This window comes from Schistocerca serialis, chromosome 1 (genome assembly GCF_023864345.2).
Source record: "Schistocerca serialis cubense isolate TAMUIC-IGC-003099 chromosome 1, iqSchSeri2.2, whole genome shotgun sequence".
NCBI lineage: Eukaryota > Metazoa > Arthropoda > Insecta > Orthoptera > Acrididae > Schistocerca > Schistocerca serialis.
The window spans coordinates 1,119,007,298-1,120,160,730 of NC_064638.1; the positions used below are offsets into that span (position 1 = coordinate 1,119,007,298).

At 43.6% G+C, this 1,153,433-nt stretch overlaps 1 protein-coding gene, 1 non-coding gene and 1 pseudogene across 3 annotated transcripts; 2 read left to right on the forward strand and 1 right to left on the reverse strand.

Moving 5' to 3' along the window:
• Positions 1 to 174,614: 174,614 nt before the first annotated feature.
• On the forward strand, positions 174,615 to 779,698 carry LOC126416730 (ras-related and estrogen-regulated growth inhibitor-like). Of its 2 annotated transcripts, XM_050084555.1 has the most exons (7): positions 174,615 to 174,893; positions 213,274 to 213,391; positions 501,732 to 501,788; positions 591,194 to 591,270; positions 621,582 to 621,620; positions 742,406 to 742,587; positions 775,753 to 779,698. In XM_050084555.1, the coding sequence occupies exons 2-7, from the start codon at positions 213,331 to 213,333 to the stop codon at positions 776,018 to 776,020; spliced, it is 684 nt and encodes a 227-aa protein (XP_049940512.1). In that variant the 5' UTR covers positions 174,615 to 174,893; positions 213,274 to 213,330; the 3' UTR covers positions 776,021 to 779,698. The 2 variants fall into 2 exon arrangements, with proteins under 2 accessions (XP_049940512.1, XP_049940521.1); XM_050084564.1 differs by lacking the exon at positions 621,582 to 621,620.
• Trnai-uau (transfer RNA isoleucine (anticodon UAU)) lies at positions 227,619 to 227,693 on the reverse strand. Its single transcript has one exon. It is a non-coding gene; the product is annotated as a tRNA-Ile (tRNA).
• Positions 779,699 to 892,045: 112,347 nt separating the features above from the next.
• Positions 892,046 to 892,228, forward strand: LOC126423766 (U2 spliceosomal RNA; annotated as a pseudogene).
• Positions 892,229 to 1,153,433: the final 261,205 nt, after the last annotated feature.

The following is a 1,153,433-nucleotide window of genomic DNA, read 5'->3' on the forward strand; positions in this document are numbered from 1 at the left end:
GAGCAATGGCCACAGTAGATGAGGTGTAGGTTGCCCAATCAGCTCCACAAAGAGACCATCGTGGCAGATGGTCAGGAGGTTGGGACTGAAGAAGAGAAACCAGGATAAGAAAGTGGTCACTACCACAGAGGTCGTCGTGGACCCTCCAACTGAGGTATAGAAGAAGACCTGGGCTACTAAGAGAGTATATGCCACGAGTCAAGCTAAAATATGTGGGAGCATCAGTGTTAAGGAGGCAAATGTCATGCTGTGCCAAGAGTGCCTCAAGTTCCTACCCTGGCCTTAGATCTGGGCCCCACCTCATAAAGGGTGGTGGGCATTAAAGTCCCTCAAAAGGAGGAATGGCGGGGGGAGCTGGGCGAACAAGGCAGCTAGGTCAGCAAGAGGGACAACCTCATCTGGGGGAAGGTAAAGGGAACAGATGGTAAGTTCCATTCCTGCCTGGATTCTAACAGCCACAGCCTTGAGAGCCGTGTGAAGTGGCACTGGGGCACTAGGAACAGTGGCAAGAACATAAACACAGACACCGCCAGACACCCTGTCGTATTCTACGCAGTTCTTATAGTAACCCCATAGGTACAGGTCACCTGCAGTGCCAGACAAGTGGCAGGGAAGCGGCACAAAAGCTGTTTCAACTCAGCAAGGTGGTGGCAAAAACCATGGCAATTCCATTGAAGGATAATGGTTTTCGACTGGGAAGACGTGAAAGAACCTGGGTGGGGGGGGGGGGGGGATAGGTCATGCCTTAGAAGTGCTCAGACTCCTTTTCTGTCTCTATGTCCTTTGCCTTTTGCTTTTTCTTCTTTTTGGTAGGGTCCCATTTGTCCTTCAGTTTATCAGGCTGGGTGGGCTTTTCTGACCCAGTCTCATGGACCGAGGAAGACCTGGAAGCCCTACGGCCCTCAGGTGGTGGCTGACATCTGGAGAGGCAGTAACCATGGAAGGGAGGGCACCAAGCGATCCCTTGCGTGCTAGGGGAGCCGGTGGCAGGCCTTCTTCAGCGCAGAGATGGGGACTGAAGCCCCGAAAGAAGGAGGGATTGTGACTCCCAGTGTTGAAAACAGGGGAGCAACAGAAGAGGGTATTCCCCCAACTACCAGGGGGGGTAGGAATAGATGGCCAGGCTGGAGGGCCCACAAAAAGTGGCTGAGCTTGGGGGCTCATCAACAGGGCTGCTGCAGCATATGGCGATGAAATGCGCACGGGGTGAAGTCGATCATACTTGCGTTTAGCCTCTGTGTAAGTGAGCCTGTCCAAGGTCTTATACTCCATAATCTTCCATTCTTTTTGATAAACCGCGCAGTCTGACGAGCAATGTGAATGTTTCTGTCCACAGTTACAAAAACAGGGGGCAGTGAACATGTAACATTGGGGTGGGAGGCACGTCCACAATCCCGACAGGTAGGGTTGGCATAACATCTTGATGACATATGCCCAAACCTCCAGCACTTAAAGCAGTGCATGGGAGGAGGGACATAAGGCTTATCATCACATCGATATATCATCACCTTGACCTTCTCAGGCATTGTGACACCCTCGAAAGCCAAGATGAAGGCGCTGGTGTCAACCCTACTATCTTTAGGTCCCCTGAAGACACATTGTACATAGAGGACACCGTGGCGTTCCAGATTTGCATGGAGCTCGTCGTCAGACTGCAACAACAGGTCACGATGAAAAATAAGTCCCTGAACCATATTGAGGCTCTTATGTGACGTAATGGAGACTGCAACATCGCTGAGCTTGTCACAAGCAAGCCATGCCAATGACTTTGCTGGGAATGCTGTCTGTATGAGGACTGCTCCAGACCTCATTTTAGACATGCCCTCAACTTCTCCAAACTTCTCCTCTAAATTTTCCACAAAAAACTGAGGCTTTGTGGTCAGAAATGAGTCCCCATCTGTTTGAGCAGAATAAATTTCACCAGGTAATTTAGACCGCCATTCCTCCGCTGGTGTGGGCAGGGAAGGGAACGATTGTGGGTCATACTGTAAAGCTTTGAACTTTCCTTTCTTAGAGACTCGTGCTTGAGCACTATTTGTATTTCTTTTCGCGGTGGTCCCCCGAGCAGCTATGGAAAGGAATGTCCACCCAGACTGAGCCCCACTTACCTGGGTAAGCCTAATACAATTGGGGGGGGGGGGGCGGTAGGTTCCCTAGAGGTCGCCTGCTAGCAACTGTTCTACCTCAACAGCCATGTGTGTCTTCGGCACGGAGCACACCTTTAGATTCAGATTTTTTTTATGGAGGTTCATACCGTCCTCGTGACCCATGCAGTTAAGCCAAGATCCCTGGGCTCTGTACCATACAACGTTCCACCATCGCGCCTTACTATGGCCGTTGAAGCACGCTCAGAGCTTATGGTATTGAGGATTGGTGGCACTTCCCCGCATCAGTGTGATAAATATACTCCATGACTAAATAAAATGTTTCAAAATAAATAGAGTACTCTCCTTCCTCGCCCCCCCCCCCCAGCAGCCCAGAACAGCCTGAATCATTTTCGCTCCATTTTCCCCTCCAGACAACCATCTCAGATTGTCACAGTACACTCTGGTGACAGTATTGTGTACTAGGTCAGATGCACTCTAGATCCTGTGGTGGAATCACTGTCTGCAAAATAGAGACTTATGTCCAGCACAAACAGAGTCCTTTTCCCGCCATTTTCCTCCTCCATCTTGGATTACATCATGAAACGGACGACAGCGCTCTCTGGTGGTGGTACTGTGTACTAGGTCAGTTGGACGCTTGATCTCATGGTGGGGACATTGCCTGTGAAATAAAAACTTATGTCCAGCGCAGGCAGAGTCATTTTCCCACCATTTCCTCCCACCATCTAGGATTGTGTCATGGAACAGACAACAGCACCCTCTGGTGGTGGTACTGTGTACTAGTTCAGTTGAGCTCTGACCTGGTGGCGAACACATTGGATTGCGTAGTGGTTCAAACTGTTTAAATAAAGACTGGTGCATGATTTTGATAGTTGATGATTAGCAAGCATGTTCTCAGAGTCTTTTAGTGGTTCGCATGTCTGTCTGCCGTGTGGCATGTCAGAGCATGGTTCTGCATCGCTGTGATAAATATACTCAATCCCTAACTAAATTGCTCAAAAAAAAGTAAAGTACACTTCTTCCTCTCTCCAACAGCCCAGTGCAGGCTGAGTCCTTTTCCCACTAATCCCTGGGAAGAGGTGGTGGTCGGGTGACTTAGGTTAGTGGAGGTAGCCCAAGTGTCCTTTCTTTCATGCCATTTTCTTAGTCAAGGTAGCTCAATTGACCTATCTTCCCACCAAAATTCAAACTTGGTGCCAGTTCCTAGGATGAGGTGGCAGTCAGGTGACAGGTTAGTGGAGGTAACCCAAGTGATCTTTCTTTCACACCATTTTCTTATATTACTAGAGGCTGCATTGTCATGATGGAATCTGAACTTCTCACCTGGGGGGGGGGGGGGATGTGGCAGGGGACAGGGCTCTTTCCCACCAGAGAGGTTAATTAATTGATTCATTAATAAGAGTGAGAGGGGGCTATTACGATAACTCAGACCTAAAAGTGTACCTGTAGCAGCGATGGGGGAGGGGGTTGTGGGATGGGGAGGGGGTGGGGGTGGACAATAGTTTAAGTGCCTGTCAATGAAAAGGAAATGGGGGTGACATGGAAAAGCACTTAACAGAACAATAGGTTAACTCAGACCTGAAACAGCACCTATAACAGCGAGGGGTGGGGAGTTTCCTGAGGGGGGGAGAGGAGTGGGAGGGGGTGGGGGAAAAATAGTTTAAGTGCAGTGACATGGAAAACCACTTAACAGAACAGTAGGTTAAGTACCTGTCAATGAAATAGAACAATAGGTTCGCCCCTGAGTGCATACATACCCCTGATGTAGGCAACCCACAAAATGGCTCAGTACCCCTATAGCCCCACTACTGTTGCGCATCATGCAGCCTATTGTGCATAGTTTGAGTCGTAACACGACGTCCAGTGGCTGTCAGGGTTCCTCCAAAGCCATTATCCGTAGATAGCGGTCATCCACTGAAGTAGTAGCCCTTGGGTGGCCTGAGCGAGGCATGTCATCGACAGTTACTGTCTCTCTGTATCTCCTCCATGTCCGAACAACATTGCTTTGGTTCACTCCGAGACGCCTGGGCACTTCCCTTGTTTAGAGGCCTTCCTGGTACATAGTAACAATGGAGACGCGACCGAACCGTGGTATTGACGGTCTAGGCATGTTTAAACTACAGACAAAACGAGCCATTTTCCTCCTTCCTGGTGGAATGACTGGAACTGATCGACTGTCAGAACCCTCCGTCTAATAGGCGCTGCTGATGCATGGTTGCTTACATATTTGGGCGGGTTTAGTGAAGTCTCTGAACTGTCAAAGGGACTGTGCCTGTGATACAATATCCATGGTCAACGTCTGTCTACAAGAATTTTGGGAACTGGGTTGATGCAATACTTTTTTTGATGTGTGTATATAGCTGAAATCCGGGTTCCCAGGATAGACCGGGTCAGGGTGTCGAAAGAGGCCCAAATCAGTTGCTGTTAGTTGCACAAACATACAAACTTCATTTTGCTAAAACACTTAATCACACATGCCCTTAAAAGAATTCAGAAACAATACGGCTGAACACCAAAACACAAATTATTAAAATTGTCTTAAGGAACACACACGGCTGAAGGCCTTAGTTACAAAATAGAGGAACTGAGGGCTTAATGCATGGATAACAAGAATTTCTGTAAGTAAATTTTAAAAGGTTTTAAACAAATGACCTTTCAACTTTTAATTTAAGACGCCGGAAGGCTTCGTCTTGAAATATTTCACATAAAGTTTGGCTGAAGGCCATATACTGAACATAGAACAACTCAGGGCTTAAGGCCTGGATAACAAAATTAAGATAGAGAGGAAAATTTTCAAATTTTCAAATGATTTTTCATACTCAAATTTAAGACAGCAGAAGGCCTTATCTAAAAATATTTCACATATGCTTTGGCTGAAGGCCATGTACTGAACATAGCACAACACAAGGCTTAAGGTCTGGATAAAAAAATTAAGATAGAGAGGAAAATTTTCAAATTATTTTTCAAATTTTAATTTAAGATGGCTGAAGGCCTTATCTTGAAATTTTTCACATTGGGTTTGGCTGAAGGCCAGGTAACTGGAACATTAACGGCCACAAGGCAGAAGGTACCGCTTGTGCACTTCACTAATAAGTTACAATCAGTTCAGTAGTTAAATACCATACAGGAAGACGGCTGCGAATTTTTGCCAACACCAGAATGCGAGAATGGCCCAGGAAGCAACAACCGGCAATGAGCGAACAGATGTCACATCAATTGGAGTTTTCATAACAGGTTAACTGATTACTCAACTCCAGAATCCAAGTTCGGTGGGCGACGAACTTTGCACCTCTCGCAGCTAGTGCCTGACAAATTCGACTGCTCATGCACGCCGCCAGCGCCCTGGCCTGACCAAGCGCCACGGAAACTTCCTCGCTGCTCTGTCCCAACGGACCGACTGCCATACACACCACCACACGGAAATATAGCGGTCAGACCAAAGATGGTGCAGCAGTACTACTATCGATAAGCGCTGGTGCTGCCACTGATGGAGGCAAGTCAGGTCATCATTACGGTAGTAACTCAGGGAGCGATAAGACGCCACTCGATTGTGAGAAAATGCCATAGAAGAAACGGCATCAACACGAGCCGGTCACGGCTCAATATCAACTGGCGATATTTTATTATTTGGGGTTTGTACCGTTCCATGAGTGCATGTACCGTGTGACCAAAAGTCAGTATAAATTTGAAAACTTAATAAACCACGGAATAATGTAGATAGACAGGTAAAAATTGACACACATGCTTGGAATGACATGGAGTTTTACTAGAACAAAAAAAAAAGAAGTATTGCTAGACGCGTGAAAGATCTCTTGCGCGCATCGTTTGGTGATGATCGTGTGCCCAGCCACCACTTTCGTCATGCTTGGCCTCCCAGGTCCCCAGACCTCAGTCGGTGCTATTATTGGCTTTGGGGTTACCTGAAGTCGCAAGTGTATCGTGATCGGCCGACATCTCTAGGGATGCTGAGAGAGAACATCCGACGCCAATGCCTCACCATAACTCCGGACATGCTTTACAGTGCTGTTCACAACATTATTCCTCGACTACAGCTACTGTTAAGGAATGATGGTGCACATATTGAGCATTTCCTGTAAAGAACATCATCTTTGCTTTGTCTTACTTTGTTATGCTAATTATTGCTATTCTGATCAGATGAAGCACCATCAGTCGCACATTTTTTGAACTTTCGTATTTTTTTAGTTCTAATAAAACCCCATGTCATTCCAAGCATGTGTCAATTTGATCCTCTCTACCTACATTATTCCGTGATTTATTCAGTTTTCAAATTTATACTGACTTTTTGATCATCGGTATAAATAGCATTTTGAGTATAGCAAGGAATCCGAACTTTAAAATGCTAAGTGTTGTGTACATAGTTCCGCGTAGTCAGCGCGTACACAACTTTCCCACTAGAGCGCGCCCCGCTAAGCAGAACAGCGCAGGGGCAGCGCTCGTCCGTCTCCGCTCTACGAGATGGCGCTGCCATAAAGACGGACCAAATTCCGTCCGCCGATCCGTGTATTAATATGTAACGCAGTCAATGAGATTGCTGCTAACGTAGACCCGTTTCTCCTCGCGGATCACACTCGCGCAGTGATACATGAACGCGCGAGGTATTATAACGAGTGTACAGACCTCCGATTAGTCAGTCTGCATTAGTCTGTACTCAAGTTTCAGTCTGCGCCTAGTAAGATTATCATATTCTTGTACATAGCCATGAAGAGAAATGTATAGACACTTTGTCAAGTATCAGAGATCTGTGAGAATAAGATTAACGTACCAAGACCAAAGGAACTTTAGATTGTCGATTGTAAATAGCATCCAGAACCAAGTTAAGTTATTTTTATGATTGTTATTATTTTAATAAATGTGTGTGAAAATTAATCAAGTTCTGTTTAAAGTTGGACACCGTCAATCTGCTACTCTAAGCGTGCAAGTGTCATTTCTATCGTCTGACCTAACGGCAGAAGATAAACACGCCACGATAAGACCACGAGACATATTGCTGACACTCGCCTACTTAGTTAGAGCGACAAATCTGATGGTGTGTATACCGAAGGTCTTACAGTACGCACACCACACTAAGTAAATTCGTTTCTCTTAAGTGTGAGACTAAAACCCACTACTTTTCCAATCAGCCTTGTATTCAGGACGCTGCTGAAAATATAGAGGATCCGCTAGGCGCCTAATTCCCGAGGCACGCCGGGGAACGGATGTGTTATTCGGGCTACGGGGTGTGTCGGGAGGCGTCGTGGGATTGATTGGCGACAACCGCAGGGTACGATCTGCATCCTGGTCTGTATAACGACGTGGCGAACGGTACCGGCAGGCGGTCGGCTGTCCCTGTTCCTGTTAAGTGGCCGGCGCAGCCGCGGAAGCCCGCCCCGCCTCGCAGCTATAGCCGGCCAGTAACTCATGCGGCGTCCCGCTACTCAGGTAGGCCAACAGGCGCCAATCAGCAAGCCGGGGCGGCGCCGTGGCCGACGGCTGTGGCTGACATTAATGTTGACCACCCCAAATAAATATTTGGCCAGCTCAGAAAAAAGTCTCAATCAAACGTTTTTCAACTGCCATGTGGACACCATCCAGCGTGATTACCTTTCTTGTAACTTAATTGTGAGTTACGAAGATACACATGAAACGTCCCCTTTGAACAATTATACATACGACTGTGCTTAACCTGACACACAATATTTTTAGCGCAACGCAATCTGACTTTCAAAACTCCCTACTAAAGAATGGCCCTGACTAACATTAAACTATACCTTTCACAAATCACTAAATCACTTACCTCACAATAATCTTCGTTTCTCCCACTACTGCAATACAGCAAGCGCCACTACTGCCAGCTAAATAAAAGATTCAAACTACTAAAGGCACTAACTACTGATAGGGATAGTTAGCAAATGAAAGATATTAATAGAGAGCAAACAATGTATTTACCTTGATATCATCACAAGTCATAATATATATATCAGTTCATGACAAATTGCAATGGTTTCGCCTTTTGACAAAGTTTACAAATAGACAAGACTCTTCGAATTCTTTTTTCCATATTGTTAAAATAACAAGTCGTTCGAAGAATCTTGTCTATTTGTAAACTTTGTCAAAAGGCGAAACCATCTACAGTATTTGCGAGATCGTGTCGTGTCATTTCGGCTTCCTGAGGCGAGCTATTGCCGACCGATCGATCGATAATGCTTCCCTCTTCACTAATTGTTTCACTGTCCACGCCATTGTTTGACGCCCGCTCCATTTCCCTGTGCACAGTTACCAAATTACTACTTTGAACATTAGTAAATTCATTACTCGGCGGCGCTGATAAGCTACGCTCGTCATCACTATTATTTCTCAGTTTAGTTTGGAGCCTAGTGTTACGTTTTTCACACGCCATTATTGTCACAGTATTTCACACGACAACACAGAAAAACACAATTTGAAGATCAAAAATAAGAGAACACATTAACATAGCACTGAAAATAATATCTAGTTAATTGCAAGCGCAGCTGCGAAATACTTGGTGCAAATCTACATGCATGCCACAACTGTTTTACTGTACAACAATGAAAGGCCACAACTACAAAGGAGATTCTCTCTACAATTACGCGCTAGCAGTAAACAACATCTACACTAATTACACAAACTACAAGAAAAAAATCAGAAGATTCCAGTGAGGTATCCTAGGCTAAGGGTCGACATATGAAACGTCCCCTTTGAACAATTATACATACGACTGTGCTTAACCTGACACACAATATTTTTAGCGCAACGCAATCTGACTTTCAAAACTCCCTACTAAAGAATGGCCCTGACTAACATTAAACTATACCTTTCACAAATCACTAAATCACTTACCTCACAATAATCTTCGTTTCTCCCACTACTGCAATACAGCAAGCGCCACTACTGCCAGCTAAATAAAAGATTCAAACTACTAAAGGCACTAACTACTGATAGGGATAGTTAGCAAATGAAAGATATTAATAGAGAGCAAACAATGTATTTACCTTGATATCATCACAAGTCATAATATATATATCAGTTCATGACAAATTGCAAACTCCGCCATCTCTCTCCCCACATCCACCACTGCTGGCGGCTCACCTCCAACTGCGCAACGCTACGCGCTGTTCACAGCCAGCTGCCGCTGCCCAACACTACAATGGCAGACAACAATGCAAACTAGCCACAGACTGCACACAGCACAGCCAGTGATTTTCATATTGAGCGCTACGTAACGTTGCCAATAAGAAAACATAAACAGCCTACTTACATAGAGAAAACATAAACAGCCTACTTACACACAGTAAGGATTGCGATTATCACCGAGACAACCGATTCTCGGTTATTTCGGTTATTCTCATCGCCAATTTAACCTGACCGTTAAAACTCATATCAATTACCAGGTTTCTGAAATTACCTGTTGTCGGTTTTTTATTCCTATTATTTCCTGTAATAAACGTAGAATTCGAACAAAGGATGAATATTCTGACTCATTCCTTTTCCAGAGTCAAAATACACTACTGGTCATTAAAATTGTTGCACCACGAAGATGACGTGCTACAGACGTGAAATTTAACCGACAGGAAGAAGAAGCTGTGATATGCAAATGATTAGCTTTTCAGAGCATTCACACAAGGTTGGTGCCGTTGGCGACATTTACAACGTGCTGACATGAGGAAAGTTTCCAACCGATTTCTCATACACAAACAGCAGTTGGTCGGCGTTGCGTGGTGAAATGTTGTGATGCCTCGTGTAAGGAGGAGAAACGCGTACCATCACGGTTCCGACTTCGATAAAGGTCGGATTGGAGCCTATCGCGATTGCGGTTTATCGTATCGCGACATTGCTGCTCGCGTTGGCCGAGATCCAATGACTGTTAGCAGAATATGGAAATGGTGGGTTCAGGAGGGTAATACGGACCGCCGTGCTGGATCCCAACGGCCTCGTATCACTAGCAGACGAGATGACCGGCATCTTATCCGCATGGCTGTAACAGATCGTGCAGCCACGTCTCGATCCCTGAATCAACAGATGGGGACGTTTGCAAAGCAACAACCATCTGCACGAACAGTACGACGACGTTTGAAGCAGCATGGACTATCAGCTCAGAGACCGTGGCTGCGGTTACCCTTGACGTTGCGTGACAGACAGGAGCGCCTGCGATGGTGTACTCAGCGACGAACCCGGGTGTACGAATGGTAAAACGTCATTTTTTCGGACGAATCCAGGTTCAGTTTACAGCATCATGATGGTCGCATCCGTGTTTCGCGACATCGCGGTGAACGCACATTGGAAGTGTGTATTTGTCATCGCCATACTGGCGTATCAGCCGGCGTGATGGTACGGGGTGCCATTGGTTACACGTCTCGGACACCTCTTGCTCGCATTGACGTCACTTTGAACCGTGGACGTTACATTTCAGATGTGTTACGACCCGTGGCTCAACCCTTCATTCGATCCCTGCGAAACGCTACATTTAAGCAGGATAATGCAAGACCGTATGTTGCAGATCCTGTACGTCCTTTCTGGATACAGAAAATGTTCCACTGCTGCCCTGGCCAGCATATTCTACAAATCTCTCACCAATTGAAAACGTCTGTTAAATGGTGGCCGAGCAACTGGCTCGTCACAATACGCCAGGCACTACTCTTGATGACCTGTGGTATCATATTGAAGCTGCATGGGCAGCTGTACCTGTACACGCCATCCAAGCTCTGTTTGACTCAATGCCCGGGAGTATCGAGGCCGTTATTACGGCCAGAGGTGGTTGTTTTGGGTACTGATTTCTCAGGATCTATGCACCCAATTCACGTGAAAATTGAATCTCATGTCAGTTCTAGTATAATATATTTGTAAAATGAATCCCCTCTTATCATCTGCATTTCTTCTTGGTATAGCAATTTTAATGGCCTGTAGTGTATTAAATTATATAGATACAGGGCGACAATTATTGAGCTATACGAAAAAAAAGTAAATTAGTTATAAACTACGGCGTGTACACACTTTATTCAACATGTAATCGTCACTATAGATATATGGATTTAGGTTATGACATGTCCGATATCCGAAATTCTGCGTGACTCACTGAAGTGTCAGAACATCTGTGCTGTCGATGATCTCCTAAATGGCTGTTTTCAGCTCGGCAAAGGTTTTGGGGTTGTTGCTGTACACCTTGTCTTTAATATAGCCCCACAGAAAGGACTCGCATGTGTTCAGATCCGGAGAATGTGGCGGCCAATCGAGGCCCATGCCAGTGTCCTCTAGGTGCCGCAGAACCAGAATGCGGTCCCAGAGTGCTCCTCCAGGACGTGAGACACTCTCCTGCTTCGATGGGATCAAGCTCCGTCGTGCATGAACCACGTCTTGTCGAAATCGGCACCACTTTGGATAATGGGGATGAAATTGTCTTCCAAAGCCTTCATGTACCGTTTGGTTGTGACTGTGCAATCAAGGAATTTGGCACCGATTTTTCTGTGACTGTACATTGGACACTACATAGTCACCCGTTGAGCGTGAAGAGACTTCTCGCTCTCGAAATGCGAGTTCTCAGTCTCCAAATGAGTCAATTTTGCTTACTGACGACATTTTCACGTGCAAATGGACAACAACAACAAGAAGCTTCCGTATGCGCATATTAATTCCCATTATGCCCGCGGCCAACAACGCAATTTGAACACCCTAATACAAACCGTTCAGAAGTTATGATGATTTTATTTCATATGGTTCAATATCTGTTACCCTGTACTTAAAATAGAACTTACTATGTCCTACGTTCGCTACTTTTCTCAAAAAGTGACACGTGGTTTAACACTACAGGAAAAAAAAAGAAAGACATACCGCCAATATTCTCCTGTTGATCCTAATTTTTTGAAACTGCTCAAAAATCATGTTGTAACTGAGAATCATACCACTTTTTTTGGACATTACAAATAGTCAGTGCTAAAGGGTGAAAACTAAAGATGAAGGACTCTTTTTCGTGTTAGTTTGTCAGTTTTAAAGTTCTAGAAGTAGACTAGGGCATGTTTTGTAGACACAGGCAGCATATCAACAACTATAGACTTTTATTGTAAACTATGAATGAATTATATGATGTCACGTTTCTTGTGGTTCCTACCGTTTTAATGTTTTAAAGCAGTTGGAGCATTGTACTTCACTTATACTGCACTTCGTGTAATATATCCAGACTTAGGACGGTGCCATTTTGTAACAGAAATAATATCCAACGACGACTACCATTATAGCGCAGATGGGTTAAGTAATGCACACTGCATTTACCTGCGTGAATGTCTAGTAGGCCATGCCATAGGGTAACAAGAAGATTATTGTATCAGAAACCAACGTCTTTGTTGCTGGTTTCTGTCGTAATTGACACTAAAAAAGCACTGATGGCTTTTCCCGTTTTAAATTGCAAAACAACATTTGAAAGCAATGGAACTTTTACGAATAAAAAGTACTCGTTGTGTAAAAAAGGTCTATTTAAAATCCAAAAAATTTAGCACTGATGCTATGGCTAACAAACATTTCGGTTTTTTACCCGGTTATTAATAAAACATAAAAAAATCTGAGAAAGTTGAAAAATTCAGCCAACCAGTGGCAAACCAAACGTTTATTTAGCCCTTGAACCAGGTTTCGATATTTATAATAATACCTCCTTGAAAAGGAGTGGGACCTAAAATGTGTATAAACGGTTAGAAACTATTTTTACATACATAACAAAATATTAATAATATGGCCCACTCTTTCTGAAGAAGATATTTTTATAAATATTGAAACCTAGGTCAAGGGCTAAACAGACCTCCGATTTGCAACTAGCTGACTGATATTTTCAGCCTTTCCAAATCTGTACAGTTGCTGAATCGCAGCGATGTTTAACATTTTGGTAAAAAAACCTGTTTAATCGAGGTAAACAAATACCAAAAAATACTGGTTATTCATAACTAAAATACCGGTATCGGTTTCAACTGGTCGGTTTTTCCGACCCCTAATACACAGGCTGAGAAGAAAAGTGAAGCGCACAGCAGTGGAGGTGGAAACGTAATGAAACTTATTGGGGGTTTCTGCCTGCTTAGCTGTGTGGTAACGCGCTCACCTCCCATGCAAGCGGGCCCGGGTTCGATTCCCGGCCAGGTTGGAGATTTTCTCTGCTTGGGGATTGAGTGTTGTGTTGTCCTCATCATCAGCGCTCAAATCTCCCAATGTGGTGTCGTCTGAAATAAGACTTGCACTTGGCCGCCGAACTTCCCCGGTTGGGACCTCTCGGCCAACGAAGCCATACGCTCATTTCCATTTTCATGGGGGTGGTAACGTGGTAGGTGATGGTACTGCAGCTATTACAGAATCTACTCAAATTTACAAAGAACTTACCAGTACGAGCCCACTTATGACATTGCACCCTCCACCCCCTCCCTCCTCCCTCCCTAACTCATCATGGCCTGGATGACAGCACTGATTCGGTGGGAAAAGATGCCCTAAGGCCGTTCTATTCTCTGCTGATGCACTCTTTTGTAATTGGCTCTTGATGTTCTGAATACTTGCGCTGGCAGAAGTTGAGCTCAGAACTGGCCCCACACACGTCCGTTCTGTCATGAACATATCTGGGTATCTTGCTGGCCAAGGGAGTATACTTCAGCACCACGCTGAAAGTTTATACAGACATGTGTATGTATAGACGAGCATTGTGCTGTTGAAAAATGGCACCACGATACTGTCACTGGAGAGACAACACAGGAGGATGGGGGATGCCCGTGACGCACCGTTCCCCATACCACTCTGCCTCTCCACAACAATGGAACTACAGGACGTTCACCATACTCGCTGGCAATGTTCTTCTGGGCTAGTGCAGAGCCACGATTCTTCGCTGAACTCCATGGGACGCCATTCAACAGTAGTCCAAGCTCCCCGGTCACGGCATCCTTCAAAACACAGGCGAGGCCCACGAGAAAAACAGGCCGTGACGTGTACATCACATCACGTGCCGCTGCAGGACTTACGGGTGCAGCAGTCGTCTCCGGAGGGGGGCGAGTGACTATTTCAGGAGAGTTTAATAATTATTGACTGCGTGTTTGAATGCACGAAAGTTTCAATAGCACACGACAAAATTAACACTTTAGTGGTTTCTTTTTCAATCAAACATTGATTTCTCATGGGCCCTATATGCAGTCAAGCTTTTACGAAGTGTGGCCGACAGACCAGCATATCTCATTGGCCCCGAAACCAGATGTGATACTAACTGCAGCATACCCATGATACTGTTATTCGCTACGTAGTTTGATACTGATTTCCAATCAATTGCTTGAGATGATACATATGTTGGAGTTCAGTTCTTGTTGACCATTGGAAGGCGCAGATTTCAGGCTGTTTGTGCACAGTACAGTGCTCCTCCTCTTCGGTGGTCAGGTGTCTTCGACGAATTTGCCTGACTCAACGTTCACATGCGGTCCAACATTGTGCCACTGTCGTATTCGAGTGCCTCACAAATATGGATATTGGACGGTTCGATCAGACTGCCAATTGGAGCCCCACAGAGAGGTCCCTCTAAAGCTGTGTCATGTCCTTATAACGCTGTCTCACACGAGTACGCTGCATCTTATTGACGGTGATTATTTAACATATTCTGCTATTCACGTCCCTTATATACACTACCTAGTCTGGTAAAAACACTAGACACGAGCAACACTAATGCGCTCTGGAGGCCATTCTACCTGTGAAAGAAAAGTATAGCTCTTATCACTTACATAACCACCGATGACATGTGCGTATAAAAAGTTACAATTCAATCCGACCACCATGTATTCTGGGTGCTTAATTTTTTATGTCAAGCACGGTGAGTTTTTGTGCAGGAGCAAAATAAGGACTTATTCAGCAAAAGTTTTCTAACTAGTATGATTGTCTTCACTGTAGCTCTGTGCATTACGAAAATATAAACAGTAGTACATCTGTTCCGAATGGTAACCAATGTTGTTTATCCGATTATTCACTCCCTCTCCTAGGGACGTTCAAAATCGTATCACAGTGTACCATTGTTATAAACATGACATCATTAATGAAGTAACACAGATCTGACACACACACAAACACACACACACACACACACACACACACACACACACACACACACAGGCATATGCATACAAATCCAGTACTGTACTATGAGAATGAGGCCACCTGCTCAGCAAAGATGTAGTGTACGAGAGAGTAGCGATCTAATTTTTTTTCCGCCTTATTTGCGAACGACAGGTTACCAAGTGCCACTTACAGTTCATCATCATTTGCTATTTGCTTGTTCTCTATTGTTAATGAAGTATCTCTTTCCTCAGTTCAATCCATCTTTTATAAAGTCTCATTTTCTTTGCCTCAGTTCATATCAAATAAGTTATCTTACTGCTTCTTCTTTCCTCCTGAAAAATGTTTCCCCCGTTTCTTATTTTACATTCTCTTACATATACATGTACAGGACTTCTCTGCACTTCACACTTAGATAATTGGCAGATGGTTCATAGAATTACTTTCAGATCATTTCTCAACCGTTCCACTCCTCGTTAGCATAAAGGGAAAATAAACACCCAAATCTTTCTGCGGGGGCTTGGGTTTCTCTAATTTGTACCATGGACATTTCTCCCTACATAGGTGGGAATCAATGAAGTATTTTCCTATTCGTAGAAGTCAGTGAGTGAAAATTCGTGAAAAAATTTCGTCACAACGAGAAACACCAATATTTTGATGATCGCCGCCGGTTGTCGCGTTGTCTCTCTATTCCGCGTAATGCCAAGCGAATTTGCCCTCGTCTCACTTTTTAATCCTATTTGGTAAGCATCTCATACTGCAGCAATACTTCAGAAGAGGACAAACAAGTGTAGGCGTAGATAGTTTCTTTACTAGATTTGTTGCGCCTTCTACATGTTCTGCCAAAAAGCGCATGCTTTGGTTTACCTTGCCAGCAACAATTTCTCTGTGACGATTCCAGTTCAAGTTCTTTGTAAATTGTAATCCCCATACATCTGACTGTGCATTGGTGAAGCAGAAACAGGTTTATTTGGTTCAGTCTACAGATGCATTTCGGCTTTGTCAAATTACTACCGGTTTAAGTTCCAAGCAGCTTCATCAGTCAATGCTTCGATCAAAATCATAAGGATGCACAGTTAAAATTTCCTTTGGGAAACATTCTTAATTTTCTTATTTATTGGTACGGTGCAGCTTTAAAATACACGTAGCATCTTACTCACGGCGCGCAGCCGTCAAATTCGCTTTGCAGATATGTAAGTAAAAAAAAAAAAAAAGTCCCTTGTCGTGTGCCGACCGTAGTACGTTTGCGCACTTGGAGACGGTGTGAGGAAGCGCGATGCGGCGCTGCCGAGAGGTTTCTCGTACAACATCGACAATGTTGGGGGTATAAGGACATAAAAAATGTGGCCAAAGGTCACCAACTAACAGAGTAATGCATAACACGCTATTCTGCTTGATACAAAAATACTGAATGACTAGGTTTATCTACTGTGACATCGGTACTCTATAGAGGGATGTATCGAGTATAAGAGGTCTACGAAGACATAACTACACTACTGGCAATTAAAACTGCTACACTAAGAAGAAATGCAGATGATAAACGGGTATTCATTGGACAAATATATTATACTAGAACTGACATGTGATTACATTTTCACACAATTTGGGTGCATAGATACTGAGAAATCAGTTCCCAGAACAACCACCTCCGGCCGTAATAACGACCTTGATACGCCTGGGCATTGAGTCAAACAGAGCTTGGATGGCGTGTACAGGTACAGCTGCCCATGCAGCTTCAACACGATACAACAGTTCATCAAGACTAGTGACTGGCGTATTGTGACGAGCCAGTTGCTCGGCCACCATTGACCAGACGTTTTCAATTGGTGAGAGATCTGGAGAACGTGCTGGCCAGGACAGCAACGAACATTTTTTGTTACCAGAAAGGCCTGTACGGGACCTGCAACATGCGGTCGTGCATTATCCTGCTGAAATGTAGGGTTTCTCAGGGATCGAATGAAAGGTGGAGCCACGGGTCGTAACATATCTGAAATGTAACGTCCACTGTTCAAAGTGACGTCAATGCGAACAAGAGGTGACCGAGACGTGTAACCAATGGCATCCCATACCATCACGCCGGCTGATACGCCAGTATGGCGATGACGAAAACACGCTTCCCATGTGCGTTCACCGCGACGTCGCCAAACACGGATGCGACCATCATGATGCTGTAAACAGAACCTGGATTCATCCGAAAAAATAACGTTTTCCCATTCGTGCACCCAGGTTCATCGTTGAGTACACCATCGTAGGCGCTCCTGTCTGTGATTCAGCGTCAAGGGTAACCGCAGCCATGGTCTCCGATTTCATAGTCCATGCTGCTGCAAACGTCGTCGAACTGTTCGTGCAGATGGTTGTTGTCTTGACAATGTCCCCATCTGTTGACTCAGGGATCGAGACGTGACTGCACAATCCGTTACAGCCATGCGGATAAGATGCCTGTCATCTCAACTTCTAGTGATACGAGGCCGTTGGAATCCAGCACGGTGTTCCGTATTACCCTCCTGAAACCACCGATTCCATATTCTGCTAACAGTCACTGGATCTCGACCAACGCGAGCAGAAATGTCGCGATTCGATAAATCACAATCGCGATAGGCTACAACCCGACATTTATCAAAGTCGGAAACTTGATGGTACGCATTTCTCCTCCTTACCCGAGGCATCACAACAACGTTTCACCAGGCAACGACGGTCAACTGCTGTTTGTGTATGAGAAATCGGTTGGAAACTTTCCTCATGTCAGCACGTTGTAGGTGTCGCCACCGGTGCCACACTTGTGTGAATGCTCTGAAAAGCTAATAATTTGCATGTCACAGCATCTTATTCCTGTAAGTTAAATTTCGCGTCTGTAGCATGTCATCTTCGTGGTGTAGGAATTTTATTGGCCAGTAGATTTGATGCTCTGACCTTAATGTATTACTGCAGTGGGGATTATTTAGTTCACCACGTTTTGTTAATTTTCGTCTTACGTTCCACGTTTTATGCCATGTCTTATGTTTTACACGTCCTTCAATAAATTCTATACATCGAGGGCCTGTTTGCAACTTCCGGCGGCAATGTTTCTATTTGCAGCAATTTGGCCCGTTCATGTTAAAATAATGACACATCTATGTGGATGGGCAAGAAGGCTCCACGGACTGCACGCCATGTGCAGCGAGCTACCTACATTTTCATGTTACACTTTATACCATACCTTAAATATCATATGGAGGAATGTTTCATAAATGATCCCTAATGAGTTTTTTAGAAGTGAGGTGTGAGAACTTGTTACCCGAACCGGCAGACATTTGATAAACCATAAGAGGATACAGACTATAGCAAATATATGTATGTTGGCCGCTATTACAATTGACAAGTGTTCCCACATCTTTGTAAGTATCGTAATTGTGTTCGCCAGAGACACTTCTTAACTTGTTGTCATCCACTCGTTGTAAACATTGAACAAAAGTATTATTTTCCTCATTGGTTCTGTCATTTTTCGATTTTTCGATGTATTACATTATTATTTCGTAATTTTTAACCGACTGTAATTCTTCCTTGCAGATTTCCTCTCTAATCCTCCTAGTTTATGTAGTTTATAATTCGTTTACGTAAATGTATTCTTGGTTTAATAGCGTACCGTAATGTTGATCCTACATTTATGTTTATGTTATACCTTGGTACATGTTTTCACATTTGGAAAAAAAACATTAATTTTCCAGAGTATTTTCTGTAATTAAAAAAACTGCTGCACATAGAAAGAAAATGCCATCATTTGAAATTGAAATAAGAAATTACATTAAATTTGTTCCATAAAATTTTATGGAACAATTTGTACGCAGGGAATATTTAAATCTCACATATTAAACTTCATAACTGGCCCGGCGAGAAGCAGAAGTCTGAAAAGGGTACCATGCTGCAAAACTCCCCCATTATAAGAGTATTAAAATGTTGTAAGAGGTCCATGATAAAGGAATTTATTGCTAGCGCACTCGAGCAGATGTAATTTCGATGGATTGCTCATGCGCTGCCTGCGATATGTAAGCTATAAGAGAATCTCAGACCAGAGAGCAGTGTTGTATGCAGTAGGAACTGTGTAGCAGTTGGAGTAAGTCAGGGGGGGCCCAAATGGCCTGCGCAGATCGGCGAATATTTCGTCGTTCTGCGGATGACGTCATCATAGCAGCACGTTGTGTCGAGGCGCCAAAAGAGCTGTTTTACCGGTGTTGTTGTTTTGCTTTAGTTTGTGGTGTTGTTGCGGTGCTTTGTAAAAGTGTTGCGTTAAAATGCCTGGGTGTGCTGTAACAGGGTGTCTGTCGTACAGCCGAAAGACAAAAGGCACGGATATAATTTATCATTCGTTCCCAAAAGACGTCAAAGTGCAGAAGGCCTGGATTATGAAGTGCCACCGAAAAGATCGCTTCAGTGTTGCGACGTCAACTGTTTGATCATTGCATTTCACATCCGATGATTATCTACGTGGCTTGCGAGCAGAACTTCTCAATCTACCGCCGAAGAAAACACTTAAATCAGACGCAGTGCCGAGTGTGAATATACCAGGAAGTGTTCCCAGTTTTAGTGGAAATTCAGGCCCTGATGACACAGCTTCTCCGAATAGGGCAGACAGGTTGCAGGCAAGAAAGACAATGAAAAATGCAATTGAGCACCTGGTTAGTGTGTCTCCGAAAAAAAGAAAAATAGACCAGTCAACAGCGACAGATGACTGTGACACTGATAGTAAACAGATCAGCGAACTCTGTAAACGTATAGAAGAATTAGAATACAGGAACCGCCGACTGACAGCTATGTGTGCAAATCTCAGGTGTAGTGAGAAGCGTTTGAAACTCAAAGTGAAAGCTTCTACATCTACATCTACATCTATACTCCGCGAGCCACCTTACGGTGTGTGGCGGAGGGTACTTATTGTACCACTATCTGATCCCCCCTTCCCTGTTCCATTCACGAATTGTGCGTGGAAAGAACGACTGCTTGTAAGTCTCCGTATTTGCTCTAATTTCTCGGATCTTTTCGTTGTGATCATTACGCGAGATATATGTGGGCGGTAGTAATATGTGGTGAGAAAATAAAATATCAACAAAAGTGTCAAAAGAAGCAAGTGCAGGAGAAAGTGACTCAAATATTAGGCAAATTGTTTTCAAAAACACAGATAAACTGCTTGTTGAGAGGAAACAAACGAGCAAAATGGCAAAGGGAAGATATTTGTAAAGCGGGGACACTTCGTGCTGTGTCTAGGAAGTGTTATTTGTTTTTAAGAAATCAGGTCGCTTTCCCACTCCCAGGACTGTCAACACTTAAGAGATGGACGTCACGCTCTTTCAGATGCTTTGCTGGTGTGCTGACAGACGTTTTGCAACTAATGAAAGCCCACTCATCTGTATTGACAAAAACTGAACTTGTGTGTGTGCTATCATTCGACGAATTGAATGTAGACCGCAACATTATTTATGATCCTGTTGAAGATCGTGTTGTAGGGCCACACAGTAACGTGCTATTTGTTATGGTACGTGGTTTGTTTTCTGGATGGAAGCAACCCATTTACTATGAATTTTGACACACAAATAACAGCTGATCGGTTAAACAGTATTATCTGCGCTGTGCAAGATGTTGGTTACGATGTTGTTCCGGTAGTGTGCGACCTTGGAACAAAAAATCGATCTGTGTGGAAAGATTTTAATGTGACAGATACAAATTCCTGCTTTTCCAATCCGCAGTATGAAAATACACGAATCTGGGTGTTTTCAGATGTTCTGCATTTGTTTAAATTAATGAGGAACCACTTTCTGGATGATGGACTAAAGCTTTCAAATGGAAAAATTGTTAATAAATCTATTGTAGAAAGACTGCTCGCATTAGATAGGAGTGAAATGAAGTTGTGTCCTAAACTGTCACAACTTCATCTCAGTGTCAAGGGGAGAGAGCGTCAAAGGGTTTATTTGGCAATGCAACTTTTTTCGAGTACCATAGCTAAAGCCATAAAGTACCTAATGCGTGAAGAAGAGGAAGCAGCAAATTTTTTCAGTTAGCAAACAACGCATTTGACATTCTGAATGCTCGGAGATACAATAAGAATGTGTTATCATGTGGTTATGGGATACATAAGGATGTTCGAGAAAGAATATTGAGAGAACTGTATACGTGTGCCGAAAAAATGCGCTTAGGCAATGAAAATCACTTGTTACCATTCCAGAAAGGCATTATGACAACTGTTCGATTATTATTTGGACTGTTTTGAGATCTTCAGCCACTACAAATAACATATATTTTAACTGCAAGATTGAACCAGGATGCACTGGAAAATTTTTTTTCACAGATCAGAGGAATTGGTCATTTCCATTTGAACCCTTCTCCAACAGAAGTAAAATATCGATTACGGCTGTTACTGCTGGGACACAATGCTCATGACATTCCTCTGTCAAGTGACACATCAGTAGAGGCAGATGAGTGTGACGGATTTTTGACGTCACATCTGTTCACAGGAATTTTGCCTGACATAAGCGAAGCACTACAAATGATAGATGGTGAAAAACAGCTACGAGATATTAATTTTCCTGTTCAACCTGCACCAGAAGAATCTGCTGTCAAAGAGGGATGTGACTGCTCTGCAGATTGATTCCGTTACCTGGCTGGCTACATTGCATATCGTGCAAAGAACTGTGACAAGACACTGGAAACGCCGTCTGCTGATATTTTAAGTCCTCCAACAAATGAAAATTATGGTTGGATTGAATTTCTATCTAGCGGTGGGCTTGCAGTTCCAACAGATGTGTGGCTACATAAGGTGTCTCAGTTTGAACTAATTTTTAATGAATTTAATGGATTGAATAGTATTTCCAAGAAAAAAAATATTGTGAAAACAATATGCACTGCTGTCCAAACTAAATATCCGGAATTTTCGTCACACGTTATAAAACTGTATGTCAGAACACGACTTTTCATTCGTATGCGGTTCCTTAATACGAAGCATAAAATGCAGAAAGCAGCAGCACAACAGAAGTGGAAATCAAGACAGTGGCACTCTTCTGCTGCTGCAAACATCTAAACAGGTAAATCAACTGTTTTAAATAATTTCCTGAGAACTTTTTGGTGTTATAAGTAGTTGCTTGTCCTTAGTAAGAGTCGCTTGCTGCGCTAGCCACTGCCTCGCTTTGCTCCTACAGTGACTTCACTGCGCCAGCCAATCACAGCCGATTTAGCTTCGGTCCAAACTTCCCTTTTAAATAATATTGGAGTAAGTAGTAGCTAGCAGTTTGGTGTATGAAGTTGGTTGGTCGGGGGGAGCAATGGCGGTGCCTGAGCGGTATAATATAAGGTAAAAGTAGCCTCGCGCATATGTACTATTGTTATATCCGGTCCCATGTAAATGTTTTAAAAAAATCTCTTAATAATAATCTTTCTCATAAAAAGTAACTTTTGACAATCATTCATTTCAATTTAAAGATTTTACTAATTTCTCCAATCCTTGGTCATCTCGATTATTGAAAAGAAAAATCAGTTCTTTCTTTTTATACATGACAAATCTATTGGCCAGCATTGCACTGGGCTGTGCCAGAAAAATTTATTATAAGAGCAGATATATATGCGTTATTCGGAGACTTCATTGAGGTAAGAATTTTCATTTTTTTATTCAGAATGACCCCCCATGAACCATGGACCTTGCCGTCAGTGGGGAGGCTTGTGTGCCTCAGCGATACAGATAGCCGTACCGTAGGTGCAACCACAATGGAGGGGTATCTGTTGAGAGGCGAGACAAACGTGTGGTTCCTGAAGAGGGGCAGCAGCCTTTCCAGTAGTTGCAGGGGCAACAGTCTGGATGATTGACTGATCTGTCCTTGTAACATTAACCAAAACGGCCTTGCTGTGCTGGTACTACGAACGGCTGAAAGCAAGGGGAAACTACAGCCGTAATTTTTCCCGAGGACATGCAACTTTACTGTATGATTAAATGATGATGGCGTCCTCTTGGGTAAAATATTCCGGTGGTAAAATAGTCCCCCATTCGGATCTCCAGGCGGGGACTACTCAAGGGGACGTTATTATCAGGAGAAAGAAAACTGGCGTTCTACGGATCGGAGCGTGGAATGTCAGATCCCTTAATAGGGCAGGTAGGTTAGAAAATTTAAAAAGGGAAATGGATAGGTTAAAGTTAGATACAGTGGGAATTAGTGAAGTTCGGTGGCAGGAGGAACAAGACTTTTGGTCAGGTGATTACAGGGTTATAAATACAAAATCAAATAGGGGTAATGCAGGAGTAGCTTTAATAATGAATAAAAAAATAGGAGTGCGGGTTCGCTACTACAAACAGCATAGTGAACGCATTATTGTGGCCAAGATAGACACTACGCCCATGCCTACTACAGTAGTACAAGTTTATATGCCAACTAGCTCTGCAGATGATGAAGAAATTGATGAAATGTATGACGAGATAAAAGAAATTATTCAGGTAGTGAAGGGAGACGAAAATTTAATAGTCATGGGTGACTGGAATTCGTCAGTAGGAAAAGGGACAGAAGGAAACATAGTAGGTGAATATGGATTGGGGGGAAGAAATGAAAGAGAAGGCCGCCTTGTAGAATTTTGCACAGAGGATAACACAATCATAGCTAACACTTGGTTCAAGAATCATAAAAGAAGGTTGTATACCTGGAAGAATCCTGGAGATACTAAAAGGTATCAGATAGATTATATAATGGTAATACAGAGATTTAGGAACCAGGTTTTAAATTGTAAGACATTTCCAGGGGCAGATGTGGATTCTGACCACAATCTATTGGTTATGAACTGCAGATTGAAACTGAAGAAACTGCAAAAATGTGGGAATTTAAGGAGATGGGACCTGGATAAACTGAAAGAACCAGAGGCTGTAGAGAGTTTCAGGGAGAGCATAAGGCAACAATTGACAGGAATGGGGAAAAGAAATACAGTAGAAGAAGAATGGGTAGCTCTGAGGGATGAAGTAGTGAAGGCAGCAGACGGTCAAGTAGGTAAAAAGACGAGGGCTAATAGAAATCCTTGGGTAACAGAAGATATATTGAATTTAATTGATGAAAAGAGAAAATATAAAAATGCAGTGAATGAAGCAGGCAAAAAGGAATACAAATGTCTCAAAAATGAGATAGACAGGAAGTGCAAAATGGCTAAGCAGGGATGGCTAGAGGACAAATGTAAGGATGTAGAGGCTTGTCTCACTAGGGGTAAGATAGATACTGCCTACAGGAAAATTAAATCACCTTTGGAGAGAAGAGAACCACTTGTATCGATATCAAGAGCTCAGATGGAAACCCAGTTCTAAGCAAAGAAGGGAAGGCAGAAAGGTGGAAGGAATATATAGAGGGTTTATACAAGGGCGATGTACTTGAGGACAATATTATGGAAATGGAAGAGGATGTAGACGAAGACGAAATGGGATATAAGATACTGCGTGAAGAGTTTGACAGAGCACTGAAAGACCTGAGTCGAAACAAGGCCCCGGGAGTAGACAACATTCCATTAGAACTACTGATGGCCTTGGGAGAGGCAGTCATGACAAAACTCTACCATTTGGTGAGCAAGATGTATGAGACAGGCGAAATACCCTCAGACTTCAAGAAGAATATAATAATTCCAATCCCAAAGAAAGCAGGTGTTGACAGATGTGAAAATTACCGAACTATCAGTTTAATAAGTCACAGCTGCAAAATACTAACGCGAATTCTTTACAGACGAATGGAAAAACCGATAGAAGCGGACCTCGGGGAAGATCAGTTTGGATTCCGTAGAAATGTTGGAACACGTGAGGCAATACTAACCTTACGACTTATCTTAGAAGAAAGATTAAGAAACGGCAAACCTACGTTTCTAGCATTTGTAGACTTAGAGAAAGCTTTTGACAATGTTAACTGGAATACTCTCTTTCAAATTCTGAAGGTGGCAGGGGTAAAATACAGAGAGCGAAAGGCTATTTACAATTTGTACATAAACCAGATGGCAGTTATAAGAGTCGAGGGGCATGAAAGGGAAGCAGTGGTTGGGAAAGGAGTGAGACAGGGTTGTAGCCTCTCCCCGACGTTATTCAATCTGTATATTGAGCAAGCAGTAAAGGAAACAAAAGAAAAATTCGGATTAGGTATTAAAATTCATGGAGAAGAAATAAAAACTTTTGAGGTTGACCGATGACATTGTAATTCTGTCAGAGACAGCAAAGGACTTGGAAGAGCAGTTGAACGGAATGGACAGTGTCTTGAAAGGAGGATATAAGATGAACATCAACGAAAGCAAAACGAGGATAATGGAATGTAGTCAAATTAAATCGGGTGATGCTGAGGGAATTAGATTAGGAAATGAGACACTTAAAGTAGTAAAGGAGTTTTGCTATTTAGGGAGTAAAGTAACTGATGATGGTCGAAGTAGAGAGGATGTAAAATGTAGACTCTCAATGGCAAGGAAATCGTTTCTGAAGAAGAGAAATTTGTTAACATCGAGTATAGATTTAAGTGTCAGGAAGTCGTTTCTGAAAGTATTTGTATGGAGTGTAGCCATGTATGGAAGTGCAACGGACGATAAATAGTTCAGACAAGAAGAGAATAGAAGCTTTCAAAATGTGGTGCTACGGAAGTATGCTGAAGATTAGATGGGTAGATCACATAACTAATGAGGATGTATTGAATAGAATTGAAGAGAAGAGGAATTTGTGGCACAACTTGGCTAGAAGAAGGGATCGGTTGGTAGGACATGTTCTGAGGCATCAAGGAATCACCAATTTAGTACTGGAGGGCAGCGTGGAGAGTAAAAATCGTAGAGGGAGACCAAGAGATGAATACACTAAGCAGATTCAGAAGGATGTAGGCTGCAGTAAGTACTGGGAGATGAAGAAGCTTCCACAGGATAGAGTAGCATGGAGAGCTGCATCAAACCAGTCTCAGGACTGAAGACCACAACAACAACATTCAGAATGATCTTTCAGGGCCATGACGCTGCACTGCTGACGTCCAAAATTCACCAGTTTAAATTCACAGTCATTATTGAAAAGTTATAAGTGAGCCACAATTTTTTATTGAGAGATTAGTCACATTTTATTATTGGTAGGTTACGCAATTTATCTGTTGGGCAGTTACACTGAATGTGAAGTATTTAATTATATTTTGTACTGTTGGGAGGTTTCGGAAATTTTACTGTTGGGAGGTTACACTAAATGTGAATATTATTCATATTATTTTTATTGTGGGGAGGTTACAATGTCTTGAAACCAGTAATGAATGTATTTAATGACATTGTGAATTAAAAGTTCTGACTGAGAACGAGTACCGATAATACTAGCTGTAGCACTACCACTGCTATAAACAACAATAACAAAATTATTATTACATTATATTTTATTGTGTAGTTGTTATTAGCGTTATTACAGTAATATCAGATACGAAATGTATTTGGAGGGGTACAAAAGTCATATTTTTTTCGTAACACATTCTGAGGGACAGAAATTAAGGCTTTACCACCTAAGGACTTCGGGAAATGAGTAGGTCTGGTTGAAAAGGAAGATAGTTTACTCGGCAGCAATGTGTTACTCCCGCTTTTTTACGCAGACTGTAATGTAGAGACACTCATCTCTCAAGACGGTAACAGCTGTGTTCGCTTTCTCATACACGCTGCTGATTTGATGACTACTGAGGCATCCTGCAGAGTCTCGACTGCTCCTCGGAATCACTCATCTTAATCCTAGAGAAAATGTCTGAAACTATTTGGAACACTGAGTGAAACGCATGAGTCAACTTCTCAACAGTTTGGTAGCTTTGTGGGATCCAAACCTCGGCCGGGGTGGCCAAGCGGTTCTAGGCGCTATAGTATGAAGCCGCGCGAACCGCTACGGTCGCAGGTTCGAATCCTGCCTCGGACATGGATGTGTGTGATGTCCTTACGTTAGTTAGGTTTAAGTAGTTCTAAGTTCTAGGGGACTGATGACCTCAGAACTTAAGTCCCATAGTGCTCAGAGCCACTCTTTTAGGATATAAACCTCAATGAGTGGCTTCAGTTGGGTGTGGCATACCTGACGAAACTCGCTGAACGTAGTCCATTATGTAGGCTTGAAGCGATATTGCACGGTGTTAGCGTGATGCCTCCTGTGTGTGACGTTAGTATTGTGTTCGACACGAAAAGTGACTGCCTTATGCCTGTGAGCATGCTGTCAAAGTATGCGGACCACGCTATTTACCTCCTGAGATACAACACTGGAGTGGAAAGCACTTTCTGTTCGCTGACTGTATTCTGTGCTCCGAGAGAGTGCTGTGGGTGAATCGGAGATGTTTTTGATAGCCTTCCTTCCCTCCCAGCTGGAGACGGACCGTGAGCGGCTCGCAATTGCCTCCGCAAAGGTGGGCGGACAGCTGAGTGGGATAAATATGCCGGTGAAAGTCCAAAGAGCGGAGCCGTCACCTCCTAGGCCAGGCTGACCGAGCTTCTTCCTGAAGGGGGCGCGACCCCGCTCCGGGGAAATGGGAGCCCACCCCGCAAGCCGCGGACAGAAAGCGCCTACTGCAGCTGCTGACAATGGACTGTGGAAACAGGGTTGGGAAATCGCGTTTCGTCCGGGAGGTGAAAGCTGATGCGCCCCAGTTATTTGCAGTAGAAGTCAACGTTCCTGCAGCTGAAATATAAAGTTTTTGAAGATATTCTGTCTCATTAGTTTAAATAAAAGGCGAATTTCGCTTCTCCGGTTCTCACTGAGTCACATCAAAGCAACTTTTGAATATTCCTTCCTTTGAGTGCCATACCACGCTTGATAGTACAGCGCAACGCGTAGAAGAGGAACTGAGCAAGGCCATATAGCATCCGCATGCTAGAATCACAAAGGTTGGTCTGATACAATCAGCATCCACTGCATTAGTTTTAAGCGGCTGCCAACACCATTAAGTGAATGCCAGGATGTCATCCTCTTAATACTGGCGTCAGTGCACTCTTCTGTCTCATTGTTCTCGTCAAAAGATGTCAGTGTCTCAGTAATGTCGCAGGAAAATCTTTCGAAATTTGTGGTAAGGTTTTATCGGACCAAACTGCTCAGGTCATCGGTCCCCAAGCTTGCGCAATACTTGATGAAACTCACTTACGCTAAGGCGATCAAATTCACGTCGTCCGATGAGACGACCGACTGAACGACCAACCAAGGTCGTCCCCACTCAATTCATGTGTGTCAGCAACGGACGGGTGAATCTTAGCTGTCCGGACCTCACTGCAGCTGCATCCCGACTCAACTCCATGTCCGTTCGGAACTCGGAGACACGGCGACCCGGCCACACTGGCTCGGACCCAACCGTACAGAGGGAACACTTGTCCATTGGCCACCCGACATCTCTGCTCAAGGAAGGAACAGACCCAAGTCCGGCAATATGACCAACTGACGAGGCCCAGAAACGGTCAAAAGACCAAATACACATCCCCGATGAGACGACCGACCGAACGACCAACCAGCGGTCCTTCCTGCTCCAGTCTCCTTCCGTCGGATACTGCATGTATGTCACCCGTGGTCGGAGAGTGCTGGTTGTCCGCACCTCATTGGCGCTCCGTCCCAACTGAAACCCCGACACACGACGTGCTGGAAATACTAGCGGTCGCTTCAAAGTTACTACGACAGAGCTCTTATCAATACGTGCTGCTGCTGCCACTCATGGGCAGGCAAGCCAGCAATTTAGTGACGCCAGTAAATCGAATAAGAAACGTGGCGATAGTTCCGTAAAGAGAATCTGTCAAGCAAGAAACGGCATGAGCACGAGCCGCGCACGTCTCAGACAACGCACACATCAGTGCCCAAGAGACGACTCGAACCTCCGACGGAGGGAGCCACGCGGACCGTGACAAGGCGCCCTAGACCGCGCGACTACACCGTGTGGCAGGAAAATCTTTCTTGCTTCTCATCGCAAGACTGGCTTCTGCTTGCAGCAGTTCTTGTAGCAACCGTTTCTTGCAATTCCAACAGTATATGAAGTTCTGTAGTAGAGGCCATTACGAGGAAGCATCTGACATCTCCAATGTGCCGAAGAGTTGAGAAATTTCTTTTGTCCACTTCCGTTATCCTATTGTCCTAGATTTTTATTTCATGAACGACGGAGAGAAAAATCGCCAGTGTGACGAAGATCGGCGTCATAGACATATTTCAACTCAATCCTGAACCTTCAAATATCAGCGAGAAAGCAAAAGTGTTATTCACGAAACAAAGGTGTCGAAACAGGTTATCTGACATGAGTTCAATGGTGGCTGGAGAGTTACACAGGTTTAATTACATGACTTTGAGCTCATAAAGGTGACTACGTATTATGAAAGCAGCGTTTTTCCAGGGAGCCTCAGCAGCCTCGGTTAGCCAACAGGCGGTCAGCATATTCATAGTGGCGAAGTACTTCACTCCCTTCAGACTGTCTAGGGCGAGATCAGTTCATACCAATATGCATAATTTCCTTTCGCAGATTATGCTAAGCCACCGATGACTGATGTAGATGCGTCAGATGCCATCACATTTCTTCCAAAGAAATGCTGGGTGAAGGAAAAGCACTCTTTTGCAGATATATCACGTCGTTTCGCAGCATCTGCTGCACTTTCGTATGAATTAAGCGTCGTTCACATGGAGACAACTTACAAGAGCGATAACGATGGAGCTGGCCGGTATGGCCGTGCGGTTCTAAGCGCGTCAGTTTAGAACCGCGTGACCGCTACGGTCGCAGGTTCGAATCCTGCCTCGGGCGTGGATGTGTGTGATGTCCTTACGTTAGTTAGGTTCAAGTAGTTCTAAGTTCTAGGGGACTGATGACCTCCGTAGTTAAGTCCCATAGTGCTCAGAGCCATTTGAACCAAGCTAACGGTGGAATGATCCCCAGTACGGATATTGTATTTCATTTGATACTGTTTGGTCTGCTATCCCTCCACCCGGGACCCAACATAAGGCACACAGAATTATCTGCTGCAGAAGATATGTCTATACAATAATGCTTTTTGACGATATACAGTGATCGATAAACCGGAAACAGACATCAGCAAAATCCATATAAATTTGAAACACCCAATTGATATGAGTATCAATTTTCTTGATCATAAAACCTTTAATAGTAATCACAAACCAGCGGGGCACACATTGTGTGCGCCAAACAATGATTTTTGACCATTCTGCGCAACACATCAGCATCGGGAAACTCCGCTCAGTTCGCGTGTTGAAGCGAAGAGGTTTCGTGTGGTTGTCGTCTGTTTTCTTGTTCTGTCGAGTTTATTCTTCCTCTTTGACTTTAACAATGGCGAACTGTGCTGTCGCTGTGTGGTTCAAATAGTTCAAATGGCTCTAAGCACTATGAGACTTAACATCTGAGGTCATCAGTCCCCTAGAACTTAAAACTACTTAAACCTAACTAACCTAAGGACATCACACAAATCCATGCCCGCCGCAGGATTCGAACCTGCGACCGTAGCAGTCGCGCGGTTCCGGACTGAGCGCCTAGAACCGCTAGACCACCGCGGCCTCTCGCTGTGTGTGAAAACTACAATCAGAAGACTAAAAGTAGTAGTGTTCCCTGTCTTAAGTTTCCCAAAGATCCTGAAAGATGTGTTCGTCGGGTTCAGCTCTGTATTCCAAATGATGGTTGGTTGGTTGATCTGGGGGAGTCGACCAAACAGCGATTTCATCGGTTCCATCGGAGTAGGGAAGGATGGGGAAGGACATCGGCAGTGCCTTTTCAAAGGAACCATCCCGGCTCTTGCCTGAAGCGATTTAGGGAAATCACGGGAAACCTAACTTAGGACGGACGGACGCGGGTTTGAACCGTCGTCCTTCCGACTGCAAGTCCAGCGTGCTAACGTCTGCACCACAGAAGTGATAGCATTAACATTAAAAATGCTACTGTCTGTAGCATACACTCTAAAGACGACGATTACTTACTGAGCCGTGGGGGAGTCGCTGGCGCCAGTGATTCTCTTATGTACTAGAGGCAGTAATCCCGTTCGAGCTGGCATGCGCGTTTTCTCTTTGGTTTTCTTCTTCTGGACGCTATTTAAGCGCGGAACTTCCGGCTATGGTTCGCTTGGTTTTCCGCTACGGGGCCCTAGTGGTCGTGCTTGCCCGTTGTTTAGGCATGTGTTATGTTCGCGAGTCTTGGAGTGACCGATACGGACGGAGGAACGATGGTTGCAGGCAGCGCTATGTTATGGTTTGAGGAGCGAGTCGGCAGCGAGCCGGTGGTGATGGCCTCTAATGCATTAGCAAGTGTGTATATTGTACTATATATGCCTACGAATACTATGCCTATGTATGCTATGTGTATTCTCGTCGTTTGCTCCTACTAACGGTGGGTATCAGCTACTTCTTTGAAGTTGTGCTTGTGATCAATCTGATGGTAATTTGTGTTCACAGCCGGTAACAGTGATTTCTTTGTCATTATCCCCGTCGTGGCGGGAATAAGGAGTTCACTCTTAGTTCCAGTATATGTTGAGTAGTGCTGCTAAGATTGTAAATCATTGCTCACTGATGGGAGCACAAAGCGTGTGTAGCGTGAAGGCTGCATGAGTCATTCTAGGACAGTTGGCAGGCCATTTTTAGTGTTGAGACAGTGTGCTTGTAACGTTACTTGGGTATCTTACGCTTTATTCTGTGGTCTCCGTTTGAATGGCCCGTGACTTTGGTGTCTTGTATTGTGGGTTTCTATGCTCTCGGTTGGGCAGGACGTTAACTTCTACAGGCTTATGCTTATTATTGGGGTCTGCCAGTAAGCGTGAAGAATTATGAGCCGTAAGAAGTGAATAGTTTTCCATGCTACTTGTTTGAGGTCTTGCATGTGTTAAGGTATATTAAATTTAAAGGTGGTGGGGGCATAACTCTGAATTAATAGGGTTTGTGTTGTGTCCTTGGGTTTGATTGCCTGTCCTTCGTTCTTTTTATGTTACAGTGTACTACGAGTGGCGGGCACATTCAGTTCCGGATTGAGCAATACAGGCGGCGGCGCCTTGATAGAAATATGGGGGGGGGGGGGGGGGCGGCGTTAGCTCGGTCAGCTACGTCTTGATGACGGTCGGCACTACTTGGCTGTATCCTGCCAGAGTCGCTGCTCGCCCCAGTAGTTGACAGAAGTTGTAATTATTAGGAGATTCGTCTTTTTAGTGTGTTCGGGCTGCGCCAATGTGCGTCCCGTGTTCCCAGTAATTTGGTCACTCATAAGTCACTATATTATTAGTGAATTCCGTTGTTCTATGATCTGATACCAGAAGTAGTAGATGAGTCTTGCTATTTGGGCATAGAAATAACTGATGATAGCAATGGCAAGTAAAGCAATGGCAATAAAAGCTTGTTGAAAACTTTCAAAACCTTTTCTTAAGAATTTATTTACTAGCGATTCATCAAGAACATTAACACATTTAATCACACTACGTGAGCGTGGAAGTAGTTGCCAGTGGGTAACTGATGAAAACAAAGTAAATTTCTTTCAACAAATGGAAATTTTATTCCTAAAAGCACTTTATTCTTTTTCTTTAAACAGATTTCAAAAAAATGGTTCAAATGGCTCTAAGCACTATGGGACTTAACATCTGAGGTCATCAGTCCCCTAGACTTAGAACCACTTAAAGCTAACTAACCTAAGGACATCACACACATCCATGCCCGAGGCAGGATTCGAACCTGCGACCGTCGCAGCAGCGCGGTTCCGGACTGAAGCGCCTAGAACCGCTCGGCCACAACGGCCGGCGAAACAAATTTACAATTATAATCAGAAAGCACCCTCTAAATATCAAGTTACAATTAATTCAGAGGCAGAAACAACCAACTTTGACAGTATGAGCTTTCGGGCTGAGAACCTTGCCGCTCCCTTTTGACACGGCCGTAGTCACGACCGCTCACAACAACCTCTGAAAGACTACACTGGTGCAAATCTGCAACACACCAGATTACTTTAAACTAAAAATTTTAACAACTCACACAAGCACATAAACTATGCACCCCAGAGGAAGGATGGAAATGGTACAAAACACTAACATTAAAAAATTAACTTGCCACCGAAGGTGCAAATTGATTTTTTAAAAACTAAAAAGCTCATATGGTGGCAGGGTGGCAACTTTATATACTAAAATGACCATTTACATATAAACCCATGAAATGCAGTCTTACATACAATATACAAACACGCTCATAATTACACATATACCGTCTCTCAAAATGACAGGCAAGATAAAAACATATTTCAGGAATTCGGCCGTTACACTTCAAGGAATAAATTCGTTAACACCGAATCCGACAAACATGACAGAGGCAGCTATTAACGTATGGCAGATTGACAGAGGGATTACAGAACAACCAGAACCGCAGATTGCTCTAACCCGCCCCTACTCCACAAGGGAAAAACGGACCACCCAATTCAGAAATAACCACCTTCCCGCGGGTGGGCAAACGGAGAAGAACTGTGGGACGACCCCAAAACAAAGCGGCTGGTCACCTCACCAAGAAAACAAGTAGAATTTAACAAGTAAATGGAACAACATATTTCCAATCCTTAACCTCTGATAAACTGCAATTTCTGGCGAAGACCTGGCGCACCCCAACGCTCTTCGAACCGTCCGCTGCCAGCCGCTTCAACGGGCGCAGGAAGGCGCGCAGATCTCCTGTCTCACGGCGTCGCAGCTCGCACCGGCAAGCCCGATGTCGTGGTTTGACTCCTGTTGCTCTCGTGTCGACCGCGAAGCCACTACCCCTTTCTATACATCGCGGGCCACTGGGCTTTAGAGTTTGATCCAAACGACAGACAGACACTAACTGCCGCACAAATGCGAACGAGAGACAGACCAGCAACTGGTGACGCGAGACTGACCCAGCCTCACTCCGACTGACCAACTGTCCGGATTCCGAGCTCATAGCGCCCCTTAAATGCACGTGAACAGGCAGCCTTTCCCCTTTCCCGCCAGAGGGAGGCATCAAAGCTCAGAGTGCCACAGTGGCGCCACTGCCAGAAACGGAGGGCGACTGCTTCACACAACGCGCTGCGGCGCGCTCTTCAAAATAGCAATTTTTACCACGGATCAACATCTAATGCAAATTAAAATGTTATGAAATCTTTTCTGAAGGCATTTGTAAGCAAGTGAAGCATAGAAAAGAAGCACTTCAGACAAGAAGAGTATAGATACTTTTGAAATGTGGAGCTACAGAAGATTGCTGAAGATGAGGTGGGTACATCGCGCAATGAAAAAATACCGAAAGGAATTGGAGAGAAAAGTAATTTGTGGCGCAACTTGATTAAAATAATGAATTGGTTGATAGGATACATTCTGAGACATCTAGGAACCAACAGCTTGGCACTGGAGGGAAGTTTTGGTGGTAAGAGTTGGAGAGACCAACAGATGAATGCAGTACGCATGTTCAAATGGATGTAGGTTTAGATATCCGGAGATGAAAAGGCTTGCACAGGATGGAATAGCAACGAAAGCTGCGTCAAACCAATCCTCAGACTGAACACCGCCACAAACTAAAGCCAAACTTGGATGCTGTCACATTATATTAAAATTCAAAATATATCTGATTGGTGTAAGAGGCCTGTAGCGTTAGGGACTGCTGTCCATACGTACTGAAGGATTTAAGAATAGAGCTTTGAAATGATTCGAGAGCATTACACGTAATTCATTTGCTCCACAACCACCGATGGAAATAATTCCTCTGACTGCTTCGTAATTCGTTTGTCAGCCGCGTTTTGCAAGCTGGTATAGGGTGGCGCTATGGACGGCCGGAGCGACCACGAGGCCAGAAAGACTGTCTGGCAAGCTCTGTTTGTCTCCCAGCGGCGGCTAGCGCAACAACAATGTTGTCTATGGACTCTGCAGTGGCGATGTCGAGTGTTGGCATGTCATTGTACGGTGATTCTCTTAATTATTCACAGGGCCCCGGGTTCGATTCCCGGCCGGGTTGGGGATTCTAGCTGCCCGGGGACTGGGTATTTGTGTTGTCCTCATCATCCTCATTCGTGACAGTGGCTAGATTGGACTTTGATAAAAATTGGATTGTGAAAAATGGGATTTGTACTGGTGCTGATGACCGTACAGTTGAGCGCCCCACAAACCAAACAAACACCTCTTGATTCTGTTGGAGGTGATCGCAATCCAGTAGCCCGGTGTCTGTAAAATATTTCACTTTTTTGTGATTCAGACGCCGCTATTTGTATAGCTGCGTTGTCCACCACAGAGAAGGTTCAGGTCTACGTAATTAGTCGTTGAGTGAAGTTGTCTGTTCCGAACGTTCGCTGGGGTGTCTGCGGACTAGGATACCAGTGTCGGAGATGTGGATAGGGATGTTTTAATTGCCGGGTTACTACTCGGCAACTGTACACCTCGTGTACGAGAAGATGAACACCACGTAACACTCGCCGAAATAAGGAGTTTTCTCTGCACCACTACGGTGTATTTCCAGTAAGAACCAATTAGGACTAAAAGGTTGATTATCAAAATATCCACGGGTGTGCTGCCGGTCTATAGTGTCCAACGGGTACAATATTTCGGCGATCATACATGTCGCCATCATCAGGTGAACTGACGGACTGAGTTCTTGTGAACGTGCCGGCACGGAGATCCGTACGCTATGGCTGCTCAGAGGGAACTGGGTTCGGTCGCGGCGGCGGCAGATTTAAATACCCTCCGCCCGCGGCGCGCTCCCTCCGCCGTCCGCGCCCCGCGCCACGGTCGCGCGGTGGAACAGATTGCGACGGCGTCTGAGATGACGTCGGTGTGATGGCTCTGTCCGCCGTGGTCGTCACAACTACATGTTTGCTCGATTTACTCTTGATTAACCCAATCGCTGGTTCCCAAGCCTTGCTAAGATTATAGCCACAGTCACGGTTTATGAGGTCGTCATTGGTGCGAATTTCGATGGCCTCTCTAACAACGCTGTCCCAGTATCTCGACGTCTGTCCTCGTGCGGTCATACTCCATGGCGTGATTTTCCGACAAACAATGTTCAGCGACCGCCGACTTGCTCGGATACATCAGTCGAGTGTGCCTCTGGTGTTCACGGCATTGATCCTCGACGGTACGCATCGTCTGACCAATATACGACTTTCCACATTGACACGGAATCTGGTACACGCCGGCCTTCCTCAAACCGAGGTCATCTTTGGCGCTCCCCACCAGTGCACGAGTTTTATTTGGAGGACAAAACACAGTTCCGACCCGATGTTTCTCCAGAATGCGGGCGATTTTCCCCGAGAGTGCGCCTGTGTATGGAATAAATGCAGTGCCTACCTCCTCCCTCGTGACTTCATTCATCTCAACAGGTTGTGCTGCAGTGGTTGGGCGGAGAGCACGTTGGGTACTCAGAGTGGCAGATTCAACGTGCTCTCCGGCCAGCCACTGTTGTTCACGCAGCTCCGTATATTCTGACATACCTAGTGATAATTCAGATAATGCTTAATCAGCATCAATATTGTCCCTTGCAGATAGGTAAACGATCTTATAATTATACTCCTGAGGAGATAAAAACCAGTGTGACAAGTGGGAGAGCAGTAGCTTGCATATCATAAGAGAGCTTGATAGTCACATTAGACAATAATTTTTTTCCGTAGAAGTAACAGCTAAATTTTTTGAATGCCCAAACTACAGCTAATGTTCCTAGCTCAGTAGCAGAGTATGTCTGTTCAAATTCAAATAAAGTGCAACTAACAAAACTTATGTCACATGTTTCATGCTTCACTTTTTCGTCATGAATCTGGATCAAACAAGCCCTAATACAGAAAATGATGCATCGGTAAATTGATCGAAATCCGTATCATGTCAGGATGATGCAAAATACTGGAATTTACGAAGGATTCTTTTAATGCATCATAGTCATTCTGGCAGTCACTCTATCAGATGCACAGTGCGTTTTTCTTTAAAGGACCCAACACGTCTGAACTATTGAAAAGCTGATCGCATACAAACCTACAAAAAAAAGCAAACATAAGCTCAAGAATGCCTTGTGTTGCAACTTAGCAGCTGTATACGGAATAATTAATGGTAATTGTCTTATCAGGATCAGGTGTGATCCCCCCAACAGACGTGACAATATGACCAATAACTTTAATCTTTTCCCTGAGAAATTTAGATTTTTGTAAATTAGCTGCTACTCCTGCCTTTGAAAATCTGTGTGGTGTCTTTTCTAATAACTGTATGTTATTTCTGTGTCTTGTTAGCTATAAGGATATCATCAACATACAGTGTGATTTGGTCAGTTAGTTCAGGTCTCAAAACATCGTGTCTAATGCAGTAATAAATATTCCTGAGCTTCCATTTAAGTCAAATGGCAGCATGCAGAATTGGTAGCTCCTACTGCTGAAAATAAGGCTGAGTATTTCTTGGATTCTTCTTTAATTTTACTATCCATTAAGAACTTTGTAAGTCGTTACTAGTTAAGAATTTAATCCCAGAACACTTCCGCACTATTGCTTTGCCAAAATCTCTGGATGAGTTCATACACGAACGATAATTTTGTTAATTGCCCTCTAATCTCTCTAATCTAGCACTAAACGAACATTGACTCCAGGTTTGGCACCAGCTAACGGTGGGCTACAATATGGTTGTGTAGATAGTTTAACTGTGTGTCACTCTAGTATATGCTTGATTTCATTACTAAATGCTGATTTCTTTGACCATGGTAGGGAGTGTGTATTGTAGAAATAATATCATGGGAGGCGGACATTCATATGATATTCATAAGCAATTATGACACCACATTGTTTACAAACACATGTAATTACTTCAACAATAATTTTTGTAATTCATCATGTTGTGATAAGTCAATAGTGATATACTCCTTTACTTTATTCATTATTCGAACGTCTACATCATCAAGTTGACTACATTGTGCAAACATGTCACATGTGAATGCAGTTTTTGTTTTAATTAACTTTTATTCCTTGGCAGTAGTTTTCGTGGTCTATGTTAGTCTTTACCATATCTACTGTAATTCTTTGCTTATTGACACGCAAATAGCATTTACCCATGAAAAAGTTTATTATAGTGTCCTTCTCATGTAAAATATCTGGGCCATAATGCATTCGACTTTTAGCCCGCTTGCGATTAACGAAGGGCATTGTATCACTCCTTTTTCTAATACTACCTCTAATTTCATCTGGATCTTGACATTTCGCTATCTAACTCCGATAGCTCACAGAATTCGACGGTTCTGGGCAGTGTATGTAGGTACCTTTCCAACCTATCAAACTGGTGGATAAAATACTGTACAATTTCCTTGTTTTGTTCATGACACTTAAAGTGATTGGGGTCAGTTCTTTCCTGATATTACTATATTCATTGTAACGAGCGTATCACAATTCTATTTTTTATGTTTGGGCCTAACCATCCCACAGTCAGTTAATGTATTGACTCCGCCAGTCTTCTTTAACAGCACATTCACGTACCTGTGATCCTGCATCTCATATCTATTGCTATTATCATATCCCTGAATCTGTCCGTCGCTCCTCGCGGGTGAATTTCACTGCTTGTTGTCGCTATTATTGTTCTGTTTATTGTGGTAATTTTGCCAGTGGCAATTTCTTCATCCATTATAACCTGGAGACTACTGATTGTCACTTTGCTTACTTTCATTGTTTCTCGGCGACTCACTATCTATTAGCTCCGAATTTCGCATGTTAGGTGGCCTTGTTGAACCGTATACTGTATATTGTCTCTTGCGGTGCGGTGCTGGTGCCACTGTGCCAGGGGTGGTGAAGATTTTGCTACACCATTATTGTGGTGATTATTCACTCTTTAATCCTCTTGTATAAGCTCAAGAGAATCAAAAACCGACTTAAAATAATCTAGATCAGATTCTGGGGCATGTACCATTTTATTTCGTACTTGCATGGGCGATATAGTCTTCAAAATTGTGAGATCGTCTCGATAAGAAGTCGGGTCGTCCCAGTACCTGGTCTCGTTAATATACTTCTCAAAGTATTGCCGGAGGCTGCCGTATTTACTATTAAAGGGCCCCAAGCTGAAAATCTCCTTCCCAAGTCTCTCTGGACTGAACTAGCCCAGTACTTTGTTAAGAATGCTCGCTCAAAGTGAGCTTAATGTTGGCAATTCTCAGGTGTTGCGGTGACCCAGAGGATACCTTCCTCTTGTATATAGCTTGTAGTATACCGTGTTTTCTGTTTGCCAGTCCATGATCTAGGAGAATATTTACAAACTATTTAATGAATACAAGAGGTTGTATATTTGTTTCTGGAATCTACGCTTGAAATAGGTTAAGTGTTTAAGTAAGTTTTCGTTCAGTAGGACAGATGACAATTTTGGTGTCGTCTCATACCCTCCAACTTATGGTCAGGTGACATATCACTGTGATTTTGCTGATTCCAGTACTCTTGTCTACAAGGCGCAGGACTAACATTTCCATCTGCTCTCATCATAGTAAGTGACGAACTATTTACATGTTGCTTGGCGTAGTTAAACCTCATTGCATTTCTTTGGCTTTGGATGTGACATTGTCTCTCTCGACTGTGAAAAATTCTCTATCTGCTGTGGTATTTAACTGCTTAATTTCAAAATTTGCAACCTCCCCTAAACTACTCCTTTGTGACAATAGCTCATTTACAGACTGCTGAACTGCACGTGACAGTTGAGAATCTAAACGTTCATTTACAAAATTTATCCTTGCTGGAACTCCACTCAGAATAATTTTTTCTAGGTTGCCTAGGTGGGCAGCTAATTGTAGTTTAACATTGGCTTGCTGTTTGGTAGTAAAATCTTCTACTTAACAATTTAATTTATGAGTAGACTCTTCAACTCAGACTCTTCCATTTTACCGAGAAAAATCTTTGTTTGCCTCTTTCAGCGAGGCTAATTCAACACTCATTTCCTTTTGTCTGACCAACATCTCGTTTAGTTACAGTGTCAAGTTTCCTACATAAATCACGATGGTATACTGTAATGTTAATTGTTATAAGTCCGTAGACAAATCAACTACTTGTGCAGAAATTTCGTTACGAAATCATCATGTTTTGCGGAAATTTTATCCAATAAATTAGCGGAAAATTCATCAAACTTGGATGACAAATAAGCAGACAATTTAAAAGAAATTTCTGTAGACATTTCACTGCGTAAGGAGGACATTTCATTTGTAGTATATTTTTCACTACGTAAGGTAGACACTTCACTACTTAAAATGGACCTTATTGTTATTAAAAGTGGATATTTCACATGATAGTTCAGTGGAAATTTCATTCATTTTCTGTAACAGTAGATATCGGTTACCATTGGAATCAGATTCTTGGATGGTGGTGAGGCTTTCCGTAGCATTAACAATAGAGTTAACCTTAGTATTGTCAGTTTCTTCTTCAGCTTATCATTCATTTTCGTTCACTGATGTCTTCGTATTGCCCACAACTATTTCATCAAATTCATTCTTGTAAGCAACGGTTTGATTACTATGTTGTGTTACTGGATCCTTATCAGTTGATTTTCCTATCCTTTCCTTAATAATGTAATATAATTAAACTTTACATACTTTAAATATAAGGTAGTTAAATGTAGTTATTCACTTAATTGTCAGCCTTACTGGGCAAGAATGTTCTTGCAATATAAGGTGGCCAGCATAAAACTGAAACATTGCCATGCCATTATGCGCTGCCATGATATAAATTCCTCCATACTGTACAATATATTACGTACTACGGTTAATTATTTGAAAATAAAATCTTCTATCGTGACGTTATAAGTAAATTATTGAATGAGTGCTAATTTCACTAACATGACCATATATATAAGATATTGTTATAAACAGTACTGTTCCTACCTGACATATTACACTGAGTGCAATACTTTTCCCTTTTCCTTGTATTCTGATTGTATTTATAACACCAATAAATTTTAATCATTTTCCTTTTTACTCCATATATATTGTATCCATCATCATATTTTTCCCACAGCATGGATTTATGACTTTTGCATAAAATAAAGACAAACGGGTTGCAATAATGCACTGGAATCACACCGCATACCATTTACACAAAAAATTTTCCTAGCACTGACATGTTCTGCGACGAGTGCTAGATGGTCTGCATAAGTTAAATTATCACAATTAATGATTGTTAGTTTGTTCACTATGTAATAAATTGAAAACGTTGTTTCAGGAATGAAAACGGCTGATGAAACATTTTTTTAAAGACTTGACATATTTGTTTGTACTCATTTCCCTACACAGCTGGATCTGCGTAGGTCCTTGTTGGCTTTTGTGTTGGAAGATTTGTGTCGAGGTGTAGAGTAGGGTGTTGGACAGCGGTAAGCCAGGTAATGTATGACCATGTAAAATAGCACTACAGTGAGAGGTACTGTATGGCAATAAATCTGTGGACTTTGTTTTAAAAACAAATAAGACTACAGGTTCTAAAATGAGTAAAGTAATGATTTGTGTACAAATATGTGGATTGCACGTAGTCTCCACATCACTAAGCTTACGCTTCACAGCGGAAAATTAAATCTGAAACAGAGATTACTGGCACACGAATGATCATCATATGGGATGGTAGATAAAAAACCACTAGCTTAATACTTGATAAAATTGGGATGATTATTAGCATAAGAACAAATAAATTTACGTCTTACATCAATGGATGCCAGCTACAGAAAAGCTGAAGATTAAGAAGGATTACTTCTCTCATCTGTTTAAGAAAATGACGAACGCAATTACATCAAGGATAACATATACCACTCTTACAAGAAAAATGTAAAAGACATTTTATAGAGTTTAGGACTTCACTGCTTTTTCAGCAACCGTACATTTTTCTGCAGGCAGTGACATTAAGATCGTTTCAACCGTTTCCATTTTTCTGCGAAAGCTTATTTCTTTTTGAATGCACGTTATATCTAATAGGAAGCGACCAAATGCATAGCATAGAGGTATCATGGACAAACCATCTTATATGTACTTGTGTAGGTGTATTCTGATCTACTTTGCGTTGCGCGTTGTAAATCCATTATTACCAATAAAAACTACCCTCTATCCATTCTTAAAAAAAGTATGTTGCATCATAAAATGTTTATTTAAGACAAGATCTTAGCCATGAGTCAGACGTAATTATATCGAATCTGCCTTCACGTCGGTGGTTGAGAAGATAGGTTTGGGAAATTTTCTATTCTTCTGTCCCATACAACTCACGTCTGTATAACTTTCGCATGAGTCCATAAAAGTCTATATCATGGAGCCAACTGTCAGCTTGTCAAGATGAGTGAAAGAGACGGATGTGGCGTTGCCGCAAGCGCAGTGTTAAGACAGATATCAGGACTGTCGTTTCAGCAGATCATTCAGTACCTAAATTTATCTTTAACATAACTCGTGGAACTTATACGATGGTGAATGGCAGGAAAAGAAACACAGGGAAACAAAAACGCTCTGGGTCGTTTTCGCTATATTAAATAGCACGTCCAAAACTTCCAATGTGTATAAATAGGAAAGTTTACAATCAGTGTGCGTTATTAGTTTTTACTTGCTGCAGTACGATGGGAACTTTCAATGATAAAACCACTCAGAAACTGAGGATAGCACAGCGTCCATCGTAGCGGATTCCTAGGATCAGAGCTCCGACAGGATCGTATGAAATAATTATGTTCATAATGAAAATGAAGTGAAAGTGTGTATGACAGGCATCCAGACAAATGGATGAGGGACAGATTGTACCTATAAAGAGAAGACTGCGTTGACGAACCAATGGGTGATGGACGGACTGCATTAAACATCTTATAGAGCCAACAATGTTCGCATCGTTCAAACGCCTAAAACACACTTAATCGAGAGGAGATCTTTACTCAGTAGTGTGCAAAGAATGGAAAAAGTGTGGAAATACACAAAAACACCATGTTACCGTGGCTAAAAAGTGTAGATGGCATTCAAAGGAGCTTCTAGTTCTCTCGGAATGGATGAATCCAGTTTCTGCGTGGTATTAAAGGGAGTTAGTCCATTATTACTGCAAAATAATGGGAAATTCGGGCGGTTATGATTAAGGTGAATAGAGATCATGTACCCTTCTCTGCTAAATATACTACAAAGGCTGGTCAACGTTATGGTCAGTGTGACGTTCCCTCTCCGCCACGTGCTGCTGGAGTCGAGACGTGATACGTGATGATGGATGTCTCAGTCGGTTAACGAGAGACTAGATCTGAGAAAGCTCTTAAGAAATCGTTCCTCGCGTGATGATTAAAGTTTGATTGCGAGTCCGCACAATTTCCTTATTAATGTGAACTGCGCACTCTGATTGTCTCTTATGGTTTGAAGTTGAATTATTATGTGCCCGGTTAACACTTTAGTGCAGTAATTGATTAATCTTCCCTCATGCGCATCGTCCACATCACGAAAAGTGAGGAAAAAGTTCAATTGCAGATCGTATTGGTCGTTGTTTGTTCGTTGCTAAGTAAAATTGTTGGCTCTATATGACTCGAGATCCACAGATACTCTTTAACAATGTCTTAATTATCTCGCGTCGTAATATTATGTATGTCCAAACCTTCCTTGTCACAACTAACAGTCCACGAATTTACTTCCAAGTTAAATAGTCACTGTTCATTAACTTTTGATGAGCAATTACCAAATATTCATAGAATGATGGAAGCGACACGTTGAATTTCCAGTTTTGACGAAGAATTTTACTGTTCCTTTTCGCTAAATACTTTATAAACATCATGCCACACGCACACACGGTTAATTGGCACTGTCAGTTCTGTTAGTTTCAAATATCGTGACAATTACGACAGCCTTAACCCTCAGCGTAATTGTATCTTCTTCATGCATTCATGTCAATGTCTCCTACTCGAGACAAAACGTGTATTATAGTCTTTTGAAACTTTGTCCATTCCTTTCTACAAGTTCACTTATATGAATGATGAGCCTAATATTGCCTACTTACGTTAATAAAGTCCAACAACTCGATATACACAGTCAGCATACTATCTCGGTTCAAGTCTCTAGTCTGAATACCAGTTCACAAAATCCGTGCGTCTACGTCACGCAACAACGACTCTTGAAAGTGAAACAATCTCGTCGCGCTCCGTTCGCTCAACTATGGCAAGAGCTGCTCTCGTATGACTTGATAGCACGATAGCTAACAAACGACTTACTTTTTCCGTGAATGAGTATTGTAGACGCATTGACTTTCTTCATTGCGTTTACAACTTTCTTCCACATAAAAGTTATCTCTGACCGACGTTTCTTTGGACTTCATGGTATTAATTAGCAATTATTACTTAGATGTTTGGCAAATAACTAAAGATGACCTTTCTTTCTTCTTCCTTTCTACCAAAACACACTCTGTAATGCTTAATGTTGGTGTTTATGAAGACTTTCTGGTGTTATATGATCGGCAAAGTTGTCGTACTTATCAGGATAACTTGTCCCTACTTTACATCATAATGGTCTTTCCTAATTGGATTTTGGGGTTCATTAGGGTGTTACACCAGGGCACGGACGACAATTCATCCTCTTTCTCACAAAAGCACTCCTGGACGATCTCAGACTCGATGGTGTGTGAAAAGGCGTCTGTGATTTGGCAATAAACATGGTACCGTGAGACGGTCCTTAGCAGCTAAAACGGTCACATAATCCTTGGCAGTATTACAGCTTTCCAGAGTGAACACGGTTCCTATGAGATACTATGATATGGTTGCCGAAATCATTACCTAACTCCCGGCACGTTACACTCTTGGGACGTTAACTGGGCCGGAAGTTGGACACAGTGTGAGACAAGACTCATCCTACCAAATTACATTGCAAAAAAAGTGGTTCAAATGACTCTGAGCACTATGGGACTTAACATCTGTGGTCATCAGTCCCCTATAACTTAGAACTACTTAAATCTAACTAACCTAAGGACATCACACACATCCATGCCCGAGGCAAGATTCGAACCTGCGATCGTAGCGGTCACGCGGTTCCAGACTGAAGCGCCTAGAACCGCACGCCCACACCGGCCGGCGGTTACATTGCACCATTACTTCATTGCCCAGGATTTATGGTTGCGACACCACGTTTTTCTGGTACGGGAACTTTCATCATTAGTGAGTGATTTTTGGAATTCAAACTCACACTGCAGTTCTCTGACTGTGGAGCTCCCTTCGTGTTGTTTTGGTGCTGACGGAGTTAGCGAGTATGACATTCAGTGCCGCAGTGACTTCCGCATCTGTCGTTCTATTATTTTTCAGTCACAACCCTTTTCAGTGACCATCTGCAACGATCGCGTAAGACACGCTTTTGTCCGCGTTATGATGTTTTTCCGCTTTCCCTGCTTGCATTAAAATCTTCGATACGGTGCCTCTAGAAACACCAAACACTTCCGCTGCCGTGGTTACGGGGGCACCCACTATGCGAGCACCAGCAATATCTCTACGTCTGGATTAGCTTAGCTCCAACATAATATACTCACAACTATACTGATCACTCTTCTGGCCACAACTGACACTTGCATAGGTGCCTGTCCTACTGAAATACAACTCCACAACCTATTGGCTAGGCCAGCATCTGCATTTATATTCAAACGCCCATTTCCTGTGCAATAAATGAAAAGCACCAGTTTGCTTTTGTTCAACAATATTACTTTTATTGTTAACCGGTTTTCGGCGTACTATGCCATCTTCAGACATTTACTGAGTATTATCACCAAAGAAGTTAAATGTTAGCAAGCAACATTGGAAGAGAAGTAACAAATCTATACTGAAGTAGAAAACATACAGCAAGTAACATCTTTGCAGTGAAAAAGTAAAAACTGAACAGTACATAAATAACAATGGAGTACACAGGAAAACCTTAAGCACAAAATAGGAATAGCATGCCTACATAATAGTTTCTATTAATAAACGAAACTAAGAAAATAAAATAAAATTAGTACTAGACAAGGCTGCATCAGGAGGTGTGAAACATGGAGAGTCATACACAACCAATTAAAGAGACAGTTATCAATGTAACTATAGAATACATAAAGAACTTAAGCAATATCAATAAGATAAACAGAAATAAATGTAGGAAAATGGTGGTGTTTGAGGGAACCTACAGTTTGAGAGCGTGGTGGTACTGCATTTTAACAGTAACATTATAATTAAAACAGTGGCTGTGTAACAGTTTTCATTACATAAATGAGCAAAGTAAAATATGAACAGTATTTGATGAGACTACAAGGGGTGTTAAACATGGACAGTAATACAAGTACCAGTTAAAAGAAAGCCTTAAATATTGAAACTACAGACTATGTGGAATACAAAGACAACTTCAACAAAACAAAACAACTTAATGAATACAGGAAAATGGGAATATGTTGGAAGAGAGAGTGTGGGAAGTAGTGAGCAACAAAGATGATTATATGAAGTTTAGGAGAGGGGAAGTGTTGAGCTGTGTCTGGTCATTTAGGATGAGATCTGGAGTGTGAGCAAGATGTTTGTTAATTTCCAGGGCTTCCAGCAGGTTGAGCTTATGGTCTTTGTTTGCTAGATGAAGTACATGGGACACTGGCTGGTAGTTGCGACCCTCACTCAGTACATGCTCAGCATATGCAGAGTCTGAATTCTGCAACCTCCAGCTGCGTTCATGTTCAGCCAGCCTAGTTGATATGTCTCTGCCTGACTGACCAATGTAAAATTTGTCACAATCAGAACAGATGATTTTGTATACCCCACTGTTGGCTAATAACTGGATCTTGTCTTTGCTATTTCCTGTGTGTTTTCACGTTATTGTCCAACCCGTTTGTATCGAATTGATGATGGTGATGATCTTGATGAGACAGTGATGAACGCAATAACGTAGCAACACCAAGAACCTTTCATCGACCACGTATTGTAGGTGATTTAAGGGGGACACTGTACATAAGGTCGTCTAGACGTTGTGCTGTGATGAATTTTCCATGCAAGATATTGCTCGCGTTGCCGCCTGCAACTTAAGACGACTGCGTAAGCGACGACACCACAAAAAGTCGTCGACCAAGGCAGAGCCGAGCGGTGACCCCTGGTCTCCGAGTAACAACTCTCTGAGCTGATAAGGCCCCACACGGCCAGTACCAGTGTTGTCCCCAAGATACCACTCGGGATAACCGGCAGCCTGTTGCCGCACCGCCGCCGCCCGCTGCAGAGGCAAACGCCGCTATCGTCGTATCGAAAGACTGCGACCCCCGCTTCCCCATGCCGTACTCTGTGCCATACTCGATCTTGGCGTACGTGTGGGACTCGTGCCACCATTAAAGTATGAGAACCGTTACAGTGGTAAACAAGTGTTTGTGTACCAGATAGTCGTCTACAGGAGCAAGAAAAATATTAGAAATAAGATTCCATGTACTGATAATTAGATCAAAGGGTGCTATCAGAATTATTCCACTTACTGCATCTACATATACATACATACTCCACAAGCCAACATGCCGAGCATGGCGGAGGATACCTTTTGCCACAGCTAGTGATCCGATGTTTGTTCCACGCGCAAATGCAGCGAGCGAAAAACTACTGTCCATCTGCTACGGTACGCACCCTAATTTCTCTTTCCTTATCTTCGTGAGCATTACGCGACATGTATGTTGGTCGCAGCAGGATCTCTCAGCAGTCTTTCTCAAATGTAGCCACTCTAAACTTTCTCAATAGTGTTTCGCCAGAGGCTTGTACTCTTCCCTCCAGGTATTCCTATTAGCCTTTCCGTAATTCTCGTGTCTTGATCGAACTTACCGGTAACATATCTAGAATCACGCCGTTGAACTGCTTCTACTCTACTGGTCATTAAAATTGCTACACCAAGAAAAAATGCAGATGTTAAACGGGTATTCATTGGAAAAATATATTATACTAGAACTGACATGTGATTACATTTTCACGCAATTTGGGTGCATAGATCCTGAGAAATCAGTACCCAGAACAACCACCTCTGGTCGTAATAACGCCTTGATACACCTGGGCGTTTAGTCAAACAGAGCGTGGGTCTACTGATGCAAGAAAAATATTAGAAATAAGATTCCATGTACTGATAATTAGATCAAAGCGTGTTATCAGAATTATCCACGCAGCTTCAACACGATACCACAGTTCATCAAGAGTACTGACTGGCGTATTCTGACGAGCCAGTTGCTGGGCCACCATTGACCAGACGTTTTCAATTGGTGAGAGATCTGGAGAATGTGGTGGCCAGAGCAGCAGTCGAACATTTTCTGTATCCAGAAAGGCCCGTACAGGACCTGCAACATGCGGTCGTGCATTATCCTGCTGAAATGCAAGGTTTCGCAGGGATCGAACGAAGGGTAGAGCCAGCCAATGGTCGTAACACAAATGTAACGTCCACTGTTCAGAGTGCCCTCAATGTGAACAAGAGGTGACCGAGACGTGTAACCAATGGCACCCCATACCATCACGCCGGGTGATACGCCAGTATGGCGATGACGAAAACACGCTTCCAATGTGCGTTCACCGCGATGTAGTCAAACACGGATGCGATCATCTTGATGCTGTAAACAGAACCTGGTTTCATCCGAAAAAATGACGTTTTGCCATTCGTGCATCCACGTTCGTCGTTGAGTACACCAGCGCAGGCGCTCCTATCTGTGATGCAGCATCAAGGGTAACCGCAGCCATGGTCTCCGAGGTGATAGTCCCTGCTGCTGCAAACGTTCGTGGAGATTGTTGTTGTCCTGCAAACGTCCCCATCTGTTGACTCAGCGATCGAGAAGTGGCTGAACCATCCGTTACAGCCATGCGGATAAGATGCCTGTCATCTCGACTGCTAGTGATACAAGGCTGTTGGGATCCAGCACGGCGTTCCGTATTACCCTCTTGAACCCACCGATTCCATATTCTGCTAATAGACATTGGATCTTGACCAGCCCGAGCAGCAATGTCGCGATACGACCTTTATCGAAGTCGGAAACGTGATGGTACGCATTTATCCTCCTTACACGAGGCATCACAACAACGTTTCACCAGGCAACGCCTGTCGACTGCTCTTTGTGTTTGAGAAATCGGTTGGAAACCTTTCTCATGTCAGCACGTTACAGGTGTCGCCACCAGCGCCAACCTTGTTCGAATGCTCTGAAAAGGTAATTATTTGCGTATCACAGCATCTTCTTCCTGTCGGTTAAATTTCGCGTCTGTATCACGTCATCTTCGTGGTGTAGCAATTTTAATGGCCAGTAGTGTACATCTTCCATTAACTCGCCTTTGTGGAGATCCCCAGCAGTTGAGCAACGTCGCACAACTGTTCTGTATGGAGTCTCCTTCGTATATGAGCTATACTGTCCGAGAATTCTCCCATTAAAACAAAGTCAGGTACTCGCTTTCTCTATATCCGACCTTACTTGATAGTTTAGAACATTATGCCTATGTAATTTGTAGACGCGTCTGTATCAAGCAGCACGCCACTAATACTACACTCACACATCGTACGATTATTTTTCGTGCACATCTACTTAAAATTTTTCCACGCGTAGAAGCTGCCATTCAACCCGTCAAATAGAAATTCTATCCATTTCATTCTGTATCCTCCTGCAATCACTCAAAGGTGATACTTTTCCGTACACTACAGCGTCATCAAAAAATAGTCGCAGGTCGCTGCTCACCCTAACCTCAGACCCTTCATGTGTATAGAAAATAGGATCGATTGTATCGTGCTTCGCTGGGACACTCCTGACGATACCCTCGTCTCTCATAAACACTCGCCGTCTATGACCACTCTATTGCCTAAGAAGTCTTCGTATGAGAATCATATGCTCGAACTTTAGTTTACAATAATGTCTCTGATCACTATGGGACTTAACTTCTGGGGTCGTCAATCCCCTAGAACTTAGAACTACTTAAACCTAATTAACCTACGGACATCACACACATCCATGCCCTAAGGAGGATTCGAACCTGCGACCGTAGCGGTCGCGCGATTCCAGACTGAAGCGCCTACAACCGCTCGGCCACTATCTGAGAAAGACGGAACACTTTATGAAAAATGAAATAATTCCATTCCCAAAGACTGCAGGCCCACACGAGTGTGAATATTAGCGAACTATCAGTCTGATAATTAATAGTTGCAAAGAAATGAAACGACTTATTTACAGGACTGGTAGATCTATCTCGGGGAAGATCAGTCTGAGTTTGTGTGATAATTTAAGACTGTGTGAGGCACTACTATCTACTTTACTTATCTTGGACCACAGACTGAATGTAACGAACGTTTATAGCATTTAAAGATTTCGTGAAAGCTTTTGACAATCTTGGCATGAATTCACTCTTAGAAACCCTGCAAATAGGAGGGAATTAAATACAGCGACAGAAAGGTAGAATAACAGCAAGTAGAAGTACTGAAGGACATGAAAGGGGGCCAGTGGTTGCGAAGGGAGTGAGACAGAGTTGTAGAAGAGCCCCCATGTCATTCAACCCGTGCACTGATACCTCTATAAGCTAAACTAAAGAGATATTTTGGGGGAGACTAGTCTCTAAATGTTACTAGAGTAACATTTCAAATATTCCAAAGCTGCTCTACTATTGGTGATGTGACTTTGAAACGAAAACGTGAGGGAACAACCACAGCTAGAACAATACCAAGCATATCTTGTGTACTGGCGGACAGAGACCGTCGAATATTGTGCGTTGTGCTCGTAAAAAGTCCCATGAAAGAAACGGAAGGGTTCAGTCGTGAGTTCCACATTGCTACCAAAAGATTGTGCATCAAGAGTTAAGAAGAATGGGTTACAATGACAGAGCAACTCCTCAGAAACCAAACATTTCTGTAGTCAGTGCTCAGCGACGCGTGTGGTGGCATAAATAGCAACGCCACTGGACTTTGGATGACTGGAAAGGAGTGACTTGGAGCGATGAATAACACTATACCCTGAGGAAATACGATGGAACGGTTTAGGTTTCGCGCATTCCTAGATAAACGTATCCACCACCGTGTGTAGTCACAACAGTGAAGTATGCAGAAGGTGGTGTTTTTCGGTTAAGGTGTGCTCCCTCTATTGTCCTCAAGAAAGCACTAAATTGGGAAGGATATGAGCACATGTTGCAGTATATCGTGCTGCATGCAGTACAGTAAAAGTTTGGAGACGCTGACTGTTTGTACCACCATAACAATGCACCCTGTCATACAGCTGTATCTATGAGGCAAACGTTTGTGGACAATAACTTTTCTGAAGTGAATTAGCCTGCCAAAGTCATGACCTGAATCCAGAGGAACACATTTGGCACGATATGCACTACTGGCCGTTAAAATTGCTACACCACGAAGATGACGTGCTACAGACGTGAAATTCAACCAACAGGAAGAAGATGCTGTGATATGCAAATTATTAGCTCTTAAGAGCATTCACAGAAGGTTGGCGCTGGTGGCGACACCTACAACGTGCTGACATGAGGAAGGTTTCCAAACGATTTCTCGTACACAAACAGCAGTTGACCTGCGTTGCCTGGTGAAACGTTGTTGTGATGCCTCGTGCATGCGTACCATCATGTTTCCCACTTTGATAAAGGTCGGATTGTAGCCTAACGCGATTGCGGTTTATCCTATCGCGACATTGCTGCTCGCGTTGTTCGAGATCCAATGACTGTTAGCAGAATATGGAATCGGTGGGTTCAGGAGGTTAATACGGAACGCCGTGCTGGATCCCAACGGCCTCGTATCACTACCACTCGAGATGACAGGCATCTTATCCTCATGCCTGTAACGGGTCGTGCAGCCACGTCTCGATCCCTGAGTCAACAGATGGGGACGTTTGCAAGACAACAATCATATGCACAAACTGTTCTGAGATGTTTGCAGCAGCATGGACTATCAGCTCGGAGACCATGGCTGTGGTTACCCTTGACGCTGTATCACAGACAGGAGCGCCTGAGATGGTGTACTCAGCGACGAACTTGGGTGCACGAATGGCAAGACGTCATTTTTTCGGGTGAATCCAGGTTCTGTTTACAGCATCATGATGGTCGCATCCGTGTTTGGCGACATCGCGGTGAACGCACATTGGAATCGTGTATTTGTCATCGCCATACTGGCGTATCACCCGGCGTCATGGTATGGGGTGCCATTGGTTACACGTCTCGGTCACCTCTTGTTCGCACTGACGCAATTTGAACACTGGACTTTACATTTTAGATGTGTTGCGATCCGTGGCTCTATCCTTCATTCGATTCCTGCGAAACCTTACATTTCAGCAAGATAATGCACTACCGCATGTTGCAGGTCCTGTACGGGCCTTTCTGGATACAGAAAATGTTCGACTGCTGCCCTGGCCAGCACATTCTCCAGATCTCTCACCAACTGAAACGTCTGGTCAATGGTGGCCGAGCAACTGGCTCGTCAGAATACGCCAGTCAGTACGCTTGATGAATTGTGGTATCGTGTTGAAGCTGCACTGGCAGCTGTACCTGTACACGCCATACAAGCTTTGTTTGACTCAATGCCCAGGCGTATGAAGGCCGTTATTACGGCCGGAGGTGGTTGTTCTGGGTACTGATTTCTCAGGATCTATGCACCCAAATTGCGTGAAAATTTAATCACATGTCAGTTCTAGTATAATATATCTGTCCAATGAACACCCGTTTATCATCTGCATTTCTTCTGGGTGTAGCAATTTTAATGGCCAGTAGTGTAGTAAGTCGACGTAACTCCAGACTTCAGCGACCTCTGGTTTTGGTCTCTAGGCAGAATGGGATGCTATTCCTCTGCGTTCAGACACTTCACGTAAAGTGTCCCCGCATTTAGCAAACTATCGTAAGAGTGAAGGATGGACATATTGATGTCCAAATACAGATTGACGCGTCCGCCCCTGTAGGAGAGCAGTCAGGGGGCCGACTATCCCGCGGAGGTCCCGGGTTTGAGTCCCAGTACCGCCAGGATTTTTCCTTCATAGTAGGAATGGAACAGACTGCACTCAACCTCATGATGCCAATTGGAGAGCTACTTGACTGAGCAGGTCACTAACACTGACAATGGCTGGGAAAACAGCGTGCTGACCCCAGGCCCCTTGGGGCATCCATCTACTTCACTGGCAAACGATGACAAGGCTGTCGGTCTGTACATGAGGCTCGCAGGGGCCTTTGGACGGAGTTTACTTTAATAGATGACTACGTACTTTTGATCAGATAGAGCATACAGCGTGAGTTGTGAAGCACGCAGAGTAAAAACACCTTTGACACTATAAACAGGTAAAGGGGTTACTATGGGCAAGTTACACAGAGTGAGCCAAATTAGCTTGTCCAAATGGTACAAATGGCTCTGAGCACTATGGGTCTTAACATCTGAGGTCATCAGTCCCCTAGAACTTAGAACTACTCAAACATAACTAACCTAAGGACATCACACACATCCTTGACCGAGACAGGATTCGAACTTGCGACCGTAGCGGTCACGCGGGTTCCAGACTGAAGCGCCTAGAACCGCTCGGCCACAAAGACCGGCATTAGCTTGTCGTTCCACATTTTGCAACAAGTACACTGATATTTTTAACATGATAGTTACCTACATGTTATGAGAAATATAAATAATTTGCAAGACCAGACATCGTCGAGTGAAGGAGATACAGCGATCTGTATTTTATATTAAAAATTTTAATAGTCATGATCACAAAACAAAATAAAATTACAGCTTGCTCATTGCAGGTTTCATATGACTAACAACTACCCCCAGATCATATTTATTAAAGAATCGATACCTATGTGCAGTGTTGGCCACAACACCACCGTTACTAACAAGGGAACCTCCCCATCGCACCCCCCTCAGATTTAGTTATAAGTTGGCACAGTGGATAGGCCTTGAAAAACTGAACACAGATCAATCGAGAAAACAGGAAGAAGTTGTGTGGAACTATGAAAAAAATAAGCAAAATATACAAACTGAGTAGTCCATGCGTAACGTAGGCAACATCAAGTTGAGCGTCTGCCCTGGAGCGCCGTGGTCCCGTGGTTAGCGTGAGCAGCTGCGGAACAGGAGCTCCTTGTTTCAAGTCTTCCCTCAACTGAAAATATTACTTTCTTTATTTTCGCAAAGTTATGATCTGTCCGTTCGTTCATTGACGTCTCTGTTCACTTTAATAAGTTTAGTGTCTGTGTTTTGCGAACGCACCGGAAAACCGTGCGATTAGTAGACGAAAGGACGTGCCTCTCCAATGGGAACCGAAAACATTTGATCGCAAGGTCATAGGTCAACCGATTCCTCCACAGGAAAACACGTCTGATATATTCTATACGACACTGGTGACGGCATGTGCTTCACATGACAGGAATATGTTGTCGACCCACCTAACTTGTACACTTAGCGAATGGGTAAAAATATTCTTCTACCTTGCCCGATTTCGGTTTTCTTGTGGATGTGATAATCACTCCCAAGAAAGTGATGAAAACATAACAGTTTGTCACATAAAGTGAAAATAAGAAATTAAACTTTTCACTCGTGGGAAGACTTGAACCTAGGACCTCCCGTTCCGTAGCTGCTCTCGCTAATCACGGGAGCACGGCGCTCCTTCACTCGCATTCTCCTTGATGTTGCCTATCTTCGCATGGACTACTCAGTTTGTATATTTTACTAATTTTTTTCATAGTTCCGGACAACTTCTTCCTGTTTTCTCGATTGATCTGTGTTCAGTTTTTCAGGGCCTACCCACTGTGCCAACTTATAACTAAATCTGAGGGGGGGTGCGATGGGGAGGTTCCCTTGTAAGCGTAACTCGGATCACGCTTACTAACGAGTGAGTACCTAGTACAGCGTTGGTTACAACTTCGTTACCAGGTGTAGCTTGTCACTAATGAACAGTTCTTCAAAGCATGGCTATTAACGTCTAAAACAATCAGAAAACTATCAACATTATTAAAGTTTTTGGAATATAAAAATTCAGAAAAATAAAAATCAGAAAACTATTGACATTATTAAAGTTTCTGGAATATAAAAATTTGTGGATTTATATAAATATTAATAATTGCACATAGTTACAGAGAAGCAGTGTATTTGATGAAAGAACAGAACAATGTCATTTCGAGCACATCGGAAATAAAGTGAAAGAAGTACAAATTAAATTATGTGACCAGACAATGTGTGGAAGAGTGGAGAATTCAGAGAAAAAGATAAGTTCAAGGCATACGAATTACAGAACTTAGCTCTGTTAATAAATTTCAGGAGTGTATTTCCTTACTCTTGCCACATTGTTGTGCGCACATTACTCCTCCATTTTAGTTTGGGTTCATTTTAATTGGATTTTAAATGTATTGTAAATGCCTGATTATTTTGTTTTATAGTATGTACAGCTTCTCTGTAACTATATGAATTCGTGGTGTCCCTCTTAAATTTACTTAATGGTCTCTGTAATTATTTGTAATTTGTTATACCTACATAAATCTGTAATTTATTTATAAATTTTAGCATAATATGTAGGTGATTTACGTGCTACAAATTTCGATTTAGCTGTAACAGAATTTGAATGTTCCATCTAATCATACATTTCTTCCGTAGACTTTGAACGATTTTAGATACCATGTAGATTAGATTAGATTAGATTAGATTTACTTTCATTCCAATTGATCCGTAGTGAGGAGGTCCTCCAGGATGTGGAACATGTCAGAAAAACAACAATACGTGACAAATATTTAAACTAAAACAAATAAGCTAATGTACCATTCCACAGGTCCCAAGTGGAATGATCGTCATTTTTTAATGAACACTAAGAGTCATTTTACAAATACTATTGCACTGAATTTAAAATAAAAAAGTTTTTTATTTATTTATAAGGTAAGAAACATGTAATACAACTACTGTAATACTTATTTACAATGAACACATTACTGCACTGAAATGGTGCAGAAGTTAGATTATACTTACACACACACACACACACACACACACACACACACAAATTTTCAGTGAACACATTACTGCACTGAAATTGTGCAGAAGTTATGTTGTACTTATATACAAATCAGTTGGTTTTCCTCAGAAATTCATCAATGGAGTAGAAGGAGTTGGCCACCAATAAATCCTTTAGGCTTCTCTTAAACTGAATTTCATTGGTTGTTAAGCTTTTTATGGCTGCTGGCAAGTTATTGAAAATGTGTGTTCCTGAATAATGCACACCTTTTTGTACAAGACTAAGTGACTTTAAATCCTTGTGAAGATTATTCTTATTTCTAGTATTGATTCCATGAATTGAGCTGTTGGTTTGAAAAAGTGATATATTTTTAATGACAAATTTCATTAAGGAATAAATATATTGGGAAGCTGTAGTTAGTATCCCTAGTTCCCTAAACAGGCTTCTGCAGGATGTTCTTGAGTTCACACCACATATAATTCTTACTGCACGTTTTTGTGCCCGGAAAACTTTAGCTTGGCTTGATGAATTACCCCAGAAAATAATCCCATATGACATTATGGAATGAAAGTAAGCATAGTATGCCAGCTTTTTCATTTTTATATCCCCTATGTCTGACAAAATTCGCATTGCAAACAGAGATTTGTTAAGACGCTTCAGCAGTTCTGTGGTGTGCTCCTCCCAGTTGAATTTATTATCAAGCTGTAATCCCAAGAATTTAACACCGTCCACTTCTTCTATCTTCTTGTCATCATATGTTAGACATATACTCTTGGGACACCCCTTACAAGTTCTGAACTGCATGTAGTGTGTTTTTTCAAAGTTTAGTGACAAAGAATTGGCTAGGAACCAGTGATTAATGTCTACAAATATTTTATTGGCTGATCTTTCTAAGACTACACTTGATTTGCTATTTATTGCAATGTTTGTATCATCAGCAAACAAAACAAACTTGGCATCTGGTAATGTTACTGATGAAAGGTCATTGATATACACAAGAAAAAGTAAGGGCCCCAAAATGGAACCTTGTGGGACCCCACATGTAATTAGTTCCCAGTTGGATGATGCCTGATAGCTTGATACATGTCTCTTTCCTAATAACACCCTTTGTTTCCTGCCAGAGATATAAGATTTGAACCATTTTGCAGCATTTCCTGTTACACTATAATATTCTAGTTTACTTAAAAGGATATTGTGATTTACACAGTCAAATGCCTTTGACAGATCACAAAATATACCAGTTGCCTGCAATTTTTTGTCTAATGAATTAAGTACATTTTCACTGTAAGTGTAGATAGCCTTCTCAATATCAGAACCTTTTAGAAATCCAAACTGTGACTTTGACAGTATGTTATTTGAGATAAGATGGTTATAAAGACGACTGTACATTACTTTTTCGAAAATTTTTGAGAATGCTGGCAACAGTGAAATTGGACGGAAATTTGATGCTATTTCTTTATCTCCCTTCTTAAACAGTGGCTTAACTTCAGCATATTTCAGCCATTCGGGAAATATTCCACTGATAAACGACTGGTTACACAGATAGCTTAATATGTTACTTAGCTCAGAATCACATTCTTTAATTAACTTTGTTGATATTTCATCATACCCACTAGATGTTTTTGATTTTAAAGATTTTATGATGGACATTATTTCTGTTGGGGTAGTGAGGGTCAAATTCATATTATGGAAGTTACTTGAAATGTCTGGTCTAAGGTAATCCATAGCAGCATCTACCGAACCTGACAACCCCATCTTTTCAGTAACAGTTATAAAATGTTTGTTAAAAAGTTCTGCAACACTATACACATCTGTCACCAATGCATCATTTACTCTTAATGCTATTTGTTCCTCTTCATGTCTGGTTCTACCGGTCTCCTCCTTCACTATATCCCATATTGTCTTTATTTTGTTATCTGATATGACTATCTTTTCCTTGTAATATATTTGCTTTGACATCCGTATTACAGTCTTTAATATTTTGCAGTATTTCTTATAATGTGCTATAGCATCAACATTGGAAATGTTTCGGATTGACAGATACAGTTTTCTTTTTGTTTTACAAGATACCCCTATTCCTCGAGTAATCCATGGCTTCTTTGTAGACTTTGCTCTAACCTTGGTAAGTTTTGGGGGAAAGCAGTGTTCATATAAGGTAAGCACTTTATTAGCAAAAATGTTATATTTTTCATTCATGCCATGAGCACTGTAAACATCAGTCCAGTGAATGTCTCTGAGGAGTGTCCTAAAATAATCAATTTTTGGCTTACTGATTACCCTCTTGAGCTCAGATTTAACAGATTTTATATCCTGTTCAGTATTAACATTTAACAGAAGGAACTGCATGTCATGGTCTGAGAGGCCGTTGACTATTGGTTTTGTAATATAATTTTGTTCATTTGACTTTTCTATAAAGATATTATCAATGGCTGTTTGTGAGCAAGTGGTTATCCTAGTGGGGAACTTTACTGTGGGAATTAAGTTGAATGATAGTGTTACTAACTCAAATAGGTTCTTATTGGGAGAGTCTTTAAGGAAATCTACATTGAAATCACCAGCAACCACTATTTCTTTGTTTTTGGTTGTTAAATGGGCCAGTACAGCTTCAAGGTGGTTTACAAACAGATTAAAGTTACCTGCAGGTGCTCGATATACACTTAATATTATGAAAGATTTTTTGTGAAAATCTAATTCTGTTGCACATGCTTCCATATGCTGTTCTAGGCAAAATTTATGAATGTCTATGTTCTTAAATTTATGACAGTTCCTGATGAATGTGGCAACTCCTCCTTTCTCCATTTCTGATCTACAATAGTGAGATGCTAACCTAAACCCTGTAACACTTAAAAGTTCTATACCAGTGGTCACATGATGTTCAGAGAGGCAGATTATGTCAGCTGGGTTTGAAGACTCTAATTCATCTATGCAGATAGTTAATTCATTAATTTTATTTCTCAGTCCTCGAATATTTTGATGCAATAAAGATAGCTGACATTTCACATTGACTGACTTAAAATTGGATGGAGTTAAAATATCTGCTGACAGTTGAAAATTCTTAACCAATGGCTGTTTATGTTGATGTAATAAGCTGGAATTATGTTTTTTGATTTCTTTCTCAAACTGAAGGTTTGTCTCAGTTCTAACCTCTCTTAAAATTTGTTTTCTTTCTGTCCTCCCTACCCTAAAAAAGGGTCTTTTCTGAATCCTATAACCACTGGTATTTTACCACTCATGACAGTGCCTCCCCCCTTTAACTTTCCTGCTATTTCCCCAGCCAATTTACCCTTCCCCTTCCTGTTGAGGTGAAGGCCATGCCTAGTATAATCCCACCTACTGACAGAATCAACATGAACCACACCAATGTGTGACCCCGCACCCGACATGAGCAGCCGTTCCAGCTCCAAATTAACTCTCTTGACAGAAGAGTTCAAATGAGGTCGGTCATGGCGCCCAAGAACAGATACAAACTCAACACTGGTATGCCTCGATGCTGATGCAATCTTCGCCAGGTCACACTCTATGCTGTACCCAGGATCTCTGTCAATACTGTTACCTGCCCCACCCACTATAACCACGGTGTCTTCCTTAGTGAAATCTTTGCAAAGTGATCCTAAATCCTCTGTCACCTGCTCCAGACCAGCACTAGGTTTAAAAAAATTGGTGACCTGGTATTCTGATCCTAGTTCATCCTGCAAGAGTTGGCCAACACCTCTTCCATGGGAACTACCTAACAACAACACTTTCTTTCTCTTTACTGATTTCCCTACATTCTTACTTTTCAATTTGCTGCTGAAAGTTTGTTGTGCCCTGTCTACACCTGTAACTGCTTGAGGCTCACCAGCTTCTAACTGAAGCAACAGGTCAAATCTATTTTCCACATTCACCATAAAGCTGTCAGACAAAGTTCTAGGCCTGTTCCTCCTGTTGCCTGTTGCCACTTCCCACCTCTCTTTACCCTTCTCCCTCCTTAACCTGTCAAGATCTCCCCTGGCCTTGTCTAACTCAGCCTGAAGGGCAGCAATTTTCCCCTCCTGTTCCAGTATCTTCCTATCTCTACTACAAATCCTACAAAACCACTGATGAGTCTCATTTACTTCCCCTATTCCCACGCCACTACAGTCACCCACATGGAAAAAACTACAGCACCCATCACACCAAAGCCCCGACCTAACAATTCTACGGCAAGTCAAGCACTTTTCACTCATGATAAACGTAATAATTTATTAAGAATAAGTTAGTTAAATTACAGATAAACACGAAAATATGGTTACACAAATTTGGCCTATACGCAACCGTGTGTAAACAAAAACAAAAGTGCAAAGTTTCTGAAACAACAAGTTAAACTTTACGCTACTTTCCGGAAATGCTAGTTAAATAATGAAGAGGTACGCTAAGTTAAATTGCTGGAGAGAGCAAGGAACAAGTAAACGAAATTCTATAGATTTGCTGCAGCAGAACGTAAACAGAAAATACGACTGTACGGTCTTTTCGCGTTTTCTGCTATATTACGTAATGAGAAATGAAACCTTTAATGGTACACTTAAACGGCACACTAATACACTTATTTACCACGTAATCAGTACTAATCTATGTGTTTTATAATCTAAAATAACTTATCTTTACGAGAACACCAAACCTCGCGCTAGTCGCTTGGCTGCAGGGCTGCCAATAATAACGATACAAAAACCGATAACAGTCCAACCAGCTGGTGTTCAAAACAGCCGTCTTCGCAACAGAATTTCAGAAGCTTTTCCCTCAACGTTTCTATATTCTTTCCAGGGTGCTGTATCCGAATTTTAAATTTTCTGTCTTGTAGGGTCGGCTCCACAACGAAAAACGCAAAAACCTCGAAGTAGATCAAATTTCCTACAAAACGCACTAGTGAGGTCTGAATTTCTAATGAACGTATTGGTGCTAGAGCGTGCTTGAATGAAGAGTTTTTTGGCCATTTTGCGAAAACGTCAGAAATGTCCATTCCCACCCACTACATCTCGAAAAATATGCATGTTATCGACAAGAAATCCCAACATCACGTGGAAGCACATTAAATTTCTAAAAGAGACATCGATAACATACTTTTTTTCAGAAGGAAGGCGGGAGCAAAGCGAAAATTACCTTTTGCGACCTACCAAAAGATGCCTTCCATCTGTATGTCTCCCATGGGCGCTATACTTTCAGTGTATTGCGCTTAAAAGACCTACTTTTGAATGAATTGAAGGGAAAGCATGTTTCATGAAAACATTAAGAAATTATATTTAGAACGATTAGGTACATGACACTTAACAGAAAGATCAATATGAAATCTTTATGTCGTAATGTACATGTGTCACGAAATTGGTGTTGTCACTACGAGTAGGCTCTCCATCTGGAAAAGAAATAAGGCATTTAGTACAAAACTGTTAAGGCTTTCGTGGCCACTTGTTGACAAACTGCCTATTGGCTTCTGTCTCGGGTTCTTCGGCCGACGTTCATCTAATGATTTTTCTGACGTTTCGCCAGCACGAGTGGCTGGCGTTGACAATGCCAGCCACTCGTGCTGGCGAAACGTCAGAAAAATCATTAGATGAAGGCCGGCCGAAGAACCCGAGACAGAAGCCAATAGGCAGTTTGTCAAGGCATTTAGTGCTAGAATATGAACACAAAAGACATATAAGTTTTATAGTGAACCTATGAAGTAGAAGAAATACCTGTGGTCATTAAGCCTCCACTCATTCTCAAAAGATGTCTACCGCAAAACAGTCAGACAAAGAAGCAGAGGATTTCTTAAGCTACGAATTTTCTCTGTATCCCCTAGCTTTGTCCGATGAGGGTGGAATCGGAAAGGCACAAAATCTACTTTCTAAAAAGTTTTCAACTCTCTTCCAGACACCACACTCTTAGGCAGCAGTGTGGCATTTGTGGTTGATGCTAGCTTCGTGTTGCACAGATCCGTATGGTTATCGCCACATTAACCATTTAATTACAATTTTTTAGTTGAACAGTCAACAAGTTACCATCGAGTCCTTTTTCCTAGGTCATCCATGGCAAGACCCTTCACCTGGGTCTTCTAGTGCCCAATAAACAATGCATGTACTACCAACAACCAAATGGAGACGAGTAAATTAACTGTACACATGACGTTGGTACTAATATTTCTTCATACATATACAAATTACTTGTCTTTTCCATTCATATTCTATGACTAAATACCTTTTTCCTTTTCCGGACGGAGAACCTACTCGTGATCTATTCCTAGGCTTGATACGCATTTCATGTTACATGTATATTACTCCATAAGGATTTCATATTTATCTTTATTTGCAATGTCATGTGCCTAATATATGTTAAATATAATTAAGCCGTGTGCGGCTCGTGTTCATCCCTTTTATTGTTTGACATCTTCTCTTATCGTACTTCCGCCTCGTTTTCTTATTCCATTTACTGGCGTCACTAACTTCCAGCCTTACCTGACCGTGAGTGGCAGCAGCAGCGCTTATCGATAAGTGCACTGCCAGTGAGGTGCGGACATCGATTGCTCGCCAGCTGCTGGCGCCACACATCAGTTGAAATCTGCTTTCGCAGGACAGAGCGGTTCGGGTTGTGGAAAGGAGCCAAGGTCAATTACAGTTAGTTATACAAGGACACACACAACTTTATTCCTCAAACCAATGCACAGTTATCTCTTAAAAACAGCAAAGATCAATTCCCGGCTGAGGGCCCAAGTAACTTCTCCAGAATAAGTTTAACAGATTACTTTTAAAACACCAGGATTTAGAGAAACGCCTGAAGGCCTTACTCAAGTGAAATTACAGTATCTTCTGAGCTAAAGGCCGAAGTAATATTTCAGATCAGCTAAGGAAATTCTTTAAAAACCAAGCATTTACATATTTGGACTAAAGGCGGTATTAACGAAAATTCAAATTAATTCTTCGGCCGAAAGCCCAATAAAAATTTCTCTTTTACATAATAAAAGAGAGGCATTAAAGATAAGCTTTTACACAGTACAACAGAAAAACATCTTAAGAAAACTTGAAGTACCTTGTGGGCTGAAGGCCCAAACAATTGCTCAAGAATAATTAAACAGCACTTTAAGATAAACATTTACAGGACATGACTGAAGGTTGTTTCAAGAATTCAAGATAATTAAAGAGAAACCTTACAGACAAGGATTTACATACTAATGCCACAGATTCTGAAACATACGCGGCTGAACGCCTAAATACAGAGCAATAAGAATTTTAAATGAAACACGGATGAAGGCCAAATTTAAAGTTGTTATGAAGCTCGGCTGAAGGCCATATACTAAATATAAAACAGACAATATTAATACACGGCTGAAGTTCTGGCACAGTACCTGGGACCAAATAAAATGACAATCACAAACAACAAACAGTGGAGCTCAGAAGGGTTCCAAGGGTCGGCCTGGGGAGGGAACCCTAACCACAGTTCAGGTGAGACATACAGCCAAGTGTAACACTACCCTACACACTCGCTGCTCTCTTTCAACTGACCCACTGACTACCGCAGTACGCAGACAGCATTCATCCGCTCAGTGGAAATCACAGTAAACACACGTAAACACACTTGCACTAGATCCTGAACAACGTGAAAGCAATCACTGTGGAACAACAAAGACGAATGAATTCGACACTCACAAGGGAACCTCCCCATCGCACCCCCCTCAGATTTAGTTATAAGTTGGCACAGTGGATAGGCCTTGATAAACTGAACACACATCAATTGAGAAAACAGGAAGAAGTTGTGTGGAACTGTGAAAAAATAAGCAAAATATACAAACTGAGTAGTCCATGGGCCACATAAGCAACATAATGGACAATGTGGTCTCGTGGTAGCGTGAGCAGCTGCAGAATGAGAAGTCCTTGGTTCAAGTCTTTCCTCGACTGAAAATTTTACTTTCTTTATTTTTGCATAGTTATTATCTGTCCGTTCGTTCATCGACATCTCTGTTCACTGTAATAAGTTTAGTGTCTGTGTTTTGCGACCGCATCGCAAAACCGTGCGATTGGTAGACGAAAGAACGTGCCTCTCCAATGGGAACCGAAAACATTTGATCGGAAGGTCATAGGTCAACCTATTCCTCCACAGGAAAACACATCTGATACATTCTATACGACACTGGTGACGGCATGTGCTCACATGACAGGAATATGTTGTCGACCCACCTAACTTGTACACTTGGCGAATGGGTAAAAAGATTCTTCTACCTTGCCCGATTTAGGTTTTCTTGTGGATGTGATAATCACTCCCAAAAAAGTGATGAAAACATAAGAGTTTGTCACATAAACTGAAAATAAAAAATTAAACTCTTCACTCGATGGAAGATTTGAACCAAGGACCTTTCGTTCCGCAGCTGCTCACGTTACCACAAGAATACGGCGCTCCTGGGTTCCCAGGCTCCTTAATGTTGCATATGTTTCCTTGAACTGCTCAGTTTGTATATTTTGCTTATTTTTTCACAGTTCCACACAACTTCTTCCTGTTTTCGCAATTGATCTGTGTTCAGTTTTTCAAGGCCTATCCACTGTGCCAACTTATAACTAAATCTGAAAGGGGTGCGATGGGGAGGTTCCCTTGTCAGAGAGTTTCCACAAGGGGTCGGCGACCAAATACACGTCGTCCGATGACACGACCGACCGAACGACCAACCCAGGTCGTTCCCACTGAAGTTACGTGTGTCGGCAACCGTCGGGCGAGTCTTGGCTGTCCGAAGCTGACTGCAGCTCCAACCCGACTATACTCGAAGTCCGTTCGGAATTCGGAGACACGGCGACCCGGGCACACTGACACGGACACAAAGATGCAGAGTTAACACTTGCCCCTTGGCCACGACATCTCTGCACAAGGAAGGAACCGACCCACGTCCGCCAAGGTGACCAACTGATGAGGCCCAGAAACGGACAAAAGACCAAATACACGTCACCCAATGAGACGACCAACCGAACGACCAACCAACGGTCGTTCCGCTCCAAACTGCTTCCGTCGGACAGTTCATGTGTGTCGCCAGCGGTCAGCGAGCACTGGCTGTCCGCACCTCACTGGCGCTCCGTCCTCGACTTAACGACTGTGCACTTATCTATAAGCGTTGCTACTGCCAATCACGGGCAGGTAAGGCAGGAAGTTAGTGACGCCATTATAAGGAATAAGAAAACGAGGCGACAGCACGGTAAGTGAAGAAGACAAACAAGAAACTGGATTAACACGAGCCGCGCACGGCTGAATAATTTGTTAATGTTATTACGCTTTCCCATCAATTCATTCAAAGGAACCTCTTTCAAGAAGCGTAATACACCTAAAGCACAGCGCCCATGAGAGATAGATAGGTGAAAGGCATCCTTTGGCTGTAGAGCGCAGAAGGCACTTTTCGTAATTTTCTCTCTGTGACCTTCACCTTTAAGAGAAAATTTAATATTACAGATTTCTCTTGTAGGAAATTTAATATACTTTCACGCGGTTATACGGGCTTTCTTTGATAACATGCATATTTTTCAAGGTGGCAGTGTATGGTTTTGATGTTTCCGCAGAAGGGACAAAAACTCTCTTCTCTTCAGCGCCTTCTAGCGCTGATACTGCTCGACAGAAATTAATTCCTGACTACTGAACTTTTCAGGACATTTTCTCTGCTTGAATTTTGTATGGAGTGGTCAAATTTAAAAAAAAAAAAAAAAGATTAGTTTCCGAGATTAAAGAGGGGTCCAAAAAAATGTATCCACTATTTAAAAGTCCATAACTTGCAAACTAATTGACGGAGTTGTCTCATTTTTGGTGAAAGTATAGCTTAAAGTCCAACTTCAAGATATCACTGTAGGTATTCGAAATGGTCACCATTAACATCCACATACAAGCGATCCCGCCGAACTGCAGCACGAACTACTGACTGCAACGTGTTCAGCTGGATATTTGCACGTGAATGTACGATGAATTCTCGAAGTTCATCCGATGTGCGCGGCTTTTGTCGATAAACGACGCCCTTTAGCGTTCCCCATAGGTAAAATGCAGAGGAGTTAGGTCTGGGGAATGTGGTGGATACTCCACAGCACCTGTACGACCTATCCATGTTCCTGGTAGAGTTTCGTCGGGATACGCCCTAACACGATTTTGGTAGTGGGCTGGGCACTATCTTGTTGAAAGTAAACTCTTCCGTCGCCATACAAGTCTCGGGTGGCAGTTAAAAAGGATGTCTGAAGCTTCTGAAGGTACACCTCACCGGTAACTGCGCCGTCAAAGAAGAATGGCCCAATCAAGCCCCGGTAAGACAACCCACACCACAAATTTACTCCTGGCGAATTCACGGCTTTGTCTACACTGACGTTCGGATTTTCGGTGGCTCAGTATATGCAATTGTGGCCATTTACTGTACCACTGAGTTTGAACTGTGCCTCATCAGACCACACAACATCTCTGCAAACTCTTCATCCTTGCGCACCATGGCCGGCCGGAATGGCCGAGCGGTTCTGGAACCGCGCGACCGCTACCGTCGCAGGTTCGAATCCTGCCTCGGGCATGGATGTGTGCGATGTCCTTAGTTTAGTTAGGTTTAATTAGTTCTAAGTTCTAAGGGACTGATGACCTCAGCAGATAAGTCCCATAGTGCTCAGAGCCACTTGCGCACCATGTTAGTAAACCACTCGCAGTACTCCATTCAACGATCTCGTTCATTGTGTGTAGCGGTCGTGGGATGTAGTAGTTCCACTTTGCTGTCTTCAAAATTCGCCGAACACTTGAGCGACTCACTCCAGTTTCACGGGCACAATGTCTCAAAGACTACTGTGGCGAGCGAGTGAATTGTTGTAACACACGACGGGAGTTAGCTGTACTTGTTACTGTTACAGGTTGTCCAGATCGCTGTTTGTGTACATCTTTAACAAAGGCTTCGGCTCCAAATTTGTCTCGAATGCGACGAATCGTTAAAACGTGTCGGTGGCTCTGTTTGATACTCATTTCGCCAATGCCGTTGAACCTAATTAATGTTTTCGTATTTAAAATACCACTTCAAAACTGACTTCCTTTCATCGAATGTAAGCCTTGCGCCAGCCATATTTACTCGACTAACTCGGTGCAACTAAGAACAAAAAATTGAGTATCGAGCGACTGTCATCTGACAAAACAAAACAACGCAATACAACGCTTGTATGGCGATTGGCGGAACTACAAACTATTACACTACCAAAGATGAGACAGCTCCGTCAATTAGTTTGCCAGTTATGGACATTTAAACAGTGGATACATTTTTTTTTTTTTTGTACCCATCAGTACGCGAAAAACTAAAAAAAAGGGTTAAAATTCTGAGGCTTTTGCATTTTTCGTTGTGAAGTCGAACTCTCAAAAGGCAGAAAACATGAAATTTTGATTCAGCCCTCCAAAAGACATACAGGACCGTTGAGCAAAGAGCTTACATAATTCCGTTACGGGAAAACTACGAACAGACTGGGCTATAACTCATCTCCATCGCAGAAATTTCTCACGACAGGCTACGACACAGGTGAGGCGTTGCCTAGTTTCTCTCGGGCGACCTCCTAGAATATGAGAATTCCTGGGCGGTCGTGATTTGCCACGAGCCGTGGGAAGCGGCGCCGCCGCTCACGGAGCGCACGCGGCCGGGCCGTAAAGCGGCTTAAACAACGGCGAGCGCCACCTGCCGGCGAGGCGGTGGCCCAGAATGCGACCCGCAGACCCCGCCCCCGCCACCGCCCCCGCCACTGCCATCGCTAGCGTCCGCCGGCCGCCCTTCATGTCGGTTGCCCAACGCCTGTGGCGCACCGTGCCCCAGCTCTCGTCACGGAATGAATGAAGCAACGGGTCGCGGTGTTCTGCAGACCTTTCATGTCGCTGCGAAGCCTAACTCGATTTATGACGGTCTAATTTACTACCGCTTTCAGGCTGTCGCCGAGGACAGAAATGCGAAGGCCACGCAGATAGGTTTGAAGTTCACTAGGTTCTGGATTGGTGCTAAACATACATGATTGTTGTAAGTTTGGATCATGTGCGACTATTAGATCCACTGCGAGATGCGACCGTGTCGCAGTTCTATGGTATTGAGGATGCGTGGGACCATTGCATAGAGAATGCAACACTACATCGTCAGAAATGAATATTTTTTTAATGAGATAAATAACTTGCATCTTACAGTAAAAGTGACAGCTGGTTTCTCAGGACGAGGCAGGATAAGATTACGATTGTGGATGGGGCCGTAATCAGTTACTCCCGGTTGCACAACAAATACGAAAAGTTTATTTAAGGAAATTAAAATTTTATAATCTCTTAAAAAAACACAATTGACTATATCACGGCTGAAGGCTTTATCATACAACAAAGTTCCACAATTTTAGATCCGAAGGCCACCAACAACAACCTGAAACAACAAACGACCGAAGGCCTGAACTAGAAGTCAGAGGAACAATTCCAAATAGAAACTATAAACATAAATACTTCGTTTTAAAACAAACTGTAAGACGGCTGACTTCCTTATAATAAAAGAAGTGAAATTATTGCTCGATTCAAGGCCACACACAACTTCAAATAACAAACAGCTGAAGGCCCGAATTAGAAGTCAGAAGAACAATTCCATTTAGCACACATTTCAACAAAGACTTTACTTTGAAAACAAGTCTGCTAAAAAAAGCCTTACTGTAACACCGCTGAAGCCCTTATCACCAAAGAAGTGAAATTATTGCTCAGCTGAATGCCACACCAACAATAATTAGGAAATTACAAATATCCTTAAAACAAACATCACAATCCAAGGAATCAGGACCAGCGGTTCTCAGCAAGTGTTCTATGGGTTGGCCTGGGAAGGAAACTCAAACATAAGGTGTGGTGAGACAGGCAGCCAAGAGTTGTACTCACGTAACAGGACGGCAACTCGAACTAGGGACAGCTTAAGCGCCGGTAGACCGACTAACCAATCCACCTAACGTCCGATCACCGGTACAACGATGGAATATTTTTAGGCAATGGCGAAAAGACAGACAGCACTACGTCTTCAGAAAACACCCAAGGCCGACAGAAACACTAGAACCAAGTTAGACCTCCCAAAAAAATATATGCACAGTACAATACAAGAAGCTGTCGAACTACACACCGTGTCGGACAGCATCAACACGACGACGAAAGGTACCTGCGGAAAAGTACGCTAACCTCCAGGACAGGTAACTGGGGCGTTAGCGGCTACAAGGCAGAAAATACGGCTGGTTGCACTTCACTAATAAGAACAATACTGAATTCAACGTGAATAACAAATAGAGAAAGACGGCTGCATTATTTCACCGCCTCGAAACACTTCACTCGTTGCCGCCAGGCTCAGCGGCCCTGGGAGCAACAACCCGCCGCCCAAAGGCGAGATCTCAGAATAGTCGAGGTTGCATTAGTGGTTAACTCTTCACTCAACTTAAACGTCCAGGGTATGGTGTGCAACGAAGTCGTCGTTCTCGCAGCTACCCCTCCTCGATCCGGCAGTGGCAGCACCCCGCCAAAGGCCCCTGCTTGCCTTCGCGCTGCACCGACATGCTGGCTGCTGCGCCCCAAACCGACCTGATGTCCCTTTCGCAACTGCCCATCCCATACAACGAGATCCGGAGATACTAGCAGTCGCTCCAAAGATAGTACCACAGTACTCGTATTGATAAGCGCTGCTGCTGCCACTCACGGGCAAGCAAGCCAGCAACTTAATGACGCCAGTAAATCGAATAAGAAACGAGATGCCATAACCGCAATGACAAGACGCCAAGCAATAAACGACATGGGCCGAGCAGCTCTAGGCGCTACAGTCTGGAACCGCGCGACCGCTAGGTCGCAGGTTCGAATCATGTCTCGGGCATGGATGTGTGTGATGTCCTTAGGTTAGGCAGGTTTAAGTACTTCTAAGTTCTAGGGGACAGATGACCTCAGAAGTAAAGTCGCATAGTGCTCAGAGCCAATAAAAGACATGAACACGAGCCGTGCACGGCTCAAAAAGCTTTTACGTTCACAATAAAAATTCAAAATAATAATAGTCCCACTCTCTCAAATATATCGCTCGGCAGTACAGAGAACGCAAAATAGAATTAGTCCTTGCCTTGAGTTAGGCAACTCAACTTACATCATCTGCAACCGGGTAGGAGGTGTAATTGGGTTACGTGTCTTAAGGTGCATGAAATATAAGGGGCAATCAAACAGTTTCCGTTTGAAGCCCGTACAGAATCGTTACGCCGATCAGGCAAAATATTCTTGAACATTGACACGAACATCCCGCCGCCGCACCGGGTAAAACACAGACTCCTGCTGCGAGAAGAGGTGCGTAACTGTCTGCTGCACAACCTCGTCAAACGGGAATCGTCGACCCTTCAAGGCCTCTTTAAGGGATTGAAGATGCTGTAAGTAGGCTGTTTAGGTTTTTTTATTGGTAACGCCACCTCTGTATGAAAATCACTGGCTGTGCTGTGTGCAGTCTGTGGCTGCTTTGCATTGTTGTAATACTCGCCATTGTAGTGTTAGGCAGCTGGCTGTGAACAGCGCGTAGCGTTGCGCAGTTGGAGGTGAGCCACCAGCAGTGGTGGATGTGGGGAGAGAGATGGCGGAGTAGTACTTTAAACCCAGAATGTATTTTCAAGTAAACCAAAATGTTGCATTAAAATCTCATTAGCAGTACTGGTAAATGTTCTAAGTATGTAAGCCTTATAGTCGTTCCATAATCGTGCAACTAACAAGCAAGAATGTACACACACAATAACACTGTGACGTCTGTTCACTATAACAATGCATTCGTCATTTCTGTTTCAATAAGTTCTCTTGGTTCTTGACTGGATATTTAACTTCAAACATTGTTGCATGTTAACAGATTCTAAGTCTGACAAGCATACTAGTAACGTAAAGTGAAAAGTTTTATGGCAATGACAAAGTTAAAAAGCAGATTATCTTTCAATAAACGGTTTTACATGTGAAATGTGGCGTAAACCTTTACTCTTCCTAGTACGCAGAGTTTCAACTTCAACGCAATTATCATGTGGTATACGTCGGATTCTGTAAGGTCCATTGTAAACTAGAAAGAATTTGTGAGTCAAGTGTTTCTTCTTATGTGACAATGAATGAGCTTTAATGAGAACTTTCTGACCAATATATAATTTCTTTGCATTTGCTTTAGTAGGCTGTTTAGGTTTTTTTATTGGTAACGCCACCTCTGTATGAAAATCACTGGCTGTGCTGTGTGCAGTCTGTGGCTGCTTTGCATTGTTGTAATACTCGCCATTGTAGTGTTAGGCAGCTGGCTGTGAACAGCGCGTAGCGTTGCGCAGTTGGAGGTGAGCCACCAGCAATGGTGGATGTGGGGAGAGAGATGGCGGAGTTTTGAAATTTGTCATGAACTGCTATATTTATATATGATGATATCAAGGTAAATGCATTGTTTGTTCTCTACTAATATCTTTCATTTGCTAACTATCTCTACCAGTAGTTAGTGCCTTCCATAGTTTGAATCTTTTATTTAGCTGAGTTTACAATGGACCTTACAGAATCCGACGTATACCACATGATAATTGCGTTGAAGTTGAAACTCTGCGCACTAGGAAGAGTAAAGGTTTACACCACATTTCACATGTAAAACCGTTTATTGAAAGATAATCTGCTTTTTAACTTTGTCATTGCCATAAAACTTTTCACTTTACATTACTAGTATGCTTGTCAGACTTAGAATCTGTTAACATGCAACAATGTTTGAAGTTAAATATCCAGTCAAGAACCAAGAGAACTTATTGAAACAGAAATGACGAATGCATTGTTATAGTGAACAGACGTCACAGTGTTATTGTGTGTGTACATTCTTGCTTGTTAGTTGCACGATTATGGAACGACTATAGGGCTTACATACTTAGAACATTTACCAGTACTGCTAATGAGATTTTAATGCAACATTTTGGTTTACTTGAAAATACATTCTGGGTTTAAAGTGGGGGCTATGTAAGTAGGCTGTTTAGGTTTTTTCATTGGTAACGCCACCTCTGTATGAAAATCACTGGCTGTGCTGTGTGCAGTCTGTGGCTGCTTTGCATTGTTGTAATACTCGCCATTGTAGTGTTAGGCAGCTGGCTGTGAACAGCGCGTAGCGTTGCGCAGTTGGAGGTGAGCCACCAGCAGTGGTGGATGTGGGGAGAGAGATGGCGGAGTTTTGAAATTTGTCATGAACTGCTATATTTATATATGATGATATCAAGGTAAATACATTGTTTGTTCTCTATTAATGTCTTTCATTTGCTAACTATCCCTATCAGTAGTTAGTGCCTTCAGTAGTTTGAATCTTTTATTTAGCTGGCAGTAGTGGCGCTCGCTGTATTGCAGTAGCTTGAGCAGCGAAGATTTTTGTGAGGTAAGTGATTTGTGAAAGGTATAGTTTAATGTTAGTCAGGGCCATTCTTTTGTAGGGAATTTTGAAAGTCAGATTGCGTTGCGCTAACAAAGTATTGTGTGTCAGTTTAAGCACAGTCATGTATAATTGTACAAAGGGGACGTTTCAATGCATGATAATCGGATGTGGAGAGACTCCATCAAACGGGAATAGTAGACCCTTCGAGGCCATTGTAAGGGACCAAATGGGTGTGATAATCGCATGCGGAGAGATCATGACTATAGGGCGGGTGCTGGAGTGGCTTCCGCTTTAGTTGTCCATAGTGAATGAGACAGGCCTCCCAGATAGACTGGCGTGCTGTGTCGAATCGCAACCAGCGCGGAACTTGGTACACTATTTCCAACGTTGGTTTCCGACAGACATGTTGTAACATATACCTTCTTCATTCTCCGATGAAAGTCTACCCGTGTTCGTCCTTCGGCAGCCAAGATAAGAATAACAGCACATTGTCCTGTTTGGAAGCATTTGGTAATAACGTCACTAGAGTTCACGTTTCCGCATTTACCACACGCAAATCGGAAAGGCGCGAATACCACACTAATTACTTGCCTACATATCGGCGCTTATATATCCGCATCGTAATCACACTAAGCATGCATGCTGCACCAACGCCCTCAAACAACTTTTTCATCTACGATTACATTTTGTTGGCCAGTTTTATTTTTCCAACTCTGTGCAGCTAAGACGTGAACAACCTGTGGTGTCACCGCCAGACACCACACTTGCTAGGTGGTAGCCTTTAAATCGGCCGCGGTCCGTTAGTATACGTCGGACCCGCGTGTCGTCACTATCAGTGATTGCAGACCGAGCGCCGCCACACGGCAGGTCTAGAAAGACTTCCTAGCACTCGCCCCAGTTGTACAACCGACTTTGCTAGCGATGGTTCACTGACAAAGTACGCTCTCATTTGCCGAGACGATAGTTAGCATAGCCTTCAGCTACGTCATTTGCTACGACCTAGCAAGGCGCCATTATCAGTTGCTATTGATATTGTAAAGAATGTAGAGGCAAGAGCTACGTTCAACATTAATGGATTAAAGTTAAGTATTCCACCATCTGCGTCCGTTTTTCTGAGTTCTGATTACCTTGTCCTGTTCCAGACCTCACGCCAGCCTGCGTGAGCTTAAACGCGTGCCTTTCGGCTTCCTCCAAACTCCGTGGGTTGGCTCCTGCCAATCCACAACACAACCATTTCCTTTTCGTTTTCTAACCATTTAAATAATACACTGAAGAGCCAAAGATAGTGGTACACCTGCCTAATATTGTGTAGGGCCCTCCCGAGCACGCAGAAGTGACGCATCACGAAGTGACATGGACTCGACTAATATCTGAAGTAGTGCTGGAAGGATCTGACACCGTGAATCCAGCAGAGCTGTCCATAAATCCGTAAGATTACGAGGGGTAGGAGATTTCTTCAGAAAAGCACGTTGCAAAGCATCCCAGATATCTCAATATTGTCCATGTCTGGGGAGTCTGATGGCCGGCGGAAGTGTTTAAACTCAGAGGGTTGTTCCTGGAACCACTCTGTAGCAATCCTGGACAAGTTGGGTGTCGTATTGTCCTTCTGGAATTGTCCAAAGTCCGTCGGGGTGCACAATGGACATGAATCGACGCAGTTGATCATAGAGGATGCTTACATACTTGTCACCTGTCATAGTCGTATCCAGATGTATCAGGGGTTTCATATCACACCAACTGCACTCGCCCCACACAATTACAGAGCCTCCACCAGCTTGAAAAATCCTCTGCTGACATGCAGCGCCCACGGATTCATGAGGTTATCTCCCTTACCCGTACACGTCCATCCGCTCGATACAATTTGAAATGAGACTCGTCCGACCAGGCAACGTGCTTTCAGTCATCAACAGTCAAATGTTGGTGTTGATGGGCCTAGGTGGGGCCAAAAGCTTTGTGTCGTGCCGCCATTAATGTTACACGTGTGGGCCTTCAGCTCCGAAAGCATATATCGATGATGTTTCGTTGAATGGTTTGCACGCTGACACTAGTTGATGGCTCAGCATTGAAATCTTCAGAAATTTTCTGTCACGTTGAACGACTCTCTTCAGTCGTCGTTGGTCCCGTACTTGCAGGATCTTCTTCCGGTCGCAGCGATGTCGGATATTTGATGTTTTACCGGATTCAAATGGTTCAAATGGCTCTGAGCACTATGGGACTTAACATCTATGGTCATCAGTCCCCTAGGACTTACAACTACTTAAACCTAACTAACTTAAGGACATCACACAACACCCAGCCATCACGAGGCAGAGAAAATCCCTGACCCCGCCGGGAATCGAACCCGGGAACCCGGGCGTGGGAAGCGAGAACGCTACCGCACGACCACGAGATGCGGGCTTTACCGGATTCCTAGTATTCACGGAACACTCGTGAAATGGTCAAACGGGAAAATCCCCACTTCATCGCTGCCTCGGAAAAGCTTTGTCCCATCGCTCGTGTGCCGACCGCAACACCACGCTCAAACTCACTTAAATCTTGATAACCTGCCAATTTAGCAGCAGTTATCGATCTAACTACTGCGCCAGGCACTTATTGTCTTATACAGGTGTTGCTGACCGCAGCGCCGTATTCTGCCTGTTCACACGTCTCTGTATAATACGCGTGCCCATACCAGTTTCTTTGGCGCTTCAGTGTAAAACGTTGTACCAATTACAGTCTTTTCATACATACCTCTATGAGTTTTCAAAATTTCAGAATTTACTCCCGTTTTCAAGTGCCACTCTGTACATTGGAATTGTATGTTATGTCCGTGAGTGTGTGATTCTGATTCTCTTGTCTTGCTGTCGTCGTCTTATCGTTTTACTGCAGTTGGAAAATGCAGAAATTCATACACGGGTTTACCCAATTTGTTTACTTTATATAAAAGTATAACACGGCAATAACATATTGCGTCAGTATTAGTCCACAAAGATTTTGGATACAGCCAGAGGTGTTCTGTATTGGTAGATTACATTTTTATTTACAATAAATTGTCAGTTATAAGTACTATTAGATTATGACTAATTTAACAATCATGATTACGGGTTATTTTTAGCCTATTTTGTACTCAGAGAAAAATAAGAAGGGATGAACATATTTAGGTATACACTATAATTAATATTATGTAGAAGAGAGTTATTTTAAGAAATTAATCGGTGTAGCTTCTCAATGAGAATTTTTTCACCTAACTTTTTCTGGTGTACAAAAATTTATAACTCCTCTATTAAATCCATTATATGTGATTTCTTAAAATGATGGAGCATCTTAAGTTCTTGTTGCAGGCTTTCGAGGAACATCGTTTATAATGAATTATAGATTTCATACATCACCGACTACACGTAACAGTGTCCACGGGAGTGAGAGTCGGTAGTTACAATAGCCATAGGACAAGACTTCTCCTTCCGATACAACAATATGAATACTTGTTTATTACATCATCGATGTAGTATGGTGCGCTTTTGTGTTGAGGTCACATCCTCTCGTGGAAAACAGGGAACTGTGGCAGCACATTTCAAATAAACACCAGAAGACACGCACCATTCAAATGCGATGACAGGAAATAGGATCCTATTAGTTCCACTACTAAACAGATAATATTTGCTAGTGATCTAAGAAGAGGGTGACGTATCAATTTTCATCGCTTCAGAGTGGCTATTACGTCAGTTTGTTACAGCTCATTCGTGAAAAACACGTAATATAGGAATTTCAACACTGTAATACTGTCCTACATAATCCACTGCCGCAACTGAGATCTGGGTTTTAAATCTTTTGGCTCCTTTAGTGGGATAAGTTGTTGGTCATGGTATCGCTGATACTCTGCAGATTATATTTGTCGAAGTTTACATATCACGGGCATTTGACAGGGGCTAATTGGTGAACTTTCTCTCACACTTAACAACACTATCTTCTCAGATTCTGATGTGCAAGCAATTCTTTGTCGAGAACCACTCTGAGGCTCGAATGACTGATTTTCTTGCAAGTTGCTAAACGCAAAGAAAGCTACAAACACGTGAATCAAATGAGTTCTTTAATGATATATCCGTAACAGCTGAAGTATTCATTCCGACCACTGTTGCATTGTTTAGGAATCTCTATCGTCTCGATACTTTTGCCCCTGAAAGTTTGCGACACTCTCTTTGAAGTATGTTTGGGCTATGGAGCTGAAACGGGAGCATTTCAGAGTGATAAAGTTTATTATTTTCAAGTGGCATCGATCAACTACATATGACACTCCTCTCTCTCTCTATGGATGTAGAATTTTACAGTCGCAAGTAATTCCGACATAAAAGATCATCCGAGAGATTAGCAGCAGATGCTACGAAACAAATAAATTTAACGTTTAGGGAATAACAGAGGAGGAGAGAAGCTACAGTTGTATTCCTATACTCTTCAGATTCGTCGGGACCCAGTCTTCATGTCGGGAACGCCTGACGTCAATGGATACTACTCAAGCTGCAGATCAGAGCTTTGAGTTGAAAATCATCTTAGAAGAAAGGCCATTGGACCTGGTGTTTCTCCATTAGGAAGTACATAAAACATGCGGAAGATCTAGCTCTGGAACAATGAAGCATAAGCATGCTACGTGACTGGAAAAGTTGTACAAAAGTATAAAAATTGTCGTAGAACAATGTAAAGCTTTATAAATCTGTCCCACTGAGGTCTGTGCGAAGAATTATGGAAAATATATTTTTATGATGACCAAACAGCTCCTCTACAGGAATCAACATTCTTAATACTGTTCTGAGAGTATCGACATAGTTTTTGTAGGCACCGTTCATACGAAACTGAACTTTCACTGTATGAGCTCAATTTCATTGTGTGTTTCTAGTGTTCTTAGAGCACCACTTTTCACTGTATAGAACACACCTGGGAGGTAACAACTCTAGGTAAATGTGGTTATTGACATAACAACCAGATCTGTTCATGAATGTGGCATCATTAGGAAATTTTAATGCACGTTGTGCGGAGTTGGGTTATTTGCCCTGAATATAAGCAACAGTCATCTCATGCTTGCAAGTAGACGAAAAATTCGAAAATCGTATGACTAAGTTTTCTTTAAGTATCCCATAAAAAGCCGGCCGGTGTGGAGGTGCGGTTCTAGGCGCTTCAGTCTGGAACCGCGTGACCGCTACGGTCGCAGGGTCGAATCCTGCCTCGGGCATGGATGTGTGTGATGTCCTTAGGTTAGTTAGGTTTAAGTAGTTCTAAGTTCTAGGGGACTGATGACCACAGATGTTAAGTTCCATAGTGCTCAGAGCCATTTGAACCATTTATCCCGTAAAACTAGGCACGGCAAAGGGAGAAACCAGACTCAGATGTTTGAGATGAATACAGGGAAGTGTAGACCATCCACAACATACGTTTTATGAAATCCTCATTCGAACGATTCTTGAATATTGTTCTGCTGTTTGGATCCCATGCCAAGATGGATTAATGGAAGAGGGAAGATAATGGACAGGTGGACACATGAGAATGGTTTGTATGGCCGAATAGAGCAGTCGTGCGAAACGTAATAAAGTAAATACTTGTTAATCAGGTAACAGCCGAGGTGAAAGTTTAACAGTGCCCTTTAAAGAGTGCACGGCTGTGGTACACTACATGAAGAAAATGATCGATATGCACAATAAGTTCAGAGAAGTCCTGAAATTTTTTCACACATGTTCGTTTAGTCAACATGAGGCAGTAGTCACTGACACAGTCAACAAATTAACAATTGGAGACGGTACACGAAGTGCGTGGGCCTCGTGGGGGACTTACAATAATCTACGAGGGCAGTTCAATAAGTAATGCACACATTTTTTTTCTGAAACAGGGGTTGTTTTATTCAGCATTGAAAAACACCAGGTTATTCCCCAATCTTTTAGCTACACAACACTATTTTTCAACGTAATCTCCATTCAATGCCTTACGCCACCTTGAAATGAGGGCCTGTATGCCTGCACGGTACCATTCCACTGGTCGATGTCGGAGCCAACGTCGTACTGCATCAATAACTTCTTCATCATCCGCGTAGTGCCTCCCACGGATTGCGTCCTTCATTGGGCCAAACATATGGAAATCCGACGGTGCGAGATCGGGGCTGTAGGGTGCATGAGGAAGAACAGTCCTCTGAAGTTTTGTGAGCTCCTCTCGGGTGCGAAGACTTGTGTGAGGTCTTGCGTTGTCATGAAGAAGGGGAAGTTCGTTCAGATTTTTGTGCCTACGAACACGCTGAAGTCGTTTCTTCAATTTCTGAAGAGTAGCACAATACACTTCAGAGTTGATCGTTTGAACATGGGGAAGGACATCGAACAGAATAACCCCTTCAGCGTCCCAGAAGACTGTAACCATGACTTTACCGGCTGAGGGTATGGCTTTAAACTTTTTCTTGGTAGGGGACTGGGTGTGGCGCCACTCCATTGATTGCCGTTTTGTTTCAGGTTCGAAGTGATGAACCCATGTTTCATCGCCTGTAACAATCTTTGACAAGAAATTGTCACCCTCAGCCACATGACGAGCAAGCAATTCCTCACAGATGGTTCTCCTTTGCTCTTTATGGTGTTCGGTTAGACAACGAGGGACCCAGCGGGAACAAACCTTTGAATATCCCAACTGGTGAAAAATTGTGACAGCACTACCAACAGAGATGTCAAGTTGAGCACTGAGTTGTTTGATGGTGAGCCGTCGATCATCTCGAACGAGTGTGTTCGCACGCTCCGCCATTGCAGGAGTCACAGCTGTGCACGGCCGGCCCGCACGCGGGAGATCAGACAGTCTTGCTTGACCTTGCAGCGATGATGACACACGCTTTTCCCAACGACTCACCGTGCTTTTGTCCACTGCCAGATCACCGTAGACATTCTGCAAGCGCCTATGAATATCTGAGATGCCCTGGTTTTCCGCCAAAAGAAACTCGATCACTGCCCGTTGTTTGCAACGCACATCCGTTACAGATGCCATTTTAACAGCTCCGTACAGCGCTGCCACCTGTCGGAAGTCAATGAAACTATACGAGACGAAGCGGGAATGTTTGAAAATATTCCACAAGAAATTTCCGGTTTTTTCAACCAAAATTGGCCGAGAAAAAAAAATGTGTTGCATTACTTATTGAACTGCCCTCGTACTTTACTAAATGTCTCAAAGTAGACACAAATTTTTCCAAACTTAAATTTCGCTTAATAGCAAAATAAGAGAAGCTGAACTTGATACCTAGTGATATCATCGGCAATCCTTCTCTCATACCTTCTGTTAACATAATTGAAAATATTCTCAGCTTTACATGTATCATTTTATTTCCAAAGGTTTACGGGATATCACTGAAACGAATGCTTCTCTTTTATAATTATTGGGAAAAGGTGATAATTTCTCGCCTGTTTCGCAGATTAAATCGACGGAGTTTTGTTTCTACAATGGCGTGAGTCAACCGTCGACTCAGCCGAATTATTTCGTTTGTACGACTGTTTAAAGCAGTCGTGTTCTCTGTGATTAGTTCAAACTGACCACTGGAAAATCTGAGCTGTTTTAAAGTTTTTTATTTGAGACTGTTTATCCCAATCCGAAATTCATTTGAAGTTGGAAATTTTTTTTTATATAAAGAAACTGCTCGTCAGTTCTCAGCAGTTCAGAAACATCGCGTTTGTAGTACTTCTTCTGTAGATAATGTAATTGGGAACTGCTGTCAAAGGTGCAGTCATGGAGAAAGGGCGCGGTATAATAGTGCGCGATCGACGACACATGTGTGTGAAGTGCTTTACCCCTTAAGCCTGTTAGGTGAAAGAGTGGGGAACATTTACGTAAAAAAAAAAAAAAGAAAAAAAGAAAAATGCGAGAAAGCTTGTGCAAAGCTTGGCAGCACGATCGCGTAAAATGTTAGAACTTATATCCCTGCAATGTCTAAAAAAAGTGCTGAACTGATTTTGTGCGTAGACTTTCTTTTAATTTTTACGGTGGATGAAACGTCAGTCGACGCATTTGCAACGAATTCAGTGCAGTGGTCATAGTCATGGTTCGAAGTGAATGACCATTTACCAAAGAGATGAAGTCCATTTCATCTGCCGGAAATATTATGGCTATCATTTTATAGTATAGAAAACTCACTTTTCTGACTGACTAAGGTAGAAAAGATAAAAAAGAAAAGAAACACATACATAACTAAAGTCTTCTGAACACAATAGAGGATAAAAGAGAAAATACGCTAGTAGACACCTAGTTTGAGAAAAAGGCTACATTAGTTTGCCGAAGACACGTATACAGAAAAATGACTTTGTTGTTTGGGGAAAATGGGGGATTTTGGGTACGACGTATTGGAACGTTCTTCCTGCTCACCAAGTGTGGCACCCACCATGATGAAAACAGATTTGTGATCTGAAGAGCTTGCAAAACGGAACTTGAGGAATGGATCTACTAATACGGAAAATGTTGTACAAAGTGCGTCGACCTAATAACAGCATAAATTACTTTTTAGAGAGATAAACACACTCTTTCACCAATTATCAGTAAAATTTTGAGTTTAACATAGTACAACTACCAACGCCGATGGAGAATTTAAGTGACGTTATTGCCAGTTTTCTTAAGATGGAAAGTCACTGCGCTAAATATCCTGTTGTGTCTATTAGCAAGCGAAGTTCTGTTTTGGCGTAAGATTTGGAAAATAAGAATGATAACTACCCGCAGAATTTTTAGCTATAGGCACTGTCAGATGAAGTCTTTTTTTAGTTAGGTACTGCTGTACCTGCATTACCCTAAAAAGGAGACGGCGTTTACATCAAAATATACTGTTATGACTGCTAATATTAATTGTTTACTGTTGCTTTTAAGTTATTTTATGGTCATCTTGTATTTCTATTCCTCTTTCTTCCTTAGTCGATCAGCCGTATTCATCATTTGTACTATTTTATTTTTCTCATTTTTAAAGCAAAATTTTGGCGACCATGGGCGTATAAATAGACTGATGTGCAGTGTTCCTCTCGAAGCCCTAGTTGCATTGGCCTTACCGTGACATTTTCTGGTTCGTGGCAGAATACTTGATATAATCGATACAACGATAGGCGAGCGAAGTAAACTGTAGCGAATGCTATGTCGTGAGGAGAGCTTATTGCTTCATTTTATAACAACACTTTCTGGCCTGAGTTGCAGCAATATTCTGAGAACATAAAATAAGCTAGCAAGATAGCCGAAGGAGGCTGGTAAGCAACGGTACCTGACCGTGATAGTAGTCACTGAGTGGTGTTAACTGTTAAGGTTTCAACTGCCTCTGAATGCCATGTCGTCTCAGATGAATGACACACTACAGGCAGCTACTTTTCAAGTTTAGAATACAGGCAAATTTTTTTAAGGAATAGTTTCCAAAATGGCGAAGTTCTGAGCTCCGTAGTAGTTCAGCAGCAATACTCGGTGCATTAACCATAGGTTAACGTTTGTACCATACACATCTCGTGCTCAGGTCAATTCAGTGTTAGTGTGTAACATGCTGATAAGGCTAATGCAGAACCGTAATTAACACAGACTGATTACAATTTCTGGTCCATTAAGAAAATTTTGTGAGCTAATGATGAATATACACTCCTGGAAATGGAAAAAAGAACACATTGACACCGGTGTGTCAGACCCACCATACTTGCTCCGGACACTGCGAGAGGGCTGTACAAGCAATGATCACACGCACGGCACAGCGGACACACCAGGAACCGCGGTGTTGGCCGTCGAATGGCGCTAGCTGCGCAGCATTTGTGCACCGCCGCCGTCAGTGTCAGCCAGTTTGCCGTGGCATACGGAGCTCCATCGCAGTCTTTAACACTGGTAGCATGCCACGACAGCGTGGACGTGAACCGTATGTGCAGTTGACGGACTTTGAGCGAGGGCGTATAGTGGGCATGCGGGAGGCCGGGTGGAGGTACCGCCGAATTGCTCAACACGTGGGGCGTGAGGTCTCCACAGTACATCGATGTTGTCGCCAGTGGTCGGCGGAAGGTGCACGTGCCCGTCGACCTGGGACCGGATCGCAGCGACGCACGGATGCATGCCAAGACCGTAGGATCCTACGCAGTGCCGTAGGGGACCGCACCGCCACTTCCCAGCAAATTAGGGACACTGTTGCTCCTGGGGTATCGGCGAGGACCACTCGCAACCGTCTCCATGAAGCTGGGCTGCGGTCCCGCACACCGTTAGGCCGTCTTCCGCTCACGCCCCAACATCGTGCAGCCCACCTCCAGTGGTGTCGCGACAGGCGTGAATGGAGGGACGAATGGAGACGTGTCGTCTTCAGCGATGAGAGTCGCTTCTGCCTTGGTGCCAATGATGGTCGTATGCGTGTTTGGCGCCGTGCAAGTGAGCGCCACAATCAGGACTGCATACGACCGAGGCACACAGGGCCAACACCCGGCATCATGGTGAGGGGAGCGATCTCCTACACTGGCCGTACACCACTGCTGATCGTCGAGGGGACACTGAATAGTGCACGGTACATCCAAACCGTCATCGAACCCCTCGTTCTACCATTCCTAGACCGGCAAGGGAACTTGCTGTTCCAACAGGACAATGCACGTCCGCATGTATCCCGTGCCACCCAACGTGCTCTAGAAGGTGTAAGTCAACTACCCTGGCCAGCAAGATCTCCGGATCTGTCCCCCATTGAGCATGTTTGGAACTGGATGAAGCGTCGTCTCACGCGGTCTGCACGTCCAGCACGAACGCTGGTCCAACTGAGGCGCCAGGTGGAAATGGCATGGCAAGCCGTTCCACAGGACTACATCCAGCATCTCTACGATCGTCTCCATGGGAGAATAGCACCCTGCATTGCTGCGAAAGGTGGATATACACTGTACTAGTGCCGACATTGTGCATGCTCTGTTGCCTGTGTCTATGTGCCTGTGGTTCTGTCAGTGTGATCATGTGATGTATCTGACCCCAGGAATGTGTCAATAAAGTTTCCCCTTCCTGGGACAATGAATTCACGGTGTTCTTATTTCAATTTCCAGGAGTGTAGATACACTAGCTTACCTCGTATGTGATACGAATATTCTTTTTATGTCTAGGTCTGCACCCGAAATATGTCTTGAAGTAAGTCATTTTACACCGTCAGGCTATTTTTCTTTTTGATAAAAACTCTATTTCCTTATCAGCGAGTACGTAAAGTTCGTCACCTAGAATATTATCGAGAGACAGCACGCGCAAAATATGTGCCACTTTCAGAGCGTTATAAGCAACACAGAACAGTGGAAATAACGACGTATCCACGGTAAGTATGAGAACGATTTAAAAAAATTTTGTGTGATGTAGTATGATAATACGTAGGATGATAATACGCAAGGAAATGAAGTCATCTAACAGCTGGTAATAAAATACAGTGTTTATATCCATTAGAAAGACTTACAACGTAAAATGACTTCTCTCAAGCAGAAAAGAAATCAGAGAGTAGGCTTTAGATTAATATAAAACTCTCTGGATGCATCCTTCTTAGCAGTGTGGCTTGCTCAAACTGTCATAAGAATTTTATTCAACTACACAGAATTTTTTTCATCTCAACAGAGATCTCTGAAGTTTTCACACTAGCCTTAGTGACTGTTATCATAACTGTGTAATACCACAGACTTTCAGCTGGTAGTCCCTGCATTGTAAACAGCTCTGAATCTTGTCCGGAGTACTTTTCTTGACGGCTGTAGTACTGTGTGTTTTCGTTTCTCGTTATCTTGTAAGCAGTGGAGGAGAGCTATAAACTGTATCGTTGAACATCTCCTTACCGCCTCGCCAGGTGGGTGGCTATGTTCACGCAGGTATAGTGCATAAAGCAGAATTTGCGACTAATGTGCGATCAGTCGGTTTATATAGGATGTCTAATAATTTTATGGTCAAATTATTTAGATCCCGAAGGATGCTAAAAATACTCGAAAACCAAAAATATTTGGCTTTAGTTCGATCAGGACCTGTTTAAGCACAAGCGACACAGGCCGCCTATCTGAGAGAGGCTCCAGATGCGCGAATGAGCATCCTGTATGAGGAATGAGTTTGTAAACTACTCATTCAAGACGACGTATCGCGAACAATGCTCTATTCCGACCACGGCTTCCCTACCTCGAAGTTTCGGATCCTCTACCATCTGGACAACTTTGAACATTAAGATCTGGAACACCCTCTATGCACATCACAGATCGTGTGGCCTTATGAGGAAGCTTCGTCGTGTAGGAAAATTAAACTCGTTCTCCTCGCCAGCACTGTGTTGTAGCGTTAACTTGTTGGTGAGGCCAAAAGTAAATATAATAGGCCAATGGAATAAAGTCCGCACTTCTTCCTAGTGGACAAAAGAGCAAGTGTGCAAAATAGTTAGAAGCAACTGGACGTAAACACCGCAGCCGAGACACATAATCAACTCTAATAATATTAACTAATATTTAACTAGAAAAGCGCAAATTTATCAAGTGACATATCAAGATCGAATATCTCTAAGAAAACAAATAATACCACAAGAAGTTGTTAAATCAGTTGACGACATTGCTATAAAACCTGTGGAGAATAAGCTTGAAGTTCCTTATTTACAGTACTTGACGAATCGTACAGAAGACCAAAGGAAATCTACAAGCAAAAAAAGAAATCGATCCACAGTGGGGTCTGTGAAATATGAAAGCAATTTTGTAACAGGTTCAGTCCTCCCATTGAATATGACATCCTTGGACAATAAACGATGACCTGTGAGGTACATCTTCAGATATGTGACTACTCTGCATTTCGCACTTACGTGCTGGCAAAGGATACATCGAAAACCTGGACACTATTTCTCTACCGTTCCTTTCTCGAATAGCACGCGCTTTAAGAACATGTAATTCTTTCTCCTTCTCTATATGGACGTCAGAAAAGTATTGTGCCATTCGGGGGAGAAAATTGCTGGCAATGAAACACTTAAATTCAGGCAACTTTGAAAATAGGCGTAACATAAGAATAACAATCAACAGAACATTATTGTTAGTTATAGTCCGAGCAGAAACCGTTTAAGCACAAACGACGCAAGCTACCGAGCTGAGAGAGACTCCGGATGCACCATGTCCGTAAGAGTTCTCTAAAGGACGTACCAGAATAAGTAGCGCCAGCTTGGCACACCAACGTGAGTGCGAGAAGGACATCGTTTGTGGCCTACCCAAAGGAGATACTCTGCATTCGTGTGGAAGGACATTGAAAAATCACTGGAAAAATTAATCTACCTTACCTAAGGGGTTTTTGAACTTTTGAACTTCCCACTATGAGTTTAGTACCTTGATCACTCCACAACCTCGTCCAGTCACTGTTGCCGGCCGGAGTGGCCGAGTGGTTCTAGGCGCTTCAGTCTGGAACCGCGCGATCGCTACGGTCGCAGGATCGAATCCTGCCTCGGGCATGGATGTGTGTGCCGTCCTTAGGTTAGTCAGGTTTAAGTAGTTCTAAGTTCTAGGGGACTGATGACTTCAGAAGTTAAGTCCCATAGTGCTCAGAGCCATTTGAACCAACCAGTCACTGTTCATATTGATTAACTGAACGTATAGCTAGCTCTTCACCATGCCTTTTGTGGTTTCTCAGAGAAAGTATGACACTATGACCCTTTATCGAGCTAATGTTGGCGTCACAGAGGGTCCTTTTTCTAGACTGGAGTGAGCGTCTCCGTTGTGCTATAAATCGCGCGACCTTCTTCTGATAGAGTTCACAGGAAGCGTTTGACTTCCAAACTGCTGTATAAATATCCATCAATTAGTAACAACATTGTCTCTTTGCGAGTATTAAATCACACAGCAGTGACAATCGGTTAATATCGCCCTCTTTTTCTCAACTGCTAAAAGCGGAAACTTCAGAATTCCATCTTCGAGATATTGACGAAATCATGTATTAATGTTCAGTATTGTTAAGAAGATGATAGTATGGAATAGTCCCATAATTTTCAGTCGCCATCACTATTCAATTCCGATAATGTAATATAACCAAACCATATCGTGAACTTTTCCACACCTTCACTTACAATTTATACTGATGTTACTTCGCAATAGACAAAAATTTCTTAACAAAAAATTAGTATAGGAGATCTAAGAGATTTTTCATTTAGACGCACTAAACCTTTCATGAAATGGGCCTCCAACCTAATTCAAATAGTGTAAAAGATAACTTCATTTTGTGATTACGACGTATACCTTGGCTTGACACCATAATGAAGTAGGTTCACTTGAAGATTGATGCTGTAGTTTCGTTTTTTAATAATGTTACGGTACCAACACTGGTGGTGAGCATATTGCAGTGCATCGGATATATATTTTTGCGGTGGATGCTAGTGATAAGTAAACATTAGTCAGAGTTTTATGTTTTTTACTGGAACCACAACATCAAAAGTGCAATAGGCGGATAGGTGGGGTAGGTGGAAAGGGTACACTGAAGGCCTCTACGAGCAGGAGGACTTGTCTGATGGCATGATGGAGGAAGAAACGGAAGTCGATGTGGAAGATATACCGGGTCCGGTATCCGAATTTAATAGAGTTTTTGGAGACTGGACGTAAAATGAGACTGAAGGGGTGAATGTCCTCCGGAATTTCTGAAATAATTGGAGGAAGTGGCAACTAAAGGACAGCTAAAATTGGCGTGTAGAATCCATGGAAATGTAGACTTATCATCCGACTTTTGGGAAAAGTCACCCACGAAATCCCAAACACAACAAGGGCAGATGAATGCCAGAACTAGCGCATGATCGGCTTCACGACTCTTCAAATAAATGACAAAAATAATATATAGAAGAATATCAATAAAATCTGAGTATCTGTTAGAAGACGATAAGGTGGATCAAGACATGTAAAAAGTGTTCAACGATTTAAAATATGTTCGAAATTCTGCGAAAAGTGTGAGTAAGCTATAGAGAAAGACGAGTAATACATATTATGTACAAGAACCAATACAGAAGACTCATAATCGAAGACCAAGAACGAAGTGCTCTGGTTAAACAGAGTATAAGACATGGATGCAGTCTTTCATCCCTACTGTACAATCTTTATATCGAAGAAGCAACGACAGAAATAAATGTTTAAGAGTGGAATTAAAAATTCAGTATGTAAGGAGATCAATGATGTAACTTGCCTTTGTAGTGCTATCGTCAGAGACAGTGAAGAAGAACTACAGGACATGTTGAACAGATTGAAGAGACTAGTGAGTAAAGAATATGAACTAAGAGTAAGTCGAAGAAAGACAAAAGCAGTAACGAGTAGCGAAAATGAGATCAGCGGTAAACCAAACATCAAAACAGGGGGCCACAAATTTGTCGAAGGTTGGAATACCGCTACCTCGAAAGCAAATTAGCACATGATAGATTTGCAAGGGGGACATAAAAAGCAGAATAGCGAGAGAAGTTTACTGGTATCAGAGTGCGGTCTTGATTTCAGGAAACAATTTCTGAGAATGTACGTTTGGAGCACAATATTTTGTGGTAGAGGATCGCTCACTGTTGGGAAACTGGAAATAAAGAGAATCGAAGCGTTTGCGATGTGGTGCTATAGAATGATGCTAAAAATTGGGTGGATTGCTAAAGAATGAGGAAATGCTCCAAAGAATCGGCGAGGAAGGAAACAAATTGGAAAAAATTAACTAGCCAGAAAGAGTAGCAGAATGATAGATCTGTTAAAACATCAGGAAATAACTTCCATGGCACCATTTTCGTCGGTAGGAACGAAAAAGTGTGTGTGTGTGTGTGTGTGTGTGTGGGGGGGGGGGGGGGGGAACAAAGACTAATAATTGAGAACGCTGTATTTAAGGCTGCTCTGATCTGAAGAGGTTGGCACAAGACTGGAATTCGTGGTGGGCCGCATCAAACCAGTGAGAAGACTGAAGAATCGAAAAAAAAATGAAATGTCAGTCGCCGTAAGTCATGAAACGAAACCGTGGAGCTCTAAAATGGATGAAATTAAGTCATCTGAGATAAGTACGTCTAAGATATTTGTGGATTTGGGGTGCTCGATCGTATGTCAGAGAACAAACACAGGTAGGTCTCAAAGTACGAAGGAAAGAGCGTGTATTCAGCTCTGTTAGCGGCTGCGGCGGCAGACCCGTCGGCTCTCTACTTCCCTATAGCCACAGTTGCGGAGCCCTTCCCTCGCCCTGTTACCTGCTCTCTGGCGTAAAGAAGGCTGCACACCTGCAGGTCGGTGGCAGCTTCCGAACAATGTGAGCGATTACTCACTCTGCTGCCGGGAGCCGGCGTATCTCCGGCGATAGGCGAGAGGACCGCCAGGTAACGAGGGTCGCGAACAAAGGCGTCCATTGTCGTTAATTGGCCGGGTAATTAGCACGGAGATGCCTGCAGTGATACTCTATCGCTGGCTGCGAGAGGGCCTGCCGGAACTCCAGTGGCGGGTGCAGACCTCTGCCGGCCGTGTTGCGGCTTATCGAACGTTGGAGCCGTCGACGTGAAACATTTCTCCTCAGCATGTGATGTAGTGCCGTGTTCCATTGAAGAGAGGACACCAAAAAGCCAGAGAAAACGTGAGGCTATATAGATTGTCAGTATCACAATTCCACACCCCTTCTCTCCGGCGTTTCATCTGAAACGTCCCCTTAGAAAGTATTAAAAATGACAGTGCTGGTAAACTTCAACGTTATTTGATACAAAGACAGCTGAGTAAAACTGAACGTACTCAGACAGTTCTCTCTTTACTTATTCTGATCATCACTAAACTGACACACAATATTTTTTCACCGCAACGCAATCTGACTTTCAATAACCCTCACAAAAGAATGGCCCCGACTAACAATAACCTATACCTTTCATGATTCACTTACCTCACAAAAATCTTCGTTACTCGAACTACTGCAATACAGCGAGCGCCAGTACTGCCAGATAAATAAAAGATTCTAACTACTGAAGGCACCAACTACTGATAGGCATAGTTAGCAAATGAAAGATTTTGATAGAGAACAAACAATGTATTTACCTTAATAATGTTCAAATGTCATCATATATATATTCATGACATCCATCTTTACAAATTTCCTTTTTCTGGTGAACACACGTCCAGATCGTCCTCTCAAAACTCTGACATCTCTCTTTCGACATCCACCACTGCTGGCGGCTCACCTCCAACTGCACAATGCTACGCCCTGTTCACATCCAAATGCCTATCCAAAGCTAACGTTCTAGCTGTGTGTGAAGAGCTATCACTCGTGAATGGCGACAATTCAACACATTGCGTAAAATGACCTTCATGACCACCATTCAGATTTGTCAAATAAAACATTAAAATTCTGAGCGTATTAAGACAGCCCTCTTTCTTGCGGTCATTTGGTGCCTCACCACTTAGAAAGAAAGTAATGATTGCCAAAAGCGAGCAGTAAGAATAATATGTGATGTTCACCCACAGACGTCATGTAGGTACCTCTTCAAAGAGTTTGGCATTTCAACTGTGCCGTCACAACACATATATTAGCTAATTATTTTCGTCATAAATAATCCAGCACAGTTTGAGAAGAACAAGGGACAAACATTTTTGATCATTTGCACAATAAAGTAAAATATCTTGCATGTAGCAAAGCAATTTTTAAATCTAACATTAAATAGTTTCTCCTGGACTACTCCTTGTATTCAGTGGACGAATTTATATTTAAAAACTTGTTGCCTGTAAAAAATAAATGAAAAAAATTAACCTTGTTGTCAAGCGTAGCTACGTGAGTGATACTAAAGAGTAATGTGTTCATCGGTGTTAAGATTGGTCATGTATACATATCCTGAAAACTGACTCTTACACATCATTTCAACAAAAGAGTCGTTCACATTATCTATGGAACAAGTAACTAACTAGTCAACAAATTGCATTATAAGTCTATTGAAGAAACACAGATTCTATCAAGTTATGGCTGTCGTTACTCTTGTATATGGTTCCGAATCATGGACAGTAACATAAACAGAAAAGTCAGGCATACAAGAAGCGAGATGAAGTTCATGAGATATGTAAGAGGCTGTAATAAAATGAGTAAAATACGGAGTGAAACATTTAGGTCAGATTAAACAATCTTATTAGTTAATGTCAAGATAGGAGAGAATAGAGTGAATGGAAGGATCATGTGGATAGAAAGACAGAAAACAGATTGCCAAGTAGATAATGAATTATCAGCTGACTGGTAAGAGAGATCAGGGTAGATCTCGTAAGAGACGGGTGGATAGGTGATAAAAGCCGGCACAGATGATTTCAACACCTAATCCTAGGAAAGAGATTAATGATGAAGTCTATTGGTTCCCTGATTATTGATAAAATATACATTGCAAACTTTCTGCAACACTGGTTTACAAAAAGAAACATGTATATAAATAAACATAAAAACTGAGTTGCCAGCTACCCTTTCACCTAAGACCTTCTGAATTTACACTACATGAAACATACTTAGATGGCTAAATCTTTCATTAATAGCCGATCTGAATAAATTTAAAAGTGCTACTAGTAACATTGAATATTGTAAAATCAGTAGGACTTGTAATAGGTACACCTAATGGATTTACCTACACTGCGTTTGCTTCATAATACCTTTTACTATGCGGAATTGTGTATTCTAGCTTATATTACTTACTTTCATAGTGGTTTGTTGCTTTTAATATTAAAACTTTTTGGTTTATAGACATGGCGCTCACATGCAATGAAGTTTAATTTTCCATTTTGTTTGAGTTCGTAGCACCTCAGACTTACATACAATTAATTCATTAAAAATTGACGTAAATAAAAATTATTAATATTAATGTATTTTGCGTCGTTTTTTTGCGTATGAAAACATTGTAAGAGACGATGCGATCGGTTTGGTAGCTTTGGAATTTATGTAGCGTTACTGGGTCGTGTGACATCAAATATTTACGTAGACAGCTCTCATTTCAGTGAGCTTTCTCGCCATAATACCCTTTTCGTTTCGCGCATGTGGATTTGACGTAGCTTCGCAGCAGGGATATCCACTATGTACTCAGTGTGTTTCGCGCCTCGTCCTAGCCAGCAGCCGTGTTTAAGCTCCGACTTTTGACACCAATCCATCAGACAAGCGCGCGTGTTCAAAAGGAGCGCTCCCGTGTTTTCAGCATCTGTTATGTTGCCATATGGAGCGAGTTCACAAACGGTTCAAATGGCTCTGAGCACTATGCGACTTAACTTCTGAGGTCATCAGTCGCCTAGAACTTAGAATTAATTAAACCTAACTAACCTAAGGACATCACACACATCCATTCCCGAGGCAGGATTCGAACCTGCGACCGTAGCGGTCACGCGGTTCCAGACTGAAGCGCCTTTAACCGCACGGCCACTTCGGCCGGCTGAGCGAGTTCACAAACTCTAATTGATTGCAGGGTCCTGTTCTGCCAAGCTGAGGAAGTTTCTGTGATGGGCACAAGTTAAAATTCGTCAAATCGGGACCAAAGACTATATTCACGAGTATTTTGAGAGTTCCGTCTCATTTCGACAAAATATAACGAATGATGAGGATGTAACAGAAACGATAGTTTTCAATAGGTCAAGTTAAATTTATAAATAGATTTGCTTAATATGGATTGATTAAATAACTATGAGGCTTGTGTGTAACTGATGACAGAATGAGATTAGGTGAGGACTCGAACCTGTTTCCTGCAGGAGAATTGGGAAGTTGGCACAACTTAAATTTTTTGCGAAGTAATTTATAGTAGCCTAGATTGGGCAAATAAAATATCTTTACGTGTTGTTCACTTTACAACCTGATGGAAAACTTTCGATTGCTCAGTTTGCTCTTGTCATTTCACGAACTACTTCTTCAAGCAGCTGTTAGGTTTACCTGACACATACGGGTGCAGACGTTCTCGACCAAACTAAAGTCCGAGGTGACATCCATAAAATTATAGGAGAATCGAATCCAGAAGAATGTCGCGTGTTGTTAGCACTCTGAACTCAAATTTGGGAGGAGCGGGAGTTCGACAAGGCCAATTTACTTAGTATCCTTGTCTTAACAGAGGCTGTACTTTGCCTCCAATGACCAAGTCGTCTATGGTACGTCAAATCCTAGTAATCCTCGCTTGAACTTAGAACCTAGGCATTCGATTTGTCTAAATACTCCACTGCAGATGTTTACTTTCGGTTCATTGGTTCTCCTAAGCATGTAAGTAGAGGACAACGTCTCTAATGCACAGCTAAGAGATGTTCTTCACCCATACATGTACTTCACTGTCTACCAGTAATGCACAATTCCGTCAGGATAATTCGTACATCATTTCGAGACGAAATTAATGTCTTCTATGCCTAAGACTGCGACAAATGTCAGCTAATCACCTACTCCCGAAATTCCTCCCGCCTGAACCTGATAATTTACGTACATAGTTCGGACGTCTGTTTTAAAAGTTTTAAGGATAGTAAAGATACATAGACTGCTGTTAAAAGTAATATTTTTTGACACATCTTTGGTATTCATATCGATAACGATGAAGTCGTGAGGCTTGTGAGATCCTCTTCCCTCACACTTTATAAATATTGGTTATTTTTTCCGTTTTTTGTTGAGTTCATTTATTCCTCTAGTTGCATGTATCGTGGTGTATCGGTAATCATCCGGCATAGTTAGTCTAGCAGTACCACTGGTTGAATACTATCTTTGCTTAGGATGTGATTGCAGTTTATGATTGTTCTTCACTCAGTACGCATGAGATAATACACAGCCAGACAAAAGGAAGTGTAGCAGCCCGGAAGCAGAAGAGATAACGAAATGAAACTTCACGGATTGAGAGGATGCCCATGTTATTTCAGTGATTACAAAATTGAGTCAAATTTACGAAGAACGTGGGCATAGGAACTTACTTATTGCACCCATCTGGCTCAAATGCAGGGAAGATGTCATAAAGCTGTGGCATAATCAAGCTGGTCCACAAATATTGTTCGCGGCCCTTGATTTTCTGGATGGAGGGTCTGGGACAAGTTGATGTCCGAGCTGGACGCACACGTGTTCTCTCGGGGACAGGTATGGGGAACATTCTGGCCACGAGAGTAGCTCACCACCTCACACTTTTTTCATATAGACATGTATCGTGTGTGTAAGAGCGTTGCCCTGTTGAAAAATGGCCTCACAATAGCGTCGCAAAAGAGTTAACACATTAGGTTGGTTCAAATGGCTCTGAGCACTATGGGACTTAACTGCTAAGGTCATCAGTCCCCTAGAACTTAGAACTACTTAAACCTAACTAACCTAAGGACATCACATACATCCATGCCCGAGACAGGATTCGAACCTGTGACCGTAGCGCCTAGAACCGCACGGCCACCGCGGCCGGCTTAACACATTAGGATTCAGGGTGTGCCTGAGGTACCGTTGTGACATCGGAGTTCCTTCAGTCACCACCAACGGTGACGTGGAGTCATACCCGATGGCTACCCACACGGTACCACCAGGAGTGACACGGCTGTTACTTCGCAAACGTCGGAAGAAAATGACCTCCTCCCAAGTCGTCGCCCTACTCGCCGACGACGCTGAACCGGGATAGTGCAGAACCGCGATTCATCGCTGACACTGTATGACGCTATACATTAGCAGTCTATCCTTCCGGTCATAGAATCATTCTCGTCGCAGCCCTTTGCTGTGGTGTGGCCTCTCTGTAACTATGTCTAGTGCTGATAATCTGTGGCACACGAGTACATGGCATCTCCCTGCCCTTCACAATTAACAACCAATATCTGTCGCTGTTCACTCCTCTTACGTACCATTACAGTCCTGGTAACAGCACTAAACACGAATAACATTAGTGGACTGTGGCGGCTATACCACACTGAAGAGCCAAAGAAACTGGTCTATCTATATCCGAATCCCGCTCCAGCTACTGCCAGGTCTGGGTGCTGATGAGTCCTCTCCATTTGGCACCGTCCTCCCACCACTTTTCTTCCTCCACTTGCTGCCAGGTCACACCTCTCCTTTCTACAGATATTCTCACTCCCATTTTCCACCGTGTTCTTGGGCGCCCTCTAGCCATCTTTAGTTCTGCCATAATTTTGGGGAGTCTCTGCCCATGCATCCTCTTAACATGCCCATACCATCTTAATCTCTTTCTTTCAATTTCTTCTCTCATACTTTCTTGTTTGAGGTCCTTCCTAATCTCTACATTCCTTACTCTGTCCATTCTTGTTTTTCCCTTAACTGCTCTGAGAAATTTCATTTCCCCTGCTTGCAGTCTGCTCCAGCCCCTTTCTGTCATTGTCCACGTTTCTCCACCGTAGGTGACAATAGGGATGTAATAATTCTTATACATAAGGAGTTTGGCTCTTTCTGAAACTTCATTATTCCAAATCAGGTGTTTTATTGTTTGGTAGAAATTGCCTCCCTTCTGTAACCTTGTATTACTTTCGTTAGTTATTCTTCCATCCCTAGATATTTCACTCCCTGAATAAGTGAAACTTTCTACCACTTTGAAGTGTTCTCCATTCTCTCTTCCAAATACCATTACTTCACTCTTATCTTTATTTATTTTTAATCCATACCCTTTCATTATTTCCTTCCACGCATCAAGCTGTAACTGTACATCTACCTCTTTATCACCCGATATTACCATATCATCTGCAAAAATCATCTTTTTGTCTTTTTCTTTTACTATATCTTTAACTGCCCTATTCATTCCCTCCATCACATCATTAAAAAGTGCAGGAGATAGAATACTTCCTTGCTTAAGTCCATGTCTTATTTCGAAGTATTCAGAGTTCCCCAATGGTGTTCTAATTCTACAATTGTGTCCTCTGTACATTGTCTTGATAACATTAATGTATCCATCTTCTATATCTATCTTCTTCATTTCTTCCCAGTGTCTTTCCCTGTCAACTGAGTCATATGCCTTTTCTATTTCTATAAAAACCATTGTCACCCTTTTGTTATACTCACAACTTTTTTCCATCAGTTGACGGATAGAAAATATCAGGTCGATCGTGCTTCTTCCTTTCCTAAACCCATGCTGTTCTTCACTCAGCTCCTTTTCTATCTTTTCTAGTAAAATTCTTTCAAAAATCTTGGCTGTATGACTCATAATGATTATTCCTCTGTAGTTTTTACAGTCTTTTATTGCCTTTCTTGAAGATGGGAACAATGTCTCCCGTTCTCCAGTCGTCAGGTATTGTACTATTCCTCCACACGCTTGATAGTACTCTATACAGCCACTGCATTCCCACTGGACCTGATGTTGTTATCATGTCCACTGATACTTCATCAGGTCCTGGGGCTTTCCCCCTATTCATCTTCTTCACAGCTTTTTCCATTTCTTCCCGTGTAATTTGTCCTAATTCTGCTTCCCAACTTCTCTCAATTTCTCCATTATTTGTAAACTGATACACATGTCTAATATCGTGTAGGGCCTCGGCGAGCAAACAAAAGTGCAGCAAGAAACGTGGCATGGACTCAATTACTGTCTGAAGCCGTGCTGGAAGGAACTGACACCATCAACCTTGCAGCGCTGTCCATAAATCCGTAAGCATACGAGGGGGTAGAGAGCTCATCTGAACAGCACGTTGCAAGGCATCCCATAGATGCTCAATAATGTTCATGTCTGGGGAGTTTGATTGCCAGTGGAAGTGTTTGAACTGAGAAGAGTGTTCCTCGAGCCATTCTGTAGCAATTTAGGACGTGTGGTGTGTCGCATTGTCTGTGCTGGAATTTCCCAAGTCCGTCTGAATGCACAATGGACATGACCTGTCAGAGTCATATCTAGAAATATCAGGGTTCCCATTTCACTCCAACTGCACACGCCCTACACCAATACAGAGCCTCCACCAGCTTGAACATTCCCCTCATGACATGCAGCGGCAACCGATTCATGAGGTTGTCTCCATACCCGTACACGTCCATCCGCTCGATACAATTTGAAACGAGACTCGGCAGACCAGGCAACATGTTTCCAGTTATCAGTCCAGTGTCGGTGTTGACGGGCCCAGGCGAAGCGTAAAACTTTGTGTCGCGCAGTCACCAAGGATACACGAGTGGGCCTTCGCCTCCGAAAGCCTATATCGACGATGTTTCCTTGAATGGATCGCACACTGACGTTTGTTGATGGCTCAGCATTGAAATCTGGAGCGATTTTCGGAAGGTTTTTTCTTCTGTCACGATGAGCGATTCTCTTCAGTCGTCGTTGGTCCCGATATTGCAGGATCTTTTTCCGGTCGGAGATTTGATGATATTCACTGCACACTCGTAAAACGGTCATCCCCACTTCATCGCTGCCTCGGAGATACTGTGTCCCATCGCTCGTGTGCCGACTATAATACCACGTAAGTCTTGATAACCTGCCATTGTACCAGCAGTAACCGATCTAACAACTGCACCAGACACTTGTTGTCTTATATGGGTGTTGCCGACCGCAGCGCCGTATTCTTCCTGTTTATATATCTCCGTATTTCAATAGGCGTGCCTGTATCAGTTTCCTTGGTGCTTCAGTGTATATATCACAGGGAACTTCAACTCAAATCGATTACATACCTTCCGATTACGTGTACGTGTATGAAGTTACATTGACATCTGTGCACGTCTTTTGGTTACTTCACTTTTTTGTGAGACATTGTAGCGGTACTGAGCCGTCTGTTGTCAACTGTTCAACTGCAGTCACGAATTTGCAGTCGACTGCAATGCGGGGGTGTCGACCTGTGTGTCATGACATATTGTGCCGCTAATTATTGATTCATATGATACGTCAGTATTAGGTTAATTAATCGCATTAGAAGATATGGACGATCTTAAGTTTCAGTGCGAAAATTTCATAGGAAGCTGTAGTATACATGCCTTATGAAGACATTACGGAATTACGGTTTTGGTACTCTTGTGACAAATGTATCTCTCATCTGTCAGTAACAGCCGTCATTGTCTCTATCGTCATTCCCTCCTCATTGAAACAATTTCAAAAACATTATAAAACTAAAATGAGATTATATTGGTCAATAAATGACATAATAAAGTGGAATAGGAGAAGAGGAATAATGTGACATGACCATTTCAACCATAGTGTATTACATATGGCGATCGTGACAGGAAAACTGCGAAAAATCTTCAGAGAATTGTCTGATACTTAACAGGAGCAGAGGATGGGTGTGAATTTAAATTGTCAGTGGCTCCTCACATCGTCATGTGAAAAATGTAGAATATATTTCAAAAAAAAAGTGAATTGTGAACTTTGGTTGCATGAAGCATGAACAGATTTAACATGTGTAATTTATGTGTGAAGCAAAACTGCTATAAATGTTGATGGATGTGGTTAACTGTAGTCTTACTCTTCGAAGGGACGGTACTGGTCAAGGACTTAGAGCAGGTAAATGACTTGCAGTTGGTAAAATTGGTAACAATAATGAACTTTCAGATTCAGCTGAGAAGGAAAATGTTAATTCAAATTCTAGAATTTTGAACCTAGAGGGTGAAAGATTATAATAACGTGATTTGCAGAATTTAAAACATTTGCAAGTGCATTAGATGAATGCAGGAATGCTTGAAATTAATGCAGACATGCATAGAATTACCGCAAATACGCACAGGATCGAAGCAAATATGAGCAATAGACACGAACACGCGAAAATTAAAGGAAAATACGAACGAATTAAAAGAGGAAACACGAGATTTATTCGCAGATTTGAAAAACGAGCCTTAGTATCGGCGAATACCGAGAAATGTTGGGGATGATTTTTGTTATTCTTTTTAAAGGTCAGTTCATCTAAAGTGCTTGCCTGCAATTGAATAATATATTTCTGAAACACTACAAGCCGACAGACAGCAAAGAAGGAACAGACGCAGTATTTCTGGTGGATATTGAAAGCAGACAGCCACAGTGAATCACTCTCCTTTTATTAATGCAATAAAGAGATGACAGTTATATTGGGAAAATTTAAATAATCCCTGTAATATCTGCTGTTGCAGTTGTCCTCTGGGATAAATTTAAAATAATATGCCAGACCACGTACTACAATCTTATTCGTCTGTTTTCAGGCAACAGAATCTGTAACGCGATTGCAATCGTCACGTAAGAGATCCTGCCTGTGGCACGTTAAGCGTGCTCTCAATACGAAGCAGACTGAACCCGACTAACGAAACCTGGCTCTTCTGGTTTATTTCTCTGCTGGTCATCTGCAGAATCTGCCCCGGTGTTATAATGCAGCGCACGTACCCTTGTCTCCGGAATTATCTTTCTTCTTTACGAGAACAGAGGAAGGGTGTTTAGAGCCATCGCACTGGAAAGGTGTTTAACGACAGATGATGTACTCAGATATCTGTTGCTCCCGTAGCTACCGTCCTGGAAATTTTTCCATTCTGAGGTTAACGTACGGAAAAAGATTCCCTAAAGCAACAGTATCATTATTACTGATACGTGGGGAGGAAGGTTAATCATTGCTAACGGTTTTATGGCGATATTCGGACACCTCACTGGTTGGGTTCTAGCGATATAGCTTCGCCGCATAAGTGAAACATACGTCTGAACAGTGTTTATATTAATATGTACGCATCAGTTCATCCTCTCGACAAGTTCAATAGAAACGCACAGCTTCAGATATTTCTTCTTAGAAGACAGAATGTTTTCGAAGTATTTACAGCCAACTGTATTACTGTTTCTAAAAATTAATAAATTCAGTCTTGTATCTACTTACCATAGTCCTATATTAATTTTTTCTTAACGAAATTTCCAGAGGTATGGTAAACATACTGAGGGCAAAATTTTGGAAAACTCTTTGTGTCTACAGATTTCTTTTCAGCATAAAAAGCAACACGCAGTAGTTCGAAATCGTCTCTCATTATATTTGGTATGTTATGATTCTTACCTTGTTATCATGAAAAAACACATCACCATCTTTCTTGTAATTACATTGTATAGCATAACAATTGTAAGAAAGTGAATCAGTTTCATGGTTCATCAGTTTCGTTGTAGCTCACATAGTTCATACTGGAGAAACAGAGGTTAACGGAAGGTGTTGTGACCATGTTGCAAAAACTGTCACCGTTTCCACCTGAAGGCGGCTGGGAGGAACTGAGGAACAATAAAATAAAAAAAAAAACATGAAGGTGCTATACGTAAATCAGAGTTATTTTCTAGCTATATCTCACGCAGTAATAATGTAACATATTACAGTATATCAAATACAAATAATACGAGATGCCGAGAGCGAATTTCCGGAAGTAGAAGTGATGCCGTATGCTGTATACAACGTTCCATCGTACTGATCTGCAGAATCTTTGAAGTATTGGTGGCTCCTTAGAAAGGTTACCTTCAAAACAACATTCTGTCACTAACACTGACGTATCTCATGTGGGTACTCAACAGATTACATAGTTTGTTATAGTACTCTTCGTGTTAATGGAATTCTAGAACAATTAACATTATTAATCACTGTGAGGCATCTTAGGAAACTGAGAGCGATCAAACTACACTCCTGGAAATTGAAATAAGAACACCGTGAACTCATTGTCCCAGGAAGGGGAAACTTTATTGACACATTTCTGGGGTCAGATACATCACATGATCACACTGACAGAACCACAGGCACATAGACACAGGCAACAGAGCATGCACAATGTCGGCACTAGTACAGTGTATATCCACCTTTCGCAGCAATGCAGGCTGCTATTCTCCCATGGAGACGATCATAGAGATGCTGGATGTAGTCCTGTGGAACGGCTTGCCATGCCATTTCTACCTGGCGCCTCAGTTGGACCAGCGTTCGTGCTGGACGTGCAGACCGCGTGAGATGACGCTTCATCCAGTCCCAAACATGCTCAATGGGGGACAGATCCGGAGATCTTGCTGGCCAGGGTAGTTGACTTACACCTTCTAGAGCACGTTGGGTGGCACGGAATACATGCGGACGTGCATTGTCCTCTTGGAACAGCAAGTTCCCTTGCCGGTGTAGGAATGGTAGAACGATGGGTTCGATGACGGTTTGGATGTACCGTGCACTATTCAGTGTCCCCTCGACGATCACCAGTGGTGTACGGCCAGTGTAGGAGATCGCTCCCCACACCATGATGCCGGGTGTTGGCCCTGTGTGCCTCGGTCGTATGCAGTCCTGATTGTGGCGCTCACCTGCACGGCGCCAAACACGCATACGACCATCATTGGCACCAAGGCAGAAGCGACTCTCATCGCTGAAGACGACACGTCTCCATTCGTCCCTCCATTCACGCCTGTCGCGACACCACTCGAGGCGGGCTGCACGATGTTGGGGGGTGAGCGGAAGACGGCCTAACGGTGTGCGGGACCGTAGCCCAGCTTCATGGAGACGGTTGCGAATGGTCCTCGCCGATACCCCAGGAGCAACAGCGTCCCTAATTTGCTGGGAAGTGGCGGTGCGGTCCCCTACGGCACTGCGTAGGATCCTACGGTCTTGGCGTGCATCCGTGCGTCGCTGCGGTGCGGTCCCAGGTCGACGGGCACGTGCACCTTCCGCCGACCACTGGCGACAACATCGATGTACTGTAGAGACCTCACGCCCCACGTGTTGAGCAATTCGGCGGTACGTCCACCCGGCCTCCCGCATGCCCACTATACGCCCTCGCTCAAAGTCCGTCAACTGCACATACGGTTCACGTCCACGCTGTCGCGGCATGCTACCAGTGTTAAAGACTGCGATGGAGCTCCGTATGCCACGGCAAACTGGCTGACACTGACGGCGGCGGTGCACAAATGCTGCGCAGCTAGCGCCATTCGACGGCCAACACCGCGGTTCCTGGTGTGTCCGCTGTGCCGTGCGTGTGATCATTGCTTGTACAGCCCTGTCGCAGTGTCCGGAGCAAGTATGGTGGGTCTGACACACCGGTGTCAATGTGTTCTTTTTTCCATTTCCAGAAGTGTATTTATTAGTGTTAATGAGTACTAAACATCTGCATCCATAAGCAAGATGTTTACGTAATTTGCTTTCTAATAATGCTGTTGCCTTTTTTTTCTCTTCGTTTTAGAATGTTTATAACGCTAGTCCTAAAAAGAGGACTACTGTAGTTAATGCAGTACTATCACATTTAACTCGCGTCTTTCAGTCCTGATAATAATATTTGTATAAATCCAACTATTCCTATTTTCCGCCAGGAGACAGGTAGTCTCGGTAGTTACACTAATACGTTTTACGTGCGCGATGTTTGCACGCTAGTTCCTTATTTACCGCCCAGATTAGAGACACCAGTTATGCATGACACGATTACAGAGACACCAGTTATGTACGACACCTTCCGACTGAATGACGATAGCTTTGAAAAGCTAAGCACCAATTACTGCACAATAGCTTTACCTGTGACGAGTAATCCCGTTCATATAATTAGGGGAGTATAAGCCGTGGAATTCTTCTCTCCATAGATCAGCCGCTACCCACTAGAGGAGATACCGTTCCAGTCGTTATTACGGGAGATGTTTCAAAATCTTGTGTCATTTGAGAAGTTATTAAGGAAGCTACGTCAAATATACTTGGCTGCATCAGATAAAGTTTCATTGCTTCCACCTCCAAACTGGTAATTTTCTCTGCCACACAATTCACCTCTTCTGTATGCAACCGGCCTGTCGTATTTTAGGAGCCTGCCTGTTGATTGTGGGGAGATACAGAGGATCGGCGTGGAGATAGGATGATATGTTGTACAACATTTTCCGATTTGTTTAGCCGCTTCGTTCTTATTGCTATTTGAAGTACCGGCCAGAATCGATGTTCAAGTACGTGACTGTTTATTTTGAAGAGGTAAGGTCCCTGCCATCAAACAATATGTACCGTTCGGAAAAATAACAGAGAAAATATGAAGCCTGAGAACAGCATTTTGGTTATCAGTGATCTCTGCTTCAGAGATACTGAACTAAATGACTGGTACTGCTGACGGGGTTTTGGAACCGAAAAATCTGCTTTAATGTTATTATGTGACGATGCTATGTTGTCAGTAGTTCATATATCACTATGACAGACCAGACAAAATTGTAAGTAGTGTGAGCATTTCTCCGAATCTGTAGCTAACTAGAATTTATGAGCACAGATATACATTTCCCGTTTACTCAACGACGAAACGATCGCCTGCAACCGAAATATAACAGTGTAATTGTATATAATTTACTGAAAGTAAAACTGTACGAACAGCCCATGACTCCACGTTTCACATGTTTCTCCAAATATTATGCCGGGTCACCTGCGAAACCAAAATATGTACATTCTTTTTGCTGTAGGTGAATGATAGAAAATACGTGTATTATTGATGTAATGACAAGATTATTGCACAGAAGAAGTTTTTGAAATAATTATCTAACCTGAGACATAGGAGCGTGATCCAGGAAGTAAAGAATCTGGTTCTTTAATTCCAGTCTAGGATTAAAAAAGTCGTCAGACTGTCGATTTTACCATAATGACCATATTCAAATCTGATTAAAACAGACGAAGTCTTACACTATCGTAATACGACTAAGCCGAAATGTCAGCGCCAATAGATATAAACAAAATTAGATTGCGATCATCTAAATGATATAACAATATAGAGTCAACTAGGCCACAATGCAGGGAAAAACATTATGTGAATAGCGCTACTGTTCACAGAAAGGCCACTCTGTCTTAATCATATTGGTATAATGCAAGGCCCCGTCTGTTTTAATTGGGCATGAAGGTGGTCATCATCGACCGAAATGTATAAATGTTCCAAATGGCTCTAAGCACTATGGGACTTAACATCTGAGGTCATCAGTCCCCAAGACTTAGAACTACATAAACCTAACTAACCTAAGGACATCACACAGATCCATGCGCGAGGCAAGATTCGAACCTGCAACCGTAGCAGCAGCGCGGTTCCGGAGTGAAACGCCTAGAGCCGATCGGCCACAGCAGTCGGCCGAAATCTATAGTATGATGACTTTTCTTTGTAATCATATACGAAAACCAGCTGAAAAATGCTCTTCTCAGAGCACAAAAGAAGGTGAATATTCTCCTCTTATAAAGACTCTGACAGAAATGTGGGAAACAGCTCCCGCAAACCTTATTCCGCCTCCCTGGCCAAAAATTTTGGCGTGCGAACATAACTCCGCTCTTTTAAAACAGAATATTCTAAATCCTTTTACCCAGTCTCTCTTTGTAGTTAATCTTTTGTAATCATTATCTCCCATTATCTCCCTCTCACTGGCGCTACCTTCATAATCAGCATCTCCCTGTCACTGTCACTATATATGTCTCTCTCCCACAGTGTCCTTTTCCTCCCACTGGCACTTCCTCCTTTCTTCTCTCTCGCACTATCACTGTCTTCATTCCTTTCTCTCACTCTTCCATATGATTATCTCGGCCCTGCCGTTTTCAATTCCCCTGTGTCCCACTATCATTGTCTCTGTCTCATCCTTTTTCTCTTCCATTACCACCGTCTGTTTCTTTCTGGCTTGCAGTTGGCTTTTTCTTCATCCAACAGTCTCCTGTCCAGACATGTCCTCAAGGCTGATTTTATCGCCGGCCGGAGTGGCCGAGCGGTTCTAGGCGCTACAGTCTGGAACCGCGCAACCGCTACGGTCGCAGGTTCGAATCCTGCCTCGGGCATGGATGTGTGTGACGTCTTTAGGTTAGTTAGGTTTAAGTAGTTCTACGTTCTAGGGATCTGATGACCTGAGAAGTTGAGTCCCATAGTGCTCAGAGCCATTTTGAACCTGATTTTATCAATGTTTTGACCCCTAGACGGGGAAACTTTTACATGTGGGTAAACGGGATGCAAGAACCGGCAATTTTTTCGTTTTAAAGTCCGCCGGTCTGAGGAGATTGGGTTACAAGCAACCCAAGCCAACTCATCTCTCTTTCTCATTTCCACCGTCTCATTTCTGATTTTCTCCCGCTGTTACTGTCTACATGCATCTCTCTTTCTCTCTCACTGCCGCTGTCCCTCTCTGACCATCATTGTCTCCTCTCCCTTTGGCTCCCACTGCTACTGTCTTCGTCTATGTCTCTTTCTCTTTCACTGCCACTTTCTCTCTCCTACCATTACTGATTTCTTTCACTTTGTCTCCCACGGGCACTGTCTCCTCTCTGTTCCATTGTCACTGTCTCTCTGATACTCTCTTTCAGCACAAAATAGGGCAAATATGTTGGCATGCAAAAATTTTTGGTGAGGAAAGTGGAACGAGATTTGAGGCAGCTGGTTCTCCACTTTTGTACCAGAGTCTTTTAAGGAGGAGTGTATTCGTGTTCGCTTTTTTGCGCTCTGACTGGAGCATTTTTCAGCTGTTTTCTCTCAATTACAGCAGGATGTGATGCTTGTTGTTGTTGTTGTGGTCTTCAATCCGAAACTTTTCATGCTGCTCTATCCTGTACAAGACTTTCTGTAACACCACATTTCAAAAGCTTCCATCCTCTTCTTGTCTAAACTATTTATCGTCCATGTTTCACTTCCATATATGGCTACACTCCATACAGATACTCTCAGAAAGGGCTTCCTGACACGTCTATACTCAGCGTTAGCAAATTTCTCATCTTCAGAAACGCTTTTTTTGCCATTGGCTCCCTACTTTGACCATTATCACTTATTTTCTACTTCAAGTGTCTCATTTCTTCATCTAATTTCCTTGTCATCATTCGATTTAATTCTATTACATTCCATTATCCTCATTTTGCTTATGTTGATGTTCATCTTATATTCTCCTTTCAAGATACTGTCCATTCCGTTCAGCTGCTGTTCCAGGTCCATTGCTGTCTCCGAAAGAATTACAATGTCGTCGGCAAACCTCAAAGTTTTTATTTCTTCTCCCTCGACTTAAATTCCTACTCCAAAGTTTTCCCTTTATTGCTTGCTCAGCATACAGATTGAATAACATCGGGGATAGGCTATAAACCTGTCTCACTCCCTTCTAAACCATTGCTTCCCTTTCGTGCCCCTAGGCTCTTATAACTGCCCTCTGGTTTCTTTACAAATTGTGAATAGCCTTTTGCTCAATGTATTTTACCATGCCACCTTTGGAATTTAAGAGAAAATATTCCAGTCAACATTGTCGAATGCTTTCTTCAAATCTGCAAATGCTACAAACGAAGGTTTGCCTACCCTATTTTCTATGAGAAGTCGTAGGTTCAGTAATGCCTCACGTGTTCCAACGTTTCTCCGGAATCCAAACTGATCTTCCCCGAGGTCGGCTTCTGCTTATACTAAAGGAATAACGTAGGTCAGTAGAGTTTGGCAGTTCATTTATTTACTTCGTCACACTTAGATACTATGACACACATAAACAACAAATAAATATGCATAATATAAAGTTAACACAAAATCGTCTCCCATCCAACACAAACAAACTTTGCATTGAATTACTTAAAAATGCATACGATTAGGCGACGCCTATAGTACACCAAGAAATGCGGCATTTGATTTGTAAGTACGAGAATTTATATGACAAAATAATTTCTTGTAAGGTGCTTACGCCACCAGGTGGCGTCACCGAATATTTTGCAGATCAGTGTGGCCTTTATAGACTTGAAGTGCCAATTATACAGAGATGGCACTTCATAAAGTTTTATTGGTGAAAAAATAGCGAATAAAATTAGTTTGTTGACCTTTCAACCCTTGCGATGACCCCAGAACCCTTTCTGTTTGTCCCCTACGTCAGTTAAGACAAAATTTGCATCTCTGATTAGATATTACGTCGATATTATATTCGCATAAGTTCGGAAAGATTGAACTTCAGGACTTCGGTAAAAGGTAATAACGTCGAAAAAAGTTTCAAGGTGCCCTAAGAAAGTCAGCTTAAGAACATACGGTTAAAAGTTCGTCGATTTTCCATCAATAGAAAATACGAAATTCTCAGGCACTAACCTTGAACAAATGTTTCCTTTATAAGCTGCTTAAATATAAGATGTCTAAGGCCTACCCTAGACCGCACTTAGTGGAAAAGAAACAACCGATTTGCTCAATTTGACTGGGCTCGAGGAAGCGTATAGTGTTTAAATTTTTACGCTTTATGGTAGGATAGCAACAGTATGGCCGTTCTTCCGATGGGTATACAAATGGTCGACAGGCCAAAACCTGTCCAAAACACTGGACCACTTACTTTTGTGAACAAAAGAACTCGAGATATGAGCCCCTGAGAAATGGCGTCTAAGCTTGCGGCTTTTTGGAACGGATTGGTACCGTCCACTGTCGCGAAAGAACCGATTTTCAGATGATCTTAAGTTTCGGTACTAAATTTAATAACATAGGTAACTGACAAAATTTTAGACGTTATTTAAGTCTACTATGACCCACGAAGTATTGTCTGTGCACTTATTAATTCTGAGTCATGTAAGTGAGTAAGTAAAGCACGTTGTCACTGTTGTCGTTCAGCAGCGAGAACGGAACGTTGTCCATTAACTGCATATGTAATTAATTACAAGTTCTGACATTTGGAAGTCTTATCCTGAGGAACGTTTGTTCAAAACCAGGAGTCCTTCATACGCTTCGGCAGCATAAAAGAATGTTACCAATAGCAATACCATTCCCTGCGCTGATGTTTGTCTACCACAGCGGTTCCCAGCCTGAAGTAATTACTCCATGATGGGTAAAATGAAACTCTCTGAGGCGTGAAAACGAAAGGTTTCAATTGTGTCTCGGTCACTAAACTTCAATAATTTAAAAAAAATTGTCATTTCCTAAGACTGGTATACTAAATACATAAGTCACCAATAATTACAGATTTATAACGCATGAGACTGTCTGTTGGATGTTACAGCTTTGAAAATTGTGTATGAATATCTTCCTCAAATAGTCCAACCACTTCACACAAACTATGCAAATTGCGTCTGTGAACATATTATTATTATCGTTCCTTTCTCAGACCTTAGGTCTGGTTCGGAATGAAAGTAACGCGGACCTTGATCAAGCGTCACTTCCTTTTAACTGTACGGTATATGTTACATTGCGTTTAGGAACTTTCGGGTAATTGAACATGTATCAATAATTTCGGATTTCTGAAGTTGTATATATAAGTTTGGATGTAGCTGTATTGCATTGATGTACTGGTGGATATTGCGTGGTATGACTCCTGTAGTTGAAAGTATAATTGGTATAATGTCAACTTTATCCTGATGCCACATGTCCTTGACTTCCTCAGCCAGTTGGATGTATTTTTCAATTTTTTCTCCTGTTTTCTTCTGTATATTTGCTGTATTGGGTATGGATATTTCAATTAGTTGTGTTAATTTCTTCTTTTTATTGGTGAATATGATGTCAGGTTTGTTATGTGGCGTTGTTTTATCTGTTATAATGGTTCTGTTCCAGTATAATTTGTATTCATCATTCTCCAGTACATTTTGTGGTGTATACTTGTATGTAGGAACGTGTTGTTTTAAAAGTTTATGTTGTAAGGCAAACTGTTGATGTATTATTTTTGCGACATTGTCATGTCTTCTGGGGTATTCTGTATTTGCTAGTATTGTACATCCACTTGTGATGTGATCTACTGTTTCTATTTGTTGTTTGCAAAGTCTGCATTTATCTGTTGTGGTATTGGGATCTTTAATAATATGCTTGCTGTAATATCTGGTGTTTATTGTTTGATCCTGTATTGCAATCATGAATCCTTCTGTCTCACTGTATATATTGCCTCTTCTTAGCCATGTGTTGGATGCGTCTTGATCGATGTGTGGCTGTGTTAGATGATACGGGTGCTTGCCATGTAGTGTTTTCTTTTTCCAATTTACTTTCTTTGTATCTGTTGATGTTATGTGATCTAAAGGGTTGTAGAGGTGGTTATGAAATTGTAGTGGTGTAGCCGATGTATTTATGTGGGTGATTGCTTTGTGTATTTTGCTAGTTTCTGCTCGTTCTAGAAAGAATTTTCTTAAATTGTCTACCTGTCCATAATGTAGGTTTTTTATGTCGATAAATCCCCTTCCTCCTTCCTTTCTGCTTAATGTGAATCTTTCTGTTGCTGAATGTATGTGATGTATTCTATATTTGTGGCATTGTGATCGTGTAAGTGTATTGAGTGCTTCTAGGTCTGTGTTACTCCATTTCACTACTCCAAATGAGTAGGTCAATATTGGTATAGCATAGGTATTTATAGCTTTTGTCTTGTTCCTTGCTGTCAATTCTGTTTTCAGTATTTTTGTTAGTCTTTATCTATATTTTTCTTTTAGCTCTTCCTTAATATTTCTATCATCTATTCCTATTTTTTGTCTGTATCCTAGATATTTATAGGCATCTGTTTTTTCCATCGCTTCTATGCAGTCGCTGTGGTTATCCAATATGTAATCTGCTTGTTTAGTGTGTTTTCCCTTGACTATGCTATTTTTCTTACATTTGTCTGTTCCAAAAGCCATATTTATATCATTGCTAAATACTTCTGTTATCTTTAGTAATTGGTTGAGTTGTTGATTTGTTGCTGCCAGTAGTTTTAGATCATCCATGTATAGCAAATGTGTGATTTTGTGTGGGTATGTTCCAGTAATATTGTATCCATAATTTGTATTATTTAGCATGTTGGATAGTGGGTTCAGAGCAAGACAGAACCAGAAAGGACTTAATGAGTCTCCTTGGTATATTCCACGCTTAATCTGTATTGGCTGTGATGTGATATTATTTGAATTTGTTTGGATATTAAGTGTGGTTTTCCAGTTTTTCATTACTATGTTTAGGAACTGTATCAATTTAGGATCTACTTTATATATTTCCAATATTTGTAGTAACCATGAGTGGGGTACACTATCAAAAGCTTTTTGGTAATCGATGTATGCGTAGTGTAGCGACCTTTGTTTAGTTTTAGCTTGATATGTCACCTCTGCATCTATTATCAGTTGCTCTTTACATCCTCGTGCTCCTTTGCAACAGCCTTTTTGTTCTTCATTTATAATTTTGTTCTGTGTTGTATGTGTCACTAGTTTCTGTTTAATGACTGAAGTTAATATTTTGTATATTGTTGGTAGGCATGTTATGGGGCGATATTTAGCTGGGTTCGCTGTGTCTGCTTGATCTTTAGGTTTCAGATAAGTTATTCCATGTGTAAGTGTATCAGGGAATGTGTATGGGTCTGCAATGTAACTGTTAAATAATTTAGTTAGATGTGAATGTGTTGAGGTGAACTTCTTTAACCAGAAATTTGCTATTTTATCATTTCCAGTGGCTTTCCAATTGTGAGTAGAATTAATTGCTTGGGTGACTTCATGTTGCAAATTTGTCACTTCAGGCATTTGTGGTATCATCTTGTATGTGTCTGTTTCTGCTTGTATCCACCGTGCATGCCTGTTATGTTGTACCGGGTTTGACCATATGTTGCTCCAGAAGTGTTCCATGTCTGTTATGTTTGGTGGATTGTTTATTTCAATGTGTGTGTTATCTATTGTCTGGTAAAATTTCTTTTGGTTTGTGTTGAATGTTTGGTTTTGTTTCCTTCTATTTTCACTTTTTTTGTATCTTCTGAGTCGTTTGGCGAATGCTTGTAATTTCTGCTTCTTTTCGTCTAATTGCTCTGTCGCTTCTTGTTGTGAGATTTTACCTAACCTTTTTCGTTTTTTTCCGAGATTTCATTTCTTATAAATTGTGTTAGCTGTCCGATGTCTTTTCTCAGTTTTTCTATTTTGATCTGTAGCCTGTGTTGCCATGCTGGTTTTGTGGGGTTCTTCTGTGTGTTGGTTGGTTCTGATCTCTGCCTAGTGTGTATATTTAGTTTAGTGAGTGCTCCTATATATACCAGTAGTTGTAACTCTTCCATAGTTGTGTTTTCATTTATTTTGTTGTGTATGATTGTGTTGATAGTTTTTATTGTTGTTTCGACTTGTGGGTTATTTGGTGGTCTATGCACAGTAACTAACAGTTCTTGATAAAACTTTACGTAGTTTTCGTGTTAGATTTCTTAGTGTTTTCTTGATCGTTTAGAACAGAAAGCGCCCTAAAACCGTATTTTGTTTGTTTCGCGACCGTTAGCCACTAGTTACTTGAATCAGCAGTTGTCTTGTGACAGCCAGAGCGAGAGCACCAGCAGCAGCGAGTACTGTTTGTATAAAGCGCTTTTGTACTTATTTGCTGCGCTTAGCTTTTAAATAGTTTTTCTGGGAAAACCTAGCGTAGTTTTCGCGTCTCGTATTTCAGTGAGTGTTTCTTGATTATCAGAGTAGCTCATCAGAAGATTATCTTGGGAATTTGTCACCGTATAGAGTAGGGTAAACATAGTCATGTGTAGGGACTGTGGTTGTTGTGAGCGGACGCAAGGAGAATTGGCCACTCTTCGGGGGCAGGTGGAGGCTTTGTCTGTTAGGCTCATCGAGCTCGAGGCGCAGGCGTCGGCTCGTAGTGGCGTTGGGGCAACTGTGGTGAGACCTATGCCTACTTCGGTGGCCTTGGAATCACATGGAACCCCTGATGTCGCTGCGTCTTCCGGCAGTGAGCATCTTACCGGTCAGCCATCACTCCAGGGTGAATGGCGGACAGTGTGGGCTCGCGCGTGCCTGGCCGAAAGGCGAAGGTGGGATCTGGCCGCGTGGCAGCTGCCTTACCCCTTTCCAACAGGTACGGGGTGCTTCCTAGTGGTGATGACATCGTTTCCGAGCCACCACAGGATGCCTCGCCTGTTGGGCCAGTGGCCGATTCTCCGGCAAGGTCCCGACAGAGGGCGGGCCTATTAGTTATAGGGAGCTCCAACGTTAGGCGGGTTATGGAGCCCCTTAGGAAAATAGCGGGTAGGTCGGGGAAGAATGCCAGTGTGCACTCGGTGTGCTTGCCGGGGGGTCTCGTCCGTAATGTGGAGGAGGCCCTTCCGGCAGCTATTGAACGCACTGGGTGTGACCGGCTGCAGATAGTAGCACATGTCGGAACGAATGACGCCTGCCGCTTGGGTTCTGAGGCCATCCTTGGTTCCTTCCAGCGGCTGGCTGATTTGGTGAAGACAACCAGCATCGCACGCGGAGTGCAAGCTGAGCTTAATATCTGCAGCATAGTGCCCAGAGTCGATCGCGGTTCTCTGGTTTGGAGCCGTGTGGAGGGTCTAAACCAGAGGCTCAGACGACTCTGCGACTATAATGGTTGCAAATTCATCGACCTCCGTTATTGGGTGGAGAACTGTAGGGCCCCCCTAGACAGGTCAGGCGTGCACTACACACCGGAAGCAGCTACTAGGGTAGCAGAGTACGTGTGGCGTGCACACGGGGGTTTTTTAGGTTAGAGGGACCCCCCCTTGGGCGAAACGGTAAAATACCTGACGGCTTACCAGAGAGGACATTGTCATCGTTGATAAAGAACGTCCGTCCTCAGAGACCAAAAACAGGAAAAGTTAACGTAATATTGGTAAACTGCAGGAGTATCCAGGGCAAGGTTCCTGAATTAGTATCTCTTATTGAAGGAAATAGTGCGCATATAGTATTAGGAACGGAAAGTTGGTTAAAACCGGAAGTGAACAGTAACGAAATCCTAGACACAGAATGGAATATATACCGCAAGGATAGGATAAACGCCAATGGTGGAGGAGTATTTATAGCAGTAAAGAATTCAATAATATCCAGTGAAGTTATTAGCGAATGCGAATGTGAAATAATCTGGGTTAAGTTAAGTATCAAAGGTGGGTCAGATATGATAGTCGGATGCTTCTATAGACCACCTGCATCAGCAACCGTAGTAGTTGAGCGCCTCAGAGAGAACCTGCAGAACGTCGTGAAGAAGTTTCGTGATCATACTATTGTAATAGGGGGAGACTTCAATCTACCAGGTGTAGAATGGGATAGTCACACAATCAGAACTGGAGCCAGGGACAGAGACTCTTGTGACATTATCCTGACTGCCTTGTCCGAGAATTACTTCGAGCAGATAGTTAGAGAACCAACTCGTGAAACTAACGTTTTAGACCTCATAGCAACAAATAGACCGGAACTTTTCGACTCCGTGAATGTAGAAGAGGGTATCAGTGATCATAAGTCAGTGGTTGCATCAATGACTACAAGTGTAATAAGAAATGCCAAGAAAGGAAGGAAAATATATTTGCTTAACAAGAGTGATAGGGCACAAATCGCAGAATATCTGAGTGACCACCATCAAACGTTCATTTCTGAGGAAGAGGATGTGGAACAAAAATGGAAAAAATTCGGAAACATCGTCCAGTACGCCTTAGATAAGTTCGTACCGACTAATGTCCAAAGCGAGGGGAAAGATCCACCGTGGTATAACAATCATGTACGAAAGGTACTACGGAAACAAAGAAAGCTTCATCATAGGTTTAAGAGTAGTCGAATCATAGCTGATAAGGAAAAGCTGAACGAAGCGAAAAAGAGCGTAAAGAGAGTAATGAGAGAAGCATTCAACGAATTCGAACATAAAACATTGGCAAACAATCTAAACAAGAACCCTAAAAAGTTTTGGTCATATGTAAAATCGGTAAGCGGATCTAAATCCCCTATTCAGTCACTCGTTGACCACGATGGCACAGAAACAGAGGACGACCAAAGAAAGGCAGAAATACTGAATTCAGTGTTCCGAAACTGTTTCACTGCGGAAAATCGTAACACGGTCCCTGACTTCAGCCGTCGCACGGACGCCAACATGGAAAATATTGAAATAAACGATATCGGAATTGAAAAACAACTGCTATCACTTAGTAGCGGAAAAGCATCCGGACCAGACGAGATACCCTTAAGATTCTACAGTGATTATGCTAAAGAACTTGCCCCCTTTCTATCAGCAATTTATCGTAGATCGCTGGAAGAACGTAAAGTACCTAGCGACTGGAAGAAAGCGCAGGTCGTTCCCATTTTCAAGAAGGGTCATAAATCAGATGCGAATAATTATAGGCCTATTTCGCTTACGTCAATCTGTTGTAGAATAATGGAACATGTTTTGTGTTCTCGTATTATGACGTTCTTAGATAATACAAATCTCCTTCATCATAACCAACATGGATTCCGCCTACAGAGATCATGTGAAACTCAGCTCGCCCTATTTGCCCAAGAAATTCACAGTGCCGTAGACACTGGCGAGCAGATTGATGCCGTATTCCTGGACTTCAGGAAGGCATTTGATACGGTTCCGCACTTACGTTTAGTGAAAAAAATACGAGCTTACGGAATATCGGACCAGGTTTGTGATTGAATTCAGGATTTCCTAGAAGAAAGAACACAACATGTCATTCTTAACGGTTCAAAATCTGCAGATGTAGAGGTAATTTCGGGAGTACCGCAGGGAAGCGTGATAGGACCTTTATTGTTTACAATATACATAAATGACTTAGTTGACAACATCGGTAGCTCCGTGAGGCTATTTGCAGATGACACGGTTGTCTACAAGAAAGTAGCAACATCAGAAGACTCGTACGTACTCCAGGAGGACCTGCAGAGGATTAATGCATGGTGCGACAGCTGGCAGCTTTCCCTAAACGTAGATAAATGTAATATAATGCGCATACATAGGGGCAGAAATCCATTCCAGTACGATTATGCCACAGGTGGTAAATCATTGGAAGCGGTAACGACCGTAAAATACTTAGGAGTTACTATCCGGAGCGATCTGAAGTGGAATGATCACATAAAACAAATAGTGGGAAAAGCAGGCGCCAGGTTGAGATTCATAGGAAGAATTCTAAGAAAATGTGACTCATCGACGAAAGAAGTAGCTTACAAAACGCTTGTTCGTCCGATTCTTGAGTATTGCTCATCAGTATGGGACCCTTACCAGGTTGGATTAATAGAAGAGATAGACATGATCCAGCGAAAAGCAGCGCGATTCGTCATGGGGACATTTAGTCAGCGCGAGAGCGTTACGGAGATGCTGAACAAGCTCCAGTGGCGGACACTTCAAGAAAGGCGTTACGCAATACGGAGAGGTTTATTATCGAAATTACGAGAGAGCACATTCCGGGAAGAGATGGGCAACATATTACTACCGCCCACATATATCTCGCGTAATGATCACAACGAAAAGATCCGAGAAATTAGAGCAAATACGGAGACTTACAAGCAGTCGTTCTTCCCACGCACAATTCGTGAATGGAACAGGGAAGGGGGGATCAGATAGTGGTACAATAAGTACCCTCCGCCACACACCGTAAGGTGGCTCGCGGAGTATAGATGTAGATGTAGATGTAGATGTATGCAAGAATGGTCTAATGTCTGTATTTGTGTCTTTGTATTCTATATATGTTAGCTGAAATTTTTCTTCTATATCTAATATCTGTGTCACTTTGTGTTCTATTTGTGCTTGTTCTGGTCGCTGCCTTAAGATTTCGTTTTCCTCTGATTGTTTAATTGGTGCGTGTTGTTCTTTGTTTGTTTGCTCTGGGATGTTTGAGTCCATTACTGTATTTTCTTCTTCTTCTGATTGCACATTATTTTGTTCCAGTATTTGTTGTACTTGTTGTTTGATGTTATCTAATTCTGACTGGGGTATCCTGTTATTTTTTATTATTACACGGATCTGATCAGCTAGTCGTTGTTCTGTTAAAAATTTTAATTCTGGGTATCTGGTAATAAATGTTGTGTATACTTGTGATCTGTATCCAGTTGTGTTGGTTCCTAGGTTTGTTGCTTGGTAATAACAGAACATGAGGTGTCGATTAACTTCATCTGACCATCTCATCCTCTGTCTTTGTTTTCCTTCTAGGGTGGTTGCAGGAAGCATATCCTGCAAAACACCTCTATTTGGATTTAAATCATTTTCCAGTTGGCTAGCAGTGTCGTTACCATTGTGGGCAGGCATAGGGTTCAAGCGTCGTCCCCGACCATGACGGCGCTTGTCCGAGGCTTCATTAGTTCTGTCCTGAACCAACTAATCACACTAAAAGGGGGGTTAGCCCTATTAGTGGATTGTTCTTTTCGTCGCCTTTTACGACTGGCAGAACATACCGGAGGCCTATTCTTTTCCCGGGCCTCCACAGGGATTATTATCGTTATTATTATTATTATTATTATTATTATTACTATTATTATTGGGAGTGGACAGATACATCTCAGCAGCCTAAGTCTGCCAGTTTCTGTCATTTCTGAAGCAGAGTCCGCAATCAAGCGGTTTACAAACAGTGAGAGTAGTGCACACAATTTGTTGTTGTTGTTGTTATGGTCTTCAGTCCTGAGACTGGTTTGATGCAGCTCTCCATGCTACCCTATCCTGTGCAAGTTTCTTCATCTCCCAGTACCTACTGCAACCTACATCCTTCTGAAGCTGCTTAGTGTATTCATCTCTTGGCCTCCCTCTACGACTTTTACCCTCCACGCTGCCCTCCAATGATAAATTTGTGATCCCTTGATGCCTCAGAACATGTCCTACCAACCGGTCCCTTCTTCTGGTCAAGTTGTGCCACAATCTCCTCTTCTCCCCAATTCTATTCAGTACCTCCTCATTAGTTATGTGGTCTACCCATCTAATCTTCAGCATTCTTCTGTAGCGTCACATTTCGAAAGCTTCTATTCTCTTCCTGTCCAAACTATTTATCGTCCATGTTTCACTTCCATACATGGCTACACTCCATACGAATACTTTCAGAAACGACTTCCTGACACTTAAATCTATACTCGATGTTAACAAATTTCTCTTCTTCAGAAACGCTTACCTTGCCATTTCCAGTCTACATCTTATATCTTCTCTACTTCGACCATCATCAGTTATTTTGCTCCCCAAATAGCAAAACTCCTTTACTACTTTAAGTGTCTCATTTCCTAATCTAATTCCCTCAGCATCACCCGACTTAATTCGACTACATTCCATTATCCTCGTTTTGCTTTTGTTGATGTTCATCTTATATCCTCATTTCAAGACACTGTCCATTCCGTTCAACTGCTCTTCCAAGTCCTTTGCTGTCTCTGACAAAATTACGTCATCGGCGAACCTCAAAGTTTTTATTTCTTCTCCATGGATTTTAATACCTACTCCGAACTTTTCTTTTGTTTCCTTTACTGCTTGCTCAATATACTTATTGAATAGCATCGGGGAGAGGCTAAAACCCTGTCTCACTCCCTTCCCAACCGCTGCTACCCTTTCATGCCCCTCGACTTTAATAACTGCCATCTGATTTCTGTACAAATTGTAAATAGTCTTTCGATCCCTGTATTTTACCCATGCCACCTTCAGAATTTGAAAGAGAGTATTCCAGTCAACATTGTTAAAAGCTTTCTCTAAGTCTACAAATGCTAGAAACGTAAGTTTGCCTTTCCTTAATCTTTCTTCTAAGATAAGTCGTAAGGTCAGTATTGCCTCACATGTTCCAATATTTCTATGGAATCCAAACTGATCTTCCCCGAGGTCGGCTTCTACCAGTTTTTCCATTCGTCTGTAAAGAATTCGTTTTAGTATCTTGCATCTATGACTTATTAAACTGATAGTTTGGTAATTTTCACATCTGTCAACGCCTGCTTTCTTTTGGATTGGAATTATTATATTCTTCTTGAAGTCTGAGGGTATTTCGCCTGTCTCATATATCTTGCTCACCAGATGGTAGAGTTTTGTCAGGACTGGCTCTCCCAAGGCCGTCAGTAGTTCCAATGGAATGTTGTCTACTCCCGCAGCCTTGTTTCGACTTAGCACACACAATTTAACTTGAATTATTTTTAATCGGGATGAGGATGTGGATGAAGCAACTGTCACCAGGGAAAGGAATGGTGCAGAGGAAGTATGATTTGTAAAAAGCGTCTACTCTCAATGTGTATAGTTAGCTTTCATTTCTGAGGAAGAGTTGTAGGTAGCACTTGCGATACACTGCGAATTGCTTCATCATTCCGAAACAAATGGTTGTCAGAAATGACCCTGAAGTCTTCGTCTGATGTGCTGTTCGACTTCCGTTGTGTTGCCCCTTGAATATCTCCTAATTAGTAATATTTTGGTCCCTTTATTTGGTGGGTAAGGCTATGCATAAGAACTCTTGCGTAATTTCACCTTACCTCTGGTTAAACTTTATCTCGATGTTTCAGTCCTGCTTGCTCATTGAAAAGACCTGTATCCTGAGTTTTTGATTTTGGCTACATATCCAAGTGTAACCATTTTGTGTACCTGTCGTAAAATTCAGTGATCAGACTTCAAAATGTTGGTGACGTCGAGTATACGCAATACCTTTTTATTTAGACAGGCCAAGTTTTTTAGTTCCAGATCTTTACAAGGACCTTGTATGAGATCTGTGAGCGATCAGTGCTGTTAGATAATGAAGGTGGCAGTAGGGGCTTGGAGTAAATTTAACTCTGTCTGTTTTCAGGTTTTTTTTTCCATGGCGGTGTAATACCATTCCGTTCGTACAACTTTTCATTTATTTTATGTGGATCAAGTTATGTGTACAGCTTTCCCATGAGCACTTTATGCACCCAATGTAGTCAGCGGTGTTTGAAAATCAGATATACATCTAACAGATCGTGGGAATATCTACTCCTACGTTGCCAATCAAGAAACCAGTGTACTACAAGTTCAAGCTGCTCGACATAGAAAGAAAAGGGAGTTTAGCTTGACTGAGGCGGAACTAAACAAATAAGTACCAGCTCCTTTAATCAGGGTAGTAGCAGCTCCACTAAACAGGGATAATGTATCTCCAGTGAAGATGAACAGCCAGAAACCCCTTAGAAGGCGAGAAGATGAGGAAAAACATAATATTATATTATCCATATTGGATCTCGTGAACTTCGCAGCCGTTAATGATAATTGGTGACTAACGAAAATACAGTTTAATGTCTTATTTTAGTGCCATAACCAGTTTCCGGCTAACAAGCCCATCGTCAGACAGCTAATATTTTCACTTACATAGTTTCTCTAAAGTCAGTATCGCCATTAGACTGTTGTTTATTTACAGTGTTACATTTACACTAACACAATCATATTTTAGTTTGAGAGTGCCATTATGCAGTGTTTTAAGTGTTATAAATTGCCTAAGATGGCATACTGTCGTATTAAAATACACAATTAGACACATTGTCTTTGAAGCCGAAACCATGATTGTGTAAGTGTAAATGTAACACTGTAAATAAACAACAGTCTAATGACGGTACTGACTTTAAAGAAATATATTATGACTGTACATTCTCAAATTAAGACCTACGTCTGATACTAGTAGACTTCTCTTGGCCAAGAAGGCCCTTTTTACCAGTACTAGTCGGATTTTTATGTTTACCTTGCTGGATAATTTTGCTGCAAAGGTAGCAGAATTACTTAACTTCATCCATCTCGTGTTCACCAATTCTGATGTTAAGTCTCTCCCTGTCTGCATTTCTACCGCAGTTCATTACTTTCGTCTCGTTCCGATTTAATCTTAACCCATATTCTGTACACATTACATTGTTCATTCCATTCAACACATCTTGTAATTGCTCTTCATTTTCACTGAGGATAACAGTGCCATATCAGCGGATCTTAACACTGATAGCCTTTCACCTTCAATTTTAATCCCACTATTGAAATATTCTTTTATTTCCTTCATTGGTTCGTCGACGTACAGACTGAACAGCAAGGGTATGGGACTACATCCCTATCTTGCACCCTTTTTATTCGGTGCACTTCGTACTTGGTCTTGTACGTACTGTATATTAGCGGACTTTCCCTAAAACATAATCCGCAGCTCGTCGTCGTGCGGTAGCGTTCTCGCTTCCCGCGCCCGGGTTCCCGGGTTCGATTCCCGGCGGGGTCAGGGATTTTCTCTGCCTCGTGATGACTGGGTGTTGTGTGATGTCTTTAGGTTAGTTAGGTTTAAGTAGTTCTAAGTTCTAGGGGACTGATGACCATAGATGTTAGGTCCTATAGTGCTCTGAGCCATTTTTTGACCCTACAACATACTCCATTTTTCTCAGGATTTCGAATACCTTGCACCATATTACACTGCCGAGCGCTTTTCTCAGGTCGACAAATCCTGCGAACATAGCTTTATTCTTCTACAGTCTTGCTTCCATTATCAACCCCAACGTCGGAGCTGCCTCCTCTGCGCCTTTACCTTTCCTAAAGCCAACCTGCTGATCATGTAACACATCCTCGATTTTCCTTTCTATTCTTTTTTCTGTTATTATTGTCAGCAACTTGAATGCATGAGCTGTTAACCTGATTGCGAGAAGATTCTCACATTTGTCGCCCCTTGCAGTCTTCGTAAATGTGTGGATGATGTTTTTCCGTCAGTCTTCAGATATACCGTCAGCCCCACACGTACTAAACATCAACGTGAATAATTGTTTTGTTGCCACTTCACCCAACGATTTTAGAAATTCGAATGGAATGTTATCTACGGATTCTGCTTTATTTAAGTCTTCCAAAACTCTTCCAAATTCTGGTTCTAGTACTGGATCCACTGTAGCTTCCCCATTGACACCTGTTTGTTCTATCAAAATCATCAGATAAATCCTTTCGATCATAGAGGCACTCTCTTTCAACCTATCCACTCTCTCCCCTGCGTTTAACAATGGAGCAATAAATTATGTTCACAAATTTTCTTTGTGATTCAGTCTATCTGTCAGTGAAAATTGTTTCAAAATCGCTACAGCGGTTTGTTTTGAGAGAAACTCATTGCCACGACATGTCACTACAAACGTCAGTTAGTGATGGAACAGCTAACAATACATCTAGTACACATAATTTTGTAATTATGTGCGTTACTATAATTGTGTACATAAACCTTCCTTGTAAATCAGTCTATGCGTGTGCTGTTAAGCTGTGGCACTTGCAGTATTCGGAATTGTGTGGGTGACGCTTTAGCGAAAGTTTTGTTATATATTGCCAGTTTCATGCATTCTACACGCCGCCACTACAATTGTTCCTGACATCAGCCTTCACATACATACCATACATACAGGTGAAAGCGGCGGAGGACTTTAGGGATGACAGGGATAAGTTGACATAAATTTTAGTTTTTGATTTTTCTATTTTCTCTTGTGCAGTACCGAGAGATTCTGGTGAATGCGGCGGATAGCTTAAGCTTTTACTACGAAATCATCTAGGACCGATTAATTAAGTACATGTTAGGTTACCCAAAAAAACGTTTCCTAAATGCTTGAAACTGTGCCAACTAACCACGGTTGCTGCATAGTTGGCACACCCCTAGGAATGAGTCGGTGTAACCTGATATGGACAGGGACAATTCGGCAGAAGACAGCAACTGTAGAAGAAAACCATTTCATTTTATTAACAGCTGGGGTAACTTCCTTTTCAAAGAATAAATCCTACAGAAACATAATCTTTGTAAAGAACTAACGCTTGAACAAAAATAAATTCGACTAATATTATAAATAACAGTATGACGTAAAACGTATGAACAAACAATAAATTCTACAAAAATAGGTTCTGCTTATTATTATAGCTACAGGGTGACAATTATTTAACTATATGAAATAAAATCGTCATAACGTCGGAACGTTCTGCGTTAGGACGTTCAAACTGCACGGTTGGCCGCCGGACATGATGGAGATTAGTATGCGCATGCATGGTTTCGTTTACCGAGGAAGCCCACTTTCATTTGGATGGGTTCCTCAATAAGCAAAACTGGCGCATTTGGGAGGCGTAGAATCCACATTTCGAGATCGAGAAGTCTCTTCACCCTCAACGGGTGACTGTGTAGTGCGCAACATCCAGTACCGGAATAATCAGTGCGATGTTCCTTGATGGCACGGTGACTAACGAAATGTACGTCAAGGTTTTAGAAGATGACTTAATCTCCAGTATCCAAAGTTACCCTGGTTTCGACAAGATGTGGTTCATGCAAGACGGAGTTAGACACCATCGACGCAGGAGAGTGATGTCCTTGAGGAGCACTTTGGGGACCGTGTTCTGGCTCTAGGGTACCCAGAGGCCACTGGCATGGGCATCGATTGACTGCCACATTCTTCGGATCTGAACACGTGCGACGCCTTTTTGTGCAGCTTTATTAAAGACAAGGTGTACAGCAATAACTCAAAAACCATTTCCAAGCTGAAAACAGCTATTCAAGAGGTCATCGACAGCATAGACGTTCCGACACTTCAGCGGCTCACGCAGGATTTCGCTATTCGTCTGCGCATCATCGCCAATAATGGCAGCCATATCTAACATGTCATAAACTATATCCGAACATCTGTACTGACGTTTCCATGTTGAATAAAATGTGTGCACGTCGTAGTTTGTAACAAATTTACGTTTTTCTTTTCATAAACTTCAATTATTGTCACCCTGTACATATTGTTATTCAGATATAAAGTTAATCAAATAGAAAATTGTAAACCAATGACGAATGTAGGAGATGAACATGTGAGTTCAATTTCGGAACTGTTTTACTTTGGTCGTGTCAAACTAGATCATCTCCGTCTGGCCATTTCCAATTTTTTTCCAGTTTTGTCTGTGATGGACAAGCGAACCTCGTTACTATCGGTTTCGACCCTCTTCCTGAGGTACTGGTGGGCATGTTACTTCACAGAAACATTGTCACAGCCGGCCGATGTGGCCGAGCGTTTCTAGGCGCTACAGTCTGGAACCGCGCGACCGCTACGGTCGCAGGCTCGAATCCAGCCTCCGGCATGGATGTGTGTGATGTCCTTAGGTTAGTTAGGTTTAAGTAGTTCTAAGTTCTAGGGGACTGATGACCTCAGATGTTAAGTCTCATAGTGCTCAGAGCCATTTGAACCATTTGAACCATTGTCATATACATGGTATTGAGTGTGGAGGCCGTTTGGATTGTAGGAGATCCGTTATTGTTTCTGTTAGATGTGCTCCGTTGGCACCTTTGAAAGATTTCCAGGGTTTGTAGAAATTGTCGAATGAGAACTCTCACCACCTTGTCAGTAGGGTGAGGTCGAAAGCACTTAAGCGTGGAGTTCTTCTGTCTCTGAACTATCATTAAGGAAGGGCTAGCTGTCCTCACTTTCGACATAGAAATTTTCTGATCGTCGTCATTAACACCCGTAGAAGAAAATTCTAATGGACACCCTCTGCGAATTGTTATCTTCTTCGACTTGTCAACCTTATTAACGATGTTGCCCTTCTTGACTGTACATGTAGTTTCTTCTTATTTGCCTTTTCACCTGCGGGTCTGTCTATAAGGGGTCTGCCCGTTAGGACAGCAGCAAACCTATTTCGGTCGCAATTGGGCTGCTGTCGTGGGCTGTGTGTGGAAAGAGCGAATTTCTTCTGGGGTGATATGCATTTATTCGTTTCTTACAGTAATTGTTTCTTTTTTAGTGAACAGTGATGGGGCTTTAGTTGGCATAGATGTGGGGCGCCGACCCCATACCTAACTATGGCAGCTAGCCCCACAGGGATATAAAAAATTAAATAGGTACCTCACAGTCCCAAATACAGAAGGAAAAGATCATGATACATGCAACCATAGTTAACTACTCTTTCGAGTATCACCACCAGTAGTGCCTCAATTTGATGTACAGGTTTACCAGGACTGAACAGCTTCCGACGAAGAAATTTACTCTTGAGCCAGAAAAACAATTAAACAAGGTTATTTCGTTCCTGGCGATTCCAAGCAAACTGAAGTTACGCTGAGTGCTGCACTTTCATATACACGCTCCACTAGGTCGATGACAGTGTTCTAGCTCTACGGCGAAGATACAGACACTATGTACCAACTATCCCCTTATGCTAACTAACCACATTTTCCCTATACATAATTTTCTTGTCACGAGGGCAACGCAAAACCTTTTTGAGCAGTTTATAAAAAACTGTAACGCAGTCGATGAAGCAAGAAGTGCGGATAGTCAACATTTCGTATTTAATTTAGTTACATTGCTGCTATGATAACTTGAGCGCTTGCGCAGTCTGCTGGCTGAGCCGCTTATAATCTTTGAGGTATATGTGCGCACGTCACCAGGCGTGCGTGAGGTGTTCCGTCTCGCGGACACAATACTGCCAATCAGAGGGGGCCGGGGTCGTCACAAATTAAGTCCCTCACAAAGCGGCGCCAACTCCCCCGCTGCTCGCCACCACCGATCAAAGCAGACAAGTTTAATTTTTAATTACGATCGCCGCATCGCCTGCGGCAACTCTCGCATGTAAATCACTCCCTCGGAGAATAATACTCCTAACACAACGTCGGTATCCCAAGTTGGCCCGTTAAGCGCTTAACTCTTGTTCGAGAAGAGGTGGCGTGCCTCGAATTCGTTGTGGTGATGTCGAGGAGGCCCCACCCCCACTCTCTTCTGAAAGTGATTCCAGTGCCGTGTTACCGGGGCCCTAGGAGGGACGCAAGAAGACCGAGCGAGTGGCGCAGTGGTAACACAGGCCTTGCCTCGAGGAGGATGGCGGTTCAAATTCGCGTACGGCCACCCGGATTCACAATTTGCGTGAGTTCCCTAAATAGCTTAAGGCAAATGTCTGGACGGTTCGAAGGGCACACATCCGATCTCCTCCCCTCCCTTACGTTACGCCTTTTATGAACTCGTCGTCGACTTCTTTCCAGTTCTCAAGGCGTTTAGTGTGCCAGGAAAAATCTTGTATGATAATGACAAATACACTCTGCCGTGGCGCGCACAGCCACACAAACGCAAAGGTCGGCTACCGCGGCAGATATACGCGGCGCCTGCAGTTTAGTGTTGGTGCGTTTCGCCAGCCGGCGCTAGAGGCGTTCCCGCTAAACATTCAATCACCCACGAACTACGCACGCGCACAAGCCTTTTTCCGGCGCGGATGGCCACACTATGATATCACCATCCACCAGTCAGGGATCGCCAACGGCCGCCAATCATCACTCCGGAATCAACGGAGCAAGACTGGAGCCGCCATGTTAAATAGCCGGAAGAAATGGAAACAGGCGTCTTTCGACCCGCCGCGGACTGCCGACCGGATGATACTTCGACGCAGCCGGAACGTCCAGGTGCCACGTCTTCGCTACGCCGGCCTTCGACTCCGGACGCTGCGCCCGTCTACTTCCTCGGCATCCGCTGGAAAGCATCGAGAGAAAATCCGACAAAGGAACGTAAATTCAGTTCAGTTGCTAATATTTCAATTCAATAAGGTGGCATATTCTTTGACTTGTTATAAAATTTTGGTAGGAGAAGAAGCTTTTTGTTTTCGAAGAAACTTTATCTTTTTGTAAAATTAAGCGGTGGCCTTGCTCCATCTAATAAAAAGTTTTATTCGCACATGGATGTTAATTTGTGGATATAACACACTCCTGACAAAAAATGTGAACCATCTGGGAGGGGCGGAGGAAACGAAATGAAATTTGATGGGTTTATGAGACGTGACGAATTTCTGTGACTACAATATCGATTTGCATTTGCAAATAACTTGGCAGTATGAGCCTATTGAGGATGTGTTACATTGACGATCAGTTTGGTTTTACGAAACGTAAGGCTCCAGAGGGGCCTTGTGGAAGCACACTTGACCTCTTAGCAACAAATATTCCTGAGTTAATCACGAGCATCAAAATGGATACCGGGATTAGTTAACACAAGATTGTCGTAGAGAGATTGAATATTGGAAGCCCCAAACCCTCCAAAAATAAACGAAACATATACCCACTCAAAAAGCAGATAAAAATTCACTTGGCGCCTTCCTGAGAGACAATCTCACTCCTTCCACATTAACAATATAAGTGTAGACCAGATGTGGTTTGAATTCAAAGAAATAGTATCAGCAGATATTGAGAGATATATACCAAATAAATTAACAAATGTCGGAGCTGATCTTCCTTGGTACACAAAACAGGTCAGAACACTGTTGCAGATACAATGAAACAAATATGCCAAATTCAAACAGACGCAAAATTTCGAACGTTGGCGGTCTTTTACAGAAGCTCGAAATTTAGCGCGGACGTCAATGTGTGATGCTTATAAGAGTTTCCACAACGAAAGTTTGTCTCGAAACCTGGAACAAAATCCAAAGAGATTCTGGTCGTATGTGAAGTATGCTAGCGGCAAGACACAATCAATGTCTTCTCTGCGCGATAGCAATGGAGATACTATCGAAAACAGAGCTGCCAAAGCAGAGATACTAAACACAGCCATCCGAAATGCCTTCACAAAGGAAGACGAACTAAATACTCCAAAATTCGAATCAACAACAGCTGAAAACATGAGTAACGTAGAAGTAAATATCCTAGGAGTAGTGAAGCTACTTAAACCACATAATAAAAGCAAGTCTTCTGGTCCAGACTGTATACCAATTAGGTTACTTTCAGAGTATGCTGATGTATTAGCTCCATACTTAACAATCATATACAACCGTTCGCTCGACGAAAGATGGGTACCGAAAGACTGTGGAAAGTTGCACAGATAACATCAATATTCAAGAACGGTGGTAGGAGTAATCCACTAAACTACAGCCCCATGTCATTAACATTGATACGCAGCAGGATTTTGAACATATACTGTGTTTGAACATTATGAATTACCTCGAAGAAAACGGTCTATTGACACACAGTCGTTCTTGTGAAACACAACTAGCTCTTTACTCGCATGAGGTGTTGAGTGCTGCCCGCAGCTCGTGGTCGTGCGGTAGCGTTCTCGCTTCCCACGCCCGGGTTCCCGGGTTCGATTCCCGGCGGGGTCAGGGATTTTCTCTGCCTCGTGATGGCTGGGTGTTGTGTGCTGTCCTTAGGTTAGTTAGGTTTAAGTAGTTGTAAGTTCTAGGGGACTGATGACCATAGATGTTAAGTCCCATAGTGCTCAGAGCCATTTGAACCATTTTTTTTTGTTGAGTGCTATTGACAAGGGATTTCAGATCGATTCCGTATTTATGGATTTCCGGAAGCCTTTTGACACTGTACCACACAAGCGGCTTGTAGTGAAATTGTGTGATTATGGAATATCGTCTCGGTCATGTGACGGGATGCGTGATTTCCTGTCAGAGAGGTAATCCATTGATCGTGACCGGGCCAAATATCTCACGAAATAAAAGTCAAACGGAAAAACTACAGAGAACGAAACTTGTCTAGCTTGAAGGAAGAAACCAGATGGCGCTATGGTTGGCCCGCTAGATGGCGCTGCCATAGGTCAAACGGATATCAACTGCGTTTTTTTAAAAATAGGAACCCCCATTTTTTATTACATATTCGTGTAGTACGTAAGGATGGATGGTGCTGTAATAGTCACAAACATATGGCTCACAATTTTAGACAAACAGTTGGTAACAGGTAGGTTTTTTAAATTAAAATACAGAACGTAGGTACATTTGAACATTTTATTTTGGTTGCTCCAATGTGATACATGTACCTCTGTGAACATATCATTTCTGAGAAAACATACTCTTACAGCGTGATTACCTGTAAATAACACATAATTGCAATAAATGCTCAAAATGATGTCCGTCAACCTCAATGCATTTGGCAATACGTGTAACGAAATTCCTCTCAACAGCGAGTAGTTCGCCTTCCGTAATGTTCGCACATGCATTGGCAATGCGCTGACGCATGTTGTCAGGCGTTGTCGGTGGATCACGATAGCAAATATCCTTCACAGAAAGAAATCTGGGGACTTCAGATCCGGTGAACGTGTGGGCCATGGTATGGTGCTTCGACGACCAATCCACCTGTCGTGAAATAGGCTATTCAATACCGCTTCAGCTGTATGCGAGCAATGCGCCGGACATCCATCATGTTGGAAGTACATCGTCATTCTGTCATGCAGTGAAACATCTTGTAGTAACATCGGTAGAACATTACGTAGGAAAACAGCATACATTGCACCATTTAGATTCCCATCGATAAAATGGGGGCCAATTATCCTTCCTCCCATAACGCCGCACCATACATTAACCCGTCAAGGTCGCTGACGTTCGACTTGTCTCAGCCATCGTGGATTTTCCGTTGCCCAGTAGTGCATATTATGGCGGTTTACGTTACTGCTGTTGGTGAATGATGCTTCGTCGCCAAATAGAACGCGTGCAAAAAATCTGTCATCGTCCCGTAATTTCTCTTGTGCCCAGTGGCAGAACTGTACACGACGTTCAAAGTCATCGCCATGCAATTCCTGGTGCATAGAAATATGGTACGGGTGCAATAAAAGTTGATATAGCTTTCTCAACACCGACGTTTTTGAGATTCCCGATTCTCGCCCAATTTGTCTGCTACTGATGTACGGATTAGCAGCGACAGCAGCTAAAACACCTACTTGGGCATCATCATTTGTTACAGGTCGTGGTTACGTTTCACATGTGGCTGAACACTTCCTGTTTCCTTAAATAAAGTAACTATCCGGTGAACGGTCCGGACACTTGGATGATGTCGTCCAGGATACTGATCAGCATACATAGTACACTCCCGTTGGGCATTTTGATCACAACAGCCATACATCGACACGATATCGACCGCAATTGGTAAACGGTCCATTTTAACACGGGTAATGTATCACGAAGCAAATACCGTCCGCACTGGCGGAATGTTACGTGATACCACGTACTTATATGTTTGTGACTATTACAGTGCCGTCTATCACAAAGCGAAAAAAGTGGTCCAACTAAAACATTCATATTTCTTTACGTACTACACGAATATGTAATAAAAATGGGGGTTCCTATTTTAAAAAACGCAGTTGATATCCGTTTGACCTATGGCAGCGGCATCTAGCGGCCAACCATAGCGCCATCCGGTTTCCCCCTTCAAGCTAGACGAGTTTCGTTCGTTGTAGATTTTTCGTTTGATACTTAATTCGTGAGATATTTGGCCCAGTCACTATCAATGGACCACCCTGTATAAACGATTTTGGAGACAATCTGAGCAGCCGTCTTAGTTGTTTGCAGATGACACTGTCGTTTATCGACTATTAAAGTAATGAGAAGATTAAAACAAATTGCAAGACGATTTAGGAAAGATATCTGTGTGGTTTATAAACCGTAAATTGACCCGAAATAACGAAAAGTGTGATGTCGTCCACATGCGTGCTAAAAGAATCCGTTAAACTTCTTTTACACGATAAATCGGTCAAATCCAAAGGCCGTAAATTCAACTAAATACTTCAGAATTACCAATACGAACATCTTAAATTGGAAGGTATGCATATAAAATGTTGTGGGGATGGCTAACCAAAGACTGCGTTTTATTGGCAGGACACTTAGAAAATGTAAAGAATCTACTAAGGAGACTGCCTGCACTACGCTTGTCCGTCCTCTTTTAGAACACACTGCTGCGCGGTGTGAGATCCTTACCAGATGCGACTGGAGGCGTACGTCGAAAAAGTTCAAAGAGGGGCAGCACGTTTTTATTGTCGCGGAAGAGGGGGGACAGTGCCACTGAAATGATACAGGATTTGGGGTGGACATCAGTAAAAGAAAGTTGTTTTTGGTTCGACGGAATCTTCGCACGAAATTCCAAACACCACCTTTCTCCTCCGAATGCAAAAATATTTTGTTGACACCGCCCTACATAGGTAGGAACTATTACCATGATAAAGTAAGGGAAATCAGAGCTCGTACGGAAAGATATAGGAGTTTGTTCTTTAAGCACGCTATACGAAATTGGAAAGACAGAGAATTGTGAAGGTATTTCGATGAACCCTCTGCCAGGCACTTCAATGTGATTTGCAGAGTATCCATACAGATACAGATGTAGAGGCAATACTGACGTTGCGGTTGATAATGGAAGCAAGACTAAAGAAAAATCAAGACACGTTCATAGGATTTGTCAACCTAGAAAAAACGTTCAACAATGTAAAGTGGAGCAAAATGTTCGAAATTCTGAGAAAGATGGGGATAAGCTACAGGAAGAGACGGGTAATAAACAATATGTACAAGAACTAAAGGGGAATAATAAGAGTGGACGGTCAAGTACGAAGCGTCCTGATTAAAAACGGTGTAAGACAGGGATGTTGTCTTTCGTCCCTAGTGTTCGACGAAGAAGCAATGAGGGAAATAAAAATAAAAAATAAATAAAAAAAACAACCGTCAGAGAGTGGAATTAAAATCCAGAGTGAAAGTATATCAATGATAAGATTTTCTGGAGACATTGATATCCTCAGTGAAAGTGAAGAAGAATTACAAGATGTGTTGAATGGAATGAACAGTTTAATGAGCACAGGATATGGATTGAGGGCAAATTGATGAAAGACGAAAGTAATGAAAAGTAGCAGAAATGAGAACAGCGAGAAACATAGCATTAAGACATAGTCTTGAAGTGGATGTTAAGGGATTCTGCTATCTAAGGCAGCAAAATAACCTATGACGGATGGAGCGAGGAGGACATCAAAAGCAGACTAGCACTGTCAAAAATGCCATTCCCGGCCAAGAGAAGTATCAAACATAGACCTTAATTTGAGGAAGAGATTTTCCAAAATATACTTTTGGAGCACAGCATTATATGGTAGTGAAACATGAAATGTGGGAGAACTGGAAAAGAAGAGAATCGACGCATTTGAGTTGTGGTGCTAAGACAAATGTTGAAAATTAGGTGGACTGATAAGGTAAGGAATGAGAAGGTTCTGCGGAGGATCGGAGAGGAAAGGAATATATGGAAAACAATGACATCTGGGACTGGCTTCCATGTCACCAGAAGTAACTGTAGAGGGCAGAAACTGTAGAGGAAGACAGAGATTGGAATACATCCAGCAGATAATTCAGGACGTAGGTTGCAAGGCTCTTCAGAGCACTGGATACTAGCACTGGGGCGGTGTTGACATCTGAGGTGGTCACACACATTGCCATCGGCGAAAGATATGGGAACCTAGTACACCATGGAGGTGCCTCAACAACACGCATAAAAACATGTCCCGAGTGTGGAAGAGCATTGTCCTGTCGAAATATGGCACCATGATTCTGTTAGAAGAGAGGTAACACTTGAGGACACAGGACGGCTGTTGTGCCACCAGAGTCACTGCCAGTTGAGACTACGAGTCATATCCGAAGGCTCTCCACACTATGACGCCAGGAGTGAGACCACTGTGCTTCTCCCAAACATGAGAAGAAAGGGACCTCGCCGACTCCCTCCCCCCCCCCCCCCCCGCCGCCCTCCCCGCCATCCCGTCCCCCTCACATAGGTCACCGCCATACTCATCGACTGTAGTTTTCTTTGGGAGCGCCGAACCGCGATTCGTTGCGGAATACAGTAGATGCTATTCACCAGCTGTCCGCGGTCATAGCACCGCTCCAAACGAAGCCCTGGGTGTTTGCGGTTTTAACGGCGGCCTACGTCTGGGACGTTATTACCCTAATCCGGCTGCTGCTAGTCTCCGACCAATGGTGCGGGATGATACGGAACGTCACAAGGAGTTGAAAGGTGGCTACACTGAGCCACAGCGCCAGAGATTGCGCCAAAGAGTTTTATTCCGTCGCCTCCACTGGCAGTGCTTGTCGAGAACTCGTAGTAGTCAGTGCTTGCTGAGATGTCGTAGTGAAAAGTTCTTGTCGAGAAGTCGTAGTGGACTGTGCTTGTCGAGATGTTGTAGTAGGGAGAGTTTGTTCCACGTTTTATGCACTTGTTTGATGGGCTAGACAGCAGATGTTGTTCTAATGGAGATATTGTAATGATTAGAGTGCTTTTCATCAATATATATGAAGGTAACAAAACTCGCTTTTCTTTCTCATTATTTCAGTGTCCTGAATAATGTGTCATTACAGGTACAGTCAACAAAGCATCTGGCTTGTGTTCTTGTATTAGAGTGTAATTCTGGTTTTCTTGCGCAATTATAGTATTTCTAATTTTTTTTTATCACTTCAGTATAAATGGTATTTAAAATTTCTTGTCTTATTGAAGAAGAACCGTGCCAGATGTGTACGTTGAATCACACTTCCACACACAGAACAATTACACTTATGTTTTGGTTTCGTAGGTTTTATAGTTGCTAGGGACTTAATTAATTAATTGTGTTAACGAAAATTTTCTTTCATTCTTTGTTGTTATTCTATGCAGTCAGATTGCGTACAAATACTAGTCAGGGCCAACCGGTTACGAGACTTCGTAATCGGACTTACAGCTACGAAAAATTTAAAAAGAATCTGCATTCATACTATATAATTATGCCCCCATGCAGAGTTCACTACTTATTCTCGGCCGGCCGGAGTGGCCGAGCGGTTCTAGGCGCTACAGTCTGGAAGCGCGCGACCGCTACGGTCGCAGGTTCGAATCCTGCCTCGGGCATGGATGTGTGTGATGTCCTTAGGTTAGTTAGGTTTAAGTAGTTCTAAGTTCTAGGGGACTGATGACCTCAGAGGTTAAGTCCCATAGTGCTCAGAGCCATTTGAACCATTTTGAACTTATTCTCGAATGGCACGCAGGGATTTGAAGGGGTTACGATATACTTGGTGCACAATAGGGCCATTCTCCTTTCTAGTTGTCATAAATGATCGATTGGAACCTTACGACGTGTATGCCTGCCGTGAAGTCCCCATGCACTCCCACACTGGGCCTCTGTAACATCCGAACTCTCCACAGATCTGCATAATGCACGATTCAACCAGCCGGTCAAAGGAACGCCCACAGTCATGTCCCTTTCAAACTCAGGCGAGTACGCAGCTTCCTTGAAACCTTCACAGTGATCGCTTGACATCTGAAGCTGTTCACGTCCCTTGTGTACCTCATTTTGAAATGGACTATTCCTCCCTCGGGCATGGGTGTATGTGTTTGTCCTTAGGATAATTTAGGTTAAGTAGTGTGTAAGCTTAGGGACTGATGACCTTAGCAGTTAAGTCCCATAAGATTTCACACATATTTTTGAAATGCGACTATTCTGCTTACCACAAGAGCGTCTTTATTACCCCCAATAGCTGCTGATAAAATTTCTTTTCTTTTAAAAGACAGTTTCCGTCCATAGACCATCATCGTGTTCCTGCTTATCAGTCCATGAAGATATAAAGATCATTATGAGATTAAACTCTCACAGTTCTGTTAACTGATGTAAATTTGAACGAAAATGCACACTTAGTAAAATGTCACACACTCACATGAAGACATTTACAACATCGTACTAGGCGTTATAAAATCATTTGCGTCAGGTAATAAAATCCAAGGATTCGTCATTGGAAGCAAAAATATGACATACAGAATAATGTAACAAAGCGTATCACAAAGAGAGAGAAACGTCGTATTTGAACAGAGTAACAAAGCATTTCATAAAAACAGAGGTACATCGCACTTGTACAGAATTACCTCTTGCTACGTGGTAATATCAATTACATCGTCAGACACAACATTTATTCATGCTACACCATCAGTTAGCTTCTGCGCTAGGAGCGGAGGCAGTCTACTCACTGCTGACTTCACAGCTTATCACTGTTTAACAGTTGAACCAAAGATGGTTCTAGAGGTCTGGATACATCAACAGTTCCAGTACGATTCCAGTGGCATTGCAGTCATAATGTACAACAATCTGTCCGGTGCATGCAACAGCAACACGAGAGTTACAAAAACAGCTGCAGTGACAGGAACAAAATGCATAAAAAGTCACGACTTAAACAAAACACACACACACATATATAGCTAATTACATAGAGGTGTATACAGGGTGCTACAAAAAGGTACGGCCAAACTTTCAGGAAACATTCCTCACGCACAAATAAAGAAAAGATGTTATGTGGACATATGTCCGGAAACGCTTAATTTCCATGCTAGAGCTCATTTTAGTTTCGTCAGCATGTACTGTACTTCTTCGATTCACCGGCAGTTGGCCCAATTGAAGGAAGGTAATGTTGACTTCGGCGCTTGTGTTGACATGCGACTCATTGCTCTACAGTACTATCATCAAGCACATCAGTACGTAGCATCAACAGGTTAGTGTTGCAGTCAGTGCAATGTTTACAAATGCGGAGTTGGCAGATGCCCATTTGATGTATGGATTAGCACGGGGCAATAGCCGTAGCGCGGTACATTTGTATCGAGACAGATTTCCAGAACGGAGGTGTCCCGACAGCAAGATGTTCGAAGCAATTGATCGGCGCGTTAGGGAGCACGGAACATTCCAGCCTATGACTCGCGACTGGGGAAGACCTAGAACGACGAGGACACCTGCAATGGACGAGGCAATTCTTCGTGCAGTTGACGATAACCCTAATGTCAGCGTCAGAGAAGTTGCTGCTGTACAAGGTAACGTTGACCACGTAACTGTATGGAGAGTGCTGCGGGAGAACCAGTTGTTTCCGTACAATGTACAGCGTGTGCAGGCACTATCAGCAGCTGATTGACCTCCACGGATACACTTCTACGAATGGTTCATCCAACAATGTGTCAATCCTCATTTCAGTGCAAATGTTCTCTTTACGGATGAGGCTTCATTCCAACGTGATCAAATTGTAAATTTTCACAATCAATATCTGTGGGCTGACGAGAATCCGCACGCAATTGTGCAATCACGTCATCAACACAGATTTTCTGTGAACGTTTGGGTAGGCATTGTTGGTGATGTCTTGATTGGGCCCCATGTTCTTCCACCTACGCTCAATGGAGAACGTTATCATGATTTCATACGGGATACTCTACCTGTGCTGCTAGAACATGTGCCTTTATAAGTACGACACAACATGTGGTTCATGCACGATGGAGCTCCTGCACATTTCAGTCGAAGTGTTCGTACGCTTCTCAACAACAGATTCGGTGACCGATGGATTGGTAGAGGCGAACCAATTCCATGGCCTCCGCGCTCTCCTGACCTCAGCCCTCTTGACTTTCATTTATGGGGGCATTTGAAAGCTCTTGTCTACGCAACCCCGGTACCAAATGTAGAGACTCTTCGTGCTCGTATTGTGGACGGCTGTGATACAATACGCCACTCTCCAGGGCTGCATCAGCGCATAAGGGATTCCATGCGACGGAAGGTGGATGCATGTACCCTCGCTAACGAAGGACATTTTGAACATTTCCTGTAACAAAGTGTTTGAAGTCACGATGGTACGTTCTGTTGCTGTGTGTTTCCATTCCATGATTAATGTGATTTGAAGAGAAGTAATAAAATGATCTCTAACATGGAAAGTAAGTGTTTCCGGACACATGTCCACATAACATATTTTCTTTCTTTGTGTTTGAGGAATGTTTCCAGAAAGTTTGGCCGTACCTTTTTGTAACACCCTGTATGTATACAAGGTGATTCATTGATAGAGGCCGGGCCAAATATCTCACGAAATATGCATCAAACGAAAAATCTACAAAGAACGAAACTCGTCTAGTTTGAAGGGGGAAACCAGATGGCGCTATGATTGGCCCGCTAGCTGGCGCTGACATAGGTCAAACGGATATCAACTGCGTTTTTTTAAAAATAGGATCCCCCATTTCGTTACATATTCGTGTAGTACGTAAAGAAATATGAATTGTTTAGTTGGACCACTTTTTTCGCTTTTTGATAGACGGCGCTGTAATAGTCACAAACGTATAAGTACGTAGTATCACGTAACATTCCGCCAGTGCCGATGGTATTTGCTTCGTTATACACTAACCGTATCAAAATGGACCGGTTACCAACTGCGGAAAAGGTCGATATCGTGTTGATGTACGACTGTTGTCATCAAAATGCCCAACGGGCGTGTGCTATGTATGCTGCTCAGTATCCTGTACGACATCATCCAAGTGTCTGGACCGTTCGCCGGATAGTTACGTTATTTAAGGAAACAGGAAGTGTTCAGTCACATGTCAAACGTCAATCATTACCTGCAACAAATGATGATGCCCAAGTAGGTGTTTTAGCTGCTGTCGCGGCTAATCCGCACATCAGTAGAGACAAATTTTGTGAGAATCGTGAATCTCAAAACCGTCGGTGTTGAGAATGCTACATCAACATCGATTGCACACGTACCATATTTCTATGCACCAGGAATTGCATAGCGACGACTTTGAACGTCGTGTACAGTTCTGCCACTGGGCACAAGAGAAATTACGGGACGATGACAGATTTTTTGCACGCGTTCTATTTAGCGACGAAGCGTCATTCACCAACAGCGGTAACGTAAGCTGTCATAATATGTACTATTGGGCAACGGAAAATGCACGATGGCTGCGACAAGTGGAAAATCACCGACCTTGGCGGGTTAATGTATGGCGCTGCATTGTGGAAGAATAATTGGCCCCCATTTTATCGAAGGCACTCTGAATGGTGCAATGTATGCTGATTTCCTACGTAATGTTCTAACGATGTTATTACAAGATGTTTCACTGTATGACAGAATGGCGATGTACTTCCAACATGATGGATGTCCGGCACATAGCTCGCGTGCTGTTGAGGCGGTATTGAAAAGCAAATTTCATGACAGGTGGACTGGTCGTCGAAGCACCATAACATGGCCCGCACGTTCACCCGATCTGACGTCCCCGGATTTCTTTCTGGGGGGGAAAAAATGTCTCTGAGCACTATGGGACTTAACTGCTGTGGTCATCAGTCCCCTAGAACTTAGAACTACTTAAACCTAACTAAGAACATCACACACATCCATGCCCGAGGCAGGATTCGAACCTGCGACCGTAGCAGTCGTACGGTTCCAGACTGTAGCGCCTAGAACCTCTCGGCCACTTCGGCCGGCACTGGGGGGAAAGATGAAGGATCCTGATCCACCGACAGCGCCTGACAACATGCGTCAGCGCACTGTGAATGCATGTGCGAACATTACGGAAGGCGAACTACTCGCAGGTGAGAGGATGTCGTCACACGCATTGCCAAATGCATTGAGGTTGACGGACATCGTTTCGAGCATTTATTGCATTAATGTGATATTTACAGGTAATCATGCTGTAACAGCATTCGTTATCAGAAATGATAAGTTCACAATGGTACATGTATCACACTGGAACGACCGAAATAAAATGTTCAACCGTACCTACGTTCTGTATTTTAATTTAAAAAACCTACCTGTTACCAACTGTTCGTCTAAAATTGACAGCCATATGTTTGTGACTATTACAGCGCCATCTATTGCAAAGCGAAAAAAGTGCTCCAACTAAAACATTCATATTTCTTTACGTATTACACGAATATGTAATAAAAAATGGGGGTTCCTATTTTAAAAAAACGCAGTTGATTTCCGTTGACCTATGGCAGCGCCATGTAACGGGCCAACCATAGCGCCATCTGGTTTCCCCCTTCAAGCAAGACAGGTTTAGTTCTTTGTAGTTTTTTCGTTTGACGCTTATTTCGCGAGATATTTGGCCCTGTCACGATCAATGGACCATCCTATATATTAGAAAAGGAAAGTTGCTACTCACGATATAGCAGAGATGCTAAGTCGCAGATAGGCGCAACAAAGAGCCCCTCACAATATCCAATATTGTTACATTTCATCCTGGATTTTCAACGCCTATGTGGGACTAGCTACAGCCGCATTCAACACATGCATTGCTTCCATCGCACAGTGGCTCTTCAGGGACATACACTAAGTGATCAAAAGTTTCAGACATTCCCAAAAACATAAGTTTTTCATATATTAGATGCATCGTGCTTCCACCTACTGCCAAGTAAACCATATCAAGGACCGCAGTAGTTCTTAGACATGAGAGAGCAGAATTGGGTGCACCGTGGAACTCACGGACTTTGAACGTGGTCAGGTGACTGGGTGTTGTGCCATACGTCTCTGCGCGCGATTTTCGCCCGGCCAAGCGGTTCTAGGCGCTCAGTCCGGAACCGCGCGACTACTACGGTCGCAGGTTCGAATCCTGCCTTGAGCCTGGATGTGTGTGTGATGTCCTTAGGTTAGTTAGGTTTAAGTAGTTCTAAGTTCTAGGGGACTGATGATCACAGGTGTTAAGTCCCATAGTGCTCAGAGCCATTTGAACCATTGTTTTGAGATTTCCGAAGTGACAGACATCCTTAGGTCCACTGTTTCCGGTGTGATAGTGAAATTGAAAGGTAAATGGACACGTACAGTGCAAAAGCGTACAGGTCGACCTCGTCTGTTGACTGACAGAGACCGCCGACAGTTGAAGAGGGTACTAATGTGTAATAGGCAGACATCTATCCAGACCAGCACATAGCAATTCCAAACTGCATCAGGATCCACTGCAAGTGCTGTGACAGTTAGGCGGGATGTGAGAAAACTAGGACTTCATGGTCGAGCGGCTGCTTATAAACCACACATCACGCCGGTAAATGCCAAACGACGCCTCTCTTGCTGTAAGAAACGTAAACATTGGACGATTGAACAGTGGAAAAACGTTGTGGCAAGTGACGAATCACGGTACACAATGTAGCGATCCGATGGCAGGGTGTGGGTATGACGAATGTCCGGTGAACGTCATCTGTCAGCATGTGTAGTGCCAACAGTAAAATTCGTAGGCCGTGGTGTTATGGCATGGTCGTGTTTTTCATGGATGGGTCTTGCATACTTTATTGTTTTGCGTGGCACTATCACAGCACATGGCTACACAGATGTCTTGCTACCCACTCTTGAAGAGCAATTCGGGGATGGCGATTGCATCTTCGAACACGATTGAGCACATGTTCGTAACGCACGGCCTGTGGCTTAATGGTTACACGACAATGACATCCCTGTAACGGACTGGTCTGCACAGAGTCCTGATCGGAATCCTATAGCACATCCTTGGGATGTTTTGGAAGGCCGACCTCGTGTCAGGCCTCAATGACCGACATCTGTACCTCTCCTCAGTGCAGCACTCCGTGAAGAATGGGCTGCCATTCCCCAAGAAACCTTCCAGCACCTGATTGAACGTATGCCTGCGAGAGTGGAAGCTGTCATCAAGGCTAAGGGTGGGCCAACACCATACTGAATTCCAGCGTTACCGATGGAGGGCACCACGAACCTGTAAGTCATTTTCAGCCAGGTGTCCGTGTACTTTTGATCACACAGTGTACCATACCTCAACTAAAAGTAGGTGGGGCAACAAGGAAGCGTAATTGTAAGAACGGATGCAACTTTTCTAATCATAGCATCACATTAAGGCAAAATGTATTTAATACTGAAGTTCATGCTGCTCTTGTATAGAAGAGATTGTCGAACAGATTCAATTAATACTTTTGAGATTTAGATGAACACGTGAATTAGTTGCCGCCAGCCGGAAAAGTAATTTTATAAATGTGCATCTAGTAATTTCAATCGTGTTTTATAATATGGCTCTATTTGTAATTTGAAGAGTTCCCGTTATTTTAAAAATATGAAAGAAAAACAAATGGAAGGTAACGTCCGTTAAACTAGCGCCACGTCTGGGCTGGCACTTTCATCTTTAAAATTGTTTAAGACAAGCTGACTACTAACGCCCCGATTCAGCATCGATTTTGTTCGTAGAGACTTCCAACGTTGTTTAAGAGAAGCTCTAAGTTTTGGCCAATAATCTTTTCTTAAAAACATAAACTTTTTAATTTGTTTATTTTGTAGTTAGATAAAGTATAACAAACGCATGTTGTTCTTATGTTCCTTTAAACTTAATCACAAATCTGATGATGCGAGTAATCAAAACGATGTTAAAAGTAAAGACGTAATTAAGCGATCAACATGGTTTACTTTACAAACTATTCAAAATGTTCGCGAACTCTTCCAGAAAATTTATTTCCTTAATTAACCTTTCGTGGACTACCGTGATCAACATCGAACTATTGATATTTCTAGCATTTCAAGATTGCTGGACTTATTGGACTTAAGGTGAAAATAAATAATAAGAATTAAAAACAAAGAAAAATCCACGTTTAGCGTACATATTCCACAGTTTCATTATTAGAAAAGGACAGCAAGCAGTCGCAAAATTTGTCATCCGTCGGAGCAGATCTAAATTTCGAGTAAGTAGTCATCATCGGTGGAGTTACTAATAGGTAAAATTAGTACCATTAAGCTGGACTGTAAATAATAATAAATTACATGGGCGTATTGTGACTAACAGAGAAATGTCAGTCACAAACATTCTCTTGAAACTGATTAGTGTTTATACTCCGACATATTGAGAGCAATGTCACCTTTTGGGCAACTCCATCGATGATCTACATGTATATCTACATCTACATTTATACTCCGCAAGCCACCCAACGGTGTGTGGCGGAGGGCACTTTACGTGCCACTGTCATTACCTCCCTTTCCTGTTCTAGTCGCGTATGGTTCGCGGGAAGAACGACTGCCGGAAAGCCTCCGTGCGCGCTCGAATCTCTCTAATTTTACATTCGTGATCACCTCGGGAGGTATAAGTAGGGGGAAGCAATATATTCGATACCTCATCCAGAAACGCACCCTCTCGAAACCTGGACAGCAAGCTTCACCGCGATGCAGAGCGCCTCTCTTGCAGAGTCTGCCACTTGAGTTTGCTAAACATCTCCGTAACGCTATCACGCTTACCAAATAGCCCTGTGACGAAACGCGCCGCTCTTGTTTGGATCTTCTCTATCTCCACTTTCAACCCCACCTGGTACGGATCCTACACTGATGAGCAATACTCAAGTATAGGTCGAACGAGTGTTTTGTAAGCCACCTCCTTTCTTGATGGACTACATTTTCTAAGGACTCTCCCAATGAATCTCAACCTGACATCCTCCTTACCAACAATTCATTTTATGTGATCACTCCACTTCAAATCGTTCCGTACGCATACTCCCAGATATTTTACAGAAGTAACTGCTATGCGTGTTTGTTCCGCTATCATATAATCATACAATAAAGGAGCCTTCTTTCTATGTATTCGGAATACATTACATTTGTTTATCTTAAGGGTCAGTTGCCAACTCCCTGCACCAAGTGCCTTCCTGCATTTCGCTGCAAGTTTTCTAATGCTGCAACTTCTCTGTATACTACAGCATCATCCGCGAAAAGCCGCATGGAACTTCCGACACTATCTACTAGGTCATTTATATATATTGTGAAAAGAAGTGGTCCCATAACACTCCCCTGTGGCACGCCAAAGGTTACTTTAACGTCTGTAGACGTCTCTCCATTGAGAACAACATGGTGTGTTCTGTTGGCTAAAAACTCTTCAATCCAGCCACACAGCTGGTCTGATATTCCGTAGGCTCTTACTTTGTATATCAGGCGACAGTGCGGAACTGTATCGAACGCCTTCCGGAAGTCAAGGAAAATGGCATCTACCTGGGAAGCCTGTATATAATATTTTCTGGGTCTCATTAAAAAATAAAGCGAGTTGGGTCTCACACGATCGCTGTTTCCGGAACCCATGTTGAGGTCTCACACGATCGCTGTTTCCGGAATCCATGTTGATTCCTACAGAGTAGATTCTAGGTTTCCAGAAATGACATGATACGCGAGCAGATTTCAAAGGGCACGGCCGACTTCCTTCCCCGTCCTTCCCTAATCCGATGAGACCGATGACCTCGCTGTCTGGTCTCCTTCCCCAAAAACAACAACCAACGCGAGCAGAAAACATGTTCTAAAATTCTACAACAGATCGATGTAAGAGATATAGGCCTATAGTTTTGCGCATCTGCTCCACGACCCTTCTTGAAAACTGAAACTACCTGTGCTCTCTTCCATTCATTTGGAACCTTCCGTTCCTCTAGAGACTTGCGGTACACGGCTGTTGGAAGAGGGGCAAGTTCCTTCGCGTACTCTGTGTACATTCGAATTGGTATCCCGTCAGGTCCAGTGGACTTTCTTCTGTTGAGTAATTTCAGTTGATTTTCTATTACTTGGACACTTATTTCCATGTCAGCCATTTTTTCGTTCGTGCGAGGATTTAGAGAAGGAACTGCAGTGCGGTCTTCCTCTGTGAAACAGCTTTGGAAAAAGGTGTTTAGTATTTCAGCTTTACGCGTGTCATCCTCTGTTTCAATGCCATTATCATCCCAGAGTGCCTGGATGTGCTGTTTCGATCCACTTACTGAATTAACGTAAGACCAGAACTTCCTAGGATCGACCATGAAGCAGTCGAAATCCAGATCTGCTCCAATTAACAACGAATCTTGCTACTGATTGCTTTCCTTTCTTTTCATAGTGAAATTCTCAACGGTCGCTGCCCACAAGGGCATGTAATGGATTCATGTTTAATCTAAATTCCACTGTTGTCCACTGGAAGCGTGCTTGATCCTGAATCTTGAGAATCGACCCGCATATTTGTAATTACCAGTGACAGCCGCAGTGTGATCTTGTACACAGTGCTAAAAAGGTTTTTTCTACGTATTTTGATTTTATACCTTGACTGCTGATGTACCTCTTTACTATAAATAATGGATTGAAAATGAACGTTGTGTTCGATACAAATTACCAATAAGCGTTAATGTAAACACGATTATGAAGAAACATTTAAATAGTGAAGACAATACTAGTTACTGATCCAGCAACTTTATGTAAGATTTTTGTAGAATAAGTTATTTAGTTTGCGTAACAGCCTCTCTTATCAATAGTATTCGGACACGTGTTGGTGGACATTAATACGGGGTGTTTCCACCCTATGCCATTCTGACGGCTTGAACTCTGCTGAGGACGCTTTCAGTGAGGCACTGAGGCGTTTGAATATCTGTGGAAAAACAGCAGAAAATTCTTCCTCAAGAGCAAATTCAGAGAAGGCAGTAAAGTTGGACGCTGGGGTCTGGAGCGAAGTCTGTCTCGAAGGCGTTCTGTTTTGTTCAGTTCGGGACTCTGAGCAAGTCAGTCTATTTCAGAAATATTATTGTCCACAAACTACTGCCTCACAGATGCTGCTTAATGACACGATGGAACCTCATATTGGTACAATCATCGTCTCCAAACAGTGCCTCTGCCATAATGTTGTAAAGTGTTCATATTCTTGTGCCGGAGGTGGTCAAATCCAAAAAATTACGATTTTTTTTTTGCTACCGAAAATTAATTGGGACATTCCTCTTTAATGTAAACTTTGAATTATTGTTCTACTCGCCCTAGAAGTGGAGTTATTACCATTTTCCCCCACGCCTGCAGAGGAAATGAGCGGCCGCTGAATGCATCTAACACCCTCTCGTGAATTCCTGGCGAACTGCTTGGGATTTTCTCGGCCTGTTACGCATACAGCGCCTTATGTTACGCATACAGCGAGTGTGCAAGGGTTGGCTACATTGTTTTCTGTGACAAATGAAGCGCTAAGAGGCTCAAACATACTTTGGGTTCAAGTAAGCTCAGTGATGGAAAGACAATAGGAGGGAGAGGTGGGCTTACTGATGAGGTGATTGAACGTCTACTGAGATACTATGGGTATGCTATAAGGCAAAATTCTAGTAATGTTAGTGACATGCGAAAAGCAGTGTGGGTATTGTTCCTTCATACTGCCTCTTCCAATGAATACCCTCAACACAGCCTGTGCCCGAAAGAGTCCTGGTGCAAATATAATGCAAAAAAGGACTATGATCACAAACATGGTTTGCCAGCAGCTGTGATAAATGCAATAAAACCAATTTTTCATGACTTAGCACAGCCAGAATTGTTACACAAATGTCTACACAGAAAGACGCAGAATCCTAGTGAGAGCGTAAACAATTTGATTTGGAAAGTGATTCCTAAAAGGGTGTTTGTAAGCATAAAAACACTGCACTTTGGCATTTATGATGCAATAGCAACCTACAACCAAGGGAACAATGTGAAGTGTGAAGTTCTGAAGGCGTGAGGATTTACAGCTGGGGTGAACACTGTACGAGCACTAAGAAATATTGACAGAGAAAGGATAAGAGGAGCAGAAAGAAGAGAAAGGCATATGAAGTATGATGGAACAACAGGCCAGAAAAGAAGACAGAAGAGGAAGCTTTTGGAGGACGAAGAAGAAGAGCCTGATAATCCATCCTATAGTGCAGGAATGTATTGAGAAACTTTGATAGCCATTTCCCGTAAACTAGAATTTTTCGAATATAAGGAACATTTTCTCAAAATCCACTCAAGCTAGAGAGATGAAATTTTTATACAGCACTCCTAGTGGTCAAATTTACATTGTAACACAGCCACTTGGCAATATGTTCAGTAGTTTCCTTTCAGTTTAATTATAAAGCAATTATTTGTAAAAAAATTTGGGTCATTAATAAAAAAAAATATTTAGAAGGAAACTAGAAAAGATACTCCAAAATCCCTCTGTCATAACTGCAATACTAAACCACTCCATATGTAAAAAAAAATTCAAATTTTTCTATTTGGTAGTTTATTCATAAATGTTCCTCAAACTTAGTGGTTTTAACATGGGCAGCATAGGCACCTCCGGCTCCCCTTAAGTGCAATAACGAGCGCATACACTAACCACGAAGTACAGTCCCATACCAAACCCCACTTCCCCTAATCTTCACTGTTGGCTCTACACGCAATGGCAGGTAAAGTTCTCCAGGTATTCTCCAGATCCAGACTCTTGTATTGGTTTGTTGCAGGGAATGGCGTGACTCGTCACATCAGATCATTCGTTTCCAATCATTCACTGTTCAGTGGTGTCGCTCTTTATACCATCTTAACAGTCGCTTTACACTGGCAACAGACAAATGCTCGACATTGTACTCTACACAATTGAGCTACCTACACACAGCACTGTACTAGATGGTCTGCCGGTAGCACTTTTGAACTCACGACTGTCTTCTTCCGTTGATTTCACGCGCATTTTTACATCGCCCTCCATAGTGACCGGTAGTCGCTCTCTGTCAGTAGATGAGATCTGCCTGGTTTGTGCCCAGCTGTTGATCGTTCAAAGTTACTAAGGTCTCCTGAAAGACCCAATCTGTTGTCACTGCTTGTTTACTGACAACATAGTACTCCTCACTTCCTTCAATACTAACCTGTCCACTTTACTCGACATCTCGTTGTCAGTTCTACGTTACATATGGGTTTCCGCATCCTTCGGATCAGATACCCAAGAAAAAAGTGGAGACGTGAATGAGGCCGTTTTGAGCTGCTGAGGCGAATGGTTGGTTAGTTGGTTGATTTGGGGGAGGGGACCAAACAGCGAGGTCATCCGTCCCGTAGGATTAGGAAAGGATGCGGAAGGAGATCGGCCGTGTCCTCGCAAAGTAACCTTACCAGCATCTGCCCGAAGCGGTTTAGGGAAATCACGGAAAACCTAAATCAGGTTGGACGGACGCGGGTTTGAAGCGTCCCGAATGCGAGTCAAGTGTTCTAACCACTGCGCCGTCTCGCTCGGTGAGGTGAATGGTGACCATATCGGATCAGACTGTAAAAGTCAGTGTCTTCTTCAAACGCTTCTTTAATAAAATTTACAGCAAATCTGAAAATTACACGCACTGTCTACAATTTTCAGATCTTATGATGGCTCGAAAACCGAAACGGTTATTAATTTTGATAAAGTATCATGTAATCAGAATGTTGATTTTTCTTATCATCTATAATGTTCAAATGTGTGTGAATCCCTAAGGGACCAAACCGTTGAGGTCATCGGTCCCTAGACTTACACACTACTTAAACTAACTTATGCTAAGAACAACACACACACCCTTGCCCGAGGGAGGACTCGAACCTCTGGCGGAAGGGGCCGCGCAATCTGTGAGATGGCTCCTCAAACCGCATGTCCACTCCGCGCGGCTTTATCATCTAAAATAGTTCACGGTCACAGTTTTAAAAATAAAAGTGAAACCCGCTGTCACTGGCGGACTGCCATATGAGACGAAACTAAATAACGTGGATACCTTGCGATCTCTTCGTCTGCAATAAATTTCATCTGAAACACTTTTTTCGCACTATGTATGTTTATCGATACAAATATTTAAGTGTGACGACCTGTATGCGCACGGAAACATTGAGTTACCTCATCATTGTCAAACCCTTGAAATTCCACATCGAGAAATGCGCGTATATAATCACGAAGTTACTTACCGTCGCTATACGTGACGCGGATCAGAAGAAATAAGAGTAATTTTCCGGGAACAATATTAACGAACAGCAGATTAATACATGGCAAACTCCCGAATATCCGGGTACGGATTACCGAGCTAGCAGACTATCAGTGCGTAGTTCGGCTATTTTTGAAAAAAGTAAATAACGGTGCATGAAGTTTTACGATATAATTTAGAACACAAATTTACGGTTTCTAAAACGCGGGTGACGAAAACATACGCGAGTGGCTGTATGGTGAAGCCTGTGAACCAGTATTTGGGTAGCTGAAAGATATGGATGTGGCGAACATCGTGTCTTCGCTAGAATAAAAGAACGAAGACGAGGTGATCGACGGATCTGTCAGCAAGGCGTTGAAGTGTGTTGATTTGTCATTAGAACTTGCAGGTCGAAATTTGTTTGGCTATGCCGATGTTTTGATTCTCAGGAAAATGGTAACTGTCGTCATGGAAAAGGCGAATGACAAACAGAAATAATAGAAAAAGAAATTGGGCGATTATTTCTCGAAAGTAAACTGAAAGCATGAAATAGAAAATACAGTCTATTGAAGTGTAACTTTGTAAATAAGCTGTCAGTTTCCGGATGGTAACGCATAAGCAATGTAGTGAAGTGTAGCAGTTTCCAATAAAACAAAAACCATGGGTATATTGGATTATCCGTGTTGTTCGGTTATCCGTGCAGCCCCCTGCCCGCGTTAACAAGGGTAAGCAGGATGTTGCTGTGTAAAGTAATTAAGCGTCAAAATGTATTCTTGATATCTGCTTATTTAAACAAGCACTGTGCTCTGTGGAATTCTACATGAACGTGGCAGTGCAGGTGGACCAAGTTACAACGGCTCAGAAAAAGGGTATGACTCCTCAGCGTGAGTGAAATGTGTCTTCTTTAGGTTCGAACGATTTTTAGGGCACAATTTCCTACAGTTCTACTTCCTTCGTGCACCATTTTTCACACATACGTTAAGTCAGTTTTTAAATTTCATTTTCCCACACTCTACTGCCTTAGGAAATTACAGGAGACGACCCAGAAAGGTATTTGTATGCACTGTAGGTTCCAGTGTTTATTAGGCATGGGAAGCAATAAAGAAATTTCCCACCCGGTCTTCATTCAAAAACAACAGGCCAACAAATATTGAGCTCTGTAACACAGGGGCTGAGGGCCTTTAACAGGTTCCCAAACAGCTCAGGCATAAAGAGAGGGAGGAGGCTCACGTATTTAAATATTTGCTGTAGCGGAGCAATTTACTCCGACGTCCGAAGCCAAATTTATAACGACGCAAGGAGCTGCGCCCAGTAGGGGGCGAGCTGCCGCAGGTGGTGTGGACAAATTTAATTTGAAAATTCTTTCTCGCCTTTCGTCAGTGGCGACTTCGAGAAAGCACTCAAGAAAACCGTTCCACATTGCGCCTGGTGGTCGGGTTTGTTGCTTGGTCTGTGACAAAGTTTAAAAATCACTGTGTGTCGTCTGACTAGGTGCAGAAATTGTGATCCACTGTTAACATTTGGGGCTAAGAAAGGCATTTGCTGATGAAGTATGTATATATATATTTACTAATCATTTCTCATTAGTATCTGCTGGCTTTGCACAACAGAGAGTCTGAAATTGTACAACCGTTATATTTGTCGCTGTATATAATACCGGAAAGTGAAAGTTTAATACATCTCTTTTTTGGATATTACAACGAAAATAGCGTGTCACATTTTATGAGGGAAAAGGAGACATGCAGAGCTTTTCGTTGCAGTATCGTAGAAGACAACAATGTCGCATTTAGTATGGGCCTTCTTTGTTTCTATTTGTGGAAACTCGGATGCATCGAACTTTAAAACTATTTCTTTTAGTCATCTAGATGTGTTTCGATTCTTGTAATCGTATGCGTCATCTTCTGTAGGCACTATCCGATTTTTCTTCTAAAATAGGTATTAAATTTGCTGTGCTCTCGAAGATTGTCTTTTTACCTAGCTAGTACGTCCACGGAAATCTTAATGTTCATTTTTGCAGATACGCTGACAGCTTGTCATCTCTAAGATAGCTCTGAAGTGTCTGCCTTCTTACCTTCAAATCAATTACGCTCTGCATTTCGATATATGTAAGACGTCTCTTACAGCATTGTATTTTCCTATTAGTATCACTACCATCATCATCTTCTTATCATCATCATTGGCAACAAAGTCGGTCATTTTGCGTCCATTGTTGGACAAAATCCTCCTCCTGACTTTTTCACACATTGCGATCTTCATCCAAAAGAGCATTTACTGTTCGCGTTTGATTTGTATCATTTTGTACCAGATTTTCATCTCGGTCTATAGGAACTGAACAAAAACTTTGTCTGAGAATGAATTTTTGTACTTCAGCGGAGTGTGCGCTGATTTGAAACTTGCTGGTAGATCCAAACTTCGTGCCGGACCAAGAGTCGAACCTTAGCTCTTTGCTTTTATCGGGAAAATGCAAGCAAGGCTCACGAACAGCTATGAGGACCATGGCCTTACTTCAGCTACTGTCTCTTTCCTGGAATCTAAACTTCACAAAAATTCTTCTGACGACGTTGCGAGACTAGCACTCCTAGAAGAAAGGATATAGTGAAGAAATGATTTAGCCACAGCGTAATACGGATGGTTTCCAAACGAAGTTTTATGGTACTCTACGTGGAGTACATCCTGATTTGATTTCCAAGTTCGAGCACTGGTGCGGCAAATATTTTAAATGTGCCAGGAAGTTTCTTGCTTCCTTTGTCACCCACTTGAATTGCTACGTGTCTCGTAAACATCAGTTTCATTTTCGTCACAATTATAACTACGTCTCTCCCTCCCAGATGTTTTCACAGCGATTTAGTGGTTTCTTGTATCTTCTTGTAAATCTCATCTCTCAGTACCACTTTCAGAAAGCCTTGGTTTTTGGAAGTTTTTCGCAACGATATTCCCTATCACAAGGTTGTAAGCCAAAGCGTTAATACACACAGAATTTTAGCTTTCCGTTTCAGACATGACGAACATTTCGTTTAGGAAACTCTACATAGTCGACGGCGAGCACTACGGGCAACTTTCTCCTTTTTTGTATTTTATCTGCGTCCATCCAAGCATTGCCTTAAAATATATCACACATCAACTTGTTGTACGATTTCATTGTTTATTTCTACAGCTATTTTTGTAATTTATAATTTATACATTGTTTCTTTTACTGTGGTTGATTTTCAGGCTTTAGTTTTTCTGACTTACCCCGGCTGGAACCAAAGAGAACAATGCCGTGAGAAACAGAAAGGTAGTTAAGGTATTTTCTACTTTCATTTTCCCAGTTTAAGACTGAAAAGTTCTTCTAGTACTACTGGGAATACTGAGTTGGTTTTAGTGATATATAATTTCTATGCCAGACTCCTGTTTCAGTTCTGAATTTCCCAATATCCAAGCGAAGTTTAAGAACGCTGCAACATCCTTAGGATGAAACAGTTCCTTATCTCTCAAATGAGGGAGAGTGTTGGACCTTGGAGATAGTGTACCTAGGAACACATGATATTTCCTTGTCGTTGTTATAATTTAGCAACCGGTTTCAGAATCACAAGGACTAAAACAAGGAAACAATGTCCAGCAAACATAGGCTCTAAAATGCGTGTCCGAGAAATTGCAAGCACTTGTTCATCTGCGTTACTGTGGAACACATCTTCTCTATTGAATAAGTGCTCATAGCTCTCAAAGTATGCATTTTAGAGCCATGTTTACTACGCAGTTTTCTTCTTCTTCTTCTTCTTCTTCTTTTTGCGTACCCTACAATCTTGACAACAACAGTACAAGTACATGTATTCCATTGTCAGAGGTATCAAAACGGTTTTCGCTTATAACTTTCGTTTCCGGTACAGAGATTCTACCTCAATTTGGTATGCTTATCTCCTCCATCATCCTAGAAAGTTTGTAATATCATCATGAAATCATCCTGTACATACTTACATTTGCAGGCGCCGGCTTATATAACTTTGGAGCTATGTACCGTCATTGAATGACTTTCCCGGACATGAGTTCCTGCGTAAAACTTGATTTACTTAGTCCCCTCTACAATCTCTACAAGTGTGTAGCATGAATTGTGAAACACCCTGTATAACGAGTGGACGATTTAGCCATACTTTGTCGGTCGTGTACCATGGCGTACCACTAAACAGGAGGAGGTCTTCTGCCATGGAAAATATTTGCAAATGAACCGATGTTCTTCGACGTCTTAACAATTTTACGTCTTAAAAAAGAAATATGTCTTTGTTTGCAATAGACGGTATTGAACATGTAACTGGTTTTTGATAGTATTCCTACATAAATTGATTTCACTGAGTCAGTATTGGTGCCTAGTTGAGTAACAATGGAACGGACAAGATTTTCTCGATTACAACACTTTTAAATTTCTATGCAATATTTATTTCTAGGACCAACAGGACGTTGTAACGTGGAAAATTTTTTCGCATGTGGAGAAACATTACTTTTTCAGACTAGTGAACGCTTTTTTTTGGGGGGGGGGGGGGGGGGGCGGGCATGAATCTTCTGACTGGTTTGATGCGGCCCGCCACGAGTTCCTCTCCTGTGCCAACCTCTTCATCTCAGAGTTGCACCTGCAACTTACGTCACCAATTATTTTCTGGACATATTCTAATCTCTGTCTTCCTCTAAAGTTTTTGCTCTCTGCAGCTCCCTCTACTAGCATGGAAGGCATTCCCTGATGTCTTAACAGATGTCCTATCATCCTGTCCCTTGTCCATGTCAGTGTTTTCCACATATTCCTTTTCTCTCCGATTCTACGCAGAATTACCTTATCAGTCCACCTAGTTCTCAGCATTCGTCTTTGGCACCATATCTCAAATGCTTCGATTCTCTTCTGTTCCGGTTTCCCCACAGTCCATGTTTCACTACCATACAATTCTGTGCTCCAAACTTATATTCACAGAAATTTCTTCCTCAAATTAAGGCCTACGTTTGATAGCAGGAGGCTTCTCTTGGCCAGGAATAACGTTTTTGCTAGCACTACTCGGCTTTTGATATCCTCCTTGCTCCGTCCGTCATTGGTTATTTTGCTGCCTTGATAGTAGAATTCCTTAACTTTATCGTGACCATCAATCCTGGTGTCCGGCTTCTCACAGTTCTCATTTTGTCTCTCTTCGATTTACTCTTAATTCTTATTCTGTACTCATTAGATTGTTCATTCTATTCAGTAGATCATGTGATTCTTCTTCACTTTCACTCAGGACAGCAATGGCATCCGCTAATCGTATCATGGATATCCTTTCACTTGAATTTTAATTCCACTCCTGAATCTTTCTTTTATTTCCAGCATTGCTTCTTCTATGTACAGATTGAATGGAAGGGCGAAAGACTACATCTCTGTCGTACACCCGTTTTAATCCGAGCACTTCTTTCTGGATCGTCCTCTGTTATTATTCATCTCGGTTCTTGTACATATTCTGTATTACACGTCTCTCCCTATAGCTTACCCCTATTTTTCTCAGAATTTCGAATATTTTACATCATTTTACATTGTCGACAAATCCTATGAAAGTATGTTGATTTCTATTTAATCTTGTTTCCATTATCAACCACAATGTCAGAATTGCCTCTCTGGTGCCGATGCTATCATTTATAAATGAAATAAGAAAATATTTTAAATTTCATTGGGCTGGCTCGAGGAGAAAGACTGAAATGTTCTCAGAGGTGCGACACTCGCCCCTACTGCTAATCCAGATTTTGTTGAAACTGAGTCAAAACCTGTCTCGTGAATGCGACACAAAGTTACACTCCCTTCTGAAGCCCTCTTGTCCGTTTCAAATCCAATGACTTTTCTGTGTGATTGGTGATAAATTTCGAAGTTATCTTGTCCATTATGGTGTGGAGGCTAGTAGATGAATGGAGTTTACCATCCTGCCAGTTTTCTTTCTTGTGCACAAAAATAATAAGTTCATTTCTTGGGTTCTGGGTGATAGTCTTCGTCCGCAGACACCATGTAAAGAATTTTCTAGGTTTTGCCTCGTTACGTTTCCCACTGAATATCATCCCTTGAAGCCTTCTCTTTTTTCATAGCTCGAATGTCTTTCTACACTTCATCTTGATATTACTTACAGACTGGTTCTCTTTTTTTTCAGTATTAACTCCCTGGTTTCTTAATTCATGTCTCGATATACACAACGACTAAAAAAATTTATAATGCCTGAGTGATTTTCTATTTGCTGCTATCTTAACTGATGAAATGTTATGGCTACTGACTTGCGCTGTATGTTGTACTACACAAATTCAGAAGTAAATACATTCTTGGATCTTCCTGGTAGATCAACGTTATGCGTCGGACCGAGTCTCGAACTCGGGATCTTCTTCTTCCGTGAGCAAGTGCTTTCCCGACTGAGCTAGCCAACCACGAGTCAGGCGCCGTCATCACTGCTTTGCTTCCGTCAGTACCTCATCTTCTACCTTGCAAACGCCACAGAAGTTCTCCTGCGAAACTTGAAAGACTAGCATTCCTAGATGAATGAATACACTCCTGGAAATGGAAAAAAGAACACATTGACACCGGTGTGTCAGACCCACCATACTTGCTCCGGACACTGCGAGAGGGCTGTACAAGCAATGATCACACGCACGGCACAGCGGACACACCAGGAACCGCGGTGTTGGCCGTCGAATGGCGCTAGCTGCGCAGCATTTGTGCACCGCCGCCGTCAGTGTCAGCCAGTTTGCCGTGGCATACGGAGCTCCATCGCAGTCTTTAACACTGGTAGCATGCCGCGACAGCGTGGACGTGAACCGTATGTGCAGTTGACGGACTTTGAGCGAGGGCGTATAGTGGGCATGCGGGAGGCCGGGTGGACGTACCGCCGAATTGCTCAACACGTGGGGCGTGAGGTCTCCACAGTACATCGATGTTGTCGCCAGTGGTAAGCGGAAGGTGCACGTGCCCGTCGACCTGGGACCGGACCGCAGCGACGCACGGATGCACGCCAAGACCGTAGGATCCTACGCAGTGCCGTAGGGGACCGCACCGCCACTTCCCAGCAAATTAGGGACACTGTTGCTCCTGGGGTATCGGCGAGGACCATTCGCAACCGTCTCCATGAAGCTGGGCTACGGTCCCGCACACCGTTAGGCCGTCTTCCGCTCACGCCCCAACATCGTGCAGCCCGCCTCCAGTGGTGTCGCGACAGGCGTGAATGGAGGGACGAATGGAGACGTGTCGTCTTCAGCGATGAGAGTCGCTTCTGCCTTGGTGACAATGATGGTCGTATGCGTGTTTGGCGCCGTGCAGGTGAGCGCCACAATCAGGACTGCATACGAACGAGGCACACAGGGCCAACACCCGGCATCATGGTGTGGGGAGCGATCTCCTACACTGGCCGTACACCACTGGTGATCGTCGAGGGGACACTGAATAGTGCACGGTACATCCAAACCGTCATCGAACCCATCGTTCTACCATTCCTAGACCGGCAAGGGATCTTGCTGTTCCAACAGGACAATGCACGTCCGCATGTATCCCGTGCCACCCAACGTGCTCTAGAAGGTGTAAGTCAACTACCCTGGCCAGCAAGATCTCCGGATCTGTCCCCCATTGAGCATGTTTGGGACTGGATGAAGCGTCGTCTCACGCGGTCTGCACGTCCAGCACGAACGCTGGTCCAACTGAGGCGCCAGGTGGAAATGGCATAGCAAGCCGTTCCACAGGACTACATCCAGCATCTCTACGATCGTCTCCATGGGAGAATAGCAGCCTGCATTGCTGCGAAAGGTGGATATACACTGTACTAGTGCCGACATTGTGCATGCTCTGTTGCCTGTGTCTATGTGCCTGAGGTTCTGTCAGTGTGATCATGTGATGTATCTGACCCCAGGAATGTGTCAATAAAGTTTCCCCTTTCTGGGACAATGAATTCATGGTGTTCTTATTTCAATTTCCAGGAGTGTATATAGTCCCGCAAGTTTCGCAAGAGAACTTCTGTGAAGTTTGGAAGGTAGGAGATGAGGTACTGGTGAAGGTCAAGCTGTGAAGGCGCGTCATCACTCGTGTTTGGCTAGCACAGTCGGTAGAGCACTTGATCGCAAAAGGCAGAGTTCGCGTTTCGGTCCCATATACAGTGTTAATCTGCGATAAAGTTTCGTATGAGCGCACAATCCACTGCACAATGAAAATTTCCTTCTGGAAACATCCTCCAAGCGGTGGCTAAGCCATGTCTCCGCAGTATCCTTTCTTACCGGAGTGCTAGCCTGGCGAGGTTCACAAGAGAATATTAATCTTTCGGTAAGTCTACTTGTATAATTCAATTTCTGCACAAGTACGGGTTCATATGGAGAATACAGGTCTTAGCGTTCATTTCCGTATTGTCAGATTCACTAAAAAAGTTTGGACATCATCTCACACTTCTTCTTGATGTCTTCTTAAAATGCCGAAAACTGCCGAAACGGGAAGGATGATTTGGGTTTTGCGTCCCGTCGACAAAGAGGTCAAGGCGGATATCGAGAACTGTTGTAAAACTCCTTCCTTCATTTCGCCAACATTACTTCAGTGTGCGACAGCGAATTCAAGACTGAAGAAATCGCTTAGCAGTGAATACAAATATATACGAAATTGAAAGCATCTCTTTATTTTAAATAACTTCTGCATCACTCCTCCAGACCTCAACTTCTTTCACGTACCTTAACCAGTATTTTAGAAAATAGGTCATTCTTATTACACAATGAATTCCTCATTGTTCACATAACAACGAACCCCAACGACCAAAACTTTGGATTTCCTTACCCAAGGTGCGGAGTTCAAATCTCTCGAAGCTTGCATCAAAAATGACAAGGTTGTTTCATTCTACCAGCAGCGTCCGGTGCGGGCTAGGACTGAACCCATTAAGCAAACAACTTCGAAATAAGACGATAATAAAATAAATTGATTCAAGTAAAACAGCTTCGTAATTTTTTCGTGTTGGAACTTTTTCTTTGTACAGCGATTAAGTACACTCATGATGTCCGTATGTGGCCTTTTATCTATGCAAATACAACGAACGTACGAAATATGAAAGCAGTTTATAGCGTCGCACTGTGCCGGATTTCGCCTCAGTTCACCTTTACACTACTTGTTGCGTAGTAGTCTGATTATTTATACAAATTAAGAAACTTTAAGGTACAGTGATAGTACATTTTATTGAATTTAGCTAGCTTCCTTACTCGTTCCTAACCGTAGACCGCAACACATCTAAAAGTACCCCACGGCGCTAATAACTGTATGAGTTGAACTAAAGTGGAAGGCAATTCTTTTCACATTTTTGCATTTGAGTATATGAAAGCGTGTGATAGCACTAAATCATTCAAGAGATCAGTAAACTTTATTAGGAATTTACCTGCTTTCAGACAGACCTGCTTTTGTAGGTGGTCAGCCTTCACCAAAACACTTTTTTTTTAATTACATGCTTTCGTTTCATAAAGAAACCATCTCAGTAACGTGCTTCTTTAAATTCGAACCTGGTAAATGTTAGTAGCTTTCACTATGTTTACAGCACTTTCACCGAACCTACCAGCCTATCAAAGTAAAACAAAGTTTCTTTTCCGTGAAATTGATTTTGTTACTGGGGCATTTATTGCAGACTGGGTATCAATTAAGTTGGGATCTGCGTATCATTTGCGACAGTTCAATCAGCAGTTAAACGGAGCCAGAAGTGTGCAGGTATGGTGCCCCACAAACTAAATGTTTCTTCCCTATTACAGTACCCGTTAGTATTTACCAAAAAATAAAACCATCCAGGCACGAGTAATTCAGTGTTCCTGACCTGTGCTCTGCACTAAATAGTTGACAAAATGACATACATTTCGCAATGCGCTTCAGGCTTTAGGCGTTATGTCCATCGTAGGCCCTTTTTGCGTACACAGATTTATCTTCCCACCCCAAATAAATTTTTGTCCCGAAGCGAAATGAAAGCTCTATAAAAAAATGTTTTTATCCGGCAGGAGGCACATCATCCAGCACGATTGCTTTTATTGTAACATTGTTCGCTATAAATTTACGAACAGCAATACTTCTTTTTTAAATAGCGCCTATACTTTTTATTCGGTAGTTCACCTCCACTGTACAAGCTACATTAAAAAACGTATTAGTGTACTATTCACGTACAAAAGAAGTTGTTACAAATGTGACACAAAACCGACTGACCGTCACGCAGTAGCGCGCAGAGCAGCTACCCGGGATAAAGTAACTCGTCCACTTGTTTTATATAACAGTAAACAAATGGAAACACAGGACAATGCACACCCGCTGTTCAGTCAACAGTCTTCACTTGATTTGTGTGAGAACAATTTACACTAACGAAGAGAAAATGGAAATGCTACTTTTCTTTGGAGAATTTTAATTAGGAGATAGTAACTGGATAAAATTTTCTTGTTTACTGTACGAGCAAATGTTTTACAGAGCTGTAGTATTTTACAGTAGTATTTGTACAGTAAAGGCAGTTCCGGATTAAAAACTGCATATTTTCGATGGTGTATATTGTACCGACACAAACCTTCACCTGAAGACGGTTCATGGAATGGATAGTGAGTATTTCCACGACGTTTACTGTCTACTCCGGCAAGTGGACAACCTATGCTACCACAGGTACCAGCGCCTTCTGGTAGTGCAGGGAAGTGAGAGTCAATTTTGTGTCATGTTTTTAATAACGCCATGATTTCGTGAATACTACAGGTTTCGAGAAGAGGAAGTGGATTACTGATTAAAAAATATAGGAAGTTATTTAGAAAAGGCGTACTACTATGTTTATCTTCGTAACGAACAAAGTTGCGAAAAAATCAATAATGTCGGTTAATTTCCACCCGGTAACTGAACAATTCTTCTTGATAAATTTCTTGCCGCGCGCTGTGGCCGCGCGGTTAGAGGCGCCATGCCACGGTTTGCGTTGCCCCTCACACCGTAGGTTCGAATCCTCCCTCGGGCATGGGTGTGTGTGTTGTCTTTAGCATAAGTTAGTTTAAGTATTGTGTAAGCCTAGGGACCGATGACCTCAACAATTTGGTCCCTTAGGAAATCACACATTTGATAGATTTCTTGTTTTGCTTGTGGACAGGAAGATATTCGGAGTGGCCACGATAAAAGTAACACTGTGTGTATTTTGCTCGTGTGCACTGTTGTGCCTTTGACACGGACACATATTCGGAAGGAAAGAGGTTCAATTCTCTATGGAGAGCCTTGATTTGGATTTATCATAATTTCCCTGAATCACTCAAGGCTACTCCAAGTTGGTTCCTTTTGAATAAAATCCAACGAAGTTTCGTTCTGCTATTTCCTGCAGTTCAAAATTTGCCCGCTTTCTACTTGGATTATGTTTTCACAGAAAGTCTTATGCGAATTAGTAGCAGTGTTATTTGTTTTTGATATACTGAATGAGCAACGGTGTTATAAAATAGCCGCAGACTTTCAAATCTATTGGTAAATTGGTAGTGACGTCCCTCTTCCTCCGTGCACCAAGTTATTGTATCAACCCGTCATCCCTTAGCGCACCTAGTTCTGGTCATCGACCAAGGGGGCCTGTGCAATTATCTCCGTAATTGTCTACTAACCCACGATTGTATTCCAGTCCTTCTTTACTATATCTGACTACACAGGAACTGCTGAGGTCTAATTTTAATGTTCCAATTCTGGTACAAAATCACCGGTTTCTCAGAATTACTCACTTGCGTCGGATAAACGAATTGTTAAGTACACGATTATTCTCTGTCCAAAAATAGCTCGAATCAATCCAAAGCTAAAATACAATGATAAGTTCTCACTCTCGTTGCACAACATGAAACAGTGAAAACTAACACACTAAATCGCTTGCAACAACATTTAAAACGCACGCCACTGTATTTTGCCATAAATTACACAGACAAGTGTCATTTCAAGTCGCTAACGGGCCTTTATAATGATTCAGTAGTGTCAGAAAAACAGACCTAGTCCATTAGGCGCGGAACAGATCAATAGCAACGCACGCAGATATTATTACAGAACAGTGTATCAAGTAATACATTTTTTGTAATAATTTTCTGCGGCGAGATTTCTTTGGGTAACATTCATTTTACCACACTTCCCGCAAACGTGACGTGGTATGTCGACCACATGATCAGCTATCGACTTCGTGATGAGGAAGAATTTGAATGTTAGTGCTCATCGATTCGCTTGCGCATCTTTCGAAAGGCGGCGCATATTCGGAAATAAAGAGACAAATATTTCTGCGAAGAAAGAATACGAATTTTATTGCACCTCATTTTAGTCGCAGCATTTAAATCAGTAGTCTTAGGTTTTCGCCTTACCACACACTCGGAAATCGCCACACATTCGTAAATAAACAGCGAAATATTTGTTACAAGAAATATTAAGAATGTTAATGCTCCTCGTTGCACTCGCAGCAATTTAAACTGTCTTCTTAGGTTGCTGTGTAACCACACACTCGGAAATCGCTGAATATTTCTTTCGTCCCTAGTTCTCAAATCAATCGGAGTGTAAATAACATCAAATATTACATTCATAACAAAGTTCCAGAATGTGTTAACAACGCTAACACGAAAGAAGTATTGACATGTGACGAAATGCGGACCCACATCTTCCGACTCCAAACCCCACGACGTTATCCAGTCTTACGATGTTTGTTTCCTGTCTTGGGTATCATATTTTGTCTTGAAGACTTGTATCGTTGATGCGTTATTAAGTGAAATTTCTTGATAATGGTGACGTGTTTGTAATTAATATCCAGTGCTCGTTACCTTGAAACGGCATATTACAAATTATAAAAGAAGCGTGATTCATGCTTAATTTGTAAATTATTGACGATAATAATCACTCATGAGAGGCGTTAACCAACGATAAAATTTTGTATGACACTTTATTATAGGAATAATTATAATAACTCATTCCAAGAATGTATGCTGGCCACTATGGCCCAGCGGTTCTAGGCGCTTCAGTCCGGAACCGCGCTGCTGCTACGGTTGCAGGTTCCAATCCTGCCTCAGGCATGGATGTGTGTGTGCGTCCTTAGGTTAGTTAGGTGTAAGTAGTTCTAATCTAGGGGACTGATGACCTTAGATGGTAAGTCCCACCTACACTTAACAGTTACACTTACTCACATTGCTTTCATATTTCACGACTGGAAAGTGCCTGCGGGCGGGGGATTGGGGGGGGGGGGGGGGGGAAGGGGGGGGAGGATAGGAAAATCTTTCTAATTAGATGACTGACTGCACCTGCCTTTCAGGGTCTCCCAGCCATTCATGCTATACGACTTTACTTTTTTAATAAACTGACACCCGTTATCTTACTCTAAAATTTTCACTGCAAACGACCAGTAAGCATTTAAAGATCCGTACACTACTTAAATTACATCTAAGCAACACATAATGTAATGAATATCTCAGCACACTAGACCAGAATCGCATTTTCCGTTTATCCCTCTATAACACAAAATTCACGCAATCATAATCAGTATGGCTTAAAATCTAAATATACACTCCTGGAAATTGAAATAAGAACACCGTGAATTCATTGTCCCAGGAAGGGGAAACTTTATTGACACATTCCTGGGGTCAGATACATCACATGATCACACTGACAGAACCACAGGCACATAGACACAGGCAACAGAGCATGCACAATGTCGGCACAAGTACAGGGTATATCCACCTTTCGCAACAATGCAGGCTGCTATTCTCCCATGGAGACGATCGTAGAGATGCTGGATGTAGTCCTGTGGAACGGCTTGCCATGCCATTTCCACCTGGCGCCTCAGTTGGACCAGCGTTCGTGCTGGACGTGCAGACCGCGTGAGACGACGCTTCATCCAGTCCCAAACATGCTCAATGGGGGACAGATCCGGAGATCTTGCTGGCCAGGGTAGTTGACTTACACCTTCTAGAGCACGTTGGGTGGCACTGGATACATGCGGACGTGCATTGTCCTGTTGGAACAGCAAGTTCCCTTGCCGGTCTAGGAATGGTAGAACGATGGGTTCGATGACGGTTTGGATGTACCTTGCACTATTCAGTGTCCCCTCGACGATCACCAGTGGTGTACGGCCAGTGTAGGAGATCGCTCCCCACACCATGATGCCGGGTGTTGGCCCTGTGTGCCTCGGTCGTATGCAGTCCTGATTGTGGCGCTCACCTGCACGGCGCCAAACACGCATACGATCATCATTGGCACCAAGGCAGAAGCGACTCTCATCGCTGAAGACGACACGTCTCCATTCGTCCCTCCATTAACGGCTGTCGCGACACCACTGGAGGCAGGCTGCACGAAGTTGGGGCGTGAGCGGAAGACGGCCTAACGGTGTGCGGGACCGTAGCCCAGCTTCATGGAGACGGTTGCGAATGGTCCTCGCCGATACCCCAGGAGCAACAGTGTCCCTAATTTGCTGGGAAGTGGCGGTGCGGTCCCCTACGGCACTGCGTAGGATCCTACGGTCTTGGCGTGCATCCGTGCGTCGCTGCGGTCCGGTCCCAGGTCGACGGGCACGTGCACCTTCCGCCGACCACTGGCGACAACATCGATGTACTGTGGAGACCTCACGCCCCACGTGTTGAGCAATTCGGCGGTACGTCCACCCGGCCTCCCGCATGCCCACTATACGCCCTCGCTCAAAGTCCGTCAACTGCACATACGGTTCACGTCCACGCTGTCGTGGCATGCTACCAGTGTTAAAGACTGCGATGGAGCTCCGTATGCCACGGCAAACTGGCTGACACTGACGGCGGCGGTGTACAAATGCTGCGCAGCTAGCGCCATTCGACGGCCAACACCGCGGTTCCTGGTGTGTCCGCTGTGCCGTGCGTGTGATCATTGCTTGTACAGCCCTCTCGCAGTGTCCGGAGCAAGTATGGTGGGTCTGACACACCGGTGTCAATGTGTTCTTTTTTCCATTTCCAGGAGTGTATATCCCAAAACAGGACACATTCTGAATTAGCTTTCGATAAAACTCAATCCATATTAGTACATCGTTTCTTAACTTCGCTACCAAAATTACTCTTCATTAACTTCGGTCCACGTGCTCGAAAATTGCTTTTCAGAAATCCTTACGTACACTGCCATCATCAAAGAAGTTGAGCCTGAAGCCACCAGTTAAAAAATAAACCATCAGATCTAAGCAGACCCACCAGCTCAAATTAGATATCCCTAAAAGACATGACGCTACCATCTAGCCGGAAAATTTACAGATTCTTCTACCACTGCTGACGCCGTATTCCAGATGTTTCAGGGATATCTTCTCAAGAGTAACGTTTTAACGACCCACGCTGTGGAACGATCTCTAACAGATATTTGCGAAAAATTAATGAATAACACTTGCCAAGAAAAGATTAGCCTTAACAGATTGCTGCCCTTACATTTTCTAAGAAAGATTAATTAGACGAGGTACATGTACATACGATTTTCATTCAGCTGATACACTATGTGATCAAAAGTATCCGGACACCTAGCTGAAAATGACGTACACGTTCGTGGCGCCGTCCATCGGTAATGCTGGAATTCAATATGGAGTTGGCCCACCCTTACCGTTGATGACAGCATCCAGTCTCTCAGGCATACGTTCAGTCAGGTGCTGGAAGATTTCTTGGTGAAAGGCAGCCCATTCTTCAGGGACTGCTGGACTAAGGACAGGTATCGATGTGGTCGGTGGGGCCTGGCACGAAGTCGGCGTTCCAAAGCATCCCAAAGGTGTTCTATAGGATTTAGGCCAGGACTCTGTGCAGGCCAGTCCATTACAGGGATGTTATTGTCGTGTAACCACTCCGCCACAAGGTGTGCATTATGAACAGGTGTTCGATCGTGTTGGGAGATGCAATCGCCATCCCCGATTTGCTCTTCAGAGTGGGTAGCAAGAAGGTGCTTAAAACATCAACGTAGCCCTGTGCTGTGATATTGCGGCGTCAAACTACAATGAGTGCAAGCCCCCTCCATGGAAAACACGACCACACCATAACACCACCGCCTCCGAATTTTACTGTTGGCACTACACACACTGGCAGATGACGTTCACCGGGCACTCGCCATATCCACACCCTGCCATCGGATCACCACATTGTGTACCGTGATTCGTCACTCCACACAACGTTTATCCACTTTTCAATAGTCCAATGATCACGCTCCTTACACCAAGCGAGGCGTCGTTTGTCATTTACCGGCGTAATGTTTGGCTTATGACGAGCCGCTCGAACAGGAAATATAAATTTTCTCACCTCCTGCCTAACTGTCGTAGTATTTGCAGTGGATGCTGAAGTGGTTAGGAATGCCTGTGTGATGGTCTGTATAGATGTCTGCCTATTACACATTACGATCCTCTTCAACTGTCGGCGGTCTCTGTCAGTCAACTGACGAGGTCGGCCTGTACGCTTTGTGCTATACGTGTCCCTTCACGTTTCCACTTCACTATCACATCGGAAACAGTTGACCTAGCGATGTTTAGAAGCATGGAAATCTCGAGTACAGACTTATGACACAAGTGACACCCAATCACCTGACCACGTTCGAAGTCCGTGAGTTCCACGAGCGCCCCATTCTGCTCTCTCACGATGTCTAATGACTACTGAGGTCGCTGATATGGAGTACCTGGCAGTAAGTGGCAGCATAATGCACCTAATATGAAAAACACATGTTTTTGTGGGTGTCCGGATACTTTTGATCACATAGCGTTGGACTGAAAGATGATAAGGCTATTTTCTCCGTGAAGATCTTATATACGACTGCGTGGTGTCTGTTCTTCCGGACATGTCCAAATGAACAGACACCACAAGTAATCCGCAGCTATAATGCATTGTACGTAAACTGATGGTGGAGGGGGGAGTATGGATAGGAAAGGGAAGAGATTATCTATGTCAGCTGCGTCGGGACATAACGCGGAATCAACGACGACGAGTGAAAATATGTGCCACACCGGAATTCGAACTCGGGATCTCCTGTTTACTAGGAAGATGCGTTAATCATTGCCCTCTCCGGGACACAGTGTTATCGCAACTGGTCGATCCCGGTAGGCCTCATGGCAGACCCACACTCCCACCGAGCGCCACCTATCTACATCTACATCAACATCCATACTCCGCAAGCCACCTGACGGTGTGTGGCGAAGGGTACCTTGAGTACCTCTATCGGTTCTCCCTTCTATTGCAGTCTCGTATTGTTCGTGGAAAGAAGAATTGTCGGTATGCTTCTGTGTGGGCTCTAATCTCTCTGATTTTATCCTCATGGTCTCTTCGCGAGATATACGTAGGAGAGAGCAATATACTGCTTGACTTTTCGGTGAAGGTATGTTCTCGAAACTTTAACAAAAGCCCGTACCGAGCTACTGAGCGTCTCTCCTGCAGAGTCTTCCACTGGAGTTTATCTATCATCTCCGTAACGCTTTCGCGATAACTAAATGATCCTGTAACGAAGCGCGCTGCTCTCCGTTGGATCTTCTCTATCTCTTCTATCAACCCTATCTGGTACTGCTGAGCAGTATTCAAGCAGTGGGCGAACAAGCGTACTGTAACCTACTTCCTTTGTTTTCGGATTGCATTTCCTTAGGATTCTTCCAATGAATCTCAGTCTGGCATCTGCTTTACCGACGATCAACTTTATATGATCATTCCATTTTAAATCACTGCTAATGCGTACTCCCAGATAATTTATGGAATTAACTGCTTCCAGTTGCTGAACTGCTATTTTGTAGCTAATTGGTAAGGGATCTATCTTTCTATGTATTCGCAGCACATTACACTTGTCTACATTGAGATTCAATTGCCATTCCCTGCACCCTGCGTCAATTCGCTGCAGATCCTCTTGCATTTCAGTACAATTTTCCATTGTTACAACTTCTCGATACACCACTGCATCATCTGCAAAAATCCTCAGTGAACTTCCGCGTCATCCACAAGGTCATTTATCCACCTATACACAGTCCCTGTCGTTTCCCTCCATGCGCGCTACTCTGCAATTCCCGAAGTAGGTCGGATATATTTGTGCATTAGCACTGAAGAAGGTGGACCCATTGCCCATCTAGGCAATGTCCGAAGGAACAGACACCACTCATTCATTTAGTTGGTTCATAATTCGTCTGATCAACGTTTCAACGTTGAGATTACTCATATGCTCACCCAAGAACACGCTGTGCTCACCCAGAAACATGCTAGGAAAACAGATGTTTCACCATATTTCGTCGTCCATTTGCAGTAATTCTATTCTGCTAAGAAAAGATTATGACGTTGGTGTTAGCTAAGCACTCTGAGTCTTTCACTCGTCACTTTTAGCTTCGACAAAACCTCTCGCCACGTCGTTATTCTGAGTTTGCTGGTGCGCTCGACCGCGCAGCTCCCAGTGACAGCGTCCACGTGCGCCCACCGCGGGCAAAAAGTTGTTTACAAGCAGCCAGACGCTGCTGAAAGCGGCGAAACGTTGCAAAAACGAGGCGCCGCGGAAAGAACGCCACAAAGGCCCGGCGGCCGATTACCACGCTTCGACGGCCGACTCGTGCCTCTAGTTCCACGCCAATCGCCGACGCCCATCAGCGGGCCGTACAATGGTCTCCGCTTTTCGTCCTTCCTCTCTCGCGAACTGCAATTGATTCCGTAGTAAAGAGACCAGACTGACACGGCAAAAATATTGCACTCCGTCTGGGGCACGGTTTCTCGGGAATCGGGTGATGCAGGAATACTTATTTTTGACTGCATTCAGTTATGCACAGGCGTTCGCTGACGTGGAAAGGGAAGTGAAACAGGAAAGTATGCCTTCCTGTTACAAGCCATTTTTAATAGTTCTGCTTTGAGAAGCAAGCTTATACGTCTGGCGACGTTATTAAGAAATTCATTGGTATACCAAATTATAAAATAAACCGCAAAAGAACCGTCGAAGATACATTATTAATTTCTATTTATTGATGACTAGTTTTGATCCCAAAGTTCTTTTTCAATCCAGCCACTAAGCTATGCAATACCATCCATTACGGGAGCCATATGCCTATTCATTTTAGTTAACTACATGTAAAGTAGTGCAGCGAACATCAAATGTTGAGATGCAATCCTAAGTCAACGCTGTTCAGTTTGTAGACGAGGACGCTATCCTTCGTTTGTGCTTTGTTACTCGACTTGGAGGTAGCTGACTCGAATCCTAGCAATGTGAGGAACCATCACCGCCATTACCTGGCGAAATAGAGGACAGTGTGTTGTGGGTTGGCAGGAGAGCCAACACCCTATTAGAGGAAGCCGAAAGGCACGCGTTTTGGCTCACGCAGGCTGGCGTGAGGTCTGGAACAGGACAGGGAAATTAGACTTTAGAAAAAACGGACGTAGCTGGTGGAATACTTAACTTTAATCCATAAATGGTGAACATCGCTCTTGACGATACGTGAATTACAAGACCAACAGCAACTGATAATGGCGCCTTGCTAGGTCGTAGCAAATGACGTAGCTGAAGGCTATGCTGACTATCGTCTCGGCAAATGAGAGCATATTTTGTCAGTGAACCATCGCTAGCAAAGTCGGTTGTACAACTGGGGCGAGTGCTAGGAAGTCTTTCTAGACCTGCCGTGTGGCGGCGCTCGGTCTGTAATCACTGATAGTGGCGACACGCGGGTCCGACGTATACTAACGGACCGCGGCCGATTTAAAGGCTACCACCTAACAAGTGTGGTGTCTGGCGGTGACACCACACAGTGTAAGTAGGCTGTTTAGGTTTTTATGTTGGTAACGCCATGCAGTGCTCTGTATGAAAAGCGCTGACTGCGCTGTGTGCAGTCTGTGGCTGGTTGGACTCATTGCTGGAGTATTTGCTATTGTAGTGTTGGGCAGTTGGATGTGAACAGCGCGTAGCGTTGGGCAGTTGGAGGTGAGCCGCCAGCAGTGGTGGATGTGGGGAGAGAGATGCCAGAGTTTTGAGCCGGCGATCTGGACGTGTGTCCGTCAGAAGAAAGAAATTTGTTTAATTGGATGTCACAACATTATATATATATTATGACTTTTGAACGCTATTTAGGTAAATACATTGTTTGTTGTCTATCAAAATCTCTCATTCGCTAATCATGCCTATCAGTAGTTAGTGCCTTCAGTAGTCTGAAGCCGGCCGGTGTGGCCGAGCGGTTCTAGGCGCTTCAGCCTGGAGCCGCGCGACCGTTACGGTCGCAGGTTCCAATCCTGCCTCGGGCATGGCTGTGTGTGATGTCCTTAGGTTAGTTAGGTTTAAGTAGTTCTAAGTTGTAGGGGACTGATGACCTCAGATGTTAAGTCCCATAGTGCTCAGAGCCAATTAAACCATTTGAACCAGTAGTTTGAATCTTTTATTTAGCTGGCAGTATTGGCGCTCGCTGTATTGCAGTAGTTCGAATAACGAAGATTTTTGTGATGTAAGTGATTCATGAAAGGTATAGGTTATTGCTAGTCAAGGCCATTCTTTTGTAGGGATTGTTGAAAGTCAGACTGCGTTGCGCTAAAAATATTGCGTGTGAGTTTAGTGAAGATCGGAATAAGTAAAGAGAAAACTGAGTACGTTGTGTTTTACTTAGTTGTTTCTGTATCAAATAACGTAGAAATTTACTAGCACAGTCTCTCATAATTTTGCAAAGGGGACGTTTCAACAGGTAGTGGCGTGAACATCCCAGTCACTAAAATTCGAGCTACTATTAATTTCGCGAGCTCTAAGAAGTCTCTCTAGTGTTTCTAAGGTGGGGAGTACGTGACTATGTTAATAGTCATCTGTCCTTCGGATGGGAACAAACTGCGCGTCACCCCCTGTTCCCTCAACTAACGTGCGGCCAAATCTACCTTAGAATGTACAAGATTGGACAAAAAGTGTGAGGACACCGCGAGAAATACATATGATAGCCAACGTGCAGGTTTCGCTGTTGCATTTGACCACGAGCGGCAGCTGTGCATGTCCTCAATACGTTAAGTGAACTTGAACTTGGACAAATTGGTGATGTTCCTATGGTGGGTGCTTCCGTAATCAAGACAGCCGAAGTGTCTGGTGTTCCGAAAGGCACTACTACATCGAATATTATACCACCTGCAGGGAAAGCAGAACATCACCGTTCGCTAAATCACAACGCTACCGAAAGTGTGTGTTGGTCACTGAAAAGCACTGTGACAAAAAATAAGGGGAAGACACTTGCAAATGTCACTGAAGAAATGAACGTCGCACTCGCGAATCCTGTCAATACGAAAACAACAGGAAGGGATCTCAACAAGTAGGGAATTGCAGAGCGAGATAAATTTCCGAAACCACAAATCTGTTATCCAAACGCCCGTACCAAGAAACGAGGTGCCGAACCCATGACAGACTACGGAGGAATGGAATAAAGTTGTTTCTTCGGATGAATCTTGTTTTCACTGTTTCGAACTTCTCGCCTAGTTCACGTCCCATGAGTGAAATATGATGGGGGTTCGGTGATGATCTTGGCAGCCATATCGTGGTATTCCATGTGCCCCACGGTTACTCTGAAAGTTCGCATTACTCGCAAGCATTATGTGATCACTTTTGCTATCAGATCCGTAACATAATAGAATTGTAAAATAAAAAAAAAAGGGTAGTCTTCCGTTACAAATCGTGGTCTTATTTCAATGTACGACGGATTTCCAGCCCCTAAGCTCATCTTCAGGTGTTTGAGCGTTCAACATCATTTTTCACATTGAGGTTGATACACGCCCCGTTTGGATTTAATAAATGGAATTACAAAATAGCAAATTTGGATATAAGTTTTTACAAAACTAATACAACTTTAATAGTACAACCATTGCACAACATATAATCACATCTGACATTTATAAAAATAACTGCTTTAAAAATGACATCTATGTACAGTAATAATGTAATATCTTTGTACCAACTTTGATATAACAACACGTCTCCATATGTTGAACGTAGTACCTTTCTATTTTAAAATTCTTTGACTTTCTCTGAATTGTGTTTACAAAAGTGCTATACGACTATATATATACAGCATATATAAACAGGTGAAGTACAATAGGAGTAGTTATATACTTGTATGTACACATCAAAAAATGTTTTTCCTAGAACACCTGACGATGGACGTTGACTGCGCATATTTTGTAACAGCCATAGTCCCTTTTGACTGTTCAGACACGTCGCTAAACCCGCCCAAAGATGTAAACAACCATGCATGAAGAGCACCTATTAACGGATGGGGTCCGACAGCCGATCAGTTCCAGTCATTCCACCAGGAAGGAGGTTCACGGCTCGTGTTGTCTGTAGTTCAACCATGCCTAGATGGTCAATACCGAGCTTCGATCGCGTCCGCATTGTTACTTTGTGCCAGGAAGGGCTCTCATCAAGGGAAGTGTACAGGCGCGTCGGAGTGAACCAAAGCGATTTTGTTCGGACATGGAGAAGATACAGAGAGACTGTCGATGACATGCCTCGCTCAGGCCGCCCAAGGGATGCTGCTGCAGTGGATGACCGCTACCTACGGATTATGGCTCGGAGGAACCCTGACAGCATGTTGAATAATGTTTTTCGTGCAGTCACAGGACGTCATGTTAGGACTCAAACTGTGTACAATAGGCTGCGTCATGCGCAACTTCATTCCCAGCGTTCATGGCGAGATCCATCTTTGCAACCACGACACCATGCAGTGCGGTACAGATGGGCCCAACAACATACCGAATGGACCGCTCAGGATTGGCATCACGTTTTCACCGATGAGTGCCGCATATGCCTTCAAGCAGACAATCGTCGGAGACGTGTTTGGAGGCAATTCAGTCAGGCTGAACGTCTTATACACACTGTCCAGTGAGTGCAGCAAGGTGGAGGTTCCCTGCTGTTTTGAGGTAACAATATTTGGGGCCGACGTAAGCCGCTGGTGATCGTGGAAGACGCCGTAACGGCTGTACGATACGTGAATGCCGTCCTCCGACCGATAGTGCAACCATATTGGCAGCATATTGGCGAGGCATTCTTCTTCATGGGCGAAAATTCACGCCCCCATCGTGCACATCTTGTGAATCACTTCTTTCAGGATAACGACATCGCTCGACTAGAGTGGCCAGCATGTTCTCCAGTCATGAACCCCATCGAAAATACCGGGGATAGACTGAAAAGAGATATTTATGGACGACGTGACCCACCAACCACTCTGAGGGATCTAACCCGAATCGCTGTTGAGGGGTGGGACAATCTGGACCAACAGTGCCTTGATGAAATTGTGGATAGCATGCCACGACGAAGTTGATAGCATGCCACGACGAATACAGGCACGCATCAATGCAAGAGGACGTGCTACTGGGTATTAGAGGTAACAGGTTCAGCAATCTGGACCACCACCTCTCAAGGTCTCGCTGTATCACCACAGGAAACAGAAAGTAATTTTTGATTGTTGCCTTAGTTTTCTAAAAGCCTATATTCGCAGTGTGCCACTTTGCAATTAGATATATATAATCGCCACAGGACGAGTATTAGCCTAAATTTCACAAATGATGATCAAACACCCGATAATGAACCACAAGGCTTGGAATACATCATGCACTGAAATAAAGCCGGCCGTAGTGGCCGTGCGGTTCTAGGCGCTCCAGTCTGGAACCGAGCGACCGCTACGGTCGCAGGTTCGAATCCTGCCTCGGGCATGGATGTGGGTGATGTCCTTAGGTTAGTTAGGTTTAATTAGTTCTAAGTTCTAGGCGACTGATGACCTCAGAAGTTAAGTCGCATAGTGCTCAGAGCCATTTTGAACTGAAATAAAATCACGATTTGTGACTGGGAGCGGTTTGTTTATTATTTTACGAAACTCGTACAGTCGCGGAAGCAGCATTGCTTCTGTGAATGAGGTTCTTTCCTGCATACGTTACATAATACTCGTTCAAAAATGGCTCTGAGCACTATGGGACTTAACATCTGAAGTCATCAGTCCCCTAGAACTTAGAACTACTTGAACCTAACTAACCTAAAGACAGCACACAACACCCAGTCATCACGAGGCAGAGAAAATCCCTGACCCCGCCGGGAATCGAACCCGGGAACCCGGGCGTGCATCAGATTAGGGAAGGATGGGGAAGGAAGTCAGCCATGCCCTTTCAAAGAAACCATTGCGGCATTTGCCTGAAGCGATTTAGGGAAATCCCGGAAAATCTTAATCAGGATGACCGGACGCGCGTTTGGACCGTCGTCCTCACAATTGCGAGCGTGCTATTCCCTACAATTCCCTGCTAATTAAGCTCCCTTAATGTTTTTATCGTTCAGCTGTGGTTTGCGAGTGCGACATTCGTTTCTGCAGTGACTTTTGCAGTTTCGTCCCCTTACTTTTCGTCACGGTGCTCTTCAGTGACCGCCTGCAGCGACCACTCAACACACACTTGCATTTTGCGAACGCTGTTTTTCTGCTTTCACTATAGTAGGTACAATTTTCGTCACAGTGCCTCTCGAAACACCAAAAAACTTCGGCTATCTTTATTACGGAAGCACACACCATACGAGCACCAATAATTTGTCCACGTTCTAATTCACTTACCTCCGACATACTGCACTCACAACTACAAATGGCTCTGAGCACTATGGGACTCAACTGCTGAGGTCATTAGTCCCCTAGAACTTAGAACTAGTTAAACCTAACTAACCTAAGGACATCACAAACATCCATGCCCGAGGCAGGATTCGAACCTGCGACCGTAGCGGTCTTGCGGTTCCAGACTGCAGCGCCTTTAACCGCACGGCCACTTCGGCCGGCCACTCACAACTACACAGAACACTGTTCCGACGACGACTGACACTTGTAACGTCTTGAGGACATGCACAGATGCCGTTCGTGGTCAAATGCAATGGCGGAACCTGCAGGCTTGGCTGTCATACACAAGGTTATCAAAAATATCCGGACATCTGCTTGAAAATGACTTACCATTTCGTGGCGCCCCCCATCGGTTATGCTGGAATTCAATATGGTGTTGGCCAACCCTTAGTCTTGATGACAGCTTCCACTCTCGCAGGCATTCGTTCAGTCAGGTGCTGGAAGGTTTCTTGGGGAATGGCAGCCCATTCTTCACGGGGTGCTGCACTGAGGACAGGTGTCGATGTCGGTCGGTGAGGCCTGGAACGAAATCGGCGTTCCAAAACACCCCAAAGGTGTTCTATAGGAATTAGGTCAGGACTCTGTGCAGGCCAGTTCATTACAGGGATGTTATTGTAGTGTAACCACTCTGCCACAGGCCGTGCATTATGAAAAGGTGGTCGATCCTGTCGAAAGATGCAATCGGCATCCCCAAATTGCTCTTCAGCAGTGGGTAACAAGGTGCTTAAAAAATCAATGTAGGCCTGTGCGTGATACTGCCACGCAAAACAACAAGGGGTGCATGCACCCTCCATGAAAAACACGACCACACCGTAACACCACCGCATCCGAACTCTACTGTTGGCACTACACACGCTGTGAGAAAACGTTCACCGGGCAATCGCCATATCCACACCCTGCTGCCATCGGATGGCCACATTATGTACCATGATTCGTCACTCCACACAACGTTTTTCCACTGTTCAATCGTCCAATGTTCCTTACACCAAGCGAGGCGTTGTTTGGCATTTACCGAAGTGATGTGTGACTTATGAGCAGCTGCTTGACCAAGAAATACAAGTTTTCTCACCTCCCGCCTTCATAGTACTTGCAGTGGATCCTGGTGCAGTTTGGAATTCCTGTGTGATGGTCTGGATAGATGTCTGCCTATTACACATTACGACCAACTGTTGACGGTCTCAGTCAGTCAACAGACGAGATCGGCCTGTACACTTTTCTGCTATACGTGTCCTTTCAAGTTTCCACTTCACTACCACATCGGAAACAGTGGACCTAGGGATGTTTAGGATTGTGGAAATCTCGCGTATAGACGTATGACACAAGTTACCCCAATCAGCTGACCACGTTCGAAGTCCGTCAGTTCCACTGACCCGGCGGGGTCAGGGATTTTCTCTGCCTCGTGATGGCTGGGTGTTGTGTGCTGTCCTTAGGTTAGTTAGGTTTAAGTAGTTCTAAGTTCTAGGGGACTGATGACCATAGATGTTAAGTCCCATAGTGCTCAGAGCCATTTTTAGTTCCACTGAGCGCCCCTTTCTGCTCTCTCACGATGTCTAATGACTACTGAGGGCGCTGATATGGAGTACCTGGCGGTAGGTGGCAGCACAATCCACCTAATATCAAAAACGTTTGTTTTTGGAGGTGTCCGGATACTTTCGATCTATAATGTATGTATTTCTCGCGGTGTTTTTGGTGTTTCCATATTTTTGCCCAAACTCGTATATTCTAGGTTAAATTTTGTCGCACGTTAGTTAGGGGGGAGGGGGTGATTGTTTCTATGCGAAGGATAGATCACTATCAACATAGTCACATACTCTCCATCTTAGAGATACTAGAGAGACTGCAAAGAGGTCTCGAAATTAACAGTAGCGCGAAGTTTAAAACCACACCAAAAAAAGCACTCCGTCTTCAGGCCACAAGTGGCCCATCGGGACCATCCGACCGCCGTGTCATTCTCAGGTGAGAATGCGGGTAGGAGGGGTGTGTGGTCAGCACACCGCTCTCCCGGTCGTTACGATGGTTTTCTTTGACCGGAGCCGCTACTATTCGGTCGAGTAGCTCCTCAATTGGCATCACGAGGCTGAGTGCACCCTGAAAAATGACAACAGCGCATGGCGGCCTGGATGGTCACCCATCCAAGTGCCGGCCACGTCCGACAGTGCTTAACTTCGGCGATCTCACGTAAACCGGTGTATCCACTGCAGAAAGGCAGTTGCCCAGCGCGAAGTTTAGTGTTTGGTAAATTCTTGGCACTATCTGTTCGATTTTTGGCCAAATAGTATCGGTGAGGGTTTCTCTTATTACCGGGATTCAAACAAGTTACGTTCAAGTCGAGCAACAACGCGCAAACGAGGATTAGCTTCCTCGTCAACTTTATCAGTAAACTCTTCCGGGCTAAGTTGCCGTGGTCGATCTGTAGAACTTCTTCTCCCTGACGTTTCGTTCTCAACTACGGAGAACATCTTCCGAGGTGAGTCGACCCAACATTTGGTGTCCGCTGTACTGTGTCTCACCACAGTTTCTCTTAATCTAGGTAAATGTAGAGTTCAGCAGTCCCTGAGATATAACATGTAACTTAGTCTTTGTTGCACTGTGATGAGTCAAAACTGCAGATGTATGTCCTATTACACCTGGGAGTAGCAGAGTGTGGTAATAAGGAATGGAACGATTACATGTGACGATTTATAAATGTAGGCAACATCTGACTCACATTTATCGTTACAGTACGTAGAAATCCAATTCCTTCAAAACGCCATAACCCGGAAGCAGAGATGAGTTAAGTTCCAATACCTGGAGAACTTTCCCAGCACACAGAATGCCAATTTTGGTTGGTTGGTAGGCTTCACATTCACTAAGGGACTACGAAAAATTAAGTAGAGACACATCCAGACAGAGGTGGAAGAAAATGGTGCGAAGTTTAGCGGTTGGGAAATTCATGCCAATAGCTGTCCTCCTAATAAAGTATTGTGATTCTACAAAGGCATTCCCAATGGCGTGAAATGAGTTGTTTGTAGTTCTTTGATATGCTTCGAACTGATGTCCTTTCACTCCCGTACCTATATCGTACTGCAACAAAAATTCAACCACACATTCACCACAATGTGAGGCCTATTCGCCTGGAAAACGTTTTCACAGTACAGAAGACGAGAGAAAATTAAACAGTGCTTATCTGAACGGCATAGAGAGCTGAAGAACGGCAAGAAGAAGTCCCCAGCTGCTGTGAAACGAGTCTGGTTTTGCATGGAGTCTGCAAAAAAGAGTAATATGACATGGATTTGTTTTTTACAAAAATTAGTTTCTGGTAGTTCTGAATGAACTGCAATGGCAGACACGTTCAGGATATGATGTCACCTGCCTTTATTGCAAGCTGAATAGCGGCATATCAGTTGTTTCCCTGTCACAGCCGACAATCATGACTCAGTTTTCAATTTTTTATTATGGTTGCTCTTATTTAGGATCGGGCATGAGAAGAATGTCTTTTTTTATTTTTTAATTTAAAGTCAGTGTTATCATTTATATACTATGATACGTTATTTCATTCCATACCGAACCGTACCATTTCTGCGAACAGACCGGGGCTGTACTACTACGAGACGCAACTCCTCTCGCTAAGCGTGTGCAACTCAGCCGATTCACATTCCATTATTGTTACTCAAAGATCTGCCGAAAATGACGTACCACTCACCAGGAATCAATCGAAAAGACAAAATTTAACATCATCATCATTTAAGACTGATTATGCCTTTCAGCGTTCAGTCTGGAGCATAGTCCCCCTAATAAAATTCCTCCATGTTCCCCTATTCAGTGCTAACATTGGTGCCTCTTCTGATGTTAAGCCTATTACTTCAAAATCATTCTTAACCGAATCCAGGTACCTTCTCCTTGGTCTACCCCGACTCCTCCTAGCCTCTAATGCTGAACCCATGAGTCTCTTGGGTAACCTTGCTTCTCCCATGCGTGTAACAAGACCACACCATCTAAGCCTGTTCGCCCTGACTGCTACATCTATAGAGTTCATTCCAAGTTTTTCTTTGATTTCCTCATTGTGGACACCCTCCTGCCATTGTTCCCATCTACTAGTACCTGCAATCATCCTAGCTACTTTCACATCTGTAACCTCAATCTTATTGATAAGGTAATCTGGATCCACCCAGCTTTCGCTCCCATGCAACAAAGTTGGTCGAAAGATTGAACGGTGCACAAATAACTTAGTCTTGGTGCTGACTTACTTCTTGCAGAAGAGAGTAGATCGTAGCTGAGCGCTCACTGCATTAGCTTTGCTACACCTCGCTTCCAGTTCTTTCACTATGTTCCATCCTGTGAGAATATGCATCCTAAGTACTTGAAACCGTCCACCTGTTCTAAATTTGTTCCTCCTATTTGGCACTCAATCCGTTTATATCTCTTTCCCACTGACATTACTTTCGATTTGGAGATGCTAATCTTCATATCATAGTCCTTACATTTCTGATCTAGCTCTGAAATATTACTTTGCAAACTTTCAGTCGAATCAGTCATCACAACTAAGTCATCGGCATATGCGTGACTGCTTATTTTGTGTTCACATATCTTAATCTCTCCCAGCCAGTCTATTGTTTTCAACATATGATCCATAAACAATATGAACAACAGTGGGGACAAAAAAATGGCTCTGAGCACTATGGGACTTAACAGCTGAGGTCATCAGTCCCCTAGAACTTAGAACTACTTAAACCTAACTAACCTAAGGACCCCACACACAGCCATGCCCGAGGCAGGATTCGAACCTGCGACCGTAGCGGTGGCGCGGTTCCAGACTGAAGCGCCTAGAACCGCTCCGCCACATCGGCCGGCACAGTGGGGACAGGTTGCAGCCTTGTCTTACCCCTGAAACTACTCTGAACCTTGAACTCAGTTTACCGTCAACTCTAACTGCTGCCTGACTATCTATGTAAAGAACATTTTTTTTTGTTTAAAAAAAAGGCCCACATAGAAAGAATCAGCAACCAGTTGCACGCAGGGTATTTCATTTTATTGTTGACGCTCACAAATAATACGATAGTTATAACCTTCTTATGAGGGGCACTAAGTCCCTGAAAGCTGTTAAGAAATTAAATTTCTTTTGAACAGCTGGTTACTGATAATTTCGGTATGAACAACTACAGCTGCTGAAGTTGAATAAAATACTACATCAACACTTCCACAAAAATGACGTCTGAAGAGAGTAGAACCTCAGGGCAACCCATGTAACAAGTTCTTCGCGTCTCTCGATAAAAAAACAACTTCCATGTGCTGTCGATTCCGAGATTGCGATGCGAACAAAACGTGATGGTAGCGAACATTGACACGTCCTGCTTGGAGCGTACCATGACGAGGACCTTACGCTTCAGCCCCGGCCAGCCTCGTAACTGTCGGGCGACGCTATCGCAGCCGTTGTTACGTACCTGTCAGAAGCCCGGAGGCCGGTTTGTGGCGCCTACCGGGCGCCAGGCCCTAGTTCAGCGCGCCGTCGCCAGATGGCGGTGCGGGCGCCGCGGCGGCAGGTAAGAAAACCCGCGGCGGCGTGCGGCGTGCTTCAGTGCTCCGTTGCTGGTCGTAGCGAGCAGATCGGGAAGAGCTCTGTTTGGAACACGTGCGCGCGCGGCGTCGTCTTGGCTCTCGTTGCGTACGACCAAAACAAACCTTTGAGTTTTTTGAACGCTAAGTCCCACGGTCTTACGTCCTCCTAAGTGCCTTTCCACGAAGGTACGCCATCCACTCCACCCCTCGGTAAACCATTATATCCTTAGGGCCGGTGCGCGGTAAAGAATATCTGAAAGCAAGAGACTGAGCAACAGCTGATCCACCCACGTGCTCCTGCAGCACTATTAATTTCGGTAAGTAAACTACATGCCGAGTTTCAAGCTTTTTGTCTATTATGCACATGTTCTCGTATGAAAGATGTTATTAGGAAGAAAATTCCACATTGTTTACATTTAGAGATCAGTGAGATTAATGAAGCCGTATTTTAAAATTATCACGTTCTATAAAATATTATTTTCATGCTGAATCAACTCTAAACGGCCTAGTTCTATGGCTCTGAGCTCACCCACTTTCGTAGAAATTTGTTGTTGAGAATACTATTAAGTATCCAATTTGTTTTGTCCGTAATTTCACCTTGCGGCAGAGGACATTACATCACTGCGCAGTGTGTATGGGAGAGTACTTCATGACTTTACAATTCTCCCCTTTTCTCTGTTCTACTCGCGAATGAAACGTAGAAAAACACACAACACACTCTCTTAACTTACGGCCCTTGTGAGAGATAAGCAACAGAAACAGATTCAGTCCATTTACGGTTTCTCTTCAACGTTGATTCTCAACGGTTTCGAAGTAATATCCCTGCACGTCTTCGTAACTCCCACGTATTGACTGAGACGGCTGGGTAATAACTCATTCAATCTATACACCCGATGTTACGAGACACACTTTGGTCATTTTGTGCATTCTCACCCAAATTACATATCTTTCTTATTTATTGTCAGGCGAACAACGTTTCCTCGAACATATAACGACACATCCTCTGATCAGACAGATATGCCTCCCACTTATTCAAATATCTGCATGACAGTTCACCACCTAACAGCTGACAGGCGTGGTACAGAAATGCTCATCTGGTGGTCCGCGTCTATTTTCTCCACAGCAGATTGGACCATACTCTTCCACTTTTTTTTCAGGAGCAAGCATTTCTTAGGAAATATAACACAAAGTGGGTGCTCCTAAGAAGATTTTAGCTGCGTGACCGTTTCGATCGTGCTGCAAAAACCGTCTTCAGGAGCACCCTTCTTTAATAAACCATTCACTTGAAGTGAGTACACCTGAGAAAGTAACTGCGTGGCCGAAACGTAGTACTGGAGAAAATATGAGGAACGATGCGACGTAACAGATGTTTTATTGACTGTGTTAGTAACAGCTCTGATGTAATACTTGATGTAGTTTTTTGCTCGCCACTTATCATTAAGAGATGTCGGACTGCGAAGTAATAGTACAGATCGTAGTGCTGCTGAAGGCAGACGTCAGCCGAGCACGGCAAACCCTGGACGCGGCCGATCCGTAGAGCGGCCGGTGCCCCGGCGCTCGCCGCTCGGTTACTGACCTACACAAGCCTCTTCCGCGGCTGCCAAACTCCCACTGGGAGCGCAACAGGTCGCGTGTTCGGCCGGTGCCGCGGGATAGCCTCAGATTCTTGCGCTCTGCTAACAGCAGCTGCCCCAGTTTTGTTTCACAACACTATCGTAGACAACGTAACTGTATGATTACAACTGTGTACAAAATAGCTAGCAATCTTTTATGAAACGTATAGTTTGTTTACGTACCTGTTTCTACTTAGTTGCTCATCGTCAGGTAGCACATTTTCCACTAGTCTTACAAGAACTTAGCTTATTTGCCTCGCTGTTTAGGGTCTACAGCATCCTTTTAGTCCCACAGTGTGTGAACAAGTGTATACACGCGCCTCAAGTGACATCTTAGTCCCTACGTTGTGAATATTCCTTTGCACTGTGGTCAGTCAGCCTGTAGGGAAGTGTAATTCCTCCAGCAACGCGAAAACTCGAATTAAAAAAGACTTCAGAAATATTCGGATGTGTGTCAGATTCTAATTTCGCCTGAATGACTAGGCACGGTTATTGTGGGTTGTTATGAGAATCATCCGCTTTTTCTTAGTCATTCTTTCGGTAGAATGTATGCTGTGAACCATTGATGCCCATCCTATTCTTACGTGTTACCCCTAATGCTCTAAATAATCTGTTCTAACTATAACTACTTTGACGTTTACTTTCCATTTCCCATATTCCACTGTCAGAGTAATTATCCCTCAATACGTTACCACAAGTCCCAAGAAACTGATTTCTATTTCTAGTAGCTATTTCATTGTAGATCCTTTCTTCGCTTGCTCTTTATAATACATCTTCCTTCCGCATTTCAGTGTTTGCTTAATATTGTTTCAATTTATTCGCCACCAGGCATAGCCCACACAGCCAGTCACCATGTATTTTATTCTAGTGTGCATGTAGTGTGTCTATGACGGTACATAATGTGTTGTAACACAGATAAATCTAGCATGGTAGAATTGAATTTAAGCGGTTGTTATATAAAAGTGTCATAGCCTCGTATGTTCATTATGATACATGTTAATTAACTGCTGTTTTCTGTAGCTGTACCCTTCTTCATGCTCCTCTTAAGTTTTGCAGGGGTCTGTATTTGGTTATATCATTTGCTTCTAATAATGTTTACACGTTTGTTGGGAGTTCGTTTCGTGACAACACCACATACATGATCTTACGCAGTCTTCGGGATCAATCGAATAAAATATGCTTGAGGTCTTTACTTGAGCCGAAATCATAGTGAATCAAGATACGAACTGGAAGAAATACTTGTGATTAAATTCGAGGTGCCATATCGTCACTTGGAAGTCTTATTTGAAATCGGTTTTGTAATACCAAACGTTTTCACAAGACGGGGAACCATGGCTGCTTGTTGTCTTCTCTTATTTTCAAATGACGAGCCTAGTTTGTCATTCGATTGATTCTTTACTACAATCGCTTAACACCACGCATGCAGCGCCCGCAAATTCTACTGTTACAGTTTTCTTAATGTGCACTGTTGACCTGTGAAGGGATCTTTCGCAAATCTATTGTTAGCAACCAAGCTAATACTCTCCATTGGAACAATGGATTCGAAGAAATCAGTGAAGTAAGTACACTAGTTTCGTTTACTGCTATGTTACTCACCTATAGCGACAACTGAGAGTGTGAACCAATGCCATTACGTTAATGAACTGATTACTTTGATATCAGTGTTTCCGTTGAAATTTACAGTCTCCATGTCCGTTCCCCCAAGTATCCCATTCTCGAATGCGCCGTGGCAGAACTTATGTATATAGTTTTTGAACGTAATACAGCGGACACACTAGTTCCACCGAATACTTGAGCTGTCCATGGAGGTATATTCCAATGGCATAAACTGTTAAGGTGATACGGATTATAATCCCTATTTTGGACCAATTTTCGATTCGCCTTGATCTGTTCAGCATATTTCTCTTACCAAAGCATTCGTACCATACCTGTATGTTTCTTATGGCTTTCTTTGAGCAATAATCTTGCGTGATTCCGGTTTGTAGATGGAACTTATTTTACTTTTCCTACTGCACGTTCTCCGCTGTGGATGTTCAAGGATGTTGCGCTGTTTCATTATTTTGCCCTTGTTTGTTTAAGCTACTATTCGAATACTACGTTATACATTCAGTCTGCTCAATTAGGATAAAACTCAGTATCCTGTGTGCTAGTTTTTAAATTTTGAATGTATGAGGTGCTTAACTTTGTGTGATGCAGTAAATAAATGTTTTCCTTCAAAAATCGGAATTCTGTTATTCAAATAAGTCATAGAAAATTAGGTGGTCGCTAAAGTTAATCCTTCGATTATAAAAAGTAAACTATCGTCTAGACTGATTTCAGACTTTAAATTTTCTAAGCCTCAAGCACTTACTTTTTCCTTAACACATAGTCTGTAATGCCTTTATCTGACTGCTGATCACCTTTTCCTCTACTACATAAAATGTAGATGATTTCTATTACACTGGAATGTGTTAAGACATTTCCGCAGAGGTCTATCATTTGGTCATTGAAATATTTATATAGATATTATCAAATTCTGAATAACACGCCAGTCTGTCAAATTAGCTGTTATCTTCCGTTATGCTTACGAGATTTAAGTTTCAGGGATGGCAGCTTTCTTTTATGAAGTTTCGGCTGTTTGTTTTTGCTTGACTGATACACTTTTAGTCTCTTAAAGCATGGTGGAACATCATACTTCATCAATTTTTTATAGTTCGGTAAATTTTGATTTAAGAAGGTACGTAGTAAGTGCGAGATAAAGTCTTCCAGAGGTAAGCTATAAAAGCCATGGATCATTATCATCGTAATAATTTTTTGATCAAGAAAACACAGTTGTTTGAGTCTGCGTGCATTAATAATTCTTCCACTGTTACATTAGTAGCCTCAACTGGGTCCATTGTAGGTTTTTATGTGTCCAGCCAGAGTGCTAGAATCGGTAATGAAAAAAAATCCTTGGAATTTAGTACGTGTGTCACGTAGTACAGTGAACGACTTTCTTAGTACGGCCGATGACGATGACTGTAATTAGTTATGTCTAAATAATAGGTCTGCTTGCACTTACTCTGTTGTTTTTGTAATGTTGGTGGACGATGAGCTGAAACCTTTCAACATAATTTTATTAACAAATGTAATAAATTTCCCTCTTATGGTGGAGGACACGTACTACCGTAGGTACTGCATCACTTGAGCACCTTAGTAACGAGAAGCTGTGCATTTAGGAGCAAAGCTTGAAAATTCAGCCGTTGTTCACGTGCGAAGTATCTACAGGAGTTCTGCGAGCCTTTCGCAAATTGAGACGGTCTTGTACCATTGTCTCCTTTGTCTGCCCATCGTTGTGGAAGACGAAGCACTAACTGGGTGACCTCATCCGCACTTCTGCGCTAAGAAGATGCCCGCGTCAAACGTTTGCTTCTCGTTTCACACTCGGGCCCTAGTTAAGTACGTTTCCAGACTCCCCTTTCGAAGGACACTGATTTAGGATCATTCGCCGGAAGATGGATTGATTTTTTTTCACTACTTAATGGAAGATGCTTATGCTGAGAATAAAGCATTTATGTGTTTTCCTAAAATAAATTACCTTATTAGACAGTCATGGCTCAACCTTTAGTTTAATTGGCATCGCAACCAAGATGGAACTTGGCATGAGTCACATACACAAAGCTTGTACCGATAAGTAAATCACGCCAGCTTCTAGGAAAACAAGGTGTCGCTGGCGAACTATAAATGTATTTACTTACTTAATTTATACTGAGTGACCAAACGTCACTGCCCCTCATTGAAATCGGCGGCAATCTAACCGGCAGTACATTGCAGATCACCCCATATGGCTTTACAGAGACGATGTGATGTTCGCTCAACAAATACAACTCATCGTCCTGTGCAGTGTTTTAGTGCTTGTGGAATCATTGTCTTTCTGATACTGAAGACCTGACCTAGACATTGCTGGCTCAGAAATCTGATTTCTTGTGTAATCTACGATAAGCTATGACCCATCTTGGATCCATTGTCATACCCGCCCGAAGTGCCTTAACTCGCTTAGTGCAGCTCTATAAAAGACAGCTCAGATGTCCCCGAGCGAGCGAGGTGGCGCACACTGGACTCGACGGTTCAAACCCGCGTCCGGCCATCCTGATTTAGGTTTTTCGTGAGTTCCCTAAATCGCTTCAGGCAAATGACGGGATGTTTCCTTTGAAAGGGCACGGCCGACTTCCTTCCCCATTCTTCCCCAAACCGATGGAACCGATGATCTCACTTCTTGGTCCCCTCCCCCATATCAACCAATCACGTCTTCGCTCGTATGACATGCTTCATCCAGTCGCAAGATGTGGGCATCGTACACGGCGCATATTCAAATGGAAGAACTTTTCCCATGACATTTGTCTACTCAGTTCATATCTGCTCTACATTACTGGTCTATTGGTTCACACGTTAACCTTCTTATCACAAGTTACCCACAAATACACTATGTGATCAAAAGTATCCGGACACTCCCAAAAACATAAGTTTGTCATATTAAGTGCACTGTGCTGCCACCTATTGCCAGGTACTCCTTATCAGCAACCTCAGTAGTCATTACACATCGTGAAAGAGCAGAATGGGCCGCTCCGTGGAACTCACGGACTTCGAACGTGGTCAGGTGATTGGGTGCCACTTGCGTCATGCTTCTGTACGCGAGGTTTCCACACTCCTAAACATCCCTAGGTCCATTGTTTCCGATGTTGTAGTGAAGTGGAAACGCGAAGCGACACGTAAGCAAAAAAGTCTACAGGCCGACCTCGTCTGTTGACTGACAGAGACCGCCGACAATAGATAAAAAAAATGTTTCAAATGGCTCTGAGCACTATGGGACTTAACATCTGAGGTCATCGGTCCCCTATAACTTAGAACTACTTAAACGCAACTAACCTAAGGACATCACACACATCGATGCCCGAGGTCGGATTCGAACCTGCGACCGTAGCAGAAGGGCGGTTCCTGACTGAAGCACCTAGAACCGCTCGGACACAGCGGCCGGCGACAATTAAAGAGGGTCGTAATCTGCAATAGGCAGACATCTATCCAGACCACCACACAGGATCCACTGCCAGTACTATGGCAGTTAGGCGGGAGGTGAGAAAACTTGGATTTCGTGTTCGAGCGGCTTCTCATAAGCCACACATCACGCCGAGAAATGCCAAACACGCCTCACTTGGTGTAAGGAGCTTAAATATTGGACTATTGAACAGTGGATAAACGTTGTGTGGACTGACGAAACATGGTACGCAATGTGGCGATCCGATGGCAGGGTGTGGGTATGACGAATGCCCGGTGAACGTCATCTGCCAGCGTGTGTAGAGCCAACAGTAAAATTCGGAGGCCGTGGTGTTATGGTGTAGTCGTTCTTTTCATGGAGGGGGCCTGCATCCCTTGTTGTTTTGTGTGGCACTATCACAGCACAGACCTACACTGATGTTTGAAGCACCGTCTTGCTTCCCACTGTTGAATTCGGAGATGGCGATTGCAATCTTCAACAAAATCGAGCACCTTTTCATAATGCACCGCCTGTGGCGGAGTGGTTACACGACAGTAACATCCCTGTAATGGACTGTCCTGCACAGAGTCCGCACCTGAATGCTTTAGAGCACGTTTTGGATGCTTTGGAACGCCGACTTCGTGCCAGGCTTTACCGACCGACATCAATACCTCTTCTCAGTGCAGATCCCCGTGAAGAATGGGCTGCCATTCCCCAAGAAACCTCCCAGCACCTAATTGAACGTATTCCTGCGAGAGTGGAGGCTGTCATCCAGGCTAAGTGTGGGCCGACACCGTATCGAATGCCAACATTACCGTTGGAGGGCACCACAAACTTTTAAGGCATTTTCAGCGAGGTGGCCAAATACTTTTGAACACCTAGTGTACCTTCACGTTACAACTAACGACATTTCATTGGAGTTACATTCCCGATCAGAAGACTAAGAGATACGTACCTGTCATGAGGTAGGGCTTTCGTTCTTCCCGTTGCCAGCTGCTTAGCGTGGTCTCCTTGGAACAACAAATGGTTGTAGAGCTCACATGCCTATCATAACTCACTGAAATTAGTCGTAAGAAGGCACTTACATCTCTCTCGATGTTGTCGCTGTTGTTTTCCTTACAAGTTTTGTCAAATGATGTGGATAACAATGCAAGTACCCAAAAGTCCGCTGAGTGTTCCTCAAACCAAACTATCAGTTCTGAAACGTTGGGATCGCTCATAGTTTAGGTGCAGGTACGGATTGCCTGCTTTAAACGGTGCAATCCATGCCACTTACAAGTGGCTATGGTAATGTAACTGCTGGTATTGAAGTGTGAGACACAGATGTGAGCTGTCTCCTCTATTGTTCACCCTATATATCGGAGAAGCAGTTGCGGAAATAAAAGAATCTCGTAGGAGTAAGATTGAAAGTTAACATGAAAGGATATCAGTGATACGATTCGCTAATGACAGTGCTATCCTCATTGAAAGTGAAGAAGACTTACAAGAGTTGTTGAACACAGTGAGAGGTCTGAGCACAGAACGTGGATGGGGAGTGAAGCAAGGAAAGAGGGGAATAATGAGCAGTACTCATGCTGGAATAATGATTAACTTAACATCAAAATTAGGGACCACGAAGTATCGAAGTGAAGGTGATGATGATGATGATGTTTGGATTTTGGGGCCCTCAACTGCGCGGTTACCAGCGCCAGTACAAATTCCAAATCTTTTCTCAGTCTAATCTTGGCACTTGCATGAATGATGATGAAATGCTGAGGACAACACAAACACGAATACATTCTGCTAACTTGTAAGAAATATTAAAGTTTGACAAAAGAAGTAGTGCAAATATAAGAAGTAAATTAGCACTGGGAAAGAGGGTATTCTTCTCTACAGGAAATCTTCTAGTGTCAAACGTAAGCCGTAATTTGAGGAAAATTTTTTTTTGAGAATATGTGTTTGGAATACAAGATTGTATGGAAGTGTATCATGAGTTGTGGGAGAACCGGTAAATAAGTGAATCGAAGAGTTCCAGATGTTCTGCTTGAGAAATATTTTGAAAATTAGCCGGACAGATACTATAAAGATTCAGAGTCAGTGAGGATATAATATGTGGGAAACTTTGACATGAAGAAGGGACAGGGTGATAGGATACCCAACAAATAATTGAGGACATTGGATTTAAGTGCTAGTCTGAGATGAAGAAGTTGTCAAAGGACTGGAAATCTTCGCGAGTCGCACCGAACCAGTCATAAAACTGAAGAATAGACACACAAAAAAAGAACCATGAGGCCATGTGCTGCCGACCGGCCGCCGCAACAGTATCATCCTCTGCCATATGGCATCATTAGGATGCAGTAATATTGGGAATGGAGTGGACACATCGGTCTGCCGGCCGTTTGTCAGTTCTGACGCCTCGGGCCACAACTTTGGTTCCAGTAGCTCCCCAATCGGCATCACGAAGCTGAATGCATCACATTCCAGTCGACTCACCAACGAAAAATCCCTGCCACGCATACCACCGTTCTCGGATGCTCTACATTGCGGACAGACGTGTTGACTGCTCGCTAAATAAAACTTACGCCCAAAAGGCTCCGGAAAATATTACGTTTTTTCGTGTAATCTTTACACGGTATTGCCTTAGAAGTGAGAGATACGCCGTTAATTTATACTGTGGCCCGATTTAGTATTAAGAAGCGCTTGTAACAATGTAAATATTTGTGGCGTGAGGAAAGACAGAAAGTGTTTAAGTGTACTGATATCTGGAGCCTTGTGAGAATTGTGGATGTGGGAATTCTGTATATCAAGACACGTAGGTGCAGAATTACCGATGAGACATGAGGTGTGGTAAGCATCCCCTTTACTAAAATTTTCTCAGGCTTCCAGCCGCGTCAGGTGGTTAAAATCTCCTGGGATTTTAACCACCTGACGGGTGGTTAAAATCTACTGGGATTTTAACCACCTGACGCGGCTGGAAGCTCGAGAAAAATTTTATTTATTCATATCGCCGCGAAACCATGCTTTCATATATCCCCTTTATTCCTCGTATGGAACAATGATCATAGAGGGTGAGTCACTAATGTACATCATGCCGAAATTTACTTTGAACTCAGTGATAACAGACGAAGATGGATATCGTTGCAACTTTTTCAGTGAATGAACTACGGACAGATATGTGGGACTCTAGGGGAACCCCGAGTACGCGGTTAGAACATTGATGAACATTGCATTCATCTGTACTTCGGAGAAGGTTAAATGAGACTGCAATGCCCATGGTCCTGTCTGTGGTCAACATCCCTTTGTGTCGACGAAGATTGTATCTGACTACCCACAGCACTGTCTCCAGGTCACGGTACAACGCACGGCCGCACCAGCTATTGTTCGACCTCGGCGACCACGACACGAAAGTGTTTGCAAGGACGCCTTGCCAAAAATGACGTCCCAATGCCAGCTAGTTCTTTTCTCTTTTTATGTATCCTCGACGGCACTGTTTACGCCTCTCGAGCTTTGCGTTTACTGTGTGACAGGAGCAGTCGCTATCGTATTATGCGAGTTAAGGCGGGAGAAGCGCTACACAGGCGAGCAGGCTCTTGTAGTGGCCTCTGCAGTTGTTTCCTTCATTGTCCGGCAGTGCGAAACGGGCTCGGAGTGTGTTATTTAGCGTCGGCGGGGTCACTGACCAGAGCGGCGCCGCGCTCGGCGGCGTGCGTGCGGGGTGCCGGAGCGGCCCGCCCCCGCGGATGACTAACCTCGCGGCAGACAAACAGCACGTGCGCGCCGCGCGGCCACTCACCTTGACCCAGCGCCGCCGCCGCCGCCTCCACTGCCTTCCAGCGCCTCGGTACGCCAGCGGCGACCTACAGTGCTCCACCCGCCGCTGCGCGGCACACTTGTCGCGAGTGCATTGGCGTTCACTTGTCTCTACACCGAACTCCAAGTAGTCCCAAACTCAGGGCGCAGATGCAGGAACCTTGCGTTATGAAGTGTCAACTGCGTATCTGTGCAATGTGAATAACTGTTTAGTGTTGTACAGTTTACTATTGGACTGTTTTGTCATGGATGAAGGAAAGGGAGAGCCCGAAACCCGGTGCCAGCACGTAGTCTACTTCTTCTTCGGTAGCACTACAGTCCTTGGTGAGCCGTGGCTTTTCCAGCTGTTTTTTCCAAACTTCTCGGTTTTTGTTGCAGCTCTTTTTCGCCCCCCGGATTCCATCACATCATCTAGGTCTCCATTTCCGTCTAGCAGCATGGATCATACCTTTTACCATTTTCGTTTCTATTCTGCTCTCCACCGTTCTCTTCACGTGTTCTAGCCGATTTGGTGTATTGTACTGTATCTCTTCCTTGTATTCATGATTGCAACTCGGTGTAGCGTATCCTCCACCCACCTTGGCCACAAATTTTACATAGCATTTTCCGCTGAAAGGTTTTTAAATCGTTTTGTCTTCTTCTCTCAGAGTCCATACTTCTGACCCATACGTGACAACCGGGCAAACTAGGGAGTTACATATCGGGAGCTTTGTTCTTCTTGTAACAATGCTACACTACTGGCCATTAAAATTGCCACACCAAGAAGAAAATGAGAAACGGGTAATCATTGGACTAATACATTATACTAGAACTGACATGTGATTACATTTTCACGCAATTTGGGTGCATAGATCCTGAGAAATCAGTACCCAGAACAACCACCTCTGGCTGTAACAACGGCTTTGATACGCCTGGGCATTGAGTCAAACAGAGCTTGGATGCCGTCTACAGGTACAGCTGCCCATGCAGCTTCAAGACGATACCACAGTTCATCAAGAGTCGACGAGACAGTTGCTCGGCCACCATTGACCAGACGTTTTCAGTTGGTGAGAGATCTGGAGAATGCGTTGGCCAGGGCAGCAGTCGAACATTTTCTGTAGCCAGAAAACATGCGGTTGTGCATTATCGTACTGAAATGTAGGGTTTCGTAGGGATCGAGTGAAGGGTAGAGCCACGGGTCGTAACACATCTGAAATGTAACGTCCACTGTTCAAAGTGCCGACAATGCGAACAAGAGGTGACTAAGACGTGTAACCAATGGCACGCCATACCATCACGCCGGGTAATATGCCAGTATGGCATTGACGAATACACGCTTCCAATGTGCGATCACCGCCATGTCGCCAAACACGGATGCGACCATCATGATGCTCTAAACGGAACCTGGATTCATCCGAAAAAATGACGTTTTGCCATTCGTGCACCCAGGTTCGTCGCTGAGTACACCATCGCAGGCGCTCCTGTCTGTGATGCAGCGTCAAGAGTAACCGCAGCCGTGGTCTTCGAGCTGACAGTCCATGCTGCTGCAAACGTCGTCGAATTGTTCGTGCAGATGGTTGTTGTCTTGAAAACGTCCCCATCTGTTGACTCAGGGATCGAGACGTGGCTGCACCATCTGTTACAGCCATGCTGGTAAGATGGCTGTCATCTTGACTGCTAGTGATACGAGGCCGTTGGGATCCAGCACGGCGTTCCGTATTACCCTCCTGAACCCACCGATTCCAATTTCTGCTAACAGTCGTTGGATCTCGACCAACGCGAGCAGCAATGTCGTGATATGATAAACCGCAATCGCGATGGCTACAATCCGACCTTTATCAAAGTCGGAAACGTGATGGTACGCATCTCTCCTCCTTACACGAGGCATCATAGCAACGTTTCACCAGGCAGCTCCAGTCAGCTGCTGATTGTGTATGAGAAATCGGTTAGCAACTTTCCTCATGTCAGCACGTTGTAGGTGTCGCCACCGGCGCCAACCTTGTGTGAATGCTGTGCAAAGCTAATCATTTGCATATCACAGCATCTCCTTCCTGTCGGTTAAATTTCGCGTCTGTAGCTCTTCATCTTCGTGGTGTAGCAATTGTAATGGCCAGTAGTTTATTTATAAAGATTTTACTGCTTGTATCGTTTCTCTTACAGCCTTTCCAGTTGTGTTGTTGTTTAACGTGAAGGCTCTCAACTAAAAGAGGACACTCCTATCACGTTTATATTTAGATAGATCGTGTGGTCTCTTCTGGCCTCAGTGTGTGACATCACCATACTCTGACGTGATTAATCATGGGATACCTCCTAATATCGCTTCCGACCCCCTTTTGTCCGGCATAGTGCAACACCTCTACTTGCCATGGACTCAACAGGTCGTTGGAAGTCCCCTGCAGAAATATATAGCCGTGCTGTCGCTATAGCCGTCCATAAATGCGAAGTGTTGCCGGTGCAGGATTTTGTACACATATTGAATTCTCGACGAAGTCGCATAAATCATAAATTTTTCGATGGGATTCACGTCAGGCGATCTGACATGAACACATAGAGAACACCGACAAAAAAAATGTTCAGTTGTGTGTGAAATCTTATGGGACTTAATTGCTAAGGTCATCAGTCCCTAAGCTTACACAATACTTAACCTAAATTATCCTAAGGACAAACACACACACTCATGCCCGAGGGAGGACTCGAACCTCCGCCGGAACCAGCCGCACAGTCCATGACTGCACCGCCTAAGACCGCGTGGCTAATACCGCGCAGGAACCATTGGTGGGCCACATCGAAAAAAGGTGACGACGAAAAAAAAGTGATATTTATTCTTGAAAATGATCTGAATTGTAATAGCTTTAGATGTACTGCTTGAAGCGATATATGAAAATATGTGCCGAACCGGAACCTTTTTGCGAGTGATCGCTTTGCCACTCAGCCTATCCGAGCACGCTCCCTGGAACGATCCAAACTTCCAAATGTCACACGGACAGCCGAAAGGGTAAGGTGACCGCACGCAGCAAGCGGGAAATCCCGGTTACAGTCCCGATACATCACAAATTTTCATACGTCAAAAAAATGGCTCTGAGCACTATGGGACAACTTCTGAGGTCATCAGTCCTCTAGACCTTAGAACTACTTAAACCTAACTAACCTAAGGACATCACAAACATCCATGCCCGAGGCAGGATTCGAACCTGCGGCTGTAGCGGTCGCGCGGTTGCAGACTGTAGCGCCTAGAACCGCTCGGCCATCCCGGCCGTCTTTCATACGTCACTTTTGGTAGTACATATATATACTATTGCAGTTGAGGTGAATTTCAGGAATAAATTTCGTTACTTGAGAACCGTAGTTCGTACACAAATATAAAAATAAGAAAAAGAAATATGCATCCTTTCGAAGTACAAGATAAATAGAAATGAAACAGGTCTAATTTGAAAGTGTTTGATATATGATACGGTATGGAAACTTTCCTACGGAATAGTATTACATTAATTCATCTGCTATATGTCCAGATACACCGACCTAGCCGATGTTCATCACACATAAAAGTTGCTCTTGGGTTCACGAAATTGCCACACGGTTATTCAACCAGTTCTTCAACTTTACCTTATGGAGAACACGCTTCTCCCTTGATTCGAAAGCCAATGTTCATCTACGTTTGGAACCTCTGACACATCGTACTGGGGACGCAGATCAATTTAAAATAACAGGACCATAAATTGTCTACTAATTTTGAGACAATAAATTGTAGAAAGTAGGTTAGATGAAAACACTGCCGAAGTGCCGAAAAAGATCTGCATAGGCGAACATTTTAAGAAATGCATGAAGTCTGTTGAAAATTTACTTGGGAAGTTTCATGAACTGGCATTCTGTAAAGAATCTAAAAATACTCTGTTGTTCCCAACAGAACAGTGAAAACTTCAGGCCATGAATAGTTTCCAAAGAGACATTCCTTGGTTCCTGCCAAACACAACGAAATGGTCGACTTCAATTTAATGACAGTTCCGCATAATCAAGTGGCAACCTGGTACTGATATTTTACAATGAACGAAATTATCAGTGATTCATTTCACGTGTGGGGCTCTAAGTGAAACGAATGAAATCAAATTTAGTTTACTGCTCAGAATCAATAAAATTTACTACTTCTCATTTACTCGCCCGATACCTTAACTCACATACAAAAGTGTCAAGAAAACTGAAGAAACTTCGTTCTCTGACATGAAAGATATTTCCCACAAGCACTTGGTACCAATGTCGTTGCCGGTCGGGGTGGCCTAGCGGTTCTAGGTGCTACAGTCTGGAACTGCGCGACCGCTACGATCGCAGGTTTGAATCCTGCCTCGGGCATAGATGTGTGTGATGTCCTTAGGTTAGTTAGGTTTAAGTAATCTAAGGTCTAGGTGACCTCAGAAGTCCCATAGAGCTCAGAACCATTTGAACCAATGTCGTTGAATAATAAGTGTGCATGGGTCAAGAAATGTATTCTGTTACTCAGAATACAATGACGTGTCCAACCCATGCAGCTTGCGCAATATTGTAAACAACCCAGCCACATGCATGTATAAATCAATAAGTTATAGGTCAATTTCAAACATTACAAGAGCTGCAGGTCCCAGCCAGTCAAAACAAAGCACATTTATAATAGGTTTGCGCGCCCGTCGTTTTATGATGGTTTGCGGATATCACTTCAGGAAGATATTTGTTTGCTACGTGAGAAATCAGAATCTGCAAAACATGGCTGAAGCATTGAATGAACCGAAGCACGTATATTTTGCAAATAATCACAAAAATTGTAGGCATGATACTGATGCAAACACCAGATTTATAAGTTGGTACTGTAGTGGCGACAAGTCTTCGTAATACAGTATTATGATGGAGCATTTTATTTTAAAAGTGAAAACAAGCACTACATTACTTTAGCAAGTACATCCTGACTGTACTTAACAGTCTTTTTGTAAAAGCTCCGCTCTGGCTGCCCCTCACATCGTTGCAGGGATCAAAGTTATTGTGCGCCGATCATGCCTTATGCTGGTGATTCGGTGTTGAAAATGATGCCTCCATTATGATATATCTGTTGCAGATCATAAGACTCGTATACTGTCGCAGTAGTCGTCGTGAGGTTGATATCGTGGGACTGAAGTTCCCGAGTGTTCACAATCTGAAATACGCATCGCTGGTTTATTTACGAAGTATATTCGGCTATAAAATGTCCTACCGACTTCGTGGCACCCGCAAAACATTTTCTGTTCAGTAACCGACAAGACAGCTTGGGGCTTATTTATAGGAATTGACAGTCCTCTAACAGTTCACATTTGCCTTGCACACACTTTGTTATACCAGTGACCGTTCATATTTGCATCCATAGCGTACACGAAAACTCAGTTCATCCACGCATGAAAGCAGAGCTCTAGACTGCATTAATCATTGTCTTCCTGCACTTCACATAGATTCAGTGCACACATTATGCTAAATGATTTATCCGTATCCCCACAAACTGAAGGCAGCATACCAGGCATGCCGTGACGTAGTCAGTCAGCTTTTTCTCCCAATCAGCGCCCTTCCATTATATACAATATTGTTCAGGCGATAGCACAGTCACCTGGCGAGGAATGACTGCTAGTCACGCCCATTCTCTGTCAAGTAGTATCAGTGAACGTGTGAAGAATGCGCGATTTGTCTGAGTTTGACCGAGGGCGGTAGTGATGGCCCAGAGACTCGACACGAGCATTTTCGGAAACACGACGAGTCGTCGGCTGTTCGAAAAGTGCTGTGGTGAGTGCCTTCAACACGTGGGAAACCAAGTGAAACCACATCCAGACGTCGTGGGATTGGGCGGCCTCCCCTCGTTAAAGATGTCGGACGTCGTAGGTTGGACAGGCTGGTAAAACAGTACAGGCGGCGACCTGTGGCGGAGCTGTGTCTGAACACATAGTTCACCAAACACTCCTAACGACCGGTCCCAACCGGCCGGAGTGGCCGTGCAGTTCTGGGCGCTACAGTCTGGAACCGAGCGATCGCTACGGTCGCAGGTTCGAATCCTGCCTCGGGCATGGATGTGTGTGATGTCCTTATTTTAGTTAGGTTTAATTAGTTCTAAGTTCTAGGCGACTGATGACCTCAGAAGTTAAGTCGCATAGTGCTCAGAGACATTTGAACCATTTTGATCGGTCCCAGCAGCCGACGACCTACGCATGTGTCAATGTGAACACCATAACATTGGCAACGATGACTGAAATGGGCACTTGACCATCGGCACTGGACGTTGGCGTAGTGGCACAGCGTTGCATGGTCTGATGAATCCCGGCACTTTCTTCTTCCAGTCGATGGGAGGATGCGAATCCGTCGTATTCCAGGGTGAACAGCTCCTAACAGCTCCTTTAGTGCGGGTCGGAGACAAACTGGCGGCGTCTCCATAATGCTCTCGGGAACATTAAGGGGGCATCCATGAGTCCAGCGGAGCTCGTACAGGGTACCATAACGGGCAATGAGTATAGTACACTAGTTGCAGGGCACGTACATCCCTTCGTGACGATCACGTTTCTCGGCGGCAGTGGCATTTTTCAGTCATATGATGCGCCATGTCCCAACGCCAGGAGTGTGATGGAGTGGTTAAAAAAAATGGTTCAAATGGCTCTGAGCACTATGGGACTCAACATCTGTGGTCATCAGTCCCCTATAACTTAGAACTACTTAAACCTAACTAACCTAAGGACACCACACACATCCATGACCGAGGCAGGATTCGAACCTGCGACCGTAGCGGTCACGCGGCTCCAGACTGAAGCGCCTAGAACCGCACGGCCGCACCGGCCGGCGATGGAGTGGTTCGAGGGACACAGTGGCGAGTTCCAGATGATGTGCTAGCCAGATATGAACGCAATCGAACACATCTGGGATGCGACTGAAAGCGGCGTCAGAGTTCATCGCTCGTCTCCCCGGAATTTACGGGAATTAGGTGACTTGTGAGTACGGATGTGATGTCAACTCCCTCCAGCGGCCTATCAAGGCCTCATTGCTTCCCTGCCACGACGCGTCGCCGCTGATAACCGTGCCAAAGGTGGACATACTGTCTATTAGGCAGGTGGTCATAACGTTCTGATAGCTCAGTGTACACTACCACTTGAATGTATTGACATACATTGACAAATACAAGTAGTAAAACAAAACACTAAATGAAAACATATGTAGCCTCCCTAGAGCTACATCTTCAGACGATGAAGCTTCTCGGAACGTTTTCCTCGAACGTACCGTATATTCCGGAACTGGGACTCCGCGACCACATATTCCCCAGTACGTTGTCCTCGACGGTGAAGGTTCACCAGAGACAGGCGTACCGTCAAGAGTGTAGCAGGGAAGTGTAATAGGACCGCTCTTATTCATTATATACACAAATGATCTGACGGACTGGGGAGTAGCAACCTGTGGCTGTTCGCTTACGACACTGTGGTGTACAGGAATGCGTCATCGTTGAGTGACTGTAGGGGGATACAAGATGACATATTCAATTTTCTAGTTGGTGTGAAGAATGGAAGATAACTCTATGCCTAGAAAGACGTAAGTCAATGCATATTGCTATAAAAACAATCCCACAATGTTGGAACACAGCCTTAGCCTTGACACTCTCACGTCGATTAAATCTCTAGGCATAACATTGCAAAGCAGTGTGAAATGGAAAGAGCACGAGACGAAGGTGATAACGAAGACGAATGGTCGTATTCCATTTATTAGGGGAAATTTAATAAAGTGTGGCTTTTCTGTTAAGGAGACCGTGTATTCAACATTAGTGCGACCTTTTCCCAACCATGACTAAGGGGAGACATCCAAGCAATTCAGAGGCGGGCTGCTATATTTGTAACCGTTAGATTATATCAACACCTGAATACTGCGAAAATGCTTCGTGAATTCAAGTAGGAATCCTTGGAGATAAGACGTTCTTTTTTAATAACACTGCTGAGAAATTTAGGGAATTAGCGTGTGAGGCCTACTGCAGATCGATTCTACTGCCACCAACATATATTTCAAGTGAGGACCACGAAGATAAGAGATATTGGGGCTCGAACGGAGACGTGTAGACAGTAGTTTTTCCCTCGCTCTGTTTGCGAGTGGAACAGGGAAGGAAATTACTCGAATGGTTCACATGGCTCTGAGCACTATGGGACTTAACGTCTGAGGTCATCAGTCCCCTAGAACTTAGAACTACTTAAACCTAACTAACCTAAGGACATCACACACATCCACGCCCGAGGCAGGATTCGAACTCGCGACCGTAACGGTCGCGCGGTTCCAGACTGAAGCGCCTAGAACCGCTCGGCCACTCCAGCCGGCGGAAATTACTCATACTGATACAAGGTACACTCCGCCATGCGCCATGTGGTGAGTTGCAGATTATGTATGGTGACATAGGTGTGTATTCTGAACTGGGAACAGTTTCGAGCATTGTCCATTTTCAAGAATATCTGTAGCAACAGACCTGGATATATCGTTCTTGTCTAGGCAGAAAACAATGAAATTCTACAATAGGCGGTCCAGATCTCATATGTAGGGAGTGAAACGTGAAAAAACCATTGCTATCATCCTCAATTCCAGAACTGATCAAAAATATACGTTAATATACAACATAATGAAAAGTGACTTTCCCCAATGGCAAAGTTCATGTATAGATCAGTGGTATCCGACAAGAACAGCAAAAGTCGTTTGTAAAGGATTCCCTCAGATCGAAAGATGCAAATCGAGTTTCTGTTCGTCGTGTACGCTTTTCACCGGAGCTGTAATGTACTAGATTGGACTTTCTAACAAGCAATAATTGAAAATTGTGAGTCGGTGTTTTTACTCTGACCCAGGCTGCTACGCACGTTTCTCATTCCTTTCCTCGCTGTTCGGTGTGGTCAGTCGGGGTTATTCTCTATCACACGCTTTCTGCAACACATTATGTCGAAAGCCCCTGCTGCGAAATTCTGCTGAGGCGAAAGTAGATGATATCCTCCCAAGTTCCGGCATCGCGTGTGTGCGCGCGCGAGCAGGAAGCCTGAATTTAATCACTGGGCAAATTACTAATCGCGAAGGCAAAATGACGAGTAGAGAACGGAGATGAATCTTTCTCATGCAAGCAATATGCGTTAATGGAGACTGAAGATAAAGCCAAACCTGTTCATTCAAAATAATATTGCCAGCATGCGGAGTATATTCCGTTAGTCAACGATGGTAACAATTTTCATCTTGACCCTTTCGGTAGCTGCTTAGGAGCAACTAATCGAGACCTCATCAAGTCTTTTGAAACAGAATCGATCTGTGTGTCAGTTTTACCAACTGGTGTGGGTTTGAGGACAACCAGGCGTCGGAAGAGTCGGTAGTATCCGCAGTCTTTGGAGTTTTCCCGACTAACGTTGTGTACTTCCGTATGCTGAATACTTGACAACACGGTGTATCTCTGTGCCATAACTGCAGAAGAATAGGCATGCTGCAATACTCCCTTTCAACCACGAAAACGCCAAGTGAACCGATCATTTGCCCTCAGTACAGTCAGACAGCGGTTCTGTTGGCCTGACTCAGATAACGCTGTAAAACTATTGATATACGCCATTGTGTCCGACAGTGATTCGAATTCCCGGCCAAGCTGCACCTGGCTAGTATATACAGTTATTCACAGCTCTGCATACAGCGTAAACCTAGAGTGAACATGGCGCGACCTCAGACGGAATCTGCGCTCTATGCGCGCGGTCACGTACCGCCACTTCCCGTTATCACGTGAAGCTATCAGACCGCTTCATTTGATACAGAGTTCGACTATTGCTTGTTTACGGTTTTCTCTCTGTCAATATTCAGTCTCGACAAGAGTTGTAAAATTACCGTACGGCACCATAGGTAAAAGATGACTACGGTTGTTTTGCTAGTAGCTTTTGTCAGTTAAGGTAGCACCCGCCTTTCCTGTACGTTGGGTGTGTTGCATACCTGCCGGGAGCTACCTCAAAACGATCACTTTCTGCGACCAGTGACTTACTAGATAGTCTTAAAAACCGGAGGCGGTGAAATATCTAGAAATTGAGTAAGGATATATAAATGACCAGGTAACCTACGGAACATTTTTGTTCTATATAGTTATCCTCTTGTCTGTTACTTAATAATTAATATTATTTTTTAGCAAAACTAAAACTTTCAATGTTTAATTCGGGTTTTGTTCGAAAATGGTTGATTTGTAACATGAAACAATGGGGTGTTGTAATAAAAATAAAGAAAACAATGCAAATTTATAGTATATCACAATAAAACGCAATTTTCTCACAAAAAGTCAAAATTAAAAAAAAACTATTAAGCAAAAGTATATCATACATCGCTTCAGTACTTTGTCAAACTTACATGAAACATGTTTCTGTTTTTCATAAAAAAATTGCACAATTATCAATAACAACAGGAAACACTTCCCTCTGACCACGATGGAGAACGTTCTACTGAGTACAAAATAACAACAGTAATTGTATATACTTTTTAATGATTGAACAGTCTACAGGTCATAGGTGGCGCGTAGGCGGTCGCGGAGACGCTGGCGTCGGCGTCAATAGTGGCATTGGTTTAGATCTGTCAGCGTGCTTAGCTGAGAGGCAATGTGCTTGCCTCCCATACAGTGGGCCCAGGTTCGATTCCCGGCCGGGTTGGAGATTTTCTCCGCTCGTGGACTGGGTGTTGTGTTGTCCTCATCATCATTTTATCTTCATCACCGGCACGCAAGTCGCCCAACGTGGCGTCGAACTTCCCCCGATAGGGCCTCCCGGGCAACAATGCCACAAGCTCATTTCATTTTTTGTGGATGTTCTGTTTGTCCTTTTTTTCTGAGGGTCTCCTTAATTATTCTTACGTTAGTGCTGGTTCCCAAGTCCTGTTAAGACTATAGCCGCAATCGCGTTTGATGAGATAATCCCTGGTATGAATTTCCGTGACGTCTCTAACGACGCCGTCCCAGTATTTGGAAGTCTGTGCCAATATCCTGGTACATTCGTAATCCATCGCGTGAGTCTCGGATAAACAGTGCTATGCGACCGCTGACTTGTTGGGCTACGTCAGTCAAGTGTGCCTCTGTTGTTCTCGGCAACGATCTTCAACGGTTCACACTGCCGAACTGAATTTATGACTGCGCGAAATCCTTTCAAAAGATCTGAAAATGCTTGCGTACAAGATTTAACTTACACAAGAGTTGAGGCCCGCAGATCTTGGAAAGAGACATCGATTTGCTCAGTGGGTCTTGGCTCGATAAGCGGAGAATGAGAACTTCACAAAACGAATAATTTTCTCAGATGAGGCGTACTTCCTCGTCAGTGGTAGCTGAGTGGTCAGCGCGACGGAATGTTATACCTAACGGCCCGGGTTCGATTCCCGGCTGGGTCGGAGACTTTCTCTGCTCCTTTCTTGTCCTTATCATCATCATTTCATGCCCATCGACACGGAAGTCGCCGAAGTGGCGTCAAGTCTAAAGACTTCAAATGGCTCTGAGCACTATGGGACTTAACTTCTGAGGTCATCAGTCCCCTAGAACTTAGAACTACTTAAACCTATTCTAGGCGCTCAGTCTGGAACCGCGCGGCTGCTGCGGTCGCAGGTTCGAATCCTGCCTCGGGCATGGATGTGTGTGGTGTCCCTAGGCGCCGGCCGGAGTGGCCGAGCGGTTCTAGGCACTTCAGTCTGGAATCGTGCGACCGCTACGGTCGCAGGTTCGAATCCTGCCTTGGGCATGGATGTGTGTGATGTCCTTACGTTAGTTAAGTTTAAGTAGTTCTAAGTTCTAGGGGACTGATGACCTCAGATGTTAAGTCCCATAGTGCTCAGAGCTATTTTTGTCCTTAGGCTAGTTAGGTTTAAGTTGTTCTAAGTTCTAGGGGACTGATGACCACAGATGTTAAGTCCCATAGTGCTCAGAGCCATTTTTGAACTTAAACCTAACTAACCTAAGGACATCACACACATCCATGCCCGAGGCAGGATTCGAACCTGAGACCGTAGCGGTCGCGAAACTCTAGACTGTAGCGCCTAGAACCGCTCGGCCACAACGGCCGGCGTCAACTCTAAAGACTTGCACCAGGCGAACGGTTTACCTGACGGGAGGCCCTAGCCACACGGCGTTTCCATTTTTACCTCAGTGGTACGTCAGTAAGCAGAACTACAGAAATTGGGGTAAAGAAAACCCGCGAGTGACTGTGGAAGATGATATGTACCCACAACGCACGACTAAGTGGTATGCGTTCTGGGCAGCAGGGGTGATCGTCCCGTACTTCCTTTAAAATGATGATGGTGCTGCCGCCACTGCTAACGGGGAAAGTTACCGAACGAGCTTTCTGACTGGTTTTTCCATCTTTTTGATGAAAATGACCATTTTTGGTTTCAACAAGATGGTGCGACGTGTCACACATCCCGTGAAACGATTACTCTGCTGAATGAATGGTTTCCTCAAAAAATTGTCTCTTTGCGTGGCCACCAGGTATGGCCTGCCAGATCATGCGATCTTACGCCTTGTGACTTTTTTTTTTTTAGGGTATTTGCGAAATCAGAAGTGTACATGAACAAAACAAAAACAGTACACCAACTGAAGGATGACATTAAAAGTTAATAGCGGCATCCCATCAGATGTTTGTGAAAGCGTCATAGAAAACTTCAATGAACGCATTGCTCGTTTCCGCGTGGCCTTGGGTGATCATATTGAGGATATAATTTTTCATACATAAATAGTAGAAGTTACTTAGTGCGTTTGTAAAGAAAAATTGCATTTTCAGTAAATTTCGTATCATCTACATCTACGTGGATACTCTACAAATCACATTTAAGTCCTTGGCCGAGGGTTCGTCGAACCACCTTCACAATTCTCTATTATTCCAATCTCATATAGTGCCCGGAAAGAATGAACACCTATATCTTTCCGTACGAGCTCTGATTTCCCTTATTTTATCGTGGTGATCGTTCCGCCCTACGTAGGTCGGTGGCAACAAAATATTTTCGCATTCGGAGGAGAAAGTTGGTGATTGGAATTTCGTGAGAAGATTCCGTCGCAACGAAAAACGCCTTTCTTTTAATGATTTCCAGCCCAAATCCTGTACCATTTCTGTGACACTCTCTTCCATATTTCGCGATAATACAAAACGTGCTGCCTTTCTTTGAACTTTTTCGATGTACTCCGTCAGTCCTACCTGGTAAGGATCCCACACCGCGCAGCAGTGCTCTAAAAGAGGACGGACAAGCGTAATGTAGGCAGTCTCCTTAGTGGGTGTGTTACATTTTCTAAGTGTCCTGCCAATAAGACGCAGTCTTTGGTTAGCCTTCCCCACAGAATTTTCTATGTGTTCTTTCCAATTTAAGTTGTTCGTAATTGTAATACCCAGGTATTTAGTCGAATTAACGGCTTTTAGATTAGACTGATTTATCGTGTAACCGAAGTTTAACGAGTTCCTTTTCGCACTTATGTGGATACCCTCACACTTTTCGTTTTTTAGGGTCAACTGCCACTTTTCGCACCATTCAGATATTTTTTCTAAATCGTTTTGCAGTTTGTTTTGATTTTCTGATGACGTTATTAGTCGATAAAGGACAGCGTGATCTGCAAACAACTGAAGACGGCTGCTCATATTGTCTCCCAAATCGATTATATAGATAAGGAAACAAAAGAAAAATTCGGAGTAGGTATTAAAATCCATGGAGAAGAAATAAAAACGTTGAGGTTAGCCGATGACATTGTAATTCTGTCAGAGACAGCAAAGGACTTGGAAGAGCAGTTGAACGGAATGGACAGTGTCTTGAAAGGAGGGTATAAGATGAACATCAACAAAAGCAAAACTAGGATAATGGAATGTAGTCGAATTAAGTCGGGTGATGCTGAGGGAACTAGATTAGGAAATGAGACACTTAAAGTAGTAAAGGAGTTTTGCTATTTAGGGAGTAAAATAACTGATGATGGTTGAAGTAGAGAAGATATAAAATGTAGACTGGCAATGGCTAGGAAAGCGTTTCTGAAGAAGATAAATTTGTTAAGATCGAGTACAGATTTAAGTTTCAAGAAGTCGTTTCTGAATGTATTTTTATGGACTGTAGCCATGTATGGAAGTGAAACGTGGACGATAAATAGTTTGGACAAGAAGAGAACAGAAGCTTTCGAAATGTGGTGCCACAGAAGAACGCTGAAGATTAGATGGGTAGATCACATCACTAATGAGGAGGTATTGAATAGAATTGGGGAGAAGAGGAGTTTGTGGCACAACTTGATAAGAAGAAGGGACCGGTTGGTAGGACATGTTCTGAGGCATCAAGGGATCACAAATTTAGCATTCGAGGGCAGCGTGGAGGGTAAAAATCGTAGAGGGAGACCAAGAGATGAATACAATAAGCGGATTCAGAAGTATTTAGGATGCAGTAAGTAGTGGGAGACGAAGAAGCTTGCACAGGATAGGGTAGCATGGAGAGCTGCATCAAACCAGTCTCAGGACTGAAGACCACAACAACAGATAAGGAACAGCGAAGCCTATGACACTACCTTGGGGAACGCCTGAAATCACTTCTGTTTTACTCGATGACTTTCCGTCAACTACTATCATCTATAACACTTTAATGTTCTTCCCTAGTTTCCAGAATCTCCGTAGTTATGGTCTCCCAATAATGTACCCGGTGTTTTATCCTGCATAGGAGTAAGTTTTAGGGAAGCTATACGTTTACCCGGAATGGTGTACGTGTGAAGCACTTCGGTGGGACGGAGTGCTGGTGTCCTCGGAGGGGGAGACGAGCGTGCGGCTGCTTGTTATTCCGGCCGCGCGCTGACAGCGATTGTCCTGGCGCCGTGTTCCGCTGGGCGAGGATGCTCGCGTGGCTGCTTTCGCCATCAGACAGCTGTTAGGCGCAGCCGGAGGAATCCGCTGGCTGCCTTACAGCCTCCTGAACAGCCGTCAGCTGGCCGACTGCGAGTGACGAGGCGCGCTTTTCCACAGCAGCACGCGGCGTGTGCTCGGACCGGCCTGTTGCCCGTCACAGCTAGTCTGACAACCCCATGGTCTGGGCCAGGGGTTCCCCAACATTTCCTCTGACGGAACACTTTGAGAATCCTTTCACTGCGATGGAAAACCTTGTTTATTTTGAAAATTATTAAAATTTTAAGAAACGATAAAAACTTGTTTTATTCAGTGATAACTTCAATTTCAAATCATAATTAGTAGCTCAGAAAAAAGCACTCCGTCTTCAGACCACGAGTGGCCTACCGGAGCCATCCGACCGCCGTGTCATCCTCAGTGGAGGATGTGGATAGAAGGGGCGTGGGGTCAGCACACAGCTCTCCCGGTCGTTGTGATGGTATTCTTCACCGAAGCCGCAACTATTCGGCCTAGTAGCTCCTCAACTGGCATCACGAGGCTGAGTGCACCCCGAAAAATGGCAACATCGCATGGCGGTTGGATGGTCAGCCATGATGATCTCACGGGAACCGACGTATCCACTGCGGCAAGGCCGTTGCCTTAGTAACTCAGAAACCATAATAAAATTTAAAAAAGTAATTAGTATCGTTGGAAAAAGCACCGTGTTATTAATAGTTTTTCCCGGAGCACTTACGTCTCGTGGAGCACCACTGTCCCGCCGAACACAGTTTGGGAAGCCCTGCTCTAGATAATACTTAAAACAGGACTGAGTTGGTTCTGACAGCTCCTTGTTCGAGACATCTGTGGGTTGACCTTAATAAATTCCTTAGTTTGTACAAGACGTTTATGGCAGAGTAAAATATTGGTTAGGAACTCAGAGTCTTGCTTTAGAGAATCAGTAGTCAAATGGCCGTCAAAAACCAAAATGAAGCATTTCTGCCAGTACCAACAAATACTGAGAAGATCTGAATTTGTCAGGAATCACATAAATTGAAAGTACGACAAGGTTCTGTTCTAGATCCGCCACTTTTCTCGATATGCAGTGTGTTTCAGAAATACTTTGGGGATACGCTCCTTACAGCGATACAAGAGAAAAGGTTCTTGTAAACGTATGTCCGAAAATCCCTTTTTTTTCGAGTTATTTACAATATAGAGAATGAAATTTTCACTCTGGAGCGGAGTGTGCGCTGATATGAAACATCCTAGCAGATGTAAACTGTGTGCCAGACCGAGAATCGAACTCGGGACCGTTGCCTTTCGCGGACAAATGCTCTATCATCTGAGCTACCGAAGCACTACTCACGCCCCGTCCTCACAGCTTTAATTCCGCCAGTACCCGGTTTCCTACCTTGCAAACTTCACAGAAGCTCTCCTGCGAACCTTGCAGAACTAGCACTTCAGGAAGAAAGGATATTGCGGACACACAGCCTGGGGGATGTTTCCAGAATGAAATTTTCACTCTGCAGGAAGTTTCATATCAGCGCACACTCCGCTATAGTAGCAGATATACTGTTATCATACAGATGTCTGCAGAGTTGAGGAGAGGAAAAGGTTCTGTGAAAACTTACTAGGATCCGAAGTTTCGAGGTCACGTATCTTTGAATGCCACTTGTCTGTCCTGTAGCTCTGTCTCATTCAGGCAGAGAACACAGAAGACGCAAGTGATAAATCCTACTCTAACTGACGAGTAGGGCTTTACTGAATATTAGAAGATAAAAGGCATCGTCCTGCTCTTTGAAACGGTTTCTGCTTCTTACCTATTATGGAATGGGCTGGTTTCAACACTGCTTCGTAGATATACGTATCACCTCATATGTGCCACTCTGAAAGTGACAAAGTTTTTCCTCTCTGGAAAGCTATGTAAGGTAATTACTTGCAGAACTTCAAGAAGAGTTGGATCAAGAAAACAATACTAAACTTACAAGGAATCGCACAGTCATATATTTTTTTGTAATATAAGCCGTGTTCTTATTTTCTGGACTTTATTAGAGAATGGAAGTTGGAAGAAACGGCACTAGAAATAACGATGTTAGCACTATTATCACAACGAGGTACCTAGCAGTACTGTTCCCTCGGTAAAATTCTCTTCAGACCCAGGGATCATTTCAATCGTCCTTTGAGAAGATGACGGGCAAGTTAAGTCATGCGAGTGTCAACGTTTCAATGTACCATTTGTTCCGCAGGGCATCTACAGGTTACCCTCTCATCAATCAATCTATCTGAGGTTACCTTCGGGCGCTGTAAACTAGTTGGACTGGGTCAACAACAGAAGTTGTGAAGACATCAACTGCGAAAGGTCTCGCCTTGTACTTAACTAGTGAAATGATGGATGACGTGACATTCAATCTCAAGGTAGCGTACTGAGATTTCTTCGTAAGTTTGACGGTCTCAAAGATAAGAAAACTAACTAAAAATTTTTTCGGGCAGGATTCCATCGCGCACCTTTATCATAAATTCATGAAATGATACATGAAGGAAGGAAACAAGATTAGGGTTCAATGTCCCGTCGACATCGAGGTCGCATTCGGGAGGATGACGGTTCGAGCCTGCGTCCGTCCATCGAGATTTACGTTTCCCAGGATTTCCCTAAATCGTTACAGGCAAATGCGGGGATGGATCCCTTGCAAAGACACGGCCGATTTCCTTCCCCATCCTTGATACAATCCAAGCTTCTGGTCCGTCTCTAATGACCTCTATGTCAACGGGACGCTAAACCCAATTTTCCTTCCTTGACATCGAGGTCATTACAAATGGAGCATAAGATCGGATTGTCGCACGGATGAGGAGGGAAATCGGCCATGTCTTTTTCAAAGAGATCATCGCGAAATTTGTCTTGGGTGATTTAGGGAAACCAGGGAAAACCAAACTTTGGATGGTTGGATTAGGATTTGAAACTGCGTGCTGCCGAGTTCTAAAGCAACTCTAATTTATAACGGTTATGCTTAGCGCCAACGGATAGTTACCGACCCTCTTAATCGCAGCCCCGAGATGCTTTGAGCGCTGCGATAAACTTCGGCTGCCACATTTATGGCATTTTTCAGAAGATGCAACAGCAAACAGTCTTCCCTCCAATTCTCATATGACAAAATGGTTCAAATGGCTCTGAGCACTATGGGACTTTATGTCTGAGGTCATCAGTCCCCTAGAACTTAGAACTACGTAAACCTAACTAACCTAAGGACATCACACACATCCTTGCCCGAGGCAGGATTCGAACCTGCGACCGTAGCGGTCACGCGGTTTCAGACTGTAACGCCTAGAAGCGCTCGGCCACTCCGGCCGGCCTCATATGACATAACAACAGCAATAATAATAATATACAGCAGACCAAACAGAATTTCAAGCAATCTATAGCAATAAAGAGACCGTCGTAACAATTTTGAAATGCAAAATGATATTGTGAAATTGAAATCATAGATGCAAAGAGCCAATAAATGGGAGAACTCTGAAAGGGCGGAATTTACAGTTTGATGCACTGTCTTAGCGCGATTGATTCTGAACTTTTGTGCGAAAGGGCCACAGTCATGTAGCTCAGTTACCCCCTTACAGTTAAACTATGTAAACCCTGTTGATACCTCATCGACAGTGTTGGTTAAACTGTGTCATAGCTGAATCATACGGAATTGATCTCTTATTTACTCTTAACTTGCGTCATTATGGACATAAAATTTCATGTTTTCCTTTTGTAGTACATTGTAACCTTTCGCTATACGTATAAATTTCCGTAAATACTAAGCCACTGAATTGCCCAGTCAACTGTGATCTGCAGCAAAAGTATTTCTTTATCTAATCTTTTATTTCCTTTCTCCAGGTTAGAAACTCCTAACGTATCACCTATCCGTGGTGGTACGTAAAATTGTCTGCCCTTCCTTACGTTTTACTTTATACGCAATTAGCTATGTAGTAAATGTAGAAATACTTTGGATTTTTTCTCCGCCTTTTATTGATTTTTTTGCTTTAGCAGCGCTCAGAAGCAATTAGTCTTGTTTTAGAATCTCTGAGCGAGTGTAATGCTTTCCATCTTCGAAAATATCATTATCGTGCAGCAAGCCTTTCTTCCTCTGAGTGGCCTAACGAAAGATTTTTTGTTATTTATTTGGTGTATGAGCTCATTTTTCGGGAAAATTCCATTCAGATTTATCAAAACGGTAATCGAAAGCCACGTATTTTCTCTGCACATTAATCTGACCCTCTGAAAGCGTAAAAAATACCAAATTTACCTTCTATGAGCTCTAAGGATACTCTGACATGCTGTTAGCAAGAGACATTTGGCAATCACAGTTAGCTTACGGAGATACAGTATGACTGCTTTCGTTGCTTGTATACCTAAATTGGATGGTAGCCAGGAATGCGGAAGAACTATGGGAGACAATCTCAGAAAGTATAAGGAACAAATAATGTCTTCGTTTCCATCATAAAGGCCGCTTCATATCATTCATACCATGCACTACAGTTTACGGTTCATTCAAATGGAAAACGCGCTGGCGGTATTGTTTCCCACAACCTTACTTCCTTCTCAACCTCTGGCAGCTCTGTCCTTACACGACATGCAACAGGCGAGGTACAACTGCACATTTCGCACGACATATTTGCACGACAAATCCTTCTCTTTGCTGGGAAAAGTGAGGTTTGCTACATGAAGTGTCATACGCACACTTCATGATGACATTCCAAGTCACCTCCCCCCCTCTGGCAGCGGATAGAAGCGTGACGCCCACTTGGATTCAACAGTAAAGGGTGCTGCAACTCGTGAATACAACAGTCTCTTGTGTGGAAACCACACAATTCCTGAAATATATACATTATAGGCGACTCTTCCCTTTTACTTTGTGGAATGTTCCCCTGTAAATTTGTCCCCATTGTTCAAACGTCACAGCCTGTTTCATTTACATCAGTATTCTGACTGGTTTGATTCGCAACGACACGATTTTTTCTCCTCTGTCATCCTATTCATCTCAGCGTAGGACTTAATCCAAAGTTCTAAATATTTGTTGCACAAGTATTTCAATCCCTGCTCCACGGTTTTCTCTAGGACCATGGAAGTGTTTTTCTGATAGATTAACACTGGTCTTATGATACAGGCACTTAAACTAACTAGCGAGAAAGTAACAGAAGGAATTGTTAATCAGGTTCTTCAAAAAAAAAAAAAAAAAAAAAAAAAAGGAGAAATATTGAATTGCTTCTCTCCGAAAATCTGAAAACTGACTGACTCATATTTTTGAGAAAACACTCAAACAGAAAACTAAATCGATTCATACCAACAACACAACTAGCGGTGAGCACTGATGTTCAGGGCGTGTGCATGTGACACTATACTTCGTATGAAGACATTTTAAATGACGTCTGAAGATTGGGTACGCCCAGAACGCGTCAAATACAATTTGTTGTACAAGCAGTGATCTGCACATTTCAAGCGACCCATTCAGCAGTAATGGAAGAAGTGCTCTTCATTTGTATTTTGCTCGCAGGCCGCATACGAGACTTTTTGTCGCAATTTATGTCCATGGCACAGCCTCGACCTCTTCTGGCCTCTGACTAGCTAAAATCAGAGGACAGAGTCTGGAAATCGGAATATAACATTTATTCCATATCGTTGTCCACCCAGTGTAGTTTCATATTTGTTGCTTCATCCACAGAAGTCAGTGGCTTCCTTGCCTGTTGCGACAGCTATTGTGAGCAAGCGTTGTGACAGCAGACCTGCCGTATCCTGGGGTGCGTCGGCGTCCAGCCGCGGCACGCAGTATGGACAACCGGGTCGCCGGTGACGTTGATAGCGGCGCGGCGACACATGGCCTCGCATGACAATGGGAATGCGGTGCGTTGCGTAGCGTGGAAAGCAATCGTTCGAGGAGCCACGCGCGCACGCATGTGACCCCGTGAAAACGATCAAATGTGAGGATGTTACACGTTATTACGGACCACAGTCCACAACCCACGTACCACCGCCAAAACCGAGCGAGCTGGCGCAGTGGACTCGCATTCGGGAGAAAGACGGTTCAGATTCGCGTCCGGCCATCCATATTTAGATTTTTCGTGATTTTCCCACATCGTTCCAAGCAAATGCCTCCATGGTTCCTGTTGTGTATACAGTTCCGCGTAGTCAGCGAATACACAACTTCCCCACTAGAGCGCGCCTCGCTAAGCACAACAGCGCAAGCGCGGCGCTCGTCCGTCTCCGCGCTACGAGATGGCGCTGCCTAGAGACGGACCAAATTCTGCTTCCGCCGATCCGCGTATTAATATGTAACGCAGCCAGTGAGATTGCTGCTAACGTAGAACCTTTTCTCCTCGCGGATCACACTCGCGCAGTGATATCTGAACGTGTGAGGTATTATAACGATTGTACAGACCTCCGATTAGTCAGTCTGCATTAGTCCGTACCAGTCTATAGTCAAGTTTCAGTCTGCGCCTAACAAGATTACCATATTCCTGTACATAGCCATGAAGATAAATGAATAGACACTTTGTCAAGTATCAGAGATATGTGAGAATAAGATTAACGTACCAAGACCAAAGGAACTTCAGATTGTCAATTGTAAGTAGCATCAAGAATCAAGTTAAGTAAGGTTTATGATTGTTATTATTTTAATAAATGTGTGTGAAAATTAATCAAGTTCTGTTTAAAGTTGGTCACCGTCAATCTGCTACTCTAAGCGTGCAAGTGGCATTTCTATCGTCTGACCTAACGGCAGAAGCTAAACACGCCACGATAAGACCACGAGACATATTGCTGACACTCGCCTACTTCGTTAGAGCGACAAGTCAAATAATCTGATGTTGCGTGTACCGAAGGTCTTACAGTACACACACCACAGTTCCTTTGAAAGCGCACGGTTGATTTCCTTCCCTATTCTTGGCACAATCCGAGCTTGTGCCACGTCTCTAATGACCTCGATGTTGACAGGACGTTAAATCCAATCTTCCTTCCTTCCTTCCTTCCCCACAAGTGCAAAATTAGCGGGAACGAAAGAAGCATGTCTGAAAATCTACTGAAGTTTTAGTAAAATTCGTCAGTGTGTGACAGCATCATATGTGAAAAAATTCCGACGTATTGGATTTTATTGCAGGCAGCCTTGACCAGTGCGACTATTTGTGGTTATTATAACTCGTTTATGTACATCCATTGTTTGAAAGCGTGTTGTGCGACAACAACCAGGGTGGAGGGATTGCAGATGCTTATTGCTGGAAATATTTAATGTTAAATTTTATTGTTTGCTATGGGAGAATCCGGCGGAAGGTTCTATCGTAACTTAGTGTCCCTTCCTTAGTGGCCGGCCGCGGTGGTCTCGCGGTTCTAGGCGCTCAGTCCGGAGCCGCACGACTGCTACGGTCGCAGGTTCGAATCCTGCCTCGGGCATGGATGTGTGTGATGTCCTTAGGTTAGTTAGGTTTAAGTAGTTCTAAGTTCTAGGGGACTGATGATCACAGATGTTAAGTCCCATAGTGCTCAGAGCCATTTGAACCATTTTTTAAACCTTCCTTAGTGGCCGTTATCACATACGACGCGGTCACAGGCCCTGCGGAATATTACTTGAAGGCCTCCTATGTACTGAGGTGCACAGGAAAACGACATTTTAAGAATGGTAATGATGAAATAAAGAGGTTAACCGAAGTCGTTACAGATGAGACAGCACACCTAAGACTGAGGTCAACTAACTCAAAAACCGCAGGGAAATGAGGCAGCGATAAAAAATGATGAACTAGTGGTGCTGAAGAAAAGTAAACAAAATGAGAAATTCACACGCACAAAAGCACGTAGGGAGGGAGAGGACAATGTATGTGAGTCTCCCCACAGAAACCGGGTTCGGTGTTATTTTGCACACTCTCTATAGAGTCCGAAAAGTGAGCACATCCAGTAGAGAAGCGAGAAGTCACCCCAAAAGTGTGATATCCAAGTGTGCTATTCTAGTTAACAGTGTACACACCTTATTACAAAAACCTATCAGGCATATCAATTTGTGATACGTACGGACACAGTACTTAGTGAAAACATTTGTTCTTAATACGCTCGCGAGGGGCCAGTTTCAAAGCTTTGATCACGATCAATCACATGTAATCAGCTACTAAATGTATCACACCCCACAAACAGAAAACACTTTAGTGTTAGTGCGGCAATGTGAACACACACGATAAGTAGCATTTACAATGACTTACATGTGTTTTTAAGTGACACAATCTTATCAAAGTCAAATAATTGGCATGATTTACTGTTTGAAATATTGCAAATCTTAATACCAAATTAATATCAAATTTGATGAGAGTATAAATATCATACTATGACTTCTAGCGTAACGTAATATGAAGAACAAAAGAAGTCAGAGGTGTCAAAACCCCATTAAAGAAAAGAAAAAGAGAACACACATTTACTGTTCACATGTTTGGTAATACAGCCTTCAACTTTTGGAGATAGCTATTTACAAAATGTTTATAACTGGAGATATCAGTGTAAAGTTATACTACACTCCTGGAAATTGAAATAAGAACACCGTGAATTCATTGTCCCAGGAAGGGGAAACTTTATTGACACATTCCTGGGGTCAGATACATCACATGATCACACTGACAGAACCACAGGCACATAGACACAGGCAACAGAGCATGCACAATGTCGGCACTAGTACAGTGTATATCCACCTTTCGCAGCAATGCAGGCTGCTATTCTCCCATGGAGACGATCGTAGAGATGCTGGATGTAGTCCTGTGGAACGGCTTGCCATGCCATTTCCACCTGGCGCCTCAGTTGGACCAGCGTTCGTGCTGGACGTGCAGACCGCGTGAGACGACGCTTCATCCAGTCCCAAACATGCTCAATGGGGGACAGATCCGGAGATCTTCCTGGCCAGGGTAGTTGACTTACACCTTCTAGAGCACGTTGGGTGGCACGGGATACATGCGGACGTGCATTGTCCTGTTGGAACAGCAAGTTCCCTTGCCGGTCTAGGAATGGTAGAACGATGGGTTCGATGACGGTTTGGATGTACCGTGCACTATTCAGTGTCCCCTCGACGATCACCAGTGGTGTACGGCCAGTGTAGGAGATCGCTCCCCACACCATGATGCCGGGTGTTGGCCCTGTGTGCCTCGGTCGTATGCAGTCCTGATTGTGGCGCTCACCTGCACGGCGCCAAACACGCATACGACCATCATTGGCACCAAGGCAGAAGCGACTCTCATCGCTGAAGACGACACGTCTCCATTCGTCCCTCCGTTCACGCCTGTCGCGACACCACTGGAGGCGGGCTGCACGATGTTGGGGCGTGAGCGGAAGACGGCCTAACGGTGTGCGGGACCGTAGCCCAGCTTCATGGAGACGGTTGCGAACGGTCCTCGCCGATACCCCAGGAGCAACAGTGTCCCTAATTTGCTGGGAAGTGGCGGTGCGGTCCCCTACGGCACTGCGTAGGATCCTACGGTCTTGGCGTGCATCCGTGCGTCGCTGCGGTCCGGTCCCAGGTCGACGGGCACGTGCACCTTCCGCCGACCACTGGCGACAACATCGATGTACTGTGGAGACCTCACGCCCCACGTGTTGAGCAATTCGGCGGTACGTCCACCCGGCCTCCCGCATGCCCACTATACGCCCTCGCTCAAAGTCCGTCAACTGCACATACGGTTCACGTCCACGTTGTCGCGGCATACTACCAGTGTTAAAGACTGCGATGGAGCTCCGTATGCCACGGCAAACTGGCTGACACTGACGGCGGCGGTGCACAAATGCTGCGCAGCTAGCGCCATTCGACGGCCAACACCGCGGTTCCTGGTGTGTCCGCTGTGCCGTGCGTGTGATCATTGCTTGTACAGCCCTCTCGCAGTGTCCGGAGCAAGTATGGTGGGTCTGACACACCGGTGTCAATGTGTTCTTTTTTCCATTTCCAGGAGTGTATATTACGTACCACACAGTAAAGTATCAAGGAACGCTGCAGTCAATAGTAGTGGATGTCACTGGTAGGTGTGTTTAATTTGCGGTTCTTTAACATCTTTATTATTTCCGTATGGCCACAAAATAATAACTTACATTTCATTTCTTTCTGTTATTTAGAATATCACAGATTGTCCGCTTCCATATTATTTTGCTATATTTAGAGCAAAAATATGTATGTTAACAGACTGTACATTATGTTTGAGTAGTGCAGGTTACTTGTAAGCCAATAATAATTTTCTGCCAATCAGATTCGATACAGAAAAATACTATTAAGAATCTCCAGATTTTAAGAGCAATTTAGTGCCGATTCAAACCCAATAAGGGTTTCGAAATTAATTACTTTTTGATTAAATATGATCCAGTTTTATCAGTCAGATATCCTGTTTTATCAGGCAGCACGCCACCGTTTCTCCTTTCGAGCACACTTTCCAGACGCCAAGGAACAACCATCGGCATAGATTCCCATGTCACCAGGCTAAGTTAGAATACTCCGGATGAAACTCTAGAATTCTATCGGGCGTGTTTTTTAGGTGTTAGACGTTACACGATGATCGGTTCAACAGATGATACTTGGATTCTATATGGAGGAGAAAATCTTATTATATTCCAAATAAACACAAATTCTATTTCCTTTTTTCTTGGTTCATTTATAACAACATGCAAGTGGCATCGCACTCCACTGTAGATTCACGAAATTAGCGTGAAAAATAACAGACTGCATAAAAACTTTTTATGCAGACCACTGCGACTAGTAACTTTTTAAAATATTTGTTTATTCCCATAAACTAGTTTTCGAGAGTTTCAGGATCATCTTCAGGGGGAGCGTAAGTTACCTTTTATTTCCGTAGTGTGATGTTGGATTGTGGCTTGCGGCTGTATGGGTAGTATTGTAGTTAGTATCCACCTGCCAACTTCCATTTTAATTGCGTATTGGCCATATAAAAGTACTCATTGTAATCATAATTTCACTATTATCCAGCATGTGCGGTGTAATTGATATACATCCCAGCAAATGTAATAGGAGCACTCAATAAAAGCCCGCTATCTTCCACGGAAACTGTAACGGGAAAACGTGGTGCCGAAGGCATAAAATCTGACATATGTAACTGCGGAACAAAGTCTAATTTCACATCGTTTCCACATTCTGACCGAGTTCACATCCCAATGGTGAGTATTCGTTTACGGTTTGCGCCGCCTTACCGTGGTATTCCATTGGCTCTAAAGGTACTCTCGAAGGACTCATTACTGCCAAGGACTACGTGACCAGGTTGGCTGATCCGGTCGATCCCATGGCACAGTGTTCGTATCCCAATAGTGATACTGTGTTCCAAGGGGACAGGACCCATTTTCACACAGCTCGCATCTTCTCAAACTGGCTTTTTGAGAATGAGGATAAATTTTTGTACCTCCCCTGGCCACAAAAGTCACCAGGTGTAAATATTAACTAGCCTTTGTGGTGTACTTTGGAGAGAAGGGTGCATTATTGTTACCCATCTCCACTATTGTAGAGGAAAACGATGTAAAATTTACTTGAAAACCGTAAGGGTTTGTATTTATTCATTCCAAGACAATTAGAAGCTGTTTCGAATTCCAACTGCCTACACCATATTACGCATCTTAATGTATTTCTAGTGTTTCCATATTTTTGTCCTCTCCTACAGCTCTGCGCTGTACCGACATGTTGTGAATCGAAGGTAAGTGAAGTCTCTGGGGTTGAACCGAACCATAACATTTACCTTTTTTATGTTTTATGCTTACGATATCTCTTCCCCTCTGGGAACTGACTTTTAATTGATTTAAGAAGTCAGTGCATGGTGACTGAATATCAAGGTAAGCTCCAGATATACATTGAAGAGCCAAAGAAACTGCTACACCTGCGTAATATCCCGAGACACGCAGAAGTGCCGCAACACGACGTGGCATGGACTCGACTAATGTCTGAAGTATTGCTGGAGCGAACTGACACCATGATCCCAGCAGAGCTGTCCATAAATCAGTAAGAGTAGGAGAGGCTGGAGATCTCTTCTGAACAGCACGTTGCAAGGCATCCCAGATATGCTCGATAATGTTCATGTCTGAGGAGTTTGGAGGTCAAGGAAATGTTTAAACTCAGGAGAGTGTTATTGAAGCCACTCTGTAGCAATTCTGAACGTGTGGGGTGTTGTATTGTCCTGCTGGAATTGGCGAAGTCCATCACAATGCACAATGGTCATGAGCAGATGGAGGTGATCAGACAGGCTGCTTACTTATGTGTCACCAGTCAGAGTCGTATCTAGACTGCAGGGTCCCATATCACTCCACCTGCACATGTCCCACACCGTTACAGAGCCTCCACTAGCTTGAACAGCCTCCTGTTGACATGCAGGGTCCATGAATTCATAAGGTTGTCTCCATAACCGTACACGTCCATCCGCTAGATACAATTTGAAGCGAGGCTCATCCTACCAGGCACCATGTTTCCCGACATCAACAGTCCAATGTCAGTGTTGACGGGCTCAGCGAGGAGTAAAGCTTTGTGTCGTGCAGTCATCAACGGCACACGAATGGTCCTTCGGCTCCGAAAGCCCGTATCGATGATATTTCGTTGAATGGTTCGCACGCTGACACTTTTTGATGGCATGGCAGCTAAATATGCAGGAATTTGCGGAAGTGTTGCACTTCTGTCACGTTGAACGATTCTCTTCAGTCGTAGTTGGTCCCATCCTTGCAGGTCTTTTTCCGGCCGTAGCGATGTCGGAGATTTGATGTTTTACTGGATTTCTGATATTCGCGATACACTCGTGAAATGGTTATACGGGAAAATCCCCACTTCATCGCTACCTCGGAGATGCTGTGTCCCATCGCTCGTGCGGCTACTATATCACCACGTTCAAACTCACTGAAATCCTGATAACCTACCATTGTAGCAGCAGTAACCGATCCAACAACTGCGCCAGACACTTGTCTTATACAGGCGTTGCCGACCGCAGCGTCGTATTCTGCCTGTTTAAATATCTCTGTATTTGAATAGGTATTCCTATACGAATTTCTTTGGCGCTTCAGTGTATTAGATTCCCACCTAGCCTACACTTTAGTCACACAGATGCCCACGTCGGATTTTGTTGAATGCAGATTAATATATTTATTCCTTCGACAGCAGTCCTTCGCAGACTATGTCGATAACAAATTTACTGCTTTGTTTTTCCAGTGCCTGCCCTTTGACAGAAATAATGAAAATATTCTCACTGTACAGTCTTAAAGAGTACATGACAGCCTTCGTGATTGCCACTGTTTGCGCTGTGTAGGAGGTTGTTGATTGTTCTCTTCGATCCCCTACACCAGGTTCCTTCGTCAGAGTTCACGGCCAGCCTGGGCAGGTGAAAGGTAAGGACCGAAGCAATTACATTACGACTAACAACGGCCGCATTGTGCTGCAACGCACCGCTGTTAGTCGAGACGCCTCATCCGGATAATCCTCCGTGCCGGAGAGGCGTTACCCTGTAGAGGCGGAGACGGGCCGTTGCATTAACATCAACGTGTGTGTGGTGTGTGCCGCAGGCGGTGCCCGTGTGGTGATGCGAGGAGGCTCTGGGTAACCGAGCGAGTCGGCGCGCCATGACCAACCTCAACCGCATCCGGGTCGTGGTGCTGGGCAGCGCGAGAGTCGGCAAGTCCGGTGAGTACTGCAGCCTGCCTAAACAGCATCACCTGCTCAGCGACGCCGTAAGCTCCTGCTCGAGTCCATTCTTCTCGCCTTACTTACCTCAACAATGTGGGCACAAAGTGTACTCTTTCTCTATTATACAAAATGCCCCATGTTTGAGAGTATCAAAATCTGTAACATAGATGGCCGTATCTTTTGACTGCTTTGACTTAAAAGCTTCAACTTTTTACAACGCCGAGGGACTGTACGTCTTTGTATGCGACATAAATTTCAACCTGACACGACTACCTTTTCCTGAGGAGGAGGATTATTAACAGTCAGACAGACAGACAGTCAGACAGAAGGACGGACAACAAAGAGGTCCTATAAGGGTTCCGTTTTACCGATTACGGCACGGAGCTCGAAAAACACAGGAAAAAATTCGCACTCTCTTAAATACTGGAAGGAAAGAAGATTGAGTTTAACGTCCCATTGACATCGACGTCGTCGGAGCACAAGCCCGCATTGTATGAAAGATGGGGAAGGAAATCAACAATGCCATTTCAAAGAAACCATCCCGGCCTTTGCCTGGAGCGATTTAGGGAAATCATGGAAACCTAAATCTGATGTGTATGTCCATCTTTTCATAGATGGTTGTGGGACTCTGCTGTTCGATCAGGATGTCAAATAAAACACCTTTCAGCCGTCAAGTGTCCAAACTTATTTTACACTTCTGGCCATTAAAACTGCTACACCAAGAAGAAATGCAGATGATAAACGGGTATTCCTTGGACAAATATATTATACTAGAACTGACATGGATTACAAAATGACTCTGAGCACTATGGGACTTAACTGCTGAGGTCATCAGTCCCCTAGAACTTAGAACTACTTAAACCTAACTAACCTAAGGACATCACACACATCCATGCCCGAGGCAGGATTCGAACCTGCGACCGTAGCGGTCACGCGGTTCCAAACTGAAGCGCTTAGAACCGCACGGCCACACCGGCCGGCTCATGTGATTACATTTTCGCGAAATTTGGGTACATAGATCCTGAGAAATCAGTAGCCAGGACAACCACCTGTGGTCGTAATAACGGCCTTGACACGCCTGGGCATTGAGTCGAACACAGCTTGGATGGCGTGTACAGGTACAGCTGCCCATGCAGCTTGAACGCGATACCACAGTTCATCAAGTGTACTGACTGGCGTATTGTGACGAGCCAGTTGCTCGGCCACCATTGACCAGACGTTTTCAGTGGGTGAGAGATCTGGAGAATGTGCTGGCCAGGGCAGCAGTCGTACATTTTCTGTATCCAGAAAGGCCCATACAGGACCTGCAACATGTGGTCGTGCATCATCCTGCTGAAATGTAGGGTTTCGCAGGAATCGAATGAAGGGTAGAGCCACGGGTCGTAACACATCTGAAATGTAACGTCCACTGTTCAAAGTGCCGTCAATGCGAACAAGAGGTGACCGAGACGTGTAACCGATGGCACCCCATACCATCACGCCGGGTGATACGCCAGTATGGCGATGACGAATACACGCTTGCAATGTGCGTTCACCGCGATGTCGCCAAACACGGATGCGACCATCATGATGCTCTAAACAGAACCTGGATTCATCCGAAAAAATAACGTTTTGTCATTCGTGCACCCAGGTCCGTCGTTGAGTACACCATCGTAGGCGCTCCTGTCTGTGATGCAGCGTTAAGGGTAACTGCAGCCACGATCTCCTAGCTCATAGTCCATGCTGCTGCAAACGTCGTCGAACTGTTCGTGCAGATGGTTGTTGTCTTGCAAACGTCCCCATCTGATGACTCAGGGATCGAGACGAGGCTGCACGATCCGTTGCAGCCATGCGGGTAAGTTGCCTGTCATCTGGACTGCTAATGATACGAGGCCGTTGGGATCCAGCACGGCGTTTAGTATTACCGTCCTGAACCCACCGATTCCATATTCTGCAAACAGTCATTGGATCCCGGCCAACCCGAGCAGCAATGTCGCGATACGATAAACCGCAATCGCGATAGGCTACAATCCGACCTTTAACAAAGTCGAAAAAGTGATGGTACGCATTTCTCCTCCTTACACGAGGCATCACAATGTTTCACCAGGCAACACCGGTCAACTGCTGTCTGTTTATGAGAAATCGGTTGGAAACTTTCCTCATGTCAGCACGTTGTAGGTATCGCCACCGGCGCCAACCTTGTGTGAACGCTCTGAAAAGCTAATCATTTGCATATCACAGCATGTTCTTCCTGTCGGTTAAATTTCGCGTGTGTAGCACGTAATCTTCGTGGTGTAGCAAATTTAATGGCCAGTAGTTTACTACTAGCAGTATTGCTGGGCCCTGTTTTGACCAAAACCGAGGTGGAATTTCCCAACACGTAGATCAGGGGCCTGAAGATGGCGCAGTAAATCACCGAAACTGGTAGCCAAATAAAATTAGTGTCGAAGCTAGACGGCCGAAAGGTGTTTCATTTGACATCCTCAATCTGGATGGGTTGAAACGTCGTCCTCCAGAGAGCGAGTCCAGTGTGCCAGCCGTGAGCTACCTCGGTCGGCGTCTTAAATATTACCGCGCATTTCAACTCAAATGTAATTTTCATACACCAAGTCAAATTTCACATATCCACGATCCTGACGGGGTACAAAGTGACGTAATTTGTCACGCGACGTAACCAGAATATGAGCTCAAAGTCAGAGTCAGTCGTTGTGAAATTCATAGCAGTAGTGGCATCAGGTATCCTGATCCGAACAGCGTGCGGTCGCTATTTAGACATGGACGTAATTCACGCTGGTAAACCGGCCGTATTCCCCCGACGTGGCAGGTGGGAGCACCGGAAGACGGCCAGGTCCCCGGGAGCGGCTGCCCCGGCAGGCGGTGTTGACAGTGGCGCGGGTAAACGCAGCGGTGTGTGTGCGTGGTGGGCGCTGGGCGGCTGGCTCTACCGGATGCTGGCCGGCCGGTAACAGGAGAGCGCGCGCCCGGCTCCGGTTACGCCGAGAACCGATACCCGCCGCGTCTCGCCGGGCCGTCCGCTCGCGGCTCGTCACCGCCTGCCACTGTGCCGACTGCCTTCCGCACACCGCTGCGCTGCGCGAAAAAGCGCCCTCCTCCCCACTCACTCTGCGGACCTCAGGGAGGTGTATAGGCGACATGTAGTACAAGGGGCCATTCTGTCGCTGTTGTTGTTAGCCAGAGGATTCAGACACAATGTTTTGCCCACCTTCCTAGCAACTCCGTCGAAGACAGAGGACGACGTACCAATCACCAGAAAAAAAATCTCCACTTTTAACGGCAGAGTCTGTCAGCTCTTACCAGGATCTTTGTGAGTGTTTTCTTGATCATGGCAATACCCACTCTGCGAGCGGAGAAAATCTCCAACCAGGCTGCGAATCGAACCCGGGCCGGCTTGGATGAGAGGCGAGCACGGTACCACTCAGCTAAGCTGGCGGACCATCGATGGCATTAAAACACTGCGATGAACTGCCACCACATTCTGAGAGCATACAGAAACGAGAAAAAGTTATTCACAGAGTGGACGTGCTGTAAGATCTACGCTGTCGTCGAGGCGATGTACTGGCGGAAGTAGACGTGTGAGGGCGGGTCGTGTGTCGTGCTTGGTTAGCTTAGATGGTAGAGGACTTCCCCACGAAGGGCAAAAGTCCCTAATTCTAGTCTCGGTCCGACACACAGTTTTAATCTGCCAGGAAGGTTCAACTTTGTTACACCTTGATACAGGAAAAAAAAACTTCGATGTACCTCGTATACTACATAATGACTGAGGATGGCAAAGAGAAGAAGTTCCACCACGCAAGTGCTAAGGATGTTTCAGGAAGTTTACTTTATTATTATTATTATTATTACCTTTCCATTGTTGTTGTTGTTGTTGTTGTTGTCTTCAGTCCAGAGACGGATTTGATGCAGCTCTCCATGCTACTCTATCCTGTGCAAACTTCTTCATTTCCCACTACCTACTGCAACCTACACCCTTCTGAATCAGCTTAGTGTACTCATCTCTTGGTCTCCCTCTACGATTTTTATCATCCACGCTGCCCTCCAATGCTAAACTTGTGATCCACTGATGCCTCAGAACATGTCCTACCAACCGGTTCCTCCTTCTAGTCAAGTTGTGCCACAAACTCATCTTCTCCCCAATTCTATTCAATACCTCCTCATTAGTTAAGTGATCTACCCATCTAATCTTCACCATTCTTCTGTAGCACCACATTTCGAAAGGTTCTATTCTCTTCTTGTCCAAACTATTTATCGTCCATGTTTCACTTCCGTACATGGCTACACTCCATACAAATACTTTCAGAAACGACTTCGTGTCACTTAAATCTATACTCGATGTTAACAAATTTCTCTTCTTCAGAAACGCTTTCCTTGCCATTGCCAGTCTACATTTTATATCCTCTCTACTTCGACCATCATCAGTTATTTTGTTCCCCAAATAGCAAAACTCAATCACTACTTTAAGTGTCTCATTATCTAATCTAATTCCCTCAGCATCACCCGATTTAATTAGACTACGTTCCATTATCTTCATTTTGCTTTTGTAGATGTTCATCTTATATCCTCGTTTCAAGACACTGTCCATTCCGTTCAACTGCTCTTCCAAGTCCTTTGCTGTCTCTGACAAAATTACAATGTCATCGGCGAACCTGAAAGTTTTCATTTCTTCTCCATGGATTTTAATACCTACTCCGAATTTTTCTTTAGTTTCCTTTACTGCTTGCTCAATATACAGATTGAATAACATCGGGGAGAGGCTACAACGCTGTCTCACTCCCTTCCCAACCACTGCTTCCCTTTCATGCCCCTCGACTCTTATAACTGCCGTCTGGTTTCTGTACAAATTGTAAATAGCCTTTCGCTCCCTGTATTTTACCCCTGCCACCTTTAGATTATCCACCCCCAAAGGTAGAGCTGGCTGTTCTAGTGCTGACTGATTGTGGAATCTTTCCAGCTAAATCGCAGGCGAGCTGAAAGTGGAATGGAGGAATTCCCAGCTGTGTGTATTTGGGAGAGGATTTGCAGTTCCGGAAGAGGGAAGGAAGATGTAACGTCTCATCGATGAAGAGGCCATTAGAGACGATCGTGTACCGGCCTTTCCGTTAAAGCCAAGGGAAACTCCTTGAAAATTTTGACTAGAAGCATCTACATCTACATCTACATTTATACTCCGCAAGGCACCCAACGGTGTGTGGCGGAGGGCACTTTATGTGCCACTGTCATTACCTCCCTTTCCTGTTCCAGTCGCGTATGGTTCGCGGGAAGAACGACTGTCTGAAAGCCTCCGTGCACGCTCTAGTCTCTCTAATTTTACATTCGTGATCTCCTCGGGAGGTATACGTAGGGGGAAGCAATATATTCGATACCTCATCCAGAAACGCACCCTCTCGAAACCTGGCGAGCAAGCTACACCGCGATGCAGAGCGAATCTCTTGCAGAGTCTGCCACTTGAGTTTATTAAACATCTCCGTAACGCTATCACTATTACCAAATAACCCTGTGACGAAACGCGCCGCTCTTCTTTGGATCATCTCTATCTCCTCCGTCAGACCGATCTGGTACGGATCCCACACTGATGAGCAATACTCAAGTATAGGTCGAACGAGTGTTTTGTAAGCCACCTCCTTTGTTGATGGACTACATTTTCTAAGCACTCTCCCAATGAATCTCAACCTGGTACCCGCCTTACCAACAATTAATTTTATATGATCATTCCACTTCAAATCGTTCCGCACGCATACTCCCAGATATTTTACAGAAGTAACTGCTACCAGTGTTTGTTCCGCTATCATATAATCATACAATAAAGGATCCTTCTTTCTATGTATTCGCAATACATTACATTTGTCTATGTTAAGGGTCAGCTGCCACTCCCTGCACCAATCCGCTGCTGATCTTCCTGCATTTCGCTACAATTTTCTAATGCTGCAACTTCTCTGTATACTACAGCATCATCCGCGAAAAGCCGCATGGGTTAGGGAACATCAATACTTTAATTTTTTTGCAGCATATCACAGATAGAACAGCTTCGTGTACGTTTAAGCGTCTTTTTATTTATTCGTGTACAATGTATAGTGTGTACAGATTTGCTCTACTATGCAGTGTTCATTGACCCCCTTGTGTGTTCTGATTATTATAAATCAATTTTCAATGTAAAAAATTAATTCGTGGATATAAAGCTAGTGTACATACACCAGTACCAATCTCCATGCAATAAATACTTGCGGAACAAGAAGCGAAAACCGACCCTATGAAGAAAAAGATTTGAACTAGACTTTCATTCCTTCTCAGCACAGCACACTGTAACTGCGTCAGGTAAGATATTCCCTTATTTTTCATCTGGGAAACTTCGTCAGACGAGTCGACGAGTTGACTCATATATTCAAAAATGTAATTATGACCTGCACGAAATTAGGAAACTTCACGAAAGTAGGAAGTGTTTTAAGATACGATATGTTATTCCTTTGTACGTGGGACAAGAAAATTTTCTTTCCGTTAGTAATTCATGGCGAGGGCAGACTGATCACACATTTTATGATCAAATCTTTGTAGATGACAGAAAAGCTAACACTTGCGTCATAACAAATATCCGACCCAAAAATTACGCAATCTCGCCAACCCTGTAATCTTTATTTTTACAGGCAGCAAAAATTTGCACGAAAAATAATGCAAAATGCTCCCGACTTGGTAAGGCTAACAGGATAATCGTTTCGAGGGAATATTCCATGAAAATACGTTATTTAAGTCTGCATCAGTTTACTAAAGCAGCTTTCACGGCAAAGACCAAATACGAGTTGTTCGCATCGTGGTTGATAGAAGAAATAACAATCTTTTTCTATTAAAACTCTGTGTTTTCGGGGATCGCTTCTGAAAAATCCTTGCGCCTGCAAGCCAGCAGCTTTCATCAGATGAGCTTGGAGTTCTAAGAATTTTTGTTTCAGATGCTTCTACGACAAATACCATCAGGAATTCCGTGCTTGTACAACAAGCGACGCAACGACAGGGAGCCAACCGGTTCTGTAATCTACTTTGTACCACACGAAATAGACATTTGAGGAAAGTTTGCTGTAATGACTGACTTATTAATGAATTTGCTGACGCAAAAATGGCTATTTTTAAGGGGGGTAGGACGTCAAACGGGCCGACTTGGAGCAGGAGAGGTACCACAAGACATCAATTTCCACTGTCTATACTTTTACAAATAAATTCATAAAACTTTGTCAGCATCACCAGGAAGGATTGAGAATTTACACTCATAGCAGTGGAAGTTCTAAAACATAACGAAGTAATTTTTTTTACGTGTGAAATTTCATCATTTTTTTCACTTACTAATGGCAGCATTTATTGCTGTAGGTGCACATTTCTTCATAAGTAAGAGAGATTCTTCGATGCATTTTGTACAGCATACAAACCATATTTAAAGGTGTTTGAAACTCTAGAATTTTCCAAATCTATTAAAAACTGTGGTAAAAATTGAGGTAATTAGCGATAAAATTTGTGTTTTTTTTTCTAAACATGAAGTTTAAAATATAACATTTCATTCGTTTTCTCATAAATTAAATAAATTCTAGAGTTTCATGCACCTGTGAGTATGGTATGTATGCTGCGCAAAATTCATCGAAGAATCTCTCTAACTTATGAAGAAAAGTGTACCTATAGCAACACATGCAGCCATTAGTAAGTGAAAAAATGATGAAATTTTGCAAGTAAAAAAAATTATTTTCTTTTGTTTTCGAACTTCTACTGCAATGAGTGTGAATCCTGAATCCTTCCTGGTGATGCTGACGAAGTTTTATGAATTTATTTGTAATAGTATAGACACTGGAAATTAAAATGTCCTTAGATGCCTCTCCTGCTCCAAGTCGGCCCGTTTGGCGTTCTACCCCCCTTAATAATTTTAATAATACAGGGTGATTCAAAAAGAATACCACAACTTTAAAAATGTGTATTTAATGAAAGAAACATAATATAACCTTCTGTTATACATCATTACAAAGAGTATTTAAAAAGGTTTTTTTTCACTCAAAAACAAGTTCAGATATGTTCAATATGGCCCCCTCCAGACACACGAGCAATATCAACCCGATACTCCAACTCGTTCCACACTCTCTGTAGCATATTAGGCGTAACAGTTGGGATAGCTGCTGTTATTTCTCGTTTCAAATCATCAATGGTGCCTGGGAGAGGTGGCCGAAACACCATATCCTTAACATACCCCCATAAGAAAAAATCGCAGGGGGTAAGATCAGGGCTTCTTGGAGGCCAGTGATGAAGTGCTCTGTCACGGGCTGCCTGGCGGCCGATCCATCGCCTCGGGTGGTTGACGTTCAGGTTTCATAACTAACCTTTTTCGTAGGACTCTCCATACAGTTGATTGTGGAATTTGCAGCTCTCTGCTAGCTCTGCGAGTCGATTTTCCTGGGCTGCGAACAAATGCTTGCTGGATGCGTACTACATTTTCATCACTCGTTCTCGGCCGTCCAGAACTTTTCCCTTTGCACAAACATCCATTCTCTGTAAACTGTTTATACCAACGTTTAATACACCATCTATCAGGAGGTTTAACACCATACTTCGTTCGAAATGCACGCTGAACAACTGTCGTCGATTCACTTCTGCCGTACTCAATAACACAAAAAGCTTTCTGTTGAGCGGTCGCCATCTTAGCATCAACTGACGCTGACGCCTAGTCAACAGCGCCTCAAGCGAACAAATGTACAACTAAACGAAACTTTATAGCTCCCTTAATTCGCCGACAGATAGTGCTTAGCTCTGCCTTTTGTCGTTGCAGAGTTTTAAATTCCTAAAGTTGTGGTATTGTTTTTGAATCACCCTGTATAATAATATTCTGTGGGATGAAATTTAAAAACGTGTGCCGGATTTGGACCTTTACGGCTGGCATGGTAGACGTGGACTTCGGCCGCTGCGCTACGCTCGCTCGCTTGGTTGTAACATGGATAGTGTTATAGTCATAGCAGCTACCCATAAGATTTCAATATCGATTTTCTCGGAATCGTTGCATGAAAAGTCAGCCATTGAAAAGGCCCCTCTGCAACATCCTTAAGACTCATCATAATCCGTGATTAACAGGTCAGATGCTTCCCTTGACGTCTCCGTCAATGTACTCACAACTACACAGAGCACTTTTCTGACCATGACTGACACTTAACCATCATATTGAGGACATCATCGTGGTCAAATAGGGAAGTGCAGCAAGCAGACTTAGCTACTATCAGCTTTTATGTTGAAACATAAGCATTTCTCGCAGTGTTTCCATACTTTTGTCCACACCGTGTCTCCTACGATACGACCTATCATAGCGCTGAATCGTCAGTCTACGCTGGGGAAGCTAGGCCAGCCGGGAAGTAGCGCAGAGGCGGAACTGAATGCACGGGAAGTGTCGGCGGCGACCACCGTCGTTCAGTGGGCACCTGGTGGGGGCAGCGGAAGGCGCATGCGTGTACACAGCACACGAGGGTGGAATAACCTCACGTAATGGGCCGGCACAGCGCCGCGCTGGGTCAGTGGACCACTGGCCGGGCGGAGAAAGCAAGCCCCAATGCGGGGATTACTGCACTGGCCCTCGCAGTCCGTGCCGATGGGTTGGTGCCGACACGCCTAAACAATGCCCACACCACCGTTCCGCGGCTGCAAATTGCCGGCCTCCGACGTCGAACCTTGCCCAAACTGTTATGATCGAAATTCCCAAATCACTGCGCCAAGCGCAGTATTTTGTTGTTTTGCATCTGAGTGCCAGAGCTCTCTCGCTCCGAGATTGAGCTGATCATCCGGCACCGGATGCGGCTGTACGGTCTGAAAACACGCTGGCCAGTTTCCAGTTTGGCGTGTCCCCGAGCGCTACGCGCTAGGTACAGCGGCAATTTCCTCTCGAAAGAAATACCGTTTAAAATGGTTATGTTAGGGTTTTAATATCCTGGCGCCATTAAGGTCATTGTAAGTGGCTGTTTTTTTGGGGATTATTAAGGCTAAGTGTAAGCACTTTGCTTCTTACCAAGTCATTAAGCGTTAACCCCTTTATCAGCAGTAGAAGTGGGATAACCACTCAGTTATAGCGAAGTAGCTCATTAGTTACACACTCAAGAGTTCATTTACACGGTACATAGCAATAACGCAAAACAGGTCTGGTTGAGGCTGTCATGTTACTTCCCACTGACATCTGAGGCCTTCTGCCTATTTACATATAATTATAGCATACAGCAAAAGACGTAAGTGTTGCAACAGCAATAATGCTGTTCTTTTACACTAAACATGTTTTGGGTTTCTAATCAAAATTCACCTGTTGTATAGATTCTGTCATAATATTCTCTGCGAATCATTGCAGGCACAGCTGAACTAATTTACGAAACTGTTGTGTTGGCACAAGAGCCAACACCGTGTTACTAGAGGAGGCCGAAATGCACGCGTTTTAGCTCACGCAGGCTGGCATGAGGAGGGAAGAACTATACTGACGTGAGGTCTGGAACATGACAAGGAATTAGAATTCAGAAAGCGGACGTAATTTGTTTGATACTTAACTTTAATCCACTAATGATGAACGTCGCTCTTGGCGGTACATGAGTCACAATAGTATCTGTTCAGAAGACATAGTAACTGAATATGTCGCCTTGCTAGGTCGTACCAAATGACGTAGCTGAAGGCTATGCTAAACTGTCGTCTCTGCAAATGAGAGCGTATGTAGACTGTGAACCATCGCTAGCAAAGTCGGCTGTACAACTGGGGCGAGTGCTAGGGAGTCTCTAGACTAGACCTGCCGTGTGGCGGCGCTGGGTCTGCAATCACTGATAGTGGCGACACGCGGGTCCGACATATACTAACGGACCACGGCCGATTTAAAGGCTACCACCTAGCAAGTGTAGTGTCTGGCGGTGACACCACAGAAACCATTACAAAATTTTTTGAAGGACATAATATTCGCCGTCGACTGTAGAAAATATTTATTTCACTACCGCAGTTTCAACCTTAAGGCCATTATTAAGTGATAATTTTGCTTCATAAGGTGTAAAACTTTAAATTCCTCCGACATATATACATGTCACTGCTTTCCTTTTCTTTTATTGTTATTTCATCTCATCGTTCCATATGGACGCGGAGGGGAAATTGGGAGGGTGGAGGGGAACGGGCGTAGTCAGCGGTACAATATTTCACTCTTCAGTCAACAGCATTTTTAAAACTTAACAAACATAAGAAAAACACATTAAGATTGTTTTTCTTTTTAAATTAGAAAAATCAAAGGCCAGCTGAAAAACGAAAATATATACATGTTAAAAACTCATGTCGGAATGGTTAATTCTTCTAAGAAAGGGCACTGAAGCACTGCAACTTAAAATCTGAAGGACCTGTACTGGGAGAGAAGTAATATACGGAAGGAGATAGCATGTTCCATGAGGTTGAGGGGTGTAGGTAGAAGAGATAGGGGTCTATCAAATTCTTGTGGGGTTTCCAGCTGGATCAAACTGTCATCTGACCACAATATTTCAGCGGTGCACATGACCGCCATCATCAGGTGAGAAAAGCTACGCTGCTCTCGCCGACAACTGATTGGAGTCTGTTAGGTAGGAAAACTATGAATTTGAAGATAGGTGTTGGGGTGGATAGTGCGTAGAGGGTAAGGAGGAGTTTGATAGGTGGGTAAGGTAGTGGTAAAAGAGAAAAGCGATGGAGATGAATGGAAAGGGGGAGAGGAGCGCTGATGTGGAGGTTGGGAAGAAGTAGAGGTGGTAGAAGGGACATATATCCAGGTGGATCTTATTATCTGGGAGAGGGAGTTTGTTGAAGTTGCTTTAGGACAGGATATGGATTGTGTGGAGGTGTAGACACAGTGGAACGTGTTTTAAAGGTACGGCGGACTACAGAGGTTGGTGATCAGAGGGGAGACAGTGGGGTTATTGCATTCTAGTTTGCGGATAGTATAGGAAATGCCGAAGTGTTCGAAATGGCTGAGGAGAGGCGGTAATATGATGAGACGGTAAACAGGTAGAGGTTCTGTATGCCGTTAAATGGTCTGCAGAGACTTCTAGAACTTTGGTAAAGCGGACTTGTCACTGACTGGTACGAGACTTTTCAATACATGAATTCAGCAAGACTAAACGAGCGCGAATCTCCGTACTTCGAGAAATGATGTTAATTACATGAACTATTATCTGTGTTAACATCCTTAACAAAAAACAGTGAAACAAATGTTCTTACACACTGTTTACACGTGAACACGCAGTTGTGAGAAAATACTGCTGCAGTTAGTGGTGAATGTGATGGGCTTTAAAAAATTCTACGTGACTGTGTACCCCAACCGTGAGCAGTTAATTACTAAATTGCGTGAACAGAAACAGAATCGTAATACGAATGGGTTATTAATTCTATTTATAAGACTATCTGAGTATCAAAATCATTCAGTTTTAGGAATATTTCCAGTCCTGAAATTGTGATAATAATCTACATATACGACATCTTTTGCTTATTAACTATGAGGATCACTGTCAGCTGTCCGACAAGTACAAGGGAAACAATGTACTTTAATGGAACATTCGCAAAATTGAAACAAATACGTACAGAAGCTCATTCTCCCGCTTATTCAGTGAGTGACAGGATTCATTTGAGCAGGTGTAGCAGTTAAAGATAAAGCCGTATGGTTCAAAATGGTTCAAATGGCTCTATGCACTATAGGACTTAACATCTGAGGTCATCAGTCCCCTAGAACTTAAAACAACTTAAACTTAACTAAGGACATCATTCAAACCCATGTCCGAGGCAGGATTCGAACCTGCGACCGTAGCAAAAAATGTTCAAATGTGTGTGAAATCTTATGGGACTTAACTGCTAAGGTCATCAGTCCCTAAGCTTACACACTACTTAACCTAAGTTATCCTAAGGACAAACACACACACCCATGCCCGAGGGAGGACTCGAACCTCCGCCGGGATCAGCTGCGCAGTCCATGACTGCAGCGCCTTAGACAGCTCGGCTAATCCCACGCGGCCGACCGTAGCAGCCGCGTGGTTCCGGACTGAAGCGCCTGGAACCGCTCGGTCACAGCGGCCGGCGCAGAAGTAAGGTAACCGTTATTTCTTGGACTACATATCTTTGGGTGAAAGGGGGGGGGGGGGGGGAGAGGGGGCAGTTGTTGTTTCCCTACAGGTGGCGTGAGCCATATTCAAATATGTATGTGGCCGTAGTGAGCAATGCTAAAACGTACGGTACACTTGGTCGAAACTGCACACGCCATTATTTGACGTTTAGCTTCGTGTAATCACATTTGTGGCCTTACCGCCACAGTGCTATACTAAATATGGGCCTATTGAAGGTGGTATGTTCTTGACTTCCTCCAACCATCAAACTCACTCAGGAGAAACTTCAGTTTAATATGAAATTCGAACCACGGTGCAGCTCGACAGTTTTCACATCAACAGCCCCACGAGACGTGAATGAAATAATGAGTGACAGATAAAAATCACTGGATTAGCCTAGAAATCGAACCACAGATGTTGTCATCTGTTGCCTAGTATTTAAAGCACTGAGACATCAACTAATTTTCAGCCTGTTCTATGATACCTAGTTCCGTATGCAAATGACGGATTCATTACACAGCTACATGTACCTGATGATGATCAACTTTCATCGAAACTAGTCATTCCACAAACATAAATGTGCTACTAAGAAGGCAAAATAAACGGTAAGGTTTAAGTATCAACGCAGATGCTGAATCTCTCACGACGAATATGTCGGCAATAGTGGAATTTAGCATTGTTTTTGTACCAAGCAGCAGTGAATTCTGCGTTCAAGGTCATTCCTCTCGCTTGCTCTTGAAGCGTTATGAAGCAATACCTGTGGGAAGTAGGCTAAAACGAGAGCGAATTCGAAATTTTGTAACATACAGCAGTCTTGATAGAAGCTGAAGGTGTCTTGAGTGAAAGATAATTACAATGTGAGTAAATAAAATGGAGTATCAGATATGGCATCCTACAAGTGAACTAACGCAACATTGTGTAACTCACTTGGTTTCTCTCTTGTACATAAACACTGACCGTTGTAAATATCGTGACCAAAGTCTTCTTTCTTATTACTTTTTTACTATATATGACGGTAGTATCCGTTCCCGAAAGAACGGTTACCATTAATGATCATGCAGCTTTGCTAGAATGAAATGATAATTAAATGGATACCCTCGCTGCAAACAGGCGTTTATATACTTCATTGGGGACATGTTGAAAATGTGTGCCCCGACCGGGACTCGAACCCGGGACCTCCTGCTTATATGGCAGACGCTCTATCCGTCTGAGCCACCGAGGGCAGAGAGGATACTGTGCCTGCAGGGACTTATCCCTTGCACGCTCCCCGTGACACCCACATTCCCAACATGTCCACACCACTACATTCGTAGTGCGCCTAATACATGTATATAAATGCCTGTTTGGAGCGAGGGTGTCCATTTAATTATCATTTCATTCTAGCAAAGCTGCATGGTCATTAATGGTAACTGTTCTTTCGGGAACAGATACTACCGTCATATATGCTTAAAATATGGTTTCCCTGCCATTGACTTTCTTGTGCGATTGCACACGGTATGCCCGAACTCGTACGGGACTTGGTAGATTAATCTGCCACGAGTAATGAGTATGATGGGCAGACATCTATTAGGCGCACCACGAATGTAGTGGTGTGGACATGTTGGGAATGTGGATCTCACGGGGAGCGTGCAAGGGATAAGTCCCTGCAGACGCACTATCCTCTGTGCCCTCGGTGGCTTAGATGGACAACCGCCACGGGTTAGCAGCCCTCTGTACTAAAAAACTGAGTTGTTCGATCAACAACGAACTTCAACGGATGTCTTACGACGTCCGCCCCGAGCAGATGCAACGAACGAAAGCGAACAAAATGAGATTAAAAAGAAAAAAAAGAGATGGATCGAGCGTCTGCCATTTAAGCAGGAGGTCCCGGGTTCGAGTCCCGGTCGGGGCACACATTTTCAACATATTCCCAGTGAAGTATATAAACGCCTGTTTGCAGCTCTTGTGTCCATTTAATTATCATTTTATTACTTTTTGATTGATGAAGTGAAAGGTGTTTCGCATTTGTTCTCCGAGGCAAGAGCATCGACAAGGACAGATACAGCGTCAGCGTCCTGTAACTACACAAATATTTCCCACGCCTCTTAGGCCTCGGGGATTTAGATGTAACGATGCTGACGGTATCATAAAATTTGTCATGTAAACTTGAATCAGTAAACCAGTTTTCCAAGGATAGATTCCTACGCTGAAATGTTGTGTAAACAGACACTCGCTACCCGTGTTTATTGTTGTTCGAGGTAATAATGAGCGCGCGTTAACGATATCGGGGTGTTGGGGAGCCTTGAGGAACAGGTTCCGGCGCGTCGCCCTCAGTCATTGGAAGTTGTCGGCCCGTGACAGCCACGTGTGGCCGCCACAGCTGCAGTCGCGTCACGAGACTAGCAAGGACGCGCATGCGCACGCTGCCGCTGTCTCACCGCGTGGGCGCGCCTCAGCCGCCTGCTGCTTCCTCGTTAACAGTGAGACTTACACCATATAAACACGTTAAATGAGTTCTATTAAATGTCCTTGGTACGCTTCTCCCGATAACACTCTATGAAAATCCGAGATTTCGACCAGTGTCAGCCTCTGTGTTGTGTTCATAGTTCCGCGTAGTCAGCGCGTACACAACTTTCCCACTAGAGCGCGCCCCGCTAAGCACAACAGCGCAGGCGCAGCGCTCGTCCGTCTCCGCACTACGAGATGGCGCTGCCATAGAGACGGACCAAATTCTGCTTCCGCCCATCCACGTATTAATATGTAATGCAGCCAATGAGATTGCTGCTAATGTAGAACCTTTCCTCCTCGCGGATCACACTAGCACAGTGCTACCTGAACGCTCGAGGTATTATAACGAGTGTACAGACCTCCGATTAGTCAGTGTGCCTTAGTCTGCATTTGTCTGCACCTGTCTGTACCAGTCTACATTAGTCTGTACCAGTCTATAGTCAAGTTTCAGTCTGCGCCTAATAAGATTATCATATTCCTGTACATAGCCATGAAGATAAATGAATAGACAGTTTGTCAAGTATCAGAGATATGTGAGAATAAGATTAACGTACCAAGACCAAAGGAACTTCAGATTGTCAATTGTAGGTAGCATCCAGAATCAAGTTAAGTAAGGTTTATGATTGTTATTATTTTAATAAATGTGTGTGAAAATTAATCAAGTTCTGTTTAAAGTTGGTCACCGTCAATCTGCAACTCTAAGTGTGCAAGTGGTATTTCTATCGTCTGACCTAACGGCAGAAGCTAAACACGCCACGATAAGACCACGAGACATATTGCTGACACTCGCCTACTTAGTTAGAGCGACAAGTCAAATAATCTGATGTTGTGTGTACCGAAGGTCTTACAGTATGCACACCACACTCTGGACAACAGCTCTTGTCGAAGAAATAAAGGAGAGACATCTCGCCAGTAGGTTTTTTTTTCGTTTTTTGAAAAATATGTAAAAATCAGCCAACCGGTTGCATAGGTTTTCTGTATACCTTGACCAGGTTTCGTCACCTCTAAGGTCAGAAGATAAGGTAATTACATGAAAAACATATCGTCAAAGATGTACAGTGATTTAAGAGCTGAGTTGCTCAAGTCATACATTAAAATATAAGACATAATGTTCATCAAAAACCAAACATTAAAACATACCACGCCGGTATTACTTATGTTTTAATGTTCGACTTTTTGAAGAACATTATGTCTTATATTTTAAAGTATGATTTGAGCAACTCAGCTCTTAAATCACTGTACATCTTAGACGATATGTTCTTCATGTAATTACCTTACCTTCTGATGAAGTCACCCTTAGAGGTGACGAAACCTGGTCAAGGTATATACACTATTGGCCATTAAAATTGCTACACCACGAAGATGACGTCCTACAGACGCGAAATTTAACCGACAGGAAGAAGATGCCGTGATATGCAAATGATTAGCTTTTCAGAGCATTCACACAAGGCTGGCGCCGGTGGCGACACCTACAACGTGCTGACACGAGGAAAGTTCCCAACCGATTTCTCATACACAAACAGCAGTTGACCGGCGTTGCCAGCTGAAACGTTGTTGTGATGCCTCGTGTAAGGAGGAGAAATGCGTACCATCATGTTTGCGACTTTGATAAAGGTCGGATTGTAGCCTATCACGATTGCGGTTTATCGTATTGCGACATTGCTACTCGCGCTGGTCGAGATCCAATGACAGTTAGCAGAATATGGAATCGGTGGGTTCGGGAGTGTAATACGGCACGCCGTGCTGCATCCCAACGTCCTAGTATCACTAGCAGTCAAGATGGTTACACGTCTCGGTCACCTCTTGTTGGCATTGACGGCACTTCAGTTACACTTAAGATGTGTTACGACCCATGGCTCTCCTCTTCATTCGATCCCTGCTAAACCCTACATTTCAGCAGGATAATGCAGGACCGCGTGTTGTAGGTCCTGTACGGGCCTTTCTGGATACAGAAAATGTTCGACTGCTGCCCTGGCCAACACATTCTCCAGATCTCTGACTAATTGCAATCTTCTGGTCAATGGTGGCCGAGCAGCTGGCTCGTCACAATACGCCAGTCAGTACTCTTGATGATCTGTGGTATCGTGTTGAAGTTGCATGAGCAGCTGTATGTGTATACCCCATCCAAGCTCTGTTTTACTCAATACCCAGGCGTATCAAGGCCGTTATTACGGCCAGAGATGGTTGTTCTGGGTACTGATATCTAAGGATGTATGCACCCAAATTACGTGAAAATGTAATATGTCAGTTCTAGTATAATATATTTGTCCAATGAATACGCGTTTATCATCTGCATTTCTTCTTGGTGTAGCAATTTTAATGTCCAGTAGTGTAGAAAACCTATGCAACCGGTTGGCTGATTTTTACATATTTTTCAAATTTGTGTATGCGGTTGCTGTAAACGTCAGCCATGTTCAAAGTTTTTTTTTTGTTATCTTTCCAAGGCGTTTGGGTGTGTAGGTCATGTTTTACTATTATAAAAACTCAAACCTTATGGATCTGGCAGCTTTACGCACCACAACTGGTTTGAATCATACTTAACAAACGGAGCGCAGAAAGCTGTGACGGAAAAGTAGAGAATTTTTGTGACTTGAGACAAATCGCAAAGGGTGTTCCACAGGTTTCAACTACAGGACCGCCTTATTTCTTAATAATGTGAATGACCTTCCATTTGACATTCAAGCAGAACTGGTACTTCTTGCAGACGATACTAGTGTCAGAATAAATCCCATTGGAGAGAAAGCCACAGGAAAGTTCCTTAATTATGTTTTTCAAATAATTATTAAGTTATTCTCTGGAAATGGTCTCTCCCTTAGTTTTGGAAAATCACACTATATTCAGTACCTAGCACCAAAGCTGACCATTTATTTATCTAACTAATTGTGGAGTGGAAATTAGAATACGTGTGAACAAGTTTAATAGAGAGACTAGATTCGCATTCAGTAATGCATAGAAGGGATAATACCGATATTGGCACATCAGTTTCATCTGTGTAATAAATTACTTCTGCCTCCTCCAAATGATTCTCGAGTGGTGAGGTGACTCGTGGAACGAAGCAACGGAAATCTGCTGAATTTGATGAATATTTAATTATTTATTTATCCTGGTCAAATTGGAGCCTTCAGTCTTTCTCTTAAAGTCTCTCTCTCTATATATATAAAATAGTATCAAACGAATTAAAATTGATTTGAAAAGTGTTATATGGAGGTTCTGGCCTAATCTGAGAGGGTTGGTACTTAATTAGTGGCAACTATTTATTCACAACCGTTACAAAAAGAGTTACACGTTTGTACCTGTTACTGTCCTTCAAAGTGGTCACCAGCGTTGTGTAGGACCCGTGCCAGCGATGCGAAAGGCGCAGTATAGCGATTAGCAGAGCCTGTTCTGTTCAAATGGTTCAAATGGCTCTGAGCACTATGGGACTCAACTGCTGTGGTCATCAGTCCCCTAGAACTTAGAACTACTTAAACCTAATTAACCTAAGGACATCACATACACCCATGCCCGAGGCAGGATTCGAACCTGCGACCGAAGCAACTGCGCGGCTCCGGACTAGAGCGCCTAGAACCGTACGGCCACCGCGGCCGGCAGCCTGTTCTGTTGTTGGTGCGAATGAAGCGGTCTAGAGTTATGGTGATTCTCGTGTACGACTGTGATGGTGTTATCCTAACGCATTGCGTTTCTCCACGGTAGACCGTCAATGCACAGTATTACTGTTCGTTTTCGAAGCATCACCTGCGACCAGCTTTGCGAAAGAAGCGGCGACACTTTCTGCGGAACCCACCCATCATTTTGCACGACAATGCGCGGGCGCATACAGCGCAAGCTGTGGCTGCTCTGTTCGGTCGATGGGACTGGGACGTACTGTACCATCCACCATACTCCACGGACTTAAGTCGTTGTGACTTTGAATTGATTCCGAAGTTGAAGGAACCACTTCGTTGCACTCGCTTCAGAACTGTTACAGAGATTCGACATGCAGTAGACTCCTTCATTCGCACCATCAACAGAACAGGCTCTGCTGACGGTATACTACGCCTTCCACATCGCTGGCAACGGGCTGTGCACAACGTTGGTGACTACTTTGAAGGACAGTAACAGGTGAAAAGATGTAACTCTTTTGTATCGGTTTTGAATAAATAGTTACCACTATTTGTCGTCCAATGCTCGTATTATGACCTTACTGCAGCATCTATCCACATATTCATCCCAAGTGATTCAAGGATGTCAGAGTGGGAAAAAAAGGTCACGATGAACGTTTGAGGATTTAATTAATGAAACTCCCGAGACCAATGCGACTACCGAATACGATGTTTAGGAATTTAATCACAGTGTGTTGCACCACATGCTTAGATTATCTTCAGAAACTTGTGATCAGTATCAAAATCAATAAAGATACTGAAAACAGTTCGGGTTTACATCTATATCTGTAATCCGCAAGTCACATTACGGTATGTGACGAAGTGTACATCGTGTACTACTGTCCCTTTCTCGTTTCCCTGTTCCAGTCGTTGCGAATAGTTCGCGGGAAGAGCGATTGCCGATACACCTCGGTGTCAAGTGTTGGATTAGATTATACCCGTACGGTTGCAGCCAAATTTCAAATTGGTTCAGATGGCTCTGAGCACTATGGGACTTAACTTCTGAGGTCATCAGTCCCCTAGAACTTAGAACTACTGAAACCTAAGGATATCACACACATCCATGCCCGAGGCAGGTTTCGAACCTGCGACCGTAGCGGTCACGCGGTTCCAGACTGTAGCGCCTAGAACCGCTCAGCCACCCCGGCCGGCGCAGCCAAATTTCAATGTGACAGATAATTTTGAAGCTTGCTCCTGGCTTAGTTCCACGTCAGTCGCATACCTTGCTTCGCTATCCACACATACGTGACTGACCAGCCGAACAGTAACGGAGAACGAGCTACTCGACAGGGAAACCTGAGAAGAGAAGGCGCGCTGAGTCACACTGTCAGTATCAAATAACTGTCTGATGTCACATCTGCGAGACGGCCAAAACTAAAAAATAAAAGTGTGGTACTTCTAATTCCTTCAAAAATATATGAAAAAAGAAAGAAGAAGACGTACGCCTGGTGAAACACTTGCGAGAAACAACGACAGCAGAAAAATCAACTGATAAATATAAAATTATAGCTGGCGAAATTTCACTTCTGCCATACTGCCCTTTATTGAACTCTGCCAGTTTCAGAGGCTTCATCAACCATTTTGAGACAATCTAATTAGAACAGTTGTAGACAAATGGCAACGTGAAATTGGAGTGTCTGGTTGACACCGGGATTGGCTTCATTGTTGATACTTATAAAACTGTTTTTCTCCGTGTAACAGATGTATTTCTAGCTTCTGTTAATCTCAACGTTCAACCTATTTGTAAAGGGCCTTGGTGAGCTGCTCAAATCTGCAGTTACCCTTCTGTGTACGGGTAAATATTCGGCCTCCTCAATTAGAGCACGGTTGTTGGTATACGCGTTAGTGAAGTTTATCGAAAAAAATCTTTGGGTGACACACTCAGTTATTTAGCAGTCTACCAAAGAATCTAAATAGAACAAGATCTTGCGCGTAGGCCTACTTTAGAACACACTTAACTGCTGTGTTGCAAATGCTGTTACGAAAATATTTTTGAAATAAAGATTAGAGTTAAGTTTCATTTGGTAGCGAGACCGTTAGATACGACTAGAGTTAATAGGGGATAGACAGTTTAAAGCTTCCTTTCGAAATCCTGTATCACCTATAACTACATTGTATGTGAAAAATTAGCGGCTAAAACCGACGCTAGACCATGATGAATAGCAATCTTCCCAGACATCCGTGTCTGTTGTCGAATCTCTTCCAAACATAACGTACTCCATTACGATACTGCAGAAATCCTCTAACGAATCATCCATCACACATGAAAGCTTATTTCCTCAAACAGTCGTCCGCGTGGTATTAAATGTTTTTCTAAAACCAAGAAACAACAATCGAAGTTTCCAGAATGAGATTTTCACTTTGCAGCGGAGTGTGCGCTGATATGAAACTTCCTGACAGATCAGAACTGTGTGCTGGACCGAGACTCGAACTCGGGACCTTTGCTTTTAGCGGGCAAGTGCTCTACCAACTGAGCTACCCAAGCACCACTCACGCCCCGTCCTCACAGCTCTACTTCTGCCAGTACCTCGTCTCCTACCCTCCAATCTTTACAGAAGCTCTTCTGCGAACCTTTCAACAATCGAAGTTGTTTTCTCCAACGTCTATTGGAACTATGAGAAGTTGGAATTGGATTAAACGTAATAGATACTTTAACAGGGCGTGCTGGCACCCACGGTGTTTTCTTCTCGCATTCTGTCAGAATATGTTCTGTCGCAAAATATGCGACAGATTCAGTAGATCAGTGTTACCGCTTTTACGAAACTTGCAGCTTTCCGTTAATTGTAGCAAGTTTGTGATAAACAGAAATCAATGAATTTATGTTATCAATAAACCTAACGAACATTTAATAATACAGTTGATTTTTAAGTTCGGTGTGTCGTTTTCACTGAAGTGCCAGTGAAGAGGTGGACATTCTCTTAAAAATGGGCCCTTTTCTTATTTTCTTTCATCTGGCACCAAAATCTCAATTTTGAATAATTTCCTAGTACAGGTCACGATGCATTTACGAATATTGAGTGTGATAACTGTTAACCACGAGAAATGCTGTTAGATGACACACGACATTCCGCCCAACTTCTAAGACTTTTTAATCATGGGATACAATCGTAAGGAATATTCGTTAGGTCACGGAGTCAGTCGTTCTGTGTGTTTCTATGCTTGCCATGTATGACAATAGCCAGAAGAAACAAGGTCGCAAATGAATAACATTCTTCCGCGTAAAAGCATTTGATGACTTACTGGCAAATGTCGACCGTTGTGGTTACTGAAGAGATTTCGGCTTTTCGTGTTAGTTGCATTAAGACGCAATTGTCTCTCTCAGAAATACACAGTAATGCTAGCTATCAGCTTTGAAGGTAGGTGCACTATAGGAGAAACTGAGACAGTTAATTTTAGCTGACCTCGATGAGCGGTAAATTGCGGCAAGACGTGTTACTTTCGGAAGTAGTCACTGGTTGTGATGATGGCTCATTAGAGTCGAAACCGGCCATCCACCGAACGAGGTAGCGCAGTGGCTAGCACACTGGACTCGCATTCGCGCTTTCAGGAGGACGATGGTTCCATTCTTCGTGCGGCCATCTACACCTAGCTCTTCCCTGGTTTCCTTAAATATCGGTATGATCCCTTTGTAAACGGCACTGCCGGATTTCCTTCTGCATCCTTTTGTAGCCCGAGCATGTGATCAGTGTCTAACTTTACTCTTCCTTTTCTTATTTGTCATAAATTAGCCAAATACTATCAACGTAGCTGTAAATAAAACAAGTATTTTTTCAAAATAGTTGGCGTTTTCCAATTTCACAATGCCAGATTTCATTTTTACATAGTTGTGAAAAATCATGTTGTACCATAATCAGCTACTATGAAAATCTTACTATCGCCATTAGTTTAAATTCAGGAACAAAAAGTTTCTCAAGTATAGTATCCGTTTTTATTACAGTATCTGTTTTTCAATTACATGACATTCTATGTTATTCTACATAATATAAAAAACACGAACTGACAACAGAACTCAGTACCTAAAATTAATGATGAGAAGATCTAACAAGCTAATAATAGAACAGTACAGTAATATAGTTTTGGAACATCGTAGAAAACACTTGCCGTCTCAGTGAATGGAATGGTAACGCCAGTGGCAACTTGTATAACCAGCAGCTAAATCTGTGGTCTTTGAAACTGAGTTGTAATTTTCCTTGCACTACATGTTTCAGAAGATAGCTTTCATATTCAAGTGTGTTTAGGTGAAATACTAGAAGTGCTTTTTAAGTAAGTACTGTTCTGAAATAAAAATAATACATGTAGACTTTTCTTAGCGATTTTATTTTACGTGAAAGTCTGTATTTTAATCTACATTTCTGCTTTGTCCCCACCTATATTTAGGCACTTATCGTATCGTACTACCACTTTAGAATACAGTCCTCGACACCTGAGAACAAGTTTCGATAATTGAAACGTTCTGTAACGATTACATAAAGCACACTTATTCACACTTGAGGAAACTCATCACGTAACATCAAAATCTTAAAGTGTGTGTTCTCTATTACTTTTCCGTCAAGTTTCTGCACCAAATAGTCAGTAATGACTGAGGGTCGTCCACTTGATTCCTTATCAGGCAGATTCGTACAACCATGTTTAAAAGCTCTCTCTCATTTCCATACCATCTCATCGCTCATAAGTGTCAAGAGGTGTTACAGAAAGTTTAAATTATCGATAGGTATGCTCAGGCGGAAGATTTCTGTGAAGACGGTATTCAAAACTGATTGCACGGTGCGATAAATGCCTTAATATTGGTGGGAATAATGCTGGTTGTTTCAGGAGTAACAATAAATATTGTATTGCAAAAAATGCAATATAACATGTATCCAGTTTTTATTGAGTACAGAGACACATCTGTTAGCATGTAACCCAAAGAAACTTAAAGCAAAGGCTAATGAGGGCATTGACAGCTGATTTTCAAAAATTCCAGCGTCAGCTTCAAAGCATTTTTGACTTCTCTTGACAACACCACTTGTAGATCTTCTGGGGTATTCTCTGCGTTCTTTTATGGGGCCTGCACTACTCATAGTGCGAACCATCAAATCATCTCTTGCGGTTACTATTCCACTTTCACGCATCCCCAAAGGCAAAAATCCAAATGGAAAGGTCCGGTATCTCGCTGTCCAAGAAGCGTGTCCATATCTAGTGATCCATCTTCCGGGAATTTTAGATTTAGATAATGTGTCACCTGATAAGCAGTATATGCAGGGGCCCCGTCATGCTGGATGAATATACGCATTTTTGTAGCCAAAGAAATCTCTTTTCATAATACTGGAAGCTCATTTTCAAGAAAGTGCAAATAACGGGGTGCTGGAAGACGATGCGGAATTACAACAGGCCCAATCAACTGATTGTTATTAAACCACACCACATATTTACAAAGAAACGCTCTTGAAAATATGTCTCCACAACGTAATGTTGGTTTTCTTCAGACCACTAATGTGAATTATGTGTGTTATTGATGCTGTCACGCGAGAAAGTGTCTTCATCAGTGGAGAGTAAAAATGGGATTACCTGTCTATTTTCAAGTTTCGAATGACAAATTTCCAATCATTTGTCTTCACCTCCTGTTCGAAGATGTTGAATGAGCTGTAAATTATAAGGATGGAATCCGTGCATACGTAGAGTCCGCCACATTCGTGTATGCAGAAATTCTACGAGTGCTTGATGAAAAACTACGTTCAACAGGCTGAATAATGTCTTCTACTTCATCCACACTCTGTTCCATTACAAGTTCAGATGCAATATGGCTGATGGGCACTGTACCAGCGTCGCGCAATGTATTGAACACACGAGTAAACACTCCTGAATCTGGTAGTCTGCGGTCAGGATATCGTATGCCGTATTTTTTACAAGTAGCAGCAGTGTTTCCATTACAAAACCCATGCAAAAATACCATATCGGCATACTCACCATGTGTAAATACTTGCGGCATGATTACTCCCTGCACTGCAGTAGACTTTGACCAACAAATCACAATAAAAACTTCAGTGCAGACTAAAGCGCATCTTCGCAGCCTGAACATCAGCATTCTGCTGCTGACATTCGATGAATACGCCAAAAGCAACCCATAGCAATCGTGTACCAACTCACGAAAATGCATTGAACTCAGCTGAATCTCTGCACTTAACAAAAATTTATAAGAAGATAGTAACTGTTCTCGAAAGAACAGATACCATTGAAGACCGTGCAGCTTCTCTAGAATAAATGATAATTAATTGAAACCCTCAGCTGCCGAGAGGTGTTGTTGACATACCTCAATGGGGATAGCTGAAAATGTGTGCCCCGAACGGGCCTCGAACCTGGAATCTCCTGTTTACTTGGCATACGCTCTATCCATCTTTTTTGTGCGTTTTGTTCGTTGTTGATCGTTGTGGTTGGTCGTTGCGGACGTCACACTTGATTGGTTCAAGTTCATTTTGTTGACGCTTCCACTCAATATTTTATTACAGAGGCCAATCAGCTCTCTGACCGAACGTGCTGAGCTACCGTGCCGGCATACATCTGAGCCACCGAGGACACAGATGAATAGCGCGACTGCAGGGACTTATCCCTTGCACGCTTCCCGTGAGACCTACATTCCCAACTCTCCACAATCTACATACGTAATGTTCCTAATAAATACTTTGCCCATCCACTCATTACTCGCACCCACTATGGTGATGATTACCGTAAGAGTTCGGGCAACCTGTGCGCATTCGCACATGTAAGCAGGAGATTCCAGTTTCGAATCCCGGTCAGGGCACACATTTTCAGCTGTCCCCATCGAGGTATGTCAACAACACCTATCAGCAGCTGAGCGTTTCAATTAATTATCATTTATTCTAGAGAAGCTGCACGGTCATCAATGGTATCTGTTCTTTCGAAAACAGCTACTATCTTCATATATACACTACTGGCCATTAAAATTGCTACACCAAGAAGAAATGCAGATGATAAACAGGTATTTATTTGAAAAATATTTTATACTTGAAATGACATGTGATTACAATTTCACGCAATTTGGGTGCATAGATCCTGAGAAATCAGTGGCCAGAACACCCACCTCTGGTCCTAATAACGACCCTGATACATCTGGGCATTGAGCCAAATAGAGCTTGGATGGAGTGTATAGGTACAGCTGCCCATGCAGCTTCAACACGATACCACAGATCACCCGGCGTAGTGACTGACGTATTGTGACGGGCCAGTTGCTCGGCCACCATCGACCAGACGTTTTCAGTTGGTGAGAGATCTGAAGAATGTGCTGGCCGGGCATCAATAGAATATTTTCTGTATACAGAAAAGCCCGTACAGGACCTGCAACATGCGGTCGTGTATTATCCTGCTGAAATGTAGGGTTTCGCAGTGGTCGAATGAAGGGTAGAGCCACGGGTCGTAACACATCTGAAATGTGACGTCCACTGTTCAAAGTGCCGTCAATGCGAACCAGAGGTGACCGAGACGTGTAACCAATGGCACCCCATACCATCACGCCGGGTGATACGCCAGTATGGCGATGACGAATAAACGCTTCCAATGTGCGTTCACTGCGATGTCACTAAACACGGATGAGACCATCATGATGGTGTAAACAGAACCTAGATTCATCCGAAAAAATGTTTTGCCAATGGTGCACCCAGGTTCGTCGTTAAGTACACCATCGCAGGCGCTCCTGCCTGTGATGCAGCGTCAAGGGTAACCACTGCCATGGTCTCCGAGCTGATGCTGCTGCAAACGTCGTCGAACTGTTCGTGCAGATGGTTGTTGTCTTGCAAACGTCCCCATCTGTTGAATCAGTGATCGAGACGTGGCTGCACGATCTGTTACAGCCATGGGGATAAGATACCTGTTAGTGATACGAGGCCGTTGGGATCCAGCACTGCGTTCCGTATTACTCTCCTGAACCCACCGATTCCATATTCTGCTAACAGGCATTGGATCTTGACCAACGAGAGCAGCAATGTCGCCATACGATAAACCGCAATCGTGATAGGCTGCAATCCGACCTTTATCAAAGTTGGAAACGTGATGGTACGCATTTCTCCTCCTGAAACGAGGCACCACAACAACGTCTCAGCAGGCAACGTCAGTCAACTGCTGTTTGTGTATTAGAAATCGGTCGGGAACTTTCCTCATCTCAGCGCGTTGTAGGTGTCGCCACCGGCGCCAACCTCGTGTGAATGCTCGGAAAAGCTAATCATTTGCATTTCACAGCATCTTGTTCCTGTCGGTTAAATTTCGCGTCTGTAGCTCGTCATCTTCGTGGTGTAGCAATTTTAATGGCCAGTACTGAAAATTGTTTGTGTAAATATTTCCCTGGTGCGTACGGGATATAGGAGAACGTAGCACGGGACGGCGGCTGCAAAGTGTGCTTCAGAGGAGTGAGGCTGCGGCGAGAAGAGGCCGTCGGCGTTACGCAAGGCGCCAGGGCCAATCCGCGGTGCGGGCAAGGCCGCAAGGTCGCGCCGCTGCTGCTGCTGCGGCTGCTCCCGCCACCGGAGAATGTGGAGCACGGCCGCTGCCCCGGCAGGCGATACGCTGGCCTGAACTGGCCTGGGCTGGGCGCAGGCGTCACACCGGCAGTGCCTCGCGCGGCTCCAGGGCGCAGTCCTGCGAAACCGCCCTAGTTCGTTATTGACCCCTAAATACAGCTCCTCATTTTTATTGTGCAACAGGTGCCTGACAATGAACATTATCCGACATCATTCAAGAAACTGGCCTGGCAAGTAATACACTACACTAAAATCGCTACACAACGAATATGACGTGCTACAGACGCGAAATTTAACCGACGGGAAGAAGATGCTGTGATATGCAAATGATTAGCATTTCAGAGCATTCACACAAGGTTGGCGCCGTTGGCGACACCTACAACGTGCTGCCATGAGGAAAGTTACCAACCAATTTCTCATACGCAAAACAGCAGTTGACCGGCGTTGCCTGGTGAAACGTTGCTGTGATGCCTCGTGTAAGGAGAAGAAATGCGTACCATCACGTTTCCGACTTTGTTAAAGGTCGGATTGTAGCCTATCGCGATTGCGGTTTATCGTATCGCGTCATTGCTGCTTGGATTGCTCGAGATCCGATTACTTAGCAGAATATGGAATTGGTGGGTTCAGGAGGGTAATACGGAACGCCATGGTGGATCCCAACGGTCTCGTATCACTGGCAGTCGAGATGACAGGCATCTTATCCGCATGGCTGTAAGCATCGTGCAGCCACGTCTCGATCCCTGAGTCAACAGATTGGGACGTTTGCAGGACAATATCCATCTGCTCTAACATGCAGCAACTTGGACTATCAGCTCGAAGACCATGGCTGCGGTTACCCTTGACGCTGCATCACAGACAGGAGCGCCTGCGATGGTGCACTCAACGACGAACCTGGGTGCACGAATGGCAAAACGTCATTTTTCGGATAAATCCACGTTCTGTGTATAGCAGCATGATGGTCGCATCCTTGTTTGGCGACATCGCGGTGAACGCACATTAGAAGCGTGTATTCGTCATCGTCATACTGGCGTATCACCCGGCGTGATGGTATGGGGTGCCATTGGTTGCACGTCTCGGTCACCTCTTGTTCGCATTGACGGCACTTTGAGCAGTGGACTTTACATTTCAGATGTTTCGGCCCGTGGCTCTACCCTTCATTCGATCCCTGCGAAACCCTACATTTCAGCAAGATAATGCACGATCGCATGTTGCAGGTCCTGTACGGGCTTTTCTTGATACAGAAAATGTTCGAGTGCTGCCCTGGCCACCACATTCTCCAGATCTCTCACCAATTGAAAACGTCTCGTTAATGGTGGCCGAGCAACTGGCTCGTCACAATATGCCACTCACTACTCTTGATGAACTGTGGTATCGTGTTGAAGCTGCATTGGCAGCTATACCTGTACACGCCACCCAAGCTCTGTTTGGCTCAATGCCCAGGCGTATCAAGGCCGTTATTACGGCCAGAGGTGGTTGTTGTGGGCACTTATTTCTCAGGATCTATGCACCCAAATTGCGTGAAAATGTAATCACATGTCAGTTCTAGTATAATATATTTGTCCAATGAATACCCGTTTATCATCTGCATTTCTTCTTGGCGTAGCAATTTTAATGGCCAGTAGTGTAGTTACGATAATCGTTGTCACGACATGGAAACAGTTTTCAGTCTTACAGCAGAGGGTATTAAAGACAACTGTTTACGACGTACCATAGTCAAGCAGGGGAAGTGTGGTGAACATACAACGGGGTGACTTCGACGCGCAAGTCACCGAAGTGGCGTCAAATCGAAAGACTTGCACCAGGCGAACGGTGTACCCGACGGGAGTGACAAAAATCATGAGACAACGGTATGATCATTTACAGATGGCCGTAGTATCACGTACACAAGGTTTAACCAAACGAAGCGATGGACTCAGGTTGTCAGCAAGGCACTATGAAAGATGGTGGTGGCTCCATTATGATGTGGGCTGAGTTACAAGAAAATTGGCTTTGTTCTCTGATCCAACTGAACCGATCGTTGACTGAAAATGCATATGTTCGGTTATGGTTCAAATGGCTCTGAGCACTATGCGACTTAACTTCTAAGGTCATCAGTCCCCTAGAACTTAGAACCACTCAAACCTAACTAACCTAAGGGCATCACACACATCCATGCCCGAGGCAGGATTCGAACCTGCGACCGTAGCGGTCGCTCGGCTTCAGACTGTAGCGCCTAGAACCGCACGGCCACTCCGGCCGGCTATGTTCCGGACTGAAGCGCCTGGAACCACTCGGCCGCAGCGACCGATTCAGCCATTCAACAATGGAATTTTTGTGGATGACGTGCGCCGTTTCATCGGGCCACAGTTGTTCGTGATTGATTTGATTTAAAGTCGACCCTTACAAGCACAGAAGTCACGTAGTAAGAAAGTCAGAAACAGGAAACGGTTTAAGTATTAATTTTATTTTGTTAAAATTCACAAAACTGTGAGGGAAAAGTACACGAACGCCAATTTTACAGTAGTTTTTAAGCGCACGATAGAGTCGGTGGCTTAGGAGGAAGTCGGTGGCATAGGACGAGGGGAGAATATTAAAAATCTCGCCGTGGACCCATGTGATGCTGCTTAGGTGGCTTTTGCAGGTCAATGTGGGGTGGCTTCCCCTCTTGATATACTACAGGTGTCTTATGTTGCTCGTCTTGAGTTTCCCTATAACTCTATGGTACGTTGTAAACAGTTTTCATAAATACACCACGAAAAAATAGATCTCAAAATATACGAAACTGAAAGATTGCAACACAGTTATCAAATAAACCGAGAGAACGTGAGGAAATTCAAAAGAGAACTTGAAAAGTAATCGGGAAAATTTAAGACCCGAACTATACTAATTGGGGACATACAAAGAGTGAATAAATAATTTGAAGAGTGTGCCAACATTTATTCGGATACGAAAAACAGAAGGCTAATATTATATGGGCTTATTAAAGGAATGAAAGCAACCAGATTAACTGGACAGATTTCACGAAATTCACAGTAAAGCGAAAATAGATCGAACCTGAGGAAGGGCATAAGCTGCTTCAGAAAGTGTACTTATTGATTTGTAGATTATTAGGGGAATTAAGAAAAAAATTTTTGCTGTGAGGAAAAACTATTTACTCTTTAGCTCTTGACCTTTATCATATTTGTGAAAATACTTTTGTTGGTTGACATGTGCTGTATGATAAGATTCAAAGTAATGATTATAATGCTTATAAAATTTTCAATATGTTTCATCCTTACTGCTACATTACTTATTATGTAATATACACGTTGTATGTAATCCTCCAGTGGTCACGGGTTCCTTACTCTGCAAAGGTTTAAAACACAACGTTCAAGCTCCACTGGACCAAAAGAACCAAGAAAAGCTCATCACTAGTGCCACACTGATCTCAACCATCGCCTTGAAGGAGCTAAATGACAGAATAGCAAGATATAATCTTAAGAGCCCTTGCCCTGTAGAGTTTGCTCACATACAATCACTCTTTCCACCCTCTCCCTCCCTCTCACTTTCTCTTTCTCTTCCTCCTCCTCTGCCTAAAACCTTTCACATCTATCTATGAATCCCAGCCAAAATTGTTATTTGTGTATAATTTTACCACTGTAGCCAATATGATTATTGTACTTGAAGTATGTAACACTTCACCTGATTGTATAAGTAAGTATGAAGTTTAAGCTATTTTAACTTGTCAAAATCGGATTTATGAACCACCTGAAGTATTTATACCAACGAAAGTATTCAACACCTTAAACAACATCTACAAATCCTTAAAAAATTTATTCTGTAATAATGTTGTTAGGACGTATATTTTTTGGACTTTATGACAATGTTTTCTCTTTTACTATACGATTCATGCATCCTATAAATTCCGACGCGATATTTGTTTACAAAATATGACAGTATATATGTGATGTGTTACGACTGTGAAAGGAACCTGTGAACACTGGAGGTAATTTATTTTACTTATTTTATGTTTAGCGTTAGATACACGTGTGATTTTTTGTCAAAAGAAACGCAAATCTATGTTCTGAAATAGTGTTTTCTTTCTCCATTAGACAGTGCTACAAGTTCCTCCAAAAAATCGTAACACAACACAAACACAAGTGTCATATTAACGAATGCAAATCCACCTGATGATTGAGGTTTAAACCTCTGATACGCGTCGTGGAGATAAATAAACAGTGACTGGTAACAGTAAACTTGTTGTTTCGTTTAAAGTCAATAACAGTCACGGTAGAGCCTAACCTAAAATGTTGGCATTTAACGAGGCAGTGTACTGAAGATGAACTAAGAAACGGAAACAAACAGATAGGGATTAATAATATTGACATTAGAAACTACCTAAACAATGCGGCGTGAAAACAAACAGAAACAGGAGAACATCTTACCAATGCACGCAAAGACTAGCTAATAGAGACTGCGATTATGATCGAAATTGTCAAACGACATGGAAAAGGAGAACTTGTTAGCTCAGTTTAAAAAATTACCACCGTAACAGGGAACAGTGCGAAGCATGTGCAGGAGACAGAGCAGGTGGAAACTAATTCAACTCTTTATCGTTCACGTGGCAAAGAAGGATCACGAGTATAAGCCGCTAGCAGTTTCTGCATCGTAAAGCAAGCAAATTACACCAACGCTTAATTAACTAGGCGATACCACCCCTCACTCGGCGTGGAACAGAGAAATGTCTAATTCTCTTTTAGTTTCACTTAATGTAACTTCGTTTATGGCCCGTGACGGTGACGGTAACATCTGCCGTGAGAATCTGTGGGAACCAGAGCCTGACGATCACGTCCCAGTTGCTTGGTCCGCTCCCCTTACGCACAGCAAGATATCCAAGCTGTTAGAGTAAAAGGAAACTTCACTAGCTTTCGCTCGCAGCCTCGTTAGATGTGCATGCCTGAAATTAGTCCTTTTTTTCCATGACTCGATTCGGCAACAATCAGTTAGTTCATCATCTGTCCATTTTGTTCTGCTATGAACATTTTCCTCTTTCTGAATGGATATGAGTTATCAGATGTATAGGATGTTGTAATTTACGTTAACAATAGATAAAGGTAGAAAGGACGGAAGATCGAAGTTTAGCCCGCCATTGACGAATACGTCCTTATAGATGGATTACAATCTCGGTTAGGATATTGATGTGGATGTATATCGGCCGTGTCCTATTGTGATATAATGTTTCTGAAACCTCCACTTTTTTCATAAATCAGGATTCGATTGCGACCATTCGATCTATTCCTAACTCTTTCAGAAGGAACGCTTTTGTCCATTGTAATAAGAGTTCGTTCAAATGATTCAAATGTCCCTGAGCACTATGGGACTTAACATCTGAGGTTATCAGTCCCCTAGAACTTAGAACTACTTAAACCTAACTAACCTAAGGACATTACACACATCCATGCCCGAGGCAGGATTCGGACCTGCGACCGTAGCGGTAGCGCAGTTCCAGACTGAAGCACCTAGAACCGCTCGGCCACAGCGTCCGGCAAGAGTTCGTTCTCATGTAACATAAAACAGTTTCAGCCACAACATAAAATTTCTAGAAATTATCCATCCCTTTCACATGGAACTTTTTGCTTGTATTTGCCTTATCAGCTTTTTTATTCGTGTGGTTCAAGTGTTCGTAACTGGTTCCTCTTTTCAAAATTATCCCCATTACCTACAAGAACTGAATGCCAGAAACACCTCTTACTCGCAGCATATAAAAACATAAAGGCTACCGTGAAATCCTGTAAAGCTTGATACGTGACCACTGTTCAACTTACTTTTCGACAGGTTCTTCGAAAATTAAATGCAATATCACAGTTGATGTACGTAGTGTAAATACCTCGATGCAGATAATTTGTTTCATTCACACGACATTAATACAAATGCATCGATAATTTACGAGGCACTTTCTGTTATAAAAATTCCAAGTCCCGAATTATAATCTAATATATGTATATTGTCCCAGAAGAAATAATCAATAATCAGGAATATGACAGGACCGACCATTAGAAGCAAACTGTCTGATAAACATAGGATCTAAAATGCATACCTTGATCTGTGAGCACTCACTCAGTACGAGAAGATAGCGAAGAAGAAAGAAGAACAAGTGCTCATAGTTCTCAAATTATGAATTTAGAGCCCGTGTTTACTAGAACTTCTTGCTTCGGGAAATTTTTGCTTCAATTCATAAAGTTGCTATGGACGCACTTCATGTGCTCTGTTGCCTCAGTGACAGGAAATTCAGCTGTGTGTGCTGTTCCAACAAGATAATGTATCACCACACCGGGGGTTATGTGTTCGCAAGGTCTTGCATGAAACCTTTCCGGACAGGTGAATAGGTAGTGACGGTCTACCGCCATTGCCACCACGTTCACCAGACATAACCGATCTTAGCCCCTTTCGTTAGGCTACTGTGCGGATAATGTGATCAGTTCACCAATTCCTGACGCGCAAAGTCTTACGTCATGAATACGTTATGCTGTAAAGGCGCTGACGAAAAAAATTTTATCAAAGGCATGGAGGGAAATAGAATATCGCCTAGACTCTCTAAGGGGAACAAACAGAGCTCATGGGAAAATACATCTATAAAAAAGACGTGAGTTAAGCTACAATTTGCAACAAACCGTATGGCAGTACCTATTTTAGTCCTAAGAAATAAATTTTTGTAATCAGGTAAAGACTTTGTGCTCATATTGTATTATAAACATGATTTACACGCACAGAGAATCGGTGATTTGTGAGGGTCTCTCAAAAGTGTCTTGATCCACTGGATCGTACGGACAGAAAATTGAAATTTTAGAAATATGTTTTTTATGAGACTCTTACTAATTCTGACTTCTACATCTACATCGATTCTCCACAAGTCACCTTACGGTGCGTGGCGCAAGGTATCCTGTACCACTATTAGTCAATACCTCCCCTGTTCCACTCGCAAATAAAGCGAGGAAAAATCGACTATCTATATGTCTTCGTATGAGCCCCAATTTCTTGAATCTTATCTCCGTGGTTCAAAAATGGCTCTGAGCACTATGGGACTTAACAGCTGTAGTCATCAGTCCCCTAGAACCTAGAACTACTTAAACCTAACTAACCTAAGGACATCACACACATCCATGCCCGAGGCAGGATTCGAACCTGCGACCGTAGCAGTCGCACAGTTCCGAACTGCGCGCCTAGAACCGCGAGACCACCGCCGCCGGCTCTCCGTGGTTCGCAATACACGATGCGAGAAAAGCGCAAGATGAGTTTCTCAAGAGCTACGCTTTCAAAAGCCACGATAATTCGTAGACGTAAGCTTCTCAGCCTTAAAGAAGTTTCTTATATTCGAGCTGAGAATACGTTCTAGGGTTCTGCAGCAAACGGAAGTTAGGGACGTTGGTCCGTAATTTTTCGGGTCCATTCATTTACCCACCTTATTTACTGGAGCCACTTATGCTTTTTTCCAGTCGCTTGGGACTTTGTGTTGGGCGAGAGATTCACGATAAATGCAAGCAAGGTAAGGGATCAATGCCGTACAGTATTCTTTGTAAAACGAAATTGGGATTTCATCCGGACGTGGTGATTTATTTGCATCCAAATCTTTCAATTATTTCTCTACTTATTACTATGTCGTCCATGCGGGAGTCTGCCCGATGGTCAAATGACGGTATGTTTGTACGATTCTCCTGTGTGAACGATTTCATGTACGTGAAATTTAAAACTTCGGCTTTCCTTTTGCTGTCTTCCAACTGCCACATCGGGTTGGTCGACAAGGGACTGAATGGAAACTTTATACCCGACCAAGACTTAAGGCTTGTTTGACGACATAGGAATGATGTCACAAGCTGTCGTAATAAAGTAACCACCTAAGCTGAAGAAGGGGAGCTGCGGACAGTTCTGTAGAGTGTTGAGCTAGTTACGTCAGTAGATCTCATTATTCGATCCAATTAAACACTATGATGACAACACTGACTACGCCATGTGGAAGTGTACAAAGATATCTTTTCTTCTGAACAATAATAAACACTGAAAGTTTTTGTTTGTAGTTTTTGAAATTAATATCACCTATGTGGATCTGCAACCCTGTACAAACCAGAGACTGCAAGATGAGGAAGTCCACAGAAATTGTGACTTTGAGAATCTGCTGACAGAACCTGTTCTTTTATGAACTAAGCAATGAGTATAAGTTGCTCTCAGTATTCAGTGCAGAATTCGTCTTAATCGATGCAGCAAACCCACAGAAGAACTTAATGATTGTGGCCGGACAGGAATTAAAATCTCACTCCTAAAGAACTCGAGATCTCTACGCTAATCACTGAGCCATCCCACGCGGTAAGATAGTAAAATCTGTGATAAGGAATACTGGCAAAACGTTCTGGCTTTCCTGGTGGAAAACGAACTATAACGTTTCGAGACAGTCACAAAAATTCGGTAAGAGAGATAAAGTATGCTGAATATATTTGCTTCTTAGGAGTAAAGAGTGAAATTTCGCGCACAGATATCTTCGGGCTTATGACTCAAAATCTGATATCCAGTTATATCTTGCACTGTAGAAGCCACGTCGTCATAGATACAATGAGTGTCTGTAAACATACGGTAAGGTGTGTCGTGGGAGTGATATCTGAAACATAGTGTATCAGAATAATTTTTGTTCTATCGACAAGTTGAGTGTGAAGAAAAACAGTCACTTCTCTTTGTTACCTAATATCTTTCATGTTATCATGGCCTCTTTGCAACGTTATATAGTTGACTAAAAATTATTTTTCATTTCGTCTTCCATGAATAAGAGATTATAGAATATCAAATCTTTACCGGATGCTGAACGACTTCCTTGCAGCGTCAGAGTTCATTGGCGGATCTTGCAGCTCATATTTCAAACTTCTCGACATCGTTACTGCCTTTTCGGTAATGATCTTACTGTTGAACAATATTTTTCAGAACTTCAGATGAGTTTTCCTTTGTAGATGAGTGCCACTACTCATAATCCACCCATTAAATCACAATTTGGCATCACTGCTATCACACTTTAATTTGAGATATCGTTTCGCGTTTCGCCTTTAACAGCAGATATTTTTGTAGTTAAATCTCCTGTATTAAAGGTATTTCGAGAAATATAGGTTTTCACCAGTTATCTCTTGCTTTGTTACAGTTACGGCCCAGATATCACCGAAAAAATTACTTAATAACTTAATGTTGTGACAAAGCGTACTGAAATCTTTCAATTTTTTGGTCAATAAGATTTTGCAAAGAGGTTAGTTAAAAACTTCTCACACATCCATTCTCAAACATTCTATTTTCCGTTGATCAGTTTTTGAGGAAGTGAACGCATTAGAAACCTATTCGGGATGATTACAAGATGTTATAGGACAATTAATTATTGTTTCCGCTCAGTAAAAATAATTATTTCTGTTTCCTAACGTTCTTATTGTTTCGTAATTTTCTATTATGAAACCCAGTTTTCCTCCTCCGGCATTTTGAACTCTTAGTGAAACGTAAGCCTGATAGAATTTTACGTTCTCGTCACAGTTTCTTTCTCTAAAGAATTAAATTAATTTCTACGTTTCATAGTATTAGTAAAGAACTAAACTTCGAATATCAATAATACGTTCTTCGAAAGGACTTAAATTTACTTGACTGTTACGATACAGCGAGGGATTACGCTTACATCGCTCAACTTCAATATAAACGCTTTACGAGAGTACTTGAATTAGGCTTTTAGTGCTCTAATAAAGATAAGACAAGCGCTCAGTGCAAATTTGCTAAAGGAGAGGTCCTAACCCGGAACCCAGTGGTTTTCCTGAAGGCGACAGGGAACGTGGGAGGTTTTGTGGGAACATTGTTTCACGCTGCAAGACATGTGAAGACATTATGTATAACATACAATTCAGAACCATTTTGATTCATATGTATTACAAAGAATTGTTATAGTGGTGTTATCTCATGACGTTTCACAATTTTCTCAACTAACTGCAATTAGTTTTTCCAGCATGTCGCTATCTGTCGATGGTTTAACGAAGATAATATTCTTTGAAAAAATTTACGTGTGTTTTTCTAGCCATTGTCTTTATTTCAATTTCTCGTTGAAAAAATAAGGTTTGCTTAGAAGGAATGCATTTCTGCGCTAAAGATATGCAGGAGTCGGAGATCGCATAGAGTTCGTGTTGCAGTGTTAATAATACATACACCAACAAGTAGTATCTGAGAAATCAGTCAATATGTAGAAGGAATTGCCCAGTATTAGGTCCTTCTATTACTAGCTGAACTTTTACGGTGTCTGGCAAATTATTTAAAACCATGTTCTTGAATAATGGACGCTTTTCTGGACTAAAATTTTCTCTCTTTGTGTAGATTTTTCTTAAGTGTTTAAATTCTTTCCTTACCCATACACGGTTTTTATGTTACTATTGAAGTATACTGACAGTAACGATACATTTAAAAGTCACATCCATGTCCTAGTTGGGTTCTCAATTCATGTCCTCGACATTTCGGTAAACACACTTTACCACATCAAACTACTACTTCAGTTGGCCCTGCCGCTAAATCGTTAAACTTTGCATCTCGTGCAAGTCGCTTCCTTTACCTATGACAACGTCTATCGAAATGTTTACATTAACGTGTCAGTATAAACCACTTCGCCAGGTAACACACGTGACGTATGCGGCTTAGACGTTTTGTATGTGTGGTTTTCCTAATTATACCAATCGACAGTGTTTACCAAATGGAAGAGAACAACAAAATTAACCGACGTTTGTAAATTAAACGGCTGGTTAACTGAATTGATTGAAATATTACGTTATACAGTTTTAAAATTGGATATTACCATGGGTTTTACATTTGCTATAAAATGGTAAGCGACTCATTAACATAAATCATTCAAGTTCGCTATTAAAATGATGTTCCATCTGCACAGCAAGCTCAGTCCTATAAGCTTCAAATAATTTTTCAGCTTGAAATTAAATAAAATTGTGCGAATAAAGGGTGATGTCTGGTAAGTGATCATCGGCGCTATAGCTCCAATTCCTTCACGTTTTTACTGCACGTAGAGAGTACGCCATTCTGACCGTAATGGAAGTGTTCCGCAGCAGATGGCTGTGAGAAGATACGTATATGGACAATCACGGAGAATTACAGTCACGATAAACGAAGAAGATGGAGGCAAGGAAAGGAAAATGCGGTACCGGTTCATGCCTTAACGCACAATTTCGGTTTCTCCTCACCTGTCATGCGAGGCTTTGTGCGCTGCCAGTATTCGTGGGCTACCAGTTCCGTATAATAGCGTCGTGAATGGAGCCGTAAATCTGTTTCAGACGTCTTCTATTCTCATCGGTGCTGCTCACTCTTCCCTCGTTCTACTACGTGTGACCCCATTCTTGCGTGCGTGGCTGACTGCGAGTGGGTGAGTCTGTAATAGTGTGTGTGTGTGTGTGTGTGTGTATGGGGGAGAGGGAGGGTAGAGGAGAGAGTGAGAGGGGGGGGGGCTAAAAAGAAGCATTGAACTGCAGCTATAGAACATTGTGTTACTGTAGTAGCCAAACTAAACGACAGTTCTGGAAAGGGCTACAACACTTTATATAAATTAAAAGTTCAAATGAAACCTCGGAATTGTATTAAATTGAAGGCTGAATAAGGTATTGAATCGAAGATTTAAAAAATCGATACCAACAAGCTTCTGCTGCACAGAGCAATGTAAACTGCAGAATAGTGATGCGTTAAAAAAAAAAAAATCCACGGTGTTATAAGTGGAATACAGGCAGACAATGGCTCGGCAGTAAAGTGATCGAGGCACTGGAAACAGCCACGGCAGGATGAAGCAGATTAAAAGTCCCAGAGTCACGGCGAATTCTTCGGTACTACCGGGAAATTTGGAGATGACCAACTCCACCGCAGAAAATGCGAAACGCGAACTGTTAAAATACGTTGCCGCACAGAACACAGAACAAACAGAAGGCGCACAAGACTTCTCTGTTTTAATTCACTGACGACTTGGTCGCAGGAAGAGCTTTCGTTCACAGCGTTAGAATAAATTAAATCTATTAAATCATAAAAACAGTGAACCAAGCTGGATAACCATTTGGTAATAGTATTTTTTGGGACCTCTGAAATGACTTACCCAACCAAGATGGGGAGGCTAAGCTTGGGTGGGCCCTGTGATGTTATTCGAGAAGAGTTGATTATCTACCATCCCAAGAGTCATCCATCTTATTATCACCATCATCATCGACAACAACACAGTTCTGGTACTACATTACACAAACTCAGCACACTCGGCAACACAAAAAGATGCAATTAAGGAGTCGAAGTGGTATTTATTAGAGGAGCTACCATCACACCATGAGCTCCCGAGCGAATATGAAAATGAAAAAGTGGATACCTCTCATTTATTTTTCTGTCTCATTTGCACGTTTTATAATTCGATCACATTTTTCTATAATTGTGGATCATCCTCAGATCCAAATAGTTGCGTCGGCAAGTCTTTTAACCGCATATCAGAGTACAGACGGCTTACTGACGCGACTTATTAGATAGAGATTAAAAGAATGTGCAACTGTGACGGAGAAATAAAGAAGTAATATCGGAGCAGTTGCTGAATCTCTCAAGACGATGATGTTGACTATAGTGGGAAAGAAAAACTTTATCGGGAATGGGATATATGAAGCCCGTAACTAACTAACTACAGCTTTGGCGTCATCGATGGTGGATGTGCATCGCCATTGAATTACCTGTACATTTACATTCCACATGTTTAGGATCATTGGTGAGAACCACCTAGGAAAAAAATCCAGAAGCCTCTGCGTAGTCTTGTTGTTTAAAATGAAGTTATTGATCGTGAAACTCTTAGCCAGTTAAAGCGTATCACACAATCAGTAATACACAAACGTCTTCGTGCAGATGAAGTATTTTTAAATAATACTAAAACAACGTGAAATAAATGCAGAATCATCTGAGAAAGTAGACTACAGGTTCGTAAGTATGTTACCAGGTGAGAATTTTTGTCGTCTTCTTAATTTGATGGCGTACGTTTCGTGTATTCTGTCTTCAATCAAGTCATTTGGTTTGGTCGAACTATGTGTTTATTATTAATTATTGATAAACCATTCTGCCCTCCCCCATCCTGCCTTAATTTTGTTCCTCTTTGCGCTATTTTTCTGGCACGTGGCGTATTGTTCTTCTTTGACAGTGTTGTGTATTTGACCCCCTTTTAATGCGTAGCTAATATCATAGCCAACAGTAGAATAGTAATTGATATTTTTTGGTTGTTCTATTTTTTGAAGCCCAGAACATCTGACTAGTCAAGATCAGTGATGACGACGAAGACGAGGAGCACAAATAGAAAAATAATTCAAAAGCGTCGTTTAATATGACAGAAAAGTATGTTCCGAGCGAGGTCTTAAGGGATTGGAAACACTACCGCGGTTCAATAGCCGTGTTAGAAGACCGCTTCGTAAACGAAGAGAGCTTCATCTCAGATTCAAGAGAAGTAAAAACCCTAGCTGACAAGCAAAAATTCAACGAAGTGTAAACGAGTAAGGCGAACAACGAGAGAAACATTCAATGACTTTGAAAGTAAAAATTTGTTAATGGATTTGAGCAAAAACGATAGCAGGTTTTGATGTTACGTAAAATCAAATCATCCTTTCATTTAGGGGCCAACTGGCAACGAAATGGATGATAACAGAGACTAAGGCCGAAATACTGAATTCAGCCTTTCGAAATTGTTTCGCCGTGGAAGATCGTAACACACTCCCTCCTTCTTCCACATTTCATCGTACGAACTTCGAAGTCGCAGCTATTGAGATAAACGATCGCAGAATAGAAAAGCAGCTACAATCACTTAGTAGTGGAAACACTTCAGGACCAGATGAGATAACTGTAAGATTCTACAAAGATTACGCGAAGGAACTTGTCCCCCTTCTAGCAACGGTTTATCGTTGCTGCAACGAACGGTACCTAACGACTCGGAAAAAGCGCAGTTCATTACCGTTTTCAAGAAGGGCCGTAAGACAGATGTACACAATAACAGACCTAGATCGTTGACGTTGTAGAATTACGGAATCTGTTTTATGACGTTTTTGGAGAACTAAAATCTCAGCCATAAAAATCTAAATGGAATCCGCAAACATAGATCCTGCGTGATTCAGCTCGCTCTGTTCCTCCATGAGATCCAAAGCGTAGTAGACGACTGTGCTCAGATTGAAGCCATCCTTCAACATCCCATACTGCCGTTCAGTGAAAAAAAAAATACAAGCTGATCGAGTATCGGACCAGATTTACGACTGGATTCAAGACTTCCTCGCAGACAGAACTCAACACGTCGCTGTTAACTGACAAAATCGACAGATGCGAAGATAATTTGAGTAGCTCAAGAAGGAGTATTAAGACCGTTGAAGTAGAAATCGCCTGATCTCCATTGAGACTGCTTGTAGATAGTGCCGTTGTCCATAACAAAGTAGCAACGTCAGAAGACAGTATCGGTTTGCTGAATGATATGCAGAAGATTAACGAATGGTGTCGGCTCCGGCAGCCAACCCCGAACGTAGATAAATTAACGTAGTACGCACACAACGGAAAAGAAATGCACTAGCGTTCAGCTACGCTATTGACGACAAACTGCTGGAAACAGTATCTACCGTAAAAATATCAAGCGACGTTACGTGGAACGACCACAAATAGCAAATAGTAGGAAAAGCAAACGCCGGGTTGAGATTCACAGGAAAAATCTTAAGGGAATGCAACTCATCCACTAAAGAAGTGACCTACAAGGCGCTTGTTCGACGTGTTCTTGAGTATCATTCATCAGTCTGGTGCCCTTATCAGATAGGACTGATGAAAGAGATACAATTAAGTTACATCACGGGATCGTTTCGTCGGGCCGAGTGCGTTACCGAGACGATTAACAAATCCATTGGCAGTCGTTACAAGAGAGGCGTTGTACATCACGGAGAGGTTTCATATTACAACTCCGAGTCAGAACTTTCCAGAAAGAGTCGGACAACATTTTACTTCCTGCGCCGTACATCCCGCGTAGTGAATTTGAAGAGAAAACTGCAGAAATTATAGCAGGTACAGAGAAACTTACCGTAAGTCATTATTCCCACGCGCCATTCGGGAATTCGTATTGGATATCAGTTTGTGGTATCAGAAGTACCCTCTGCCACACACCATTAGGTTGCTTGCGGGGTATAATGTCGATCCCGTATGAATGTGTCATCCATCACCTGCATTGTGAGGTGTCGGCTTGGGACGCAGTATTAGCTCCCATGGTGGTAGTAGGTGCGATCTCAGGGCGTCACTGAGCAGCAGCTTGCCAGCAGACACTGTGTGTTTGCGGCGTGGCCGCAGGGACGTAATTAGCGGTCACGAGCGCCGGCGAGTGCGCAATAAATCGCAAGTGGGTCGCCGGCCTCGTTGTGTGGTCGCGCCGGCGTTGGTCTCCACGACACGTCCCGCACTCAGCCAGCGCCGTGGGATACCTGCCGCAGCACAAATCAGCCGAGACGCCAACTCTCCTCGGTAACGTGCACTTCCTGTTCAGAACACGCCCCGGGGAAAGTTATGTACTGCTTCAGTCACCATCTGCATTTTCCCCCACCGAAGTAGAAATGGAGGAGTGCCCAAAACTAGCAGTTAATAATAACAGCCATGAGTATATATACACTACTGGCCATTAAAATTGCTACACCAAGAAGAAATGCAGATGATAAACGGGTATTCGTTGGACAAATATATTGAACTAGAACTAATACGTGATTACATTTTCACGCAATTTGGATGCATAGATCCTGAGAAATCAGTACCCAGAACAACCCCCTGTGGCCATAATAACGGCCTTGATACGCCTGGGCATTGATTGAAACAGAGCTTGGATGCCGTGCACAGGTACAGCTGCCCATTCAGCTTCAACACGATACCACAGTTCATCAAGAGTAGTGACTGGCGTATTGTGACGAGCCAGTCGCTCGCCCACCATTGACCAGACGCTTTCAGTTGGTGAGAGATCTGGAGAATGTGCTGACCAGAGCATCAGTCGAACATTTTCTATATCCAGAAAGGCCTGTACAGGGTAGAGGAGTGGTGCACGGGACAAACCCTGCCTCCCTCTCGAAGAGCTGCCATCCAACGTCGGCGTCCTTAGCTTACACGAAAGTAGAACTGAGATGACGGCTGTAACGATCGGTGATTTCTTTTGTTGTGGCGAGAATCGCATTCGAATCCCTTTATGCACCAGGAATAGTCTCTTCGCCCATTTCAAAATAAGGGAAAAAAAGAACAAGCAATCCGCAACATAAAGCGAATTGAAACACTCAAAGCTTTTTGTAGTGGTTACAGCGCAATTGCTTGCTGCGATTGGCAGAGGTAGTTCAGGCCCGACCTCTACCGGCATCTTACTCAATTATAGTTCAACACTGCCACGATATTGTGTCCTTGTAATAGCGTTTTACAGTCGGTGTTTATTAGATTTTTTTTTTGTTTCGAATGATCGTCCCTGTCACATTCCAGAATATTCATCGTACCTCCTGGCACACGCTGTATACACGGTGGTCCATTGATCGTGACCGGGCCAAATATCTCGCGAAATAAGCGTCGAACGAAAAAACTACAAGAACGAAACTTGTCTAGCTTGAAGGGGAAAACCAGATGGCGCTGTGGTTGGCGCGCTAGATGACGCTACCATAGGTCAAACGGATATCAAGTGCGTTTTTTAAATAGGAACCCCCATTTTTATTACATATTCGTGTAGTACATAAATATGAATGTTTCAGTTGGACCACTTTTTTCGCTTTGTGATACATGTCGCTGCAATAGTCACAAACAATGGCTCACAATTTTAGACGAACAGTTGGTAACAGGTAGGTTTTTGAAATTAAAGTACAGAACGTAGGTAAGCTTGAACATTTTATTTCGGTTGTTCCAGTGTGATACATGTACCTATATGAACTTATCATTCCTGAGAACGCTTGCTGTTACAGCCTGATTAGCTGTAAATACCACATTAATGCAATTAATGCTCAAAATGATGTCCGTCGACCTCAATGCATTTGGCAATACGTGTAACGACATTCCTCTCACTAGCGAGTAATTCACCTTCCGTTATGTTCGTACATGCATCGACAATGCGTTGTCGCAAGTTGTCGAGCGTTGTCGGTGGATGACGATAGCAAATATCCTTCAATTTTCTCCACAGAAATAAATCCGGGGACGTCAGATCCAATGAACGAACGAGCCATGGTATCGTGCTTCGACGACCACTCCACCTTTCATGAAATATGCTATTCAGTACTGCTTCAACCGCACCCGAGCTGTGTGCCGGACATCCATCATGTTGGAAGTACATCGCCATTCTGTCATGCAGTGAAACATCTTGTAGTAACAACGATAGAACATTACGTAGGAAATTAGCATACATTGCTCCATTTAGATAGCCATCGGTAAAATGGGGGCCAATTATCCTTCCTCCCATAATGCCGCACCATACATTAACCCGACAAGGTCGCTGATGTTCCACTTGTCGCAGCCATCGTGGATTTTCCGTTGCTCAATAGTGCATATATAGACGGTATACGTTACCGCTGTTGGTGAACGACGCTTCGTCGCTAAATAGAACGCGTGCAAAAAATCTGACATCGTCTGGTAAGTTCTCTTGTGCCCAGTAGCAAAACTGTACACGACGTTCAAAGTCATCGCCACGCAATTGCTTGTGGATAGAAATATCGTACGGGTGCAATCGATGTTGATAAAGCATTCTCAACACCGACGTTTTTGAGATTACCGATTCTCACGCAGTTTTTCTGCTACTGATGTGGGGATTAGCCGCGACAGCAGCAAAAACACCTACTTGGGTTCAAATGGCTCTGAGCACTACGGGACTTAACATCTGTGGTCATCAGTCCCCTAGAACTTAGAAATACTTGAACCTAACTAACCTAAGGACATCACACACTTCCATGCCCGAGGCAGGATTCGAACCTGCGACCGTAGCAGTCGCGGTTCCGGACTGAGCGCCTAGAACCGCTAGACCACCGCGGCCGGCACCTACTTGGGCATCATCATTTGTTGCAAGTCGTGGTTGACGTTTCACATGTGGCTGAGCACTTCCTGTTTCCTTAAATAATGTAACTAACCGGCAAACGGTCCGGAACTTGGGATGATGTCGTCCAGCATACCGGGCAGCATACATAGCACACGCCCATTGGGCATTTTGATCAAAATAGCCATACATCAACACGATATCGACCTTTTCCGCAATTGGTAAACGGTCCATTTTAAGACGGGTAATGTATCGCGAAGCAAATACCGTCCGCACTGGCGGAATGTTGAGTGATACCACGTACTTATACGTTTGCGACTATTACAGCGCTATCTGTCACAAAGCCAAAAAGAGGTCCAACCAAAATATTCATGTTTCTTTACGTACTACAGGAATATGTAATAATAATGGGGGTTCATATTTGAAGAAACGCAGTTGATATCCGTTTGACCCATGGCAGCGCCCTGTAGCAGGCCAACCATAGCGCCATCTGCTTTCCCCCTACAGGCTAGACGAGTTTCATTCTTTGTAGTTTTTTCGTTTGATGCTTATTTCGTGAGATATTTGGCCCATTCACTATCAATGGACCTCCCTGTAGATTAAGGACAGCATAGGGCCTATAGCACATCATTCAGAAGCCGCAGATGTATCTTTGGTTTCATTGGATGACTTTCTGTCTGTTACAATGAACTGCGACCTTTCTGACAGGAAATAACGAATCCATTCGCACAGCTGACATAGTACTACATAGCACACACTTTCATTGGAAGGTGCTTGTGAGGAGCGTGGCCAATAGCACTGCACTAATGTTCACCTACACAGTCCTCTAGAAATGGGGGTGGGGAACAGGAGGAGGAATCCTTGCATACAGTGAGGGGGAGGCCGTGTGGTGGGATGAGACGAATCCGGTCTAGACTAGGTGTCAGTATTTGTGGCGCCAGTGGCGGTGCCGTGTTGGCGCTATTAGGCTGCGTGATTCAGCAGTGGGGAGCACGGCCCCCGCGCCTCGTCAGGTACCCGGTGCCGCTGGCCTTGGCGACGCAGCCGACCCCGCTGCATGTAGGCCGGAAACATCGGCTCGCCACTGTCAATATCACGGGCACGCCGCGCCAGCCTTCGTGCAAGACGGTCCGGAACTAATGCGTCCACGTGTTACATCTAGAGTTACGGTACCCCCCAGCAGTGTGCATGTTTACCGTCCCCCCCCCCCCCCCCCTGTTGTCATCGGATATGGACAGACTGAATCCTGTAAGTCGCTCATTATCGACTCTGAAACCGCCTATGACTAAGTAGCGACTACGAGACACAATTCGTAACTACACCATCCCTCTAAGAGACACTTGTTGTTGTTGTTGTTGTTGTGGTCTTCTGTCCAGACACTGGTTTGATGCAGCTCTCCATGCTACTCTATTCTGTGCAAGCTTCTTCATCTCCCAGTACCTACTGCAACATACATCCTTCTGTACCTGTTAAGTGTATTCCTCTCTTGGTCTCCCTCTACGATTTTTACCCTCCACGCTGCCCTCCAATGCTAAACTTGTGATCCCTTGATGTCTCAGAACATGTCCTACCAACCGGTCCCTTCTTCTTGTCGAGTTGTGCCACAAATTCCTCTTCTCCCTAATTCTATTCAATACCTCCTCATTAGTTATGCACTCTACCCAACTAATCTTCAGCATTCTTCTGTAGCACCACATTTCGAAAGGTTCTATTCTCTTCTTGTCCAAACTATTTATCGTCCATGTTTCACTTCCATACATGGCTACACTCCATACGAATACTTTCAGAAACGACTTCCTCACACTTAAGTCTATACTTGATGTTAACAAATTTCTCTTCTTCAGAAACGCTTTCCCTGCCATTGCCAGTACACATTTTATATCTTACTTCGACGATCATCAGTTATTTTGCTCCCCAAATAGCAAAATTCCTTTACTACTTTAAGTGTCTCATTTCCTAATTCCCTCAGCATCACCCAACTTAATTCGACTACATTCCATTATCCTCGTTTTGCTTTTGTTGATGTTCATCTTATATCCTCGTTTCAAGACACTGTCCATTCCGTTCAACTGCTCTTCCAAGTCCTTTGCTGTCTCTCGTAGAATTACAATGTCATCGGCGAACCTCAAAGATTTTATTTCTTCTCCATGGATTTTAATACCTACTCCGAATTTTTCTTTTGTTTCCATTACTGCTTGTTCAACATACAGATTGAATAACATCGGGGAGAGGCTACAACTCTGTCTCACTCCCTTCCCAACCACTGCTTCCCTTTCAAGCACCTCGACTCTTATAACTGCCTTCTGGTTTCTGTACAAATCGTAAATAGCCTTTCGCTCCCTGTATTTTACCCCTGCCACCTTTAGAATTTGAAACAGAGTATTCCAGTCAACATTGTCAAAAGCAATCTCTAAGTCTACAAATGCTGGAAACGTAGGTTTGCCTTTCCTTAATCTTTCTTCTAAGATAATTCGTAAGGTTAGTATTGCCTCACGTGTTCCAATATTTCTACGGAATCCAAACTGATCTTCCCCGAGGTCGTCTTCTATCAGTTTTTCCATTCGTCTGTAAAGAATTCGTGTTAACGGACACTTGTATTGTCAAATTTAATATCAGTTAATATCTCAGATCTCTCTCTCCCTTGCCTAGCGTTTATGCTGTCGGAGGGGATTCACTGTTTTAATGATTTGGCTGGATCTTGGTCAGATGTTTGAGCGGAAACAAGACTTCCTAGAAATTAGGCAATGGATATATGTCCTAATTTTCACAGGCAAACGAAGTGTCTGAAATGCAGAATTGGTGTCAGAGTGAACCAGCGTGAGATCTAGGTTTAAATAAAATGAAAGGGCTAATTAAGAAAAACGAAACAAGCTGTTAAATGGAAAACTCAAAGATTTAACGAAGAGCTGCTGCTAGTTGTAGAAACTAAGTGTCAAAAAGTTCTTCGAGGCCTACGTATTTTGCGAATTAAAAGTTAAATTGCTGTACAAATTGTGGAATTCTTCTTTTCACGAACAAAAAGTAACTTAAATATCAAATGACAACCTAAACTGAAATTTCTGTTTTCTATTGATTTATATAGGCTACTCTTAATAACAGAATAACGATTGAAACTGTAATATACTATATTTCATTCTTTCTGAACAAAACTTGCACGTAAAAGAAATTTGAAAAATGGTGAAATCATTTGTGTGTAAGTAAATAATAAAGTAGATTAGAGAAATATTTGACCTGCCTCATTTGCTGTACATGATTTCCAGTATCATTCAAAGGCTCGTCAGAAATTTACATAGTCTGATTTATTTCTTACTTTTCTACAAATCATTTTCCCAAACATTTAACCATTCCTTTTATTATTATTATTGTTATTATCTAACCTTGTTGCCTCATCCCATTCCTGTCGTCACTGTGCCGGCCGCTGTGCCCGAGTGGTTCTAGGCGCTTTAGTCCGGAACCGCACTGCTGCTACGGTCGCAGGTTCTAACCCTGCCTCGGGCATGGATGTGTGTGATGTCCTTAGGTTAGTTAGGTTTAAGTAGTTCTAAGTCTCGGGGACTGATGAACTCAGATGTTAAGTCCCATAGTGCTTATAGCCATTTGAACCGTTTTGTCGTCACTGTCATCATTTAGCCTAAGGCAGCGATTTTAAGTGTTTGTGTTTCGTATGATCGCAGATGAAGATTGGTGACAAACCCAGAATTTACATAAACGAGCGTTTAAAACCGTCCTTAAACGGCTAACGCGACGTGTTCCAGACGAACGGTTCTTAGTCTGCCTTGCTGACTCTAGCCTGGTCTCTCTCATCTCCTTGTCTGGCAAGCTAGCGCGTTCCGCTTTAAGCTAAACGAGCGAGGCAAAGCTAATGCAGTCGATAAAGAAGTCAAATGATGCTGTTGACAGCGTATCCTCTTCACTAATTCATTCAGGTCTTTGACTTCTGCTGAGCTGAAATGAAATCAAGTTTCTGAACGCAACTTAGCAACTGCTGCTATTAACAAACTAGGAAATTTGACCATAGTTCGCTGGAGAGCCTCAGATAGGATTAAAATACGTGTTAGGCTAGCAAATTTTCTCTTTCCTTTTACTACACTGATATTCAGCATGCACATCTGTAACACAGCAAGAAAAAACATTCTGGTCATTCATTATGGGTAAACAACAACTGCCGAAATACCTAAACTTTTGTCTTGCGGTCTCATATCTAATAATTTTATCTGGAAGTAACTATTCCATCTTCATTAGTTCTGCTCCCTTTTCTAGTTGTTAGTAATTTAAGACCGAACTCCCACCATCAAGTGCTCATGATCATTGAAGACAGATAAGCTGGCGCACACATATCATCAAATGTAACATGTATGTATGTGCCAGCTAGTACGATGACAGTTTATCTGTCATTAACGCTCTTAAACACTTGACAGAAGGTTTCGGTCTGTAATCGAGTAGTGACCAAGGAAAGTAAAGAAATATTTTTGCTTTAGAAGAATGTTATATAGAAAAAAAAATCTCCACATGTTTACCAACCCATCAGCGCATCTAATAAGTAACGCATTTCCATAATTTTCTTAACTGGTTATTTATATGTCCACGCTCGTGGTCTCGAGGTAGCGCTCTCGCTTCCCGGGTTCGATTCCCTGTGGGGTCAGAGATTTTCACCTGCCCCGAGATGACTGGGTGTTGTTGTATCGTATTCATCATGATCAGTCATCCCCATTACGGTCGGAGGACGGACCTTGCCTAATACGGTGGCGCGGGTGGCGCGGGTCTCCCGTATTGTTCCCCTACGCTCTATCAAGAAGCGTGGGACTTCATTTCCATCTCCAGTCACTTACTTGAAAGCCGATTGTTGACGTAGGTGAACTAATGGTGTTGCATGACTATTTCGCTATCAGCATCAGTTCTGAACACTGGACAGACATTACAGTGTCCCTGAATAAATTGTATCTTGTATCAAGATTATGTAGTTTCCAATTGATACAGAATATATTCCCGTTATCATCCACAAACAGCGACACTGATTAGATGGTAACGCTATCTACTCAAAGCTGTATAAAGAGATAACGCTGTGTGGATCAGTTACTAACATGGAATAAATATTCTTTAGTATCTCTTTGCAGAGTAAAATATTTCAGCAAACATTTCCGCAAAAGCATAATGCCATATTAGGACTACGAAATTAGGTACGTATGGTATCCTAACAGTTTGGTATTTTTATATATTGAATGATGCACATCAAGATGAACCTTTATAACTATGATTTATCATGAATTACCGTGTATATTTCTGTGTGCTACATTAAACCATACCGTAAAACGAAATGTTAATTAGAAAACAAAAACCAACGTTTTAACGACTTCCAACAGCTCTATTCAGGGTGGAGTCGGCTTTTATGTTACAAGTCCCGTTTCATTTTCCAGCATGATGCGACCTAACAATTTGCAGATTTTCAAGTTTATGCAACGGCATGTCAGTTCTAAAATTTTTACATAATTATTCATCTAGTAAGAAAGGGAATTTGTCATGAGGCTTCGATATGATGAAATGCCATTTCTAGAAAATGTGAAGCAGTAGTATTTGTCTCGATTTGTGAATTTTGATATTCATGGAGACTGAAAAGTAAACTGTGAGTAACAGGGTGGGCCTATTGGCAAGAACACAGTTACGTTTGTTTTTACCTGTACATCTGAGGCAGCACCATTACCCTTTAACTTAATTCCTCTCAGATAAAATTTCGTGTTTTCTGTGCCGTGGTACTTAGCTCATATTTGTTCTAAATGCAGCATATTATTGTTGTACTGGATCTAATCGGAACCTTGTTTGACAGGTTATGCCTCTGTACTACGAGAAATCATCCAAAATACAAAAGTTGTGCCAAACCATAAAACGACTAATGACCCATCTAGCAAGATATGGAGCAACCCCACTGTGATATATATTGCATGCTTAATTTAATATAGATTTGTGGCTGAAGGGAACAGTCAGTCACAAAAGGGCTTATTTGTAAAATATGTTTGGAGATTGGTAAAACAGATGCGTTTCTGCTTCATGGCAGATGTTGATCGGATTCATCCAAGATCTAGAACAGAACTTAAAATTTTGCGATCATAAGTGAGTTATTCACAGTATAACACTTATGCATATTTTCTCTGGAATAAGGTTATTTATGGACCTGCTGACACTGAAGAACAGCGCTCGTAGTAACAGCAAACAATACCCGTTTCATAAATAGTTTAAAATCTTTTATTGATATTTCCTTGTTTGAAACCCAGTCTGTTACAGCTTCACTACAGGCATCTCTTAGCGTCTTTACACAGAAAGTTATGCAACAATGATGTCATTTTCACCGTGACTCTTGAACTTGTGTGATGATTTTTTTTTATTATATGGACAGTCGAATGTCTTAGTAAAAATTATTCATTATCACAACTGGATTAGTTTTCCTCAGATATAAAATCTTCTGGCGATGTTAACTGGAATATACGTTTTGAAACTCAGAGTAGCATGGATGATACGAGGGAAAAATCATTATCTACAACTTCTACAGAAAACAGACTGCAGTTAAGAGAATCGTAGGAAATCAAAAGCGAAGCAGTAGTTGAGAAGGGAATAAGACGAGGTTCTTGCCAGCCCCACACGTTATTAAAGCCTCACAATGAGCAAGTAGTAAAGGAAATTGGAGTGAGATGAGATTGTTGGCTGCCCCAGACGTTATTAAAGCCTTACACTGAGCAATACTAAAGGAAATCAGGGTGGAATGTAGAGAGAGAAAACAAAAACTTGCAGACTTTGTCGATGACACCGTAACTCTGACAGAGGGAGCAAAAGGCTTGGAAGTTCATTTAAACGGAATTGGTAGAAGCTTGAAAAGAGGTCATAAGGTGAGTATTAACAAAAGTGAAAGAAGAGTAATGGAAGATAGCCGAATTAAATTAGGCGATACTGCGGGAATTATATTAGAAAATGAATTGGTTAGCAAAGTAACTGACGATGGGCGAAGTAGATCGGATATAAAATGCACTTTGGTAGTAAAAACTACAGTATTTCTGAAAAAGAGAAATACAAATTTAAGCGTTCAGAAGTCTGTTCTGTAGGTATTTGTAGGTATGAGTTATCGCCGACGATTCACTTCCGTACAAGGTACACTCCAAAGAAGAAAAGAACAGAAACTTGTGAAATTTGTTGTTTCGAAAAATTGTGGAGATTCGATGGACAGATCGGGTAACTGATGTAGAGGTATCTCATAGAAATCAGCAGTAAAATTTATGACGAGACTAAAAGAAGGAATCGGCTGAACTGACACTTCCCCATTCATTGAGGAACTGTCATTTTGCTAAAGGGGGAATTGTGGTTGTTAAAATCTCTAGAGGGATACCAGGAGTTGAGTATTTTGGATGAAGGGGCTAGACTAGACAAGTATAGAGCTGCATTAAACCAGTTTACCGGCGAAAAATACAACAGCAAGCAGATCAAGCAGCTGCTAGAGTTGCTGAAGAAAGAACTGCAGTCCGACTACACGCTATCGACACGCCACCTGCTAAGTGTCCTGAAATAGTGACTGTCGTACCATAAAACACTCACCGGTGAGCCGTGTCCATTGTACGTGTCAGTCCAAGGTGGACAGAACGGCATTTCTGTGCGGCTCGGCGCTGAGTCAGCCGGTGGACGCGTCGGTCGGTGTGCGCAGGCAGACGGCACCTGCAGCCGCCAGCGGCACAGATAAGGCACGCCGCCTCCCATAAAGGCCTCCCAGACACCTGCCGCGGCGGTGGATCACCTCTCAGCGTGGTGCTAGATCGCTGCGTGCGCAACACCGGCAGAGGCTCCGCCTTCTGTGACAGTATAAGCAAATACTAAAGCCGTAAGATGTAATGTTTTTTCGAGCCCTTTAATGCTGCGTGAAAGTCGGCTGAAACAATTATAGTGCCCTCAACAGCTTTCGCTGAGTGCTTAAGTGCTTCTAATATGAGTTATCAGCAAATTTAAAAGCCCTTACCGGCCGCTGTGGCCGAGTGGTTCTAGTCGCTTCAGCCCGGAACCGCGCTGCTGCTACGGTTGCAAGTACGAATCCTGCCTTGGGCATGGATGTGTTCAAATGGTGTAAATGGCTCTGAGCACTATGGGATTTAACATCTGAGGTCATCAGTCCCCTAGAACGTAGAACTACTTAAACCTAACTAACCTAAGGACATCGCATACATGCATGCCCGAGGCAGGATTCTAACCTGCGACCGTAGCGGTCACGCGATTCCAGACTGAAGCGCCTAGAACCGCTCTGCCACAACGGCCGGCTCATGGATGTGTGTGATGTCCTTAGGTTTGTTAGGTTTAAGTACTTCTAAGCCTAGGAGACGGATGACCTCAGATGTTAAGTCCCATAGTGCTTAGAGCCTTTTTTAAAACCACTTCCGTGTGCAGCAAAGTGCACTGAATTGAAAGTTATTGTGATAATCGAGTCTTATGTAGCTGTCATCATACTGAAAAACTGTTTTGCGCAACATCAGAATAAGCGGTATCCTCAGCCATGGAGTTCACGGTGGTTTACAGAGTATGGCTGTATATGTAGCTGTAGCTATATCTTGCACCTGCCATATCATCATAATCACAACATAAGGTCTCACTTGTCTAATATCCTAGCTGTGCCTGTCGATAGAACAAAATCATGCGAAAAGCATCTCGTTTGCTGTTTTCTGCCTCTGGGCACAACTCAGTGCCCGGTCAAATTTATGAAAAAAAGCCGAAATCTTTTCTTTGGTCCACTACAATTAACAAGTACGGCTAGTTTCCTCTAGCAAACAGTGAAGAAAATAAGAAAATACCACAGTCTTCTCCCACTTACACTTTTATTTCTTTCCGTTTCTCCATTATTACACCACTGTCTTTCCCCTTACCTCCAGTGCGTGTGTTTCATCACGCTTCTCTTTGTCTCCTTTAGCCACATCCTTCTGTCAAGACCAATGCTGCCAAAGCCCAGCAGAAGGAACCACTCGCCCTCGTCACATTCTCTGTTTCAAATGGTTCAAATGGCTCTGAGCACTATGGGACTTAACTTTTGAGGCCATCAGTCCCCTAGAACTTAGAACTACTTAAACCTAAATTACCTAAGGACAGTATCACATCCATGCCCGAGGCAGGATTCGAACCTGCGACAGTAGCGGTCGCACGGTCCCAGACTGTAGCGCCTAGAACCGCACGGACACCCCTGCCGGCCATTCTCCGGCATGAGGATCCCCTTCACTGCCGATGCCCGAGCCCATCTGACAGTGGTCTAAATTTAGGTGCTGTGAGGCGGCATGTTAATCGTCCTGACACGCTGCCTCCGTTGCTAGCAGACGGCGGCGAAGCGGCTGATCTGGTCTTAAGTTTTGCCCGCAAAGGTGGTTTCTTTTCATCCCTGTAAGGTATGGCTGTTTGGCTTCATTGACCACCTGAGGGATTTGTGGGCATCACTGTCCTGCTCCCACATCCCTCTCCACTCTCCCCCCCTCCCCCTCCCCCCCTACCGGTGTCCCTTGTCGGCACTTGCTTGCTGGCCCAGCTTGGACTCTATCTACCCTTTTCATCTTCTCTATTCTTTTTGATTTCTTGGTGTTAATGCCTTGTCTTGGCTGATCACTTAACAACGCGTTTGCGCTGCTTTTTTCTGGGCCTTTATCGCTTTTTTATTGTGTTAGTTACACTTGAGCGTTCCAGTTTTCGCCTTTCGCTTCCTTCCTTCGACGGTCACATCTGGTTTGCCGCTTAATGGATGAGGGTGCTGATAACCTTGTAGTTTAGTCCCTTTCACTCCAAACCAACCAACCAACAATAGTATTCCTGAAATGTACTGGCCTTATCTGAATCCAGTAGACTAACTTTGCAATGATTTAGAATGTCGAATTCACTTCAGGCCCCAATGTGCACCATCACTACCTTCTCCTGTTAGTGCTTTTGAGGAAGAAAGGGCAACCATTCCTTCAGGGATCTTCTAACAAGTCACTGCAACAATCTCCAGCCCTCATAACGACGAAGGGTGGAATTATAGGTTTGCGGACACTTTTGATCACGTAGTCTAGATTTAAGAGGGTACTTGATGGCACTAATTATGCCAGGATGAATGAATTAATAGGGAAAAATGTTTGACAGGTACGAGACAGGCGCTGGTGGAAATAAGCTTTCGAGGTTGAGTCGTGAGTAGTGCTTATTTTTGTTAAATCAGTGAGAACACTGCCCACGAAAGGAAAAGTTCCCGGATCGAGTCTCAGTTCAGCACACAGTGTTAATCAAATGGTTCAAATGGCTCTGAGCACTATGGGACTTAACATCTCAGGTCATCAGTCCCCTAGAACTTAGCACTACTTAAACCTAACTAACCTAAGGACATCACACATATCCATGCACGAGGAAGGATTCGAACCTGCGACCGCAGCGGTCGCGCGGTTCCAGACTGAAGCGCCTAAAACCGCCCGGCCACCAGGGCCGGCTGTGTTAATCCACCAGATAATTTTCATAAAATAAATAAATAAATAAGTAAATAAAATTTCACGTATAAATTATATTCCAGTATCAAACAAACATCGTCTGATAATCTCAAACTGTCTATGCAGCCAGTGGCTTCATCTAACGGCAATAGACTACTCTAATGATGCTGAGAACTGACACATATGACTCATTATTCTGTATGAAAACTTCTATTTCTGACTTTATGATAATTCTGCTGTGATCAGAACGCGTCATTATAACTGAACAATAAGTAGCCACTTCGTTCTAGTTACCTATTCCGCAGTGGCATAAGTCTCCTCAAGTTTATGTCATGGTCGCAGGCCACCCGCGCAGCTTTGTCACACTTGAAGCGCATCTAGCAAAATTGGAGGCAGGACTTTTTAAAACTTAGCGTCGAAATTTCTCTATGACTTGACAGTCCGTTGGAAATACCTCGTGAGATTATTTGACGTGGCGCACCATAACTTGTCCTTCCGCGAGGTGCAGTGAGAATCGCCCTTCCAGCAGGTGATTGAGACATGTAGTGGCTGCCGCCGAGGATACGTCTGTGGAAGCCAACAGCGGAGGCAGCAGAGACCAGCTCGGCGAGGCGACAGGTGCCTGGAAAGGTGCGACCGCAGAACCAGTGGCAGTGGCGAGCGCGTGGGAGAGACCAGCCGCCCGTCTGGCCTTGTATGTCCACAGGGGGCGCGCCGCCACGCAGGCTCCGCTAAGAAAGTGTTGGACAGAAAGTTTCCTGTCACTAGCTGCGAGATGTAGTTAAAATGTCCTGCATCAATAAAAACGGAATGGATGTTGGTTCCTCAAACTAACTGTCGCTTCCAGTTCTACATTTAAAACTATACTCTGCAACACAACGTAATATTAGTTCATATAACGCTTAAAGTAGTAACGGAGTTTTGCTATTTGGGGAGCAAAATAACTAATGATGGTCGAAGTAGAGAGGATATAAAATGTAGCCTGGCAATGGCAAGGAAAGCGTTTCTGAAAGTATTTGTGTGGAGTGTAGCCATATATGGAAGTGAAACGTGGACGATAAATAGTTTAGACAAGAAGAGAATTGAAGGTTTCGAAATGTGGTGCTACAGAAGAATGCTGAAGATTATACTGGTAGATTACATACCTAATGAGGGGGGGTATTGAATAGAATTGGAGAGAAGAGAAATTTGTGGCACAACTTGACTAGAAGAAGTGATCGCTTGGTAGGACATGTTCTGAGGCATCAAGGGATCACCAATTTAGTATTGGAGGGCAGCGCGGAGGGTAAAAATCGTAGAGGCAGACCAAGAGATGAATACACTAAACAGATTCAGAAGGATGTAGATTGCAGTAGGTACTGGGAGATGAAAAAGCTTGCACAGGATAGAGTAGTATGGAGAGATGCATCAAACCAGTCTATGGACTGAAGACCACAACAACAACAACAACAACAAGTTGTTCTTTGTGCTTGGGTAGATAGTCTAGATGAATATATAAAATTTAGTCAATTTCCGTGAAAAACAGTTTTCATCTGATAAAAATTTTTACAATTACGTTTGACATGTCAAATACGTAAACAATAGGTCTCGTTCTACAGAAACAGTTGTGTGAATACGACAACCGAAAGATGACTAACCAATCATCACTCATGCCAGCGAGTGAGATAAGAAAGTGAATGATGTGAAAAGAAAAGAACGTAATCAGAGGAAAGACGGAGAGACAAAGGGTTAATGACTCTCGCAACGATAGTTTTTCCCCACCACGAGTTGCTCTCCTGTCAAACTCTGTCTTTCTTTACAGTTTTTATCCTCCACAGCTCCCTCTAGTACCATGGAAGTTATTCCGTGATTTCTTAAGGTATGTGCTCTCATCCTGTCCCTTCTTCTCAGTTTTTCCATATATTCCTTTCGTCACCGATTCTTTGAAGAAAATCATCTTTCCTTACCTTATGTCCACCTTATTTTCAATATTCTTCAGTAGCACCATATCTCAAATGTTTCGACTCTCTTCCGTTCCGGTTTTCCTATAGTCCATGTTTCACTACCATACAATGCAGTGTAGCAAACGTGCATTCTCAGAAATTTCTTCCTCAAACTGTGGCTTACATTTGATACCAGTTGACTTCCCTTGGCCAGGAATGCCCTTTCTGTCAGTGCTAGTATCCTTTTTATGTCCTGCTTGCCCTATCTCTTATGGATTATTTTTCTATTTAGGTAGCAGAGCCGGCCGGTTTGGCCGAGCGGTTGTAGGCGCTACAGTCTGGAACCGCGCGACTGCTACAGTCGCAGGTTCGAATCCTGCCTTGGGCATTGATGTGTGTGATGTCCTTAGGTTGGTTATGTTTAAGTAGTTCTAAATTCTAGGGGACTGATGACCGCAGAAGTTAAGTCTCATAGTGCTCAGAGCCATTTGAACCATTTAGGTAGCAGAGTTCCTTAATTTGGTAATCCGCAGTTCTGATGTTAAGTTTCTCGCTCTTCTCATTTCTGCTACTTCTCGTTACTTTCGTCTTATTTCGATTTACCTCAGTCCTCATTCTCTACTCGTTATACTATTCATTCCAGTCAACAGATCCTGTAATTCTTCTTCACTTTTACTAATTACAGCAATATCATCAGTAGCAAATCTTATCATTGATCGTCTTAACCGAATCTTCCGTCGGTTCTTGGTAGAACAACACTATAAAAAATGACAAGCACTAGTTTGCTTTTGTTCTACAGTATTACCTTTATTATGTTAACCGTTGTTCGGCTTACAAGGCCATCATCGGATATTTGCCGAGTATTGTCACCAAAGATGCTACAGTGTTTGTAAACAACACTGGATGAGAAGTTACGCATCTACATTGAAGCAGAAACATACAGTAAGTAACACTCAATGCAATGTAAAAAGTAAAATTTTTTTGCACAGTAAATAAATAAAAATAAAAGCGGAGTAGGAACAGCATGATTCCATAACAGTTTCTATTAGTAAACAAAACTAATAAAATAAAATAAAATTAGTACTTGACAAGGCTACTTCAAGAAGTATAAAACATGGAAAGTGATACACAAACCAATTAAAATAAGAAAGAAGTATCAATGTAACTACCGAGTGTATAAGGAACCTAAGCAATATCAATAAGATAAGCAGAAATGAATAAACTGACGAAAACGGAGGAGTATGAGGGAACATGCTGTAAATGCAATCTTTGAGAGTGTGGTGGTACTGCATTTTAAAAGGTAAAAATGACTGCACCAAGTTTCGCTCTCTCCCTTCTCTCATCACGTGCAGCACGAACATGACACTACTCTACTCACACACATACACACATACATTACAATCACCTACACTTAACAGACACACACAAGCAAACAGCTCTCATACTTCGCGAAGGAAAGATTCCTGCCGGTACGAAGGACAGGGAAAAACCTTTCCACTTAGGTGGCTGAACCTGCCCTTTGGGATCTCCCAGCCATTCATGCCATACGCCTTTACTTTACAGAACTAACGGCTAAGGATACTCGCAGATATGTAGCAAATAACTTGTGTGTAAAGTCGTGACAGCTGTTCCCACATGAGCGACGCTGCAGTTCAGCATTTCTCACGAGTGCAAGGAGATGGGTCAGCGTGCGTGGGCAGTCTGCAAACAGAACGAGGTGTGTCAGGCGAGGCGACCGGTTTTCGCTGCGGTTCGTTCCCAGGGCCAGGCAAAGTACGCCAGGTCACCCAGTTGCCGTACCCACCGACTGCTTAACGGGCACTGATATTTACTTCCAGCGCTCTCGTCGTTACTGCTGCATATTCATAACATCTTATAAGTGAGTAAAAGGCCAGAAGGTCAGACGTGCAAACGGAGGAGCGCTCATTACTGCAACTTCGGATGACAAACTGGCACTCGTAATTTCCTACATTTTCCAGTTCTGCATATGATACTAATGGCCTTCCACTTGTCGTGTACTCCCTCAGGATGTTGTGACACCAACAATTCCAGAGCTTAAAGGGGCCTGAGGGCAAGTCGAAAGGCAGGAATCTTGATTGAAAGCACTTAGCGACACAGAGTTTAAAGTCGTCACACATAAAATTTTATAGCGTTTAATTTAGTGAGTGTGTTGCATTTTATCCTTTGCTTTATGAAAGTGGCGTATTTTATGGAATTCGTAAGTTTTCAACAACAAATTTCTGAACCACGGCTGTTCTAGTCATATGACGCTGTCATTGTCGATGAAAATAAAGACACTTCCGTGTACAAAAGACAGTGAAACGAAAACGATAAAAATGAAAAAGTAGGTAAACAACTTATTATTTTAAAAGTGGTCGCCATACCTCTTAATACACTAATCCTACTGTGAAACAAGACGGTCAGTGCCTTCACGGAAAAATTTTTGCGGTTGCTTACGATACCATGATTGGAGTCAAACATGCACATCTTATTCCGAAGCAAATCAAAATAGTTCAAATCGCTCTGAGCACTATGCGACTTAACTTCTGAAGTCATCAGTCCCCTAGAACTTAGAACTACTTAAACCTAACCAACCTAAGGACATCACACACATCCATGCCCGAGGCAGGATTCGAACCTGCGACCGTAGCGGTCGTGCGTTTCCAGACTGTAGCACCTAGAACCGCTCGGCCACTCCGGCCAGCCCGAAGCAAATCGACGGTCATGAAAATCTTTCTTCAGGGCTAAAAAAATGCGGAAATCGAATTGGGAGAGATGGTGACTGTATGGACGTTGTGTAAGGGCTTACCAGGGAAGCTTCTGCTGCGTTTCGAGCACGTTTAAAAGTGTCTTTTGGCTGTCGTTCGATCTGCCACTAAGTAATGAACGAGTGCTGGAACTAGTTATTTCAATTGCAGGTTTAATCGAAGCACGGTCATGCAGTTTCATGGCTATTACTTCTAGATTTCCTACAATGGGTAACTCAAAGGTTGGTTTGAGTGCCGCATTAGCTTACTAGGCACTGGCCTATTAGATGCAATATACCATTGTCTTCCTCCGTTTGCTAAGCTGTTTTGCCCAGTCAGTTTTTCTTCGTGCATAAATCTGATTAATTTATTTGCAGAAATTTCATACTGAATATGATAAATTTGACGCGCAAATTCAAGATACAGATCGCTCTATTTCCAGTTAAAGTGGAGAGTGGTGTATGATAGCCTTTCCAAATCCGTTTTTTTTTTCCTAGAAAGATATTTCCGCAAATCTGGCAAGCATAGCAACAAGTAATTGTTAGTTATTTGCGGTCAGGGATTGTTCTGCGCCGGCCGATGTGGCCGAGCGGTTCTAGGCGCTTCAGCCCTGAACCGCACGACCGCTACGGTAGCAGGTTCGAATTCTGTCTCGGGCATGGATGTGTGTGACGTCCTTAGTTTGGTTAGGTTTAAGTAGTTCTAAGTTCTAGGGGGCTGATGACCTCCGACGTCAAGTCCCATAGTGCTCAGAGCCATTTGAACCATTTTTGACTGCTCTGCTGTAGAACTGTACCGGCTCTAGAACAGACAATCCATTTCGTGTCCGTGCCTTTAGCCTCCCTGAAACAAAGCTCAAGTAAAGTGTTCTCGACTTTCTTGTACTGTTACATTTAGTTACACTGTTTTGACAATAGCCTTTTCTTCACTAGTAAGCAACGATCAAAATATTATCTTGGTCTATTATAGCCAACTAATCAAATTTATCATGACAAGATAAAGGTTGCCGTACACATTACGACCAAAAGATACTTTTACATACACAATACGATGTTAGGCTTGAAATTCAAGCACTTGTAGTTGCGTACTGACAAAGTTAATTAGCAAGCTCAAAAGAAATTGCCATATAATTTTTTATGAACACGAGGGAGAAAGTGATTTATGCATGTTTCACATGGTAATAAACCAGAGTATTTCATTTGAAGACACAAACAAGAAGGACTTCGTTCCCACACAATTATGGTTTATTGGCGAGATGATATTGGCGAACTGTGAACAGGATAGAAACGATCTGAGCTTTCGTCGTCCTCGTTGCATTCCATCTTTTTAATGAACACACCAAATATAGTCAGTTATGAGAGTTTTCGCGCACATAGGGTGTGCTAGACAGCCGATAGTCTGCGAAAGGCACTCTGTTGTATCTCGCACGTGCGAATACTGAATCATACGCTTGTCATGATTCAGACATGAGCAGTCGTTTTTTTCGGAATAAAGTACGTCACACGTTCTTTGTTCCAGTTGTCTTACTGAACAGACGCTAATGTGTTTTATAGAGTCTCACAAAAGAGCTATTCTGAATATAATTTTCATTGTCTTACAAGGCGTTTGTACACGCACAACTGCACTAGTGCCGCATATTTCTGTCAGTAATTGCAAAGTTTTCTCAGAGATGGTCCTGTGCCACCAGAATAGCTTGACAACTATGGAAAAAGCAGCGAAGATGATTGCCACATCGGAGTGAGCGGAAGAGTGTTGGTAAACACGGGGAGAGTTCACACTGTCATGTGACCGGAATATTAACAGAAAGCGTTTCAGGTTAGTTACACAGCCGCGGGCGCCTCCCGAGTGGGTTAACGGACCAGCTCACTTGTGAATAGATTACCCTCTCTATTGACTCGCTAGCGACGCAACAGGAAACATACAACAGTGGCAGCGTCAAGTACCAATCGGTGTTACCCTGCAGAGGTGGTGCTCTCGCCCCATTTGTCAATGATATCCTAATATAGCTCTGCCGCAGGAGCACAGCTTTTGTTACCATTTCGAAGAACTGGATTGGCTTGTTATTTATACATCGGTCAGTAATACAGACTGCTTTAAAGAGACTGTTTGCATTTAACAATACTATATCTTCTACGTGAACGAAGATAGAAACTTGGGATGAACATCGGATTACAAAGTTTCTATTTTCAACTTAACCATCCCTTTTTATAAGTGTACTAGCTGAGTAACCAGCGTTGCCTGAATATGTTTTTCTTCCAATCTTCTGTTATTCATCACCTCCTTCCCCCTTTCTCTGTACATCTCCTCGTTTCCACCCCCTCTTCCGCCTTCTCCCCTGTCTTTATCACTTCGTTTTCATTTCTTTCTACCCTCTCCCCCCCCCCCCCCCCCCCCCGGTCTCTGTGTCTATCCATCTTCTATCCTTTCTCCGCCCATTTGCTCCTCTCTCAATCTCTTTGTCGTCCCTCCAAGTACAACTCCTTTTCCTCTTCCTCTCTTTGTCCATCTCGTCCACTTCAGCCCGTCTCTTACGCTAAACCAGGAATTCTATATATTTTACATTGCAGTGTGTTACGCTGCATTTCTAAATTAAAAATTACAGTTGTAGAGTTAAGGTAAAGTACACATGCACAGTCCCTGTTCGTACATGATAAGTACACCAATTGGTAGAAATTTCGGTAAGGTTGATTTTTAGTTATGAATGCTAATAGTAGCGGGTATAAAAGAAGGGCGTGAAGGAGGGAGGCAAAGAGGAACGTGATAACACACAGATAATGAATAAAAGGCAAGGAAGATGACGTGACTCATAGAGAAAGGAGCATAACTTGGAGAATATAAGAGCACTGGCTTTGCTGTTTTACACAGTGGAAGTTGGCTTTAAACGTTAAGTTTTTGGGGGGAGGGAAGAGTATGTTTAAACTTCTCCGTAAAAGCAGCAGGGCTTCCGGTTGTGCGCAGAATGCAGAACATTGTGTCCCAGAGGAAGACAGCAGCGACAGCCATTTTTTTTGGCTTGTTAACTGTTCGTCGATGACATTGTAATTCTGTCAGAGACAGCAAAGGACTTGGAAGAGCAGTTGAACGGAATGGACAGTGTCTTGAAAGGAGGATATAAGATGAACATCAACAAAAGCAAAACGAGGATAATGGAATGTAGTCGAATTAAATCGGGTGATGCTGAGGGAATTAGATTAGGAAATGAGGCACTTAAAGTAGTAAAGGAGTTTTGCTATTTGGAGACCAAAATAACTGATGATGGTCCAAGTAGAGAGGATATAAAATGTAGACTGGCAATGGCATGGAAAGCGTTTCTGAAGAAGAGAAATTTGTTCACATCGAGTATAGATTTAAGTGTCAGGAAGTCGTTTCTGAAAGTATTTGTATGGATTGTAGCCATGTATGGAAGTGAAACATGGACGATAAATAGTTTGTACAAGAAGAGAATAGAAGCTTTCGAAATGTGGTGCTGCAGAAGAATGCTGAAGATTAGATGGGTAGATCACATAACTAATGAGGAGGTATTGAATAGAATTAGGGAGAAGAGGAGTTTGTGGCACAACTTGACAAGAAGAAGGGACCGGTTGGTAGGACATGTTCTTACGCATCAGGGGTCACAGCATTGGAGGGCAGCGTGGAGGGTAAAAATCGTAGAGGGAGACGAAGATATGAATACACTAAGCAGATTCAGAAGGATGTAGGTTGCAGTAAGTACTGGGAGATGAAGAAGCTTGCACAGGATAGAGTAGCATGGAGAGTTGCATCAAACCAGTCTCAGGACTGAAGACTACAACCAACCAACGGGTACAGGTAGAATCCATGCAAATTATAAATACGTGTGTAAAAGTATTTCCTTATTTCCTCCTAAACCAATAGACCGATTTCAGACAAACTTGGTACATACATCATTTGCTGTCCGGAAAGAACCATTGTAAGAGTAAGAACCATCAATCTGTCGGAGGGGTGGTAGTTGCGATGATAAACCAGTGTAGCCGACGACGTGACGATAGACGTACTTTAGTTATCCAGTGTTGGAGAATGGGAGCACTTACACTTGTAACAAACATTACACATAATTTCAAAGCTTTACGAAACTTTTTCTCGCTATTGACCCCACAAAATGATGAAAGTAAAAAAGTTTGTCGCTTACTACATTTTGTTGTTCGGGCAGTAAAACTGCCACAGGAAGCAAGACGTTTTAATTTATTACATGATACATTTCGCAGACAGTATTCACACGTGCCACTGAATGTACCAGAAATACTGCATCGTTGTACGACATTTAGTTCATGAGATACGGCGTCGTAAACACTGAGCGCGCGAAAAACTACCGCAGCATGTAAGACGAAGTTTATTAGTTCATTACTACTATTCGCAACACGTTTTGCAGACAGTATCCACAATTGGCGGTGAATGTACCTAGAAATGTATACCATTTTATGAAACTTAGTTCAAGAGATGTAACGTCATAAACACTGAGATGCTTTACAAAAATTTATTACTTCGTTACTACTAACTCTATTAACATTTCGATTTACATGCAAAGTTATATCATTGCACAGAACATGGTTCAGGAGATACGACGTGATAAACTTTAAGCTGAATGAAAATAAAACTGCAGGGCGAAATTCGCTAGACGTTCAGGTGAAATATGTGTATAAATACACATGAAATATGTTTAATATATACGAACTATATTTCACATGTGCTTATGGGAGCAAAGGAACGGGCAGTAAGCTGGTCCTAAACCTCTGGAACGATTTCAACCAAATTTGGTGCACATTTTAGTTACAGTCTGGAAAGAGATACTTCAGGGCTAAGAACCACGGGGTAAGAACCACCAACCTCCTATTGCGGTGAGTGTAATAACGTGGACAAAGAAGGGAAGGTTGAGGAGATAGACACCAAGGGGGAGGAGGAGATGGAGGAGGAGGAGAAGTCAGACAGAGAAAGGAAAAATGGAAAGAAAGAGGGGAGCAGATGAACAGAGAAAGGAAAGAGGAGATGAAAAGAAAAAAACAGGGGAAGGAAGAGACAGGCAGAGAGATGGGGGAGAAGGAGATGAACAAAAAGAGGAGGGGCGGAGTTGGACATATGGAGGGGTAGGGGAAGATGGAGAGATAGTGGGAGATGGAGGAAGTGGACAGAGAGAGAAGGTGATGGAGATGGACAGAGAGTGGAAGGAATGAAGCCGGCCGGTGTGGCCGTGCGGTTAAAGGCGCTTCAGTCTGGAACCGCGTGACCGCTCCGGTCGCAGGTTCGAATCCTGATGACCTCAGCAGTTAAGTCCCATAGTGCTCAGAGCCATTTTTGAAGGAATGAAGCCGCGTGGAGTGGCTGCGAGGTTTGAGGCGCCATGTCACGCACTGCGCAGCCCTTCCCGCCGGAGGTTCGAGTCCTCCCTCGGGCATGGGTGTGTGTGTGTTGTTCTTAGCGTAAGTTAGTTTAAGTAGTGTGTAAGTCTAGGGACCGATGAGCTCAGCAGTTTGGTCCCTTAAGAATTTACCCACATTTGAACATTTGGAGGAATGAAGAGGAATGGGCACTGTTCGGTTCCTAAGCTCGTAACAGATAAATGAGAACTTGTGTTTTAGTCATGATGGCACGAAAGGTCTTCAATGTCTGATGCAGGGTAATGGGATGCCTACACACTGAGCAGCCAGTGAAGTAGACATACCGAGTGACATTGTCTGGCTGCAACCTCTATAGCTCGGCATATGAAGCGCTAAAGTAGTAATTATGTTCAAGTGTGTGAACGTTTTTCTGAATGTTTGTGTAGCGTGTATCTGAGGCGGAACGTCGGCACCAGCCCGGTATTCATGTAGTCGACTGTGGGAAAACGCCTAAAAACAACATCCCGGTTGGGCGGCCCACCAGCTCTCGTCGCTAATCCGCGAGGCGAATTCGACCCGGGCAGGCTCTCCTCCTCGAATCCCGGAAGCAGCTCGTTAACGCCCTCTGCGATCCGAATGGGTCAGAAAGCAAAACATCTTTTCCTGCTGGGTTATCGCCCCCTTGACGCACAATGAAAGAGTGAGCGAAATAGATGCGTCAGGGAGACCTCTACCGACTAACACATTGTGGGGGAACTTATAACCGACCCGAAGAAAAACTTTTGGTTCCAATGTCTACTGTAAATTCGCATCAAGTTTCTATCTCTCTTCATACAGAATTGTGATGTCGGGTGAAGTTTTTTGAATCACCCTGAATTATGTGGTTCTATTGACATATACTCTCTAACGTTACAGGTAAAGTGAAGAAAGAGAATTTCCTGGTCGATAGACTGGTGTCATTTCATGGGATCGTCAGCAAAGGCGACTTTGAAAAGAACGATGAGGTGAAAAGTAGTGAAGTATCGTCATCGTAGGTTTCAATGCCTTATCGTGCTCATCTAATAGTCAGGATATAATGAAACCTTTTATACTTCCCAAGCGTACAGTGTTCTTAACCGACCTGCTTCAAATGTCCATCTTACTATCCTGATATAGACTTCTATGGTTTTCCTGCACCACTTTAGACGTCTGTAGGAATTGTTTGCTCAATCCGATCATGGATTGCCTTTGCTGCCAGTTCTCCCCCCCCCCCCCATCCCCGAACTCCCCCCACCCGCCTCCCCAGCAAAGTTCGCACCACGCCTTTAGTGACATCGTGTGTACAAAAAGGGGGTTCATCTGCAGTCTTCGCTCATAACAAATTTTGAAAGTCTCACCGAAAGATAGAAAGTAGATGTTTGAAACACAAACATATTTACCGGGTGATCAAAAAAGTCAGTAAAAATTTGAAAACTTAATAAACCACGGGATAATGTAGATAGAGAGGTAAAAATTGACACACATGCTTGGAATGACATGAGGTTTTATTAGAACAACCCCATATTGCTAGACGCGTGAAAGATCTCTTGCGCGCGTCGTTTGGTGATGATCGTGTGCTCAGCCGCCACTTTCATCATGCTTGGCCTCCCGGGTCCCCAGACCTCAGTCCGTGCGATTATTGGCTTTGGGGTTACCTGAAGTCGCATGTGTATCGTGATCGACCGACATCTCTAGGGATGCTGAAAGACAACATCCGACGCCAATGCCTCACCAAAACTCCGGACATGCCTTACAGTGCCGTTCACAACATTATTCCTCGACTACAGCTATTGTTGAGGAATGATGATGTACATGTTGAGCATTTCGTGTAAAGAACATCATCTTTGCTTTGTCTTACTTTGTTATGCTAATTATTGCTATTCTGATCAGACGAAGCGCCATCTGATACTTTTTTGAACTTTTGTATTTTTTTGGTTCTAATAAAACCCCATGTCATTCCAAGCATGTGTGTCAATTTGTACCTCTCTATCTACATTATTCCGTGATTCATTCAGTTTTCAAATTTATACTGACTTTTTGATCACCCGGTATATAGTTCAGTCACGTCTGTAGCTTTGTGTCCAGCAGACCTAGAGAACATCAGTGGTGGCATCGAAATGTCCAAGAAAATTAGAGACCGAGATAATGGGAGCTCTAGCTCATCAGGAAACACAACGGCTTCGTTGAAGGAGCCCACCCCAGAATTCATTTAGAATTTAGGGAATCTTAAGATGCCGAACTGAAACAAATCCTGCCCTTTGTGAAACAGATTCCACAACCGTAGCCAGTGAGGTAAGTCTTTTCGTTGAGGCGGTGTTGGTCAGTAAGAAAGTCTGTTAGTCGAGTGTGACGTTACGTTAGTGGAGTGGCGACGCAGGCCGTCTGTAGGGGGCTCACGTGGCGCGTGACGGCCTAGGTGCGCCCCCGAATTGGTGGGCGCGCTGCGCTTCCAATGCCGGTTCCTTCCTGCCATTGTGTGCGCGGCGGCTGCCAGCTGTCTCTGCGAATTTAGAACAGAAGTCAGCGCACAGTGGAGCAGCACTGGGACGGCGCTCACAGTGGCCCAGTTGGCCGGTGTTTGGCTGTTCAGAACAATGGGGCGCCACAGCAGACAGCTCGGTTCACTCATTTAGTAATGATGAAGAGTAGACTGAAGAGAGTCCCCCCGAAGAATCAGTCTCGGAAGAAGTGGGGTACTGAAGTGCTGCGGAATGATGAGATGGGTTTGAAGTTCTCTGGTGCTATAGATATTTGTATAACGAATTTCATAAGCAGGTTGATCAGTTAAAGACGTATGGAAATCCATAAAAAATGTAAGCACTGAAGCTGGACAGACAAGGAGAGTAAGTGTGAAGAACCATTAAGTAACAGAAGAAGACGATAGAAGGACGTAGAATAATGTCCAGGAGGGAAAAAGGAATGCAGTAACATGAACCAAGGACCGCTCGGCTAACCGCGAGGTCTAACGCGCTGCTTCCCGAAAGGGAAGGCGTGCCGGTCCCCGACACGAATCCTCCCGGCGGGTTGATATCGAGTTCCGGTGTGCCAACCAGCCTGCCTGTAGATGTTTCCAGAATGAGATTTTCACTCTGCAGCAAAGTATGGGCTGATATGAAACTTCCTGGCAGATTAAAACTAAGTGCCGCACCGAGACTCGAACTCGGGACCTTTACCTTTCGCGGGCAAGTGCTCTACCGTTTGAGCTACCCAAGCACGACTCACGCCTCCTCCTCACAGCCCCCAGGCTGTGGCTAAGCCATGTCTCCGCAATATCCTTTCTTTCAAGAGTGCTAGTTCTGCAAGGTTCGCAGGAGAGCTTCTGTAAACTTTGGAAGGTAGGAGACGAGATACTGGCAGAAGTAAAGCTGTGTGGACGGGGCGTGAGTCGTGCTTGGGTAGCTCAGACGGTAGAGTACTTGCACGCGAAAGGCACATTTCCCGAGTTCGAGTCTCGGTCCGGCACATAGTTTTAATCTGCCAGGAAGTTTTAGCCTATGGATGGTTTTTAAAGTGGTGTTCCATCTGACTCCACGAATGCGGGCTGGTTCCCCTTATTCCGCCTCAGTTACACTACATCAGCGATTGCTGCGCAAACAATGTCTCTATGCACGCGTACACCATAATTACTCTACCTTGCAAACATCTGGGGTACACTCGTCCGGCATGAGTCGTTCCCGAGAGGGGGGGCGGGGGCAGGGCCGAACCGCAGAGTAACCCTATGTTCGGTGTGGGGCGGCGGTGAGGTGGGTGGACTGCTGTGACCCGTTTTGGGGTTGTGAACCACTGAGGGCTACGGCGGGACGAAGCCTCTCCGTAGTTTCTAGGTCGCCAGTTCGATAGACACACATACACACAAAACATGAACCAATCAGGAAATGAAAAATTGGGAAGAAATATAAAAATGAATGGTCGTCGGAAGGAGTGAATCAGCATACAGAAGAGTGAAAACAACCTTTTGTGAAATTAAAAACAAGAGCATCAGTATTAATAGAGAAATGGAATTCCACTTTAAATCTGAGAGGTGGCATGAGCCCCCTCTCATATTCCTGTCTTACGATTTTCCTCTCTAATTGCATGCAGCGAAAAGTCGCTATTCCTTCACACGCGGACTTCCCACGCAGCGTCTCTCGTCACCCGGGTGGTCCGGTGGCAGGCGGGCTCTGCTGATCTGGATAGGGTTAAGCCGACGGGTGTGAGGGAGTCGAGTGAATGCTTTCCAGACGCCGACATTGTCAAAAGACACGCCCACAGCGGCCTGAAGTAGCGGCTGGGCTAGAGGTTCCGTTACTTCGCAGAAACTTAGCGAAAACACTTTCTGGCGGGCTACCAGCGAGGCGTGGGAATGACTTGTGTACCCAGGTAGTTGTGGCGGGAAAATTCCAGCGCTTTCTGCAAAATAGTAACTGTGATTGGCTTGCTCAGGGCATAGCTCCGTGACGCAGCAAAATTAGCGCAGAAATTGGCGCCAAGAATCTCCATTGGTGAAATGGTAGTGCTCTGGCAATAGAGTGGAATTTTCCGCAGGTTTTCGAGTTGCTGATTGGAACGTTTAACCACGGCCACTCTCGTGGGGGCGGGAATGTTCTGTGTTCGGTTTGTACGGGTGCTCTTGTGAGTATTCGGCTCTCGCCTTTCGGACGGAGTAGGTTACAAAACTGAGCTCTCGCTGCTCTGGTCAGCCTGCTTCCGTTGGCTGTCTAATATACGTTTATTTAATTGTAACTGCTTGACGAAGTTGCTGAAGTTTCGACTTCAACGTAACTTTCCGAGTACAGCTGGCAATTGAGCGTTCTGCGTACAAGAGACCTATGTTGTCTGTCTTGAGCAGTTTTGGCTAAAGTTGACTGTATTGGAGTTACTGTGTGACTTCGCTTGATTCACTATACCGTCAGTGATTGTGTGGCGAGCCTTCTTCGTCTCACTCAGAGGCGCATTTGTATTGCTAGGAAGTCTTTAGTCCGTAACAACCAGACCAGGACAATTCGTTTCGGGCTATACTCGCGACATTATCATCACCACGACGGGACGTCGAAGCAACCAGCCATCGCTTCCAGTACGCCAGATCGTGTCCTTGCAGCTAAGAAGACAGCTTGGTAATGTACGTCCGCAGCAACGGCAAAGCAGGCATTTTTGCTAGGCGATAATCAGAGCTCAGCAGAGCGCGCCTGTTCGTCTTTTCTAATTTTGTTCTATCTTGAGTGTTCATTGTCTGAGTTCTCACTAATGTAGCAGCAATTAATGTTGGGTTAGCAGTGTGTCTCTCTTAAGATTGGAGTTGCTAGGAATTGGCTCCACATACCACTTCGTCATAAACGTTACAATCTAGTTGAGGGACAACTTCACCTTCACAGCGTTGATTTGAGTATCCAATTTGAGCCAATTTGATGTATTGTAAATGTTTCATGTGTTTTTGTTTATTATTTTGTGTTTAGTCTTAATAAATCATATTGTTATTTTGGACAGAACTTTCATTCTGTTAATCGGTAGAGCAACCCTATTATTTCTCACTACGTTAATGAAACCTTCCTTTATTTAACTTATTTATCAAATTAAATTATTGCAGGTGCCAAACTCTTTTTATACTCCACTTGCAGGGTTTTGTTATAGTCAGTTCGCGTATCTTTTTAATCCATGTGCAGCAGCAAAAGTCGGAGTTAGAATAGGGAGGGGGGGGGGGCTTAGAGCATCATTTACATTTGTAGATTCTAGAAGAATTTAGTGTTAAATACACTGCTACCCCCGGCACCTCGCAAATCCAGAGGAGAAACCTGATAAATGGAGAGAGTACACTGAAAGACTCTACGAGGGGGAGGACTGATCTGACGACGTGATAGAAGAAGAAATCAGAGTCGATGTGGAAGACATATGGCCTCCAGTATTACAGCCCGAGTTTAAAACATCCTTGAAGACTTGCGATAAAAGTAAATAGAAAGGGTTGATAAATCTCTCGGAATATCTAAAATCTTAGAAGGATGTAGCAACCAGACTTCCCAAAAGCTTCGTCCACAAGTGTTCGAAGATAGAAACGGTAGATAAGTGTGTGAACTATAGCACTGTCAACATAACAACTCACGCATCGAAGTTGCTGCCAAGAGTAATACACAGAAAAATTGAAAAGAAAATCGAGGAGCCTTTACGAAAGGTAAAGGCGCTACAGGGAATGCTGACATTGCCCTTGATAATGGAAGCAATATTTGTGAAAAATCAAGAGATGGACCTAGAGAAAGCTATCGAACTCCTTTGGGAGTGACCTGGCATTTGCATCACAGAACGTTTGCTTTTTGCCGCCTGATTGTAGTTGAGAAATTTTTGGTCCACCGGGGCCCAACCGCACAATAATCCTGAAAGAGTGGTTCGATGTGGGGAGGCGGAGGAGTGAAGTGGACTGCGATAGTCGTCGTGGGGTTGTGGACCACAGCAGCTGCGGTGGGGACGGAGCCTCTCCGTCGTTTCTAGGCCCACGGTTAACATACAATACAATGCAATACACTAATGAATGCAAAAGTACAGTTTCACGTTCAGGGCCTTGACAGAGCAACCGGTTCCGACCGACCGGCATGTAATCCACTGCTAATGGTGTCATCGGAAGCGGTATGGAGGGAAAGGTGGTCATCACACTGTTCATTTGGTCGTTTCCAGCTTTCTTGGCCTCAGAACCGCTACTAATCGGCCGAGTAGTTCCTCAGTTGACCTCACGAGGCAGAGAGCACTCCGTACCAATCGTCCCACCAAGAAAAAATCCCTAGCGGTACCGGGAATCGAAAACGCATCCCCTGCACGGTAGTCAGGAGTGCTTCGAGTCACAGAGGCGGACTAAGTATACATTGGTTATTGCGCAAGACAGACTATAGCTGTGTATGCTCTTACTAGGACTAGCAGTCCTTGTAGCCTGCCTGATAGAGTTCTTCGATACGAACAGTCTAGGCACTGCAAATCTCTCTGTTGCTAACGGAAAATTATATCTCTGCCTGGTACTAACTTTTCTTCTGGAATAACATAAAGCATCCAGTCAGTCCCCCTATCCACTATAAAACCCACATATTCATCAAGACAAAGTTAGTTCTCTATCTGTAGCGATATTGCTGTCGACGGAGAAGCAGGTGCTCGTGAATCTGGAAGGCTGTACCATAAGTCCTCCGTCCGTGGAAAAGTTTACGAAACGGCCAGGGGAGACAGAGCACTGCAGCCTTTCCCTTAAAGATAGGGAGGTCTGTGGTGGAGGGTAGCCGCAGAGGAAGTGCGTCGGGCAGTTTTTGCTGCCAGGACTTTCATTAAGACGAGCAGGGCACGGGGATGGTGGTGGGGTGGGGCGGGGTGGGGCGGGGGCGGCCACCCCCGCGGCTGCACAGATTGCCCCCGCGCAGCACACCTGCTGCCGCGCTCTAATGGCTGCGCGCCCATTGTCCTGGCCCGCGTCTCTCAACAAAGGCGCGGCCCACCCTCTCCACGCTCAGATTTAAATCTTATTTCCTCTTCCCCGGGAGAGCAGTAATCTCAAGTGTAGGGTATGATGGCCAGCAGCATCGGACAGAAGCTATAAAGCTGTGCAGTAGATCTAGAGGGTTGATGACCGTGTTGCGTATCAGACAGACCTTTGTCCTTGATCTCTACATTTAGTAGGAGAACGGCAGAACAAAATCAAACTGGACCACCCCTAACATGTCCAGCCTCTGAGGGCTGTTCATAATAAATTTCATTCCTCTCATAAATTCAGAGCATCGATGATGTCAGTGATTTCTTTGGCGTGAAGCAGATCTGTAAGAGGACAAGTAAATTGGAAACGAGACAGATGGGAAAGAAATATGCAAATGGTTCATTACGTCAAAAGTAATCGCCAAAACTGTTACTACATATAACCCAATGTGAGACAAGACGGACAATGTCTTTATGGAAAAATGTTGTCGCCTACGAGACAATGGTTGTACTCATCCGTGCAACTCTTCGTCTAAAGCAAATCGATGGCCGCAAAAGTCTTTCTCTATATCTCCAAAAATACGAAAATCATATGGGGAGATGTCGGGACTGTGTGAAGGATGTATGAGGGCCTCCTTTTGAAGCTTCTGAAGCGTAGTCGAAACAATGTGCCAACAAAGTGCCCGCTCAGATGTTGCAGAAGATGTTTCGATTACACTGCACAAGTTTCCTCCATATAGTCCCGACATCTTCCCGTGTGAATTCATATTTCCGGAGTCCTGAAGAAAGACCGTCGATTCCGTCTACTTGCTTCGGACGAGCAGGTACGCGCTTGGGTAAAATCACATTTCCGTGTGCAAACGCACACATTTTTCCATGAAGGGATTTCTCGTCATGTCTCACAACGGGATAAGTGGATGAAGAACTGAGGTGATTACTTTTTAAATAATGAGGAGTTTATTTACTTTTTTGTATCTGTCTAGTTTCATTTGTCTACCCCTTACATTGTAATCGATCGCAACTGACACACAACAACGGGAGAAATTTTGAATTTTCTGCTTAGAAAGTTTATTTACTGATTTCCTTAAAATGGTCTCCCCTTTCTCTCTCTCTCTCTCTCTCTCTCTCTCTCTTTCTCACTCTCTTACACACAAACTCACTCACTCACTCACTCGTTCACTCACTCTTAATTTCAAGCGATCACAACATGTTCAATTATCAAAACAACATCGTTAAGGCAAAGGTCCCGAGTTCGAGTCTCGGTCGGGCACACAGTTTTAATCTGCCAGGAAGTTTCATATCAGCGCACACTCCGCTGCAGAGTGAAAATCTCATTCTGGAAACATCCCCCAGGCTGTGGCTAAGCCATGTCTCCGCAGTATCCTTTCTTTCAGGAGTGCTAGTTCTGCAAGTTTCGCAGGAGAGCTTCTGTAAAGTTTGGAAGGTAGGAGACGAGATACTGGCAGAAGTAAAGCTGTGAGTACCGGGCGTGAATCGTGCTTCGGTAGCTCTGATGGTAGAGCACTTGCCCGCGAAAGGCAAAGGTCCCGAGTTCGAGTCTCGGTCGGGCACTCAGTTTTAATCTGCCAGGAAGTTTCATATCAGCGCACACTCCGCTGCAGAGTGAAAATCTCATTCTGGAATCTGCCAGGAAGTTTCAACACTGTTAAGTTCCAACATGGGTAGGAGTAGGAAAGAAAGGCAGTAGCTTGGGGTGTGCATATTGAAGAGAATTTAAATTGGTAAAAAAGTAACAAAAATAATATCACACAGCTTCTTAAACAAGCCAATTAGTACTTTGTGTTATTACAAACCGTGGAAAGGGTAAACCAATAAATTAACACCTTTTAGTTATTTTCAGTCAGTAAAGAGATATAGAATTGTACTTTGGGATAATTCTTCTTTAAGAAAGTAAGTCGTCATTGTACAAAAGCGGCCGGCCGGAGTGGCCTTGCGGTTCTAGGCGCTACATTCTGGAACCACGAGACCGCTACGGTCGCAGGTTCGAATCCTGCCTTGGGGATGGATGTGTGTGATGTTCTTAGGTTAGTTAGGTTTAAGTAGTTCTAAGTTCTAGGCTACTGATGACCACAGATGTTAAGTCCCATAGTGCTCGGAGCCCTTTGAACCATTTTGTACAAAAGCGTGTCATAACAACAGTATGTGGTGCTTACTCTTACCCATCTTGTAGACACCTGATGAGTAATTTAACTTGGCGCCACAGTACGTTTTTTCTCTCGTTAAATTTGTTCTGAATAATCGACAAGAGCTCAGAAGGAATAATGATACCCATAATTCCAATACTTCAAGAAACTATGTTCTCCATTACTTCTCTTTAAAACTTGCATTGGCTGAGAGAAAGGTGAACAGTGCTGCAACCAAAATATTTGCTTACTTACCCAGTGGCCTTAAATACCCGACATAAAGAAAAAGCTATATTTGAAAGTTAGAAGAAAAGTTCCTTCTAGGCATCTCCTTTTATCCCATAGAACAATTATGTTTAGGAAGTAGCTTTTCTAGTGCAAAAGTGTTACATGCTCACTTGTTAAACCGAATATTATTTGTCTGTTTAGAGAACTTCTGTATTAACGGTCAGTACTCAGCCATTTGAAAAAAAAATCAATTATGTTCATAATTTGTAAAATAATTTACGAAGCGAAGTGAAGTACGACTAACACGAAATGGTAACGCGTTCTTTGTTCCAATGCAGGTATATAAGCACCGACATGCAGACAAGGGAGTAGTATGGAAATCGTGTCTTTCCTACGTGCGTGGAGGAAATACGGAAATGTGAACTATGGCGACTTTATTACGAAATGCGTTCAAACAGGACCAGCGTGCTGTTATCCTGTTCTTGGCAGCCGAAGAACTAACACCGACAGACGTTTATCGGACAATAAGGAATGCACGTCAGGCAGCTTGGCCGTTGAAACCAACGTCAGAAAAAATTGCGCCACGCGCGCTGCTGCTCCACAATGACGCACGTTCCCATATCGCAAATGTCGTAACGCAGAGTTTAACCCATCTCAATGGGATACACTCGAACACCCGCCCCATAGTCCTGATCTCTCGCTATTATCTCGCCTTCGGTACCTTAAAAAGGGCCTTGAAGAGTCGAAGATTCCTGTAGGACGAGAATGTTCAAGGACCAGTTACGAACTTCTTCGCTCAGCAGGACAGTGTTTTAGCGAACGGGTATCTTCAACCTGGTGCTTCCTTGAGATGATTGTCGCAATGCTCACAGCGATTTTGCCTAATTGGCATACCGATTCTGGACTCTACGGCCTTCGAACGAAAGCCTTTCCATTGCCCCTTATAGTTTTATCCTAGCTCAAACAAAATAGATTTTCACAGCCACAATCGCTTTATTCAGCATGAATTTATTCACGTCATATCACTCCTTATACTCTGCATAGAGAAATTAGTTAATGAGAATTAATGTAGAGTATAGAGTGGGTGAAGCGGAAGTTCATTGTGCAGTTCGACTCTCTTTTGGCAATGGCAGTGTAACAGTTTGGTGAATGGGGTTGCTTTTCACAAATTGCTTTAAGTTTACTCAATAAAGTCCGATAATATGGCTCCGAGATGATTTTCCATCTCAGCACCCAAAGAGTATCTATATAGCCTTTGCATTCTACAGTATTTTCGCCAAGCTTTTTCCGACTCAGGGAGAAATTTTCAACTGCCTGCATCACCTTAGGAAAGAGAGAACCGACAGCGACATTACAGTTGATGGTAGAACTATTTGTTCGTTGCCTTGCCATGTAGATGTAACACAAACAATAAAAATATCTTACCACACATATCGGCAATTACTATCGGCTGGTTGAATGCGCTTTTACTCGCTTCTTCAGTTTCACCAATAATGACTACTTCCCAAGATGCAATTGTGCTTCACCAAAATAATGATCTCAGATTCCACATAATTCTCGTAATTAAAACAGCTATCAATGCAATCAGACAACCTGTATTTTCACAGCGCGTTATAAAAGTTACTTTCACTTGCGATAACATGAAAATAAGTTTTATTTGCTCATGGTGGTATTAATTTCCCTAATAGAATAACAAACGAAAATCACATTACGTTAGCTACAGCGTTTACCTTGTACGTAATAATCCCAGATATTCCCTTGAAAGGTGGAAACAGCTTATGTATACAGCAAAAGCTAGTTTGAATCGAAGTACTGCATTTTATGTCACTCTGTAATAAATTGATGTTCCTGCTCAATGGGAGACAGCGGCGCACTGCCTGAAGGTCAATTCCAGACTGGCTGATACTTTCTATTATGTTGTAATAAACATATTCATACTTCATCAAGAGTCCAAATTTTGAAGCTTGTTTGCGATAGCTTTAAGAAATTCTATTCTGATCAAAAATTGTCATGTAATTCAGCTTCGGGGCAACTCTGAGCAGCCTTGGCATCAGTGCAGCCTACAGTTTCCTCACACCAAAATGATAGAGCAAGATGCTAAACCCTCGTACGAAAGATTTTCGGTTTTTTTGCGACATGAAATGGGAGTAAATTCTAGAGCTTTCGACGATAACATCCGTCGTCTGCGTCGAGAGCAATTGATGGTTGCTCCTGACGGAGGTCATGGCGATCGTCTAAAGCTCCAGTATGTATTCTGATCTGAGTGGCAAGAACGCTGAGAATATTTTATACAAAGATTTCGTCGAGAGAAACTTCCTTCTCACTTTAAATATTCATTCACCTGTCTTTGTCGTATTCACGTTCTTCATGAAACTTTACCTGCGGGACGTCCAACGCTGTATCCCTCGTGAGTGTACAACTACAAAGAAATTCAATGAACCATTTGTGAAACAGTCTACAAGACGAAGTATAGGAACTAATAACTCGGTATTGGTTCGCCCTTCGCTTACTTGTTCGTTACTCCAAACAGCTGGTAGTATTTTATCAAAAATGGTTTAAATGGTTCAAATGGCTCTGAGCACTGTGGGACTTAACTTCATACCTTCTGAGGTCATCACTCCCCTAGAACCTAGAACTACTTAAACCTAACTAACCTAAGGACGTCACACACATATATGCCCGAGGCAAGATTCGAACCTGCGACCGTAGCGGTCGCAAGGTTCCAGACTGTAGCTCCTAGATCCGCTCGGCCACCTCAGCCGGCATTTTATCAACAGTCTTCATTCGCTGGAAAGGTATTTAACAAATAGCATTTATCGTATGAGTATAAATGAGACAGATGTTGTTGTTGTTTTCAGTCCAAAGACTGGTTTGATGAAGCTCTCCATGCTACTCTATAATATGCACGCCTCCTCATCTCCTAATAACTACTGCAACCTACATCCGTCTGAATCTGCTTACTGTATTCATCTCTTGGTCTCCTTCTACAATTTTCACCCCCTACGCTTTCCTCCAGTACTAAACTGGTGATCGTTTGGTGCCTCAGAATGTGTCTTACCAACCGATCCCTCCTTTTGGTCAGGTTGTACGACAAATTTCTCTTCTTCCCAATTCAATCAGTACCTTTCCAGTTACGTAATCTAACCGTTTAATCTTAAGCATTCTTCAGTAACACCACAGTTCTCTGTTCTCTTCTTGACTAAACTGTTTATCGTCCATGTATCGCTTCCATGCATGACCAGCTCCATACAAACATTTTCAGAACGGGCTTTCTGACACTTAAATCTAAACTCGATGTTAATAAATTTCTCTTCTTTAGAAACACTTTTCTTGCCATTGTCAGGCTACATTTTATATGCTCCCTGCTTCCACCATCGTCAGTTATTTTTCTGCTCAAATAGCAAAACTCAAATTCAAATGGTTCTGAGCACTATGGGACTTAACATCTGAGTTCATCAGTCCCCTAGAACTTAGAACTACTTAAACATAACTAACCTAAGGACATCACACACATCCATGTCCGAGGCAGGATTCGAACCTGCGACCGTAGCGGTCGCGCAGTTCCGGACTGAAGTGCCTAGAACCGCTCGGCCACAGCGGCCGACTAGCAAAACTCGTTTACCACTTTAAGTGTCTCATTCCCTAATCTGATTTCTTTAATTCGATCACACTCCATTATCCTCGTTTTGCTTTTGTTGGTGAAGATAGGTATCTGATGTCAAAAGGTAGCACGCAATGTGCGAGCAGAATGGTCGAATGAGATTTCGTATCAGTGACAGACTGTTACCCTTAGGCGCAGAGCTTAGCTCTGAAATCTGCCACCTTTCTGATTTAACTAACACGCTTTGTGCCTGCCATGAAAGTAAGTCGCAGTGGTAGGCGTGATGTTCGCCGAGGCGTGGGTCACAACAGCCCTGCGACACAGGGGAGTGGGGTGCGCGGTATGCCGCCTTCTGAGACAGAGGGCGCCGTGATGTAGGGAGATTCCTGGTTTTATAGCAGGAAGGGGTTTGGGGGCGGAACGCAGGTGGTAATTCCTCTCTCATTTGTCGTGTTTTTTTCTGGGAACCCCTCCTACAGGTAGCGCCCAAGGGCCGTAGAGGGAAGTTGATACCCATTATGTATAATGGGACCGCCCGTAGAAAAACTCCTTTGTGAAACCGCACAAGCGTTTCTGGAATTTAATTGGAAAAAATTAACAGTTTCGGGGAAGTATATGTGATAACAGTGGCTTCGCTTCCCATTTGCTACTTGTCATTAAGTGCAGTGCACCTCCCACGACGGAATATGTATGGGTTCTTGGATAGGTGATTCATGGAGAAATTTGAATACCTGATTGTCACCTTGCTGTTGAGGACAGTATTATTACGACAGGCGCCCCGTTATATTTGAATAGCGCAGAAATATGACTTATTCGATATGCCTAACAACAAACGCACGTCTTTTATTCTTTTTTCCTCACAAACGACTTCTAATCAATCGCGTGCCTGTGGATTATCGTCTCAGTTGTGCGAGAGGATTCGTGATTTCGTGTCAGAAAGATCACACTTCGTAGTAATTGACCGAATGTCATCGAGTCAACCAGAAGTGATATCCGGCTTTCCCAAGGGAAGGGTTGTAGACTTTATGTTCCTAATCTATATAAACGATTTAGGACACAATATGAGCAGCCCTCTTAGTTTGTTTGCGGATGATTCTGTCATTTGCCATACAGTAAAATCATCAGAAGTCAAAACCAATTGCAGTATGATTTCGACAACATATATGTACGGTGCGAAAAGTGACAGTTGTGTCTGAATAATTAAAAGGGTGTGGTCATATGCGTGAGTACTAACAGAAATACGCTAACAAAACATACAAATCTAAAGGCTGTGAATTCCAAGACGTAGGAACTACCCTTGTGAATAGTTTAAATAAGACTTGAATTGGAACGATCGCATAGACAATGTTATGGGGAAAGCTAACCGAAGACTGCGATTTATTGACAGAACACTCAGAAGATGTGATATGCCCACTAAAGAGACTGCTTTCATTATGCTGGAGTATTGCTGCGCGCTAGGGGAACTGCACCAGATAGGACTGATGGAGGACGTCGCAAAACGTCAAAGAAGGGCAGCTCGTTTTGTATTATCGCGAATAAGGGAGAGAGTATCAAGGGTGTGACACCCGATTTGGGGTGGCAATTAGTATTGCAAAGGCGTTTGTCTTGCGGTAGCATCTTCTCGTGAAATTTCAATTACCAACTTTCTCCTAATGAGAAAATGTTTTGTTGGCACCCACTTCCAAAGGGAGAAACTATCATTGTAATAAAATATGAGAGAACAGACCTCGATTTAAGTGCTGGTTCTCCCGCGCGCAGTTCGAGGGTGGAACGGTAGATAGAGCTTGAAGGTGGTTCGATGAGCTCTCTGCCAGGCACTTCATTGAATTGCGGAGTAGCCACGTAGATGTAGCCGAATCACTACATCTCTGCTGGAGGGCATGGAATGAGACAGGGTTAGGCTTTTTGTCATCAGTTATAAGTATGGTTTTATTATGTTTGGTTTTATTCTTGGAATGAAAATGTGTGAAGAGGACTGGGATTATCCTGTGTCACATATTGGAAAACTGAAATTATTTCCTATGTGGAAAAAGAGTTAATTTTTTTAATGATTTTATTACATGAATGCTAAATTTTGGGCTTTTTCCAAATGATTTGGCCGATTGTCTTCACGCCTGTTTGGTCAACGAGTTTAGAGTTGATTTCCCGTCAATACTCAGTATTTAAACCCCACTACAGATATTCGGATTTAGGTTATAACATGTTCGATATCATCACTGGCGTTAGGTCGATAACGAGACATCTTCTTTTCCTCATTAGCATGAGGTGGGACATATCAAACGGTACATGAGTCGACTGTTATAAACGTTAGAATCTTGTAACATACGTATAGTCGTGAGTTTCAATTCTTGTATTACAAGATTATGATGTTCGTACCCGCGAGTTGCAGGGGAAATCGTAGTGTGTGGCTCTGTATTTTACTGTGTACAGTTGATTAAATTGGCCATAACATGTTTGACATCCCACTTAACAGAACAGCGAGCAGCTTTAGACATTGACACTACCTTTCAGTTTAATTACATCTTATTACGCGTTATATCAATTATTATCAATTACCGAGAATTGTAGGGCTGCAGGTGATGAATCTGTACTTTACTTCGAAATTTACGGGGTGACTTTTATTGAACTATATGAAAAAAAACCGCAAATCAGTTACAAAGTACAGCATGTACATTATTCAACAGTTGAACGTCACTACAGATATTCGGATTTAGGTTATAACATGTTCGATATAGCTGTCATCATTGGGGATGTTGTGGCGCAGACGAATAGCAAAATTCTGCATGACCCGTTGAAACGTCGGAACATCGATGCTGTGGATGACCTCCTGAATGGCGGTTTACAGCTTAGCAATGATTTTGGGGTTATTGCTGTACACCTTTTCTTTAATATAGCCCTACAAAAAGGAGTGACATGTTTTCATGTCCGGAGAATATGGCTGCCAGTCGAGGCCCGTGCCATTGGCCTCTGGGTGCCACAGAGCCGAAAGGCGGTCGCCAAAGTGCTCCTCCAGGACATCAAACACTCTCCTGCATCGATGGGGTCGAGATGCGTCTTGCATGAACCACATCTTGTCTAAATCAGGGTCACTTTCGATAATGGGGATGAAATCATCTTCCAAAACCTTCACGTAGCATTCGGTAGTCACCGTGCAATCAAGGAATATCGCACCGATTATTCCGTGAATGGACATTGCACACCGCACAGCCATCCGTTGAGGGTGGAAAGACTTCTCGATCGCGAAATGCGGATTCTCAGTCCCCCAAATACGCCAATTTACCTTACTGACGAACTCATCCAAGTGAAGGAGGGCTTCGTCGCTGAACTAAACCATACATGCGCATACTAATTCCCATCATGTCATGCACCCAACAGTGCAGTTATAACGCCCTAAAGCAAACCGTTCAGAAGTTAAGACGATTTTATTACTTATAGTTCGACAACTGTCAGCTTGTATAACACCTAGGAACTTCTGTCCACGTAAATTTTACGATATGGCAAGTAATTAATACAGAAATCCTAATTAATATAGCAAATTGCTGAACACAAGAGTTTAGAATTATGTGATGGCACACAGGAAAAATTATTTGTATAACTGTGAAACTGAAAGTCTGAAGTAACAATTACCTCTCTTATCTTACAAAGCTAAATCAGCTTCATTCATCGTACGTTCTGTACTGAGTTAATGAAGAATTGAACTGATTTAAATTTATTTTCGGTGAGAAAAAAGTAGATATGCCGTGTCGTGTCAAAAATGGATGGTTTCAATAGCACAAGGAAGTTACTGAGCTCAAATATTATGTATACGATATATATAAAAGACTAACAAATCAGTAAAGTATAAAAAATTTCAATTTATTATTCATCATATATTGGGAAGGTTTACAACGAAAATCATTTCGAAGAATGATAAGAAGATACCCCTACCTGCCTCTTTCACGCATATAACTGCTCTTCGTCCGGGCTTCATTAAATCGCCCGAAAAACAACATTTGGATTGTAGTAACCACGCAACAATACAAAGTGGTTATAAAAATTGATTGCTCCGGAATGAGAAGAAACCATTGGGAAATTGGAACGTAAGTAGTAATAATTTTGATGCTATTTGCAACTGAATATTTATAAAAAAATAATAACGTTGCTACAGTGCTAAAAATCCTTAACGAAAGTTTAACCTTCGAACTGACATTAGTGTCAGTCTGGATCCTCGCTGCTGCTACGGTCACAGGTTCGAATCGTGCCTCGGGCTTGGAAGTGTGTGATGTCCTTAGGTTACTTAGGATTAAGTAGTTCTAAGTCTAGGGGACTGATGACCTCAGATGTTAATTGCCATAGTGCTCAGAGCCATTTGAACCATTTGACATTAATGTTTGCGCGTTCATACAGAGAAAGCAGTGGTCTGAAGTAATTATGCATCTGTTAAACTGTTGCGAGTTTCTACAACTAACTCCATCAGAGCCTCTTATTTTGGCACAAAAATTTCACTCACATTTTCCAGTATTATTTTCTTTCGTCTTTAATTATTAAATTTATTGACGTTTTACTGCCTTTGTATATTTGTGTCTGCATATATAAAGAAAGATGATCCGTTCGTAATCTCGATCCTATAATTCGTTGTAGAAAAACTTCGGAAAATGAAAGATATTTCATACTGGTGGGATTCCATTAAATTATACATCTTCATTAATAAATCAAGTGAATGAACAATATGTTTGGCCAGTGGTGGACAACTGACTTTGCTGTTGGAGCAACGCACACCAGACGTTCCTTTTTAAAACTTCAAAGCGCGATAGTGAAACTACAAATGTGTCATTGAGCCAGCAACAACAACACGATGCATTGCGTAATCTTAGTCTTTATTGTAACTGAACTCCGTTTTCTTGATACAGATTCTCGTTCTTATGTTCGGTGGCAGATGAGACGTTGTAAGATGTTTTGTTGTGTGTGACACAAATTTCTTTCGCCTGTAAACAAATTAATGACATGTCATTAGTCTCTGAAAAAAAAGACGAATATTCACATCGATGTCCAGCACTCAACAAACTTAAAATGGTATTCCATTTTAAACTCATTCACCAATTATTAATCGTGGTTACAATCACGCAATCGCTGTCTGCTATTATTGACGACTGAGGCGTCGATATGATTTTTGCGATCGAATGAAAGTGTAGAAACTGGTATGCTCCAGCGCCTTCTAGTGGCGAGTTACAAAAAAGTGGATAGCGCGAATAAATTTTCTATGATCATAAATGTATACCAGTTTTATGACGATCGGTTGAATGGTATAGAAGTTGATGTGCTGTACCGCCATATAGTGGCGATTTACAGGAATTGGATAGCATAAATACTTTCTCCATGAATAAATATTGACGTGGCAACTTTCATGGTGAACCGTCAGACGGTATCGAAGTCTCTTAATCTCAAACAGAACCGCCAATATGCAATTATATAATTACGGTAAAAATCTAGAGTAAGGGACTTTTAAAAAGCTGTTTGTTTAGCATGCACTTGTCATACTGAACTCTCGTATCGTACGAGAGAATTTCTTATTTATCTGTCTGAGTTCGCAAAACAGTCCTTGGGATTAATGATGGACGCCTGTACGGGCGCAGGTGTGCGCGCTTGGCTGCTAGCAGTTCCCGTCCACGCACCGCATATTAATTAGCGTTAACAAGTGCTAATCACCTGACGTAACTGCGTGAACACCTCTGGCAAGGTTATTTTGCAAGCTGAAGCAGTTCTCTGCCGGATCTTGCTGCCCGACTAGCTCAGATTCAGTCACGCACACTTACATTCTGTGAAGAGCCAATTCCGGAAGCTATGCAATCACAAACAGTATTTGCAGGAATGTTTGTTTCAAAGAATGAATAAAAACTGATTTCAGCACTGTTTACAGATAGTGTAAAGATAGCACCGAAACATTACTCTGTAAGTAAAACAATAGAAAAACAATTACGATTTCTCTATTGAGGAAGGAACATGGTTGACTAACAATAATAGTAACTAATTAAACCCCCTTCTACAGCGTTGGCTTTAGAATACACTTTGTTTACTACTAAAGCTTTCGATGAGACGTGAAGATAATCTGTATACTTTACCATAAGGCAAGAAATATAATCTAGTAACGATTACTGCACTAACGCATACTTGTCCTCATGCTGGAATATCTCTCTGTATTCATCCAGAGCGAAATTCTTTGAAATTATACCTTTGTGTCACAATCAATGTGCACAATCAGACAGAGGAGAAACCAATAGCATTAAGTGTCTTTCGAAGTAAAATTTTGTTCACGTGGTTAATTTTGCTGTACCAATCACTGAATGCTTATCAACATATTGCTGCCATTTGAAGATGATAGAGGATTTGTTGGCGACAATGAACCATTTCTAATCTTCCAGATATTTTCACTCTGTAGCGGAGCGTGCGCTGATTTGAATCTTCCTGGCAATCAAATCTGTGTGCCGTACCGTGACTCGAACCTAGGAACTTCGTCTTTCGCCGGGAAGTTCTCTACGGATTCGGCTACCTAAGCACGGTTCAGGACCCTCCCTCACAGCTGTACTTCCGCCAGTACCTCACTTACTACCTTCCAAACTTCACTGAATTTCTCCTGCATACCTTGCGGGATTGGGCTCAATAAAAATTGCTTTTAGCAGTTTTGGCAGGTAGTATAAAACTAGCACAGAAAACATTACTATGTAATTAAAAAGACAGAAAAAACAAGCGCAATGAATCTCTATTCCCGCGCCCGGGTTCCCGGGTTCGATTCCCGGCGGGGTCAGGGATTTTCTCTGCCTCGTGATGACTGGGTGTTGTATGATGTCCTTAGGTTAGTTAGGTTTAAGTAGTTCTCAGTTCTAGGGGACTGATGACCATAGATGTTAAGTCCCATAGTGCTCAGAGCCACTTTTTTTAAAAAATCTCTATTGACAAAGGAGGAGGGTTGACTAACAATAATATTAACGACGAAAATTAAACCAATAGTATGGAAAAATCAAGGAAAGAACATAAATGAAAGTATCTATAGAGCTTTCTCAGGGTTCGATGCCCCATACAGCTCAATATTTGTTATTAGCACATATTACGATTTTCATTTCTGACTGTGCTCCAAGCGGAACAAATGCAAAAATACACTGTAATTCTGTTTCTGTGTTGTAGTGTTCCGTCCAGAAGTAAAATATGTGCCCGTCTCAGGTAAAACTTCTACACTATCTGATCAAAAGTTTCCAGACACGTTTCTGTAATACGGAATTGGCCACAAGATGCCACGAGAGGCGGACACGCCAGTATAAAAGGGGGCAGGAGTATCGTGCAGTCAGTAGCAAAGCAGTGACAGCAGAATAGGTTGGGGAAGAGAGCTGAGTGACTTCGAACGTTGTCGAGTCATTTAGAGCCGCCTGACTAACAAATCCATATGGGACACTTCGACTCTTCTAAGGCTGCCCAAATCGACTGTTAGTGATGCCATTCTGAAGTGGAAACGTGAAGCACGAACCACAGCTAAATCAAAAATGGTCAAATGGCTCTGAGCACTATGGGACTTAACATCTGAGGTTATCAGTCCCATAGATTTAGACTTATTTAAACCTAACTAAGCTAAGGACATGACACACAGTCATACCCGAGGCAGGATTCGAACCTGCGACCGTAGCAGCAGCGCAGCTAAATCATGAACAGGCGGATCTGATGTACTGACACACGGGGGATTTCGGGCATTGCGGCGGGTGATTATACACTGTAGAGCCAAAGAAACGGTACACCTGTCCAATACCATGTAGGGTCCCCACGAGCATGCAGAAGTGCCGCAAAACGACGTGGCTTGGACTCGACCAATTTCTGAAGTAGTGCGGGAGGGAATTGACACCATGAATCCTATAGGGCTGTCCATAAATCCGTTAGAGTACGAGGGGGTGGAGATCTCTTCTGAACAGCATGTTGCAAGCCATTCCAGATATGCTCAATAATGTTCATGTCTGGGGAGTTTGGTGGCTTGCGGAAGTGTTTAAACTCAGAAAAGTGTTCCTGGAGTCAATTTTGGACGTGTGGGTTGTCGCGTTGTCCTTCTGGAATTGCCCGAGTCCGTCGGAATGCACAATGGACATGAACGGGTAGAGGTGATCAGACAGGATGCTTACATACGTGTTACCTTCCACAGTAGTGTCTGGACGTATCAGGGGTTCCATTTCACTCCAACTACACACGCCCCACACTGACACAGCCTCCCCGTGACATGCAGGGTCCATGGTTTCATGAGGGTTTTCTCCATGCCCATACAAGCCCCTTAATACAATTTGAAATCCCGACCAGGCAACATGTTCCCAGTCACTAACAGTCCACCGAGCGAGGTGGCGCAGTGGCTAGCACACTGGACTCGCAGTCGGGAGGACGACGGTTCAATCCCGCGTCTGGCCATCCTGATTTAGGTTTTCCGTGATTTCCCTAAATCGCTCCAGGCAAATGCCGGGATGGTTCCTTTGAAAGGGCACGGCCGACTTCCTTCCCCGTCCTTCCCTAATCCGAAGAGACCGATGCCCTCGCTGTCTGGTCTCCTCCCCCAAACAACCCCAACCCCCACTAACAGTCCAGCGCCGGTGTTGACGGACGCAGGCGAGGCGTAAAGCTTTGTGTCATGCAATCACCAAGGGTACACGAGTGGACCTTCGGCTCCAAAATCCCATATCGATGATCTTATCTTGAATGGTTCGCACGCTGACACTTGGTTGGTTCGCATGCTGACACTTCTTGATGGCCCAGCATTGAAATCTGCAGCAATTCGCCGAAGAGTTGCATTCCTGTCAGGTTGAACAATTCTCTTCAGCACCTTTTCCCGGTCGCAGCTATGTCGGAGATTTGATGCTTTACTGGATTCTCGATATTCACGGCACACTCGTGAAATGATCGTACTGGAAAATTCCCACTTCATCGCAACCTCGGAGATGCTGTGTCCCTCTACTCGTGGACTGACTACAACACCAAGTTAAACTCATTTGAATCTTGGTAACCTGCATTGTAGCTGCAGTAACCGATCTAACAACTACGCCAGACACTTGCCTTATATATGCTTTGTCGACCGCAGCGCCGGCCGGTGTGGTCGAGCGGTTCTAGGCGCTTCAGTCTGGAACCGCGCGACCGCTACGGTCGCAGGTTCGAATCCTGCTTCGGGCATGGCTGTGTGTGATGTCCTTAGGTTAGTTAGCTTTAAGTAGTTCTAAGTTCTAGGGGACTGATGACCTTAGATGTTAAGTCCCATAGTGCTCAGAGCCATTTGAACCGACCGCAGCGCCGTCTTCTGCCAGTTTACATCACCGTACATGAATACGCCTGCCTATATCAATTTCTTTGGTGCTTGAGTGTAAGAAGCAACATGACATCAGCGAAAGTAATCGCTAGTGTGTTCGTAGTACAATCAGCTTTGCATCTAGCACCGTAACAGTGTGTATTGGGAGTTAAAAACAATAGGGAACAATGTTGAACAGATCCTCATAAGGCACACATTTATGAAGTCAGTGCTAAGTGGCGATCAACGTGGTGTAAATAGCGACGCCATTGGAAAGTGTATCACTGGAAACGAGTGATTTGGAGTGATGAATCGTGCTAAAGTGTGTGGCAATCCGATGGAAATATTTGACTTTGGCGAATGAATGGAGAACCCTGCAGCCATCAGGTGTACTGCCAACAGCGAAGTACAGAGGAGTTGGTGTTACGGTATAGAGGAATTTTTCGTACTTACGGTGTAGGCCCTTTATTGAGCTAACGAAAATGTTAGCTAAGTGGGCAGTGTCCAGTAGAGGGGCAGTTCGGATACGATGATTGTTTTTGTCTGTATGACAACGCACCCAGTCACAGAACAGCCCCTGTAAGGCAGTGGTTTATGGACAACAGCGTTCCTGGAAAAGGGGTGACCTGTCCAGAGTCCCAACCTGAACACGTTTGGGATGAGGTAGAACGTCGACTTGGCCGGCCGGGGTGGCCGAGCGGCTCTAGTCGCTGCATTCTGGAACCGCGCGATCGTTGCGGTCGCAGGTTCGAATCCTGCCTCGGCCATGGATGTGTGTGATGTCCTTAGGTTAGTGAGGTTTAAGTAGTTCTAAGTTATAGGGGACTGATGACTCAGAAGTAAAGTTCCATAGTGCTCAGAGCCATTTGAACCATTTAGATCATCGGCTTCACTCCAGACAGCACCGTGCAACATTACTACCCTCTGTGGTTTCCGCACTTATGGCTTCCATTCTGCTACGGACAGACACCTCATTGAAAGTGTTCGTAGCGGAGCTCAAGCCGACATAAACGTGAAGAGGGGACACACCCCATATTAATGCCCACCAAAGTTGTCCGGATACTTTTGATCGGATAGTGTGTTAGAAGACGGGCAGAGCTGTTGACCGCTCTCTTGGTGCCACTCCTCTGCTTTCGCCTACCTGCCCTCCACTCAGCTCTCCTCTGGCTCGCCGTCCTGCAGTTGCAAACAAAGGAGCGCCAGCGCTGCGGAGCGCTAATTAGGGGAAGCGTGGACGGTTTCCCACGGCAGGCCGACACCCGATAGCCCCGCTGCCGCTGATGATCGAGTTTCCCTACAGCGCCCTTTGCCCTTGGTAGACGTGAGCACATTTCGCCCGCTCACACTCACCTGTCGCGTCCAGTTTGCCCAAAAGTGAGACACTTCGTGCTGCAACAGGTCTCGAGTTCGTAAAAAGAAGCAAGCATGTGTTAAACAATCGTCGAAAGTAACAGAGTTCCAGATCCAAGCGCAAAGGAGAGAGGAAGGAACCATCTCAGCATTCACTTCAAGCAGTGTAAGGAAACAATCCAGATGACGTTGAAAGCTGAAGTAGTGAATTAAAATTTGTGCTGCTGCTGGGATTCGAAGCTGGGTCTTCTTGCTTACTAGGCATTACTAGGCTAGGCTTACCTGGCATTACTGACCATTACACCACCATACCATTATGGTCAACATAGCTGCATGAACTACCCAAGTCAAGTACCCTCCCCAACATAAACCCCAATTCACATCTCCTCTTATATTGTCACTATTACCAGGGCTCTCCGACATTGGAATAGCACCCCAGCTTTGGACATATTGGGGAAGTGCAGTTTGGAGTTTGGGTTGGGGAGGCTATTTGACTTTGGTAGTTTGTGCAGCTACGTTGACCATAAGGCTGTGGTGGTGTCATGGTCAGCATATCTGCCTAGTAAGCAAGTAGACCTGTGTTCGAGTTCCAGCCGCAGCACAAATTTTAATTCACTTCTTCAGCTTCGAACTTTATCGTAGATAAATTAGAGACTTAAATGTCTCAGGGAAAATTTAGTTTAAGATGTATACGATCACATGGAGTACATCACTTCCCCATTACGTCCAATGCTGGGGTGCTATTTCAATGTCGGAGACCCCTGGTAATGGTGACAATATAAGGGAAGATGTGAATTGGAGTTTGTGTTGGGGAGGGTAATTGACTTGGGTAGTACGTGCAGCTATGTTGACCATAATGCTGTGGTGGTGTAACGGTCACCATATCTGCCTAGTAAGCATGCCGGCACGGTAGCTCAGCGTGTTCGGTCAGAGGGTTAGCTCCCCTCTGTAACAAAAAAAACAGTGAATGGATCAACGATGAGCATGACTGCATGTCATGGGATGTCCGCCCTGACCAAATGCAAAAAACAAATACGAATAAAATGAGACAAAAGAAAATGCCGGCACGGTAGCTCAGCGTGTTCTGTCAGAGTTTAGCTACCCTCTGTAATAAAAAAACTGAGTGAACGGACCAACGAACAACCTGAACGGGTGTCATGAGACGTCCGCCCCGATTATATACAACCAACAAAATAGAACAAAAATGAGATCAACAAAGGATTAAAAAAAAAAGGGGCTGCTCGCCCTCTGTAATAAAAAAAAAACTGAGTAGAAGAATCATCGATCAACTTGAACGAATGTCTTCTGACGTCCGCCCAGACCAAAGGCAACGAACAATACCGAACAAAATGAAAAAAAAAAGTAAGCAAGAAGACCCGGATTCGAGTCCTGGCTGCAGCACAAATTTTAATTCGCTTCTTCAGCTTCCAACGTCATCGTAGATAAATTAGAGTCTTAAATGTCTCAGGGAAAATTTAATTTACAGTTCAGATCAGTCACATAGTGCAGGAATAAATCCCATAGTAATGTGCGCTGCGAAAGTTCAAGCCCTTTGTGCCGGCTCGTATGGTTTACTAGTCACAGCGGAGGCAGGGTGACCTGACTTTTTTACAGTTTTATAAGTACAGACAATATAAGATAGAATTGTCTATTAGTACACTAAACAACGTACTTGTTGGTCTGGTCGGTGCCCATTAGTTGCTTAAGTTTCTTCCGTCTGTCTTGACAAACTAAGCAGCAAAGACGAGAAAAAAGAGTTAGTCAGGCTGCAAGAAAACCCAGATCAGAGAAATGATCTGACTAATTAAGCAATAAGCGAAAGAGTTCGTGATTGCCTGTGACTAAGAGCTTCTCTACCGTGTTGCAGTACGAAGACAGTACTTATTACCAGTGATGGAAACTAATTTTATCAGTGCCATCTCAGCGTTTACTCTCCGTCCGAACTGTCCTCGAAGGTACCGACCGACCGCCGTGCCATTCTCAGGCACAGGCATCACTGGATGCCAAAGTGGACGAGCATGTGGTCAGCACACAGCTTTCCTGGTCGTTGGCAGTTTTCGTGACCGGAGCCGCTGCTTCTGACTGAGGTAGCTCCTCAATTGGCCTCATAAGGACTGAGTGCACCCCACTTGGCAACAGCGCTCGGCTAACCAAGCTCGGCTAACCAAGCCCAACAGTGCTGAACTTCTGTGAGGTGATGGGAACCGGTATCACCATCGCGGCAACAGTTTGAAACAGTATTGTCACCTGGTCACTTACTTTCTAAGGCAACATCTCACACAAAACTCCCCTCTGCCGCGACCTATTTGTTAAAAGTAGTTGTCTATGATTGTCCTCCAGCTCAGTTTACATCTGTGTTACTTTCATCTGTTTCCTTTGTCAATACATCTGGTATCTCTTTCCATCCTTTTCTCGCATATGGAGGGGCGTTTGCCCACGGTACACGTTCAGCTGCGCAGTAGTAGTAGGAGGAAGAGGATGAGGAAACTGCAGTTTTTGTGTATTCTCCGATCTTACGACAGCTTATCGTTGCAAATTGTGAGCTCTGATGAGACGGTTATTTCGCTTCCGTAACTCAGGGTTTTTTTCTTCGAAACCATAATAATTAATCACTTCGACGAATCGCACCAAACAGTTTATTCATTCAGAAAGTTTGAACAAAAGGAGCCATTCTTCAGTGGCACTGATTTACCAAGGAGTTTTCAGAAAAACATTAAACTTAATGTTTTAACCCAGATGTTCTCCTTCACAAAGCGTTCTACTTAGCTTACTAAGGAAGTACAGTTCTCCAGCTGAATGACAATTGATTTAACGGCTGTGATCGGCGTTTTTGAGCTGCACCGAGACATTTCCATCACATTATCCTAATTCTGAATTTGAAAGTGTTAACCATAAGGCGATATTCAATCATCAGCACATCTTATATTAACGTTTATATTCCACAAATTATAATGTGGTGTTCTGGAGACAGTTCCACACATCATGCAGGGGAAATTGAGCAATTCAGTTAGGTGCTGAGATATATAGTTGTAAATGATCAGATTAGGAACTGATATAGTCTCCATATGTGACGTTCGTTCTGTTAATCGTTTTTATGTATCTTTTATTACTATACCATAGAAATAAAGTAGATGTGCTGTATGAAATAGTGGCGGCCATCTCAGACTATTCGGAAATTCGATGACACCAATCCCCATCCAGGTATCAGACCTAACACTGCACGTGGTGATGACAAGCCGGTTCTGTTGTTGAAATATTCTGCATGTGTGAGACGAAGATCAAGCCGTTCGCTCGAGAACGTTTCTTTCATATACAGCACACGTGGAGTATTATGGAATACCATTTACATTTCTGAGCGTAATTTACTAACTGAATTATTAAAATGCCCGAAGCCAAAACGAATGGAAACGGTAACTTACTGTCATTAGTTATATTGTTTAAAAAAAAGCTTTTAAAAAGGGTTAAAATAAAGAAAAGTATCAAATAGTTGGTAATATGAATCACCCGGGTAATAAGGAATGGGGGTTGAAAATATAGAAAACAAACTAAATTTGGCAAATAAACAAGGTGCACTGACGGGAGAAATCGCAACACCAAGGAGTTTTGTGACATAAATGAAAGTTGGTAGGCGTGTTTCTAGTTCTAAAAGACGATTTCTGTTAAAATTTAGCTCCAAACGCATCATAATGGCTCTAGCAGCACCACATTGAGGACGCTTATATGGTTTGCGTGAAATACACACTGCAACGGTCGTAAGCGATAGTAACGTTTGAGACAGGACGTGGCGAGTCGACGTTGGTCAAAAACGCCATTAAGGCGACGATGGCGTCATTATCAGTACCTCGTTGAGTTTGAACGACGTCGAGTAATAGGGCTACCAGAGGCTCAATGTTCCTTCTGCGATATTGCAGAAAGACTTGGCAGGAATGAAGCCACAGTACATGATTGCTAGGACCGGTGGTCCGGGCGGCTAACGAGTGGGAAGACCATCCTTTTCGCTTAGGGCACTGGTGCATCATACTGCATCTGCAGCAGCAATTTGAGCAGGAGTCGGCACCACAGTGACACAAAGATCTGTTACAAATCGATTACTTCAAGGACAGCTACGAGCCAGACGCCATGTAGGGTGCATTCCGCTGGCCACAAACCACCACCATTTGCAACTTCAGCGGTGTCAAGCGAGAGCTCATTGGAGGACAGGATGGAGGCCTGATGTGTTTGCTGATGAAAGCGAGTTCTGCCTTGGGCTCCACTGGTGGCCGTGTGTTGATTAGAACGACAGTTGAGTGCCTGCAACCAACCTGTCTGCGTGCTACACCACAGTGGACCTACACTTGGAGTTATGGTCTGGGGAGCATTTCGTATGACAGCAGGAGCGCTCTCATGGTTATGCCACCCTCCCTGACTGCAAATATGTACGTTTCTGGTAATTCGACCTCTTTTGTTGCCATTAATGAACAGCATTCTAGGGTGCTTTCCCACGGGGTAACGCTCGCCCACATACCACTGTTGTAAACCAACATACTCTGCAGAATATCGACTTGTTGCCTTGGCCTGCTCGATCGCCAGATCTGTCTCCAGTCGAGTACATATGGGACATCATCGGAAGACAGTTCCAGCATCACCCACAACCAGCATTAACTATCACTGTATTCACCGATCAAGTGCTACAGGCATGGAACTCCATCCCGAAATTGACATCCGGCACCTCTACAACACAGTGCATGATTGTTTACATTCAAGATTCTAGCGGTTATTAATGTACCAGCATTTCACATTTACAACGGCTTATCCCGCGCTAAAATTAGCCTGTGATCTTGCAATGTTAACCATTTAAATATGTTACCTAGACAAATGTATTCCCGAAATTTCGTTACTCTAAATTATTTTTTTGGTGTCACGATTTTTTCCGTCAGTATACAATGAGACTTGAACGAAAAAATTATGTGTAATACAATTCAGAACACAGTTCAGTAGTTTATTTAGGCAACCTGCCTTGTCTTGTTTGCAGAAATCACAGTCAAAGTGGGCCCAGAGTGAGCAAGCTAAACATTGCACCGACATTTCTCCTTGTTTACCTTCCAAAAATTTTCCATAGAAGGAGAAACATTCAGCATCTTTTCTTCTGTTGCAGTAGATGGAATGAAGTACATTTCAGACGATACATCAGAACAAAAAAAATCCTCGTTACCATATGAGTCATCCTTAGAAGTAAATAATAGTTTCTTGTAAACTTTCTGCTCCTCCTCTTATTGGGCTATTTCGGGTTTCAAACCTTTTAGGTCTTTGCTGCATATGGGCTGTTGCGTAGCACTTAGTTCGAAATCTACTTGACTTATGTGTGAAGAATAGGTTGTTACAGACAATGTCCCAGGTATTCTATCTCTTTGAGACTACCACTGTTAGTGTTGGTTTGCTGTCGATTCTGATGAGAACAACCATGTCACTGAGCTGTTGACGGTAATACACTGTCCCCCCTGCCTTCCTATCCGTAACGAATCTTACTCCCAATTATACCATATTCTTCTACTGCTGATACTATCCTACAGTGATCTGACCAGAAATCCTTTTCTTTCCATATCGCTTTACTGCCCCCACTGTACCCAGATTGAGCCTCTGCATTTACGTTTTCGTATTTTGTAGCTTCCCTACCACGTACAAACTACTGACATTCCACGCCCCCGACTCGTAATGCGGTATCCTTTCGCTAATTATTCAGTTCAAAAAATGGTTCTGAGCACTATGCGACTTAACTGCTGAGGTCATCAGTCGCCTAGAACTTAGAACTAATTAAACCTAACTAACCTAAGGACATCACACACACCCATGCCCGAGGCAGGATTCGAACCTGCGACCTGAGCGATCGCTCGGCTCCAGACTGTAGCGCCTAGAACGGCTCGGCGACTCCGGCCGGCAATTATTCAGTAGAAATGCCTATTTGAGCAAGAACGGAGTAGGGGCGCTTGAGATTGGGGGGGGGGGGAGGAGTGAACGGAGGGGACACATACTACGCAACTCGGCCAAAACTACATAGTACCAGAGTCTTCCTGTCCACGCCGAGCGCCATCGATCTGGCGTGTCTGCAAGGCTGGTTACCGTAATTCTTAGCCACTGTGCGATGGGCAGAGCCTGGAGTGTGGCGGGCTAACATACGCTGCAGGGGCTCCCCGCTTGCTCAGCTGCCCGCTGCGCGGAGCGTTTAGGAACCCTCTGCCGCTTCTGATTACTGTCATTACCCGCTCCACCCCGACGCAGCGCTGGCCAGGGGCCTGTTTCCGGATTATTACCGGCCACACGACCCCTGTAATGCGGCGCCGCTCGTACATTAAGCGCCGGAAATGAGGCCTTGGGAGACGGCCAGGCGGGGGTAAGTTACGCCTCCGACCGGCGCGGTCCAAAACGTGGCGGCGATAACGTGCCGTGATTGTATACCCACCTATTAAATGTTTTCTCTCTGCCCAGGAAAATCGTCCAGAAATGCAGCTCCCGCTACGGTCCCGTGGCTTTTGACGTTTCAGTGGGTATGATTTTGCGAGGAAAAGACAAGTTTTTGTCAGAGATGCATCCATAGTTTTCAGCCCAAATTATAATTGTTGTAATAGGGACTAATTCAGCGTCTTAATAGTATTGCGAGTAACATAAAAATAGGGACATCACTGGTTAGATAAGCATACTTTTTCTAATCTTTCTCCCTTAGATTTGGAAATGTATATACAGGGATTGGAGAGGTAGTCGTCTAATAAAGATCGACATCTACAGAAATACAATACGTATCAACGTGAAGTGCTTGGCATAGTATCAGATAATACAGTTCCACACCCTTTTGATTCCTATATTGGAGCTCCGTGTAACTAGGCTGATCTAGTCTTCGTAGTCCCAACGATGATTTACTGAGTCTAAAGTCGCAGAAATGGTGTGAGTCATTGTGGTTGTTTAGTTAAGGTTTCACCAACCTGAAGATTGGCGTGAACACATAGTGCTTTAAAAGGCAAGTTGTATTCTCTTCTCTTTATCTGACCTACGAACTAACTTATACAGCCAGTTACATAGGATTCTACAATATTATGTGGGCTCTGAACCACGTTACAGTTCAGTATTTTTGTACTGATAAACATTGCCAGAGGTGAAAGAAGTGATAAGTGACAAATATTTAAGGAATGATCGAGGATAACTGCAGACCTTGGAATCCGTAGTCTGTGACTAACAAAAACTGAGCCAGCAGGAAGAAAATCTTCAAGTTACTGTATTCTCTTGCACATATCCGCGTGTGAAGACACTTCGCATTCCACACGATTGTTTCACTGGTTTAACTAATAGGCGTAGACCAACCAGAAAAGAAGGAAAGAATTTTTAATTACGTGCAGTTATCGATGTTATTAGAGAGGCTGAGCCCGAGCACAGATTTGCGCAAGGATAAGGAGAGATGTCGGCTATGTTGACGTTAGCTCAATAGGAAACTAGACAGCTGTAAATTACATATCATGGCACAACAGATAGATATTTTTTACATTAATTTAACAGAATTTAGTGCAGAATATATTTATACAATTTCGTTTTAAATAACTAAAAAATTATTCAGATCACTTAAAATTCCTGTCAGATTAACTATGAATAGATGAGGTTATTGTATTACAAACTAAATTGTCGATACCCATTGGTATAGCGAGTTCGTAATGTGTATTAAGTCTGATTACACGTCAAGCGGGAGATTTGAAAGTAATCTGAGATTCAAACTTATTTTAAATGCAAATTGTACGTTTCTGGAAACGCGTTGCTTATGAACAAGTCCCCCGCTACAATGCTTTGGAAGCCTGCAATATGAATTCTTCATCACCCTAGATATATAACTACGAGATATTTTCATGTCGGCATGATGTAAGCAGAATGTGTGTGTGTGTGTGTGTGTGTGCGTACTTTCACTCATTGTACTGCGGAATATAACTAAAATAAGCTACTTTTTTTTTGTTCCAGGTAAGACGCTCTGATTGCTGTGATCCTCAGAGTTTGCGTAAGTGTGCTAGCGTGCGGTATTCTGTTGCGTTAACCCTTTTTGAGCCTTTAGGTATATTTCGCGAACATGTTGCTGGATTGTTGCTACAAAAATTTACAATTGCATGTATTGTATTCGTGGTACACCTTGAACCTCACTGTGCTATCTGATGTCGCATACTGTTTCATACCGTTCGTACAACTAACGTTGCAAGAAAGACATGGACTTCAAAATAGTGCAACATTTTGTTGTTTTGACAATCCACGTATAGCAGCAGTCGATAGGGAAGTAACACCAGTATCAATTGCCATTTTTCTATGGGGTGTCCTCCTCAGTCAGAAAGGCTATCGGACTGGTGAGGCGCGTACCTTCTAACTGAGACGTCGTATGATCAAATCCTGGTCGTACCATGGAAATTTTCTGTGTGCCGTTGATGTAGCCTTCAGCTTTTAACGATGTGAGGGGTCATAGGCACGACATGTGATTCAGGCTCCACGCTCACGGTTCCCTGTCTCCACTTGGATAACTGACGTAGATCAGGGAAACGCAAGTCGTCATAGTGACGTCCAGTTGAAAGAACTCCACTCTGCCACTCATCCAACAATTGTCAGCAAAATAATTCATATAATTAAGTCACTGAAGAAAAGAGGAGAGAGGCAGCATCACCGTTTAATTCAGCACATTAGTCGGTCGTGTTATAACTGGAGTGTCGTGTTTGTGTGCTTGACGACGATGAAAAAGATTTGCAGTTTAAGCCAGGACAGGAAGCAAAGCCTTGTGATCTGCAACTTTATGTCACAGTCTCACCACCCCTGTCTTTGCCACCCACTTACTGACAATCAAAAATCTTCGAACACCAACGTCTGCAGCTCGTTGTCTAGTGACTGGCGTTGCTGTCTCTGGATCACGGGGTCGCGGGTTCGATTCCCGACCGCGCTGAGGATTTTCTCTTCCCGGGGACAGGATGTTTGCGTTGTCCTCATCGTTTCATCTTCATCATTCGTGCCAGTGGCTAGAATGGACTGTGTAAAAAAGTGGACTGTGAAGAAATTGGGACTTTCCACGTGCTCTGATGACCCCGCTGTTGAGCGTTCCACAAACCAAATATCATCATCATCATCATCAAACACCAGTAGTATAACCTAAGAGTTCCGAGTCAGACACCACCACGCAAAATGCATTAACTTCGGTTGTGGGGTGTGAAATAATCGACGGTTGTAGCTTTAATAACATAATGACACAGAAGAGAAAACCCCTGCAATTTGTCAGTTCTCAGGACGAAATTTTGTTACTCACTGAATTACTTATTTCACCCTTCAATACAATTGTACTAGATAGAGAGTTTCTGCTATTTGTGCGGAAGACATCTGAAAGAATTGTTGTAACTGTCTTTCAATGAATCTCGCACATAATATTTTCTGAATAAGAGGATGGACGACCGACAACGCAAATTTTCAAAACTTTAAAGGTGTTGTAACGTACGCAAATAGAGTAATTCAGTATTTTTCACTATAGATATATGTGCTGTGACTCATATTACGGTGTGCATTGTTGTAATCCATATCCAATGACAAAAAACGTACTACGGATGGGAAAACAAAGTTTGAAATTAACTCAAATTTTATTCAGCTGAAGATCTTCTTCTCTAACACAGAAAATTGTTTTAGAATTGTGAAATATCGTGATGTGCAAGCTACATATCACGTTATTAAAACAACCAGTTTCGATCAGACAGCAGATATTCTGCAGGTATGAAACGACCCCCTTACAAGATTAGGAATGAGGTGGTTCTCCACAGAATCGGTGAAGAAAGAAACATGTGGAAAATACTGGCGAATAGAACGGACAGGTTGATGCCACTTGTATTAAGGCACCAGGGAATAATTTCCGTGGTACTAGAGGGCGCTGTAGAACGTAAATACTGTAGAGGAAGACAGAGACTGTAATACATCCGGAAAATAATTGAGGACGAAGGATGCAAGTGTTACTCTGGGAGGCACGGGAGAGGAATTCATGGCTGGCCACATCAAACCATTCATTACAATCAAAACAAAAACCAATACAGTCAACTTGCATCTATATTAATGCTAAAGCCCAAGTACATCAAAAGCATAGCATCTTCTGTAACCAAAAGAAAGCAGTGCTTCACAAACAACAATACTTCAGTTGCATTTGATTTTAATTCTCTTCACAACTCCAGGTCCTACATCTCAACGCCCCCCCCTCCCCCTCACATCCCCCCCACCTGCCGCATTGAAACGTGACTACCTGAACCCACAACCTTCATAGACGGGGTAAATGATGAAACTTCTTGGCAGATTAAAACTGTGTGCCAGGCCGATACTCGAACTCGGGACCTTTGCCTTTCGCGGGCAAGTGCTCTACCAACTGAGCTACCCAAGCACGACTCATGCCCCGTCCTCTCAGTTTTACTTCTGTCAGTACCTCGTCTCCTACCTTCCAAACTTTACAGAAGCTCTCCTGCGAACCTTGCAGAACTAGCACTCCTGAAAGAAAGGATATTGCGGAGACATGGCTTAGTCACAGACTGGGGGATGTTTCCAGAATGAGATTTTCACTCTCCAGCAGAGTGTGCGCTGATATGAAATGTCTCCGCAATATCCTTTCTTTCAGGAGTGCTAGTTCTGCAAGTTTCGCTGGAGAGCTTCTGTAAAGTTTGGAAGGTAGGAGACGAGGTACTGCCAGAAGTACAACTGTGAGGATGGGGCGTGAGTCTTGCTTTGGTAGCTCAGTTGGTAGAGCACTTGCCCGCTAAAGGCAAAGGTCCCGAGTTCGAGTCTCGGTCCGGAACACAGTTTTAATCTGCCAGGAAGTTTCATTCAGCGCACACTCCGCTGCAAATTGAAAATCTCATTCAGGGTAAATGATAGCATCTACCACTCTGAGTATCATTACGTCCCACTACTTGCATTCCATTAATTTACCATTTTACACGTATCTGGGTTGTATCTGCGTAAATGTTTTAAAACGGTGTCACAGATGGAACACAAATAAAATACAAGGACGTTCTCAGTCTATCCAATACGAGCAGATTTTTGAAGTATTGTCATTTAGGTTTAGAGAGAAAGAGGGGAGCGAATAATAATCTTTATTATTTATTTTCGCTAGAGATTTTGTTGTGTTTCAACATACTTATTGAAGATTTCAGGTCATGATTCTCGTGGACTTCCACGGTAAAACTAACGACACTATTTCCCTGTTGATACATTTTCCAACATGTTGCGTCTGCCTGCAGGTGGTTCTTCAGACCCAAGTGCTCGAACTGGGAAGGTGTGCTGAGTCGCTAGAGGGAGTGGCCTCGGCACACAGGGCCGTGGGCCGGAATTATTTTAGAGCTTTTGTAAACAGGCGCAGTGCGCAGGCGCGGGCGCAGGTGCAGGGGCGGGCAGAATGGCGGCTTTGTGCGTGCCGTGTGCTGCGTGGCGCGGGCCGCATTGTGCCCACAGGGCAGGCGTAATGTCAGACAAAGCGGGGCAAACAGCCGTGCCCACCCCCGCATGCGCTCCGCAGCAGCAGAAAAAGAGCCACGAGAAGCGGTCTTTGTTACTGCGGGGCGGCTATGCTGCCCCAGTATGCTAGGAGAACTCCTGTGCCACTGTCGACTATTTGGACAACTGAAGAAAACGTCGCAAGGCAAGACCGCTAAAAAAGCATTTTACTGGATGACCGGTTTCGAGAGAGCTATGCTGCCATCACTGGATCTTATACTCTTGAATTTTTGCAACATTTTAGCCATCAGTGTTCAAAGTCTCATCACAGTGTCTGTGTACATCCCACTACCATGACTATCGCTAAACACTGGTATGTCAAATGTATAAATATGTGCAAACATAAACCTCTATTGCGCTGATGGCTAGTGTTCATATTCACTACCAGCTGGCAACCTGTGTTTCACATTACTGACTTAGGATAATTTACAATTTCCAGCAACATTAAGTACAGTCAGGTATTTTCTTGTCTATGTAAAATACCTGTTGTTATAGTTAAACAAGATGTTGGGGCAGTGGATGCTTCTTAGTTATATTAGTTTTTCTGTAGCAGATGTACATGAATACTGTAGCCATATCCATAACAATGAATAACTTACAGGCGAACGGAAAATAAAATGGCTGATGTATTAGACGACGATCAGTTCTGTTGTAGGAAAGAGGGGCATATCTTTCGTTTCTTTTAATAGTGGACACCGTACGTAAAAAGAAATTAAGACCTCCTCATAGGACTTGTTCACAATATATAAGGGCGAACCAGAAAGCCTTGTTCCCATTTTTATTACTTTATAGAAGATAAATACAGGTACTTACAAATATAAGTACTATTCTACGTCACTTACACTATTTTTGTACATAGTCTTCAGACCGGTTTCGAAATAATCCCCATCTTAGCACTAAACCTGAGATGCCCCTGTGATAGAATTCGTCCGACTGACTGTGGAAGTACTATGAGACAGCTGTCTTGGCTTCAACATTGCACTTGTATCGCTGTCCTCCTAGCGGACCGAAAAACGTGGAAATCACTAATGGCGAGGTCTGGACTGTATGGTGGTTGGTTCTGATTCTCCGAGTGAAATGATCTTTGCGTGTCGGCGGTTCTGAGCCCCGCGTTGATGTGGGGGATAACTACATTGTCCACATCGAGAAACCCTCAGCGCTTCTTCTTGATGGCAGCCCACAGACATGACAGCTTGAAGCAATAACTGCCGGCATTGATGGTATTGATAGTTGCACATAGTGGCATGAAATCCAGCAGGAGCGGTCCACGGCGATCCCAGTGACGGTTAATATCGCTTTACCAACAGATGACACTGAACGGACATGCGAACCTGGATGTTTCTTCACCATGCTATGCTGCTTCGATTCCGGTGTGAAATGCAATATCCATGGCTCATCACCATTTACAGTGCACCCAGGAAACTATACTTTCCTCGGCATACAATTGTAGATGATTCACTGAAGCAATTATTCGCTTACTTTCATCGTATCTTGTCTTCTAACTTTTAACCGCTCATCGAATGAACCTTCTGGTACCCCAAGGACCCTTGAAATATGACGTAAACACTCACGTACGAAAGGCCAAGTTCGTCGAAAATGTCCTTGAGGTTCACACGCTAAATCACTTTCACCATTGCACCTACACGGGAAACGTTGTTGCCAGTTAGCGATGAATGCGGCTTCCTCGAAGGCTCATTGTCATGCAAGTCTTCACAGCCTTTTGTGAACTTACGCTACCAAGACCACCACCTTCTCATACGTCTCAAAACGAGACACATTCCCCCATATGTGGTTTGTAATTCCCTGAGAATTTCGGTGGGTGTTCGCCCCTTGCTCCATAGAAAACGAGTCATACTCCGTTTCTCTTACTACCAGACCACGACATTAACGCACTTGGACTGTCCTGGCCGTTTTCGGAAACACGCGGTCACATTACAGTTAACACGTGGTGACTAAGGAAAATGCATCGTACCGTGAACAATTTCAAGACAGTTGTGAATAAGTGTTTCAGAATGTCTCCATGAAATGACGCGATGAGCCAACGAAAACCCCCTCTCTCTCAGGTGCAACATCATTTTAATCGACTAACACGCCATGTACTAATACGCCGTGTACGTGTGAAGCACAACTGCTATCTTCAACAATTAACAGCAGCGCCGTGCAGCGCAGATACAATCAGATAAGGCGGGCCATCCAATAAATGTTCACCGCTGGGAACGGATGTGTTGACTTCTCTTTTAGAGCCCCAAATTAGTTTAAAAAAGTAGGGACCAATATTTTCTGATAAATGGACACGTGGATAGTGTCGGAAGCTGCATGGTGCTTTATGCAGACGATGGTGCTTTCTGTAGGGAGGTTACAATGACAGAAGACTGTATCGAAAAGCATTTAAGATATGTGGAGTGTAGATGACTGGTTCAGGAATTGGCAGTTGGCCCTGAACGTAAGTAAATGTAATGTATTACACATAAATATGCACAGAAATTCATTACGGTTCGATTATGTTATTGGTAGAGATTACTGAAGACAGCAAAAGCCGTATCCATTAGGGTTCGATTATGTTATTGGTTAAGATTACTGAAGACAGCAAAAGCCGTAAAATACTTGGAAGCAACCGTCCGGAGTGACCTGGAGTGTAGTCTCGACATAAAACTAACTTTAATTAAAGCAGATTCCAGAATGAGGGTACACTGGAAGAATGGTAAATGTATTTCATCTACGAAAGCTGTGGCCTACGAAACATTTTTTCCACCTATTCTGGAGTATTATTCGGCACTTGGGGTTCCCTTACCAACTAGGATTAAGGGAGTCGAGAAGATCCACAGAAGAGCGCCACGTTTCGCGATGGGATAGTTCAGTAAGCGCAAGAGCGATACTGAGATGACCGAACACCAGTGGCACTCGCTAAAAGTGAGCCGTTATGTGTCGGGCAGTAAATTTCTTCCCCACTAAGAGAAAATCAGAGTTCCTATGTCAGACTCTCGACTCGTTTTTCCGGCTCACCATTTGCGAATTGAACAGCGAAGGGAGTTAATGTTAACACACGGTTTAACCATTTCAGCGGGTGCGAAGGTTATGTTCAAGAGCGGTTCGAAGATTAAACCATGTCTAACTTATTTGGTCAACGCACAAAAACCACACGATGAGGCTGTCTAACATAAGCCTATTATGAGTTAAATCGGCACTGATTTGAAGCCAACTTATATGACATTGTTACTCCTATCGAGAATCAAGATACTAGCGGTAATGAAATAACGCCAAGACAAATACTGAGGGGTTTTGATCACAGGTAGGTTTAACAATTCCCGTACTTTTTTCTTGTTGCATAAAGCCAACATATCAGTCTTAACATCTTTGTCATGTGCGCTAAAAGGATTCTTATGTTTGTTGCCGTACATATTGGGCACCGTTCTTCGTGAGTGACGGCGCGCGTCGCAGCCACTGCGAACGCTGGCGGGAAGTGACTGCTTGGTATTCTGACAGGGTTCAGGAGCCGAGCATTACGCTCCATGATTTATGATAGCCTAGCACCGAGCGGAACTTTCTACGGCTAACTGAATGTCTTATGGGATAATTATTAATGTGGCGTCCATTGCCTATAATCATCATCTTTATGCAATGAAATTGAAAGAGAGATCTTCATTACCTACAAACATTACAAAATTATATTCCTTTGGTAAGGAACACGGTAGCGGTCCTCTCACCGAATAAAACGTGCTCGAACCCTAAATGTCAGGTTTCTAACGTCATACTCGTACGTTTTCGACGACCAGTAAAATCGTTGGGGGATGCTAAGGTAATAATGAAACAACTGAAGCTTTTTTTTTTTTTTTTTGCTGGATTCTGAAGTGGAAAGCACAGAATAAACTGTAGACGTTCAGGCTCAATATGAGTTCCTCCGTTTCCATTCGTAGATATTTACAATTTCTTCTTCATTGTACCGTTCTCGCAAGGCTACAATATTCGCTTTAGTTAACGATTTGCTAATTAATGTTTAACTTTGCGGCCCCCTGTAACATTTCTGTCGCGCCGTAGTCATTTAAGGGAAGGAATTAGTTCGAGACCATCAATGTGTGAACTGAAAGAAGGCAGCATTTTTTCCAATTAGGTGGTATTTCTGTACGATATGGAATCCCGCCTCTACTGCGGACTTTATTTTACCAGTCCCGCTTTAACCACGCACCCATCTCTCACTGATGTGAAGATTCGCCAGACAAGGTTGAAGACAAGAACAGCGCCGAAGAGGCATCCAATTGAAAGACTTTCACCAGGCTACAGAGCCACACGACATTTTATTGTACCCTCCCCCCCTTCCCGTGGTAGTAACAGTATTCTAGATGTAAACTGTGCGATGCGTATGAAAATGGCAGCATATTATGTACACTGTCCTGTCACATTAATTGAGCTCCTGCGAGACGTGCAGGAAGAGTGTCAGTAAGGTTCTGGAACGTACCGACAGGGTTGTGGAGCCATGTCGACTACAGTGAAGTGGTCAGGTGCTCTAGGTTTCTCGGTTGATGATCCATTGCGCGAACAGCCCGATCGAGGTCGTCCACAGATTATCGACTGGGTTTTAATTCGTGGGGGTTGGTGACCACAGTAGTACAGTAAACTCACCCTGTGTCTCTTAGAATCACGCACGTACAGTGCGAGCTGTGTGATACGTTGCATTTTTTGCTGGTAGATGCCATCGCGTCGAGGAAACACAAATCGCGTGTAGGATTGCTCATGGTCTCCAAGGATAGATGCGTACGTCTGTTGATCCATTGTGCGTTTCAGAATGAGAAGAACACCCAGGGAATGCCACAAAAACATTCAACAGACCATAAAGTTCCCTCCACCTGCCATGGACCGTTCCGACGATTGTTGCAGTGTGTTCGCTTTCAGACATTTCACAGGGTATACGTCCTCATCATCCAATGGACCATAAAACATGATTCATCTGAAAAGGCCACTTGCCACCACACCATGGAAATCCAGATGCACCAGTGCCAATTCCAGCCTTCGTCGCCGATGAACAGAAAATGTCGGTGCATCAACCACGCGGAGCCCCATAAGCAGCAATGTTCGCTGAAAGGTCATCGGAGAGGTCAGATAGTCAACAGTTGCTCGTCTGCTCGTCCGTACGCATCTTCGCTGTTGACGGGGTTCACCCCTGTCATTTATGGCCCATGGTGTGCCACAGTCACCTCGGCGCCGGTTTTGGATAGGTCTGTTTTGCCCCGCACTGTAGACTTTAACCAGTGCGACATGCGACCAGTTTACAATCTTTGACGATTCGGGTAGGCTTCCACCCTTGGCACAAAGGCAATGATCATGCCCTTTTTGACTTCAGGTACGCCGTCCGGCGTGGCCGAGCGGTTCTAGGCGCTTCAATCTGGAACCGTGCTCCCGGTACGGTCGCAGGTTCGAATCCAGCCTCGGGCATGGATGTGTGTGATGTCCTTAGGTTAGTTAGGTTTAAGTAGTTCTACGTTCAAGGCAACTGATGACCTCATATGTCCCATAGTGCTCAGAGCCATTTGAACCATTTGAACTTCAGGTAAATCGCTCCGTCTCCACATTACGAAAACGACTGCACTGTTTTCTTCGTCGCCGCGACACGCTTTATACTGGGTGTAAATTTTAAGTTGACGAACCAGAATAACTCGAAAAATATCCAAAGTTGATTATTTTCGAGGGGGACATCTGCTGGTGCTAAAATTAGCCCGCCACGCCAGCCAGCCCCCTGGGTGTAGGGCGGGAGGCAACTTTAAAATTTCAAATGGGAGCCCCAATTTTTATTGCATAATCAGATCCTATACAAAAAACTATGTACATTTTGTCTTTCTTGCAGAATCAGATTCTACATAAAAAACAACGTTAATTTTGTCTTGAACATTTGTTTTGATTGTTGGTAGTTGGCGCTGTAGTTCAAGAAAATCCATGTTCTCATTTTTGCGTGGAAAATGGTTACGGATATACAAAAAATACTTATTTACTTCGTACATTTTGATTCGCTACAACTAAAGCTCTCCCTCTCTCCCCATAGGTTGTGGTTTGAGAGACAGGAATTAGAGTTTTACAAATGTTGACCAAGAAACAAACAAAACTTATCCGAATCTGCGGGAAAAATTAACATATGGGTCAACATTTGTAAAACTCTAATTCCTCTCTGTCAACCCCACCCTATGGGGAGAGAGGGAGAGTTTTAGTTGTAGCGAATCAATGTACGAAGTAAATAAGTATTTTTTATTTATCCGTAACCATTTTCCACGCAAAAATGAGAACATGGATTTTCTTGAATTACAGCGCCAACTACCAAGAAACAAAACAAATGTTTAAGACAAAATGTAAGTAGTTCTTTATGTAGAATCTGATTCTGCAATAGAAAATTAAATTTTAAAGTTGCCTCCCACCCCACCCCCAGGGGGCTACGGTGGTGGGCTAATCTTAACACCAGCAGATGTCCTCCTCGAAAATAATCAAGTTTGGATTCTACACATTTTTTCGTATCAAGCTTATATTTCGAGTTATTCTGGTTTGTCAATTTAAAATTTACACCCAGTATATTGGGCTAGCATTCGTTTTGGCTTACAAGTTGTGCTCTGGTGATTTGGCAGGCAAGAGGGAGAAGTGTGCAAAGATACAACCCTGGCCGAAAAATAAAACCGAGGACGAACTAACAATTTCAGAAGTGGAATTCAGGGAGGAAGATAAGTGTTTGCTGTCACGTCGAGAACGAGTTGATTAAAGACGGAGCACAAGTTAGAAATGGGGAAGGCTAGGGAATGAAATAGTGCGTGCCATTTCAGATGAACCAAACCAGCATTTTCTTCAAACGATTTAGGGAAATCACGGAAAACCTAAATCTAATTGGCCGGACGGGGATGTGAATCGTCATCCTCCCCACTGCGAGTGCAGTGTGCCAAATGGGCAATTTGTTTAGTAGCAATCTCTGAAAGCGATGTTTTCCAAGGGGTGATGCGTGAAGATTTATAAAATCTCTGTCCACCTTCTTGTGACATTAGCGTTAATTATATAACATATTATCCGCCGTTAATCAGACTATACTTGTCTTTTAATTCTATTGGTACTGTACTGATCAAGTACTGTTTATAGAGCCGTGTTGTGTTGTGTCTTAATTTAATAAATAATCTCGTTGCGCACATTTTTGTTAGACTTCAGAGTTGTTATCCGATTGAGTCATGCGATTGATACGTAAATTAAAGGTTATTTATTTCGGAAATTAAATTCTTATTTAATGGTGTAAGGAACCTGCAGTATCTAACCGAAGATCGATCAAGAGCCTAAGAATTAATCATTAACTAGTATTTTAATCGTAATTCTTTTCTATTTTTGATCTCCATAAATACATAAAAATACAGACAATATATTATACCGCGTAGAGAGGAGGAGATGGTCCCGTATCGGGTGCTGCATATTATTTCCTAAGACTTCCCCCGAAGCATGGTGCCTGATTCTCTTTGAGTAGCTCCATTATTTTTCATTATTGTGAATATTTATTTCGATGTCATTCATTTGTAATTAAATGTTGTGGTTCAGCTTCAGTGCTGCACCAGGAAGCTCAGGCGTGAATTCAATGCTGGACAACAGAAAATTGAGGCACCTGGAGTACTTTCCATTACTGGGAAAAATGCGTACGAGAGGAAAGTGGCACCCACATAATTATGTACTGTAAATTGATCTACAGCATAATAGTACTTTTTTGCTAAAAACATCGTGTGAACATGTTAAATTGTCACATCTTTTCAGTATAGTGCTACTTCCAGAATAATAATGATCAAAATCTACGTTTACGGTATGTGGCCATAGTATTGGTAGCTGTTCTATTAGTAGTTTATTAATTGCGGTTTGGTGCATGTGTTTCTTCGCCTTATTTAGTTAAAACACTACTGCAGGTGGCAGGAGGAGGGTCAGTTTTATAACCTTACCATGAAGATTCTACGTCTGAATGCACGTTTTTCAAGAAGTTCCACCTCTGGAACGGATGTTGAAAATACGAATTGAGTAGAAAAAAAAGTGTCAAAGGTAAAATTGGTACGAATTGTATAAACTGATAACACTTCATAAACGAGAAACAGACGGTACACGTCCATTGACAGGTTTTAAGTGAATAAAAAAGGTGTCTCTGTAGTTGCATACGTATTTTCCATGATGATGAAAAGTACGGTATCTGCATCGGTATCACTATACATTAGCCTTTTATTCATACACTGACTGAATGAGAAAAGCGAAACATGACGCGGAAAGGCTGTCAGTGGAGTGTAGCAGTCTCTAATATACAACTGAAGAATAAACTGTCTTCCCGCCGAATTCGTATACTTCCAAGGTTGGGTTGGGTTGTTTGGGGGAAGAGACCAAACAGCGAGGTCATCGATCTCATCGGATTAGGGAAGGACGGGGAAGGAAGTCGGCCGTGCCCTTTCAGAGGAACCATCCCGGCATTTGCCTGGAGCGATTTAGGGAAAGCACGGAAAACCTAAATCAGGATGGCCGGACGCGTGATTGAACCGTCGTCCTCCTGAATGCGAGTCCAGTGTGCTAACCACTGCGCCACCTCGCTCGGTTTCTCAGGATTACGCTTACGTCTTCATTGGTTGACAGTCAGCTCGTCAAAAAATCGCTACCAAGAATACCTGAAACTGCATTTACAAAAAGTCGTTCAGGGAACAGTTTATCATTATTACTAACAAAGTTTTAAGTTTGAATTATCAAAAATGCTCGCAAGCGTTTTTCCGGAAGGAGATTTTCCAACTCGGAATAAAGAAAAAGAAAAATTATTTGTGATGAACAGATCCAGTACTAGGGCGGCGTCTCAAATAGGATGGTGTGAGTCATTTATTGAAACGCGAAAATTTAGTGTAAATAAATATAGCCTCTCATTCGAGCGGCAATTTCTCAGAGTTGCGCGCTGTGATAACATTGCGTCCCTTGACCAGAGAGCCTCGTCAGGAAAGAAATTACGTCATGCTGTGTGGTTGCACTTCGAAGCAACATTATACAGATGGAATGTCATATAAACACCGATGCATGAAGTGTGTTAAACCTAATGTTAAAGGAGATTATGCTGCAAAAGAAAAGGTATTAGTTAAACAAAGCGTCGCTTTCACTATTATTCTGAGAACTTTTCAGTTGATTCTCATATTGACAGAACTGAAGCTGAGGTGTTACGTCTTAGGTCATATCTGGATAGCACGCCAGTAAAAAAGGAGAAGGTTCATTTCCCAGTCCCGAACATTTTTAAAATGCTAGGAAGTACACTCGACAGATACGCTGGAGGATATCATTATGAAAACGCCCAGCAGATGAATTGGAGGACACCCTAATCGCAAGTTGAGTGATGTGGGACTCATCGCTCAATACGCTGGGTGAAGACGTTGAGATTAAGAGAGAGATACTCGGATAATGTCGAAATATGTAGCCTATCATTTGAATTCCTTTTAAAACACCTATGAATAGATTAAAAAGTTTGGATTTAATTAAAAAATTCTCGTTTTTGGCGATTTTTTTTTTCAAATTCAGAAAATTTTCACGGTCTTCAGGGTTTCAAGTTCCGGTGGCCATCCTGTAGAGAGAAATATTTGCGCGCAGTCAATTCCTGTGAGTAACGGCAGCTTTATAGTGGAAGGACGCGAGAATTATTGTTTCCTCTCAGCCCGTCTCACCTCTCCCGAGCCTGCTGTCCTTCCCTTTGGGTAGCCCCGTGTTCTGTGTGATGGAATTTTTGGGAGAAACTCCGCGGGTACAGGACGTACACAACGTACGTAGTGGACGAGGAGAGACGAGTGCTGCCTTCCCTGCGAGAATCTCCCTACTCTCGTGTCGCAACGGCGCGGTGATCGCGCAGTAATGATACAGTAATTACAGTGGGACGCGGGCCTATTAATTACAGAGTCTTGCGTCTGCGTGGCCAGGCGGCAGCGGCAGCGGCGCCATGGGCCGTGCGTCCGGCGTCCCAGCCGGTATGGAAATGGCCGGCCGGCGCCCGCGGCGCGCGCTGCTCCGACAATTACCTCGTGTCCACTCGTGTCCGGTCGGCGCCGCTCGGCTCCCGTCGGCCCGGCGCCGGCGCGTGCGCGTGCGCCCGGCCAGCCGTGGCGCCGGCGACGCATTCTTCCGGCCGGCCGCTCGGATCCAGGTCAGCTGTAGCGCCGGTATCCTAGCAACCGGTTCCTCCGCCTCGGCTGCAGCCTTGACGATCAGCCCCGCGGCCGATCCTTCCTCGCGCTGACTAACGTGCGCACCCAGCGTAATGAGCGATGAGTCCCACATCACTCAACATGCGATTAAGGTGTCCTTCTCCAATTCATCTGCTGGTCGTTTTCGTAATGATATCCCCCAGTGTGTCTGTCGAGTCTGGTTTCTGTACAAATTCTAAATAGCCTTTCGCTCCCTGTATTTTACCCCTGCCACCGAGCGAGGTGGCGCAGTGGTTAGCACACTGGACTCGCATTCGGGAGGACGACGGTTCAATCCCGTCTCCGGCCACCCTGATTTAGGTTTTCCGTGATTTCCCTAAATCGTTTCAGGCAAATGCCGGGATGGTTCCTTTGAAATGGCATAGCTTGCGCTCCGTCTCTAATGACCTCGTTGTCGACGGGACGTTAAACACTAACCACCACCACCACCCCTGCCACCTTCAAATTCTAAAGGTGGCAGGGGTAAAATACAGGGAGCGAAAGGCTATTTACAATTTGTACAGAAATCAGATGGCAGTTATAAGAGTCGAGGGCATGAAAGGGAAGCAGTGGTTGGGAAGGGAGTGAGACAGGGTTGTAGTCTCTCCCCGATGTTATTCAATCTGTATATTGAGCAAGCAGTAAAGGAAACAAAAGAAAAATTCGGAGTAGGTATTAAAGTCCATGGAGAACAAATAAAAACTTTGAGGTTCGCCGATGACATTGTAATTCTATCAGAGACAGCAAAGGACTAGGAAGAACAGTTGAACGGAATGGACAGTGTCTTGAAAGGAGGATATAAGATGAACATCAACAAAAGCAAAACGAGGATAATGGAATGTAGTCGAATTAAGTCGGGTGATGCTGAGGGAATTAGATTAGGAAATGAGACACTTCAAGTAGTAAAGGAGTTTTGCTATTTGGGGAGCAAAATAACTGATGATGGTCGAAGTAGAGAGGATATAAAATGTAGACTGGCAATGGCAAGGAAAGCGTTTCTGAAGAAGAGACATTTGTTAACATCGAGTATAGATTTAAGTGTCAGGAAGTCGTTTCTGAAAGTATTTGTATGGATTGTAGCCGCCGGCCGAAGTGGCCGTGCGGTTAAAGGCGCTGCAGTCTGGAACCGCAAGACCGCTACGGTCGCAGGTTCGAATCCTGCCTCGGGCATGGATGTTTGTGATGTCCTTAGGTTAGTTAGGTTTAACTAGTTCTAAGTTCTAGGGGACTAATGACCTCAGCAGTTAAGTCCCATAGTGCTCAGAGCCATTTGAACCATTTTTTGGATTGTAGCCATGTATGGAAGTGAAACATGGACGATAAATAGTTTGGACAAGAAGAGAATAGAAGCTTTCGAAATGTGGTGCTACAGAAGAATGCTGAAGATTAGATGAGTAGATCACATCACTAATGATGAAATATTGAATATAATTAGGGAGAAGAGGAGTATGTGGCACAACTTGACAAAAAGAAGGGACCGGTTAGTAGGACACGTAAAAATCGTAGAGGGAGACCAAGAGATGAATACACTAAGCAGATTCAGAAGGATGTGGGTTGCAGTAAGTACTGGGAACGAAGAAGCTTGCACAGGATAGGGTAGCATGGAGAGCTGCATCAAACCAGTCTCAGAACTGAAGACCACAACAACAACATCTGTCGAGTGTACTTCCTAGCATTTTAAAAATGTTCGGGACTGGGAAACGAACACGGACCTTCGCATTTTTTACTGACTCAGCTATCCAGTTACGACCTAAATCGTAACCCTCAGCTTACGTTCTGCCATTATGAGAATAAACTGAAAAGTGAAAGCGACGCTTCACTTAACAAAGACCTTTTATTTTTTAGCATAATCTCCTTTAACATTAGGTTTAACACACTTCATGCATCGGTGTTTACGTGACATTCCACCTGTCTAATGTTGCTTCGATGTGCTGCAAAACACTTGTCATCAGCTGCAATTGGTACCTGGTTGGACAGATAACGTTCGCCAGCAAGGTAGTCTCTGAATTTTGGGAAGAGGCTGTGAGAAATTGCAGCTGGAATGTGTAACCTCCCCACCGTTATTTTAAAAGAAAGAAAATCGACAATACTTAATAGAAATGGGAGCCAAGTGTAACCTCCCCACAAAAATTTTAAAAGAAAATAACGATACTAATTAGAAATGCTGATGGACATGGCTCTATGCGTAACCTGCCTACAATCAAATGTACTGACAATGGCAACAAATGTGAAATTCGCAATCTGACTCAATTATAAATCCTTCAAAAAAAATTAAAGTCCATTCAGTGACAAGAAAATTCAATTAAACCGAAATATCGGTCTGTGGCCCTGTCTAAAACAATCAGAATTAAAGTCTTACCTCAGAATAAATGGATGTCACATATCTGCTCTTGTTGTTGCGCACCGCTTGGAGGAACTGCATTGCAAATAATAATATTCTCCTTTTTTTTTCGTAATTCTAGTGAAATTTTTCTTCAAAAAGAAGTGGAATGAAATGGGAAGTGCAACGAGATCTTTAGTTCAAAAAAATTAAACTTTTGAGAAAATGCTTTTGAAATAAAAAATTATTATTGGGAGACTTGTTGGAGAATAATTACAATAAATAAAATTTTTCATTATCTAATGATTATATTAATTAACAGTATACCTTATTCCTCATCTTGACCATTGTTGCCGACCGCCTACATCACACAACCGCACTGGGCTGCTACTACTGACCGACCGCTCTGCATGACGACTACAGACTGAGTACTGCTCTCAACTAGACAGAGCTACAGACTCGCAACGACTGAACTGACAGACTCGCAACGACAGACTGACTGCTACTCTGCATAGCGACAACTAACTCGCAAAGACTACTACTGACTGAGAACCGCTCGCAACACTCGCGCGGTCAAGCGCATACTCTCTGGTCACAGATGCTACAATGCCTCGCCATCGCTGCTGCGTTACATACGTGTTTCATAACCCTCCACTCGGGGGGCAAAAATTTGGCAGCGATGGTGAGTCATTTGGACTTGCCAAGCGCGGCAAAATTTTTCTTCAATTAACAAAATCCTACAACTTACAGAATATTTAAATGTTGTGCACACGCACTAAGTACAAAATATATCAGACAAGGACAAAATGTGAATACTAAACATAGTAGCAAATCAGAAAAAAGTATATACAAACTTTTTGACAGATAAAGTGCACAGGCACTGAAAAAATTCTTTAGCATATGCAGAACAAATAAACAGACTGGCAAGAATAATTAGATGTAGTACATAAAGTAAATGTTGTGCACACGCACTAAGTACAAAATATATCAGACAAAGACAAAATGTGAGTACAAAACATAGTAGCAAATCAGAAAAGTATATACAAACTTTTTGACAGATAAAGTGCACAGGCACTGAAAAAATTCTTTAGCATATTCAGAACAAATAAACAGACTGGCAAAAAATATTATGTTGAAAAATGTCTTTAGCATTTTCACAACAAATAAACATAATGGCAAAAAAAAATTCATGTCCAAAGTGCACATGCACTGAAAAATGTCTTTAGTATTTTCACAACAAATAAACATAATGGCAAACATCATGTCGACCAGTGACATAAGTGTACTCACACTGGAGTTTAGCGAATCGAAAAATGTATAACCTATGAACATAAATGATGTTACCAAAAAAAATTTTTTCTTTATGTGACAAGAATCAGGATAGGAAAGGGAAGGATTGCATCATGGTTGTAGCACTTTAGATTGCACACAGCTGCTCTGAAAGTCCATATCTTTCCACAGTAGTACAACACCAAGTGACACAACTTGAAGTTCTTTTCCCATCAGAATTTATCAGTGTAGCCAAGACACTGAACTGTCGTAGTAATGTTCCATGTTTTCATTTTGGCAGTACATTAGGTACACCAAACAGTGGGACCATAATAATGTCTTCATCGCTCATGGTGGTGGACAGCATGTCGTGTCAACACCACACTCTTACAAGGCACACCAACGTAGAATTAGTGCAAAACCAAATATAGTGCTCCATGATCACTGGGATAAACAGGACAAATGGACATTGCAGTAATTCAGGGTAGTCAGCTTATGAGGTGAAGGACATCAAGTCACATAATATTGACAATTACAGTCTTCATTGATAGTTCGTGGCATTCATAGCCCAGTTATTGAACATTTCTGTACCAAGTATGTAGTATTACAGAAAAATGTTCATTAATTGTTTTACATAGAATCAGTAGCCTTCTTTTCCTAGTTACAAAGCATTATTAAATAATTGCATTCTTTTCCAGTTACAGTGTATAATTAAGAATCATTAGCCTTTTCCTAATTACAGTTAATTAATCATTTGTCATTAATTAATCATTTGTCTAATTACAGTTAATTAATCATTTGTATAATTACAGTTAATTAATCATTTGTCGTTAATTAATCATTTGTCTAATTACAGTTAATTAATCATTTGTCGTTAATTAATCATTTGTCTAATTACAGTTAATTAATCATTTGTATAATTACAGTTAATTAATTGATCATTTGTCATTTCAATATATTAAGAATTATTAGCCTTAATTAATTACAAAGCATTATTAAACCGTCACATTCATTTCAAATTACAAAGTATCAACATTGGAAACAAGAGCTAATCAATGGCATAATTAATAACAATTTCGTTGATTGACATTAATTATTGGCACTCAGTAGCCATCAAGTATTGAATAGAATAAAACATAGTTCATCATTCAGTATTATTCAGATCATTACAAAGTCATTATTAAAAATCAGTTAATTACAGTCAAATCATTAGTAATTACAGGCATTACAATAAACAGTGGCAGTTATTAGCTAGTGACAAAGCATTATTTTGAATATAGTCTCATTAAGAGGTCATTACTCGAGTGACATGCTATTCAGAGTTGATCAGTATTATTCAGAATTATCATAAACTAGTGACATTATGTGGGACTGGTAATACATTTTTTTGGTAGCAATGCATTGCGTTGGGATCGATAATTAATTGCTGAGGCATAATACTTTTTGCTTTTGACCTATTGCTGCAAATGAGGATAGGTAACGTCATTCGTCATGAGTCAGCTGTAGCAAGATTATGTAACAAGGCAGTACATGTGATCACATTTATAAATGATAAACACAAATGGGTAAAAAATATAAAAATGCAAGTACTAGAACAGGTATAATAGGTAACAGGTTTAGTAAGTGTCATGAAAAACTTCTCCTGGAAAAAATACAAAAACGGATTATTGACCTGAAAGAAGAAACGCACACTATGCTGAAAAGTAGTGAACTTCGAATTAACAAGTAGTGAAATGTGTATAAAATGTGTTCCATAGCTGTCCTTTCCAAAACTTTCCGTCATCCTACTATGCAATGTAACACCTGCTGTCAAAGCAAACTGCAACAAATACTTAAATAACTACGTAGCATAAATACATAACTTCAACCTTATCCTCATCTGTAAAGAAAAAACTTCATTATTCATTATCCATATTATCATAACTTCATTATTATCATCACCTGTAAAGAAAAACTTCATTATTCATAATACCATTTCCTTCATCATTATTCATCAGTATTCACTATCATCTGCAAAAAATCACTTCATTACTCATTACCTAACCATTCCTTATCTCTAGCATATTTCATCACTAAAACTAAGATGTGTAGTTCAGTCTGACAGCCTGCATCAATCACCTTGTAATCTGAAAGAAAAAATTAGTTAAGACTGCTATTCTGTGATGAGTATAGTATATTCTTGTTAATGTTTGTTAATCCTGATCCATTTACTCTTCCTCATAAAGTTATTGCATCTCCTTTCGTTTATTCCGTAGGTGAAATTCCCATTTATGTTAAATTTATTTCTTAGAATCATCATTCCTTTCTGAAATTGATGAACAAAGATTAATGTCTTGCATTTAAATCCTATACCCACTAAATAATGACTGGTTTATGGTAACACAATTAACCATACAGCATAACATGACAGAAAACGTAATATGTCCAAGACATTGACAGTGTTCGGATGCGAAAAAATGTACACAGAATAATACAATGCAGTAGCAAAAAAATGTGAAACAGTCACGATGTTGAGATGTCATAAGGCAAAAAAAAAAATGTCAAAGTCGACTGGTGTGTGTTATATCTTAACTATTTCATAGTGCATACAAACAAAACTGGAGTACAGTCATATACACAAAAAAATGGAAAATGTGCACGGTCTGATGTGTAACGACAAGAAAAGCGACCTGCTAACCTTACCTTGCCGGGCACTTGCCAAGAAAAAAAAATACGATAATCATCAATAAGTAGTCACATAAATATAATTGCAGAAATAGTCGTAAATGTGTAAATTCATCTGGAAAAATATGCACGGTCTGATGTGTAACGACAAGAAGAGCGACCTGCTAACCTTACCTTGCCGGGCACTTGCCAAGAAAAAAAAATACGATAATCATCAATAATTAGTCAGGTGAATTAATTGCATTAGTAAATGGCATCATAGTGTGTTGAATCATACAGTGGTTTCACTCAATAAACGGTTTAATGTTTGAGATATGGTGATTGCCTTTCGATTTTCTGGTTCTCAAAGTTTCGACGTGTACAACATTGGGGTGAGGGATGCTGCGAATCCGATACGGACCTGCGTATAGAAGTTCAAATTTACTGCACTTACCTTTTAATTTGCTGGATAAATAGTGTGTACGTACTAATATCTTCTGTCCAACGTGAAAGTCGCGGCGTGTACAAACCTGTTTTTGCTGTCTTCTCCGGCGCTCTGCGGCACGTTTGATGTTGTTCAGCGCAATGTCAATTATTTCGTGGTGTCGTAGGCGACGATTTTTGGGGAATTCTATTAATTCTTTAATTTTGTTCGGTGGTTCAACGTTTTTCAGTATAACAGTCGGAGATAGCATAGTGGATTCATTTGGAATGGAATTAATTACATCTTGGAATGAGAGTATGTGTGTATCCCAATCAATATGTCTTTTGTGGCAGTATATTCTGCACAGCTTACCAATTTCCTTCATTAATCTTTCACAAGGGTTCGAAGAAGCGTGGTACTTGGATATATAGATCGGAGAAATGTTTCTAGCTCGTAACATGCGTGTCCATACACTACTACGAAATTGAGATCCATTATCAGAAATTACTTTCATTACATGCCCTACATGAAATAGAAAATGTTTTACAAATGCTTTCGAAACAGTTTTAGCAGTAGCTTTGCGTAACGGAGTGAAAGTAACAAATTTTGAAGTGAGCTCAACAGCGACAAAAATGTAGCAAAAACCTCTGTTAGTTCTCGGAATCGGACCAAAAATATCTACTGCGGCCATGTGTCTTAATTTCACAGGTATAATGGGATATAAAGGAGGAATATGTGAAGTGGTGTCTGATTTAGCTTTCTGGCAAATTTTACAAGACGCTAAAACTCGTCGTATACGTTTTTCCATGTTGGTAAAATAACAGTTCTGTCTCAGTATAAGAAAACATTTTCGTGCTCCGTAATGTGCGTAACTTAAATGAGTGTACCAAATTAGTTTGTTAACCAGTTCGTCAGGAATGCATAATAACCAAATGTTGCTGTCAGGATGAGAGCGGCGAAACAGAACGTCATTGCGTACAGTGTAATGGTTTCTAATCGTAACATTATTCCTATCTTGCCAAAGGTGTTTAATTTCTTTCCACACATTATCCTTATTTTGTTCTTGTGCTATGTCCTGTAATGACGATGAAATAAAATTTTCAAATGCAACCTGCTGAATGTACATGACACTGAAATTTGCTTTGCAGAAGTTGGTTGCTACGTCTTGCTGATTGTTGACGAGAGAACGCGATAGTGCGTCTGCTATAACATTTTGTGTACCGGGAATATGAACAATCGTAAAATTAAATTCTTGTAAATATAGTTTCCATCTACTTAATCTGTCGTGAGTAAATTTAGCTGAAAGCAAAAATTGTATAGCTCTATGGTCTGTGTAAACGGTGGTATGTCTGCCATAAAGAAAGTGCCGAAATCTCGTAAAAGCCCAGACAACGCATAATGTTTCCAATTCTGTAACAGAGTAATTTCGCTCAGCAGGTGACAGAATGCGGCTTGCAAATGCGATGTTTTTAATTACTGTAGAACCATCTTCTTCTATTTCCTGGAAAATGTGTACGCCTAAAGCGGTGTTGGAACTGTCGGTAGCAATGGAAAAATTTCTAGTAAGATCTGGATGCGATAGAAGTGGTGCATTCAACAGAGCATGTTTCAAATAACATTCTCGTGAGCAAAATTCTGCGTGTCAAAAGTAATGTTTGCGTTACTGTAATATGCAATCTGTGCTGTATCTGGTTAAATTCTATCGTTCGTCCTGTTATTTACGGGAGGATGCTGTGGCATATCCACTATGTGAACTGTTCTGTTATTTCTTACTGACGTGTTACGCTATGGATGACACCTATTGTCTGTTCCATTCATGATTATTTGTTGTTGCTGATGTTGTTGCTGCTCATAAGATCGACTGTTATTAAATGTACGCTGAAAATTGTGCTCATCATTCTTTTTACGTCTGTCCTAATAATCATTCCTATACGGTGTATTGCGATAGGAATTGAAATAGAGTGTTGTCTGTACGTAGTTATTTCTTTGCTGCCATGCGTTACTATTTGTTGGCGCTGAGACTATACATGCACGCGGCGAAACATTAAAGTTTGGTTGACCTTGTAGACTGCATTGTTGGTTAGGTATGCTAAGCGGCTGACTTTCATGCTATTGTGGTGAAAAACATCTATTGTTACAAAAATATGGTTCCGACTGCTCAAAATTTTATACATACTGATGATTACGATTTTATCTGTAATTAAAATTACGGCGGTAGTTGTCATTACGGGAGTGCCTACTGAAAATTGTCACATTCGGTAAAAGTTTGTCACATCGGATATTCATTACATGTTTCTTAATACTACAAAGAGCAATAGTTAAAGAGCAGTTTGGATAGATATAAAGGATAGTAGAAGAAAAGGCAGCAGTGCAGAAAACTAAAGATGAAACAGCACTACTACAGCTCGGGGCCCTATGCTCGCTACGGCACATATTCATTAAAGCGTAATGAATCCCCTGAGGTCTATTACGCACTGCAAATAAATTTTAGCTTTTGCGTTGCAAGCAATAGCGGTAAAATTCCAAAGGCAAATTGTTGTATCCGTGCTAATTCAAATTTCTGCATTATAGGCAATGCTGATGAAAATGCAAAAATAAATTGTCGCATCTGGTTCAAAGCTAGTTTCTGCATTACACGCAATAGCGGTGAAAACATAAAAACAAATTGTCGTATACCGCTCAAATCGTGTATCTGTGTTCTGCCATTATTAAATTCATTACATTTTCTTACAAATGCAAATTGCTCATAATCAACGCTCTCGTCACTGAATTTGATAACATGCTCAGGCTTGTGTGTGAATCCGCTCGTCTGTGTCATTTCGTACTTTAAGTTGTGTAGCTTTTCAGATTTTAATTCGCGTGGCTTTTCGGATTTTAAGTCGCGTAGTTGCTGTAAATTGCTCACATTATACACGCTGCGTGACTCTGATAAATGCTCGCAACGTGGCGGATTCTGTGACGTGTTGGTGACTGAAATAGTCTTTAATTCTGTTACTTTAATACTTTCGTCAATCTGGTTGTTGTGTCGTGCAAATTTCTCGTCATCTTCCGTATTCGGAGTGTGTGAAACTTCCACTGACTCTAAATTAATTTTGTCGCGAATCTGTACTGCGTTTTTAGGGCATTCTTCAGTGACTGCATTAATTTCGTGTATCACTGTTGCGTTTGCTGAACATTGTTCAGTGACTGCTTTAACTTCGTCTTTATGTAATTCTGTTGTGCTTACACGTGTGCTACTTAATTCTTGTGCAACAGTGCCAACTTTTTCATTACTGTTATTAGCACAAGTCTTAGTATCCACACGTAATTGTCCTCTATTATCATAATAATGCGCGGCAATGGCTTCAATCTTTGCATCAAGCTGTTCATTCCGTTCACTAAGTTGTCTGATTTTTTTATTAATGTTGTCTTGATCTTCATTCGATTGTTTATACCTTTCATTAATTAATTCACGTTGTTTGCGATCGTTTCTCTGTATTTCAGTCATTAGTCGTAAAATTGCTATAATGTGATCCCGGCCAAAATTATCTACTCTGTTATCTGTGCTGTTTAATGGTGGATCTGGAATTGTCGCATTTTGTGTGACCATTTGGTCATTTTGCAATTTACAAAAACGTCTCTCACTCGAGTCCGTCGTATTTTCGGTACACTGACCACTTTCATTAGACAAATTTGTCTGTTCGTCACGAGAATTTTTCAAATCGGGTGTGTTAGGCTGGGCAGCGCTCATTACAATAGAGCGTCCCGCGTCATCGATTGTCGTCAAATCAACAGAGGACATAACCGAGTTCGTTTGTTCATTATCAGGGTAAAAGTCATCACTAGTGGTTGGAATGCACTGATTGTTAGTGAACGCAGGATTGTCATCATTACGTTGCGTATCACAATTACTATCGGTCACGTTGTTTAAGTCGGTAGTTTCATTCACAATACTTCGCGATACACTATTTACAGTCTTTCGCGGCATTTTTACAATAGTCAAAATTTTTCACAAAGCAAATAAGCACAATGCAAAAGCAACACACAAATACAACAAAGCAGCAAATTGCCGTTGACCTGTAGAAAGAAAGTCACAATATTATTAAAAGCGTTGCGCCAAATCCTAATTATCTAAGCAAATAAGAGCAGATATCTGACTGTCGCTCAAAAGACTCTCAACGAAATACGATCCTGGACTGGGTGTCGCCATGTGTAACCTCCCCACCGCAATTTTTTAAAAGAAAATATATATAGCAATGCTTAATAGAAATGGGGAGCCAAGTGTAACCTCCCCACAAAAATTTTAAAAGAAAATAACGATACTAATTAGAAATGCTGATGGACATGGCTCTATGCGTAACCTGCCCACAATGAAATGTACTGACAATGGCAACAAAAACGTGAAATTCGCAATCTGACTCAAATATAAATCCTTCAAAATTAAAGTCCATTCAGTGACAAGAAAATTCAATTAAACCGAAATATCGGTCTTTGGCCCTGTGTAAGAACAATCAGAATTAAAGTCTTACCTCAGAATAAATGGATGTCACATATCTGCTCTTGTTGTTGCGCACCACTTGGAGGAACTGCATTGCAAATGATAATATTCTCCTTTTTTTTTGTAATTCTAGTGAAATTTTTCTTCAAAAGGAAGTGGAATGAAATGGGAAGTGCAACGAGATCTTTAGTTCAAAAAAAAATTAAACTTTTGAGAAAATGCTTTTGAAATAAAAAATTATTATTGGGAGACTTGTTGGAGAATAATTACAATAAATAAAATTTTTCATTATCTAATGATTATATTAATTAACAGTATACCTTATTCCTCATCTTGACCATTGTTGCCGACCGCCTACATCACACAACCGCACTGGGCTGCTACTACTGACCGACCGCTCTGCATGACGACTACAGACTGAGTACTGCTCTCAACTAGACAGAGCTACAGACTCGCAACGACTGAACTGACAGACTCGCAACGACAGACTGACTGCTACTCTGCATAGCGACAACTAACTCGCAAAGACTACTACTGACTGAGAACCGCTCGCAACACTCGCGCGGTCAAGCGCATACTCTCTGGTCACAGATGCTACAATGCCTCGCCATCGCTGCTGCGTTACATACGTGTTTCAAATGAAAGGATATATTTATTTAAACTAAATTTTCGCGTTTCAACAAATGACTCACACCATCCTATTTGAGACGCCGCCCTAGTATTCGATCTGTTCATCACAAATAATTTTTCCTTTATTCCGAGTTGGAAAATCTCCTTCCGGAAACTGACGCATGGTGCAGGGAATGGCAATTGAATCTCAATGTATACAAGTGTAATGTGCTGCGAATACATAGAAAGAAAGATCCTTTATCATTTAGCTACAATATAGCAGGTCAGGAACTGGAAGCAGTTAATTCCATAAATTATCTGAGAGTAGGCATTAAGAGTGATTTAAAATGGAATGATCATATAAAGTTGATCGTCGGTAAAGCGTATGCCACACTGAGATTCATTGGAAGAATCCTAAGGAAATGCAATCCGAAAACAAAAGAAGTAGGTTACAGTACACTTGTTCGCCCACTGCTTGAATGTTGCTCACCAGATTGGGATCCGTACCAATAGGGTTGATCGAAGAGATAGTGAAGATCCAATGGAGAGCAGCGCGCTTCATTACAGGATCAGTTAGTAATCGCGAAAGCGTTACGGAGATGATAGATAAACTCCAGTGGAAGACTTTACAGGAGAGACGCTCAGTAGCTCGGCACGGGCTTTTGTTGAAGTTTCGAGGTCATACCTTCACCGAGGAGTCAAGCAGTATATTGCTCCCTCCTACGTATATCGCGCGAAGAGATCACGAGGATAAAATCAGAGAGATTAGAGCCCACACAGAGGCATACCTACAATTTTTCTTTACACGTACAATACGAGACTGGAATATAAGGGAGAACCGATAGAGGTACTCAAAGTACCCTCCGCCACACACCATCAGGTGGCTTGCGGAGTATGGATGTAGATGTAGATGTAGAAGAGAAGTCTGAGTGTTCCAAATCTGAAGAACAAGATGCATGTTCCAACACTTCATAACGCAGATCCCTCAATTTTCCCATTGCTAAGACACTATTGTCGGAAGGTGCAGTGTCTTGATGAAACATGAACTTTTCCCTTCTGCAATCCTGACTCCTGTTCTCGAATTTTGCGTCGAGATCCATTAGAAAGTTAAAATGAAATTCTCCTGTTTTCTGCCTTTTTGTATAGTGAATAGGTAGAATTCCTTTCTCGTCCCACAACGCCGATGTCTTGTCCTTTCCCATTAATGAGAACATCTTCACCTCTTTTGAGCTGAAGAATTGGCTTCTGTTCACTGTTTAGATTACTGTTTCGATTCTGATTTGTAGTGGTGGATCCAGGTTTAATCCCTGTTCACTTTCTGATCCATAAAATCACTATTGTGTTTTACGGAAGGACCCCAAAAACGGTTCGGAGATATTGGTACGAATTCGTTTCTGAACCGCCGTGTGCTGACGCGGCACTCGTCTTGCACGAACATTTCGGTTGTGCCGTTCTGGCAGACGCGTTCTTTTCGAATTCTGGCAGACACGCTCCTTTGGAATGGCTACAGTGTTGACAATTTCAGGGACTTCGTAGAGCTTCTTAGATTACATCTATAGCTTCTTAGATTATATCTTGCATTTTTTCAATGATTTCAGGCGTGGATGCATTTCTCGGACATCCTTCAGGTTGATCACCTTGGATATTTTCATGACCTCCTCCAAATTTTGCTGCCCATTTTCTCTCGATGTTCTTTGAAGTAGAAGAACCCTGATACACATTTATGAATCTACATGAAACACAATTGGCGACAAACTTTATTTTACAAAAAACGATACACGACTTGCTTCATTTCCATCGCGACTTGTTCAGCCAGCCGCCTATAACCAACCTATGTACGGTCTGCAGTTTCACGCGGGATCTGTTGAAATCTGTACCAGTCTCTGTGAGAAACAATTACGCACCAACTCCTGTGATCTATGACCAAGACAGACAACTTCTCAGGTTACTCATTCTTCAACTTTCCAAACACTGAAGTCCTCCGCTTAGGATTCTTGAAGAAAGGATACCATGGAAGAATGACTTGCCCTACAGCATTACACGTAATGTTAAGGGTTTGGGTTCAGGTCTCTGTTCTGCAAGGAGCTTTAATATGCCAAAGAATTTCCAAACAGCGTCCACTTCTCTGCAGAATGATTCTGAAAATACAGTGTGCTCTAGTAAGGAGTTCATAACTACACTCCTGGAAATTGAAATAAGAACACCGTGAATTCATTGTCCCAGGAAGGGGAAACTTTATTGACACATTCCTGGGGTCAGATACATCACATGATCACACTGACAGAACCACAGGCACATAGACACAGGCAACAGAGCATGCACAATGTCGGCACTAGTACAGTGTATATCCACCTTTCGCAGCAATGCAGGCTGCTATTCTCCCATGGAGACGATCGTAGAGATGCTGGATGTAGTCCTGTGGAACGGCTTGCCATGCCATTTCCACCTGGCGCCTCAGTTGGACCAGCGTTCGTGCTGGACGTGCAGACCGCGTGAGACGACGCTTCATCCAGTCCCAAACATGCTCAATGGGGGACAGATCCGGAGATCTTGCTGGCCAGGGTAGTTGACTTACACCTTCTAGAGCACGTTGGGTGGCACGGGATACATGCGGACGTGCATTGTCCTGTTGGAACAGCAAGTTCCCTTGCCGGTCTAGGAATGGTAGAACGATGGGTTCGATGACGGTTTGGATGTACCGTGCACTATTCAGTGTCCCCTCGACGATCACCAGTGGTGTACGGCCAGTGTAGGAGATCGCTCCCCACACCATGATGCCGGGTGTTGGCCCTGTGTGCCTCGGTCGTATGCAGTCCTGATTGTGGCGCTCACCTGCACGGCGCCAAACACGCATACGACCATCATTGGCACCAAGGCAGAAGCGACTCTCATCGCTGAAGACGACACGTCTCCATTCGTCCCTCCATTCACGCCTGTCGCGACACCACTGTAGGCGGGCTGCAAGATGTTGGGGCGTGAGCGGAAGACGGCCTAACGGTGTGCGGGACCGTAGCCCAGCTTCATGGAGACGATTGCGAATGGTCCTCGCCGATACCCCAGGAGCAACAGTGTCCCTAATTTGCTGGGAAGTGGCGGTGCGGTCCCCTACGGCACTGCGTAGGATCCTACGGTCTTGGCGTGCATCCGTGCGTCGCTGCGGTCCGGTCCCAGGTCGACGGGCACGTGCATCTTCCGCCGACCACTGGTGACAACATCGATGTACTGTGGAGACCTCACGCCCCACGTGTTGAGCAATTCGGCGGTACGTCCACCCGGCCTCCCGCATGCCCACTATACACCCTCGCTCAAAGTCCGTCAACTGCACATACGGTTCACGCCCACGCTGTCGCTGCATGCTACCAGTGTTAAAGACTGCGATGGAGCTCCGTATGCCACGGCAAATTGGCTGACACTGACGGCGGTGGTGCACAAATGCTGCGCAGCTAGCGCCATTCGACGGCCAACACCGCGTTTCTTGGTGTGTCCGCTGTGCCGTGCGTGTGATCATTGCTTGTACAGCCCTCTCGCATTGTCCGGAGCAAGTATGGCGGGTCTGACACACCGGTGTCAATGTGTTCTTTTTTCCATTTCCAGGAGTGTATTTACACAAATTCTCATGCACTTCTTTAACAAAATATATGTAGAAAAGGAATTGAATTTTTAATGTTCGCTGTGTTTTCTGTACATAACTCGGGACGAGGCACTGGCAGAATTGAAGCTGTGGGGATGGGTCGTGAGTCGTACTTTGGTAGCTCAGTACGTCAGAGGTTCGAATCCTCCCTCGTGCATAGGTGTGTGTGTCGTCCTTAGAGTAAGTTAGTTTAAGTTAGATTAAGTGGTGTGTGAGCTCAAGGAGCGATGAGCTCAACAGTTTGGTCCCATATGACCTTACCACAAATTTAAATGCCGGCACGGTAGCTCAGAGTGTTCGGTCAGAGAGCCCGTAGCTCTCTGTAATAAAAAAACTAAGTAAAGGAATCAACTATCAACTTGAACGGATGTCATGTGGCGTCCACCCAGACCACACGCAACGAACAATATCGAACAAAATGAAACAAAAGAAAGCTCGATAGAGTACTTGCCTCGGTAGAGCACTTGCGCGCGAAAGGTAAAGGTCCCATTTTCGAATCTCGGTCCGGCACATATTTTTAATCTGCAGGAAGGTTCAGATTCGGGAAATTGCACCGTATGAAAACTATTTCTTCCTAAATGCGCTGCAGAGTGTCAGTCGTAGCTTGTCCAGCTCCGACAGAGATCCTTGTTTTGGGCTTAGCGAGTGTTGCCATTCAGGATGGGCAGGAACACCATCAGCATAGCGAATATTTCATGGTCACATCGTTTGCCGCATACGACCTCCCTCCATTTTCAGCTGTGAAGATTTATCAGAACTTGGAATTCGCTCTGTGAGTAAATAATTATGGCGCTGGACATAATTAATATTGGGCAGCAACATCCTACCTTGGTGGAAATATATACACCGCTTTTGATTATCTTCATTAGGTGGCAGTATTAGAATGTTTTCCAGCGTATAGTGAGGTGTTGGTTGAGCTATTTGACATACCCCTACGAAGTGATAAGTCCCATCCACGGTGACTTACAGCAGATGAGAGCTCCCAATAAGACCATGAAAATTTAAGAGAAATGCTGTTGCACAAGAGATAAAGCCTAACTGAAGGTGAATTACTAGATGTGACCCAATTAAACGTTGAGATAGGTGTAGCACACTTCACGTGGACGAAAGGGCTCATCTAACAACAAAGGAAGCTAGCGGTCACTATAAAAATTTGTTTTATTACCATAAGGCATCAAACAAATGATCTACACACTGGATTGAGCATGGAAACATTTAATAAGTGGACAGGGGATTGTAATTATGAAATACAGTCTTGTCACATGTGGGTGGACATCTGAAAGCATAACATGAAACTATATCACAGATAAGGCCAATGACTGCGAAGAAAGGTGGCGATTTAAATAAATAATGCCAGAAAACAAGTAGGAACTGCAATAGATTCGCTAAAGTGCATGACGATAACAACTAGCTGGCTGCTAACATTAAAGTTGAGCAATTAAACCCTGATTTAAATTAACTAGCCTTGCGTCCCCCTTGATTCAGTGACTGCATCATCCGGCTGATGTTTACCATTAATGGTGTGTGTGTGTGTGTGTGTGTGTGTGTGTGTGTGTGTGTGTGTGTGTGTGTATGTGTGTATGTGTGTGTGTGTAAGACGGCACCATTAATAGCGTAACAACTCTGATTCCAGTTCGGTCTCTGTATTCTGGTCTAAAATGGATGCATCCCTCTCTGCATTTCTCTGCAACGACTCATCATTCCCCTGACGCAAGTGTCTACTTTCCGATGCCCCAATAGCAAGTTTACTCTCCAAAACGTAGGTGGCCAATTGAGGCAGATCTTGCGAGTTCCAACCAATAATAATTTTATAAACAAGATTAACAAACTCCTACTCTCACGTATTTTGCCAGCGTTAACCAATACTGATGTGGCACGGAAAGGAAGGCAGAATACCTCCCCCACTACATTACAGTTTTATAAACTCGGTCAACCAAACAGCTTGCATGTAAACATACATGGGAAAGCGCACTTTCTACTGAAATAAGTATTGTGAGCAAGTCACAGTCCCTTGTTCTTAGACATCTAAGAACATTCCTTCGTGGTATTGCTGCAGACAATGACCGATCCCACGGTCTTAAGTTCTGAGCGCTACTTGTGGATTTTGATTTTTATCTCGCCAAAAATGCAGTTTTATGGCACACAGGTCCTACCTCTAAGCAACCATTGTGTAGAGATGCGCCAGAGTGAATTCCCTGTACTACGCCAGCACGGCGTCATATTACACCATAAAATAACAATATGAAATACGCTAACTCATTCTTTGTTGTCTCTTAACATTAATTCAAAAATTCATCAGGTAGGGGTTGGAGTGGTGAAGGCACTAGATTCGATTTCAGGAGAAGAGAAACTGAAATTTCGGTTCTTCAGTGCAGATTAAAGCTTTTCAATGCTTTCCCTATATCGATTAAGGCGAGATTCTGTTGTAAAAGATGCAGTCCATTTCCTTCTTCATTCTCATGCATGATTGCGTCATCGATGGAATGTCAAACTTTAGTCTAGCATTCAACAAATTCCTTGTTTTTATCCAACTGATTTAGCGTACGAACGCAATAGATCCTTAGGAACCACCTCATATATGTCTTATATTTTTTGTAGGCTGGAATGGTTTAAAATGTGATCGTTTTATTTTAACAGAGAAAAGGTCTCGCGTGGAACGTCAAGTTCAAAATATGTGTGTAAGTTAGTTACATAGTTAAGTATACCATAGAACATTTGAACTTTGGGTCGATTTTGCCGAACGTCTACGCAAACTTTGCCTTATCAGACTGTTCCAATTTTTGACACCAGAAGATTTACTTACGTAATTAAATACAAGATCAACCTAACTGCCCAGTCACTCCATTATTACCGATCGTCCCCGATCAGTTGCATCTTATGAAGTTCGCATATGGGGCCACCAGTTGTCTTAATACTCTCTTATTTCCAAACCAGACTATGGCTAAGTGAGCCAAATACATTCGGTATGATCTTTTCCGATACCAGCGTCTTCACGGGGCGATAGAACAGGCATATTAATCTCTGTACGAAACTGAGGCATTAGCAAATGTCAGAAACTTTTCAACTACAACACTGAGCCGACGAAACACCGTAGGTCATCTCTGTTCACGTTAAGAGGTTCAAGCCGGCTGGAATGGCCGAGCGGTTCTAGGCGCTACAGTCTGGAACCGCGCGACCGCTACGATCGCAGGTTCGAATCCTGCCTCGGGCATGGGTGTGTGTGATGCCCTTAGGTTAATTAGGTTTAAGTAGTTCTATGCTCTAGGGGACTGATGACCTCAGAAGTTAAGTCCCATAGTGCTCAGAGCCATTTGATAAGAGGTTCAAGTCCAGTCAATTCAATCAAAAACACGCTGCCCTTGGTTTTCCCGAACCACCTCAGATCAAATAAAGAAATTTGGCCCCTGACCCAATGCTTTTATTGTGCTAGTCCCCTCACCCACCAGACGCCGATGATACAGATGTTAAGACACAGAGTCTTTATTTCAGATGAGCGGGGTTGCTATTCTCATTCACAACGGTCATTTTGATGTAGGCTTTCTAAAGACTCCGACAATCACTCAAATCAGCAAAAGCTCTGGATGATTCTCTCTCCAGCACCACAGCCGGTTCTGGACTCAGCTTTTCCTAGGCTTACGTTTGTGACATCGATAGCGACGAGACGCTATATGCCAGCTCTCCCTTCCGTACCCGCCCCGCTACCGCGATCGCGTCATTGACTGTCTGCTGTATTGGGCGTGACGTCTCCATTGAGAGCCGCCGCCGACTTCTGCGGACTGAATTGAGATTTTGTGGTCGTGTGGCGGAAGCGACGGTGATTGGCTGCTGTCAGTCCAGCAGAGAGCGGCTCTCATTGCGATGCAGCAGCCACGACGGCGAACCAGAATTTCCACTCGCAGCGGCGGCCCGGCTCATGTGCAGAATGTTCCAGACGTAAGGCGGCGTTCTTGCTCAGGGAACTACTTGCGCTATTGATCCGCTATTAGGACTGCACTACCGGCATGTTCACCAGTTAGCAGTGACAGATGCCGCGTCCTTCTGCGAACTAAAAGTCACGTTACTGCAACACCTATTTATGACAATAAAGCTTTGCTCGCATGAACCAGTACGAGTGCTATAGACGTTAACTGAATCAACTAGAACGATGTAGTTTTTCTTTTCTGAAACAGCGACAAGCAATGTGCTGACCGGTACCAATATTAATACTAGTCGAAAGGTGAGTCGCTTTCCACTTGCACACTCCCTGGGCTCCATATACGTTCAACATGATTTGGATTTCAGTAGATTTACAAACTATTTTCTTTAGGTTTATTATTATTTATAACAATCTTTATACTATTTATGATGGTGACAAAAAATTTCGTGTGCGGTGTGCTATTTGGAAGATCAGCCTTATTACCGTCAATGCCTGCCTCAACTTATTCATGAAGTTCAAACCAAGCACATTTTTGTGGTGGAAATGAACAGACATTAAAGCCGTATCAAATAATAAATATCTTGTGACTTCTGAAATTTTCCCGGCGTATTTCTTCTTCTAATAATTTCCGGGTATGAAGCCGGATTCCGTCGACATTCTGCCACGATATTTCGGCCCAGAGACGTCCGGCCATCATCAGGTGAGTACACAACTACTGAAGAGCCCAGGTGCAGTCGCGGTATTTATGCCGAATCTCGCGCATGCGAAATGTACTGGCATCCTACAGCGCATGCGTCAGGTGTTGTCATGCGCGGTATAGCCGAGTTGTACGTGCTGCGCTCAGTGGTGAAAGTAAAAGATCATCTAATCATTGAGTATCGAATGACGCTGTCGATTCCGCTGTGACTGTATAATTTGAATAACAGCATTCCAATTTTTATCCAGCTGAAAGCCGTTGTCACGATTTATAAGATTATCGGCAAGACGTATTTCCACTGATTCTTTGATTACGGAATCCCAAAATCCGGAAACCGGAGCTAAAATTTTTGTTCCATTGTATTGCATCGAATGTCCCAAAGAAATACAGTGCCGATTTTGACGGTTGCCCCAGACGGCTGTATCTTTCATGTTCTTTACATCGTTCATGGACAGCTCTTGTCGTCCGGCCAATATATGCAGAGCCACATTCACAGGGAATTCCCTGTGAATTATTTTTACACATAATTAAATTTTGTGTTACGTAATAAACATTTTTAAAAACGTAGATATAACTTCACAGCCGATGTTTGCCCTACAGTAATTGGAAAAGTTGATAACAGATATGTTATACATTTTGTGAAGGTCATGCCACGAAATAATGTGAAACACGTGTGCAGTGGCCCCACTTTTCATTGCTTTGAGAGAAGCAACGCTTCCGTAGGTCTAGGCCAAAGAGAGCGGGGCACGTCGGCGGTGCGCTAGCTCACTCGCTCTAGGCGTCGGGCAGCCCCATACCGTTACACTCACCACGCCCCGTCAGATTGCAGGCGAGCCCTGCGTTCAGATTGCGATCGCCTAATGGCTGCGACGTCCGGAGTCCCACTTTGTTCGCTCGACTGATCCATAATATTAGACGCTGGAAGTAAGTCGGAAGGATATAATGGCGCCCTCGCAGGGGTTCCGTTGCTCCTCTCTGCCCCTCCCAAGCCGCGAGCGTTCCGTCTCCTGCAACGGAATTTTAATGCGTACGGATCTCGATGCGGTGCTTCCCCTGTGCCGTATTCTTCGAGAGAAAAGCCTCAGTAAATGTGGGATTATATGAAAGCGTGGCGTCTGTGCTCCGAGACGTGTGCGAGAGAATAGACACTATGCATCCATACACAGAAGCGCCAAAGAAACTGGTATAAGCATGTGTATTCAAACACAGAGATATGTAAACGGGCAGAATATGTTGCTGCAGTCAGCAACGCCTATATAAGACAACAAGTGTCTGTTCAAATGTTCGGTCCTAGACTTACACACTACTTAAACTAATTTAACGCTAGCCCGCCCGGTTGGCCGTGCGGTCTAACGCATGGCTTTCCGGGCGGGAAGGAGCGCCTGGTCCACGGCACCAATCCGCCCGGCGGATTTGTGTCGAGGTCCGGTGAACCGGCCGGTCTGTGGATGGTTTTTAGGCAGTATTCCATCTGCCTCGGCGAATGCGGGCTGGTTCCCCTTATTCCGCCTCAGTTACACTATGTCGGCGATTGCTGCGCAAACAAGTTCTCCACGTACACGTACACCACCATTACTCTACCACGCAAACATAGGGGTTACACTCGTCTGGTGTGAGACGTTCCCTGGGGGGGGGGGGGGGGGGGGGCACCGGAAGCCGAACCGCATAATAACTCTGGGTTCGGTGTGGGGCGGTGGAGGTGTGAAGTGGACTGTGGTAGTCGTCGTGGGATTGTGGACCACTGCGGCTACGGCGGGGCCGGAGCCTCTCCGTCGTTTCTAGGTCCCCGGTTAACATACAATACAATACAATACAACTTAACGCTAAGGACAATACTCACACCCATGCCGTGTAAACACTTCTGTCCCGGAAATGCACTGCTGCAAACAATGCAGGGTAGTTGCCCGGCAATGTTGCCAAACGTTTGGCTGCAATTCGTGTGACCAACAATTTTGGTCGGCAACAATGCCAGATTATATTGTCGACATTATGCAGTTTATATGGCCCGTAGAAACGTACCTGAAATTTTCACTGACTTTCGACTCACTTCGCGTTTGAGTAACGATGTTCCGTTGAGCTGAGAATGACTAACAGTTAAATAATTCGAGACGTTCGTCTGGGCCGGCGGGAGTGGCCGTGCGGTTCTAGGCGCTACAGTCTGGAACCGCACGACCGCTACGGTGTCAGGTTCGAATTCTGCCTCGGGCTTGGATGTGTGTGATGTCCTTAGGTTAGTTAGGTTTAAGTAGTTCTACGTTCTAGGGGACTGATGACCTCAGCAGTTAAGTCCCATAGTGCTCAGAGCCATTTGAACGTTCGTCTGGGAATTAACTTCTCTTTTCGATGTAGTACACTGAGGGGCCACAAGTTACGGCAAGGCACTAGGTGTGATGTTAATAGCTAGAAACCTACAAACTGCAGCAACACCTCGAGGCACAGCCTAAAGGAGGTAATGGAATCGGTACAGATAAATCCTGACGCATTCTCCTTACAGTGATACCCATCACTCCTCTTGTGCATTGTACTTGCAGCGGGGTGGACAGCAAAGCTCTGACTAGCTGGCTGCCAAGTGTCTGCCTAGTTATGTGTTCAGGTGAATTCCTTTCCATCGCATCGCCACCCCATATGAACAATGCGTGAACAGCGAAAGTCTTAACTGTAACCCAAATTTTGATATACTGTTTAAGCCCCTACTGATAGAATCGCCTTGCCGCGAAGCCATTCACCATTCCTCCGTGCCGCTCTGTACCTTCCGCTACATAGCGACACGGTTTTCTGTACTGTATTTACTTTTCTGTCGTCTGGATGTTGTAATACACCGTTGGTTCTTGGACTCCGCATTCGCTGCGTCTCAGGTTTGCTCTCTCAGTAGTGCGATCTCTGATTTTCGTCTTCCTAGTAGCAGTAGTTTGTCGGAAGTCGTTTCTGAAAGTATTTGTATGGAGTGTAGCCATGTATGGAAATGAAACATGGACGATAAATAGTTTGGACAAGAAGAGAATAGAAGCTTTCGAAATGTGGTGCTACAGAAGAATGCTGAAGATTAGATGGGAAGATCACGTAACTAATGAGGAGGTATTGAATAGAATTGGGGAGAAGAGGAGTTTGTGGCACAACTTGACTAGAAGAAGGGACCGGTTGGTAGGACATGTTCTGACGCATCAAGGGATCACAAATTTAGCATTGTAGGGCAGCGTGGTGGGTAAAAACAGTAGAGGGAGACCAAGAGATGAATACACTAAGCAGATTCAGAAGGATGTGGGTTGAAGTAAGTACTGGGAGATGAAGAAGCTTGCGCAGAATAGAGTAGCATTGAGAGCTGCATCAAACCAGTCTCAGGACTGAAGACCACAACAACAAAGTAGTTTGTCCTCCTGGTGGCAATGGACGATAGTCCCAGACAGCCCCAGCCTTACTGGGTTTCTTTTGAGTCCTTCCCGAACATTCGGTCGGATCTCAATCACAGTACAAATACACTATGTCATCAAAAGTATCCGGACAGCTGGCTGAAAATAACTTAGAAATTCGTGGCGCCCTCCATCGGTAATGCTGGAATTCAATACGGTGTTGCCGACCCTTATCCTTGATGGCAGCTTCCACTCTCGCAGGCATACATTCAATCAGGTGCTGGAAGTTTTCTTGGGGTATGGCAGCCCATTCTTGACGGAGTGCTGCACTGAGGAGAGGTATCGATGTCGGTCGGTGAGGCCTGGTACGAAGTCGGCGTTCCAAAACATCCCAAAGGTACCCTACACGATTCACATCAGGACTCTGTGCAGGCCAGTCCATTACAGGGATCTTATTGTCGTGTAACCACTCCGCTACAGGACGTGCATTATGCAAAGGGGTCCGTGCGGAGTGGCCGCGTGGTTTAAGGCACCAAACCACGGATTGCGCGGCCCCTCCCGACGAAGGTTCGCGTCCTCCCTCGGGTATGGATGTGTGTGTTGTTCTTAGCGTAAGTTAGCTTATGTAGTGTGTAAGCCTAGGGACCGATGACCTCAGCAGTTTGGTCGCTTAGGAATTCACACACATTTGAACATTTTTGAACAGAGGCTCTATCGTGTTGAAAGATGTAATCGCCATCCCCCAATTGCTCTTCAACAGTGGGAAGCAAGAAGGTGCTTAAAACGTCAGTGTAATCCTGTCCTATGATAGTGCCACGTAAAACAACAAGGGGTGCAAGTCCTCTCCATCAGAAACACGAGCACACCGTAACACCACTGCTTCCGAATTTTACTGTTGGCACTACACACGCTGGCAAATGACTTTCAACGGGCATTCGCCATACCTACAACCTGCAATCGGATCGCCACATTGTGTACCGTGATTCATCACTCCACACAACATTTTTCCACTGTTACGTCGTCTAATGTTTACGCTCCTTACACCATGCGAGACGTCGTTTGGCATTTACCGGCATGATGTGTGGCTTATGAGCATCCGCTCGACCATGAAACCCAAGTTTCCTCACCTCCCGCCTAACTGTCACAGTACTTGCAGTGGATCTTGATGCAGTTTGGAATTCATGTGTGATGTTTTGGATGATATCTGCCTATTACACATTGAGACCATCTTCAGCTATCGGCGGTGTCTGTCAGTCAACAGACAATGTCGGCCTGTACGCTTTTATGCTGTACGTATCCCTTCACGTTTCCACTTCACTATCACATCCGAAACAATTGACCCAGGGATGTTTAGGAGTGTGGAAATCTCGCGTACGGACGTCTGACGCAAGTGACACCCAGTTACCTGACCACGTTCGAAGTCCGTGAGTTCCGCGGAGCGTCCCACTCTGCTCTCTCACGATGTCTAATGACTACTGAGGTCGCTGATATGGAGTACCTGATAGTAGGAGGCAGAACAATGCACCTAATATGAAAAACGTATGTTCTTAGGGTGATCGGATACTTTTGATCACATGGTGCATGTCTGACGGTTTATGCAACACATGTGAAAATGGCTACACAGCCAAAGCTATGCAATAGTGAAGACTACAAAGGAAAAGGGTGTTTTAAATCACGTAACATCAGCCACTGCGGCAGACTGTCATTCAAAGAATTTGTTTTAGCTATGGACGCCTTTGCAACAAGATGGTCAATTATACACTCCTGGAAATTGAAATAAGAACACCGTGAATTCATTGTCCCAGGAAGGGGAAACTTTATTGACACATTCCTGGGGTCAGATACATCACATGATCACACTGACAGAACCACAGGCACATAGACACAGGCAACAGAGCATGCACAATGTCGGCACTAGTACAGTGTATATCCACCTTTCGCAGCAATGCAGGCTGCTATTCTCCCATGGAGACGATCGTAGAGATGCTGGATGTAGTCCTGCGGAACGGCTTGCCATGCCATTTCCACCTGGCGCCTCAGTTGGACCAGCGTTCGTGCTGGACGTGCAGACCGCGTGAGACGACGCTTCATCCAGTCCCAAACATGCTCAATGGGGGACAGATCCGGAGATCTTGCTGGCCAGGGTAGTTGACTTACACCTTCTAGAGCACGTTGGGTGGCACGGGATACATGCGGACGTGCATTGTCCTGTTGGAACAGCAAGTTCCCTTGCCGGTCTAGGAATGGTGGAACGATGGGTTCGATGACGGTTTGGATGTACCGTGCACTATTCAGTGTCCCCTCGACGATCACCAGTGGTGTACGGCCAGTGTAGGAGATCGCTCCCCACACCATGATGCCGTGTGTTGGCCCTGTGTGCCTCGGTCGTATGCAGTCCTGATTGTGGCGCTCACCTGCACGGCGCCAAACACGCATACGACCATCATTGGCACCAAGGCAGAAGCGACTCTCATCGCTGAAGACGACACGTCTCCATTCGTCCCTCCATTCACGCCTGTCGCGACACCACTGGAGGCGGGCTGCACGATGTTGGGGCGTGAGCGGAAGACGGCCTAACGGTGTGCGGGACCGTAGCCCAGCTTCATGGAGACGGTTGCGAATGGTCCTCGCCGATACCCCAGGAGCAACAGTGTCCCTAATTTGCTGGGAAGTGGCGGTGCGGTCCCCTACGGCACTGCGTAGGATCCTACGATCTTGGCGTGCATCCGTGCGTCGCTGCGGTCCGGTCCCAGGTCGACGGGCACGTGCACCTTCCGCCGACCACTGGCGACAACATCGATGTACTGTGGAGACCTCACGCCCCACGTGTTGAGCAATTCGGCGGTACGTCCACCCGGCCTCCCGCATGCCCACTATACGTCCAAGCTCAAAGTCCGTCAACTGCACATACGGTTCACGTCCACGCTGTCGCGGCATGCTACCAGTGTTAAAGACTGCGATGGAGCTCCGTATGCCACGGCAAACTGGCTGACACTGACAGCGGCGGTGCACAAATGCTGCGCAGCTAGCGCCATTCGACGGTCAACACCGCGGTTCCTGGTGTGTCCGCTGTGCCGTGCGTGTGATCATTTCTTGTACAGCCCTCTCGCAGTGTCCGGAGCAAGTATGGTGGGTCTGACACACCGGTGTCAATGTGTTCTTTTTTCCATTTCCAGGAGTGTAGATCGCAATACAAAACTCATGGATCACTATCTTTTTTTCTCATCACTGTGATTCAGTTGCCCCCACCTATGAGTTTCCTGTAGGCCCCAACCGGCAACGTCTTCAAATAACACATGCGAAATTTTCATATCTCGTTTACTACGCACAAACTATTAGTGCTACAGAAGAACTGAACAAGACCTTTTCTAGGAAATTTAATGCAGCTAAATTTTGTTCTGAGATACATCTTCACTGAAGGGTGAAGTTTTCGAATCATTCAAGAAAATCGCTCAAAAGTAACCTTCAAACGCGGTTTTCTTGAATATCTGAAAAACCGTGGCCTCCTGCGAAAATGTAACGCAGTGCAAAATTTTCTACAAAAAGATCCTGTTCATATTTTCTGTTGGACTAATAGTTTACGCGTAGCTACGGAGAGGATATGAAAATTTCGCACAATGTTTTTGAAGGCGTTGCGGGTTGCATAAAACCCATTGGTAGGGGCAGTTGAATAATCCTGCATAACAGAAACAAGTGATTGGTTGCTTAGTTATTTTGGAGAGGGGGCCAAACAGCAAAGTCATCGGTCCCATCGGAAGAAGGGGGAAGAAAGTCGTCCGTGTCCTTTCAAAGGAACCATCCCGGCATTTGCCTGAAGCGATTTAGAGAAATTACGGAAAACCTAAACCTGGATGGCCGAACGCGGGTTTGAATCGTCGTCCTCCCGAATTTGAGTCCAGTATGCTAATCACTGGGCCACCTCACTCGGTGGAAACAAGTGACTAAAACTCGACATGTACCAGTCAAAACCTACTCTTGTGGTAAAATTCTCACACTTTACTATGAGGAGGTTAATTGCGTGTGAAGAAAGAGAAAATTTCCAGTTAGGCAGTTGGATTCACCGTATTGTGTCTCGGCCAGTGATACCGTTAATTTGAACATTTTACTGACTAAGCTGAAGTGGGTTAGATGAAATAAGTAGCCTCATTTGGTGGAAAATTTGAATATTTGATGGGATCGACTTAAGGGCACCTCAGACGTTAAATCGCGATGACCTGACGGTGATTGAACCCCACTCCTCCTGATTGTTTGTCTCTTGAGCACACACAGTATATATTCTTAAAAAAATAATTAAATATAAGTATCAAATAAAATAAATAACTGTTGCACTGCATTTTTATCGGTATTCATAATTGGAAATTACATGATAAAATGGTGGAAATTATTTCGTTCATAAGCAGTTTTTAACTATCAAAACAATCTTCAAGGCGTTCTAATTCTACCATCATGTTGTACAGCTCCAGCCAAAACCAATCAAAGTGTTATTAACAGAATTACCGAAGCATCATACGCATAACATCTCCGATCTGTTGCTGAGTGCCAGCTACAAGACTTTTAAGAATACACAAATAGAAAATAAGAGTAAAGCCTTAATTGGCTTTTGGGTCGTGTATCGCAAATTGCTAGTTATGTTCAGAGATTTTTCCGAAACTTTTACAACGATCTTCAAGGAGATTACCACTTGCACGGTGATAAAGTGGCACGTGCTGAAGGCCATTTATGACTGTCACCAGTTGCTGGTTATGTGTCAGAGGCCAGTCACAGAATCATAAACACAAAACAGTGTAACCTATTCGTTTCTGGCCGCCATCCAAAGCAAAGATAACCGAATGCAACTCCCACTACAGTTCAGTAGCCTGTGACAGCCAGACAATGAAACATACTTAGGTAAAGCTGACAAATTGAATTAAAACGTGAATACGATTTGACTCCTCACAATATTTTATAGGTCACATGTCGTTGCGTATGCCCTTTGTTGTTGCAGATTCCAGTACCAACAGACATACGCAAAAAAAAAGAAAGAAATAGTGAGGGAGAATCATATTGATTGTAATTTCGTTCTTTATAAAATGTTATCTGCCAGTACACCTGTTAAGCTTGTTTATTTACGACTACATTCTCGTCTTTCATGCCGTTCTCAATAACAACTGTGAAACACACAACAATTGCCGAAATTCATTTCAGTTATACGTTCTGTTCTTAAGCTTTAGACCACTACATTAAAGCAAATTCTTTCACCAAACCATTAAAAGAAAAAATAAATTCCTTGAACTAAACTGATTTTTAGCATTAACAGTTGATATTACAGCTGTTTCTTGAAAATCACCTAAGAGTTGAAAATGCTGTAAAAATTACAGTCCAGGCGAAACACATAATTTCTAAAATACTGCTGGGCTGAGGACTCAAGTAAATAAAAATTAAGCTATAAAGTAAGTTTTCTCATAAATTTATCACGTACCGTTGAAATCTTGTAATATACAAATAAACACAGTGTTTATCGCAAGTTATTCGGCAATTTAGCTGAATGAAGATCCCAAATACGGTTAACAAAAAATTATACGTTACATAAGAAATGCCATGTTAAACAATCAATTACACGTCAGATTAGTTGAGATTTATACGGAAATTTTCGTCTCCTTCAGCCTTAAAATAAGTAACCTGTGCGACCGGTGAAGCTGTGTGTCAAGAAACATTGTAAATTGTTATAGGGAGTGTTGTGCCTAGGAGTTGAAGTTTGAGGAAACAAAAATTTCTGAAGATCTTTAAGAAGACGACATCGTTATCTTGTTACTCAATAATGGAATTTTGCTTTAGAAATAGAACATCCAAACAGCGTTTCAGTGCGTGCAGATGCTTCCGTGGACGATGGAAACTTCCACAAAATTCTTTTGGGCTAGTGACCGAGCCAATGGTTACTGATCACTACGCAGTGCCCACAATGTTCGATATTTCACATTACGACGTGTCCACATACACAGAAGACTGAAATAATCTTTTCATGGTCAAAAATCAGCAACACTCTTTCAATTCACTGAAAATATTTATTACATAATATATAATATAAGTGTATTCTTAAGTTTTTTTCTCTCACTTTGATATATCTGAGGGTGGATCCACCATAATCGGCAGCCCTTCTAAACAAATTCTGATACAATGGTAGTTTGGAAATTAAGCGTTGATATTGTAGTACCGAGAGGATGACGTAATTCACAAACCGCTCTGTGGTAGTCTAACGAAAAATAGATTTACGTGTGAAAGTCTCTCCATTTACAGGTTACTGCTTGACTGACAAATGCGCAACACGCAGCATGACTGCTTTATTAAGCGCGCAAGCCTCATAAATCACGGAGCAAAGCATTGAGCAGATAACACCAAGTACATTACGAGCAACTGTGGTTCTACGCACGTGACGACGAAGCCAAACTTGTAAAGCCAATTTCTGGAGAAACTTGCTACGGCGGAGATGAGAATCTCTGAGCCTGTTTCTCGCGGATAGCGGAACCGAACGATGCAGCAAAATTAGTAAAACCAATTTCAAGAGAAACTGAGTTACGCAGATAAGCATCATCTATCCCCATTCCTCCTTCTATGTCGGTGAAAACGCACCACGCACTGAATACTAACCCTAGCCCCTTTAACCAGAGGGGTAAGTAGAACCACTTGTATACGTACTCCTTCCAAAACAAAGAGCATCTCTTTTGAGGAAAACCGTAACAGCCTTAATAAATACTCACTTCGCCCGTCGCGCTGTTGAGCTGTATAATGTTCTTCAGCGCGCAGGGATTATACACTTGTAAACTTTTGTTCGACTGAATCAACGCGAATATAAGTGCCCCGTTACGTATCCGTAAATACCTTCACCTATGACTTGTAATTAAACGTGGACTTAATTGGTAGTACTTTCCTTTATTCCAGTATTAGTAGCATTCTTTCCGTTAGAGGACTTCGGCGTGACAGGACTTTTTTATGCTTTACATGACCGAATCCTGGTACCCAAATTATGTGACAATCCGTTCAATAACTGGTATTTATCATAAAATTTATCAACTTTGTGAATGATACCAATGTTGACAGAACTTTACAACCATCCCTACAATGCTGAAATTAAATTTTATTACTCTTTGTAGAACTACGCGTTCTGCTCATAGTTCGTAAAACATAAGCTGTTTATTGTATCGTAACCTAAAGAACCAGAGATTCCATAAAAATTCTTGCATGCTGTATAACCTGTCGTAAAGTACACTGATAAAGCAACGTTTCGACCATACTCAGCGTCGTATGTAATATTACTGGGGCAAAGCAACATTAACTATAATATAATGTCTTGATTCCTCAAACTCCTACATTCCCTACAAACGTATTCTGACAGTACTATTACTACCCAGATTAAGACCATTTGCAGTACTTATGGAAAGATAACTTCACATTACTACGCAGGCTATAATCAGAAATAACTTTATGGAAACTGGCTTCGGCCATGGAATCCCAAGAACATAAAACCTTCATTGGCGGATATCATCACCGATAAAGCAGACGTGACGGAGAACCTATCCCTAGACATGTTGTAAACGTAAGGGTTTCCGCAGGCACTGGCTGATAAAATGCGTTAAATGTATTCGCAGTTGCGAATATGGACAATTATCAGCAGTATAATGGAATGACAATAGAAATTTGTTCCTGACTGTGATTCGAACCCGGATTTCCCATTCAACCGCCTTAATATTAGACATTCCGTGCACGGCTTACGACCGGACCAAAACTTCCCTATGTCATCAGCCACGTGTCAGCAACCTGTCCTCGTACATCACTCCATCTTCAGGCCACAAGTGGCTTATCGGGACAAGCCGACCGCCGTGTCATCCTCAGCTGAGGATGCGGATAGGAGGGGCGTGTCGTCAGCACATTGCTCTCCCGGTCGTTATGATGGTTTTCTGTGACCGAAGCCGCTACTATTCGGTCGAGTAGCTCCTCAATTGGCATCACGAGGCTCAGTGCACCCCCAAAAAATGGCAACAGCACATGGCGGCCCGGATGGTCACTCACCCAAGTGCCGGCCACACCCGACAGTGCTCAACTTTGGTGATCTGACGGGAACCGGTGTATCCACTGCGGCAAAGCCGTTGCCCTGTACACGTACTTCCAATATGTATATTCCCGTACGAGCCAGACATTTTACTTGAAAGTCGCTTGTCTAGCGTCTGCGGATAAATATGATATTGCAGTGCCTGTTTTTTTTTCAGAAGTAATGTGCAATGTTCCTTCGGACATGCACTCCAGCGACTAAAGCCGTTATTAAATACATTAAATATAATTCCAGTTGCGAATGCATGCATATCCGAAGGGATTTCGCATCGTATTTCTGAATAACAGAGGCATTGCAATATCGCATTTATCCACCGACACCCGGCAAGCGACTTTCAAATAAAATATCTTGCCTTAAGGGAATATACATACTAGATGTACGAGTACAGGTTGTCGACACATGGTTAATGACAGGTGGAAGATGGATCTGGTTGTTAGTGGTGCACGGACAGCCAAATGGTAAGGTGACCGTTAGCGATAAACGCGAAATAAGGGTTCGAATCACCGTCCAGCGAATATTTTCACTGTCGTCATTCCATTATATCTACATCTACATCAACATGGATACTCTGCAAATCACATTTAAGTGCCTGGCAGAAGGTTCATCGAAACACCTTCACAGTTCTCTATTATTCCAATCTCGTATAGCGCGCGGAAAGAATGAACACCTATATCCTTCCGTACGAGATCTGATTTCCCTTATTTTATCGTGGTGATCCTTCCTCCCTATGCAGGTCGGTGTCAACAAAATATTTTCGCATTGGGAGGACAAAGTTGGTGATTGGAATTTCGTGAGAAGATTCCGTCGCAACGAAAACGCCTTTCTTTTAATGATGTCCAGCCCAAATCCTCTATAATTTCTATGACACTCTCTCCCCTATTTCGCGATAATACAAAACTTGCTGCCTTTATTTGAACTTTTTCGATGTACTCCGTCAGTCCTATCAGGTAAGGATCCCACACCGCACAGCAGTATTCTAAAAGATGGCAGGCAAGCGTAGTGTAGGCAGTTCAAACGGTTCAAATGGCTCTGAGCACTATGGGACTTAACATCTATGGTCATCAGTCCCCTAGCACTTAGAACTACTTAAACCTAACTAACCTAAGGACATCACACAACACCCATCCATCACGAAGCAGAGAAAATCCCTGACCCCGCCGGGAATCGAACCCGGGAACCCGGGCGTGGGAAGCGAGAACGCTACCGCATGACCACGAGATGCGGGCGTAGTGTAGGCAGTCTCCTCAGTAGGTCGGTTACATTGTGTCCTGCCAATAAAACGCAGTCTTTGGTTGGCCTTCCCACAACATTATCTATGTGCTCCTTCCAATTCAATTTGTTCGTAGTTGTAATACCTAGGTATTTAATTGAATTTACGGCTTTTAGATTACACTGATTTATCGCGTAACCGAAGTTTAACGAGTACCTTTTAGCACTCAAATGGATGACCTCACACTTCTCGTTATTTAGGGTCAACTATCAGTTTTCGCACCATTCAGATACCATTTCTAAATCGTTTTGCAATTTGTTTTGATCTTCTGATGACTTTATTAGTCGATAAACGACTGCGTCTTCTGCAAACAACAGAAAACGGCTACTCAGATTGTCTCCCAAATCGTTTATATAGATAAGGAACAGCAAAGGGCCTATATGCTACCTTGGGGAACGCCAGAAATCACTTCTGCTTTACTCGATGACTTTCCGTCAATTACTACGAACTGTGACCTGTCTGACAGAAAATCACAAGCTGATGGCTGTCCATATTCCAAACTGCGAATAAAGTTAATGTATTTCATAACGGCTGTAGTCGCTGCAAAAAAATGGCTCTGAACACTATGGGACTTAACTGCTGAGGTCATCAGTCCCCTAGAACTTAGAACTACTTAAACCTAACTAACCTAAGGACGTCACACACATCCATGCCCGAGGCAGGATTCGAACCTGCGACCGTAGCGGTCGCGCGGTTCCAGACTGTAGCGCCTAGAACCGCTCGGCCAATCCGGTCGGCTAGTCGTTGCAGTGCCGGTTCCCTCGGACATGCATAAAATTATTTTGGTTATTACAATCCCAGGAAGTCCGTGTCTGTTTTATCGATCCTACCTGTATTTACAGAATGATATGATTTAGTACCAAATAGTGTTTTATTCAACTGTATCAACTGTATTAAATTCATTCAAATAAAACGAATTACTAGTATGTCCATTGCTTTTTATCTATAATGTTCCTCACAGTATGTGTCTTTAATTGTGATACTAATTGACTTGTTTTCTCTGTGTTCCACACTTTTCTTATTTTATCTCTTCTTACGAAGAAGCCTTTCCCTAATATCTTCCCCGATCAGTCAGCTTAAATAACGATGGAAGCGTGGCTTTATCAGACGAAATACTGTCTAATGTGAACTAGAGTGGCTATTTATAGAACAACCTCTTTTACCGCTTAACTTAAGTGCACCAAAACAGTGTTTTCTACAGCGTCACGTTCTCGTTATCTGCTAATTGGAAATCGGATTCCACAGGGATAAAAGCTGTTGTTATTGCTGTCGTGATGGTTGTTATTACTACAAGCGACGAGTGCGGTCGCGAATCGTGCGGGGAAGAGTTTCGAGTAGTGGCGGAATTAGCGGCCGGCGAAAGTGGAGCAGTGGGTGAAAGCCCAGCCGGTGGCTGGGATTTGGCCACCATAAACACGCCGGGATGCGTCCGCAGCAGGTGTCTGTGCCCACGGCGCAGACGCACACGCAGCGGCGACCGCAAAACCCCAGGAATGCCACGAGGGTTAGCTAGCCGTCGCCCCCTCCCGCTTCTTGTTTCCGTCGAGCGATCTCGGAGGATACGTCAAGACACAGCCGCTGCGCCGTATAAAACACAGCTCTCAGCGCTCGAAGTAGTTTCGAAGCTAGTAACGCCTAAACCTTTCTGTGCTCTTTCATCGAAGTATTTTTCTACTTCGCACATCCTATCCACACGCACACACACACACACACACACATACACACACACACACACACACACACACACACACACACACACACATGTGTACTCTGCAGGTGGCCGCAATGCGTGTGGCGAAGAGCAACAAGGTATGCCAATGTCATTTACCTTTTTCCCATTTGGTGCACATTTTGTGCGCGAGAGTGAAGAATTTCGTCCCCCTTTGCAAGAGTCCGAATTTCCCTGATTCTAGCGTCATGACTGTTACACAACTGGGCATTAAAATTGCTACACCAAGAAGAAATGCAGATGATAAACGGGTATTCATTGGACAAATATATTATACTAGAACTGACATGTGATTACATTTTCACGCAATTTGGGTGCAGAGATCCTGAGAAATCAATACCCAGAACAACCACCTCTGGCCCTAATACGACTGGGCATCGAGTCAGAGCTTGGATGGCGTGTACAGGTACAGCTGCCAATGCAACTTCAACACAGTACCACAGTTCGTCAAGGGTAGTGACTGGCGTATTGTGACGAGCCAGTTGCTCGGCCACCATTGACCGGACGTTTTCAGTTGGTGGGAGATCTCGAGAATGTGCTGGCCAGGATAGCAGTCGAACATTTTCTGTATCCAGAAAGGCCCGTACAGGACCTGCAACATGCCGTCGTGCATTATCCTGCTGAAATGTAGGATTTCGCAGGGATCGAGTGAAGGTGAGAGTCACGGGTTGTAACACATCTGAAGTGTAGCGTCCACTGTTCAAAGTGCCGTCAATCCGAACAAGAGGTGACCGAGACTTGTAACCAATGGCACCCCCATACCATCACGTCTGGTGATACGCCAGTATGGCGATGACGAATACACGCTTCTAATGGGCGCTCACAGCGATGTCGCCAAACACGGATGCGACCATCATAATGCTGTAAACAGAACCTGGATACATACTAAAAAAAGACGTTTTGCCATTCGTGCACCCATTTTCGCTGTTGAGTACACCATCGCAGGCGCTCCTGTCCGTGATGCAGCGTCAAGAGTAACAGCAGCCACGGTCTCCGAGCTGATAGTCCATACTGCTGCAACCGTCGTCGAACTGTTCGTGCAGATGGTTGTTGTCTTCCAAACGTCCCCATCTGTTGACTCAGGGATCGAGACGTGGCTGCACGATCCGTTACAGCCATACGGATAAGATGCCTGTCATCTGACTGCTAGTGATACGAGACCGTTGGGATCCAGCACGGCGTTCCGTATTACCCTGCTGAACCCACCGATTCCATATTCTGCTAACAGTCATTGGATCTCGAACAACGCGAGCCGCAATGTCATGATACGATAAACCGCAATCGCAATAGGCTACAATCCGACCTTCGTCAAAGTCAGAATCTTGATGGTACGCATTTCGCCTCCTTGCACGAGGCATCAGAACAACGTTTCACCAGGCAAAGCCAGTCAACTGCTGTTTGCATATGAGAAATTGGTTGGAAACTTTCCTCATGTCAGCACGTTGTAGGTGTCGCCACCAGTGCCAACCTTGTGTGAATGCTCTGAAAAGCTAATCATTTGCATATCACAGAATCTTCTTCCTGTCGGTTAGATTTCGCGTCTGTATCACGTCATCTTCGTGGTGAAGCAATTTTAATGGCCGGTAGTGTAGTTTGTTTCTTGACTGTGTAGGATGTGGGCTCTCAAAATATTCTAAGTATTTTAGAGATGCATAACGTCCTCTTTCACCGTCTCCCTGCAGTCTTTTGAGCACATCTGCGACTCTACGCTGACTAAGTAAACTAGAAACGAATCTTGCCGCTCTTATTTGAATCCATTAATCCTTTTTCGTTAAAGTAACTTGCTATGAGTCTCTATACACAAGAAATGGTCGCTACTGGTTTTTGAAAGACCTCTAACAGGCGTTGCACGTCTTTACTATTCTTCTAATATAAATGACTGTGGTTTCAGGCTTCATCACGACTTCGAGATACTTTAATGTTGTGACTGATAACAGTGAATAACGGCAATCACTAAGTCGACCGATATGGGATATTACTGCCTTTTTACGCGTTTTACGTTATATTCGCTTATGTTTATAGTAGTCTGAAAATGTTATTTGCCGATAATCAGCTGTAAGACTCTCCGCATTTGGAAACAAGTTTCTGAAGGTTTCACCTCAGTGTACACAGTTAAACAGTCAGGCCTTTTACTCACCGACTGTTATGTATATAATCCTCCCTCGACTGGGTGCAACCTCTTGCGTTTCTGCACTCTTCCTCCCTTGTTCTTCTCAGTCTTTTCCATATTTGTCTTTCAGAAGGGATCCAAATCTACCTTTTTAGAGGCCACCTTTCCTCCTCCAGCATGCTAAGTTATCCAACCGTGATACTTCGCAGCTTCGTCTCATTGTATGCCTCTCAACTCATTGCAAACTCCTCTCTCGTTTTCTCGTTACTGTGTCATGAGTTGCAGGAACAATTCCATAACAATCGCGTAATGTGCGTGTTTCTTAAAGTAACTACTTAATGACTGGCTCGATCATACAGCATTTAGTAGTTGTGTGGCCTACCTCTCGTGACGCTTATCAAATGCGCATCAAAGATATTTGAGTTTTAAAAGTACTTTGATCGTGATTAATTCAAATGGTTCAAATGGCTCTGAGCACTATGGGACTCAACATCTTAGGTCATAAGTCCCCTAGAACTTAGAACTACTTAAACCTAACTAACCTAAGGACATCACACACACCCATGCCCGAGGCAGGATTCGAACCTGCGACCGTAGCAGCCTCGTGGTTCCGGACTGCAGCGCCAGAACCGCACGGCCAGATCGTGATTAATTACTTAGCAGCGTGTTGGGGCCACATTAGGTACGCAATATAGTGGCGATCCTGCATGATAGCTCGTTGCTGGGTTTCTGGAAGTATGGAGCACCTTATGTTTGCGCACACGCCCCGCAGTTCCCTTAAATAACGAGCCGGTGGTTTGCAAGCCCAGAGCTGGCGCTGGATAACGTCCCAGGTATGTTCCTTTGGGTTCAGATCAGGCGAATTTGGCGGCAAAGGTGAGAGCAAGTCGAGAATTCTGCTAAGACACTTCTCTCAGCTCATGTTAAAGATCTTGAAACAATGAGGTGCGTAGTATAGTGCCGGTAGACACTTAGTGCGTAGGAGTGCTCACCAAAGTGCAAGCGCATCTACCCGAGACGGACTGACGATATACCTTGAGTATCTTACAAGAAAACATCAACAACTTGAACTCGTATTTTATGGAGGGCAAAGCGCACTGGCAAGTTGCCAACCGCAGCCATTGATCCCGCTGCAGAGTATAGGCAATATTCTGATAAAAGGCGATTATGACCTTATGAATGAACAACCTTTAAACTTCGCGCTCTTCCGCTGTTTGCGTCTGGTAAATTCAGAAAAGTGAACTATGGCGACGTCATTACCACATTCGTCTGCACTCCACCCAAGTGACGTTATTCTTTTCTTGTGTTACATCGGTAGATATCCATCGCAGAACAAAGAATGTGTATAGGACAGAACATCTACTGAAAACCACTTTTGTGGCATGACGCGCCGAGTTATTTACAGGTCGCGATTCGACACAAGAGGCCCGTCGCACGCCCACATCTCGCAGCTGTCGTAACCAGGAGTTACGCCGTCGCGAATGGGAGACACGCGAGCATCCGCTATATAGCCCTGATCTCTCCCCATACGATTATCATGCTTTTGATCCCTTAAAAAAGGCCTTGGAGGGTCGACGATTCCTTCCGGACCATGATGTGCAGAGGGCAGCTACTGACTTCATGTACCAGGACAGAGATATCTCCAGTCTCATGCTTCAATGCAATAATTGCCTCAATGTTGACGTCGATTTAGCTTGATTGGAATACCGACTCTGGATGGAACGGCCTTCGAACTAAAACTGTTTGATCGCCGCATATGTTGTAAGGTGACAGAATTCCCTGAATAATTTTGGTGAAGGAGTATTTAACATTTATTTATGTAGATGATATGCTCTCTAGTATTACCGGTAACTCTAAGATATTTCTGTTTGCTGATGACACTAGCTTGGTTGTAAAGGATGTTTTGTGCAACATTGGCTCGGTTTCAAATAGTGCAGTAGATGCCGGCCGAAGTGGCGGTGCGGTTCTAAGCGCTGCAATCTGGAACCGCGAGACCGCTACGGTCGCAGGTTCGAATCCTGCCTCGGGCATGGATGTGTGTGATGTCCTTAGGTTAGTTAGGTTTAACTAGTTCTAAGTTCTAGGGGACTAATGACCTCAGAAGTTGAGTCCCATAGTACTCAGAGCCATTTGAACCATTTTTTTTTTTTTTTGCGGTAGATGACCTCAGTTCATGGCTTGTAGAAAATAAACTAACGTTAAATCTCAGTAAGACTCAGTTTTTACAGTTTCTAACACACAATGCAACAAAACCTGACGTTTTAATTTCACAGAACGGGCATATGATTAGTGAAACTGAACAGTTCAAATTTCTAGGTGTTCAGATAGATAGTAAGCTGTCGTGGAAAGCCACCGTTCAGGATCTTGTTCAAAGACTTAATACTGCAATTTTTACTATTCGAACGGTATCAGAAGTGAGTGATACTTCGACAGGAAAATTAGTCTACTTTGCTTATTTTCATTCGCTTATGTCATATGGTATTATATTTTGGGGTAACTCTTCCCATTCTACAAGGATATTTTTGGCTCAGAAACGGGCGGTTCGGGCAATAAGTGGTGTGAGTTCACGAACCTCTTGTCGACAGCTGTTCACGAGTCTGGGTATTTTGACATTGGCCTCTCAATATCTATATTCCTTACTGTCGTTCCTTATTACCAATATTAGTTTATTCCCAAGAACAAGCAGCTTTCACTCGGTTAATCAAAATGTTCAACTGTGTGTGAAAGTTTATGGGACTTAACTGCTAAGGTCATATGTCCCTAAGCTTACACACTACTTAACCTAAATTATCCTAAGGACAAACACACACACTCATGCCCGAGGGAGGACTCGAACCTCTGCCGGGTCCATGACTGCAGCGCCTTAGACAGCTCGGCTAATCCCGCACGGCTCACTTGGTTAATACTCGGCAGAAATCAAACATACCTTTGGATCGGACTTCCTTAACTGTTGTGCAAAAAGTGTGCAGTATGCTGCTACATCCAGTTTCAATAAGCTGCCACTCGAATTCAAAAATCTTAGCAGTAATCCACGCCCTTTCAAATCGAAACTGAAAAGTTTCCTCATGGGTCACTCCTTTTATTCTGTCGAGGAGTTCCTTGAAAAATTAAGCTGATTCTTATTGTATTGCTGATAGCGTTTACTTAAACTTATGGAGTGACTTTTTTCAGGTTCATGAACATTTATTTTTAATTGTTATTACTTTTAAGTTGTAATTTCATGTAACTGACACGTTCCATGACCTTGGAGATTTGCTCCTCAATTTGATCCTACGGAACTCATCTCAGTTTTGTGAAGACCTTGGAACGGCCCCTTAGAAAAATTTATGAATTACTGTGCTGGAAAACCGTTTACGTTATTTGCTTTTCAAACAGCTGAGCAAAACTGAACGTACTCAGACATTTGTCTCTTTACTTATTCTGGTCATCACTAAAATGACACACAATATTTTTAGCGCAACGCAATCTGACTTTCAAAAATCCCTACCAAAAAATGGCCCTTACTAACAATAACCTATACCTTTCATGAATCACATACCTCACAAAAATCTTCGTTAATCGAACTACTGAAATAGAGCGAGCGCCATACTGCCAGCTAAATAAAAGATTCTAACTACTGAAGGGACTAACTACTGATAGGCATAGTTAGAAAATGAAAGATTTTGATAAATATATATATCAGTTCATGACATCCAGTCTTACAAATTTACTGTCTCTGATGGACACACAGGGTGTCTACGTGGACAAGAAAAAAAAATCCCGGATTTTTCCCGGATTTCCCGGTGAAAAACAGAATTTCTCCCGGATGAAATTACGTATAAAGCGGGTGAAAATACATCCGTGTTAAGTAACAGTATACTTTCCCTCGGAGCTGTAAAACCTATCAGTCCGACGGAGGACGTCCCAGCACTTTAGGAAACGAAATCCAGGAAAAACAATACGTTTGGAAAGTTGTTTGATGCGAGACGATATACACAGAGTTTATTTTCGTATTGCGAAAGTATATACACAAATTCCACAAATTACAGCACGGTAGCTACCGAAACTCTAAAATAGAGATTGCGTTGAGCGATCCACTTTTGTCAACCAGTCATAGCTCATGTCACGTGATCTCGCTAGCGAATGACGGCAGTTATTCAGAGCACGAGGCCTACGAGAAAGACAGTCCGCGGCGCGTACGTTGCGAAGGTAGGCCGAGCTCGCTCAAGTCACCAATATGCGTTTCTACACCGGTTAACTCGTAAGTAGATGTGTATGTATGAACGAGAATTGCATCGTCTATTGGCATCCACTGTTATTAGTCCTACAATGATAGGAAGTCCATAGGTCTACTAACAGGCTCTAATTTGGTAATTAAAATCGTGCCATAATGATTATCAGTTGCTTAGAAAAGTCGAAGAGTTCTGGCATGAAGAGACTTGTGACATTGCTCAGTAACACATTAAGCACATTTTTTTGAAGGTCACTACACTTTTAGTCATCAATTGCTTAATTTTTTATCTATGATAGAACAACATTAAATATGAAAACTAACTTGAAGCTCGGTCTTTTTTTAGCGTGTGTTACACGTTAAGTCATGTCAAATACAAATGTGCCGATAAAATTTTAAATAGTGGCACAAATGACTTATTTTCTGGGCCCGACATTTTTCAAATGGCTGATCCTCAAAGTGTTACGTTTTGAATGAGATTCATAACGCCCTTTGATTTAAGAAATTCAATGCACATTCTCACACGTAACATAAATCATCTTACGTGGAAATTTACTTTGAAAGTATCGCATCTCAAGCCACTATTCGTAATATTTTCTGGTGATCTGTTAGAAATGTAAAAAATTGTGACGTCACGCACATCGAATGGACGTTAGTTGTTACGGGCGTACTGCATAATCTTCGACCTAAAGCCTTTGACACTTTTCGGTGTCGGCAAACTGGTCTGTGCATTGTGTAAATTACCCATTTTCTATGCAACTAAACTTTTATTTTGGTGTATATATGGTTCTCGGGCGAGACGTCGGATGTCATAGTGAAAACTCCATAATATTTCGTCAGCGCAACTGGCCAACCTCTTCAGGTGCGACGAACACACTGCTAAGGCAGGTTTTTTTTTCTTTATTGTTATTTTAAACCTGTACAACAGGCAGGCTGTCAGCAGCAGTCTACGCCGCTCTTCAGCCAGAGGATACACAAAGAGAAGAAACACTGAGAAGACACAGAAGTTACAGAACGGTGGGCAACAAAACAGTAGACACATTAAGACAAACACGGAGCCGTTCACACTCGACGATAATCCACACTGCAAACTGTTGATACGACGCACAAACACTGAAGAAGATGATGGCACTGGTGAACGATGGAGTGTGACGGTGAAACACTGAACACTAAACATGACGGCACACACGAAACACTGACGGCGGTGATCTCTGGCGCGCGAATGTCCACTTAGCGTGTGCGAGTCCGGGGACCTGCCAAGAGGGGAACAGGGGTGAGGTGGGGGAGAGGGGAGAAAAAGGATGCCAATGGCTGAGGAGACGGAGGCAGGGCCGGCCGCGGTGGTCTAGCGGTTCTAGGGGTGCAGTCCGGAATCGCGCGACTGCTACGGTCGCAGGTTCGAATCCTGCCTCGGGCATGGATGTGTGTGATGTCCTTAGTTAGGTTTAAGTAGTTCTAAGTTCTAGGGGACTGATGACCACAGTAGTTAAGTCCCATAGTGCTCAGAGCCATTTGAACCATTTGACGGAGGCAGGAGGAGAGGGACAGAGGAGGGGAGGCCCGGGGGAGGAGGGGGGAGAAAGGGTGGAGAGAGGGAAAAGGGAGAGAAGGGAGGGAGGGTGCCCAGAGGAGCAGGCACAGGAGGAGGGCGGGTGGATCAAAGTTGGTAGGAGGGGTAGATGGAGGAGAAGAGGGCATCATCAGGGAGGGGGAGCTGGCGGAAGCCACCTTGGGAGAGGGTAAGGAGGGTGGAGAGATGGAGACCGGGTGGGACAAGCGAATACAGGCGCGGCAGCGGGCGGGGGTGGGAGAGGATCGGGGAGACGAGTGGGTGAGGAGGATCGAGTTTGCGGGAGGTGTACAGGATCCGTATCCTTTCAAGGAAAAGGAGGAGGGGGGGGGAAGGGGATGAGATCGTACAGGATCCGCGTGGGGGAGAGGAGACAGATGCGATAGGCGAGGCGGAGAGCATGACGTTCAAGGATTTGGAGGGATTTATAAAAGGTAGGGGGGGCGGAGATCCAAGCCAGATGGGCATAACAAAGGATAGGGCGGATGAGGGATTTATAGGTGTGGAGGATAGTGGAGGGGTCCAGACCCCACGTACGGCTGGAGAGGAGCTTGAGGAGACCGAGTCGGGAGCGTGCCTTGGCTTGGATTGTCCAGAGGTGGGGAGTCCAGGAGAGGCGGCGGTCGAGGATGACGCCAAGGTACTTAAGGGTGGGAGTGAGGGCGATAGGACGACCATAGATGGTGATATAGAAATCAAGGAGGCGGAAGGAAGGGGTGGTTTTGCCTACAATGAGCGCCTGGGTTTTGGAGGGATTGACCTTGAGCAACCACTGGTTGCACCAAGCGGTGAACGGGTTAAGATGGGATTGGAGAAGGTGTTGGGAACGCTGTAGGGTGGGGGCAAGGGCAAGGAAGGCGGTGTCATCGGCAAACTGGAGAAGGCGGACGGGGGCTGACGGCGGCGGCATGTCCGCCGTGTACAAAAGGTACAGAAGGGGGGAGAGGACGGAGCCTTGGGGCACACCGGCAGAGGGGAAAAACGTGTAGGAATCTGTGTTATGGATGGTGACATAGGAAGGACGCCGGGAGAGAAAGGAGCCGATCACACGGATGTAGTTAATGGGAAGGGCGAAGGTTTGGAGCTTGAAGAGGAGACCGGAATGCCATACGCGGTCATAAGCACGTTCGAGGTCCAGGGAGAGGAAGATTGCGGAGCGACGGGAATTAAGCTGTTCGGAAAGGAGATGAGTGAGCTGAAGGAGAAGGTCGTCGGAAGAGAAGGACGGCCGATAGCCACACTGGGTAATAGGAATGAGGCGGTGCTGGCGGAGATGCTGGTGGATGCGTTGGGTGAGGATAGATTCCAGGACCTTGCTGAAGACTGAGGTAAGGCTGATGGGACGGTAGGAAGAGACGGCGGACGGCGGTTTTCCAGGTTTAAGGAACATGAGGATACGGGAGGTTTTCCACAGGTCGGGGTAGTAACCGGTGGACAGGACTACATTGTAGTGCCTGGCCAGGGTGGAGAGGAAAGAGACAGGAGCTTCACGAAGGTGACGGTAGGTGACACGATCGTGACCAGGAGTGGTGTTGCGTTTTGTGCGGAGTGTATCAATGAGGTCCTGTGTAGTGATTGGGGCACTGAGTTCCGTGTGTGCAATGTTGTCCAAGTACTGGAAACCAGGAGCGAGGGGAGGGACAGAGGTGTCAGTTCGATCGCGGATATCCGGGAAGAGGGAGTAATCGGACTGGGGATCATCGAGGATGGAAAATACATCGGAGAGGTAGGAGGCAAAGTGATTGGCCTTACTAAGGGTGTCAGGGAAAGGGTGATCATCATGGAGAAGAGGATAATAGGGGGAGGGTTTAGTTCCGGTAAGGCAACAGAAGGCCGACCAGAACTTGGACGAGTTGATTGGTAGGGTAGCATTTAAACGGGTGCATGTATGTCGCCAGTCCCGGCATTTCTTAGCCGCGAGCAAATCACGAATGTGTCGGAGTTGCCGGTGGTGTCGTAGTGTGTCCGGGTCACGCGTGCGGAGGAAGGCATGATAGAGACGATGGGATTCACGGAGGAGGAGGGCGGCCTGTGGGGGTAAGGTAGGACGGTGGGGGTGGACGGCGACAGTAGGGACGTGGGCCTCCACGGCCTCAGACAAGGTCTGCTGGAGAAAGGAGGAGGCATGGGTGACATCGTCAGGGGGGTGGTAGGTGAAGGGGTGGCTATCGACCTGGGTGGAAAGGGTATCCCGGTAAGCATTCCAGTTGGCATGGGAATAGTCATGGACGTACTTAGTGGGAGGGTCATTATGAGGGTCGGGGCGGGGGCGACGACCGTCTGAAACGGTGAGGAGGACAGGGAGATGGTCGCTACCAATAGGCCCCGGGACATCCACCGTTATGCGGCCAAGGAGGTTGGGGGAGGACAGGATAACATCAGGAGTGGAGTTGGATTCGGGACTGGTGTGCTGGGGGATGGGGATGAGGTCGCCTTGAAGGGAGGAGAGGAACTGATGCCACCACCGTAACTGGGCAGCGGAACAACTATGGATGTTGAGGTTGGCGGTGATCACATAGGAGGAGAAGGTACAGTCGATGTGGGAGAGGAAGTCGAAAGGAAAAGGGCGTTGGGGTGGACATAGATGGTGGCGCAGGTAATGGTAAGGCCGGGGAAGAAGAGACTAAGGATCAGGTGTTCAGTGGGGTCGGGAAGGAGAGGTTGGAGCCGAACGGGGATGTGGCAGTGGTGACCAATGGCAACTCCGCCACGCGCAATTGGGAGGGGATTATCGGAGCAGTGGAGGAGATAGGGTGAGGTGTGGATGGAGTGGTGGGGTTGGAGGAAGGTTTCATTGAGGAGGAAGGCATCCACGCGGTGGGTGGCAAGGGTGTGCAGGAAGAGGTTCTTGTTGGCGGGAAGGGAGCGGATATTGTTGAAAAGGATACGTTGCTGTCGCGCCATGACAGGGATTTAGACGAGGGTGCCAAGACGGGAGAAGGTGAAATGGGCCTGGTTGTTGGAGTAGGTGGCGTACATTTTGAGTTGGAAAATGGAATGCGCGGTGAGGGAGATCTGTTGGAGGGTGTGGGGGCTCTGAAAGGGATGAACATTATGAAGGACGATGGTGAGGGACCTGATGATGTCCTCAGCGGTGGGGGGGGGGGGGACGAAGGGAATTGCCAGGAGGGGTGGGGGCGTCCAGAGGACGGACAGGGATGGTGAGTTCAGGAGTGGTCGGAGGGGGTCGAGCTTTACACTTTTGGGAGTAGGTGGGATGGGGCGGGCAGGTCTAAGGCAGGACCAGGGCCCCCTATTTATGCCAGTTTTAGGCAGGAAGTGCGCATGCGTGGAGGCGCCAAATTCGATGGCCAATAGCGACGATATCAACTGATAGCTGGAAGGACAGTAACGCCACCTACGGGATGAAGAACCAAAGACCTCGGCGCACGCGCAGAGGCTGCCGCCGCTGCTCTGCGCTGCCATCGGCCGCCCCAGCGACCTCTGTCGGAAGCCGCAAGCAAAAATGCGCGTCCACGTAGGCGCCTTGATTATCCTCCCGTTGTCAACATAATATTTATGTTGCTGGCGAATCGTCGTCCGTCTTATGACCAATAGTATTCCTCTCTGCTCTAAGCGACTTCAATATGGCCAGTGCTGGATCCCAAGCTGTACTAAGCTGAAAGCCCGTGTCTCTGTTTACAAGATTCGTCGAGCTACGTATTTCCACTATTTCCTTAATAACACTGTCCCAGTACGAACTCGTCGATGCGAGAATTTTTGTATGTTGATAATTCATAGAATGGCCTGTACTGAGACAATGCTCGGCCACTGCAGACTTTTCTGATTTCTCCAGCCGAATGTAGCGTCGGTGTTCAGTGCATCTCTCTTCCACAGTGCGACAAGTTTGTCCGATGTACGACATGCCGCAGCTACAAGGAATTTCGTAAACACCGGGTCTTCTTAGGCCAAGGCTGTCCTTAGATGAGCCCAAGAGAGCTCTGAGTTTTGCCGGCGGACGAAAAACATATTTAACTTTATGCCTCTTCAATAATCTTCCTATTTTTGAAGAGACACCGCCGATGTATGGCAAGATGGCCATTCCCCTATGTTCTTCGCCTTCTTCCACTTCCTCACGTTGGGTAACTCGCTTCGGTTGTAAGGCACGGCGAATCTCCCGTTCGGAGTATCCATTTTGTTGGAAAGTGGTACGCAGATGGAGTAGCTCATTGGATAAGCTGTCTGAGTCTGATATGGCTCGTGCTCTTTGGACCAACGTCCTCAGTACGCCACTTCGTTGCGAAGGATAGTGGCAGCTGGTGGCCTGTAAGTATAAGTCCGTGTGCGTTGGTTTACGGTACACTGCGTGACTTAATGTACCATCTTCTTTTCTCCGTACCAACACGTCCAGGAATGGAAGTTCGCCGTTTTTCTCCATCTCCAACTTGATGTTGGGATGAAGCGAGTTAAGATGCTCAAGAAAAACATTCAGCGATGCAATGCCGTGAGGCCAGATAACAAAGGCGTCGTCCACATATCGCCAAAAACACGTAGGTTTCAAATTCGACGTCTGGAGTGCTCTCTCCTCGAAGTCTTCCATGAAAAGATTAGCCACAATGGGTGACAGGGGACTACCCATTGCGACGCCGTCAGTCTGTTCAAAGTATTGTCCATTAAATAAAAAGTATGTCGAGGTGAGCACATGTTGGAATAAGTCTAAAAGTTCTCCATCCAGCTTCTCGCTAATGAGCAACAACGATTACTCCAATGGTACTGGCGTAAAAAGTGAGACTACGTCAAAACTGACGAGTATATCTGATGGTGCGAGTCGTAAGTTCTTGAGCCGACGAATAAAGTCTTGTGAGTTACGGATATGATGCTCACACTTTCCTACTAAAGGGCTCAGGTGCGCTGCCAGATGTTTCACGGGATTATACGTTGGTGCCCCGATATTACTCACAATAGGCCGCAGTGGCACATTATCCTTGTGAATTTTGGGCAGTCCGTATAGCCTGGGAGGTACGGGCGCCTGTGTACGTAGTCTCTTAGCAACCACATCGGAGATCGTGCTGTTTTGAGGAGCTCCAAAGTTTTTCGCTGAATTTTTGCTGTGGGGTCCTTATTTAGTGTGCGATATGCAGAGTCGTCCAGAAGCTGGTGCATCTTGCTCAGATACATTGACGTGGAGAGGATAACAGTCGCATTTTATTTTGGTGTTATTCTCTGACTTATGTTTCATTGCTGCATTATTATTCAGCAGTAGTGGACTAAAGTTCTTTGTCAGCGTATCAGATCTGACACGTCAAACCTACAAAACTTTAACTGAAATCTAAAGCAATGAATAATCCCGGAATTCTAAAAAATTCCCGGGTTTTTCCCAGATTTGTCCCGGATGAAAAAACTCCCGGGTTTTTCCCGGATCTCCCGGATGTCCCGGGCCGTATACACCCTGGACACACGTCCAGATCATCCGCTCTCAAAACTCCGCCATCTCTCTCCCCACATCCACCACTGCTGGCGGCTCACCTCCAACTGCGCAACGCCACGTGCTGTTCACATCCAACTGCGCAACACTACAATAGCGAAAATTACAACAATGCCAACCAGCCACAGACTGCACACAGCACAGCCAGTGATTTTCATACAGAGCGCTACGTGGCGTTACCAACATAAAAACCTAAACAGCCTACTTACAACCTGTGTAAAGCGTAAGAGCTAGCGAGCTCTCAATTGCCCCCCCCCCCCCCCCCCCAGTGTTTTCACGTGCACGAGTCGGATCACGTAGGTGGCTGTGAGGAGACTAGGGGAGCAGGGCTCGCCAGCTAATTGCTGTGAGAACGCACGATTATCGCCACGACTGAGGAAGTGCCACTGTCGGAATCATTACGTGCGTGCGAGAGCGCGCAGCAAGAAACGAATCCTGGCAACAAGTGGAGGACATGCGCAAGGCGTGCTGCCGGCCTAATAAATCAGCGGCTGGATACAAAGGGGGCGGGACGCAGGCCATTAGAGCAGCGCTACGGCTCCGGCCGGCTCGCACCGCACGCATCTCCAGCGCGACCGTCGCTGCCCGGCTGCGGCTCCAGCAGGAAGCGCCGCCTGACAGCTTGAAATGTGGTCCCGGCTCGCGCTGGACGGCGGCGCCGCGAAGACCAGGACTTCAGCACTGCGCGTTCCCGCGGCGCGTCGCATAGCGGTTCAGCAGTACTCCGGGAAACGACAATGGAACACCACTGTGTACTGAAACCCTTTATTACACACTTTTAAAATATTCTACTTGTCTCCTCAGCAATATCTTTAAAAGACTTAATCTAAAATACTGAAACAGCACGTTAAGACCTAGAGGAAAACAACATGGCATGTGTTACTCTGCAGAAGTGTATTATGGACAGACATACACTGAAGAACCAAAGAAACTGTTTTTTTCTTTATTGTCATTTTACACCTTACACCTTACACAAAATGGGCTCGCAGCGGCAACTTTACGCCGCTCTTCAGCCACAGGCAGTACAAAGAGAGAAAAACGCTGAAGACACAGAAGTAATATAACATAACGGTGGACAATAAACAGTAGACACAGTAATGAAAAAACACGAAGCCGTCCACACGCGAAGAAAAACGAAGAAACTTTCGGTACTGACGATTGAGATGACACACTTGAATGTTGGAGCGTGGGCAGCGAAAAGGATTGGATTGGATTGTTTGGGGAAAGAGACCAGACAGCGAGGTCACCGCTCTCATCGGATTAGGGAAGGACGGGGAAGGAAGTCGGTCGCGCCCTTTCAAAGGAACCATCCCAGCATTTGCCTGGAGAGATTTAGGGAAATCACGGAAAACCTAAATCAGGATGGCCGGACGCGGAATTGAACCGTCGTCCTCCCGAATGCGAGTCCAGTGTGCTAACCAATGCGCCGCGGTGGCGAAAAACACTGAAGCACAAACACGGTGGCACACACAAAACCGATGGCGATGATCTCCGGCGCGCTAATGTTCACGTGACGTGTGCGAGTTTGGGGACCTGCCAAAAGGGGAAAAAGGAGAAGCATCAAAGTTGATAGGAGGGTAGATGGAGGGGATGAGGGCATCATCAGGGAGGGGGAGCTGGTTGAAGCCACCTTGGGAGAGGGTAAGGAGAGTGGAGAGATGGAGAGCAGGTGGGACGTGGGAATACAGGCGCAGCAGCGGACGGGGGTGGGAGAGGATGGGTGAGGCAAGCAGGTGAGGGGGATAAAGTTTACGGGAGGTGTCGAGGATCCGTATCCGTTCGAGGAAAAGGAGGAGGTGTGGGGAACGCAATAAGGTCGTACAGGACCCGCGTGAGGGAGGGGAGACGGATGCGATAGGCGAGGCGGAGTCAAAGAAGCTGTTACACCTCCCTAATATAATGCAGTAGTGCTGTAATGAAGTAGTGCTGGAGGGAACTGGCACCACGAATCCTGCAGGGCTGTCTACAAGGTGGTCCATTGATCGTGACCGTGCCAAATATCTCACGAAATAAGCATCAAACGAAAAAAATACAAAGAACGAAACTCGTCTAGCTTGAAGGGGGAAACCAGATGGTGCTATGGTTGGCCCGCTAGATGGTGCTGCCATAGGCCAAATGGATATCAACTGCTTTTTTTAAAATAGGAACCCTCATTTTTTGTTACATATTCGTGTAGAACGTAAAGAAATATGAATGGTTTAGTTGGACCACTTTTTTCGCTTTGTGATAGTCACAAACATATGGCTCACAATAGTAGACGAACAGTTGGTAACAGGTAGGTTTCTTAAGTTAAAATACAGGATGTAAGTACGTCTGAACATTTTATTTCGGTTGTTCCAATGTGATACATGTACCTTTGTGAACTTATCATTTCTCAGAACGCATGCTGTTACACCGTGATTACCTGTAAATACCACATTAATGCAATAAATGCTCAAAATGGTGTTTTGAAACGGGATTATAAACCACATATTACCAAAACTAAAATAGTATAAATAGTATGTATTTGAATGAAGTAAGGCGATGCTAAGAGATTAGGAAATGAGACGCTGAAAGCAGTAGCCAGTAAAATCACTGATGACGGAAGGAATAGAGATAATGTAAAATGGAGACATATATTATCAAGAAAAGCGTTTCTGAAAAAAGGGGTATTTCAACACCGAATACGAATTTAAGTATTACGAAGTATTTTGTGAAAGAGGAGCCTGACCTCGTACGAGACGTGGACGACTAACAGAAGCTTTTGATATTAGTGCTACAGGAGAATGTTGAAGATTGTATGGGTTGATCGCATGAGCAATGAGGAGATACTTCATCGAAGTCGTGTAAAAATAAATTTATGACTGCAAGAAGTTATCCGTTCATAGGAAATACACCACTCGCCATTAAAATTCCTACACCACGAAGATGACGTGCTACAGACGCGAAATTTAACTGACAGGAAGAAGATGCTGTGATATGCAAATCATTAGCCTTTCAGAGCATTCACACAAGGTTGGCGCCGTTGGCGACATCTACAACGTGCTGACATGAGGAAAGTCTCCGACCGATTTCTCATAAACAAACAGCGGTTGACCGACGTTACCTGGCGAAACGTTGCTCTGATGCCTCGTGTAAGAAGGAGAAATGCGTAGCATCATGTTTTCGACTTTGATAAAGGTCGGATTGTAGCCTATCGCGACTGAAGCTTATCGTATCGCGACATTGCTGCTCACGTTGGTCGAGATCCAATGACTGTTAGCAGAATATGGAATCGGTGGGTTCAGGAGGGTAATACCGTGCTGGGTCCCAACGGCCATGTATTACTAGGAGTCGAGATGACAGGCATCTTATCCGCATGGATGTAACGGATCGTGCAGCCACGTCTCGATCCTTGAGTCAAGAGATGGGGACGTTTGCTAGACAACAAACATCTGCACGAACAGTTCGACGACGTTTGCAGCAGCATGGACCATCAGCTCGGAGACCATGGCTCAGGCAAAACGTAATTTTTTCGGATAGATCCATGTTGTGTCACAGCATCATGATGGTCGCAACCGTGTTTGGCGACATCGCGGTGAACTCACATTGGAAGCATGTATTCGTCATTGCCATACTGGCGTATCACCCGGCGTGATGGTATGAGGTGCCATTGGTTACACGTCTAAGTCCCCTCTTGCTCGCACTGACGGCACTTTGAACAGTGGACGTTACATTTCAGATGTGTTACGACCCGTGGCTCTACCCTTCATTCGATTCCTGCTTAACCCAACATTTCAGCAGGATAATGCACGACCGCATGTTGCAGGTCCTGCACGGGCCTTTCTGGATACAGAAAATGTTCGACTGCTGCCCTGGCCAGCACATTCTCCAGATGTCTCACCAACTGAATACGTCTGGTCAATGGTGGTCGAGCAACTGGCTCGTCACAATATGCCAGTCACTACTCTTGATGATCTGTGGTATCGTGTTGAAGCTGCATGGGCAGCTGTACCTGTGCATGCCATCCAAGCTCTGTTTGACTCAATGCGCAGGCGCATCAAGGCCGATATTACGGCCAGAGGTGGTTGTTCCGGGTACTGATTTCTCAGGATCTCTGCACCCAAATTGCATGAAAACGTAATCACATGTCAGTTCTAGTATAATATATCTATCCAATGAATACCCGTTTATCATCTGCATTTGTTCTTGGTGTGGCAATTTTAATGGCCAGTAGCGTATTCTGAGGCATCAAATAATCGTTAATTTGGCGTCGGGACTTTGTGTGGGGGAGGGGGGGGGGGGTAGATGGGATGGGGGGGGGGGGGGCGGTGAATTTGTAGAGGGAAACGAAGAGGATGCCCACATAAAGCAGGTTAGGTAGTCGTTAATGAGATGAAATGACTTGTACAAAGTGGTCTAGCACGGCGAACTGCGTGAAACGAGTCTTTGGACTTGAAGACCTCAACATGCCATGGTTTTGAAATGGCGGCAGGAAGTCTGTACCTTGTCGAGCACGGAGGAGACGTTCGCGCAGGGAGACTGCGGGCTAAGACGTGACAGGTGATGCGACGGACGCGAGTAGGTGGCCCGGCGGCCTCCAGAACCCGGCACGGCGTGTCCAGTCTCGGGGACTGGGGTCGGCGCCAGACGGCGCGCTGACCTGCGGGCGCCGCCGTCTGCAGAGGACGCCAACCGTAAAACCCGGCGGACAGCTGCCATCCGCGCTGCAGTTTCACTCTTCGCCAGTCGCATCCTGTACATACGCAATTAGCTGCATGTCACAAGTGCGCGGGAATGAGCTGTCAGCAACAAGAACTTTCACTGATAAAGTATCTGGCGTTATCCCACATACGTTTTCACGGACGAGGGGTCGTACAGAGATCAGACAGATCTCTGGGTGAATGGGGCAGAAACCTTTCTTTTGTTTTAAAATGAAAAGGAATAGTTTGTGTCATTAAGAACGTTGTTGTTGTTGTGGTGGTGGTGGTGGTCTTCAGTCCTGAGACTGATTTGATGCAACTCTTCTTGCTACTCTATCCCGTGCAAGCTGCTTCATCTCCCAGTACGTACTGCAACCTACATCCTTCTGAATCTGTTTAGTGAATTCATCTCTTCGTATCCCTCTACGATTTGTACCTGCACGCTGCCCTCCAATACTAAATTGGTGATCCCTTGATGCCTCACAACATGTCCTACCAACCGATCCCTTCATCTACTCAAGTTGTGCCACAAATTCCTCTTCTCCCCAATTCTATTCAATATCTCCTCATTAGTTATGTGATCTACCCATCTAATCTTCAGCATGCTTCTGTAGCACCACATTTCGAAAGCTTCTATTCTCCTCTTGTCCAAACTGTTTATCGTCCATGTTCCGATTCCATACATGGCTACACTCCATACAAATACTTTCAGTAACGACTTCCTGACATTTAAATCAATACTCGATGTTAACAAATTTCTCTTCTTCAGAAACGCTTTCCTTGCCATTGCCAGTCTACATTTTATATCCTCTCTACTTCGACCATCATCAGTTATTTTGGTCCCCAAATAGCAAAACTCCTTTACTATTTTAAGTGTCTCATTTCCTAATCTAATTGCCTCAGCTTCACTCGATTTAATTCGACTACATTCCATTATTCTCGTTTTGTTTTTGTTGATGTTCATCTTATATCCTTCTTTCAAGACATTGTCCATTCCGTTCAACTTCTCTTTCAAGTCCTTCGATGTCTCTGACAGAATTACAATGTCATCGGCGAACCTCAAAGTTTTTATTTCTTCTCCATCGATTTTAATTCCTACTCCGAATATTTCTTTTGTTTCCTTTACTGCTTCCTCAATATATAGATTGAATAACATCGGGGACAGGCTACAACCCTGTCTCACTCCCTTCCCAACCACTACTTCCCTTTCATGTCCCTCGACTGTTATCACTGCCGTCTGCTTTCTGTACAATGGTAAATAGCCGTTCGCTCCCTGTATTTTGTCGCTGCCACCTTCAGAATTTGAAAGAGAGTATTCCAGTCAACATCGTCAAAAGCTTTCTCTAAGTCGACAAATGCTAGAAACGTAGGTTTGCCTTTTCTTAATCTAGCTTCTAAGATAAGTCGTAGGGTCAGTATTGCCTCACGTGTTCCAATATTTCTACGGAATCGAAACTGATCTTCCCCGAGGTCGGCTTCTACAAGTTTTTCCATTCGTCTGTAAAGAATTCGCGTTAGTATTTTGCAGCCGTGACTTATTAAACTGGTAGTTTGATCTTTGGGATTGGAATTAGTATATTCTTCTTGAAGTCTGAGGGTATTTCGCTTGTTTCATACATTTTTCTCACCAAATGGTAGCGTTTTGCCAGGACTGGCTTTCGCAAGGCTGTCAGTAGTTTTCCCGGGTACCCAGGTTCGATTCCCGGCGTGGTCAGGGATTTTCTCTGCCTCGTGATGACTGGGTGTTGTGTGATGTCCTTAGGTTAGTTAGGTTTAAGTAGTTCTAAGTTCTAGGGGACTGATGACCATAGATGTTAAGTCCCATAGTGCTCAGAGCCTGTCAGTAATTTTAATGGAATATTGTCTACTCCCGGGGCCTTGTTTCGACTTAGATCTTTCAGTACCCTGTCAAACTCTTCACGCAGTATCATATCTCCCATTTCATGTTCATCTACTTCCTCTTCCATTTCCCTTATATTGTCCTCAAGTACATCGCCCTTGTATGGATCCTCTGTATACTTCTTCCACCTTTCTGCTTTCCATTCTTTGCTTAGAACTAGGTTTCCATCTGAGCTCTTGATATTCATACAAGTGGTTCTCTTTTTTCCAAAGGTCTCTTTAATTTTCCTGTAAGCAGTATCTATCTTACCCCTAGTGAGATATGCCTCTACATCCGAACGTTACTGATCAAAAAATATGCAATGGTGAGACTAAAAATTAAGACCACCTGCTTAATAGCATGTTGGTCCACCTCTACATCGTAATTAGAGCTGCGCTCTACCAAAACTTCGGTTCGGTAGTTTTGATACAGCACGTAAATGACGTAGTAAGGAGTAGGTTACTGGTAGTTTTGGCAGCATTGCTAGTAAAAGAAACATAAATGATGTGTAAGAAAGAAAATTGGTAGTTGACGACTACTTTTTTTCTTATTTTTTGTTTGTTTGTTTTGCACATAACAGAACCGCATATCATTCGATGTTAGTTCATCGTGTATTTCTTACAGTTCTGAACTTGGCTGTTACTCAACGGTATACTAGTTTCAACATAGGATTATGTAGCCAGTCGGTTGCACTGACCTAGGTTTCGAGACCTACTAAGGGTGTCTTCATCAGAATGAACCTTTTGATAAACCGTAAAATTACATTGCAAAAAAGCAGTGGACAGAAATTGGAGCAGCTATGCTCAAGCCAAAAAATAAATAATTAAATAAATAAATAAAACGCTCCAGCCTTTGTGACGTGCGCCCAGCTAGGAGCATCAGACTCACTGTGTATTTTATATCCTTACAGAACATAAATTGCATTTTATAAGTGGTAGAAATTGCTTGATCCCGTAACTTCTCCTTTTTTATGTAACCGCAGCAATTACTTTTGATGCAAGTACAGTTTATATATATATATATATATTACTTACTCTCTGGTCATACCGGACTCGAGAGTCCATTACCGCAATCTGTCCCTGTCTTGGGCTATTTCCGTCCATTCACCTTCAATACCTGGGCTCCTCAAATCAGCCTTCACGTTGTCCTCCCATCTATGCCTCGGTCTCCCCACAGGACGTTTTCCCTCTAGGTGCCCTACCAATACTTTGCGCGCTGCCCTACCATCATCCATTGGAGCTACGTGACCCACCCATCGCTTCCTACGTTATTTAATAATACTGATTATGTCAGGGCCTGAATAGAGTTCGTGAACCTCTTCGTTATTCAGTTTTCGCCACTCTCCGCTAATGTAATCCCTTTTTGCTCCGAAAATTTTCCTCAAAATTTTGTTTTCAAATACTCGAAACGGCTTCTCATTTTGGACAGTGAGAAACCAAGTCTCACACCCAACAGCATAACTGGTAGAATTGTAGTTTTGTATATTCTAATCTTTAAATTCCTAGATATTAGCCGTGAGGAAAGTAATCTATTCAGTGAGAAGCAGCACGCATATCCCGCCCGTAATCTATTCTTCAGTTCGGATTCAATCTCATTTCTCGAAGTGAGGTCCACGCCTAGATACTTAAATGTGTTCACTTTTTCAAACTGCATGTCTCCAACTTTTAACATTTCCTGATCTACTGCTGTTGGCATTCTAGTAGTAACCAGGTATTTAGTTTTGTCTTCACTTATCCTTAGACCTACATCTTCACTAGCCTAGATTAACGCATTAGCATTTGCTGTTACAGATTCTTTCCTATCGCTAATGATGTTTAGATTATCTGCATACCCCAATATCTTAATATTTCCATTTAAATCCACACCCCCTGAATTATCTGCTGCCATTCGTACAATATATTCTAGGACTAAATCAAAAAGTAGCGGAGACAGGGCATCTCCCTGCTTAAGTCCGTTCTTTATTACAAATTCTTCTGACTCCAATTTCCCCACGCGTACTCTAACTTTCGTGATTTTCAAACTCGCTTCTGTAAGTCTAACATATTTCTTTGGTATTCCAAGTTCCAAAAGAATTCTGTACAATTTTAACTGCAATACTGAATAATATGCTTTTGTAAAATGTATGAAAAGATTATGAACTGGTTTATTGTATTCCCATTTCTTGTCCAAAATTTGACGCAAGGCGAATATTTGGTCTGTAGTTGATCTGTTCCTCCGAAAGCCGGCTTGGTAATCCCCCACAATTTCATCTGCATATGGTGTAAGCCTGCTTAGCAGAATATTCGAGAAAATTTTGGCACATACTGGTAATAGCGATATCCCTCTATAATTACTACAATCCATTTTGTCACCACTCTTAAAAATTGGGATCAGAATCGACTCCTGCCTCTCTTCAGGTATCATCTCTGAGTTCCATACTCTGAGAATATATATATATATATATATATATATATATATATATATATATATATACGAGGCCTGTTCAGAAAGTAAGCTCCGATTAATTGCCAAATTGAAACCACAGTGAACATCAGAAATGTTTTACTTGTAACAATTAGCTACACCTTTCAGCTACTTCTCTACGTAGTCGCCGTTCTGACTTAGACTTTTGTCATAGCGTTGTACCAACTTTTCAATAGCCTCATCATAGAAGGCAGCCGCCAGTGCTATATATATATATATATATATATATATGTATATACGAGGCCTGTTCAGAAAGTAAGCTCCGATTGATTGCCAAATTGAAACCACAGTGAACATCAGAAATGTTTTACTTGTAACAATTAGCTACACCTTTCAGCTACTTCTCTACGTAGTCGCCGTTCTGACTTAGACTTTTGTCATAGCGTTGTACCAACTTTTCAATAGCCTCATCATAGAAGGCAGCCGCCAGTGCTTTCCGCCAATTCTCCACGCTGGCCTACACCTCGTTGTCTGTGTCAAAATGTTGTCTTCAAAGACAGCGGTTCATGTGACCAGAGATGAAACTCAGGGGGAGACAATTGCGGACTGTATTGTGGGTAATCTCACATTTCCATTTGAAAACGATGCAGGAGCATCTTCATTGCCCCTGCAGAATGCGGCTGAGAATTGTCTTGAAGAAGAAACAGCACGACAGTTATGTAATGTTAGCTGCATAGCTTCAGGCGAAATTTCTCACCAGGCCCTCGTACTTGGCGGCAGACACTATCTTCTAGACATCTTTACGCACTCACTGCGAGCTCAGAAATGAGAAGAGCGACGTGATGCTAACTGGGGTTATACTAGAGACACTACCCAACACATCTGTGCAAAGCTTTATCGGATTTTCATAGTCGTTTCCATTTCGCGACCGATCGGAGCTTACTTTCTGAACGCCCCTCGTATATATATATATATATATATATATATATATATATATATATATATATATATATATGCTATTTTGTACGCAGTAGAATGTTCTTCATCATGATCAAAGACAATAGTTTCCTGTTATTATGGATAAATGCGGAAGTAACTTATAAATAACAGAAACATAATTTATGTTCGACACAGCATTGAAGCGATGTTTGATACAATTTTGGCATGCTTCTTTTTTTTTCATTTTACCAGTTTTTAAGGCAATTACGTTTTCTAGCGCTTTATGATGAATCTGCATTCCTTTCTGTATTTCTACCACAATACCCTCAGTTTTACTTTACAAATCAGCGATTTTCAAATAAAACCTGATTTAAGCACTGACAGTTTGAATTTTGCTATAAACGCTGTTTATTTTTGAGTAACAGACTGGAGGATGAGTATGTGGAAAAAAAAAAAAAAATGTTCCGTACATCTATCATAAGAGTAAGGGGGGTACGATCTTAACTAACTAAAGCTACTAGGAAAACTGCCGTAGTATAATGTTACTTATCACAAACGGTAGTTTTACTGCTCTGAATGAAATACAGCAGTGATACTATGTGGCAAATATTCAGCAAGTCCTTTGCAGGATTCGCTGGTGTGCGGCACCATAAGCCCAGCAACGTGCCACACAAGTCCCGTAAAGTATGGGTCAGTGGGTTGTGGGTGCCGAATCAGCGCCTGATTCCGTCCCAGATGTGCCCCTTGGGATTGAGATCAGGTGAATTTGATCATCAACGTGAACTCATCATCATGTTCCTCAAACCACTTTTTCTTCTCGTCAGTGTAGTACTTAATATATAGCAAGAAATTTTTTAGTTTGTTGTAGATACGGTGTAATTGAAAAAAACCTAACACGACCTTTTTTTGTGTGCATGGCCATCCTTTACAATAAATTTAAAACGGAAAAGTCAGTCATAACTGATTGTGCCTTTTTGTACTTTCTTTGTATACTGATCTAGTGCTCTAGCAGTAGTAGACACCAAACGATCCTGAGAAATATCCCAGCATAGGGTTCGAAACGTCTAACATTTTAGAAGAAACATGACGCGGCCTAATAGCCCAGAAGATTTTAACTCCAGTGACAACGGCCACGAAAGCCTGCAGACTTACCTGTTGGCCATTGTCCCTGACAAAAAAAGAGTTTGTGTGTGTGTGTGTGTGTGTGTGTGTGTGTGTGTGTGTGTGTGTGTGTGTGTGTGTGTTGACACAATTGTCCTTCATAGAGGGGGGCTCACTAGGGTGTTATACCCTACTCTGTCACCTTATATATTTTTGAAAAATTAAAATATGAAAAATGTATTTGGCTATGGATGTACTTATGTCATGGCCACACCCCAAGGGGTAGGCATGTTCAATCCCTATACATAAACAGACATCACCTTCAACACAAAATTACGTTCTTTTTAATGGAACATGTTTGTTTTAACAACGTAAATGAAAATTAGAGGTACAATAATGACGGCAGACTGTTCTAAACCTTACACTTTTCTAAACACGAAGACTTTAAATGATGGCAACGGCGCCACAGTTTCTGCCGTAAAGCGCAGTGTTTTGCCTACAGCAGGCTTCAGGACAGGGTAGGCAACCCGCATTAAGGCATTACAGCACTACGGCAGAAGCCAAGGCATCGTTTCCATTACTTAAAGCCTAAATATTCCATAAGGCGTAAGGTTTAGACCAGTGAGACCAAGTCTACATCCAGTTTTCATTTCGGTAGAAAAAACATTTATGTACCATTTAAAATGAAAACGTAACTTTGTGTCTAACGTGATATCTGTTTACATTTATGGATTGTGCATTCCTGCCCATCGTGTGGGCCCCTCACATAGGGGCGTCATTGGCCAGTTGCATTTTTCAAATTTTGTTTCATTTCGGAAATATATGCGTTGGCAAGCTTAGGTGGGACACACTATATATTTCGCTGAGAGAAGTAGCTGCTCTGTACTAGATATTTCCTGGATTGCAGTGCAGTCACAGGAATTCCCCAGTAAACTCGTAATAACTACAGGACACTCGAGAAGGAACTGGCAAACCATAGAGCCAGTTATTCTGGGTAGTATGCGAAGTGAAACGTTAGACTGGAGAAGACCCTTCTTATAAATAATGTATCTACTGTGATCGATATCGCATAAGCGGCGGCACCGTGACGGATGAGTGAAAAATCTGAGGACGAGTACCGGGCCTAAGTGGCTGTAATTGCCACCTCCGGAATGAGATATCGCCTGTCATAAAAATCGACAGGTAGCCGCTGTTGCCAGCAACTGGGACTCCGCCCTTCTGTATTGCGCCATCGTCTACGTATTCGGAAGTTAACTCGGGAAACTTCCACATCATGTCGTTGTTCCTGTCAGCAGCGTATTGAGCCAAGAGGAATCATTTGTAACTACATAAATGCGATAAATTACAGAGGCATATTACAGCCAACGTTCATCACACAACAGAAAACATGTAGGTGTCCGTCTGAGATCATTATACTCGTAACTGCTTCTTGAGTAGACGTAACGATCATTAAGTGTACAAATTTAGGCCACTGAGCCCAGCTGTCACAATTACAACATCGTTCTCCGTCCATTTCAGTTCTTCCGGGCATTTCTTCCTTTCTATAGAAACAGCTGTAGAGCGCTCTTAGTATGTAATAAGAAAAGTATAATCCTGGGTTTGAGCGGCAATATGGGTACACGTATTTCATTTAAACGTTTATGCTGTATCAATATCATAGATAATATTAAGGGAACTATTTGCCAGATTTGCAATTAATTAATTTTTCAGTGATTTACCGGGTTTCACAAAGCAGATTTCACAGTAATGAACGAAAGAACAGGCGCACCGTCTTGTGTAGTTGAGACTTAGTCGTCAGAAAACAATAATCGCCTTCTTTGAGACACAAATTAGTGTAAACGATTCGCGCAACTCTCACATCCTACTGCTGCGGAGTATACGGAGAAGGTCATATGCACGGATAATGTCGTTTCTAAAAATGGAATCGCTACTGCAGGTGCATGAGTCAGACGGTCATGAGGCCTCGTGGCTTTCGCAAAATTATTAACTGTGGTATCCGATTAGTTATCTCCATTCTGTTTTCTAGGAGCGGGATTCAAATCCCCGTGAGCCAACCTACTTTGGAACTTACACTTTTTTTTCGTAACTTGGGTAAACTGAATACCGGGATGGTTACTAATGCATTCGTTTCCAGTTGTTCTTGAACCTAAGTCTTTGCTCCGTATTAGCGCGCGCGTCATCGACTAAACGATAAACTGGAAATTTCCGCCATTTCGAATTACATACGAGTGTGTGTGTGCGCATGTGCGTGTGTGTGGTGTGTGTGTTAAAGATATGGAGGATATGGAGAGAGGAAAGCAGCAGATAAGGCGGGGGTCCGAGAGAGAAAGAGAGAGAGAGAGAGAGGGGTTGGGGAGAGGGAAGGGGAGGGGGTTGAAGAAAGCAAGACACGCGTTATACATGCGTGACGTCTGAAAAAAGTGGAGCACTTGCATTACTAAAGTACTTTTTATGTGGTGCATTCGTGCACGATTGCTTTTGACATTTAACAATCCACATTTTCCACGAATAAACGTCATGTTACGTTCCTCAGTTTTATGTGAGCAGCATAGGGGACTGAAAAATTAACCCAGTATACATCTTTCACTCTACAGTAGAGCGCACAAAGAACTTTCGGGACCTGAAATGTTTCTGTTACGATAGAAAAGGAAGTCAGGTATACTTGAACTATGATTTTCAGTAGCTTCAACAGTTCCTATCATATTTACGTTAGTCATTAGGACGTATCCCTAAGATATGTGACTGCCCTCTAGTGAAAACAAACTCCGTGGAAAAAATAGTAACTAAACATAGTTTTCTAGTGAAACCCCCAAGAAATGTAATTGACTAGACAAAGACAAAAGAAATATGTAATTAAAATTTCTGCCGTATGAGATACCCATATATTTAGGTGAGGTCAGCGACGATCACATTATGTTATTATAAATGTCTTTTACACTTAACGGGTTAATGGTCTCCAAAGAAGTCCTACTTCTCCCACTGTTGACTTTTTACCATTAGTTTGTGCACATGCAGAATGCATCACACAAGTTTACTACGGATTGTTCTGCGATAGGTAATGGTATTCCGGAGGTTTCTTTCATTCAGTTTATTTGAATGAATGAACCGTTTTACAGTTTCACAGATTTTTACATGTTGCAACCAAACATTGATCATCTTCAGAAGACAGAACACGAAGCAGTGTGCTAAAACATCATGCACTGTCACTTACAAATTGCTTCTACAAGTACAAGCTGTTTTAGCAAGTTTTGTGTACAGTAACTAATGAATAGTTAAGTAAATTGTGCCAGTCATGTAAACAATAAGAAAATTTTGTGCCAGTCATAGGCTTCAATAGTTCGCAGTTAGTATTCACTTGAATCTGCAGCTCACTTAATATCATTAATAATCAGCAGTTGCCTTCATGGTATCGCAAAATGTTAAAAACGGATATAAAAATGACTGATTTTCTTTGTGTTTTCTTTGTCTTGCTAGCTAATAGCATTTGTATTGTGTAGGTTCCAAACTTTTACCGTAATATGGAACCCAATTAATGTTTTAAACCTTGCAAAGATGAAACATGAATAAAAATGTCTGCAACCGAAATCAGCAACTTCTCCTGAAGACCTACACAAGTGCTACTTATTATTTTGAAAAGATAAGACCGCTTTAGCTGTAATTCTTTTATTTATAGACGCGTCCGGTTTCGCAGCATTTTAACTGAATCATCAGGTGTAGTAAAATCAAGTCTTTCCCGATCGACAAAATAGAGTGGGATGATGCAGTTATTTATTAGTTAATTTCTTGGACATTCATTCGAATGATGTCGACATTTCGTTAGAAATTTTGGCAACATTGGAAAAAAATAAGAAGTAACTGGGGGTGGATGAATTGTGGATCGAATGATGATTTTTGTGCTAATGAAAGTCCAGAACAAAAACACAGTACCTTCTTAGTGCGGAGTCAATGTCAAAGGGAAAGCTGTAAGTTTTTTGGTTAAACGAAGAAGGGAGAAAACGCTTGAAGCTAAGCAGCATGCAAAGCGATTCCATTTCGTAAAATCTGAAAGTGAGTTGCGTAAGTGGAACAAAGATTTACAAGATATACAAAATTAACGCCAAAATGTAGCTCGCAAAACTGTGAAAGGAAAGCTATTCGTAAGATTTAGAACTGCTCGGGAGATCTACGTGACTGAATTGCAAGAGAGATTAATATTGCTGATTTCCATGCTTCTTGGACTTAAAGAGAACCGAGCGAGGTGGCGCAGTGGTTAGCACACTGAACTCGCATTCGGGAGGACGACGGTTCAAACGCGTCTCCAGCCATCCTGATTTAGGTTTTCCGTGATTTCCCTAAATCGTTTCAGGCAAATGCCGGGATGGTTCCTTTGAAAGGGCACGGTCGATTTCCTTCCCCATCCTCCCCTAACCCGAGCTTGCGCTCCGTCTCTAATGACCTCGTTGTCGACGGGACGATAAAACACACTAACCTAACCTAACCTTAGAGAGATTCAGAAAATTATATACGAAAGGAAGTCAGAAAATTACGAAGTTTACCTCAAGTAAACCTGTGGAATGGATGTTACGTAGGACCCGTGTAAATGGTAGGGAGGAAGGCAATGACAAACGACCTCCAACAGAACAACGCACAGTGAAAGAATGAGGTGTCCATACCAAGCTACAGATGGATAGTTTTACTTGCTTTTCTGAAATATAATTTAGTATTTGCTACTGAGGAGGAGATTAGTGTTTAACGTCCCGTCGACAACGAGGTCATTAGAGACGGAGCGCAGGCTCGGATGAGGGAAGGATGGGGAAGGAAGTCGGCCGTGCCCTTTCAAAGGAACCATCCCGGCATTTGCCTGAAGCGATTTAGGGAAATCACGGAAAACCTAAATCAGGATGGCTGGAGACGCGTTTGAACCGTCGTCCTCCCGAATGCGAGTTCAGTGTGCTAACCACTGCGCCACCTCGCTCGGTATATTTGGTACTGACATTATAGTTCTATCAGAGACGGTAAAGGACACGGGAAAGCAGAAGAACGGGATGAACAGCGTCTTGAAAAGAAAGTCTAGGATGAACAACAACAAAAGTAAAACAAGGGCGATGGCATGTAGTCTAACTGAATCAGGCGATAGTGAGGTTGTTAAATTAGGAAATTAGTCACTAAAAGTAGTAGATGGGTTTTGGTATCTAGTCAGCAAAATGAGTGATAATGGTCGACCTAGAGAAGATATTAATGCAGACTAGCAATAGCAAGAAAAGCATTTCGAAAAAGAGAAATTTGCTAAAATCGAACACATGTTAGGAAGTTTTTTCTGAAGGTATTTCTGTGGAGTGCAACTCTGTACGGAAGCGAAACGTGGAAGATAAGCAGTTCAGGCAAGAAAAAAATCTTTTGGAAACTGGTGCTGCAGAGCAGTGCTAAAGATTAGATAAACACAATGAATAACTAATGCAGAAGTACTGAACAGAAATAGGGAAAAAAATAATTTATAGTACAGCCTGTCCGAAAGAAGGGGTCGGTTGATAGCAAAAATAGTGAGGCATGAAGGAAACGTCTGTTTGGTAATAGAAGGAAGAGCGCGGGTAAAAATTGTAGAGGGAGATCAAGGTTCAAACCAGGTTCAAATGGTTATAGGTTCGAGTAGCTACCTAGAAAAGAAGAGGCTTGCACCGATCAGAATCGTGTGGACAGCTGCACCCTGAAAGTCTTCAGGTTAAAGACCAACACCAGTGCCAAACACCAACAGCACAACAACGACAACAACAATCTCTTGAAGTCGCTTGCTCACGTCTGTCTGTATATGCAGGCTAATCTCAGGAACTGCTGTAGTAATTTTCATCTGCTTTTCACTAATAGACAGACCGATTCATGAGGAAGGTTTCCGAATATAATTTACAAATATTTCGTACTAATTGTCTGAATTATGCTAAAGTCTGCAATAAAGAGTCCACAAAAGAATTTCGGCAATGTATCTCAAAACAATTTATTGCATTGCGTACAGAAGGTTCGCAAGAGATGTGCTGTAACTTGATCTGAACGTGTACATCATGCGTGGTTTTTTTTTTTTTATTTTCTATTCTATTTGTGCTACCTTAGCCAGTTTCCGGTACATACTGAATCACTGACTCGCATACTGTATTTACCTTGGTTGTAAACATGTAACTTACATCACGATGTGCCCCCATAACTACCATGCCGCTCGGGACACCCGCGCGGTCTCAGGCGCCTTGCCACGGTTCACTCGGCTCCCCCGTCGGAGGATCGAGTCCTCCCTCGGGCACTGGTGTGTGTGTGTCTGTGTGTGTGGATGTGCGTGTGTTGTCCTTAGCGTACGTTAGCTTTAGTTAGATTAAGTACTGTGTAAGCCTAGAGACCGATGACCTCAGCAGTTTGGTCCCATAGGAACTTACCACAACCGTAATTACCATGAGATGTCACTGCAAGCGCAAGTTCAATATGGAACAGACAACATTCATACCTTCAGACAACTATCCTGGCGTGCGCTGCTTACACAGCGAAGCTATATGAATGTGATGATATTCAGTTATTTAACGTCGTTCTCTGAAATGTATTGATAACTCTACACAGTGGCCCGCATCTAAATAAGTTACGTCACAAAAGTTGTCTGGGCGTAGCTACTTCACGTTAACCGTGCGAACCCCGGCCGGTCGCCGGTCAGATAATAAATAAAAGAGCGGATGCGAATTAAAAATTGCCGCGGTTGGATTAGCCGAGCGGTCTGAGGCGCTGCAGTCATGGACTGTGCGGCTGGTCCCGGCGGAGGTTCGAGGCCTCCCTCGGGCATGGGTGTGTGTTTGTTTGTCCTTAGGATAATTTAAGTTAAGTAGTGTGTAAGCTTAGGGACTGATGACCTTAGCGGCTAAGTCCCATAATATTACACACACATTTTTGAACAACTATCCTGGCATGCGCTGCTTACATAGTGAAGCTATATGAATGTGATGATATTCAGTTATTTAACGTTGTTCTCTGAAATGTTTTGATAACTACGCAGTGTACCACATCCAAATAAGTTACGTCGCAAAAGTTGCTTGGGCGTAGCTACTTAACGCTACCCGTGCGAAGCCCGGCCGGTCACCGGTCAGATTATAAATGAAAGAGCGGATGCGAATTAAATATCGACAGTTGTCGCCATTCCACTCTAGGTATCAGTAGGTAAGTATACCCCATTCCTCCCCCACCCCCCACCCCGTGCCTCGTCCCGGAGTGCACGCATGCGCGGGCTCTCTCTCTCTCTCTCTCTCACACACACACACACACACACACACACACACCCCTTTCACGATCTGTTGTCACTAAGAGAAGTGCGCTACGTCTCTCATTACACGCCCGTGCGTCTAAACTGGTCGAGAGCGTCGCTATAGGCGCTTACGGCATTCAAAATATTAATCGATGTGCGCCTCGGCGGTGAAGGGCCTTCCTCTTCCGCACACAGTGGTGACCGGACCTCTCGCGCCTACACGCTTCCGGCAGGTTCCTCTCTGTGCCGTCGTTGTTTCGGCCGGCATGTGTTGGTTTGTTTCGAGACGCCGCACACTAATAAATTACTCGGCGGCCTGGCACGGGAGTTTCCCGGTGCCGGAGAACACGGCTTTCCTCATACGGCACGGCGTGCCGTTGTTCCGTGCCTTTGCTGCTAACGGTGTCGACACGAGCGGGTCCTTACATTGTACCCCAAGCCCGGCTGGCCTCGCCCGCTCACTCCGGGTAGCCTATACGTAACTCCCGCAGTCCACTGCGACGGATGATGGACGCTTCGTTTTGTGAGCCTATGTAATGCGAATCACTTTTGCGACGCCGGCTGCAGACCTTCCATTGCCACCAGAGACCAAATTGCGCCAGACATGAGTGCAGCCGCATATCCATGGGTCGGAGCATCGGGTAAAGGTCTCCTCCAATGAATGATTTACGAAAACCAATTGTAATTATTCCGTTACTAGCTCAGAATCCCGGCGTTGCCCGAGTATTTACACTACTGGCTATTAAAATTGCTACACCAAGATGAAATACAGATGATAAACGGGTATTCATTGGACGAATATATTATACTAGAACTGACAGGTGATTACATTTTCACGCAATTTGGGTGCATAGATCCTGAGAAATCAGTACCCAGAACAACCACCTCTGGCCGTAATAACGGCCTTGATACGCCTGCGCATTGAGTCAAAAAGAGCTTGGATGGCGTCTACAGGTACAGCTGCCCATGCGGCTTCAACACGATAACACAGTTCATCAAGAGTAGTGACTGGCGTATTGTGACAAGCAAGTTACTCGGCAACCATTGTCCAGAAGTTTCCAATTGGTGAGAGATCCGGAGAATTTGCTGCCCAGGACAGCAGTCGAACATTTTCTGTACCTGGAAGGCCCATACAGGACCTGCAACATGCTGTCGTGCATTATACTGCTGAAATCTACGGTTTCGCAGGAATCGAATGAAGGGTAGAGCCACGGGTCGTAACACATCTCAAATGTAACGTCCACTGTTCAAAGTGCCGACAATGCGAACAAGGTGTGACCGAGACGTTTAACCAATGGCACCCCATACCATCACGCCGGGTGATACGCCAGTATGGCGACGACGAATACACGCTTCCAATGTGCGTTCACCGCAATGTCGCCAAACACGGATGCGACCATCATGATGCTGTAAACAGAAACTGGATTCATCCGAAAAAATTACGTTTTGCCATTGGTACACCGAGGTTCGTCGTTGAGTACACCATCGCAGGCAGGCAGCGTCAAGGGTAACTGCAGCCATGGTCTCCGAGGTGATAGTCCATGTGCCTGCAAACGTCGTCGATCTGTTCGTGCTGATGGTTGTTGTCTTGCAGAGGTCCCCATCTGTTGACGCAGGGATCAGACGTGGCTGCACGATCCGTTACAGCCATGCGGATAAGATGCATTTCATCTCGACTGCTAGTGATACGAGGCCATTGTGATCCAGCACCGAGTTCCGTATTACCCTCCTGAACCCACCGATTCCATATTCTGCTAACAGTCATTGGATCTCGAACAACGCGAGCAGCAATGTCGCGATACCGACCTTTATCAAAGTCTGAAACGTGATGGTACGCATTTCTCCTCCTTACACGAGGCATCACAACAACGCTTCACCAGGCAACGTGGGTCAACTGCTGTTTGTGTATGAGAAATTGCTTGGAAACTTTCCTCAGGTCAGCACTTTGTAGGTGTCGCCACCGGTGCCAACCTTGTGTGAATGCTCTGCAAAGCTAATCATTCGCATATCACAGCATCTTTTTCCTGTCGGTTAAATTTCACGTCTGTAGCACGTCTTCTTTGTGATATAGCAATTTTAATGGCCAGTAGTGTATTTATAGTTGTTGAATTACTTTCTACGAATGTAATTCATGTTTTACTTGTAAAGGCTCGTTGTATAGAACGTTTGAAATAGTGTGACTGGGAACATTAACGAGAAGCTTGTTTGCTTCTCCATTACGGGAGAAAGCCATATAGACTTGGACATGCGAAAACAATTGAAGCTAATGTCCACGCCCACAAAATGCAGCGTCTGACCTTGTGTTTTGTTTACGGTCACGGTATAACATAAGATCGCTAGGAATTGGACGCGTTTAGCGCGCAATGAAAAATGGTTGGGAATAAGCGATATTCTGGATATAAAAACTCGCTGCAGCACTTCCCGTCAAAATTTCGGCTTCTGTGCTGCTATCTCGGAGAGAAGTAACTTTAAGCTTCTGTGTGTGAAGGGTTCTGAGGAGAGAGATAACGCATTCTGCTCCCGTTCAGGGTTACGTTGCATCTCGCTGTCAGGAGGAGTTCTCAAAGAGCGTGTTAAAGCCTAACGTTCTCGAGTTGCACCAAGTATCGCCTCACGATCTTCATTGGATTTTTGAGACTGCATAGTCCTCAGTCTCTTAGTCGTTCTGGTGTATTCAGGAAGACTCTATGTTTTTCTAGACATTTCTATTTCCAAATAAAACTAAATAAAAACGTCGTGAGTAGTCACCAAAATTACAAAGTAAAGTCAACAAATTCGTTTGTCTTAGCAAAGAGTACAAATAACACCCCTCGAAAACAGCGAAACAATGTCGTTTATGTTTTTAATACACAAAACGAAATCATTGAACCTGTGACACCCAGCCAAGTAAATTCGCTCTTAGTTTGCATTCGTAAAGATAAGCTTGCAGCACTTAATTCTGTCACTGATGTAAAATTCCGAAAATACGTAAGGCACTGAATTAATATGGGGTCTTTGGCGTGCTAATCCAAGATGAGTAAACATATGAAGTATTAAGCTGAGCAGACTATTTTAGATAAAGCTTGAAACAACGATGTCTCGATTTTTGTGTTCCGATTCCGATGAAATAAAGCCTGTATGCTACTCCAAGCTGCACTCTTACCCGCGGAAACACGAAAATACGTCTACTAATTTCGGTGATTAGCTTGTTCAAACAGACAAACAGGGAGACACGATGGTTTTGCATAAAAATTTAAATTAAGATATCTTTTTTCCCTTTGATCCGATTTTGATGAAGTAAAGCTTGTATGTTGCACCAAACTACACTCGAATGTAGTGAAAATTCGTCAGGTAGTTTAGGATATCAACGTGTTCAAACATGAAGACACGACAGTTTACAATTTTATTATTAGTATAGAACAAGATATAGAACACAATGTAGACGTAAAATATAGATATCAATTTTCAGGCTTTTTGGACAACTCTAGGAGATAAATGTAGTATGAAAGGAGAGGGACTAGATAACGACATGGAATACCACTTTTTAATTGCTTGCCTTGCGGCGTGGTTGGCTACAAAACGTTACAGCCAGCTAATGTGCGAATGCACAGATTGTGTGTACCTGCAGTCAACAACACACCCGACACTGCCCGTGATGGAGAAAGAAGTTAAGTGCAGTAAGACAGAGACGCGAAACTCTTTCACTAACAACAAGAAAACATAACAGAAAGAGTGAAATTTTCCACGCATGCCATGGTAGTATTAAGTCAAGTACTGAGAATGGTGAGTGCCCCCTTCGATATCATAAAGTGCAAATTATAACTTAGCCAAACAATTGAAGACTGTTATTGTTACAGTTCTTAAACAAACTTGCATGATGTATTTTCGGAAGGTGGTGCCCCACAACTTTTATGTATTTGAAAAAGTCATGTTACCAACTTGTTGCTCGTAAAGTTCTTTGTTTACACAACCAGTTTCAGTCGTCTGAACATCATCAGGTTCATAAAAGTATTCACAGCATCCAGTTAGGCGAAATATAAAATCATTATAGTCAGGTGATAAAACGGTGAAATACACATTTATCATATCGTAATATAAATTACATCGTCAGTCTAGAAGAAGTGTGATAAGTAGTGTATCAATTCATGTTAAAAGTGTCAGCTTTAACAGTTTTACCATGCATGAGTTCACTATTTATCACAGCTTTTTAGATTGACGATGTAACTTATATTACCTTATGATAATTGTATAATTCACCATTTTATCACATGACCGTAATTATTTTTTATGGCGCCTGATATTATGCTGGGAATAGGTTTATGAACCTGATGATGGTCAGACAAGTGAAACTGACTGTGTGAATAAAATATTTTGCCATTGGCTCAAGGTGTATATAAGACAGTTTTCAAAAATGCATGACTCACGTCTGTCTCAAATTCTGTGATTACCACTTGCCATATGAAGCATTGAAATATCTTTGATGTTACGCTGTTATGATACACTGAACAATAAAGGGAATTATTGAGAGGTTGTAACTCACTGATATTAACACTTCAGCCTAAATTTCCATGGCAGCGGTAAAATTAATTCCTAAGACGGTTCTCTAAAAGATGCCACTATGCACGCTACTGTATGTAATTTTACACTTGCTTGACAGGGTAGCACTTGAACAGAAATGTGGCAATAAAATAAGAAATAATCAATAACATTTATGTGGCACACAATTTTATTGGACTTTAGTAAGAGTTTGATGAACGGCACTTGTAGTCCTATACGTAATATAATGAAAGTCGAAACAACTTTTCTGCCTCTTCGCAGTCTACGATTTAGTCAGTATGAGTGAAAATATCAGGCAGACACACATAGTTAACAGTTGCTGTTGCGCCGTAAATGGCGACAGCTAAATCAGAACTGTACGTCTTCTGTAAGGAACTGCCGGAATTCTCGAACTGTAGAAACTGCTGGTTGCTGTCGCTACAGGAACTGACGGAATGTGGGCAGCGCGTCGTCTTCTGTGCCTGTTGGCCTAAGGATCTCCATCTGTAGCAGACCTAGCAGTCTGTCGGAAGTGAGAAGACACCTGGCGTGTGGTTCTGCGGTGGCGCCTTTGTACCTCTGACCTCTGTACGTTGTTGTTGTGGTCTTCAGTCCTGAGACTGGTTTGATGCAGCTCTCCATGCTACTCTATCCTGTGCAAGCTTCTTCATCTCCCAGTACCTACAGCAACCTACATCCTTCTGAATCTGCTTAGTGTATTCATCTCTTGGTCTCCCTCTACGATTTTTACCCTCCATGCTGCCCTCCAATGCTAAATTTGTGATCCCTTGATGCCTCAAAACATGTCCTACCAACCGATCCCTTCTTCTAGTCAAGTTGTGCCACAAATTTCTCTTCTCCCCAATCCTATTCAATACCTCCTCATTAGTTACGTGATCTACCCACCTTATCTTCAGCATTCTTCTGTAGCACCACATTTCGAAAGCTTCTATTCTCTTCTTGTCCAAACTAGTTATCGTCCATGTTTCACTTCCATACATGGATACACTCCATACAAATACTTCCAGAAACGACTTCCTGATACTTAAATCTATACTCGATGTTAACAAATTTCTCTTCTTCAGAAACGATTTCGTTGCCATTGCCAGCCTACATTTTATATCCTCTCTACTTCGACCATCATCAGTTATTGTGCTCCCCAAATAGCAAAACTCTTTTACTACTTTAAGTGTCTCATTTCCTAATCTAATTCCCTCAGCATCACCCGACTTAATTCGACTACATTCAATTATCCTCGTTTTGCTTTTGTTGATGTTCATCTTATACCCTCCTTTCAAGACACTGTCCATTCCATTCAACTGCTCTTCCAAGTCCTTTGCTGTCTCTGACAGAATTACAATGTCATCAGCGAACCTTAAAGTTTTTACTTCTTCTCCATGAATTTTAATACCTACTCCGAATTTTTCTTTTGTTTCCTTTACTGCTTGCTCAATATACAGATTGAATAACATCTCGGAGAGGCTACAACCCTGTCTCACTCCTTTCCCAACCACTGCTTCCCTTTCATGCCGCTCGACTCTTATAACTGCCATCTGATTTCTGTACAAATTGTAAATAGCCTTTCGCTCCCTGTATTTTATACCTGCCACCTTCAGAATTTGAAAGAGAGTATTCCAGTTAACATTGTCAAAAGCTTTCTCTAAGTCTACAAAAGCTAGAAACGTAGGTTTGCCTTTTCTTAATCTTTCTTCTAAGATAAGTCGTAAGGTTAGTATTGCCTCACGTGTTCCAACATTTCTACGGAATCCAAACTGATCTTCCCCGAGGTCCGCTTCTACCAGTTTTTCAATTCGTCTGTAAAGAATTCGCCTTAGTATTTTGCAGCTGTGACTTATTAAACTGATACTTCGGTAATTTTCACATCTGTCAACACCTGCTTTCTTTGGGATTGGAATTATTATATTCTTCTTGAAGTCTGAGGGTATTTCGCCTGTCTCATACATCTTGCTCACCAGATGGTAGAGTTTTGTCATGAATGGCTCTCCCAAGGCCATCAGTAGTTCTAGTGGAATGTTGTCTACTCCCGGGGCCTTATTTCAACTCAGGTCTTTCAGTGCTCTGTCAAACTCTTCACGCAGTATCGTATCTCCCATTTCATCTTCATCTACATCCTCTTCCATTTCCATAATATTGTCCTCAAGTACATCGCCCTTGTATAAACCCTCTATATACTCCTTCCACCTTTCTGCCTTCCCTTCTTTGCTTAGAACTGGGTTGCCATCTGAGCTCTTGATATTCATACAAGTGGTTCTCTTCTCTCCAAAGGTCTCTTTAATTTTCCTGTAGGCAGTATCTATCTTACCCCTAGTGATATAAGCCTCTACATCCTTACATTTATCCTCTAGCCATCCCTGCTTAGCCATTTTGCACTTCCTGTCGATCTCATTTTTGAGACGTTTGTATTCCTTTTTGCCTGCTTCATTTACTGCATTTTTATATTTTCTCCTTTCATCAATTAAATTCAATATTTCTTCTGTTACCCAAGGATTTCTATTAGCCCTCGCCTTTTTACCTACTTGATCGTCTGCTGCCTTCACTACTTCATCTCTCAGAGCTACCCATTCCTCTTCTACTGTATTTCTTTCCCCCATTCCTGTCAATTGTTCCCTTATGCTCTCCCTAAAACTCTCTACAACCTCTGGTTCTTTCAGTTTATCCAGGTACGTAGCAGAAATAAATTGTTACGTTAAAATATTTTTTCATACTTTACTGTTATTATTTTTTAATTGCTTTGGCCTTCTGAGGACCACATGAAATAACTTCTTTCTTTTTTGTAACAGTTTTTATTCTTACCCCATACCTTACACGAAGTGTATTCGCCCTTGGGAATACGGACAATCATCACTGCATAACGGAATGAAGAAATAAAGATTTGTGCTGAATCGTGACTCGAACTCGGATTTGTATGCTTGTCCAAAGGAACACAACAGTGCAACGTACTAGTTAACAATACAGGCATTTGTAGTGTCGTATTTCCTCATGTCGTTTTCCTGTTTCTTCTCTTAATATTGTGTCTGTTTAAAATTCTAAGCACCTGCATTCTGTTGAGACTTTGAGCAGAGACCAGGGGAGGGGGAGGGGGGGAGCAGGGATATGGAGAGACGGTGCTGTACACACTGATGGACAATCTATTTACTGTCAGATGGTTCAAATGGCTCTGAGCACTATGGGACTTAACTTCTGAGGTCGTCAGTCCCCTAGAACTTAGAAATACTTAAACCTAACTAACGTAAGGACATCACACACACCCATGCCCGAGGCAGGATTCAAACCTGCGACCGTAGCTGTCGCGCGGTCCCAGACTGTAGCGCCTAGAACCGCTCGGCCACCCCGGCCGGCTACTGTCAAATATCCAACTTACAGAACAGCAATGAAATCTATGGAGACCCCAGAATTAACGTAATTTGAAACTCATCCTAAATCACGAATAATCTGTAACCCCTTCCAGAATGGAAAGTTCGTGTCACACTTGTATGAATGTGACTCACACTTGTGTGAATGTGACATGCATGACATACAATGAAGGCCCTGAGACTCTCAAAGCAACAACAAGTGGATAAAACTGTGAAATGTCAGGGCTGTAATACCATATGTAGGAAGAGGGTAGGAGAAAGGCGACGTTCGGATGGCGGTTTGACTGCGGTCATGGTCAGCGCTGAATGGCGGTGCAAGGCGTTTTATCTCTTCTGTCGTCCGTCAGAGCCATACTCCTTTAAGAGGAGGCTTAAAAATATTCCACTTACCAGTTTGCTTCAGTGTACTGCTGATCGCGAACTTTACCGACAACATTTTGGAGAAAGTCAGAATATTTTCTGAGTAAACAGTTTTTGATGTTGCTGAGCAATAGACATACAACGTCTTTTAAATGAACACATCGCCATTTGACTGTGTTTTTGTTTATTTAATTACGAACCAGCTCTCTGCCTTTTAAGACGTTTTAAAGTGATTGATTTTCTGTCATTAACATAAATTGCAGGACATCCAGCTCTGAATTGGCCATAAATTAAGAAAAATATTCGCTCTCCACGAAACGCTGGACCGGAAATCATTATCTTGCAAAAATATCAGTAAATAACAATGGGAGAACGTCATATTTAACCTGTTTTCTTTAAATATGACGCGCCCCCACTATTATTTACTGATGTTTTTTACAAGATAATGATTTTACGTCTGGCATTCGTGGGGAGCGAATATTTTTCTTAATTTATGGCCAATTTTGATCTTAATGTCCTGTTATATATGTTAATGGCATAAACACAATCACTTGAAAATGGCATAAAAGGTCGAAACCTGGGTCACAATTAGATAAATAACAATACAGTCAAATGACGGTGTGTTTATTTAAAAATTTGCTAGATAGTTTGACCTAAAGTGAGACGGTGCACAGCGGGATAGTGCCAGAGAGGAAGTTCTAGAATCATATTTCTTAATTTGACGGTGAAACACAAACTTATTAAAAAGATAAACCTGCATTACTATCGGGTCTTTGCGATACTACTTGAAGTTCATAGCACGTAACTCACTCACGTAAATCAGCATACATACAGTTTACCTTGAACAGCCCACGTGAGATTTGTCAAGACGCAAAATAAAAATAAAAGAAAACATATCAAGCAAATGTTGTTTAGCTACCTGGGGGACATTAACAGCATGGTTTCCTTTTCTGTTCTTAGTTAGTTAAATGTTCCACAGATCAACTGAACGATTCTTTCAGGAGACTAATGTGGAACGAGTCAATTTACAGGGAATGTATACTTGAATAGTGTTAACGTAACTGAATACATAATTTTTTAGTCCTGACCGTGCAACTAAACTTAGAAACAAGGTTGATTTTTACATGCTACCGGTTTTCAGATAAAACTGCGCCCATGGAATAGAAGAAATTGTCTAAGAGAAATAATTTTAAGCTAGGTTTAAAACTTGCTTTGCAATGTGTTAGACATTTTATTTTATTGGCCTAAAGATCAAAAACTTTTACTGCTGAATAATTAACTCCTTTCTGGAGCACTGACAGCTTTGGTAATGGGTAATGTAGGACATATAATTCTCTAGTGTTGTCGGTGCGGACCTCACTGTCCTTCTCATATTGTTATGTACTATTTATGACGAATTTCATTAGACAATATTTGTATTGTGGTAGTGCAGTAACACCCTTCATTTCTTGAAGAGCTGCCTGCGTGACGCCCGCAGGTAAACACCACACATATTATTTCTAATGCTCGCTTTTGTGCAAACAATGCTTTTTTTTTTTAAGTGATGAGTTACTCCAGATTACCATTCTATAAGACATTCTTGAGTAAAAATATGCAAATCTAGGAGGTCGATTCGTTTGTTTCTCTCCCTCTTTCTCTCTCAAATGGTTCAAATGACTCTAAGCACTATGGGACTTAACAGCTGAGGTCATCAGTCCCCTAGACTTAGAACTAGTTAAACCTCACTAACCTAAGGACATCACACACATCCATGACCGAGGCAGGATTCGAACCGCAGTTCCGGATTGAAGCGTCTAGAGCCGCTAGGCCACAGCGGCCGACTTCCTCTCTCTCTCTCTCTCTCTCTTTCTCTCTCTCTCTCTCTCTCTCTTTCTCTCTCTCTCTCTCACCCACACACACACACACACACACACACACACACACTCAAGAGCGCGCAAACGATAGTCACTGAGTAATTATAAAGTAGAACAATATGAGAGCCTTGGAGAACTTGATTAAAAAAAAAATCACGTAAACGTAAACTTTGGGTTCAACTGCAAGTGATGCACAGTAGCAACATTCTAAAGCAGGTACCACAATTATGTGAGTGTCGAATAAAATGACATCATCGTCCACAAATATTTGTAGGGTCCACTTTCTATTTCCAGCACTGTGGAACCGCTAATCTACTTCAAGTCCAGACAGTAAGCACACGCAACCCTAGAGACTGAAACATCTGAAAAAAAAAGAATAGGATAGTCAACGAAATATTGTGCGTAGAAATTGAGTCATTGGTTCGGTAGGAAAACTAGACCACACCATCAACTATTTTGAAGATTCGTAATTCAGACAACAGCGGCATCCAGCGGTAACCCATTTCGAAGGAGTGCCTTCTGCATCGGTTAACACCAGAGACCAAACAGTTTCGTCCAGCCTCTGGACCGCGTCTGCTCTGCCACCGGTTGCGGACGTGTCTGGAAGCTGGTAACGTCCCAGAAATGGAGAGAGTCCCCGCTTGGCATGGGCCGCCTTGACGCAATCACTGCCAGTTGTTGCCGGCACACACAACGAATAAATTGATTGCATTTGTTAAAGGCATCGCAAAGGCCAGCGCTCTGGCTGCTCGTAAATCCTGTGGCAATTGGCCCTCGGGTCAGGAGTCAACTCCTGGAATCGTGACACTGTGGGAGGAGGCCCTTCATTTCTGCAGCACTGATACGAGCCACTCCCGACACGTAATCAGTCGCTATTATTCCTCTTGCAAGAAGTGAAATAGATTTCTTCTGCTGGAGTAAATTATCACTAGTGTTTTCTGGCATATTACAAGGATTCTTTGTACTGATTAAAGGAGTAATCAAATGTGACGAGTATCAGTTCTGAAAAAAAATGTTGAAGTGGATATGAAAGAAAAATAACAGAGTTTCGTTCAGAACAAGGCAGCTGTCGACCAAGGTTGTGCGCAAGAGGCACAACGAGAGATTTGGAGTGCAGATCGTTGGAGCAATTATGTGTTAGCCAAAATGGACACTGTCTGATTTGCATCCCTTCTCGCGGCTAAAGGAATTTATCTGGATGCATTTCCACGTGCATGCTTGTGGTGGGTCCGCAGCTGTATAATCCACTTTGGAGGGGAAGAAGATCCACGGAACAGCTACATTTTTCTTTTTTTCCTTTGAACATTATTCGCTGACTGGTTTCGGAAACTTACATTTCCAAAACCAGTTATAAACAAAGAACGGGAAAATGTCTCAGTCAGTAAAAAAATGTACCTATGAATTTCCTTACTCTGAAACAATATTTTTCACTGTTAAAATGTCCTTTTGTCGAAAACTCTATCCGCAATACATTCAAAGTGACATGGAAAACTTTATAGGTCTCACTTGTTCTCGACTGCAGTGTTAAGATTCATCACCTTCAGGCCAGTGATGACAAGTAATTATGTGGATACCAGGTAATCCCGATTACATAAACAAAAGTAAAACTCTAAGGAGATGCACGTAAAAACTATCCATATAAAATAAGGGGAAATAACTGCGACGTTGTGGCGCCTCTTTTCCTAAGTTTAAGAGTTTTTATGTAATTTTTACGGTTTCTTAGTTACATATAAGCAATAATAGTTCATGCTCAAGCACAGTAGCTAAGATTATCTAACAGCAATGAGGAACTAAAGCGCAGAGACATAACACAAACTATGTCATAACGTGGCGAGAATGTTTCTTCACAGTTGATATATAAATGACAGAACAATGTAGACTCTGGCATTAAAAATCGGATTCTCATTTGCATCGCTTTATTTTGCTTTGATTCTTATTCTGATCGCTGTTCAATGCTGAAAGCGTATGCAGAAAATATAATTTGGAAACAAAGGGTTATTTAAAGTCGTGTGTATTATTTATGCAATCCCACTCGCAACTGAATTAAAAAAAAAAAACTGTGAGACAAGTAGCAGACGTTAAAGAAGAAATTTTTGTGAGAGAGTTTTGAGTTGGCTTTAACATTTAACCATACTGTAATCTGAAAAAGCAATCTGAAATTTTCGGCATTGCGTTAAAGGAGCTCGATGATTTTCCTGATAGGCGGAACGGTCAAATATTTTAAGTGATCTAATTCATATCCCACAAGCCAAAATCACAGAGAACTTTGCTTTGGAGTGGATCTTCTTCATGAAAGATATTCATTATCATAAGTAATGAAATATTACATTGTTTTACATCTCAGTATTTCATATAAAAGAAAATTTTCTTGCTAACAATTTATGAGCCATAGATATAGCACGTTTGCATTCCAGCTTCCTGTAGGATTTCGTTGTTACATCAGACTAAAAGTAATCAGTCTGTCACCAAGTACAGTGTTTAAGCGTGGGTAATAAAATTATCCATATATAATAATGGGAAATAACTACGACGTGTTGCCTTCTTAACTCCGACGCTGACCTAGATAGGCGAAGTTACATTTGTAGATGGATCAGCAGCTCTGTAGCCTTCTGCATGATATACAGACTGGTCTACAACTGAAACTTGTCAACGTACCTGAAGCAAACACGCAACCCTATTGCGACACTTTCACTGGAAGAAACCACCCATACATGCCAGCAGGATTACGGGCAAGCTGATCTTCCGTGGCCTACGCAACCTCTGCCATCCAGGCATCAGAGTGTCAGTGAAACTCACTGCCTCCCTCTACATTAGGCCAGGTATCCAAAAGGGTTGTTGGCAGTAAGTCTCGGCATCGCTAGCACTGGAAGCCGACCGTGCAAACAATCCTGGTCGTGCTCTTATGTAACCAGTGCAAAGAAGGAACTCCGCATGTTCTCTTTAAAGGCTCCATAAATAAGCCCATACCATTTCTTATCCCTATCATGTGCACTCTGCACCTGCCAAGATTACTGAATTCATCTTGCTTGATTGTCTAGTTCGCTAATGACTAAAGATCCTCATGTTCAGTGTGTGAAAAGAGGCTGTCAGTTTTTACACGATAATCTGTCGTGATTCTCTTTGATGTGTATCAAGCAAGAAGTACACAACAAACACCGTGAGAGGACGCCACCATCTAGATGGCGCTGACAAAAATAGACCACTTCCTGCTTCTGCGCCACATTTTCCTACGCATCATGTTTGGCAGCTGAAAACGTGGACATCCAATGGGGAACACTGTAAACAGTGGAGCACTTCACTTCCACCTTACACTTGGGACATGGGATTCCTATCGTCGAGAGGTTCCAAAACAAGATGCACCGTGGACATTCAGTTCCATACCAGCAATTAGTTTAGTACAATGGCTGCAGTCAACTGAGTGCAGTAACGACTACCTTCCGGCATAGCAGTCGCTGTTTATGGAGCACTGCAACGAGTAACTGAATGTTTGTAAACATTACTTTTAATGATACTTGCTACACCATAAACTGCCAAGAAACAGCGAAGTTAGTTAGATTTCATTGTGTTAAGCTTAGGATGTTAAGTGCCACATATCAAACTGTACGAAAGTTAAGTCTCATTTGTAACATGCTCTTACTAAATGGTACTTGTTATTTCCTATTGTGTTGACAGATCCCTGCTACAGTTCAAATGGCTCTGAGCACTATGGGACTCAACTGCTGAGGTCATTAGTCCCCTAGAACTTAGAACTAGTTAAACCTAACTAACCTAAGGACATCACAAACATCCATGCCCGAGGCAGGATTCGAACCTGCGACCGTAGCGGTCTTGCGGTTCCAGACTGCAGCGCCTTTAACCGCACGGCCACTTCGGCCGGCTTGCTACAGTGCCGCTGTATCAATTGGAGTGCCAATCATTAAAACAAAGGCGCTTTTCGTTGCGACGGGATCTTCTCATGAAATTTCAATCACCAGTTTTCTCCTCCGATTACGAAAACATTCAGTTGGCACCCACCTACGTAGGGAGAAATGATCATCCCGATAAAATAAGAGAATTCAGGGCTGGCACAGAAAAACTTAAGTGCTCGTTCTTCCCGCGTGCCGTTCGAGAGTGGAACGGTGGAGATACAGCTTCAAGGTGGTTTATTGAACCCTCTGCCAGGCACTTTATTATGAATAGCAGAGTAATCACGTGGATGTAGATCAACACCAAGGAGAAGTGGCCTACAGACTGGTGCCACAGCTGCTGTCTTAAGGAAGCTGGAAAGGAGCAGAAATGATTAGCGAACACCTAAGTACAGTAAACAGTAGTTTTGCTTAACTTACAGTTTTCTACAAGCATTCCGAAGAAACTTTACAAAAGAATAAACAACAATGAAGTCCACCTATTGCAAGAAGCAAACTAAAGAGCATCGTGCAGGGTGAGGTTCTCACTACTAATGCACAAGTGAAGACCGACTGACAGTGGAGACGGTCAAAGACTGCGACGGAGACTGAGGCATGTAACACCCTATATCGCGACCGATCGAGGTGGCGCAGTGGTTAGCACGCTGGACACGCATTCAGGAGGACGACGGTTCAGACCCACATCCGGCTATTCTGATTTAGGTTTTCCGTGATTTCCCTAGAATCGCTTCAGGCAAATGCCAGGATGGTTCCTTTGAAAGGCCCCGGCCGACTTCTCTCTCCATCCTTCCCTAGTCCAATGGGACTGATGACTTCTCTTTTGCCGGCCGGCGTGGCCGAGCGGTTCTAGGCGCTACAGTCTGGAACCGCGCGACCGCTACGGTCGCAGGTTCGAATCCTACCTCGGGCATGGATGTGTGTGATGTCATTAGGTAAGTTAGGTTTAAGTAGTTCTACGTTCTAAGGAACTGATGACCTCAGAAGTTAAGTTCCATAGTGCTCAGAGCCATTTTTTGAACTTCGCTGTTTGGTCCTCTCCCCTGAACCAACCAACCAACCTATATCGCGTCGGCAGAGGCCGCTCGTAGTCGGAGCTGCTGAAGGGAGGGCTCAGTGGGCGCGTATCGTTGGATCCGCCGGGTTCCGCGGGCCACAATTGTTGTTGTCTGTCGGATACCTGTGTTTCCGTTACCAACTGTGAGACGCCAGTGGGGGTAGTATCGATCTATGTTACCACAGCAAATGCGCAAATCAGCCACAATTAAGGAATCATTGTAGCGAAACGGTCTGCTGATACCAAAGATGTCTGCACTGAATTATGGTTCAAATGGCTCTGAGCACTATGGGACCTAACTTCTGAGGTCATCAGTCCCCTAGAACTTAGAACTACTTAAACCCAACTAACCTAAGGACATCACACACATCCAAGCCCGAAGCAGGATTCGAACCTGCGACAGTAGCGATCGTGCGGTTCCTGACTGTAGCGCCTAGAAACGCTCGGTCACCCGGCCGGCGCACTGAATTAATAGTAGCATTCAGTTACTACATTCACAACACTATTCATGACAGAAAATAAGTGGAGGTTGAAGCCATCGCTGCCAAGGGCAAGATAGTGAACAGCCTGATGCAGCTCAAATTTGTTTTCTTCGTCCATTGGGTGGATGAAATACGAAGAATGAAACTGTGCAAATGAAAGGAACTGTGAGGCACCTATTCTGCTAGTACATCCACACTATGCCTTTGTGCCCGTTGAGATATTTTCGGAGCGCATTTCTGTGTCTGCAAGTCACGAGGTGGGAGAGCAGTTAAGTGGGTGACGAATGTTTTGCTAAAATGACAGACTCGAGTGCTACGAGAAAATCCAACAACAAGAGGCCTCTTCGAGCAGGCGCTGAGTGCGCGAGTGTCAACAGAAGTGCCTGGCGGCTGAAGCGGGCGCACAGTGGAAGGGCGCGCGGTGTAACGACCGCAGGAGACGCCCACCTGTTGCTGCACGCGTATCGCTTACGCCAACTTTGTAAACAGAATTACATTCCCAGGCGGCTAGATGGCTCGTTTTTCCGTCTCCGCGGCGCGCTGTCGTAACCGCTGCGGTTTGTGGACGGCCTGTATTGGGTTCAGAGCGGCAGGGTTCCGCTCCATCGGGCCAGGAGGCTGCCGGCTTCCGGCTGCGGGATGCGTTTCGAAAGTACGCCGTGCCGGCTTTCCTGCCGCATTCTTGTCGGCGCCACGCGAGGCTGAGGGAATGAATGGAAATGCTGGGACTCGGGCGTGGAAGGTCGCAGTATCAGCTAAATACTCGCATTGTGGTGGACTTTCTGAGACCCTTTTGTGACGAAGTATCTTATTTCATATCTAAGTTCGTCAATAAGGTTGCATTCTATCCCGGCGGAGTCTGTTCGATTCCTAATGGTAGGAAAAATGGCACCTCCAAAGTCTGAGCGGCGATTACCTCCAAAATGTTGTGTGTATGGCTAACTCAGACCACTCTGCTGTTTCTCATGAACAGGGATCTAAGTATCTCAACAAAATTTGTAATGAAGGTGGAAGAGGAGGAAGAGATTAATGTTTAACGTTCCGTCAACAACGAGGTCATTAGAGACGGAGCACAAGCTCGCATTAGGAAAGGATGGAGAAGGAAAGCGGCTGTGCACTTTCGAGGGGACCACCCCGGCATTTGCCTTAAGCGATTTGGGGAAAACAAAGAAAACCTAAATGAAGATGGCCTAACGCATGGCCGGCCGCTGTGACCGAGCGGTTCTAGGCGCTTCCGTCTGGAACCGCGTGACCGCTGCGGTTGCAGGTTCGGATCCTGCCTTGTGTATGGATGTGTATGATGTCCTTAGGATAGTTAGGTTTAAGTAGTTCTACGTTCTAGGGGACTGATTACCTCAAATGTTAAGTCCCATAGTGCTCAGAGCCATTTTTTGAACCTAACGCATGTTTGAACCGTCGTCCTTCCGTATGCGAGCTCAGCGTACTAATTGTTATGCTGTAATATAGAACCACAACTCCACCAGCAAACTTCCGTAGGTGGTAGTATCGACAAAAACAAGACAAAAGTCCTGCAGACACGCGACTTAAAAGCATGCTTATGAGCCATGATCAGAATGGTTCAAATGGCTCTGAGCACTGTGGGACTTATCATCTGAGGTCACCAGTCCCCTAGAACTTAGAAATACTTAAACCTAACTAACCTAAGGACATCACACACATCCAAGCCCGAGGCAGCATTCGAACCTGCGATCGTAGCGGTCGCTTGGTTCTAGACTGAAGAGCCTAGAACCGCTCGGCCACATTCGCCGACGAGCCATTAGCACTTGTTCGTATTCGATACTGGGACACGCATCTCTTCTTCTGCAAGCTCTTTGCTTTCCATATTCTGGGAAGTGATAATACAGACCAAATGACGCCCAATAAACGTCGACTCTTAAATGGATGCCTTAAGAGCTATGAACTCCAGTTCATTTTCGTTACTATAAAACACTACTCTTGTACTGAATAAATGCTCATACATGTAAAGGTACGCATTTTACTGCCCATGTTTACTAGACTTTTTTCTTCTTTTGCTTCATACTATACAACGAATCAGTACCCTAGTTTCCCTTGCGCAGTATGTTGCAAACTAAGCCCGATTAACAAAATTTACGTTTCCATTCATTTTTCAACTATGTTTTCTCGAAAACTGCAAATGTTACGATCAGTAAGGGAGCCTATGGGATCGATGTACTGTTCTCTTTCTTTATAATTTCTTTCCTTTTCAGGCTTTATGTAATATTTTGGGAATCCATATTTATCTCTGACTTTGAAGAAGGTAATAGTCCAGTAAATTCCATTTGTTTCTTGTGTCTGTAGTTTTCACGTATTACGTGTTTAGCAGTACTGATAACGAAGATTCCATTTCAAAATTGCGTTCAAATATAATTAATTATATTATTTATATAAATTTTGTTTATGTCCTGAGTTATGTTTTCGTGGTAAATGTCAACGCAAGCATACAGACAGAACAAGTACAAATTTTAATTTGCTTATTTCTTAATTTTGGAAAGATATAGACACTAATGCTTCATAAATGCAACGCTGCTACTTTGCAACAAGTAGTTGAGCTATATTTGTGTAGTTTTTCATGTAACAGAGAGATTTTTAGGAGAATAGTCAAGTCCTGACGATGTTATGAAACGGAGTTCCATTTTTGGCCTGATTATTGTGATCGCAGTGTGTAATGTGAATGCCATTTTTACGTACTGCTACAACTATTAATGGAACATGGAACAGAAGGGTAATGCTACCTCATCAGTTTGGAATTAATTGTGACTCTCTTTTGCGATGTATATATGGTTGAAAACGTAGAGTGTATAAACTGCCGAATTCTTGAATAAATCACGATGTGTACTGTAATAAAGTTATTTGCCAAGATCGCTATGTTAATACAGTTACTAGATTATTAGTTTCGGCAATGTGTACTGCCGTCTTCAGATGTAGAAAGAAAATATGTCGAGGTTACAGTTATCTCATAAGACAAGGAAACTTTTCTTCTTTAACAATACATTTACATAATTTAAAACATAGGGAAGAAAGTCGTAATTATAAGTCAATTACCTGCACAGCATTTTCAAAGCACAGGATGTCGCAGACATATATCCAGCTGCTGAACATATACAGTTGATGTCCTTGTTGCAAACTTTCTCCGGATCACCAGGAAAGGACCGGTTTGGGCTTGTACGTATCATACGGAGAACAGTCCATCGTTATGCCCCACAGTGACAGCAGGGCGAAGTTTGTACATTGAATCAGCATATCTTCCACTATTTGTCCTTATTCTGTTGATTGCTGTTCAAAATGTTCAAATGTGTGTGAAATCTTATGGAACTTAACTGATAAGGTCATGAGTCCCTAAGCTTACACACTACTTAATCTAAATTATCTCAAGGACAAACACACACACCCATTCCCGAGGGAGGACTCGAACCTCCGCCACGATCAGCCGCATAGTCCATGACTGCATCGCCTTAGACCGATCGGCTAATGTTGAGTGCAGACCACACCTTATGATACTCTTGAGAAACCTGGCGGCCTGGTCGAGGTGCAGGGCATCTTCAGCTGTTCTGGGGTAGCGTTGTTCTGCCACATGTGTGTCCATCGGTCTGTGTTACCCGTTGTCCACCAATGTTACTTGCATCCGCAACGTACCTTAAGGTGCACGTGTCTCTTGGGTGGCTGCAAACGGATAACATTACTGGCGCCAGACAATCCTAGCGGTGTCCTAGCATACTTCGCGTCATCATAAACAGCGTCCTATGGAGAGAATGTAGGCTATTTAACGAATTCATCTACGTTATATCTCACTTGTTTTCTCGTTAGCATAAAGGTGTGGAATAGCTAATTTCCATCTCCAGTCATTTTCCGATCTGTGAAAGAGGAAGATGGAGGAGGAGATACAACCATGAGTTGTATACCATATACAAAGATCAATCCATCAGAAGGATAGTGAAATCATCCAGACTGAGGTGGGCGGGACATGTGGCTCGTACGAATGATACAGAAGTACCAAAAAGAATACACTCCTGGAAATTGAAATAAGAACACCGTGAATTCATTGTCCCAGGAAGGGGAAACTTTATTGACACATTCCTGGGGTCAGATGGTGTACGGCCAGTGTAGGAGATCGCTCCCCACACCATGATGCCGGGTGTTGGCCCTGTGTGCCTCGGTCGTATGCAGTCCTGATTGTGGCGCTCACCTGCACGGCGCCAAACACGGATACGACCATCATTGGCACCAAGGCAGAAGCGACTCTCATCGCTGAAGACGACACGTCTCCATTCGTCCCTCCATTCACGCCTGTCGCGACACCACTGGAGGCGGGCTGCACGATGTTGGGGCGTGAGCGGAAGACGGCCTAACGGTGTGCGGGACCGTAGCCCAGCTTCATGGAGACGGTTGCGAATGGTCCTCGCCGATACCCCAGGAGCAACAGTGTCCCTAATTTGCTGGGAAGTGGCGGTGCGGTCCCCTACGGCACTGCGTAGGATCCTACGGTCTTGGCGTGCATCCGTGCGTCGCTGCGGTCCGGTCCCAGGTCGACGGGCACGTGCACCTTCCGCCGACCACTGGCGACAACATCGATGTACTGTGGAGACCTCACGCCCCACGTGTTGAGCAATTCGGCGGTACGTCCACCCGGCCTCCCACATGCCCACTATACGCCCTCGCTCAAAGTCCGTCAACTGCACATACGGTTCACGTCCACGCTGTCGCGGCATGCTACCAGTGTTAAAGACTGCGATGGAGCTCCGTATGCCACGGCAAACTGGCTGACACTGACGGCGGCGGTGCACAAATGCTGCGCAGCTAGCGCCATTCGACGGCCAACACCGCGGTTCCTGGTGTGTCCGCTGTGCCGTGCGTGTGATCATTGCTTGTACAGCCCTCTCGCAGTGTCCGGAGCAAGTATGGTGGGTCTGACACACCGGTGTCAATGTGTTCTTTTTTCCATTTCCAGGAGTGTATTACAAAGAAAGCCAGGAGGGCAGAGAGGACGTTGTCGACCAAGAGCCAGATGGGAAGATGGAGTAATCGAAAAACTTAGGGAGATGGGCTATAGAAACTGGAGAGTATTGGCAAAGGACCGAAAGAGATGGAAGGAAATTGTAGAAGAGGCCAAGGATCATTATGAGCTGCAGAGGCAAGAAAGAAGAAGTTATTTCTCCGATAATGCTGCGAGCTTAATCGGTGGTCCCGGCTGCTGAAGGGTCGAGATAATCTGGACATGGCTCTCAGCTAAAAATACAGCAGAGAAAACACGCGTACAAGGGAGCAGCAACGCGATATTGAGAGTTCCCGAAAGCAGGAAAAGGCAACTTAGAAAGCGGCCGCGGCCTCGCCGACCCGTCTCTTTCTCCCAGGAATCTCTAAAAACGCCGTAATGGAACACTTTTGGAGGACGTCGGAAGCAGCCCTCCGTACGACATTCTTAATGCTATCTCCGATGCAACATGACATATTTTAGCTTTTAACAGCGTTTAGGCGAGGCGCTTTTCCTATCGGGTTGCGTTTAATGACGTTATTGTTGGCGGCCGCGCTGTCGACTTTCTACGGTGTTTCATTAGGCGTCCCGATAAGCGAGCGGGCCGACCCTCGCCGTGCTGCATGATGGAGGACGCTGTCCATCCGCGCGTGACCTCGCGCCCGCGGCCGCGGCCGGCCAGACTCGATTGCTCGCAGGCACGGAAGGCGTCCGCAACCACATTTCTCTCGCTAACCACACACTCCTCCTGTCCGGCTCCCCTCCGCCACACCTCTCTTTTATCCCAGTTGCCTATTTCTCAGCGTGAAGGAGTCTGGATATCTGATTGGAAATTTGCTCAGGAACTTGGGGCTAACGCCGCACTGACAGAAGAAGTGAATCATCCAGAAATCGTGGTGGGATGTCAATGTAGCTTAGTACACGTAAACACCATGTTGTTGTTGTGGTCTTCAGTCCTGTGACTGGTTTGATGCAGCTCTCCACGCTACTCTATCCTGTGCAAGCTTCTTCATCTCCCAGTACCTACTGCAGCCTACATCCTTCTGAATCTGCTTAGTGTATTCATCTCTTGGTCTCCCTCTACGATTTTTACTCTCCACGCTGCCCTCCAGTACTAAATTGGTGATCCCTTGATGCCTCAGAACATGTCCTACCAACCGATCCCTTCTTCTAGTTAAGTTGTACCACAAACTCCTCTTCTCTCCAATTCTATTCAATATCTCCTCATTAGTTATGTGATTTACCCATCTAATCTTCAGCATTCTTCTGTAGGACCACATTTTGAAAGCTTCTATTCACTTCTTGTCCAAACTATTTGTCGTCCATGTTTCACTTCCATACATGGCTACACTCCATACTGACACTTAAATCTATACTCGATGTTAACAGATTTCTCTTCTTCAGAAACCCTTTCCTTGCTATTGCCAGTCTACATTTTATATCCTCTCTACTTCGACCATCATCAGTTATTTTGCTCCCCAAACAGCAAAACTCCTTTACTACTTTAAGTGTCTCATTTCCCAATCTAATTCCCTCAGCATCACCCGATTTAATTCGACTACATTCCATTATCCTCGTTTTGCTTTTGTTGATGTTCATCTTATACCTTTCTTCAAGACACTGTCCATTCCGTTCAGCTGCTCTTCCAAGTGCTACGCTGTCTCTGACAATTACAATGTCATCGGCGAATCTCAAAGTTTTTATTTCTTCTCCATGGATTTTAATACCTACTCCGAACTTTCCTTTTGTTTCCTTTACTGCTTGCTCAACATAAAGATTGAATAGCATCGCGGAGAGGCTACAACACTATCTTACTCCCTTCCCAACCACTGCTTCCCTTTCATACCCCTCGACTCTTATAACTGCCATCCGGTTTCTGTAAAAATTGTAAATAGCCTTTCGCTCTCTGTATTTTACCCCTGCCACCTTCAGGATTTGAAAGGCAGTATTCCACTCAACATTGTCAAAAGCTTTCTCTAAGTCTACAAATGCTAGAAACGAAGGTTTGCCTTTCCTTACTGTTTCTTCTAAGATAAGTCGTAGGGTGAGTATTGCCTCACGTGTTCCAACATTTCTGCGGAATCCAAACTGATCTTTCCCGAGGTCAGCTTCTACCAGTTTTTCCATTCGTCTGTAAAGAATTCGCCTTAGTATTTTGCAGCTGTGATTAATTAAAATGATACTTCGGTAATTTACATATCTGTCAACACCTGCTTTCTTTGGGATTGGAATTATTATATTCTTCTTGAAGTCTGAGGGTATTTCGCCTGTCTCATACATCTTCCTCACCAGATGGTAGAGTTTTGTCGGGACTGGCTCTCCCAAGGCTATCAGTAGTTCTAGTGGAATGTTGTCTACTCCCGGGGCCTTATTTCAACTCAGGTCTTTCAGTGCTCTGTCAAACTCTTCACGCAGTATCGTATCTCCCATTTCATCTTCATCTACATCCTCTTCCATTTCCATAATATTGTCCTCAAGTACATCACCCTTGTATAGACCATCTATATACTCCTTCCACCTTTCTGTTTTCCCTTCTTTGCTTAGAACTGGGTTTCCATCTGAACTCTTGATATTCATACAAGTGGCTCTCTTTCCTCCAGAGGTCTCTTTAATTTTCCTGTAGGCAATATCTATCTTACCGCTAGTAAGATAAGCCTCTACATCCTTAGTTTTGTCCTCTAGCCATCCCTGCTTAGCCATTTTGCACTTCCTGTCGATCTCATTTTTGAGACGTTTGTATTCCTTTTTGCCTGCTTCATTTACTGCATTTTTATATTTTCTCCTTTTATCAATTAAATTCAATATTTCTTCTGTTACCCAAGGATTTCTACTAGCCCTCTTCTTTTACCTACTTGGTCCTCTGCTGCCTTCACTACTTCATCCCTCAGAGCTACCCATTCTCCTTCTACTGTATTCCTTTCCCCCATTCCTCTCAGTTGTTCCCTTATGCTCTCCCTGAAACTCTGTACAACCTCTGGTTTAGTCAGTTTATCCAGGTCCCATCTCCTTATGTAACTAGTACATAACAACTTATTTTCCACTAGCATTTTCAACTGTGAAAATGTTGTAATAGGGTATAAAACAGGACATTTTGCACTCATTTCGTATGTAACACAACACTCGAAATCTAATAATTGTAAGACTTATAAATTAAAATTTCGAATAGTAAACCTTCGATGCGTTAGTATCAATGAAACGTGTCTGCCTACCCTCACCCCCTTTTGGCTGCCTAGGGTTAAAAGCGACCAAATAGTCAAAATTTCGATAGTATCCAAAACTGAAATAAGAGAACAGTGAAATACTAAAAGTATTATCTTTTAGGCAACTCTGCATGGCCGAGTCCCCCAAAGTACGAAATAATATATATTTGTAAACAGTTTCGTAGCTCCTGGTTACTTTGTTATTAGTGTTTTGGTTAGCTTTAAGAAACTAGCGCCACTGAAGGAAAGGCAACTTTGGAAGTTCCTCTCTGCAACTATGGAAGTAGGAGGTACAAGGATCCGTGAGTTTCTAACAAATGTCACATTAGTCCGTCACCTCCATCTTTCCAGCTCCGTACTAAGACAGGAACCACCGAGGCTGAAAGCTACACGGGGTGATAGTCCAATCCTTCAATATCAACACATATCTCTGGGAGGCTTTACCTTGTTTCGTGACGTGACCTCAGCCGCTGACAGGTCACATCCGACTTTCTATGCAGCCAGCTATTAAGTGTGTCGATGGCCGCTCGGGGCGGTGATGGAACATCTCGCCGCGTGTCAGACGAGCCCCACTGCTCGAGCTGGCCAGATGTTCCCAACTCCTGGGAACGGACGCACGACGACGTAGATGACGTCACTGCGTTCGTAATAGCCTCCCCCGGGACGAGTCGTACCCGCTGATTATTTACTGCCGCTTGCGAGGCGTATTTTCGTTTATCGGACGAGGGCGTTCGGGAGGCGTGCATCGGCAGAGCACACGGAGCGGGCCCGGTGGCCTGACGAGCACTTATCCTCGCGAGGACGGCCCGCGTTACGGGCCTGCCGGGGGCACGCATGCGGGACGCCCAAATTTATTTCACTCTATTTTAAAAGCAATTTACATTAATTACCTAAAAATAGCAGCTGGTGTCGGGCGCGCAGCGTGGATAACCGGACGCAGCACTTAGGCCCGGCTATCCGTCATACCGGCGAAGCGAGAGGCAGGGTATGGAGGACGCGCGCGGGACCGCCGCTGCTGCCTCGGCGGCGCCACCGTCGCCCCGGGCGCCGCACCTCGCCTCGTCTCAGGGCTGTCCAGAGCAGTCCACGACCGCCAGTAATGGCAGCTTATCAAAACCTTCCATACAACTAAAACAACTTTTGCGTCAATCACTGTTCATCTTACCACTAAGCCTTTCGATGGTTCACATCAACATCTTTAGGCGGAGAAGAAGTGGTGGTGGTGAGGAGTACAGATGTCTTTTCACACTAACAGAGCAAAGGCAATGTAGGTTATGTTGCGTCTTTTGCTAATGTTAAAAATTGTTTAGTTAAGGAAGGCACTTTGCACTTAGAATTCACTGTCTTAAGCTCACGTTTTTTAACCTCAAAAGTGCCTTTTCTAATGAAACAATTTTTATCATTAGTGAAACAAGCAAAACAACCTACGAGGCTAATCCCAAAAGTAAAATCTCCTATTTTTTCTAAGTACATATACCTGTTTATTTCTACAATGGTTTACATCAGTTTACAGCTTGAACATTTACCTATTTTTCGAAATAATAACCATTTCTATCGATGCATTTCTATAGACACTGTAGCAGTTTTTGTATGCCCATGTCATACCAGGTCGCCGTCATGCTGTTCAGAAAGCTATGAACCTCTTCTTCACCTCGTCATCAGAGCTGAACCGCTGGGACCACAAATAACGCTAACAGGTACTGTGAGACTCTGAAAAAACTCAAACGGGCAATTCAGAACCGCAGAAGAGGAATATTGAGCCAGGGCGTACACATTCTCCATGACAACGCTCGCCCACACATCGTTCGGCGCGCCGTTGCTCTCCTGCAACAGTTTCAGTGGAACATAATCACCCACCCACCCTATAGTCCTGACTTGGCGCCCAGTGACTATCACCTGTTTCCTAGGTTGAAAGAACACTTGGCCGGAAAGCGATTTAGCTCCGACAACGAGGTGAAAGACTTTCTGAACAGCATGGCGGCGAGCTGGTATGACATGGGCATATAAAAACTGCCTCAACGTCTACAATAATGCTTCGACAGAAATGGTGATTATGTCGAAAAATAGCTAAATGTTTAAGCTCTAAACTGTTATAGAAATAAACAGGTTATGTACCTATAAAAAAAAGGAGACCTTACTTTTGGGATTACCCTAGTACACTGTCCTTGGTCTCCTATTGTGAAAAGACATCGCGCTCTTCACCAACACCAATAATGTAACTAAGCAATTTTTCGTGTGAAGATGACGGTGTGAATCATAGAAACGCGTAGTGGCTAAATAAACAAAAAATGGTTCAAATGGCTCTGAGCACTATGGGACTCAACTGCTGAGGTCATTAGTCCCCTAGAACTTAGAACTAGTTAAACCTAACTAACCTAAGGACATCACAAACATCCATGCCCGAGGCAGGATTCGAACCTGCGACCGTAGCGGTCTTGCGGTTCCAGACTGCAGCGCCTTTAACCGCTCGGCCACTCCGGCCGGCGCTAAATAAACAAATGACAGACATTGAAACTGTATTATTAGCACTTACCAACAGACGCAGTTCTCATAATGCCGTCTCTTACGGTCGAAATATTCAGAATTCTTCGTACTTCTCACAAATCGGAGACCACCCTTAAGGCCGGCGGCTGTGGCCGAGCGGTTCTAGGCGCTTCAGGGCAGAACCACGATGCTCCCACTGTCGCAGGTTCGAATCCTGCCTCGGGCATGGATGTGTGATGCCATTCGGTTGGTTAGGTTTAAGTAGTTCTAAGTCTAGGGGACTGATGACCTCAGATGTTAAGTCCCATAGTGCTCAGAGCCATTTGAAACATTTGAAGCACCCTTAAGGTTACATACCAGCTCTCTTTTCGGGAAACGGGAAACGTATCCGTCTTCCTTCTTGCGCAGCAGGTGGAGAACTAATGCACCCCTCACGTTGGGCGACTCAAATGAAAACGGCTGCCGACGAGAGTCGGTAACCGGTCGATTGTCAATCACTTCGTCTGTGTTTAACAGGATCCGCGGACGGCGCGACAGCAGACCGAAAAGTTAATTTCCGCGTTTTGATCCTAGACGGGCCAATCGGGGAAGACCGATTGCCGTGTTATCCTTTTCCATTGGCGACTTTGGGTGCGGTATGGAAGGGCATGTGCTCAGCACATGCTCATCCGTTTTTTTTTTTCGAGTTCCTTGACCGTGGAATCGCTACTAACCTGTCGAGTAGCTCGATCTTTGGTAATATTTCGTCAGTTTTTCCATATCCGTAACACGTAAAATTTTCTCCTGATATTTTACAAAAGAAAAGTGAAACAGGAAATAATTTCCATACGTTGTTACACCTAATATCATCCTGCATAAAGCGACTGTTATGGATCTGTACGCCTGTGACGCCAGATACATTTGCGCACCTATTTAATATCTTGACTTGTACTTCTCGCTCTTGAAGCCATCTCGTAAGCTCACAACAGACACCGTAGCCTGCGTGTGTTGCTTTCATTGGTAGTTTACAGGGAATATACAGTCAATCTACAATGTAGATTGTTACAAAACACCATCCTAGAATATTATCTAAGACTTTTTGGTGGAGGGAAGTTTCTTGTCTGCACGTATTCTCTTAGTACTCCGCAGGCTATTCAGCAAATTTTCCCAGCAGATAGAATAAGATAGTCTGGGGCGATATTCATCTCCTACACAGGCAGAAGAAAGAATCTTTTGCTGGGTCTCCAGAAAGGTGGGAATAGAGGAGAACGAAAAATCTGACAGAGAGACGAAAGCAGTCTGCCAGGGAAGTAGCAGAGTTCCGCTGAACGTCCTCTACAGGCAGTCGTGTTATGGGTGACAGCGAGTGTTGGCTGAGTGGAAAAGACAGTGGCTGGATGTGGCCAACAACAAGCTGCAGTCGACTGCGGGGCACTTCCTTGCAACCTGTAATGTCGATGGTATTGAGTGTTAAACATAAAGCAATATGTTCACCTCGTTTGGTTTTTTTTTTCTTTATTGTGATTTCATTCCCCTGCCCCATATGGGCAGGGGAGGGCTGTCAGCGACACAATCCGCCGCTCTTCAGCCGAGTGACATGACAACTAAAACAAGAAGAAAATGTTACATACATAAGGCGATAAAAAAGGGGAACATAAAACAGAGTAAAGGGAAAAAATGGAGGTAAAATTAGACTGACATGGAGACGTTCATGGGGGACAGTTAAAAAAGTCACCAGAAAGTTAAAAAACACAGTTGGGGATTCTTAAAACACAGAGAAGACACTGAATGGACACGCCCAGGTTAAAAGTCTGCCACAGTATTAAAAACACTTCAGAACAACACACTTAAAATCCACTTGGACCACACATGGCGAAGAAGAAAACTGCCAGGTGGGACCTGCCGAGGGAAAGGTCAGAGAGGATGGAAAAGGAGGGGAGAGCAAGGGCCAGCAGGGGAAGCAGCGGGATGAAGAGAGGAGGGGCGTCAGCAGGTACATGAAGAGGCCGGAGACACGTGGGGTGGGTGAGGAAGAGGGAAGACAGGGCAGTAGGGAGTGTAGAGTAGAGACACTCAAAGGGGGCACAAGAGAGGGAGGGAGAAGAGGAGGGGGAAACCGCTCAGGAGGAGGGAGGGGGAGGAGAGGGAGCCCTGAGGAGGAGGCTGGAAGATGGGGTTAGAGTTGGTAGGAAGGGTAGATGTCAGGGCGAAGCTCATCATCCGGGAGGGGTAGATGGTGGAAGTTGTGTTGGGAAAGGAGATGGAGGGTGTGGAGATGGAGAGAGGGTGGGACTCAACGTAAAGGCGTGGCAACTGGTTGGGGGATGGAGAGGAAGGGAGACACGAGAGGGTGAGTGGGATCAAGGCGGCAGACAATATATAGTGTGCGGATGTGTTCAAGGAAAAGGAGAAGGTGGGGGAAGGAGATGAGGTCATAGAGGATGCGTGTGGGGGACAGAAGGCGGATGTGGAAAGTGAGGCGGAGCGCATGGCGTTCGAGTATTTGGAAGCCTTTATAGAACTGGGTAAGGGCGGAAATCCAAGCTACGCTGGCATAACAGAGGATGGGGTGGATCAAGGATTTGTAGGTGTGAAGGATGGTGGAAGGATGCAGACCCCACGTCCGACTGGACAGGAGTTTCAGGAGGCGGAGGCGGTTGTGAGCTTTGGTTTGGATGGTAAAGAGATGGGGAGTCCAGGTGAGGTGGCGGTCGAGTATGAGGCCAAGGTATTTGAGGGTAGGAGTGAGGTGGATAGGACGGCCATAAATGGTGAGTTAGAATTCATGGAGGCGGAAGGAGCAGGTGGTGCGGCCTATGATGATCGCCTGAGTCTTGGAGGGATTGATACGGAGGAACCACTGGTTGCACCATGTGGTGGGTTGGTCAAGGTTGGTTTGGAGGGTACGTTGGGACCGTTGAAGGGTAGGATATAGGGCTAGGAAGGCGGTGTCATCAGCAAACTGGAGAAGATGGACAGGTGGGGGAGGTTTGGTCATATCAGCAGTGTACATGAGATGGAGGAGAGGGGAAAGGACAGAACCTTGGGGCACGCCGGCAGAGGGATAGAAAGTACGGGAGTTGGAACTGTGGATAGTCACGTAGGAGGGATGATGGGAGAGGAAGGAAGCAACGAGACGGACGAAGTTGATGGGGAGAGCATAGGTCTGGTTTTTGAAGAGGAGCCCAGGATGCCAGACACGGTCATAGGAGTTCTGGAGATCAAGGGAAACAAAGATAGCGGAGCGACGGGAATCCTCGTTTGGTATTATGACTGGTTTATATATCCTAAATTGTCACTAAAATACTGATTACCTAGTGTGTATTATAATCTTCTGCGAGACTGGGAAAGAAGTCAAATATACTTGCAGCGTAAACCATCCCCATCTAGTAACGCCTTCAACTTTTGTAGTCCTGTCGTCCTCAGTGGCGTATAACACAGGGTGTCACAAAAACAATGACTCGATTTTAACTTGTGATAATATTGAGACAAATGTCACTGGGTAGCTGAAACGGCGCTAGATGTAATCGGCATGATCTAGAGTTTGAGAATAAAACTCCGCTAGATGTCGCTATGAGTGCTGACCTGGAACGTGCAGCCAGTCTCATGCAATATGGCGTCCGCGCAACGGAAGACGTATTGTGTTATTGAATTTAGTCGTACTCAGTCAGTGATCGCAGTTCAGCGGGCGTTTCATATTCGATTTCGTGCTAAACCACCACCACCAAGAAACATTCGACGGTGGTATAAACAGTTTGAAGAAACAGGAATATCAGCTGCTGTAGCTTCTGTGACAGAAGACACCTTACGCTCAGTTTGGGATGAATCCTGCCATCGGCTAGATGTCGTCCGTGCAGGTAATGGAGGACATATTGAACATTTATGATGGATTTTTATAAACTTTTGTCTTTTCCGAGTAATTTAGTATGCAATTTGCTGGTGTTAAGCCCTTCTTCCTAATGAATAATTCTATTTAAAATCGGGTCATTCTTTTTGGGAAACCCTGTATTACGGTATGTACATAACTTTTATTTTTGGACCGTGTAATTACAACTCAATGAAACACAATTTTCGTGCCATACGCTTTTCGTCTTCATTCTTTGCAAGACGTCTTCAGTGGCCTGGAACATGTATATATTCTTGCTTATACTATTTAGTTTACATTTTGGTACTATGTATATATAGGTTACAAACAGTTCGGGCCGTTTGCTTTTCTATGATGCAGTAATAATTTAACATTGTACTGGCAGGTTTCTTGGATGTTGTTCTGCATGTTGTGCTTTTGTTCCACGTATGGCGCTGTTCTAGTAGGTTTTACATTTTGAACTCAAAATTTCAGACAGTTCTTCAGGTTCGTAGTTGATATTGTACATCGAAATTGTAAAGATAATTGTCAGCAATCAGGTTGGGAACTTCTCAAACTATGGGTCCCACATAGATATTGGACTGATGGTTGTTTTCGAATATCTTTAAGCGTTAAAAATGGTTCAGATGGCTCTGAGCACTATGAGACTTAACATCTGTGGTCATCAGTCCCCTAGAACCTAGAACTACTTAAACCTAACCAACATAAGGACATCACACACATCCATGCCCGAGGCAGGATTCGAACCTGCGACCGTAGAGGTCGCGCGGTTCCAGACTGTAGCGCCTAGAACCGCACGGCCACACCGGCCGGACTTTTAAGCGTTACAATCTTCCATCGCCACCTCAGGAAATAGTAAGACTGTCTTAGTAACTATTGGTGTAATTTATGTTCTGCCCTTGAACTCTCATGTGTTCAATGATAATTGGCATTAATTGACGAATACACCTACTGAGTTGTTCGCGGTGTTACCACTGTGTAAAAGACTAAACACGTCATTTGCTGAATTTGCAATAACTGCGTCTCTTAATTGGCCAATGACATCAGTAGATATGAAAATAACGGCAGATGTCAACGTTACTCCTAAGAGTAAGAAAGGGGTTGGCGATACGACTTGCAATTCACATTTGGTGCACGAGACCACGAGAGTTATGCACTTAATTGACGATAGTGAGAATTTAAATGTGAATGTGAAGAGCAGTGCGACATTAAAAAACTTCAGGTCTGATCACTCCTCGCCCGTGTTGCAAGTGACATTTTAAGAGCTTTACTGCGAGTACGAAGCTGGCGTACCGCAACTGCAGCGAACGGTGCGCAGCGGGTAGCCGACCTAGCCGGCGCCTGCAGTTCGTCGCGTCCCGTTGCCAGCTGCCCCGCCCACCGGCATTGGCCAACGCGCATGCGCCACCAAATTTGGCCCCGCGCACGTGAGCGCCGGCCGCCGCGTTTCGTCACCGCCGTCATTGCGGAACCGGCGGGCGGTGACATCGCGACCCAGTCGCCTCCGCCGCCGCCACCGCGTCCACAACGCTGGGCCGCTCGTTACCCGGCATTGTTCGCGAAACTCCAAGACTTGCAACATGAGGCTCTCCGTTCAAAGGTGCGTTGCAGAACCGGCCTACCTCAAAAATATTTCGACATTGCTGAAGTCGCAATTTTCCATCACTCCGCGACTCTCCGGTTTGCAACGTATCACGCAACTTCTCTAAAACTCCTTGGGTGCTACATTGCTCGAAGATTGCGTAGCGGATCCATTCTGTTGATCATGTCTCGGGAGAAGATTTTCATATTTTCACTGAATGAAGTCCCAACCCACGACGCGTTCTTTTTATTCGGCTAACAGCTACTTTTCATGGAAGGAACTAAACCCTTAACATTGTCACAGACGTATTTGCAGTTTTTGTGCTTTTGCAGAATCAGTATGGGAGCGACAGCATTATTTTTTAATGTATTTCTCTATGACAATAAAAAGTTAGAAAGAGATTTCTCTGAGGGAATGACACTGCCGTTGTCCAAATTGTAAGTCGGTCGTGTGGCCGAGCGGTTCTAGGCTCTTCAGTCCGGAACCGCGCGACCGCTACGGTCGCAGGTTCGAATCCTGCCTCGGGCATGGATGTGTGTGATGTCTTTAGGTTGGTTAGGTTTAAGTAGTTCTAAGTTCTAGCGGACTAATGAGCTCAGATGTTGAGTCCCATAGTGCTCAGAGCCCTTTGATATCATTTTCATATTCCATTACATTGCTTTTAAATATGAGGGTTATTCGGAAAGTAAGAAATGACTGGCCGCGAAACGGAAACCACAGTGAAAAACTGATGAAGCTTTGCACACATGTGTCGGGCAGTTTCCTTTAATATTCGCGTAAAAAAATGGCTCTGAGCACTATGGGACTCAACTGCTGTGGTCATAAGTCCCCTAGAACTTAGAACTACTTAAACCTAACTAACCTAAGGACATCACACACATCCATGCCCGAGGCAGGATTCGAACCTGCGACCGTAGCGGTCGTGCGGTTCCAGACTGTAGCGCCGTTAACCGCTCGGCCACTCCGGCCGGCAATATTCGCGTAGATAGCGCTATGTCGCTCTTCTCAGTTCTGAGCGCACAGTGAGCAGGTAAAAGGCTCCTAGAAAATTGTGTCTCCCGCCATGTATAAGAACTTTCTCCTGATTTCTTGCAGCTCCACGTAAGGTAACTGTCATGGATTTCCTTCTTCATGACAGATCTCGGCCGCACACTGCAGGAGCAACGAGGGCGTTCCTCTGGTATTTTTGATGGGAAATGTTTAATCACCCATCTTACAGCTGCGAATTGGCTCCCTCTGATTTTCTGCTCAAATGAACCACTGGACTTGAAGACATCTTTTTGGCACAGACAACGAACTGCAGATGAGTGTACGGAAGGGCGGAAAGCACAGGCGGCTGCCTTTTATGACAGGGTAATGGTAAGTTGGTAATACGCTTCCAAAGATGTCTTAGTCGGAGAGACGACTATGTAGACCAGTAGCTGGAATGCGTAGCCAAATATTGAAAATAAAACACTTTTGATTTTCACTGTAGCTTCCACTTCGCGACCAATCGTTCCTTACTTTCCGAGTAGTCCTCGTACATAGGGATTTTAATTTTCCTGGCACTAACATAGGCCAGATGTTAGTTTACCAACTTTGTACAATATCCTTAGTGAACGATTTTACAGAATAAATACTCTTTTATTTATGTGTGTGGAGTACGTTCTCCCCATATATATAATCGAGATGAAGACTAATTAATCACTTCAGTGAGGATGCACAATACGCTCAAATACTCACGGGGATCAGCGAAACGTGTGGATAATCTGAGAATTTGGGTCTGACGGGTGACTCGAAACGGTAATGCGTACAGTTGCGGTGATCAATGTGTCCGGATAGCGCAGTGGTGAGCGCATCAGGTTAGTAAACAAAAGGCTTGGGTTCGAATCCCTGTCCAACACAAATTTTCATCTTCCCCCATCGATTCAATCAATGCCCACTAACAGCTAATGTCAGTCATTTTTTGTGTAATTACTTTTGAATACATTATGGGAGTGACAGTGATCAATGTGTTACAAATATCACTCAGTGATTCTCCAGCAGAAGGAGGTTCTTACTCATTGATCTGAAGATGACCACAGTAGTGGTCGAAACCGGTCACCATAATAAATAAATTGTGATCAAGCCTGCTTTTGATAGTAAGTAGTTTTTTGGGTCTTGATTTCTAATTATTTGCAATGCTTTAGATACGTAATTAGGTAGAAATAAGTGGAAGTATGCAACGTACCTACTGACCGTGTCTACATGACAACAAATGGAGAGAGATCTTTGAGTGCAAAGCAGACTATTGGTTAACTTATCCACATGATAGTACCATCATATGGATGCTGCGGAACTACATGCATGAAGCCTCCCCCAGTTTGAAGCGACTGATTTCCACATCTGGCTACTGTAAGATTTTGCTGACGAAACGTTGAACCCTAGTCTCCCCTCCTTCATTGGTTAGTTCCTTTTGACCTGCTACCGATGTTAAGTTAAAAAAATGGTTCAAATGGCTCTCAGCACTATGGGACTTAACTGCTGAGGTCATCAGTCCCCTAGAACTTACGAGCTACTTAAACCTAACTAACCTAAAGACATCACACACATCCACGCCCGAGGCAGGATTCGAACCTGCGACTGTAGCGGTCGCGCGGTTCCAGACTGTAGCGCCTAGAACCGCTCGGCCACTTTGGCCGGCTGTTAAGTTTAAACCTGCCCATTGTTTCTCTAGAGTCGGACCACAAGTGTGCATGGAGCCCGTGGTATCCAGGTTATTGCGCTGGTAAAGGCCCGTTGAAGGCAAAGGTGTCCGCTTGACCTCGCGCATGGGAAAAGAGCGTGAGCGCGCGAGGTCTGCAAGCACCCAATGGGTCAAGGTGGCACCTGCCGCCCATTAAGTGCCCGACGGCTCTGGCTGGGTTACTACTGTGCGCCCGTCCGCAGTCTGTAATTTGGCGTCCACGAAGGAAAACAATTTAATCGTCCCAAATATGGCAGCTGGTCCGGCAACCGGGTCCCCAGCAAAGTGACCTGATTCACTGGCTGCATCCTGCTGCACAGGGACCTGTCGGCCTACTGATCACACCCACCAGCGCCGCCGATCCCTGCGCAGATCACTGTGTTACAGCGTTATGTGGCGCCGTTGTTGTATACAAGGTGTTAAAATAAAATACACTCCTGGAAATGGAAAAAAGAACACATTGACACCGGTGTGTCAGACCCACCATACTTGCTCCGGACACTGCGAGAGGGCTGTACAAGCAATGATCACACGCACGGCACAGCGGACACACCAGGAACCGCGGTGTTGGCCGTCGAATGGCGCTAGCTGCGCAGCATTTGTGCACCGCCGCCGTCAGTGTTAGCCAGTTTGCCGTGGCATACGGAGCTCCATCGCAGTCTTTAACACTGGTAGCATGCCGCGACAGCGTGGACGTGAACCGTATGTGCAGTTGACGGACTTTGAGCGAGGGCGTATAGTGGGCATGCGGGAGGCCGGGTGGACGTACCGCCGAATTGCTCAACACGTGGGGCGTGAGGTCTCCACAGTATATCGATGTTGTCGCCAGTGGTCGGCGGAAGGTGCACGTGCCCGTCGACCTGGGACCGGACCGCAGCGACGCACGGATGCACGCCAAGACCGTAGGATCCTACGCAGTGCCGTAGGGGACCGCACCGCCACTTCCCAGCAAATTAGGGACACTGTTGCTCCTGGGGTATCGGCGAGGACCATTCGCAACCGTCTCCATGAAGCTGGGCTACGGTCCCGCACACCGTTAGGCCGTCTTCCGCTCACGCCCCAACATCGTGCAGCCCGCCTCCAGTGGTGTCGCGACAGGCGTGAATGGAGGGACGAATGGAGACGTGTCGTCTTCAGCGATGAGAGTCGCTTCTGCCTTGGTGCCAATGATGGTCGTATGCGTGTTTGGCGCCGTGCAGGTGAGCGCCACAATCAGGACTGCATACGACCGAGGCACACAAGGCCAACACCCGGCATCATGGTGTGGGGAGCGATCTTCTACAGTGGCCGTACACCACTGGTGATCGTCGAGGGGACACTGAATAGTGCACGGTACATCCAAACCGTCATCGAACCCATCGTTCTACCATTCCTAGACCGGCAAGGGAACTTGCTGTTCCAACAGGACAATGCACGTCCGCATGTATCCCGTGCCACCCAACGTGCTCTAGAAGGTGTAAGTCAACTACCCTGGCCAGCAAGATCTCCGGATCTGTCCCCCATTGAGCATGTTTGGGACTGGATGAAGCGTCGTCTCACGCGGTCTGCACGTCCAGCACGAACGCTGGTCCAACTGAGGCGCCAGGTGGAAATGGCATGGCAAGCCGTTCCACAGGACTACATCCAGCATCTCTACGATCGTCTCCATGGGAGAATAGCAGCCTGCATTGCTGCGAAAGGTGGATATACACTGTACTAGTGCCGACATTGTGCATGCTCTGTTGCCTGTGTCTATGTGCCTGTGGTTCTGTCAGTGTGATCATGTGATGTATCTGACCCCAGGAATGTGTCAATAAAGTTTCCCCTTCCTGGGACAATGAATTCACGGTGTTCCTATTTCAATTTCCAGGAGTGTACCTTATAGCCATTAATTTTCAACTTTATTTCATTTGGCAACCAGTTTAAGGCCCCTGACAGACGTCTAGGAATAATCTACATCGCTTGTGATCAAAACAGGGGGCAGCAATATTGGTATTACTATAGTCATGCTGATAAATTAAGGATAATTACAGAATGTGCTGCTACACAACGTGGCACTACACAAAACTGGCGCTAATAGCATAGGCACATAGGGAACATACACTACACAGATCTGTAAGTCCACGGTATTGGTGATAAGTTGAGAAAACCGTCCCCAAACACATCTGCTACAAAACGCCACTGTTTCATGCTCATGTAACTCGACATCAATATGGGATATGATTACCACGCACACGTACACAGGCCGCACAACGCGTTGGCATACTCTGGATCAGGTGGTCGAGGAGTTACTGGGGTATAGCCTCCCATTCTTGCACCACTGCCTGTCGGAGCTCCTGAAGTGTCGTAAGGGTTTGAAACGTGCAGCAATACGTCGACCGAGAGCATCCCAGACATACTCTATGGGGTTTAGGTATGGAGAACAGGCTGGCCACTCCATTCGCCTGCAGTATCTTCTGTTTCAAGGTACACCTCCACGATGACAGCTAGGTGGGGCCGTGCGTTATCATCTATCAGGAGGAAGGCGGGACCCACTGCACCACTGAAAAGGCGGACATACTGGTGCAGAATGACGTCCCGACACACCTGACCAGTTACAGTTCCTCTGTCAAAGACATGCAGGGGTGTACGAGCACCATCATAATCCCACCCCACACCGTCAAACCACGACCTCCATACAGGTCCCTTTCAAGGACATTAAGGATTAGTATCTGGTTCCTGGTTCACGCCAGATGAAAACCCGGTGAGAATCACTGTTCAGACTGTACCTGGACTCATCCGTGGACATAACCTGGGACCACTGTTCCAATCATCATGTACTGTGTTCTTGACACCAGTCTCTACGGGCTCTCCTGTGACCAGGGGTCAGTGGAATGCACCTTGCAGGTCTCTGGGTGAATAAACCGTGTCTGTTCAGTCGGCAGTAGACCGTGTGTCTGGAGACAACTGTTCCAGTGGCTGCGGTAAGGTCCCGCGAGAGGCTACCTGCGGTACTCTGTGGCTGCCAGCGGGCAATGATGGTGAGATACCGGTCTTCTTGTGACGTTGTACACTGTGGACGTCCCGTACTGTAGCGCCTGGACACGTTTCCTGTCTGCTGGAATCGTTGCCATAATCTTGAGATCACACTTTGTGGCACACGGAGGACCCGTGCTACGACCTGCTATGTTTCACCAGCCTCCAGTCCCCTAGTATTCTACCCCTCATAATGTCATCAATATGTGTTCTTTGAGCCATTTTCAACACAGCACGTCTGGAAACGTCTGCGCCGGCCGCGGTGGTCTAGCGGTTCTAGGCGCACAGTCCGGAACCGCGCGACTGCTACGGTCGCAGGTTCGAATCCTGCCTCGGGCATGGATGTGTGTGATGTCCTTAGGTTAGTTAGGTTTAAGTAGTTCTAAGTTCTAGGGGACTGATGACCTCAGAAGTTAAGTCCCATAGTGCTCAGAGCCATTTGAACCATTTGAAACGTCTGCACACTTACTCGCTGCACCGTACTCTGACATGCACCAACACACCTCTGCATATGTAGACTGGTTCCAGCGCCACCGTGCAGCGACTGCAGGTCAAATGCACCGCATGGTCATACCCCGAGGTGATTTAAACCCGCAAACCGCCCACCAGAGCGTTGTTTCACCATGTATCAGCATTATCCTACATTTATGAGCATGAGTGCAGATATTTGTTACTGTGACCACCTCAACCATAACCTGCCGACCAGCAACTGCCGACATTCGGCAAGTGGTGGTAGAGGTGGTCACAGCAACAAATATCTAGTAATACCAGTATTGGTGTCCCCTGTTTTTATCACAAGCGAGGTAGATTATTCCGACACGTCTGTCAGGGGCCTGAAGATGGCGTTGTAAAACGTTGAAACTGGCTGATCAATGGAATAGGGTTGAAAATTGACCGCTGAAAGGTGTTCTATTCTGAAATCCTCTATCGAACAGCCGAGCCCATAACCATCGCTAAAAATATGGATATACAGACTTCTATACACTGTATACGACATACACAGTTGATATACTCCTGTGATATTGAAAGTCCTGTCTCCGTATTTGCTGTTTTATTACCTAAGGGCACATCATGAAGAGTATCTTAGCCAATGGTCACTTTTTTTTTAAGTCGGAAATCATCTTGACTGGTCTGATGCGGCCCGCCACGAATTCCTCTGAAGCCAGCTCTTCATCTCAGATTGGCACTTGCACCTTATATCCTTAATTATTTCGCGGATCTGTTCCAATTTCTGGCTTCCTGTACAGTTTTTACCCTCTACATCCTTCTGGTGCCATGCAACCTATTCCCTGGTGTTTTAATACATGTCCCATGAACCAGTCAATGTTTTCCATGTTTCATTCTTCACAGATTCTGAGAAGAACTTCTTCAATCCTTAGCTTAGCAGTCCACCTTGTGCTTCTGTAGCACCACAGTTCAAACACCTCGATTCTCTTTTATTCCGGTTTTCCCGCATTCCGTGACTGACTGCCATACAATTCACTGCTCCAAATGTACATTGTCAGAAATTCCTTCTTCAAATCGAGACCTGTGTATGACACTAGTAAACTTCTTTTGGCCAGGAATGGCCTCTTTGGCTTTGCTAGTCTGCTTTATATTACCTCCTTGTTTCGTCCGTTAGCGGTTATTTTACTTCTATGGTAGCAGTATTCCTTATGTTAGTCTACTTTCTGATCACCAATTATTGTGTTAAGTTTCTCACTGTTCTCACTTGTGCTGCTTCTTTGGCTTACTCTGAGATAATAGCCGGCCGCGGTGGTCTAGCGGTTCTAGGCGCGCAGTCCGGAACCGCGCGACTGCTACGGTCGCAGGTTCGAATCCTGCCTCGGGCATGGATGTGTGTGATGTCCTTAGGTTAGTTAGGTTTAAGTAGTTATAAGTTCTAGGGGACTGATGACCACAGATGTTAAGTCCCATAGTGCTCAGAGCCATTTGAACCATCTGAGATCATAGTCCGGAACCGCGGGACTGCTACGGTCGCAGGTTCGAATCCTGCCTCGGGCATGGATGTGTGTGATGTCCTTAGGTTAGTTAGGTTTAATTAGTTCTAAGTTCTAGGGGACTGATGACCGCAGAAGTTAAGTCCCATAGTGCTCAGAGCCATTTGAACCATTTTGAGCCTGAGATCATATTCTGTACTTATTACACTGTTTATTCCATTCAGCAGATCCTGTAATCCTTCTTTCACTCCGTTAAGGATAGCGAATCGGTCATTGATGTGCTTCCGCCCTGAGTTTTAATCACACTTTGCACGTTTCTTTTATTTCAGTCATCGCTTCTTCGGTGCGTAGACTGAACTGTAGAGGTGAAAGATTGCAACCCTGTCTACACCCTTTTTAATCCGAGCATCTCGTTCTTGGCCTTTCAGTCTCATTGTTCCGTCTTCGTTCTTTTTCATACTGTGTATCACTAGGCTATAAGAGTTTTAAAAGATTAGCCATTGTCGATAGCCCATAAATATTTTCTGCTTGAAATTTACGTAAAAACATGTTGGGGTGAGCATTTAGACTCCGACTACAAGATCACAGCAGAAATGTTGACTCCCAGCTTGCTTTAATGCCCCCATCGGCCATGAAATATTTATGGCCTGCTGAAGCAACTAATCAATCGAAATCGGTGTAGTTGCTAAAAATGTATGTGAGCATTGAATGAAATAAACTTTATAGTGATTTTAAGTAGTGGTTCAAATGAGGTGTGATGCGTTCTTAACATATTCAGTCAGCGTAGTAGAGCTAGAAACCATAGAGCTTATTTCTGCGAAGACGATAACAGTTACTGTATCTTTGATAGATACAGTTGTGTGTATGTTGTATGTTGACTTATAAACAACGGAGAGGCTCCGTCCCCGCCGCAGCCGCAGTGGTCCACAACCCCACGACGACTACCGCAGTCCACTTCATCCCTTGCCGCCCCACACCGAACCCAGGGTTATTGCGCGGTTTGGCCCTCGGTGACCCCCCCCCCCCCCCCATCACCACCAGGGAACGTCTCACACGCGACGAGTGTAACCCCTATGTTTGCGTGGTAGAGTAATGGTGGTGTACGCGTACGTGCAGAACTTGTTTGTGCACTAATCGCCGACATAGTGTAGCTGAGGCGGAATAAGGGGAACCAGCCCGCATTCGCCGAGGCAGATGAAAAACCGACTAAAAACCATCCACAGACTGGCCGGCTCACACCTCGACACTAATTCAAATGGGCGGATTCGTGCCGGGGACCAGGCGCTCCTCCCCGCTCCGGAATGCCGTGTGTTAGACCACTCGGCTGACCGGGCGGGCTAGATACAGTTACTGTTACTCAGTTGAAATTGATTATTTAATTCAGATTAGCCTGCGAAATGGCTATATTTTAGCATTTCAATCTAGACGCAGCCATATAAATGAGACGTGTTACACTTTAACTAAGTTACAGAGCTATGAAAAAGTCTTTAAATGCAACAACCGGTTCAGAAAACCAATACCATTTCGCAACTGTCACTGAAATAAAAGCCATTTTCGAGGAATATTTCCTAAGTAAGTAAGACCTGTTTTTCTTGCCCCGACGAACGCTGTCTCATTTTGTAATTTATGGGACACTCGTGCTACTCTTAACCAGCTCCCATTTGGTTGGTGGGATGCTGAAGTTTGGATGCAGGTTATTACGCAACGGAAACGGGCGAGAGCCAAAGCCGAAATACTGTTGTGTGTATTGGTATCACTCTGGGAAAAAAACTGTTAACCACGACTTGTAACGATATCCTGATCTTGCGTAATGCTTTTCATGTACCTGTATTAGTCTGGGGAGAAGGGTATTACTCCAAACTTATTCTTTTAGTAGTTTCAGACAATGGAAACTCCACGTACGAATACCAACATCGTAGGAAAACATACAGTAGATTGCTACTTACAGTAAAGAAGACACGTTAAGTTGCAGACGGGCACAGTTAGAAGACACTTACACAAAGCTTTCGGCCACAGCCTTCCAGAAAAAGAGAAACAGACAAACACACCCAGAAGGCCTGGACTGACGGAGTTGGTGGTCATGTGTGAGTGAAATGTGCATGCTTTTGGGTGTGAATGGGTGTGTTGCTCTGTTTCTATTTTTCTGATGAAGGCTGTGGCCGAAAGCATCATGTAAGTGTCTTTTAATAGTGCCAGTCTGCAATTTATCGGGTCTTCTTTACGGTAAGCAGCGATCTATCGTTTACTACATTCTTTTAGTAGTATATCTCAACCCTCAAATTGCAGAGCACTGTCCGGTCTGCTAATATTTGCACACGTTTATTAGAAGTTTAAGCATTCGTGTCAAAATAAATAATGATTATACAGTATTCAAGAGAAGTTATTAATGTTCCCTTTTAAAGCACTCTACTCCAATAAAACTGAGATTGTGCGTACTATCAAGCATCAGATGAACAGCGGTCCACGTGTCTCACAACCTCGTCAGTCGTCCACACACAAAATTTCTTGTCTCTTCAGCTTCTATCGTACACTCTTCGCGAGTCCCAGCCAAAGCTCAGATCGTATCCCACATTGTCGGCACGCAAGCTTCAGAATGACGCGTAAGAGCTCGAAAACGTTTCTAGAGAAGTGTATACAGCAATTCGCCCAATAGCCGTGAAGTCCGTTTGGATCTACTAGACTATTCTCTTATACATAGTTTTACTAATCTTGAAGCCCGAGTTGATATAGAATTTCCAGGGCCATTTAAAATAATAAACACACTATCTGTTATGTTTATATTAATTTACTCCTACAGCAAGTACGAACTCCGAGTAGACTACAAGGTGGCAACTGCCCAGGCCGGACTTACTCTGAAGTCTTGAACCGTACCTCAAAATCTTCTCTTAATATCTATGCTGTCAGAGGTGTGCAACATTATCCTGTCTCAAGGCTAATCGTGTTCACTCACAGTTGATGCGATACGCTTCAAATGTTGTGAGTCTACTTTTTTTTCGAAGGATTTTTCTCCCAGCAGTGGAGGCCTACACCGTAGAATCACGTTGTCGTAACCACCTACTACATCACCTACGGCATAACTCGTCACGTGTTGTGCATTGCAGAAGTAAACACATCGTGGAATTGGCAGGTTGTCCTTGAGCATTCTACTCACTTCTACCGTGGCCAGGTCGCTGAAAGAGATGATGAACGTGTTTGGAGTCTAGCTTAGGGGAATATTACCTATGAATCTGCGGAGTTTTTTAAGTATTTAATACCGACTGTTACGAGAATATATCGCGTGTAGACCGATAGCGCTACTTTAGACCTTGATGTAGGTGGCATTGACGCCCGAGGTGAATGTCGACAGCGGCAGTGCGTGAAGGCCAACAAGAACGGTACAGTGGAACAGCTCTCCGCCCAAATGACCAATGGGTAACGAGATTCGTGACTCGCGCAGCAGTTCAACGAACCCTCTGGTGTATAGGTCTCAGTAGCGGACAGATGCTATCTGCTTCGATAATAACGATGGTACATCGGGAGAAATAATTTGCATTAGCCGTTAATGGACATCGTAATGTCTGGTGACATTCAATTGCAGGAAGAACGAGAAGTTAGGGTTTGAAAAGTGTTTTCTTGACATTTTACAGATATCGCACTCATTAACGACTGCATTTGGTTACGAACACTTTGTCGGACCTCAAGACGATAGTCTTAGATGAAGAGGATGGAACATTTCAGGAGGATAACGCTTCTCACGAAGCCAGTAGAGGAGACTAGAAGCGGCCAGCTGAGCATTTTGAAGTTCTCACGCCTACTTCAGAATCATCATATCGTAACCCAAATGAACTTGCACGGAACCAGCACGCACCTGGTATGTTTATAGAAATGCTTCGCTAAGCACCATATAATATTTGTGGGAAACAGTCAATACATAGACGCCGAAAAAGAGAAAAGAAAATTAGCATCTAGAGTCCCGTTGACGATGAAATCATTGGAGACGTACCACATGCTGGAATTGGACAGGGGTGGGATAGGAAAAAGCGATGTCCATTTGAAAAGCACTAGCTTGGCATTCGCTTTGAGTGATTCAGAGAACCTTCAGAAAAAGTAAACCTTGACGGCCGGAGGGGATTTGTAATCGTGTGCCTCCCGAATACCAGTACATTTTGCTAACCATGCTTGGTGACAAATTCAGAGACGTGACAACACACGGTTGACAAACTGTCAGATCGCCTAACTGGTGTGTTCTCTAATGGATTTTCCAGAGGCCTGCAAATGGTCACAGTAATGTATTTTAGATGCTGAAACTCCGCGTTATGCTCCTAGGGACATATTTTGGCTCATTAATCGATGTGGCATGTAGGAAGAACATAACTGCATAAGGTGAAAAGTAGTTTTTACTTTTGTTGGGTAGACTGGGAGGAACTGATGGAAGGCGGAGGCAGAGCAAAAACACCGTGTTGACGGAGTTCATCTACGGAACTTGCTCTAACTGAAACCTTCGTTACAGTTTCTTACGTATTACATCATTATTTCTATACAATCCTATCTTACGCTGACTCAAAAACTTTCCGTTTGCACTGCTATAATGCTATCGTTGTGGCTGTTTATGTTTTCTTATTGGCAACGTTACGTAGCGCTCTGTATGAAAATCACTGGCTGTGCTGTGTGCAGTCTGTGGCTAGTTTGCATTGTTGTCTGCCATTGTAGTGTTGGGCAGCTGGATGTTAACAGCGCGTAGCGTTCGGCAGTTGGAGGTGAGCCGCCAGCAGTGGTGGATGTGGGGAGAGAGATGGAGGAGTTTTGAAATTTGTAAGACTGGATGTCATGAACTGCTATATATATTATGACTATTAAGGTAAATACATTGTTTGTTCTCTATTAAAATCTTTCATTTGCTAACTATGCCTATCAGTAGTTAGTGCCTTCAGTAGTTTGAATCTTTTATTTAGCTGGCAGTAGTGGCGCTCGCTGTATTGCAGTAGTTCGAGTAACGAAGATTTTTGGTGAGATAAGTGATTTGTGAAAGGTATAGGTTAATGTTAGTCAGGGCCATTCTCTTGTAGGGATTACAGAAAGTCAGATTGCGTTGCGCTAAAAATATTGGGTGTCAGTTTAAGCACAGTCATGTATAATTTTTCAAAAGGGGACGTTTCAGTTGTAGGGTATACCTGCCTAACTCTGTGACATTCTTTATTTTGTGATAGAAGGCATTCTTTGTCCTTGACTGAGGTAAGCCCTCTACACACAGATCCAACCGCTCTCAGCGGATGACAGGATCATCTTCACACGGATGAGACATTCTGGATGGGAATAAACGCTGTGTGTGGAACCTGTAATTTATTGTTCGTTTTGTGGAGAGACTCGTACGTCGTTTTCTGCAGTGAATCTGTAATACAGTTTCATTAAGATGCTCCGTTAATTAGTCAGATACTTATATGCAATTCTAGTACCAATGGAACGCCGGCCGGAGTGGCCGAGCGGTTATAATCGCTACAGTCTGGAACCGCGCGACCGCTACGGTCGCAGGTTCGAATCCTGCCACGGGCATGGATGTGTGTGATGTCATTAGGTTAGTTAGGATTAAGTAGTTATATGTTCTAGGGGACTGATGACCTCAGCAGTTAAGTCCCATAGTGCCAAAGCCATTTTCTTACCAATGGAACATACTTATAATCTTAATCATAGATAGATTTAAATGCGCTATTACTGAATCATTCGCTTAGGGAACTACAATAATTCTTAAGGCACATGTCCTCCACCTCAAAGCAAATGCGCGAAGAAGGGAAACCAAAAATGGATGACGTAAGGAAAGGAAGGCAATCCAATTGAAATGACGACTTTCTTGGAGCACTTCTGAAGATTTTGAGAGAAAAGCAGTCGATATACAAAGCCTCTAAATATTTCTCCATTCCATGCACTACTTAAAAAGGTTATGTAGGTTACAGTGATGATGTCAAAAACAATGTAACCGTTTGCAAAATTGGTAGGTCGTTTGCTGTTACAAGTGATGGTTCAAGTGGTTCAAATGACCCTGAGCACTATGGGACTTAACATCTGAGGTCATCAGTCCCCTAGAACTTAGAACTACTTAAACCTAATTAACCTAAGGACATCACACACATTCATGCCCGATGCAGGATTCGAACCTGCGACCGTAGCGGTCGTGCGGTTCCAGACTGAAGCGCCTAGAACCGCTCGGTCACACTGGCCAGCGTAACAAGTGAACTGGCTAAGTTAATTTCATAATGCAAATGCAGGAAATAGGATTCGGCCTGAACGTTAACTGAATAATCCACTAACCAATAAAGGACAGTAAAATCAGTGTTGAAGGGAAAACAGTAGTCGAAGAACAAAATAAACTATGATATCCGCGCCACTTCTAAAAAGAGCTGCAGCTGTGGAAAGAATAAAAATGCTTGTGTTCATTGTTGTTTCTGGGTGCGATGGCTCTACGAAAGTTGTCAGCTTTGCCATTCAGCTGATGCTGAGGTATTTTGTTTAATATTTGCGCAACTATTAGTGACGGTGACACCGATGCAGAAAATGAATGAAAAGTGTGTGGAGTGAGCTTTATCAATGTAAAAGAAAATTGTCACAGAATTAAGTACATCATCACGAAGTTAAATATCTCGTGTCGCAGAATTAGGTATACTGCAACGAAATTAGGTACCATGCTCACTTTGCTTACCACATTTTAAAACTTGAACGGTTTCTCATTTCCTACGTGTACCGTATCATGGGTTGGTAGGGCAATATTTGGATCTCTTATATGTACAATATACTATTTCTAGATTGAATACTTGTTTCGCTTTTTCATTCAGAATTCTTAATATCACGAAGTTAGGTAGGTTTACCGTAAATCATTTCGTCATTACATTCAAGCCTGTAAATGGTCGCATCTTATTTGCTTGGTTCTTTTAATCGTTTTATGTCAGTGTTTTTCCTTGCATTTCTCTATTCTAATAGTCTGCCCTACAAAAGACGTGCCATATTTACTTGGAACGCGGTACACACCCGGCTTTAGGAGATATGGATCATCTTCAACATTGTAAACAATATTTTTTATCTTTATTACATGTTTTAGTGGTAATCGACTGTCACAGTTGTCTTCACAATGATTCTCTATTTCGTTAAAATTTATAACATCTTCAGATCTGTTAAAACAAATAATAGGCGTGCCAAGTTTGATCTTATGTAACTAATCTGAAACACACATATGGAAAATATTCAGACCTGTGCTTACTTTTACGTGGTGCTCGCAGCCTCCGTAATTCATTAAGGTATGTTACTTACATTACAAAATCACTTATAAAGGAGTATGATCAAACATGTTATGTGTCGCCATCTACATGTGTTACATCAGTAAGATAAGGTTATTGTGATATCTTCGTCGACTGAGGTGATATACTGGATGCTGTGTTTCCTAAGGAGTCAACCGAACTTTCTGAATAATGACAATCAGAGCTTAGGGAATATTCGTTTCACGGAATATCATTGCCGTGTCTTAAACATACTGGCTAAGTTCTAGGCCCTTCAGTCTGGAGCCGCGCGACCGCTACGGTCGCAGGTTCGAATCCTGCCTCGGTCATGGTTGTTTCTGATTTCCTTAGGTTCGTTAGGTTTAAGTAATTCGAAGTTCTATGGGACTGATGACCTCAGATTTTAAGTCCCATAGTCCTCAGAGCCATTTGAATACCGGCTAGCAAAAAAAGTAAAGCACCCAGAAGACAAGATCGGATGTCAATGTAACTTCGTACATGTACTCACCATCGGCAGATTTGTAATTGATTAGAACTGCAGTTCTCTACGAGAAGTAGAACGACCTTCAGTGCTGTTCGTGTTAAGTGTTGTTACCACATCCGATAGGCTGTATAGGGGGCGTGAACAGTGAGAGACGTTGAGTGATTGCGATCACTATGAAGAACAGAGAGATATTGCGTACTCGTATGAGTCAGAGTTATCAGCACCTGACAGAATATGAAACGGTTCTCATTTTGGATCTCCATATGGCTGGCTGGTCGAATCACGATTTGCCAGACTGTCGGCTGTTACAGTGGTGCGATAATGGATTGCATGGGAAAGTGAGGGGAGGCACACTTGTCAAGGTTTCGGTTGACGGTATGTTACAACCACAAAGAAGGATCACCGCATTGTATACCAATCACACCGTAACGCCTTTACGTCGATGAACAATTAATTTACTGCTTGCAACATACTGTGTCATAGCACACCATTGGTCGGACACTAGTACAGCATTAATTAGTAGAGAGCAAGCTTGTCTTCCACAAATAATTAATTGACATGACTTGAAATTTTGTGGCAGATTCAAACTGTGTGGGAAGTTTGACACTTTCTCCTTCCTCCTGTATACCTTGTGCGACTGTTGTGTACATAGTTCCGCGTAGTCAGCGCGTACACAACTTTACCACTAGAGCGCGCCCCGCTAAGCACAACAGCGCAGGTGCAGCGCTCGTCCGTCTCCGCACTACGAGATGGCGCTGCCGTAGAGACGGACCAAATTCTGCTTCCGCCGATCCGCGTATTAATATGTAACGCAGCCAATGAGATTGCTGCTAACGTAGAACCTTTCCTCCTCACGGATCACACTCTCGCAGTGATACATGAACGCGCGAGGTATTATAACGAGTGTACAGACCTCTGATTAGTCAATCTGCATTTGTCTGTACCAGTCTGCATCAGTCTACATTAGTCTGTAACAGTCTATAGTCAAGTTTCAGTCTGCGCCTAATAAGATTACCATATTCCTGTACATAGCCACGAAGATAAATGTACAGACACTTCTGTCAAGTATCAGAGATGTATGTGAGAATAAGATTAACGTACCAATACCAAAGGAACTTCAGATTGTCAATTGTATATAGCGTCCAGAACCAAGTTAAGTAATTTTTATGCTTGTTATTATTTTAATAAATGTGTGTGAAAATTAATCAAGTTCTGTTTAAAGTTGGTCACCGTCAATCTGCTACTCTAAGCGTGCAAGTGGCGTTTCTATCGTCTGACCTAACGGCAGAAGATAAACGCGCCACGACAAGACCACGAGACGTATTGCTGACACTCGCCTACTTCGTTAGAGTGACAAGTCAAATAATCTGATGGTGTGTGTACTGACGGTCTTACAGTACGCAGACCACAGCGACTAACACTCCTGGAGAATCGTTGCATGCTAAACGAAGCAAATGAAATCAAAGGCGTAGGGGACCAACAATTGTTCTTCAAGATGGGAGGTCGTGGAAATATCGTACAAAAAAATAGAATTACCAGCTGAGCACCTGAAAACACACCATTACTCAATGAAGCCGAGACTTCCTGGAAGATTACTTTCTACAGACGCGTCAGAAATTTGCCTGCTCTCGTTTTTGCATCGACGCAGCAGTTTCCGCAAGGTGGTCGCGTCCCGCCGGCGCGGGGCGACCTCGCCCTTACGTAACGGCCTTACACGGCGCCGGCGCCAGGCATTGCGTCACAGCGCGACGCTTGGCGCCACATAATCGCCGCTGCTCCGTTATTGTACGCCGCGTGCCAGCAGCCTCCAGGCCACCGCAATTAATTTCTCGGAACCGGAGTGCAGATCGCAGAGTCGTGAAGGGAGTCGCGCCTGCTGTAGCTGTTGCTCAAGAGCAGGAAACTGCAGGGGCCTGGAAATCGCTCGGGAGACCTGAGCCACAAATGCGCGAATTACACAGGAGTCTACTTCTAAAGGGTTGTTGTTGTTGTTGTGGTCTTCAGTCCTGAGACTGGTTTGATGCTGCTCTCCATGCTACTCTGTCCTGTGCAAGCTTCTTCATCTCCCAGTACCTACTGCAGCCTACATCCTTCTGAATCTGCTTAGTGTATTCATCTCTTGGGCTCCCTCTACGATTTTTACTCTCCACGCTGCCCTCCAGTACTAAATTGGTGATCCCTTGATGCCTCAGAACATGTCCTACCAACCGATCCCTTCTTCTAGTCAAGTTGTGCCACAAACTCCTCTTCTCCCCAATTCTATTCAATACCTCCTCATTAGTTATGTGATTTACCTATCTAATCTTCAGCATTCTTCTGTAGGACCACATTTCGAAAGCTTCTATTCTCTTCTTGTCTAAACTACTTCTCGTCCACGTTTCACTTCCATAGATGGCTACGCTCCATACAAATACTTTAAGAAACGACTTCCAGACACTTAAATCTTTACTCGATGTTAACAAATCTCTCTTCTTCAGAAACGCTTTCCTTGCCATTGCCAGTCTACATTTTATATCCTCTCTCCTTCGACCATCATCAGTTATTTTGCTCCCCAAATAGCAAAACTCCTTTACTCCTTTAAGCGTCTCATTTCCTAATCTAATTCCCTCAGCATCACCCGACTTAATTCGACTACATTCCATTATCCTTGCATTGCTTTGGTTGTTGTTCATCTTATACCCTCCTTTCAAGACACTGTCCATTCCGTTCAACTGCTCTTCCAAGTCCTTTGCTGTCTCTGACAGAATTACAATGTCATCGGCGAACCTCAAAGTTTTTATTTCTTCTCCATGGATTTTAATACCTACTCCGAACTTTTCTTTTGTTTCCTTTACTCCTTGCTCAATATACAGATTGAATAGCATCGGGGAGAGGCTACAACTCTGTCTCACTCCCTTCTCAACCATTGCTTCCCTTTCATGTTCCTCGACTCTTATAACTGCCATCTCCTTTCTGTACAAATTGTAAATAGCCTTTCGCTCCCTGTATTTTACCCTTGCCAAAGTAAAAGGGGGCCGAAAATACTTTATAAGGATGATAGGAAGTAAGGAATCTTAGTAAATATGGAAGACAAAGTGACGACCTAATTGAGTCAGTGCAGATTTCCAATAAGTTCAACACCCCCCTCTCCCCAGTGCAGAAACGGGCAAGACAGGGTGCTTTCAGTGTTTTCAGGATTTCAGATTTGAATAACACACTCTAAAAACAAGATACAACGACGTTGGTACCGTATATTGGTAGTGCTGAAATCAAGTTTTATCCCATCAGTTTTATCCCTCAGTAATCGCGTCATACTGGTCGAAGCAACATCGTGCGTTCGGGGTGGAGTGCTATTTCCGCCTTGGCGTATCTTACGTGCTCTTGCAACGTGCCTTTCGCCAGCATTTCAAGATCCAGTCACAATGTACAATTCTTGCTCGTGAAACAATATTGAGTAGGATAAGACACTTCCGCGTAACTGCCAGTGCATCGAATCAGAAGTCGACCTTCCCTCTGAAAACTGTCTGAATTTCCGAGAACATCGAACATGTAAGTAGCACTTTGAAGACAAGCCCACGTCGTTCGTTAAGAAAACTTGGTATCAACAAGACAGCACGACAAATCACGCTTCGAACAAGACCTTGTAAGTCCTACATGAAGTGTTTGGTAACCGCATCATTTTCGGACTCGCTTGTGTCGAATGGCCAGATTTAACATAGCCACACTTTTTCCTATGGGGTTATTTGATAGCTAAAGTGTATTCCGACCGGCGTAGAAGCTTGCAACGCTTAAAAGATCGAATTCACAATGAAATGTCCTAAATTCCTCCGGGAGCTGCAAGAAATGTGTTCAAACTTTTCGTGTCTTGTGTAACTGCGAACGGTCGTCATTTGCCCGATGTAGTATTTCATATGTATACTTGAACAAATGTAGTACCTTGTATAAAATGTTCAACTTGGTTTCACGATTAGTTTGTGTGGTATTCAAATTTGAAAGCGTCGAAACTTTGAGAAGCATCCTGTACTGGGTTTCCTTATTCTTTTCATGAGAAATTCTTTCTAATTAATTTTTATTTTCTATATGTAATTATGTAGAATAAATCAATATCTTTATTATTGGATTATTACAGTTAAGAAGGAAAAATGCTGTTATTTAGAGAATTTTGGGCGTTGTTCTTATAATACCAAGGGATATATGAAACACTCAGTCATTACAGTTACGCATACGTCCAGTGAGGTCGCTTGGCGCAGTATGGAGTTGATAATGGAAGACTGCACGCTTTCTTCATAGAGGTTTGCAACCATGATGGACTTACACAAAAAGAATTTCTATCTAGGTAGCACATCATTTCTGCAGATCACTCGTTTCAGTAGACGGACATCGCTTCCACAGTCTGCCATCGCTTCGACAGATTGTCATGAGATCAATAACTTAAAGAGTCAATACAACGTATTACACATTATTTTGAGGAAGCAATGATTTACAGCTTTCAAGAAATGTTGGAAACTTATGATTATACACAGTTGTATGACTCTAAAATTTATGACACAACGGGTTCAGTCGTTAACAGACAAACTTCTGCTCTCGGCATACAACAGAAAATCAGAATAATGCATGCGCCATCACAAAGAAAATCCTAAACATAGTAGTCAAACTATAGGATTTATTGACAACTCACACTTTGAAATCGTAATCAGATATCCTACGCCGGCCGCGGTGGTCTAGCGGTTCTGGCGCTGCAGTCCGGTACCGCGGGACTGCTACGGTCGCAGGTTCGAATCCTGCCTCGGGCATGGGTGTGTGTGATGTCCTTAGGTTAGTTAGGTTTAAGTAGTTCTAAGTTCTAGGCGACTTCTGACCTAAGATGTTGAGTCCCATAGTGCTCAGAGCCATTTGAACCATTTTTCAGATATCCTACAACTCATAACCATCACAAATCACCGAGACGGAAACCAACGTCTCTATTTAACTCTAAGGCAAAAGCAAATGAGTAGTGCTTCCTAATGCAGTGACTAAGCACTTAACAAAACTGAATTAATATGCAATTTCCTGAACGGAACACATCGTCAAAGACGTTAAAAGGGTAAGAGAAGATCCTACTCATAAATTTTCAAATCACAGATAACGCTCGACCTATCGCACCTTAATGATATTCACTAACTTATAAAATACAAAAGTATAAATGGAAAATATGAAGACATAAATTATTTTGTGTGTGACCTATGGACATAGCACTAGACAACATCATAAAATAAAGTAGAATTCTGCTTCACATCACCACGCGTATACTTAAAAATGATTGAGTGAAAATATGAGAATATCATTGTCTCAAGGAACCATTGAACATCCCTTATTTTCAAGAGACACTGACAGACAAAAATCACAACACCAAAAAATTATGTAGAGTAATGAAATTTCGGGAATTCATTCGTCTAGGTAACACATTTAAGCGATTAACGTTGAAAGATGAACAGGTTAATGTAAGAGCGAGATAAGCCAGCGCAAATGTGAAATACTAGTACATTAATAACCGGTGTAACCGCCAGAAAGATGAAAACAACCACGCAAACATGCATGCCTTCTGTTGTATAGGTGCTGGCTGTCAGTTTGTGAGATGGAGTTCCATGAGCCGCGCGGGTTTAGCCGAGCGGTCAAGAGCGCTGCAGTCATGGACTGTGTGGCTGATCCCGGCGGAGGTTCGAGTCCTCCCTCGGGCTTGGATGTGTGTGTTTGTCCTTAGGATGATTTAGATTAATTAGTGTGTAAGCTTAGGGACTGATAACCGTAGCAGTTAAGTCCCATAAGATTTAACACACATTTGAACGTTTTTTTTTTTTTTTTTAGTTCCATGATTGTCGCGCTTGGTCGGTCAATACAGGGACGGTTAATGCTGTGTATGGATTGGGGAGAAGAGAAGTTTGTGGCACAACTTGACTAGAAGAAGGGATCAGTTGGTAGGACATGTTTTGAGGCATCAAGGGATCACAAATTTAGCTTTGGAGGGCAGCGTGGAGGGTAAAAATCATAGAGGGAGACCAAGAGATCAATACACTAAGCAGATTCAGAAGGATGTAGGTTGCAGTAGGTACTGGGAGATGAAGAAGCTTGCACAGGATAGAGTAACATGGAGAGCTGCATCAAACCAGTCTCAGGACTGAAGACCACAACAACAAGAACAACATGGATGACACTGGAACTGTCACCCGATGATGTCCCATACGTGCACGATTGGAGACAAATCTGGTGATCGAACAGCTACTCTCAAATTGTTGCTGCAGATGTAGTACGATGCGACAGAACCATACGCCGAACACGATGGACTTCCCTCTCGATAGGGCCACGTGGTCGTCCGGAGCCAGGTTTCCTTGCGACCACCGCTGCCAGCAGTCATGTACAGTGGCTACATTCCTGCCGAGTCTTTCTGCAGCGTGGAAGAAGGGACATCCAGCTTCTCGTAGCCCTCTTAAACGACCTCGTCCAAACTCAGTGAGGTGTTGATAATGACGTCTTTGTCGCCCTAAACGCATTCTTGACTAACATCAACTCACCAAGTCCTATCTGCAAGAGAACTCATGACCGTTACAGCATGTATTTAAAGCATACCTGATTAGCATCCTCATAGTGTCGCTTCTAGCGCCACTCTTATGCGACTGGTTCGAAATCTGAATAAACATCATCTTTCATATGTAGAAACACGCCTACCAACTTCCGTCACATAAGTCCTTCATGGTGCTGCGGTTTTTTTCCCGTCAATGTTAACAATACTTTCCTTACAGTCACGTTTCATAGTAAAGTACAATACTAAATAAAGTAAAAAACGTAGAAAAATGGACAGACATCTTGACAACCAAGAAACATGTTCAGTAAACAATTTAAGAAGCAACATGTTATCTTACATAACACCATCATTATACGTTTGTACACAATGTACATTCTGTACTGCTTTTTAAGTTATTGATCTGATGATGGTAGTCTCCGGCAACACGTAATCAGAAGCAGTGTATTGCGATCTAGACAGAACATTCGTATTAGCAGCACGAAGTGAAACGTTCTCTGGCGCCATTTCCTTTGGCTAAACAACAGCAGCAGCAGCATATTCAAGGACTGCCGCGCACCGTCTCGGTCACACTTGTCTCAGCTCGCTGATGTCTGCTACATGTTCTCCAGTGGACTTACGTACTGTGCTTGGCTATTTTTAGTGATCTGGATTCAGTTATTCACTACACACGGACCTAACTACTGTACTTTCCTTATGCAGCTCGGTCTTCGTTCTCTAAGTTTCCTTAAATTTACGTCTATGGCCACAAACTTTTTATTAGCAGATTACCTGTTTCGGTCTATAATGAGGATCATCAGAACTGCAGCGAAAAATGGGGAAAAACATAAATACACTCACAGATTGTCATGTTGTCAGTAGCACTACTGTTCAAAACAAGCTGACAGTAGTGCTACTGACAACATGACTCGTGCATATGATGTCATTTATATATATTTGACTATGCTGGTGCTGATTTTGCATTTAACATTTGACAATGCCACTATGGCTGCAGTACACTGGGACTTTGTTTTTATAAAACAGATATGCCTCTTCATACTTACAGCGCACATATGCAATTATTTGTCAGTAGTAGTTTTCATTGTGGTCTATTTATTGTTCTTAAGCTGTAGACAATCTGCGAGTTTATTTATGGTTTTTTCCCATTTTTTGGTGCAGATCTGATGGTGGTCATTATAGACCGAAACCGGTAATGTGTTAAAAGTTTGTGACCATAAACGTAAATTAAATGAAACTTATTGTATATACGGATCACTGTTTTATTCGTGACAATGTCGCAGCTCGTGTCTTCGTTCTCTGTTCGACCCTTTGTTGTGCGTGTGCGTGCATCGAGAGCGTGGTTCTTATGAGAGTACTTCCCAGCCTGACAAAGTTGCACTGTTCTCCAGCTCCAAGATTAATGTTGTTCAGCACATCTCCAGAATATTTTACTGTCAGGATGTATCCACTTCTAAAAACTTTTTATTCTGTTTTGGTTAAGAAAAATGGGGAACTGTTGTCTCCGCTTTACTTGTACTTAAGTAGTGTTCAATATACCTGTACTATTGAAGAAGCAGACTTACACATATGAATGTATTGTACGATCTGCTTTAGACATGCAGGAGGGCAGGTTTCCAGTGCGAAATAGATAAAGAATCGTACATTTCTACTCCTCAAGCAACCTAACGGAAAACGGTGAATGATACTTCTCGTACGACTATCGTTTGTCCCCTTTTCTGAAAGATTCGCCGATCACCAAGGCCCATCACGGTTTCTTAATTTCTCCGACATCTCTTCGAGGTCTTATCGTGAGAAACATTATTTTAAAAAATATTCCCACATTATTAAACAACACGGTAATGTTCAGAATTACAAAAATAAGTATTACATGTCCGAAAACAAATATTTGCTGAGTGAGATACAGTGCATTTTAAAGGTGTCGAAACCGTCAGTATTCAGTGGCGTAGGGTTTCACTCCTCATTTCTTCCTTGTTGTGTTTAGTCCTTTGACTGTACCGCTGTCGTCAAACAAACCACTTACAGCTGTCCCCTCAGATGGGGCACCACCAAATTTTCTATGCCTCGTAAACAGTACTCAGTGCCAATGTTCAGTGAGAAATGGATTGGTTGAAGCATGGCTTCGCCATTCACGTTACCTTAACGCCTTAAATATAAGGCTATGGGGACATTTAAAAGCATTGGTGTGTTACACACCGAAAGAAAATGTGGAAAAGTTTCCAGAGCACTGTGGCACGGATATTCCTGAGAATACTGGGACTGCGGCCATGTACCTGTAAACAGTCAAAATGTGATTATGTCGCTTTATTTTTATTCGAGGTGGTAATTAAAACTTTCTAGCTAGTCCATCACATATTGCCCGACTCCTTGGAATGTGCATTCTCAAATTTTTATCCGTAAACACCGTGATGCAGAAGGCATCTTTTGCAGCGGATGGGACTAGAGTATAATGACAATCTACGTGACGTTCTAGCGCACTTACTTAACCAAACTGTGAAAACGTACTCCTCTTGTGTGAGTGTGTGTGTGTGTGTGTGTGTGTGTGTGTGTGTGTGTGTGTGTGTGTGTGTGTGTGTGTGTAGATTTCTAAAAATGAAAGCCAGAGAAAGAAATTTATGGCAATTCTTACCAGAAGAAGCAACAGGCTAGCATACTCTAATGCCTATGAGTCTGATCAAACTGTTAAGGAAGATAGAACTAGAGAGCAGAAGTTGTAGGAATAGATGAGAATTAGAAGAAAATAGAACAGGTTGTCCAGAATGTCGGGTCTATTACTCACTAAGAGTAGAAATTACTTGAACAGTTTACGAAGATAAGAAGTATGGAATCATTCCATTTAACAGACCATTTGAAATGAAATGGTGGTGCAAGCTACTGGAAGCTCTTAAAGATAGGTTCTTTCGCCGCCATTGCAGATTGTTAGAGACTGCTTCACAGCTGACACACAGCTCCCATCATCCTTTCTCTTCCATTTTTCGCAGCTGCGTCAAACGCCTTTACCGAACAAGTTCCACCCACTTAACTCACAGGAAAGCCTCTGTGGTTTCGAAGAGAAAAGAGAAATTGAAGCTGCGAATTCGATTCGAGGCGAGGCGTGATTGCATTGCTATGCGTCCGAAATTGGGACGGACAGCAACAATCTATGTCGGACATGGGCTGTGACCGAAATCACGTATGTACTTCGAGAGCCAGCCTCAAACGCCACATGATTGGTTCTCCCTACTCATTGATGAGTGTGAAAATCATATGAGTACTTCTAATTGCTCACTTTCTGCGTCGTAACCAAGGTGGCGATTGTTTGCGTTGACTTCTAGTGCGATGTAGTGCTGAATCATATGCTCTCCATGTCTGTTATCTATCGTCCTACACCACTGGTAAATTTATCTAAGGCAATAGTAATTCATGTATTTGCAGGGTACTGATGGCCGAAAGGTACACACAGGTAGGTTAATAATAGCGGCGGTGTACCAAATGCCCTCTTATGTCCCTCTCTCGATTGAAACGCAGTTTCATCATTGTTGTTGTGGTCTTCAGTCCTGAGACTGGTTTGATGCAGCTCTCCATGCTACTCTATCCTGTGCAAGCTTCTTCATCTCCCAGTACCTACTGCAACCTACATCCTTCTGAATCTGCTTACTGTATTCATCTCTTGGTCTCCCTCTACGATTTTTACCCTCCACGGTGCCCTCCAATGCTAAATTTGTGATCCCTCGATGCCTCAAAACATGTCCTACCAACCGATCCCTTCTTCTAGACAAGTTGTGCCACAAACTTCTCTTCTCCCCCACCCTATTCAATACCTCCTCAGTTTCATCATTATTCGTACTAATCCAAGTCATCAGTTTTAGGGAAATGGTCTATAATCTTCAGTACAGTACGAATAAGTAAACCGTTTTTTTGAGGAGCATCTCATCCTAATGGGTTAAGTTCGCACTTGTACCCTCCGTTATTGAAACAATACAACTTTGACTATCGGTAGTGTCATTCAGTATTGTTACCCATGTTTGTTTGTAGAAATTCGTTTATTGCTCGTCTTGATTTAAAACCAACGACATTTAACTGAAACATCTTATACGACAGTAACCGTTTCGTATTGTTCACAAGCGATTGTTAACGTTAATTACTGTTTAACTCATTCTGAATCAGAATACTACTTCTATAATACCTCTCCATCACAAGCTCTTCATCTGCAATACTCATTTTTTTAAATGTTCCTTTCATGACATTTTCCTTGCTTTGGTCGTGATATTCATTAATCTCATGTTTCACATCACTTACTGTTTCAAGTAACATCCCTTTTCTAACTCTAACCCAAAATGTTAACTAATTTCACCCTACTCAAACGATTCACTGACTTAATATGCAAGCGTGCTGAAATGGAGAAAAAGAGTATTGTAAATGTTTCAATGTTCACCGAATTTTCTTCGGGCTGTCAAACAATTTGGTGCTGATGGTAAGCCTGCAAATTAATGATTGAACTGCAACGTTATGTGGGCGCCCATAGGGGAAACCTGAAGAAAGGAAGAATTATTGAGAAATAGGACTAGGGGAGAGAGAGAGAGAGAGAGAGAGAGAGAGAGAGAGAGAGAGAGAGAGAGAGAGAGAGAGAGAGAGAGAGAGGGGGGGGGGGGGGAGGGAGAGAGAAGAAGAAGAAAGAGAAGAGAAAAGTAGTGAATCGCGGAGCGGGTGCGGTAATATCATGATGTTTCCAGGCTGAAAGACTCAAATGGTCAGTAATGACCATGAAAAGTCATCTTTGTGTTTCTAAAACATCCAATAGCGACTGTAGCCAACGCTGGGTCTGATTTAGGTTCACCACGGAAAACATGAATGAGAAAATCTGGACGCGAATTTAAATTCACTACTTAGGAATTTGTTGCTCGTGTTCCAACCTCTGCATCATTTAGATGGGGTTATTTTCAGTTAGAGAGAATCTCTGAATCGACGAGTATACCAAAGGCATATTTTTAAGATCCTAGTTTTCATTATTTGCTGCAGAAGTAGTGCTATGCTGAACTCACAACACATTTCAAGGTATTGTTTCCAGATCATTTATAAATCCGTTAGCTTTAACTTAGGCGTATCCCACTTCGACAAAAGTCTGGAAATTTAGGTGTCAGGTCACTTTCTAGCTAGCATTTTCCGTTTATAACATCATAAACCTAACAGGCTAACGGAAAGTTTGCAGAAACTCAGTTTGTTAACAGCACTGAGTTGTACAACAGAGAAAAATTGAGAGCATGTTCCACTTGATGTCAGGCATCCACGTAAGCTTATCTCTAGGCGACTGCGCATAGCGTTATTACCTATAGTCAGGAAGTTAAGGTTGGCTGTTGTGATATAAGACAAACACAGCAAATTCAGCAATCTAATTCCTATTATGATAACGAAGGGAGTCAAATGTAAGATCCTTGTTTGAAGAACGTCATGTTTTATCACCTCGAACTGATAATAGAGTTCCTTTATTGAACAATATTTTTGCCCACGGGCCACTGTCAGGTTCATAAAAGCATTTGTATCATCATACTGAAGATATAAAATCAATAGCGTCAGATAATAAAAACCTTGAATTCGTCACTGTTGTCACATAGTAATATGAATTATATCATCAGTCATAAAATATGGCAGGCAGTACACTACTTCATGCTGTATCAGCATGAAGGAGTGCACCGTCTGGCACATTTTATGACTGACAATGTAATTTATATTGCTGTGTAACAGTGGTGATAGTTCATGGTTTTTATTATCTGACGCCATTGATTTTACATTGCCAGTATGATAATGTAAATGATTTTATGAACCGCGTGCAGAAACGTCGTTCAGTAAAGAAATTTTATCAGCAGTTCCTGGCGACTTTCCTCAAATATTTGGGGGCTGTGAGGTCACCACCTTCTGAAAATATAAGTTCCTTGATTGTTCTCATTAACTTCTCCAGGCAGAGTCAACATTTTTATTTGCTCATCTTATGATCCGGATACAGCCGAACTCATTGCATATCGTTTCTGCAAATGCTCACAAAATACAAACGGATAACTTAATGTGTCACCGCATTTGCTCCCACCAGTTCAGAGATATTCCTGTGAGTTTGCCGTTTAGCGGCGGTTACTACTCGCGTGCTATTCAGTGCATGAAATTAATGTCTTGACGTTAAGAGTTCTTTTTGCAGGTTGCAGAAGTTGTTAGGAGTTAATGTGTGTCCAGCACGAAACCTCTTCTGGTCACCAGTATATCAGAGAAATGGATGTTCATATAAGATGAAGTACATATAAGTTTTAAAATGGTTCTTGTGTTCTCATTTCGTGTAAATTCACATTTAATATTGCTTCGACTGTTAAGATGCCACTGTGCAATGCGACATGAATGCTCATTTCCATATTTTACGAAGCGACAGCTTGGCTCATAAGTCTCGAAGATTCACATATGTTATGTTCTTCTAGGCTTCGCAAAAACCGGTTCTGTGGCAGACACGGTCATGATTACAGCCCACCGTTCGCTAAAAGCTCCCAAATTGCTCTCACGTCGTCCTCATTGTCGGGATTTGTGTGTATGTATAAGCTATGGCATCCAGTTTAATTTGAATTCGTTACCAAATTACTGTGATAGAATGAATTTTATGACTGAGTATTTTCGTTGCCTGAAGCAGTACACTAAACTACAGAAATAACAAATCATAGTTCCTACATGCGTTGCGGGAGGTATTGTCGCTCCACTGCATTACTGCTGTAACTAACTGGCAATCAATTCATATTTTTTTCAGCGTGGGACAAATAAAATGTTCACAAATTCTTGATCTTAATCTATAATCTTGCCTCATAAGAATTACATATACTACGAAATGCTGTGAAACATTTAGCACAGAAGGGTCACCCCTGAAACCCACCACGTTATCCGCTCTGGATCCTCGTAATTTTCGAATTTGCACTTTATTTACGTCACTGCTAATGCTCGACGTTAAGATTATGAATAGCGAGCGTTTAATAATACGTGGCATTAGGAAACGTTTCAAGCTGCTGTTACTCCTGGAATTGTGTGGTAGATTGCTGACTTTAATACTCCGTGATTCATGTCTAATCTACTAAAGCATTTTATTAGCATTTCTCTATAATATTTTGTAGCTCATCCCGAGTGCTGACTCCCTAATTTCTCTACCACTTCTTGCGAGAACACTAATTTTCTGTGTATCTCCACAATACTTGTAAATTGTAGTAGTTACTGTAAGAAGTTCAGTGGTAGGATATTGGAAAGCAGCAGTTTAAATACTGTGCAATACGCATCAATGACAAACCATTCGAGAGAATTATCGCAGATATAGTAATTTCTGTGAACCGGCAAATACTCTAAGGATGATATCCCGTACCTGGACGCCGTGCCTTAGCTAATGTAATGACCATACTTTTCACTAAATATGACGATATTTGTCTGTCTTGTGGATCCGAGCATCAGAAAAATTGTTCTGTTACTTCTTATACCGTACAAAGAAGCTGACGGTATCTCTTCGATTTGTGTTCAGTTATTTGAGCACGCATCATTCTGTTCTCTAGCAGTCTGTCAACTCATTTGCTGCCACAACAAATTTCTGCTTTACCAGTGAAGGACACCTCCGTTGTACAGTCTTTTGGTGTACGCCAGCTATTGACACGCCGTTTTTTTACGATCTTAACAGGGATCCACCGTAAACTATGCACGTTGTTTCTTTAGTGATATTTTTTTATAGTCTATGAGCTCATTACACATCGGCGCCTGGTAACTTGCTTAACCCAATCTTATACTAGACTTGCAACTGACTGAAATATATTTATAGCGTAAAAAGTGCTCAGTATGTCCAACCTAAAGAGTATTTACGTCCAGTACGTCACATATGCACCAAATATGGCTAAAATTGCGACAGGCGTTGTAGAGATATGCTTAGTTACACTGCTGGCCACTGTAAATGCAACACCCTGAAGGAAGCATCCGAATCAAGTGAAATTTACACCATGGGTTTGCAGCGATGACATATGCAACTGATTAGAATTTCAGCGCAGAAGCACCTCACGCGCGCCTTTGGCGCCACCTCATAGCGCCATTTAACGCTTGGCGATTTCGACGAGTGTACGTTCGGCACGTGTGTTTACCTTGTGGTTGTTTCACAAGACGATCATTTATGCCTCGTAGACAACAGCGAACATCTTTGGATCAAGTATCCGAGTTCGACAGAAGAAGGATATTGGCATACCGAGATTGTGGATTATCATACAGAGAAATCGCTAGTCGGGTTGGACGAAACCAAACAACTGTAATGCGGATATGTGACCGTTGGATGCAGGAGGGTACGACGGACCGACGTGGTCGATCGCATTCACCTCGGTGCACCACTGCACGTGCTGATAGGCAAATTGTGCGCATGGCAGTGACGGATCGCTCAGTGACATCCCGAACCATGGCACAGCACATTGCGTCTATAACGCATCATCCAGTGTCTGCGCGTACCATTCGACGCCGTTTACAGCAGAGTGGTCTGTCCGCAAGACGTCCATTGCTTCGTCTACCATTGACGCAGAACCACAGACGTCTCCGTCGCCAATGGTGTGATGACAGATGGATGTAGACGGCAGAATGGAATGACGTTGTCTTTACTGATGAGGCACGCTTCTGTCTGCAGCACCACGATGGTCGGATTCGAGTGTGGAGACACCGTGGAGAGAGGATGCTGGACAGCTGCATTATGCACCGCCACACTGGTCTTGCACCGGGTATTATGGTATGGGGTGGTATTGTATATTACTTTCGCACGCCTCTAGTACGCATTGCCGGTACTTTAAATAGCCGGCGCTACATATCCGAGGCGCTGGAGCCAGTTGTCCTTTCTTACCTTCAGGGCTCGGCCACAGCCATATTTCAACAGGATAATGCGCGACCACACGTGGCACGCATTGTCCAAAGGTTCTTCGTCAATAACCAGATTGAATTGCTTCCTTGGCCGGCTCGCTCTCCGGAACTTTCGCCGATAGAAAACATGTGGTCCATGGTTGCTCAACGAGTGACCCAGATTACATCCCCAGCTGCCACACGAGATGATCTTTGGCAACGTGTGGAAGCTGCTTGGGCTGCTGTACCCCAGGAACACGTCCAACGTCTCTTTTACTCAATGCCGAGACGTGTGGCAGCGGTGATCTCCAACAATGGCGGCTACTCTGGCTACTGATTCTGGCAGGAACCACATGTCACAGACGTCTGTAAACGTAATCATTTGATACTTGGTCAACATGTTATCTACAAAATAAATTTTGTTGTGCTTCCTCTTGTCTTTCTTGGTGTTGCATTTACGGTGGCCAGCAGTGTATTTAGTTACATGTCCGATAGATCATTTTAACGGTCATTATATAAAAATGACGTTACACGATTTAGTCTACACGCTGTATATTTGATGAGTGTTATCTTACTAAAAATTTCGTTTTCTGCATATTAAACTCCTTCCTGAGCCTATGGCAGCTTTGCTAATGGGTAATAAAGCTCATTTTTCCCTCTAGCGCTGTAGGCATAGACATTACCGTTCTTCTCAAATTATGATGGATCATTCATGACGAATTTCATGAGGGAATATATGTGCTGCGACGGCGCAGTTAAAATGCCTAGCTCCTTGATGAGGTACCTACATGACGCCCTTGAGTGAACACCAAGTAGTATTTTTATTGCTCGTTTTTGTGCGATAATTACCTCCTAAGTGGTGAGTTACCCCCAGAAAATTATTCCATAAGACATGACTGAGTGTCAGCATGTAGCAAGAAGGTTATTTCCTTCGTATACATAAAAAAAAGGTTCTGAGCACTATGGGACTTAACATCTAAGGTCATCAGTTCCCTAGAACTTAGAACTACTTAAACTTAACTAACCTAAGGACATCACACACATCCATGCCCGAGGCAGGATTCGAAAACCTGCATCCGTAGCGGACGCGCGGTTCCAGTCTGAAGCGCCTAGAACCACTCGGCCACACCGGCCGGCTTTGTTTACAAGATTGGCAATTATATGAAGAGAGAAAGTAGCTGAACTTAATTGTTTGAGAAGCTCCGAAATATCCTCCTCCAGTTCAAGTTTTCATCAATACGTACAGTCAAAAATTTGGAGCATTCTATGCTATTTACTGACTCCTGCTCATGTACTGCATCATTTGTTGGATGATTATTTGTTTTGCAGACCTGAACGTAGTGTGTTTCTCAAAATTTGGGGAGAGTCCGTTTCCGAGAACCACTTAATAGTTCTTTGGAAAACATCATTAACAATCTTTTCTGTTGCTTTCTCTGTAGCAACATTAACACTGTGACAGAAAGAAAAGGACACACCATGAAGGTATCATCGCAATGGAATGGAAATAGGTAGATGTTATGTACATGTTCAGACAAATAAATGATCACAGTTTCAAAAAAAATTTGATCATTTACCCAAGAGAAATAGCTTTACAAACTGAGCAAATCAGTGATACGTTGGTTCAGCTCTGGCCCTTATGCAAGCAGTTAATTGGCTTGCCATTGATTGATAGAGTTGTTGGATGTCCTCCTGAGGGATACAGTGACAGATTCTGTCCGATTGGCGCGTCATGTTGTCGAAATCCTGATCTGGTTGGTGAACCCTGGCTGTAATGCTCTAAACGTTCTCACTTGGGGAGAGATCCGGCGACCTTGCTGCCCAAGGAAGGGTTTGACAAGCACGAAGCAGTAGAAATTCTCACCGTGTGCGTGCGGCATTATCTTACTGAAATGTAAGCCCAGGATGCTTGTGCCGTAAGGGTGCCGCTGTTGACAACCAAAGACATCCTGCTTAGAAACGAAATGGAACCCTAGACCATCGCTACTGGTTGTCGGGTCATATGGCGGATGACGGTCAGGTTCGTATACGACTGCTGTCCGGCGCGTCTGCAGACACGTCCCCGCTAGTCATCATCGGGTCCCAATTCGAAGCGCAACTCGTCACTGAAGACAATTTAACTCCACTCAAAAGAAACTGGTTAAATTCCAAGGGGCAGGTCATTCATATGTACAACGAATAGGAGTAGATCCAAAACTGATTACATGTTCACTTACTTCTTATTCTGTAGAATGAATATTCTAGTCCCAGATTTTTTTCCAGTTTGTAAGTCATATGCCTGTATAGTTTGATAGAAATTTCTTCAGTTTCCAGAGTTCTGTTGAGACATATACATTGAAACGTCCCCTTCGAACAATTATACATGACTGTGCTTAACCTGACACACAATATTTTTAGCGCAACGCAATCTGACTTTCAATAACCCTACAAAATAATGGCCCTGACTAACATTAACCTATGCGTTTCACAGATCGCTTACCTCACAAAAATCTTGGTTACTCGAACTACTGCAATACAGCTGGCGCCACTACTGCCAGCTAAATAAGAGATTCAAACTATGGAAGGCACTAACTACTGATAGGGATAGTTAGCAAACGAAAGATATTAATAGAGAACAAACACTGTATTTACCTTAATAGTCATAATATATATAGCAGTTCATGACAAATTGCAAAACTCCGCCATCTCTCTCCCCACATCCACCACTGCTGGCGGCTCACCTCCAACTGCCCAACGCTACGCGCTGTTCACATCCAGCTGCCGCTGCCCAACACTACAATGGCAGACAACAATGCAAACTAGACACAGACTGCACACAGCACAGCCAGTGATTTTTATACAGAGGTGGAGTTACCAATAAAAGAACCTAAACAGCCTACTTACATAGCCCCCATGCTCCCCACAAAAAATTTTACAAATTGTTTTGGGCAGTGGCCACTAATGATTTGAAAAATTTTTTCATAATTACAATAACAAAGAAATCAAATGCACACACTTATTGATACAATGTTGGTCAAAAGCTAAAATTTTGTCACAGTCCACAAAGACAGTCCTGATCATTCATCATAATAGTAATTACAGTTTTTTTTCACAAAGTCTCATTAGTAAAAGAAATTGCACACAGAAGTAGTGGATTTCCATGGGGTCTTGAAGAAGTAGTGTTGTCCTTACAACGGAAAGACAGCGCTGACTCTCGACATGCAGACAGATAATGGGTCACAACAGAGCAAACCCACAGCAGAGTCATTCGACGTTTTTAAGAATATTGGTAGGTAGGTCATCACAGAGCAGACCCACTGTAGTCCTGGTAGAGAAGGCTAGCAGCCATCTGTTGCGACTGTGCAGGTGCACAATCACCATCGAAGAGTCTTGCAGAGAATATAGCAAGTCCATAAACCACCACATGTCCACTCACAAAAAATTTGTTTGAAATGTCCTTAGAACCAGCAATGCTGTTATCCAGTCTCTTGCTGAATTATTAACACACGTGCAAACACTAACAGTCCCTTCTTCTCACATATTGTCCATATCCTGACAGGGTCGCCATATGAAACGTCCCCTTTGAACAATTATACATGACTGTGCTTAACCTGACACACAATATTTTTAGCGCAACGCAATCTGACTTTCAATAACCCTACAAAAGAATGGCCCTGACTAACATTAACCTATGCATTTCACAAATCGCTTACCTCACAAAAATCTTGGTTACTCGAACTACTGCAATACAGTTGGGCGCCAATACTGCCAGCTAAATAAGAGATTCAAACTATGGAAGGCACTAACTACTGATACAGATACTTAGCAAATGAAAGATATTAATAGAGAACAAACACTGTATTTACCTTAATAGTCATAATATATATAGCAGTTCATGACAAATTGCAAAACTCCGCCATCTCTCTCCCCACATCCACCACTGCTGGCGGCTCACCTCCAACTGCCCAACGCTACGCGCTGCTCACATCCAGCTGCCGCTGCCCAACACTACAATGGCAGACAACAATGCAAACTAGACACAGACTGCACACAGCACAGCCAGTGATTTTTATACAGAGGTGGCGTTACCAATAAAAGAACCTAAACAGCCTACTTACAACATTCACAAGCACATACACGCACACACAAATACCTTTTCTCCTTGGTCTGGGTCAGGAAAGTACACTATTGGCCATTAAAGTTGCTACACCAAGAAGAAATGCAGATGATAAACGGGTATTCATTGGACAAATATATTATACTAGAAATGACACGTGATTACATTTTCACGCAATTTGGGTGCATAGATCCTGAGAAATCAGTAGCCAGAACAACCACCTCTGACCGTAATAACGGCCTTGATACGTCTGGGCATTGAGTCAAACAGAGCTTGGATAGCGTGTACAGGTACAACTGCCCATGCAGCTTCAACACGATACCGCAGTTCATCATGAGTAGTGACTGGCGTATTGTGACGAGCCAGTTGCTCGGCCACCATTGACCAGACATTTTCAATTGGTGAGAGATCCGGAGAATGTGCCAGCCAGGGCAACAGTCGAACATTTTCTGTATCCAGAAAGGCCCGTACAGGACCTGCAACATGCGGTCGTGCATTATCCTGCTGAAATGTAGGGTTTCACAGAGATCGAATGAAGGGTAGAGCCACGGGTCGTAACACATCTGAAATGTAGCGTCCACTGTTCAAAGTGCCGTCAATACGAACGACAGGTGACCGAAACGTGCAACCAATGGCACCCCATACCATCACGCCGGGTGATACGCCAGTATGGCGATGACGAATACACGCTTCCAATGTGCGTTCACCACGATGTCGACAAACACGGATGCGACCAACATGATGCTGTAAACAGAACCTGGATTCATCGAAAAAAAATGACGTTTTGCCTTTAGTGCACCCAGATTCGTCGTTGAGTACACCATCGTAGGCACTCCTGTCTGTGATGCAGCGTCAAGGGTAACCGCAGCCATGTTCTCCGAGCTGATAGTCCATGCTGCTGCAAACGTCGCCGAACTGTTCGTGCAGATGGTTGTTGTCTTGCAAACGTCCCCATCTGTTTGTTGACTCAGGGATCGAGACGTGGCTGCACGATCCGTTACAGCCATGCGGATAAGATGCCTGTCATCTCGACTGCTCGTGATACGAGGACGTAGGGATCCAGCACGGCGTTCCGTTATTACCCTCCTGAACCCACCGATTCCATATTCTGCTAACAGTCATTAGATCTCGACCAACGCGAGCAGCACTGTCGCGATACGATAAACCGCAATCGCGATAGGCTACACTCCGACCTTTATCAAGGTCGGAAACGTGATGGTACGCACTTCTCCGCCATACACGAGGCATCACAACGACGTTTCACCAGGCGACGCCGGTCAACTGCTGCTGTTTGTGTATAAGGAATCGGTTGGAAACTTTCCTCATGTCAGCACGTTGTAGGTGTCGCCACCGGCGGAAACCTTGTGTGAATGCTCTGAAAAGCTAATCATTTGCGTATCACAGCATCTTCTTCCTGTCGGTTAAAGTTCGCGTCTGTAGCACGTCATCTTCGTGGTGTAGCAATTTTAATGGCCAGAGGTGTAGAGTTTTCGAAACGGGAGAATGTAGAATCAGGGAGAGACCGACCTGAAAACGCCTTAGCGAGTGGATCAGGCCACAGGGATACCAACAGGTGTCTCAGAAAGGTGGGTACGGGCGTGCGCGAAACACGCAAGAAGCTGCCTCCTGCCTCGTGGCGCACGCTGGAGATTATCCGCTACGTGTACTCGTAATTGCGACCCCACTCCCCTCGTGGCAGTGTCTCCTATAGGCTGGGTGGGAACCGTTAGCGACCGGCCGTCCCACTTCCGGAACGCCGCCACGCGAGGACGTCAAATTGTAACCGCGCGAAATTAAATCCGGCGCAATTATCTCCACTCCGATACTCGAGAGGCCGGCTGCAGGGAGAGGCTGTTTGTAACGCAGGGGGCCACAAAAAAGTCCCCCTCTGTCGGCTCTGAAGAGCGTGTGCGGTGCGTTGGTGAGCAGAAATTTTTCCGATTTCTCCCCCCAATTCTTGGAAAGTGAAACTCGCTGCCGTGGCGTGGCGCCTGTGTGAAAACTTCCGCAGTCGGTTTTCGGGCTCCGAAGTCGGACTCGCTAATCGATGGATCTACATGTGCAGTTTGACCACTAGAGACGTAGAGCGTAAACGATCAACCTTGTTGTTTCGGCGTAAAGGGTTTCTCGTCTGCTAATATGAATGCATAGAGAGCGGACACCCAAAAACGGAGAAAATCAGAAATCGCAGTATTGATGGAGGTAGTCGTCGTACCTAGAAAAAAAAATGGTTCATATGGCTCCGAGCACTATTGAACTTAGCATCTGAGGTCATCAGTCCCCTAGAACTTAGAACTACTTAAACCTAACTAACCGAAGGACATCACACACATCTATGCCCGAGGCAGGATTCGAACCTGCGACCGCAGCGGTCGCGCGGTTCCCGATTCTAGTGCCTACAACCGCTCGGCCACTCTGGCCGGCCGCATCTACAAGAGAAGTAACAAGTACGCCCAAGAAAACCGCAAGAATTACGATTATACTGCTTGATACGCATTTAGTATAATTACTTTCTATCTTGGTTATTTTGTAATAGCAGTATTACACCTGCTTTAAGATATCATAGTTAAATCGGAAAGATAAATGAATTATACACTTTTTCTTTTACACAGCAAATGTATAGTAAATGACCTTCATCATTTAATGGTTCATTCATGTTAATATCAACAAGAACGAGCACATTTGTATTAAGGTACATTATTTACGTCACGATTTGCTTCCTCCAGTGAAAATCATCAGGTGACACTGCGAAGAGTCTTCCTAACAAATTCTCACAGAATTGTACCGTTGTCATGATCCCAGAAGTCTTCATCAGTCATTATATGGGCACATTTCTGTCAGAATTTGCTTCGAAGAATGTTGGCAGTGTCCTTTGTGTTCTATGAATGAAACCAGTCTTGAAATAAAAAATGTATCTTGATACAGCAGCGATGGTTCTTATTAATATGAAATGCATAGATTCTGTTCTTATTCATACCGAGTCAACAGCATGTCTGGTAGCCACGCAGAGGACCCGGCTTCAATCCGCGAGGGAAGAGCTAGGAAGAGGTGCATAGGCCATGTGTGCCTCCTTGAAGAACCACTGGAAACGAAATGAGCGTTTGGCGTCATTGGCCGGGAGGCCCCTAACGAGGCAGGTACGGCCGCCTTGGTGCAGGTCTTATTATATTCGACGCCACATTGAGCGATCTGCGATGGGGATGATATGATGATGAAAACAACACAACACGCAGCCAGGGATCGAACCCGGGCCCCTTTGGACGGCACTCCATCACCCTTGCCATTCAACTATCGAGGCGGACTGAGGAACTACTTGAATGAGGTTTCATGTCTTTATCCCAGTTGCGGGTAACATTCTTATACAACAGCTAAATAATTTTGGTCTGTTCTTTCCTACCGCATCCAGCCAGTCACAAAACAGCAAACCAGAAAATCAAAATCGTTTCGTGTAAAAAGAATAACATATAACTAAAAATAACATATAGAATGAACAGGCCTTTTCCAAACTGTTGTATGTATCACTTTTATTTCTACATGAAATGACTACGTTTTGAGAATTATTGTTTTGGGGCTGCCCCGTACTTAACCCACGTTGGCGGGCTGCGTTAGAAAGGCTATTGTAGAAAAGTCTGAAGATGGTCATCGCAGACGCAAATTAATTACCTTTGTGTAAGATTGTGGTAGATGAGACGACAGCGTGAAATGCTGGTGCAGGCACAACTGTTTCAGAGCACACCATTCAATACACTTTGTTGAACATGGGACTCTACATCTGATAACCCCATAATCCCATGTTGACCCTACAACATCGTCAGTTACGAATGCAGTGACCACGAGGCCGTAGAGATTCATGGTTTAATAGAAACGTAGTCTGACCGGGTGAATCGCCATCGTCCTGTCGAACTGCTTCTCGAATCATGCACCACACCACGGACGGTGGAGGTTAAAAAAAATGGTTCAAATGGCTCTGAGCACTATGGGACTTAACTTCTGAGGTCATCAGTCCCCTAGAACTTAGAACTACTTAAACCTAATTAACCTAAGGACATCACACACATCCATGCCCGAGGTAGGATTCGAACCTGCGACAGCAGCAGCAGCGCGGTTCCAGACTGTAGCGCCTAGAGCCGCTCGGCCTCTCTGGCCGGCGACAGTGGTGGTGGAGTCAATATTACGCTATTGAAGACACTGACCTGGGCTTCTAATGGACATTTGGTGATAACCGAAGACATCATGACGTATTTGGACCGCGTCAACATTATTGCGAAGCTTCATGCTTGACGTTTTTTCCAATGGCGATGACATTTTCCATACCACAAGACCACCATTATTCTACAAAGGTTTAAGGAATGTAATGGTGAATTAAAGTTGAGGCTTCCGCAACGAAATTCTCCTTACCTGAAACCGATGGGAATCTGGACCACTGTAGGATGCCAGCTCCACATCAACTAATCACGATAACTACGTGATCCACGGATAGACATCAGGTGCCACATATTTCCGAAAGCCTGCCAAGGACTTCGTGAATCCATGTCACACAGCATCGCTACTGTATTGTGTTCCAAAGGTGGATCGACCACAGGTGGCCCTAACATTTTTGTTCAGCAGTGTAAGGAGTCGAGATAAACAAATAATAAGGCAATGGGGATCTCATTAGCAGGGGGCTCCAGTGGCGAGGTTACGTGCTCGCTCGGACAACGCCCTTGACAGCTGTGGACCGGCAAGAGGCAGCCGACGCACCGAGAACTGCGTTGGCGTTGGCGGCAGAAACGGCGGGACAAAAGGCGGCTGCGGCGACGATGCGGCCTTGACCAGGGGTCGCGCCCAGGAGGGCAAGGACCGCCATTGTCTCAGCTGGGGGCTGACGGCTGGGGTCGCCAGAGCGACAGCTGGTGCGCAGCGTCCTTGGTCAGGTGCTCCCCGAGCCGGTCTGGATCCAATAATAGCGATACTGCTTGGACGATACTTGTCAAGGGAGATGGTTTGCGAACAGTTTATTGCAAGTAGCCGAGTCGTGTACCTTATGTAAATGTGACCTCAGCCGTAGACTTCAACCTGTAAGGCGTGCTGCTCTGCAATTCAGATTAAAGTAATTCAGGCTCACTGAGAAATGAACAATACGATTTAAAATAGGAAACATTAAAACCAGTATACCACGAAGGAATGAAATGATTCGTGAGTGACGTAGAGCTTGAGATGTACTGCATGAGCGCTTGTTTTCGCTGCCGGAGTCTAAAAAAAATGGTTCAAATGGCTCTGAGCGCTATGGGACTCAACTTCTGAGGTGATTAGTCCCCTAGAACTTAGAACTAATTAAACCTAACTAACCTAAGGACATCACACACATCCATGCCCGAGGCAGGATTCGAACCTGCGGCCGTAGCGGTCCCGCGGTTCCAGACTGCAGCGCCTAGAACCGCCCGGCCACTTCGACTGCCGGAGTCTATTTAAAATAATGTTCTCGGGTATATGACTGCGTCACGGGGTGACAAAAAATTGACGTTGGTTTGTACTGGCAAGTACGGTCGGATCCCTCGGCCTGCATATTTACCAACACTGCAAGAGTTTATAGCATTTCTTGTGGTTCATGCGCTTCTTGCTACTTCGACGACCTCTCTAATTTTCCCCGTAGTGGTAACTGGCTTCGAGTCTATGAAACGACGGTGCTAGCTTCCACCTGTTTCGGGGAGGACAGCCAATAAAAAAAGAACTTAAAATTTTTCAGGCAATAAGCCCCCATCGATCCTGTCATTCAATGAACGCACGTTATTCTACAATGCAAAGGATGGATATGGTTCTAGTATGTTTTAGGCAGTAACCGCAAATTAAAAGTAGTCACCCAAATGAAAGCTTTGCATAAATTTCTTTTATTTTCGTCTAAGGTCACAAAACGTATGGTCCTGAAGAATGCCGTTTCCGTTAGCGATGAACTCTTTAGGCCTGCAGCAAAACCTGGTCATACCAGATACAATTAGTGGATAGGCTACATCGAAAAAAAATATTCGACCATGTATGACTTTCATACACATGGAAAGCATGCACATTAACTCGTTGACGAGGCAGACCTGTTTCAAAAAATGCCTCATCGTATTTTCAGGCGCATCGTTTCCGCATGTATGAAAGAATTGCTTTTCGTTGCATTTTATTGAGATGTACATTACTACTATCTGTACTTGGTCTTCCCACGTTCTGCTGCAGATCTGGGGGTGGTCATCGCTGGTCGAAACCGGTACTCTAGGGACCAAAGGTTTTGTCGTCATAGAGGGAAATGAAAGAAATATATTCTACACTTTCTGGACCACTGTTTTATTCGCCACTATGTCTCAGTTTGTGAACCTAATGAGAGTTGCCTGCAATAGTAACTGAAATGATTTTATTATCTGGCGCTGCCGCACAAGCAGAAGAACTCTGTTTAAAGAAAGAAAGAAAAGAAGAAAGAAAGATAGAAAAAGCTAGGAATGTGTTACGTAGCTTAAGGGACACGACCAAAACGTTGACGTGGATCATGAGGGGCAGGATTAGGAATCACAACTCTCCACTAATGCAGATGTGGGAAGTAGTCGCTCTGGATGTAAACATTGTACTCGCTTGGTTGATACTTTGTACAGATCAAATATACAAAAGGTGTAAGCCGAGTGCGTGCGACGCACACCGCAGTTATGACTGCTGCAGTAAGGGGAACAAAGCAAATGGTGTTACCAAACAACAACCGAGAAGTGCAACGACCCTTACGGGTCACAGTATGGATCAAGAATGGATGAGGAACTTTCAGATGCACCGCTGAAATAGAGATCGCGCACAGTTCTGACAGGAAAGTGATTTGGATACGCCCAAATAGTAAGTCATATGTGAACCAAAATAACTCCTACCGACTTTGCACCTCAACTCACAAACAGGAGGAAGAAATACCTTTAATACGAATTATTATTGAAGCTGTCAGTGCCTCAGAAATTAGTTAAATATGCAGGAACAAATTTTTTTTTATTATTTGCCAAAAACTATAAGATGTCTGACAGGTAGCAAAGCAAGTTTTAAATCTAACCTAAAATCATTTCTCCTGGACAACTCTTATAAAATGGACGAATTGTTATTTAAAAATAGTGAAAGGTCTCTGTTGGATTCCTTTCATGTTAATTTCTTAAATATGTTATCATTTACGGCATACATTCCTCTTCTAAATTTACTGTGGTGTTTCTGACTATCTGGGAGGAGACTGAGCAGTGAAACGTGTTACTTTTACACATAAACAAGAACGATCTGTCACACTACTACACTTTAAAACACAGTTTATATGTAATTCATGTCACACAGTCTCATACGGAACCTACATCCGCTTTCTTTTATATACTGTATATGATAAGATACTGTCATCCCCCTTCCCTTCTGTGTGAGAGGATGAATGAGCAAATGTATTTCTAGTTGCATGCTTGATGGTAGCAGACAAACCTGTCTGCTAGAGAACAGTAGGACCAACGTCCGAACAGGTAGCTACGCATTCTAAAAGCAGATAGGTTTCTATTCACAGTATGGTCCTGTGCGTCCCTTGTCATGTTGGTATAGGAAGCTGCCTCTCTGGCCACTTCCGTTTGTATTTGTGAGCCACCAGGTCAGTCTGTCCGCGGCGAGCGTCTGAAGTGGTAAGATCTCCGGCTAAGCGCGTGTCTGCTAAGTCCGTAGGACAATGGATTTCTTAAGTTCAGCCTAACTGAAAATTTGATCACCTTTATTTCAGGTTTAGCTCTAAAATATCTAATGTTATCTTAAATTGCAACGCAGTGTATTTCGCGTGTCAAGTTCCGGTAGTTGCTTTGTCACTACTTTGTGAGTAAAGTGGAACCACGTGTTGATCAGTAACTCTAACTAGCATCATCAATCTTCAATGCGAATGTGCGTGAGATTATAACGTCTCGTCTTGACAATAATTTTCAATATAGCAACTTTTCTTTATGTTCAACCCACGTGGTGTGTACTTTGTGAGACCAGTACCACGTGCTTATACAATTGTTTGACCCATCAGGTTAATAGTAAGACGATAGTAACCAGTTCGAGGTTTTTCTTTTGTAAATTGCTTTTCGATCTAATTTATTTTAATTATCAAAATTATTGTGGAGTTACACTCTTTGTGTAAACCAAGTTCACCAGTTGAAGCATTGGTGTAATCATCAAAGTAGCCCTCAGCTATTCTTTTCGGGAAGATTTCACAGAGAGTTAGTATGAATTTAGTATACCAGTGTGTGGTAATTACATGACGGACAGGATTGTGCTGCGAACGTAACTTCTTTGGGTGAAAACTGAATCGGTTGGTTGTGGTTAATTTCCTCTTGCATGTGTTTCAACGTTCTTCGTGTGTTATTTTATGAATGCAGTGTTGTATGCAGTCTCGCAATCTTGGCTCCATATTTGATGTGTTCCGTAAGATTACAATCTCACATTTTCACAATCCTAAATAAGGCACCAGTTTAGTTATGAATCAAGTTTAAGATGCTGGAATTTCAATGATCAATGTTAAAATAAATTTCCAAATATAAACTGATTTATTTCTTTTTATTTAAATTCTCTTATATATATATATATATATATATATATATATATATATATATATATATATATATATATATATATATATATCACCGGTTGTCGTATGACTATTAAAAGATTATAATTAATGTTAGTCTGGTTGGGAATTTGGTAAGCTAGACTGGATACCTGGTGAAACAGTTGCGCAGTAATGCAAGATTAACTTCCCCAGACAGCTCACAGCTTTTAACCCGCTTTTATAGCACCGCTTTCATAGCAAATTAAAGCAACAACACTACAATAGTAGCTTGTAAAAAATAAATAAAGAAGTAAAACTAGTTTTTAATAATAGTAACGTGGGTAAGACTAAAAAATAATATGTTTATTAATGCTAACACTAATCATGTATGGCCAGCCGTGGTGGTCGAGCGGTTCTAGGCGCTACAGTCTGGAACTGCGTGACCACTACGGTCGCAGATTCGAGTCCTGCCTCGGGCATGGATGTGTGTGATGTCCTTAGGTTAGTTAGGTTTAAGTAGTTCTAAGTTCTAGGGGACTAATGACCTTAGATGTTGAGTCCCACAGTGCTCAGAGCCATTTGAACTTTTTCAAACCTAAGTAACGCACGATACTGAGATACGCGTCCGGCCCTCCAGAACGCCGGAAACAGAGCAGCTAGCGCAGCCGAAGTACTTCGTTTGCCAAGCGCGCCAAAGCTACCCGGAGGGGTCCGAAGCATTTCGGTTGCAATGTCGTTACTCTCATGTTTCTCAAAACTAGTGAAATTTAATAAACAAAAACGATAGACTCGTAGGATAACCATGAGAGATTGTGACACAAAAAACTGGGTTAAACACAATGAAAAGCATTTTCATAATTAATAAGAGAAGTTAGGTGTTTTGGCGCCTAGCACCCGAACATGCCGACCAATCACAAGCAAGGCCAGTACAATTGGCCACTCTCCAGCGGGACTGGTACATACTGTACCATCTGTCGCTTGCGCCTGACTCAACTTTTGTACCTTATCCTACTTCACGTGCACAGCTGCGTCAAGGCGAGCTTGTAGCAAAATAAAATACTGGCGGCCACAACCATGAATATCACACGGCGCTCGGCGCTACCAACAGAAACTGCAACGTTTCAATTCACCACTCTGGCGTTTGCAAAAACGGAAAACAGGGAAGTCGACATGAAGAAAGGCAAACCCGACATGTAACGAAACCGAAAGACGTACCAATCGGACACATTTTATTGTGCCACTTACCTGCAGTTCCCATTGCTGGCATGGTTTCCCGTCCAGTTCTTGCCCTGAGGGGGATACGCAAGCTTCTAGCTTGTTGACGTACAGAATATATAATAATAAATCAATACTTGAACGTAAAGCTTGTAATGCACCTCTTTCTGCGGGGGACAAATGTTAATTATTATCAGTAGTAGTATATTAAGCTACAAATTATCATTTTAAACCTGTGTGGTCTCCCTGGTGTGCCTAGTCGACCACAAGTCCCCGTCACGCTGTTCACTCCAACAACAGAGTACATACAGGGTTGAAGACACGGAGAAAGAAAGATATCATCACAATTTGAATTTAGAGCAATACAACTTCCTTACCTTACAACTTTGTTACCTTTATTGGTCGTTGTTGCACGCTAGTGGTCCAGTGATGAATCTTGCCATCCGCTGTTTGTTAAATCAGTTTAGCCGGCCGCGGTGACCGTGCGGTTCTAGGCGCTGCAGTCCGGAACCGCGAGGCTGCTACGGTCGCAGGTTCGAATCCTGCCTCGGGCATGGATGTGTGTGATGTCCTTAGGTTAGTTAGGTTTAAGTAGTTCTAAGTTCTAGGGGACTGATGACCTAAGATGTTAAGTCCCATAGTGCTCAGAGCCATTTGAACAATTTAAATCAGTTTGAGGTCCAGGATGTGTATTCTGCTGCGTAAGAACTGACACATATTTAAACTTCCAACTTTTATTTTATAAATGCTGATCGTGACGATATTCAATAATTTTAAATGTAACAAATTTTACAATACATCATTTCGTTCCCTCTATCCTTGACCTTGTAAAAGCAAGCGTATTACAAGATGTCTCAGCACCAACTGTCCATTGCTTCTACACCCGCCAACAACCGGCTCCTGTTCACAGAGCTTACAAATTGTGCAGTACTGCCAACATTGGTTGTATATCGATATTTTACACATCGCACTTATAAATATATGAAAAACATAGTATGAAAAATGAAAAGTTCTGTGGCAATATACCTCATGACTGTCCTCATATTAACAGTTTTGTAACAAAATAATAATATGTTTACGTTTACGTAGTTAAAGTTCACTTGCTCCTTCAAGTTAATCGACGGCACCGCACATCTCGCCAGCCGGTGGTATCGGTAGTTTCAGTAGTCCGTTACATTACAAGCCGTAAAACTGCCAGTTTATTTACAATTTACAGCCGATACTCTTTTTGGTCGATACACCGTTATTTTTTCCTTCGATACGTCATTAGCGTTTTCCGATGTATCGAGAGCCTATAAATCGGACTCCAGATATTTCTAAAAATACCAACATTCCTAATAGCAGCATTTTTTAGGCAATGGTTTCAAGTCAATATCATTCTTGAGATGGACAGGGCTGCACAGACCTCCGACATGAACCACATGGAATACCACTGAGCTGAATTAGAACGTCGACTGCGCTCCATACGCTACCATCCAACATCACTACCTTCTCTGGTTTCGCCCATGAAGAAAATAGGGCTGCCATTCATCCACAGACATTCAGGCATCTCAAAAATGTTCTAATTTGTGTGAAATCTTATGGGACTTTACTGCTATAGTCATCAGTCCCTAAGCTTGCACACTACTTAACCTAAATTATCCTAAAGACAAACACACACACCCATGCCCGAGGGAGGACTCGAACCTCCGCCGGGACCAGCCGCATAGTCCATGACTGCTGCGTCAGGCATCTCACTGAACGTGTTGGCATCTCACTGAACGTGTCCGTAGCAGAGATCAACCCGTCAAAAGGCGAAGCGTGGACGCATACAATATTAAGGTCAAATAATAGTTGTCGGGATACTTTTGATCAGCCAGTGTATATCAAACGCGCCTATAGCGCGTGAAACCACTGACCCTGCAACTTCCTTGCATCGCTGACGTCGGCGACCGAAGCGAGACACGCCCTGCGCTGCGGACCGCGTTGGCCGTCCTTGACCGAAACCCGGCGCGCCAGGCTAGCGGCGCACCGGGCACGGGCGGCCGACCCATTAGCGTGATGAAAGGGGCGCGCCCTATCTGGCACTGCTGACGCGCCGCGCGACAGGACGCGAGATCTGCTGCGCGCCGGACAATGCCTTTGTGGTCGCCGGCTCGTTTAGCGGCCCTAGGCCAAGGTCCCCGGTTCGACACCGGCGCGGGCGCGCCTTTGTCCGCCGCCGGGGCGTGTTTGGCCACGGCGCGCCCTGCTGACAGCGTGAGTCAGCGCAACGGCCCCGCCTCTGTCCGTCTGTCTGCCTGCCTGCCTCGGCTACATTGTCAAGGCCGACACACGAGCTCTAATTCAGTGTAGGCGGGAGCCCCTGGCACTGGTCTGCCGTCCTCGCGCCTGCAACAATTCCAGGAGGGAGTGGATGAAAGAGATTCGCGCAGTTTATCTCCTTGACACAACAGTGCAGCAGGATTCTCATACAGGGTTAAAAGATACCAATTAATGTCATCAGTGAAAGGGAGAGGATTACAGGACTTGTTGATTGGAATCAATGTAAGAATCGAAGCCGAAGTAATGGATTAAAATGTGTGCCAAGGCTCGGACTTGAACCCGTGTCTGTTGCTTACTAGACAGATGTACTGTCCACTGCACCACCCTGACATTTTGGCTAGCACAGCTGCACGGAATACCATAGCCTATTGCCCTCCCTAGTACGAACCTCAATTAAGACCTCAGCCCATCTTTATGTTCCACTTCTGACATCGTCAGTGTTACCGGGACTCTCCGATATTGGAATAGCACCCCAGCTTTGTACGTAATGGGAAAATCCTACCTGTACCTCAGATGAAAATTCAAATGCCTCTAAGCACTAAGGGATTTAACATCTTAGGTCATCAGTCCCTTAGACTTAGAACTACTTAAACCTAACTAACCTAAGGACATCACACACATCCAAGCCCGAGGCAGGATTCAAACCTGAGACCGTAGCAGCAGCGCGGTTCCGGACTGAAGCGCCTACAACCGCTCGACGACAGCGGCGGGCCCTCAGATGCAGATGATCTATTGTTCTGATGTAATTACAGTCTCCTGACGACATATGGAGCCCCAATTTTATCTTCGATAAGGGTTCAAGTTCCAGCCTTGACACAAATTTTAATTCATTACTTCAGCTACTGTCCTTATTGAAGGTCAAGTTGAGATCCAATAACTTTCCAGGAAAATGTAATTACATCACATCAATAGATCACCTACATCTGAGGCACAGGCAGGATTTTCTCATTACGTACAAAGCTGGGGCGCTACTCCAATAACGGAGAGCCTTGGAAATGCTGACGATTTAAAAAGCGGAAAACCAAGATGGGTTCACAGGTGAACTTTGTGCTATGGAAGCCATTGGACCAGGGTATTCTGCACAGCTGTGCTAGCCAGAATGCCAGGATGGTGTAGTGGATAGCTCATCTGCCTAGTAGGTGGGAGATCCAGTATAAAGTCATGTCCTTGGCACTATTTTTAATTCATTTCTTCAGCTCCTATCCTCATCAAAGATAAACTTGAGAGTAAATACTTCTCCAGGAAAGGAATCTAGGAATGTAGTTAAACAGATGCGAAAGCAGCGAGGGGTAGTAGGAATGAAGTTGGTGAAAATCGTAACTTCAAAAATGCGAACCACAAACTACACGAATAAAGAAGAAGCAGACTAGGAGAGGCAAAGAGACTATTCTTTGCTAACATGTAATCTAATATCATAGGGTTTAGCCTGAGGTTAAAATATCTGAGGATTTACGTGTGGAGCACAACACTACATGAAAATGAATGTAGGACTTCGCTAAAATGGAAAGAGAAGAAAATCGAACCATTTCAGATGAGGTGCCATAAAGTGCTAGAAATTAAGCCGACTGATAAGAAATGAAGACATTCTCCATAGAATAGGCGAGAAATGGAATATCTGGAAAAAAATAGCGTAAGAAGGGACAGAAGCATACCATATGTGCGTAGACGTTAGGGAATAATATCCATTATACTACAGGGAAGCGTAGGACAGGAATTTGTGATGGCGCGAATCACACCAGCCACAGTATTAAAATTTACTTCTCTGTTGATCTATGTACAGTATTATTACGTTGCTTTGTGCTGATACACATTGATGCGTTGCCAAATAAAGCGGTTGGTAGAAACAAAGAGCGCAGGTGATTCATTCACCGGCAACTTTTCAGATTTAGGTTTCCCGCAGTTCCCCAATTCACTTGGCATGATGCGAAATGATGATTCCACAAAGGTGACAGTCTGAATTCCTTCCGATCCCCATGTAATTCGAAACAGCTCTTGGATTGTAACTATAAGCTCGGTAAAGCGTCATATTCCAATTCCTTTCGTGAAGTGAAATATCAAATGTCTGCATACATTTAGGTGCACGTGGTGGTCTTACGCAGGCTTTGAAATCGATGTAATTTTTAAGAAACTGACATTCGCAGTGAAACACTAAGGACTTGTTATTTTTGAATGGATTTTATCAGGATTTCTCATATCATATTTGGCAGTGAGAAGAGAATTAAGCTCACATTAATGAAGTAACAGTTCTCATATTTGGATGACTGGATTCACGAGTTCATTATAAATTCAAATTAAGCAACGATATATGTTCCTCCTTATATCTGTTGCTGCGGGGTATTAGTGTCATGTTTCACTGTGTCGCAGTACGTCTTCAGTGCTTCATTAAATCTATTCAGTGGGAGACGTACGATTCAGGCTGTTCCCCCAGCGACAGCAACCACATCACATAAATTTTATTTCTTTACGTATCTGTGTTGCTCTGAAAGTTTAAGTTTTTGAATATTACATTTTTATCACTATTGTGAACGTATTTTCACAGAAGAAATGGCACTTGGGGTACAAAACCGAACAAATCATAGTTTCGATACTACTCTGTGACGAGTCACTGGTGACGACGGGCTTTTTATATCACAAACACTCGGAGAATGTCCTTGATTAATCTCTGAAATTTTGCCAGTTCACAATGTACACTACTGGCCATTAAAATTGCTAGACCAATAAGAAATGCAGATGATAAACGGGTATTCATTGGACAAATATATTGTACTAGAACTGACATGTGATTACATTTTCACGCAATTTGGGTGAATAGATCCTGAGAAATCAGTACCCAGAACAACAACCTCTGACCGTAATAACGGCCTTCATACGCTTGGGCATTGAGTCAAACAGAGCTTGGATGGCGTGTACAGGTACAGCTGCCCATGCAGCTTCCACACGATACCACAGTTCATCAAGAGTAGTGATTGGCATATTGTGACGAGCCAGTTGCTCCGCCACCATTAACCAGAGGTTTTCAGTTGGTGAGAGATCTGGAGAATGTGCTGGCCAGGGCAACAGTCGAACATTTTCTGTATCCAGAGAGGCCAGTACAGGACCTGCAACATGCGGTCGTGCATTATCCTGCTGAAATGTAGGATTTCACAGGGATCGAATGAAGGGTAGAGCCATGGATCGTAACACATTTGAAATGTAACGTCCACTGTTCAAAGTGCGTTCAATGCGACCAAGTGGTGACCGAGACGTGTAACCAATGGTACCCCATACCATCACGCCGGGTGATACGCCAGTATGGCGATGACGAATACGCGCTTCCAATGTGCATTCACCGCAATGTCGCCAAACACGGATGCGACCATCATGATGCTGTAAACAGAACCTGGAATCATCCGAAAAAATGACGTTTCGCCATTCGTGCACCCAGGTTCGTCGTCGAGTACACCATCGCAGGGGCTCCTGTCTGTGATGCAGCGTCAGGGGTAACCGCAGCCGTGGTCTCCGAGCTGATAGTCCATGCTGCTGCAAACGTCGTCGAACTGTTCGTGCAGATGGTTGTTGTCTTGCAAACGTTCCCATCTGTTGACTCAGGGATCGAGACGTTACTGCACGATCCGTTACAGTCATGCGGATAAGATGCCTGTCATCTCGATTGCTAGTGATACGAGACCGTTGGGATACAGGACAGCGTTCCGTATTACCCTCCTGAACCCACCGATTCCGTATTCTGCTAACAGTCATTGGATCACGACCAACGCGAGCAGCAATGTCGCGATACGATAAACCGCAATCGCGATAGGCTACAATCCGACCTTAATCAAAGTCGGAAACGTGATGGTACGCATTTCTCATCCGTACACGAAGCATCACAACAACGTTTCACCTGGCAACACTGGTCAAGTGCTGTTTGTGTATGAGAAATCGGTTGGAAACTTTCCGCGTGTCAGCACGTTGTAGGTGTCGCAACTGGCGCCATCCTTGTGTGAATGTTCTGAAAAGCTAATCATTTGCATATCAAGCATCTTCTTCCTGTCGGTTAAATTTCGCGCCTGTAGCACGTCATCTTCGTGGTGCAGCAATTTTAATGGCCAGTAGTGTATAACCACGGCACAGTGCATCACCAGCAAACAGGCGTTTTCATCCTGCCAGGAAAATGTCTTCTGAGTTGACTGTTAGCGAAGTCAGAATGAAGCATAATCATTAGGTAGCCCTTAAGCACAATCGGCGCCGTGTTACATGAAAACATTAACTGCGACCTACAAAGTTAAAAGCATACAGTGTGGTTCAAATTGCTCTGAGCACTATGGGACTTAACATCTGAGGTTATCAGTCCCCTAGAACTTAGAACTACTTAAACCTAACTAATCTAATGACATCACACACATCCATGCCCGAGGTAGGATTCGAACCTGCGACTGTAGCTGTCGCGCGGTTCCAGACTGAAGCGCCTAGAACCGCTCGGCCACTCCTGCCGGCCATACAGTGCGAAGCAGTCTTTAGACATCCTTTCGATTTACTGCTGAGGCCTTCCGTTGTGTGCCAGGTAGAGAGGTCAGAGGCACGATGGTGGAGAGGCGATAGGACTCAGGTTTTATGGTCCTGCGGGTGCCCAGAAGCCAGTGACCACAGAAATGACAGCACGGAGTCGCGTAAAGTATTCGAGCCAACATCGTCTGTGAAGCTCGCGAAGAAGGTTTTATGAACCACTGGGAAGTTCTACCGTGTCAAACAAAATGAGAGGAGATAGCATAATAGAATTAGGAGCTGAACACGAGCTGTCGTTGCAAATACAGTTTTCGGGAAGCTATAGAGAAGTTATACGTGGAAGATGCCAGAGGGTCAAAGAACTTATAATTTTTGCTTTTTTTAGAAACTAAAGATTAAGAAATAAAGGGTTGCAAGAGTTATCCTGATGCTGAAATAGATTTCTGGCCATAGGCTAGCACTAATGAAAAACAAGTTGAAATTCGAGAGTTCAAGGAGAGAGCTTCTGAATCGATGGAACTTATAAAAATTAAGATGGCAGAAACAGAGACTGGCTTGGAACTACATGTTACAAAAGAAATAAAGAACACCATCAAAGAGCTAATGGTATGAAAAGCTAATAGGATGGCTTCAAAGGGGATGAAGTGAATTACACCAGAAAGTTACAGCCACCAGTAATAGATGCTATACTGGTATTAATAACTGAAGAAAATGTATAAAAGCTGAAAGTGTCAGCAACAGTATAGATCAATCAGAAACAAATGGAAAATGTATAAAATATGGAGAGGACATAAACAAATCGTTTTAGGTAATACAAAGCAAAGACCAAAGTGATTAGTGATATTGAAGGTGATTAGGCAAAGGAAACCGGAAACAAAGCGATAAGATGGGAATAAGCAGAAAATAATCCGAGAAGATGGAAAAAAAATACTTTGCGAAACTTTATAGATTCCCCCGCCCCCGCCCCCGCCCCCGCCCCCCCCCAAAATGGCCACTTTACAATGAGGACAAAGTAGAAGAACATATAGAGGAAATTCAATCCACACGTCTGAATTTCAAAACACTTTAACGAAATAAGAAGAAATAAATATTGACGTGTTGCCGAACGTCAGAGGAACACTTACGGACGTCACACAAAACAACGAAGCAGCAGCTCTACATGCTGGTCAGTGAAATTTACGAAATTCCATGTCAAAACATGTAATAACTACACTCACTAAGAAAGCAAGAGCGGATGTATCTGAGAACTATCGCACACCCACGTAAGTGTCACATGAACAATACTTACAAGAGTAATTTATTAATCACTGGAAGGGAAAACTCAAAGGAGATTATTAGAGGGTTGCTTTGGTTTAGGAGAAGTAGGAACGCTCCAGAAGCAATGTTAGCACAGTATCTTATGACAGAGAGCGGAAGAAAAGGAAATCAGCATTGCGTTCGCTCATCTGGGAAAGGCTAATGCTAGTTCGGAATAGAATAAAACGTTCCCTAGGGTCAGTATTGTATTAAATACTGGCTCAAAAGAGTAATCCTTTCTTTTCACGCGAAGCCTACTGTAGCTGTCAATATTAAAGGAAAGATACACTCGGACAAAGTCAGAAAATAGGTAAGACCTGATTGCTCGTTGTCAACATTGCTATTTAATTTGTGTTTTAAAGAGGCAATGACACGATGTGTGAGATTGTCATGGGCGTAAAGTCATTATGGTACTGTCCGCTGATGACGTACTAAAGAGTGTCAGAAGTGAATATAAATTAAGTCGGTGCTTAATGAATTGAAACATTTACTACGCTAGATGGAGCAATGTTAAATTTAGCAAAACTCTCCCGCTACTGCAAGACTCTCATTTATCTATGTGCTACAACAGATAAGATAATTGTAAGAAATACGTCGAAGCTGTGATACCAAAACGCAAAAGGAGTTCCAATAAATTGGAAAACGACGTAACAACCAGAAATATGACCCTTAAAGCCAGAAAACGATTCAAGCTTCATTTGCCTGGAGCACGGCTTTGTCTAAACGGAAACGTGGGTAATGGAAAAGACAGAAATGAAACAATTTAGAGTCTTTGAAATGCTGCTTTAGAGGAGAGATTTGAGAATTATTCACATTGATCGTTTAAGAGATTAAGACGTACGGCTGGGTATCAACGAGACAAAAATATCTAATAAAGAACATAATGTGTCGAAGGTGGCTTGCCGCATTTTACATGAACTGTCGTTAAAAGCTCAAGTCTAAATTATGCTGAAAGTAAAGAATCGCAGTTTTAACCAAGATATCTGTACATAAGGCACATAGTTCATGAAGGACGTAGCGGTTATATTGATGTCAAGAGCGCCGATAGCACTGGAGAACTGCGTCAACAACCAAAACAACAAAAATCATACTATTGTAGGAAGGGAAGGCAACTCAAATGGTCGTCTGTGGACATGTGGTGTCATGTTTTGCGGTTGCCTTTCCTTGACAGATTTCATTCATAAGTTTCGGCCGTTGACAACATGAGCTCAACTGTTCATTAAAACATTTCGAACAAAATGATCTTTCAAGTGCTATGGAAACCATAAGGAATTTTTCCAGGATGATCACGCTCATATCCACAACACAAGTGCTGTTACGTGGGGGTTGTTTTCCCTGGCTAGCCTAACCAAGGTCTCAACTACATCTCTCGATCGCCTTTGGAATGGAATATAGATTGCGCACTAAATAAGTTCGTTCAAAACGCGGAAAGAACAGTTCTCCAGCTTCAAGGAAGAAACGATAGAAGTCCGACTTATCGCATCAAAGCTTAGACGAAATTGCCAAATGTTATCTGCGTTGTTAAAACTTTTTGCGCTTCTAAAGAAAGGAGGATCCATTGATTCCTTAGAAACGGTAATTGGTAATGACGAGGATCATAAAAAATATACGTTCATTATTATCAGCGAAGAGCGTAATGGCCGAGACGATGAAATATTATCTAGGGAACAGTCACAGAATCACTAGATTTCAGAGATTCATTAACGTTAACTATCGTTTTCGAATAAAACTCTTTAAATTGTACACGGCAACTTCTCGTGATTGTACGGCCAGTTAAGAGTTATTGAGCATTCTAGGCCTCAGCAACTCGTTACAGCCAACCAGTTACCCGGAGAACAAATGCGTCGCTATTTAAGTCGACAGTTGTCGGCAGCGCAGTCCCTTCCACAAATGTGCAGCCGGCGGTTACCGAGTTAATGCGACGCAGCAAACGTCAGCCACTAAAATGTTAACTAACACGATTCACTATTGTACAGTAATCTCTCTGTATGAAACACACTCGATATTTCATATTAAATGAACTCCACAATCGCGAAATCGCAAATATACTACTATATCTTACGAAGAAAGGAAGATTATATTTAATTACCTACCTGTTCCGTGGTGATATGACCCTCGATGAGTGGAATAAGTCATAGAAACAAAACTAATAACATAAATTTACGAAAGAATTACTATACTCATGTTCCTTTCATACATCCTAAGTTAGATAGTCCTCAAGGATGAGGAAAAACTAAAAAAAAAAGAAAATGCTACATTTGCAAATTTACATACTAATTTATAAGCTTACATTTAAATGTATACATAACAAAGTGTTTCAGATAATTCCTATGCTGTTATAGCCAAGCATCGTAAAAGCTAACCAGTTTGCAAGGGTTTCTTATAGAGATCATTTAGCTGTCCTGAAGCCGTGGCAATTTAAGGTACTTCATAGCATCCATGCTATGAGACTTAATTAATAAAAGTTACATCAATTATATCTACTAAGCAATTCGCCAATCTGGAATATCCAGCCCCCCGTAAAATATAATTGAGCTATTGGTTTGAAAGGTATATTACTTAACGTAATGACTACCAGTTTACGTACCATCTACGGCGGGCCACTCCCCATTGTGAATATCCCTTCTGAAGCACTGCGCCACCACTTTCGGTAACATCACATGAGGTGCAACATGTGTAAAATCCAGAATTAGGTAACTTGTATGAACTGTGCTCTGGAAAAAAAGCTTGCAAAAATTAGTGGTGATGTAAAGTTCGTAGTGAATGCGACTCTCCGTCAGTGATCTGGATTAATCATAGACCTCTCCGCGGAGTCTCTTGGACTGACTGTGTGTGACTCTCTTCATGCTACGCCCACCGGACATGATATTTAGGCTCATCGTCTCTTTTAGATGTACTGAGAGTGGTAGTGCAGCGTATTTCTCCCATCTGTTCTGACAAATTGCACATATCTGTAAAATAGAAACCCGTCAACACAGTGGCCGTACTAATCGATTAAGTTATATCCATAGATAATATTTTCAATTATAGTTCAGTATTCAGACTAGCACTAGCGAAAAGGATATTCCTGTCCACGAGAGGTCTACTAATAGCAAACTAAGGCCTGAATTTCAGGAATAATTTCTTGAGAATGTAAGTTTGGAGCATACCACAAATGGTAGTGAAACAGGGACTGTAGGCAAACAGGAACAGAAGAGAATCGAAGCATTTGATACGTGGTGCTACAGGACTGATAGGGTAAGGAATAAGGCTCTAAGCGAATCGACGATCAAAACATGGAAAATATTGACGGGAGAAGGGACAGAATGTTAGGAAATCTGTTGAGACATGAAGGAATAACTTCCATTTTAATAAAGGGAGTTGTAAAGGGTAGCCGGCCGAAGTGGCCGAGCGGTTCTAGGCGCTACAGGCTGGAACTGCGCGACCGCTACGGTCGCAGGTTCGAATATCCTGCCTCGGGCATGGATGTGTGTGATGTCCTTAGGTTAGTTAGGTTTAAGTAGTTCTCAGTTCTAGGGGACTGATGACCTCAGAAGTTAAGTCCCATAGTGATCAGAGCCATTTGAACCATTTTTTAAAAACCGTAGAGGAAGACAGAGATTCAAATACATGCAGCAAATAATTGAAGACCTAGACTTACAAAAGAAAAAAAAAGTTATGATGCGAAACGTGTCATTTGAAACTGGGCGAGTTGCTGATGCAGTCGTAAACGCTATGGGCTTAGATTCTAGTGCAGTGGACTTATCCGGCCTTTAAGATTTAAAGTTATTGTGGTTTACCCAAATCGATCATAGCGAATGTTGAGATGGTTCCTTTGAAGTGGACCTACACCTTTTCTTCAGAATCTTTTTCCACCTCAAGCGAGCGTTCCTATTCTAACGGATACGTTATAGATGGGACGCTAAACCCCAATGCCATTTTCTTTGCCTTAATATTATTTGAAGACTAGCTATTAACAGTTCTTCAAAATATTCCATAATGGTATATTTCTGAATCACTTTTGTTATAGTGATGGCGTAATACTGTTTGTCCATAGTGCACCCAAATGTCACAGACAAACGGAAGAATTTAAAAGAAAAAAAAATTTGAAAGTAATCGAGAAAATCGATCATTGTAAGACGAAACATTCTGTAATCAACACATCGAAAAGAGAATTCTGCAAATTAAAAGGGAAGTGACAGTATCAGCTACCCGTAATAGTTTTGCCAGTAAGGCATTGCCTTCTAATTGAAATACATTCAACAACTGTAGGTTTATCATTGATCAGTGGAGAAGACGATGATGAACGTTTCTAGGACATATAGGAAAAACTAGGAAATGAAACAGAGAACAAAAACGACAAAGACGTAATTACTGGTGTAATAGAAGTGAGATGGTGGCAGGATGTGCAGCGAAAGGCCCAACAGCTACTGCTCTTCCTGTTTTATTTAGAAGAAAAGGTCAGATCGATCGCGAAATTAAAATCACAGTGCATCTGATGAAGTTTTGCACAGATGTGTTGCGCAGCATCTAGTATGCCGCCAATCCATAGCGCCACATCGCACCTTTCAGTCATGAGTGTGCATACGCAGTGACCATACCAAAAAGGCATAGAACAGTTGTCGCTCGCCAAATGTGGAGCTTCTTCAAGCTGAGGGGTAGAATACCTTACAACAAACATAATTGTCATGAGCGACAGCAAAGTGCATCAGTGGTCCAGGGTTAATATGGAATAGGGTCATCTGCACCTGCTGGACCAAAGAATGATGTATCTAAGTTTCGATCAGCAAATAATATACACTACTGGCCAATAAAAGTGCTACACCACGAAGATGACTTGCTACAGACACGAAATTTAGCCGACAGGAAGAAGATGCTGTGATATGCAAATGATTAGCTTTCCAGAGCATTCACACAAGGTTGGCGCCGGTGGCGACACCTACAACGTGCTGACATAACGAAAGTTTCCAACCGATTTCTCATACACAAACATCAGGTGACCGGCGTTGCCTGGTGAAACGTTGTTGTGATGCCTCGTGTAAGGAAGAGAAATGCGTACCATCACGTTTCCGACTTTGATAAAGATCGGATTGCAGCCTATCGCGATTGCGGTTTATCGTATCGCGACATTGCTGCCCGCGTTGGTAGAGATCCTATCCTATGACTGTTAGCCGAATATGGAATCGGTGGGTTCAGGAGGGTAATACGGAACGTCATGCTGGATCCCAACGGCCTCGTATCACTAGCAGTCGAGATGGCAGGCATCCTATCCGCATGGATGTAACGGATCGTGCAGCCACGTCTCAATCCCTGAGTCAACAGATGGGGACGTTTGCAAGACAACAACCATCTGCACGAACAGTTCGATGACGTTTGCAGCAGCATGGACTATCAGCCCTAGCCAGCACATTCTCCAGATCTCTCACCAATTGATAACGTGTGCTCAATGATGGCCGAGCAACTGGCTCGTCACAATACGCCAGTCACTACTCCTTATGAACTGTGGTATCGTGTTGAAGCTGCATGGACAGCTGTACGTGTACACGCCATCCAAGCTCTGTTTGACTCAATGTCCAGGTGTATCAAGGCCGTTATTACGGCCAGAGGTGGTTGTTCTGGGTACTGATTTCTCAGGATCTATGCACCGATATTGCGTGAAAATGTAATCACATGTCAGTTCTAGGATAATATATTTTCCCAATGAATACCCGTTTATCATCTGCATTTCTTCTTGGTGTAGCTATTTTAATGGCCAGTAGTGGAGTAATAGCACCGACTAGGTTTGGAAGTAAAGAATGAGAAGTAGCTGTAGTAGCAGCTGTTCATACAAATAATGGTGTTTGATCTAAAGCTATTCTTTCGGGTCCTGTAGTGAGAAAAAGGCTGGATCTACTGAGGTTCCACCATGAACAATAGCTCCTGCTATCGCGTGGAGGGGGGGGGGGGGTGTGTGGAGGGTCTGTTCACCCTTCACCCCAACTTAATGGCTCTGAGCACTATGGGACTTAACGGCTGTGGTCATCAGTCCCGTAGAACTTAGAACTACTTAAACCTAACTAACCTAAGGACATCACATACATCCATGCCCAAGGCACGATTCGAACCTGCGACCGTAGCAGTCGCGCGGTTCCGGACTGCGCGCCTAGAACCGCGAGACCACTGCTGCCGGCTCACCCCAACTTAGAAACGAGTGGTACAGACGTTCATGATGTCGGCGGTCCAGGGAGGGAAGCAAGTGTCAACTGATGTGCTAGCTGAACAAGATCATCAGGTGATTTGAGAAAATAGTCTACGATAGGCAATTGAGAACAAGCGAAGAGGAATGTGGTCATCAGGCATTGTCCTTCTTCACGACAATATTCGGCTGCTCACTGTAGCTGCAGCTAAGACGCTCCTGCAGGGAAGTTGTTGGTCAGACACCATACAGCCCGGACTCGGCTCTCTTTGATTCTCATCTTCTCGCTCACATGAACTGCTGGCTATGAGGACAGCATTTTTGGCACAGACAACGAGCTGCAGCCCATTGTAGACAATTGGTGGAAAGAACTGTTGGCTATTTTTGATTTTCACTGTGGCTGTCACTCCGAGACCAACCAGACCTTGAAAGGGAAATTGTGCTCGTATTTTGCTGGATACGTTAATACTCAGAAGACAGCTTAATGCGACATGGTTAGATGACATTAGAAAACATGCAACTGTGGTGTCACCGCCAGACACCACACTTGCTAGGTGGTAGCCTTTAAATCGGCCACGGTCCGTTAGTTTACGTCGGACCCGCGTGTCGCCACTATCAGTGATTGCAGACCGAGCGCCGCCACTCGGCAGGTCTAGTCTAGAGAGACTCCCTAGCACTCGCCCCAGTTGTACAGCTGACTTTGCTAGCGATGGTTCACTGTCTACATACGCTCTCATTTGCAGAGACGACAGTTTAGTACAGCCTTCAGCTACGTCATTTGCTACGACCTAGCAAGGCGCCATATTCAGTTACCGTCAAGAGCGACGTTCATCATTAATGGATTAAAGCTAAGTATCATACTAATTATGTCCGCTTTCTGAATTCTCATTCCTTGTCATGTTCCAGACCTCTCGTCAGTATAGTTCTTCCCTCCTCACGCCAGCCTGCATGAGCTAAAACGCGTGCATTTGGGCCTCCACTAGTAACACGGTGTTGGAACTTCTGCCAACACAACAGCAACAGCAACAACAACGTGAAAGAGTGTAGTGGAAGATCGCAACTTTTGTAAAAGTCTAGAGGGCACAGTGGCTGTCAAATGGAAGTGGATAATGATGACGATACACGACTATGTGTTTGCATGAGAGCGTGGCCACCATACGTGGGTTCTCTTCCGGCATGAACCGTTTGCTGCGTCCAGTGATCACAGTGGACAAGAAGCAGTTTAAAGTGTGACGTTCGCAGTACGTCACTTTCGCCGCGAGTAAACAAGTTGGTGGCTCGGTGTGTGTGTGTGTGTGTGTGTGTGTGTGTGTGTGTGTGTGTGTGTGTGTGTGTGTAGTGACACTAGGTTTCTCTGCTACGCAGCTTGCGATGAAAGTGTAATGGAATGCAGGGTGCTGTGCCGGGCCGGAACAGCACATAACCACACCTGCCGCTGGGAGGCGTGTCAGCAAACAGTCCAGAGGCCCTCCGGCTGCATCTCTTCTCTGCACGAGGACTTTCGTAGAACGCAATACACTTGTAGAAGAAAGTATCGGAAGCAAACAGTATAAAGTTTGACATTTAGGAGGCACTTGAATGCTCCAAGTCACTCGAGGCGACAGCGGTGCGCGCACACGAGAAAGCTCACCCACCCGCCCTGTACCTCAGCCCTGTTCTACGCGTAGGAGAGAGCGCTGCGAAAGAAAAAGAGGAAAAAAAGGTAACGATATGAGAAACAGGGCAAGCAGACCGCTACCGACTGGCCGTACAGCCGTGACCTTGTGGCTATCAAATTCTGAATGAAAAAGCGTGTCGCCAAACTATAACGGTCACAGCGCTTGCGCAACGTCGGCGAGTCAGGTATCGCAGTGGTTAAGGCACGGACTCAAATTCAGAAGTGCCGAATTCGAATCCTCTTTTAGCCGTCCGCATTTACGTTATCGTTGTTCCTCTCAATCATGCTAGAGACCTGACCCGGCAGTTCATCAATAGCACTATGTCTCTTCGACGGCATCACTTGTCTGACGAAGAGGTAATAAGCAGTATACAAAACTTCTCTCGTAAACCTGCCTATCTATTAGTAAGAACTGTATCGCAACTGTTACGGTACTTACAGAGATGATCCTTCAATATAGACTGAAAAATACAGAAGGTGACTTCATTTAACCTAGTTCAGCCAATATTAACAACATATTTAGAATTTAAACTAACAAACCTTCCTCGTCAGACAGGCTACGTGTTAGTGAAAAACGTGCCAAAATATTTTCAGAAATGCCTGAGATTAGCCTTCACATACAGAGACAAAAACGTGGTGGTGGACTTTAATTTATAATACATACACAAGATATGTGTAGATGTATGTACTCTGGTCAAGCATGCTCTCTGAAGTTGCCGTGACTGTTTACTGTTGCCAGAGTCCAAACCTCGTTCGATCCGAGTTTACTCTTCGTCTCCAATGACATCGCCGTCTGCATAGTGTTAAATACTATTCTTCCTTCACCCCGTATCTTCTGATTCCATTGAATCTCTTCGTTGCTGGCATCCAACTGTTTACGGATTTGATTCCATAGAGTAGCGTGTAGTATGCTGCAATATTTTGTCATTTTGCGATAACAGAATACGTTTGTCACTTAAAATCCCTTAACTGCCTTTCCGGAGCCGGCCGAAGTGGCCGTGCGGTTCTGGGCGCTGCAGTCTGGTGCCGAGCGACCGCTACGGTCGCAGGTTCGAATCCTGCCTCGGGCATGGATGTGTGTGATGTCCTTAGGTTAGTTAGGTTTAATTAGTTCTAAGTTCTAGGCGACTGATGACCTCAGAAGTTAAGTCGCATAGTGCTCAGAGGCATTTGAACCATCTGAGCCTTTCCGGAGACAGGAGTGTGTTTTTGAAACTAGTCTAGTTTATTCCTGTCCCCTGATTCAGAGTATGTACGTAGATAAGCTACAAGAACTCTGAGAAACTGGTCAGATAACTTTCCCTACATTTTCGTGTTAAGCCTCTGAGTTTATAACAAGGAAAGGTTAAAGGCTCATAATGGCGTTTCCGATTTTTATCCGCAGTAACACTGTTGTAGAGAAAAAAGCACGCTCTTGTTGATTTAGGTGCTAATCATCTTAAAATATTCGTGAACACACTTCTTATGGTACCCAATGGTTGCTGCCGAAAGTCATCCGAGTCTTAATATTCATATTATGGGACATAAACACCTCCTTATCCTGAGTCACACATTGTTTTAGGTGGTGTGCTTTTTAATGTGAACATATTTTGGCCAAAACCAGAATGACAACTAATTCGCACCAATTCTACTCAGCTCCATTTGCCCCCTGTGATTTTTCTATTCTAAAATGTCAAAAGAAAAAAGATATAGTATGGGTGGGGCACGGATGACTGGAGAAATTTTAATCGTTGTTTGCATCACCCGCTTAGGATAAGTGCATTAACCCATTGTATTGTGTTGTATGTTAACCGGGGGCCTATAAACAACGAAGAGGCTCCATCCCCGCTACAGCCGCAGTGGTCCAATACCCCACGACGACTACCACAGTCCACTTCATCCTTCCGCCACCCCACACCGAACCACTCTTTCAGGATAATTGTGTGGTTCGGCCCCCGATGGACCCCCCCCCCCCCCCCCCCAAGGGAACGTCTCACACCAGACGAGTGTAACCGCTATGTTGGCGTGGTAGTGTAAAGGTGCTGTACGTGGAGAACTTGTTTGCTCAGCAATTGCCGACATAGTGTTGCTGAGGCGGAATAAGGGGAACCAGCCCGCATTCGCCGAGGTAGATGGAAAACCGCCTAAAAACCATCCACAGACTGGCCGGCTCACCGAACCTCGACAGAAGTCCGCCGGGCGGATTCGTGCCGGGGACCAGGCGCTCCTTCTGGGCGAGTGCATTAATCCATACTGAAAACATTTTGGAGTTGATGACAGATATAAGTGATCAGTTACCATGTTTCCCTTCTAAGGACACCCGATACCTTACAGAACTGTAGAAAGCTTGCCTGCAGAGACATTTGAAACTAAATATTTTATGGTTAATTGTTGATCATGTTCAGTTATCTTTGCTTCCTGTAACAATATTCAGACATCAGAAGCTTGTAGCGGTATCTTGATTTTATTCTAAATTAGCTAACGCCGGTGAAAGTTCGAATTGGTCTAATCTGCACTGTTTTTCTTTGATCGTCTTGTCATTAATCAGAACCTTAAATGTCTCTCATCAATTATAAAATTTCTTCGGGATCAAAAACTTTATTCGTAAATTACTTCCAGTACTTCCCCCATCTACAAGTCCTGCGTTACTACAACTCAACTCTGAAATAACCTGTCACTTCATCTGCCTTATCTATACTTGTCACTGAGTGCCTGTTCATCACAAATTACTACTTCAGAATAGTTACCCAAGATCTTACAGCGTAATTCTGCATCTTCTATTCTTCTTGTCCCTTTACGTTTTTGGCTGGCTAAATGGCTCTGAGCACTATGGGACTCAACTGCTGAGGTCATTAGTCCCCTAGAACTTAGAACTAGTTAAACCTAACTAACCTAAGGACATCACAAACATCCATGCCCGAGGCAGGATTCGAACCTGCGACCGTAGCGGTCCTGCGGTTCCAGACTGCAGCGCCTTTACGTTTTTGTTTTCCTTGTTCCTGCCTCATAGTTTTTTAATTTCACACATCGACTACAGTCATACTCTGGTAAATCACATTGCTCTGAGCTGTTAATATCAATTTTGCGAATTGCAATGTGTCTGGTTCGTTGATGATGGCCGAAGTAGAGGGGATATAAAATGTAGATTGGCAATGCAGAAAAGGCGTTTCTGAAGAAGGGACATTTGTGTTAGGAAGTCATTTCTGAAGGTATTCGTATGGAGCGTAGCCATGTATGGAAGTGAAACACGAACGATAAACAGTTTAGACAGGAAGAGAATGGAGGCTTTTGAAATGTGGTGCTACAGAACCGCTAAAGATTAGATGGGTAGATCGCGTAACTAAGGAGGAGGCACAGAGTAGAACTGGGGAGGCAAGAAATTTGGGCACAAGTTGACTAAAAGAAGGGATCGGTCGATAGGACACATTCCGAGACCTAAAGTAGTATTGGAGGGAAGCGCGAGGTGTAAAACTCGTACGGAGAGCGCCAAGAGATGAATACAGTAAGTAGATTCAGAAAGATGTAGGAGCAGCAGTTAACTAGGTGGGTTGGGTTGGGTTGGGTTGGGTTGTTTGGGGGAGGAGACCAAACAACGGGATCATCGGTCTCCTCGGATTAGGGAAGGACGGGGAAGGAAGTCGGCCGCGCCCTTTCAAATGAAGCATCCCAGCATTTGTCTGAAGCGATTTAGGGAAATCACGGAAAACCTAAATAAACATGGCCGGAAGCGGGATTGAACCTTCGTCCTCCCGAATGCGAGGGAGGGTTGCTCAGGATAGAGTAGCATGGAGATCTGTATCAAACCAGCATTCGAAGACCACCGCCACCACCACAACAACAACTAAAACAAGAGCAGCAGCAGCTACAGCAACTGATTCGCTGTAAGAGCAGGCCACCGTCATCGATGTTTGACCATACCCCACGCAGATCTCTGTAAATAACTATATCCAACTGAAGGAATGATTCGTTTACCGTCCTCTGTTATTCATTCCATTCTATTCGTTCACGCACAACACCTTCCTGTTTATGTGCCTTAGGAGTATTTCGTTGCCCATATTAAGCCTTTCCTCGAGTACGGAGCTTGTAATCTACTTAACACGAAGGATGACCGCTGCTCCGCCGTCTCATTAGGTTCTCCGTCCCGTAAGTAGTAATTTAGAAGATATGTTCTATCTCGCTTGTCCACAGGCGTGCGTGTCTCAGGCCATCCCGCTTGCTACAGCACGCTACTCCAGCCGTTAATTGCCTAAACGTCCAGGGCAATAGCGCCTTGACACGGGCAACCGTCTTCACGCCGTACGCTCCCTGCCTTCCGCGGTCACGCCCCCAGCTTTATTTGACTGCTAGGAGCCGCAGCATGCTGCTGTTACAACAATTAAGCAAAAGTACGTTTTTACAGCGTTGAATGGGTGTGCATACGTCCCAGCATAGTTCTGAAACGCCGCAAGATATTTCACCTAAACTGGGAACAAATTAGACTTATTACCAGGAGATACTTGCCACATAGGTGAGACAAGACACCCCTAGCATTCCTACTTGTTCGTGTAACTCTTAGAGCAGTTCCCGTATTTGGTACATTTATGACTTCCAATCCGGAAAAGTATGCTGTTGAGCTAACACACCCCCAGCACCCTTAAGAATCGAATGGGAATGGGAAGTGGATTATATGTAAAAGTAGCTGAGAAAAAGCTACATTAGTAATTTATGAAAAAACCATCAGATGTCAGGTATTATCTGATTTATTTGACATGGTTTCGCTCATGAGATGCAAGCAACAAGTTGGTACTATGGAAGTGTCGACTGTAGTTTTCGAGGCTGTTTGGCTCTTCGATGACATTACTTACGATTAGACCCTGGGGGTAAGATATTAGCGAAGTGGTGATGTGTACACTTTGTCCTAGAAGCCTTAGAGTAATTTTAGGTGAAACTAGCGCACTTATGACTCACAACATTCTATATGATTAGGACACCTCTAGCGCATCTTGGGATGGACGTGGGATTAGGGGAGGGGCAGGAATGGAAGAGCGTGACATTTAAATATGTCTCTGGAACACATGAAGTAATTTCAACCAAACATAGTTCACGTAAGGCTTACTATCTCGGAAAAAGCATTGTGCAAGGTAAAACACACATGGCACTCTCATTTATGGTAGTGGGGATGGGAGTGAAGGTGGGGAAGATTTGACATATAAGCGTAGTTGTGAAACGCCTGCTCTAATTTTAGCCATACGTGGCACACTACTGTTTGTAGAAAAAAGTTACATAAATGAATTTTAAATTCAACACATTAATCTCTCAAAGTAGTAAAATATTGTATCTTACAAGGGGAGGCCGCCAATTGTGAAATTCAGATTCGATTCATACTGCGCATAATAAAAGCTCATGGCCAAAGGTGTAATGTGGCAAAGCACCAAGATGCACTTCTCAACCGTTGTCGAGAAAATCCACAGTTAAAAGAAACCATTGCGGTGAAATACTCTCTACGATTAATGATTTTCTACAGCGTCATAGCGCAGCGGTAAGCGCTGGGGTTCGTAATCCGAAAGTCGCCGGATCGAATCTCGCGCCATGCAATATTTTTTTATTATTAGTTTTTTGCAATTCAAATATATATATATATATATATATATATATATATATATATATATATATATATATATATATATATATACATAAACTATTAATGAAATGCTTATGCATGTTGGTGAAGGCGGATCGCTCTCCAATTGTATCGCCTCCATTTTTCCGCTTGTTTAACAGGGTGTACCAAAGCTGTCCCGTCCGCACTGATTTTCGACGATGTTATAAGTTACGCTAGGGACCGCATCTACCTTCTTTCGAAGTTAGCAGGCAACTACGCTGTTATGGGGCGGCTCGTTTCGGCCCATTCAACATCTGTCCTTCAAGTGTAACGAGGGAGTAACGGAGTTTATATTTCATACCTTCCACAGCAAGTTTGTGTTCGTGGGGTCTCTATTCTAATTCGAACGTTTAACTTACGCTATACGTATTCGTTTCTACGTCTTCCGTTAACTATACGTGGTTAACATTATGAAGACAATTAATAACATTTGTGAAATACAACTTTGTTTGCGGAAAACATAATGATGTTCGAAGTCGCCAGTTTTTCCACGACAAACGACTTTCAACAACTTATTATATGCATAATTGTTGCAACTGATTGCCGGGAATTATATATATATATATATATATATATATATATATATATATATATAATATGAATTACAAAAAACAAATAATAAAAAAAAGTTGCGTGGAGCGAGATTCGATCCGGCGACCTTCGGATTACGAAACCGAACGCTTACCGCTGCACCACCACGCTGTAGAAAATTACTAATCGTAGAGAGTATTTCACCGCAACGGTTTCTTTTAACTGTCGATTTTCTCGACAACGGCTGAGAAGTGCATCTTGGTGCTTTGCCACATTACACCTCTGGCCATGAGCTTTAGTTATGCGCAGTATGAATCGAATCTGAATTTCACAATTGGCGGCCTCCCCTTGTTAGTATCTGAAAAATTAACACTGCTAGGTTCAGTCTCAGCAGCTTTTACACAGCAGACAGATTCCACTCATTTTCCTGTAATTTATAGTCAAGCAACTCTGGGTAATCAGCTAGTCTGACAAATGGAGGACTAGCGTCAATGGTACTATGAGAAGTTGGTAGGTACTTGATCCTCAAAGAATAGTCACTAATCACTACTAAACCAATTAACGGTTTACAAAGTTAGCGAGTTTCCTTATCAAAGCCTCAGCGACATATTTCTTCAAGTTGAATTATAAATGACAAAGAACTATCTCATCATACGTGGCTAGTTTGGTACACTAAAATTATGAAATAGTTTCCGAAAACAGTTGCGATCGACGAAGCAGCGACATTTAAGACATTAGAGTTACGTATAATAACAATAATTCCCACATTTTCACTTACTAATGTAGTAAATATGTAGATTTGTAGGAGCATTAGCGTACACCAAACGAAATTTTTGTTTATTATGACGCGCAACGCTGCATCAAAATTCTATGGTTTGTCTACCCTGAAGTACAGGGTGTTTATAAATGAATATTGGGGTTTTAATGATTAATGATATTTATTATATTAAACTTACAGTTATAAATGATGTGTCAAATGAAAGAGAAACTCAAACAATTTTAGCAAGAACGTTGTAAATGGCTCAATGTGAGCACCGTTTGTCACACGACACACATCAAGTCTATAGCCGAGTTCTTCCCAAACGTTCATTAATACCTCCTCGGTTATTAAAGTTCATACACTGAAAACCCTTTTATGGGGAACACTGTAGATACTGGTGAACTTGAGAAATACGAAATTTGTCACAATGTTGTATCAAAATCGCGCTGTTACTGGGGTGATAACTAGAGAACATTTCCTTTTTGAAATCTTATCTCCTTATAATAATAGCTGCCTTTTTATACCATCGTGTTATCTTACGCTGATCATTGTGATACGAACAAATGATAAATGAACAATTAACCAGTAAGAGTGTAGATTGTGACTTGCCGCATTAAACTAAGCTGTGTAAATACAAGCTGTAAAAACAAATTCCAATTCATTAGAAAGAAAGAAAGAGAAACAAAGTAAAGAGAGAGAATAAAACAAATACGAAGAAAAAATAAACACCAGCTGAACAAGAAAAAGAAATGAAAAGCGGGGAAAGGAAACGCAATAAAGTGGGCTACTTTCTCCCTCGTTAACTACCGTTATTTGTATTTTAGATCACACATCATTAACTGATTTCATGCCGTCGCAACAACAGGTTTGACTAACCGCAAGGGACTTATACAGGTCTATTCCGCGAACTATGTTACCGTTAAAATTGTGGATGTGTCTACATACTCACATGTTACGGAAATTTTTTCCGATCTACAAGTACCCGTTCTTACAATGGAAATACTGCAGATCGAACTGGTATAATCGAGTAAAAATTACTTTATAATACGGAGATGCGCTTGTTCTATCACCCATAAAACTCATCTTCCTACAAAACTTAGCGTTTGTATACAATCGATGTTTAACAAATCGAAAGTCTGTAGAAGCACAGTGATGTGTAACAGGTTATTATTGTGATCAGAAATCAGGAACGAGATATTATTTCATGAAAAGCGAAACATTCCTTGAAACATATGTCTTAACAAAAGCTGTTTTATAATATGGACACATTGAAAACGATGTGCCTCTGTCAATCGTGCAAACTGTTCCACTCTACTTCGTTTCAATCGATTTTTATTGGAACTCCACATATATATATACTAGACATGTTAATATGATTGTTTTAAGCAAATATTTAGCTTTTTGACCAGTGATACCACATACATGATGTGAATTTGATGGCCACAATTGTCTGATACGCGGTATCATTTCTTCAGTAACTTATGTTTCGGAAGTCCTTAGGCTAGTTAACTTTCAAAAAGCGATATTAGATAAATGCTCAGTTTTAGAGACAAATGACCTTGAGGAGTGCTCCATATTTTAATAACAGTATTCCATTTTTCCGCATTTCTAGCTGCGGTATTTCACTGCATCTTTTCTACGATCGAGGGCGTACTTTACAATTGAGAGATAATTTTCGCAGTCATTGATTTTAGGGATATTCGAACTATGAAAAAAGGATTTTTTTAATTCTGTAGGACTTCTGTTGTTTTAAATACTATTTTTTCTCTAATTACACTCTTTGAAATAGCTCTAGATCATATACACAATTTCCTTGCAATTAGATTTTCGAAATGCGTTAGATCAGAACCGCACAGAAGCCTCATACCAAAGGTATGAGTATATGGACTGTGGCTTTCAGTTTCATAGAAATATGCAACTAAAACTATACTCCGTCCGAAGAGGTCTTGGAAGGCCCAATGGTACCGACCGGCCGCCGTGCCATCCTCAGCCCACAGACGTCACTGGATGCGGATATGGAGGAGCATGTGGTCAGCACACCGCTCTCCCGGCCGCATGTCGATTTCCGAGACCGGAGCCGCTACTTCTCTATCAAGTAACTCCTCAGTTTGTTTCACAAGGGCTGAGTGCACGCCGCTTGCCAACAGCGCTCGACAGACCGAATGGTCAGCCATCCAAGTGCTAGCCCAGCCCGACAGCATTTAATTTCGATGATCTGACGGGGATCGGTGTTACCATTGCCGCAAGGCCGTGGGTGGAATTACACAACTACTTCATTCAATTTGATCCCATTGTGTCTAGATGGCTAATTTGATTAAAGCATATGCTCGCAATAAACAGGAGATCCAAGTCCGAACCTCGGACTAGCACGAAATTTAATTGGTTAGAGCACATTCATTATATGGCACTTTCAGTACTTTTGAACAGATTTCACTGTATGTCACTGAAGTTAATTACATCCATTGATTTCAGACATTTAATTTAGTGCAGTAAATTCAGTTTACAAAATAGTAGCTTGCCTTACATATTCACAAATTCGAAAAAATATTGAAGAGTGATACAGAGACACCAGTACGTTATTAGTGCATCTTCAGTGACATGCCATTTGACGCACTCAGGAGTAAATTGAAGAAGTGACGATGCCTTTAGAGTCGGAGCACCACCTAAATTGGACTAGAATGGCGAAGGAAATCCCACAGTTCATCTTAATTGATTTAAGAAAACAGCGGCAAACACTAATCTGGATGGAATTTGCAACCTGTTCATCCCAGTTACTTCCCGTAATCTATGCGCCCCCTCGCTCATCGTACTAATACGATCTTTCACCTATACATTGTGGTTCACTCAGTAAATAAAGGGCGTATGTTTGCTATCCTTCAAGCCGATATTGTGTGTTCGTTGATAGGCATGGCACATCGACTTCGTCTGTTTACTGAGAGTATTCTAAGGAAGCTCAGTGCAACTGCCAAAATAACCACTTACAAGACTTTTATCCGACGTATGTTTTATTGTGTAACATCTTCAGCAGGCCATATTGACATAGAAACCCGAAAGAGGCACTTTTCTGTATTTGGAGGTTGCCCACTCGAACGAGTTGGTATTAAAAAACAACTGGGCTGCCTTTATATGCGGAACAGCTATAGAAAGCTTCCGACGAGTGGGGTGGATGAAAAACAACGTTCTCTTTGCAAAATATTGCTGACAGATTTTAAACGGCCATTATTCTCGAAATAGAGTGTAAAACTATCTCGATCGTGTTTCTCGAAGAGGGATCATAAGAAAAAATTATAACAGTATTCGCCTGCGTACACAGAAACAGTCTTTTTTTCTCGGCGAGAGTGGCAGGTATAACAGGTATGGAGGTATAAATGAAGTTGTAAAGTACTGTGCGCTGTCAACACTCCAATGAGATACGGTGTGTGTATGTATATTTGTAGAACTAAATAAGCGATTCTGTTTGGAAGGCACTAGGTACCGAAGATCGCCTTACTGTACCATATATATTGCGCACGAAATGTTTAACAGACAAGAAATATAACAAAGTTTTTTTTCTTTAAAATGTCCACTAGTAAATTCGGTACGCCTTACTTGTTACAGCATAAAAGACTGTCGAGGTCACATAAGAGTAAAAGAAGTTTTACGCAGACAATAGCTGACAAGAACGTAATTGGTATCGTACTGCGTTTCAGCAGTCATACACAGTCCTCAAACTGGAAACAGCAGACTGTTGGTTGGATAATGGGACCTTGCATTGCCCCAACCCTGTTTTCTGCGCCAAGCAGCACCGTAAGCAATACTAATGTGGCTCCGGTCGTAGTAGCAGTTTTTCTTTTGCTTGATAATGGCGCTGTGTGAATGGAATTAGCTGCGTAATTGTTGGTCTCTTATGACACGTATGTTAGAAATTGCACGGCTGGTTTTTGTAGCTCAGAAAAATGGCGTTCCACTTTAACCATCGACAAATGAGTTTGTATTTTCCTAGCAGAGCAATGTGAATTGGTCATGTCCGGGATTAACTCTATTACTGTTTAATGTCCGTGCTACGAGAGGCGCAATAGCGTTTCATTGCACGTATTGCCTGTAGACATTATCCAGTGATTTTCGTATAATAGAAAGCTGTTAATGTGAAGGACGTAATCTTAGACTGTGTTAGGGAAATGGAATGTTGGTGCACTGAGTGAATGTATTCAAGTTTGGAAAATTGCTTGTGGCCGGAACAACCAAATCCGAGACGGGCTGCAATTGGGAATTGCTTATCACATGATCATGGCTCTGCATGGAACCGGACCAGTAATCATTTACCTCTTACTAAAGTAAGACTAGTAGGCAAGAAAGCTTCAATAATGAAACGGCGACTGTCATACACTGATCAGTCAAAACATTACGACCACTGCCAAGCGCGAAGTTGGATGCCACCTCGTGACGTTGCGGGCACGTGCCGCAGTAAGAAAAGTACATAAGCCGAGAAGACAAGGATGGCGGATCACTGTAGCGAAGATATGGGCTATAAATGGAAAAATACATTGAGATAACGGCAGAAATAGTCGAATGTTCACATGCTACTGTCGCGAGCATGTACAGAAGGAGATAGAAGAACAGTGAAACCACCACTGAGCTCAAAATGGTTGGATGCCCACTACTCTTCATAGAACGTGAGTTTCGGAGGTTTTACTGCTCTGTAAAGTAGGATAGATGGTGATCTGTGGCATCTATGACGAAAGAGCAAAATGCTGGTGCACGCCCAAGTGTATCGGAGCACACCGTTCATCGACCATTGTTGAACATGGAACTCTGCAGCACCTCCCTACGTGTTGACCCAACGACATCGTCAGTTACGATTTCATTGGACACGGGGCCATCAGGATTCGACCGCCGAATAGCTCCACAAACCTACCAATAAACTGTCGGATCCCTGATACACTGAATCAATGCTGTATTTCGTCCCAAAGACGGAAAAATGTTTTATTTTTATTAAAAATGAAACTCCTCCAGCTGTACTTAAGATTTCATATTTATTTGGCTACTAGCTTCGATGTTGCATCAACGCCATCTTCAAAAAAATGGATCAAATGGCTCTGAGCATTATGGGACTCAACTTCTTTGGTCATCAGTCCCCTAGAACTTAGAACTACTTAAACCTAACTAACCTAAGGACATCAAACACATCCATGCCCGAGGCAGGATTCGAACCTGCGACCGTAGCGGTCGCGCGGTTCCAAACTGTAGCGCCTAGAACCGCTCGGCCACACCGGCCGGCGCCATCTTCAGGCCCGTACACTTTGATGAAATCAATTGTGTGTGGCTGAAGTACTAGAAGTCCGGGTGAGACCAATGCGTGCTCCACATGGATGGCGGGCAGTCCAAGACAAGCATTCACTGTAATTGAAAAATATTAGTAGCTATTAACATTATTATACATACGAACATAGCTAAGAGCAGAATGTCTGCTAGCAGTATGGTTGCTAGTGTGTGTCATTAATTTTCAACATGTAGTCTGAAGTTGCCATATGTTCCTCACTGCCGAGGCAGATCGCAAAACAGTGTGACAAGGTGAGATTCATAAGCTTATGAAGTAACTGCTTTTCACGCCCTTTCCTTCCCCTGCAACATGTTAATACTGCAACTATTTATTCAAGGACTGAGACTCGGCTTGCAACAGTCAAGAAAGGTCACTGCGGTTGCAACACAAGAGCTCGTCAAACGGCTTGGTAGTATTAATTTAAGTGAGTAATGAACAAGTTTCCCAAGCAGCTGCACCTCAGGGGAAGCCTATGTAGGATACACACGAGAAAAAGAGATGATCTCATTACGAATGATATATCAAAGAAATCAAACGAGCGAATAGACCAGATAAACAATTTAACCTTCTTCTTCTGCGCGGGATCGTCACGGTTACTGTTTGCTTTGTTTTTAATGTGAAAGCAAGTGAACAGTTTTTAAATGTCGGCGAATTGTGTAACTGAGATGGGAGTTGGGTACCAGCCCCATATTCTCCTGGTTGGATGTCGGGAACTGCCTAAAAATTACATTCAGACTGGCCGCCACACTCTCCCTCGTCGTTAATCCGCCGGCGAATTCGACGGCCTACTAGAATCCCGAAAGCTGTGTGTAAACCCGGACAATTATTCAGGAGGGTAGACAAACAGTTTACTATATGGGTATATATGGCTCGAAGTTTCTTTTTGCCGTAATATGCATCGTGGCCGGCCGGAGTGGCCGAGCGGTTAAAGACGCTCCGGTCTGGAACCGCACGACCGCTATGGTCGCAGGTTCGAATCCTGCCTCGGGCATGGATGTGTGTGATGTCCTTAAGTTAGTTAGGTTTAAGTAGTTCTAAGTTCTAGGGGACTTATGACCACAGCAGTTGAGTCCCATAGTGCTCAGAGCCATTCGAACCATTCAATATGCATCGTGAGAGGCATCGAAATCTGTGGGTTACATCAAACGCAGAATTGTTTTCATGTGTAGTGTAAAGGGGCTTGTCCCCGAAACTGAGCGATCAATCTCTGCCGCGCAGATAACCTCAGTTCAGTTCCTGGTGCTGTCAGGGCTTTCCCTCTATGGGGGTACGGCTGACATCGGAAGTCGATCACGTGACACCCATCGCTCACTACTTCTGAGAGTCCATTTTGGATTCGTCGTTTTTTGTTGTTTCCTTGTTCCAACTACCATGATATGACAATATGCAACTTCAAAGCAACAAAAGAATGGAAATTTATTACAAAATCATTATTTAGGATATATTTGTTAGAGTTACACACTTAATAACACATCGCTGGTGAAAACCATTAGGAAACACATTATCATCATTTTCTTTGAGCGTTTTTCCCACTCCAACGCGTGGTCGGCCTAGTTACTATGGATTTGGCTATGGTAGTGTCAGAGAGTGGCCGGATGCCCTTCCTGCCGCCACCCCATACCCCCTGGGACGGAATTAGTGTACCCCAGCTGTCGGTGTCTAGTATAAGCCATGAAATAGTATGAAAGTTATTCAAATGCCTGCGAGTCGTGTAACTGAGGCGGGACGTGGGGACCAGCCCAGTATTCACCCAGTGAGATGTGGAAAACCGCCTAAAAACCACATCTGGGCTGGTTGGCGAACTGGCTCTCATCGTTAACCCGCTGGGCGGATTCGATCCGGGTCCGGCGCGCCTACCCGAGTACAGGAAGCAGCGCATTAGGGCCCTCGCATTAGGAAACACATGAACATTAACAATTGCACTATGATTCACATGTAAGCATTTACGAGCATTCTTTGCATTAATAAATTTATTATGTGTTACATATTATTCTCATTTCTTTAGGACTACAGCAATATGCTGCATACTCCTGCTTACTTTTGATGTTCGCTATAGTCGGATCCATGAACGGTAGCGGTTCGCGCAGGTGGAGACACGGACGGAGACTGTATTGTTGCCGGTTCCACGAGACAGTTGCGGTAGTACATACACATGCTACGCATTTTAGGGAACCTTGCACCCAGTAAATTAGAATTTGCCGCTTACCACCACCATTACCCACGACAATTCGCAGCAAATAAAATAAAAAATCGCTAAATAACAAGATACAATTGCGTTTAATGCTCACATTGGCTACGACATTCACACCAGAGCGCTCTGAGCGCTCGCTGCCTGTCTGAGAATGTTTGACGCAGGTGCGCAGAACAAGTCTAAACTGGGCTGCCGTCGTTCGTGACTGCAAGTATAATAATGCGACAAATATAAGTGTGTACCATATTTTCACCTTTATATTTTTAAATTTTTCTTTCATGAATTTTAATATTCTTATCTGATTTTTACTTATTTGTAGTATATTTTTTTGTACAGTGTTCTGAAGAAGGTAAAAAAAATGGTTCAAATGGCTCTGAGCACTATGGGACTTAACTTCTGAGATCATCAGTCCCTTAGAACTTAGAACTACTTAAACCTAACTAACCTAAGGACATCACACACATCCATGCCTGAGGCAGGATTCGAACCTGCGACCGTAGCGCTCGCGCGTTTCCAGATTGTAGCGCCTAGAACCGCTCGGCCACCCCGGCCGGCCTGAAGAAGGTAACTAGATGCCTGTAATCAGTAAAGGAATAAAATTTCTTTTGCTTGGATTGCTTATTATTTCAACAAACAGAAATACAGATGCTGGAGATGTGACCGCCTCGGTAACATATATATATATATATATATATATATATATATATATATATATATATATATATATAATATGCGCTTTTGTGAGACTGTCACATGTAACAGGTGTATGTTCTGCAATATTCGGTGTTATTTACATGTAAGAACGTGTTCTTTCAGGAATGAGTTCCTTCAATATTGTGACGGTTTTTTTCCGAGTATGTCGCGATTTTTGTGGCTAAGCAGGAACATACGAGCACAGCTGAAAAGATTTGTATTCTTGATGTTACAAATATTTAGATGCCATCGAATCCGTAAAACCGCTTTGGTTAATTCGGTGGTCAAAGTAACAATGATGACACCATACAGCGATCGAGGGCGTCACATGGGCCGAATGCCAGCCGACCGCGGTTGTGGCTTTCTCGTTTTAGTTGCTCGTCTTCATATCGTATCCGAATGACGCCACATAGCAGAGGATGAGAGGGCGGCCGGTCTCCATAGCTAGATCCACTGTACCCGATAGAGGAGCTCCTTTTAAACAAATAAGGGATAACATTTCGGATCAAGAGAACGGGCAAAACATATTCGTGACACAAAACATATACATATGCTACATTTCTGAACATCATACAGGCAGAAGCTGAAGTTGCCGTCTGCGTACTATTTTTTTTTCCATTGAACTTAGCGTGTGGTGCGGGCCGGTGCTTCGCAAAATGACTTCGATTTTCTTCTTTGTGTTATGACGGGAGTCGTCTTTCACGACTTCATCGTCACGGCTGCATTCGGCTTGTACCGTGAACGGTCGTGCGGCCATAGCTCATTTAATTAGCAGCCAAGTGGGATCAGATAGCGGAGAATGCGTACATTCCGACGCACAGTCACGACGAGCCATTTCGCGGCGCCATAGAAACGTACATGCACGGCGTACAGTAGTCCCGCGGTAGCAAATGTCAAGCAAAAACGTGCCATTCCGTGGCTAATGAAGGCCGAGGAACGGTAAAGCGGTTATTATGCCGGCAAACATGTATCACGATTACATACTACCTGCCAGCCATCACGTTTCATCACACGGAGCTCTGCAATAGATTTATGGCTTCCTGCACTGCAATGGAACATTAGCAATCGGTCTAACAGTGGGGTTTACTGTCACCTCGCAGCGGATAGGGAAAAATTCGTGGAGCTCTTAATGCTGTTTGCAAGAGTTACGTGCCTTCTGAAAGACGTAGATAACACAAGAATATACGTATAGTAACACTTCCGACGCGCAACGACGCATTATGTTTGTAGCTATTTATTACAGCTATTAACAGCCGCTTTAGATGTCACTGGAAGAGATTTCCATATGTACTGTGCTTGTTGCTCATTTTCTTACATAAAATTCATAGTTTCTTTATTATTTTCTTTTGATTATCAGAGAGTAGCAGAAAACCAGTTTAAAAATATGCAAGGAAAACGTAGATGGCCGTAATTAAAAGTTGCATGTGGATGAAAAGGAAATTATTGTTAATGATTTTGAAGGCCGCATTTATCGCAGTCATCAAATTAACCCCTTTCATCAGAACCTTCTATATTCGAGTTCGCAGAAAGAATACATTAAAAGTGTGAAAGAAATTGCAGAGAAACATTGGTTGTCATTTTTAAATGGGTATTACTTGTTTGACGTGTGTCTTGCAGCTACGTAGACCATTCTCGTTCGCGTTGAATCACATATGAGTCATAAAAACGTGCCAGGCATTGACGATAATTTAACGTGAAACTGAGTTGTGCTGTCTTTTTTAGTATTTCTTTGTCACTTGTTTGGAACCGTAAATTAAATCGTAAACTGTGTGTATTTGTTGACGGAGTCTCTCATAACTGCTGGCTAGGAAACTTTTTTCACGTAGCGCCAAAAATTCAAAGCGTGGTTGTTTTATTACACTTTAACTGAACTTATTCTGCGAGCCTACTGGCAATAATGGAACCTGATATTTTAATAAACACGGATATCTCACATTAGGTTCTTTCCTGCAATTAACCTGCTAAAAAACCGAGACGTTGTTATGTTGATGAAAATAGTTATTGATAAACCGCAGTGCACTTACAGTGTCTGCAAATAACGTAATGTACTCAGTCAAGCAGATCTACAATGGTCAAGATAAATTTGTACGTTTGGTATATCTCGTACCGTTTGTCGATGAAGATGTTAAATTTTCGCCGGCCGAAGTGGCCGTGCGGTTAAAGGCGCTGCAGTCTGGAACCGCAAGACCGCTACGGTCGCAGGTTCGAATCCTGCCTCGGGCATGGATGTTTGTGATGTCCTTAGGTTAGTTAGGTTTAACTAGTTCTAAGTTCTAGGGGACTAATGACCTCAGCAGTTGAGTCCCATAGTGCTCAGAGCCATTTGAACCATGTTAAATTTTCCGATTTCTGATAGTTTTTAAATTCTTTCGTAGTTGACTGGCAGGCAAGCATTTATAATCACTGATAAAAATTTTTAACTATGCCATTTACCGCTGGACACACACATTTTTCTTCATGACTATTTGCTGCTCCAAGTAAATAATTTACTGACGACACTATCTGTATTATGATTAGTACATGTATAGGATTACGTAAATGTGATTAGTGCAATTATATGCAGATAATTCGTTCAAAAAGTACGTGCACCAAGAAATGAGTTTCTTAACTATAGAAAGAAGAATCCGTACGTTGGAGGAATATTAGTAAAATCTCTCGATTTACGAGACTCGGGAGAACTGGGGTTATTTAAAGTATTATTGTAACGCTTTTATAAATACGTTAGGGGTACAAAAGATATACTGAGATATAACCTTGTGCCCAGACCACCGCTTCTCTATGTCTTTAGCGGTGTGCTCCAAGAAATGTAAAAAGAACTCACTTTGGAGGCAAAAAACCTGAATGGCGGTTTACCTGAATGACGGTTACTTGTAAGGTATTAGAACGAATGTTCATTGTACATCGCGTCCACTATCTTAACCATTCCATTGAAACACTTTAAAATACGAGTAGTTCACACTAATGATAATTAATTCCATAAAATTTCTTTTATTTTACAAAGCTTCAGACTTATCAGTGGTGAAGTAGAGCGGAAATCTGCAACTTACTTATTTCCCTTACTTGTTTCCCTGTAAGTGCATAAGACTTAGATATGCTTAACGTAAAACGGCTGGAAGTAGTACATGCGGAAGTAAATGTTCTGGAATACGTTGCTCGCTCTTTGCGGTCGTATCAGAGACTTTTCATTCTCTTATGATGGCATGTACGGTTTGATTCTACCTTCAGATGTAAACACAACTGCGGCACTGACATTGCTTTCTTTTCCTGTGTGTTGCAGCCGTCACGGTGCGCTACCTCACCAAGCGATACATCGGGGAGTACAGTTCCAACAGCGGTGAGTACCACGCAGTGTATTGGTCTTCATTCTGTGGGAAGCTCTGTCATTCCCTGTTTCTGACAGCTGCTGTGGTTATTTCCGATAATCTTAAACAGCTTTCTGTACACAACCAGTAGTGTACGCTACTCGCTCACGAAAACTTCAAGACACACAGAAGAATGACATACACTATGTGATCAAAAGTATTCGGACACATGGCTGAAAATGACTTACAAATTTGTGGCGCCCTCCTGCGCTAATGCCGGAATTCAATATGGTGTTGGCCCACCCTTAGCCTTGATGACAGCTTCCACTCTCGCGGGCATACGTTCAGTCAGGTGCTGGAAGGTTTCTTGGGGAATAGCAGCCCATTCTGGCCATCATCAGTAAGAACACTGTGGAAGTTGCAGCAATATAAGGATTGGGAATTTCACGGGAGAAGAGAGAAATGGAGGAAATATATATCCATTTATTTTCCAGATACAAGGCTCTCTCTCTCTCTCTCTCTCTCTCTCTCTCATATATTGTTATATGTTTCGCTGAGCGCTGAGACCCACACATGTTGCAAAATGGAGAGCCGTTGAAATAGGATTCAAAATTTGAATACTACTTCTTTTTATGCGACACTAATTACATTCACAATGTTAGCGATTAATTAATTTGATAAACGATCCCATTTAAAGATAACTGCTTGAAATTAGATGCTGCCATACATGCTGAAAAGGTGACTATATAAGGAATTTCATCATTGTGACAGTCATTAAGTGTTCTTCATTCGCTGAGCTGTTGTAATGTAACCTGCTCAGCTTTTCCATCCACAAGAGACAAAATATGAAGTAAAGAATTTCTATAAAAAAAAATAACGTAATTGTAAATGTGCGAACGGAGTGTGACTTCACGTACATAAACACTGAAATATTCGTTCGAAATCGAGAGAAATATGCAACTAAGACCTGTGTTCGAAATTGAAATAAATATGCTACTAAGACCTGCTTTCGAAATCGACAAAGTTCAACGGTATTGAAACCTATCATATAGACACATTTTTCTGATTCCCACTGAGAAACTGGTCAGGCATAAAGTTCTTCAGTCTTTTTCACAGAGACGGGTATTCTTTGGGTATAAAATTCTTCTGCTCTGAAGCATAGTATGTGCGCTCTATTACGAACATTTGTGACAAGATAGAAGTGCATAAGCACCTACACTGAAGAGCCAAAGAAAGTTGTATACCGGCCTAATATCGTGTAGGACCCCCGCGAGCACGCAGAAGCGCCGCAACGTAACGTGGCATGAATTCAGACTCATGTCTGAAGTAGTCCTGGAGGGAACTGACACCGTGAATCCTACAGGGCTATCCATAAATCCGTAAGAGTAGGAGGGGGTGGAGACCTCTTCTGAACAGCACGTTGCAAATCATCCCAGAATGCTCAATAATGTTCATGTCTGGGGAATTTGGTGGCTAGCGGAAGTGTTTAAACTCAGAAGAGTGTTCCTGGAGCCACTCTGTAGCAATTTAGAACGTGTGTGGCGTCGCATTGTCCTGCTACAATTGCTCAAGTCCGTCGGAATACACTATGGACATGAATGGATGCAGGTGATCGGACAGGATGCTTACGTACGTGTCATCTGTCAGAGTCGTATCTAGACGTTTTAGGGGTCCAATATCATTCCAACTGCGCACGTCTCACACCATTACAGAGCCTCCACCAGCTTGAAAATCCTTCATGAGGTTGTCTCCATACCCTTACACGTCCATCCGCTCGATACAATTTGAAACGAGACTCGTCCGACCAGGCCACATGTTTCGAGTCATCAACAGTCCAGTGCCGGTGTTGACGGGCCCAGGTGAGGCGTAAGGCTTTGTGTCGTGCAGTCATAAAGGGTACACTAGTGAGCTTTCCGCTGCGAAAGCCCATATCAATGATGTTTCGTTGAATGGTTCGCACGCTGACACGTGTTGATGGCCTAGCATTCAAATCTGCAGCAATCTGCAGGAGGGCTGCGCTTCTGTCACGTTGAACGATTGTCTTCAGCCATCGTTGGTCCCGTTCTTGCAGGATCTTTTCCCGGCCGCTGCGATGTCGGAGATTTGATGTTTTACCGTATTCCTGATATTCACGGCACATTCGTGAAATGGTCGTACGGGAAAATCGACACTTCATCGCAACCTCGGAGATGGCGTGTCCCATCGCACGTGCGCTGATTGCAAAACCACGTTGAAACTAACTTAAATCTTGATAACCTGGAATTTTAGCAGCAGTAACCGATCAAACAAGTGCGCCGGACACTTGTTGTCTTATATAGGCCTTGCCGACCGCAGGGCCGTATTCTGACTGTTTACATACCTCTGTCTCTGAATACGTGTGCCTATACCAGTTTCTTTGGCGCTTCAGTGTATGTACCATGTGCGGAGGAATATTGTGCTATTGAAAAATGGCAGCGCGATACTGCTGCATGTGAGGAAAATCATGAGGACGCAAGATATTAGTGATGTACCGTTGTGCTGTCAGGGTTCTCTCAGTCACTACCAGCCGTGACCTGAAGCCATATCCGACTCTACCCAAACCAAGACGCTATGAGTAACGCATCTGTGCTTTGTCAAAGCGGTGGAAGACCTCTACCCTGTTCGCAAACACACACGCCGACAATGGTTATCCAGGAAAGTACAGAACCTGACTTCATCGCTGAACGAAATATGAAGCCATTCATCAAAAGTTCATGCTTCCCGGTCACGGAACCAAACGCAGTTGTTTGTGTTATGATGTTAACTCCAGCCTACGCTTGGAACGATATTTGCCTAATCAGGATGCTGCTTGTCTCCGACCTTTGGTGCAAGCTGACATAGAATGTTCCTGGGAATTCATTACTTGTTCTCGGATGCCATGCACAGGTGTGATTCCCGCACAAAAGTGCAGTCCTCTCTCGTGTCGGTCAAACGTGGTCGACTGAAACTTTGACTATGAGTATACCTGCCCTCTGGTTCACACGCAATCCAACACCCAGCCACTACCACATCCGGATGCCGCACAAATCAAGTTATCGCACGATTCGACAAGCGGGTCAAGAGGAGACACACAATCATTACTCATTTAAACTCTGTCAGGTGGTGGTAACACTGACTCATACAAGTAAGCGTCGCCTCCGGGTTCTTCATTGATCATACAACATCTGCTTTAGTTTACTCTCCTTATATACCCTACCACGCGTGGTAACAGCACTAATGCACTTTGGTGGCAGATAGTGTGTACGTGTACGGAGTTACATTGACATTCGACAACTTTCTTGTCAGACAATGTTATTTTGCTGCAGAGGTAGCAGACTTCCTGATGTTTACCTTCTCACTGTTCTCGTTTCTGCTACTTCTCATTACTTTAGTGTTTCTACGATTTACTCTCTCCACGGTTATTACTCCCTCTTGGTTCTTGAACATAGTGTAGATCACCCATCTTTTCCTGATGCTTACCCCTATTTTTCTCATAATTTCGAACATTTTACATCATTTTACACTTTCTAACCCTTTTCCACGTCGACAAATACTATTAACGTGTCTTGGTTTTTCTTTATTCTTGCTTCCTTTATCAACCACAATGTCAGAATGGCCTCTGGTGGCTTTACCGTTCCTAAAGCCAAACAGGTCGTCATCTAACACTTCCTCAATTCCCTTTTCAATTCTTCTGTTTATTATTCCTGTCAGCAACTTGGATACATGGAATGTTAAGCTGATTGTGCTATAATTTTCGCACCTGTCATCTCTTGCAGTTTTTGGAATGATGTGCGTAACGTTTTTCCGAAAGTCTGGGGGTATTTCGCCAGCCTCGTACACTCTACACACCAATTGGAACAGCAGTTTTGCTGCCACTTCCCCCAATCAAGAAATTCTGGCGGAATGTTATCTTTCTCTTCAGCCATATTTGATTTTAAGTGTTCCAGAGATCTTTTAAATTCTGATTCTAATACTGGATCCCTTGTCTCTTCTATATCGACTCCTGTTTCTTCTTTTACACGTCATCAGGCAAGTCCTCTCACTCATAGAGACCTTCACTGCATTCTTCTCACATATCTGCTCTCTCCACGCATTTAACAGTGGAATTCCTATTGTACTCTTAATATTACCACCCCTGCTTTTAGTTTCAGCGAAGGTTGTTTTGACTTCCCTGTATGCTGAGTCAGTCCTTCCAACAAACGTTTCTTTTCCGATTTCTTCACATTTTCCATTCAGCCATTTCGTCTTAACTTCTCTGCACTTCCTATTTATTTCATTCCAAAGTGACTTGTATTTATTTATTCCTGAATTTCCTTGAACATTTTTGTACTTCCTTCTTTCATCGACCAACTTAAGTACTTCTTCTGCTATCCATGGTTTCTTCGCAGTTACCTTCTATATACGTACGTTTTTCTTTCGAACTTTTGTGATCATCCTTTTTAGAAATGCCCATTCCTCTTGAACTGAACTGCCTCCTGATCTATTCCTCATCGCAATATCCATAGCCTCAGATAAATTCAAGGGTACCTATGCGTTCTTTAGTAGTTCCGTATCCCACTTTTTTGCGCATTGATTCTTCCTGACTAGTCTGTTTAACTTCAGCGTACTCTTCATTACTACTATACTTGATCTGAGTCTATATCTATTCCTGGGTGTGCCTTACAGTCCAGTACCTGATTTCGGAATCTTTGTGTGACTATGATGTATTCTAACTGAAACCTTCCCGTATCTCCATGCCTTTTCCAAGTACACCTCCTCCTCTTGTGATTCTTGAACAGAACATTTGCTGTTACCAAATAATTTATTGCAGAACTCAGTTAAACTTTCTCACATTCCTAATACAAAGCCCTTATTCTCCTGTAACCCTTTCCCCTACTCCTCCCACACATCCACATTCCAGTCCCCCATGACTATTGGATTTTTATCTCCCTTTAGCACTGTATTACCGTTCCAATATCCTCATACACTTGCTCTATCTCTTCAGCTTTCGACCACGGCATGTATACCTGAACTGTCGTTGTCGCTGTTGGTGTGTTGTCGATTCTGATGAGAATAAAAGGCTCTGAACCAAATTGGTGGAAAACAGAAAACTTGGCAAAAACGGATCAGTTAATAAGACACGTCGTGGAATATCGGAGATTTCAGTTTGGTAATGGAATGGGCTGCGGAAGATAAAAATTGTAGAGGAAGAACGACGCTTGAATGCAATAAGCAGGTTCAAATGGCTGGAGGTGTCAGTGTCTATGTAGAGATGAAGCGGGGTTGAGCAACATAGACTAGCGCGAAGAACAGCAGAGCAGTCTTCGCATTGAAGACAACAACAACACGATTTATATATGTATGTATGTATTGAACTTGGGACCTAGAAACGACGGAGAGGCTTCGTCCCCACCGTAGCCCTCAGTGGTACACAACCCCACAACAAGCTACAACAGTGCACTCACTCCACCGCCACCCCACACCGAACGCATGGTTATTGTGCGGTTCGGCCCCCAGTGGATCCCCCTGGGATCGTCTCATTCCAGACGAGTGTAATCCCAATGTTTGAGTGGTAGAGTAATGATGGTGTACGCGTACGTTGAGACAGTGTTTGCGCAGCAATCGCCGAGATAGTGTATCTGAGGCGGAATAAGGGGAACCAGCTCGCATTCGCCGAGGCAGGTGGAGAACGGCCTTAAAAACCATCCACAGGCTGGCCGGCACACCGGACCTCGACACAAATCCGCCGGGCGGATTCGAGACGGGGACCGGGACCGGCACGCCTTCCGCTCGGGAAGCTATTGTAGTGTAACGACGTAAGTTTTTTATAATTGATTTTCTTTTGACATATGACCATGTGTAGACTTCGTCACCTACGTCAGTTACAACACACTTCAAAATTATTTATACTCTTTTTAAATTGTCTCAGAATGGTTCTTGAACGAAACTGTAAAACATCATTTGAGACGTATGTGCAGAATTACGTCACTCAGTCCAATTGGTTTGCGCAAACTTTTTCAATTTAGATGACGTTTGTTTCTCCTCAGAAATTATATTAATGCACGTTATCTGATTTAATAAATATTAGAACCACATTGAATAAGCTTTCGAGATTCAAACTCGCGATGGACGTTGTCAAAAATTAATAATCTTGTCAAATAAATTACGTAACATAATTCTTCATAAATAAACTCTCGGAACACGTATTTCAACTTAAGTAGCATCCACTAGTTTATTATCTTCCTACATATAGACGTGAACCTGAACCTTGACAAGACAGAACTGAACATTTACAACATGATTAAACTTTACAAATTCTCAATTTTTTAATTTTTAGAAGCACGACGCAACAACTCGGTTTCAGAATCTTCTGTTGCTCTTTGGCTGTCGACCCGCGACGTATAGTGGCCAGCAATTTTCTCTCTGGTCCCGGCAGCGAAGATGCTGTCTCCGTTCGTTGCGCCGCCCTCTCCGTACATGAAACATAAAAAATAAATACAAAACTTTAGATAATTCACTGCTATTACAAATATTACAAAAATACATAAACAAAACAATAAATTAAACTTGTATTCACCTGCAAACTGGGCTGACACTGGTGGATGGGGGACGCTTCAATTTCACGTCCCACTACACTATGCGTTAGACCGCACGGCTAGCCAGCCGGGCACAACACGATACTCAAATAGATGACACCTCTTTGAAATCCGTGTATACCATTTTGGTTTGGTTGTCTTATGTGGATTTCGATTAATTAGAACGTCTATGTATACGAACAATTGAAGATACGATTGTGTAATAATGTGATTTAAATTCCTCAAATAAAAGCCTACTGAGTGGAAATTTACTCAGTATACCAAATGGATCTGTGTTCCTTATACATTATTTTCCTTTTACCTTATTGGATGTTCATGTCTGCTTCTAACATTTTCTGCCATGTTATTCCAAACGTTAACGACGTTATATTCAAACAAAGCTGCTAATTTTGGTATCGTTATTCAAGTAAAAAAAAAAAAAAAGGAAGCGTTTTCCCTAGCATTCGACTACACGCGTGCCAAATGCGTAAATCAAACCTGCTGATCTACACGCTAGCAATAAAACCAAGAAACGTGTGAGAAAGGTGACATTTACGGAGGACACTTGAAACGTTTCGTTAATATTCAAATGGTACGAGAAGCAACGTTAATGTGCGGAGGCGTATGACAGACGCTCATTACGTATTACTAACGGCCCATAAAGATGGGCTGACGGAAACTCGTAAGCAGTGACACAGTACGCGCTGTTGTGCTGTCCACTGCGTGTGTTTAAGGAATACCGCCTCATTAGGTGGCTTCTTTAATACTTTTCATAGCCGTAAACTTGGACCGTAATAGTGCTGGAGCTTCTTACACCCAGAACTCCAGATGAAAACGTAATAACATCAATTACCTAAATATTTCTACTTTTATTTGTTTATTATTTTTTACTATCCCTTCGCGGTTTGATTTGTTGTGTTCCAACCACCGTTTCTAATGTTCGTGAATTTCTTAGTTTTTACATATCTGTCACAACAAATTTTCTGATTAATCTGATCTAATCTACATCAGCATTTCTCCGCCCTTATTTTTCTTTTAGTCCACTTATTCCCCATTGTAAAATTTAATTAGGGATTCAAGATATTGTCCCTCTCATCTCTCTAATAGTAACAGTCTTCTAATGACTTCACTCATAGCACTTGACTCTACTATGTTATTTACAGCACATTTTAATTCCTTCCATTGTCTTCATTGTCCGGTTCCTTACATATGAAGTCCGATTTCCTTAGACTTTCGTGCTCAGAAAGTACAGATTAAAAATTTAAAAACCCATCTTATTTCTTGAGAAGACGCTATTACCAAAAACATTTTAGCATCTAATGGAAGGTCTTTTCAGGTTGTTCGCAAAGTAGAATTTGACTGTGTTAGATCGCTAGGACATGTGACATTAATAAGTAGCTCTCTACCTGTTTTTTAGTGCACACTTCGAAGAATAGCGTGTGGGATGCATCGATGGAGCACCTGCTATACCCCATGTCAAAAACAATGTGTGCGAGCACTGGAACCAAATGATTCGCAGTTCAGTTTTTTCAGTGGATATCCTGCGCGCTATTGCAGTGCTGAACTTCCTACAGTTTGTGTTATTCACGGATGAAGCCTCTTTCAATTGTAGTGATGTTTTTCTCTCCCACAATTGTCATTACTGTATTGATAACATCCATACGCTTCGTCCGTCTCAGAACATCAGCAGCGATTACGAATTAACTTGTGGGCCAGAATAATATACAAGATCGGCAAAGAGAACCTTATTTCCTGCAGCCAGTTAGGATGACATGCGTTTCCAAGTCTCTGTTCGAGATGTGCTGCCTCTTTTGGTGGAGAGTTTAGCTCTTGTTCTCCACGATGGCCTCTACGGCGAATGGACTCTAGCGCACCATCAGGCTCCGGTCCGTCCACAGATGAACAACAGGTGCCCTCGTCGCTGGACAAGGTCTGAGAATCCTGTTCCCTGTAGGTCCCGGCCAGCGCGATCGCCAGATAGCACTCCAATTGATTTTCTTAGGTGAGGATGTATGCATACATTAGAAACAGCAGATTCTGGTTAGTAAGGTCCTAGCAGTCTATTTCATTTTGCGTGGCATAATTTTGTTGGATTGGGACACGTGGTCGTGACGTTCCACGCACGTGTCAGCTCAGAGATGTACCTATAATAGGAAATTTAATAATCATTTTCGATAGTTAGTTCCTGGTCTCAAGTACTCCGTTGAGAATCATCTATATGATTTTGTCCCTGGTTTTCAAAATGTTGCTGTTGTTTTCGCAACATGACTGACAAGTGGTTGTACATTTCCACACGATATCTAGAATCCTGTTGATGTTGATGTGGAGCTGTGCTCACAAATACGATAGTCAATAGCAGTTTCTGGAGAGAACCTGAGTCTTTGAAACACTGTGTAGAAAGTCGCAGTTATGACCGTAAATGGGCCTCTGCTGAGCGAGGTTCCACAGTTGTAAGAGTGTGGATCGGCACCTGGGAGGACAGCGATTAAAATCCTGGGAATCCCAAATAAATTTATATTTTCCTAAACCGGTTACAGTTGGTCTCTTTGAAAACACATCACCGATTTCCTTTGCCTTCATTTCTACGTTCGAGTTTGTGCTCTGTCTGTAATAACCATGTCGTCGGCGGCACATTACCCTTTCCTGATAGCTGGGCCTTTGGGAATATCTCTGTTTTAATTATCCTCTTCTCATATTTTCTGTTACTTTCGCATCAGACAGTACCTCGTAATATATTTATGAGAGTCATTCTGAAACCAGTGCCTGTCATTTACTTTAATGGAATCTACAACAGTTGCAGAAAGCACTAAACGCAGTTCAACAGGGGAAGAGCTCAACCACCTACTGACATTTTTCCAGATAGTCACCTTCATTCGTAGTGCAGTTTTCCCTTTGGTAAACAGATGTGTGAGTGTTGTTCTCATAATAACCTCAACCAGCTCAGGCTATGCACTGTGTCAGAGCTTTGACAACAGCACCTGACACTGGAAAACGTACATCACTGTAGTCCGCCTTTTATAGGCCTAGAAAGATGGAAGTCATAATGTGCTAAATCAGGACTGTACAGTGGATATAGTAGGACAGTCCAGCTGAATTGGCCATTAGTTCCACGGTCGAAAAATTGTTGTGAGGCTTGGCGTTATCCTATTGAAATTAGAAGTTCTTCTTCTTCTGCAGTATAACTGGAAATTTGGACTTTCAGCCCAGTCTGCGTTGTTTTGCACTGTTTTCGGTTGTCATCTGCTGTAGACTGCAAAGACATCCAAAACAATCACACCGTGGCTACTCCAGAAGACTGTGTACATCACATTGCCTCCAGTTGACTAGGTCTTGACCTTCTGCGTTGTTGGAGAATTCGTATATCGCGACTCCACGGATTCCTTGATTCCAGCTCGTAGTGCTGACAGACATACCATCTATAGTGATGGTGGTGGTCACAAAATTTCCACTTTATGCCTCTTGTTGGTACAGTAGATCCGACAAATTTCCGTTCTGTGATTTTTGTCTCGTGAAACCATGCAACCAATCCTGCACATATTTTTCTATAACCGAGGATGCTTAATATCTTGTCTAAACGTTACAACTGGTATGTAGCAGTGCACATCACTGGTTGTAATCCAGGGATAAACATGGATGAGTCGATTGAGATGCTGTTGATTAGGTATGTGGATTCGACCACAGTTGTTGTGCACATGATTTCCACCACTAATGAAACACTCTACCCTCCGCCACACATTACTCAATCTTTATTGATGCATTGTGGATAATGGACGCTGGATGGTCAAATACACTCCTGGAAATTGAAATAAGAACACCGTGAATTCATTGTCTCAGGAAGGGGAAACTTTATTGACACATTCCTGGGGTCAGATACATCACATGATCACACTGACAGAACCACAGGCACATAGACACAGGCAACAGAGCATGCACAATGTCGGCACTAGTACAGTGTATATCCACCTTTCGCAGCAATGCAGGCTGCTATTCTCCCATGGAGACGATCGTAGAGATGCTGGATGTAGTCCTGTGGAACGGCTTGCCATGCCATTTCCACCTGGCGCCTCAGTTGGACCAGCGTTCTTGCTGGACGTGCAGACCGCGTGAGACGACGCTTCATCCAGTCCCAAACATGCTCAATGGGGGACAGATCCGGAGATCTTGCTGGCCAGGGTAGTTGACTTACACCTTCTAGAGCACGTTGGGTGGCACGGGATACATGCGGACGTGCATTGTCCTGTTGGAACAGCAAGTTCCCTTGCCGGTCTAGGAGTGGTAGAACGATGGGTTCGATGACGGTTTGGATGTACCGTGCACTGTTCAGTGTCCCCTCGACGATCACCAGTGGTGTACGGCCAGTGTAGGAGATCGCTCCCCACACCATAATGCCGCGTGTTGGCCCTGTGTGCCTCGGTCGTATGCAGTCCTGATTGTGGCGCTCACCTGCACGGCGCCAAACACGCATACGACCATCATTGGCACCAAGGCAGAAGCGACTCTCATCGCTGAAGACGACACGTCTCCATTCGTCCCTCCATTCACGCCTGTCGCGACACCACTGGAGGCGGGCTGCACGATGTTGGGGCGTGAGCGGAAGACGGCCTAACGGTGTGCGAGACCGTAGCCCAGCTTCATGGAGACGGTTGCGAATGGTCCTCGCTGATACCCCAGGAGCAACAGTGTCCCTAATTTGCTGGGAAGTGGCGGTGCGGTCCCCTACGGCACTGCGTAGGATCTTACGGTCTTGGCGTGCATCCGTGCGTCGCTGCGGTCCGGTCCCAGGTCGACGGGCACGTGCACCTTCCGCCGACCACTGGCGACAACATCGATGTACTGTGGAGACCTCACGCCCCACGTGTTGAGCAATTCGGCGGTACGTCCACCCGGCCTCCCGCATGCCCACTATACGCCCTCGCTCAAAGTCCGTCAACTGCACATACGGTTCACGTCCACGCTGTCGCGGCATGCTACCAGTGTTAAAGACTGCGATGGAGCTCCGTATGCCACGGCAAACTGGCTGACACTGACGGCGGCGGTGCACAAATGCTGCGCAGCCAGCGCCATTCGCGGTTCCTGGTGTGTCCGCTGTGCCGTGCGTGTGATCATTGCTTGTACAGCAATCTCACAGTGTCCGGAGCAAGTATGGTGGGTCTGACACACCGGTGTCAATGTGTTCTTTTTTCCATTTCCAGGAGTGTACTTTCATCAAGGAAAATCGCCAAACAGCCATATGTTGTGAGAAGTTATTTGGACAACCAGTTTGGCATATCAGTAATGCCATCTCAAGGCCCATATGCACTTAATGTATATCTGATCGTCTGTAAATGAAGTGCATAGAGGCCTGAAGATGGCATTATTGAAATGCATAAACTGGTTGTCTAAATAAGATAACTTCTCAAAACAAACGGTGGTTTGGCGATTTTCCTTGGTAAGCATATGTCTACAGTATTGTCTCCATGCACTTTTCATGGAAACTACAGCAAATAGCATAGGCTGAATAACACAGTAAAGTAGGGCAAGAATTCAGTTGCATATGATCTCTAGAAAGTCATCTGCATTCATTACGCACATTTGTAAAGGGGAGAGGAGTCTGCAGGCCAAATATACTGTATCATCTTCATGCACCTTGATGGATTTCAAATGGTACAATTTGTTCAATAGTCAGTATTTCATTGATGTATGTTCTATACACATTTCATAGTCATAATGATCTTCTTCTTCTTCTTCTGCTGCTGCTGCTGCTGCTGCTACATACTGATTTGATCTGTACATATGTATGTATGTATGTATATATGTATATATGTCTGAAACCTCCTCCCAAAAACCTGGATCGATTTCAGCCAAATCTGGCACACAAACAGCGAACCTCATAAGAATCAGCTCTGTCTAGTTTATAACCTCCTAGCTCGAATAAGAATGTAGGTACAGAAAAACGTGTTTTTGCAGACTCTACCACAGAGGCTGCCTTTCTATCGACCTGATTTACAAGCAACCTGTATGTCAGGGGCAGCTCTTGATGTGTAGGCTGCTCTGCACAACAGATGTGCTGTGTTGGACTAGTGTCTGCCTACTTTACAGACATTCCTTGAGCATCCTATATATCAGAGGAAAAATAAAAGGTCTCAAGCCCCTGATACGTAGACTGTCCTGCATAATGGGCATGTTGTGGGAGTAGTATCAGCTTGGTTTGTCAACCTTTTTAGCAGATGCTACATGTGCAGATGGGCATGGCTGGAGAAAGTTTGAGCTGGATAGATTAGGGGTTGGACAAAGGGGGCAGGAAGAGATGAAATATGGAGAGGGGAAGGAGGAGATGAATAGGGAGAGGAGGCAGGAGGAGATTAATATAGAGAGGGGGCAGGAGGAAGTGAAGAAAGGGAGAGGGATAGAAGAAGTAGTGGAGGAAGAGATGTACAAAAATGGGGTGTAGAGCACTGGGATAGGCATATAGAAGGTGAAGGAGGAGATGAACAAAGAGATGGTGGAGGAGGAGATGGAGAGAGACAGAGAGAATGGATGAGAGAGGGAAGGAAGAGATGGACTGAGAAGGGCCAGGTGAAGATGGACAGAAATAGGATTGATGTGGGGATGGCATATAAATTGTTGGAGGAGGATAGAGATATGGGAAGGAGGAGGTGGACTCAGGGTAGAGCGGATGAAATGAGAGGGAGAGAACATAGACAGTGAGAAGGCAGGGCAGAAAGGGGAGTAGGAGATACACAAAAGATGCTGGAGGAGATGTGTGCAATGTATGTGACATACATGTACCTGAGCAAAGCCGTGGGGAAACAGCTAGTTGGTTGATAAAAAAAGTCACGACCTTGGTCACAGCTTATTTTCGTACTCACTTTCGTTTTCAATCCGCGCTGCATATCATCTTCAGATCTGGAGTGCAAAGTGCAGTCTGTGGGGCCACATGAAGATGCTCTGCAGTGCTGATTGAGACTGGCAGTTGGTAACTGTTCATTTATTATGACAAAAGAGATCATCATTCCTACGGCGACAGTTATTCGATTCAAAATAATGTGGCTCGAACACTCAAAACCGACACAAAAAAGGAGCCATTAGTATGGAATGCGTTGTGGACGTGTCTAGAAAACAACAGTGCCTTTTCTAGTGAGACGAGGGTCGTTTGTGGCCCAGCACCAGAGCGACCACCCAGTGTGCAAGTTCGGGCAGCAGCTCTGCAGGCAGGAGTGGCGACGCAGAGCACGGGAGAGAGTTCGCCGCGCCGCGTCGCAGCAAGAGCGGCGGAAATTTGCGACGCCGGGGCGTCCCCTTTCCTGCTCGCCCCTCCCCCACCAGACCCGCCCCGTTATTTACACGCACGTCCAGGCAGGCCGCCAGGAAAGTGAAGAGCCCCAGCCGCAGCAACGTAAATGTCACCGGAACGGGTTCCGCCGGCGTCGCAGCCACAATGGACGGTGAAACTGCGACGCAAAGTGTGGGCAGTCATACCGCTTGCGCGACGTGACTTGCCAGCAGCGCTCGAAAGGGATGAGAAAATGCGGAAACATGCAGCTGAGTGAAAGGACCTGCGTTAACCTGTGATAGCTCATTCAATGCAGAACAGCAACTTGCATCATTTATGAATAAAATATTCCTAGTCTCCTCGGACTTCCGTTAGAGCTCCATATTTCTACGATTTCCACAATAGTCATTGTCAGAGGCGAATGACAGCTACTGAGTTGGCCTTCCATAGCCGAATTAGGACTGTGATTAATTTACCTTCAAAAAGTTTTTTATTCCAGTCTTTGATCACAATATCAATTCTTTAGACGATGACACTCTTCAGTCCGTAACGACCATCCTCAGATCTTTTCTACACCTTGTCCTAAAGTGGTAAGGCCATAATGGCATCGTCAAAACATATAACAGCACAGCATCGTCATATAGATCTAAAATAAGGTGTAGAATAGGCCACATAGTCACCTATACCGTAATAACGTTATGGACTCGACAAGAAATTTACTTACGCAGAAAGTTGTTTTGCTCAATAATTCAAACAATTTTGGAAGGATACATAATTATAGTGACTGGGGAGAAATAAAAAAGGGAGTCACACAAGATTCAGTTTTGAATCCATACCTATTCCTTTCATAAATATTAAATGACTTTCCACTTACCATTCAAGAAGCAGGATTGGTACCTTTTTCAAATGGTTCAAATGGCTCTGAGAACTATGGGACTTAACTTCTGAGGTCATCAGTCCCCTAGAACTTAGAACTACTTAAGCCTAACTAGCCTAAGGACATCACACACATCCATGCCCGAGGCAGGATTCGAACCTGCGACCGTAGCGGTCGCGCGGTTCCAGACTGTAACGCCTATAGCCGCTCGGCCACCCCGGCCGGCTACCTTTTGCAGATGGTACCGTTAGAGAGAGAGAGCAAAATAAGAGACTGCGAATGGCGAATGATGTTTTTCAAAATAATTATAAAGAAGTCCCTTGAAAATGGACTCTTCCTACATTTTGAAAACACACTCTATATTTAGTTTCGTGCAATAAATAGTCATACGAAGAATAAATGTCGAGTATGAGCAGAAGTCAGTAAATGACGTAGAATCTACATCTGCTTTATAGATGGATACTCTGAAAATCACATTTAAGTTCCTGGTAGAGGGTTCATCGAACCACTTTCACAATTCTTTATTGTTCCAATCCTGTATAGTGTGCGGAAAGAACGAACACCAATATCTTTCCACACGAGCTCTGATTTCTCTTATTTTATCATCTTGATCGTTTTCCCTTATGTAGGACGTTGTCAACAAAATATTCTCGCATTCGGAGGAGAAGGCTGGTGATCGGAATTTCGTGAGAAGATTCCGTCGCAACCAAAAACACCTATGCTTTAATGATGTCCACCCCCATATCCTGCATCATTTCAATAACACTCTTTCCCCTATTTTGCGGTAACAGAAAACGTGCTGCCCTTCTTTGCACTTTTTCGATGTACTCCTTCAATCCTATCTGATAAGAATCCCACACCGCGCAGCAGTATTCTAAAAGAGGATGGACAGGCGTAATGTAGGCAGTCTCCTTAATAGACGACTCCAAACGTTTGGTTGTATATATTGATGAAAACTTTTACTGCAAGCGCATATTACTGAGCATCTCAAAAAATTAAGTTCTGCTGCTTTTGCTCTTTGTATAATTGCTAATCTTGTAAACAAATATACCAACCTCCTGAAGTGTCTGGCATATTTCTACTCAATAATGTCTTATGGGATAATTTTCTGGAGTAACTCACCACATAGAAAACAAGTATTGATTGCAGAAAAGTGAGCAGTAGGAATACTATGCGGCGTTCACCCACGGACGTCATGTAGGTACACCTTCAAGGAGCTGGGTATTGCAACTGCGTCGTCACAGTGCAGATAGTCTCCATTATTAAAGCTGCCAGAGGTACAGAAAGGAGTTAAATATTTAGCACAAAATTTTTGTTCATCTGCCCAATTTCTGAAAATGTATGACAGGTAGCAAAACAAGTTTTAATTCCAGATTATAATAATTTATCTTGGGAAAGCTCTTCTATTTCATTGACGAATTTCTATTCAAAAACTGGTAGTCACTAAAAATAATTGTTTTTAAGTGTAGTTGCATGATTAGGTACGCATATCTCGTGAAACGGCTCGTTACACATCATTTCGAAAAGAGAATCATTCAAATGATCTGTGGAACATGTAAATAAGTAACTCTGTGGTACCACAGATTAGTGTATGTTGGAGATGTACAGTTAGGGGGAAACACTACTCCTTTAGGAAAGTAGGAAAATCAACAAATTTGTCGGTAGTCGCTATGGTAGTCTTATGTAACCAACTACCGGCTGATTATTGGCCGATAAACATCATCGTAACGTTATGGACAGCTCAAGATTCTGTCGATCTCCGAAATGGTCAGTAGTACCGGCTCCGTTTCCTTTGAAAGATAAACTATTCGGCGTATTGTCAGCAACTGTTAGGGAGGTCATTCAAAACCAGTTTTCAGACTGTGTTTGGTAGACCTACAATATCGTAACGACGTTGGCAAACCACGAAAATTTTCTACGTCAATATTACGTCTATGTCCTAGCTGGCCTGCACTTGTACCGTTAACCGTGTCGCAGAGTGAGGAAATCGGCGCATTTCTCCAGTAGCTGCTGTGGTGACCTTACGCAACGTCATCGTGACGTCCGGGGAAATCAAGGGGAAAAAAAGCCAGAGGTTACTTCGATACTTGAGTTGGAGATGATCTAATAACGCAACCGCTCTCGTTGGAAAGAAGACAACTTGCTTTTCTCGGCAGTATCTGCAGTGCCGAGACACGCTTCCACCCATAAGATTACATTCGCTCTCCAGTTCTGTACTTTGTACAGCACATCGTGATCTAGGGGTCTCCATGACACCCCGCGATCATTTTATGCTTGTGAACGCGTAGGCTTCCTAATTCGTTCTGATTTGAGGTATTTTTGTTGGGTTTGCTCGCTAGTGAGACTCAGCTGCATTGTATAATCAGATGTTTGTCAGTCTGATTTTAGGATATGATATCCAGCGCGAAAAAACAGCATAACCTTAAGCTTGTTTATAAGGCTGTGTTCAGCAACTTCTGGTTTGTAAAATCATAAGATTTAAAATAGCGACCATAAACTGTGCGTATGGGCTATACAGTAGTAATGCTATGAGCAGCATCTTATATTTTCTTGTATGTCTACAACAACAGTAGGCACCTCACCTGTCAAATGAATCTTCCTGACAGATTAAAACTGTGTGCCGGACCGAGATGCGAACTCGAGAACTTGACATTTCGCTGACAAGTACTTTACCACCTGAGCTACTCAAGCACATCTCTGGATGCGTCCTCACAGCTGTACTTTCGCCAGTACCTCATCTCCTACTTTTCTGGAAACATCTGGTAACTGTCTGTTACCACGGTATTCGACTTCGCCCTCAAAACGTTTGCTGCAATTTCAATGCAGCAAGGTCGAAGCAGATGGAAAGCGACTGCTCCTTTCAGTAACAATTACCTGAATACAATTCTTCAAAGTAAATTTTGAATAAAACGCAATCTCTACAATTGCGTCGAATTCGATCTTCCTGTACGTCACTGGCCTTCAGAAACGAGTCCCAGACGTTGATTCGAACATAGTACGATACGAGCTGTGTTCTCCACGCTTGCACGGAAGGACCTGCTTCATGTCAGCGATTCCTACATTCGTCGCGGAATGTAGATCTGATGATGATCTCTTAGAAGATCAAAACCGGTCATATAAAAATTAAAATTAACAATTTAAATGCCATCACGACTGTATTTATTAAGTAAGTTAAAATATCATGGTTTTCGAATACGGAAAAAGGCGATTTGTCTTGTGTAGGAATCGACTGAGTGACAAACATTACCCGGTTTCAAAGAACTGTTCTTTATTTCCCCTTTCTAGTCCGTGATCTATTAATATGCACTACACGAGAGTAAGAAAAATTCTTACGTGCAGTCTGGATCTCGCTAAATTAAGAACAGAAGTTCTGTGTCTTCCTTTCCGTGTTAAAAAGATTCTAACTATCTGGGTTGAGAGATCATTATTAAAGATGATTTAGCTAAAGCAGTGATTTGTGTAACGTTCACTGCTTAAGTAACTACTGCATGCAAATGTGCGAACGGCAAGTTAGTTAGCGAAACAAGTACAGCGAGGAACGACTCAATTAATGAGAATTTACGCCTGTCTTACTAAGGAAAATTAACTTCGCGTGCATATTTTTACTATAGATACATAAACAAGAACTTGGTAAAATTATGATGAGCGTGGGCAGTTTAATAGTGTGCGAGCCATTACCGCCCAAATGAATCAAGACCGGCTGGTAGTAGAACAAGAGGCGGGAGAGGGGGGTTGGCGACTGTTTGGGGGGAGGAAGGGGAATCGATACTGAAACCTGATACAGTGAGTGCACACGCGCGGCTCTGCCGTGGCCGTTGTGCTACAAATAGCACAGTGCTCGTGAGTTACGAGAGACTTACGAGACAGCCTGTCGAAAATAAACTGAGTCCCAAGAGTGGCTTCTCGGACCCAACGAGAGCACTTTCCGATTGCCTCTGAACCGAAGTAGATGCAGACTACGGGAAGCTTTGACCCCTTGAAGCGCTTCACATGAATACTACGGTTATGTTACACAATCGCTGAAAAACTTCTCACCAGCCAGTTAACGGCATTGCAACAGTCCCATCTGATGACTTTCCGCTCATTGTAAATCTACCATTAGATTCTGAAGCCCATTTCATTGCTGGTTTTGCGAGGTCTGTTAAAGATAGAGGTTTCATTGATACCAATTCTTGTAAATTCTGTTCTGCGCTTTCATTATGAAATGTTCGCATTGTATGGAGCAGCTCGGAGACCATGGCTGCGGTTACCCTTGACACTGCATCACAGACAGGAGCGCCTGCGATGGTGTACTCAACGACAAATCTGGGTGGACGAATGGCAAAAACGTCATTTTTTCGGATGAATCCAGGTTCTGTTTGCAGCATCATGATGGTCGCATCAGTGTTTGGCGACATCGCGGTGAACGCACATTGGAAGCGTGTATTCGTCATCGCCATACTGGCGTATCACTCAGCGTGATGGTATGGGGTGCCATTGGTTACACGTCTCGGTCACCTCTTGTTCGCATTGACGGAACTTAGAACAGTGGACGTTACACTTCAGATGTGTTACGACCCGTGGCTCTACCCTTCATTCGATCCCCGCGAAACGCTACATTCAGCAGGATAATGCAAGAACGCAAGTTACAGGTCCTGTACGGGCCTTTCTGGATACAGAAAATATTCGACTGCTGCCCTGGCCAGCACATTCTCCAGATCTCTCACTAAATTAAAATGTCTGGTCAATGGTGGCCGAGCAACTGGCTCGTCACAATACGCCAGTCACTACTCTTCATGTATCGTGTTGAAGCTGCACTGGCAGCTGTGCCTGTACACGCCATCCAAGTCTGTTTAACTCAATGTCCAGGCGTATCAAGGCCGTTATTACGGCCAGAGGTGGTTGCTCTGGGTACTGGTTTCTCAGGATCTATGCACCCAAATTGGGTGAAAATGTAATCACAGGTCAGTTCTAGTATAATGTATTTGTCGAATGAATACCCGTTTATCATCTGCATTTTTTCTTGATGTGGCAATTTTAATGGCGACTAGTGTATATTCGCTAATTACATTCGTCACAAATAATCCAGCACAATTTGAGAAGAACACTGATGTCCATACCTACAATACTAGAAGGAAAAGTTTCCTCTAGTACCCATTATTAAAGCTGTCAGTGGCTCAGCAAGGAGTCAAATATTTGCAGCAACAGGAATCTTTGATCATTTGCCCAATACTTTAAAAAAAAAGACAGGTAACAGAGTAAGTTTTAAATCTAAGTCAAAATCATTCCTCCTGTATAACTCCATCTACTCCGCATATGAATTTCTATTTAAAAATTAGTGACCAGTAAAAAAAAAAAAAATGCATACACTGATCATGTATACATATCCCGTAAACTGATTCGTTCCACATCATTTCGATAAAAGAATCGTTCAGATGATCTACGGAACTTGCAACTAACAAACTGACTCTAACTAAAAGCCCTCCCGGTTGCCCGTGCGGTCTAACGCACGACTTTCAGGGTGGGAAGGAGTCCACGGCACTCCGGGGAGCAAGCCAGTCTGTGGACGGTTTTTAGGCGCTTTTCATCTGCCTCGGCAAATGCGGGCTCCTTCCTCTTATTCCGCCTCAGCTACACTATGTCGGCGATTGCTGCGCAAACAAGTTCTCCGCGTATGCGTACGCCACCATTACCCTACCACGAAATGATAGGGGTTACACTCGTCTGGTGTGAGACATTCCCTGGGGGGTCCACCGGGGGCCAAACCGCAAAAGCGTGGGTTCAATGTGGGGCGTCGGAGGGGTGAAGTGAAGTGGACTGCGGTAGTCGTCATGGGGTTGTGGACCACTGCGGCTGCGGCGGGGTCGGATCCTCTCCATCGTTTCTAGGTTAACATAACTAACTAAAAAATCACATGGTGATTAATTTAAAGTATGAAGTTCTCTCGTCTATGTACTGTAAAAGGTTTTGGGAAGGATATATATGGATGCAGGAGTAGAACTGTGACAGTGAAAGCGTTAAGAAGGGCGAAAGTGCACCGGAGTAGGGCGGCGTGAAGCGTTCGGTAATGACAGCATCGACAGTAGCGCTGAAGCGTTGTGTGGGAGCGACGCTGACGGCTGCTAACAGATCGCCCGCTACCGCCAGCAACACATTCATGGACAGCGGAGCGAGACACTTATCGCCGACAGCCGTTCATTTCTCTCTGCGCGTGGCCCACTGGCCTTCCGACCGGCAGCTCCCGGGAGCCACTCCGCCGACGCTGGAACAATGAAACCGCTTACGTAAGCGGGCGCGGGGCAATTCCTCACCGCCGCGCCGACAAGGCGGGGCGTCCGATCGCAGCCGGAAATCGGTCCTCCGACGCGCCGAGCGAGATGTTTGTCGGTCGGTGAAGGAGCGGGACTCTACCGAAGCGGGAGGGCTTAAATCTTTCCGATCGGTTGGTCGCGCAGTGAAAGTTATTAGAGGCGCAGGGAAGGAATGTGTCGCCGACGACATTCCCGTAGCTTGTCGCCCATTTGTTGGTACTTGTAGCGGCCGACCGCACGTGATCGGTCCGTTTCTCTGCTGGGAACCCACCCGTCTGCGCGTGTGTAAATTCTGGGCGCTACTCTTTTGTATGCATCTGTGTTGGAGACGGCGTGCAACAGCGCCGGCACTTGGCAAGCGTTCTGCGGCACACGTTGAGAGTGGCAGACCGAAAGTCGCGAGGGACGATGCGTGCATTGGCAATCTCTTTGTCGTCTGGGAATGCTTTTGCCCAGTCACTTTCTCCCATTCGTAGATTTGTAGCAAGACTGTCACTCGCATCCAACCAGAGTAAAGGTGCAAACGTCGATGAGACTTTTCTCAGGACACACGTGGCACACATCAGTGCTAGATTCTGCAATTACTAGTATGGCAGTTGTAGAGAAAGCTGATTTGAAAGTATTTTATTTTGTTAGTCTCTGGGTACACCAATACAGACAGCTCAAAGTATCAAGACTGCCTGTCCACAAATCAGTTAGCATATAAAAATAAGGATTTCAAATGCTTTAAAAGTGAGTTACAATGAATCATGGAATCAATTGTCACAGTAGAGACGCTGCTGACTTGAAATACCACACTCGAGGAATCCAGGAGAAGATGGCTGTTATTCGGGGTGATTTGAGTGCAGAACCACTAACAGAAAAAAACCTTCTTCAGTAGGAGAATGCTGCACCTAGAGGATAGTGTACCTAGGAAAACATGATGTTTCTTCACGGGACGTCTAGTGACTGATTTTTGAATCACATGAAGGAACTCGTACTACAGGCCATCGTAAGAAGTTTCCACCATTCTCTACAGTTTTCGTTGCTGTTAGACGTGAGATGGTGTTTCGTGCAGCATTTGTAAGTGCCGTACAATCTACATTAAAGAGACAAAAGTCGTGGGATAGCGATATGCACATATAGAGATGTCGGTAGGATCGCGTACACAAAGTGAAAAAAGGCAGTGCATTGACGGATCTGACATTCATACTCAAGTGATTCATGTCAAGAGGTTTTCGAAGTGATTATGGCAGCACGACGAGAATTAACTAGTTAGAGCTAGGAGCATCGGATATTCCATTTCAGAAATCGTTAAGGAACTCAATATTCCGAAATCCACAGTGTCAAGAGTATGCCGAGAATACCATATTTTAGGGATTACCTCTCACCAAGGAAAACGCAGTGGTCGGCGGCCTCCAGTTAAGTGGTGGTGGTGGTTAGTGTTTAACGTCCCGTCGACAACGAGGTCATTAGAGACGGAGCTCATGCTCGGGCTAGGGAAGGATTGGGAAGGAAATCGGCCGTGCCCTTTCAAAGGAACCATCCCGGCATTTGCCTGAAGCGATTTAGGGAAATCACGGAAAACCTAAATCAGGATGGCTGGAGTCGGGATTGAACCGTCGTCCTCCCGAATGCGCTCCAGTTAAGGACCAAGAGGAGAGGCATTTGTGTAGAGGTGTCAATGCTAATAGACAAGCGTGAAGTAACAGCAGTAATCAATGTGGGACGTACGACGAACGATTCCGTTTGGATAGTGCGGCGAAATTTGGCGTTAATGGTCTATGGCAGCAGACGATCGACGTATGTTCAAATGGTTCAAGTGGACTTAGCATCTGAGGTCGTCCGTCCCCTAGACTTAGACTACTTAAACCTAACTAACCTACATCCATGCCCGAGGCAGGATTCTAACCTGCGACCATAGCAGCCGCGTGGTTCCGGACTGAAGCGCCTAGAACCGCTCGGCCACAGCGGTCGGTCCCGACTTAAGTACCTTTCCTAACAGCACGATGTCGCCTGCAGCGCCTCTCCTCGGCTCGTAACCCTATCGGTTGGACCATAGACGACTGGAAAACCGTGGAGTCCCGATTTCAGTTGGTAAGAGATTGAAAGGTTCGAGTGTGGCGCAGATTCCACGAAGCCGTCGACCCAGGTTGTCGACAAGCACTGTGCAGGATGGTAGGTGCTCCACAATGGTGTTGGATGTGTTTACGTGGAATGGACTGGGTCGTCTGGATATTCGGCTGCTTGTAGGCCATTTACAGCCATTCGTGGCTGCCAGGTTCCCAAACAACGATGGAAGTTTCATGGATGACAGTGAGCCATGTCACAGGGCCACAATCATTTGCGACCGGTTTCATGATTGGTTTGAAAAACATGCTGCACAGTTCGAGCGAACCCAGATTTCCCGAAATGAATCCCATCTAACATTTATGGGACTTCATCGAGAGGTCAATTCGTGCAGAAAAACCTGCACCGGCAATACTTCTGCAATGATGGACGGCTGTAGGAGCAGCATGGCTCAGAATTTCTGCAGGGGACTTGAAATGACTTTTTTGAGTCCATGTCATGTCGAGCTGCTGCACTAATCCGAGAAAAATGATCCAGAACACGATATTAGGAAACATCACATGACTTTTGTCATCTCAGTTTGTGTGTGAAGTCTTATCAAGTGTGTGTGAAATCTTATGGGACCTAACTTCTAAGATCATCAGTCCCTAAGCTTACACACTACTTAACCTAAAGTATGGTAAGGACAAAGACACACACTTATGCCCGAGGAAGGACTCGAACCTCCAGCGGGACCAGCCGCACAGTCCATGACTGCAGCGCCTTACACCGCCCGGCTAATCCCGCGCGGCCATCTCAGTGTTTTAAAGCTATCTGCAATATATTGTTAATGCTTCAGGTGCAGAATTTTATGGTAAATAAAATCCTATATATTTTTTCAACTACCTATATAACATTTGGCCAGTTCGTCGGTAGTGCACCATGTTATAGCTTATAAAAGGAGGTGGTCTTCCACCATGGACCTTGTGGAACTTGGAAATTAACCGAGTTTCTTTAATGTCTTTATAATTTCACCTGCCTTGAAATTAAAAATTTTAGTTTCCAATAACTTCTATTTCAAAACGTACTTCGGGGTTAACTAGTTTTTGATAAGAATTTTTAACATGTTGCAGCCCTGTCAGCAACTGTGATAAATTAATATGTCAAAACTTCTCCTCAGTAGCGAAATGTTATTGGGCTTTACCCAGGTTTCAACTAGAGTAATCTAGCCTTCTTCAGAAGCATATTCTGGCATGTATCAGCTTATTTTATGCTTCTGGAGAAGGCTAGATTACTGTAGCTGAAACATGGGTAAAGACCAGTAACATTTCGCAACTCAGGCGGATTTTTGACATATTAGTTTTTGATAATGCTTCTGCTTGACTTGATTTCACTTACTGATTATTGGTATGTGGAGAGTGTAGAGAGACGAGTAAATGCAATAGCGCCTAGATCTTTCTCGATTACAATGCTTTTAAATTTCAAAAGAATATTTCTTCCCAGATTCACAGCCATGTATCGTGGAATATTTTCAGTTAGGAAAACCTTAATTTCCCGTAACAATTTTTGTAGTTTCAGTAGAAGACTGCAGAATAGAAACAGTAAATACCATAGCTAAAAATGAAAAAGAACAAAATTTTGAATTTCTATTAGGCATGTGGCTAGAGGTGAAAGTTGGAAGTGTGCGAAGGTACAATATTCTTCCCTACTCTAACGAGAAAACAAACGCAGAAGTGTAAAATCAAACGGGCGTTTCACTATCTCCAAAAGTGACTCTTTTTCGCCCGACACGTTGTACCCAATTTCTGCAGATTACGCCAAATGTAATGAAATACAGCGTAAATAATGGTCATTTAAAAGGTTTTATAGAGTTTTAAGTATCGCTGTCCAGTTGGCTTCGTAACGGGTCAGTAAAGTCCACGACTAAGTCTCCCTGTCAGCAAGGAGAGAGTGGTTTTTAATAGGCTCTTCGCTCCTCCGGAGCCCCGTGCTCGGTTTCTGCTCCTGCGAGGTGTTTTATCGCGAACGACGGCCTGCAGGCGGTTGGTGCCAGGTGTGTGAGGGTCGGACCCATGGGCAGCTGTTGGCTGCGCCACGGCCGCTAATTACACACACCGGTTCGGGAGATCGCCTTTGTGGAGGCGGTCGGCCGTGAAATCCTAAAATGTGGGCCGGCAGAATTAATTTTGATTCCTGGGTAATTTTTACTTCAAACAGAATTATAACAGCGTGGAAGCGGTCTTACAGAGGAGGTGCTGCTGAGCGAAATGTGATGCATGTTACAACAAACAATCAAAAAAAGTGGAAAACAGATTTCAGCAACGTTGTATGTAAATAGTCTGTGGTTAAGGTAATGGTCAGTATTTGCAAAGAGATGGATTATAATATTCGTCGACTCAGTAGTATAATAACCCTCGCGCCCACGGAACCATAAATTCAAGCCTTCATTTACTTTGCTCCAAAACATAGTTAATGACACGATATAAAATAAAACTCCTGTTTCTAGAACGAAATTTTCACTCTACAGCGGAGTGTGCGCTGATCTGAAACTTCCTGGGAGATTAAAATTGTGAGCCAGACCGAGAATCGAACTCGGGACCTTTGCCTTTCGCGGGCAAGTGCTCTACGAGAGACGAGAGACGAGGTACTGGCGGAATTAAAGTTGTGAGGACGGGCCGTGAGTCGCGCTCGGGTATCAGTTGGTAGAGGACTTGCACGCGAAAGGCAAAGGTCCCGAGTTCGAGTCTCGGTCCAGCACACAGTTTTAATCTGCCAGGAAGTTTAAAACTCCTGTTGCTGTTAGTCTTATGAAGACCTTACGATTATATGTCGTGTCCACAGTTTGAATGCTTGTATCGCTCGTTTATCGAAGAAATTTCCATTTTTATAAGCTAGGTGAACCACTTTCTAATCCCACATACATCTGATGGAATCGAACGAGGCACACCTGCGTCTGTAACCGTTGATGCTAATTACCTAAAGCAGGTAAACCAGCGAGATGATGGAGGAAGAACACGGAAAATAACGATGTGGAGTTCGATTACATTGGAAAGACTAAAAAGCAGATAAAACTCAGCGGTCAACTGAGAAGGTATCCCACGATCTCACCCAACTTCTTCCTCAACCAAAAGGAGACATCAAGGGGCACTATTGAAGATTAATGTGATTATGAAACAGCTACTTATGGCTTTTAATACTGGTTGTCAGAACTGGAGCTGCTATTTCTCCTTCGACAATAGTTATCGTTCCGTCCCAGTCCATTGTTCCAGGAAAAGCGTACGGCGGTGTCGAGGTTCGAACATGGGACCTCTGAGCAGCAGCATGGCAGGCTGATGTTTCTGCTGCGAGGGATGACATCAGATGCACTTCGCACCAGTCACGTGGAATGTTGCGAATCTAGAGATCGATCGTGTTATTTCCAGGTGACCAAAGTTTTCTTGTATCAAAAACAGACAATTTTGAGAAACAGATCTTTGTGTCCATAGAGAGGAGTTTACAGTGATTTTATTGTTTTCTAAGAATTTTTTCAAGCGTCAGAATCACAAATACTGCACAGTATTATCTGTGTAGCTTGTCATGGCAACCATCATCACATGAATTCTTATGTAATGGTAAGATATTAAAACGTTATTGCATGATTAAATACAAATGACAGCGAAATCGAACTGCGTGAACGTGTATAATCTGAGGTTATGTAATTTATATAGCAAGTACGTAGCGTTACATAGCCTGGCGTGACAGAAGTTCACGTAGTTTTTCACATTTGCATGTTTCAATGTGCAACAATTTGTTAATATACTGCCACGAAAGAAACATATTTTCCGACGTTGAAAACCAAAATCAATTATAATTGTGACTTAGTTACTTGATAAATATTTCCTCTGATTCTTTTCATGGGCGCTTTGTAATAAGTGTATTTTGCCGTAGCGGTTGCTATGCGGAAGCTATGTAATCTTCCGATGGTTACACTGTAGGAAAGACTGCAACCAGCGACAAGCTTTTTGGAAAACGCTTTTAGTGTACCATTGCTAGTTTCGGGCCTGCGCCTATCGTCAGATGGTTGCACAGTCTTCTTTGCAACTATTACATTTGTGTCTTCCTGAAAAGCTCTCCTTTACATATTATAAGAGAGAGTTTTGATTTTCTATTACAATCCATATTGATGATATGTAAAGGAGGGCCTATCAGGAAGACACAAATGTAAAACATGCAAATAAGTCAACGCTACCATCTGACGAGGTCCGAAACTAATAATGATAGAATAAAATCATTTCAAAAAAACTTGTCGGTGGTTGCAGTATTTCCTACTATGTAATTTACTAAAACAGCTGCTGTGTTCTCCAACGAAAATGGATAAAATAACTTCCGATTTTTTCTGTTAATTATCGTACAATGGAACCAGTAATGTTGGCGTGTTTCTTTTTATTTATCATTTTGTAATCTGTCGTTACATTTATCACAACCCTCGTGCGTCGCTATTGTAACAAAACTGTCGCCATAACATGCATACTAGTGTCTGTTGTCTCACTTCTGTTACAATTTTTGCCTGATATCCATTTTATGTTACAAAGATTACGTCTTGACAGTGATTAGGAATAGATGCATCGAAACACGGGCGCCTTCGCTTCACATACTAGCACTCTGTCACCACTCACCACTAGATCGCAGATGATCCATGTCCGCTGACTCGTTCTCACGTGTCTGACAGAAATGATGGAATCACTATTTCTACATCCAGCAGCATATCGAAATTAAGTGTCGAGAATGCAAGTCGCGTTAGAAATTATTTAAGATTCAAACTGAAATATTCAAAGCCAGCAAGGGAAGTCTTCTTATCAGAATACAATATCGACCAAACAAAAAATATGAGATCCTTACGTAGTGATTTATTACGTAACGATCGCCTACCTGCGGGAGATATTCACATTACTGGTTACGGTAATTTATTGTCATCTTCAGATGTGGCGATTAACCCACAATCCGTTTCGCATGAGGTATAAACTCAAGTTAGATACATTCTGAACATCACGAACTGATATAGAATAGGTCAATAAAATATGCATAATATCATGTGGTCAAAAGGGAGAAGAGTTCCATCGTTGAAGTTGCCCTCGGTGGAGAGTTAGCACAGATTGCACAAACAGGCTCAGAATAAGGTTAGCCATACCAGCAACGAAATATTAATTATAAAGAAAATCTGAGAACTTAAGTAATGAACAATGTGGCTATTTATGCTATTTCTGAACTACTGTTTTTAAAATACTTTCAGACCAAGTTTGGGTTTCATTTTATATTAGTAACTGCTCTACTCCCCTATTTCGAATAATATCCTCTATCGTAACAGCTTTTTCTTATCGAACAATGCAATCTTTTAAGGCGGTATTTATGTTTTCTTGACGGGGTATCCTCTTGGCTTTGGAAACTGTCGAAAATGTGCATACAGATATGCTTTCCGATCGGTGTATGTGAAACTCACTTCGTCTTTCTGGAGCAGTGATGTTGCCGGACTACAGCGCGGCTACTTAATTGATTTGACAGACTGAACGCTTCAGAATGGGACTGCGAACGCGGAACTAGTAGCGAAGAAATGAAAAATGCTGTAACTATTGCACTGTTATTTCCGGCGAAAACTTTTACACTTATTATGACCTTTAGTTGTACGCAGTTACGTCCCTCCATCTTGATTCCTATGCCGTTTACCCACCTCAGAGTATATCGTTGTCTTGGTCTTTTAAATGAAGAACTTACACGCTCCAACTACAATCCGTTCACCTGTATATATGTCCCGTCTACCTCTGCTGTATTTTATTTAGTCATAATTATGCCTTCGTTTCTTGTAAGTCCTACTAATTCCTAGTTTAGCTCTGCATTGTTCACTGATGAGCGTTGTGTATGAATTTTTTTCGTAATAAAATTCCAAATTTCACTGGCACAATTCCAGAATTAATTATACTTAATTTCCTGCGTCTGTTGAAGTTTTCTCGGTGTTATGTGCGGACGTAGACAGCACGATATTTCGGCTGATTTTTATTCAACCATCTTCAGGTGGGTTTTACCATAGGGATTGCAGGTGCACGTCGATGATTTTATACTGAAAATTGGCGCTGTAGCGCATGTGCAGAGCTTATCGCCGTATGACCGTCCTCTGTCGACCGAGAGGGGTAGCGCAGTAGTTAGTACTCTGGACTTGTATTGGAGAGGACGATGGTTCAAACCCACGTCCGGCCGTCCTGGGTTAGGTTTTCCGTGATTTTCCTAAATCGGTTAAGGGAAATGCCGGGACAGTTGCTTCGAAAGGACACAGCCGTTTTCCTCTTCCATCCTTCCATTATCCGGGCTTGTGCTCCGTCTCCAACGACCTCGTTGTCGACAGAACGTTCAACACTAATCCCCTCCTCTGTCGTCTGTCGAGTTTGGAGTCCTCTATCGAACATTGTTCCATCTGAGTCGCACAGGCGCACGCGCAAATTCAGTATTACATGCGCGCCATCTGTCGAACTGTGGTTCAAATGGCTCTGAGCACTATGGGGCTTAACATCTGAGGTCATCAGTCTCGTAGTACTACTTAAACCTAACCGACCTAATGTCATCACACAACTCCTTGCCCGAGGCAGGATTCGAACCTGCGACCGTAGCGGTCGTGCGGTTCCAGAATGAAGCGCCTAGAACCGCTCGGCCACCCCGGCTAGCGAACTGTGGTTCAAATGGTTCATATGGCTCTGAGCACTATGGGACTTAACATCTTAGGTCATCAGTCCCCCAGAATTTAGAACTACTTAAACCTAACTAACCTAAGGACATCACACACATCCATGTCCGAGGCAGGATTCAAACCGAACTGTGGTTCCATAGATTTAAAATACAGTTGTCAAGCTCACCTGAAGATGTTTCAATTGTTGTCAATCCAAATATCATGGTAAGATATCGTCGTCACCTGGGTTCGAGCAGGAAATCTCGTGGTCCATACGTTTTCTTTCCAGACACATCGTAAACTGGGATTTGGAGTACAGTTTTGCTTACTAATTCATAATTGTATTTCACATATACTATTTACGTTCTTTTCTAATAATTGTATTAAAATCTTATGGTGAAGAATTGTGTTAACTCTTTATGAAGCACCACGTAGGTATATTTCACATGGAAATCACCGAATGTACTGTAACACTGCCATATGTGGACAAAGGAAAACTTCAAATGGATGACAATTTGGTGATGCAAATCAACAAAGAAAGAGGAAAGAATTGCGGTCCTTTGCCTTTATTTGCCAACTGAAACATATGCTGGTTTGGCTCTGAGCACTATGGGACTTAACATCTAAGGTCATACAGTCCCCTAGAACTTAGAACTACTTAAAGCTAACTAACCTAAGGACATCACATACGTCCGTGCCCGAGGCAGGATTCGAACCTGCGACCCTAGCAGTCACGCGGTTCCTGACTGAAGTGCCTAGAACCGCTCGGCCACCGCTAGGCTGCTTTCTAGCATCATTACAATCACAGTGAGTGTTCGGTTACCCTCCACGCGGATGAATGTCCCCAGAAGCGGCTAGTAATCGTTTCCAAAGTGGATTCCCTCGTCCCTAGCATCGGTGTCCAGAGCGGTCAGTCGCTTTCAGAACAGCTGCCGCCAGCTCCGGCGGACACTATCTGGCGCCACTATCGCCTTTCGTATATCATTGTAACACATCTCCGGGCTTTACACAATCGTAAACAAGGCCGCGTTCCTCCCGGGCGGCAGTTTGACGGGCCCCGGAGCTGATTGCCACTCCGGAACGATTCTCAGGGGCCATTCTTCAGCGCGACCTCGCGCGCCGAGATTTATCGCGTCGTCTGCCCGGGAGCCGGCAGCGCCTCTCGTTAAGCCGGGGAGACCGCGGGCCGTGTGTGCCCTCCGTCTGGAAGCTGCAATTAGCACCTCCTCTCCCCACGCCCTGCCGCGGCTGTACAGTCGCCACACCTGCCCAAATCACGCACAACACGCCGTGCGTGGTCACTGCTATCGTGCACTCACTGGCAGCCATTCCTGCGCCTAGCCATACGGTATCTAACTAAAAGTATCGATACTTTACTCATGTGTAGTATCAAATGGCTCTGAGCGCTATGCGAATTAACTTCTGAGGTCATCAGTCGCCTAGAACTTAGAACTAATTAAACCTAACTAACCTAAGGACATCACACACATCTATGCCCGAGGCAGGATTCGAACCTGCGACCGTAGCGGTCGCTCGGCTCCAGACTGTAGCGCCTTGAACCACACGGCCACTCCGGCCGGCATGAGTGGTATCGTCAGGAAGGAATCGTACTAAAAAGGAGCGGAAATAAAATAAGAGACAACACTATAATTAATGTAAACAATGAAAAACAGTGCATATATTAAAATAATTTATGTTATTGTGAAACCGCGGCAATTAATGCAAAATATCTAACATCCTATTATATTCTTGATCTTATTTGTACAACACAATTGACACAGTCACCGTAGATGATGTTGAACTGATTCTGGAAAGCCAGAAAAATCGCAAAAAATGGAATAAATGGTGAACTAATTAAGTAAGGAGGGACACTGTGTGAACTGACATTGTTGCATTTATTTATTGAATACTGGCGAACTTATCAAATCCTTGATGATGGGAAAAAGCTCCGAAGGAACTTCTGTTTTTTTAAAAAAAAGGCCAAAGAAATGCATGTGACGTTACAGGAGTATAACTTCACGAATACAGAATAACAAACAATCGCTTGAAAGTAATAACAGATACTTGTTTGGGGGAAGGGCAAAGTGAGTTGAGGAAAGGACGCTCGTGCAGCCATAATGCACTGAAAAACAAAAAGGTACACCTAGTACACTCGTTTGTTGAAGGTTTCAAATTCACTCAAGATTTATTGCAGTACATGAAACGATTACATTTACAGATCAGTAGCAGAAGTGGTTCTGAGGTACCAGGTATCGAGCCATGCTGAAACACCCTTATCAGTATCAACAGTGACAATGCATGCGCTGCCTCTGGCTTCCAGACGATCGTACGGAAGGCGAATACTTCCCTGGGATACGTCATGTCACGCCCCTCAAACTGTCCACTTAGTTCTGTAAGAGTTGTTGGCTGACGAGTCGCACGAGTCACATCTCGTCCCCATCATATCCCACACATTCTCGATCGGAGACAAATCTGGAGATCGAGCTGGCCAGGAAAAGTTTCTGCACGTGTTACAGAGCACATTGAGTTTCACGGGCAGATATGGGCGATGGTATGTAGCTGTAAATGAGCTACCATCTAAATGCTATAGGAAGAATATTAAAGAAATGTAATTCATCTTCTACAGAAGTGGCTTACAAGGCGATTTTTCGAGAGGTTCTTGAGTTTTGTTCATCACTCTGGGCCCCTACCAGGTAGGACTGGAAGGAGAGATAGGAAAGATCCAACGGAGAGCGACGCGTATCGTCGCGGGATCATTCAAGGGTGCGCGAGAGTGTTAAAAGAGCTCAACGAAGTCCAATGGCAGACGTTACAAGAGAGGCGCTCTGCAACAGTGACATGTTTACAATTGAAATTTCAAGAAATTATTTACCGTGAAGAGTCGGACAACATACGTCTCTTCAAATGACCACAACGAGGAAATTAGAGGAATTAGAGCTAATACAGAGACTTATAGACAATTGTTCTTCCTACACGACTTTCCCGAACGGAACAACAAAGTGAGGAATCAGTTAGTAATACCAGAAGTATCGTCCGCCACACACCGTCATGTGTATTGTTGTAGATATGCTTTTCCCAGATCATGCAATTGTGTAACAAAATACAGAGGTTCCGAAGAAAATATTACTTTCTAAAAATATCTGCTGCAGCCCACTACGGAAAATTCCAGGTTCGATTTAAGATTATCAAAAACAGGGTATTGAGAAAGTTATAGTTATTTAGGCAGTGACATATACCAGGATACGGACAGACATAGAAAAGAAAACCAAATTTCAATATATGCTGATACGTGAAACTATATACAAAACCTTAAAAAGTCGTGTTACCACAGCCACACCATTCGTAGAGTCCGTAACACCTGCTCTGTTCACCGCCGCCGCCTAACAACATGGGATGAGGTCTGAAGATGGTCGGTAACTGACCGAAACCGGTAACCACAAAGATAAATGTTTCTTGCGATCGAGACTGTTTATGTTCATCTTAAAATTCCTGAACTACCTCCGATATTTGACCGTTGGAGTTCGGGTTCACTCGGTACAGAAAACGTACGATGCCACTGTCAGTATGTTTCTGTCGACCCGATCACAATTTGACAATATTCCTCGCATAAGGAAATTGTACTTCTGTACTCTCCTCTGTTAACAGTGGAACAGTAAAAAAAAAGTCTACAGTCCACAGCCAGCAGGCGGCCACGAGGTACTGCTGACTGCCACGCGCCGCGCCTCCATGTTTTTAGCTTCGCCCCCTGTCGCGTCCTTCTGCGACGTGCGCCAGCCGACCCACACCGCTCGCTTTCTACGCGTTCCTCGGCCGACGTACTAATTAAAAACCACCACAGCTGCGATTAAGAAATTACTTAGGCGCTGCGTAGCACCCATAATAATGACCATAACTCGCTGGCGAGGTCACCGGAATTAATACGGGTATTATGGTGCTTCCTAAAATAAACACGGTCCGGAATGCGGCGTCTAACTGGAAATTACAATGCCTGCCGCATACAGATGCGTCGCGTCCGTCTGACCGATTAATATGTAAGGCGATGCGCTCCATTAGCGTCTCCCGGGGTAACTGAACCGAGCGTCAGCTTGCGCTGCAGGTCGGACGTAGCGTGCGCCGACTGCCGCCCCGTCACTCCGCAGACTGAGCGCTCCGTGCTCTAAGCATCTCAGATCCAAATAATGAGGTGGAAGCGCACTGAAATAAACGACTTGTCTGTGAGTGATACGGTGTAAACAATGTTGTTGTTGTTGTTGTGGTTTTCAGTCCTGAGACTGGTTTGATGCAGCTCTCCATGTTACTCTATCCTGTGCAAGCTTCTTCATGTCCCAGTTCCTACTGCAGCTTACATCCTTCTGAATCTGCTTAGTGTATTCATCTCTTGGTCTCCCTCTACGATTTTTACCCTCCACACTGCCCTCCAATGCTAAATTTTTCATCCCCTGATGCCTCAGCACATGTCCTACCAACTGGTCCCTTCTTCTTGTCAAGTTGTGGCACAAACTCCTCCCCAATTCTATTGAATACTTCCTCATTAGTTATGTGATCTACCCATCTAATCTTCAGCATTCTTCTGTAGCACCACATTTCGAAAGCTTCTATTCTCTTCTTGTCCAAACTATTTATCGTCCATGTTTCACTTCCATACATGTCTACACTCCGTACAATTACTTTCAGAAACGACTTCCTGACACTTAAATCTATACACGATGTTAACAAATTTCTCTTCTTCAGAAACGCTTTCCTTGCCATTGCCAGTCTACATTTTATATCCTCTCTACTTCGACCATCATCAGTTATTTTGCTCCCCAAATAACAAAACTCCTTTACTACTTTAAGTGTCTCATTTCCTAATCTAATTCCCTCAGCATCACCCGACTTAATTCGACCACATTCCATTATTCTCGTTTTGCTTTTGTTGATGTTCATCTTATATCCTCCTTTCAAGACACTGTCCATTCCGTTCAACTGCTCTTCCAAGTCCTTTGCTGTCTCTGATAGAATTACAATGTCATCGGCGAACCTCAAAGTTTTTATTTCTTCTCCATGAATTTTAATACCTAATCCGAATTTTTCTTTTATTCCCTTTACTGCTTGCTCAATATACAGATTGAATAATAGCGGGGAGAGGCTACAACCCTGTCTCACTCCCTTCCCAACCACTGCTTCCCTTTCGTGTCCCTCGACTCTTATAACTGCCATCTGCTTTCTGTACAAATTGTAAATAGCCTTTCGCTCCCTGTATTTTACCCCTGCCACCTTTAGAATCTGAAAGAGAGTATTCCAGTCAACATTGTCAAAAGCTTTCCCTAAGTCTAGAAATGCTAGAAACGTAGGTTTGCCTTTCCTTAATCTTTCTTCTAAGATAATTCGTAAGGTCAGTAAACAATAGTAAAGGTAAAATCTGCGGCGCCAGCTCGTGACTTGGTTATTGACCCGACAGCAGGTAGAGTACAGCTTTTCTTCGTCGCTACACTAGGAGGTTCGGGTGGCGGGTCAAGCGCCCTGGACCTTCTTTTACCTCCCGTATCTTTTTGATCCTGCACGGACAGGAATGAGATTGAACCCGGGATCTCCAGCGTCCAGTCTACCTGCTAGATCAGCATGGACACGTGTTTTTACTTACGTGCCATACACTGGGGTGAAGAAAGTCATGGAATACTGAAGTTTTAAACATGACTGCTTGGTTCGGTGACCGTTTATAAATTAAAGTTGAAACAAATGAGACCTCGGTCACAATTTCTAGTCTTATTAACCAGGTTTCAACACTTCTAAGAGTGCCTTCATCAGAATTTAAATGTGAATACTGGATCTGAGGAAGCCAGATTCGGCATGAAAGACTCTGAAAGTGTTGTGGTCATCAGGGACTTCCAACGCTTATTAAACAGCCCAAGTCGTGTGTTGGAGCTGTGACGCGTAAACGCGTAGGAACAGACACAGCTCTACCAAGACTGGCCAGAGTTCATGTATTGACGGACAAGGACCGTCGAACACTCCGGAGGGTGGCTCTAAAATCAGCGGAAGGAATCGATCGTGAGCGGTGCACCTAGCACACTGACTGTGCGTAAAACTAAGCTAAACTCCTCTCGAACAGGCCATGAAGGTCCAACGGTACCGACCGGCCGCCGTGTCATCCTCAGCTCACAGTCATCACTGGATGCGGAGCTGGAGGGACGTGTGGTCAGCACATCGCTCTACGGGACCCTACGTCAGTTTCCGAAACCGACTGACTGTGCGTAAGGAGTTAAAAAAAGTGGGGTACGATGTTCGAGCAGCTCGTCAGAAGCCACACATTCCTGTAGGTTGTGCTAAGCGACGATTGAGATGGTATAAAAAGCGACGCCATTGGACAATGGATGACGAAACAAGTTATTTGGAATGATGAAATAGGCCCTACTACGTGGTAATCCGATAGAACAGTTTGGGTTTGGCGAATTCGCTGAGAACCTTACCTGCCATCACATGTACTGGTAATGGTGAAGTACAGAGAAGGTGGTTTTACGGCGAGAGGGCATTTTTCGCTATTGCGTGGGGTCCCCTAATTATTCTTAAAGAAACGCTTTATGCGGAAGGACATGAATCCATTTTATAGCATGTACTGCGTACAGTACAGGAACAATCCGGAGACGCTGACTGTTTGAGCATGATATTGTATCCTACCATAAGGCAGTATTTGCGAGGCAGTGGTCTGGGGGCAGTAACATTTCTCAAATGGACTGGCCTACTCAGAATCTCGTTCGGAACCAAATGGGACACCTTTGGGACGAGTTGGAACATCGCTCGAGACCCATGTGTACAGTATCAGTATCTTCTTCGGTTTGGGCTCTTTAGGAGGAATGGGCTTCCATTAATGTCACCTAAGGATGCTTTCGACCAGATCGTGTAATATACCGCAGTAGCGCTTCCAAATCTACGAAGCAGGCTAAAGCTAAGAGACTGGTTTTAGCTGTCCTGACTTTATCCTCCACTGCAGCTGATTTGTTATAATCAGCGTTCATCTCGTATCCAATGACCGGTTTCCAAATTTGAACATGTTGAGTATGTTAATGTGAAATCACCAAACTGTGTTCCCTTATTTTATGTTGCCAATATAAATATATAGTGTTAAATGATCTTTCTACCTGACGCTTTACTGCGACGTGTAGGTGCAAGAGCTGTTGTTACATATATTTGTAAATTTGAGTGAGATTCATGAAAATGTGGTATCATGAGTAACGGAGACACGCATGATTATTTACGCTGCTTTAAAATCGAACTGTAAGTAACAAAGTGAGAAAAGAGGCCATATCCATGTCCTGCGGATAACACAGTTCAAATGGTTGAAATGGCTCTGAGCACTACAGGACTTAAACGCTGAGGTCATCAGTCCCATAGAACTTAGAACTACTTAAACCTAACTAACCTAAGGACATCACACACATCCATGCCCGAGGCAGGATTCGAACCTGCGACCGTAGCGGTCGCGCGGTTCCAGACTGTACCGCCTAGAACCACTCGGCCACACCGGTCGGCAATAACATAGTTTCAGCATTTGTTATGACACAAAGGTTCTATACTTACCTGAAAGTATTTATATTCGCAGGACATATTTTTGTTGTTTCAGTCATAGAAACGCAACTCCATTGATTTATGTAGGACCGATGCATACGAACCGAATGCATTGGATCAATCTGATAGCTTAGATTCTGTCTCGATTGCGTAAAAACGCTAGCACGTAAAATATTTTTCTTACGCACAACTTATTCAGAATGGTTCTGTGCTAGTATTACATTTTACTATGAACCTGTTTTAAGAACATGACGAAATGGTTATGGGCATGGAAAGGAATGTAATGAAGAGAGTACAGTAGTATAGTCGTTTCTCATGTTCTGCCAAGTATTGCTTATTAAGCTTGAACATATGTATACACGTAAGCTCGTCTCGAGTGACGATAGCGTGATGAATGTAACTGTCAACGGCAATATGAAATTAAAATAATTTAGCGGAATGCAGCCGGTTGAAGTTGGCGACACTCTGTCATTTTCAAGATTCTAGAGTAGAGCCCCACGCGGAGGCTTGCAAATTATCTTTCTTCCCATGAATTATTCACGACTGGAACAGGAAATGGGGAAGTGACTTTGGCACAAAAAGTATCCTCCACCACACACGGCAAGTTGTGGCTTGCGGAGTATAGTTGTAGACATACATTCTGGGTTCGATGAACACTGAGGCGCTATATCGCAACACGAGTGGCCTGCTAATTGACCCTGTCTTAATCCCGTACAAAATGTCTGATACTATTTGCAACTGCGGGTGAAAGCTCGCATTCTGGTAACTCTTGGTGATCAATGATGGCCTCAGATGGATATGGCGTTAACTGCAGAAATTTGTGGACTCTCTTCCCCGCCAAACTGAGACCATTATCAAGACTAGAGGTGATGCGTCGCGGTGTATGGAGCGATCAAAAAGTTGCTTTTCGATGACCGTGCTGTCCAAAATCGACTTGCCAGTCGGGTAAAATCGCCGAGAACACGGAGGAATCATCCCATCGACCCACCATGTTGAAGATACTCATTTCGTAATTCTGTCGTGTGCAGAGGTCCTTAACCAGCTGCTGCACATTCTTGTCCAACAGGAATCTCCGTGCCTTCAACGCCTTTTTTAAGGAACCGAAGGCCTGAGACAGATCAAGGACCATACGGCGGGTGCTCGTACGTCTTCCATTTGAGGTGGCGTAACTTCTGCGATACGACATTTGCATATGGGAACTTGCATTATTATGGAGCTGCAGCACCGCTTGTCCCAGTTTTCCCGGAGGTTTCACCTTGATTGGACGCCGTAATTTTTCCAGCTCTGCGCAAAACCGTACCCCAATGATGGAGACACCAATAAGAAATGGATCCCAGTGATCGAAGAACAGGGTGAGCATCATCTTTCCAGCAGATGGCTGGCTCTTGAACTTTTTCAGGCGAGAGGGTGATGGACAACAAGGCTGAATCGTCGATGCTTTCGACTCCGATTCCCAGTGGTGGCATCGGCCTTCATAGCCGCAACAGTGAGCTCAAGGAACGTGTTGCCTTCAACAGTGAAGCGCATCAGGTGCTTCAGCAAACAGCAATGCTGTGCATTCAACGCCCGGAGAATCCACTGGATGCAGACCATAAAGTGATATACGCTATTCGAAGCTAATGAGATCCTTTTCTAGCAAATGAATGGTTATGTGCAGGTCCGCTCTAATCCCGTCACCAACCGCCTGCCTGTTGTCCGGAATGTTCAGATCGACCGGCGTCTTGTGTGAAATCGCGATCAGTACGGAACTTAGCGCACCATTCTACAACGGTGGTTTTGGACAGACAAAGCTCCATTCCCCGATGGATGCTTAATGGCGTTTGTCCATCGGGAGCCAAAAAAGGAAAAGCAGATAATTGGTCCTGTTTGGACGCATATGGTAATGACATCGCTACATACTGCTCGCAAGTCAGAAAGACACGAATGCTGCACTAATCCCTTAGCTGAATGTCGGTGCTTAGATACCAACATCGGAGTCGCGCTACGTTGGATATACGCTGCAGCAAAACCATTTAACGGAAACTTTTTCATCGCCCCTTACACACTGAAGCGCCAAAGAAACTGGTACGCGGCCGGCCGTTGTGACCGAGTGGTTCTAGGCGCTTCAGTCTGAAACCACGCGACCACTATGGTCGCAGGTTCGAATCCTGCATCGGGCATGGATATGTGTGATGTCCTTAGGTTAGTTAGGTTTAAGTAGTTCTGAGTTCTAGGGGACTGATGACCACAGATGTTAAGACCCATAGTGCTCAGAGCCATTTGAATCATTTTTGAACAGGCATGCGTATTCAAATACAGAGATATGTTAACAGACATGCGGTAGACAACGCCTATATAAGACAAGAAGTTTCTGGCGCAGTTGTTAGATCGGTTACTGCTGCTACAATGGCAAGTTCTCAAGATTTACGTGACTTTGAACGTGGTGTTATAGTCGGCACACAAGCGATGGGGCCCAGGTTCTGTGATATAGCAATGAAGTGGGGATTTTCCAGTACGACCATTTCACGAGTGTACCGTGAATATCAGGAACCAATCGAAACATAAAATGTCCGACATCGCTGCGGCCGGGAAAAAATCTTACAAGAACGGGACCAAAGACGACTGAAGAGAATCGTTCGATGTGACAGAAGTGCAATCCTTCCACCAGTTGCCACAAATTTCAATGCTGAGCACACAACAAGTGTCAGCGTGCAAACCATTTAACGAAGCATCATCGATAGGGGCTTTCGGAGCCGAAATGCCACTCCTGTACTATTGATGATTGAAATGGTTCAAATGGCTCTGAGCACTATGGGACTTAACATCTGAGGTCATCAGTCCCCTAGAACTTAGAACTACTTAAACCTAACTAACGTAAGGACATCTCAAACATCCATGCCCGAAGCAGGATTCGAACCTGCTACCGTAGCGGTCGCGCGGTTCCTGACTGGAGCGCCTAGAACCGCTCGGCCACTGCGGCCGGCCCTTGATGATTGCACGACACAAAATTAGGACCTTTCAGCACCGACATTGGACCGCTGATGACTGGAAACATGTCGCCTGGTCGGACGAATCTCGTTTCAAATATTATCGAGCGGATTGACGTGTACGGGTATGGAGACAGCCTCATGAATCCATCGATCCTGTATATCAGCAGGGGACTGTTCAAGCTGATGGAGGCTTTGCAATGGTGTGAGGTGCGTGCATTTGCAATGATACGGGACCTTCGATACGTCTAGATACGACTCCGAGATGTGACGTACGTAAACATCCTTTTTGAGCACCTGCACCCATTCATGTCCATTGTGCGATCCGACGAACTTGGGCAATTCCAGCAGAACATTGCGACACCCTACACGTCCTGAATTGCCACAGAATGGCTCCAGAATCACTCTTTTGAGTTTAAACACCTTCGTTGGCCACCAAACTCCCCAGACATGAAAATTATTGAGCATATCTGGTGCCTTGCAACGTGCTGTTCAGAATAGATCTCCACCCGTTCATACTGCTACGGATTTATTGACAGTCCTACAGAATGCGTGGTCTCAGTTCCCTCCAGGTTTACTTCAGACGTTAGTCGAATTCATTCTACGTCGTGTTGCGGAAATCTTTGTGCTCACGGGGGCCCTACACGATATTAGTCAGCTGTACCAGTTTCTTTGGCTCTTCAGTGAATAAGCGAGGTTTCTACTAGGGTTCAGTGATTTACTTGCTCGGTTGCTTAGAGACGATTCGCCACACACACGCCCGACGTCTCAGAGCGTCCACTACGCCTGCCCGCTCAACACGAACCGCGGACGGCACGCCGAGCCACAGCCGGCGGCCAGAGCAATCGAGCGGTCCGCGTCCTGACCCGCTACCGGTTCCCCAAAGCCTATCTCTACGCCTTAATTAGTTGGCGCGGCTTGTTCGTTTTGGCGTTCCCCCTCCCTGCTAGTTTAATGTCGCTCTCCGGCCCGCCCCGTCGCGGCGCCATTTGCATAATAACCGCGACAGCGGCCAGTCCCTGGACCTCGCACGCAGCGACTTTCCAGACGCTTGGCGCTCGTCTCACCACCGGCCGGTCTGCCCGCTCACCTGTTGAGCCAATCTCTCCTCAGCTCTCAGCGCTCTTGTGGCGAATGCCTCCGGCGTCCCGTGCTACTTTACCTGCTGACATCTACACTGTTAACATGGAATAACGCAACACTCTGAAACTAGCATGCCAGAATCCAGAAATACGTGTGACATGCGCTACTTGCTTCGATAATTAAATGATTAGCATTTCAACACAACCGCACAGAGCATGTACGAGTGACTCCTCCTGCGTTGTGTATACACGGAAATATTACACAGGAGGTATCGCGTTCAGAAATCGCAATTGAATGTTGTTTCAAATGGTTCAAATGGCTCTGAGCACTATGGGACTCAACATCTGAGGTCATCAGTCCCCTAGAACTTAGAACTACTTAAACCTAACTAACCTAACGACATCACACACATCCATGCCCGAGGCAGGATTCGAACCTGCGACCGTAGCAGTCACGCGGTTCCGGACTGAAGTGCCTAGAACCGCACGGCCACCGAGGCCGGCTGAATGATGTTTCTTTGTGAGAAGACCGTGTTATACCTCCTGTAGGGAGCTGCTGATGGTTAAAACAAGACTAAAGAAAAATGAAGACACGTCTGAAACCCCTGGGCTAGCAGGACAGAGCGGATGCTGTTATATTTGTGGAAAGGGGCCAAAGTAAGTTACTGTCAGTTGCACTTAACATATAAACTTTATTTCTTAAAACAAACAATCATACAAGCAAGAATCAAAAACTCTCGGGATTTTAACGAAAGACCTCCTTTGATTTAATTTAATTCGTCTGAAGGCCACATCGAAAATCCAAGGCACAAGGCCTAAGCAAGGAATTAAAGTACAGGAGTTCTTCTGGAGGTTTCACCTCTTTAGAAAAAATGAATTATCTTCAATATAAATAGGGTAAAAGCCTTAGCTTAAATTTTTCCCACAGAACTCGGCTGAAGGCCACCTATTAATCAAGAACAGTGTTACGGCTTAAGGCCGAGACAAAGATTTTCAATGTTTAATCCAAGTAGATTGAAAACTCGTCTGAAGGCCGCATATCAACAAATAACGGCTTAAGGCCTACGCCTAGGCTGAAGGCCGTGTCTTAAAATATTTCGTGTAAACTCGGCTGAAGACCTCATACAAACTAGAAAATATTTCTTACAGCTTAAAGCCTGGACAAAATTTTTCAACTTTTGATTTGAAAAGGCTGAAAACTCGGCTGAAAGCCACATACCAACTTGAAACATATTTACGGCTTAAGGCCTAGGCACAAGGAATTTTCGATTTTAATTTTGAAAGGCTGAAACTCGACTGAAGGCCACAAACCAAACAAACATTTTTTTATGGTTTAAGGCCTAAAGAGAAAAGTCTTGCAATTTTAATAAGGTAGAGTTCGGCAGAAGGCCACACAGAGTTCTTAAGACTAAAAAGGAAATCACTATGTAAAACACAAGGAGCGGTGCTCACAAGGATCCAAGGATCAGCCTGGGAAGGTAACACTAACGCACGTTCAGGTGAGACAGGCTGCCAGACCGACAATCTCTTAATTGGAAGGCGACCTAACCGGAAGCCAGCCAACGAACCAACAAACAACAGTTCTACTCCACCCGACCAGCAAAACGACAACAAGATGTCAATAGCACAACGTTCTGTATACTGGTGCCCAGTTTAGCCAAGTCAGAATAAACGCCAAAAACTACCAACAACACCTCAAATGTCGAACTACACGCCGTGCTGGGCAGCATCAACACGACAAGGAAAATACACTGCCGAAAACTACGTCAACGACCAGGGCAGGTCACCGGAACGTCAACAGCCACAAGGCAGAAGATACCGCTGGTGCACTTCATTAATGAACGAATGAATTAAATTAAGTTAAACACGACAGAAGAAGATGGCTGCAATTCTAACTGACTTCAATTCACACACGTTATTGTTCACGGGAATCTCCCAGAAAGCGATAACCAGGATGAAATGAAGAGATCTACATCTACATCTACATTGATACTCCGCAAGCCACCCAACGGTGTGTGGCGGAGGGCACTTTACGTGCCACTGTCATTACCTCCCTTTCCTGTTCCAGTCGCGTATGGTTCGCGGGAAGAACGACTGTCTGAAAGCCTCCGTGCGCGCTCTAATCTCTCTAATTTTACATTCGTGATCTCCTCGGGAGGTATAAGTAGGGGGAAGCAATATATTCGATACCTCATCCAGAAACGCACCCTCTCGAAACCTGGCGAGCAAGCTACACCGCGATGCAGAGCGCCTCTCTTGCAGAGTCTGCCACTTGAGTTTATTAAACATCTCCGTAACGCTATCACGGTTACCAACTAACCCTGTGACGAAACGCGCCGCTCTTCTTTGGATCTTCTCTATCTCCTCCGTCAACCCGACCTGGTACGGATCCCACACTGATGATGTAATAGCAGTTGAGGCTTGAGAGTGGGTTAAGTGAACACTCAACTCTAGTGTCCAGTATCGGTGGGCGACGAACTTCGTAGCCCTCACAAGAAGTGCCTCACAACTCCAACCGCGCGTGCACGCCGCCAGCGGCTCCGGCCTGACTACGCGCCACGGAGACATCCTCGCTACTCTGTCCCAACCGACTAACTGCCACACACACGGAAATGGTCAAAAGACTTCCGCAAGGTGTTCGATACAGTTCCCCACAGTCGTTTAATGAACAAAGTAAGAGCATATGGACTATCAGACCAATTGTGTGATTGGATTGAGGAGTTCCTAGATAACAGGACGCAGCATGTCATTCTCAATGGAGAGAAGTCTTCCGAAGTAAGAGTGATTTCAGGTGTGCCGCAGGGGAGTGTCATAGGACCGTTGCTATTCACAATATACATAAATGACCTTGTGGATGACATCGGAAGTTCACTGAGGCTTTTTGCGGATGATGCTGTGGTGTATCGAGAGGTTGTAACAATGGAAAATTGTACTGAAATGCAGGAGGATCTGCAGCGAATTGACGCATGGTGCTGGGAATGGCAATTGAATCTCAATGTAGACAAGTGTAATGTGCTGCGAATACACAGAAAGATAGATCCTTTATCATTTAGCTACAAAATAGCAGGTCAGCAACTGGAAGCAGTTAATACCATAAATTATCTGGGAGTACGCATTAGGAGTGATTTAAAATGGAATGATCATATAAAGTTGATCGTCGGTAAAGCAGATGCCAGACTGAGATTCATTGGAAGAATCCTAAGGAAATGCAATCCGAAAACAAAGGAAGTAGGTTACAGTACGCTTGTTCGCCCACTGCTTGAATACTGCTGAGCAGTGTGGAATCCGTACCAGATAGGGTTGATAGAAGATATAGAGAAGATCCAACGGAGAGCAGCGCGCTTCGTTACAGGATCATTTAATAATCGCGAAAGCGTTACGGAGATGATAGATAAACTCCAGTGGAAGACTCTGCAGGAGAGACGCTCAGTAGCTCGGTACGGGCTTTTGTCAAAGTTTCGAGAACATACCTTCACCGAAGAGTCAAGCAGTATATTGCTCCCTCCTACGTATATCTCGCGAAGAGACCATGAGGATAAAATCAGAGAGATTAGAGCCCACACAGAGGCATACCGACAATCCTTCTTTCCACGAACAATACGAGAATGGAATAGAAGGGAGAACCGATAGAGGTACTCAAGGTACCCTCCGCCACACACCGTCAGGTGGCTTGCAGAGTATGGATGTAGATGTAGATGTAGAAGACCAAATACACGTCGGTCGATGAGACCAATCAACGGTCGTTCCCGCTCCTGTCTCCTTCAGTCGGACTATTCACGTGTGTGTCGCCAGCAGTTGGCAAGTACTGTCTGTCAGCACCTCACTGGCGCTCCGTCCCCGACACTGCTCCATGCCTGACTGCACTTCTGGTCCAACTGACTTCCAGACACACGAAGAGCCGGAAATACTATCGGTCGCTCCAGAGAATATACGATAGCGCACTTATCGATAAGCGCTGCTGCTATCACTCACGAGCAAGTAAAGCAGAAGTTAGTGACGCCAGTAAATGGAATAAGAAAACGAGGTGGCAGTACCGTAAAAGAAGATGACAAACAATAAATGGCATGATCACAAGCCGCGCAGGGCTCAACGTCCATGGGATTTGTTATCCTGGAAAAAGCGTTCGACAATGTCAGATGCTGCAAGATGTTCGAAACTCTGAGAAGAACAGGGGTAAGCTACAGGGAAATACGGGTCATATGCAATATGTCCAAGAGATTAGAGTGAACAATAAGAGTGGAAACCAAGAAAGAAATGCTCGGATTAAAAGAGTGTAATACAGGGATGTAGTCTCTCGCACCTACTGTTCAATTGATACATCGAAGAAACTATGACGGAAATCAACGACAGGTTCGAGAGTATCATTAAAATTCAAGGTGAAAGAATATGAATGATAGCGTTCGATGATGACATTACTATCGTTAGTGACAGTGAGGAACAATCACAGGATCTGCTGAATGGAATGTACAGTCCAATGAGTACAGAATATGGACTGAGAGTAAATCGAAGAAAGACCAGAGTAATGAGAAGCAGCAGATATGCGAACAGCGAGAAACTTAACATCAAGTTAGACGATCGTGAAGTAGCTGAAGTTAAGGCAGCAAAATTATCCATGACGGACGGTGCAATGAGGATATAAAAAGTAGACTAGCACAGGCAAACAGGACATTAATGGCCAAGAGAAGTCTACCAGTGTTAAACAAGGGCTTTAATACGAGGAAAGTATGTTTGGAGTACAGATCTGTATGGTAATGAGACTTCTCTCTACCCCCGAACAGGACATGGAGGTCCAAAGGTACCGACTGGTCGCCGTGTTATCCTCAGCCCACAGGCGTCACTCGATGCGGATATGGAGGGGCATGTTGTCAGCACATCGCTCTCCCTGCCGTATGTCAGTTTACGACACCGGGGCCGCTACTTCTCAATCAAGTAGCACCTCAGTTTGCCTCACAAGGGCTCAGTGCACCCCGTTGCCATCAGCGCTCAGCAGACTGGATGGTCAATGCTAGCCCAGCCCAACAGCCCTTAACTTCGGTGATCTGACGGGAACCGGTGTTACGACTGCGGCAAGGCCGTTGGCTAGTGAGACTTGTACTGTGGGAAAACCGGAACAGAAGAGAATCGAAGCGTTTGAGATGTGGTGATTAGAAATAATCTTCAAGATCATGTGGACTGACAGGTTGAAGAATGAGGAGGTTCTCCCCAGAATCGGCGAGGAGAGGAATACAAGGAAAACACTGACAAGAAGAAGAGACAGGATGGTAGGATATCAGCGAATAAAGCCCATCGTTTTAGAGGGAACTGTAGAGGGTAAAAACTGTAGAAGCAGAAGGATGTCGGGATACATCCAGAAAACGTAGGCTGCAACTGCACCCTGAGATGAAGAGGTTGGCACGGGAGAGGAATAAGTGGCGGGACGCATCAAATCCTTCAGAAGAGTGATGACTCAAATAAAAAAAAGAAAAGAAAGCAGAAATGTCTACCAAAATATGTCGGTACTTGACAGTGGCGGGATCGCGGGCTATTGAGGATGCCATACACGCAGGAGACCTCGGGTTCGAGTCCCGGTCGGGGCACACATACTCACCTGTCCCCATTGATATATATCAACGCCCGTCAGCAACTGAAGGTATTAATATATAATTCTAATTTCGTTCTAGACGGCTGCAGGTCATCAATGGTGTCTGTTATTTCAGACATGTCCGAAAAAACAGACACCATATCCATATAAGTATACTACATTTCTGTGGCTGTGTACCGTATTATATTGTAAAAGAATTATTGCCCCTGTGTAGAAACATTCGGACGCTTGGATTAGGAAAGGAAGGAAACGATTGATTAACACATACACTACATAAAACACAAGTATTAAAAATTTCGCAGCTCAGCCAATTACAATTGAGTGTTCCATGGAATAATTGCCTTATAAGAATTAATCATTATGCTGAAACATGATAATTATTCAAACCAGTAATAGCTCAAGATTATTTAACTGCTCTTAAAAGAATTATTGATCCAACACAAAAGAAGTTAACTGAATTAAAAATCAACTGAACTCAAAAAACAGTTTTTCACAAGAGCATCAAGTATATTGTTTGAACTGAAATCACACTGCAAACACCAGGATATTGACAAGTCTCAAACTTTGGATAACGTAGCTGTACACCTGGAAATTCTACTAAGGTTTCAAGATAATGGTATCACAGAATAGATTTGAACGATTAGTGTCTGACACAGGTTGTACTCAGAACACCAAACGATAATGACCGTAATCCTTTGTTGAACAAATTTTACCAGCTTCATCCGGGAGCCAGAGCGACCTTATTAATATTAAACAAAATTGTTAGAAATGATTCCCTCAATTTACAGGTGTCATTAGTTACACGCAAATACTCGTCACATCGGTTTGCAAGTCCTTTATATAGTATGCAAAATATCCCATAGTACACATGAAACAACGTAGTATTAGAAAAGGTACTTCAATATTTCACTAGTATATACGATCAGGGCAAGCTTAACATGCATCGGCAGAATCAAATATATACATTGCTCATGTTTTTAATTCAGTCAGGAACCGCGTTGCTGTTACGGTCGCAGGTTCGAATCCTGCTCCGGGCATGGATGTGTGTGATGTAATTAGGTTAGTTAGGTTTACGTAGCTCTAAGTCTAGGGGGCTGATGACCTCAGATGTTAAGTCCTATAGTGCTTAGGGCCATTTCAACCATTTAATGGAGGTGAGCCTAACGCCATATGCGCAGATAGTAGTTCAGGCAGCGTGTATCAGTTTCATTCAGTTTAACAACACAGGGTGGATGTGGTTATGAGTAGAGCACAACAAGGACAGAATGCATATGCAATCCAAGTGTACGTTGAGGCCTCACTTGTTCAAAATGGCTCTGAGCACTATGGGACTCAACATCTGTGGTCATAAGTCCCCTAGAACTTAGAACTACTTAAACCTAACTAACCTAAGAACATCACACACATCCATGCCCGAGGCAGGATTCGAACCTGCGACCGTAGCTGTCACGCGGTTCCAGACTGAAGCGCCTTTAACCGCACGGCCACACCGGCCGGCAGGCCTCACTTGTGGCATCAAATTGCTTCAAGAACAACTTGACAGCAACAAGCAATAATCTGAGTCACAATGATCATTACACAGCACCGCAAACACTGAGTCCCCGACGCCATTGGATAGACAATGTGTGCCCGTCTCATCCTTTCACAGGCTTCGATGCTCAGTACGCTCGTTACCAGTATACACAGTGGCGACATCCATCAAGGCAGTGCTCGGCGCCTTACGTCTAGAACCAAGTAAACAAGTTGTCTGCGCTGATCGTGCATACATCGAGAGGAGCACTTGTTGCTTATCCGCTGTCACAGAACCCGAGTCCGTCTCCTCCTCAAATGGTTCAAATGGCTCTGAGCACTATGGGACTTAACATCTGAGGTCATCAGTCCCCTAAAACTTAGAACTACTTAAACCTAACTAACCTAAGGACATCACACACATCTATGTCCGAGGCAGGATTCGAACCTGCGACCGTAGCGGTCAAGCGGTTCCAGGCTGGAGCGTCTAGAACCGCTCGGCCACAGCGGCCGGCAATGGCGCAACATACCATCGCGCCAAGTGTTGGGGCCATATGATGAATGCCGTCTGGCAACGTTTATTCTCCTCGGAACCTCCACAAGCGGATTCGGCCATTACGATAGTGTACACAGAACTGTCTCTGCTGCTGCTTAAACGTAACTACTCATTGACAACAAGTGAAAATTTGTGGCTGACCGATAATCCGACCAAAGTTTCCCAATTTTTGCGACCGGTCTGTTTAAAACCTTCGTCTATGTCGGAACACTTCATATCCAGGAGAAAAAACTTTTCGACCAGTCGCACACTACTTCTGAGGAGCCCAACTGTCCATGATATTCACTGCTCACACCATTTATCATGATTCCAGCAGCAGGTCGAACCTGGGGTGCGTCAATACTGAAGATATATCATGAAATGCAGTAAAGGCCTACAGACATTACTATTATATGTGTGGTATCTTGCCGGCCGGGGTGGCCGAGCGGTTCTAGGCGCTACAGTCTGGATACGCGCGACCGCTACGGTCGCAGGTTCGAATCCTGCCTCGGGCATGGATGTGTGTGATGTCCTAAGGACAAAGTAGTTCTAAGTTCTAGGGGACTGATCACCTCAGAAGTTAAGTCCCATAGTGCTCAGAGCCATTTGAACCATTTGTGGTATATTTTCTTCGGATATGTCCAAGAGGACAGACACTACACACACTCTTTCTGTGCGGATACACACCAAACCCGATATGCTGCGGGAATACAAAATGGCAGGTGAGGGGTTCACGTAGGTGACGCTACGTTAGCAGTGAGTAACTGTTTGCAAATTTGGGGCGGATGGGAAGCGTGCTCAGATGGCCAAGGCCGTTAAGGTGAGTGCTCGCGTCAAGTGTGACATCCGGGTCGAGTCCCGGTCTGGTACAAATTTTCACCTGTTGCCACTGATTCGGATGCGGATAATATCATTGAAAAACCATGGATAGTAAAACATTTGTGCATACTGCAAATTGTCAGCACTGTGTACAGGATGTCCACAAAGTAAATGACTGTTTCCTTGAAAAGATGTATTTCAGACTTCATACGTTTTTGTGCAATGTAGACATCTTTAACATTGTTTTCTATTTACTGCGCCCCATTGGAACATGTATGTCATTGATGTCTAAGCACACTTTTCATCCGTGTACGGTTTCACGAAATGCATTTCACAGATTTTCCGGTGTGATTGGAGACAGGGAATCACGGACTCTGTCAGCTCATCAATGCCAGCCACGTTTCTTGTGTAGGCTTTTGATTTAACAAATCCCCTTGGTTAAAATGTCTAAGGGGATAAGGTCAGGGGACCTTGTTGCCCATGGTCTGCGGCCTCCTCCTATCCACTAGATGTGAAACACTACATTCAGGTTGACCTTGACCATTATCGCTTAGTGGCGTGGGGCACCATCATTTTGGTAAACAACAGTGTTAAAGATACCGTCTTGTTCCACTTGTAACTGCAGAAACTGGGTCAGCATATTCAAGTAAAAGGCAGCAACAATGACTTTCTCTCTGAAAAACAATGGTCCATCTTTGTCCGTGTGATTCTCAACCACACATTGTCAGTGCTCAGTGAACCCAGTTGGAGGTATGTCGGGCCAAATACGACAGTTAGGCCGGTTTATGCATCCACTTACGTAGAAGGCTGCTCATCACTAAACAACGCCTGTGACATTAAATCCTCACTCTCCACACACTCGCCTGCGGAACGGCCGAGCTGTTCTAGGCGCTACAGTCTGGAAACGCGCGACCGCTACGGTCGCAGGTTCGAATCCTGCCTCGGGCATGGATGTGTGTGATGTCCTTAGGATAGTTAGGTTTAAGTAGTTCTAAGTTCTAGGGGACTGATGACCTCATAAGTTAAGTCCCATAGTGCTTAGAGCCATTTGAACCATCTCCACACACTCCAACAAATCTATGCACATCGCCATGCTTTCCACTAAGTCCTCGTGTTGGAGTTGGTGTAACACTCGCAAATGGTATGCACGCTTCTTCAAGGTGAATTTCAGCACTTTGAACATTGTTGATTTCAGAATTTACAACTGGCATAAAATACACTATATAGATTTAGGACTCCTTTCAACTGATTTCCACATGACTCCAATGTCAGCTGCGCCAATGTCAGCTGCCCTCGTGGAAGGCTGACATGGTCAATAGTCGTCAGCAACAGTACGTGTTCGTTGAACCTCATTCAACAGTTTCCATATGCTTTATTCATTGGTCCATCATTCTTCCTAATTTCCGTTGAAACCGCGGTTGCAGCTCATCATACGGAACACACTGTAGACGCCATGTGAAAATGGCAATACATGCATGTATCATCAAAATACTGCCCAGTCGTAAACATAAACAAAAATACATTAGCAAAAAATACGCAGTACACGGTCCAAAATTGAAAGCATCACGAAAAAAATTTCATTTATTCTCCAGTGCTGTAGGTCCTTAGAATATACGTAACTTACTCCAACGCAGCTCGAATAATGTTTTACTCTCAGACTTCTTTTAGTCAAGAAAATAACTGTATTTTAAATTACGGACAACATTACGTAGGCGCTGTGGACCAAGTCGCAGTTGCTCCTTTTAAATGACTAAGTGCGTCTTGTTTCAACGAATCTGCACGGGAAGTGGAATTCTTTAATGAAAAAGTGGTGTCTCAAGAAAGTATACGTGATCCTGTGTGCTGGCCGGAACGTCAAGAGAAATTATTCATTTGTAACTAATTTTTAACATTATATACCCTGCAGTCCCGTGCAGTGAAGTGCGTTCAATTCATAAAATGAGTTCTTGTTGACATCATGTTCTGAATTGGAGAAATTTTAACGAAAATCTTTCGTAAGATATACAGAAAGCGCGAAATTCGAAATAGAAATACATTGTAAAGACGTATGACTAAATTTGGTGTCATTGTATACAGTTCATTTACGTCAGATTAATCTCCCATGCGGGGCAAAATAGTGGCAACTAACGTAGAGCCAAATATTACCAGCCGAGTAGTTCTAGGCGCTTCAGTCCGGAACCGCGCGACTGCTACGGACGCAGGTTCGAATCCTGCCTCGGACATGGGTGTGTGTGATGACCTTAGGTTATTTAGGTTTACGTAGTTCTAAGTTCTAGGAGACTGATGACCTCAGATGTTAAGTCCCATAGTGCTCAGAGCCATTTGAACCAAATGTTACCTAATCGGCGATTAAAGTGCTTCACAAATTACGAAAGCAAACAAACGAAAAACGAATTATATTGGATACTGCTCATAATACGGCCTTAATTTCACTTGGAAATTGCAAGCATAGTGAATTATAAATTCAGTGAATACTAAAACAAACATAAAAAGTTTTGATTACGGGGTTTCATTACCCTTTTGCAGTTAATATCGTTCTTGCATTACGTAAAAAAACATCTTGCGATGGATTTTAGTTCACGAAAATTACCACTTCTCATCTCACAATCAATTCCAGTAAAATTTGCAGTCGTTTCTTTACCTTTTGTTGCGGAATAATTTTGCTGTTAATGGTCGACGATTGGAGTGTACTTCGGGTACGAGCAAGTGTGTTAACCGTCGTGTTAGCTGTAGCAAACGGTAGCAGCACGAGGTGCTGCGTAAACTGCAGCGCTGGCACGCAACCGCTGTACGTAAAACATGACACCGTTGCGCAGTAAATTTTAATGCAGCTTCACGGTTCAAACCGATTATCTCAGTAGCGAATCAGATAAGAGCGTTAACTGGTATGCTGTAGCTGATTTCCCGCACGTTGGACGGACTCTGGCGTTACAATAGCGCGGATTAGTGACGCTGCAACAGTTGCTCCTGTTGTTTGTCGATTTACAGGACTTATCTCGCTTTCACATCATTTGCTACGGGATAACTTCTTCGATGCGGTAGGCTATAAATTACAACATAGTTCCGTATAATCGTGTGTACACGGGGAGTATTTTGTGATGTCAGTGTGCTACTAATGATGTTCCTATTGCTTTGGGAATTAAATGAAAGGGACCTATCTTTTTTCTCCTTTTACTTAAAATGCAGCGAGGAATGATTCCTTCAAGTGACGCTTTCTGTCTGTTTTATTCATGCCTGTTCGTATCTGAGTTGCAACTCTAACAAATACAACATTTACATTTTAACCTTCCTTATTTATAGTAGTTTACCTATTAACTCTCCTTGTTTATAATACTTTCCATGTTAACCCTCCTTGCTTATAATAGTTTTTTTTAAATGCTGGCGAAGTAAATCAATTTTCAGTTCACGGTTGCATAGTAGAATGTCCGAGGAAAGGAACGTCTGGAAAACACTGACAAGAAGATGGGAAACGATGATTGGACGTGTGTTAAGACATCTGCGATTAAATACTACTGGGAGCTGTAGAGGCTAAAAATCTGTGGTTGAAAGAGAGACTAAAGTATATCCAACAAATAACTGAGGAAATTGTATACAAGTAAAGATGCTGGCATAGGACAGGACGTCGTGGCTGGCTTCATCAAACCAGTGAAAAGTCTCATGATTCATACAGAAAAAATAACTGTCAGGTAACGCTAAAGAATATCAGCATGCATCTTCTTCTGCAGTAATGTTACCAAAAAAACTGGAAACAAACTTTGTCTCCACTTTGTAAATAATATATGGGTGATGGGAACGGAGAAGAAATGAAAGGTGCACCGAACATACTTGAACATATACGCTTTCGCCATTGTAACATGCAAATTGAATCAAGTGTCTTACTTGTTATAACAGACTAGAACGGAGAGTATTTGATAACACACGACGCTCGTGGCAAATGAAAATAATGGTTCAAATGGCTCTCAGCACTATGGGACTTAACATCTGAGGTTATCAGTCCCCTAGACTTAGAACTACTTAAACATAACTAACCCAAGGACACCACATACATCCATGCCGGATGCAGGATTCGAACCTGCGACCGTGTCAGCAGCGCGGTTCCGGACTGAAGCGCCTAGAACCGCTCGGCCACAGCGACCGGCTCGTGGCAAATCAAAACACTGAGTAAACTGAAGCGATGTTCCAAGATGGAGGCAGTTTTATTCCTCTATTCTTCTATATGATCGTAACCACAGGATCACACGTCTAAAGAATAAATAATTTTGGGCAACTATTTTAGTGTCTTCTATGGTCGCTTTTGATGTTCTTTATTCCATATATATGTTTCGTACGACATCATTAAACTTTTTCTCCTGCTGGTGGAGAGTTATGTATGAGGTTACAGCCAATGAGGATGTTCTATAATCAAGTAGATAATACAAGCAAAAGAAAGCTATTGAAATCGATTGTGTTTTATAGTGCAGTTGGACAATTTCATTTCTTTAATAAATGTTCAGAATACAACATTTAAAAATCTCGAGTAAAAGATTTGTTAGAGATGTTTACATTTCTTTTGTATTCTTTAGAAAACGCATGTGGCTCTCTGATTAATATTACACTTTTTTACACACATATCCTAGTTACGTCTCCAAACAGTCGTCAGTAACATATCCTCGGGGTTTTCGGTAGATATTTGCAATTTCATTTTTGTAAATCTTGCAGGGAGCCGAACAAATAACGGCCGTCTTTTGTTTTATGCGATGTCGATCATTGTCAGAAGACGTCAGTTCCTTACTTATTTTAAATGTGATTTTGTTTGCTCCATTCGATAGAGTAGTGTCATGTGAAATTTGGTTTAGAGGGGGTGATTAACAGCGACAGAAGTATTACAAAGATAATCAGTAATACAGCAGCTACTGTGTGGCTCTCTTGTATGGCCTCAGCAGACATGCGGCGTGACACGCGAGACCAGGCGTGGAAAAAGTGCCGAACAAATGTTCACCGATCTTTTAGTGTTTATTATGTTTTTAAGCTGATGGAGAACATATTACGCAGCCACAATACTAATATGAAGAAGTAAAGTTTTACTTTGAGTATGTTTTCACAAAACAGCCTGGTGTTACAGTTGCGTACACAGACTTATCCTTTCTCTTGGGCTGACCTGCATCGGGGCGTCTCTTTGCGAGCGCAGCGCTACTCAGTCGCTGCTGGAGAAATTTTCTTGTTTTTTGGTGCCCCTTTTAATAGCCATCATTAAACCAAATGTCACACTAGATTTGAAATCGCTTTGACGAATGGACACATGAAATAACACCGTAGAAAGTGAATTTTTTGCAATGAGGAGAAAAAAAGTCGGATTGTTTCGTTGACGCTTGTCTTCTCGCAAGACACTTCATGAGCAGTCTATGTTTGGACTGATTCTAGCTACACTTTGCAGATCCCTTATCATTTACCTACAATATAGCAGGTCAGCAACTGGAAGCAGTTATTTCCACAAATTATTTGGGAGTACGCATTAGCAGTGATTTAAAATGGAATGATCATATAAAGTTGATCGTCGGTAAAGCAGATGCCAGACTGAGATTCATTGGAAGAATCCTAAGGAAATGCAATCCGAAAACAAAGGAAGTAGGTTACAGTACGCTTGTTCGCCTAATGCTTGAATACTGCTCAGCAGTGTGGGATCCGTACCAGATAGGGTTGATGGAAGAGATAGAGAAGATCCAACGGAGAGCAGCACGCTTCGTTACAGGATCATTTAGCAATCGCGAAGGCGTTACGGAGACGATAGATAAACTCCAGTGGAAGACTCTGCAGGAGAGACGCTCAGTAGCTCGGTGCGGGCTTATGTTGAAGTTTCGAGAACATACCTTCACTGAGGAGTCAAGCAGTATATTGCTCCCTCCTACGTATATCTCGCGAAGAGACCATGAGGATAAAATCAGAGAGATTAGATCCCGCTCAGAGGCATACCGACAATCCTTTTTTCCACGACTGGAATATAAGGGAGAACTGATAGAAGTACACAAGGTACCCTACGCCACACCGCAGGTGGCTTGCGGAGTATGGATGTAGATGCAGATGAACTGCCAGATAAAATGCACAGCATAGCTCTTGGGAGAAACATGCGTTATGTCCGAGAGAGGTGGGAAGGTGTCTTAACTGCGGGACTCGTATTTGGGAAAAGCGAGATTCAAATCTCCATCCGACAGGATTTATTTAGACCATACGTAGTTTTCCTAAATCATTTAAGGCGAATGCTAGGACGATCGAGTTTCTTCTGCATCCTTCCCTAATATAAGCTTGTGCTAAGTCTGTAGTGAGATCGTTTTCGCAGCTGCATTAAACACTTCCTCAGACATAATTTCGATAACTTTCTATTATATTCGCTGGTGACATACATTTAAAAAATTTGCAAAATTTCAGTAAAAAGTTGGTAAGGAAATTTCACACATCGACTAAGTCCATTCAGTTAGTGCTGCGTACAATGCCACCACTTCCAGCTATAAACTCTATGTTTACCCTACAGTACTGACGTTGGTGTAAATATGCCATGGATAGTAGCAAGTATAATTGTCATATAAATTCGTGATCCATTTATCCTTTTTTTCGTGACGAGTTTGTCACAGGCTTATTTCTTGCACAATGAAAAAAATCGGGTGGAGGTCTGACAAAAAAGAGATAAATACTGAGGCTGATGCTGCAAAACTGTTTACCTACCAGATTCGTTTACCTATTGCTGGTCATTCCAACAGTGAGCCCACTTTAGTAAGTAGACTTCTGCATTTATTTTTAAACTGTTAAAACCAACTCTACATATCGCTTTCCACCAGTTTCGGAGTGAGATCTGCCGTTTTGCCTTCAGTCGGAGCGTAAGAACACAATTTTAGGACGCTATTCATCCACTGTGATTGAATAGATTGATTGTGATGAAACTTGTATCGGCGTTAGGATACAGTTAAAAATCGCAAAACACTCGTACACTAGTATGCTAAAAAAAGTTCCTGACCTTTAATTTAGGTGTCCGTACATGCGGCAAGATGAACTTTCTGTCCACACAAACTACACACACCAAAATTATAAATTTACAAATTATGCACTTCGCAAGAAAACGCGTGGCTCATTTCACTTTTAACGTAACGACAGTTTCTAGAATTACGTATATCACACTGCCGTAGAGAAGTGGCGTCCTCAATAGTCGAGTCACTATCGTGCCATCTCCAGCAGTTCGAACTTTCAGAAACTTTTTCCTGGTTAAATGGTTCAAATGGCTCTGAGCACTATGGGACTTAGCTTCTGAGGTCATCTATCCGGTAGAACTTAGAACTACTTAAACCTAACTAACCTAAGGACATCACACACATCCATGCCCGATGCCGGATTCGAACCTGCGACTGTAGCCGTCGCGCGGATCCAGACTGAAGCGCCTAGAACCGCTTGGCCACACTGGCCGGCTTTTTGCTAGTTACTAGCAGAAGAAAATGACTAGGTTGATAGTCGAACGTTAACTGATCCTCTTCAGCGAGCGTAGTATAGTAGTAGTTCATTTATGCACTCTGTTACTTTCAGATGCTATCAATTAACTCTTGTATATTTGTTTTAATAGAGTCTTTCACTTACTTTGTTTCTAGAGAGATTAAGGTTTAGCTTCCTATCGACGAGGGGTTTTAGAGACTGAGCTGAGACCTGGTTTGGTGAAAGATAGGAAAAGAAATCGGCCAGTATCTGCCCAATGGATCTTATGCGATTCAGAGAAAACATGGAAAGTCTGAATCTAGGACTGAAGTGGATTTCAATTGGCGTCGTCCGAATGAATTTTGCTCGAAGTGTTACAGAAAGGTGCAGTGGAATTGAGAAAATATGCGTCAAATAAGTTCTCAGTAAATAAAAGGTAACTAATTACAGGAGCTACATGGTTTTATGGCGACATTAGCATTTGTTCTTTATTTTAGGTATGCTTTCTTAGGAATGACCCCTGTGTTACCCCTGCACTTAACAGTGGAAGTCAACAACAGACGATTTCATTTCGCTCAAAGTGTAAAGCAAATGTCCCTGACTGGAACAAATACTCTTACCTAAGCCGCTTGCAATACTCATGCAAGCATGCAGCCTTCACAAATCGATTACAAGCTGTGAAAGATAAAAAAACTGAAACCAAATTATTTTCCGTGTCTTTCACATGGCGCAGTTTTCTGTTACCTGCATCTCCTATTCACCTGCAAAATTATGTGCAAATAGGTTCTTTGTCTAGCACGTGGAGAGAGCGCTAACGTAGCTTTCTGTGAAGAAACAGCATGAAAAGAAAAATTAAGACACGCTTTTGCCAGTGGACGGCGAATTATTTCTGCGACGTGTCGTAACAAGCAGCCTTTGTGACACGGAATAAGTCTGCACACGTAAAGGTCAGAAAAGTACCGTCATTACGCACGGTCGGAAACAATGCCCCCAGCTGCCTGCTAGTTATCCGCCGCAGTGCCGTCTTTTAAGTGTGAAAATCTGTCATCATGACGCCGGACCGCCGGTGCCAAGTGCCATTGTTACGAGGCGTACCGTTAGCGGAGGATAGCGGGTTGCGTCGCAAGCGGCTGGCTGGCCCGTGTCGGCAACCCGCCACTCGCCGCGACGCACTCTGAGGCTTTCTATTTTCTCTGTCTGGGCCGTATTTTTTCCTCAAGCGCGGCTGAAGCGCAGCATTTAGATCCAAGAAAGCGCAGCTTACAAGCAATTAATGTTGGGTGCACCGCTTCATGCGGCGCCGGCGTATGTAAATCACACGCGCGCGCCGGGGAAAGCGGACGCGGCCGGGGAATCTGCCTCCCTAGGCGGTCGCCACGCGCTGGGTGCCAGCGCAGTGGTACATGCGATGCGCCGACTGCGACCGAATTATGTCGCAAATAGCAGTATGAACGAGTCGATTGGTGGCCACAAACCTAATCTGATCACAGGGCCGGAGTGCACTGGCTCCCTGTGACGCCGAGTGGCCACTGGATAAGGAAACACCCAGATGTGTTGTACCAAAATATTCTACATCTACATCTATACTCCGCAAGCACCTGACGGTGTGTGGCGGAGGGTACCTTGAGTGTCTCTATCGGTTCTCTCTTCTATTCCAGTCTCGTATTGTTCGTGGAAAGGAAGATTGTCGGTATGACTCTGTGTGGGCTCTAATCTCTCTGATTTTATTCTCATGGTCTCTTCGCAAGATATACGTAGAAGGGAGCAATATACTGCTTGACTCCTCGGTGAAGGTATGTTCTCGAAACTTCAACAAAAGCCCGTACCGAGCTACTGAACGTCTCTCCTGCAGAGTCTTCCACTGGAGTTTATCTATCATCTCTGTAACGCTTTCGCGATTACTAAGTGCTCCTGTAACGAAGCGCGCTGTTCTCCATTGGATCTTCTCTATCACTTCTATCAACCCTATCTGGTACGGATCCCATACCGGTGAGCAGAATTCAAGCAGTGGACGAACAAGTCTAATGTAATCTACTTCCTTTGTTTTCCGACTGCATTTCCTTAGGATTCTTCCAACGAATCTCAGTCTGGCATTTGCTTTCCCGACGATTAATTTTATATGGTAATTCCATTTTAAATCACTCCTAATGCCTACTCTCAGATAATTTATGGAATTAACTGCTTCCAGTTGCTGACCTGCTATATTGTAGCTAAATGATAAAGGATCTTTCTTTCTATGTATTCGCAGCACATTACACTTGTCTACATTGAGATTCAATTGCCATTCGCTGCACCATGCGTCAATTCGTTGCAGATCCTCCTACATTTCAGTACAATTTTCCATTGTTACAACCTCTCGATATACTACTGCATCATCCGCAAAAAGCCTCAGTGAACTTCCGATGTTACCCACAAGGCCATTTATATATATATATATATATATTGTGAATAGCAACGGTCCTACGACACTCCCCTGCGCCACACCTGAAATCACTCTTACTTCGGAAGACTTCTCTCCATTGAGAATGACATGCTGCGTTCTGTTATCTAGGCACTCTTCAATCCAATCACACAATTCGTCTGATACTCCATATGCTCTTACTTTGTTCATTAAACGACTGTGGGGAACTGTATCAAACGCCTTGCGGAAGTCGAGAAACACGGCATCTACCTGCGAACCCGTGTCTATGGCCCTCTGAGTCTCGTGGACGAATAGCGCGAGCTGGGTTTCACACGATCGTCTTTTTGGAAACCCGTGCTGATTCTGCCAGAGTAGATTTCTGGTCTCCAGAAAAGTCATTGTAATCGAACATAATACGTGTTCCAAAATTCTACAACTGATCGGCGTTGGAGATATAGGTCTATAGTTCTGCCCATCTGATCGACGTCCCTTCTTGAAAACGGGGATGACCTGTGCCCTTTTCCAATCTTTTGGAACGCTACGCTCTTCTAGAGACCTACGGTACACTGCTGTAAGAAAGGGGGCAAGTTCCTTCCGGTACTCTGTGTAAAATCGAACTGGTATCCCATCAGGCCGAGCGGCCTTTCCACTTTCGAGCGATTTTAATTATTTTTCTATCCCTCTGTCATCTATTTCGATATCTACCATTCTGTCATCTGTGCGACAATCTAGAGAAGGAACTACAGTGCAATCATCCTCTGTTAAACAGCTTTTGAAAAAGACATTTCTATTTTGGGTCCTGTATTGTTGGCAATATACGAGGATCGTTCAAAACATCGTGGCACATAGATCATTCGCAGAACTTATTTACTGCTAAGACCTAGAATTTGGTGACAATATCAATCAGAACTTTTCTGCATAATCTCCATCACGTGCCGTGGACCCAGTATTGTGTGAGTTACCCTCTTCGTACACGATCTTTTCCTCTTCTGAAAGGGATGTTTTCGTTGTATGAACTACGCCCTCGTCAATGTGTCTCCCCTGTAGAGAATCTTTAATTGGCCCAAACAGATAGCTGCCTGAGGAGGCCATGTCTGGCCTACTGGGTGGATGAGGCAGTGGGGTCCATTAGTGTCCAGTCATGACGCTGTTGTTTACAGGGAAGTCGAGAAGCCAGAAAACTGTTGAGAAATCTGGGAAGAACTGTAGAGAATCGACGCTTGGTGCAGGGAGTTGCAGTTGACCGTCACCACAAACAAATGTAGCGTATTGCGAATACCTAGAAAGAAAAACCCGTTATCGTATGCACGATTGCAATCTCTGGAAGCAGTCACCTCCATGTAGTACCCAAGAGTATGTGCACGGTGTGATTTGAAATGGAACGTCTGCATAGAAGTAATCGTGAGTATGGAGTGTGCCACACAGATTCAATCGAAGAATTCTCAGGATATCTAGTGCATCAACAAAGAATGAAGCTAAAAAACACTCGTTTGATCAATACTTTAATGTTGCTCGTCGGTATAGTTCCGTACTAGATGGCACTGATAGAAAAGATCCAAAGAAGGGCAGCACTTTTCGCTACAGGTTCATTCAGCAAACGCGAATGTGTCACGGCGATGCTGAGCCAACACTAGTGGCAGACATTGCGAGAGAGGCGTTCTGCATCACGGTATGGCCTATGTTAAAGTTCCGAGAGCGTACGTTTCTAGAAGAGTCAACCAACACATTGCTTCCTCCGACGTATACGTCGTGAAAAGACCCTGTTGATAAAGTCAACCAATACATTGCTCCCTCCGACGTATTCGTCGTGAAAAGACCCTGTTGATAAAATAAGAAAGATTTGAGCCCACACGGAGCTTACCAACAAGAGTTCTCTGAACATACGCAACTGGGACATGGGCAAGGGGAAGTGATGCTCGTACATAAAGCACGCTCCACCACACACTTTAATTTAGCTTTCGGATTACAGACTTAGACGACGTCAGTTTGGCGATGTATTCATGGTTTCTGAGGCATGTGTGAACTTGGACTGACTTGTTGGAGTAATTTTTTTCTCAGGTTTTTGTCGGAAACAGTGAAAAATCCTTACATATGCCTCTAACTTAATGAATGATCATTTTTGCAATACATCCATGAAAATTACACCATCACAACCCAAAAGACTACTGTCATGACTTTAGCAGCAGAGGGATCTGCCTTGAATATCTTCTTTCAGGTGACCGTTGGCGATGCCATTCCAGTGGCTGCTTCTTTGTTTCCAGTTCAAAGTCATGCACCCGGCTTTCGTCAGCTGTTACGTTCCGTGTCTTCCCTCAAACTGCTTCTACAGTTCAGATGAAATGGCTTTTCTCTTAATCTTGTGGCCTGTTGTGAGCACTCGTGCAATCCGTCTTGCGCGCACTTCTTGTGTGTCCAAGAGTCTCAGTCATTCCATGCGCACTTCCAGTGATGAGCGGTAGCAGTAGAGCCAACTGTCGATTAGTGATGCGCCGGTCTGCACGAATAATGGCATCGCGCTGTTTACAAAATCGGCCGCAGCGGCTGTTAAAATGTTCAAATGTGTGTGAATTCTTAAGGGACCAAACTGCTGAGGTCATCGGTCCCTAGACTTACACACTACTTAAACCTACATAACGCTAAAGACAACAGTCACACCCATGCCCGAGAGAGGACTCGAACCTCCGGCGTGAGGGGCCTCACGATTAGTGACATGGCGCCTCTAATCACGCTGCCACTCCGCGCGGCGCAGCGGCTGTGACGGAACGTCTCGAACGTGGCCGAGCATTAGATTCAGCTTCTGCGCTTCCTGACACTTTCACTCTTTTTAGTCGTCGTCCAATAGGAATCCATCAACCGCACCGTTACCACACACTGCACACGCAAGTTTGTGAATGTTCACCACAATTTCTTATTCCGCAATCAAGAAATTAATTACAGCATGTTGCCTGTAACAAGTGTCTTGCGTAGACGTAATTCTTACGGCTCTACATGGCTCTACCATGTGTCTGAATTGTTTGAAACTTCGCAAACATACACAAGAGATATCAAATTTGAAGTACCTAAATGAACGTTTTCTTATATACACTGAGGTCACAAAAGTCATGGTTCAAATGGCTCTGAGCACTATGGGACTTAGCATCTGAGGTCATCACTCCCCTACACTTAAAACAACTTAAACCTAACTAACCTACGGACATCACACACATCCATACCCGAGGCAGGATTTGAACCGGCGACTGTAGCAGCAGCGCAGTTCCAGACTGAAGCGCCTAGAACCGCTCGGCCACAGCGGCCGGCAACAGTCACGGGATAACTCCTTTTTACCGGTGTAGTGCAGCAACTCGACGTGGCATTGATTCAAGTCGTTGGAAGTCCCATGCAGAAGGCCTCTATAGCCGTCCACAATTCCGAAATTGTTGCCGGCGCAGGATTTTGTGCACAAACTGATCCCCCGATTATGTCCCACGTATGTTCTATGGGATTCATGTTGGGTGCCCAAACCATTCGATCGAATTGTCCAGAATGTTATTTAAACCACTTGCGACCAATTGTGGCCCGATGTCATGGTGCATCGTCATTTACAAAATTTCCATAGTTTTTGGGATGCAAATGGTCTCAAACCAGCCGAATATAACCATTTCCAGTCAATGATAGGTTCGTCTGGACGAAGTTCGCCAATCCAAGTAAACACACCACTACGGAGCCATCTGCAGCTTGCGCAGTGCCTTGTTGACAACTTCTATAGATTTCTTCGTGGTATCTGCACCACACTCGAACAGTATCATCAGTTCTTACCAACTGAAATAGGGACTCATCTGACCTGGCAGTCTTCTAGGATCCAACCAATATGGTCACGACTCCAGGAGAAGGGCTGCAGGCGATGTCGTGCTGATAGCAAAGGCACTCACGTCGGTCGTCTGCTGCCATGGGCCATTATGGACAAACTTCCTGTCCGATACGTTCGTCGTACGTCCCAGATTGATTTCTGCGGTTATTTCAAGCAGTGGTACTTGTCTGATAGCACTGACAACTCTACGCAAACGCCACTGCTGTCGTCCGTTACGCTAGGACCGTCGACCACTGCGTTGTCCGTTTTGAGAGGTAATGCCGGAAATTTAGTATTTTCGGCACACTCTTGACACTGTGGAGCTCGTAATATTGAATTCCCTAACGATTTCCGAAATGAAATCCCCCCTGGGCCTAGCTGCAATTACCATTTCGGGTTGAAAGTCTGTTAATTCCCGTCGAGCGGCCATAATCATATCGGACGCCTCTTCACATGAATTACCTGAGTACAACTGACAACTCCACCAATACACTGCCCTTTTATACCTTGTGTATGAAATATTACCGCCCTCTGTATATGTGCATATCGCTTGTCACCTCAGTGTAGTTTGAGGCACCATTTATTTAACGACCGTAACACATTACTGAATCACAGTGATCAGTGAGCAGCCATAACGTTCAGAACCACCGACTCCCTGTGAGGTACACGTCATCTTCCCGCACGAGCAGCTCGGTTCGTCATTCTTCACTATACAGCGCCTCATTTCCAAATGGTTCAAATGGCTCTGAGCACTATGGGACTTAAGTTCTGAGGTCATCAGTCCCCTAGAACTTAGAACTACTTAAACCTAACTAACCTAAGGAGAAAGAAAACTGGCGCTCTACGGATCGGAGCGTGGAATGTCACATCCCTTAATCGGGCAGGTAGATTAGAAAATTTAAAAAGGGAAATGGATAGGTTAAAGTTAGATATAGTGGGAATTAGTAAAGTTCGGTGGCAGGAAGAACAGGACTTTTGGTCAGGTGATTACAGGGTTATAAATACAAAATCAAATAGGGGTAATGCAGGAGTAGGTTTAATAATGAATAAAAAAATAGGAGTGCGGGTTAGCTACTACAAACAGCATAGTGAACGCATTATTGTGGCCAAGATAGATACATAACCCACGTATACTACAGTAGTACAAGTTTATATGCCAACTAGCTCTGCAGATGATGAAGAAATTGATGAAATGTATGACGAGATAAAAGAAATTATTCAGGTAGTGAAGGGAGACGAAAATTTAATAGTCATGGGTGACTGGAATTCGTCAGTAGGAAAAGGGAGAGAAGGAAACATAGTTGGTGAATATGGATTGGAGGGGAGGAAATGAAAGAGGAAGCCGCCTTGTAGAATTTTGCACAGAGCATAACTTAATCATAGCTAACACTTGGTTCAAGAATCATAAAAGAAGTTTGTATACCTGGAAGAATCCTGGAGCTACTAAAAGGTATCAGATAGATTATGTAATGGTAAGACAGAGATTTAGGAACCAGGTTTTAAATTGTAAGACACTTGCAGGGGCAGATGTGGATTTTAAATTGTAAGACATTTCCAGTGGCAGATGTGGATTCTGACCACAATCTATTGGTTATGAACTGCAGATTGAAACTGAAGAAACTGCAAAAAGGTGGCAATTTAAGGAGATGGGACCTGGATAAACTGAAAAAACCAGAGGTTGTAGAGAGTTTCAGGGAGAGCATAAGGGAACAATTGACAGGAATGGGGGAAAGAAATACAGTAGAAGATCAATGGGTAGCTCTGAGGGATGAAGTAGTGAAGGCAGCAGACGATCAAGTAGGTAAAAAGACGAGGGCTAATAGAAATCCTTGGGTAACAGAAGCAATATTGAATTTAATTGATGAAAGGAGAAAATATAAAAATGCAGTAAATGAAGCAGGCAAAAAGGAATACAAACGTGTCAAAAATGAGATCGACAGGAAGTGCAAAATGGCGAAGCAGGGATGGCTAGAGGACAAATGTAAGGATGTAGAGGCTTATCTCACTAGGGGTGAGATAGATACTGCCTACAGGAAAATTAAAGAGACCTTTGGAGAGAAGAGAACCACTTGTATGAATATCAAGAGCTCAGATGGTAACCCAGTTCTAAGCAAAGAAGGGAAGGCAGAAAGGTGGAAGGAGTATATAGAGGGTTTATACAAGGACGATGTACTTGAGGACAATATTATGGAAATGGAAGAGGATGTAGATGAAGACGAAATGGGAGATAAGATACTGCGTGAAGAGTTTGACAGAGCACTGAAAGACCTGAGTCGAAACAAGGCCCCGGGAGTAGACAACATTCCATTAGAACTACTGATGGCCTTGGGAGAGCCAGTCCTGACAAAACTCTACCATCTGGTGAGCAAGATGTATGAGACAGGCGAAATACCCTCAGACTTCAAGAAGAATATAATAATTCCAATCCCAAAGAAAGCAGGTGCTGACAGATGTGAAAATTACCGAACTATCAGTTTAATAAGTCACTGCTGCAAAATACTAACGCGAATTCTTTACAGACGAATGGAAAAACTGTTAGAAGCCGACCTCGGGGAAGATCAGTTTGGATTCCGTAGAAATGTTGGAACACGGGAGGCAATACTAACCTTACGACTTATCTTAGAAGAAAGATTAAGAAAAGGCAAACCTACGTTTCTAGCATTTGTAGACTTACAGAAAGCTTTTGACAATGTTAACTGGAATACTCTCTTTCAAATTCTGAAGGTGGCAGGGGTAAAATACAGGGAGCGAAAGGCTATTTACAATTTGTACAGAAACCAGATGGCAGTTATAAGAGTCGAGGGACATGAAAGGGAAGCAGTGGTTGGGAAAGGAGTGAGACAGGGTTGTAGCCTCTCCCCGATGTTATTCAATCTGTATATTGAGCAAGCAATAAAGGAAACAAAAGAAAAATTCGGAGTAGGTATTAAAATTCATGGAGAAGAAGTAAAAATTTTGAGGTTCGCCGATGACATTGTAATTCTGTCAGAGACAGCAAAGGACTTGGAAGAGCAGTTGAACGGAATGGACAGTGTCTTGAAAGGAGGATATAAGATGAACATCAACAAAAGCAAAACGAGGATAATGGAATGTAGTCAAATTAAATCGGGTGATGCTGAGGGAATTAGATTAGGAAATGAGACACTTAAAGTAGTAAAGGAGTTTTGCTATTTAGGGAGTAAAATAACTGATGATGGTCGAAGTAGAGAGGATATAAAATGTAGACTGGCAATGGCAAGGAAATCGTTTCTGAAGAAGAGAAATTTGTTAACATCGAGTACAGATTTAAGTGTCAGGAAGTCGTTTCTGAAAGTATTTGTATGGAGTGTAGCCATGTATGGAAGTGAAACATGGACGATAACTAGTTTGGACAAGAAGAGAATAGAAGCTTTCGAAATGTGGTGCTACAGAATAATGCTGAAGATAGGGTGGGTAGATCACGTAACTAATGAGGAGGTATTGAATAGGATTGGGGAGAAGAGGAGTTTGTGGCTCAACTTGACTAGAAGAAGGGATCGTTTGGTAGGACATGTTTTGAGGCATCAAGGGATCACAAATTTTGCATTGGAGGGCAGTGTGGAGGGTAAAAATCGTAGAGGGAGACCAAGAGATGAATACACTAAGCAGATTCAGAAGGATGTAGGTTGCAGTAGGTACTGGGAGATGAAGAAGCTTGCACAGGATAGAGTAGCATGGAGAGCTGCATCAAACCAGTCTCAGGACTGAAGACCACAACAACAACAACAACCTAAGGACATCACACACATCCATGCCCGAGGCAGGATTAGAACCTGCGACCGTAGTGGTCGCACGGTTGCAGACTGTAGCGCCTAGAACCGCTCGGCCACCCCGTCCGGCGCCTCCTTTCCATACATGAAAGTTATAATAAAAGTAATTTCTTTTCTTGTAGCAACATATTTGTGTCAAGAAAAAGGAAGACTGCAACGGTAATCTGCAGTCAGTGGCAGAGTTATATATGCTGGCCACGGTAACTTCGTAGACCAAAGATTATACTGGATTCGCGAAGAAAGAGAGTAGTGAGAGACCTGCTGGAGTGCGTCGGGGAGAAGAGACGTCGCCACCTGGATCACGCGAAGGTACGTTGTGCGAGAAATGTTACTTACGCAAAACGCCCGGTTTAAATTTCGAATTTGTTGATGAGGACTGGGTACTGCATGAGCATTCGTTTCTAGAACAAAATCGAAAACAGAGCTGGAAAGGACAACGTGAGGGCAGGATGTGGAAGGTGATTAGCAAGCTACTTGAACAGTTGAATGAAAAGGGCTCAGTAAGAACTGAATTGTAATTGCATCCTCTTTTAGAGTCACAAAACTCTGGAATAATCTTTTTTGTAAAATTAACTGCTGTTGGCGTATATTAATATCCCCTTTGTCCAGTGCCTGTACTAGATTGTTGATCTCCATATATACACTCCTGGAAATGGAAAAAAGAACACATTGACACCGGTGTGTCAGACCCACCATACTTGCTCCGGACACTGCGAGAGGGCTGTACAAGCAATGATCACACGCACGGCACAGCGGACACACCAGGAACCGCGGTGTTGGCCGTCGAATGGCGCTAGCTGGGCAGCATTTGTGCACCTCCGCCGTCAGTGTCAGCCAGTTTGCCGAGGCATACGGAGCTCCATCGCAGTCTTTAACACTGGTAGCATGCCGCGACAGCGTGGACGTGAACCGTATGTGCAGTTGACGGACTTTGAGCGAGGGCGTATAGTGGGCATGAGGGAGGCCGGGTGGACGTACCGCCGAATTGCTCAACACGTGGGGCGTGAGGTCTCCACAGTACATCGATGTTGTCGCCAGTGGTCGGCGGAAGGTGCATGTGCCCGTCGACCTGGGACCGGACCGCAGCGACGCACGGATGCACGCCAAGACCGTAGGATCCTACGCAGTGCCGTAAGGGACCGCACCGCCACTTCCCAGCAAATTAGGGACACTGTTGCTCCTGGGGTATCGGCGAGGACCATTCGCAACCGTCTCCATGAAGCTGGGCTACGGTCCCGCACACCGTTAGGCCGTCTTCCGCTCACGCCCCAACATCGTGCAGCCCGCCTCCAGTGGTGTCGCGACAGGCGTGAATGGAGGGACGAATGGAGACGTGTCGTCTTCAGCGATGAGAGTCGCTTCTGCCTTGGTGCCAATGATGGTCGTATGCGTGTTTGGCGCCGTGCAGGTGAGCGCCACAATCAGGACTGCATACGACCGAGGCACACAGGGCCAACACCCGGCATCATGGTGTGGGGAGCGATCTCCTACACTGGCCGTACACCACTGGTGATCGTCGAGGGGACACTGAATAGTGCACGGTACATCCAAACCGTCATCGAACCCATCGTTCTACCATTCCTAGACCGGCAAGGGAACTTGCTGTTCCAACAGGACAATGCACGTCCGCATGTATCCCGTGCCACCCAACGTGCTCTAGAAGGTGTAAGTCAACTACCCTGGCCAGCAAGATCTCCGGATCTGTCCCCCATTGAGCATGTTTGGGACTGGATGAAGCGTCGTCTCACGCGGTCTGCACGTCCAGCACGAACGCTGATCCAACTGAGGCGCCAGGTGGAAATGGCATGGCAAGCCGTTCCACAGGACTACATCCAGCATCTCTACGATCGTCTCCATGGGAGAATAGCAGCCTGCATCGCTGCGAAAGGTGGATATACACTGTACTAGTGCCGACATTGTGCATGCTCTGTTGCCTGTGTCTATGTGCCTGTGGTTCTGTCAGTGTGATCATGTGATGTATCTGACCCCAGGAATGTGTCAATAAAGTTTCCCCTTCCTGGGACAATGAATTCACGGTGTTCTTATTTCAATTTCCAGGAGTGTATTTTTTAATGAACTGCTGCTTTGTTCAAAAGTAACATGAATTAAAATTATTGCTTCTTTTAAGTGTTCGGAGTCAAGTGAGGAAGTTTTCTAAGCCCTCCTTATTTTGTATAACGTTTTACGCTTCCCTGCATTAACATGGTAACTCTAGATTGCATTTCATGTGCAAATGACCTGCGAAATAGTGATTGTTAGTTTTGTATACCAGACACGATGTTTTGTGTCATTCCAATGACTAATAACCGAATAACCTTACTACTGCTAACCCGTTTGTCGTGTCCGTCGTCAGCCTGTCGACCGCGTACATAATTTTAAGATAATTTTTGAGAAAGAGATGTTTGATTGTCTACCTAGAAATTGTGCTGTAGCATAGGAATCTTGCCTATTAGAAAAGTGTGATGCCTTTCTTTATACATGGTAAAAGTGCAAGATTTGTCAAGATACATGTCTAGTTTAGTCCTTACACGACAGTTCAAGCAAGATATGTAACTGAAACTGTAACAGACAGAGCACCAGATTAGCGTGGTCTAAGAGCAGGAGAAATATCTTGTGAATGGTGCTTCTCATTGCTTCTCATGGAGGAAATAGTAACACTGACAGATTACTCTCTCACGGGAGAACAAAATAGTTATCTGCTTTCTGACCAAGCTCACTAATCTGTGTCCATATACTGCAATCGCCTATGGTCGATAGCACTGATAGAATGCGGGGTTCATCGTTTCTTCGTTTTCAATTAGTTTACTTCCATAATATGTGGAGTTAGTGTATGAGAAACATTAAAAAAAGAGAGAGACCTGCAAACAAAAACTCTTTGTTCCAAAAGTATCGGCCATTTCATGAAACTGCACTACGAAAGCCTTAGCGTAATTTCATCAGTTAGTTCTTACAAGTTATGACTATAAATTGACGAGCTGCTGTGTGTCTATACTGAACAGATTCATTCTACCTTTCGGTGGTGGCAGTAGTTGCAGTAATAATAATTATACTGGCACTGCAACGTACTCTGCGCCGTGCACCATACTGTGCTTGTGGAGTACGTACTTCGAGATGTAAATGTAGATATAATTATGTGTTCCTAATTATTAGTCTATCTTTTCTCTTAATTTTTATTTAGATTCCTGCGATTTTTCGAATAGCTCATAGCGCTTCGATTAACTATTAACAGGCCACATATCGCAAGTAGATTTGTAATTTTTTATATCAAGACTGAAGTTTCATACCACATTGTATTGTATACATGAAATGTCATCAAATGCAGTAATTGTAAATGATTTTATTGTTGATACTTTGATTGTTACGTGCGTCATTAATAGAATTTATCGCCCGCCGTAGTCCCTGGCCGGCTCACTGTAAAGTTCTTGCAGCAAGTAAATAAACAATTCATCTATTAAAACGACAGTTCACAGAGAAGATTTGCTGCACAGCACCGAACTGAGAAGTGTTTCTATACGCTAGTACATACAGCTTTAACGCTTGCGATGTGTAAGCTTATATTTTCTCAGTACCAGTAATGTTTTGAAACGAAGTATCCTGCAGACCATCTTTCGACAGCGCATGTAAACGTCAACGTACAAAAGCGCCCTGTCTACTAAGTGGTAAAGCTAAATCAGACAGCTGATAGCGCATCTACTTTCTTAATTAGCATACACATACATGAAACTGAAAGTGCTTGTTTATCGTTGTAGACTTTATCGCGTAGCGTTAATGAGTAAATGCTGCAGCAACGTGATTCACGTCCCAGTCAGACTGCCATTTGCGCTGTGATATACTGGCTGTTGGCTGAGGGCGTGGGTGCCAGCGGAACAACTGATCGGTTTGCTCGCCAACACGTTGGCTGTGTGCCTGCCTTTTGTAAAATGCATGAGGCGTTATGGCCGTATGTATTACTCCAGATGCCAGACAGGCGTTGTCATATCTGACAGGCTGAAGGACTGCGAGACCTTTCAATAAACCGCGTTATTGTCGTCTATCGGTATTTATTTCCCTAGAGTCACCTTTGCTCCCGTTGTTGCATCCAACGAGCAGTGCAAGGGTACCGAAGCCAATCGGTTACTGCGTAAAGATTATCTTGCCTACCAAGACCTTTGACGAATGTAATATTACCAAATGAGAAACGTCAGTTGGTTATGCCGTCACACTTCCCTGGTTAACGCCTAATTTCTCTCGCATACGAAGTTTGTTCTATGAAATCGATAGACCCAAGAAGCACTTCAATTCTGTTGGTCACAATGTTATATTACAAGGCCGTGAAATGTTATTCAATTGTACAGAGGCTGTTGCTTTTCACCCGGGTAACATTTAAAGAATGAGATTTTCACTCTGCAGCGGAGTGTGCGCTGATATGAAACTTCCTGGCAGATTAAAACTGTGTGCCCGACCGAGACTCGAACTCGCGACCTTTGCCTTTTGCGGGCAAGTGCTCATCCAGTTGAGCTACCCATATCAGCGCACACTCCGTTGCAGAGTGAAAATCTCATTCTGGAAACCTCCCCCAGGATGTGGCTCAGCCATGTCTCCGCAATATCCTTTCTTTCAGGAGTGCTAGTTCTGCTAAGTTCGCAGGAGAGCTTCTGTAAAGTTTGGAAGGTAGGAGACGAGGTACTGGCAGAAGTAAAGCTGTGAGGACGGGACGTGAGTCGTGCTTGGGTAGCTCAACTGGTAGAGCACTTACCCGCGAAAGGCAAAGGTCCCGAGTTCGAGTCTCGGTCCGGCACACAGTTTTAATCTGCCAGGAAGTAACATTTAAAGGCTACACTTGTGCATTGTGTGACACCAAACGGCGATTATCTCGTAGAACTCAGTTTTATTTTACTCAGTTTTATCTTGAATCGGATTTGACGATACTTTGTTCCCGAGATGGTGTCTTACCAGCATCAGTATCTCTGCTTCAAGGTCATCTTTACACAACCTGCAGCGAAGGATACTGGATGCGCTGGTGGGAATCTCATTAACAGTAATCGCAAATCTATCTTGGGTATCAAGTGGGATACTTGCACAGAGAGAACTTGATTCGAAGGGCAGCTGTGGGGCAATGAGATGAATCGGCGAACTTCACATATTAACGTCGCTACAAGAGGCCATTCGTGGCACGTTTACTCATGTGAGACCCCGCCTATATAAATGGATATTACAGTACATATCAGCCTTTGGGATCAAAACGTACCAGATGGCATTCAATATCCAAGCGAAAACTAGTAGTCTTAGGAGCAATGCTGTTGATACCACATTGATCGCGATTACAACGAGATTGAACAGAAACGACAAGGCACATGAAGTCTTGTACCGTATGGAATCTTAGGTCCACAGTCGCGTGCAGACAGCCAAAACCGACGACAATTCTGTAAGTTTACCGTTTTAGAAACAATATTTCGATTAATAGATAGCATCTCTCGTTTCGATTACAGGCGCTGGTAAGGCCAAGATTCCGATGATCCAACTGGCGCAACGTTTTGGTCCTCTGACGTCGACTGCTTAGTTTTCAATCTATAGGATTAAGTTGACGCTCAGAATATCAAAGTAACCGAACGAGGTGGCGCAGTGGTTAGCACATGGACTCGCATTCGGGAGGCCGACTGCTCAAACCCGTGTCCGGCCAGCCTCATTTAGGTTTTCTGTGATTTCCCAAAATCGTTTCAGGTATATGCCGGGTGGTTCCTTTAAAAGGGCACGGCCGACTTTCTGCCACATCCTTCCCAAATCCGATGGGACCGATGACATCGCTGTTTGGCCACTTCTCCCAAATCAACCAATCAAAGTAACGTCAACAGATCACAAGAAGTGTTTCTTCCATTATAGAGAATGACAGGAACAGTATATACGTAACGTTTCTTAATTTTATTTTTCAGTGATCGCGACAGGTTCTCCTGTATATTGGTGAACATTGGAGATTTCATATTGTTCCACGAGGAACCCGTGTCCAAAGCCATCATCCACCAAGCCAACAGAACATCACACTCATAGAAGGCAAGGCCTTTCTGCGCAGGAGCAAGCTACGTATTCTCCATTCGCCAGTGAATCAGTCGCGGCCACTGAATAACGAACAAAGTTGCTAGACGTTTTGCCTATGGATCCTCAGTGTACTAAGTCACGTTTGCTGCCGAAGGGGTGGCGTAGTGGCATGCGCCGACATCTGTAACTTCGACGCTCTGTAATGTTGTTGGATGAAGTTTTTGCACACTGGTTCCTATCGATTTGTTTCTCAAGACACCCTCTACAGTCCCTCGAAATTCGTCACAACAGTTCTGTTACACCCTTTTATGCAATGGCCACACACACGGGTATGCACAGACTAGAGGATTTCCGAGGCAAGCACATAAACAGTTTGTGAAATGTGGAATAGTGTAGCAACAATAGGTCTAGGAGTAGGTATAGCTCCAGTTCTTCAGAAGCTGTCAGTAACGTACGTAGTAATATAAGCTACGTAGTAATATAAGCTAGAAAGTATTCACTTAGAAGCTGAGTTAATTCCTTTTATGTTATTTTTTACATGATTGCATTTTCAATACTCTGTTTTATTTCTACATTAGTACTAACAGCGGTTGCTGTTAACATACTTTATAACTATATAAATATAAAACATTGTGTAGCACTACGAATATTAAATGTTTACGACCTTTTTAGTGTTTCCACGTAACAGGTCAAAAATTAGTGGGAAAAAATTGAGTTGAATTGAGATCAGCAGTGTTCCATTACTCACCACAGACCACTTTGAGCAATTATCTATTGGTAGCAGTGAGTAATTTCAGTTCATGGTTCGTTCAGATGCAGGTAAGCAACACACCATACATACTACTATATAGTGGGCTCTATATCGTATAGTACATAATGCGATAGCAAGAAATCGATGAAAAGGCAGTGATGTCAGACGACATTCATCGTGGTGCTCCAATGGAATCGTGCTTTTTTGGAGATCTTTAAGCCTGCACATTTGCCTCGATTTTTTAACATTTGATATCGAATGAGTAGTAAGGTGAAACAGATAAGTCAGGATATTTGAATTTGAGAAGGAAAGGAAGGAGGGGAGGGGGCAGGGGGGGGGGGCTGGATATTTCCTTCTTAAAATTACAATAAATTCTGCTTGCCATCCTCATCAACGTAGAAATAAAATATAGTCTGATTCAAAGTATTAGTTACGAGTTAGGTGACAATTCACTGCTTAGAAATTGGCCTCACCAGTCAGAGGCCTTAATGTCAGGGTCAAAGTTTCCGTCATAGTGCCAACACAAGGTATCAACGCAACAGCTGACGCAGTCATAACAGTTGACCTCTCTGGCTGGACTAGAGCAAAAATGTGATTGATAGCTAGTAGTTTACGAGACAGCTACAATAGGAACAACCAATCAGCTTAATCACGCATTCTGATTCGTTATGTCGTTAGTTGCTACCTCTGGTGCACCTTACCACAGACTGCTTGGTGAAAGGAAATGAAGATGTAGGAACTTTGCCGAGGAGTTCCGAATGCCTGGTGAAAAAGTGATGGAATAATCCATTCAACGGGAAAAGTTCAAGAGTTAGTCGGTCCCCTGTTCCAGAGACCGATAATCGAGAGGCATTTGTCACCTGTTGTTGCAACACTGCAGTGGTACGTGGCAAATGTCACCTAACAAGTAATTTTCATTGGAAGACCGTCCTCGGTGACTAATGACACCAACGACAACATGATGTTTATATCCTAACGTTAATTCTTAATCCCAAGTAAAGCAGAATATATAAACATACACTCTAGTCAATTTACGTCCAGAAATCGGCTTCGCGTACTCGATTTTTTCGTACTTCTTTTGAAGTGGTCACTCTACTAGGATGAAATAAGTACTTCAAATGGCTCAAATGGCTCTGAGCAATATGGGACTTAACATCTGAGGTCATGAGTCCCCTAGAACTTAGAACTACTTAAACCTAACTAACCTAAGGACATCGTACACATCCATGCTCGAGGCAGGATTCGAACCTGCGTCCGTAGCGGTTGCGCGGTTCCAGCCTATAGCGCCTAGAACCGCTCGGCCACACCGGCCGGCTTAAGTACTTCACATTCAGTGAAAAACAAATCAGTTTCAGGCGACGTAGCGGCTGTACTGTAAATTTTACAACACAATAACTGCTAATGGTGGGGAGAGGGAGGAATGAGGAATTATTACGTCGCTGGCAATGTGATACAGCAGGTTTTGTGTGTGAAAATACGTAGTGCCCAACAGTGAAGCACATAGTTTGTAGTTTTGCTGTTGATTGTGAAATTTGTACCGTTTTCACGTTAAGCGGTAACAGCGACATCCCTCCGAACGATAAATCATAAAACGCTGACATGGGAATGGTCGTAAACGCCGTCACGTCGCATTCCGCTCAGTCGCGCAGACACGCCGCGAGAACAACCTGTCGGCAGTCGGGACACGGGTGAATTGTCCGTCTGCCCGGGCGTGTTCGCCGCCGGCTGCGGAAACCAGTTCCGCGCCGCCACACAACACGACGTGGCTATTACTTTACGACTTCCGCCTGCAGGATCAACGTTCTCTGACGCCAGGTAATTAAGTCCTCTCCGTGTATCGAGAAATAGGCATCTTCCCTAGCATCTACAGCAAGAATGTAAACGTGTTTCGTTACATCTACCTTCGGTTATCTTCGGTAGCTGTGGAATCCGAACACAAGCTCCTACAATCAGTCACGAAATTTTATCTCATTTCATGCACTACGCAACCATCATCATCAGACAGAATGCGCATGTTTTACATGGCTATTCGTAAAAGGAAACATCACCAACTTGAGTCTGTATTATAAGCACAGAAAAGTACACTTGCGACATAACTGTGAAGCTTCAAATAGTTTCCTCCTCTTAGATGCTTCTCTTTCTTTTGTCAGGCCATGTATTTAGGAAATTCCATTACTGGATCATTTGTAGAAGGATAAAGGAAAGAAAAAAATCGCCTCCTTTCGTAGACAAAGGTCATTTTCATCTGCGTGTCTTTCTTTTATGTTCGCTGCTGGTCTGTCAACATTGCGTTCCTCAAGGCTACGTCATAACAATACACTATAATAATTTCACGTAGATAACATTTCCCCACAGAGAGCTAAAATTGTATTGCTGGAATAGCTTTCTGTCCGAAGACTGGTGTGATACAGCTCTCCGCGCTTATCCTGTGCAAGCTTCTTCGGCTCCGCATTACTACTGCAATCTACATCCATCTGAACCTGCTAACTATCACCAAGCCTCGGCCTCCTCGTACACTTCCATCCATTACCAAATTATCTGTTCGTTGATACCTAATGTAGTGTCATATGGACCGTTCCCTTCTTCAAGTAAAGTGGTACAATAATTTGTAGTTGTCCCATTTCTGTTCAGTACTTCCTAATTATCTATCTGACATACTCATCTAATCTTCATCGTTCTCCTGTAGGTCTCCTGCAAGGTCACGTTATAAAAACGTTTATATTCTTCTTGTCCTTACATTTTATTGTCCACGTTCTGCTTCCGCTTACATTTTAAGATTTCGTTTTATGATAAGGCTTAATGTCATAGTGACAACGGGTAGTTCGATATTGAGAGCAAATTACATCAACATCTACGTTACACTTCGCAAGCCACCTAATAGTGTGTGGCGGAGGGTACTTTTGGTACCACCGTCTGATCCCTCCAACTCTGCTCCACCCACGAATAGCGCGTGGGAAGAATGATTGTCGGTAAGCCTCTGTATTGGCTCTAATTTCTCGAATTTTCTCCTCGTGGTCAATACGCGAGATGTATGTGGGAGGGGAGGGGGGGGGGGGAGTAATATGTTGTCATGTTGTCTGACTACTCCTGAAAAGTGTTGTCCCGAAATTTCAACAGTAAATCTCTCCGTGATGCACATCTCCTCTCTTGTAAAGTCTGCCAGTGGAGTTTGTTTAGCATCTCTGTAACGCTCTCTCGCCAGCTAAACGATCCCGTGACGAGACGCGCCGCTCTTCGTTGGATCTGCCTTATCTCCTCTAGGGATTCCAGATAGATGAACAATACTCAAGAATCGGATGACCAAGCGCCTTATAAGCCACTTCTTTCGTGGATGAGTTACATTTCCGTAAGATTCTTCCTGTGAATCTGAGTCTGGTGTCTGGTTTCCTGTCTATTTTATATGGTCATTCCACTTAAGGTCGCTCTGGATAGTTACGCCTATATATTTTATGGCAATTAGGATAGTAATTGCTGTCTACAACTTCGTAAACAACAGTAAGGAAAGGTGGACTCAGAGTGATGCGGAAACAGTTGCCGGAGGGGAGCTGGACCGAAGGAGGAATGACTAGCTAACAAATTAATACGACGAACAGAAGATTCACTAAACTTGTACTTCTCCAGGTGAACGAAGACTCATTACAAACAATGCAGCAAGAAACAAACTCATCAATATCCACAAGGAAGAGACTCGCTGTACTAAATATGAACTATGATACTGGAGCCGCAAGTGGACGGTGTCTGTGTAAGCGTTATGTGGCAAAGTGCTCAGAGCGCAAGGGGCTGAGCTGCTGCCACCGGCAGTCCCAAATTGCAGCGGCAGTGGTAAGGAGCCACTAGAGAGCCTGTATACAGAGAGAGTGGCCATAGGTGAAGTTGCCCGTGATTGGTTGATTAGCTTTGGCGCCATTTTTCTGCAAAACGTCTCTCGCACTTCCTATGTTCGCCGTGCTTTTGAGTTGAATTGAAGTTCAGAGGACTTTTGGAAACGATTAAAAGGCATTTGAATTATTGAGAGACTTGTTACGCGTTGTGCATGCATGTTCGATTTAGTTGTACATCGTTTTTAGTACGTAATTAGCGTTTGTGTGCATGCTGGTAGCATCACAAGCTTTCCTGAAGCCAATATCTGACAAGCCTTGCTGGAAACGGAAAGTTCCTGTAATAGTTGTGCCATGCTAATTCGACTTTATAGCGTCAAACTTTATTTCGTTGCGAATCAGAACACTAGGCATTATTTTGGTTTCAGTATTATTGCCTGACTGTTGACGCAGGCAAGTTGTAGGCACGTTTTCCGCAGTTGTCGTGGTTGCTGAAACATTCGTATTTTTTATTATTATTATTTACGTTACTTTCATTGCAGTATGTCTAGTAAACGAACTTTAAAGGAGATAAATGCAAGTAACGAATAATTTTTACAGCCACTGTATCAAATTTTCCTGTGCTGTAGGCTACTATGAGTATATTGTAGCTGTAAAGAAAGGCATTTAACGAATGCTTTCGCCGTATTGTCTTGTGCTTTTGATTCGGCGAGTGTGTACTCCAGTACTCCACTACTGGCCATTCAAAAGTCCCGCCCGCAGTTTGGCAGAAAAATGGCCGCCGTATCGTCCGGTTGGCCACTCTCTCCCTATACAGGCTCTCTAGGAGCCACAAGGGGGGCGTGACACAGCGGGTGCGCACCATTGGCTCCGCTAGACACCGCGCGACCACTGTTGGTGTCTAATGGAAACCTGTCATTCTATTACCAACCTTGATACCCCTAGGGCCGATATCGACACATGATACCATATCGACAAGTGAAACCACAGTAATCACAACTTCGTAAATTTTGTGAAACTATGAGAAATCTTAGACTGTTCATTGGTTTGAAACAGCTTATTGCAATATGAGAAGTTATCGCCTTCATGCAAATGGAATAATATATACAAATATATGACTCCACTAAAGGTCCAAAATTTTATGTACTGTCTATCAGTTATCAAACTATTTGCTTCCACAATAATACAAATATTTTTCTCTAACTTTTATCTATAAATATTTCATACCCAGTATTATAAGGGCAGTTACATACAACTGAATATGAATATTACGTGGTTACTGGATAAACACACATACCGGGAGCAGACAGTTGTAAACAAGCACCTGGTCTTGGGCGAAATGTAGTCTTTCCAGCCACGTAATAATCCGACGTCACTGTACATGGAGCCTCATACGCTGTTAAGCCTCTGCCAAAAAAGCGTTACTAGATACTAGGACGCGCTGCGTCGCGTTTCTTAGTGTTCTGGTTTCCACGAGGAAGTAGCTCTGATGTGTGCCCGTGTTTTGTATGGAGTCTGCTAGACTGCGGGCCAGTACCAAGAAGTAAGACTGGTCTCCGCCTAGAAGCATGCAGCAGCAGCAGCAGCAGCAGCAGTTTCCGGCCAGCGTAATTACGCTGCAGCAAAACAAAAAAAGTAAAATAAAAAATGGGCTGCAGCGCGGGTAGATTGCCGCATGCCGGTGCTCTCGCAAAACACGCACAGCGCGGTTCATAAACGAGGTAGGGCGACCCTTCTCGAATCGTTAGCGCCTCTTACTTACAAGCCTTCGGCTAGGTCGTGAAAATACACACACACACACACACACAAAGTCGAAATGCCCGCTCACCGTGCAACAGCGTGGATAATTAACACTGCGCCGGCCGGGGTGGCCAAGCGGTTAAAGGCGCTACAGTGTGGAACCGCGCGGCCGCTACGGTCGCAGGTTCGAATCCTGCCTCGGGCATGGATGTGTGTGATGTCCTTAGGTTAGTTAGGTTTAAGTAGTTCTAAGTTCTAGGGGACTGATGACCTTAGAAGTTAAGTCCCATAGTGCTCAGAGCCATAATTAACACTGCAGTATGGTAGGAGACGTACATCCGTCTTCGGAACTGAAATAGCAAACGCCTGCTAGTTGGTGACGGTATATTCACCAACGGTACTGATGGTTCAAATGGCCCTAAGCACTATGGGACTTAACATCTGAGGTCATCAGTCCCCTAGATTTGGGAATACTTAAACCTGACTAACCTAAGGACGTCACATACATCCATGCCCGAGGCAGGATTCGAACTTGCGGCCGTAGCAGCAGCGCGGTTCCTGACTGAAGCGCCTAGAGCCGCTCGGCCAAAGCGGCCGGCAACATACTGAAATGACAAGGCGAGGGTAGTTGGTGGCATTTTGTTCCTAGTCACTCGATTTTGCTCCAGGACCTAAGTTCTAAAACCGCACCATATTGTTCTACTGAGTGTGGTCATGTAATAATGTTGAAATTTTACGGCATCCAGTAGTGCCATTTATCTTCCTTGTGTAGCGCAGTAGCATCAGCACAGCACATCATCACACTTCATAATTATTTATTGTCGTCATCAATCGAAACAGTTACAGCACGAACAAGTGCCGTGGGGTTCAAATGGCTCTGAGCACTATGGGATTTAACATCTATGGTCATCAGTCCCCTATAACTTAGAACTACTTAAACCTAACTAAGGACATCGCACAACACCCAGTCAACACGAGGCAGAGAAAATCTCTGAGCCGGCCGAGAATCGAACCCAGGCGCGGGAAGCGAGAACGCTACCGCACGACCACGAGCTGCGGACAAGTACCGTGTGTCCTTCATGACCGTGCCACCAAAGCGGAGTTACTAAATATGATTTTCCGAACTTCCATCACAAAAGAAGACGAAGTAAATATTCTGGTATTCGAATCACGAAAAGCTGCAAACGTGACTAGCTTGGAAGTAGATATTCTCGGTGTAGCGAAGCAACTCAAATCAATAAAGGCAAGCCTTCTGCTCCAACTGTATACCGATCAGGTTCCTTCCAATATATACTGATAAGTAGCTCCATACTTAGGAATCGATACAACCGCACTTTCGACGAAAGATAAACGCCTGAAGACAGGAAAGTTGAACAGATCACAACAATACATAAGAATAGAAATAGCAGTAATCCACAAATTTATAGATCCACATTGCAAATGTCGATTTGCAGCATGATTTGGGAAAGTATGTGTTAGAACATTATGAATTACGTTGAAGAAAAAGGTCTCTTGACACACGGCCAGCAGGGATTCGGAAAATGTTGTTCCTGTGGAACACGGTCACCTCTTCATTTTCATGACGTAATGAGTGTTCTCGACAGGAGATCTCAGACTGATTCCATATTTCTAGATTTCCAGAATTCTCACAAGTGACTTACAATCAATTTGCATGCCAATGGAGTATCGTATCAGTTGTGCGTATGCATTCGTAATTTTATAGCAAAAATGTCATAGTTCGTAGCAATTGACGGAAAGTCATAGAGTAAAAAATAATATATCACGTTACCCAAGGAAGTATTGCAGGGCTTCTCCTGTTTTTTATTTAACCGGTATATGGTTTACGAGATAATCTGAGCAGCAGTCCTAGATTCTTTGCAGATGATGCTGTCATTTACCGCCTATTACAAAACGAATTAGACAAGATATCGTTACTGTGCGAAAACTGGTAATTGACCCTAAATTATGAAAAAATGTTAGGTCATCAGCATGAGTACTAAAAGGAGGCTACACGTTTAATCACACAAATCTGATGGCTGTCAATTCAATTAGATAGCTAGTGATTACAAATACGAGCAACTTAAATGTGAACGATCTTATAAATGATGTTAATAATGTTATGAGTAAGACGAACAAAATACTGCGTTTTATTGGTAGAGCACTTAGAATATGTAACGAAGCCACTAAAGAGATCCCTACACTACGCCTGTCAGTCCTCTGTTAGAGTACCGCTGTGCAGTATGGGATCCTTACCTGAAAGGTTTGACGGAGGACATCGAAAAAGTTCAGAGAAAAGGGGCAGCTCGTCGTGTACTGTCCTGTCGTGAAGTAGGAAAGAGAGAGAGAGGGGGGGGGGGGGGGAGAGAGAGAGAGAGAGAGAGAGAGAGAGAGAGAGAGAGAGAGTCAGTGTCATGGATCATTGAAAGAAAGTCGTTTTTCGTTGAAGGGAGATGATATCACGAAATCTCAGTCAAGGACTTTCTCCTCCGAATGCGAAAATATTCTGTTGATGCCCTCCTACGCTGGGAAAAATGATCATCGTAACAAAATAAATCAGAGCTCACACAGAAAGATTTAAGTGTTCGATTTTTCCTGCGCTCTGTTCGAGAGTAGAACGGTAGAGAAATAGTGTGAAAGTCGTTTGAAGAACCCTCTCCTAGGGGTCAATTGTAGTGTTGACATGTAGATGTAAATGATAAATACGACAATTTTCTGTGTTGCACTGCAGGAGAAAACAAATGGAGCTGCTCATTAAACGAAGAAGGATTTATTTAGCTCATGGTAAAAGGTTAAAGCTGTCATCAAGTTAGTTTGAACTCTGTAGTGTTTTACCAGGCATGGTCCTATTGAAGGTGGTTTCCCGTTTCCTTCCTCTGGCTTTCCCAGTCAGTTAAGCAGGCGAACCTATAACGGGGACTGCGAAGCACGGTGTAACTCGGAAATTTTTACATTAACAGTCTTTGCCGCGTGGGATTAGCCGAGCGGTCTAAGGCGCTGCAGGATAATTTAGGTTAAGTAGTGTGTAAGCTTAGGGACTGATGACCTTAGCAGTTAAGTCCCATAAGATATCACACACATTTGAACATTTTTAACAATCTTTGCTAGAGGCGAGAGAAGTGATAAATGTCAAAAATTGTAGGACTGACTGGGTATCGAACACATGATCTTTCGATCTGTTGTGTGGCACTTCAGCAATGAGTCACCGAGGTGTATCTGGGAAGAGGCCGCAAACACGGAGTTATTTCAAATTAAACGTAGAACCATAAAAGGTAAAAAGGTACTGAAATCTACCACTTAATACTGCTCCTCTGTGTCGTTAACTTTTTTACTGGATATAATAAAAATCCGCTAGCGCGTTGTCACTCCAAATCCATGTATTTTATGGTGAGGAACAATCTGACTTGGCATGTACTGCGCATCGTAAAATCGGGTGACAACAATGGTAAGGACTCGCAAGTCAGCAAGGTGTCGCAAGAACCGCACCATAAGCTAAACTACAAGTATAGTACTACACATTATTGTGAGAAAAGTTTACGAACTCCTTAGACACTTTTCGATCATCTTATTCACTCTTGTTTGTTACTGTACCTTGTTTTATTTAGTTTTGTGATGTCTCTGACAAGGAATATTTCTCGTGTGTGTGTGTGCGTGCGTGTCGTGTCTGTAGTCACGTTTAGCCCGATGTTGCAAAGCAGTTACCTGCCTGTTGGTCATTCCGCAGTTCACGCATGCGCTTTCTGCCGTAATTATCGCCTCGAGCCAGTGCGAGCCGTTTAGATAGCCGCAACCCAAGGACAATTGAGCGTCGTTTGGTCCGACAACCTCTAACCTGCTACGCCGTCCGTGCTCAGCTGTCGAAATGATGTTACGCGTTCGCAGAGCGAGTGAGGATCTGCATGGCTGATGGGAAGTACAAAGCACAAAAAGAACGCGTCGAATGAATTCAAAGTGGAAGCTGTGTAGGACAGTTAATGAGCAATAAGTGATTATGACTGTAGGGAGATGGCATTCATGTAGGACAAACAGCTCTTTCTTCCACTGAAGGCATACCTTTCTTTCTAAAAATTACAACGCCATGAAAGATATCAAATAACTAAATTTCAATTGTTGTGATTGCGCAGTATAGTAGAAAGACTTAATTTCTACGTGATTTGGGAATGTGCAGGGCGCGAAAAGTAATACACACAGCTGCCATTTTTGTCAGCAATGACGAGTCTAGCCAATGCCGGCCATAGAATCGAACTGAGGTAGAATGACAAACACACCATTCATTGCTGCTACAACCCTCTCCTCATGTTCATCAGTCGCAACGGCTGGTAGAGTAGGAAGGCGGCTGCACCATCCAATTTGCTGTCGATGTTTTAAAGATTATTGGCATCAGTCAAAATACATAAAAGTGGTTGGTTGCTGTATTTATTAGAATAATACGGCCCACAGACATGCAGCTCAAGAACCAGTAAAATAAAAAAAATTATTGTGAAATCAAGTATGATATTGCTAGCACATTACTATGTATACCAACTAATACGCAATGGAAAACTCTTTTGACTTGAATGTAATATATATTAAAACAGCACTATACATCACACAGCTTCATTTTACTATGAAGAGCGTATTTACACTTGGATTTTGTGACCTCAGAGCACTTGAAATGGTGGAAGAGGCATGTCTATAAATGCATTGTTTAGAGACACCAAAAGGCAATTAAGGTTGAGCTGGTACGTCGTTGCGATCTACAACACCTTTTTCTTTTGCCAGTGTTAGCTTCTGTTGTAAAATGTGTTTATGAAAGGTGAAGGTTTGTGAAGGTGAAGAAAGTTACTTTATCTTATGATCTCCCAGTATCGTGCCGGACTTTCTATGACTCAGTCCACGGTTTACCAGTCATCTAGAGTGCAACCAATATGGTTACGAGTCCAGGAGAGGCTCTGCAAGCGATCTCGTCGTGCTGTTAGCAAAGACTCTCGCATCGGTATCCAGCTGTCAAAGTCCAGTAACGTCAAATTTCGCCGTTCGTCGTACGTCCCACATTAATTTCTGCGGTTATTTCACGCAGTGTTGCTTGTCTGTTAGCACTGACATCTCTACGTCAATGCCGGTGCTCTCGGTCGTAATCGGATTCTCCCACACTTCTAGCTCCGGCTATCATTCCGCGTTCGGAATCTATTAATTCCCGTCGTGCGGCCATAATCACGTAGGAAACCTTTTCCCATGAATCACCTGAGTACAGATGACAGGTCTGCTAAAGCACCACCATTTTATAACTTGTGTGCGCGTTATTACACCCATCAGTATAGGCCTAAGTGCATATCACTATCCCACGACTTTTGTCACCTTTGTGTAAACATTGTGTCCTGACTTATTAATATGTCATAACACAAATGAACTCTGAGGCCAGACTCCTAGAACAGAGACGGCCGGTGTGGCCGAGCGGTTCTAGACGCTTCAGTCTGGAACAGCGTGACCGCTACGGTCGCAGGTTCGAATCCTGCCTCCGGCATGGATGTGTGTGATGTCCTTAGGTTAGTTAGGTTTAAGTAGTTCTAAGTTCTAGGGGACTAATGACCTCAGATGTTAAGTCCCATAGTGCTCAGAGCCATTTTGAACCTAGAACAGACTGCAGCTGGTTTAATTCGTCATTAGCTGAGGAAATCAAAAAGTGGATATGTAGAATAATTAAATGAAGGCTCTATACCTAGCTTAGAAAACTTCACAACCTGGTTAAAATACATTCGATACTGAAAAAAAAAAAATACATATGTTTTTTTTCCTGCTATGCAATAATTTGCTCGAATTACACGAATTACACTTAAGCAGTAAGCTAGTGTGCCGGGATATTAAGACAGCATCGCTCTTACGTTCCCGCTTTACGGCTAGCTGTCACGACGACAGCAACAGCCATAAAACAGTATGAGTACTGTAAGGGATAATGCCAGGCTACAGCCTGCAGAGACGTTACTTCGCACAAGCGTAGAGGAACAGTGCTTTTCAAGGGCGCGCCCATGAAAGGTGAAAGTAAGTGTTAGAGCTGTTGGCATTATCAGAGCGTGCCATCTCCGCACCATGTTACATAATGCTGAGGCAACCGTGAAGAGGCTGCATCCTTTAACTGTACCGCAGGTGTTACTTGTCTAGTATTTAGAGCAGTGGTCGTCAAATTAAAGCTGTAGACAGTGTCAAATTTTTAGGGCTACAAATTGACCACAACCTAAATTGGAAAACTCACACTTTAGACTTAATGAAATCCCTTGGTTCAGCTACATTTGCAGTACGCATTATAGCAGAAATAGATGATTTAAAAATGAAGAAGTTAGTTTATTCGGCGTACTTCCATTCAATAATGGGATCATCTTTTTGGGAAACTCCTCTCACAAAGAGAACATTTCCAAGATTCAGGAACGAGTCATTAGAATGGTGTCAGTCCTAGATCATCATGCAGAGACCTCTTTAAGAAACTTGGTATTCTACTACTTCTCACTACATATGCTCATTGATGTTCTTTGTCATTTCCAACAAGTCTCTTTTTACAAAAAATAGTGCAAAACACGATTATAATACCAGAAACAAAAACAATCAGTATAAGGACTGTAAAAGCTTAACATTAGTACAAAAAGGAGTCAAATGTATGGGTACTCATATATTCAATAACTTACCAGAGCACATCGAAGGTCTTGTAAGTGATGAAGATCGGTTTCAGAGTGAATTAAAGAACTTCCTGTTGACCAACTCCTTCTACTTCATAGATGAATATCTTCACAAGGGTCATAACTCTGTCTGCATTAGAATTGTACAATATCCATGTTTCTGAGTAAAAAAAAATTAAAAACACTTTGACTCTTCCCACTCCCAGAGACTCCTTTCCAAGGGATCCATGGAAAACGATAAACGTAATGTAACTTAACTACTCACTAATCGAGTATTCGTGCAGCCCGCGGTTCTTAGGCGTCTTTTATAATAAAATGCAACTAGCGGCTAACAGCCGGATCCATAAAGTGAATTGAAGATATGAGCGTCTTAAGAGAGAAGTTTTCCTGATAAGCAACGAACAAAAGTACTTACAAAGACAGTAATAGTTTAAGATGTGCTTAATTTTAATTGTCGTTTGTGAATTCGTCCATGACCTGATGAAAGTTGTCCGCTTATCGTCAGGGGCAGAGGGGTAAGCAGCGCGTGCCCCGAGGTGTTGACACAGTGGTCCGCAACGTTTCTTACTGGGGAAACTCTCCATCGAGCCACCCTCATGTTTAGTCGTAAGAAGTCCCAGTGCGCAGCTCGTCAGAAACTCAAAGCAAATCAAGCATTAAAACAGGAAGAAGGTGTACTGAAATGTGGGAAAAGAAGCAAAATAGAAACAGTCAACGGTCCGAGGTCAAGATTTGCAACATTTGTTCACTGTATTCAGATTTATGTTTGTAACGTGGAGTAACGGCCGTTTGCAACAGCGAGGCATAAGGAAGGGACACCCAGTCGTACGTACCTCCTATTTGTTCTACACGGTACCACATGTTATGACTCTTGCGTTCCGTTTTGGAAGTATTCATCCTTGAATTCGTTTGTTGTACCATAGTTCACACCCGCTTATTTGTTGTTTTCTTTCTGTGAAAGATCTACGAGGCATCTAAGCAGCAGATTCCGGGTTCGAGTCCCGTACTGGCACACATTTTCACCCGTCGCCACTGATTTTGGACAAAGGCCCGGTGCAGATGATATCAATCAGTTCCTTCCATTTCCTTTCTCCCCCCCCCCCCCCTCCCCTCCACCTTCACTTTCATGATGCCTTTCGATCTTGTATGATTCTGGGAGTTCGTGTGACAATAGAGCTTCTTCTGAAATTAGGGGAACCAGTTTACTAATTATAAACGGAAACACAGCACAAGTTACAGCAAGTATTTTAACTGGAATAACCTGCGACGGTTGTAACGGATCCTGGACTTCCATGCAAAGTGAGAATCGTGCTCAAATGCGAATCGGTGTTTTAACCACTGCGGTATCTCGACTGGTTTCTATGAGTACATCTGAACATATAAAGAAACTGGTGGAGGATATTGTTAGTCGATTATAGATCGTCTATTTCAATAGCTAGCAACGATAAAAATAAAGCTTTGCTATTGTTAGCTTTTTCCTCTGTTCTAATAGATAATATAAGGCAGTCTACTTAATCTGCTGGGAAATAGAGCTACATAACGCCGTTTCCTCTGCGTTAGTTTTAACGTGACAAGTTATAAATATCGATGTTAAAATAGGTGCTGACCCACGAAACAACACAACTGTTGCACACGATGTAACATCAGGCACATTTACAATATGAATAGTTTGATTATCAGTATTAGTTACGATACAAGTTTCAACAAAAAAAGGAAAATTAGGCTGAATGTTTATGCTTGGTTAGGTAAAATAAATGCATAAATAAATAAATACACTAGGACCCACGCATTTAGAGAAAGGCTGAGTCAATAGAATAATCACATGGGCCCTACAAGGTGAAAAACTTCCATACTAAAATGAAATAAATGGTTTTGTATAGCAAGATGGTATCTGTTCTTTCGGACATATAGTTAAGGCGTACCGGCCATTTGACCATCTTCTTCTGTGCGGATGCACAAACGGTGCCCGAACCCTTACGGGATTCGGCATTAAAGCCGTGAGTAATGAGTATGATGGGCAAGGGCACTATGAATATAGTGCGGGACAATAAGTTGCGAACGTGGGTTTCACGGGAGGCTTGCCAGAGATAAGTCCCCGCAGTCGCACTATCATTGTGTCCTCGGAGGCTCAGATGGATAGAGCGTCTGCCGTGTAAGCAGGAGATCCCGGGTTCGAGTCCCGGTAGGGGCACACATTTTCAACTGTCCCCGTTGACTTATATCAACTCCTGTAGGCATCTAAGGGTATTCATTTAATTGTAAATGATTTTGTCGTAAGTTGTTGAGTCATCAGCTATCTGATGTGCCTCGCCACGAATTCCTCTCCTGCGCCAACCTCCTCATCTCAGAGTAGCACTTGCACGCAAAGTTCTTGTTTCTTGGATGTAGTCCTAGATCTGTCTTTATCTGTAATTTTAACCCTCTATAGTTCTCTCTAGTGCCATGGAGATTCTGATGTCTTAACGCATGTCGTATCATCCTGTTCCTTCTTCTTGTCAATGTTTCAGTGTTTTCCATATATTACGTTCTTCGTCGGTTCTGCAGAGAACCTCCTCATTTATTATTTCATCAGTCAACCTAACTTTCAACTTTCTTCTGTAACACAAAACCTCAAATGCTTCGAATCTCTTCTTTTTTGATTTTCCCCCCTGTGCGTGAGTGACTAATGTGATTCACTGTGCTCCAAATGTGCATTCTAAAAAATTCTTATTCAAATTAAGGCCTGTGTTTGATACTAGTCGACTTTTCTTGGCTAGTAATGCCCTCTTTGTGTATGCTAGCTTGCTTTTTATGTCCCCCTTGGTTCGTCCGTTGTGGACTATTTAGCTTCCAATATAGCAGAATTTCTTAACATTGTGTGCATCGCGACCACCAATTTTGATGTTAAGTTTCTCGCTTTTCTCATTTCTTCTTCTTCTCATTACTTTTGTCTTTTTCTGGTTTACTTTCAATTCACTTTCTGTGCTCTGTAGACAGTTCATTCAGTTCAACAGATCCTCTAATCTTGTTCACTTTCAGTAAGGATAACATTAAGGAATATACTCATTGATATCCTCTAACCCTGAATTTTAATCCCACTCTCGAACCTTAATTTGGGATATTGCTTCTTCGATGTAGAGACTAAAAAGTAGCTGTGAAAGACTCTCATCCCCGTCTTACAACCTTTCTTTATCCGAGCACTTAGTTCTTGGTCCTTCAGTCAGCTTGTTTGCTCTTGGTTCTTGTGGTATGTATTTGAGTCTATGTTTTTAACTCCTTAATGAGTGTTTTATTAATGCAGTTTTTGTTTCTTCTTTTCAGATTTTCTGTACCGGCATAATGTGACTTTCGACAATGTGACGACGGAAGTAGAAATACTGGACACATCCAAATGTGCAGTAAGTTTAAGTTACTACATTTCTTCACTTTTATTTACTTTTATTGGCAATATGGTGGAAAGCTCTTATTCTTATGTTACACGAGCCGATTAGAGCATTGCTCTGTCATCGAGTTAGCAGACTGTTCAACGTTATGTGTCACCGAAAGATGTGTTTTAATTGAAGGAGCATTCGAGATCACTAACAGGCGTTGCTATTTTTAGCGTTAAGCCGAAAAAATGGAGCTGTATATCTAAGCAGAAAACAAGAAATATTCATTTTACTTGGTTACATACAAGTGGACACTTGTCGGCGGCCATAAGCGCTTTTTGTATTGTGTTTTCTGAAAACTTCCTGCGTCTGAAGTAGGCCTGAGTATGTAATTATGAAAATACCAAGCCCAATGCCTGATTCCCTAAACTGAACTATTAACTGACTGAAGCTGAACTGTTACTAGAAGCGAGAGTGTCCCTACACAATAACGTAATATTGTGCAAAAATAAAATCTTGTACGACATTCTGCCGTGTGTACACTTTTTTGTACGTCGTAGTAAGGAAAAAAAAATCAGACAAAAAAATCTTCAGATAGTACAGCACAATTCAAATTTGGTAATTGCCAATAGATCTGGATAACATGAAGCTATAATTAGGAATACAAAGATACAAAAACAAATAATGAATTTAAATAATGAGAATGTTTCGGACATTTGTTTTTCAACCCGTTTTTACACGACGATTGATATCGACGGATCAAAGAACTGTCTTGTTCAGTTTTTTCATTATGCTGTATCTTATTCTCAGAATAATTTTCCTTTCGTTTGTTATTTCTGCCGAAATGCTAGTGAGTAAAATCATTATAGAAACGAGAATTTTCTGACAGGCAACTGTAATGGATTTACGTGTCTTGAAGCTCGATCCCAGCAAAAAGTAGCACTATTCCCCGTTGCTAATTCTTCTTTTAGATTTCGTGCTTCTGGAACAGAAGTGTGGGAGCGAGAGAACTAGAAAGACGCATCTGAAATTCTAATGTGAGGAACGCTAGCAGTGTGGAACTAAGAGAAATTATAACGGTGAGTTAGTCGTGGATGTTCTTAGAGAACGCATGAATTATTTATTCACTCCCTAATAGAAACTTACTGGAGCACGAACTCATATTTCCTCTCATCTCAGGATGCTTTTATCGAGTAAGTAACGGAGAGCTTTTACTCGAGGAATATTTTACACTCAGCGACACAATAGGGTACTACATCAGTGAGTGAAACGCTTTGAAATAGAAAACAGCTAGCAACGTCTTACAATCAATACTCGAGAAGAGTATACTGTGTACATGAACGGCAGACAGTGTAAAGTGCTATAATGTTGTCTCTCTTCATCAGACTGTAACCGTGAAGAATCCAGTCGATGATTAAATAAAATTCATTATTGTTATTATTTGGTTTTTAAGTAAATAAAGTTGACGAAGACAAGACCCTTATATTTAGAATCAGTCTTTTCATTTTATTAATCAGATTTCTTAGCTTCCCTAACACATTTACACTTCCGACATACAGTTCTTAAAGGAAAGCAGTCTTCAGACGAAAAATTAATTTCGGGCGTATCCCATTGGAATCTCATAAGTCATCAATGTTGATGCGTCCCAGCAAGAAACGTCAGTATTCGGGAATGTAACAGGAACGATCACTCGAAGTAAAAAAATGTGCGCTCCAAATTGCATCCGTTAAAAGGTATGAGCACTTCTTCGCCTTCGATACCATGAAAAAAGTCCCCTCTGCTGTACACTGTTTGCTTTCCATATTTTAGGACGGGTTAGTATGGACCAAACCAAGAAAAAATTGACGAGTAAACATGGGCTCTAAACTGCAAACCCAAAAAGCTATGATCACTATGAGCATGAAACACAATGAAACTCATCTCTTTTACTCACCAAGTGCTTATAGCTCTTAAGCAATGGATTATAGAGCTAATGTTCAAAATGTTCAAATGTGTGTGAAATCTTATGGGACTTAACTGCTAAGGTCATCAGTCCCTAAGCTTACACACTACTTAACCTAAACTATCCTAAGGACAAACACACACACCCATGCCCGAGGGAGGACTCGAACCTTCGCCGGGACCAGCCGTACAATCCATGACTGCATTGCCTTAGACGGCTCGGCTAATCCCGCGCAATGAGTTAATGTTTACTAGACGTTTTCCTGAATATTTGCCATTCCTCCTGGATCACAGTATATACCGAGTGGCTATATTTAAAGTACTGGGTGCTTGTAATTAAACTTCCCCTGCGTAACCCGTTATAACACGTAAACTAATTAACGTACGAGTATCAAACTTGGTAGCATTAATGTCCAGAGTATGGCGTGCATGATGTCCATGCGTCAGAGTGCCACCGTACAGTTCCAACTATGGCCACCAGGTGCCATGACCAGTCATTGTAACGCATAGTCGCAGTGCACTTGTTGACGTGTCACCATGAGCTTGGATAAAAGTAAGAGGGCGTTATTGGTGTAGTTCTATTACTAAAACAACAGTAATGCTGCAGCAGCACTTCGAGAATATCGCTGGCTGAAAGAATTACACAAGGATGCTCTTTCTCCACCTGCTATGCGGAGCGTAATAAAGAAGTTCAAACTAACTGGAGAACTAAGTGTCGCCCTGGAAAGACGCCGACGCCGACGACTGGTTGCACCACAGGTGATAAGGCAGACAGCCTTGCGCGCAATTTCAGATCGTCGGGTGTCGCGATAGTTGAACAACCCGTGGTCAAGTGTTTGGACGGTGCTTCGAAACATTCTGAAATTGTATCCGTACAGGATTCATATCGTGCAGGAGCACAACGACGTGTTGACTTCGCCCTTCAATTTTTCGCAAGGATTGAAGTTGACGAGGCCCGGCCCTGGACCATCCTATAGCCAGACGAAGCTCATTTTTCTCTGAGGGGTCAGGTGAACACACAGAACTGCCGAGTGTGGGGATCTTCACCTCGACTCACTGTGCATGAAGTTCCTCTGTATAGTGAACGTGTCACCATATGGTGTGACTTCACGGCTACGTTCATCAGTGGCCCATTCTTTTTTGAACAGGTTGGCTCTCAAGGACCAAAGATGTGCTGTGTGACTGGCCAATGTTACTGCTATGTGCTTCGCGAACACGTCATACCCGCCCTACTGGACAGAGACGCATTAAACTCATCAGCTTTCCTGCAAGATGGAGCCCCATCGCACATCGCTCACGAAGCTCACCTGTTTTTCCGAAACACATTTGGAAACGGTCGAATTATCACCCGATCGTTCCCAAATGCTTGACGGGCACCATCGCTTGATCTCACTCCCTGTGATTTAAGGTTGTGGGGCTACCTGAATGACAGGTTTTACCGCGGGAACATTCACACATGTGCTGATCTGAATCGCAGGATATCAAGATAGGGAACCAGCATACCTACGGATATGCTTAGTTCCGCTGTGCAGAATGCAATCCTGCTCTTTCAGACTCTTCTGGACACTGACGGGCGCCATATTGAGCCCCTTTTGTAGCAGTATGTTGTTGTTGTGGTCATCAGTCCTGACTGGTTTGATGCAGCTCTCCACGCTACTCTATCCCGTGCAAGCTTCTTCATCTCCCGGTACCTACTGCAGGCTACATACTTCTGAATCTGCTTAATGTATTCATCTCTTGGTCTCCCTCTACGATTTTTACCCTCCACGCTGCCCTCCAATACTAAATTGGTGATCCTTCGATGTCTCAGAACATGACGTACCAATCGATCCCTTCTTCTCGTCAGGTTGTGCCACGAGCTCCTCTTCTCCCCAATTCTATTCAGTACCTACTCGCCCGCATCTCGTGGTCGTGCGGTAGCGTTCTCGCTTCCCACGCCCGGGTTCCAGGGTTCGATTCCCGGCGGGATCAGGGATTTCCTCTGCCTCGTGATGGCTGGGTGTTGTGTGCTGTCCTTAGGTTAGTTAGGTTTAAGTAGTTCTAAGTTCTAGGGGACTGATGACCATAGATGTTTAGTCCCATAGTGCTCAGAGCCATTTGAGCCATTTTGAGTACCTCCTCATTAGTTATGTGATCTACCCATCTAATCTTCAGCATTCTTCTGTAGCACCACATTTCGAAAGCTTCTATTTTCTTCTTGTCCAAACTATTTATCGTCCATGTTTCACTTCCATACATGGCTACACTCCATACAAATACTTTCAGAAACGACTTCCAGCCACTTAAATCTATACTCGATGTTAACAAATTTCTCTTCTTCAGAAACGCTTTTTTGCCATTGCCAGTCTACATTTTATATCCTCTCTACTTCGACCATCATCAGTTATTTTGCTCCCCAAATAACAAAACTCCTTTACTACTTTAAGTGTATCGTTTCCTAATCTAATTCCCTCAGCATCACCCGACTTAATTCGACTACATTCCATTATCCTCGTTTTGCTTTTGTTGATGTTCATCTTATACCCTCGTTTCAAGACACTGTCCATTCCGTTCAACTGCTCTTTCAAGTCCCTTGCTGTCTCCGACAGATTTACAACGTCATAAGCGAATCTCAAGGTTTTTATTTCTTCTCCGTGGATTTTAATACCTATTCCGAACAACTTTTCTTTTGTTTCCTTTATTGCTTGCTCAATATACAGATTGAATAGCATCGGGGAGAGGCTACAACCCTGACTCACTCCCTTCCCAACCACTGTTGCCCTTTCATGTCCCTCGACTCTTATAACTGCCATCTGGTTTTCTGTAGCAGTAATGGTACCCAAATGTACTGGTATGAAGTACCGTAGCATCACATTAAATGTCTTTCAATGCATCATTTCTCTTCCCCATGTCCTTCACATTAATGCTACCAAGTTTGGTACTGGTACGGTAATTAGTTTCCGATTTATAACTTGTTAAGTAAGGAAAGTTCAATTATAGGCAGCTGGTACAAACTGATGGACGTCCCGTGTGGGCTGTAATTACGGCAGCGCAATTTGGCAGATATACCAAAGCGTTAACGCGGACCCAATTTATGCTGGAAAAAAAGGAGTTGAAATTTTAGCCACGTGATGCAATTCTGGCTCTGTACACTGTTTGTATGACTGTATCACTTGCGCGCTGTCATTTGACAAGCAGTAACGTGAGTGAACAATACAGAAACCGTGCAGTGTTAGTGAAACTGTTTTACGTGAACTTCTCCAGCAGCTTTCTCTTTGTCCTCTTCCTGTTTACTCTGGCTTGTATTTATATGCTATTCACAGCCCTTTCAGAAGCCTGAAGAAAGTTTCCTGTCTAAAGCAATCATCATACATACCCTGTTGAAATTTATTTTCATTCCCATATTTGACCATGTAACACTATTTACACTTTCATTGGGGTTTTTCCATGAACACACTTTTTCAACAGTTCAGGTGCTCCTAAGTCTCTGAAAATAGGTTTTATCACCTCCATTACCACATCAGGCAGACTATGTTTATTCTTCACCAACAATCCATTGTTGTACTGAAATACTGTTGTAAAGAAATAAGTACAGTCCTCTGCCATATTAGTAATACGTCATTGGAAGAAGGTGTTTTTCCTGACAGGATAAAATATGGGCTTATATGACCAATTTATAAAAAGGGAGAAAAGACTGAGGCTACAAACTATCGACCAATTTCATTACTCTCAGTTTTCTCCATGGTACTAGATAAATTGATACATAGCAGAATGGTTTAGCATCTTAGTAAATATAACATCCTCAGCAGTAGCCAGTTTGGCTTTCGGAAAGGGGTATCAACTGTGGATGCAATACATGCCTTTGTTGAAAAATGTTATGGAAGCCATAAATAATAATATGATGACGGTTGGAATATTTTGTGACCTGTAAAAAGCTTTTGACAATGTGAGTCACCATATTCTCTTGAGTAAAGCCAAGACCCTAGGAATGGGTGGAACCATAGGCATGTGGCTTGAATCCTATCTGTGTGGTATAAAGCAGAAAGTAATTGTGGAAGAACTGCATGGCTGCCAGGTATCTTCAGAATGGGGCTACATTACTGCAGGAGTACCTCAAGGCTCAGTATTGAGGCCACTGCTCTTTCTAATATTTATAAATGACTTAGCACTATGTGCAGAATATGCGAAAATACTCATGTTTGCTGATGACACCACTTTATCAGTTAAAAATCTCTGAGGGAATGTGTCAAATAAGGCTGCAAATAAAGCTTTTGCAGATTTGACAAACTGGTTTGAAACCAATCGCCTTACAGTCAACCTAAAAAGACATATTACATTCATTTCTCTTCTAACACAAATGTTACTAATGAAATGAACCTAAAAATGGGTGAGCACGAAATTTTGAAGTTCGAGTCCTCCAAATTCTTGGGTCTGCATATAGATAGCAAAATGAAGTGGCACCACCATATTCAAGATCTGTGCAAAACGCAACATTTGCCTTAAGAATAATTTCAGACACTAGGGGAAATAAGCACAATAAAAACTGCATATTTTGGCTATTTTGACCAACTTATGGCCTATGGTATAATATTTTGGGGAAATCAACCAATAGCAAAAAAAGTGTTCCATGCACAGAAGCGACCAATAACAGTTACGTGTGGAGTACATCCTAGGCACTCATACAGGGATCTGTTTAGAGCTCTACAAATCCTTACAACACCTGCCCAATATATTTTTTCCCTGATGTGCTTTGTTTCAAAAATAGCAACTTATCCAAAATCAATAGCTCATACCACAGCTATAACACCCTAAGGAAACTGGATATCCATTATGAGCTAAAAACGAAAAGCGTGGTCCAGAAGGGGTTTTATACAGTGGCACCAAGATTTTTAATGCCCTCCCACTGCACATTAAAGAACTGGTTGGAAACACGCCAAAGTTTAAAGAAAATCTGAAGCATTTCCTTTTAGATGAATCTTGTTACAGTATCGATGAATATTAGCAAAAATGCACAGAATCTCTTGTTTGTGCTTAAACCCTACTGTGTGACCTCTACAATTGATTAATCATACTCCATAAGTACAGTGTAACTTACAATACCCAAATTTATGTATGTCTGTATATGATGCCTGTATAACTTAAGAACAATACCAAAATTTAGGTATGACAGTATAATCTTTCAGATGTCCTGTATCTTAACTAATATGTAAGGGTATATGCTAAAATTCACAGTTTCTTTAAAATAATGATAAGATCAATGTATCTGTGCACAAAACAATAATCTGTAAAAAAAAAACCTTGACTCGTTCTATATCCAGGGATACGTTCCCATATGGATCTATGGAACAGGAAATAAATAAATAAATAAAATAAAAATAAAACAGCAATTACAGTGTTGCATTGAGGGGGTATTGCCGACTGCAATATTCTGTGGAGTGACGAGGCACATTTTAAACAACAGGGTGCAGTGAATACACAAAACTGCCGAATTTGGGGGACTGTTAAACCGTGTGTTGTGCATTCGCCGTATGTGACTGCGTGGCGCAGATTAACAATCACCTTTGCTCTCGGTCATTTTTCTTTGAGGAGAGTGGAACCAGAGTAGCTGTCACGTGTACCATGACCTCTGCACAAGATAGAGATCGCCTTGTACAGCATGCGATTTATGGTTTGGAAGAGCGCAACTGTGTTGAAAGCACTGCTTTCATGCAGATTGGGCAACACCTCATGTTGCTCGCCCAGTGAAAGAACTGCTTAACGCAACCAGCCATGAACGTGTTGTCTCCAGAGAATTTCCAGACGCATGGCCTACAAGATCAGTTGATCTGAATCCATGTGACTTTTGACTTTGGAGGTATCTAAAAGAAAGCGTTTATCAGGAAAACGTTCGGTCTCACCCGATCTGAAGTCCAATAAGTGCGACTACGTTGCTCAGATTCCATCGGAACTGCTACGAGGAACTGTTGATCACGCCCTTTTACCGGTGCAGCATCTCGTCGACGTCCGATACTATTAGTATCTCCTTAGTCTGAGACCATTACAAGTAAGGATTCATACAGGAGACAGATCCAAAGAATAGCAACGCTTTTCGTAACGAGTTGCTTTAGTAAGCGCTAAACTTCATGGAAGTGCTCATGCCACTCCAATTTCAGATGCTACTTGGTAGCTGTTGTGCATCATAAAGTAGTTTATTGTTGGAATACCGAAGATGTGCGTTCCTCGAAGGTTAACAAACATATTGCTTCCTGCTACACACGTGTCGCGAAAATACTGTGGACATGAAATTATGCTGGAGCATAAATGGAGGATTACCAACAGTCGGTTTTTCCACAGAGTGTTATTTTTCGTTATTGGGACAAGGTTTGTCTGTGGTGAACGAAGTACTCTCCGCCATAAACCGAAATGTGGCTCTCGGCGTATAGGTATATGCATCTACAGTGAAATATCGAAGGAATTATTATTAAAATACGCTCGCCACCGTATGGGATTAACTCTATCGGTCCATTCGCTGATGACATAAACATTGGTGTTGCGTAAAGTTTTAAACATGGCCGCGTAGTCAGCGACCGTTTACTACTGTTGCTACCTGTGGTTTTATATGTACAAGCAGCCAATGTGGCTCACCTTCCATGTTTTCTTTTTTAAATTTTTGTGACTAAAGCTTTAATGCTTGATATTTATCTTATATTTGATATGCCAATTTGAATATTTAATTTCTGATGAAGGCAACCGTAGAAGTGTCGGAACCAGGTCAAAAGACTTAAAATTTTGTGACCGACGGCTGTAATTGCTTTAACTTTAATTTGTGTTGCGTCTCTGTGATGTAAATGCACGCAATGATTTAGCTAGAGGTGAGCACAGTAATTTTTACGTTATGGAAAGCAACGCATGGTACTTCTCCACAATCGGTACAACGATTCTAGATCTCTAATTTGTCTCCGCACCTGCACTTTCAACTTTCTAACTCAAAGTACTCAGTGCGGAACAGCCCCGGTGCGCACTGACTGCTACCCCCATTCAGCAGCGCTTCCCAATCGCTGCTGGAGTATTTGTTACTCTCCGTATTTTACTCTCCACATTAATACATATCGCACTAGAGTAATGTGGGACCGCTTTATTGAATAGCCACGCAAAATTCTGTTTTGAAAATAATTTTTTTCGTAACGAAACAAACAGACGCTTTCTGTCGACACTATACATCCCATAGAAGACGTGAAGAAAAGTATTTGTTTGGGTCTATATAGTGAAAAAATAAAATTGAAAATAACTGTGAAAACACCAGAGAAAATAAGCCTGATGGCTCTTGGTAGAGACATCCTATATATGTGGATGTAAATGTAACCGAACATATTTGATAAATACAGGGTGTTTCAAAAATGACCGGTATATTTGAAACGGCAATAAAAACTAAACGAGCAGCGATAGAAATACACAGTTTGTTGCAATATGCTTGGGACAACAGTACATTTTCAGGCGGACAAACTTTCGAAATTACACTAGTTATTTTCAACAACAGATGGCGCTGCAAGTGATGTGAAAGATATAGAAGACAACGCAGTCTGTGGGTGCGCCATTCTGTACGTCGTCTTTCTGCTGTAAGCGTGTGCTGTTCACAACGTGCAAGTGTGCTGTAGACAACATGGTTTATTCCTTAGAACAGAGGATTTTCTGGTGTTCGAATTCCACCGCCTAGAACACAGTGTTGTTGCAACAAGACGAAGTTTTCAACGGAGGTTTAATGTAACCAAAGGACCGAAAAGCGATACAATAAAGGATCTGTTTGAAAAATTTCAACGGACTGGGAACGTTACGGATGAACGTGCTGGAAAGGTAGGGCGACCGCGTACGGCAACCACAGAGGGCAATGCGCAGCTAGTGCAGCAGGTGATCCAACAGCGGCCTCGGGTTTCCGTTCGCCGTGTTGCAGCTGCGGTCCAAATGACGCCAACGTCCACGTATCGTCTCATGCGCCAGAGTTTACACCTCTATCCATACAAGATTCAAACGTGACAACCCCTCAGCGCCGCTACCACTGCTGCACGAGAGACATTCGCTAACGATATAGTGCACAGGATTGATGACGGCGGTATGCATGTGGGCAGTATTTGGTTTACTGACGAAGCTTATTTTTACCTGGACGGCTTCGTCAATAAACAGAACTGGCGCATATGGGGAACCGAAAAGCCCCATGTTGCAGTCTCATCGTCCCTGCATCCTCAAAAAGTACTGGTCTGGGCCGCCATTTCTTCCAAAGGAATCATTGGCCCATTTTTCAGATCCGAAACGATTACTGCATCACGCTATCTGGCATTCTTCGTGAATTTGTGGCGGTACAAACTGCCTTAGACGACACTGTGAACACCTCGTGGTTTATGCAAGATGGTGCCCGGCCACATCGCACGGCCGACGTCTTTAATTTTCTGAATGAATATTTCGATGATCGTGTGATTGCTTTGGGCTATCCGTAACATACAGGAGGCGGCGTGGATTGGCCTCCCTATTCGCCAGACATGAACCCCTGTGACTTCTTTCTGTGGAGACACTTGAAAGACCAGGTGTACCGCCAGAATCCAGAAACAATTGAACAGCTGATGCAGTACATCTCATCTGCATGTGAAGCCATTCCGCCAGACACGTTGTCAAAGGTTTCGGGTAATTTCATTCAGAGACTACGCCATATTATTGCTACGCATGGTGGATATGTGGAAAATATCGTACTATAGAGTTTCCCAGACCGCAGAGCCATCTGTTGTTGAAAATTGTAACTACTGTAATTTCGAAAGTTTGTCTACCTGAAAATGTACTTTTGTCCCAAGCACATTGCAACAAACGGTGTATTTCTATCGCTGCTCGTTTAGTTTTTATTGCCGTTTCAAATATACCGGTCATTTTTGAGACACCCTGTACATACATACACTGTGTGATTAAAAGTATCCGGACACCCCCAAAAAACATACGTTTTTCATATTAGGTGCATTGTGCTGCCACCTACTGCCAGGTACTCCATATCAGCGAAGTCAGTAGTCATTAAATATCGCGAGAGAGTAGAACGTGGACAGGTGACTGCGTGTCACTTTTGTCATACGTCTTTACGCGAGATTTCCGCACTCCTAAACATCCCTAGGTCCACTGTTACCGATACGATAGTGAAATGGAAACGTGAAGGGACACGTACAGCACGAAAGTGCGGGTCGACCTCGTCTGTTGACTAACAGAGAACGCCGACAGTTGAAGAGGGTCGTAATGTGTAATAGGCAGGCATCTGTTCAGGCAATCACACAGGAATTCCAAACTGCATCAGGATCCACTGCAAGTACTATGACAGTTAGGCGGGAGGTGAGAAAACCTATTTCCTGGCCGAGCGGATGCTCATAAGCCATACATCACGCCGGTAAATGGCAAACGACCCCTCGCTTTTCTAGAATGAGATTTTCACTCTGCAGCGGAGTGTGCGCTAATATGAAACTTCCTGCCGGACCGAGACTCGAACTCGGAAACTTGGATTTCATGGTCGAGCGTAGATATTTCTCAGTGCAGCAGTCCGTGAAGTATGGGCTACCATTCCCGGAGAAACCTTCCAGCACCAGATTGAACGTATGACTGCCAGAGTAGAAGCTCAAGGCTACGGGTGGGACAACACCACATTAAATTCCAGCATTACCGATGGAGGCGCCACGAACTTTTACGTCATTTTCAGCCAGGTGTCCGGATACTTTTGATCACATAGTGTATTTCTTGAACTACATGTTAAACAATGATATAATTTTGTAGGTACATTCAGCGTCATATGTGTACTTCGTCTGCAGAATAGAGACAGTAGCAAAGATGTAATGACTCTCAATGTCATGCACAATGTGGCAGTTTTTCACGCATCTCAGTGTTTACAACGTCCTATCTCCCGAAATGTGATAGGTAAGTGGTTCTTATCCCTTCAGCGACTGTTGCCTGCAGCAAGGGATGTGTGTACCAAGTTTTACTGAAATATGTCTAGTGGTTTAGGAAGACAAGTGGAACACACACACACACACACACACACACACACACACACACACACACGAGCTCTGTTCAAAAAATTTTCGTAATTTCGCGACAATGGTGCGTTGGAGCGAAATGTCATTGACGTCCCTGCACACGTTTGTGTTTAATGGGTAACTCCCTGATGTTTCATTGTTGTATATCTGTCAGTTATTATTCAGTGGTGTATTGGGTAAAACGTTGTGTCACAGAGTTTGCGAATTTCGAGATGGCAGAGTAAGAGGCCCAACAAGTTCGCGTTAAATTTTGCTTGAAGCTCAAGAAAACCTTTACAGAGTCGCACCAAATGATGCAGCAAGCCCATGGTGATGAGTGCTTAAGCCGTACTCGACGTTACGATTGGTTCACACGGTTTAAAAATGGCCGGACGGAAGTTAAAGGTGAATATCGTTCAGGACGCCCTTCGACGTCTACCGACGACGCTCATGCCAGGACCGTCAACGAAATTGTGCGTGCCAATCGAAGACTGACTGTTCAAAATGGTTCAAATGGCTTTGAGCACTATGGGACTTAACTTCTGAGGTCATCAGTCCCCTATTACTTAGAACCACTTAAACCTAACTAACCTAAGGACATCACACACATCCATGCCCGAGGCAGGATTCGAACCTGCGACCGTAGCGGTCGCACGGTTCCAGACTCTAGCGTCTAGAAACGCTCGGCCACACCGGCTGGCGACTGACTGTTCGAGAGACTGCAGACGAATATAACATTTCAGTTGGATGATCTCATCAAATCCTGACACAGTATCTTGGAATGCATCGTGTTGTCATCAAGTTCGTCCCACAGCTCATGAATCAAGACCAGAAAGAACTTCGCTTCGCAGTCTGTGAAGAGCTTTTGGATCTCGCAAATCAGAACGAGATGTTCTTTAAGAGAATCGTAACTGGTGATGAGATGTGGGTCTACGGTTATGATGTTGAGACCAAGATTCAGTCTTCACAATGGGTAGGAAAGGTTCTCCAAGACCAAAAATGCTCACCAGGTCAGGTCAAATGTCAAAGCCATGCTTGTAGTTTTCTTTGACTTTTAAGGATTAGTTCATCACGAATTCGTGCCACGGGACAAGCTGTTAATCGTTGATAAAGTGTTAATTTATGGCACTATCGGGACGTGTTCCGACGCCTGAGAGAAAATATTGTAGTTGTTGTGGTCTTCAGTCCTGAGACTGGTTTGATGCAGCTCTCCATGCTACTCTATCCTGTGCAAGCTTCTTCATCTCCCAGTACCTACTGCAACCTACATCCTTCTGAATCTGTTTACTGTATTCATCTCTTGGTCTCCCTCTACCATTTTTATCCTCAACGCTGCCCTCCTATATTAAATTGGTGATCCCTTGATGCTGCAGAATATGCACTACTAACCGATCCCTTCTTCTACTCAAGTTGTGCCACAAATTTCTCTAGCCGGCCGCGGTGGTCTCGCGGTTCTAGGCGCGCAGTCCGGAACCGTGCGACTGTTACGGTCGCAGGTTCGAATCCTGCCTCGGGCATGGATGTGTGTGATGTCCTTAGGTTAGTTAGGTTTAAGTAGTTCTAAGTTCTAGGGGACTGATGACCACAGCAGTTGAGTCCCATAGTGCTCAGAGCCATTTGAACCATTTTTTTGAACAAATTTCTCTTCTCTCCAATTCTATTCAATACCTCCTCATTAGTTATGTGATCTAACCATCTAATGTTCAGCATTCTTCTGTAGCATCACATTTCGGAAGCTTCTATTCTCTTCTTGTCTAAACTATTTTTCGTCCACGTTTCACTTCCATACTTGGTTACACTCCATACAAATATTTTCAGAAACGACTTCCTGACACTTAAATCTATACTCGATGTTAACAAATTTCTCTTCTTCAGAAACGCTTTCCTTACCATTGCCAGTCTACATTTTATATCCTCTCTACTTGGACCATCATCAGTTATTTTGCTCCCCAAATAGCAAAACTCCTTTACTACTTGAGAGAAAATATGAGAAGGAAATGGCCTGAAACGTGGCGAGACAACTTATGACTCTTACATCACGATAACGCACTCGCACATTCGTTCCTGTTGGTGCGTGACTACAGCACAAAAAACGAAATTACTGTGTTACCTCACCCTCCGTACTCTGTAGAACAGGCCCTGCGGACTTTTTTGTTTGCAAAGTTGGTAACCCCGTTGAAAGGACGAAGATCTGCAACGATAGAAAGAAAATTCGCAGGTGGAGCTTCATGCGACCCATCAAGAGGCGTACCAAGACTGTTTCTGGGGTGGAAACGGGGTTGCGAGCGGTGTATCAATTCCGGAGGAGGGTATTTTGGTGGAGATAACGCACAATAAGTAAAAGGAAAGCGTCGAAAAATTTTGTGGAGAAAGTTCCGGAATTTTTTGTACAGACCTCGTACCGGTACGTAAATACTCTATTGGCCATTAAAATTGCTACACCAAGAAGAAATGCAGATGATAAAGGAGTATTCATTAGACAAATATATTACACTATAACTGACATGTGATTACATTTTCACGCAATCAGTACCCAAAACAACCACCTCTGGCCATAATAACGGCCTTGATACGCCTGGGCATTGAGTCAATAGAGCTTGGATGGCGTATACAGGTACAGCTGCCCTTGCAGCTTCAACACGATACCACAGTTCATCACGAGTAGTGAATGGCGTATTGTGACGAGCCAGTTGCTCGGCCGCCATTGACCAGACCTTTTCAGTTGGTGAGAGATCTGGAGAATGTGCTGGCCAGGGCAGCAGTCGAACATTTTCTGTATCCAGAAAGGCCCGTACAGGACCTACAACATGCGGTCGTCCATTATCCCGCTGAAATGTAGGGTTTCGCAGGGATCAAAAAGGGTAGAGTCACGGGTCGTAACATATCTGAAATGTAACATGCACTGTTCAAAGTGCCGTCAGTGGGAACAAGAGGTGACCGAGACGTGTAACCAATGGCACCCCATACCATCACGCCGGGTGATACGTCAGTATGGCGATGACGAATACACGCTTCCAGGGTGCGTTCACAGTGATGTCGACAAACACGGAGGCGACCATCATGATGCTGTAAACAGAACCTGGATTCACCCGAAAAAATGTTTTTCCATTCGTGCTTCCAGGTTCGTCGTTGAGTACACCATCGCAAGCGCTACTGTCTGCGATGCAGCCTTGGTCTCCGAGCCGATATTCCATGCTGCTGCAAACGTCGTCGAACTGTTCGTGCAGATGGTTGTTGTCTTGCAAACGTCCCCATCTGTTGACTCAGGGATCGAGGCGTGGCTGCACCACCCGTTACAGCCATGCGGATAAGATGCCTGTCATCTCGACTGCTAGTGATACGAGGCCGTTGGGATCCGGCACGGCGTTCCGTATTACCCTCCTGAACCCACCGATTCCATATTCTGCTAACAGTCATTGGATCTCGACCAACGCAAGCAGCAATGTCGCGATACGATAAACCACAATCGCTATAGGCTACAATCCGACCTTTATCAAAGTCGGAAACGTGATGGTACCCATTTCTCGTCGTTACACGAGGCATCACAACAATGTTTGGCCAGGCAACGCCGGTCAACTGCTGTTTGTGTATGAGGAATCGGTTGGAAACTGTCATGTCAGCTCGTTGTAGGTGTCGCCACCGGCGCCAGCCTTGTGTGAATGCTCTGAAAAGGTAATCATTTGCATATCACAGCATCTTCTTCCTGTCGGTTAAATTTCGCGTCTGCAGCACGTCATCTTCGTGGTATAGCAATTTTAATGACCAGTAGTGTACATATTTATACACGTATGGGTTCTCTCAAGCTTTGTCTCCGACTGCAGGTACATCATAAGAGGCAAAGCGGCACTGCCTGTCGGCCTGGAAATCTTAACTGAAGAACTGCGCTGCTAAGGTTTTAAACTTCCTGGGTTGCACTCTCGACCACTAACGCCTGAGGCAGTTAAGCATCCGTCCCGCCTGTAGACAGGTTACCTAGGAAGTACCCTCTTCCTTGAGGCACAAACAACCTCCTGTGAGGCACGCGAGCTCACGGGCTCCGGAAGGAGACCCTCCGCGCCGGCTGCGGCTGTCGGCGGAGCACGGCCGAGGCGCCGGGCTGTCGAGTAGTTGGCTCTCACCCGCCTCACGAGCCAGCACGCCAGCACGCCTTATGGTAATGGCCCAGCCCCGGCGCTATTACCTTTCGGCGCCAGCCTCAGAAACGTCCACAACAATCTTTCGCATTTAAGGGGGGTCTAAATTGCATTTACTTGTCAGGGAGTAGGCTCTCATTATGTAGTCATACGTTCTCAGATTGGCGTCAAATTGACTTCAGGGCTGATAGCGAGGCAACGCTATTAAACTCGTGGCATCTTTCGAGGGGCGCAACCTCTCTCGACAACGCTGTCGTATTATCATCGCATTTCTGTCAACAGGTTTCCTTCGGAAAAGGAGAAAAAGGAAACTGAGAACACGCGGCGAACGAGGAGCTTTCACTAGCGTGTCGAAATTGTACGCAAGCGACAGAAAGATACTTGGTTTGGACAAAAATATGGAAATACCACGAGAAATACGAGCTTTAACATAAAAGCGTTTCGATGTTGTATTTGACCACGAGTGGCACCTGTATAATGTCCTCAACGCGTTACACGTGTCAATCGTGGTAAGAATAATTGTATGAGAATACAGGCTTAGATGATAAAATCTTCTCGGGTTGACAGCCGAGTCAATGCGTTGTTCTCCGGCAACGTTTCAGCAAGTTTCTTACTTACCATCTTCAGGCGAAGTGTCGGGTTCACGTCTCGTTCGGTTCTTTATAGCAGCTGGACCACGGGCTTCTCTACATCCTAGGCGCCGGACGGGCCAATCAGGCTCGAGCGGAATCGGCGCGACGGCACTTGGTGGGATGGGGGAGGGGGGGGGGCGACAGGTCGTGACGTCTCGTCTTGGTATGGCCGACACGTCGCCTGAAGATGACAAGTAGGAAACTTGTAGAAATGTTGTCGGAGAACAACGCATTGACTTACCTGTCAACCTGAGAAGATTTTATCATCCTTGTAGTTGTTAGTGCGTTACGTTGGAGGTAAGTGAATTCGAAGTTGGGAAAATTGTTGGTGTTCGTATGTTGGTTGTTTCCGTAACGAACGCAGCCGAAGTGTTTCGTGTTTCATGAGGCACCGTAACGAACATTTATACCACAAACAGGAAAAGCAGAAAACATCATCCACTAAGCCACAACGCAGACGAAAGTCTGTGCTGCGTGATCGTGACAGACAGTTATTGAAAGTATTGTGATGAAAAGAATACGATGACAGCTACAAAAGCAATTTCAGAACTGAATGTCGCAGTCGCGAACCCTTTCAACATCAAGACGAAGGGAGGTCTATAAGCAGGGAATTGCAAAACCAATCATCAGTGACGCAAATGCCCGTAACAGCAAGTCGTGTCGCCTAAGGCTTAAAACGTGGACTATGTAGCAATAGAAGAACGTCTTCTGGTCGAATGAGTGTTGTTTCACACTTTCTCGAACTTTCGGCTGAGTTTATGCCTCAAGAATGAAACACGGCGAGGGTTCAGTGATAATTTGGTCACCCAGATTGTATTACATGGGCCCCGTGGTTACTCTGCAAGGTCACATTATTATCAAAGATTATGGTACTATTTTGCTGAGCAGGTCTGCCTCGTGGTACAGTTAAGAAAACATTCGCAAGTTGCTGTTATGTTTCCGCATCAGCCGTAGAATGTAGATGTGCCCCAGGGAAGTGCGATAGAACTTCTGTCGTTCTCTATATACATCAATGATTTGGCTGACAGGGTGCAGCAATCTGCAGTTGTTTGCTGATGATGCCGTCGGGTACGGTATGATGTCGAAGGTGAGTGACTATAGGAAGATACAAGAAGACTTAGACAAAATTTCCGATTGGTGTGGTGAATCCCAGCTAGCCTTAAATGTGGAAAAATGTAAGCTAATGCGGATGAGTAGGAAGATCAAACCGGTAATGTTCGGATACAGTATTACTAGTGTCCTGCTTGAGACAGTCAAATCGTTTCAGTATCTGGGCGTAACGTTGCAAAGCGATGTAAGCCGCGCGGGATTAGCCGAGCGGTCTTAGGCACTGCAGTCATGGACTGTGCGGCTGGTCCCGGCAAAGGTTTGTGTCCTCCCTCGGGCATGGGTGTGTGTGCTTGTCCTTAGGACAATTTAGGTTAAGTAGTGTGTAAGCTTAGGGACTGATGACCATAGCAGTTAAGTCCCATAAGATTTCACACACATTTGAACATTTGAAAGCGATGTAAGGTGGAACAAGCATGTGAGAACTATGGCAGGGGAGGCGAATGGTCGACTTTGGTCTACTGGGAGTAGGAAAGAGTGGTCCACCTGGTGGAACTAATCCTCGAGTACTGCTCGAATGTTTGGGATTCGTACCAGGTCGAATTGAAGGAGGACATCGAAACAATTTAGAGGTGGACTGCTAGATTTGTTACCGGCTGGTTGGTTGGTTTGTTTGGGGAAGGAGACCAGACAGCGAGGTCATCGGTCTCATCGGATTAGGGAAGGACGGGGAAGGAAGTCGGCCGTGCCCTTTGAAAGGAACCATCCCGGCATTTGCCTGGAGCGATGTAGGGAAATCACGGAAAACCTAAATCGGGATGGCCGGACGCGGGATTGAACCGTCGTCCCCCGAATGCGAGTCCAGTGTCTAACCACTGCGCCACCACGCTCGGTTTTGCTACCGGGAGGTTCGAACAACACGCAAGTGTTACTGAGATGTTACGGGAAGTCAAATGGAAATCCCTTGAGGAAAGGGGAAGTTCTTTTCGAGAAACACTATTGAGAAAATTATAGGACGGACATTTGAAACTGACTGCCGAACGATTCTACTGCAACCAACAAACATTGCGCGTAACGACCACAAAGATAAGATACGGGAAATTAGGGCTCATACGGAGGCATATACTGTAGATAGTCCGTTTTTCCTCGCTCTATTTGTGAGTGGAACAGGTAGGGAAGTGTCAAGTGTCGTACTGGGTACCCTCCCCCAAGCATCGTACGGTGGTTTGTGGAACATCTGTATAGATGTACATGTCTGTTCCTCAAAGATGAGTCTGCGTTCTACGACGACTGGCTTTCAGTTAGCAGCTCACATTGTCGAAGATTTTGTGAGCACGAGGATGAATTGTTGCGCGTCCCCTGGCTAACACAGTCACCTGATCACAATATTATTGACCCTTCGTGGTCTACCGTGGAGAGTAGTGTGCATGATTGCTCTCCATCCTCTTCATCGTTACCTGAATTTGCCAGTGTTTTTCAGGAAGAGTGGTATAAGATACCATTCAAAACCACTCAGGACCCGTATTTAGCCATTTAGAGAGTCGTATTTGAGTGTTCCCATATTTTTGTGCGCCTCTATAGGTACGGATTAATGTGTGGGTATATTATTACAAAACACAGATTACATCTACGAAACGTCTGAGACTGTGGTCGCCGTTTGATACAGTAGCGTGTGATTCTGATGGTTCTGAAAATGTTACGAGGACCAGGATTTAGTTTAGTAACCGGAGAAAAAAGTAATGATGCTCAGTTACTGATCACTACAATCTGGAACAGTATTCTCGACTCTAGATCAGACGTTTGCCCCAAGTCGTATCGAATAAAGATACAGGCAGTAATGTCATATAGTAGTAATAGCTACTTTTTAAAGATTTTCCTCCCAGATCTCAACAGCAAATTTAGTAGTGTGTTGTATTTTAAGCGCATATACAGGGTGGTCCATTGGTAGTGACCGGGCCAAACATCTCACGAAATAAGCATCAAACGAAAAAACTGCAAAGAACGAAACTTGTCTAGCTCGAAGGGGGAAACCAGATGGCGCTACGGTTGGCCCGCTAGATGGCGCTGCCATAGGTCAAACGGATATCAACTGCGTTCTTTTTAAAGAGGAACCCCTATTTCTATTATTTATTCATGTAGTACGTAAAGAAATATGAATGTTTTAGTTGGACCACTTTTTCCGCTTTGTGATACATGGCGCTGTAATAGTCACAAACATATGGCTCACACCGAGCGAGGTGGCGCAGTGGTTAGCACACTGGACTCGCATTCGGGAGGACGACGGTTCAATCCCGTCTCCGGCCATCCTGATTTAGGTTTTCCGTGATTTCCCTAAATCGTTTCAGGCAAATGCCGGGATGGTTCCTTTGAAAGGGCACGGCCGATTTCCTTCCCAATCCTCCGTCTCTAATGACCTCGTTGTCAACGGGACGTTAAACACTAACCACCACCACCATATGGCTCACAGGTTTAGACGAACAGTTGGTAACAGGTAAGTTTTTTAAATTAAAATACAGAGCGTTTGAACATTTTATTTCGGTTGTTCCAATGTGATACGTCTACCTTTGTGAACTTACCATTTCTGAGAACGCATCCCGTTACAGCGTGATTACCTGTAAATACCACATTAATGCAATAAATTCTCAAAATGATGTCCGTCAACCTCAATGCATTTGGCAATACGTGTAACGACATTCCTCTCAACAGCGAGTATTTCGCCTTCCGTTATGTTCGCACATGCATTGACAATGCACAGACGCATGTTGTCAGGCGTTGTCGGTGGATCACGACAGCAAATATCCTTCAACTTTCCCCACAGAAAGAAATCCGCGGACGTCAGATCCGGTGAACGTGCGGGCCATGATTTGGTGCTTCGACGACCGGTCCACCTGACATGAAATATGCTACTCATCACCGCTTCAACCGCACGCGAGCTATGTGCCAGACACCCATCATGTTGGAAGTATATCGCAATTCTGTCATGCAGTGAAACATCTTGTAGCAACATCGGTAGAACATTACGTAGAAAATCAGCAATCATTGCTCCATTTAGATTGCCATCGATAAAATGGGGGCCAATTATCCTTCCTCCCATAATGCCCCACCATACATTAACCCGCCAAGGTCGCTGATGTTCCACTTGTCGCGGCCATCGTGGATTTTCCTTTGCCCAATAGTGTATATTATGCCGGTTTACGTTACCGCTGTTGGTGAATGGCGCTTCGTCACTAAATAGAACGCGCGCAAAAAATCTGTCATCGTCCCGTAATTTCTCTTGTGCCTGGTTTCAGAACTGTACACGACGTTCGAAGTCGTTGCCATGCAATTCCTGGTGCATAGAAATATGTACGGATGCAATCGATGTTCATAGCACTCTCAACACCGACGTTTTTGAGATTCGCGATTCTCGCGCAATTTATTTGCTACTGATGTGCGGATTAGCCGCGACAGCAGCTAAAACACTATTTGGGCATCATTATTTGTTCCAAGTCGTGGTTGACGTTTCACATGTTGCTGAACACCTCGTGTTTCCTTAAATAACGTAACTTCCCGGCGAACGGTGCGGACACTTGGATGATGTCGTCCAGGATACCGAGCAGCATACACAGCACACGCCCGTTGGGCATTTTGATCACAATAGCCACACATCAACATGATATCGACCTTTTCCGCAAATGGTAAACGGTCCATTTTAACACGGGTAATGTATCACGAAGCAAATACCGTCCGCACTGGCGGAATGTTACGTGATACCACGTACCTATACGTTTGTGACTATTACAGCGCCATCTATCACAAAGCGAAAAAAGTGGTCCAACTAAAACATTCATATTTCTTTACGTACTACACGAATATGTAATAGAAAATGGGGGTTGCGTTTTTAAAAAAACGCAGTTGATAAACGTTTGACCTATGGCAGCGTCATCTAGCGGGCCAACCATAGCGCCATCTGGTTTCCCCCTTCAAGTCCGCCTCTGGTAGCTGAGTGGTCAGCGTGACGGAATGTCAATCCAAAGGGCCCGGGTTCGATTCCCGGCTGGTTCGGAGATTTTCTCCGCTCAGGGACTGGGTGTTGTGTTGTCCCAATCATCATCATTTCATCCCCATCGACGCGCAAGTCGCCGAAGTGGCGTCAAATCGAAAGACTTGCACCAGGCGTACGGTCTACCCGACGGGAGGCCCTCGTCCCATGACATTTCCATTTTTCCCCCTTCAAGCTAGACGAGTTTCGTTCCTTGTAGTTTTTCGTTTGACGCTTATTTCGTGAGATTTGGCCCGGTCACGATCAATGGACCACCCTCTGTAATCCTAGCGACTGACCTGCAGTGAGTAGAGTCTGTAGATGTACAACGACGAGGGCTTCGTGTTCTTACTACAGTCAATGGCTAGCTGGCTCCATCCGGAGATCAGTCGCAGATGGGCGGCGCTTCCCGCAGCGTGGGCGCCGTGTAATAGGAGCCAGGCAGCGCGAGCACCTCGAGTGGCCGTCCAAATTGGCCCGGGCCTCGGGGCCGGGGTGAGCGCGCCTGAGCACACACGGACGCGCTGTCCGGCTCTAATTGGAGGCCGGCACGTCAGCGCCGGCGCTGACCGCGAGTGGGAGGGAAGTTCACGGAACGGACTGCGGGCACGGCGATACTTAACGCAGGCGCGTACGCCGACGGCGTGGGAGGACAGCGAATGAGCAAACAGCAACCGCGCGTACCGTCTGGAGTGTTTACCACTGGGGGTCCCAGTCCCGCCACACACTTCCAAGTTAGGTTAGGATGCCAGTTCGGTTATCGCTTTACGTCCACGTATTCAACGCGCAGGACGTCCAACTTCTCTTAGCGGAACGCTTGATTGCCTGCGAAATTTATTGTAGTGGTTAATAGTTCCTTGTGACGGCTACCTGTAGCATCGATACCGAAGCTTTTCGAATCACAGAAGCTGAGGTGAGCACTTGGGCCTGGCGGTGACCTAATCTTTTTGCAATTGAGAATTTAACTAGAGCACGTGTACAGTCAAGTGTGATCAACAGTTTGAGGCAGTGCCGTGACGACATATAAACTTATTCTGATACGTACTTGTTGAATATTACTTCTGTCTGTTCATGTACGTCAGTAGCTAGAGGTCTAATCTTTAGTTCACACTGCGAACTATGGATGAAGGGCAAGAGGCAGCTTCCATATATATACACTCCTGGAAATGGAAAAAAGAACACATTGACACCGGTGTGTCAGACCCACCATACTTGCTCCGGACACTGCGAGAGGGCTGTACAAGCAATGATCACACGCACGGCACAGCGGACACACCAGGAACCGCGGTGTTGACCGTCGATTGGCGCTAGCTGCGCAGCATTTGTGCACCGCCGCCGTCAGTGTCAGCCAGTTTGCCGTGGCATACGGAGCTCCATCGCAGTCTTTAACACTGGTAGCATGCCGTGACAGCGTGGACGTGAACCGTATGTGCAGTTGACGGACTTTGAGCGAGGGCGTATAGTGGGCATGCGGGAGGCCGGGTGGACGTACCGCCGAATTGCTCAACACGTGGGGCGTGAGGTCTCCACAGTACATCGATGTTGTCGCCAGTGGTCGGCGGAAGGTGCACGTGCCCGTCGACCTGGGACCGGACCGCAGCGACGCACGGATGCACGCCAAGACCGTAGGATCGTACGCAGTGCCGTAGGGGACCGCACCGCCACTTCCCAGCAAATTAGGGACACTGTTGCTCCTGGGGTATCGGCGAGGACCATTCGCAACCGTCTCCATGAAGCTGGGCTACAGTCCCGCACACCGTTAGGCCGTCTTCCGCTCACGCCCCAACATCATGCAGCCCGCCTCCAGTGGTGTCGCGACAGGCGTGAATGGAGGGACGAATGGAGACGTGTCGTCTTCAGCGATGAGAGTCGCTTCTGCCTTGGTGCCGATGATGGTCGTATGCGTGTTTGGCGCCGTGCAGGTGAGCGCCACAATCAGGACTGCATACGACCGAGGCACACAGGGCCAACACCCGGCGTCATGGTGTGGGGAACGATCTCCTACACTGGCCGTACACCACTGGTGATCGTCGAGGGGACACTGAATAGTGCACGGTACATCCAAACCGTCATCGAACCCATCGTTCTACCATTCCTAGACCGGCAAGGGAACTTGCTGTTCCAACAGGACAATGCACGTCCGCATGTGTCCCGTGCCACCCAACGTGCTCTAGAAGGTGTAAGTCAACTACCCTGGCCAGCAAGATCTCCGGATCTGTCCCCCATTGAGCATGTTTGGGACTGGATGAAGCGTCGTCTCACGCGGTCTGCACGTCCAGTACGAACGCTGGTCCAACTGAGGCGCCAGGTGGAAATGGCATGGCAAGCCGTTCCACAGGACTACATCCAGCATCTCTACGATCGTCTCCATGGGAGAATAGCAGCCTGCATTGCTGCGAAAGGTGGATATACACTGTACTAGTGCCGACATTGTGCATGCTCTGTTGCCTGTGTCTATGTGCCTGTGGTTCTGTCAGTGTGATCATGTGATGTATCTGACCCCAGGAATGTGTCAATAAAGTTTCCCCTTCCTGGGACAATGAATTCACGGTGTTCTTATTTCAATTCCAGGAGTGTATATCTAGATTTTCGAAAACCGTTTGACATTGTGCCCCACTGCAGAGCAGACAGTTGAAGCTACGAGCATATGCAATAGGTCCCCAGATATGTGAATGGCTCGAAAACTCCTTAAATAATAGTATTCACTACGTTCTCCTCGACGGTGAGCATTCATCAGCTACAAGGGTATCGTCAGGAGTGCCCCAGGGATGTGTGATAGGACCGCTATTACTTTTTTGTGTACTTAAACGATCTGGCGGACAGGGTGGGTAGCAATCTCTAGTTGTTTGTTGATGTTGACATGCTGTTCTACAAGGTATCGAAGTAGAGTAACTGTACTACGATACATGATGACTTACACAAAATTTCTAGTTGGGGTGATGAGTGGTAGGTAGCTCTAAATGTAGAAAAATTGTTAGTTAATGGGGATGAATAGCAAAACAAACGGGTAATGTTCGTAACCAACATTAGTAGCGGTGCCCTTGACTCATTGACATTGTACGTCGTTCAATATCTGGGCCTAACGTTTCAAAGCGATATGACATGTGAGGCTTGTGGTAAGGAAGGCGAATGGTGGACTTCAATATATTGGGAGAAATTTGGGAAAGTATGGTTTATCTCTAAACGAGAGCACATACAGGACGCTAAAGCGACCTATTCTTGAGTATTGCTCCAGTGTTTGGGATCCATGCCAGGTCGGATTAAAGGTAGACATCGAAGCGGTTTAGAGGCAGGCTGCTGGATTTGTTACCGGTAGGCTCGAACAATACTCAGTTACTACGGATATTTTCCAGCATCTCAAATAGGAAGGGAAGGCTGTGTTCTTTTCCAGGAATACTATTCAGGAAATTTAGAGATCCAGCATTTCAAGCTGACTGCAGAACGAGTGTTGCATGCCGCCAACATTCATGTCGCATAATGACAGAAGAAACAAGATATGAGAAATTAGAGCTCACATGGAGGCATGTTGAGAGACGTTTTCCCCACACCCTATCGGCGGGTGGAACATGAAAGCAAATGGCTAGGAATGGTAGGTACAGGGTATCCACACCTTACTGCGGTGTATGTAGGTAGATGTGCTTGGCAAAGTGTTCATTAAACCATTTTAAGACTACTTCTCTACAGTTCCAGTCTTACGTAGGATGTGGGAAAACACGAACATCTCTCTCATCTCTGATTTCTCTTATTTTATTTCAGCTGTCATTTCTCTATATGTAAGTGAGAGTCAACAACAAACTTTCGTTTTCGGAGGCCAAAGTTGGTGACTGAAATTTCGTAATAAGTTCTCGCCGTCATGAAAAAGACTTCGTCTAAATGATTTCCACCCCAGCTCGTGTGTCATATTCGTGACACACAATCCCTTCTTTCGCAATAATACAAAACCACCTGCCCATCTTTGAACTTTTTCGATCTTGGAAAAGAATAGAGCAGGTAGTCTTCTACGTATACTGCCAGTCTTTGGGTCACTTTCCGCAGCGTATTTCCCATGTAATGGTTTCAATTTAAGCTGTTCGCAGTTGTAATCCATAAGTATTTAACTGAATCGACAGCCTTTAATTTTTCGCGATTTATAGTATAATCGAAAATTAACGGATTCCTTTAGTACTCGTGAGGTGCACCTCAGACTTTTTACTGTTTAGAGTCAATTAATACTTTTCGCACAGTACAGATATCTTGTCTAAATCATTTAGCTATTGGTTTTGGTCTCCTGAAGACGTTACTAGACGGTAAACGACAGTGTCATCTGCAAACAATTTAACAGAGCGGCTCAAAATGGTTCAAATGGCTCTGAGAACTATCGGACTTAACATCTGAGGTCATCAGTCCCCTAGAACTTAGAACTACTTAAACCTAACGAAACTAAGGTTATCACACACATCCATGCCCGAGGCAAGATTCGAACCTGCGACCGTAGCGGTCGCGCGGTTCCAGGCTGTAGCGCCTAGAACCGCTCGGCCACTCAGACCGGCTGAATTATTTATCTCAGGCATAGCCATAACAGTTTAGAAATCGTAATTTTTGCGTAAATGTTTAGCCTACATTAAGTTGTATATAGTTGCAGGTGACAAACTGTAAGGAAAAACAGTCGCTGTAAAAACGTAATACAGCAGGTAAACCACACCACGTGGTAAGAAGGTATGAAAACACAATTTATATGCTCTTCAAAAACCTGTAATTACGATTTAGAAACTAATATTCAGATGTATTTAAACAGTAAAGAACGTTCCTTATGTTTACCAGCCATAATAATAATAATAATAAAATCACTGATGATGCTGCAAGTGCAGTGAAACATGTCTGGGACAAAAAACAAAATTGTGTTTTGCTAAAGGCGGACCGCAGTGAAAAACGTATGTTATTGTTAATGCAAACAAGGCAAAAGAGGTTTAACATCAAGATAATTATGTTCATCCTTCTTTGTTGTGCTTATGGTTGCTGTCCATACAACAATCCTAGCACTATCACGGCGTTGTATGCTTTAAGTCTGGTCTTATTTGATCAGATAACTTACAGTACGCACAGTCGCACTTAAACAGATATTTTCCCTCTCTCCATACGTGAACAGAACGGGAAGAAGCCCCAAATGATGCTATGGTAAGTAACCTCTGCCATGCACTTTACAGTGATTTGCAGGGTATGAATGTAGATGTAGATCTCTTGGGTTGTGGCGGGTACTAAGTCAGTTCGCAAGCTGTTGGCGTCCATCATGGCCTAGACGTGAGGCGAGCGTCGCGTGTTGCATGCAGAGGCACGGGCTCCGGCTGAAGTACTGTGCGCAGTCTTTTGTTGTCGGCTGGCCGTGCTGGTAATGACTGCGCGGCGTTCCGCGTGGTCGCGGCCGACGACCGCAGCTGCAGCGGCCGGCTAATGTCACGGTCGGCGCACGCGCTGCTCTCGCATCACTCCGCCGCAGGAGCCGTTCGCGACGTCACAGGTGCGCAGCATCTGCATCCTCAGTCTACGTCCGCAGCTACCCTCTCACCTGGCAGCCGACAACCCACAGTTGTATACACATCCATCAAGTTACATCCACATCCATCATTGCCAGTTCTACACAGTTTAGAAACTTTCAGTCGGTAAAATCCAGTTGTTAAAAAGGGGTAAAAGTGAAACTTCCTGGAAGATTAAAGTTGTGTGCCGGACCTAGACTCGAACTCGTAACCTTTACCCTTCGCGGGCAAGTACTCTACCAACTGAGGTACCCAAGCACGACTCACGCCCCGCCCTCACAGCTTCAATTCCGTCAGTACCTCGTCTCCTACATTCCACACTTCACCGAAGCTCTCCTGCGAACCTTGCAGAACTAGCACTCCCGGAAGAAAGGATATTGAGGAGACATGGCTTTGTCACAGCGTGAGGGACGTTTCCAGAATGAAATTTTCACTCTACAGGAGTGCTAGTTCTGCAAGTTTCACAGGAGAGCTTCGGTGAAGTTCGGAAGGTAGGAGACGAGGTACTGGCGGAACAGAAGCTGTGGGGACGGGTCGTTAGTCGTGCTTGGCCAGCTCAGTTGGTTCAAAATGGTTCAAATGGCTCTGAGCACTATGGGACTCAACTGCTGACGTCATTAGTCCCCTAGAACTTAGAACTAGTTAAACCTAACTAACCTAAGGACATCACAAACATCCATGCCCGAGGCAGGATTCGAACCTGCGACCGTAGCGGTCTTGCGGTTCCAGGCTGCAGCGCCTTTAACCGCACGGCCACTTCGGCCGGCACAGCTAAGTTGGTATCCTGCACGGAAACTCAGCGCGTTCGGTCAGAGGGTTAGCTGCCCTCTGTAATAAAAAAACTGAGTTAATGGACCAACGACAAACTGAAACGGATGTCTTGTGACGTCCGCCACGAGCACATGCAACGAACGAAAATGAACAAAATGAGGTTAAAAAAAAAAAGTTGGAAGAGCACTTTCCTGCGAAAGGCAAAGGTCCCGAGTTCGAGTCTCGGTCCTGCACACAGTTTTAATCTGCCAGGAAGTTTGATATCAGCGCACACCCCGCTGTAGAGTGAAAATTTCATTACGGGTAAAAGTGATGAACATATAGCTGAATGAAAGCTCTTTCTTTTACAAAGGGAAGAAAGGGAAAATGAGGGAAATTTGAGCCCAGTCAGATGGTAACTTACGCAAGTTTACGTTTCAAGTACATCTGTACTAGCGAGGACAATATGTTATAAAAAGCCACTGGCGTCTCTTAACAACATATGCGTATGTATATGACAAAAAGCTGGTTTGCGGACCCATGTTTACTGGAACTTTGGTGCTTCCATTATCGTATACTTTCACCTGCAACAGATTTCACTACTTGTTATAATACAATCTGTATAGCTATAAAACAGCGGGCTGTTTAACGATAACCTTCAGTATTAACTGCATACAACAATATGTTACGGGAACTATTTTTTTCCCCTCGCGATCGGTCGCGAAATTAAAATCACACACAAATACGATGAAGCTTTGCATAGGCTTGTTGCGCAGTATCTCTAGTATGCCCGTTGATCGGGTCATGTTGCACTTCCCAGTTATACATATACAGTGAGGACGTAAATATGTTTATATATGTTTATAGTAGATTCTCCCGCCAAGTGTGAAGGGCTTGCTGAGGGATCCACCGGATCTCATACAGCCCACATAATGTAACTATCATGGGTTTCCTTCTTCACGACAATTCTCGGCAACAGCCGGCCGTTGTGGCCGAGTGGTTGTAGGAGCTTCAGTCTGGAACCGCGCGACCCCTACGGTCGCAAGTTCGAATCCTACCTCGGGAACGGATGTGTGTGATGTCCTTAGGTTAGTTACGTTTAAGTAGTTCAAAGTTCTAGGGGATTGATGGCCTCAGATGTTAAGTCCCATAATGCTCACAGCCATTTGAACCATTTTTAGATGCAACAACAATGTTCCCGTAAGCTTTTAGATCGGAAGTGCTTGATTACCCTCCATGCAACCCGGACTTGGCTCATTCTGCTTTCATCTCTCATATGAACCGCTTGCTATGAGAACAGTATTTTCGCACAGACTGCGAGCTGCAGACCAGCGCAGGAAATCTGTGAAACGCGCAGGCAGCTGCCTTCTATGACGAGGGTTTTGTAAAGTTGGACCACGTTGCGACAAATGTGTTAGTCGGAGCAGCAGTATATAGGTACGTAGCTGGAAGATGTAGCTAAATCTAAATATTGCAACTAAAGAATTCGAAATGGTAAAGAGCAGCTATCAGTCGTCGTTTTCGTTCAAGATTTATTAGAGTAGATCCAGATGTCGGCTAGTGACCAGCCAATATCAATGCGGTATTTTGGAGTTGTTATTGTACATGCCCTAGCACGTCTACACTTGTTGAGGCTCTCGACGCAGTTCATTAAAAAGTACTCATTTTTTACTTTCACTTTGGTTTCCATTTTACGGCCGATCGAAGTTTGAAAAAAAAAAAAAAAGGAACCCCTGGTAAACTTTAGGAACCATAGGCCAATGTATGCATTTGCATTTCAGTAAATACAATGAAGTAATAAGCAAACAGTTGCATAAAAGAAATTTTATTTCTCTATCGTTTTAGGGTACTTGGGCCCTTCTTCAGAAGGTTATAATTATCGCATAGATGTAAAATTCTGAAGAAGGGCACTAAGTGCCCGAAACCGGTAAAGAAATTAAATTTCTTTCATGCATTTGGTTGCTTATTGTTTTATTGTGTCCGACTACATTTGCTGAGGATGGATAAAATATTAAATTTCAGTGAATTACAAGAGTCCAAATAATTTCTAGTAAGCTGATCCTGCCATGACTGGATTATGATAACGCCCTTCCATAGCGCTTTTGAACTTTAACCAGATGAGAAATATTGACACAGCTTTTGTAAGTTTCTTCCATTTAGCTTGAGCAGCTAGTGGATGATACATGAAAGTGCAGAGAAATGAGACGTTGCGGGTAGTTGGCCGGGGATTATATGCATGATGTTGAGTTTGTGGGGGTTCTCTTCACGTTGTATGGGGCGATATCTTTATTATTTCTGTATTTTTTCTCTTTTTTCAGACATCACATTCTCACCGAATGATACAGGACAAGAAACAGGTAAGTAATACTTGGCACTTTCAAGGAAGGAATTTAATATCTCCTTCACATTGGTACCGTTACCGAAGCAGGGTTACCTCACGGTGATGGGCGAAGAAATCCACCGTGACCTCATCGAAGCCTGAGTGGTTTACAGAAATTAAACCTGTATTACTGCATAGGGCTCCGGTACGAAGTTCTTCCCAATTCAAGCTATTGCCCATTAGGCCAGCTAATTCTTAGTAAGGGCATAATACACCTTGGTATTAAGGTTCCTTGTCGTTTTCCCATTGGTTTTCCCAAGTTTTTTCGTCTCGTATAGATAAAACAGTCACATTCAAAGAAAACGGTTCTTCATTGGATCTGTAAGGTATCAGGTGATTCATCGACTATATGCACTACTTTGGTTTTTCCATTCGTACGAGGAACATTCAATAATTAAAGACAAAAACTGAGGTAGAAAACAAATTGTGTGTTTTTTACAAAATGAGACTTATACAGTCCCAAACAATATCAGTGCACTTGTCCCAATAATGAACTACTTATTTTATACCTAATGCAAAGAAGTCTTGGTCTTGTTGTTTGAGCGACTTTTCCACAAACTCTGATCACCTCGTTGTTGCTGAACTTTTTTCTACGTAATGCCTTGTTGAGTGAAGCAAACAAAAGAAAATCCGAGGGACTCAAATCTGGAGTGTATTAAGGAGGATGAGGTAGTATCTCCGAACCCACCTTTTCAATGGTTTCTTGGGTCAGTAGGGCAGTGTGAGGGTGAGCATTGTCGTTTAGCAAAATAACGCCTTTTCTTTGAGATCCATGACGTTCATTCCATGCTTTGTCGTAACGACTGTAGTTCAAAATGTTGGGCGCAAGTTTCACACCAAGTTAAAATCTTGTTTAGGAAAGGGTCACCTTCCCTTCCACAGCGTTCTCTGAAGTCTGTACACACTTCGATTCTTGTTTCCCTCTATTGTTGCGTTAACTCTTTCGGGACCCACTTTCCACTTGCTTTGCTACAGATGAGCTTATTACTGATAACGTTACGAACTGTGCTATAATTACTGCAATCTTTTTGCTGTACGTACAACTGTAAGACTTTAATCTTCACGAATAATGTCGTCAGTGCGTGTTTCAAGTGAAGGAGTTAACACTTCTACTGATCTGCCAGAACGTTGATCGCCGGCCACTGATGTTAGATCTCTTTTTAACTTTTCTTCTCACTTTTAAACATTCCACGGTTCATACAACTTACGTCGTAACGTAAAATCCACGCCATCGCTAAATTCTGTAGTGAGGCTATAAGCAAAACAGTTTCTGTTGTCAGCTCATCCCAGTGCCGCCAACTAAAAGTGATGACACTACGAAATTACTCATTACGAACTGTTTCATTTCTACATCAGTTCGTCTTTTTAATTTTTGAATGTTCCTCGTAGATGTTCACGTTTGCTCAAAATTGCTAAACCACCGGTATGGCAACTGGAACAGTATTTTCGGAGGCAAGCGGAGCAGGGTTACGGCACCGGCTGTCTGGAGTACCTGCCTTCTTTCGTCGGCTTATGCAGGCTGAGCAAATTGCACTGCCCCTCACGGAGGACACTTAACCGCACAGCTCCCATTACCTCCAAGGTAATGGGCTTACGTCGTTTGGAACGAATAAACTGGAAGAAGTGCCTTGTTAAGTAACGGACGCCATGTTACAGAAACGGATGTGGCCGCTGGTTGGTCGCAGCTGCTGCAGAAGCTACAGCGTAGTGCTCCAGCATGGTATTCAGAGCATCTTCAGAAAACAGTGAAAGATTAAAAAATCAGCATTTAAACACAAGAAGAAAACGTACTGGCATTCCTTGCCGTTGTCGTTGTCTGGAGACCTAATGGCACTCTCACTCATAACGATTCCAAAATGCTGACATACGCTTGTAGCGGTAACTACGGCTCTGCACCTCTCATTACACTGCATAGAGACGCAACCTATTAAAGGTGTAAGTGAGCAGAAGTCATACGTGATGAAAATTCAGTTCCTGTCCGTGTCCGTAGCTGGAGGACCGGCGTGTTTGATTTTCATGCGGAGGATACCGCTTCAGTTACCGTAACTGCCACGGTCTTCTTTTTTTGTTGTTGTTAGGAAATGACTGGAATTCTTTTCCTTCTGCCTGGTGTGGTCAATTGAATTGCCATTGGCACGACAAGAAGTACAAGTCGGAAAGCTGACCAGGCTTGGAAGAGCGATAGACAGAAGACCACATGGCGGCCGATCGTAGTTTTCACGGATTAATCAAGGAGTTCGTCTTTTCCTCTCTCTCTCTCTCTCTCTCTCTCTCTCTCTCTCTCTCTCTCTCTTATATATATATATATATATATATATATATATATAGAGAGAGAGAGAGAGAGAGAGAGAGAGGAAGACCTCTCTGTCTTAATATATATATATATATATATATATATATATATATATATATATATATATGCACATTAAGACGGAGAGATTTGCAGGACGATCGTGTGTAAGAACCTTCGTCCTTCGGAAGCAGTCGCTTAAGTAAGAGATAAATGTTCCAAGAGTGTCCAGCAGAGTAGTGCAGTAGTGCACATGCGATCATTCTATTGTGTAGTACCGTCCCGGGTGATATAAACAAGTTTGCCAAAAAAAATTCCCAAGTTGCTCATGTAACCTACCAAAAGCATTGTCGATCACGAAAGTACAGCGAAAACGATGGATTACACAAATATAACGCTTTAGGACATCTTATAATCTACACTGCTCACGTAAATTGGTCACTAATAGTCAATCCGTAACTATGTTGACAGAACAAGAATTCTAAGTTTGAAGAATAGTTTTGTATAGAATAATATAGAATAAGAGGGTGGGGACGTGCAGCGAATCATGGGATGCAGCGACAGCAAAGGAAAATTTGTAATGGCGCGACGTTACCGATCCCATCACGGCTGACAATAGCTGCTGCCTGCGTACGGACAATGATTTCCACTGACAACGGGAGAAAGAGCTATACAGAAAGCTCCTACACTTTAAATGACGTGGCTTAGTTTTAAATGAGAATGTTTTGTAACCAAATCTTTAGCAAATTATGTCTCGGTTCTGGAGTCGTTCATGAGTGTCTTCCGCTGATGTTATTTCACGAACTCGGCTGTCCAAGCATGCCTAACGTACTGGTTTAAGTCGCAGACTGGAAGCGTAGGTCTTTATCAGTTCTTAAGTCCACATAGCGAGAAGAATGAACTGAAGCACACTAGCAATTTTCTGATAACTTTGTGTGCTACACTTTACTCTTGACAAGCGCGAATATGGCGACTGAGTGCTGTTAGGCCCATAGTCTTCTTTTGTGGCAATAAGTAAATTCACGAAAGACGTTTTAGAAAATATGTCTTATAGCCACCAAAAGCTTTTCCTTATGAATTTTGACTAGTTTCGTTCCTAAAACATTGCCAGGTCAACAGATATTGTCAGCATTACGTGGTTCGGCGGTCCTTTACAGTGATGTTAACTTGACGTGGCTCATCTGGTTGAAGCCTGTGACAAATACTTGTAAACAGGCTTGTACTTCTCTTAGCTATGAGAACGTGTCTAAGGCTTGACAGTGTTCAACAGTTCTGTTGTTCTGTCACCCCAAGCCACTTCTCCACTGTACAATGGGCACTCAACTATTTCTTCTGCCAACGGATTGAACAATATTTAAAAATCATAATGCTTTATACAGAAAAATTCTGCTTAAACTTTATGTCCATGAATGTTGTTATGATGTCACTACAGGATCATTCGTAATTATCTTCGAGGCTTAAGCAGCAGACGGCACGAAATCAGCAAGATATACACAAAAAATGACACGTAATAGTGGATAAGGTCTCTCTCCAAGTTTCGATTCGTAATACGGGCTGTGGCGTAGTTGCACTATGCGGCGCAACTCATGTGGATAAATTATCCAGTCCGTATAGTGGCATCGAATTAGTTCGCACCTGCAGGTAGGCAACCCAATGAACATACTCGTATTTCTGAAGCAGATTGCTGTAACGCCTTCTCGGGCATTTCGTGTCAGCGACGTCAATGCTTTGCGCATACAAATCGACATCTTCCTCGTTAAGTCGGCGCCCAAGTTAAGCACCTGCGATGTGAGCTGAAAATTCGGAGAGGTGCTCTATCCACTGATGTGTATGTGTTTTCTGTATATCTTACAGTTTTTGCGCAGTCGGCTTCTGGAACGCCGGAGGTATTGTGTTTGTCATCATGATGATGATTTAAGATCGAAATAAAAATTATTGATGTAACAGCCTTTAACTATAGTAAGGTATACACAGTATTTTCTGAAGTACATGACATTTCGCTTACGGCAGTAGAAGTTTTATTCTGCGACTGTTATTTCGGCGTTGCAACCAGTAAGTCAACGACACTAGTGATTATGCCAGTGGCAGCTGCTGTTGCCTCCATAGTTGTGAAGTGAGCACAACAGTACAAGAGTACAGAGAATTACTTCTGTTCCGAGGCATGACAGAAATTATTTATGCTTGACCGTGAAATAATGCAGAAATTACAATAGCTGAATACAAAATTTTACTGTAAGAGGAATATGGTGTCCTTTCCACAATTCATGCAGGCTATAGATCCGTGACAGTTGCTTTCACTTTCGTGTCAGTAGCAAATGGCACTTTATGGCACATTGCGTGCAACAGGCATCAAGTAATGTACCACTCCGCCATTTGGATGACACATTTGTTGTACGACCGCACAGAAATAAGACTTCCATACGTTCCACCATTTCTTAAACGAGTTTCATCCCAAGATCAACTTCCGTTTGGAGATACAGAGGTCCATAGGTCTGCAGAAGATCTGACGGCACTCTACGATGCAGAGTGTGTAGTAAGCATACAAAAAAAATTGGTACTTAAAAGCTACTTTGCACCACCACTGAGCTCAGAAGCAGGCAATGCTCAACACACTATCTTCGCGAGCCTTCCATATCATTTACACTAACACCTCGGAATCGGAGGTGGCTTTCTAAAAGGAGACACTGAGTGACATCTGCTATGTTGGTTTCTCCACAGAAATGGCTTTTAATCAAAATAGAGTTACTCATGTTAATAAGAAAAACGAGGACTCGCCTTCTGTTAGGTTTCCATTTGTCTCTAGAGCTACTGACAGCAGTAGCAAAATTCTTTGGAAAAATGGTATAAAGACCACATTTCTCTGTCAAAAAAAAAACGAAAGATTTTTCCGGCGTAAAACAGACGCACCTGATGACCTCCACAACGCGGAAATTTATGAAGCGAGTTGGGACTCTGGCAAAGTATGGACAGTAGAGGAACGTCTACGCATCTAAAACAGAGTGGGAAATCTGTGGCAGTGCAACATCAGCAGAATTGCGGTCAAGATGAAGATTTCAACGACGTATGAGTACTGGCCAATGAAAGCAACATAAAAATCCTAGGAGTGATTGAGATTTCTAAGGGCGAAAGTAGTCAATAGTGATAACGGCCATGGGCTTCCAGGTCCCACCGTCGTGATTTCCCACCATCAACGCAGTAAATACCCACACATAGTGAGCGAGGAATACAAACAACCACCAGAAAGCCATCTCTACGACATGACAACAATATTTCGGTAAGCATTTCCTCTCTTCTCTGTCTGTTTCGTTACCTGTCCAATGACGATGAATGAAAGGAAAAATTTTACCCAGTAACCCCACTTCTCCAGAAAAAGCGTGGTAAATCTTGTGAATTTGTCAACGCGATATTTGCCTTTGACACTGTTCAGCTGAGCAGATACGCTGGATGATCCTGGAGTAGACCCCAGCAGAGGGGTCGGAACGTCGATTGTGTGAAAATGAACTAAAGTGAAGCATGACGCGACCTAGAAACCTAGGTAACCTTACCTTAAATATTTTTAATGATTGCAAACTCATTTTATCACGCAAAGAGCCTTTATTAAGAGGAGTTCTAAACTGCAGAATCACTATTTGGATACCGCTATATAAAAATTATAATAAGATCAAAGTAAAGCTTTACTAACATATCCAAAATGTTCGTTGCTAGTATCCACTAGCAATGAACGCGTACAACTAGTTGGTTAGTTTCTGCCTTTCTGCGTATAAAAACAATTGAATGGACAACAAAAAATATAAGAAAAGTTAAAAATGACCTTTTGAAAACCGTAAGAGAATTTTCAAGTGCAAGCTTCTAATATGTCTGAAACATGAAAGAAAACGGAACAGGGGACAGACTGGAGTGAAAGACTCAGTTATGACCGTTATGAAAAACAAAACGAGCTGGGCACCAGTTGTAGCATGGGGAATGTATATTAGACGGACCAAGTGAGTGCTTGGTGTATTCAGCAAATAAAGAAAGATTGAGACTTAATAAATGGTGGGTAGATAGCATTATAAAACATTCAGGGGAAATGTGGATGCTCGACACTAAATACCGAAATTTCTGGGAAAATCTATAGGCCATCATATATTAGTGGAAGCAAATGGTTCATTATCATCATGACCTACTACGCTAAATAGCTGTTTTTGTTTCATCGGAAACATTAATTCTTACTTTTGTCGTGTTATTGGAATATCAAGTGTACCCTATCAAAACGATATTTTAACACGTCAAGCCACCAACCAAGGGGTGCTCTTGGGCTTATTCATTACACTTCCTAATATTTACACAGATAATATAATTACAGACGGGAAGCTCTGAGCAAGCCAAAGAATTTAAGTAACTGAATGAATCCACTTGAATACAGTGATGTTTTGCTGATCATCCAGGTTTTATTCAACAAACCTTCAGAAATCGTGTAATCGTCAACAAATCTGCTAATGTTAAACATTAAAATATCTGTACAAAAAAGGAGGACCACGGTTTTAAGGAAAATAAGTGTAGATAATACAACTACTGAACAAGTGTCGCACTTTCAGTACGTTGACTGCGACATATAACAGTGATAATGGTGTCGATTAAAAATTGTAAGTACCAGGCCATATGGGGAAAAACGCAAAGAACATTGTACGGGAAAACGACAAATACAAACAGGAATGAGATTTTACATTAATATGGCTGTCCTAGTTTTTCTTGACTGCTCAGAGACATTGGGGAGGAATATTAAACATCTTAGTATCTTACAGGGAACAGAAATCAGATTCCTGAGGTCTCTGAAAGATGTCACGAGACGGACAGATTTAGAAGTGATGATGTATGAACTGAATATGAAAGAGGGAGTCAACGAAAATGAAGAAATATGACTCCCAGACCCAAAGGAATAATACAAAAAGAAATAATGTCATATGGGCCAAATGGTCAAGAGGCATCGAAGACCATGAAGTCTGCGACTGGAACAGGCGAATCGACTACTCCTCGAAGGAAGAAAAAGGACAATAATAAGAAGAAAAAGAAACAAGTGAAATGTATTATGCATAAAATGCCTTTAACGTTTTCGTGTCATAGGACACAATGCGTGTCATAGGACACAGCGCTTTCTGATGACTACCTAAAATCCATAACTCGCTCTTCGTAGAAACTTTCAAAAGGGGAGAGAATTTTGAATTCTTACTGGGTCACTCCATGTAGTTTTTGTGGTCATTTCTGATCGACAAAATATGTGTCTGTTACTTTACAAAAAACAGAGATACAAGTAAACAAATTTCCGAAATATTGTGATATCCAGGGATGTATATAGAAAAAAAACCGCCGATAAGTAATTTAGAGGGAGAGATTTCTTTGGTCTCACGAGAAAGTACCTCGAACCGGTTTCCTGACAGATACGCACTTTCAGCGTTACGGCCGTAACCACTAACCAAATAAAAAAAGGGAACGACTTTACGCGTGCGTGCTGCAGCACATAAAGAAGTAGTTCATCCCACGCCTAGTCCGGTTAGTAAACAAACCTGTCAGCAAGTTTGCCTGGCGAATTTTCACTCTCAGGGCGCACTACAGGAAGTGGCTGCGCGATTTGCATGCCCACTCAAATCCACAAACGAAAGTATCGGGTAGTAAATCTAATGAGATGCATGTGACTAACACAAGACTTAATTTCGTCGTCGCGTAAGGCACTCTTATATGGGATTTATTTAATAGGCTTGCGTTGGTTTCTTAAGATGTGTTGTTAAAACTGGACGTGTCACGAAGTGGGATGTGGAACAGCAAAGTGAGACACATCGAGACAGTCGAACTTCCGTTTGTTACTCTTGTCGGTCTGTGTGTGGATGTATGCTCTTTTCCTCAATACAAACAAATTCCAGTGTATTTCCCCATCGACGCTTCCAACTGTTAATACGCGTAAAACGGTAACACACAGATAAGGTTTACATTTTCACGGATAAATTATGCACACGACATTCCACCATGAACGTAACTGCCGTTTGTGGTGACAGGAAGACTGTTCACTAACAGTACATCATTTAGAAAAATTACCAAACTGTAGATGACTCCTGGTTGACACAATACAATGTATATATTACAGCTATCAGGTAAAACATGCAATTCTTTTTCGCCTTTCACGATGATAATTTTCTGCCTTTAACAGTAATAACCCCCTCATATTTGATAGGCCTGTACCTGAAACTTCCTGGCAGATTAAAACTGTGTCCCGAACTTGTGACCTTTAAATAGGTGAAAGTTTCAAAGCGAGTCCCGTTCCGGTAAAAATTTTTAATTTTCTAGGAAGTTTCAAATGAACACAGATCCCGCTGCAAGGTGAAAATTCATCCTGGAGCTCTTTACCTTTCTGACTGCAAACAAGTGTCGGCTAATCTCTATCCACTTCCTTAAGGGGCTCCGGAAAGGCTCAAAATCATGAAAAGTTCAATTTTTACTTTTCTGCGTTTTCTGAATCTGCAGACTGTTACCTTTTAATAGATATATAAGTTATTCAATTCCGAAGACTACAACTATTTTTAAATTTTTTTTTGAAATGTGTTCTACATGGGCGTGACCCACTGTGGCGCTGTTAAACTGCTGTCAAATGGTGTTATTATTAACGTCCGTGTTCATCAGGTACATTTTAGTGATGTGAGATAAAGTATGTGTTGTGGCTAACCTGTGATGGTTCAATATATATCGCTGGTGTGATTGTCGATTGTTTCATGTTTATTTACTCTGTCGTTATCTCGAAAATATTCGTAATTAATTCTGTTTCTTGAGTCTCTGTTTTGTTGAAGTATAATAATCAGTAAAAGTAAAGTTATTAGAAATCCTCTGAATCCTTTTAAGAAAAGGAGAAATGTTGGAAAGCCAAAGGTATGTGTTATTACTGTAAACAATAAAGACGATAACCAAGTGAGTGAACCTAACCTCTCAAGTACACCTGCCCATAGCAGTCAAAGTGGGAAAGAAAATACTTCACAGAAGAAGCTTGGTTCAATGAGTGAAAACTATGAATATTTTATGGGCAAATTGTATGTGAATGAAATATTTGATATGTCGGTTCTCAAAGGAATTTTTTCAAACTGTGTAAGATGTATTCATTGTAGTGAAGTTGGTCTGGAACTCTCCATAATAAAGCACATAGGACTTGCTAGTGAAATACAACTGAAATGTGATAAGTGTTCATACATGACCACCTTTTGGAACAGTGTTGCAGTAACTGCAACGGAAGAAAATGGTAGCAAAATCTACGAACACAACAACGAGCGATGCTTGCTTTAGACAAGGAACGCCTTCGGGCTGCAGACAGGGCTGTAAAGAGTCTAGAAATACAAGCAAGAGTAAACAGGAGGAGGAACGAGAGGAAGCTGGAGGAGGAGTTTGCAGAGGATGAAGATAATCCATCCTATGGACCTGGAATGCACTAAAAAGTTAATCCAATCTTTGTCGCTCGATTCCCAAAACTTTTATTTTCTCATACTAATTACATGTTTTCTAAGGATCTTCCAAACGTATTTGTTTCAAACTTTCAGTAAATGTTACACAGTACCTTCTGCATAATTTAACACAGCCTTTTTCCAAAAAACTGTATATTTTTGAATATATAAATAAAAAATTGCAAAAAAAATGTTGTGAATTTTCATTACAATTGAAAAAAATCATTTTTAATAACTGAGCTTAAATTTTGTAAAATCTCTGTGTTAAGTTGTAGCCCATATTCCAATAAATAATCTGTAAAAAGTTCAACTTCCTACCTCAAATACTTTCTGAGGAAAGATGTAATTTATAAGCGTTATTTTAACATTGCAAGTATAGGGCGTTCCGGAGCCCCTTAAGTGTTTGGGGATATACAAATATGAAAGTACTACACTTACGGGGAAAAAAGTTGTAACACCAGAAAGGCGCTGAGATATAAACGGAAGTTAGTAGGCGCGTATCTACATCTAAAAGACGAGGTCGATTCAAATTTCGCACCAGTCGCATAACAGTGGCATTAGTAGCGCCACTATGAGGATGCATGTAAGGTTTGCTTTATGTACACACTGTAACGGTCGTGAGCCTTAGTTACCTTTCAGGGGGAGGAGGAGGAGGAGGAGGAGATTAGTGTTTCACGTCCAGTCGACAACGAGGTCCTTAGAGACGGAGCGCAAGCTCGGATTAGATAGGAATGAGGAAGGAAATCGGTTGTGCCCTTTCAAAGGAACCACACCGGCATTTGCCTTAAGCGATTTAGGGAAGTCACAGAAAATCTGAATCAGAATTCCCGGACGCGGGTTTGAACCATCGTCCTCCCGAATTTGAGTTACCTTTAAGATTGGACGTGATGAGTTGATGTTACTCAAGAACAGCTTTTATGCGGGACAAAGAAGCCATCATCAACACCTCACTGAGTTAGAACAAGGTTGTGAAAAAGGGCTACAAACATCTGGATGTTCATTCTGCGATATTGCAGAAAGACGTAGTAGGACTGTAGCCACTTACATGATTACTGGCAGTTATGGTCATGAGAATGTGCGGTCGCAAGAAGACCGGATTCCGCACGGGCACGTGGCACCACTGAAAGCGAAGACTGTCATATTCGACGTATGGTTCTGCACATCATACTACATCTGCAGCAGAAACCTGAACAGCAGCTGGCACCATTGTGACGCAACAAACTATTACAAACTGGTTACTTCAAGGACAGTTCCGAGCCATACGCCCTGTAGCGTGTATTTCCCTGGCCCCAAACGACCGACATTTGCGACTTCAGTGGTGTCAAGCGAGAGCTCACTGGAGGGCAGGGTGGAGATCTGTTGTGTTTCCTGATGAAAGCTGGTTCTGTGTCGGTGCCAGTGATGGCAGTGGGTTACGAGGAGGCCAGTTGAGGGAATGCTACCAACCTGTGTGCGTTCCAGACACACTGGACCTATACCTGGAGATAGGATCTGGGCTGCGATTTCGTGTGACAGTAGGAGCTCTCTCATTGTTATCCCACCTTCCCTGACTGCAAAATTGTAAGTGAGTCTGGTGATTGCACCCGTTGAGCTGCTGTCATGAAGAGCATTCCAGGGGGTGTTTCCAAAAGGGATGACGCTATTTCAAATAACACTGTTGTAACCGAACATGCGTGTCTGTGAACTGTCTGCAAGATGTTAAGGTACTACTGCGGCCAGCAAGATCCACAAACTTGATACGTAGAGAATATGTGTGTGACCTGCTCGAGACTCAACTGCGTCTCAGGGCCAGTATACAGGATATAAAGGACCAGTTACAACAGCTGTGAGCCAGGCACGACCTAGAACGCATACTTACTCCCCGCACAAAAATCCTACAGTATGCTGATGATATATGTGTTTATTCTACTGCTGCTTCATATCTTCAGGCCAAAACGGCATTAACCACAACCATCGCACACATCGATGAGTGGCTCTCTATCAATGGGCTGGAGATCTCGGCTGAGAAATCAGCAGTCGTTCCCTTCTCCAAGTCGACGACAGCTCGCACTGAAGATCACATTACCTGTGGCAAGTACACCTTCCAAATAAAATCTCACGTCCGATTTCTGGGGATGATTTTTGACTCTCGGTTAAGCTGGGCGGCCCACATCCGATCCAACGTTACCAAGTGTGAAGAAGGTTTAAATGTAATCAGATCACTCACTCGTGTTTGGTGGGGAGCGCACCAGAGTGTTTTACTCACCATGTACCGAGGGATAATTCGATCTCGATTAGACTATGGCTGTCAATTCTACCACACTGCGTCAAAGATTCATCTCTCCAAATTAGATACTCTTCAATATAGAGCCATTCGTACCTGTCTTGGAGCCATGCGATCGACGCCCACCAACGCCCTTTTAATAGAAGCAGGGGAGATGCCCTTGAGCATTAGGCGCCAAATGCTATCAGACAAATTCTACATTCAAGGCATGGCCATTATGGACAGTCCCGTCTATCAAAGTAGAGACTGCATTTATCGACTGTGGATTGCATCTCACAGAAGGAATAAAGTGCCAGCCGTTTGTGCCAGCTTTGACACTTGGTCACCTGTCATACATTCTATACGGCGTTCAGCGCATCTACCTGTTTTTGAATATGATCTTCAAACGCTCTGCTCTCGATCCCAGTCCATTATTTAAGACGAGCTGGCTGGACAGTACCAATGTCAACGTTGGCTTCAATCGTCTCGTTCAAGCACAATGGCCGGGTTTTCTCTGTGCATTCCGCAAGAAGAGTGTACAGGATGCGCTTTTTTCTGCCCTCAGATCCAGATCCGCAAAACCTTCAAACTGCCTACGAGCACTTCTATTTTTACGGCGGAGACAGTGGCAGTTTTGGAAGCACTTAAGTTTGTCTCTAGCACTTCCTTCCCCAAGATATTGATAGTATCTGACTCGCAAAGCGTTCTTAAAAACATTCAGTACAGTCGATGGAACAAAACGACCAACAGTTATATCTTGGATGTGATATCTGAATATATTCGAAGCACACGCACGGGCCGGACGATCCATTTGTTGTGGATACCTTCCCACTCTGGTATCGTCTATAATGATGAAGTCGATGCATTAGCCAGACAAGCGGCAACGTCAGGCACCGTCCTGGATCTGCAGCTTCCTTATACAGACTACTTACGTGCAGTCAAGGATCACGCAAGACAGCAATGGCAGGAAATGTGGAACGTTTCTCAACAGACAAAAGACGGTTATTACGCAGTGCTACAACCTCGGATTCCTTCACAGCCGTGGTTCATGAGGACACATCTGGGCCGATCCACGATTTCTACCATCATAAGACTCCGCTTCAATCATGCCTCTTTCCCACAACATCTACATCGGATCAACGTTTACAGTTCACCAGCATGTGAGTGTGATCCTGAGTCGGAAGCTGGTGTCAACCACATCTTATTTATGTGCCCCAAATTTGACCGTGAACGGTCGGTCTTTTTGAAGATATTGCTGAGTATGGGCTACCATCTTCCTCAATCAGCTTCTTCTCTTTTGTGCACTAAAGACGTTCGTCTATATAAAGTGATCGTTAACTTCATCAAGAGTACTGGTCACAATCTGTAGGTTTTAATGGTGTACGTCAATTATAACTATGTCTTGCTGATGAAGATATTTCAGAATTGGTGTGAATTGTAAGCCAAGACACTTTTAATTATTTTCCAATTCAATTCAATTCAATTTTTAAAACATTATGTACAAAACTGTAACGGTTAAGCTTTTTATTCTTGTAAATATGCATTTCTGTATTTGTTTATTCAATTATGTGTACATTGTCACTATGTGTTGCCGATGGCTAAATTGAGTACACACTCAAAGGCCAAATAAAAAAAAAAAAAAAAGAGAATACAATAGCCTTTTGACAGTCTTTCCAACCAAAAAATCAGTTCATCCAGGCCAGAGGGAATGCAGCATTACATCGATGAGTGACAAGTATTTTATAGGTTTTATTCGATTTTGTAATCACTGAAATAACATCATACATATTCCCCTGCCCCTGAAGTTGCATATCGTTTCCTCTTCCCCATCTGGATGCTTCACATTTTTTTGTCAGGTCGTGTAGTCTCTGAAGTTACTATCTTATGTCGGCTAACAGTGTGCGATAAGTCAAAGATAAATCCACGCTGCCCTCGCGCATATTCGTGCGTGTGGCGCGAGGTATCGGCAAAGCTACTCTTGCAGAACTGACGCGCGTCGGGTAACGCATTCGCATCGTTGTTTGCGAAACTGTGGTTTGTCGCCGCGGCTGGCGGGCGCTTCGCCGCCCGGTGCCTTATGTAAATGGCCGCCCCGGCTACTTGGCTATTCATGTATTCCGGCGGCAGCGCCCGCTTCGCAATTTGTCGCCGCAGACTGCCCGGCTGCCGCCGCTGCTTTGCACGCCACCGGCTGTCCCGCGCTGCCCCACCGGTAACCAGCTCTGCTCACGCTGCCAAACAACACGCTCCTTCCCACAGCTGCGAAAACGCGCCAAAAGCGTAGCCCCCAGACTTGTGTCATACCGCCTGTCTGCAGTGCCGCGTCGCCTTGTTTTGGCATCACTCGCAGAAACAAACGCGTGGGATGCTTCTAGGAGCTACGCAAACTACGCGTCGACTGGTAATTTGCTAATCTTGTTACTTACCGCAAACTTTGTAACTGAAATTGAAATTGTACTTCGTTAGAGGTATGATTACAAATATCAAACTCGATAGAGACAGAAATTGTCTTACTCCTTACACATGGTCAGTTTCTTACGTAGATACAACGAAATATCTCAAAAGTTGCGCATCGAATTAAAAATCGGAAAAATAATTCTTGAATTTTTTAGAAATGCTAACTGGCGAAAGCAATGATGGTCCCCTTGCTCCACACCCAAGGGCCGGGGCGAGGGACACTCCGATTCCTTAGATGGGACCGAGCGAGGTGGCGCAGTGGTTAGACACTGGACTCGCATTCGGGAGGACGACGGTTGAATCCCGCGTCCGGCCATCCTGATTTAGGTTTTCCGTGATTTCCCTAACTCGCTCCAGGCAAATTCCGGGATGGTTCCTTTCAAAGGGCACGGCCGACTTCCTTCCCCGTCCTTCCCTAACCCGATGAGACCGATGACCTCGCTGTCTGGTCTCCTTCCTCAAAACCAACCAACCAACCTTAGATGGGAACATCCCACTTTTATTGTAGATTCGGATTCTATGGGAAAAAATATGTAACTTTTGCTTTAACACTTTTATCGTGCTGTAGCCGGCAAATAAGAAGTGAGTTCTACAAAAATGTATCGGATCCAAAAAAAAAAAAAAAAAAAACCCGAGTCAGACGAATCTAGTAACTGTGCAAAATGCTAGTTTGAGGTGTCTGCCTTCATCCGTCACCAACGAGGTGTTTCCTCACACCTGCCACCATCGGGATGCTAGTTTGTAAGACTTTTTCCACAGTAGGTGGACTGTGGCAAAACCGGAACAGAAGAGAAGCCGGCCGGAGTGGCTGAGCGGTTCTAGGCGCTTCAGTCTGGAACCGCGCGACCTCTACGGTTGGAGTTTCGAATCCTGCCTCGGGCATGGATATGTGTGATGTCCTTAGGTTAGTTAGGTTTAAGTAGTTCTAAGTTCTAGGGCACTGATGACCTCAGATGTTAAGTCCCATAGTGCTCAGAGCCACTTGAACCATTTTGAACAGAATAGACTCGAAGCATATGAGATGTCGTGCTACGGAAGAATGCTGAAAATTAGATCGACTGATAAGGTAAGGAACGAGGAGGTTCTCCGGAGAATTGGCAAGGAAAGGAACATGTGTAAAACAATGACAAGGAGAAGGGAAGGAATGACAGGACATTTGTTAGGAAGTCATGAAACAACTTTTATGATAGTAGAGGGAGCTGTAGAAGGTAAAATTCTGTGGAGAAAGACAAATATTGGGATATATCCAGCAATAAGACGTTGGTTGCAAGTGCTACTCTAATTGCTTGGTTGATTTGGAGGAAGGAACCAAACAGCGAGGTCATCGGTCTCATCGGATTAGGGTAGTACGGGGAAGGAAGTCGGCCGTGCCCTTTCAAAGGAACCATCCCGGCATTTGCCTGGAGCGATTTAGGGAAATCGCGGAAAACCTGAAGTAGGATGGCCGGACGCGGGATTGAACCGTCGTCCTCCCGAATGCGAGTCCAGTGTGCTAACCACTGCGCCACCTAAGAGGATGGCACAGGAGAGGAATAAGTGGAAGGTTGCATCAAATAAGTCAGAAGACTGATGACTCGAAAAAAAAAGTCTTCAAAAATGTCGCAGCCCACTTCGATGCACTTATTTATCCATACATTCAATTGCTCGACACACTGAGAAATGTCTACGACGTAATCTGCTGACATGCATTGGTGATACGCTGAATTGCGTTCAGATGGTGAGATCACGTCAAATAATGAATGAATGTTTCAAAGCGGTTACGCGGAGAAAACTGCAAAACACTGAGTCGTTTGCCGCACGCGACTTTTTTTATGTTTTTGATAAATTGCGTTTTTTTCCGAGACTGTACCATTTTGGATCTCAACTGCGTTATTTATCGATTACAGTGCCATCTATCGCGCTGCGACAAATAAGTTACTTACAAAATTTACTTATTTTTCCCGTAGAATCTGTATTCCTGGGAGTAGCGCAGCAAGCCGAACAATATTTTAAAAAATACTGAACACGTACTTTCCGTTTTTAATGCGCTGCGTAGCTTTCGGACTAGTTCCTCGTCTCAAGAAAAAATCCTCAGCCTGCATACCTCTAACCCTAAATTGGTCTGCTACTTTCATGCCAAACAGGCCTATGGATAATAAATGGTGCTTCAAAAAGCTTGATCTACTTTCACAAGACAGTTTTACGTTAACTAAGATACATACCTGGGACAAATTCGAGGAGAGCAGGAGAGCTTCTGTAAAGTTTGGAAGGTAGGAGACGAGGTACTGGCAGAAGTAAAGCTGTGAGGACGGGGCGTGAGTCGTGCTTGGGTAGCCCAGCAGCCGGCGCGGTAGCTCAGCGTGTTCGGTCAGAGGGTTAGCTACCCTCTGTAATAAAAAAACTCAGTTAATGGATCAACGTAGAACTGAAACGGGTGTCTTTCGACGTCCGCCCCGGGCAGATACAACGAATGAAAACGAACAAAACGAGATTAAAAAAAAAAAAAAGTTGGTAGAGCACTTGCACGCGAAAGGCAAAGTTCCCGAGTTCGAGTCTCGGTCCGGCACACAGTTTTAATCTGCCAGGGAGTTTCATATCAGCGCACACTCCGCTGCAGAGTGAAAATCTCACTCTCGAAACACCCTAATTCTGTTTTACTGTTTTAATTGTAAGCTTTAATAGTCAAATATTTGTTCACAGAAGTAATGTAATGAAAAGTTTTATGTGCATCGAATATAGTTCGTTATATGCCTTGCTGGCCGGTGTGGCGGAGCGGTTCCACGCGCTTCAGTCTGGAACCGCGCGACCGCTACAGTCGCAGGTACGAATCCTGCCTCTGGCATTGATGTGTGTGATGTGCTTAAGTTAGTTAGATTTAAGTAGTTCTAAGTTCTAGGGGCTGATGACTTCAGATGTTAAGTCCCATAGTGCTCAGAGCCGTTTGAACCATTTTTGTTATGTGCCTTGCACAAAGAGATAGTGTTCTCCTCCAATGCGAACAACACTGATGTAAAAATGATGCTACTACTTTTGAAACAAAACTGTAAACCTTATCAATATCTCGTGGATATTTTCTGGATAGAAACGTTTTAATTTTTGGTAGTATTTCTGGGATGTTTTGGAGTCAACTGTAGAGCTAATACTTCATAAAATCACTGAGTAAATGAAAAACCACAGGAACATCGTACGTACCTAGAGTGAGATGTGTACTGTTGCTACTGTAGAAATTTGTTGCTCTGTGAAAAGCTATGAAGATGACCATACAACTATCAATTAGCATTTATTTTACTTGAAGAGGAGTGCATTTTATGAGTGCACTCTTCTCTGTAATCTTTTGCGACGGTGTACTGTGACAAACGCACTGTTCTGACGTTGGAGAGGAGCGAACAAGGTTTCCGTTTTATGTGGTTTCGAAACATCTATTCCTGGACGCATCCTTTGAGAAAACTGAAGACCGGTTTCCTTGCTCATTCTTGACAAATACTACATGGTCCTACTCCTCTTAATCATCTCGTCGTCGATTTATAGCATTTTTATGTTTACGCTTTCCACCGTGAAGCAACGTTGGAACGAAACCCATATGATGAGGTCAGTAGTAAATTTGCCTGTCACATCTTCTTCGACCATGGAGCAATATAAAGAAACTGCTGGTGATTTCTGCAGTCAAACCAAATTTATTTCTAATGTCACCTTTTTCAAACATCATTTTTTTACCTATTCTCGACATACATACAGATAAGCCTTAAGATGATGGTCAACTTACACAACTTTCATACAAACGTGAAAATTTCAGAAAAGTCCTCGTTTGTGTTTATGTTCAACTCACGCCTCACATTAACTTGAATGTCAGTTATGTCGTCAAAGCGTTGACCTTAATGTGAATTTCTCCCCTCTTTCGAGTGATTCTTCAGTTTGGCGTACTCCATTTTTTATAGTGATGTCGGTCTTTAGAACCAACATATCCCATACAAAAATTTCGTCTAGTCATTTTATTTAATGCAACATCGCGAGTTTTGTCATTATTTTGCTGTGTCGTTCCGTCATATTTAGTTAACGAATGTCCTGAGGCTTTTAAGGTTTTTAGTGAAGCAAAGGTGACAGAGAACATTGCCGCGGGTTAAAACCACTGTGCGTCACAGTCTATGAGTCCGTACAAGGTTGTACTCTCGCTATTCCTTCCACCTTCTTCCTTCCTTTCTCTCTCTCTCTCTCTCTCTCTCTCTCTCTCTCTCTCTCTCTCTCTCTGTCGCACGCACACATTCACACGGACACGCGCGCTCGAGCATTCGCCACAGAGAGAGAGGCAGACTTGTCGGACGTTCTGACGCCAAACCTGTCTTTTTCAGCATGCGAAAGTTGCCTGCAAAGCCGAAGTGTCGCTCGCTTAGAAGGAACTTTTGCAAAGTCATTTCGTTTACAATGTGTAATAATGCGAACAGGGAAAGTATTACAGCGGACTCCGGCATTATCTTCGCAGGAATTTACGACCGGAGAATTTGCATAACAGCGAGGAACGGTACGGACAGGAAGATTCGCGGCGAGGAAAGGCGCTCCTCGCCACTCGCCGCGTGTTTCCCTCTGGTCCGCGGCTGGCGGCGCTTTCTCGCTGCTCACCGCCCGCCAATTACCGGCCACACGTCTGGAGCTGCGCGCGCGGCCCCAGGTCCAAATAAGACCGGCCTGGCGCGAGCAGATCTGTAGAAAAGGCGGCCCGGAGTGCTACGTGCGCGCCAGAATAGCGGCGGAAGCGGCCGTGGGCGGCCTAACGAGGTGCTCGCCTCATTGTCGGCGGACGCCTCGACCTGCTGAGTAACGCCGAGGTGCGAAACGCACTGCCGGCTGACCCTCGCGGGCGTCAAGCTTCGCCTGGTACCGGTGAAAGCACCGCTGCGTATAATGCTGGTCCGTACGGCGGACGCATATGACTGTGGTTCAGCGCTACCTTAGCATTCAGTCAGTTAGAGAGTAGTGGTTGACCTGACTTACTTTCCTGGAGCGAAACAGTACTGATAAATTCACAAAATCATTCTAGATTGTACGCCGTCTCACAATGTGAAACAAAAGAGAAAATGGCTCTGGCTTATCATTAACCGGTAGGTCTCAGTTTTCTGACTATAATTTTCTATTTCAGCTGGATATGAGATCGTGGTTGTGAGATATTAGTGAAGTGTTAAAATCTGGCTTAACCACATGTAATTCGTGATATGGTCACGCATTTCCAAAAAAGGTCTTTCTTATTCAGGTAAAATTTACAAGTATATTTAAGAAAATATATGTAGACGATTGAATGTAAAGTAGAGCGGAATTTGCTTTAAATGTAAACTAAGACGGAATATGTTTATTTTGAGGGTCTTACTGGTTTGTGCGATGTTGAAGAATAAACCTTGATATGTTTTATCAGTAGTGAAATGACTTGTCAGTAGGAAGTGATCTGATCCTTATTTCTAGAAAATACATTTCTTTTCAACCTGTCGGTCATCGTTTTTTTATCTCAAAATTACGGATTTCGGATAGCGTAGTCCATATTTTGCTCATTCTCGTAGTTACAAAGTAATCAGTCTTAACGGAAACACTGCCAGTAGGAGCAAACACTCCAGCTTGCAACCTAGATTATTTTTCCTACTGAAAACATAACAACGTTGCTGCACTATAGTCATCGAGTGGGACGATTTATAGAAAAACTACTGTCGTTCGGTGTTCGCCCAAAATTTTCCGAGTCTGACTTTATTCCTCTGGTATAAGTGACGTCAGCACACTTAATATAATGGCGGCTTAAACCAACAACTGTAAACAACAGATGTGTATACGGCCAGTCAGCTTTGAGCAGGCAGAATCAAGTAGTGGTTCAAAAATGGTTCAAATGGCTCTGAGAACTATGGGACTTAACTTCTGAGGTCATCAGTCCTCTAGAACTTAGAACTACTTAAGCCTAACTAACGTAAGTTCATCACACACATCCATGCCCGAGACAGGACTCGAACCTGCGACCGTAGCGGTCGCGCGGTTCCAGACTGCAGCGCCTAGAACCGCTCGGCTACCCCAGCAGGCTCAAGTAGAGGACAATGATGTAGTGACACAAATCGCAGTGGAGCAACATCTCTTAATAAAGTCTTCAAGATGTTCCCCGAAATGTGTTGCTGAAAATGTGTGTGCAAAGCATGACATACACACCTTGACTTCACGACAAAAACAAAGGCGCATAGAAGCCTGCTGCCACTTCATTCAAATGCAAAACGCTGAAAATTATTTTTTGGAAAAAATTAGTACGGACAAGGAGACTGGGTGTTACGAATACGAACCTACTACAAAACGACAGAGTGGGGAAATTCACATAAAATTCAACGCTTTGACGACATAACTGACATTCAAGTCAATGTGACGCGTGAGTTGAACATCAGAACAAACGAGGACTTTTCTGACAGTTTCACGTCTGCATGAAATTTCTGTAAGTTAACCAGTATCTTAAGGTTTATCTGTATGTCGGTCGAAAATCATCTCTATGGAATTGTCGGATGATGCCAAAGCTGCGCTCTCAGCCACTTCCCTGTAACTGAACTGCTGCAGTGTACAACATGGCCTACATGTCGAAGTGAGGAGACCGCCCATCTCTGTCTTTCTTGTTTCATTTCCTTCCCTTACTTCATTCCCATTTACTGCTTCATCCTCTTTTATCATTTCCTTTTATTGCTTCATTTTCTTTTACGTCCTCAATTCTTTCTATTGACTCATTTCCTTCCTTTGCTTCGTTTGTTTCTATTTCTTCCTTTCTTCCCATACCTTCATTGCTTCCTGTTTCTTCATTTGTTTCTGTTTCTTCATTTCTGTGTGGTTCATTTCTTTCAGTTCTTCTGTTTTCTCTGTTCCTTCGTTTCTTTCTCTTCCTTCATTTCCTTCCGTTTATCTTATTTCTTTCCACTTCTTCATTTCATTCTCTTGTTCTATTTCTTTCCTTTGCTTAATTTTGATCCTTTGTACTTGTTTTCGCCATGTCATTTTCATTAAAGTGTCATTTTACTTTTGGATCATTCCGTTCTTTTCTTCTTCCCTTTCTTTGCTTTCTTTACTTTGTTTTTACTTTATTTACTTTCTTTAGTTTTTCTTTTTTGGTTTATTTAGTTTCTATCTTTTATTCCATTTCTTGGCTTTATTCATTTCTTTCAGTTTTATCCATAAGTTTCTTTGTGTAGTTTAACTAATTGCTTAAGTTTCTCATGTTCAACTTTTTTAGTTTCAGTTTTCTTTTCTTTTTGTTATGTGCAGTTTTCAAAATATTTCCAATTAAAATATGACAGTAATAATTGTTACTAAATCTGAAATCAGTGTACATATGACAAGCAATTAAAGCCACAGCTACTGACCAATTATGATACTAGTCTGTGTTGCTAGTGGTTGAAGGTGCTGTATTCATTTTTGACAGCCGTGTGTTCTTAGACGGCATTTGTCTAGATAGGAACTTAAACACACACCGCGTAGTAGTTCATATGAAGTTAGCTCCTTGCTTACTGTGGTGTATACGTCTTATCGTATCCTGATAGTGAAAGTATCTGCCAATAATAAGATTATGGCTCTGAGCACTATGGGACTTAACTGCTGAGGTCATCAGTCCCCTAGAACTTAGAGCTACTTAAACCTAACTAACCTAAGGACATCACACACATCCATGCCCGAGGCAGGATTCGAACCTGCGACCGTAACGGTCGCGCGGTTCCAGACTGTAGCGCCTAAAACCGCTCGGCTATGTAGGTAGACGTCAACAAAATGTTTTCGCTTTCAGCAGAGACGGTTGCTGATTGAAATTTCGTGAACAGATATTGCTGCAATGAAGAACCTTGCCTTCTCTTTCCTTCTCGAAATGATCATTTCGAGGACTGCGTGGCGCTTTCTTTTCTTTTTAATAAAATGGAAAACCTGCTTAATGAGGGAATAAGAGTGTGTTGTAGGTTCTCAGATTTGTTGCACTAGGATCAGTGACTCGGATGTGTGGGTGGAATCAACTAGAGCAGCGGTAACCGAATTCGCCGTACACCACTTCAGTTGATAGCTAGGAATAGTGTTGTTCGTGACAACGGCTGACCAGGGTGAACCTCAAAACATTGGCCGCCACTGCCCTGCTCCAAGAAGAGCGGCTGTGTGTCGCGCCCCGTGTCGAGACGAAAGCATTGTGTGCCCCGCGACTGTACCGCGAGGGGCTCAGTGACAGAGGCGAAGTCACGTAGCCGTCGGCGGGGGGCGGGCAGGTACGCGGCCGGTACCCAGGTACTTATTACCGCGGCGCGGCTCTGCGACGGTTGTTAATTGCGGCGGAGGCCAGATAACAGATCTGGCCGGGGGCCGCGGACACGCTCCGAAACGCAATACGGCACCGCGCGGCCGCCGCTTAGCCGTGTAAACGTCCGCTGCCGCGTCTAAAGGCCGGCGCTGGAATGCCAGCCAGACACGCGGGACGCCTCGTACCTCAGCGGGAGGAAAGCAGCGGCAGAGGCAGCCGGGGGCACCTCAGTGATGACAACAGGGACACTGAGGGGAACACCACACAGGCTAAGACACTGAACAACTAGTGTGGCTAAAAACAACGCCCGGTCGTGTTGGTTGAGGTATTCCACCAGTAAATCCCCGGTTGTTTGGAGAATCCATGCATAAAACAGCTTCAAACACCTGATTACTGTACAAATGACTTAACATGCTAAAAATTAGACTTCAAACCAGCCAGATAGCACGTCGCTCTTAGCAGAACAAAATTGACAGATGTAAATGAAGAACTTCTGTGAAGTTTGGAAGATAGGAGACGAGGTACTGGCAGAATTGAAGCTGTGAAGGCGGGTCGTGTGTCGTGCTTGGGTAGCTCAGCTGCTAGAGCACTTGCCCGCGAAAGGCAAACGTCCTGAGTTCGAGTCTCGGTCCGGCACACACTTTTAATTTGTCAGGAAGTTTCAGATGTAAATGAAGTTTTGGAATACCCTAGAGAAGTGTGATAGAACTGTTACTGTTAACAATGCACATAAATGGTTCAAATGGCTCTCAGCACTATGGGACTTAACATCTGAGGTCATCAGACCCCTAGAACTTAGAACTACTTAAATCTAAGGATATCACACACATCCATGCTCGAGGCATGATTCGAACTAGCGACCGTAGAGGTCACGCGGTTCTAGACTGAAGCGCCTAGAATCGCTCGGTCACAACGGCCGGCTGTACATAAATGATTTAGTACATGGGTTCCCAACAAGTAGTCCGAAGAGCTAAGGTATCACCCGCGGAAGATTTACAGCTTCAAACTTTTATACGTTGTACAAACGCAGAGGAGAGGCGGAATTTTTCTATGTGAGAAAAGAGTTAAAGTCTTACAAGAGCAAATTTTCGATATGACATCTCAGATGGATTTTCTTGTGGATATTTTCACACACTTGAATAAGTTGAACTTGCAAAGATTCCGGAAACGGACGTTTATCTATATTTAAAGATATACATCGTGTCGTTATTTGCAAATTTCAATCGTGGACAGGTAAAATTGGCAAAAATACTGTTTCTGCATTCACGACATTAAAACCACTCGATGGGAAAAAAATTTCACACGATTAGGGCAAACAAACAAGGAAATATGAAGAGTAATATGCAAATGTTGGCTGATGAACTCAATCATTACTTCCCATAGTATAACGAAACAGAAGCTAAAGTTGACCAAAAACAGATTCACAACACTTTCAGCCCTAATGCACGAGAAGTTGTAGAAGAAATCCAGGAGGAGCTCATTGAATTCCAAAATGGTAGAAAGTGTAAGGGCACATTTCACTCGCATTATCTTGAGTAGTTTTGGTGTAAAAAATTAATTTCATGCATCAAAATTCGAGAAATAGCCTTATGCTATCTTACCCTTCTCTCCAGAACTGATTTATTTGAACAAGGGTTTTCTGATTTGCTGCTAATTAAAAACAAGTCCGATATTCGATTTAAAGTAAGTGACGATATGCGTATTGTATCCTTGAACGATCATGTTAGCCCCAGGATTACCAAATTTGTATAGAAGATGTGTTGTTGTTGTTGTTGTGGTTGTGGTCTTCAGTCCTGAGACTGGTTTGATGCAGCTGTCCATGCTACTCTATCCTGTGCAAGCTTCTTCATCTCCCAGTACCTACTGCAAACTACATCCTTCTGAATCTGCTTAGTGTATTCATCTCTTGGTCTCCCTCTACGATTTTTACCCTCCACGCTGCTTTCCAATACTAAATTGGTGATCCCTTAATGCCTCAGAACATGTCCTATCACCCGATCCCTTCTTCTAGTCAAGTTATGCCACAAACTCCTCTCCTCCCCAATTCTATTCAGTACCTCCTCATTAGTTATGCGATCTACCCATCTAATCTTGAGCATTCTTCTGTAGCACCACATTTCAAAAGCTTCTATTCTCTTCTTGTCCAAACTGTTTATCGTCCACGGTTCACTTCCGTACATGGCTACACTCCATACAAATACTTTCAGAAACTACTTCCTGTCACTTAAATCCATACTCAACGTTGAAAAATTTATCTTCCTCAGAATCGCTTTCCTTGCCATTGCCAGTCTACATTTTATATCCTTTTTACTTCGGCCATCATCAGTTACAGTACATTCTGTAATCCACGATGTGACATATTTTCCTACTTGACAACAGCGACGTAGGATGGATTACATCTTGTTTGAAACCACACTCCTGTTATTGACATGAAGGCTGTTGTAGATGACTTCAAGATGTCTGTTGATAATCTTAAGATTGAAACCAGTTCTAAATAAAGAATTATTTACCAGCAGCTCTTGGTGGTTGAACTATGACTTTTTATAAAAATGTAATATTCAGGAGATGTGGGGTATTATCTTCACAAAATTCATATCAGCTAGACAGATTAGGCCTGTCACTGAATCGAAGAAGCAGTCGGTTAACACCGAAAATTATCTGATCAGTATAGATTAGTATTTCCACTGTTGTTCTACTTACGTATGTAAATACAGAATTTTTTTAAAACCAGTCAACTATTGGAACGTGTTACCGGTCTGTCCGGTCACAGCAAACATGTCCATATCTCAGTACTGCCATGACAGGATTTTTCGCGAACTGTTTGACTTATACACTAGAAGTTTTATTTTTACCCTGAAAATGGCCAATTGTAAGACCAGATAGCTATATAGAGCTCTGACCCATTCTGACTGGTTGTGGCTTAATTCAGCAGGACGGTACACTTTGCTACGAAGACAGTTTCGACGACTTCGCATCCTTTGGCGACAGTTGCCGTCACCGATGATTTCTCCCGGTTTCACCACTCAAGTGAGCGATACATTTCTAGACATCGTCGATAAAACTATAATTAAGATACCGAGACGTTTAATTTCTGCCTCCTTTTTGTTTCAATTACTGGTAACCGAAATTGTTTTTAAGTGAGCTGTTTAGCAATGTAATAAGCTTCGACGCCCCCTGGACGTCGCATTTAAATTCCAGGCACACACACAGACGCACACGCAGAGCTCGCCGACAACTTTCACGAAGTTACTATGTGGAGGGGTCGCAAAATTGCGATAAATACTTCCTCGGTATCTGCTCTCACACCCTGAAAGGTTGAGCTTAATGGAGGCTAATGACATAAATTAAAATTAGCATACGGAATTGATAGGGCCGCTTTCATAAATTTCTTCTTCTATTTTCACTCGGGGCGGGCACAGCGGGGAGCCCCGTCGCTTCTGCCAAAGTGGCACTCGTGAGATGCAAATTACGACCGGTAGACACCTGTTGCCGCGATCTCTCCACCCATATCGGTCGCAGTCTGACAGTTTGTCACGAGCTCGTTGCTGCCGCTGACTCATCTCGCGTCAACGTTACGAAATTTATGACACAAAAGCGAGAGCATATTCCCCTGGAAACGGAGCGATAGACTGGACGCAGAACCTACCTTTCACGAACGCTGGAAACGGGACTACGTTGGTACTGTTTCACTGTAGTTTGAAGTTCCTGGTTGCTGTACAGTGTTCCTTTTTTCTTACGAAGAAAAACACAATCTGTCAGAGGCTTGTTATGATCAATCAGATTTTGTAGGTTATGTTAGAACAGGACAACATATTTTAATGTAAGCCTTGTTGTACTTGTTTCATTCCTGAGGGTGTCCCAGGGGATGTGACAGGAACGAAAATTCGAAGCAAAAATATCTCGTGTACATAGGCTCAAAAATGCATACTTTAAGAGCCTTAACATTTCTTCATCTTCAGCTTGAAGAGTGGAAGCTGTCATCAAAGCTAAGGGTGGGTCAACGCCATACTGAATTACAGCATTACCGATGGAGGGCGCCACGAACTTTTAAGCCATTTTCAGCCAGGTGCCCAGATACTTTTGACAACTTAGTGTACTTAGCTATTCTAGTGCCTGAGGGTAAGCAACCATTTCAACACCCCTTCCCCTTCTACTGCAAGATGTTTCCCACACGCAGTTTGAGAGGTGGTAGTATGGACCAAAAAAAAAAAAAAAAGTCCAGTTACCTAGAGAGATATGAGCACTTGTTCATCTTCGCTGCTGCGAAACACATCTCTTCTACTAAATAAGTGTTCTTAACTCATATGATATGTGCTTTAGATCCCATATTTACCAGACATTTTTCCTTGATTTGGTCCATAATATTAGTTCTCAAAATATAGAGAAAAAACAGCTGGCAGTAGAAGATACTTGGGTCACAGTATCGATGATGAAGAAGTGCTCATGGCTCTTGAGGCACGTATTTTAGAGTCTACTAGACTCTTTTGCTTCGAATGGGCGATCCTGTCATACCCCTGAATAGTGAACATTCCTCCAGGGACATTCTGTATATGTCTGATATTCCTTCAACACTGTCCACTGCCCGTGCGGATATGTGGGCAATAGCTATCCAACACAAAATTTTCGAAATAACGGAAGAAATGCTAATTTCTAGACATCTTGAACCAAAATTTCAATAAAATAAGAATAAAGTGATCGAGATTGAATCCTAGTGGAGTAACCTCTTACAGTTGATTTTTACAGGTGTAACATCCGTTATTTGTCCACGCTTCTAACATTAATTAGTGCCATTTCTTCGGTTTTTACTCGTTAGCACAGTTCTTGAAGAACATGAGTTTTTCAAACAGTAGATTTCTAGAATTTTTTCACTGAAATGCAGAGGGGGATATTATCGAACCAGTGTTTCCGCTGCTCTCACATCACTTTTTCATTAATGGACCCCAGTCTTGTTTATAAAAGTCATCCAACCATGATAATCCTTCAACGTTGTAAGCTGGTGAAAATTACCTTCTGCGGGATTTTGGTTGTAAAACTGATTTCATTTTCCACCTGAACGGCAGAAACAGTCCATCCGATTTGGAATGGAGGGACCCGTATTGTCATCCATAAGAAAATAACAAGAGTAAAATAAAATAAACAAAGTAATTAGATGACATTCCTTAACCTTTTGTTGAAACAGCTCAGGTTTTGCACAGACTCGCCAAATAATTTATATTTGTATTGTGTCTTCGAGTCAAAGCTTACCATTTCTTTATTCTGCATCCTGAAGTTAAGAATATGTCTATATTCCGTAGGCTCTTGCTTTTTGTGGGTGTTGTGAGCTACTTCAGTTTCATAATGCCTCAAGTGGATCCCTTAAAAGTTTCTCTTTTCTTAGCATCTTGAATTTGACCATTGAAAGGATTGGGAAGTAACATGACCTTTCGGTTTCTTTAGAGAGAAGTAACGGCAGTGATCATTTGTGGACTGTGACACGTGGTCCAGGCAATAGTGAAATAATTTTCTATAGGGCTGAAATCTTTTATTAGTAAATTCCAAGCATAAGACAAATCAAAGAGACAAGAAGTCACATTAGTGTGGTTATGTGTGAAAAAGAATGTCCTGTGCTACTTCAACTTTCATTTACAGCCATCGGCATTCTGAGCAATTAAATGGAAACAACAGAAAGAGTCTGCTACGAAGGTCGCACGTGACATGAACTTACACTGAAACTTCCGTATTCGATCAGAAGTATAGCTTCTAACTGAGTAACCTCTGTTAGCTGACCACGCTTCTGACATTAATTACATTACATTCATTAAATATGACTTGTTACCTCTTTATTCGTCAAATGTTTGGACTAACCAAAAAAAATGTGCGAATAAGATCGTAATCTCACGGTTCCATAAAAACGTAGTGTATAGATAGCTCGAGTATAGGTTTTGACGAATGAGTTTGCGAGTAGCGAAATATGTGAAATACACTCCTGGAAATTGAAATAAGAACACCGTGAATTCATTGTCCCAGGAAGGGGAAACTTTATTGACACATTCCTGGGGTCAGATACATCACATGATCACACTGACAGAACCACAGGCACATAGACACAGGCAACAGAGCATGCACAATGTCGGCACTAGTACAGTGTATATCCACCTTTCGCAGCAATGCAGGCTGCTATTCTCCCATGGAGACGATCGTAGAGATGCTGGATGTAGTCCTGTGGAACGACTTGCCATGCCATTTCCACCTGGCGCCTCAGTTGGACCAGCGTTCGTGCTGGACGTGCAGACCGCGTGAGACGACGCTTCATCCAGTCCCAAACATGCTCAATGGGGGACAGATCCGGAGATCTTGCTGGCCAGGGTAGTTGACTTACACCTTCTAGAGCACGTTGGGTGGCACGGGATACATGCGGACGTGCATTGTCCTGTTGGAACAGCAAGTTCCCTTGCCGGTCTAGGAATGGTAGAACGATGGGTTCGATGACGGTTTGGATGTACCGTGCACTGTTCAGTGTCCCCTCGACGATCACCAGTGGTGTACGGCCAGTGAAGGAGATCGCTCCCCACACCATGATGCCGGGTGTTGGCCCTGTGTGCCTCGGTCGTATGCAGTCCTGATTGTGGCGCTCACCTGCACGGCGCCAAACACGCATACGACCATCATTGGCACCAAGGCAGAAGCGACTCTCATCGCTGAAGACGACACGTCTCCATTCGTCCCTCCATTCACGCCTGTCGCGACACCACTGGAGGCGGGCTGCACGATGTTGGGGCGTGAGCGGAAGACGGCCTAACGGTGTGCGGGACCGTAGCCCAGCTTCATGGAGACGGTTGCGAATGGTCCTCGCCGATACCCCAGGAGCAACAGTGTCCCTAATTTGCTGGGAAGTGGCGGTGCGGTCCCCTACGGCACTGCGTAGGATCCTACGGTCTTGGCGTGCATCCGTTCGTCGCTGCGGTCTGGTCCCAGGTCGACGGGCACGTGCACCTTCCGCCGACCACTGGCGACAACATCGATGTACTGTGGAGACCTCACGCCCCACGTGTTGAGCAATTCGGCGGTACGTCCACCCGGCCTCCCGCATGCCCACTATACGCCCTCGCTCAAAGTCCGTCAACTGCACATACGGTTCACGTCCACGCTGTCGCGGCATGCTACCAGTGTTAAAGACTGCGATGGAGCTCCGTATGCCACGGCAAACTGGCAGACACTGATGGCGGCGGTGCACGAATGCTGCGCAGCTAGCGCCATTCGACGGCCAACACCGCTGTTCCTGGTGTGTCCGCTGTGCCGTGCGTGTGATCATTGCTTGTACAGCCCTCTCGCAGTGTCCGGAGCAAGTATGGTGGGTCTGACACACCGGTGTCAATGCGTTCTTTTTTCCATTTCCAGGAGTGTAAATGGCCATAAATTTTAATTGCATTGATGCACAAATTTTGAGCACCGCACAAGGACCGTAAGCCTTAATGATGGCATAGTTTTCAACATGATATTTCTACTCGTTCCGAGAAATAAAGGTCTTAACAAATGGACAGACAGACAGACGGACAAAAAAGTATTCGTTTAAGTGTGCAGAACCATAAAAATGTCCACGCTACATATTGCGTTGCTTTTTTTTCCTTTTGTGGTTGTCAACATGTTAGGAAAGTGTTCCATAACTAAGAAAATAGAAAATCTGGGCAGCGAATAAACGGTGACGTCACATAAAGAACCGATAAAGAACCCGTCTGCAGTGATTTTTTCTTTGATAACCGAGACCCTCGCGGCTGTAGACAAATGTAACATTTATAGGAAACACTGAAACCGTCAGTAGTTTCATAGACCTAAAATTTTAATTATTAGTAGATCACCTCCGGGCGTTCTGAGGAGTTACAGTTTCCATGCGAAGCACAGTATTTCGACGACCGGCAAAACACACGGAATCACGCCATTAATCAGTCACGCGGAGAAAGCCTGGGACATTTTTAATCACCCATAACAGTATTTTCCCATCAAATACGCCCACGAGTCAACATGCTATTTTAACCCTCTATTGCCGGCCTCTGTGGCCGAGCGGCTCTAGGCGTTTCAGTCCGGAACCGCGCTGCTAGGGTCACAGGTTCGAATTCTGCCTCGGCCATGGATGTTTGTGATGTCCCTAGGTTAGTTATGTGTAAGTAGGTCAAAGTCTAGGATACTGATGACCTCATTTTTTTTGAACACTCTATTACGTTATGTAAATAACACTCTCATTTCATGTAAAGATAATAAATAAATAAAAAGACATTGTCTTCCGAAAAAGGGTTAGGATCTAACTTTAATTCAGTAAGAATGTGGTGGACTAGGGGCTGGTTGGATTGTTTCCTCAGTAGTACATATTTGAAATACTTGAAATACTAGATACGATCCATATATATAATAATAAATGTCCAGCTTCTACAGCTTCAATACACATCACACTACAGTTGTTAATTTACTTGACCACAGAGAATTACTGTCAACGTAACAGACACCAATTTATGGTTTGAAGAGTGTATGGCTGCATTGTGCAGAGGACAGACGCCTTCCGAGTAATGGTTTCAGCGTAATTCATATTACCATAAATCCAGGCAACGTGATGTCTTATTCAGCAATTGTTGAGTCAACAGCTCGCGCGGTGCTGTCGTCAGTAAAGTGGCCATAACGCTGCCACCGCGAGGGCACAAGCAGAGTAAAGTAATAAGGAAGCGGGCAGGCGCCGGCCGGCTGTTTTGCATAACCTGCTGTGCGAAGCTGGGCTGCAACAGTGATTTCTCTCCGCACCAGACACGCCTAATGCGAAGAGTAATGCTGGACTGTCAATAGAAACACCGGAGGCGGACAACGAACGTTCGTATGTATGCTTCCAGCAAGGCAGCAGCTGTCGTAATTTATTGGGGTAAGCAAAAAATGTATGAACAATTTAAATACTGGATGTTTTAGCGGACTACCGTAACACGCGACGCAAGAGGAAGTGAAAGAATTCCGCTACCTAGGAAGTAAAGATAGGCGTGATGGACTACACAGAGGCAAAGAGGACGTTCTTCAGTAAAAGAAGTCAGCTATTATCAAAGACGAACCTTCACTTGCGGAGGAAATCTCTGAGAATGTGCATTTGAAATAAAGCATTGTATGGAACGGTATCATCGATTGTGGGTTAACCGGAAAAGAAGTTTTAAAATTTGACTCCAAGCTATCTTTAACCATTCTCTGTAATGGTGCAAATGCATGGGCCCTTTCGATATTAACCTCAGACTCAGCGACGCTTCAGACAACAAGGTGTCGACACAGGCGAAAAAGAGGCCAAAGCTCACACGTTCATCTTATGTGTAAACTGGGTTAACGATGTCACATTGGCACCAAATTTTAAACAGTTTCGTCCAACACGATTGTGGACGTGTCGCACGATGGGACGGTCGACACAACCCTTCCTACTCACATTTCACCCTTTCTTTTGACGCCTCTCCGATGGAGGTCAGAACCGCAGCACCCAGCATTGAAATCGCGCGATTTTCTTATGGGTGTCTGAGGAAGGCATTTCAGACACACCGCCATTCAGAATCGCAACGGAAAGACGTCAGTAGGTGACATAAAGGCGTTGTTTCCCAAGCATTTCGATGTCTAAAGCGATAGTTCGCCATACTGTGAACAACAGGACACCGTTCTAGACAACATTTCACACAGCTGGCACCCCCCGGACAACACTACTCAAAGATCATCGTGGTACGATTACTCCACTGAACATGATCTGACCTGTTTGGAGTGTAGCGCGACTGCAATTTTTGTTCTGGTACATGGGGTGGACCAGTAGGTGCTGTTTAACACCACTCGATGAAATTTCAGTGTCGTCCGAAGCAGAAAAGAGTGTTTATCCTTTTTCAGGCCTCGCGTTTCGCGCCCTCCCATGGAGTCCTATGGTGTAACAACGGGGATAGAGGGTGGGGTTTGCGGTTGCAACTTTCATATGTGCGTGAATGAAACAGAAACTGCTCACTCTAGGACCCTCCCTCAACGACCGTCAATGCTACCCTAGCATCTTCGTGGACAATACCCACACTAAGTGATCAAAAGTATCCCGACACACCCAAAACATACGTTTTTCATATTACGTGAATTGTGCTGCCACCTATTGCCAGGTACTCCACATCAGCGAAGTCAGTAGTCATTAGACATCGCGAGAGAGCAGAATGGGCTGCTCCACGGGACTCACGAACTTCGAGCGTGGTCAGGTGATTGGGTGTCACTGGTCATACGTCTGTACACGAGATTTCCACACTCATAAACATCCCTAGGTTCACTGTATCCGATGTGATAGTGAAGTGCAAACGTAAAGGCACACGTACAGCACAAAAGCATACAGACCGACGTTGTCAGTTGACTGACAGAGACTGCCGACAGTTGAAGAGGGTCGTAATGTGTAATAGGCAGACATCTATCCACAGCATCGCAAGGCAATTCCAAAATGCATCAGGATCCACTGCAAGTACTATGGCAGTTAGGCGGGAGGTGAGAAACCTTGGATTTCCTGGTCGAGCGGCTGCTCATAAACCACACATCACACCGGTAAATGGCAAACGACCCCTCGCTTGGTGTAAGCAGCGTGAACATTTGACGATTGAACAGTAGAATAACGTTGTGTCGAGTGAAGAATCACGGTACACAACGTGGCTATCCAATGGCAGGATGTGGGTATGGCGAATCCGCGGTGATCGTCATCTGCCAGCGTGTGGAGTGCCAACAGTAAAATTCGGAGGCGGTGGTGTTATGGTGTGGTCGTGTTTTTCATGGAGGGGGCTTGCACCCCTTGTTGTTTTGCGTGGCACTATCACAGTACAGACCTACACTGATGTTTTAGTCACCTTCTTGCTCCCCACAGTTGAAGAGAAATTCGGGGATGACGATTGCTTCTTTCAACATGATCAAGCCCCTGTTCATAATGCACGGCCTGTGGCGCAGTGGTTACACGACAATAACATCCCTGTAATGGACTGGCCTGAATCCTAAAGAACACGTTTGGGATGTTTTGGAACGCAGACTTCGTGCCAGGCCTTACCGTCCGACATCGACACCTCTCCTCAGTGCATCATTCCATGAAGAATGGGCTGCCAGTCCCCAAGAAACCTTCCAGCATCTGACTGAACGTATGCCTGCGAGAGTGGAAGCTCTCATCAAAGCAATGGATGGGTCAACACAATATCGAATTCCAGCATTACCAACGGAGGGCGTCACGAACGTGTAAGTCATATTCAGCCAGATGCCTGGATACTTTTGATCACATAGTGTATTTAGCTGAGTTGTGCCTCGCGGATATTCTAGCGCCTGAGTGTAAGCAATCCATTCGACACCTCATAGGTGGGTTTGTCAAGAACGTCGACCTGTGTCTCATCGCACTGCGAATCGTCGTTTTCGAGGGCGGAATTGTTGTAGGAATAAACGCCAAAGAGAAGGGGTAGTTTCATAGTCGCCCTTTTTGCCAGCCCCTAAGGGCTTTTTGTATCGATTCTGAGCAGTGGTGTGCTGAAATGTTTTCTTCGGCCACACATAGAATGTGATTTGAAAACAGGGTGTCATGGTTCTGGCCTCCATCGGAGAGGCGTGAATGGAAGGGGTGAAACATGGGTAAGAGGCAGTGCAACGAACTCCTCATCGTATAATGCGTTGACACATATGGTACTTTTTTGAGCAGTGTATAAGAGTGTTGAAAAGTTAGGTAGACTCGTAAGGTAAAAAATGAGAAGGTCCTGTACAAAATTGACGGTGAAAGGAATGTGTGCGAAATATTGACAACAAGTAAGTAGGAGGGACTGAACAGTAGGGCATGAAACGTTAAGAAGTAATCCACATGCCACTTGAGGAAGCTGTAGGAACTAAATAACTGTAAGGGACGTCAGAGATTCGAATATATCCAATAAGTAATTGAAGAATTCAAGCAGGTGCGCCGGTCCAGGAATGAACCCACCCGGTGGATTAAGGTCGAGGGGAGATGCGACGGCCACACTGCATTTGGTTTTTAGGCGGTTTTGCTCACCCGACTAGTTTGGTTTCCGAGTCCCGCCTTAGTTACACGATTCGTAAACAAATAGAAAAAACTTCGCACTCTTTCACACGGATAACACTCTACGCAGACAGTCGGGTACACAACTTCCCTCCCCAGGGGTAACGACGTGACGATGGGAAGGGCATACGACCATCTCTTAAATTAACCAGGCCAAATCCAATAGCAACAACACTGACCTCGTATAGACTCGGAACAAAAAGAAGAAGAAAGAAGTGGTTGAAGATGATGGGTGCATGTGTTACTCTAAGAGGAAGAGGTTGTCACAGGAGAGGAGGCCATGGCGTGCCAAATCGAAACAGTCAGAAGACAAATGAAAAAAAAAGATAAAATGGAGAAAACAGTGTACAGTGTAGCATACGACATTCATGGTAAAATGTGAGGAACATTTATTTATGTTTTTTTCATCTTTACTCATTGTCCACCACTTAGTCGTCCAAACAGATATTTTTTTGAAACAAGTTATATAATTTTTTTGCTGATTATTTATTTATTCTGAAAGTACTTGGTAAATGGTAGCGGTGCCTCGTTCTCTGCCGGACGATGATTGCTCTGGCAGTGTCTTTCTCCTTGTTTCTTCATAGAGCTAGGAATAAATGAAAATTACTAATTTAATTATCAAAATTATCCATTAGAGTCACCCTCTGCCTAATATTGCATAAGAAAATTCAATAATAATAATAATAATAATAGAGAAGTTTCGTCTGATTTAAACTAATTCTCATGTGACAGCTAGCGAACTGGACTGCTGCCACCAACAAATGCACCAGTACACCAGTGGGACCCAGACATTTTACGCTGTCACTGCGTTGCTACTTCTCATGCACGGGACACTGTGACCGCGAATTCTCAGTTGGCTGTTGCAGTGGAAGATTCAGTTAATTTTTGGTTTCGCGTGCCTCAAGACGTGCGATGGAACTAGTCGAAGGAGGGGCATTGGTGAAACACTACAGTGGTCTGTACCATTTGCGAATTTCAGACTTTTCTTTATGTGATACTGTTAGCAGGTAGAGACTTTGAAACTCCCCATAGAAAAATTTATGAATGACTGTGCTGATAACCCTCTTACATTATTTGATTTTCAAACAGCTGAGCAGAACTGAACGTACTCAGACATTTCCCTCTCTACCTATTCTAATCAACACTAAACTGACACACAATATTTTCAGCGCAACGCAATTTGATTTTCAAAAATCCCTACAAAAGAATGGCCCTGACTAACAATAACCTATACCTTTCATGAATCACTTACCTCACAAAAATCTTCGTTACTCAAACTACTGCAATACAGCGTGCGCCAATACTGCCAGCTGAATGAAAGATTCTAACTACTGAAGGCACTAAATACTGATAGGCATAGTTATCAAATGAAAGATTTTGATAGAGAACAAACAATGTATTTACCTTAATAGTGTTCAAAAGCCATAATATATATATCAGTTCATGACATCCAGTCTTACAAATTTAGTGTCTCTGATGGACACACGTCCAGATAATCCGCTCTCAAAACTTCGCCACCTCTCTCCCCATAGCCACCACTGCTGGCGGCTCACCTCCAACTGCGCAATGCTACGCGCTGTTAACAGCCAACTGCCCAACACTACAATAGCAAATCCCAACAATGCAAACCAGCCACAGACTGCACACAGCACAGTCAGTGATTTTCATATAGAGGGCTACATGGCGTTACCAGCATAGAAGCCTAAACAGCCTACTTACAACTTCAAAAAGGCGTTGCTATTAGCGGAGATCTGTGACAGTTGTCTGCAGACAAGCATCAGATACAATCTAACATAAATCAGACTGTAACAACAACAAAATCTGAAGGAAAGGAAGTGAAATGTGGAATACAAAATAAAAGAAGGAAAATTATGTGGCGGAGGTGACAAACAGTGAGACTGTTTTTGAGCATTTTAATGCCATCTATGGATGGGGTACTCCACGTCCAGTTTCGTAGAATATTTTCAGTTTCACCACCAGTGTGATAAGTAAAGTATTGAAGATCACGTCTCCCTTCAAACTCTAAATTCGAGCCAACTCATCTTCATTCACATCCTGGTATGCAGCCGTTTTCTTTCTCCAAAGTACGTCACATGGTTCCGCCTTGAGCATGCACCAATTGGTCAACATTATGTCTGTGAGAAGACTGGAGTTATCTCGTTCAAGACGCAACGTTTCGCGATTCCCCAACGCTTCATAGAACACTAGTGCTTTGAAGCTGCTGGCTCCTTTTGAGCACTAAGTAAATTCCAATACGAGATAGCAACTGTACCAGTATCTCCGCAGTCATAACTGGACTGTTCTTTTCCCTGGAGACTACAATCTGATATGTACCATATCTTCTCAGATATTAGAAAAGATTAGAATAACTATTGTGTACTACTCTAACGACGGGTGTAATTTGTGGTACACCAATTATATCAAAGCAAGAAGAACACAGATCAACACACCGTTAGTTAGCGTGCGTTTATTCTCGACGAAAATGAGAAGGGACTCAAATCTGCTCCAGAACAACTTGAGGATAAAGGATGAACAACGACGTTATTCTGAAAAGGAGTGACTGCCAATGAATTACTCTATAGCATGGAAAAATTCTAAGTATTTTATGTGTGGTAATGTACTAAGATTTTAGTCGAACATGATAGGTCTACACACGTCCGAAGCGGGCCACACATGAAAGAATTGAAAACCTGGCCTTATGAGGATTTGGTTCTCCCTTCTTGGACAGATATCTAGAATCCCGCCTGTAAGGGCGTTACATTAACTAGATAAAGTGACAAACTATTTCGTATATCCGAATTCGAAACGGTGTTGAAGCGACAATACATGCCTTAGAAATACTTGTATGTTTTATGCACTTTCTGTTCCCCAGCTGTTACACAGGTTCCCTTACTACTTCAAGAAATATTATCAGTAGAAACTACACATACACGATAAAAAATGGTCCTGTTAACACATGTTCGGGAACGAATACAGGTTGAGATACGAGCTGCTTTAATTGTGTCGAGAACAGTCAGTACTCAATGGTGTAGGCTGCTGACTTTCATTGCAATTTGTTGTCAACAAAATATGACTTCTTCTGTTATCTTATTAAAAACAAAGTCGCCTTGAACATTATATAAATGTGTGACCCACGTGTCTATACAAGAAGTGGATGCCTGAGGTACGGGGTCGTTTGCTTTGCCTGTGCTCCTATCAGCATATAAACTGTGACACGTGCCGCCCATGTGATTTCTCTACACCGAACAGCCGATTTCGTGCGCTACTGACTGCACACCCACTGTCTCTATTGTAGTTGTTGCTGCACGTTTTAATTTCGACTTGTTTTTATGACCGAGGACCGCTAGAGCCAGCTTCAGGCCGCAATATCTCTGATTGCCTTTCGTTGAAGAAGCCCTGCCGCATCATGTTTGGTACAAATTCCAAGCCATGCTGTCGACGTCACATTCACATTGATTACTAGCTTTAAAAGGTTTAATCAGATATAACTTCACAACAAACCATTTTTATACTGAAGAAGACAGTGGTCCCAATATTTTAAAATGTGAGATTTTCTCTCAAATCTGACGCAACAGGTAAATGGAAAGCATCTACTGTATTATCGAGGATGTTTCTAGAAAGTCTACGTGGTCATATTTCAATGGGAAGTACGCGAGAAACTGTCAGACTAGAAGCAACACGAAAATTCTTCAGAGGAGAGATCGGTTGGTGTACATTCATACCTCCGGCTTTCGTCCGCTTCTCCGTGGCCGGAAGTGGCAGAATGTCTATCTTTTGTTTCAGATGAACTACCGTACAATATTACGTTGTCAAAGGCGAAACGAGAATGCCTCTTTCGCTGCAGGGGTCTATTGAATTTCCTCTTTCAATAGGAACGGCGAACAATCCACAACAGGAAGCGTGCGCCCAGCTGTTGTACGGTAATGGAAAGCGGATGCCTCAGACAGAATTTGCGGTAACGGGAAACCCAGGTGAAAGCTCATAAATCAGGAAGTTCCTGGAAGGCATTATTGTTTAGCATTGAGCTGCCGTTGGTGGGAATAGCAACCACAGAAATGTGTAATCGGTATCTCACAGAGGGTAATAAAGTTATTTTTTAGAAGACCCAGCTCTCAGCTTCATTATTTCGAATATGAAGCGAAGGTATATTCTTGCATTTTAGAAAAGTATTTACCTAAGTATTTATCGTATTTCAGCTATAATACACTCGTACATAATAAATATACATGTACTGTTTGCATTAATTCCCCATGAGTGTTTCGTATGGTAGTGAGGTATACCATTGTCAATTTCCAGTTTCTGGATAAGGCATGTATGGAAAAAAGTATGAGCTGAGAACTGTCGAGAGTATTACCAGTCTATCGTATTACGCTGCAGTACTATGGACCTCCCTTTGGTCAACGTCCACTGCTTCGTATTCAAAGCGTTAGATTGGAATCTGATTTGCAACACAGTTACTTCTTATTTCCCCACCACGATATTATTGCGTCTGGCCCCCCGTGACCTTTACCGGAAACACAGTGGTGACTATGGAAAACGCATCGCATTGTCAATGGTTTTAAGACAGTTTCAGCGTGTCGTCGTGAAATACACTCCTGGAAATGGAAAAAAAAAGACATTGACACCGGTGTGTCAGACCCACCATACTTGCTCCGGACACTGCGAGAGGGCTGTACAAGCAATGATCACACGCACGGCACAGCGGACACACCAGGAACCGCGGTGTTGGCCGTCGAATGGCGCTAGCTGCGCAGCATTTGTGCACCGCCGCCGTCAGTGTCAGCCAGTTTGCCGTGGCATACGGAGCTCCATCGCAGTCTTTAACACTCGTAGCATGCCGCGACAGCGTGGACGTGAACCGTATGTGCAGTTGACGGACTTTGAGCGAGGGCGTACAGTGGGCATGCGGGAGGCCGGGTGGACGTACCGCCGAACTGCTCAACACGTGGGGCGTGAGGTCTCCACAGTACATGGATGTTGTCGCCAGTGGTCGGCGGAAGGTGCACGTGCCCGTCGACCTGGGACCGGACCGCAGTGACGCACGAATGCACGCCAAGACCGTAGGATCCTACGCAGTGCCGTAGGGGACCGCACCGCCACTTCCCAGCAAATTAGGGACACTGTTGCTCCTGGGGTATCGGCGAGGACCATTCGCAACCGTCTCCATGAAGCTGGGCTACGGTCCCGCACACCGTTAGGCCGTCTTCCGCTCACGCCCCAACATCGTGCAGCCCGCCTCCAGTGGTGTCGCGACAGGCGTGAATGGAGGGACGAATGGAGACGTGTCGTCTTCAGCGATGAGAGTCGCTTCTGCCTTGGTGCCAATGATGGTCGTATGCGTGTTTGGCGCCGTGCAGGTGAGCGCCACAATCAGGACTGCATACGACCGAGGCACACAGGGCCAACACCCGGCATCATGGTGTGGGGAGCGATCTCCTACACTGGCCGTACACCACTGGTGATCGTCGAGGGGACACTGAATAGTGCACGGTACATCCAAACCGTCATCGAACCCATCGTTCTACCATTCCTAGACTGGCAAGGGAACTTACTGTTCCAACAGGACAATGCACGTCCGCATGTATCCCGTGCCACCCAACGTGCTCTAGAAGGTGTAAGTCAACTACCCTGGCCAGCAAGATCTCCGGATCTGTCCCCCATTGAGCATGTTTGGGACTGGATGAAGCGTCGTCTCACGCGGTCTGCACTTCCAGCACGACCGCTGGTCCAACTGAGGCGCCAGGTGGAAGTGGCATGGCAAGCCGTTCCACAGGACTACATCCAGCATCTCTACGATCGTCTCCATGGGAGAATAGCAGCCTGCATTGCTGCGAAAGGTGGATATACACTGTACTAGTGCCGACATTGTGCATGCTCTGTTGCCTGTGTCTATGTGCCTGTGGTTCTGTCAGTGTGATCATGTGATGTATCTGACCCCAGGAATGTGTCAATAAAGTTTCCCCTTCCTGGGACAATGAATTCACGGTGTTCTTATTTCAATTTCCAGGAGTGTACTACGGTAAAAACACTCCCTGGCGGAATAATAGTGTCGTCGACTAATAATACTAGGAAGGGTAAGTTTTCATTATTGCTAGAAGTGCCCAAGTCCTTGAATAAATAGTTACATTATTACTTGATCAGCTGAACATCCGCAACTGAGGAACGTATTTATAGAATAAAAATTCGTTTCAGATGGCAGTAATTTCTTAATCCGCTTCATACGTCACTAATTTCGTAATTTATACCACGACCGGTTTTGAAGCACAAAACTCCATCTTCAGGTGCCACCAAATAACTACGGTAACATCAATGGGAGGCAGTAGGAGCACTCAGTGTTGGTGGCGGGGAGGGGGCGACGAGGACCCCCATGACTGACTGGCCCTCCCGCCACACATTTGAGCCCTCACAATTATTTGGTGGCACCTGAAGATGAAGCTTTATGCTTCGAAACCGGTCGTGGAATAAATTAAGAAATTAGTGACAAATGAAGGGGATAATTGTCCTGTAAATACGTTTTTATTGTTTATGTTGTGTTTACATGAACGTATCTTCTGGCGTTTACACGTTCTTGACTGCTAATTACAATCAAATTGCGCTAGCTGACATGCATCTTTTATAGGGAGGCACGATACGACAGTTGAGCAGCATGGCGCCTGTATGCAGAACGATTTCCAGATAGCAGGTCACCAAGTCATGTTACATCCCAAAGACTTGATGACCGTCTTCGTGACACTGGACCCCTTTCACTAGAAGGACGGAAAACTGGTGGACATCGCAGTGTGCAAACAGATCAGTTTGAGGAAGCCGTGTTACAGCGATCTGAGGACAACCTCAGTTACAGCGATCTGAAGACAATCTCAGCACGAGCCCACGATTCACAGCGAACGAATTAAATGCCTCCAACACCAATGCATGAAACGTACTATTCGAGACGAGAATGCATCCATTCAAGTATCAGAGGGTACAAGACCTATCAGCTGATTACCTCTGCCAGCGGTATCTACCCTGATTTCCAAACCTGTGATTTGTTTACTGACTTGGCTACCTTCACAGGGAAGGAATGTTCAACAGCCACAATAGACAGCTCTCGGAGTTGGCAAATCCTAAGGCAACAGGTATGTTCCTCTACCAACAGAGAACTGCCATAGACGTATGGGCAAGTATTGTTGATGGCCAGCTGATGGTACCATTTATTCTCCAAGACACTCTCGATGGAGGAAACTGCCTTATCCATCTCCGTGAAGTACCACCGGAAACACTCGATAATGTCCTGCTATCAGTCAGCCAACAATTATAGTTGCAGCATCACATAGTCGTATCACATTTTGTCATTGATGTCACTGAACATTTAGACAGTATTTTCCCCAACGGTTTGGACCGGGATATGTGGGCCAGTAAAGTGGCCACCATGTTCTTCCATACTGAACTCTATGGATTTAATTTTGTGGATGAAGAGGAAGCATTTGGTTTACGAGACACCGATAGACAGTGAGTAGGAGGTGACTGCCCATTTGGCTGAAACGCAGCCATTATTCGTTAAATGCCTGTTTGTTTTGATCGTGGTCGACAATACACACGTTCCCCATTTGTGCATTAATGTAAACGGATGCCGGTTTCATGAACGTAACTGAAACAACATTCATCTCACGGAAGTCTGAAGACCGTCTGAACGTCAAAACTTTCATGGATTTTAGCGGAGAAACACTGCACCTGGGACTTTTTGTACATCCTGTACATATAGCTGAAATTTAGCCAAATTTTAGGTGAAGGTTTTATCTAAAAGTTTGTGTTTAGACAATATATAGTTACTGGGAAGGCAGTGGCGGCTCATAGCCATAGATTTGCAGTTACTTTGCAAACGGAAGTTTGCGTGTTTGGTAAAGCGTTATGCTTTTGCTGTCGTATTCCGTCTCTCTCTCTCTCTCTCTCTCTCCCCGTCCGAACTTACCTCGGAAGGTTCAACAGCATCGACCGATCGCCATAGTCACAATCAGCCGATAGGTGTCACTCGATGTTGATATAGAGGAGCATGTGGCCAGCACACCGCTCCCCATGTGGTCAGTTTTTGTGACCGGAGCTACTCCTCAATCAAGTAGCGTCTCAATCGGCCTCACAAGAGTTGAGTGCACCCCGCTTGCCAACAGCTCTCGACGATCCGGACGGTCACCCGCCTAAGTGCTAGACGACTTGGACAGCGCCTGACGACGGTGATCTGACGGGAACCGGTGTTACCGCTTCGGCAAGGCCGTTGGCCTACATCTACATTTACAGGATGAATATTAATAAAACCGATAAACTGCAGAGACAGATTCCTGACTGGGAATGGGGTAAAAAGGTCCTGTGAACACGTGTCTGAAATGCATCGTTGCCACGGTAGATAGCGCTGACGAATGGAAGGCCTTCGGACTACGTACTGTGCGTTTCTTGTGTGTTGCAGGCTGTGCGATTGACACAGAGTACTGTTAACAGCAGAATGGTCCGGTATTCACGCCGGGAAGAAGCGGAGATGTTGTTTGCGTATAGCCAAGCAGATGGAAACGGTCGAGAGGCAGCACGTCCATGAAAACAAGTACCCTCACAGACAACGTTTCAAGCTCTTTTTAGGCGTTTGTGTGATCATTGGTCTTTTGAGATGGAGGAACGAGGAGGAGGCAGCGGACTGAAAGTACACTAGTTTTGGTGGACTGGATTTGACACGATATTAAGACGAACACTGGTGCAAGTTCCAGGCAAGTCGCTCACCAACATGGTACAAGCCAAAGTAGGATTACGTGAATCCTGTACGACAACCTATCGACTGAAACGAGTGTAAGAATTATCAGAAGCGGATTTCCCTCTACGGGAAGGAGTTTTTAGATGCTTTTTGCACCAGACCATCACAATTATGAGATTTTTGTCATCAGTCCGCTTTACTGACGAAGTAACCTTTATCAGAACTGGCAACATCAAGCTGCATAATCATCATCTGTGGACTACAGACGATCCCCGAGGAACAGTTGAGGCGTTTAATCAGCATTGGTACAGCTTCAGTGCGTGGGCTGGCATTCTTGGCGACCACGTACGTCGACCGGTTATTATTCTACGACGCCTCGACGGAGGAACGTATCTGGACTTCCTGCGGAATACTCTACCTGGGCTGTTTAAGAATGTGACTTTGGCAATACGCCAGGTTCTGTTGTTTCAGCATTACCGAGCACCACTCTCCCGCCGCATTACAGTTCGCGGACACCTCAACAACATCGTCCCCAGATGCTGGTTAGAACGCGGAAACCCTATAGCATGGCCTTCTAGAGCACGGGATTTAAACCCGCTGTATTTTTACCTCTGAGGGCATCGGAAAACCGTTGTGTATGCTGAACCAGTTCCTAACGAGAAGACCCTTCAACAGCGTGTTCACGATATCTGTGAGTCTATTGGGATAGATGACGGAATGTGCGAAAGAGCGCGGCAGTTCACGACAGAACGTGTGAACGTGTCGATTGCACCCATGGATGCCACTTTGAACATATGTTGTGACGTGGATGCGATGCAGCTCAGTACTGTGTTCCGGGATGATTTGCTGTCGTTGCAAGCACCCCGTCCACTTCCGGACGCATGTTCATGGTACCTTTTCTCCTTCATTTGCAGTCAGGAATAATTCCCTACTGTTTGTCGGTTTTATTGATTTTCATAGGGTGAATATATATATATATATATATATATATATATATATATATATATATATATATATATATATATATATATATTCCGCAAACCACCTTGTGTGTGTGTGTGTGTGTGTTTGTGTGTGTGTGTGTGTGTGTGAGAGAGAGAGAGAGAGAGAGAGAGAGAGAGAGAGATGTGTGTGTGTGGTGGAGGATACTTTGTTGACAGTGATACCTCCCTCTTTCCCTGTTCCAGTCGCGTAATGTTCTTGGGAATAACGATTCTGGTAAGCCTCTGTGTGGGCTAGAAATTCTCTCAATCCTTTCATCTGCGCCAGTTTCCGCAGTTAATTATGATACACCCTGTAGGGCTATATCTTTCGAATATGGAGCAATCTAATATTCACAACAACGTATTTATGTACGGTCTTCGTCATTATGTCTATAAAGGAATCAATTTGTCATCTGTTATCTGCACAGTCGTAAGTTACCAGTTACGTGTATTTTCGAACATTTTCCGTTGCTACCGGTTCAACGTAGCAGAAAATTCCTTATTCAATGCGACAGACATATAATTAGAAATATTTCAAAATTAGTTGGACACAACATTACATTAATCGTTAACTCTTCGAGTCAATTTCATAGATTTAGATAAAGTGTTGTCTGCTAGTTATCATCGGTAGTGACCAGTAAACAGCCACGGCCGATCGACGTCACTCTTGTAGCGCCATCAGCCTCCCCGAAAGTCTTAATCATTAGCTGCCCTGGTCCTCATTTGAGTAACACGTACCTTAGCCCACCTAGTAATGCCATCTGTGCGTCTAGGAGAAAAACTATGACGTACACTTCTTCCAGAAGATGTTGTGTGTAGCAAAAAATGGCTCTAAGCATTATGGGACCTAACATCTGAGGTCATCAGTCCCCTAGACTTAGAACTACTTAATTCTAATTAAGCTAAGGACATCACACACATCCATGCCCGAGTCAGGATTCGAACCTGCGACCGTAGCAGCCGCGTGGTACCGTACTGAAGTGCCTAGAACTGCTCAGCCACAGCTGCCGGCTGTTGTGTAGCAGAGAACCTAAAGTGTTCACATGCGTACTCTGTGTTGAGTACAGTTGCTCATTTTCCCCCTCCATCATCCCATTTTATCACAAATGCGTGACTGTTCCTGGTGAATAAATCCCGCTGCATTGGTAATTCCAAAGTTCCTTAATTTGGATAAGGCCAACGGCTTTGCTGCAGTGGTAAACCGATTCCCGTCAGGTCACCGAAGTTAAGCGCTGTGGGGCTGGGGTGCACTTGGATGGGTGACCATCCGGTCCGCCGAGCGCTGTTGTGTTGGCAAGCGGGGTGCACTCAGCCCTTGTGTGAGGCAAACAGAGACGCTACTTAATTGAGAAGTAGCGGCTCCGTTCTCGGAAATGACATACTGCCGGGAGAGCGGTGTGCTGACCACATGCCCCTCCATATCCGCATCCAGTGACGCCTATGGCTTGAGGATGACACGGCGGCCGGTCGGTACCGTTGGGCCTGCATGGCCTGCTCTGGAGGAGTTTAGTTTAGTTTTAATTTGGATAAAGGGATGTACACTTCTAGGGTTTCAGGACGCTTATCCCATCTCCAGTCACTGCTTAATTACGCACTGTCCGGTCGTAGACAGCTAAGCAGCACCTGAAGATGGATTAGCGTCCTGAAAGCCTGGAAGTGTATATGCCTTCATCCAAATAAAAGAAATTTGAGATTACAATTGCAGCAGATTTTGTTCACAGTGAACAATCCATCGAGCCATTGTGGATGTGCCACTATATGAGAACATTTACAAGTGAGTAAGTTTGACGGAAAATCAGACGTTGCAGATCGAGGCTTATTTTGGTCATAACGATTTTTCTGGTTTTTGGTGAATGTTGATTACGATAATAGCACTTCATTTTATGTCACTGTAATTTGCGTGGGTATGGTGGACACAAATCCCAAAACGGAAAGAGCGGTCTAAAATTTGGTACTTCACCAAAAATGATGCTGCAGTATTTGAAACTAGGTGCTTTTCTTATTACACGGATTGGATAAAAAGCAGTGGTACAACAGTTATAACTCATACTAGGCTTCATTCACACCCTATTGCGTGCCCTCAAATACACTCCTGGAAATTGAAATAAGAACACCGTGAATTCATTGTCCCAGGAAGGGGAAACTTTATTGACACATTCCTGGGGTCAGATACATCACATGATCACACTGACAGAACCACGGGCACATAGACACAGGCAACAGAGCATGCACAATGTCGGCACTAGTACAGTGTATATCCACCTTTCGCAGCAATGCAGGCTGCTATTCTCCCATGGAGACGATCGTAGAGATGCTGGATGTAGTCCTGTGGAACGGCTTGCCATGCCATTTCCACCTGGCGCCTCAGTTGGACCAGCGTTCGTGCTGGACGTGCAGACTGCGTGAGACGACGCTTCATCCAGTCCCAAACATGCTCAATGGGGGACAGATCCGGAGATCTTGCTGGCCAGGGTAGTTGACTTACACCTTCTAGAGCACGTTGGGTGGCACGGGATACAAGCGGACGTGCATTGTCCTGTTGGAACAGCAAGTTCCCTTGCCGGTCCAGGAATGGTAGAACGATGGCTTCGATGACGGTTTGGATGTACCGCGCACTATTCAGTGTCCCCTCGACGATCACCAGTGGTGTACGGCCAGTGTAGGAGATCGCTCCCCACACCATGATGCCGGGTGTTGGCCCTGTGTGCCTCGGTCGTATGCAGTCCTGATTGTGGCGCTCACCTGCACGGCGCCAAACACGCATACGACCATCATTGGCACCAAGGCAGAAGCGACTCTCATCGCTGAAGACGACACGTCTCCATTCGTCCCTCCATTCACGCCTGTCGCGACACCACTGGAGGCGGGCTGCACGATGTTGGGGCGTGAGCGGAAGACGGCCTAACGGTGTGCGGGACCGTAGCCCAGCTTCATGGAGACGGTTGCGAATGGTCCTCGCCGATACCCCAGGAGCAACAGTGTCCCTAATTTGCTGGGAAGTGGCAGTGCGGTCCCCTACGGCACTGCGTAGGATCCTACGGTCTTGGCGTGCATCCGTGCGTCGCTGCGGTCCGGTCCCAGGTCGACGGGCACGTGCGCCTTCCTCCGAGCACTGGCGACAACATCGATGTACTGTGGAGACCTCACGCCCCACGTGTTGAGCAATTCGGCGGTACGTCCACCCGGCCTCACGCATGCCCACTATACACCCTCGCTCAAAGTCCGTCAACTGCACATACGGTTCACGTCCACGCTGTCGCGGCATGCTACCAGTGTTACAGACTGCGATGGAGCTCCGTATGCCACGGCAAACTGGCTGACACTGACGGCGGCGGTGCACAAATGCTGCGCAGCTAGCGCCATTCGACGGCCAACACCGCGGTTCCTGGTGTGTCCGCTGTGCCGTGCGTGTGATCATTGCTTGTACAGCCCTCTCGCAGTGTCCGGAGCAAGTATGGTGGGTCTGACACACCGGTGTCAATGTGTTCTTTTTTCCATTTCCAGGAGTGTATAATCGCCCCGCATCTTGGTCACCTTCCCCCCACATAGATGGAAGGCGTCGTACACCGTCAGTTTGCCGGCCTGGGTGGCCGAGCGGTTGTAGGCGCTACAATCGGGAACCGCGCTACTGCCACGGTCGTAGGTTCGAATCCTGCCTCGGTCATGGATGTATGCGATGTCCTTAGGTTAGTTAGGCTTAAATAGTTCTAAGTTCTAGCGGACTGATGACCTCAGAAGTTAAGTCGCCTAGTGCTCAGAGCCATTTGAACCATTTTGAACACCGTCAGTTTGTCCATCTCTACAGATGTCTCGCAAGGACCTCCATATAACAAGGATGATGCCTTCTCTTACGATGTAGCACGTGCCACGAAGAGGTTCCTCCATTTTGGCTAACACGTCGTAATCGCACGAACTCATGTTGGGAGAAAAATGGTTCAAATGGCTCTGAGCACTATGGGACCTAACTTCTGAGGTCATCAGTCCGCTAGAACTTAGAACGACTTAAACCTAACTATCCTAAGGACATCACACACATCCATGCCCGAGGCAGGATTCGAACCTGCGACGTAGCGGTCGAACGGTTCCAGACTGTGGCGCCTAGAACCGCTCGGCCACCCCGGCCGGCCATGTTGGGAGAAAGTGGTGGATGTTCTAGTGTTTCCAACCACCACGTGCGCACTAGCTCCTGCACGGGATTCGCCGTGTGGCATCGCGCACTTTCATGAAGGATGATGAGGTGCAGTGCCAGCAAGTACCATGGCTTTCTTCTCAGTGCGGGACGAAGGTGGCGTCTCAAGAAATTGCATTAGTAGGCTGCAATGGCTATCTGCCTCTGCGGTATAACGTAGTGCTGGATTATCTCATCCACATCGTAAGCCACAGTACTGTGATTTATTGCGACATCATCTTCTCACCGCACGTCAGCACCTCCTTTCACTGCATCCCCATTATCTTTCATGATAATGCACAATGCAACACGGCAAAACCCATGTCGGAGCTCCTGCGTATGCGGGCATGGAATATACTGGAACGTCCACCGTATTCACATGATATCAATCCTTGCTATTACGACCTGTTTGCAGACATCATTTGTCCCATGGGGCAGCCCTTGCAAGACATCGACAGAGGTGCATGCGCTGACGATCTATGACGCCTTCCATCTGTGTGGGGGAAGGTGACCGAGATGCGGAATTATTATACAGGGTGTAAATTTTAAGTTGACAAACCAGAATTACTCGAAAAATAAGCTTCACACGAAAAAATGTGTAGAATCCAAAGTTGATTATTTTCGAGGGGGACATCTGCTGGTGCTAAAATTAGACCCCCTGGCGGCGGTGCGAGTGGCAACTTTAAAATTTCAAATAGTAACCCCAATTTTTTATTGCAGAATCAGGATTCTGCATAAAAAACTAAGAACATTTTGTCTTAAACATTTGTTTTGACTCTCGGTAGTTGGCGCTGTAATTAAAAAAAATCCATGTCCTCATTTTTGCGTGTTTACAAATGTCGATCCAAATATTTCGGTCGACATTTGTAAAACTCTAATTCCTCTCTCTCAAACTCCAGCCTATGGGGAGACAGGGAGAGTTTTAGTTCTAGCGAATCAAAATTTACGAATAAATAAGTATTTTTTTGTTTATCCATAACATTTGCCACGCATAAATGAGAACATGGATTTTTTTGAATTACAGCACTAACTACCAAGTATCAAAACAAATGTTTAAGACAAAATGTACGTAGTTTTGTATGAAGAATTGGATTCCGCAATAAAAAATGGTGGTTACTATTTGAAATTTTAAAGTTGCCTTCCGCTCCACCCCCAAGGGGTTGGAGTGGCGTGCTAATTTTAGCACCAGAAGATGTCCCCCTCGAAAATAATCAACTTTGGATTCTACACATTTTTTCGTGTGAAGTTCATTTTTCGAGTTATTCTAGTCTGTCAACTTAAAATTTACACCATATATTGAGGGCACGTAATATGGTGAACGCCTGTCAGTGAAGGTATGAATTAAAACAGTGTTTCCACTACCTTCTAACCAATTCATGTATTCGGATGTAAATGAATATTAATAAAGGAAATTTTTTTTTCAAAAAGATTGGTAGTTAATGTGTTATTCTGCACGAATGTTATTGTCCGGTTCCTGTTGCCGATGCATATTAGCTTAATTTTTTTCTAAATGACATTTCAATGACACGATGCTCATTAAAATTCAAACAGTAATTGGCTGAATGGCGTGACGTGCAGGAGGCAACTGGAAAGGAGCTCGGCGGTGTGGAAGCGCAGCAGGCGACCACGGGAGACAGTCGGGCCCGCAGTCTGCGGCGAGACAGCTGAATGACCGTATTTGTCTTGGTGTCAGGCTGCGTGCCACGCCCCCCCCCCCCCAATCCCCCCCACCCACTCTCGGGCGAAACGCTAATTGAAGCCGCGCCGTCCATCGGCTCACCGCACACCGTCTGTTGCGCTGGCGGATGGGCCCTAATGCCCGCCACAAAACACGTCCGCTCGAAGGTTGTGGAGGTGTGCGGATACGGTCAAGAAAAGACTGCGCTGCTCTTGTTCTCGAGCCATTGTGCTCAGTATTTCAAAGCCAGCCAAACAGCGACAAGAAAACCTTCGCTACGAAAGGCTCAGTTACTTACTCCTATCGCTCAGTGGCTGAAGCAACCAAGGAAAATTAGGATTGAACCATAACAAAACATGTACGTGAAAGATCGGTTTGTACAGGTATAATATGTAACCAGTCGCTTTATGAATTTGATACAATTTATTTTTGGTGCCATTAACTGATTTTCGAGACACTGTAGGTTCATCATTAAGTGTTACGGAAACATTACTTTCCGGTTAGTTACAGTCGTCGTGCAAACTGAAATAACGGAATGATACTGTAGTAACAGCATTCAGCTAGCATACTGCTACACTGAAACGCCAAAGAAACTGGTATAGGAATGCGTATTCAAACACAGAGATATGTAAACAGGCGGAATACGTCGCTGCGGATGGCAACGCCTATATAGGAAACCAAGTTTCTGGCGCTATTGTTAGATCGCCTACTGCTGCTACAATGGCTGATTATTAAGATTTAAGTGAGTTTGAACGTGGTGTTATAGTCGGCGCACAAGCGACGGGACACAGCATCTCCGAGGTAGCGATTAAGTGGGGATTTCACGAGTCTATTGTGAATATTAGGAATCCGGTAAAACATGAAATCTCGGCTATGGCTGCGGCCGGGAAAAGATACAACAAGAACGGGACCAACGACGACTGAAAAGAATCGTTCAACGTGACAGAAGTGAAACCCTTCCCCAAACTGCTACAGATTTAAATGCTGGGCCATCAACAAGTGTCAGCGCGAGAACCATTCAACGAAACATCATAGATATGGGCTTTCGGAGCCGAAAGCCCACTCGTGTATGCTTGATGACTGCCCGACACAAATCTATACGCCTCGCCTGGGCCCGTCATCACTGACATTTGACTGTTGATTTCTGGAAGCATGTTGCCTGGTCGGACGAGTCTCGTTTAAAATTGTATCGATCGGAGGGACGTGTATGGGTATGGAGACACGCTCATGAATCCATGGACCTGCATGTCAGCAGGGGACTGTTCAAGCTGGTGGAGGCTCTATAATGGTATGGGGCGTGTGAAACTGGAGTGTTATGGGACGCATCATACGTCTAGATACGACTCACAGGTGACACGTACGTAAGCATACTGTATGATCTGCTACATCCATTCATGTCCATTGTGCTGTCCGATGGAGTTGGGCAATTCCAGCAGGACAATGCGTCACCCCACACGTCCAGAATTGCTACAGAGTGGCCCCATGAGCACTCTTCTGAGTTTAAACTCTTCCGCTGGCCACCAAACTTTCCGGATATGAACAGTGTTGAACATATCTGGGATGCCTTGCAAAGTGCACCTCCTAGTACTCGTACGGATTTATAGACAGCCCTGCAGGAATCATGGTGTCAATCCCTCCAGCACTCCTTCAGACGTTAGTCGAGTCCATGCCACGTCGTGTTGCGGCACTTCTGCGTACTCGCGAGGGCGTACACGATGTTAGGCAGGGGTACCAGTTCCTTTGGCTGTTCAGTGTTTGTTGCTGCATATGAAATATAGCTAACACATTGAATTTTTCTTTAGATTTGGGTAGAGGCATCTATTTGTCACCAATCTCAAGAAAACTGATCTATCCGAGCACACTCATATGCGATCGCACCGTGCCAGTGACAAAGCCAGAGTGAAATGTCCACAGCATTCCTCATATTTCGTAAACGATTTGAGGTATCGAAATGAGGCTTTGGAAAATGACAGCACGCAAAGCAGACAACATTTTACCATATGCTTATTATGTAAAACTTCGTTATCTAAAATGTTTTTCCACTAACTACAGACTTTTTTGATGAAAGAAAGTAATAGCAGATGGAGAGAGAAATGCAATGGGTTTTGGATCAACATAACTGGAGACGTTACACATTTATTTTGTATCGAGAATGCGCTATTTCATGAGATACTGACCTTACTTTTACTCACTTCCTGACTTAATAAACTCAGAACACCACTGTTTCACAATTCTCTCGCAATTTCATGTGCACAACATATTAGTGAAGTGACACTGTGTAAACTCCGCTATGTTTTGGAAAAAGAAGAAAATTTTGACATAGAGACATTAGGCGTGTGTAGATTTTACTCAGAATTCGCCACTCTTGACGCTCTGAAAGTTAAAAATAATTATCAAGTTAGGTGAAAACAAATCGCTGAATTTTCAGTGAATTTTTTTTAGATATTAACCAAGCAGAGGTTTTTGAATGGTCACCATGCAAGCATGAGCGTGGCGAAGCCTCACTTAACATTTACAAAAAATGCGAGTGTGGGTTTCAGTTTAGAACATCACTTCCCCTCCAGCACTCAGCAATTCCCCTACAGCGCCTTCCCACAACCCCCACCACTACTGCTCTCCCCACACTACCCTGTGCATTTACTGGCCATGGTATTCTGCACAGACTATCACTCTTTCGGCTGCTCGTGATAGAGTTGTTGCAGTTCGTTTGTTCTGTTTACCCAGTTAACTTGGTATCTGCATCATACGTAGAATACTGCACAACAGTGCAAATGACGAATGTATGTGCTCTGTGTCTCGTTTCCATTCGCTCATGTTGCTTGCTGTTGACAACAATAATGCGCCTCGTACTTCGTTGCCCTCAAGTTTGCATTCAGCACGGCTCGGTTCTTTCTAGAGTTTTGTTTCCTGAAAGTGTTAGCCATGTGTCAACACTAATACATAGGAGTACTATGGATATTGATGAAGAGTTGATCTATATGTCCTTCATATATGGATTTACTGAATGCAATGGAATGTCACGACGACGCTTTGGTGAACTGTTCCTGCACCAAAGGCAGTCACATCCAGTACTCTTGCATCTGTTCATAACGGATGTGGCTTAACTCTGTGTTGTGTGCTGTACGTTTTGGTTATTGCAAATTGCACGCTTCTTCACTGTTCTGATTGTGGTAACCAACCAAATAAATTGTAATTAGATTATTACTCTGTAATTAGCCACTGGTGACCGTGGGTCCCATGTACCAAAATAGAAGCTATTCATAAAGAACTTCTGAAAGTTTGTCGGTGGGTTTATGGTTCTCCGTGTATTTGCAAGCATAGGGTATTATCTATACTTGCAAATGTTTTATTCTAATATCACAACGTGGTATAGTGCAATGTAGGATCTTCTTACTCTTTGTACTTACGATATGGTATTGGAGGTCCTGTGTTATTTTGAACTGGATGCATAGTTCCTTTGGACATGCAACAGAGTACCAAGGAAGCAATAGCACTAAAATCCCACGTTAAAAAAGAAACAAAGAAAAAACAGGCGCTTAAAACGTTTTCCATTTCCACACTTCAGTTTCTTGCTGCTCTGGTGGAATCACAATTTTAATTTTTAAAAAGCTCATAGCGACTGTGGGTCCATAATTAAATAAGTCAACATTGTTAGCCTTACTGCTGCTTCCATAACACAGTCACGTGTGCATTAAAACTTAATCCCTCTCTCTATCTCTCTCTCGTCCTCTCCCGTTCTCTCTCTGTCTCTCTCTCTCTCTCTCTCTCTCCGTCTCTCTCTCTCCCTCTCTCTCTCCCTCTGTCTTTCTGCCTCCCATGTACTTTTTGTCCGAGCACAAATACCAGAGGACAGTAGTGCTGAGCAAGTACTTGAGGACATCAGCCTGTCGTAGAGAGTGTCGCCGGGCTGCCGGAAGCGACCGCCAGAGGCGCAACGCGACGCTGGCGACCGTGCCAGGAGGCGCGCGTGGCGGGCGGCCACCCACGCACGGCGCACGTGCCTCGACCAGGTGTCGGAGATTAGCTGCCAGCGCTTACCGACGGCAGCCGGAACGCGGAAACCCTTAGTTACGTGGGGACATCTGGACAGTCACTGTGACAAACTGGCTGCAGTGGACATATATACTGAGGCGACCATAATTTTTCTGCACTGTGGCGGATTTCTCCCTCCTGCTGAAGTAAATAACCTTGAGAGCGACCTGAGGTGGTGAAAAGCGTAGTTTGTAGCCAGTATTTACGTATATCAATTTGGCGTTCTCTTCGGAAAATAAGTGTTTGCCAGGTACTGAACTGCTCACCTCAATAATTTGGAACTTTTACTACCTCACTGTGGTGCAGCTTAACACTCAAATTACTAGTTTTGAGGTAGCAGTTTTGAATCCTCCGCTTTTAGAAAGTTTTATAATGAGAATTTGATAAGACCATCCTGCGCACAACAGCACTTAGCTGAACTTCAGATTTTTATGCAGTGTTTTAAGGAGTGACAGAATGATATGCTACTGATGGTCCATCATATGGAGACTTAAAGCACGGTGGGTCCCTTCATAAAATTCGAGTGGGAGCTGTATTCCGGCATAAGGTTTGGCTGTATTATTTCCCTGCATTTCTACAACAATAGAAAAAAATTCCGTAGCGTGTGATTTTAGAAAATCAAACAACAAAGTAAAATATCTAAGACGTCTTGGACAGTTAGGCGTGAGACAATGACATGCTATCATGCTGGAAGTCCAATATGGTATAAGATAGTCACAGATTTGTGCGACATGAAGAAAAGTTATAAAAGACTTTTAGGCAACTAATTTAAGTACATTCGTAACGAAAAAACAAAAACCACTAGCCTAATAATAAAGCCAGACAGTATGTACAACCTCCTGTGGAGCTGAAGAAACAGAAATATGAGGAAACTTTCTAATAAGGCTAAGCTGGAATACAGAAGGAAAAAAATAGGAAGAAATAAATCAAAAACTTCTTGTCACTGTGTTTGAGGCGTACAAACGTACCATATTAAAAATTGTGCTTAGGTGAAAGTTGTGAAATTGTTTTCAATAATAACTGAACATGTCAGGTGGTGAAAGAAGGTACACCAATCATTCGCAATTTGTTTTTATTGTAGCAAGATATCGATTTCGGTCACCGACTAACTATCTTCAATGCTAGAGGTAATGCAGGAACCAATTAGAATACAATCGCATACATGTTAACACCATAGTACAATTTTCACATAAAAGTGGATGGTACAAGTCAACAGAGAAAATTAACACATTTCAGGCGTTATTTGGCAGAATCTGTCTTGGGTTATACGCTTCCAGAGTTCAAATTGCACTGAGGCCGATGTTTACAATTAACTGACAGCTAGTCTCGGTGTATGTCATACATGACTGTGGCACCTTCTACACCTCCGTTGTTTGAGAATGCGTTGTATATATGTAACTGGTTATTCATATTCGCACAAAAATAGCCGTTTTAAGGAAATACATATTTTTCGATTAGTTTGCTTTATAGAATACTAACCATTAAGGGAATACTAACCATCGCTGTCGGCATGGAAAAGATACGTCACAATGGCATTCAAACCACACCTACTCCAGCCGAAGCACCCATTCTTCGTACACCAATAGGAAGCTGCACCTTGTTCTCTACGGAGAGTTTGTAAGGGATAGAAAAGCAATTAAGCCAGTTTGAAGAACCTACTCTGCCATTAAAGGTGTGTAGTATTTTAAGGGTAGGTCCATCGCTGGTTTCATCTTGTCCAATAATCAGTGTCCACGGTTATTTTCTAAAATTATCGCTAGTGGTACCAACTTAACGTATGTTCATCTGACAGTCCCATAGAGAAATAGATCCATCGTAACCGACTACGAGATTGGTGGTGCAGTACTTGAGCACTTGTGTCGTATTTAAGGGATACTCAATATGAAGTAAAATAGCGACGAGACGTGCGATGATCACGTCAAATCATTATTAGGGAATGTGAATGGAGAAGATTCAATGGAAAGTTTTTGGAAAATTGCGAAGTCTCCGTAAATAAATTGCATACAGTACGTTATTGTGACCAGATCTACTGCTCCGCCGGTCGGAGTCATTATCAGGTAGCCACGACGACAGACAAAAAGAAATCGGTGTCACGCTGTTAACAGGACGGTGTAACCGACATTAAAGTGTAGCCGAAATTTTCGGGAACGTAAATAGGAAAAAGAAAAAGACGGCGTAATTTTCTCGACACAGAACCTGCATTCGAATACTCCGTGACCAGTATGCTGCCACCATCATATGTATCAGGTAGAATAAGATTAGAGAGATCAACGCATATACAGAGGTATAAAGACAGCAATTTTTTTCGTTCCTCAATACGCGAATGGAATAGGACAGAAAATCGATAACATTTGCACGATCTATCTGGCACTACACACTGTACATTGGATTTCGGATTGTAAAGGGTGTCTCAGGAGGGATGGTCAATATTCAGGAATGTAACAGGATAATCATTCGAAACTAAAATAGCTGCAAACATGGGCTCGCACAAAAAAGATTAAAAATATCCAATAAATATGGACTGTCATATGCTTACTTAAGAACTGTGAGCACTTGTTCATCTTCGCTGCAGTGAAACACATGTCTTCTACTGAACAAGAGTTCATTAAAGCTCATGTTTACTGGACATTTTTTCTTGTTTTGCTCCATACTACCTCCCCTAAAATACGGAAGGCGAAGAGCTTGTAGTAGAAAAGATTTGTCCCACAGGATCGAAGATGAAGTAGTGCTCATAGCTCTTACGATATGCATTTTAGAGCCCTGTTTTACTAGACATTTTTGCTTCGAATGATCGTTTCGGTCATATCACTGAATATTGACTGCTCCCCGTAGCCAACCTGTCTTAGGAGTCGTCAGGCACATTTTCTTTATTGTTTCTTCAGATATTTGCATTTTAGCTTTCGCGATGTGTATCTTGAGTCAGCCGAAAACACGACTGCTCTTCACATCTTTCATATGACTCCCAGTGTCGATGGAAAGTCCTGGTTCGTTTCCAGTTACAAACAAAATCATTTTTAAAAGTGGATTTTTACACGCCTATTCAATAGAGCGGTCCCCAGTTAGTCTAGTGCGATATTCGTTTTATCGACATGTATTGACAGGGAGAGCAAAACGCGAAGAATAACCAGTACTACAGCAGCGACTGAGCAGCGCTACTGCACGAAGGTGGCAGTCAGCAAGGGCCAGGGTAGTGCTGTCACTGCTGGGCTAGTGGACATTCTTCATACTTTACTGTCCCAGATGACAAATACGGATATTACGAATACCGCACTTGTCTAATTGGGACCACCGTACCGAATGGGTACGTAGAATTCCTCTGTAAAAATTATTTTTTGAAATGGAAAATAAACCAGTCCTTACCGTCGACTCTGGGCATCGCATGAAAGCTGTGATGAACAGTAGTTCCTTGAGGTGACTCTAGGTATCACACTAGGTACACACCGCAAAAACTAAATTGCAGATATCTGCACAAACGCTACCGCAAATGTACCTGACGTCTCTAAGGAGGGACACCCCATATACATGGTTGTTTTAACTTGAATCAACCAAATATCAAGCATCATGATGGTATGGGGATTCATATAATTAAGAAATGAAAGTCGCTATACTTTCAGCTACGTAGCTTCGGCTGCCTTTCAAAGCGTCTCAACTACACACTACCACCATCCAAATGCGCATGTAGAATAACGTAAATAGGAGGCTTTCTATCGTTTTTGAGAGGGTAGCGAATAAGAAATCAAATACTCTCGCAGAAGAAGTTTTTATTAATAGTTCCATACCGGTATACATTCACACCCATTAAACGTATGAATGGGGGTAGTGGGTAGTTGGTTCACCGTGAAAATCAGCAGAGAAAGGTAGCTGAAAGCCTAGCGACCCCCGTTTCTTACGTATACGACCCCAATACCATTAGGATGCTTGATTTTGGTGAGTCATCTCGAATCCCACCATGAGTGTGACAGATTTCGGTGTGTTCATCCGCCCAACCGCCGTAACTTTAGTGGCGATTACAGCTCCGTCCACCACGAATGAAAAAAAAAATCTTACAGTTCAACGCCTGTTGTTTTTTGGGAAGAAGCCGAAGCTGGAATAAAAAGAGAATCTTCCATTCGAAAAATAAAATGTTGCCTAGGAAGGAGTGTGGGCTGATATGAGGTGGTATTTTTTAACACAGACGTATGACCCCTTTGAAAACATTAATTTCTCATACGATGTGTGTTTTTCACGTTATTTAGTCGTTCCAAACTGAAACAAACTGCCTGTGTATGCCTGATGTAGATACGTCCTATCGTTGCAAAGGGTTTAGCCGTCTGCCACAAATGAAAAAAAAAACTTTCAGTTAAACCCCAGGTGTTTTTTAGCGCAGAAGCCGAAGCTGGAATAAAAAGAGTATCTTCCAATTGAAAATACAGGGCTATTACAAATGATTGAAGCGATTTCATAAATTCACTGTAGATCCATTCATTGACATACGGTCACGACACACTACAGATACGTAGAAAAACTCATAAAGTTTTGTTCGGCTGAAGCCGCACTTCAGGTTTCTGCCGCCAGAGAGCTCGAGAGCGCAGTGAGACAAAATGGCGACAGGAGCCGAAAAGCGTATGTCGTGCTCGAAATGCACTCACATCAGTCAGTCAAAACAGTGCAACGACACTTCAGGACAAAGTTCAACAAAGATCCACCAACTGCTAACTCCATTCGGCGATGGTATGCGCAGTTTAGAGCTTCTCGATGCCTCTGTAAGGGGAAATCAACGGGTCGGCCTGCAGTGAGCGAAGGAACGGTTGAAAGCGTGCGGGCAAGTTTCACGCGTAGCCCGCGGAAGTCGACGAATAAAGCAAGCAGGGAGCTAAACGTACCACAGCCGACGGTTTGGAAAATGTTACGGAAAAGGCTAAAGCAGAAGCCTTACCGTTTACAGTTGCTACAAGCCCTGACACCCGATGACAAAGTCATACGCTTTGAATTTTCGCCGCGGTTGCAACAGCTCATGGAAGAGGATGCGTTCAGTGCGAAACTTGTTTTCAGTGATGAAGCAACATTTGTTCTTAATGGTGAAGTGAACAGACACAATGTGCGAATCTGGGCGGTAGAGAATCCTCACGCATTCGTGCAGCAAATTCGCAATTCACCAAAAGTTAACGTGTTTTGTGCAACCTCACGGTTTAAAGTTCTTCTGCAAAAAAAATATTACAGGACACGTGTATCTGGACATGCTGGAAAATTGGCTCATGCCACAACTGGAGACCGACAGCGCCGACTTCATCTTACAACAGGATGGTGCTCCACCGCAATTCCATCATGATGTTCGGCATTTCTTAAATAGGAGATTGGAAAACCGATGGATCGGTCGTGGTGGAGATCATGATCAGCAATTCATGTCATGGCCTCCACGCTCTCCCGACTTAACCCAATGCGATTTCTTTCTGTGGGGTTATGTGAAAGATTCAGTGTTTAAACCTCCTCTACCAAGAAACGTGCCAGAACTGCGAGCTCGCATCAACGATGCTTTCGAACTCATTGATGGGGACATGCTGCGCCGAGTGTGGGAGGAACTTGATTATCGGCTTGATGTCTGCCGAATCACTGAAGGGGCACATATCGAACATTTGTGAATGCCTAAAAAAACTTTTTGAGTTTTTGTATGTGTGTGCAAAGCATTGTGAAAATATCTCAAAAAGTTATTGTAGAGCTGTGAAATCGCTTCAATCATTTGTAATAACCCTGTAAAATGTTTCCCGGGGAGCGGGACATACGATGTGTGTGTTTCACGATATTTAGTAGTTCGAAGTTGAAACAAACTGCCTGTATATGTCCGATGTAGATACGTCCTATCATTGAAAAGGGTTTAGTGAAGCGGAACTATGCATGGATCTGGAAAGAACAAACATCGAATACTTTAGAAAAGGACCTCCTAGCGTACTGCTACATATATTGTGAAAAGAGTTGTAACGTCCCCTTAGAAGAATTAATGAATTACTGTGCTGATAAACCGCTTACATTATTTGATTTTCAAACAGCTGACAAGGGAACCTCCCCATCGCACCCCTCTCAGATTTAGTTATAAGTTGGCACAGTGGATTGGCCTTGAAAAACTGAACACAGATCAATCGAGAAAACAGGAAGAAGTTGTGTGGAACTATGAAAAAAATAAGCAAAATATACAAACTGAGTAGTCCATGCGCAAGATAGTTAACATCAAGGATACAGTGAGCACAGGAGCGCTGTGGTCGCGTGAGCAGCTGCAGAACGGGAGGTCCTTGGTTCAAGTCTTACCTCCTGTGAAAAGTTTACTTTCTTTATTTTAGCAAAGTTATGATCTATCCGTTCGTTCATTGACGTCTCTGTTCACTGTAATAAGTTTAGCGTCTGTGTTTTGCGACCGCACCGCAAAACCGTGCGATTTTGTTTAGGTCTAGCGTCCCCATACTACGGCGCAGTTACCTCGCATCGGACGGACGGACGGAGAGATAATAATTGTCTGAAAATAAAAAATTAAAGTTTTCACTCGAGAGAAGACTTGAACCAAGGACCTCTCGTTCCGCAACTGCTCACGCCAACAACGGGACCACGGCGCTCCTGAGCTCACTGTATCCTCGATGTTGCCTATCTTGCTGGACTACCTAGTTTGTATATTTTGCTTATTTTTTTCATAGTTCCACACAACTTCTTCCTGTTTTCTCGATTGATCTGTGTTCAGTTTTTCAAGGCCTATCCACTGTGCCAACTGATAACTAAATCTGAGGGGGGTGCGATGGGGAAGTTCCCTTGTGAGCAAAACTGAACGTACTCAGACATTTCGCTCTTTACCTGCTCTGATCAACACTAAGCTGACACACAATATTTTTAGCGCAACGCAATCCGACTTTCAATAATCCCTACAAAAGAATGGCCCTGACTAACATTAACCTATATCTTTCACAAATCACTTACCTCACAAAAATCTTCTTTACTTGAACTACTGCAATACAGCGAGCGCCACTACTGCCAGCTAAATAAAAGATTCAAACTACTGATGGCACTGACTACCGATAGGCATAGTTAGCAAATGAAAGATTTTGATAGAGAACAAACAATGTATTTACCTTAATAGTGTTCAAAAATCATAATATATATAGCAGTTCATGACATCAAGTCTTACAAATTTACTGTCTCTGATGGACACACGTCCAGATCATCCGCTCTCAAAACTCCGCCTTCTCTCTCCCCACATCCACCACTGCTGGCGGCTCACCTCCAACTGCGCAACGCTACGGGCTGTTAACAGCCAACTGCCCACTACAATAGAGAATATTTCAACAATGCCAACCAGCCACAGACTGCACACAGCACAGCCAGTGATTTTCATACAGAGCGCTACGTGGCGTTACCAATATAAAAACCTAAACAGCCTACTTACAGAGTCACCAACAATAGCGTGTATAGCAGAGACTATTATCGAGTTCACGATACCCAATGAATAAGTGCAGTGTAGCACGGAGAGCGACACGCACAGGTTGTGCGTCCACGGGGATGCGGGCCTGCATAACGAGACGAGACGTGCTGCTCTCTCACCTGGACGGTTCAGCCTCGTCGGGGCGCTGGCCAGCGACCCGTGACGGACTGCGAGCGACCGCCGCAACCGTCGCCTGTAGTCTGTGTGATGAATGGACGAAACAGCGGGGCTCCAATTTACTCTCACTGCTAGGACACGGCACGGAAGAGATTACACTTCACCTCACGTGTCTGCCTCGCGTAACTTCGCGCCTTTAAGCTGACCGCTGAACTGTAATGTCCGTTGCGCAAGACTGTTTATACTGGCGGAGCTGTAGGAACCATTTTCATGCTTTCTAATTTTTCTCACTATAAATCGACTCGGTCAGGTGTAATTGTGCTCTTCATCTGCAAGTACATTTGCACTCTGCAAGCGGACAATAGTGTGTTTTGGGATCTTTACAGCCCATCCATTAGTTCCCCTCCCTAGTCGCTGTCTAGTTAGTTAAGAGGCAATATATAGAAAAGTTGGAAAGTGTACATAGATTAATTGTAGAGTCGATGGAACATTTTATAAAATCAGTACAGGTAAATGGCTAAACACAAAGTGACGTAACAAATCATAGTGTGCATGAAATTCTCAAAGTTTGTTTTGACCGTGGTGCCGGTAAGTTAGTTCGGAAAAGAGCCTTCAGAGGCACCATCGACGGTAGTTGCTGAAATTGGCAGCAAACCATGGACAGAAAACATTTTGTGGCTAAAAGCTGCTCTTTGCCGGTCAGTTAGAGCGCAAAGAGGTTTCAAAAACGGTTCAAATGGCTCTGAGCACTATGGGACTTAACTGCTGCGGTCATCAGTCCCCTAGAACTTAGAACTACTTAAAACTAACTAACCTAAGGACATCACACACATCCATGCCCGATGCAGAATTCGAACCTGCGACCGTAGCTGTCACGCGGTCCCAGACTGAAGTGACTAGAACCGCACGGCCACACCGGCCGGCTAAAGAGGTTTCCGTGGCTAACTTCACAAGACACCACCAGTTCACAACAGCATAGTCAAGTGGTAGAAGAAATTAAAGAAGGATGATTGTTTGTGCGATGCAAACCGTTGGGACCGACCGGGCGTGCCCGAACAGACAGCGGACCGAGTCAGTGACGTGATGTTGCGAAATCTGACGAAGTCTGCCTACCGAGGTAGTGCTGAACTGAACTGAACATCCTTCGGCCAACATTGTGAAAAATCCTTCTCAAGCGATTAGGTTTGAGGCTGTATATATTGCAACACTCATAAGCCACAAGCCTGAACGACAAATAGCGCCAGGTGCATTTCTGCATTTATATGCAGAACAATCATGAAAATGTCGACTTCGCAAGAAAATTATGCTTCGGTGACGAAGCTACTTTTCATCTTTCGGGAAAGACCGGCCGAGACAACACACGCCAGCGAGGTGGGTGGTAGAGAATGCAACTCATTAATCACGTCCGGTTTTCCGACAAAGTTACCGTGTTCTATACGGTGTCCTCCATCTGCGCTGAGAAGTCAGTGCAATCACCTATCCTACAAGGGAACCTCCCCATCGCACCCCCCTCAGATTTAGTTATAAGTTGGCACAGGGATAGGCCTTGAAAAACTGAACACATATCAATCGAGAAAACAGGAAGAAATTGTGTGGAACTATGAAAAAAATAAACAAAATATACAAACTGAGTAGTCCATGCGCAAGGTAAGCAACATCAAGGAGTGTGTTAGCTTACGAGCGCTGTGGTCCCGTGGTTAGCGTAAGCAGCTGTTGAACGACAGGCCCTTGGTTCAAATCTTCTCTCGGGTGATTATTTTAATTTTTTATTTTCAGATAATTATCAAAGTTCAGGCACTCACACATAATCAACTTCGCTCTCCAAAATTCCAGGACATGTTCAGATTTGCTTGGACATATACAGAATTTGACGGTCTACGCACGGAAACATTTGAAAACGTAATGTTTTGACAGAGCACAGGGAAAACTGTGCGACTCTGAAACTGTTGCATTCATTTGATGCAGTTTATGTAACAAACTCTTATGTTTTCATCACTTTTTTTGGAGTGATTATCACATCCACAAGAAAACCTAAATCGGGCAAGGTAGAATAATCTTTTTACCCATTCGCCAAGTGTGCAAGTTAGGTGGGTCGACAACATATTCCTGTCATATGACGCACATGCCGTCACCAGTGTCGTAAAGAATATATCAGACGTTTTTTCCTGTGGAGGAATCGGTTGACCTATGACCTTGCGATCAAATGTTTTCGGTTCCTATTGGAGAGGCACGTCCTTTCGTCTACTAATCTCACGGTTTTGCGGTGCGGTCGCAAAACACAGACACGAAACTTATTACAGTGAACAGAGACGTCAATGAATGAACGGACAGATCGTAACTTTGCGAAAATAAAGAAAGTAAGATTTTCACTCGAGGGAGGACTCGAACCAAGGACCTTCCGTTCCGCAGTTGCTCACTCTAACCACGAGACCACGGCGCTCATCAGCTAACATTGTCCTTTATGTTGCTTATCTTGCACATGGACTACTCAGTTTGTATATTTTGCTTATTTTTTTCATAGTTCCACACAACTTCTTCCTGTTTTCTCGATTGATCTGTGTTCAGTTTTTCAAGGCCTATCCACTGTGTCAATTTATAACTAAATCTGAGGGGGGTGCGATGGGGAGGTTCTCTTGTTAGCATGTCGCAACTGTCGCTCATGCCAAAACTTGAAATATATACCGGGTATTTCATCTTACAGGAACATGGCGCTCTTCCACATTTCCACATTTATCTGCCAGACTACCTCTATGAAACTTTGCCACTCCCTCTATAGGCTGTGTTGCATCTGCTGACCTGGCGTGAGTGATCACCACTGTCACCAGATACGACTCCTTGCAATTTTTTCTTATGGGATTACATCGAGAACAGAGTTTATGTTCCACCTCCATCACAGGACATAGAAGACCTGACACATCGTATCGTAGCAGTAGTTCTTAGCGGCTCCTTATGTTTCTGTCAGGTATGGGCAGAGTTGGACTACCATTTATATGTGGGTAACACACAGAAAATTATGGAAAAAACAATAGTCTGGAAGTTTGTCAAAAACTGTGATCAGCTGTTAAATTGTTCTTGGATATTTACCAGTATCGAATTTTTAAATATTTAATGGACTTTGTAATTACTCTCTATTTTGGTTTTTAGTTTCATGAGCAACAGGATTAGTGGTAGCTGCTGTGTTAGAGGAAAAGCGCACCTGTCATAACTACCAATGTAGTAGCTATGACGAGCCCGAGGTGTGGTCAAATGCTGTACTCATTATTGGAGTGGCAGCCCGAACGTCGAATGGGGAAGTCACCCTGTATTATTATAGGCAGATTATACGAGGCATGGGACTCTTCGACGTCGGATGTTCCACGTGGCACTGTTTCAGCATTCTATCGTGAGTACCTCGTTTCGGGAAAACACGATACTACCAGATTCAGTTGCTGTAGGTAGTATTGTGTCGACGACGGAGGCTGCCGACAATAACGAAATAACAACAACGGATAGATCCCTATGCTGTAACAAGCCACTCTCCACTGGACAACAGTAACACCAACGGACAAGTGACCATAATATCTAAAAGCCACCTTTTCACTACGGTGTACAGAAGTCACTTCCCGACAGGTATACATCACCTGTCGGCGCATCGCAGAGCTGAGAGATTTACAAGGCGAGTGACAACGCCCCTGGGCGCTTGAAGAAATTTACTGAAGAACGGCCGGTGAAATTTATCTGAGATGTTTATTTATGTTGCGAATCCTTGTAAATCATAGTAGCAGCAGTTCCTTGCACTGTCTGGAGACATTTTTCAGATATGACGCTCCAAATATTATGATGAAAACCGAATCTCATCAAGATGTTGTGTAATGCTTTCTGCAAATGCACCGAAAGTTATATTGTATCGCCTCTAAAGTAGTATATTCTGCCCACCTGTGCATCGTCAGGACAGTGCACATGCCTTAAAGTAGCTGCAGCCATGGGGGAGAAGTATCACTCCTATTACCACATCATCGTAAATTGCCATTTCAATCACATATTCGAAATTTATTGGTTCATAGGCAGTATGGGTCACAAATGACAAAGATATTTGTCTAGCACGAGAGGGAGGCTCATCTTATTGCAGATACAGCAGTAAAGTGTACGATGTCTGCAGTCGACGTTCTAATTTAAATTTCAGCTGCGGTACATCCGAGCACTCCCCTTACCCCCCCCCCCCCCCAACCAATCCCCCTGGCCACTTTTCCGTTTCACTTTGCAAAAGTTTTGCCATCTCCATAACTTCATTGTACAGGGTATATTGGGTATAAGTGCACGTATTTTGATGAACCACGGACCTTGGCGTTGGTGGGGAGGCTTGCGTGCCTCAGCGATACAGAAGGCCGTACCGTAGGTGCAACCACAACGGAGGGGTATCTGTTGAGAGGCCAGACAAACGTGTGGTTCCTGAAGAGGGGCAGCAGCCTTTTCAGTAGTTGCAGGGGCAACAGTCTGGATGATTGACTGATCTGGCCTTGTAACACTAACCAAAATAGCCTTGCTGTTCTGGTACTGCGAACGGTTGAAAGCAAGGGGAAACTACAGCCGTAATTTTTCCCGAGGGCATGCAGCTTTACTGTATGATTACATGATGATGGCGTCCCCTTGGGTAAAATACTCCGGAGGTAAAATAGTCCCCCATTCGGATCTCCGGGCGGGGACTACTCAGGAGGACGTTGTTATCAGGAGAAAGAAAACTGGCATTCTACGGATCGGAGTGTGCAATGTCAGATCCCTTAATCGGGCAGGTAGGTTAGAAAATTTAAAAAGGGAAATGGATAGGTTAAAGTTAGATATAGTGGGAATTAGTGAAGTTCGGTGGCAGGAGGAACAAGACTTTTTGTCAGGTGACTACAGGGTTATAAATACAAAATCAAATAGGGGTAATGCAGGAGTAGGTTTAATAATGAATAAAAAAAATAGGAGTACGGGTAAGCTACTACAAACAGCATAGTGAACGCATTATTGTGGCCAAGATAGACACGAAGCCCACGCCTACTACAGTAGTACAAGTTTATATGCCAACTAGCTCTGCAGATGACGAAGAAATTGATGAAATGTATGAGGAGATAAAAGTAATTATTCAAATAGTGAAGGGAGACGAAAATTTAATAGTCATGGGTGACTGGAATTCAAGCGTAGGAAAAGGGAGAGAAGGAAACATAGTAGGTGAATATGGATTGGGGCTAAGAAATGAAAGAGGAAGCCGTCTGGTAGAATTTTGCGCAGAGCATAACTTAATCATAGCTAACAATTGGTTTAAGAATCATGAAAGAAGGTTGTATACATGGAAGAACCCTGGAGATACTAAAAGGTATCAGACAGATTATATTATGGTAAGACAGAGATTTAGGAACCAGGTTCTAAATTGTAAGACATTTCCAGGGGCAGATGCGGACTCTGACCACAATCTATTGGTTATGAACTGTAGATTAAAACTGAAGAAACTGCAAAAAGGAGGGAATTTAAGGAGATGGGACCTGGATAAACTGACTAAACCATAGGTTGTACAGAGTTTCAGGGACAGCATATGGGAACAGTTAACAGGAATGGGGGAAAGAAATACAGTAGAAGAAGAATGGGTAGCTTTGAGGGATGAAGTAGTAAAGGCAGCAGAGGAACAAGTAGGTAAAAAGACGAGGGCTAGTAGAAACCCCTGGGTAACAGAAGATATATTGAATTTAATTGATGAAAGGAGAAAATATAAAAATGCAGTAAATGAAGCAGGCAAAAAGGAATACAAACGTCTCAAAAATGAGATTGACAGGAAGTGCAAAACGGCTAAGCAGGGATGGCTAGAGGACAAATGTACGGATGTAGAGGCGTATCACACTAGGGGTAAGATAGATACTGCGTATAGCAAAATTAAAGAGACCTTTGGAGACAAGAGAACCACTTGTATGAATATCAAGAGCTCGGATGGAAACCCAGTTGTAAGCAAAGAAGGGAAGGCAGAAAGGTGGAAGGAGTATATAGAGGGTCTATACAAGGGCGAGGTACTTGAGGACAATATTATGGAAATGGAAGAGGATGTAGATGAAGCTGAAATGTGAGATACAATACTGCGTGAAGAGTTTGACAGAGCACTGAAGGACCTAAGTCGAAACAAGGCCCCCGGAGTAGACAACATTCCATTAGAACTACTGACAGCCTTGGGAGAGCTAGTCCTAACAAAACTCTACCATCTGGTGAGCAAGATGTAGGAGACAGGCGAAATACCCTCAGACTTCAAGAATAATATAATAAATCCAATCCCAAAGAAAGCAGGTATTGACAGATGTGAAAATTACCGAACTATCAGTTTAATAAGTCACAGCTGCAAAATACTAACGTGAATTCTTTACAGACGAATGGAAAAACTGGTAGAAGCCGACCTCGGGGAAGATCAACTTGGATTCCGTAGAAATGTTGGAACACGTGAGGCAATAATGAGCCTACGACTTATCTTAGAAGAAAAATTAAGGAAAGGCAAAACTACGTTTCTAGCATTTGTAGACTTAGAGAAAGCTTTTGACAATGTTGATTGGAATACTCTCTTTCAAATTTTGAAGGTGGCAGGGGTAAAATACAGGGAGCGAAAGGCTATTTACAATTTGTACAAAAAAGCAGATGGCAGTTACAAGAGTCGAGGGGTATGAAAGGGAAGGTTTGTAGCCTTTCCCCGATGGTATTCAATCTGTATATTGAGCAAGCAATAAAGGAAGCAAAAGAAAAGTATGGAGTAGGAATTAAGATCCATGGAGAAGAAATAAAAACTTTGAGGTTCGCCGATGACATTGCAACTCTGTCAGAGACAGCAAAGGACTTGGAAGAGCAGTTGAACGGAATGGACAGTGTGTTGAAAGGAGGGTATAAGATGAACATCAACAAAAGCAAAACTAGGATAATGGAATGTAGTCTAATTACGTCGGGTGCTGCTGAGGGAATTAGATTAGGAAATGAGACACTTAAAGTAGTAAAGGAGTTGTGCTATTTGGGGAGCAAAATAACTGATGATGGTCGAAGTAGAGAGGATATAAAATGTAGACTGGCAATGGCAAGGAATGTGTTTCTGAAGAAGAAAAATTTCTTAACATCGAGTGTAGATTTAAGTGTCAGGAAGTCGTTTCTGAAAGTATTTGTATGGAGTGTAGCCATGTATGGAAGTGAAACGTGGACGATAAATAGTATTGGAGGGCAGCGTGGAGGGTAAAAATCGTATAGGGAGACCAAGAGATGACTACACTAAGCAGATTCAGTAGGATGTAGGCTGCAGTAGGTACTGGGAGATGAAGAAGCTTGCACAGGATAGAGTAGCATGGAGAACTGCATCAAACCAGTCTCAGGACTGAAGACCACAACAACAACAACATTTTGATATGTCGTACATTAACATGTACACATATCAGAATATTGATTATTTTTTTCCCTGCATAGAACAGTCTTCCCAAACCATAACACCTAATTTACCACCTGACTTCTTTTTTTATTTTTATTTACTTATTTTTATTTTTATTTATTTATTTATTTATTTTTTTTTTTTTGCACAGTCGCAACTGCAACACTAAGTGGACTGCGCCTCTCACACCTGACCTCCTGTCCAGGACAAAATAAGCATTAACGGTCTGCTCTTAGCACACTCACTTGAAGATACTACTCAACCTAAATACACCACTGGCCATTAAAATTGCTACACCAAGAAGAAATGCAGATGACAAACGAGTATTCATTGGACAAATATATTATACTAGAACGGACATGTGATTACATTTTCACGCAATTTGGCAATTTGGGTGCATAGACTCTGAGAAACCAGTACCCAGAAGAACCACCTCTGGCCGTAATAACGGCCCTGATACGCCTGGACATTTAATCAAACATAGCTTGGATGGCGTGTAAGGTACAGCTTCCCGTGTAGCTTCAACACGACACCACAGTTCATCAAGAGTAGTGACTGGCGTATTGTGACGAGCCAGTTGCTCGGCCACCATTGACCAGACGTTTTCAATTGGTGAGAAATCTGGAGAAAGTGCTGGCCAGGGCAGCAGTCGAACATTTCCTGTATCCAGAAAGGCCCGTAAAGGACCTGCAACATGCAGTCGTGCATTATCCTGCTGATGTGTAGGTTTTCTCAGGGATCGAACGAGGGGTAGAGCCACAGGTCGTAACACATCTGAAATGTAACGTCCACTGTTCATAGTGCCGTCAATGCGAACAAGAGGTGACCCAGAAGTGTAACCAGTGGCACCCCATACCATCACGCCGAGTGATACGCCAGTATGGCGACGACTAATACACGCTTCCAATGTGCGTTCATCGCGATGTCGCCAAACACAGATGTGACGACCATGATGCTGTAAACAGAACCTGGATTCATCCGGAAATGACGTTTTGCCATTCGTGCACCCAGGTTCGTCGTTGAGAACACCATCGCAGGCGCTCCTGTCTGTGATGCAGCGTCTAGGGTAACCGCAGCCACGGTCTCCGAGCTGATAGTCTGTGTTGCTACAAACGTCGTCGAACTGTTCGTACAGATGGTTGTTGTCTTGAAAACGTCCCCATCTGTTGATTCAGGGATCGAGACGTGGCTGCACGATCCGTTACAGCCATGCGGATAAGATGCCTGTCATCTCGACTGTTAGTGATACGAGGCCGTTGGGATCCAACACGGCGTCCCCTCCTGAAGCCACCGATTCCACATTCTGCTACCAGTCATTGGATCTCGACCAATGCGAGCAGCAATGTCACGATACGATAAACCGCAATCGCGATAGGCTACAATCCGACCGTTATCAAAGTCGGAAACGTGATGGTACGCATTTCTCCTCCTTACACGAGGCGTCACAACAATGTTTGACCAGGCAACGCCGGTCGACTGCTGTTTGTGTATGACAAATCGGTTGGAAACTTTCATCTTGTCAGCACGTTGTAGGTGTCGACACCCTTGTGTGAATGCTCTGAGAAGCTAATCATTTGCATATCACAGCATCTTCTTCCTGTCGTTTAAATTTCGCGTCTGGAGCACGTCATCTTCGTGGTGTAGCAATTTTAATGGCCAGTAGTGTATATAGTCAATGTGTGTTATTAATGAGACACGTATGGAGGTTTATTCCAGAGCAGAAACCAGGTCATTACCTGAACACACAGGTTCAGTTTCAAGAAGAGTGGCAGACTTTCAGTACCAAGGTGTCTTGATAGATTGATGTGTGAAGAGTCCAGTACTACCAACGAAACAGCGGCGTTTCCTGGGAGGCTGGAGGCTGCGCTGCAGGAAGACGCGGCTCCCTGGGAAGGGCTGTCCGGGTGATGGGCAATGGGCCGCGACGTGCCCTACCGGCTATATAGTGGGCGCCCGCTTTCCCGCACGCTGCTATCTCGCATCTGCCGACACATAAATCCCAGCTGGGGCATCGGCACACCACGGGCAGGCCAGCCCAGCCCCACTCTCGCTTTCCTGCCCGCCTGTCCGCGCGAGGCGGCGAAATGAGATTGCGTGGCCTCCGGCGCCGGCGATAGCCTATTCGAGTTAAGCCACCTCGCGTAAATATGTCAAAGGCCGATAACGTAAGTCTAGAATGCGGCCGACGAAAGAGTAAATAGCGGATTGCGCTTTCGATAGGCTCTTCGTTATTTTCTTTTTGTGCCGTACTCGGTGAGAAATGAGGAAATGGTCCCACTTCATGACTGGAAAGAAAAACTCTCACGCTGTGTGTGTGTGTGAGCCGTTCCTTAACTGATTGAAAAAGCAGCATCCACAGAGCCACACGTAAAGTGGACGCCCCTAACATTTCATAAACGGTGTGAGACACCGAAACGAGGTCTTTCGTAATAGAATAAGATTTTCACTCTGCAGCGGAGTGTTCGCTGATATGAAACTTCCTGGCAGATTAAAACTGTGCGCCGGACCGAGACTCGAACTCGGGACCTGTTCGAGTCTCGGTCCGGCACACTGTTTTAATCTGCCAGGAAGTTTCATATCAGCGCACACTCCAGTGCAGAGTGAAAATCTCATTCTGGAAACATCCCCCAGGCTGTGGCTAAACCATGTCTCCGCAATACCCTTTCTTTCAGGAGTGCTAGTTCTGCAAAGTTCGCAGGAGAGCTTGTGTGAAGTTTGGAAGGTAGGAGACGAATTACTGGCAGAAATAAAGCTGTGAGGACGGGGCGTGAGTCGTGCATGTGTAGCTCAGTTTGTAGAGCAATTGCCCGCGAAAGGCAAAGGTCCCCAGTTCGAGTCTCGGTCCGGCACACAGTTTTAATCTGCCAGGAAGTTTCATATCAGCCCACACTCCGCTGCAATCTCATTCTGGAAACATCCCCCAGGCTGTGGTTAAGCCATGTCTCCGCAACATCCTTTCTTTCGGGAGAACTAGTTCTGCAGGGTTCGCAGGAGAGCTTCTGTGAAGTTTGGAAGGTAGGAGACGTGGTACTGGTAGAGGTAAGGCTGTGAGGACGGGGTGTGAGTCGTGCATGGGTAGCTCAGTTGGTAGAGCACTTGCCCGCGAAAGGCAAAGGTCCCAAGTTCGAGTCTCGGTCCGGCACACAGTTTTAATCTGCCAGGAAGTTTCTTTCGTAATACATAGTACGCAAGGGATGATTATTTTTTTGTGTGTAATGACTACAACTTTGGTTAAAACTTCCGGGCTCAGAGGCTCTATTCCAAGTACGAGGGTGAGTCAAATGAAAACCTTAAATTTGTAATAACAAATCGAAATTTCGCTTCATTATCCTGTAAATTGGTAAGCGTGCTACAAACAGCGTGCAGAATGGCCTGTAGGTAGCAGCATAGTTCAGATGCTCACATACCGTCGCAGTACCAGTATAAAGATGACCTCCCCACTTGCTACTTGCATCAGGGAATAACAGCGTTCTGTTACTCGGTTTTTTGTAGTGAAGGTGTGAAACATATTGAAATTCGTCGACGAATGAAGGTTAAGTACGGTGATGCATGTTTGTCACAGCAGCAAGTCTACAAATGGAGTAGGAAGTTCGCAAATGGTGTGACATCAGTGGAAGGTGCTCCTCGTCCATGTCAGTCACAACGAGTTATGACGCCACAGAACATTGCAGCAGTTGAAGCCATAGTGAAAAAACCAATGAGTGACACTGAATGACTTTGCATCATGTTTACAGATTAGTCATGGATCAGCACACCACAATGTACAGGATGTGCTCCAGTTTCACAAAGTGTCTGCAAGATGGGTGCCACGGCAGCTGATTCCTGAAATGAGAGAACGACGTGTTGATGCTTGTGAAGAAGTTCTTCGGCGCTTTGAACGAGAAGGTGATGGCTTCCTTGCAAGAATCGTTACTGGGGACGAAACCTGGGTTCACTAGCACCAACCAGAAAAGAAAAGAGCGAGCAAAGATTGGCGCCATTCCTCATCACCAAAACCAAAGAAGTTTCGAACAGAACCATCAGCAGGGAAGGTTATGCTGACTCTCTTTTGGGACGAAAAATGCGTCATTTTGGAGCATTACATGCCTAGAGGGACCACTGTCACCAGTGCATCATACACAGATCTCCTAAAAAAATCATCTGCGCCCTGCAATCAAATCAAAGCGACGTGGATAGCTGTCAGCAGGTGTCCTTTTGCAACATCACAATGCAAGGCCCACACTGCCCGTACAACAGTTGCAACAATCACAGTCCTGCATTTTGAGTGTCTTCCTCATCCACCATACTAACCAGACCTTGCCCCAAGTGATTTCCATATGTTTGGACCACTCAAAGACGCAATTGGAGGGAAGAAGTTCCGTTCTGATGAAGAGGTACGCCACGCGGTGCATGAGTGGTTGCGCGGACTACCAAAATAATTTTTTTTCTAAAGGAATTTATGCACTTTGCAAGCGCTGGAGGACTTATATTGAGCGTGGGGGAGATTATGTTGAAAAGTGATACAGCTTTTTACCACTTCTGCACAATAAATAATGTTAAAAATAATATTTAAGTTTTTCATTTGATTCACCCTCGTATAAAACTGTTCACTGTCGGATGCCCTTCAACTAAGGGAAATATCTTCGGGCACCTGTGGCAACGTGATATATCTGCGTAACACAAGCCGCATTCTGAGGGGGAAACAATGAAATAAAATTATGTGAGACTGTCGTCTCAGTAAAGACAGCGTAATAACATACACATGTAGAGAGGAGCTGCAAAGATTACCAAGCACCATAATAGTTTTAATAAAAGAAGATATAATTACGTTAAATAACATATGGATACCGATCTTGCGCCAACTGAATGACGAAATGAAGCATTTGCTGTAACAAGACGATTAGCAGGTCTGTGAATTGGATGGGTAGAGGGGTGGGGGGGGGGGGCTTGAGCACTTCATGCAGTTTACCTCCGAAGATGTCTTTCGCGATAGGAGACGAAGGGTGAATTACATAAAACTTGCATCACAAGTACTGCGGAAATGGAAATTTCTAATGATGTGCGATTTTTACAGAATGTATTGGTAGTCAGGGGCTCTTATCGTTAGCCAATAGACAGATTTTAATAATACTGAGAAAGTGTATTTCCTGTACAAACATAAAATTTTTAAAGGAAACAATGTCTAATGAGACTCACAAAAATAGGTTAAATTAGAATGTCATTGATGGTTACTGCTGGAATCTAGTGGGAGCCGTTGACGAGATATCGCATTCTGAAAAGTCTCCATTCTTTGCATATCAATAGCACTCTCCATATCCGCAGTATCTGCCGTACAGGTTTAGGATGATTCGTCCTGATATCGACAACGGCCGTTCAACCAAGAATTTTTTTAACTGAAGTAAACACCGACCGTGGAAGCCTACTCTGCAACTCGAATTTCTTTATCCACCTACTGGAGCAACAATATTTATTCAAGAAAGGACGTAGAATGCTCTATTGATGGCAGACTCACAGATGTTCGAGTCACGTTCGCGCCAAACTCTTTTCTTTCTGTTAAAGCATCGAACTGTGTCGAATTTACACCTCCACAGTGGGGTATCCTGTGTATTTCCTCCTGATACTGTTAGCTTCATTTACACGTTTCTCTTAACATGGACTTCTTATAGACGTAACGATCGCTTTGTTTCATCCGTAACAGAAATAAAGCGAACTGAAAGTAATGGTGGATGCAGTAATGAGGTGCAAAAGACCCAATAGGCAGGCTTCACTAGATTGGAGATTATGCTACACTCAATAATTTCATTTTGTACGTTTCGAGTCCAGGCTTATATTCACAGAGCCAGTATTTACACCTATGTACAACTTTTACTTTACAGAAGATGTTCAAAGCGACGAACTTGCACATGCAAACAGTTCGCCACTCGCTGTCTCATACTTAACTGATACTTTACTGGACCCTACGAAACACCCCTGCATCCATATTTACCTCACCGGCATGCACACTGGACATTAAACCGAGTTCATTCATGGGAGAAGTATTATAAACTTCTTCGATTAAGTGTTCCCGCAAACAATACTATTAAGTTTAGCGGAACGTGGAGGCCAGAACACTCGACCTCCACGACCAATCCATTTCCGAGGAAACGCTTCATTTAAATATCTACGCACGTTGATCACAAAATGTGGCGGTGCTCCATCATGCTGAAACCATAGCTGTCCCCGCATACCAAGTGGAAAGTTATCTACTGCTTCAGGCAAAGTATTGCAAAGAAACGTACCATACAGCGGTGAATTCAGTTTGTCCGGCAACAGATGAGGGTCCAAAAGCGCACCTCCCACGATTCCAGCCATCAGGTTTATGCTAAACCGTGCTGTGTGCGGTGCCGTGGTTTGTGCTCCTACCAATAATGGCAGATTTTTTTTTGTTTTACGTCATCGGTCTTCTGACTGGTGTGATGCGCCTCGCCAAGAATTCCTCTTCTGCGCCAACCTCTTCATCCTTGGGTAGCACTTGCAACCTACGTTCTCAGTTATGTGCTGGATGTATTCCAAATGGCTCCGAGCACTATGGGACTTAACATCGGAGGTCATCAGTCCCCTGGAACTTAGAACTACTTAAACCTAACTAACCTAAGGGCATCACACACATCCATGCCCGCGGCAGGATTCGAACCTGCGACCGTAGCGGTCGCGCGGTTCCAGACTGAAGGGCCTAGAACCGCTCGCCCACAACGGCCGGCGGATGTATTACTGTCTCTGTCTTCCTCGACAGTTTCTGCCCCCTGCAGCTCCCTCTAGTAACATGGAAGTCATTCCCTGATGTCTTAGCAGATGTCCTATCATCCTGTCCCTTCTCTTTGTCAGTATTTTCCACATACCCCTTTCTTGTCCGATTCTGTGCAGAACCTCCTCATTCCCCACCTTATCAGTCCACCCAATTTTCAACATTCGTCTGTAACACCTCATTTCAAATGTTTCGATTCTCTTCTGTTCCAATTTTCCGACGGCCCATGTTACACTACCATGCAATGCTACGCTCGAAACGTACATCCTCAGAAATTTCTTCCTCAAACTAAGGCCAGGAATGCCCCTTTTGTCAGAGCTAGTCTACTTTTGATGTTCTCCTCGCGCCGCCCGTCGCTGGTTATTTTGCTACCTGGGTAACAGAATTCCTTAATGTCATCTACTTCGTGACAGTCAGTCCTGACATTCATTTTCTCATTTTTGTCGTCATGGCTGTTAAGGTGGTTGAAAATACGTTCTCGAGTGAAGCTAGAATCGTGAATCTGTATCACTTTCTTTATAAAATGTTCGTTATCTTCCACTTGTCATGTGACAAAATGAGGTCCCACTTACAAACGACGAGAAATACGAAACGGACGTCTAAAACATAAAAAAGGGACCTGCCAAGGATTCGAAACATAGCTCCATAGTGGAATGTGGTTCTGAAGTCGAAGCAGTCTATTAGTGAGCTACGATGGCCGGGTGATGATGATGTGAGGTCCTATACTCCGAGGAGCGTAGGGGACGATGCGGGAGATCCGCGCCGCCGTACTAGGCAAGGTCCTAGCGGAGGTGGTTTACCATTGCCTTCCTCCGACCGTAATGGAGATGAATGATGATGATGATGATGGAGATGACACGACAACACCCAGACATGTCGAGGAAGAAAAAGAAATCACTGACGCCGCCGGAAATCGAACCCGGGAAAGCCGGGCCGTGTGGCCGAGCGGTTCTAGGCGCTTCAGTCTGGAACTGCGCGACCGCTACGGTCGCAGGTTCGAATCCTGCCTCGGGCATGGATGTGTCTGACGTCCTTAGGTTAGGTAGGTTTAGGTAGTTCTAAGCTCTAGGGGACTGATGACCTCAGATGTTAAGTCCCATAGTGCTCAGAGCCATTTGAATCATTTTTGAACCCGGGACCACGTGCGCGGGAAGCGAGAACGCTGCCGCAAGGCCAAGAGTTGCGGTAGTTCATGTATATTTCGATGTGCTCTATGACGTGACAGTGTTGCCATCTCTTTGTTTCCACACTATTTTTTTTTAATGCACCCGTGGTGATTTTGGTAGATGAACGTGTATCTGGATGAGAAATTGCGTGCCGACCTCCAAGTGCGGCATCTTTCTTTATTTTTTTTCACCCTGTATACTCTGTTCGACCTGGTAAGAACGCTAATGCACTATGGCCATTCTCCCTGGCACAGAGAAACTGTAGCTCTAATCACTTATGTACCCGCTAATAGTGAGTACCTGTAGTGGGTTACACTGAGACCCGACAATATCTTCTGGGCACTTTTTTTGTGAGGCAATGTATTTTGGCTCATCAGTGTATGTTATAAGTCGCCAGGTCAGCTAAGAGCGTGCTGGCACGGTAGCTCAGCGTGTTCGGTCAGAGGGTTAGCTGCCCTCTGTAATAAAAAAAAAAAAAATGAGTTAATCGATCAACAACTGTTATGTCCGCACTATAACACAACAAACATTCCGTGATAATCAAATTTATTAGACGTTCTGTCACTGAAAACAAAACTTAAGTTCGACTACACACCACCTCGCTGGCTGTACCGCCGAGGAGAAATCAAGGTCACTAGTAGAGAATACAAGTCCAAACCACTGCCAACCAGTCGATACCGACGCGTCGCAAGTTTCTAGCCTGGGAGGCCACAGTACGGATCGGTCGTCGTGAATCCAGCAGCCGGGTAGTAACACAGTCATCGGCGAAGATTGAACTGGTTAAACGGGCTCAGGGAGCTCGCTTAAATCCACAGGTCCGGCCAACCACAGTGTTGGTAGATGGCGCCCTTATACGGTTATTCACTCTGGTAGCAAGGGCAGCGCCGCCAGGGTAATCCGTATCGATAGTGGTGTACGCTGCCGCTAACCCCGCGACGACGCGTTCACTGGCGCCAGTTGTTGACATCGTGTGCGGCGCCAGGGGTACTCGCTGTGTGCCGCGCGTGTTGTAGCACGCCGCGCCAAGTTGACAGATGCTGTGCGGCGGCCGATACAACAACGAACTTAAACGGATGTCTTACGACATCCGCCCAAAGCAGATGCAACGAACGAAACCGAACAAAATGAGACTAAAAAAAAAGAAAAAAAGAGCGCTAACGCGCTGCTTCCTGGGTTCGGGTAGGCGCGCCAGCCCCGGATCGAATCCGCCCGGCGGATGAACGACGTCGGCCGATGGGCCGGCCAGCCTAGATGTGGTTTTTAGGCGGTTTTCCACGTCCCAGTAGGTGAATACCGGGCTGGTCCCCATGTTCGCCTCAGTTACACGGCGCGCAGACATCTGAACACATTCGCACTATTCCATGGATTACACTTGACGCAGACAGTTGGGGTACACTAATTCCGTCCCGAAGGGTACGGGATGGCGGCAGGAAGGACATCCGGCCACCCCTTACACATTAACATGCCAAATCCCATTAACGATGGCTGACCCTGCGTAACTGCGGGACAAGGCTCAAGGGATATAATAGTGCATGTTATGAGTTAAAAATGAGCTAAATGAGGTTAACCGTTCCCTCCTGCCTACGCACCGCGCTCTTCAGCACGCGTCAGCCCGAGCCTACTACCGAAGGGATCGCCAGCCGCACAGTCGTGGAACGCGGAGCGGGGGCGGCGGAGCGTGACGGTCGGCGGCAGCTGGGCCGCGGATAACCCGAGCCCCGAGCGGGTCAGACCGCTCTGCTCTCGCCTCGCCTCCACAACCATTAACTAAGTGTTTGCCCGACGCCAGATCGGGCGCCGCGTACTGTAATCACGGCCGATCGTAACGCCGGCAAACGCTGCTCGTGATGTTGGCCCCTACTATAAATTCCATTCGCGCCTCACGATCTATGACGTCTCAGGTACGCACGATAGCTATATTTCCTGATGGAATTTTAAAAAATAAAAAAATAAAAAAACGTTGCCGACACTTTAGCTGGCAAATAACTTGTATCGTGCTACGGGCAAGTGATAGCGAGGTGAATATTTGCGCACTTGAGAACAAACATTTCGGTCCACCCTCTGGTTTAGTGGAATTTATCTTCAGCGGTAGGATCACAAAATGACGGCCTGTGCAATGTGTTTTAAGGATTCGGTCAACATGTTGAGTCATCTTGTGAATTATCGTGTGCAAAGATCGGAAAGAGTGTACCGTTTAGCGTGGAAATTATAATGGCAGGATGGAACCATTCATCATCTTCAAAGTTAATGTGCTTACACTGCACTGTAACTTGTGAAGGTAACACATACTCTCTTGCTGTCTGGTATAGTAATCAGTGGGCAGTAAATGAAACTTTATACAAAAAAAAAATATATAAAATAAAAAAGTAAAATAATAAATAAAAAATGTATCTGTGTTAAAAGAAGAAACTCAGGATGTCTTAACACTGTATTTGAAATTCCAAAGTGATAGACATGTTACTACCATTACGGTGTATTTATTCCGGGTTCTTCTCCTACAAACAATTTTATGATTGATATGTGAAAGAGAATATAATAATTCCAATCCCAAAGAAAGCAGGTGTTGACAGATGTGAAAACTACCGAACTATCAGCTTAATAAGTCACAGCTGCAAAATACTAACACGAATTCTATACAGACGAATGGAAAAACTAGTAGAAGCCAACCTCGGGGAAGATCAGTTTGGATTCCGTAGAAACACTGGAACACGTGAGGCAATACTGACCTTACGACTTATCTTAGAAGAAAGATTAAGGAAAGGCAAACCTACGTTTCTAGCATTTGTAGACTTAGAGAAAGCTTTTGACAATGTTGACTGGAATACTCTCTTTAAAATTCTAAAGGTGGCAGGGGTAAAATACGGGGAGCGAAAGGCTATTTACAATTTGTACAGAAACCAGATGGCAGTTATAAGAGTCGAGGGACATGAAAGGGAAGCAGTGGTTGGGAAGGGAGTAAGACAGGGTTGTAGCCTCTCCCCGATGTTGTTCAATCTGTATATTGAGCAAGCAGTGAAGGAAACAAAAGAAAAATTCGGAGTAGGTATTAAAATTCATGGAGAAGAAATAAAAACTTTGAGGTTCGCCGATGACATTGTAATTCTGTCAGAGACAGCAAAGGACTTGGAAGAGCAGTTGAATGGAATGGACAGTGTCTTGAAAGGAGGATACAAGATGAACATCAACAAAAGCAAAACAAGGATAATGGAATGTAGTCTAATTAAGTCGGGTGATGCTGAGGGAATTAGATTAGGAAATGAGGCACTTAAAGTAGTAAAGGAGTTTTGCTATTTGGGGAGCAAAATAACTGATGATGGTCGAAGTAGAGAGGATATAAAATGTAGACTGGCAATGGCAAGGAAAGCGTTTCTGAAGAAGAGAAATTTGTTAACATCCAGTATTGATTTAAGTGTCAGGAAGTCATTTCTAAAAGTATTCGTATGGAGTGTAGCCATGTATGGAAGTGAAACATGGACGATAAATAGTTTGGAAAAGAAGAGAATAGAAGCTTTCGAAATGTGGTGCTACAGAAGAATGCTGAAGATTAGATGGGTAGATCACGTAACTAATGAGGAAGTATTGAATAGGATTGGGGAGAAGAGAAGTTTGTGGCACAACTTGACCAGAAGAAGGGATCGGTTGGTAGGACATGTTCTGAGGCATCAAGGGATCACCAATTTAGTATTGGAGGGCAGCGTGGAGGGTAAAAATCGTAGAGGGAGACCAAGAGATGCATACACTAAGCAGATTCAGAAGGATGTAGGTTGCAGTAGGTACTGGGAGATGAAAAAGCTTGCACAGGATAGAGTAGCATGGAGAGCTGCATCAAACCAGTCTCAGGACTGAAGACCACAACAACAACAACATGTGAAAGGTCTTCACGAAAAACGTTTATTACTGCTACTACTCAGCCCTTATAGCTCTACTGCTATTTGGGTTCACATTGAGTAATTATTAGTCACCCCCCCCCCCCCCCGTCCACAGCTCTGCATAGGTAGCATTAACATCTATGGCTGGACGACATTTTTACTGTATGTTGTGAGGAATGAGATAATGCAAGACCCTCGGCTTTCATTGCCTTCCCCATCGTTGGCAACGCTGTGTGTGTGTGTGTACGTGGGGTCTACTTTGAAGCACAGTAGCTGATTTTGAGTCATTTTTGTTCCAATCGTACTCGTGCGCAATAAATTTACACAGAGTTCCTGTATGTGTGTTTCATTTCAATATTTACCATGACCTCCTGTGACGGAATCCTATTTGATGTTGTCATTCAGACGCGCATTGCCGTACTGGTTCAGTGTACATCTTGGAATTCTTATGTTCTCATATTGTCGCGAGATATAATATACACTCATGGTCATAAATTAAAGATAATGCTTATTTTTGGTGAAACAACGCTCTGGCGGGCAGTTTGTGGGTTTAAATCACCTCGAGGAATGACCATGCGATGCATTTGAACTGCGGTCGTCGTACGGTGGCGATTACAGCAGTCCACATACGCAGAGGTGTGTTGGTGCATGTCAGAGTACGGTGCGGCGAGTAAGTGTGCAGACGTTCCCAGACGTGCTAATGGTGACTGTGTGTTGAAAATCGCTCAAAGAACACATATTGATGCCGTTACCAGGGATAGACAACTAGGGCGACTGGAGGCTGGTCAAACAAAGCAGGTCGTGCCACAAAGGGTGATCTCAAGATTATGGCAACGATTCCAGCAGACAGGAAACGTGTCCAGGCGCTACAGTACGGGACGTCCACAGTGTACAACACCACAAGAAGACCGATATCTCACCATCAGTGCCCGCAGACGGTTACGGAGTACTGCAGGTGGCCTTCCTCGGGACCTTACTGTAGCCGCTGGAACAGTTGTCTCTAGACACACAGTCTACAGACGACTGAACAGACATGGTTTATTCGCCCAGACACCTTCAAGGAGCATTCCACTGACCCCTGGTCACAGGAGAGCCTGTTGAGACTGGTGTAAAGAACACAGTATATGGTCATTGTAACAGTGTTCCCAGGTTATGTCCACGGATGAGTCCAGATTTAGTCTGAACAGTGATTCTCTCCGGGTTTTCATCCGGCGTGAACCAGGAATCATATACCAACCCCTTAATACCCTTGAAAGGGGCCTGTATGGAGGTCGCGTTTTGATGGTGTGGGGTGGGATTATGATTGGTGCACGCACACCACTGCATTTCTTTGACAGAGAAACTGTAACAGGTCAGGTGTATCGGGACGTCATTTTGCACCAGTATGTCTGCCTTTTCAGGGGTGCAGTGGTTCCCACCTTCCTCCTGATGGATGATAACGCACGGCCCCATCGAGCTGACATCGTGGAGGAGTACCTTGAAACAGCAGATAACAGGCGAATGCAGTGGCCTGCCTGTTCGCCAGACCTAAACCCCATCGAGCACATCTGGGATGCTCTCGGTCCACGTATCGCTGCACGTCTTCAAACCCCTACGACACTTCAGGAGCTCCGATAGGCACTGGTGCAAGAATGGGAGGCTATACCCCAGCAGCTGCTCGACCACCTGATCCAGAGTATGTCAACCCGTTGTGCGGCATGTGTACATCCCATATTGATGTCGGGGTACAGACGCAGGAAACAGTGGCGTTTTGTAGCACATGTGTTCCGGGACGGTTTTCTCAACTTATCACCAATACCGTGGTCTTACAGATCTGCGTTGTGTGTGTTCCCTATGTGCCTATGCTATTAGCGCCAGTTTTGTTTAATGCCACGTTGTGTGGCACGGAAACATTTCCTTAGAAAAATTTTATAAATGACAGTGCTGGAAAACCTCTACGTTATTTGATTTTCAAACAGCTGAGCAAAACTGAAAGTACTCAGACATTTCTCTCTTTACTTATTCTGATCATCACTAAACTGACACACAATATTTTTTTAGCGCAACGCAATCTGACTTTGAATAATCCCTACAAAAGAATGGCCGTGTCTAACGATAACCTATACCTTTCATGAATCACTTACCTCACAAAAATCTTCGTTACTCGAACTACAGCAATACAGCGAGCGCCAATACTGCCAGCTAAATAAAAGATCTAACTACTGAAGGCAATAACTACTGATAGGCGTAGTTAGCAAATGAAAGATTTTGATAGAGAACAAACAATGTATTTACCTTAATAATGTTCAAAAGTCATCATATCTATATCAGTTCATGGTATACAGTATTACAAATCTACACACGTCCAGATCGTACGCTCTCAAAATTCTGCCATCTCTCTCCCCACATCCACCACTGCTAGCGGCTCACCTCCAACTGCGCAACGCTACGCGCTGTTCACATCCAACTGCCGAACATTACAATAGAAAATACTCCAACAATGCAAACCAGCCACAGACTGCACACAGTACAGTCAGTGATTTTCATAGAAAGCGTTACGTGGCGTTACCAACATAAAAACCTAAACAGACTACTTACAGCATCACATTCTGCAACTATCCTTAATTTATGAGCATGAGTGTAGTTGCCATGACTTACGGAATGACCCTCGTATCCGTAATCATTATACATCACATTTATTACATGCAATCAAATCAAACACATTTCAACCTTCCAAATTGTTATTTTATTAGGCTACCAGTTTCGGTGATATATTACTTCAGGCCACTGACCGGGTTGTAGGAGGATTCCCACTTTCGGTCCAGGCAGAATAGGAGCCAACATTCAACGCATGATATCCGCAGATTTTTGAGACAGCGGTCATGAGGCCTAAAGATGGGGTGATGTGTTGTTGTTGTTGTGGTCTTCAGTCCTGAGACTGGTTTGATGCAGCTCTCCATGCTACTCTATCGTGTGCAAGCTTCTTCATCTCCCAGTACCTACTGCAGCCTACATCCTTCTGAATCTGCTTAGTGTATTCATCTCTTGGTCTCCCTCTACGACTTTTACCCTCCACGCTTCCTTCCAATACTAAATTGGTGATCCCTTGATGCCTCAGGACATGTCCTACCAAGCGATCCCTTCTTCTAGTCAAGTTGTGCGACCTCTTCTCCCCGATTCTATTCAATACCTCCTCATTAGTTATGTGATCTACCCATCTAATCTTCAGCATTCTTCTGTAGCACCACATTTCGAAAGCTTCTGTTCTCTTCTTGTCCGAACTGGTTATCGTCCATGTTTCACTTCCATACATGGCTACACTCCATACAAATACTTTCAGAAACGACTTCCTGACACTTAAATCTATACTCGATGTTAACAAATTTCTCTTCTTCAGAAACGATTTCCTTGCCATTGCCAGTCTACATTTTATATCCTCTCTACTTCGAGCATCATCAGTTATCTTACTCCCTAAATAGCAAAACTCCTTTACTACTTTAAGTGTCTCATTTCCTAATCTAATCCCCTCAGCATCACCCGATTTAATTTGATATATTGGGGTGATATATCGCCGAAACTAGTAGCTCAGCAAAATAACAATTTAGACGAGTGAAAGGTGTTTGATTTGACATTCTTTTGTATTAGGCTTCATCTAACAGTGCTCAAATATCACCCAGAGTCATGGAAAAAGAAAAAAAAATTGATGACTAGACTGTCATACGAACAACAGCCCTCCCAAGTGTTGGTCCAGTTTGTTGCTATAACGTTATTCCACTCGGCCAGCCGGAATATCGTATCACGATCCCTCTGTCTTTTTGAGTGCCACTTGCCCGCGGATAAACTTTTGACACCGGAGCCGAACACAACTAGCGAACAATAAATTTTGCATGCTTGCAGAGCTCGTACGTTTCAATTTAAATACAATAGCGTTGGAGGGGCGGCGGCGTCGCGCGGCGTGTAATTAAAACGCCATCGGTAACGCGTTGCCGATGCAAAGCGGCCCGGCGTGGCGAGGCGTGCAATATGCATGAGGTGGCTGGGCTGGGGGCACGCTCTGTCGTAATTACCGCCAAAGCAGGCGCGTGCGCGCCCGGGGCGGCCGCGTGGGGGGGCCATCCCCGCGATCCGGCTTCCTGCCGCGCCGCCCTCTGACGTCATCCCATCCACCGCGGGGCCCCGCGAGAATTACGGACTTGTGACGTCACCTTGTCCGCCACACTTCGGGAACGGTCAGCTCCACACAGGGCCCTCGGAATATGTACCAACTGTTGTTGTTGTTGTTGTGGTCTTCAGTCGTGAGACTGGTTTGATGCAGCTCTCCATGCTACTCTATCCTGTGCAAGCTTCTTCATCTCCCAGTACCTACTGCAACCTACATCCTTCTTAATCTGTTTAGTGTATTCATCTCTTGGTCTCCCTCTACGATTTTTACCCTCCACACTGCCCTCCAATATCAAATTGGTGATCCCTTGATGCCTCCGAATATGTCTTACCAACCGATCCCTTCTTCTAGTCAAGGTGTGCCACAAATTTCTCTTCTCCCCAATTCTGTTCAATATCTCCTCATTAGTTATGTGATCTACCCATCTAATCTTCAGCATTCTTCTGTAGCACCACATTTCGAAAGCTTCTATTCTCTTCTGGTCTACACTGTTTATAGTCCATGTTTCACCCCATACATGGCTACACTCCATACAAATACTTTCAGAAACGACTTCCTGACACTTAAATCTATACTAGATGTTAACAAATTTCTCTTCTTCAGAAACGCTTTCCTTGCCATTGCCAGTCTACATTTTATATCCTCTCTACTTCGACCATCGTGAGTTATTTTGCTCCCCAAATAGCAAAACTCATTTACGTAGCGAGTGCTACGGTCGCAGGTTCGAATCCTGCCTCGGGCATGGATGTGTGTGACGTCCTTAGGTTAGTTAGGCTTAAGTAGTTCTGAGTTCTAGGGCACTGATGACCTCGGATGTTAAGTCCCATAGTGCTCAGAGGCTTTTGAACCATTAAAAAAAAATCACCAAATTGATATGCTGCGTAAATCGTACTGCACTTCCTTGCAAGGGTCCAGCGACTATATTTTCTTGTAGATAACTGTATTGTGAGTGAACAGTCGGAGTACTGATACACAATTCTGTATATATGGAACATGGAAACATGATCACGTCTATTACGCTTCATTGAGGGACACACGCTATTAGCAAGCTCCTTTTTTTTCTTTTTTTTTTTAAATATTCGCCATTAAGTATAAAGTGCTGGGTGTTGTTAGCCAAAAATACTTCGAGTCGGTCGCTTATATCTGGAGACATTCCGTTGGATACTGTCTCGGTTATTTATCATCTCTAGGATGTCCAGTACGATATTAGCAGTGTGAGCATAATGTACTGGTTGATAAGTGTAAAACACACATAGCTAACGTTTTGGTTCAGACTACGTTATTTAGTTACGTATTCGATTGATCATTTGAACGATTCTTTCATCGAAATGATGTGAAACGAGTCAGTTATAGGATATGTTTACGTAATTAGTGTTAACATTAATGTAGGCATTAGTATTTTATTCCTAATCATGCAACTACACTTAAAAAATAGATTTTTTTTCTTCGTCTTGTAACTGGGTGCGAGTTTTTAAATAAGAATTCATTAATGGAATAAAAGAAATTGTCCGGGAGAAATAATTTTAAATTAGCTTTAAAACTTGCATGACTACTTGTCAGAGATTTTATGTTATTGGGAAAATGATCAAAAATTTTTATTGATGCATATTGAACTCCTCTCTGAGTCTCTGACGGTTTTAACAGCGAGTATGTACATCACTGTTGTTCTCAGAGTGTGTTGGATTTTTTATGATGAATTTCATCAGAAAGTTTATCTCTGGTGACGGCGCATTTCAAATGCCTATCTCCTTGAAGAAGTACCTACAAGACGTTCGTGAGTGACACCACATATTATTCTTACTGCTATCAGTTCTTTCTTCATAGTGATGAATTACCCCAGAAAGGTATTCCTAATGAGATTATTGAGTGGAAATATGCGAAATATATCAGGAGGTTGGCCGGCCGCGGTGGCCAAGCGGTTCTAGGCGCTTCAGTCCGGAACCGCGCGACCGCTACGGTCGCAGGTTCGAATCCTGCCTCGGGCATGGATGTGTGTGATGTCCTTAGGTTAGTTAGGTTTAAGTGGTTCTAAGCTCTAGTGGACTGATGACCTCAGATGTTAAGTCCCAAAGTGCTCAGAGCCATTTTTTTGTCAGGAGGTTGATACGTTTGTTTCCAAGATTAGCAGTTATACGAAGAGCAGAAGTAGCTTAACTTAAATCTTTGAGAAGCTCAATAATATACTGCTTCCAGTTCGAGTTTTCATCAATAAGTACACCCAAAAATTTGGACATTCTAGACTACTTACTGGCTCCTGTTCATGTGCTGGATCAATTTTTGGTTGTACAGAACTGTGTGTATGTGTGTGTGTGTGTGTGTGTGTGTGTGTGTGTGTGTTTAATTTAGATAGAGTCCATTTTCAGATAACTATATAGTAATTCCAGAACCATATAGTAATTCCTTGGAAAACATTATTTACTAACTTCTCGCTCGAAAAGGATTTATTGTAACACTGATATCGTCTGCCGAAATTACCAATTTTGATTCTTTGATGATAGATGGAAGGTCATTCTCATATCTAGGGAATAGGAGTGGACCCAAAATTGAGCCCTTTACGAACCTTTTGTGATTTTTTTTTTTTTTAATCTCAGTCACGAAACTTTTCTACCTTCCCGACATTGCCTGAATTATTCGCTAGGCCTTTTGCTATCTGTTAGTCAAGTATGATTCAGGCCAGCTGTGCTTAAAGCCATTAGTTCCTGATCTACATAATCGAGGGCCTTGGAGAGATTTTCAGAAAATACCAACTGGCGAGTGAGTAATATTTTACACTCACGTTGCCCGTCAGCAGTAGTCAGACTTTCACCTCCGCCGTCAGTGACACACCGAAGCCATAGTGCTGGAGCATCTGAGGGCGGGCTGTGACGTCTGAACGATGACAGACGCCCTGAAAGCTGGCGCCGAGGTGCCGGCCAGTGGACAGGAGTTGCGCGCTCGATAGCATCACACGTGACGTACGGCGTGCCGACGTACTCCTCATGCATCACATGCAAACGAGGCGGGATGACACCGGAGCGTGAACACGCTACCGTGACCTCCTCAGGCTCGTTACTGCTCCCACTAGCGTACAGTGGACACAGCGCCGAGCCACCTGCAAACTATATTACTGTCTGTTCGCAAGTGAAAGCTGTAAGCACTGCGGTAGAGAGAGCAAGACTCTTACCTGGTCTTTAAACGCCGGCTATCAAAGGAAGGGTAATATGCAATATGAAGGAGGGGTGATCAATAGGTAATTTAACACAGTTTTTTCTGAAATGGGGTCGGTTTTATTCAGCGAGATCAGGGCTGTAAGGTGGATGGGGAAGACTAATGCAGTTTTGTAAGCTCCTCTCGGGTGCGCAGACTTGGGCGAGGATTTGCTTTTTCGTAAAAAAGCAGAAGTTCCTTTGCATTTTGTAGGAGGCGAAATCTCTGAGGGAGAGTGTCCGCACGTTCAAACGCTGCAGGCGTCACATGTGTTTGCGACCGGCCGGCACGCTGGAGATCGGATAGATTTTCGCGACCTTTTTGCGATGAAGACAGACGTCTCGCACAATGATTCACCGTGCTTTTGTTCGCTTCTTGGTCTCCGTAGACAATCTGCAAATGCGAATGAATGTTTGCGATGATCTGTTTTTCCACACAAATCAACTGAATGACACTTCTCTGCTCGGAACGCACTCTCCTTACAGACGCCATTTTGAAGTCTACGTATAACGCCTCCACCTGTGGGAAGTCCGCCCCCGGTAGCTGTTTGGTCTGCGCGACAGAATATCAATCCTAAGGGCCTGGGTTCGATTCCCGGTTGGGTCGGAGATTTTTCTCCGCTCAGGGACTGGGTGTTGTGCTGTCGTAATCATCATCATTTCATCTCCATCGACGCGCAAGTCGCCGAAGTGGCGTCAAGTCAAAAGACTTGCACCCGGCGAACGGTCTACCCGACGGGAGGCCCTAGCCACACGAAATTTACATTTTACCTGTGGGAACTTCATGAGATTCAAATTGCTGAAGCGGGACTATTCCACGATGTTCCGCAACAAATTTCTCATTTTTTAACCCGAAATTGGAAGGGAAAGAATGTTGCCCTATTTACTAAGCGCCCCTTGTACAAGAACGAAAATGGCCTAATAAGGAAGGGTGGCGCTGATAGGATTTATACGTTGGTAAGGCGAGGGCGCAGTCTTTCTTCCCTACTGTTCACGTGTACATTAAAGAATCCATCAGGGAACACGGAAATAAGAAAAAAGTTTAGGAGTGGTATTAAAATTCATGGTGAAATGACATTAATGACGATACTGAGGAAACAGAAAATGTTGCCGGAGATGCCGAATAGAATGAGAAGGCAATTGACGACTGATGTGGACTGAGAGTGAATTAAAGAATAACTGAAGTAATGAGAAGTACCAAAAGTGATAAAAGAAGTCTACTAGTACCGAAAATTAACCTTAATTTGAGGAAGAAAGTTCACAGTCTTGCACATAGGGTAATCTTGGAATGTGGGTAAACCGGAAAAGAAGAGAATTGAAGCGTTTGTGATGTTTTTTTTACAGGAGTATACTGAAAATTACGTCCACCGATAAGAATCGTAGAGGCTCTCCGCAAATTATTGAGAAAAGGAATGTGTGGGAAACAGCGACAAGAAGAAAGGACATATTGATACGATATAGCTTAACGTATCAGGAACTAATTTTCATTGTACTAGAGGGAGCCAGAAGTGGTAAGAACTGTAGGGTAAGACAGAGATTAGAATGTGTCCAGCAAATAACACAGGACGTTGGGTGTGAGTACTACTCTGAAATGAAGCGCTTTGTACAGGAGAGAAACTCGTGGCGGGCTGCATAAAATCAGTCAGAAGACTGGTGACAGACAATAATAATAACAATAATAATAATGATAACAATATAAAAATAAGCCTCTATGGCAATTTAAAACTGTGTGCCAGATCGGGACTCAAATTAGGGACCTAGCATTCTCTGAAGAACTGATATCGACTAGAAACCCTTAGCCTAGGGGTTCTTTTACGTTTGATTCTTCCACTCTGTAGCTGAGAGAGTGCTGTTTTGAAACTTTCTGAGCTTGAACAGAGCGTTTCCCAGGAAATACAAGTTTCCGGATTCGAATCTCAGTGCAGCACACAGGTTTAATAAGACAGGAAAAACAGCTCATATTGTGTTACACAGCACAAGAATCGTTCGAAAATGCGGATTAGTCTCTAACAGCAAACCGAAGTGGCTATTTTTGAAAACAATGTGTAGGAATTGAATGATGATAGTTCTGGCTGCCCTAGCAACCGTTTGTACATCGTTTTATTGAGCATTCATCGAAATTTTTTTACTAATAATGCATCAATAATACTTTAACACTTACCTTCAGCAACGTATTAGCCTCTTGTCTGTTGCACCTAACTTTGTTTAGGACTACTTCATTTTTCCTTTTCATTGAGTGGATTTTTCTGTGTTATGTAGAATCTCAGTTTGAAAACACTACATACACAGTGTCCAGAAACCATGACGGTTAAGGCGAATCATGAGAGCGAACGTCTACTCTAGTAAAAATGTGGTGTTGTGGAGCTAAGGCCAGGAAACGGCAGCCAATTGACAACTGGTCCGCTTTTGAGTTAGCAGCCGTGAAGAGGAGCAGGAGAATTTTTGGGGTCGCGACAATCATGGACATAGGCCACGAATAATTCTAGAAGGAGAATCAGCCATTTCTACGAAGATATCAAGCTTGTAGCGATAGTTTTTTAATAAGGTAAATCAATATATTTGAGAAACAAAACTGCTTCTTTTCCATCAAGATCTTGTTAGATCCTTTCATGATCCCCCATTCATTAACAAAATATAGAACACTTGGATTTTATACCTTATTGTTAAACAGTGCACCGCGTTTGACTGTCTTATTGCAGTGATTTTTCAGTAGTTCCATGTCATTACGACACTTCTGCAGCATCAAAAGGATACGTGTTCAAAATGGTTCAAATGGCTCTGAGCACTATGGGACTTAACAGCTGTGGTCATCAGTCCCCTAGAACGTAGAACAACTTAAACCTAACTAACCTAAGGACATCACACACATCCATGCCCGAGGCAGGATTTGAACCTGCGACCGTAGCAGTCGCGCGGTTCCGGACTGCGCGCCTAGAACCGCGAGACCACCGCGGCCGGCAGGATACGTGTATTTAATCACGTAACATGCACCTAACGGAGGCATAGGCAGAGACCTGATATTTACTGATGTTATGGACTGTTGCTTTCGTTAAGAGAACTTCATATGTACCCGAAATACACTAAAATAATGCCCCACCGTCCCCGCAACACCTACCACATGTTAACAGTGTTGACTTGGTAGCTACAACTCCAATTTATACTTCATAGATACCATGTCGGCACTTCAACAATCGTTGATATTGTACAAGGCCAAAGTGCGTTTCGTGGTGGCCGAGTTGATTTTCCTTTAACGGATGTTCAGGTTATTTGTGGGCACTGGCGCCATACTAATAGTGTCACGTAGCTATTAAATATGTTAATTACTGCTTATGTTTCTCATAGAAATTATTTATTGTGATTGCAGTTTCTGGAAATTGGAAGCGAGTAATACTCTGAATCGCAATCGCCGCAAATAATTCTTTATACATGTATTAGGTAATTAAGATTTTTGAAAATCACAGAGAAATAGCTGAGGCACGATTTAAAGTGTGTCCACATGTACACATGCTTTCGTCCGCATGTCCAGGATGGCTTTTGTTTTATTGCTGTACCTCACAACGATGCATTTACAAACTATTCTTACTCGGAAAACTTTGCTTTCACCTTATCATCGTTTTTTATGCCACTGGCGTACCCCACAAGCGCACTGTGGAAGGTACATGGCACCAATACTAGTGACTTTCTTCACCTCTCTGTGTTGCTGTGAGCGTCTTCGCCGCTTGCGGAAGACGCACCTGGAACAGCGGAAGACGCCGACTGCTGCTTGCGTAGTGGGAGCGACACAGAGCGCATTCATAACGCGCATGCTTACTACGACTTCCGCAGTTCACGTTTGGGCAGAGGACGTAACACGCCCTGGGTAACTCGACACCCACCAGATAGGGCGCGCGATGGGTACGAAACTTTCTACGGGCCCACGCGATTCTACACGAACACCTGTGTTGCAGACCTACTTTCTCTGCTGGAGGGATGAGAAGCAGCTATCACGCTAGCCGCTCCTATGGCACTTTTGGGCGAACAGTTACGGGTGTATGCAAGACTGTGCAACACATGAAGATGTGCAATTGGCCATGCGTTACCATGCGTTCTTTCGACAGTATCTACCCACTTTTATTTTTAGGTTTCCGTACCTCGGCCTGTAAAAATGGAACCCTTACATTATAGCTTTGTTGTCCGTCTCTGTCCGTCAGTTAAGATTCATTTTTATCAACAAGAGGTAGTGCTATCGAGCTGAAATTTATGTCAAATACTAAGGTTTACGGTCTCTTGGCGATGTAAAACGTTTAAACTTTCAAGTCTGCAGTAAAAAGATACGGCGCTGTATGTCACATACTTTTATACTCGCAAGCTCACACATCAGACCATATAGATGAACTATCTATAAACATAATTAAATTTGTACAGGACTCTCACAGTGACAGCTTTTTTTTTTTTTTTTGCTTGTTGGTATTCCGTTTGCTATGGGTTTATTTATCAAAAAATTGCTTTGAGCACTATGGAACTTAACTTCTGAGGTCATCAGTCGCCTAGAACTTAGAACTACTTAAACCTAACTAACCTAAGGACATCACACACATCCATGCACGAGGCAGGATTCGAACCTGTGACCATAACGGTCTCGCGGTTCCAGACTATAGCCCCTAGATCCGCTCGACCCCTCCGGCCGGCGTTTATTTATCGATTGTTATTTTTTTATTTGTAGTTCACTGTTGTCACTCTGAGTTCACATATTGTCACTGCGTCATTTGGAGTTAGTGAGACAGTGGAGACCTAAGTGGAGAAATTGGAACATTTCCAATATACACTTTTGTTTGAATTTAGTAGACGGATGACAGCAGCGGAGGCAGACAGAACCTTTTGCACCACGTCTGGAGATAATGCGACAGGACAGAGCACGGCAAGAAAATGATTTTCTCGTTTTAAGGAGGATCGTGTTGACATTACTGACACTCCAAGTTCAGGATGACCTTAGACGTTTGATGAACATAGTCAAACGTATTAAACCACAATGATGCACTTAAGAAAAAATGTTAAGAAATACGATCATTCCACCATCGTGCGACATTTACTTTCAGTGGAGAGGGTTCAAAAATCCGATCGGTACTGTGGCCGTGCGGTTCTAGGCGCTTCAGTCCGGAACCGCGCTGCTGCTCCGGTCGCAGGTTCGAATCCTGCCTCGAGCGTGGATGTATGTGATGTCCTTAGGTTAGTTAGGTTTAAGTAGTTCTAAGTCTAGGAGACTGGTAACCTCCGATGTTAAGACCCATAGTTCTTACAGAAATTTGAATTTCTTTTTCAAAAATTGGGTGCATGAGTATATGTTCTAAGACAAAATCACAAAAATCAGCGGGTGGCCATATGCGTGTCTCCGCTTGCTCGTCATAAAATGGCTGATGAACAACACCGACCACTCCTATCCTCTATCGATACTGGTGGAGAGAAATGGTGTCTTTACTGTAACGTAAGCCACAGAAAGGAACCTTCAGGGCACTTACTTTCTGGATAAAATACGTGCAAACAGGGATCGATGAGTTCTTAGCCTGAAAACCGCCTGATCTGCACAGTCCGGAATGGAAAAGTTACTCCAGAGTTGGCAAGCTGTTGTAAATAATGAAAGAGAATATATTATTGGTGAGTAAAGTCTCTGTTATGTGTGCCTGTTATGTTTGTAAATATTCTGTTTAATTCATTGGCACGTACCTCTCGTCTACAACAGAAATACGTTTTACGGTATTTTACGAATAACAAATCCGATTACTTTGTTTATAGTCCCCACATATGGATTTCTTGTCATCTCACTTACTTTGAATTAAATAATTAGCCAATAACGGGCGTCTATATAATTGTGTGGAGGGGGATCGGCAAACTGGATGATATGGAGTAGATTAATATTTTGAAAGACGAATCAGTTGCAAATAGCAATAAAAAAGATCCGTTTGTGACCCTGTTAGAAACCTGCGTAGTAACTACTTTTAAATAATTTTCTAGAAAGTAAAACACCTGGCTACACTATATTTTTTTCCTTTCCCTAAGACCTAAGTGGTGGGGCTGAGGACTCCCCTTGCCACCGAGTGTGGACTCCCTTGCTTTCTAATAAATGGTTGCGAAAGTGTGGTCATCAGATAAAATATTACACACCCGCTTAAAAACACACTGGTTACGGTGGCGTGTGTGAATTCCCGAGGTCCTTAGCCCTACACACTTCTTAAACTAATTTATGTTAAGAACAATACACACGCCCATGCACGAGGGAGAACTCTAATCGCCAGCGGGAGACTTGTACAGAGGAGACTAGCGTCGAGAGCTGTCTCAAACTAGTCCTCGGAAAGAAGATCATAGCTAGAAAGACGACGACAACAACAGCAGCAACAACAACAACAACAAATCTTTTGTTGTCGGGTATGTTCCTGAATAACGCCTACTAAAATTACTTTTTCCTATGTAGTTGTATTAGTGAAACGTATTTCGTGCTTCTCTGATAACACAAACACTGTGGCCAGTTTTCGGTGCCACGACAAGGTGGGTATTCCGCAGTGTGACCTCTTCCGGCAGTAAGCCAGCGTGTGGTGTGTCTGGTTTTTGCTCGTGCCAGAGGCTGTTCCGCATGCCACCGCTGTACGAGTAAATCTCACAGCGAGATTCTTCCCAGAGAAATCCCATGAGAAAGACAGTGCGACGCGGCGAGCTTTTACCTCCAAATATGGACAGTGTAGCGAATTTTCTTGTGTCCACAAGATCAATACCAGTTCGTTATTTATTTTGTCTTGCCGTCCATTTTTCTGTACGTCCGTATCATAAATATCACTGTTACGTGTGACACGAGTTTTCTAAAGTGGTGAAGTGGTATTAGTAGCACAGTATCTCGACAACTGCCAAGACTTCGCTCTACATAGGCCGAATCCGTGGTTTGTCGTGGTCAGATTACGTACAACAAATATGAATTTACAGAGGCCACCGTGGTGCCACAAGCCTTTCACAGTTCTCTCTCTGATGTGATTTACTTTGAAGCTAAAGTTTAGGAGAACTAGGATCTCTCTTCTTTGTGATCTGCTTCACAGTCCGTCTGCTGCTAGTTTTTTTCGTAATGGAAACTTTTTGAATTCATGCGGCGCTGTGGTGGTGACGAAAACAAATTGTTATCGATTTCTGCAGCTAATTTAACCCACTGTATCATTTTCATCGGTATAACATGCCACATACTGAACCCTCTGCATCACTTTCTTCACTGTAACTTACCAAATATTGGGCCGGAATGGGAATATTTATTTGGCGCCCGGTTTTCAGATTACACACTTTTAATGAAATTTTCTGAAAAGAATAAGTTACCAGTTCACCGAGCTACATTCATGTTCAGAATAATCAGAGCTCATTGAACGACTAGATAGTGGACGTTCATATTCACAGGAAATGTACATTAGTGTCTTCTGCAAAAATGATTAGCATTAGTACCATGTCGGGCTGTGGGTTCAAGGTCAACACTGATATCGCACTACCGGTAAAACGCATATGCGCTCTCATTGTCGCTATAAACCGAAGGTATTGGGTCAGTGTGACGTGGGCAGACGTGCAGGATGCCTCGCAGAAAATGGTTCAAATGGCTCTGAGCACTATGGGACTCAACTGCTGAGGTCATTAGTCCCCTAGAACTTAGAACTAGTTAAACCTAACTAACCTAAGGACATCACAAAGCCGGCCGAAGTGGCCGTGCGGTTAAAGGCGCTGCAGTCTGGAACCGCAAGACCGCTACGGTCGAAGGTTCGAATCCTGCCTCGGGCATGGATGTTTGTGATGTCCTTAGGTTAGTTAGGTTTAATTAGTTCTAAGTTCTAGGGGACTAATGACCTCAGAAGTTGAGTCCCATAGTACTCAGAGCCATTTGAACCATTTTTTTGACATCACAAGCATCCATGCCCGAGGCAGGATTCGAGCCTGCGACCGTAGCGGTCTTGCGGTTCCAGACTGCAGCGCCTTTAACCGCACGGCCACTTCGGCCGGCATGCCTCGCAGACGTACGCCTGAACCGTACCGTCAAAACAGTGAGTTTGAACGAGGGCGCATTAGTGGCATGAGAGAATCTGATGATTCATCCAGGAAATTGCTGCTCGCGTGGGACGAAGTGTTTTGGCACTGCAGTGGGTGTGTGCAGAGTGGTTGAGGAAAGGTCGTCGAATACGACGAGATAGGTCAGCTCGCACCACCCTCCCCTCCACCCCCACACCCCTCCCGAGAAGATCGACACCTCATCCGAATGGCATTGCAGGACGCATCTACGTCCTCTTCTGTTATGGCGGAACGCTGGAACAATGGAACACAAGGTACACCATCAGAGGGGACAGTCGGACGCCTTTTATTACGGCGTGGGTTACGTGTGCGTCGCCCACTTCTTCGCTGGCCTTTGACGAATGTGCAGTTGTGGCCGAGCGGTTCTAGGCACTTCAGTCAGGAACCGCGCTGCTGCTACGGTCGCAGGTTCGAATTCTGCCTCGGACATGGATGTGTGTGATGTCCGTGGGTTAATTAGGTTTAAGTAGTTCTATGTCTAGGGGACTGATGACCTCAGATGTTAAGTCCCATAGTGCTTAGAGCCATTTGAACCACTTTTTTCGAATGTGCAGAAACATGGTAGACGGCAATCGTGCATGCAACGACGTCACCGGGGGCAGGAATGGCCTCAGATAACGTTTTCAAACGAATCCAGGATCTGCTTACTTGAAAATGACGGCCACATTTTGGTTCGCCGTGACAAGAGGAGCAGCATCGCAATGACTGCGTTCGCACAAGACATACAATGCCTACTCGAGGCTTTACAGTGTGGAGTGCTATTAGGTACAACCATAAATGACAGCTGCGTGTCCAGGGCACTGTGTTCAGTGTGACCTACGTGAATAACATCCCGCGATCCGTAGCCACGCCGTTTCTACACAACACACCAGACGCCATTTTTCAGCAAGAGGATGCACAACCACATGTTGCTGTAAGAACACGTGCCTTCTTGGTGTCACAGAATGTCAGCATTTTGCCCTTTCCAACCAGATGACCAGACTTGTTGCCAATCGAAAATGCGTCGAATATGGTGAAACGGTGGTTGCAGCAATTTCACCCAATGCCAACCAGCACACCCGAACTTTGGAACCAAGTGAATGCAGCACGGATGGCTATACCACAGGACGCCATTCGCGCCATATACCCGTCGATGCCATCACGCATAAAACAAGTTATCAGGGCCGTTGTCGGACCCTGCCTTCTAGGCAACAGGGCACCTGCTGAACCGTGGTGACTGAAATGCTAATTATTTCTGCAGAACATACTAATGTACGGGTCCTGTGAATATGATCTGCCTGTCGCTAATCGTTCAAGGTGTACCGTTTATTATGAACGTGAGTGTACTTTCTCCTCTGCGCACTTTCAATTTTGAATTCATTTCATAAAAAACAACTTCATAACGAATTTGAAATCAGTCTCATAATAGTCACTTTCATACTGAACAAAGTTTGCCAACTGTTTGTTACAGATTTGGGGTCTTTCTAAATACATCGTGACCAGTGTCACCGAACAACAGTTGTCAAAGTGTCGTACATTCATCTACACAGTCGTTCAGTTTGATACTATTATATTTTATGTCTGCAGTCACTTATATTTTTAGAAATTTGCTAGAAAAAGGAAAAGCAGTGCCGGTTCTTACTTTCAAAGCATTTCGGGCTTGACGAGATGGTTCTTTCATCACAGTTTCATTGACTTACTCGAACACCGGAACGGTACTTAAACATTTTAGCTAAGTTCCACTGATCTCTTTCCACATTGATTTTTTTTAAACCTGCTGAAACATAATAAAGCTCTATTTCTGACTTCAGCAATGATTTTGTGGATTTCCGTGGTGTAAGACGGCGAAAGCTATATTTTGAATTACGGAGGCCACCGTGACAAGTTCTAAGGATATCACAGAATTGATGGTTCAGATGGCTCTAAGCACTATGGGACTTAACATCTGAGGTCATCAGTCCCCTAGACTTAGAACTACGCAAAACTAACAAACCTAAGAACATCACACACATCCATGCCCGAGGCAGGATTCGAACCTGCGACCGTAGCATCCGCTTGGTTCCGGACTGAAGGGCCTAGAACCGCTCGGCCACAGCGGCCGGCCATTGAATTGAGATTCGTCGAATACAAAAGGAGGGATGCGATTAGAGTTTGACGTCCCATCGACGACAGGCTCACAAGCTGTGACTGAGGAAGGAAAGAAGCAGACCCCTGTGAAAGGTTTCATCCCGATGTTTTGTTTGGGTAGTTTATGGAAATAGCGGATTTTGAACCACCGTCCTTCAGAATAGGAATACATTGTCTTACCACTGCTCGTTGAATACAGGAACGCATGCATCGTAGGCACTCTCATTTGGCCGTAATATCAATTCAATGTATCCGCTTCCTTTATGTCGAAGTAAACCAGTTTCCAAGTGCCGAATATAGATTCAGTACTATCTCAGACTGCTCTATCTTCTTTTAAATCCTTCATGAAAACGTACACGCTTGCTCCTGTCTACAACTGAAAAAACAATTTCAGTGTGGTACATAATGATAAAAATAAATTGGAAAGCGTGTGGAATGCACTACAACGCGCTGCTTCTTGATACGCATGGAACGATTGACTGGTATAAGCAGTTTACGACTTAGGATAAGCCAAAATTTAACGAAACTGTATTCGTAGTATTCTTGCAAACAAAAGCCGTTTAGATCGTTTAAGATGTTGTCATTTATTACGACTTTCCGTCTAGTGTCACAATTAGATCAAAACTTAAAATTGCTGAAACCGAGTTTAGTGAGGTTCTAGCATAGTCTATGCCTAAACGTCTTGACCCAACATCGGCACAGGTTTTCTTTCAACATTGATTCATGCGTTCTTTGTTTCGAGTAGAAGTGACAGCAGGCGAAACGGTGTAATAAAGTACACTGAACAACCTAGACGACTTTATTCGCGAAAAACCATAAGTAACGCAGACTCATTTGGGGAATTTATTTCTTCCCTTTCTTAATATTTCTGTTCAGTTATCCTGGATTTCTCTTAATCTTCTCTGCTTTCTATATAGTACCTGATTTAGTACCGGAAACATAACTCAATTTACTTTTGCAAAAGCAATTTTTACACGGCAGTCTGCAATATTGTGCAAACCTTAAAGACGAAACTAACTTTCGCGTGATGTGTCACTGACAAGTAACACAGCTCGATGAAACCTGATACATTCATAGAGAGAACTGCTACAATATAGTACACAAAGCAATGAAAGAAATACGCAATAAGACGAACAGAGATGAAACTTTCATTCAAACGATTATAGCTACAATGAAGTCATCCCGATTGATGATGGCTCCCTGGACAGTACGAAAGACGGGACATGGTTCTTTGTAGGGTGCGTGATCGGCACAGAACAGTAATGCATGCTTCTCAACGTGCTCTCCTGATGACCATAAAGCTGGTTGGGAGTTGCTGTGGTAGGGAGTTCCATTTTTCCACCAGCGCAGTGACCGCTGCTAGACGGTCGTCTTTCCAACGCATCTCATACGTACTGAATCATATTTAAATCGGGTGACCTGGCAGGCTAGTCCAATTGCCGAATATCCTCTCGCTCCAACGGCTTCTCCACCTGCACTGTTCGATGCGGTCGCGCGTAGTCATTCACAAAAACGACGTCGTGGCCGAATGCACCCCCTCAACAGATGTACATGGACCATTAGTGAAGTGTCACAACAACGTGACCCGTGACTGTACCGTGTTCAAACATAAGCGGTGGTTCCAAGAACATAGGGATTGGATCAATGAGAAGTGGGGTCGCGATCTATTCTCGAACGAGTACAGATCCTGTTTGCGTTGTGATTTTGGACCTACCCTTAAAAGGTGAGAGGTGGAAACGTTTAATGCACCGAGGAACATTGTCGGAAGTGATCGGTTTCGTGGTCCAGCTGTTACGGTGTGGGGAGGCATAATTTTGCAGGGGCGTACTGACCTCCAAATCTTTGAACACATTATGCACACTAGTCATCGTCATCGACGCGATACTTTTTCTTCTTATTTATTTATTTAATTTATTTGTTTTATTTATTTAATCGTATGGCTAGGGCTCCCCGTCGGGCAGACCGTGCAATTTGATGCCATTTCGGCGACCTGCAGTCGATGAGGATGATAGGATGATGATGATGACAGCACAACACCCAGTTCCTGGGCCGAGAAAATTCCCCGACCCAGCCGGGAATCGAACCCGGGACGAGAAGATTGACAATCCGTCACGCCACCCATTCAGCCACCGGGGGCGGACACTTATTCTTCTAATATTGGTGGACAATTTGCGGATGGTCGTACTGGTTCTCAGTGTTCTTCGTGAAAGTGGTTTATATTCTCAGTTTTTTTTTTTTTTTTTTTTTTTTGGTCATCAGTCTACTGACTGGTTTGATGCGGCCCGCCACGAATTCCTTTCCTGTGCTAACCTCTTTATCGCAGAGTAGCACTTGCAACCTACGTCCTCAATTATTTGCTTGACGTATTCCAATCTCTGTCTTCCTCTACCGTTTTTGCCCTCTACAGCTCCCTCTAGTACCATGGAAGTCATTCCCTCATGTCTTAGCAGATGTCCTATCATCCTGTCCCTTCTCCTTATCAGTGTTTTCCACATATTCCTTCCCTCTCCGATTCTGCGTAGAACCTCCTCATTCCTTACCTTATCAGTCCACCTAATTTTCAACATTCGTCTATAGCACCACATCTCAAATGCTTCGATTCTCTTCTGTTCCGGTTTTCCCACAGTCCATGTTTCACTACCATACAATGCTGTACTCCAGACGTACATCCTCAGAAATTTCTTCCTCAAATTAAGGCCGGTATTTGATATTAGTAGACTTCTCTTGGCCCGAAATGCCTTTTTTGCCATAGCGAGTCTGCTTTTAATATCTTCCTTGCTCCGTCCATCATTGGTATGCCTAGGTAGCAGAATTCCTTAACTTCATTGACTTCGTGACCATCAATCCTGATGTTAAGTTTCTCGCTGTTCTCATTTCTACTACTTCTCATTACCTTCGTCTTTCTCCGGTTTACTCTCAAACCATACTGTGTACTCATTAGACTGTTCATTCCGTACAGCAGATCATTTAATTCTTCTTCACTTTCACTCAGGATAGCAATGTCATCAGCGAATCGTATCATTGATATCCTTTCACCTTGTATTTTTATTCCACTCCTGAACCTTTCTTTTATTTCCATCATTGCTTCCTCGATGTACAGATTGAAGAGTCGGGGCGAAAGGCTGCAGCCTTGTCTTACACCCTCCTTAATACGAGCACTTCGTTCTTGATCGTCCACTCTTATTATTCCCTCTTGGTTGTTGTACATATTGTATATGACCCGTCTCTCCCTATAGCTTACCCCTACTTTTTTCAGAATCTCGAACAGCTTGCACCATTTTATATTGTCGAACGCTTTTTCCAGGTCGACAAATCCTATGAAAGTGTCTTGATTTTTCTTTAGCCTTGCTTCCATTATTAGCCGTAACGTCAGAATTGCCTCTCTCGTCCCTTTACTTTTCCTAAAGCCAAACTGATCGTCACCTAGCGCATTCTCAATTTTCTTTTCCATTCTTCTGTATATTATTCTTGTATATTATTCTTGTAAGCAGCTTCGATGCATGAGCTGTTAAGCTGATTGTGCGATAATTCTCGCACTTGTCAGCTCTTGCCGTCTTCGGAATTATGTGGATTATGCTTTTCCGAAAGTCAGATGGTATGTCGCCAGACTCATATATTCTACACACCAACGTGAATAGTCGTTTTGTTGCCACTTCCCCCAATGATTTTAGAAATTCTGATGGAATGTTACCTATCCCTTCTCCCTTATTTGACCATAAGTCCTCCAAAGCTCTTTTAAATTCCGATTGTAATACGGGATCCCCTACCTCTTCTAAATCGACTCCTGTTTCTTCTTCTATTACATCAGACAAATCTTCACCCTTATAGCGGCATTCAATGTATTCTTTCCACCTATCTGCTCTTTCCTCTGCATTTAACAGTGGAATTCCCGTTGCACTCTTAATGTTACCACCGTTGCTTTTAATGTCACCAAAGGTTGTTTTGACTTTCCTGTATGCTGAGTCTGTTCTTCCGACAATCATATCTTTTTCGATGTCTTCACATTTTTCCTGCAGCCATTTCGTCTTAGCTTCCCTGCACTTCCTATTTATTTCATTCCTCAGCGACTTGTATTTCTGTATTCCTGATTTTCCCGGAACATGTTTGTACTCCATCCTTTCATCAATCAACTGAAGTATTTCTTCTGTTACCCATGGTTTCTTCGCAGCTACCTTCTTTGTACCTATGTTTTCCTTCCCAACTTCTGTGATGGCCCTTTTTAGAGATGTCCATTCCTCTTCAACTGTACTGCCTACTGCGCTATTCCTTATTACGGTATCTATAGCATTAGAGAACTTCAAACGTATCTCGTCATTCCTTAGTACTTCCGTATCCCACTTCTTTGCGTATTGATTCTTCCTGACTAATGTCTTGAACTTCAGCCTAATCTTCATCACTACTATATTGTGATCTGAGTCTATATCTGCTCCTGGGAACGCCTTACAATCCAGTATCTGATTTCGGAATCTCTGTCTGACCATGATGTAATGTAATTGAAATCTTCCCGTATCTCCCGGCCTTTTCCAAGTACACCTCCTCCTCTTGTGATTCTTGAACAGGGTATTCGCTATTACTAGCTGAAACTTGTTACAGAACTCAATTAGTCTTTCTCCTCTTTCATACCTTGTCCCAAGCCCATATTCTCCTGTAACCTTTTCTTCTACTCCTTCCCCTACAACTGCATTCCAGTCGCCCATGACTATTAGATTTTCGTCCCCCTTTACATACTGCATTACCCTTTCAATATCCTCATACACTTTCTCTATCTGTTCATCTTCAGCTTGCGACGTCGGCATGTATACCTGAACTATCGTTGTCGGTGTTGGTCTGCTGTCGATTCTGATTAGAACAACCCGGTCATTGAACTGTTCACAGTAACACACCCTCTGCCCTACCTTCCTATTCATAACGAAACCTACACCTGTTGTACCATTTTCTGCGTCTGTTGATATTACCCGATACTCATCTGACCAGAAATCCTTGTCTTCCTTCCGTTTCACTTCACTGACCCCTACTATGTCTAGATTGAGCCTTTGCATTTCCCTTTTCAGATTTTCTAGTTTCCCTACCACGTTCAAGCTTCTGACATTCCACGCCCCGACTCGTAGAATGTTATCCTTTCGTTGATTATTCAATCTTTTTCTCATGGTAACCTCCCCCTTGGCAGTCCCCTCCCGGAGATCCGAATGGGGCACTATTCCGGAATCTTTTGCCAGTGGAGAGATCATCATGACACTTCTTCAATTACAGGCCACATGTCCTGTGGATACACGTTACGTGTCTTTAATGCAGTAGTTTCCATTGCCTTCTGCATCCTCATGTCGTTGATCATCGCTGATTCTTCCGCCTTTAGGGGCAATTTCCCACCCCTAGGACAAGAGAGTGCCCTGAACCTTTATCCGCTCCTCCGCCCTCTTTGACAGGGCCGTTGGCAGAATGAGGCTGACTTCTTATGCCGGAAGTCTTCGGCCGCCAATGCTGATTATTTATCAAAATTTAGGCAGTGGCTGGGATCGAACCCGGGACCGAAAACGTTTTGATTATGAATCAAACACGCTACCCCTAGACCACGGGTGCTCAGTTACAAGGGTTTAATCTACCACAGGAGGGGCATGGTGGTTGAGGTTAGGGCGTCTCCCGCTGCATGCTGGGTTTTGGGGGATACCCGACCCCATCCCACTGGTCAGGCCACTCTTTCATCCCTCTTTTACTCTTTTTTCGGTTTGCTTCTTTTCTACCACACCCAATTTCCCATTCTAGTGCTTGCTGTTGACTGTAAACAATTGGGCGTAGGACAGCCGTCGGTGGGACATGGCTTGTCGCATGCAGAGCCCCGAGCACGCCCACTTTCTTACTTTCATGATTGTCTCAGTTTTATCATTGATGATGAGGTCCCATACTCTGAGGAGCATAGGGGACGATGCGGGAGATCTGCACTGTCGTACAAGGCAAGGTCGTAGCGGAGGTGGTTTGCCATTGCCTTCCTCCGACCGTAATGGGGATGAATGATGATGATGAAGACGACACAACAACACCCAGTCATCTCGAGGCAGGAAAAATCCCTGACCCGCCGGGAATCGAACCCGGGACCCCTTGCGCGCGAAGGAAGAAGGCTGCCGCAAGACCAAGAGCGATCCATTACGTTTTTAGCCTTTCCGCTTTCGCTGTTATGAAGTTCCTGACTAGATCAGATCACGTTCTCGGTAGACATCGCTACTTCTGGGCGCAGCACTCTTGGGTTGGGTTAGGTTGATTTGGGGGGAGGAGACCAAACTGCGAGGTCATCGGTCTCATCGGATTAGAGAAGGACGGGGAAGGAAGTAGGCTGTGCCCTTTCAAAGGAACCATCCCGGCATTTGCCTGAATCGATTTAGGGAAATCACGGAAAACCTAAATCAGGATGGCCGGAGACGGGATGGAACCGTTCCTCCTTTGTGCTAACCCCTGCGCCGTCCGCCCCCAGTAGCTGAGTGGTCAGCGCGACAGAATGTCGGGCCTAATGTGCCGGGTTCGATTCCCGGCTGGGTCGGAGATTTTCTCCGCTCAGGGACTGGGTGTTGTGTTGTCCTAATCATCATCATTTCGTCCCCATCGATGCGCAAGCCGCCGACGTGGTGTCAAATCGAAAGACTTGCGCCCGGCGAACGGTCTACCCGACTAGTCACACGACATTTATATTTACCACTGCGCTACCCCGCTCGGTCAGCAGCACTCTTGGATCGAGGGACTGAAGACCTTACTGTTAATTTCGACAACCGCTACCTCAGCCCTCGGAGCAACCAACCCCAAGTGCGCCTTTCCAGGGTGCATTCGACCCCGACTTCATTTTTTGTATGACAATGCACGACCGCTTCGAACAGCGCAAGTGAAGAAGCTCATGGAACGAGAGGATATTCGGCGAATGGACAGGCCACCTCATTCCCGTGATTTAAATCCCATTGAGGACGCATAAGATGCTTTAGGGGGACGTATTGCAGCACGTCCCCAGGCACCAATGGCAATGCAGGTGTTGTTAACGGCGCTGATGGACGAAAGGAACGGCCTTTAAAAAAAAAAAAGTACCTACTGATGTTGCGGTATGCACGCGGGCACGTTGCAGAGCATGCATTGCCATCCGTGGTGATCACACACGTTGTTAAGAACCGTGTCACACGTTTTATAATGTCTGGGGGAACATCATAAATCGTGGTGAGTTCAGTGTAGTTACTGTCGGTGAATGAAAGTTCCCTCTACATCTACATATCCATACTCCGCAAGCCACCTGACGGTGTATGGCGGAGGGTACTTTGAGTACCTCTATCGGTTCTCCCTTCTATTCCAGTCTCGTATTGTTCGTGGAAAGAAAGATTGTCGGTATGCCCCTGTGTGGGCTCTAATCTCTCTGATTTTATATTCATGGTCTCTTCGCGAGATATACGTAGGAGAGAGCAATATACTGCCCGACTCCTCGATGAAGGTATATTCTCGAAACTTCAACAAAGCCGGTACCGAGCTACTGAGCGTCTCTCCTGCAGAGTCTTCCACGGAAGTTTATCTATCATCTCCGTAACGCTTTCGCGATTACTAAAGGATCCTGTAACGAAGCGCGCTGCTCTTCGTTGGATCTTCTCTATCTCTTCTATCAGCCCTATCTGGTACGGATCCCACACTGGTGAGCAATATTCAAGCAGTGGTCGAACAAGTGTACTGTAACTTACTTCCTTTGTTTTCGGATTGCATTTCCTTAGGATTCTTCCAGTGAATCTCAGTCTGGCATCTGCTTTACCGACGATCAACTTTATATGATCATTCCATTTTAAATCACTCCTAATGCGTACTCCCAGATAATTTATGCAATTAACTGCTTCCAGTAGCTGATCTGCTATATTGTAGCTAAATGATAAAGGATCTTTCTTTCTATGTATTCGCAGCACATTACACTTGTCTACATTGTGATTCAATTGCCATTCCCTGCACCATGCGTCAATTCGTTGCAGATCCTCCTGCATTGCAGTACAATTTTCCATAGTTACAACCTCTCGATATACTACAGCATAATCCGCAAAAAGCCTCAGTGAACTTCCGATGTTATCCACAAGGTCATTTATGTATATTGTGAATAGCAACGGTCCCACCACACTCCCCTGCGGCACACCTGAAATCACTCTCACTTAGGATGACCTCTCTCCATTGAGAACGACAGGCTGCGTTCTGTTATCTAGGAACTCTTCAATCCAATCACACAATTGGTCTGATAGTCCATATGCTCTTACTTTGTTCATTAAACGACTGTGGGGAACTGTATCGAACGCCTTGCGGAAGTCAAGAAACACGGCATCTACATGGGAACCCGTGTCTATGGCCCTCTGGGTCTCGTGGACGAATAGCGCGAGCTGGGTTTTACACGATCGTCTTTTTTGAAACCCGTGCTGATTCCTACAGAGTAGATTTCTAGTCTCCAGAAAAGTCATTATACTTAAACATAATACGTGTTCCAAAATTCTACAACTGTCCGCCTCATTGCGTATTTCTTTCAGTTGCCTTCTGTACTACATTGCAGCAGTTCTTTCAATGTATGGTTCATGTCCCATCGAACTACATTACTTAGCATGACTCATCATGCAAATATTTTTTTTCGTCCTGAAGTTTCGCACATTAATAATTATTACTCACTTGTAACTGGAATCTGATACCGCAACAGAGTATCGCCAACAGGAAAGTGCATTACATTAATTTGGCGTCTTTATTAGTGCCAGTTTCGCCGTATAAATCGTGAGTAGTGAAACTATGTTTGGACGTTTTTCATCAACGAGGCGATAAATGTCCCCATTATTCAGGTGCAACAGCTACCAGTTCTTTGCGTTTCTATCTTTAAGAAGGGAATTTACTGCCACTTTAATTTACTTCGTTGTTATAATGTTCGCTCTGTCCCTTGCGGTTCCTAAATAATCCTGGATATTTGAACTTACGTCCAATAATTTTCCTTAAGTATCTCGAGATGATCATGTGCCCGAAACTCGCCCATATATCCTGCTACTTGACGCGTTCATATACGCTAGGAAACGAGTTTTCCATTAGAAATTTGACAGCTCTGAGCGATTATGGTTCCAGCATTTGAATAAGGTGTCGGTGGCCTTGCGAGCGCCTCTGGTCCACTTTCTCTGGACAACGCGGCTTTTCGTTGTTTTTCATTAGCGGCTATTAAAGCCGACCCCCAGGTATTTTAATCGCCAGTAGGGGCACAGGCGAAACGGAATGCGGGTGCGTCGTGGATTAGGCATCAGATAGTACGCAACGATGCGGTCCATCATCCGGACGTCACCGTTACGAGGTCGATGATTCGTCTGTCTACAGCTCTTTCTTTCACTGTGTACGGTTGAGGTCACACGAGAGAACTTCAAATACTGATAATGACAGGCTTTCACACTTTAGTTGCTCACGAGGCGCAGGAGTAAGTATTTCGCACAGATCTACATGTTCACCTGCATATAAACTGCGCAAACAACTGTACAGTGCATAGCGCGGAGTATTTCATACAAATATTAGCAGTTTTCTTTTCTGACCTGTCCTTGGACTGAATGAAGGAAAAAAATACTATTTATAAGTCTCAGTATGAACTCTAATCTTTCTCTCGTATTATGATCTCTATGCAAGAGGAGAATGGTAGAACAATCTTTCCTCTACTATACTCTAAACAAAGAGAACGGGGTTGCGTGAAAACCACGTCGTCTTTCGTTTGAGGATATCCACTTAGAATGGAAAAGAAACCGAAGAGTACACAAGAGAGAGACTAAAGCAATGAGATGTAGCTGAAATGAGAATAGCGAGGAACTCAACATCAAAATTGGTGATCAGAAAATGGAGGAATTTAAAAAAATTCTGCTACCTTGGAATCAAAATAACTCATAATGAAATTTACGCTCTGCAGCAAATTGTGCGCTGATTTGAAACTTCCTGGAAGATTAAAACTGTGAGTCGGATCGAGACTCGAACTCGGGACCTTTGGCGTTCGTGCGCAAGTGGTGCTACCAAAGCACGACCCATTTGGAAGGTGGGAGGTGAACTACTGGCGAAAGTACAGCTATGAGGACGGATCGTGAGTCGTGCTTGGGTACCTCAGTCGGTAGAGCACTTGCGCACGGCCGGCCGCTATGGCCGAGCGGTTCTAGGCGCTTCGGTCCGGAACCGCACTGCTGCTACGGTCGCAGGTTCGAATCCTGCCTCGGGCATGGATGTCTGCGATGTCGTTAGGTTTAGTAGTTCTGAGTGTAGGGGACTAACGCAAATGTCGTGTGACTAGGGCCTCCCGTCTGGTAGACCGTTCGCCGGGTGCAAGTCTTTAGATCTGACGCCACTTCGACGACTTGCGCGTCGATGGAGATGAAATGATATTAATTAGGACAACATAATACCAAGTCCCTGAGCGGAGAAAATCTCCGATCCAGCCGGGAATCGAACCCGGGCCCTTAAGATTTACATCTTGTCGCGCTGAACACTCAGCTACCGGGGGCGGACAGGGGACTAATGACCTCAGATGTTAAGTCCCATAGTGCTCAGAGCCAGTTGAACCATTTTTAGAGCCATTTGAACTTGCGCACGAACGCCAAACGTCCCATGTTCGAGTCAGTTTTAATCTGCCAGGAAGTTTCAAAATGATCCATGACGGACGAAGCAGGGAGAACATGAACAGCAGACCAGCATAGGCAAAGAGCGCATTCCTGGCTAAGATAATGTCAACTAGTGTCAAACATAGCATTTAATTTAAGGAAAAAATTTCTAAGAATTTACTTTTGGAGCTCAACATAGCATGGGAGTGAATCATGGACTGTAACAAAACCAGAAGTGAAGATAATCGAAGCGTTTGAGGTGCCCTGCTACAGAAGAATTTTGAAAATAAGATGTAGTGATAACATAAGGAAGGCGGAGATTCACCTCAGAATCGGTGACCAAAGGAACATACGGAAAACACTTAAGGGGGGGAGATCAAGAGGCTGACACAGGAGAAGAATTCGTGGTAGGCCTCATCAATCCAGTGAAAAGACTGCTGACTCAAAGAAATGTACTGGGAGCATTTTTTGTGCGCTGTATCGATCTGTTACGATCCTAGCTGCGCGTCTCTGGATCCATTCGATGTCTGTAGTCATGAGTACTTGATACGAACTCAAAATACTGGGGCAACGCTGTAGAACTGGTCACTCTGAGGCTTGGTATGTGATTTATTTTACATATCAGTGGCACTCCTCGAAAGCTCTTCCAAGAAATAGGTTTCCATTCTGCCAAGAAAATATTTTGGGCACCTTGAAATTGATAACCAAACTTACATCGTCTGCTCCAGTTGCTGATGAAGTAAGTTGGTTGCCTATCTCAAGGTACATTAAATATTTTCCAGGGCCACTTATATTTTGCCCGCCCTGGTTTCACGTCTTAGCAGTACCTCAAAATACCTGTAAGATTGCGTCAAGCTGCAGACGTTCGTCCTTAACCTTTTAATCGAACCCTTATTAATTAGCTGTATGCATTTATTGCGTTTATTTGAATTTAAAGATACATGACATTTATTGCAGCAAGTGGGAGTTCTGTTAAAGTCTTCCTCAATTTTCTGATTGTTGTTAAATGCCAGTGTTTCCCTGTAGACATTAGCGTCATCAGCGAATACACTGAAAGCGATACTGACCCATCTGAAATATTGCTTATGTACACCTATAACATTGGAGTTCCTGTTATGCTTCCTTGGAGCGCACCCAGTGTTATTTTCGTTTATTTTGAACATTATCTATCCAGTACAGAGCACTAGATTTTATTAGTGTAATGTCATTGATATTGTAAAACATCTGCGTTTCTTGCTCGGCAGTGGACGAAGTGAGAAGCCTAGGATTTCTCTTATAAACCTATAATGACTCACCTTAATTGTAATATTTCAGTGCGTTCTGGGAGAAACAGGACTCAGAAATGCCGGATTAGCTAGCTGTGATGTAACACCATCAGCCATATTGAACAGTGGTATCTAATCTTAGGAGGAGAGTGGACCCTCAGACTCCAGGGCTTTTGATATTTGCAAAGCACTACCCTGGAAACCCGTCGATTATCTGCTGCCGTGGTTTCTCACCATTTACTCTTTTGTGTCAGAGTCAGAGTAGCTTACACCCGGTCTTTCTCTTTCTCTACAGTATTTGTCCTCAACATCTCCCTGTGGTTCCGTGAAAGTTATTTGCTCATGTCCTGTCTCACGTCCCATCATGCCCCGTCCTTTTTTCTAATCAGTATTTTCAACAAATGCATTTTTATTTATTTTGTAGGCTTTCGACCATAGAGTCCTTACACCCAATTATGTAACATTTCGTATAACCAGCACTACACGACAATAATGAGGCAAAACATTCACCATGGAGACATGACAAATGGGTCAAACGGCTGTGAGCACTATGTGACTTATCTGCTGAGGTCATCAGTCCCCTAGAAATTAGAACTACTTAAACCTAACTAACCTAAATACATCACACACATCCATGCCCGAGGCAGGAACCTGCGACCGTAGCTGTCGCACGGTTCCAGACTGTAGCGCCTAGAACCGCTCGGCCACTCCGGCCGGCGGAGACATGACAAGGTAAAGCTGAGTATACATGTATATCATGGATTCAAGTTTTCTGCTACAAAAAGAAGGTCTGAAGTAAACGGTAAATAACGGTAGGCTTATAAGAGTCCTTATGTATAAGTATTGGACAACATACATCGTTATTATAAAAAGAACAAGGCATTAGTTACAATTTACAGCATTACAATTACAACATTACAAAAAATTGTTTATAGCGATGTGTGTAACACACATCATTATGTAAGAACAATGATTATGAGGGAAGGAAGATTGGGGTTTAAAGTTCCATCGACATTGAGGTCATTAAAGACGGAGCACAAGTTCGGAATGTTTCAACGATGGGTAAGAACACCATCTACGCCCTTTAAAATTAACCGTCCCGAAATTTGCCTGGAGCGATGTAGGAAAATCACGGAAAACCTAAATCTTAACGTCGGACGTGATTTGAACCATAGTCCACCGGAATGCGATTCGTGTGCCAACCACTGCGGCGCCGCGCTCTGTAGAATATTTATGACTTTTGTATGTCAGCCTCATTTTGTATTAACAACTGGTAACAGGTCCAGTTTAGCACGTTTATGTCTGTGCCAGCCATTGATGTCACACATGGATAACTGACAAAGGAGTGTGTTGCTTGAGTAACGAAGTTGGGTGTAGCTGCGCGGAATTAGCCGAGCGGTCTAGGCGCTGCAGTGATGGACTGTGCGGTTGGTCCCGGTGGAGGTTCGAGTCCTCCCTCGGGCATGGGTGCGTGTGTTTGTCCTTGGGATAATTTAAGTTACGTAGTGTGTAAGCTAAGGGACTGATGACCTTAGCAGTTAAGTCCCATAAAATTTCACAAACATTTGAACATTTTTTTGAAGTTGGGTGTAAAAGCTGTCTCGTATGGCGCGGATCTCTTCTGAGATACAGTTCTAATTTGCAAATCATTGTGAATCGTTGGGTCCATAAACAGTGTTGGTCCCAAAACGGATATTTGTTATCGTATTCCTTTCCTTTCATTCTTCCAGAATGAGATTTTCACTCTGCAGAGGAGTGTGCGATGATATGAAACTTCCTGGCAGTTTAAAACTGTGTGCCGGACTGAAACTCGAACTCTGGACCTTTGCCTTTCGCGGGCAAGTGCTCTGCCAACTGAGCTACCCAAGCACGACTCACGCCCCGTCCCCACAGCTTTACTGGTACTGGCAGAAGTAAAGCCGTGGGGACGGGGCGTGAGTCGTGCTTGGGTAGCTCAGTTGGCAGAGCACTTGCCCGCGAAAGGCAAAGGTCCTTAGTTCGAGTTTCGGTCCGGCACACAGTTTTAAACTGCCAGGAAGTTTCTTTTCATTTCTTACTTTAATAGCCCTTGTAATTTTCACCTTTCTGTATCAGTACATATCATAGGCATCGAATCTTTTCTTTTCCGTTTATCCCACTCTCCACGATTCACCTTCACACAAAGCTGTGCTCCAAACTTACATTCTCGGAAATTTGTTTCTCGTATTGAGGCCTATGTTTGACACTAGTAGATTATTATTTTGGCGAGGAATGCTGTTTTCACTACTGTAGTTTCCATAATTGACGCGTCGCAAGTTATCAGTTCCGAGGAAGCAGAATTACTGCACTGCGTCTGTCACACGGTTATTTATTCCTAAGCTCTAGCGCGAAGTAAGAATACCTTGCTCTGCTCTTTGGCTCATCAAGGAAGGACGTACGCTGGAGGCGTCACGGATGACGAAATGTTCCCCGTCCAGGGAAGAGGATATCTCGGAAGCAGGAGTCCCTTCAGTTTGACAATGCACTTACGGTGCGTTCGGGACGAGCATCACTCTCACCGCATTACGCCTGCGGAGAAAGTGGAAATATGCTAATACGGCGAGTGCGTCCGCGCGTGACGGCTGTGAGATGTTTACTCTAAAAGTCGGCTCTCCGGGTGTGACGCGGATTAACGAGCGCCGCGACGCCCACACGGCTCGTATCCGGAGGAGCGTCGGCCGCATTGTGTGGGGTGGCGTTACAAATAGTCTCCATTAAGGCGGCTCGGCTGGCGGCTGGCGTCTGGGTCTGGCCACGCCCGCGATCTGTCTCCTGCGCAGGAGCAGGCTGCGGCAGGCTGCGGCAGCTCTCGCGAGACGCGAGACGCCTGGACACAGTGGCCGCTGGAGCGCTTCTCCAGGAGCCCCGCAGGCGGCTGGCCGTGGCCCACCTGAGTGGTCTCCATACGGCAGGGGTGTACTAAAGAGAGAGAGAGAGAGAGAGAGATATCGCTTAGTTGCCGAAGACGACCAGTGCTTTCTCGTCTAATGACACAGTCGGGTGGGCGCTGACCGCGTCCACGCGCTCGTTCACTAGGGCAGAGGCTGCGAATTTGCAGTGTGCGCATGCGCGATAAGTATCCTTGTGGTTCCTTAATCTTCGTGTCAGTGCAGTTCACACTATCACCTGTACCGAGTCCCATTATTCCTTTTGCGCAATTTGATCACGAGAGCCTACAGTACAGCTGGATTTTGTTAATTATGAAAGAAGTTGACGACTATAATCAGTTCAAATGGTGCAAATGGCACTAACCACTATGGGACTTAACATCTGAGGTCATCAGTCCCCTATACTTAGAACTACTTAAGGGGGGTGCGACGTCAAACGGGCCGACTTGGAGCAGGAGAGGCACCACAGGACATTTTACTTTCTGTTGTCTATACTTTTACAAATAAATTTATAAAACTTTGTCAGCATGACCAGGAAGGATTCAGGATTCACACTCATAGCAATGGAAGTGCAAAAACATAACAAAATAATTTTTTTAGATATGAAATTTCATCATTTTTCCACTTACTGTTGGCTGCATTTGTTGCTATAAGTACATTTCTCTTCACAAGTAAGAGAGATTCCTTGATGAATTTTGCACAGCATTCAAACCATACTTACAGGTGTATGAAACTCTAGAATCTTCCAAATCTATTAAAAACTGTGCTAAAAATTGAGAAAATTAACTACAAAATTTGATTTTTTTCTAAACGTAAAGTTTAAAACGTAACAGCTCATTCATTTCTTCATAAATTAAATAGATTCTACAATTTCAGACACCTGTAAGTATGGTTTGTATGCTGTGTAAAATTCATCGAACAGTCTCTCGTACTTATGAAGAAAAGTGTACCTGTAGCAACAAATGCAGCCAATAGTAGGTGGAAAAAAGATGAAATTTCATATGTAAAAAAAATTGTTTTGTTATGTTTTTGAACTTCCGCTGCTACGAGTGTGAATCCTGAATCTTTCCTGGTCATGCTGACAAATTTTTATGAATTTACTTGTAAAAGTATAGACAGTGGAAATTAAAATGTCCTGTGGTGCCTCTCCTGCTCCAAGTCAGTCCGTTTGACGTCCTACCCCCTTAAAACTAACCTGAGAAAGTAACACACATCCATGCCCGGAGCAGGATTCGAACCTGCGACCGTAGCGGCAGCGCGGTTCTGGACTGAAGCGCCTAGAATCGCTCGGCCACAGCGATCGTCTTATAATCAGTTGTCACGTTCCTTACCGTAGATCTGATCCATCTGTTCTGTCCAAAATGTCTCCCATGGTCCGTCCGACTTAAGCTACAGACTGAATGTGAGCATTATTTCATCAGTTATTTATTCAGACAAATTTAAAGCTCTACAGCGGCCTTCAATAACATTCAGTACTCGATTATCTCATTAACTTTCGTTCTAAATGGTCATGGTCAGTCTCAGGTATACAGCAACACTTTCCCTATTTCAAACTCGGAAAGTCAACAGCTACAATGAAATTCTAACGCTTGCCAGGTCATTTAGTGCCGCTACGTTGGGACGAAGCTGTATGGAGCCCAAGTTTCCTCAGCCGCATGGGAGAGCCGACAACTCACCTGTTGCCCCGCACGCAACGAAAGCTTGCCCTCGCGGTGGCGAATGAGGTTTAGATTAGATTAGATTTACTTTCATCCAAAATTGATCCGTAGTGAGGAGGTCCTCCAGGATGTAGAACATATCAGAAAAACAATAATACACGACAAATATTTACAACTGAAACAAATAAGCTAATGTACCTCACACAGGTCCCAAGTGGAATGATCGTTTTCTGTTTTTAATGAACACTACGTGAATGTATCATTTTACAAACACTCATTTAAAAAGATCGCATTAATGCACTGAATTTAAAATAAAAAAATGTCTTTTTTAATTATAAGGTAATAAGCATATATATATCAGTTGGTTCTACTGAGAAATTCATCAATGGAATAGAAGGAGTTGGCCACCAATAAATCCTTTAGTCTTCTCTTAAACTGAATTTCATTGATTGTTAACCTTTTTATGGCTGCTGGCAAACTATTGAAAATGTGTGTTCCTGAAATATGCACACCTTTTTGTACAAGAGTAATTGACTTTAAATCCCTCTGAAGATTATTCTTACTTCTAGTATTGATTCCATGAATTGAGCTGTTGGTTTGAAAAAATTGATATATTTTTAATGTCAAATTTCATTAAGGGCCGACCGGTGTGGGCGAGCGGTTCTAGGCGCTTCAGTCTGGAACCGCGTGACCGCAACGGTCGCAGGTTCGAATCCTGCCTCGGGCATGGACGTGTGTGATGCCCTTAGGTTAGTTAGTTTTAAGTAGTCCTGAGTTCTAGGTAACTGATGACCTCAGATGTTAAGTCCCATAGTGCTCAGAGCCGTTTGAACCATTTTCATTAAGGAATAAATATATTGGAAAGCAGTAGCGAGCATCCCTAGCTCCCCAATCAGGCTTCTGCAGGATGTTCTTGAGTTCACACCACATATAACTCTTATTGCACGTTTCTGTGCCCGAAAAACTTTAGCTTGGCTTGATGAATTACCCAAAAAAATAATTCCATGTGACATTATGGAATGAAATTAAGCACAGTATGCCAGCTTTTTCATTTTTATAACCCCTATGTCTGACACAATTCGCACTGCAAATAGAGATTTGTTAGTGCGAATTGTGTCAGACATAGAGGATATAAAAATGGGGATAAAAATCTGAGACAACTGCCGGCCACGCGTTTCCGCGCCCCTGTAGAGCGAGTGATGGCGAACAAACGTTGATCGATTCTGCGAATAACCTCCTCATTTCTTATATTATCAGTTCACCTAATTTTCAGCTACCTACTATAGCACCACATATCAAACGCTTCGATCTTCTTTTTTTTTCTATTATCCCAGTCTGTGATTGACTACTGTACAATGCTGTGATACAAAGGAACATCTTTAAAAAATTATGTCTCAAATGAAGGTCGATGTTTGGGAGCTGTACATTTCTTTTGTCCAGGAATGCCCTCTTTGCTATTTCTAGGCTGCTTTTCGTGTTCTCCTCACTTCGCCGCCATTTGTTATTTTGCTACCAAAGTAACAGAATTACTTCACTCCCTCTAACTCCTGGTCCACAGGTTTGATATTACGTTTATCGCTCATCTCATGTCTCACCAGTTTCGTTTTTCTTCTGTTTACTCTCAGTCCATGGTGTGTGCACACTAAGATTGTTCATTTCTTTCAACATGTCCTACACTTCTCGCTTGCGTTTCCTGAGCGTAGGTGTGTCATTAGTGAAACATATCACTGATATGCTTTCACCCTAAGTTCTTTTATTTATGCCACTGTGTCTTCAGTACTACATACATCTCTGGTCTATATCCCTTCTACTGTGAGCACATCGTTTTATTTCTTCCATTCTTTTTGCCCCTTTTGGTTCTTGTACAGATAGTCTTTTACTCATCATTCCTGATAGCTTACACCTATACTCCTATGAATTTCGAAAACTTTGCCGCGCGGGGTAGCCGTGCCGTCTAGGGCGACCTGTCACGGTTCGCCCGACTCCTCCCGTCGGAGGTTCGAGTCCTCTCTCAGGCATGGATGTATGTGTTGTCCTTAGCGTAAGTCAGTTTAAGTTAGATTAAGTAGTGTGTAAGCTTAGGGACCGATGACCTCTGCAGTTTGGTCCCATAAGATCTTACCACAAATTTCCAAATTTTTTTCGAAAATTTTAATCATTATACATTATAAAACGGTTTTTGTAGTTCGACAGTTGTTATGAACCTGCCTTCATTTTTCTGAAGTCTTGCTTCCCTTTCTTGCGCAACGTATTTCTTAAAAACACGTATAATTGCGACTATAAGCAACAATCTTTGTAAATTCAAAAATGATTCAAATGGCTCTGAGCACTATGACACTTAACTTCTGAGGTCATCAGTCCCCTAGAACTTAGAACTACTTAACCTTAACTAACATAAGGAGATCACACACATCCATGCCCGAGGCAGGTTTCGAACCTGCGACCGTGCGGTCCCGCGGTTCCAGACTGTAGCGCCTAGAACTGCTCGGCCACCTCGGCCGGCAATCTTTGTAAATAGTCACAAAGATTGGGACAGATTGAGACGGTGCGATGGTAAGAAATTGGACTCGTATTCAAGAAGGTGACTGTCAGATCTCCAGTTGCCCATACAAATACTACTTCATTGCGTTTCAAATGGGTATGCGGCATCTCAGTGGTGTTCTACAGTGTTTTTAAAAATTTATGTTTATTGGGGTTTTTATAGCTTTAATTTTGTCATGTAGCATGGTTTTTAAAAATTTGGTTGAATTTTATATGTGCTTATTGAGCCATTTCCATGTGTTGCACTTTCATTTGTTGAATTCCCCAGCTTGGAGCGCTCATGCTGCTGCCTTGTTGGTACAAATGTCGCACGTTTTCGTTAACAATTATTTTCTTTATGTATGAAATTAAATTACATGGCAATTTTTAATGTGTTGTAATACACCGATTATGGCTGGTGTCGTAGGCATTACTTTGATTACCGTTCCCTAATGCTGAAATTGCTTTCCTTGGACATTGTCAAATTGCCACACTGATGGCAGTTCGGAGTAATAAGCATCGAGATACTGTGTGTCGCGTAGGAATGTTCTCCGCTGTTAGTACATTCTTATAAAGTACTCCTTTTGACATACTGTCTTATGTTTTATATTTCACGCCACATACCTGATGATGAGGTTCTCCCTAAATGCCTAACGTGACGATAAATCAAGTTATATTGGCTATCAAGACAATTTTTTTACCATTTAGTGCAGATACGGTCGCATATTTCAGCATAGGATATTTTGTTGATGTGATAAAATACACGTTCTCATGACTTCCAAAAGTCGCTTAAAGCGAATTCCAGAATGATTTCGTTGAAGTGGCATTGTCTCTTCCTTTCCCGCCCCTCAATATTCGTCATCAGCAGGACGCAAAATCCTAAACTTCTTTATTTTACGCCTTTATAAACTTTTCTAAGCGTGGTGTGATTTGGTCGCCCCCTTTGATAGATGTTGGGATTGTTCTATTATATGAAGGCAGAGATAAACGCTTCGGTTATGCGATTGGCGAGTAGCTGAAAGTTTTATGCGCTGAACTTCCGAATCGCTTGTTACGGGACAATAGCAGTTATGCTTGAAGGGGAACGTGGACAGTAAACGGTTCACACAAAAAAGAACACCTTTTTTCAATGTGATTTTAGAGAAGAAAGCTCAAAATTGAATGAGTACATCGAATAACTAATGAGGAGACTAAAATTAAGATCATTTAGATTGTTAGGCCACGTCATATTTCGTCAAACAGTGTACCTTTCGACTCCTCTGCTGGGATCTTCTTCAGGGTCTTGTGGTGTCCACTGTAGCTACCACAAGATCCTGAAGATGATCACAGTCGAGGGATCAAATCGTCCATTGTTTGAAGAAATATGACAGAGCCTAACAACCCAGAAGATTTTAACTTTAGCGACAGCGGCCCCGAAACCCTGCAGACTAACATAACGAGAAGATACATATCGAGTATAGCAAAAAAGAAATTTACGGCACAACTTCACTAAAAGAAGGGATCAGCTGTTAACGAGACTTCCTGATCCGAGGAATCGTCATTTTTTTTAATGGATGGAAGTGTGTGGGGGTAAAAATCGCAGTGGTTGACAGAAGTGGCTCCAAGGCAGTCAATGATATTGAAAATATTTCCCGGATACTCAATAATATTGATCGTGTAGGAGTGAGATTGAGAGGTTCCACAAGAATGTTAAGAACATAAAAAGTTTTGAAGCATGTTGCAGTTCTTGGAAATATAGTGCTGTCTGTGGGCAGTACTGACAATATCCTGGCCAATCTCTCGCATGCTACACGGACCAAGGAGGTTAGGTTAAATTATGTTCGATGTTGTTGTGTGGAAAATGAGTTCAAAACAAGACGAAAGAGTTTCATTAATGGAGTGCATGTAAATGTGAAGTTAATGCCGGCATTGTGGGATGCTAGGGCAGATGACTACAAAAACAGAGGTGTTAAGAGTGATGAATCTTACGATTTGTTGTTCAGATAATGTAGGGATCCAGAATGATATTTTCACTCTGCAGCGGACGCTGCGCTGATATGAAACTTCCTGCAGATTAAAAACTGTGTGCCGGACGTAGACTCCATCTTGGGGCCTTTGCCTTTCGCGGGCAAGTGCTCTACCGACTGAGCCACCCAAGCACGACTCACGCCCCGTCCTCACAGCTTTATTTCTGCCAGTACCACGTCTCCTTTCTTCCAAACTTTACAGAAGCTCTCCTGCGAACCTTGCAGAACTAGCACTCCTGAAAGAAAGGATATCGCGGAGACGTGGCTTAGCCACAGCCTGGGGGATGTTTCCAGAATGAAATTTTCAATCTGCAGCGGAATGTGCGCTGATATGAAACTTCCTGGCAGAGAGCACTTGCCCGTGAAAGGCAAAGGTCCCGAGTTCGAGTCTCGGTCCTGCACACACTTTTAATCTGCCAGGAAGTTTCAATATAGGGATAAACCAGAAAGGAAGAGGTTTTTAAAAAATTTAATGAACCCAGGCTTATTAATAAAAGGATATATACAAATATTTATCTTCTTGTATACATTACTACCCGAATATAGTCCTTTAGTGCACGTATTACTGCATGGCACGTTTCCGTTAGCATGTATCAGATACCGTAAGGTAAAACTGCACTTGCAAATTTGGAGTCTTCGAAAAAATTGCCTGTAGCAAGGTATCGTAGCATAATAGATAAGCGCGGGCTTAGTGGGACCGCGTGTCTCATTCCATTATTTTATTTTTGATGATGGGGATATGGCATCCACCGAAACTCATCGGGGGTGGGAAAGAAGGAGGGGAGCAAGTGTCTACATATGGAGAGGAGAACCAATTCCAGTAATGTATCAAATGTTGCACCATCAACACACAATAAGTTATGACAGTCTTTTTCCTTTCCCTCAGTCTAAATCTCTCAACAAGTTTACTTGAGTAATCTTCTTGAACCGATTTGGCGTCAACCTTATTTTTCTGCTTACAACAAAGTAGAGCCGTTATCACAGCAGCTGCATCACTTTCGTGCTACATTCCGAACAACAGCACTGCCTCACAATATTGTTGACAGTATAATGGACAATATCTCTGGGTATTCTAGGGAGAACGTCAGTATCATTGTGCACAACGTTACTGAGCAATACTGTTGACCCTCTAAGGGCCGCTTAACACTTGAATACAATAAGCAGGTTGAAACTGACGTAGGCTATAATATTTGCTTGGATTTGAAGAGACTTGAGCTGGGTGGACCGTGACAAGTGGACGTTATGTGAGTCGGCGTGTCTTTCTGTTTCAGGCAACGGGCTGCCTGTACGACCACATCCGGTGGGGCGAGGCGTTCGTGGTGGTGTATAGCGTGTGCGACCGCGCCAGCTTCAACGACGCGCACGAACTGCTGGACAAGCTGGCCAAGCTGAAGTTGCCCTCCTACTTCACGACGCTGCTGCTCGGCAACAAGCGAGACCTCGACCACTCGCGGTAAGAACGACCACCACCACCACTATCACCACCAGCAGCCGCCTCCGCTGCCCACTCGGGACGTCAAGTCCTAATCCGCCTTCCTTCTGCTATCTAAACAGTACTCTCTGCGTCGTCTCACAGCCACAAGGCAACAAGGCGACCACACGGCAATTGGACTTTTTCACTTTCTTGGGGGGGATTCCGTGCCTCAGTGTGTAAAAACGGAACCCATATAGGCTCAATTTGTTGCCCGTCTGTCCGTGTGTCTCTTCTTTTTGTCCGACTTTTAAGAACCATAATCCTCAGGAATCGGTAGACGTATCACTTTAAAATTTATGTCACATAGTAACGTCCATGGTCTGTTGACAGTGTACAAATTTTAAGCCTCTCAGTCAGTTTAGTCAAAAGATACGGCAATTCGTGTCATATATCTTGATACCTGAAAACTGACTCATCAGAACTTACGGGTTAGTTTCTGTTGATCTGGAATCAGAAAATTCGGCAGTTAGCAAGGTTTCACAGTATACTTCAAGGCAAAAATATGAAAACTGTTAATTTGTAATCATAACACAATTTTTTTTCCTTTCTTACTTGTCTGTTTCTCTGTCCGTCTGTTACGATCTCTTCTCCTCTTGAACAGGTTGGCATGTCAAATTAAAATTTCCTTACTTAGTAAGGTCTTTGGTCGTGTAGATGAAAAAATTATAATTCATAATTTATTAAAAATTTAAACGATCTTTAATAAAATTATTCTAAAAATAATCAATAATTAACAATTCATACAGGGTGAACTTTAATAAAACGAACACTCTGCAGGGATGGCTTCCTGAATGGAAATGGAGGAAGAAATGTACTATGAATTCTTTCTTTCTTCCTTTCTTGGGACCATTGTCCCGCTCCAACGTGGGATCAGCTATTATTGGTACGGATTTGGCAGTGATAATTGCAGAGGGTGGCCAGATGCCCTTTCTCACACCACCCCAAACCCCCTGGGACGGAAGTAGTGTACCCCAGCTGTCTGTGTCGAGTGTAAGTCATGAAATAGTGCGAACGTTTTCAAATGTCTGTGAGTCGTGTAACTGAGGCGGAACGTGGGGAACAGCCCGGTATTCACCTATCGGGATGTGGAAAACCGCATCTAGGCTGGCCGGCACACCGGCCCTCGTCGTTAATCTGCCGGGGGGATTCGATTCGGGGCTGGCGTGCCTACCCGAGTCCAGGAAGCAGCGCATTAGCGCTCTCGGCTATCCTGGCGGCTGAAGAAAAGTACTACGAATATGTGTCCGGAAAGGGCGGTGTGCGCACAACGACAACAAATCGTCTCTCAGCACAGTATGAGGGCCGCATCGCGTCCACGTCACAACAGATCTTCAGAGTGGTCTCCATGAAATTGCAGGTGGTAGGGTAGAACCGGTTGTCATGCAGAATACACTTAATCGTACATTGGCTTACACCATGTTGGCGGGCCACTTTCCTGGAGCTTGTACTAGGATTCGTCTCAATATCTTATAAAAACACGTTTTTCCGAATCTGGTGTACCCACCGTCCGCCGCCTCCTTGCACGCTCGTCTATACGACAGGACCCATGTATCACATAAAACCCTAAAAAAGGCTTGAAATGTTGTGTGATGTGCTTTGGTGTCTGTGAAGGTACTTGTTTTGGTATAGTCGTGCTTCCTTTCGACCATTTCCATCTGCCTGGCCGTACACAAACACCATTTCGGCTTGTTTCCGACATGATTACTGGACCATTCTGCTGCTTGCAGTACGCTGCGTCAATCACACAACCCGTAATACACAAGGAACACATGGCACGTGGTCAAAGCAACAGTCATTCGTCAGTGCCATCTACTTCGGCAACGATGCATTTCCGGACACATGTTCATACGATGTTTTTCTTCCATTTCCAGTCACGAGTCCGTCTCTGCAGTCTGTCGGTTTTACTAACGATCACTCTGTATTTGCAATGTATACTGGATTTTTGTATGCAGTATGTAATTAGAAATAAATGACAATTGCATATCTCTTAACCAGCATGTATTTGATGAATTTCGTATTTAAATGACGTATGTGTTCGAACTCATCAGAAAAATTCGAAAAAAATTATGACCCAAACGAGACTCGAACCAGCGATTACAAGTCTCGAGCACTAGCGATTTTTTTCCATCTTTATGTATTTTAAGGTTCACGGAAATGGTCGTAGAGCCTGCACCATTCTTTAAAAATTTGCATCAGCTGAGATTCGAACCCTAGCTGCCCACATGGCAAGCGAACAGTTTATAGCAGAACGAACCTGTCTGTCGAAAAGTCTACCTCACTTTAAGATAAGGAAACTTCAAAGCCGGTGTTCTCGAGAACTTTTGATGGATATTTGAGTCCAGAACACAAACATAAATACAAAAAAAATGACGAAAATTCGATTTCCGTGTTGCCCATGTCAGTAAATAGTACAATAAAAGTAAGTTGGCATGCCTGATGCTGCAGTAAGCAATAAACCGTTTTCCTTTCATTATTTTGTGGGTTGTGTCAGGGAGAAAAAGTTTAGACAATGTTCGAAATTACATATAAAGTTCGTTGGACGTTATTAAGTGCTCTCTCAGATACTGGATGATCTACGAGTCATGATTTAGTTTACTTCAAGACAGACAACCAGTTTCTACAGGGTGTTTCAAAAATGACCGGTATATTTGAAACGGCAATGAAAACTAAACGAGCAGCGATAGAAATACACCGATTGTTGCAATATGCTTGGGACAATAGTACATTTTCAGGCAGACAAACTTTCGAAATTACAGTAGTTACAAATTTCAACAACAGATGGCGCTGCGGTCTGGGAAACTCTATAGTACGATATTTTCCACATATCCACCATGCGTAGCAATAATATGGCGTAGTCTCTGAATGAAATTACCCGAAGCCTTTGACAACGTGTCTGGCGGAATGGCTTCACATGCAGATGAGATGTACTGCTTCAGCTGTTCAATTGTTTCTGGATTATGGCGGTACACCTGGTCTTTCAAGTGTCCCCACAGAAAGAAGTCACAGGGGTTCATGTCTGGCGAATAGGGAGGCCAATCCACGCCGCCTCCTGTATGTTTCGGATAACCCAAAGCAATCACACGATCATCGAAATATTCATTCAGGAAATTAAAGACGTCGGCCGTGCGATGTGGCCGAGCATCATCTTGCATAAACCACGAGGTGTTCGCAGTGTCGTCTAAGGCAGTTTGTACCGCCACAAATTCACGAAGAATGTCCAGATAGCGTGATGCAGTAATCGTTTCGGATCTGAAAAATGGGCCAATGATTCCTTTGGAAGAAATGGCGGCCCAGACCAGTACTTTTTGAGGATGCAGGGACGATGGGACTGCAACATGGGGCTTTTCGGTTCCCCATATGCGCCAGTTCTGTTTATTGACGAAGCCGTCCAGGTAAAAATAAGCTTCGTCAGTAAACCAAATGCTGCCCACATGCATATCGCCGTCATCAATCCTGTGCACTATATCGTTAGCGAATGTCTCTCGTGCAGCAATGGTAGCGGCGCTGCGGGGTTGCCGCGTTTGAATTTTGTATGGATAGAGGTGTAAACTCTGGCGCATGAGACGATACATGGACGATGGCGTCATTTGGACCGCAGCTGCAACACGGCGAACGGAAACCCGAGGCCGCTGTTGGATCACCTGCTGCACTAGCTGCGCGTTGCCCTCTGTGGTTGCCGTACGCAGTCGCCCTACCTTTCCAGCACGTTCAACCGTCACGTTTTCAGTCCGTTGAAATTTTTCAAACAGATCCTTTATTGTATCGCTTTTCGGTCCTTTGGTTACATTAAACCTCTGTTGAAAACTTCGTCTTGTTGCAACAACACTGTGTTCTAGGCGGTGGAATTCCAACACCAGAAAAATCCTCTGTTCTAAGGAATAAACCATGTTGTCTACAGCACACTTGCACGTTGTGAACAGCACACGCTTACAGCAGAAAGACGACGTACAGAATGGCGCACCCACAGACTACGTTGTCTTCTATCTCTTTCACATCACTTGCAGCGCCATCTGTTGTTGAAAATTGTAACTACTGTAATTTCGAAAGTTTGTCTGCCTGAAAATGTACTGTTGTCCCAAGCATATTGCAACAAACGGTGTATTTCTATCGCTGCTCGTTTAGTTTTTATTGCCGTTTCAAATATACCGGTCATTTTTGAAACACCCTGTAAGTTCAATATTTGACTTTTATGTTAAATCTTTAATATGAGATTATATCCCTTAATGAAAAGACTACGATGGCATTTTTGTTTTGTTTTTAATTTGGTCAGTAACTGTATGAAATATAGAAAAACTAATATTTGATACCTCTAGAAGCGTTAGATGGCAACCTACAATTGGGGTTAAGCACTGTGCACTCCTTTATTTATAGAGACGCGATCTAGTATGTGGAGGTATAGCTATAGGGCGGAGAAATGACACATTAGTATATTCGTTCCTTAATTTTTAACTTCATGGATAGGGAAAACGAAGCTATTTGCAAGTGTCACCGAATGGTTTAAGAACAGAACAACGAGGTCAAAATCATACTGATTAAGATTACTTCAAAAGTAACACGTTACGAAAAGCTGTAAGTCTGCTTAGAACTGTAAACTCGTCAATGTTGCCCTTTGAAGCACTGAATAAATTATTTCTCTTAGCCTTCAGTACCTTTACGGCTATCCTTGCAGCTTATAACGCGTTTCGGAGTACCTCTATCACACCTGCGATACAAAAGCAAAAAAATTTACATCGAGATAAGTGGGACAGTTAACGGTAAAAGGAGATAGCACACTTAATAGACATGCTATTCACTTCAGTACAGGGTCAATAGAGGAAAGTCCACTGGACCTGACGGGATACCAATTCGATTCTACACAGAGTACGCGAAAGAACTTGCCCCCCTTCTAACAGCCGTGTACCGCAAGTCTCTAGAGGAACGGAGGGTTCCAAATGATTGGAAAAGAGCACAGATAGTCCCAGTCTTCAAGAAGGGTCGTCGAGCAGATGCGCAAAACTATAGACCTATATCTCTTACGTCGATCTCTTGTAGAATTTTAGAACATGTTTTTTGCTCGCGTATCATGTCATTTCTGGAAACCCAGAATCTACTATGTAGGAATCAACATGGATTCCGGAAACAGCGATCGTGTGAGACTCAACTCGCCTTATTTGTTCATGAGACCCAGAAAATATTAGATACAGGCTCCCAGGTAGATGCTATTTTTCTTGACTTCCGGAAGGCGTTCGATACAGTTCCGCACTGTCGCCTGATAAACAAAGTAAGAGCCTACGGAATATCAGACCAGCTGTGTGGCTGGATTGAAGAGTTTTTAGCAAACAGAACACAGCATGTTGTTATCAATGGAGAGACGTCTACAGACGTTAAAGTAACCTCTGGCGTGCCACAGGGGAGTGTTATGGGACCATTGCTTTTCACAATATATATAAATGACTTAGTAGATAGTGTCGGAAGTTCCATGCGGCTTTTCGCGGATGATGCTGTAGTATACAGAGAAGTTGCTGCATTAGAAAATTGTAGCGAAATACAGGAAGATCTGCAGCGGATAGGCACTTGGTGCAGGGAGTGGCAACTGACCCTTAACATAGACAAATGTAATGTATTGCGAATACATAGAAAGAAGGATCCTTTATTGTATGATTATATGATAGCGGAACAAACACTGGTAGCAGTTACTTCTGTAAAATATCTGGGAGTATGCGTACGGAACGATTTGAAGTGGAATGATCATATAAAACTAATTGTTGGTAAGGCGGGTACCAGGTTGAGATTCATTGGGAGAGTGCTTAGAAAATGTAGTCCATCAACAAAGGAGGTGGCTTACAAAACACTCGTTCGACCTATACTTGAGTATTGCTCATCAGTGTGGGATCCGTACCAGATCGGGTTGACGGAGGAGATAGAGAAGATCCAAAGAAGAGCGGCGCGTTTCGTCACTGGGTTATTTGGTAACCGTGATAGCGTTACGGAGATGTTTAATAAACTCAAGTGGCAGACTCTGCAAGAGAGGCGCTCTGCATCGCGGTGTAGCTTGCTCGCCAGGTTTCGAGAGGGTGCGTTTCTGGATGAGGTATCGAATATATTGCTTCCCCCTACTTATACTTCCCGAGGAGATCACGAATGTAAAATTAGAGAGATTAGAGCGCGCACGGAGGCTTTCAGACAGTCGTTCTTCCCGCGAACCATACGCGACTGGAACAGGAAAGGGAGGTAATGACAGTGGCACGTAAAGTGCCCTCCGCCACACACCGTTGGGTGGCTTGCGGAGTATCAATGTAGATGTAGATGTAGATGTATCATGCCCTATTGAACTGTCTACATTTAGGATAAGGTACAGATTTGCGTTGCTAGATGGAATTGGTCCAATAATCAAAATATTGTCACACATGTAATTTTCGTACTTAGGCAAAATAGTGGAGGTGATCTGGAAGGCATTTTAGGGTGGAAATATAATAAAGGTTGCTGGTGATGAAGGCAAGTAATGTGAACTGTGAAACTCAATTACATGGTCACTTTTTCGAAACCGCATACTTTTCTCCAGTGGCAAAGCAGATATATGAAATTTGGCTCAAAGATGCATATGAATTTCCTCTGTAACGGTGCAAAAGGATGGCGCTCTGCAACGGCGCCTTCGGGCTAGGCGACGCTTCAAATAGAAGAGTGTCGACACATGTGAAATAAAAAAAAAAATAAGACAAGCCTGTCGTTACCACACAAATTTCGCAAGCTGTCAACAGTCTGAAGTTTGTCGAAACGATTGCCTGTCACACAGGCGCTAAGAGTCAGTGAATGGCTGTTCTGTGCCGGGACGTTTTTAGAAGTTCCCAAGAAAGGTGCGTAGGAGGCACAGAAAGTGTTGCCGAACTGGGGCACTGAGAGAGATGCTTTGCTGTTTTGTTCAAGCATGTGCCAATATCTCACCCACTCATTATCCCGCCCCCCGCGGTGACTGTGAAACAGAAGAGCTGAAAAAGCATAAATATCCTTTGCTGCTTCGGATGACGTTCAGGTTTCATCGAGTGCTTTTGAACGGTTCCTAGTGGTTCCAGCCAGTACACCAGAACAAAAATTGGGGTCGCGTTGCAATCCAAAGGGGTGCGATCGCATTCAGTTGGGTTGCAGGCCTGCGATGTCCTTAGAGAAGGATTGATTCGTCGTGGGCGTGTCAGCAGTGTCAAAGACTGTCAAGAAAATCGTCATGCTGCTCATCACAGTGAAAACTGTCGTTTCCGACCGCGAAATGTGTGGGAATCGACTCCCCAAGCGAATCGGTGACATCATTGATGCACTTTATTCCACACCCATAGTACTTTTCTTGTCGATTCTGAGCGGAAATGTGTCTGAAACGTTTTCTTTGCCCATTCTTGAGAAAATCGAATGATTAAGACGCTAGGCGTCGTGGTTCCAACCGTTGTCGCAGGACCGAGAAAAAGAGGGATGAAATGAGGATCATTGGGGGTGTGACGACCTTCCCATCGTGTGACACATCAACGGCAGCGTTTATCTACATCTACATGATCGCTCTGCTGTTCACAATAAAGTGCCTTGCAGAGGGTTCAATGAACCATCTTCAAGCAGTCTCTCTACCGTTCCACTCTCGAACGGCGCGCGGGAAAAGCAAACACTTAAATTTTTCTAAGCGAGCCCTTATTTCTCTTATTTTATCGTGATGATCATTTCTCCCTATGGAGGTGGGTGCCAACAGAATGTTTTCGCAATCGGAGGAGAAAATTGGTGATTCAAATTACATGAGAAGATCCTGTCGCAACGAAAAACGCCTTTATATTAATGATTGCCACTCCAATTCACGTATCAAGTTTGTGGCACTATCCCCCCTATTCCGCGCTAATATAAAACGAGCTGCCCTTCTTTGTACTTTTTCGATTTAATCCGTCAGTCTCACCTGATGCGGAACCCACACCGCACATCAGTACTCCAGAATGGGGAGGACAAGCGTGGTGTAAACAGTCTCTTTAGTAGACCTGTTGCACCTTCTAATTTTTCTGGTAATGAATCGCAGTCTTTGGTTTGCTCTATCATATTATTTATGTGATCGTTCCAATTTAGGTTATTTGTAATTATAATCCCTAAGTACTTAGTTGAATTTACAGCCTTCAGATTTGTGTGACTTATCGCGTAATCGAAATTTAGCGCATTTCTTTTAGCACTCATTTGAATGACTTCACACTTTGCTTTGTTCAGGGTCAATTGCCACTTTTCGCACCATACAGATATCTAAATCATTTTGCGGTTGGTTTCGTCATCTGATGACTTTACAAGACGGTAAATGACAGCATCATCTGCAAACAAACTAAGAAGACTACTCAGATTGCCTCTTACGTCGTTAAAATAGATCAGGAACAATAGAGGGCCTACAACTCTTCCTTGGGGTACGCCGGATATTACTTCTGTTTTACTCGATGACTTTCCGCCTATTAGTACGAACTGTGACATTTATGACAGGAAATCACTAATCCAGTCGCACAACTGAGGTGATATTCCATAGGCATGCCGTTTGGTTAGAAGAGGGTTGTGAGGCACGGTGACGAAAACTTTCAGAGAATCTAAAAATGTGAAATCAATTTGACATCCGATAGCACTCATTACTTCATGAGTATAAAGAGCTAGTTGTGTTTCACAAGAAAGATATTTTCTGAATCGTTGTTATGTGTCAACAAATCGTTTTCTTCGAGGTAATTCATAATGATCAAACACAGTATCTGTTCCAGAATCCTTCTGCAAATCGACATTAGTGACATGGGGCTGTAATTCAGCGGATTACTCCTACTTCCCTTTTTGGGTACTGGTGTGAGTTGAGCAATTTTCCAGTCCTTAGGTACGGATCTTTCTGTGAGCGAGCGATTGTATATAGTTGCTAAATATGGAGCTATTGTATCAGCATACTCAGAAAGGAACCTGACTGGTATACAATCTGGACCGGAGGCCTTGCCTTTATTAAGTGATTTAAGCTCCTTTGCTACACCGGGGGTATCTACTTCAATGTTTCTCATCTTGGCAGTTGTCGTAGATCGGAATTCCGGAATATTTACTTCGTCTTCTTTGCTGAAGGAGTTTCGGAAAACCATGTTTAATAACCCCGCTTTAGTGACACTGTCATCAGTGACTTCACCGTTGGTATGGCGCAGTGGAGGTATTGATTGCGTCTTGCCACTGGTGTGCTTTATATATGACCAGAATCTGTTTCGGTTTTCTGCCAGATTCCGAGACAGAGTTTCGTTGTGGAAATTATTAAATCATCTCCCATTGAAGTACGCGCTATATTTTGATCTTCTGCAAAACTTTGCGAGTCTTGGGGATCTTGCGTTCTTTTAAAGTTGGCATGCTTTTTTCGCTGCTTCTGCAACAGCGATCTGACATGTTTTGTGTATCATGGAGCATCAGTACCATCACTTATTAATTTTTGTGATATATATCTGTCAATTGCCGTCGATACTATCTCATTGAAATGATTCCACATATTTCTACGCTTACATGATCAGATCGGAAGGAGTGAAGACTATTCCTTAAAAAAAAATTAAGAGCATTTCTATCAGCTTTTTTAAATAGATATAATTTGCGTTTCTTTTTGATGGTTGTAGGTGTTAATGTATTCAGCCTAGCAGCAACTGCCTTGTGGCCGTTAATCCCTGTATTCGTCACGATACTCCCTGTCTGTCCAGGATTATTTGTTGCTAAGAGGTCAAGTATGCTTTCGCAACCATTTACGCTTTGAGTGGTCTCATGGACTAATTGTTCAAAATAATTTTCTGAGAAAGAATTCAGTACAATTTCGGATAAGGTTTTATGCCTGTCGCCGGCTTTAAACGTATAATTTTTCCAGCATATCGAGAGTAGATTGAAGTCACCACCGACTACAATTGTATGAGTGGGGTACCTCTTTGAAATGCGCCTCAAGTTTTCTTTAAACTGTTCAGCAACTATATCTTCTGAGTCGGAGGGGGGGGGGGGGGGGGTCGGTGAAACGATCCAGTTAATAGTTTAGTTCAAATGGTTCAAATGGCTCTGAGCACTAAGGGACGTAACATCTGAAGTCATCAGTCCCCTAGAACTGAGAACTACTTAAACCTAACTAACCTAAGGACATCACACACATCCATGCCCTAGGCAGGATTCGAACCTGCGACCGTAGCAGTCGCGCGGTTCCGGACTGAGCGCCTAGGGCCACTAGTAGAATTTTAGAACATGTTTTTTGCTCGAGTATCATGTCGTTTTTGGAAACCCAGAATCTACTATGTAGGAATCAACATGGATTCCGGAAACAGCGATCGTGTGAGACCCAACTCGCTTTATTTGTTCATGAGACCCAGAAAATATTAGATACAGGCTCCCAGGTAGATGCTATTTTTCTTGACTTCCGGAAGGCGTTCGATACAGTTCCGCACTGTCGCCTGATAAACAAAGTACGGAATATCAAACCAGCTGTGTGGCTGGATTGAAGAGTTTTTAGCAAACAGAAGACAGCATGTTGTTATCAGTGGAGAGACGTCTGCAGACGTTAAAGTAACCTCTGGCGTGCCACAGGGGAGTGTTATGGGACCATTGCTTTTCACAATATGTATAAATGACCTAGTAGATAGTGTCGGAAGTTCCATGCGGCTTTTCGCGGATGATGCTGTAGTATACAGAGAAGTTGCAGCATTAGAAAATTGTAGCGAAATGCAGGAAGATCTGCAGCGGATAGGCACTTGGTGCAGGGAGTGGCAACTGACCCTTAACATAGACAAATGTAATGTATTGCGAATACATAGAAAGAAGGATCCTTTACTGTATGATTATATGATAGCGGAACAAACACTGGTAGCAGTTACTTCTGTAAAATATCTGGGAGTATGCGTGCGGAACGATTTGAAGTGGAATGATCATATAAAATTAATTGTTGGTAAGGCGGGTACCAGGTTGAGATTCATTGGGAGAGTGCTTAGAAAATGTAGTCCATCAACAAAGGAGGTGGCTTACAAAACACTCGTTCGACCTATACTTGAGTATTGCTCATCAGTGTGTGATCCGCCGTACCATATCGGTCTGACGGAGGAGATAGAGAAGATCCAAAGAAGAGCGGCGCGTTTCGTCACAGGGTTATTTGGTAACCGTGATAGCGTTACGGAGATGTTTAATAAACTCAAGTGGCAGACTCTGCAAGAGAGGCGCTCTGCATCGCGGTGTAGCTTGCTCGCCAGGTTTCGAGAGGGTGCGTTTCTGGATGAGGTATCGAATATATTGCTTCCCCCTACTTATACCTCCCGAGGAGATCACGAATGTAAAATTAGAGAGATTAGAGCGGGCACGGAGGCTTTCAGACAGTCGTTCTTCCCGCGAACCACACGCGACTGGAACAGGAAAGGGAGGTAATGACAGTGGCACGTAAAGTGCCCTCCGCCACACACCGTTGGGTGGCTTGCGGAGTATAAATGTAGATGTAGATGTAGATGTAGACCACCGCGGCCGGCAATAGTTTAGTCCGATTGTCAAGAATAACCTCTACCCATATTATTTCGCAGGAACTATATACTTCAATTCCACTACAAGGTAGGCTACTTCTGACAGCAATAAATACTCCAATATTTACTACTCCATCCTTTCTGAACACTGTTAGGCAGAATTGTTTTAAAATCTGGTGACAATGTGGCATCATTAACCCGTATTACGCCTCTGAGCTCTGGCCTTTTTTATCGCGTAAGTCTACGCCTTGCTGTTGGAAGTGTCGCTACAGTTTTGCACTATTATAGGGGAAAGGTGTAGGCATTTTTGAGCAGACCTGTTAACTTCTACGTCGCAACAGGAAATAGTTAGGGCTTTCGAAAAAAGTGACACCTTGAATTGTGTTGTGCAGTGTATTTAGTACTTCAAATTAAACGGTCGCATCCCTTTAACTCCTATTATGTGACCGGTTGTTAAGATTGTCCTTACTGATTCAGAACAAGAAACAAGAGATGTTAGACTCTTACAGCCGGGCACGAGCACTTCCCTGTTCCGTAACTGCTGCAGTTCGTGGACAGCCGTATCTCATCGCACACCCATCAGAACTCCTTATGAAGCAACAAGACATGCGGCTTCCATCAGCGGAAAGTGGTTGCCCGCTGCACGACTTTTCCTTTCTTTACGGCCGTACCCGCGGCGTCAGATACGGTGCAGAGTGGGTGTAATTCAGCGTGTTTAAGGCGGTCGTGATTTATCCGCGCCGGCGCGGGGGTCGTCACGTATGCGCACGGGCGAGCGAGCCAGCCCTGCGCAGCACGTCACGCAACGCCACGCACCGCTCGCGGCTTTATGGCACTGCCGGCTGCGGACGCAGTCTCGGCACGCGAGGTACCACTCACGGAAGTGCTGTAAAGGGGCGGCAGGCCGCCCGGATCTCTACATCACCGAATGCTTATCTACATCTTCGCGATGATTTCGCTAAGTGGGTATGAACTGCCGGAAACTATGCCTGAGAGGGTAAGGAGTTACAAGGCTCATATGGACATGTGACAGGAAACACGTTCCGAGTGAGCTACACCCACTTGAAGATGAAGACAGGAGATCTTTGGTAATGTACACTGACGCGAAAAAAATGGTAACACAAAAAATTACTAACGTAGAGTAATGAAATTTCGGGAATGTGTTAATCTAGATAACATATTTAAGTGATTAAAATTGCAAGATTTCAAGTTAATGTAACCGCGAGATCAGCCACTATCCACTACAAGTGTGAAATGCTGGTACATTAATGACCTGTATAACTGACAGGATGTTGAAATGTGTTTGCATTGTACAGGTGCCGGATGTCAGTTTGTGGGATAAGTTCCATGCCTGTGGCACTCGGTTGGCCAATACAGTTACGGTTAATGCTGATCGTGTATGACGCTGGAGTTATCGTTCGATTATGTCCCATCCGTACTCGGCTGGAAACAGATCTGATGATCGAGTAGACCAAGGCAAACGCTGACACTCTGTAGAGCAGGTTGGGTTACGATAGTGCTATGTGGGCCCAGCGTTATCCTGCAAAAACAACCTCTGGAATGCTGTTTGTGAATGGCAGCACAACAGGTCGATTCTCCAGATTGGCGTACAAATTTGCAGTCAGGGTGCGTGGGATAACCATGAGAGTGCGCCTTCTGTCGCACGCGAGACCATAACTGGAACTTCAGGTGTAGGTCCAGTGTGTCTTGCACACAGACAGGTTGAAACGTCCTGGCAGATTAAAACTGTGTGCGGGACCGAGACTCGAAGTCAGGACCTTTGCCTTTCTCGGGCAAGTGCTCTACCAACTGAGCTACCCAAGCACGATTCAAGCCCCTCCTCGCAGCTGGCGAACTTCTGTAAAGTTTGGAAGGTAGGAGACGAGGTATTGGTGGAAGTAAAGCTGTGAGAACGGGTCTTAAGTCGTGCTTGGGTAGCTCAGTTGGTACAGCACTTGCTTGCGAAAGGCAAATGTCCCGAGTTCGAGTCTCGGTCCGGCACACAATTTTAATCTCCCAGGAAGTTTCATGTCGGCGCGCACACCGCTGCAGAATGAAAACCTCATTCTGGCCACAGACAGGTTGACTGCAGACCATCAACTGGCCTGCTCCTAACCAACACATGGCCATCACTCGCACCGAGGGAGATCCAGCTGTCGTCAGAAAGCACAACGGACCTCCACCCTGCCCTCCAACGAGCTCTCGCTTGATACCACTGAAGTCGCAAATGGCGATGGTATGGGGTCACGGGAATGAGCGTAACTGGGCTTCTAGCTCGGAACTGTCGCTAAAGTAACCGATCTGTCACAGTTCGTTGCGTCACTGAGTTGCCAACTGCTGCTCAGATTGCTGCTGTAGATACAGAACGATGCGCCACAGCCGTACGCTTAACACGGTGGTCTACACTCTCAGTAGTGCCACGTGGCCGTCCGGAGCCCGGGCTTCTTGCGACCGAACAATCCCGTGACCACTCCTGCCAGCAATCATGTACAGTGGTTGAGAAGTCTTTCTGCAGTATCGGAGAAGGAACTTCCAGCTTCTCGTAGCCCTATTACACGACCTCGTTCAAACTCAGTGACGTGTGGATAATGGCGTCTTCGTCGCCTTTAAAGGGATTCTTGACTAACATCAATTCACCACGTCCTGTCTCAAAGGTAACTAACGCTCATGACCGGTACAGCGTGTATTTGAAGCAAACCTGATTTGCATCCTCTTAGTGACTCTAATAACGCCATTCATGCGACTGGCGCGAAATTTGAACAGACATCATCTTTCTGATGTAGAAACACTCCCACCAACTTTCGTTCAAGTCGCACAACTCCTTCTCGGTGTTAGGATTTTTTTTTTCTGCCTATGTTGTTCATATTATTTATGGATCATATGTTGAAAACAATAGACTGGCTGGGTGAGATTTAGATATGTGAACACAAAATAAGCAGTCTTGCATATGCGGATGACTTAGTTGTGATGGCAGATCCGATTGAAAGTTTGCAAAGCAATATTTCAGAGCTAGATCAGAAATGTAAGGACTATGGTATGAAGATTAGCATCTCCAAAACGAAAGTAATGTCAGCGGGAAAGAGATATAAGCGGATTGAGTGTCAAATAGGAGGAACAAAGTTAGAACAGGTGGGCGGTTTCAAGTACTTAGGATGCATATTCTCACAGGATGGCAACATAGTGAAAGAACTGGAAGCCAGGTGTTGCAAAGCTAATGCAGTGAGCGCTCAGCTACGATCTACTCTCTTCTGCAAGAAGGAAGTCAGTACCAAGACTAAGTTATCTGTGCACCGTTCAATCTTTCGACCAACTTTGTTGTATGGGAGCGAAAGCTGGGTGGATTCAGGTTACCTTATCAACAAGGTTGAGGTTACGGATATGAAAGTAGCTAGGATGATTGCAGGTACTAGTAGATGGGAACAATGGCAGGAGGGCGTCCACAATGAGGAAATCAAAGAAAAACTGGGAATGAACTCTATAGATGTAGCAGTCAGGGCGAACAGGCTTAGATGGTGGGGTCATGTTACACGCATGGGAGAAGCAAGGTTACCCAAGAGACTCATGGATTCAGCAGTAGAGGGTAAGAGGAGTCGGGCCAGACCGAGGAGAAGGTACCTGGATTCGGTTAAGAATGATTTTGAAGTAATAGGTTTAACATCAGAAGAGGCACCAATGTTAGCACTGAATAGGGGATCATGGAGGAACTGTACAAGGGGGGCTATGCTCCAGACTGAACGCTGAAAGGCATAATCAGTCTTAAATGATGATGATGATGGTGATGTAGTTTTCTAGGATTTAAACCACACTTCAGGGAAGTTGGGAATTTCTGTCTGTACTTGTGTTTTAGCTTTATAGTGAAGGTGGCAGTGAGCTGTAGCAACATCGTGTAGCGGCCACATTACCTTTCGTATCACCAGAGGCAAGATTTCAGTAAGAGAGGCAGGGTCACCCACAGGAACAGCAGATATTCCTCGCCCATGATACGTTGTTGAACGATGACTGGTCGCAGGAAGCAGTTGCAAATAACCTGCAGCCACACGTTGAGGCTGAACCAGTGCTGATTGTTCACTGGGATTATACCATGGGGACTCTCCCGAGCCCAGAGGTGGGTGTTGCGAAGGTTCACGATACCGCGCGGCATTGAGGCAGTCTTGTTTGTGAATAGGATGAATAACAGAAACCACATCACCATGGTGGCCTGTGTGTCGAACCAGCGACAAAACGGTCGCCGCGGATGCCAGACTTTGGGTAATACGGTCTGCACTCGTTGCAGGTGACATGGATAGTGGCAGTTGTCATGCAGAACGCTCCACGCGGTCGTCTGCTTACCCCACGCTGGCGGGCCTCCTGCCTGATTCTAGTACCGAGGTCGCTGTCAGAGACCTTTTATCTCCATGTTCAAGTGGGTGCATTTCCATTGGAACACATTTCTGCCAAAATCTCCAAAATACGATGCAGTTCGTTTCCACTTACCAAAATCAGCCCTTATACTCAACAGTAGCTTGTACTACTCCTTTTCTCAATTGCTGAGCTGGTGTATGAGCTTGTGCTGTCATCTCCTTCCGAGGAATACATATGGGAGGAATTGGTATGTTTTTTTGACCTTCTTTTGGAACGTATACTCTCGGAATTGCAACAGTAAATTTCTTTGTGGCGTACACCAATCGAAGCCGTGAAGGAATTAGCCGCTCTTCTTTGACTCTCACTGGTGATAAAGCTGTCAATACCCCCAAGGTTCTGGAATGAATTTTTCATTCTTCGGCGGAGAGTGAGATGTTCTGAAATTACCTGACCGATTAAAACTGTGTGTTGGATCGGGAATCCAGCCTGTGAACTTTACCTTTTCTAAGCAAATGTTGAGACAACACTCTGCTGCATCCATTATTCGAGGAATGCTGTATCGCAAGGCTGCAGGATAACTGACTTGAAGTTCGGAAAGTAGAAGATAAGGGCCGGAGACGTGCCCGGATAGCTCAGCCGGTAACAGCATACGCTCGCGACAGTTAAGGTTTCGGATTCGAGTCTTCATCTAGCACAGAGTTTTACTCTGTCAGAAAGTGTCAACCCGTAGATTGCTTTCAGCAGGCCTGTGTTCTACTACCTTCGGTTATATAGGAAGAACGACGCTTATCTTTTAGGATTTAAAAAACGCTCACTAGATGCCGCTGTTAACATGTGACGTTACTGTGGTTTTAAAATTTTTCATTTGTTGTTGTTAGAACAATGACTGTTCATCAGTTAGCCCCGTAGTTTATTAAAAATGACTGTTTAAGTAAGCAGTGTCGCGGAAACCGGAAATTTCAAGTGAATGTTTTCGTTCCATGAATTCTTACCGTTTCCGTAAACGTGTATTGTATGCTATGTTATGGTAACCGGGGGCCTAGAAACGACGGAGAGGCTCCGTTCCCGCCGTAGCCGCAGTGGTCCGCAACCCCACGACGAATACCGCAGTCCACTTCACCCCTCCGCCACCCCACACCGAACCCAGGACTATTGTGCGGTTCAGCCCCCGGTGGACCCCCCAGGGAACGTCTCACACCAGACGAGTGTATCCCCTATATTTGCGTGGTAGAGTAATGGCGATGTACGCGTACGTGGAGAACTTGTTTGCGCAGCAATCGCCGACATAGTGTAGCTGAGGCGGAATAAGGGGAACCAGCCCGCATTCGCCGAGGCAGATGGAAAACCGCCTAAAAACCATCCACAGACTGGCCGGCTCACCGGACCTCGACACAAGTACGCCGGGCGGATTCCTGCCGGTGACCAGGCGCTCCTTCCCAATCCGGAAAACCGTGCGTTAGATCGGTCGGCTAACCGGGCGGGTTTCGTAAACGTGTAACTCAACAACAATGATACAAATCATTTCGTTTCACTTTTGGTAATCGTTCACCCTCACGGAAGACAGTCTACAATTACTTCGTGGCCGTTCTTCCGTCACTGATACATAATACGAAGTTCAGCAAGTTCGGTTGTCGTTCCAAAAAGTGTCGATACTGCACGTGGCATGGTTGAACACCTTCAGAAAGTAACTTGCCTGGAAATAAAAACATCCATAGCCAAACTGAATACTGCAGTAGGTTCGGTTTTTCATGGACAAGCTCCGTTCCCGGTAGATTCCGGGCAATTTTATCTAAGCTCAAAAACTCAGTTGGTGTAAGGATATACTCAGAAAACTGGAACGAAGGAACAAAAAAGCCATACACGACGTAGTAAAAACAGAAGAAACTTTGATATTCTGTACAAGTCGGAAAATAATTATAAGTCAGCATTTTAGGTGTTCCAAGACACACCGAAATTAACAAAAGACGCCATCTGTCAGACATATGGCATTCACACCAAGATTCATATCGCACTTCATTTTATATTTCTGCATTTTCTTTAATTTCTCCATCCAGTTACAATGCAATATCGTATGGATATTGTCAAATAAAAACAAAGTTTGATATTAGAATATATATACAAGTAGTCCAAGGAGGAATGGTCAATATTCAGGCATACGAGAGGAACGATCATTTTAAGAAAAATAGTCTAACAAACATAAGCTCTATAATGCATGCCTTAAGACCTATGAGCACTTGTTCACCTTCACTGCTGTGAAACACATCTATTGTACTGAAGAAGTGCTCATAGATCTTACGGGATGCTGTTTAGAGCCCACGTTTACTGACTTTTCTTTCTTGTTTTGGCCCATACTACCACACCCCAAAATATGGAAAGCAAAGAGCTTGCAGTAGAACAGGTTTGTTACGCAGTATCAAAGATGGTGAAGTGTTATATCTCTTAAGACACGCATCATACAGCCCATGTTTGCTGGACTTTTTTGCTTCGAAGAATCGTTTCTGTCACGTTCCTGAACTTCACCACTCCTTCTGGGACGCTCTGTACATAGGCTGTTTCAAAATCTTTGGGACTAACTTTTAGGGGTGAGACATTACATCATGGGGAACAACTGTTGTTAGAGACAAAATTTTCACTGACATTCCCGACAACGCTATGCGTATTATTATTGAATTCGGTGTCCCTAGGACGACGATTTCAGCGAACTAGCACTATCTGCTAACCAGGCCTGCTGCATGCTACCTACCCCTGTAAATTGATAGTAATATTTAATAAGAAAGCCATAAGAATGGATATCTCTAAGTGAAGAAAGATACCAATCAGGAACTCCAATTTTGTTCGGTTTACCACCTTCCCCGCACAGCAGATGACTGGACGGTAGGCAACACACACTGCATCACTGCCTATGCCCGGACGCCTCTCAGGGGCATAACCAGACTGAAACACCACCTAACGTCACTGGAAAGTGCCAGCAAATATTTCCTTTCTAACAGGAGCTGTTCCCCATGAAGTGAACTATTAACTCTAGACATTTGTCTCGAAGACTTTGGAACAATCTGTATATTAAGTGTTTACAATAAACTTAAAGACTTCAAGCGGCAATAAAAAGAAACGATACGATTTGATTTCATGACAGTTCAACAATTCCAAAAGAACATAAAATAAATGAGAGACAGAAAAATAGGAGTAGAAATTTTATTGGATAATAATACACCATGAACGTATGATGCAAGTGATAACCCTACAGTTTCCTCCCATAGCGTTCAGCAATTTTTGTTGCAAGTAATCATTCACATCATAGAAACAGTTCACCATGTGATGTAACCCAGGCACTGCTCGGCTACAGCTGTTATGATTGCCTGCCTATATTTGGTGGGTGCTCAAGATACCTCTCGTCGAGAATTAAAATGATTCCCTACATCTTTTTTCGTTTCATACCACTAATTCTTCCAATTGAAAGTCCTGTGTTTTATATCTGCGACATACTGGAAGTCAAGTTGCGGCGGCGCGGTTCCTTCCGTCCCTTTTACGACGAACCTGCACCTGCTAGTGAACATTGCCTCAGCATATCATCAGTAGGGAAGCCGAGCGAAACCTACTGTACTTCCACGTGGACCAGGCTGCAATTAAAGTCACTAATCTACGTTTCAGGAGAAAATTTTCACACGAAATGAAAGGTTGGAAACTATGTCCTTAATTAATATATTCTGAAACTTAGGTGAACAAATATCACTGCCAAGCCCGTGCTAGTCTTCACACAGTCACTCAAAATTCCTTTCACTCACATTGGCAAGTTTATGGTGTTGCATTTCCCGAAAACGTAATAGCTACAAAAATACTTATTGTTTTTGGTTGAGATTGCACGCCAAATATTAAGTCTGTCGGTACCTAATGCAGTCACAGTTTTTAGTCACCGACCTGCACATTACGCCACGCGAAATATATGTATTTTCTCGTCACAAAATTCACTTAAAAATTCCGGAATAATTATGCCGTCAATTTACCACACTTTTGATGTATGAAACACTGCTAGATCCGGCTACTTATCATTTCCATCGGAACTACTCGTACTACTACACACGTCCGAACTGTTTCATGGCTAGGCTGCGACTCCTCTCTTGAATGCTCTAAGTCTTCTCTACTAGCAGAGAAATGAGCGCGAAGAATATTACTTTACCATTGGTCAGTTTACTCAACAGCCAATAGGAAAACAACATTGTCTCGTGTCAGTCCGCACCTCTCGTCAATAACCAGTCGCAAAATAGTAAACCTAACGACTGCACTTTTTACCGACGTAATTATCTAATATGCTGGCGTTTTGTTTATGCATAGAGTTATTTACTATTGTTATTTATACCTGAATTAACTTTCCCTTTACCATAAACCTACTTTACAAATCTATTCTACAAAAATCCCCTTTGTCCACATCCATATTTCTTCGAATTCTTCCCACACTAAATCCCACTACATAACTCGTTAAACAATTAACTTCATATTAACCTTAAACCACATTCACGCATCATTCATACTGCTAAAACACATTTATAAGATTTTACATACACAAAAAGACATAATAACACTTTATGAAAATACTACAACAGTTTATGAAAAACATTCTATTACTTTAGTGCACTCTAGTGGGCACAATCGAAACTAAATCAGTCCGCTATCCAATATTGTCCTCCATCGGCTGATACATAAACTACGTGCTCGTCCAGTCTCGCGTCACTATCTGTCACTATCCAGCTCTGAGACACATCTCCCACTTAACCGCCTCCAAGGCAGGATCGGTATACGGCGCTACGCCTCAAAGTGTCAGGAAAACCTCTATTTCTGATAAATTTTGATGGCACATTAGCAGATCTGACTGAAGTCCTAATACTCTATAAATTTGTGTATAACATGCCATAGAGAAGATGTTATCACGCGTTCAATATTTTTTGCTATTTGCTGCGGGTTTGTGCAGTCAGAGTGAGGGACTCGCACAAATGCGCAACATCAAGAAACGGAAACGGTACAAGAAAGGAGTCATGTATGTACTTATGACAAAACGCTAATACATGTCAGTTTGTAATGAAAGTCAAATGAGCATGTTACAGCTAAGGCTTGAACAAAACTGAAAGGGAACGGCTGTCTAGAGTCAGAAACCTCCACTGGTTTACAGCTCTTGCAGTGCACGCAGCCAACAAGAAACGTTTCACTCGAGTGGCTCTTCGGCACGCAGCCAGGTAACCGCGTATGACTGGGACAAGAAGCGAACGGGGAGTCATGGATGAAATACGAGATTGCGCACACATTTCTTTTTCTGTGCCGCCAAGACGAAAATTTATGTTAGAGAAAAGAGTAAGACGGCTTGAATAAATTATACTGTAGGCCTCTGGGCAAGAATTGCACCGGATGAAACAGCTTTTGAGCAAGGTAATGTGTCTTCCACTAGAGAGAGAAATGGCATTCAGCGGTGAATCTGCAGCTTAACACGATACAGAATAGAAGGAACTGTAGTTAACAAATGCGCTGAAATGCCACAAAGTCGGCTCGCGGAAGATTAAAAAAATGGCTCTGAGCACTATGGGACTTAACAGCTGAGGTCATCAGTCCCCTAGAATTTAGAACTACTTAAACCTGACTAACCTAAGGACATCACACACATCCATGCCCGAGGCAGGATTCGAACCTGCGACCGTAGCAGCAGCGCGGTTCCAGACTGAAGCGCCTAGGACCGCTCGGCCACCTCGGCCGGCCGCGGAAAATTAGTCATCGAGTGAACCTTATTCAAATTAGCTTCCAAACGGCCGTGGCTGCTTCGGTATTAATTTCGCATGGTAGATATGTTGATACAACCGGACAATTATAACAGGTAATATGTCATGACTCCTAGGTGCGGCAATGTAGCTCCAAAAGACCTTTTCGATTCTCGTCAGCGACGTATCATGGAGCTCTGTAGTAAACAATAATTGTCGACTAACACAGTAACAGCCTCTGTCTCAACACTTTCTTCCAGTGCATACCACTAATCATAAAAGGATTAATGACTTCGGTATTGCAGTTTTAAGGACAAATATGAACAAAACTCATCAGGAGAGACTACAAATGTTTAGAGAAGAAAAGCTTTTATGGCTGGTACAAAATTTGCGACTGGAGTTTCCGAAAGTTTCAATTTCGGGTTCACTTCTATTACTTGTACTGCTGAGTTGCCTTCCAGTTACATTACATCAATCAAGTTAGTGATTTTCACATATGAGGCGAGTACTATAATTAATCTTACGAAAACAACACAAGGAAAGTGTACAATACTTTCCAAAACTTTACTTATTTCGCATCTGTAAATGGACTATTAGTTAATGACGAAAAGAAAGTTTACTAAGTTCCGAACAACAAGTAAAGTAACACTCGATAGTAATATATCACATGAGTGGGCGTCAGTGAAAGAGAAAAAACGTTTCAGAGTTTTTTATTGTTCTTTGTTACGGAAATTAAAGCTTGAAAAAACGCATTATTGCGGTTAATGAGAAATGTGAGCAGCTGGCGAAACTTGGTAGCTGTGCTGAGATGCACTTCCTCTGACCTGTGTTCATATAGTTTAACGCTTAAGGATCCAAGTAACATAAACTTTTCAAAATTTAACAACGTAACTGAAGCAGGTGTTGTATAAAAGTTTGTTTCAGCGTATGTTAAAGTTATGTCGAGGTGACAGGTATTTTATATATATATATATATATATATATATATATATATATATAGGGTGGTCGTGAGATATTTGTACGTAAAGAAATATGAATGTTTTAGTTGGACCACTTTTTTCGCTTTGTGATAGATGGCGCTGTAATAGTCGCAAACATATGGCTCACAATTTTAGGCGAACAGCTGGTAACAGGTAAGTTTTTTTAAATCAATATACAGAACGTAGGTACGTTTGACCATTTTATTTCGGTTGTTCCAATGTGATACATGTACCTTTGTGAACTTATCATTACAGCGAGATTACCTGTAAATACCACATTAATGCAATAAATGTTCAAAAAGATGTCCGTCAACCTCAATGCATTTGGAAAAACGTGCAACGACATTCCTCTCAACAGCGAGTAGTTCGCCTTCCGTAATGTTCGCACATGCATTGACAATGCACTGACGCATGTTGTTAGGCGTTGTCGGTGGATCACGATAGCAAATATCCTTCAACTTCCCCACAGAAAGAAATTCGGGGACGTCAGATACGGTGAACGTTCGGGCCATGGTATGGTGTTTCGACGACCAATCCACCTGTCATGAAATATGCTATTCAATACCGCTTCAACCGCACGCGAGCTAGTGCCGGACATGCATCATGTTGAAGTACATCGCCATTCTGTCATGCAGGGAAACATCTTGTAGTAACATCGGTAGATCATTACGTAGGAAATCAGCATACATTGCACCATTTAGATTGCCATCGATAAAATGGGAACCAATTATCCTTCCTCCCATAATGCTGCACCATACGTTAACCCGCCAAGGTCGATGATGCTCCACTTGTCGCAGCCATCGTGGATTTTCCGTTGCCCAGTTGTGCATATTGTGCCGGTTGACGCTACCGCTGTTGGTGAATGACGCTTCGTCGCTAAATAGAATGCGTGCAAAAAATCTATCATCGACCCGTAATTTCTCTTGTGCCCAGAGAAATAACTGTACATGACGTTCAAAGTCGTCGCCATGCAATTCCTGGTGCATAGAAATATGGTACGGGTGCAATCGATATTGGTGTAGCATTCTCAACACCGACGTTTTTGAGATTCCCGATTCTCGAGCAATTTGTCTACTACTGATGTGCGGATTAGCCGCGACAGCAACTAAAAAATGGTTCAAATGGCTCTGAGCACTATAGGACTTAACATCTGAGGTCATCAGTCCCCTAGAACTTAGAACTACTTAAACCTAACTAGCCTAAGTACATCACACACATCCATGCCCGAGGCAGGATTCGAACCTGCGACCGTAGCGGTCTCGCGGTTCCAGAACATAGCGCCTAGAACCGCTCGGCCACTCTGGCTGGCAGCAGCTAAAACACCTACTTGGGCATCATCATTTGTTGCAGGCCGTGGTTGACCTTTCAGATGTGGCTGAACACTTCCTGTTTCCTTAAATAACGTAACTATCCGGCGAACGGTCAGGACACTTGGATGATGTGTCCAGGATACCGAGCAGCACACATAGCGTACGCCGTTTGGGCATTTTGATCACAATAGCCATGCATCAACACGATATCGACCTTTTCCGGAATTGGTAAACTGTCCATTTTCACACGGGTAATGTATCACGAAGCAAATACCGTCCGCACTGGCGGAATGTTACGTGATACCACGTACTTATACGTTTGTGACAATTACAGCGCCATCTATCGCAAAGAGAAAAAAGTGCTCCAACAAAAACATTCATATTTCTTTGCGTACTACACGAATATGTAATAAAGAATGGAGGTTCCTATTAAAAGAAAAAAAAAAAAAAAAAAAAGAACGCAGTTCTATCCGTTTGACCTATGGCAGCGCCATCTAGCGGGCCAACCATGTGTTATCTGGTTTCCCCTTTCAAGCTAGACGAGTTTCGTTCTTTGTAGTGTTTTCGTTTCATGCTTATTTCGTGAGATATTTGGCCCGGTCAGTATCAATGTACCACCCTGTATATATATAAAATGGTTCAAATGGCTCTGAGCACTAAGGGACGTAACATCTGAAGTCATCAGTCCCCTAGAACTGAGAACTACTTAAACCTAACTAACCTAAGGACATCACACACATCCATGCCCTAGGCAGGATTCGAACCTGCGACCGTAGTGGTCGCGTGGTTCCAGACTGAAGCGCCTAGAACCGCTCGGCTACCAGCGGCTGGATATATATATATATATATATATATATATATATATATATATATATATATATATATACAGAGTGTTTCAAAAATGACCGGTATATTTGAAACGGCAATAAAAACTAAACGAGCAGCGATAGAAATACACCGTTTGTTGCAATATGCTTGGGACAACAGTACATTTTCAGGCGGACAAACTTTCGAAATTACAGTAGTTACAATTTTCAACAACAGATGGCGCTGCAAGTGATGTGAAAGATATAGAAGACAACGCAATCTGTGGGTGGGCCATTCTGTACGTCGTCTTTCTGCTGTAAGCGTGTGCTGTTCACAACGTGCAAGTGTGCTGTAGACAACATGGTTTATTCCTTAGAACAGAGGATTTTTCTGGTGTTGGAATTCCACCGCCTAGAACGCAGTGTTGTTGCAACAAGACGAAGTTTTCAACGGAGGTTTAATGTAACCAAAGGACCGAAAAGCGATACAATAAAGGATCTGTTTGAAAAATTTCAACGGACTGGGAACGTGACGGATGAACGTGCTGGAAAGGTAGGGCGACCGCTTACGGCAACCACAGAGGGCAACGCGTAGCTAGTGCAGCAGGTGATCCAACAGCGGCCTCGGGTTTCCGTTCGCCGTGTTGCAGCTGCGGTCCAAATGACGCCAACGTCCACGTATCGTCTCATGCTCCAGAGTTTACACCTCTATCCATACAAAATTCAAACGCGGCAACCCCTCAGCGCCGCTACCATTGCTGCACGAGAGACATTTGCTAACGATATAGTGCACAGGATTGATGACGGCTATATGCATGTGGGCAGCATTTGGTTTACTGACGAAGCATATTTTTATCTGGACGGCTTCGTCAATAAACAGAACTGGCGCATATGGGGAACCGAAAAGTCCCATGTTGCAGTCCCATCGACCCTGCATCCTCAAAAAGTACTGGTCTGGGCCGCCATTTCTTCCAAAGGAATCATTGGCCCATTTTTCAGATCCGAAACGATTACTGCATCACGCTATCTGGAGATTCTTCGTTAATTTGTGGCGGTACAAACTGCCTTAGACGACACTGCGAACACCTCGTGGTTTATGCAAGATGGTGCCCGGCCACATCGCACCGCCGACGTCTTTAATTTCCTGAATGAATATTTCGATGATCGTGTGATTGCTTTGGGCTATCCGAAACATACAGGAGGCGGCGTGGATTGGCCTCCCTATTCGCCAGACATGAACCCCTGTGACTTCTTTCTGTGGGGACACTTGAAAGACCAGGTGTACCGCCAGAATCCAGAAACAATTGAACAGCTGAAGCAGTACATCTCATCTGCATGTGAAGCCATTCCGCCAGACACGTTGTCAAAGGTTTCGGGTAATTTCATTCAGAGACTACGCCATATTATTGCTACGCATGGTGGATATGTGGAAAATATCGTACTATAGAGTTTCCCAGACCGCAGCGCCATCTGTTGTTGAAAATTGTAACTACTGTAATTTCGAAAGTTTGTCTGCCTGAAAATGTACTGTTGTCCCAAGCATATTGCAACAAACGGTGTATTTCTATCGCTGCTCGTTTAGTTTTTATTGCCGTTTCAAATACACCGGTCATTTTTGAAACATATATATATATATATATATATATATATATATATATATATATATATATATATATATATCCTTATCGAGAACGATTAAATAAAACTCACATGCTGACACGGAGGAATTGACAGCAACGCAGAAAATTGTAGAAGAGACTGCTTTTCACTTGCCGCTACCTTCTTCAGAGCAGACGTTAACGACCGGCTTTACTCCATTTCGGAAACTGAGTACGTCTGAACTATATGAAATCTGCGATGTCTCAATATTCGTTATCGATGTGTTGACGTGTGTGAAGGTGATGCCCGATATAGCGATAGTTTCATTGGAGAACATTTCAAAAGTTAATAACAGCTAAAAAAAAGACGTGGTGCCACCTTGGTCTTGCTTCAAAAAGACTACATTATGTGCCATTACCGCTCCGATCCAAAAGTGAAAGGGCATCTATGATAAGATTCACTGGTGACATTCATTGAGGATAGCAAAGTGAGGAACCATTGCAGGAATTTTTGTATGGAATGAACAGTGTATTATGTACAACATATGGATTGAGAGTAAGTAAAATATAAACGAAAGTATTAAGTAGCAGCAGAGAAAAGATTACTGACAAACTTGGAATGAAAATTGTGGACAACCTAGCAGACACAGCGAAGGAATTCCACTACGCTTGGAGAGAAAAAAAATAGCACTTGAGGACGAAGGTAGGAGGATCTGTAAACGAAACTAGCACAGATGGGGAGACATTTACTCACCAAAGGAAGACTTTTAGTATCAAACATGCCGCCTTAATGTGAGGAAGACTGGAGCACAGCACTGTATAAAAGTGAATCGTGCACTGTGGCTAATTCAGGATAGAAGAGAATCTATATTTTTGTGAAGTAGTGTTTCAGAAGACTGCTGAGAATTCAGCGGACTGATAAGACAGAAATGAGCAGGTTCTTTACAGAATCGTCACGGAAAAAAATATATTAACCTTATGGGTAACAGTAACCATACGATAATGGTTCTCCTGAATAAAATAATTACAAATGAAGTGCGGTCTGTTCTTACGTTTCTACGCTGGTCGCGATTCCTTGATGTCGTTACGTGATGGTCTGAGCATTCTGAGGAACTGTTAGATGACGATCTTCCGTCAATGCAGCTTAATCTATACATCGTAGAAGCAATGACGGAAAGAAAAGAAAGGTTCAAGAGGGGGGCAGCCTAGTCACTCCATCGCGCCGCGTTCTGAAATCCACATTCGCGAAAACTAGCCAGTCAGAGGCAAGGAAAAGCAACGGTTTCTTACAAGGGTGTGCTCTGGAGAGACAGCAGGAGACGAGAATTGTACTTTTCAGTCATTTCATTTGTTAGGTCAAGCATACATTGTGTGTTCACCACGCGATAAATGTCGCTCAGTTTATCCCATACTGCACGACATTACACTCTGCATATACCGTGTTATTTAGCTGCAAAGACTGACTCTAAATAAACCAGTTATATATTTCAGATTTGGCAAGTCTTACCAATGGATGAATCAGCCAAACTTTTGCTCTAACACAGCTCATGCGGCATTTAACACTCCCTATCGAAGTGTGCTCATCGAAGTGGCAGCAGGAAATAAATAACTTTTACATACTTGGGCGAGCCACACCTGCCTCACTTGAAGTTATTCTGGGATAAGACGATTCTCGGGAGCCAGCGTGTGTTTCACTGTCACCTTCGAATACCAGGACGAGGCCGTTCTCACCTCGGCGTGAGTTATTCACGATTTACCGTCACTGCGACAGCCACAGGCGTCCCGTTGTCATCTGAGTGAGCACCGTCATTTCGAAAAGCGGGAGGACGAGCGCGTTTCTGGCACGGATTGTCACAACGTTGCTCTCCCGTTGTGACGGAACAATTCCAAACGGAACGAGGAGAAAGTGTCGGTCGGGGAGTGTGATAGCCAGCCAGCGCTTTTAAACGCGGACTTGAAGTAAATGAATTGCCGTGATTTACGGCGCGGTTTAATTGGTCGGGCTGGGACGAGTATTATTCGTAAATCAGGCGCCACGTCCCTCCCCCCACCCGCTCAGCGGTCTGGCCACGGGTTTGACGGCGCAGGAATGCAGCAAGTGGCGCTAGCGGGGAAAGCGGCCGAGTGAGACGTCCCGCGCGCTAACAAGGCCGAGTGCGGGCGCTCGCAAAGCGCGCTGGCGCATGCGCACTCGGGTCGCGGCTCGCCATGCGTCTCCAATTACGACGCCATTGTACTGAGCCGGCGGGCGATAAATCAAACTATGCTTTGCACTTACAAATGGTGCTGCCGCTCTGGCGCATGCGCGAACGGCGAGAACTGGACGGGTTTGTTAACATCTGTTTTAAGGCCCGGCAGACCAAACGACAAGGCGGCTGAAATTTTTGTACAGACAACTGCGCTCCTCAGGATTTTTTTTTTCCGAAACGCGCGCTACAGAGATAGGGTTTCCACTACAGGGTGGTCATAAAGTCTAGATCCATTTCTAAACATAATGAATGCATTCACATAATATTCAAGTACGTTTGTTATCAGATGCTCCAGAATAGTAATGTATGTGTTTCCTAGTTCCTTCTGCTAAATGGAAGGGTCGATAAACTGTAGTCATTTTGAATACATGGCTCACTTTCGCTTTTTGTGTATCTCTCTGCCATTGGGTGGTACCGTAAGGTTCAAAAGTGGTTCAAATGGCTGTGAGCACTATGGGACGTGGCATCTGAGGTCATCAGTCCCTAACCAACCTAAGGACATCACACACATTCATGCCCGAGGCAGGATTCGAACCTGCGACCATAGGGTTCGATTGGTTCCAAACTGAAGCGCCTAGAACCGCTCGCCCACATCGGCCGGCTACCGAAAGGTGGCTCGTTACTAGAACTGCACTCTACCAAAGCTACGATTCGGTGGTTTTGGTACAGTTCACAAACTACATTGTAAATTGGAGGATTACCGGTAGTATTTGTAGGATTGGTAGGGAAGGAAACATAAGGGAATGTGTGAGAGACAAACTGGGAGTTTGCACATAGTTTTGCACATAGTTAGAACCGCACATCGTTCACTTTTGGGTACACTTTTATGTATTTTATATCCCTACAAAATATAAATTCCATTTTATAATAATAAAAATCAGTTGATCACTTAAGTTCTGCGCTTTTATGTAACCACAGCAATTACTTCTGATGCAAATACAGTTTACATGCACAAACATATATAACTGTATGGAATTATTGTTATTTTGTACTCAATAGCATGTTGATCATCACGATCAAAGGCAAAAGTTTCCTGTTACTATTGATAAGCTTGGAAATTGCTTATGAATAACGGGAACATGTTATATATAAGCTCGACGAAGTATTGAAGCCATGTTTGATATGTTTATGTTTTCTAGTTCTTTTTTATATTATCGTGTTTTGAGCAAATTGAGTTTTTAGCGCATTCTTTTTTTTCCTTTTTTCGCTACAGTATCCATCTGTTTCACGTTAAAAATCAACAATTTGCGAATAAACCCAGAACCAGTGGTAAAGACTGACAGTTTCAGTTTCGTTATACAGTTTATATTTAAGTTACGGACATGAGGATAACTACGTAGGACAAAAATGTTTTTGATAACGGGTCCCTTTATATACACTCACTCAGTTTCTAGATGGTTAATCGCTTCTTCTAGGGGAATCTAATAAGACACTGATGACACACAAAAAAATCGATCGAATTGAGGTACTATCTGATAGTTATGTAACACACCTAACGTACAGGTAATACGGTTACGACCTTAACTGACACAGGCTACTAGGAGAAGGATAGCAGTCTATGCTTACTTGTGATAGTCTGTTATAGCCTACAATAGTTTTACAACTCTATTTGCTACTCCATATGCACCACTTGTATTTGCTAATTTTTCTTCACATGGGGAATAACGGCTCTCTAATAACCAAGATGTGATCTACGAGACGCTGATTGTTCGTTGCTGCTATCAAACCGTAGCACGCAGCTTTTGTGAGCTGTGTAATCTTCGTGGTCTAATTTGTCAAGAACCTGAATGTTGTGCACTTTTTTCTTTAGCATAAAGTGTATAAATTTCAGAATCGTTGTTTTTGGCACGTCTAATTTGTTGCTTAAACGACGAGTTGATGCATTCACACTTCTTTCGGTTGATTCTATGATTGACTGAACAGTCTCCTGTGGCATGAGAGGTCTCAAAGGGTCAGTTTCATCGGCAACATTTGCAGCTCTATGGAAATTGTTGACAAATAACTGACTGTTTGCTCTTTTTGTTGCTAGTTTTGTGAAATTTCCTATAGAACTCTTGTTCCACCTTCAGATAAGATACCGCAGATTAATAACAGGCACAAGTTCCTCTACTGTAAGCATGCTTCTTGAGTATCTTCAAAAAAGAAAAAGAAAACGGCCTTGATACGCCTGGGCATTGAGTCAAACAGAGTTTGGATGGCGTGTACAGGTACAGCTGCCCATGCAGCTTCAACACGATACCACAGTTCATCAAGAGTACTGATTGGCGTATTGTGACGAGCCAGTTGTTCGGCTACCATTGACCAGACGTTTTCAGTTGGTGAGAGACCTGGAGAATGTGCTGGCCAGGGCAGCAGTCGAACATTTTCTGTATCCAAAAAGGCCCGTACAGGACCTGCAACATGTGCTCGTGCATTATCCTGCTGAAATGTAGGGTTTCGCGTCGTAACACATCTGTAATGTAACGTCCACTGTTCAAAGTGCCGTCAATGCGAACAAGAGGTGACCAAGACATGTAACCAATGGCACCCCATACCATCACGTCGGGTGATACGCCAGTATGGCGATGACGAATACACGCTTCCAATTTGCGTTCACCGCGATGTCGCCAAACACGGATGCGACCATCATGATGCTGTAAACAGAACCTGGATTCATCCGAAGAAATGACATTTTGCCATTCGTGTACCAAGGTTCGTCGTTGAGTACACCATTGCAGGCGCTCCTGTCTGTGATGGAGCGTCAAGGGTAACCACAGCCATGGGCTCCGAGTTGACACTCCATGCTGTTGCAAACGTCGTCGAACTGTTCATGCAGATGGTTGTTGTCTTGCAAACGTCCCCATCTGTTGACTCAGTTATCGAGACGTGGCTGCACGATCCATTACAGCCATGCGGATAAGTTGCCTGTCATCTCGACTGCTAATGACACGAGGCCGTTGGGATCCAGCACGGCGTTCCGTGTTACCCTCATGAACCCACCGATTCCATATTCTGCTAACAGTCATTGGATCTCGACCAACGCGTGCAGCAATGTCGCGATACGATAAACCGCAATCGCGATAGGCTACAATCCGACCCTTATAAAAGTTGGAAACGTGATGGTACGCATTTCTCCTCGTCACACGAGGCATCAAAACAACGTTTCACCAGGCAACGCAGGTAAACTGCTGTTCGTGTATGAGAAATCGGTTGGAAACTTTCCTCATGTCAGCACGTTGTAGGTGTCACCACCGGCACCAACCTTGTGTGAATGCTCTGAAATGCTAATCATTTGCATATCACAGCATCTTCTTCCTGTCGGTTAAATTTCGCGTCTGTAGCATGTCATCCTCGTGGTGTAGCAATTTTAATGGCCAGTAGTTTATATTCTTTGTACTTTGTTATAACGTTTCTCTTTTGCTATGTGATCCTTGCACGTAATTGTTTCCACACGCTATCTGTGTTTACAAAATATACCAGTATACATGTGATGTGCTACGAGAGTGATAGGAAACTGACCAGTGGAGGTATTTAGTTTTACATATTTTATTTTTATCATTAGATATATGGTAAGCTTACAGCAAAAAAAGTGCAAACCGTGTTCTGAAGTAGTATTTGGTTTCTCTGCTAGACAGTCCCATAACCACCTGATGATGGAGGTTTAGACCTTTGAAACGCACAACGATATAAATAAACAGTGACTGGTAACAGTAAACTTGCTAGAACAGTCCACATGTGTACTGCCGGTCCATAGTATCCAACGGCCACAATATTTCGGCGATCAGACATGTCGCCATCGTCAGGTTCGCTGACGAACTGAGCTCCTGAGGGCGGGCGGCCGTCCTAAATCCCTTTCCCCCGCGAGGTGTTCTCTCTCCGCGGTCCGCGGCCGCGGCCGCGCGTCGTTGGTACAAATGTTCAAATGTGTGTGAAATCTTATGGGACTTAACTGCTAAGGTCATCAGTCCCTAAGCTTACACACTACTTAACCTAAATTTTCCGAAGGACAAACACACACACCCGTGCCCGAGGGAGGACTCGAACCTCTGCCGGAACCAGCCGCACACGTGTCAGCGGTCGCTGAGAGGCTGACGTCGGCGTCTGTGGTGGTGTCGCTGTAACTGCCTCGTCCGCCCTGGTCGCTTGTTCGTTTTCATTGCTGAACCCCTTTTGCTGGTTCCCATGCCTTGCTGAGGTTATAGCCGCAATCTCTGTTGATGAGTCCGTCCCTGGTACGAATTTCGATAGCCTCTCTAACGACGCTGTCCTAGTATTTAGATGTCTGTGCCAAGACCCTGGTATGTTGGTAGTCCATTTCGTGATGGACCACGGAGAGAACGCCTCGCGGGAGAAGGTGATTTTAGACGGCCGCCCGCCCTCAGGAGCTCAGTTCGTCAGCGCACATGACGATGGCGACATGTCTGATGGCCGAAATATTGTGCCCGTTGGACACTATGAACCGGCAGTACACCATGGACTGTTCGAGTAAGAAATACGCCGGGAGAAGTTGAAGAATCACAACAGTAAACTTCTTTAACTTGGTGACCCCTTTTGTTGTTTCGGTGTACGGAATCTGTGCCCAAACTTTGTAAAAGTAGTTCTGCAACAACCTGTATAGTAGTGAAACTCCCCTTATGTTGTTGTGGCGCTGGTGCTGAGTCGGTTGCGGGCGATGGTGTTGCAGTGAGATCTGCGTGGACGCGGGCCAGGAGCTGTCGCTGCAGTACGGCTGCCAGTTCTACGAGGTGAGCGCCGCCGAGAACTTCGCGGGCGTCTCGCTGGCCTTCCAGTCGCTGCTGCGCGAGGCGCGCTCCGTGCAGCTGCTGCGCGCGCTGCCCATCCGCCGCAAGCTGGGCGTCAACTCGGTCAGCAAGGTGCTCGGCAACATCTTCGGCAAGAACAGCAACAAGGCCTCCGGCGACCGCAAGAAGAGGCCGTCGCTCTCCATATAGCTGGCCCGCCTGTGCCCCGGCAGCGGGGCTTGACGACGCCGTCGCCGTCGCGTCCGTTCCTACACACTGTGCGCCGAGGGGCCGCCGGGGTGTCCCACCGCACCACAGGCTGCGGTTGGCTGCCGCATTCCTCGAGTACCTAGGCAGCTGTCTGTGGACAGAATCTCTCGCGTGAGAACGACTAGAGGTTTCGAGGCTTCCCACATGAACTGCATCTCACAAGAAGTGCTTTGCATCAGATGCGAAGACGTGTGATGCTTGTTAGAAGCTCCCCATTCGAGACTGCCCTGTTTTAGAGGGCATATTTATACACAGTATTGACTAGATTCGTTGACCTCCGATTTGGGTACGTGGCCTTACCGACAGTAGGTTGTCCACTGGAAAACCCCCCTCCAAACGCAGGGATCAAAGTCGCTCCTAAAAGGACCCAACACACTTGCATTAATGTGCAGCGGAAATGATCCAACATTTCACATGTTGAAGTCACTACCACTCAAGTTCCTTAAGGTCGTAAGCGAAGATATCGGTGCAAATACAAGAGGCAGCTGACAAGTGTTTGCTTCCATCCCAGGGGTCACTGAAGATTCAACGAGTCTCATGACAGTATAAACAAATTCAGTATCGATTTAAAGCGGGTGTGTCCAATCTTCCAGCTTACCTGGTCCACACTGGAAGAATAGTATTTTTGGGCCGCGCATAATATGCTTAAAACTAACACGCTTGAAAGAGAGAGAGAGAGAGAGGAGGGAGAGAGACAGACTGTCGAAGGTGTGGCAGGAATTTTAAATTGAAAATATTCATTTTTTCACAACAATCGTAATTTTATGGAATTTTTTTTTCAAACGATTATGTGATACACGCTCGCTTTTTGGACCGCACTGATGCTTGCTTAGGATCGTATACGGCTCGCGGGCCGCGTGTTGGAGATCCTTGGTTTAAAGTTTGCTGACGGCTGTAAAACTGTGTTTGAGGAGAAAACTCATAATTTACCCGTGCCAAATTTTGTTTTTGCGTGTTGCTACTCTGAGGACCATCGGTAGTCTGTTGTAATGGTACGTATTACTTCTCACTCCGAGGTACATCATCTAGTCCAGAAAAAGAAGACGTGGTAAAATGTTTCGATAACAAGGGAAGTGTGTGATCTCAAACGCTCAGGACCACACGAAAATGTCCTTAGGATATAAATTGCTCACCCCAAAAAACATAGGTGTAAGCCATTCGCATGCAGAACTGCTTGTCTTGTGTAACTGGGTAGGTAGGTTTGGTAACGTGAAGAAATGAAACCTCGATATCATAGGACTAAAAAACTCCCACATTTCAATGTCGTCAGTTATTGGTGTATGTCCCTCTGTTTAAAATAATTACACTGCCTGAATAACAATCATTCTCTAATGGCGTTACAGTTACTCAGTCTACAAAGTGCAGTTGTGGGATTACAGAAAAGTAGAACAAAACAATGTGTACCTCTGACTAAAGGCACTTTTTTACTTTCAGAATGACTTCTGCACACCAAAAGTCGCACTAACTATATTACTAAATGGTGATATTAATATGTCGTCGTCATTACCCGACTTTTGGCAAACATACAGTACTATGCTTGTACTTCGGAGCAGGAAGTTTGTTGTATAGCATAGAGTGAAGTCTGACGGTGAATTTATGATCGTAAACCTTACTTGTAGTTTCCGACACTGTAATCACAAAATCAATCATACTTCTAGAGTATATATTGCCGAAGAAGTACGCATCAGGAGCTTGGCAATATTTTGTTTTCTTCGGCGTGGTTTTGGTCCTATTACAGCGATAGTTTGTTACTTCTCGTTACAAAAGTTCCTCTCCTAAGCATCGAATAGGTGACCATTCAAATTCGTTTCGCTGTAAGATGCGCTGTTTTGCATTTGAGTGAATCATACCACTGTTTTTGGGGTGAGACATTTGTATTATAAGCTAATTTTAATGTGGTTCTCAACGTTTCAGGTGACCCACTTGCCTTGTTAAATCAAGTATCCCATGTTCTTTAGTGATCGACCCTTGTAAACAGCATAAATGTTTTGTGAGTTAATGAAGTGGGGCCTATTTATGACTTTGGTTCGTAATGACCTGCAGGTGAGGTGCTTATATTCCGAAATGACAGTCGGCTATAAACGTGGCAGAAATATTGTTTCTTGTATTAGATCTAGACGCACTTGATGTGGATCTTGTTTTACGGTGCGTTGCAAACAAATACTAGGTGACATTTTAACCTGCTTTTGCGAACTACATCTAAAAAAAATTCCTGCGCATTTCAGTGCACCGCAGTAGCAAACAAAATCCAGTTCGTCTACATCTCGGTCTAAAACGGGAACCAACAGTTCCGCCGACTGTCGTTTCGGATTGTAGGCACGATGAAAACACTCAAAACTTTCTTTCCTTATTGGCATGGCTTAGTAGGATCCGTTTCTTCTACTGGTGTTGACACGACAGAATTGTATTCATATGTGGCTACTTTCTAATTATCTTTCTTGGGCTTGTCGAATATGAGGAAGATACCACTTACGAGTCACTTAGTGTGTATTGCTGATCGTATGACATGTCCAGTATGTGACAGGCATTTTCGTGGACTTTGATGACTGTCTAATATTCACATACGTCAACCACATCCGAATAAATACGTGTAAATTAATTACAAGTTCCCAGAGACGTTTGAGACACAAGCGTTTAAAGTAATGATATTTGCCGATGTACATAAAAAGATGAAGACATAAATGTATATAAAGAACATTTTGTACCAAGTGAGTGAAGTTGAGATTCATTGTGTAATTTAAGAAGTGAAACCACGTGCCTTAAAGACATTATAGTATTATGACACATTCCTTCATCGCAATGATATTTTTATAAAATGATTTATTGTAAATAGTCATCAACTGTTCTATTACTTTAAGAAACGGTGTTCCATGTCCTTGTATTATACCTACAGATGCTTTTTTAATGCAATAGTGCTAATTAGTATTTGTCATGGCCATTCACATCCGTGTACAATAAAAATTCCACATTTTGCGAATGTATATAACAGAATATAGTTTTCGATTCCTGTGAATCTGGTACACAACATATTACATACTTCACACATTCCTGTTGGACAGAGTAATAAATTTTATTTTCATGTTCCTCTTAGGATAAGAAGTGCCTTGTACAGCCTACATTTTGCTGTCCATCAGGTTCCCTATAGTCGCCAGTATCAGGTGACAGTAAACCTATCTGCAATGTACGCGGACAGCCATTTATAAAATGCATACGTAGTAATGCCTTTGGCATCAAGCAAAATAAAACTTTTCAGATTGCTAATAAAAGAAGAAAGTTTCACTGCTGTTGACAATACAGCGGTCGTAAAGAAGGTACATGTAGGTGCTCTTTGACATTTTTGTACTTTGATTGGACATACGCCACCGCTATTTGTAGATCGTTCCGGACAGTTCTCAGCTTAGTTCTCTTTGCGTAGAACGAGCAGTGTGTTTCGGCCTGCCCCAACATCAGAAAGCGCTAATGACATGCTGTCCGCGCAACCTCGCAGATAAGTTGCCATACCTGTTGATCTCGCGGCGACACCCCATTCCTACAGCCGAAATTTATGTGATGTCTGTGAAATAGGCGACTCATGTTGCTTCCAAATACTTTGTACATTTCATTGAATAAATATATAAATTACGCAAAAACTGTACAACAACTTGTCATTCTTTGAAGTTTAATACTCTTTCCCTTTCTTAGCATTAAGATGAACCAGTGTGTGCAAAGGCTGTTCGACCCGAGAGTAACAACTACGCTACAGTTTTTAAAGACTCAGGTAAGTCCATACGTTGTCACTCCTAAAAGTCTCTCGCCTTGCGAATATCTGAACACGACTGTAATTCCGTCATGTGAAAACGCAAGATCTGAGCAATAATACTAAAGCAATTCACATGATTAAGGAGCTATTTTCAGTGGTCTATTCAGTGTACAACAGGATTCCGATCTTGAATAGTGTTCTTACGCAATGAAAGGTTCATCAAAATATGTCAGCTCATTGATAGTGGGTGAATAGCTGATCAGAAGTCTTCAGTGAAGCTGCAAATTTGTATACTTGATAGTTCCAGTTTAGGATCTGTTTCAGTCTGCAAGGTGGCTGCGCTTTAGTAAGTGAGCTATTAGTGCAAGTACAACCAGTAAGTCGTGATTTAATTAAACTATACCTTTTTTATACATCAATTAATTATCCAAATAATCAATCTTGTAGGGCTATCCGACGTCAGTAATGGAAATAGACTGAAATCAGCAGCTTTCGCTTACTTAAACAGCACAACTTAAATAAGTGAAAATCACTCGTAAGGTCCTACTGAAATCACTGAAGTATAATACAAATCAGCTTAGAGTATAGTTGACCACTGTGCAGTGGGGATGTGGCCCTCTCAGTGTTGTTGAAATTATGAATAGCGAGTAAATGCTGATAATATGTCTCAGAGGCTTTTGAATGATACGCAGTCCAAAATATTTGAACAGGTATGATTTAGCGAATAAAGCTAGCCACATAGATGTAATACTGTCTGTAATTTAGTTTCTGGAACATGAAAAATACACTTTACAGTGTCAGCCATAATATCTCTTTGCGAAGTGACTGTGGTTAAGACCTCTCTTCACAATTCAAATAATCGTGTGGAAGAACAGTGCATTTACTGTTATATGAACAGGGGAAACTATCTCAGAGCTGAAATACTTTGTGAACTTCGTCATGTGCAAATGAGAGGGAGGCAAATGTGACACCTTGCAATACATGAACACGAAATGGTAGTAGACAAAGCACACTCGAATATATATATATAAATATTCAATAACTGGCTCAGAAAGTTGTAAATGAAAAGAAGCATGTTCATTCAAAATAAAGTGAACTTTATGTACGAACCGCTTGGCATTCGAAACACATAGAAAGAGCTACACTGAAGGAGAAAGTGACTGAATCTATTGCGTACTATTTCGTATAAAACGAGAAGAGGACGAGTTTGTAACCAGCTACAAGCTTACTGAATTCACAGACATGTAACCTTTGTGACACCATGCACGTAGGTACCAAATCACTTGCGCAGTTCAAGCAAATTTAGCACATACAAATAATGAAAAGTAGCTGTAGGTTATGAACACCACACGAATGGGTTTATGGAAAACCTTGCACATGGGAAACCACTTCGAATACGGCAAATGCATGAAACTTCCTCACCATACTAGAGACATGTTGCCATTGGATCTAACTCCAGAAAGCCTGTCCAGCCATTCACGCACCCACTTACAAATGTTTATTTCAGAGTTACTCACAAACACGGTCTCTAAACAAAAATCCATTGACTGGCCGGATGCAAAGAAACTCGTGACAGGTAGCATTCATCCAGCATCTCAGAGAGGCAGCTCAAAGAATGTACACTGCCAATATCGATACCGGTTACACAACATCTTTGCAAGGTTTTAGCAACGACAAGTTCACGAATTACTCAAAGAAAATTATTGGAAAATGTTGAAAGTTGCCGTTTAACAGGCAGAATACTCCGATCTGTACTCTTAAGCTCTAAACACACAATTGTTGAAACTTCCTGGCGGATTAAAATGTATGTTGGACCGAGACTCGAAATCGGGACCTTTGCCTTTCGTTAGAAAGTGTTCTAACGGCACCACATGAATGGGTTAATGGAAAACTTTGCATATGAGAACCCACTTCTCGCTCTGGCACACAGTTTTAATCTGCCAGGAAGTTTCATATCAGCGTACACTCCGCTGCAGAGTGAAAGTTTCATTCTGGACACAACTGTGAATCGAAAATACTCTACTCCTTACACTATGATGAAATCATTTGTTGTAATAAACCATATGAACTCCACAGGGGTCTCCCATATAGAACATTGGAATTAGCGACAGGCACGATGCAAACTGCAAATCAACATCTGCACTCAAGACAGCAAGCACGCTTCCAATGAATAACTAGCAAAACTTTCAAGGGAATGTGACAGGCAACTAAATACACGTAAGTACAAGAGTATCACACTTAGATGGAATCAAGACAAAGCACTAGTATAACTACGTAAGTAGACTGTCCAACAAAAATTTTCCCCATATGAATAATGAAATCGATGAAATTATGTTTATTCTTATCCTGTAATAAAATGGCCGTAATCTCCCGCTATCACAATGCATGCCACAATCATATGACTCCACAGAGAAACATGTTTTTACTGCTCTACTAAATTTCAGCAAAACTTTGAGTCACGCCCAGTTCTAAAATGCTTCTCTAACTCATCCACAACGTAGAGCTTCTACAACTAACAGCGCTCCAAAGTTTAACCGATAAACTTGCACTATTGTTGCAGTTAATATATGGAACATGGAACATTTTAACAGTTCAACAATAAAATAATTTTCCTCATTTCTAAGTAAAATATGAAACAAAAATTATGTTGTTCGGAAACAATCGACATTATGCCAAAACAAGAAAAATGTGTCAAAAAGAACTAAACACCATCTTTAACATAGCAGAAAACAAAGGATACAGCAGTAACAAGTACACAAACTATGTGAAAGCTTTAAAAAGAAAATGTAGACTAAAGACAGCAAGATTAAACTCAATTCAGATCTACCATCAAATAACAATTAGTACACATAACGAACACTCAAGGGATAAAACACCTCTGAATCAAAAAACGGCACACAGATAAGCAACAACGTCAAAAAACACGATATTAATACACTCAAGACAAATACGAAGCATTTCTGTACTAAACATTATAACTATGAGTATGAAGTATTATTCCTGGAAAGGGTAACATGCAATACTATCGTTTCCTTTTTGCTATTAAGACACGGGATGAGTAACCGCCATCTCTCTCTCAAGTTTTGTTCCGTGTCGAATGTTGTCGCTGTATCTGACGAAATGAGATTAAGGTGTGAAATTGTATACTTAAAGGTTAATATATGTCAGATATTAGTTCAGTTATCATTTATACTCTTATTTATAGAAACATTGTATCCCTCACGTCAGGATTTCAATTATTTTAGCATTTTTAGTATTTTCAAACTGGAGCACCGCCAGTAAAAAGAGCATCGCTGTTGGACGACAATACGCCGCCATTACGAGGCAGATTCAATTTTACTCACATATTGCATTTCGCCTTTTTCAGTAACAGTAGGAGGCTATGTAAAATTAGGCTCTCCAAAATTATTTCATTTAAGCGTGTCTATCAAAAGATCAAGATATTTTTCAGGTTTTCCCAGTCCATACAGTTCTTCGTATCCAAGCTATGAATATTGGCTTTTGACCTGTACATAATATAAATTATGTTCGGTCCCCTTAATGGAAAAAGTGATTTCAAAGATAATATTCAGAATAATGGCCACTTTCAGAATTCTGTCCTATGGAAGCCAGACCACAATAGAAAGTTATTTTTCGCAAATGTTACGCAGGCTTGTAGTCAAATTAATACTAAACAGACCTGTACGGCGAGAGACGAAATAGTACTTGTACAGACAAGCAAATTATTATAGTTTCAGAAAAACTGGATGATTTATTCAAGTGGAAGGCTTCACATTTGGAGCAAGTCAATAACAAGTTGGTCCACCTTTGGCCCTTATGTAAGCAGTTACTCGGCTTGGCACTGATCAACAGAGTTGTTGGGTCTTCTGCAAAGAGATATCGTGTCCAATTCTGTCCAATTGGCGCATTAGATCATCAAAATCCTGAGCTGGTTTGGAGAGTCATGAACATAATGCTCCAAACGTTCTCAATTGGGGAGAGATCCAGTGACTTTGCTGGCCAAGGTACGGTTTGACAAACACGAAGATAAACAGCAGAAACTTTCACCGCCCATGGGTGGGGATTATCAAGCTGAAATGTAAGATATGACGGCTTGCCATGAAGGGCAACAAAATGGGGCACAGAATATCGTTGACGCACCGCTTTGCTATAAGGGTGCTGCGGCAGACAACCAAAGAGGTCCTGCTATAAAATAAAATAACACCTCGGACCCTCACTTCTAGCTGTCAGGCCGTATGGCGTGAGAGGGTCATGTTGGTATCCCACTTCTGCCCAAGGCAACTCCAGACGTGTCTATGCTGGTCATCGGGATTCATTTCGAGGCGGGACTCACCACTGAAGACAAACCTGAGCATGGCCCTCCAACTAGCTCCGGATTTTGACGCTGTAACGCGCTAATAGAGCAGAATTTGACACGCTAACCCTCAGGAGGGCATAAAAACTCTGTCAATCAGTGACAACGTGAATAACTGCTCACGTAAAGGCCATAGATAGACCAACGAGTTATTGACCTGCTCAATTTGTGAAGCTCTTTCTCTTGAATAAATTATCATTTCTTTTCCGACTGTAAATGGCTCTGAGCACTATGGGACTTAACAGCTGTGGTCATCAGTCCCCTAGAACTTAGAACTACTTAAACCTAACTAACCTAAGGACATCACACACATCCATGCCCGAGGCAGGATTCGAACCTGCGACCGTAGCAGTCGCGCGGTTCCGGACTGAAGCGCCTAGAACCGCGAGACCACCGCGGCCGGCGACTGTATATGTACATGACATCTACCGATTTCCGTCGTATTCGGATTATTCCTTCACTGTGCGTCGTTTTTTGTCTCGGAGTGTGTAACCTCCCTCTTACTAACCTGCCTATCCTACTTGCTATATAAAATATGACAGTGGATCGCGTGTATGACTAATTGATTTTTTATAATTGCACAAGGCTATCTTTCCCGAAGAATTGATACCGATGAGTAGGAGGAAAGTGTACAACCGACCCTTCTGATGAAAAGTCTATTAAAATTAAAAAGTAATTAAACCGGACAGGGCTATAATTTGGAAAATGAAAGTTATTTTGTGCATTCACTCACGAACACCTCTGGACAGAAAAGGGGTACCACTGATCATGAATCCAAAAGTTACACTAATGAACGAAAAGGAAATAATTAACGGTCGCCAGCCCACTAGAGCAATTTACATCCAAAATCCTGTACAAATTGATGGGAAAGAAAAACAAGTATTATTAAACACTGACGTGGCAACTGAAGGTTGCCACGTTTTTTGACACTAATTTTAAGTGAGTATGTAATGATAAAGAAAACTGGCAAGTCACTCTTACGTTATGTTTGGCATTAAATTTTGAAAAAGGTAATCGAGTAATGATTTGAAAATGTGTACTTAAACTGAATGAGTAAACGAGGTACTGGCAGAAGTAAAGCTGTGAGGACGGGGCGTGAGTCGTGCTTGGGTAGCTCAGATGGTAGCCGGCACGGTAGCTCAGTCTGTTCGGTCAGAGAGCTGCTTGGCCTCTGTGATAAAAAAACTGAGTGGAAGGATCAACAAAAGAACTTTAACGAATGTCATGTGACGTCCGCAACGAACAAAAAAATGTGCATTAAAAAAAATATGGTAGAGCATTTGCCCGCGAAAGGCAAAGGTCCAGAGTTCGAGGAAGATTTGTAGTACCGAACTTCGTTACATGAACAATGACTTTCAGTGACCTCAACATAAAGTCATCAAAGAAATTTAGAGAAAAAGCAAGCACTTTATAATTAGCTGTTACTTATTTTGCAAATTGGATTTCGTATTATTGTCTGAACAACTGAGCCTTTTTTACTGATTTGAACGGAATTAAACACTAGAATATATACCAAACCAAACAGCGTGCTCCAAGCTATATATAAAATAAATAAAACTTCTACACTCTTAATTTGTGCATTTCTTTATATCTGGATTTTTTGTACAGTGATTCATTCTCAAACTTGAAAAATGAAATTGCTTTACTTTAGTCATATACTGAAACCTCTGTTGCACAACAGTTAATTGAAAGTAGACTGAGGCTGAAATTCTTAAAAGCGAAATTATTCATTAATAAACTGGCTCTAACTGTTCAATTTGTTCCTTATGACACTCAGTTAGCATATAACAAAAAAAAAAAAGAGGAACAAGGATCTTGCTGGGTAACAAAGTCTGGGGGCAATGAGGACAGAATCGCCCTGAGTTTAACTGATTATTATTTAAATAACTTTAATGAATCAAATCACATTCAGTTATGCTGCTGGGTTAGCTGTTAATACTTTCTACCAATGAACAGTCTTACTTCAGTGCTGTGCTTACGACGAAACTCAGAAGCGACAACGAAACTGTATTGCTGGAACTGCTGCTGTTGTTGAAGATCGTAGCATCTTGTGGAGCCACGGCTAATTACAGGAACGGGAAATCGTAATTAATACAGCCTCTTCCGCCCGTCCACTGTCCGTACTTCGCTACTAGACATCTGGCCGGCGCGCATACATTAAGCCGCCGAAAATGGTACTCTCTACTGCGAGAGCTTTAACACCACACTTCCGCACACTACAAGCGCTGGAACCCGTCTCCCGCTCTCTCCGCGCGCTCTGCGCAACAATCCCCTACCCAAAGATTTTACGACGCACAAGCACTGCTATTATCGTTGCTATTCGATGCCAATAACAATTCCTTGGCTTTTTCCCAGAGCTGATAAGTTTCACAGTAAGACACAGATAAATACAATGAAACATCAACAGACTTCTACCTAAATTTACACATACAGTGAATCAGTGTCCTTACTTATTAAAAGAAACCATTTAAATTGCAAATATTTATATACAATTCAGAAAAAAATTGTTTATCGGTAGCAGGTGCCATGCATCCTGCATTATCGGTGTTACAAATGAATATCCTGCAAGACAAATAGCGCAATACAAAAGAAATTAAAAATGGTGATAGTAGAGAAAGATGAAGGCAACAGTGGAGAAATATATAAATGAACATATAATAACTGCAACTCTAAATATTCATAAATAGCGGAACCTATGTGGCAGCGGAAACAATTTGCGGCCTTTGTCATGTGCGGCTGCTAGTTGGACAAAAGTAACACCTTGCAGCACGTGAACACGAAATGTCAGTAGACACAGCACACTGAAATACAAAATGGTTCTATTGGCTCTGAGCATTATGGGACTTAAGATCTATGGGCATCAGTCCCCTAGAACTTAGAACTACTTAAACCTAACTAACCTAAGGACGGCACACAACACCCAGTCATCACGAGCCAGAGAAAATCCCTGACCCCGCCGGGAATCGAACCCGGGAACCCGGGCGCGGGAAGCGAGAACGCTACCGCACGACCACGAGCTGCGGACACACTGAAATATATACGTAAATGTTCACTAAATGACTCCGGAAAACGTAAATGAAAAGAAGCATGTGCAGCTAGATTGATTCAAAACGGAGTGAACATTTTATGCAAGTCGCTTGGCATCCAAAAGACATGTACACATGAGTCTGAAGTATAGCAACCAAAATGAATCAGATGTATGTTCACAATTACAGGAAAACCATAGAATGAGCTGGAGGAGGGAGTGAATCGACAGCATAATATTTCGTATTAACTGAGAAGGATAAAAATCTGTAACCAGCTACAAGGATGTTGAATTCTTACACTCGCGTAACCTTTTCAAAGGCACGCGCATGGACTCATGTTCACTTTCGCAACGGTAGTTAATGAAAAGTTGCCGTGGGCTAAGAACACCACACGTATTTCTTAATAGGAAACTTTGCGTATCAGCAACCACTTCGAATAACCGCAGAGAAAAGAAACTTTCTGAGCAGTACTGCAGACACGCTGCCTTCACATCTGATTCCACTGTCAGCGCGACATAATTTACATCCTGAGGGCCCGGGTTCGATTCCCGGCTGGGTCAAGATTTTCTCCGCTCAGGGACTGGGTGTTGTGTTGTCCTAAACATCATCATTTCATCCCCATCGACGCACAAGTCGCCGAAGTGGCGTCAAATCGAAAGACTTGCACCCAGAGAACTGTCTTACCGGCGGGAGGCCCTAGTCACACGACATTTATTTATTTATTTGATTCCAGTGACACCGTCCAGCCAGACCAAGTGCCGACGAACAAGTGTCTGTTTCAAATCTGTTCGCAAGCATGATCTCTCAACCGCCAGGCCACTCACTGGCCACTCGCCTAGAAACTCGGGTCTGGTATCTCTCGCCAGATGTCTCTAGAACACAACTCAATGAATATACACTACAAATAGCGATACTGGTTACAGAAACCTTTTTGCAAACTATCGGCAACGACAAGTTCGTGCGTTACTCAAAGAAAGTTATTGAACAATTGAAATCGGCCATTTAAGACACAACTTTTCATGTATGTGCAGTTATTGGTATCTGCTCCTTCGACAGCCAAAAATTATCTACGTTTCGATTCCTACAAGGCAGTGAGGGCCCCCAGCGTATTTACGAGGTGTGTTTTTTTTAAGTAAGTACCATTTTGAAATTAAAACAAGACGTGCTAAGATATCTCAATAATTTTATTTTTACGTGAAAGCCTGTACCTTAATCTACTTTTCTACATTATTTCCGTCAATATTGAGGCACTTGTAATAATCTTATACCAGTTTTTGAAAACCCTCCTCATAGAAGTCTGCCTCCTGACTTGTTAACCACTTCACCACCACTGTTTTGACTTCGTCATCGTCCTGGAGACGCTGACCACCCAGGTGTTTCTTCAAGTGCAGGAACAGATGGTAGTCACTAGGCGCAAGATCGGGGCTGTACGGAGGGTGATCTAGAGTTTCTCATCGAAAAGATGTGATGAGATCTTTGGTCTGATTCGCCACATGCGGACGGGCATTGTCTTGCAGCAAAATGATGCCCTTGCTCAACTTCCATAGTCTGTTTCTTTGATTCTGGTGTGACGTAGGCCACCCATGTTTCATCGCCCGTAACAATTTGGCTTAAGAAATCATTACCGTCGTTGTGGTACCGCCCAAGGAAAGTCAATGCACTATCCAAACGTTTGGTTTTGTGCACATCCGTCAACATTTTCGGTACCCAACGTGCACACAATTTTCGGTAATTCAAGTGCTCGGTCACAATGCCATACAAAACAATACGATAAACATTAGGAAAGTCATCCCACGAGGACGAAATCGTAAAGCGTCTGTTTTCTCTCACCTTATTGTCTACTTCCTGTACCAAACTTTCATTAACGACCGAAGGACGCCCACTCCGTTGTTCATCATGCACCTTTGTACGGCCATCTTTAAATGCTCACACCCAGTGTCTTACCATTCCATCACTCATAATGTTTTCTCCGTAAACTGCATAGATCTCACGATGAATATCAATCGCCTTTAGGCCTTTACCACTATGAAATCTTATAACAGCCCGTAATTCACAGTCGGCGGGACTTACGATTATCGGAGTCATCTTAAACACTCAGCACATAACGTAAACAAGGAAGAATCAGACTATAATGGCGTCAGTGCGTAGATTAAGGTACACGCTTTCGTGTTAAAATAAAATTGTTGAGTTATCTTAGCACGTCTTTTTTTAATTTCAAAACGGTACTTACTTAAAAAACACTCCTCGTACCTTGCGCAACAAGGTAACTGCAGTAGATGAACGTCCACAGCTGCTTATTTGATCAATCGATATTGTTGCAGCTTTAGACCCATGAAGTTCAGAGCTGAAGGTCGCGAAACAATCGAGCAGTGGAACACTACGAAATATACCGGGTTGGACGAAAATATGGGAACTTCGCGAGAAATGCATGCTTGACCGTAAATACAAATGCCAGCTAGGCCTCCAAGTAGCGCTGCTTCATTTGACCACGAACGGCACCCGTGTAAAGTCCTCAATACGTTGCAAGTATCAAGTTGTCGTCCGAACAGTATTTTGTGCAGTTGCGAGTCCATTATGTCGGAGCTAAGTGAATTCGAATGTCGGCAAACTGTCGGTGCTGCTATGGTGAGTGGTCCCTTGACCAAAGTGGTCGAAGAGTTTGGTATTTCAAGAGGCACCGTATTGAAGATTTATACTGCAAAGACGGAATGCGGGAAAACATCATCCCCTAAGTTACAACAAAGACGAAAGTATGTGTTGATCGCTCGTGACAGACGGTCAACGCAGAGGACAGTGACAAAAGTAAGTGGACTACCGCTCCTAAAGTCACTGCAGAAGTGCACGTCGTAGTCGCGAATCCTGTCAACACAAAAGCAACACTAATGGAACAGGGAATTAAAGGGCGAACTTGAATTCCAAAACGACTCATTAGCGATGCAAATACCCTCGACAGAAAATCGTGGTGCCGAGGACATAGAAGCAGGTCTAAGCAGCAATAGAACAATGTCATTTGGTCGGCTGGCTTTTGCTTCACACTGTTTCTAAGTTCTGGCCATGTTTACGTCGAAGAGTGAAACATGTTGGGAGTTCAGTGATGGTTTGGGCAGCTGTATCTTGGTATGCCACGGGACCTGTGGTGATTCCGCAAAGTTGCATTACTGTCGAGCATTATGTAACCATTTTGGCTGCTCAGTTCCACCCCACGGTACAGTGTTTGTTCCCCAGTGCTGGTGGCGTGTTCCAAGACAGTAGGGTCCCTCTTCACACAGCTCACATCGTCCAGGACGGGTTTTGTGAGAACGATGATGAATTCTGTTATCTTTCCTGGTCACCGTGATCACCAGAGCTCAGTATTATTGAGCAGTTGAGTTCTCCTTTGGATAGAAAGGTGCGTGATTGCTATCACCTCCTTTATCGGTATCTGTGTTTGTCACTATTTCGCAGGACGAATGGTCAAAGATTCCCTTGTAAACCACGAAAGACCCGTATTTATCCATTACGAGACGACTGGAAGCTCTTTTGGACGTCAACGGGTTTCCCACCCCGAATTAGGCTTGGAATGAGTTGTGTTTTTACTGATTCCATTTTTTTGTCCAACCCCGCTAAGTACAACGCACAGAAATTTACACCTCAAGGAGACATCACGTATCGTTTAACATCGCCTTTAGCCTTAATAATTACCTCAGTTCGATGTCGTTTCCACGTAAATACAGTGGTTGAATATTAGATCCCATAGTGCTATGAAACTGTGGAGACACTGGGTGCTACGGTTCAGTCGCTGTTGCAAATAGTAGTAGACGTTCTCTGTGGGATTAAGATCGGGTAATTTAGTGGGTTAGTCTACGTTAGTGTGCCTGAGTGTTCATCCGATCATGAATATATGATAGCAAGCCTGTCAACATGGCTGCTATCATCTTGAAAGACGCGAGTGTCCTCAGCATACTCATCATTTAGAAGAAGGGTGCCGGCTGCATTTCTATATGTGGCAGCATGGAGTGATCTGTTGATAAACTTGTGAACTTAATCTGTGTTTCAGGTAAAAAATAGGCAAAAATGGGACTTGAATACACTTAACTGCTAATCCCTATTGATTTTTGTCGCATCCACTGATAAAGGTGTCGTACGCCATAAGTGCAGTGGCCACATGGTGGTTAATCAAAATAGGAGGCTTTCTGCTCTGAAAAAAGTAAAACAAACAGGCATCACAGTATGGTCTTACGGAGATGAACCCAAAGTTTAGCCGTACCTCATATAAATATTTTATAATCCACTGCCTCATGCATCTGAAGATGACCTGGGAAGCTTGAAGTAAAAGACTGAATTTAATCTTTTGGATTTATTATAGTTACTTTTTGCATGGAAGAAGTTTAACTGCGTAACACATGTTCTTAAAAGCCACTGTCCCTTGCGAAATGTAGATTTGACAATAACTTAACAGATGAAGAGATTAACATGGGGAGGCACCTCTATGGGAACAGAGTGATTCAAAATGCTGCATTAGGGATAATCCCTGCTGAGGGCAAGGAATAGGACATGTCGCGTAATCCCAAACGCGCTTTTGACTTTATATGCAGTTTATATGGCATAATATTTTAATTAACTGTATATTGCTTGTTGTTTCGGGCACAACAGATAAAATGCGACTCTCACTATTAGTTTCTGGAGTTGAAAATATTTTAACTTTGTGCACCTTGATCTATTACGTGGGGATTCCCACAACACTAAAGATTTCCTGTTGTGCACGTATGATCTTTAATTTGCAAGCTATTTTTATAAAACCCTGATCTGGCTTGTTAGAAATGGAACACGGTATCATTACTGTAACTAATTATGAAATTAATCATGAACTTTACTACTTTCTTCTCTGAAATGCACTGAAAATTCAACTTATCATCCTCATAGAAGTTACAGTATGCTATGTTCGCTAAGCATAAAAGCTGCGGTGGATTTTTTAATATATGAACACTATTGATTGCCACGACTAACACGAGAGCATGAAACTAAAAATGAAATTTGGTTTTTGTATTATTAGCCAGAACAGGTTTCATCACAGCAGTCTTTGATATCACACAAGTAAAATTTTATTGCTCTGATTTACATAAATTACTTACGTCACTGATATTGTAATAGCAGTTGCCCATGTCCACTTGAAAAATAACATAATAAAATCCACCATTCACCTCTGAGGTCTCCGTGAAGCTGAAAGAAATAATTTTAATGCACCGTTACCTGCCCGCTTAATTGCGGGAAAACTGCTTTCATTCAATTTAATTCCAATTTGCCGCGGCAGCGGCTCCCGCGATCGCTGCACATCTCTGCGTCATGAAAAACTCTAAATATGCTGAAAACGGCTAAAAATGTGGACTGAAATACTGGGCAAGTTAGCAATAAGTTATTACGAGTACTTTTAACAATCTCTACATCCAAAAATCAACATAAATTTAAAGTACACACCTTTTACATTCATCAGCCTCCAATGGCGTCTTTCTCGAACAAGGAACATTCATTCGCTCCACTACACCCGCGAGGGCGCAATTTTTGGCGCACCTTCCGCCCAGTTACAGCTCTAGCTTCAGAATGCAACACTGCAGCCCAACAGGCTCGCGTCAAAAGTGCGCTTCTACCACAAACTTCCAGCAACTAACGGAAACACACGCCCACAGATTCAGCGAGAAAGATCCTTCCGTCTACGTGTCCGAAGTCACGTACACGACGATGGAGAGGGCTGATGTCCTCTGCCACCATCTCTCTCCTTGTTCTTCGATTTTTGTCCCCGCACCCCGTCCCATTATCCTGTGCATTCTAGCGGCTCAGCCCTCCGTTTCTAAGCTTCGAGCAAGCAGAAAATTTGATTTAGCCCACAGCCAAACTAACAGAAGAGATTTCATGCAAGGTAGTAAGTGTTCATGAAATAGTCACTGTAAAATGATAAAGATGACATTGGAAAATGATGACATATCGTATTTAGTTGACAGCCTATAATCTAACGAAAAATGCACTCAAACAAGCGGTAGGAGGGAGGGGGTGAGGGGTGCGAGAAATCGTTCTGTCTACTGACTAGGGGGGCGAGAAAAGGTTCTGTCTACTGACTAAGGGGCCCAGAAACTGTCCTGTCCAGTGACTACATTGTGGACAAACACTTCTACCAAGAAACAATGACAATACACGCATAAACACAAATACACAAACAAAAACACTAACTATTACAAACCTGTAACAACCCCCCCCCCCCCCCCCCTGCCTATGAACCATGGACCTTGTCGTTGGAGGGGACGCGTGCGTGCCTCAACGATACAGATAGCCGTTCCGTAGGTGCAACCACAGCGGAGGGGTATCTGTTGAAAGGCCAGACAAATGTGTGGTTCCTGAAGAGGGGCAGCAGCCTTTCCAGTAGTTGCAGGGGCAACAGTCTGGATGATTGACTGATCTGGCCTTGTAACACTAACCAAAATGGCCTTGCTGTTCTGGTACTGTGAACGGCTGAAAGCAAGGGGAAACTACAGCCGTAATTTTTCCCGAGGGCATGCAGCTTTACTGTATGATTAAATGATGATGGCGTCCTCTTGGGTAAAATATTCCGGAGGTAAAATAGTCCCCCATTCGGATCTCCGGGAGGGGACTACTCAAGAGGACGTCGTTATCAGGAGAAAGAAAACTGGTGTTCTACGGATCGGAGCGTGGAACGTCAGATCCCTTAATCGGGCAGATAGGTTAGAAAATCGAAAAAGGGAAATGGATAGGTTAAAGTTAGATATAGTGGGAATTAGTGAAGTTCGGTGGCAGGAGGAACAAGACTTTTGGTCGGGTGAATACAGGGTTATAAATACAAAATCAAATAGGGGTAATGCAGGAGTAAGTTTAATAATGAATAAAAAAATAGGAGTACGGGTAAGCTACTACAAACAGCATAATGAACGCATTATTGTGGCCAAGATAGACACGAAGCCCACGCCTACTACAGTAGTACAAGTTTATATGCCAACTAGCTCTGCAGATGATGAAGAAATTGATGAAATGTATGATGAGATAAAAGAAATTATTCAGATTGTGAAGGGGACGAAAATTTAATAGTCATAGGTGACTGGAATTCGAGAGTAGGAAAAGGGAGAGAAGGAAACATAGTAGATGAATATGGATTGGGGGAGAGAAATGAAAGAGGAAGTCGCCTGGTAGAATTTTGTGCAGGGCATAACTTAATCATAACTAACACTTGGTTCAAGAATCATGAAAGAAGGTTGTATAAATGGAAGAACCCTGGAGATACTAAAAGGTATCAAAAATGGTTCAAATGGCTCTGAGCACTATGGGACTTAACTACTGAGGTCATCAGTCCCCTAGAACTTAGAACTACTTAAATCTAACTAACCTAAGGACATCACACACATCCATGCCCGAGGCAGGATTCGAACCTGCGACCGTAGAGGTCACGCGGTTCCAAACTGACGCGCTTAGAACCGCACGGCCACACCGGCCGGCTAAAAGGTATCAGATAGATTATATAATGGTAAGACAGAGATTTGGGAACCAAGTTTTAAATTGTAGGACATTTCCAGGGGCAGATGTGGACTCTGACCACAATCTATTGGTTATGAGCTGTAGATTAAAACTGAAGAAACTACAAAAAGTTGGGAATTTAAGTAGATGGGACCTGGATAAACTGAAAGAACCAGAGGTTGTACAGAGTTTCAGGGAGGGCATAAGGGAACAAATGACAGGAATGGGGGAAAGAAATACAGTAGAAGAAGAATGGGTAGCTTTGAGGAATGAAATAGTGAAGGCAGCGGAGGATCAAATAGGTAAAAGGACGAGGGCTGGTAGGAACCCTTGGGTAACAGAAGAAATATTGAATTCAATTGATGAAAGGAGAAAATATAAAAATGCAGTAAGTGAAGCAGGCAAAAAGGAATACAAACGTCTCAAAAATGATATCGACAGGAAGTGCAAAATGGCTAAGCAGGCATGGCTAGAGAACAAATGTAAGGATGTAGAGGCTTATCTCACTAGGGGTAAGATAGATACTGCCTACAGGAAAATTAAAGATACCTTTGGAGAAAGGAGAACCACTTGCATGAATATCAAGAGCTTTGATGGAAACCCAGTTCAAAGCAAAGAAGGGAAAGCAGAAAGGTGGAAGGAGTATATAGAGGGTCTACACAAGAGCGATGTACTTGAGGACAATATTATGGAAATGGATGAGGATGTAGATGAAGATGAAATAGGAGATAAGGTACTGCGTGAAGAGTTTGACAGAGCATTGAAAGACCTGAGTCGAAACAAGGTCCCCGGAGTGTACAACATTCCATTACAACTACTGACAGCCTTGGGAGAGCCAGTCCTGACAAAACTCTACCATCTGGTGAGCAAGATGTATGAGACAGGCGAAATACCCTCAGACTTCAAGAAGAATATAATAATTCCAATCCCAAAGAAAGCAGGTGTTCACAGATGTGAAAATTACCGAACTATCAAAGAAAGCAGGTGTTGACAGATGTGAAAATTACCGAACTATCTGTTTAATAAGTCACAGCTGCAAAATACTAACGCGAATTATTTACAGACGAATGGAAAAACTGATAGAAGCCAACCTCGGGGAAGATCAATTTGGATTCCGTAGAAATGTTGGAACACGTGAGGCAATACTGACCCTACGACTTATCTTAGAAGAAAGATTAAGGAAAGACAAACCCACGTTTCTAGCATTTGTAGACTTAGAGAAAGCTTTTCACAATGTTGATTGGAATACTCTCTTTCAAATTCTGAAGGTGGCAAGGGTAAAATACAGGGAGCGAAAGGCTATTTACAATTTGTACAGAAAGCAGATGGCAGTTATAAGAGTCGAGGGGCATGAAAGGGAAGCAGTGATTGGGAAGGGAGTGAGACAGGGTTCTAGGCTATCTCCGATGTTATTCAATCCGTATATTGATCAAGCAATAAAGGAAACAAAAGAAAAGTTCGGAGTAGGTATTAAAATCCATGGAGAAGAAATAAAAACTTTGAGGTTCGCCGATCACATTGTAATTCTGTCAGAGACAGCAAAGGACTTGGAAGAGCAGTTGAACGGAATGGACAGTGTCTTGAAAAGAGGGTATAAGATGAACATCAACAAAAGCAAAACGAGGATAATGGAATGTAGTCGAATTAATTCGGGTGATGCTGAGGGAATTAGATTAGGAAATGAGACACTTAAAGTAGTAAAGGAGTTTTGCTATTTGGGGAGCAAAATAACTGATGATGGTCGAAGTAGAGAGGATATAAAATGTAGACTAGCAATGGGAAGGAAAGCGTTTCTGAAGAAGAAAAATTTGTTAACATCCAGTATAGATTTAAATGTCAGGAAGTCGTTTCTGAAAGTATTTGTATGGTGTGTAGCCATGTATGGAAGCGAAACGTGGACGGTAAATAGTTTAGACAAGAAGAGAATAGAAGCTTTCGAAATGTGGTGCTACAGAAGAATGCTGAAGATTAGATGGGTAGATCACATAACTAATGAGGAGTAATTGAATAGAATTGGGGAGAAGAGGAGCTTGTGGCACAACTTGACTAGAAGAAGGGATCGGTTGGTAGGACATGTTCTGAGACGTCGAGGGATCACCAACTTAGTATTGGAGGGCAGCGTGGAGGGTAAAAATCGTAGAGGGAGACCAAGAGATGAATACACTAAGCAGATTCAGAAGGTTGTAGGTTGCAGTAGGTTCTTGGAGATGAAGAAGCTTGCACAGGATACGGTAGCATGGAGAGCTGCATCAAACCAGTCTCAGGACTGAAGACCACAACAACAAACAACAATGTAAACAAGATAGGTATAGCTCTTTGAATTGTTGTCCCCTATAGTTCGGTTTTGTAATGATCGTTTTACTTTGTAAAAGTTGAATAATCAGCAGTGATTCTAATAAGAACTAAAATTTGACACTTCAGTTAAACTTTTTTAAAAACTAATTCTTTTTTTGTACCTTAACTTAGACCCTTTGATAGTCACATGAGGCATATCGTATAAAAGGCTAATTCACTAATTGAGAAAATTATGACTCCATGAAATTTACAAACACTTTTAAACACAGTGGATTGTATTTTTATAAGTTAGGAAAAAAAGAGCAAAGAGAGAGAGACAGAGAGAAATCGAGGGGCTTCAATTGCAGGAAGAGGACCCTATCGAGTTAGATGATTAATGTTAAATCAGGCTTCACACCACAAAATTAAAGTTAGAACACTAAATATTTGTAACTTCGGCAAAACTGTGGTCCAAGCACGTAAATATAAAATAAACATCTGTTTTGCCTTAAGGTAATTGCAGTGGCGCTCTTCCATGGCGTCAGAACAAAGCCGTATTTGTGGTCCTACGCGCTTCAGTCTGGAACCGCGTGACCGCTACGGTCGTAGGTTCGAATCCTGCCTCGGGCATGGATGTGTGTGCTGTCCTTAGGTTAGTTAGGTTTAGGTAGTTCTAAGTTCTTGGGGACTGATGACCACAGATGTTAAGTCGCATAGTGCTCAGAGCCATTTGAACCATTTGAACAGCCGTATTACGCAGTCACAGCTGTCAGTGTAATGTGTTCTGTACAGTATCATGTTGGCTTCGGAATTTCACGTCTCAGTACAAACTAATAAATTCCATATAAACAGAAACAGGCAGAAGAATCAGCAATGATAAACGGTATGAGGATGCAGAAGGCAATGGAAACCACTGCATTAACGAAGCATAATCTGTATTCACTGCAATTGTGGCCTGTAGTTATTGGAAAAGTGTCATGGTGATCTCTCCGCTGGCAGAAGATTCCGGTCTAGTCCCCCATTCGGATATCTGGGAGGGGACTGGTAAGGGAGAAGTGACCATGAGAATAAGGTCGAATAACCAACGAATGGATAACATTCTATGAGTAGGGTCGTGGAATGTCCGAAGTTTGAATGTGGTTGTGAAACATGAAAATATGAAAAGAGCAATTATAAAGCCCAATCGAGATAAAGTGGGTGCAGTGAAGTGAAATGGAAAGAGGACAAGGACATCTGGTTAGATGAGTATAGCGTAATATCAACAGCAGCAGGAAGTGATTCGTTATGAATAGGAAAGTAGGACGGAGAGTGAATTACTGTGAACAGTTCCGTGATTTATCAGAATCGACAGCAAACCAACACCGACAACAGTAGTTCAGGTATATATGCCGACATAGCAAGCAGAAGATGAACAGATATAGAAAGTATATGAGGATATTGAACTCGTAATTCAATACATAACAGAAGATGAAAATCTAGTAGTCATGGGTGAATGGAACGCGGCTTATATTTCATCATGGTCAGGCAGGGATTCGAAACCAGATGTTGGACTGTAAAGTGTAAGCGGGAACAGATATAGACCCACACAATTTAGTAATGATGAAGAGTAGGCTGAAGTTTAAGAAACTAATCAGGTAGAACCAATGCGCAAAGAAGTGGGATACAGAAATACTAGGGAATGAAGAGAGATCCTTGAAGTTCTCTGAGGCTGTAGATGCAGCGATAATAAATAGCTCAGTGAACCGTTCAGCTGAAGACGAATGGACACCTCTAAAAAGAGCAATCACAGAACTGGGTCAGAAAAACATAGGTATAAGAAAGGTAGCTGCGAGGAAACCATGGGTAGCAGATGAAACGCTTTAGTTGATCGACGAAAGAAGGGAATATAAAACTGTTCAGGGATAATCAGTAATTCAGAAATACATGTGACTTGGAAATGAAATAAATAGGAAGTGCAGGGAAGCTAGGGTGAAAGGGATGCATGAGAAATCTGAAGAGATCCAAAAAGAAATGATTATCGGAAGGACTGACTCAGAGTACAGAAAAGTCAGAACAACCTTCGGTGAAATTAAAAGCAAGGGATGTAACAATAAGAATGAAATAGGAATTCCACAGTTAATTACAAAGGAGATAATGAAGAGCTGGAAAATGTACACTGACGGGGTCTTTGAGGGGGAGGGGCTTGTCCCATGACTGGATAGAAGAAGAAAAAGGAGTCAATAGCGCAGAAACATGGGATCCCTTATCAGTACCAGAATTTAAGAGAGATTTGGAAGACAAAATCTAATAAGGTGCAAGGGATGAATTACAATCCGCTGGAAGTTCTCAAATCATGGGGGGAAATGTGTAGAATGTATGAGATTGGCGATGTACAGTTAGTATTTCGGAAAAACATCATCCACACAGTTCCGAGAATTGTAACAGCCGAAGAATGCAATAATTATTGCGCAGTTAGCTCATGCATCCCAACTGATGACAAGAATAATATAAAGAAGAATGAAAAAAATACAGGATCTGATAGATGAAGATCATTTGGCTTTAGGAAAGGTAAAGGCATCAGAGAGACAGTTCTGATGTTGCTACTGATAATGGAAGAAAGATTGAAGAAAAATCAAGACGCCTTCATAGGATCTGTTGGCCTGGAAAAACGTTTGACAATGTAAAATGTTCTGTAAATTCAGAGAAAAATAGGTGTAAGCTATTGGGAAAGACGGATAACATACAATACCAAGAGGGAACTGTAAGGGTGGAAGACCAAAAATTAAGTGCTCTGATTAAAAGTGTAAGACAGGGACGTAGCGTTTCACCCCTACTTTTGATTCTCTACATGAAACGAGCATTGACGTAAATAAAATAGAGGTTCAATAGTGGGTTTACAGTTAAAGGTGAAAAGATATCAATGATAATATTTGCTGATGACATTACTATCCTCAGTGAAAACAAAGAAGAATTACTGGATCTATTGAATGGAATGGATAGTCTAATGAGCACAGAATATGGATTGAATGTAAATGGATGAAAGGCGAAAGTAATGAGAAGTAGCAGAAATGAGAACAGCGAGAAACTGAACATCAGAATTTGTCATCACAAATTATGTGAAGTTAAGGACGCAGCAAGGAGGACATAAAAAGCAGACTAGCGCTGGAAAAAGGGTCATTACTGGCCAAGAGAGGTCTCCTAGTATCAAACATAAGCCATAATTTGAGGAAGAAATTTCTGAGGATGTACGCTTGGAATATATCATTGTATGGCATTGAGATGTGGACTGTCGTAAAACCGGAACAGAAGAGCAGCGAAGCATTGTGATGTGGTATTACAGAAGAATGTTGAAAATTATGTAGACTGATAAGATGAGAAATGAGAACGTCGTCTGCAGAATCGTCAAGGAAAAGGATTTATGCGAAACACTGACAAGAAGAAGGGACACGATGATAAGACATCGGTTAGGGATCTCAGAGAAACTTCCATGGTACTAGAGGGAGCTGTAGAGGGTAAAATCTGTAGAGGAAGACAGAGATGGGAATATATGCAGCAAATAACTGGGGACGTAGGTAGGAAGTACTACTCTGAGATGACGAGGTTGGCACAGGGGAGGGTTTTGTGGAAGTTTCAGAAGACTGATGACTCAAAAATAAATAAATAACATAAAATAAAAAAGTAAAAATAAAATAGATACACTTCTGAGGCATATTTATTCCACTTTTACTGCAGTTCTTGCTTCACTGAACACTCGGGATGTTAGCTTGTAGGATGCTCCGCTACAGACTATATCTACTACAAAGACTTCTTGCACCACTTCGCGCCAAGCCATCTTTCATACCGCCGCCTAAGTCACTTCGTTGCCGAGGTTCTTCCCGCTACCTTTTGTATCGTGTACAACCCTATACTTCCTAAGTGTGAACCAGTTAGACATAAAAATAATGTAGTACATACATGCCAAGAAGGTAAATATTCTTACAAAGGACATGTACAAATATCTTTATGGTCACATAAAGTTACAGAGTAAAAGCAATCATTTCCATAGGCTTTTGTCGAAGAACATATGTAACACAAGTATTACAGAATCTATAGGAAACATAGAATTTACCCAAAAGTGTCATAGTCGATATCAGACATAAGTATTACATAGTTAGTTTCCCGAATGGTAAACCGAGCGAGGTGGCGCAGTGGTTAGCACACAGGACTCGCATTCGAGAGAATGACTGTTCAACCCCGCGTCCGGCCATCCTGATTTAGGTTTTTCGTGATTTCCCTAAATCGCTCCAGGTAAATGCCGGGACGGTTCCTTCGAAAGGGCACGGCCGACTTCCTTCCCCGTCTGCCCTAATCCGATGAGACCGATGACCTCGCCGTTATTTCTCATCCCTCAAACAATCCAATCCGAATGGTAAGTCCATAGCGCCAGTGTGTGCTAGCATTTTGTCTGGTGTGCTCACTTCCTTAGAAAAGCGAGCAGTTCAGTTACGAAGTAACAGACTAATAACTGAAAGGTTTTCTTATGACAGTCTGTTACAGTAGTCGAAATATTCATTTAGTTAATATATTCAATACTGATGACTGATAACGTAGTTTCGGCACCCTGGCACCCAGTGTCGAACACATTTTTCTTTGTTAGTTGCTGCTTCTACTAGAGATCAGAACGATGGAAGTACGAGTGTAATGTAGCGGGTTGCATACTTCACAACTCAAGGCGCCGTTGTTACACCAGTGCTAATGGCCTTTCTTCGTCCCCGCTGTAGTTCCTCGAGTGCGAAGAATCTGACGACTGTGGCGTTGTTCGTCGACCTGTTCTCTCCTACTGAAGCGTGCAGGAGTGTAAAGTTAGTGCGACTTTTTGTTAGCAACGAAGATGTGTGTGCGATCTCACTGCCGTAAAGTAGCACTGAGAAGGCGAAACGACCGACTGTCGGGATCCCGAAGCTGTGTTTTGTGATACTGTGTGGGATATAAAACGAAAATTAAGAGATGTAAAGTACACACTTGCAAATGTGTTCCATTAGAGGAGTAATTATATGTGGAATGAGTTTCATGTTGTAGTGCACGTGTAACGTTGCGAGTCAATATGTAATACCATTTATTGCACTACTTTGCAGTACGGCTCGTAGCTTTGGAGCCGTTGGCTGTGATAGAAACAACCGCTAGTTATCTTACCGTGAGTCATTCGTACCTGTCGCAACCCTAGCCGTGGGAAGCGGTACCTGTGTCAATTCGAGTAACAGATTATATAAGCCCCTAGGAATCTAAATAAACTATATTAAATATTATTCAGTTTAGTTAAAAGTCAATATACTGCCCTTTGTTATTAAAAAGAAGATTGCGTAAAAATCTCAGCTTTCAGAGTTAGATAAAATTGCGTAATCACCCCAAACCGACACTTGGAAGATTAAAGTCAGTTAGGATTCATAACAGTTTGTCTTTTAGTATCATTTGTAAACATTACTGGAGTTCAAAAAATGTTAGATCAATTTGTTTGAATTTTCATAATTAGAAACGTTAACTATTTTTCATTTTCGTAATATAAAATTCAGAAAAGATCAGTATTTATTTCATGTGTTGTTAGTAAATGACAATGAATGAGAGTGTGCATATGGGACATACAAAAAAATTCAATATTACCTCATGTTAAACTTAACGTAAATATGTCATGGGAAAGCGTTAAGCAAGCAAGTTGCAATGAAAAATGTAATTTCTTCACCGTGCTGATGACGTATGTCCAAGGGTACTTGCTGTTGTAAGAAGCCAATCAAAATAGCCATTTGCAGAGTAATAGTTTTCTAAAATTATTTCAAGAGTAATTTTCTTTTCGTTTTGTTAAAAATTGTTTTAATATTTGCATGGTGGATTGATGTAAATGCATTTGTGAATGTTGATTGGCGTAAGACAATTTTAGCGCAAGAAAGAATTCGAAGGATTGTTTCGATTGGCTGGTCATTTTGAACAACCAATCAGAGTTAAGCATTTCCCGCGCATGCAAGTAGTTACAGGACCTGGAGGGAACGGCAATGGGAAAGGAGTCGCTGGCTAGCAGGTCATGTTGGACGTGTCCATCGACATTATGAGTAAAATGAAGAAGTTACTGGTTTCTCACATCCGGATTGTATTGCCGTAACAGCAGTTGTATTTACGGTCAGTTTCGTGAAGTTTGGAAGTTTTCGGATTGTTTTGATGGAAGGAGAACCGCGGGTGAACTTTCGGCCTTTGTAAAATTCCGCGTGGCATGTTTTATATTCGCCTATGGAATATCTGGCGAGCAATTTCTTTATTAGAAATGCACTGATAAAGGACCGAATGTGAAGCTCATATATTGTAGGAACGTAATGACCTGTACACCTTGCTTGTGTACAGGGTTGTATGAACTGTGAGCTAAGGACAGTGATATTATTCGTTAATTAAATACTGGCTGATGGCAAGTGTTTAATTTTGAACCCAAGAAATAAAACAACACGCTGCAGAATTTTGCCATTTTTTTAAAGAGATGAAGCAATCGCCCTCCACCCAAAATTTGTTATAAGATATTACGGGGCAGATTGCTACCGGAATTTACGCGGACTTTGCAAACGTAAGTATTGACTGTGTTTTTCTTCAACGCTGCTTTAACATCGTCTGGACAGTATCTACGTATGCAGAGAAACGGGCTGGTGATTAGTCGCCGTACTGAGGTAGGTGGAACTTTTGTAGTGCACAGTACGACGAGAGCCAGTGATCAAACATTTACGCAACATTTTAAAACCCCGCCTCGCCGCACACGCTTCAGAAGAAAAACATACAAATTTCGTCCAATCCGAACAACATGGTTGTATTCTTGTTTATTTTACCTCCACCATGGGAAACCATATGGACTGTGTCAAACGAAAACTGGGCACAGAGCGCCGTTACCGTTAGAATTCTGCGACAAAAAAGCGCGCTATTTCTGTATTCATTCTGTCATGGCAATTTGCGTTTGTGGGCTAACAGCGAGTCGTTTAACTTGTTGTTCGTTTCTGTGCATTATTAATCATCATTTAGAGACTGTACTTCATCCACATATCATGTTTTCTTGTTCTGTCAACGCAGACTCGGTAACGTCTCGAAAGTGTGTGTATATCAACGTAATTGTTGGACATTCTCTGAATTGATATTTAATATTAAAATAAATTTACAGGTTTTCGAAAAAGTTTATGCCATATAAAGGTATGAACAAACAGAACAATATTCACTGATAACCGACCAGTCATTATATTGGTAGAGTATATAATAATCGTCGTGCCCAATGGTTGCTTCCGTCGTTTAGGCAGGTCGGACACTTTGCGACATTTCAACCTGCACTTGAGAATGGCTATAAAGTCGAAATCATGATTGTGTGAAACAAATGAATAGTAAGTTACGATTGAAGGGCAGAAGTTTCTTTCAAAACGGTTGAGTGTCTACTGGGAATGTCTCGAGTCTGTGTTCATACTTGCGAACTCATGCACTCGCTCTCTGGCGAACACTCACTAGTCGAACCTACGGGCACACGGAGACGGCGAATTCCGAGATGACGTCACTGGCGAGTTTAAAGCGGCTACAAGTAGCTCATTTCTGATTTCTAATTTCTATATACAAACTGCCTCTCAGAAGCTACTGCAGTCTGTTTCACAGTTATTACATTATTGTTGTTATTATTATTAAGATCCAATACGGTTGTTTCGTTCTTTTGTAAATAGTTTACTCTACAGACTCGTAACCCGACACCACATTACGCTAGCTTAATATTATTAAGAATTAAATGTAAATCGCTTATCTACCTTGTGGTGGCTCAATATCCGGAAAGATCGGTAGATTACTGCGGAATCGGTAGACTACTAAGGAAAGACGGCATCCAATTTATTTCTAAAAAAACTAAACTAAACTCCTCCCGAACAGACCATGAAGGCCCCCAACGGTACTGACCGGCCGCTGTGTCATCCTCAGCTCATAGGCGTCACTGGATGCGGATTGGGAGGGCATGTGGTCAGTACACCGCTCTCCCGGCCGCATGTCAGTTTCCGAGACCGGAGCCACTACTTCTCAATCAAATAACTGTATTGGTTAAAAACAGTCTTGGTTGCAATTTTAGTTTATTTTATTTTCTCAACTACGCGTTTCGCCTTATTTAGGCATCTTCAGGTTGATCTTAATTTGGTATTTATTAGAAAGATCCTTTAGAAAATGTAGCCAAAGGGCATCGTCGAATACATCAGGTCAACATCGCCTTCGTTAAACTCAGTAAAAACCTTTTTAGATGGACTGAGTTTAACGATGGACTGAGTTTAACGAAGGCGATGTTGGCGTGATGAATTCGACGATACCCTTTGGCTACTGTCTAAAGGATCGTTCTAAGAAATACTAAATTAAGATCAACCTGAAGACGCCTAAATAAGGCGAAACGCGTAGTTGAAAAAATTAAAAAAAACTGATATTGCAACCAAGACTGTTTTTAACCAATACTGTTAAGCACTGGTTTGCTGTATGCCACATATGGATTGGAAGAACTTTTAAGTATCTCCTCAGTTTGCTGCACAAGGGCTGAGTGCACCCTTCTTGCCAACAGCCCTCGGCAGACTGAATGGTCACCCATCCAAATGCTAGCCCAGCCCGACAGCGCTTAACTTCGGCGATCTGACGGGAGCTGGTGTTACCACTGCGGTAATGTATTTCGCTCCCTTCAAATAAGATACGAAGTATTCTTTGTAATTTTAAAGGCGATCTAGGTGACCGAAAGCCGGGTCTGTATCGCATTCTCTGTGAATGTGGCACGTCTTACGTGCGATAGACTATCACAACAGTTAAGGAGAGATGCGAGCAACATCAGCGACACGCCTGACTAAAACAACGGAGAAAATCCACTGTCGCCGAGTATTGCGCCCAATACAATCATGAAGTGAAATATGGTGTGAGCAGTATCGCAGTGCGAAAGCCAAGTTTCTGGGATAGCATAATTATGGAGTCTGTCGAAATAAGGATTTGAGAAAACGTAACAGACAGGAACTGAGGTTTCAATTTAAATAACGCTTCGCTGTATTACCCCATCACATCCACGTTCTGCAAACATCATCTACATCTGGATGACGCTGACAGAATTCGCTTTTTACAGAATATCAGTGTCGAATCTGAAAAACAAAAGAGCATCAAGGGGCGTAGTGGGCGTTCGGGATCGAACATTACAACGGGTTGAGATCAACTGATTACCGAATACACATAAAAGCAAAACTCGCAGCACCAGGAGAACACGGCTGCTTAGACCGTCGAAGCACTGAGCATTAAATGGAAAGAAGCACTCGGTAGAACTCTCGGGAGCAAATTATTAATGAAAAACATGTGGTGCAAAGAGAGAAAGTGAAGAGACAATGAGGCTGATGTATGCGGTGGAGAGAATAGTAGGGACCATACAATTAAAAATGTGTGTTACACAATAAAAGAAAGCTGACTGGATAAAGAAATTAAATGTTTCTAAGTAAGAGTAGCAAATGTTGAGAAGCCTGTCATGTTTTTATCTGGCCATGATCAGAAGGAGATCACTCAGCCGCAGTCCGCGACGCTGCGTTCGGAGAGCAGTAGTACACACGACACCCGACGTTAAAAAACGTGGCTCCGACAGTAACGCTGGTACAACAATTCGTTCTATGCCACAGGATTTTAAATACAACTGTAACAAAAATTTTATCGCCAATGACGCCAACTGCAATCAGTTGTCTGGTCGAATGCTCGTATCTTTGAAGCTCTTTATGTTTGCCATGAATAGGCCGAAGCTCTTTCCTTCAACAAGAATCAATGTTGTGACTTACGAATAAATTTTCAGTGTTGATGACTATGTTTGTCACATGTAGTGTATATTGTTTTTTTATAAGTGTTATACTTAAAATATAAGTTAAACTGAATGGCAAAGGCAACAGATGAACAGCATACAGCTTTTGTGTGCCACCACTTAGGCACCCAAGGTTAACGTTCTCTGATCAAGGATAGTGATTATCAACTACTCTGACGGAAAACAAATCTCAACAACAAGAAGGAGTTCTGTGACATAAACGAAAGTTCGTAGATACGAGGGTTGCCCAGAAAGTAATGCATCTCATTTTTTTTCTCCAGCAATTCTTTGTTGAACATAATGAGAATTACACACACGAAAGAATGGTGTTTTATCTACACACCCTGTTTTTCCATGTAGTCTCCATCCCGTTCTACGGCCTTCCTCCAGCGGGAAACAAGGGCGTGCGTGCTCTGTCGGTACCAATCCTTGTCCTGGTGGCGGAGCCAGTGCTTCGCTCTGTTAATCAACTCCTCATCGTCCTCAAAATGTCTTCCACGAATGGCATTCTTAATGGTCCAAAGAACATCAGCTCGCTCGAACATGTAAGATGTGACAGCAGTGTATGGTCTCTCCGACCGTTGCAAAACGTGGAGCTCCGCCGAAGTGCCTTCTGATGACCTCACCCTCCGTACACAGCGACTAACTGTACTTCTGTCGACAGCAGGTGCTCCATAGACTTTGCACAAGCGTCCGTGAATATTCTTCACCGTTTCTTTCTCTGCAGTAAGAAATTTAATGACGGGACGTTGCTTGTAACGGACATCACCTACAGACGCCATTTTGAAATTGTCCTGCAGCTACAGTGTCTGTCAGAAGTTACGGAAACTTGGCGCGCTCACTCAGGAGACTTCACATAATAATAAAGTTTTGTATTCGCATCATTGTCTCCGACTGAGAAAAATATGCGGTGCAGCACATTACTTTCTGGGCAATCCTCGCCTCTTTCTACACCTGAGAGGTGATATCTCTTCAGTTTTCACGCAAGTCGTGTGAGGGTGGCGCTAGTAGTGCCACTATGAGAGTGCAAATCAGGTTGGATTTACAGGGTGTTTCAAAAATGACCGGTATATTTGAAACGGCAGTAAAAACTAAACGAGCAGCGATAGAAATACACCGTTTGTTGCAATAGGCTTGGGACAACAGTACATTTTCAGACAGACAAACTTTCGAAATTACAGTAGTTACAATTTTCAACAACAGATGGCACTGCGGTCTGGGAAACTCTATAGTACGATATTTTCCACATATCCACCATGCGTAGCAATAATATGGCGTAGTCTCTGAATGAAATTACCCGAAACCTTTGACAACGTGTCTGGGGGATGGCTTCACATGCAGATGAGATGTACTGCTTCAGCTGTTCAATTGTTTCTGGATTCTGGCGGTACATCTGGTCTTTCAAGTGTCCCCACAGAAAGAAGTCACAGGGGTTCATGTCTGGCGAATAGGGAGGCCAATCCACGCCGCCTCCTGTATGTTTCGGATAGCCCAAAGCAATCACACGATCATCGAAATATTCATTCAGGAAATTAAAGACGTCGGCCGTGCGATGTGGCCGAGCATCATCTTGCATAAACCACGAGGTGTTCGCAGTGTCGTCTAAGGCAGTTTGTACCGCCACAAATTCACGAAGAATGTCCAGATAGCGTGATGCAGCAATCGTTTCGGATCTGAAAAATGGGCCAATGATTCCTTTGGAAGAAATGGCGCCCCAGACCAGTACTTTTTGAGGATGCAGGGACGATGGGATTGCAACATGGGGTTTTCGGTTCCCCATATGCGCCAGATCTGTTTATTGACGGAGCCGTCCAGGTAAAAATAAGCTTCGTCAGTAAACCAAATGCTGCCCACATGCATATCGCCGTCATCAATCCTGTGCACCATATCGTTAGCGAATGTCTCTCGTGCAGCAATGGTAGCGGCGCTGAGGGGTTGCCGCGTTTGAATTTTGTATGGATAGAGGTGTAAACTCTGACGCATGAGACGATACGTGGACGTTGGCGTCATTTGGACCGCAGCTGCAACACGGCGAACGGAAACCCGAGGCCGCTGTTGGATCACCTGCTGCACTAGCTGCGCGTTGCCCTCTGTGGTTGCCGTACGCGGTCGCCCTACCTTTCCAGCACGTTCATCCGTCACGTTCCCAGTCCGTTGAAATTTTTCAAACAGATCCTTTATTGTATCGCTTTTCGGTCCTTTGGTTACATTAAACCTCCGTTGAAAACTTCGTCTTGCTGCAACAACACTGTGTTCTAGGCGGTGGAATTCCAACACCAGAAAAATCCTCTGTTCTAAGGAATAAACCATGTTGTCTACAGCACACTTGCACGTTGTGAACAGCACACGCTTACAGCATCAAAACGACGTACAGAATGGCGCACCCACAGACTGCGTTGTCTTCTATATCTTTCACATCACTTGCAGCGCCATCTGTTGTTGAAAATTGTAAATACTGTAATTTCGAAAGTTTGTCCGCCTGAAAATGTACTATTGTCCCAAGCATATTGCAACAAACGGTGTATTTCTATCGCTGCTCGTTTAGTTTTTATTGCCGTTTCAAATATACCGGTCATTTTTGAAAAACGCTGTAAATGCACACTGCAACCGTCGCGAGCTTTAGTTACCTTTGAGAATGGACGTGATTTTGTCAAAAATGCCTTTAAGGCGACAAGGACGCCATTATCAAAACCTCTGACTTTGAACGAGCTCGTGTAATAGGGCTACGAGAAGTTCTACCGAGCGCTTCTTTCCATTTTATGCTCAGTGCTTCGACGGTCTAAGCAGCCGTGTTCTTCTGGTGCTGCAAGTCTTACTTTTATATGTATTCGGTGCCCACATTTCAACCAGACTGTGAACTATTGTTGATCTCAAGCCGCTATTTATAGTAATATTCGATTCCCGAACGCCCACTACACCCCTTGATTCTCTTTTGTTTTTCAGATTCGACACTGATATTCCGTAAAAAGCGTATTCTGTCAGCGTCATCCAGATGTAGTGGATGTTTTCAGAACGAGAAGCAAGAATTTCCTTCTGCAATACCGCATACCGAAGGTCTCCAACAGTAAAAGCTACTCAGCCAAAACCTTCTGTACCGCGTCTGCCTCGATACAACACGTCCAGTGGATGCTGCGAGATCAGATCCCAGTTGCGTTGCAGTGTTAAGGCGGTACCGCCTTGCCCTTAAGGCCAAATAACTGTCCTCTCTTTCTGCAGTCACACGTGGTCGGCCCTGCCCTGGTCTTCGGGACACAGTTTCGGCCTCTATAAACTGCCGTCACATCCGAGAAACAACAGAACGATTCACATTAAGTGATCGGGACACTTCAATTTGCAACTGTTCTGCTTCCATTCTTTGCATGGCCCTCCAACGCAGTGAGTCGGGTAGGCTTCTTCTCTGTGCCGTACGGCACCGTCTGTGGTTGTGTACATAGCGAGTGTGGGTGTGGGACTACACGGCAAACACTTCCCCGCTACGTAGGTGTCATGATGTCATCGTTGACGTGGTTGTTCGTTGACCGGAATGCCATCTTCCATGCAGAACACGATCGTACGGACATCTGTTGATAGTCTACATGATCACATCGTGAATTAGCCACAACACGGGGAAATAGAGGATTTTTACTTTAATTTTGGACACCAGTGTATTTTGTTTTTCGGTTTGGGTTACCTTTCTAATAACGAGATGACAGCCACCAATCTGGAAGCTCTTTAGATGATGGTACCAATAGTTCTGAATTGTTTACAACAACAGTTGTCAGCAATACCGCGTGTTCCCATTGACAAATAGGAGCTTGTGGCCGCTCAAAAGCGAGGTTATCAGCGTGTTGTAATGAATTCTACTCTGCTTTTGTGAATGATGAAAGTCTATGTGAATGCAGCTTGCCGCTAACTTGGTGTAATGTTTTGTCTGTACAGAAGTGTATCTGTCGCCTTTATCGCTCTTTCCCTCTCACACATAAATCGGTACAATAAAGTCAGGGCTTCGTGTTTTCTAGTTAGGCTGATCCGTGAAAAGACAGAGAAACAATTATGCTAATGGAGGATTCTCTCTCTCTCTCTCTCTCTCTCTCTCTCTCTCTCTCTCTGTCCTTTATCTGTGTACAGTTTAAATATATTATTTACGTGAAATCAGCCTAGTAGAATCTCTGGTGGAGCCCTTCGTCTTAATATTCAGCGGCTGGCTTGCTAGAAAAGATCTTTACATTTGTTATTATTATTAAGCGCTGCATTCAGTTGGGAAAATCGATCGTTTGAACAATTCGTTCAGTTTACGACAGATCTAAAATTTCAGATGTGGACGAAGCCTTTTTGGACGATTTCAAAAAAACTCAGAGATTGCAGGCTCTCTTCGTCACAGCTGAAACTTCCCAGTTAATTACAGGGCCCAGACAATCATCAATGGTTCAGACAGAGAACTCATTCGTCATTCACTCTAGAATAAAATGGTCACAAACCTTATTTCTGAGGAAAATTGTATATTGAATCCATTTCCGTACATGTTCCGTTTTCTGTTGGTTCCAAGTCTCATGTAATTTTCTTTTACAGGTTTTTCTTTCTCTTTATCGATCACGCTAGCGGCGCAAACTTTCCTAGCTCGCTTTAGCGCGAAGAAGAGCAAATAAATCTCCTTTAGCAATCCGACAATCTTCCAACCGATACTTCCGAAGCTATGTCTCTCTCTCTCTCTATAATAACCATGCAGCATACATTTCTGTACCTCTGTTGTTCCAAAGAATAAACGTACTAGAAAAATACCTTGGCGTCGACGAGCTGTCGGCGCATATATTACTAGAAAATCTGATCAGATACTTTTCAAACGTAAATACATGTGGATGATTTGGTTGACCATTATTAATTATTGCGTGGTAGAGGGTAATTTTCCGTGGGGAGATTACAGTGTGACAAATAAATACACAAAATGCGTTCAAGAAGATCACGCTTAGCAATATATTCAGCTGCTTTAATTTCTTAATATACTGAGTTACATTTATTACTTATTTCATAATTTCTGACCCGCAGCCTTGTGGAGATCAGAAGCTCTATTGCTTCAGTCGCTCCTCGCGAGCTTCTTTCAGGTGTTGGCTGACGTCCTTCCACCTGCGGTTGTCGTCGTCAGGGTACCTTATATCGAAGAGTTCGTCTCCCACAGTGAACAGATCATCCAGAGTCTGAAACAATGTATTACACACTTCTCAGCCTTAACTGGAGCCCAATACCCACCAAAAAGCAGAGCTGCCAAACATATTTAAAGAGTTGGATTATTTTCACAGTCGGTCCTCTACACCATCCTATAGGTGTTCATTGTAACTAATACCTCGCTACCGTCCTTCGCTATGAAAGTCTTCATTACTGTGGCAGTTTTGATGGTAGCAATTGATTATCAGGCACGACATTTGGAAACTACTTCCATCAGTGAAGATTTTCAAAGTGGCTGACGGCGGGACAGCGTGATGTAAAACATGATTACATTCTTCTCGGATCTGTACCGGATCATAAAGTCATCGTGATACATTAAATCCGTGGTCTACCTGGCCGCCTTCGTCAGATGAGTATGCTGTTGCATCAACTTGCCGGTACTGAAGTCAGTCATGAGCGACGATTCCTTCATACGCCGTGGAAGGTCAACAGCGCGTACGCAAGGAATAGTCGTAACTTCCCTCTGGCGGAAGTGAACATACAGCGCCCCAGTGGTGGAAGACGGCAAAATCGGTGAATCGCTTTCAAAAACTATTCTGATGGGTGAATTAAAGACCTTTATTTTTTAATGTCTGATAAAACAGGACTCCAAATCTTAATTAAAGGGTAACAAAAATGGTTCAAATGGCTCTGAGCACTATGGGACTTAACTTCTGAGGTCATCAGTCCCCTAGAACTTAGAACTACTTAAACCTAACTAACCTAAGGACATCACAAATATCCATGCCCGAGGCAGGATTCGAACCTGCGACCGTAGCAGTCGTGCGGTTCCAGACTGAAGCGCCTAGAACCGCTCGGCCCCCCCGGCCCACTAAAGGGTAACCCTCGTCTCTATTTACAAGATTGTCAAATAGTCGAATTTCAATGGATTCTTTTAAAACATAGTCCCAATAGCGAGACGCACGGACAAACGATTTGTGTCTCTCCATACAACATTCTATGTCCCTCAGTAAGACAGTGCTCCGCCAGCGCAGATTTCTCAGGCTGAAACAAACCTGTGTGGTGCTGGTGCTCAACACATTGGACCTGAATGTTATGAAAGATTTGATTTGATCAATATAAGCTTCCCCACAATAGTAGAGGAGTTTGTACACACCTGGCTTCCTCAGTACCAAGTCATCCTTTACTGAGCCAAGGATTGCTCTAATCTTGGCTGGTTGGTGAAAAACACTTTTGATCTCACATATTTTTAGAACTATTCTTGTTTTCCAAGATTTGCTCCCACCAAAGGTAGGAAAGCCATCGTTTTACATGTATCTTCTAATGCTTGCCGCCAAGGTCCATCGGAAGTACGACGGATCTGTTTGTCTGTATGGCCATTCTGCACAACTTTGAGGTGACGCAGCCCTTGCGTCACGCTTTCTGCGTCTGAAATGCCATAAGTTCTCCTTGCGAACGTCTGCAGAGCTCCCGTGCATTGAAACGATGGATGACAGCTCAATACATCCAGGTAAGGATCGGTTTGCGTGGGCTTTCGATGAAGACATTGAAAGCAACGGCTTTGATTCAGCAATCAGAATAGTTTTTGACAGAAATTTAACGATATCGCCAGCTTCCACCACAGGGGCACTGTGTGTTCACTTGCTCTAGGAACAGTTACTATTTCACGTGCATGCGCCGTTGACCTTCCGTGGCATTTAAAGGAGCCGTCTGTATTCAATTCCGACGAGTTCGTGCGACAGAATTCTTACTTGAAGATGGCGGCCAGATGGACCGGTAAAGTACTGTGTCAAAGTGACTGCGTGATCCAGCAGCAGACCGAGAAGAATGCTATCAGTTATTGCTCCGGTTAGGTAGTGACAATAATGTAACACATATTTATAGGAATATTGTCAATTGTTTAATACTAGACAGTGCTAACAGTAGAGGGTGAGTTTAAATTATTGTTCGGTTTCCTATGGTTGTTTAGGGTGAGGTACGCAAAACGGATGACTAGACTTACACGGACACATTTAGTGACAGGTGAAAATGCTCCGTTAAAACAATAGCTGGAGGTGTAGTTGACAATATTGCCATTAATAACAATTGTGATGCGAAAGATTTGCGAAGATATGTCAAATTAGTTACTTTTAATGACACTATGTTATAGCAATCTTTGATACGTCAAATGAAGTAATGTCAATATTTCGAAAGCCAGGCAATAAAATAAAGAGTAAAATTCATTTAAAATACCGATTGTTCTGTAGAGACAAGAATAAGAATTTATTTAGTACACCAAAGAGGAATACAGCAGTAACAATGAAGAAATAGCAGACATGTACTAGTCGACTGAAGAATTAAGAAATGACAAACATCAGAGAAAATTCTAATTTGTCGCTACGATACAAGAGAACCACAAATGTTCTGGTAAGTTCGGACTGGGAAGAATGTATTGAAGACGTGAGATATTACTAGAATTTTGTGAATAACATGAGGTAGGTACAAAATATTTAAAAAGAGAAGACGCTACACGTCGAAAACACCTACCGTAAATGTCGTGTGAACTAGGGCCTCCCGTCGGGTAGACTGTTCGCCGGATGTAAGTCTTTCGATTTGACGCCACTTCGGCGACTTGCGCATCGATGGGGATGCAATGATAATGATGAGGACAACACAACACCCAGTCTCTGAGGGGAGAAAATCTCTGACCCTGAAAGGTCTCTGTTGGATTCCTTTCATGTTTAATTTCTTAAATCTGTTGTCATTTAAGCATAAATTCCTCTTCTAAATTTACTGCGGTGTTTCTGACTATCTGAGAGGAGACTGAGCAGTGAAACGTGTTACTTTTGCACATAAACAAGAACGATCTGTCACACTACTACACTTTAAAACACGGTTTGTATGTAATTCATGTCACACAGTCTCATACGGAACCTACGTCCGCTTTCTTTTATATACTGTATATGATAAGATACAGTCATCCCCCTTCCCTTCTGTGTGAGAGGACGAATGAGCAAATGTATTTCTAGTTGCATGCTTGATTGTAGCAGACAAGCCTGTCTGCTAGAGAACAGTAGGACTAACGTCGGAACAGGTAGCTACGCTTTCTAAAGGCAGAGAGGTTTCTATTCTTAGTATGGTCCTGTCCTTCCCTTGTCATGTTGATATAGGAAGCTGCCTCTCTGGTCACTTCCGTCTGTACATGCTAAGCACCCTCGGTAGGGGCCCAGTCAGTCTGTCCGTGGCGAGCGTCTGAAGTAGCAAGATCTCCGGCTAAGCGCGTGTCTGCTAAGTCCGTAGGACAATGGATTTCTTAAGTTCAGCCTAACTGAAAATTTAATCACCTTTATTTCAGGTTTAGCTCTAAAATATCTAATGTTATCTTAAATTGCAACGCAGTGTAATTCGAGTGTGAAGTTCAGAATGTCTTCCGGTAGTTGCTTTGTCACTACTTTGTGAGTAAAGTGGAACCACGTGTGGATCAATAACTCTAACTAAGATCATCAATCTTATATGCGAATGTGCATGAGATTATAACGTCTCGTCTTGACAATATGTTTCAATATAGCAACTTTTCTTTATGATCAACTCACGTGGGGTGTACTTTGTGAGACCAGTGTCACGTGCTTATACAATTGTTTGACCCATCAGGTTAATAGTAAGACGATAGTAACCAGTTCGAGGTTTTTCTTTTGTAAATTGCGTTTCGGTGTAATTTATTTTAACTATCAAAATTATTGTGGAGTTACACTCTTTGTATAAACCAAGTTGACCACGTGAAACATGTGGTGTAAGCATCAAAGTAGCCTTCAGCTATTCTTTTCGGGAAGATTTCACAGAGAGTTAGTATGAATTTAATATACCAGTGTGTGGTAATTTCATAACGGACAGGATTGCGCCACGAACGTCACTTCTTTGGGTGAAAATTGAATCGGTTGGTTGTGGTTAATTTCCTCTTGCATATGTTTCAACGTTTTCCGTGTGTTATTTTATGAATGCAGTGTTGTATGCAGTCTCCCAATCTTGGCTCCCTATTTTATGTGTTCTGTAAGGTTACAAACTCACATATACACAATCCTAAATAAGGCACCAGTTTAGTTATGAATCAAGTTTGATATGCTGAAATTTTAATGGAACAATGATCAATGTTAAAATAAATGTCCAAATATAAACTGATTTATTTCTTTTTATTTAAATAGTCTATATATATATATATATATATATATATATATATATATATATATATATATATATATATATATATATACGAGGCCTGTTCAGAAAGTAAGCTCCGATTGATTGCCAAATTGAAACCACAGTGAACATCAGAAATGTTTTACTTGTAACAATTAGCTACATCTTTCAGCTACTTCTCTACGTAGTCGCCGTTCTGACTTAGACTTTTGTCATAGCGTTGTACCAACTTTTCAATAGCCTCATCATAGAAGGCAGCCGCCAGTGCTTTCCGCCAATTCTCCACGCTGGCCTACACCTCGTTGTCTGTGTCAAAATGTTGTCTTCAAAGACAGCGGTTCATGTGACCAGAGATGAAACTTAGGGGGAGACAATTGCGGACTGTATTGTGGGTAATCTAACATTTCCATTTGAAAACGATGCAGGAGCATCTTCATTGCCCCTGCAGAATGCGGCTGAGAATTGTCGTGAAGACGAAACAGCACGACAGTTATGTAATGTAAGCTGCATAGCTTTAGGCGAAATTTCTCACCAGGCCCTCGTACTTGGCGGCAGACACTATTTCCTAGACATCTTTACGCACTCACTGCGAGCTCAGAAATGAGAAGAGCGACGTGATGCTAACTGGGGTTATACTAGAGACACTACCCAACACATCTGCGCAAAACTTTATCGGATTTTCATAGTCGTTTCCATTTCGCGACCGATCGGAGCTTACTTTCTGAACGCCCCTCGTATATATATATATATATATCACCGGTTGTCGTATGACGATTAAAAGATTATAATTAATGTTAGTCTGGTTGGGAATTTGGTAAGCTAGACTGGATACCTGGTGAAACAGTTGCTCAGTAATGCAAGGTTAACTTCCTCAGATAGCTCACAGCTTTTAACGCACGTTTGGGGTCTTGAATATCAGCACCGCTTTCAGAACAAATTAAAGCAACAACATTTCACATGGCTATACTGTTCTGTGATTCCGCTAGACTCTGGAATCTCTGAAACGTTAGATTGCGAGCGTTGTATAATCTTAATTTTTTTTTTACCTGCATTGTTTCTGAGCAGACTTTCAAAAGATTCACGGCGTTGTTGAGCGGTGTTGTGTTGTTTGTCTTGTTTTGTTTTCTATATTTGTGTGTTTTATATGTATGTGTTTTTTTTTCTCGCTTGTAAATTGCACTGACTTCCATCAAAGATATAAATTTGTTTTGCGTGTGAAAAAGTGCGTACTAGGTTGGGTACCTTTCGTGTGACTGTCGTAATTTTTGGGGGATACATTTATTCTGATTGGTGTGTTGCGTACCGGGTATAAATTGAACTAATGCAGACACGTAACCAAGCTAAAAGTAGGCGGTCCAACAACTTAAGCAACATGGACCAAGGGGATAACTTGATTTCGAATATTAACACGTCGGACTGTTCCAAAAATGCAATGGGGAATACTTCAGAGGAAATGCAAAACAGGACGAATGGGCTCACAGCAGAGCCAGAAATTAATTTGCCTCCAACTAACCAAATTGATTTGGCAGAACTCACAAAAGCCTTATTGCATCAAAATAAAGAAAACGCAGAGAAATCAGAAAAATCGTTCTGAGAACTAAAAGAATCATCCGAAAAATCGATCCGAGAGCTAGGCGAACAAATGACGCAGAAATCTGAAAAATCGATCCGCGAGCTACGCGAACAAATAGACGAAAAACTAATCCAGCAGACAAAGTCGACAAGTCGATGCAGAGAGTGTCGGATGATATCTCACAAAGAATAAACAATCTGGCAAGTGAAATAAAAAGTGATATTATGAAAGAATTAGGCTGTACATTTGAACAAATCGATGATCATCTGCAAGCCTTAGAACAGGGCAAGCGGAGTCGCGACGCGGAATCGGAAGAGAGCGAGGAACAGCTACTTAGGAATTTCCAAGCGCTGAGAGAAGAATGCCAAAGGGAATACCAGCAGGTACTCTCCACGGTCCAGGAGGCGGGAACGCATTGTCCCGCGTCCGTTAGCAACACAGTAGTGGACAACAGTCAAGCGATTCATGCACTTGAACTGCAAGTAGAACAATTGAAGCAGATTGGAGGTTGGGATGGAGGACAACAGACAAATACATGATAAGATTGCGGCATTAGCAGACATCGTAGGCACGATGAAGGTGATGGAGAGCGATAACAATACTACACCAGTAGTGGTCGTAGAGACCAAAGAAGTGCGTTCGCTTCTTAGATTTCAGAAGGGACAGTTCGAAGTGAACAGGCGGCACAGAGCTGTAACAGGGGAACTACAAGAACGCGTAGCGCATCTGGAAAGCCGTATGGGGTGTGATTCGGAACTCGCCAATAGCACTAAAAATAGCTGTACGAACAGTGCAGAGAGGGACCCCAGCCACGAGGGAGATTTTGACGACAGGGAAGAATGTATTTTGAGGGGCAGACATGAGAAAAATAGAAAGATTCAAGGGCCTCGCCGGGAGGAAATGCGGGGATTTGATTTCAAACATTTCCTTACGGTGAGAAAGTTTAAGATATTTCGAAATTCGCAAAAAGGAATACATCCACGAGCATGGCTCGAGCAATTTGAGTTCTGTCTTCCCCCCGACTGGGCAAGTTCAGATAAGATAGAATATAAAGGGTTATTACAAATGATTGAAGCGATTTCACAGCTCTAAAATAACTTTATTATCTGAGATATTTTCACAATGCTTTGCACACACATACAAAAACTCAAAAAGTTTTTTTAGGCATTCACAAATGTTCGATATGTGCCCCTTTAGTGATTCAGCAGATATCAAGCCGATAATCAAGTTCCTCCGACACCTGGCGCAGCATGTCACCATCAATGAGTTCGAAAGCATCGTTGATGTGAGCTCGCAGTTCTGGCACGTTTCTTGGTAGAGGAGGTTTAAACACTGAATCTTTCACGTAACCCCACAGAAAGAAATTGCATGGGGTTAAGTCGGGAGAGCGTGGAGGCCATGACATAAATTGTTGATCACGATCTCCACCACGACCGATCCATCGGTTTTCCAATCTCCTGTTTAAGAAATGCTTCTGCTTTAGCCTTTTCCGCAAGATTTTCCAAACCGTCGGCTGTGGTACGTTTAGCTCCCTGCTTGCTTTATTCGTCGACTTCCGCGGGCTACGCATGAAACTTGCCTGCACGTGTTCAACCGTTTCTTCGCTCACTGCAGGCCGACCCGTTGATTTCCCCTTACAGAGGCATCCAGAAGCTTTAAACTACGCATACCATCGCCGAATGGAGTTAGCAGTTGGTGGATCTTTGTTGAACTTCGTCCTGAAGTGTCGTTGCACTGTTGTGACTGACTGATGTGAGTGCATTTCAAGCACGACATACGCTCTCTCGGCTCCTGTCGCCATTTTGTCTCACTGCGCTCTCGAGCGCTCTGGCGGCAGAAACCTGAAGTGCGGCTTCAGCCGAACAAAACTTTATGAGTTTTTCTACGTATCTGTAATGTGTCGTCAATGAATGGAGCTACAGTGAATTTATGAAATCGCTTCAGTCATTTGTAATAACCCTGTATGTGGCTATTTGGAAGGCGAACCGGCGATTCGCAATTAGGTCGGCAGCACGTCACTACAACTCCACTCGGGAGTTTCGACAAGCCTTTCTGTCCGCCTATTGGTCGGAAGCGGCACAAGATAGGGTCAAGCATGGCATAATTATGCTTCCAAATTTGAAGCAGTCTGGTTTCGGCAGCCCAGCACGCCTATTTGACCATATGCTGCAGGCGAATCAATTTCTATACGATCCAAACGGACCTGCGGAACTAATTAGGATATGCATCACCAAATTGCCGATGCACTTGCGCCACGTCATTCTTGCGGGACGATGTAAGGAGGACGTGGAAACGTTTAAGACACTTCTCCAAGAGTTGGAATATAATACAGGAGAATGCCCGCCTAATCAGGCACAAAGTTATTAAGGGGCACAGCAGTGCGACCGCAGTCGTGGCCGTAGTACTAATCAACCGCGTGGCTGGTCGTCGCGACGCCAACGGAACAGTAATTGGAACCGGCCGTATAGAAACTGGGGTAACAGTCGCGAATACAGGTGGAATAACGGAAATGATCGAGGACGTGGAAAAGATCGTGAACATAACTGGTACGGCAACCAGAATCGATACTACGATGAACACGGTGGGAATAGGACTGTAGGTGGAGCACCACATGATGTTGAAATTCGGCCGGCTAACCCTAGACATAATCCAGCAAATGGAAATGAAGAAAACCGGCAATGACAAATGATCCGCGCAGAAGGCGCCCTATCGGAACAAATGAGTGACATGGCAAATGAGTACATAGGGTGTATAGAGAGGAGAATGAATTGATTAGTTTATATTTGTGACCTATGCATTTTGAATAATATGTTGGTAAAAATAATGATAAGGATGTTTCTATGTGATTGATTGAAGTGATGTTTGTGGTTTTTTTTTCTTTCCTTGTGCAATTAGGATTTAGGTTGGTTGAAATGTGAAGATAAAAGGTTTCTTTGTGAACGAGTGAAATGCTGTTTACGGTTTTTTTGTGTATATTGAAAAGAGTTGCTCCTGAGAGAAGCAAGATCTGTGTTGAATTAATGCAATACTCAGGGGGATATCCGATCTGTGGGTATTATGGGTCTGGAAAACCCAGGTCCCCAGCTGTTAGTAGCCTTCTTTCCGATTTTCTGCTTTCAGTGCTACTATGTATCTATTACTATTCTATATCTGTCAGTATAAATGAGGATCTCTTACTATAGTATGCGTGCTGTATGAATATTTTAAGATAGGAGAACTCTGAGAAAGGAATGAGAGGATGCGACAATACGATTGTTTAACCAATGGCTTCCCAACATGCGCTAATATGTTAATATTGATGATATATGTCTTTTTTGTTCTTTATAGCTGAGTACCTAAAGTGCTGTCTGTGGATTTCGTAAGTAGATTGCTTCCCTTCAAGGTGAAAGAAGAGTTGTGGTTTGTGTAATTTACGTGGCCCTGAAATAGTATTATGGCAGTCAAATGACGAGCAGTTTTCCAGCAAATGGAGAATGGAACGGAAATATGGATCCTTTTTGTAGTCTTGACTGATGTTGAGCCAGAGCCTGAAAAATTATTCTGCTTTAATACTTGTCCTAGAAAAGTGACGTTTATGTGTTTTGCTGATGCTGTGAGCATTATAGCTTACTGTTTTCGCTGGTGCGGGATGCACTGCAGCCTATATGAGTTGAACTGAAGAAATGTCCCTCTTGAAGGTAGAGGAAGATTAAATAATTTTGGTATGGGACCGAAGGAAAGCTTGGTTTAATGTAATAAGGATGAAGCAAAACATTTTTCATTTAAACTACAGGAGGATTCGGATCTTTTGTGTCTGTTGTAAGTTCAATATGTTAAGATGAAACTGTTTTACAGAATAGGGGAGACCACAATTTTTCCCTTCATGAGAAATGAATCCAGAATAACCACCACAGGCGAAATAACTGATTTGGAAGCCAAAGGTAACTTAAAGAAGGAAAGAAATTGGAGCAAAATGGGTAAGAAAATGTAATATAACCTGTAGGCTGAAAATATTTTTACCCTTGTCAGAGTCATCTGCGTGATTAATTCTTGTGATAACGTAATTTTAGATGAAATTGTCTTACTGTTTTATGTATAAACATATGAGTATGATAAATGTATAATTGCGAGTCTCTTATCAGGTGTGTCAACTGGTATAAATGTTTTGGCGTGCAAATAACCATGGTTCTTTTTACTATGTATGTTTAAGGAAAGATTCTCCATATTTATCACGTGACAAGACATATGCCGTGAGCATCAAGAAAAGGACGAATTAGAACAATGTTGTAGTGGTATAAACACTGTGTTGAAGTTGCATTGAAGTAGCTTGTTGGATTAACTAGTAGTGGATTGAAGTAGAATTTTGAGTAATACATGTTTATGGGTAGTTAGTTTGTAGTATAGACAACAGGTGTGCATGTGTGTGTGTGTGTAAATAACATGTGAACCCTATGCTGTCCTGACCTATACTTCCACAAGGCATAATCCTATTCATTTTATTGAATTAATAAGTAACATTTGATTTATTAAAACGCAAGTGAACCACATTAGTGATGTGGATTTAGATATTATATTGTCAGTTCATTTAATTTTAATTTTTATACTGTCAAGTCATTTCACTTTTATTTTTTTATATTGTAAAGTCATTTAACTTTTATGTTTATATTGTCAATTCATCTTACTTTTTTACTTAAAAAAATTAAGTCTCACTTTTGTTCTTAAAAATTGTGAAAGACAATACATTTTGTAATCACATAACTATGATGAACAATTTCTTTGAATGCAGCTGAGAACGTGAAAGCGAACTGGCTAAACTCAACATTTTGTAATCACATAACTATGATGAACAATTTCTGTGAATGCAGCTGAGAACGTGAAAGCGAACCGGCTAAACACTTAAGAGACAGCGGGAGCATCGAGGAGGAGGACTAGTTGTAAACAGGCGGGTTTCCCAGCAGGACACACTGTCAACCGGGCCACTTCGGGAGCGCGGTCGACAACAAAAGAAGGGTACGGGACAAACACTTTCCCTTGCATCCGGAGCTAATGGCCGGCCGCACCAGTGCGACCCTTCATGGAGGCGATGACCTGAGATGGCCGAGCGGTCCACCGCGCGGAAATCCATCTGCTGGCAACGCACCACACGCACGCGACCGTGACGAGACGGCCGCGGTGAAACGACAGAAGACAGGGGATAAAGGGGCGTGGAGCCTTTTGACAGGTACTGTCTAGAGAAACTTGCAGGCGTCAACGACGACTATCAACATTTCTTGGCGAAAGCCCATTGTCAGGCGACAGTAAATCACGGTTCGGTGTTCTCTGGTTGCTAAGGGTGACACAAAGAAGAGCCAATAAGTGTCATCCTTGCCCAGGAATATCAAACTGGCGAGCCAATTGAGGATAACTCAAGAATTTAACAACACAAGGGGCGTGGAGCCTTTTGACACGTAATTTCCAGAGAAATTGGCAGACTTCAACGACGCCTATCAACATTTCCTGACGGATGCCCACTGTCAAGCGACAGTAAATCATGGTTCGATGTTCTCTGGTCGCTAAGGGTGGCACAAAGAAGAGCCATTAAGTGTCATCCTTGCCCAGGAATATCAAACTGGCGAGCCAATTCAGGATAGCTCAAGAATCTAACAAGACAAGGGGCGTGCAGCCTTTTGACACATACTGTCCAGAGAAACTGGCAGACTTCAACGACGCCTATCAACATTTCCTGGCGGATGCCCACTGTCAAACGACAGTAAATCACAGTTTGATGTTCTCTGGTAGCTAAGGGTGGCACAAAGAAGAGCCATTAAGTGTTGTCCTTGCCCAGGAATATCAACCTGGTGTGTCAAACGAGGATACCGCACGAATTTGACAACACAAACATGGAACCAAATCGAGATGTACGTGACACGGGCCACCGAGAGAAACTTCATGAGAGGGCAGAGACGGCGGGATTGCACACAACAGATGGACAAAAATCCCTACTGACAGCTGCGGCGACGAACCCCACCCCTCTTATATTGTGCCTCGGAACAATGGAACTGCTGAGTGTGCCAGTGAACAGTGATTATATGGTTCTTAGTCCAATGCATATACGTGTGTTCTTTCAGAGAAACTTTGATCGTGTATTTTGCAGTGGTTCGATTTATTGGTGTTTTTTTTATTAGACTGACTCTTGTATTTTGCAGGTGTTTTATTTATTGGTGTTTTTTTTAGACATTGACTACTGTACTTTCAGAGCTGTTTTATTTCTCAATGTTTGTTTTTGTGTGATGTATTAGATTTGTGATTTTTGTTCCTGTGGCATGCTTCGTTTATCAGTCACATAGCTATTCATTGTCATTGGACTGTGATCGATTAGCCTTTCCATGGGACATATTTATAGTGAGGCACCCCATAAGGGTAACAATCACATAATTAATTGTAGTTTCAATATAACGACACAGTGGTCATTGTTTGCTAACTAACTGAAATATAGTAGAGTCATTGAATTAGTGCCACAAAGTTATTTTAATTCTACAAATGATTAGATTTATAAGATATAGAATTTTTTTGTGATAACCACTTTGTAAAACACATTTTTTCCCTTATTATCATTTTCTTTGGCTTTTGCGGATTGTGCATTGTAATGTTCTGCTTTATAATACTGATGTTACTTTCATATTTTTTTTAATTGCTGTGGCACCTTTGCTATTTTCATAAATTTTACTTGTTAATAAACAGTCATAAATTTTCCTGTGATTAGTTGGCTCTTGCAATGAGCAAATACTGGTGAACTCCGTAAGGGTAACAACCAGAAATTGTTTTCATATTAATGACACAGGGACCATTGTTTTACTTGCTGACCGAATTAGGTCTACACTATGTTTTAAATAGGTGTCACAGACATTTTTTTTCTCTTTGAAATTGGTAGATTCTAAACATGTGCTGAAATTATTGTGTTTTAGCAAGTAGCTGGTGACCTTTTGCCTTTTTCTTTACATTTCTGGTTTAAGTTGGGTGTGAGAAGCCTGGTTGGGAATGTCCTAGCATGGCCAGAAAATTCCCTGCACAGTCTTTTCCCGGAGCGTTGGGGTTATGAAAGGACTCTGTTGGATTCCTTTCATGTTAATTTGTTAAATCTGTTGTCATTTACGGCATAAATTACTCTTATAAATTTACTGTGGTGTGTCTGACAATCTGGGAGGAGACTGAGCAGTGAAACGTGTTACTTTTGCACATAAACAAGAGCGATCTGTCACACTACTACAATTTAAAACACAGTTTATATGTAATTCATGTCACACAGTCTCATACGGAACCTACATCCGCTTTCTTTTATATACTGTATATGATAAGATACTGCATCCCCCCTCCCTTCTGTGTGAGAGGATGAATGAGCAAATGTATTTCCAGTTGCATGCTTGATGGTAGCAGACAAGCCTGTCTGCTAGAGAACAGTAGGACTAACGTCGGAACAGGTAGCGACGCTTTCTAAAAGCAGAGAGGTTTCTATTCTTAGTATGGTCCTGTCTGTCCCTTGTCATGTTGGTATAGGAAGCTGCCTCTCTGGTCACTTCTGTTTGCATCTGTTAAGCACCCTCGGTAGGGGCCCAAGCCAGTCTGTCCGCGGCAATTGTCTGTCTAAGCGCGTGTCTGCTAAGTCCGTACGACAATCGATTTCTTAAGTTCAGCCTAATTGAAAATTTAATCACCTTTATTTCAGGTTTAGCTCTAAAATATCTAATGTTATCTTAAATTGCAATGCAGTGTAATTCGAGTGTGAAGTTTAGAAGTCTTCCGGTAGTTGCTTTGTCACTACTTTGTGAGTAAAGTGGAACCACGTGTGGATCAGTAACTCTAACTAAGATCATCTATCTTAAATGCGAATGTGCATGAGATTATAACGTCTCGTCTTGACAATATGTTTCAATATAGCAACTGTTCTTTATGTTCAACTCACGTGGGGTGTACTTTGTGAGACCAGTACCACGTGCTTATACAATTGTTTGACCCATCAGGTTAAGAGTAAGACGATAGTAACCAGTTCGAGGTTTTTCTTTTGTAAATTGCGTTTAGATGTAATTTATTTTAATTATCAAAATTATTGTGGAGTTACACTCTTTGTGTAAACCAAGTTGACCACGTGAAGCATGTGGTGTAAGCATCAAAGTAGCCCTCAGTTATTCTTTTCGGGAAGATTTCACAGAGAGTTAGTATGATTGAGTATACCAGTGTGTGGTAATTTCATGACGGACAGGATTGCGCTACGAACGTAAATTCTTTGGGTGAAAATTGAATCTGTTGGTTGTGGTTAATTTCCTCTTGCATATGTTTCAACGTTCTTCGTGTGTTATTTTATGAATGCAGTGTTGTATGTAGTCTCCCAATCTTGGCTCCCTACTTGATGTGTTCCGTAAGATTACAAACTCACATATACACAATCCTAAATAAGGCACCAGTTTAGTTATGAATCAAGTTTGATATGCTGAAATTTTAACGGAACAATGATCAATGTTATAATAAATGTCCAAATATAACCTGATTTATTTCTTTTTATTTAAATTGTCTATATATATATATATATATATATATATATATATATATATATATTACCGGTTATCATAAGATGAGTACTAAAAGATTATAATTAATGTTAGTCTGGTTGGGAATTTGGTAAGCTAGACTGGATACCTGGTGAAACAAATGGCTCAAATGGCTCTGAGCACTATGGGACTTAACAGCTATGGTCATCAGTCCCCAAGAACTTAAAACTACTTAAACCTAACTAACCTAAGGACAGCACACAGCACCCAGTCATGACGAGGCAGAGAAAATCCCTGACCCCGCCGGGAATCGAACTCGGGAACCCGGGCGTGGGAAGCGAGAACGCTACCGCACGACCACGAGCTGCGGACCCTGGTGAAACAGTTGCGCAGTAATGCAAGGTTAACTTCCTCAGATAGCTCACAGCTTTTAACCCACTTTTAGGGTCTTGAATATCAGCACCGCTTTCAGAACAAATTAAAGCAACAACATTACAACCCAGCCGGGAATCGAACCCGGGCCCTCAGGATTGACGTTCTGTTGACCTGCCACTTAGCTTCCGGGGGCGACCGAAGGCAGTGAGAGATACGTGACTAATTATACAGGGCGTCTATCCTAAGGGTCGTCAGGCGAATTTTGTTGTGGTGTTTCCCTCCGACCTCATAGTTGAGTCGTCAGCGCGTCTTACTGTCATGCAGTAGGCCCGGATTCGATCCCCGGCCTCGGAGATTTTCTCCGCTCCAAGACTGGATGTTGTGTTGTCCCCATCACCATTTCATCATCATCAACTCGCAAGTCTCCCGGTGGGACGTCAACTGAAAAGACTTGCAACTCGGTTGCCGAACTTCCCCAGTCGGAGACTCCTTGCTATCAGAGCCATACGAGCATTCCGTTTCATTCTGGTGTTTCGGCAGATATTTCCTACTTCGTTTCCGAAATGTGTATCTGGAATCAGTGCAAACAAATATAGCACATTACGTCTTTTATACGACACCCTGAGTCGACGGAAAGCGTCGGTTTGTTTCCTTTACAAACAAAATTATTTTTAAAGCGGAATTCTATGTGCTGATTCCATAGAGCTGTCCCTATTAGTTTACTGCGATATTTTTCTTTATCGCCATGAAGTAATGGGGACACAAAACAGGAAGAATAACCAGTACACCAGCAACGACTGAGCAGCACTTCTGTGTGGCGGTAGCAGTCAGTTCGAGACAGTGTGTCTTGCAAGTCGCTGCTGTCGAAACACCAGAGAAAAGTTGCTTGACGGCCCTAAGGAGGGACACCCTGTACAGTGGTAAAGCAGAGGTACTAAAGCCAAGTAAAATCTAGACACGGTTACCAAATGCTAATGTAGACGGTGATCATTCACTTGTTGCGGCAAAATGCAATGTCAGATTGAGGTTGCACCAGCTCAAATATCCAGAGAAAAGGACAGTACATAAACTGAAGGATCCAGAGATTGTGTAAGAAGTCAAGCACGCAACAATGGAAATAGACAGGGATGTAAGCAGTTGGATTTAATCAAGAGGAGCATGTAAGGCTCAGAGTAGTGGAGTAACTTAAATCACTTAATAAAAGCAATTATTCTGGTCCAGACTGTAAACCAATTAGGTTCCTTTCGGAGTATGCTGATGCATTAGCTCCATACTTAACAATTATATACAACCGTTCGCTCGACGAAAGATCCGTACCCACTGACTGGAAAGTTGCACAGATCACACCAATATTCGAGAACGGTAGAAGGAGCAATCGACTAAATTCCAGGCCCATATCGTTAACGTCGATATGCAGCAGGATATTAGAACCTTTATTGTGTTAGAACATTATGAATTACCTCGAAGGAAACTGTCAATTGGCACACACTCAACATAGGTTTAGAAAACATCGTTCCTGTGAAACACAACTAGCTCTTTATTCACATGAAGTGCTGAGTGCTATTGACAAAGGATTTCAGATCGATTCCGTATTTCTGGATTTCCGGAAGGATTTTGACACTGTACCACACAAGCGGTTCGTAGTGGAATATCATCTCAGTTATATCACAGGATTTGTGTTTTCCTGTCAGAGAGGTCACAGTTCGTAGTAACTGATGGAAAGTCATCGAGTAAAACAGAAGTGATTTCTGGCGTTCCCCAAGGTAGCGTTTATCTACATAAACGATTTTGGAGGCAATCTGAGCAGCCGTCTTCGGTTGTTTGCAGATGACGCTGTCGTTTATCGACTAATAAAGTCATCAGAAGATCAAAACAAACTTCAAAACGATTAAGAAAACATATCTGAATGGTGCGAAAAGTGGCAGTGGACCCTAAATAACGAAATTTGTGAGGTCATTCAAGTGAGTGCTAAAAGGAATGCGTTAAACTTCGGTTACACGATAAATCAGTGTAATCTAAAAGCCGTAAATTCAACTAAATACCTAGTTATTAAAATTACGAACAACTTAAATTGGAAATAACACACAGAAAATGCTGTGGGGACGGCTAAGCAAAGACTGCGTTTTATTGGCAGGACACTTAGAAAATGTAACAGACATACTAAGGAGACTGCCTACACTACGCTTGTCCGTCCTCTTTTAGAATACTGCTGCGCGCTATACCAGATTGGAATAATAGAGGATTGTGAAGGTGGTTCGATGAACCCTCTGCCAGGCACTTGAATGTGATTTGCAGGGTATCCATGTAGATGTAGATGAGTAGGTGTAGAAGCCAAATGCAACAAATCCAGAAGTATTATGATTAAGGAAGTCAGAACATACGAAGTCTTGGATGACGTCCAGAAATAATGGAACTTATTGAGAAAAGCAAGAGACTAAACAAAAAAAAATTCTTGATGATGTAAAGTAGTCAAAAGTTAGCAACAATGAGCAGTTTAGAGAATGAAAAGCGGCAGGAAACGATTAGCAAAGAAATAGAAGATAATTGTAAATATGGGAAACAGGATGAAGCTTACTCCAAGATTATACTATTGCGACACAGACAAATAACCAAGAGTAACATAGTGAGACATAAAAGTGGGAAGCTCCCTTTTGGCACAGAAGATCTAAGTGGCAGATGGGAACAGTGCATTGAATACTAGTTCTTTATTTACGCTAAGTAATGAGTCGATATTGACAAGGGATCTCAAACTGATTTCACATTTCTTGATTTCCAAAAGAATTTCGACACCTTTTCTCACAAGCGACTTCCAAACAAACTGCGTGCCCATGGAGTATCGTCTCAGTTGTGTGACTGGATTTGTGATTTCCTGTCAGAAAGGGTACAGTTCCTAGAAACCGATGGAAAGCTATCGATTAAAACAGAAGTGATATCTGGTGTTCCCGAAGGAATGTTGCAGGCCTTCTGCAGTTCCTAATTTATATAAACGATTTAGGAGAAAATCAGAGCAGTCCCCTGTTGTTAGATTGTTTTCGGATGATGCTCGCATTTACCGTCTATTAAAGGCAGAAGATCAAAACGAATTGGGAAATTATTTAGGCAAAATGTATGTATGTTGTGAAAATCGGCAGCTGAGTCTAAATAAGGAAAAGCGTGACGTCCGCTAAATGTCGAGTACGCGATAAATCACACGAATCTAAAAACTGTCTTTTCATACGATTACGAATGACTCAAAATTAGAATTGTCACATGGATAATACTTTGGGGAAAGCGAACCAAAGACTTCATTTTATTGGCAGATAGCTTGAGAGATGCAGGAGATCTATTAAAGAAACTGCTTACACTACGCTTGTCCACCCTCTTCTGGAGAATATCTGCACGGTATGTTTTTCATATAAGATAGGATTGATTGAGGACATCGAAAAAGTTCAAAGAAGGGCAGCCTGTTTTGTACCATCACAAAATATGCAAGGGAGTACCTCAGACGTGAGTTGGGATGGCAGTCACTAAAACAAAGGCATTTTTAGTTGCAGCAAGATCTTTTAGCGAAATTTCGATCACCAACTTTCTCCTTTGAATATGAAAATGTTTGCTTCGTGCACACGTAGATAGAGAGAAATGATCATCGTAATAAAACAAAAGAAAACGGAGCTCGCACGGAAAATTTTAAGTGCTCATTTTATTCCATGCTCTGTCCCAGAGTGGAACAGTAGAGAAATAGCTTGAACTTTCTGCCAGAGATTTAATCGTGAATTGTAGAGTAGTCGTGTAGAAGTAGACGTAGATGTAAAGATCTGTACAATGGTGCTTAAACTGGAAGTTTACATCGTGCACACGTAGATAGAGAGAAATGATCATCGTAATAAAACAAAAGAAAACGGAGCTCGCACGGAAAATTTTAAGTGCTCATTTTATTCCATGCTCTGTCCCAGAGTGGAACAGTAGAGAAATAGCTTGAACTTTCTGCCAGAGATTTAATCGTGAATTGTAGAGTAGTCGTGTAGAAGTAGACGTAGATGTAAAGATCTGTACAATGGTGCTTAAACTGGAAGTTTAGATAATGTATTGAAGATGGAACACTACTTGATAAAAAAGTTAACTATGACAGCAAAAGAAAAGGAGTTCTTCATAGCATTAAATAGGTTAGAATCAAATAAAGCAAGGGGTATAAATGACATCTCTTAAGAACTACTATAAATCAGTAGTGCCAACACCAAAACTAAACTGTTTATCATTGCATCTAAGTGTTATGTAGAGGGTATGACACTACCCAACTTCACAAAAGTAGAACTATTGCAATACGCAAGAGGGCAAATGCAAAGGAGCAACCAATTATAGAGCACTAACCAGTTTGTCACAAGCATGAAAAGTATTACTGTCAATAATTAAAAAGAGGTGATAAATTAGAAAATAGATTTGAACTTATCTATGATCCATTTGGCTCGAATCATGGAAAGGAGCGAGAGAAGCGGTAATGACACTACGTTAAATTTAGGGCAGAAGATTAGAAGCAAATTTAAAACCATATATATAGCGTTTATTGATGAAGAAGACGCTTTTGATGTGGTTGGTTATTACCTAAAGCAATATTCAAATTAGGATCTGACTGGAAGAACAGGTGATTAGTTTTGAGTATAGACGAAAGTCAGAGGGCTAAACTGGATATTAACGGTAGCAAAATGAAGCAGAAATCAGAAGCGAAGTAAAACAGGTTTGCCCTCTATCAACATACTTATTTAATATCTTCAACAAGGAAGAAGTAAAAATAATGAAGCCTCTCTGGGTAGCCGCACGATCTAAGGCGGCTTGCCACAGTTCGAGCGGCTACCCCCCCCCCCCCCCCCCCCCCCCCCCCCGTCGGAGTTTCGAGTCCTCTCTCAGGCATGGGTGGGTGTGTTTTCCTTAGATTTAGTTCAAAAATGGTTCAAATGGCTCTGAACACTATGGGACTTAACTTCTGAGGTCATCAGTCCCCTAGAACTTAGAACTACTTAAACCTAACTAACCTAAGGACATCACACACATCCATGGCCGAGGCAGGATTCGAACCTGCGACCGTAGCGGTCACGCGGTTCCAGACTTAGCTCCTAGAACCGCTCGGCCACCACGGCCGGCTAGATTTAGTTAGTTTAAGTTAGATTAAGTAGTGTCTAGTAAGCCTAGAGACCGATGACTTTTGCAGTTTGATCCCATAGGAACTTACCACAAATTTCCAAAACAATACTAAAACCAAAGACGACTGGAATAAAAATCCATGGTTTTCATATTCACTGCATCAGATTTGCAGATGATATTGACGTAGTAGCAGAGTCAGAGAAAGAACTAAAGACAATGCTTAAGGTCTCAAATAAAAAGTCGACAAAACAGGAACTAAAAATAAATGTCAAGAAGGCAAAAGTCATGGTTATAGACAAGAAAGAAGGTGGAGGTAAGACTGACATAAAAAAGGCAGTGAGCAACTCGAGGAAGTAACTAAATTTCACTATAGTGGTAGCATTGTGGACGAAAAGAATAGATGTCTCAAGGAAATTGAGCACTGGCCAATAATTCCTTCCTAAATAAAAAGAACCTTCTACTAAAAAGCAGATCAACCTCCACACTAAGGAAGGATCTGTAAATGTTTTGTGCCAAACGTCCTTACATACTGATGTGAAACCTGAACGTCAGAAAAGCAGGAGAAACTTCGCCTCGAAGCTGCGGGAATGTGATTCTGATGGAGGATTACAAGAACTTGCAGCACTGACACAAAAACGAATAAGACGGTTCCACGAGGAATAAGAAAGAACAAAGAACTAGTAAAAGTTACTGGTCAATATAAAACGAAACTCACTGGTCACTTAATTAGACGTGGCATTCTTTTACAACACATTTTTGAAGACAGGATCATAGAGAAGAAAACGAGGCGACGACTGAGAACATCATATTTAAACAAAAGTACGATCAGTGAGATCGGATGTTCGTCATGTATGGAGATGAAGAGGACTGCTGAAGAGATGAAATTGTGGCTGCAGTGATAAAGTTTGGCATTTTGAAAGTAAAAGAAAGCAATCTTTCATGTGTTGGTAGGTGCCACTGATAATGACTTGCATAAAATATACACCGAAGGCCAATAAAACTGAATAAATGTATTGAATGATCACAGACAACTTCTATGTTATTTATGTCTTCTGGTGACAAAGTGAATGGCATACAGACAATGTTTATGCCTCTCTCTACAGCAGGGGTGTCCATAGGAAGTGTCAAAGCGGCCCATGAAGTGAGCATCTATCACACGGTCGGTAAAAAAAAGGGTTTTCATAAAATTCCTTTACGTAAAGTTATGATAAATTGAATGTTTTCATTATTCAATTCGCACCACGCCTTGCTGTTATCTCATTGTTCCATGACCTTCTTTTCAGTTGTTGGTAGTGTTAAATATGTTACAAACGGCCCGAAAATACTTGTCTTCTTCCAGTGCGGCCCAGGTAAGCTAAAAGGTTGGACACCCTTTAGTCTACAGTAATATATTGTGGAAGTAAGAGATAGTGGTTAACTATGTTTTACGATTCCTAGAATTTGAGTGTAATGCCGCAGAATCACTACTATGCACCTCAAAAACATTGTGAGGTATTCCGACATTCATTCTCACTATCTCTTGGTTAAAAAAAGAAAAATCATTGACGAATCGCTGATTATTCCCTAACATTTTTGGGTCACTCTATCTTTTTTTAATGAAGAATGAGTTGAGAGGGTTTTGGCATGTGGATAATATTATTATATTGTACTTAAGAGCCGTCACCAAATTGGCAACAGATGCAGTAGGTTTTGGAAGAGCAGCAATGCAGCAATGTTGCTACGAGAAATTCGCATTAAACGAATGTATTGCGTATCTCTCCATGGATCAATGTTTCCACGTTTCACAACATTAAAAGATAGTAACTTTTCAACAACTTAGAAGTAAATTTCATGACAGATTTGAACAGTGCGCCAATCATGCCTCGAGTCTAAAACGCTGACTTTCGCGGCTAAGAGGTCACCTAGTTTGGGACCTAGCATCTGTGGTCATCAGTCGCCTAGAACTTAGAACTACTTAAACCTAACTAACCTAAGGACATCACACACATCCATGCCTGAGGCAAGATTCGAAACAGCGACCATAGCGGTCGCGCAGTTCCAGACTGAAGCGCCTAGAACCGCTCGGCCACAACGGCCGGCCCACCACAAGCCAGCGGTCCAGTTGGCGAGGACCGATATAGACTGAGTTCATTTATAGTCCAGTCAACAAAGGAAAATTAGGGTAAAAAATACGCTGTAATCGCGAAATTTGTTACAATGATCTAACACATGAACAATATACTAAAAATCCTGATCGATCAGGGGTGACCTTCGGAGTGGGGTTAAGGGAGGGGCGAGTGTTTAAAGGTCACTTTTTCATATTTTCCTTGAATGACTCGAAAATCACGGCTTCTAGCGAAAGATTAGATTAGTACTTGTTCCATAGACCATGAATACGACACTACGTAATGATGTGGAACGTGTCAGGTTAATAAAAGGTGTCTATACAAGATATTACATTAGACAAAATATTACATGACACTTAATATTTTTAATTTCTTTGTGGGGGTTGGGGAAATTACCCACTTACTATATCCAAAAATTCATCTAATGAGTAGAAGGGGTTGCCATTAAGAAATTCTTTTAATTTCCTTTTAAATGCTATATGGCTATCTATCAGACTTTTGATGCTGTTAGGTAAGTGACCAAAGACTTTTGTGGCAGTATAATTTACCTCCTTCTGAGCTAAAGTTAGATTTAACCTTGAGTAGTGAAGATCATACGATGTTTCTGAGTGCAAATTAAACTACTTAAAATTTCCGACAAAGTAATGTCCTACTCATTTTATTTTCTACGACTAATGGTTTAAGTGTTACTGGGGATGAAGGAATTACACATTAATAAACATACATTGATTGGCTGTTCCGTCGGTTCTTGGTAAAGTGTTTTATAGAATATGAATGAAACACACACAACACTGCCGTCATATTTTGCAGTATTTATTATCTGTTTCGCGAACCAGTTTTCTGCTGTTACGCCATCATCAGGTACAAGGACAACTTAAGAACTGTAGACAAATTAGAAAGTTGTTCATGGAAGAAAATAATTGAACAATAAACTTTGACGACAATTTCCAAAAAGTGGCTGAACAAAATAATTTTGTCTTTAACAGATCCTAAATTACAAACAGATAAGACATAATAGTAATATTAAGCAGGTGAGTGAAGCAGCTGTGATTATACAAAGTAAAATATTTTAACACAATGAGAGAAATTATAGTACTGAAATAAAGGAAAATGGAGTATGAAAGTAAGAGGGATAATTTACAACATGGCCTGGATGGGCTTATTAGTAATATCCACACATTAATGTGTCACATATATTATCTCAGTTAAACAATCTTATATCGCATTTACAGTGAAATAATCCCTATTTTTTTATTCCTAATTTAACATTTATATTTTTCATCTCTAAGAATGGAGATACTCAATAGATGCACTAGATGGATCAATTTAACATTAATATTTTTCATCTCTGAGAATGGAGATACTCTATAGGTGCACTAGATGGATCTTTGATCCAAAAAATTTCACTGCACCACGTAAGTATCTTTGTACCTGACGATCACGTAAGAACCGAAAACCGATTCATGAAACGTACAATAAATGTTGTGGAATATAAATTGTGTGTGTTTCATTCATAATGCAAAAAAATGTATGGTTTTAACTGTATGAAATGACGTTTATCCTTAAAATAAGTGGGTTAAAAACAAAAATTGTGTACCACGTCTGAGTATAGTAGAGACAAAGTAAGGGATAAATTATGTTCTGGGGATGTAACAGGGAGGAGGGAGGAGATGTGTGGGGTAGAAGTGTAGGGGATGGTGGGTCGCCAGATTGTGGTCTCACACTCCCCTCCTTGACAGGTTTGCAAACTAAAGAGTAAGCAGGTGATTGCCCACTGTATCTGCCCCACTATGCCACATGAAGCAACTAAACGGTGTTTCACGAAGTTATGCCGACCTCCACAGTGTTCTTTATGAATAACTGGAAACATAATGCAACAAGACAGGGCCGAGTATGTTTCTTTTCCACAAAGTGCGTTGAGACTATGTGGAATGCGGGTGTGACTTACAAATAACACTATCACAAGTAAAGCATAAGGGCAGAATCTACGTAAATCTCTGCACGTTATTCTACACTACTAAGAGGGAAAATTGATTCTTGGTCATGCTGTATGATAGTTGTAGTGTTGTTCTGGGGAACGCAACTTTCTCCACCGTGCTAGCTGGTAGATTTTTTGTTTGTAGACGGACTATACCTACCCAGCATTTCTTGCCAAGTTCTCTTACGTGAACAAGCGAAATAACTTCACTGAACATGTGTTCATATGGAGTTGTTATCAATTTGTTAAACTAGCACTTATTTGCACTCGTAAGTGTATGACACAAGTGACACCCAATAACCTGACCACGTTCAAGGTCCGTGAGTTCCACTGAGAGCTCCATTCTGCTCTCTCACGATGTCTAATGAGTACTCGGGTCGCTGATATGGAGTACCTGGCAGTAGGCGGCAGCACAGTGCATGTAAAATGAAAAACATATGTTTTTGAGAGAGTCCAGATGCTTTTGATCACATAGTGTAGCTCAGCAAACTTGCCGTTTATGACACTATTGCGAACGTGTGGTTACAGTCCACCAAATGGTTCAAATGGCTCTAAGCACTATGGAACTTAACATCTGAGGTCATCAGTCCCCTAGACTTAGAACTACTTCAACCTAACTAACCTAAGGACATCACACACCTCCATGCCCGAGTTAGGATTCGAACCTGCGACCGTAGCAGTAGCGGCAGAACCGCTCTGCCACAGCGGTCTGCCTACAGTCCACGACTAATTTCAGTGTGAATTGGATCCTAGTGAGTAGAAATGTATCTGAAGCGCAAACTTTTCGATATTATCAGCATTCAAATGGGCTCAAATTTCTTCCATGGTCAAAAGTTGGAGAAAGTGGTACGTGCATCATTAGACATTGTCACATTTTGCTGTTGATGTAAGACGTTTCCTTTCGTGTTAATATGGTCCAAAATAAACTGGTAGAACAACGCTTGTACCATGGCCTTCTAAATAACCTGACTCCTATAATCTGGATTTTTCTCTCGGGAGTCATCTCAAGAGCGACGTCTACAGCCCTACCGCTAGTAATGTGGAAACCTGGTTGCAGCTAACTGTACAGTATTGTCACGATTTACGTGACGGTCCGGAGGTGTTTGGAAGAATTCGAAACACATTACACAGATGAATAGGAGGACAAGATTTTGAATAGCTACTGCAACAGTTACTGGTTTACATTAAATTTCAACATGCGTTGTGTATTACCGCTACAAAATACGAAAAATGTGCCATGTCAGCATATTCATTGTCAATCCATGCTTGGTGTGCCATTCGTAGTGCACGATTTTGAACTCGCAGGATGAGCTGTGTCTATGAATGCGCAGCGTTCCCACGCAGTAGGGTAACGTACTTCAGAAACGGTCGAGGCAGTGACTTGTACACACTGATGACGGCCTGCTCTCTTCAGCCAATCTAGACGGTCTGGTGCAGACAACATGTCAAGTTGCCTCACTGCTCGCAGTGATTCTGCCAGGTGATGACGGAGTTTTTAAATGATCGTCATGACCCAGAATTTCCCTTTAACTTAACGTAAGGTAATTAGTCTTCTTAAGTCATAATACTGGCACAACTTGGTGGGGATTCGTTACGAAAACTGTTGGAAGCGTAACCTGAAAATAATCTTGTGAATGAAACCCATAGTGAAATAGTAAGTTTGTTTCAAAATAGATGTGGTAGTTTCTTATTATTATTCAATGCAGATCGATTCTATTCTCACTAACGTATAGCTTATGTAGGGGTAGTGAAGATATCAGTAATTAGGGCTATGGAGGCACGTATAGTCGTTTTCCGTCGCTCTGTTTGCGGGTGAAACGGGAAAGGAAACGCCTAGTAGTGGCACATAGTAACCCTCTCCGCACACCATACGCTGGCTTGCCGACTATGGATGTAGATGTGGAAGTAAGTGAAATACACGTAATGCCTCATTGTGTTCTGTCACTGAATGAACATTAGTTCGCAGGTGACCAATAAAATGCAACAAAATAAACAAAGTGAATAACTTTTGTGCTGTCAACCAGACCGTGGAAACTAAAAAATGGCTCACCACACTACCCATTTGCAGCTAACAGCAGAAGCGATCGCCGGAGGTAACGTAATCACCACGCGACTCTCGCATCAAACAACGTTGTATGCCAAAAAGCCAATGATCCAGTCGCCACAAGCTCAGAGAGGTGGAGGTTCAGTGTGCCTCCATACGTCCAAGATGGCGGGCTGTGAGTGATGCTGAGAAGAGGGAAGATGAAACCGGCTCCTTTCAAAACGTCGTTGTTAAGAGTTGCTGAAGATTCCTCGACCCTATGGTTTGTGAAATTTGGAAAGCAACAACTTTTAGATATCTGTTATCAGTATCCATTCATGTTAACGATGGTGAATAATAATAATAGATTTAGGGTGCTCAATAGCATGGTCATCGACGCTCTTACTGGATATCTGCGTAACACATCTTGCAGCTATAACGCTTTCTCTTCTTACAAGTGAAATTACTGCGATGGTTCGCTAGGATCACATACCAATGATGTGTATATATACAGACTGAAGAGATGAATGAAAATTTGTACCAAAGCCGTATTTCGGAATCTACATCCATACTCCGTAAGCCACCTGACGGTCTGTGGCAAAGGGTACTTTGAGTACCTCTATCGGTTCTCGCTTCTATTCCAGTCTCGTATTGTTCGTGGAAAGAAAGATTGTCGGTACACCTGTGTGTGGCCTCTAATCTCTCTGATTTTATCCTCATGGTCTCTTCGCGAGATGTACGTAGGAGGGAGCAATATACTGCTTGACTCCTCGGTGAAGGTATGTTCTCGAAACTTCAACAAAAGCCCGTACCGAGCTACTGAGCGTCTCTCCTGCAAAGACTTCCACTGGAGTTTATCTATCATCTCCGTAACGCTTTCGCGATTACTAAATGATCCTGTAACGTAGCGAGCTGCTCTTCGTTGGATCTTCTCTATCTGTTGTATCAACCATATCTGGTACGGATCCCACATTGGTGAGTAATATTCAAGCAGTGGAAGAAGAAGTGTACTGTAACCTACTTCCTTTGTTTTAGGATTGCATTTCCTTAGGATTCTTCCAATGAATCTCAGTCTGGCATCTGCTTTACCGACGATCAACTTTATACGATCATTCCATTTTAAATCACTCCTAATGCCTACTCCCAGATAATTTATGGAATTAACTGCTTCCAGTTGCTGACCTGCTATATTGTAGCTAAATGATAAGGGATCTTTCTTTCTATGTATTCGCAGCACATTGCACTTGTAATGCGGGTCTTCTCCTCATTTGGGGCATGCACCAACCGCCATGGCATAGTGACTGCATTTTTGGTACAAATTTTCATTCGTCGCTTCAGTCCTCATTCATACATCATAGGCGTTTGAGATTTTGAAAAGGTCTTTGGAACGAAACTATAGAGTTTCATTTGATAACAACAATTTTTTTTCTGAATGTGGGGCAATGTTGACACAAATGTATAGGTTTTCACAGATAAAATAAATTGATCAGATGTCGTGTCAATTCTGACATTTAAAACTATGAATCCGAAAATACACTGTTTGACAAAAAAAAATTAAGCATCCAGAACGATGGAACGAAACTGAAACTTGAGGGGTTGGGAGAGTATGTGGTGTTATTGAATACGATTTAAACAGAACTTGGCAACATGAGCCCATTTATCATGATGACGTTGCAACCACTCTGGCCTTGATGCATGCACTGATTCGAGTGATAAGCGTTTTATATAGCTGTGTATTCTCTTCTGTCGAAAGCCAACCGATGACTGTTGTAATTGTTCCTTGACATCCTGGATACTGGCACTGGAATGGGATTCATGTCTGAGGCTGACTCAAACAGATATGTGGATCTTGCTGCAACGGGAATATTTCAACTTAAACAGATGGTTCATACAGACACATACCAATGTGGGAATGCCTGTTTCTGTAAAAAACTGGCAACACGGTACTGAGAGATAACACATAAAAACGTAACACAGCTGTGCCGCCGGCCGTTGTGGCCGAGCGGTTCTAGGTGCTTCATGCGGAACCGCGCTGCTGCTACGGTCGCAGGTTCGAATCCGGCGTCGGCCATGGATGTGTGTGATGTCCTTAGGTTAGTTCGGTTTAAGTACTTCTAAGTCTAGGGGACTGATGACCTCAGATGTGAAGTCCCATGGTGCTTAGAGCCATTTGAACCATTTGAACAGCTGTTCCACTTCAAAACATTGGGAGAATGGGTCCTATCCCTAGGTATCCGCCGTATTCTTCGACAATTGTCATCCAGGCTAGCGAAGAACAGCGATTAGTCGCTGAACACAATGCAACGCCCTTCATCAGCAGCCCGTGCTTCTCCGTCACCGCATCACTCCATACACAACCGTCTGTGTTGTGGTGTTAACTGCAGCATAGGCATGGAACGGTAATTACCCAGTCTGGCTTGTGCTGGGCTCCAACCAACAGAGCAGGAAGATAAATGTTGTATGGTGTCCATTACTTGTTCCCGGATGGCAGGTACACTTGTGAAGAGGTTACGATGTGATTCGTGCACAGTTCGGTGATCGTCCCTTATGGCGATCACACAGTGTCGACTGTAACCATGACGACGAATATCTCTGCCCTCACGTTTCCATGTCGTTCCACATAGGGGCCACAGTCGCGTCTGAACGTCCCAAAAATCTGGATATTGCGAGATTCGATCAGTTGGCCAAAAGCAGACCTACAAATAGGTCCCTTTCATGTGAGGTACCGTTTTACCAAATGGGTATGTTCAACTTGCTGCGTCGGGCGGATGATTCCCTGAACTCTCAGGACGATTGTCTCTGATTGGCATACCGATTCTGGACTGTACGACCAACGAACGGGAACGTTTTGGCCACACATTGTATTTACGTACCTGCCAATTATTTGTACGTCCCAGTGATCTCTCAGCATCTGGTACTGATCACTGTCCCTTACGTAACCGGCCAGGCTTGGTAACAATACCAGAGCTGAACAACGCTAATGCACTCTGGTGGCCATTCTACCTCCCACAAAGAACTGCAACTCTATTACCAGCCCCATTCGGAAAGTAATGTCCGATCGGTCGCAAAATGGAAACCAGTGTGAAAATCAAAAATGTTTTATTTGCAAAAGTCAGCTACACCTTGCAGTTAGATAGCCGCAGCTCCGATTTAGACAGTTGTCGTAACGTTGTAACAACTTTCCAATACCCTCGTCATAGAAAGCAGCGTGCTGTGCTTCCTTCCAATTCTCTACGCTGGTCTACAGCTCGTTGTCTGTGCCAAAACATTGTCTTCCTAGCCAGCGCTTCATGTGAGCAGAGCTGAAACTCAGGCAGAGTCAAAAATGGCTCTGAGCACTATGGGACTTAACATCTATGGTCATCAGTCCCCTAGAACTTAGAACTACTTAAACCTAACTAACCTAAGGACATCACACAACACCCAGTCATCACGAGGCAGAGAAAATCCCTGACCCCGCCAGAAATCGAACCCGGGAAACCAGGTGTGGGAAGCGAGAACACTACCCCACGATCACGAGCTGCGGACTCAGGCAGAGTCAATTAAGGGCTCTTTTGTGGGTGATCAAACACTTCCCACCGAAAACGATGCAGGAGCATCTTCATTGCCCCTGCAGAGTGCGGCCGGGAACTGTCAAGCAGAAAGAAACTCGCGGCAGCTATGTTATGTGGGCTGCATGACATCAGGCGAAATCTCACACTAGGCCCTCATACTTGGCGAGAGACACTATTGTTCTAAGCATCTTTACAGGCTCACTGTGTGCCCAGGACTGAAAAGAGCGATGTGACGCGATCGACGCGCATATGAGAGGCACAGTCCAACGCTTCTGTAAAACGCTTCATCGGATTTACACTGTGGTTTCCATTTCGCACCCCGTTGGACCTTACATTCCGAATAGTCCCTCTTATAAGGGGCTGTAACACCTATTTTTGACCTATTTTGTATCTGTATCGATATTTCTAAGTCAATTTGTAGCATTGGTTACGTATAATGTTGTATGTGTCATGGAAATTCTTTGGCTATGTATGCACTTTTCAGTTACGTGAAACTTTTGAACGGTGTTGTTTAAATTATTCTTGTGTATTTAAATAACTAATGGAATGATTGTTATGTAATGCACTGTAAATGACTTGGTCCGTAGTTAGGGAGCATAGGGTTGAATGTAAAAGATGTGGGGAAGCCCCATGGCTATGGAAGTAGCCTGGCAGAGTGGAATAGGTGTGGTTGGCGTGCAAGTGGCAGCTCGTCCTTTGTGACGAGTAAGGAGTCTGGGCTGAGCAGTAGCGGACCATTGTGGCTCTTATTCCTGGAGTTTTGAGGCCAGAAGAGCTAAAGGGCAGTATTTATGGGCCTCAGATGCTCCATTTGGTGATATTATCATCATATCATAGTTTTTGGCTCTATGTAAATATAATTCTGACGCCCAGAAGATATGAACAGGACGAGGACAACAGTATTGCTATGACTGCATCGCCTCCAGGTTAATAACCACTGCAAATTACGCCACCAGTACCACCAGTCTTCCACTAAATTGTTTATATTTGGCAGTCTGTAAATGGACCATCTATTTGTGAAATTTGGTTGATTTTATAGCAGTAATTTTGGTGCTGCTAAAATCTCTATCACACACACATGATTATCTCAAATGAAAAACCTGGACAGGACTCCTATCCTAGTGAATTTAATTCCGAGTATCCTGATTTATTATGAGAAACTGGTTGAACTTGAATTGTTGTCATTTGTACAGCCAATTATACTTTTTAGTAGGTCAAAAGACGGCTTATGAGAGCAAATTTGTTATTTAAAGTGTTATAGTTTGTTGTGCTTTACTTAATTAATAATTAATGATAAGAATACTTACCAATTTTCATACACTGGTCCACTTTTGTTAATGAACATAGTTCTTCAAATCATGAAAGTGTAAGGATCCTCATGCACTAGGCTAGTTAGTTAATGAAGCAATCCAAAGGCTCCTTCAGAGCCAGTGTAGTTGGATTTGCCTTCTGTTTAGTTGCATCAGACCGAGTTTAAGAAAGATCTATTTACTGTGTTATCTATTCAAATGCAAGTTGGTTAATGCTCTGGCATAGAGGTCATGTACTGAGCAATGAAGTTATAGATTATTATCATTAGCAGACCCCCTGATATAAATTCAGAATCATTTCAAGCTTTTCCCGGTTCAGGAGTGCTACTAGTTTCATGTGTGTCGGTAATTGGTTTAATTAACTGTTACATCTAGTTCATTTAAGGTACGTGTTGTTGAGAGGCGTATGTTGCTGTTTAGTATCTCACTGGCCATTAGTTTGTTAGTAGCACATTTATCTTGCAAGGTTAGGTTATTGTGTTGTAGTATGGACAGATATAAGGAAAGAGTTCAGTGTGTGTGTCAAGGACGGATAGGTTAGCCTTAGCACTGCCTTCTGCTTTATCATTTTGCTTGATGCAAGAATGCCTTACTAGGCTGGCGCCCGGTTTTAATATGTAATGTTACAACAGGCTTTTGTGCTGGGAGAACGTTTGTTCGTGACCCACAGTTTACTGTTGGTTCTACTTTGCTGGAGTGTTTCCAAAACGAATCCCAGTTTGATTGTTCTGTTTCCATTAGGTTATCTCAGGGTCACAACTTTCAAAAATTCCTCTCAGGGGTATGCCGTTAGCATCGATTGCCATTTAAGGCGGTCGGTGTTACCGTTACAGGGCAGCGAAAAGTTTCCGTTTGAACGCGTTGCTGCAGCGTATATGCAACGTAGCGCGACGCCGATGCATATACTCATATAATTTATGAGCACCAACACGTACTCCGCCCCGATAGCTGAGTGGTCAGCGTGACGGATTGCCGTCCTACGGGCCCGGATTCGATTCCCGGCTGGGTCGGGGATTTTCTCCACTCAGGGACTGGCTGTTGTGTTGTCTTCATCATCATTTCAGCCCCATCCGGCGTGCAGGTCGCCCAATGTGGCGTCGAATGTAATAAGACCTGCACCAAGGCGGCCGGACCTGCCCCGCAAGGGGCCTCCCGGGCAATGAAGCCAAACGCTCATTCCCATTTCCATACCAACACGTAGACAAGGGTTTAGTGTGTCTTCCGTGTCTTTCCACTGTGCTTGCGGTAAATGCGTTTTTACCAAATGCGTCCAGCCAGGACCAACTTCCATCGGAGAATGAAGAATGTGCATCTCTGTCGAAAAATCCCGTTGTGGAATGATGCTGCGACAGAGGTGTGTGTGTGTGTGTGTGTGTGTGTGTGTGTGTGTGTGTGTGTGTGTGTGTGTGTACTGAACAGGGGGCCGAGAAACGACAGAGAGGCCTCGTCCCGCCGTAGCCCTCAGTGGTTCACAACCCCACCAGCGGTTCGACCCCCAGTGGAACCCCATCCCCGGAAACGTCTCATACCAGACGAGTGTAACCCCAGATGTTTGCGTGGTAGAGTAATTACGGTGTACGCGTACGTGGAGACTGTTTCCGCAGCAATCGCCGACATAGTGTAACTGAGGCGGAATAGGGGGAACCAGCCCGCGTTCTGTCGACACACCGGACTTCGACACTAATCCGCCGGGCGAATTCGTTCCGGGGACTGGCACGCTTTCCCGTTCGGGAAGCACCGAGTTAGACCGCGCGGCTAGCAGGGTGGGCTCTGACAGAGGGGTGCTGCTGCTTCATGATAGCGTTAGTCCCATATCGGAAATGTCGTAACGCAGAAGTTACGCCAACTCAAGCGGTAGACACTCAAGCACAAGCCCTATGGTTTCAACCTCGCCCCCATGTGGTTATCACGCCTTCTCTCCCTTAAAGAAGGCCTTGAATGGTCGGCTACTCCTGTCGTACGAGGATGTGCAGGAGGCCGTTACGGACTTGTTCATGCAGTAGAACACGTAGTTTTACCAAAGGGATATCTTCAACCTGGTGCGTCAGGAAGATGATTCCCTCAACTCTCAAGGAGATTTTCTCTGATTGGCATACCGATTCTGGACTGTACGGCCACACCTTATATTTACGTACCCGCCGGTGGTTTGTACTTGTACTAAGTTACATCCAAGTTGAAACGCCCCCTTCGAAAAATTTATGAATTACTGTGCTGGTAGACCCCTTACGTTATTTGATTTTCAAACAGCTGAGCAGAACTGAACGTACTCAGACATTTCGCTCTTAACTTATTCTGATCAACACACAATATTTTTAGCGCAACGCAATCTGACTTTCAAAAAACCCTACAAATGAATGGGCCTGACTAACAATAACCTATACCTTTCATGAATCACTTACCTCACAAAAATCTGCATCACTCGAACTACTGTAATACAGCGAGCGCCACTACTGTCAGCTAAATAAAAGATTCTAACTACTGAAGGGACTAACTACTGATAGCCGTAGTAAGATTATGATAAAGAACAAACAATGTATTTACCTTAATAGTGTTCAAAAGTCATTATATATATATATATATATATATATATATATATAAAAATAATCAGTTCCTGACATCCGATCTGGACGTGTGTCCATCAGAGACAGTAAATTTGTAAGACTGGATGTCAGGAACTGATTACATATATATATATATATATATATATATATATATATATATATATATATATATAAAATCAGTTCCTGACATCCAGTCTTACAAATTTACTGTCTCTGATAGACACACGTCCAGATCATCTGCTGTCAAAACTCCGCCATCTCTCTCCCCACATCCACCACTGCTGGCGGCTCACCTCCAACTGCGCAACGCTACGCACTGTTAACAGCCAACTGCCCAACAATACAATAGCGATTATTCCAACAATGCCACCCAGCCACAGACTGCACACAGCACAGCCAGTGATTTTCATACAGAGCGCTACGTGACATTACCAACATAAAAACCTAAACAGCCTACTTGCAAAGTCACAGCTACCCGTGTCTTCTGGGTGCTTCACTTGTTCTGTCAGGAAGCGTACTCAGCTCATTGTTTCAACAGTCGGTGGCCAATTAGCTCACGCTGACGGCCTCATAGAGAAGGTAAGACCTGCTTTGTTGTAAGACGAAAGCTGATGGCAGACGCTTACCTTGCATTGACGCAGGTGGTCGAGCGCCTTGGGCACAAAGTATTTGGGGATGATGTAGTCCGGGTTGGCAGGCGGCCCCAGCACGTGTTTGCCGCCCTCCGCGGACAGCAACAGGCAGCGTGGCGGCTCAGCGGGGTACACCACTGGCTTCCGCTTCTCCGGCTGTAAACAAGTCGCCGCAGAGGGACAAGATTACGCTGCTGGTTGCTTATCAACTGAATCGTGTAGATTTGCTTCACAGTCTGTTAGTCAGTGCGATTCAACAGACTTACTGAACACAAAAAAGGATGTTTCGTCTCCGTCAGTAGACAACATCTGCGACAAAAGCTACGCAGTCTTACTGCAAAACACGGTTGAATATGTGAACAATATAACGTAGTGTGCGAAAACTATCGAAAAAGTTCGAAGGCGTCGTTCGGTTGCCTTAGACAAGTATGTTGCGAGCAACGTCTTGAGGGATCGGAAAGACCCACAGTTATTTAATAGCCGTGTTGGAAAACTGCTTCGTAAACAATACGAGCTTCATCTCAGATTCCATAAAGTCAAAACCTAGCTGCCAAACAAAAGCAGAACGAAGCTAAAATGAGCAAAAGGAGAACAATGAGAGAAGATCGGTCGTATTTTACGGAAATACGATGTGAAATGTGTTTTCCGACCTCCATCTAAAATTAGAGTTCTGTTAAGGATGATCTTGGTCTGCGTAAGGCGGGTGTATATCCCATTCCTTGCAGCTGCTGCATGGCATATATTGGTCAAACTGTCAGTACCGTGGAGGACCGATGTACTGAGCGTAAACGGCACACACGATTACAGCAGCCACGGAGATCTGCTATTGCCGAACATTGCTTTGATACTGGTCGCCCCATGTTATATAATTACACCGAGATATTGGCATTCACGTCAAGCTATTGGGACATTGTTATTAAGGAGGCAGTGGAGATTAAATGAGCGAGCAACCTCGTTAACAGGGATGGAGGGTTTTTGTTTAAACTCTGTTTGGAATCCGGCTCTCTCCCTTGTCAAAAAACATGGGACAGAGTCAATGCTGCCTCACCTGAGAGTTCGTAGTCTGATTATCGCTATCTCTTAGTTTGGTCATCTTTGGTGGCACTAGTGTCTAGTGTATGTTATATTTCCTGCATCAATCTGAGAACCGAGGTTCTAAATTTGCATGTACGCCGCCTGCCCGTTGCAGTTTGCCTTGAAAATGGCGGGGTGTTCTCCCGGCGAAATATCAGCGGTCGCTGAAAGTGTTACCTGGCTGAATTCCCGGAAGTTATTTGAAAGTTGTATACGTCTGGAGAAACTCAGATCTCACAATGAGAGAGGCGTTCAGTCACTTCGAAAGTAAAAATTTGTCAACCGATCTGAGTAGAACACTAAGAAGTTTCTGTCTTATGTAAAATCAGTAAGCGGTTTGAAATTATTTATTCATTCAATTAGTGAACATACTAGCATCGAAACGGCACATCAGAGAGAGAAGGCGGAAATACTGAATTCGGTCTTACGAAACTGTTTCACAGTGCAAGATCGTAACAGGGTCCCTCCTTTCAATTACTGCACGAACCTCGAAATGGTAGATACTGAGATAAGCGATCGCGGAATACAAAAGCAAGTACAGTCGTTTAGTAGTGGAAAGTCATCAAGATCAGATGATATATCTATAAGATTCTACAAAGATTTTTCGAAAGAACTTGCTTCCCTTCTAGCAGCAGTTTGTCGGAGTTCACTGAAGCAACGAAGGGTATCTAACGACTGTAAAAAAGCGCAGGTCATTCCTGTTTCCAAGGAGGATCGTAGGGCGCATGCATACAACCATAGGCCTGTATCGTTGACATCAATATGTTATAAAATTATGGAACATGTTTTATGCTGAAAACTTATGACGTTTTTGTAGGATGAAAATGTCCTCTGTAAAATTCAACGTGGGTTCCGCAAACAGAGATCTTGCAAAATTCAATTCGTTATTTCCTCAGTTAGATCCACAGCACTGAAGACAACGGCACTCAAGCTGACGTCGTATTCATTGACTTAAGGAAGGCGTTTGACACCATCACGGAGTGCCGTTTGGTGGAAAAAAAAATATAAAACAGCTTATTGACTACTGACTATCTGACCAGATTTGCGACTGGATTCAAAATTTCCTTGGAGATAGAACTCAACACGTCGCTTTAACAGAACAAAATCGACAGATGTAAAGTTAATTTCCGGCGTACCCCAAGGAAGAGTGATGGGACAATGACTGTTTACAATGCATGTGACTGATCTAGTAGAAAGCCTCGGAAGCTCTTTAAGACTGTCCACATATGATGCGGTAGTCTATAACAAAGTAGCGACGCCAGAAGACGGTATCTACTTGCAGAATGAGCCGAAGAGGATTGATGAATCTACATGTACACCTATATCTACATGGATACTCTGCAAATCACATTTCAGTGCCTAGCAGAGGGTTCATCGAATCACCTTCACAGTTCTCTGTTATTCCAATCTCGTATAGCGCGCGGAAAGAACGAAAACCTATATCTTTCCGTACGAGCCCTGATTTCCCTTATTTTATCGTGATTATCGTTCCTCCCTATGTAGGTCGGTGTCAACAAAATATTGTCACATTCGGAGGAGAGAGTTGGTGATTGGAATGTCGTGAGAAGACTCTGGGAGCTGACCCCGAACGTAGAAAGAAGTATCATATTGCGCATACACATGAAAGGAAATCCACTACCATACAACTACAGTATTCATGACAACTGTTGCAAACAGTATCTACTGTAAATATCTAGGAGTAACTATCCAGAGCGACCTTAAGTAAAAAGACCATATAAAACAAACTGTAGGAAAGGCAGATGCCAGACTAAGATTCATAGGAAGAATCTTAAGGAAATGTATCTCATCCACGGAGCAAGAGGCTTATAAACCGCTTGTTCGACCAATTTTTGATTATTGTTTATCAATATGGGATCCTTGCGAGGTAGGACTGGCAGAAGAGATAGAGAAGTATCAAAAAAGAGCGGCGCATTTCGTCACAGTATCGATCAGTTAGCGCGAAAGCGTTACCGAAGCCATCAACAGGCTCCACTGGCAGACGTTATAAGAGATGCATTGTGCATCACGGAGAGGTTTAGGTTTGTATTGAAATTTCGGGAGAGCGGTTTCCTGGAAGAATCGGACAACATATTACTTCCTCCATGATATATGTCGCGAGTGACCACGGCGAAAGAACTCGAGAAATTACGGCCAATACAGAGGCTTTCCGATTTTTGATATGTGTATTTACTCGCATTTCTATCTTGAGCGATACGAATCGGCGTTACTCCTGCATTTCCTCTAATTTCATCTACCCCTCTTTGCGGTCATTTACTATCCATCTCCCTGGGTAGCGTCCACACCACAATCCCTTTATTTCATCACTGTAATAGTTAACGTTTCTCATTCTGATGTGTTCCCTAACCATTTATTTTCTTTCTCATATCTCCAAGTAATTTGTCACGTGTTTCTTCCCGTTAGTCGATGTGCAACTATCTCGCTTTGGTGAGGTTGTGTTAAAAGATTAATCTCACTGTCATGATTGAAAACTGTTACCACAAACTGTTCGCTAAAATTTGGTATCATACACATTAAAAGCTCTATTTTGAATATTTATTTAGCCTACCAACAGCACTGAACGTCAGTTTATCTACTTATTGTTTTTGTTTCAGCTGCTTGAACATTAACTAAGTGTTATAAATAATTTTTTACTTTAAAAAGAGGAGTGTTAATTTTTTACCGTCTAATGTTTAATCATATTCCAAGTATTATTTTGGATAATGGATGTCTTCTGATGTCGTTCATGGGCAGCGTTCTCAGAAAGATGGGGAACTACTGTGCTAGATGGAGCTGCAGAAGATAAAAACTATAGAGGAAAACAGAGATTGGTCTGAGATGATGAGGTTGGCACATTAGAGGAAATCGTGGCAGGCCGCATCAAACCAGTCAAACGTAGATAACACAAAAAGAAGTCCAGAATCTCACACGGAAGGGTAAATTTTCTACGGAAGCGAAAATAATATTTTATGTGCCGTAACTAAGCATAATAGACCGTCCAGTGTTCTCAACGAAAATAAGATTTATTGTCAGATGGGATCAGCAACTGCTCGGATAGCCGTCTGCGTTAGAACACAGGTACACCAGCCGCTGATAGGATCCGAACCGTGGGGTAACGACGAAGCCTGGATGTGGCATTTAGGCAGTTGCCACAACCCACTAGGAGAATATCAGGCTGGTATCCATATCTCGTCCAGTTACACGATTCACAAACGTTGTAAAAACGTACTCACATTTTCACATTGATAACAATAGACTCAGACAGCTGTGGTACACAAAGTCCGTCTCGTGGCGGAAGGGGTAGTGGCAAGAAGGTAATCTGGCGACCCTATACCACAGAAGTTGCCAAATCCAGATTGGGATGCCGACCCCATAAAGAAATGGGATAATATCGGATTAAAAAGGAAAGGGATAAGATGGAATGAGCAATACCGTAAGACTGGTCAACCGGCCAGGGTGGCCGAGTGGTTCTAGGCGCTTCAGTCTGGAACCGCGCGACCGCTACAGTCTCAGGTTCGAATCCTGCCTCGCGCATGGATGTGTGTGATGTCCTTAGGTTAGTTAGGTTTAAGTAGTTGTAAGTTCTATGGGACTGATGACCTCAGATGTTCAGTCCCATAGTGCTCAGAGCCATTTGAACCATTTGAACCAAGACTGGTCAGCTGTCGTTGCTGCCTGCATACATGTATCGTCGTTGGACGATAGGAAACGCAAAACGGCGTGGAAATAATTTCCACTTGTTGTAATGAATGACACCTCTCTCAAAAAGTGACTAATAATGCCTGATACAGAGAGAAAAAATACGATGGAATCCAATATTCAAATTAGCAGCGAATAACATCTTAAGAAAATCGCACTCTACAAGTATTTTGAGGTGTTACTAGGAAGCGATATGATATGGATCGTAACGTAAAATCAGTGCTGAGGGAGGCGAAAGCTTCGGTGAAGGAAATTACATACAGGGCGTTAGTGCGAAATATTCTAGTGTATTATTCAAGCGACTGATCTCCTTTTGAAACAGGCAAGACAATGTACTTCGAAGGAATTCAGAGATGCACTGCGAGTATATTACACGACGGCACAGACCACATGGGAATTTAAATGAGTATCCCTGGAAAAAAAAATACGACGTATTTCTCCCAAAACAACTTTGGGTGAATTTAAAGAACTAGTTATATAAATTGAAGGCAGAGGCGGAGAAAAGAAAGGAAAGGGAAGGGATTATTGCTATCAGCTGCACCAGTACTTTGTGCGGCATCAGTGGTGTCGAGTGAATATGTGCTCCGGACAGGGATTCAAACTCGGGCTCTTCTGCTTACTAGGCAGTTGCGTTAACCACTGCGCCACCCGGACACAACGCTCATTGCAACTGCGCGGTCTATCTCGGTCGACCCACAATCCCATTTAGCGCCACCTATCTGCAATCGCTGTCTATTTCCTCCGTGCTCACTACTGGGAGTTCGGACGTAGCTAAGCAACCGCACTGAATGTGGTGGATCCATTTCCCATCGAGGCGAATCAGGTATATGAATTCGTGGTGTCTAGTCTTTCGGACATGTTTGAGACAACTGTCACCACGCATTCATATTATTAACGAACTAGTTTTCGAGAATCCCAATGCGACGGATATACTTGCACCATCGTATACTGTATCCCGCCCAATGATCGTGAGAATAAGGTAAAGATCAACGGTGTGTACGGATCCATATACATTATCTGTTCAAAACTATCTTGACACCCGTTTGTAACACGGAATTAATCACTAAAGTCTATACACGAAAGTTTTCAAATGGTTCAAATGGCTCTGAGCACTATGGGACTTAACTTCTGAGGTCATCAGTCCCCTAGAACTTAGAACTACTTAAACCTAACTAACCTAAGGACACCACACACATCCATGCCCGAGGCAGGATTCGAACCTGAGACCGTAGCGGTCGCGCGGTTCCAGACTGAAGCGCCTATAACCGCACGGCCACACCGGCCGGCACGAATGTTTTCACTGTAGCCCATATATACACTCCTGAAAATGGAAAAAAGAACACATTGACACCGGTGTGTCAGACCCACCATACTTGCTCCGGACACTGCGAGAGGGCTGTACAAGCAATGATCACACGCACGGCACAGCGGACACACCAGGAACCGCGGTGTTGGCCGTCGAATGGCGCTAGCTGCGCAGCATTTGTGCACCGCCGCCGTCAGTGTCAGCCAGTTTGCCGTGGCATACGGAGCTCCATCGCAGTCTTTAACACTGGTAGCATGCCGCGACAGCGTGGACGTGAACCGTATGTGCAGTTGACGGACTTTGAGCGAGGGCGTATAGTGGGCATGCTGGAGGCCCGGTGGACGTACCGCCGAATTGCTCAACACGTGGGGCGTGAGGTCTCCACAGTACATCGATGTTGTCGCCAGTGGTCGGCGGAAGGTGCACGTGCCCGTCGACCTGGGACCGGACCGCAGCGACGCACGGATGCACGCCAAGACCGTAGGATCCTACGCAGTGCCGTAGGGGACCGCACCGCCAGTTCCCAGCAAATTAGGGACACTGTTGCTCCTGGGGTATCGGCGAGGACCATTCGCAACCGTCTCCATGAAGCTGGGCTACGGTCCCGCACACCGTTGGGCCGTCTTCCGCTCACGCCCCAACATCGTGCAGCCCGCCTCCAGTGGTGTCGCGACAGGCATGAATGGAGGGACGAATGGAGACGTGTCGTCTTCAGCGATGAGAGTCGCTTCTGCCTTGGTGCCAATGATGGTCGTATGCGTGTTTGGCGCCGTGCAGGTGAGCGCCACAATCAGGACTGCATACGACCGAGGCACACAGGGCCAACACCCGGCATCATGGTGTGGTGAGCGATCTCCTACACTGGCCGTACACCGCTGGTGATCGTCGAGGGGACACTGAATAGTGCACGGTACATCCAAACCGTCATCGAACCCATCGTTCTACCATTCCTAGACCGGCAAGGGAACTTGCTGTTCCAACAGGACAATGCACGTCCGCATGTATCCCGTGCCACCCAACGTGCTCTAGAAGGTGTAAGTCAACTACCCTGGTCAGCAAGATCTCCGGATCTGTCCCCCATTGAGCATGTTTGGGACTGGATGAAGCGTCGTCTCACGCGGTCTGCACGTCCAGCACGAACGCTGGTCCAACTGAGGCGCCAGGTGGAAATGGCATGGCAAGCCGTTCCACAGGACTACATCCAGCATCTCTACGATCGTCTCCATAGGAGAATAGCAGCCTGCATTGCTGCGAAAGGTGGATATACACTGTACTAGTGCCGACATTGTTCTTGCTCTGTTGCCTGTGTCTATGTGCCTGTGGTTCTGTCAGTGTGATCATGTGATGTATCTGACCCCAGGAATGTGTCAATAAAGTTTCCCCTTCCTGGGACAATGAATTCACGGTGTTCTTATTTCAATTTCCAGGAGTGTACCTATTTGACGATCGATACATATGAGTAAGGCTACATTAACGACATAGTCGTATATACAGAGTGATCCATTGATAGTGACCGGGCCAAATATCTCACGATATAAGCACCAAACGCAAAAACTACAAAGAACGAAACTAGTATAGCTTGAATGGTTCAAATGGCTCTGAGCACTATGGGACTTAACAGCTATGGTCATCAGTCCCCTAGAACTTAGAACTACTTAAACCTAACTAACCTAAGGACAGCACACAACACCCAGCCATCACGAGGCAGAGAAAATCCCTGACCCCGCCGGGAATCGAACCCGGGAACCCGGGCGTGGGAAGCGAGAACGCTACCGCACGACCACGAGATGCGGGCGTATAGCTTGAAGGAGGAAACCAGATAGTGCTATGGTTGGCCCGCTAGATGGCGCTGCCATAGGTGAAACGGATATCAACTGCGTTTTTTTAAAAATAGGAACTCCCATATTTATAATATAGTCCTGTAGTACGTAAATAAATATGAATTTTTTAGTTAGGCCACTTTTTTCGCTTTGTGATAGATGGCTCTGTAATAGTGACAAACGTATAAGTACGTGGTATCACGTAACATTCCGCCAGTGCGGACGGTATTTGCTTCGTGATACATTACCCGTGATAAAATGAGTCGTTTACCAATTGCGGAGAAGATCGATATCGTGTTGATGTATGGCTATTGTGATCAAAATGCCTAACGGGCGTGTGCTATGTATGTTGCTCGGCATCCTGTACGACATCATCCTAGTGTCCGGACCGTTCGCCGGATAGTTACCTTACTTAAGGAAACAGGAAGTGTTCAGCCACATGTGAAACGTCTACCACGACCTGCAACACATGATGATGCCCAAGTAGGTGTTTTAGCTGCCGTCGCGGCTAATCCGCACATCAGTAGCAGACAAATTGCGCGAGAATCGGGAATCTCAAAAACGTCGATGTTGAGAATTCTACATCAGCATCGATTGCACCCATACCATATTTTTATGCACAAGGAATTGCATGGCGACCACTTTGAACGTCGTGAACAGTTCTGCCACTGGGCACAAGAGAAATTACGGGACGATGACGGATTTTTTGCACGCCTTCTATTTAGGGACGAAGCGTCATTCAACAACAGCGGTAACGTAAACCGGCATAATATGCACTACTGGGCAACGGAAAATCCACGATGGCTCCGACAAGTGGAACATCAGCGACCTTGGCGGGTTAATGTATGGTGCGGCATTATGGGAGGAAGGACAATTGGCCTCCATTTTATCGATGCCAACTAAATGGTGCAATGTGTTCTGATTTCCTACGTAATGTTCTACCGATGTTACTACAAGATGTTTCACAGCATCGCAGAATGGCGATGTACTTCCAACATGATGGATGTCCGGCACATAGCTCCCGTGCGGTTGAAGCGGTATTGAATAGCATATTTCATGACAGGTGGATTGGTCGTCGAAGCACCATACCATGGCCGCACGTTCACTGGATCTGACGTCCACGGATTTCTTTCTGTGGGGAAAGTTGAAGGATATTTCCTATCGTGATCCATCGACAATGCCTGACAACATGCGTCAGCGCAATGTCAATGCATGTGCGAACATTATGGAAGGCGAACTACTCGCTGTTGAGAGGAATGTCGATACACATATTGCCAAATATGACGGACTTCATTTTGAGCATTTATTGCATTAATGTGGTATTTACAGGTAATCACGCTGTAACAGCATGCGTTCTCAGAAATGATAAGTTCACGAAGGTACATGTATCACATTGGAACATCCGAAATAAAATGTTCAAACGTACCTACGTTCTGTATTTTAATTTAAAAAAACCTCTCTGTTACCAACTGTTCGTGTAAACTTGTGAGCCGTATGTCTGTGACTATTACAGTGCCATCTATCACGAAGCGAAAAAACTGGACTCTCTGAGACATTCATATTTCTTTACGTACTGCACGAATATGTAATAAAAATGGGGGTTCCTATTTAAAAAACGCAGTCGATATCCATCGCCATCGCCATCGCGCCACCTAGAGGACAAACCATAGCGCCATCTGGTGTCCCCCTTCAAGCTAGACAAGTTTCGTTCTTTGTAGTTTTTTCGTTTCATGCTTATTTCGTGAGATATTTGGCCCAGTCACGATCAATGGACCACCCTGTATAATCGCGTCCAGCTGTTAAAATGCATTAGAAAGCCAAGCACATGCGGTGGTCTTTCTGAGCTGAGACGGACGGGTGCCACCTGCGGCTATCGGCTCCATTTGCAGGTGTACGAGAGCGCAGATTACCAGAAATTACCACCCTCAAGATTATTGTTGCAGATGGGGTTCCGCTATCAGCAAGGACGCCTAAAGCCCTTCCAACCATGGCAGGCAAACGCTACGCGCCAAATACTGTCCCAGCAAATCACAGAATAGAGATATCTACAGAAATACAATAGTAATTAAAATTAACGATTGGAAGACAGAAATAATTACTTACGATAGAGACATTCTGCCTGATACAGGGATAACAGAATTTAACATAAAACTCATTAACTAGTATTATCAAAAGTAAACAGGATGAGGGCATCGCCAACCTGTGAGAGGAAGGCGCTTTTCAAGAACTGCTGATCTAGTAGAACGTGTCATCTGCCAAGGATTCTCTCTCACTACCCAGGGGGACAACGTAAAGTTTACTTCTAGGGAGACTTGGTGGCTATGACTCCTCACGTATGATTGGTGGACGGAAGAAGATGGAATGGTGTGGTGCCCTGGTAGATGGTACCCGTGTTAAACTCCTTTCTGTCCACGTAGCTTGAGACACATTTATGTTTCTGTTACAACTGTGATATTATTGTTAACTGAATTTCTGTAAGTCATGTGATAAAACGGACAACATTCATTATCTGGTCAAAAGTATCCAGATACATATCAGTAAACATTAACATGGGCTGTATCTACCCTTCACCTGTATGGCGGCATTTTGCTGTGGACACTTCCAATGAGATGTCTCAAGGTCTGCGCAGGAATGGCAGACAATTCTTCCTCAAGAACAAAACGGAAGGAGGTAGTGATGTTTGGCGCTGAGGTCGATGTTTTAGCTCATCCCAGACGTATTCCACTGGGTTCCTGTCGGGACAACAGGCAAGCCAGTTCATTTGAGGAATGTTAGTGCCCACAAACCATTGCCCCTGATTCCCTGCTTTATGACAGTCTGTATTGTCATGCTGATAAAAATAATCATCGTCGCCGACCTGTTCCTCTGCTGTACGCAGTACAAAATGCTGTGAAATGTGTTCACATCCTTCCATATTTTCTGTTTCCTTAAGCGCAGTAAGATAGCAACATCCCAAACAAGAGGAACAGCCCCATACCATAACACAACCTTCTCGGTACTTCACTATTGCTGCTAAACACTGTGGCAAGTAACGTTCTCCAGTTATTCAATAAACTCAGACCCCTTCATCGGATTCCTAGAGGGTATAGTATGCTTGATCACTCCAGATCACTCGTTTTCGTTCATCCACTTTAAACCACCTCAAGTGTCTCTTAGTATTGCCTACATAATTGTGTGGCTTATAAGGAACTAGTCGACCACTGTACTCCCCTACGCACAGTCATTAAGCTAACTGTACTAAAGGTAGCACATAAGGGGTAGTAGGACGTTAAACAGGATGACTTGGAGCACCAGAGGACAATTTAATTTCCACTGGCTATATATTTACAAATAAATTCATAAAACTTTGCCAGCTTGACCAGGAAGGATTCAGAATTCACACTCATAGCATTGAAGTTCAAAAACATAAGAAATTTTTTTTTTACTTGTGAAATTTCATCTCTTTTTCACTTAATATTGGCTGCATTTGTTGCTATAGGTAGACTTTTCTTCATAAGTAAGAGAGATTCTGCGATGAATTTTGCACAGCATACAAACCATACTTACAGGTATATGAAACTCTACATTTTACTTAATTTATGAATAAATGAATAAGCGGTTACATTTTAAACTTAATGTTTAGAAAGAACTCAAATTTTATAGTTAATTATCCCAATTTTTACCACATTTTTCAAAAGATTTGGAAAATTCTAGAATTTCATACACCTGTAAGTACGGTTTGTACGCTGTGCAAAATTCATCGAAGAATCTCCCATTCTTATGAAGAAAAGTGTACTTATAGCAACAAATGCAGCCAATAATTAGTGAAAAAAGTTATGAAATTTCACACGTAAAACAAAAGTATTTTGCTATGTTTTTGAACTTCCATTGCTACGAGTGTGAATCCTGAATCCTCCCTGGTCATGGTGACAACGTTTTATGAATTTATTTGTAAAAGTATAGACAGTGGAAATTAAAATGTCCTGTGGCGCCTCTCCTGCTCCAAGTCGGCCTGGTTGACGTGTTACCCCTCTTGCGCAGTAAGAGAGCAACATCCCAACCAAAAGAAACAAGCCTGTACCATAACACAACCTCCTCGGTACTTCGCGGCTGCTACTACACACTGTGGCAAGTAGCGTTCTCCAGGCATTTGCTAAACTCAGACCCCTTTAACGGATTCCTACAGGGTATAGTGTGCTTGATCACTTCAAATCACTGCGGCCGTTGAGGCCGAGCGGTTCTGGGCGGTTCAGTCCAGAACCACGCGACTGCTTCGGTCGCACGTTCGAATCCTGCCTCAGGAGTGGATGTGTGTGATGTCCTTAGGTTAGTTAGGTTTAAGTAGTTCTAAGTTCTAGACGACTGATGACGTCAGATGTTGTGTCCCATAGTGGTCAGAGCCATTTGAACCATTTGAGCTTCAAATTACTCTTTTCCATTCATCCACTTTGCACCACCTCAAGCGTCTCTTAGTATTGTCTACAGAAACGTGTGGCTTCTAAGGAGCTCCTCGACCATTGTACCCAGTTACTTTTAACCACCGACGGACAGTCGTTATGCTAGCTGTACTATCGGTAGCACTTTGAAACTCACGACTGATCACTTCTGCTGATTTCATGTAACTTTTCTACAGCCACCCTCCTCAATGCTCCACTGTCCTTGTCCTTCAGTACATGACGTCCGGCTGGTCTTGGTTCAACTGTGGTTCTTCCTCCGCGTTTCCACTTCACAGTCACATTACAACAGTTGACTTGGGTAGTTTTAGAAACGCTGAAACATCCCTGATGGGTTTGTCAAGTGACACCTTCTTTGGAATCAATGAGCCGCTCTGACGGAACCATTCTGATGTTAGTTTCTCTTCTATACTGGTGGCTCCGCCTCTCGTTGCATTTGGTGGTCAGTCAGTCGCAGTCATAGAGGTGCCAGGATACTTTTGATCATATAGTAAGTTAAAACTGCTCATATTTTGCAATGTTATGTAATGCTTTTCTAAGGTCTTTGATAATGTAAGAAACTTCAGTGCATGTAGTTACATGTTTTATTGGAGCTTTCACACTCCTTGTGATCCGGTCATAATACGAGTATTCTTATTACTGTTACAACTTGAGGCAAGTTCCTTTCGTTGCCTGTCGCCATTGGGCACAGTTCCCATCCCATATATGAGTAATTGTGCTAAGGCTTTTGTCACTCAAGGCGCCATGTTTTGTGCACTCTACGAGAAAAAAAGACGCACCGCACCATGGAAGGATTAACCGAGTGGGACACATATCGGTAGATGTAAAACATATGTACAGACAAAGAAATTATTACTGTTTCAGAAAAATTCGATCATTTATTCAAGAAAAAGAGCTTCACAGTTAAGTCAATAACGTGTTGGTACACCTCTGGGTATGACTTTGGAAAGGACCCTAACATATAAAGCCCAATTACGTAAATCTGCTGCAAAACTGAAGAGCCGTCAAAACAAGAGACGTAATAATCTTCTTCAGCGTCTAGCTGGTACATCATGGGGAGCTGACGCCAACACATTGAGAACATATGCTCTACCACTCGTCTGTTCCTCAGCAGAGTACTGCTCTGCACTATGGTATAATAGCTGCCATACTCACCTTGTGGACACTCAACATCGTCACACTATGCGTATCACATCTGGAACATTACTGGCTACTCCAGTCCAATTGCTGCCGGTGTTGTGGAACATACCACCTCCCCACATAACAAAACAAAAACATCTTGGTTATCTGTGGTCAAGAATACTGAATAACTCGTCACTCCCAATTCATGAATATGTGAGACAGCTAGAATCATCCAGATTGACGACCCGTAAACCAGCATGTAAAACGGCCATGGAATTGTCAAGCAACCATTTCGACCCCAAACACAGCTGGCTGGAAGAATGGATATCTTCTACTCTACAGGGCGTCTTGAAAGTTGCAGATCCAACAGTAATTCTCAATGGTTGCAGCTTGCCAAGATACATTTGGAGCAGGCTTAACCGTTTCAGATGTCGTTTGGGAAAAAGTGCTTCGATTATTCATAAATAGGGTTGGGTGGACAACCCCTACTGTGACTGGGCTGACGTTCCACAACCAATGAAGCATGTAGCCCAATGGACTGCCCCCCTCCTCCCCCCCCCCCCCCCCCCCCCAGTGCCTTCCCTGAAAATCTTGTGGATTCGAACTTGGTTACTTCCGCAGTGGTGGATTGGATCAATGGTTTAGATATAAAGATCTAAACTGTATTTTAATGTGTTATTGTGATTGTTATGTATCATACATTAAATAAAATAAATAACACCTCTGAGTCTTATGCAAGAAACTATATTGCTTGGCATTGATTGATAAGGGTTGTTGGACGTCCTACTAAGGGATATCGTGCCAAATCGCGTCCAATTGGCGCCCGAGTTGGTTAGCGGCCCCTGCTCATAATGCTCTATACGTTCTCAACTGGGGAGAGATCCGTCGACCTTACTGGCTAACGTAGGGTTTGACAAGCACGAACACACCGTGTGTGGAAGGGAATTTTATTGCTGAAACGTAAGCCCAAGAAGACTTGCCATGATGCGCAACAAAATGGATCTTAGAATATAGTCCACAAACCGCAATGCTGTAAGAGTGCCAAAGGTGTCCTATGTAAAGAAATTTCATCCCAGACCATAACTCCTGGCTGTCGGGCCGCATCGTGGGTGACAGCCAGGTTGGTGTGTCACGGTCTGGAGCGTCTCCAGACACGTGGTTCCTGGTCATCGGGACTCACTTCGAAGTGGGACTCATCACTAAAGACAACTCTACTCCAGTCAGTGAGATTAGAGGCCGAAGATGTGTCTGGAGACATCTTGGACAGTGGTGGGATACCGACCTGGCTGCGACCAAACGTGTGGCCCTACAACCAGGAGTTATGGTCAGGGGTGACATTTCTTTTCTTAGGAGGACTCCTTTGCTTGTCATCCAAAGCATTGTTGTTGCACATAGGTACGTCGACGCTAGTCTACTCTCCATTTTGTTGGCCTTCGTGGCATGCCACCCTGGACTTATATTTTAGCAATATCACCGGATCTCTAGTTAACAGAGAACGTTCGGAGCATTATGGGCAGGGCCTTCCAACCAACTCGAGATATTGACGATCTGATGCACCAATTGGACACAAATTGGCACGATATGCCTCAAGAGGACATCCATGTTTAACAACCAATGCCAAGGCGAATAACTGCTTGCATAAGTCTGGAACCGCGCAACCGCTACGGTCGCAGGTTCGAATCCTGCCTCGGGCATGGATGTGTGTGATGTCATTAGGTTAGTTAGGTTTAGGTAGTTCTAAGTTCTAGGGGACTTATGATCTCATAAGTTGAGTCCCATAGTGCTCAGAGCCATTTGAACCATTTTATTTTATTTTTATTTTTATTTATTTATTTATTTATCTATTTTTTTTTTTGCTTGCATAAAGGCTAGGTGTGGACGAATGTGTAAATGACTTCCTCAGTTTGTGAACCTTTTCTTCCTGACTAAATCCACAAATTTTTTGGAATTTTTAATCATTTGTTTGTCTGTACATGTACATCACATCTACTGATTTAGGTCTCATTCGGAAAATTCCTTCGTGATGCGTATCCCTCCCCCCCCCCCCCCCTCTCTCTCTCTCTCTCTCTCTCATGTTTTAAGTGTATCTAGGAATACGCGTTTGGAGACATTTGAAGTGGAACGATTACATCAGATTAATCGTGAGTAAGGCAGCTGCCAGACTGAGATTCATTGGACGAATCCTTAGGAAATGTAGTCCATCAACAAAGGAAGAAGTCTACAAAACACTCGTCCGACCGATACTTGAATGTTGCTCGTCAGTGTGGGATCCGTAGCATATAGGATTGATAGAGGAAATAGAGATAATCCAAAGAAGAGCAGCGCGTTTCGTTGTAGCTTCATCCAGTAAGCGTGAAAGTGTCAACGAGATAATTAGCCGACTCTGGTGCCAGTCACTCTAAGAGAGGCATTCTGAATCAAATGGCTCTAAGCACTATGGAACTAGGGTTTCGCAGGGATCGAATGAAGGGCAGAGCCATGGGTCGTAACACATCTGAAATATAACGTCCACTGATCAGATTCCGTCAATGCGAAATGGCACCCCTTACAATCACGGCGAGTGATACGCCAGTATGGTGATGACGAATACACGCTTCCAATGTGCGTTCACCGCGATGTCGCCAAACACGGATGGGACCATCTTGATGCTGTAAACAGAACCTGGATTCACCCGAAAAAATTACGTTTTGCCATTCGTACACCCAGGTTCGTCGTTGAGTACACCATCGCAGGCGCTCCTGTCTGTGATGCAGCGTCAAGGGGTACCGCAGGCATGGTCTCCGAGCTGATAGTCCATGCTACTGCAAACATCGTCGAACTGTTCGTGCAGATTGTTGTTGTCTTGCAAACGTCCCCATCTGTTGACTCAGCTATCGAGACGTGGCTGCACGATCCGTTACAGCCTTGCGGATAAGATGCCTGTCATCTCGACTGCTAGTGATACGAGGCCGTATTACCCTCCTGAACCCACCGATTCCATGTTCTGCTAACAGTCATCGGATCTCGACCAACGCGAGCAGCAATGTCGCGATACGATAAACCGCAATCGCGAGAGGCTACAGTCCGACCTTTATCAAAGTCGGAAACGTGATGGTACGCATTTCTCCTCCTTACACGAGGCATCACAACAACGTTTCACCAGGCAACACCGGTCAACTGCTGTTTGTGTATGAGAAATCGGTTGGAAACTTTCCTCATGTCAGTACGTTGTAGGTGTCGCCACCGGCGCCAACCTTGTGTGAATGCTCTGAAAAGCTAATCATTTGCATATCACAGCATCTTCTTCCTGTCGGTTAAATTTCGCGTCTGTAGCACGTCATCTTCGTGGTGTAGCAATTTTAATGGCCAGTAGTGTACTTAAACCTAACTAACTTAAGGACATCACTCACATCCATGTCCGAGGCAGGATTCGAACCTGAGATCGTAGCAGCAGAGCGGTTCCGGACTGAAGCGCCCAGAACCGCTCGGCCACAGAGGCCGGCGTTCTCTATCACAATGTGGTCTACTGTTGAAACCTCGAGGGCTTGAGGCCCTTGAAGATTCATAAAATATACTGCTTGTTCCTATGTATTCCCCGCTGAAAACCCATCAAGATAAAGTTTGAGAGATTCGAGCGCAAATGGAGGATTTCTTCCTTCGAAACATACACAAGTCATGACTGGAACAGGAAAAGGGGGGAGTGACGCTGCTACACAATGTGGCCTCTGCAACACATGCAGAGTATACAGGGTGAAAAGTATTCAAACCGACAAACTCTGGGAGGTTGTAGGTGACTTCAAAACATATTTTTCCCTAGTGTCTTTTTTCCTATGAGGATTATTTCAACTGGTAGAGGCCATATTGTGCTCTTCGGTTGATAGAGGCCGTATTACGATCTTCAGTTTTTAGAGGGCGTATTACGCTCTTCAGTTGTAGGCAACTGCTGTCCAGCAGTGTAGTACTGCATTGTCTCTGTTTGCTAATGGAGCGATACACCTGGAGTGAGTACACTGATATGGTTGGTGCATACTACGTAGCGCACGACAACGGACGAGCTGCACAGCGGGTTTATCAACAACAATATCCTAATCGCCGTATCCCGCATCATACGACCTTTGCTGCTGTGCACCAACATCTGCGTGGGACCGGGTCATTTAGCAGATTACCTGGACAGGGAGGCCGTCGCACGGTAAGAACACTGCAATTTGAGGAAGCTGTCTTGCAGCATGTGGAGCGTGATCCTTCAGTCAGCACTCGTACAATTGCACGTAACATGGGGACGATTCAGACGTATGTAAGAACAATCCTTCGAGAGCAATTTTTACGTCCATTTCACTTACATCATGTCCACAACCTGGAACCAGTTGATTATCCACACAGAGCACAGTTTTCGCGGTGGTATCTGGAACAGTTTGAAATGTATCCTACATTTCCATCCTCTGTGTTATTTACCGATGAAGCAACGTTTGGGCGTGATGGAGTCTTCAACATGCACAACAATTCGGATGTTTGGAGTGAGGATAGCCCACATGCCACAGTTACTAGCGCTCATCAAGTTCGGTTCTTCATTAATGTGCGGGTCGGTGCTGTTGAGGACTGTTTAATTGGGCCATATCTGATACCTAGGCCATTAAATGGCAGACACTATTACAATTTTCTCGCCAGAGCATTGCCCGCTCCCTACAAGACAACGCATGTATGTCCAACCTGACGGGACGCCGACATATTTCAGTCGTCGCGTGCGTCGGTTCCTGGACCGACGGTTCCCAGAAACGTGGATTGGCAGAGGTGGTCCTCTACCATGGCCTGCTCGATCCCCAGATATCTCCCTTCTGGACTTTTTTGTGTCCAGAGAACAGAGAGATGCACAACCTTGTTTATACAACTCCTGTTGCATCAGAAGAGGATCTGGTTGCCCGTACAGTAGCAGCAGAAGGAACAATGCAGGACACTCCTGGGGTTTTTGCCCGTGTCAGACAGAACATGATCCGACGGCTTAATCTTTGTTTACGTGTCAACGGAGGCATATTTGAAAATCTACTGTAATTGAAATTGGGTTGTGTTAATGTGTTCCCTCCTGGTCATAAAAATATGGAAAAGTGTTTGTTGGTTGAGTTAATTTGCCACCAGAGAAATCTTCCTCTACCGGTTTAAATATTCCTCGTAGGAAAAATTGACATTAGGGAAAAATATTTGTTTTGATGTCCCCTGCAACCCCCCAGAGTTTATACTTTTCACCCTGTAGATGTAGATGTAACGGCAACCAGTGCAGCCGATCGGTGTGATTCACGTAACTGTTTGGGCTGTGGACCCCATTGGAACGCAAATATCGTAAACCTAAAGCAGATGTTACTCCGTGAGTCGCCAACTGTAGTGGAGCAGTGAGGCAGGCTTACCATGACGCGACGTGCGCTGCGCGGCTGTGCCGGCGGCAGTGCCTGGGATGGCACATCTGGAGCCTGGGAGGGCCTCAGCGAGAACATGGCCGTAGGCAGGCTTGATTGCCCGCTCCCACGATACTCCGACTCTCCCTCCACGCTCTGCAAAGAACGCGCGTCAGCACTGCAGGCAGTGAGTTTAGAAGCACATAAAGACTAAAATTATGACGATGATGATGATGGTGACGATTATAATACTGGTTTCTGGAAAGGGACTGATTACTGGCGCTCTTCCAGAACGTGGTAACACTGAGGTGACAAATGTCATGGGATGGCGGCGTGCACAGATAACGGGTAGCGGACGTATCAGCCTCCCGTTACCAAGCTTTATCACACCTCTACTTTACCAAGCGGGGTGTTTGGACTACCCCAAAACAGTTTTGTGTTTCATTGTAATATTTGTTCTCAGATTTAGTTATATCCATTGAATGGGTTTATTCAGTATTGAAAAAGAGCTTTTCAGGGTTGTTGTTGTTGTTGTCTTCAGTCCTGAGACTGGTTTGATGCAGCTCTCCATGCTACTCTATCCTGTACCTACTGCAACCTACATCCTTCTGAATCTGCTTAGTGCATTCATCTCTTGGTCTCCCTCTACGATTTTTACCCTCCACGCTGCCCTCCAATGCTGAATTTGTGATCCCTTGATGCCTCAGAACATGTCCTACCAACCGATCCCTTCTTCTTGTCAAGTTGTGCCACAAACTCCTCTTCTCCCCAATTCTATTCAATACCTCCTCATTAGTTATGTGATCTACCCATCTAATCTTCAGCATTCATCTGTAGCACCACATTTCGAAAGCTTCTATTCTCTTCTTGTCCAAACTATTTATCGTCCATGTTTCACTTCCACACATGGCTACACTCCATACAAATACTTTCCTGACACTTAAATCTATACTCGATGTTAACAAATTTCTCTTCTTCACAAACGCTTTCCTTGCCATTGCCAGTCTACATTTTATATCCTCTCTACTTCGACCATCATCAGTTATTTTGCTCCCCAAACAGCAAAACTCCTTTACTACTGTAAGTGTCTCATTTACTAATCTAATTCCCTCAGCATCACCCGACTTAATTCGACTACATTCCATTATCCTCGTTTTGCTTTTGTTGATGTTCATCTTATATCCTCCTTTGAAGACACTGTCCATTCCGTTCAACTGCTCTTCCAAGGCCTTTGCTGTCTCTGACAGAATTACAATGTCATAGGCAAACCTCAACGTTTTTATTTCTTCTCCATGGACGTTAATACCTACTCCGAATTTTTCTTTTGTTTCCTTTAGTGCTTGCTCAATATACAGATTGAATAACATCGGGGCCAGGCTACAACCCTGTCTCACTCCCTTCCCAACCGCTGCTTCCCTTTCATGCCACTCTACTCATAACTGCCATCTGGTTTTTGTACAAATTGTAACTAGCCTTTCGCTCCCTGTATTTTACCCCCGCCACCTTTAGAATTTGAAAGAGAGTATTCCAGTCAACATTGTCAAAAGCTTTCTCTAAGCCTACAAATGCTAGAAATGTAGGTTTGCCTTTTCTTAATCTACCTTCTAAGATAAGTCGTAGGGTCAGTATTGCCTCACGTGTTCCATCATTTCTATGGAATCTAAACTGATCTTCCCCGAGGTCGGCTTCTAACAGTTTTCCATTCGTCTGTAAAGAATTCGCGTTAGTATTTTGCAGCTGTGACTTATTATTTTCAGGGTATTAGAAGTACTTAATCAGATCACAGATACAAAGTACAAAAAATTTAATCAATCTATCACTAAATTCAGTACTCAACAAACAGAAAGTTAATAATCTATGTACCTCAACAGTCACTGCAGTAAAATAACAAGACTTTTTTCAACTTTTCAGTCAAGTACATTTTTGCACTGCATGCACTTCACAGTAACAGTTTCTTCTCCGTGTATATTACAAACAGGTTTCTTGCACGTTACACAACAGAATCTTGTTTTCCAATCTTCGTTTCTCTTGCAATCTTGACATCGTTGTGACGTTGCTAACTTGGAACACTGGGTCTGGATCACTGCTGTAGGAATCGCAATACCACAAGCTTTCAGTGCATCTTGTACATACGTATGAAGACCATTGATATTTTTGGCTCTTTCTTCCATGTTGCCTTTGCTGAGTCCAAATGCCAGTTCAGTCGTGAAGAGTTTGCGTCGGCTTCGGTTATTCTTCTGCCAATCAGGAAATCTTTGAGTATACAGAACATATGCATTCAGTGCTGCAATATCCATCATTTCCATGAAGATTCTTAGTGGCCACCACCTCGTTCCTCTAACACAGCTGTATTCTCTTGTCATTTTGTCCCCATTATCTACAGCACCTGTGATTTTGTCGTAGTGCAGTATGATTTCGGGTTTGTGTTCACTTTCTTCACCATTCACTTGTCTCTCATTATGCTGAGTAGAGAGTAGTATTACTGCCTTTCCCTTCTTTGGAACATAGGAAACTAGGGTCATGTCATTTGCGAAACCAAACATTGAAGAGTGAACTTCTCTCTTTCTGTCTGGCAAGAATTCCTTCAGAATCTCTATCTTATTGGAACGCAAGGTACCAACCAATGTCGTGTTTCGTTTTAGTAGTTCAGCAGCCAATGGAAAACTGGTGAAAAAATTATCAGTTGTTACACCATGACCGTTATTCAGAAATGGTTCCATCAGATCCAAAACGACTCTCTGTCCTTGACTGACTGTCCGAGCATTGTCCACTATTCCTGTGTAAATTTGGATCCGTAATAAGTAAGATGTCTTCACATCAGCACAAACCCAAATTTTAATTCCATACTCGCCAGGCTTGCTCTTCATATAAACCCTAAATAGGCAGTTTCCTCGGTAAGTTGCTAATCGTTCATCAATAGTCACATATTCATAAGGATAGAAGTTCTTGCACAGGTTAGATTGAAATTAGTCGAACACTACCCTGATGGCTTGTAGCTTGTTCTTCGTTTCTTCAATTCTCTGTGCTCTTGTGTCTCTGTTGTCAAATCGCAAGAATTTCAGTATAGACAAAAATCAGTTTATTCACATGGCAGCAGAAAAGAATGGTTACCGAAAGGCAACTTACCTCCCCACACATCGGAAGCACTTGTGCGATGTCGATGAGTTCGACCAGCTCCTATTAGAATTGCTAATACAGCGTACACTTCAGTTGCATTTGTATCTTTCCATGTCGTTTTGTTCCAAGAATGAGCTGCATCCCACAAAAAAATTACTCGTTTGGCTTCCCTGTTCGTTTCTTCTACAATGATGCTCACGACTTCCGGTGAGATAAATAATAAAAATGACTGTTATTGTTTTGATTGTTTTTCCATAATTCACTGGGCCAGATGGTACGTTCAAAATGTTAACACGTCAACGCCGCCCACCTTTTGGTGTTTCACTAGAAAATTGTAAACCGCTTCTAGAAACAAACAAATCTCCAATGTCTTCGTCTTTTTCATCATCATACTCTTCTTCTTCTTCTTCTTCTTCTTCTTCTACTTCTTCTACTTGTTCACGTGAATATGTAGTGCGTTCTGATATTTCATAATCAGCTTAATCTGATGCTATGATATAGACTTTGTCAAGAGTTTCCATATATTCGTTCAGTACATTATCAATGTCCCATTCATTTTCATCGGCACTGACATCAGAATTGTATAGAATTTCCACGATCTCTTCGCTAGAAAGTCCTTCGGACATCCTTACTTGCAGATGAAATACTGACTCGTGTAATGTCAGCTCAACAGTGAACGTCAAATTCAACTCAACAGTAATAACCAGCAACAATAACAAACATTGGATCTATGGCATAACTCAACAAAGAAGATGAATGACAGATATATTTCCCAAAATCTTCTTTTTCTACAAATAAGAAAATAAGACGTTTCATATCAAGCGGGGTAGTCTCACAATCCCACCAATAAATGACTTGAATAACAATGATAAAGCCAAAAAAATTAGACAGTCGTGAGTGTGAATTCAACGTCTATCATTTTAGTACAAAGTCATGAAACCACAGGCATGTGGCCCTTCAGATAAAGTTATTATAGGGAAAGAAATCAACCTGGGGTAGTGAGAATACCCCGCTTGGTAATGCGAGGGTTATGATACTGATTTCTGGAAAGGGACTGATTACTGGCGCTCTTCCAGAATGTGATAACACTGAGGTGACAAATATCATGGCATGGCGGCCTGCACAGATACGGGTAGCGGACGTATCAGGTACACAAAGTATAAAAGGACAGTGCATTGGCGAAGCTGCAATTTGTAATCAAGTGATTCATATGAGAAGGTTTTCGATGTGATTATGGCCTAACGACGGGAATTAACAGACTTTGGACGCGGGACGGTAATTGGAGCTGCAAGTATGGGACTTTCCATTTCGGAAACCGTAAGGGAATTCTGTATTTCGAGACACACAATATCAAGAGTGTGGCGAGGATACCAGATTACAGGCATTACCTCTCACCGTGGACAACGCAGTGGCCTACGGCCTTCACTTAAGGACCGAGTGCAGCAGCTTTAGCGTAGAGGTGTCAATGCTAACAGACAAGCAACACTATGTGAAGTAACCGCAGAAATCAATGTAGAACGTACGACTAACGGTGAAATTTGGCGTTACTGGGCTGTAGCAGCAGAAGATCGACTCGAGTGCCTTTGCTAACAGCATGACATCGCCTGCAGCGCCCCTCATGGGCTCGTGACCTTATCGGTTGGACCCTACACCACTGGAAAACAGTGGCGTTTTCAGATGAGTTCCGATTTCAGTTGGGAAGAGTTGATGGCAGGATTTGGCTGTGGTGCAAAACCCACGAAGCCATGCACCCAAGTTGTGAAAAGGCGCTGTGTAAGCTGGTGGTGGTTCCATAATTGTGTGGGCTGTGTTCACATGGAGTGGACTGGGACCTCCGGTGCAACAGGACCGATTACTGACTGGAAATGTTTACGATCGGCTACTTGGAGACCATTTGCAGCCATTCATGGACTTCCCGAACAAGCTTGGAATTAGTGAAGGATGACAGTAGTGCACCATGTTACTGGGCCACGGTTGTCCGTGATTGGTTTGAAGACCATTCTGTACATTTTGAGCGGATGATTTGGCCACTCAGATAGCCCGACGTTTATGGGACATAATCGAGACGTCATTTCGTGCACAACATCCAGCACCGGCAATACTTTCGCAATTATGGACGACAAGGGAGGCAGTATGGCTCAATAATCCCGCAGGAGAGTTCCAACAAATTGTTGACTCCATGCCACGTCGAGCTGCGGCACTACGCTGGGCAAAAGTAGATCCGACATGATATTAGCAGGTTTTTCTAGACTTTTGTCACCTCAAGGTATCCCTTGACTTTTGTCACCTCAGTGTATGTTCCACAGACTCAAGGCGAGGAAATAAAGTATGCAGAATATGCCATAAAATAAGATCACAAATTACTTTCTTTTAGGTAACAGACATACTACTGTACTTTCTACAAATTCCAAGTTAACGCCATCATGGGTGTGGAATAAGTCAGAAGTTCTTAAACATACATTTTTCTCTTGATGAGACAGCCACAACTGTTGATATTCATCATCAAAGATAAGATCCTGTACATTTGTAAATTTTTTTATTTCCTAAAAGGAAAGCACAAACAAATTTTAAAACCCCTGTTCTAGCTTCAGGTGCGTCTGCAGAGTTATAAATAAATAATGACACCTACCCAAATTGTTAGCAGTAAAAAAGCTAAAGAGAACTTATACTAAAATTCTTCAGAGAAGGAGGAGGAAATTAGTGTTTAACGTCCCGTCGACAACGAGGTCATTAGAGACGGAGCACAAGCTCGGATTAGGGAAGGATGAGGAAGGAAATCGGCCCTGCCCTTTCAAAGGAACCATCCAGGCATTTGCCTGAAGTGATGTAGGGAAATCACGGAAAACCTAAATCAGGATGTCCGGACGTGGGATTGAACCGTCGTCCTCCCGAATGCGAGTCCAGTGTGCTAACCACTGCGCCACCTCGCTCGGTCTTCAGAGAAGACCCATGTACTTACATAAAATGTGAGTCCATGAAAGTCGAATAACAAAGGTATCCGTCTGATAGGCGTTTCCTCCAAAAGCCAGGCAGACCGTGTGGCAGGAGGCCATGTATGGTTTGGGCTGTTTACCATGGAGTTACGCGTCGCCTCCACAGCATCTGGGAGGGGGGGGGGGGGGTGCCAGCTTCGCCTACAGGAAGCATGCTTGTTACTGCAGATAGCGCTGTCCCAGTGCACTATTTTGCTACCCCAGGTCACGTGACCTCTCTGCGCCACAAGGATATCCATCCACTCCCGAATATTTAGACCACTGTGCTAGATCAGTTACGCCTTACCCTTCGCCTCAAGTTGGCAACACTATCAGCTCCACCCAGCCACATCATCACTTTAGCCTCAGCGCTATAAGTTGGCAGTACCAGCAGTCACGCCAGCAGACCCAGCCCAGTCCTTCATCGTCTTCATCAGGAAGTCGTCAGCCGTCAAATGCCGGCAGCGCCAGCCCAATAATGTCCCAGGCCTTCACGCGGCTGTGTACCACAACTATAGGGTTTCTCGTGTAGGCACACCAAGGACAACGTCATAGGAGAGAGATTTATGTTGTATGTAGTTGTGTGGATATTCATCCAAGAACATTGTAATTCAGTTCGGTATTTTTTATAAACAGTTATTCTGTTACAAGAGCCTTCGACCACCTCTCAGTACAAGGATACCTCATCCCTGGTACGTGCCATGGCTTGGCATGGCATGACCGTCAGCTGGAAAGAGCAGCCCACTCGCTTTCGTAACGGCTACACGGCCTCTCCCGTTGGCATTTCAACTTTGGTGTGTGCTTGGCAAGTTCCTGATTGGTGTGTATGCAGGACTGGTAAGACGTAACTTTTACTCAGGTGTCACATTGTGACGTCAGACATGTCTACAGGTGTTCAGACCATATACCCCCTTTTCTTCGTTTTAGTGTTTGGAAGACCGCCTGTCAAACTTTAAGCAGACTTTGTAACTTTTGGAATGGTGATTGTGGGATGTTGTGCAGCATATTACTTTATATTTTGATTTTATTTGTGACGGTTTCGCTTCGTTAATTTAGAGACCTGTGTCTTTTTATGTAGGTCCTGGGCTCGAATGGCTTTCCAGCAGGCATAGGAGTTTAGAGGGTATTTTGTTTTGTGTCATGCAAAACGGATGCACTGTTTTAATCTAATTCAATCTTCGTTATTCGACTTTTATGGACCCATATTTTATGTAAGTACACAGCGCTGTTTCTGAAGCATTTTAGTATGCGTTCTCTTTACCTTTTTATTGCTAACAATTTGTATAAGCGTCATTACTTATGTATATCTTTGAAGATGCACCGGAAGATGGTTCACAGGTCTCAAAACCGCGATTTACTTTTACGAAATTAAAAAAATTACAACTGTCGCGTACCTAATCATTTATGATGGTTCTCAGACATATTTTTGTTACAAAGGTAATAACAAACTTGTCTCACAAACATGTAAATGTGCAATACACTGAAGTGCATGTGATAATTCTCAGCCTATTGTAGCTAAATATCGTCAAGAACAAAATCGGTTAACAAAACTTATTTGTATTGTTGACATGACTACACTCAAAATGAACGAAAGTCAAATTTTACATAACGCTCCCATTATTTGATATCATTAATATTGGGCATATAATCACATTGATTGGGTTTACTAAGATTCTCCTCAATGCAGCAGATGGAGTTTGTCTCAATAATTGCCTTATTCTCCTCTTAAACTGAACTTTATTTGTAGTTCAAGTTTTTATTACTGCTGGCATATTATGGAAAATATGTTTTCCTTAATAATGGATGCATTCATGGACAGAGGCCAATGTAAGTCATTTGGAATTTATGCAAAGGTTGTTCTTATTTCTAGTACTGAATCCATGGACTAGCTCTTGGCTTATTTTGTATTATATTTATTCATCTTGTATGGAATGTTTCGAGGACTGCGACTGTATCGTAAAACATGGAACAATTTCTACTGCTTCAGTTGCGTCGAAGCAAGCTGAGATCTTTTTATTTCCTCTTCCGTTTTGCCATCTGCCTCGTTAAACTCGTTTCCTCATTTTTGACTAATTACCATTAACATAAATGAGTATAATCTGCATTTTCATAAAGAGAAAGCTTAACCCTCACTCTTAAGAAATATAGCACCAAATCCAAGTTTGTGTTTAGTTTTGTGTGTGTAAGCAATTTCCTAACTTATTTTGGGTATTCCTAGTTAATATCTTTTGTTATAGGGTGAAATCAGTAATTGTCTCGTGACTTAAATACTATTGTTGACCTATAAACAAATATAAATTCTGTATTAATTATAAACATTTGGGAGAAGAACTACTAGGATACTTAAGTATTTATTTGGCTCCATTCGAACATATATTAGCAAAGCCAGCCTTTAATTAATTCCAAAATAATTAGCAGATTTGTCTAAAGTACTGTTTGCATAACTGTATCTTTTAATTTCATTATTTAAACAAATAATTCGGACTAAACTTGGTGTTAGAAGAAACTGTTAAAAAGAACCAATTTTTCGATGTTCAGTTCATTGAATTAGTTATGTTTTAACTGTAATTTCTGTAAATTAAACATCGAACAGTGTATACTCTCGGTGCCTCTGTTGCGAGGATGTATAAAGCACCGGACTTTGGTCCTGACACAGTCAGTCCACGGCTGATTTTCAGATGGGAAGTCTGTATCAGTTAGCGTAACAATAATGCAATAACTTAACAGTGGAATTAGTGTAAAACCAATAGGTCATGTGCTAAAACAATAACAGTGTCATGTTTAATTTATTTGAGAAGTAGTGTCACATGTACTGCATTATTCTGAAAAACTGTAAACTGTGTGGTTAGGTTTCTACTGATCATAGATGTTCAACAGCAAACTATTGTAGCAGTATGCTGATGTTTCCCTGCAAGCTATTAATGAGGCATAACTAAATTTACCAATAGTGAACTGGACATATATCTGTGTAATATTGGAGGGGGATATGGAGGGTTGTGAACAGTGAGAGTAAAGAATTGTGAAACGCAACTTTTCAGCTGTCGGCTACATAATTTGTAGTTGTCAGTGTTGAACTTCCACCCCACGCGAACGTTGAATAGTGAACTCAAGAATGGTTTACAACACAGTGATTTTAATGAAGTGCGTGCGTGGTACATGTGACATCGGAATTTTGTCAAGTACAGTGAATAGACAATATTATATAAGTGTGAAATACAATTATTTTGAAATATCAGAATTGACGTAGCTGCCATCAAACATGGAGGTGCAACAGCCAATCATCGAGTTCTATGGATGCAGCCACTGAATACAGGAGCAACCAATCAGCACACAGGTGGACACAGCTGACAGGGCTAAACAACATGCCTCACTGAGAAAATTACAGTCTGCAGCAGCCATGCAGACGACGAATCGAGATGACAACCGGAGCAGCGGCACACGAATGAATAATTCTTAGCAAAAGCTGTTTTATATTAAGTGATACATAATGAGTGCCTTAACCAACAAAGCAGTGTGATGGGGGAGAATGGACAACAGGGGAGTGATGTAACTGATAACAAAGCCTTAGGGGTTAAGATTTTAAATGAACAGAAAGATTTAATGGGGACTAATTCGATATATGGTAGTGGTTATAAATCAGACATGAATCTAATGTTGAATGATGGGGACGAAAGTCCTATTGTAGATGAGATGATAAAAGAGTCATCTACATTACGTTGTGATGAGAGCGAAATGGACGAAAACAATACTGGAGTGGATGAAATCGTTAAGTCTAAGGGGGAGGAATAGGGTAGCAAAAATCAGCAAGCACAACAGTTCATGGCAGACAGAAAAGTGGAAGCGATGTTAAGGCAAATTATGAGTAGTATGTGTGTGAAGGAAGACATTAGTAGTATGAAAAAAGACATTATAATGGTGGAGAAGAAAAATGTTAGCATTAGAACTGACATTGTTAGCTTAAAGGATGAAATGAAGAAAGAAATTAAAAAGAAGATTAAGGTAGTCAGCTCTAAAGTTTCAGACTTAAATAAGAAGGTTGAGGTGTTAGTGAAAGAGTATGATGAGAAGATAAAGTGGTACAGAATACTAATGGAAAATTAACATTAATGAGTAGTAAATGTGTAGAAGAGAGAAAGAAGCTTTGTGATGACTATAGTAAGAGAGCGGAGGCTTTCGAGAAACAGTGTAAAGATGAAGTCAAAGCAGCCAGGAAATTTTATGCTGAAAATAGGGTTAAACTTCAGAACCAAATTGATCAGATTAAAATGATTAGAAATGAAGATAGAAACCAAGTGTGCAGTAGTGGAAGAAAAGATGGAAGAGGAACAAAATCTTAATATAGAGTATGTAGTGTCCCAAAAGTCCTTCATTTATTAGTTGTAAGAAATGTAATAATTTTGAACCACTGGATTTCATTATGGAATTTAATGATTTGCCTGAAATATGGAATGATAAAGTGAAAATGTCATTTGTGAGAGGTTTTTTGAAAGGAGATGGTTGTGGATGGGCAGCTCTAGTAGCTAATAGTTGTACTTCGTGGCATAGCTTTAAGAAAACATTTTTAGATGAATATTCCTCCAAAGAGAAGCAGTAGAGAATTTTAAGTGAATTTTGGGGAGAAGAGAGATTTGACTCTACGAAGGGTACTGTGAAAGGTTTCTGTCAGCTTTGGATAAACAAACTGAAATATTTGGACAAAGACCTAGGCAGTGAATCAATAATTATAGGTTTAAAAACTAAGTTACCTCAGAAAGTTAGAGAATTGCTTGTACCTGCCACTAGGGGTATATATTAGTGATTCCTTGGATTATGCTGATAACGTGGAGAGGGTGAAGTCCTCAGTCGAAGTGCGGAGGAGGAGTTTTGATGACAATAATCAATCAGGACGAGAATTTGAGGTAAATAGGATGAACAGGACTAACTATACTCGTAGTAGAAGTTCAAGGAATGGTTGGGTGGAGGATAGCCAGAATGGGCAAGGAAATGATAGGTGAAATTCAAGTAACAGAAATGGAGGAGATGATTTTAACTCTGGATCAAACCATTTAAACTAGATAATACTCCAGTTTTGCCTCGCACTAGAGCCACATGTATATAAATGTGCTGTAATCACAAGTAAGGGTAATGTAAATGATAGTAGTAAGACAAGTGTAAATTCTAATTCTAGTGAGATGCTGAATGACGGTGTGTGTAGCAATGTTTATCCTGTAAAAAGAGAGGAATAAGTTACTATAATAAAATGTAGTGATGAAACAGTGTGTGTGTTGCTGTTGCTCAGAGGACGGAAAGCGTCAAAATAGACGGTAAATTTTTGAGAGAACATTATGAATTCCGGTGTTTTGCTTTGGGGTCTAGTACTGGTGGCTCTGAGCACTATGGGACTTAACATCGGAGGTCATCAGTCCCCTAGAACTTAGAACTACTTAAACCTAACTAACCTAAGGACATCACACACATCCTTGCCCGAGGCAGGATTCGAATCTGCGACCGTAGCGGTCGTGCGGTTCCAGACTGTAGCGTCTTTAACCGCTCGGCCACTCCGGCCGGCTCTAGTACTGGAAACAAGGACCAACTAATTAGTCAATTATTTGAGGACAATGAAAGAGACGGTGGGTCTAATTCTGACAGTAGTTGTAATGATGATAGCAGTGACGAATCCAGTAGTGATGAGGATGAGGTATTCGAATTTATAACTGATAATGATGGCAACGTGTTAAGTAAAGAAAGAATAAAGGAGGATAATATTAGGCCTAATGAAGAATTAGAGCCAGAGTCTGAGAGTGGAAATGAGGAAGAGGACCATGCTGTCTCTCATTTGACTGTGTCTGGTAATTATTTTGGTAAGCAGGATGATAGTTTTTCCAGGGAAGGGATTGACGAGTATTTGTTGTTTGAAGAAGATCACATGGTAAGTGAAAAGGAGGTGTGGCACCCTATAATGACAGCAAGTGTACAAGGTGTACATGTAAAGTGTTTAATGGACAGTGGTAGTGATTTGAATGGCATTTCACGGGCATTTTTTGAATCTATTAAGATCACAGAGCATATTGTTGTGATGCATGTGTCTGGAATAAACATTATTGGTGCCTCTGGCAAGCTATCAAAGAGTGTGACATAAGAGGTACTATTAACTGTGGAATTGGCAAGACAGCTACTGGAGTGCAATATCTTGGTGATTCAAAATCTCAACATTCATATAACATTTGGGACTAATTTGTTGTCCAATTAGCAAGTAGGGGGTTCAACATCCTGTGTTGGACTGATTATGTGGCGATAATGCATACCCCAGTTGTGTCTGTCTCATTTTTCGTGCTTCCTATCCTATCTGTAGTTTATAATTGAATCATAAACATCCTATCTTCGACTTTCATATGATTTCGTACAGCAGGATACATTAGTAAAGCAATATTTTAGAAAAGATTTCTCCAGGTTTTATCTATATACACTGTGAATCACTAACTATTGCCACCTTGAATAAATCCGGGTAGCTGAAAAGTTTGTGGGACAATTGTTGCAACGGACAACGGGGGCCATAATATGACCCTGGTTTTTTGTTGCTAGGTGGTGGTCGCGTCGGAGATACGAAGGTCAACTTTGTTTCTTTAAGTGGGATGCTATAGTTTGGTGCTTATTTTCTGATGGGAGCTATCGAGACGAATCCAGTGATGTGTAACAGTAAGGTTTTTGAAGGTCAACAAAGGTAAAAAGGATGGCCTGAACGTCCACCGTTCACTTACAGAAGGTGTTCGAAGTGATGACCATTGGTATCAACACAGTGCTTCAATATTCTTATCATGGATTGAGTGGTATCCCTTATCACTTCGGCACTTATCGAAGCACATGCTCTAACAATTATCTCTCGTATATCGTGCAAATAGTAAATATTCGCCGAATACGGAGTATCCATCTAACGTCCCATTGGCATGTAAATGCTATTCGAAGATTTCACAATACAACACTAATAGGAACGGTAAAACTAGTATCGTCAAATCAAGCGAATGTGAATGATGCATTCCTTCGAAGAACAAGTCGACATGCTTCTCATTTACGGAGGATGCCAACGAAATTCAGTGAGAGCTAGAGACATATGCGCTGATAGATACCCTAAACATACTCACCCTACACGTCGTTCATTTAAATATGTGTATAATAAGAACAACTGGATCCTTAACGCGTCGGAAAGCATATCCGGAAAATGAAAGTTATTAACGAGGAACGGAAATTGGTACTCTTGCCACCGTGGTTCGAGAGCCTTGTGTTAGTTCGTATCAAATCGCAAGTTTCTAATGGCTCTGAGCACTATGGGAGTTAACATCTTAGGTCATCAGTCCCCTAGAACTTAGAACTATTTAAACCTAATTAACCTAAGGACATCACACACATCCATGCCCGAGGCAGGTTCAAAAATGGTTCAAATGGCTCTGAGCACTACGGGACTTAACTGCTGTTGTCATCAGTCCCCTAGAACTTAGAACTACTTAAACTTAACTAACCTAAGGACATCACACTCATCCATGCCCGAGGCAGGATTCGAACGTGCGGCCGTAGCGGTCTAGCGGTTCAGGACTGAAGCGCCTAGAACCGCTCGGCCAAAATCGCAAGGGCATCTGGCAAGAGACAGGGTAGTGGTGTTCATGTTCTGCATCGCCATAAATATCAGCCTTACCATATCCGTCTCCACGAAGAATTAGCTGGCACGGATTGTATGTGTCGCATTGCAGTCTATCGATGGGCTCAGCTTTAGATACAGAGGGATGACACATTTATTAATTTGATTTTATATACTGACGAGGCTACATTCAAGAACCAAGAAAATGTTAATTGGCAAAACACGCATTATTGGGCAACTGTAAATTACGTTGGCTGCGGCAAGTTGCACACCAAAAATCTTGGTTCGTGAATGTTTGGTGTGGGATTCTGAAGGACAGAATTATTGGCTCCTATTTCATCGAAGGAAATCTTAATGGTAGGAAGTACACCACATTCCTGCAAGAAATTTTAGGTCTGTTATTGGAAGAAATACCTTTAGGAACAAGGGACAGAACGTGGTATCAGCACGATGGGTGTCCGGCACATTTTTTGCTGATGACTAGAAATAAGTTGCAGAGACAATTCCCAAATCGTTGCATTGGGCTGGTTCGTTCGCCAGACTTGCCGCCTATGGACTTTTTCTTGTGGAGATTGGTAAAAGACATTGTTTATAAAGACTTTCCAACTACACCTGAAGATATGAGAGAGAGAATTGTCAGAGCATGTTCTTCGATATGTGCCGATGTGATAAGGAATACCACTCAATCCATGATACGAAGATTGCAGCACTGCATTGACACCAATGGTAAAGCACACTGGATTCGCATTCGGGAGGACGACGGTTCAATCCCGTCTCCGGCTATCCTGATTTAGGTTTTCCGTGATTTCCCTAAATCGCTTCAGGCAAATGCCGGGATGGTTCCTTTGAAAGGGCACGGCCGATTTCCTTCCCCATCCTTCCCTCACCCGAGCTTGCGCTCCGTCTCTAATGACCTCGTTGTCGACGGGACGTTAAACACTAACCACCACCACCACCACCAATGGTAATCATTTCGAACATCTTCTGTAAATGGACGTTCATATCACCTTTGTGACCTTCTTTGACCTTCAAAGACCTTACTGTTACACATCATTGGATTCGTCTCGATAGCCGCTATCAGAAAATAAGTACCAAACTACACTCCTGGAAATGGAAATAAGAACACCGTGAATTCATTGTCCCAGGAAGGGGAAACTTTATTGACACATTCCTGGGGTCAGATACATCACATGATCACACTGACAGAACCACAGGCACATAGACACAGGCAACAGAGCATGCACAATGTCGGCACTAGTGCAGTGTATATCCACCTTTCGCAGCAATGCAGGCTGCTATTCTCCCATGGAGACGATCGTAGAGATGCTGGATGTAGTCCTGTGGAACGGCTTGCCATGCCATTTCCACCTGGCGCCTCAGTTGGACCAGCGTTCGTGCTGGACGTGCAGACCGCGTGAGACGACGCTTCATCCAGTCCCAAACATGCTCAATGGGGGACAGATCCGGAGATCTTGCTGGCCAGGGTAGTTGACTTACACCTTCTAGAGCACGTTGGGTGGCACGGGATACATGCGGACGTGCATTGTCCTGTTGGAACAGCAAGTTCCCTTGCCGGTCTAGGAATGGTAGAACGATGGGTTCGATGACGGTTTGGATGTACCGTGCACTATTCAGTGTCCCCTCGACGATCACCAGTGGTGTACGGCCAGTGTAGGAGATCGCTCCCCACACCATGATGCCGGGTGTTGGCCCTGTGTGCCTCGGTCGTATGCAGTCCTGATTGTGGCGCTCACCTGCACGGCGCCAAACACGCATACGACCATCATTGGCACCAAGGCAGAAGCGACTCTCATCGCTGAAGACGACACGTCTCCATTCGTCCCTCCATTCACGCCTGTCGCGACACCACTGGAGGCGGGCTGCACGATGTTGGGGCGTGAGCGGAAGACGGCCTAACGGTGTGCGGGACCGTAGGCCAGCTTCATGGAGACGGTTGCGAATGGTCCTCGCCGATACCCCAGGAGCAACAGTGTCCCTAATTTGCTGGGAAGTGGCGGTGCGGTCCCCTACGGCACTGCGTAGGATCCTACGGTCTTGGCGTGCATCCGTGAGTCGCTGCGGTCCGGTCCCAGGTCGACGGGCACGTGCACCTTCCGCCGACCACTGGCGACAACATCGATGTACTGTGGAGACCTCACGCCCCACGTGTTGAGCAATTCGGCGGTACGTCCACCCGGCCTCCCGCATGCCCACTATACGCCCTCGCTCAAAGTCCGTCAACTGCACATACGGTTCACGTCCACGCTGTCGCGGCATGCTACCAGTGTTAAAGACTGCGATGGAGCTCCGTATGCCACGGCAAACTGGCTGACACTGACGGCGGCGGTGCACAAATGCTGCGCAGCTAGCGCCATTCGACGGCCAACACCGCGGTTCCTGGTGTGTCCGCTGTGCCGTGCGTGTGATCATTGCTTGTACAGCCCTCTCGCAGTGTCCGGAGCAAGTATGGTGGGTCTGACACACCGGTGTCAATGTGTTCTTTTTTCCATTTCCAGGAGTGTATAACATCCCATTAAAGAAAAAGAAAAGAAAGTTGACCCCAAAGCTAGCAACAAAAAATCAACGTCATATTAGGCCCCGTTGTCCCATACAATTTTTGTCCCACAAACGTTTGAGCTCCTATCATATTTTCAGAGTTATTTTTGGTAGAGGTTGTTGGTGACTCACCCTGTATAGTGTGCTGTGTTAGTGATAAGTAATGGAATTTTAAGATGATGGAATAAAAGGCTATGAAATATGAAAGTAAATTGGTGTCACGGTTAAAGAATTTCTGTCAAAGAAAGAGTTAAGGCAAACAGAAAATGAAAGGTATCAGGATATATGAAGGAGAAGCGGTAGATTATCCGAAAACTATAATTAACGTCTGAAGTAATCAGTTCATGTGTGAAATTATTATAATATGGTGCAGCAGCAAAGACAATATGGAGTAGAAACCATCTTGAAAACTAGGTCTTAAGGCACGGTTGGCCTATTACCTTCATACTTGAGAATACTCCACCCATGCACCGGGGACTTGTGTTCTTCGATACATTGACAAAGTAGTTGCAATAGATAAAATAGATAATATTTCGTTTTAATGTTCCAGCATTGATGGTTTGCGTCTTGAATTAAATTCCAGACCTCTCCACACTGTCTCCTGGAGTGTTGGTATGCGACGCTATTGGAAATGACCTGTCGGTCAGACGTAACGTCACCCTCGGCGGAACCTTTGATACTGTTTTATATGAGCAGGCTGAGTGTCTCTACCAGGTTTTATCAGCACCTGGTTTTACCCTATTCATTTTCTCTCTCGTCGTCAACCATAACACAAACATTACCCTGAATCTAAATACAATCATTTCTCATCTAGACTGGTCAAATATGAAATACAATCATTTCTCATCTAGACTGGTCAAATACGATTAGGCAAAAAAAGCACACTTCATAACGGAAATGCGCTGCTGTGCTCAAGGAAAAAAGGACTTCTGGAGTCATGCAGCTAAAGGAGAGGGACGTGGTCAATGAGGAGCAATGCCAGTTTTACACACCAAGCAAAGTTTGTGAACCGCCATAATTGGATTAAGTCATTTGAAGTCGAACTCCACCGTCTCTGATTTTTATAAATTATAACGTACTTCCTATGAATGTAAGTTGTTTCTGTGCACTGGCACGCAAAGAATCTCTCGAAAAGGAGTCGTGATTGGTATAATTTTTTATAATAAAACGACGGGAAGCAACATACTAGTACTTAAATGCTCCTCGTATTTACTGCTCTTCATATTATGTCATGCGTATTACGGAAGTATGCCATTTCAGTGCTACAGAGCATTATGATGTACCAAGTTTGTCATACACTGCTGGCTATCCAAAATGTAGCACCAAAAGGACCGGAAAATCACAACCAAATTGATTTGGGGGGTAACAGGCTGTACAGTGACCACACGTTTGAAAATTCAGCCCCATGTGAAGTGAGGAAGATGATGAAATCAGTATTGAGTGTTGCCGCCATTGCTAGCTATTATCACTGCTACGCGCATCGGCATTGAATCAGAGAGGCTCTGTATGCGTTTCTGAGTTCAGAGGCCCAAGCTGGTTTTACTTATTGCCAACGTTGATCTGGTGTAGCAGCGGGTAGTGTGTAGTTCCAGTAACCATCGACCAGACTTTTACGATAGGCGAGAGGTCGGGAGAACATAGAAACCAAAGCATCAATGCAACCCAGTGGGCAACGAAGAAGTGTCGAACATAGCATACGTCGTGTATTCATGCATTATCCTGTTACAATATGGCAGTCGGCAAGCTCCGAAGGTGTGGGAGGATAAAGGGTTCCAACACTTCAGAGACGTACTTCTGGCTGGTTGGAGTAATGGCAATGCGTACTAGGGACGTGAGGAAGTGGAATCCAATACCACACCTAACCGTAATACCGGGAACAGCACCGATATGGCGATGCATAAGGCAACAGTTCAACAGTCTTTAACACTGTGTCTCCAGACTGTGATCCGACCATCGTGGTGGTGTAGGCAGAATCGGGATTCGTCGGTAAAAAAAGCGACGTTCTATTTGGTTGTCCATGTCCGTCATTCGTCGCACCATCGCCGGCGCAAACGCCTATGGCGTTTATTCGGTGGTAAACGCAGCAATGGACGCCATGCAGACAATCCACTCAGCTGCTTACGGCATAGAATAGTGCGCGCGGACACTGCTTTTTGCGCAAAAGATCGAATTTGGTGTGATATGGTTCGTGACGTGGCAGAGCGATAAATCACTGCCACGTGCATAATATGCCTGTCATCACGTGCAGTGGCGCAACAAGGTGGTGAAATCAGTCCCGTGGATCCATCGTATCCTCTTCCATCCAGCGATAACAGATCCACATCACAGTTGCTTGGTTCCGCCCGAGACGATCACCGATTTTTCTGAAGGATGATTTGCAGTTCCTTCAGGCAATTGTTCTTGCTCGGTTGAACTCCAAAACGCGCTCGAAAGACGCTCCTGTCTTCCATGGGGCGTATGAAGCCAAAACAATCGCACGAAAGAATACGTCCAGACGTCCGTCTGTTTCCCCGTTATATGGTGCTTGCACGTAACGTTACAGGAACCCGTCATGCGCGGATGCGCTGAAATGCTAATCATGTACATCCCTAGTCGCAGCAAACGCATGATTCAAATTTCACCTCATTTGGATGCTTCCTTCAGGTGTTGCATTTTGGATGGCCAGCAGTGTAGTTAAGTATCAAATAAGGACATCTATGATTACAGCCTTTAGAGATTTATATAGACTCATGCTCATAAATTAAGGATAATTACAGAATGTGGTGCCACACAAAGTGGCACTACACAAAACTGGTTCTAATAGCATAGGCACATAGGGAACACACACGACACAGATCTGTAAGTCCACTGTATTGGTGATAAGTTGAGAAGACCGTCCCGAAACCCATGTGCTACAAAACGCCACTGTTTCCTGCGTATATACCCCGACATCAATATGGGATATGATAACCATGTACACGTATACAGGCCGCACAACGGGTTGGCATACTCTGGATCAGGTGGTCGAGCAGCTGCTGGGGTATAGCCTCCCATTCTTGCACCAGTGCCTGTCGGAGCTCCTGAAGGGTCGTATGGGTTCGAAGATGTGCAGCGATACGTCGACCGAGAGCATCCCAGACGTGTTCGATGAGGTTTAGATCTGGAAAACAGGCAGGCCACTCCAGTCGCTTGATATCTTTTGTTTCAAGGTACTCCTCCACGATGGCAGCTCGGTGGGGCCGTGCGTTATCATCCGTCAGGAGGAAGATGCGACCCACTGCACCCTGGAAAAGGCTGACATACTGGTGAAAAATGACGTCTCGATACAGCTGACCTGCTACAGTTTCTCTCTCAAAGACACACATGGGTGTACGTGCACCAATCATAATGCCGCCCCACACCATCAAACCACGACCTCCATAAAGTTGAGTGGTTCAAGCCAGATGAAAACCCAGCGAGAATCACTGTTCATACTATATCTGGACCCGTCCGTGAACATAACCTGGGACCACTGTTTCAATGACCATGTCCTGGGTCAAGAATGAGATTTTCACTCTGCAGCGGAGTGTGCGCTGATATGAAACTTCCTGGCAGAGTAAAACTGTGTGCCGGACCGAGACTCGAACTCGGGAGCTTTGCCTTTCGCGGGCAAGTGCTCTACCAACTGAGCTACCCAACCACGACTCACGCCCCGTCCTCACAGCTTTACTTCTGTCAGTACCTCGTCTCCTATCTTCCAAACTTTACAGAAGTTCTCCTGCGAGCACTTGCCCGCGTAAGGCAAAGGTCCTGAGTTCGAGTCTCTGTTCGGCACACAGTTTTAATCTGCCCGGAAGTTTCATATCAGCGCACACTCCGCTGCAGAGTGAAAATCTCATTCTGGAAACATCCCCTAAGCTGTGGCTAAGCCATGTCTCCGCAATATCCTTTCTTTCAGGAGTGCTAGTTCTGCAAGGTTCGCAGGAGAGCTTCTGTAAAGTTTGGAAGGTAGGAGACGAGGTACTGGCAGAAGTAAAGCTGTGAGGACGGGGCGTGAGTCGTGCTTGGGTAGCTCAGTTGGTAGAGCACTTGCCCGCGAAAGGCAAAGGTCCCGAGTTCGAGTCTCGGTCCGGCACACAGTTGTAATCTGCCAGGAAAATTCATGTCCTGTGTTCTTGATACCAGGCTTTACGGGCTCTCCTGCGACCAGGGGTCAGTTGAATGCACCTTGCAGGTCTCCGAACGAATAAACCATGTCTGTTCAGTCGTCTGTAGACTTAGTGCCTGGAGACAACTGTTCCAGTGACTGCGGTAAGGTCCCGAGCAAGGCTACCTGAAGTACTCCGTGGTTGTCTCCGGGCACTGATAGTGAGATATCGGTCTTCTTGTAGTGTTGTACACTGTGGACGTCCCGTAATGTAGCGCCTGGACACGTTTCCTGTCTGCTGGAATCGTTGCCATAACCTCGAGATCACACTTTGTGGCACACGGAGGACCCGTGCTATACGACCTGCTGTGTTTGAGCAGCCTCCAGTCGCCCTGGTATTCTACCCCTCATAACGTCATGCGTATGTGTTCTTTAAGCCATTTTCAGCACACAGTCATCATTAGCACGTCTGAAAACGACTGCACACTTACTCGCTTCACCGTGCTCTGACATGCACCAACACAGTTCTGCATATGTGTACTGCTGCCAGCGCCACCGTGCAGCGACTGCAGGTCAAATGCACCGCATGGTCATACCCTGAGGTGATTTAAACCCGCAAACCGGCCACTAGAGCGTTGTTTCAGCATGTATCAGCATTATCCTTAATTTATGAGCATGAGTGTACCACACAAGTGAGACATTGCTGTAAAGTTAGAACTGTAGCGTAGTCTACAGAGACATATAATTCTTTTCATCTTATGTTCTCTGAAAGGTTCCTGGACTTTCTTATTAATTTAATTGAAGTATGATCCACAAGACTCGAATTTATCCACACAAATTATAAAAGTCGATGTACGTATATATATATTCCATATCTCCTCCTAAACCATTGTACCGATTTCAACCAAACTTGGTACACATATCATTCACTGTCTGGAAGGAATCACTGTGGATGTAAAAACCACCTGATCTATCAAAGAGATGGGGTGAGGACGATAAAGTAGTGTAGTCCACTAAGCGAGAATACCCGCACTTTAATCTCCCATATTTGAGAATAATAGCACTTGGGACAAACTTTACACTTAATTTCGAACCTTTACGAAACATTTTCTCGCTGTCAACCTCGAAAAAATAATGAAAGAAAGGAAAACAGTTTTCACTTACATTTTCAATGCTCGTGCTGTAAATCAGTCACATGAAGCATGAAATTTTAATTTATTACTTCTTTACTACTGTGTGCATGACATGTCTTGTACACAGTATTCGCGTATACCACCGAATTTGGCAAAAAAAAATTCGTCATTGTACGACGCATAGTTCAGGAAATACGAAGTCGTAAACACTGAGATGCGAGGAAAACTACTGCATCATGCAAAGCGTTTAAATTTATTACTTCGTTGCTACTAAGTCTATTCGAAACACTTTTTGCAGAAAGAATCCAGCGCTGAAAGTATATACAAAAATACATATCATTGTAGACAAATAGTTCAAATGATATGACGTCAAACACTGAGAAACTTGAAAAACTGCCACACCATGCATTACCTTTTAAGTTATTACTATTGTATGTTAACCGGGGACCTAGAAACGTCGGCAAGACTCCACTCCGTCCCCGCCGCAGCCGCAGTGGCCCACAACCCCACGACGACTACCGCAGTCCACTTCACCCCTCAGCCGCCCCACACCGAACCCAGGATTATAAGTTATTACTAACTCTATTAGCAGTACAGTTCGCAGGCAGTATCCACATGTCCCGCTGAATATCCCTAGAAAAATATACCATTCTGTGGCTTATAGTTCAGGAGATATGACGTCATAACAATGAGATTCGTGAGAATGTGTCGGATCATGCATTGCGTTTTAATTTATTAATTCTTTACTTCTAAAAGTATTCGCATCTCAGTTCGCAGGTGGTATACACATATGCCGCTGAATGTATCTAGAAAAATATGTCACTGTACGCCCCAAAGTCCAGCGAAAATGACATCATCAATACTGAGATGCCTGAGAAATTGCCGCATAATAGACGACGTTTTAAATTATTATTTCTTTACTATTAACTCTATTCACAACACATTTGACAGACAGTAGGCATATATAGCACTGAATGTACCTGCAAAATAATAAAATTTTACAGTACATAGTTCAGAAGATATGGCGTCATAAACAATGAGCTGCGCTAAAATAAAACTGCTGGGCAAAAGTCACTAAACAGACTGGTTAATATGTGTACAAATGCACTTGAAATTTGGTAAATATGTGTTAAACATATTTTAAATATGGGTACGTGGGCAAAGTCATGGGTAGAAACCCATCGTAAACGCCTGGAACGATTTAAGTCAAATTTGGTATTCATATTACGAGGGCTATTCGGAAAGTAAGGTTCGATGGGGCGCGAAACAGAAACCACAGTGCAAATTCGATGAAGCTTTGCACAGATGTGTTGGGCAGTGCCTCTAGTATGCCCCTCAATCACGTCACGTCGCTCTTTTCAGTTGTGAGCGCACAGTGAGCACGTAAAGGTGCCTAGAACAATAGGGTCTCCAACCAAGTATGAGGGCCTGGTGTGAGATTTCGCCTGATGTAATGCAGCCCACATAACATAACTGCCATACGTTTCCTTCTGCATGACAATTCTCAGACGCACTCTGAAGGGGCAATGAAGATGCTCCTGCAGCGTTTTCGATGGGAAGTATTTGATCACCCACAACAGAGCCTGTAATTGACTCTCCTTGTGTTTCATTTCTCGTCACATGACCCACTAGCTGTAGACCAGAGTAGAGAATTGGCAGCAAGCACAGGCAGCCTGCTTCTATGATGAGGGGATTGAAAAGTTGGTATAACGTTTCGACAAATATCTTAAGCCCAGAGGCGACTATGTAGAGAAGTAACTGGAAGGTGTAGCTAACTGTTGCAAATAGAACATTTTTTATTTTTACAGGAGTTTCCATTTTGCGACCGATCGGATCTGTCTTTCCGAAAAGGCCTCATAGCTACAATCTGGAAAGAAATACTGTAGGGATATGGACTATGAACCTTCTATTGGTGTGAGTGTGATAATGTAGAGAGAGAAGCGAGGACGTGGAGATTGACAGACAGCAAGGGGAAGGAGGAGATAGGCACATACAGGAGGAGATGGACAGAGATACAGGAGGAGGAAATTGGCAGAGAGATGAGAGAGGAGGGGATGAACAGATGAAGGAAAAAGGAGGAGAATGACAGAGACAGGGGGAGGAACAAAAAAGGTGGAGATATGAGGAGGAAGAGATGAACAGACAGAGAAGGAGGAGGAAATGGACTGTGAAAGGGAAGAGGAGGAGATGGACAGAGACAGAGGAGAGGATGAGGTTGACGCAGAAAGGAAGGGTGAGAAGATGAAAGGGGGAAGGAGGAGGTTGACAGAGAGAGAGGAGGGAGGAGGAGACAGACAGAAAGAAGAGGGGGCAGAGGATAGACAGGGAGATGGCGTAATGGAGATGGACAGAGAGATGGGGTAGGAGAAGATGGAGGACCCCAGGTACTCATCTATTTTATTACAAATAAGAGCACCCTGTGCCCAGGAGAAACTTTGTCCAGTTTGATGAATGAGCCAGGTAACATAGTCCAGTGAACTGGAACACTGCAGTTTGCGTTACTGGCTGATTCCGAACTTTTGTGCCGGTAGCAAACGGAGTTAACGCAGCTATTTTACGCGCGTCCATTTTCGTAAACAAACTGTGTGATTTACGCGTCACATGCAGCTGACAACTGCGGGTAAAGAGCATTGCGTTCGCAAAACGCTGTGAGTAGCACGTTCCGCGAGATGTATCAGGTCGTTTCTGAGCTCGCAGCAACCACGACGGATACCATGTCAGGCGTGCCTCCTGATAAGAAACGCGTCCCTTCTGAGGAAGGCCTCAGCAACCCTGTGAGACTCTTGCGTCTACCAACGCCGTACGACCGTTAATGATTCCCTTGAACTCTTCGGTGGCCTTCGAGACGGAAAAGTTACCACCATCACCTGTCACACTAAATTAATATCGAATTTTCGCGCAAATGAAACAACTGATTTTTCAAAAACGTCTGTTATATGTCCTTTTTCTTGTAATTTGACCTCCAGAACCATTTATTTATACTCAAAACAAAAAAACGATGCACCACGAAGGAATTATCCAAATGGGACGGCAAACGGTAGTTGTGACATACATGTACAGATAAACGATTACAGTTTCAGAAAAATGGATTATTTGTTCAAGAGAAAGAGCCTCAGAAACTGAGCTAGTTAGAAACGCGTTGGTCGACATGTGGCCTCTTTTGCAAACAGTTATTTGTTTGCCATTGGTTGATAGAGTTATTGGACGTAATCTTTAGGGATGTCGTGTCAAATTCTGTCCAACTGGCACGTTATATCGTCAAATCCCGAACTGGTTGGAGGGCCTGCCCACAATGCTCCAAACTTTCTCAATTGGGGAGAGGTCCGGCGACCTTACTGGCCATTTTAGGGTTTGGCAAACACGAAGATGAGCAGTAGAAACTCTCGCCTTGTGCAGGCGGACGTTGTCTTGCCGAAATGTAAGCCTAGGGTAGCTTGCCATGAAGGGCAACAAAATGAGATGTAGGATATCACTGACGTAGCACTGTGCAGTAAGGGGTCGCGGATGACAACGAAATGAGTCCCGACATGAAATGAATCGGCACCCCTAACCATGACTTCTGGATGTTGGGCCGTATGGTAGGCGACGTCAAAAGTGGTAATCTAGGAGTGTCCAGGGGCCTCCATGTTGGTTCAGTTCGAAGCGCAACTCATCACTAAAAACAATTCTACTCCATACAATGGGATCCCAGACCAAATGAGCGCGACACCACTGCAAACGGGGTTCTTGGTGTACACACCAGGAGGCGCAAGGCTCGCTGTCAGCTCAGCTCCCTTTCCGTGAGCCGCCTGTTAGTGGCCCTTGTGGTCAACGAAGCACTAGTTGAACTTCCGGTAGATGATAACAATGAATCCAGGGCTCTTAGTGATAGACGACTGCTCGGTCCTCACCTTCTGTCGTCTCTCTACATCGACCGCTTCCTTCTTGTAGCTGAGTTCAGACATGGTTCGCCCATGCTTGCCAACATCCTCGAATCGTGGCATCGCTCCTATTCAAATGGTGCGCGATTCGCCGATCACACCAATAGGCTGCTTTGAGCCCAACCACACATCCTCTCTCAAATGCTGAAATTTACGTACATTGTTGACGCGCCTGTCTGTGAGGCACAGTTACTGTGCGGTTGAGTAAACTGAATGACATTTGCAAAGATTGTATGCTCTGGTATTGCATCGTTGTAATGTCATTTTTCGAGAGATGCAAGATCACCAATATCATAGAACAGATACCAATTTCATACACACTCATGTTTATAAAGTACAGATAATTGCATAATGTGGTGCCAGACAACGTGGCACTACACAATACTGTCGCTAATAGCATAGGCACATAGGGAACACGCACGAAACAGACCTTTAAGTCCACAGTATTGGTGATAAGTTGAGAAAACCGTACGAAACACATGTGCTACAAATCGCCAATGATTCGTGCGCATGTACCGCGACATCAATATGAGATATGATCACCATACGCACGTACACAGGCCACACAACGGGTTGGCATACTCTGGATCATGTGGTCGAGTAGCTGCTGCGTTATAGCCTCCCATTCTTGCATCACGGCCTGTTGGAGCTCCTGAAGTGTCCTGGAGGTTTGAAGATGTGCAGCAATGCGTCGACCGAGAGAATCCCAGATGTGCCCGATGGGGTTTAGGTCTGGAGAACAGGCAGGCCACTCCAGTAGCCTGATATCTTCTGTTTCGAGCTACTTCTCCAAGGTGGCAGATCGGTGGGATCGTGCGTTATCGTCCATCAGGAGGAAGGTGGGACCCACTGCACCCCTAAAAAGGCACCCATACTGGTGGAAAATGACGTCCCGATACACCTGACCTGTTACAGTTCCACTGTCAAAGACATGTAGGAGTATACGTGCACGAATCATAATACCACCCCACACCATCAAAACACGACCTCCATACAGGCTCCTTTAAAGGACATTAAGGGGTTGGTATCTGGCTCCTGGTTCAAGCCAGACGAAAACCCGGCGAGAATCACTGTTCGGACTATACCTGGACTCGTTCGTGAACATAACCTGGGACCACTGTTCCAATGACCATGTATTGTGTTCTTGGTACCAGGCTTAATGACCTCTCCTGTGATCAGAGGTCAGTGGAATGCACCTTGCAGGTATCTGGGAGAATAAACCACGTCTGTTCAGTCGTCTGTAGACTGTGTGTCTGGAGACAACTATTCCAGCGGCTGCGTTAAGGTCCCGAGCAAGGCTACCTGCAGTACTCCGTGGCCGTCTGGGGGCACTGATGGTGAGATATCGGGCTTCTTGTGGTACTTTACACTGTGGATGTCCCGTACTGTAGCGCCTGGACACGTTTCCTGTCTCCTGGCATCGTTGCCATAATCTTGAGATCGCACTTTGTGGCACACGGAGGGCCCGTGCTGAGAACCTGCTGTGTTTGACCAGCCTCCAATCGCCCTACTATTTTAGCCCTCATGACGTCATCAGTAAGTGTTCTTTGAGCCATTTTCAACATACAGTCACCATTAGCACGTCTGAAAACGTCTGCACACTTAATCGCTGCACCGTACTCTGTCATGCACCAACACACCTCTGCGTATGTGGATTGCTGCCAGAGCTACCGTGCGACGACCGCAGGTCAAACGCACCGCATGGTTAAACCACGAGGTGATTTACACCCGCAAACCGCCCACCAGAGGGTAGTTTCACCATGTATCAGCATTATCCTTAATTTATGATCGTGAGTGTAGATAAGGCTTACCGGCCAATGATCCTCAGTGCGAATGCACTCACATTGCCCGAACTCTTACGGGAATCTGTTATTGACTGCCGCGAGTAATGAGTATAGTATGCAGGGGCACTACAAATGTAGTGTGTGGACAGTAAGGTAGAAATGTGGGTCTCATGGGGAGCGTGCCGGAGATAAGTCTCTGCAGTCGCACTGTCCTCTGTGTCCTCGGTGGCTCAGATGCATTTGGCTAAGATCAAAGTGCAGTATATGTTCTTATCAGCTTAATATCTGATACCTCCTGCATCACAGGACCAGAATAATAAACTCATTTTTGGCTCATGACGGACTGCTAGGGGCTTGGTCCACCTCTGTTGCGGGAAGTAGGTTACAGTACGCTTGTTCGCCCACTGCTTGAATACTGCTCAGCAGTGTGGGATCCGTACCAGATAGGGTTGATAGAAGAGATAGAGAAGATCCAACAGAGAGCAGCGCACTTCGTTACAGGATCATTTGGTAATCGCGAAAACGTTACGGAGATGATAAACTCCAGTGGAAGATTCTGCAGGAGAGGCGTTCAGTGCCTCGGTACGGGCTTTTGTTAAAGTTTCGAGAACATACCTTCACCGAAGATTCAAGCAGTATATTGCTCTCTCCTACGTGTGTCTCGCGAAGAGACCATGAGGATAAAAGCAGAGAGATTAGAGCCCACACAGAAGCATACCGACAATCCTTCTTTCCGCGAACAATACGAGACTGGAATAGAAGGGAGAACCGATAGAGGTACTCAAGGTACCCTCCGCGACACACCGTCAGGTGGCTTGCGGAGTATGGATGTATATGTAGATGTAGATCGGAAAGCCGGCACAGTAGCTCAGCGTGTGCGGTCAGAGGGTTAGCTGCCCGCTGTAATAAAAAAGACTGAGTTAATGGATCTACGATGAACCTGAACAAGTGTCATAGGACGTCCGCCCCGAACAAATACAACGACCCATAACGAACAAAATGAGATCAAAAAAATTGACAGAGTCTCTGCCATGTAAGCAGGAAATCTCTGGTTCGAGTCCTGGTCGGGGCACGCATTTTCACCTGTCCCCGTTGATATTTCTCAACCCCTGTAAGCACATCAAGGTCTGGATTTCATTGTAATTTCAATCCATTCAATGGCCGCCAAAGTTTATAATTTTGCGTTATCCGTCCATACCTGTATGAAAGTTAATTTGTGAGCAAATTACATAGTTCCTTCGTGGTGCGTCGGTTTTACTTTTTTAGAATGCTTTTTTTTTATTTAGACTAATGCTGGATGTAAGATCTATGGAGCAGAGGTCTCAGTGGATATTTGAAAATTCCGTGATAAAATGATCGCTCAATAGCGTTTATGTGCGTAATGAAAGAACCTAAATGCGATAATGAAACGTTACGAAATTCAGTACAAATATAGTGAGAACACGTGGATCTTCCTCACCTTGGCCCGTCTTCGGCGTTGCTGAGGCAATGGAGCAGCTCCTCCGTCCTGTACATTGTCTGACAGCCTATTGAAGTAGTCTCCCAAGCTGCAAATCGTATTCTGGTCTGCGGTTTCGACGGTCTTCCTCTGTAACACAAAGGCGTGTAAATTGTCAACTAGCGCTTAAAAAATCAGCAGTTAGGTGTTTCACATAAGAAAATGCCACATGCCTTCGTTCTACTATGGGTACATCGTAGAAGCTACGTACTATATCTGAACACTAGGAGGATGGCTCCTCCTCTTTCTTTTTGTGCATCTCACACTTTTATCAAAGTAGGGAATCCATGGACTTGGATCATTCTTGTTTTAGCGCGATCGGAAGACGCATGTCAAACGGTCATGATAATAATAACGTATCCCCGTGGTCTGTCACAGGCAATATGACTACAACCCACAACAAACTGATACTCTTTCTCTTAGAGCCCGAAAGAACACATCAGAGTGAGCCCTGCTTGCAGAAACTCATTTACTGAATCACCTAAACTGTTTGAAATATATTCAGAGCGAATTTCAGCTTCCAGATACTTGCAGGGTTTACAGTCCATGCTGATCCATCAGCTAAGCTAATGTAGCTTAACTCACGGATCAGTATGGATCGAAAAAGAGAATTAAACCTATGTATAAAGAATAGATTTTCGTGTAGTAAGTACAACGTACCAATTTAAAATATAGGATCTTTTAAGTACTGTGTAATCACAAAAGCTTTGTTATATTTTAGGACATAAACGTAAAACTCGCCAAGAGATCAACGCTGGACTCAGGCCCGAAGCTAGTAAAGGTAGAATAAAATCGTTTCTAAAAGCTTGTGGCTGGTTGCAGTATCTCCTACAGCATAATAAACTGAAGTTTACCGCTAACAAGATTGCCCAAATTCTGCTGAAGAGAAGTTTGTGAAAAGCTAGGAATCCTTACATTTCAATGGATGATCTTTCGATCAGTACACATGTGGAACAACGATATATGAAGATAAATCCGGATAAGGGTAGAAAATACAATGCTCGCAACCATGAAGTTTGTGGAAAAGTCTCTAAGCTCATGCATAACGTGGGCATTGTTGCAACACAAAAATTTTAGATTACCACTGAGTCTCGTAAAACTTTATCGTGATGCCATACTTAACTCTACAGACACTTCAGCGAGTGAGACGTGTTGTAAACTTCCGGAGGATGCTGCGCGCCGCTCGGCGTGGCCGCGTGGTTCTAGGCGCTAGAGTCTGGAACCGCGCGACCGCTACGGTCGCAGGTTCGAATCCTGCCCCGGGCACGGATGTGTGTGATGTCCTTAGGTTAGTCAGGTTTAAGTAGTTATAAGTTCTAGGGGACTGATTACCTCAGCAGTTAAGTCCCATAGTGCTCAGAGCTATTTGAACCATTTGATGCTGCGCAATATCCTCGTTACTATCTCCACTTCGCCTGAGAACCAATTCTGGGGCGCAGACTCTGAGTGCTGCACCCGACCCATTCCTCGAATATTGTGCTAGCAGTCATTGGATCTCGACCAACGCGAACAGCAATGTCGCGATACGATAAACCGCAATCGCGATAGGCTACAATCAGAGTTTTACCAAAGTCGGAAACGTGTTGGTACCCATTTCCCCTCCTTACAAGAGGCATCACAACAACGTTTCACCAGGCAACGCCGGTCAACTGCTGTTTGTGTACGTGAAATCGGTTGGAAACTTTCCTCATGTCAGCACGTTGTAGGTGTCACCACCGGCGCCAACCTTGTGTGAATGCTCTGAAAAGCTAATCATTTGCATATAACAGCATAATCTTCCCGTCGGTTAAATTTCGCGTCTGTAGCACGTCATCTTCGTGGTGTAGCAATTTTAATGGCCAGTAGTGTATAAAGACTGAAGTGTGGTGTGGAATTAGCGTACGGGAAATACGTGACCCATCTTTTCCCGCCAAATCGTAAAATCTGATACGTACGTCAACAATTTATTGTAATGAACAGGAAATGACATGTAAAACACCAGTTTTGCTGCCCCACGTGGCGCCAAAGTATGGTGGCTTCAAAGTGATACTGGTAAATTCACCGAAATTAGTAGGTACTGGGTTGGTGTGTATGTTCGTAGCGTTTCTCCATTGGTTTAAGATACACACAACAGAGACTTTAGTCATCTATAATTAAAACAGTCTGCCAACGAAGCGGTTACTTCCGACTCCGTGCCTGTAGAAATCACGTGGTTTTGAGGCGAAGAAATCGTCGAGCCATGTTCGGATAGCGTTTTCGTTCGGGAAGGAAGTTCCTTCAAGGTTGATCGATAGAGAGCGGAAAGAGTGAATACGAAAGATTTCCCTTTGCCGGTCTAGCAGAATGCGAGGGGGTTGTTGTCCTTGGACTGTGTCTACCACATGTCTCAGTTTTTGACAATAAATGTCAGCAGTGTTGGTTACACCTCGGGCAAGCAATTCGCAGTACACCACAGCGTCGCTTTTATACAAGATGCATAACATTATCTTTCGCGATGCGAGCAGCTCTTTGTACGGGGAGCTGCTGGTTTGTTTCGGCTGAACGTTTACATCTATATCTACGTCTACATGGTTACTCTGCAGACCACACTTAAGTACCTGGCAGAGGGTTCATCGAACCACCTTCCAAATAATTCTCTGTTATTCCAGTCTCGCACACAGTGCGGGAAAACCGAACACCTACATCTTTTCGAACGGGCTCTGATTTCTCTTATTTTTTGTGATGATCGTTTCTGTCCACGTAGTTCGGCGTCAACAAAATATTTTCGCATTCGGAGGAGAAAGCTGATGATTGAAATTCCGTGAGAAGATTCCGCCGCAACAAAAAACACCATTGTTATAATGACGTCCACCCCAAATAGTGTATCATGTCAGAGACATTCTCTCCCATATTTCGCGATAATACAAAACGTGCTGTTCTTCCTTGAACTATCTCTATGCGTCCAGTTAGTCCTATCTGGTAAGAATCCCTGACTGCGTAGCAGTACTTCAAAAGAAGACGGACAAGTGCAGTGTAGGTAGTGTCTTCAATCGATCTGTTACATTTTCTAAGTGTTCTGGAAGTGAAAGGAAGTCTTTGGTTTGCCTTGCCCACAACATTTTCTATGTGTTCTTTCCAGCTTAAGTTGTTCGCAATTGTAATTCCTAGGTATTCAGTGGAATTTCAGCCTTTAGATTTGACTGATTTATCTTGTAACCGAATTTAACGGATTCCTTTTAGCAGTTATTGGTTTATCTCACACTTTTCACTACTTATCGTCGATTGCCAAAATTCGCACTATGCAACTATGTTTTCTGAATCATCTAGAAATTTGTTTTGATCTTCTGACAATTTTATTAGACAATAAACATCAACGTCATCCGCAAGCAGTCTAAGACGGTTGTTCAGGTTGTCTCCGAAATCGCTTATATAGATAAGGAACAGCAGAGGAACACCAGAAATCATTTCTGTTTTACTAAATGACTTTCCATCAGCTACTACGAAATGTCACCTCTCTAACACTAAATCACGAATCCAGTCACATAACTGAGACGATGTTCCATAAGCAACCAATCTGACTACAAGCCGCTTGTTTGGTACAACGTCAAAAGCCCTCTGGAAATCTAGCAATACGGACTCAATATGAAATCCTTTGTCAGTAGCACTCAACACTTCGTGTGTGTAAAGCGCTAGTTGTGTTTCACAAGAACGATGTTTTCTAAATCCGTGTCGACTGTGTGTCAATAGACCGTTCTCTTCAAGATATTTTACAATGTTCGAACACAATGTACGTTCCAAAATCCTGCTGCACATCAGCGTTGATGATATGGATCTGCAATTTAGTAGATTACTCCTGCTACCTTTCTTCAATATTCGTGTGACTGTGCAAATTTTCAGTCTTTGGGTACGTATCTTTCGTCGTGTGAGCGGTTGTATATGATTGTTAAGTATAGAGTTATTGCATCAGCGTGTTCTGAAAGGAACCTAACTGGTATACAATCTGGACTAGAAGACTTTCTTTTACTAAGTGATTTAAGTTACTTTACTACACCGAGGATATCTACTTCTAAGTTACTCATGCTGGCAGCTGTTCTTGGTTCGAGTTCTTTGGTGAAGGAATTTTGGAAGGCTAAGTTTAGTAACTCTGCTTTGGTGGCAGTGTCGTCGATAGTATATCCATTGCTATAGCGTGGAGAAGGCATTGACTGTGTCTTGTCGCTTACTTACTATCATTACGATCAGAATTTATTTCGATTTTCTGCCAGATTTCGAGACAAAGTTTCGTTGTTGAAACTATGAGAAACATCTTGCATTCAAGGCTGCGCTGAATATCGAGTTTCTGTACAAGCTCGCCAATCGTGAAGATTTTGCGTTCGTTTAAATTTGACATGCTTTTTTTTTTGTAGATTCTGTAACAGTATTCTGACGCCTTTTTTGTACTAAGGGGGGGGGGGGGGGGACCAGCTCCATCGTTTGTCAATTTATTTGGTATGAATCTCTCAACTGCTGTCGATAGTACTTCTCTGAATTCAGGCCACAACTAGCTTACACTTAAATTGTTAATTTGGGAGAAGCGGAGATTGTCTCACAGGAAGGTGTCAAGAGAATTTTTATCTGCTTTGCTGTGTAGCACATTTTGCGTTTATTTTTAGAGGATTTGGGGGGGCATAGTTTTCAGTCTCTCTACGACAACCCTGTGTTCACTAATCTCTGTATCCGTTTTGATGCTCGTTTGTTGCTCAGGATTATTTGCTGCTAAGAGGTTAAGTGCGTTTCCGCAATAGTTTATTAATCGCGTCGTCTCATGAACTAACTCCTCGAAATAATTTTCACAGAATCCGTTTAGCACAATTTCGGCTTATGTTATCTGCTTACCTCCGGATTTAAAAATCTATTTCCGCCAACATATCGAGGGTAAAATAATATCACCACCAACTATAATTGTATCTTTGAACTTTTCAGCAGTTGTATCATCCGAGTTGGGAGGTCGGTAAAAGGCTGCAATTATTATTTTATTTCAGTTGCTTGGAATGACCTCTGTCGATACTAACTCACAAGGATTATCTACTTCAATTGCGCTACGAGATAAACTACTTCTAACAGTAACAAAAACGTCACCGCCAACTGTGTTTAGCTTATCCCTTCGAAACACCGACGGTTCTTCGCAAAAAATTTCGGCTGTACTTATCTCCGGCTTTAGCCATCTTTCGCTGCTAATAACGATTTGAGCATCTGTGCTTTTTATTAGCGCTTGGAGCTCTGGCTCTTTCCCAACACAGCTACGACAATTTACAACTGTTATACCGATGGTTTCTGTATCTACGTTCTTCCTGTGTTCGACATACACCCTTGGAGACAGCAGTCCTTTTTTTTTGCGCTGAGAGCCTCTAACCTAGAAAACGCCTAGTCCACGCCAAACAGTGTCTTGGTTCAAATGGCTCTGAGCACTATGGGGCTCAACTGCAGTGGTCATCAGTCCCCTAGAACTTAGAACTACTTAAACCTAACTAACCTAAGGACATCACACACATCCATGCCCGAGGCGGGATTCTAACCTGCGACCGTAGCGGTCACGCGGTTCCAGACTGTAGCGCCTAGAACCGCTCGGTCACCCCGGCCGGCCAAACAGCGTCTGCCATCCGTGTAGACGCCTCCTGCTGCCACATGGTCACAGAACTGTCTGAGCCTCTGATTGAGACCCTTGACACGGCTCTGTACTACAGGTCCTGTCGATTATGGCGCAAATGGTGAGCTCCCTCTCTCTTCCTTAGGTTAGGTTATCGTCGCCAGTGATGACACAGGACAGGAATAGTCGGTGTTGCTCACGAGACAGTTGATAATGAGCAAGCAGAGACGCACTTATGTCTGGCCGCTGATTTTTGTGATTTTGGCTTAGAGCATGCGGTACCCATACACGGGACTTTTGAACCCTCCTCGTCGCATGCAAATGTTGCACGATGGTGGTATGATCACGGTTCACCGCATTTGCCAGTTCTAGAGTAGACTGACGTGGCGCATTGTGATTTAATGCGTTTAAAAGATCTTCATCAAACCCCGAAGGTATTCCTGAGCGTGGAGCGACACTAATATCAAAACGATAATCCTTAGAAAGAGAAAACCATTTTCTTGCTGTGCTCCGCCGAGTGGCATTATGCCCATATACGCCACAAATGTTTCTGGCTGCCTCCTCTATCGAACTCAAACAACAGAATAAGTCGGAAATGTCCCTATTTCTCCATGTGGCTTTCCATTTTCTAGCATTCACAGCTCCATTTACTATCTCCAAATGAAAAAATGACAATACGCAAATTCAAGTACCGACAGTGAACAACAGATAAGAAAGTTGATAAACAAATTCATACCCATCGAATACCAACATGTAAAACAAAAACGCTAGGAACTTATGAGCCATCCTAATACACTACTGGCCATTAAAATTGCTACAACAAAAAGAAATGCAGATGATAACGGGTATTCATTGGACACATTTATTATACTAGAACTGACATGTGATAACATTTTCACGCAATTTGGGTGCATTGATCCTGAGAAATCAGTACCTACAACAACCACCTCTGGCCGTAATAACGGCCCTGATACGCCTGGGCATTGAGTCAAACATAGTTTGGATGGCGTGTACAGGTACAGCTGCCCATGCAGCTTCAACACGATACCACAGTTCATCAAGAGTAGTGACTGGCGTATTGTAACGACCCGGTTGCTCGGCCACCATTCACCAGACGTTTTCAATTGGTGAGGGATCTGGAGAATGTACAGGCCAGGACAGCAGTCGAACATTTTCTGTATCCAGAAAGCCCCGTACAGGACCTGCAAAATGCGGTCGTACATTATACTGCTGAAATGTAGGGTTTCGCAAGGATCGAATGAAGGGTAGAGTCACGGGTCGTAACACATCTGAAATGTAACGTCCACCGTTCAAAGTGCCGTCAATGCGAACAAGAGATGACCGAGACGTGTAACCAATGGCACCCCATACCATCACACCGGGTGATACGCCAGTATGGCAATGATGGATACACGCTTCCAATGTGCGTTCACCACGATGTCGCCAAACACGGATGCAACCATCATGATGCTGTAAACAGAACCCGGATTCATCCGAAAAAATGACGTTTTGCCATTCGTACACCCAGGTTCGTCGTTGAATACACCATCGCAGGCGCTCCTGTCTGTGATGCAGCGTCAAGAGTAACCGTAGCCATGGTCTCCGAGCTGATAGTCCATGCTGCTGCAAACGTCGTCGAACTGTTCGTGCTGATGGTTGTTGTCTTGCAAACGTCCCCATCGGTTGACTCAGCGATTGAGACGTGGCTGCACGATCCGTTACAGTCATGCGGATAAGATGCTTGTCATCTCGACTGCTAGTGATACGAGGCCGTATTACCCTCCCGAACCCACCGATTCTATATTCTGCTAACAGTCGTTGGATCTCGACCAACGCGAGCATCAATGTCGCGATACGATAAACCACAATCGTGATAGGCTACAATCTGACCTTTATCAAACTCGGAAGCGTGATGGTACGCATTCCTCCTCCTTACACGAGGCATCCCAACAACGTTTCATCAGGCAACGCCGGTCAACTGCTGTTTGTGTATGAGAAATCGGTTTTGAAACTTTCCTCATGTCAGCACGTCGTAGGTGTCACCACCGGCGCCAAACTTGTGTGAATGCTCTGAAAAGCTAATCATTTGCATATAACAGCATTAAACAGCATTAAACAAATTATTTAAAGAGTTAAAACGTGGTATATTCACGTTTACTGTCGTGCAGTTAAGTACACATAAATCTCAGGGCCGGTTTGACAGACAAGACTCAGTAATTGAGGGGGGGGAAGGACCATCTCACCACTTTACAGTGTCAGTGTTTACGTGAATACGGTTGTGGCAGCTGCGCCGTCATCGAGACGGCTCGAACGTGTCATGGTTGCGTGGCGGTTATACTGTCTTCTCGATTTAACCGGCAACTATCATCCGCAAAACCTACAACGATGCCTTAAGGTAGTATGTAACGAATTTGTCCACATTCTTCTTCTGGTACTGTCCAGAGATCGCAGTCCCGCACCAAAGCCGGCAACACGAACGTTGCAGCAGACATTAAGGGGGGCTCGCTTCAATCTGCAACGTCGTATGGGATGCACTCCAGAAGACCACACCTTCCTCTAAGCACAGTAGCGCACTCGCACCGGTGGTCAATATCTACGTCTACATCTACGTGATTACTCTGCTATTCACAATAAAGTGCCTGGCAGAGGGTTCAATGAACCACCTACATTCTGTCTCTCTACCGTTCCACTCTCGAAAGGCACGCGGGAAAAACGAGCACTTAAAATTTTTCTGTGCGAGCCTTGATTTCTCTTATTTTATCGTGATGATCATTTCTCCCTATGTAGGTGGGTGCCAACAGAATGTTTTCGCTATCGGAGGAGAAAACTGATGATTGAAATTTCATGAGAAGATCCCGTCGCAACGAAAAAACACCTTTGTTTTAATGATTGCCACTCCAACTCACGTATCATGTCTGCGACACTATCTCCACTATCTCGCGATAATACAAAACGAGCTTCCCTTCTTTCCGTCATCCGTCAGTCCCACCTGATGCGGATCCCACACCTCACAGCAATACTCTAGAATAGAGCGGACAAGCGTAGTGTAAGCAGTCTCTTTAATAGACCTATTGCACCTTCTAAGTTTTCTGCCAATGAATCGCAGTCTTTGGTTTGCTCTACCCACAATATTATCTATGTGATCGTTCCAATTTAGGTTATTTGCAATTGTAATCCCTAAGTATTTAGTTGAATTTACAGCCCTCAGATTTGTGTGACTTATCGCGTAATCGAAATTTAGCTGATTTCTTTTAGTACTGATGTGAATAACTTCACACTTTTCTTTATTCAGGGGCAATTGCCACTTTTCGCACCAGTGTCGATCACGGAAGAGTTCAGCCCAGTTTGTAACCTCAGCTTCAGCGGTCATCAACATCGTCAATGAACATTGATCGCGATGTTTCAGATGACCGTGTCCTGTAGTTGAACATTGTACTTCAAGACAACAGTTTGTGATTGTATGCTTTTATAGTCAGTTCAAATGGTTCAAATGGCTCTGAGCACTATGGAACTTAACATCTATGGTCATCAGCCCCCTAGAACTTAGAACTACTTACACCTAACTAACCTAAGGACATCACACACATCCATGCCCGAGGCAGGATTAGAACCTGCGACCGGAGCGATCGTGCGATTCCAGACTGAAGCGCCTACAACCGCTCGGCTACACCGGCTGGCCTTTTATAGTCAGTGACAGTTGTAAATATTCTATGCTTGCCTGTGGAAAAGAATAGTCTCAAGTTAAGTAAATCTTATAATTCAATCATCTAATAAAGTGAACTTATTCAGGGAGGCAAAAATAAAACAATACGCAGACAATTTACTCTTCTATTGTCAATACTGAATACAGAGTACTAAATTATTATTACGAAAAACGACGTACTGAACATTAATTGTCAATAATTCATAGGACGTGCTGAAAATGTTCACCATAAACTTCGATACACAACTCATCACGCGTCAACATGTCTCTGGAAACTTTTTCCAGTACATTTGGTGTGATTTCCACCCTCGCATTGCAAATCTTTATTTTCAGCTCTTCAATTGTATGTATGTTGTTATTGCACACTTTATGTTTTGAATTACCTCACAAATAAAAATGACATGTAGACAGACCGGGAGATATGGGAGACCATAAACCTGCGGAAACTGTACGTTTTTGTCCAAAAGCTTCATGGACGTATGACATTGAAAATCGAGAAGTATGCTCCGTAGGCCATCTTTCTTGAAACGCACATGCTGTCGTTGTACCTCGTTTAGCTGCGCTATGAATGGCTGCAACGATTCCGTTACAAACACTTGAGAGTTTACGGTGCTGTTAAAGAAAAAGGGGCCTACAATCCGGAGGCCTGAAACTGCTCACCAAATGCCTACTTTCAGATCATGCCTTTCAGATCAAGCCTTCCCTGGGATTACCTGTTGACCAATAGTGTATGTTTTGAGAGTTCACGTACCCGTTAAGGTGAAACCATCTTTCGTCTGAATTGAAGTAAAGATTTGGATCCAGATAATAATCAGCAACATGCGTTAGCAACCATTCGCAACAGTGTTGTCTTTGTGCTTAACTTGTAGTTTTAATGCTTGCCTCACTCGTACTTTGTATGCTAGTATATGTAACAACTTCAGCATCTTCTGGTATGACGTTCGTCTGATGTTTAGTTGGGTGGATAGACGTGTAGTTGAACTGTCGGAGGTTATTGTCTCTGGTAACTGAAGCGGTATGTCTTCCTGTTTCGAGGCTGAAGTCAGGTAAGATAAATGCAGAGTCTAGTAGAAACAAATACTGGACGGCAAGGATTTTTAAATTGAACGTGGAGCAAAAATGAATACGTTACAAAGTGACTATTAAGACGGGAATGGAATCTGGATCTGACTCAAAGTCGATCACGAGCTGATATGTGAGAACGTAGATTTTTCCTTCGTATTAACTGACAATATTTTTTTCGGGTCTGCAGCCGGATCAAGCAGTCATCTGTATACAATATTTCCGCTATCCACCAATCCGCCATCTTCGGATGAATGTATTTTGTCCACCAGCCGTAATTAGTGTGTTCCTTGGCTCGGTCAAAGATGGGCTAGGATTGAAGAAGACCGGTTTTTATAAAATACCTTGACATTGAAGGAACTCTCATACGGCTCAGACAGTTCGCGCCATTCAGCACAGATGTGCTGAGGAATATTGCCATTAACGTTTGTCCAGCCTGAAGAATCTGTAGTGACGGGGAGCACTGTCTTCCTGAGAGACACTCAGTGTGCTACCTTCTTTTTCTTGTATGTATGCCCTGCATCAGCGCAGGATCAATATGGTTATTAATAGGTGTGGCATGGTTAATTTAAGCGGTGACCGGATGCAGTTCCTGCCGCTACCCCAAGTTTCGCCGTGGCTTTGTTTGTCGGCGTGCATGACTTTTGAGTCTCAGACATCGTGATCAGTTAGCCTACCGAGCGAGGTGGCGCAGTGGTTAGCACACTGGACTCGCATTCTGGAGGACAACGGTTCAATCCCGTCTCCAGCCATCCTGATTTAGGTTTTCCGTGATTTCCCTAAATCGTTTCAGGCAAATGCCGTGATGGTTCCTTTGAAAGGGCACCGCCGATTTCCTTCCCCATCCTTCCCTAACCCGAGCTTGCGCTCCGTCTCTAATGACCTCAGAAGTTAAATCCCATAGTGCTCAGAGCCATTTGAACCATGTGAACAGCACGACATCGCTTGCACCGCCTTTCCTGGGCTTGTGACCATTCTGACTGGATCCCACACGATTAGAAAATCGTGGCCTCATCAGATGAGTCCCGATTTCTGTTGGTAATAGCCGATGGCAGGTTGGAGGTGTGGCGCAAACCCCACGAAGCCATGTACCCAAGTTATCAATGAAACACTGTACAAGCCGGTGGTTGCTCCACAATGGTGTGGGCTGTGTTTACATGGATCATTGACTGGAAGTCGTTACGGTCGGCTACTACCATTTTCAGCCATTCATGGATTCCATGTTCCCAGACAACTATGTAATTTTTATGGATGACAATTCGGCTTGTCATCAGGCACAATCGTTCTGCGATTGGTTTGAAGAACATTTTGGATAATAAGAGGGAATGATTTGGTTGCCCATATCGCTCGACATGAATCCCATCGAACATTTATGGCACATACATCGAGTGGTTAGATCGTGCACAAAATTCTTCACCGGCAACACTTTCACAATTAGTGATGGAAACATCTCATTGTAAATACGAAGTGATTAAATAGGAAAATTTACAAAAATTTGAGCACCCTTCTCTTTCTGTCTGCTGAGCTTCACAGTTACCAGGAGAGGCCAAATTAGGTCTGTCATCTACATTTATTTTCAGCACCTAAATGTGAGTCGATGCCAGTGACAACACTGCTCAAGTCGGGACCCTGATCGACAGTAAAGAATACTTGACTTGAGGTGTACTAGTAAGTACCCCTTGAAGTGAATTGAACAGTGATTTGCAGAGGATGTATGTTGATTAGATGTATGTGTAGTAGCATTCCGATATTTCATTTAATTCAGTCTGAAGTCACAATTTATTAGTTCATAGCAAAATTAGACGACCGAGCGCAAGAAACATCAACAGAAGAACTAGAACACAGATCAGGTACCGGACTGTCTAAACGCCTACTCGGGAGACTACTTATGGATGAGCAAATCAGGTACCGGACTGTCTAAACGCCTACTCAGGAGACTACTTATGGATGAGAAAATCTCACCTTGCTACCCTCACGGAAAATCATTTTCACCGATGTAATTGTGTGGTAACAAGAAAACTGCTTAAAGGTGAAGTGTCTGCTTTTAATTAGCAGTATTAGGACCGAGGTGTGACGGCATTATAACGTCATTTTAATAGGGTAGAAGATGTAGTTGGCCTCATGAAATACATAATTCTCTGAACTCTTGTGAGAGTTTCAGCACGCAGATAGCATTTCAAACAACCGACGATTTTCGTAGTACATGAGCACACGTCTACCCCTGTATTAATAGATTAAAGCAGTGATGGTACCTTAAACTCACTGTGGAGCTATTAGCTAAAGTGCACAGTCATGTTACGACCCAACCTAGCGCCTTCCAGTTCAGCACTCGAAGCCAGACGGCGACGAGGCTTCTACTTGGTCATTGCAAATAGCATTCAAGGAATCTTACAAGAGATATAGCATCGCAGCTACCCTCTGAAAAATATACGAAGCTACATTCGAACAACTTATCAGTCAAGCCGACTCTTTTGTAGTCGTCGCATGAGCCAGCAAACAACTTTAGGGCAAATTCTACTCTCCGTGACTCGGGCTCAAGCTTAAGGTGGAGATCAGTGCGCGGCGGGACTTACCACCTCGCCAGTGAACAGGGAGTAGCGCTCGGCCGAGCTTGCTCGGACACTCGCTCGCGCCTGTTCCAGCTTCTTCAGCCGTTCCCAGTTGGTCGGCGGGGACCACTCCTGTACAGGCAACGCCAAAGTTGGGATTAACACAGATTCTGGAGGCACGAATGAACAAAACAAATAAAAACATGCACACCAGACAAAAATTATTCAACCAAGGAGACATTACGATAGTACAATACAAAACCACCCCTAGCCGTGGTAAGGGCCCGTACAGCGAGGAAGAACTTATGCAAGTTTCTTATTATTATTATTTTTTAAATGACCCGCCATCTGATTTCTTAAGGTGGATCTTGAACTGACCACTTAGCCGCCATCGCCATGTCTGAGTGTCTGAGAGTATGGGGCGGGGGGATCACAGCTCCCTCGAGCACCCATTACAACACATTCCATTACCCAGATCCCACAACCTGAGACGGACCGAGTGTACCTCTTTTTTTCTTTTCTTCTGCAGCATTTTTAAAAAACCACAAACAGAACATGAAATTTAGAAACGGAAGTAAATGTTAATTTTTATTTAAGAAGAATAAAAAAAGAGAAGATAGTATAGATGATAGATGAGTTAATAGAAGCGCCGTTGACACTGGGAGAGAATACCCCAGAACTGTTGTTTCGGGCCGTTGACCACCCGTCACAAATCTTAGAATTATGTTAGTAGTAGAAGAGATACTGAGCAGTGTGTGCGGCTGATGTTTCAGCAGTATTGGTTATTCTGTTATTATAGCAGAAGAGACACTTTGTCTTAGTTAGTGTATTATTATAGTAGAACAAACACTGTGGGGTACCTGAATGGTTGATGTTGCAGCAATGTGTTGTTTACTGTATTATATAGTAGAAGAGACCCTGTCCAGTGGCTGAATGGTTGATACTGCAGAAGTGTGTTGGTTAGTGTATTATTAGAGAAGAAGAGATATTGTGCAGTAGTTGTATGGTTCATATTGCAGCAGTGTGTTGGCTAGTATATTACTGTAGTAGAACAAACACTGTGCAGTGACTGAATGGTTGATATTGCAGGATTGTGTTGGTTAGTGTATTAGTATAGTAGAAGAGAAACTGTGCAGCTGTTATATGGTTGATTTTACAGCAATGTGTTGGTTACTGTATTATTATAGTAGAAGAGAGACTGAGGTGTTGTTGCATGTTTGATGCTGCAGCACTGTATTGGTTAGGTTATTATTAGCAGGTAACTTACGTGTTATCAGTGTATGCTAGGTGTATTTGCATGTTTGATGCTGCAGCACTGTATTGGTTAGGTTATTATTAGCAGGTAACTTACGTGTTATCGGTGTATGCTAGGTGTATTTACACGTTTACAGCTCAGTTTTGTAGCAATATGCAAGCATTATCTCATGCTACTTTAATCTTATATACAGGTTTGGGGTGTAGTATTGTGGCAATTCCCCTGCACTGACTTAGCCTAGCATCTCCTCTACGGAATCGATCATGGAGTCGCATATAGGCTTATTGTCTAATTGCTAGTGTTATCAGTTCTAGACGATATACAGCGCTTCTAAGGGACCAGCACGCTCTTTTAAAGAGGGGACTAGCATTTTATATTGTGAGTTTGCCTCTCTCTACTTAGTATATCATGAGCAGGATGTGACGTGTGCAGTTGTCTTCTGCATCTAGTCTTCTGCATCAAGTATTTCGATACCACATCTTCTGCCACTATCAACTCTGATGTACCTACAATCAGCTTCGATTTCATCGGAAGGGGTAACTAATAGTTGCTCGCAAATCTTCATTTTGTCATACAGTATGAAAATGTGATGCATTTAAGCACCATTAAAGTCTTCATTACTATGCGTTTCGGGTCGTTAATTTTAGTCTGCCTCGCGTCCTGTTGGCTGCTAGGAATCACTAATTCGCAATATTACCAGAACCTTTCATTAATTTACCTGATGGTCATCCCCGACGGTACCAAGCTCTGACTTTTGTCACCTGTATGTCAGCTAAAAGATACTTTTCCTTTAAAAATTTTAGCACTGTAGGAAGGGGAGCCCAATAAAAGCTGTTATACGAAAAAGCTATAATTTTGGCAAGAGCTTCTAACCGAAATATGTTTACTATGTAGTCTGTAAGGCAGTCTTTGTAAGACTGTAAAGTGCAACACTGCTTCAATATTAAAAACTGAAGTACATATTCGAGTAGGTTCTTGGAAAACGGAGCAAGTGGAAATTATGAAACACTTTGGAATATTGCTTTCGAAATTCGCGACGAGTTGGAATCATTGTAACACCAATTACAAGATAGAAGGAATTGTCTACCATTAGCGGTGTAAAAGACTACGCTTTCGTGTAAGGATGAAAATTCAAGCATAAAAGGAAAAGGGGGCTCGACCCGACAGATTCCATACAGAATTATCACACAATCTTATCATATGAAATGACAGACAACAAGAAAACGAATATACCGGTTGATGCCCTGGTAGGTAATGGCTTAAATTTAGATTAACAGAACGTGACAGTTTCCGAATTTAGGGACAAACTTTTGGAATAATCTGTGGCGCAGATTTGTCATTACACGGATGTCAGATATTCATGTGAGGAATTCATTGTAGGGTTATTGTGAATAATGTTCTAGGAAGTTAGAATATCTGAAAGGCAGACTATCAGAGCCAGAAATAGTGCGAGAATAATAGAAAAAGAGCCTGATAATTCTAAAACATACGCCAGCAGTAACGTTTGACGAATTTTTTTTAAAAAAGGTCAAAAACGAGGACCAGAGGCACGAGACCTGCGACCAGAGAAATTTTGGGAATGTTAATGCATCAGAAAGGGGTGGCAGGAACAACACCAAATGAACGTGGTGAGATGGCGTGATAAAGGCAGTTTTGAAAAACATTTCCGTTGTAGTTACACTAATTGCAGAGAGCAGGGTGACACGGAAAACTAAATGCTGTGTGGATCAAGGGAATGTCAGATCCTGACAGAAATATATAGCTTACGAGTAACAATGGGCTCATCTATTTTCAAAATATGAGTGGCAAGAGAATAGAGTGCTGTTATTATAAAAATGAATTTCAAAGCAGGAAAAATAATTTGGATGTGGTAGAGATGAAAGTAGCAGATAAAAGGGTAGAACTGATTGCACCGGATAGAATTAAAAAACTGATTATCATCAGAATTTGTTATAGAAGGCCTAAAAGAGTTGAAGTTAAGAACTGGTGTAAGAATGTGTCGAAAATGCTCAGAGAGGACCATTTTGTTGTTATTAATGACAATAACAACCAACAAATATATAAATCGGAGAATATTGAGGAATATGTTAAGGAAAAAGAGAGAAATATAGAGGGATGAAACCGAGGTTGTGACCTGATGTAGACTCTACCCAAATTCAAAGGAAAGAAAGGTCGAGGAAAAGACGCGGCATGGCACAAAGGTTTTAAGGACAACTTTTAATGTTGTAACATATCGATAAGATGCTCCTTACATATCACTCGCTTCTGGAGTCTTCAAAACCAAGCACACCTTTTCTGTGAGGCAGCATTGCTTTGCTATATAAAGACAAAAATGCCAAAACACTAGAAGTCTCATGCCATCTTGGCATGTGCAACGAGAGTCATCGTTGGGCTTCCACACACAGCTGTTTAAAAAAAAAAATGGCTCTGAGCACTATGGGACTTAACTTCTGAGATCATCAGTCCCCTAGAACTTAGAACTACTTAAACCTAACTAACCTAAGGACATCACACACATCCATTCCCGAGGCAGGATTCGAACCTGCGACTGTAGCTGTTTCATGCAGCCACTTCGTGTATAGCTAGTATGAAGAATCTGGTGTAAAGCTAATTAAGAGAGGAAAGTGTTATGGTGCATCATAGAAGATAAGTGTTTCAGCTATTTTGCAGAAAGGTGTATGGGATTTATTGTGAAATTTAGGGATGAAGCCGTGCTATGTTTGTGAATAAGTAATTGTCATAGAGGAAAATATTGATAGTAAATGAAAAGACTCCTATGTCAGTGATTACCTGTTTCATTAATGTGGAAACGCAATGTAGCAGTGGTTACATCAGTGTGGATATTAAACAAGCATAATGGATAATACGAGACTGGATGAGCTTAGGCACTGGTAAGGACTTGCGTTATGTGCTTCAGGGACAAAGAAACAATGTTATTTGACTTGTACTGTTATTGTTTCAAAGTGACATTTCCCGATTTTCAACTGAACAACTTCAGCACTTGAAAAGTTTAAGAGGCACATATTCGTATTAGGTGCATGGTTAGGTTTATTTCAAAGTGATTAAGAACTAATCTGGTGTTGAAATAGTGCCAGTGACAGCTGTTAAACTAGTAGGAACTACTGGTAAAGTGAGCAGGAACAAATTCTTGTTGACTTCAAAAACCAAGAACAATTACTTAGCCACGAGGTTTTAGTAGCACCAGCATTGAGTGCATAGGTAGTTTGGGAATAATTTTGTTGGTAAGACAATGAGCCATTAATTAGTGTAGTCAGAAAGTAATTTTGTGAAAAGTAAATGATAAACTATTATGATCAGAAGCTGAAGCAGTCAGCGAGACTGAAAAGTATTATAGTGATGTGTAGAATATTATTTGGATGTAGGAAAGGAATGCCTTGGGAAATGGTTCAGAGCTAATCCACGTTTGAAGTAGTAAAGAACCTGGTGGAGAATGATGCAAATTCAGAGAAATTGTTTGACAGATTGATTTATCACTAAAAGGAAAAAGGAAATCATATTTAGCGCTGAAAGAAGCCAGAAATTGTCATGTGATATGTAAATCGATTAGATATCATTGAATGTGACTCATTTTTCGTTCCACCATATTCAATCCATATATCCACGAAAGCTGAAGTACAAAAACAGATCGACAGACTGGGCAAGGAGTGCATAACTGAGTGGAGCAATAGTTCTAATAGCAACTCTTTAATAATTGTAAGTGGAATGGACGGGGGAGTACAAGTAGTTCTTGATCCTGGTACTCTGAATAAGACTGTAAAACAGGAAACAGATGGTCCTGCAAATTTATACGAAATTCTTCGACTCGTTACTGGTCTAGATTTGACAGTTAGCTACTGGCAGATGCAGATGGCACCTGAATCATGGTACATGGAATTTTTAGTCACAGGGAAGTATTCCTTTAATAAAGTAGTGTCCTTTGGGTTAAACATTTCAGTGTCAGTGTTTATAAGAGCACCTGACAGAATTGTAGGAAATGAAATAAATTCAAAAGTTACTATGTATGTGAGTGAGTTAATGATATCCATCAGAAATTGGCAAGTACATTTAGTAACTATGGGTAAAATATTCAAAGCATTAACAAAAGGAGGCATGACTTTAAAACTCAAAAATTGTGACTTTGTAAACAAGATCAGGTTCGTGGAATGTGCTGTTGTCACAGACATAAATGTGAAAGATTTAGTGAAATTAGAAGCAATAAGAAACTTTTCTATATCAAAGATCTGGCAGTAGCTGACAGACTTTCTAGGCTCATGTCCCTTCCACCACAAATATTTGAAAGGACAACAATTCAATGAATCAAATTTGAACAGCTTGTTAAAAAAGAATATCATTTTTATGTGGACCTTCGAATGCAATTTGTCATTCAAAAGATGGGAATAAAGCGTCAGAAGAGACACTTCTGTATCACCCAAATCTCAAATACCCCTTTCTCATTGGCATAGTTCAGTGTTTATGACTGGGGTACAGATGTTTCAACAACACAATAAAGGAGGGCAGATCATACAGTAAACGACTGCCTCCATCAGCTGCATGTTAAGTGAATTTATGTGAATTTACACAGTATCACGAAAGAACGTACTATGAAAAATTTGTGCTTTAAAATATTTGGAAATTTTACATGGATTCACAAAACAATTATCCACACAGATCACATAGCATTAACTTTTCTAAAATAATGCTGATCACCACAGAAGCGATTAACCAGATGGTACTTTCTTACAGCAGTTCCATCTGGAAAACAATTATGTAAAAGGTACAAGCAATTGTGTATCTGGCATCCTGTGTGAGAAAGAGGAAAATGAATGCATTTTCGAAATTAAATCATTCGAAGACGTAGAAGGGAAAGACAAAACTGTGTATTTTTGTAGAAACAAGAGATAAAATCGAAAAGCACACGATTGTCTGAAATTAGTGAAAACAGAGTTTGATGAGGCAAAAGCCGAAAAAATAAGGGTGTTATACAACATTTAAAAACATATATTTTTCTTTGGGAGGGAGTAAACTTGCAAAATCTGGCGTTTGTTTTGGCCTTGCCAGAATATTAATGGACAGACTACTTCCAAATGATTATATGGGCCCTGTAGAGCAAGGAAGGGCACTGGTGATTTCTGAGAGCGCATTGCCTTTACCAGCCACATAAGGGAAGTAGTGGAAAGAATTTTGTGACTTGTGTCAAAGTGCGAGAGTTGTGAATGCTGGCAGCAAGCCTACCAATGCAATGTAAGTACCTGCTTTGGAATTGTATCGACTTTTATCAATATCATCAGAAAATTTTAGTTGCGTATTAGTGGTAGTAGAAATTTTTTTGAAATTTAGTGAATTATACCATCTGCAAACCCAGCAGGTAAAGGTGAGTATAGTAAATTATCTAAAGACTGTTTTATAGATGTGAGAAAACCAAAAAGTATTTTGTCAGGCAATGGGAGATAGCCTTTTTCAGAACTACAGAAAGTAGGAATCGCTGACAATCAGGTTCAAATTATACATATATCAGTATATCATCTACCCAGTGATCCTGCAGAAAATATAAGTGTGAAATAAAATGCTTAAGTTGAACATACTGCAGTGAGCACCATAGGTCTGAGTGTAAATATCTAATTGACCTGGAAACTATAATTAATTCATTGAATCATGAAAGCACAAGTTTTACTCCTAGACAATGTAACACTGTATATAAAATCAAAGTGCATATTTGAAAAATTAATAGGATTTCATCCATGTAAACAATTTATCATTGATGAAAGCTAAAAATGTACAGACAAAATGAGCAAACAATCTGAAACTAAGATTCAAAAGCATAAAAAAACTTAAACTGTATTAAATTTAAATTTTATGACTTGGTGCTGTTAAGATGCGTGAGAATTCAAGCAAAATTAACTGTTAGCTAGATAGGTTAGATTTAAATACAATGGCACTTTTAAAACTGTGAGTACTCCACATACCAATCCATACAATCTTAACTTTTGAAGTCTTATATTCAATTCTGAATTCATATCGTGTTAAATGAGTACCATTTCATACTCCCAACGTTTTTCAAAACTTCAGAAAGTCAAGATTGTATATACTGGTAGGTGGAGTGGATATGTTGTTGTTGTTGTTGTTGTGGTGTTCAGTCCAGAGATTGGTTTGATGCAGCTCTCATGGTGCTCTACCCTGTGCAAGCTTATCCATCTCCCAATACCTACTGCAAACTACATCCTTCTGAATCTGTTTCGTTTACTCATATCTTAGTCTCCCTACACGATTTTTACTCTCCACGCTGCCCTCCAACACTAAATTGGTGATCCCTTGATGCCTCAGAATATGTCCTACCAAGCGATCCTTTCGTCTAGTCAAGTTGTGCCACAAATTTCTCTTCTCCCCAATTCTGATCAATACCTCCTCATTAGTTATGTGTTCTACCCATCTAATCTTCAGCATAATTCTGTAGCACCACATTTCGAAAGCTTCTATTCTCTTGTTATCTAAACTATTTATCGTCCACATTTCACTTCCATACATGGCTACACTCCATACTAATACTTTTAGAAATGTCTTCCAGCCACCTAAATCTATGCTCGACGTTAACAAATTTATTTTCTTCAAAATCGCTTTCCTTGCCATTGCCAGTCTACATTTTATATCCTCTCTACTTCGACCATCATCAGTTATTTCGCTCCCCAAATAGCAAAACTCATTTACTACTTTAAGGCTCTCATTTCCTAATCTAATTCCCTCAGTATCACACGATTTAATTCGACTACATTCCATTATCCTCGTTTTGCTTTTGTTGATGTTAATCTAATATCCTCCTTTCAACACACTGTCCATTCAGTTTCGCTGTTCTTCCAGGTCCTTTGCTGTCTCTGACTGAATTACAATGTCATCGGCGAACCTCAAACTTTTTATTTCTTCCCCATGGATTTTAATTCCTACTCCCAATTTCTCTTTTGTTTCCTTTACTGCTTACTCAATATACAGATTGAATAACATTCGGGATAGGCTACAAACCTGTCCCACTCCCTTCCCAACCACTGCTTAGCTTTCATGCCCCTCGACTCTTATAACTGCCACCTGGTTTCTGTACAAATTGTAAATAGGTTTTCGCTCCCTGTATTTTACCCCTGCCACCTTCAGAATTTGAAAGAGAGTATTCAGTCAACTTCGTCAAAAGCTTTCTCTAAGTCTACAAATGCTGGAAACGAGGGGTTTACCATTTCTTAATCCATTTTCTAAACTAAGTCGCAGCGTCAGCATTGCCTCACGTGTTCCAACATTTCTACGGAATCCAAACTGATCTTCACCAAGGTCGGCTTCTACCACTTTCTCCATTCGTCTGTAAAAAAATCTTGTTAGTATTTTGCAGCCATGGCTTATTAAACTGATAGTTCGCTAATTTTCACATCTGTCAACACTTGCTTTCTTTGGGATTTGAATTATTATATTCTTCTTGAAGTCTGAGGGTATTTTGCCTGTCTCATATATCTTTCTCAACAGACGGTAGAGTTTTGTCAGGGCTGGCTCTCCTAAGGCTATAAGTAGTTATAATGCAATGTTGTGTACCCCCGGGGCCTTGTTTCGACATAGGTCTCTCAGTGCTCTGTCAAACTCTTCACGCAGTATCATATCTCCCATTTCATCTTCATCTACATCCTCCTCCATTTCCATAATATTGTCCTCAAGAACATCGCCTTTGTGTAGACCTTCTACATACTCCTTCCACGTTTCTGCTTTCTCATCTTTGCTTAGAACTGGGTTTCCATCTGAGCTCTTGATATTCATACAAGTGGCTCTCTTTTCTCCAAAGGTCTCTCTAATTTTTCCGTAGGCAGTATCTATCTTACCCCTAGTGAGATAAGCCTCTACATCCTTACATTTGTCCTGTAGCTATCCCTGCTTAGCCATTTTGTACTTCCTATCGATCTCATTTTTGAGACGTTTGTACTCCTTTTTGCCTGGTTCATTTACTGCATGTTTGTATTTTCGCCTTTCATCAACTAAATTCAACATCTCTTCTGTTACCCAAGGATTCCTATTAGCCCTCGTCTGTTTACCTACTTGATCCTCTGCTGCCTTCACTATTTCATCTCTCAATGCGACCCATTCTTCTTCTTCTCTATTTCCATCCCCCATTCTTGCTAATCGTTTCCTAATGCTCTCTATGAAATTCTCTAGAACATCTGGTTCTGTCAGTTTATCCAGGTCCCATCTCCTTAAAATCCCACCTTTTTGCAGTTTCTTCAGTTTTAATCTATATTTTAATATATTGTGGTCAGAGTCCACATCTGCTCCTGGAAACGTCTTACAATTTAAAACCTGTTTCCCTAATCTCTGTCTTACCATTACATAATATATCTGAAACCTTCCACTATCTCCAGGCTTTTTCCATGCATACAACCTTCTTTCATGATTCTTGAACAAAGTGTTACCTATGATTAAGTTATACTTTGTGCAAAATTCTACCAGGCGGATTCCTCTTTCATTCCTTACCCCCCATTCCATATTCTCCTACTATGTTTCCTTCTTTTCCTTTTCTTACTATCGAATTCCAGTCACCCATGACTAGTAAATTTTCGTCTCCCTTCACTATCTGAATAATTTCTTTTATCTCATCATACATTTCATAAATCTCTGCGTCATCTGCGTAGATAGTTGGCATATAAACTTGTATCACTTTGGTAGGAGTGGGTTTCGTATCTATCTTGGCCACAATAATGCGTTCACTATGCTGTTTGTAGTACCTTACCCGCATTCCTATTTTTTATTCATTATTAAACCTACTCCTGCATTACACCAATCACAAATCCTGTCCAAGTCATCTTGTATCCTCCTACAGTCTCTCAAAGACGATATCTTCCCGTACACCACAGCATCATCAGCAAACAGCCGCACATTGCTATCCACCCTATAGAAAAGATCATTTATGTAGATAGAAAACAACAGCGGACCTACCACACTTCCCTGGGGCACTCCAGATGATACCCTCACCTCCGATGAACACTCACCATCGAGGACAACGTACAGGGTTCTATTACTTAAGAAGTTATGCTTTTCGTGCAGCCACAGAACGTCGTGTTACGACTCAAACTGTGCGCAATAGGCTGCATGATGCGCTACTTCCGTCCCGAGTCCATGGCGAGGTCCATCTTTGCAACCACGACACCATGCACCGCGGTACAGATGGGCTTAACAACATACCGCATGGACCACTGAGGATTGGCATGACGTTTTCTTCACTGATGAGTGTCGCATATGCCATTAAGCAGACAATCGTCGGAGACGTGTTTGGAGGCAACATGGTCAGGCTGAACGCCATAGACACAGTGTCCAGCGAGGGCAGCAAGGTAGAGGTTCCTTGCTGTTTTGGGGTGGCATTATGTGGGGCCGACGTACGCCGCTGGTGGTCATGGAAAGAGCCGTAACGGCTGTACAATACGTGAATGCCATCCTCCGACCGATAGTGCAACCATATCGGCAGCATATTGGCGAGGCATTCGTCTTCATGGACGACAATTCGCGCCTGCATCGTGCACATCTTGTGAATGACTTCCTTCAGGATACCGCATCGCTCGACTAGAGTGGCCAGCATGTTCTCCAGACGTGAACCATATCGAACATGCCTGGGATAGATTGGGGTTGGGTTGGGTTGTTTGGGGAAGAGACCAAACAGCGAGGTGATCGGTCTCATCGGATTAGGGGAGGATGGGGAAGGACGACGGCCGTGCCCCTTCTAAGAAACCATACCGGCATTTACCTGGAGCGATTTAGGGAAATCACGGAAAACTAAATCAGGATGGCCGGACGCGGGATTGAGCCGTAGTCCTCCCGAATGCGAGTCCTGCGTACTAACCACTGCACCACCTCGCTCGATGGGGATAGATTGAAAAGGGCTGTTTATGGACGACGTGACCCAGAACCACTCTGAGGGATATTCGCCGAATCGCCCTTGAGGAGTGGGACAATCTGAACCTACAGTGCCTTGATGAACTTGTGGATAGTATGGAACGACGAATACAGGCATGCATCAGTGCAACAGGACGTGCTACTGGGTATTAGAAGTACCGGTGTGTACGGCCCTCTGGACCACCACCTCTGAAGGTCTTGCTGTATGGTGTTACAACATGCAATGTGTAGTTTTCATGAGCAATAAAAAGGGCGGAAATGATGTTTGTGTTGATCTCGATTCACATTTTTTGTACAGGTTCCGGAACTCTCGAAACCGAGGTGATGGAAAGCTTTTTTTGAAGAGTGTATATATGCACATGAAGTCTACTTCTTTGGTCGACATGTCGACATGTAATGTGTACCTGATGTGAAAGGGGAGACCTGTAGCTTGGCACCTTTCCGTTTTGGGAAAAACTCGTAGAAATTGTTGCTGGAGTGCTTGGGTGAGCTCCATTAGTTGTTTTGGAAATAGTTTTCATGAAGTGTTCATTAAACGCAAATGCATAACTCATTTTTAGTAGCAACTTATTATTTAATGTGTTATAATCATCGTCGAAATCTGTAAACACAGAAGGAAATCTTGTCTAGCAAGGTCTTGTTGCGAGAACAATGTCTCTGTCCTATGGTAAAGTGATGAAATTCATCTTACCTGTCGTGCAGGTGGCTCCCGTATCGTTTGTTAGGAGGGCGTCATTTCTTTTTGATATTGCTCCTGACAGAATTCTAAAACTCTTGTGTACTTGTGTAATTTGCTGAAGGACTTGCCTGCACTGGTATATTTGTGTCAGTCGATATATGGTGCTGATGTTGACGAGCCTGAATATTTACTGTGTTGACCAATGAGTGTCGTACGTTATGGCTAACAGCAGAAACAGTGGCAGTTTTGATAGGCAGCACATTTTATACAGAATTACAAAATAATTGAGTTTCAGTTAAATGTACATCGCGAATGAAGTGTCGGAGATATGTATTCTGCTGTAGCCTTGTGCAGCATGAGCATAACTAGTGCATAGGACTGCGAAAGTTAAGTTATGTTAAGTATTTTCTGCTGCCTTGAAGTGAGATAGTAATGGGTCGTCTGTAACATGCTGAAGTATCAAGGAAATTTTCAAACACTGGTCGCAGTCTATTCATTGATTACAGACAACAAACGTCACCATATTTCAAAATGTATATGCTTTCTTATTCGATAACTATAGACGAACATTGTGAAGTCTTACCTTTGGCTGGGAGAGGACACGCTGAAAAGTTGTTCCCAGCTTGTCTGCCTGTTGATAAACAAACACTGCATCTTAATTATGTTTCCAACAATTTAAAACGTGTTACTATGAATATTAATTTTTAAGGCTAACAGGAACTGAAGTTCATAACGTCTGCGAATAAAACTGTAAATTAATGTACGCTAACTGAATAGGCATCTGCAGCCACACTATTGGAAGTTTTATTTATGCAGATTCACAGCAACGAACGGTATTTGTCGCTCTCATCTCGTATGAATGGGACGATTGCTGCACTTGTAAATGCTATGAATGATTTTTTTTTATTACGTGCTTCATGTGGATTAAAATATTCTATGCTTTGTGTTTCAATATTCATAACAAATGAAATGTTTTAAGTGACTTTCTTACCAGATGATCGCTTACCGCCGAAACCGGCAGTACTAATAAAATCCGGTTAATGCGGTTCAGTGTCAAAAGTTTTTTGAAACATATATCGACTGCTGAAAATAGTCTGGAAAAAACCAAGGAATTTCTTTTGCTTTTAGTCAGTCAAATTCACCGCACTTTTATTAAGCATCTTCCTTGGTCTACAGATGGTGAGCACGAAATCCACCGCCAAAATTTCGGTGATTGTTAAGGGTTATTTTCAGAGCATATTAATGCAAGTAACACATGGTCCACTATGTCTTTTTACAGAGAAACTCCATTTTGTTTGATATCGGATCCTCAGTTGTATTCTTTATCCGCTTTGCACTGAAAATATATGCACAACAGAGTGTGTGTGTGTTGCATGCCCCTATTGCAAACTAACTTATTCCATTCACTCACAGTTCTTCCTGTTGCCCACATCAACTCCCACTTTAGTCTTCATCCCGAATCTTGTATTAAATACTGCTCTGTTCTGTCTCGGGTTTGCTTTTTCCGGCAGTGTTGGTTGTACATCCACAGTGATACACAGCAGTATGTTCACTGATAAGCCAAAACATTATGACCACTGCCCACGGCGACGTTGTATGCCTCCTGGTGGCGTTGCGGACACGTGACGTGGTAAGAAAAGTATGTAAACGGAGCAGACACGGACGGAGGAAATTCATTGAGATAAGGGACTTTGACAAAGGGCAGATCATTATTATGCAGAGCCTGTGAATGAATATCTCGACAACGGCTAAGCTGGCCGAATGTTCACGTGCTACTGTCGTGAACATCTGCGGAAAGAGGTAGAAGGACAGTGAAACTACCACTAGGCGCTACGGCTCTCCACAGAACTTGAGTTCGGAGGCTTGTCTGGTCTGTAAAGAAAGATAGGTGATCTGCGGCATCTCTGCTGAAAGAGCTCAACGCTGGTCCACGCGGATGTGTTTCGGAACACACCGTTCATCTTACATTGTTGAACATGGAGGTCCGCTATAGACCAACCCTACGTCTCACATACTGACTCAACGACATCGTTAATTACGACTGCGGCACGGGACCTACGGCATTCGACAGTCCATCAATGGAAACGTGTTAGCCCTTCGGGTGAATCACAGTTTTGATACATTAGGTCGGTGGTCGCCACCACAGAAGCCATCAGAGGTGAACGGCGGCTCGAAACGTGCAGCGAGCCACGGACACAGGCTAGTGGGAGCAGCTCTGTGCTATGGGAGACATTCTCCTGCGCTTGCTTTGGGGCCAGTGGTAATAATCCAAGACATGCTAACAGCCGCGAACCAATTGCATCCCTTCATGCTTGATGTCTTCACCGATGACGATGCCATCTTTCAGCAGTATAACTGTCCGTGTATCGGAGCCACAACCGTGCTTCAGTGGTTTGTGGGGCATTAGAGTGAACTCATGTTGATGCCTCGGCGACCAAATACGCCTGGTGTAAATCCTATGGAACCCATCTGGGTCGCTATCGGGCGCCATCATCGCATACGCAAATCAGCTGCCTGTTATGTACGCGAATTCCATGACCTGTGCGTAGACATTTAATGCCATATACTTCCGCAAACCTACCAACAGACTGTCGGATCCCTGATTCGCCGAATCAGTGATTTATATCGTTCCAAAGAAGGACAAATAAGCTATTAAGTAGGTGGTCATAACAGATGGCCTCTAAGGACCTTGTGCATGTGTTCAGTGAATTCAGTGGAAGGGTGGCACAACAGCGCTACGTTGAACTGTTCCCGGAGCAGCGGCAACAACATCACATTATTTTTGCAACTGAATTTCGTTGTTTTATTATGCATTTTGTGTTGGACGTTACAGTGATTGCATATGACAGACTTTTAACTTATGTGAAGCTATTGTCTTAGAATCAGAGATAGTTCAGGTAACAAACCGAATGCATTTTAACTTCATTATTTCCTCGTAGCAATCCCCCAGAGCCAAGAGACCAAGAGTCCCTGATATAAAAATAATTAGAAAATTCCTCTGAACAACCTGCGGAATTTTGTCAGTGGATTTAACCCTGTATGGGAGGCATTTAAATGAGTACTTAATCTACATAGTTTACTTATCAAGATAATTTAGAAGTTCTGTTATAAAATATTACATATCCCATAACAAAATTTTTGTAGTTATTTCTGTTTAATCAGACTGGTATCCACATGACCCTGTTGTGCGCAGAGATCTTTGAATACGGAAGTGCAGGAAAGAACAGTAATCGAGCGCTTTATTCCACATGTTTGTACCCTAAGTCCGGAGTTGGGGCTAATGAATTTTTACGAGTCTTACAATTTTAACTTGTTCCCAGAGAGGGAACACCATGTTTTCTAGTACTATTGTCATTCCTTTTAATTTTAATTATTTTGGTACACTATTTTAACATTGTACTTTTCGTGTTGTATGAAACTGTAAAAATGCATATTCTTCCACTGGATTGTAGTGCAAGAATATATGACATAGTATCGTATACTTACTGTCACTGAGCGGGCTACACTTAGGGCTGCACACATGTGACTTGCTTTCCATGATTTAACCACTATTTTTAGTTTTATTGTTCACTACATTTTTTTATAAAACTTAAAAATTATATAGCTTTATTTTCATTTAACTACTCATTGTCACTTCGATGGAGGCATCACGTTTCTCTGACGTCACATTTTCTTGCTGATTAACCATGTAAATAACGGCTTCAATTCATGTTAGACTCCTGGACGCTCTACACCAACCTACATTGTTTATTACGTGACACTTCTGATAGTGTTACCTGTTGTTATATCGCACGTAGCTGTGTGGCGCTTAAGTTTCTACTTAGGATACGTTGTCAGCTATTTTATATTTGTTCGTGATTCTCCCGCACTGTAATTTCTGACACTTAAGATGACTATGTAATAGCTAACATCTAGATATGCTGTAAGAAAACGATGGATTTAGCGATCGATTGATGTCGTTTTCTCCATTGTCAATTATTTCTTTTATTTGTTTGTTGACACGTGGAGATGCCTGACAAACAATGTGAAACAATAAAAAATAATAAAAATGCAGTTGCAAAACATAAGCAATTTCGTACTTGAAACAAATAAATCACAGAAGTAGTTACTTAGAAAGATTTTGTCGTTGTAATCTTCAGTCTGAAGACTGATGTGATGGACGTTTCCACGTTAGTCGGTCCTATGCAAGCATCATCGTCTCTATATAGCTACTGCAATCTACACCGGCTTGAACTTGCTTACTGCAGTCACTACTTTTTCTCCCATACAATTTCTACCCCTACCCACCCCCATCCCCGGATATACACACTCACCCCCTCCCTAAAAAAAGTCATCAAACTGACAATTTGGTGATGCGTAATTATGTTTCTTGTTAATCAAATTCTTGGCTGCAGATGTTAACTGTTTCGTTATCCGACTGTTACTTCACTCACGCTTGACGGTCTGATCCACCGCAACGTAATAGTATTGCAGGAGATTGTTTCAATGTTTTTTATTCCTCAAAAGTCCGCCCCAGTAGCTGAGTGGTCAGCGTGACGGATTGCCGTCCTCTGGGCCCGGGTTCGATTCCCGGCTGGGTCGGAGATTTTCTCCGCTCAGGGACTGGGTGTTGTGTTGTGTTCATCATCATTTCATCCCCATCCGGCGTGCAGGTCGCCCAATGTGGCGCCGAATGTAATAAGACCTGCGCTATGGCGGCCGGACCTGCCCCGCGAGGGGCCTCCCGGCCAATGACGCCAAACGCTCATTTCCATTTCCATTCCTCAAAAACCTCCTTAATTGCTTTATGACTCTTGTTCTCGAAATCCAATTTCCTCTACCACAAATCGACTGTCTAGCGTAGCAGTACCCTTCGTAGTGTAAGGCAAGAACAACGAGAAAAATACTGTAACTACGCGAAAACAGTAATAGCTAACTGTGAACTCTTGAATTTTGATAACAAGCCATATTTTTGAACGTAATACACTGGTCTTACCTTGTGCTGTAGCGCCTCCAATTTCAGCTGTTGCCGACGTATGTCGCGCATGCAGGGATCGGCCAGGTGTTCAAGAGGGAGCGTGCACTGACCCCTCAGCACCTCCTCCCACAGGCGCAGATGCGCAGCTGCCTGCGGCGAGAATATGTGATAGTCTGATGAGGCAGATTTTGACATTATCGAGGAAACAACAGCACCTGGTAATGCAGTGTGCGAGCAAGCAACTAATGTCGGAAGTAACTGTCAGTAGCGATAGAATCTGACAATAAACTATTTATTGTTTAAGTAGTTACTTTTAAAGGTATCCACCCGTTGTTCTGAAAACAACACAAGTTCTTTGCTACGTATCTTTTTAACGTTCCCAAAAGTATTCGCCTTTAAAATGTGAATACTTTTGGATGTGTCTGAACGAAACTTAGAAATATTTTTTTTTCCACTCTGCTGTTCGTTCCTGAAAAACGTTGTTACGGAAGGACTCAACAGATTTTTCAGGCCACGAAAATCAGTGTCTTTGTATTTCTTTGGTTTTCCGAAAGGAACAATGGAGACTTGTTATGTGAAAAAAATCTGGGTATTACGACCAATGAGACATTCATTCGATGTTGCTATCTATCGGAGCACAAAAAAGGCGAATGTGTTCCTGTTAACAATACTCTGTCTGAAAAGTGGGGTACCAGCAGCCTCATTCCATCTTCTTCAGCACATTTAAAACTTATCCTACAAATTTTGGAATGCGAACACACTCGCACTCTTTTTAATTTGCAGCTCACCTACCACTCCAACAAACCCCCCTACTGTAAGTCGCTCACATCCAATAGTCCATCTCTGTAAGTCGCTCAAATCCATCCACTACCCCCTCCCATTCTCATTCAGTCATTCGGTCCAATTCACTGTCGTTATTTTTTTTTTTGTCTCTCTGTCACTTTCTTCTGTCTCACAGCCACATTCTCCTTCATTTTATCCTACTACTACTGTCTCTGCTCTTTGTCACTGATTCCCCCGTGCTCTCTATTGCTGCTTCTATCTCATTTATTCCTTCCCACTGCCACTATCTGTACCTCGTTGTCACGGTCATACACTATGTCTCTCAGTATTTGTTACTTTTCCGTCTGTTTCCCACTGCCACTGTCTTCTTCTTTCTCAGCATTAAAAAGCGTTAATACGTTCGCACGCCAAAATTTTTGGGAAAATTTTTAAAGGTCATCAGGAAGGTAGAAAGAGGCAGCTGGTACCGCACATCTCAGCCACAGCCTTTTGAGAAGCAGCATATTCGCCTTTTGTGTGCTCCGATAGGAGGATTTTTCGGTTCGTTCCCTTCTTTTCCCTGCTACATCAGGGCATATCACCCATGTGAAAAGAACTTTAAGAGTCAGCAATATTTTGATACTTTATTTATGTGGAATTCTAATAACTTAAAACTAATTTTACGCCTCAGACCGGATTTTACGTGCACAAAAATTTTGCATGTGCTTCAGTACAACATGAGGTTCCCGAACCCTTCCGATGATAACGGCGACGCTTTACAATATATTCCTCCATTGTTTCATAAACTACGTTTACGCCTCTCGCCAGATTAAACGCGCGTATTTTACGTGTGCATGGAGGGTAACATCTGTTACTCGGAAACGGGTAAAGATACCAAGAAAAGCGAGATCGGAATCTTAGGATTATAACGTAGAGATTACACCCATTTCCTGCGTCTAACCGTCTTGGAATCTGTTGTTCGATTTTGGTACCCAAAAACCATGTTTTGGGATGTTTTTCGACAACGGATAAAGAGTTTTGATAGATAGAAGATGAAACTCCTAGATAAATGCGTAGATAATATGCATTTAAAGTTTGATCGATTTTCTGGGGTTATTTATTACTTAGATTTCACCTCATACCAGAATGCCTTCGCCTTCGCAAAAGAAGACAAAGTAAATATTCCAGAATTCGAATCGAGAACAGCTGCCAACATGAGTAACGTAGAATTAAATATCCTCGGAGTAGTGAAGCAACTCAAATCACTTAATAAAAATAAGTCTTCTGGACCAAATTGTATACCAGTTAGGTTCCTTTCCGAGTATGTTGATGTAGTACCTCCATACTTAACAATCATATACAACCGTTCGCTCGACGAAAGGTCCGTATCCAAAGACTGGAAAGTTGCACAGGTCATACCAGTATTTAAGAAAGGTAGTAGGAGTAATCCACTAAATTACAGGCCCATATCGTTGACGTCGATATGCAGCAGGATTTTAGAATATATATTGTGTTCGAACATCATGAATTACCTCGAAGGAAACGGTCTATTGACACACAGTCAACATGGGTATAGAAAACATCGTTCCTGTGAAACACCACTAGATCTTTATTCATATGAGGAGCTAAGTGCTATTGTCAAGGGATTTCAGATCGATTCCGTATTCCTGGATTTCCGGAAAGCTTTTGACACTGTACCACACAAGCGGCTCGTAGTGAAACTGCATGCTTACGGAATATCGTCTCAGTTATGTGACTGGATTTGGGATTTCCTGTCAGAGAGGTCACAGTTCGTAGTAACTGGCGGAAAGTCATCGAGTAAAACAGAAGTGATTTCAGGCGTTCCCCAAGGTAGTGTTAGAGGCCCTTATGTATATAAACGATTTGGGAGACAATCTGAGGAACCTTCTTCGGTTGTATGCAGATGACGCTGTAGTTTATCGACTAATAAAGTCATCAGAAGATCAAAACAAACTGCAAAACGACTTAGAAAAAAAATATCTGAATGGTGCGAAAAGTGGCAGTTGACCTTAAATAACGAAAAGTGTGAGGTCATCCAAATGAGTGCTAAAAGGAACTCGTTAAACGTCGGTTATACGATAAATCAGTCTAATTAAAAGCCGTAAGTTTAACTAAATACCTAGGTATTACAATTACGAACAACTTAAATTGGAAAGAACACATAGAAAATGTTGTTGGGAAGGCTAACCAAAGGCTGCATTTTATTGGCAGGACACTTAGAAAATGTAACACTCCTACTAAGGAGACTGCTTAATTACGCTTGTCCGTCCTCTTTTAGAGTACTGCTGGGCGGTGTGGGATGCTTTCCAGATAGGACAGACGGAGTACATCGAAAAAGTTCAAAGAAAGGCAGCACGTTTTGGATTATCGCGAAATAGGAGAGAGAGTGTCACAGAAATGATACAGGATTTGGACTGGAAATCATTAAAAGAAAGGCGTTTTTCGTTGCGACGGAATCTTCTCACGAAATTCCAGTCACCAACTTTCTCCTCAGAATGCGAAAATATTTTGTTGACGCGGATCTACATAGGGAGGAACGATCACCACGATAAAACAAGGGAAATCAGAGCTCGTACGGAAAGATATTTGTGTTCATTCTTTCTGTGCGCTATACGAGATTGGAATAACAGAGAATTGTGAAGGTGGTTCGATGAACCCTCTGCCAGGCACTTAAATGTGATTTGCAGAGTATCCATGTAGATGTAGATGTCAGTGAATTTACATGCACATTTTTCGAGTAGAAGCAGAATAACTTTGAAGTTTTGTATATCGGTAATGGATAAACATATCAAGAAAATTTTCAAGGTGACCCGGGATTGGTACCTCAGGAATGCAGAGTAAAAATTTCAGCGGCTTTCTGTTCAAAAGCCGTAGTGATTCTGTGACTCGGTTTTGGTACGAAAAAATGATAAAAAAGTTTTCGAATGTTCTAAGGAACCGTCAGTGGAATAATTGCACTTCTACAAGGCCCCTTAAGGCCCACCGTAGACCGCATCAAATGCGAAAAGAACCAACGGAGTTGCTGCATTTGCCAAATCAAGAGGAAGTGTGTAATATTCGTACTCTGAGCCTGATCTGTAGGGTATTGACACTACGACGATCCTTCTGTTGCTAACTGAAGGGCTATCCGAGGCAGTTGGTACTAAGCTTCTAACAACAACAGAACCAGAGATACGAGCCCCGGAAGAATGTCGTTTTTATACGTGTCGTTCTGGACCATATTAGGTAGCGCGTGCTGTCACTTGCGTACCGATTGTTGGGCGTGTTGCCTGCCTAGTGTTGTGTAACATAGTGTTGTGAGTAATACCCTGTTCCACTATTAGGCTTCAGGGCAGCTACAGATGATTGTGTCGTTTAAAAACTTCAGTAGTATGTAAGTGGGGAGCATCCACCGTTGGCGCTCCGATCTGTGGTCTGTGCGGATCGCGCGTGAATAGTAAGAGCAAAGGACAACGGCAAGCCATGACGTCAGGTAGAAGGGTTCACTTGCTGTACGGTTTTGTCTCAAGAACTCCTAGTAGTAAAAGGGCCACTGAAAAGGTCAGCGAAAGCCCCGAACAAATGAATTACTGTAACACTTACTTTCAACTCTGAGGTATGACTGGAGTCGGATTGTATATGTTACGTTGAAGTCGATTTGTATAGATGTTTGTGGTCTGCTTGATTTGAAACCTCTGTGTTAATGAGTTAAAAAGTTAAAATGTAGAAGATTATGTGGAAGAGTCGAAATCATTTAGCAGCTCGGAATAGTTAACACTTTCTTATAGCACTACCCTGAAAGGTAACGAAGTCCATAGGAAAAAGAAGTTCGTACACGGCTACGAGACGAATTAGACGGACAACAAGAACATTCAAAAAAGGCGACCATAGGTTTGTTGGATTTATTAAAGTAACATTCATTGAGTGACAAGTCAATGTGACTGTGACGTATCACACCTACCCATACAAGGTGCGTTTCATCGTATTAGCTGGCACTGATTTGATGAACAGTGATGTGACGCTTTCGGTTCCTTACCCAGAATTCAGCAACGACTTGTGGAAAACCAAATCGTTGTACACTGCTCATCATTAATTGTCCTTCGATCTCTTAAGCCAACAATGGTGACTTAACCGCGGAAACAATGGATCCTATGCTTGAAGTGCTTCGCGCGCGAACCGTGTCCCTTACTTTCGTATTATACTGGAACAAATGGTTCAAATGGCTCTGAGCACTATGGGACTTAACATCTGAGGTCATCAGTCCCCTAGAAATCTGCAGTTGAGATTCCAGAAATATTCAGATTTTTCAGCGCTCTTTTAACTTTAGGACTCTGTATCTCAGAGTGAACAAAAATGGACTTTTCCACATTTAGCGTTTTCTTAAGAGCAGTAAGGGGACCACATCCTAACCGTATCGTAACGCCACCTCCACTGTAGTTTCACTGTTGGCACTACATGTGAAGGGCTTATTTCAATAGTGGTACAAGTCCATTTTTGTTTATTCTGAGATACAGAGTCCTAAAGTTAAAAGAGCGCTGAAAAATATGAAAAATCTGAATATTTCTTGTATCTCAACTGCTTCCGTATAATATGAAAAATCTGAATATTTCTGGTATCTCAACTGCAGATTTTGCAGTGCTCTTTTAACTTTAGGACTCTGTATCTCAGAATGAACAAAAGTGAACTTGTACTACTACTGAAATAAGCCCTTCATATGTGGTGCCAACAGTGAAACGACAGCGGAGGGCAGTGGAGGTGGCGTTACGATACGGTTAGGTTGTGATCCCCCTACTGCCCTTAAGGAGACGCTAAATGTGGAAAGGTACGCGTACATTTACAACATTGCATAATGCGTACTTCTTCGGAGAAGACTATTACTTGAATCAGCAAGACAATGTACTTGAATATTCCACGCGTACTCTGTCTTCTGCCTGGAACAATTCTTTGAAAGGCATAGTTCGTTACTGTAAGGATAAAACACCTGAGCTTTTCTATATATTTTATTTACTGCCATCGGTTTTGAGCGATGGCTCATTCTCTAGTGATATTTTATATATTAAATGTATGTTTTATATCATTCATTGTTCATCATTCATTGTTTTTAAAGAATGCTCTACTTTCGTTTTTTTATATTTGTGTATGACAAGTGAAAACTAACATTTAGGATCTAATTCAGAACTGCATGAGAATGAGTCGTCGCTATAAAATGTTAGCAGTAAATAATATTAAAAAAAGTATCACTCGCTGCTTCGCAATAGAATAGTATGTAATTCATAAACTGAAATTAAAAAATCTTTGTCTTTTTTTGGCTTCTGAGTTTGACACCTTTGTCCTAAAGCAAAGGTCACGACATCACTCTCAGAGTAACCAAAGAAAGAACTTCACGAACGAACCACATTTGTTACTTTCGGTTTATCTTGTTGTTGTTGTTGTGGTCTTCAGTCCTGAGACTGGTTTGATGCAGCTCTCCATGCTACTCTATCCTGTGCAAGCTTTTTCATCTCCCAGTACCTACTGCAACCTACATCCTTCTGAATCTGCTTAGTGTATTCATCTCTTGGTCTCCCTCTACGATTTTTACCCTCCACGCTGCCCTCCAATACTAAATTGGTGATCCCTTGATGCCTCAGAACATGTCCTACCAACCGATCCCTTCTTCTGGTCAAGTTGTGCCACAAACTTCTCTTCTCCCCAATCCTATTCAATACTTCCTCATTGGTTATGTGATCTACCCATCTAAACTTCAGCATTCTTCTGTAGCACCACATTTCGAAAGCTTCTATTCTCTTCTTGTCTAAACTATTTATCGTCCATGTTTCACTTCCATACATGGCTACACTCCATACGAATACTTTCAGAAATGACTTCCTGACACTTAAATCAATATTGGATGTTAACAAATTTCTCTTCTTCAGAAACGCTTTCCTTGCTATTGCCAGCCTACATTTTATATCCTCTCTACTTCGACCATCATCAGTTATTTTGCTCCCCAAATAGCAAAACTCCTTTACTACTTTAAGTGCCTCATTTCCTAATCTAATTCCCTCAGCATCACCCGACTTAATTAGGCTACATTCCATTATCCTTGTTTTGCTTTTGTTGATGTTCATCTTATATCCTCCTTTCAAGACACTGTCCATTCCATTCAACTGCTCTTCCAAGTCCTTTGCTGTCTCGGACAGAATTACAATGTCATCGGCGAACCTCAAAGTTTTTATTTCTTCTCCATGAATTTTAATACCTACTCCGAATTTTTCTTTTGTTTCCTTTACTGCTTGCTCAATATACAGATTGAACAACATCGGGGAGAGGCTACAACCCTGTCTTACTCCCTTCCCAACCACTGCTTCCCTTTCATGTCCCTCGACTCTTATAACTGCCATCTGGTTTCTGTACAACTTGTAAATAGCCTTTCGCTCCCTGTATTTTACCCCTGCCACCTTTAGAATTTGAAAGAGAGTATTCCAGTCAACATTGTCAAAAGCTTTCTCTAAGTCTACAAATGCTAGAAACGTAGGTTTGCCTTTCCTTAATCTTTCTTCTAAGATAAGTCGTAAGGTCAGTATTGCCTCACGTGTTCCAGTGTTTCTACGGAATCCAAACTGATCTTCCCCGAGGTTGGCTTCTACTAGTTTTTCCATTCGTCTGTAAAGAATTCGTGTTAGTATTTTGCAGCTGTGACTTATTAAGCTGATAGTTTGGTAATTTTCACATCTGTCAACACCTGCTTTCTTTGGGATTGGAATTATTATATTCTTCTTGAAGTCTGAGGGTATTTCGCCTGTCTCATACATCTTCCTCACCAGATGGTAGAGTTTTGTCAGGACTGGCTCTCCCACGGCCGTCAGTAGTTCCAATGGAATATTGTCTACTCCGGGGGCTTTGTTATCTTATAACAACTAAATAACAGACCGCTGCTTAGTTTTTGACCCGTACGGATATGTCCAAGTTTCCTCTACTGGTAAGAAATTGTATCTGACGAACCCGATATTGTCCGAGTACTCATGTTGCCAGTTTTCTATTAGAAACGAAAACAAAAAATGAACTGTGTAGTGAGTTGTGTGAAAAATTTCGTTTTCTTGTATTCGTGAAAACGCCCTATAAATCATGAAACACTCGTACGAAGAAATATGAGTAAGGGTACGAATGTAAAATTATAGTATCCAAATCATCATGGATAGTTCTATAGATGCCGCCTATAGCCGTTTTCGCTTCGCGGTTAAAAGCTGTCAAAAGCGCTGCCAGATGTCAGGAATATCCTTAAGTTGACTCGACTGTAGAACTATCTTAGCAGTAAAGAATAAATGTACTGAAACTTAATGCATGATGCGGCATTGTTTTTTGCGTATTAGCTGTCCACCTAACGTTCAAGATCCTTCTATAGCGCCATATCTCCAATGCTTCGATTCTATTCTTTTCCGGGTTTCCACAGTCGTTGACACATTTCCATACAATATTGTACCCCAGACGGTCATTCTCAAAATTGTCTTCTTCAGGTTAAGGCCTTTGTTTAATACTGGACGACTTCTTTTGTCGATGGATATTATCTTTGTCATTGCTAAACTCGTATTATACCGTTATCCCTCTGAAAGAGTAATCCCTATTTCTTCTTAATCGAAGTGGAAGATCTGGATCCTACTTCCATGGTTAGACAGCGGTATTGTGGTCGGTTACAGAGCTGAAAACATGTAGGCCGTGGCAATACACGAACTACAATTGAGATAGTCAAGTCAATTGATGAACACAGTAACCCTGCTAAAAACCGCATAAATTGTTAAAGCATTTCAGTGTGTTTGCTGTAATGATAGAAACGAACAGAAATCTTTTGAGCTTGGGTGAAAGTAGAGGATCAATTGCAACAGAGTTTTGTTACGCTCGGTGACATTATCTGCATATAACAATACGGTCCACTGACGTCACAGTGACCTCAATGGCGAACAGACATGGCGACGGAAACAGAGGACCATTCCTTATGGAGGCGGTCGATCAACACGTCTTGTCACTAACACTGCCCGTCTACAAGTGAGTTCTTGCACCACACCGACAACCATTGACCTTTTTCGCAGCAGGCTTCAGATCTGCTGCACTGGCTCACTCCCAGGTTGCCGCAGGCACGCACCTCCCCCTGAATCAAAAGAAGAGTTAGTCGCTATTAAGTTTCTCGGTAAGATCGATTTCGCATGAAGCCTGTGACTATGACAATATCTCTGTCTTCTTCGCCGAGTTTGAAATTAACAGCCTCGCTCTCACTCCCTGTTACAAGAAGCGACCACTGTACAATGTTTCTCCCAGCATAGCACCAAGAGAGACGTGTCGCCAAAAATACGTCATACAATTCCTCTGCCATCTCCCTTACTCAGATCACCGACAGTAAAAAATAAAGTTTGTAAATAATGTATACACTGCCTCAATACCTCACCTCCTACTGCCTTAAGCAGTAGGCATTCTGACGTAGGCATTCTGACGTTGAAAACTCACGAAATGCATTTATTGTACATTTTATTATAAAACTATATACCCATGCCTATCAAATAACTCACTCTGATACCTCTTGCATGTTTAAATGTGCCAGTTTCATTGTCTTTCTAGGCACGATTTTGGCAATTTCTCTCGTCAGTCACGTGCGGACCTTTCACCCAATGAAAATTATACCAAACTTACGCTGCCACAAGTGTAACATACCAAATCTAAATAAAATTTCACCAGCTTTTCCGTGGAAAAGACCATCAGTGTACTGTTTCCACCCCTAGATCTCCTCTGCTTTCACCGGTGGAATTCCTTTTGCCCTGTGAAGACTGACGTCTTTGTTTTTAATTTCATCAGAAGTGTGTTGACTATTTTATATGCTGAATCAGTCTTTTTCTTTTCAATTTCTTCATATTTTTCCCAAAGTCATTTCATTTTAACTCCCTGAACTTCCTACTGATTTCAGTCTTAAGTGAATTGTGTACATCTTTCTTTTCCTGAATATTTTCGGATTTCCTTCTTTCGTCGAGTAATTGAATTATTTCTTCCGTTGCCCAAAGTTTTTTCGTAGTTACCTTCCATGTCGAACATTAGTTATAGCTTTTATTAGGAATATCTATTGCTCTTCGACTGAAATACCTACTGTAGGAATTATTATCGCAATATCTGCAACATCAGAGTGTATTTATATTTTGATGAGAGGACAGAAGCAAATTTAAGTGGTCATATCCCTTTGTTTTTGCTGACGACGAGCATAGTGGGGTGCGGCTTTTAAAATCCTGTACGCTGTTTGTACTGTGGCCTAAGCTTTTCTGCTATAGGTTTCAGTGAGCTGCAGAAGGGCTGGGTCATTCTTTTCATTCCAGCGATCTGCCAGTACTGTTACCTGCTGTGCCATTTTAGTTCTTTCCACTTAATTTCCCTTTTTCACTGTAAGTTTTAGAACTCAGAAATACATGATTTTCGTATTTCTGTCTGTTGAGATTCTACTATTCTCTCACCTCCAGTCACACACTTTCCACGCGCTTGTCACATATTTTTCACACATTATTATCGTCATCACTCAGTAATTCAGTATCCCACTTCTTTACACTATCATCTCCCTGACGATTCTCTTGAAGTTCAGTTTAATCTTTATCATTATTAAATTATATTCTGATTAATATTACAATCCAGCACCTGATTTCGTAATTCCGTTTCTGTGGTATAAGCCAGATGGTATGTTTCCGTGTATCCAAGCCTTTTCCAAGTATATCACCTCCTCTTCTGATTCTTGCTGAGTGTATTTGCTGTCATTAGTCTAAATTATTGCAGAAGTCGATAAATATTTCTTCTTAATCCTTCCTAACATCCATTACTTTTCTCCCGTGATTCTGACTTCTATTCCCTCCCACGCCATAGCGATATAAGCCCCCGTGATTTTCATATATTCGTCGTACGGAACTATCGGTTCAGTGTCTTTTTATACTTCTTCCATATCTTCATCTTCTGGTTATCACTTCGGTAAGTAAATTTCAGCTACTGTTATTGGTTTTAGTTTGATGTCGATTCTGATTAAGGTAATCCTATCACTGATCTGTTCACACTAGGTTCATTCACTTTCCCCTATCTTATTAATCATAATTCTACTCCCGTTATACTGCCTGCTCTCTGCTGCTATTGCTATTACCTTATATTATCCTTAGCCGGCCGCGGTGGCCGTGCGGTTATAGGCGCTTCAGTCCCGAACCGCGAGACTGCTACGGTCGCAGTTTCGACTCCTGCTTCGGGCATGGGTGTGTGTGATGCCCTTAAGTTAGTTAGGTTTAAGTAGTTCTAGGTTCTAGGGGACTGATGACCTCAGCTGTTAAGTCCCATAGTGCTCAGAGCCATTTTTTTATATTATCCTTATCTTTTTGTGGGTATCAGAAGAGATACTGAGTTTAATTGATGAAAGGAGAAAATACATAAATGCAGTAAGTGAAGCAGGCAAAACGGAATACAAACGTCTCAGAAATGAGATCGACAGGAAGCGCAAAATGGCTAAGCAGGGATGGCTAGAGGACAAATACAAGGATGTAGAGGCTTACATCACGAGGGGTAAGAAAGATACTGCCTACAGGAAAATTAAAAAGACCTTTGGAGAAAAGAGAACCACTTGGATAAATATCAAGAGCTCAGATGGAAACCCAGTTGTAAGCAAAGAAGGGTAAGCAGAAAGGTGAAAGGAGTATATAGACGGTCTATACAGGGGCGATGTTCTTGAGGACAATATCATGGAAATGGAAGAGGATGTAGATGAAGATGAAATGGGAGATATGATACTGCGTGAAGAGTTTGACAGAGCACTGAAAGACTTGAGCCGAAACAAGGCCCTGGGAATAGACAACATTCCATTAGAACTACTGACAGCCTTGGGAGAGCCAGTCCTGACAAAACTCTACCATCTGGTGAGCAAGATGTATGAGACAGGCGAAATTCCATCAGACTTCAAGATGAATATAATAATTCCAATCCCAAAGAAAGCAGGTGTTGACAGATGTGAAAATTACCGAACTATCAGTTTAATAAGTCACAGCTGCAAAATACTAACGCGAATTCTTTACAGACGAATGGAAAAACCGGTAGAAGCCGACCTCGGGAAAGATCAGTTTGGATTCCGTAGAAATGTTGCAACACGTGAGGCAATACTGACCCTACGACTTATCTTAGAAGAAAGATTAAGAAAAGGCAAACCTACGTTTCTAGCATTTGTAGACTTAGAGAAAGCTTTTTACAATGTTGACTGGAATACTCTCTTTCAAATTCTGAAGGTGGTAGCGGTCAAATACAGGGAGCGAAAGGCTATTTACAATTTGAACAGAAACCAGATGACAGTTATAAGAGTCGAGGGACACGAAAGGGAAGCAGTGGTTGGGAAGGGAGTGAGACATGGTTGTAGCCACTCCCCGATCCTATTCAATCTGTAGATTGAGCAAGCAGTAAAGGAAACAAAAGAAAAATTCGGAGTAGGTATTAAACTCCATGGAGAAGAAATAAAAACTTTGAGGTTCGCCGATGACACTGTAAGTCTGTCAGAAACAGCAAAGGACTTGGAAGAGCAGTTGAACAGAATGGACAGTGTCTTGAAAGGAGGATATAAGATGAACATCAACAAAAGTAAAACAAGGCTAATGGAATGTAGTCGAATTAAGTCGGGTGATGCTGAGGGAATTAGATTAGGAAATGAGACACTTAAATTAGTAAAGAAGTTTTGCTATTTGGGGAGCAAAATAACTGATGATGGTCGAAGTAGAGAGGATATAAAATGTAGACTGGCAATGGCAAAGAAAGCGTTTCTGAAGAAGAGAAATTTGTTAACATCGATAGTCTTAGAGGCTTTCCCGAGATAACCGTGACAGCTGTGGATACCCAGTGTAACGCTACAAATGAGAGTTATTTTCAAGGTTGAGGAGAAAGCGTGGGTAGGAACTAATTTAAGAAGTTTAGCATACGCCAAGAAAGCGAAGGGAAATTTTTAACTGGCAACAAAATCAAAGTGCGTCTAAAATATTTATCAAATCTCCGCTGTCTATAAACCTACAGTCATTCTGCAGGCTGGTACGATGTCTAGTCACATCCCTTTCTTCGTGTTTCTTGTCATATAGATGAGTGTAAGGAAGTTTCATACTGGAGAAAAACTGCATGGCAGTACGTTTGTGATACTTCCTCCAAACACTTACCGCCGCCGCCCTTGCTCTTCCATCCATCCGTTCCTGCAGATCTTCCACGTGCACCTCGACCGTACGCTCTTCCAAGCGCTCCATGAAGTCCCAGTCCGTCAAACTAACGACGTTGGTGTTCATGAGACGTCGAAGGCGCTTGACCGTTTTAGGATCTCTTGCTCTGTAAACACACGACGCCAAATACTACTGTATTAAGAATGCACTAGCCGAGAACACAATAGAAATATTGGTAATGCAATGAAAATGATGTTCCATCGGAAAGAAGCAGGATAATTTGTAATGGAACTGAAGCTGAGGAATAGTCTGGAGCCAGAACTCTTGAAATTGTGAACACCACTTGTTCATTAGTTTGACGTATATTCTGTTCGATATATGTCATTCATGTAAGTAAATTCTACGAAATTTCACGAATTATATTTTCAAAACGAATAGGAGATGTTGATAGATCGTGAGGCTCTTAATCTCCATCAACGTCGAATGTCCTACGTTTTCAGGAACTTAGCCACACAGAAATTGAACACCTTATCTTTATTACGAAAGCTAAGTTAAAACGAAAATAAAAGTAAGTTACATTTTCTGTCGAAAAGAAGGCAGGAAGTCGATTTCGTATATATACTGCCAAGACAGCAGTAAAGGTTGACGCAAATAAGAATAAAAAAGCTGAAAACTTCTTTTCGAGACACTTCCTGTTGCGAGAAATTACTGTAGACACACCACAGGGAATGTATCAAGATCAAGAACTGCGGAGTGATTAATAAAGGTCTAGATACCTATGAAGTGGAATATCAGCAAGCACAAGAAGAGAAAGAAAATGCAGAAAGGCACCACTTAAGGCCGTGAAGATGTTGCCCAGTCTTATGAATGCTGCAATTACCAACTACAAAGAGGAATCTACTCACATTTGTCTTCCCACTGTGATTATTTCATTTTTATTAAAAAGTAATTTATTAATCTTAATTTTGTTACTGTCGAAACATTGCTCACAAAACAGCAAATGTATGACAAATAGGATGCCTTTAACAAGGATAAGACCAGTGAAAAAAATACATAGTGACGAGAAACCAGTCCACACCACCCTATTTTTTCCCTCGTTAAACAAATTAAAAGTGAAATCACAGTATCTTGCTTGAGGAAGCGTGAAGAAGTTCGGATCAAACCGTTCCAATAGATATACAAAACCTATTCCATGTGCACGGACGCTTGTTAAAATCTGCAGTATGGCACCGTGAAAAGAGCTTTCCGGAATTCTGTGGGTATGGACCCTGGCTGTTGCCTTTCATCCATGTTAACCACGTGCCAGCCACATTAGCTAATGTATACGATGTTCAAATAACTAACTCAAACACCTACATGTCTTGATCACAGCAAATACAGTGGTCAAGACATATAAAGCCTTTGAATGACCCCCCCTTCTCATAGTTCATTTATGCAATTTATACCTCAAATAACCAACGGGAAGGCAACCGGGTGACGTCATCGACAACAGCCGATATTACGAGAGGTGCACATCTTGTCATTTTTAAGGCACTAATGTAGCAAGGATGCTCTGTGTAAGGGAATTGAACAACTCAGTAAGCAGAGCGTATCCGGAAAGATAAAACACATACACACACACACACACACACACACACACACATACACAAACACGCGCACACACAAAAACATACACGCGCACACGCGCAGTAAACACTAGCGCCACCACACAAACAAAGATGACAGTCGTCAGAAGTTATCCAAGAAGAAAGCCAGTACTACTCAATAACAGAAGTAAATACGTTATAGTATGAAAAATTAATCGTAACTTACACGTATGTTATGTGCGGCGGCATCTCGAACAATTTACTGAAATTTGTTGCTTTTTTCTTTCGGGTGGGGACACCCAGATCTTTTTTAACCTGAATTTCAGCTGACAGCGCCATGATTGCGTCCTATATCTCGACGCTGCCGTATCTAAGCAACTGCTTCCGAAGATAACAGTCAGTTCCATTAGCACCAACAATTACTTATGCTAACGTGGACTTTTTGTTTGGGAGCGAAAAAGGTACCATACAGCTGTCTCCACACTGAAGATAAAAAAGAAGTAGGTTAATAAAGGATTTTTTGATGCGCGATTTAACTTCTAATAAGTTAAATGTCTCCACTGTGTACTATGGATGCTATCGGTGATAATGGTTGGATTTTCGTCAGTCAGCAAGAAGGTCATCAGCGACCTTGCTGGACATCTCGTGATTTTAACGATGTGTCTTCTCACAAGCGAAAGTACTGCTACGATTCCCATGGAACAGGCATCAGCAGTTTTCTTCAGAATGTATGGCTGTGTCCACACAGATATGTGATTCGTCACTGCTATACTGAGTTATATTACAATCAACTAAGCGTTTGGTTTTAGGCGCTTCAGTCCGGAACCGCGCTGCTGCTACGGTCGCAGGTTAGAATCCTGACTCGGGTATGAAAGTATGTGCTGCCCTTAGATTAGTTAGATTTAGGTAGTTCTAAGTCTAGGGGACTGATGATCTCAGCTGTGAAGTCCCGTAGTGCTTAGAGCCATTTGAACCATTTTTGAACTAAGCGTTTGGGAAAACGGCGTCATCGCACTCTGACTTTTACACGTGGATAGTGTTGTGGATTGGCAGGAGAGCCAACCCAGGAATACTAGAGGAAGCCGAAAGGCACGCATTTTGGCTCACGCAGGCTGGCGTGAGGTCTGGAACAGGACAAGGAAATTAGAATTTAGAAAAACGGCCGTAGCTGGTGGAATACTTAACTTTAATCCATTAATGGTGAACGTCGGTCTGCCGGTACATGATTAACAAGATCAATAGCAACTGATAATGGCGTCTTGCTAGGTCGTAGCAAATGACGTAGCTGAAGGCTATGCTAACTATCGTCTCGGCAAATGAGAGCGTATTTTGTCAGTGAACCATCGCTAGCAAAGTCGGTTGTACAACTGGGGCGAGTGCTAGGAAGTCTCTCTAGACCTGCCGTGTGGCGGCGCTCGGTCTGCAATCACTGATAGTGGCGACACGCGGGTCCGACGTATACTAACGGACCGCGGCCGATTTAAAGGCTACCACCTAGCAAGTGTGGTGTCTGGCGGTGACACCACAGATAGCTGTCCAATTATTCAAAAAGCAGGGGTCCAGCCATTGCATGGGGGCTTAATTAAATAAATTTGAAAATACTTTTCATTTTAGTATGTCCGATTACGTAAGTCTCGTAATCGGTTGGCCCTGACTAGTATTATTACGCTATCTGACTGCAACAAACAATGTAAGTAGATTTTCGTAAACACAATTAATTAATTAAGTCCCCAGCAACTATAAAACCTACAAAATCCAAGCACAAGAGTAACTGTTCTGTATGTGGGAGTGTGACTCAACGCCCACATCTGGCACGGTTCTTTTCCAACAAGACAAGAATTTTTAGATACCAACTATACTGACGTGACAAAAGAAATTTAGAAAAACTATAATTACGCAAGAAAATCACAATTACACTCTAATCCAAGAACACAAGCCAGATGCTTTGTTGACTGAACCTGTAGTGACACATTATTTCAGATACACAACCAATAAAAGAACATTGTAAGTTTTACCTTCATATATATTGACGAAATGCACTCATTACAATAACATCTGCTATCTCTCCCATCAAATAACTGCATAAGACATGGAACAACACTCTTTACTACAACATCTCGCTCCGACTTCACGACAAGCAGTGCCCACTAGCACATCTCGGCACGACTCTTAACACGCACTGTCCTCTACGAGCTCTCTACTAGCACTGACTTCTACGAACTCCCGACAACCACTGTGGAGGCGGCTTAATAGTACTCTTTGGCGCTATCTCTGGCGCAGTGGCACAGTGTAGCCACCTTTCACCATCCACTCAGATCTCACTGATTGCCTCTCACCAAGTTCTACATCTACATCTACGTGATTACTCTGCTATTCAGAATAAAGTGCCTGGCACAGGGTTCAATGAACCACCTTTATGCTGTCTCTCTGCCGTTCCACTCTCGAATGGCACGCTGGAAAAACGAGCACTTAAATTTTATTTCTCTTATTTTATCGTGATGATCGTTTCTCCCTAAGTAGGTGGGTGCCAACAGAATGTTTACGCAATCGGAGGAGAAAACTGGTGATTGAAAGTTCATGAGTAGATCCCTTCGCAACGAAAAACGCCTTTCTTTTAATGATTGCCACTCCAATTCACGTATCATGTCTGTGACATTATCTCTCCTATTTCGCGATAATACAAAACGAGCTACCCTTCTTTGTACTTTTTAGATGTCATCCGTCAGTTCCACCTGATCCGGATCGTCCAGAAAAATACAGACAAAAATAAAAGATAATATTAATACCTAAATATCACATAATTAGTTAAAAATTTTGGCGTTGCACTGACCTTCACTAACCTAACATATGAAATACAGTAAGCAATACAACTTCTCTTCATGCATGTGGCTTTACATAATAGTTTACACAATATACAAAAAATCAGTTTATACAAATGTTCACATAAAATGCTTTCAATGATTAGTTTATACAAAAAAAAGATACTAACAGGTGACATCTTTTCAGTAGAAGCAGTCCATCAGTTGCACCCAGCAAAGTTTAGCAGGTGCACCCAGCAACAAGTGACATTATTTCCATAGAAGTAGCTCCATCTGTGCACCCAGTAATGTTGAGTAGGTGCAGACACCAACAAGTGACATCATTTCAGTAGAAGCAGTTCCATCTGTGGCACCCAGTAAAGTTGAGTTGGTGCAGACAGCAACAAGTGACTTCACTTCTGTAGAAACAGTTCATCAGTTGCACCCAGCAATGTTGAGCAGGTGCAGACACCAACAAGTGACACCATTTCAGTAGAAGCAGTCCATTAGTGGCATCAGCAATGTTGATCAGGTGCACACACCAACAAGTGACTTCATTTCAGTAGAAACAGTCCATCAGTTGCACCCAGCAATGTTGAGCAGGTGCAGACAGCAACAAGTGACTTCATTTCAGTAGAAACAGTTCATTAGTTGCACCCAGCAATGTTGAGAGCAGGTGCAGACACCAACAAGTGACACCATTTCAGTAGAAGCAGTCCATCAGTTGCACCCAGCAATGTTGAGCAGGTGCAGACAGCAAAAAGTCACATCTCTCAGCAGAAACAGTTCCATAAAATTCACTAGCACTAATCACACTGTTCATCAGAGTTTATGAGCAGAAATTAAACATGTCCTAGTGGCACCTATCATGTAGAAAAGGTACAAATAACAGTCCATAATTTTTTAGAATCACTGATCACACAGTTCTTCAGCAGAAATTAAACATGACTAAATGTCACACATCATGTTGAAAAAGTGCAGGTAACAGTTCAGAATATTTATCTTCACTAATCAGACAGTTCAGGCATGAACAATAGTTTGAATGCACATACAAATGCTTTTACAGTAACATACAAATCATAACAAACACACAAATGATGTCAGATAATTGTCCTATTAACTATTACAATACACAAATACCAGTAAACCTATAATATTTATGGGTGTCAGTGCAAGCCACTACAAACAGTAAAATAATATTTACGAGATAGGTGGGTAGGATTAGGAAAGGAAAACACACAAAACACACTCATTCATCTTTCATCCACATTAAGTACTACTGTGTAATTGAATAGTGTTAACTGTGTAAATGTAATTCTGTCAAAATCTGATGTTCATCATGTGTATCAAGTAGTAGTGGCAGCAATGTATAACAGTCAATAATAGTTAGTCAACGTCATAGTCATCATGTCAAGACCAATGTTTGCCAAGCCAGATCAAAATGTACTGTTGTTGAACAACTGTCAGTGAGCCAAGATATGCAATTACTTCCTCTCTCCAAAAAAAAGTATATACTGCTTAGTTATTTAACAAAGTGTGTGTATAGACTATCTTCCTTCTATTTTAGTGTTCTAGTCTGCTATCTTCATCCTCCTTGTTCCATAAGACCAACAAAAAAAGAATATGCTCCTCACTTACTTTACCTCTTATACACCAAAACTCCAATAATCATCAACTTAATCTCAATACGTGACTAATACTTCTTCAATACGTCGATACATATAACTCTAATCATCAATATCATTTACCTTACCTCTTGTCCACAAAAACTCCAATAATCATCATATACTCTCAATACCTATAATAATACGTCGATAAATATAAACCTCAGCACCAATATCATTTCACTTCCATAACAACTCTTTCCTCTAGTCAGTCTCCTCGAACAAGTACAGATAAAATCCTAATGCAACTTCAATTCAGCATCCCATACAATCCGAAGACACAGTGTCCACACACAACCTCTGTGTAATCCATCTGACCCAAATTTTCTACTCATTATAAATTATAAACAAAGAAATGCATACATGACCTCTAACAGACTTAGTTCGAATAACTCTCAGTAATTAAGTACGATTACGGAGTGTGAATAATCATAATGTTTCACAGTGTGTACACCACTTCAAGAATTATGGCAGACAGAAGCAAACATGTGGAGTATTTCTTGTGTCAAGTGTCACTTCCTATTTCAATTGCTCACGAAAAATGCAGTGTAATACTGTCAATGGTCTAAACCTAGTTTCGGTCTGTCATGTCGTTAGCCTCCTTCCTATTAGCATAAATTTATACAGCTTCCATAAAACCTCAGCTCATGTGACTTCTATGACTTTCTTGTACTAATGTCGTTCGTCGAATTATAGCAGTTAATTTTCTTATCTTAAAAATATAAGGCACTGAGCGTAAGCAAAACATGCAATAGCGAGTAAATATACCAGTAGAGAACAGAATGTCAACAAGTGGATGCAGCACAATCCTACAACGAGGCTCTGCCAAGCGAGCAATCTATAATTAATACAGTAGTGTGACCTAAACTCTATGTTTATACACAGTATATCAGCATTTCTATACACCAAATTAAAGAGCAGTTATGGCAACAAAACAGAAACGTGTAAATATGCAATCCATACAAAAAGCAGCAAACATATATCTTACGTAATAAACAAGTCATTAGCATCATATCATCCTAAGCAAATAAATGTTCATATGTCATCTTAATAAGTAAACATGAAAGCGCAAGCAGATAAATCATAAAGTACAACATACATACATAATCACAGTCAGCACAATTAATCAGATAACAATTATAATTTAAATAAATAAGCACAGCAGGCACATAATTAAAAAAAAAATATGACATCAGTGAAAAAGCAGTGCAGCCAAGCGATGCATAATATATACAAATAACAACCCTGTTCATTAATCAATAATTGTCAAAATCAGTTAACGTACGCAAGCACGTCGCTTCACAAGTAATTCCATAGAACATAAAATTAGCACAAAGTATGAATCACGTAATCGCGAGCAGCAAATTACGTCTAAAGTACGTACCTAAGTGGAAATTTGTTACCTGAAAATAAACTCAATTAATAGTTACCTTTTTTTTTTTTTTAGTTAATTAGTTTCTTCTTCGAAATTACATTCTTCCTGAAAATTTCTCGATAGCAAGTCGTCTTAACGTCGGAGACACACAGAATTTACCTGAAGTTCTCAAATATTTTACACAACCGTATCCTGGAAAATACTGAATGTTAATAACACAATTCAACAAGTCCTTATAGCTTTATACTGAATTTAATCGGAGAAATTAGACTGTGTGTTTGTTTACGGCTGTCAGTGCATTCGCACTGAGCGCTCGATCAGCTGTGGGCGCGTGACGTAGGAAGCTATTGTTCGCGGTCAACGACTGCCTTGTGCGGCGCGCAGACTTGACTGTTGCTTTGAGTATGTGCCGCCGCCAAAACACAGTGCGGTATCCTTGTACTCTCCGCATGTTTACATGTAGCTGTTAGTTTCTCACAAGTATGTCATTCTACAAAAAAATTTTTTAAAAATATATCATTCCACAAAAATTTTGGAAACTACGAACCTCACGTTTTGTGGCAGGAACAGCATAATTACGAATAGCGTCCAATTTTTTTGGATCAGGAAGAATACCTTCTGTGCAAATAGTGTGACCGAGAAATTTCACCTGTGAACGACCAAATTCGGATTTTTCTAAGTTCACTGTAATGCCACCTCGTGCAAAAATACGTAATAATGAGTCCAAAATTTTGTTGTGCTCACTCCAAGAATGTTTAGCAATAAGAATATCGTCGACATATGAAGTAATATTGTCACGAAGATAAACAGGTAAAATTTCATTTAAGCTACGAATGAATGCTGCTGAAGGTACAATAAGTCCAAATGGTAATTTACGAAATCACTTCTGGGTAAATTAGTCAAATCCGGTTATTGTTTACTTACTCACTAGATAGATTGATAGTCGAAGAGTTGTTTTTGACAGATGCAAAGAATAGTAAAAGAGTAGGCAGCGGTACAGAAAACTAAAAGAGAAATAGCACCACTACAGCTCGGGGCCCTATGCTCGCTACGGCACATATTCACTTAGTGTAGTGAATCCCCTGAGGACTTTAATAGCTGCACATAATTTCAAGTTTGTGACTTAATGGCAACTTTGGCGGAAGTGCGTACGCAAATTGACCTGACCATGAACATGGATGTATGTCATTCTTAGAATTGCGGAAGATCTTAAATTTCCGGACAGTCAAAAAGTGTTTATAGTCAAAGTTTTCACCTCGTGGCGACAAAGACCTACCGCGTCTGTCCCGGTCCGAATGTCGATTATTGTAAAGTTCGCGCGCCTGGCGCTCTCTTGTTGCATCCCGTAAATGAAACAAATTATTTTCTTCAAACCCCTCTGCTACCTGTGATTCTAAATTTCTTCTGCTATCTTTCCCTACAATTTCGCCTTCAATCTGCTTGACTTGCTTCCGTAATGCCTCAAATTCCTTTTTCATGCGTTCATTAAATCTTCCCTGATTTTCAACATGCTTATTTATGTTCTGATACTCTTCGGTTTCTGCAAATGGTAATGGAACTGTATCATCCGAATCTCTGTCCCCATGTAAACTAAGATTTGTCAATTTATCTGAAATTTCCTCAACTCTTTCCGATAAGTCACCTATTTTTTCTTTCTGTTTGTTTACGTCTTCCGTAAGTGTCGCGACTCGGGTTTCAGTATTGTCACATTTGGTAGTTAACTGTTCATATTGTCGTGTTAGATTATTTATTCTGTCATTTGGTACGGATTCCTCGATTCTTTCAAATATTTCTTTCTTATCCTTTGCACGTTGTAAATTTAACTCTGAAAAATTCTGTACTATCACGCGATCTCTTTCTTCCTGTTCTCTATCCTGTTCCCTTTGTCTGATTTCTACTGCAATTAATCTATTATTGTGAGAATTCAGAATCGGTTGTACATCTTCCCTGATTTCTTTCTTTAATTCATCTTTCATATTTTTGAAACATGTCCCTATTCGTGAATCTATCCGTGTTTCCATTGTTCCCATATCAGTTTTTAATTCAGCCCGTAAAGTTCCCATCTCTGTTTTTAATTCAGATCCAAACCGTGTTTCCATTGTTCCCATCTGTGTTTTAATTGTTCCCATCTCAGTTTTAATTGTTCCCATCTGTGATCCCAGTGAGTCTAACTTTGTTCCCATATCAGTTTTTAATTCAGATTGAAAATTTAATATTACACTCATCAACTGCTCCATGTTAAATTGTTCAGAATTCTTTTCGCCCCTAACATCTCCCGCAAAACTAACTTCCTTCGTCACAGCTGTAAGGCTATCTGTGTTCGATACTATTTCAGAATCTTCTGTCGTTAATCTCAGATTCTGTGAATTTTCCGATTGAGAAAAATTTTGAAATGGTTCCGGACTGTCTTCCCGACTTATTAAATTATTTTCAACTCCATTATTCATCATACAGTTGTCCTGTGTTGGCGAGTTCGCCATGTCAACAATTTCGTTCTCACTATTCATCATTTTTGTCTTTTTCATCGATCGCGTAATCATTTACAAATATACGAAAGATTCGTCACTGTACGAAAATTACGCACCGTGACTCTTTATCTCCAACAATACTATTCACACTAGATGTTTCCCTCAAACACGATCAATCGAACAATTGAAATAATTGCACTAAATTGTCAAACCGTTGACAAGACAACAAATTTAATTCTGAGAAAAAAAAATACCATTAGAAGAATGACAATTACCAAATCTACACATGCAAAATGGACCACAATTACTAAACTACAAATTACTACAACAATACTACAATCTACAATTTTCATAATCAGAAGAATCCAAGGGACGATCCGAAGCAGCGGTCGCCACGTGCATGGGGGCTTAATTAAATAAATTTGAAAATACTTTTCATTTTAGTATGTCCGATTACGTAAGTCTCGTAATCGGTTGGCCCTGACTAGTATTATTACGCTATCTGACTGCAACAAACAATGTAAGTAGATTTTCGTAAACACAATTAATTAATTAAGTCCCCAGCAACTATAAAACCTACAAAATCCAAGCACAAGAGTAACTGTTCTGTATGTGGGAGTGTGACTCAACGCCCACATCTGGCACGGTTCTTTTCCAACAAGACAAGAATTTTTAGATACCAACTATACTGACGTGACAAAAGAAATTTAGAAAAACTATAATTACGCAAGAAAATCACAATTACACTCTAATCCAAGAACACAAGCCAGATGCTTTGTTGACTGAACCTGTAGTGACACATTATTTCAGATACACAACCAATAAAAGAACATTGTAAGTTTTACCTTCATATATATTGACGAAATGCACTCATTACAATAACATCTGCTATCTCTCCCATCAAATAACTGCATAAGACATGGAACAACACTCTTTACTACAACATCTCGCTCGGACTTCACGACAAGCAGTGCCCACTAGCACATCTCGGCACGACTCTTAACACGCACTGTCCTCTACGAGCTCTCTACTAGCACTGACTTCTACGAACTCCCGACAACCACTGTGGAGGCGGCTTAATAGTACTCTTTGGCGCTATCTCTGGCGCAGTGGCACAGTGTAGCCACCTTTCACCATCCACTCAGATCTCACTGATTGCCTCTCACCAAGTTCTACATCTACATCTACGTGATTACTCTGCTATTCAGAATAAAGTGCCTGGCACAGGGTTCAATGAACCACCTTTATGCTGTCTCTCTGCCGTTCCACTCTCGAACGGCACGCTGGAAAAACGAGCACTTAAATTTTATTTCTCTTATTTTATCGTGATGATCGTTTCTCCCTAAGTAGGTGGGTGCCAACAGAATGTTTACGCAATCGGAGGAGAAAACTGGTGATTGAAAGTTCATGAGTAGATCCCTTCGCAACGAAAAACGCCTTTCTTTTAATGATTGCCACTCCAATTCACGTATCATGTCTGTGACATTATCTCTCCTATTTCGCGATAATACAAAACGAGCTACCCTTCTTTGTACTTTTTAGATGTCATCCGTCAGTTCCACCTGATCCGGATCTCAAACCACACAGCAAAACTCCAGAATAGGGCGGACAAGCGCAGTGTAAGCAGTCTCTTTTGTAGGCTTGTTGCACCTTCTAAGTATTCTGCCAATGAATCGCAGTCTTTGGTTTGCTCTACTCACAATATTATCTATGCGACCGTTCCAGTTTAGGTTATTTGTAATTGTAGCCCCTAAGTATATAGTTGAATTTACAGCGCTCATATTTGTGTGACATATCGCGTAATCGAAATTTAGCTAATTTCTTTTAGTACTCATGTGAATAACTTCACACTTTTCTTTTTCAGGGTCAATTGCAACTTTTCGCACCATACAAATATCTTATCTAAATCATTTTGCAAGTCGTTTTGATCATCTGATGACTTTACTGGACAGTAAATGACATTTTCATCTGCAAACAATCTAAGATGCCTACTCAGATTGTCTCCTATATCGTTAATGTAGATCAGGAACAATAGAGGGCCTATAACACTTCCTTGGGGAACACCGGATATCACTTCTGTTTTACTCCATGATTTTCCGTCTTTTACCACGAACTGTGACCTTTCTGACAGGAAATCGCGAATCCACTCGCACAACTGAGGCGATACTCCGTAGGCACGCAGTTTGGTTAGAAGACGCTTGTGAGGAACGGTGTTGATAGCCTTCTGGAAGCCTAAAAATATGGAATCAATTTGGCATCCCCTGTCGATAGCACGTATTACTTCATGAGTATAAAGAGCTTGGTTGTGTTTCACAAGAACGATATTTTCTGAATCCGTGCTGACTATATGTCAATAAATCGTTTTCTTCGAGGTGCTTAATAATGTTCGAATACAGTATATGTTCTAAAGCCCTATTGCAAATCGACGTTCTTGATATAGGCCTGTAATTCAGCGGATTACTCCTACTTCCCTTTTTGGGTATTGGTGTGACCTGAGCAATTTTCCATTCTTTAGGTACGGATCTTTCTGTGAGCGAGTGGTTGTATATAATTGCTAAATATGGAGATATTTTATCTGCAGACTCTGAGAGGAACTTGACTGGTATACAATCTGGACCGGAGGCCTTGCCTTTATTAAGCGATTTAAGCTGCTTTGTTACACCGCAGATATCTACTTCTATGTTTCTCATCTTGGCAGTTGTTCTTGACTGGGATTCAGAAATATTTACTTCGTCTTCCTTGGTGTTAGGTAGGAGTTCTTATAATTGGTACTAGTCTGTTGTTGTTGTCACCCAGGATGATAGAGAAGTCTCCAGCCAACTAGAATGAAATTTTTATGTCGGAATATGATACGCAAGTCGTCAAAATAAGTTGTACCGAAAGAGGTAGTCTACAGACTTCCTGTACCATCCCAATAGAGGATGAATGGACAAGGTCACATTCGTAACCTGGTAAATACAGCTTTCTACCATTGGTGTGGCTGGCATAAAGTTCACCACGTCTGTCTGGTCGATTTTAATGGTGCTGTCAGTTAGGCTTCCAACCGCTCGCCTTCTCACGAAAGCGTGATTCCTCTGTCCTTCCCATGGGCGCATGATCCTTCTGTTCGTCAGTGCGACGATAAGGTGTAGGGGGGACGGCACAGCGAATTACAGCGTCTCCTCCACACGATTCCACGGCTGCCTCGTCGGTTGTATCATTTCCCTTATGCGAACGTGTTAGATCTCCTGTAAGACATCTCGGAGATTCTGAAACATTTTTGCCACTGGCCACCAAGACTCAGCGCAGCCATTTCTGTTGTGGCCAGGCTGCGGTAGAGCTATTTACACACTTTACCAATTAAAATATGGAGCTTTACGACGTCTGACTTCTATAATCATGCCAAATCCAAACTGCCTCGTTTATATAGCTGTGTTCGAAGTACATTTGTAGCCTAGCCGCTTACAGTGGGGAATCTTTAAGAATTTCTGCAGAGTCTACTTATGATCCACCAAGTATAAAATCCTCAATGGAGACCGAACGAAAAAGACAAGGACTGTGTCTCCGAGTCTTGGTTAAGAGTAGAGCAATTCAGGGCCCGAGTTATAACGTTTACTTTCCGCCTATACAAACCTCTGCATCTACGCTTCAAACCGGTTTTCACTGTTCATAGAAAATGTCTAGCTGCATTACACTGAGCCACACTACAGATAGAGAAGACATCTATATCAATTATGCAAACGCTCAAACGCTGATCACGTACTCTTGTACGCCAGTACAGTCTCCTGAAATAGCGAGAGAATACTTTAAAAATATGGTTTTCATTGTACGTCTAACCCTCAAACAAGATTGAAAGGTCTGTGTGCGGTGTTAAAGATTATCTAGGTTGCTGAGAAACGTATGTACAGTCAGTTTCGTTCATTGTATTGCAGAGAAAATATGAAAACATGTAAACACTAAGAGTCATATGGGGTTGTGTTCGCGGCTTTATCTACAGCTAAGCCATAAACGCAAGAAGTTGCCTCTCTTCTCAGATAATACCGTTATTTTTAGTAGCTACAAGAACTTCTAGTAAATAGTTATGCATCTGAAAAAAAAACCTTGAGGGTTACTTAGATGATACTGTTACATTTAGCAGCCACAGGAATTTGTAGTAAATAGTCATGCATGTGAAAAAGGAAAAAAAACTTGAAAAGAACATTTAATAATGCATCGGACTAGAAACTCTTCCGTCATGGCATACAGTTGCTTAGTTCCAGCAGGAAACAAAATTTGATACGATTCTTTACACTAATGTTCAGAAAAATCAGAGCACCTTGTACGACTAGAGACAGAACGTTCATATTCATTACATGTACATTCGCAGGCTCTACAGAAGCGATTAGCATTTGAACCATGTCGGCCCGATGTTTCAGGGTCAACATCGACATCGCGGCGCAATACTACCTACCGTTAAACGTGCCTGGGTTCTCGTTGCCTCTGTAGACCAAAGATAATTGGTCAATGTGACTTGCGCAGACGTGCAGGATGCTTCGTGGATGTATGCCTGAAACGTACCGTCAAATCATGCATGCGAGAAAGTGATGCATCCATCCGGAAAATTGCTGCTTGTGTGGAATGAAGTGCTTCGGCAGCGCAAAGGGTGTGTACAGAACCGAACACGGAAGGCCGTAGAACACGAGATGGGTCAGTTCGCTCAACCCAAACTAACCCCCGAGAGGATCGACACCTCATTCGAATGGCATTGCAGGACAGATCTGCGTTCTGTTCGGTTATGGCGCAACATCGGAACAGTTTAACGCACCGCACACTATCAGGGGTGACAGTTCGTCGCCGTTTCTTACTGCATGGGTTACGTGAATGTTGTCCACTTCTCCGTGAACCTTTCACGAATGTGCATAAACGTATTAGACGGCAATAGCGTATGGAACGATGTCACTAGGGACAGGAATGACATCAGATAGTGTTTTTGGACGGAGCTAGGTTCTATTTGTTTGAAAATAATGGCAGCATTTAGTTTCGCTTCATACAGGGAGAGCAACATCACAGTGACTATATTCGTACAAAGCATACGGCGCCAACTCACGGTGTAATTACGCAGTTACGAGGGTTCACCCAACTACAACTGAACCACATATGTCTCATTTATCTAAGAACATTTGCAGTGACCTTTGTATATCAAGCAACGATGAATGCTGTCGCATTGCTCGCGCTCTAACAATTTATACTTGTAGTCGTGAAAAGTAGAATGCTAGGAACTTGTCTTTATGGTGAACATGTCTGCTGTTTCGTACTAAATGACCACCAAATTTTGAATCTTGAGGCCACTTGCACGATTCGTGAGGAAGGTATTCTTAAAAGTTCAAATAGCTGCCTAATGTGAGTTCGAATTATCATATTTCTGTTGACTGTCAGAAAACATTTTTTTTTTTTAATCTCATTTTGTTCGCTTTTGTTCGTTGCATCTGCTCGGGGCGGATGTCGCAAGACATCCGTTTAAGTTCGTTGTTAATCCACTACCTCAGCTTTTTTTATTACAGAGGGCAGCTAACCCTCTGACAGAACACGCTGAGCTACCGTGCCGGCGACAACTGGGTCGTCCAGTTTTGCTCTACAGATGAAATAAGCGTGCGCCGAGGCTGACAACCTGGTACTTTTAGTGTAATTCTGGCGTATCTTTCTACAGTCACACAAGTGTTGCCACGCTTACAGTTTTCAACACAATTTAAATTTTTAAATGTATGTTTAAGTAACCCACTCCACACAGTAGTGGGTGGCCTTTAAATGTAGACAGTGCTTAGAGATTATTTAATTACATTAATGCATTTCACTGTTGACTATATTAGTGCATTTTGCTATTGACGGCAGTATCATTGATGCTCAATAAGAACGGTACCATAGAAGCTGATGTAAATGATTTTATGTTACCTGATAATGATAGGTTGATCGAAACTGGTAGTGATTAAAGTTTTATTTCATCAGCATCCATCGGTGGTTCCTCAGTATGACTTTTATCAATATATACAGCCTGTGGGACGTAGCCTGCACAAAATAAGTAAATATTAAATAAAAATGTTATGGAAGACTTTTGGTAAATAAAACATGGCTTACAAAACTTATGTTCTGACGTGACTAAACTGAAATCTTACAATCACCGTATATTACCGTTTTTGTCTTATGAGTGTGATATACAACCGTTGTAACGGGACAGCCTCCGCTTGCATTACTTTTCCTCAACTGTAGTTGTCGGTACCAGTATTATTTTTCGAATTTTGGACGGGTCGGTCTTATCTCAGTTGATTTTCTGAAAACGTTCATATAATTTTATACGCAGTATGTTACATTTCAAGCTAAAATTTATAAAAAGGAATTACTCTATAAAAAATTTTAGTTTCGGTGTTATAATCGATAAGTACTAGTTCTGAATGAACAATTAAAATTATTTTTTTTTTTAGAAAAATTTGAAATTACGAATTATTTGCACGCTTAAAATTTATATTATTAATTACGCAATCCTGTTGTGTTTACTATATTTATTTCTGTATTCATTTATGAAATAATAATCGAAATTAATAGTGTAACGTAAACTAGTACGAATTCATTTGTTCAGAAAAATCGTAAACTCTTTGGAGTATTGTTATTTCCGCATAGTGTGAGAGTCGTAAGGTTGCCTTTGATGTGATGAACGTATTCTTGCATAATAGGTGCGAACAATGTAATTTCCTCTTTGTTAATGTAAAAAGCCAAAATACTGTTTGATATACCGAAATGTGTGAAAATCACAATAAAATATAATTGACGTAAAAAGAAATTCTGCGATTACAATCTTAAAATTTATGTAGTTCAAACCAACCGTGAAGACCTGATGTTAGATTTCCACCTTCAAGAACCAGACTCCTGGACAAGAAGAACCGGAACCATCTCAAAATGGGAAGCTAAGTAAACATGGACATTTATTGGTTCAAATGGCTCTGAGCACTATGGGACTTAACATCTGAGGATATCACACACATCCATGCCCTAGGCAGGATTCTAACCTACGACCGTAGCGGTCACGCGGTTCCAGACTGAAGCGCCTAGAACCGCTCGGCCACATCGGCCGGCGGACATTTATTGTAATCTTCGCTCCTCTCCAATTTTCATAAAAGACTTTACTTACTAATTACTTCGACTGGCCATTATTTAATGTGGGCAGTAGAAGGAAGAAGAAAGGACAGGGGGAGATTACACCCTCTAATTCCTCATAGGACAAAAATGGTTCAAATGGCTCTGAGCACTATGGGACTTAACATCTGTGGTCATCAGTCCCCTAGAACTTAGAACTACTTAAACCTAACTAACCTAAGGACATCACACACATCCACGCCCGAGGCAGGATTCGAACCTGCGACCGTAGCAGTCCCGCGGTTCCGGACTGAGCGCCTGAACCGCTAGACCACCGCGGCCGGCCTCATAGGACATCCACCGCGTACAGTATCTCATCAGAGATATTCGGACATCCATGTGTAATGCAGAGTTGACAACTATATGTCACAAGAGGTGGACCCACCGTCATAAAAGGAGAGTAGGAGTGTTACTCTTTTAGTGTAGAAATGGTAGGAGCAGCATAAGTCGGCCAGGAGAGCTAATTTACTTCGAACGTGGACCAGGCATTGGCTTTCACCTGGATAACAAATGCACCAACACTTCCAGTGTTGCCCAAGCTGATTCTTGGTAATGTGATTATGAAGTAGAAATGCGAAGGAATAACCACGGCTAACTCAAGATGAGGAAGAACTCACGTACTGGTGGACAGGGACCGTCGAGCATAGCTGAGGGTGGTTGTTCAAAATCACATGAAGTCGGGCGGAAGGAATCACTTGTGAGTTCCAAAGTGTTACCACCAGTCCAGCTAGCACAATGACTCCGCGTAGGGTGGTAAACATTACTGGGTGCAATGGTCGATCAGCTCGTCATACGCCACACTTTTCTGGTAATCAATGCTGTGCAACGCTTGAGCTGGGGTAAAGAGCGCTGTCACTCGACAGTGGACGGATCTTATGGCCGTCCAGCGGTGACGTCATCAGCGACTGGGCAGTGGCTGCCTGCAAACGAATAATTTGGAGTGTGAATCACACCGTACACCGTGAAAAGCCGATGGAGTTGTTTGCGTTTGGCGAATGTGTGGAGAACGTTACCTGCCGCCATGTGAAATGCCAACAGTACGGAGGAGTTATGTTACAGAATGGGATTGTTTCTTCGTGATTAGTGTGTGATCCCCATATTGCGCTTAAGAAAACCCTAAATGTCGAAGAATGTGAACATGTTTTACAGTACTGTGTATTATGTACAGTGGAGGAACAGTTCTGAGACAATGATTGTTTACATCAGCATGACCGTGAACCCTTTCTTAAAGCTTCACCAGTGACCCAATACTCTGTGGACAAGAAAATTCCCGAAAAGGACTGGGCTGTCTTGTGTCCCGACTTGTACCCAGTGGAGTAGCTTTGGGATGTGTTAGAACATCGACTTCTTTCCAGGCTCCAGCGTACAATATTTTCTGCTGTAGTTTCGGCTCTTGAGGAAGAATGGGCTTCCATTCTTCCACAGACATTCAGGCACCTGACTGAAAGTGTCACCAGCATAGCGCAGACCGTCATAGAGGCGAAGGGTGGATACATCCAGTACTGGTGACCACTAACGTAAGTGTATGGATACTTTTGAACAGATACTGTATTTACCTACTGAGTAAGAAGGAAGTAGTTGCAGAGCACAGCGTTGGGTTGACTTATAGAGCTTTATTTGGATGGCTCAACAGTTAGAAAACAGCTGGCAGACACAAGGGTTCCAGATTAGTTTATCTGTCTGGCGCTCATTTCTCATCTATAAGCAATGTTCAGGATATTCGAGTCAACGCTCTTTCTCCTTTTCAATATTTTCCATTGTTTATGGCAGCAAAAATAATTATGCGGAGTGCAATTATTGCTACTGGTGAAGGATAGTAGGTAGAATGCATCCAGAAATATTCACTGAAGAGCCAAAGAAACTGGTGCACCTGCCTAATATCGCGTAGAGCCTCCGCGAGCATGCAGACGTGCCGCAGCGTGACGTGGCATGGACTTGAATAATGTCTGAAGTAGTGCTGGAGGGAACTGACACCATGAACCTTGCAGGGTTCGTAGGTGTACGAGGGTGTGGAGGTCCCTTCTGAACAGCACGTTGTAAGGTATCACAGATATGCTCAATAACGTTCATGTCTGGGGTGTTTGGTGGCCAGAGGAAGTGTTTAAACTCAGAAGAGTGCTCCTGGAGCCACTCTGTAGAAATTCTGGACATGAGGGTTGTCGCATTGCGCTGCTGGAATTGACCAAGTCCGTCGGAACGCTCTATCGACATGAATGGATGCAGGTGATCAGACAGGATGCTTACGTACGTGTCACCTATCAGAGTCGTATCGAGACGTATCAGGAGTCCCATAACACTCGAACTGCACACGCCCCACACCATTAAAGAGCCTCCACCAGCTTTAACAGTCCGCTGCTGACACGCAGGGTCCACGGAATCGTGAGGTTGTCTCCATACTCATGTCCGCAGCTAGTGGTCTCGCGGTAGCGTTCTCCCTTCCCGAGCACGGGGCCCCGGGATCGATTCCCGGAGGGGTCAGGGATTTTCACCTGCCTCGAGATGACTGGGTGTTGTTGTGTCGTCTTTATCATCAACATTCATCCCCATTGCGGTCGGAGGAAGGCGATGGCAAACCACCTCCGCTAGGACTTTGCCTACTACGGCGGTGCGGGTCTCCCGCATCATCCCCTACGCTCTGTCAAGGAGTATGGGACTTCATCTTCAACATCATCCATACCCATACACGTCTATCCACTCGATACAATTTGAAACAAGACTCGTCCGACAAGGCAACATGTTTCCAGTCATCAACGGTCCAATGTCCGTGGTGACGGGCCCAGGCGAGGCGTAAAGCTTTGTGTCGTGCAGTCATCAAGGATACACGAGCGGGTCTTCTGCTCCGAAAGCCCATATCGATTATGTTTCGTTGATGCTTTGCACCGTGACACTTGTTGGTGACGCAGCACTGAAATCTGCAACAACTTGCGGAAGGGGTCCACTCCTGTCACGATGAACGATTCTCCTCAGTTGTGGTTGATCTCTTTCTAGCAGGATCTTTTTGCGGTCACAGCGATGTCGGAGATATGATGTTTTATCGGATTCCTGGATATTCACGCTATACCTCGTTAAATGGTCGTACGGGAAAATCTCCACTTCATCGCTACCTCGGAGATACTATGTCCCATCTCTTGCCTGCCAATTATAACACCACGTTCAAACACACTTAAATCTTGATATCCTGTCATTGTAGCAGCAATAACCGATCTAAATACTGCGCCAGACTTTTGTTTTTTATAGGCGTTGCCGACCGCAGCGCCGTATTCTGCCTGTCTACATAATTCTACAATTGAATACACGTGCTTGTAACAGTTTCTTTGACGCTTCAGTGTAATTTAGAGTACCTAAACCATCGAATCCATAATTTCACGATTTCAGTAATAATGATTTAGAATTTGACGAAAGTTATGATTAGAATTGCTCTGAATGAATGGTGTGTTACTCCGCCAACATAAAATATCTCGCACTCTTCCTGTTTATAATGGGGACATTTCATGCTGCCACAAGTATTCTTGAAATGTACGGTTAATTGAAGTGATTATGTGTACCTCTATGCTAAACATCTTTTCACAACGAAATGGCAATGAAAAGGGTTCTTAAGGCCGAGAGAATCTCTGTTCCTTCCTACGCTATCGACTGTACCTAGGTTTTGGCGCCGTCAATGTTAAACCAGTTTTATTCTTCTTGTCAACATATACTGTAATTCACGAACGATTGTGTGAAAAAGGAGTAGTTTCACTCGAAAATGCGAGATGTCTTCTCCCTCTTACTTTTACAGACAGAAGCAAAAAACAAATCTGTGTAAACATGAGTCTACTAGTCGGCTCACGTACGACGCCATTCAAAAAGTGATTTACATCCTGGCGTAAGGCTGACATTTGCATAAATTTGATGGAAGCTTTTCTTGTTTCAATAACGTTACAGCAGATTTATTCAAAGCAGGGTGCTAACCATGACGATCAGTGCTTATCGTAGTGACGAGGGTCACACAGAAAATTTGAAACAATTTCCGCACTCGACCCTTTATAGCCGTAAATCGCTATTTTCCTTACAACAGATATTTCAAAAACGGTACTCCCCTTTCTCTATAGTCATTACGATCATGAATGTATTTTAAAAAATCCATCAATCTTCTCATGGTATAGTGTCCCATAAACACGATTTATTGGAAACTCATTCATCTTCTGTGAAATAGATCAGGTACGTTCTCCTGCTGGTGTCAAAATTCACCGAAAACCCTTGACATATAATGAACATTTTTCTGTTAATGTACTATACTAAATCGACAAATTCAATTGGTTATAAGGGTGACAAATCGACTGTAAATCAAACAAAGTGTATGTGACTATCTATTGGATATTACCATACGAAGAAATGGATTTTAAGTTAAACTAGTGTAGGGTGTACTGTTCGACACGTGTAACAATAAATTCGGATTGCATTTTAACTGTCATCCACATGGAAGCTCTGCCTGCCACACGACAAACACTTTCGTCGCAGTAGTCTGACAGCCTTTAATAATTTGTGGTGGGAATCCAGAATTCCGCCATGCTGACTTAGAGGAAAGTAAGAATAAGTATTAGGATTAAAAATCCGGTGGCTGATGGTGTCATTAAAAGAGGAGGACAAACTCACAATGGACACGAAAGAAGCTGGAAGTTAACAGAATCTTTGTCAACTACATCTTCGGCTATGAGAGAATTTTATGTTTGGTCGAGTTGATATAGTGTCAGAGTAACTTACATAAAGGATGAAACGGAAACTTTTGTTTCGGATCTGTTAAGCGGAGATCAGCTGTGGTTAGGTCTCAACAACGTTATTTAACACCACTGAATAAGTACGTTTCAAGGAATGAAATAACAGACGGCTTAACGTTGCCATTAGAAGAATTTTGCAGAAACGAAGAATACTTGACTACCACTACAACAACAAAAATGCAGGGGAACCAACAGATAATAGTTATCTCGTGCACCCTCAAGAAGTATCAAGCGTGCAGCCCACCATAATTTTTATAATTAGATCCTAGCGAAAGATTCAACAGGAAATTTTAATAAGTTCTGGCCACAAATGAAGTCTAAACTTTTTTTCCAAATCGTTTGTGGATTCGTCTGGTGTTAAATGTGAAGACAGCATACAGAAAGCAGAAGTCCAACTTCACTGTTCAGGAACAAAGTCTGAAACCCACACCACACGAGAACCACAAGTCCAGTCACCTGGCAGAAAATAATCAGACGCCTCACTAGGCCCTGAGTTTTCTAAGTCCAGCTACTGGACTAACCATACAACTTTTTTCATCCTAAAGAGTGCGTGACTGGAATCACAGCTCAGTCTGACCAAGATGTTACTCCAACGAGGTGGCACAGACCACTCCGCGACCAGCACACGTGCAGCCGCAGCCAGGTCGTACCGAACTCTCAGCTACACCGTGATGTCTGTCGCCCTTATATAACATTGTCCACCCCCTCCACGAAATTCCCGTGTACGTCACTTAATGAGTTTCGCAGTTTCACCAGCCTCACATCTTTTTGTACAGGTTACTTACGAATGATTTGACTACGCCGTTATCTGCGCACTGAAATTTTAGTCTAAAATAACGTCGTAAATTAAGTTGTATATGTAATAATTCGCCCAATAATTAAAGTTGAATAATTGCAAACTTCGTTAGAATGCTCAAAAGGGATCTTTCACTTTGTGCCATTAAATATTGTTACAACTATTAATTTGGTAGCACTTCTTTAACGGATTTTTACTGCTCTTTTCGTGGCACTACTCGAAATTGACAAATCTTTAACAGTTCATTAGTTACGGACGAAAATATGCAGAATTATAAAGAAAGTGAAACATACAACAAATATTGTAAATCTTAAGACCTAATGATTGTAAATTGTGTATTAAGACCTCCATCAATACAAACATCCTTGCCATGTGTAATTGTTCTGCGATAGATTTTGTATCAATTTTCAATTAAAGTCCGATCAAAATGTGTTTCATTGCTGCATTAATTACGCCATAAATCATGTGAATGTACCAGTCGAAACTTCACTCTGAGAGCTACAAACTGACTGTCTGATCTTCCGTTTACACTAATTAGCAAAGAAATTATTATACTTTTGCTGATTGGCGGTTACAGGAGAACCTCAAGATGTTGTATCTTTTTATATGCAATGATTTCAAATAACATCTGCAGACTGGCAGAATCGTGGTGCTCCCTTTTTATCATGCTTCGTTGTATGTGTAAAGCTTAGGGTTTGTGTAGCTAGATGCTGCATAATAAGTGTACACAATACCTTTAATCCATACGGGGGCTGAACAGTTTTGTACTGCAGCTACTGCTCTCACCATTGCTCATTCTAACGGTATTTGCAAAGCTTTTACGTATTTGTCTTTTCGTGAAAATTTACTCATTTCGACTGGTATACCACTAATCTTATAAGATTCAAAAGGTCCGCGAAATGTACACATTCACTAGGGAACGAAGGTTCTAAATCTGCGTCAACTGAAGCATGGAGTTTTGTTGCACGTTCAGCAATATCGTCAGGTGAACTGTTCTTTGTGAAAGAGTCCAACAGCGTCCTATAGCTTTCCTTCCTCCTCAATAATTCGGCGTACAAGTTGTCGAGTAATGGGAGAAATGTTTCGGCTCTATATTTTTCCCTTCCAGTCAGAAAGACTTCTTCAGAGTCCGCTTCTTCAACATCACGAAGTTTGCGTTTTCGTGATCTTTTATAGGTGCATTCATAGCCTTGATCAGCTACGATCTCCATTGATTTATTTTCGTAATAGTCGAACATGCCACGAATAGATGCAATAAATCCTACAAGTGATTTATATAATTCATGCACGATTTTAGTATCAATATTTACACTTTTCACTTTCAGATTTACATTATTAAATCCCTGTAGTATGTTCTTCCAAACTATCATTATGAATACTGTTTCTAGTCTGCTGAGTTGATTCTATAAAGCTGTCGCCTCATTTCACACAAGTGGTTTATCAAACACACTATTGGCAATCTGTATTGATAACGCCCTCCCAGGTTTCATACAGACTTACACACTCTTCGTCTCTTGCTGACCAACGTGTTTTTGATCAACTTTTTACCGTTTTGCTTCCTGGTGTCATGAAAGAAAGACGTTTATCCCAGCGCTGTGTAGAAGCAGAGAAAAAATTATAAAGATTTTGCACTACATTTAAAAATTAACATTCTTCCCTACAGCAGCTTGCAGCAATAGTGCAGACTAAATTCAAAGAATGTTCTGCACAAGGCACATAATGCGCTTTCGGATTTCGTTCTTTAGTGCGTGCCTGCAAACCAGTGAAGGTTCTTGACATACTGCTTGCGTTGTCATATGACTGGCCGCTAAAGTCAGTAATATCAATGGAATGTGTAGACAGAACTTTTAGTACGGCCTCAGCTAAGTTTTCGGACTTGCGTCCCGGGTCTGGGAAAAACAGAAAGAAACGTTCAACAGGTTCACCATTCCGTTAACATATCTTAATATCTTGAAAGGGCCTGCCGCGGTGGTCTAGCGGCTCTAGGCGCTCAGTCCGGAACCGCGGGACTGCTACGGTCGCAGGTTCGAATCCTGCCTCGGGCATGGATGTGTGTGATGTTCTTAGGTTAGTTAGGTTTAAGTAGTTCTGATGACCACAGATGTTAAGTCCCATAGTGCCCAGAGCCATTTATCTTGAAAGATAATTGATCACTGTGTGAAATATCCGCAGTAGAATCTACTATTATAGAGCAATATTTGGCCTGTTTTATTTCATTTATGATAATTCCTTTTATTCGTTGAGAAAGGATCCCTATTATTTCATCACAGATTGTTGAAGAAAGACAGCTTGTATGTTCCTGCACTGGATTTCCATTTCGTTCAATGTGCTCTGCGAGAAAAGGATCAAACTCGGCTATAAGTTCAAGAGACTTCATAAATTGACCATTATGTAGTGAATGAAATCATTCAACGTGTTCACATAGGGTAAGTCCACGACTTGTTAGCTTCTTCATTACTGCAAACACGCTATTCGACATTTTTTCTGTCTCAACATCTGACTCGAAATGGTTGTCTATTGTTTCTAGTGACCTTTTTCTTTCTAAGAGTGATAACTCAGAATTTTTGTGTTCAAGTGAATTCTCATGGTGAGGTAGAAACAGTAGAAATATTTTTCCAATCTGCAATACCATTAGTAGCAATCGCGGCCTTACCTCCGAACAATTTACATGGTGCACAAAAAACAGCGCCGGTGCTTCAGGAGTATTCTAGAAAATCACAAAAAGTTGAGTCACTATTTGAAACTTTATCGTAAAATACATTTTTGTCCAAACAATCTGATTTTATCGGCTATTGATCTTCTTGAATCAGAAAAATCACCGTTACAATTACTATTAATGCCACTTGTAAGAGAATGTAGATTGTTGATTCATTGACACACCATTCTGCAAGATCATCACTAACAAGGCTATTTCTTTTTGCAATGACTGACTCGACACTTAGTTTTTCGTGAAACTCGAAATCAGGAAGGATTTGCTTTTCTTAATTTTTAATGTTTGTTTCGTCTCTATTTACTTCTTTCACAACAGCTGCAGTGCCAGAAATATCGTCCGTACTACTTGAAATCGAAGTCGAACCCGCATCATTTTTTGCGAAAAATTTATCTACTTTGCCAAGCGTTTTTTGAACATTGACTTCTCGTTCTCGCCTTTCCCTCGATAATTTTCGAAATGCTGCCCCACTTAATTTTGAACGTTTGCTTTTTTCACTGTTATTCATATTAAGGCACTTACAAAATTGTCAACCAACAGTCAAATGAAAAGAAAAAATTTGTAAAAGGAAAGAAAGAAAGACTGTATCCAATTCCAGTCGTACTTCACTGCACATGAGCACAAAGCTTTTTACTTTAAACACGCTTCACGAGCACAAAGATTTTTCCTTTAAACACGGAGCGATGAACTGACCAACTCGGATTACTCGACGTAACTGTGGTATGAAAGAACACCAACGCAGAATAATTTAATTTCACTGTCGCCTGTTTCTCTGTTGTCAGTGAACAGTAGAAGCACACCTGCCGGCTGGAATTCGTCTCGTAAAGAAAACGGGACAGTCCCTTGTTTTGGCTTCTGCTTCCCGCGTCGCCGAAATTTTAGCTGGGACGCAAGTGTGTTCTGAATATTCTTGACACTGTCTTTCTTATTTAAAAAGTAAATAATTTTTGCAGTTTCTTGCAGTGAGGTGTGCTGGATCGACTCTTATTCCACCTACTCTTATAACATTTTAGCGGTTTCTATGAGCAGAGAAGACAGACTACAAAGTTTAAGTAGTCTTGTTGGCAGTTTATGTGGCGTGTTGTCATTTGTGTGAACACTGCTGTTATGTATATAAACAAATGGACCTTTTGTTCCAACATAAAATAAAAATATTCTTTCCTCGAAGAAAAAAATTTTAGTTAAGGAGTTAGATATAAAATTTGCAATGCCACGTACTATTCGACTGCACAGATATCGTGCAGGCTGCAGCACAATACATGAGTCAAATGAAAGTTGGTTTCTTCTTCTTTTTTCGCCAAAAAAATAACTAAGTAAATAAATAAAATTTTTTAACGGTTGGGAAGTGTATTTGACACATTATCAGATATTCTGCTTATGTTCTTTTCGTACAAACAAGTGTTCAAAAATGTAAAACATTTTCAGTATCAACATGTTTTGTTAAACTGGTGTCATTAAATCAAAGCTCAGATATTGAAGACCACAGAGCTTTCACATTAATTACAGTAATGGTGGGTTGACTTGATACTTCATCGTAATTTCTACAAGAAATTTAAGTAGAGTCGCGTCTTACATGCTGAGGCCCACACATGTTACAGTATTTAAGAAACTGATGATTATTTTATCACAGCTTTTCAGGGGTCCCGGTATTTTCACGGGGAAAATACGGTAGGGTTAAGTAGAAGCCGACAACATTCTCGGAATAATAACGTTTCAAACATTGTATCGTAGATTGCCGTCCTGACAGCTTACTTCAAATATTTTGAACAATCATGAAGATGATACCAGACAGAAACCCAATGTTAAATTTCCATTTGGTCACCAAGTAAACTATGCATGTTTCCAAGCTTGTACTATCGAATTTCGTTCTTGAGGCTTATTTAAACTAGCAAGTTGTTTAACAATGTTAAAAATTTGTAAGCGCAGTTATTTTAAAAAGTAAAAGGTTAAAATGAGTACAGAGCAAAAAGTGCCGCTCCCCCCGTAAGGTGCCGCCCCTACGCCCATGCCTTGTGGGCCTACATGTAAATCCTCCACCGTGTAGACGTGTCGCAACACGACGTGGCATGGACTCGACTAATGTCTGAAGTAGTGCTGGAGGAAACTGACACCATGAGTCCTACAGGGCTGTCCATAGATCCGTAAGAGTACGAGGGGGGGAGATCTCTTCTGAACAGCACGTTGCAAGGCATCCCACATATGCTCAATAATGTTCATGTCAGGGGAATTTGATGGCCATCAGAAGTGTTTAAACTCAGAAAACTGTTCCACTCATACGAGTGCTCCTGGAGCCACTATGAACAACTCTGGACGTGTGGAGTGTCGCATTGTCCTGCTGGAAATGCCCAAGTCCGTCGGAATACACTGTGGACATGAACGGATGCAGGTGATCAGGCAGAATACTTACGTACGTGTCACCTGTCAGAATGGTATATTGACGTATGAGGGATCCCATATCACTCCAATTGCTCGTGCCCCACACCATTACAAAGTCTCCACCAGTTTGAACAGGCCTCTGTTGACATGCAGGGCCCATGCATTCATGAAAGTGTATCCATGTCCGTACACGTCCATCTGCTCGATAAAATTTGAAACAAGACTCGTACGACCAGGTAACGTGTTTCCAGTCATCAAGAGTCCAATGTCGGTGCTGATGGGCCCAGGCAGGGTGTAAAGCTTTGTATCATGCAGTCATGAAGGGTACACGAGTGAGCCTTTGGCTCCGAAAGCCACACATCGTTGATCTTTCGTTGAATGGTTTGCACACTAACACTTGTTGATGATCCAGCACTGAAATCTGCTGCAATTTGCGAAAGGGTTGCACATCTGTCACGTTGAACGATTCCCTTCAGTTGTCGCTGGTCCCGTTTTTGCAGGATCTTTCCCCAGCCACAGCGATGTCGGACATTTGATGTTTTACCGGATTCCTGATATTCACGGTACACTCGTGAAATGCTCGAACGAAAAAATCCCCAATTCATCGCTACCTCGGAGATGCTATGTTCCGTCGCTCGTGCACCAACTATAACATCACGTTCAGACTCACTTAAATCTTGATAACCTGCCATTGTAGCAGCAGTAAGCGATCTAACAACTGCACCAGACACTTGTTGTCTTATATAGGCGTTGCTTGCTGCTTGCTGTTCAGAAGGTATCTCCTACCTCTCGTACTTTTACGGATTTATGGACAGCCGTGCAGGATTCCTGATGTCAGCTCCCTCCAACGCAACTTCAGTCGTATGTCGAGCCCATTCCATGTTGTGTTGCGGCACGTCTGCATGCTCTCGGAGGCCCTACACGATATTAGGCAGGTGTACCAGTTTCGTTGGCTCTTCAGTTTAAAAAGAGGTATTGGTGAAAAGAAAAAAAAAACTTGTGGAGGGTATCGCAGCGTATGGAAATAGTATGAGTCTGCAGCATTGAGGAATGTTTCGGAACAGCTGTCCGAACGTGATGAGCATTTCATTTAACTCCATGCTGCACACTGACAAGTAGCAGATACCCAGTGCTACGCCAAGGTTCCCTCCATCTCAAGTGGTCTCAGTCAATCATTATGTGGTAATCAACAGCGTACCAGTAGATGCATGGGATGGGAAAGACACCATTGACATGGGAATATGTACTGTAATACGCAATGCAATTGATAGCATGATCAATTTTAGCAATTTTCTAAGTTGTTCTGTGATTTCACCGCCAGCCAATGGCACAACAGATTGCTTCCCAATTTCTGTATCATCACTATATCACCCCTCCACTATATTATAGGTACCATATACTAGATTGAAAATGCAGATAGACGACCGTGAAGTGTGTCCGTTCGGTCGTATACAACAAAATATACCAGTTGTTCCGTAATTTCAACGCCAGCAGAATGCATCCGAATTTCTGTGTCATCGCTGAATCACCCCTCCTCTAATTTGTAGGTACAATATACTAGACTGCGAATATCTGTCGCTTATGTGGGGTTGGGGGGGGGGGGGAGGGGGGCTGTGTGGCCGACGGTCCAGTGAGCGCGATATCGCCTATGTAGCTGTGTCAGATCAGATATGCTGCGTGTAGGGTGGGCCAGTTCCACGAAATTTTCCCTTTATGTTGGCGAAGGATTATCGCCTCAAGGAGGCTGTGAGCCCGTGGCATGCCCGCTCATCTGCCGTTGGAAGGGCAGTAGGACGCATAGCAGGGCGCAGTGTGTAGCAGTAGCAGTTGGCCTTTTTGAAAAAGCTTGTTCCGCCCTGTAGGTGGAAGAAGAGGAATGGATGAGAGGAGGTAAGAGGGCCTATAATTTTGACACTTCCTGGATGTACATTGAGGAGAACCCATATTCAACTACCGAAGCGCCCATCTCCAATCCTTTGGGACGACGATTTTCCCCAGTACATGTGTCGCACTGTGACCCATTCATTACGAGTGCTGGTCTTTTTATCACGACAGTTTCGATGTTTAATTAAAGCAGTGAAGCATTTTCCATTCAACAGTTCCTGTAGCTTGCATTGGCTTCGATTACCTTGGCTGCAGATGACTGTTGAGCAGGCATCTGTAGCAAACTCCAACGTCAAACAGTGATAGCTACAGTCCTCAGCTGTATACTTGCAGGTAATACACTTATTAAACTCATCTCTGTCCAACGCCAACATCTCGCAAGTTGAAGATATTTCCCACCAAAAATAAATAAATAAATAAATAAACAAAATAAAAATAAAGATAGTACCGCCCACTCCAATCTTGTTTCCCACCAGCTTGTAGGTGGGTAGAGTTTCAGTACATCTGCCACCAGTTTCGAGTGGTATTGCGAATTTTTTTCCATGCAGAATAACATCAGTTGTATGACATCGCCAACTTTAGAACTGTATTGCGATTTTAGACACCCCTTGTGTAGAGCTATACGTATATTTGTGTAATTAGGGCTGATCTATATGGTTAATGACATAATTAGGATAGTTATTTACTTGTTTCCGAACAAAAATAAATACACTAACCTTCCTCTCCTGCATCTAGGCAGTTTCCATGCTTTAGGTGGTGCACTTGGGCTTTCTGTTCAGATGCACCAGGGCTCAAGTCCCAGAAAGGGCACCACCATTTTTATTTCACGTCACTAAATTCTTGCTAAAATTTGAAGTTTCTGCCAATAGTGTAGGTGGTAGAGGGGGAGGGAGAGGGTTGGGGAGAGGAGGTGGAGACGCACGTGCTGGCTGAGGAAAACGCATGACGTCATGAGGGGGTGTAGGTGGGGAAGGTGTGGGGTGTTATTAATTGATCAAGTTAATTAAGTTGCCTATCAGATTGATATCAAAACTGCGCTTGGAGCCCCATCTCCCTACTACTTGTCATTACCGTTTTTTTACTGCTTTTCAATGACTAATGAATTAAATAACAATCTATAATTTCCTATTGTTCCAAAGTTAAAGCGATTTTGGACTTTGAAACTGAGCGCCACATGTGGTAATCACTTATTTTATTATTGGTTTTCGGGACATGTCCATGGAGCTACCTCAACAATGGAATGTCATTTATGACGATACGAACGTGAGGACAACGACACCCAGTCCCAGATACGGGAAAATCTCCGATCCGGTCGGAATCTAACCTGGGTCCGTTCGGTTAGCAGTCCGTCGCACTGACCATGGAGCTACCGAGGAAGACTGATGTTCGCTTGGTGTGGAAGTCTGCTTCTTCAGACCAGAAGTACTGTTAGCTTAACTGCGCTCATATAGGAATTTTTGCTTAAAAAAGATTGAGGTAATCATCATAAGTGAATTAAAATTTTATTGTCTAGAAATGAACTTTATTCGATTTCAAACATAAATACTAGATATTTTTAAGTGTTTTAGCGTCCGCATTTTATTAATTTTATTTGAAAATGTTGTCGTTTGCTGCAATTCTCATCAATCGCTAGGAAACTCAGTAAAACCTGACGATTCTACAGCCAAGTTGGCCTATGAATGATAAGTGGTGTGACGTTTAAACATCCCTGAGAGATGCCTTCGTGTCAAATTCTATTAGGATATACATTTAGCCGACACAGCTACTTCGATTACAATTCTTAACACTAGTTGTATTATTCGAAAGAGGAGGATAATTAGCAAGCTTACTTAGGATGCACATTCTTTTATTCTTACCAATTTTGACACTACACCGTAAACAACCAAGTGGGCCACAAGATGTTACTTGTGCATGTTTTGTAATCAAATCCATTACAACTGGTAGTGTACTTTCAAGTGTTATGCCGAGTTGTTGGTACCCTTCTTCTGCAGGGTATTTCGATGACAAACCCAGTTGTCTTCTTCAGGTGCTAATCGGGAACATGTGTGTGCTTTGGTGCTTTTTGAGATCACTTTATGGAGAAGGGAGGTTCCACAGAGTACACAAGATGGATAGACACTTGAAGAAGAAAGCTATGTCGGTCTTCGAAACGTCGAGAACACAAGTGGAATCAGCAACTCGGTTGATCAAACTAACGCACACAATTAAGCACTCTCTCCGAGATAACCTGAAAGATCCAATCCAGTATGTTGAAGTGTCCCGGCTGATTTCTGAAATAAAATAGTTATTAAGATCTCTTCCATCTTCAAGATGATTTTGCTGCCTTACCTCTGAAACGAAAATGTGAGAGATGTAGAAATATACTTAGTTACACCTCGTTTAATGGAATGCTGGTCGACATAATTGCTTTCTTGACAATAATTTCAGTTTGTGCTTTAATTATTATACTTAAGAATCCTTTTCACCTTATCCAGAGATTCTTGATGAATGGAAAGACAGGAGATGTTATCACCTCTGCATTTAGTAGGAGCGATGCTCCCAGGGAAAAACCCGTCACGTACTATTTTTTCGACTGCCTGCCCAGAGACGTTTAAGAAACCAACATCAGTCTTCTGCCCCATTCCAGTTTTTCGCCTGGTTCTGCTAGTACCCTAGCACAGTTAATTCGTAACTCATTGCGGGGTTACGTAACAGACACTTGGTTATGTTTCTGACATTGCGATTCGCCATCTTCGGCTCCGAATCAATGATTTCTGTAGACAAAATCTAGTTTGAAGAGCCTTTCGGTATAAGCGTAACAAGCCGCGGTTTCTAAAGAGGAGACGTCGTCCGTTCAGCCCAGATTAGCTGCAGTAAAGCCGATATGCCTCCTCTCCATCACATTCTGTAACAACCACTCTTCCCTTACCCGAGTACACAGACAGTGTGAGAGTGAGTATTTTAAACATTCTCCCACTATAAAACCACATGCAAACTTCTGGTCGTTCTTTTTTCCTTTCTGATTTCTTAAGTGCTCTGTTTTCTTTCTGGATAATCAAATGATTAACTGTTTCGTATTACATTAAAGATAACTGCTTTCTTGATAATAAACCGATCTGTGTTCTCTCATTTTTCTATTGAAAACTTGATTTGGGAGAATTATTTTTATTGATACACACTGATCATGCTTGCTTTGTTGTGCTCCTATATTCGATAATACGGACATTAATAGGGTCATATAGACCTTAGTACGTGACATAAATTTCAACTTGATATGTCCACCCGTTCCTGGGCCTTAGCAGACGGACAAACAGACAGAGAGTCAGATAAGAAATGACAACAAAATAGTGTGATATAATTACAAATTTACAGTTTCCGGATTTTTTCCTTTGGTTGTACTGTGAAACCTTCCATTTTTGGCAAATTTTGTGATTCTAGACCAACGAGAAGTAACTTATAGATTTTGATGAGTGAGTAGTTTGCGAGAATTAAAATATGTGACATAAATGGCCTTACATTTAAATGCACTGACTTTAACAGCTTCAGTGTTTTGTACTGCCGAGTTACCACAGACCTCAGAATGTGATAAGTTTCGAGTTGATACGTCTAGTTGCTCCGATAAAAATGATTTTTAAGAGTATGGTGGACAGACAAACAGAAAGACAGACACAAAAGTAACCTTATAATTGATTAAGTTACGGAAGTCCGCCCCCGGTAGCTGAGTGGGCAGTCCGCCTTTCGCCGCGGAGCAGCTCGGACTTTACGTCTCGGCTGCGAACGGTCGCGGAAGAAGCGGTGTTTACACCGTCGTCACTCGCGTGTGTTACTGTTTGAATCGAACGCAATGGCACACAAATTCCGAAAAACCATGATACAGGTCACGTTCTGTAACGAGTATGCAAGACCGAAGGCTTTCGAAATCGAACGTTTCTTGAGGGACGAAGTGCATCTTAATTACACGGAGATTATTGGAATTCATTTATCAATCGTGAGCAGCACTCTTTACGTAAAGATGATTGACGACGCAGCATGTGATAGGGTCATTGAAGCCGCCAAACGAGGATTCCAGTTCCGACACTCCGATGGTCATATTGGCGAAGTTTTAGTCGCTCATTCGGGCCTGGGCGTGCGTACGATTCGAATCTTCGAGCTGCCTTTCGAGGTACCCGAATCATTGGTCACTGAATCACTCCAGCCATATGGCAGAGTTATTAGTCATACGGCCGAACGCTGGGCAAGTTTTTGCACGTATCCAGTGCTCAATTGTGTCCGACAGGTGCGAATTGCCCTTACGAAACATGTGCCATCGTACATAAACATCGGCGGTTGTAGAGCTCTTGTCGTCTATGATGGACAGCCCCGGACATGCTCCGGGTGTGGTGGTGAAGGACATCTTCGATCAGCGTGTATGCAGAGGAGACTCGTGCAACTCCCCAGCGGAGACTTCCAGAATCCGACTACACCAACGTCACTGCCGATGACTTACGTGACGGCACTTCGCGGGGAGGTGACGCCGAGGTCGGAGCGCACCATCGAACCGACGCCGCAGTTGATTGAGGCGCCTTCGGACGCCACTGGAGAAGGAATGGCTCCGATCAACCTCCAATCTCAGACACTACAGGTGGCGCAGAAAGAGGATGAGAGCATCACAATAGGCATGGAAGCTGAAGTGGAACGGCCCCAGGGCATTGTGGCGGCGGCGGGAACGCAGGAGATGCAAGATGCGCCAACACCAGAGCCCGAGGTTAGGGCCCGCAAACAACGCTCGCCAAAGCGCCGCAAGAAGCGCCGACTAAACTCTGCGGAGACACTACCTTCTCTTCTAGGGAGCCCAGACGAGTCTAACACTATGGACCTGTCTGACATGGAACCACAAGCTTCGGATGTCGCAGATCATATGAATTCGGACAGTGAAATGATGTCATATCGTTCAGACGACGCATCCGCTCAGGGGCCTGCTACCCCTTCGGCGGTGGAGTCTACAGCTGCGAAAGAACAACAGATGTCACACATCAATGCCGCACAGGAAAATTTGGAGCACACCAATAGTATCAGCTGGTATGAGCAGGACGACGACATCACCGATGCGGACCATTCTATTGGTGGGGCCTTGCATCCGTCCGCATCCCAAGAAACCTAATGCCTCAGGGACACGTTCCTCGGGCGACCCTCGGCGGATCTGCAAAGGGACTATCGACACGGTAAAAGTTTGTCATTTTAATATCATGTGGAGATGACAGCTACTCGACCCCAGGCATACAGAATAGGGACAGTGAATGTAAACACCATTAGATCGCCCGTGAAACAGCAGTTGTTTAGGGACGTGATATACGCGTTGGATGTGGATATACTGATGGTGCAGGAAATTTACATTCCTGAGTTCCAGGAAGTACATGGATACATCTCCTACACCTCGCCGCACTCGAACAACGACAGTGGAAAGGCGATATTGGTCCGGGACGGGATTCCGGTCCGAGACCTGGCCTATCTACCTTCGGCACGAGGACTGGCGATAACTGTTAATGGAATTCGCATTCTCAATGTTTATGCCCCTTCCGGCACAGACAACAGACGGGCGCGTGCGAGATATTATTCGGAAGAGATTGTGCCCTTATTTACCGGCAAATTCGATCATTTCATTATAGGTGGTGACTTAAATTGTGTTTTAGCCCAAAAAGACCAGACACCACATTACAATACCTGTCGTGAATTGCATGTGCTGTGCCGGGATCTGGAGTTAAGCGACACCTGGGACATGATTCATAGGAACCGTGAGGGATATACTTTTTTTACCAGTCACTCGGCGAGCAGACTCGATCGAATATATGTTTCGGTTGGCCTACAGGATAAGGTGGTCGACGCGGAACGATGGCCTGCGGCATTTACTGATCCTCTGGCTTACATTTGTACCATGTCACTCCCTAGGCAAAGTGTGTGGAGAAGCCGCGGGACATGGAAGCTCAATTCGTCCCCTTTGGCGGACCCCGAATGTCGTCAGAGAGTCGAGGAGGTATGGGCCACATGTCAACGCCGTCTACCAACGTATACCTCCGTGCTTCAATGGTGGCTCGAGTGCACTAAGCCGGCAATAAGAAGAGCTCTAATACAGTATGGTCGGGGTAAGGCGAGATGGCAGAGAGACACTCTTGCTTATTATTACACCATGCTTCGTGAGCTGTCCTTCCAGGTGCCGTCTGCAGAACATCATGCGGAAGTTCATCGTGTCAAGGCACAAATCCTATCGATCACGCGACGACGGCTGGGTGGCATCCCAATACGGGCAAGATGTCTTGACACCATCACTGAGGAACGTACCTCGATGCACCATGTGTCGCGGGAACATAAGCGTTACCGCCGAGCATTGGTAACAGTGCTCCACGGTTTAGATGGCCGTCAACTGACAACACAACAGGACATTGCAAATGAATTTTTAGAGCATTTCCGCCATCTCTATGCCGGTACACCGACGGACCGTCAGGTAGGGGAAGAGATACTGCAACATCTGCAAACCACACTGACAGAGACGGATAAGGCAGCGCTTATGGAACCACTCACAGAAGACGATATAAAGGTGGCACTCACAAAAGGAGCGGCCCATAAATCACCGGGGCCAGATGGGATTACGCTAGAGTTTTATCGAGAATTCGTGGACATGATGATGCCACAGTTGGTGTCGATGTACAATGAGGCGATGAGTCCGAACATGCGGCTACCGTCGGATTTTGTGACGGGCTTTCTTCTTCCCATCCCGAAGATGGCGGGGAGTCGCAGTGTTAATCAATATCGGCCTCTCACTATGCTAAACACCGATTATAAAATTTTTGCACGGCTACTAGCGTCTCGTCTCAAGCTGGCGATATCCAGGACAATATCCCCTGATCAGGCTTGCCTAGGGGTGCGAAGCAACATCTCCTCGGCGTTAAGTGAATACCGTGACGTTATCGCCCTTGCGGAAACTTGTAAAATGCGAGCAGCGATGATATCTGTGGACTTCGATCGTGCGTTCGACAGGATAAACCATGACTTCTTGGCGTCAGTCATGAGCCGAATGGAGATTCCACCTGTTTTCATCTCCATCATTATGAGGCTAATACGAGGGGCTACATCGAAGGTGATTGTAAACGATCGGGAAGCGGGCTCGGTTCCTATTAACAGCTCCGTCCGACAACGGTGCCCACTCTCCATGATGCTGTTTGCGATAGCGCTTGAGCCGCTGATGTGTGTTATGAGGCGCTCACTTACTGGGATAGCGCTTAATGAGAACTCTTTCGTTTGTCGCGCATATGCGGACGACGTGATCCTTCTTGTCAGATCAGGTCATGAAGTGCATCAGGCTGTTGAATATCTAGACTCTTACGGGACGGCAGCAGGCAGTGTCATTAACATGACGAAATCCAAAATTATGCACATTGGACGGGGTCTGGAAGACATACCGGGACCGTTTCAGACGGTGGAATCGCTGAGATGTCTGGGGATCACATTTACCCGTTCACTACGGCGGTCAGCGGCGGCGAGTTCTCGGCGGCTTCTGCAAAATGTTCGTCTGGCGATACGGAACAACTCACTGAGAGCCTTTGACATGATCCAGCGTGTGGCATACACTAACGTTCACATAGCGTCACGACTGCCCCATTTAGCGCAGATCCTACCAATACCGAAGGGTATTGCAGACCGCCTCATGGCTGCCTTTGGTTACTATGTTAGTACTGGGATGTTGTTTAAGATCACATATGACAAGTTAACGCTACAATTCAGGAACGGTGGCCTCAACCTCACAAACGTGCGAAACAAAGCTCTGGTGCTTTACATGCGAGCGATGATACGAAATTGGCAACAACGAAAGCACACCATAACGTCAGCTCTGATAGAAGTACTTGTTCCTCCTTCGTACGAACCCCCTATTGCGGTGGGCAATATTTCACCTTCTCTTGCACACATTGCCTCATTTCTTGTTGATTACAGTTATGTTCGTCTGAAAGTACATACGACGAGAATACCCACGACTCGGGAGATCTATAGGTGCTTGATGGATCACCATGCCCGCAACGTAATGGAATTCAAATACCCGTCGAGAACGTGGAACCACATTTGGTGTGCAGTGCATACTCCATTACTGTCAACAGCAGCGAGATCGATGTGGTACATTCTTATAAACCGTAAACTTGTGACCAGGAGTCGATTACATACAATTCATATGGTCGAGTCTCCTCTTTGCACAAACTGTGGCCTGTTAGCAACGGAAGAACATGGTTTAGTGTGTGGCGCAGCGAGGGACGTCTGGATGCTGACGCGTCGAATATTGGCCTTCCTTCGGCGCACTAACTACACAGAAATCACATCGGATGTACTTTTTCTACCGGAAAAGGCCTTTTTTTCCCAAACAAAAGACGTATGCGGTCAATTGGATCGCTGGACATGCGACGAAATATTTGTATTCGTACGATATTAAGTCCGTGATGGATTATTGGATGTATTTACAAGAACAACACGAACTCATACGGAGTCATACGAAATACAGGACTTACTTTTCCAATTTTTTAGGAAGTGTTTTTCACAATCCGCCCGACAGCTGGGGTGTCCCAGAACTGAGAAGACTCCTGCAGCAGAACGACTAGAGACAATACTGCGCAGTTCAGTTATGTTGGCATACGGCACACTGAGAAGAAAACTGGCCCCTACATGGTCGACGCAGGAGAAATACGTAAATATATGCCGCCCACAAAGGCAGAAATGGTCAAGATTATATGGCTGTCTGCCAGATTTATGATGCGGCACCGTGTGCTGCAGGGATTGTGATGCAGATGATAACTTCATTTTCACTCCCGCCCGTGACTAGGATTGTCATTTACTTTATTCATGTTACACAAAAAAAGGGCGGCCTTTACGTTGATTTTCTGGTTTCCAAATTGTTTTTGTTTTGTTTTTGCGGTCTCGATCCTTTTCTTATCCCTAAGATAGTACAATTGTACGAATAAAGATTGTTTGTTTACCCTGCCTTCCTGCTCCCAAAAAAAAAAAAAAAAAAAAAAAAAAAAAAAAAAAAAAAAAAAAAAAAAAAAAAAAAATTTCTCCGCTATGGGACTGGGTGTTGTGTTGTCCTAATCCTCGTCATTTCATCCTCATCGACGCGCAAGTCGCCGAGATCGAAAGACTTGCACCCGGCGAACGGTCTACCCGACGCGAGGCCCTAGTCGTATGACATTTATTTTACTTAGTTACGTCATCCTAAAAAGCAACAAAACCGTTAATTTGGCACACTATGCTTTCACAAAGCGGCTGGCAGCACTTTCCAAAATCGTAAATCTAGTCCTAATACTCTGCAATGTAATTTTTTCCGTGTACGTAGGCATGTCTAAACCCTCCGACGTCCCATCTCGAAGTTCCTCTGCCCGATATTACTACTTTTTATTTCACTCAAATAACGTGCAGCTGGGTGCTAGTTCGTAAGTTTCTTAAGGACAACAGAATAGCGGATGAGACGTGGGCGTATAGCTGTGATGCTTAAACGAAGATGCAGTCGTCCCAGTGGGTGGGCAAAGGGTTATCTCGTCCAAAAAAGGCACGCATGAGTCGGTCAAATATCAAGGTGATGTTGATTGTGTTTTTTGACTAAAAAGGCACTATCCATCATGAAATTGTGCCACGTGGTCATATGGTAAAGAAGGAAGTCTACCAGGGAATCCTAGTGCGCTGGAAGAGGCTAAAATAAATAAATGTCGTGTGACTAGGGCCTCCCGTCGGGCAGACCGTTCGCTGGGTGCAAGTCTTTCGATTTGATGCCACTTCGGTGACTTGCGCGTCGATGGGGATGAAATGTTGATGATTACGGCAACACGACATCCAGTCCCTTAGCAGAGAAAATCTCCGACCCAGCCGGGAATTGAACCCGGGTCCTTAGGATTGATATTCTGTCGCGCTGACCAGTCAGCTACCGGGGGCGGACAGGAAGAGGCTTCAACTGGGGGAAAACCAGAGTTGGATGTTGCATAACGACAATGCGCCAGCTCAAGCGTCACTCCTTGTCTCCGCTATCTAACAAAACATCACATTCCAGGTATGCTCCGTCCACCGTGTTCTCCGGATCTAGCCCCAGCATACTTTTAGAGGAGATACAGGACAATGCGACGAGAAAACTGCGCGCCTCTCACAAAGTGTATTCCAGGGAGCGTTCCAAAACTGGAAGAAACGATGGGAATGGTTTATTGCCAGTAGAGGGGACTATTTTGAAGGGGACAATGCCTCAAATGTTGTACAACAAGCAATAAAGCTGGTACAGCAAAAGTTCTGTTTCATTTTGTACACACCTCATACGTCGAACGGTGGCATCAGGCTTCACTCTCTGCACTGACTTCTTTTTCATATTTATTCATACAACTTCAGTACAACATAGTATAACGCTTTACGAGCATTAATTACCCAATGCATTTTCCCACATAGTACATGCCACCCAGAGCGGTCGGAAGACATCCAGCTGCTTGTTACCTTAAAGATGTTCCTATGTTGCTATCACAGTGATGACACGAGTTCACTCTCACTCACCGCTAAGGAGTTCTCGCTCGTAGTTAACCACTGGGCACGTAGGTGTTAATAGGCGAATGGATGTAATACAGAACGTGCTCTTCCTTTCAGCAGCTTTTGATAGAATGCAGTCATGTTAGGTAACTGTTTTCCAATTCCAAATTTTAGCCCGCAGTCTGTTTGAAGCAGTAGCATTATTGTAATCGTTGTTTATTTAATTTATAAGTGAAGATTTCACTCTGTTTTTTCCAACTTCCAAAAGCACAGATTCCGCCGAAACACGCGGAAAAATCTTTTCTTGAATTAATAGTATAGTAATTTATTAAAACTAATACATGTTTACATAAAAACATTATTTCTAAACACAAAACACTTACCATCTTGGCTTCCGCTTAACAAGTCATATATCTTTGCGTAACATAACGTACTTTGCACTTCTTTTACTTCATGTCTTCATTTCCCAAGTCTCATTCACGACTACATTTAATTTTTAAATATGTTGCACTCATTACCCTAATTCTTGGTTACCATAATTTTTTAGACCTCCGTATACGCATGCCTTCCGAAAGAACAATTTTATGATCGGTCTGATTATTACTACGTTTATTCTGGAACATTTTTCCGGAGGTTAACTTCTTATTTCTTACTGTTTACTTGTCTGAAAAATCAAAGACAACGTTTCCTCCGATATATGTATATTTCATTTACTCATGGATATTTATGCTGTCGTTTCTGCGTGTGAGACACTGCACTTTTATTCGGAAGGAAATCAGTTCAAATCCCCTTTGCCAACCACATTTAAGTTTACCGTGCTCTCCCTAAATCGTTTAACTAAATAGTGGGATGGCTCCTTTGAAAGGGCACGACAGGTTTCCTTCCACATCTTTCTCCAGTCCGAGCTTGTGCTCCATCTGCAACGACCACGTGGTCAAGCATTTTCGTGTGTCTGTGGCGGGAAAGTGACTTCTGGAATGTAAAACGAGCAGTGTGGATCGATGTGAGAGATGCGAAAACTGTGTGAGATGCGACAGAGATTTATTTAATGAGGAAAACATTTAGGTGCACTATCTCCTATTTCACCATTGTTTTATGTATATATTATGTTTTGTTTACGTATCACTGAAGCTTAATGCCACATTTGTTTAATTTCTACGTGTAAGAAACAACGAAACGAGTAGAATGAAACATGAGAATAAAAACGAAATACTGCGTTACGATTTCTTTGGATTTCAGACGATGTTAGCATTCAGTCTAAAGGATATAAGACAGAGACTGAAATAACTGTCGAATGGAACAGACCATCTACCTAGCACAAATATTGGGTTGAGAACAGATTTTAATAAATAAAAACAAAACGATAATGATCGACAGCGGTAGAAAGAAATTAGAATTACATATTAATACCTTCAGCTGCTGACAGGCGTTGATATGTATCAAAGGGGACAGGTGAAAATGTGTGCCCCGACCGGGACTCGAACCCGGGATCTCCTGCCTACACGGCAGGCGCTCTATCCATCTTTTTTTATTTTTATTTTTTTTTTATTTTGTTCGATACAGTTAGTTGCGTTTGATCTCCGCGGACGTCACAAAACATTCGTTCAACTTAATCGTCAATTCCTTGACTCACTTTTTTTATTACAGAGAGCACGCAGCCCTCGGACCGAACACGCTTTTTTTTTTTATTTTGTTCGCTCTCGTTCGTTGCATTTGCTCGGGGCGGACGTCGTAAGACATCCGTTTAAGTTCTTTGTTGATCGATTAACTCAGTTTTTTTATTACAGAGGGCAGCTAACCCTCTGACCGAACACGCTGAGCTACCGTGCCGGCAGCCAGTTGCCCCACCGAGGTCACAGAGGAGTGTAAGACTGCACGGACTATCTCGCGCACGCCTCTCGCGAGATCCACATTCTCGCCTTATATGTCCACACACTACATTCGCAGTGTCCCTATCCAACACACTTATTACTCGTGGAAGACATTCTTACCAAGTCCCGTAAGAGCTCGGGTAATATGTGTGCATCCGCACAGAAGAAGAAGATCATGGCCAGTATTGCCAGAACTATGTACTTATATGGATATGGTGTCTGTTCTTTCGGACATGTCCGAAAGAAGAGACACCATATCCATATAAGTATATGCAGTGGAAAGAACTTTGACTTGCATAACTCCTGGGCTGAGGGAGACACAGCAGACGAACTGAAATAACTGTACTGATAAGAAAGCAAGCAAGATTACCCAAGGTGGCCGAAACTAGGAAGACAGCAGAAGTATATTGGTGGAGAGGATAAAACTTTTATTCAGAAAAGGAATGTTATGTAATGTTCATGTGTTTTAGAAGTTGTAAATAGGTCTGGGGCACTGTACATCATTGATGAAAACCGGTAATCGGTGGTAGAAACTACACTCGGGAAGCACGTGAAACATGCTGCAACGAAAGAGTGTTGAAAACAAACTGGACGGATTAGGCACGAAATGAAGAATATCTAGGAACAGCATCTGAGGAAAGAAGAATATGAAAAATACAGGTCGTAAGGAACTGTGAAAAGTCGCTTAGGGTACTGGTGTAGAAGGAATCAACAGACTGATATCACGCGGGGCAGGCTAATATATGTAAAACTGATTATCGAGTATGTTGGAAGAAGTAGATACACGAAGATGCAAAGTGTGCACAAGGTTGGAAGGGGTGGCAGATCTCTTCATATCAGTTGAAAGACTGAGCAATGAAATAAAAAAATAAAAAACTCGTTTTGCTTTGACACGGGATCTTCTGGGATTCTGCAAGCTTATTATTCACCATATGTAGCGGGAGAAACCATACCCCTGTATATCGTGTCGTTAGGCTGACTTCGTGCTTAACGCAGATGGCTGTTTGCCAAGACCGGTAGCCGACGTCATGGCGACCGACTACACTGCTGAAATGGCAATTGATGTAGTACCAGCTGCCTTAGTCCTGGCGTAATGAATTGCCGTACGTGCTCGATAACGTCCTCAAGTACGGCGACGAAGCTCATTCATTCCCTCCCCCACCGCCCGCTCCTCCTGCCATCGGTGGTACCAGCAAGGCATTCCGTTTAATGTGTATCGCCTATCTCTTCTCATTAGTATCAACTTCTGACCATTCCGTACAACATATGGATACCTCTTTGCGTCATCTCCGTATTACTAAGTAGGCCTTACGATTTATACCTCCGATTTTGTAGTTAAGAGAACTGGGACGCTTACCTAGAGAGCTACAAGCTAAAATATTCCCCCGAAGCTCTCCTGTCGTAAGTTTTCTCAGCAACGGTGTTTTGCATCAGATGCTGCGGTAGCTCACGTGCTGCTGAGCCCCATGCTGAGTGCCAAAAATGTGGTAACTCGCTTGAAATCGAGTCCACGTTGGACCCTAAAATGTGTACGTGGAAAATTTTAACGGGGATATAAGGAAAAATTTCTTGATTTCTGGTTTTATGGGAGCCAGGATTGATCAATATTGTCCGTTAGACCTCACCAAATTCTTGAATCGGCCGTCGACAGCGCAGAGTTACTTGCCGGCGGGAGTCGATCAGTCTTGGCCTGTGGTCTTGTCCTTCATCTCTGCGAGAGGGCAGTATGTTGCAGATGATTGACAGCTATCGGCCTGTTCCCTTTGTATAGGCCCAGAAAAAAAGCGCTGTGGCCCATTGGAGAGGGCTACTCCGCTGGCGTGTTCGCTATTCAGGCAGCAGCATTATGAGGCGTCTTTCTGACAGGGATGAAGTTTTGTATGCGACCGGATTACAGAGGTGGAGTCCCAGGAAACAAATTTGAACCAGATGGTGATTGTCATGAGGATGACTCGTTGGCAGCATGGTAGATACTCAGATCAGTATTGGAATCAGACTGCAAAAGCAAAAAGCAGCAGGTGAGAGACGGAAGGCTGACTACAGAAAAGAAACCAGAGTCGAATGCTCGTGAGACGGAAATGAGATCCAGCAAAGACTTTGAGGGGAATGAGAACAATGTGGAGAAGACTGAAGTCATTGTGGGATCGCATCAGCACCGAGTAAAGGGCAAACCAAGTCCTGACCACCAGCTATTGAGATAAAGTGTGTAGACAATCATTATATTTCGCTATGTCGGAGGCAGAACCATTGTGCTGAAACAGAATTTATGTGTGTGTAATCAATTAATATCTTTTTTTCCTATTTGCGGTTCTTTCCTGTTTTTTTATGTTCTGTAATCTTACCTGAATAAGAACAGATATGAGCTTAACTGCTTTTTTATTCTCTAGTACTGTGCCTAATCCTTTTCATTAATATTGTAATCGTTTAAAGCTTGCGTTAATATTTCAGCCTGTTAAATTCGTTGCAATTGGCCGGTTTGGTGACACCATCACCGCGCTATCGTTTATGCATTTTCGTTTCTACAAGTCGAGCCTGCAGTCTAATGTTCTTTAGTAAGTACGATTATCGCTGTCATTATAATGCAAATCATTCCGTTGCAATGAAACTAAACTTCTACACGATCTTGTGTCACCAAACTTTTCCGCTCTCCAGAACGACTTATGTGTCGGGTAAGTCATTTACATGAAGATAACAGGTATTTAATCAATTGTAGGGGTTCATTAATTCTACAAGTTAGGTTTCCATGACTGTAGTATTCTCTTCTTGTCGTCAACACGATGCGGCTTTGTTTCGCGAACATTTTGCTTCTAATTTCATAAACCTTTAAAAATTCCATACCGGTGGAAACAGAGCCAGCATTTCGAGTAACAACACACCTTTAAAAATTCCATGCCGATCGAAACAAAGCCAGCGTTATGAGTCTCTCGAAAGAATGAAAATAGTCTCATCTATCAGTGAATGTCTCCTCCGAAAATACCACCATAAGTGATCGCCGAATCTCGTCGTTATACCGGAAGGATTTCTAAACTTGATGGCTCACCGTTTTTGATCCATGTCTTCTCTTTCAGAGCGTTGAATTTATGTCGTCACATCTCATCACTGGTTGATGATACATCAGTGACATCCAATAGACGATTTTTTCCTGAGCAGCACTCCAACTCTAGAGCCTTCTGTCAAGTGTGGCAACTTTCCGCTGCTGTGCACACCGTTCTCATGGTCTTTACTCGCGGGGTGACGGCTCGCGGTGTGTCACAAACGGGTTTACCCCGTCCAGGGGTTTACAGGTGGCTTCTTTTCACCAGCATTTACAACCGATATGTACATCCTGTGTTCCAAAATGGCTCTAAGCACTATGGGACTTAACATCAGAGGTCATCAGTCCCCTAGACTTAGAACTACTTAAACCTGACTAACCTAAGGACATCACACACATGCACATCTGAGGGAGGATTCGAACCTGCGAGCGCAGCAGCAGCGCGGTTCCGGACTGAAGCACCTAGAACCGCTCTGCCACAGCGGCCGGCCCCTGTGTTCCAGATTTTCCTGAATTTTCCCCTCTGCAAAAATAATCAAGAGGACAGCACATTTTGTGACTCGAACAAGCGTTTTGTAATTTTTCGTAGGTGATAATGAGCAAATATCCACTAGGCGGTATAAACGCAACGTAACACGAAAACAGATGTGTTCACCACGAAGTAACATCTAAGAATTGATAATGTCATACAAGTACCTTACTATGGTTCTCATGTGATACTGAGGGCTGACAATATACGGAATATAACAAGTGTAAGTGCAGCTACTTTTATATGTAGTACATTAATGATGTACACACATCAGTATGTTGGTTATTTTTTCTCTGCGTCGAACGGTCTTCCGACAAGCTTATCGCAAGTTTTATGACCTGAAGTTTTCTGCACAGTCGAACTACATCACAAAGTGGACTACACTTATCGGTACGGACTACTCGTTTTGCATCTACACATGCACACCTGACCTGTTGCCTAGGGGAAAATTAGCATTAATAGCTTACTCTTGCCACATGTACTTGGAGATACCAACCAACGTGAAAACACACGACTTGTAATGCCTATAATTCTGGCGTAAATCCTGATGTAATGTTACAAATAACCATACAGGTATGGAAACCACAGCCAACAAATTTGTACATATTGTGTCTGTCACATTACGATGTAATGTTGTTCAGTACACTGTCCTCAAACACCAGTAGAAATATCTGCACTAATATCTGTTACACTCTGTATGTAACTTAATGTTAACTTGAAATATGGTCAAAACTCCGATGATGAGTATTTGTTTCAGAGAAGATTTGGCAAATGTATTTTTCTGTAACCTTGTATCATGATGATCTTCCCGCCGCCACAATCATCAGTTAACCCAGAGGAAGGAAGCCGTGTACGACATCTTTCTATAAATAATGAAAATTGTGTTCTCTATGATATCTTATTTTAATTGTCTGTGGTTGGTATTTTCTGAGGCGGAAATTGGGGATTAGCTCGGAAGTTACCTAAACGAACCAGCAAAACCAACCAAATGCAGCACTGAGTCGGACCAATTTACAATTGTAGCGCCACGTCGTGTCGGTCGGGTCTGGCTCAGCCTGCAGGCTAACGTAATGGCGTTAAGCTAGGTGTACAGGTTGGAGCCATTTCCAAACCGATGTAAGGAAAGAGGTATGGGGACCTGTAGGAGTCAACCCCAGCCGCACCACGCGTGTGCACTATCTCCGGCTGTGTACCATGCATCGTCGCCGCTCGCAGACCCAGCAAGGCAGACATCACCCCTCATTACCATACCCTGTTTGCTTCAAGTATAATTACGCCACTGCAGGGCACACCAGGCGGAAGGCGTGTAATGACAAAAATCGACGTAAGAGATGAGGCATGTGCTAATTTTTAGATGAATTGTGTAATCAGCTGTGTTGACAATGTTGTAGGGCACAGACTGCAGTTTAACGAACTGCGAGCAACATGCTCTTCAGAATTAACGCATTTGCGGTAAAGTAAGAAAGTGACTGCGAGAATAAAATCTTTGTAGGCGATACTACTTGACACTGGATTAATAGGCTTACTTGCTACAATCGCTTTAGAGACTGGAATAGAAAGATGTGTTGTTGGATTATAGCACCTGCAACTGCTGGAATATTTCTCATTTTTTTGTCCTCGGTCATTGTGTGTGATATTTGAGACATCACACCACAGATATTTATCATCACTTATTATTTTTGCTCCTAAATGTCTCTTACCATGGAATGCAATTATCTTAGTTTTAGATGTAGATATTGTCATACCAGTTATTTGCTGCATTGTGCAGGGATGACATTGTCACTGTAATCTGTTGTTCAACCACTTTCCATAGGTGCTCTCGACAGTTTCACCGTTTCAGAGATTATTGTTACCAGCCAGTGCCACATCTATCTGCCCTTTGTCAAAATCGCTTAAATCAGTGGATTTTTTCATTTTCGGCCAATATCTTCCTCTAATGACTGCACATTCGTCTCTCTGGCACTTATGTTCCTTTGCGTAACGTAACCGCAGACTCACCAGGAGTCGTTCAACCTAGCGGTGGGCGGCGGTCGTAATGTTTTGGCTTATCGGTGTTTTAAGAATGCTGCACACTTTCGTCGCCGAGCAATGTGGCTGCGCGTTTTGAGGCGCCATGCACGGATTGGGCGGCTCCTCCCGCCGGAGGTTCGAGTCCTCCCTCGGGCACGGGGGCGTAAGTTAGTTTAAGTAGCGTGTAAGTCTAGGTACCGATGACCTCAGCAGTTTGGTCCGTTAGGAATTCACACAGATTTATATTTTCGTCACGGGTGATCAAGGGTAACCTGCTTGTACGTCGTACACCTATATATACTGATTTAAGTACTGTACACCATGAAACTTTTGCACTAACTCATCAGTGTTCTTATAGTGTGTACATACTGGAACGATTACTATACTAATCACATTGGCGCCAAGTACTAAGCAGACTTCGCCGGCAGCTGTGGCCGAGCGGTTCTAGGCGCTATAGTCCAGAACCGCGCAGCTGCTACGGTCGCAGGTCCGAATCCTGCCTCGGGCATGGATGTTTGTGATGTCCTTAGGTTAGTTAGGTTTACGTAGTTCTAAGTCTAGGGGAGTGGTGATCTCAGATGTTAAGTCCCATAGTGCTTAGAGCCATTTGAACCATTTGTACTACGCAGACTTCCCCGTCACTCTTCGGTACCGCGAGAGGCGGGCTACAGTAGCGGCTGCTCGAAGTTTCAATTAAGTCCCACAAAACCATCCGGTTGATTCTTCTTCTACTGCAGATTTGAGGTCCCAGGGGACTAAACAGAAAGTGTGGCAGAAGGTGTTATGTGGTTAAATTTCAAGGTGGCACATATGTGCCCTTTATACTGCCAGACCTTTCCTCATAGACTTCATAGCAACTGTTAATTAAACAGGCTAACTGGCCCTTGTGACCCTGGTTAAGGAGTGTTGCCTTTTCTAATTTCTTACAGTCCTACTCCTCCAGGCTAAGATGCGTCCCTTGTTAATACACACGGTGTAATTACAGTTGCTGTCCATAATAAATTTAATATGTGCACCTCTACAGTATGGCTCGTGCTTGCTCATCTGCTTGAGAAAATATTATTGGACTTCCCGTGCCGTCTGCTTTAAATACAAGTTTGGCTATCGAGAAGGCGGTACATCCATCCTTCTCACAGATGGTTTCTCAACCAACGATACAGTCTCTGATAACTTGTCACAAGGAACGTGCAATTTCGTCACTATATTTCAAATTTCAGCTACCAACATCGTTTGTATCTTAATTAATTGTGATACGCTGCTGCCTGTACCAGCTATCTTACAATGCGTACTGGAAGAGTAGGGAATTTTTCGTCCAGCAATGCCGGCCGTTGTGGACGAGCGGTTCTAGGCGCTTCAGTCCTAAACCGCGCTGTTGCTACGGTCGCAGGTTCGAATCCTGCCTCGGGCTTGGATGTGTGTGATGTCCTTATGTTAGTTAGGTTTAAGTAGTTCTAAGTCTAGGGGACTGATGACCTCAGATTTTATGTCTCATAGTGCTTAGATCCATTTCAACCCTCCGGCATAGTTAGTCAAGCAAACTGCGAAAGATCGCGTTAACTAACGCACCCATATCTAACACCAGAATGACTGGGATTCCTTTCACAGTTTCACTGAGGAAACTGGTACTGCTGGATAATCTCCTCTACACTGGTTGGTAACCGCACAGAGCTCTTCTTTCAAGTCAACACCCCTATTATATCCTAAAAGTTAACCTTCTGCTGATAGCCCCTGTAGTCTTTACCGATCGCTCTTTTGGGTCACGATGTTGTCGTGCTTAGTTTAAAGGAATAGTGCCCTGTTATGAAGCACTGTTCTCTGTCACATCCCTGATTGCTGGCATCTGCTTCCGCCAGTTCACATTCATGGGTTGTGGCTATGGCAGCTGATTGTTTGCCGCGCGGGATTAGCCGAGCGGTCTAAGGCGCCTGCAGTCATAGACTGTGCGTCTGGTCCCGGTGGAGGTTCGAATTCTTCCTTGGGCATGGGTGTGTGTGTGTGTTCGTCCTTAGGAAAGTTTAGGTTAAGTAGTGTGTAAGCTTAGGGACTGATGACCCTAGCAGTTAAGTCTCATAAGATTTCACACACAGTTGAACATCTGATTGTTTGTCTGATTCTATTGGTGGTTATGGTTGATATTATTGTTGTTCCCGTACATTGGGTTGAACCTACCATCTCTCCGATTTTTTCCACCCTAGTACTTATGTCAGCCTGACTAGAACTTATTTCACTCACAGTAGTAGTCAGAGTAGAAACTGTTGCAGCCGGTTGGTAGATTTTATCTATCTTCGAACTGATATCATTTATTTTTTCAACTGTAGTTGTCAAAAGACTTAATGTGTTAAGTATTTCCGTTAAAGATCCATGTTCTACTTAGATGCAGGTATTGGCAGATCTGGAGAAACTTCAGTACCTGCCTGAACATCCGACTGCTGTTCACTCTGCGTTTTCTAAAACTGAGAATGATTCCTTACGATAATTCAATAACAATAAACAAAGTTTGCACATGACCTATCCTCACACTGAATTTACAAAGCACGAAAATCAAACATAATACACACATAACACATAGCTGTGTAATGTATCTACAAATTAATTACTACTAGAAAATACATACAACATTTTACGTGTCCTTGTTAAAGAGTTTGTGTTTTAGAAGACTGGTACAGCGATGTGTAGTCGCAAAGCTTGCCGGTGTTGATAACTGTTTTGTCTAAAAGTTCGTTTGGGATGGTCCAAGCAGCACAGCTACTGCAAGTACACCCAGATCCTCGGCAGCCATGAACCAAAATTCACAAAACTGAGATTACTTACAGTACAAGTTGTGATACACACATACTTCCCCCACAGTCCTGTACAACGTCGCCACCTTTTATATGGCGACAGAAAAATTAAAAGGAAAGAAAATTAAATAGACATTTAAATGTGAATATTAAACTTGAAATGTTAAAGTTGGGATGAATTTTACTTGAATGTTAAATGTTAACGTGGTTACAGGGGAGTTTTTCCCCTTAAGTAAGAGTGTCTTTAAAAGGATCTAATCTTCCAAGACTGTCCAGATGTGCCTAAGTATAATAAGTTTACTTGTATGATGTAGGTTTGTACAGTCGTTGTAATGATCAAATGGTAGTGATACAAAGCTGTAGCCTCCCCACCGCTGCTGTTCGACACTACTCTTCTGAGAAACTTATATAATTTTATTTCTCACATTCGACATTCACTTGTAGCACACTCTTGGATGTATGAGTGTAGCCGTAACAGATTTTGGGGGGGGGGGGGGATCCGATCCCTGATGACAAAACAATTAATATGAGCCTGTCATAGGCTTCTTAGTAAACTTTAAACAAGTACACCTATGACCACCGGCCCATAAAGGCACTAAGGTGCATCGCGGTTTTCTTCCGTCATTGCAGATCTTATCTTTTCTCAAGGGAATTCTTTAAACTTCTCGTTTCATGAGAATTTACCGTGTATGGGCACTCTCTTGGCCTGCTGTTCCCTCGTCGACTGCCTGGTGTTTTTTTTTTGCAACTGTCGAAAAAACAACGGTCTGTAACTGCCTGACTCCTAACTTTCAGCAGAAACACTTTTACTGTTCGTCTCCCATGCTCTCCTTTCGCGTTCATCTCCATTGTCATAGCTGGCTGGCTTTCTCAAATTGCAGAAAAACACAACAATACTACATATACACTGAAGAGCCAGAGAAACCGGTACACCTGCCTAATATCGTGTAGGGCTCCCGGGAGCACGCAGAAGTGCCACAACTCGACTAATGTCTGAAGAAGTGCTGGAGGCAGCTGACACCATAAATCCTGCAGGGCTGTCCATAAATCCTTAAGAGTACGAGCGGGTGAAGATCTGTTCTGAACAGCGCGTTGCAAGGCATTCCAGACATGGTCAATAATGCTCATGTCTGGAGAGACTGGTGGCCAGCGGAAGTGTTTAAACTCAGAACAGTGTTACTGGAGCCATTCTGTAGCAATTCTGGACGTGTGGTGTGTCGCATTGGCCTGCTGGTATTGCCCAAGTCCGTCGGAATGTATGCAGGTGATCAGAGAGGATGCTTTCGTACGTGTCACCTGTCACAATAGTATCTAGACGTATCAGGGGTCCCAAATCATTCCAACTGCACGCGTCCTACACCATTGTAGAGCCTCCACCAGCATGAACAATCCCCTGCTGACGTGCAGGGTCCATCATTCATGAGGTTGTCTCCACAACCGTACACGTCCATCCACTCGATGCAGTTTGAAATAAGACTCGTCCGACCAAGCAACACGTTTCCAGTCATCAACAGCTCAATGTCGGTGTTGACGGGCCCAGGCGAGGTGCTGTGCATTCATAAAGGGTACACGAGTGGGCCTTCGGTTCCGACGTATCGATGAATGGTTCGCACGCTGACACTTGGTGGTGACCCAGCACTGAATCCTGCAGAAATTTGCGGAAGGGTTACACATCTTTCACGTTGTACGATTCTCATCAGTCGTCGTTGACCCCTTTCTTGCAGTTTCTTTTCCCGGCCGCAGCGATGTCGGAAATACTATGTTTTACTGGATTCCTGATATTCACTCTACATTAGTGAAATGGTCATACGGGAAAAACCCACTTCATCGCTACCTCGGTGATGCTGTGTCCCATCGCTGTGCCCCCACTATAACACCACTTTCAAACTCAGTTAACTCTTGATAGCCAGCCATTGTAGCAGCAATAACTGATCTAACAACTGCGCCAATACTTGTTGTCTTATATACGCGTTGCCGACCGCAGCGCAGGATTCTGCCTGTTTAAATATCTCTGTAGTTGAATACTCATGCCTGTACCAGTTTCTTTAGTACTTCAGTGTATTTGTAATAATTGGTATTAGAATTAGTTGTGTGCATGCTTTCATGTGGCGTAAAAATGTAAATGGATTGGGTACTCTCTTCTGAATAATGATTTATTAATAAGGTTTGGAAAAACTGTCACATAACAGCCAAACAGGGATTTAACTAGTCATGCTCTCAAATGAGCATCCGGTGTGCTAACCACCGCACAACTGCGCTCTGTCGCTGAAACGAAGGCGTGAGTAATGGCCGGAACTCCAGCAGCGTCTTTCACACCTGAAATGGAGCAGGAGATTACATGAGTTGTAGACCAGCCAGTATGCCACGAAATCAGACATGCTAGCAACATGAGATCACATGGGCTGTTAAGTACATCTCAGCTAGGAAAGTTCTTAGTCCAGATAGCATTCAAAACCGTGTTCTTAAGGAGTTCACGGATAGAGCTGCATAATACTTAACATATATGGCGAATGTCAGCCTCGGCCGCCAACACTTGCTTCCTTTTTCAAGGTGGCCAAGGTTCTTTTTTTCAGGAAGCCAGAGAAAGATCACTTCCTCGCACTAAATTCATTAACCCTCAGCTTGCTGAACTCGTTGAGTAGAATTGTTGAGAAGATTATTCTAGAACGACTCAATAGGCACTGTTTCAACAATGACATGCTGAGGCCAGAGTAATTTGGCTACAGAAATCACCGCTCGACAACCAGCTTGTAATTGAACATACACTGAGGTGACAAAAATCATGGGATATTTTCTTCCATCATGTTGGAACTCCTTTTGCCCAGAGTAGTGCAGCAGTTGGACGAGCCACAGCCTCCACAAGTCATTGGAAGTACCCTGCAGAAGTATTGAGCCATGCTGCAATTATAGCCTGAAACTTCTTTATATAAATGAGTGTGCCTGTACTTAAATTGCAGAATGATTGAGAAGATGAAACTACTACGTTATTTGATTCTGAAACAGCTGAGTAAAGCTGAACGTTCTGAACCTACTTTCTCTTTACTTTTTGATATCATGTCAACACTGACCCACAATATTCTAGCGCTCAAAAAAATTACAACCTGACTTCAAATAATTAAATCAAAAGAATAACCCTGACTGAAAGAAATCTTAACTATAACCTATACATTTCATTAAGCACTTACCTCACAAAAGTCTTCATTACGCGAACTACTGCCATACAGCGAGCGTCAATACTGCCAGCTAAAAAAAGATTCTATCTACTAAAACCACTGACTACTAACAGGAATGTGCTTAGCAAAGGAAAGATCTTGTTGCAAACCAAATAATGTATTTTTTCCCTTAATAACGTGACGTCCAGTTCAAAAACGAATATAAATCGTCATTGACATCTAGTACAAAGGTATACAATCATGAATAATTTTCAATCTCCAAGTCGGATACTTCCACATCGTTAGCCTACGCTAACACTTCAGATCTCTACCCTCCATCAATGCTAACTTCTCACATTTAACACCCATCACTGCTGGCTGTTCACCTCCAGCTGCCCAACAGTACTTCCATCACTGCTAGGGACTAACTTCCAACTATCCAACACTACTGGCGATTAACTTCCAACAACGAGTCGGACCAGTCACAGAGTCTCTTACAAAGTGCAGTCAGAGATCCAATGCGAAGCGCTACACAGCGCTGCCAACACAGAAGCAGCCCACTTACAAGCCGTGCATAATTACAAAAATGTTACTGGTGCAGGATGTTATGCACGAACTGACCTCTCGAATATGTCCCACAAATGTCCAGAATTTTCTTCAAACCAATTGCAAATAATTGTGGCCGAGTGACATGGCTCATTGTCATTCATAAAAAATCCTTCGAGGTTTGGCAACATGAAGCCCATGAATGGCTGCAAATGGTCTCCAGGTGGCCAAACATAACTATTTCCAGTCAATGATCCGTTCAGTCGAACCTTAGTACCCAGTCCATTCCATATAATTACAGCCGACACCATTATGGAGTCATCACCAGGTTGTACAGTACCTTGTTGACAACTTGCGTCTATGGCTTCATTGGGTCTTCGTCACACTAGAACCATACCAACAGCTCTTACCAACTGAAATTGCGACTCAACAGGCCACGGTTTTCCAGTCGTCTGTGGTGCAACTGATATGATCACGAGACCAGAAGAGGCCCTTCTGGAGATGTCGTGCAGTTAGGAACTCGCGTCGGTCGTCTGCTGCCATTCCCCATTAACACGGATACGTTCGTTGTACACTCCACATTGATTTCTGCAGTTATTTCGCGCAGTGTAGCTTGTCTATTAGCACTGGCAACTCTACATACACGCCGCTGATCTCGGTCGTTAAGTGAAGGCCGTCGGCAACTGCGTTGTCCGTTGTGAGAGGTAAAGCCTGAAATGTGGGTATTCTCGGCCCAGAGCTGACAATGCTGATCTCGTAATAAAGAATTCCCTAACGATTTCCAAAACTGCAAGTCGTATGCTTCTAGCTCCAACTACCATTCGGCGTTCAGAGTTGTTAAGTCTCGTCGTTGTTAATTCTCGTCGCGCGGCCATAATCACGTCAGAAATCTTTTCACATGCGTCACCTGAGTACAAATGGCAGCTGCGCCAATGCACTGCCATTTTGTATCTTGTGTACGCGATACTACCGCCATCTGTATATATGCATATCGCTATTCCGTGATTTTTGTCATCTCGGTGTAATAACTAATGACTACATCAAAAGGTAACTTGGGCTTTGTTAATGGACATGCAATAGGTATTCTGCCATCGCTGGTACAACGGCCTCGTCCTCAAATTCAGGGATGCTGGTTTCGCCGACGAACTTATATGTGTCTTACACTCATCTCCCACATCCGTATTGACACTGACACTCAGAGCAAAGAATGAACACGGGATGTAATACAAGTCGGAGTACCCCAGGGAAGCATCTTGGGGCAGCTACTGTATAAACTCTGTGTTAACAATGCCGAATGACACATAACAGTGAAGTAGCCATCTTCGCTATGACAACGCCATCGTGGAGCAAGATTTGGTACTGTTAAACATTAACTCACAACTACAGACAGCATTAGAAAAGTCGAATCCAGACTGTAGAAATGGTGATAAGTTCGAAGCAGTTCTGTTCGTATGCTGACAGGAACAACCGCACAACCGCACCATCGTGGAGCAAGACTTGGTACTGTTCAATATTAGCTCACAACTACAGACAGCATTAGAAAAGTTTAATCCAGTTTGTAGAAATGGTGATAAGTTCGAAGCAGTTCTGCTCATATGCTGACAGAAACAACCGCACAAACACTGTCACAACAGGAAAATTACACAACACTCACGATTCTGGCTGACTGGACCAGAAACTGACTTGGTGTGTTTGGGTGTGGGATGGGTGGGGGGTGGGGTGGGGGGGGGGAGAGATCACATTCAACACACGCGGCTCAAACACATGTGTTCCATGCTTAACAGTTAAAGTAAGTACACCATATATGATGGTACGGAGGTTGACACTTATTAGAACAATGAAGATATACACTGCACCAGTCTGGCATTATGCAGCTCCAACAGATATGTCTGCGCCACCTGCACGTCATATAGAACAACTTCGAATCTTAAGCAGTGCTCTACGGTACCCAAGCACCGTGGATGAACTCAAAGAACTACATCCCGACATCCTCGAGGCCAAATTCAAGAAACTCGGTAAACGACTTTACAGGAGTTCCGAACGCTCGAAATATCCCTATACCCCGAAACTGGAGATCTATGATCATAATCAGGAAGCATTGCTGCCGAGAAATGCTTTACCTTCCGGACATTTAACCACCTACGGCAAGCTTAAACACACAGACAACGCCATAATGTATTACAGCAAATGTGACTGCCACTGTCAGCTATAGTCATGGAGCCCCTAAACCTGTCAAGAACAAGGAAGCCGAACATACATAAACGCAAAAAAAACACACACGACATTCTAGACCGAGTGGCTGTTTTACGGTCAAATTGACATCTCTGATGACGACTTTGGCTTGTTACGGATACGCCGACCCTGAAGCTGGCCCAGGAGATAGAATAACTGCCCAGCATCAGTGGTAACCTACCATCTACAAATATTTCCTTATATGCACTACTGGCGGCATTGATCAGTCCCTCTCCCCCCTTCATAAAACCACTATTCTTCAACCACTTTCTGTCTACTATCTCCATAACAATCCCATATCCTGTGAGACTTCGACTGTAATACTAAACCTTTCGCAGATGTGACAGTAGAGCACTTTGTGATGGTCATCACGCAAATGCGGGTGTAGAGGGCTTCCTCTTCTTGACTTGCTTTTACATCTTCATTCGGTCCCGGCGGAGGTTCGAGTCCTCCCTCGGGCATGGGTGTGTGTGTTTGTCCTTAGGATAATTTAGGTTAAATAGTGTTTAAGGTTAGGGACTGACGACCTTAGCAGTTAAATCCCATAAGATTACACACACATTTGAACATTTTTGAACATCTTCATTCGTTATGGAAACAATCTCTAGGCGTCGGCTAAGCCATTACTCCATGTGTCATTTCCTCCAGGGCCTTCTAGGGGAGCGAGGTATGCACCAGATCAGTAATTAGGGAAGCTGGAAAGAGGTGCTGGCAAACTTGATGCTCTGAAGGCGGGTCGTTAGTCTCGCCTAGGTTGGTCCGTCGTTAAGAAAACTGTCCACAAAAGAATTAGTTTCGCTTTAGAGTCCAAGTGAGGTACACAGTTTCAAAATGCCAGGTAATTTCAAAATAGAGACCTTTACGAAAGGTGACTTGACGTACAATACTGTTTAATTTCACGATACTAAAATTAATTTTCTGCATCTCTCGCATGACCATGATGAACCCTTTCAACAGTACGGATGTCCCCCAGTTCAGTACCTTAATAATGTGAGTGATGGATCTTTTTCTACGTCCACGTCTTTCGTTTTCACCCTATATTACACATTCCAAAAATGGCGTGGAGGAGACTTTCGGGTCTCAATTTGTTCCCCATCTAGATGTTATATCTGTTACTAACTATCTCCCATACCCTTGCAAGCATTTCAGTTCTCTGGGAGACTGCATCGTCCTAACTGCCCACGTGTCCAAAAAATATCCCCACCCTAGTTTTCATCGGTAAATGTGGAATTGGGATACTTCTATTACTTTTATAACAAAAGTGTTCCTGGTAATGACAGTTTTCTTGAATGCAGCTTTATCAGTAGTAAACTAAAGTTCATTTATATCAAAAAAGTCAACATTTCAATATTCAGTGTGCCTCGCACGTGATTCCGTCAGAGACCGGATTCTTCTCGGCATCAAATGAACCAGATATTCATATAACGTAGGCTCTGTTTCGTGGTAGCAAACAAGAACTGTCTGTTTTATCAGCTCCGTTTCAGATGCACAGCAATATTGGTGTAACTTCTTTGACGTTTCGGACGAGATTTTTCAATAGGGTTCATGTCGTGAGAGGTTTCTTTTCTCTCCTTAACAGCATTTATTTGACCAGCACAGTCGGGGAATTACGACCTTGTTATAGCCACATTTGTGTCGCAAGCTTTATATTGCAGTGTCTCATATGTTTTAAAGCTCACAGATTTCTGGTCAATTAACAGTTTCCTTAATTTAATCTCGTAGATTTTTGAAGCTAACACCATTCCTTTATTTCTCGGTGATATATCCTTATCTTTTCCATAATATTAGGGAGGAGGTCACGTGCGTTTAATGTCGAGGTTATCAGCGATAACATTACCAGAAAATTTCAGGTTACATTGTCCGCAGTGATCTTTTGCAAATATTTAAAGTCCTTAGTAACGTCATAAGAATGGTTTTTAGTAACACTGAACATACAAAATATCAGGCCAAGTTTACTGTTACTTGGTTGCACTCCGAATCATGGGAAACAAACTTTTTCACCCTTCAGAAACTGCTAGCAGGCATAAAATGTCATAAGGTAGTGCTGCTGTTTCATCTCATTTTTGACACTCTTTTCAAATTAATTAGAAATTGATCAATTTGTCAACAAGACTTTCCAGTCGTATTGGGTTCATTTTACATCTGTTTTTAAATACAAAAAATAAAATTATGTTCAAAAAAATCAGCAAATTATTAAGAAACATGAAGCGAAACAAGAAAATACTGCCATTCGACTAAATGGGGATATTGTTCTCGACCCCATTTCTTTTGTAATACCACATTCCAGAAGCTTCGACTGCTTTCGTCCAATCTTGCGCCCATTTCTCACTTCCGTAAAGCAGCAAACGATATGACGAAATACTAGAAACATAAATTTTGCATTTGCGCTTTTTGCTGTCAGATCGTGTAATATATGTAACACAAATCTTAGCATGTGTGTCTTCGTCGTATCGGAAAAGAGAAAGTAATCGTGGTCAGAGGTATTCTGGTGAGGCGAGAATGCCATCTAGCAGCGTTACCCTAAGTTCGTGGGCTGAGCTGGCCCAGCGTCAGTAGGTTAAACGGCCAGGAACCGCGGCACGAATTGCTCCCGTGGTTTATTGTGACATTAGAAGCCGGCTTTGTTGCAGCTCAGCCACCGCTTCTTGGAAATATCGTGAGGTGAAACTCGAAGAACACAGCAATTTCAGTTACCGTAAACTGGCTAAAAGGAATTTTCCGTGTGATTTAACTTCCCGCAAAGAGCCGCAACAGGATAAGCGTGGCTTGCCAAAGATACCAAGCGAGAAAATTGAGGTGTCGTGACGGACGAGACGGGACACGTGTAATCTGTTCAAATCAAAGTCAAGTTCCAGAGGGAGACTACGATATGAATAGTTTCAAAGAGCACACAAAGGCATATAATTCCAAAAGCGGTGTGTTTGAGACATTAAACGGACGAAATAATTTCCTTCCATCTGGGTGAAAGTTGAATGAAAACTTTTTCAGCTCGTTTTGCTGAATTGAGGTAATCGGTGGCGTCATCGAATTCAGACAGTTCCCAGTAGACAACTGCATGTCGTAAATATTTTAATGTTTGAATGAAAATCATTACAAGAACTACCCATTCCGACATGCACGAAATTTTCCATTGAAACTTCCTGGCAGATTAAAACAGTGTGCCGGAGCGATACTCGAACTCGGGACCTTTGCCTTTCACGGGGAAGTGCTCTACCAACTGAGCTACCCAAGAACGACTCACGCCACGTCCTCACAGCTTTACTTCTGCCAGTATCTCGTCTCCTACCTTCCAAACTTTACACAAGCTCTCCTGCGAACCTTGCAGAACTAGCACTACTGAAAGAAAGGATATTGCGGAGACATGGCTTAGTCACAGCCTGGGAGATATTTCCAGAATGAGATTTTCACTCTGCAGCGGAGTGTGCGCTGATATGAAAGTTCGAGTCTCGGTCCGGCACACAGTTTTAATCTGCCAGGAAGTTTCATATCAGCGCACACTCCGCTGCAGGGAGAAAATCTCATTCTGGAAATTTTCCATTGTTTAGTGTAACTCATAAATAATCAACATGCTTATAATTAAATTACAATTTATGCCTCTTCAACTTTTGTAGTCCTGTCTTCCTCAGTTGCGTGTAATATTACGGTACATTGATAACTTTTACTTATGGACCGTCTGACAGCAACTGAATAAAACATTGCATTAAAACAAGCGTCAAGTGCATAGTGCTGTGGAATGTGGAAAAAACCGCAAATTGGCGTTCATAAGAAGAAGAACAACACCAAAAATGCAACAGGAGCGTAATATGTAAGAAATTGTCCACTCAACCTGTAAGTACAGTTCAAAACATTACTACTTAATAGGAAATAGCAACCACAAGAACTGTTTATAACCTATAGGCACAGTGATAAAAACGTAAATAAAATAGCTAACATATGTACATATTCCAGGCCACTGATGATGCCTTGCAGAAAATAAAGGCGAAACGCGTATGGCACTAAAATTGTGTTTTATTCAGTTGCTGTCAGACGGTCCATAAGTAAAAATTATCAGTATACCGTAATATAATTTATGCCTATATGCCTGTGTAAGTTACTCTCACATTAACAGCCATAAGCAAGGAAGGAAGAACAGGTTTTAACGTCCCGCCGACGACAAGGTCTTTAGAAATTTACCATTCGTAGCACCGCGCTATAACATAGTTATTCGTTCATCACAACTGATGTCACAGAGGCTAAACTTCTGGGTTCAGGGCTCTGCAACAGAAAGAATTCGGAATTTAAATTCAAATAGTACCTGTTAGATAGTAAAACAGACCAAATAATTTCTTTTCAGCTGGGTAAGTTCTAACAGAAAAGTTTTCAGCGCAATTTGCTGAATAGAGGTAATAAGTGGGTCCATTCACTTACGACAGGTGCCAATAAACAGCCGCACGTTGCAGATATTTAATATTTGAAATAAAAACACTGCAATAAATATACCTGCCAAAGTTCACGCTACTTAACAGAATATTAATTTGTTTCAAATAACGTTATGAGCCTCATAAACTCCTAATAGTATGATTAAACTGTGGTACATGCTTGTTCATGTTGATTTCAAATTTGTATCAAGGATGTAACATAGGTTTTATCCTGCTGTCGACGATGCAGCCTTAGATACGGGCCATTAATAGCACTTATTCTATGACATAAGCTTTAGTTAATCACAAAAGATGCGACCAAGGTGAAGCTAGTTTGAATGTCAGCGGTAACGGTACTGCGGAAGTCTTGCAAACATCCTGGACTGGAATCTCAGCATATGCGACTACACTACAGTCAATACGTCTGAGTCCGAGTCCAACACAAGGTGAACAGCGCGATAACCGTTTGAAGTGTAAGGCCTACACACATTTGCGATTGATATCGCCTAGTATTCTACAGTACGCCAAGTTGCCTCTGGAGGGAGCGCACGACTTTCACGCCTTGTTTGTGTACTACCTTAGCGCATGTATGCCAGTAAGGATCGCCAGTTGAAAGCAGACACGTGCCGTAGATGCAACGCGTAAACGTCAGAGGTGAAATAAATCTCACCAACACCAGTACTCTGTATGAGTGTCATGGCTAATATAGGAACAGGAAATGTGTGAAACCTGGGATAATTTGCGTGCGACAGACGACTTGTCTCGAAACCGACGCTGAATGCTCATAGTTTGGGGCCGTTTACCGCGCCTCGCCCGAGTGGCTCTCCTTGAGCACTGGTCAAGGACTTTTTTATTACTGGCAATTTTCTGAAATTTCTTTCCTTCCTAGGGTCCGAGGTAATTTAACGAACAATCGGCCAGGAAGGAATGTGGAGCTTGTTGTAACTATCTCTACAAATAGCACCGAAAGATGACAACCGACGGACAAAAGACTCTTTGTGCCTACTAACTGCTCAGTTTTCTGGCACAAATCGCGTCAAGGTAAGGCTCTCTCTCTCTCTCTCTCTCTCTCTCTCTCTCTCTCTCTCTCTCCCCTGCGTCCCTGTTTCGTACACGCTGCAACAGTTTCTCTGGAATGTCCTTACATATCCTCCATACAGTCCGGATCCCATTCAGAGCGATTTCCGTATTTGTTGCTTGAGACGAAGAGCTGCACACCTCAGTAGAATCGTGGCGCCACAGGCAACCGCAAACATTTTTCCATGAAAGCACTGATCTCTTGTCTCACAGTCGGATAAACGTATTGCTATGGCGATTATTATGAAATAGTTGACAGTTGCTTACTTTCTTTCCATCTATATCATTTGCACATGACTGCCCTCTATAGCTGAGTATATAGGCAGAGATTAGCGCCCCCACTTCCCGTTAATACGACAGAACACACAGCACTGAGATGGTATTGGACACCTACTCTGAAGTGATACAGAGCGCGGTCGCCTCAGTCCCATGTATCTCTTGCGGGTAGCGATAGACCTTCATGCTACAGCAAATGAACCAAAACACTTTGCGCTGTCCACAAGTTTATGCTGCGTGCGCACTTCAGTTGCGTAGAAAATTGAGTGATCAGTACGTGAATAGTCTTCACACCTGCATACGTGAAGTCAACATATTCTTGACTAGAGTGCTGTACAAAAAGTAATAAATTGGCACGGCCATCCAGTCACTTCAGTTGCGTAGAAAATTGAGTGATCAGTACGTGAATAGTCTTCACACCTGCATACGTGAAGTCAACATATTCTTGACTAGAGTGCTGTACAAAAAGTAATAAATTGGCACGGCCATCCAGTTACTTGTTCGTCACGTGTGTTGTAATAAAGTGAAACCACACCCGAATCCAGATCGAAGACGCTGCGTGAGGAGACGCATTCCTCTCGCATGCTGTGGTAACTGCATACATACCTGTCCACGAACCGGGAATAGCAGACACTAGCGGCCCGGAGTCGCCGTTGTACCGTACACTCACACACAAAGACAATGTGTCCTTCTGCCACAACCCTGCCCTGTAGCACAACGGATACCACACTACACCGCGTGTAAAACGTGATCCCACATCAATACTATTGTTATAGTCGCCACCGTGTCACGGGCTCAGACTGATAAATGTTAATATTGAGAGCACTTCCACACGTTTGGAGTTATTATCTGCTGGCCACGGTGGCCGAGCGGCTCTAGGCGCTCCAGTTCGGAAACGCGTTGCTGCTACAGTCACAGGTTCGAATCCTGCCTCGGACATGGATGTGTGTGATGTCCGTAGGTTTAAGCAGTTCTAATTCTAGGGAACTGATCATCTCAGATGTTGAGTCCCATAGTACTCAGAGCCATTTCAACCATTTGAGTTATTATATCTCGTAATGAGCTACACTACTGGCCATTAAAATTGCTACACCACGAAGATGACGTGCTACAGACGCGAAATTTAACCGACAGGAAGAAGATTTCTGTGATGTGGAAATGATTAGCTTTTCAGAGCATTCACGCAAGGTTGGCGCGGTTGGCGACACCTACAACGTGCTGACATGAGGAAAGTTTCCAACCGATTTCTCATACACATACAGCAGTTGACCGGAATTGGTTGGTGAAACGTTGTTGCGATGCCTCGTGTAAGGAGGACAAATGCGTACCATTACGTTTCCTACTTTGATAAATGTCAGAATGTAGCCTATCGCGATTGTGGTTTATCGTATCGCGACATTGCTGCTCGCATTGGTCGAGATCCAATGACTGTTAGCAGAATATGGAATCGGTGGGTTCAGGAGGGTAATACGGAACACCGTGCTGGATGCCAACGGCCTCTTATCACTAGCAGTCGAGATGACAGGCATTTTATCCACATACCTGTAATGCATCTTGCAGCCACGTCTCGATCCCTGAGTCAACAGATGGGGACGTTTGCAAGACAACCACCATCTGCACGAACAGTTCGACGACGTTTGCAGCAGCATGGACTATCAGCTCGGAGAACATGGCTGCAGTTACCCTTGACGCTCCATCACAGACAAGAGCGCCTGCGGTGATATACTCAACGACGAACCTGGGTGCACAATGGCAAAACGTCATTTTTTGGATGAATCCAGGTTCTGTTTACAGCATCATGATGGTCGCATCCGTGTTTGGCGACATCGCGGTGAATGCACATTGGAAGCGTGTATTTGTCATCGCCATACTGGCGTATCAGCTGGCGTGATGGTATGGGGTGCCATTGGTTACACGATTCAGTCACCTCTTGTTCGTATTGACGGCACTTTGAACAGTGGAACGCTACATTTCAGATGTGTTACGACCCGTGGCTCTATCCTCCATTCGATCCCTGCAAAACCCTACATTTCAGCAGGATAACGCACGACCGCATGTTGCAGGTCCTCTACGGGCCTTTCTGGATACAGAAAATGTTCGATTGCTGCCCTGGCCAGCACATTCTCCAGATCTTCACCAATTGAAAACGTCTGGTCAATGGTGGCCAAGCAACTGGCTCGTCACAATACGCCAGTCACTACTCTTGATGAACTGTGGTATCGTGTTGAAGCAGTATGGGCAGCTATACCTGTACATACCATCCAAGCTCCGTCTGACTCAATGCCCAGGCGTATCAAGGCCGTTATTACGGCCAGAGGTGGTTTTTCTGGGTACTGATTTCTCAGGATCTATGCACCCAAATTGCGTAAAAATGCAATCACATGTCAGTTCTAGTATATTTGTCCAATGAATACCCGTTTATCATCTGCATTTGTTCTTGGTGTAGCAATTTTAATGGCCAGTGGTATAAATAAGCAGTTACGTTTGGGGATGATCCACGCCCCTCAATTCATAAAAGAGTACGTCAATTTCTTTATTTTGGGACGGGAACATCACCAGCTGTGAGCAGTATTCAGGATACATGTCCCCACACGCCATGCATTGAAACAAGTATACTTACTACTAAAGCTTGGATTTTTAGGCAGTATCAACAAGCAAAATACGTACCTTTACTGATGAAAAAATCGCAGCACCGCGATGCAATTGTGCGATAGAAACGAAAGTTGGTAGGTGTGCTCCTACATCTCAAAGATGATATCTGTCAAAATCTCGCACCACTCGCGTAAGAGTTGTGAAAGTGGCACCACTCGGATGATGAAAATTAGTTTTGCTTTAAACACACACCGTAACGGTCGTGAGCGTTAGTTACGTTTGAGACTGGACGTGGTGAGTTGATGTTAAGGCGGCAAAGACGCCTTTATCAATACTTTAGTGGATATCAACAAGGTCGTGTGGGAGGACTATTGGAAGCTGGATGTTTCCTCTGTGAAACTGCAGAAAGACTTGACAGAACTATAGCCTCTGTATACGATTACTAACAACAGTGATCACGAGAATGTACGGTCGTAGGAAGACCGAGCTCCGAAAGGCCTCGTGGCACTATGGCGACGGAATGCTGTGTTCGGTGTACGACTCTGGCGCATCGTGCATCTGCAGCAGAAATCTGAGCAGCAACTGGCACCACAGTGACACAGCAACTGTTACTGATCGGTTACTTGAAGGACAGCTCAGATCCAGATGGCCTGTAACATGCGTTCTACTGACCCCAAACCAAAGTCATTTGCGACTCCAGTGGTGTTAAGCGACAGCTCATTGGAGGGCATGGGGGTGGACGTCTGTTGTGTTTCTAATAAATGCTGGTTCTGTCTCTGTGCCAGAAGTGGCAGTGTGTTGGTTATAAGGAGGCTAACTGAGGTCCTGCAACCAATTTCTCTGCGCGCTACACACACTGGCCCTACACTATGTGATCAAAAGTATCCGGACACCTGGCTGAAACTGACTTACAACTACGTGACGCCCTCCATCGGTAACTCTGGAATGGTGTTGACCCACCCTTAGGCTTGATGGCAACTTCCACTCTCGCAGGTATACGTTGAATCAGGTGCTGGAAGGTTTCTTGGGGAATGGCAGCCCACTCTTCACGGAATGCTGCACTGAGGGGAGGTATCGATGTCGGTTGGTGAGGCCTGGCACGGTCGGCGTTCCTAAACATCCCAAAGGTTTTCTATAGGATTCAAGTCAGGACTCTCTACAGGCCAGTCCATTGCAGGGATGTTATTGTAGTGCAACCACTCCGCCACAGGCCGTGCATTATGAACAGGTGCTCTATCGTTTTGAAAGGTGCAATCACCATCCCCGAATTGCTCTTCAACAGTGGGAAACAAGAAGGTGCTTAAAACATCAATGTAGGCCTGTGCTGTGATAGTGTCACGCATAACAACAAGGGTTAAAGCCCCCTCCATGAAAAACACGACCATACCATAACACAACCACCTCCGAATTTTACTGTTGGCACTACACACGCTGGAAGATGATGTTCACCGGGCACTCGTCATACCCACACCCTGCCATCGGACCGCCACATTGTGTACAGTGATTCGTCACTCCACACAACGTTTCTCTACCGTTCGGTCGTCCAGTGTTGACGCTCCTTACACCAAGCGAGGCGTCATTTGGCATTTATCGGCGTGACGTGTGGCTTATGACCATGAAATCCAAGTTTTCTCACCTCCCGCCTAACTGTCATAGTACTTGAAGTGGATCCTGATGCAGTTTTCAGTTCCTGTGTGATGGTCTGGACAGACGTCTGCCTATTACACGTTACGACCCTCTTCAATTGTCGGCGGTCTCTGTCAGTCAAAACAGACCAGGTCAGCCTGTACGCTTTTGTGCTGTACGTGTCCCTTCATGTTTCCACTTCAGTATCACATCGGAAACTGTGAACCTAGGAATGTTTAGGAGTGTAGAAATCTCGCGTACAGACGTACGACACAAGTGATACCCAATCACCTGACCACGTTCGAAGTCCGTGAGTTCCGATGAGTGCGCCATTTTGGTCTTTCACGATGTCTAATGACTACTGAGGTCGCTGATACGGAGTACCTGGAAGTTGGGGCCAGAACAATGCAACTAATATGGAAAACATATGTTTTCGGAGGTGTTCGGATACTTTTGATCGCATAGTGTATACCAGGAGCTATGGTCTGGGGTGCGATTTAGTATGGCAGTAGGAGCACTCTCGTGGTTATACATGCATCCTGACTGTAAATTTGTACGTCAGTATGTTGACAGCACCCGTTGTGCTGCAGTTCATGAACAGCATACCAGTGGATGCTGCCTAACAGGATAGCGCTTGCCTGCATACCGCTGTTGCAACGTAACATTCTCTACAGAGTGTTGACATGTTGCTTTGGCCTGCTCGATCACCATATCTGTCTCCAATAGAGCACATATGGTACATAATCGGACGACAACTCCTGCGTCATCCAGAGCCATCATTACCCGTCACTGTAGTGACCGACCAAGCACAACAGGCTTGGAACTTCATCCCACACTAGCGGTTCTAGGCGCTCAGTCCGGAACCGCGCGACTGCTACGGTCGCAGGTTCGAATCCTGCCTCGGGCATGGATGTGTGTGATGTCCTTAGGTTAGTTAGGTTTAGGTAGTTCTAAGTTCTAAGGGACTGATGACCTCAGATGTTAAGTCCCATAGTGCTGAGAGCCATTTGAACCATTTTCCATCCCACAAACTGACATCCTGCACCTGTAAATCACGACGCATGCACCTTTGCACGCTTGCACATTCAACATTCTGACGGTTATTAATGCACCAACATCTCACATTTGCTTACATTAACCAGTGATCTTGGAATGTTGATTATTTGAGTACGTTACCTAGATAAATGTATTTCCGAAATTTCATTACTCTACATTAATTAGTTTTTGGTGTTCCGATTTTTTTCGTCAGTGTTTAAGAAAATGGGTAAAATTAAGAAAATATATTATAGAGTAGTTAACATAAAACAATATTTTCAGCTAAAGTCAGCTTCTGAATTGCAGCGTAGCCCAGTATGTTATCTTAATGAGCCCTTAAACGTACCAAATCACGAAAAGCACATGACGTAGATGAATATTCACTGCTTATTTTAGGTTTTTAAAGGTTGTACTTCATTGATGAGGACTAGTTATTTAGATCGCGTAACGAATGAGGAGGTATCGATATTGCACAGAATTGGGAATAAAATAAATTTGTGTTACATCCAGACCAAGAGAAGACATCGGTCGTTAGGACACATTCTGAGACAACAAGGAATTATCACTTTAGGGTTGGAGGGAAGTGTGGAAGGTAGAAATTGTAGAATGGAAATGGAAATGAGCGTTTGGCGTCATTGGCCGGGAGGCCCCTCGCGGGGCAGGTCCGGCCGCCATATCGCAGGTCTTATTACATTCGGCGCCACATTGGGCGACCTGCACGCCGGATGGGGATGAAATGATGATGAACACAACACAACACCCAGTCCCTGAGCGGAGAAAATCTCCGACCCAGCCGGGAATCGAACCCGGGCCCAGAGGACGGCAATCCGTCACGCTGACCACTTTTTTTTTTTTTTTTTTTTTTTTTTTTTTTTTTTTTTTTTTTTTTTAAGTTCATGATCTTCAAGTTTACAAAATCCATTGCTTATCTGCCAGATGATAACTAGAACTTCAAACTCGAAAATGACAGTTGAGACACACACTGACAGCGTCGCGACGCGTTCACCTGGGCGGCGCCGGATTTCAGGCGGGGGGTGGCGTCTGGCCGGTGGCCGGTAGCCGCTGCAGCGCGAGAGAACGCTCGAGCGTAAGCTGTTATGATCGCGCGCAGCCATTAGCTATCCTGCGGATTTTGTTTCTGGAATACTTGTTATTGCTGGTGGGTAGAATGTTAAGCGAATTGTCTTCGATGTTCAGTCAGACTCATAACTTTAGACCGACAGTGGTAAAAAAAAAAAAAGAAAAGAAATACAGTTGGACACGAACAGGCGACTATAAGTTTTTTTTTTTTTTTTTAGGTCAGGGGGCAGAGTGGGCAGGGGTCGTACTTGGAGGCCTGGCCACGGTGTCCCCGTCCCCTGACAGGATAAGGGAGAGGCAGCAGGAAGGAAACATTGATATTGTAATTTTTTTTTTTTTTTTTTAGTAACAATAATATTTTATTTATTCATTTAATTTTAATGTCCCAAAAGAAAAATCATATATAAAAAAGAAGGGAAATAAATATAGGGCCGAAGTGACATCCTCGTCACCTCACTGGGAGTAAATCCTATCCCTCGATCCAACGTAAACCTGGGACTCCCCACCGCTTCGGGGGGTTATGAAACATGCTGCCTAGAAAGTTCGCAAAATGCGTTTTATATTTAGAGTGGCGTCTGATGATTTCGTGTTGTTCTAGTAGATAATGCCAATAGTCCATGCCCGATATCAAGGTCCGCGAGAGCACGTAGTGTGATGCGTGTCCTCCAATCCATCGGATTGCCGATGTTTTGTGTGAGGGGAAAAAGACAGGGTCAGGGAAAAATAAAGCGTCCGTCGTGATCGTGGATTCGTCGGTGCGTCGGAGGAGGGCCATGATGCGTTGCGTCAGCCGCCAAACATCCTTTGCCTCACCGCACTGCAGAGAATGTTCGTCGGTGTCCTGCATGCCACATATAAGGCAGAGCGGGGAATCTACCATGCGAATGTCGTACAATCGTTGGCGGTTGACTGTCTTGCGGTTGATTAGTGTATACCATGACGATCGCGCTGCTGTGGTGAGGAGAGGTGTGTGGACAGCTCGCCAAATCTGTCGCCAGTTTCGTGTTGGGTATTTAAGTTCGACAACATTGCTGCCATGATGACGCCGCAAGTATCGATATATCTCACGGGTAGTGGGGATTCTGGTAGAAGGTATCTGTAACTGAACATAACTAAAATCAACAAAAAATCGCGCGACGTGAGAAAACGAGGGCGAGATGGTGCCTACTGCTACCGGTGGTTCAAAGGACGTGGGAAGAAGCACATCCAGGATGGCCGACGTGATGGCGTGTTGCCGCTGGTTCCAAGTTCGTAGCGTCGCTCGCAGGTATAGAGCTAGAGCCTTGTTCCGCACATCCGTGAGGTTAAGTCCTCCAGAGTGGTATGGGAGAGTTAAAGTCTCGTATTTGATCTTAAACAACATTCCTTGGCTGACATAGTATCCAAAGGCCGCCATTAATCTGTCAGCGAGACCATGTGGCATTGGCAGTACCTGTGCCAAGTGCGGTAGTCGCGAGGCCAGGTGAACATTAGTGTAGTCCACCCTTTGGAGCAGGTCGTGCGTTCGGAGTGAATTGTTGCGTATGTGCAGTCGGACGTTCTGGAGGAGACGTCGATAGCTCGCCGCCGCTGATTGCCGTAGCGATCGGGTGAACAAGACACCTAAGCATCGCAAGATGTCCACCGTCGTAAACGGACTTCGCAGAGCGTCCAGCCCTCGACCGATGTGCATGATCTTGGTTTTATTCATGTTGACCCTGCTTCCCGCAGCTACCCCGTACGTAGTAAGAAGGGTAACCACCTGACTTACTTCGTTCTCCGACCGGACGAGTATCATCAAGTCGTCGGCATATGCACGACACGTGAAGGAGCTCGCACGGAGTCGGACGCCTGTTAGAGTCCGTCTAAGAGTCTGCATCAATGGTTCGAGCGCAATTGTAAACAGTATCATCGACAAGGGACATCCTTGCCTAACTGAGCTGCGAACAGGAATCGTTCCTACCTCCCTGCCATTGACTCTCACCGTCGAAGAAGCGCCGCGAAGGAGGCGCATGAGGACGGTAATAAAATCCTGTGGTATCGCCATGCGTCGCATGGTCGAGTCAAGGAAATCATGGTTGATCCTGTCAAAGGCACGATCAAAATCCACCGATACGAACGCCGCTCGCATACGACAAGCGTCCGTCAGGGAAATTACGTCACGGTATTCGCCGAGGATAGAATGTATGTTGCTCCGAACCCCTAGACACGCCTGGTCTGGTGGTATTGTTTTGGATATTACAATCTTGAGCCTTGCCGCCAACATTCGCGCAAAGATCTTATAGTCAGTATTGAGCATCGTGAGCGGTCTAAATTGATGGGCGCTGTCACTCGCTGTCGATTTCGGTATTGGTATAAGCAGTCCCGCCATGAACTGCGACGGAACATCCGTGTCAGGGCTCAATAACTCGTTATACATCAATACCAACTGAGACATCATTAAATCCGCAAATGCGCGGTAAAATTCGAGTGTCAACCCATCTGGCCCAGGGGATTTATGCACCGCACCCTTCGCAAGTGCGCCCCGGATGTCATCTTCCGTTAGGGGTGCCAATAGCACCTCTGCATCCGGACCATCTACCTCCGTTTGCATCTGTCGCAAAATTTCTTCTTCTGTCCGATTGTCCGTCGGCGTCCCAGTGAAAAGGAGGCGGTAATGCTCCAGAAACTCAACAGCAATGGCCTGTTGTGACGTCAAGGGCCGACCATCGTCATCATGGAGGACTGTGATTAGGGATCGGCGATTACGCGCATGTCCCTTGGACACATGATGCATGCCAATACGTTCTCCATCGACGTTGTCCAAGCACCGAGCACGGATCGAAAGTCCCTCCAGTAGACGTCTCGTGATTGATAAAATGCAGGCCTGAATGCGATGGACTTCCGCTTGACGTTCGGGCGATGGGGCCCTGGAGGACAGGTCGCAGAGCACCATGTAGTAATAGTCAAGTGTATCTCGGAGCCATTTTGCTTTTTCCTTGCCATACGTTATGAGAGCTCTTCGTATCGCCGGTTTTGCGCACTGCAGCCACCACGAAAGAACCGTACGGTGCAGCGGCAGACGGCGAGTGCAAGTCTGCCATGTTTCTTCGATCCGCTGGCGACATTCGAGATCCACCAATAAGGAGGAATTAAGTTTCCAGGAACTACGACTCCGCCAGAACCGCTGCCGTGGGAGGGTTATCGTGCATAAATACGCAAGGTGATCCGTAAAAGCTGTGGGCCAACGTTCAGCAGCCAACACGTGATCTCTTAGTCCGTCTGAAACGTAAATCCGATCCAGCCTGCTCGCCGAGTGGCTAGTAAAATAAGTGTAGCCCTCTCGCTGCCCATGGATCTTTTCCCACGTGTCCATAAGGGCCATGTCCCGGCAGATCGTGTTCAATGCGTGGCAGGAGCTGAAATTAGGAGTTTGATCCTTCGGTGTGAGTACACAGTTAAAATCCCCCCCTACCAAGATGTGGTCATACCTCCCATGGAATAGGGGGGCAATCTCCTCCGAGTAGAATCGTGCACGCGCCTGTCGATTGTCAGATCCGGAGGGTGCATAGATGTTGACGATACGAATGCCGTTCACGGTCATAGCCAAACCCCGAGCCGAAGGAAGGTAATCGAGGTCACACATCGGAATCCCTTCCCGGACTAGTATCGCTGTGCCACGTCGTCCATCTGGAGTCGGCGCTAGATAAGTGTTGTATCCATGCACGTCGGGAAAAGCAGCATTGAAGGTTTCCTGCATCAGCAAAATATCAACGTCTGTGGCGTAAATCATGTCCCGGAGAAGTTGCATCTTTGTAAGCGAACGTGCGGTGTTAATGTTCACTGTGCCCACCTTATATGCTTGGTTCGTTGTCGTTGTCATGCTCGTGTCATGTCATTGAGAACTCCAAGGGCTTTAGTCCACTATTCGTGCTCAGAGGGGTGCCCGCCAACGGGCTGCCCTCCTTCGTTGTCGTTCCGTTCCGTGGTGTGCATCCTGTAGGTGAGTGGTCATCATTTGGGGGTGGCAATTCCTGTAGGTCTTCGACTGGTTCCGCCCAGTCGCAGTGGTCATCCATCCGAGAAACGTCCTCTGATGTAGTTGGACGTGGCTGCCGGGACATTGGTGTCCCTGACTCCTTCGTCGGCAGCGCTGGGTCAGTCGGTGTCAATGAAGAGGGACCATCTAAAAGGCAGGACATCCGGTCACCATCGGACGGAATCCTGTCAGCGTCCTCTGAAGACACGTGTTCTGTGTCAGACAGTTCTTCGGCTAGGATACCTTCCGTGTCCCCTAGGCTAGGGGGTGACGTGTCACCCGAACTATGGCGACGCTTTTTGCGACGCTTCGGCGATCGCTGTTTGCGTGCCCTGCCCTCTGCTGCCTCACTGTGTTCGTCGGTCGTTCGCTGGTCCGTTGCCGGCGCCACCGTCTGGACATCCACTTCCACGTCTCTTGCTACATGTGAGATTTCGGAAGGTTCCTCCCTCAACTGTCGTGACATGGGTGCAGGGACATTCTCCGAGTCACCTCCATGCTCCCGTAACTCGGTCTGCTCTTGCATAAACACGTCCTTGTCACGCTCCGAACTTGGCAACACCTCCCGGCGGGCCACCGACACGTACGTCATCGGCAGTTGCGTGGGAACTTCTCGCTGTGACGCTTCTCCACGTGGCAGTTGCACGACGCGGCGTTGTATGCACTCCGAGCGGATATGTCCTTCTCCACCACAGCCAGAACAGGTGCGTGGCTGGCCATCGTAGATCACAATAGCTCGACATCCGCCAATGTATAAATAAGACGGGATATGTTTGGTAAGGACGATCCGCACCTGTCGCACGCCGTTTAGCACAGGATAGGTATTAAAACTAGCCCAGCGTTCAGGCGTATGACTAAGTACCGTGCCATATGGTCGCAGCGATTCAGTAACCATCGATTCTGGCACCTCAAACGGCAACTCAAAGATCCGAATGACCCTCACACCCAATCCTGAAGGAGCTACTGTGACATCGCTGATATGGCCATCAGAGTGTCGAAATTTAAAGCCTCTTTGAGCAGCGGAGAGAGTTCTTTCACACGCAGCTTCATCGGTCATCTTTACGTACATTGTACTGCTTACAATGGACAGGTGTATTCCAATTATGTCTGCAGCAGGTAAACGAACTTCTTCCCTCAAAAAACGCTCTATTTTGAAAGCTTTGGGTCTGGCAAATTCGTTGTCGAACGTAAATTGGAGCGTAGTCTTTCGAAAATTGTGTGCCATGGCGATCGAGTCAGACAACAACACGCGCGAGTACCGGCGGTGTAAACACTTCCTCGTTCACGCGCGCCCGCGGCCGGGACAGCAGGTCCGTGCCGCGCCACTGCCTAAAGCAGACTGCACTCAGCTACTGGGGCGGACATTGTAGAATGAGACCAAGAGATGAATACAGTAGGCAACTACAAATGGATATGAGTTGCACTAGTTATTGGAGATCAGGAGGCTTTCACAAGATAGATTGGTATGGAGAGCTGCATCAAACCAGTCTTCGGACAGAAGGCCACAGCAACACTGCACTGATAAAAGGAAGTTATTTTACATCACATTTGCTTACTAAAAAGTCTACCTTCAATGAAATTACTAACGTACCATACGCTACGTTTCATTCTGAAGTGCAATCAACACCCGGATACTTCCCCAAGTTGTCTGCAATCATAGAGTGTAACAGACCAGAAAGAATAATTTTGTAGGAGCAAAATATCTCTGCATCGCAGTACATTGATGGTTAGATTTTAGGATGGAATATCCCTGAAGAGATGTCCGCTGGAGCGACTTCTTTCCCACTGAGGATGTTGCAGGTAGTAGCGAAAGTCGAGGAACCTAGATTTCTTGCCAAAACAGCGTCAGAGTTATTCATTACCTTATGCACAACATTAGGGCAGTCAGCTTGCGTTTAACGTTCTCAACAATTTCTAAAGATTTTTATAAAAGCAACACGATTGATTCTAAATCTGTCATGCTAATCGCAAAGGAGGAGAAGTTGCTATGGATGTACACTACAACATCTCGAATTTCAGGTTGAGTGAAAGTATTTTGCTCCTGTCTTACTGTAAGTGAAGACTGAAATAATCGCAGATTTGACAGCTTGAAAGTGTTCATTGCGAAATCCGGTAGCTCCAATCGATGTACTCCCTATAGTTGGGACAGGTTCAGTCGGCAACGCCGGGTTAGATAACAGTTCTTATAAAGCGAAACGCGGTGTGGGGCCTTGAGAAACAATTCGTTTGTGCGTGAAATTATTTTATTTACTTCTAGCTAGTCAGCAAATACTTCTTGTGTGACACTTTGCAGTGCATAGTCCAAACGGGTGTAGCGGATTAAATGTGGTTAGAAAACGCGTAGGGCAGTTGCCGACTTCAGCATATAGGCTGCAGCATCCGAATAAATCACACACACTTCTTGAATTTCCTTCGACTACAGCACCCTAAGCCTGTCATTCACAGAACGGGATATTGTTGAATGATTTATGCTTTCCAACACTTTGCAGGAGATCAATAAGGCCTCTGAAGGTTTTTCTCTATCGAGAGCCCGAACAATGAGATTGTCAATGAAATGTCCACATACGTCCGCTGTTTCATCGATATCTTTCCATAAGTTGTAATCACCTACATAGCGGTGCATACTTATCAGAGCCTTTTGACAGCAAAAATAAACACACATCAAAAAAAGTTTTGCATCACCCCGGTTCTCAGGACTTCTGAAGATAGACTTTGACTGTTGATATTGTATCACAGACACAGTCCCTTTGACTGTTCAGAGATGTCACTAAACCCACCCAAAGATGTAAATAACCAACAACCATGCATGAGCAGCGGTTATTAGACGGAGGGGGTCCGACAGCTGATCAGGAGGTACATGGTTCGTTTTGTCTGTAGTTCAGCCATGCCTAGACGGTCAATACCGCGATTGGATCGCGTCCGCATTGTTAGTGTGTGCCAGGAACGGCTCTCAACAAGGGAAGTGACTAGGCGTCTCGGAGTGAACCAAAGTGCTGTTGTTCGGACATGGAGCAGATGCAGAGAGACAGGAACTGTCGATGACATGCCTCGCTCAGGCCACCCAAGGGCTACTCCTGCATTGGATGTTCGCTACCAACGGATTATGGCTCATAGGAACCCTGACAGCAACGCCACCATGTTGAATAATGCTTTTCGTGCAGCCACAAAACGTCGTGTTACGACTCAAACCGTGCGCAATACGCTCCATGATGCGCAACTTCGCTCCCGAGTCCATGGCGAGGTCTATCTTTGCAACCACGACACCATGCAGCGCGGCACAGATGGGCCTAACAACATACCGAATGGACCGCTGAGGGTTGGCATCACGTTTTCTTCACCGATGAGTGTCGTTTTTGCTATCAACCAGACAATCGTTGAGGACGTGTTTGGAGGCAACATGGTCAGGCTGAACGCCCTAGATACACTGTCCAGCGAGGGCAGCAAGGTGGAGGTTCCCTGTTGTTTTGGGGTGGCATTATGTGGGGCCGACGTACGCCGCTGGTGGTCATGGAAGGCGCCGTAACGGCTGTACAATACGTGAATGCCATCCTCCGGCCGATAGTGCAATCATATCGGCAGCATATTGGCGAGGCATTCGTCTTCATGGACGACAATTCGCGCCCTCATCGTGCACATCTTGTGAATGACTTCCTTCAGGATAATGACATCGCTCGACTAGAGAGGCCAGTGTGTTCTCCAGACATGAACCCTATCGAACATGCCTGGGATAAACTGCAAAGGGCTGTTTGTGGACGACGTGACCCACCAACCACCCTGAGGGATCTACACCGAATCGCTGTTGAGGGGTGGGACAATCTGAACGAACATCGCATTGATGAACTTGTGGATAGTGTGCCACGACGAATACAGGCATGCATCAATGCAAGAGAACGTCCTACTGGGTATTAGAGGCGTCGTTTGCACAGCAATCTGGTCCACCACCTCTGAAGGTCTCGCTGTTTGGTGGTACAATATATGCAATGTGTGGTTTTCTTGAGCAAAAAAGAAAAAAAAAAAAAAAAAAAAAAAAAAAAAACAGGGCGGAAATGACGTTTATGTTGATCTCTATTCAAATATTGTCCAATATTGTGTTCAGGGTCCGGAACTCTCGGAACCGAGATTATGCAAAACTTCTTTTGATGTGTGTAGTTTCTCACTAAAGATGATTAATCAAATATCTGTTGCCCGCACTACTTTTGTAGAGATGCGCAATGTTCAGTCACTTGCAGTTTGCACCATAGAATGTTCGCAGCGACCATAAAGCAGTGCACATCATCGAGAAATTCATTTGTGGAGTTTGGAATCTTTTGCACCGCCATCAAAAACATTTTATTTTTAAACCTTTGCGCTGGTTTGTTCTTTGTGTGTTCTTCACTAGGTATGTGTTGCTGAAGTTGGGGATACACAGGGTACCTGGTCTCCTTATTGTACTTTAAACACAGAACAAACTCAGTAGTGAAAGCGCCCTCCGCCGAAACCCAAGATCTTAATTCAAATGATAATTTTGATGTAACAGTAGGCATCATGAACACAAATAGTCGTGAACTCCTAAGAAGTTCTGTTTGGTAAACTGTTCTTGGCGGGTGGAATTTGCTAATAGGAACACTGGCACCTTCAGAAGGATCGAAATATCCAGAAACTGATATTTTTACTCACATGGCATTCAATGACTAGTCCACCTATGACGTCACTGAGCTCTCCTGACCGAACCATTCTGATGTTATAGCTTCTACTCTGACAACACCACAATCTCCATCTTCTTTTATACTGGCGGGTCCGTCTCTAGTGTATCAATTCCGCACTACATAAGAGTGTCCTGATACTTTTGATTTCATAGTGTATCTAATTTAAAATTATAACCACCTACACGTATGATTTAAAAAAATTATCTAGAATTTAGCAGCATTCACATAGCGTACGTGCGAAAATGTGGAGCCTTCAGAATGTATAACATATATACACAACGAATCAATCGCCCGAATGTATACGACACTGGATGAAAACGATACCGACCCAGCAGGCAGGCAGGCAGGCAGGACAATCTGTAGAAGCTATTTGAAGATGGCTTTCTAACAAATCCGAAATCAGTATTCATTGGATTTAAGTATAATGCACTCTAAGAGAACAAAACGCACCACGTAGGAATTATCCGAATGTGACGGAAATCGGTAGCCGTGATGAACGTTAAAAACAAAAATGGCTACAATTTCAGAAAATTTGGATGACTTTGTCAAGAGGAAGAGCTTCACAAATTGAGCACGTCAATATTGTGGTGGTCTACCTTTGTCCCTTATGCAAACAGTTATTCGGCTTGTCATTGATAGAGTTGTTGAGAGTCCTGAGAGTATCGTGCCAGCCGGCCGAAGTGGCCGAGCGGTTCTAGGCGCTTCAGTCTGGAACCGCGCGACCGCTACGGTCGCAGGTTCGAATCCTGCCTCGGGCAGTTCCACTATTGGCCCTGTTTTAGCTATTACGCCATTTTCGAAGGGTAGTTTATGTGTATTAGCGTAACCCATCAAGATGGCCAATCACCAGCATACGGCGAGTACGTATAAAACTGACGACACATGGAAAATAAACCTTACCTATAGTCAAAGGCAAAACATGTCGTTTCTTCGTTACCTGCCCGAAGAAAAGTGAAGCATTTAAAAATTAAAATCTTATGGTTGTTAGATGTCGATAATGCATGTTGAAACGTCCAAGCAAGACCGTATAGTGGGCTCGTACTAATGTTTTCTATGTCAGGTATTTAGAGACAAATGGGGTTGGAGACGAAGCGTCACAGAAGATGTAAGATGAATATCAGGAGGACTAGAATGTGGGATGCAAGCAGCACGAGGCTAGATGAGATCGCATTATATAAAGGTGGTTGGTGGTGACATTTGGAATGGGGGAGGTAGGGTACGTTGATAGGATAAGTGAATATCACAGTATGTTAGGGGAAGTTGGTTGACAGGGATATAGAATGAAATTTAAGGACGCCGGGACGTGATAACAGAGGTGCTGTAGCAGACAGTGTTCTCAAGAATGGGCGATAGACAGGGGTGAGTGGAATATTGATAACCGATTTTGAGGCAGGTAAAGGGTTGGGGAAGATATTCCAGGTGTTTGAAAAGATGTGGGAACTTCATTACCTGGGCAGGGCAGGACTGGTTTACTAATATTGTCAGATAGTCTTAACGAAAGTTATATTCTCAAATGACTCCCTTTGGCACATTTGCTTTAAATTGGCTAACCCCTTTCGCTATCTTCATTCGGTAAACACCGAAATGCGGCATGATGGTCTCCTTACTCAGTACTGGGGAATTTACAAATATCTGAGCAGATCGCTCGCTGCTAAACGTTCTCCTCTCCCATGGTGTCCTTGAGAGGCAACTTCTGACGCCGCTTAAACCGCAAACCTTTCGCTGAGCCGCTTGTTCGCTGACAATGTGACAGTGTGCTGTGGCCAACGCTGGAAAACAGTCCTTCGACTCACAAGCCTTTGCCTGTCCGAAGCTATTAATATGCAATGGCATTTCTAACCTCTTTGACCAGTTTAATTTCAATAGAGCAGTAATATTCCAGAAATAAAATGGGGCCACTTGATACGTTCTGATCATAACTTTCGATTGGACTGTATGGGAGCCGCGCAGGATTAGCCGAGCGGTCTAAGGCGCTGCAGTCATGTACTGTGCGGCTGGTCCCGGTGGAGGTTCGAGTCCTCCCTCGGGCATGGGTGTGTGTGTTTGTCCTTAGGATAATTTAGTTTAAATAGTGTGTAAGCTTAGAGACTGATGACCTTAGCAGTTAAGTCCCATAAGATTTCACACACATTTGAACATTTTTTTGACTGTATGGGAGATTCGGCAACTGATATTTCCTCCCAAGTATTTCCAAATCGAAATGTTGTGACTAGGCCCTTGCCCACCGGGATCTAGCTCTTCATGACCACTTGCATACGGGATAAAGTAGACAATAAAGAAATCATGAAGTTACGTAAGGGAAGTATACCGACTTCGGCCTTGTTAAATAAATTTCAGGGAAGCGTGTATTCATCTGCTCACTCACCGAGTGAGGAGGCGCAGTGATATGCATTCGGGTGGACGACGGTTGAAATCCCCTTCTGGCCATACACATTTGGGTTTTCCGTGATTTTCCAAAATCAGTCCAAGCAAATGCCGGGATGGTTCCTTCGAAAAGGGCGTGGTCCATTTCCTTCTCCATCCTTCCGTCATCTGAGCTTGTGCTCCGTCTCTCCTGAAGTTGTTGTCAACGAGACGTTAAGCTCTAACTTCCTAGCCTCCATTCTCCACACTTCAGTCGATCTGTTGCCAATACTGGTCGAGAAAGTCGACAGTTTTCAAGCTGTAGTGCCTGCCTCTGAGCACTATGGGACTTAACATCTGTGGTCATCAGTCCCCTAGAACTTAGAACTACTTAAACCTAACTAACCTAAGGACAGCACACAACACCCAGTCATCACGAGGCAGAGAAAATCCCTGACCCCGCCGGGAATCGAACCCGGGAACCCGGGCGTGGGAAGCGAGAACGCTACCGCACGACCACGAGCTGCGGACTCAAGCGGTAGTGCATGTCTCAAGGTTGATCATTTGCTAAGTATTTTAGCCGAATAAAAGCTTCACTAAGAATGTAGTAAATGCCCTAAAATATTCGCTTGATATGGCGCGCGCCGCTAACCTGCGATCTTGTTCAGAGTGCGCACTGTAATCGATTATAGTTCGCTGTCCTGGTGCGGGTGGCGGTCCGGTGGCGAATTGCTATGACGTCGCTGGCGTGTGTTGGCAGTGGCCGACGGAAAGCGAGAGGGTAGTTGGTTTTCCGGGGACTGGACGGAACGTGAATTCGCTCTGCCTGACCTGCTAGTGACTAGCGCTAAGGTTGTTGTGCCTCGCAATATGAGCAGAGTGGTTTGGGGCGGAGGCGACTCGCCGCTGTGCTGGTCATACGATGGTCATTAATTGGAGTCGGCGTACTTGTTCTTTCTGCCTGTCTGATGTGGAGGTCCGGTGGGGTCCTGTGATACTCTGGCCCGGAGACAACAAGTTGCTGAATTTTGGAGTCGTCTGCCAGGTTAGGGTGTGGGCTCGATTGGCTCTTCAGATTTTCCCATGGAAGCTCCAGCAGCGGTTTCTGAACTTTACTGTTGTGGGACGGTGTTGTTGGAACTTTTTGGTGTGTGTGTGGCTCGTTACGATATTTGTTGGTACTAATTTATTTGCTCAACTGGAGTCCTGCCCGGAGTTGCGTTCATGTATGGTACATTTGGCAGTCGATGTGTTACGTAAAGTCGGCCTAAGAAGGGCAGTTTTGAACAGTATACACATAGTGAATTACTGCTGCTTGGTATATGTGGTCTTCTGGGACCTGAACAACACGATCTAGTCAATTTGGTTGTGTAAAAGCATTTAGTGGTATGTTCTGTATTTTCTTTTATTGTTATTATTAACTTGGTGGAATAGTCGCGTTTGGTGTCGTTAAGGCACTTATAAGACTGTGGTTTGACTATTCGTGTGAACTTGGCTTTTATTGTTTCATTTTAGGAAGCGAGAATTGTTTATTGAGATTTGTGCGTTGGCTTCCGGCACTTAAGAGCGCCCGAGTTAACGACGCCGTGGTTATCATGTGCTGTCGCGATGTTATATTGTATTTTGAATTTTTCTTGTGTTGATATTATCTGTCGTTTGTTATTATATTTATTGGTTGTGTGTTGCGCTTCTTTCATTTTATGGTGCCAAGCGCCATTATCTTAAAGTTTTTTATATAAATCATTTTAAATTGTAATGCCAAGTTAACTTATTATTGGATTTTGTCTTTTGGATAAACTCTAAAAATACTATTGTAAAAGGTTCCTGACTTTATGGTGGCCAGCTGCCGTTATTGTTTTTTAAAGCTCACTCTTTAACCATTTGTTAAGTTTTGTGAGTTATATGAATATGTTGTTATTTAAAGGAGTTTAGTATTGGTAATTTAATAGATTGTGTACAGAGTCTGCTGTTTGGATATTATTGGGTGGAACTCCTTGGATAGTTGTCCTATAAGAATGCACATTTCATTCGCTTAAATGAACCATTTGTATAGCTTTTGGCAGTTTTGTATTCCGTTGACAATGGAAGGCATTTCCCCGGACACCTTGGGCGGTTCGGAAAGTTGCAAATGAGTTCCTTTCGCGAATGTAATGCACACGTCTCAGCGCTCATGTACTCGTTAACGCGCAAAATTTTCAAACACCACGAGATGGTATCTCGAGTAAAGACGAATGGCCAGTACCTATGGTTAATACAAAATGCGAACCAGGATATTGCCAGAAAGCAGGCGTCCTGTTTAAGTCAGAACATCCAGCCGCTAAAGTGGTATTTCATCTGTCCGGTGGTACAGCAGCAATAAACGGCGCACAGGAGCAATAATTATAGTGTTCCCGTCGTGTCGTCTTGTAAAACACATAAAGTGGTCCGCGCCATTAGCATAGAAACTGGCTACGCCCGGTGAGTGTTCGCAAGTGCTGTTCTCGCGGCGAAACTGCTACGAACAGGATTTTGCGCCGGAGATCAGGGCCAGTTTAGTGCGCACTGCTTCAGAATTCGGAGGGTAGTGGATATGAGACGCCAACAGATTACACTGGATCAAAGAGGCATCCGACACTTAACCGACAACAAACACTGGTTTCTTTGTTTTGTTTTGGGGTGTAAAAACAAGAAAGGTCATACGCGCCCATGTCAGAACCCTAGAACACGATGAAAAAAAAGAGTTATAAACGACAACACATTAAGCCCAAGCGACGGAAGGAAAGATAGCTAAAAGCAGGTACTTGGAGAAAGGTCCATAAAATACACCATAGAGAAACAGAGGCCCTGAACTACAGATTAAACGTCCTTAGCCATATAGCTACGAGGGACAAAAAGTAAACGCGGTCGACAGCCGGCGCGTCGTTGGCTGAAATGGCCGATAATTCAGACCGAAAACAAATGAGGATGTAAGTGGTTCAAAAAAGGGCACTTCGTCAGGTGATGGCGAACTGTCAGAAGTGCTGAGTGCTATTGACAATGGATTTCAGATCGATTCCTTATTTCTGGATTTCCGGAACGATTTTGACACTGTACCACACAAGCGGCTCGTAGTGAAATTGCGTGCTTATGGAATATCGTCTCAGTTATGCGACTGGATCTGTGATTTCCTGTCGGACAGGTTACAGTTCGTAGTAATTGACGGAAAGCCATCGAGTAAAATAGAAGTGATTTCAGGTGTTCGCCAAGGCAGTGTAGGTCATCCACATGAGTGCTAAAAAGAACGCCTTAAACTTCGGTTACACGATTAATCAATCTAATCTAAAAGCCGTAAATTCAACTATATACCTTGGAATTACAATTACGAACAATTTAAATTGGAAGGAACTCATAGAAAATGTTGTGAGGAAGGCTACCCAAAGACTGCTTTTTATTGTCAGGACACTAAGAAAATGTAACAGACCTACTAAGGAGACCACGTTTGTCCGTCCTCTTTTAGAATACTGCTGCACGGTGTGGGATCCTTAACAGATAGGACTGATGGAGTACATCGATAAAGTTCAAAGAATGGCAGCACGTTTTGTACTATCGCGAAATGTAGGAGAGAGTATCACAGAAATGATACAGGATTTGGGATGGACATCATTAAAAGAAAGGCGTTTTTCGTTGCGACGGAATCTTCTCACGAAATTCCAATCACCAACTTTCTCTTCCGAATGCGAAAATATTTTGTTGACACGGGCTTACACAGGGAGGAACGATCACAAAGATAAAGTAAAGGAAATCAGAGCTCGTACGGAAAGATTAATTCTTCCCACGCGCTATACGACATTGGAATAATAGAGAATTGTGAAGGTGGTTCGATGAACCCTCTGCCAGGCACTTAAACGTGATTTGCAGAGTATTCATGTAGATGTAGATGTAGCATATAGCAGTGGGGGAGCATCACTTAACAAATTGGGATTAGCCCGGCATGCAACCTAGCTACAATGACATCCTCACGGTGAGAGGCCCTAGAGGAGGTAGTCCAAGCTGATGGGAGAGGCTTAGTTCCCCGGAGATTGTTCCTATGAATGGAGGGCCAGTGGTGATGCCAAAGTGATACCACCTGCTGATAGACGGCAGTACAGAGGTGGAAGAACTAGCGGGCTAAGGTATGAAGCCTGCAGCCTTGGCAGCAGCGTCAGCAGCCTCGTTTCCCGTGAGACCAACATGACCAGGAACCCACATAAACATCACAGTGGCTCCATCAAGAGTGAGCAAGCGACAGCTTTCCCGTCCCCGTTGATCTAAGGGATGAACTGTGTACAACACACTGAGGCTCTGAAGGCACTCAGGAAGTCGGAGCAGATGACGCAATTGAAAAACTTCTGTCGCCAGATGTATTCGTGGCGTGATACAGGGCGAAGAGTACGGAGGATACCAGTTCTCCAGCAGGTGTCGTAGGCCTTCGCCAAATGGAATCTGGTGTAAATTCTGAGCATTGTTCTGGAAGCTAATACCGAAAATCGCTGCTGCCAATGACGAAGGCACTCCCGACCCCATCAGTTCTGGAAGCTGATACCGAAAATCGCTGCTGCCAATGACGAAGGCACACCCGACCCAATCATCAGTCCGAGAGCCATCAATATACACAAAGGAATCACCATTACCGTGAAGTTCCGTGCGGAAGTCATGACACGTACGACGATAGAGTGAGGCTGGAGTAGTCTTTAGGAAGCGAATGAAGGCCAAGCTGAACATGGGCCGCCACACGAAGCCAAGGTAGTGAAGGGTTCACACCCATGGGAAATGTGGCAAGTAGCTTGAAGTTAAACTGCTGGAGCAAGAGCAAAAAGCGAATTCCTGGAAGTAACAGAAAAGAAGGACGCACCCCATACTGGCGATCAAAGGAGTCATCAAAGAAGGAGGCGTAGGATAGGTGGCCAGGCGTGGCAGACAAACGGCATGCCTATCTGCTCAGACGAAAGTCATGGCAGTATGACAGTTGTAGTTCGGCTTCTTCGGCATACAGACTCTCAACTGTGCTAGTGTAAAAGGCACCAGTAACCAAACGGATGATACGATGGTGGATGGTATTGTGACGGCGTAAGAGGGACAGACGTGCAGATGCATGAACGAAAAAGCCATAGTCTCGTTTCGAAAGGGCAAGGGATTGATACAAACACAGGACAGTGGTTCAATCCGCTCCCTTTAAGTACTGCTGACGACACATGGGAAAATAAGGGACCGCGTACAGCACGCGCCCAGGTAAGACACATGGGAGGACCAAGAAAGTTTCCTACCGAGCATGAGCTCCAGAAATTTCTTAGCTTCAATAAACGGAAGAGCAACAGGCCCGCCGGCCAGTTGGCCGAGCGGTTCTAGGCGCTTCAGTCTGGAACCGCGCGACCGCTACGGTCACAGGTTCGAATCCTGCCTCGGGCATGGATGTGTGTGATGTCCTTAGGTTAGTTAGGTTTAAGTAGTTCTAAGTTCTAGGGGACTGATGACCTCAGATGTTAAGTCCCATAGTGCTCAGAGCCATTTCAACCATTTTGTAACAGGCCCAAAATGTAAGACGGTGGAAGAAACCAATTACGCAACCAGAAATTCATACAAATGGTTTTGTCTGTGGAAAAGCGAAAGCCATTGTCGATGCTCCGGGAGTAAAGACGATCAAGACAGCGCTGAAGACGCCGCTCAGTGAGACAGGTCCGTGGAGAACTGCAATAGATGGCAAAATCGTCAACAAAAACGGAGCCGGAGATGCCCGGCGGAAGACAGGCCATTATAGGGCTAATGGCGATGGCAAAGAGGTCGGCACTCAGGACGGAACCCTGAGGCACACCGTTTTCCTGGATAAAGGTGTCCGACAAAGAAGTACCCGCACGCTCCTTGAAAACTCGATCTTTTAAAAACGCCTGAAGGAAACAGGGAAGCCCCACGTGTAAAGAGTATGGAGAATACCAGTTCTCCAGCAGGTGTCGTAGGCCTTCTCCAAATAGAAAAACACGGCCACAGTTTGGGATTTCAGCAGAAACCATGCATGACATGGTTGAACAAAGCAACGAGATGGTAAACTGCAGAACGCCGCGCTCAAAATCGACACTGTGCATTCGTCAGTAAATTGCGAGGCTCGAGGCACCATACCAGCCAGGCAAAAAAATGGTTCAAATGGCTCTGAGCACTATGGGACTTAACAGCTGAGATCATCAGTCCCCTAGAACTTAGAACTACCTAAACATAACTAACCTAAGGACATCACACACATCAATGCCCGAGGCAGGATTCGAACCTGCGGCTGTAGCAGTCGCGCGGTTCAGGACTGAAGCGCCTAGAACCGCTCGGCCACCGCGGCCGACAAGCCAGGGATGGATCATACGTTCCATCACATTGAAAACGTTCCATCACGTTGCAAACGCAGCTGGTAAGAGAGATAGGGCTGTAGCTAGAAAGACGTTTCTTGTCCTTACCGGGCTTAGGTATGGGTTTGATGGTGGCTTGACTTCAGTGTCCGGAAGACGTGCCCTCTGCCCAGATGCGATTGTACGTGTTAAGCAGAAAGCGCTTGCCCGCAAGATAAAGGTGCTGCAACACCTGAATGTGGATGGCGTCTGGCCCTAGGGCGGAGGATCGGGATGAACTGAGAGCATGATCTAGCTCCCTCATAGTAAAGGCGGCATGGTAAAACTCCAAATTCGGAGAAGAGAAGAGTATCGCCCGTGCCTTCCCCGTTCGTTTCCGCTGGAGGAAGGCAGGGTGACAGTGGGAAGAGCTCGAAGCTTCCGCAAAATGGCGGCCCAAAGTGTTGGAGACAGCAATAGGGTCCACGATGACATCGTCTGCTACTATCAGGCCGGAAATTGGGGAATGGATCTCGGTCCCAGAGAGCCGTCAGAGGTTGGCTCACACGACAGAGGAAGGGGTGGAACTGTTAAAAGAACTGCTTAATGAAATCCAGCTAGCTCTTTTGCTATCCTGAAAAACACGGCGACACTTTGCAAGCATCTGTTTATAATGAATGCAGTTTGCCATCATAGGATGGCGGTTAAAAACGCGGAGAGCACATCTCCATGCACAAACTGCGCCGCGGCATGCCTCATTCCACCAAGGGACTGGGACGCGACGTGGTAAAGCGGAAGTGCGAGGAATGGAACATTCTGCATCAGTAAGGATAACGTTTGTGAGATATTCCACCACAACTGGGGAAATCTTGTTCGTCGAAGGTCGCCAGGAAAGCGTAAAGCTGCCAGTCAGCCCTAGTAAGCTGCCATTTGGGCGTGCACGCAGATGGGGTATGAGTCAGAAAACGGATAGCACACAGGAAATGGTCGCTCGAGTAGGTATCACAAAGAACGGACCACTCAAGACGATGGGCAAGTTGGGCAGTGCGGAAGAACAGGTCCAAATGGGAGTAGCTGTGCGAGGAGTCGGAAAGGAAATTGGGTGCTCCAGTTTTAAGGCAGAAGGTCAGCCAAGAGGGCACCTCTCTGACAGGTCGTGGGAGAACCTCAACGGGGATGACGCGCATTAAAGAAACCGAGTAGCAAAAATAGGGGAGGTAGCTGCCCAATAAGCTGAGGGAAGTCTGCCCTAGTGACATCGAATGACGGAGGGACATAAATGGTACAGAGGTAAAAAGTCAGGTGGGGAAGGAAAAAGCGAACTGCAAAAGCTTGGAGATGGGTAGTCAGGGAGATGGGTTGACTAGGAATGTCATCCCGTATGAGCAGCATGACGCCCCCATGAGATGGAATGCCGACCTCACAGGGAAGGTCAAAACGAATCGGTAGGAAAGGTGAAAGCTGAAAGTGGTCGTGAGGTCGCAATTTCGTTGCCTGAAGGCAGAGTACAAGGGGACGCTGTGATGCTAAGACAGCTGTAAATCCTCTTTGTACAATTGGAGGAGACTCATGATGAGGAAAAGATGCAGGGATGTCACCTCGGTGGCTGCCGAGTGACAGCCGGTGAAGAGTCGCTACTACAGGGCACAGGAGGAGGATCCTGCTCCATAGGGTCCACAGAAGCATCGGTTTGCTTGTGCGGTCGGTCTGTGGAGTCCAACGCTGAAACACGGTTGGTGGTGCCCACTGGCGACACGGAGGCTGGCCAGGCTAAGGTATCACGTGTCGACACCGCCGAATAGATGGTGAAGGAGAAGACCGTTTGCCTTTGCCGTACTTCTTTGAGACTTTCCGGTTAGAGGAAGACTCGGGTGCTGTTTGATTGGAGGGATGGAGGAAGTCTTCACAGGAGTACTTCTGTCCTTTCCGGCCTACCGGTTGCGCAGCTGGTTGCCTTGCCCCTTGAGGCGAGAGTTTGACGGCTTGTTGCACAGCTGGACGGGGGGCTGGCGATGCTACCTTGTCACTGGGTGATTTCACAACCTCAGAGCTGGATTGCAGGTCGCATGTCTGCGTGGCCATGTCCTTCATCGAGCGAGGGGTAACAAGAAAAGAACTGTAGATGCCAGAAGGGAGAACACAGAGATTGCGACTAGCCAGTTACTTGCGAGTGACTGGGTAAGGCAGCTTTTCCTTTATCCAGATCCCTTGAACAGCCTGCTCATCAAGATATAAAGGACAATTCCGAGAGGAGGCGGCGTGGCCGCCATTGCAGCTGATACAGCAGAGAGAAGGAGGCGGACAATCGCCCTCGTGCGCATCCCCACCACAGGTTATACATGTGGCTAGGTGTCAACAAGAAGTTCTAGTGTGGTTGAAACGATGGCACTGGCAGCAGTGCATCGGGTTAGGTATATACGGCTGGTCTGTGATAATTTCATAGCCTGCTTTGATCTTGGACCGAAGCACCACTGTATCAGTGGTGATAAAAAGTGTGCAGTTGGGCACTGAGCAGGAATCTACCTTTTTCATTACACGATGGACGGCAATGACACCCTGATCAGAGAGGTATGATTCGATTTCGGTCTCGGTTTGACTGTTGAGCAGCCTGGTGTCAGTTACACCACGAAAGAATTCAAAATTGTATGGGCCTCGACACGAACAGGGTAGCTGTGGAGAAGCGAGGAAGCAAGCATTTGTTGTGCCTGAGAATCAGATGTAGTCTCCAAAAGCAAAGTGCCACTGCGTAAACTGAAGCAGAATTTCAGAGGGCAGGTAACTGAATCAACACCTTTGTGAATAATAAACGGATTTACCGTGGCGAAGGACTGACCGTTCTCAGTACGTGAAACCCTGAGGAAGCATAGTGAATCGTTAGCCTCATTCCCTTTACATTTAGTAGACGTAGAGAAGAAGATGTCTGGCTCATTGCGAGAAAATCATCCATGATTTCCAGCGTCTCTGATGGCGCACTCCTTCCATCTGGAGGCCCCACTCAGAAGGGGGCGCACCCCCCTTACGTGATCGTTCACACACCAGGCCACACCTACAACTGACCAATCGGCAATTTAGGAAGTTAGCAGGTCAGGCAATCACTCTCCCTTGATCTGGCCTTTAGTAGGAAGTATGTGCGAACTTCCTGTTACGCGTCAGACACGTGGGCTGGGCTTCAGGAGTGCACGGGGGTGGCGGGGGGGGGGGGGAGAAAAAGAAGAAAAAGAAGTACCTCAGATTCCGAACCGGAGGAAGGAGAAGCAAAACGAAAAAAAGGAACAAGAAACAATGGAGAGACTGTTCTGATATCGGCGTCTGAAAATGCACATTTCCAACAATATCCCAGGCGTGCTCCACAAGGGAGGGGAAAAAGAATAGCAAGAGGAGAGACATGCAGCGTGGTAGAGATGTCTCTGGCAATTAATATAACTCGGTGAAACTTGGACGACAGACATTAAGAATTGCTTTAGCATGGTACAGTACGGAAGATAACAGATATGAATACTGAATGAGATGAACAGAGAGGACACTTTTACTCAAAGACAATAATAACACCGAAGTCACAGTGATTCATAGTGATCCCTTGGTCATTACAAAAGGCGAAACACGGTTCTCAATAAGATATGTGATCACCAAGGACGGCAATGGATGCTCTGCAACGTGCTTCCATGCTGGACACGTCATTGGTAAGGAGTTCTTGCGGTTCTCCACCAGTGCTGCTGAAAACTGCCGGATGGTCTTTGCTGCATGTGGACGTGCAGAAATACAGCTACCCAAAACATGCCACACGTGTTCGATGAGATATAAATAAGGAAAACCTTCAGTTAAGTCCATTCGCTGAATATCGTCTCGTTCCGAGAGCTCCTCCACTTGCGGAGTTCGATGCGGACGCTTAGTGTCATCTACAAAAATAGTCGAGCCGAATGTATCTCCGACAAGATGCACATGGGGAGAAGGACGCTGACGGAGAACATTGACTGGAGGCTGAACCGTGTTCAGTGATTTGGAGGTCAGTGGGCCTATGCAACGTTATGTCTCCCCACACATAAAATCTGAATCATCAAAACCGTCTTGTTCGACAATGTTCCGTGCTGTATTTTGCGAACCCATCACTCCCTCCCCATGTGCTTTTCAGAGGTGCATTCGGCCCTGACTTCATTTCTAAGGATAACAATGTGCGACCACATCGAAGTCCACAGGAGGAGAAGCTCTTGGAACGAGAGGATATTCGTTGAATTGAGTGTTCTGCGTAGATGATGTGCTACAGACGGGAAATTTAACCGACAGGAAGAAGATGCTGTGATATGCAAATGATTAGCTTTTCAGAGCATTTGCAAAAGGTTTGCGCCGGTGGCGACACCTACAACGTGCTGACATGAGGAAAGTTTCCAACCAGTTTCTCATACACAAACAGCAGTTGACCGGCGTTGCCTGGTGAAACGTTGTTGTGATGCCTCGTGTAAGGAGGACAAATGCGTACCATCACGTTTCCGACTTTGATAAAGGTCGGATTGTAGCCTATCGCGATTGCGGTTTATCGTATCGCGACATTACTGCTCGCATTGGTCGAGATCCAATGACTGTTAGCAGAATATGGAATCGGTGGGTTCAGGAGGGTAATACGGAACGCCGTGGTGGATCCCAACGGCCTCGTATAACTAGCAGTCGAGATGACAGGCATCTTATCCGCATGGCTGTAACGGATCGTGCAGACACGTCTCGATCCCTGAGTCAACAGATGGGGACGTTTGCAAGACAACAACCATCTGCACGAACAGTTCGACGACGTTTGCAGCAGCATGGACTATCAGCTTTGGTCCTGCATCACAGACAGGAGCGCCAGCGATGGTGTACTCAACGAAGAACCTGCGTGCACGAATGGCAAAACGTCATTTTTTTCGGATGAATCCAGGTTCTGTTTACAGCATCATGATGGTCGCATCCGTGTTTGGCTTCATTGCGGTGAACGCACATTGGAAGCGTGTATTCGTCATCGCCATACTGGCGCATCACCCGACGTGATGGTACGGGGTGCCATTGGTTACACGTCTCGGTCACCTCTTGTTCGCATTGACGGCACTTTGAACAGTGGACGTTACATTTCAGATGTGTTGCGACCCGTGACTCTACCCTTCATTCGATCCCTGCGAAACCCTACATTTCAGCAGGATAATGCACGACCGCATGTTGTAGGTCCTGTACGGACCTTTCTGGATACAGAAAATGTTCGACTGCTGCCCTGGCCAGCACATTCTCCAGATCTTTCACCAATTGAAAACGTCTGTTCAATGGTGGCCGAGCAACTGGCTCATCACAATACGCTAGTCACTACTCTTGATGAACTGTGGTATCGTGTTGAAGCTGCATGGGCAGTTGTACCTGTACACGCCAGCCAAGCTTTGTTTGACTCAATGCCCAGGCGTATAAAGGCCGTTATTACGGCCAGAGGTGGTTGTTCTGGGTAATGATTTCTGAGGATCTATGGACCCAAATTGCGTGAAAATGTAATCACTTGTCAGTTCTAGTATAATATATTTGTCCAATGAATACCCGTTTTTCATCTGCATTTCTTCTTGGTGTAGCAATTTTAATGACCAGCAATGTGTATGTATATAAAATGTGTTAGTAATAAATTTTTAAGGGAAAATCCTACATGAAACGTCTACATAAAAATAGAAGTGATAAAAACTGAAGAAATAAAAATAAAAAAGAGTTTTACATACTGCCATTTGGCCACCTGGCACACTGATGTGTGATCAGATATCTGTGTGCCAGAAGGCACACACTACTGCTCTGTTACACTATGCAGCATTGGTGATCACATATTTTGTAATTTAAAATTCTGGACTACACTACTTTAAAACGGTACACTACACTACACTATACTATTGGACTTGGTATCAGAACCAAGCTGGATCTCTCATTTGTGTGGATGGTTAGCCCCCAGCTCACTGAGGTGCAACTCAGGATTCACAAGGCCTGCACTGCTGTGCCACCCAATGTGCAGAGATTCAGAGATGGCTGTCGGGGTCTCAGGAAAGCCTTCCTGGTCCTCCCCGAAATTCATCTCCTCGCTGCTTCCGGAGGGTTGTTATAGATGGATGTACTGTCATGGCGCGTCTCGTTATCATGAACTATGGTCTCTGCTTGGTTGTCTCTCAGCCATGTAGGTTTGCAGTTCATAAGCTGATATTTCAGCTGTCAGTGAGTTGAGCTTATGCCACAGTTCTTCATTCTCCGTTACATTATAGACTGTTACATTTCCAAATATATTCCTGTCCTGGTCTGTAACATTTTGTCTAATGCACACCTCCAGACGATGTGATCCAGGCTGCCGACTGCTTCACATTCACGCAGTCTGTGGTGCCATGTCATGTTTTCAGTACATAGCTGGGATACGTACTATGTCCCGACAGATAGTGTATAGCGACCGCTTCCGGAAGGAAGCATGCCATTCTTGTTTTTTGTTGGTAAGGAACTGGTAGACTCTCCTCCCTGTTTCGGCCCAGTCGCAGATTTCTTGTAATTCTCAATGAATGCATGCCTTTATTTCCTCATTCGATAAGGTTCTTATGCTCACTCCTTTTACTTACAAAACTGGCGCATTTTGAGCCTGCCAGTTTCCCCGATTTAAAATCCGTCCAATAGGTGTAGCATGCGTTCGGGAGACATAGTCTACGAGGGTTGCCCAGAAAGTAATGCATTGCAATTTTTTTCTCAATTGGAAACGAACGTGAAACGTTACATGTGTATTATTTGAAGTCTGTCCGCAGCTCGTGGTCGTGCGGTAGCGTTCTCGCTTCCCACGCCCGGGTTCCCGGGTTCGATTCCCGGTGGGGTCAGGGATTTTCTCTGCCTCGTGATGACTGGGTGTTGTGTGCTGTCCTTAGGTTAGTTAGGTTTAAGTAGTTCTAAGTTCTAGGGGACTGATGACCATAGATGTTAAGTCCCATAGTGCTCAGAGCCATTTGAACCATTTTTATTTGAAGTCTCCTGAGTAAGCGCGCCAAGTTTCTGTTACTTCTAAGACATAGCGTAGCTGCAGAACAGTTTCTGTAGGTGATGTACGTTACAAGCAACGTACCGTCAACGAATTTCGCATTACAGAGAAAGAAGCTTTGGGGAATATTCACAAACGCTTGTGCAAATTATATGGAGTACCTGCTGTCGACAGAAGTACAGTTAGTCGCTGAGTACGGAAGGTGAGATCATCAGAAGACGGTTTGGTGGAGCTCCGCGATTTGCAGCTGTCGGGGAAACAATCCACGGCTATCACACCTGACGTGTTGGATGGAGCTAATGTCGTCATTCGCGAGGACAGACGCATTACGACCCGGCAGTTGGCACTGCATCTGTCAATCAGCAAAGGAAGTGCGGATGTAATTATCTGCACTCTTGGATACTCAAAAGCTGAGGGGGAGGCCTTGTTGTCCCTCATTGTGACAGATGATGAAACCTGGGCTCAACTCTGACCTAGCCCCCTTGGACTTCCAATTTTTGGGTCACTAAAGGATGCCGTTCGTGGAAGACATTTTGAGGACGATGAGGATGTGATTCACACACTGGAGTACTGGCTCCGCAACCAGAACAAGGATTAGTATCGACAGGGCATACACGCCCTTATTTCGCGCTGGAGGATGTTGTAGAACGGGATGGAGATTACGTGGAAAAATAGGGTGTGTAGGTAAAACACCATTCTTTCGTGTGTGAAATTCTCATTGTGTTCAGTAAAGAATTGCTGGAGGAAAAAAAAAATGCGGTGCATTACTTTCTGGGCAGCCCTCGTAGCACGTCCACATGCGCCAACTACCAGCCAGCAGTTCTTAACCGTGATGGTGAAGGAATGGGACACCCTGCCGTAAGAACTAGTTACCAACCTTGTGGCCAGTGTGGGAGCACGTTGCATATAATGCATTGAAGTTCGTGGCAATCACACAGCCTGTTAAGCACTGTGTCCCTGCTTTTGTAATGTCCAGGGGAGCATCATGAGCCGCGGTCTTGGAACAAAAGTGTCATTTCTATTCGTCTCATTTCAGTTACCTTCTGTACTATAGTGTAGCATTTCCTTCTACTTATGACACAGGTTTTACCGAGCTGGGTTATTTGGTAGTGACACGTCATGCGAAAGTTTATTTCGTTCTTAAGCTTTGCACACCAGTGCATACTTTCGTCAAATAATATGAATCTTCTTTCTTCTGATTATTTGTTGTTGTTTTCGACGTCGTTTCCTTCTTCGGCGTCTTCATTTGATGAGTCTTCGCCGATCGTGGCTCTGGCAGTCGTAGATCGCAGCGCCTGTCCAACATTTCCAAGTGGAGCCAACGCTTGCACGCCCAGTGACATTAAATGGAGTCCGGTTGGACTATTTCCTGTTTGTTGTGCCAGGCGATAAGAAACTCGCGTAACCTTGGCAAAATTTGGGCTCGACAGTCGGTTTCCAGATCCACATGAACTATACAGACGCCTAGGAACCACAATCTGTCCGTGCTTTTCCCTGAGTAGTGGTCAGCTGTTTCAAGCTCCTGTTCGTTAGCTGAAGTCGCTTCTCTTATGTGTGCAGAATATACTTTAATTGGTACTGATTTCAAGCTAGTTTCAGAGGCAACGATTACTCCATTTAGTTGTGTATCTGATATGCGGAGGAAGTCCACATCTAAATTTATATACTGAAAGGGTACAGTACCGTCCGACATTGAAAATAGGTACAACATACTTCATTATTTTTGTCAGAACAACACATCTTTTTGTAAAATAACTCAATTTCAATTAATACAGCGAAGCTGGATACCAGTGTGGGAAAGAATGACAACTTATTTATTTAATTGATCACATGTGCACTCCCACAAAGTAAATCCCTACATCCAGTTTGGTGAGATCTGTGAAATGAATGAATGTATGGTCGTCTGCTAACCGCAGATAGTGAATGTGAATATATGATCATCTTTGAGTCGATCCTTTGGTCACCTTTGGTGGGACCAAAGAGATGAAATTTGCCTGAGCTTTGAGTGCCTGAAATGTGGCTGACCAATGCGGTAGAAAGGTGCTCCCCCACTTCGACAGAGGTGGGAGAGAACCTCAAGAACGGCCATGTTTCAGCACTCTGCCGCTGGATCTTGTGCTGTTAAGACCTGTTTTAGTTGTGCTCCGTAATGACGAAAGAGTGGAGACATGGTATGCATGTGGAATATTTAAGAGTAGTTTGAAATAATAATTTCTCTATTTCAGGAACTTTTGTGGGGGGAAAATTAAATGCCAGGCAGGTAATATTAATGGGGTTGTAGTAATCTTCGGAAGTGACCAACGGTCACAATGAAACCACGTGTAGCAATAAGTTGAAATACTTCCGTGTGCTTAAGTTAAGCTGAATTACTAGCGTGTGTACAATAAGTTGAAATATTTAAGAAATAGCGTGTGTACCATAAGTTGAAATATTTAAGAAATGGCATGTGCAGGACTTGAAATTAGAGACGAGTACTTCCACATGGTGAGTACTGTGTGAGTCTCAATCTGTGTATGAGACAAAAGATAAAGAGAAGTACTCGTCCACGGTATCAGTTGAGGACTCGCGTGTGTGATGAATACGTTCTTAATATTACTTTGCGTGATATGATTCCGTGTGACACTAGATTCAAACTCTGAGACAGAAGCAAGGTGAGTCGGCCGTCTATCCAGCAACGCCACTTGGCTTGCATTGCACAGGAAGACGTGCATATATCTCCAGAGTTCATAGTAGGAAAGTAGAATTACGAAGTGGGGCAGTGTCGTATGAAACTGGGATAAATATTAATTGAAGTGGGAAAGCTGAAAGTGATAGTGTTGTGACTATTTAGTTTTTTATATTTCTTATTGCAGTGTGATGTATGTCATGTAATTTAGGTATGTGTGGTTTGCATGGGAGATTAGCAAGGTAGTTTCAAAAGATTAGTGGGTTATGCTTGTTCCTTCTGTACCGCTCGGTCTGGAGGAAAATTTCGTGATGATGATTGTGAGAGTCGAAGTGTGAGGTATAATAAAAGATCCACCATCCTATCCAGAAAGTGCACTGTAGCGTTAAATAATTACGAGACCATAATATAGAGATTCACCAATGTAAAGTCATGCCCACTGGGCGGAATTTCTCATGTGTTATTGTTGTAGGTTATAGAATTTGTGTGTTTCGGTTAGTGAAGTTATCGGAATAAATAAGATAGCGAAAAGAAAAAGATTGGTGGACTTTTCCTTCGAATTGTATGTTGTCATAATGTCCCGAATTTATAATGTGTGCGCCATTCATATTCAGTACAGTGGCCACGTGTTGACAAAAGCCGTTAAATAAAAGACAAAAAGAAAATGTGGTATTGCCAGTGCGTAGTGTACAGTCAGAGTTCTGTAAATTACTGATAGTCAGATGCGTGTTTCCGTTGCGTATTAATCATATAGGAGGATAACTTGTAACTTAAATTGTGAGTACGAGAGTTCATGTTACTCGATAAATTAAGAATGAATCCACTCGCTTGGCAGACCACTCATCTTGCAGGCCTGACTGCTTGATGCCACAGTATGAGCAAGGCATGTGGGTGCCTCTCAATACCTTCACTGGAAACCACTATGAAGTGCATGGCAGAGGATACTTTCCATTCCACTCGCATAACGAGCACGAAAGAAGTGACTGGTTACGTGACGTTGTGCGCGCTATTATTTGTTTATTCTCGCCTGCATGGGTCAAATGTCTCTGAGCACTATGGGACTTAACATCTGAGGTCATCAGTCCCCTAGAACTTAGAACTAGTTAAACCTAACTAACTTAAGAACATCACAAACATCCATGCCCGAGGCAGGATTCGAACCTGCGACCGTAGCGGTCACGCGGTTCCAGACTGAAGCGCCTAGAGCCGCTCGGCCACTGCGGCCGGCGCCTGTATGGTCCCCAAGAGAACCTTACATATGAGGCTTTAGTTTCTTCCTAGATTCCTTACTTATACTGTTCTTAAATTTTGTAAGCTGACTTTTTCAGGATAGATTACCTCTTCCTTTAGCGTCTTCCCATTCTGTTTCATCATCATTTCTGTCACGCTTTGTCGTCAAACAAACAAAGTTGAGGGTATTCGTGTTGCCCTTCAGTATCCCGTTATTTTGGTATGGGTAGTGCACCTCGAGCAGTACTCTTACCAATGAACAGAAGTCTACCACTTTCTCCACTTACCAGTAAGCCTATGTGATTATTTCATTCCATATCCCAATAATTGGTTACGTATTTGTATGAGCTGAGTAATTTCACTTGTGACTCACGACGATTGTACTGATAAGATATTTTGTATTTTGTAAGGTGACAAATTTCCAGTTCTGAATATTCATAGTAAGATGGCAATCCTTATACCACTTTGAAATGTTATCAAGATCTGACTGCATACTAATGTAGCCTATGCCAGTGATTACGTAGGCTTTTCCGGCGTAATAAGTCATGAAAGTCTCTTCGGGTTTGCTGCCGAATCCTAAAATCAACTTGACTCGATATTTCGGCGATCCAACTGTTCGCCATCTTCAGGAAAATGCTGCTTCTGCTGACGAGTCCCGCTGAGAACTGACGCCAGGCTGCAAATCGACGTCCTATATAGGCCACTGTTCAGTACACGGCGCATGCGCCGCCCATCACGGTTTCTGCCTTCCTAGACAGGGAGGTGGCGCCGCCCTTAGTGAAACACTGCTGGCAAAGATATATATCGCAATCAAGGCCGCAACGAAGAACGTTCAGTTTTGATGCGAGATAATAAACGTTTTGCTAAGAGGAAACCCATTGTCTCTGTTGATTAAATTATCAGCCAACCTAATTTCAATCGCCTCTTTATAGACACTGTTCCAAAAACCGGAAATGTTGGAAACCACAACAGTTTCCTCAAATTTCATTTTGTGTCCCTCATTTAGGCAGTGTTCTGCTACCGCCGATTTTTCCGGCTGTTGTAGCCTCGTATGGCGGCGATGTTCCACACACCTGTCATGCACTGTGCGAATAGAACGGCCAACGTAAGCTTTCCCACATTGACACGGAATTTTGTACACCCCGGGTTTCCTAAGCCCCTTCTTGTTCAACTAGCAGACAGGGCATGAGAAAAACAGCTGCCCACGTGCCTCCGTATGAGCCCTAATTTCTCATATCCTGGTTCTCACGTGAAATGTACGTTGGCGAGAGTTGATTTGTTGTTCAGACAGCTTCCGAACCCCGCTCTTTAAATTTTCTCAATAGTGTGCCACGAACAGAACGTCGTCTTCCCTCCACGGATCCTCATTTGAGTTTACAAAGAATCTCCGCAATGCGTGTTGATCGAACCTGTCTTTAATAAATGAAACAGGCGGCCACTGAATTGCTTCGATCCGACCTGATGGGGATCTCAAACACTCAAGCAGTACTGAAGGATGGGTCGCACAAGTGTTCAACACTCAGTCTCCTTCACAGATGAAGTACACTTTCCTAAATTCTCCCAATAAACCCAAGTCGACTATTTGTCTTCTCTACTATCTTCCTTAGGTGCTATTTCCATTTCAAATTTCTTTGCAGCGTTACACGTAGATATTTAATCGATGTGTGTGTATCAAGCAGCACAGTACCAACGCCGTATTTCAACACTGTGGGATTGATTTTCCCACTCATCTCCATTAACTTATATTTTGCTACATTTAGAGCACGTTGCCATTTATCAGACCAACTTTAAATTTTGTGTAAGACATCTTGTATCCTTCTACCGTCATTCAACAGTGACACCTTTCCGTATACCAGAGCATCATTAGCAAACAGCCGCATTTTGCTGCTCACCCTGTCCGTCAGATCTTGTATGTATACAGAAAATAACAGCGGTCCTATTACACTCACTCTGCAAAGGAAATGACCAGTAGTAGTATAATAAATCCTTTGTCAACAACATTATGGTGGCTTGCGGAATATGTCCGTGGATTAGATATTCTTGTATGGACAAAGAGTACGGGATTCGCCCCTTACTTAGCTCCCATTCACTGCAAATCTGTGATCCAGCGCGAAGTCCCAAGCGACCGTACAATAGGGAAGGGGTTCTTGTATATAAGAAAGGTAAAAAGACGGCCTCGCAAAATTACACACTAATATCTTTAACATCAGTTTGTTAAATAACTCTAGAACATATTCTGAATTCGAATATCATAACCTTCCTTGAGACCTAAAAGCTTATCTACATCTAAATCTACATGGATACTCTGTAAATCACATTTAAGTGTTCATCGAACCACCTTCACAATTCTCTATTATTCCATCTCATATAGCGCGCGGAAAGAACGAACACCTATATATTTCCGTTCGAGCTCGTATTTCCCTTCTTTTATCGTGGTGATCGTTTCTCCCTATGTAGGTCGGTGTCAACAAAATATTTTCGCATTCGAAGGAGAAAGTTGGTGGTTGGAATTTCGTGAGAAGATTCCGTCGCAACGAAAAACGCCTTTCTTTTAATGATGTCCAGCCCAAATCCTGTATCATTTCTGTGATACTATCTCCCATATTTCGCTGCAGCACCAAACGTGCTGCCCTTCTTTGAACTTTTTCGATGTGCTCCGTCAGTCCTATCTGGTAAGGATCCTACACCACGCAGCAGTATTCTAAAAGAGGACGGACAATGGTAGTGTAGGCAGACTCCTTAGTAGATCTGTTACGTTTTCCAAGTGTCCTGCTAGTAAAAAGTAGTCTTTCGGTAGCCTTCCCCACAGAATTTTCTATGTGTTCTTTCCAATTTACGTTGTTCGTAAATGTAATACCTAGGTATTTAGTTGAATTTTCGGCTTTCAGATTAGACTGATTTATCGTGTAACCGAGGTTTAACGAGTTCCTTTTAGCACTCATGTGGATGACCTCACACTTCTCTTTATTCAGGGTCAACTGCCACTTTTCGCAACATTCAGATATCTTTTCGAAATCGTTTTGCAGTATGTTTTGATCTTCCGACGACTCTATTAGTCGATAAACGACAGCTTCATCTGCAACCGACGACGGCTGCTCAGATTGTCTGCCAAATCGTTTATATAGATAAGGAACAGCAAAGGGCCTATAACGCTACCTTGGGGAACGCCAGAAATCACTTTTGTTTTACTCGATGACTTTCCGTCAATTACTACGACCTGTGACCACTCTGACAGGAAATCACAAATCTAGTCACATAATTGAGACGATATTCCATAAGCACGCAATTTCAATACGAGCCGCTTGTGTGGCACAGTGTCAAAAGCCTTCCGGAAATCCAGAAATACGGAATCGATCTGAAATCCCTTGTCAATAGCACTCAACATTTGATGTTAATAAAGAGCTAGTTGTGTTTCCACAGGGACGATGTGTTCTAAGCCCATTTTGACTGCGTGTCAATAAACCGTTTTCTTCGAGGTAATTCATAATGTTCAACACAATATATGTTCTAAAATCCTGCTGCATATCGACGTTAACGATATGGGCCTGTAATTTATAGTGGATTACTCCTACTACCTTTCTTGAACATTAGTGTGACTTGTGCAACATTCCAGTCTTTGGGTACGGATCTCTCGTCGAGCGAACGGTTGTATATGATTGTTAAGTATGGAGCTAATGCATCAGCATACTCCGAAAGGAACCTAATTGGTATACAGTTGGGACCAGAAGACACGCTTTTATTAAGTAATTTAATTTGCTTCACTACTCCGAGGATATTTAATTTTACGTTAGTCGTGTTGGCAGCTATTCTCGATTCGAATTCTGGAATATTTATTTCGTCCTCTTATGTCCAGGAACCAGCAAGGTATTAGAAGGCACCGCTAGTGCGAAACTCAGCTTGCCCTTTTCTCATATCGTATCATGCGAACAATGGATGAAGGACAACAGGCAGAGTCAATATTCCTATATATGCGGAAGGCGTTTGACACGATGCCACGTTGCAAACTGTTAACGAAGCTACGAGCCTACGGAATACGTTCACAGGTATGTGAGTGGCTGGAAGACTTCTTAGTTTGTAGAACCCGGTAGGCTGTCCTCGACGGCGAGTGTTCATCAGAGACAAGGATATCGCCAGGAGTGTATCACAAACTGGTGCCAAAATGAGGTGATCTTTTTTGGATCTGTATCTCCTCTTTCTCACTGTGTGAATCAATACTGAAGTAGTGCTGGAACTATGATTTTGCAAGCGACCTCCCACGTGTGTGAACCGTTCCTCCTTATCGCCCTTCCAATGAATCTGTCTGATATGCAGTACTACTATATGGTTGTCCAAATCATCACCGAATCCCCACCCTGACCCACATTTCAGTCAGTGTGAAACAAAACTTATCCGACCGTATGGCACTCTTCCATTGCACCATAGTCCAAGTTGTAAGGCTTCGATACCACGCTTTCCTCTTAAAGACGTTTGCGTCACTGATGACTGGTTTTGGAATTCCAGCTCGCCTTGCAGTTCTCAGCTTCTGGAACTTCCTTCGTGTTGCTTTAGTGCTGACAGAATTCCGGAGTACTACTTACAGATCTGCAATTTTCTGCAAATGACAGTGTCTCAGCATCACTCAACATTCCCTTTCGTCCGCGTTGTCTTTAGCGGACATGTTTTTCACTTTCCGTTCAAAAATGGCTCTGAGCACTATGGGGCTTAACTTGTGAGGTCATCAGTCCCCTAGAACTTAGAACTACTTAAACCCAACTAACATAAGGACATCACACACATCCATGGCCGAGGCAAGATTCGAACCTGCGGCCGCAGCGGTTGCGCGGCTTCAGACTGTAGCGCCTAGAATCGCTCGGCCACCCCGGCCGGCTCGCTTTCCGTGTATGCAGTACAAATCTCCGAGTCATTGTCTTTTGAAACACCAAACACTTCGGCTATATTGGTTACTAAAACACCCACCACAAGAGCACCAACAACTTGCCCCGTCCGTATTCACTTAGCTGTGACATTATGCACTCACAACACACAGATTACCGTTCGGACTATGACTGACACTCGAAACGCACTGAGGACATTGCACAAGTCCCGATCGTGATAAAATAAAACAGTGCAACTTGCAGGCTTGGCTAACACCTGCATTTATGATCAAGCATACGTTTTCTGCGGTGTTTCGATATTTTTGGCCAGCTCGTGTACTGGCTTATCACCTCCTGAACGGTGTCCATGTCGACGTGTTTGCCGCTATTTCTATCCTGTTAAGCATTTGGGCCAAATTTCATCACCTTCCACAAAATCATGGCAGTATTACAGGGGAGAGATTCCGGTGTGAACACTGAAACCAAGGACCAGGATACTTCTCTGTGTTGCTAGGGATCTTCGGACAACGCAGAACTCCGATGATGCTCGTGGGTCAGCAGTATTTTAGTGGCCAAGACAAACTGGGACCAGGTCTGATTCAGCTAAAACTAGCGATTATTTCAGCATTTTCTTTCACTTTTCCATGCCTAAAAGCGTTAATAGAGATGAGTTACGGCTACCGAAAAGCAGCGTTTCTTTTGTTAAAAAATATCTTTGATGAGCACGTGTGTGTGACCGCGCTTGGTCTTTCAAATCACTGTCCAAAGACTTAAATAAATTTATCTTATCATAAATATCAGAGTTTCTAGTATACTTTCTTTAGATTTCCTTCCCTGCCACGACACCAGTTAGTCGTTTAAATTTTTAAATTATTTCCCTATATACAGTGTGGACTATTGATCGTGACCGGGCCAAATATCTCACGAAATAAGCGTCAAACGAAAAAACTACAAAGAACGAAACTTGTCTAGCTTGAAGGGGGAAACCAGATGGCGCTATGGTTGGCCCGCTAGATGTCGCTGCCATAGGTCAAACAGATATCAACTGCGTTTTTTAAAATAGGAATCCCTATTTTTGTTACATATTCGTTTAGTAATAGATGACGCTGTAATAGTCACAAACATATGGCGCACAATTTTAGACGAACAGTTGGTAACAGGTAGGTTTTTTTTTAAATTAAAATACAGAAAGTAGGTACGTTTGAACATTTTATTTCAATTTTTCCAATGTGATACATGTACCTTTGTGAACTTATCATTTCTGATGACGCATGCTGTTACACCGTGATTACCTGCAAATACCACATTAATCCAATAAATGTTCAAAATGATGTCCGTCAACCTCAATGTATTTGGCAACACGAGTAACGACATTCCTCTCAACAGCGAGTAGCCCGCCTTCCGCAATGTTCGCACATGCATTGACAATGCGCTCACGCATGTTGTCAGGCGTTGTCGGTGGATCACGATAGCAAATATCCTTCAACTTTCCCCACAGAAAGAAATCCGGGGACGTCAGATCCGGTGAATGTGCGGGCCATGGTATGGTTCTTCGACGACCAATCAACCTGTCATGAAATATGCTATTCAATACCGCTTCAACCGCACGCGAACTATGTGCCGGACATCCATCGTGTTGGAAGTACATTGCCATTCTGTCAAGCAGTGAAACATTTTGTAGTAACATCGGTAGAACATTACGTAGGAAATGAGTATACATTGCACCATTTAGATTGCCATCGATAAAATGGAGGCCAATTATCCTTCCTCCCATAATGCCGCACCATACATTAAACCGCCAAGGTCGCTGATGTTCCACTTGTCGCAGCCATCGTGGATTTTCCGTTGTCCGATAGTGCATATTATGCCGGTTTACGTTACCGCTGTTGGTGAATGACGCTTCGTCGCTCTATAGGACGCGTGCAAAAAATCTGTCATCGTCCCGTAATTTCTCTTGTGCCCAGTGGCAGAACTGTACACAGTTCAAAGTGGTCACCATGCAATTCCTGGTGCATAGAAATATGGTATGGTTGCAATCGATGTTGATGTAGCATTCTCAACTCCGACGTTCTTGAGATTCCCGATTCTCACGCAATTTGTCTGCTAGTGACGTGCGGATTAGCCGCGACAGCAGCTAAAACACCCACTTAGGTATCATCATTTGGTGCAGGTCGTGGTTGACGTTTCACATGTGGCTGAAAACTTTCTGTTTCCTTAAATAACGTAACTATCCGGCGAACGGTCCGGACACTTGGATGATGTCGTCCAGGATACCGAGCAGCATACAAGCACACAATATTCATACATCAACACGATATCGACCTATTTCGCAATTGGTAAACGGTCCATTTTAACACAGGTAATGTATCACGAAGCAAATACCTTCCGTACTGGCGGAATGTTACGTGATACCACGTACTTGTACGTTTGTGACTATTACAGCGCCATCTATCACAAAGCGAAAAAAGTGGTCCAACTAAAACATTCATATTTCTTTACGTACTGCACGAATATGTAATATAAATGGGGGTTCCTATTTTAAAAAACGCAGTTGATATCCGTTTGACCTATGGCAGCGCCATCTAGCGGACCAACCATAGCGCCATCTGATTTCCCCCTTCAAGCTAGACGATTTTCGTTCTTTGTAGTTTTTTCGTTTGATGCTTATTTCGTGAGATATTTGGCCCGGTCACTATCAATGGACCACCCTATATATATATATATATATATATATGAGATCAGGATTTTTTCATTCTGCAGTATCTGTAAGACTCAAAATTCTAACGAAGTACATATTTATCTACATGATTACTTTGCAGTTAATATATGTATGTGAGTTGCAGAGAGTGCCGGGAGTTCTAAGAATGATTTTCGGGATTTGTTCAAGCATTTCACGTTCGAAACACATATATATTATCATGAAAGCTGTGATTCCTCTCCTTTTATTACGATGGTCATTTCTCACTATCTATGTAGGAGTCTACAAAATATATTCACATTCGGAGGAGTAATTCGGTGACTGAAGTTTTGAGAAAAGCTGTCGCTTCAACAAAATACGCCTTTGTTTTAGTGATTACCACCCCAGTCAGACCGGTGACACTCCCCCCTATTTCGCGATAGTATAAAACGAGCTTCCTTTGTTTGAACTTCTGCGGCATCCTCCATTAATATTATCGAGTAAGAATCCCACACCCCGCAGCCGTACTCCAGAACAGGACGGCCAAGTGTAGTGTTAGGGAGTCTCTTTAGTTCGTTAGTAGAATATTCTAAGTGTCGTTGCAATAAAATGCAGTCCAGGACGGCCAAGTGTAGTGTTAGGGAGTCTCTTTAGTTCGTTAGTAGAATATTCTAAGTGCCGTTGCAATAAAATTCAGTCTATAGTTCATCTCTCTCACAATATTTTCTGTGTGATGGTTCCAATTTACGTTGTTCGTAATTGTTAATGCTAGGTATTTAATTCAATTGACCACCTCTAAATTTATGTGATTTACCGTTTAAGCTAAATTTATCGTGTAGAGTGCGTCACAAATTTTATAGTTTAGGGTCAGCTGAAACAGATGCAAGCGTGTTTGGAATAACAACTTTAGAACTAATGGTAGAACACTCATTTGTTGTGTTGAAAGGGTCATTTTATTTTCAATCCTAGTTGACGCAAACAAATGTTAGTTGGCTGAATTCAGCTCAGTACATCTAAACGACAGTCGCAATGTTTGTAAGGTCAGAGTGAAATCCATTGCTGGCTGACTCACTGCATCTGTCCTCCTGCGCTATCCTAGATTCGCCTTAACGCGTATAATCTGTGAGATCGTACGTTACGCTGTCTTTTCTGTGACCGCAGAAAGCGTTTTGCACGTACCTTGAATATTACACGGTCTCCTAGAGTAAGCCGCATCCTACCTAGAGGCGCGTCTTGCGCTGGCTAGAAAACGCAGTGCGAAAATGCGGCCACACGGGCCACGGTGTCCACATTACATTTACGGAATATCTAGGCTGAAACTACGACGTGGCAGCATAGTTCCGTTTGGTGGATCTAAAAAGCTGTTAAAGAAAATCGACGCTGTACTATTCTGACTGCCGGCCGCGGTGGTCTCGCGGTTCTAGGCGCGCAGTCCGGAACCGTGCGACTGCTACGGTCGCAGGTTCGAATCCTGCCTCGGGCATGGATGTGTGTGATGTCCTTAGGTTAGTTAGGTTTAAGTAGTTCTAAGTTCTAGGGGACTGATGACCACAGCAGTTGAGTCCCATAGTGCTCACAGCCATTTGAACCATTTGAACTATTCAGACTGTTAGCTTTAGTAATAAATGGTAATGTTGTAAGCGATGCAAAATGTTTAAAAGTTTCAGAAATATCGAGAAAGGTATGTAATATAAGATTTACATGGTGAACCACCTAAAAATCGCACCCCACATATTGCGAAAATGTGTAGTACTATTGACGCGCTGCTTTCGCCGAATAGATAGGTACTTAGGGGCTCGTATTGTTAGCCAATAAACAGATTGTAATAATACTTTGAAAGTGTGTTTTTTTGTGCAATATACACTTTTTAAGTGAAACAATGCCTACTGACATTAACAACCTTAAAGTAGGGTACATTACACTACTGGCCATTAAATGTGCTACACCACGAAGATGACGTGCTACAGACGCGAAATTTAACCGACAGGAAGAAGATGCTGTGATATGCAAATGACTAGCGTTCGTACAAGGTTGGCACCAGTGGCGACACCTACAACGTGCTGACGTGAGGAAAGTTTCCACCCGATTTCTCATATAGAAACAGCAGGTGACCGTCGTTGCCTGGTGAAACGTTATAGTGATGCCTCGTGTAAGGAGGAGAAATGCGTACCATCACGTTTCCGACTTTGATAAAGGTCGGGTAGTAGCCTATCACATTCCCGGTTTATCGTATTACGACATTGCTGCTCGCATTGGTCGAGATCCAATGACTGTTAGCAGAATATGGAATCAGTAGTTTCAGGAGGGTAATACGGAATGCCATGCTGGATCTCAACGGCCTCGTATCACTAGCAGTCGAGATTACAGGCATCTTATTCGCATGGCTGTAACTGATAGTGCAGCCGCGTCTCGATCCCTGAGTCAACAAATGGGGACGTTTTCAAGACAACAACCATATGCACGAATAGTTCGACGACGTTTACAGCAGCATGGAGTATCAGCTCGGAGACCATGGCTGCTGTTACCCTTGACGCTGCATCACAGACAGGAGCGCCTGAGATGGTGTACTCAATGACGAACCTGGGAGCACGAATGGCAAAACGTCATTTCTTTCGGATGAATCCATGTTCTGTTTACAGCAACATGATGCCGTGTTTGATGACATCGCCGGCCGGAGTGGCCGAGCGGTTCTAGGAGCTACAGTCTGGAACCGCGCGACTGCTACGGTCGCAGGTTTGAATCCTGCCTCGGGCATGGATGTGTGTGATGTCCTTAGGTTAGTTAGGTTTAGGTAGTTCTAAGTTCTAGGGGACTTATGACTTTAGAAGTTGAGTCCCATAGTGCTCAGAGCCATTTGAACCATTTTTTTATGACATCGCGCTGAACGCACATTGGAAGCGAGTATTCGTCATCGCTATACTGGCGTATCACCCGGCGTGATGGTATGAGGTGGCACTGGTTACACGTCACGGTCACCTCTTGTTAGCATTGACGGCACTTTGAACAGTGGACGTTACATTTAAGATGTGTTACGACCCGTGGCTCTTTCATTCGATCCCTGCAAAACCCTACATTTCAGCAGGATAATGCACGACCGCATGTTGCAGGTCCTTCACGGGCCTTTCTGGATACAGAAAATGTTCGACTGCTGCCCTGGCCAGCACATTCTCCAGATCTCTCACCAACTTAAAACGTCTGGTCAATGGTGTCCGAGCAACTGGCTTGTCACATACGTCAGTCACTACTCGTGATGAACTGTGGTATCGTGTTGAAGCTGCATGGGCAGCTGTACCTGTACACACCATCCAAGTTCTGTTTGACTCAATGCCCAGGGGTATCAAGGCCGCTATTACGGCCAGAGGTGGTTGTTCTGTCTACTGATTTTTCAGGATCTAAGCACCCAAATTACGTGAAAATGTAATCACATGTCAGTTCTAGTGTAATATATACAGGGTGAGACACCTAACGTTACCGCTGGATATATTTCGTAAACCGATTCCACAGACCGAATGTGAGGAGAGGGGCTAGTGTAATTGTTTAATACAAACCATACAAAAGTGCACGGAAGTATTTTTTTTAACACAAACCTACGTTTTTTTAAATGAAACCGCGTTTGTTTTGTTAGCATATCTGAACATATAAACAAATACGTAACCAGTGCCGTTTGTTGCATTGTAAAATGTTAATTATATCCGGAGATATTGTAACCTAAAGTTGACGCTTGAAACCTCCGACGTTCGGTGGCGTGTTGTAACAAACACGGGCCACGGTCGGCGAGCAGCATCTGCAGGGACATGTTTACGATGACGACCGTGTTTACGAGTGTGGCTGTAGTGCACTGTCGTGGTTTGGTCTAGCTGTCGCAGTGTCCGCATGTAGCGCTTGCTGCTATTGTTATTCTGCATTCGTCTCCGCACGCCGACCAACTGTAGTACACCGTGTTACCAGACGTCTGTGATAGTGTAGTGCTGTAGGAACTGTGACCATGGTGTATTCGAACTCTGAAAAGGCAGAGATGATACTCATCTACGGTGAGTGTCGACGAAATGCAGCTGAAGCCTGCAGGCTGTATGCAGAACGGTACCCGGACAGAGAGCATCCAACGTGCCGCACATTGCAAAACATCTACCGCCAACTGTATGCAACAGGTATGGTCGTATCACGCAAACGGGTCCGTAACAGGCCCGTCACAGGAGAAGCTGGTGCAGTTGGTGTGTTAGCTGCTGTTGCCATGAACCCACACATGAGTACACGGGACATTGCGAGAGCCGGTGGACTGAGTCAACGTAGTGCCATGCGCATACTGCATCGTCACCGCTTTCACCCGTTTCATGTGTCGCTACATCAGCAATTACATGGTGATGACTTTAATCATCGAGTGCAATTCTGTCAATGAGCATTAACAGAGAATGCGTTGCAGTTCTACCTGTTAACCGATGAAGCGGGTTTCACAAACCACGGGGCAGTGAATCTACGGAACATGCATTACTGGTCCGTGGGCAATCCTCGCTGGCTCAGACAGGTAGAGCGACAGCGACCGTGGACTGTAAATGTATGGTGCGGAATCATCGGCGACCACCTCATTGGTCCTCACTTCATTGCAGGGGCCCAAACAGCTGCAACATACATCGCGTTTCTGCAGAATGATCTGCCAACGTTGCCCGAAAATGTCCCACTGGAAACGCGACGACGTATGTGGTATCAGCATGATGGTGCACCTGCACATTCCGCAATGAACACTAGGCTGACCCTTGACAGGATGTTCGAAGGGCGTTTCATAGGACGTGGAGGACGAATAAATTGGCCAACCCGTTCTCCTGACCTTACACCTCCGGACTTCTTTCTGTGGGGTACTTTAAAGGAGAATGTGTACCGTGAGGTGCCTACAACCCCAGAGGATATGAAACAACGTATTGTGGCAGGCTGCGGCGACATTACACCAGATGTACTGCGGCGTGTACGACATTCATTACGCCAGAGATTGCAATTGTGTGCAGCAAATGATGGCCACCACATTGAACATCTATTGGCCTGACATGTCGGGACACACTCTATTCCACTCCGTAATAGAAAACGGAAACCACGTGTGTACGTGTACCTCACCCCTCATGGTAATGTACCTGTGCGCCAGTGAAAAAGACCAATAAAAAGGTGTTAGCATGTGGACGAAATGTGCTGTTCCAGTCTCTTCTGTACCCAAGATCCATCACCGTTCCCTTTGGATCCCTACGTAATTCGGTGCTCTCCGATACACACGATCGAACAGCGGAGGAGTGGTACTCAAGCGTAAAACTTTAGGTTACAATATCTCCGGATGTAATTAACATTTTACAATGCACCAAACGGCACTGATTACGTATTTGTTCATATGTTTAGATGTGCTAACAAAACCAACGGGATTCCGTTTAAAAAACCGTAGGTTTGTGTTAAAAAACATACTTCCGTGCATTTTTTTATGGTTTGTATTAAGCAATTACACAAGCCCCTCTCCTCACGTTCGGTCTGTGGAATCGATTCGTCAGTATTTGATGTGGTTTACGAAATATATCCAGCGGTAATGTTAGGTGACTCACCCTGTATATGTCCAATGAATACCCGTTTATCATCTGCATTTATTCTTGGTGTAGCAATTTTAATGGCCAGTAATGTAGAATGTCAGTGATGTTTGTTACAGGATTCTAGTGCGAGTCGTTTACAAGACACGGTATTTTGAAAAGTTTCCAGACCCACACTCGTATGTGCCATTTATAGTGCGTAGTTCCCAGGTACAATGTTGCTATGTTTGGTTACAGTGTGCTTGTGTGTTCCTTGAGTGCACTGCAATTTACCTGACAGTGTGTGATGGACCAAGCAGTGGGTCGTGGATGATGGGATTTACCCATGCAGAAGAAGCCAACATTCTCATAGTGTATGGAAAGTGTAGGAAGAATGCAGTTCGCTGTGTACGGTGTACGTGGCAAGATATCCCAATTGACATCAACCATCTCAGCAGTTATTTATCCGTCTCTTCAACCAGTTACGTGGAAGTGGGTGTGTAACATCTAAACAACGCAACAGAAGGAAACAAGTGACAACAGAGGAGGAGGAAATTAATGCTGCTGTCACAGTTTCTCTGCACGTTGGCCCTCGGGAAATCGAGTCAGGCAAATGTTCTATGCATTCTCCACCGACGTATGTTCCACACCAATCAAGAGCTCATGGAAACGATCGCGAAAATAGTGTGAAATTCTGCACTTGGACAATACGACAGGATACTCCAAATGAATCATGTATCTAGTTTACCAATCAAGGGCAGGCAAATCGCCGATGGATGCGCTCTTGGTCTGTTGACAATCCCAGTTGGTTTCGTTAGGTGGAACGTCAGCGTCCATAGAGTGTAAACTTGTGGTGTGGGATAGTGAACCATCAGTTCATAGGCACAAGTATCGTAGCCTCCTGACAGACCATCTTCCACGAATGCTAGAAGAAGTTCCTCTGCAGATTAGGAGGAAGTTGTGGTACCAATATAATGGTTGTCCTGCCACAGTGCACGAAGTACTACATCATGTCTTCATGAATTGTTTACAAATCGTTGTTGGACGTAGAGGACCCGTACCTTGGCCGTCCAGTTCCCCGGATTTGACGCCTGTGAACTTTTTTGTGGGGGAAGCTGAAAGACGCTCTCTACAATGACATAACAACTACACCCGAAGACACGCAACGATGTATTACTGCAACTTACTCGGACATCCCCGCTGAAATGCTAACACGTGTACAGCAGTCGTTCCATACAAGAGTGGAAGCGTGTATTGCCGTTGCTGATGGTCATTTTCAACACAACCTGTGATGGTCAATTGCCTTGTTCTGGTTATAACCCACGTAACTAGTGGATGCACTTGTTCTTTCGTGTGTGCTACTACAGGTATTGTACAAGTGTCCATGTGGGAACTTTAAAAAAATACCGTATCTCGTAAACGACTCGCACTAGATTCCTGCAACAAATGCCACTGATATTCTAATTTACCTACTTTTGTTTTCCTAATGTCAGCAGACATTGTTCCATTTCAAAAAGTGAATGTTTGCACAAAAAACCTACTTACTAAGTATTACTTCACTCTGTTGATTGGTTAATGCTATGTGTCCCCGACTACCAATCCATCATGTGAAAACTGCACATCAGTAGAGCTTTCTATGTCCGCAGATTTTAGTTAATTGACCCTGTGTGCAGAAACTAAGAGGGAACAGTATGCCACATAGTTGGCATAGAGCATCATTGAGCAATCTAAATTATACTACAAACACAATGCTCATATACACTGTTTGTTGACTACACCGATTTCGAGATATATGTCTTTCTTGGCAGCCCTTAGCCAATGGCTGTTTCAGTATGTAGTCGGATCGTTCATCTCTTCAGGTCTCCTACTAGAGATCTGCTGAATCTGCTACGAAAGGAAAATGCACAAAACACTGACATTATGAAAGGCCAGGATGACAGGGAATAACTTCCACGTTTCTAAGGAAGATCTAGGCTGTAAGAATTGTAAGGGTAGACAGAGAAGGGGCTATAGCCAACAAGTAATTCACGCTGCTAACTGTATGAGCTACTCTAAGAAGCTGACACAGATGAGAAAGTCTTGTTGGGCGTAACCAAACCTGTCAGAAGACTGACCGTGGAAAAACGGAGGGGAGATCTGTGTGTTCTTAAATATTTTATGGGAAAAAATGCTTAGCCTTATTTTTCTCCATCCGTCATAAATATTTTATTAGGGTGAAGCGATTTCAAGGGTCCCAAGAGAAACTGAAGTTATTTTTCATAACAATCATTGAACATTGTACTGAAAAGTGCCGGTTCACTGATTGGTTTGTTAAACTCTTCAACTGTGCTCTAACGTTATCTTTTTTCTGTCTGACAAGAAATACTAGGCAGATCGATAGCTCAGTATCACAGCTATTTACTGTTGCTGGTTATGAATTACCAGTGCCTGAAAACATTCGATCTGTGCCCATTTGCTTGGCTCTGCTACTCCCATAAGCGTTGAACATCTTCATTCTGCCTCAATCGATTCACCACTTTTGTCCGTGTGAGGCAGGCTACTGTCCTATATTGCTTCCTGTTCGTGTTTTTTGTATAAAACGTTTACGGTAGTTGTTTAGCTGCCAAATCCGACAGGACATTTGCTTTGTAATTAATGATTTTTGTTTCCGAACAGATCCATATTCTTAAGTTGGATTTGCTATTGGATTATTTATAGGCGTTTTGTTTTTAGCGTTCTGTATCCAAAAAATATTTATTTTTCGTTGAAGTTAGCTTCTTATTTCAAATTTTTTAGTAACGTTATCAGGTCCTACAAATTTAGTGATAAATTTTTTTATTCCAAGCTGACGTATGGGTCTAAGTTTGTTTGATTTGTACATTGCTTTCATTTCTTTTCTCTCTCTCTCTCTCTTTCCGCTGCTAGTACGTTTTTCTGCATGGTTGTAAATTAAAACTATCAACCCTGCATATCCCTGCATACGACATATTTTTGTATTGGTTTACTTTCCAGTGAATTACAGTTTTTTTCATTACTGATGCTATTATTCTTTCTCTGAGCTTGCTCCTCAGTAGTTCCGCAGTATGTCCGTTCGTGGGAATGGATTTCGCAACGTTGTTTTTATTTTCATCTTTTCGGCTGCAATCATCTATACCGGTTTAACGGTACATCAAAAAAAAAAAAAAATGGTTCAAATGGCTCTGAGCACTATGGGACTCAACTGCTGTGGTCATCAGTCCCCTAGAACTTAGAACTACTTAAACCTAACTAACCTAAGGACATCACACACATCCATGCCCGAGGCAGGATTCTAACCTGCGACCGTAGCAGTCGCACGGTTCCGGACTGCGCGCCTAGAACCGCGAGACCACCGCCGCCGGCTAACGGTACATCATCAGATTTATTTAAATCACTCCTGGATTTCTTATGATGGACTACAGTTGAGCATGAATGGATGGTGATTCACTGGTCCACACCCAGCGGTGTTCGAACAGTTAACTGCTTCTTAGTTTACTTGTTTTGAACCGCATAAGGCGATCTGCGATAATACATTAGAGAAGATAAATTTCTTTGCCGAGATTGCTAATATAACCTTTATTCTCGGTAGCCGGCTGTGGCATTCAATGTTACCATCTTATTGTATATTTCTTAAAATAGCACTTTTCTTATCAGTTTGCAGGTACGTAACAGACTAGTCTAGCGGCACCTTAGCTGTTCTGCAGTACCCTATTTTGAGTAGCATAAGCCTGATCCATGTTGTGAATAACTGTGTATATAGTTGTTTCACTTCTGACATGCCGATCCATCAGTGTTATAGTCTGTTACTTACCTTCCAATTGATGATAAAGAGCACTTTTACTGGTGTTTTAAGGAATATACTGTAACCTGTCCGTCGAGATCTGAAAGTGGTAACATTGATTGCCGAAGCCGGTTATGGAGGATAAAGGTTATTATTAGCAATCTTGGCAAAGAAGTTTATCTTCTCTAAAGAATTAACTGTCTCTAAGTACTTCACAGAAATCTTATAAAATAACTACCATAAAATATTAAATTAAAATCATGTCTCATTTTCATCAGCGGGACAGTGACAATTGAGGGTTTAGACCACGCAGCACTGGAACAGTTTGACAGTATGCAAGGGACGTCGAATGTCGAGCGCTAGACGAAAATGTCATCTGATGTGATTAATATGGTTACAGAAATGTTCGAATAATGACTGAGTCGGGAAATGGCAATCCGAAATAGGCTATCAGCAAATCAATACCTGTACTGTGTGATAAAGCCGATTTCCTGTTAGAAGTTGGAGTCCTACAATAGCTGTAGAGAGGAAATTATTTCATTATATGGGCTCATCAGTACTACAGTCCTCACAATTAAAGATAATGAGAAATGGTATGCAAAAGAAGACTACCATGGTAACAGTTTCAGATTGTATGTTCCATGTACCAGCAAACTCAGAGAACTCCTCTGAACGCCCTCTCGAAAGACGTTAGTGTACAGTTGTTATCCATTCCGTACTAACACAGCGCATTTGGTGTAACTAGCTAAGCCCCTAATATCCTGTAGTATTTTAGTATCCTGTAGTATTTAGTATACTATGCTGCCCAGTCAGGCGAGTTAAACATTTTTGTAAACACGCGACACAGCGACGTTAACCGCCAGACTTATGATAATGAATAAAATGTATCTAAACAGTCCAACTGGTGCAGAACTTTCATTCAGCTCTACGCAAAACGAATGCTAAAACTGATATACTTAACCAACACCTGATAGGTCAAGCAAAATGCAGCAGGGCTGGCCGTTGTGCTTTTATAATTTGTTACGGTCTTTTATCGATAAACAGGGACCCAGAATCAACCGTTATGAGAGCTCTGACCCAACGTGCAGCCCTATAGATGAAAGCTTTAATACGTATATTGCTAAGATTAGAACAATCAGCTCTGTATAAAATTTTCTCTTGCCTCGGTAGCGGCTGTGTGAGGGAAAACACTGCTGCAGGCTGATGAATGGCTTTATATTAATTCTAAGTGCCTAATGAAAGTGCCGCCCGACGCCCCGCCTTGAATTTTGAAGCGGACTCTCATCATATACGCAACTGGGTCGCAGCACACCATGTACTTTTTTGCCTCACTTTCCACTTGCATCTGAATAAAGACTACACTGCAGTGTTCCTTCTTTCACACAGAAACAAATTTGTGAACGAATTGGTTGTCATTTCCGTATAAACACGAAGCTTTTAACTCGACGTTATATTAATCTGTACCACTTATTACAATGGAATCAAAGCGAATTTCTTTTAATTTCAGCGTTATTTTTTGTAGCTGTTGAAGTAATATTAATTTTTTTTTTAAATCTTCATGGTGTATAAACAGCCAGCTTCTAATTGCCTTTCGTTGAGTGTCTTGATTACATGCATGCTGCCTCGTATCACTTGATGCAATAGTGCCAGCAAAATAATTTAAGTGTAAAAATAAATAAGTTACCGAAATAACTAAGAACTATAAGATAAAACTATTCAGAACTGAAGATGGAGCGGCAAGTAACTGGAAAACTTGAATATTCATTTCATAACATGTAACATTCATGTACTGGCTAACTATCAGTACAGAAAACTCCTTATGTACTCCAACCGGGATAATATTTCCAGTTTCACACAGTCTCCATATGAAAGGAAGAAAGAGGGAGAGAGAGAAACAAAACAAAGGAATAAATAATACTAATGAAACGATGTTCTACTATAATAGCTTGCACCATCAACTTCACTTGGTTTTGCGCCTATGCTCTGTAAAATGCAACTTCTGGAAAATGTTACTCATGTCACTGAAATGCTACGGAGTAGTTGCTTAGGTGGGATTGTAAAGTACAAAAGGTAAAAAATATGTAGTCTTAATGTAACAGAACGCCATGTTGGTAGTCGCCGCCGGTTGTAGAATACATATATAAATATAAATTTTATGAACAGTAATGAGTCTTAATAGAATGACACCAAAGAGATAACCAGATTAAACTGTGAATTAATCATTATGGTGACTATCGATTTACCTCCCAAACTGCTAGGCGGAATTCATCTCCTAGCTACAGATCATTGATATGCTACCTGAAGATCTCCTGTCTCCCCAACTATGGCAGCATCACAGATACATTAGCTTCAGTCAGTAAGTATTGTAGAAGACGGAGAAGCCACAAGCATGTAAAAGAAAGGAACAGATATATTGACCCATTAAACACAATGGAAAGTAGCGCGGGAGTAGCCGAGCGGTCTCAGGCGCTGCAGTCATGGACTGAGCGGCTGGTCCCGGTGGAGGTTCGAGTCCTCCCTTGGGCATGGGTGTGTGTCTGTTTGTCCTTAGGATAATTTAGATTAAGTAGTGTGTAAGCTTAGGGACTGATGACCTTAGCAGTTAAGTCCCATAAGACTTCACACACACACAATTGAAAGCAAGGCAGTCTTTACAGAACTGGACGACACCAGTTCACACTACGGATTATGGGTCGTAAGACATGGCCTGCATGGGAGTACGGAATTAAAAGACAAATGTATCAGATAAGAATAAAATGTTTGTTCGGCCCCTTTGGTGAACTAAATAATAAGAAAGTGGCAAACTAGTTTGAAAGAAAGATGGTAGATATTGTTGATCGTGAGAAAAGCAAGATTCGAACCCGAAGGCGTGTGGTTTAAAGTCAGTTTCCAGAGCAGACCGCATGCCCACGTAACTTCAGCGATATTAGCAGTCGTGTATTCACGCGGCATGACCGGATTCTTGCCAGAGTGACTCTAAATACGATTGATTCCCAAGGCGGCGCTGACCCGTCCTACAGCTTTTTAGGCGAAAGGGGAGGGAGGGGGGGCTGACTCCCTGGCTTTTAGTTCGGTCAATGTGCTTGGCGCCGTTAGACAGCCCCGTGAGGAAGATCTTCCTCCATGGCACTATGGCTGCGAAGCCAGTTTGAAATAAAGACCTCCGTTCCTAAAAAATTACTTTCTTAAACAATTTGATTGGAGAGTATCCAGATTATTTTGACAGCACCATGAGACATGTCACTACCTCAGCAGATCCAGAATGCCAAGCAATTTGCATATCAAGTTTCCCGGTTTTTTAAATAGATATGCAGTAGATCCGTGATTGCGGTTATTGGATTTGTAATTTCTTTTCCTGTATGTGTCCATGACTGGATCTTATATTAACTGACTAATGCTGTAATCTTTCTTCGTAAGGCCTGGACCTAACGACTGCTAAGGCCTCTTCACATGTATGTGAAACATCGAGGAAAAGTCTCATGTTTACAACTGTAAATATCAACCCTAATGAAACATTTTCACTGTAGCTGTGACACATTGTACTAAAACTGGCTAATAGATTAAAGCTGTGTTCCAACACACAACCCAAATGCCGGCCGAAGTGGCCGTGCGGTTAAAGGCGCTGCAGTCTGGAACCGCAAGACCGCTACGGTCGCAGGTTCGAATCCTGCCTCGGGCATGGATGTTTGTGATGTCCTTAGGTTAGTTAGGTTTAAGTAGTTCTAAGTTCTAGGGGACTAATGACCTCAACAGTTGAGTCCCATAGTGCCCAGAGCCATTTTTGAACGACCCAGATAGTCATATTTGCTAACGCAAATTCGTGAACCCATAGGGATAAGCCGTTTTCCATCTCTCCAATTCACTCGAGGATATTAATACAAGGAAGAAAAGGAAGAAGAAAGATTAGACTCTAACTGAATGTCTGATGGATAAATAAACAGCGACGTTCTTGTCGGAGGAACCATCCCCTTGAATTAATAAAAACCACTAACATCTAAATGAAGGCGGGGAGGGGCTCCAGAATGTAAGTCCATTACCTTAACTACATGAGCTCATATCAGAAGGAACAACTTCGTTTGGAGGCAGAGGGAGGGGTTATGGGTGAACCTCAGGCTTCTTGGATGTTAGAATTGCCTGCGAGTGGCAAACATTCGGAATCTGACTTGACATACACTTTATAAACTACGAAATTATTTTCCACGAGTCGTACAGGTTAAGATCGTCCAGCAGTAAGGCTTTCGAATTTATTGTTAAGATAAATAAAGTCTCTCCGACTCAACTCTGTGTTCTAGGTGCTCTATTAGATGTAATCACACTGTCCGAACATCAGTGACTTCCAATAAATATCACGCCAATACCGTATAAGACTGCAGCTTGCTGTGATAATGACCACAATTAGGCGACGAGCCGGCGCTGTGGTCGAGAGGTTGTGGGCTTTTCAGTCCGGAACCACACGGCTGCTACGGTCGCAGGTTCGAATCCTGCCTCGGGCTTGATGTGTGTGATGTCCTTAGGTTAGCTAGGTTTAAGTCGTTCTAAGTCTAGGGGACTCATGACCTCAGATGTTAAGTTCAATAGTGCTTAGAGCCATTTTTTAGGCGACGAGAACGGTACACGTTTCCTCTTGGGGGGGGGGGGGGGGGGGGGGGAAGTCGGTGTACTTAACTCCGAGAACTATTTGGAAATTCTGCAAACTCGCGGACCACTGTACATGCCTGCTATCAGCCACTGCCTAGTTTCTGTTTTGTTTGCCTCACTGCAACGAGAAAACTCCATGCGAATTTTAGTACCACCTGACAGGCGGCCCGGGATCTCCACTACGCCACAATTTCGCATCACAGTACGTATATTACAGAAATGTGTTTATATCATGAAAAGATAATAAACTAATTTCTCTCTGATTATCACTTATGGAGATGAGTGGAGCTCTGCAATACAATATCCCCGTCAAAAATGTTCATCAGTTTCCAAAAATTGTATTCATGTATGTAACATTACTGGAAAAATCCAGTACCAATATACTGGGTACGTCCCTGTTCCTATAGTCACAACCACCTGTACGTGAATGTTCCTCTGTTAAAGTAATTAGGAATGGCGCATTTTATGCTGACACTGTCTACAAGAGGATCCAATGTTCCTAGAGACCCTCCTTTCACCTTTCCGGCACATAACTCGTAGAAAAGGTGAAAAATAATTTCTTTTCCATTAACACTTGCGGAGTTAAGCGGTGCGCTAGATGAGAAACTTCCTCCCTTGAGAAATTCACCCTTTCTTAATATATTTTTATTGGGAGTCAAATCCACTTGTTTATATTTGCTTCAGATAAACAGTTTCAGCGTACATTAGCCATCATTTTATCTAATTACTGTAAGGCGTAGATGCACCTCGTTATTTCGTCTGAATGTACTCGAAGTATTTTGCAAAAGTCATCACAAAATCCGAATTGTACGAAATTCACACGATCATTAAAGTTGTACAAGGGGTAAAAATGGCGTACCACGCCTTAACGACCATACATGTTTAGGTCATTAAATTTTTGTAACCATTCCCTCTTTGAATAGTTAAGAAGTGGCACGTTTTAAGCGCATAGTGTATTTCTCTCAAAAAGTAGTCTGGCGTCTAATCCCACGGAATATGAGCTATCACAATACCTATAATACATACAGGGCGGCCAAAATAAACTGGCACAGAAAATATTTCATAGACCTTAAGATATACCACCCAACTTAACACCATCTGCACCGGGTGTGAATGATGCAAGTTCAGTTGCCTACCATAAGATGCATGAAATATTTTACGGGCCTGTTTTATTTCGCCAATGCTTTGCGTAAAAATAAAGAAAGTAAGGTAACTGTGAGCACAGAAGGTGACCAAGCTGAACGGCTGAATTATTGAACATAGGGAATGGTGACTCCTGAAGTGATGGCCAGATTTTGCAACTATGGATGTAAGGTAGGTAAGGGAGGAAGATACAAGAAAGACATGATACCAAGGACAGCTGTAGGAAAAAGTGGTTTCCTATAGAAGATGAACAATTTCTAACATCTGAAACCTTAACCCTTAAGACGAGAAAAGGGATTATGAAGATCTATATTTGGAACACAGCACAGCACGTAGAAAATGGGAAGGCAGCACGGTTGTTAGACTTGAAATGTGGAGTCACAAGAGACTGTTGAAGAGCCGATTTGGTAGTCCAGGAGCGAAGATTTACGGTAATGATAAACGAGAAATGACATTAATAAATGACGTAATACATCGAAGAGGGAATAATTGAGCTCCAATTAAGACATGAGTCATTGCTGGAAACTGCACTCTAAGGGATGCAGGAAGTTTAGGGGAAGCCTAGATATGAGTACACAGTACACATTATCAACGATGTGGAACAAATCAGTTTTATTTCAAGAGAAGCGGATCGTAGGCAATGGATAGAAATGGACAACTACAGCTCTGTCCACATTCCACAAGCCACCTTACCGTTGAGTAACATCATCTCAATTTTCCAGTCACGAGAAGTGTTTATTCATCCACGGTCCGTGGTTGGTGTGTTGTTCAGACATTCTAAACTTTTACCTGACTGTCGTATTCCTTTTTAATTTTTTTACATACAAGCTGTCCGCAGGAAACCTCCCTGATTTCCAAAGGCAATTTAAAAAGAGACTATAAGAATTAGAACTTGCGGTTTGAAGTATCATATTAAGTAACTCAGACTGTTTTGCATAAAAAAACTAGTTAACTTCTACAAAGGCTCCTAGACGATTATCTCAATTAATATCCACACAAGCACATCTTGGGTATTGGACGCTATTGCATCCACAGTTCTTCCGCGGAGATGCCCAAGTTCACGTACAGTAGAAGCATAAACAATACCTTTCACGAAACATCGCTGAAAATATCCAGGGGGGTAGCGTCCGGAGATATGGTGCCCACTTATGTGGTCCATTATGTCCTATCCATCGACTTGGAGATGTCCTGGAACTCACTAACACTCAAACTGCAGTGCAGTAGCGCATCACCCTGCTGGAGGATCACATCTGGTTGAAGACGAGCAAGCACAGGGACAGCAAGCTTCTCAAGCACGTCCAGATGAACAGTTACTTTTACTGTTTACTCGATGTAGAAAAGTGACCAGACTATGCTGTCTGTCATATGCGCACTCCACACATTGACCTTTCACTATCTCGTCCCTGTACCTGCAAACTGTGAGGGTTTTCGGAACTCCAGGTGCGAATTTAGTGCACCGGAAGCTTCCCACATGTGTGGGCAAATTCTTGGTGAGGCTGCAAGTCACTTCGCTTCAATGCTTGCACAGTTTGGTGTAAGCGAGCAAGTGAAGTCTTTCACGCAGCATATTGTCATCTGTTGAGCAAGTGGTATTTAGCTCTCGTGGAGCTGGGCGAACTGCTATTGACGGGCTTCTTTGGAAGATCTCTTTAACCTCCTCCTCATCAATATACGTTTTCTGCCAGAACTTGGTTTCCTGTTTTCTCTCCTAGTGGCTAGGAACTGGTCGTATGAGGCTTAATACATGTCGCACTTTTTGAGACAGCAGTAGGTTATTTCGTTTCCGCACACCGCAACACGCACTGGACTCTGTGATAATTACGAGGGCAGTTCAATAAGTAATGCAACACTTTTTTTTCTGAAACAGGGGTTGTTTTATTCAGCATTGAAATACACCAGGTTATTCCCCAATCTTTTAGCTACACAACACTATTTTTCAACATAATCTCCATTCAATGCTACGGCCTTACGCCACCTTGAAATGAGGGCCTGTATGCCTGCACGGTAACATTCCACTGGTCGATGTCGGAGCCAACGTCGTACTGTATCAATAACTTCTTCATCATCTGCGTAGTGCCTCCCACGGATTGCGTCCTTCATTGGGCCAAACATATGGAAATCCGACGGTGCGAGATCGGGGCTGTAGGGTGCATGAGGAAGAACAGTCCACTGAAGTTTTGTGAGCTCCTCTCGGGTGCGAAGACTTGTGTGAGGTCTTGCGTTGTCATGAAGAAGGAGAAGTTCGTTCAGATTTTTATGCCTACGAACACGCTGAAGTCGTTTCTTCAATTTCTGAAGAGTAGCACAATACACTTCAGAGTTGATCGTTTGACCATGGGGAAGGACATCGAACAGAATAACCCCTTCAGCGTCCCAGAAGACTGTAACCATGACTTTACCGGCTGAGGGTATGGCTTTAAACGTTTTCTTGGTAGGGGAGTGGGTGTGGCGCCACTCCATTGATTGCCGTTTTGTTTCAGGTTCGAAGTGATGAACCCATGTTTCATCGCCTGTAACAATCTTTGACAAGAAATTGTCACCCTCAGCCACATGACGAGCAAGCAATTCCGCACAGATGGTTCTCCTTTGCTCTTTATGGTGTTCGGTTAGACAACGAGGGACCCAGCGGGAACAAACCTTTGAATATCCCAACTGGTGAACAATTGTGACAGCACTACCAACAGAGATGTCAAGTTGAGCACTGAGTTGTTTGATGGTGATCCGTCGATCATCTCGAACGAGTGTGTTCGCACGCTCCGCCATTGCAGGAGTCACAGCTGTGCACGGGCGGCCCGCACGCGGGAGATCAGACAGTCTTGCTTGACCTTGCGGCGATGATGACACACGCTTTGCCCAACGACTCACCGTGCTTTTGTCCACTGCCAGATCACCGTAGACATTCTGCAAGCGCCTATGAATATCTGAGATGCCCTGGTTTTCCGCCAAAAGAAACTCGATCACTGCCCGTTGTTTGCAACGCACATCCGTTACAGGCGCCATTTTAACAGCTCCGTACAGCGCTGCCACCCGTCGGAAGTCAATGAAACTATACGAGACGAAGCGGGAATGTTTGAAAATATTCCACAAGAAATTTCCGGTTTTTTCAACCAAAATTGGCCGAGAAAAAAAATGTGTTGCATTACTTATTGAACTGCCCTCGTATTTAGTATCTGAAACAAAAGGCTGTCCTTCATTTAACTGCATCTGGAAATGAGTGAGGTTTCATGTAGATACCATGCAGTTTCCATGTGTACACAGAGTAGACTCTAGAGACATGCATAGAGTCGGGGAATTTTTCAACTGGTAGTGAAGCAAAGGGAACACAAATTTGGAAGATCTGAGAGAGGGTTTCCATTTCCGACATTTGCTTTACCAATAAACGAATCCTCCAAAAATCTTGGTCGGAACTGGCCGATGGGAACTATTTTTAATTCAGTTCTGAGGTGATATGTCCCAGGCAAAATGATTTGAAACCCTAATGTATCTGAAAAAGTATTGGTTTATGTACTGCATATACAGGGCAAAGTCGACAACTTCCGAAATGTGCAGCGTACCAGTATCATTACCGATCGCCGAACCGCCGTACTTTTGCTTTCATGTATAGCTGTTAAATTAGAGCAAACCATGTGTATCGCACTTCGTCCGAGAGATGAACGAAATATTTTAGGTAGTGAATATTTTAATATTCGTTCTCCAGGATACGAGGCCAAAACCTCTCACCGAAAGTAAGTTAGGTGAATTTGCTGTTGGGAAGATAATGAACAGTGAAGTCAAGCGCTGTGTTATACTGGAAATATCTTTTTGCTTTTAAAATTTTAGTGGCAGCTTTATTGTGTAACAAGTACAGTTCGCAGGTTTCAGAAAAAAATCTATGTCTAAATTTTAGAACAACGTTTTTGACGTCTCTCACGTGGCACGTTGGGAGTCCAGAATTAACAATGATAAATCGCATTGCCAAAATACTAGTCAGAACTGGGTTCAGGTCTTGTGAAATGTATTTTTATTTCACGCACTTGGTGGAGAGAGGCCAGAGAACGTCGCTTTATAAAAATAAGACGTAATTAATCTTCTCGTACGTGTAGTGTGGTCCGATCTGCAGTTGACTACTTACATCAACAGCGAAACTCTCTCGTAACTATTTGCCTTTACTTAAATCTGCAATTGAAATCGTTTGAGAAAATAAGATGCAATCTAAATAAATGAAAAAGAACAGAAATGCTTCTACTTACTTACACTATATTATAACAACCAGTCGATTATAAATGTTTCACAATTGCACACCATATACCTCTCTCTGTAACTTAAAGCTATCTTTAATCTCACAATTGTTTTTGATATCTGAGTTTCATTCCAGAATCGTAGATCGACCACTCTCTATTAATATTTCACTATTATTCCAGAGAAGGACAGACCATTTTATTCTCCATCAAAGCTACATCAAAGTTTCGTTATCGTTTTTATAATTACATCTATGCCATTCATTTAAATAAAAACTCGCTGGCGTTGTTCAGGTTTCTTCACTCATTCATAGATGTCACTCTCGTCGACAGTTCATGTCCTCTTTGTTGAGTCCTGCTTATCCCAACAATACTCTTGGCTGTCACGGATTGTGTCTTTCGTCCGCTCATCACCAACGTAGTTTGAGGCTTGAGAAACGAAAAAAAAAATTAACCTCTACTCCTCTTTCCCTAATTGGTTTAAAAACATTTTACTTAAATTATATTTAAGTAAAGAGCAGAAAGGAAATTATCTGCAATTCTTTGGAAACGAAACTACGCTGCTTCAGAATGCAAACTGCGTGATAACATGTTCACATAAACAGCCACAGTATCAGCTGTCGTATGATCGGTGCTCAAAATGTTCAAATGTGTGTGAAATCTTATGGGACTTAACTGCGAAGGTCATTAGTCCCTAAGCTTACACACTACTTAACCTAAATCATCCTAAGGACAAACACACACACCCATGCCCGAGGGAGGACTCGAACCCCCGCTGGGACCAGCCGCACAGTCCATGACTGCAGCGCCCAAGACCGCTCGGCTAATCCCGCGCGGCTGACCGGTGCTCAATCCATTGTATACACAGTATTCCCGTCTCGTGTCTGTCGCACTCTCAATAACCTTACGGTGGTCGGGTACCAGACTGGACTCCACTACAAACAACTGTCTTTATTGAGGGTATTTTTATTTTAACTTCTATCACAGTCACTGACTGCCAGTGAAGTGACAGCCGATGACAGCCGATACAGTATGGCAGTCAGTTACCACTTGATAACGCCCAACGAGCACTCACAAACCTGAGAAGATTTTATTTCATATTGCCACGAATCCACGCAGTCATGTACCTTAGCGTTATGCCCGAATCAGTAACAGCGTATATAAAATGGTTTAGTGTTCCTGAGGCCGTACTGTTGGTCCTCCTGGCATGCTGCACCGAGATATGATTTCAATTGCGTCGTCGATTTGTCAATCATCGCTTCGCAGCTACGGCGAGAAAAGGTAAGTGTGTATCTCTGCCAGTGATTTCGCAAATTACTGGTGAAAGCTACTTGGCAGGTGCTGTTGCCCTGCAGATCAGCTTCAAATCTCCGCCTCACGCCGCGATGACTCTGGAATAGAGCACGGCGCAGTTCCGGCCAGAGGACCGCCTTCTGGATGGATGGCTGGCTGGCTCAGGCTTATTATACGCGTCCGGTGGCGAGCGCGCCGCGCATGCATAGCGAGCAGCTCTCGAAACCCAGCGGAATGGAAACAGCGGGGAGGGGGGGTAAGGGGGCAGCCACGTCCTGGGGGGAATTTGGAAACCGGCAGCGCCGCCAGCTCGCTTTAAATAATACGGTCGTAAAAATCTCTCCGGCCGACAAAATCCCAGACGTCTGGATCGGTGGCGTGTGCCTAATAGCGCGGATTTAGCCCCAGGGTCCCACTGAGAGCCAGTCGTCAACGGCGCGTGAGCAACAATGCTCTGAACGAGTAGAACTCCTAGTCCGCGTGGTGAGCCACGCCGCGATAGAATAATCCAGGTACAATTAAAAACGATTCTTCTGATGGCTTACATTACTATATTTTTGATTGTTTTTCCAACAAACTCCTACGTTCAGCAGCATAAACACCTGGAGGGGTGCTTCTTATGCTAATGGGAATCTGTCCACTGGACATTAAAATTCGTGAGCAGGCCGCCTGGTACTGTGCGAAGAAGGAGAAAAGGGATAAGATAAGGGAGATACTGGGGGTTTACGCTGGGGTTAAAACTGCACTTAAAAAGAGAGGGATCGAACTATGGCAGGAACAGTGGAATAACGAGGATACGGGGCGCAGAACCTATGAACTGTTACCGGACATAGAGGAACCAGTAAAGCTTACGTACTTCATGCCTACGAGAGTAATGTTGCACTTTCTTACTGTACATGGACCCTACCCGACATATCTATGTCGGTCTGGGAAGCAGGCAACATCCGCGTGTGACTGTGGTGCTGTGCAAGGCACGACAGAACATGTGGTGTATGAGTGCCACCCCTTCGATGACGTAGCAAACGAACTACGACAACAACATCCGAATAAGGACACGTACCATCTGCTAAGGCATGACGACACCTTCAATGTCTTGAACAAATAGACAGACGAAATCTCGAAAAAAGTCCTTAACAATTTTCTAAGAGACAACCAGTAAAAACGAGTAAAAATCACACCAACTCAGGCTCCGTGCACCTTTCCTGTTCCGCCGGGCCGGAACTTGGCCAGTTGCTTCATGGCTGGAATCCGTGTTGCTCTGGACTAGGGGGGGGGGGGGGGGGAGGGTGTACAATAACCGGATAGGACCACGCATCAATTGTGGCACTAGACTTAAAATAGGTTAGATGTAGAAAGATAGGATAAGGTTTTCTAGGATAGACGGCAGCGATACCAAGTTACTGGCCAGCCTAGTGCCAGGGGCATGCCCACCGGGATTAGCGCAGTGGGCCAGGCCAACATCCATCAGGTTTATAGAGCACTGGGGTACACCTGTAACACTGTAGGTAGCATATGTTTTATAGATCAAGTAGAATTAGGAACCCCCTAGCGGTAAGATCAAAATCTAAGATTTACCTGTAGTGTAGAAAAATAGATGCAAATATGTGTATGAAATTAGGTTAGGACCCACTAATGTATTCATGTATTCACGTAGTGGGTTGATATGTATAATGTAATGATTTGAATAAAGATTTATGAAAAAAAAGGGAACGAAGGGTCTGCCTGCCCTGACCTGCCCTGAAAAATTGTTTACGAAATGCAAATTTCGTTAATAGTTGTTGACTTTTACTCACAACATATGTTTTAAGCAGATACTTATGTGTAAGTAAGGTCCCATACCTGAAAATATTGACTGTGACATTCATTGCGGAAAGCTATGTGTGCTACTGAGACTCAAATTTTTGGGTTGAGTTTCACTGGAAAGTTTGTAACATTTATGAAATGTGGTAGAAGAATTAATTAAAAACAATAAATACTTTTTTCAAAAGTTTATTATATAAAGTAGCTGACTGGAAAACACTATTTTAGAAATGTGGTCATAAAGTACACCGCACCTTCCCCCTGATATTGCGAGGGTTACTTTCCAAGAGCACACGTTCCTAGAAAACTGATATATTACTTCCTCGTACGTATATCTCGCAAAATACAATGAAAGCAAAACTAGCGAGAGATCTGAGCTCACTTATAGGCTTACCAAGAATCGTTCTTACAGCAGAGGGAAACTGACAGTGGTACACAAAGTATCCTCCACCACACAGCACAAGGTGACTTACAGAGAACAGACGTAAATGTAGATGTAGATGTACTTCGTTAGAATTCAAAGAACATTATCCCACTAGGCCGTTAGCTTACGCTAGTATTAAGCTCTGCTGGACAGCTTCAAGTGTGGTCTTATTTTCAACCCCAGAAATGGATGTGGACACATCCGCCCGAGTGTATAACAACAATCACATGCCCCACACTGCAACACGTGGCACGGTCGTCATTGGCCACGGTTACCCAACTGTTTGCGGTGTAGCCACATGTGTTAACAGAGTAACATTGCCTCATGAGTGGTGGAACACAGAGTTCTGCAGTTTCAACGGAGGTTATTCGTAATGTCTCCATGAGTCCACGACTCACATGAAAAAGAGTATACTGTTGAAAGTGTCCATTAGCGACTAGTGAAGTATACATTTACTCGTATACTAGCAGAAAGGTAGAAATGATGTTCGTTGTAAATATTTTAGCATACAGCTACTAATGTTAGGAACGTAATCCTTAGCAACGACTTTCAGAATCCACGCTCCATCATCTGACTGTCTAAGTTAAATCTGCATAAATACGCACATCAAATGCACAGAATGTCAAAATATAAAAACGAATAAAATTGATCGTAAAATCCTCGCCTTAGATTTCTGCTCCACTTATCGATGCTAGCTGCCATCTGAACCGTGGATTTCTTTTCAAAATATATTGTTAAAAATTTATTTTATTTACTAGCGAGCTATGTGAGCGTGGAAGTAGTAGCCAGGGAGTAACTGATGAAATCATAATCAAATTGCTTTTAACAAATGCGAATTTTATTCCTAAAAGCGTTTTTTTAAAGAAACTGATTTAAACTTATAATCAGACAGCACCCTCTAAATATCAAGTTACAATTTATTCAGAGGCAGAAAGAAACAAATTTTTTTGACTGTATGAGCTTTCGGGCTGAGAACCTTACCGCTCCCTTTTGACATGGCCGTAGTCACGACAGCTCACAACAACCTCTGAAAGACTACACTGTTGCAAATTTGCAACACACCAGATTACTTTAATCTAAAAGTTTTAACAATTCACTCAAGCACATAAACTGTGCACCCCGTAGGAGGGATGGAAATGGTACAAAAAACTAAAATTAAAATATTAACTTGCCACCGAAGTTGCAACTTGATCTTAACTTCTAAGAAAAGTCTTACGGTGGATGGGTGGCAACTTTATATACTAAAATGACCATTTAAATAAAATCCCATGAAATGCAATCTTATATAAAATTATACAAGTTTGGCCAAACGAGTTAACATGCTCTACAGTACACATATACCGTCTCTCAAGATGATACGCAAGATAAAAACATATTTCAGGAGTTAGGTCGTTACACTCCAAGCAATGAATTCGTTAACACACCGAATCCGACAAACATGATAGAGGCAGCTCCGAACGACATACATACTAGTACTCGACCGACAATCTGACCGATTTCCAACCGTCAGATCTAACTGCACAGACAACAGAGAATATCGGCCGATGTCAAGTAAACCAAGATAACTACACCTTCTAAGTCGGCCTGGCTTCGCGCTGTGGAGACTACGTCGCTGCTCAGTTCCAACGAACCAACAAGGTCCAACCACATCCTGACTCGGAAAATGCTGTTCATCCTGAGGACCCAAGACGTCGCCGACTAAGACGACCGGCCGAGCAAACGACCAACGGCAGCCCGCTTTCGTCGACAGCGGTCCCGGCGAATACTAACACCATACGGACCCGACTGTTGCTGGCTGCTAACTCTTCCCGACTGATACTGGTGTCAGTGATCAGCAGACCACATGTCGCCATCCGACGAACAGCCGACCGATCGACCAACGGCCTTCCGTCTGCGTCGACCACGGTCCCGGCGCGTGCTTGCACCGTGTGGACCTGCCTGCTGCTGACTGCCAACTCTTCCAACAACGGAGTAACGACGAACTCGAGTCAGTCCACAACCCAACAGCGACTGAGACTTAGAGCCAACTGACTAACATGCTAGTGTCTGCCTTCCGACTGACTCTGTGGACTCACTGCACCGATTCCCAGACAGACCGACTGGCGAGCTCATAGCGCCCCCTAAATGCACGTGACCAGGCAACCTTTCTCCTTCCCACCAAAGGTGCGATTGCCACAGCGGCGCCACCGCCAGAAACGGAGGGCGACTGCTTCACACTACGCGCTGCGGCGCGCTCTTCAAAACAGCAATTTTTACCACGGCTCGCCATCCAACAAGAGTTTCTTCCGTACAGAAGAGAGTGTACATTCTGGGTATTCGGCAGACGTAGTTCTACTGCAGTGCGAATGACAGGTACTTCTCAGCCTGGGAACGAAATGGCAGGGCAATTGAAAATGTACTTTAGAGTTGTAAAATCCAAGACAGTATGATTCCTGCAGCAAACAGCCTAAAATGCTCACATTACCCGTAAAATTTTCTGGCACTATACACAACAAATGCAATGTCGCGTCCAGCCCAGTGGAATGGTACCAACGAGTTGATGGATGACATATAGACATGGGTGATGCTGACGGGTAAGGAAGGCCATCGCGTCGACATCGACCGCAGGTGACAATGTCCCGCCAATCACTGAAATGATTCGCACCAACGGCAGATTTTCCGACGGTGCGAACATTCACATAGTGGTTCACGGACGACTCTGTGCCCAAGGAGTGCATGCTTACTAAAACGTTCCGACTGTTGTTTACAGAGAGTGGTTATGTTGAAAAATAGTGTCTTGATCGCGAAAAGCCCCAAGCGACTGCAAAAATTCGCAGGTGACTTCTGTATAAAAGAAGAATAATGAACAGACTCGCAAAAATTACATACCACTAATTAACAACTTTCGCCATTCCATTACCACAATGCCCTTTGCTACTTGAAGTCATATCACTGGGCTGAAGAGTTCGTGAAGACATTGTCAAACAAAAAAAAAGAAAAAATCAAACACTGTCCGAACAGGTCCCGAAGGCCCAATGGTACCGACCGGCTCCCGCGTCATCCTCAGCCCATAGGCTCCACCGGATGCAGATACGGAGGGTCATGTGGTCAACACATTGCTCGCCTGACCATTGTCAGTTTTCGTGACCAGTGTCGCTACGTCCCAATCAAGTAGCTCCTCAGTTGGCCTCACAAGTGCTGAGTGCACCTCGCTTGCCAACAGCACTCTGGAGACCCGGACTGTGCCCCACCCAAGTGCTAGCCAAGCTCGACAATGCTCAACTTCGGCGATCTGACGGGAGTTGGCGTTAGAACTGCGGCAAGGCCGTTCGCTGAATACATTCTCAGTTCGAATATAATAAATTTCCTTGAGAAGGGAAAGCTTCCCTCCCACGAACCAGCACGGTTTTAGAAAGCATCACTCGTGTTAAACGTAGCTTGCTCTTTTCTCACATGATATCCTACGAACTAAGGATCAAAGGCAATAGGCAGATTTAATATTGCTAGATTTCCGATAACCATTTGATACGGTGCCCGACTGCACACCATTAACGAAGGTATGAGCATATTATTTAAAGAATAGGTTCCCAGATACGTGAGTCCTAATAACATAACCCAGTACGTTGTCCGCGGCAGTGAATATTCATCCGAAACCGGGAATCGTCAAAAGTGCCCCAGGGAAGCGTGATAGGACCGCTATTATTCTCTCTACACATTAAAGATCTGAAGGACAAGATGAGCAGTAATCTGTGGCTGTTCGCTGATGATGCTGCGTTGTACAGAAGACGTCGTCGGTGAGTGGCTGTAGGAGGACACAAGATGACTTAGACAAAATTTCCATTTGGGATGATGAATGGCCCTTAGCTCTCAATATAGAAAATTGAAGTTAACGCAGATGAGTAGGAAAAACAAACCCATAAAGTTCAAAGACAGCCTATGGAGTATACTGCTGGACACAAATGTATATATGTGAGTGGTGTGTGCTCTATCGGACATGACAGACGTAACAAACACCACAGAAACCTACACATTTCCGTAAAGCGCGACTGCTCGTTGACTTTTTTTCAGTGCGAATGCACTAATATCGTCCGAACTCCATATGGGAGTCAATAACTTGCGAGTAGGGGTTAATGGACGAGGGGGACGCTGCATTCCAGCCTGTGATAAGTTGGAAATTTGAGTCGGACAGGGACTGTGTCCTGAAAGCCGTAGCGGTTAAGGGGGGACGTAAGCGAAATTGCAGTGCTTTGAAAAAATCTTCTAAAGTTTTCAACACAGTGTAACTAAATTTAACAGAGCTGTTAAGAAATTTTATATGCCTACACACATACATTTTCATGCTTGTTGACGTTACTCGTTTTTAATTATAAACAATATGGTGTTACAAACGTTCCTTTTTCTGAAAATTTTATCAGAACTAAATTAAGACATTTTTTACAAAGTCTGATATACAATTATTACAAATATATGTTCTACAGAATTCTGATATCGTCTTTTGCTGGATTTCTACAGCTGTTCAGATATCTGTGAAAAAAAATGCATCAAATTTTAGGGCTTTTTCCTTACATAAATGCTTTACTATAGTATTAAATGAAAATTCCTTCCACAGAATGATTCACTACACTGTTGACTAGTTGCAAGTCAAATTCAAGTACTTTAACGTCAGTCGTTTGTGTCGTTTCCAAATTGTAGGCTCTGGGAAACATGAGTCAAGGATTTGACCGTGTTTGCATTAGGCCTTACGATAACTGGGTGAACTTGTGCAAACCTTATGTATCCTCTCTTCATCCTCGGTCTTTTCCTTACTTGTCTTTTTAGGTTAACTTGATTTGCTGCAGCGGTTCTCCTGTTACCGATTTACGTATATATAGACACGTGAAAGTTCCTGATCAAATCATACCATCTGTAGAGTTCGTTGTCTACCAATATTAGCACAGTTAAAAGCTAAACGACCAACAAATATTGTCTTGTGGCATAGTTTCCCTATCAGAGACTTGTAACTTTCAGTAGGATTTTGATTTTTTCGATACACCCGGTAATGCAGAAGTTCTGGATCTGCTAAACACCTAGATATTCTCAACATCGTTATTGCGTAAAACTGAAAGAAAAAACTGCGGGAGTAAATACTATGAGGAAGTACAGAACAAGAAAGGGCCGTGGCTCTGTGCAAACCTTTGCCATTTATTGTTTTTATCACACTTAGGAATTGGAAATTTGCAGTTTCAATACCGTTTAGGAAACGAAGAGCCAATAAAAAATTCATAGTTTTGTTCGCATTCACTCACGTTCCCTCTTAAGGCAGTCACTTGTGGTCACATGAAAATCTGGGTTCAAGTGCCGGTCCGGCACTAATTATCAATTTTCGCCATTACATTACCCTTCCGATTCTTTCCCCATTCTCTATTTCATATAACTGCTCGATATAGACACGTTGGTTAAATATCTACGCGTAGTCTTGTAAAGCGATATGAGATGGAACGATCATGGAAGGATTGCAGTAGGGAGAGAGAATGGTCGACTTCAATTTTTTGCGTGAATTTTCGAAAAGTGAGATTCATCTGTAAAGAGGAGCGCATGTAGGACACTAGAGAGACCCACTCTTGAGTACTGCTCAAATGTCTGGGATACGCACCACTTTGGATTGCAGGAAGACATCGAAGCAATTCAGCATTGGGCTGCTAGATTTGCTACCGGTAGCATCGAACAACAAGCAAATATTATGGAGGTGCTTCGGAAACTGAAATGGGATTCCCTGGAGGGAAGGCGACGTTCTTTTCGAGAAAGACTACTGAGAAAATTTGGAGAAGCGGTACTTAAGCAGAACGTTGCTATTACCAGCGACGAATAATTCCCGTAAGGCCCACGAAGAAATTAGGAGTCATATGGAGGCCAACAGACAATCGCTTTTTCCCTCGCTGTATTTGCGAGTATAATAGGAAAGGAAATAACTGTTAGTGGTACAGAGGACCCTCTGCCATGCAACCTACGTTGGCTTGCGAAGTAAGTATGTAGATGTAGAGAAGAGTAGTGTAGCACGATCAGAATAATGTATAACTTAGTTTTTAAGTTCCTTCGTATAATTCCGTTGGCGATTTTATGTGCTGCTGTCCCTCTTTCTCTACGGGTATTTCTAAATACACCAAGAAGCAAGCGTTGTAACGTGCTCAAGGTATTCTCGTACCAGACTTGTGTGCCTCGGAGACGCTAAACAGAGGAAAGTACGTACGAGAGTAGGTATTTCACGCGGTATGCTGAGCATGCCAGTGTTCCTGGTTTCTCGCTGCATTCCTCGGCCTGAGATGTGGCCTGTTATCCCCGTTCCCAACAACGGGAGAGACTCTCGGGTTTCACTGTGCATTGCCAGCCAGCCAGCCGGCAATGCCGGCTGCGTGTAATGGCGGCATGGAACGAGAGCTTCGCCTGCCCTGCTGCTGCTGTCACCAGCGACACGCAGTGGGAAAGCGCGCGGCGAGAGCATTACAGATTCGTCAGGGCACACATCGCGCGCCTCTCGTGACACAGTTCGAACCCCGTATGACGCAGGCGCAGAGCGATCACGTAACGGCTCTTCCGCACAGTATATGTTGCCGTACTTTTCTTGATAGTTAGTTAGCTAGTTTTATGTTCCACTGATCATTTATCAAGATAAATCGTAATGACATGCAACAAGTCGTTTTACATTCCATTACAGACTAATTGCCGGCCGGTGTGGCCGTGCGGTTCTAGGCGCTTCAGTCTGGAACCGCGTGACCGCTACGGTCGCAGGTTCGAATCCTGCCTCGGGAATGGATGTGTGTGATGTCCTTAGGTTAGTTAGGTTTAAGTAGATCTAAGTTCTGGGGGACTGATGGCCACAGATGTTAAGTCCCATAGTGCTCAGAGCCATTTGAACCATTTGAACAGACTAATTTGTGAATGTGGCTAAACGCTGGAATTTGATAAGTACATTTTTTTTAGTATACAAATGTGAGTCAGTAATTGTTGCCTTTTATATATTATAATAATAGAAATTCTTCTGCAGAATAGAAGTTATCAAGGACAAAGTTTGTTTGCTATCTGTCAGCCATTTTAATCTCTGGGTAAATGGTGAAAACTTTTTGATCCAACATCGTGCACCGATTTTGCGCTAAGTGGAGTAACGACCGTCAGTTTTCCTCCTAGTACTTTAATTGTGTATTGAAATTATCTACATCAGTGTTCCCTTTGAACTGTAGTGGATTATTTACAACAGACTTCATAGGGAATAAATGTACTATGTAGCAGCACTCATAATGCCCAGTCCTTCAAATAGATTTATACAGGATGATCGTGGGTGAAAAACACATATTATTGGTATAGCACGTGTTTGAACAACGAAGACTTTTTTTCTTTGTTAAAGATGTTTCACTCTAGAACGTTATTCCGTATGACATTACTGAAAGAACAAAATATGCGAAGTATGTCAGCTTACAGATTTGTCTGTCTCCAAGACTTGCCATAAATCTGAGTGCAAATATGGCTGAAATAAGTTGTTTTAACAGTTCCAAAATGTGGTTTCCACAGTTTAAATTCTCATGAATATAGACACCTAAGAATTTTGAAGTTTCCAACCTTTTTATTATTTCTTCGTCATGTGTTTTGAAGTTTCCACCCCTTTTATTATTTCTTTACCACGCGTTATTCACCATGTGTTACTAGATGTGCAGAACTAAGGTAATGTGTCTTTTAAAATTGAGGATGAAACCATTTGCAGAAAACCAGTCAATGACACTTTAAAGAACACTGTTTACCATTTCTTCTGTTTCCGTATGTACGCCTGCATTCGTTACAATACTGGTGTCATCTGTAAAAAGAACTAATTCTGGCTGTAGTATATTACACGCAAGATCTTTTGTATGTATGAGGAACAATAGTGGTCCTAAAACTGAGCCTTGGGGAACCCCATACGTGATTTCTTCCCAGTCAGAATTACGTCCCTTGGCGAAATTACTAGGTGCAGCTTTCTGCACTCTTTTGGTTAGATGTTACATAATCCATTGGACGGCTCTACCATCAGTAGACTACCATAAAACTTCAGTTCATCTAGGAGAATATTGTGAATCATACATTTAAATGTCTTACATAGGTCTCATAAAATACCAACTTTTGCTGTTTTAATATTTAATGCTCGTAAAATTCGGTGACTGTTGATGTAAATGGCATTCACACTGCACGTTAATTGCTGGTACATACGCCAAAAAGGTTGTTCTACCAGCAAAAGTGGCTTAAAAGTGGTGATACTACGGTGTTCGAATGGATATCTGATCACCTAAGGCTAGCTCAAACCAAATGAAGTAGGCAACATGAAATGTTTTCGGAAATTCCGTGGTTACGTTCAGAATCTGCGCACTCCCAACTACGTCTGGCACGTGACGGAAATTATGGAACCTACTGCGTCAAAGATTGACGGGGGAAGATTCTTTCGCGGAGCCGCACCTCTCTGCTCTACTACATTATTAAAAAGGGTTCAAAGAAAGGTCTCCAGCAACGCTTTGATTTGCGAGACAGGTTTACAGTCGTCACTACACCTTCACCGCTAATAAATACTCTATAGCATACTTCTTTCAGAAAGATTCTGAGGTGCGACCACTGGAACGCGAAACGTACACCACTAATACGTCACACACCGCCTGCAGCAGGCTCCTAGTAACTTACACTAGTAATCTCCACAAGAACGAAACAAGAATAAGTTCAACGTCTGTTGGCCAAAAAACTCGCAAAAGCGTCACTTGCCTTTGGGCAGGTACCACAGTTGAACAACACTTCTGAAATCGTTTCTACCATCGACTGTTATTGTTTACTTTTCACTATTTGTCGATTTCAGCTATTAAGCCAATGCTGATTACCGAATACTGGGAAAAATAGGAGTAAATTATAGGAAAAGACAGGTACAGTAAGTGCAAGAACCAAGATAGAAAAATAAGGTTTGAAGACCAAGAACTAGGCGATCGGATTAAAAAAGGAGTAAAAAAGGGATGCTGCTTTTCATCCCAACTATTCATCGTAGAAGCTATGACGGAAATAAAAAGAAAGGTTCAAGAGTGGAACTGAAATTCAAGGTAAAAGGATATCAATAATAAGATTCGCTGATAACATTGCTATCCTCAGTGAAAGAAGAATTAGATGATCTGTTGAATGGAATGAACAGTCTACTGAGTACAAAGTAAACCACAAAAAGACAAAAGTTATGAAATGTAGCTGAAATGAGCATAGCTAGAAACTTAATAACAAAACTGATGATCATGTAATATATCAAGTTAAGGAACTGTGCTACCTTTGAAGCAAAAAACTCTTGACGATCGAAGCACGAGAGACATATTAAGCAGACAATTACAGGCGGTTCTAGGGGCTACAGTCTGGAAACGCGCGACCGTTACGGTCGCAGGTTCGAATCCTGCCTCGGGCATGGATGTGTGTGATGTCCGTAGGTTAGTTAGGTTTAAGTAGTTCTAAGTTCTAGGGGACTGATGACCTCAGCAGTTAAGTCCCATAGTGCTCAGAGCCATTTGAACCAATTACAGGCAAAGAGGGCATTCCTACCCATCAGAAGTCTGCTAGTATCAAACAAAGGCCTTAATTTGAGGAAGACGTTTCTGAGAAGTGCGTTTGGAGCACAGCACTGTATGACAGTGAATCGTGGATAGTAGGAAAACGGGAATAGCAGAGAATCGAAGCGTCTGAGATGTAGAGCCACAAAAGAATGTTGAAAATTAGGTGTACTTCTATGATGCAAGGAATGAGGAGGTTTTCCGCAGAATTGGTGAAGAAAGGAACATGTGGAAAACACTGACAAGAGGAATGACCTTGGTGGAAGGATACGTGTTAAGACTTGCATGGCACCATAAAGAACTGTAGAGGGGATAAACTGTAGGGTAAATGAGATTGAAATACCTCCATCAAATAATTGAGGTCGTACGGTGCAAGAGCTTATGTGAGGGGAATAGGTTGAGGCAGGAGAGAAACTCGCTAGCCGAATCAAACCAGTTAGAAGAATGCCGCTTGACAATTGCGTAATTGCCGAAATTGACCAATAGTGGAAAACAGTAATTGCAGGCGACTCTGGATGTGTGGTCACTTCATTTCAAATCTCCACATAAACAAACGGAATATATTGGAGCCTCTTGGCTCTTGCCACCCTCGACTCCTTCGTTAGACACCACTGTCCAGCTGTTTTATGAATCCAAAGACTGCTATGAAGCCATTACTGCCGAGCATGTGCACGCTCTCTAAACCGCCTTACCCGCTGACAAAATCGGGAGATTGAGTCAGATTCTATTTTCACACATGTGAATGTACTCCAGAACTCTTTCAGAGCTTTCCGTCGAGCTGACAGGACCATTCGCTCCCGACTGTATACTTCAAATATTACACCTACCACACAGGACCCAGTTCTTTCCTCCGGGACCCGCGAGAGCAGTTGTCCGACTATTTTGCAGGCTCACAGCCTGAGACGCAGCAGTGACGTGTTACTTCGCTGTCTATGTTCACTTACGAAGGAAGTCTTATGTAATCCCTCTGCAGGGGTATGACAAAATATGTTGAGCATAAATTCATATTCTATTCAAGCCTGCAGGTTGCGATGTTATATTTGATCACGAACGGCACCTGTTCGATGTTCTCAGTACGTTGCAAGTGTCAGTCGGGGTCAGAGCAGGGTTCTGTGTAATTATGAGCGGATTATGTCGGAGGGAAATGAACATTAACGTGGGCATATTGTCGGCGTTAGTATGGTGCGAGCTCCCGTAAACAACCGAGTGTTAGGTGTTTCAAGAGGCACCGATAGAAAATTTATACCGCATACAGGGAAAATGGGAAAACATCATCCGCTAAGTCACAATTCTGATAAAATCTGAATGATCGTGACAGACGGTCATTGAAGAGGATTGTGAGAGAAAGATAATTGCATGAATCACTGCAGAGCTGAATGTCACACTTGTGAACACAAAACAACGCCAAGGGGGTTGCAGGGTGAGTTGGAAATCCAAAACCTCTCATTAGTGATACAAACAGCAAACCGTGGTACCGAAGGCATAAGAGCCGGGCTATGTGGAACTGGGAGAAAGTCATTTGATCTTGTAAGTCTTGTTTCACATTTTTTCGGTCTTCTGAGCGAGTTTACGTCCCAAGAGCGAAATATGGCAGGGTTCAAAATGGCTCTAAGCACTATGGGACTTAACATCGGAGGTCATCAGTCCCATAGACTTAGAACTACTTAAACCTAACTAACCTAGGGACGTCACACACATCCATGCCCGAGGCAGGATTCGAACCTGCGACCGTAGCGGACGCGCGGTTCCAGACTGTAACACCTACCGCTCGGCCACTCTGGCCGGCGCATATGGCAGGGCTTTGGTGATGACTTGAGCAGCCGTATCCTGGTAGTCCATGGGCCACCTGATTACTCTGCAACGTCGCACTAATGCCAAGACTTATGTGACAATTTTGGCTAAATGTAGAATGTAGAATGTTTATTGCGTAATGCTGACGTTGTGTTAGAAGACGACAGGGCCGTGGTTGAGATAGCTCGCACGTCTAGGATTAGTTTCGCGAGCACAACGATGAATTTTCGCATCTGCCATCGCCATCACAGTCAACAAATGTTAATATTACTGAGCATGCGCTGTCTACTTTGGAGCGGAAGCTGCGTGATCGCTTACCACCTGCATCCCCGTTACCTAAACTAGCGACTATTCTGCAGGAAGAATGGTTCAAGACTTCCTTACGTTACCTACGTCACAGACAATTCTATAGGAGGAATGGTATAAGATTCCCAGAAAAGCCATACATTACCTGTATTTAGCCATCTCGAATCGAATGGAAGCTGTTTTGTAAGCCAACTGGTTTCCTACGCTGTGTTAGGCATGGTAGTTTCTTGTGTCTCCAGAGTTCCCGTATTTTTGTCCACGTCGGGGAGAAGCCTAGCTTATAGTAGAATGGATCGTAAACATGCGGCTGCAATACTGCAATTCATTGTTGACATCAGTAGCGAAATCTGACCTTGGGTTTGTGTGTTATGTGTTTTTTAAGCAAGCGGAGCAGCAGAATTCGGGGAGATGTGCGGCACTCATTTTTGGGCGTTGGCACTCAAGGTGATGCGGAACGGTCGCAGCAGACGCGAGGCTGGTAAAGTGGACAGAAACTGGCTCCCAGAGGGGGACAAAATGTTCTACTGTGTTGTCGTAGAAATACTTGCGTCAAAACAAAACAGTAAACGCATTTTCAGGGAGAGACACCTCTTGGGAAGAACAGAATTGCGAGCGGTGCTCCTAGTGAGTATACGTGTGGCCACTCGTTGACACTAATGAAAGTAGTTTGATCATTAACAAAACTGGCGTATCTCACGTCACAGGTGAGGGAAACTTCTCAGGCAGGGCATATCGTGACAGGGTCTGAGTTAGAACTGACGACGTAGCTGGACGCGGAGCAACCTCAGTGGCTCAGTAAGCTTTATTACCGCTACCTCGGAGATGCTCATGCACCCGCTATAACACCACATTCAGACTCATTTAAATCTTGGTAATCTCCCACTGTAACCAATCTAACAACTGCGCCGTACCGCTGTTGTCTTGTATAGGCGTTGCCGAAAGCAACGCCGTATTCTGCCTGTTTACATATCTGTGTATTTGAATACGCATGTCTGTACCAGTTTCTTTGGCGCTTCAGTGTATGTACCGGATATTATCCGACGCGCCCTTTCCTACGTCTAGTTCACGTGGGTAACGTTCCCACCGTGGGTACAGCTGACGGGGAACACTCTTCCAAGGGGTTGCTGACAGCAGGACGCCTTGGGGTACCATCCTGCCACCCAGTAAGAAAGCTGGATATCGTCACGTGAGAGACGCTGAGCTGGCCGGCTAGAGGTATTCAGGACATATGGTCGCTGTCTCGCCTATCAGTTCTCCTCAGAGCTAGAGGTGTTTGCTAGCTGCTCTTGTACGGCACCCTTTCATCACTCTGGGTGCGGCAGCCACCCAATGCCGTCATTCACCTCTCTTGTTGTGTCCCTTTGCAATATAGCTTGGAGCAATGAACTTCTTACGTGGCCGTGAAGTTCTTCTTATTTTTCTCATTTCGAGAAATACCCTAGCACGTCCGGACGCCAACATCTCTGCTAATATTATGAATAGTAGCATAGTATGCCGAAATTAGGCATTCATTTAGTCTAGTGTGGTGTGCCTATCTGTGATAATGTCATTATTTAACTGTGTCTCATAACTGCCGTTCTGTACGTTTTATGTTCGGCTGACATCAGCGGACTGCCCATCACGGTAATGGTGGTGATAACGCTGTGTTTGACAATTGGCACAAACGGCTGGCGAACCTACAGAGCGTGGATGTGCACCCCACGTGTCTGCGGCAGATGGCCGCCTGCAGTTCAACTGAAGTTGCAAACTAGAATCATGTACATCACGTGACTCTGATTATTGCTCGGAAGTTTTATTTTGAATGGTGGCAGTAGGTACAGATATACATGTCTAGATCAGATGAACAGAGCTGATGACGTTACTGCGCCACGTCCGCGCCGGTACGAACATGGCTACGCTTACTACTTTGCTGCGTGTATTGTCAGTTTGTGAGCGGTAATCGTACACGGTCTTCTGGTTGCGATTGATAAGGTAAGCTTAACAGCAGAGGAGAAACTTGTGAGGAACAATGCCAATGCCAACCAGTATGTTAATAATCTTGGCGTTTCGAGCATAAAGTCTCGCATGCAATCGTATTTCGTACAAGCTTCCTGCAATGTGTGGGGTAATGTTCGCCTTTTAAATGGTATAGGATCACTACTTCGGCAAATGTACATTGAAGTACCAACTTCATTGGTGGACACAGGGGCTCAACAATACAGTCTGTTTTTACCTTTTGGTGGCTATGTTTTGGCCAACCAACCGCTATCTAGGCCTAAATTTTCAACAGGAGCTCAGCGTAAAAACGTGTGCAATGAAGGTAGTTCAGTTGAAATTTTACAGGCTGCAGTGTCGCCGATGCGGACCAGCTGGCAGAAACTAACAGGTCACTTCTCATTAGCTCGAGACTGCGCGCGCCTGGGGCTCAGCCAACCGCCACTGTGGTCTCATGATTACTCTGCAGTTCACAATTAAGTGCCTGGCAGAGGGTTCACCGAACCACCTTCAAGCTATGTTTCCAGCGATCCACTCTCGAACGGCGAGCGAGAAAAACGAGCATTAAATATTTCCATGCGAGCTCTGTTTCCTCTTCGTTTTATTATGATGACTATTTTTCCCTATTTATGTTGATGCCAACAGAATATTTTTACAGTCGGAGGAGCAATATGAGGATCAAAATTTCATGAGAAGATCCTGGGGCAACGAAAAACGGCTTTGTTTTAATTATTGACACCCTAATTCACATACCATGTCCGTGACACTCTCTCCCCTATTTCGCGACAGTAAAAACAGGTTACCCTTCTTTGAACTTCTTCGATATCCTCTATCACTCCGCATAGCAATACTCCAGAAGAGAATTGTTCTGCCTAAAAATGTCTTAGGTTTGCTTTCTCTCAATACTACGTATGTGATCGTTCCAATTTAAGGTACTTGTAATTGTAATCCCTATGTATGTACGTAAATTTACAGTCTTTAGATTTAGTGATATCTCGTGTAACAGAAAATACTGATGACGTCACACTTTTCATTTTTCAAAGTCAATTGCCACATTTCGTACCATACAGATACGTTGCATAAACACGTTCCAATTGGTTTAAATCATCTGATGGTTTTAAAAGACGGTACAATGACAGCATCATCTGCAAACAACATAAGAGGACTCCTCAGATTGTCTCCTAAATCGGTTATGTAGATCAGGACTAGCAGAGGGCCTATAACACTTCCTTGGGGAACGCCAGATTTTACTTCCGTTTTACTCGGTGACTTTCCGTCAGTTAGTACGAAGTGTGACCTTTCTGACACAAAGTCACGAATCCAGGCAAACAAATGAGGCGATACTGCAAAGACATGCAATTTGATTAGATGTCTGTTGTTAGGAACGGTGTTAAAAGCCTTCAGGAAATCGAAAATCTGGAATCAATCTGACATACTCTATGGATAGTACTCATTATTCCGTGAAAATAAAGAGCTATTTGTGTTTCAGAAGAAAGATATTTTTTTAACTCGTACCCATTTTTCAATAAATCATTTTTGTCGATGCAATTAATAATATTCGAACTCAGTATACGTTCCAGTATATCTTCTTTTCTGTTGTGCGTGTTGTCTTTTATCCAGTGAAGAAGTTACAAGTTTCCCCAAGAAATTTCAACATCCAAGTCTAAACAACTTAAGGTGCAGAAAGCAGGCATTTTCTAGGTCCATTTCCCGCTGCTACCAGCAAAGTTTCGCAGCAAACTACGGCTTCCTGTCCAGACTTTTCAAATGTTTATTTCCAAAAAGTACTGGAAATTATCATCCATCATAGGAATGTCGCTTAGCTTTAAGCGGGCAAGCAGCCCATTGAGAAAGATTACTGGAAGAGCAATCCATCATCTACAAATTGGATAGCACCCCCTTCCCCTGGAACCGGGACTTGTCTCTGGCATCTGTAATAGCCAAGAGGACGAGCCCACGGGGAATGATGTTGACCCCTGAATATGAGCAAATCTGGCTCGTTCTGCGAGTTATGTTTATATAGCTTAGTATTTGGCTGCAACAACGGGAAGACGGTACATAAATCACAGACACAACGCACACGACAATTTGAATGGAGTGTTCAGTTTTGTAATGAAGTTGTCGTCTCCACTGAAGAATTCGGTAATTCGCTGGCCGCTGTAGCCGAGCGGTTCTAGGCGCTTCAGTCCGGAACCGCGCTGCTGCTACGGTCACAGGTTCGAATCGAACGTTGGGCATGGATGTGTGTGATGTCCTTAGGTTAGCTAGGTTTAAGTAGTTCTAAGTCTAGGGGACTGATGACCTCAGTCCCATAGTGCTTAGAGCCATTTCGAATTCGGTAATTTGCTGTAACTAGACAGCCACCGCAGTTGGTCCAGAAGACATCGTCGTTGTCCAGCAACAATGGTAACTTCCCCGTTATTAGCAAAACCTTGCAACCTTACGAGAAATTTTTATGATGTCAGCATAATCTGCTAGCAGAACTGACTCCTGTTTAGAGTGTAGCGAAGGTTTGTCCTCCACAGCTGTCCGTGGCAATTTTATCATTCTGCTCTCGATCAGAAACCATGTGTCTACTGTGTTCTAGACGGGAGCATACTAACGAGTGCACGCTCTCAAATGTGTCGACATATTGCAGCAGAGCCACATCCCGTGAACTCTCGGCAGCAACAACCCTTTGACAGCGGTGACTGGTAGAACATTTTGCGGTGGTCCCCTAGTGAGAACTGACATAGAGGTGCTCCACTTCTCGTTTGGAAGTCGACCAGCAAATAGCCGACCTAATTTCTGGTTGTGCAAACAATCTACTCGGAGAAAAGAATGTGTTGATGCTTCTTAACATCCGCTAACATCCGAAGTTATTTTTCCACAAAATATTGCAGTTCTACTGTGTACCGATGGTAAAACTGTCGTCCGATGGAGATGGGAACTGAAAATTAAAGAGAACGCACGTAATCGGCTCCAAGTAAAAAGAGAATGTAGGCCCATTAGCCCCGTTAATATGCAGAGTGTTCATTAAAACTATCAGGAACTCATAGGAAAAAAAAGTATTGCTAAACAGCACGACGACAGCTGCAGGTTCTCGACCATTTTCGGTTGAAACAATACGAAATTTGTTGTGTTATGTCGTTGAATTTTCCCACTTCAGCCCTTATACAATGAAAAGCCAAATAAACCGGTTCACCTGCCTGATATCGTGTAGGACCCCCGCGAGCACGCAGTAGTGCGGCAACACGATGTGCCCTGGACTCGACTAATGTCTGAAGCGAACTGGCGTCATGAATCCTACAGGGTTGTCCATAAAAAAATAAAAGAGGGGTGGATATCTATCTGAACAGTACGTTGCAAGGCATTACAGATATGCTCAATAATGCTCATTTCTGGGGGGTTCGCTCGCCATCGGAAGTGTTTAAACTCAGAAGAGTGCTTCTGAGCAGTTCTGGACGTGTGGGGTGTCGCATTGTCCTGTTGGAATTGCCCAAGTCTGTCGGAATGCACAGTGGACATGAATGGGTGCAGGTGATCAGACAAGATGATTGCGTACGTGTTACATTTCAGAATACACGTACCAGGGATTCCATATCACACCAACTGCACACCCCTCACACCCTTACAGAGCCTCCCTGTGACATGTAGTGTCCATGTATTCATGAGGTCGTCTCCATACACGTACACGTCCATCCACTCGACACAATTTGAAACGAGGCTCGTCCGACCAGGCAACATCTTTCCACTCGTCAAGAATCCAATGTCGGTACTGACCGGCCCAGACGAGGCTCTAAGCTTTGTGTCGTGCAGTCATCAAGGGTACACGAGTGGGCATTCGGCTCCAAAAACCCATATCGATGATGTTTCGTTGAATGGTTGGCACACTGACGCTTGTTGATGGCCCAGCATTGAAATCTGCAGCAATTTGCGGAAGCCGGCCGGAGTGGCCGAGCGCTTCTAGGCGCTACAGTCTGGAACAGCACGACCGCTACGGTCGCAGGTTCGAATCCTGCCTGGGGCATGGATGTGTGTGATGTCCTTAGGTTAGTTAGGTTTAAGTAGTTCTAAGTTCAAGGGGACTGATGACCTCAGAAGTTAAGTCTCATAGTGCTCAGAGCCATTTGAACCAATTTGTGGAAGGGGGTTGCACTTCTATCACGTTGAACGATTCTCTTCAGTCGTCGTTGGTCCCATTCTTATAGAATTTATTTATGGCCTCAGCGATATGGAGATTTGATGTTTTACCCTATTCCTGACATTCATGGTACGTTCGTGACATTGTCGTACAGGAAAATCCCCACTTCATCGCTACCTCGGAGATGCTGTGTCCCATCGCCCGTCCGCCGACTGTATGACCAGGTTCAAACTCAATTAATTCTTGATAACCTGCCATTGTAGCATCAATAACCGATCTAACAACTGCGCCAGACACTTGTTGTGTTATATACTCGTCGCCGACCGCAGCGCCGTATTCTGCCTGTTTACATATCTCTGTATTTGAATACGCATACCTATACCAGTTTCTTTGACTCTTCAGTATAATTTCATGAAGTTCAGATGGGTGGCGGCGCTAATCTTCAAAATGGTGTCTGTAACGGAAGAGCATTCCAACTAGAGAGCTGCCATTGAGTTTCTTTTGGCGGAAAATCAGAGTATCGCAGATATTCATAGGCGCTTTCAGAATGTCTATGGAGAGCTGGCAGAGAACAGAGATACGGCAAGTCATTAGCCGAGGCGTCTGTCATCGTCGCAACAAGGTCGCGCAAACCTAGGTCATCTACCGTGTGCCTGCCAGCTACACACAACTGTGACTCCTGCAATGTTGGAACCTGTGGATGCCCCCATTCGAGGTGATCGACGGGTCACATTCAAACACCTAGCTGCATAACTGGACGTATCTGTTGGTAGTGCTGAGGTTTCTGATGCTGCAAGACCTTGGCCTCGGCGCCGAGGTGGTAACTTCTACCACCAAATGTAACAGCAACACCCTATGTAGTGGGATGAGGTAGAAAACACATTATTAAGATTGGCCGAGCTTTCCATGTGATTTATTGTTTCCAACTACAGTGCCGTGTTCCCCTCAGTCTGCGTCACTGGGTCTCACAATGCTGAGGACACCACTTTTCAGTCTGCAAAATGGCTTGGTGCAGAATGGCTGCCTCAGCAACCCGTGCACGCAGTGTGTGTCCGCCTTGGATGCCATCGGAGTTGCGTCGTCGTCAGGATGCCGGCAGTCGACTCAGTGGTCTGAGTCCCTGCTGACTCAGTGCCGCTCGGTGTCAGCTGAAGGCGGCCAGCTGCATGCTTCTCGCTGGCGTGGTTGACATCGTGGCGACAACAAGTGCCTGCGATCCGGCGTCCGAACGTGCGGCCCTCGCCTTGGGATGCCTCAGGCGCGTGTTGGAAGCCAGGACAACTGCCTGCAGTAGCAAGCCGTCGAGTGACCCGCCGCTGTCAAGCTATGGACCCCGCATCGGCCTCAGAGGGTCGAACCAGCGACCTGGCGTGGGCTGGAACACTGGTGCCCCATCTGCTGCTGTGTGTAGCTCGTGGTGCTACACGCCCCACCATCCCGGAGAGCTGCCACACTTGAATGAATCTCATTAGAAGACCACGCCTATTTATATGCGGCTGTGTGCCTCTGTTTTGCAATACGCACCGCTTCGCGTCAAGTACTCATAACACGCTAGGTTGGCCAGTGGGTCTCTTCTGCCTGTGATTTGCGACATGCAAAACCATTACGTGTACTCTTTCAGCAATTTGACAGCCCTGTGGCCTCTGTTCTACTTCGCAACTGTTGGTATGCGTAACTCACTGCAATCCGGCCCGCACCTGGTTGTAACTTGTGCTCAGAATATTACACAGAACTAACTTCCCCTATCCTAAACGGTGGTGCCGCTACAGAGTGATACCATACGGGCGTACAGGCTGCCCCAGTAAGGTGGCATAGGGCTTTGACATTGTACAGAGAATTATGTTGAAAAATAGGGATTTTTACCCCAAAGACTTAGAATGTGATGTAATGGAATCCTGGATAAAATTGGAATACCATATAAAACTAACCTGCTTTCAGCAAAATAAGTGTTGCATTACTTATTGAACAATCGCCATTATTTCAAACGTTTTCTAATTTCTTTTATCTTACATGCTTAATGTGAAATACTTAAAACATCAGCTTATTTGTAAAGTAATCAGACGTTTGAAACTATTGTGAGCGATGGGTTGATGAGCTATTCTGTTATTCTGCGGAACGGATTAATCTGAGATGCACCCTTTACCCTGTGGCTCCTGCAAGATGCAATTTCCACGCCCACACTACTACAGAAGTCAGACAGACGCTCCTAAGTTCTAAAGAGAAATGCCTGAAAAACATTCAGCAATAAATATCTTCTGGAGTCGGCTACAGTAAGGAAGTGACATAAAAATTCACAAAATTTCTTACATAACTAGTGGGATACTTGAGTACTGGAGTAGTGCTAGTTAGTGTAAGAAAAACATGAAACTAACAAAAGTTATTATTTATTTTGCAAAAATTCTGAGAAATCACAATGACACTTTTAGTTATGAATTGAAAATCACAATGGCACTTTTAGTTATGAATTGAACAAGTTATATCCTGGTTCTTTTCGGAATGTGAAGTTACCTCTCAAGGTTAGGATTCGGTAATGAAATTTCTATACAAAGTTTAAGATGGTTGTTGACTTGGCAGAATGGATGAGAGGCGCGCCTACTCAACTTGAATAATTATCCTTTACAATGTTGCTAGGTACGGTCGAGGCTGTTGCGTGTGAAATGCAGTGAAGTGTACTGTTGTGGAGGAAATACGGGGCTTGCAATATCTGTAGCGCGCAATACCGTAAGCTGCGATGACTGCTGTCTGCGCCACTCGCTGCTGACAAATAAGATAACTCTCGTTCTATCTGAATTGACCTTCGCCAATCAAACTCTCCGTACGCCTTGATGATGTCAAGGATTCTTATTCGCCCCTAGTCTAACTATTGGCGTGGTACACCGGTCAGATAACCAGTCCACCGCGATGCCACTAAAAAATTCACTTGCAGGCGTTTAACTATAACTCTGTCCATTCACGCTCCACAATAAGTGTGTCGGCCAACACAGTGAACATCGCTTAATCGCAAGGACTCAATATAGAGTCGCACTTCGATTCGCTCTCGACAGAGATGCTCTCCCAGTGAAGGGCTGAGGAGAGACTTGTTCCTCGCGCCAAGAGTGACAATGGAATGGCGCCTCTCCACGCCAGATGTGAAGGGGTATATCTTTTGGTCTCTTCCATTACTCCTTCAGCTCAAGGCGTCAGAAATATCATCTGCCAATCAACATTGCTGTTCTAAAACGGTAGAATGACGTTTCGTTTTAGGCGACCAATCTGGAAATCTGTAGTATCGGCGTTTGGCGTTTGCTGTCTCCTGTGAAAATCTCTGAAACTGCGTGCTATGTGTAAATAATGCGTAGGTTGGACGTATGTAGCGGAATTTGCTTTTAAGTCGAACACGGGGTCGTTCCCCCTTTCACTCGGGCACACGCTGTCCGCTACACGGGCGGCCGAGTTTGACTCGTCCTCTGAAGGGACCGGCCTCCCGGTGTGTGGTCTGCCTCTCTCGAACTAAAAGTTCCTGTGACTGTCGTCTCTGGAATGTATGTGCGTACGCCAGCCTCGAGTATTTCAACCCCGGGGCGCACTTGTTATTTTCATATCGTTTACATGAATTCATGCAACATTGCTAGTTCTGCAAGGTTCGCAGGAGAGCTTCTGTATAGTTGGGAAGGTAGGAGACGAGGTACTGGCAGAAGTAAAGCTGTGAGGACGGGGCGTGAGTCGTGCTTGGGTAGCTCAGTTGGTAGAGCACTTGCCCGCGAAAGGCAAAGGTCCCAAGTTCGAGTCTCGGTCCAGCACACAGTTTTAATCTGCCAGGAAGTTTCATATCAGCGCACACTCTGCTGTAGAGTGAAAATTTCACTCTAGAAACATTGACTTTATCTTATCGAGTTCGGGTTCGAATGAAGCGTCTTGATGTATGGAATATGATTGTGAGGGCGGAATATGTAAGCAATGAAGGTCAGGAGACCACGACGTCTTACACTGTTTTACACAATGGAGTTACATAATTTAAAAAAAAAAGAGGGGAGGGGCTGGGATTTGCTGGTTAGCTCTTAGTTAAAGAACTCGCTGGATTTAGCAATGGATATACTGCAAGTCATAAAACGAGCTATACGGAATGGAGCACCGGTTATGGATATCTGCCTTGCCACGGTTTCATAGCGGTGAGTGTTGACACTACACAACGCTCTCGAAGCGTGGAGGTGTCTCGGCACATGATTACCGCCCTGTCTTTCCCACTGCGAAATGCTGCGACGCCCCTCGTTGTGTTATCTGACAGGCATTTCTCCTCGGGGAAAACCCGCCTTTAATTAAGTGTGTGTGAAACGCCAGACGTGAATGACAGGGCGGCGCCCCAAATGGAATAATTTGTTAGGCACTCGCCGCGGCTCTGATTGCGGACGGGCTTCCGCGCCACGGGCAGCGGGTCATTACGTGGGCCGCGCCACAAAGGCGCGCGTCACGCCACAAAGACGGCCGCCGCGCTCGTGCCGGCATTCACGGCCGCGTCCCGCCAGCCGCTAAGCAGAGCGCGGGCGGCCGTGACTGCGCGCTTCTGGAGCCGCGCGCAGATGCCCCGCGCCCTAATCACGCACAACACACGCGGCTCGCTCGTGACACGCGATACTTCACCAACGGCGACCTTCTTCCGTCGCACCTCTAAAGGCTTAAGTAGGTGTTCTACTTGTCCGTATGAGGCAGTCGCTGTTTAACTCAGACTAGAGACCAACGACCTCGTGTGGATTCGTCGACACTGGAACTGTATTTACACAACGTCATTAATTAGATTTCGATAACTTCAACTTAGGCCCTGAAGGTGGTTTCATAGGTAGACCTCGTGCGAATTAATTTGGCACCCGTGCAGAAGGGTCAGTCACTTCACAATACTATCTACTGCCAACCTGCGCACTTCAAGTGTTGTCGTTGCTGTCTCGGCCAAACTTCATGCGAGCCCGATGTGTAGGCTGAGGTTCGGCCTGTCTTTGCTTTCCTCGGTCTTTCTCTGATGTTCTTGATACAGTGCGATATTTTATTTAGCACTGCGTTTACCTCTCGCCAATTTATTCAGAACCTTCACAGAAACGAATTTGCATCATAAGGGCTGGAAAATTCCATCAAAACTACGCTACTGGCCATTAAAATTGCTACACCAAGAAGATAAACGGGTATTCATTGGACAAATATATTATACTAGAACTGACATGTGATCACATTTTCACGCAATTTGGATGCATAGATCCTGAGAAATCAGTACCCAGAACAACCACCTATGGCCGTAACAACGGCCTTGATTCGCCTGGGCATTGGGTCAAACAGAGCTTGGATGGCGCGTACACGTACAGCTGCCCATGCAGCTTCAACACGATACCACAGTTCATCAAGAGTAGTGACTGGCGTATTGTGGCTAGCCAGTTGCTCGGCCACCATTGACCATACGTTTTCAGTTGGTGAGAGATCTGGAGAACGTGCTGGCCAGCGACGCAGTCGAACATTTTCTGTATCCAGAAAGGCCCGTACAGGACCTGCAACATGCGGTCGTGCATTATCCTGCTGAAATGTAGGGTCTCGCAGGGATCGAATGAAGGGCAGAGCCACGGGTCGGAACACATCTGAAATGTAACGTCCACTGTTCAAAGTGCCGTCAATGCGTACAAGAGGTGGCACCCCATACCATCACGCTGGGTGATACGCCAGTATGGCGATGACAAATACACGCTTAGATTGTGCGTTCACCGTGATGTCGCTAAACACGGATGTAACCACCATGATGCTGTAAACAGAACCTGGATTCATCCGAAAAAGTGACGTTTTGCCATTCGTGCACCCAGGTACGTCGTCGAGTACTCCATCGCAGGCGCTCCTGTCTGTGATGCATCTTCAAGGATAACCACAGCCATGGTCTCGGAGCTGATAGTCCATGCTGCTGCAAACGTCGTCGAACTGTTCGTGCAGATGGTTGTGTCCTGAAAACGTCCCAATCTGTTGACTCAGGGATCGAGACGTGGCTGCACGATCCGTTACAGCCATACGGATAAGATGCCTGTCATCTCGACTGCTAGTGATACGAGGCCGTTGTGATCCAGTACGGCGTTCCGTATTACCCTCCTGAACCCACCGATTCCATATTCTGATAACACTCATTGGATCTCGACCAACGCGAGCAGCAATGTCGCGATACGATAAACCGCAATCGCGATAGGCTACAATCCGACCTTTATCAAAGTCGGAAACGTGATGGTACGCATTTCTCCTCCTTACATGAGGCATCGCAACAACGTTTCACTAGGCAACTCTGGTCAACTGCTGTTTGTGTATGAGAAATTGGTTGGAAACTTTCCTCATGTCTGCACGTTGTAGGTGTCGCCACTGGCGCCAGCCTTGTGTGAATGCTCTGAAAAGCTAATCATTTGCAAATCACAGCATCTTCTTCCTGTCGGTTAAATTTCGCGTCTGTAGCACGTCATCTTCGTGGTGCACCAATTTTAATGACCAGTAGTGTATGTTAAACTGAAGACCTAAGGAAACGTACACCTGCCTACCATCGTGTATGGCCTCTGTGTCAACGCACAAGTCCTGCAACGTGACGTAGCACGGACTCCACTAACGTCTGAAGACGTGCTGGAGGGGAATGTCATCATGAATCCTCCAGAGTTGTCTACAAATCTGCAAGAGTACGAGGGGGTCGAGATATCTCCTGAACAGCACGTTGCAAGGCATCCCAGATATGATCAATAATTTCATGTCTCCAGAGTTTGGTGGCCAGTGGAAGTGTTCAAACTCAGAGGAGTGTTTCTGGAGCCAATCTGTAGCAATTCTGGACGTTTGGGGTGTCGTATTGTCCTGCTGGAATTGCCCAAGTCCGTCGCAATGCACAATGGACATGAAAGGATACAGGTTATCAGACAGGATGCTTATGTACGTGTCACCCATCAGAGTAGTATCTATACGTATCAGGGATTCCATATCACACCAACAGCACGCGCCCCACGGCATTACAAGGCCTCCACCAGCTTGAACAGTCCCTTGCTGACATGCAAGGTCCATGGATTAATGAGGTTGTCTCCATACCCGTACACGTCCATCCGCTCGCTACAGTTTGAAACGAGACTCGTCCGACCATGCAACGTGTTTCCAGTCATCAACAGTCCAATGTTGCTGCTCACAGGCACAGGCGAGGCATCAAACATCGTGTCGTACCGTAATCAAGGCTACAAAAGTGGGTCTTCGACTTGGAAAACCCATATCGGTGATGTTTGTTGAATGGTTCGCACGCTGATGGTCCAGCATTAAAATCTGCAACAGTTTGCGGAACGTTTGCGCTTCTGTCACGTTGAACGGTTCTCTTCAGTCGTCGTTGGTCCCGTTTTTGCAGTATCTTTTTCGGGGGGCAGCGATGTTGGACATCTCATGTTTTACCGAATTCCTGTTATCGAGCATACAGCGCATAATGGTCGTAAGGGAAAATCCCCATTTCATCGCTACCTCGAAGACGTTGTGTCCCTTCGCTCGTGCGCCGACCATGACATAACGTTCAAACTCACTTAAATCTTGATTACCTGCCATTGTAGCAGCAGTAACCGATTCAACAACTGCGCCTAACACTTGTTTTATATAGCCGTTGCCAACAGCCGCGTCGTATTCTGACTGTTTACGTACTCTGTATCTGAATAGCATGCTTATGCCAGTTTCTTTGGCGGTTCAAAGTATTTACTACGCGGTCGGTTATGGCTTGCCGAACTTCACGCGAGCCCGATGTCGGGGCTGAGACTCGGACCGTCTCGGCTTTGCTCGGTCCTTCTCGGAAGTACTCGGTAGAGCGCGACATTTCATTTAGCACTGCGGTGGCACGACATTCATCAATTCCGCAGAGTCTAGAGTCAACGCTGTTTAGCCTTCGTTATTTGATCGTGGTGTAACGGAAGTTCACAGATCCAGTGGCTGTTTTCACAAAAAGAGGCGATATGTCGTCACAAGTATTAAAAAATGTTGTGGGTGAGATAATAGAAGGATTCTAACCCAGGTTTCCTGTTCACCAGTCATATGCACTAACCACTATGCCACCCTCTCGCAGTGGCTTTGCACAACTGCACAGACTACCGTATCATGAGTATCTCTTCAATCCACATTCCTATTTACGCCTCAGCCCAGTTGGTATGCCCGCTACACTCGAACTTCATTCAGTGCTGAGATTCTATTCGACTATAGATAGAGAGCCTCTGCTATGTTGTTTGGTCATCAGTCTACTGACTGGTTTGATGCGGCCCGCCACGAATTCCTTTCCTGTGCTAACCTCTTCATCTCAGAGTAGAACTTGCAACCTACGTCCTCAATGATTTGCTTGACGTATTCCAATCTCTGTCTTCCTCTACAGTTTTTGCCCTCTACAGTTCCCTCTAGTACCATGGAAGTCTTTCCCTCATGTCCTAGCAGATGTCCTATCATCCTGTCCCTTCTCCTTATCAGTGTTTTCCACATATTTCTTTCCTCCCCGATTCTGCGTAGAACCTCCTCATTCCTTACCTTATCAGTCCACCTAATTTTCAACATTCGCCTATAGCACCACATCTCAAATGCTTCGGTTCTCTTCTGTTGCGGTTTTCCCACAGTCCATGTTTCATTACCATACAATGCTGTACTCCAGACGTACATCCTCAGAAATTTATTCCTCAAATTAAGGCCGGTATTTGATATTAGTAGACTTCTCTTGGCCAGAAATGCCTTTTTTGCCATAGCGAGTCTGCTTTTGATGTCCTCCTTGCTCCGTCCGTCATTGGTTATTTTACTGCCTAGGTAGCAGAATTCCTTAACTCCATTGACTTCGTGACCATCAATCCTGATGTTAAGTTTCTCGCTGTTCTCATTTCTACTACTTCTCATTACCTTCGGCTTTCACCGATTTACTCTCAAACCATACTGTGTACTCATTAGACTTCATTCCGTTCAGCAGGTCATTTAATTCTTCTTCACTTTCACTCAGGAAAGCAATGTCATCAGCGAATCGTATCATTGATATCCTTTCACCTTGTATTTTAATTCCACTCCTGAACCTTTCTTTTATTTCCATCATTGCTTCCTCGATGTACAGATTGAAGAGTAGGGGCGAAAGGCTACAGCCTTGTCTTACACCCTTCTTAATACGATCACTTCGTTCTTGATCGTCGACTCTTATTATTCGCTCTTGGTTGTTGTACATATTGTATATGACCCGTCTCTCCCTATAGCTTACCCCTACCTTTTTCAGAAACTCGAACAGCTTGCACTATTTTATATTGTCGAACGCTTTTTCCAGGTCGACAAATCCTATGAAAGTGTCTTGATTTTTCTTTAGCCTTAATTCCATTATTAGCGGTAACGTCAGAATTGCCTCTCTCGTCCCTTTACTTTTCCTAAAGCCAAACTGATCGTCACCTAGCGCATTCTCAATTTTCTTTTCCATTCTTCTGTATATTATTCTTGTAAGCAGCTTCGATGCATGAGCTGTTAAGCTGATTGTGCGATAATTCTCGCACTTGTCAGCTCTTGCCGTCTTCGGAATTGTGTGGATTATTCTTTTCCGAAAGTCAGATGGTATATCGCCAGACTCATATATTCTACACACCAACGTGAATAGTCGTTTTGTTGCCACTTCCCCCAATGATTTTAGAAATTCTGATGGAATGTTATCTATCCTTTCTCCCTTATTTGACCGTAAGTCCTCCAAAGCTCTTTTAAATTCCGATTCTAATACTGGATCCCATATCTCTTCTAAATCGACTCCTGTTTCTTCTTTTATCACATCAGACAAATCTTCACCCTCATAGCGGCTTTCAATGTATTCTTTCCACCTATCTGCTCTCTCCTCTGCATTTAACAGTGGAATTCCCGTTGCACTCTTAATGTTACCACCGTTGCTTTTAATGTAACCAAAGGTTGTTTTGACTTTCCTGTATGCTGAGTCTGTCCTCCTGACAATCATATCTTTTTCGATGTCTTCACATTTTTCTTGCAACCATTTCGTCTTAGCTTCCCTGCACTTCCTATTTATTTCATTCCTCAGCGACTTGTATTTCTGTATTCCTGATTTTACCGGAACATGTTTGTACTTCCTTCTTTCATCAATCAACTGAAGTATTTCTTCTGTTACCCATGGTTTCTTCGCAGCTACCTTCTTTGTACCTATGTTTTCCTTCCCAACTTGTGTGATGGCCCTTTTTAGAGATGTCCATTCCTCTTCAACTGTACTGCCTACTGCGCTATTCCTTATTGCTGAATCTATAGCGTTAGAGAACTTCAAACGTATCTTGTCATTCTTTAGTACTTCCGTATCCCACTTCTTTGCGTATTGATTCTTCCTGACTAATGTCTTGAACTTCAGCATACTCTTCATCACTACTATATTGTGATGTGAGTCTATATCTGCTCCTGGGTACGCCTTACAATCCGGTATCTGATTTCGGAATCTCTGTCTGACCATGATGTAATCTAATTGAAATCTTCCCGTATCTCCCGGCCTTTTCCAAGTATACCTCCTCCTCTTGTGGTTCTTGAACAGGGTATTCGCTATTACTAGCTGAAACTTGTTACAGAACTCAATTAGTCTTTCTCCTCTTTCATTCCTAGTCCCAAGCCCATATTCTCCTGTAACCTTTTCTTCTACTCCTTCCCCTACAACTGCATTCCAGTCGCCCATGACTATTAGATTTTCGTCCCCCTTCACATACTGCATTACCCTTTCAATATCCTCATACACTTTCTCTATCTGTTCATCTTCAGCTTGCGACGTCGGCATGTATACCTGAACTATCGTTGTCGGTGTTGGTCTGCTGTAGATTCTGATTAGAACGACCCGGACATTGAACTGTTCACAGTAACACACCCTCTGCCCTACCTTCCTATTCATAACGAATCCTACACCTGTTATATCATTTTCTGCTGCTATTGATATTACCCGATACTCATCTGACCAGAAATCCTTGTCTTCCTTCCACTTCACTTCACTGACCCCTACTATATCTAGATTGAGCCTTTGCATTTCCCTTTTCAGATTTTCTAGTTTCCCTAGCACGTTCAAGCTTCTGACATTCCACTCCCCGACTCGTAGAACGTTATCCTTTCGTTGATTATTCAATCTTTTTCTCATGGTAACCTCCCCCTTGGCAGTCCCCTCCCGGAGATCCGAATGGGAGACATATTCCGGAATATTTTGCCAATGGAGGGATCATAATGACACTTCTTCAATTACAGGCCACATGTCCTGTGCATACACGTTACGTGTCTTTAATGCAGTGGTTTCCATTGCCTTCTGCATCCTCATGTCGTTGATCATTGCTGATTCTTCCGCCTTTAGGGGCAATTTCCCACTCCTAGGACAAGAGAGTGCCCTGAAACTTGTAATGTTGTTACTTTAATTGTGGTGTATGCGGAACTGATAGACAAGACCATAAAAGTGGGTTATAAGCTGTGAGCTGTCTGGGGAAGTTAACCTTGCATTATTGAGCAACTGTTTCACCAGGTATCCAGTCTAGCTTACCAAATTCCCAACCAGACTAACATTAATTATAATCTTTTAATAGTCATACGACAACTGGTGATATATATGTAAAAGAGAATTTAAATAAAAGAAATAAATCAGTTTATATTTGGAAATTTCTTTTAACATTGATCATTGAAATTCCAGCATATTAAACTTGATTCCTAGCTAAACTGGTGCCTTATTTAGGATTGTGAAAATGTGAGATTGTAATCTTACGGAACACATCAAATAAGGGGCCAAGATTGGGAGACTGCATAAAACACTGCATTCATAAAACAACACACAAAGAACATTGAAACACATGCAACAGAAAATTAACCACTACCAACCGAATTAATTTTCACCCAAAGAAGTTACGTTCGTAGCACAATCCTGTCCGTCATGTAATTATGACACACTGGTATACTAAATTCATACTAACTCTCTGTGAAATCTTCCCGAAAAGAATAGCTGAGGGCTACGTTGATGCTTTCACCACATGCTTCACGTGGTCAACTTGGTTTACACAAAGAGTGTAACTCCACAATAATTTTGATGATTAAAATAAATTACATCGAAACGCAATTTACTAAAGAAAAACCTTGAACTGGTTACTATCGTCTTACTATTAACCTGATGGGTCAAACAGTTATATAAGCACGTGGTACTGGTCTCGCAAAGTACACCCCACGTGGGTTGAACATAAAGAAAAGTTGCTATATTGAAAAATATTGTCAAGACGAGACGTTATAATCACACAAGCATTCGCATTTAAGATTGATGATCTTAGTTAGAGTTACTGATCAACACGTGGTTCCACTTAACTCACAAAGTAGTGACAAAGCAACTACCGGAAGATATTCTGAACTTCACACTCGAATTACACTGCGTTGCAATTTAAGATAATATTAGATATTTTAGAGATAAACCTGAAATAAAGGTGATTAAATTTTCAGTTATGCTGAACTTAAGAAATCCATTGTCCTGCGGACTGCAGAGACGCGCTTAGTCGGAGATCTTACCACTTCAGACGCTCGCCGCGGACAGACTGCCTGGTCCCTTTCTGCGGGGTGGCTCACAAATACAAACGGAAGTGGCCAGAGGGGCAGCTTCCTATACCAACATGACAACGGACGGGCAGACCATACTAAGGATAGAAACCTCTCTGCTTTTAGAAAGCGTAGCTACCTGTTCCGACGTTGGTCCTACTGTTCTCTAGCAGACAGGCTTGTCTGCTACCCTCAATCATGCAACTAGAAATACATTTGCTCATTCATCCTCTCACACAGAAGGGAAGGGGGATGACAGTATCTTATCATATACAGTATATAAAAGAAAGCTGACGTAGGTTCCGTATGAGACTGTGTGACATGAATTACGTATAAACTGTGTTTTAAAGTGTAGTAGTGTGACAGATCGTTCTCGTTTATGTGTAAAAGTAACACGTTCCACTACTCAGTCTCCTCCCAGATAGTCAGAAACGCCACAGTAAATTTAGAAGAGGAATTTATGCCGTAAATGACAACAGATTTAAGAAATCAAACATGAAAGGAATCCAACAGAGACCTTTCAACCTCTATCCGTTCCTCCGCCCTCTTTGACAAGGCCGTTGGCAGAATGAGGCTGACTTCTTATGCCGGAAGTCTTCGGCCGCTAATGCTGATTATTTATCAAAATGTAGGCAGTGGCGGGGATCGAACCCGGGACCTAAGACGTTTCACTATGGATTAAAGACGCTACCCCGAGACCACGGGGCTCAAATGCCACCATGCACTATGGGACTTAACATCTGAGGCCATCAGTCCCCTACACTTAGAACTACTTAAACCTAACTAACCTAAGGACATCACACACATCCATGCCCGAGGCAGGATTCAAACCTGCGACCGTAGCAGCTGCGCGGTTCCGGATTCAAGCTCCTAGAACCTGTCGCTCACATCACAGCGGCCGGCTTATGCTGTTCGAGTTCAGAAGGATTACCAACTGGGCTGAGCCATGAACGGGAATTAGGAATGAGCAGGGTCACATGTTAGTGTAACTCCATGTAGAGGTGCAAAGCCACTGTATGAGAGAGGTGTAGATGTTAGCGTATCTTCCTGGTGAGCAAGAGTCTAGGTTCGAATCCTAGTCTTCGTACAAATTTTCATTCGTAATTCAATCTCCAAACATAAATCATACATTATTGCAGTTGCTAATCGATGGGTACCGTAAATGTCCTACAGAAATACAGCACACCTCAATGTAGAAACATTTATTTGACGATGAAGAAGAAAAAAATTACATTGACTGACAGACGATATTCATTGTTCTGCATATCAAGAATCACTTTGTATTGTATTTGCAGGTAATGAGAACTTAATGAAATTGGTGTTACGAATACTAAATTTTCTGAAGTCGCACATATTATTGCTCTATCAGTTGCAACAGTTTTCGATAGAACTTAACGATGAGTGTGGAGACTTTACTACTGGAACTCCCGTTGTATGAGTCAAAGTAAGCCTGGGACGGTTTTATGATTTAAAATTTCGCTATTGTTTAATTTATGAAGGGAAAAAGGGAAGTAGAAACGAAAATGAGAACATCCAGAATGGATTGCAGACCTCACATTTTAAGTTGGCTTGACTACAAACTACCCAGATTAAGTCGCTGAAAGGTGAGATACAATTTTTTTGTGATTTCATGGAAATGGATTTAAAAAGCTAATAGGCCGATAAAAAAACACTGTCCGATTCCCTAAGCTCCCCATAAAAGAAAACACGCGTCTTCAGGAATTCATTGCACCCTCGAAACAATTACAAGCTTAGTTTTGTACACATTCTGAGGACACTGCCAATCTCACATGTTTCCGAGCAGTTTTCGAGACTGTGGGCCATTTCAATTGCAAGTGCACCTGTACATGTGTGGATCAGATGCACTGAACAGCAGCGTAATTCCCATTTAAAAGAGAAATTCTTCTACGTTAAAATAATCGAGGACATCTACATTACTTTCCTCAGGAAGATTAATGAGTTTGCAAATGTGATAAAATACTTCGATCAACGTATGTGTGTCAAAGGCTAGTATCGATTAAGAAACTAAAATAAGTCGTGACTACGTGGCAATATGAGTGCGAAAATCTGTGAAATTGTTGAGAAATACGAAATATAAAACCAAGTCGTTTGCAAAGCTACTGCATTATCATTTAAATGCGGTGCACTGGCTGTATCCCCCTCTTCCTTCGCCCCAGACTCAAACAGCGTGGTGTGTTGGTGAGGGAAGTGTGCAGCTAGGTGAGGGGGCTGTGGCACCCGTGCCAGCACACGCACACGGCTCATATGCCAAGATCTTGGCTGTCCCTCCTTTACTAAATATTCTGGCACAACAGTCTTCATACATTGTAGGTGCAGCGACAGTTCTTCATAGCCAGACATATGCGATTATACGAAAATTCTTTAAATTTTTACTGGAAGAGGCAAAAATCTGATTAAAAACTGTGCCTGAAAGTTTTACAGAAGTTGATAGATATTCCTATCACACAATGCACGTAATAAAGACGGAGCTGGAAAAAAAATTACAGGTATTTCTCAAGGCCGCACTATTTCGGAAGGACACGAAAGAGACGAAAATTTCATTTTTAGGTAATATTCATGAGCAAGCTACCAGGGGACTTACACATATCATCCACATGATTCAAGTGTTTTTTTGACATTTCTTTATCTTATGCAGTAAGTGTCCTAGTAGATGGCTTTGTCCGCTATGCTGCCCTTTTAACCATTTGTTGTTTTTCGAGATTTTCCCCCAGCAGTGAGTAGTCGCACTTTTTTCTTTGGCTGATCATTAGTTTATGTGACTTTATCTTTCTCGGTTCTCTAGTTACCACTACTGTCTTGGAACGAGTATCTTTGTGTAACTAATGATGGTACAACACAACCTACAGTACTGGCCATTAAAATTGCTACACCACGAAGATGACGTGCTACAGACGCGAAATTTAACCGACAGGAAGAAGATGCTGTGATATGCAAATGATTAGCTTTTCAGAGTATTCGCACAAAGTTGGCGCCGGTGGCGACATCTACAACGTGCTGACATGAGGAAAGTTTCCAACCGATTTCTCATACAGAAACAGCAGTTTACCGGCGTTGCCTGGTGAAACGTTGTTGTGATGCCTCGTTTAAGGAGGAGAAATGCGTCCCATCACGTTTCTGACTTTGATAAAGGTCGGATTGTAGCCTATCGCGATTGCAGTTTATCGTATCGCGACATTGCTGCTCGCGTTGGTCGAGATCCTATGACTGTTATCACAATATGGAATCGGTGGGTTCAGGAGGGTAATACGGAACGCCGTGCTGGATCCCAACGGCATCGTATCACCAGCAGTCGACATTACAGGCATCTTATCCGCATGGCTGTAACGGATCGTGCAGCCACGTCTCGATCCCTGAGTCAACAGATGGGGACGTTCCCAAGACAAATGCCATCTGCACGAACAGTTCGACGACGTTTGCGGCAGCATGGACTATCAACTCGGAGACCATGGCTGCGGTTACCCTTGACGCTGCATCACAGAGAGGAGCGCCTGCGATGGTGTATTCAACGACGAACCTGGATGCACGAATGGCAAAACGTCATTTTTTTTCGGACGAATCCAGGTTCTGTTTACAACATCATGATGGTCGCATCCATGTTTGGCGACATCGCGGTGAACGCACATTGGAAGCGTGTATTCGTCATCGCCATACTGGCGTATCACCCAGCGTGATGGTATAGGGTACCATTGGTTACACGTCTCGGTCACCTCTTCTTCGCACTGACGGCACTTTGAACAGCGGACGTTACATTTCAGATGTGTTACGACCCGTGGCTCTACCCTTCATTCGATCCCTGCGAAACCCTACATTTCAGCAGGAGAATGCACGACCGCATGTTGCAGGTCCTGTACGGGCCTTTCTGAATACAGAAAATGTTCGACTGCTGACCTGACCAGCACATTCTCCAAATCTCTCACCAACTGAAAACGTCTGGTCAATGGTGGCCGAGAAACTGGCTCGTCACAATACGCCAGTCACTACTCTTGATGAGCTATGGTATCGTGTTGAAGCTGCATGGGCAGCTGTACCTGTACACTCCATCCAAGCTTTGTTTGACTCAATGCCCAGGCGTATCAAGGCCGCTATTATGGCCAGACGTGGTCGTTCTGGGTACTGATTTCTCAGGATCTACGCACCCAAATTGCGTGAAAATGTAATCACATGTCAGTTCTAGTATAATATATTTGTCCAATGAATACCCGTTTATCATCTGATCATCTGCATTTCTTCTTGGTGTATCAATTTTTTTGGCCAGTAGAGTATTATTATAAGAGTTTGCAGACTCGCTGGCTGTAGCTTGCACATTACAGAACACGTATGTGTGAACGTAGACCTCATTCCTCGAACCACACCTCTCCCATTACCGTCGTCCCCTTCCCTATCACGCTGCCCGCACAGGAACTGATCAAGTTAATTTATCGCAGTTCCCGTTAGTATGATGGTGCGCGCGTGCGTTTGTATGTGTGTGTAAGTGTGTGTGTGTGTGTGTGTGTGTGTGTGTGTGTGTGTGTGTGTGTGTGTGTTTAAGTGTGTTTGTGGATGAGTAGTTCGTTTTTTTTGGGGGGGGGGGGAGTGGGGGATGGGTCGTTAGACTTCTGACGGTTTTGACGTGGCCAGCCACGATTTCCTTTCCTGTGCCAACCTTTTCATCTCACAGTAGCACTTGCAACCTACGTCCTCAATTATCTGCTGGATGTATTCTAATCTCTGTCTTCTTCTACAGTTTCTGCCCTCTACAGCTCCCTCTAGTACCATGGAAGTCATTCCCTGATCTATTAACAGATGTCTTATTATCCTGTCCCTTCTCCTTGTCAGTGTTTTCCACGTATTCCTTTCCATTCCGATTCCGCGCAGAACGTTCTCATTCCACACGTTAGCAGTCCACCAAATTTTCAACAATGGCCTGTAGCACCACATCTGTAACGCTTCGATTCTCTTCTGTCTCACTACCATGTTGTGCTCCAAACGTACATTCTCAGTAATTTCTTCCTCAAATTAAGATCTATGTTAGATACTAGTAGACTTCTCTTAGCCAGGTGTGCCCTTTCTGTCAGTGCTAGTCGGCTTTTCATGTTCTCCTTGCTGCGTCCGTCATTGGTTATTTTGCTGCCTACGTAGCAGAGTTTCTTAACTTCATCTGCATCGTCACCATCGATCCTGGTGTTAAGTTTCTCACGGTTCTCATTTCTTCTACTTCTCATTACTTTCGTCCTTCTTCGATTTACTCTCGATTCATATTCTGTACCAATTAGATGTTCATTTCATTCAAGAGATCATGTAATTCTTTTTCACTTTCACTGAAAATAGCAGTATCATCAGCGAATCGTATTATTGACATCCTTTCTCCTTTAATTTTAATTCCATGGCTGAATCTTTCTTTTATTTTCATCATTGCTTCTTCGATGTACAGACTGAACAGTAGTGGTGAAAAACAAATCCTTGTCTTACACCCTTTTTAATCCGAGCGATTCGTCTTTGGGCGTCCACTTTTATTATTCCCTTTCGGCCCTTGTACATACTGTATATTACTCGCCTCTCCCTAAAGTTTATCCCTTTTCCTCTCAGAATTTCGAACATCTTACACCATTTTAAATAGTCGAACGCTTTTCGAATGTCAACATATCCTACAAACGTGTCCTGATTTTTCTTTAGCCTTCATTCCATTATCAGCCGCAAAGTCAGAATTGTCTCTTCCCTGAAGTCAAGCATCCTCAATTTTCTTTCCCATTCTTCTATATATTTTTCTTGTCAGCAACTTGGATGCACTCTTTGTTTAGTGCTTTGTATAGTATTTATTTATGTTTCCAGCGGTTTGTGAGCATCCTTCACTGACCTAACATATTCCTGCATCTACATCTACACGACTAATTCCACTTTATACTTAAGTGCCTGACAGAGGATTCTTCGAACCAACTTTAGAGTGCTTCTCTATCGTTCTACTCTCTAACAGCATTTAGGAGAAATGAACGCTTAAAACCCTCCGCAGGAGCTCCGATTTCTCATGTTTCATTATTTGTGCTTCAGAAGAGAAAGCTGGTGACTTAAATTTCGTGAAAAGATCTCCCTGTAACGAAAAGCGCCTTTTTATGATTGCCACCCCAGCTCGCGTATTATATCCGTGACACTCTTTACTCCATTCCGTGATAATACAGAACGAGGTGTACTTCTTTTGACTTTTTCGATGTCCTCCGTCAATCCTACCACGTAAGGATCCCATATCATACAGCAATGCTCTAATAGAGGATGGACAGGCGTAGTGTAGGTGTCTCTTTAGTAGACCTGTTGCATCTTCTAGGTATTGCGCCAACAAAACGTGATCTTTGTTTGCGTTCCCCACAACATTATAAACGTGATCGTTCCAATTTACGTCGTTTTTAATTGTAATTCCTAGGTATTTAGTTTAACTGAAAGCCATTAGATTTGTGTGATTTATCGCGTAACCGAAAATTAACGGATTTCTTTTTGCACTCATGTGGACGACCTCACACTTTTCCTTAGTCAAAGTCAATTGGCACTTCTCGCATTATACAGGTATCGTGTCTAATTCAAGTTGCGAGTTTTTCCATCTTCTTATGATTTTACAAGACGGTAAATGACAGCATCATTAACAGAAAATCAAAGAGGGCTGCTCAAAAATGGTTCAAATGGCTCGGACCACTATGGGACTCAACTGCTGAGGTCATTAGTTCCCTAGAATTTAGAACTAGTTAAACCTAACTAACCTAAGGACATCACACACATCCATGCCCGTGGCAGGATTCGAACCTGCGACCGTAGCGGTCTCGCGGTTCCATACTGCAGCGCCAGAACCACGCGGCCACTTCGGCCGGCGTGGGCTGCTCAGATTGTTTCCTAAATAGTTTATATAGATTAGGAACAGCAGATTGACTATAACGCTTCTTTGAGGAACTTCAGATACACTTCTGTTTTATGACTATCCATCGATTACCACGTACTGTGGCCTTTCTGACAGGAAATCACAAACCCAGTTGCACGACTGAGGCGATAGTCCCTAGGCGTGCAATTTGATTTGAAGTCTATTGCGAGGAACGACGTCAAAGACCTGGAAATCTAGAAATACGTAATCAATCTGATATTTCCTGTCTTTCGGACGAATTGTAAATTGTTGTGGTATTTCACTTCTTTGTCCTCAGTGACATCTTTAATGAGCAGTACAGTGCTATGGCCCTACATTACTATGACCTTACACATGGCGGCCTAAAAGCTCTTTTAAGTTCAGCTTTCGAATTCCCATCGTTCATCAACGCACTGGAGATATATTCATATTCTGCCTCGAACAACACTGTTTCCTCGTAGTATTTTTTAATATTTTTGTAACAACGTACTTTTGCCTTGGATGAGGATTTGATCCCCAGTGTAGGTGACGGTCCTTGTTTGCGGAGTTTTGGTGTTCTGTGTCGCTCAGGGTACCGTTCTCTTTCTTGAAGGCAAGCGAAACCAGGAAATGCAACTTGCCACGTCGTCCATGATGAAGCGAATCTTTGCATTAATCATATTAAGACAGAAAGACGGCAGCGTCTTTGTATCATACCATCACTCTCTAACTTATTGACGGTACTGACAAATCAAATTTCGCTTCTCTCACAGTCGATCTCAGTACACTGTAATGTCTTTGGTGAAGAAATACAGTCCACTCCACTTCGTCGACCGGTGTGGCTGAGCGGTTCTAGGCGCTTCTGTCTGGAGCCGCGAGACCGCTACGGTCACAGGTTCGAATCCTGCCTCGGGCATGGATGTGTGTGATGTCCTTAGAACTACTTAAACCTAACCAACCTAAGTTCTAGGGGACTGATGACCTCAGATGTTAAGCCCCACAGTGCTCAGAGCCATTTGAACCATTTGAACCACTTCACTTTGTCTGTAAGTCTGGAATAATATCAGTTCCGCTGATCATTTCACAGCTAAAGTCTTTGTGTGAACAAGCAGTCTTACGGTGGCAGTTGTGGAGGAAACTGTCTTGGATCCTTTAGATGGGCCGCACTTCGATCTGTGATGCTGGTGCTGAGAAACTGCATAATTTTTATGCATGCTGCGAAGGGTATTATTTCTTAATAAACAGTAGAGCCGAAATGTTAAGATGCCTTGCAACACGAATGTGTATAATCTGCTTTTGCAGGATACAGCAAGAAACACGTACAAAATTTGAATTGAATTGGGAAATGTTTTCACGTATGCAGAAGTGTCACAATTCAAAATCATGGAGGGGTCACCAAATGTAAACTCCGTATCTAGTTTTGCAGGTGCGTTACATACAAAAGTAAATCAGAATTATGCCCTGTATTGGAATGTTCTCTCACATACAAGGTTAAGATCGACGAATTTATATAATAATACTATGACCGTGATATTAAGGTAATATGACCTAGAACAGGTGAGAGTACCTCTCGCATTGTACTATAATGGGCAGAGCAAATAACTGGTTGATTTACGTGAACTTGAACTCTTGAAGGAAACATATGAATTTACCTAGAAAGGTGTAATCAGTGGTACTTTTAGTGCCGCTGTATACAATGGGCATGATGTACCCACACTGTTAACATAGTTTTCAAACACATGAAACAGAGGTCACACTTCACGGGGCGAAAGCTGCAGTTCTTCCAGATCCGTCAAACTGTGTCACCTACATTCATTTCTGAAAAAAAAAAAATAAAAAAAGAATGCCTAAAATAATTACGCATAATATTTACTTGGTTGGTGCTAGATTTTAGATTAATCGTGGATTTATTTTTAGGAAGTACTACCTTTCCTGATGGCAGGTTAATGGATCCTGTAGCAAGTGATATTGTGTTAACTGCAGATCGTCGTGAATTTATATAGGGAAGTGATGGCAAAGAAGTACAAATAGAAAGTGTTTGAGTAGAAGAATGAATAATTATATCCAACTATCTCCAGTAAGCGTCACGATTACACACGTGGTAGAGAGGGCTTCAACCCGTGAGAAGTTGAAACAGTACAAAACCCGTATTAGACGAGAAACATTGAACAACGCTCATTGCCAGGGAGTGTGACGAACGTAAATGCTCTGCCATTTGGATGGATTAACAGCGAACTAATTCTCTACCATACGTAGTAGCCCGTGCTCTTGACAAAAGCATAAACATAGCATCTACACGCGAGAGACACTCTTGTCAGTCATGAAATATTCATTTTAATTTTAATTCTGCACTTCTAACCTCACTATTCAGACCAAGCAGTTGAGTACGCGTAAGCGACACCGAATTTTCAAATGACTAATACAGTCGTACTACAAATGTGCTGATCCCTTGTACAACCAGACAGCACATTACCTAAGTGCAGTGCGCCATACAGCGGACCGCGCTAGCCCATCGACAGGACCACACACCCATTAGACTCCTCACACTCTTATGTGTGATCGTTGCCCACAGAATATTGCAAGGCGCGCATGAATCTCATTGGCTCGGACAGCCATAGCTCAGAGGGGTCTTCCAACATAGTTCACTGGCTTTGCAAACACACTTAAGCTCGTAGAAATCGATAGGTAGGTGCCGATGTAAATATTTCACTGAAAATACTAGTCAATCACAAGCGAAATAATTTCACCAGTGATAGCAGCGAATACACTACTGGCAATTAAAATTGCTACATCAAGAAGAAATGCAGATGATAACCTAGTATTCATTGGACAAATATATTATACTAAAACTGACATGTGATTACATTTTCACGCTATTTGGGTGCATAGATCCTGAAAAAATCAGTACCCAGAACTACCACCTCTGGCCGTAATAACGGCCTTGATACGCCTGGGCATTGAGTCAAACAGAACTTGGATGGCGTGTATATGTACAGCTGCCCATGCAGCTTCAACACGATACCACAGTTCATCACGAGTAGTGAATAGCGTATTGTGACGAGCGAGTTACTCGGCCACCATTGACCAGACGTTTTCAGTTGGTGAGAGATCTGGAGAATGTGCTGGCGAGGGCAGCAGTCGAATATGCGGTCATGCATTATCCTGCTGAAATGTAGGGTTTCGCAGGGATCGAATGAAGGGTAGAGCCACATTTGAAATGTAACGTCCACTGTTCAAAGAGCCGTCAGTGCGAACAAGAGGTGACCATGGCACCCCATACCATCACGCCGGGTGATACGCCAGAATGGTGAGGACGAATAGACGCTTCCAATGTGCGTTCACCACGATGACGCCAAACACGGATGCGACCATCATGATGCTCTAAACAGAACCTGGATTCATCCGAAAAATGACTTTTTGCCAGTCGTGCACCCAGGTTCGCCGTTGAGTACACCGTCGCAGTCGCTCCTGTCTGTGATGCAGCGGCCGGCCGAAGTGGCCGTGCGGTTAAAGGCGCTGCAGTCTGGAACCGCAAGACCGCTACGGTCGCAGGTTCGAATCCTGCCGTCGGGCATGGATGTTTGTGATGTCCTTAGGTTAGTTAGGTTTAACTAGTTCTAAGTTCTAGGGGACTGATGACCTCAGATGTTAAGTCCCATAGTGCTCAGAGCCATTTGAACCATTTGTGATGCAGCGTCAAGGGTAACCGCAGCAATGGTCTCCGAGCTGATAGTCCATGCTGCTGCAAACGTCATCGAATTGTTCGTGCAGATGGTTGTTGTGTTACAAAAGTCCCCATCTGTTGACTCAGGGATCGAGACGTGGCTGCACGATCCGTTACAGCCTTGCGGACAAGATGGCTGTAACGGATCGTGCAGCCAAGCCTCCATCCCTGAGTCAACAGATGAGGACTTTTGCAAGACAACAACTATCTGCACGAACAATTCGACGAAGTTTGCAGCAGCATGGACTATCAGCTCGGAGACCATGGCTGCGGTTACCCTTGAAACTGCATCACAGACAGGAGCGCCTGCGATGGTGTACTCAACGACGAACCTGGGTGCACGAATCGCAAAACGTCATTTTTTCGGATGAATACTGGTTCTGTTTATAGCATCATGATGGTCGCATTCGTGTTCGGCGACATAGTGGTGAACGCACATTGGAAGCGTGTATTCTCATCGCCATACTGGCGTATCACCCAGCGTGATGGTATGGGGTGCCATTGGTTACACGTCTCGGTCACCTCTTGTTCGCATTGACGGCACTTTGAACAGCGGACGTTACATTTCAGATGTGTTACGACCCGTGACTCTAGCCTACATTTCAGCAGGATAATGCACGACCGCATGTTGCAGGTCCTGTACGGGCCTTTCTGGATACCGAAAACGTTCGACTGCTGCGCTGGCCAGCACATTCTCTAGATCTCTCACCAACTGAAAACGTCTGGTCAATGGTGGGCGAGGAACTGGCTCGTCACAATACGCCAGTCGCTACTCGTGATGAACTGTGGTGTGGTGTTGAAGCTGCATGGGCAGCTGTACCTGTACACGCCATCCAAGCTCTTTTTGACTCAATGCCCAGGCGTATCAAGGCCGTTATTACTGCAATAGGTGGTTCTTTTGGGTACTGATTTCTCAGGATCTATCCACCTTGCGTGAAAATGTAATCACATGTCAGTTCTAGTATATTTGTCTAATGAATACCCGTTTATCATATGCATTTCTTCTTGGTGTAACAATTTAAATCACCAGCAGTTTAGTTGAACTTAGCCATATATAAACGCAGCCCACGCCACTACGGAGACACCAGCAAATTGCCCATCGCGTTGTTGAGAACTTGGGTCCACGGCTTCGTGGTGTCTGCGGCACACTCGAATCCTACCACCAGCTCTTACCAGCCCGAGTCTAGACTTATCTGACCGGCCCACGGTTTTCGAGTCTAAGGTCCAACCGATAGAGCCTTGAGCCCAGGAAAGTCGCTGCAGGTGATGTCGTGCTGTTAGCAAAGGCTCTCGTGTCGGTCGTCTACTACCATAGCCCATTAAAGCCAAATTTCGCCGCGGCATTTTTATGGATTCGTTCGTCGTACGTCCCCCATTGATTTCTGCGATTACTTCACTCATTGTTGCTTGTCTGTCAGCACTGACTACGCAAAAGCCGCTGCTGTCGGCCGTTATGTGAAGACTGTCAGCCACTGTGTTGACCGTGATGAGAGGAAATGCTCGAAATTTGGTATTATCGCTACGCACTTGACATCGTGGATCTGGAAATATTGCATTCCATAGCGATTTTCGAAATAGGTTTCCCATGCATCTTGAAATGAAATGTACCTTGCATCTAGCTGCAAATACCATTCTGCATACATAGTTAATTCTCTTCGTACAGCCATAATCACGTAGGAAATCGTTTCACATGAATCAACTGACTAAAAATGTCAGCTCCGCCAGTTTACTGCCGTTTTATACATTGTGTACACGATACAACCGCAATCCGTATATGAACTTATCGCTATCCCATGACGTTTGTCACCTCAGTTTAAGGCTGCAGGATTGCGCTTGGTTGGTGATCGCGAGACTTGCATTTTAAGCGTAATATGCATAACAGTTGACTGGTAATTCATGCATCTTCTGGACTATATGGAAACAACCTTTTCTCTAGTGTTCTTTTTCTAGAATTCCTTCTCTTGCCGTGTGGATTCCCAGTACTTCTTTTTAACTATGCTTAATGTATAATTTTGTGTAATTTGTATCTCGAAAACAAGGGATCATATGTATTCACAGTGATGTTTCTTCACTTCAGTGTACGTATTCAGCCAATGTGTTAAGCAAAAACTGTAACAAAGCCAGAACATAACGTTCCGTAACCACAGCACAATCGTTCATACGGTCACAATCTAACCTTGTAAGAAGCTGCAGTCATTGTATGTACTGCTTGTATAAGTAACATGAATGTATTTTCTTTCAATGAGTGAAGCAGGTTCGGCACTGTAGGAGTCCAGAATACGCTGGAAAGGCAGATTACAGAAGTAGTAAATAATTAAAGCTCAAATGGCACTTCGTTTCAGTTTCAAGGAACAGTAAATATTTATCAAGCATGTCAAAGTCTTTTGGATGGCATATACTCACTACCGGTACACTTAGTTCAAGTCATATTACTGCCTAGCACACAGTCAGTGCATTATATTCACTATTTTAGATCAAACATGAAACTTTTAAGATGTTCACGAAATCGACTCAGTTCATCTTTGCCATGTTTTCAGAACACAAAAGCCGGCCGGAGTAGCCGAGCGGTTCTAGACGCTGCAGTCTAGAACCGCGCGACCCCTACGGTCCTGCCTCAGGCATGGATGTGTGTGATGTCCTTAGGTTAGGTAGGATTAACTAGTTCTAAGTTCTAGGGCACTGACGACCTCAGAAGTTAAGTCCCATAGCGCTCAGAGCCATAGAGCCAGAAGACAAAAGGTATCTCCATGCAACGGAATCAGTTGTGTGGGCTCTTCCCAGCAGTGAACTGAGAGTGAAATATATAACTTAAAATTCAAGCAGAGAAAGAATAAAGAATTGTACATTCTGCAAACAAGATGAACACCCAGCAGCTAAGAGAGAAAACCTGCATACACCAACTCGAATGCCAAAATTGCAATGCAGCATACCGAGTAGCTTTCCTAAGAGTCGTTTCAACCAATTTTTTTAAGTGGTGTGTACAGGATGGCAGCCAGTCAAGGAGTGTTTTAGGGAATTAGTTTTAAAAAATTTATTTCGAAGGCCCAGTGGAATTTTTTCAAGTTCTTTCCCAGAGTAATACACGCCATGTCTACGTGACACAGTTCGCTTGTCTTTCAGAACCGAGGCAGTTCTGTCCAGTTAATGCTGCTGACAGGAGACGCCCTGAGCCCTCTGTTGAAACTGCTAGCGATTTCACGTAATTGGTTTTAGCCAATAGCGTTCGCGGGATACAGATCACGTGTGTGGACGCTGGAGTGGTCTGCGCGGCAGAACACACTTGCTGCTCTCTCTTGGCATCCAGACTTCGAGCAGAACAGACGTCTTTTTGGATGGCAGAGCCTCTGACTGCTTTTCACGACCGGCCACCAACGTAAGTTAACATGAACCGCTTCCTCTTCCGTTGCCTATTTTAATTAATTGTTCGACCTTCTACAGTGGCCTCAACGTGCTAACTTACGACCCCAGGCGCGCCCTTTGTACTCCGTATATTGAAATATATCGTCTTTATTGTACTTAATTTCCTGTTTTGTCATTTAACGACAGCCCTGGATGCCCACTGTCAAATCCTGACAGCTCTACCTCCTGCAAACTGCCGCCACGAGGCATATTTAACAACCTTCTTCCCCCTTCCCTGCCTTTTTATACATTAGCATTGGTGTCAGAAGTTTCTCTCCCCATCTCCAAACCACGTGCTCTTTTACAGGTGCTTTATCTCTTCGAAATTAGTCTCACTTGAAATTCAGTTTAGGGATATGCGCCAACAGGGACAGGAAAACGCGAACAATAACCGGTACTCCAGCTGCTATTGAGTAGTGCTGCTGCATGGTGGTAGCAGGCAGACAAGAAAGGACAATTCGGGTAAGATAAACATGATGACTAAATTTTTAGCGATATTACGATTTACAGAGACTGCTGGAGAAGGCAAATTTTTAATCCGAATGTATAATCACCTGAAAAGATGATACCGAAACTGTGATGCCGAGAAGAAAGGAAGTGGGGGGAGGGGGGGGGGAAATTGGCTGATTACGGACAATATATTTACAAACAGCCATGGTAACAAACAAAAGGAAGTGAAATAGGCAAGAAATCGACGAACTACAGCCAGTTGCGTGATTTCCTTACGTAAAAAAAGTCACTTAACGGGTCGGCGAAATCCTCCGTCAGGTTGGTGTCCAGCCTATTTACCACAGCAGCCGCAAGATTCAGGATTTGCTAGGCTCCCCAAAGGAGAAGATAGATGTTTTACTCACTGCAGGTATGTCAATGTGGAGAAGTCTACATCGGTGAGACCAACAGGCCGATAGCAAAGCACGTACCAGAACATCAGCGATACATCCGTCTGGAGTAGCACAGCAAGTCTGCAGTGGCAGAACACAGAAAACACTGCTGCAAGGAAATCCAAATTAACGAACCGGCGTGCTGGCTATACAGCCGGCTTTGACGAAACGCAAGATCACAGATGCGACATAAATAATAAAACACCCTAACAAGATGAATAGAGAGGACGGATACAACGTTGCCCCATCCTGTTTGCCAGCCCTCAGAGTCCATTGGGCCGCACCAGTAACGTGTGAAGCGAGCGCTACCGGTGTATAACGGCTTGCGTCCGGAAGGAGGAGAACAGAAACCCACGTCTCATTTACCGATGATTGCAAATCACAACAAACAGTGCAAGAAGTATCATACAACAGCTCATCCCCACTTTCTCCATCGTAGCTGTCTATTATAACTAAGTTCTCGCACTTTCCGTCTCAAATGTCTTATCAAAACAACGACATTATTAAAATTATGACGTAACGTCATGCTAAGTAATCGGCAATGACAAAATATAAGCGACTCCAGACAGCTAAAGCAGCTCAGTAGACCCAGAAGAAGGTCACTGTAAACGTGGCCGGAACGTCGGTTTCTCCAGTATAGTTTTTTTGTATTACGAAGCGGTAAGATGCTCGGAAAACCCTTATCCCGGAAGCCTATACAATTATATGTTTCAATAACACGCGATGTATTTATTAAACATTACATATTACAAAAAATAATTAAAATATTTATGCCTGCCGATCTCGTTTTGCTCAAAATTTGTAGCTGAACTTTCGAATACGCCAAAATATGAAATCATGATCTCAAATTTCATTTAACAATAATGAACTGTGACACAAAAACTATTTTGAAAATCAGAAATTAGTTTTGAAGGATTTAAAACGGTGAATCATACCACTGCCTTAAAGGTGCCAACTTGCCTATCTGATTTCCGGCTAGACATGAACAAGATTCCATCAACAGAATTTTAAAGCGAGGAACCGTTACTTAGGGCTGCGATGCGACCCGTGAATGTGGTGACACAACGTAAATGAATCAGTAATATTACTGGGAACAGCATTCGACCTGATAAATATAAAACTGCCGTAGGAGGCACACAGCAACATTCTATGGCCCCAACGTCTCCATACGAAAGACCGCAGCGTTAGTGTCTGCCATGCGCATTGAAGCAACCCACACCGCTAGAGGTGGTTGTGTACACGTCCACTTCATGCATTGCCAGGACTACAGTGCCCTATTTCACATTGGTATCGCTCAGCAGTGCCGCCGGCCGTGGTGGCCGAGCGGTTCTAGGCGCTACAGTCTGGAACCGCGCGACCGCTACGGTCGCAGGTTCGAATCCTGCCTCGAGCATGGATGTGTGTGATGTCCTTAGGTTAGTTAGTTTTAAGTAGTTCTAAGTTCTAGGGAACTGATGACCAAAGAAGTTAAGTCCCATAGTGGTCAGAGCCATTTGAACCATTTTATTCGGCAGTGCCACTTGCAAATGTAAGTCGAATGGTGCTGTGCCCACCATGGCACAAATTAAGTGGTGCCGCGCCCTTAAGGGCACAATTCCGGACATGTTAAAATAGGGGATAGAAGATTTTGAAAGGCGGTGCTACAGGAAAATCTTAATGATTAGGTGAGTGGGTCGGATAACTGCTGAGATACAGAAGCGAAATGGGGAGCAAAAAAATTGTCACAAACTGATCGAAGTAAGGGATCGGTTGAGTGGCCACTTCTTAAGGCATCAACGAATCGTCAGTTTGGTTATGGGGTAAAAACTGTAAAGGGAGACCAAGACTTGCACGCAGTCAGCAAGTTCAAATGGATTTAGGCTACTATGCTCTCTACTAATCTCTAATGCAGTCTCCGACACAAACACAGTAAAGTCGGCAAACTTTTGTTGGCCACTGCTTCGCTGCCCGACTAATCAAATGGCTCTGAGCACTATGAGACTTAACATCTATGGTCATCAGTCCCCTAGATCTTAGAACTGCTTGAACCTAACTAACCTAAGGACAGCACACAACACCCAGCCATCACGAGGCAGAGAAAATCCCCGACCCCGCCGGAACCCGACTAATCCCTTCCAGTCATCTGTACTAGTCCGCGCCGCGCATTCTTTCTGCTATCGCCATCCTGCAGCACTAGTCACTTGCTGCTGAAGTACTAGTTATCCTTCATGTACTGCTCTCCTTGTTAATGCATATCGACAAAAGGAATTCCTCATTATAGTATGGGACCGATATATAGACTGGGCAAAAAAATTTCACTGTAAAATGTCATCCTACAGCTGCGCACAGTCATTCGGAGTAGAAATCTACCTCGAGCAGCGACGTCGAGCACAGTTCGCTGGCTTTTTACACAGTCGGGCATTCTATACGTTGCTCCAGTTCTCAATCTTGAGAACAGAAATAATCAGACGTCAGTTGCACACTTTTTTGTTAAATTAACTTCTAGACTAGTTTCAGCAAATTAATTTGCCTTTCTCAGAAGATCATACAATTACGCCAACATCGGAAAGCAATCGTCAAGTAAATTCTGGACAAAGGAGTCCTACGTTAAAAATGTTTCATAGTATTATAAAAAACAATTTTAACGAAGGACTCCATCGTCCAGTGTTTGCTTGACGATTGGTTCAGATGTTAGCTTAATTCTATGATCTTCTGAGGATGGTAAATTAATTTGCCGAAACTAGTTAAGAAGCTAATTTTGTAAAAAAAAAATTGTGCAGCTGACGATTGATTATTTCTGTCTTTAAAACGTGATTTACAGCTGCTGATTGAGAGCCGTGAACAAAATTTTCTCGCTTTTGTCTCCATTCTACGCAGTTCAGTATAACGCGCTAAGTAAACTCGTATGGTATGGTCGGTCGCTGTGGCCGAGCGGTTCTAGGCGCTTCATCCCGGAACCGCGCTGCTGCTACGGTCGCAGATTCGAATCCTGCCTCGGGCATGGATGTGTGTGATGTCCTTAGGTTAGTTAGGTTTAAGTAGTTCTACGCTCTAGGGGACTGATGACCACAGATGTTAAGTCCCATAGTGCTCAGAGCCATTTGAACCATTTTGAACCGGAATGTGGCTGTGGCACTCCTATAGGAACGCCTGAGCATGTGGTTATGACTGCTCTGATTTCGCACAAGTTGTCTCCGAAGAGAGGCGGTAGTTAGCAAGGAGTGATATTCGGGATATCATCCTTGAAGCAGATAAACACCCAGTTTTCAAAGACAGGTAAATAAATCTTTAAAAGCGAAACAGGTATTCGTGCAAAGCTATCAGAGAACGAAAACCAAGGTGAGAAAAGACTTGCCTCTTAACTGAGAGATGTATTGGCCTCGAAAAAGGAAGTCATAAATAAGACAGGTGCCGTTGTCACTGGTATAACAAGTCTCTGGCTTGGAATGCACTACTGAAATGGGGCTTCGGCTGCCGTCATCGTTGGATCGGAGGACCTCTGGTCTGAATGGCGGATCTTCATTCAGCTGGTATGATATGACAGTGTAGGGTATAAGGTGGAAGAGAAAGAGAGGCTTCCCCATCCGTTGAAAGACAGATGAGCACAATGTGTCAAGGTGACAGTGACCTCCGCATTCGTCCGCACTAATATAAAAAAAATGGTTCAAATGGCTTTGAGCACTATGGGACTTAATATCTGAGGTCATGAGTACTCTAGACTTAGAACTACTTAAACCTAACTAACCTAAGGACATGACACACATCCATGCCCGAGGCAGGATTCGAACCTGCGACCGTAGTGGCCGCGCGGTTCCGGACTGTAGCTCCTAAGTAATGCTGTTTATTCTTTCGGGGCGATAGAGGGAATTTTAAACTAAATGTTTACTTGGCACTGGTATTTGCAATGGCCAGCCTACAGTTGGTTAGGGTTCAAATGGCTCTGAGCACTATGGGACTTAACATCTATGGTCATCAGTCCCCTAGAACTTAGAACTACTTGAACCTAACTAACCTAAGGACATCACACAACACCCAGTCATCACGATCCAGAAAAAAATCCCTGACCCCGCCGGTAATCGAACCCGGGAACCCGGGCGCGGGAAGCGAGAAGCGAGAACGCTACCGCACGACCACGAGCTGCGGACAGTTGGTTAGGGCGGCTATATTATATTTTAATGTACAGTAGTTGCAATATTCCCTGTCATGTATGAAAACGACTATGAGGTGACAAATGTCACGGGACAATGATATGCATACATACAGATGGATGTGATAACGCGAACATAAGATATAAAGGGGCAGCTCATTGGCATTGCATTGTCATTTGTACTCAGGCGATTCACTTGGAAAGGTTTTCGACGTGATTAGGGTCACATGACGGGAATTAACAGACTTTGAACACATTGGACATTCCATTTCTGAAACCATTAAAGAATTCAATATTCCGATTTCCACAGTGTCGAGAGAGTGCTGAGAATACCTAATTTCAGTCGTTACCTCTCACCACGGACAACCCAGTGGTCGACGGTCTTCACTTGACGACCGAGAGCAGCGGCGTTTGCGAAGACTTGTCAGCGCTAACAGACAACCAACACTGCGTGAAACAACAGCAAAAATCAATGTGGGTCGTACGACGAACGTGTCCGTGAAGATAGCGGGTCCTGTGGTCCAACTGAACCGACCATTGACTGGACACGGCTTTGTTCGGCGTCTCGAAAACCATTTGCAGCCATTTTTAAGGATTACTATGCGCTATGTCACCGGGTCACAACTGTTCGCGCTTGGTTTGAAGAACTTTCTGGACAATTCGAGCGAATGAATCCCGTTGATCAGAATATCCTTGATATGTGTGTGGTAAGACGGCAATGTGTTTCACTGTGGTGTCCCGGTTTTCTGAGAATAGCAGCGCCACTTCTTTCTGTAAAGGTTGCAAGAATTAAAGACACCGCACCAGTGTTGAATCTACTGGTTAACTAAATATGGGCGATATATGCGTACTGGGAAACAGTTGCATCATACTACTGCAGTCATTAAAGAAGATCATTGTAAGCAGCCAGACAACCAGCGTCTCAAAACAAATACATCACTGTTCAGTTTTTCCCATCCAGATAAAAATGGAGAGCTGGATCCACAACTGAAAACCTCAGATAAGCAGAATTCTTCTTTTTTTTGCGGGAGCTACTTAATTCACTATTTTCTTACAATGCCACCGTTTCAAAAAATTTAATTTTCTTGATCGCAAAATTAATGAATTGCGTCAGCATACCCAACTCTTGAACAAAGCTGCACAAGCGTGAATTATTGGCCTCAGTCACTGAGGCGGATACCTTATTAAAGAAAGAATAAAAGCAGTAATACAAAAAATAAAGTTCAAATGTGTGTGAAATCTTATGGGACTTAGCTGCTAAGGTCATCAGTCCCTAAGCTTACACACTACTTAACCTAAATCATCCTAAAGACAAACACACACACCCATGCCCGAGGGAGGACTCGAACCTCCGCCGGGACCAGCCGCACAGTCCATGACTGCAGCACCCTAGACCGCTCGACTACTCCCGCGTAGCAGTAATACAAAAGATGCGCTAGGAAAGTGAGAAAGAAACAGGAGCAACACACGGAAGAATAAGCATTATGAAATTTAAACAGATTCAAAGAAGTAGAAAAGATAAGCTGTTCGAAACTGCAAGTCTTTGCACGTTTGTGGAACCAAAATTCTCGGTTGGGAAAAACTTCCATTACAGTATTTCTATAACTTGTGCAATGTTAACATGCTACCATTCTCCTAGGAATGCTGTTGACAATGTAGGGAAGCCACAGCAGTTGTAGCGTGTCCCATCATCTGACTAATGATCTCTTGAGGCCATCGCCGGCCGCTGTTACCGAGCGGCTTTAGGCGCTTCAATTCGCAATCGCGCTGCTGCTACGGCCGCAGCTTCGAATCCTGTCTCGGGTATGGATGTGTGTGATGTCCTTAGGTTAGTTAGGTTTAAGTAGTTCGAAGTCTAGGGGACCGATGACCTCAGATGTTAAATCACATAGTGCTTACAGCCATTTGAACCAATTGAGGCCATCCAGTGGGTGAAAACACAGTTACTATGACGGCGTTCTGCAGGCTTCGTCCGATCCTAAGCATACACAGACTCTGAGAGATGGGTGTTTGCCTCAATCGCAGCCTCAAAGTTGGTGTCGAGAATGAAATCGTTGGGATGGAAATTTGACTGAACCTGTTAGAAACTGATGGTTTCACTGAAGTTGATGGGTATTGTTGTTAAGGGGCTACCAGTATGATGTAAGAATATAGGTCCGAATTCGGTAAAAAATTTATTACGCATAACAGACGCAATAGGAAGTTCACATCAGCTCAATATGTCATGCAGGTGTGTTGCTGTTCTTATAACGATCAGAACGTCACCACTTAGGCTGTTTGTAAAGATACTCACAATTACCATGAGCTCTACCTAGGGGTAGAACGCCACATTGCAATGGAGTGCAGCATGTTAGTTGAATGTCCAACATCCATCATACCAAGAAGCACCATCGTGACCAATGATCGTATCCACAGCATCATATTACACGAAAAAGGCTTGGCAACCAGGGAAGTTTGCTCGATATGTGCACCGGATCGAAGAGATGAGGTGCTAACATGAAATCGGTTCCGATTGACATATAGCGTTTAGGAGTTATATCACACTTGATGACTGATATCCACTATTTTTGAGTCAAAGGAATCGCGGGACTAGTGGCCCAGACCTGAATTCAGCATTCTTAGAGGCAAGAGAAGGTCACGTATCGCATTAAAATGATAGGAAACGATTGTATGATGTGAATCTCCATTCCTGACGATCATGGCGAGCACCACATCGTAAACCAGAAGGACTCGGTTATAGGCGGACAAAAGATCATTGACAATGGACTCCCTAGAATTGGCGTCGGGGTTGTTTACAGACGAAACTCGTATCTACTTTTACCGTGATAGTTGCAGGCAATGTGTTTGTACGCAATTCAGTAATATTGACTGCCTCCATCACTGTGTCACACATGTGCCAAAAGGTGGTGATGGAGATAGGCTATTGGATGGCATTACATGGGGCCACCGTCCACCTCTCGTAGTTGTTGAGGGCAGTCTCATCTCCCTACAGACTAAATTCTGCAACAAATAGTTGGACCGTATCGTCAACATTATGGTGACAATTTCGTTTTGATCGATAACAGCTCGCCTCTTCATGGTGCTGTACTCGTGGACACACTCCTTTGGCACGCAAAGATCACCAGATTGGAGTAACAGTCCGTTCCCCAGCCGTGAACCCAAGCGAGCATGAGTGGGGTCGATTGAAGCGAGCTGTGTTTAGATGTCAACAACGATCAAGTACTGTGCACGACATACACATAAACAGAAAAATGAGACGGCTAGCTTGCTGATCTCATCAGTGGTATGCCATGAAGGACTCAAGGCTGCATCCGAGGAAGAGGACGATCCACCACGTATGTTTCTGCTCAGGAGTGCTGCGAAATCTCCCCTCCTCCACCTGTCGTTAAAAAGTGTAGATTTTTATTTAGTGATCTGGACCCACTGCAAATTAATATAAACGCTCGCCTCAGACCAAATTTTAGATTCGTGTACTATGAATTTCGAAATAAAGGGGTGATGCAAAAGTCTGTAACTCACGAGGTGTGGTCTCTCAGGTCGCGACAGAATTTTCCAAGTCGCTCTTGTAGGTCAGTTATGGCGGAACTTTTTTATGCACCACCTACCCTCTTTTAATCACCAACCCTACAAAATATTATTGTCAGTTGCGTTATCGCCTTATTTGATTGTTGTGGACATGTGTTGTTGACATGTGATGGGGTCTCCTGGATCGCGCCTCTTGAACTACACACCTGCTTTCGTCAGTTCAGTACAAAATGTGTTAGCAAGAACGTGACATTTTTACACGCTCTTAGTCAATGGATGGAGAATGGTGCCAATGATATAGAATAAAAAGTAGACGAAGAAGACAACGATTTTTCAATAGCCAGTGATCACAATTCTGCTAGCGAACAAGAGGACTATTCAAAGGAAGAACTTCAGGACAATAGTGATGAGGACCTTTCTGTTTCTCCAACAAAATAGTGAATTAAATGTGTCCTGACTGGTGGTAAAGAAAGATGTTGATCACAGTACTGAATATTAATTTTGCCGCTTTTATTTTTCTGGCTATCTAGTTCAGATTTTATATGCAAGTTTAAACCCCGGAAATTAGTTTCATGCGAAAATTTGCTTTCTACAGAGATGCCATAATTTTTCAGAATGTAAAATTCAGTTCTCTAACAGTTCGTTTTGTGTACTATTGAAAAAGCTTCACAAACGTGACTGATTTTTGCTTGATACAAAAATAAAATACTGTTGGCTTAATTTATTGCAATAAAATGAGCAAGAAGTATTTAAACAACACTTATATAGTTGTAAACGTAAAGGCTATATAACATAAATGAAATATACAAATGATTTACAGTTTACATCTTTGTTTAAGGACAGGGGTCTCAGAGACCACACCTCGTGGTATACGTTACAGAAAAGTCACGGCCGACCGCTGTAGCCGAGCGTTTCTAGGCCCTCAGTCCGGAACCTCGCTGCTGCTAAAATCGCAGGTTCGAATCCTGCCTCGGGCATGGATGTGTGTGATGTCCTTAGGTTAGTTAGGTTTAAGTAGTTCTAAGTTCTAGGGGATTAATGACCTCAGATGTTAAGTCCCATACTGCTTAGAGCCATTTTAACCATTTGAAGAAAAGTCACCGTGTGAGTTAAGGGTTAATGTATGTAGCTCTCCTAAAGGCGTCCTACAATCTTTATCTAACAATTATTATTGCCTACTTTAGCCCAAATAAACAAATACTCGTCAGAGTTCAGCTTCTCCTTTCTTCTAGATGACAAAGAAAACAACAGGTCTGGAGCAAAGGTTCCATAGGGAATCTTCGCTAGTAGTCCTATACTCTCTGCCATACTCCAAGTCTTCCAAGCCAAAATATATGCATCAAGGAGAAGAGCTGTTTTAGTGCAGTGTTAATTCAGTGGTCCTAGAAAAAAATTTCATGGTGTTACAGTTGTTGGTTGGACATCTGTTTTCATATAGACATATTCGTCGTCAGACAATCGAAATTGACCTTGGATTTAGGTTTATGTCATCGCACGTGAAGACAGTAGGTCTGCAACATGCAAAATGGATTACGAAGTAGACTGAATAAACGCACCACAACGATTGGCATGAACTGAAACTGCTGTTTAGTACCTAAAATGGCAAAAACAACTTAACATTCAGTTGATGTCGAAACAAAGCTGGATTTCTCATTGGATTAGTTTGGAGGAAGGTCCAAGGCCATGGTAGGAGAAACATTCTTTAGAACTAATTGAAGTCTTTGAGTGTCACCCCTTTCGAATATGGGTCGAGTGTCTCGGCTGCAAGGCCACAACTCGTGGTCAACCATATGAAGCCAATAATTAAATTTAACCAAAATAGAGGAACCAACAACCGTGTCGATTTTCTGACAGAACACCTTTGATTGCGAGTGACTTTTTGAGAGCCGTTGATGTCTCAAGTCTGTCGTTAGGCTACCCATCTTGAAAACCGGGCTGCCGGAAGAGGATGTTTCCAGCCCCGACTCTGTTACCGGGCAGAGAGGCGCGACTGGCTTTGTTTCCAGGGATTTAGTTCGCCTGCGATGGATGGGACTTTCACCAGGGGGAGATCCGGTCTGCACGCGGTTCAGGTGGTAATTAATTAAAAATATACGACCAGGCTGGCACGTCCAGTTTGATGGCCTGGATTCTGCTCCGGCCGAGATTTTAATTATCTCTCTTTTATACCAAAATAATCACGTGTTCGATTTATTGGGCTGCACCCCGGATTATGTTTGAAGGATGAACCTGCAAATGGCTTTTTAATCAATTGCAACGGCCCCGAATCTCTTATGCACGTGATTAAAAGTCAACGTGCGGGAGTTGCGAAAACCTGTTTATGAGTGGACGGTGATTTGTGCTGTAATATCAGTTGTTCATTAACGTCTTACAGTTTCTTCTTTTTCCTGGGAATTACGCCTACTTAAAGTCGCTCAACCGATTTGACGCGATTCTTCATCTCACAGCTAGAGCCGCATGAAGTCTTTCACTTCACAAACCATATGCGGAATTAATTCGTCACTAAATTGTACGTCAAGAGAAAAACGAAAATTATTCCAATGTATCCTGCTTATTATAGTATATAAATGAGCTGCAAACTTGTCATGTAGCACATGCCATTACACAACGTATTCTCAATGATAGAAACTGTTGGAGCTAGGTAAGGCTTTAATTTAATCATAAAGTTACCGAGAGCGCATATTATTTGAAAGTGGTGATATTTTCCCTGCGTGGTTGACAGACGATGTTCAGTTGTTTTGATTATTCTGATCTTCAATCGTCTGAGGCATTCTCGTCATCAAGACTTCTTCAATCAGTCCTTCTTGAGGAGTAGGAGTTTCGTCCCAACTGGGCTCCTCGAATTATATGTTCTACGCTATACAGTTAAAAACTACTTTAGAAATATTTTTAATGGTTTTTTAATCTGTAGTAGCTTGATATTACCATTCTCATCCTTAAAACCAAGTCCAAGAATAATTGGAAAAATACGGAATGAAGTTGCTTGGCAGATTTCCAGGTCCGCTAGCATTATAAACTGAAAACATAACGCCGTCTCGCTTAGATCATTTTAATCTTAGTTGTAACCTGTGTTTATCTATGATATCGAATGTACACTCCTGGAAATTGAAATAAGAACACCGTGAATTCATTGTCCCAGGAAGGGGAAACTTTATTGACACATTCCTGGGGTCAGATACATCACATGATCACACTGACAGAACCACACGCACATAGACACAGGCAACAGAGCATGCACAATGTCGGCACTAGTACAGTGTATATCCACCTTTCGCAGCAATGCAGGCTGCTATTCTCCCATGGAGACGATCGTAGAGATGCTGGATGTAGTCCTGTGGAACGGCTTGCCATGCCATTTCCACCTGGCGCCTCAGTTGGACCAGCGTTAGTGCTGGACGTGCAGACCGCGTGAGACGACGCTTCATCCAGTCCCAAACATGCTCAATGGGGGACAGATCCGGAGATCTTGCTGGCCAGGGTAGTTGACTTACACCTTCTAGAGCACGTTGGGTGGCACGGGATACATGCGGACGTGCATTGTCCTGTTGGAACAGCAAGTTCCCTTGCCGGTCTAGGAATGGTAGAACGATGGGTTCGATGACGGTTTGGATGTACCGTGCACTATTCAGTGTCCCCTCGACGATCACCAGTGGTGTACGGCCAGTGTAGGAGATCGCTCCCCACACCATGATGCCGGGTGTTGGCCCTGTGTGCCTCGGTCGTATGCAGTCCTGATTGTGGCGCTCACCTGCACGGCGCCAAACACGCATACGACCATCATTGGCACCAAGGCAGAAGCGACTCTCATCGCTGAAGACGACACGTCTCCATTCGTCCCTCCATTCACGCCTGTCGCGACACCACTGGAGGCGGGCTGTTCGATGTTGGGGCGTGAGCGGAAGACGGCCTAACGGTGTGCGGGACCGTAGCCCAGCTTCATGGAGACGGTTGCGAATGGTCCTCGCCGATACCCCAGGAGCAACAGTGTCCCTAATTTGCTGGGAAGTGGCGGTGCGGTCCCCTACGGCACTGCGTAGGATCCTACGGTCTTGGCGTGCATCCGTGCGTCGCTGCGGTCCGGTCCCAGGTCGACGGGCACGTGCACCTTCCGCTTACCACTGGCGACAACATCGATGTACTGTGGAGACCTCACGCCCCATGTGTTGAGCAATTCGGCGGTACGTCCACCCGGCCTCCCGCATGCCCACTATACGCCCTCGCTCAAAGTCCGTCAACTGCACATACGGTTCACGTCCACGCTGTCGCGGAATGCTACCAGTGTTAAAGACTGCGATGGAGCTCCGTATGCCACGGCAAACTGGCTGACACTGACGGCGGCGGTGCACAAATGCTGCGCAGCTAGCGCCATTCGACGGCCAACACCGCGGTTCCTGGTGTGTCCGCTGTGCCGCGCGTGTGATCATTGCTTGTACAGCCCTCTCGCAGTGTCCGGAGCAAGTATGGTGGGTCTGACACACCGGTGTCAATGTGTTCTTTTTTCCATTTCCAGGAGTGTATTTCAATATTTGCTTCCTTCTGAGAAGGAAACTGAAATTATAAATTGTACTATTGTATACACTCATGGTAGAGTAGCCATTTTCTCCTGACAAGAAGATCATACTTAAACACAAAATATTTTATTTCCTATACATACAGCACAATTTAAATCTGTGCCTACATAGATACTCCGTAAGCCACTGTACAGTGTCACTTCCTTTCCTGCTCCACTCGCAGACAGATAGAGGGAAAAGCTATTGTCTATATGCCTCCGTATGAGCCCTAGTTTCTCGTATCTTACCTTCGTGATCCTTAACGCTCTACTTATGTTAGCAACAGTGGAATCATTCGGCTGACAGCTGAAAATGCTGGTTCTACAAATTTTCTCAACAGCTATTTTCGAAAAGAACGTTACCTTCCCTCCACGGATTCCCATTTGAGTCCCTGAAGCACCTCCGTACCACTTACGTGTTGTTCGAACCTTTTGTTGTTGTGGTCTTCAGTGAGACTGGTTTGATGCAGCTCTCCATGCTACTCTATCCTGTGCAAGCTTCTTCATCTCCCGATACATACTACAACAAACATCCTTCTGAATCTGCTTATTGTATTCATTTCTTGGTCTGCCTCTACGATTTTTACCTCCACGCTGCCCTCCAATATTAAATTGGTGATCCTTTGATGCCTCAGAAGATGTCCTACCAACCGATCCCTTCTTCTAGTCAAGTTCTACCACAAACTTCTCTTCTTCCCAATCCTATTCAATACCTCGTCATTAGTTTTGTGATCTACACATCTGATCTTCAGCATTCTTCTCTAGCACCACATTTCGAAAGCTTCTACTCTCTTTTTGTCCAAACTATTTATCGTCCATGTTTCACTTCCATACATGGCTACACTCCATACAAATACTTTCAGAAACGACTTCCTGACGCCTAAATCTATACCCGATGTCAACAAATTTCTCTTCTTCTTGCCAGTCTACATTTTATATCCTCTCTACTTCGACCATCATCAGTTATTTTGCTTCCCAAATAGCAAAACTCCTTTACTACTTTAGATGTCTCATTTCCTAATCTGATTCCCTCAGCAACACCCGACTTAATCAGACTACATTCCATTATCCTCGTTTTGCTTTTGTTGATGTTCATCTTATATCCTCCTTTCAAGACACCGTCCATTCCGTTCAACTGCTCTTCCAAGTCCTTTACTGTCTCTGACAGAATTACAATGTCATCGGCGAATCTCAAAGTTTTTATTTCTTCTCCATGGATTTTAATACCTACTCCAAATTTTTCTTTTGTTTCCTTCACTGCTTGCTCAATATACAGATTGAATAACATCGGGGAGAGGCTACAACCCTGTCTCACTCCCTTCCTAACCACTGCTTCCCTTTCATGTTCCTCGACTCTTATAACTGCTATCTGGTTTCTGTACAAATTGTAAATAGCCTTTCGCTCCCTGTATTTTACCCCTGCCACCTTCAGTATTTGAAAGAGAGTATTCCAGTCAACATTGTCAAAAGTTTTCTCTATGTCTATAAATGCTAGAAATGTAGGTTTGCCTTTCCTTAGTTTAGCTTCTAAGATAAGTCGTAGGGTCAGTATTGCCTCACGTGTTCCAGTATTTCTACGGAATCCAAACTGATCTTCCCCGAGGTCGGCTTCTACTAGTTTTTCCATTCGCCTGTAAAGAATGCGTGTTAGTATTTTGCTGCCGTGACATTAAACTGATACTTCAGTAATTTTCGCATCTGTCAACACCTGCTTTCTTTGAGATTGGAATTATTATATTCTTCTTGAAGTCTGAGGGTATTTCGCCTGTCTCATATATCTTGCTCGCCAGATGGTAGAGCTTTGCCAGGACTGGCTCTCCCAGGCTGTCAGTAGTTCTAGTGGAATGTTGTGTACTCCCGGGGCCTTGTTTCGACTCAGGTCTTTCAGTGCTCAGTCAAACTCTTCGAACCTACCGGTAACAAATCTAGCAGCCCACCTCTGGAATGCTCCGACGCCCTCCTCCAACCCGATCTGCTGCGGATCCCAAACACTCGAGCATTATTCGAGAGTAGGACGTACCGGACTCCTATACCGGTCTCCTTTATAGATGAACCACACTTTCCCAAAATTCTCCCAATAAACGGAAGTCGAGCATTCTCCTTCCCTACCCCAGTCCTTACATGCTGGTTCCATTTCATATCGCTTTGCAACGTTGCGTTCAGATATTTGTACGACGTGACGGTGTCAAGCAGTCCACTACTAATGCGGTATCGCAACAGTAAAGGTTTGGTTTCCCTACAGATTTGCATTAGCTTACATTTTTCACAGTTAGAGCTAGCTGTTACTCATCACACCAACTAAAAAGCTTGTCTAAGTCATCTTCTATCCTCCAACAGTCACTCAGCTTCGATACCTTGCCGTACCCCGCAGCGTCATCAGCAAACAATCCCAGATTGCTGCCCATTCCGTCCGCCAAATCATTTATCTGTTTAGAGACCAACAGCGGTCCTATCACACTCACCTCGGGCACTTTTGATGATACCCTTGTCACTCGCCGTCGAGGACAACATACTCATTTCTGTTGCTTAGGAAGTCTTCGAGCCACTCACATATTTGCGAACGTATTCCATATGCCCGTACCTCCGCTAACAGTCTGCAATGGGGCAACGTGTCAAATGCTTTCCGGAATTTGCCTGTTGTCTTTCACCCATAGTTCGCAGAATATTGTGTGAGAAAAGGCAAGCTGACTTTCGCACGAGCTATGCTATCTAAAACCACGCTGATTCGTGTCTCAAGAAGAATTATATATTCGAACTGAGTATATGTTCAAGGATTCTGCAGCAAACCGAAGTTAAGAATATTGGCCTGTAATTACACTGTTTGTTCTGTGACCTTTCTAATATACAGGAGTCACTTGCGCTTGGGACTTTGTGCTGGACGAGAGGTCCTCGATAAATGCAAGTTAGGTAAACGTTCAATGCTGTAGAGTAGGCTTTGTAAAACGAAACTGGGATTCCATCTGGACCTTGTTACATGTTTGTTTTCAAATCTTTCAGTTGTTTCTCTACGCCAGGGATGCTTATTACTTTTTCGTCCATACGGAATTCTGTCCGACGGTCAAATGACGGTACGTGCGTACGATTCTGCCGTTTGAACGATTTCTTAAACCGAAATTTAAAACATCGGCTTTCGTTTTGCTATCTTCAATTGCCACACCAGACTGGTCAACAAGGGACTGAATGGAAGCATTTAGTGCTGTTACACATGACCAGAATTTTGTCGGGTTCTCTGGCAGATCATTTGCTAAGGTATGACGGTGGTACTTGTTTCATGCTTCAATCATAGATCTTTTCACAGACGCACGAATATCTACTAACTTTTGCTTGTCGTCATCTGTGCGTTCTCTTTTGAACCGAAAGTGTAACAGATTCCGCTTCCTCAGCATCTTCCGAATTTCGTTATTAAACCACGGCGGGTCTTTTCCATCCTTTATCCGCTTACTAGGCAGATAACCGTCCGGACCACAATGCTCTTACACTCATCATAAATCCAAGCCACTACAGTAAATGCTAATCTCGAACACTTTGTTCTGCACAAACAACATAGTAACACATACTGCAGTGACATTAACGTGCAGAAGGGTCACACGCAGAATGAGTCTTATAAAACGAACACGTTTACAAGTTGGATACCTGTGTGGTAACTCAGACGCATTTGGATAAAATATTCACTTAATGTGCCGGATAGTAGCTTTCTGAAAAGTGAATAAATACAAGGCAAAATTGTGGTGCTGGAAACGGTGGGAGTGGAAAGTGGCTGGGGAACTGTAAGTGCTTAACAAGTTTTAAATATATTTGTTAGCAACAGAATTCAATAAATGAGAATACATGACTAAACTTGAAACACGAGAAGAATGACCAGAAAGCAATCCAAAAATATGCATTAACTTAGTATCCAACATAAGACGCCAAACGGTAAAATTATTGATGTTCAAATCAATTTTAGGATTACGCTAGCAAGGGCTAGGCACCCGTACCACCTATTACTACACAAGCTGGAGGGAAAGACAAGAAAAATAAAATAGCAAGTTTCAAACTCAGTAGACAATATCCAGATCGAAACGGACTAGAGCCGACTTCCCAAGCCCCAAAACCAGTAAAAATACAATAAATGAACAACAGAAATAGTAAACAGATAATTAAGGTACATTGCACTAGGTTACATACTGATGGCCACAGGAAAAACCAGTTAAGACCAGTAATTCAACAAAGTCCAGCAGCCTCGGAGTGTGGAAGGTAAAACATTTAAGCACAATTGACAATTTCGAAGGGTACACACTTAGAGTTAATTCGCGCAAAATCTACTCCTACTAAGAATAACAACACTAGACCTTGCAGCGGTCCTGAGGCTATGGCTGTGTATGGTCACCAGCACAGCTTAAGCTGAAACTCAGCCAGACGCAGGCTTGTCCAACATATCCCCGTCGCAATAGCTCGCTTGTTGTTGTGCTTCCTGGTTGGCTCTCCATATGACTAGTCACGTCTCCATTGAGGCACAGGATACAGAATATACAGAGTGGAAGCTCGGCTGCAATCCAGACGCTAAAATTAAGTACACATGCTTGGCGTCTGTCATATTGAAACCGAGTAAACAGCTGTGCATGAAGCTAAAGGAGGAGGAATACTTTTTTTTTTAACTGTGCATTTTAGCTGCTGCGCTTATCTTCAAGTAAACATTTGTTTCATGTTCTGATAAAGCTACAGATATACAATCAGCTTCAGTAAGAGAAAACACAGAAAAGTAACGAGCGGTTCCCACAAGGCGACTGATCGCACTACATGATAAAAATGAGTTTCGCGATTTCCTTATTGTACGGCATCTCCGGCGGTAATTCCGCCCATCGATTGTGCTCTTCCGATACCAATCTAAGCGTTAGGTGTTCCAGCCAGCCAGCCAGCCAGCCCATCGGCGTGCAGCAGTCCACCCAACAGCGGTCCCCGCCAGCAGCCAGCAGCGGTCCCCCGCCAGCAGCCAGCTGCGGTCCCCGCCAGCAACCCGCAGCGGTCCTCGCCAGCACCGGTCCCGGCCAGCAGCCAGCAGCCAGCGGCCAGCAGCGGTTCCCGCCAGCAGCCACCAGCGGTCCCCCGCCAGCAGCCAGCTGCGGTCCCCGCCAGCAACCCGCAGCGGTCCTCGCCAGCACCGGTCCCGGCCAGCAGCCAGCAGCCAGCGGCCAGCAGCGGTTCCCGCCAGCAGCCACCAGCGGTCGCAGCCACCAGCGGTCGCAGCCGGCAGCCAGCAGTGGTCCTAGCTGCCCCCAGCACCACCACCACCACCACCACCACCACCACCAGCAGCAGCGGCAGCGCCACCACCACCATCACCACCAGCAGCAGCGGAGGCGTCCCCATCGTCCTGCCAGCCGGGTCGCCCACCCCGCCAGCAGCAGCAGAGTGGGGCTTCGGCCCCAGTCTCCTTCGTCCTTCGTCATTCTCCATCCCTTTCTACTCTGTCTCTCTCGTCGCCCAGCCCGTCTCTCATTTGCTTCTTGTCTTGTCCTGTGTTTCTTTCCCCCTTCTCATCATGTCGACCACCACCACCTCTTCTACATCCACCACCACTGCCATCATATACACCTCCCCCTCCACCGCTGCCACCACTATGACGTGGTGTGCCGCATCACTCCCCCCTCAGTCCATCCCCCCACTACTCACTCTCCCGTCTCCCTCCCTATTTGTCATCTCATCCCCGGCTCCTCCTCTGATCCCTTCCCTCCACTCCCTCCCTCTGCTCCTTTCGTTTCTGCAGCCTCCGCTCGGGTGGTCGCCCGGAGGGCTACGGCCCACGCTCCACTCTCCCCTTAGCCTTCATCGTCATCGTCTTCACTGTCGCCTTCGCCATCGCTCTTACCATCTCCGGCGCCGCCTCCAGCACCGGGACCTGCCACTCCCCGCCACCTTCCAGTCGCTCCCATCCCCCACACCTCCTCCGTCGCCGTCAAGCGCCACAGTGGCACCCCTGCCTCCTCTACTCCCAAAAAGGCTCCGCCTCGTCCCCCTTCCCCCACCCATGATTCCATGGATGTCTCCCCGCCTGTCTCTGACCCCTCCTCCTCCTCCTCTACCCCCTCCTCCTACCGCTACCTCCTCTCCTGTCCTGATCCCTCCCTTCTTGAAGCCCGGAACCTCACCCTCTTCCTTCGCCAGAATTTTCCTGGTGACCCCCTCTTCACTCCTCGCCTTGATTCGGTGCTCATCTCCTCCCCCAGCCCTACCCTCCACACAGACCTCCTTTCCCCCATCCCTGTCACCTGCTTTGGCCCTAATGCCTCCCTCACCCCTGCTCCTTCCCTGCCTCTCTCCTGCCAACCCCAACCCCCGCGTCGCCTGCCGACCCTCACCGCCATGATCACTCGGCTTAGTCCGACGATCACAGAGGAGGAGGTGTTGGCGGAGCTTCAGGCACATCCCCATCTGGAGGTGCGTGCGGTTTGTTGGATACACAACGCTACCGGCCCCACTCGCATTATGCGGGTCTTTTCCGAGCACGCCCCCTCCATAGACCGTCTCCTGAAGGAGGGTGCCCTCCTTTTTAACCAACGTTATAAAGTTGACCCCTCCCGTTCCCCTCCTCAATCCCTCCGCTGCCAAAGGCGCTTGCAGTATAATGCACACACGACATCTGAGTGCCGCGAGGCCCCCACCTGCCCGCACTGTAGGCAAGCCCACTTTTTACAGCAGTGCCCCAATCTCCAATCCCCCCCCCCTCCTGCAATACCTGTAACCTCCCTCATCCTACTTACTCCCAGAAACGTAAGGCCCGACCCCCTCCTACCACTCCTGAACTAACCGTTCCTGTCCACCCTCTGGACGCCCCCACCCCTCCTGGCAATTGCCTTCGCCCACCCCCTACCGCTGAGGACATCATCAGATTCCTCACCATCGTCCTTCAGGATGTTCATCCTTTTCAGCGCCCACACACCCTCCAACAGATCTCCCTCACCGCCCGTTCCGTTTTCTAATTCAAAATGTACGCCACCTAATCGAACAACCAGGCCCATTTCACCTTCTCCCGTCTTGACACCATCGTTTAAATCCCTGTCATGGCGCGACAGCACCGTATCCTTTCCAACAACATCTGCTCCCTTCCCGCCAACAACAACGTCTTTGATGTGTTGGCAGAAGAGCCAACACCGTGTAGCTAGAGGAGGCTGAAATGCACATGTTTCAGCTCACGCAAACTGGTGTGAGGTCTGGAACAGGACAATGTAATTAATATAGCCAATAAGGTACGTTGCTGCTGGATTACTTAACTTTAATCCATAATTGGTGTACATCGCTCTTGACGGTACATGTTTTACAATCTCAATATTAACTGGTAATGGCGCCTTGCTAGGTCGTAGCAAATGACGTAGCTGAAGGCTGTGCTAACTATCGTCTCGGCAAATGAGAGCGTATTTGTCAGTGTAGCATCGCTAGCAAACTCTGCTGTACAACTGGGGCGAGTGCTAGGAAGTCTCTCTAGACCTGCCGTGTGGTGGCGCTCGGTCTGCAATCAATGACAGTGGCGACACGAGGGTCCGGCGTATACTAATGGACTGCGGCCGATTTAAAGGCTACCACCTAGCAAGTGTGGTGTCTGGCGGTGACACCACAGTCTTCCTGCACTACTTGCCACCCACCGCGTGGATGCCTTCCTCCTCAATGAAACCTTTCTCCAACCCCACCACACCGTCCACACTTCGCCCTACCTCCTCCACCGCTCCGATAATCCCCTCCCGATTGCACGTGGCGGAGTTGCCATTGCTCACCACCACCAGATCCCCATTTGGCTCCAACCTCTCCTTCCCGACCCCACCGAACACCTGATCCTTAGTCTCTTCTTCCCCGGCCTTACCATTACCTGCGCCACCATCTATGTCCGCCCTATCGCCCCTATTCCCGTCGACTTCCTCTCCCACATTGACCGTACCTTCTCCTCCTACATGATCGCCACCGACCTCAACATCCATAGTCGTTCCGCCGCCCAGTTACGGCGGTGGCATCGGTTCCTCTCCTCCTTTCAAGGCGACCTCATCCCCATCCCCCAGCACACCCGTCCCGAATCCAACTCCACTCCCGATGTTATCCTTTCCTCCCCCAACCTCCTTGGCCGCATAACGGTGGATGTCCTGGAGCCTATTGGTAGCGACCATCTCCCTGTCCTCCTTACCGTTTCAGACGGTCGTCGCCCCCGCCCTGACCCTCATAATGACCCTCCCCCTAAGTACATCCATGACTATTCCCGTGCCAACTGGAATGCCTACTGGGATACCCTCTCCACCCAGGTCGATAGCCACCCCTTCACCTACCACCACCCTGACGATGTAACCCATGTCATCTCCTTTCTCCAGCAGACCTTGTCTGAGGCTGTGGAGGCCCACGTCCCTACTGTCGCTGTCCACCCCCACCGTCCTACCTTACCCCCACAGGCTGTCCTCCTCCTCTGTGAATCCCGCCGTCTCTACCGTGCCTACCTCCGCACGTGTGACCCAGACACACTACGATGCCACCGGCAACTCCAGCGACACATTCGTAATTTGCTCGCGACTAAGAAACGCTGGGACTGGCGACAGACATGCACCCGTTTAAATGCTACCCTCCCTATCAACTCGTCCAAGTTCTGGTCAGCCTTCTGTCGCCTTACCGGAACTAAACCCTCCCCCTACTATCCTCTTCTCCATGATGATCACCCCTTCCCTGACTCCCTTAGTAAGGCCAATCACTTTGCCTCTTACCTCTCCGATGTCTTTTCCATCCCCGATGATCCCCAGTTCGATTACTCCCTCTTCCCGGATGTCTGCGATCGAACTGACACCTCTGTCCCTCCCCTTGCTCCTGGTTTCCAGTACTTGGACAACATTGCACACACGGAACTCAGTGCCCCTATCACTACACAGGATCTCATTGTTACACTCCGCATGAAACGCAATACCGCTCCTGGTCACGATCGTGTCACCTACCGTCACCTTCGTGAAGCTCCTGTCTCTTTCCTCTCCACCCTGGCCAGGCTCTACAATGTAGTCCTGTCTACCGGTAACTACCCCAACCGGAACCGCACGACCTCTCCGGTCGCAGGTTCGAATCCTGCCTCGGGCATGGATGTGTGTGATGTCCTTAGGTTAGTTAGGTTTAAGTAGTTCTAAGTTCTAGGGGACTTATGACCACAGCAGTTGAGTCCCATAGTGCTCAGAGCCATTTGAACCATTTGAACTACCCCAACCTGTGGAAAACCTCCCATATCCTGACGTTCCTTAAACCTGGCAAACCGCCGTCCGCCGTCTCCTCCTACCATCCCATCAGCCTTACCTCAGTCTTCAGCAAGGTCCTGGAATCCACCAGCATCTCCGCCAGCACTGCCTCCTTCCCGTTACCCAGCTTACGGCTTTCAGCCGTCCTTCTCTTCCGACGATCTTCTTCACCTCACTCATCTCCTTTCCGACCATCTTAATTCCCGTCGCTCTGCAATCTTCCACTCCCTGGACCTCGAACGAGCTTATGACCGCGTATGGCATTCCGGTCTCCTCTTCAAGCTCCAAACCTTCGCCCTTCCCATTAACTATGTCTGTCTGATCGGCTCCTTTCTCTCCCACCGTCCTTACTATGTCACCATCCATAACACCGACTCCTACACCTTTTTCCCCTCCGCCGGTGTGCCCCAAGGCTCCATCCTCTCCCCCTTTCTGTACCTTTTGTATACGGCGGACATGCCGCCGCCGTCATCCCCTGTCCACCTCCTCCAGTTTGCCGATGACACCGCCTTCCTTGCCCTTGCCCCCACCCTGCAGCACTCCCAACACCTTCTCCAATCCCATCTTGACCGGTTCACTGCCTGGTGCAACCAATGGTTGCTCAAGGTCAATCCCTCCAAAACCCAGGCGATCATTGTAGGCAAAACCACCCCTTCCTTCCGCCTCCTTGATTTCTATCTCACCATCTATGGCCATCCTATCGCCCTCACTCCCACCCTTAAGTACCTTGGCGTCACCCTCGACCGTCGCCTCTCCTGGACTCCCCATCTCCTGACAATCCAAGCCAAGGCACGCTCCCGACTCCGTCTCCTCAAACTCCTTTCCGGCCGTACGTGGGGTCTGGACCCCTCCACCACCCTCCACACCTATAAATCCCTCATCCGCCCTATCCTTTGTTACGCCCATCGGCCTGGATCTCCGCCCCCCCCTTCCTATTATAAATCCCTCCAAATCCTTGAACACCATGCTCTCCGCCTCGCCTATCACATCCGTCTCCTCTCCCCCACGCGGATCCTGTATGATCTCATCCCCTTCCCCCATCTCCTCCTCTTCCTTGAAAGGATACGGATCCTGTACACCTCCTGCAAGCTCGATCCTCCTCATTCGCTTGTCTCACACATCCTTTCCCACCCCCGCCCAATGCCGTGCCTGTATTCCCACGTCCCACCCAGTCTCCATCTCTCCACCCTCCTTACCCTCTCCCAAGGTGGCTTCTGCCAGCTCCCCCTCCCTGATGATGTCCTCTTCCCCTCCATCTACCCCTCCAATCAACTTTGATCCTCCCCCCCACTTCCTGTGTCCTTTCCTTTAGGCACCCTCCCTCCCTTCTCTTCCCTTCCCTTCTCTTTCCTTTTCCCCCGTCCCCTCCCTCCTCCCCTCTTCCCCCGGGCTTCCCCTCCTCCTTCCTCCCTTCCTCCTACCTCCCCTGCCCTTGGCATCTGCTATCCCCTCTCCCTCTCCCACCCCCCCTCCTCCTCTCTTGGCAGGTCCCCGGACTCGTACACGGTTAGTGAACATTCGCGCGCCAGAGATCAACGCCTCGTGTTCTGTGTGTGTCGTCGTTTTGTGCTTAAGTGGTTCAGTGTTATTCGTTTTGTGCACCTACGTTGAAGTGTGACAATTTTCGTTTCTGCCTGTGTCCAAGTGTCTGAACAGTTTTATCTTGGACTCTACGCCCGTGAACGGCACCTTGTATTTTAAAAAGTGTTTGTCTCCGTTTATATGTCCACCATCTTTTTTTCTCTCATTGTCTTCATTGCATCTTTGTGTTTCTCTGCGGCCAAAGAGCGGCGTAGTATGCTGCTGCAGGCCTGCCTGTATACAGGTTTCAAAATGACAATAAAGAAACAAAAATTTCGTTGTTGTAAACAACAGAAGCTTATTAAAGCTGAAAAAAATATTGTATGTAAATGAAGCAAAGTTACATCAACTTTTGGAATTAGTTTTTTGGTAGAAATCCTCCTTTTCTTTTAAAAAAATTTAAAACGACTCGATCCGCATTTGCGCATTTTCTTCACTACATTTGATTGTGAGTAAACTAATAGGCGCAAGAAATTGATTTTTTTCGTATCTTGTAGTTTCGTATCACTGCTTGCTGATGAAGTGTCTATTTTTAAAAATATTGTCATGGTTATTGTGATACTTCATTTCCTAATACTCTGCAGCAAAAAATTCGAGGGGTTTTCAGTGAAAAAGGTGGTACGCTGACTGATGACGCAACGTGTAAGTAGCCTGCATCTCAGTCATGAACAGTTCGTGCAAACAGATGTAGGCCTACACTTAGCCATTGCGGTTTATTCTTGTACTTATTGCTGCAAGAAATTGATGAAGAAGAAGACATTCTCACCAACATTTAGATAAGGGAAAAGCTTATATTTAAGGGAAAGCTTGACAAAAAATTGTTTGCCACACTTATCAGTCGTCATTTATTAAAAGAATATGATTCATATTACACAATATGTTAGAGGCAACTTATAGGTATGTGTCTGATTCAAAACATTTGCGTAAATTAAATTTCAAGGCAGCCTACAGTCTTCATTTAAAGTAATACTTGTGTCAATTCGAAATAAATTGTCTGACTGCGAATAGCTTGACATCAGCTATATTAGGTATCGATAATACGACTTATCAATGACATGTGAAAATCTGGGCCGGTACTCGAACCCTGATCTCCAGCCGATCCCGAGCAGTCACCTTAACCATTTCGGCTATCCGTGCACGTCAGTTTATTTCGAATTAATTTCGGACGGGTGTCAATCTTCATTAATGACTGTTCATCCAGACCTGTGAGTAAATAAAATCTACGTGTTACTTTCAGGTTGAAAATTCCAGCATCGATACCAGCATTGCAACTTCTGCAGAATGTCCATTAACAGCTGTTTCTGCTTGTAAGTGAACTTGATTTATCAGCTCAAAGTGCCTGAAAAGAAAAGTAAAGAAGTAGAAAGAAATTGCTCCAAGGAAAAATCGATATTTACAAAACAAAATAGCTGCACTGTCATCTGAAGCTAAAAGTAGCAGCAGTTTATATTTAACACATGTGAACGGCAAGGAATTCGAAAGCTCATGTGATAAGATTTTGACTAAAGATTTATCACAACTTGTTTGACTAGAGTTTCCTTTCGTTAAAGTTTTCATTTAGCCTGTTCGATTACTTCGGCTTTCTAAGAATGTCCATTTTGAGCCATAATAGTAAGCAGCTATCCTTTTAGGTGTACTCTGTTTCAATACGGCGTCAAGCGCAATGCTGCGACTGAGGTTCTTCGAAGCTCCAGCGTGGCGGCGTACGCAATCTAGCGCCCTTTTCAGGCGAAATCCGGATGACTTTAGCATTTAATTTAATACACAAGTTACAACTTATGGTCAAACTTCAAATCATTTGCACATAAAGCTTTCTGATGGATAATACAGCAATAAGAGAGAAATTTTGAAAATGAATCATCTGTAACATAAAGATAAAGGAACCTATTATTGTTTCTAGTCACTGAAGGCCCCCCTGATGCTATAGCAAGTTTTGACTGTGAAAAGTTGTCACCTTTCGCAAATTTCAGCAATGCATTAAACATATCATCTCCCTCAGTACGTTCATGACGTGGCGGGACTTTTACAAGCTCCTCGTTAACCGCAAAATCATGAAAGACCATTCTAATAAATAATCATATCTCTCCAATACCGAGAATATCAGTGCTTACATCAAAGTTAAGCGAAAAATATTCACGCAATTGCAGGTCCCGATATAATAGAGCTCCTAAATTTTCAGGAATCTGTCAACATTCCAGCAATAGTTTGGTGACTTTATAGACGACATTAAGAGTGGTACGGATTCATGTAGCGTGACTGCCTCTGAACATCTTCGTAGATCATAAACCACTTGCAGCCGAAGATATTCATCAGTGTAAACAGGTTCTCGGTGCTTACCAGTTTAATTGTGGGCAGTAAATAGTATGTGGGATTCAGAAAGATAAATCAGCCTCCAATTTCAGTTCAAGCGATGTCTTAATAATACTATTTTTCCTTGTTGCCATCGCTACCAGTTATCACTGTTTAGCTTCCATTCGCAACAAAAGTTAATACCCTTGAATTAACCTCAAATTATTTGTAGATGCAACTGAAGACACAACTCAATTTCACTTTTAATTTGTAACCACTAACGTGAATTTGAATCCTGACATCAATGTGCAATGTTTTAACATCGGTTTAGGAGTAAATTCACGTAAAAAGACTTCCCCACAGTTGATTGGTAACCACAGTGGTAAAAAAAGAGGTCGGTAACTGATTACGGTTGCATCTCTGAGTCACAACGTAGAGCCTCAGACAGTATATTAAAATCTGTTCCAGAGATTAATTATTTCCCTGAAGATAGTTAAATAAGTGCACAATTCAAGCTTAGCTTGCAAAAACATTTAAAGGTTAGACGTTTCTTACATGTCCAATTGACACAAAATCAGGTTCCCTTATGATATTTTTTTCTAAAACGAGAAGGCTTGCGTTGCCGTGAATCTTATACGTGAGAAAACTTCTGTTAAAAACTGATTGAAATTACACTTGACTTCTCGATCAGATATCCAAGCCCGAAGCTAATTAAGTTCTTTAAGAAAATTCAAATTGGTATTCAATCTGCATACTTCCAAAATAATGCAACTCAGAATCTTCAGATAAATGTTAAAAACCATTTATATTATTTTATTTGCATCTAGCTGCACAAAATAATAGGCAACAGGCAGCTTCAACGTAACATCATATATCGTATATAGGACCCAACTGTACACTTCCAGTTTTTGATACAGGCTCATCCAGAATGATTCCATAGGAAGAAAATTTACAATTCGTTATTTAATCTTTTATTTCTCAAAAATCGTCGATGCGAGAATTTGTAACTCCCGGCAATCTTCTTTGTCCCTTCGGCCGTCGACCACAAGTAGCTGCCATGGCTGACAGGGAGGCGGAAGACTATCGTTGACGCCCACTCCTTTCTGCATCGCTCATGAAACGGGAAAATAAAACATCGTTTGTAGTTCAGTTTTTCTCTTTTTGAGAAAAGAATCTTCCGATTGGTTTTATGCTGCCCGCCACGAATTCTCCTCCTGTGTCAAACTTTTCGTCTCAGAGCAGCAACTGCCACCAACATTCTTGATTATTTGCTGGATGTATTCAAATCTTTGTCTACCTCTGCAGTTTTTACCCTCTACGACTCACTCTAGTACCGTGGACTCCCTGATGTCTTAATACACTACTGGCCATTAAAATTGCTACACCAAGAAGAAATGCAGATGATAAACGGGTATTCATTGGACAACTATATTATATTAGAACTGACATGTGACTACATTTTCACGCACTTTGGATGCATAGATCCTGAGAAATCAGTACCCAGTACAACCACCTCTGTCCATAATAACGGCCTTCATACGCCTGGGCATTGAATCCAACACAGCTTGGATAGCGTGTACAGGTACAGCTGCCCATGCAGCTTCAACACTATACCACAGTTCATCAAGAGTAGTGACTGGTGTGTTGTGACGAGCCAGTTGCTCGGCCACCATTGACCAGACGTTTTCAGTTGGTGAGAGATCTGGAGAATATGCTGGCCAGGGGAGCTGTCGAACATTTTCTGTATCCAGAAAGGCCCGTACAGGACCTGCAACATGCGGTCATGCATTATCCTGCTGAAATGTAGGGTTTCGCAGGGATCGAATGAAGGTTAGAGCCACGGGTAGTAACACATCTGAAATGTAACATCCACTGTTCAAAGTGCCGTCAATGCGAAGAAGAAGTGACCGAGACCTGTAACCAATGGCACCCCCTCCATCACGCCACGTGATACGCCAGTGTGGCGATGACGAATACACGCTTCCAATGTGCTATCACCGCGATGTCACCAAACACGGATGCGACCATCATGATGCTGTAAACAGAACCTGGATTCATCCGAAAACATGACGTTTTGCCATTCGTGCACCCAGGTTCGTCGTTGAGTACACCATCGCAGGCGCTCCTGTCTGTGGTGCAGCGTCAAGGGTAACCGCAGCCGTGGTCTCCGAGTTGATAGTCCATGCTGCTGCAAACGTCGTCGAACTGTTCGTGCAGATAGTTGTCGTTTTGCAATCGTCTCCATCTGTTGACTCAGGGACCGAGACGTGGCTGCACGATCCGTTACAGCCATGAGGAGAAGATGCTTGTCATCTCGACTGCTAGTGATACGAGGCCGTCGGGATCCAGCACGGCGTTCCGTATTACCCTCCTGAACCCATCGATTCCATATTCTGCTAACAGTCATTGGATCTCGACCAACGCGAGCAGCAATGTCACGATACGATAAACCGCAATCGCGATAGGCTACAATCCGACCTTTATCAAAGTCAGAAACGTGATGGTACGCATTTCTCCTCCTTACACGAAGCATCACAACAACGTTTCACCAGGCAACGCCGGTCAACTGCTGTTTGTGTATGAGAAATGGGTTGGAAACTTTCGTCTTGTCAGCACTTTGTAGGTGTCGCCACCGGCGCCAACCTTGTGTGAATGCTCTGAAAAGCTAATCATTTGCATATCACAGCATCTTCTTCCCGTCGGTTAAATTTCGCGTCTGTAGCACGTCATCTTAATGGTGTAGCAATTTTAATGGCCAGTAGTGTAGATGTCCTAGCATCATGTCCCTTCTTCATGTCAGTGTTTTCCAAATATCTCTTTCCCACCGATTCTGTGGAGAGCTACTTCATTCCTTACCTTAGCAGTCCACCTAATTTTCAACATTTGTCTGTATCACCGCATATCAAATGTTTCGGTTCTCTTCTGTTCCGATTCTCGTTGTCCACGTTCCACTACCACACAATGCTGTTTTCCAAACGTATATTGGTAAAAAATACATTAAATAATAACAAAACGTTTTAGCTAAAACATTCTTTGCGAACCATATATCGTTGTCGCTGGTCTTGAATGTGATCACCTCACGAAACTTGTTTGTCCCATTTGAAGATTCCGCGGCACTTGTCATTGGTTCTTTAACTACCTCCCCATCACGGAAAGGTTTTTCCTATTCACTGAAACATAATACACTTTCTAACAGGTCATGGTCACCTTAATATTTTTATGAGATAGCTTTGTAAACTCACTTTACTGTAATGTTAATGCAGGTTTTAAGCCTGTATCTTTATGCTTCCGTAATTACTGGTTACAAGAAAATTCACTGTTAAAAGTATGCGTGATTCGTCGAAAAATGACGTTCTACATCATTTTCCTTGGGAACAGAAACCCTACTGATACACAGCAAATACAGTGGTGTTTCTCTGAATTAGACAAAACAATGCTGACCGTACCAATCTCTGTTAAAATCTGTAAGTTGTTGTCTTTCACTGGTATTGTATTAAGAATAATCGATCGTACAAAAGAGATGTAATTGAGCCTACACTCAAAAGCTCTCAAGTTATACTGGATAGCGCCAAAAACATTGCGAAGAAGCTATCGCTACAAACAACAATGTTCAAAAAGAGTCAAATTATTGTTTGCGGATAAGCTTTGTTGAGATTAAAGTGACTCTGCATCCAGTTCCCCACAATTGAGGTCTAACATTTGTTAAGGGTAATAATGAGTACAGCTTTGAATGCACAAAAAAGTTGTGTTCTGAAATTTGTTTTAATATTGGACGTAGTCGGCATAGAAGTGAAGGGCGCCAGGGAAAGATATCATGGAACCATACCGCGAGGATGCGCCGCTTTAGACAGCCCTGCAGTAGACATTCGTATTGTATCTCTGGGACTTACGGGAGTACTAAGTGGCTGGCAGCTGTGTTGGCGGAACTTCTTACGCAAATAATTCACCTTATTAATACATTCGAAATGGCGGCTGAGTCTCACTCGTGCAGTTGCTTAGCCCTCTCGAAAGGTTTAACATTATGACACAACAACTAATCCACAAGAACAAAATCACCTTCATCGTTATTGTAAGAATCATTTGAAAACACTGCCACCTTACGGTCCGCTAATGATGTCACTAACCCTAAATCGTTCTCAGAACTTCAAAGAATTTTATTCACAGCCTTCCGGATCTTCATACTCATTAGAAAAATCTGAATAATCAGCATCAGAAACATATGAAAGCATCTGAGAAGCGTACAGTTCCTTTCGTTTTGTGTATAGGGCCATCTTTAAAAGTAGGCAGAACTCGTAATATCAAAATACAATCAAGACGATAAATAGCAAAAAGAGCATGAAGGCAATTAAGTCTGATACACTATGCGATCAAAGGTATCCGGACACCTGGGTGAAAATGACTTACAAGTTCCTGGTGCCCGCCATCGGTAATGCTGGAATTCAATATGGTGCTGGCCCACCCTTAGCCTTGATGACATATTCCACTGTTCAATCAGGTGCTGGACGGTTTCTTAGGGAAAGGCAGCCCATTCTTTACGGAGTGCCCCACCGAGGAGAGGTACCGACGTCGGTCGGTGAGGCGTGGCATGAAGTCGGCGCTCCAAAACATCGCAAAGGTGTTCTACATGATTCAGGTCAGGAGTCTGTGCAGGCCAGTCCAGTACAGGGATGTTATTGTCGTGTAACCACGCCGCCACATGCCGTGCATTAGGAACAGGTGCTCGATCGTGTTGAAAGATGTAATCGCCATCCCCGAATTACTCTTCAATAGTGTCGGCCTATGATGTGATAGTGCCACGCAAAACAACAAGGGGTGCAAGCCCCCTCCATGAAAAACACCATCACACCATAATACACCGCTTCCGAATTTTACTGTTGGCACTACAGACGCTGGCAGATGGTGTTCACCGGGCATTCGCCATACTCACACCCTGCCATTGGATCGTCACTTTCTGTACTGTTTTTCGTCACTCCACATACCGTTTTTCAACTGTTCAGTCGTCCAATGTTTACATTCCTAACACCTACCGAGTCGTCGTTTGGCATTTACCGTCGTGATGTGTGGCTAATGAGCAGCCGCTCGACCATGAAATCCAAGTTTTCTCACCTCCCACCTAACTGTTACAGTACTTGCAGTGGATCCTATGGCAGTTTGAAATTCCTATGTGATGTTCTGGATAGATGTCTGCCTATTACACATTAGATCCTCGCGTACAGACGTATGACACAACTGACACCCAATCACCTGACCACGTTCGAGGTCCGTGAGTTCCGCGGAGCGCCCCATTCTACTCTCTCACACTGTCTAATGACTACTGAGGTCGCTGATATGGAGTACCTGGCAGTAGGTGGCAGAACAACGCACGTAATATGAAAATCGTATGTTTTTGGGGGTGTCTGGATCCTTTTGATCTCGTAGTGTTTATTGGTGACTGGTAGTTAAAATATGTCACATCAGATGGCATCTACAGGCAGCGTGTAGAAAACACGAGTCATTTCGAGATCTGTCCGCAACGGATGGCGCACGAAATACGAGTAAATTCTGGATTCGTCTGCAGTGTATTAATAGGCGTGCGGGTATAAACTGCGCAACAGAACTAAAGGAGAGTTATTTTGAAACCACGGAGCTGTCTTCCATTACGACGTAGATTCTTACATACATTGCGTGTGAGTTTCGTATAGGAGGTGTAATTTCGAGTTTTAGTTACTGTAATCGTAAGTTCAGGCAGATTGTAGCGCAGTCGTTGGGCATTTGTACATGTTAGTTCATACATTCTTTGTGTGTTTCCCTTTCGTTATCTGGGCACTCGTGTTTCAGTAACTGTTGTTCAACATCGATTAGAATGGACAGGGACTGTGATTGCTGTGTTCGGATGAGGGCTGAGTTGGCATCCCTTCGCTCACAGCTGCAGGCGGCGCTGACTTTGGTCACGCAGCTTGAGGCTGTTGCCAATGTTGCTGTGGGGAGCCGGACTTGGGTATCACGGGGATGTCAACCTCGTCCTGTCTGTCCCCAGATCGGTCTGCCGCTGTGGTTGCCCCGGTTGCTGCCTGCAGTGGGGCTGAGCCCTCGCATGTGGTTGATTGGGAGGTCGTTCCAAGCCGTGGCAGGCTGATCAGAAAGCCTCCACGGTGCGTCTGACAAACAGGTTTCAGGTACTGTCTCTGGCTGACCGAGATGCAGCTGCCTGCCCTGTTTCTGAGGATGATTCTCAGCCTTCAAGGTCCGGGCAATCACAGAGGGTGGGCTTATTGGTAGTTGGGAGCTCCAATGTCAGGTGCGTAATGGGGCCCCTTAGGGATATGGCGGCTAAGGAGGGGAAGAACTCCAGTGTGCACTCCGTGTGCATTCCGGGTGGAGTCATTCCTGATGTGGAAAGGGTCCTTCCAGATGCCATGAATAGCCAGCTGCAGGTGGTGGCACATGTCGGCACTAATGACATGTGTCGCTTTGGATCTGAGGAAACTCTCTCTGGATTCCAGCGGCTATCTGATTTGGTGAAGGCTGCTGGTCTTGCTTACGAGATGAAGGCAGAGCTCACCATCTGCAGCATCGTTGACAGAACCGACTGCGGACCTTTGGTGCAGAGCCGGGTGGAGGGTCTGAATGAGAGGCTCAGACGGTTTTGCGACCGTGTTGGCTGCAGATTCCTTGACTTGCGCCATAGGGTGGTGGGGTTTCGGGTTCCGCTGAATAGGTCAGGAGTTCATTACACTCAGCTGTCGGCTACACGAGTAGCGGAGGCTGCGTTGCGTGGACAGGGCGGTTTTTTACGTTAGAAGGCCTCGGGAAAGTACGGGGTGGGCTGCAATCTCAAAGGGTGCATGGCAAATACAGGACGTGCTTGGATCAAGGAACAGTCGGAATTGTAGTTGTAAATTGTTGTAGTTGTGCTGGGAAAGTCCCTGAGCTTCAAGCGCTAATAGACAGCACAGAAGCTGAAATCGTTATAGGTACAGAAAGCTGGCTAAAGCCTGAAATAAGTTCTGCAGAAATTTTTACGAAGTCTCAGACGGTGTTCAAGAAAGATAGATTAGGCAGAATTGTTGGTGGAGTGTTTGTGTCTGTCAGTAGTGGTTTATCTTGTAGTGAAGTCGAAGTAGATACTCCCTGTGAATTGGTATGGGTGGAGGTTATACTTAACAGCCGAACTAAGTTACTAATTGGCTCCTTCTACCGACCCCCAGACTCCGATGATATAGTTGCTGAGCAGTTCAGAGAAAATTTGAGTTTCGTAACAAATAAATACCCCACTCATACGGTTATAGTTGGTGGGGACTTCAACCTTCCCTCGATATGTTGGCAAAAATACTTGTTCGAAACCGGTGGTAGGCAGAAAACATCTTCCGAGATTGTCCTAAATGCTTTCTCCGAAAATTATTTCGAGCAGTTAGTCCACGAACCCACGCGAATTGTGAATGATTGCGAGAACACACTTGACCTCTTAGCCACAAACAATCCAGAGCTAAAAGAGAGCATCATGACTGATACAGGGATTAGTGATCACAAGGTCTTTGTAGCTAGGCTCAATACCGTTTCTTCCAAATCCACCAGAAACAAACGCAAAATAATTTTATTTAAAAAAGCGGATAAAGTGTCACTAGAAGCCTTCCTAAGGGACAATCTCCATTCCTTCCGAACTGACTATGCAAAGCCGGCCGGTGTGGCCGTGCGGTTCTAGGCGCGTCAGTCTGGAGCCGCGTGACCGCTACGGTCGCAGGTTCGAATCCTGCCTCGGGCATGGATGTGTGTGATGTCCTTAGGTTAATTAGGTTTAAGTAGTTCTAAGTTCTAGGGGACTGATGACCACAGATGTTGAGTCCCATAGTGCTCAGAGCCATTTGAACCATTTGACTATGCAAATGGAGACGACATGTGGCTCAAATTCAAAGATATAGTAGCAACAGCAATTGAGAGATTCATACCTCATAAACTGGTAAGAGATGGAACTGATCCCCCATGGTACACAAAACAGGTCAGAACGCTGTTGCAGAGGCAACGGAGAAAGCGTGCGAAGTTCAGAAGAACGCGAAATCCCGAAGATTGGCTAAAATTTACAGACGTGCGAAATTTGGCACGGACTTCAATGCGAATTGCCTGTAATAGGTTCCACAACGAAAAACTGTCTCGAAATTTGGTAGAAAATCCGAAGAAATTCTGGTCGTATGTAAAGTACACAAGTGGCAAGACGCGGTCAATACTTTCGCTGCGCAGTGCCGATGGTACTGTTACCGACGACTGTGCCGCTAAAGCGGAGTTATTGAACGCAGTTTTACGAAATTCCTTCACCAGTGAAGACGAATGGAATATTCCAGAATTTGAAACACGAACAGCTGCTAGCATGAGCGAAGCAACTCAAATCGCGAGTCTCCAGGCCCAAATTGTATACCGATTAGGTTCCTTTCAGATTACGCTGATAAAATAGCTCCCTACTTAGCAATCATATACAACCGCTCGCTCACCGATAGATCTCTACCTACAGATTGGAAAATTGCGCAGATCACACCAGTGTTTAAGAAGGGTAGTAGGAGTAATCCATCGAACTACAGACCTATATCATTGACGTCGGTTCGCAGTAGGGTTTTGGAGCATATACTGTATTCAAACATTAGGAATCACCTCTAAGGGAACGATCTATTGATACGTAATCAGCATGGTTTCAGAAAACATCGTTCTTGTGCAACGCAGCTAGCTCTTTATTCGCACGAAGTAATGGCCGCTATCGAAAGGGGATCTCAAGTTGATTCCGTATTTCTAGATTTCCGGAAAGCTTTTGACACCGTTCCTCACAAGCGACTTCTAATCAAGCTGCGGGCCTACGGGGTATCGTCTCAGTTGTACGACTGGATTCGTGATTTCCTGTCAGGAAGGCCGCAGTTCGTAGTAATAGACGGCAAATCATCGAGAAAAACTGAAGTGATATCAGGTGTTCCCCAGGGAAGCGTCCTGGGACCTCTGCTGTTCCTGATCAATATAAATGACTTGGGTAACAATCTGAGCAGTTCTCTTAGGTTGTTCGCAGATGATGCTGTAATTTACCGTCTAGTAAGGTCATCCGAAGACCAGTATCAGTTGCAAAGCGATTTAGATAAGATTGCTGTATGGTGTGGCAGGTGGCAGTTGACGCTAAATAACGAAAAGTGTGAGGTGATCCACATGAGTTCCAAAAGAAATCCGTTGGAATTCGATTACTCGATAAATAGTACAATTCTCAAGGCTGTCAATTCAACTAAGTACCTGGGTGTTAAAATTACGAACAACTTCAGTTGGAAAGACTACATAGAAAATATTGTGGGGAAGGCGAGCCAAAGGTTGCGTTTCATTGGCAGGACACTTAGAAGATGCAAGAAGTCCACAAAGAGACAGCTTACACTGCACTCGTTCGTTCTCTGTTAGAATATTGCTGCGCCGTGTGGGATCCTTACCAGGTGGGATTGACGGAGGACATCGAAAGGGTGCAAAAAAGCGCAGCTCGTTTTGTATCATCTCGTAATAGGGGAGAGAGTGTGGCAGATATGATACGCGAGTTGGGATGTAAGTCATTAAAGCAAAGACGTTTTTCGTCGCGGCGAGATCTATTTACGAAATTTCAGTCGCCAACTTTCTCTTCCGAACGCGAAAATATTTTGTTGAGCCCAACCTACATAGGTAGGAATGATCATCAAAATAAAATAAGAGAAATCAGAGCTCGAACAGAAAGGTTTAGGTGTTCGTTTTCCCCGCGCGCTGTTCGGGAGTGGAATGGTAGAGATATAGTATGATTGTGATTCGATGAACCCTCTGCCAAGCACTTAAATGTGAATTGCGGAGTAATCATGTAGATGTAGATGTAGAAGTTTGCAATTTGTCTCGATTGTGCCTCCAACCTGCCTCTATAATGGTACATAAGCATGGCACCCTGTGATATCATAATCTGTCTCGACGACCCTTCAAACAGCAAGATATCGACACATGCGAAAAAAAGGCCAGAGCTCAGAAGTACGTGTGACGTGTCAAGTGGGTAAACGAAGTCACATTGTCACCAGATTTCACCAGAGTTCTGCCTAGCGCCACCGTGGTCGTGTCGCTTGATTGGAAGCTTATCATATCCCCTCTCCTTTTGATGCCTCTGGAATGGCTGTCTCAACGGTGACACCCAGCGTAGAAATCGGCCGGTTTTATTTATGAGTGGCGGAATAAAATATTTCAGAAACACCTCCTCTCAGAAACTTCCTGGCAGATTAAAACTGTGTGCCCGACCGAGACTCGAACTCGGGACCTTTGCCTTTCGCGGGCAAGTGCTCTTCCCCTTGGAGGTACTGGCAGAAGTAAAGCTGTGTGTACCGGGCGTGAGTCGTGCTTCGGTAGCTCAGTTGGTAGAGCACTTGCCCGCGAAAGGCAAAGGTCCCGAGTTCGAGTCTCGGTCGGGCACACAGTTTTAATCTGCCAGGAAGTTTCATATCAGCGCACACTCCGCTGCAGAGTGAAAATCTCATTCTGACCTCCTCTCAGAATCAACACGAGAAGGCCTCAGCAGGTGGCATAAACGGCGTCAGTGTTACCACCCCTTGTTTGGATTGTTGCTTCCCGCACATCTCGAAGTCGATAACAACAGTTCTCGTTGCGGTGAGCAGATAAGCAACAGGACGACGTTCTTGGCTACTTTTGACGCTGCTGACACTCTCGAACGTCTCAACCTGACTCTAAGGGCAATTTGGGGCTGCGTCATTCAAATGGTTCAAATGCTTCTGAGCACTATGGGACTTAACATCTGTGGTCATCAGTCCCCTAGAACTTAGAACTAATTAAACCCAACTAACCTAAGGACATCACACACATACATGCCCGAGGCAGGATTCGAACCTGCGACCGTAGCAGTCACGCGGTTCCGGGCTGCGTCATCATTGAAATTGATCACACCCGTTTGGAGTCCAGTGCACCCACGATGATTTGCCCTTGCGTAAAGATTAGAAACTCTAGGGACCTTTCAAAACTGCTCAACTAAATTTGAACGTGATATGCAGCAGAAAAGAGTGTTTATGCTTTTTCAACTCCCCGCTTCGTGGCCTCCTGTGACGTCATTTTCGATTGGTTCGACGACTGGTCGCCATCTGCGATTTTTACTCCTACACTTCCCTTCAATACTAAACTATTCTTCACTTGACGCCTGAGAAAGTGTGCTATCGATCAATGTCTTCTTCCAGTCTGGTTGCGCCATAAATTTCTTTTTTCCCAAATTCTATTCAGAACCTCCTCATTAGTTACTTGATCTACCCGTCTAATCTCTAATTTTCCTCTGTAATAATCCATTTCAAAAGCTTCTATTCTCTTCTCATCTGAACTGTTTATCGTCCAAGTTTCACTTCCATAGAAGCCTACGCTCCACACAAGTATTTTCAAGAAAGATTTCCTAACATTTGGTTCTATATTCGATGTTAACAGATTTGTTTTCTTCAGAAAGGCCTTTCTATCCATTCCCAGTCCACATTTTACATCCTCTCTACTTCGGACATTATCAGTTATTTTACTTCTCAAACAGCAAACCTCATCTACTGTCTCATTTCCTTATCAAATTCCCTCATCATCATCGCCTGATGTGATTCAACTACATTCAGTTATCCTTGTTTTGCCTTTGTTGATGTTCATTTTTCGAGTCGTGTGAAGTTAGCACCCCTTTTTCGAGAAATATACATTTTTTTCAGAGTTCTTGATAGATATGGCATAGTTCTAGAGTTCTTTGTACAAAATTTCAATAGTTCTGCAGAATTTAGCGAAGAAAACAACAATATTGGAAAAAATTTTCGTATCGAAAACGTTCTTTGGCAATTTCCGCAAAATGTAAATAAGTACAAGAGTTCTGAGCACAGATCTGAATAGAGCTCCAAGAGTTCTTTCGAAAATCACAATAACATTTTTTTGTGCAGCTAATAGTTTACGAGATAATTGCATTTTAATGAGAAAATCTTTTCACTTACTGTGAAGTTGGCACCCTTTTTTTTAGAAATATATATTTTTTTCAGAGTTCTTGATAGATATGGCATAGTTCTGGAGTTCTTTGTACAAAATTTCAATAGTTCTGCAGAATTTAGCGAAGAAAACAACAAAATTCGAAAAAATTCTCGTATCGAAAACATTTTTTGTCAATTTTCGTAAAAATTAAACTTGTACAACAGTTCTGAGGACAGTTCTGAACAGAACCCCAAGAGCTCTATCGAAAATCCCAACAACATTATTCTATGGCGATAATGGTTTGAGATAAATTGATTTAATATGGGACACAATTTCTTTACGGAAAATATAAATATATTCGTACAACAGTTCTGATGACAGTTCTGGACACCACGTGAAGAGTTCTATCGAAAATCCTAGTGAAATTTTTTTGTGCAGGTAATGGTTTAATAGGTAATTGCAACTTAATTAAGAATTCCATAAGAGCTCCTACTGTGAAGCTGGCACCCTTTTTTTCAGAAATGTATACTTTTTTCAGATTTCTTGATAGATATGCCATAGTTCTAGAGTTCTTTGTACAAAATTTCAATAGTTCTGCAGAATTTAGCGACAAAAACAATATTCGAAAAAATTTTCGTATCGAAAATATTCTTTGTCAATTTTCGCAAATTGTAAATAAGTACAACAGTTCTGAGCACAGTTCTGAACAGAACTCCAAGAGTTCTATCGAAAACCCAAGTAACATTTTTTTGCGCAGCTAATAGTTTACGAGATAATTGCAATTTAAGGAGAAAATCTTTTCTCTTACTGTGAAGTTGGCACCCTTTTTTTCACAAATGTATACTTTTTCAGATTTCTTGATAGATATGCCATAGTTCTAGAGTTCTTTGTACAAAATTTCAATAGTTCTACAGAATTTAGCGACGAAAACAATATTCGAAAAAATTTTCGTATCGAAAACATTCTTCGTCAATTTTCGCAAATTGTAAATAAGTAAAACACTTCTGAGCACAGTTCTGAACAGAACTCCAAGAGTTCTATCGAAAACCCAAGTAACATTTTTTTGTGCAGCTAATAGTTCGTACAACAGTTCTGAACAGAACACCAAGAGTTCTATCGAAAATCCTAATAACATCTTTTTGTGGCGATGATAGTTTATACGGTAACTGCTTTGATGTTAGACCCACTTTCTCCACAGAAAAAGTAAATTCGTTCAACAGTTTTGATGAACAGTTCTGGTTAACACGTCAAGACATCTATCTATAATCACAATAACATTTTTTGTGGTTGTAATAGTTTGTATGGTAATTGATTAATTGTGGGGCACTCTTACTCAAAAAAAAAATTGTCTGTTCGTATGCTCTGATGCCAGCTCTGGATAGCATTGTAAGAGTTCTATCGAAAAAACTAGTAACATATTCTGTGCAGGTAATTGTTTACGTAGTAACTGCCATTATTAAGGAATGCTTATGAGCATTTCCCGTGAAGTTTGAACCCCTTTTACGATAAATATAAATTTTTTTCACAGTTCTTGATATATATGCAATAGTTCTAGATTTCCCTGCTCAAAACACGAATAGTTCTACAGAATTTCGGGAAGAAAACAATAACACAGCAAAATTTTGGCATGGTAAAAAATTATTTGTCAGTTTGGAAAAAATAAATTTGTATAACAGTTCTGTTGGCAGTTCTGGATAGCACCGGAAGAGTTGCATTGAAAATGATAAGAACATTTTTGTGGCGATAATAGTTTATACAATAATTGTTTTAATCTGATACTCACTTTATCTAATATAGCAAAATTCGTAGAATAGTTCTGATGACAGTTCTGAATATCACCCACAGAGTTCTACCAAAAACTATAATAACATTATTTGTGACGATGACATTATATGAGATAATTAATGTGGTACTCACTTTTGTCATGTAAAAGTAATAAATTCGTACAAAAGATCTGACGGCATTTCTTAATACGACCCTAAGAGTTCTACCGACAACTGTAATAACATTTTTTGTGGGGATAACAGTTAATGAGATAATAGCATTTTCGAGAGACCCACTTGGTCTACATTATAATAAATTGGCACAACTCTTTTGCTGCCAGTTCTGGACAGCACCGAAAGAGTTCTTTTAAAAACCCTCATAACATTTTTATGGTGCCAGTAGATTATGAAATAGATTGTGTGTTCACTCTGCAGTGGGTGTGCGCCGATGTGAAACTTACTGGCAGATAAAAACTGTGTGCCGGACCGGGTCTCTAACCCCAGGCTGTGACCAAAGAATATCGTCACAATATCCTTTCGTCCAGGAGTGCTTCTTCTGCAATTTTCGTAGGACAACTTCTACGAAATTGGGAACGCAGGAGATGAAGTACTGCTGGAAGTACAGCTATGAGTACGATCGTAAATTCTCACTTTTATTTTTGAAAACCGAAAATCGAAAACCGGATGTATATTCTACTAAATACAAAAAGTCTAAATGTTCAGCACTATACAAATGCCAGTACACCTTCTTAAGACTGACTGTAGTAACTGTAGGTAGAAGCGTGGGATGTGCACGCTTAGATGATTCAAGGAGAGAAGGCTCGTCAGTGCAAAACAAACAGATGGCTGAGAGAGCAGATACATTCACACGCGCCACTAACCAGATGGTGTCACACCTGTCGAGAATCGCACCAGAGGTACAATGAGCTGTGGTGGAGTGCTGTTGGCGTGGTTACTATGCAACTTACTTGATGGGCATCAATACACCGTTATATTAATGTACAATACTTGAGAAACAATGTCATTCACACACTCCGAGTTCCTTATCACTCAGTACTAGACTAAATTACCGGCTTGGTGATAAGCAGCCTATGTACCTCACCGACTACACATCTTCGTGTTATAAGAAAAAAAGAGAAAAATACCAAGGGACACAAAATATGAATCCGGATAAACCGGAAATCCGGATTATTGAGGACTAAATAAACGAGGTTCTTATTTACAAATTTCGAACTTCTTATTAACTTTAATACTGTATCCCCTCAACATTATAACACCTCTATCAGTCATGTATTGAATTAGGATTTAAACATACTACTTAGTTCGTTTGTACGATATATTCAGTAAATATACTTACATTTCTATACATTGTAAAGACTTTTAACTCTCGCTGTAGTGTAACTCATCAAACTTCCACACTTCCTTTCTAACTAGAACAAATGCTTGCAACAATATTAACGACATCAATTTCAAATTTATTCGTTACACACAGCACATGTTTTTATGTATCCTAGCGGCTGGTGATGTTGCAATATAACTTTCATCCATGAGGGTCCTGGGCATATTTTTAGCTGTTAGTGAGCTGGTTCTTCCTGATTCTAAAAATATACACTTCATGTGTGCCTTTCATTGTTGTATGTATGATTCAGTATCGACGCTAATGCTCTCTTGATGAGATATGAGCCGATTGCTCGTTTTTATCCACTGTGCCCTTTCGTATTTCATTTCGGCGATTAGTTTATTTGTTTATCAACGTAGTAAGTAGTACAAAGCTAATCCAGAATGTAAACTGCACTTAAATTCTGTTTGAACTGTTTAATAGTCAGTGTCCGCTGTCTGAACGTCAAATATCAGATTAATACACTGCGCCTGGTTGCGTTATTTTATAGGAATTTTATTATTTTAAGTGGGAAGTACTAGATAATGTTGAAGAAATTCGAAGCATATTGTTCGAAGAGCATAATATTATTCGAAATTTACCTGTACCAATAGGTGCAGCCAAAGCAGCATTTGTGATGCTGTAATTACCTCATAGATAACGATATTTGTCTATTGTAGTTTTGTATTCCAATCAGAATTTTGAGAGCATCAAAGCCTCATTTCAGCGTGAGAGAGGGGTAAAATCAATAGATGATATTGAATTGAAAGCCTTCATCAGTCTCTTGTTTTTAATTGTTGTTAACAAAAGTAACAGATAAAGCCTGGAAGATCTGTGTGGAACTGATGGTGATGGCATTGAAAAATTTCACCTCGCAAACGAACATAAAACGTTTCAAATTTATTCTGGAGAGCCTTAGATTTCACAGTCGCGCTATTCGTGATGGAAGGAGACAATTAGACAAGCTAACAGCTATTCGGGAAATATTTACTGTGTTTGTACGCAACTACCACAAATCTTACACCCTTGGAGAAAATGTTACAGTAGGCAAGAAGCTGGAAGGATTCTGTGGAAGGTACAGTTTTCGCCAATATGTATCAATCAAAACAAACGAGTATGGATTCTTAAGTGTGGATTCTTAAGTATTTTACCTGTACAATTTGGAAATATACGCTGTGTTGCAACCAGAAGGATTTACCAACTGAGCAATAAACAATTTGATGTTGTTCTGTGACTGTGTAAACCTATATATCAGTCAGGTCGAAATGTGAAAGCGGACAACTGGTTTACTAGTACTGGAATGATAATAGAGCTATGAAGGGAGAGTTTTTCTTTTGTTGGCATGATGAAGAAAAACAAGTGTGGAGATTTCTCTAGAGTTTGCTATCAGTAAAAGAAGGGCTGCCCACATTTCCTTTTTTGACTTCCACAAGACTGAACTCTAGTTTCCTCCGTACCTAAAAGGGGAAGTGAGTGATCCAGGCATCACGTTTGCACGAAGATAATTCGATAGATGCTGACATTGTAGATAAACGGAAGCCATCCACCGTAAATTTTAAAATAGCGTTAAGTGTAGTATTTTCACAGCGGATAAGCCGAATGCTTTGTACAACGCTGCAAGAAATGTGCGCCGCTGGTCAATGGTTGTATTTTTGTAATGATCAGTACAGTTGGAATCTATGCACAAGTGATTTATTGTGGCAACAGGAAGAATTGTATCAAAAGGAAAGGGTTCCTGAATCAGTTTTGTTATACAATGTTGTTTTCTTCGCTAAATTCTGCATAACTATTGAAATTTTGTACCGAGAACTCTATAACTATGACTTATCTATCAAGAACACTGAAAAAAATATATATTTCTGAAAAAAAGGGTGCCAGCTTCACAGTAGGAGCTCTTATGGGGTTCTTAATTAAGTTGCGATTACCTCTTAAACTATTACCTGCACTAAAAAATTCTACTAGGAATTTCGATAGAACTCTTCACGTGGTGTCCAGAACTGTCATCAGAACTGTTGTACGAATATATTTATATTTTCTGTAGAGAAAGTGTGTCCCACATTAAATCAATTTATCACAAACTATTATCGCCATAGAAAAATGTTATTAGGATTTTCGATAGAGCTCTTGGGGCTCTGTTCAGAACTTTCCTCAGAACTGTTGTACCAGTTTAATTTTTGCGAAAATTGACAAAAAATGATTTCGATAGAAAAATTTTTTCGAGTATTGTTGTTTTCTTCCCTAAATTCTGCAGAACTATTGAAATTTTGTACAAAGAACTCTAGAACTATGGCATACCTGTCAAGAACTGTGAAAGAAATATACATTTCTGAAGAAAAGGGTGCCAACTTAACAGTAAATGAAAAGATTTTCTCCTTAAATTGCAATTATTTCGTAAACTATTAGCTGCACAAAAAAATGTTAATTGGGTTTTCGATAGAACTCTTGGAGTTCTGTTCAGAACTGTGCTCAGAACTGTTGTACTTATTTACAATTTGCGAAAATAGACGAAGAATGTTTTCGATACGAAAATTTTTTCGAATATTGTTTACGTCGCTAAATTTTGCAGAACTATTGAAATTTTGTACAAAGAACTCTAGAACTATGGCATATCTATCAAGAAATCTGAAAAAAGTATACATTTCTGAAAAAAAGGGTGCCAACTTCATAGTAAGTGAAAAGATTTTCTCCTTAAATTGCAATTACCTCGTAAACTATTAGCTGCACAAAAAAATGTTAATAGGGTTTTCGATAGAACTCTTGGAGTTCTGTTCAGAACTGTGCTCAGAACTGTTGTACTTATTTACAATTTGCGAAAATTGACGAAGAATGTCTTCGATACGAAAATTTTTTCGAATATTGTTTTCGTCGCTAAATTTTGCAGAACTATTGAAATTTTGTACAAAGAACTCTAGAACTATGCCATATCTATCAAGAACTCTGAAAAAAATGTATATTTCTCGACAAAGGGGTGCTAACTTCACACGACTCATTTTTCGTCATGCACGTTTGATGAAAAGGCAAAATTACTAATAAAACGTATTAAAATACAGAAAAATGAAATTTAAATTACCTTTCTTTTTATAATACGGTACTTTTTTGGGAACCCCACTTTATAATACAGGGGGAAAAGTATTTAAACCGACAAACTCTGGGAGGTTGTAGGGAACATCAAAACAAATATTTTTTCCTATGAAGATTATTTAAACCGGTGGAGACCGTATTACGATCTTCAGTTGTTAGAGGGTGTATTACGCTCTTCAGTTGTAGGCAACTGCTGTCCACCAGTGTAGTAGTGCATTGTCTCTGCTACTACGTAGCGCACCACAACGGACGAGCTGCACAGCTGGTTTATCAACAACAATATACTAATCATAGTATCCCGCATCATACGAAGTTTGCTGCTGTGTACGAACGTCTGAGTGAGACCGGGTCATTTAGCAGATTACTCGGACAGGGACGCCGTCGCACTGTAAGAACGCTACAATTTGAGGAAGCTGTCTCGCAGCATGTGGAGCGGGATCCTTCAATCAGCACTCGTGCAATTGCACGTAACGTGGGGACGAATGGGACGAATGTAAGAACAGTCCTTCGAGAGCAATTGTTGCGTCCATTTGACTTACAGCGTGTCCACAACCGGGAACCAGTTGATTATCCACCCAGAGCACAGTTTTCGCAGTGATACCTGGAACAGTGTGAAATGCATCCTACATTTCCATCCTCTGTGTTGTTTACCGATGAAGCAACATTCGGGCGTGATGGAGTCTTCAACATGCACAATTCGCAAGTTTGGAGTGAAGATAACCCATATGCCACAGTTACTAGCGCTCATCAAGTGCGGTTCTTCGTTTATGTGAGTGTCGGTGTTGTTGGGGACTGTTGAATTGGGCCGTATCTGCTACCTAGGCCATTAAATGGCAGGCACTATTACAATTTTCTAGCCAGAGCATTGCCAGATTTGCTGGAAGACGTCCCGCTCCCTACAAGACAACGCATGTGGTTCCAACATGACGGGGCGCTGGCACATTTCAGTCGTCGTGTCCGTCGATTCCTGGACCGACGGTTCCGAGAATGTGGATTGGCAGAGGTGGTCATGTACCATGGCCTGCTCTATCCCCAGATATGTCCCCTCTGGACTTTTTGTGTGGGGAGAGATGGGCAACATTGTTTACGTAACTCCTGTTGCATCAGAAGAGGATCTGGTTGCCCGGATAGTAGCGGCAGCGGGAACAATTCAGGATACTCCTGGGGCTTTTCTCCGTGTCAGACAGAACATGATCCGACAGTGTAGCCTTTGTTTACGTGTCAGTGGAGGCATTTTTGAAAATCTACTGTAATTAAAATTGGGTTGTGTTAGTGTGTTGTGTCTTGGTCATAAAAAAATGGGAAAGTGTTTGTTGGTTTAATTAATTTGCCGCCAGAGAAATCTTCCTCTACCGGTTTAAGTACTCCTCATAGGAGAAAATTACAGTAGGGAAAAATATTTGTTTTGATGTATCCTCAACCTCCCAGAGTTTGTCGGTTTAAATACTTTTCACCCTGTATAAAGCAAATTAGCCTAATCATATGATAGTAAAAGGATCCTAACATCATAGCAGTAAGCTGAAACATAATACAAAACATAAAAGTTTGTGACGTGGCTGTCATTGTGTCATGTGTATCGATGTGGGTTGATCTCTTCTTCATGGGTGGCATATTAGAAGTGTTCTAGCTGTTTACTTCCGGAAGTTAGGCTGAAGTTGACTAAATTGTGGTTCTTCGGCGGTGTTTCGCTTTATTATTTTTACGCTGAGGCTTATGCCTTCCCGGTAGACCAGAAGAAGCGTTTTCTCATGTTGTTCGCTGTCAACGTGGTGCCCGCAGATGGGCTCAGCGTCAGTGGCGGCGTCGGCAAAGCAGCTGCCTGGGAACTGCCGGGCGCTCGTCAGCTCAGGGGTTTACGAAAGCCCACTGCGGGAGGCTCCGTCACTGGTTTGTGGAACACTGCTCGCCTCACGAAGTAATTAACTTTCGACATCCGCATAACGCAGCTGTCGGCGGGGGTTTCCCGGCCAGTAGACGTCCGCGTTATTAGAGTCTGAGCAATTTTCGCAGCAAGGCAGTAGACTAAGAGGCCATGACCTGCATTTAGTAAACAACCGTGTAACTATCTAGGAT

Excerpts from the sequence above, each read along its gene's own strand:
- LOC126416730 (XM_050084555.1), top strand. The coding sequence starts at position 213,331 with ATGACCAACCTCAACCGCATCCGGGTCGTGGTGCTGGGCAGCGCGAGA. Across the intron at positions 591,271-621,581 it reads TGGACACATCCAAATGTGCA|ACATCACATTCTCACCGAAT; the intron begins GTAAGTTTAAGT and ends CTCTTTTTTCAG. Across the intron at positions 742,588-775,752 it reads CGAGACCTCGACCACTCGCG|TGAGATCTGCGTGGACGCGG; the intron begins GTAAGAACGACC and ends ATGGTGTTGCAG.